This window comes from Panthera pardus, unplaced genomic scaffold (genome assembly GCF_024362965.1).
Source record: "Panthera pardus isolate Hobbes unplaced genomic scaffold, ASM2436296v1 HiC_scaffold_17, whole genome shotgun sequence".
Taxonomy (NCBI): domain Eukaryota; kingdom Metazoa; phylum Chordata; class Mammalia; order Carnivora; family Felidae; genus Panthera; species Panthera pardus.
The window spans coordinates 35,937,506-37,014,137 of NW_026526732.1; the positions used below are offsets into that span (position 1 = coordinate 35,937,506).

At 36.5% G+C, this 1,076,632-nt stretch overlaps 5 protein-coding genes, 2 non-coding genes and 1 pseudogene across 20 annotated transcripts; 4 read left to right on the plus strand and 4 right to left on the minus strand.

Annotated features, from left to right (window-relative positions):
- The first annotated feature begins 2,493 nt into the window (after positions 1-2,493).
- On the plus strand, positions 2,494-2,601 carry LOC128777849 (U6 spliceosomal RNA). The gene has a single exon (XR_008423167.1). It is a non-coding gene; the product is annotated as a U6 spliceosomal RNA (small nuclear RNA).
- Positions 2,602-92,173: 89,572 nt separating this feature from the next.
- On the plus strand, positions 92,174-649,708 carry PTPRK (protein tyrosine phosphatase receptor type K). 12 transcript variants are annotated; one of them, XM_053904504.1, is made up of 35 exons: positions 92,177-92,498; positions 224,781-224,903; positions 299,157-299,428; positions 371,199-371,280; positions 373,645-373,760; positions 394,676-394,850; positions 423,311-423,604; positions 523,004-523,306; positions 529,260-529,369; positions 530,474-530,675; positions 534,235-534,340; positions 552,354-552,627; positions 555,604-555,640; positions 606,765-606,903; positions 607,932-607,973; positions 609,953-609,982; positions 614,784-614,944; positions 616,051-616,086; positions 618,041-618,052; positions 620,367-620,551; positions 622,239-622,326; positions 623,441-623,517; positions 623,713-623,730; positions 626,326-626,362; positions 627,946-628,043; positions 628,456-628,572; positions 632,922-633,076; positions 635,195-635,330; positions 635,782-635,931; positions 636,823-636,996; positions 640,215-640,346; positions 640,498-640,623; positions 643,233-643,396; positions 644,152-644,287; positions 648,211-649,708. In XM_053904504.1, exons 1-35 carry the CDS (start codon positions 92,402-92,404, stop codon positions 648,262-648,264), a joined length of 4,458 nt encoding a protein of 1,485 aa, XP_053760479.1. In that variant the 5' UTR covers positions 92,177-92,401; the 3' UTR covers positions 648,265-649,708. The 12 variants fall into 12 exon arrangements, with proteins under 12 accessions (XP_053760486.1, XP_053760479.1, XP_053760480.1 ...); XM_053904505.1 differs by having other exon boundaries at positions 606,768-606,903; XM_053904506.1 differs by lacking the exon at positions 618,041-618,052.
- Positions 649,709-713,516: 63,808 nt separating this feature from the next.
- On the plus strand, positions 713,517-900,160 carry THEMIS (thymocyte selection associated). Of its 3 annotated transcripts, XM_019418293.2 has the most exons (6): positions 713,518-713,852; positions 756,106-756,264; positions 790,211-790,669; positions 808,848-809,896; positions 886,582-886,729; positions 898,456-900,160. In XM_019418293.2, exons 1-6 carry the CDS (start codon positions 713,762-713,764, stop codon positions 898,485-898,487), a joined length of 1,938 nt encoding a protein of 645 aa, XP_019273838.2. In that variant the 5' UTR covers positions 713,518-713,761; the 3' UTR covers positions 898,488-900,160. The 3 variants fall into 3 exon arrangements, with proteins under 3 accessions (XP_053760487.1, XP_019273838.2, XP_019273839.2); XM_053904512.1 differs by lacking the exon at positions 790,211-790,669 and having other exon boundaries at positions 713,517-713,852; XM_019418294.2 differs by lacking the exons at positions 713,518-713,852; positions 756,106-756,264 and adding an exon at positions 779,467-779,683.
- On the minus strand, positions 826,748-826,854 carry LOC128777833 (U6 spliceosomal RNA). The gene has a single exon (XR_008423152.1). It is a non-coding gene; the product is annotated as a U6 spliceosomal RNA (small nuclear RNA).
- Positions 900,161-932,292: 32,132 nt separating the features above from the next.
- LOC109248521 (protein LEG1 homolog) lies at positions 932,293-944,844 on the plus strand. Its single transcript, XM_019418292.2, has 6 exons — positions 932,293-932,619; positions 936,858-936,944; positions 938,147-938,331; positions 939,249-939,349; positions 941,032-941,270; positions 944,495-944,844. Exons 1-6 carry the CDS (start codon positions 932,319-932,321, stop codon positions 944,593-944,595), a joined length of 1,014 nt encoding a protein of 337 aa, XP_019273837.2. The 5' UTR covers positions 932,293-932,318; the 3' UTR covers positions 944,596-944,844.
- Positions 944,845-973,468: 28,624 nt separating this feature from the next.
- Positions 973,469-976,633, minus strand: LOC109248533 (proteasome assembly chaperone 2-like). Its single transcript, XM_053905301.1, is given in 4 exon segments — positions 973,469-973,740; positions 973,743-973,998; positions 974,000-974,295; positions 976,582-976,633. Coding segments are annotated over 4 exon segments (876 nt in total).
- A 3,953-nt stretch (positions 976,634-980,586) lies between these two features.
- On the minus strand, positions 980,587-1,001,075 carry LOC109248532 (protein LEG1 homolog). The gene is made up of 6 exons (XM_053905389.1): positions 1,000,778-1,001,075; positions 998,698-998,784; positions 997,002-997,186; positions 995,977-996,077; positions 989,680-989,918; positions 980,587-980,868 (listed from the first exon to the last, which is right to left on the minus strand). The coding sequence occupies exons 1-6, from the start codon at positions 1,001,073-1,001,075 to the stop codon at positions 980,741-980,743; spliced, it is 1,038 nt and encodes a 345-aa protein (XP_053761364.1). The 3' UTR covers positions 980,587-980,740.
- LOC109248544 (ORM1-like protein 1) lies at positions 984,093-984,557 on the minus strand (annotated as a pseudogene).
- Positions 1,001,076-1,076,632: the final 75,557 nt, after the last annotated feature.

Sequence of the window (1,076,632 nt, forward strand, 5' to 3'; positions counted from 1 at the left end):
CCTTTTTATGGGTTAATCATGGATGCAAGAAGCATCCTCAAGGAGAATGCAAGAGGTGCAGGCCTCACAAGATCCAGACAGGTCACTTCCAGAGTCAGCCTTGAAAGCACAGGCACTAATTATAAGGGGCCGAGTTTTAAAGGACTTTTCCAAACAAAGGGAATCACGTTCCCCCGTTCCCCCACTTTTTTTACTTCCTAAGTTTGGATCCATAGCCTATTCAGCTGCCTGTCAGACAAATAGGCATCCTTCAACTGGTAAAGACCAGGAAGAACATTCTCACTAGTCAGAAAATAGAAAATAGAAAACAGTGACCATCTCTGGGAAGAAAAAGAAAGGCTAGAAAACAAGAATACTTATCACCAAATCTTTACCAGTGTTGCTATACCCAAGGAATGAATTCTGCAAATATTTTCTCCAGCTTATCTTAAGTTAGAAAAGAAACATATATTCTCACTTCCCCTGAATCCTGCAAGCAGAGATCCTGGAGACTGATATGGTGTTAATCTTACCTTCTGCCAGCTTTTTGTCAAAGGTCCCAAGATCTGCAGCAGCCCCAGAGCCAGCAGTGTCCAGCCAGTGAAAAATCCCATCCAGGTTGCCAAAACTTCAGGGGCAGAAGATTTTTTGTCTTCCTTTCTAGCTTTCTTGGCTAGTCTACTAATTACACTGATATTACATTAACAGAAGAAAACCAAACAAATGTTTGGTAATGTGTATACATGGGAGAGACCCAGAAAAACTGAGTAACTCTCTGAAATTGCCAAAGCCATCACCTTAAAACCATCTTCAGATAAAGACAAAACGAGATATTGGGGGTGGACAGTCAGTTATGAGAGATTATCTGGACATGCACTGGAAACAAGGGTAAGGTTATTCAGACCTAAGTCATTGCCTTCTCCACTGATAATAGTTTCTAAAGATTGAGTCATCCTTCTCTTCCTGGTACAGCAAGGGAGGCACCCTTACAAATAAAGATTTTCCTTATACATGTACACGTCTCTTTAAAAAAGGTAACTTCTGTTTGGTTTTTAGAGCTCCTATGTTTGCAGTTTCTTAAAAATTAATCAGCCTAAAATAATCCTTATACCAAAAAGACATATTTTGGGGTGGCAAATGGTGCCTCTACAGTGGCTCTAATGGATAAATTCCCAAATCTCCGTGGTTTAACACAATAAAAGTTTATTTTTCATTCTCACAGTTGTCCTATGCAGGAGTTGCTGGTTGGACAGTTCACCAACCAATGACTTGGGGGCCTGGGCTCCCTTCTTATAATAGCTCCCAAGATCCACTTGAGGGGATCTTTAAACCAACCACCTGAAAGTGAAAAACAGCATGGAGGATGACAACAGGAAAGCAATTACGGGCTAAGCTTAAACGTGTGCACAATTTTCCCGCCCACGTTCTATGGCTGTGTCAAACAAGTGAAGCTGAGAAAGATTTTGTCATGTGCCAGATAGAAAAAGAAATGTATTTGATATTCTGCAGCAAGGTCTGCACAAAAGTAGAGTAATAAAGGGCAATTTCACAGAGGCATTAATTCCTCCACTAACTTTTCAGAAATATGGTCCACTTTCCAGGTGGACAATACATTGTGAAGAGCATCCCAGGCAGAAGTAAAACAAGGATAAGTAATAATACAGGGTATTGGAGGAAGAGTAGGTTGTATGGTGTGACTGGAGTGTAAGAAACAAGGGTGCAGGATGGGAAACTGGGAGAACACTTAGCTCATCTCTACAAAACTTACCAAATATTTATAATATGTTTCATATATACTTTTAGGAGCTGAAATGAGGAAAAACATAAAGAACAAGTCTCATCCTCAAAGAGTTTCCAGTTCAGTGGATTCCACGAAATAGAGAACTGTGATTAAAATACAAGATAGACTTGAAAGAAAGAAAGAAAGAAAGAAAGAAAGAAAGAAAGAAAGAAAGAAAGGAAGGAAGGAAGGAAGGAAGGAAGAGGAGGGCTTCTTCCTAGATAGCTCAGTCAGTTAAGCATCTGACTTCAGCTTAGGTCATGATCTCGTGGTTCGTGGGTTCAAGCCTCGCAGCAGGTTCTGTGCTGACAGCTCACAGCCTGGAGCCTGCTTCGGAATCTGTGTGTCTCTCTCTCTGTCCCTCCTCTGCTCTGCTCTGTCTCTCTCTGTCTCTGAAAAATGAATAAATGTTAAAATTTTTTTTAAATAAATAAAATAAAATACAAGATAGACTCCAGACAAACTTAAGAGAAGAATCAATAGGACTTTGTGTGTGATTGGATAGGAGGTGGTAAGAAAGGTGAGAACAATAGATAGGGGGTAACAAAAGAAATACAAAATAATTTCCAGACTTTAATTTGGGAGACTATGTAATTAGGAGAGAGAATATAGGAACAGAAATATGTTTGGGATGGGTAGAATCAATTGATGAAATTAATTTTAAACTTTTGAGCTCCAGGAACTTACGGAGCACTCACGTCAAGACTAGCAAGTCTTTAAAATCACACCTAAGTGCGATTAAAATAAGCACCACATATACTAAAATTGGGACAATACAAAGAAGAATAGCATGGCCCCTGTGCAAGGATGACACACAGATTTGTTAAACACTCCATAGTTTTCAAAAAAATGTTGTTGTCCCTTGGTCTCAGCTGGCTAGAACTGGGCTCTATCAGTTGTCTCTTTCTTTGCTCTATTTGCTGCATCTCCTACTTGAACTACTTTTCAGTTGGCCAATAAATAGTTTTTTATTGTATAATAAAAAAAAATAGCCTTCCGTAAAACCTCATGTAGGTATCACTCCATTAGATGAAAGATTTTTAAAAAGAAAGGACTTCCTCACTTCCTCTGTCCCTTGTAGATTTCTACCCATTCATAAGAATGAAACTACTTCCTTTATTATATGCCATTAGTAATCTTCTAATTGACAAAATTAGTAGATTCTTTTCATTCTGCCTACCAGAAGTCTTTGGGAATATGACACGTTTGATCATCCCCACTCTAATTAACACTACCTGACACTTTAAGTGTGATGACAGTGCTCTTTTCTGATGTTCTGACTAACTGACTAACTTATTAACATCTTACTGACTGGTTAGACATTCTTACTAACTGCTGAGCTTCTTGGATGACTCCCCTGCCTCTCCCTCTTTCCATATTTGGTCCCCTTTCCTTTCTTCTTCCATATGTCAACCTCCCCTACATCTCTGTCCTCAGCTACCAATCGCATCAAGGGTCTTACTCACAGGCCTCCAGAGAGGAGGGAGGTGGCCCAAATGAATGGGGAATATATGCATATGCACACCGTGAGTGAAGAGTTGGATTCGTGATGAAAAAAGGCAGCTACTCCTCAGTTCCCTTTTATATTTGACTTATGAAAATGCCAAGCACTATGCCCAGATCACTGTTTTATTAAGAAAAGCCACCCAATCTGCTTTTTTTCAAATATTATAGAACAGTAAATGGTAACCCATTTGTTTATTTATTTAGTTATGTATGTATGTATATATGCATTTATTTATTTAATATAGGATGATAACGTTAGGGACTCAGGGCAGGCTGCCCCAAGAAGGGTCAGTTTGGCATAAAGTTTATTTTGAGTTAAAAGTAATAAAAACCCAGCAGATGCAAGGAAAGCTCTCTGCCTCTGCCATAGCTGCCTACATTTACATAGGAAAGGAGAGCCTGTACTAGGAGGAGAGCTATTTACAGAGACTCCCCCTTACCTAAGGAACTTATCTGCATAATAGGACAACCTTGTTTTTCCAAACATCTCCTTTCACCTTCCTGCTAATGAGCTTTCTCCCTTGTATCCTCAGTCCTCGCCCCCTCTCCTTAGCTCATATATGCTCCTGGTTGCCTCATTGTCTTCAGAATTTCATGCCTCTGTAGATTCCCTGTATGTATGCCTATTAAATTTGATTTTCTCCTGTTAATCTGTCTCATTCAACTGGATTCTAAGTCCAGCTAGAAGGACCATAGGGCTGAGGAAGGTCTTTCTCCCTGACAATATTATGTGGTAGCCCATTTATTTGTTAAAATCTACTTAGGAGAAAAAAAATGCATTCCTCAACGTTGCTAATTTGTCATCTCTGACATAATTGTTACAAATGACTCCTGAATTAATATCAACTGTCCTGACCTCTGTCCTTAGGTACAGTATCAGGGCTCCAGCTGTGAACTGGGTATCTCCATCTTGTTATCACCCAGGTACCTCAAATTCAAGATACTCCACAATGAGATGTGTGGAAATTGGCAAGTGTAATTTCTATTATCTTCACAAAATATGCTTCAGGACAAGCTCTGAACGTTCTATATCCATCACCTTCATTTACATGTCAATGCTAAAGTTAAGCTAAAATTCAGAACTCTGAATGACTCATATGCAATTAGGCCACTTTAGTGTGTTGAACAATCTATATATAACAAGAATAACAATAATGGTAGATATAATACAAACAATAGTAGTCAGTATCCACTGTTTCTATTATTGTATTAGGCATTATGTTAAGTATTTTACATGCATTAACTTAAAGAATCTTCACAACAACTGTAAGAGAAAAGTAGTATCATTATTTCCCTTTTATATGTGATGAAACATAGGCTCAAATAAGTTCCCCAAATAATCTTAGTACTAAATATATGGTTTCAGTATCTAAATCGAGGCATGACCGATCTAAAAGCCTTCTAAACGCCACACTCTATTGCCCATTCCAACCTATACCAAATTGTCGTGGTTGAAAATGAAGTTCACAATTTTTTGAACACTTCTGATGAGAAATCTATCATAAAGAATAAATTCTTTTTCCAGAACGGTGCTGTGCAATTAGGACCTTTGGGTCAAGGCAGATTGGTTACCCTCTATCCGTGGGAACATTGGCAATTATGGTGGGTCCAGCATCATTCTCTTCTTTGAGTCTTAGAACTTCTTCTTTCCCCATGGGGACTGCCTGTTTCCCCTTCTGGAGGTTGGGTTGGCAATGTAAGAGCCATGCCTATCCTATCACACTGCAGGATTAGGAATGTGTATTAGTTTGCCAGGGCTGCCACAACAAAGTACCAAAGACTGGGTGGCTTAAACAATAGAAATTTATTTTCTCTTAGTTCTAAGGGCTGGTCGTCTGAGATCCATGTATCAGCAGGGTTGATTTTTTTGAGGCCTCACTCCTAGGGTTGCAGATGGCCTTCTCCACATGTCTTCACATGGTCTTCCCCTCTGTACATGTCTGTGTCTAAATTTCCTCTTCTTATAAAAATGTCAGTCATACTGGATTTGAGCCCAACCTAAATGACTTTATTTTAACTTAATTACCTCCCTAAAGAAACTATCTCAAGAAGTATAGTCACATTCTGAGGTACTAGGAGTTAGAACTTTGGTCTATGAATTTTGGAAGAACACAACTTGGCCTGTAACAGGATGTAACCAAAGCTAGCCAATCAGTACATCCCAGGCTCCTAAAGAGAGAGGTTGGTCCTATGGGTATATTTTTCAAGCAAGTTTAAGCATTGCCTTTTTAAGGATTGATAGGAATGTAGAAAAAGGAAGATCTTTTCCTATTCTCTGAGATTCCTAGTTCCAAGGATGATACAGTTTTGAAAGCTTATCCATAAGCTGCAAAGTTTCTCTTTGCAGCCATGTAGAGAAAATCTGTAAGGATCAACATAAGAAAAGCAAACATAGGAGATGGAAAGAAGAGAGAATTCTGGTGATGTCATTTGTCCAAAAATATCCAGCCATGCCTAAACCTAGTGAACCCCCATAATTCTTACTTGAAGCCATACATTTTTGTTTCATTAAACCAGTCTGAATTAGAATTCTGTCACTTTCAGGGAGGCTGGGTGACTCAGTCAGTTAAGCATCTAACTCTTGATCTCAGCACAGGTCTTGATTTTAGCATTGTGAATTCAAGCCCCGTGTTGAGCTCCATGTTGGGTGTGCAAACTGATTTTAAAAAAATAATAATAATTTAGAATTCTGTCACTTGCAACTGAAAGAAGTCTGATAAACATACCTGGGAAAAAATAGTACCTTTGGCAGAGTAAGTTACATAGAACAACTAATGTTGTATTGGTGTAAATATAAATCTTAGTTTACCAAACACTATTAATAGTCATTGCCTCTATTGAAACAATTCTAAGATGTGTTGCTTACAGTATGTTGCAGATCAAGTGATGACTATCCTCCAGAATATTTCCCTATATGGAATTTCTTGGTGAAGGTGGGGTAATGGCAAATTCTTGATGTTAACGTGGGAACAACCAACTTTTTTACTGGGCTCCACCAACACACTCAGTTTAATGGATAGGACAAAAAGGTACGAACAATAAATTCACAGACAAAGACTTCTCCACCTCTCTTGTAATATAAATGTAAAACAAAGAAATTTGTCTTTTTTTTCAGCTGTAAAACTTGTGAAAATTTATAACAATCCTAGTGCCGATTATGAAGTATTTTCTAGCTCTCTTCCTAATAAGGAAATCCATGGTAGATTTGCATTTCCTGGGCAAACTGTGATTAACTTCACTCATTAGTTATGGCTAAACAGGTTGTAATCATAAATGATAACTTTCACTTCTAGGCCAAAACATTTAATCGCTAATGCAAAACTCTCCAGACCTCTCCTGGGTAGGATTCCAGAAAAGAGGACACAGAGCAAAGTGCCCATTTAGCCCACAAAAGGTATATAGTTTGAGCAAGATAAACACTTAAGTTGTAAATCGCTGAGGTTTGGGCGTGCTTGTTATTGTGGATTACATAGCTTATTCTGACTGAGATGAAATGTAAAATGTGGTAACAGCCTATTTTGACAAAGTGTGTTAAAATTGCACATTTTACATACTGTTATTGGCAGGTAAAATTGAGCAAACTTTTTGGAATAAACTTTGGCAGGATGTCCTAGGAGATTAAGAAATTATTCATTTTGTCTCCTGTACTCTACCCTAATATAAAAAGGAAAAAGGGAAGACGTGCTAGCCCTGGTCACAATAGTTTTATTTTCCAGGAAGTTCAAAGCTAAATTTATTTTAATAAAGTTCCAGTGTATTGTAAGTTAAAAGTACCCACTCTCTCTGAGTTCAGACCATGTGTTAGGGTTCTCTAGAGAAACAGAACAAGTAGGATACATACAGATATTTATTTAGAAATTTATTGCAGGAGATTTATTATAGGAATTGGCTCATGTGGTTTTAGAGGCTGAGAGGTACCACAATCTGCTGTCTGCAAGTGGGAGAACCAGGGAAGTTGGTGGTATAATTCAGTCCAAGTTCAAAGGCCTGACAATCTTGAGGCCAATGGCATAACTCCAGGTCTGAGTTCAAAAGCCTGAGAACCAGGAACACTGATGTCAGAGCACAGGAGAAAATGGATGTCTCAGCTCAAGCAGAGAGGTGAATTCGCTCTTTTTCCATTTTTTTTTTTTTTTGGTTTTATTTATTTATTTTGAATGATGCTCACCCACACTGATTAGGGTTATCTTCTTTATTCAAGTCTACTGATTCAAATGCTAATCTCCTCCAAAGACCCCCCCCCCCCATGGACAAACCCAGAAATAATATTTTACCAGCTTACTGGCACCGCTTAGTGCAGTCAGGTTAACATCTAAACTTAACCACCTCAGGACATTTAATTATGAATTCAGGCTTTACCTCTCTTTGGCTGTTGTCATTTGCCCTTACTATGCTTTGGTTTCTTCATCTTAAAAATGAGATTTCCAATATCACCAAAATTAATTGGATAGAATAAACATTCAGCAAATGTTAGCTATTAATAGAATCATTATATAAGACCTTATATTCTGTTCCCCACCTTGTCCAAGTCTATATTCTCTGTCCTAATTTATATATTCATACTACTGATGCTTTATTTCTGTATGTTAGGATATTGTTGTAAAGTTATTTTAGTTCTATTCAGTCATTTTTGGAGTAAAGTAGAATATTACTGAAGGTGTTGTCAAATAGCATCGTCTCTCCATGTTGAGGTTCAGGACCAAATAATATCAAAATATCACTATTACTGGGTCACCTGGGTGACTCAGTCGGTTAAGTGCCCGACTTCAGCTCAGGTCATGATCTCATGGTTCATGAGTGCAAGCCCTGCGTGGGGCTCTGTGCTGATAGCCTGGAGCCTGCTTTGTATTTTGTGTGTGTCTCTCTCTGTCCCTCCTCCCCTCGATCTCTCTCTCTCTCTCAAAGTAAACATTAAAAAAATTTAAAAATATCACCATTGTTGTTACTTGCAGAGGTGATTGGAGACTGTGGGCAGAGTGAACTTAAGACCTTATCCTGAAATGAACAAATGTAAGCCCTTCCTCCACTAATCCCTGGGAGGACCAGGAAGCTGCAGACCCACCACACTGGGGCAGGGTCCTCATCAAATGGCAAAGAGTTAACAACAATACACCCCTTCTCCTGGCATAACAATTCAAGTAAAAGAGAGGGGAAGAAGTTCCATTGATTATATTTAACTACTTTTCCCAAACTCACCAATCAGGTAAGTTTCTCCTTTTCCCAAGAGTAGGTAAACATGAGAGATGGATAGAGATTGAAGGAATAACCCTGGCATAGGAAAACATGTGGCCAGGAAAACAGACATCTGTCCTCTGCCATTTAACAGCTTTTATTCACTGATTTCACTATTCTTAAACAGATCAGCCAGAGATGGCAATCACCTTGTGAAAGGACCAAAATCTATGTGCATAATCTTACTCTTCTCTTCTTAAGGACTTTCCCTAACAGCAACCATAGCTCATTTAGATATTCTCCCTTACTTTATACCCAAGAAGGGTCTACAACAGGTCAGATGCCTTGAATAAATGAGCTCCAAACCACACCATACCCTACTCATTTCTCATGTTATCTCCTATTTCAAGTTCTTTTTGGCTAAATTGTTCAACATAGACCTTCAGAAGTTATGCAATAAAACCCAAAGATGTTCCAATAATCATAAATATTAGAAATATACAAATTTTAATATACTTCTCTTAGAAAGTATCCTGGAAGACACTAAAATAAAAAAAATTAAATTTCTTTATAAGTACAGTCCAAAGAGTTAAACTGTAAAATCCAATTATCTTCCCCTTGCAAGTTTCAAAGAAAGTAAAGTCCATATTTCTTTCTCTACTATTACTGCTGTGTCTTAGCAGAAGCATCTTATTCAGACACTAGGATGGGTTTTAAGTTTCTTCAGCAGCTGTGGCCTGAGATGCTTTTATTATTGAAATACATGTGGTCTCTCACTCACATGGATAAATCCCAGAGTTAACAGATTATTGCACGAGACAATCAAAACCTGTGCCCTTTAACAGTGTAACCTGTTTCTTAAATTGGTCTCTTTTCTTCTCTATTTTATGTAAAGCTCTTATCGTTTGCAGGCTTTCAGGAACTAATTTCTTCTCCATTTTCATGATCTCTCAATTTCTGTCTCTTTCCAGGCCTTGCCATTTGATTTTCAAACATATTTTTTAGATCTCTGCAGTAATTACACAGTCACTAGGTTCTTTATGTTCAAAATCATCCACAGTTTACCTTCACAACCCTAGAATGGATAATCCCACCAAAACAATAACAAACCCTGCCCTGAATGTAATCTTCTGCCTGGCTTACCTTTAATATGATTCAATTTGTCTGTCTTCCCTTACCGTCCCAATTTTCAGTTTTTGAGTATATTCCCTCAGGACGCAGGACTCTTCGTGCTGACTGTTCACCAGCAATAGCTTTGTCACCTCTAAACTCATTCAGCAATTCTTTGAAGAGTTTATGCCGTTCATCCCCTCTCAAATCTATTCAGACTTTCTGTAACCACTTAGAATAGCTGCCCCATCTTCAAGGGGAGGATTACAACTTGCACCTCCTATATGTATCACTGGAGTGACAGTAAATGGATCCCAAGAACATTTCCTGCCTGGAGGCTGGGAATTGAGACAGAAGACATTAGTCATGCAGGCCAGTCCCAAATATACCTAAACTCCCAGTTGCCCCCACTGTTTCTTTCATCAGAGGTCTAATCCAAATCAAGATGAGATCCTCAATCACATTTCAAAGGAAGTGAGAAGTTTTAAAGTTTACCAATTTGAGCCTTGAGGCATTTAATTAGATTAACAGATGATAGGCAACATGACAGGGAATATATCAGATAAAAATGGGATCGGCTGGGCTCCTAGGTGGCTCAGTCACTTAAGGTTAAGCTTTAAGGTTAAGCGTCCCACTCTTGATTTCGGCTAAGTTCATGATCTCATGGGTTTATCAGATGGAACCGCATGTTGGGTTCTGCCGCTGACAGTACGAGCCTGTTTGGGATTCTCTCTCCCTTTCTCTCTGTCTCTTTCCCGCTCAAGCTCGCACACTCTTTTTTTTTTTTTTTTTTTTAATTATTTATTTTGAGAGAGACAGAGAGCATGAGTGGGCAAGGGTCAGGGAGAGAGGGAGAGAGAGAGAATCCCAAGCAGGCTCTGCAATGTCAGTACAGAGCGCAATGTGGGGCTAAAACTCATGAACTGTGAGATCATGAACTGAGCCAAAAACAAGAGTCGGAAGCTCAACCAAGCCACCAACGTGCCCCCACCTCTCTTTCTCAATGAATAAATAAACTTTAAAAAATGGGATTGGCAATTATGGGGGTTTTGTGTTGTATTTTTTATTTTATTCATTAGAAGTGCTCTTTATTTGTTTGCAAGACTCAGAGACTTGAGACTTCAAACATAATAGAAGAAACTGTGATTTACTCTAGTAGTTTAAATTAAAATTTTTTTCAGAGATAGGGCACTTGGGTGGTTCATTCGGTTAAGCAACCCACTCTTGATTTCATCTCGATCTTGCAAGGTCACGATCTTGCAGTCTCGGGACAGAGCCTGGGATCAAGCCCCACACTGGGCTCTGTGCTGACAGAGTAGAGCCTGCTTGGAATTCTCTTTCTCTCCCTTTCCCTCTCTCAGAATAAGTTAATAAACTGAAAACAAATTTTTTTCAGAGGTAAATATAGTAAGTTGTCTCAATTTATTGAAATCAGGCGGTAGTTTCATTATATTAGTACCTATAAGTTTTCAAATGTTAGAAATATTTCGTGATAAGGTATTTTTTTTAATTTCAAATTTGAGCCCAGCCAAGCACCAAGATGTTAGGTTTTTAGCTGTCAATGGTACCCTTTTCCCTCTCCAATTCAGAAACAGTTGAGAATACAGAAAGAAATCAGATGATTATAACATCATCTTTATCATTTGTGTAACAGCTTAGAGAATGTTGCTTTAGATCTTGAGCCAAGTGCCTTGCTAAACCTGATCCCTGGAATCGAATCATTGATCCAGCAGGGTAGCAGCCTGCAGACGTGGAGCCCCGCCACATCGCAGAGGATACGCATAAGCACGTGCTCTTTGCAGGCAGGCAGATCTGAAAATACTGGCACAAGTCGCTACAGTGAACCGGAAGGGGCAAGAGAGAGTTCCTCTAGGTACTTAAAATATTCCATTTCTTGGTCTGCAGTCATTTCATGAGTATATAAATATGCAAACATCTGTCAAGCCGTACCCTGAAGATTTCCGTATTTCTCCATTGGTAATAATCAGCTAGGGCTGCCATAACATAATACCAGAGATAGAGTGGCTAAAACAATTGGGGATTATTTTCTTGCAGTTCTAGAAGCTGGAAGTCCAAACTCCAGGTACCGACAATGTTCTCCTGAGGTCTGCCTCCTTGGCTTGCACAGTGCTGACATACTCCTACATCCTCACATGGCCTTTTCTCTGTGCATACACATCCCTGGTGTCTCTTGATCTTCTTACAAGGACAACAGTCCTATTGGAATAAGGCCGCACCTTTGTGACCTTGTTTAACCTTAATTACCTTTTTAAAGGCCCTATCTCCAAATAAAGTCACATTGGGGGTAAAGGCTTCAACATCTTAATTTGGGCGAAGGAGGTACACATTTCAGTCCGTAGCACCATATATGGCATATTCAATAACAATATTTAAGTTTAAAAATAAATACAAGAAGGAAAGGTTTATAAAATTGGAATACTTCAATAAAAACAGAGATTGAATTCACTGTATGAGTTTAAGATATCCAATCCTTTCTGAGAAAAATATTGACAGGGAAAAGAGTACAAGAGACTGGAAGCCTATGGAAAAGAAAAGGTAATAGAGGGAACAGGGTCGGTTGGGATGCATCTGGAAGCAAAGATTAGGTGTTATTGCTTTACAGGTAGAAGTTAGTTTGGGAGAGACTGGGCTCCCTTGTCCTGGTACCGGTTGATGTACCCAGGTGAGGCCCTCAGTTGTCCACTTTGTGATGCAGAGGTGGGAACACAAAGGGGGTGTGGGACTGGCCCTAAGGAAGGCAGTTGTGGGAGAGCAGAAGGAAAGAAGTGACAGAGAGGGTAGGAAAGGAGAGAGGGAGAAAGGGAGGGGGGAAAGAGAGGCGGTAGACAGGAAGAAGGGTTGAATCAATACAACTCCACAAGAGACAAATATAGTATGCTTAATGTTTAAGTAAATAAACTCTGGAGGCTGACCGCCTAGGTTTATCTGCCAGCTCAGTCCCTTAAGTGTTATGTGCCACGAGGAAATCACTAAGTTGCTTTATGCCTCACTTTCTCTTCTTTTCTTTTTTTTAGTGTATTTATTTATTTTTGAGCAGGGCAGGTGGGGGCGGGGGGACAAGGGACAGAGAGGGAGGGAGAGAATCCCAAGCAGGCTCCATGTTGACTGATAGTGGGGCTCCATCCCATGAACTGTGAGATCATGACCTGAGCCAAAATCAAGAGTCGGATGCCCAACTGACTGAGCCACCCAGGTGCCCCAGTTTTGTTATCTGTCGAAGGAAGTAAAAAATACTATCTACTTCATATGATAATTTGTAGAATCAAATGAGGTAATACATGTGCAGCTTGGCATATTTGGCATATGTTTAAGCACGTACTATATAAACGTCTACTGTTCCATCTGGGATCCAAGGTATGAACAAGAGATGAAAACCTTCCTGTCTCTGAAGATCAAGTGAACAGGCACGATGGGAAATAGTCTGTTCCTGTTTCCACCCCCATGCTTGCTTCTCCTGCTGGGCCTAGATTTGTATAATTACAGCGGAACATAGCAAGCCTGGACAGATTGCTCTGTTTAGCCGTGCTGAGGTGGCTGGGAAGTGCACTGTAGTTCTCATGTGATTTGATTTAAGCCTTATATCTCCCAGCGTAGACCTAATTTCCCATCTAGGAAATAATGATATCCTGCCTTCCCATGATAAGGCTAAGTGAGAAAGGCTGCAGTCCTCAAATGTGATTTTTCTACATGGGTTATCTTGCTTGCTTTTTTCACTGAAACAGCCGAAGAAATTCCAGCAAAGACCATTTTATTTCCCTCCAATGTGCTACAGATTGATAGATCACACTAACCCCTGAGGGGGATCCTTTCTGAAATGTGAGAGTGCAGGTGTTTTGCTTATTTTCTAGGTGGGCATTTTTTCATCCTTGCCAATGCATGTCTCCAGAGACCACAAGACTGTGCAGTAACCAGGAGCTGAAAAACCACAGGTTATGTTTACTGTGTGTTTATTAAAAGGTGTTAACAGCCAATTGTATAGCCTCACCCACTTAAACATAATCTCAGATGGTATTATTACCTTGAGTCTGAGGAATGTTTCTTTGGCATAGATTTTTAATAGCTCTTATGAAGAATATGGTCCTGTAGGAGATGCCAAATTTGTGGTTTCATCCAGTACAATTCAGATGGCAGACAGGATGTGGTTCAGCAGTTATGGGGGTTGCAGTGAGTCAGCTATGGAGACAAATGTTTCCATGGCGACCTTCCCCATTCATTCAGTGTGAGGCCTCCATATACCCATGAGGATTAATGACATGGCATTAACACTGATAATCATAATGAAGAGAGCTGTCTGAGAGTGGGGCAACCCAACCCTGACATTTGTGAGGAAATAGGATGGAGGGATTTAGCCAATGTGTAGAGGAAGAAAATATTGAACTACAGGGAAAGGAAATCCATTTCTTTTCTCTTTTATAGAATAGTTTTCCTGCCAGAATAGACCCTGCTGCTGACAGACTTCTATCATCTCCCCTCTGGGAATTCTCTCAGTATTACAACAAAATGGGAGGTGGAAATAAATAACCCAAAAAGTGATTCACTAAAGGTCACTAGAACCAAGAGGAGAGAATATGGAAGGGACACAGGCTTAAACTCCGCTCACTTTTTTACCATATTTTATTTGCTTAGTTGTTTTTTTAAATACTTTTAAATGTTTCTTAGGAAGTCTTTTTAGGAAGTCTTTTTACTGGGAGACTTCTCTTTTTTGATAGCTTCAGTGCACCATTTTTGTTCCTTTCAGGGAAAAAATATTCTTTTCATATTGTGCTAATATAGCAACATGTTATTTTGGTATACAGAGATATAGGACATTGTACTAACTGATAAAGTGAAACATTAGGAGCTTACAGTCTAACTCAGATGCCAGCCTGGGTAAAATTATACACATAGAGATTATACTTTCCCAGAGCAGGAGGCAGATATTCACAGGCTCTCAGAGGACTAGGCTTTGTGATTTAGTTAGATGTTTGCATGGTTATCTCCATTATTAAATTTCAAGATTCCACAGAGCAGAAACTTCATCTTATTCATCTCTGGCATTGCCAGCTCCACTCCCAAAACACACACAAATACACACAGGCGCACACACGCACACACACTCACACGCACGCACGCACACGTTAATCTAGCATCCTTTTTGACATACCACACACCACATGACCACATTTCTATGAAATAAATGCATTTGATCAGCGATGTAAAACCTCAGATGAGGCAATTAGGCACTTTGTATATGAAGTTCTAGAAATCCATAAAGTCAAATTATAATGGTTTTTAAAACTATGTAGCACTGTTTTGCTTCTTTAAATGTTTAGACAAGTGGATTTGACACAAATACAATAATGCCTAAGAGGCAGTAAATGAAAAACATGTGTGAAAAAAAATCAAGGGGTTCTCAAGGCAGCCCGAATTATTCAGATTGATTAAATGACGTCTGTAGAATGCTGATGACTGGACCTACTGTGGCGTTTATTAATCCATCAAATATTTATTGAGCACCTACTTTAACAGCTATTTTCTCTGTGCCAAGCATTATCCTAAGTGCTTTATGCATAATAACTTATTTAATCTTCCCTAAGAGGTAAACACTATTATTAAAATACCTATTTTTTAGGCAAGTAAACTGAATTTAAACAAGTAATTTAACTAACTTGTCTGAATTCACACAGACCGTAGAGGTGGACTCATAAATTGAGACCTGGCTCCAGATCACCGGCTCTTAACCACTGTTCAGGACTGCCGACCCCTGGGCTAGGACCTGGGAATACAAAAACAATCAAGAAGTGTGTACATTTTCTGTGCTTTCATAAAGCTTAGCATCTTTCAAGAAAGACATACTGAAGAGAGCCAATTACAATCTCAAGTGGCAAGTACTTTTAAGAGTCAAGGAAGAACTCTAGGGACAGGGCACTGTAAGTCCTTTTAACCTAAGGAGTATGAAGCTCATCATAATGAGAAAAAGATAAAAATAGTAAAAAGGTGAGTGCCATTTCACTAATGACCTTGTTTCCTAATAGTCTTTGGTGATGAGGTATGAATGGCTCAGCCAGAGTGCTGTCATGTTCAGAAGGGAACCTTTCCAAATGGTTCTGAAGATCAGGAGATGAACTTTACAAGTCATCTAGTAGATGTGCCAAAGAAAGAAAGCATCTGATGGACAGGAACTGTCATACCAAGTAGAACCTGTTGGCAGAGACTGTTGGAAGGGACAGTATTTCCATGAAACTGGAAGTGTAGAGACAGAAACTCTAGAGAACAGCACAGTCAACAAAGGATATTGATAAGTTTTTCTAGGGTTAGCGAGAATGCCATAGACATGAGAAACTGAGGAGCCCAGGCATCTGCTAAAGAAGATCCCTCTAAAAGTCAGTCTAAATGTCGGCAACTTATTACACATTTGTACTCATCATCATAATAGCAATACATACTGAGCATTTTGTAGGTGCCAAGCTCTTTGATAAGGGGAGGGGAAAAAAGTATTATTATTGTTTTCCTGATCAGAGTTATAGCAGAGCTAGTATATAAACCTAGTTTATTCCAAAGCTGTATCTTGTGGTAACTATGGTTTGTCTCCAAATTCTTGCTGATGTTAGCAAATGAGGCAAAATTAACAGCAGTTCACAAGTAGGAACCAGCGACTCACTGGATCTGAATGGAGGACTTGACCCATGATCATTGTACAACCCCAGAAGTAATGTCACTTAATGCCACTGATGCCCCTGTATAAAGGGGGACACAATCTATGGGGACACATTGAAAAAAAATGCAAGATTTTTCTCACTTCAAAGTTTTTATGAATTTCAAGTGTTGGTTGATTAGCTTCTTTCATACAACTGTTAATTACAACAGGATATCCAGGGGCAGGGCAAAGTACAGGTCAGGAGAATCACTAAAATTGGGGAGAAATACATTTTAAAACATCAAGGAAATGGGTTAACAAAGAAGAATCAAGAGGACAGATGTAAATACAGGAAGTCAGAGCAAGAGAGGAGTTTTAGAGGACTCAGCAAATAGCTCTTGGATGATCAGCAGAAATGGAAAGGGAAAAAGCAAAATGTGTGACCAATGAGCAGTCTATCAGAAATTGTCAGGGGGCACCCAGGTGGTTCAGTCAGTTAAGCTTCTGATTTCAGCTCAGGTCATGATCTCACAGTTTGTGGGTTCAAACCCCACGTCGGGTTCTGTGCTGACAGCTCAGAGCCTGGAGTCTGCTTCGGATTCCGTGTCTCCCTCTCTCTCTGCCCCACCCCATTCGCACTCTGTTTCCCTCTCTTTCTCAAAAATAAATACATATTTTTTAAAATCTTAAGAAAAAGATTATTTTACCCAAATAATGTATTTACCCCCTTTGACAATCTATACCTGAATGAGTTTCTTTTTTAAAAAAAAAATTTTAAGTTTATTTATTTATTTTGAGAGAGAGAGAGAGAGAGAGAGAGAGAGAGAGAGAGAATGGGAATAGGGGAGGGGCAGAGAGAGAAGGAGAGAAAGAATCCCAAGCAGACTCTGCTGTCAGCACACTGCCCAATGGGAGGTTCAAATCCACAAACTGGATTTGAGCCAAAATCAAGAGTTGAAGGCTTAACCAACTGAACTGCTCAGGTGCCCCAATACCTGAATGAGTTCCAAGAAAAATCCTCAAAACTAACCAGTTCACTAATATTGTGGACCAGAAAATAGCTTCCTTATTTTAACAACAGGAAGCATTTTTATGACCTGTACTACCCTGGGTGGTACTTTTGGGAATTATGAAGCAAGAATTTCCTTCCCTGTTTGCAAACCTTTAGCTATAAGTCATTGCCCTTGGTCTTGGTGCTTCTGGCTGGCTTATTAAGGATTTGATGTATTGTCTTTTGTCCTTTTGGCTCCTGTCACTGTCTTTACTTCCTTGTCCTTTTTCTGGTATCTACTTGGTTCTGGAATCTCTTTTTGGTTGCTTTTTCTCTTTTGTACAAAATGTTGTCTTGTCTTTTCAGCATTTCAAAAGCCCTCCCCAGTGACTTGAATTTGAAGAAAGCTGCAGGGTCGCAGCTCAGTGGTAAGCTTAGAATGACAGCGAAGTCCCTAAACAGGGACTACTCTTTCAGAACAGGGAAACCTAAAAATAAAAGCTGTCTGCAGCTGGGACTGTGTGCGAAGACAACTATCACTGAAATGCAGAGGAAATCGAAAATATAAATAAAAAATAACCTTGCTATAAAGGTCTAAGGTGTTAAATTGGTTCCAAGGTAGAAACCTGGAAAAGGCCAACTTCATAGTAAGTGGTTTATCGCCCACAGATAGTTTAATGTGGTAGAAGTTTGATTCATCCAAGAAATGTCACCCCCAAGATCGTAAGGAAACAGCAGAGGCTCTAAGTCAGCCTAACTTCCCCTAAAACAACTGGAGAGTTCCACGCTCCCCTAAGCACTTCTCTTTGCTTTATTTTCCTTCTACATGAGCAGCCCTGGTTATTTGTTGGCAGTCTTTTCCACCAGCACAAGCTTCCTTTGAAGAGCAATTCTTTTGAATTGTCAGTCCCCATGCGGAGTGTTCCCCTCCCCCACTCTGTTCTTCCTTGCACTCCAATTTTCACATCATCCTTTCAACCCATCATCTTCAACCCCTCCCTCTTAATCCTGTCTATCATTCTTACATGGTTTCACTTCCTTTTCTCTTCACTTTGGACCACTCCCCTGCCTTATCACTTGTTTGTACCTTTTGGGCAAATCCCAAATCTAAATTTAGTACCTCCACCCAGGCTGTGATAACATGTGAGGAAAAATAACCATGCATAGGTGTGGCTAGTGCTACTAAAAATGTACGTTCATCTCTTCAGTTGGGCTATCCATATTTCTTAGCAATCTTATGTGTCTCTCTTTCAGCTCTCTCAACTATGAGCCACCAGTGTTGTTTCAGATACTCACCAAGGTTTACAATCCTCTTTATTCTAGATGTCCTATTTTGTTCTTAATGTTGCAGGATTTTTTATCTCCATACCCAGGGTTCGTTGTCTCCCCCCTTCAAAGAATGAAGAGGTGGACACAAAATGAGCAACAGGCAAAAGTTCATTAGATTATAAGCTCAGAAAGGAAGAATAGTATGAAAGCTCTCTTTATAGAGAAGGGGATATTCGAAAGTGAATGCCTGTGACAATAGACGAGGGTCTTTGTTTTATAAGGTTCTGGTTAGCATTCCCTTCCTTTCCACCTCATTCCTTCTCAGGTTCTACCCTAACTGGCTGGATAACTCTAGGTGCTGGGTTGTCCATTCCTGATTGGCTCGACTCCATTGTATGAGGAGTGTTCTATGGCCACACCGTTCCTTGTGGGCTATACATTTCATGGTCTACTACTGAATTTTAGTTCGCTCTTTTGTCAACTTCCTGAGGGAAACCTGAGGGGGAGTAGGTGGTGTCTGTTACATTCTTAAGAGGAAACTTACAACCTAAGGAGTGTGCTGTGGTCAGACACTCCCAGCATTGTTCCAAAATATGTATTTTTCCCTACCCAGGGACCTCAGTTCCTATCCTTCCCTCTCTGCCTATTTTATCCTATCTTTTCCCTATCATATTAGCATGCACTTATGCAAAGAAAAGTGGGACCCTCTGTAACATACAAGACTAAATAATCATTTCTACTACCTGGTACACCATGTTGTTTCTAGGAGCACCCCTAGTACTTTTTTTTTTTTTTTTTTCTTTTTTTGATCATCTACTCTTCTGGCTTTCCCTCAGATTATAGCACCAATGTTTATTTGTCTTAAATTAGCTGCAAAAAAAAAAAAAAAAAAAAAAAATTCTCAAAGCTAAGTTCTTCTCTAACTACTTTTCCTGTTTTCTCCTTCTTTTACGGTTAAGAAATACAGTCTTCACTTACCATCTTTGCTTATTCATTCACTTCTCATTCATTTTAAGTGTAATTGCTTGACATCATCATTAAAGTAATGCATGTACCTATTTTAAAAGACTTATACTATACACCTGAAACCAAAGTAACATTGTGTGTCAACTATACTTCAATTAAATAATAATTAAAATTTATTTAAAAGGTAAAAAATAAACATTAAAATAAAAAAAGACTGGGGCACCTGGGTGGCTCAGTAGGTTGAGCATCCCACCTTGGCTCAGCTCAAGATGTCATCGTTCTTAAGTTCAAGCCCTGCATTAAGCTCACTGCTGTTAGTGTGGAGCCTGCTTCGGGTCCTCCGACCCCCAATCTCTGTCTCTGCTCCCTCTCCTCCCCACCCCCACCATATGTGCATGCACACAAGCACACTCTCTAAAATAAATAAAACATTTAATAATAATAATAATAATAATAATAATTTTTTAAGGATTTAAAATAAAAAATTTAGAATAAAAATAAAAAATAAATAGGGGCACCTGGGTGGCTCAGTCAATTAAGGGTCTGACTCTTGGTTTCTGCTCAGGTCATGATCTGACAGTTGGTAGGTTCGAGCCCCACATTGGACTCAGCACTGCTGGTGCACGGCCTGTTTGGGATTGTCTCTCTCTCCCTCTCTCTCTGCCTCTACCATGCTTTCTCTGTCTTTCAAAACAAATAAATAAACTTAAAAAAAATAAACAAATAAATAAGATTTACAATAATGAATAGTAATTTCCAGATATATCTCTGGCCATCTCCCAATTTGGCTACACTTGGCCAAATCTTCTTTAAATAAATCTTCAGGCTAACTGAACACTGTCATTTTAACATGTTTCTTCATCAAAGGGATATTTTTAAATTTCCTCATTTTGACAGTGTAGCTTCTCCAGTGTCTGATAGAGAGGATAAGCTTTCTGGATTCTTGTGTATCTGAAAATATTGCTGTTCTTTCCTCATACATGAGGACATGGGTATGGGTGACACTATGAGTGGTGGTCTGGGTATTGAATTCTGTGCTGAACAGTGATTTCCCTCCGATTTTGAAGGCACTACTCTAGTATTTCCAGCATTGTGTTACAACTGAGAAATTCAATGTTACTCATTACAATTATTGTTCATTTTTACTGTCAATTTTACAGAGTAAAAGACTTTTCACAATTCTCAAACAGGAAAGTCGCACAAATAGCACAAAGAATTTTTTTCTTGAACCATTTGAGAAAAAGTTTCACTTCGAAGCCTCAACGTCCTGATTACTTTAGTGGATATTTCTTACAAAGACATTTGATATGCTTCTACACAGAAAAAAATGCAGGCGTCAAAATCAGAAAAGTAACACAGATGCACTACTGTCACTTAACTCGTTCATTTTAACTCTTTAGGCCACCTCTTTGGACCCTATTCAAGTTTCACCCGCTGTCCACTAATTCTTATATAAAAGATCTGGTTCAGAATCACCTTTTGCAGGGTCTCTTTACCTTCCCTCAGTCCGGAACAATTCTTCAGTTTTTCCTTGCCTTTTATAACCTTGAGAATTTTGGAGAGGACAGGTCCGTTACTTTGTGGGATGTCCCTCAGTTTGGGTTTGTCCAATTATTTCTTCATAATTAGATTCAGGATACGTATTTTTTGCAGGACTGCCACAGAAGTGGTGTTATATTCTTCTCAGTGTATCGTAACTGCTTTCTAATGCCTGGTCCGTCTTTTTCCATTCTTCTACTCTTAAACCTTTAAAATTGAGTCATTATATTAAAATTGTATCTCATGTAGATAGCATGTAGTTGGGTCCTCCATTTTTTATCTAATCTGCCAGACTTTGCTCCTTAAATGGAGTACTTCAATCATTTAGATTAATGCAGTTATTGATAAGGTTGCATTTAGGTCTTTATTCTTGCTATTGGCTTCTATTTGTCTCTTTTGTTCTTTGTTCATTTTTTTGCTATTTTGGTTCTTATGAGTACTATGAGTATTCTTTAGTATTCCATTTCATCTCCACTGTTGGTTTATGAGCTATATCCATTTTATATTTTTAGTAGTTTCTGTATGGTTTACAATATGCATCTTTAACTTTCAGAGTATGATTTTCAAGTTATTGATTTAAATGATTTATTCAACAACAAATAATATACTTCTTTATGTTGTAAAGACATTGCAACTGTCTTTTAATAAGACTTTAACAAATAACAAAATTGTTTTGTTATTCCTTAACTTTATTCCTTAACTTTAACAAATAACAAAATTGATAATCATATTAGATATAAATTAATTACTTCTTATCAAAAGACAGAGATTCTTAGCCTAAATTTAAAAATAGTCTCTCTTCAGCTGGTGCTATTGTTGTCATATACTTTACTTCCACATGTATGTTACAAATCACAAAACACAGGGCGCCTGAGTGGCTCAGTCGGTTAAGCGTCTGACTTTTGATTTCAGTTTAAGTCATGATCTCACAGTTCGTGAGTTTGAGCCCCACATTGGGCTCCATGCTGACGGTGTGGAATCTACTTGGGAATCTCTCTTTCTCCCTTTCTCTCTGACCCCACCCTGCTCTCACTTTCTCTTTCTCTCTCTCTCTAAATAAATAAACTTTTTTTTAAAAAAATCACAGACTACATTGTCATTAGTTTTATTTAAATAGTTTATTTTCAAAAAGTGAAAAATAAAAATGAAACAAAAAATGAATTTTGCAGAAAATTAAAACTTCTGGAGACAGATGATGTTAATGGTTGCACAAAAATGTGAACGTGCTTAATACCAATAAACTGCACACTTAAAAATAGTTAAAATGGTAAATTTTATATTATGTATATTTTACCACAGGAAGGAAAAAAAAGGATTTTTTATTTCCTGCATATTTACCATTTCTGGCACTCTTTATTCCTTTGCATACATACAGGTTTCCACTTGGTATCATTTTCTTCAACCCAAAGAATTTTGTTTACTATTTCTTGGAGTTAAAAGTCTGCTGGCAACAAATTCTTCTAGTTCTTGTTTGTCTAAAGAAGTTTTAATTTGCCTGCCTTTTTTGAAAATAGTTTGCTGGATGTAAAATTCTTTAAGCATTTTAAAAATATTATTTCATTACTTCTTGACTTGCACTGTTTTTGAAGGGAAGTCTTTGATCATTCTCATGTGCTTTTTTTTCCCTCTAGCTGGTAGGGATTAACTCAATTTTTAAGGAAAGGCAGTCCTGTGCTATCTGTTTGCCAGTGTTTGAAAACCATTGTTTCTTATATTTGGTCCAGTTTTCCAGTTATTTACAAAAAAAGGATAAGTCCTATATCAGTTACTCCCTCATGTAAGAAAACAAAATTTGTCATCCTAACCCACAAATTTTTATGCATTGTACTAAAATTATCATTTATTTTAAAACATTTTCTTATAATCTTCCGATTTCACCTTTAATCCACCTATTATTTAAAATCTTTTAACTTCCAGGGCTACCTGGATGCCTCAGGTGGTTAATCATCTGACTCTTGATCTCAGCTCAGGTCTTGATTTCAGGATCATAAGTTCAAGCCCCACATTGGGCCTCGTGCTGGGCATGAAAAAAAATCTGTTAATTTCTGAGTATTTCAGACATTTTTAGACATCTTGTTACTTATTTCCTATTTACATTCATTGTGGTCAGAGAATATACTCAGGAATATTGCAATCTTTTGAGGTTTATTCAGACTTATTTTAGGATCTAACACATCAACTATATTAGTAAATGTTCCACGTGCACTTAAGGATGTATATTCTGCACTTGCTAGGTGTCAGTTAGCTCAAGGTATCTGGTGTTATTCTGATCTTCTATATCCTTACTGAATTTTTTTTTGTTTTTGTCTAATTGTTCTATCTTAATGAGTGAAATATCATGAGCAAATGTCTATTGCTCTCATTGGTTCTGTCAGGTGCTTTTTCAAGAATTTTAAAGGTCTGTTACTGGGCACATTATGCATATATAGCTGTTATATTTCCTTAATGAATTAACAGTTTATCATTATAAAATGTTCCTCTTTACATCTGATAATACACTTCATCTCAGAGTATATTTTGTCTGTCATTACTGTGCTACTCCGTATTTCTTATGCTTACTGACTCCATGGTATAATTTTTTTTTCATTGTTTTGCTTCAATTGATCTGAATTTTTTTAATGAAAAGTTTTTCTCTTATGGGGAAGATATAATTGGGCCTTACATTTTTATCCAGGGTAAGAATCTCTGTCTTTTAATAAGACTTTACACTAACAAAATTGATAATCATATTAGATATAAATTAATTACTTCTTATTAAAAGACAGAGATTCTTAGCCTAAATTTAAAAATAAATAAATAAGATTATTAAAGTATAAGTTTTTATTTTATTTTATTTTTTCTATTTGTCTCATTGGGTTTTTTCTTGTGGTGGTGGTGGTTTTTCTTGTCTTCCTTCTTTCTTGTCTTCTTTTAGGTTAACTGCATTTTTTTCCCCTTTGAATTCCTTGGTTGGCTTTTTAAATATATATCTTTGCATTATTTTTAGTGGATGTTTATGGGATTACACCACGCATCATTAACTTACCATGATCTACTCAGACTTAATTTTATAATGCTTCAAACAAAATGTAAGAACTTTGCAAAGTAAGATTTCCATTTATCCACTCCTGTCCTTTTTGCTATTGTTGTCATGTCTATTATTTCTACAAACATATAGTTTCAATTATGTAGTTTATTTTCCTGTTCTTAGGTTTATAGTTTTTGTTTTTGTCATATGACTTTTTTTTTCAATTAAATTTTTTAATGCTTACTTATTTTTGAGAAAGAGAGAGACAGTACGAGCAGGGAAGAGGCAGAGAGAGAGCGAGGGAGACACAGAATCCGAAGCAGGCTCCAGGCTGTTAGGACAGAGCCTGACACGGGGCTGAAACTCATGGACTGTGAGATCATGACCTGAGCTGAAGTTGAACGCTTCCCTGGCTAAGCTACCCAGGCGCCCTGTCATATGACTTTTAAAGAAACGACTTGAATATAATTTTGTATTTTCTCACATATGGATCAAGCACTGGTGAAAAAGACAGATGTAAGGACCTGTGCTTGGGACCTCACATTCCCAGAATTCTATAGTCTACCCTTGTCACTCCATGAAGGAAAGCAACATCTCTCCCTGTCTTCCATACTTCTGGTTTTATTCCACCTTAGTGAAGACTTTGTTAACAGGAAGCAAAAGCTAGATTCTGCAGTGTTTTACTTCCGTATCTTTCAGTATCTAGTGTGTTCTCTTCAAAAGAAAAAAATACATATATCATATTATTTTTCTTGCTTCACTTGGCTGATTCTTCCCCTGACTTATATTTTGCCATTTGAAATCTATACTCTCAGTCTCGGTAGCGTCCATGTAATTGGGCCCTGCCTCACTCTTCTGTCTTCTTTCTCATTCTGCGTTTACCTGCTGAGATACTTGTTTCCTGAAGTCACCCTGCCATCCCATGGCTTTTTCTTTTCCTCAGATTCGCCTCCTATAGGGGGAACCCTTTCATATAATTGACCATCTGGCCCAACACTCAGGTCAAGAATCATCTGCACCCAAGGGTTTCTGTTTCCGTCTCCCCCTCACAGGTGGTAAAAACCATACCTTCCTCTGGGTCCCAAGCATGACCTGTATATTCTGCTGCCTTTGTTCTCTTAATATTTAAATGCATTTGCTTGTTTACCTGGCTTTTATAAGCACTTTGAAATCATAGAACATATCCCTTTCCTCTTCTTCCACCTTGCTAGCACAGTGTCAGCACTGGATGCCGTTGGATGAACAAATTACTAACTGAACACATGAAGGAAGGGATTTAAAAATTTGTATATAATAAGTGGTAGTGGGCAATTTTAAGGTGGTAAATCTGTTCATAAGGAAGCACTATCTTAAACTGAAGAAGTTAAACTGAGATGGAAATGTAATGATTATATTAGGAAGAAACAGTTAAGAATTAACAAGAAGAGGGGCACCTGGGTGGCTCAGTTGGTTAAGCATCTGACTCTTGGTTTTGGCTCAGGTCATGAACTCACAGTTTGTGAGTTCAAGCCCAGAGTCTGAGACCCACGTCCTGCTCTGCACTAAGCCTACTTAGGATTCTTTCTCCCTTTCTCTCTGCCCCTCCCCTTCTCTCTCTGCCTCTCTCTATCTCTCAAAATAAAAAAAAATAAATGTAAAAAAAAAAAAAGAATTAACAAAAAGATCGTACCAAGATTTCTAAATATAAATTGGATCCCTGTTACAAAATTATCCCTTTTTTTTCTGAGGAAATATAGATTGTCATGCAATCTCTAGCTGATTGGCCAGGATGCTCACTGACATCTGACCCAGCAGAAGAGGCCAGCGTGAGACAATGTCTTTGCTGGACAAATAAAATGCAAATGCAAACATGCTTGATCATTTCAGAGTAATGGATTTAAAATTCTAAAAAAAAGTGTAAGTCCAAGGCAGAAAAAAAAAAGTCTCTTAAAAATCAGTGTTTTAATGATGAACAATTTTGTTCAATTAAAGTTTAGACTAATTGCTATGGTGATTTTGGAAAAGAATGAAGTTAATGAGTTTCTGAATGTCAACTGCAATTTTTGAGTACTTTTAATTTGCAATCTCTTTATTTAATGGAGAAAGCATTGAAGACTCACTGAATGTATTCAAACTGCATTTTAGATTTTACAGCTGTACTTTAGCATAGGAATTCTATTTTACTATAATATCCACTTGGTTTTAGAAGTAAAGTCTTGAAAGTCTCCTTTAGGAGTGTCAAATCATACACCCTGTCAGATTCCAAAAATAACTTTGCTCTATGTTATACAGGATAAGAATCTGGCCTGATATACTAATCCTCTGATCTAGAGGAAAATAGTTGACAGATTGCTTGACCTAGCAAATCATTCAGATAACTCTGCTAGGAGCAATGGCCCTGCCATTTTTTTTTTTAATATAAATTTTTGATTCATATCAATTTTCACTAAAGGAAACTTTAAGAAAAATGCCTAAGGATTTTTGAATTCACTATATTTTAAATGTCTTATTTCAGGTAGATAGAAAGCAATCCCTTCTCTTTCCTGCTTTTGTAGAGGCAAATGGGGATAATAGTAAGAGTGACAATTTGTCTTTTCCTTCCTGCTTGGATATTAATTATGATAAATGTAAAAATACAGCACAGCTACCTACACATTTAAATCTACTGCAGCCTAGACACCTACCTGCAGATCAATAGTTAGGAATCGTCAGAAACTATGTGCATACATAAATAATTGGTGCTTTTCCTCACACTTTAGAATTTTGCTTTTCATTCCTCAGTATTGATGTCTGCAGAGAAAGGAGTGAAATGGCAGTACAAAGTCTAACGCACCAATCACATGAGCCCAATCACACACGGGAAAGAAGTAATGAGCTGATTTTTCTCATTTTTCTGCCTGCATTTTCCCCTTTTGATTTTATACCACCAAGGTAATATTTGAAATATCAGAAAAAATGCACCAAAATAAAAACATGAAAAGCAAAAAAAAAAAAAAGGCATCAAATCAAAGGTGACTTTCTGTGTCTGCATTTCAGATTCATGCTGCCAATTATTTCAGGCCCAGGAAACTCAGAGACACAAGGTTTATCTGCTGCTACAAATCCATTATTTTCCCCTTAGTTATCAGGGTGGCAGACAACACAAACCCAGAAATATGTATATGCCACGATTTTGTATTCAATTAATGGTTTACTAGTGCTACAATCACTAAATCGAGCTACTCTAGAAAAATACCCACCCCATGGTTCCTCTCTTTCCACCTTGCGGTTGAAAGGCCCTAATGAGAAATGCCACTAGTTCTGAGGCTTTTAGTGGAGTACATCAGACTGATTTAAGAGCTTTGACCTTTTCCTGACTAACTCAGGGGCACTGATCTTTGAAATAAACTTTACTCAAGATAAACACACATACACAAATGAGAGGTTCAATACAATTACTTGAGCGCTAGAGGGCATTAAATTTAACAAGTAATATATAGGTAATGGCCCATGTTATCTACAGATCTATTATGATAAATTATATCTAATTATCTGTGTTTCTATGATAGACATCCATGTACTCTTTCCTCCATCAGTATTTGAGGCAAATAAACAAGTTTTAAGAGAGAAATTTCACTCCTCTCCAGTAGTGGTTGGTTCAGAGCAACCACTTTAAGTGGTGCCTCTGGAATTGTTTTAGATTCTTTCAACACACCAGCTCAGTATACAGTGTGCATTCAAAATATTTTCCTGTAAACATTTAATTAATTTTTTAATTTTTTAGTGTTTATTTATTTTTGAGAGAGAGAGACAGACAGAGACAGAGTGAGAGTGGGGCAGGGGTGGAGAGAGAGGGAGACACAGAATCGGAACTAGGCTCCAGGCTCTGAGCTGTCAGCGCAGAACCGGACGTGGGGCTCGAACTCACAAACTGTGAGATCATGACCTGAGCTGAAGTCAGATGCCTAACTGACAGAGCCACCCAGGCACCCCAACATTTAATTAATTTTAAAAAATCGTATCATGGTGCTTGAACAATAATTTTATAATATTTTAGAAACAGAAGGACTTTAAGATTTTGCAGACAAACGTCTTCTTTTGACATGAGAGAAACAAGGACCTGAGAAATAAAATGATCCACCAGCGGTCAAACCTTCAGTTCATGAACAGGTCAGGACCAGAAAACAATGACTTCGAGTACAGCATATTTTCATCAAGGCTACATCATGGTGAGATGTCAGAATGTTTTTGTTGTCTTTTGAAATTACTATCCACTCCCTGCCCCCCGCAGCTTTTATTTATTTATTTATTTATTTATTTATTTATTTATTTTTAAAGTTTATTTATTTTTAAGTAATCTCTGCTTCTAACATGGGGCTCAAACCCATAACCCCCCTGATCAAGAGACTCTTCTGACTAAATCAGCCAGGTTCCCCTCCATCAGCTTGTATTTATAAAAGCAGCCTTTCATGACTCAACAACTCTCTAAAGTGTAAGCTTTTATTTTCAAACTTCAGGGTTTTTGTTTTTGTGTTTTTTTTTTTTTAATTAAAACAAGTACTTTCTGTTGAAGACAACGGTTTTTCACATTATGGAAGAATAACTTAGATCTTGGAAATCGGCTTTGAAACTTTAGTAATGCTTGTCCATGTATACGTCCCCTGAAAATCCATTGGGCATTCAAGATGTTTATTCATCAAAGATTTAAGGGTACTTCATTATACAACATCAAAAGTTTACATGCATGATTGACATTTGTGTCTAGGGTTTTGTTTTGTTTTGTTTTGTTTTGTTTTGTTTTGTTTTGTTTTGTTTTCTTTCCTTTTTAAAGCCGAGTTGGTATTTGGTGACAAGTAGAAGACTACAAACTCAGCGAGGAAAAAAATCTTTCAAAAATAAAGAAGTTAATGACTTGATATTTCCCCAGAGGTTTTTATAGACTGTTTAAGGAATGAGTCACAAATTTGTATTTCTGGAATCTGACTCTGGCCCATTGACCTATTTTATGTAACTGTGTCCAATTTACTTTTTAAATGTGAACATCTTTAGGGCAGCTGGGTGGCTCAGTCAGTTGAGTGTCTGACTCTTGATTTCAGCTCAGGTCGTAATCTTCGGGTCATGGGATTGAACCTGCATGCACTGAGCCTGGAGCCTTCTTAGAATTCTCTCTTTCTCTCTGCCCCTCCGCCCATCATGCATTTTGTGTGCGTATGTGCGCGCGCACGCCCACTCTATCTAAAATTCTTTAAAAATGTGACCATCTTTGTATATACCATTAGTTTTATTTTAGAAAAGAGTATTTTGTTGCTTATGATGGACTCTATGTCTAATGATTTATTACTGGAAGTTATTTGAGACTACCGCAGGGGATTTTTTTCATTGTACAAAGTATAAAGTCTGATATTCTAAAATATATTTATAGATGAAAATGCCTCAAAACTTACTGTGCATTATTAGGGAGAATAAAGACTACAAATTTAAGAGATCAAACCATAGGAGATCAACAAAGCCATCAAAATTTCCCCAATTAACAAATTTATTAATTGACCATCCTACATAACATAATTTAATTGTTATTCCCCTGCTATAAATTAAGAAGTGAATTACATGCCAATGCACACCCAAGCCTGGTGTTCTGTATTGAAAGATATGCGTGAGTTACTGTTCTATACTGAGTAACTGTCAGTCTTGCCCTTATACGGAGGGTACACAGCCATTGCTCCGTGGTGGAAGCTGTGGTCCATGGAATGCAGCTTTGTTTGTAGACCTCTATTCTAACAGTTAGAGTGATGCATTTTATCATAATCATAACGCATTTAATTGAACAGAGCAATTTAAGAAACAGAGTCTAGGTCAAGGCAGATTGTAATCTAAGAGAGTTAATACTGATCTAGAAAATATAGAGGCCATGCAAACAACAAAATAAGAAGCAATGAATAATTACCAAGATAAAGCTTAGCAGTTTCACTTTATTTCTGTTCAAGGTAAATGCATTTTGGACAACCCACCTTTGATTGCTAAATGCTTTAAAGGGCCATCAGGTGCTATTATTTCCTCACTGAGCTTTCACTACTCCAGAAATCATGTTTTTCTAGAACTGCATTCCTGGATAGGGGGCAAGAGAGCGTGGGGCATAAACTGAAAAATAAATAAATCCTAAGAGTCATTTTTGTGCAACATTTAAGCTAATTGTTTTAACAGTACATAACATATACACAGCAAATTACCAAAGAACTTTCCTCTTTAATACACTAAGAGATGACTATAATTGACAAGCATTATTTTTGCATTCCTTAAAGAATTGATTAAAATATAAGAATGAGAAAAAGAAATATATATTTAAAGAAATAATAATCGCAATAATGATAGTAAGCCTTACTAATTAAACCTTCCTAATGTTATGTTAAACTCCTAATTTTCTTTAAAAATCTTCTGGCTCTTATCAACAAATCTTTATTCCAAAAAGATATGAATAATTTGAGGATTGTCAGGTGTGTGTATGTTACAATGATAACTGGTTATCAAAAAGAGACAAAACTCAGGAGAAATCCAATGGTTTTACATTGTTTTCTAATATAGACTAATATATTTTAGTATCTAAAACCTGCACTTTTATTTTATTTTATTTTATTTTTCAAAACTTGTTATTTTAGACTCAAAATACATCAATATAAAAAGTGGTAAATATTTTTCAGGCTGCTACTCTCTGGTGGTGGAAACCTTAAACTTCCATTTTTGTGCCTGCTAACAAGGAAACAAAATAATTATGATTACAAAACAAAAAGTTCATCCTGAAATAAGGATTGGAACAGTTTTAAGTTGGTAAGTTTTGTTCAAATTACAGTCAGTTCTGCTTTAATGCAACATATGTGTTTCTAAAAATCTCCACACTATGGAAAAGAATGCAATTGGGGCATGATACTCAAAAGATTTGTCAAGTAGAACATTAAAAAAAAAAAAAAAAAAAGGACAGAAGAGAACCTAGTAAAAATGGTGGCAAAGTCATACTTGTTAAATAGATAAGAAATACATATATACTGCAATAAATATGGCACTTAACCTAGAAAATGCCCTAAGGTTTGTTTTATGGAAGGGTTGCAGTTTCTGAGTTACAGTGAAGAGGTGGAAGGAAGGTTTCGTGATACAACAGGAAGTTGTAACACCAGATGTGGATTAGGGGAGGCTGCTGATGTATGTACATGTTTTTGTGTTCTCTGAGACTCAACTGAGCTGTGTGCTGTTTCCTATGTCAATCTTAAAAATAAAATGGCCAGTTATTTCACTAGAAAGACAAATTTATTGGGGAATAGCAGTCATTACAATCCAGGACAAGCAAGCTACAGCAAAAACCATGGATGTCCACCAAGCAAAGGAGAGGAAAGCTCTTTCATAGAAGAAAGCAGGTAAATTGGGATGGCTGTGATCAACCAAAAGTTCCTTGGGGTAAACTGGGTATTGAAGTACAATGGCTTGTCATTGGCTGAACTGTGACTGTTTATCATTGGCTGAGTTATTGCCAGGGGAGGAAGAAAGCATACCCACATCTCAAACAGCAATTAAATGAAAGTAAATGATCCTGTCAATGTATACATTGAAACTAGAGGACAGTGACCGTTGACGTAATTGTTAGGCCAATGGTTCCCAAACTTTAACTTGATCGGAATCAACTGCAGTATTTGTTAAAACTCAGATTTCCCCCAGGGGTGCCTGGGTGGCTCAGGTCATGATCCCACAGTTTGTGGCTTTCAGTCCCCCGTGAGATTCTGTGCTGACAGCTCAGAGCCTGGATCTTGCTTCCGACGCTGTATCTCCAGAGCTCTCTTTCTGCCCCTCCCCTCTTTGCGCTCTGTTTCTCTCTCTCTCAAAAATAAACACTTGGGGCGCCTGGGTGGCTCAGTCGGTTAAGCGTCCGACTTTGGTTCAGGTCATGATCTCACGGTCTGTGAGTTCGAGCCCCACGTGGGGCTGTGTGCTGACAGCTCGGAACCTGGAGCCTGCTTCGGATTCTGTGTCTCCCTCTCTCTCTGACCCTCCCCGTTCATGCTCTGTCTCAAAAATAAATAAACATTAAAAAGAAATTTAAAAAAATAAACACTTAAAAAAAAGTCAGATTTGCCCTAATCCCAGAGTTTCTATTTTAGTATTGGCATTTCTGATCATTCCCAGGAGATGCTTGCCACTGCTGGAGAGGGGATGTGTGCATACTTTGGGAATCATCTGGTTACACCATACCAACGACTGCAGAAAGCAGTTGACAACACTGTGTCTCAGTACTTATATAAAGGAGAAAATCTGTTTTCATCATGGTTACCGTTAAGAATGTGACTTTCTCATCAAAAAGATCCCAACAACCTCCCTCTAACTTTCTTTGCTCCAGTGTTAGTAGCAAAACAAAGAAAATAAAAACAAATTTAATGGTTAGGCTCATGCAGTATGTTGGGCGTCTGGATCACCTCCTAACAAGTATCTGTCATTCTCCATTACCCAGAAACCATGCATTTGTGGTGCAACTGACTTCCTCCAAGGATGAGACCTGATTAGACTAAATCAGTTAAACTCATTCCCTCTGAGCATCCATGGTTTATTCAGAGGAAAATTTCAATGATTTGCAAAGCAATGGTTTCATTCTTTTCTATAAACCTGAATAGAGAAACAGGTCATTCCAGAAGCTGCTGGCAACCATTTATAATCATAAGACAAGCCAGAAGGAGGGCAAATCTAAAATAGCAGGAGACCAGAGCCAAGAAAATAATAGAAAAATAGAGCTGGATTCTTCACTGGACAGAACCTGAAAGCCCACACTACTACTAAACCTTTCAGTTACATGACTGGATTAACCACTTTTAATTTTTAAGCCAGTTTGAGTTGGGCTCTTTGTAACTTTAACCAAACCAAACAAACAAGAAGTCAAAAGAAGAAAACAAAAAACAAAAAAAAAGAAAAAAAAAACCCTCATACCTAAATATGTATAGACGAAGGCAAGAAAAGACAAGAGCTAATAAGTAAATGAAACAAGTGTATTGAAGGAATGTAGTCTCCATAGAAATCTACTGATACCTAAAGTGAACTTTGGCTGTTTTTACAAGCAGGGACCAAGATCTTGTTAGTAAGGTTCTGAAACAAAGTATCAATTTCAGGTAGTACAGACTGGATAAATCACCAAGAGGGTGAAAAGATACACAGCATCCAGAACAATTAAAGGTAAAGGTTATTTCCCTTGTCTCCTGGTTAGACTTCAGTTATCTATATAGAAAATAAATGTAGTCCCCATTCTACAATGTAGCAAGTCATCCTTATCATTCTTTCATCAACATCATAAAATCTCATTCTAACCTATTCTCACATACAGATATCTGGACTGTGTAGAATTTTTACCTATTATAACAAAGTTTTGGGCAAAGAGTGAGAAGATCTAGTTAAGCAGTCTTACTCCCACCCCACGTAACAAAATTGCATCTTAACCAAACTTACTACTGTCTGGATATGCTCTATTTTTACCAATAGAAAACAAAACATAAAGACATGAAAAGTAAAAGAGAAATGCATTCAAGAAAAATATATGTGGAGCACCTCGGTGGCTCAGTGGGTTGAGCATCTGACTCTTGATTTCTGCTCAGGTCATGATCCCCAGGTGGTGGGCTCGAGCCCCAAATCGGACTCTGCACAGAGTGTGGAGCCTGCTTAAGATTTTCTCTCTCTCTCTCTCCCTTTGCCCCTCTTCCTCACTTGCATGCACACACTCTCTCTTAAATGAAATTTCAAAGAAAAGAAAAATATACTTAATTTGCCAGGTTGCCTGCTATAAGAGAAATTACTTCACTTTTATTTAGTCTAAGAGCAAATTAAGCCCAGTAAACCAAATGACAAGTAGAAGAGCATTATTTTAGGAGTAACAAAAATCTGAGTTTGAAATCCCACTTCTGTTATTTAACTTTACACAAGCTATTTAACTTTCTTGAGTCCCATCTGTAAGATGGGGATTGTGTGTAATTTATGGAGGATTTTTTTGTCTGTGTGACAAATAAGACAGCATATGAAAAGCACCTCACAGTGCCTGATAGACATTAGGTGCCTAATATATGATGATTTATTATCTTACCCTAAATACCTCAACGGCTTCTTAGAACAGAATATAAGGTAGTTATATTTCATCAGATTGTTTAAGCTATTCATGGAGGAGGACAATCTGAGTCCTACTGACCATAGAAGTCTCCAGAGCACTACTATATTAGATGGTTATATTGTATTATATTATATTTTGAGGTTATTCCCAAACAGTATTGGACAAGGGGCCCTTCACTGGGATATCTACTGACAAAGGAAACATAATAATATCCAGGGCAACCAGGGCAACATTCAGGTATATACGAGGCGGATAACAAATAGTTGCATAGAAACCAGATCACTATACAAAGTGTTTCCTATTAACAAAAAGGCAGAAGCTCTGTATGTTCCTCTGGACAAGCAGTTTTCACTTTTGGCAATGGGGCAAGAAACCTAAGGACTGAGTGTGTCCATGGAAAGTAAGTCATCAAACAATGAAGCGGCAGGAAAAGTATGTAGCATTTTAGAACTTGTTTATGAACACAGTCTTCTGGAATATTTCCACAAAGTTGATGAAATTGTGATCCCATTTACTCCTGCTTGCCAAACGGTAATGATCTCAAACCACCGAGTTTAAGGAAAAGGAGAATACCTTAACAGCTTTTGCACAGATCAATTCTGTCTTTTATGTAATCAAAGCTACACTATTGGAAATCCTGTCCATTGAAAAGAATGTACATTTGGGATAAAAAGTACAGCACAGCAAATATATTAAATAATATGGTAATAACTTTGTAGGGTGATAGATGGCTGCTACATTTATAAAGGTGAGCATTTAATAATACATATAATTGTCAAATCACTATGTTGTACACTTGAAACTAACACAATATTGTATGTTGACTATACTTCAATTAAAAATATATACATGTCTAGCTCTCTATTTATAGGCATGTATTAATGGATAGGTGGCTAGAGTTTTGTTTTGTTTTTCTGATTGTTTTAACCTTATTTTGGCATCTGCAATGTACTTTTTAAAAAGCCTTGTCAGAATGAAAGGTTCACCTGAGAAAATTATAGAATATACACTGAAAAGCAGAATGCATCATAATATTTTTGTGATTTTCTGCCCACCCCTGTCACCTCACTATTCAAACTGCATACTTGGGTGTTACTCAGAATATGAAATGTTATTCCAAAATCGATTTAATGGGATATTAATTCCTAAAGAATTCAAATATTTCTGTCATATTTGTGATGAACTTTTCTTTTGTCGAAAAGAATATAAAGAGATTAAAGAAAATATTTTTCTGGTGCTTAACATACGGAGATTATTTTTTTCAATAAACATGGTTGGATTCCTAGTTCTACCATTACCAGCTAGATGACCTTGGACAAATAACACAATTCCACACCAGTAGGTACCAAAAGTAGCAAGGAATCAACAAGTACTACATAGATCCTTGTGAAGAACACAGTAAATGATTAATATAAAATATCTTCTACAGAGGCAGTTTTATATTTAAGTATTCGAGATGCAATCAGCTCAGTTACTTAGACCTATGTGACTTAAGTAATTTACTTTGGGGGCCCCTGGATGGCTCAGTCAGTTAAGTGTACGACTCTTGATTTCAGCTCAGGTCATGATCTCGGTACATGGGTTCTAGCCCCACATCAGGCTTGCTGCTGTCAGCCAGGAGCCCACCTCAGATCATCTGTTCCCCTCTCTCTCTGCCCCTTCCTCATTTCTGCTCTCTGTCTCTCTCAAAAATAGAAAAACATAAAAAAAAAGAAGTAATTTACTTTGTTTAAGCCCAAGTTCTGCATTTGCACATTGCAAAAAAATAGAAATGATACCTAACTACTTATCTATAGGATTCTAATGAAATTATATTCTCTAAAAGAACATTACCAAAGGTAAAATATTATAAAATCTTTAAATAATAGGTGTTCTGGTCCCAATTACACCAAGATAAATCCTTAAAACACAGAGATTCTTCAGTTACGTATATTAGATTATAAACTCCATGAAGTTAGGGATTCTGACTCATTTGTTTCTTGATATATTTTGAACTCCTAGGAGAATGCTTGATATATAGTGGGTGTTCAATGAATATTATCATAAATATATGGAAAAACAAATTAGTCTATATGTTGATAGTGACAGGTTGAGGGAAAAAAAAGATAATGATTTGTGTGCCACTGAGAAATCAGCTGGCAATGAGAGTGAAGGATTTTCTGGAGGGTCAGGAAATCATTTGAGAGAAGGTGGTGTATTTTTATTCCATAATTTACATTGGAAAGGAAATAGCCATATGATATTTCCCTTGGGGCTAATACATTGGTTTTCTCCCACACATGTGAGAAAGAAAACAAATCAATGAGAATAAACTAGAAGCAATCATTCAGCAATCTAGGGATCTTTTCAAGAAATAAAATGTGATGTACTTCCTCAAATTGATACCCATTTGTCCCTACAGCCTGTATCTCTATCTGCGTGTACACCTAAAATTCTATTAAATAACTTTTATTCATGATAGTGACTCAGGGTCCTCAAAGAAATGATAAATTATATTCAGTATTATCCTTACTAACACAGAGAACTATGTAACATGTTTCATAAATACTTTTTCTTCATAAAAAGTATCACTAGTTTTTAAAGTTGTGGTATCTGCTTTTCTCCAAACATTTTAAATTTTTATTAATGCTTATTTATTTTTGAGAGAGAGACAGAGCATGAGCAGGGGAAAGGACAGAGAGAGGGAGAGAGACAAAACCGAGGCAATCTCCAGGCTCTGGGCTGTCAGCACAGAGCCCAACACAGGGATTGAATCCAAAGACCATGAGATCATGATCTAAGCCAAAGTTGGACACTTAGCTGACTGAGCCACCCAGGCACCCTTCCTCCAAACATTTAACTAAGCCTCTATATGTGTCATGAAATGTAGAGAATGCAAAGAAATAAATATGTCCCAAACTATAATGGAGTTTAAATTCAATTCAATTCAATGAAAGAGAGATTAAACTTCCTTTATCTGCTCAATCTATTTTCCTAGACCACCAATAATTATATATCAGGTTTATTTCCTGTAAAACTAAAAACAATTAAATCATATTAATATGTATCTACGTTGATATTATGGATTTTCCTTTGTGGGAAGTTTTCCTATTAACTATTAGTTTTTTATTTGTTTTTGTTTGTTTTTGTGTATTTTCTCTGTGCATGAGTGTATTACTCAGAATACTATAATGTTATCATGTATTATTTTCCAGCAGCTCCCAATGTATATTTCTATCCAAATATTCATCCACAGTTTATTACAATTCTTAATTTACTTGTCTGTCTCCCCAACAATTGTAGTCTGAGTTTACTAAGATATGGATTATGGCTTGACTTTGTTCCTCTAACATGTAACACAGTACCTGGAATATTATATATATTAATTGTGGAAAGAAGAAAAAAAAGAAGAAAGTAAGGGGATAAAAATCCACAGTTCACTGCAAATGATCACGTGATCTGAAACTGGAGAATTTTTTTTTAATTAATTCATTCATTTGTTTTTTTTTTCAATATATGAAATTTATTGTCAAATTGGTTTCCATACAACATCCAGTGCTCATCCCAACAGGTGCCCTCCTCAATACCCATCACCCACCCTCCTCTCCCTCCCACCCCCCATCAACCCTCAGTTTGTTCTCAGTTTTTAAGAGTCTCTTATGCTTTGGCTCTCTCCCACTCTACCCTCTTTTTCTTTTTTTTTCCTTCCCCTCCCCCATGGGTTTCTGTTCAGTTTCTCAGGATCCACCTAAGAGTGAAAACATATGGTATCTGTCTTTCTCTGTATGGCTTATTTCACTTAACATCACACTCTCCAGTTCCATCCACGTTGCTATAAAAGGGCTATATTTCATTCTTTCTCATTGCCACGTAGTACTCCATTGTGTATATAAACCACAATTTCTTTATCCATTCATCAGTTGATGGACATTTAGGCTTTTTCCACAATTTGGCTATTGTTGAGAGTGCTGCTATAAACACTGGGGTACAAGTGCCCCTATGCATCAGTACTCCTGTATCTCTTGGGTAAATTCCTAGCAGTGCTATTGCTGGGTCATAGGGTAGGTCTATTTTTAATTTTTTGAGGAACCTCCACACTGTTTTCCAGAGCGGCTGCACCAGTTTGCATTCCCACCAACAGTGCAAGAGGGTTCCCGTTTCTCCACATCCTCGCCAGCATCTATTGTCTCCTGATTTGTTCATTTTAGCCACTCTGACTGGCGTGAGGTGATATCTGAGTGTGGTTTTGATTTGTATTTCCCTGATGAGGAGCGACGTTGAGCATCTTTTCATGTGCCTGTTGGCCATCCGGATGTCTTCTTTAGAGAAGTGTGTATTCATGTTTTCTGCCCATTTCTTCACTGGATTATTTGTTTTTCAGGTGTGGAGTTTGGTGAGCTCTTTATAGATTTTGGATACTAGCCCTTTGTTCGATATGTCATTTGCAAATATCTTTTCCCATTCCATTGGTTGCCTTTTAGTTTTGTTGGTTGTTTCCTTTGCTGTGCAGAAGCTTTTTATCTTCATAAGGGCCCAGTAGTTCATTTTTGCTTTTAATTCCCTTGCCTTTGGGGATGTGTCAAGTAAGAGATTGCTACGGCTGAGGTCAGAGAGGTCTTTTCCTGCTTTCTCCTCTAGGGTTTTGATGGTTTCCTGTCTCACATTCAGGTCCTTTATCCATTTTGAGTTTATTTTTGTGAATGGTGTGAGAAAGTGGTCTAGTTTCAACCTTCTGCATGTTGCTGTCCAGTTCTCCCAGCACCATTTGTTAAAGAGACTGTCTTTTCTCCATTGGATGTTCTTTCCTGCTTTGTCAAAGATGAGTTGGCCATACGTTTGTGGGTCTAGTTCTGGGGTTTCTATTCTATTCCATTGGTCTATGTGTCTGTTTTTGTGCCAATACCATGCTGTCTTGATGATGACAGCTTTGTAGTAGAGGCTAAAGTCTGGGATTGTGATGCCTCCTGCTTTGGTCTTCTTCTTCAAAATTACTTTGGCTATTCGGGGCCTTTTGTGGTTCCATATGAATTTTAGGATTGCTTGTTCTAGTTTCGAGAAGAATGCTGGTGCAATTTTGCTTGGGATTGCATTGAATGTATAGATAGCTTTGGGTAGTATTGACATTTTGACAATATTTATTCTTCCAATCCATGAGCATGGCATGTTTTTCCATTTCTTTATATCTTCTTCAATTTCCTTCATAAGCTTTCTATAGCTTTCAGCATACAGATCTTTTATATCTTTGGTTAGATTTATTGCTAGGTATTTTATGCTTCTTGGTGCAATTGTGAATGGGATCGGTTTCTTTATTTTTCTTTCTGTTGCTTCATTATTAGTGTATAAGAATGCAACTGATTTCTGTACATTGATTTTGTAACATTTATTTGTTTTTTTAATTTACATCCAAGTTAGCATATAGTGCAACAATGATTTCAGGGGTAGATTCCTTAATGCCCCTTACCCATTTAGCCCATCCCCCCTTCCACAACCCATCCAGTAACCCTCTGTTTGTTCTCCATATTTAAGAGTCTCTTCTGCTTTGTCCCCCTCCCTGTTTTCATATTATTTTTGTTTCCCTTCCCTTATGTTCATCTGTTTTGTATCTTAAATTCCTCATATGACTGAAGTCATATGATATTTGTCTTTCTCTGACTAATAATACCCTCTAGTTCCATCCATGTAGTTGCAAATGGCAAGATTTTATTCTTCTTGATAGCCAAGTAATACTCCATTATATATATATATATATATATATATATATATATATATATATGTATATATATATATATATATATGCACACACCACATCTTCTTTATCCATTCATCTGTCAATGGACATTTGGGTAAGAATTTTTAAAGAACTAAATATATTGATGCCAAATTATGCTGGAGATTTAAGAAAATAAAAAAGCAAAAGAAACAATACTATAGAGGTAAGTTTATACCAGGAATTAGATCATGTCTATCTACATACACGAGGAAACATCTTTTTGTTTACTTTTCTTTTCTTTTTTTTTTTTTTTTTTGCCACATAAAGGAAAATCAGACCCTACTGAGCTGGACAGTCTAGTCCTGCCATATTAGTCACCTTGGACCATGAAAGGTTCAGATTTCCATAGCCAGACTAAAGCAGAACATTGTGGCTGTTACCTGAAAGACACAAGTAGGAGGGGGAGGAAGCACTTAGTCATCCTCTATACCTTTTTGCTTCAACTACCTGAGTAATTGGCTTACCGCTCCAGTTTTCCTAGAATGTGGAAAATTGGCAGACCCTGCAAACGGAAATTTGCCCAGTCTTAACCTAGGGTACTGGTCTCTTCATTATGAATCACCCCCACACTCTAAATAAACAATAAACAACTAGAAACTCACCAAGAAGGTTTCTACCAAAATTACATGCCTGCTGCTTTCAGACTTGAAAAATAGAAACTCAAAAGTGAGTTAAAGGAAAATGAAAGCACAAATAAAACTCGAGCCTGGTATAGTCCTACAGACAGGTTTTACTGGTATAGCAGCGATCGCACTAGTACTCTGTGCAGGGTTCTGGGATCACACCCCAAGGGCACACCCTTGGGGATCTCAGATAACTTCCCACCACCATTCTGTCCACAGCCGGCATTTCTCATTGGTATCTGTTAGGACAGCTGGGAAGATATTATCTTACCAAAATAAACTTTTTTTTTAATTGAAAGTTATGATTGCACCTTCAATACAACCCAGAATATGGTGTGTCAGCTTCACTGTACATTATTTTCCCATTACTATTCCGGAAAGATCTCTATCTGTGACTGCCTGCAGAGAAGAGAAAAAAAAAAAATCAAAATGGAGCATTATAACTTATAGCCCAGAGGGTTGAAAAAGAAAAGAACAAACAGCAACAACAACCTGGGATCCCATATCATCCTTACCCTTAGGAAAGGAAAAGATTTACTTGATTGCAAAGTAGCTTAGTTCACAAATGCAAGAATATTTTTATAAGCCTACCACAAAAGAAAGTGCAGCATCTAAGCAAATTTAAAATGTATTTTAAATGTGTATGTATATTGTCAAATTATATTCCCCAAAAAATGTTTTACTTATATGAACTATCCAGTCTTAAAACTACATGGGATCCATCCTCCACATTGGCTTGTATGAAGGCCTGGGAGGCCATGGGTGCCCCTAAACTCTCTCCCTGCCCCTATCTTTGTCTTCCTAAAGACATAGTTCAAGTGGTGTCTACTCAGAGACACTTTCTCTCAACATTCTTCTATCTTTTTTTTTTAAGATTTTATTTTTAAGTAATCTCTACACCCAACGTGAGGCTTGAACTTGCAACCCAGAGACCAATAGTCGCCTGCTCCTCCGACTGAGCCAGCTGGGCACCTCTATTTCTCTGAACTTTCTACTTAGAATACCTTTCTTCCTTACTGGGGTTCCTTGTGTTCTTTTATCAGAATTTTTATAAATTTAACTACTTTATCTACTTCCTTGCTTGTATCTATTTCCTTCAGTAGAATTTATGTCTCCAAAGGGCAAGTACCTTCTCTGTCTTATTGATCACTGCATTCTCAACACCCATCTCTGTACTTGACATATATTAAGTACTCAGATATTTTGTTGACTGAATAAATGAATTGGACAAACTAGTATTAAACAACCATGGTTTATTTCCTGGCCTTGCTATTTATGTACCACATAATCTTGACAGTTATTTACCTCCCTAAGTGTCTTTTGATTTCCTTCCTTTGTAAAGCGATAATAGTTCTAAACACATGGAAATGTTGTGAGCATTAAATGAAATAATGTGAGTAAAGAGCATCATGTCTAAAAAGAAGTTATCTGTTAGTACCTGGACCAAAAAGAGGAGGCAGAGAGATAGGGAGTGAATGAACTCAACCAGGCACTCTTTGGGAATTGAATAAACACTCGTGGCAAGTGGAGGCAATTTGAGTTGTTGGTTGGCAGCTTCTTGGAGGCAGAAGACCATCATCTACTTGGCCACAGTTTGCTTAGAAGGTGCACATGTGTCTCTAGAAGGAGGAGATCATTAAAATTCCTTCTCCCTGAAGACATTCTAAGGATAGATTCCCACAAACCATCTCTATTCAATGCCCAGATTCTGTGTTGTTGTTTTCTTGTAGTTTCCTTGAAGGAACCAACTGTCAAACAGTCATGATAGAGATAGGATTTTCCGGACTTTATGCTCAACCCTATCTTACTATCACTCCCATCACTACATAGCCAGAGAAAGGAAAAGGTTGAGAGAAAAAAATGTGGAGCAGAACACTGGGTCCTTCTATTGTCTTTATGAAGGAAGCCAAAGAAATCTGTTAAAGGCTATTTTTAATTTTTTTAATGTTTATTTATTCTTGAGAGAGAGAGAGACAGAGACAGAGAGTGAGTGGGGGAGGGGCAGAGAGAGAGAGAGAGAGAGAGACATAGAATCTGAAGCAGGCTCCAGGCTCTGAGCTGTCAGCACAGAGATGGACATGGGGTTCGAACTCATGAACAATGAGATTATGACCTGAGCCAAAGCCTGATGCTTAACTGACAGAACCACCCAGGAGACCCTAAAGGCTCATTTTTGACTTGTAACATCAAAGATGGGATTTACAGCACTGGAAAATGTAGAGAATTGAAACAAAAACTTTTTAGTATAATATAATTCTATAATTGTGTGTGTGTGTGTGTGTGTGTGTGTGTATTACATATGCATATAACTGGATGTAAACTATCCCCATAAAATTAAAAATATTTTGGTTATGAATTTCATTATAAATCATTTATGTTAAAATAAAAATGTTGCAAAGAATACCATATTTTATTTTGAAAATGAATGCACATTATCATTTGGTAGTCAACATAAAATTAAGATATATTTTAAGTTTCCATCTAAAACTTTTTTTAAAGTAGCCCATTTTGGGTTTGAACTGTTCAGTTAATTTGTTTAGTCTTCTGCTTTGTTTTGTGAAGGCTTTAACAAATATATTAGGTAAGCTCTACCCAAGGCACAGATCTGCAAGCAGAGATTCTTTATAAATCTAAAATAAATGACATACCAAGGTCAATATTTTCACTGACAGTAGCTCTAGAGCTGCCTAAATATCCAAAGTATTTGGAGGTGTGTATTGGGGATGGGTGATATTTTTATGTTGGTTTTTTGTTTGTTTTTGGATTTTTGTGTTTTGGTTTTCAGTTTTTGGGTTTTTTGGAAAAAACACTTCAATGAGCCTTGAACAAATCTTGAAGATGTTCAGAGTGAACTTCCTACTTCCAATACGGTGACTCTCAATCTTATGATAACCAACCCTCCTGCTTATTGTAATTATTTTGTTACACTCTCATTGTGATCCTCACATAAAATTCATACATAATGCAACCTACTAATATGCATAATTTCAAAAAAGTAAGGAAGGAGGGAAAAAAGAAAAGATGGAAGAAAAGAAGGAAGGAAGGAAGGAGAGGGTGGAAGGAAAGAAGAAAGGAAGGAAGGTAGGAAGGAAGGACGGATGGAATGTAGGAAGGAAGGCAGGCTGGAAGAAAGGAAGGAAGGATGGAATGTAGGAAGGAAGGCAAGCTGGAAGAAAGGAAGGAAATCCTAACTATACAATTTTAGAGTCATAATAGGAAAATAAAATAATTTCCATTCCAATATGTAAGGACTCAGGCACAAGTACACCAGAAGACATATTAAAATTGCCAGATGCTGGGGCGCCTGGGTGGCTCAGTCGGTTAAGGGGCCGACTTCGGCTCAGGTCATGATTTCGCAGTCTGTGAGTTCGAGCCCCGCACCGGGCTCTGTGCTGACAGCTTAGAGCCTGGAGCCTGTTTCAGATTCTGTGTCTCCCTCTCTCTCTCTGACCCTCCCCCGTTCATGCTCTGTCTCTCTCTGTCTCAAAAATAAATAAACGTTAAAAAAATTTTTTTTAAAAAATTGCCAGATGCTTGCACATACATGAAATGAATAAGATGATTTTTGACACATAGGGTAAGGTGAACTCATTTTGTATAAATATAGGAAAACGAAAATAAGAAAATATGTATGGACACTAGAACAAAAAGTGGTGTTATGAAAAAATGTAGTAGTCAGAATAATTCCCCCTTCGTCTCCCAAGATGTCCACATCCTAATCCTTGGAACATGTGAATATATATATTAAGCTACATGGCAAAGAAAAAATAAGATGGATTGGTGAACCTAAAAATGGGATTATCCTGGATCATCTGGGTATCGTGAGGGCCATTAAGAACATTAAAAGTGAAAGAGATGGTCAGAGAAAGAGATGTGAAGACAGAAGCAAGGCCAGAATGGTATGATGTGAAAAAGAGGCAGCTTACCTGTGCTCGCCTGTGCTAGCTGTGAAGATGGAGACAGACGAAAGGAAGGCTGGCATCCTAGGAAAGGAAAGGATTCACCCCTACAGCCTCCGGAAAGAAACACTGTCCTGTCAAAACCTTGATTTTAGCCTCGTGCAAACCAAGTCAGGCTTCTAACGCGTAGGACAGAAAGATAAGAAATTTGTATTGTTTGAAGCCACTAAGTTTGTGGTGATTTATCACAACGGTATTATACAAAATAAACACGCCAATCTCACCTATATGATAAGAGAGAGCTATAACCTTATTGAAATAAGGATGAGGGCACCTGGGTGGCTCAGTTGGCTGAGCTTCCAGCTCTTGGTTTCGGTTCAGGTCATGATTTCATGGTTCTTGAGTTTGAGCTTCATGAAGAGCCTGCTTGGAATTCTCTCTCTCTCTTTCTGCCTCTCCCCCACCAAATAAATAAATAAATAAATAAATAAATAAATAAATAAACTGATGACAAGTCAAGACAAATTATAAACTTTCATAGGGGAGGGAAAAAAGGAAAATATGCTACCCTCACAAATGGCCTGAGTTTTATAAATATGGATTCAAAATAAGGCCTTATTTTATGGCAAGGAATGAGACAGTGACAGATTAGTCACAGAAAATCCATCTCATTTCCTGGTAGCCTGCTACCTGCTAAGACATGTTTTAGACACTTGTACTTAGAATTTGAAGTACATCCTTCTATTGGTTTTATGAAATAAATGATGGATTGAGATGAAATAAGCAGACAACTACAAAACAAAAGTTTATAAAGAAGTTGTAAAATTATCTCCCAGGGACAGTATAAAAATTTGGAAAACCTAAATGGACAATCTAAAATTTTATAAATAATTTCACCGTGCTTTTTCACAACAGATTTCTTACTGACTATTGACAGGTTACAGAATAAATGAAATATATGTAGGTTGAAAAGTGTTGGGAACTAAATTGTGTTCCCCCAAACTTTTTTGGTCTGCAGGTTTATAGCCTTCATCAATTTTTTAAAAATTTTTTTTAATGTCTATTCATCTTTCGAGAGAGAGAGACTGTGAGCAGGGAAGGGGAAGAGAGAGAGAGACACACACACAGAATCTGAAGCAGGCTCCAGGCTCTGAGCTGTTAGCACAGAGCCTGATGCGGGACTCGAACTCATGAACTGTGAGCATGACCTGAGCTAAAGTTGACTCAGCCACTGAGGCGTCCCATAGCCTTCACCAAATTTGAGAGGTTTTTGACCATTATAATTTCTTCCTTCAAATATTTCTTCCTTCCCCTTTTGGAAATTCCAATCACATGTACAGTAGGCCACATGAAATTGTCCCAGAACTGATATGCTATTCATTTTCTTTTAAAGTCTTTTTCCCCCCATTTCATTTGAATAATTTTTATTGTTCTATCTATAAATTCACAAAATTTTTTTCTGCAGTGCTTAGTATCCAGTTAATACTGTTTAGTATTTTTTTCATCCTTGACGTTGTATTTTTCACCTGCAGAAATTCTATTTGGTTCTCTGTTACATCTTCCAACTTTCTTACTATTATAGTCCATCTTTCTTCTAGCTACTTTAACATGTAGAATGGAGTTATAAGTATTTTAGTGTCCTTGTCTGCTGATTATAACATCTTTGCCAGTTCTCATTGATTGATTGATTGATTACTTTTGATCAGGTGATTTGTCTCCTAACTATGGGTTGCATTTTTCCCACTCCTTTTATATCTCATAATTTCTTATTAAATATCACGCAAGATTAATTTTACCTCGTGAACTGCTGGATATTTTGCATTCTAAAAATATTTTAAGCTTTTTCTTAGAAACAATTTGATCTTTTGGTGTCCGGCTTTTAAGATTTGTTATGCAAGACTTGAGCCATGTGTGGTCTAAATATTCCCAATGCCAAGACTAGACCCTATACCCAAATCTGTGTGAATTCTGTAGTTTTTAATTGTGGCTGGTAGTAATAAACACTATTCCCCATCCATTATGAATGTTTGGTCCTGTACTTTTATTTGGGGTGGTCCTCAATTACTGTTGAGGGAGGTAGTTTTTTCAAATCCATGCACTGATTGGTACCTTGATGAATATTAGAGGATGGTTCTCTGTAGTTGTCCAGAGTTTTATCTTTGTGTGGCTATCTCCTCTCTGGTACTCTAGTTTCCATGTGAAGTATTTTTGTTGGTTTGTTTTAAGTAAACTCTATCCCTAACATGGGGCTCAAACTCACGACCCCATGATCAAGAGTCCCCCAAGATCAAGAGTGGTATGCTCTACTGACTGAGCCCACCAGGTGCCCTTAGCCGCCATGTGAACTTAAACTGCATTATTTTCCTTGAATTCTTAGCCCAATCTCCTCAAATCAAGGAGTCCATTGATCTCTTACCCTCCTTATGATCTGGAAATTCTCTCAAAGTAGGAGCAATCACAGGGCTCACATTTGTTTCCTATCTGCCAGAAATCATTGTCCTTTGTCCTTTAAGGCCAATGTCTTAAAAACCATTATTTTCTATATGTGTCATTTTTTAGTTGTTTCAGATAGAATTGTAAATTTGGTTCTTGTTGTTTTCTCTTGGCCACAAATAAAGTTGATGTGCCTTAGAAATGTTATATATGTGGATTATTTTTAATATTTTAGTTTTAAATATTGGAATTTAAATTCATAAGTCTAATCTATTTATATTCATCATTATTACTGATATACCTGGGCACATTTCTCCAACCTTCATTTACTTTTGCTTACCATTTCTGTTTCCTTTTAATGCTTTCTGCTTTTAAAAAGAAAAAAACCAATCCTCCCCTTCAGACAAAAAATTAGCAAATCCTTAAGTTTAAAAAATTTTCTTCCACAATGGTGCCCATCATGTAATTTTTTTCTAGGCTTTTAATTCTGGAGTATTGTGGGTATATTTCTTCTTTTTAATTGTTCTTAAATAAATGGCTACAATAAAAACAAACTTCAGTAAGCTATTTAATCACCTTCAATTCAGGTATCTTTTGCAGCATTTCTTGGATTTTTCTCTCCTCCTACTTTATCTAAAACTATTGTCTATATGAGTCTTCATATAAGGTTTTGTATAAGTCTTTTTTAAGGCTTTCCGTGACTGAGAACATTTTTTTTATTATGCTGACATAGTTGAAAACAGTTTGGCTTAAAAATTCTATATAGCGGGGCGCCTGGGTGGCGCAGTCGGTTAAGCGTCCGACTTCAGCCAGGTCACGATCTCGCAATCCGTGAGTTCGAGCCCCGCGTCAGGCTCTGGGCTGATGGCTCGGAGCCTGGAGCCTGTTTCCGATTCTGTGTCTCCCTCTCTCTCTGCCCCTCCCCCGTTCATGCTCTGTCTCTCTCTGTCCCAAAAATAAATAAAAAACGTTGAAAAAAAAAATTAAAAAAAAAAAAAATTCTATATATCAAATTACCGTTAAACCTTGGTTTACGAGCATAATTTGTTCCAGAAACACACTTATAATCCAAAGCGCTTGTATGTCAAAGCAAATTTCCTCATAAAAAATAATGGAAACTCTGGTGTTTCATTCCACAATTCAAAAATATTCACATAAAAATGATTACAATACTGTAATATAATACAAAATAATAAAGATAATACAAAATATAAAGAAAAAATATATTTTTCATATCACATAGGAGCATACTCAGGTTTATAATAAAACTTCAACAAATGACTGTTGAATTTATGTAAATAAGCAAGGCTTTATCTTATTCACATAATCAAGCTACTCAAATCCCCCAAAAAAGTATGGTGGATTATAGACAGCTTGAAAAAGAAAGACAACCAAGAATGAGCAAAGTCCTGGCCACTAATTGACTTTGAACATGTTACAAAGGCATTAGTATCTCTTAAAATTCCATAGATAATTCCATTGTGTGGCTAAGATTAAGTACCACACTCAAAAATTTGGAAAATGAGGGGTGGAGACACAACTGCCTGAAGTCAGATTGCCTCCACCTGTTTTGTTTTTGTCTTTGTTCTTGTTTTACTTCCTCAGAAAGAAAGAGGTGTTTCACTGTCCAAAATTCACTCTTAAGGATACTGGGGCAAGGGGCACCTGACTGGCTCAGTTGGTAGAGCATGTATGTGACTCTTATCTTGGGTCATGAGTTCAAACCCCACGTTGGGCATAGAGTTTGCTTAAACACATGCAGACATACACACACGCACACACACACACACACACACACACACACACAAAAGGATACTGGGAGAAGAGTCAAGAGTTCTGGGCAGGGATTTGGAGCCAGCACTGCTTGTCCCAAGATAATGGGGGGCAGGGAGAGAGAACAGTACTCCAGCTCTTCTTTTTCTATTTCATCTATTTTATCTTTTTCTATTTTATCCAACTGCTTTGTTGGGCTGCATCCTATCCAAGGCTAAAACCATCTGCACATGCACATGCACATGCACATGCACATGCACACACACACACTTCAACCAATTGCCAAGAAGGCAGCAGAGGCAATACCCCAGAGTTCTCTCACAGTGTTGTTCAGTTTCTTGTTCTGGTTCCTGGAGGTTGAAAATAGGAGAGGCTTCTAGCGGTTGAGCCAGTGTAGTATCTTGGTTGAAATTAGCATCAAAACAGTGTGTATTAAAACTATTCCCAAAAAAATGACACAAAATAAAAGTTTTGCATATAGGGGCACATGGATGGCTCAGTCAATTAAGCATCCAACTCTTGATTTCGGCTCAGGTCATGATCTCACAGTTCATGAGTTCAAGCCCCATGCATGGGGCTCTGCATGGACAGTGTGGAGCCTGCTTGGGATTCTCTTTCTCTCTCTCTGTCTCTGTCTCTCTCTCTCCTCTGTCCTTCCTTCACTTGTGTTTTCTATCTCAAAAAACAAAAACAAAAGAAAAAAAAACAAGCTTTGCATATAATGGAAAACAGAGTTAAACTCTGGATTCAGATGAAGTTTTGAATACCTTGTGGGTGTTTGAATGTCATGCAAGATTCTTTGTTATATAATTCCTTGTTTTTTTTAGAACTGCCCTGCATATTGCAGGACATCAATCATTCCTGGCTCTTGCCTTTCCCTCTAAATCATAATATATTGTGCCAAAATGTGAAGGGTCTTGCAAGCCCAAATAAATTTGAACCTTATACTAAAAGTCAGTGGAAGATGCTAAAGGTTTTTAGTGAAGAAAAATACAAGGTTCAATTCAACAGTAGTGAACTAGACTGGGCAATGCTGTCAGTTGCTTAAAGAAGGCACCACCTTGGTGTCTCCATAGTATCAACAGAAATTAGTCAAGAGCGTGGCAAATAGCAGACAATAAATAAATGGGTAAACAGACATGAATGGAAAGAAAGAAAAGAGAGAAAGACAGAAAGAAAAGAACATAGAAGGCAGGAAGACCAGGAAGCAGGGCTAATACAACTATCTAATTAATTATTAAAGAAGACTCAAACTAAAGTAGTAATAGTGGAATAGTGAAAACTGGACAGATGAAAAATATTTAGAAGAAATAATCAATAGGTCCTATGAAATAGTATAATGTAGTAACCAGAACATGAATTCTGTAACCCAGCTAATCCCTGACTTAGGCAATAATTCCTTTTAAGCACAGAGAAGGCATAATAATATAGGAAGTTCAAAGATAAGGCTATTAAATTGTTCATTTCTGTAAGATATTCATAGTTTCTCAAACACATACATATTTTTCATACCACATAGGAACATATTCAGATATATAATAAAACTTCTATAAATCCCTGTTGAATTTATGTAAATAAGCAAGGCTTTATCTTATTTACGTAATCAAGCTACTCAAATCCCCCAGAAAAGTATGGTGGATTATAAAGAGCTTGAAAAAGAAAGACAACCAAGAATGAGCAAAGGCCTAGTCACTAATTAATTGACTTTGAACATCTTACAAAGGTTATAAATAATAGGGCTTTCATGATATAAAGAAAAAAAATTAAACACACAAAATATTTCTTGCAGCACTATTCACAATAGCCACTATACAGAAACAACCTAAGTGTTTGTCTACAGATGAATGGGTAAAGATGTGATCACACACACACACACACACACACTCACACTGGAATATTATTCAGCTATGAGAAAGGAGAAAATCCTGCCATTTGCAGCAATATGGATGGAACTTGAGGACATTATGCTAAGTCAGATAAGTCAGACAGAGAAATAGTACTGTATGACATCACTTATAGATAGAATCTAAGAAAGACAAAGTTATAGAAACAGAGAGTAGACCGGTGGTTACCATGGGCTGGGGAGTGGGGACACTGGGGACACATTGGTCAAAGGTGACAAAAGAAAACAACAAGCAAAAATAACAAGAAAAGAATAACCAAAAACCACATTTATAAGATTAAAGTTACTGCAACTGAGGGTTGTGCTAGGGAAATGGTAACTAAACTCAGAAAGAGAAAAATCTTCTATTTTATTTATTTATTTTTGATGTTTATTTATTTTTGAGAGAGCATAAGCTGTGGAGGGGCAGAGAGAGAAGGACAGAGGATCTAAGTGGGCTCAGCACTGACAGCCAAGTAGGGCTTAAACTCACGAACCGCGAGATCATGACCTGAACCAAAGTCAGATGATCAACCAACTGACTGAGCCTTCCAGATGCCCCGAGAAAAATCTTTTCGAGAAGTGAAACTATGATAAAACCCAAAAGGAAAACACAAGTATTCATGACAGGTTTTTCATGTCACATTTCCAGTTAGAAAATTTGTTTAATACATCTGGGCACAGAGCAAACAAATACAGGCTTTCAGTGGTATCAGAGAAAAACTGATATTGAGGATATTGAACAGGGAAATCTACTGCGTTATCAGATCTAACATACAGAAACAGCAGCAGATGAGAATTAAATATGGAATGTTCAAGAACTTGTGGCAAAGTTTTCGACAATGGGGCAGTCATAGCACTTTCAGTTGGCAAGGCTATCAAAATGATAAAGCAGTTTGTCTTAAGTTCCTTCCACGTCACCCTCCTTCCCTTGGAGTCCTAATCTCTCAGGTTCTCTGCCTTCTTGGGGCCCTTTCACCTCCTCCCTCCCATCCCCACTCCAGGGCCACCATTGGATAATCATGGATGATCTCCACTAAAATGTTACTTGATGATAGATTAATGTGTTTTCCATTTAAACAGAAAACACTTGTACAAATCCTTCTGTACAGCTAGACAAAGGCAGCTCGTACTGGGTGTTCAGCGAAAGGACTGGGAAGAGGTAGAGGTGGCAAGGAGGCTGGTCTCCAGGGGCCCTGAGAGACATCCTTGGGTGTTTTTGTTTCTTTGTTTGCTTTGCATGTATTCTGTAAAGAAGCATACACATGCCCTGCCATCCCCACGGAATATTTTATATCCTCATAGTCTAAAGGAAATTTAAGAGATTTGAATTAAACCTAGTATTCATCAACCCTCATCCCCATCATGATGGCATTATAAGTAGTGGAGAGAATTTTGACATCATGGATGGTTCTCTAGGTAATGGAAGACTAGAATGAAGGAAAAAAATGATTAAAAGAGAGAGATGAGATTAATGGAATAATAGACTAATATGGATGGTGAGAAGGTACATCTTTCAGTCTAACAGTACTTTAGAAACAATGATTTTGAAGGCTAAAGTAACATAGTGTAGAAAACAGAAAATACTTGGGGAAAGGTGGGAAATAACATAGATGGAGAAAAGCAAACAGAATGGAATAACCTTAAAATAAGAGTATTTATGTTTTTTAATAACTTACTGACAGCAGATCTTGATAAATGATGAAATGTTTCTTCCACTCCATTGTCTTCTCCCATACTTTGTGCCTCTTATCTATTCATAGGAGCGGAGCAGATGACTTTGTTCTCATCATATGAGTAATTGTGACTATTATTTGAGCAGATAAAGCTTTCTGGAATAAAAAGTTATATTATTTATTTGTAGATACTGCCACACGCAAGATGTATACACAAAACTCTGATAATATTTTACATCACATTTTGTAAAAATGATTAAAGTAATTTATAAATATGAATTAAACATCACAGAAGCTCCTATTAGCAATAGGGCTTTATTATTAATATGTAGACACCAACCATTGGTTATGACCTCTAAAGATCTCTTCTATAGTTCTCACAAATCTATTATAAACCTCTTCAATCACATGCATGACCAAAATATGTATTTACATAATTATTTGATAGTTGTTTTGAATCAAATTATCATTTCATAAAGATATCTGGGAAGTTATAAACCTATACAGTATTCTAAAATATTGCTCTCAAGTGCAATTTAGGATATATTTTTTTCTGCCTCTAATATTGTTTTAGTCTTCCTTGTTCTTCCAGAGCGCTGTTTCTGATTCTTCCTTTCCCCTGCCTCCTTTCCAGTGTTTATTTCCTCCCTTGATGTAATGTGCCATCTTTTAATTATTTTGTATCAAGTCCATCTGTAAAAGTTCTGTTCCTTTTTTTTTTTTTTTTTTCTATTCTCTCAATCTAATACATTATCCTCTCTGGATCATCTATGTTTTGCTCTTTCGGTATTAGAGGATTACTAGTATTTGCAAATAATATCAGAAGCTGATGTTTGATTGTATTAAGCCAGGACCAAAACACGGAAGAGCAAGGGCCAGGGAAAGAGGCAAATAGGGTAATAAGTTCACAAGATTTCTGCTCTAAAATTATTTGAAACTTTCTTTCATTATATTTGATAATTTCCTACCTTACTAATTGCTCAAAAAATGTTTTTAAAAGAGAACATCACCTGTGTTAAGTGGTTGATAAAGTAAGGATACATATATTACGTTTTCCCTTGTCAGAATTTCAGTATTCAAAGAGCATCAGGATGTGTTCTATTATTGCTGTATAGCTTATTGGCTTTACCAGTTAAGTGTAGGTAATTGTCCTCTTCTAATTGTGCACAAAAGCAGTTAATACGTCTTCATCTCTTACAAACTTTTCTCTCAGCACTGCCTACACTTCCAGTCAAATTGTGTGTTTTGTAGGGCTTTAAGGGTCTTACTATATAACAGAATCTCCTTGATTAGAAAGAATCTCACTTAGCCAGAGGATACCGTGTTCATTTCCTAGGGCTACCATAAGAAAGTACCACAAACTCTGTGGCTTAAAACAGCAGAAATATATTGTCTCACAATTCTGAAGACTAAAAGTCTGAAATCAAGATGACAGCAATGCCATAATCTCTCTGAAGGCTGTAGGAAAGGATTCTTCCATGCCTCTTTCTAGATTTTGGTAGAAGCTAGCAATCCTTGGCATTCCTTCATTTATGGCAGAATCGCTCCAATATCTGATTGACTTCTCATGGCCTTCTTCCTGTGTGTGTCTGTTTTCTCTTCTTATAAGCATTAGGGTCCATTTTAATCCAGTATGATCTCATCTTAATTTGATTACATTCTGCGAAGATCCTATTTCCAAGTAAGGTTACATTTATAGCTGCCAGGGTTAAGACTTTGTTGACACAATTCAACCCAAAACAGATACCTTTTCATTCTTTTCTCATTTGAAACCACAGTGATGAAATACCTAATATGATGTTATATATACTGTAGATGTTTAATTCACATTAGTTGATTTTGATTTCTACACTTATTAGTTATTTCAGTGGTAATGGTAGTAATAAGAAAAGCATCAGCGAAAAAGGATTTTTTGCTTTCACCTATAAAAAAACAGGTTGAAATACAAGTTTTAATAATGATGTGTTACTCAATATTTTATGTGTTGTTCAAATCATATTCTTGCTTTTATTTTTTAATATATTTCTGGAAACGCAGAAACCCATATAAAGTAAATTGAACCAGACTAAAATATCTAGGAATAAGTTGAGATACTGTCTTTATATGAAGTAAAATTAAGCCTATTTTAAAACAAAGTAATGCAACTCGGGCTTTGCTTGAATGGAGAGCAGATGTAAGATCTGAATATTCAATAACTGCTGAGCAGAAAGAGTAAACCTCTGGGTTTTGGGGGGGGGGGGGGTTCCAGTTAATTATACTAATTAAAATTAGAACTTCCACCATTAAAATTACCTGCAGCTGTATGGTTCTTGCCGCTATTGTTATTGTACAGTGAAAACACTCCAACAGAGGACACCAAGAATTTCTCGTGATCTACACACCCACACAGTCTTGTCACTTTGGAAAGATTGTAGACAGCATAACTAATAAAGTTATTGTGCTCTTGTGAAAGAATAATAGCATGTTTGAAGAGAGTGTATTAACCCTGTTGTAAAGTGTTGATTGCACTCTATAGTAAAGGAAATGAAAGAACAAAGATAAAGTGTTTTTAATTCTTACCCTGTTTGCTCTTGCTTGTTTTATTTCATTTCAATTTACACCTATATTCCAGAACACTAAAAATGTATCACCCAGCCTCAGAAGCAGTTTTATTTTTTCTACATGCTTTTGTAACAATTTGATGCTTTTAAGAACAGATATGTAAGCTAACTTAGGAAGTGATGAATAAGAAATATCGTCCAATCTCAAATAACTGTGAGCTCAATTTGCTATGTTTACTATAGTAAAAAAAGAAGAAAGGGAGAAAAAAGATGGAAGAGAGAGAAAGAAAAGAGAATCAGAGAGAGAGAGAGAGAGAAAACAGTTATTTTGATTTACTTTTTTGTTGTACCTTCTAAGATTTCTATTTACTGGGCCATAACAGTATCAAGTTGTAATACGGATTGTAAACTTTTGGAGAATATAGCAATAAACAAACAGTCAATATTTTTGAAACCTCAAATATGACATTAGAAATTTTTAATGATGTGCCAATCCTCATTAATGACTCTTAATGCAAATAATATGTGCATAAATATGAATATTCATCCAAATCCCCTAATATTCCCTATACATAAGGAGCAAGCTCTTTGGAAGGTGGATAGCATGAGAAGCAGAAGTAATGGAAATTATTTGGATATTGGGGTTTTTAAATTGAAAACAGTAAAGGAAATTTTTGAAATTTTAGTTTCAGAACTGTAGAGTTTATATTTATGCACTAATGCTACCTTTCTTAGATCATTTACATAAAAACAAGATATGCATGAAATAAGTAATATTTGCATATTGATTGCCTTTATACTCATTGTGGTATAACAAGTCTTTAGAGTATAACTCATGAGTATTGATGTATAAACATAAATTGGATTCCAGGTAAATGAAAAAAATATTCAAAGTTTACGTTTGAAAGACTTTTTTAAACCAAAAATTATGGCAGGATGAAGCTCCACGGTTTTGAGTAGCAACTGATGAACATTTCATACATTATTTATTAGACATAAGTCAATATTTAAAAATCAGATAAAATTATATTTTATTGTTAATGAACATCATTTGAAATCATCCTTGTGTGGTGATCTAGTAAGTATAAAAACCACTTACCTTTTCTGAACTACTACTCTTAAGAACAGAGTTCCTGTAATTGCATTCCTATTTCTCTCTCTCTTTCTCTCTCTCTCTCTTTTTTAGATATATCTGTAAAGACATTTGGCATCTCATCAGCAAAAACAGCAGCTGGAGAAAGGCCTTCCTACGTGCTCTGTCAAGGGAATTGCAAGTTTAGGTGGGGTTTTAATACACATCAAGGATTTACTGACATAACGTAGATTGCATGCTTTCATTCTATTATTTGTGCCTTTCTCTTTTAATGGAAATGAAAACAATTATAGAGCAGAAAAGATAAAGCTACTCTTTGAGAGTACTGTATTATAGTCCATGAAGAGGTATAAACTGACAAATACATGCATAAGGTAGGTATTTACACATCACATGACACTAGTTAAACATAATTTCTATGTTCAAGTTTTGTGGGAAACATCTGTGAAAGTCGACCCAAGCCAACAAATCAATAACATTCTATGTAAGCAAAGGAAGTTTTTATTATCTTTTTTTTTTAATTCCAATTAACATTTTCCTGGAACTGCTAGTGATTATCTGGCATTTTTACATTTCTTTTTTTTTTTTAATTTTTTAGTGTTTATTTATTTTTGAGAGAGAGAGAGAGAGACCCATGAGTGGGTGAGGGGCAGAGAGAGGGAGACACAGAATCCAAAGCAGGCTCCAGGCTCTGAGCTGTCAGCACAGAGCCCAACATGGGGCTCGAACCCACGAACTGTGAGATCATGACCTGAGCAAAGTTGGGCGCTTAACCAACTGATCCATTCAGGTGCCCCTTGCCTTTTTACATTTCTAACATCATTAATAAATTGCTTATTTCATAAATTCCACACAATTTGGACTTTAAGAAAATTCAAATATTTTTAGACAAATATTCCCTGATTCTAATCCTGGAAGTTTCCTTCATAGTGTGCTGACCATTCTTCAATGTGGCAAATCCCATTCTGGTTGCTGTAGTCCTACATCAAACAGAAGCAATGATTCAACAAATTGAGAAACAAATCTCAATCTAAAAAGGAAAAGGGAGCTGTAAAAATGTAGTTGATAGAGTTCTGGCAAATATATGGGATGTGAACATTATCAAAGAGTCAAATTCCTCTGTGTTTGATTCATGCTTAATTAAAAATCATAGAAATATAGAGATGGAAGTGGCCTCATCTGTCAAATCAACATTCATTTTATTTTAATATTTATTTATTTATTTATTTATTTTGAGAGAGAGCGAGAGATAGAGCACGCATGCGTTTACAGGCATGAGTGGGCCAGAGGGAAAGAGAGTGAGAGAGAATCTTGGGCATGGAGCCAGACATGGGGCTTGATCTCACAACTGTGAGATCATGACCAGAGCTGAGATCAACAGTAAGACACTTAACCAACTGATCCACCCAGGTGCTCCTCAACATTAATTTTAAAGTAACTTTACATTAAAAATTTTTTTATTGTTTATTTATTTTTGAGAGAGAGAGAGAGTGCGCAAACAGGGAAGAGGCAGAGAGAGAGGGAGACATAGAATCCGAAGCAGGCTTCAGGCTCTGAGCCCAGCCTGACACAGGGCTCAAACCCATGAACTGCAAGATCATGACCTGAACCGAAGTTGGACGCATAACCAACTGAGCCACCCAGGTGCCTCTAAAGTACTACATTTTGAAATTAAGTCAAAATTTGGGGTGCCTGGCTGGCTCAGTAGGTAGAACATGCAACTCTTGATCTCAAGGTTGTAAATTCAAGCCCCACAGTGGGTATAGAGATTACTTAAAATAAAATCTTTAATTGGTGGGAAACCAAACTCATGCAGCCACTCCGGAAAACGGTATGGAGGCTTCTCAATAAGTTAAAAATAGAACTACTTTGTAGCCTAGCAATTGCACTACTAAATATTTAACCAAAGGATACAAAAATACTGATCTGAAGGGGCATGTGCACCCCAATGTTTACATCAGCACTATCAACAATAGCTGCACTGATGAAAGGATAAAGTTGTGATATATATACACAATGGAATATTACTCAGCCATCAAGAAGAATGAAATCTTGCCATTTGCCACAACATGGATGGAACTAGAATTTATTCTGCTAAGTGAAATAAGTCATAGAAAGACAAATACCATATAGTTTCACTTGTGTGGAATTTAAGAAACAAAACAGATAAACACAGGGGAGGGGAGAAAAATAAAATAAGATAAAAACAGAGAGGGAGGCAAGCCATAAGAGACTCTTAACTATAGAGAACAAACTGAGGGTTCCTGGAAGGGAGTTGGGTGGGGGATGGGCTAAATGGATGATGGGTACTAAGAAGGTCACTTGCTGAGATGAGCACTGGATGTTATACGTAAGTGATGAATCACTAAATTCTACTCCTGAAATCGATATTACACTATATCTTAACAGACTTAAACTTAAATAAAAACAGGGGCACCTGGGTGGCTCAGTCAGTTAAGCAACCAGTTTTGGCTCAGGTCACAATCTCACGGTTCATGAGTTCTAGCCCCACGTTGGGATATGTGCTGATAGCATGGAGCCTTTTTGAGATTCTCCCTCTCTATCTGCCTCTCCCCTGCTCTCACACTCTCTGCCTTTCTCAAAAATAAATAATAAATTAAAAACTTAGTAAATAAATAAATACATGGAAGAGGAAATAAAATTCTAAAGAATATACCTCCCAAAAATAAATAATAAATAACATCTTTAATTAATTTATTTATTTCCTGTCTTATTTCCTGTGTTATTTTAAGGAAACAGGTTTTATTTTAACTCAATCATAGATTGAACTCTTGTGTTCATTTCCACACCCTAAGAAAAGAATAAATCTGCAAAGACAAAGAGAATGAGAGAGAAGACAATGGCAGGTAAGAGATGTGAACAAGTTTTTAGAACATGAAAGCAGATGGAGAGTAATCAAAGTGGTGGAGCAAAATTAAGACGCAATCTAAGCCCCACAAAGGAGAATATCAAAATATTAGCAGATTCACCCCTTAGAATCTCAGAAAGGCTTGGCCAACGGAGGCTCCCAATACTGGCCCAGGCAGAGGTGTGCCCTGGAGCCCATAGGCCCTCAGATCAGTTTCCCCCATTTCCCAGAAGGCCCTGGGTTCATTGTCAACCTCCAAAGCCACCAGCAATGAGTTGCAAATCCAAACACATTTGAGGAAAACCCCCAATATTTAACACAGAGAACAAAACAAAGTCTGATAATTTACCCTCTCTTCAGCAGTATATAGGAATGCTTATTTTTCTCATGTCTTCTTCAGTCTTGGATATTTGTAATCTGTTAAAATAAAATAATCTCATGTTAAGTGTCTTACCACAATAAATTAGTAGATAGATAGATGATAGGTAGATAGATAATAGATGATAGATAGATGGTAGATAGATAGATAGATAGATAGATAGATAAGTTGAGGCAGAATGTTTGTATAAATTGCCTAAAGTCTAGTAAGTAATAAAATAGGTATAGGTGGGATCTGAACCTAGCTTGTTAGATTCCAGAGTTTATACTTTTAGCAACTTATATATTTTTAAAATGTGAATTCCAAAATTATTCTCCAATTTATGGTTTGTTCTCTGAACTCCAATATTGGTAAAGATGTTGGTTTATTGCTGTTTATTTTTATTTTTTAAAAAAGATCTTATTTTTAAGTAATCTCTCCATCCAACATGGGGTTCAAACTTTCAACCTCAAGATCAAGAGTCATGTGCTCAACTAACTGAGCAAGTCAGGCACCACGGCTTAATGCTATTTTAGATGACTTATTTTTGAAATCCAAATGTGTCCATCTTTTTTTTAATTGTTAACAATTAATTTTATTCTTTTTTGCCCAGCTTTTTGAAAAAACAAACTTTCCACATCAAGACTATATCAAATACTCTCTCATAGTTCCTCCCAATAATGTTATAACTTGATGCATTTGAAATTTACTTTTATTGATAGGCCATTTTCTAATAATATCTATTAAATAATTTAGTCTTTCCACACTGGATTTAAAATGTTTCTCTCTTTCTTTTGTTTTCTGTATTCTATATAAATATTCATTTATATATTCATGTTAGGTCTCAGTAAAAACAATTTTTAAAACCTAAACTATCAGAAGAAAATTTAACAACATCGCTTGCCAAATGACAAATAATTCATTATCTTTAGTTTTAAAAAAGTTTGTATTTTCAAATAATTATGGAGTCACAGGAAGTTGCAAAGGTAGTACAATGAGATTTCATGTCCCATTCATCTAATTTCTTCAGTGGTTACATCTTACCTAACTATAGTACAATAGAAAACCAGGAAACTGACATTGGTACATTGTTTGGGTATAGTTCTTTGTCACTTTATCATGCATAAAATTTCACATAACCATCAGAACTATTTCATCACCTCTAAGATCTCCCTCTGGCTACCCCTTTATTAATCACATTTATCCCATATTCCTTACCATCTCTAACCCTAAAAGAAGACTAATCTAGTTTCCATTTCTATAATTTTTTATTTGCAAATGTTATATAAATGGAATCATACAATATGCAACCTTTGAATTTGGCTCTTTAAACACAGCATAATGCTTTTGAGATCCATCCACATTGTCACATATGGCAATAATTCATGCCTTTTTATTGCTGAATCGTATTCCACGTAAAACCTTGGATTGTGAGTAACTTGTTCTGAGAGTGTTCCACAAGACGAGCAAACATTTCTTATAAATTAACTTGATAAATGAGCAATGTTTTGCAATACGACTAGTACATGATGCTGAATGTTACATGATCACAACTGAGCCAATGGTTCTCTCTCTCTCACTGCAGGATTGTGGGTGATCGTCTCCTATGCTCAGATGCTCAGTTTCAGGCTGCAGTGTTCGACAGAAATCCGTGATTTTTCAGACTATTGGAAGGTGCCCACAACTGGCACTCGTGTATTTTTTGTCACTTCAAAGCACCCGTGGACAGTCCTCACTTTTCCATACAAGAGTAAGCTTAGGAATGCTTTGCTCCATTCTAGGTCAGGCTGCCTGCAGATATAGACCCTCTCCTGTGCTGCCTTATTGCCAGTTACATTAATTACAGTATATAGCAGGAGTTTCTTAATACTGTGCTGTAGTCAATATCCACGCGAGCATATACAATGGCCCCCATGCAGAAAAATGTTGAAAAGAAAGGTGGTAAGAAGAAGGAGATGATTACGATAGAAGTTAAGAAGAAAATCTTTGAGAAGTACGAATGATGTACACGAGTGGCCAAATTGTAAGATTTTATAGAAGTCTATGTCTGCATCTCATCTGCAGAGGAGGAGGAGAAAAAGGCAGAGATATCCCTCACTTCAAATGAGTTTAGAGAGATGTGTAAAATATGGGAAACAGTGTAAAAGTTTTTAGAAAATCACCACCTGAATAAGGCTGTAGCAGTGTAAGCAATGTTATCTGTTTAATGACAATGGAACGTCACATTTCTGTGAAATCCTCCAAAAGGAGGCAAAAGCAAGTGTTACTAGAAGGTTCTTTGTTAAAGTTGCACAAAAAGAAAAAAGATTACACTGAGCCAATAGATAGCAGTGATTCTGTTAGTGTCAGTGAAAATCAACCTACACAATAATCCTCCTCTCTCTTGTCTCCCTCACACCAGCCACAAAGGTTTTCAAAGGTAAGTGCAGGTTAATTTGTTTATTCGAAGACAAATTCTGTTTTCCTTTATCTGGACATTTCTTTTATTTTTTCTTTTTTATCTTTTCTTTCTTTTCTTTTCTTTTCTTTTCTTTTTTTTTTTTAATTAGGCTCTACACCCAACATGGGGCTTGAACTCACAACCCTGAGACAAAGAGTCTACTCTACCAACTGAGCCAGCCATGTGCTTCTGCACATTTCCTGATTTCCACTTTATTCTTGAAGCATATATCTGCTGGATGTAGACTTATGAGTTAATAGTCCTTTTCTTTAACTACTTGGAAAAGTACTGTGCCACATTCTTGTGGTCTTCATGGTTTCTGATGAGAAATCTGTGAAAAGTCATTTCTCTTTTTTCTTTCAAGAGGTTTTCTTTGTCTTTTTCTTCAGAAGTTTTGACACTGATGTGGCTTTGTGTGGTTTTTCTTTGTGTTTGTCCAATTCACATTTCACTCACCCCCTTGAATCACTCTACATTTACATTAAGAATTGAATTCGCAGTTAGTAACGTTCTCAGAAAGAAAATTCTAGTCCTAAGTAGCTTCACTGGTGAATTCCACCAAACATTTATTGAATATCTACTACCAATTCTCCACATAATGTTTCAGAGAATTAAAGGGGAAAAAAATACTCCCTATGTCATTCTGTGACATTAGCACTATTATGCTAACACCAAAACCAGACAAATATTTATGAAGGACATAGATGAAATCTTAAAATAGTTGCAAATTTTTAATCAATCATACATAAATCAATCATATATTTCACCATATTAACAGACTAAGAAAAAAAAACTGTGAACATCTCAATTAATTCAGAAAAAAAATCCCCTTGGCAAAATCTAACGTTCATTCCTAGTAAAACTTAACTGACTAGGAATAGAAGGAAAATCTTCAACCTAATAAAGGTTATAATCTACAGTTAACCTGAAGCTACTTTAAATAAAATGTTGAATGCTTTCTGATTAAGATACGGAATAGGTAACATTGTATTAAACGGAGAAAGAATTCTTCCACTTTCGTATCAGGAACAAAGCTGGGCTGACTGCCTCACCACTGCTATATAACACAGAACTAGAGGTTCTATGTAGGGCAAGAAAAGAAAATAAAATAAAAGGAATTCTGAGTGGAAAGGAAAAAGTACAATTATATATACTCTCAATTTACACGGTGATATGAAGAAAATCTTTTAGAATTTACAAAAAAGCTAGTAGAATCAATAAGTTAGTTAAGCAATTTGAAGTATATAAGATCAAGATATAAATTCGATTGTATATCTCTATGCTAGTAATGAATAGTCAGAAGTTTGAAGCTTAAAATAGCATTTACAATTGCATAAAATATATAAAATCATTAGGAATAAATCTGACCGAGGTTGTGCAAGACATGAACACTAAAAATTTCAAAACAATACTAAGAGAAATAAAAGATCTAAACAAATGGAGAGACATATTATGTTCATGAATCAGAAGTTCAATATTGTTAAGATGTCAATTCTCCCCAGATTCAATGCGGTTTCAATGAAAAATTCCAGCTTTGTTTTGTAGAAAGTGAGAAGTTGATTCTAAAATTTATCTGGAAATTTAAGGAACTTGGAATAATCAAAACAACTTTTGAGAAAGAGGAATAAAGCTGGAAGAATTAAATCACATATTCTCCAGATAATCTACAGGTATGGTAATCAAGACAGTTTGCTAATGGTATAAAAATAGAAATATTTTTGGGTGGCTCATTTGGTTGTGTCCAGCTTTGGCTCAGGTCATGATCTCACAGTTCGTGAGTTCAAGCCCCGCATCAGGCTCTGTGCTGACAGCTCAGAGCTTGGAGCCTGCTTCGGATTCTGTGTCTCCCTCTTTCTCTACCCCTCCCCTGCTTGTTCTCTCTCTCTGTCTCTCTCTGTCTCTCTCATTCTCTCTCAAAATCAATAAATAAACATTAAAAAAAAATAGAAATATAGAACAAAGGAAGAAAATACAGAGTATAAAGATAGATACACATATATATGGCCAATTGTGTTTTGACAAAGGTGCAAAGGGAATTCAGTGGAGAAAGTATACTCTCTTCATCAAATGATAGTCGAATAATTATATACCCATATTCTGTAAAAAGGGTACCTCAATCCAAACTGCACATCATATACACAAAACAAATCAAAATGCATCACAGACCTAAATGCAAAACATAAAATTTTAAAGATTTTAGAGGAATCATAGAAAATTTATGACATTGGGTTAGGCAAAGTCTTATTAGATAAAATACTGAAAGCATCAAACATAAAACAAAACCCCCAAAAATTGTAAATTAGAGTTAATCAAATTAAAAATTTCTGCTTTTCAAAAGATACTGATAAGATGATGAAAAGAGGAGACTAAGGAAGAGGAAGATGGTGGTGTAGGAGGACGCTGGGCTCACTGTGCGTCCTGCTGATCACTTAGATTAACCTACACCTGCCTAAATAATCCAGAAAACCGTCAGAAGACTAGCAGAACGGAGTCTCCGGAGCCAAGCGCATACGAGAGGCCCAAGGAGGAGGGTAGGAAGGACGGAGAGGCGGTGCGCCCTCCACGGACTGGTGGGAGGGAGCGAGGGCGGAGGGGCGGCCCGCTGGCCAAGCAGAGCCCCCGAGTTTGGCTTGCAAAAGTGGAGGGGCTAGATGGAGTGTGTTCTGACAGCAAGAGGGACTTGACATCTGGAAGGTTATAAGCTAACAGCTCTGCTCGGAGAACCGGAGGGCTGGAGGACAACGGGAAGGAGAGTTACTGAGCCCCGGACGACAGAGCTCAGTTCGGCAGGGAACAAAGGCGCTCACCAGCACCATCTCCCTCGCCCATCCCCCAGCCTAAATCCCAAAGGGAACCGGTTCCTGCCAGGGAACTTGCTTGCACCACGCAAACACCCAAAGCTGTGCTTCCCTCCGGCGGGTCTGACTCACTCCTGGTGCTGCAGGGCCCCTCCCGAAGTGGATCTCTGAAGGAAAAGCGAGCTGAGCCTACCCCTCCCACCCCTGTGCACCTTGCCGATCCACCCCAGCTAATATGCCAGATCCCCAGCACCACAAGCCTGGCAGTGTGCAAGTAGCCCAGATGGGCCACGCCACCCCACAGTGAATCCCGCCCCTAGGAGAGGGGAAGAGAAGGCACACACCAGTCTGACTGTGGCCCCAGCGGCGGGCTGGGGGCAGACATCAGGTCTGACTGTGGCCCCGCCCACCAACGCAAGTTATTCAAGACAGCACAGGGAAGTGCCCTGCAGTTCTATCCAAAATGACAAAACGGAAGAATTCCCCTCAAAAGAATCTCCAGGAAATAACAACAGCTAATGAACTGATCAAAAAGGATTTAAACAATATAAGAGAAAGTGAATTTAGAATAATAGTCATAAAATTAATCGCTGGGCTTGAAAACAGTATAGAGGACAGCAGAGTATCTATTGCTACAGAGATCAAGGGACTAAGGAACAGTCAGGAGGAGCTAAAAAATGCTATAAATGAACTGCAAAATAAAATGGTGATGACCACGGCTTGGATTGAAGAGACAGAGGAGAGAATAGGTGAACTAGAAGATAAAATTATGGAAAAAGAGGAAGCTGAGAAAAAGAGAGATAAAAAAATCCAGGAGTATGAGGGGAAAATTAGAGAACTAAGTGATGCACTAAAGAGAAATAATCTATGCATAATTGGTATTCCAGTGGAGGAAGAGAGAGGGAAAGGTGCTGAAGGTGTACTTGAAGAAATAATAGCTGAGAACTTCCCTGATCTGGGGAAGGAAAAAGGCATTGAAATCCAAGAGGCACAGAGAACTCCCTTCAGAAGTAACTTGAATCGATCCTCTGCACGATGTATCATAGTGAAACTGGCAAAATACAAGGATAAAGAGAAGATTCTGAAAGCAGCTAGGGATAAACATGCTCTAACATATGGAGGGAGACCTATAAGACTCGTGACCAATCTCTCTACTGAAACTTGGCAGGCCAGAAGGGAATGGCAGGAGATCTTCAATGTGATGAAGAGAAAAAATATGCAGCCAAGAATCCTTTATCCAGCATGTCTATCATTTAGAATAGAAGGAGAGATAAAGGTCTTCCCAAAAAACAAAAACTGAAGGAATTCGTCACCACTAAACCAGCCCTACAAGAGATCCTAAGGGGGATCCTGTGAGACAAAGTACCAGAGACATCGCTACAAGCATGAAAGCTACAGACATCAAAATGACTCTAAACCCGTATCTTTCTATAATAACACTGAATGTAAATAGACTAAATGTGCCAACCAAAAGACATAGGGTATCAGAATGGATAAAAAAACAAGACTCATCTGTTTGCTGTCTACAAGAGACTCATTTTAGACCAGAGAACACCTTCAGATTGAGAGTGAGGGGATGGAGAAATATTTATCATGCTACTGGAAGTCAAAAGAAAGCTGGAGTAGCCATACTTATATCAGACAAACTAGACTTTAAATTAAAGCCTGTAACAAGAGATGAAGAAGGGCATTATATAATAATTACAGGGTCTATCCATCAGGAAGAGCTAACAATTATAAATGTCTATGCACCAAATATGGAAGCCCCCAAATATATAAAACAATTACTCACAAACATAAGCAGCCTTATTGATAAGAATGTGGTAATTGCAGGGGAATTTAACACTCCACTTGCAGAAATGGATAGATCATCTAGACACACGGCCAATAAAGAAACAAGGGCCCTGAATGATACATTGGATCAGATGGACTTGACAGATATATTTAGAACTCTGCATCCCAAAGCAACAGAATATACTTTCTTCTCGAGTGCACATGGAACATTCTCCAAGATAGATCACATACTGGGTCACAAAACAGCCCTTCATAAGTATACAAGAATTGAGATCATACCATTCATACTTTCAGGCCACAATGCTATGAAGCTTGAAATCAACCACAGGAAAAAGTCTGGAAAACCTCCAAAAGCATGGAGGTTAAAGAACACCCTACTAACGAATGAGTGGGTCAACCAGGCAATTAGAGAAGAAATTAAAAAATATATGGAAACAAACGAAAATGAAAATACAACAATCCAAATGCTTTGGGATGCAGAGAAGGCAGTCCTGAGAGGAAAATACATTGCAATCCAGGCCTATCTCAAGAAACAAGAAAAACCCCAAATACAAAATCTAACAGCACACCTAAAGGAAATAGAAGCAGAACAGCAAAGGCAGCCTAAACCCAGCAGAAGAAGAGAAATAATAAAGATCAGAGCAGAAATAAACAATATAGAATCTAAAAAAACTGTAGAGCAGATCAACGAAACCAAGAGTTGGTTTTTTGAAAAAATAAACAAAATTGATAAACCTCTAGCCAGGCTTCTCAAAAAGAAAAGGGAGATGACCCAAATAGATAAAATCATGAATGAAAATGGAATGATTACAACCAATCCCTCAGAGATACAAAAATTATCAGGGAATACTATGAAAAATTATATGCCAAAAAATCGGACAACCTGGAAGAAATGGACAAATTCCTAAGCACCCACACCCTTCCAAAACTCAATCAGGAGGAAATAGAAAGCTTGAACAGACCCATAACCAGCAAAGAAATTGAATCATTTATCAAAAATCTCCCAACAAATAAGAGTCCAGGACGAGATGGCTTCCAGGGGACTTCTACCAGACATTTAAAGCAGAGATAATACCTATCTTTCTCAAGCTATTCCAAGAAATAGAAAGGGAAGGAACACTTCCAGACTCATTCTATGAAGCCAGTATTACTTTGATTCCTAAACCAGAGAGAGACCCATTAAAAAAAGAGAACTGCAGGTCAATATCCCTGATGAATATGGATACAAAAATTCTCAATAAGATACTAGCAAATCGAATTCAACAGCATATAAAAAGAATTATTCACCATGATCAAATGGGATTCATTCCTGGGATGCAGGGCTGGTTCAACATTCGCAAATCAATCAACGTGATACATCACATTAATACAAGAAAAGATAAGAACCATATGATCCTGGCAATCAACGCAGAAAAGGCATTTGACAAAATTCAGCAACATTTCTTAATAAAAACCCTTGAGAAAGTCGGGATAGAAGGAACATACTTAAAGATCATAAAAGCCATTTATGAAAAGCCACAGCTAACATCATCCTCAATGGGGAAAAACTGAGAGCTTTTTCCCTGAGATCAGGAACACAACTAGGATGTCCACTCTCACCGCTGTTGTTTAACATAGTGTTGGAAGTTCCAGCATCAGCAATCAGACACCAAAAGGAAATCAAAGGCATCAAAATTGGCAAAGATGAAGTTAAGCTTTCACTTTTGCAGATGGCATGATATTACACATGGAAAATCCGATAGACTCCACCAAAATTCTAGAACTGATACATGAATTCAGCAAAGTTGCAGGATACAAAATCAATGTACAGAAATCAGTTGAGTTCTTATACATTAAGAATGAAGCAACAGAAAGACAAAGAAACTGATTCCATTCACAATTGCACCAAGAAGCATAAAATACCTAGCAATAAATCTAACCAAAGATGTAAAAGATCTGTATGCTGAAAACTATAGAAAGCTTATGAAGGAAATTGAAGAAGATATAAAGAAATGGAAACACATGCCATGCTCATGGATTGGAAGAATAAATATTGTCAAAATGTCAATACTACCCAAAGCTATCTACACATTCAATGCAATCCCAAGCAAAATTGCACCAGCATTCTTCTCGAAACTAGAACAAGCAATCCTAAAATTCATATGGAACCACAAAAGGCCCCGAATAGCCAAAGTAATTTTGAAGAAGACCAAAGCAGGAGGCATCACAATCCCAGACTTTAGCCTCTACTACAAAGCTGTCATCATCAAGACAGCATGGTATTGGCACAAAAACAGACACATAGACCAATGGAATAGAATAGAAACCCCAGAACTAGACCCACAAACGTATGGCCAACTCATCTTTGACAAAGCAGGAAAGAACATCCAATGGAGAAAAGACAGTCTCTTTAACAAATGGTGCTGGGAGAACTGGACAGCAACATGCAGAAGGTTGAAACTAGACCACTTTCTCACACCATTCACAAAAATAAACTCAAAATGGATAAAGGACCTGAATGTGAGACAGGAAACCATCAAAACCCTAGAGGAGAAAGCAGGAAAAGACCTCTCTGACCTCAGCCGTAGCAATCTCTTACTTGACACATCCCCAAAGGCAAGGGAATTAAAAGCAAAAATGAACTACTGGGCCCTTATGAAGATAAAAAACTTCTGCACAGCAAAGGAAACAACCAACAAAACTAAAAGGCAACCAACGGAATGGGAAAAGATATTTGCAAATGACATATCGGACAAAGGGCTAGTATCCAAAATCTATAAAGAGCTCACCAAACTCCACACCCGAAAAACAAATAACCCAGTGAAGAAATGGGCAGAAAACATGAATACACACTTCTCTAAAGAAGACATCCGGATGGCCAACAGGCACATGAAAAGATGCTCAACGTCGCTTCTTATCAGGGAAATACAAACCAAAACCACACTCAGATGTCACCTCACGCCAGTCAGAGTGGCCAAAATGAACAAATCAGGAGACAATAGATGCTGGCGAGGATGTGGAGAAACGGGAACCCTCTTGCACTGTTGGTGGGAATGCAAATCGGTGCAGCCATTCTGGAAAACAGTGTGGAGCTTCCTCAAAAAATTAAAAGTAGACCTACTGTATGACCCAGCAGTAGCACTGCTAGGAATTTACCCAAGGGATACAGGAGTACTGATGCATAGGGGCACTTGTACCCCAATGTTTATAGCAGCACTCTCAACAATAGCCAAATTATGGAAAGAGCCTAAATGTCCATCAACTGATGAATGGATAAAGAAATTGTGGTTTATACACACAATGGAATACTACATGGCAATGAGAAAGAATGAAATATGGCCCTTTGTAGCAACGTGGATGGAACTGGAGAGTGTTATGCTAAGTGAAATAAGCCATACAGAGAAAGACAGATACCATATGGTTTCACTCTTATGTGGATCCTGAGAAACGTAACAGAAACCCATGGGGGAGGGGAAGGAAAAAAAAAGAGGTTAGAGTGGGAGAGAGGCAAAGCATAAGAGACTCTTAAAAACTGAGAACAAACTGAGGGTTGATGGGGGGTGGGAGGGAGAGGAGGGTGGTGATGGGTATTGAGGAGGCACCTTTTGGGATGAGTACTGGGTGTTGTATGGAAACCAATGTGACAATAAATTTAAAAAAAAAGATGATGAAAAGGTAAGCCAGAGACTTAGAGAAAATATGTACTTGTTCTGTATTTGGTAGACTTCTATCCAAAGTATATTTAAAAACACTAAAATCTCATTGATAAAACAACAAACAAATTGAAAATGGGTATAAGAAAAATTAAGCTGGAGCATCCTTTATGTATAACCAGAAAGTGAAGAGGTGCTCAGAACACTGATGAAGTCATGTCAAAATGATGCATAAAACAAGCTGAAAGAGCTCCCAATATCCAATTTGAGCAATATCACAATTTGAGCAATAACAACAAAAAAGAAATACGGCTTTATAACCTAAAGTGTAACACAAATTTTCATGAGTCAGTCCATGTTAATATAAACAAATGATTAAATAAATAAATGAAAGAAAAAAGACAAGTTGCCTATGCAGAACTTCAAGTAATGTATATAAATACTTCACCCTCTAGAGAGAGTGTAACTTCCCACTTATTAAGTGTGGTCTGCACATAGTGACTTCTTTGCAAGGAGTACAGTATGGAAAGAAGGCAGGAGGAGAGTAAACCTACAGTGAAGAACTCTATCAAACCTCTGTTAGGTGATCAAGGTTAACATCAATAGTGATAAATCAAGTTTATAGTATGTATTGTTGATATGATATGATGAAAATGGTACTTTACCTTTTGTCATCTTTTCCAAAAAAAACTACAATCCTCGTCTAACCATGAGAAAAATACCAGACAAATTCAATTAGAGGAGCATTCTATGAAATGCCTGGTCCATACTCTCAAAATCATCCATTGAGGGATGCCTGGCTGGCTCAGTCGGTAGAGGATGCAACTCTTGATCTTGGAGTTGTGAGTTCAAGCCCCAGATTGGGTGTAGAGGTTACTTTAAAAAATCTTTAAAAATGTTTTCCCATTGAAAACAAGGAAAATCTTAGTAATGATTATTAATTATGATATGATATCCTAGATGGGATCCTTGAATAAATATGGGACATTGGGTAAAAACTAAGGAAATCCGAAAAGAGTATGGATTTTAATTAATGACATTGAATCAATATTGGTTCATTACAAAAAAGGTACCATACTACTCTAAAATGTTAAAAGAAACTGGCACAGAGGATGTGTATACCATTTTCTTAATTTTCCTATATATCTAAAACTGTTCTGAAAAATGAAGTCTATGTTTAAAGGACGGATATAAATTTTGAAAAAAACACTTCACTAGATAAGATATACGGATGGAAAATAGTTCCATGAAAAGATTCTTGACATTACTAGTCAGTAGAAAAATGCAAATTAAAATCACACTTGGATTTTGTTGGAGACCACGACACACGTATTTGAAAGTCCCAGACCAAAAGTCTGACCATACCAAATGAGGAAGATGAAGACTAACTAGAATTCCCCGACACTGCTGACAGAAATGTGAAATGGTACCAACTGCTTTGAAAAACACTGTGGCAGTTCCTTGAAAAGTTAAATATACACATGCCAGATGATCCATCTATTCCACTTCTGGATATTTACTAAAAAAATGAAAGCATATGTCTCTACAAAAACTTATACAAATATGTTCACAGCAGTTTTATTTGTAATATCCAAAACCGCAATGGAGCCAAACTGATTCATGAACAAGTAAATTGATAAAGAAATTGTGGCTATCCATGCTGTCAGTCTAGTCAACATTAAAAGGAATAAACTATTAATGCACAGAACAGCGTGGATGGATTTCAAAATAATTAGACCTAGTGAAATAAGTCAATCAAAAAAGGAGTACACATTGTATGATTCTGTTTTATATAAAATCATAGAAAATGCAAACTAATCTACAGTGACAGAAAGCGGATTAGTGGTTGTCTGATGAACAAGAGTGAAGAGAAGGCCAGGAGGAGTAAGAGGAAGGGGTGACAAAGAATCTCAAAGAAACTTCTGGGGGTGATGGATATGTTCATTATCTTGATTGTGTTGATGTTTTCACAAGTGTATACATAATGTCAAAATTTATTGGATTGTGTACTTTAAATATATGCAGTTTATTATATGATATTTTCATCCATCTGAGGTGATTTGGAAATTTTACTAAGTTAGAGAAGCTTACTTTCAAATTCCTATTTTTCTAGCCAGACCAAATGTCATTAATATACAAACTATGTTTGCTTAATTAATGTCATCCTATTACCACTTGATCAAGTGCTAATAGCACTTTTAGAATTGAAGACAAAAGTTCATTACAATAGTTTTAAATAGGGCAGTATTTATGTGTTTACCTTCCACATGAAAAAAAAAAGCATTACACTACAAGAAAAGAGCTCCACATGCATCAGTGTTCCTTAAAGATAATATTCATTTGAAGGAAGGAAGAGCGAATGAGAGGGAAGAAAGGAAGAAGTAAGTGAGGGAGGGAGGAGGAAAAGGAGAGAGACAGGGAGGGAGGGGAGAAGGGAAGAAAGGACCTATATAGATTCCTCCCCCCCCAAAATTATCTTTTTGCATTAATAACTTGACTCCTGCAATCCCACATATAGAACATAAAATGTTTTCTTTTATCACCAAAGAAAGGAAATATAAATATTCTGGGTATGTATGAGATATGGTACTAAATGGGAGTTAAATGGACCAGTACAGTAAACAATTACATGATTCACAGAGCAGGGTGGCAAAACACTAAGAGCCATCTATCAAAAACTTTGCAAACAGCTGGATCATAAGAGAAACTCATAGGACTGATAGCAGAACACAGCGCTGGGCATCTGCTTTTGGCAATGAGTTGATAAAATGAAACTAAGGTTTACCTAGTTGCATTTAAATAAGATCGCCTAGATTGAGTATTCTATTTCCCTCCCTGACAAGAAACCATTTATTTTTGTTTGTTTGTTTTAAACGAATAATCCTGTTTGAAATCTAGTGTTCTCTGCTGCTCTCTAATAAAAACCACTCTAATTCCACTTTTAATAGTTCACAAAGGGGCCTTGGATTATTAACCTTTGATCAATTTCTAAACATAACTGACCTTTAATATAATCCAATTTTATTGAATCTTTAAAAATAGAAATAAGGAAGAAAAATTGAGAACCAATACAACAAAGCAATTCTGAAGGAAGGTCTACTGTCTTTTTCCTGAAAACCATGGGGCAAGATGTGTATCAAAGTTAAAAACTTTTAGAATTCTAGAACAGTGATGTGTTACATATACCATATATTACGTACTTCCACAGTGGGGTCTGGGGAAGCACTGAAATCAAAGATATAGCTATTTTTGGAGGGAAATGTGTTAATATCCATGAATGTGTCAAATAGAGATTATAAATAACCTCATGTTTAACTAGGTTTTGCCGCCATATGAGTTTCAAAACACCTTTTGGTATTCAGATCATTTTGGATTTCCAATTTGCAGATAAGACATTATGGATTCAATTTTATAATTTCAATATGTTGAAGAGAAGAAAATTGTTACATAAAACTGGAGAAGATGGGCTGAAGTATGAAAAAATATATGCACACATTTAATAGATTCCCATTAACTTTTAAAGTGCTGATAATATAGATAGATGGCTGTTAGATTTCAACTATTGTACTTCAGTTTTATTTTTCCAGAGTTTAACAGAATGGCCATGTAGTTTCTGAAAGTGTGGCTGTGGATCATGAAACCAATGTTATTTTTAGAGGAAAAAGCTCAAGAATTACAAATAGGGGTGTGGTAGGTAGAATTATCAAAATTGTAATATATCATATTTAAGATAGTATACTTAAAATATACTTTATAATACAGACTTCTTATATTTAAGATAGTAAATTATATTCCCCTTACATTGGCACCTCATTACAATAGTATCATCAGGTTCTATGTAGAACAACCTTTAGGTCATCATAGTGAGATGTTTTTTGTTTTTTTTTAAATTTTTTTTTAACATTCTATTTATTTTTGAGACAGAGAGAGACAGAGCATGAACAGGGAAGGGTCAGCGAGAGGGAGACACAGAATCTGAAACAGGCTCCAGGCTCTGAGCTGTCAGCACAGAGCCCCGACGCGGGGCTCGAACTCACAGACCGCGAGATCGTGACCTGAGTCGAAATCGGCCGCTTAACCGACTGAGCCACCCAGGCGCCCCATGAAATATTTTAGGTCTAAATTTAGTATATTGAACACTGAAGTCCAACTGACTTCTGTTTTATCTGAAACTTTTGAATGAATGAATGAATAATGAATAAATAAATAAATAAATAAATGAAAGGAAGGAAGGAAGGAAAAATAGATTTCATTCTGGGAATAATATATTAGACATCCCACGTATTATGGTAGGACTTGTTAGCTCAACCTTCCTGCTTAAATATGCACTTACTTAATTTCAGCATAGCTTATATATGTAATATTATTTTTCAGAAACTTGAATTTTGCTCAGGTTCAATTGGACTTATGTAACAAATTGAAGAGAAATTCTGAGTACATAAAGTAGTCTGAGTATATATGAAGGTAAAGTACCATTAAAATGTCATGTACCCATTCCCATACCTCAGCAAGTATGAATTGTGTTATTCTGTGAATCATCTAATGAGTAAGTCTTTCTCTTCATTTGTTAACATTTCATCCCTCAAATTTCAAAATGTTTACCCATATAAACAAAATCATTATGATTAATTTCAAAATGTAGTAGACAAACAGCTTTCTGTTAAACATGACCACGTAAGTGTAGCTGAGGTTAAGTAAAGAAAGAGAAAAATAGATTAAAACACCACCACCACCACTCTGTGCCTGACTTATGTGAAGTTACTGCACATACATAATTATTATTTACTTTTCAGCACAATAACCTCAGATTTGTACTATTATATATTTTATAGATAAGGTGAAGAAATTTCCCCAGGTCACAGATATGTAGTTTTTCTGTCTCTAGATGGCTAGCCTTTTCTTTCTTTTGGACTACTTCCTTTTTCCTGATCCAGCAAAAGATTAAGTGAACAGAACCACATGGGTGTATATATATATATATATATATATATATATATATATATATATATATATATATATATTTTTTTTTTTTTTTTAATGCCATGAGCTGGATAGAATTCTCAACCATTAAAGTATTCTGCTAAAACATCAAAGTATATAGATTCTCCCCCAAATGTTTCTGGCAACAAGCCTATCTGATCACTCCAGAGTGACACCAAGTAGAGTATGAGAAGTTGAACCAGGAACTCAAATGCTTGATTTGTGCTATTATCCCCACACATTCAGCCAACTAATTATTTTTAGCTTCTTGTATTCCCTAATCCACAATCTAGGGCTCTTGATGCCCATCATCTTTGTGTCTCTCTATCAATCTGGAGCATTTTAAGACTGAATGATATTAGAAAGTCTTCAAAAACAGCATCTCTGAAATATTATTATGCCCTCCTGCAACTTACATTTCTGTCTCTTTGGCCAGAATGTTCAAGGAACTTCAAGTAGTGCCCAGATGTTTTGAGACATTTGATTAGCAGGAGTTATTCCTCTGAAAGTGTGAGAGATTTATTTTGAGATGTGTGCTGTTACCCTGACTGCTGCTATAAAGCTGTGGGTTGTTCTTTCCTTTTTACCATAGGAGTACTTTATAATTTCAGTAAGATCCTCTCTGCATGAAATAATGTACTTTAATGTAGATTTCCTGCAGCAATCCACAAATACTTCTCTGTGGGATTTTACGTTTCAACCAATTCAATGTACTCATATCACTTTTAAATTCATTTTTACTTACATTTTTATAATGTTCACCCTGACTAGTAATTTTAGCCTCACCATAGATATTTTTTGTCACATCCCCTATAAATCTTAAAGCCCTAGAACTCTGAGCCATAAGCAAAAGATTCTTTTTTTTTTCTTGGATCCTCATTCTAATATGGAATGACAAGTATTAGATCATAAAATATTAAATAAAAATGAAAATTTTCCTCAATGTTAACATGATTAGTTTGGATTAAAAAATAAAACAGAGTGGCTTTTGCTAACTTGCATTACAGTCTGGCTGAAGGTAGAGCAGTGTTCTTATTTGGATATAGCCTACATATATATATATATATATATATATATATATATATATATATATATATATATTCCTGACCCCTGGAGTGGGTTTTTTGGTTTAAGCTTTTTAATTCCAATTCCAATTTCAATAAACTTTATTGGCATGGCAAGGAATACAAGCATGGCTAGAATCCATAAATTATGTTTGTGACTCGAAGGCAGTAGTTTTCACAGAGGAAATGGAATTTTTTTTCTTGCATCTTCATTTTTCCATTAAGTAAAGGAAATGGAAGAGAATATTTCAGTCCTGGTAAGACAGAGCAGAAGAAGGAAAAATGGACTTCTCCATGGGGCTGCTTTAATGCAATGAGCCATGAATAGGAAGCAAACACTGTCTTTAAAGAAATAAAAGAAATACCAATTCAGTATTTTGTATCACAATAAAATGGGCATACAGGAGACTATCTTGGCTCTGCAGGGCCTGAAGTTTAATGCAACTTTGTGGACCCCTTTGAGGAAAGAAATTAAAATTAAAAATTAGATTCCAAAGTGAATATTTAAAATGATAAAAGAAATTATACCCAGTTATATATTAAAAAGCTGACAACTAAAATAAAGCACAAAAATCCAAGGAAAATATAACCTTATTATTAATTACTGCCTAACTTTAACTCTCCCCCCAAGCACCTCTTTATATGACAATTCCTATATTTTCTTTATTTTTTCCTATATGTTCTATAAGTGTAATGAAAAGATAACCTAATCTGTCTTCTAGCCTGGTAGATCAAGTGAGTTTTAAATTAATGTTGATTTAGAAAACTTTATTTCCACCTCATAATTCATGGTTGGTAATGTCATGCCAAGATGCCCCCTATGTTGGCATGCATTAAAAATAGGTGACTTTAAAACAGACATACATAGGGGTGCCTGCCTGGGTGGCTCAGTCAGTTGGGTGTCCGACTTCGGCTTGGGTCATGATCTTGCAGTCTGTGAGTTCGAGCTCTGTATCAGGCTCTGTGCTGACAGCTCAGAGCCGGGAGCCTGCTTCGGATTCTGTGTTTCCCTCTCTCTGGACCTTCCCCTCTCGAGCTCTGTGTCTCCCTCTCTCTCTCAAAAATAATAAACATTAAAAAAAAAAAAGTTTTAAAAAGACATACAGAATGTTTTTAGTACTTCTTTAGGCATGTGCCCTATGATCTGAGGAGTTCTATAAATTCCATTGTGCATAATTGTCACCAAAAAGAAAAAAATGTATGCTGCATCTATAATTATACATGTTGCATTATTGTGTATATTCCTAACAGAAGAGGACTTCTGTTTTGAGTGGAGATCCTCCTCTTACCTTTAAGTGTTAAATATATGAAAAAAATTATCTCAGACTAGCATCTGGATCCATAAATTTCCAACTCTCTTTTCTCCTCCACCACTGATAATACTTGTAGTATCCATTACTGTAGAGCCAGTTCATATACAATCTCTATCTTCTATTTCCATGTTATGACCCCATGGTAATCAGCACAAATATTCATGAAAGCCACTTCTATAGCAGGACAACCAGGAATAACTTAACTATACATGGAAGTAATTGCAAACCACAAAAATTTATTCCACTAAACCAGGATTTCTCAGTGTTGGCACTATTGACATTTTGAGCCCAATCAATTTTTGTTGATGGGAGGGAGGTCATTCTGTGAATTCCAGGTGTTTGGCAGCCTCCCTGGCCTCTGTCCCACTCCCCACCCCGGCTGTGATACCCAAAAATGTTCCCAGACATTGCTGAACGTCCCTGACAGGGGACACTTCTGAACTTATCCAGTTAACTGAATACCAAAAAGTCTACCACTCCTCCAATATCACTCAGCAGGGCAAAACATGGCCCAAGACAAGCTGAAAAGAAAAGAGATACATTTTTTTAATGTTTATTTATTTATTTTGAGACAGAATGTGAGCAGGGGAGAAACAGTGAGAATCCCAAGCAGGCTCTGCTCTGTCAGTGCAGAGCCAGACACGGGGCTTGATCCCACGAACCCTGAGATCGTAACTTGAGCCAAAATCAAGAGTCGGACGTTTGACCCACTAAGCCACCCAGGCACCCCAAAAAAGACAATGTCTTAACCAATAGCAGATATGATATCTTTTTTCTGCAAATTTCACAAAAAGCTCATGATTACATGAACATATTGTTAGGGACTTCCCAGGGTTTTGGAAGGGGTCCATGCAAAGGGGTTTAGAGAGTAAGCTTTATTAATGTTATGATAAATCATTTTCTGTTTGTACTTGAGATTATAGAGGAAATAATGATTTTTGGTATTTGTATACTCTATTGGTCAAGGGTTCTCTGAACTTAGATGAACTGTTCCTAATGGGCAAAAGTTGTTTAAATTGTACTAAATAGGGAAAAACCTAGATGGCCCAAATAAGATTAAGAAACTAAGAGTTAAGGGGCACCTCGGTGGCACAGCCAGTCAAGCGTCTGACTTTGGCTCAGGTCATGATGTCGTGGTTCATGAGTTTGAGCCCCACATCAGGCCCTCTGCTCTCAGCACAGAGCCTGCTTCAGAACCTCTGTACCCCCACCCCCCACCTCTCTCTCTCATTCTCTCTCTCTGTTTCTTTTCCTCAAAAATAAATAAAAATGTTAAAAAAAAAAGAAACTAAGAGTTAAGTTAAATATGTTTCTTTCCTATAGTGTGATGTTTTCCAAACATAGTTGACAATAAGACCTTTTTTCATGCAACACTCTTATTATCTCACTGGACACTAGTATAATTTGAATGACAACCTGGTGAATGTTGGTATTGTGGTCAGAAGATGACATTTGCACCAGGAAGTTTTGAGTCTAAATCTTGGGTCAGTTCTTTACCAGCAATGTGGCCATAATGAAGTCAATGAATCTATTCAGGGTTCTCTAATCTTATCTGTAAAACTGGGATCAAAATAGCTGCCCTAGAGTATTATTATGAGGTTTAAAAGTAGCACATAGTACTTTGTATAGTCCCTGACACATGGTATGTGCACCATAAATCACACCTGTTTGTGTTTGAGTGTATTCCCGGAAAGGACTTTAAAGGAGCATCATTAATCCGTAATCACAGGGAAGACATTTGTATTGAGTTGTAATTCTTTTAGCTTTTACTTAATGTATGTTGAGTGACTTTTTAGGGAGAACAAAATCTGCCTGGATTTGTCGAGCCCCATGAAATGCTCAATAGTTTTTTTGTGTCAAAATCTCTTGGCTCTGGAAGAAGCAAACCCACAGCTTTTTCTAGTAGAGAATAATTCACTACTATTAATTTGATATGGAAATAATAGTATTCTTAGGAAGGCTATATACTAAGTATTAACCATGGTTGTGCCCAAATGGGTAGGAGTTGTAATGTTTTATAAAGTTCTTCTTTTGAATTTTTCTGTGTTATTTTTGTAATGAGGAAACAGTTATTTTTAAAACTTAAAATAATAAAACCCTGAGTTCTTTGGTGCCAAAGTTCTGGTAACGCTCATGCTCCTGGTAGGAGGAGATTGTGTCTATTTAGATAGTGCTATACACAGCACAATAATTCCAAGACCTAAAAATAAAGATAGCCTTTAGGACTAAAAAAGAGATCTTAAGGATCATCTTTTCCCATACTTTCCTGTGAAATATGAAGAAATGGATTCCTGGGAGTTTAGGGTACTTGCAAGCAGTTAGTTGATGATAGAACCAGGTGCTTTTCAACATATTTCTGTGTAATAAACAATGCAGATCTTAGGTGACTAGGAGAAGGGTGATTACAAGGAGTGTTGACGATTCATGTACTGTCAGTTCCATTATTCATATTCGAATTCCTTCCAAATTATCCTACTAATGTAATCCCAGCTGCCTTGTTTCTTTGCCTCTTAAAACAAACTCTCAATGGTAAAAGTCTAAAATAGTCACAGACTGTCTTATAATCTTCCCCTATTCCCTTCTCCCTTCTGGCATTTTCTCCAAGATTCTGAATCTCTTCTCCCCTACCCACAGTGTCGTATGCTATTCCTGGCTGCTTCAAGTCTCTATCCTGGCCTTCACCCAAAGCCTCCCCATTTCAAAGTATTCATAATTCCAATGTTTCCCCCTCCTTCCCTAGCTCTGGCCAACTCCAACTTAAACTTCAAGATTTACCTCAAATCTGTGGTCCTCTCTCTGAAGCTTTTACCCAATTCCCAAGGCGGTGTCAGTGGTTCCTCTTCCTAATAACTATCACTTATTTAAATCAAGGTGGTTTCTTTCCCCAACCAGCATGTGACACTGACAGGCCTTACTCATTTTTGTAACCAGTTAACCTGTAAGAAGATGCTAAATAGATAGTATCTGAATGAGTGAGTTCGGGTCTGAAAGTAGCTCAGCTCTACTAGATGTTTGAAATAATTCCAACGGATGTACAAATGACGCATAGACCTTCTGCTCCACCCCCACAAAAAATATTTGAGTATTTGATAAGACACATGGAATGATGGAATTTTACACAAAGTGACTCTAAAGAGTACCCTGAGTGCCCTGAAATTCATAACATATAGGCAATCAAGGTCATCCTGGTATAAAGCCTACTCTGTACTCGAAGGGTACAGCAGCTAGAATAGTCTGGTACAAGGAACTAGTGAGAAAGCAAAAGCAAAACACTGGATAATCCTAGGAAGGCATTGAGAGGTTGGGGGAGACAGGGAGAGATGAGAAAACATGACTGAAAGCAACTGGCATTGGGGGTCCTAAAGCAGACACTGGCAACAGGGACCTCAGACTGTCGTCGCTCGTAGAGATTTGGCCACCAAACTACTCTTTCACTATATTAAGTTAAATACAGCTTCTTCGGTGGTTGACATCAGAATAAATTTCATCCTCCAGTTTCACATTTCAGTAGCAGAAACTGACAACTCAGATCCCAAATTGTCCCCATTAGAAGTGAGAGAGACAGATGGGAGGGGAGTACACAGAGTAAAGATATTTGTCACCCATCCTTGCTAGAAAAATGACAGAAATTAATTGCTTCTTCATCTGTTTTTTTTCCAGCAGGTTGTTTGTACCTTAATTGTGCCTATCATATTTGCCTTTATTTCTATTTTGTTTTTCCCATGTCGTTCTCCCTACCCCCATGCTCAACATTAGATGGTAACTTAAGCTGTTAGATGTATGGACCTTGTGTCCCATCTCTGTTCCCCTAAATGCCCAGTACAGAGCATTAAAAATAGGAAGGAAGGGAGAGGGAAGGAGAGAGGGCAAGATGCAGTGAGGAATGGCCATATCAGGAAGGTATTGGTTAACAAGAAGTGGGCATATGGATTAAAGGAGTGGAGGTAATTGGATGGGCTGTAGTGGGGGAAATGGAGGCTGAGGGTTCAAGGGGAAGAAAAAGGAGATGGTGATGATAGAACAATTGCAAAACCTAGTTTCAAATTCACTTGCATTTTCTGTGATTATTGCTGAGAGTTTTGCAGAGTCTGGTGTTTCAATTTTGATTGAAGTAGTTAGGGCCAACTTTTCAATTTATTCCACTGCTAAATAATTAATCTGCCCTTGGGCTCCTTAGTAAACTGATCAGCAGCTGTATTACTACTGGACAAAATAGCTCTGTGACGGGTCTTGTCACTTCCTAACTCAGGTGTCATTTTTCTTCTTGAGAAACCATACCTTTAGATCTGAATCACATAATTTTTTTTAATGCAGGAATAGGTTGCAATAATTTAAAGGCACTTCTAATGTCTTACCTAGTCTCCTCAAACATGTCCATTTGCTAAGATTTATAGATTCTGTACCAAGATTTATTTTTCTTGACAGTTTTGTTAAGAATTTGGAGGACCTGGTGGGCCATCTTAATCTCTTTCTCTCTCCAAAATTCAAGGATAACTGGCAGAATGTCACATAGAGGAGATAGAAACTTAAAAGCTAGTAGCATTCTTTGATTTAAAGATGCACAACCATAAATTACATTTTAACCATAGCCTTTCATAAGGCAGAAGCCATCCTTATTCCCATTTCACCCTGACAAGTGGTTAATTAGCACATGCTTTAAGGACGCACTACAAATCTTAGATAAGACACCCTACCTCTCTGTGACTTGGCATTTTTCATCTAAAAGGATTTAAGAAGCAGGAAGGTAGAACCTCTTGATCTATTCTGTGAATCCACAAAATTTAAGTAGTCATTCTCCTGGGATAGATTGATCGATTGATTGATCGATGATTTGCCTATTTAGTCGTAGACTTAGCTCTTAGTTTACAAAAATGAAACCAGTACATTAAAATATAAATGAGTAAAGAAGTCAAGGTGAAAGGAAAACAGGGAAGACTTGTAAAATAAGACAAGCAGAATTTAGTATACAGAGAGGTAGACCAGCAAACTGTACACAATTACTAAACATTACTGCAAATTTAGTTCTGTGTTTCCTAGCAGCCAAAGTAAAAAAAGAAAACCGCTATAGCTACACAATTTTTCTTTTCTTTTCTTTTTTTATATTTTGTAATGTTTATTTATTTTTGAGTGAGGGAGAGACAGAGTGTGAGTGTGGGAGGGGCAGAGAGAGAGACATACACAGAATCTGAAGCAGACTCCAGGCTCTGAGCTGTCAGCCCAGAGCCCAACGCAGGGTCTGAACCCACCAGCTGTGAGATCATGACCTGAGCTGAAGTCGGACCCCCAACCTACTGAGCCACCCAGGTGGCCTACAATTTGTTACGAAATACAAGTACACGTGGTTTAGAAAAAACTTTTTTCTTGTCTATTAACCATACATTCTTTTCCTGTGTTCAGCCAAAATTTGGTTTCAAAAGCAAAATAAAATAAAAGTCTCTTTTTTCTGATATTTTTCAGATATTGCAATATTAATTATAACAAATGTTTTATTTATTTGTCTATTTAATCTTTCTCAGCTAGAGTGTAAACACGGGGCAGAGATTTTTTTTTGCATATTTTGTACCTTGCTGTATAGGCAGCACGTGGAATGGTACCCGGTACTGTGAAGTACACAGTGAGTATTTATTAAGTAAATAAAGAAAAAAATTAGGTTGTGTGGGGCAGGCCGGCAGAAGAGATGTCTCAGCCAAACCACTGAATGAAGGGTTTATAACCAGTAATTGGATCCTAGGCTATCAACCTGATCACTATTTATTTACTAAAGTATCCTATGATTAAAAGACAACATTTCAAATAAGAGGTATGGACTTAGCTTCCCTTTCTTCAACCTATCTAGGAAGGATAAACCCCCAAACTCTCAGATCTGTGATGATGTAAGCAGCCCTAAACTGGGGGTTCATGGCTGGCTGGCTTGTTCAGTGGAGCATACAACTCTTGATATCAGGGTGGTGAGTTCAAACTCCAGTTTGGGTGTGGAGTCTACATAAAAAAATATAGTCTTAAAGTGTTTCAGAGTGCAATCTCATTTTATCCAAGATACCCTGGATTAGACTCACAGATTTCACTGCTGCAATAGAAATTGAATTCTACGTATCAAAAAATGAGTTGTGAATATAAACCTTCAGTATCTCTGTGTGCAAATAAGTGATGCTGACGGCTATTTGTTATGCCTAAAATAAAATATTTCATCAGCAAAAAGAACATAAAAGTTTAAACTAAGTTGGCATTCTTGATCAATATTGCAGCTATAAACAAAAAAATAGAAATGTAATAAAGGAAAAAATGGTCTTCAATATCTTGTATCAGAATGATACTTTTAACTTCAAATGCCATAGAAGTTAAGATTTTCTTACTTTATTCTGTGTCTGTGTTTTTTTTTTAAGCTATCTCTCCTGGGACTTGTTCTTTCATTGTCTCAAAATTCTGTACCTTCTCCCTTCTCCTCCCAGACTATTTAACCACTTGACTATCCATGAAAAGACCATCCATCTTTTCATCCATCTATCCATCCACTCATCCATCTCTGAACTGTCATTATTTGAACAGCTATATAACATTAACTATTTTACGGGCAGGGATACAATGACAAACAATACATAATCCTTAACTTTCAGGGAATTAGAATGACAACCTGTGCACCAATTTAAGTTTGATTCCTAAGGAGGCAATGATCCCCAGAAGTAATGACCAGCAGATTCACATGTAAAAGATTTAAGCAAATGCGTGGGGGGACACGAGCATGAGCCTTGTAGAAGATAGAGGAATATAGTTTCAGCCCTTCAATGGCATATGATCTATAGAAGACAACATAATAATTGCTATGACAGGAAATATACCAAATGTAAATGATGGTTAATCTTCTAAATAACTACTGACAAAGGCTATCTCCCAGTTTATGTGTTTCTCTGATTAAATAGTATGATTATATCAGAATAGAATGTGATTGCTAGCATTTATAGCAAAGGAATTGTAGCAGAATGCTAAGAAATGTATTCATTGCAAATATAGAAGAGAGAAATTTTCAAATACATTTAAAAATTTTATAAATTTTCTACCACAATTTGCTTTTGTGTGGTAATTCAATATATGCTTGTCATTCAAAATAAGTGTTTTGAAATAGCATACTTCTCATCACTGCAGACTCTGGAGGCAGAGGGCCTGAATTTGCTCTTTAGTTTCACCTCTTACTTAAGCAGATTGCTTAATCTATTCAAGTATCAGTTTTTTCATTTTCCACTTGAGCATGTTAGATGAGTATAATCGCTTTAAGGATCAAATGAAGATAACCCATGTGTATCAGCTTCCTATTGCTGCTGTAACAAATGATTGCAAACTTAGTGGCTTCAAACTACTCATATTTATTACCTTACAGTCTGGAGGTCATAAGTCTGAATGTTTTTCACTGGACTAAAATCAAGGTGGAGAATCTATTCACTCGACTTTCCGAGCTTCTAGAAACCACTTGCTCATGGCCCCCCTCCTCTATCTCCAAAGCTAGCAGTGTAGCATTTTCTCTGCGTTCTGATTTCTGCTTCCACCCTTACATCTCTCTTACTCTTTTGCCTTTCTCTTAAAAGGACCCTGTGGATGACATTGAGCCCACCTAGATATTCCAGGATAAATTTACCTGACAACATCCTTAACTTCATCATAGCCTCAGGTCTTTTTAGCCACACAAGGGAACATATTCACATATTCATAGGTTCCAGGGACATGGATATTTTTGTGGAGAATAGGACGTTGCCATTTTTCTTCCTACTACCCCATGTAAAGTGTTTTTTTTAATTATCTAATATTATTTCTTATGTACACTCTCCTTGTCCAACAAGCTTCTCTAAAGTTTATACAAAATAGTTATTTATGACCATTTCACATGAAGAAACAGAAATAAAACTAGGTTTAGATGTGGGGGCATGTGGGTGCCTCAGTTACGTGTCTGACTTCAGCCAGGGTCATGATCTCATAGTTCCTGGGTTTGAGCCCCATCAGGCTCTGTGCTGACAGCTCAGAGCCTGGAGCCTGCTTCAGATTCTGTGTCTCCCTCTCCCTCTCTCTGCCCCTCCGCTGCTCGTGCTCTGTCTCTCTCTCTCCCTCTCTCTCTCTCTCAATAATACAAAAAAACATTAAAAGATTAAAAAAAAAAACAGCAACAACTAGGTTTAGACCTATCTCAGCCTCTGATTCTTTCCCCAGATAATTGTTGCTTGTCATTTTTTGACTTTTTGCTGAGATCAATGGACCATTAGTTTATATCAGCTGTAGTTGTCAACAAGTAAAAGAGCTAATTGACTATTTCATTATGGCTCCAAAGAAACTGCATGTAATTTTAATACTCTACTGGGCTTGTAAGTCTATTTCTTAATGATCTCTTTTGTGGGCCTATGCAGTTTAGACAGTTAGGAAGCTTTAAAAACATATAAACTGATGTTATAAGAAATCTGTATTTTAGGTATCTTCCAACAAGACTTCTTAGGTGATTTGAAAGCATTCAACAATAAAATAAGAACTCATCTCAAGGACAGACAGGTACAACAGCCAATGAGAGACGCATTTTGGTCAGTTTTCAAGAGCACCCTACTTCACAGAAAGCCAGTTTGAGTATGTTCAAGCTCCAAAAAGTGGTTTATGCATCAGGAACTTTTTTGCCAGTCACAACCATCACTTTTTTTTTTTTCACAGTCTCTACCCTCAATGTGGGGCTAGAATTCACAACCCTAAGATCAAGAGTTGCATGCTCCACTGACTGAGTCCTCCAGGGGTCCCACAACCATCACTTTCTTCAAGGTGTAGCTCCAAACTAGTCATCTCCAAAAAGCTATTCCCTCCAACTGTACTTCATTCACCATGAACTAAAACTTTGTTTTCTTTTCTTTCACATTTAGGAAATGTGTGTGTGTGTGTGTGTGTGTGTGTGTGTGCATGTGTATTATTACACACACAATTGTACATATATATTACACACACATGCTACATATGGTGTGTTGTCTCTTATTTTTTTGTCTGTTAAATTCAAATGTAAACTACTAATTCCCCTATATCCCCCATCGAGTAACTAGTACTGTATTGTACACTTAATAAATGCTTGCAAATGACAAAATGAATTCTTTGCTTTGCTTTAAAGAGGACGTCAGCCCTGAAATGAGCCCCTATGTTTGTGTGTAGGTTTTAATGGTTCATTTTCTTGTCAGACTTCCTCTGGTTATGAATGCTGTGGCAGCACCAACAGTGTAAAGGGAAGATTTTATTGGAGAACATTTGGAGGATTAGAAAAATCTCCAGAGTCTTGGAAGTACCACATTGTGTGTTCAGAATTCTATTTCATTCTGTCTCAAGATCAGAATAAGCAGAGAAGAAAGATGGCAAGATCCACAGGGTTCCATATGTGAAGCCAGCCCCCAACCCCCTTCAGAAATAAGTGGGAGGAAGGAAGGAGCACAATCATTAGAGAATTTCTCATTCAGCTGTGTTAATTCTCCTCAGGCTGCAGCTTTGCATATGAGCTCTTAACCCTGCAAAATGTATTATTGAATACATGATGAATTTAATTAGTTGTAAGAGTTATCCCCTTTCCTGGTTTTGCTAAAATAACAAATAAACAAAAAAAAATACCTCAGGATAATTGGTCCATTCAGACCAGAAGAATTCAAATAGTATTCAATGGGATGCTATATTACTTGCACCTTTATACCTTTTTTCCCTCTAGTGAGCCAGGAAAAAAAACGCAACTTTTTCCTTCCTTTTCTTTTCTTTTTTTTTTTTGTTCAGCATGGAAATTACTTGCTAGTATAAAGGGTGGCTAAGGCACCCTATAGTGTTCCAGAAAAGCTAATTTATCAAACACACACTAGGGTACTATGAAGACCCTAATTTTTTTCCCTCTGAGTTCAATCTTTTATTAACATCATTAGACTAGGCTTTTTGAAAATGAGGAGAGACTCTGAAGTCAGAATACACCAGTTCTGGAAGTTGACTGTCACTGTCCCCATCCCTCCACCTCAATCCAATTCACACTTTTATGATTGGCTTCCTTTTTGACCCATGCTTGTTAATTATATCCAGCTGTAGGCAAATTGCTCTTCCAAATTGGCAACACCGAGCTCTCAAGCTACTCAAAAAAAATTTTTTTTTCTTCCCTGGATAAAACCTTTGGAGCATGCATTTTCTTGACTAGTGTTTCTGAACTAATCCCCCGTTATGGATATTTTAAAGGGTTCAAGGGACTCACAAAATAACTCTGGTTTTGAATACAGTGCATTTGTTTCCATTTGATCCAAAATTACCTAAGAACATATAGAGAGAAGAATTTCCTTAGAGACTTAGGCACACAGCCATCACTATTCAATTTGTTCCTGGATGTTCTGATGTCAAGACCTAAGTAGTAACTGGCCAGGTCCCAGCACTACTCCAGGGAGCAATTGGGCTTTGCCCTACAGTGGAAGACCCAACACCCACTCAGAACAACAGTTTTCAAAGACATAATACTTTTTTTTCCTTTTCTGGAAGGCTCTGCTCTGCTCAAGGGCTTTATTGTCAGAAATTCCCTGCCCCTCCCTTCCTGGATATATACATACCCAGGCAAGAATATTATATTAAGAAAATGCTTTATTTTCTTTTTCTTTTTCTTTTTACTCTTTGCAAAGAGAAAATAGAGCCTCACTGCCACCTGCTAGCCCAAGAGTTTTGGTCTGGTGACTTGGCATTGAGGATTTTTCTCCTAACTCAGATGAATCTTTTTAGAGATGAGAGTTAAGTACATAGGCATTGGCGGGAGGGTGGGAATGAGATTTGCAGTCAGAATATCCAGGTCAAAGAGAGCTCTGCTATTGATCATTGCCAAACCTTGGCCAAGTATTTTAATCCCTCTAAACTTTGGTTTTCTCTGTCAGGTAATTATCCTACCTGCCCTGGCTACTTCATAGGTTGGATAGATTGAGGATAGATTGAGATCATGTGGGTGGATAGGCATTGCAAAATGAAAAGCATATGTAAGCAATTAGTTATTATTAACAAGCTGATAATGTTATCTAATTGCTTATAAACATAGGCTTTGGGTACTCTTGGTCTGTCACTGGGTAAATAAAAACTTTGCTTCTGCTGGGTACAGATTTGTGCATAATCCTTCACTGGAACAAGAGAAAGAAAACAATGTTTACTCAGCAACTATTATCATCCAGACTATTTCATGTTTATGCCTACTGCATCTATATTAAAAATCTATATTAAAAACATATACAGTTGAGCCTTGAACAACACGGATTCGAACCACATGGGTCCACTTATATGCAGATATTTTTCAATAAATACAGTGCAGTTTACTGTAAATGTATTTCCTCTTATGATTTTCTCAACATTTTTTCTCTAGCTTTTCTGTAAGAATACAGTATATAATACATATAACATACAGAATATATGTTAACCAACTGTTTATGTTATCCAGGGGTTTCTGGCCAACAATATGCTATTGTTAGTTAAGTTTTGTGAGAGTCAAAGTAACATGAGGCTTTTTGATTGTGCTGGAGTCAGTGACCCTAACCCTCACATTGTTTGAGTCAAGTGTATTTCATTTAGTCATCTGAAAATCTGAATGATTAGCCTCATTTTCATATGAAGGAAATGGAGATATAGAGATATAGCAGTGCTTCCCCAACTCTGTCCCCTGAAATGCTAATTATGAGTGATACTTCTTTAAAATTTTTTTTTAATGTTTATTTATTTTTGAGAGAGAGAGAGAGCGTGAGAGCAAGCAGGGGAGGGGCAGAGATAGAGGGAGACACAGAATCTGAAGCAGGCTCCAGGCTCTGAGCTGTCAGCACAGAGCCCCATGCAGGGCTCGAACTCATGAACCTCAAAATCATGACCTGAGCTGAAGTCAGATGCTTAACTGACTGAGCCACCCTGGAACCCCAGAAATACTTCTTTATTAAAGAGTTCTGTGGTCCAAAACTTTGAGAACCATTGCATTCTTGTCCCCCTGCCCCCACTCCAGATTCATAGTGCATAGTACCATATTGATAACCATGGAAAAAAGAGTTATATAGTAAAGAAGACTGTTATAGGAAAGGAACCTACTTACCTTTCTCAATTCAGTGTTCTCCTAGCTTATTTGATTTGCAGAACTTATTTTCCAGTCATACTCATGAAATTTTGGTAAAACTGGGATTCCACAGAAAATATTTTCTCCAACACAGATCTAAATTCATGAGTGGAGTTACTATGTGGCAAATCTGCAATCAGAATACAAATCTCTTTAAAAGATACACTCTCATATATACCTCAAATGGTAGGAAAGGGCAATTATAATTTTTTTTCTATATCTACTAATTATATCAATATTATGGTGTATGGTTTTTTTTAAGTCTTTGTTATTTCTTAGTTTTCCCATGTTGCAACTTGCTCTTGTTTTTATAAGTTTCAGTTTCTAGTGGCCATGAGATAATTGTATTTAGATAATGCTCATGAATCTGCCTATTGTTGGACATTTATATTTTTTCCACTTTTCCCCTTTGAAAATGACAAATATCTTTGTGTATATAACATTTTCCATATTTTGGGTTATTTCCTTAGAATAGCTAGTAGATTGAGGAATAAGAACATTTTAGTGATTTTTAATGTATGTTGACTATTATTTTGTAAGTTATACCAGATTTATACTTCTATGGATTGATTGATACATTCATTCATTTTTCTAAATAAATGGAGATCTACTAAGTTCCAAATACTTGCTAAATACTATGTGGAAGACAAACATACTCTACTCAAAGGATTTCAATGCACTCTGGCCAGCATTAGTTATTATGGCCAGCATCCATGACAACTGACAAAAGGACTTATTTTCTTGTCTAAAAGTTTTGTTTTACGCCTTTGACTTTTAGTGAGAAGTCATTCTTGCTGGTTTGCTGATTCCTTTTGAGAATTTTCTTGCATTTCTTTGTTTCCCCTTACCCACTTTTCACTCGCATTTGTGCTGATGACCAAATTACTTAATCTCTAATCCTGTTCCCTGATTTGTCAAATGGGAGTGATAATTGTACTGACGTCAAAGGATTGTTGTCTGACCTCAGTGAGATGTTGCATATCTTACTTAAGTCAGGGCCTAGCACATTGTAAGTGCTCTGTAAATATTACTGTTATTACTTCCAGCATTGTTAAAGTGAAATGAATCTTCTATCAGTTGACCCAAGGAATACCCAAGGTAAGAACAGTGTGGATAACCCTAACCCCTCACACCATATGTTAATTTTTTAAACAAGCATTTTGTGTGTTTATGTTTTTTAACGTGTATTTATTTTTGAGACAGAGAGACAGAGCATGAACGGGGGAGGGTCAGAGAGAGGGAGACACAGAATCTGAAACAGGCTCCAGGCTCTGAGCTGTCAACACAGAGCCTGACGCGGGGCTCGAACTCACGGACCGAGAGATCATGACCTGAGCCAAAGTCGGCTGCTTAACCGACTGAGTCACCCAGGCGCCCCACATTTTGTGTGTTTAAACCAATCTACCAAGTCATGAACTTCCTTCATCTTTCTTTCTTTATAGAAGAATAGATGAATTAGTATATGGGTGGTGGGTTTTTGTTTGGTTTTCCTGAAGCATATTCCTGCTAAATTTTACAAAGGTCTCCTTAGTCCTTCAAAAAGAAAATGTATGTCTTTCAGTTTTTTGTTACCTAGGATTTAGGAATGTTCCTCAAAGAAATAGGAACAGTGATGTGAGAGCACTTATAGGTTAGTGAGTTGAAAAAAAAAAAAAAAAAGGTTCTTTGCACCCTAAGGAAGAATGAATTTTATTGTGCTGAATTGAATTGACAGGTGTTGGGATAGTCAGTGTGCTAATCAGCCAGTCAGAAAACTCCAAATTCTGTTTAATCAAGCTTCTATTCTAAACAAAAATTTTAAAAAGTCTTTTTCTTCCTGATTTTATATGTGTATATATGTATATGTATTTCCGGTTGTATCATAAACTTGGTCACTAATAGCACTAATAGCATATATTTCATTTGTAGAAAGGAGGAATGTATGACTTGGTAAATAAATTATATGAATGTTAAGTTGAATTTCACAATGTCTTATTTACAAAGGCTAAAGATATCTGAGTACCTGACAGATGTCAATCAATAGATCCTATTGTTCCAAGAATTGTATCTACCACATTAAAATTCTTAATAAAAATGTGTATTCAATTGTGACTGCATCTATTTTACTTGATATTTTACAAAAAGGAATAAAGTGTGCACTATATAGTCTTTTCGCAGAAGCAAGTTAAGTGTGGCATATGGTGAAACCACTTCAAGCTGTTGAAGAACCAGCAAACTGTAAAATACTTTACTGTCATAATATAGCATCATTTTCCTCCGGATGAAATCATCCGTTGCTGTTTTCATTGTCGGTGTAAAGTCCTTTTGTTAAATACTTATGTCTTAAGTACCTATTAGATATTAAAAACAAAGCTGCAGCCCTTTTCTACTCCAGCAGACCTATGCGAAAGGAAGGGATAATGAGCGCTGATGCAGTTCTTAGGCTCTTCCTGAGGGAAGACGTGGAAAGAGGCCGGAAGGTTTCAGAACCACAAGCAAAGTCAGCGAAGCAGAGAGTAAATCCAAACATTCGGAAAATGACAAATAAACCAGAAAGGAGACACGCCAGCTGTTCACACTGGAAAGTTACCGAACGTTTATTGGCTTCAAGTTTTATTTTTACATAATAAGGGACAAGTTTCCTGGGGGTGGGGTCAGGTGTCTTATTCCTTATTACAAGAATAAGGAACAGGGAGTTTTCAATGCAGGTGGGTGTTTCCTTAGGGCGCTTCTCCACTCCCGCTTCTTCCTACCGGCAACCGCTCCGGTGGAACCTGCACCGCAGGGACAGAAACCCAAGACGCCCCTGTCCGGGCGGCCGGGCTTTCTCTGCGCCCGTCCTCTGTGGTCCGGCCACACTGCTTACCAAACAGTCGCCTCGCAAACTCCGATTTCTGGAACTGGGCAGCCAACGGCGCAGATCCCCTTTCCCGCCCGCTCCCCCGAGCGGCGGCGGGCGGCGAACAAAGGCGGCGGGAGGCGCGGGGCGCGCGGCCGGGGCTGGCGCGCGACTCTCCGGCAGGAGGCGGCGGCGCCGCGCCCGAGCCTGCATTCCTCCGAAGCTCCCGGAGCCCGCGGGGCGACGTCACCCCCGGCTCCGCCCCCGTCCCTCCCCGAGCAAAGTAACTCTTGACTAACAGGAGCAGCCTCCGCCGAGCATGGAGAGCTGCCGCCGCGGCCGGCCGGCGACGCGGGCGACGCTTGCGCCCCAGCGGTAGTTTGGGCACCGCGAAGAAGGCAAAAGTGCCGGCGGGCTGCCGTGGACTTCCCGCCCTCACCGCGCGAGGCCCGGCCGGCACCTCGGCCGTGGGTTTCGCTGCGATCCACCCCCGGCAGCTCTTTGCAAAGCTGCTTGAAACTTCTCCCAAAGTCGACATGGATACGGCGGCGGCGGCGCTGCCTGTTTTTGTGCCGCTCTTGCTCCTCTCCCCTTGGTCTCCCCTGGGGTCGGCCCAAGGCCAGTTCTCCGCAGGTGAGTGGCTCGGGCGGCTGGGGGAGGGGGTGGGGGCTGTCCGGAGTCCCGACGAACGCCTCCGGCCCGGGGCTCGCGGGGGCTGGAGCCGGCTCCTTGCCGGGGCCGGGGGCAAGGATTCGCGGGAAGCTTACGCGGCCGGGGAGTCGGGTGGAGGGGGGGGGGAGCGGCACAAGGCAGAGGGAAAGATGTCCCCAGAGTTTGTGCTAGGTAGGACGCGGGGCACCGGGCTGGGCGCCACTTGGCGCAGGTAACTTTCATCTCCGCACCCCATTGTTCCTCTCGGAGGCTCGCTCCGGCCCGGGGCTGGCAGGGCTGTCCGGGAGCGCGGGGAGACCTTGATTTTAAACTGGTAGCCTCGGCGCCCAGCGCACGCTTACCGCGCTGGGGAAGAGAGAAGGAAAAAGTAGTTACGACTCTGGGGACGGCTACTCTGTTGCTCGTGGTGCGGGCTTGTTGCTGTCTGCCTCTGGAGCATTAAAAAAAAAAAAAAAAAAAAATGTCCCCGGGAAGCCATTGTCAGAAATGTGGAGACTGGAAGGGACTGACCTCGGCGCGCTTTGCCAGGTGCTTTTTGTCCTGGGAATAACCTCCCTTGACTATTGTCTAACTACTTCCCTGTCCCTCCCCCAGTCCCCTTCTCCTCCCCCGGTGTTGGCTGCTCCCGGTTTTGCCCTGTGGGTTAGGGCACTGCGTGGAGTAGGTTCCGTGTGTGTGTTGGCGGAGCCTGTTAAGATGTTTTGAAATATGATTCTAAGGATCCACACAGAGCCGTCCTGCGCAGCGCGGTCTGGGCGCCGAGCCGGGGAAGCTTGACCCCGGGCGGTGGCAGTCCGCTCCTCCGGCGGAGCACCGCGAAGCTGGCGCGGTGACCCCCGGAGCCCGCCTGAATGATGGGGGCTATCAACGACCGCCGCCAGCTGGGAGAGCCCAAAGGGAGGGATGTGGTGCGGTCTTGCAGGTTGGCTCTTGGGGTTCTTGGTAAAGCCACTTAGAGAAGTCCGCGAAACCCCGTCTCTCCCAGCCCTGTACTCTGTACCCTTCCAGTTTTATTATCTTTCCTTGGTTGCTTCTTTCGGTTTCTCCTCTGGGGGCTCTGAAGTTTCACCAGGTGCATACTCGGGAGCGGGCTCCCGGGCGCTTGTCTGCCTCTCGCCAGTCCTGACAACTTTTCTCGCCAGTCCGCCCAGCTCGGCTCGGCTGGCAAGCCCAAGTGCTGCCCTGGTTCGCGGTGCAGATGGAGATGCACTGGTGGCCGAGGGGTGATGGAGAAGACCGGGGAAGTGACAGCCGCGCTCTTGGCTGAGGCCGCAGGACGCGGAGAACGAGAACGAACTTACTTTGCACTTGTCGGTTGTTGTGGCTGTCCTGTTTCCCGGAAATAAACTCAGAGTGTTTTCATCCGGAGGGATGTTGATTTCCCTCCCATCCCCTCTCCCCTTCTGTGGAACTCTGTAAAAGGAGTTGGACAACAGCACTGAGGCAGATTATGAAATGCAGCGTGTAGAGGAAAAGCTGTGTATATCGGTGATGTATGCAGTGCAACAGATCTATGCAATGAATGATCCGATGGCTTAATTTAATTCTTTCTGGAGTAAGCATTTCTACTGCATGCGTCTCTGACATACAATGCCGGTTGGTATCGGAACCGTGCTTGATGTAAGTCATTATATGCAGGCAAGTTAGAGTGGGTATTGATTTCTGCACAGTGTTTGTCACTGCACTGAGAGCCTACGCTTCAAAAGGCATGTAGTTTGTTAATTGAAAGTTTGAATCCTACCAGTTGCATGATTAAACTTACATGTATTCAAGAGTTGCAACCATTAATGTCTCAACAGCTGATGGACAAATTTTCAGCAATAAAGAAACTTTTATTTTTGCCTTTTCCAATGTTATTTACCCTTTAGTAAATATTAAATTTCCTCTTAACAGAATGTGTAGATGAGCTTTTCTGATACCTGGAGTTTAGCTATCTCTAATGAACAATTGCATTTGTTGGCATCCAGTTCTAAGTAATTTAACTAAGTATGCCTGACTTTGCTTTAGTGACAACGTAAAACATTTGACTTTATGTTTTACATGTAAAAAACAGAATGTGCAGTCCTGATAAATGCAATTCTTGCAGGACTGCGCCTTAAAAATTTTGTCATTCATGATTTACATAGATGCCCAGAAATGAATGCTTTTTATTCCCCCTGCTTAAAGTCAGATTGTGAATATGCCTTTTTCTCCATGAATTAAAAGTTTGTCTTGTAAAGATTTTCATGTTTTGGCTTTCCTAAGCCATGTGGTATTCTGCTGCCCTCAGATTTTATGGTAGTCAGATTTGTTGCAAATACATAGATTCAGACATTGGAGCTGTATTCTTTCTTGCTGTTTTTTTCCCCTTATATTCTACTTTAAATAATGCACTTTTATTTCTTTTAAGGAATTTCAACAAAATGCTTTAAAAGTCTAAAACAAATATATGTTAAGAATTTTTAAATAACCTTTTAAATAAATCTTTTAAATCACATCCATTAAGGCCAATTTACCACTTTTAGATATTATCATGTGGCTCCTAATGTAGTAAGTGTCAAAAGCAAATTTTGAAAGAATAAGGATTATTGGATATGTCATATACTCATCCAGTGTGCTTTGTTTAAACCGCAAATTTAAGAATATTTTTTCATGACTGTGATTTTTTTCTTAGTTTTTGGAATTAAAGTGTAAAAATGCTGCATGGTGAACCTCTTTAAAACCAGAACAGCCTATGAATATCAACTTACGTTACTTTCACTTAAAACGATACCAGCGGCATAGCTGGGGAAACTGAGGCATAGAAGCACAAAGATGCACTGACATTTATTCACTGGGTTGTGTCACTGTTATCTCTTGATATTATAATAGGAGAAAGTTTTCTGTACTAGGACTCAGATGACTGACAAAACAAGTCACAGATGAAGTCACCTGGAAGCTCAGCTTTCTCATCTATAAAATGGGGATAATAATACCTGTCCTAACCTTTCCACCTGGTTTTTATGAGGATGGTATGAAATAATTTATGTGAACGGACACCGTAAGTTGTAAAGCATTATGCAGTTCTCTGGGGGTGTAGTCATCATACATTAAGGTGGGTAAGTACCTTGACATGAGTCACCTTTGCTCGCTCCCACACTCGCCGAGTGAGGACAGTATGTGTGTGTCCTTGCCACACTGTGTGTGACAATTTAGGAGCATGTGTATGTGTTTCCCTCGCTGGTCATTCATTTTAATCTTTATTAAACATAAACATGCTAGTTTGGCCAGACTATAATTTTATCAGCACAGTGAGACAAATTATCCTTTTTTTTTTTTTTTGCTTACCTCTTGTAAATTGTTGCTTGAGCTTCTTGTGGAAGGGTCATTAACATTTCTAGTATTCTACCAACAGAAGAACTATATTTTTAGTCCATTCATTTAGCTGTTTGTTCAACTCTTGGTTATTCAGCTTTTTCATCTCAGTAAGGAGAAAAAATATGCATGGTTTTAGATGCAGTCTTATCAGTGACCTAGAGAGGGACTATTGTGTCTCTAGTATGATGTGAACCTGGAAATGCAGCTCAAGATCCTGACTTCACCTAGCATACAGTTCCTGACATGTCACGCTGTAAGCGCACACTCACTTGATCCCATAGGACCTTGCAACTCATCTAAACAATGACACTTTCCTGTTGTCTGACTCCTTGATGTCTCTGTATGTAGAGTTAATGTCTTTTGTACTTACTACCTACTATGAAAATACATCAGAAACAGTTTGTCTTAAGGTTTGCTTGTTGATTTCCTCGTCCCTCAATTCATTGAAACTTTAAATTCTAACGCTAGTAATGATACGTAACTGGACAGTTCCAGGACTGGTTTTTCTCTTACTGTTGTCCATATATCTGACTCTGCTGATTTTCCTAGATTGCAAGATGTCGTTTTGTGTCTGGCCTACCCAGTCGGGAAGAGGCAGGTCTGGCTGCTATTTGGGCTTTGGCACGTGTGCTGCTGACAGCTCTTCTCTTTGTATTCATAAATGCGAATTTGAAAACTATGTCAACCCCTCTGCCACTCTTCCCCTCTCCCACCCTCCTTCCCACTCCTCTTTAGCAATAACAAAGCCCACACAAAATGCACACACACAAAATCACAGCCTTTTTGTTCTCACTGAATATCTTGTGGTGCTGGACCTGTTCTTAAAAACTGGAAATGTGACTCAACCAGTACCCAGAGCAAACGCCAATTTTCCCACCAAATCTCACGTTTCTACCAATGATGGTTTACAACACATTTTTGTGGCCTTCAAAAAAAAACATTTGATTCACGTGATATGGTCCTATAGAGAGAAACTGTGTTGTTGCCTGCTAATACTTTTGAAGTGCAGTGATCTAGGTCTGCTCAAGGTGGTATTAAAGACAGTGTAAATCATGCTAAATATGGATGTACTTCTCAGAGGCATGGAAAATGCTGTCCTCATCTGCCCTGTGCTGTTCCCATTTCCTCTGCTTGCTCTTCATGGAGAGCAGGAAGAGGAATACTGCACGACTCAGAGCAGGAAACATCAAGAGAGTTTACAGATTGTTCTTAAAGACAAAACAAAGAACACTAGGATTGTGTGTGTGTGTGTGTGTGTGTGTGTGTGTGTGTGTGTGTGTGTGTGTGTTTGATCTTTAATTTTCTAAAGAGGGGGGGGAAGCCTTATTTTTGATTTGTTTATTGGAATCAGCCTTTGCCTTTGTCCAAACACATTCATTTCTTATTCTGTGGATGTAAAAATTTCCCTCTGTGTATTCCTCTCAGACTTTACCCTTTGATCATATGTATTTGTTTTGTGTTCCTTTATCAAGTGTGTTTCTCTTTGCCTAAAAAGGTTATACTTGCTTTTGAACATGACTTGTGTTTTCACCAAAACTCATGCTGTTTGTCATAGTTACTGAACAGTGGTATCTTGACAATGATATCTTACCAGTTCATGATGTGTTAAACTGGGATTTGACAACGAGGTAAGTCAGTCTGTCCATCAGGATAATTTTAATTTTAACTGAAGCCAGAAATAAACTTGTATGTACATCCATGAAATGATATTTTATTTTTTCATGAAATGGTATTTTAATGTCACAGTGTTTGTGCTTATATATCTCTGAATGGAAGAGAGACTTTAAGTTCCTTTTTGTAAATGGGGATAGAGCACACTTGAGCACCTTATTGCCTGTTATTTTGACATACGTGAGATAAGTTACATACAGCTATGCTGTGGAAAATGAAGAAAATATGTTTGAATGTTTGATATCAGAATTCTGGAGGTAGATAGTTTACAGACTTCAAACTCCATCTTACTAGAAATGTGTTCTTATGAACAGTGTTCTTAAAGAAACTTAGTTCCACATAAAAGTTTTTATTAGTTCCGTGAAGATTGTGTTGTGAGAAGTATGTTTATTTTCCTGAAGTATTCTTATGGAAATTCTTTTGTAGTTAATATTTTAGTAATAAAAACTTGAATAGGGGCACCTGGGTGGCTCAGTCGGTTAAGCTCAGGTCATGATCTCAAGGCTGGAGCCTGCTTTGGATTCTGTGTCTCCCTCTCTCTGCTCCTCCTCTGCTTGTGCTCTGTCTCTGTCTCTCTCTCTTTCAAAAATAAATAAACATTAAAAAAAGCTTGAACATACATAATTCAACTTGGTTTTGTGAGGTTTTGCAGAGTGTCGAGGTTCTGGGAAAACACTGGGCCTGGGATGGAAGGACCGCATTGATCCAGTCGGGGAACATTGCCATATCACCACTTAACTCTGCTTGGGGTTTTTGGCTTTCTCCTCTGTGTGTTGATAATCCATTAAAAATTACAAGTGGCTTATTTTGTCACTTACAATTGTTTTAGGAGCAAATTAAGTAGTCCTGAGTGAAATAATCTGTGTTTCCACTTTATATGATTGTAGAGCTCTGTTACTAAACACGATGAACAAGGCAGTGCTGGCTGAATTTTTCTGCAGGTAGTCATTCTAGGAATTACCTTTGTAAGAGGAACTCAGAATTAAGGCCAAATAAAAGAGTGTCTAGGTGAGTGACTGCATTAATTTGTTGGGAAGGCTGAAAGATAGAAGTACGTGTTTTGTGTATGTCACACACACACACACACACACACACACACACACACACACATCTTAACAATGATAGAATTTCATCGTCCAAAGGTTCAGGTGAGAAGGAAGCTAAGGACATCTACAGATGGAATCCAACTCCTGTACTTATATTTTGGAAAGAGTATTGCAAATAGATAATTATTTTGCCTATTTCATAGATGAAAACACTGACATGGACACGTGAACTATGGAGTATATAATATATATACTTGTACTATACTTTTAATGAAGAAATAATAAATCTTCCTTCAGATTGGTATCTATTTATATAAACCCTTCCCAGTCAGCCTGTTCCTTAACCAGCTGCTTTTAGGCTGATTCTCCAAACCCCATCCAGAGTAGCAGCTGACCAGCTACAGAGATTCCCCTAATCTTTGTTGGGGGGTGGGGTGACCACGCAGCTGCTTAAGTGACATACTGGCCACAGCTCCTTGATATGATTCTCCTTGGATCATTCAGCAAATTCAAGAGTAGAGAGGAAGTCTTTCTGGTGGCTTCACAGCCTACCCAGGGGTTGATGACTGAATGCTTCATGGTCATTGGATTCATCAGCTCCAAGGTGCCCTAGAATTTTGCTGCTTGAATTGTGGTCCAGGGACCAGCGACATCAGCCTTGGAGTCACTTATTAGAGCCCTTCTCAGAACAACTGACTCAGAATCTGCATTTTAATGAAACCCCCAGGTGATTTGCTTGAACATTGAATTTTGAGAAATACTGCTTTAGGCCAAAGAAAGCTCATCTTGAAAAGATTTGTCACATGCACTTTCCTGTAGAATACTAAGAGTATTGTGAAGGGATTAATTACAATGTGAAACACATTTCCCTATTTCCCTGGAATTATATTTCTGATCAGTATTTACTTAATTTAACGCCGCAGACACATCAAAACAGCAGTAGTATTCACTTTTTAAAAAGAATACTCAAACAGTTTTGAAAGAAATATTTTCATAAGAGAATAAAACAAGGCTAAATATAAATAGTTTTGGCTATGAACATATTTAAAGGTAAGGATATTATCGAGGGACCAAACGTGATATCTGCCAATAATTAAAAAAAAATTTTTTTTTAATGTTTATTTATGTTTGAGAGACAGAGTGTGAGCGGGTGAGGGGCAGAGAGAGATGGAGACACAGAATCCGAAGCAGGCTCCAGGTTGCAAGCTGTCAGCACAGAGCCCGACGCAGGGCTCGAACTCACGGACTGTGAGATCATGACCTGAGCGAAGTTGGACGCTTAAACAACTGAGCCACCCAGGCACCCCTATGCCAATAATTTTTATTTAGCACACTGATATGTTGATACAGGAAATGATATTCCCTCTGATATTACTAGCAGCAGTTTCTTGTTTTATATTTATCTTTTGCTTCTACGTGTAATTTAAAGATCTTTGTAATAAGGAGCTCATTTAAGGACAGTCAAATGTAATGAATGAGAATTAGATAGAATGCATTAAATATAACTGGTGTTCTTTTTACTATCTTTTGTGCTCATATTTAAGAACAGATTCTTGTCAGTTTTCTCAAGAGAAAAATTATGATGTAATAGACAGTGTATAGTATTCATGTCAAAACACAATTTTACTTGCATTTTATAGCTTGCTTTAGCATTCTTTTAGAAAATGAATTTTCCCAGAAGACCTAATTGCCTTCTTATTAATGAGCCTATAAGTGTGTTTTGTTATCCGTTTGCTATTCTAAACGTGTCTACTTTGGCTGGCTGTTTTAACAGTGAAGTCTCTGATTAAATCACCACTGCTGTATTTGTTTTTGCCATTCACTAGTGATTTAGACAATACTGGCATAATGACATGGTTATGGCAGAGACTAATGAAAACCAAGAAATATAAATTAATATTAACCCATAATAGTTGGTTGTGTTATGATATTGGGAGCTGGAGTTTGGGGCAACACACAACAGAATTCTCTGCATGTTTGATACTGTAAGTGAAAGTCTCTTAACCTGTGTTGTTCGAAATACAAAGAATATGGTTGCTGAATTAATAAATAAACTACAAATCAATGATTTCCACATGTACTTATTCTAGACACTGGTGTTTAACGGAAGAGGCTTAATTCCAGATAGATCAGTGCTAGAGTGCAGCTTAGTGATGGAGAGAAACTCTGAAAGGTACTTCTAGACACCTTAAAGAGCTTTAGAGTCTGCAGATTTTGACTTGTTATATTTTCTAAATTTACTACACATTCTAGAGCTTTCCTTTTGTGCTACTTCTACTTTGATTCTTGTCAGCAGTAATTAGGTTAATTTATTCTCGCACACATGGGAGAGGAGCTCTTGCAAAAACAATAAAAGCAGCCGTGTACTGAGTGCCTACGACCTGCCAGGCCTTATGATCAATGTTTCCCATGAATTTAAATCCTCATGATAATCCTTTAAGATAGGAATCCTCTCCGCTTTGTGAACTGAGGACTAGAGAGGTTATGTCATAACTTGCCTCAGGTGTGTGAGGAACTTGTAGAACCCAAATTCATTATTGAATATTTACATGTCTGTAGCAGGTAAACATTTTTTTGGTTGCTTGTTGGCAGAAAAGGCGACCGAGACCGGATACAAGCAGAATTTATTTTCTCTCCTGACGATTCAGCTGAAGCTTGATGTAGAGTTCACATAACTCCACTGGGGTATGATCCCTTTCTGCCTGCTCAGCTTAGTTCTGGGGCACTCCAGGAGCTTCATTCTTAAGCTCCATTTAGAGGCACGGTAGCTTTGGCGGCTCCCATACTGCAAGATTTTTGGTTCACGTGTGTTTGGAAAATGTGTGCTTTATGTGGTGGTTGCACCTGCAAAGGCCCTGAGGTTCACTCTGATCAGATTCAGCAATCACGTATCCAGCCCCCTGATTTAAGGCTCCAACTGAGGGGAGGCAAGTACACTGATTGGCTTAATCCACTAGGATTCTGGGTTCAGCTCTAGATCCCCACTCAGGTCACATGGACTGATGGGGGCACGGTGGATCAAACCATTATTTATCAGCAGATAGAAGGATGGGTTCTGGAAAGACAACCAAACTACAGTATGGTTACTCAAGATAGAATTTAGTACAGCATGAGAAGTAAAAGCAAAGAAAGTGTGGTAGACCTGTGTGTGTATTTATAATCCTTTGAGGGGAAAGAAAGTATATGGTGAGGAAAAGGCAGTTGCATTAGTTGGTTCCCAGCTATGGACCACTAATGGTAACATCAAGAAGGCATGGTGGCCTAGCCTTGTCAGAATCTAAGGGGAAGAGGGCGGGGGAGGAAGAGAGGACCGAGGCACTTTGCACATGGCAGTTTTGCATGCATTGCAGACCAGCAGTTCATAATTTTGGAAGTGTTTCTTTTGGGGACTGCTTAAAACATGGGTTTTATTATTTTCATTATCTTATTGTCTTTGCCTCATGATTGAGTAAGTCCAACGTTAAAAATTCACAGAATTTTAAGTGGTGAAAAGGACTTTAGAAGTTAATACCCCTTCATTTGGTATAACTGGTCCAAAGTCATACAGCTCTGAAGAACTTAGCTCAAATTCAAGATTTTTAATTTTTAGGTCACTTTTGTCACCAACATATACATTGTTTTGCTTAATGGTTATTTATACAGGTAGTTATTATTTAAACTTTTGTTTACTTATTCTGGTTTGTATTTTAAAGTTCTAAAGCAATGTTTCCAAAAGCAAGCCTGACCTAAGGATTGGCTTTCATTAAAATTATAATCCAGGGGCTACTGGGTGGCTCAGTGGGTTGGGTGTCTGACTTTTTTTTTATGTTTATTTATTTATTTTGAAAGAGAGAGAGAGAGAGTGAGTGAGCCTGAGTGGAAGAGGGGCAGAAAGAGAGGGAGAGAGAATCCCAGGCAGGTTCTGTGCTGTCAGCTCAGAGCCCTGTGGGGTGCTCGATCTCACAAACTGAGATCATGACCTGAGTCAAAATTAAGAGTTGGCTGCTTCACAGTGTAGTGTCTGACTCTTGATTTCAGCTGAGATCATGATCTCAGGGTTCTGGCATCGAGCCCCGCATCAGGCTCCACGCTGAGAGTGGAGCCTGCTTGGGATTCTCTCTTCCTCTTCTTCTGCCCCTCTCCCCCACTCATGCACTCCATCTCTCTCTCTCTCTCTCTCTCTCTCTCTCTCTCTCTCTCAAAAAAAAAAAATAATAAAAATTTAAAATTAAAAAATGTTGGAATCCAGATATGAGGTGATAGTAATTAATATGTCTGTGAATAGAAGAGACCATCTTAGGAAACTGCTTGATTTTCATTTATCCTCCATATGTACATGTATAGGTGTGTGCATGCATGCATTTGTTTATTTTTAGAAGTCAAGGGATAAGCGAAGCTGTGATAAATGATGCTAATTGACCCAGAGAAATTGAGCCTAGAAACTCTTCACTTCGGAAACTAATTTTGAAAAACTCAAGAGATGAAGGTGAACTTGCTTATAATTTTGATCTTCTCAGCTCTTGTGCCTAACTTTATAATGCATTTCTGAACAACATGGGATATTCAAAAGAGTTGCTATAAGAAATAGCTTGGGATACTGAATACTGAATGAAATGTAGGAAACTAGCTGTTTGCCCAGCCCCCCCCCCCACACTTATAATGAGAGATTTACCGGGCCTGTGTTAGATGCATACTTGTGCTGGTGGCCTAAAGCTGGGTGTGTCTGAGGACCAGGGGCTCAAATGTGGCTGTGCCAGTTTAGACCAGAGTCTCATCCCCAGGAACTTCCATGGCTGCTATGGCCCTTTTCTAGCCAGAGCAGCTGGCCTGGCAACATAGGGGTGAAGACAGTGGTTGTGGAAGAAGGTTTATTGACTGGAGCACGCTTCTTTTTGTCACTGGAGATTTCTTTCAACACATCTTTGTTATCTTAAAAAAGTTACTGAATTACTATTTTCTTCCCTATGTATTTCCTGCTTCCTCCATGACTCTTTTTTATCCCTTATTTATATCCTTATCAGGTGTGATTCCTGAATAAAGTTTGCAATAATTTGCCTAACAACCTGGCCGGTTGAGTCAGAGTGCTATCTAGTATTGACCCATTTTTGCCACTTTAGCTAAACTGACATTTAAATACTTAGGTAATGTATGAGGTCATGAGGTTGGCAGTGATCTGCTTCAGAGAGAGAAAAAGGTTTCTTTCAAGATCTATATAAGAGTCCATTTTTTTAAGTTTATTTATTTTGAGATAGAGAGAGAGAGAGCGCAAGTGGAGGAGGGGCAGAGAGAGAGGCAGAGAGCAAAACCCAAGCAGGCTCCAGGCTCTGAGCTGCCAGTGCAGTGTGGGGCTTGAACTCACGAAACCCGGAGATCATGACCTGAGCTGAAAGCAAGAGAGCGATGCTTAACCTAACCGACTGAGCCACCCAGGCGCCCCTGTGAGTCCATTAAGTGCATGGAGCACCGGGCATGCTATGACTGTGTGCCAGTCTTAGTTTTGTTACTTTCCAGCTCTGAGATTTGGAGTTAATACCTTTCTGCTTAATCCTTAATTTCCTTCTCATTAAAATGGGAATATTACAATGAAGAGTGATTGTAATATCTTCTTTAGTTACTTAGTAAGACAGTTTTTAAAAGTACAATTAGGAATGCCTGGGTGGCTCAGTCAGTTAAGCGTCAGACTTCGGCTCAGGTCATGATCTCACGGCTTGTAGTTCGAGCCCCATTTCGGGCTCTGTGCCAACAGCTCAGAGCCTGGAGCCTGCTTCGGATTCTGTATCTCCCTCTCTCTTTGCTCCTCCCCCACTCACACAGTCTCTCAAAAAATCAATAAACATTAAAAAAAGAAGAAGAAAGGTAAAATTAATAATGTGTATGAAAGTATTTTTTATAATTGTAAACTACCATAAAATATAATTTATTTTTGTTGGGAATATGAAGTTTGATAATAAATTATTGTTGAAGGCAAAAATAATATGCTGAACAATGGAAATGAAACCAATAGATGCTTTGCACATTTGCAGTTATACATTCTATATCTGTTTGCATATCTAAGCTTTGGGGAAAGTGGTATGAGAAAGAAGCCAGTACATTTCTTGTGAACAGTGAGTAAATTTCGTAGCGTGAATCATAAAATGTACCCTCTCGGATTCATTTTCACCTATATACTTATTTTCTCTCTGTATAAGTAAACTCTACTCTGTAATGCTCCCAAACAATATTTGTGTTTTCTCCAGATATGCCAGTAAAGATTGCATGATTATGAACCACTTTTACTGAAAAATTTTAAGCAAATGTTTTAAGGACTGCAATCCTATAGAGCAAGTTTATGGAAAGTATAGTTTTTCCTTTGAGTATTTTCATGAAGAAACAAAAAATGCTCTCGTTATCTGAACTGGTGGGCCTGGCTGGCCAGAGCGTGATTCTGATAAGGTTTATATGTCTTTATTTATTCTTCCACTCTACATATCGTTCAACATCTGCTAAGTGTCAATGCTGTGACAGGTCTTGGATATGCTGGCAAGCAAGCCAGGCATTGTCCTTGCCCTTTGGGAGCAGATGTGACTTTTATGATTATTAAAGGAGTGGTTAAAGATTACTTTTGCAGAGCTTCACATCTAGTGATTCACGGGTAAAGCCTGGAGCTATTTTGTAACTGACCGTACCCCTGCCTGTGGCTTGGCAAATCTGAGTTCAGACTGTCTCCAACAATTTGCTGGTCCACTTTAGAAGCTGCCTGGGAGAATCCATTGTGTCAGCAATCTTTCCATATCCTTGAGTCTACACACAAAAAACTAGAAGCCTACCAAAAAAGCATTATGCAAAAATTTGCTGCAATGATAATAGAATTCTATCAAGTGGAATTTCCCAGAAGTTGAGTAATCGGAAGTGTAAGCAGGTGTAAACAGGTTGGACAGAGAAGCGAGCACAGTTGTCTTTCTAGAGGCTCACCATCACTTATTCTCCCTCTGGGAACATGAGCAGGAAGATTGGGGGGCGGCCTCCCGGAGGCTGTGTGTAAATGCACATTCACAGTGTGAACATTCCGATGCAGAGGTCCTGGCTGTTTGGCTGCAGATTCATAGTTGCTGTGACCTACAGCTGTTTATCGACTGCCTCTGTTTTCTCTGATCAGCCTTCTGTCTGCTGCGGCTTCATTGAAGCTCATTGTCGCAAGTGGTGGGCGACCCGTAGGAAGAGAGGCCAGAGGCTGGCCACGAGTCCTGGCAACCCAGAGTGGGCTAGATAATCCCTAGACTGCCCCCGCACCTGCCTCCCGGAAGCAGCAAATTCAATACCCGGTGCTTTAGTCTTTCATTTTGGAGGGGGCAACAGTATTGTCATTTAAATACACCTATTGCCCTACAGGAAATGGGGATTTTAAACCTCTGTATTAAAAGAGGCCTAAACGACCTGCAATGTATGAATGAAGGAGAGAAGCAAATTTGGAGATGTGTACATTGTTCTAAGAAAAGAAAAAAAATCCCTGAATTCCATAGACTGGAGCTTCAGAAATTGAAATGTAGAAAACTTATGTTATTTTTTACTTTTTAGGACTTTATTTTATTTTATTTTATTTTATTTTATTATTATTTTTTTAATGTTTATTTATTTTTGAGAGAGAGACACACACAGTGTGAATGGGGGAGGGATAGAGAGAGGGAGACACAGAATCTGAAGCAGGCTCCATGCCCCGAGCTGTCAACATAGAGCCCGATGCGGGGGCCCCAACCCACGAGACATGAGGCCATGACCTGAGCCGAAGTTGGCCACTTAACCGACTGAGCCACCCAGGCGCCCCAAGACTTTATTTTTTGAAGTAATCTCTACACTTATCATGGGGCTCAAACTCACAACCCCGAGATCAAGAGTCCCATGCTCCACTGTCTGAACCAGCCAGGTGCCCCCACATTTGGAAAAATTAATTTAGTTGAGTCACTAACATTTTGTGCCCATTTTATATTTAAGCAAGGGACACTGAAATGCTGATCTCCAGTCATAAGTAATGTATAGCATAATGCATATAGCATATAGCATATAGCATAATGTTTAATAGCATATAGCATAACGTTTAAGATCACAGACTTTGGAACCTGACTGTACTTGAGTATGAATAATGGTTCCAATGTTTTCTTGCTACTGGACCTAACCATGTTCCTTCAGGTTTCCACACTGTGTCTGTGAAATAGGGTAATACAAGTACCTACCTATCCTGGGTTTTTTTTTTCAATATTGAGTTAAAGTGCTTCAAAGAGTGTGTGACACATTAATAAAATTCATTCTCTTTAGCTTTTGTTATCATGTCCTTATGTTTGGGCTAAATGAATCCAAGTTTGCATAATATCCTATCCCAAGCTGATATCTTTAAAAATCTCTGACTCCATTATCTTCTCCTTTAAAATAAAACCAGCAAACGGTAGATGTCTGAAATAATTCCGTATGTTGATTAACAGAGGCCACAGCAAACATTATAAGGAACATCATTCAATGTTTATGAAAACAAGTGGGAAATTTATACTGATTCCTAAGGAACAGACTCTTAGGATGAATGACTAAAAACAAAAACGAAAATAAAAACAAATAACCCCCCAAAACTACATCTGTACAGTGAGAGTATCAGAAGCTGTACATTTTAGGTGTGTATACCTCAGACATCTTTAGAAAATGCATTTAACATTTCTTATCCAGGTTAGAGAAGGTGGGAAATTTGGGGCACTCATAAAACTGCTTCCAGCCTGGACAGATTCAATCACAGATAAAATACAAAAGCTCTAATTTGGGAAAAAGATTGAGATGGGCATTGACCAGAAACTTGAGGAGTGAAATCTCTATCACTTCCAGAAGCGTCCATCCCAGTGACACTGTTGTCCAATCTAGAAGGAGTATTCAGGTTTAGGAATGAGATAATAATTTGCAGAAGATAAAGAGATACCTCCTCAGTTCCTAAAGAATGTTGTTTCTCCGAAGTCTGTAGAAGGAGAAAAGGGTATGCCATTTGCATTTGACACATGCTGAGTAAATGAATTACTGGCATTTAGAACTTCTGTTTCCCTATGAATTCTAGATGACTGTTTTGTTTTCCTTTTGAAGGTTGCTGTGGATATTTAATCTTACTTAGCTCAGGTAGTTTCAAATCCATTTAATCCCCAAGACTTTTTCAAGCCACTGTCAAAGGGAAAAGCCATTTTAGAATCCTGGCATATGACTCAGGGTCTGGCTAAACTTTTAACGATTGTTAGCTTGCTTACAGAATTGCTCTGTGGCCATTGTGGTCATTGTGGAGGAAAGCATCTCTCAACTTCAACAAGGATTTTATGTGCCACTCAAGCTTCAGATCTTTTGTACTCTCACTTTCTTACTATATATACTCCCTCTAGCTTTAATTGAAATAAGTCTCCCTTTTCCTTGAGTTCTACTAATGAAAATGTTTGCTCTCCAGATACAATTAAAAATTCCTGTCAACTTTCTTATCAGAGAAGCTCTTTGCACTGCAGGTTTGAATCTCGCAGATATAATACTTTTATAATATTCAATTTATCATAATAATGCAATTTTGTACCCTGACTGGATGTTCCTACTAACATAGGTTTTTGTGATTGTGGTGGCAGAAAGTGTTTTCATAAGCTCCTCTCCATTTAAAATGTAGGTTTCTTAAGATGTCATTTTGATGGAACATTTGCCCAAATTCATAGTCTTAATAAAAAGGAGCACAAAAACAACAAAACAAACTCTTATAGCATATATAAACTGAAATATGGAACTATTCCAAAAAGGGGATGCACACTGGACTGTTTGTTCTGTGCTCTAGAATCATGACCCAGTTATTATTTGGAAAGCAGACCGGTTCTTATATATGTCACAACAAATACCCAAAGGATATCAAGTTGGAACAAGAGAATGATGGACCTATGTGTGGATTGAAAATACTATGTAACAGACAGTATACTTAAGTATAATATACATAGGAACAGGAGTGCCTGGCTGGCTCATTCAGTAGAGCATGTGACTGTTGATCTCAGGGTCCTGAGTTCAAGTCCCGTGTTGGATGTAGAGCCTACTTAAAAAAACAAAATGTATTTATTTATTTTGACCCAGAGAGAAAGTGCAAGCGGGGGAAGGTGAGAGAAGAGGAGAAAGCAAGAATCCCAAGCAGGCTCCTCACTGACAGCACCTATCTTGTTATGGAGCTTGAACCCACAAACTGTGAGATCATGACCTAATCCAAAGTCAGACGCTCAAGCGATTGAATCACCCAGGTGTCCTATATGAACTATACATTCTAATCAGTGTGGCTCAGACTGACTTCTAGTCTTTTTGGATGAGGAAATTGAAGAAATGAATAAACCAGGGAATTTTAGGGCAGAAATATCCAGAAGGACTGAGGTGCTCTGACTCCTTGCACTCAAGGCTTGGTTTCTTAGATTCTGTAAAGGAGATTTCTGGCTCATTCTTATCAGGAATGCAGATCCCAGGTGAGGACTGGGAATTCTTTCTAGGGCTGTTGTTCACTCCTTTAGCTTGGGTACAGGAATCTATAGGCTAGTGCTCTGTATTTCCCACAGTTCCCACGCTGTTCACCTAAGTATCCATTTAAGATCTATCTTTCCAGGTCTCTCAGTTTGCTTACAGTTTGGAATCAGGATACCAGTAGTTGGACGGCACTTTATCGACCTCCATCACTCATTCATAATTGTATCACAAACTTACCCAGTTGCCAGCACATTTTAGAAAAGCATAGGGGAGCCCTGGTTGGCTCAGTCAGAGAATGTGACTCTTGATCTCGGGGTTGTGAGTTTGAGCCCCACGAGATAGAGGTAGAGTTAGCTCTAAAAACAAAGATTTGTAGAGATAACTAAAAAACAAAAAACAAAACAAAACAAAAAAAACCTTAAAAAGGGAAGAAAAGCATGTAATCTTAAGAGTATCTCATGTTGCTTCAAATGTGGTCAGATAAAGGGTAGAGGAGAAAGGAAGGCAGGATCTCCTACCAGCAGTTACTTATTCAGATGCCATGCCTTGAAAACAGTTAGGAGGTTTCCTTTGAGGTGGAGACTTGTTGTTGACACCCCCATTAATTGTTGGAATTAGAGCTACATCAGGCATTGTCTTTTTTTTTAAGTTTATTTTTTATAAAGAGCCACATACTCTTTATACATATTTTTTATAAAAAGCCAACCAGATGCCCCTCAAGCATTGTCTTTTATGTGAACAATGAGAAAAAGGATATATCTCTTCTGTCCATTATGGCAATAGACTTGAACTTTATATGACAGCTTGTTGAATATAACATCCTTATGAGCTTGTTAAATAGTGATACCAGTCTAAATTATTAGCACATTCTCTTTGGCAATATCTTGTTGGGACAGACAGCACTGATTTGTGCATTCATATGATTGACTATGATCTCTGTTAGAGGTGCTGGGGAGCTAGTGGCTTTTTCATTCAATACAATGTGTATGGCAGAGCTTGTCTCGTTTCAGATAAGTTCACACAATATTTAATGATTGTCCATTTTTGTGCCAGGCGGTGTGTTTAGCACAGAGAGTAAAGAGATGAAAAAGTCGACCAAGTCCCTGCACTCAAGGACTTCACAGACTAGTTGGAGGATCTAGAAATAACTAAGTTATAATGCAGAGTGGGAGGTACAGCGAGAGAGTACTATCTGGATGTGGGGAAAAGACAGTCACTCACTGCTGGGGTGATTAGTTAGGCTTTTCTGGATCAGAAGGCCATCAATGAATGGCAAATGCTCAAGCATGGCCACACAATGCTCATGGAAAACTGAGGAAATAATGGTGATGATGGTAAATGCTTTAAGTGAACTCCCAAAAACAACAACAACAACAACAACAACAACAACAAAACCCAAGTTCAGGTTTTAGCATTTGCCAAATCCCCTTGGTAAATGCTACCACTGTGAATGGTTTCAAATTACCAGTGTCACATCACTGAACAGAGTCGGGAATGATGAGTGGTGGCACACCATTATATAGCCATACAAACACAAGAGAAGTTTCTGCCATACAAATACAAGAGAAGTAAATAGCTTCGAGAACGTAGAGGTAATATAGCAATTGTATAATGTAGTAAAATATTTAGGAAGTAAGGAGTTTTGAGTTAGTACCTCTGTTTTAAATGTAATTTATTCAGCTCTAAGTTTCTATAATTTAGTTTTTAAAAATGGCTGTTGATTAACAACTGGCTCACAAAATCGTTGGAGATGTTAACAGTTGATGGTTAGCAGCTGGTATGGGTTGGCTCTGGCATACCACTCAATGCTATTTATAATCTTGGATATGGGTGTGATGGGTACAGTGAGTGAATCCTCTTAAATTATGAGGCTTTTCTATAACACTCTCCCAATAAAGCAGAATTTAGTGTGAGAAATACAAGTTCATATTGAAACCCATTATTGAGGATTTAGTTTCCAACAGTTTAGGTTCATAGATAGTCAGTGCTCAGCCTAGAAGGCTTTGGGAGCATCCACTATGGAGTTCACAGGAAAAGTTCTAAGAACTATGTCCCCCTGCTCAATTGAAGTTTTCTCACCGCACAGGGTGAACATCTTTGGTCGTAAATGTCGGTGTGAGTAGTCACTCTCCTTAGAGCCCTGCTCAAGTATACTTAAAGAGTAAGTTTTTAAATGCCTTTGAATTATGTACATTTTCATGCTAAGCACTATCTTTTCCAGAATATGACACAGTAGGTAGTGGGTTTCCAACCGATATAGCTTTAAAATTATTTTATAATCCTTATAATGGCATATCACTGTGGCCCACAAGAGCACCCAACATTTATTTAAAAATGTTTGAAGAGTAAACATGCTAGTGAAAGTGAATGGATTTACATCCTGGTGTGCTATACATTGCTGCTTTGATGGAGTATTTTGGATGTCTATGAAATTAAGATCTACAAAATATACATTTTTTTATACACGGCATATAGTTCTTTATTTCAGTTCTTGATTTAATGATCTTTTATTATTTTCCACTGAATTATCAATTGTTTGCCAAAGTTACTTCTGATTATTTTACTTATCTAAAATTCTTTATTTTTAAATCTCTCTCAGTGTCACAAAAAAGTGGAATGTTGTTTTAACACATGCTCTTACAGTATTTATTTCCATAAGACAAGAATATTTCATGTTCTGAAAAATGTCATGTAAGTTAATACTGCAGTGCTAAATGAAAATCCTTGTGTCTTGTATGCTTTTGTTAGGCTCTGCCCACTGAAAAGATAGTGTCTAAAAGTAAGATATTCACACTTTGGAGTATATTGTAAGATATTTTGTGAAATTGGCAGATTGTGTATATGTTGTATATGCAAGTTTTGTTTTGTTCCTTTTGGTAGGAAGGTGTGTGTGTGTGTGTGTGTGTGTGTGTGAATTTAGTAATATAATGACAGAGTGCTGAAAGGATCCAAGCGTTATTTTGGCAAAATGGATTTCTCTCTGTATGACTTTTCTCTGCATATCTTACATAAAAATTTTCATCTCATATTTGGAAAAAACTTTCCTCCCTCACATAAGAACAATTTCAAGAATTTGGGAACATTCCAAACCTTATGATTTAAAACTAGATTTCATAAAAATGTTTCCTTGTTTGTTCAAAACAAAATACAGATTTTAATCCTTCTTAGTTAGTGGTCTCTTCTTAGTGGTCTCTCTTCCTGGAAGAAACCAAGTGGGAGAAAACATAGAGACAAATATTACTTAGTATTAATAAAGGTGTAGTACTAAATTGGCTAGAAGTTTTGTTTTTCTGCACTTAAACGTGGTTATAGGAAAGAGGCATATGTTAATATAAACTCTTAGGGATTTACTTTATACATCAATTTCTACTATGTGTCGGGGATCAGTAGATGTTAAACTCAGTCTCTTACTTTTATGCCTATAATACTATAGCAATTAGTTGATATTCAAGAATGATGGCTGAATTAGCTAAGCACATTCAAAGATTTAATTGTTAGTATACTGTAGTAATTCATAAGGCTGGAAAGCTTACCAGTATTGGACACAGTGATTGAAACGAAAGAACCTCCCTTAATGCCCCATTGCTAAGGTAATTAAATGATTGTATTTTCCAGGACAAACCATTTTAGAGCATTTGTTTTTAACAGACAACTTCTGCATAGTGTTATTTTCTGTCACAACACTGTTGCTCATCAGGGTCTGATAAAGATCGGTAATTCATTTCTCACTGTCTTAGCCACTTTGTTGAAGCCTAATGATGTAACACAACAATGTGTGAGCATTAGAATTTTACCTGATACTGGTGTCAGACACTGAAGCCATTTGTGTTATTTCACTGGAGTGTTTACATGTTTTTTTTTAAACAAAATTTTTTTAATGTTTATTTATTTTTGAGAGAGAGCAGGAGACAGAGTGTGAGCAGGGGAGGGGCAGAGAGAGAGGGAGACACAGAATCTGAAGCAGGCTCCAGGCTCTGAGCTGTCAGCACAGAGCCTGATGCGGGGCTCGAACTCACCACCTGTGAGAGATCATGACCTGAGCCAAAGTCAGATGCTTAACCAACTGAGCCACCCAGGTGCCCCTACATGTCTTTTCTAGACTGTCATTTCAAGGACAAAAAAAAAGAATCCTTCTTTAATGTTTTAGGGTTCCTTAGCCTATTGTGACATTAACTTTCAAAAATATTATTTTACTGAGTCTAGCACTGGACCAGGTACTTTGTAAGCATCAATTCAGTATTTTCAAACTGCATGCAACCACCCATTTAGTGGGTATGGAATTCAGTTCAGTAGGTAGCAGCCAACTTAAAAAAAAAATGAAATAGAGAATGTAACAACGATAATAAAAATAGGTACGCATACCACAGAGGAGGTATTATTTCATGAAATTTTGGTTTTAATTAAATAGATTTATATATTTTTGTCTATGTGTATTCAGTCACAGCATGAAATGAATTTCTCACTTGGGTTTGACCAAACCAGCAGGAAAGCACCCCAGTTTTTCATATAATGCTCACAGCCATCATGTGATGTAGTGTAAGGTCTGTGGTGTGCACAAAGTCACACAGTTTGTAAACTCCAAGATTAATCTTTGACCATTATGTTGTGGCACATTGGTGTGCTTTACAGAATATAGGGTTTGCCTAATTTGGTGAATGAGTGATTTAATTTAGCTGAGTCTATTTCCTTATCCTCAGTTTGGAGGTAATGCCATTACTACTCTATTTAGAGAGTTATAAGGATCAAATAAGGTAATTTATGTGAATGTGCTTTTCCACCTTGAAAGATCTACACAAATGAAAGTTATAATGACTTACTTTTGCCTCTTAAAATATGAATTGGCTACAAGATTTGACTAAATATGATTGTATTAAGTACCTTTTAAAGTATATTTCAGGGGGTGCCTGGCTGGCTCAGTTGGAAGATCATGCGACTCTTAATCTTGGGGTTGTGAGTTCGAACCCCGTGTTGGATGTAATTATTAAAAAAAAGTATTTTTCAAACTCAAAGGTTTATAATTCAGTGTTTCAGGAGTACCAACTCCGGTTGGGTACTTTTATAGCTTTTGTGGTGAATGAAGGAGCTATAATTTTTATTTATATTTATTTTTCCTAGTTTGATGTTACACTTGACAAAACAACAGAAGGCAAATGTACTTTGGACAAGCCTATACAAACTCATTATTCACATTTGTCTTCAAGTAAACCTGCATCTTGATTTTATTTTTATTTATCTATCTATCTATTTATTTATTTATTTAAATGTTGATTTATGTTTGAGAGGGAGACACACACACACACACACACACACACACACACACACGAGTGTGAGCAGGAGAGAGGTAGAGAGAGAGAGAGAAAGGGACACACAGAATTCGAAGCAGGCTTCAGGCTCTGAGCTGTCAGCACAGAGCCCGACGCTGGGCTCCAACTCACGAACTGTGAGCTCATGACCTGAGCTGAAGTCAGACACTTGACCACCTGAGCCACCCAGGCGCCCCACCTGCATCTTGATTTTAAAAGAAAACACTACGTTAAGTAAAATTTAATTAAAAAGAAATACCAATGGTGATACTCAATGGAACATCTAAAAAGTTCTGAATAAAAAGATACCCAAGACTTAAAAACAACAACTAAGGAACAAAAAAGCAAACTCAAAACCTTTGATGGTAAAATTTGTGAGCGGAGGTATTTCATCAAATAAAAGCTAGTAAAATAGCTTGCTGTCTGTCTTTTGTCTCTCTGTCATTCTTTCTTTCTCTCAGTTCTCTGTCTTTCTATGTGGCCATCTAGCCAAACTTCTTGTTAAGATAGATGTTTTTATTCCGTATTTATTCTCTGGCCTAATTCCAGGATATAATGATAAGAATATATGCATTTTGCATTTTGTATGTCAGAATGGCATAACCTCATAATTCGGCATACATCCTGAAACCTTTGAGTTATGAACATTACCATAATTAAACATTTAGAGGAATAGGCAGTTATCTGGACAGAGGAGCATTGATGCCTCTGCTCTCCAGCAGCCCTTTAATATAGTCCTAGTAAAAGCAGAGGAGGATATTGGGATGCAAATTAGGTAGAGGAAGGCTCTTTGCCAAGTGTTGTTTATTGAACAGAGTAAATGTCTCCCCCGTGGGGTGGGGGAGCTGGTTAGTTTAAGTGGGCAGGGAGAGCAACGATTCTTCCAAGGGCTGAGGTTTCTCAAGGAAGTGCCCCAAATGTAGATTCCCTGGACCCTGCTGGGAGGAGCGGGCAAGGCCTACCCCATCCAGGAGCCCAGGTGGAGAAAATGACCTGTTTCAAAATCGAGAACTGACCACAGATTATAAATTAGGCTCCTTGAAATGAAAGTGAAGCTGTGATTTATTTTTTTTTAACAATTTGACAGAAAGCGAGTTTTAAGGAAATAAGATGACTGTAGTTTCAGGGGATTTATTTAGGGTTCCTAAGAGAACTAATTGTTGGCCTTTTTCACACTTCAGCAATGAACAGGATGCTAATAGCAAAGCATCCCTACCTATTCATGAGAAAAATTCTCTAGGGGAGTTATGTTAGTCAACATGTTAAAAACACTTACTATTAGAAAAAATACTTTAGAGTATAAAAACATATTCTTTTAAAGTGTTCTGCAGTTCAGATTTTAAAATAATTCACAGTATGACCTTACCCCACCTTCAGTTAATGAGATTTTACTATTTATGTGTTAGCTACATCTAATAGGGAAAAAGAAATTCTAATAAGTGATAATCACATAAACTTTAGATCTAAACTAAGAGAACGGGGATCATCAAAATTTGGATGAATAAAAACTGGGAGAGAATCTGTAAGGGTGTTGGAGTAAGAAATAAAGGAGGGGAAATGGGAAGAATTCAGTCAAAACCAAAATGAGAAAGCTGAGGTATTTAAATATGTAACTCATTTTGATGTTTATTTGATTAAGTGTAAAATTTTACATGTACTCGTTTCAAAGCAAGATAAAAATCTCAAGTATTTAGGGGAGCCTGGGTGGCATAGTCAGTTAAGTGTCTGACTTAGGCTCAGGTCACGATCTTCTCCGTCAGGCTCTGTGTTGATAGCACAGAATCTGCTTGGGATTCTCTCTCTCTCTCTCTCTCTCTCTCTCTCTCTCTCTCTCTCTTTCTGCCTCTCTCTCTCTCTGCCCCTTTGCCACTTGCGCTTTCTCTCTCTCAAAATAAATAAGTAAACTTAAAAAAGTAAAAACACAACAAATCCTAAGTATTTAGAGCTGTTTTACTTCTGTCTAGTTGGTACTAAAAGTATTATTATTTTTATTATTTTTGGTATATAGCCAGGGATAATTAAATAAATATTTAGAGTGGTGCGTATTTTAATGTTACTTATTTCCTTCATTACCTGGAATCTTGAAACTATTAATATTAAGATTAGTTTTCTGCTACTGACTGACTGGCATGTTTATTTTGTCCCTCTGAAAATTTACTTAACTGCTGGGAGTATAGAGCAAAGCCTTCTCCAATTTTGACAATTGATACAAGGCAATTTTATAAGTGATTAATCACATGCTATTTATATGTGGGAGAGTTATGGCATAGAGTTATATTGTTATCCTTTTTGGCTCTTACCCCTTTTAGCTTATAAATAACCTAATGTTTGTTACCCATGGTGTTTTACCGATTCCACAGCCACCTTGGCCTTCCTTAGTTTACTACGATGCCAAGCACTACAAACATACTTTGAGTAAAATTTTTCCAAGGGAAACTGTGGTCTTCTTTGTTTATAAAGAATTTTATGATAAAATAAGAACAATTCCACAAAGAGAGAGAGAGAGAGAAACCAAAAAACCAGACTCTTAATTGTAGAGAAGGAACTGATGGTTGCCAGAGGGGAGGTGGTTGGGGGATTAAAGAGTACACTTATCATGATGAAAAAAAGAACAATTCCACAAGTCACACCTGAAAATGTCACATTATATCATATAGAAGCAGTTAAGGTTGGTTTATACATTATTTGTCTATTTAGAAGATAATGAATTTTAAAGGATAGCAATAATTTTAAGGGCTGTATATATTATTATTAATGGTCAAGCTGAAGGAAGTTCTGTTATTTCCAGGTTTGCTGTCTTTCTGATCCTCTAGTACCAGACCATGTAAGCATTAAATCTGGATCTGGTCTTACATCCTAAGATCCAAAACTATAGTTCTAGCACGTCATTCTGCTTTAATATTTTACATTAAAAAACAATTATTTACTAAATACTAACTATATGTGCAACATTTAGCTAGAAACTGTAAGGATGTAAAATATATGATAAATTCTTTAATAAATAAGAATCATAGGTAGAATTTCCTAATTAATATCCTCTGTTTTCAACTTTACTTCCAGATAAGGTTTTAGGACCAGACCCCTCTCTGTCTGTCCTACTTTTCTACCTCAAGGTTTAGGAAAATGTTTTTTTCCAACTGTCCCTTTGCTGGACTGTAAGGTAAGGCTTCTTCATTAGGTCTGCTTCTTCTTCCAAGGTTTTGGAGGACATTTTCTTTTCTTTTCTTTTTTTTTTTTTTTTGGAGGACATTTTCAATGAATCTTTAAAAATATGTTGAGCACATTTACTATGGCATGCTTTAGGGACTGAGGACATGATCCTTTTCAGCATGAACCTTCTATTATGGTCCTTACAGTCTAGGGAAGACAGATGTTAAACAGATACTTATAAAGAAGTAATCCTAAATTTGTAAAGTACCCTAAAGGAGTTAGTAGAATGTCTTTCAGGAAGATTGTCTTTGCCTTGCAGTTACTGAGAATGAAAGAGTGAACTTTTTTTGTTCACCTACGTTTGTTTGTTTATTTATTTGTTTATTTATTTATTTATTTAGAGCATGAATGGGGGAGGGGCAGAGAGAGAGGGAAAGAGAGAGAGTCCCAAGCAGACCCCTCACTCAATGCAGAGCCCCATGTGGGGCTCCGCACCACAAACCGCGAGATCATGACCTGAGCGGAAACCAAGAGTCCGACGCCCAACTGACTGCACCACCCAGGTGTCCCAGGAATTCTTGATGTGAAGGAAGATGAGCAGAAGAGTCTAGGCGAAGAGCACAGCTTGCGTGGGGACAGGAGAGAATGTGGTGTATTTTAGCAACTAACAGTAGCCCACCATTCTTGGAGAGGGCACTGTGAAGAGGAACTTGACTATAAATGATTGTGGGGAGTTTTTTATAGAGAAAGAGTGGAACAAAAGTCTGAAAAGGTCATGATCAGATTTTCATTTTATAAGGATCACTCTCAGCATCGTGCAAACAGTGGTTTGGAGGGAGTCATCTGGATTTTGGTGAGAGTAGTTAGAAGGACATCTTGTTTTTTGTTTTTTTTTTTTTAATATTTATTGTTTTGGGGAGTGGGAGAGAGAGAGCAGGAGCAGGGGAGGGGCAGAAAGAGGGAGATGGGGGTCCAAAGTGGGCTCCGTGCTGATAACAGATGTGGGCTCGAATCCACAAACGGTGAGGTCATGACCTGAGCTGAATGAAGTTGGATGCTTAACCGACTGAGCCACCCAGGCGCCCCAAGGAGGACATCTTTCTAATCTAAGTGAGGGATGATAGCCTGTGGAGGGTAAGGTGGGAGAGAAGTGGACGGAGATGTAGGAGATGTAGTTTAAAAGTAGATGTGATGGGGCTTGCTGATGGAGTAGTGAGAGGTGCTGCTTGAGCACCCAGTTTGAACTGTAACGTTTACCAAGCTGGAGAATGTTCCAGTTGGGTCTTTTGGGCCTTTGCCGCCCTGAAAATTTAAAAACAAATCTGCATGTTACCTTTCCCCTGCATAATTTTGTTGTATGCATAATGACTGAATATTCTTATTTTTCAGTTATGGTCGAAGGTACCTGTGTAAGGATTTGTACGTGTGTATCTGTTGAAAACTTTGTTAATTCCCCATTTCAGTTCCAAACAACAGGGTCCTTACCCTCCGGCACCTTTCCATATTGGCTCTTTCTCTCCTTTATGCCTTAGCTTCCTTGAGTGATAAGCTTTATTATCTTTGAAGTTCTTTTCCTGTTAACTTTCTCTTCTTCAGAATATATAAAAATACATGTATATTATATGTGTTCATCCACACATCCCCTCATGCAGTTTTAGATTGCACTGAACTGGTATGTAATAAAATATGGAAGAAGAAGGGAAGTTAAAAAAAAAAAATTTTTAGTGGGTTGCCTTAGAAAATGGACATACAGAAAGTTGAGAACTGAGAATCTTTTTTTTTTTTTGTGGCGAGGGGCGGGGGGTGGGGAGGCGATTCAGGATAGCAAGGATTCTACCATTGTGCGGCTTACTAAAGTCAGAAAAATAGGAACTCTACTATTATTTTTCCCCACATACTTTTGGGGCATTATGACACTTTTAATGTGAATTGTAAAATGTAGGAGGTATACTCTAATTCCCTTTCACACACATAAATCAAGTCGCAGGCTCTTTGGGAAATGTTTACTAGAAATCGTCGTGGGCAGATTTTAAAATGCTTTTGGATTGCATGACGGCATGGTGCCACTTCGATTGAAGGCTTGTAATATTTTATTTTCTTTCCCAAAGAGTCAAGATAAATCCTGTAAACCTTTTTTCTCGTTTTGTTGTTTCTGTTGTACCATTGTGTTTGGCTCTAACCTTTTACCCTGGGGAAACAAAAGTGTTTTCTTACTCTGGGGCTCCCACTGAGTGCTCAGCTGTTGGGCACCAGTTTCAAAGTTGTTTCTTATTTACACACTGTAATTCTGGCTGATCAGAAAACTTCCTAAGTCCTATCTGAACTATCTGAAATATAATATACTAGTTTTAAGGGATATATTTTGACAGGAAATCTTTGTCAAAACTTACCATATTGTAGCTTATTTTTTTAATATAAATCTAATTTAATTACACTATTACGTCCTTTTTAAAAAATGGTTACAATGAACTTCAACATAAATCCTCAAGCAAATTCATCAAATAGCAGGTTCCAGTAACCACTCTCTATTCCTTCACCATTGATAGTATCAACAAATGTGTTAAGTCACTAATGTATGCTGTATGCTGGGCACCGTGTTAGGTACTGTATAGACTTTGACCTCCAGCAGCTTCAGTCTGTTGATAAATGTTACAACTCACTTAGGCATGAAGAGCTAAAAGACAGGTGGGGGCGGGCGGGGGGGGGTGACTGGCTGTACCTGGAAAAGTTGGGAAAAGCATCATAGATGAAGTTAAGTCTTACCTTTGGAGTTTCCAGATGAAGAGCATTGGAGTGGCTTAAATATTTACAGTGTAACGGTGTGATAAATTCGATCATAATGTTAGGTTTTGGCATTGTGGGAACACACTGAAGAGGTATATTATTCATTCATTTAGAGGTGGGTGGATGGAGTTTAACTAGGATGGAATTCACCTAGGAAGGGTTGGTTGCTCCAAGGATGTGCAGGAATTAGGGCAAAGGGAGAGCCAAAGGGGTTATTTATTTGAAAGAATTATTATTAAATTTTTTGTAATGTTTAGTTTTGAGAGAGCAAGTGAGAGAGAGAGAGAGCGCGAGAGAGAGCACACTCACGCGAGACAGCGCATGGGAGCAGGGAGGGGGGTAGAGAGAGGGAGACAGAGGATCCAAAGTGAGCTCCACACTGACAGCGGAGAGCCTGATGTGGGGCTCGAACTCACTAACCACGAGATCATGACCTTAACTGAAGTCAGGCACTTAACCAATGAGCCACCCAGGTGGATCGACTATGAAACCCTTGAGTCCTGGGCCAGGGAGCATTGACTTTATCCTGGGGGCAACCTGAAGACATCAAAGGATTTGAGGTATGGGGGTGATATGATTTTCACAGTTAGAAGATTATGTTAAATTCATTTAAAAAAAATGAGGAACATTGGTGAATCAATTTCCAGGGGAGGCTTCACCACCTAGCTCTCTTCCTGCTTTAATGCTTGGGCTATTAAGTTACCGTGCAGCCTTTGCCTTTAGCGTCCTGTGCTTGCTGTAATTTTTGCTACCCTTGTCCTTGCTGCTACCCACCATTCTCTTTTGCATCCATCATGTTCGTGGTACATAATGGTCCAGGCAGGATCGTCCAGGGTGACTGAAAAAGTAACAAGGGAAAAAAAAATCATGTATTAATGTAAGTCTAATGTTTATTTTGGTGGTAGATTTTGGTGTTCACAGGAGTACTTGAGTCTGTTTCAATTGACCTGACGTTCTCATCACACTTTTCCTGCTTGGGAAATTACCACAGGTAAAATAATTGGAAATTATTGGTATAACCCAAGCTACATTACACCTGCCAAGTGTGGATACACGGGAGCCAGGCTGCTTTTGTATGCTTCCTCATAAACATTCTTTGCCCATTCTTTATCAGCACATAATCTTGAGACACAAAAAGCCTTTGTGTCCCACTGGGAATGTGAGAAAATCAAACCTATATATTGGTTTTGTTCCTGGTTAGGAGCCACTAACATTTCTATATTAACCACCCAGGTTTTGAATGGAGATAAATGTTTTCAGCAAGATGTGTCCTACATTTATTTTCCTCAAGATATCACCATTCCAGTACAAGATATCTTAAAGACAGACTATAAATGTCTGTTTTTAATCCACCTGATGCTGTGATTTGTGGGTACTTGTTAGAAATGGAAATTTAGGGGCGCCTGGGTGGCTTGGTCGGTTAAGCATCCGACTTCGGCTCAGGTCATGATCTCACGGTCCGTGAGTTCGAGCCCCGCGTCGGGCTCTGTGCTGACAGCTCAGAGCCTGGGGCCTGTTTCAGATTCTGTGTCTCCCTCTCTCTCTGCCCCTCCCCTGTTCATGCTCTGTCTCTCTCTGTCTCAAAAATAAATAAACGTTAAAAAAAAAAAACAAGAAAGAAATGGAAATTTAATGGAGCTTAGTCTAATAGTTAAGCACTTATATAGCACTTCCCATGCGCCAGTCTCTTTACGCAAAGGAACACATTTAATTTTCACAATCAACCAAGGTAGGTGTTCTTGTTATGCACTTTCACAGACTGAATTGTGTGCCTCCCCACCAGATTCCTATGTTGAAGCCCTAATCCTCAATGTGACTGTATTTGGAGACAGAACCTTTAAAGAGGCGATTAAGTTTAAATGTGATCTTCCGGGTGGGGCCCTAATCCAACAGTACCAGCGTCCTTATAAGAAGGGGAAGACACTGCCAGGATGCATGCACACACACAAAAGGCCCTGGGAGGACATAGGGGAGGCGTCAGCCCTCTGCCATTTGAGGAGAGAAGCCTCAGGAGAACCTTGCCATCACCTTGATCTTGGACTTCAAGTGTTTGGAATTGCAAGAAAATAAGTTTGTTCTTTAAGCTACCTAGTCTGTGTGTAAGGCAGCCCTAATAGACTAATACATGCAAATTTTGCACCCAGAGGGTTGGAGGCATGGAGAGTTTAAGCCCCTGGCTCAAGGTCACACAACAACAAAAAAATGACACAGTCAAGGTTCATACTTGGGAAGTGTGATTATGTAATCATTGTGGTTAACCACTAGGCTATACTGGATCTCATGAAGATAGAACATCTCAATACCTGGGCCTAGGTAGTGTGACTGCATACCGCCTGTGCCATTTTCCCTTCCCTCCTGTCCTGCACCCACCCCTCTTCCTTCTGGTGCACAGCATTCAAGGACTGTTCACTTTGGGCTGTACGGTGTAGGAACGATACATCTGCAGAATCCCTTACACTTATCACGGCTGGTAATTTGCCGTGTGTGGCTCCAGCAATTTCATGGTTCAGAATGAACAGGGTCAGCAAACACTGTTAAGATTTTTCTTGTCATGCATTAACTTTTCAAATAATAGCAAAACTCACCTTTGTTCTTTTCCCAGCATTAGTCCCATTATTTCTGTTAAAGGCTGCTTTTGTAGTATTTCCCTGACTGGTGTCTTTTGGTGAGGAATTTCTGGGGAAGGAAAGGAACAGGGAAATGGAGAGAAAAAAAAAAAGAAAAGGTTTTAGAATGAAAGTGACTGTTAATGCCCAAGACTTTGCTAACTGGTGAATTGAGCAACCCCGCATTTTTCTGTGAGTTGAGCACTTTTTAACTATCTAAAGATATGTTAATATCCTACATGTTTATAAATAATCTTTAAAATATGGTAGATAAGATCTTACGCCTCCGCAAACCTAAAAAATCCACGCGGTTGTAAAAATGAAATACAGTGATCATTGAGGGTAAGTTGTAGGATATTTCCTGAAAATACATGTATATTGGTCTGGGATATAATAGAAAGTTTTCCTCTGAGCTTATTAATCACTTCCCATGAATTTGTAATTATGTAGGTTGTATAAAAAAATAAAACTTACAGTGAATACTTGGACTCCATTCCTAATCCTCCATTTAGGATGTAATTAAATGAAGACTAGTTGTATGCATTGTCAACTGCCTTTTACATAATAGTGCACTTTGATGCAAATACTGACACATTAAAATAATAAAATTATATTTTATTGATAAATTTTTATATTTTATATCTTAATTTTATATGATCGAGAGCTACTAAGCATGGTTTAGTTTCTGAAGCCATTTTAATATTATCTCACTCATTGGTATGATAGAGGCTTGAGAATGTGCATTGTTTCCTAGTGAAGTTTGCTCCCAGCTCAGGGACTGACCCATCACCTGCTCTGTGGGCAAGACTCTTAGCAGGATGAGAAGAAACAGGAGTTTGCATCCGTCGCACTTTCCTCTAAACAAACTGCCTTTGGAATGATTTATGAAATTTTTTTTCCAATCATGGAACCACTTTGTTATGTCTGCGTTTCTGTATGTCCATTTCAGTAGGAAATGTATTCCATTTTCAGAGTGAGACATTTTTCTTTATAAGTTACATTTGTCTTTATAAGTTTATTTAATACCTGAAGGTATACTCTTCAATTTACAGCACTGAAATTCGTTGCTGTGGAAATATTTTCAAAACCCTAAGCCTCTATGATTTGTGGAGAGTGTATCCGAGAATCACATGAACTGTTCTTTTTTTTTTAAGCATGCTCTTTTCTCATGCCTACTTACAATAAAATAAGGAATGTAACTTATGAGAAAGAGATTTTTTTTCATATAGAGTAGTTTTTCTTTTCGATTAGAGATCAATGGCTTTATGTGTTAGTGTAAATTTTTTTTGTCAGTAACTAGTTCTAGTTTTAAAGCATTCTATTTGCCAGTGAAAAGTGAAAGAAAGTAATTACTGCATTTTATTATAGCTGAATATTCACTTTTATTTTAAGAATTTTCATCAGATTTTAAATAATTAAATGACATTTATTTTATTTATTTATTTTTTTTAATGTTTATTTTTAAGAGAGAGACAGAGACAGAGTGTGAGTGAGGGAGGAGCAGAGAGAGAGGGAGATATAGAACCCAAGGCAGGATCCAGGCTCTGAGCTGTCAGCACAGCACCTGATGTGGGGCTCAAACCCACAAACCGTGAGATCATGATGTGAGCTGAAGTCAGATGCTTAACCGACTGAGCCACCCAGGCATTTCGATAATTAAATGACATTTAAATTTATTGAAAAACATCAATACCACTACTCTAATACAGGTATAATGATTTCCTTCTTGAACCTCATCCTCTCAATACTAACTCCCAGAAATGCTAAATCTGGGTTACCTGTTGTTGAAACTAACTGTAATAGGGTTTTCTCTGTATTTAAGTAGGTTTTTGCTTGGAATTATCTAGCATGCTTTTTATTCTGACACCAGTTTGCATGTATGTCTCTTTCAACAGCACCAAGCAATTAACTTGATTCTGACACTTTCTACTTGGAGGTAACATGAGATCCCATAGGTGAAGGGCTTGTTCCTATAAGACTGCCTCCACTTCTCCTTCAGATGCCAGTCGCAAGTCTAGGTTGTCACCTTTGCTTCTGACCAACCACCTGTAGAGGGGAGGTTCCCTCAGCCTCCTCCTTGTATTTGATTAATTTGCTAGAGTGACTCTCAGAACTCAGAGAAATATTTGACTTACTAGATTACCAATATATTATAAAAAGGATATAATTTACGAACAGCAAGATGGAAGAGGAACATAGGATAAGGTATGGAGCAAGGGGCAAGGAGCCCTCATGTTTGGACTTGCCATTCTCCCCACATCTTCACATGCTCACTAACCTGGAAGCTTTCTGAACATAGTCCTTCTGGGTTTTTATGGAGGTTCCATTACAGAGGCATGGTTGATTGGATCATTGACATTGGGTGATTGGTTCAACCTCCAGCCCTTCTCCCCTTCCTGGAGGTGATGAGGTGTGGGACTGAAAGTTCCAACCCTCTAAACACAAGGTTGGTTCACCAGGCAACCAGTCCCCATCTTTAGAAACTTTCTAAAGGTGAGCTCATTAATATCAACTCAGGTGCTGTTGAAAGGGGATTTGTATAAACATCAAGACACCTTTATTACTGTTATCACTTAGGAAATTCCAAGGGTTTTTTTAGAAGTTCTGTGCCTGAAACAAGGATGAAGACCAAGATTATATTTCTTATAAATCACAATATCAAAATACTCAACATGTTTCAAAGATAATTATCTGCTTTTGTTTAGGTTACAAATATATTATCTTGGATCCTAGAGTAGTGGCTGTGGTTTGTGGATGCCCAGCGTCTATTCCCCATTCTGATAATAGCATCCAGATTTTGCATTGGCAAGTCGACTGCACACACCTCACTGTATTTATCTTGGAGGAACTTTCAACCAAGTGTCCTGCCTTCCTTTATCAAGGTGTTGGGTAGATGAGCTAACTAGGAAAATAAAAGCCCTACCCTAGGATTTTTTTCCCTAAGAGATGTGTTTTATTTTATTTTATTATTATTTTTTTAAATTTAAGTTTCTTTTTATTTTATTTTGAGATTGACAGAGACAGAGCAAGTGGGGGAAGGGGAGAGAGAGAAGGAGAAGAATCCCAAGCAGGCTCTCCTCTGCCAGCACAGAGTCCGATGCAGGTCTTGAACTCATGAACTGTGAGATCATGGCCTGAGTTGAAACCAAGAGTCTCACGCTTAACCGACTGAGCCACCCAGGTGCCCCTAAGTGTTTTATTTTTTTTTTTTATAATTTTATTTTATTTTTATTTTTTTCACCCCCTAAGTGTACTCTTTAATTCCCATCACCTGTTTCCCCCATCGCCCTACCCACCTCCTTTCTGGTAACCATCAGTTTGTTCTCTATAGCGAAGAGTCGGTTTCTTGATTTCTCTCTCTCTCTCTCTCTCTCTTTTTCCTTTGCTCATTTGTTTTGTTTCTTAAATTCCACATGTGAGTGAGATCATATGGTGTTTCTCTTTCTTTGACTGACTTACTTTGCTTAGTATTATATTCTCTAGCTCTATCCCTGCTGTTGCAAATTGCAAGATCTCACTCTTTTTTATGGTTGATTAATATTCCAGTGTGTGTGTGTGTGTGTGTGTGTGTGTGTGTGTGTGTGTGCGTGCCATACATTCTTCATTCATCTGTCTGTAGACACTTGGGCTGCTTCCATAATTTGGCTATTGTAAATAATACTGTAATAAACATAGGGGTGCATATATCCCTTTGAATTAACTGTTTTTGTATTTTTGGGGGGGTAAATAACCCAGTAGTGTGGTTTCTGGATCATAGGGCAGTTCTATTTTTCATTTTTTGAGAAACCCGCATACTGTTTTTCATAGTGGCTGCCTCAATTAGCATTCTTGGCAACGGTGCAAGAGGGTTCCTTTTTCTCCATATCGTCCCCAACACTTGTTTCTTGTTACCCTAGGATTACTTCAACAGACCTAGGAAGTTATTTGCTAACAGGTAGAGAAAATTTTAAGATTTAAAATGAGAAAGCTTGTGGCATTCATCTTTTCTGCCATGTGGAGAAAGCAGTTAAAGCGTATTTGCAAGAAGACCTGGAGATTCCCTGCCATGTTAAAAATCCCTGGTTCCAACAAGACACCAGGCCTAAATTGAAGCTGCTTATTATACCAAACTGTGTCACCCGAACAAATCATGTCATCAGACCAAGACTTAATTACAGTTTCTGGCTGTACCAGAAATTGAATCTTAAACCAGTCAACCAGGAATCCTCTGATCAGCATTAGTTAGGTAATCTGCCTCATAGACGTTGGCATCCCCTCAAGAAAAGTAACCTTGCAATAACCAATCCACTTTTTTGCTTACTAGATAATTTCCTTGTTCTTGCTTCCTTCTGTCTATACAAGTCTTTGATTTTGTACAGGTCCTTGGAGCTCCTTTCTGTCTGCTAGATTGGATGCTGCCTGATTCATGAATTGTTGAATAAAGCTAATAAGAGCTTTTAAATTTGCTCAGTTGAATTTCATTTTTTAACTCAACTGTTTATGAGAACGAGCTTTTTCCTTGCATATTTATGGTTTAATTATTCAACATTTCTGATTCTGCAAGTCAAAGTGTTTCTCCTTTTGCCTAAGCTAGTTTGGGTTCAATTTCAGTCACTTATAACCAAACTGGTAATCATCTCATATTATTTTTTTGTGTGTATTCATATTTCTTCTCTCTTATGCATAAATTATTCCCAGTAGTTATAATCACAGAACAGATACAATATTGTTTTCTGCTTTTTGCCCAATTAATACATCTAATAAATGCATGCTTTTTTCCCTAAATATTTGTATTTGTTATACAGACCTGCATAATATATGAATTTGTACTGTGGTTTAGGTTTACCATTGAGCTTACGTTAAATATTTAGGTTTCCTTTCATACCTTTGAGATTTTTTTTTTAAAAACAGTTTAAAATAACAAGGGTCCCTGGGTCTAAAAGCTTGATTATCAAGAAAAAGATGAGGGGTGGGGCGCCTGGGTGGCTCTGTCGGTTGAGCGTCCGACTTCAGCTCGGGTCATGATCTCACAGTCTGTGAGTTTGAGCCCCGCGTCGGGCTCTGTGCTGACAGCTCAGAGCCCGGAGCCTGTTTCAGATTCTGTGTCTCCTCTCTCTCTGACCCTCCTCCATTCATGTTCTGTCTCTCTCTGTCTCAAAAATAAATAAACGTTAAAAAATTAAAAAAAAAAAAAAAAGAAAAAAGAAAAAGATGAGGGGCACCTGGGTGGCTCAGTTGATTTAGTGCCTGACTTTGGCTCAGTCGATTTCGTGCCTGACTTTTGATCTCATGGTTCATGGGTTCGAGCCCTGCATCCGGCTCTGTGCTGACAGCTCAGAGCCTGAAACCTGCTTCAGATTCTGTGTTTTCCTCTCTCTCTGCCCCTCCCCTGCTCACATTCCCTCTCTCTCTCAAAAATAAATAAACATTAACAAAATTAAAAAAAAAAAGAAAAGAATATTTCAATATTTTTTAATGTAATTTCATATTTGTTTCCTAAATGGATATTCCACATTTATGTTGATAGTATCAATATGTTTCACCATTTACAACTGTACCAGCTTTGTTTATTATAATTTTAAAAATTAATACATTTTAATAACACTTTCTGTATTTAATTACTTAAATCCTTTAATTACCAAGTTTTTGTTTAGACCCTTCTTTTAATTTTTTTTTTACTTTCACTCTATTTCAACCCATTGTCAATTTACTCCGTGTATTATTGGAATAAATTCCTAGCTATTATTGGGTCTCTCCCATTGCCACTTGTATTTCGTCTCTATCACATACTAAGCGTGCAACCTTGAAGAAGATATTAAATATTCAAGTAACTCATCTCAATGGAGCTGATAATAGTACCTACATTAGAGTGGTATAATGCACGTAGAATGCTTAGCATGGTATCTGGCACATAGGATGTGAGATAGTAAGAAATTTATGCACTGGCTTATATTCTTCCCCTGAAACCAGTGCAAGTTGCCTACGTTAGGGGATGTGTCTTTGTTGGCTTACAACTAGTTTTAGCACTCCTGGGAATATCTTTTCTCTTTATAGGCAGAATTCTCACATCATCCCCTTCCCTTTTTAGGGTACACTTGGTTCACAGTTACTCTGAGGATAAAGATTCATGGACAAAGACAATATAGATACAAGACAAGTACTAAATTTCTAGAACACTTAAGAATTCTAATAGTCTGACAGAGTCCTCATTCACATTAGGTGTGCCCTGTCCCCAAACAAATACCGACTTTAGTGACAAAAATGAGTGTGTGGCAGGCACAGTATTTTTGGGGTTGGGACAGGCACTTGTTGATCTTGTCAAAGAATTCAAAATAATGGAACAGGCATGGATGTGGGAGCCTGATTAAACTTACTTCAAATGCCAACTCTGCCAGTTGCTCTCTAAGTTAGTCTACTTTAAGCCATTGTTTAACTTCTTTGTCCAAAATAGGGATAAGACCTGTCTTCTGGCTCTTATAAAGATGAAATGATAAAGAAATGGTACATAGATTTTTAAAAAGTAGGTTCATGGCTCAAGAAAAACTGCTGGTTATTCTTCATCCCTAGAAGGTATTTTCCATTATTGCTTGTCTGATCATTGTTAATTTATTCTTTGATAACATGTTTTCAGGAGGAGTAACATTCTATTTCTTCTGGGACCCAGTCAACTTCCCCCCTCTGCTTCCGATGTCTTTCGGTAGAGATTACCTCCAGCTTGGTCCACTGGAAGAGCTCCTCTCACTTGCCCTACAGGCTCTCCCTCGGTTTACTAACATCCCTCACTGGTGAGGCTATTTGTATGAGCCCAAATAGTCCTTTCTTCTTTTGTTTTACTTCATTTTATTCACTGTAGCAACACATGTAAGTTAGTTCTGTGTCTCCTCTCCATGAATGGGATCTTGTTTTTGTAATGTTTGCTGTGGAGGAGGTATTATTTATGTGTGTGTATACGTGTGTATTTTCCTTTATCAATATATTTTTAAATAGAATTCTATATACTTAAGTTGTACGACATGATTCGATAGACATATACATAGTGAAATGATTACTACAGCCAAGCTAATTAACCTATCGCCACCTCCTGTAATTACCATTTGTGTGTATGACGAGTGCACTTGAAGTCTATTTTAGCATATTTTCAGTGTTCAGTACAGTATTAAGTAGAGTCATCTGTATGTGTTTCCAGTGAGTGATTTATTAGATATAACATTTTAATTATATGGATCTTTATGAGATGATGTCATATTAGATGCCAGGCAAGTTTTCTCTTTTCCACTCTTATTTTTCCCCCAGTGAAGGGAATTGTTAGAAATTTGATGGCAGCAGAACTGAATGAAGACTAAATAGCATGAGCACTGGTTATTTCCTTAGAACCAGACGATAAATGTGTGATGTGTGCTATTGTAAACAATGGTTTTGTATTTAGAATGTCATTACTTAAGTTATTTAAAAAAAAATCATTATGGATTGATTGCAACAAAACCATAGGTTAACATTTTTATAGACTACTAGGTATTTCTGATAATTTTTGTAATCATGTAGTAGTTGAATTGTAATTATATATCTTTATTTGTGGGTAGCACTAAAACTTCACATAATTGGCATTGTTATATGTAGATCATTCTTCCTTTTTATTGTGCGTTCAGAGATACCACTCTAATGCTTTTGATCCTGTGAGCATCCTGTGGAGATTGTCTGCTTGTTAAAATGGAAATTTAATTTTTATGAGGTTTGTATGTATTTTGAAGCAAATTAAAATTACAGCAGATAGGGTTGTGAATTTGATTTGTATTTTCTGAAAGGAAGGAAAGTATTGAGTTTAAAAATACGATTTTATTTGGACAAACTATACTAATTAAATTTATTTTTGAGGACAGTATTAGTAGAAAAAATATAAATGGCGATAATTTTCCATTTCCTCTTTTTACATTTGAGAAGTATAACTCAATATTTTCTTAATACTTTGTTTTTATTTATTTATTTTTAATTTTTTTTAACATTTATTTATTTTTGAGACAGAGAGAGAGACAGAGTGCAGAGGAGGGGCAGAGAAAGAGGGAGACACAGAATCTGAAACAGGCTCCAGGCCCTGAGCTGTCAGCATGGAGCCTGATGTGGGGCTCAAACTCACGAACTGCAAGATCACGACCTGAGCCAAAGTCAGACGCTTGACCCACTGAGCCACCCAGGCACCCCAATGCTTTGTTTCTTAAATAGGGCAATAACAAAAAGTCATTTACAAGTGCCTTATTACCTTGCAGAGGATTACTCAGAAATATTTTCCTTCCTCGGTTTACTGAACATGGGAGCATAGAGGTACTGATACTATCATTTGATAACTGGCTCAATAACAATGAAATTGGCAGCACAGACTCAGTCTTATTGAAATTTGTTATAGCTAGTATTCTAGCTTGTTAAAACTTGGAAACAGATGTTTATTGAAGGTTAATTATTCACTTGAAAATTAAAAAAAAATTTTAATGTTTATTCACAGAGAGACAAAGTGTGAGCTGGGGAGGTGCAGAGAGAGAGAGGGAGACACAGAACCCAAAGCAGGCTCCAGGCTCTGAGCTGTCAGCACAGAGCCTGATGCGGGACTCAAATTCACGAACTGGGAGATGATGACCTGAGCCAAAGTCGGACACTCAACCGATTGAGCCACCCAAGGGCCCCTCACTTGAAAATTAACCAATAAACAGGAATGAGACTAAACCTCTAGAAAGTATTACTTTTCCAAAAAAACCAAAATCTTAATTTTACATTAATTTTACTGTTAGGAGTTTAAAATGTTGCTAAGCATTTACTGTTAGGGCTTCTATAGAATGAACTAGAAAGAAAGGTGAGTGGAACTGAAACCCACTTTGGGGAAAATACAGGTTTGCTGAAAGATTATTGCTTGTTAAACCTCCTTTATACTGCCTTGGAAATAATTTAAGACCAAAAGTGATGGGTAAGCCCGCTAATACCAAATGTTTGTTTTCTTTGATAAACATGGCAATTGTAACGTGTACATCTGGGATTCACCAGTTACTGTATTTGAAGGACACTTTGGTCAGTAGTTAAGATATGTTCTGAGGAATCAAGGGACACTGGGGATATATAACAGAGTCATGAAGAGGGGAAATAAATTGAAAAGGAAATGACTGACCCTGGAAATTACCGGGACATCCTGCCCAGGATGTCATTACCAAATCTGTGCTCCATTATTTTTATAAAAAGATAAAATTTATACATATTAGAGGACAATGGCAAACTGAGACATAATTGTCCTGTGATAATAAAGGACGTTTCATATCACATTAGCCTAGTACTTTTAATTAGAGTTTCAGTTTAATTACACTATAATTCTAAAGTAGTTGCAGGCGCTGTGTGATTATAGAGTACAGAGATTTTATTTAGGACTGACTCTTCAAGTCATGGTAGCCATGACTGTGTGCAAAATGACATTGAATGCACAGCCTAGTGTCTAGTCACTTTTAGGAAAAAGTGTGAGTTCCCTTAGTCCATTAGATTTTCATTACTATTTGTGTGTGTTTGTGTGTGTTTCCTTGCTCATCTTGATGAAAAAATGGTTACTCAGAAATAGAGTCAGCCTCAGGGTGCCTGGATGGCTCAGTCGGTTAAGTGTCGGACTTAGGCTCAGGTCATGATCTCATGGTTCGTGAGTTCAAGCCCCACATGGGGCTCTGTGCTGACAGCTCAGAGCCTGGATCCTGCTTCAGATTCTGTGTTTCCTTCTCTATCTGACCCTCCTCCACTCACACTCTGTCTGTGTCTCTCAAAAATAAACATTGAAAAAATTAAAAAAAAAAAAGAAAAGAAATAGTCTCAATATTCCTATACTTAAACTGTGCTAATTCATGGGGCTACTGGCTGTCTCAGTCAGAAGAGCATGTGACTTTTGATCTTGGGGTTGTGAGTTCAAGCCCCACATTGGGTGTAAAGATTACTTAAATAAAAACCTTAAAAAAACTGTGCTGGGAGGTTTGGGTGACTCAGTCAGTTAAGTGTCTGACTCTTGATCTGGACTCAGGTCATGATATTGGCTCAGGTCATGATCTTGTGGTTCGTGAGGTCAAGCCGCTGTGTTGTCAGCCTGGATCCTGCTTAGGATTCTCTCTCTCCCTCCCTCTCTCTTTTCCTTCCCTGCTCACTCATGCACACACGTGTACTCACTCTGTCTCAAAGTAAATAAACCTAAAAAAAAAGAGGAGGTTAAAAAAAAAGCACAATGCTAATTCATAGTGTCAAAGGAAGAGAAGATGAGAACAAAACAAAGGTGAAAAATCAGAATTATATTACTTTTGAATTATACTATTTTTTTGAAAGACATGCTGCTTTTTTACCTTTAAACACTCTAAGTGGTGGAAAAAACAATATAAATGAGTCAATAGAATAAAAATATAATGGCAGAAAAAATATTGCTCTTGTAGGCCTTGATAATGTAATACACTGCTAAAGCATTTAAAAGTGAAAAGACTGTTTCGGATTCTGTGTCTCCCTCTCTCTCTGACCCTTCCCCCGTTCATGCTCTGTCTCTTTCTGTCTCAAAAATAAATAAACGTTAAAAAAAAAAAAAAAAGGGGGCGCCTGGGTGGCTCAGTCAGTTAAGCGGCAGGCTCCGGCTCAGGTCGTGATCTCGCAGTCCGTGAGTTCGAGCCCCGCGTCGGGCTCTGTGCTGACGGCTCAGAGCCTGGAGCCTGTTTTGGATTCTGTGTCTCCCTCTCTCTCTGACCCTTCCCCCGTTCATGCTCTGTCTCTCTCTGTCTCAAAAATAAATAAACGTTAAAAAAAAAAAAAGTGAAAAGAGACATTGCTGGACTCAGTGTTGATGGCATTACTATACTATTGAGGGGCCTATATCTAAATACTTACTAATTAGACTTCAGATTAGTAAAGTTTTGTTTTGATTAAGAATCCTGTATCTAAGGAGTTAGCCATAAATTGGCTTAGCTCGGAATAAAGCATGGTGTGGATACATCAAGTGGTTTTATGGGTAGGATATACTACCTGGTTCCTCCTTGCTCTGACTTCATTTGTTGTTGTCTGGGATAATGAGAACTGTTCATTGGCTTAATGCCTTTGCTTGTAAGAGACAGATGCTATCTGATCTCTCCTGTCAGAAGAATTCCCAGAATAAGCCATTCAACCAAGAACAATTAGTGTCTTGTTGATTGCAAACACTAGGGATTCTCTGTATTCTCCCCTACCCGTTTTTTGTTGTTGTTGTTCATGGGTGTCCGTCAGTAGCAAAAACTTCACTAACTGAAGTGGCACATTGGTGGCTTTTGAAGAGAGACTGCTTTTCTGTGATTTGGCTGTTTTTTATTCCTTTGATGTAAGCACACAGTATCTAAAAATGCCCACATTGCTAGTTGATCGGTAGCATTTCTGTTGAGCCTGTCTCCCACGGTGTGTTTCTCTTTGTGGCTTCTGATGTATACACTTCATGTTAAACTGGTCTCTGATTCCGATCTTCATTCTCCACCTCCTTCTCCCCTTATTTCTCATCTAATGACCAAACATCATTCACAATCAGGATTTTCTTTATCTTTGTTCCCATTTTAGAGCAGCTTAAGCAATACATTGGGGCTGAAAACAAATACATATACTACTGTGCAGTTTGAATGATGAAGGAAGGGAGATAGAGCTGGGACACAAGGAGTATATTGTCAGTTTTACTTAAAGGCTGAGGTACATGGCATTTCACTTGGTATTTCACGTCTTCCTAAGGCTGAGGTATACAGCTGGCCCTTGAACAACACATCAGTTGGGGTGCTGACCCTCAGTGCCATTGAAAATCCACGTATAACTTTTGACCCCCTGCAAAAAACTTCACTAATATACTGTTGACTAGAAGCCTTATCAGTAACATAAACAATTGATTAACATATATTTTATATATTATTATATACCCTATTTTACAATAAAGTAAGCCAAAAGCCTATGAAGACAATCATAAGGAAGAGAAAATACAGAACTGTACTGCAGAAAATCCATATATAAGCTGACTTATATAGCTGAAACCTGTGCTGTTCAAGGGTCAGTTGTATTATCTAACATCATCCAGCACAGGTCTTATTGGGGCTCTTGAGTCCATCTTCTCGCTTGAAGAAAGGAAGAATGTGCTTTCTGCCGCTAAAGGTGAGCGTTAAAAGCAAGCAAACAACATAAAAGAGACCTGGTAAAGTGCTAGTTTGTGCTGATGCCTAAAACCCATATAAGCAGGATTTATTTATTCATCTTTTTTACGCATTTTATTTTTTTGAGAACAATTTGATGAGAATAGAATTAAATTTTGAGAACAAAATACACAGCAGCCAGATGGTCCAGTTTAGAACCCCTCTTGAGTTGAGTGCTTGACTTCTGGAAAATAGGATGCTATATAGTACTGGAAGAGATAAAATACCCAGTTCCTGTAAGTATGTAAATCTTGTTGGAGACTCTTGAAATGTATATTTATAAAAATTCTTGGTAAAAATTGAGGACTAGCTCTCACTAAGTTAATAATATTATAGTTCAAAACAAATGAACTGAAATGATGTAATGTGATCAGAGTATCTCTAAGGCAACTGAGGCATAATTATTGAATCAGGTCAAGGAAGAGGGAGAGATTTAGAATTGGAGGAGAAAAAGACATGAAATGTTTTCTTCATAAAGGGGACCTTGATACCACAATCCCTGCAATACAGTATTGTAAATGGTGCATGGGGAAATAGAAGAATCGTGACTTAATCTATCATGCAGACAGTGTGTCTCCATTCTTTCATCTTTTCTCAGCCCACTGTCTCAAGATCTGGATTGGTTAGTCTCTTGAGGATTGTTGTGTGTTGTAAGTATCCAACACTATAAAGCAATAAAAATGCAAAGCATTTGGTATGTGCTTTTTGCAAATTTGTAAAATGCTAAAGGGTCTCATAGTCTAAATCTTGGCAAAACCATTGGTAAATGAGGTGTAAGGTAAGTGGCCAGTGAACAGGTGAGCTTACATAATTGGCTAGATATTTAGTTTTAATGCTAGGAAAGTAAAGAATATGTGTGAGATGATGGAAGTACATTTTCAAAATTACTTCAAAAGTAAGATGTAATTAGGGCTCTTAAATTTTTGCTCTCTGAAATTGGAATTAGAAATGTAAGCTTATTTGCCTCCCATATTTTTCTTAAAATTGTTGTCAGGACTTAACTATGTATCACAATTAGAAGACTGTGCTTACAGGGTGTTTTATGTACACTGAACCAGCAGTGGGGTTCAAAGTTATGTTGGTGTGGATATGATAAAGAGAGTGACCTAGGGAAGAGGGGTGTAATGATGAGAAATAAGAAGTGAATTTGAGGGCGCCTGGGTTCCTCAGTTGGTTAAGTGTCTGACTTTGGCTCAGGTCGTGATGTCATGTGTTGGGCTCTGCGCTGACAGTGTGGAGCCTGCTTGGGATTCTCTCTCTGTCTCTCTCTGTCTCTCTCTCTCTCTCCCTCTCCCCACCCCCCGTCTCTCTGCCTCTCCCCCCTCAAAATAAGTGAATAGACATTTAAAAAAAAGAAGTGAATTTGGGGGCTCTTGGGTTGCTTTAGTTGGTTGGGCATCCAACTCTTACTTTCGGCTTAGGTCATGATCTCAGGGTTGTGGGATCAAGCCACAAGTCAGGCTCTGCAGTGAGTATAGAGCCTGCTTTAGATTCTCTCTCTCTCTCTCTCTCTCTCTCTCTCTCTGTCTCTGTCTCTCTGTCTCCTGTGCCTCTCCCTGGCTTACACACACTCTCTTTCTCCAAGGGAAAAAAAAAGGGGAATTTGGAAAAGTGGCAGAAGTATTTTTCAGGGCTTGAATGATACAGTATTACATTTTAGACCTTGTACAGTATGATTCATGAAGACCTTGGAGTGGGCATTTGTCATGGGAGGTTGATGTGACATTGGAAAGCACCCTGATTCTGTGGATAGAATACTTGACTAGATGCCATGAGCCCTGTGTTGTATAGCCTTTTCTCCTTCTCCAACTAGATATGGAAGCCTCTTCAAACCTTTGTTTTCATGAGGAAAATATAGAGGTTAGACTGATCTGTAAGGTACCTCCTGTATTTTCTGCAGGTTATTCTGACAATTCAGTATAGTAGAGGACACTGAGGTGGGTGGATGGGCCAGGGACTTACTTTAATTCATGTGTGAGGAATGAGGGTTGTGCTTCATTTAAGAATGAAGCGAAGAGGATAGATCCAGGAGGTATGGTAGAGGTGGAAATGGCTGACTTTGTAGACAGGTTGAATGTTGAGGATGAGGAAGAGGGAGGAGTCAAACATAATATGAAATTTCTGAGTCTAGGGGATTTGGGGAGACAGAGGCAACACGGAAAGTTACAAGAAACTTGCAAACACTTGCTTATAACTAGGGGGAGAAGATGAGCTCAGGTTTTCACATGTCAGATTTTAGCTGACATCTGAGTGAGATGTCCTGCAGGCATCTGAAAGTACAAGAGTGGAAAGGGAATGAGGGAGGCTAGGCGATGGCTCCTGGGTGTCAGCCACAGACTGTAGAATTGAAAGTGAACCAGCTCATTGAGGGAGGGATGGGAAGAAGGAAAGAACACAGGCCTGAGGTTGGAGGGAGGATAGGGGGAAAAGGCTTCATGTAATTCATAGCCAGTGGTGTGGAAGGTAAGAACAGAGAGAATTTAGAGGGGGAGAGGGCCAAGGGGAGCTGAAAGCTTGAGAAAGCCACTGGATTGGGTTTTGATAGTAGTGGCCTCAGGTAGTTTCCTTGGACTATTTCCAGAATACTGAAGTGTATTTTAACCACAAGACAGAATGTAAGAGCTCTAATAAGTAGGAAAATAGATACTATATGTCTATATTTTTTAATGTTTATTTTTGAGGGGGGGGGGGAGGGAGGGAGAGAAGGGCAGAGAAAGAGGGAGACACAGAATCTGAAGCAGGCTCCAGGCTCAGAGCTGTCAGCACAGAGCCTAACACAGGGCTGGAACTCATGAACTATGAGATCATGACCTGAACTGAAGTTGGACGCTCAACTGACTGAGCCACCCAGGCACCCCCATAAATAGTATTTTTTTAAATGTGTATTTATTTTGAGAGAGAGGGAGAGAGAGCAAGCGAGCGTGCACACACATGCACATGCATGCCCACATGGGGGAGGGGCGGAGAGAGAGGGAGACAGAATCTCAAGCAGGCTTCACGCTGTCAGCACAGAGCCCAGTGTGGAGCTCCATCGTAAGAACCATGAGATCATTCCTGAGCCTAAATCAAGAGGCAGACACTTAATCAACCAAGCCATCCAGGCACCCTGAAAATAAATAGTATTAAGCAAAATTAAGGCAATTAATTTAGTAGAATGCCAAGAGAAAACAAAAGCTTTCTCCCCCTTTAGTTCTGTCTTCATTGGACAATTAACAGTTGCGTATCATTTCCTTTTTAAATCCGACCTAAACTGCCCTACTGTCTACCCAAACACAGCATATCCTTTATAGGAAAACAGAGAGAAAACCTGTGTATGACACCTACTCTTTCACAACTACTCAACTGGGGTCAAAAATTACCCCACCCTCCACTCTGTTTACTATAGAGAGGCCCTGGGCCAGCTTGGTTTGACCACCCGTATGTGTCAACACTGTGTGTGAGTTTGGATGCATTTTGTTGCAGTGGAGTTTGGACAGCGGGATTGAGTCAATACAGGACTTTATGACCTTGTGTAGTTTGTAACTAGGAACTTGAAGGAAGATGGATCTAGTGACAAACGTCTACCTGAGGATGGCCGAGATGACTGTTTTTCCCCAATAATATTTAATTAACTACCGTCATCCTCTTAGAAGTAAAGTGTGGATTTTTTAATCCATCGGAGACATCTGATTAGTTGCAGTGACTTCTCACCAGCACCGTACAGTTTTACCGACGCAGGGGAGGTAAGGCACTAGTGAGCGTCTGAACCGTTGAGCACGCCCCTAATGCTGTGCAGCACTGGGAGTCTTCTGGATCTTAGAGCGTGGGCAAGTCACCCAACAACCAACTTCAACGATCCCAGGTCCACTCTGGTATAGTCCCTGTTTGCTGAGGTTTTGCCCCAGGCTCTGACCCACCTCTGTTTACCCCTTGAGAATATCTAGCTTTTTCTGTAGCTTCTCAGGAAGGAGTGAGAACCCGGGTGCCTCGGGTGAGGGAGATGAGCCGTAAGGAAGCCGCAGCGAGGCTGGTGTGGAGCTCAGTGCTCCACTCACCTGTTCGTCCAGGCAAAGGAAGTGCCGGGGAACAGCTGCGGCATTCATATCCTAGGAATTTTATTTTGTAGCAGTATAAAGAAGCCTATAACTGAAAGCACTTCTTACTTTGTCAGCAGGTTAGCAAGACTTTTTAAAAATACTGCTTTTTGAAAAAAGTTTTTTTCTAGCTATAATAGTACTTTTCTTTGAGGTGGGCAGGTGAAAAACAAAGCAACTATGAAAATGTTTTAAGTAACAGAAATCCAAGGCACAGTTATCTTTCTTTTTTCTAAAAAACAAACCATCCAAACCGCACACATATTTAAGATCCTTTCTCTCCTGGAGTGACAAAAATATCATAAGAATGCAAAATGGTCTGTTATCTACACTCTTGTTTTGTAGCATTATTTTGTTTACCTTTAGCATAATAAAGGTCATGTTAGGGTTCATTGAATACCTGTATTCCACTTTCCAGAGTAGATAGATGACTAGAGGCCCATGTGAGCAACCCTAGCACAAGTATATTAAAGTACCCAGCAGAACTCCAGGTACTAGGCAGTTCAAGTGCAGGACAAATAAGCCACTGCAAGCGTCTCCCGCTGGTGGGTGGATGTGTCCCGTTATAGCTACCAACGCTCAGATCCAGTGATGGCTCCGGATTGGATCCAGTGAGGACGGATATGTGAAAGTGTTCTGTATATGCCGGTATTGCTATCAGAAAACAACAGTGTGGGGAGGAGAGATGTGGGAAGGAGTCCGTGAACCACAAGCAGAATGTGCGGGTCTTAAACTCTTTAATCTTTGTTTTACCCTTTTCCCATGGAACGTCGATATCAAAACATTGTCTCCAAATGTTGGCTGCATTCCTTAATTCCAAGTAGTGAGGAGTGCCACCCCCCCTCTTTCATTTGTTTTAAAAAGTGTTAGCACATATGCTCCAAGTAAGGTGATGGTCAAACATGCCTTTATAGGGAGTGCATAGTGATTTTTCCAGGCTCTTTGTTTACTGGTAGGGCAATGGCATTTGGAGAAAGATGGCAAGAAGAGATATTGAAATGCCTCGAAATTGAGCTGTGCCTGTTCTCACAGACCTGTGGAAAGACAGTGTTTTTAAGTAGGAACTTTATTATCATCAATTTGCTTTATTCTTAATGGAAAAAAAATTGTCAATGTCTAACTTGTGTATTTGAATACATTCTGTGTATGTCAAGCTTACATCACAAATATCTGCTGTTTTTTACACAAAAGGGTTTTTCATTTCTGAGTGTTTTAGAAAGAACTAGGTGAGTGCAGCCTTTTCTTTAGTGCTTTTAAATAATATTAGTTGATTTGTGGTGATTACTTCTCTTGAAGTTTAGCTTTTAGACTTTAATTTATAGCTTATAGAAAAGAGATTGCAACTTTTGGTAAATGTTGAATGTAACTATGAAAATAATGTTATTAACTTCTCTCTCTCTCTCTTTCTGCTACATCTGCTAGAGATTCCTAAGTGTAACTGTGTGTATTTTCTCTAATAGAATTGGTTAGCTTCTTTCCTGAAATAAAATGGGCTTGTTTATTTGTCATAAGTGTGTTACTTTTCCTAAAATTTAGGTTAGGGTAATTTCACACAAAAATGGGTAAACATGTTTACTCTTCATGGCTTTCTTGATTGCTCTGACTTCTTCATAAAATTTGGAAATCACATTTTAACTTTTCATTGCCTTTTTATTAAGTTTGGAAAACTAAACACATGGAAGCATCTTGATTTTACCTACTGGTGCTAACAATCTAGCAAAATTTGATTTTTTTTCAATCTCAAGACTGATTTTTTTAAAAAAGCAGTTTAGAAAGAACCTATGTTTATTGGCAACATTTATCATCATCTGGACCTTAAGTAATTATTTGCAGGTTTTTAGGACCTAAATAAGTAATAAACATAAACTTGAAAAATATACAGTAATTTGTGGAATCAAACCAAAATGAAATTATACTTTGCTTACTCATGAATGAAAGCTAAATTATTTAAAGACTACCAAATTATAGTAAAAAAGAGTGTTGAAATAAAACTAAATATACATCTTTTAGGCCTTATTAAAATAAACCTGCTTTATTAAAATAATTTGAAGATTTTCCAGTGAATTATTTATACATATTTTATCCAAAGAGTCATACCTAGCTGACAATACTGCTGACATTGTTTTGGGTGACTTGACCTCAGACAAAAATAATGTTTCCCAGTGCATAGGACATGCTGAACACATTCATGGCCAAGATGGTATATGAGATGTTTTTCTTTCCTCTTTTTTTTTTTCTTAAAGTTTATTTATTTTGAGAGAGAAAGCGAGCATGAGTGGGGAGGGGCAGAAAGAGGGAGAGTCAAAATCCCAAGCAGCCTCCACACTGTCAGCACAGAGCCAGATTAGGGGCTAGAACTCTCGAACTGTGAGATCGTGACCTCAGCCAAGATCAATAGTTGGACGCTTGGGGCACCTGGGTGGCTCAGTCAGTTAAGCATCTGATTCTGGATTTCAGCTCAGGTCATGATCTCACAGTTCACGAGTTTGAGCCCCACATCGGGCTCTGCGCTGAGGGCGGAGCCTGCTTGGGATTCTCTCTCTCCTTCTCTCTCTGCCCTTTTCCTGCTTGTGCTCATGCTATCTCAAAATAAATAAACTTAAAAAAAAAAAAAGTCAGATGCTTAACCGACTGAGCCACCAGTTGCCCCTGTGTGAGATGTTTTTGAGGGTCTGTTTATATGATCCCAGTAAAAATTAGATCACTTCTCGGTATGAAAGGAAAAGGTGTTGGTGAACAAGGATTGCCATGGGGAGGTGTAGTTCTTGGGCCACAGAAGTAGATCAGTACCAAGGTTGTCCTCTTTGGGGAATTACGGAATGAAATAATGACCAAAATATAATGGAAAACTTGTGTTTGTAGAATACCCTTTGTACATTTTTTAAGAAAAGGACTTGGTATGTCAAAACCAGTGCTAATTTTGAAAAATTAATACAATGTTGATGGAATGACCTTATGTAATTACAAAATACCGTACAAAAGTACTTGACACTGAACTATATACTAGGATGTGGCTGTAAACCTTCTCTTTTATTAGGAAGTGCCATCTGTTTCTTCTCTAAAAGAATTTTAAAATGTGTTTCTCATCAGTAAAATACAGTTGTTTCTCAATCAAAATGATATTCCAGCTCAGTCCTCTCCTTTATGTTTTAGATCTTTTTTTTTCTTTTTTTCTTTTTTTCTTTTTTTTTTTTTTTTTTTTTTGAGAGAGAGAAAGAGAGTGAGCATGCGAGGGGCAGAGGGAGAGGGAAAGAGAATCTTAAGCAGGCTCCATGCTCAATGCAGAGCCATGGGTTTGATTGCGTGACCCTGAGATCATGACCTGAGCTGAAATGAAGAGTTGTCTGCTTAATCAACTAACCTTTTTAAGATAATCTCCCAGGCACCCCTAGATCTTTTTGAGACAGTATCCCACAAAGATGCCCAGGCATGCCGTTCAAACTCAACACATTTAAAAGCAATTGTATTATTTGCTCTCAAGCATGCTTCATTATAATCCTTCCCAGTTCCAGTTACCCAACTGATTCTTCCTCTTTTCTTCCTTACACCAAATCTCATACTGTCTCTTTAAAATCTCCCATGCCTTATCTATACCTCTTGCCTGTTCCCATACTGCTTTCGTAAAGATCCTTAAAACATCTTTCCTGGACTATTGCAGTGGTTTCTTTATCTTGTCTCCTGCCTTGGCTGCACAAATGACCTCTAATCAGTCCCTCTTTCACAGTGCTCTCAAAGTGATTTATCTGAAACAAAAATCTGATCATGTGAGCCCATCTGAAATGTTCACTGCCTCCCTATTGCCAACAGAATATAGCTTTACCTCTTAAACGGCTTCTCTGTATAAGGCACTCTTTAAATATATTATCCTGTATAATCCTCACAGCAAGTAAATGAGGTACTTACTAACTCTTATTATCTCCATTTTTCAAATGAGGAAAGAGACACAGAGAGATTAAGTGCCTGGCCCAGGCTCATGCAGCTGATAAATGACAGGGCCGGGATTTGGCCAGACGGCCTGATGCTGGATCCCCTGTTCGCAAACACTGTGCTTTGGTGCTTCTAACTTCGCTTCCCATAAAGGAAGGGTTTGAAATTCAAAGTAAACAGAGAGGATGTACTCGTTTTATATCATCACATGCCCGTGTTTGTGGTCTGCCTTGATACTTTCTGTAAAGAAGACTGTTTTAAATTTTACGGTATAAAATTAGGTTGAAAGGCAACGGGCAGATCTTGGCCTGAGAGCTGATGTGTCATAAGTACTAATGGCTCTTAAGCTATTAAGTACATTGTGTGGCTTCAGTTGTAGTTGAGCCATTTTCACATGTTTTTGCACCACTCGGACATGATCTCCTTTCAGTAATGGACTTTCCCACCAATGTGTCCTTGACAGTTTGGGGCATACATTTTGCTCCAGAGAAAAATATAATGACACTGAGCCTTTGGTATGAAGATATTTCACTACTTGCTTCTGCCTGAGGCAATCATGAATTTTTAGTTGTTGCAGAGGTTGGGAAAACTTTAAAATTTTTATGGATGGAACTATCGAATGCTTTCTGTCCTAGAGTTCGGTTTCATTTGAGAAAAGGAATATACAAATTTAAATACACAGCCTCACTTTGCCAATTCTTTGCTGTTTTTTCAATCCATAGTCTATTCTATGCATTTTTTTTCCACTTTCTAAAGGTTATTCATTTTTCCTTCAGGTCAGTGTCAGTGTCAGTGTCAGTGTCAGATAAGTTAGAAAGATCTTTTTTTTTTTTTTTTTCCATTGAAAAATGTATTGTTTCTTGGTCATAGTTCAAACTTTTGTGGATGACTTAGAACAGGTAAATTTCTAAATGCATCTTCCGCATGAGAACCCTTCATCAATTTGATGATGGCCATACACCTCTCCTTTGAATAAATATTCAAGTTCCACCCTAACATGACTTTCAGGTTTTTTATTATTATCCCACTCTGAGTTAGAAGACCCATGTGTATATGTAGGTATGGTTTTGTGTCACCTAGAAAATCAGTGGCGGTTATCTTAAATAGAACCTAAATATGGGTCCCTGTTAGGGGCTGAATTGTGTCCCCTTAAATTCACGTGTTGAAGTCCTAACTCCCAGGACATCAGAATGCGACTATATTTGGAGACAGGGCCTTTGAAGAGGTACTTAAAGAAAATGAGGTCATATGGTGGGCCCTAATCCCATATGACTGGTGTCCTTGTAGGAAGAGATTAGCATAGACAGGTATGCTGAAAAGGTAGCCCTCTGTAAGTGAAGGAGCAAGGCCTCAGAAGAAACCAAATGTGCTGATACCTTGATCTTGGACTTCTCCTTTCCAGAACTGTGAGAAAATAAATTTCAGTTATTTCAACCACCTAGTATGTGGCATTTGGTTATGACAGCCTTAGTAAACAATGTAGTCTGTACAGTTTGTGCCTTAATTCCTCAAGCCCATGACAGTGATTACTGAACCATGATTTGCGGCCCTGGTAGATTCAGTAGAAAGGGATGATTTATGGGCACACTCAAAACTGATATTATCCAAAACAGTTTAGTTTTTTGTGTGTATTATTTTGTCTAGGATGCTTGATACTTTGTGCTACAGAAATGAATGTTCATTCTGAAGTAAAAAACAATGGAAGTTTAAATAAAAAATGCAGCCTTTGAGCAGAAGCGGTAGTTTTACAAAATAGGGTTCATATGCTGATGAGCAAGAAATTCTGATTATTTTAGTCTTGAGACCACTTGCCAGAATTCATATTCTGCAGCCTCAGAGACTGCAGAAGGAGCATGAAGTCCAAGAGTTTTAAAAGTTCTATAAAGTTCTCTGGGATCACTTCTCAGCCTTTTGGCTAAGATCAAGTGTAAAGTTCTCTGGGGCACCTGGGTGGCTCAGTCAGTTGAGTATCTGGCTCTTGGTTTCCTCTCAGGTCATGATCTCATGGTTTGTGGGTTTGAGCCCTGAGCTGGGCTGTGCGCTGACATTGCAAAGGTTACTCAGGATTCTCTTTTTCTGCCCCCGCCCCCCGCCCTTTCTCTCTCTCTCTCTCTCTCTCTCTTCCTCTCTCTCTTTCTTTCTTGTGCAAAATAAATAAATAAACTTAAAAAAATTTAAAGTTCTCTAGGAGATACTTGAAAAATAGGTAGTGATAGACGAGCCATTTAATATTCCTAAACATCTGATTTCTGATCACAAACTGATACCATCTTGGATTCTGTTGACATTACAAAAAAATTAGGAAAATTATCAATTGCCATTAATAATAGTAAACATTGATTTGGGAAAGAATCCCGCATTGATGTTAAACTGGGGGCAGGAGAAGCTTGATGGAGAACAGAATATTTACATGCTCTTAAAGCATCTCCCTATAGATATGTTGATTTCAAAGACCAAAAAATGGTACCTTATATAATAGTGGAGAAACAGAACATCAAAATTACCATCATTAAAGGGGGGAGACATATCATGTGATCTGGGTATGATACCATGAGAAGAACATAAAATCACTTTCATAGTGTTCTGACAACAAATGCATTACCTGAATCTAATCATGAGGAAACATCAGATAAACCCCACTAGAGGATTCTAAAAAGTACCTGGCTTTCCTTCCTCAGAATGACAACAGGTGTTGGCCTACAGATGTGCTGAGCTCTGTGTTACATAAGCATATTGTGTCAATGGTAAAGTTTCTGAATTTGCTAACAGTATTGTGGTTTGTAAGAGAATATTCTTGTGGTTGGAAGACATATACCATGGAAACATGGAAGAATTAAGGGCATGCTGTATGCAACCTACTATCAAATTGTTTAGGAAATATAAAAAAGTTGTATTGAATTATATCAAATAAATGTTAAGCATATGGAAAGAGAAAGAGAAAATCAGTGGACAACATGTTGAAATTGATTAATTTGGTTAGTAAAGCATATGCAGGAGTTCTTTGTATTATTCTTGCTACTTTTCTGTAAGTTTGGGATTATTTTGAAACAAAAAGATAAAAGCAAATTAAAAGAACTCCCTACGACTAAAAGTGGGGAGAGGAGCAAAAAACAAAACTAACAATCAACATACATGTGCACACACGCCCACTCACTGCATTTGGTGGTGTTGCACCATCTGTGACATACTGAACCATGTGAATAAACAGAAGCTACAAAAACAGGCTTCTGGGGGACTATTCAAATAAAAGGCAGGATTCATGAGGGAGATGAAGACAAAGAATGGAATTAGGAACCAAGGCTCAGCAGAACCTCATATGGCTTTTGAACTCTCTTGAAGGATGAAGACTTGGGGAGAAAGTAAGATGTGGAGGTGTTGCTGATGCTTTTTTTTTTTAAGTTTTATCTTATTTATTTGAGAGAGACTGAGTGTGAGGGAGGGAGGGGCAGACAGAGGGAGAGGGAATCCCAGGCAGGTTTCACACTGCCAGCACAGAGCCCAACTCGGGGCTCGAACCCACGAAACTGTGAGCCAAAACCAAGAGTGGGTGCTTAACTGACTGAACCACCCAGGCACGCCTGATGCTTTTGCTCTGCTCTCCTTACCCACCTCCCAATTCCTCCCTCTCTCAATATTCCTCCCCCCTTTTACTCTCTCTCTCCCTCTCCCCCCATTTCTTTTGGTTTTGTTGTTGGCCTTGTTTTTACTTTTTTCTCTCTCTTCCTCTGCCCTTCTCTCTCATAAGTTGGTACATGGATTTGCTTTTGATATGTTCCTATTAAACGTCCACTGAGTTAAATCATTGTAGACAAACCATAATCAGCACAACAATGTTCAAATCATTTGAAACTTAGCTTCAGTTAGGTTAACTTCACACATACTCATATATACCTGGTAGACTTCTAGCTCATGATAAAAAATAGGAAAGAATGTGGTTACCTGTCTATTAACTTGGTCCATTTCATGGCCAGGCCACTTTCTCCTTATTGATTGGTCTGCTTTTGGAGTGTGTGTGTGTGTGTGTGTGTGCACGTACACACATGTGTGTGTGCCTGTCTGTGTGTTTTTGTGGTTTGGGAGGATTTTTCTCCCCTATTAAATGCACTTCTCGTTTCCATTTTTCACTTACTTGCATTTGTCTCCCTTTAAGACATCCCTTTCCCCCAGTAATATACCCTCATCACAGCTCCATGTGGGTAAGGTGCCTCCTTTGCACCTTACCCCAAACTTCCTGGCAGCTTTCTTTTATTGCATGTCAAACAGTATCATTTTATTTTGTAAAGGTATGCAGTGTGATGATTTCATATACATATACACTGTAAAATGATTACCATGATCAAATTAATTGTCACATCTATCATCTCACATAGTTAGCATTTTTTTGTGTGTGTGTGGTGTTAAGATCTACTCTCTTAGCACATTTCAAGTATACACTGCAATATTATTAATTATAGTTACCATGTCAGTAGAACTTCTTCATCTTATAATTGAAAGTTTGTCAATAACCAGCAAAGAAATTGAATCAGTATTCAAAAAACTCCCAACAAGCAAAAGTCCACGACTAGATGGCTTCACAGATGAATTCTACTGTACATTAAAAGAAGAGTTAATACCTATTCTTCTCAAACTACTTCAAAAAATAGAAAAGGAAGGAAAACTTCCAAATTTATTCTTTGAGGCTCACATTACCCTGATACCAAAACCAGATAAAGACATTAGTGGAAAAGGGAACTACAGGCCAATATCCCTGATGAACATATATGCAAAAATCCTCAACAAAATACTAGCAAACTGAATTCAACAATGCATTAAAAGAATAATCCACCACAATCAAGGGGGATTTATTCCCAGGTTGAAAGATTGTTCAATATTTGCCAGTCAGTCATTGTGATACATCACATCAATAAGAGAAAGGATAAGAGTGAGAGTGATATGATCATATCAATAGATGCAGAAAAAGCATTTGACAAAGTGCAACATCCATTCATGATATAAACCCTCAACAAAGTAGGTTTAGAGGCAATATACCTCAACTTAATATAGGACATATATGAAAATCCCACAGCTAACATCATACTTAATGGTGAAAAATTGAGAGCTTTCCCCCTGAGATCAGGAACAAGACAAAGATAACTACTCTCATCACTTTTATTCAGCATAGTACTGGAAGTACTAGCTACAGCATTCAGACAACAAAAAGAAGTAGAAGGCATGCAAATTGATGAGGAAGAAGCAAAACTTGTCACTATTTGCAGTTGACATGGTGTGCTATATATGGAAAACTTGAAACACTCCGTCAAAAAACTGTTAGAACTGATAAATGAGTTCAGTCACGTCACAGGAAACAAAATCAGTGTACAGAAATCAGTGGCATTTCTGTACACCAGTAATTAAGCAGCAGAAAGAGAAATTAAGGCATCAGTCCCATTTACAATTGTACCAAAAGTAAAAGATACGTAGGAATAAACCTAACCAAAGAGATGAAAGACCTGTACTCTGAAAACTAGTAGACACTGGTGAAGAAAACTGAAGGTAACACAAAGAAATGGAAAGACATACCATGCTCATGGATTGGAAGAGCAAATATTGTTAAAATGTCTATGCTACTCGAAATACGATACACATTTAATGTAATCCCTATCAAAATACCAATAGCATTTTGCACAGAGCTAGAACAAACAATTCTAAAATTTGAATAGAGCTGCAAAAGACCCCAAATAGCCAAAGCAATCTTGAAAAAGAAAACAGACATCACAGTTGTGGATTTCAAGTTCTTTTACAAAGCTGTGTAATCAAAACAGTGTCGTGGGCATGGGTGGAGGGGGATGGGGGATGGCGGGGGTGGGGCGGGGGGGGGGGGGTTGCCTGGGTGGCTCTGTCCGTTAAGAGTCTGACTTCAGCTCAGGTCATGATTTCATCGTTCATGAGTTCGAGCCCTGCATCGAGTTCTGTGTTGACAGCTCAGAGCCTGGAGCCTGTTCTGTGTCTTCCTCTCTTTCTGCCCTTCCTCTGCTCATGCTCTGTCTCTCTCTCTCACACACAAAATAAAACAACAACAACAAAACAACAATATGGTCCTGGCACAAAAATAAACACATAGATTAATGGAACAGGATAGAAAACCCAGAAATAAACCCACCACCATATGGTCATTTAGTCTTTGACAAAGTAGGAAAGAATGTCCTATGAAAAAAAGGACAGTCTATTCAGCAAATGTTGTTGGGAAAACTGGAGAGCAACATGCAGAAGAATAAAACTGGACCACTTTATTATACCATTAAAAAAAAAATTCAAAATGGACTAAAGACCTAAATGTGAGACCTGAAACCATAAGAATCCTATAAGCGAACATAGGCAGTAACCCCTTTGACATTAGCCATAGCAGCTTCTTACTAGACACATCTCTTGGGGCAAGGGAAACAAAAAAGGCAAAAATAAACTATTGAGATGAAATCAAAATAAAAAGCTTATGCACAGCAAAGGAAACAGTCCATAAAAATAAAACACAGCCTGCTGGATGAGAGAAGATATTTGCAAATGACCTAGCTGTTAAAAGAGTTAGTATCCAATATATATAAAGAACTTATAAAAAAAAAACAAACTTCTAAAACTCAACACCCAAAAAGCAAATACTCCAATTTAATGGGAAGAAGACATGAGCAGACATTTCTCCAAAGAAGACATATAGATGGCCAACAGACACATGAAAACATGTTCATCATTACTTATCATCAGGGAAATGCAAATCAAAACTGCGGTGAGATAGTACCTCACACCTGTCAGAATGGCTCAAGTCAACAACACAGGAAACAACAGGTGTTGGCAAGGATGTGGAGAAAGGAGAACCCTCTTGCGCTTTTGCTGGGAATGCACACTAATGCAACCACTGTGGAAAACAGTGTGGGAGTTCCTCAGAAAGGTAAAAATAGAACTGCCCCATGATCCAGGAATCACACTATTGGGTCTTTACCCCAAAAATACAAAATCACCAATTCAAAGGAATACATGCACCTCCATGTTTATAGCACCATTATTTACAATAGCCAAATAGTGGAAACCGCCCAAATGTCCATCATTAGATGAATGGATAAAGATGTGGTTATATATACAGTGGAATATTATTCAACCATAAAAAAAGAAATTTTGTCATTTGCAATGACATGGATGGAGCTAGAGAGTATAATGCTAAGTAAGCCAGTCAGCAAAAGACAAATACCATATGATTCCACTCGTATGTGGAGTTTAAAAATCAAAACAAATAAAGGAAAAGAGAGAGGCAAACCAAGAAATGGCATTTATTTATTTATTTATTTATTTATTTATTTATTACCTTATTTATTTAAATATTAACAAAATTTTTTTAATGTTTTTATTTTATTTTTGAGATAGAGACAGAGCATGAGTGGGGAAGGGGCAGAGAGAGAGGGAGACACAGAATCTGAAGCAGGCTCCAGGCTCTGAGCTGTCAGCACAGAGCCCGACACGGGACTTGAACTCATGGACTGTGAGGTCATGACCTGAGCTGAAGTTGGACGCTTACCCGACTGAGCCACCCAAGCGCCCCATAAGTTTATTTATTTATTTTGAGAGAGAGAGAAGGAGTGGGAGAAAGAGAATATGAGCACAGGAAAGGCAGAGAGTGAGGGGGAGAGAGAATCCCAAGCAGGCCCTGTGCTGTCAGCATGGAGACCTGTGTGGGGCTTGAACTCACAAACCGTGAGATCATGATCTGAGCTGACACCAAGAGTTGGACACTTAACCGACTGAGCCACCCAGGCGCCCCCATACTCTTAATTATAGAGAACAAACTGATCATTACTAGACAGCGGGTGGGTGGGGGGATGGGTGAAATAGATGATAGGGATTAAGGAGGGCACTTGTGATGAGCACTGGGTGATGTGTGGAATTTTTGAATCACTACATTGTACACCTGAAACTAATGTAACACTGTATGCTAACTGAAATTGAAATAAAAACTTAAAAATGAAAAGTAAATGAAACTTAGAAAGTTTATATGCTTTGATCTCCATTTCCCCATTTCCTCTACCCCCTCTGCCTCTGGAAACCATTGTCCTATTCTCTGATGGGTTTGACTTCTTTCGTCATCATTGGTTTTCTTTGGCAAGAGGTTTGTTCCAACCTGTTCTGCTCATTTTCCGTAATATCTAGAATCCTCTGCCCAATTTATTTGTTTTTATTTTTTTTAAGTTTTATTTATTTATTTTGAGAGAGAGAGAAAGAGCATGCACAAGTAGGGGAGGAGCAGAGAAAGAGGGAGAGAGAGAATCCCACGCAGGGTCTGCAGTGTCATATTGTGAAGCCCCATACGGGCCTCAAACCCACGAACTCTGAGATCATGACCTGAGGCGAAGTCGGGCACCTAACCAACTGAGCCACCCAGGTGCCTCCCAATTTATTTTTTGTCTATTCATTTTCTGTTGTCAAATGTATTAAAAATCAAACATTTTATTATGTTCAATAAAATTTTACGTACCAAGTATCTGATAGTTATCAGAAAACTGGATATCCTCCGACTACCTTTACTATTTGGCATATTTATGACACGGATGAGAAAATGTTGCATATATGTACCCTGTGAGTTTTTTCAACTACCTGTCTTAACAGCTACTCACACAAAATTCATTTAGTGCCAAGAAAACATTGCTGCATAAAATTTATTGCCCTTCAATATTGTCAGTATTGTCAATATTGTCCTTCAATATTGTCCTTCAATAGTATTTATTGAAGGCGCTATCATGTATTCGAGTGATATTTTGACTGTCCAACTTGAAGAACACTTGACTTAGCCCTTTAATGTAATGTGACTTAACTTTTCTTGTTTTGATTTCTTTTTAGTTTGGTGACATATGCTCTCTTTAAAAAATTTTTTTTAATGTTTATTTATGTTTGAGAGAGAGAGGGAGAGAGAGAGAGAGAGAGCTGGGAAGGGGCAGAAAAAGAGGGAGATACAGAATTTGAAGCAGGCTCCAGGCTCTGAGCTGTCAGCACAGAGCCTGTTGTGGGGCTTGAACTCACAGACTGCAAGATCATAACCTGAGCCAAAGTTGAATGCTTAACCGACTTAGCCACCTAGGTGCTCCATACTCTCTCTTTTTTTAATAGAAAGAAATGCACTATGGTTAAATGCAGTGAAAATGAGTACTTTTTTTTTAACTGATAGGTTTTTTTAACTGATCTATATCAAGTGAGATAAGCAGGGCTTGTACTAGTTTACAGGGAAGGCTTTTTAGTCATTTAAAAGGAAATATATTGTTTCATCTCTAGATAATGCTTTAAAAATCTGTATGTTAAGAATTATTGAAAAGCAAAATTCTGCACTGTGTTGTTGTCGTTGTTGTTGTTTTTGTCCACCTTGCCTCTTCTGAGGTAACAACAAAAAAGCTGTATGCAATTCCTAACTGAAGCATTCCTTCACTTGAATTGGTCTTTTTGAACAATGAGAGAAGTGCCGTAGTAATGCAAAGAGATTGTTAGAGACCTAAAGTGAAAGGCAGTAGGTTATTATGAATAATTTTGTGAACTTACATCAGATTTATTTTAACATGACTACTTTTGCTAAAAAGCTCATTAGAGGTTAACAAAATGATTTCATAGAAAAAGCCAAAGCTCAGACAAGTCTCCATAATTAGCATTTATGCAATGAGGACACAAAGAACTTTATAGCTCAAAGGAACCTTACAACATTCCAACAAACTCTCTTACATTAAAAAGAGGGAAACTGTGACCCAAGGAGGAATAACTAATTGTTTTTTTAATGGTTTTCTTTTCAATTTGTATTTATTTTTTTAAATGTTTATTTATTTCTGAGAGGGGTGGGAGGGGCAGAGAGAGAGATGGAGACACAGAATCTGAAGTAGGCTTCAGGCTCTGAGCTGTCGGTACAGAGCCCAATGCGGGGTTTGAACCCACGAATTGTGAGATCGTGACCCGAGTTAGTTGAAGTTGGACACTTAACCAACTGAGCCACCCAGGCACCCCTTGATTAATTGTTTAAATGAAGCTTGAAGTAGACTGTGAATGTTTTTTTAACTACAAGCTATATAGAATAAAATATATACAAGGTATATAATTTATTATTATTATATTAGAAATAACAGGCTATACAAAATTTTGTTCATTGCAAAGTGTTTTTAGTGGCTGCTAGATGGGTCTCAGTGGGCTGAAATAAAATTTGGGCTCCTTCTGGAGGCTCTAGGGAAGGATTCATTTGTTTGTCTTTTGCAGTTCTAGAAGTCACCTACCTTGCTTGGCTCATGGTTCCTTTCTTGATATTTAAAGCCTACAAGGTGAGGCATTGCTGCTTCCTCCTAACATATCAGGACACTTATGATTACATTGGATTTACCGTAGCAATCCAGGGTAATCTCCACATCTCAAAATCAGCTGATTAGCAACCTCAACTTCATCTGCAACCTTAACTCCTCTTTGTTATGTAATTTACCATATTCATAGACTCCAAGGATTAGGATATGGACACTTTGGGGAGGCTTTGGTCTGTAACAAGTAGTAACATAAATACCTATATTAAAATAAAAGGACAGCTAGAAGCACCTAAGTGCTTATTTGTTTGGAGGCACAGATATGGATTTATTTGATTGTTTAATGTTCCTGTTTCTTCTCCCGTCCTCAACCCTTGTATTAGAACATTTCCTTAAGTTTACTGTAGGGTGTTCATATAGGAAATGGCCAGCATTTTATTTTTATTTTTTGTATTTGAAGTGACTTTCCAGATCTGGATATAAATTATTTGGAGGTGTTTTCACGTTATTAGAAGATGAGCAGGTCAGGCATGTTCTCCTTGTGCGCATTCTTACCTTACTCATATGTAATGGCAACTTCCCTTGGCTTACACCTATAGCTAGGTACACAAGATAACCTTTTGTTTCTTGGTAGATGGCTTAAAATATACTTTTTAGCTAGATAAAATAAATGGAGGAAAGCAGTCATTTATAGTGGTCATTTCTGTTTTTTACAGATATAGATACCGGTCTGGTTTTGTTAATCTTACCATGGGTATTGTGATCTTATTTTTCTGTAGATATGAAAAGTACATTTATCACTTCTATCAACAAACTACCTTGTTTCAAAGTTGTGAGATTTATCAAAGGGAACTTCTGTGGGAAAGGAATTTGCACAGTACTGGTTGAATCAGATATAGATAGACTTTTTTGTTTTGTGAAGGTGTTTACTGCGTGTATTGAATTCCCCCAGCCTGAGGCAGTGTTTCTGTTTGGTACAGCAATTTTAGAAAGTTTTTTTCTGATTGCAATAGAAACATTGCAAATTTTCAAAGGGCTGGAGGAATCTTTGGTTAAAGGAAAGTTCCAACTAATTGGTAGGTAAAAGATAAGTGAAAGAAAATAGAACAGAACTAGTAGCAATCTGTTTCTCGGGGTGGGAAGGGAGTGGGCATGTCTATAAATGAATGGCCAGTGAGGAGGTTTGGATGCTGTCCATGGAAGTCATGGAATTACTGATGAGTTTGTTGGGAAATCTGTAAATCTGTTAGAGAACAATTTTGTACTCCTGAAACTTTATATCAAAGATAATAGGTTCAACAGGATTATAAACTTGAGAACTGAAAAGAAAAAGGAATCAGTCTAAATAGAGACAAATTACACTCCTTGAAAATAAACTTTACATGGTAAGAAGTGTCAAGTTGTGATATTGACAGGCAGTTAAATTAAGGTCCTAATAAACTTCTCCTGGAGACTATAGTGAACTAAAAGCTTGAAATTCAAGATTTGTGTCATGCTGCCAGACTGAAATTTTGTCCAAAATGGCGTGTGTGTGTGTGTGTGTGTGTGTTGCATATATATTTAGTAAACATGGAAATATCAACCTGTTAATATTCCTAGAAACTGTGACTCCCAACTTAGTTTGTCTCGATGACTCAATCAGTAGCAAAAAGTCTGGTCCTTTCCATTGTCAAGTAGGATTTCTCAAATTAAGAACAGCCTTTATTCATTTGACAAGAACTTGAGTGTCTTCTAATTGCCTGGCATTATGTTAGATGGTAGATGTAGGATATTGAATACAAGCAAATTCAGTCCCTGACCTGATGGTGTTTATAGTCTAATGGGGGAAGCTAGCATTTTAATTAGTTAATCATACAGTGTTAAGGTACATACTGCTATGAGAGTCTGGAAAAGCTTCCCCCAAAAGGTGAGTTGTGATCAGAGGGATAAATAGAAAACAATAAAGTGAAGAGAGATGAATTGGGGGGAGGGCAAAGCAGTCAAGTTTGAGGAAACATTTACAAAGACTATGTGGCTGGAAGAGGTGAGAGTTCACAGGGTACAGAATGGAAGAAAGCATTGAGTGATAAGGATAGACAATAGGAAACCATTAAAGGATTGTAACAAGTTGGGTGGTGGTGATAAAATTGGATTTCTGTTTCAAAAGATCATTTTGGCTACAATGTATAAGATGGAATAGAAGTAGGCAGGAGTGACTGTAGGGGGGTGAGTTGAGACTCTGCAATTATCTGAGAGAAGTTGGTTGCTTGGTTAGTATTGGAGTATATATAGAGAAGGTGATGGGTTTAGGGCAAGTTACAAGGTTAAGATCTCAAGATCTGGTGATGAATTGAGGATGACAAGGTAGGGTCAAAAATGTATCTGGGGTTTTTCTGGCTTTCATATCTGGTTGAGAGGAGATATTTTACTGAGAGAGGGAGGCGTAGAATGGGACCACATTTGAGGGGTAGGATGGGGGTACAGATCATAAGCACAGATATGGATGTGTTTGAAATCCCTTTGTGACATACAGGTGGAGAGATCAATTTAGGCAGTGAGATATATAGGTCTAGAGTATAAAGGAGATTTTTGGCTAGAGAACTTATGGCATATCTGCATTGGGTTGTAATTGAAGCTATTGATACTGATGAGAAATTCACACATTGAATGGCCAATAAGAGGACAATAAATCTGCAAACCTAGGAGAGTTTGGAAGAAACTAGTAGGTTTAGGTCAGTTTAACCAAAAGTGTGAAGAGGGAATGATCATCAGTGTTGAATTCTGATGAAGCATGAAGAATAGGGAGGCTCTGAGGGGCGCCTGGCTGGCTCAGTCTGTAGAGCACTCAGCGCTTGATCTCTGGGTTGTGAGTTCAAGCCCTACATTAGGCATGGGGCCTACTTAAAGAACAGTGAAGGCAAAAAAATGTCTGTTGTACGAGTGATGTGAAAGTCATCAGTGACTTTAGGCAAAGTGATTTCAGTGGGATCAACCAATAAGTTTTCTTATGGTAGGTGTGATTCTTCTGGGAGTGGTCATTTGCTATTTTATGGAATCTTCGTCTAAATGCAGGATTTCTTTTTTCTCTTTTCTTTTCTCATTCATTCTTTGTGATATTTGTCTTACTCTCTAAAAATTGAGATTTGCAAAATAGGATTTGCCATTGTGAACAATATATTATCTGCCCTGATATGAACATCTTTTCTTTGTTTCTCATATCTCAAATACAATAATAAAAGCTTCTTTTGTTATTTTTAGTATCTTTTAGGAATCTTAGTTTATTCTCAACTATAGTCTCCCTGACATTATTTGGGTGTAGATTTCATTTGTATTATTTTGTTCTTAAGTTTTATATAAATTCTCTGTGTATTAAATACCTTAGGGAAAGAATGAACTGTGAACATTGCTTCTAAGTGTATCCTACAATTTCTGTTGATTCATTTTAGTTGCATGTTCAGTTGTTTTGTTAAAGTGAGCCATATTCTCTTGCTTTTGTACTCATAAAATCATTATTAGTTTTTTCCCACCCTCAATTACAAATAATTTATTTTTTAAATGGCTATATATCTGACTGTATTACTGTTCCTCTCCCTAGGTAATTAGGAAGAAACCTACTCTCCTTCTGGTCACTTTACACCTCAAGGATTTTCAAAAATTTATGGTTGTTTTATGCTTTTCCAAGGCCTGAAATGCATCTCTTGTCTGTTACCCTGGGGTCAGTAGGAGCCCCTTGTATATTACACATAGGAAGTACTTCAAAACTATTACTGTTTTATTATCTAGATTAAAAAAACCCAAAACTATTTATTGGTATATTCATCTTTGCCATTCCTGTTCATACTATGGTCTTCTTTAAATTTTAGGATTCATTTGCTTTGTAGTTCATGGATTATCTCACACATGAATTAACAGATGACATATTGTATATGCAGTGTATTAGTTTTTCTCATCAGATTACTCCTATTTGTAATTGTAGCATTGTAGATACTATGAAGACAGATTCAACCAAGGAAACTGGCGGTGGGTGCTACAAAAAAAAAAAAAAAAGTAATTTTTTCCTTTAGTCTGAATAACAGTTTTTCAGGCCTTGTTTCATGGGCAAGCAACTAGAGTAGTCACATAGGGTCTCAAATTCAGAAAAGGGCCCACACGTAGGGTTTAATGCCCCATGCTTGATGTCTTGAAATTCTTACTAATTTCTTCTTTGATTTGGTTTGTGTGAATGAATTCCCCTGGGACAACTGGGTAAGAGATTGAGGCTTGGAAACCCACCTCGCAGGGGTCCATCTCCCATCACCTCCCATCCCCCTTTGGGGTGGGTTCTTGGCCACACAGTCTCCTGTCCCTTCCCAGTTCAGTGAGTCCTCTCCCCCTGGAGGGAGCTTGAGTGCAGGTGTGGGGATGGTTGAATCTAGCATGTATCTTCTGCTCCTTGAGTTTATAGAACCAGGACCTGAGGCACTTGTCAGGGCCTGGAATCACCTTATGAATATTCCCACACCTGAGAGCTTGACATTAACTAGCAAATTAAAAAAAAAAAAAAAATAGAACAACAGGTTGAGACGCTCGTTTGTGTAAACAAGGGGCATGCATTTTTATTTTGCTTTGGTCAAATTATGTAGTTGGTTCAGGGGTGCCTGGGTGGCTCAGTCGGTTGAGCGCCTGACTTTGGCTCAGGTCATGGTCTTGCAGTTTGTGAGTTCAGGCCCCACATCGGGCTCTGTGCTAACAAACAGCTCAGAGCCTGGAGCCTCCTTCGGATTCTGTATCTCTCTGCCTTTCCCTCTCCCCCTCCCCTGCTCATGCTCTGCTTCTCTCTGTCTCTCAAAAATAAATAAATGTTAAAAAAAAAATTAAAAAAAAATTATGTAGTTGGCCCTGACACTTGTTAACAGTGAAGTAATGGCTTAGAAACTAACTTCACCTTTGCAACTTATTTTTTAATTTTTTTTTGTAGTTTCAAGTTTTTATTTAAATTTCAGTTAGTTAACATACAGTGTCATATTAGTTTCAGGTGTAGAATTTAGTGATTTATCACTTACCTACAACACCCAATGTTTGTCACAAGTGCCCTCCTTAATACCCATCACCCATTTAACCCAACTTTTGCAGCTTATTGATTACATTATTAGAAATAAGGTAAAAAGTTTTCAAAATTTTTAGTTTTTTTCAAACATGGGATATAAATGGGTTTACCTGTAATTAGAACCAAATATTTCATAACAGTAATTGTTTTTCCACAGAGCATGCTGTTAGTCTTTAAATTTATTTTTCACTAAAAAAACATTTTTGAAATTGAGCTATTTATACCCTCCCAGCAGTAACAAGTAGAATTTGAATTTACAGTATGAATTTAGAGGTGTGCCTGGGTGGCTCAGTTGGTTGAGCATATGACTCTTGATTTCAGTTCAGGTCATGATCTCATGGTTTGTGAGATTGAGCCCCTGTGGCTCTAACAGCACAGAGCCTGCTTGGGATTCTCTCTCTTCTCTCTCTCTCTCTCTCTCTCTCTCTCTCCCTCTGCCCCCAAGTAAATAAATAAACTTAAAAAAATAAAATTATGATTTCATTTCATCACATCACTGCCTCTTCCTGGCCCCCAGGGCACATTTCAGCTGTTCTGTTACCCTCAATGGACTTAAGTTACCAACCTGCTTTTGTTGGAAAACATGTTTTATTTGATTGTTTTTCTGAAGGCCTTATTTGCTTTGCACAGGTCCTTTTAATACATAAAAGTAGCATAGCGCTGCCTGTGGCAAATTCTAAAATCTTTTTTTTTTTTAGTGTAAAAATTGGACCCAAGAGATGGAGGGAACAAATTAGATTTAACCTTTCCATCCATAGCTTTTGTGACCTCTCTTGTTCCCACTCATATGAACTGGCAATATTCTTGTTGTTGTTGTTGTCTTTTTTTTTTTTTTTTTTCAAAACACCTCATGACCTTATTCTCTTCTAAATTAAAAAAAAATATTGGCATCACTGTTTGAATTATCTTCTTTGTCATAAGTTGGAAGAGTTGATCATGCTGGTGTTACAGGTACTCATTGCAGAATATGCTAGAGCCATCTGTTGTATTTTTTTTAAAACTAAAATAAAGCTTCTGAAGGGCTTTTTGTGAAATACATAATAATGAGGTGTTCACAGATTGCTAATTTATTACTTTTGATTTACAGTTCTTTCCGTAGAGCATCTTTCTAAAAATTCTTTGAGATTTCAGAGATCTGCTTTGTTGGTTTTACCCAAATTAACTTATAGCTTTCTCTAATGTCTACTAAGGCAGATCCCACAAAGGGACATTTTCTGCACTCCTTTCTTTCTTAAAAGTCCTAGACAGCTTGAGGAATTAACTTTGTTTTCCATGTCAGTATTTATATAGTTTATGAGCTAACATTTTCTTTCCATCTAGAGCTTAGACTGCCTCTCCAACTTAATAGTTGAATATGTGACTTTTAAAATGATTTCACAGTTGAAACAACTGTTATAAAGTGATATAAACCTTTTGTGTTTCTTGTAATTTGACCTTTTGCCTAAAATATTATACAATAATGAATACATGTTTGCATTCCAGGAATACTTTAATCTCTAAGTTTGTCATGGAATTCAAGGTTGAAATCATTTATTCAAAAGTAAAGTTAGACTTTTAAAGACCAAATTATTTTGCAGAAACTATAATAAAATTTGAATTAAAATGTTTCAATTTTCTTGCTTTCTAATCACAACCTTAATTTTATATTGCCCTTAACTAGAAGGTTATTTAACTTCAAAGTGTCAATTTGTTTTACATAAATAAGCCACTTAAGATAGCATACAGAAGATGTAGAAAGGCATACTAATAGGAAGTCTAGAGTGGTCCCATGGTGTGGAGATGAAATTCACAGACAAACTGAGGCTTCAGTAGTTTCAAGAAGGGAAGTTACATCACAGACGTACAGCATACGTAAATGTTTCAGAGCTCCTAAAATGCTTATTAATCCTGGGGATATAGTATGCTAGAGGCTACCAGGTGCTGAGAACACTGGCATCAAGCCAACTTTTCATTTTAACTGTTCTAATAGAGGCAGTTCAGATATAAACAAGCATAGAATATAGGGCAAACTTGGAAGGGCAGTGCTGGATTTTCCTAGTTGTGAATGAATTCCTTCACCTTGAAACCCTTTCTGTATCACTTTATCTGCATTTGTCATTTGGAGGGCATCATTTTCTTAGAGTTTGTTTGTTTTTTAAGTCTATTTATTTACTTTGAGAAACAGAAAGCCAGTGAGGAGAGGGAGAGAATCCCAAGCAGGCTCCACACTATCAGTGTGGAGCCTGATGTGGGGCTTGAACTCACAAGCTGTGAGATCATGACCTGAGTCAAAACCAAGAGTCAGACGCTTAACCGACTGAGCCACCCAGCACCCTTACTTACAGAGTTTTAAAAAACTTTTTAACTCCCTTTCTTGATGATATTTTATTGAGGATAGGCATATATTGCACCTTTCTTTATATCTCCTCATTAACCCATTTGGTCAATTAATTTTGCCTATTTTTAGCCTTTGGTATTCTTCCATTTTCCACTTTGTTTTTACATCTGGGGCCTCATTCCTCATCCTTTCTAACCATTCTCTTTTTTCTCTGATGTCTCTTTCCTGTTACTCCACCTGGTAAATCTATGCTAATTGGGAACAACTAGCCACATGTGTGTTTTGAGCCCTTAAAATGTGGACACTCTAAACTGAGATCTGTGATAAATGTAAGTTTCATGGTGGATATGAGATGAAGAAAATAATGTAAAATATCTCAATTTTTTTTTATTGATTGCATATTGACGTGATCACATTTTGGGGTATATTGGACTAAATAAAATTAATGCCATTTGCTTTTACTTTTCAAAATGTAGCTAACTAGAAAATTTAGAATTATATACATAGATCTAATTATATTTCTATTGGAGAGGACTTGCTCTAGATTCTTTTATTATTATTATTATTATTTTACTAAATCTCTTAGGATACCTTTCTTCATGTTCTATCCTCACATCCCTAGCCCCCTAAAATTTTCACAGAGGCCAGAAATTAGAAAATGGCAAATGTTTTGCAACTGTCTTTACAAATGAATGTTAGATGGAATTATCAGCAACCATGAAGCACTGATCCATGTGAACACGTGGAGTTACTAATAGGTTTTTTAAGGAAGAATGAAATGTGTAAAATCAGTGGTGATTGTGACACGACTCTGAATACAGTAAAAACCACTGAATTGTGTGCTTTTAAAGGGTGTATTTTATGGTTATGAGAATTACATGTCAATAAAGCTGTTAATAAATGTTAGATTATTCTCTTCACATTAACGTGTCATGGGTTGGTTTTGTTTGGTGTTCTGTTACCCTTTTTCTGCTTATTAGGTCAAATCTGCCTTATCCAATAATAATATTATTATTAATATTAATAAATTAATCAAGTTAGCCTTCCTAGAAATTAAGTGTGTGTTCTTGTTAATGTTAGCCATGCTTTGATCTTAAAGAAATGAAAAACATCAGTCAATGTGTGTTGAGACTTTTGTAAGCAGTTGCAGTCCCTTTTTAAAATTGGTGTAGTGCAGAACAGATATTTTAATGCAGTTTTCCCCCTACGGGGACTTGTTAGGCTAATGTATTTCAGTGTCATTTTAATGCATTTTTATAATTTTTGTTTGTTCCTTCAAACCTCTATGATGTTCCAGCATCTGATTAATTGTGGCTCCTTATTAGGACTTCTGGATTTTGTATACATACATATTACACGTAAGAGAAAACATCTTTTTTTTTTCAAATGGTACACGTATCTTTTATATTACAAGTGCATAAATATGTATTTTTTTCCTAACTCCTGGACAATACATGGATCTGGGTGCTGAAGAGAAACATTTTGATTAATTTTTTTAACATTTATTCATTTTTTAAGACACAGAGAGAGACAGAGTGTGAGAGAGAGGGGGAGACACAGATCTGAAGCAGGCTCCAGGCTCTGAGCTCTAAGCCCAGAGCCCGACGCGGGGCTCGAACCTTACAAAGCATGAGATCATAACCTGAGTCGAAGTCAGATGCTCAGCTGACTGAGCCACCCAGGAGCCCCATAGAGAAACATTTTGGTTAAATTGGTCTATTATAAAAAATGAAAAAAAGGTTAGTGTGAAAGAGTATTTTTTGAATAATTTTTCAAGCTGCATTTTTTTCCTTTCAGTATTTGAAAGATGGCTGCAAATTGCAATATCTTAAGAAAATATTAATCTTACATCCGTGCTTCTAAGTGTTCATTTATTTTAGATTTGGCCACCATTTTGAGGTGCTTACTTTTCTAACCTTGGAAATAAATATATAAGTAAACAGTTATAAAACTAATATAAATGTTGACAGGTGCTATTTGCCCCTTTCACCCATTTGACCTTAAGTAAGTAAAATTTGGAGAAATTAAAGTTTGATAGTTATATTGTTCATTACAGAAGGCCAGCATCTTCAAGCCAGAAGCTTCAGTGAGGAAGCATTTTTTCTTGCATCTTTTCCATCAGCTTTACTTGTGGCTGTATTAAATTAGGAGTGCTTTGTTTCTTGTAAAGAATTTCATAATCTGTTTCTCCTGAGTATTTTTGTAATCTCTTGAATTGTGCCAGTGACTTAATGGGCAAGGAAACCCCAAATTTACAACTGCATTCATCCGTGATGATTACTCCTTTTGGAAGAAGGACATTCTTCATGATTGTCAACCTACAGTTGTGCCTTATAACAAATATATCATCAATTATATATTATGACCCCTGCCTCTTTGTATCTGTTCCCGTTAGAGACTATTTACTGTGGATTGAATGTTGATGTCCCCACAAAATTTGTATGTTAAAACCTAATCCTTAGTGCAGTAGTATTTGGTGGTAAGGTCTTTGGGAGGTAATGGGTCATGAGAGTAGAACTCTCATGAATGGGATTAGTGCCCTCATAAAGAGGTCCTAGAAATAAATGTGAGAAATAAGTTTCTGTTGTTTATAAGCCACCCAGCCTGTGGTACTTTATAGCAACTCGAATGGACTCAGACTTTACGATTATCTTCAATGTAATGCTGTTAATTTGATAGATAAGCACCATTATTTCCTTATTTATTTGAAATGGCATCCCATGAAGGCTTATTACTTGTGGAATCTTAAAGAATAAGACTAACGGACTACTAACAGCTTCTTGTAAGTAGCTTCTGTCTTTTATGATGGAACCTCCCGGAGGACCCGTGTTTCTTTATTGGTCCGAATGACTCCATTTGTTGTTTCTTTGGGTGTCAGTTTATTTTTTAATAGCACCTCTGGATACAAAAGTTTCAAAGTCCTTAGAAAAATCTTTTCAGAGTTGGTAGAAAAGCCCTGGGTTGTGGGAGTTTGCCCTGTATCATTCGCCTCCAGAGTGGATCTTGGTGAGGTGGGACCCTGGTGGCTGTGGGTTTCCTGCCTTCTTCCTTTTCCTTTTGTCCCATTCTAGCAGTGGGCTTAAAAACTACAGGATACGATGAACTTTGCCAAGTTGTGGTACCATGTCCTGACCTTTGTAGAAACTAGGTGTGTTAATTAGTGTGACAATCTATAAGAAGTTGTTTTGATTTATTGGATATTATAGTTTAAGGAACACAGAGTTACTGTAATTCCCTCCTCGTTTTCCAGACGAGGATTCGACCAAAGATCCCTGCACACTTAGTATTAATACCCTTTCTTCCTTCATAATACACTTCTGATAATTTTAACTCGTAGTACCCATCTTTAAATGTTCCAGTTTTTAAGCTATGAGGATAGCTTTTTATGTGCATAGAATTTTAAGGTAAATGCATGTATTTCCAAAGTTTGTGAGCTTTAATAATCAAAAGAATGTATTTATTTTTAAATGGTCATGAGATAAGTTATAGATCATTCTGTGTGTGCCTTTTTATTGATGATAGAGATAGGTATAGAGCACAGGAGAAGGTGAGCATATTGGATTTCTTTCAAAAGTTTAACAAAATTACATTTTAAAGTGCTCTGGTTCTTACAAATTGTATGGTTTTGTATTGTGAACAATTTAATTTTTATTCAATGTTTATTTATTTTTGAGAGAGAGAGGGAGACATAGTGTGAGCAGGGGAGGAGTCCAGAGAGAGAATCTGAAGCAGGCTTCAGGCTCTGAGCTGTCAGCACAGAGCCTGACTCGGGGTTTGAACTCACAAACCACGAGATCATGACCTGAGCGGAAGTAGGACCCTTAACTGACTGAGCCACCCAGGCACCCCTGTATTGTAAACAGTTTAAATGAAGTAGCCATTTATTTCTACTCAACGTTCAGATATCTAGTTAATGATCTTTTCTGAGATTATATTTTTAATTTCTTGGTGTAGAATTATCCATTTAATGTATAACAGGTATATGGCCATATACCCCTAATCTGTGAGGATATTTGCATCTTCTTATTAACTTCATTTTGTCTTTATAATACAGAAAACAAACTGATTGGCTTAATTTCGAGGCTCAGCAATGACTGTCAGAGGATTTACTCTTCATTTTCCTCCCTTTCCTCGCTTTGATCCCACTTGTTTCCCAAAACATTTATATCTTTTCCAAGTTTTCATTTTGGTGGAGGGAAGGGGATTGAGTTTTGTTGCTGTTGTTATTGTTAATCGTTACATCTACCACCATTAAACTAAGGGGAGATGGAGGGGAATTGTGCAAATGCTCCGGTCTCTGATGCTGACGATAGTGTTGCCCAGGTACAGAAAATTGTGAATACAAATCAGGACACTGATTTCCTTGCCTTGTCTCCTGCTTACACATTTGGCAGTAAAAGGTGTTTGAGGGCAGTGCATGTGGGAATGTTAAGGAGTTAACATTAATAATACTTTGGCTAAACAGATGGTATAATTAGCCCACAATGGGGAAGAACAACGTTTTTATGTTTGGATAAAAAGGGCTCACGGTGGGTGGCAGAGTAAGAGTTGGTTCCAAACGACAATACCTTGTAAAGATTAGGAGAGTGACAGTTTCATACCTCAGGATTTAGGCATTTATGGTGCATACATGCGCATATACATGATTGCCCAGCCTGTTTTATTTAAGTATGCTGTTACTTGTTACTTTTAGGAAAAAGTCCTCTGCAAGGGAATGCACAAATGATTGTTCATTCAGCTTAGCCCAGGAGACGTGGCTAAGTACTGTGGAGGATTCAGAAAGGAACTTGGTCTTTGTATTCAAATAGCTAATTTTCTGGAACAAATTCATTGGATATTGGCAAACAGAGAACCAGACAAACATTTTTGTAGTAAAATTATATTGTAAATGGTTGGCTCTATGAGTTACTTGGTTACGTGTATTTTGGGGCACCACAAAAGTAATACGATGAGCAGGAAAACACAATCAGGTAGATAAAAGAATATACAAGCGCTTCTGCTTGTATAATTAAAAAATGGCTTCCTTAGTGAAAATTCACAAGTTGAAATTGGTTGTATTTTGTACTGTTCAAATTGATCTTTCTCAAGTTTTTATAATAACATAAATTTAAAATAATACCTGACACTTTGGTTAATTATTAGAGAGATATTTGCAAAGATTTTCCCCCTTGTCAGCCCATCTGCTCCTATAGTACAGTCATAATGCACAAACATTGACATCTCAATTATTTCCATGGCAACAAATTGATGTCAGGATCTCACATTTGACTTCACTGCAGGACCAAATAGAATTTGGATTACAGGGTGGTTGGGAGTTCTTACTGAAGCACAGGTCTTTAAGAAATAGAAATATCTTTGGGAAATAATTTTAAGCTTTTAAAAAGAACTGTTTACTTCTAAAGATGAAAATATAAAACTATACATAAAGTATACGAATGCTACTCTTCTATCTTTATGTGTGTATACGCACACACACACAGACATATATACTTTTTGTGACAGTTGGAAGTAAGCGTTTGAATCCGATTTAATGTTTACTCAGAAAAGATTCAGGCAGTAATCAGTAGTACAGAATAACTTACTTTTAGTTAAGTTTATGTATATGAACTATCAATGTGTTGTACCTCAGCTTTCAATTATGTAATCTCTCTGTGTTTGCTTTGGAATATTATACTTACAATTGCTCAGCACTGTGTGTGGCTGGCATAGTGTCAAAGGTTTTGCCATACTTTGCCTTCCTTCTTGTTTTATTTTGTGCTCCAGTGAGAAGTATTTAGTATTCCATTGCCTATTCCAAATGTGATTCTACCCATTCTTTGTTGCTGACTCTCAGGGGAAACAATTAGATTTGATTGCCATGAACAAACTTCTTTATTAAATTTAAAGTTATTCTCATCCTTCTCTGTTTCATAGCCCTTTGTATGTAACCTGTCATAAGGCTGGTCTCATTATTTTTAAATTTGTTTGGGCTTCTGCCTCTCAGACTAGATCGTGAAGATGGGATGGTCTTCATACTCTCAGTGTCAGGCACATACTGGGTACCTTACATCTGTTGAAAAGTGATCTCATGGGTTGTTGGGGCATTATGGATTCTCAGAACATTGACGATATCCGTTCTAATGCTAGATTTTGAGTTTCATGGGCTTAACGTTTTGGTTTTATCTGTTTTTCGGAGACTGATGCATCATAAAACAAACTGAAAAAAAGAATGACTTACACTCTGTAATTGGAGGTAATTCCTTTATTCTTTCTATTAACTTCTTTGGATGAGCAAGTCCATGTAAGGGATTATGTGATATATTAGATGCCTCCTGGGTGAACAAATTCTGAAACTCGGTGAATTAGGTGTTCAAAGGAATATTGGTTGCTGTATAAATTGTCTCAACATTTCTGTCTAGGTATCTGGTAGCCATCTCTAGGATGAAAAAGTTCTGCCACTCTGAACTGTGTTGGACAAACATGACTGTGATGGTTAATTTTATGTGTCAACCTGACTGAGCTAAGGGTATGTCCAGACAGCTGGTAAAACATTTCTGGGTGTGTCTGTGAGTCTGTTTCCAGCGGAGATTAGCATTTGAATTAGTAGCCTGAGTAGAGAAGTTTGTCCTCACCCATGATGGTGTGCATCATTCAGTCTTTTGACAGTTACTGGGTGGTGGGTTGTGGAATTCCTTGGTTCTTGTCTTCTTGAAGGCAAGAATTCAGTGAGAGACCTGATAGAGAGTTAAAGCAGCAAAGGGTTTTATGTAGCAAAGGGTAAGTACACTCCAGAGACAGAGGAGAGTTTGATCCGAGGATGGGAGGCAGCCTGCCGAGTTCCTCATTGTATTCTTTTATGGAGGTTTATTGGGTCTCCTCCCTTCCATCTTGTTTTTATCGCTTCACCCTTGGATCTGCCTTGGTTTTCTCCCCTCCAGCCCTTTGTGCAAGTTTGTGTTAGTCATCTTACCGTGAGTGCCTAAGCACAACCCACGAAGGGCCCAAACCACAATGCAAATGGCATTATAATGAGATTATTACTATTTTGTTTATCCCCTAGGAATTTTAAGCTCTCCAGCTTCAAATTGTTCAGGAAGAAGGATGCAATTCTAGTTGCAGCTTCAGAAAGGCAACTCAAAGTGCATTTGTTCCCTACTTGCACACTCCCCAACCCCTCAGCCCCGCGCCCGCCCACACACAGTGTTTTGGATTGCTTTCTGATCTTGCAGCTTGGCCCAAAGCCCAACATGTGTTTCAAAATATAAACTTTGGGTTATATATTGTTGATCCACCGCGTCCAGTACGTAGGATCATAAATCAAATTTTCCCTCTCTGAAAATGATAATAGCCTCAGGGTCTCTAGCAGACACAGTTTTTCCTAAGTTTGCATGCTCCAAAGTTGGGGCAGTCTTTGAGGCTATATCTTCTGTTTATCAGTCTGTGCTAAACCACAAAATGGGTTGGTCTAAGGGAGAAGGAGTGGTGCCTGGGCAGAGAAGGGGTAGTCCCTGGCAATTTTCCATCTGTTGTCTTTTCTCCCCTTCTGCTCGTGTGTATTTAACTGCTTATTCTAACATGGCTAGAACAGAAAGGCACAGGAAGGACGAATTTGCTATCTACTTGAACTGAGACACCCATCTTCTCCTCCTCTTGGACTTTCAACTCAGACCAGGACTTCCACCGTTGGCCTCCAGGTCTTGGGTCTTAAAATGTAGATTGGGACTTAAATCATTGGCTCCCCTGGTTCTCAGGCCTTTGAAATTCGGACTGAATTATATCACTGGGTTTCCAGGTTCTCCAGCCTGCAGAGAGCAGACTGTGGGACCTCTCAGCCTTGTAAGTGTATAAGCCAATTCCTATAGTAAGTTCCCTCATAAATATATACGTGCATAGATGTATCATATTATCCGATTGGTTACATAAAGATATATATGTATATTATATTGTATATCCCCATTGGTTCTGTGTCTTTGGAGAACCCTGACTCCTACAACCATCAATAATTATGTTTTTCTCTTCTCCTAAGAGGACTTGCATATCTTTGCCCTTCCTTTAATTATTATTATTATAGACAATAGAGTGTCAGTAAACTTGTAAAAACCTTTGCTAACCTCCCTGCGAATCCACCCTGGGACTATGTGATGATGACTGCCAGTGTATGTCAGGTTTATTCTGTGCCTGACATTGTGCTAAGTACTTTATGCGTATCATCACATTTAAATGGTTTTAATACCTTAGGAGATAGCTACTCTTGCTCTCCTTATGTAATAGAGAGGGCAGGAAAGGTAGAGAAATGTGCAGTAATTTGCATCAAATCACATCCTGGAATAAGTGGAGGAGCTGGGATCTGAATTTGATTCTGCTCATTCTGGAGTCAGGGCACTTAGAGTGATAGACATTTTTTTTTTTTTAAAGGTGGGATATGTTGCTTATGTTTTCAATTTTGGAAGGTGAACTTGTTTCCAAATTCTGAGAATGTCTCACTGTAGCACCTAAGTGGGAATGGTAGTTTCCTACCAGTAGCATTCCTGCTTTCAAGGTCACAGAAGCAGAGAATTGCCACAAAGCTAGAAGGAAATGAGTATATATAATGATAAGAACTTATAATGAGATTTCAAATGAGCAAATATACCCATTTTGGGTTCATTTAATTTTTTCCCATTCACCTTAATAGCATTGCAGTAAAAACTTGCTAATTTAGATCAATTGTGGGCAACACCTGTCTTGAATTAACAAAATCTAAATCGCAACAATAATTTTATAGAAATTGAGTTTTATTATTTTTCTGATATATATATATATATAATTAGCCTATCATTTAGGGGCTGAAAAAACTAAGCTTCTGAGTTACTTACTAGAATAGTTTATTTTACATTAGCACCCTGTCTTCAATCTTGTTTATGCTGTTAATTGGCTTTTGAAATACTTTAACATTTTCTACATAGGGATCAGTTCTTTGCAAAAGACTTTCATATACAGCACCACATTTAAGCCTCAGAAAAACCCTTGATTTTCTGACTAATCAATTTGATGTGAAAGGAGAACAGTAAAATGATTTCTTCAAGATAACACAGTTGGTTAGCCAGAACCTGGTCTAGAACTTGTGTCTTTTGGAGCATTTTATTATCATTACCCAAATTACTGTTAGGCATTCCTTTCTGAATATCCTTAAAAGTTTTTAAGTAGCATCTGAACTTGTGTTTTCCCTACTCTCCTTCCCCCACTCCTTCCTTCCTTCCTTCCTTCCTTCCTTCCTTCCTTCCTTCCTTCCATTAATCCAGATTTATGTTTCTGAAATATTCAAAAAATGTGTTTTTCATAAGTAGATTTTTGGCTTTTTAATTTATTTGGTGGTTATTTCATTAGGTTCTCATTATAGTTCAAATTTAGACTCACTGGATTGAATCATTTCACAATGTGGAGAAATTATTGATGGCATTCAGTTACTGTTTTGTCATTTGAGATATCTATCAATAATCAACCTGAAATAGTCCCTGTATTTGCTGTGTTTTAAGTTAGGAATAAAGTAGATTCCACTTCTGGTGTTCAATTTTACTTGTATCCAGAACTTGAAAGACTTTAAGTAACATAGCTGGCTTTGGCTATCTTAAGCAAACAGAAAAATTGATCATAAGGAAGTTGAGGTGCCTAGTTACCAAAGGATGAAAACATGGTGAGTTTTCTGCTTCTTTATGCCTCTTCTCTTCCTTTTCCTCTCTTCTTCTTTCTGTACCTCTTTCTCTCCTTTCTCCTTCCCCCCTTCTTTTTCTATTGTCCCTCTCCTTTCCCCAAGCCCCTCCTCCCATCCTCCCGCCTCCCTCTCCCTCAAGTACTACTATTGCATCATATCTGAAAAAGTATAGAACTCATCTCATATTTAGTTGTGGGAAGATTGACTAGTGGCTGCGAATGGTAAAAGCCCAGTTGTTTCAACCTTACACCTAATGATTTTGTCATTCATTCACTGATGACTATTGCCTTATTTTTTTAAGGGTTGCAAAATGGAGATTTCCTTGTATTGTTCCTTCTTCATATATCATCTAGAGTTGTTTTATACAGAAGAACTCTTATCTGCTCGGGCGGTTTGGTTACCTTGAAATATAGCTCATTATGGGAAAGTGGGACAATTCTTTGTGTGTATCAGTTTTCAGCATACTAAGTGAGGTCCTCAGTATGTATTATTATTATTTTTTTGTTCTGTTTTGTTTTTTTTCTCGTAGAAATCTCTCCAGATGATTCTTACATGCAGCCAGGGTAGAGAAGCATCAGTCTAGAGCTTGGATATATCCCAAATCACAAAGTTTTATTACTTATAATAAAATCAAGTTTACAAGATAGCTACATGATATATTCTTTTGCCAAACGATCACGGTATATGGATTTAATTCAGAGCAACTTGTGTAGGAGTGTTTTGGAAGGTGCTTGCTTATTTTTGTTAAATTATAAACTAAAGTAAATGAACCATGGAAAAAACTCTGAAGGCAACCTGAAAATAATAATACAATAGCTAACATTTATTCAGGGCTCATTCTGTGTTCAGCTTTGTGCTTAGCCCTTTACGGTCATTGGCTCATTTGAGCCAGTAACACCTAGGAAGTAGATAATCTAATTCTTCAGGCAACAGAGGAGGAACTGGAAGCTGAAATTTACCTACTTGTCTATGATTATGGGATTAGCAAAAGATGTGGCTGGGGCTGAACGGTGCAGACAGTTGGGAGACCCAGATCCTGTGCAGTGGATCCCGATACTCTTCTTCTCTCCCAGAATGGGGCATGGAATGTTTAATTCCAAACCTTTGTGTGGACTTTTTCTACTTTCATTCCGAGGCAAAGAAATAGAATGACTATTTTTAATCTTCAGATTCTGCCGTAGGAAAAGGGACAGATGTGTTGTTGCATGTAATGGTTGGAATTTTGATTAGACCATTATAACTAGCATTTTCCACATGGTTAAAATGTGGTTACTCACTTTTGTGATGTCATTCAGTCATAAAATCTGCAGGTTAGTTATTAGCTCTTTCTTTGTGTCTTAGGAAATAGGTTTCAGGAAGTTAAGTGCTCATTGTCACATCGTGAACTTTGAACCAGGGCCTCTCTGCAGTCTTTATTCTTACCCACATTATGCTGACTAGGTGGGGGATGAGTTAATAGGAGTTAAGAGTGGTTTGGAGAGTAGCACAATAATCTTCTCCAGAAGCCATTTAAGGTGCTTTCTGAGCCTATACAGGAGACCTACATAGTAATGAACAGCATGAATTTTAGAGAATATGGTCCAATTAACTTTTCCACAGTTAGGTCTTGGTCATATCTTTGTAGTTTGTTTTCACTTTTTAGTTGCTCTCTGGTGTTGAACAGCGGAGGAATAAGCTGTTGACTAATTATGATCAGCTTAGAATTTTGCTCTGAGTTTTCAGTAGGTGTTACATGTTATTTGGAAATGATTTCAGTAAGAGATCTCGCTGTATCTTATTCTTGTGTGGTTTGCCTCATCGTGGATGTAGAATTTTAACTTAAGAAAAGGAAGCTTGTATTTTCTCCAGTAATTAAAACTTGGGTTTTGTAGGTTCAGAATTTTACCTTATCCAAAGTTTTTAAAATCTAAAAGCTCGTACTCATACAGCGAATCCATACAACATTCTTTGGTAGTGAAGACATAATCAATAGCCAGCAACACATTAACTCAGGGAATAAAAAGTGATCTGAAAGTTATACCAAACACACTTGTGTATACTTTAAGTGGAAAGAAATGAGGTCACAGATGGATAGCTTTGTTTATTTAAAGGGTCCTCCCCTTTATAAAGGGACCTTTTATGTGAGATTTAGAAAGTCCAGAAAAATGGAAAGAAGGCCGAGAGAAATAAAAGACACAGGAAATATAATCAGGAGAGATTAATGGTGGCACTTGAACTTGTAACAAACATTCTGAACTAGAACAGTGGTGCAGGCTTTGAGAGTGGGTTCAAGCTGCCACATGGCCTGTCCCCAAATAGTCCAGAGATGACTAGGACATTTCCTTGTGAGAGTATAAGCAACTTGAAGGCAAGAATTAAGCATTTTCATCATGTATCATGAGGAATAATTCACATGATGCTTGGTATTTTATAGGTTCTCTTTAAGTGTACATAGGGAAAGCATATTTTAATTTTATTAGGGGTTTGGCCAAAATTCTATTGAGAATCATGCTAGAAAGCATGTAATGAGTCCTTGCTTAAGTTTAGGCCATTGGCTCTCAAACTTTTTTTGGACCGAGGAGCCATTTATGATCTGAAAAATTATTGAGAACCTCAAAGAACTTTATGTGGAGTATGTCTATTGATACTTACCATATAAGAAATTAAAACTGATAAGTTTAAAAAACAGTAACTAACAAATTCATTACATGTAACATAAAACCTATTTTTGTGAGAACCCTCTCCACCCATTGTATTTCCAAAACAAAATATTAAGTGATAAGACTGGCATTTCTCTACATATTTTATAATTCCCTTTAATTTCTAGTTTAATAGAAGACAGCCAAGTTTCTGCATCAGCTCCTGAAATCAATTTCCTGTGATATGTTTTTTATGGTAAGGAATATGAAAGACGGGAGATGTATTTTAATAGACTTTCCTTTCCGAGTAAGTGTGGATATTCTTCTTTGGTCCTGCACTAAAAATCTACAGATTTTAATTTCCTAGAAGTTAGGAAAAGTTTTTAATGAGGAATTAAAAACTTTATCAAGGAACATTTTGTAGTGGTATTTTTGTACTTTGTGTAGATCTTTTACCCATGCGTGATATTATATAACACCATGCATTGGTTAATTGGAAAATATTGGTTCACTAAGTTATGCATATCTTCTAGATGTTGACACATTTCATTATATAATATAATCAAACAATCATGTTTGTTAATATTAGAAAAAGTTTAAGTACTGGAAAACTGCCAAGGTCAGGATGGTGGCTAAAATTTTCAAGATACTAATTTTCACTTAAAAGTTCAAGTGTTTAAAATTTCAGGAATAGAATTTATTGATTCATCACTTACATATAACACCCAGTCCTCATTCCAACAAGTGTCCTCCTTATTGTCCCTCACCCCGTTAGCCCTTCCCCCCACTCAACCCCCCTTCAGAAACCCTCAGTTTGTTCTCTGTATTTAAGAGTCTCTTATGGTTTGTCTCGCTCTCTGTTTTTATATTATTTTTGCTTCCCTATGTTCATCTGTTTTGTATCTTAAATTCTATGTATGAATGAAATCATACAATATTTGTCTTTCTCTGACTGACTTATTTTGCTTATAATACAGTCTAGTTCCATCCACATTGTTGCAAATGGCAACAACATTTCATTCTTTTTGATCGCTGAGTAATATTACACACACACACACACCACATCTTCTTTATTATTCAGTCCAAAAGCTAAAGTTTTATTATTGGCAACAGATACTGTCAGTTATTTTCCTTGAAATGACAGGATCGCTTGTTCTTTTTCCCACAAATGTCAGTCATCCCCAATTTTGAGAAGTTTGTCTTTAGTCATTCATTCAAATAAAAATAGTATTTCATGAAAAGAGTGGCTAGTTCACCTCATATCTCAGTCACATAAGTTTCTTGAGATGACTATCCCATTTTATTTTGATTTGCAGCAGAAATGCCTTATGCATGCCTCCCTTCTTTATCACAGACTTGTAAAATGGCATGTACTCAAGGATTGTGATTTTTAAAATTAGCTAATTATACAGGTTTATCAAAAACGTTTTTTTTTATTTTTAAAAAAATTTTTTTTAACGTTTTATTTATTTTTGAGACAGAGAGAGACAGAGCATGAACGGGGGAGGGGCAGAGAGAGAGGGAGACACAGAATCGGAAGCAGGCACCAGGCTCTGAGCCATCAGCCCAGAGCCCGACGTGGGGCTCGAACTCACGGACCGCGAGATTGTGACCTGAGCTGAAGTCTGTGACCTGAGCTGAAGTCGGGCGTTTAACCGACTGAGCCACCCAGGCGCCCCAAAAAACGTTTTTTTTTTTTCTTGAGAGTGTGCACACGCATGCACGCATGGGAGGGAGAGGGGAAGGGAGGGAGAGAGTCTTAACCAGTCTCCACGCCCAGCAGGGAGTCAGACATGGGGCTAGAGATCATGGCCCAGGCTCCAACCAAGAATTCGTCGCTCAATTGACTAAGTCACCCAGGAGCCCCAAAGACATTTTTAAGTGAAACTGAATTTTATTTACTATGATTGCATGCCAATAAAGAGTAAAATGACTACTAGTAAAATTTTGTGTCCCTGCTTTGATTCATGCTAATGGCATCAACAGCTTGACCTACCATTACTTTTGAACCATTAGTGAAAAACATAATACTGTCTTAGTTTGTTATGAAAATAGTTTTAATCTTATGATTCCTAGAAGGGTCTTGTAGAACTCATACTTTGAGTATCATTGGTTTAGGGCAGTGGTTGTCATATACATGTAAAGCAATTGTTCTTCTATGCAAAAAAAAAAAAAATCTCTTGGTAAATACTTCTAACAGTGTAATTTCTTCCATGTATTAGAATAAATGGTTTTGTTTAATTGGTTCATTAACAGCTTGAAAAAATTAAATTGCTTTTATAGAGAAGAGGATAATTTGTTTTTAATTTTCAAATAAATTAAGTACAATCATGCCTCACAGTGAATTTCTTAATAGTGATCTCGCTCATTATTATAACTTTGTATGTATCCTTAGAAGCAAGTATGGTTTGAGCAGGTGATATACTTCTCCACTGTCAAAGTAATAATAATTTCTTAGTTTATAGAGTTCTTGGTTTGATTTTTATGCTTCTGCAGTTCACTATCACACAGTAGGTATATGGGCAAAAATAAGTTAAATGTGAATGTGTTTGACCCTTAAGTTGTTGAATTCACATAGGGTCTCTTCTACATATAAGTATTAAATATTGATTCCTAATTTGGTTAACAGTTCATTTAAAAATTACACATTGGGAAAAATAACATTTTTTATCCTGGGAAACAGATTAAATTATGTAACTTTTTCTAGTATTTCCTGGGTTTCCCCTTTTCTTTCTAGTTTCCCCTGTGGGGGAAAAAAAGCAACACTAAACTATTAAATGGAACCACAAGAAAAATGTCCTTCTACTGATAATAATGCCTATAGTACATTTTCCCTTGAAGTTCTACAGGTGTGGTAAGAACTTAAAATGGCTGTGTAGCTTGATACCAAGTACTAAGAGTGATTCAAATAATAAATTCTAATGAAATAATAAAGTTTAGGTATTATTGTTTTAAATAATGCAAAGTTAAGTGAAAAAGGAATAAATTGTAAAAGGGGTTTTAAAGGAGTCCATTTCAACCATGTACAGTATAAGGTTTTGTGAAGACTGCATGTACATGTTTATTTATTTTTAAAAAATATTTTGAGAGAGTGAAAGGGACAGAGAGAGGGGGTGAGAGAGGCAGAGAGAGAGGGAGATACAAGATCCCAAGCAGGCTCTGTGGTGTCAGCACAGAGCCCGACACGGGGCTCAAACTCAAGAACCTTGAGATCATGACCTGAGCCAAAATCAAAAGTCGGATGCTCAACTGATTGAGCCACCCCAGGCACCCCTGCATGTTTATGTTTAAAAATTACCTTGCAAAACACATTTTGTAAAACTGAGATGGCCTAAGAAATATGCAAGAGATGAATGTGATCTTTGCCGCTTAGACAAGGCAAAATATTTTGTTAGGGGGCCACTTTTAAAGGTTGTGCTTGGGGTGCCTGGGTGGCTCAGTCGGTTGAGTGACCGACTTTGGCTCAGGTCATGATCTCATGGTTTGTGTGTTTGAGCCCCGCGTCAGGCTCTGTGCTGACAGCTCAGCCTGGAGCCTGCTTCTGATTCTGTGTCTCCCTCTCTCTCTGCCCCTCCCCCACTCATGCTCTGTCTCTCTCTGTCTCAGAAATAAATAAACATTAAGAAAAAAATTTAAAAAAATAAATAAAGGTTGTGCTGGTTAATATGTTCTGCACTAGGTTTTTGATTAAAGTTTAGTTTGTAAATGATATTTGTAATTTTTGGCCCCATCCCATTCCAGACATAAAAGGTAAACAAAAAAAAAAAAAGTTCTGATTCCCGATGACAAAGAGCTAGCATCATAAAGAACTGCATATGTAAATAATTACTTCTAATACTTGTTTAATGCCTCATATATACCATGCCCTGTGCTGGGTACTAAAGATAAAGGAGGAATAAGATAAGATCTTTATAGTTTAACAGAGGGAGACAGTGGAGAATGTAAGTGAGGAAAAAGTGTTATGAGATCTATAATAGGAATATGCACAGGGGACTCCATAAGAATTTAATTTTATGGAGAAAGGAATATGTGAAACGAAAAGACCAGAAGAGTCTCTGTAGAACACGTGGCCAACTGGAATTAGATATACTCCGATAATTTAATAATTACAAGTAGCAGTCATTTATTGATTCTCTAGGACTCTAGAACTAAGGTTATAAAAAAGTTAATAGTTCTTCATTTAGCCCACATGTTATCATTTTATTTTTCTTTTTTTAAATATAATTTATTGTCAAATTGGCTTACATACAACACCCAGTGCTCATCCCAACAAGTGCCCTCCTCAATGCCCATCACCTATTTTCCCCTCTTCCCCCCACCATCCACCCTCAGTTTGTTCTCTGTATTTAAGAGTCTCTTGTGGTTTGCCTCCCTTCCTCTCTGTTTCTAACTACTTTTTCCCCCTTTCTTTCCCCCATAGACGTCTGTTAAGTTTCTCAAGATCCACATATGAGTGAAAACATTTGATATCTGTCCTTCTCTGACTTATTTCACTCAGCATAATACCTTCCACTTCCATCCACGTTGCTGCAAATGGAATGATTTCATTCTTTCTCATTGCCGGGTAGTATTCCATTGTATATATCAACCACATCTTCTTTATCCATTCATCAGCTGATGGATGTTTATAGGCCACACATTTTTATAAAGCATCTATAGCACCTATTATGTGGCAGGCCCTGGTGATGCTGTCATGAATGGATGGTCCTTATCACTGACTGGGCTACAGTCTAGTGGGAGAGTCACATAATTTCACTCTGATTTAGTACATGCCCCAAAAGTGAAACACACAAAGGAGCATCTAACATGGCCAGTGGCCGGTCCCTTCACCAAGACATTTATGTTTGTCACAGTGTGAAGAAGGATGCTTTCTGAGTCATGGAGTATTTTTTGATGTACTTGGTACCAATGTTTTTAAATAAAAAGAGGCCTTTGTTTTTGTGCTGTATGTATTTCTTATCATTAAGGAGCATGGTCTTGATTCTACATGCTTGAAAGTGGTCAAGGTTTTCCCATTACTGTCAAGCACCCGTAACAGGTTAAGTGTAGTTCACACCCTTGTCCCATCACTAATTAGCTGTTAGTCTCTTGAATCAGTTATGTAAGTCCTCTAAACTGTACTTTCTTAAAATAGTGGCTAATTCCTGGGGTGTTGGTGAGCATTTAATGAGATAATCTATGTAAGGTGCTTCCTATGGTGACTGCCACTTGGTAGATGCTTGTTATATGTTAGTTATTATTATTTTGTCTTAAACAAAGTGCTTTAATAAACCATATAGCAGTCCTCAAAATAATTCCAAAGTAGGATTCTTTCTTATTTCATAGGTTAGGTGGAAATCTTGGCATTCTTGCCTGGCCTTACACTGCCAACCAAGAGAAGCATGCCTGCTCAAACCAGTGTTGGTAATGATTTCATAGAGAGTAATGCTCTCCAACTCTTTCCTATTAAAGTGGGATAATAAATATTTTCTAATCCCTCACTGTGTACAAAGCAGTCTGCTAAGTGTTCTAGAGATAAGAAATTTGAAACTGAAAATATTTTTGTCCTAAAGTAGCTTACAGTTGATCATGATGAATAAGATAAATATTTAAATAGCCATGCATAGAACATATAGTAAAACAAAAACAAAAACAAAAAACAAAAACAACAACAACAACAAAAAAGGATCAAGTATTACTTAGCTTTGACTCCATTAAGCTTTAGATTTTCTGAAGGGTAAAAAACATAAGATTGCAGTTGTTAGAAAGGCCTTTGTTAAAAAGATGTTTTGAGCATTTCCCCCTACTGTTTTCCTTAGTTTTATTTGCAAGCTGGAGCAGGTATTAAAGATGAAGTGTTCTGGTGGGAGCGGTAGCCCGGAGCGCTTGAAGCATTGCTAATTTCAAACCTTGTAATTTAGTTAAATTGAAACATAACTGCATTTAGATGAATGGGCCGCCAGTTTTCCTTCCCAGAGCAAACATGCCAACCTTTCATTACTTCTTGTCTGTGCTACGGCTTCTGTGCTATTCAGATCAGCTTGTTTACACATAATTGACTTGTTACGCTGGTGCAGATTTTTTATTTTGAAAAAGGAACTTCAAAAAAAAAAATTAGGGAGGCTTTGCATGGCGTACTGCATCAATCATTTTACATTTTGAAGTGAGAATGAGGAAGTGATTCCAGGTAACTTGGTGTTCCCGTGGAAGGTGGTTTGCACTTGGCTCACGCTTTTACAAACCTGCGAGTAAGTGACACAGTAGGTCTGATTACAAATACAGTTTATCTTCATTTGGAATCCGTGACTTCTATTAAATTTAATTACTTCCCCCGTGGCTTCTATTAAATTTAATTAATTTCCCCTGCAGCTGGCATAGTGGAGGTGCTGCTGCTAAATGAAGGTGATTGCTAATTGAGGGAGTTTTCTGAAAGAGGTTTTACCCTTTCTGTTGTTTATCTGGAAATCGCTTATCCAGCCAGACATCTCAAAACATTACTGAGAAGTTGTAGGTTGCAAAGTCATACATGAGTTCATCACCGTTACTTCTAGAAATTTGCAGGTTTGTTTTTTTGTTTTTTCCTTTTAGGTCTGATCCTTCAGTTAGCTGGTCTTTTTGGTGGGAGGCCAGCCTAGGATTGTCAGCAAAGAAAACTGGCCCAGTCTTAACCTAGACAAGATGGAACGTGTTAAGCCTGTCTACACATGGAGGTTTCTGGCAACTGTACCAAGGTTAATTGGTGCTCAGTTTCAGAAACACAGAGAAGGAGAGGCAAAGAATTGGCATTGTGAATGAGCAATGTATTATTCATCCAACAATCATTATCTGGGGTTGGGGGGGGCCCTCTCAAATTAGAATTAGCAATCTTATTGTTAATGTAGTTTTTCTTACTGGGGCCATACAACTGTAGTGATAATATAAATGTCAGTATACATTCCTAAGACAAAACTAAAACTTTCAAAGCACTTTAAAAAATCAAGATATAAAAACGTTGTATACCTATTGCCAGTGTTTTGTTTTTTCATCTTGGTCACACGTTAATGTAGGGGAAAGCAAAACTTTTCCTTTTTTCCCTTCTAGGTTCTTGGCTAGTTTAATGATTCAGTTGACACAACACAGATTAACAGGAGAAAAGCAATTTAATTAGTACAAACGAGAGTTCAGAGAAATAGGAGTCTCAAAGAAATGACCAAAGCAGTCAGCTTTTATATCTTTGCAAACAAAGAAATAATAAATTTGTGAAGAATTGTCAAGCAAAGTGATTTAGGCTTGGGGTACTAAATTAGTAAAGAAGTAACAAGGTTTGGGGGCGCCTGGGTGGCTTAAGTGTCCGACTCTTGGTTTTGGCTCGGGTCATGCTATCACGGTTCATGAGTTCGAGCCCCATATCGGACTGTGCACTGACCACTGCGGAGCCTGCTTGGGATTCTGTGTCTCCCTCTCTCTCTGCCTCTTCCCTGCTGTCTGTCTCTCTGTCTCTCAAAAATAAATAAATGAATATTTTAAAAAAGGAAGAAGAAGAAGAAGTAACAAGGGTTGTTTATATAGCCTTCCTGGCCTTAAATTCCTGATCTCTGGCAATAAGGATGCCTTTTACTCTCCAGGTGCAGGGAGGGTACTTTCACATGAGGAATTTATTTTCTGCTTTAAAGGGGGATAGAGGTGGGTCTGATGTTCTTGCAGTGGCTGTTTCTTTAGTAACATTAATTCAAAATAATCAGTATGCCACAGTGGCATATTTTGGTGTGACCTTTCCATCATTAGGAAGAAAAAAGCGTATACCATAAGTAGATGTACATTCAATGCATTTTTATTTTCAGCCTTTCCATTTATAATAGAAAAGAATTCTCATTTTTGAGCCTCAGTACGTACCAGGTATTATGTACACATTATGCACACACACATCGTATTTATAAATTTTCCTAGCAGTCCAGTGATGTATTCTTTACGCAGAAATAACCGAAGCTCAAGCTCTTGTCTTTTCTCTCAGTAATTATTTACCTATTTAAGTCATACATGAAAATCCTGGTTTTGGGGAAAATTGTTTTTCTTTGAATGGACTATATATACTCTTTTGATAGCACACTCCTTAAAAAGCCACTTCCCTTGTTTTTCCCAATACCATTCTGTTTTTTCTCCTACCTTTCTGACCACCTCTGCTTAGATCAAACCTGAAAGTCATTATGTTTTCAACTTTTCATTTTTGGTTTCAAGTCCTTGGTGCTTTTTTGTGGTCCTCTTCTCTTTTTTATTCTATACTTTCTCCTTGATTGTTTTATCTAATCTAATAGCTGCCAGTACCACCTATAAACCTTTTAATACTTCTAAATTTATAACTCAAGTCCTGATCTCTCTTCTGAGCTGTTAAAGAAAACCAGAGCTGGACAGCATTTAAAGCGGTAACAACAGATTTTATTCAGCAACTACTGTAGAAGGGAAAGCCAGACCTCAGTATAGAACTGGTCTCAATTCCTAATTAAGTGTGGACAAGTGGTTAATCGTAGCCAAGGAAGAGCTTGGGTGTTAGTGGATAGAAGATCCCTAAGAGGAAATCTCAGGAGGTAAGGGGGGATTCTGGTTGAACCTACTTGACAGGATTCTTGTTGAAGGCAGGTAGGGGGCTGAGATATCACCAAGGAGGGTAATGGGAGATGAGGGGTTTGATCCGATATTGAGAGTGATGAGATTTTGAGGGTGAGAATTCTGGCTAAACTGACTAAGCAGGGTTTTTGCTAAAATTGGGCTACGCAGGTCTGGTAAACTCGTGGCTGAGTGGAGACGAGGGCTTAGAGCAGCCTGTCTAAAGTTTGGGCAAGGAGGTAATCTTTCTCAAGACCCTGGGTCTTCCTTTCACTCCTTCCATATCTCCATTTGGTTATTTACTAGGCAAACTGAAAGAGTCAAATTCTTGTACAAGTCTGTTTTCCTCCTCCAGCTCTCCCTGCTAGTCTTTCCTCCGTGGCTACCCTCACAAGCCTGGGAGTCCTTCTTATTCCAACCCTCTCCTTGTTAAGCTCCCTTTACTCCATTATCAGATTTTTCTCCTTTCTTACATTTACCCAACTTCACCATTTTAGTCTATGCCTCCTGGACTACTGGATTTGCTCTGTAATTCACTTAGAGTTCCCTCAAGTCCATTCTTCATTGAGCATATGTCTGAATTGTAATTATGATCATATTATTTTTCTCTTCCCCTACTTCTCTGCCTCCCTTCCCTCCTCCTTTATCCCTCTATTCTCTCTGGTCCCCCTGCCCCTCCTCCCATCCCCTTCTCCAGGTGGTTGTCACATGCAATGAGGAAGACTTACATGTTTTAGTATACTGTGGTGCTTAATGATGGTGGTAGGGCTAGAAGGCTTAATGACTGAACTTATTTAAAGACCATGTACAGATTACCTGTTTTTTTGTTGTTGTTGTTAAGAATGACCAGAATGTTTCTGCTGCCACCATTTTAAAGAAATTAATCTCTTCCCTTTTTTTCTTCTTTGTGAAATGTAGCTTCTCTTACTATTACTATATTATTATAACTTAATTTGCCAGCTTCCTTTTAAACTTGCAACTTCTGAAGTTCTTGGCTTTATAATTCTGCTAAAAATATGCATATATGTGTTATTTACCATTGCTCTCAGAATTTGAATTGCTTTTACAATGCATCTTGATTTTTTTTCTTAATTAGTCATTAAGTTTCCTGGTCATTACTTAACTAATACTGTATTAATGTACTGGCTACACTGATTAGAGCCATGAAAAAGCAAGAGTCAATTAATGAATAAATTAGAGCTGTTTCCTTAACCCTTTACGTGCCTGTGACTGTCCTCAGTTGTTTTACTCAGGACATAGTGGAGACTGCCTCACCATTTTTGTACACTTTCAGTTTGAATATATTTTCCCCCATGTATAGAGACATACTCTTAATTCTTTAGAATCTTACCACCGTGTGGGAGAAATGACACAGGTAATTGGTAGGGTACAAGTATCTGGGTTTAGAAACAAACCCAATTTTATGGACACTGGTGGCTTCGTTTCCTGCAAAGGAGAGGCTTATGGGTAACTATGAGGTTGTGGGTGGGAGGCCAAGGGACTTGTTTTGAAGCTGCATTCGATAGAAAGCAGTTCTATCGAGTTATTTACTTGGAATGTAGTTTACTTGAGATGATTTTGGGGAGCTGAGAAAAGCAGGGGTGGGCTGTGAGACCATATATCCTCAGTGCATTTTGGCCCCACCTAATACTGGAAGAAAGGAAGAGAATACAGACAGAGGTAAAATAATGAAAGCGCGAACTCCGAAGAGGCTGTCGTACAAAAGGGAGTAAGCAACATGCAGAAAAATGAGATGACTATGGTGGTAGGGCTAGAAGGATTTTTTCTGGCAGAGTAAAAGATAATTCAGTAAGGATTGTCCACCTGCTTAGTTTATTTATGGCTCCAGAACTAACTTTTGCATATTTAAACTTTATAAAGCTGCATCTCTATTCAGAATTGTAAATAGTATTATGAATTATTTTAAGGACACATCCACCCAGTACTCATCTTTGCCGATTGTTTTTGATATTTATTCAGATATTGATTCAGTACTTGATATCAATCTTTGATGACTTGTTGGTCGGTCTGGGTTTGGAAATCTGATTAGTCTGAAGGGTTATGCTTATTCTTTAGCAGTGAGACTTATTACAGCTACTGAATGTTGGTGCTGGGCTGACGTTTCTTCTGAACTGTGTTTCTTAGGCTCTCTCTTCTGATGGCTTCTCTTTAGGGTGATGGTGCAGACTATTTGTGCTTTCCTAACCTTTCTTATTACTGTAATAGTGAATAACACCAACTGCCTAGCTTGCCTGTGTAACCTCCCTGGACATATCTGCTTAAATTACTAATTTTATGATTAACCTCTCGGGAGATCAGTTTTAGTGAATCTATGTTTTTTAATCCTTTTTTTTGAAACTGTGTTATACCTTTACTGTTATGTCTTTATTAATGGAAGATAGACGTGTTTGATCCTCAGCTTACACTAATTAATACTTTACTCGGTTGCCGAGAGGAGAAACATAGGCCTTAATTGAAGGGAACGAGGGCTGGTCTTTGGGAGAGGAGCCTTGAGTGTGAGCTGTGGTCCTCACCAGCATGAGAACAAATGCTTTTTTTCTGAGTCGCATAATTTTCTAATCTTTGGTTTTCTTATTCATAAAAGAGCACTTCACAACACTTACACCAGGCTGACCTAGGTCTCTGTTGCCAAAATCTGCCCAATAATATGTTCTACTGGCACTGCCTAAAGTTTTCATTTCACATTTTCATATTTTCCTGAAATAGTACCACTTAGGGACTCATTTCAGTGATTAATTCTCCTTAAAAAAACATCAAATACCTTTCAGGGTCTTAAGTGCCTACCCCAAATTCATAATGTAGGTAGTATGTGAACAAACTATTTAGTGAAAAGGAAACACAAACCTTTAAACAGATGAAGAGATGCTCAATTACCTTATAATACAGAAATGCAAATTAAAATTTCAGAGAAATGCCATTTGCTCACCTATCTGATTGGCAAATATCCAGAAATTTGACAACACTCTCTGTTAGCAAATGTTTTGGAAGCAGGCATTTTCTTACATGCTGTTGCTTGGTGTGTAAAATAAAATTCACACCATAGAGGGTAATTCAGCAGTGGCCATCAAATATAGACGGGTAATATCCAATAACACCTCTCCTGGGAGTTTATTCAAAATATCTATATACAATGTGTTCATTGCATTTTTTGTTTTCAATAGCAAAAGATTGAAAAGCCACAAAATGTCCACCAATAGGGAGCTACTTAAATCAATTTTAGTCCATTTATATAGTGGAATACTCTCCAGCAGTTGGAAAAAAAAAAAAAAAAAAGAATCCTTTATGTACTAGGATAAAAAGATCTTCAAGAGATTTCATTAAAGATAGAAAAAAAGGTGCCCAATAGTGTACACAGTGTGCTAGCTTTTCTAATAAATAGGAGAGAAAATAAAGTATATTCCTACTTGTCTGTATTCATGTATACATACATCTTAAGAAATTTAGGAAGGATCCACAAAATGTAGTATCGGTAGAAGGGGGGATTTTTACTGTGTTCCTTTTATTTATTTATTTTTTAATTTGTGAAACATGCAAATACATTATCTATTGAAAATTAAATTTAAAAACTATACTTAGTGGGAGATAATGACATTGTTTCCTTCTTAATAGTCATCTGAAATCTGTTTCCCTGGGCTGGGGTTGGGGTTGGGGTGGGGTTGATTGGAAAGGAAGGAGGATCTGAACAATTGTAGGGCATTAAATCCTCAGGTGAGGCAGGATGCATCAACACCCAACAACATAGACATCTTGAAGCCCCTCAGAGATTTCAAAATTTGGTAGTAGGAGCTTGGCAAAAAATTTGGAGGTAAAAGGATGCCAAAGGCTAATTTAAACTACTATGAAATTTTGCCTACAGCCAACTAACTCCAAGCAAAGCAAATAGCTAGGATGGGGACATTCCTCCAGTTCCATTTTCCTGCTTCTTATTTGAATCAGAATTTAAATCAGATTCCGAAGCAGAATTTAAAGTAATGCTTTGTATGAACGTTCAGGGTTGAGGTATATTACAGGCCAAATATATTTAATTATCCACTCTGGGAACCTTACTAATGTTTAGAAGTCTGTATCTGATTGCAACTGAGTTTTCATTTTCAACAAACTAATTCTCAAACATTTGGAAGACTAATTAGGAACAGCATGTAATCATTTGCAGGGTTATAGACCCTGTCATTCATTGTGGACTTTACTCCTTGGTATTTGGCCTGTTTTCTCAGTACTTTCTCTTTACCCTAGAGGATAGATTTTAGAATTTTGAAATTAGAGCAGAAATCATGAATATAGTATGTTATAGGAGGTTCTATTATCATAAACCTACTGTGATTATTTCACAGTTGAATTAGCCTTTGTACTAATGCTGATTGTTTCACATTGTATCAGTGTGAATAGTTTTCACTTTTCTTAATTAAGTCTTTTAATAAAAAATATATTGACCACTTGACACACACCAAAATTTAATGTCTCTGGGAATTCACTGGTGAATTACACAAAATTTCTGCCTTCGTTTAATTTGTGGTCTTATAGATAAAGGTATTACTTACTTTGTTTATTCATAGCCCCACCCCCCACACCCTTTGATGCTTTCAATGTAAAATATTTCAAAGAAGGAGAAAGATGTATAATTGTTCAAGTTTTGTTTCTCTCCTAAGCATTCAATTCCCATTTAGTAAGTAACTTTATTATAATTTATTAGAATCTTGATCTCTTAAGAAAGTTATTCATTTTTTAAAGTAATTCTTGATTGCTATGCAGTATTTTGTAAGCAAAACTCAGTGTGCCCCTAGTATTAGAAATATACCATGGTATAATGGAAACAACATAGGATTTGGAAATCTGATTGGAATACTAATTCCTTACAATAATTAAATGGCCATATTTAAGTTACTTTTTCTTTGAACTTCATTTTCAATGGAAAAGCCCAGAGTTGATGCAAAAGTTGGAGATACACCTCTAACGTGTCAGGCATACAGTAGGAGCTCTGTGAATGCTAGCCAGTATTGGGTGATGTGCTCTAGTTTCAGTCTCGGAGCATTAACTCCTTTTTAAGGCTTTTCTCAGGCTAACTTAGCCTGAGACTTAGGACACTTTTTAGCCTTCTCTCAGTATAACTTGGCACTTGGGGCAGGCATGGTTAACTCTTCTTATCTCTTTGTAAGTTGATAAAGCGTTGCAACCGAGGTGGGCAACAGCTCTTTGATTTGATCCCCAAATCAAAGGAGGTAAGATGAAGGCAGATGAAAAGAGCTAGAAGTAGTTAGTTGGACAGAAGTAGAGATAAATGCTGAATGGCTCTCTCTCTCCATTCCCCCTGCCTGTGGCAAGCAGCCAGCTGTTTCCTTAATTCAAACTTCTCTGTGTCCTGGTAGTGATAAAACACATCCTTCTTAGAGAAATCCCCACTGGCAATTGCCATTTCAAAGAAAGTTCGAGTAGAAGAATTATTATGGTTTAGAGTGTTAATGTGTAAGAGTAGGTAGAGTGAAGAGCCAGGAATTGGCATCCATTTAAAAGTGGCATGCCAAATCTTCATTTACTTTTTCACTCCTGAGCAGAGTGGAAGTGTTAGTGAGGGTCACCCACAGACAAGACTCTCTTTCGAAATCCCTGTAATGTGAAGTGGCAATAAAGCAATCAGGGGACCCTAACATCTACTCCACTGAACCCTGCGTTTCTAGGAATAGCGCCACCTTCTGGCCAATAGTGAGAGCTGTCTGTTTCAAGTTCAGCTCCTTTGCTCTCATGTCACCCGTGCTATATATATCCTTGTGGCCCTATTCCCTACCCAAGAAGGATCTGAACTGCCTATACTGTTACTTTTGGATGTGCCTTCATTATTTCTCCACCTGCTGCTCACTTAATTTTATCTCATTACATTTCTTTCTAGCAAGAATTCATTTCCATTTTTTCTCCTCACTTTTGGCTAGCTAAATTTTGGGAAAATGTTTCACAGAAGCAATAAAGCATGATGTTAAGGCTATGGAGTCTTACTAATGGGCATTAATTCACTTCCTAACCAGCGATCTTGGGCAAGTCAGCTTGTACTCTGTGCTTTTGCTTTCTATAAAATGGGGGAAATAATACCTACCTTTCAAAAGGGTTGTTTTGAGGCTAAACTAAAAGAATGTATGTGAAGCTCTCAGCATATCATTTTATGTGAAAAAGTTAACTCAGTGATGTTAGCTTTTATTATTTAGCTGCCACTGTGCCCTTTCATTTATGTTCCATAAATAATCTCAATTGATGAAATTAGTGTCAGTATATACTCAAAGCATGGGAAAGAAAAGGTGTTTTAGAGAAAGTAGCTTTACATCAATTTCTAAAGTGAACATAAAATGTCAAAAGTTGTCTTCAGAAACTTCATATATCTCTAAATATTCCTCCTCCACAAACTTTCAGGTTTGCTTTTCTTTAAGCTCCGGCAGGTGAGATATATTTTAAAGGATTCCTTCAGTTGGGTTTTGGTGTTTTAATTGCTGATGCTGCTACTTTGTCATTTTCCAGTGTAAATGCAGAATTTTAAAACTGTCTTTTAAAACTGGATTTAAACTACCTGCCAAGTTTTAGAGGGCTATCTTGAGAAACAAATCATTGTTTTAAATACTATTTTGGAAAAACGTTGGTTGAGAGTCCAACCACCCAAGAAAATTCAACAACTCACAAATTATCTTTTTGTTTACCTTATTTGTTCATTTACCTGTGATTCTCCAAAACTTCTAGGAAGTGTAAATTTTGCCTTTTATATTGTCTTTTCTCCCCTCCCCCCACTTTGGCAAGCCAATTAGTTGGATTCTTTTCCTAAATTACAGTCTGAATGCCAAAATGTTTCTGGTGTGGTTTCTTCGAGAGCTCAGTTTTTACTAGAAGACTTTTGATGACTAGAAAATAGGTTGTTTTCACTATAATTTCTGAGCACTGGCTCTTCTGAAAATTTTTGTCCAGCTTCACATAGTGGCCAAGCTATTGTGATACTAGAGGGGTTTACTTCTTCACAAGCAATCGTGATTGCTGTCCTGACCTTTTTCCGTCAGGTCTTTGTGATGTGTCTCTTAAGAGTAGGCTCTAATGATTGTTTGGATCAGCATTTCTCTTCACATAACAGTTGAGGAACTACTTTAAAACCACCCACTAGCAAGATAGGAAACTATCATTTTCTTCTACTTTCATCAGCTGACCCAGGTTGTGCTGTGTAACTATTGGTCTTTGCCCAACTTCTCCTAGTTGTGGTAGTAAATGCAGATCTAAACCATTGGCTAGTTATGTTGAGATCAATTCCACATAAAAAAAAAAAAAGTTAAAACTTAAAAAAAAAAATCCCACACTATTAGTGTTAGTTGTACAATATCCTTCCAGTCAAATCCTTTCAGCCTCAAAAGACCGACTAATTTAGGAGAAGCTATTTGCGGCCCGTAATATTAACACTATCAAGATGACCATTGTAAACCAAGCTTTTAGAAATTTTAAGCTTTGAAATGGTTTAAGCAACTATAGAACCTATTTGGGAGAATCCCCACCCTAGGCATTTTCTTGATTTTTATGATAAAGACAGAGAAGACTCACAAGGTTTGCCCATGAGGAATATTTAAATTCCTTTCTTGAAGTGAAATCATACTATTTTTTTCAAGGTCATTTTGGAATGGCCAGCATAAGAGAGATTCCAGCACTTTGGATTTAGTGTTATTGTTCTTGTTTTAAATTAGTTTACATTTGTTGAGTCTTGAAGTGCCAGTCATGTTCCCTATGCACGATCTCATTTAAACTTTTATATATTTATGGCAAGTTCTCTGCCTGACTCCTACAGCAGGTAATAAACTGAGATCTCAGGAGGTTAAGAATAAACTGAGATCTCAGGATGTTAAGAAGTTCGCTCAGGGTCACAGAGCTAGCAGGTAGTGGATCTCCTCTGCTATGGCTCACAACTATGTCCTGCCACCCTCTGTATTGTGCATCTCTCCAAAAAAGATGGAAGGGCGCTAAGAAGTATTTAGTTATGCTTTAGTATGTGTTGTTTTGAAACTGAGTAAAAAGGCTTATTAAGGGAAGCCCTATATGCTTTCTTCTCTATCCACAGCTGGCTTCCTCAGGAGAAAAAGCCACAATCGTGCTCAGAGACTTGTGGTTTTTAGTATATCCACCAGCCTCCTTAGAGGGGTTGTGAGTTGTCCCAAAGACAAGATAATATTGCTGCTCTAATTTATAAGTCGGTTGTTTTATAGGCTAGTTTGTCATCTTCCTGTAGGAGTAATTTTACCCACGTAAAATTCCAAGTTCCCAGACTGTTGTTGTCTACATGGATAAAAAGGAGGTCTATCAGTCATGACTGGCTAATGATGCTTAGGGTCAAGTATCTCATCTAAGATTGCCTAGCAGATCTCTGACTTGGGACCTGGGTGGCTCTATAGAAAACCTCTTAGAAGAAAGATCTCCTTCTGTCTTCTTTGGTATGGGTTTTGCATTGTGTTCCTATGACTTTTATCTGCTGTGCTCAAGTGATTTCTTTATATTTACTCAAAAGAGGATAAAAGTTACTTAGAAATATCTAAAAAAAAAAGCTATTAAAATGCTGTGGAAATAAGACATAGAAGAAGATATTTAAAGTAATATTAAAACCAGGGTGAAATACAGTTACAAAGCCAGAAAACAATGAAATGGATACACTGGGATTTGGAAAGAAAACTTAAAATAACAAGATAAATAACAAGAGTTTATAGTAAAAATATGAAAGTTAAAATTGAATAGTTACGTTGGGTCACGTGTATGTGTGTAATTGTGAACACAACATTGGTTTAGACTAATCTCATGCTTTATGCTTTTGGTTAAATGACTCAGTTGAGCTCTTTGTGAAAATATCAATTAGAAGATCTTGAATTGATGGCCTACTTGACATAGTTTGATTTTGGGAGTAACATTGGGACATAGACATATTTTTGTATGGTTCAGATGAGAGCTGATAATCTTAGCAATTTGTAATGGGGTGTGAATGGTTCTACAGTGTTATATAGTATGCATGTTAAATTGTTAGGGCCCATTGCTCAAGAACAATAAATGGACAGAGTTCTAGAGTAAGAACCTGCATTTGTTTAGCTGTATCTCGAAGAATTGCTCTCGGTCGTATTATTGAATTTGTGAATGTACCAAAGATGCGCTTTGATTTTATATATTATAGTAGGTAATAGGTAAAGGTGTATTTATATCAGATTATCTTTTAATAAATGAAATCCTGTTTAAATCCAGAGTATTCATACAATAACAAGTTATCACAATGTATTAATTCGGAAGTGAGGAAGAATGTTTATTTTTCTGTGGGATTTTTGAATTTCTGTTTGAGGTTTTAAAACCAAAATCCTTTCAAAACGGTAGTTATATAGGTGGTGATCTGTGGTGGTTTATGACAATTCTAATAAATTGTATTAAATGAAACTGTAAGGAGCTATGTTGTCAACAGCCTTTCTCTCCTCTCCCTTCCCACCCCTCCCCTTCCCTCCCCTCCCTCCTCTCCCCTCCCCTCCCCTTCCCTCCCCTCCCTTTCCCTCCTATTCCCTTCCCTTCTCTTCCCTTCCCTTCCCTTCCCTTCCCTTCCCTTCCCTTCCCTTCCCTTCCCTTCCCTTTCCACCTTACCTGCTTTACCCACCTTCCTTCTGGCCCTCCTTCCTTCTTTGCAGTATCAGAGGTAAGGAAGTAAATATCTTTCTACAAGGGGTAGGAGTGGAGAATAGTCAATTTTTTTTCATGAAAATGTCAGGGTACCATGATAGCTACACCCCATCCTTAGGCCAAGTCTTACTCATTTGGGTATTTCTCCTGGCTTTAGAAGGAAATAGTTTACTGTTAGAGGTCTGTGATTTAAAAGAAGATCTCCTGTTAAGCTTTAGTTTGTTCTATGTTCTTAAATGAGGTTTTATAAGAGACTGTTGCTTCATTAAAAAAGAAAGAAAAACAAGCAATTAGATCCACTAGAGTGCTAGACTGTTTGATGGTTTAACATGAACATGTCTTGAGCTTCGTAATGAGGATGTCCTAAATGAAATGGCATTTCATTTCGGTTGATACACTCTTGGCATTATTTGTAGCATCTGATAAATTTTAAAGCGTATTTAAGAAACTGATTTCATTCTAACATCAGCTATGACCTAGTTGAGCTGGAGGGATTGGAATCTGGTGTCATCATTATTTAATAAATAAAACATTTTTCAGAATGCTTAGCTTACCAAGATAGTTTGTATTATTTTTCAAAATATATTTTAGAGATAATAGACACTTGTGTTTTAGGATTGCATGTTTATTTAGCATTTATAAAGAACTTTGGAGAGCATTACCAACAATATAAGGTATGTCCATTTGCACAGTAATTAAGAATATTTAAAAGGTTACTGTGCTGATTGATATTTTTATGTGGTATTGTGGGAAAGGCATTCTGGAAGGAGTTCATAGTATATACTTGCTCTTCCCGGAAAATACCATGTATATTTCCATCTCCAGACTTTTGTTTAGGCATATGTGGTACTAGGCTGGCATTAAGCACACACTAGTCTGCTTAATCAATATTTATTGATTTTATATCTCCTTTTCCCTGATGTGGCCTTTCTTGTCTTTTTGCCATGACAGTTTCTTACTTCTATTTCAAGGTCAAATCTAAAAGTCACTTCTTTGTGGTTTTCTTTCTTTTTTGTTTTCAGCAGAATTATTATTGTTATTTTTTTTTGCATTTTCTTAGAATGCCACATTAGTTATTGTGTCCTTTCTATCTTTTTGGAGGTTCACAAGAGGATGACTTAGAAAGGGAACTCACATGTATTGATTACCTAATTTATGTTCGGCTCCTCACTAGTTTTTTTTTTAAGTCTATTTATTTATTTTGGTGGGGGTGGGGGCAGAGGAACAAAGAGAGGGAGCAAGAGAGAATCCCAAGCAGGTTCCACACTATCAGTGTAGAGCCTAACACGGGGCTCAGTCTTACAAACTGTGAGATCATGACCTGAGCCAAAACTGAGTTAGACATTTAACCGACTGAGCCACCCAGGCACCCCTTTACTAGTTTCCTTAGAATTCTGTGCCCATCTACTATTTTAAATAATACTGGGAGAGAGGAGGTTCTATCACTATTTTACCTATTTTACCGTAACCGAGGAAACTGTGAAGCTAACAAGGGCAGAGCTAGGCTCTCTCCTCTAATGTCTTCTATCAAACTGCATTAAACTGTCTCCTGAGAGACTTTTTTTTTTTTTTTTTGGCAGATTTTTTTTCCTTTTCCTCTCTTAAATCATTGCTAAGCTATGATGGTAGAGTCTACAATTTTTCAAATCTAAGTTTCTTTGCTTAAATTGCACTTGTTACAAAAATATACCCAATTTTGCACTCATTTATCAAGGTGATTCCATTATACCTACAGGTAACCTTTTGATCATCACAGTCACATGTAAAATCTTGCAAACATTGGGGTTTGAATTGTGCTTCTTTATAACTAAAAGGTCATGCTTACGAAGTGAATTAGAAAATGAAAACTACACCTACAATGTAAAACACATTTTATGTAGCAGTGAATATTATGCATACACTATAGTGGATGTTCTCAGTTGTATTTGATCGTTATTATTGTAAGTCTTTCAAGGCTGAAGTCATCCAATTAATAATGCACACCTCATTGAGCAGAGTACGTTTGCATTCTGAATCATTAAGGCAAACTTCTAGAAAGGACTTTGCAATTTTTATTTTTATTATTAACAGATATGCTCTTTCTTTAAAACACTTCTGTATCCATATATCACCACTAGAATGACTGGAATGCATTATAAGGGGATATATTTTGTAGAAGAGTTGGACGGGATATGTTTCTGGTTGTCAAGATTAATTTTGCTATTACTTCAGTAGTGGTCTTTTTACCTTGGTTTTATCATAGTCTAGCCCTTGCTGTTAAAAAGGTAAATTTTAGTGCCTTATTACCAGTTATTGTTATTTTTTAATTAGTAAGACAGGATCATGGAATATGAATGTTTATTTTTATTAAGAATGCCTTGGAGATTTTGATAGTGGTAACTAGCTCGTTTGTTTGGAATAATGTAGTAGTCAGTTTGAAGTCCTAGGTTAATACCCAGTGGACCACCTCATGAGTCCTGAAAGGTTACTACTCCTACCTCAGGCACTTGGTCCTTGATGTTTGCTTGGCCTGGAATGAGTCCGTCACAGATCTTCACACTGCTATCCTTCTTCTGGTCATTCCAGCTCCTTCTTTGGGAGACATCCCCTCTACTGCCTGGCATAACATTCACAGATCTACCTGCCATGTTCTACCTGAACATTTCATTGTCTTGTTGATCATGGTATGCTCAGAACAGTGCCTAGCATTTAATAAATATTTACAGAACAAACTGAAAGTTCGTACAGATAGTGGTAGGCTTACAGCCTTTTTAGTAGTCTACTTATGATAGGCATTTTTTAGATTGCTTGAATTGCTTTCCCCTAGGCTCGCGGTACAATGCATAGTGATAGGGCAGTCCTGCTCTAGAATTGCAAGCAGCTAATTCTTTGGTAGAATAGACTCACGGTTGTCCCTGACTAAGTGAATCCATTAAATCCTTCTGAAAAGGATTCATTAATCCACAGTGTCTACAGATTCTCTTATGATTTATTTGTATATGGCAGGGGCAGTACTAGAAGTTTTGTATGTTGTTAGCTGATGGTGCTGGTTGGTCCCAGAAGTGGGGAGGCTGGTGGATGGAGAAGTTAAGAGAAAGGACTGATTCTGGTGTGGTAGTCATCCAGGAATTGACAAAGATTTCCACTTTTACTTTGAGGAGTACAGAGGTAATTAATACATTAATTACATCTCCCTAGTTAACCTATAAATAAACCTATAAATCTATAAACCTATAAAGTTTAGAAAATCATATTCATAGTTTACACTGTGTCTTCTTGCTAGCAGCCATACCTCAATGGTCTAGGAAGGAACTCGGACATCATTGCTTTCTGTTATCTTGACATGTCTTCAGACTGTCGGTAATGCCGAGAAGAAGTGTGCTGGTTGAGAGGGGTAGCTCTCCAACCGTGAATGTAATTGCATGGTGTTTCTTGTACGCCTTACTAGAAGGCAGACAGAAGAGGGTGGTAGCTAAGAGTTTGGGCTCTGGAGTCAGATATGTGGGTTAAAATCCCGGAGCTGTCATTGCTAGCTGTGTGGATTGGGTAAGTTCTATAAAATCTCCCATAAGTTTTCTTTTTTGTGGAAGTAATCATAGCACTTACTTTATAGAGTTGTTGTGAATGTTAAATAAGATCATGTATAGAAAGCACATAAGTGACTGTAAATTTTAGCTGTCATTGCTGTTATTAATACAATCAGTGCTAACTCTTCACCCTTAACATGTGCCTGTCCAGCACTAATGCACATGAGAACGCACGATGTATACAGGAAAATCATAATCTTTCCAACTTACTGGTGTTTCATGTTTCTAAAGGAGAACTTGTGTGTCATCCTTTACCATGCTGGCTAGTTGGAGAGCCCCCTATGGAAGGTTGAAATTGATGAATACCAGGAAAAGTAAAGGCTCTCAAATCTTCAGAGTGTACCAGTTTATTTCAAAAAGGGACAAAAAATGTTTCCTTGACAGTTCTAACTTGGAATAGGAGCATTGTGTATTAATTTCAGGTAAATCAAGAAAAAAAATGACTTTATATGGTTGTCTAATGCAGGAACAGATGAGTTTCTTTTTCATTGTTTTCACTGCCTCCCCCAAAACATGGGTTATAAAGCCTTTTTAGTTACAAATGACAAGCTGAAGTGACAAAATGTTGAGCATAATCTTCTCTTTTGAAAATGTTAGATTTTTTCCTCTATGATTTTAAAGATGTGGTAAGTACTGGAAATGCTGACTCTTTTTTATTCATTTTTCTCAAAGCAAAGAGCACTGGAAGGAGCATGGTGTTTGATCGGGGTCACAGGGAGTTACAAAAAGTTATAAGGATTAGGCTACATTTGAATTTATCACTTAAGAAATAATTAAAACCCACTGTTGGGTGCTGAGAAGAATAAAAAGATGAATAAGGCCCAGATGCTGCTTTCAAAGGGATTACAGGGATTGACTAAAATACTGGAAAAATAGCTTTAATAGAAAGTAGAAAGCTGTAGATACTGAAAGTAAAATAGAATAGTGTTCTTTGGGAGGTATTACTTCTTGCTGGAGACCTCAAGGCGAGCTTAAAAAATGAACCGGTGTTTGCCCTGGGTCTTGAATAGATAAACAGCCATACACATTGGGGTCATCAGGGGGAAATGCGTCTTTGTCAAAGGGACTAGAATGTGCAAGGACTAGAGGTATAAATCAGAGAACTAATTACAGGAAACAGTAAGTCACAGTTTATTTCTCAAGAACGCTCGTCTCAAGAAGTAATGTGCTCAAAGACGTTTCTATGGTGAAATTCGTTTGGGAAACTTTGGATACTATATATGCCTCCTACAGATGGCCCAGGATTAAAGATTCTGAGAAGTCTTCTATTAAAACAAATATTTAATGTTATTTATAGTAGCTTATTTAATCATGAAACTCGTTTTTAGTGAGTTGCATGAAAATATTAGGAAACAATTTCTTGCAGACCTTTACTGGGAAATGTTGGTCTGTAAAGGTAGGTTGGGGCAAGATGGTAAAAGGTCGGAACAAAAGAGTCAAGCTTTCTGATGTGGGTGAGCCATGATCTGGTGTACTCTTTAGGAGAGTTAATCTGGGGATCTGTGTATGAGATGGGTGGATTGGAGACTGGGAAAAGATTGATGGAGGGGCATTCAGTAATAAGTCTTGTTCAGCAGACAAGGTATGAGGCAATGTAGGTCTAACCTGGGAGGGTTGTGGCAGTAATAGGAGGAAAGGTTTGAAAGAGAAGGATCTTTTGGAAGAAGAGCCAGAAGTTCTTTGATATTAGTGGGCTGTGGTGAATATGGGAGAGACAATCACTTGGTTTTTTTTTAAGCTCCCCCCATCCCCCATTTTAACATCTTTGAAATCAGGAAGTATCTTAGCATTTTAGTCATGGTTTAGTTGCCAGCTCCTTTCTGATTGTTAGTAGAAGTTAGATTTGTTAAAATGCCGTTGTTGTCAAGGATGATTTCAAGGTAAAAGAGTAAGGTAGCCTGAGAGTAGCTTGGGACTTAGTTTCTAACAGTATGATGTTTGCGACTCCTTTTTGGAAGAGAAGGGACACTGGAAAAGTGTTCTCCTGTCACTGGGGCCAAAGGAAATGTGATGTGTTTCAGAGAAAAAGAGTGACCGAGTTATTAGAACCAGGATTCTCTCATGACTTTTGCCATGGGCTTTTTGGAGCTGTCAATAAAAGGGAGGGAATCCTTCTGAACTTTCACTTATTTATTTACTTAGTCCTATTTTATCCAGCTGTGAATAGGGTGACATTAGGTAAAATGCAGCTTTGATGAAAGGTACGGACCTTACCCTCAGTCTTCCAAATATTAACTTGACAAGGTTTAAGCAAGCCTCAACTTGCTGTCGAAAAGTGATTTTTCAGTGGCTTCCATTCTTTCTCCTCACTAGACTTTTACATTTTAGCTGTAAAAATAAAACATTTTGTACCAAAACATTTTATTTGCCATAGTTCTTTTGAATAGTTTAGTCTGTTATTTTTTTCTTAAAGATTAAAATACATTGAAATACGTGTTCCCTTACCTATTCTATTCCTATAGTCTGTAAAACTCCAGAAATATTTATTAGAAAACACCAACTCCCTCCATCCAGAAACAGTGATCCAGCAAATTATTATGAAAGGGCATAAGGTTTATTATTCAGTTGCTCTTCTTTTTTCCTTTTTTAAAATTTTAGGTTGATAATGTTCCTGGGTCTTAAGAAGTGTCTGAGAGTAGTTTTTGTTCATTGTTAGTTACAGCTGTTATTACTAACCAATGGCCAGATCCTTCATTGAGAGAGACAGACAGACTGACAAAGGAGAGAGGGAGGGAGAGAGAGAGCATTTACAATTTAAAGTCAGATTTTTTTAATTTTTTAAAATTTAAAAATTTTAAATAAAATTTGAAATTAAAAAATTTAAAATTTTTCAGATTAAAAATTTTAAATCAGAAAAGCTGGACTTCCCAAGGTTTTCCAGCCAGACATTTTAATTTGATCTTAGGTGCTCAGAAAAGACCACACCCAACTTGACTCATCAAAGGGTTTTTAATTGACACGGAAGAGCTGAAACCTGTTTTAAGGTGACTGTGTGCTAGTGTTGAGTTTGAACCACGTAGGTTAGGGAGCAAAGAAGAATAATTTTGAAAATTTTTATTTTAGCACAATATGTATAACCACCGATTGCCTACGTTATTATGTGAGTCACTTCGACCTCTTAACCTCTGTTTTTCAACATTTCTAAAGAGCAGCAATGCTCAGTTTATTTTTTAAAAAGACATCTGTGATACTTTTTATTTTGAGTTCTTTGGGAAAAAAGCATTCTCCCATGCTATAACGAATGGGACCAATGTGTTAGTTAAGATCTTTTGATTATAGACAAAGGCTAACTGTTTGTAGGGGAAAAGGAATATATGAGAAAGCTACATGGGAATCTAATGAAGTCCAGGGATGAACTGAATAATAAACAACAAACCATGGGGGAGTCAGGCATTCAGTCTGACCTCTGGGACAAGTAGAACTGGGACACAGAACCCCTCAGGGCGCATCTTCATTTTACGTCTCTATTTTCCTTTGTGTGTTGGCTTCATTTTTCTTTCTTTGAGGTACACCCTTTTTCTCACACAATAGTATGATCAAATTTTATATTGTGATTTTTGTCAGTGGAGTGAGACTTAACTTGGCTCCAAAATTCCAGGCAAAGAATCCTGGTGTATTGGGTTTGGTCCCACCCTTGTGCCAATTCACGGTGGTAGGAGAATGTGGTCTGTGGACCCGAGAGTGCAGCTCCCTGAATAACAAGGTTGATTAGGGGTGAGGATTCAGTAGAACCACCCAGAGATAGGTGTTGGGCAAAAATTCCATGTGTGTGGCCACTGCAAAAATAATGACTTGCATGTGTTACTTCGTTTGAAATTTTCTGAATAAATTATCAGTAATTGTATCTGGATGGATTTGCATAGTGGCACATGTTTGTTTTTCAGAGCAAGTATAAGAAAATTTTGTGGCGCTTCAGATCTTTCACAGATAGTTATGTTTGTTGCAAGGCAGTGGAGAAGAAGGGATTTTTATTTTAGAGCGATTCTAGGGTAATAAAATCAATGTGTACACATACACATGCTTGCACACGCACAAGAATGACAAAATTAAATCCATAGCTTAAATAACAGATTATCAACGTGTGCATGGGGAAAAATAATGCATCATGAAAAATCAAACGTAACGTTTTATCAACACACTTAGAAAATCTACAACATTGAAAAGGGGTTGTAGGCTGGCGCAACTCTGAGTAGAAGTACAAAGCAGCTCTGTTGGCTCCTGGTGGCTGGCCTGGGCTCGGAGGTGGGTAAGCCTTTGTATGTTGCTTAGCAATGTGTGTGTGTGTGTGTGTGTGTGTGTGTGTGTGTGTGTGTGTGTGTGTTTGAATGGATCCAGCCTCATGAATCATGAATTGTTCGTTTATAAGTGTAAGGTGTTCTTACAAGCCTGCCAGAATGGTAACCAAACCCAGACCCTTTTTATACCAGAAGGATTTTAAGAATAGAAGTCTAGCTTCTCAGATTTATTGTGGAGCTTGAAGAAATATTATGTGATGATAATTCTGTCATTATAATCAACCTCGAACTCTGCTTTTTGTATGCAGATCTTTGTGATCCCAGCTAAAAGGAACAACATTACTGACTAATTCTACTATTTAGCAATTCATTTGGGCTTTATTGTGTGCGGTGGGAAGCAAGAGAGGTGCTTTCTTGTGTGGTTACTGAGTCCTTCCTTCATGAAATAGATTGTAACTCTGGAAGGGTGAGTACTCGTGTAGATAGCCTTGAAAGCTTTGTAAAAAATCCTGTTCTTACTATTCAACAAGTTTCGAATCTTTATCAGAATACTATTTCTGTTAGATTAAAAAAGAAAAAAGGAAAGGAAAACACCCAACCACACAATAAATGATTTTCTTTATTGTGTGGTTGAGTGTTTTCCTTTCCTTTCTTATTTCCCACTCTTATCTTATTTCCACATTTTTGGTTAAAAGACCGACCAATGTATTCTGCCACAATCACCAATGGGGGAAAAATACTTATGAGATGTTTCTGACAACTAGTCCCCCCTTCTGTTTTCATCCCCCTTTGCTCCATCTTTCCAAGCTCATAAACTGAAAAATTATGGTTTCCAATTTTGTTCTATGTGGTGAGATTTTTTCCATCTTAAACTTTGTTGCTTTATCATTTTTAAGGCAAAATATTTTAATGGTTTTCTTTACCAGTTAATGTACTAAAAACACAGTAATCTTTTGTTTAAGAATGACAGTAAGGAAAAATAAACCTGCCTAATTTGATAAATATTGATTTTAAAGAATCTGAACATGAATGGCTGTATTGTATACCAACAACCAGAAACTGATGTAGGAAAAGTGATGAAATTTGAGAGACGCAGATGAGCCACCAAGGTAGGAAGTTAGGGTATCTCATTTGGGGCATAGAAATCTCTTCCAAATGCCAAAATTGGATTCTGTCATTTTGCCCAGAGTTGAAGATGATTATTCTAAGAGCAGCCATCTAATTTCTATCTTTATCTACCACTGTTTTTCTGATTCAAATAGAAGCTACACAACACCCGGTTCCCCAGCACCCTGTGGCTTTCTGTCCTATCCTGTTCCCACAATTTGAATGCTCTCCTTCAGCTGTAGTTGGCAAAAATGTTTACGCTGTAATCTTAGTGCTGCCATTTCCATAAAATCTTCCTGACCATAAGTAACAAATGTACAATTGCATCCCTGCTTTCTTCTGAGTGCTTACATAATTTTGCTTGTACTTTCTGTTGTAATTACCACAGATTGCTCTGTGTGGTTGTGTTTTGTATTCTTGCCCAGACTCCTCCATGGAGTTCTATACTCTCTGAGGGTATCAACAAGGTCTCATTCATCAAAGCATGTTCCATGCATCTACTGTAGAGTCTTGGATTTAGTAGGTGGTAATTAAACATTTATTGATTTAAAACAACAGCTGATTCTCAGATCAAAGAAGGAAAACTATACCTTTTAGCTTTTTAGCTTTTTACTAGGAAGACTTTCAGGCATAATTGTGCAAATCAGTTGAGAGACTTGTGTTTATATTAAATGATTAATTTCACCGTGTATAGGACAAAAAGACTATTCCCAGAATTTCAACCTCATTGGGTCAGTTCACATATTCTCTCAACTTGTTACAGTTGTGTAAGTTGACTCTTCTCTCTCTGTAAATTTTATAGCCAATGACATGTTCCCTTTGCTCTTTTAGGGGGAACAGGCAGCAATATTTTAAGCAATGTGCAAGGTACACGAACTAAGATTAGAATTGTAATGGCAAAAACTCACAACAAAGTAAGTCTAACACCTGTTTAATGTTTGCATGATTATTCTTTTGCTATGTACCTAGCTAAACCAACCTTGTGGGTTTCCATGAGGATAAAAGGTTGATCTTGGGAAGGATGGAAACAGTTTTTGGAATAGCTCTTGATGCTTTCTTTTCCAGAGGGAAGGCTTTGGAGGAACACATGTTTCTCTCACCATTTTTGCTTAACAGCTTTTTTGGGAGGAACACAGTGAGTGATCCTTTCCACCCCAGAATTGGTCTTGCTCTGGCTCCTCACCACTGCCAGTGATGGGTGTCCAGGGCAGCAATCTTACTAGAAATTGAATTCTTCTGCAGGTTCTCTGGTTGGTTTCCCACTGAATTTTAGTTCTCTGTTTTTTCATTTTTCATTATTTGAAAGAGTCAGCTAAAGGTCACATCTGCTCCTTTCAGCCTCCATTTTCTTCCTTCATTGATCTGTAATACACAAATTGAATAGAGTGGGTCTCATGTTTCAAATAACGACCCCCCAGGCCCCCCATTTTTTTTTTATCCCCAGGTGTTTTCTGAGCTTCATGTAGTAAGATCAAAGAAGAACCCTGGTGCTACCATTTATACTTTATTTGGGATTATTGGGTCCTAGTTATTTATAGGCATTTGGAAATTTCTTCATAAAATTTTGATAAGAATTTCGTTAGGAAAGAGGGTAAAGTCTTTATGTAATTGATTGCATGTATTGAAGGAATGGTGTCGATTGGTAACAGTGCCATACAGAGCTAGAGGGAACCATTAGAGTGAGCACGAGAAGACATTAAAAATACGGAAAAGGAAAGAGAATGGTGTAGGAAAGAAGGTGGTTTTATGAAAAAGTCAGAGACACACTGTGCAACATTCAAAATTTGGCAAGCTAGTATATGTCCTGGGTATGGGCTTGTTGCTTCTTTTTAGTGGTGTTCTTGTCCTGAGGAGGACACAGGCTGATTCCCAAGGACACCTTTCCAAGACAGAGTGGCATAAACATACATTTGCGGTGCATACTTTAGGACACGCAAAAAGGTCTTTAATAAGGACTGTGGTCTCTGGTTCAAACCACATTTTTTCCTAAAGGAAAAATTGTATCTGGGGTATTTGGAATTTTGAGGAGGGAGAGTTGAAGGAACTACGACCATGTTAAGGAAATACTACCAAATGGATTTTAAATGATTGTAACTTTATAATCAATAGAATTCATAAAATGTAGTATTGGTAAAATGCATTAACATTTTTGGTGAGAAGATATAGTAGCTTATGAAATGATACCATCTATCCTTTATATATATTTAAAAAAAAATCTTGGGGCGCCTGGGTGGCTCAGTCGGTTAAGTGGCCGACTTCGGCTCAGGTCATGATCTCGCGGTCCGTGAGTTCGAGCCCCGCGTCGGGCTCTGTGCTGACAGCTCAGAGTCTGGAGCCTGTTTCAGATTCTGTGTCTCCCTCTCGCTGACCCTCCCCCGTTCATGCTCTGTCTCCCTCTGTCTCAAAAATAAATAAACGTTAAAAAAATTAAAAAAAAAAAAAAAAGAAATCTTAATTAAAAAACACACCCCCCTGCACGTGAACCACTTTTACTTTCCTTTTCATCTTGTGGGTATGGGTTGGAAGTAGAGCAGTCCATTACCCCAGACTGTGAAGAATGGGAATGCAGTTGCTTAGGGGGTCTCTGGGAATTAGCGATGAAAAGGGCCATATTCTTTCTGGTTTTTTTCTCATCCACTTCAGGTGAATGAGATTCACTGTAGAATGCTGTTTGTTCCTCAGGGAGGAAAAGTAAACTCTGAATCATGGTGGTATTATTGGAAATGAGAAAATTAAGGAAGAGGGACTAAGTGACAAAAATATTGCTACGATTAAAGAAATTTTTCTTGTCATTAAGTAAATCAAGATGGAAGGGTCTGCATTATGGCCTGATTATTAAATATTTGCTAATGAAGCTGGAGTGATTTATAATAGTGATAGATTCAGAAAGAACCTCTAATGCCAACAAATTAGTTTTCTTGTATTAACGTGATCTGTGCCTGTTAGTGTTATTAAATGACTCCCATGCTTTCCATTGTAACATTATTGTTTTTTGAATTTTCATTATTAACCATTATATTTTTTCCGTGTATAAATAGTATATAAACTTTTCATTGGAGGTGCTGATATTTAATGGCCTATTGCTGTATATGGTTCAAGGAGAATTATGTTATCCATAAAGCAATTTTGAAATCAGAGTTAACTTTTCTATTGTTTTCCAATGTATGACCATAATGGCTTAATTGTCTTACCGTTTTAACTCTTACGCTCTTTTACCCCTTACACATATTACAAATCTTTAATCCTGGACCATTTCTTAAACTTACCTAGTTCATATTCTGCAAATGTAAACATTAACCCAAGGGAAAAAAAGGGGTTATTTTTTCTTTGCATGCAGAGTACTATTAAGAAAAGAGGAAAATATGAATTTTAGATAATATTTTCTGCTTCACAGGATATATAAATATATATGATTTGTCTTTACTTAGTAAATATCTACTGAATGATGTGAAATTCACATTTGCTTCAAAATGTTTTTTTCCTCCTAGTTTAGAAAGTGGAAAGAATAAATAACATCTTTATTTTAAGAAAAATAATTCATAATAAGGAATTGGAAAATATAAAGAAGCTTGTAGTTCCACTATTCTGAAAGAAATACTGATACATTTTTTACCTATTCTTTTTTTATGCATGTCTGTATGCATGCGTATGTATGTGTTTGTGTGTCAGTGCATTCTTGTCTAATTTTTTAAAAATTTTTTTCTTTTTTACATTTATGCATTTTTGAGAGACAGAGTGTGAGCCAGGGAGGGGCAGAGAGAGAGAGAGAGAGAGAGAGAGAGAGAGAGAGGGAGACACAGAATCTGAAGCAGGCTCCAGGCTCTGAGCTGTCAGCACAGAGCCCGACATGGGGCTGGAACTCTCATAGATGGTGAGATCATGACCTGAGTTGAAGTCGGACGCTTAACCGACTGAGCCACCCAGCACCCCTCTAATTTTAATTCTAAAGGATAGCCAAGACATATTGAATATATAAACTGATTTTTATTTTCTTTAAAAAAATGAGTCTCAGTAATTTATAGTTTTGTGTGATTTTCCCCTAACACTTGCAAAAAAGGAAATGTCTCTATACCACTGTACTAATTAATAGCAGACCTGGTTTTAAACCTCAGTTACCTTCACCAGTTCTCACTCAGATTATTGCATTCACTTCTTTAAATATTGTCTTTCTTCCTTGTGTGGGGCCCTCTACAGTGTGTTCATTATACTACTGCCAATGTCATCTTTTTAAAATAAATTTCACTTGTGTCCCTAACTTATAAATGAAGTCCACAATACTCGACAAGACATGCAATGCAGTTGTTACTGAGTATTGTATATCTCTCCCGCTCTTCTCTCAGCATCCCTCTCTTAAACCTAATACCGGCACCCCTCCCCCAAACAAAGTTAATCCAATCTTGGTCATCTCTGCTTTAGTACTAGCTGTTTTCTTTGGTCTTCATTCTTCCATCAGAACTTAGTTCATATGTCAATTTTCTGTGAAGTCTTTCTTGACCACCACCTACCTGAGTATAGTGTTTATTAATCGTTTATCCTGCTGCTGTACATGTGATGTATATTTTTCGTATTACAATTTACTTATATTTCTCTAACCCCCTTTACGTCAGGCACTTTTTTGTCTGTGTATTTCCAGTATCTAGTGCATTACCTACTGGTACTACCAGTACTTTAATAAATGCTTGTTGAATTGAATTCTTTACTGGTCACCAGATTCATTGAGCTCTGAGGTCACCTGTAAAGATATTATTAGCTCCAAATATTTAGACCTAACCATCAGAAATGTAGTACAACGAAGTTAAAAAAAAAATCACATATGAGAATGAAGTTTTTCATCTTATATTTTCAATTATTTGCAATAGTTTTTATTAAAACCTTCCAATGTGCCATGAATCTTGCTATATTCACACAAGCCACTGTAATCGAGCAAATAAGCATCCAGAGTCTTTTATAGATGGGGACATAACATAACTGTAATTGTGACCATTACTGGATTAAGGTTTGTTTTTTCCATGGCATTCTCTTCTGCAAGACTCGTCTGTGGCCTCTTGGTTTCAGATACTCCTCTTTAGCTCAAGTCTGTCCTTTCAGAAGAGAAGAGAAGTTGACAAATGGAAATTATCCTCAAGAGTCATCTCTGCCAGAGTGGTTTGTGAGAGTGATTTGTGAAAATGTTTTTTTTTTTTTTCTTCTCAATATATGTCTCAAATGGCACCTTTTCCACTGCTGAAATACGAATACAGTTCTTTTGTACTTATTAAAATACTAAGCCATTGTTCTTTAAGAGGAAAAGCTTTCTTTAATTGTGGCAATTTTCTTGCAGCCTTGCACATTAAGCACATTTTTTTTAATCTTTATTTATTTTTGAGAGAGAGAGACAAAGTGTGAATGGAGTAGGGGTAGAGAGAGAGGGAGACACAGAATCTGAAGCAGGCTCCAGGGTCTGTCTGAGCTGTCAGCACAGAGCCTGACGCAGGGCTTGAACTCATGAACCCTGGGATCATGATCTGAGCCAAAGTGGGACACTTAACCAACTGAGCCATCCAGGGACTCCATAAGCACAAGTCTTTATATGATGCCTCATCCAGATTTTTCTTTTCTCTTTTCTCTTCTCTTCTCTTCTCTTTTTCTTGTCTTCTCTCTTTTCTTTTCTCTTTTTCTTTTCTCTTTTTTTTAAGTTTACCTATTTACTTTTGAGAGAGGCAGAGAGAGAGGGAGTCAGAGAATCCCAAACAGGCTCCACACTGTCAGCGCAGAGCCTGATGTGGGGGTTCAAACTCATGAACCATGAGATCATGACCGGAGCTGAAATCTAAGAGTTGGACACTTAACCGACTGAGCTACCAAGGTGCTCCCGCCCCCAGATTTTTCTTAAGAATAAATACATTATTTCCTGGGGTGCCTGGGTGGCTCAGTCGGTTAAGTGTCTGACTTTGGCTCAGGTCACGATCTCATGGTTCGTGAGTTTGAGCCCCGCGTCGGGCTCTGTGCCGACAGCTCAGAGCCTGCAGCCTGCTTCAGATTCTGTATCTGCCTCTCTCTCTCTGCCCTTCCCCTGCTCACAGTCTGTCTGTCTCTCCCCAGATTAAATAAACCTTTAAGAAAAAAAAAGATTAAATACAATATTTCTTAAAGGAAAGTCCTCCTCCCGCCCCCAGACACACACATGGAAGCCTTGGCATTAGAGAATCCTGGGATTGCTGGGATGGAGGTTTGGGAAGTGACATGCTGAGAATAGCTCTGCCATGTCGTGCTGACTCTTGAATCATGTGAGCAAGTGCGCAGAAATAAAAAAACATTTTATCAGAGAAACAGTGAGATTAGGTTAGTCCCACTTACCTCATCTAGACTGTGTGCTTTCGAAGAGCCCCTGCCATGTCCTCATTCCGCCGTATGGCATCGGGAGCCTGGCTGCTTTTGTTTTTCAGGGGGATTGAAAAGTGCACAAGCTTTGTTATCAGACAGATACAGGTTTCAGTTTTCCAATTAACAGCCATGTGTCCTGAGCAAAATCGATGAATCCTTTGCCTCTTGGGTTTTCTGAACTGTAAAATGAGAACAGGTTCACTTACAGTATTTGTAAATATTAAATGAAATTAAATATTCACATTAAATGAAAAAGGATAGGCATTAACATTTGTAAATATTAAGTTCAATAATATAAAATGAAATGAAGTGATTGTAAATAGTAGATGAAAGTACCCCCTACGTTGTCTGACATATAATATGGGATTTACAAAAAATACTTAGGTTTCCTTCTTTTTAAAAAAATATGATCTTTTCTTGAAGTGTTTGGTTTCTAATATTCTAAACTGCATTTTGAAAAGCTTAGAAATGGCTCTGTTGCATTAGATCAACTGGGCAGAGCAATAAAGGAACTAATTTCCCTCAGAAGATGAGGTTTTGAAAATAAGTAGTGGCAAAGCAATCCAATCTCTCGTGTGCTTGATTCATTTTTTTAAAAATTAGGTGAATAGGGCACCTTGGGTAGCTCAGTCTGTTGAGTATCCAACTTGAGCTCAGGTCATGATCTCACTGCTGTGAGTTCAAGCCCCGCATCAGCGGGGACAGCTGATGACAGCTCGGAGCCTGGAGCCTGCTTCTGATTCTGTCTCTCCCTCTCTCTCTGCCCCTCCCCCGCTGGTTCACTGGCATGCTTGTGCTCTCTCTGTCCCAAAAGTAAATAAATAAAATAGAAAAAAAACTGGGTTAATAACATACAGAATCTGCTGTCTTTAAAAAATCTTCCACTCTCAGGAAATTTCATTTGTACACACACACACACACAAACAAAACAAAACAAAACAAAACAAAACAAAACAACAGCAACTAAATTGGCTGGTGGAGGCAAGGGTGGTGTGCAAATCAGGAACCAAAAACACTCCAGGAGGGAGGGCCCTGGGATAGAGGCTCTCTTTCATCATATGCTGAGTCTCGGAAAGTCCATTAACTTTAGAGAGTCCCTAGTGTAAATGGAAGCTAAGATACTTGTTTTACCTGGAGAAAAGGAGCTGATTTGGGTAAAATCTTGATGTCCCTCATCGTTCTGATACTTAATATAGTAAAGGTTGGAGAAAATGTGGCCTTTTTCTGTGAGCATTTGTTTTACTTAATATTACAAATATATTTAGTATGAATAGGCTTGTGCTTTAGAGTTTGGGGAATATCACATGGAATGTTTCTCTATGCTGTCCCTCTTAAAGGCTAATCCAAGTTGTGACCAAGGGACACCAGAATCCCAGTACTATAGTTTCTGCTTCCTTTAGTGACCTGTTAACTTTATTAGTCCTTTTGTGTTGTTGTTGTTGTTGTTGTTTTTGCTTTTGGATCAGGGTTTTTAAGGTGAATTAAATAAGATGGAAAGAGAAAAGTTACAAGTGGGTATCAGTTTGAATATGAAAATGTCAAGGGAAATGAAGCTTTGTTTTGAGAAGCTGGCTCAGAATGGAAGGATAATCCTTTTACAGGGATTGTTATAGGTTAAGCATCACATATGTGCACCTATAGACCTCCTTCCTACTTAACTGAACCTAGACTATGGTCTAGATTAAACAAAAAGCTACATTTGCTTAAAGGATCCTTAAAGTCCTTTCCAGTTCTCAAGTCTAATGGTTGCATTGCACTCAGAAGAGTGTAGCCTTTGAAAAGATTAAATTTTTCAGAAGCGTCCTGCCACTGCAATCCCTTTGGCCAAGTGATTTCAAAGCCATCATGGTTGAATACCATTGATACCACAGCGGTCCTGCCTTAAGATAAAGGGTGTGAAAATATCCAAACAGATGCAAAGAGACCATCTGTCCTGAGACCCTAGAGGACATTCCTATACTGGGTGGAGAATTGTACTCAATGCCTTCAGGATCTTTTGCAACCCTTCACATTTTCAGATTTCTTCATTTTTAAATAAATGAGCATTTAGAACAAATGGAGCCCTGCATTTTCCTAAAACCAAGCAAACAAACAAACAAAAGAAACAATACTAAGGTAGACTTCCTTGAGGTACAAATGAATGTTCTTTTTATACTCCGTGAGCAGCACTCCATGCAGATAGACACTTGACAGATACCCTTGATATTGTGTTTCTCTTTCTTTATGGGATTGCTTTGAACTCTATCTGGAGTCAGGTTAGAATGTCCCTGCCTTGTCCTCCTTTAGGGATACGTAGGCGGGCTTAAATATAGTCACCATCTTCAAATAACTAGTTCTAGTAAATTAAATGCAGTCTACTACTGAAGAAATGTAGGGGTTGTACATGTTGAAATAAACTGCGTTAAAAATATTTATTACATGAAATAGATGCTAACAGAGAGAGGCATGGATCCTTGCTCTCCCAACAATTTCATGTAAATGGCATCTCTGAAAGGATGTCCAAATTCCTGGTGTGGGCATGTAGAGTAGACAGCTGAGTCACAGCTGCTAAAATGAGACTATGCCTCCTTCCCCTCTCCCAGAGAAGGAACGGGGACAAGGGAGTGAAAGACGGCTAATGCCAATCGGTTCCTTAAAATTCACTGGCTTGAGAAGTTTGTGAGATTCTTGAACCAAGAGGAAGCCATTACTTGACTACATGGGAGCGTTTGGAGCATGAAATCTGCTTTTCCTAAGGGAACTCTTGTGATTTTCCATCGTTTGCAAAAATGTGTTGTTTCAGTCCAGTGTTTGTAGGGCACCGTGGTATCTGGCCTACAGTTTGCGGCTGCTTGTTTAGTCTGTATTTTTGTTTGGTAATACCTGGTGGCGTGCTTGTCGGCTTTCTCCTCAAGTTTGATGCTACTCGTCCCTTTGAAGTGCTTATTTCCATCCCTTGGAAGGAAGTTCCAGAAATACCAACTTTGCTTGGATTTGGATCCTGGATCGGTGCCTTACTAGCAGTGTGACTTGAAGTAATCACTTAACCTCAGGTACACGAAGCTTACCTCAGTTTCTTCATCTGTAAAATGAACATAATACTAGTACCACCGTTTTGGGTTGCTGTGGTTGTGAGGGTTACATGAATTACTTCACATAAAGTTCTTGAAGCATGCCTGGAACCTCGTGGCCGCTTGAGGATCGTCAGCCGTTATGGTTGCCGTAGCTTCCGGCTGCTGCAGTTGCCCTGTGCTGACGTGACAGCAATTTCTCTTCCTCCTCTGACCCTGTTACCACTTTTATCACTACTCTCCTGCCTTGTGCCTCAAGAACATCCCTTTTCAAGTAGCTTTGAAGAGGAGTGGAAAGACTTACGAACCTAACCAATGAGGAACACTCCAGCTAATAGGAAGAGCATTAATAAATTAGCATCTGTTCGCCGTCACCACTGCTAGTATTGTTTAAGGAATTCCTAGGGATTTAAATAATTACACACGCAGAGGAGGACAAACTTAGCATTATTTAGAGATTACTTTATACTTAGAAGTTCCAGGAACATCAACTGTAACATTATTAGAGCATTAGCAGAATGGTTGGGTACTGTAAATTTTAAAAAAGTGAATGCCTTGGGGTGCCTGGGTGGCTCAGTCGGTTGAGCGTCCGACTTTGGCTCAGGTCATGATCTCGCGGTTGGTGAGTTCGAGCCCCGCATCGGGCTCTGTGCTGACAGCTCTGAGCCTGGAGCCTATTTCCGATTTTGTGTCTCCCTCTCCCTGCCCCTCCCCGACTCATGCTCCCTCTCTCTCTGTCTCTCTGTCTCTCTCTCTCTCTCTCAAAAATAAACAAACATTAAAAAAAAAAGTGAATGGCTTTCCTAAATATTATCAATAAGCATTTAGAAAATACAACAGTTGGGAAGCGTAGTAAGAAAAGCACACCAAAATGTTAGCAGCAGTGGTTATCTTTGTTTGGTAAGAATATATGTGATTTTTTAATTAAAAAATACTAATGTTTATGTAGTATGATATGCTGTGAACTCTGTTAAATATTTTTTGCATGTTAATAATAACTGTTGGCGTTGCACTTTGTTTGTATTCTGACTAAATATTTTCATTAATCCCCTTTGAGATTCATAAAGCCTTTCTGAGTTTTGTTTGTGAATTCTAATGCATCTAAAGATTGTAACAGAACTGCATACCAAATGACACATATTGTAAAATGCTGTTACTTAGATCTAGTTGAAGCTTCAGATGTAAAGAATAGATTTGATTGTAGGATTGAAATAAAACTGCTTTCACTTTAGGGGTGGAAAATTTAAAAATCTCCTTTTCCTTGCTCTGAAAACACATATTTGTATGTTCTGGTGTATAGTGTATACAATAATGTTGACTGCTTTAGATCTAATGTTTCTCTATGGTAAAGTTGAGATTTGGAAAAGGTATGGTATGCTTGGCACCCCAGGATTTGGAGAGATTTACTTTGTATCTTAAATGTTTAAGAAGAAGAGTGTGTTCATTTGCTTTTCTTTGGAGGCTGTAGTTGTTACTGTGATAATAAATTTAAGGCTGGGAAGAAAGTTTTACCACTATGGGCTCAGCCAAGTTAGTGATTGGGCAGGAAGTCAACTCTCCTGCCTTCAATTACTTACCCCGCAGTTCCCTTCCCTTGCGACTTCTAGACTAGTGTTTTATAGTACTATAAAATTTTATTCTTCAACTCCTACAATTCTCGCTTCACCCTTGGAGGTGTAATTAATGCCACTGAGTCAGATTTGATAGCCTTTCACTCACTGAGCTTTTGTGGTCTTAAAGAAGTCACAGATAGCCCAGTTCAAGACTATTTTGTAGACATTGCTGCAGCTTGGTGCAAAGCCATGTGACCAGTCACTAACTTTTAATGCTTCTCGATGTTTTGGTAGAAATAATTTTTCTTGAAAACATGACCATGTTATTGCTAATATTTCCACAGCAAAAAGTCTGTTTTACAAGATACCTCAATACATGAAAAACAAATCCTAATATGAAACACAGCAATTCGTTTTCGTGGATTATTAAGGGGAAGGGTGGAGGTGGACTGTGGCATCCCATAAACGGATGAATGATTCTCATTTTGGGGAGGGATATTTACTTGTTGACCTGATCACAGCAGGAAGAGGGTTCCTAACTTCACACATGTCCTTTTAGATGTGGTAGTCCTCAACAGGCTGTAAGTTAAAACCTGTTGAGCAAGAATCTGAATGCCTCCTGCTGATCTGAAAACCTGCTGTGTATATACAGGCAGTTCTAGAAATTCTTAACTTTACACAATTCATGGTATTATGAGTGGTCTGCCAATTATGCTCGAATTAGGACTTTGCCATTTAGATTGAGGAGGTCACAAACTCCACTATCCACTATTTCGTCCATCTGGGCCTCATTCCCCCTCCCCTCCCCCCTTCCAACCTCTGGACTGTTCAGTCTCTTGGTCTTCAGCACAACCCCCTCTCTCCTTCTGTTCTTTCCCCCAAGGGATGCTTTCATTGCTTCAGGTCTCTATCACCTAAGTTATCTAACCCAACGGCCCTTTCTCCTGTTGTTAGCTATTCTATAGAGTATCTCCTGAAAGAGTCTTAGTCAAATGCAACTACTAGGAATATCAGCTGATTGCTTGCTTTATACCATGATTTTCATGCCCTAGTTCCTCCAGCCCTATTTCCTTTGTGTGTTGTATTGATCTAAGTGAAAGTTAGGTTAACATCTCAATTGTAGACTAAAAGTAAAATTGAAATTGAGCGATAAGAGGACTTAGGAAGGTACTTGAAGTTGGAGGATCCTTTTCTATTTCCTCAAATAAGTTTATCATGTGATATCTCTAGTTGATGGCATTATATTCCACAAAGTGAAAATGCTGTTTCCAGGAATAGATTTTATTTGATCAGATTACTCTACTTATTTTATTAGATTTAATAGATTATTAGAAAATGTTTGAATTAAATACAGTTATGAGTAGTAGCTAGATACTCCCAATCATGGTCCAAGCATCTCACGTGGAAACATGTACATAAATGCATTCTCTGATACAGTTAGAAACCTGTCCTTCGCAGACGAAGTATCAGAAATGCTTTTGACATGTTTAGCTTTCTATTATACCTTAGTCTATTTTGCATTGTGGTTGTACTTTCAGATGAGGTCTGAAGTTGCTGAAGTGATAAGTGAAAAGGAGCTAAGTTATGTTATTAAATGTCAGGAAAATACTAGGAAGTTATACTCAAAGCCATTCTTCTAGATAATTTTATTTTTGGCCGACTTACAATGCTATTGCTATAATCACTCTTATCTTGAATGGTTTATCATAAAATGTTACTTCTCATAAGTGGTTTCCCTGTGTTTGTTTTCCCAATCTGCTTAAATAGCTAGTTCAAAGAGCTAGTAGCTAGGAACAGATACTTTTATATCCTTGAATGTCCTATGACACTTTCTTCTTACCGTTTGTGCTGTTGATTCAACATTTCCTTACCTCTGTAATGTCTTTTGGTTATTTTTATTGTCTAAACACTTGCCAAATAATTGCTAAATTCTATATTGCTTGTGAAAGTTGGCTTTTATCTTCACCAGTTGATAATGTTCAGCATTAGGTTCCTCATGTGAATTAATTACGATAATACCTTACTAGCGTTCATTAGTCCAAAGTTTGTGATTTTATCTGCGTGCGCGATTGCTGTAAGGGCCCTGTGGGCTTGGAGATAGTCTTGTTGTCTTTGGGTGTCGTTGAAAAGCCCATAGGTAATTTGTTTTTCATTTTGGGGGGTGTTGGTAGTCCTGGGTTGTATTTGTAGGACTCCAGACTGCGCATATGTGAACAGTTGTGTAGGGTAAATTTAATTGCTGAATTAAAGGGCAAGTGATTAAAAACTTTGATAAATAAAACCAAATTGTCCCCTTAAAAGAAAGTACCTTTTGTCCTCCTTTGTTATCCCATGTACTGTCAATACTACATATTATCAATCCGTTGACATTTTGCAAATGATGTGGACAAAAAAAATGCACGCTTTTGTTGTAATTCATCTTTACTTGGATAGTGAGCATGACAGGCTTATCTTAAGTTTATTGAAACATTAATTAAGGGCAATTTGTTTGTACTCATTATTTGCTAGGATGTCCATGATGTAATAATGCCTTTTATTTGATCTATTTTTAGAGATTTGAAAATTCCAAAATAAAAGCTATGACTTGAACTGAGAAGTGAGGCAGGAAAGCTGTCCTACTGAACAGCAGATTCTAGACTTTAAATGCTCATCACACTGCTACTGCCTTTAATCTATTATTCAAATCTTATTTGCCAGCTTCTCACCCCCTCATATTTGAAGTTAGAAATTTCCAGGTTTTTATGTTTCATTCTGAAGAAATGTGTTTGCCTTTATCAGTAAGCTGTGCAGTTAGATAGATTTAAAGTCAGTCATTATGTTTTAGAGCAAGAACTAGAGGGACAATTAAAGTAAGAATGTTAAATAAATGGATATAATGCTTCCGCCAATCTAAATTTGATGAGACAAGGCTATTTCCCGTCTGTAGATGTCATACTTACTATTCACAGGCACCAGGAGCCCCTGATCTGTGTTGAGTTTGCAGCGAAAGAAAGTTAACTTCTTATGTCTATTAAATTATTCTTCCAGGCCCAGACCTCTTTTTTTGCACTGAAGCACTTTTTAATATTTTTGAATTTCATCTGAAATTCTAATATAGGCAGAGTCAACATCTGTAAAATATTTTTATTATGTAAGAGTAGTTGGATTGTGGTAGTTTACATTTTAGGAGTTCTACTGGGGAGTAGAGTCAGTGGTAGCATGAATTTCTGACATACAACCGAATTTATTACTACAGAGCTACTTTATTTTTTCACAAAAGCCCACGAATGATGTGATATTATTGTATTCTCACCTTCCCTTTTTTAATCCTCCAAATTATTGGTCAAATTACCTGAAAAATTTCATGTAAGTGTAAAACAAAAATAAGGATCTCACCTAGATGTTTTCCCAACTAAAACTCTAGCTTAATGCTACCTTAGTGTGTACAGCTCTTAGCTTTAATGTCGTAGGATCTTGTGGAGAGATTTTTAAGATTAATTGGCACAGCATTCCTATGCAGTAGGTGGAAGTAGAGAGGGGAGAGCGAAACCAAGTTGTCTTTTTGTTGGTATAGAGATGAGCAAACAAAGATACAGGCAGGCCTAAGTCTTGGTGAGGCCCTGTGTAAAACCTCACACAACATTCTCCCAATGAAGACTCTCGCCATTAGGTCGGAATGACCAGTGTCTTACGTATCACTTAAGTGTCTGTGAGTAGCAGTGTTTTTTGTTGCCTGAGAAATCGTTATTGTATGTGGTGGTTCCGCTAAATGGTAACCATGTGCACTCTCTTGAGAAAGGAAATTTGAGAAGAGGAAATTATTGTGATTCAGGCTGCAGCCGCTGATTCGGTCAGAAGTTGGTGCTGGAAAAGACTTTGGTAGCATTCTTATCACAATTCTGGTTGAAGCCCAGAGAATGCTTACTTTATGAGGGAAGGGGCAGAGAGTCCTGACAACATGGTTTCTGACATCACTCAGTATTCATGGAGTGATTTACTTGTGGTTTGTTGTTTGAGTGGCTTGTTTGCTGTGGTCCTGGTGAGAGGCCAAACTGACTGTAGAAATGATGCTTTGAATGAGAGAAATCGGTTAATACATTCCAGTATCAGTAGTTTATGGACTGATTGAAATGCTGATATCCAAATTCCTTTTTCTAAATACAGATAATGGTGGGAAGAACCATGACTTGTTGCTCTTAAGAATGTGTTTTAAAACTGAAAAACCTGAACACTGGCCTGTATGCCTTATACATACATTACACCAAATCCAGAAAGATTTTGATAGGAAAGGAGCTTCATATTAATGAGCAACATAATGTTTTTTACTTTTGAGATGCATTTTAATTACTTACCTGAATTAGTTGGTTATTATTTCCTTGAAGTATATTTGAAAGTCTTATGAAACTGAATTGTTGACCTTCTTAAAAATGTGCTTGAGTATAGTTAAGATTCCTTTGCCAATCTGATGTAAATCTTTACATTCAAAGCCTCAGAGCCGATCTTTACCCTTCCTTGGGGAGGCTGGGTTACAGAATTCTGTTTTACATGGCTTCTGCATTTCACAGAACTCCCTTCATAAATGAAAAATGATCTATTACCCATCATGCTTGAGCGGAGTCTGGAGCAATGGCTGAAGTAAACCAGGATGTGTCTGACATGGGTGAGGTAGAGCCCACCAGGAGTCCCTCTATGAGAAACAAAACAAAGCAAAGAAATGTTTAAATGTGAGCTTGGGTGGTTTTCCAATTTTACCGAAATGTAAATATGGCTGCAGTTGGGAATTTTATTTTTCAGTACATTTACTCTCCATTACTTTGTTCAGTGGGTTTGTCTAGATTGTGTATCTAACACTAAGCAAAAAAGATGAGGCTTTACTGGGATAGATAAAAGGATAAAAAATAGGAAAAGAAACTTGGGTAAATACATTAATGATCTGGGGAAAAACACCGTGTTTTCTAAACTAAGATTAATGTGAAGGCTACTGTAAAAATTGCCAGAACAAATTGCTTTTAATTTCTTTGCATGTTTTCAAAGATAGAAATCCTACTTGTTTTTACATGCTTTGGGGGGAGATCAGGTGAAAAGTAAAGGTTGTCAAGCAAGCAAGGATGATAGGAGTGTTACGAACATACAAATTCTAAGCCTTAAATCACGCTATTTGAATACGTTCTTTGCCAAAGTTGCTAGTTAATCAGCTAGGCTTTTGGCAGGTCGGTGCAATAGCAACCCTTTCCTATCTGTGACCTCAAACCTGAGAGACTTTGATGTGTGATGTGGTTCAAAGTTTACTATAGTTTATTCTCTAACAATGGAGTACTACCACGCCATCATATGGGTGGGATAGATAATGTGCTCTCTGTTGAATAATGTCATGAAGATTTGACCATTGGGAGGGAGCTGTATTAGATAATTCTGAAAATATCTAATCTCACCTGATTTTGAGGAGCCATTTAGTGTAGAGGTTAAGAGTAAAGAACCCACAGTGCCAGGTTCAGATCTTAGCTCTGATAGTTTCTTGCTCTGTGACTGGGCAATTTTATTTTTTTCTACTGTGCGGTGCCTTTCATTAATATATTCCGTTTGTATTTAAATAAACCTCTTTTCATGTGTGAAATCATATCTATGGCCGTTTGGCATGTAATCATCCATTAGCTCCATAATGAGGTTTGATAAAGTCACATCCATATTGTCAGGACTGCCTGTGTCACAGAGGCTTATCTTTGAGACTTGGAAATTAGGTATAGAAAACTTGGATTGCTTGCAACTGTCTTCTGAGTCTCCTCCCACAGTGGACGTGTACTCACATGTATTTGAGACAAAGGACTGTTAGCCTTTTTTTTCCAAAGCTACTTCCCTGATTCATGCAACTACTCTTCATTTTATTTCACTTCTAGAAAGAGCACTGGATTAGAGATCCATAGAAAAAGATAATAAATGTTTGAAAAAGTGTGTTTTTTTACACATACTCTGTATGTAAATATTTGCATGCATGTGTGCATGTATATACTGAGTCACAATGTAAAATATATTTCCCTTTGTGTCTTAAAACTTTGGAAACAAGACTTAGAGGACCTTGAAAGTGTCTTTAGCCTTTTCATATTCTTTTTTTTTTTTTAAATAATTATTTATTTTTGAGAGAGAGAGAGAGAAAGAGAGCAGGGGAGGGGCAAAGAGAGAAAGGGAGACACAGAATCTGAAGCAGGCTCCAGAGTCTGAGCCATCAGCACAGAGCCATAAACCCAGAGCCTGATTCAGGGCTTGAACTCACAAACCGTGAGATCATGACCTGAACCAAAGTTGGATGCTTAACTGACTATGCCACCCAGGAGCATATTCTAGCTTTTCCATATTCTAACTTTCTGAAAGGAATCTCTGCCCCAGCAGGTAATCTAATTTGATTTCAGATGTAGTTCTCTTATTCAATCTCCATTCAGTTTAGTTTCCTGGCTGTGGACCTCATCTTGATATATGGGGAAAAAATTGAGCCATATGGAGGTGGTGCCGAAATCAAAGATCCTTGGGTGTAAGCTTTGAATCAGACTATATACTACCTATAATTTTCAAGAGTGCTTATGATGGAGTGATCTAAAACCAGGGATTGGTGACTGTGGCCCACAGCCCAAATCCAGTCTGCTATAGCCATTTTTGTAAATAAAATTTAATTTGAATACAGCCATATGCATTTGTTAGGTATTGTCCATGGCTGCTTTCTTGCTCTAATGACAGAGTTATATAGTTGGGACAGAAATGGTACAGCCTGCAAAACCTAAAATATTTATTCACTTGTTTTTACAGATAGAATTTACTGACCTCTGATCTAAAGGAAGGTACTTCCTAACTGTAAGCATATGTGATGATGGTAATATGGTAATACTGCTTTTATGGAAACGCTTTAGACTTTTTGGGTAAATTACATGGAAACTATAAGTTCCTTTCTCATTTAGGTTTAGCACTTAGATATGTGCATAAGTGTGCATCTGTATGGCATATATAGATAATAAAGTGTCAAGAATGGGACATGAGAAAATAAGGGCTCTGTGAAGAAAACTTGCTACATGCTAGGGGCTTTTTATGCATTGCCATTAATTTTCGTACAACTGTACTATGGCTCTTATTGTCCTGATTTTATTAGGGTAGAAACTGAAGCTCAAAGAAGTAAAATAGCAAAGCTGTGCATGTGCTTAGCCTTTATTTCTTGCCATATCTAGAAACCATCTCTCCTACCACGTGAGTGGTGGTGTTTGCCAGTTCCTTGAAATTACTGAAGTTTTACCAGTTGAAGTTTAGAGATTTTAATATTGCCTCTGGAAAGATGGAGGGGAGTGAGTTTGGGTTATTATTGTATTCTGGTTAAGTCACTCTTATTAAAGGAAGATTACTCAGTCAGATGGAGTATAGCATTGCTTTGAATCATAGACAATTTGAATAGAAGTCTTACAAGCTAAATAATGTTGGATTATATATATTAAACATATATTCTTGGCTGGAAATGGAACTTTAGGGATGAACAATCAGATAATTTATGGGTGTGTTTGAAATGAGCTCTTCTCTCATCATTAAGAGTCATTTGTATCTATCAATAAATGATGGGTTTGGATTTCCACAAATGTGTTTCATGTTCTTTTCTTTTATAAAGGAGCTAGGCTCAAATATTTTCACATACTAATTAGTTACCAGTAATTACCAGCAGGACAAAAGATTTTTTTTTATCTGAAGTGATGGTCTTTTAAGGAATTCTAATTCATAAATTTTCTAATTTTTCTTCAGTAGATCATTTTAAGTATTGAACCAGAGCAATGTATTATGACCCATGACTCATACTTATGTCCTCAGAGACATTCGTACTTTGCATCTATTTGGATTTTTTTTTCTTATTTGAATTTCAGTACTTAAATTGAGAAGAAACATTGCTTATTTTGTAGATGTAAGATATCTGAACATTGATCATGGCATTGTCAATCCTTAGTAATTCCCAGAAGTGTAAAGTTGAGAGAAAGGAAAAAAAGACCTATTAAGATATCCCAGTAGATTTCAGAGGAAATATGAACTTTATATATAAAGGCATCAATTTTTGCCCTTTTTCTAATAATCTGTTTTTCTGGGAATAGGCTTATTGACTCAGATTATAAATGGCATTACATTTAAGATATTTAGTAATAAGTTCCTTTTTTATGCTTTTGAATTTTTTTGTGTAAAAATGTGTTGGCTTCTTTGTAATGAGTTCTGGGGATTATACCAGTTAACTTGTATTATGGTTTCTGATTAGCATAGGTAGAGATGATCTATTTAGAGTTTAATTCAGTATTGTATGTGTCCTCGGGTAACATGAATTAATCCTTATTTGTGTTCTTAACAGAAGAAAGATCATTCCAAAGTTGATGATCGCTTACATGAGCAAATTTGTGAACACAGCTTAATTCACAATTGGAAAAAATTAGTTTGTCCATTTTTGAAGATCATAAAACAACTGTACTAAGGATGTTGTATTTGGCAACATATTTTGTCCAGGACTTTCCTCTTTTAAAAATCTTATATATTCTGGGGGGCCTGGGTGGCTCAGTTGGTTAAGCATCCAACTCTTGTTTTCAGCTCAGGTCATGATCTCATCATGAGATCGAGCCCTGTATGGGGCTCAGCTTGGAGCCTGCTTAAGCTTCTCTCTCTCTCTCTCTCTCTCTCTCTCCCTCTCCCTCTCCCTCTCCCTCTCCCTCTCCCTCTCCCTCTCCCTCTCCCTCTCCCCCTCCCCCTCTCCCCCTCTCCCCCCTCCCTCTCTCCCCCTGCCCCTACCCCTGCTCATGCTCTCTCTGTAAACAAAACAAAACAACCTTGTATATTCCAAACTATTTAAGAAAATAAAAAGAACAATATTCTGTGCCTTTAACTAAATGAAGCTTGTTCTTTATATATATAGTAAAGAGCCATGAAAGAAAATCCTCTATGTTTCTTGCTGTTATACTCAGTGAGAAAATTATGACTGCATGGGTGCCCTGGAGGACAGAATGTGGGAGATCCTAGTGCAATATCTTTTAAAATAATGCCCTTAAATACAGAGAACAAACTGAGAGTTGCTGGAAGGGAGGTGGGTGGGGGGATGGGCTAAATGAGTAATGGGTATTAAGGAGGGGACTTTTTGGGATGAGCACTGGGTGTTATATGTAAGTGATAAAATCACTACGTTTTACTCCTGAAACCATTATTACACTATATGTTAACTAACTTGGATTTAAATAAAATTAAAAATAATAAAACAATGTCTTTCACAAAATGTTCAGAGCTGTCCAGGGCTCTACTGACTTTTTATTTTTCACCTATTTAACTTTGTTCTTTTTTTAAAAATATTTTTTAACATTTTTATTTATCTTTGAGAGACAGAGATAGAGAGCGAGCAGGGGAGGAGCAGAGAGAGACAGAGACCCAGAATCCGAAGCAGACTCCAGGCTCTGAGCTGTCAGCACAGAGCCTGACGTGGGGCTCGAAACCACAAACCATGAGATCATGACCTGAGCTGAAGTCTGACGCTCAACCGACTGAGCCACCCAGGCGCCCCTTAACTTTGTTTTAAATGAACCCAACAGTGGCTTTTATGGAAAAGTTTGACGTCAGAAAGGATTCGAGTTCAGCATTCCATGGAAATAGAGAGGGTCTCTATTTCCATGCTCTCTCATAGAGTTTGCCACCATCTATTTAAATAAACACTCAAGAATCTAAATACTGGATGTTGAGGCAGTAGAGTTTTGGGGTTGGGATATTAATGTTTCTCAGTACCAGTTCTTTCAGTGAGCAGCTTCGGAATGGAAAGAAATCCAGGCAAATTCAAATGAGCTTGATTTTTCTCTTCAGGTGAACAGTTTGCAAAGCCCCATCAGTGGGTTGCTGTCGTGGAAGCAGACCATTGCGGTGATAGATCTGTCTGTCCCTTAGCTAACTGATGGCTATAGAGGAATTGGCAATCTGTGAAATGACACTAAAGAAGTAGTTTTACTCCAAGGGTCAAGAAACTTGTGGCTGCTGTTTCTCTGACATGATTTGCGGATACTCATTGTAGTTACTTGTGGCAAATACAACAACTGAAACATAAGCTGTTTCCTTACTCATTTCTCATTCCCTCTGCCTAACTAAAGTTCTTGAACATCACTTAAGGATTTCCTCCTTTTGTTCTGGCATCTAGTTTCAGAGAAACTTTAAATTCGTGAGTTATGTTTTTATGAATTAGAAACTTACCAAGATACTTCTCATTTAAGTAGGTATTAATGCTATGTATAAAAATCTCTTAAACTCAGGAACATGTGTATTTAAGACCATGTATTAGAAGACTTTGTGAGACTTTCTAGTGAGCCTTAAATGGTAAACAGGATTGTTATGTAATGGGATTATCTCAAGATATATTATGTCCTATCTGTTGGAAGGCTAAACCAAACATCTACCTCCCTTTTCCTCCATTCCTCTTTAAACTCTGCATGGCTACTAGAGTTATTATTTCTTTTCTTTTTTTTTTTTAATTTTTTTTAACGTTTATTTATTTCTGAGACAGAGTGAGACAGAGCATAAGTGGGGGAGGGACAGAGAGAGAGAGGGAGACACAGAATCTGAAGCAGGCTCCAGGCTCTGAGCTGTCCGCACAGAGCCCGACACGGGGCTCGAACTCACAAACCATGAGATCATGACCTGAACCGAAGTCAGTCACTCAACCGACTGAGCCACCCAGGCGCCCCTAGAGTTATTATTTCTATTGTTATTGTTGTTGTTATTTATAGCATGGCTTGAATTTTGCCTTACTCCTGAATAAAATCATTTAATGGCTTCAATACAACTACAGAATAAAATCTAAAAATTTTATATCTAAAATCTTTCATATTTAGTTTTCTAATATTTGTTTCATTATTTTTAAAAAGTATTTATTTATTTATTTATTTGTTTTAAATAAAGTTAACATATAGTGTAATAATGGTTTCAGGAGTAGAATTTAGTGATTCCTTACTTACATATAAAACCCAGTGCTTATCCCAACTTAGCCCATCCCCCCATCTAACACCCCTCCAGCAACCCTCTGTTTGCTCCGTATGTAAGTTTCTCTTATGGTTTGTTTCTTCCTTGTCCCCCTACATGTTCATAACAAAGAAATTGTTGAGAATAGTTGAGATCCCCCAACATCCCATGTTTCTTTAGAATTGCATGCCTTTGCTCTTTCTTTTTCTCTAGTTTTAGTCCCATCTCCATTTTGGCCCAGCATTGTCTTTACTCATCTTTATAGGCCTAGATCCATGAAGCCTTCCCTAACCAACCTTGGTATAGGTAGCCAATTCATTTGTTTTTGTGTTCTTTGTGACCTTGGTCATACTGTTACCATCCCTCATAAGACAACAAACACACTGTGTGTGTGTGTGTGTGTGTGTGTGTGTGTGTGTGTGTGTGGATATATACATATATCTACAATATATATATTTATTATATATTTATCCCCCTTCCTTCACTCCATGTCTGCCTATGCCACTATACCATTCATCAGGTTAGGAACAGTTTTTATTTGTTTGCTTGCTTTTTAAAATTTCCTATCTAGTTCAATATATTACATTAGTACTTACCCTTGAAATACAAAATACAAAAAGATTTAAAAATCTTTCACAAACAATTTATTGATATGTCCTATGTGCGGTAAATAGATATATGGTACCTCTTAGATTAGAATTTACTGTAAGCTGTAAAATAAAAAATCATCTTTTAAGAATTTTCTTATCAATCAAGTCAAGTGGATCAGTAACTATTTCCAAAGCTCTTGAATGATATGGCAGTAATATGCAACAACAAATAGTAGGGGTTGACCCAGTTCTTTTGTACAGATAGTTGTAGTGGTTATTGCTAATCAGAATCCTGGAGTCTAAAATTAACAATGGCTATGAAGGGCAGCAATTAAGGTCATTTGTCTTCCAAATGAGGCAACGTAGGTTCCACTGGTAGTTTAAATTTACATACAGAGGGCATTCACACTATTATAAAGGGCAGTGGGGGCCCTGAAGGCATGTGTTCCAAAGCGGCAAGTCATTTTGAGTTTGTGATAGCAAATTATATTTTGAGAAAAACTTTCCCCTTGCTATGTGAAGATGCATTTCCTAGCAACCTTTCTTCATTGATTAATTTTAAATTAAGAAGTACATCATCTTCCATGAAAGCATGGATAAAGAGGCTATTTTGGGCATATTTAAAAGACATTATTAAGCTTTCAAGCTGCTGAAGTTTGGTTATTTTAAAGGATTGATGTAGTCATAAGAATGATTCATGATGCCCACAGACATGTTCTGCTTTTGAAAAAAGGTTATTAGGGCCATAAGGTCATCTGAACATCTCTGATGTTGCCTTCTTTGCCGGTGATTCTGGCTTGTCTCTGTCATTGGCAAGTACTTGTATTCATATATACACTGACAAACTTTTGATGAAAAAAAGTGAATTCCTTGTTTGCAGAGAAGCATTTATAGTCCTGAAGTTTACTACTCTGTAGTCTGCTGTTTGGTCAGAGAATTCACTGATTTTCTTCACAAAGATCCCCATGGAAACTAAACAAATAACTTACTTGAAAGGAGATAGGTTATTGGTTTTTCTCATTAAACCCACTGCTGAATTTTCATTAGTTCTAATCCATTTTCTTTCAAGATTAGACATTCAGGCCAGTTCTTATTTTCATGAGTTGAATAAACTAAGTATGTTGAATTTTGTGTGCCTGTATATGTAGGTTGAGAAGCAGAAGTAAGTAATCATTCCACTTATACCAAAAAATTACCCCAGAGAATAAACCCAGGAAAATGACTGATGTAAAGGGGAAAGGGTACCTCCATTAAAAAAAAAACAAAAACAAAAGTTATTAAATAAAGTGGCAGAGGTGATAGTGATGATCGACTAATCTGATCAGGTTTATGTTTTAGTTTTTTCCCTTTTAAGTTCTATGAAAGTAATCTAGATAAAGTATGGAAGAATGTATCACTGACCCCAAACACTTTTAGACACCATAAAGTTTTGTATGTTTTATTTGCTATTTCAAATGTTCTTTCAAAGTGTTCTTTTAAAGCAAAGAATTTGGTAAGTCTTAAGTATTAACTTCACCTTTTTTGAACTTGCATTATGAAAGAAGATGATTTTCACTCATTCCCTTTCTCCCCTTCTCCTCACTGAAGTTGTTACAATCTATTTAGATTTTAGGTGGTTTGTATATTTCAGGGAAGCTTTACTTACAAGTGTCCTCTACTATTTAAAAAAAAAAATTTTTTTAAGTTTGTTTATTTTTGACAGAGACAGAGTGTGAGCATGAGCTGGGGAGGGGCAGAGAGAATCTGAAGCAGGCTCCAGGCTCCAAGCTGTCAGCACAGAGCCCGACATGGGGCTCGAACCCACCAACCGTGAGATCGTGACCTGAGCCGAAGTCAGACGCTTAACCGACTGAGCCACCCAGGCGCCCCCCTCTACTATTTTTTATTCTTCAAAATCTGCGCCTCAGCCTTCCTTCTGAGGCTCAAACTTATTTCTTGTTCAAACAGCAACTACTGATAGAAATTCATTTTATATGAAAATTTAATGAGGATAGTCAAAAACAGGAGTACCATTTATTATTAAGAGTGCCATTTTACATATTTCAATATAATCTTTCCTTCTCCAGCACATTCTCAATTTTTAGCAAATCTGTGTAGAATGTAATGGTAATCTTTCTCTTCTTCTTTCAGGTGGCTGTACTTTTGATGATGGTCCAGGGGCCTGTGATTACCACCAGGATCTATATGATGACTTCGAATGGGTACATGTTAGTGCCCAAGAACCTCATTATCTGCCACCTGAGATGCCTCAAGGTGAGAATCATTCTGTGTTCCCAATGTTGGGCGAATGGCTTTGGAATATGTAGCATTTTCTTGCTTTGGGTGTAACACAGTTATTTGTTATAGTAAACTACTGTGGTCAGGCTACTTCACCACATCTCAGAGCCTTATTGTTGACTTTGACTTTTCCTCGATAACTTTCTATAATCTTGTGTTCAAGAATGCTCACTGTATCTTTGTTATTATCTCTGATTGGAAAAATAGAAGTATTTGTGTGTTTTGTTTTTTTTTTCAATTTAATAAAGAAGCAAAATGGAAACAAAATCAAGGGGGGGGACCTATAAAAGCAGAACAAACAAAATACTTTAAAAATAATCTAAGATGAAGATCAGCTCACTTCATACTACTCAGTTGAATTATATAGGTTTAGTCCAATCAGACTGAAAGGAAGGATTTCTTTTCCATGATGGGGAGAAAACTTATCTCATCGTCACTCTGCTCTTGAGCATGGCAGTGGCTCTGGGGAGAGGCAGCCAGGAGACAAAAATATGTCCCTTGATTTCTGGTTTCATGAAATAATACATCTTCTTATTGGTTAAGCCAGTTTGAATTGTGTTTTCTCTTACTTGTGAAAAACACATTAGCATAGGGTATAATATGTACATATCATTTTATAGTACTGTCATTTATTAGTACTACCAGACTAGAATATGTGCCTTCAATTCTACATATTAACTTGGGACTAATTCCAAGCTCTGTGTATATATGTTTAGCAGTAACTTGTTAAATTGTAAAAATTGAAAATGTAAACAGGAATAATAAAATACAATTGTAAAAAGCATGAACTATTTTACTTCCAATATTTAGAAATAAGTACAATTTATAAATATATATTTTTTATAATCATGTGTATATAGTAGCATACAATCTAATGTTTAAAAATGTAATATATTAATATGCTGTGTAGTAAGATATAATCATATGTAATTGATAGGCCGATTATCTATTACTAATACCTTAAGTTTTAACACAGGTTTTCAGTACCCTTATTATGTTATTTTAAAAATACTTTATAAATAATTTTCTACAAGTTGAGAAAGACCTTCCTATAGTGAGTGAATTTTAGATATGACCGTTTTAGACATAGATATTGCAGATGAAAATGTCAATACAAGTGAACCAAAGAAGCATATTTTACCAATAGCATTTCTGCATTTACTAACCAATATGATTTAAAAAGCCAAAAAGTTAAATACATCAAGAATAAACAACAACACACAGCAAGTATACAAAGTAAACCGAACCAAACCTAAAAATTACATTCCCACATTATGGTTTGGAATATAGTAATTATATCCACTGAAAAGTTGTTTTATTGGTCCACACTGTAATGCGTGTATTGAGAGTAAGGTGAATTAAATCTGCTTTCTGTTTAAATTGTCACCTTGCATGGCTGAGTAGGCAAATAAATGGTTATCTCTGAAGCTGACCTGAGCCATAATTTTCTTGCCAGAAGAAGAAATTGGTAGTAGGTGGCTGAAACCCTTTGCTTCTTATGTCTGACCCCTATGTGGTCAGCAGGCTACTTTAGTTTTGTATGTAGGTTTATGTTTTTCTTTGAAAGATACATAGCCTTATTTTCTTCGTACATTTTAATTAAAGAAACTTCTGTAATATTTCACTTGAGCTTTCTCTGTGGTATATTTAGAATTTTTTCAATATAAAATTAAAAGGGGTGGGCTGAGATGCACACATTTTGACTGTTTATCATCAGAGAATAATCAGAAAGATGTTGATTTATGGAAATGTTACCATTGTTAATTATCATTGAAGATGGATAATGAATAGCTGAAGAGATACTGCTCAGATGACCTTGTTGGCTCACCTTTGATGAACAGCTTAATCGGTGGTTACAGTACAGGATGATATGCACCGAAAATGAAAGTGTTTGAAATTCAGCCACATCTTCCAATTAATAGGACATTAAGTAATTAATCATGCAGAAGAGGGAAAAGGTCATGACTACTTTATTTTTGCCGAATGTGACTTGTATTTGGTCTTTAGGGAAAGTGAAATAAAGCACCCTTGTGTATATTCTTCTTTTATTGTTCTCTTTTTACAAGAGAATCTGTTTTTTTTTTCCATTTTCCTTCTGGTATTTCTTTAAAATACTCATTGAACATTGTTCATAAGTTATAAAAAAAGGAGATATTTATATTTATCCTATTACGATTTGGTGAATGATCCATTTATTTTCAAATATATAGTCAAGCATGCTGACTTGTTTCATTTATAAAAAAAATAAACAAAGCTCCTCAAAAATTGGACAACCCTCAAGTAAGAAATCTAAGTGTCAGATACAAACTTGTTAGTGATCTACTGAACTCTCTAGACAGTACTTGCACACTTTTTATTGGCTTTTGTTTATTGACCTTTTTGGACCAGAAACACAGAAGGGAAGAAGAAAGGGTGGGCACGTAGATTAGAATAAGAGAAGAATCAAGATGAATAGAAGACAAGAAAAGAGGAAGGAAGAAAATTATTTCCTGGAGACATACTGCTATCAGTAATTGCTTCGAATGTTCTTCAGCAGTTGCTAGCCTCCACACTCCCTTTGTCAGTTGACAGTGATGGTGGCTGGAAGCCCTGTTAAGTTCATTAACAATAGTATGCAAAAGAGTGAATTTAGGCCATTTGGTATTAGGATAATGGCCAAAAATCATATGAAAATATGAGCATCTTCCCAACCGAGTCACCAAGAATATGTGAATTAAAACCACAATGAGAAACTGCTACATACTCAGCATAAAGATGATAATCAAAATTTCAAGTGGTTGTAAGAGTATGGAGCAAGTGAAACTCTCATGTACTACTGGTTGGAGCTTAAATCAGTACAAGTACTTTATACAACCTATTGATCCAGTAAATCCAATTTTGGGTATAAGCCCCGCAGAATTGAGTACACATGTTCTAAAAATGGCATGTGCAGAAATGCACCAGTATTTATAATAGTCCCAAATTGAAACAGTGCAAAGATGTCTGTCAACACTACAATGGATAAATAAGCTTTTATGATGATGCATTCATAAAAGGGAACATTACACAACAATGTGCATGAATGAACTATGGCAATATATGATATAGGTGAATTTCACAAACATAATCTTGAGGGAAAGAAAGTAGGCATGAAAGAATATGTACTGTATTTCATTTACATAAATTTCAAAAACAGGTAAAACTATTGATGATGTTGGAAGCCAGGGTTTTATTTACTTGCAGGTGGGGTCAGCAGGGGTGAGGGATTATTGGTGCCTGGACAGTGGCATGAAGGGGCTTCTGGATGGGTGGTACTGTAGTTCTTGATCTGGGTGATGTTTTCACAGTTGTGCCCAAACTGAAAAACCATAAACTTGTACAGTTGTGAACTCTGTACTTTTCTCTGTCTTATTTATTAATGAGAGTTGGCAAAGCAATAAAGCAAAATAATGAGAGTTGCAGCAAAGTGTTCACAGGGATGCTATGGGAAAACTGAACTAATTAAAAATGTTATAGATTAAGAGAAAAGATATATCAGAGGAGATCTCAAATGGGCTCAAACTCTCTCCCCCCCATTCTGGATCCCCGCCCCAACATTCAAAGATAGTATGGTCTTTGAGCATCTGTGAGCCGTCGAAGTTCTCTTCCCTCTGCATAGACAGTTCTCTGTCTACTTATCCACTCACCAAACTCTTATGCATTCTCACTGTCTACTCAGGTTCCGGCTGCACTGGGAAGATTTTTTCTGATTGGCTTGGAACTCTTCTATTTCTTCTATCCTCACATCCAAATATGTTTCCCACTGTACTTTTTACGTATTTCACTTGTAGCTATTACTATTCTAGTATCATCTTTGTATGTGTTATTCTGTCCACTATGCTGTAAGTCCTTCATAAACATAAACTGTTTTCATCTTTGATTTCCCAAGACGCCATTTCATTTTCCTTAGGCAAAAGCGTTAACGGACATAATGTGGTTTTAAATACTTTGATCAAGTATTAAACAAAAAAAGATTTTTCTTTCCCCTGCTAAAGATTTAATTGAATAAAAAATACCCCATGTCTTGAACATTACATTCAGTTCACATTTTAATGTAATTAGAAGACTTTACATAATGATTAATATTTGGCTTTTGCCTTTATAATCTTACCTGTTTATTTAAGATATAATTTTAAATGTTATTAATACTACCAAGAAGGAATTCCCTTTAGGATTTGTCTCTCCCTCTGTCTTTTGTCTTTTTGCACATCAAATTAATCCGAATCTTTACTCCTTAGAAGCCTGGAATGAGAATGAGTGATGTTGCATAGAACTAGAAATTATTCTTTGATCTCAAATTACCTCTGTGTCTGTGACTTTGTTTGTCAGATATTCTTTTATGCTTATGACCTCATGAAACAAACTCATTTCACCATTTTACTGTATGTTCTGTCCTAGATCTAAGAAAAGGTATCATGATTGACATCTCAGTACTTTTATTGTGTTTATAACTGCTTTTTTAAAAATTTAACAGCTTTTTGTAAAGTGACTAATTAAATTTTAGCGTAGAGTCTTTAGAGAACCCATACGATAGTATTTCAAATTATGACTACATCATATCCCACCTCCAATTTGGTACTTTTCACTAACAATAATGTAAATCACTATACTTCCTTCTATAAAATGCACGTGCACTATGTGTATGGCAATAATAATAAAAGCCCTCTGTCATTAAATTAATCTGAAGACTGATGTAAGAAACCAATTCTCTTTTGTTATAATACCTAGTGAGGTGCGTTATTCAGCAGTTTAAGAACCTACTGGATCTCAATTGTACCCCTTTGTCAAGACCCCCAAACTAAAATGTAGAGAACAAATACATTCCACAGAGAAGGATGAGGAATGAACAATGCTATTAATAAATATGTCTTTATATTAATTTATTACATTTAGAACTGTATATCCTTTTATTTTTTGAATCTCAGCATTTAAACTTTTATTATTAGCCAGATTGTGAAAATGAAGCTTGCCTTCTCCAAATATTTATTTGGAGAGACAAAATGTGTTTGTGTATTCAGTAGGGAATGTGCATGGGTCACATGATTTTGTGCCTGGCTTTCTTCTGATAGTGTGATGTAGTTAAAAATCAAATAAAACATTGGGTTCCACAATTTGATTCATATGATAGCATTTTATAGGTAATACAATTTCAGCTATGTTAAGATGATAGTCTCTTAGTTTTATAACAGAAGACTTATAGTCATAATTTACTAAACAGTATTATGTATGCAGTGTATCACATTTTAATATACCTGAGGAGAAATTTCAAGGGAGTTTTTTGCATTGACTTTACTATTTCTAACCTATAGTCTATCTCTCTGGGAACTTTAATCACTCATTAAAATGAGTGGATCACCTTGCCTAATATTTTCACCACTCTATTATAGACAGTTGATAACAAGACACATGTTTCTACAAGGTCATAACTGCCAAAATCTCACACATCTGAATGAACAGAAGTAGTTGACAGCAAATTTACCAGAGTCAGAACATGATGGAGATGGTGGAATAATGTTATGTGTATGTGTAGAGATATTAAGTTGTAGTATTATGACTGGTTTTGTTTGTGTTAGAGGAATAGAGCAAATCAGGCCAAAATATTGGTTTGTTTTCTTTTTGTCATCTACTCATCATTGTCTCTTAATGTGACTAAAGGTAGTGTGTATATGTGTGTGTGTGAAGCTGTGTGGTGGTCCTAAGGAGAACTGAGAGATGGGTGTTAGAGGGGGAGATGAAGGGCCGAGAGACATGGAGGAGAGAGAGGGAAAGGGTAAGAGAATATAGCTTAGCATAAGTCCATTAACACAGACGGGGAAACTTCTAAGTATCGGATATAGGCATTAGATTCTAAGAAGGTGACAGAGCCTGAAAACCCTACAAGTTCAAAACTGTAAGGTCATGCATCATTCTATGATTTTCAGTTTTTTTAAATAATAGAACTCTTATTTTGAAAATAATATTTCGCAGTGCTCAGATATGTAGAATCAACCACAATGAGCTAATGGTCCCAGAATCTGTTTGCTTTGTACTCCTACATCCCTACCCTTATCCCTTTCTTCACCACTCCAGCTCTGTCAAGATGGCTTCTGTGAAAAACACTTAGAGATAGAACTCTCCAAGAGACACTTGGAAAACAACAGGTTGGTGCACATTCAACACTTTTTCAGATAAGCATCTCTGAGATGAAGGTATTTACTACCATTAGCTATGGCTTATTGGGGGCTTAAGGGTTTTTACTTTACCAGGGACATGATATATTTTCTTAATCCTCACATGAACCTTACAAAATTAGTGACATTTTAGAGATCAGTGGAGTGAATAAATCCCAGGGATGGTTTGTCTGTCTAATAACAAAATTACTCTTGTCACAGAACCACCCTCCTTCACAATTGTAGCTGATACATTTCCTTGAGTTGTCTGTGGACATGTAGATCCACTATATAATGAGGTGTCTATTTTTATTTTCTACTGCTTCATCTAAAATACTATTTCTTTCCAAAACTTAAAAGTTTTAAGTGACTGTCTCTTAATCTTTGTCTGGAATGGGATCTGAGACTTGTTTGGAATGGCTGCTGGGCTTCAGAGTTTCCTACAAGATACTCTCATCCCCTAGGGAGATACTTTGTCCTTTCTTTGGTTTACCTGGATGTTATTTTTAGTTATTTGATGAACAGTTGCCTCATGTCTGTCTAAAGCAGCCTTTAGAAACACATATATTATCTGCTGTCTCATTAGAGCAGGTATGGCAGAAGAAAAATTCATAGACTGAAGGAACCAGACTAAAGTTTAGGGTTTGAAAATAATTTGAAGACTTGGTTTGCAATGGGGTATTTTAGGACTAGAATTATGGGCTTATTTCAGTGTGTTCTTCCAAACCATGTTATCATGTATCTGTTGGTGTTTTTGCCCTCAGCACAGAGAAGATCGTTCACCACATTTGAGTTGCTTATTAAAAACAGTGGGAGTTAGAGGTAGTGCAGGGTCAGAGAGGGAAAGGCAGTAATGGACTACATCAAGGGTGAAACACTTCTGGAAGGCTGGTTTTTAATGTAAGGACTATTACCCTTGTGGACATAAATGCAGCATGAAGAATGTCTAAATTACTGGGGACAGGAATGGCATGCTGGGATGGGAATATTTTCCTGATATTTCAGGTGCATAATGTGTCTAAGTTAGATATCTCCCAATATATCTCAGTGGAAGAAAAACAGGCTAGTATTAAAAAAAAAAAGAAAAGAAAAATTAATACTGGTACCAGTGCTAGAGAATGTTCAACCTCCTAAATGAATTAGGGATAAGAATACAGAGTAATTTCTAAGACTATACAGGTACCTTTAATGTGTATCTTAAAATCAATACATAGTCCAAAGAAATAAAATTACTTTTCCTTGGGAGGAGTGTGACCCAAAGTATAGTTATGACCTTATACTCTCTGTCACCAAAAATAAACTTGCCTCATGAGGGCTAAGGAATTCTCGTTGGCAATCTCAGTTTAAAAGCTTATTATCGTTCAAACATGAGAATAATGCCAGGGGAAAAATAAAAAAAAAAAAAAAAAAAAAGATAAGTGATTAGAGATTATTTAAAAATTTGTGATGTTAATTATCTCATATAGTGGATATTATGAAAAATACAGACCTATGCTTATATACTTAATTGTCATTACATAAAAAGATGCTTTTAAAATCTTGGAAGGTTTTCAGCTTTCAAACCTAACTTCTGCTGAGAGTCCTGTATGTTGACAGACGTCTCACCCCTCCCTCAAAGAGGAAATTATTGATTGGGAAATATCTCTCAACAAAAGTGAATGTTTTATATATTCAGAGTACATGACACTTATCAATGCCAGGATCATCATGAACTCCTCACCCAAGGACATAGATTAAAGAGATATGCTGACTTATTTCTTGCAGTTGATGAGGTTAAATCAAATAAACAATTTCACAAATTTCATCAGGTTAACTATATATTTCTGTACCTTCTCCCTTCCCCCTGTTCTTAAATATATAGTGAATTAAGTAGGAAAGTGGAATGTCACATCTGACTATTCACAAGTTATGTTTTGAGAGTATGATTTTTATCCAAGCCAGGTTAGATGCTTTTCTGACCGCTTTTATCTAATCTCAGGTATTTTTTGAAATATGGCATTTCATTTAATTTTTATAAAAGCCCTTTGAGTATGTATTAACCTCACTCTATAGAAGAGGGAACTGAGGTTCAGAGAGGTTAAGTAAATGCCAGAGGTTTCAGGTCTTAGGAAAGCCAAGGTTAGGAATCCAAGTATGTAGACATAGAGGAGAAGAAGATCCAGCTTCTGAAATCTATATAAACAAGTATAAGTAGAGATCCTTCTTTAGAGACTGCAGAAAAAAAGCTGCAGGGCTGACTTGGAAGTAGGGCCAAAGTTGTATCTTTTCTGCTTTCTCCAGCTCCAAGTAAGTAATGAAAAGCCCAAATTAAAACGTCTGTAAACAATAAGGAAAGCTACATTCACATAACAAATGGTCCAGGATTGGCTTTGTTGGATTTCTCTCTGCTCTTCCATTTTGATGGGTGATCTTCCTTTTTTTTTTTTTTTTTTTTGAAATTTTTTTAAAAGTTGAGAGAGAAAGAGAGAGAGAGAGAATGCACACAAGCGGGAGAGGGGCAGAGAGAAAGAGAGAGAGAGAGAGAGAGAGAATGCACACAAGTGGGGGAGGGGCAGAGAGAAAGAGAGAGAGAGAGAGAGAGAGAGAATGCACACAAGTGGGGGAGGGGCAGAGAGAAAGAGAGAGAGAGAGAGAGAGAGAGAGAGAGAGAGAATGCACACAAGCGGAGGAGGGGCAGAGAGAGAGAGAGAGAGAGGGAGAGAAAGAATCCAAAGCAGACTCTGCGCTGTCAGAGCAGAGCGCAACACGGGTTTCAAACCCATGAACCTGAGATCATGACCTGAGCTGAAACTAAGGGCTGGACGCCCAACCGATTGAGCCACCCAGGCCCCCCAATAGGTCATCTTTTTACCTCAGGCTAGCTCCTCTCAGGAGTGTCATATCTGCAACTCTTCTAGATATTAACTTCAGAAATGAAGAAAAAGAGGTTGTCTCTTCATTATGTCTGGTTTTTTTTAAGCATAAAAAACTTTTTGGAGGTGCCCATTAACAGATTTATCATTTTGTCTAATTGGCCAAAATTATGGCACCTATCCATGCCTAAACTAATGAGTGAGGGGGGACAGTAAGGTGCGATTAGCTTCTACTTTCAGACCCATACTCCTCTCCCAGTTGGAACTGAGGTTGAAGTTAGTGCCAGCTTCCCCTGAGGTGCATGGCTGGCCAGATTATAGTGGAATACTGATGGGGTGGATATTGGGTAGGTAAACCACAGTGCCTGTTGCAGAACTATTTAATGCAGATATGGCAAAATGGATATGTAGGTAGTGGAATTTTGAAGCTATGGAATTTGGAAGAGTGGACAAATAAAGCATTTATTAGAGCAACATGATAGTCTCTAATGCACTGTCAGCCTGGTGTCAGTTTTTCCTTGATTTCAAAGCGTTTATTGGATCTGAAACTTGAGAACTGGGAAATCTTCCTGCCGTCAGTAAATTTTTTTAAGCTTTCTCACCTGCAACTGTTACTACTGAGAATTTTTTTTTAACTCTCTCTTGTTTTGCCCTCCACTTTTATGACATGGAAGAAATAAAGTAACATACTTTATAAAAAACTCAAAACCTGAAAATGGGTCGAGTGTTATATAAATTGGATGAATGCATGCTAAAGACTGATTTAAAATATTAATGTAGGAACCAGCAGTATAGTAAAGCTGGTTCAAAAGACTATAGATAGGAACAAAGGAAGCATTTATAATTCACTGAAAGAAAGAATGCTGGGATAAGTTTCCTAGTTTTATACTAAAGAGATTAATGTCCAAAAGGGCAATAAATCTGAAACCTTTTAAGGTTATCTTTACTGTAAACAGAATTCATTTGCCTCTCTACATGAAATTTATTTGCATAATTATTATAAGTATCATTACTTATAATTATTATAATTATATTTATATAATTATATAATTATATAATATATATATTTATAATATATATATTATAATTATTATATATTTATATATATTATTATTTATATATATAATTATATATTAATATTATATATATAATATTATATATTATATATTAATATTAATATTATATATTATATTTATATATATAATTATATATTATAATATATTATTAGAATATAATATATTTATATATTTATATAATTATATAATTATAATTATAATTATTATAAGTATCATTTGTGTTGCCATGAACTTTCTACCAATTAACATGTCTCACAGATTTATAAAATATCTTCATCAATAGTGAATAGTGACTCAGACAAAGGTACATGCTCTTAAAGAGAATGAAGGACGTGCAGTTTTTTTTTTTTTTTTTGGTCCACTTCCAAGGTTTGTGCATTTTTATTGTCAACAGTTTCCTCTTATGATCATAAATACTCTTCAATGATAAATTCTTGTTAAAAACAATGACAAAAAAGATTTTTCTTTCCTTTCTTCTTCCTTTTTTTTTTTTGTCTGATTCATTCGCATAGGTACAGCAAGAAGTGTTTATTAACAAATATAAGCCTTGTATAATAAAATCAAAATATCTAATATCTAGTGCCATAGGGTGTTAAATAGTAAGGACAGAAAATTACCTAATGTTTGGGGATGTTAGAATCTAGGATATTTTTAATAACTTATATTACTTGAAAGTATTTTTCGAAATCTCTTATTTACTCCCTTCTATTCAGAAACTGAGAAACCAAACTCACATTATTCATCTCCATCAGATATCACCTGAAGTACCTGTAAATCTGGATGAATTTCTGTCTCTTTATGTCTCTCAAATCTGCTGAGATTCCTAGCCTGCCACAAATTGACCTTCCTTTCAAGTGAGAAACTATAGACTTAGACCAAATAATAGACCTGATTACCAGAAGGTTTTGTTAGGTATTAGTTCCATATAATGTCACTTTGGAGGGTTATTATATATGTTTTAATAAAAGTTACTCTTAAATATAACACTCTATAAAATTTAAACGTTTTGGTTACTCAGTTGATTTGTCAAATTATATTCTGGGAAAAAAGAAGAGCATATTCTTCTTGTATTTACCATGTTAACTTCTTTGCCATGAAAAAAAAAAAAAAAAAAAAAAACCTTAGAAAAAGAGTGTATTCCTGAATATGAAGGGTCAGTAGGAACAAAATACCATTTCAGGTTCCATGAAAATATGGCTTAGAGATTAAGACCATTAAAAATATACCAATTATCTTCCAAACAAATCATTCCAATTAGAGTTCCCTTATCAGGTCCTTAAGTTATGCTTGACTAATTTGTTGTTTCTTGAATTTCGGGACTGCAATCTGTTTCAGGAAGTCATTCATCCTAGAAACTCTGGCTCTGGGTCCTGGTACATACAGTCTGGCTAATGTGTGTTGTCAGCACTGAAGCTTATACCCCATGAGGCTAGTCCTTGAAGGCATTATAGTTAGAAGCATCTCCTGTAGTCCATTCATTCCATTGAGGACGTTAGTTGAGGGCCCAGTTTCTAGAGCCTATAGCTTATAGCAGAGTCTTCAGGCAAAGTATAGGAGGAAAGCAGAAACCACTTGCTAGTAAGACTGAATGGCTGTGATTAACTTATTACACTGAACTTATTAAGATCGATTCATTATTTTAACAGGAAGAAAACAGAATTCCAGTCTGGCATTACTGTAATATTTGGCAGTAAAGCTTTAAAAAAAATGTTACAAAAAAGCCTGTCAAAACTTTGTCAACACTAACAAAACTTTTAACACAGTTGGTTGCTTCTTGTTAGGACTCATTACTTGCAAGTATTATGCTCCAAGTTAAGTAAATTTCTTTCTGCAAACTTGTTATAATTTGTTATATCCACTGAAGATTTGCTTTTGACAAATTTGTTTCTCATTCTGAAACAATGATACTTTTTTTCTAAGACAAAAGAACTGTCTTTTGCCTGGCGCATAATAAAACATTTTTTTAATGCTTTATTTATTTTTGAGAGAGAGAGAGAGGGAGAGAGAGCTGAAGAGGGACAGAAGATCTGAAGCAGGCTCCAGGCTGACAGCAGCAAGCCTGGTGTGGGGCTCAAACCCACAAACTGCAAGACCATGACCTGAGCCAGTCAGATGCTCAACCAGCTGAGCCACCCAGGCGTCCGTTCCCTAGTGCGTAAGAGATCGTCAGTTAGTTAATAAGGTTCTCCCACTTAATATCAAAGTCTGTTTCTGAAAATCAGGTATTCTGGGTGAAAATGCTAACAAGGAATCAATTTCTTATTATTTTAAATGGGAAAAATTGTAACCTGTGAGATGCTAGCCAAAATTCCTGGCCAGTTAATTAAAATGTAGCTAACAGACAGCATACAAAGTACATTTTCAAAGTAGGTGCTAAAGTTCATGCTTGATACATTGTTTCATGGTCCAAACAATTAGTATGATCCAAATAATTAAACTCACTATAGAGTTACTTCAAATGGAATACATTGCTTTGTGTTTACTGTATCTGCACACATGACACTTAAAGTGCTCTGAGCTTTCCAATATTTATGCAGTTTTCATGTTTTACTAACTGTATTTGAATTCACAATTCTTTCTCTGCATAGTTTAATTAATTTACTATGTAAGGTTTTTGAGTCATAAGTAAAAATATTTTTTCAGACAAAAAAATGTTCATCAAAAATGTTTGTATTGAGAGATGCCTCTATTAAGTTGGGTATTAGCCCAGAATCATTATATTGATAACAAATGTTCACCCTGTTGTGGGATACACCTGTGTGTGTGGTTGTCAAGACAAAGTTACTCTTCAATGAGAAAGGAATACATCTTAGGAGCGCCTGGGTGGCTCAGTCGGTTAAGCGTCAGACCTCAGCTAAGGTCATGATCTCACAGTGGGGTTGGGCTCCGTGCTGACAGCCCAGAGCCGGAAGCCTGCTTCAGATTGTGTGTCTCCCTCTCTCTCTGCCCCTTCCCCATTTGCACTGTCCCTCTCTCTCTCTTCCTCAAAAATAAATAAATATTAAAAAAAGAAAGGAGTAAGTTTTAAAAAAGGAAAAAAAGTTCATTTGAAATGTTTGATCTATTTGTTGGTAATGGCCTATTAGGGTAGCAACATACTTCCTAAGTTCATAGTTACCGAAACGAATACATAATCCTTCTCTGAAATTGTTAAGAAATAAATTCAGTATTAATTGTAGATGGCATTTGGGTATTTAATTTGTTTCAAGGTTCTATTATTTACTCTGTACGGGGCTCAAAAATAACTAGGAATTACATAGAAAATAAAACTTTGTTTATTTGTTTTGAGCACATCCCTGGCTGTGATTTCTTCTTGACCTCTCTTTTGGGGAGAATTCCTCTGTCTTGTGATTTTGGCTGAGTTTCTATCTTTTGTGTGTTTTGAAAGCTTGTTATGTTTCCTGCACCTAAGAATACTGCTGTATTAAAAAGGGGTCCCTCTCTGCCCTTCCCCCACTCGTGCTCTGTCTCTCTCTCTCCAAAATAAATGAACATAAAAAAATAAAAAGTACAGTAAAAAATACAAAAATAAAAAAAATTGAAAGGGGTCATACACTGTCCAGGGCCTGGTGCTTCAGGAAGTCTTTCTGGTGTATGCTGTGTGCACACCTGCTGTTGAGTTTTTGCTGCTCTTTCCCACTGGTCAGTCCTCTGCAGAGCTCCTCCTTGTTTTCAGTGAGGAGTGTTTGGACCTTTCATTAAGTGTGCTTTGATGTATTTGTTAAAATAAGCCTCAGGGACTCCTTGGTGGCTCAGTCGATTAAGCATCGGACTCTTGATTTCGGCTCAGGTCATGAGTCATGATCATGGTTCGTGAGTTCAAGTCCTCTTTTGGGCTCTGCGCTGACAGAGAGGAGCCTGCTTGGGATTCTGTCTTCCTCTGTCTCTGCCCCTTCCTCTCTCTCTCTCTCTCTCTCTCTGTCTCTCTCTCTGTCTTTCAAAATAAATAAACATTAAAAAAATAATAAGCCTCGCACCTGCCACGCTGTCTCCCTGCAGGTGGAGATCCTCTGTCAGTCCTATCAATTTACTGGATGTTCCAGGTGATCTGAGCTCAATACAAGCTGTGTTTGAAGGATGGGCAAAGCCCACGGTCCCCCTAATTCTCTGCCATCTTAACTCTCCCTGCAAATAAAAATTTGTTTAAACTGTAAAAGACTTTTGAATGTAATCCTGCTACTGATTGTGACTTAACGGTTTTGTGGCTTAAAGAAATGATATCTAAAACAATGCTAAAGGATATGCTAGCACTAATAAAATGACATAGTTCTTGAAAATAGAGTTAAGAGACTGATACTTGAAATTAAGAATGACATGGAATAATACCCCAGTTCACTTTTGTGCAGTTTAGTGCTGTGTTTGGCACTTGGATCAGCAGTAAATAATTGAGTGAATGACTCAAAATCTTTTTTCCTCCCAAGAATGCTTGTTTTTACTTTGTTTTTATGTTTGAATTCCTCAAAACTGAAGCCCTGGAATGCTGCTCAATTTAGCTGAGCTTAATGGCATTGCTGTATTCACATAGCTAATGATATACGTAAAAATAAAAAGTAGTCTGTTTCTGTGTGTTAATTCAAAAGAAACATAAAATACCCCTAAGAAGTCCTGTTAGAGCAAAAATACAGTTGAGAATATGAACAGCGGATACTTTTCCTTGCTTTTTGTGCAAGAGCCGTTGCCTATCATGAATAAATATGTCACATGACAAGTTATGTTCCTGTTAAGAACACTGCCATCAACATAGAATGACTCGAAATCTTTTAAAAATCTGAAATTTCCTCAACTTATTTTCTTGAGAGCATGTATCAATTACCTTGACGTTCAGATTATTTTTGAATGCATAAATAGAAGGAATGAGAATATTGATGGAAAAGAAAAAAGGGGATGTTTTATGACACGATTTGAATTGACTATTGTTAATGTATTCTGCTGTTTCTAAATTGGCCTTTTTAAGCATTTCCATGAAGAGGAATGGGGTGGCTCTAGTTTGTCTGATGGTCTGAGTGAGTTGAACTCCAGCCCTGTTTTATTCCCTCCTCTTTCCGTATGTAGAAATGATTTCTGGTGCTTTTTCTTCTCACCTTTTTCACTACACATTTTTCAATGGTTAACACTGTAATACTATTTCATTGTTCCTGTTTATGTTTTTTCTGTGTGCTATGTAAAATCTTTGGAATTGTAGATTTTTGTGGCTGTATTGGAAGATAAGATTTCATGTTCATGTTTTATAGATTAACTTGGCTATTGAGAGTATAATTGTGCCAGTGAAATTTTGCTCTGTGTGATAGACATTGAGTTTGTTTGTTTGTTTGTTTTAACTGGATTTCACAGGTAGATTCATTACCAGTGAAACCAAGAAACAAGAGTCTTCTTAGCTTGGTAGAGGTGACTGTTGCTTCTGTTCTTTTACTCAAAACTAAAATCAATAAAGACAATAAGCCAGTGGGAAGAGCTGACTGTTGCTATTATAGGTCACATTCCTCAAACTAAGTCCAGACTTCTCTGGTCTCACTGTTTATGTAAACCCTTTGTACTGGACTCCATTTAAAAAAATAAGACAAGCTTTCATGTTAATTCTCTTATTTATGCAGGCCGAGCAATTTTTTACTGGACTAATTACAGTGGTCCAAAAGTTATTTGGAATTTCAAATGCTGTATATCTGTGTTTAGAAAGTAGACACATACATGCCCCAGGAAATCATTCAAGTGGAATGAATGAGGAGAAATGAGTTGTCAACAAAAACAATTTATAATTTTCATATAGATTTCCTTCATGCTGTGTTTAAGTATTTACTACCTTTTTTTTTTAATGGACTCTTGGCTGCACATGGTTATACTATAATACTGTAATAATAATGGGATGCCATAATATAAGACATGTTCCTTTGTGTTCAGATTTCCTTGTATTTTGATACATGAAGTCACCAAATCCACTGTGTTGTGTAAACTGTTCGAGTGGTAGCAGCAGAACTCAAAATGAGTTTCCATTGTATCTAAAACAGACCTTAGAGATTATCTCTAATTTAACCTTTCATTTTACAAATAAAATAGTATAAAAATAAATAAACTGACACAGGAACCAGAGTAACCTGAATTCAAATCCAGGTTCTACGGCTTGCTGTTTGGTTATGACATATAATCTTCTTGAGCTTGCATTTCATGTCAATAAATTAGAAATAATGTCTCTCTTTCAATTTTGTTGTACCAGGAAAGGAAATAATGTTTGTTCAGTATCTGCTATTATCTAGCATGTAGTTGATACTGAATAAATATGATTTCTTTCTCCTGGCCCAAGGTGACATGGCTGGTTAGTAATCTCATTAATCTGTAAGAAATTGATTTGAATTCCTTTCACTTACTTTTTTTTAGCAGAAATAAATTGCATTCCCAATTATAATTTTTCAGGAGCTCATTAGGAATTATTTTATGTCCAATTCAGAAAATTACCTTTCCTACATAACTGTTCACTGAATGCAGGTGCTTTGTACTATGACACATAATGATGTCTGGGAATGATTTCCATAGAACACTATTGTAGGTAACTTGAACTTTCAAATATTATTCTTAACAAAGATAGGATATTTAAGACATGGAATCACTTGGGAAATGGTTTATTATTTCTCAACTCTTTAAGGCCTTTTACACATTATTATTCTTTTTCATTTGGCTTACTGAATTGCTGTGAGATCATTATTACTGCAACATTTTAAAAATGAAATACATCATTTTAATTTGTATTTTATTTAATGTTGAAAGTAGCTTCAGCCTATAATGTCATAAAAGCATAGAAGAAGACATGCGACAATATTTGAAACATGGAGAAATGGGACAAATGGTAAAAGTACCTCATGCTCCAAAAACCGAGTGTCTGTTACTATACAAATATCTTCAAGCAAGCACCAGCAAATATCTAGATTTGAAAAATTGAATATGAATCTAAATCTGACACAGGAACCAGACAAGCTATGGCTCCTTGTAATTTTTAAATCTGGATTTTTCTATCATGCAGACTGATTTTAGTTTCACAGAACTTGTATGCGTACCCATATCTACATATTTGGGAAAATATTTAACCTTTTTTCACAGACTAGATATGCCTAGGTTGTCAATTGTGAGTTCTTGTTCTCATGAAAAAAATAGCTTATGTTGGTTCTTTTGCCTTCATTTGCTCTTTAAAGAGTGAGAAAGGGTAAGTTCAATTTTCTCTGCCCTTTATATATCTCATCTACATATTATGTTAGTGAATTTTTAGAGGTTTTCAAACGCTTGAAAAGCGTTATGTGTTTTTGCTTGTCTCTATCTGCGTCTAGGTATGTATCTGTGTATGTGGTTTTATCTATCTGTGCATCAGTATATATGTGATTTTCTGGAAAATATTCTGCACTGAATATTAGATAAATCACACAGAATAGTACAGACTTCTTTAGAGTCCAGCATTGGAGAGTTCTCCAAGGCACAGTCCTTAGAGGAAGGTTGAGTTCTAGCGGGGAACAAAACTTGTACTTCGTTCACCTCTTAGTCTGGTGTCTTGTACTGACTCAAAGATCATGTCTTTCTACAGAGCTCTCTCCTTTTTCCCTTGAATTTCGTCTCCACTGCTTCAAAGAGAGTCATATCCAGAGTTAAAAGGTTTTAAAATCTTTTATTTTCAAAGGATTTGTCTCTGAATATTTTCCCTCCCAAGAATATAATATGTGTAGGTTATTTCTATTACTAGATTAACTCATTTTTTGATATTCTTCTTGCCTCGCAGTGTTGGGATTGAAGTCCCATCTGCAGGGCTTTACATACAGTATGAACAGGAGTTAGGACATCCCTTTCCTACTTTTTCTTCCATGCACTTACCGTTGTCTGTTGGAAAGCTTAGATAAATTACTTTGAGCCTCATTGTGTTCTCCATTTCCTATAACTCACTGGAAAAGCCACAGTACAAACAAAATAACAAGCATTAAAGTATCGTTAAGCAACAAAATGTTAAAGAGCAAATATTATTAAATGACAAAATGAGCCCCAGGAAGTTTTCTCTCCACTCCGTGAAGTGAATTCCCTGGAATTCCAAAGCTTTTCCTCCCTGATCTAGCCAACTAGTTAGTGTTAGAGAAGAACATATGACTTATGAAACATTTTCCAAGAGTCTGAGAATATCTGCAACCTGTAATGGGTTTGATATTTTGGGGAGATCTACCCAATGCCTTATGGAGAAAGGAAGGAAGAAAATATGGTTGAAGCATATTTTACCAAAAGATTATTTTAGGACTCAGGCTCTAGATTCTAACACTTATGACTTGGATATACATCCACATGATTTGGAGAATGGTTCTCTTTTTGAAGATAAAATCAAGAAGTTAATAGTTGCCTTTCCTTTCCCAGAGGGTACTTGTGAGGACCAAAGTAATCTATGGTAGTGAACATAGTGAACATACTTTGAAAACAGTGAACGTAGATTTTAATAAGCCAACAAATAAGGAGTGTATCGGGTTGGTTATGTAAATGGATTGGACCTTGTATCTTTAATTATTCCATGTCATGTTGCTAGTCAGTGCTTCAAAAAATGAGAGTGAATTACATGGTCACAGCATGCATTGTCTATCTTTAATTGATTGATAGTATTGTATTCCATGACAACAGGTAGCAATGGCAGAGTGTAGAGAGACAGTAACAAGCAACAGCCAGGTACACTGGAGTATGTGGAAATAAAGTGGCTGGAATAGGGAGTGGAATAGCTGAGTTCCAAAAAGAACAGAGGTGAGCTTTTAGTCAGAAACTAGACAGACTAATAGAAGAATGTCAGGGAGGGGTGCTTTGGTAGCTCAGTTGATTAAGCCTCTGACTCCGGATTTCAGCTCAAGTCATGATCTCATGATTCATGGGTTCAAGCCCCTATTGGGCTCTGTGCTGATAGTGAAGAGCCTGGTTGGGATATTCTCTCTCTCTCTCTCTCTCTCTCTCTCTCTCTCTCTCTCCACGTCTCTCCCCCCCCCCCCCCAATAAATAAATAAACTTAAAAAGAAAAAGAATATCAGAGAGATGAGGAAAGTGGCCAATAAGTAGGTACTGTGTTTTGACACTTTCTTGTCCTAATAGTGCCAACAATAGTACTTTACTGGATAAATATTCAATAATTAAAATAGCCTCTTAAAGCTTAGTCTTTAAGGTCATTTTAGCCGTAACAAGTAACTCATCATTTCATTCTGTTGTTTTAATCTTATTTGAACTTAGTGTAACAGTTCTACTGGAATGGAGGTAAAGGTAGAAGATAATTATATACAGACAAAAATAGCATTTGAAAAGAGAAAATAGATGACACCAGAAAGTGACAAAATTCCACTCTAAAATTTCTCCCAAAGTGAAATATATATAATTTCTAGTTACATAGTGTAATTCACATGAAATTCTTTGGGCTTCTTTGAAAAAGAGATTCTACATATACATTAATAGTAATTATTTTGGAGTCGAGGCTTTGTGTTCAGATCCCTGAAAGATATATTTTTTTCAAGATTTCTTCTCTATTTCTATTTGTAGAAATTTGTCATGCTCATTTTTCTCTAATTTTAAAGCTAGTACATGCATAGTGTACAAATATTCAAATAATTCAGAAAACCATTTAAAAATCACCCATAAGTCCAAAACCAAGAGAAAACTACTCTCCATATTTCAATGTTCTTTTTATCCACCCCCACCATGAGAGTCTGTATTTGTGTGTATATGGTGTTTGTGTGTACATCTCTGTATATGTGTATGTATGTTTATGTAATGAAATCATGACCATATAGCATATGAGTCTTTTCCTTTTTTGTTATGTAATATATTATTTCCTCATCTTTTGAGATAATTTTGATATGGATGATATATAAAGACTCTTTATCATATAAAGGTGGCACACATTATTTAAAATTTCCATAGTGCTAGGCATATATTGTATCTTCTTTCTTCTGTCATAATTAACACTGCAGTAAATATCCAAAACTTTTATGGTGTTCAATTGTTACCTTTGAGAAGGTTGTTTCAATAGGAGCTATGTAGTTTTGTTCAGAGTCAAATGATAACTTACATCTATTTATCTTACTTTACTATATTTACTCTCTACTACATAAGTGCAATAATTTCTTAATATATATAAATGAAAGTAATTTATAATCCATATTTATTGAAATAAATTTCACTTTAACATGTGTAGTCAATTTGATATATTTCTGTAAAGATTTGTGCATTCTCAAAGGCACACCACGTCCACAGATTACATCTGCGGCATGATTCCTGACTGTATTGGGGTTAAACGGAGCTAGAAATAAGACTTCTTTTTCACGTTAAGAAAGGAAGAGTTTTCATGTGTTTAAAATACAACCTAATTTATATGCTTATAACAGTTCTGAAGTTGATTAAAGTCTGTAGAGTGAATGAAAATTGCATGTAGTTCTCATTTTAGTTGACCTTCCATGTTAATTAGGACATTTTTTCATTTATTTTGGAGCTAAGTACGTTTTCTTTGTCTAGTAAACTTTGATTCTGCGTCTTTGGCTTCTTCTTCCTTTAATGAAGTTGGTCACTTTTCGATTTCTTTTAGCTTTCCTCAAGATTTTGAATAACAAATCAAAGTACTGTGATGGAGATAATTTAGTCAGTTTTAGTAACCTATACTTGCCAATTCATTTATTCACTTAAATATCTATTTAATAGTATATGTGCCAGCCATTCTTACAGGCACTTGGGAAATTCATGAGTAAAACAGATGAAGTTCCTTGCCATCGAGGAGCTTATATTTTGATGGGAAGAAAGATAATAAAAAGTTGGAAGTAAAATATACAAATATGGAGAAAACTAAAGACTTATAAGATTGTGACAGGGCAAGCCATGCCAAAGTCTAGGGCAAAAGCATTCCAGGCAGAGGGGTTAGCGAGTGGGAGATCTCTGAAGGAGGAGCATATCAGTGTGTGAAAGCAGTAACGTGGCCAGTTTGGCTGAAGGACAATGAGTGTGAGGGTTGAGTAGGAGATAAGGTTAGGGTAGTAACAGTGATCCTGTAGGCTCATTGGCAGGACTTTGCAAGGTTTTTTCTTTTTGTTTGTTTGTTTGTTTTATAATGTTTTTATTTATTTTTGAAGGAGAGAGAGACAGAGCATGAGCTGGGGAGGAGCAGAGAGAGAGGGAGACATAGAATTTGAAGCAGGCTCCAGGCCCTAAGCTGTCAGCACAGAGCCCGATGCGGGGCTTGAACTCACGAACTGTGAGATAATGACCTAAGCCGAAGTTGGACGCTTTACCGACTGAGCAACCCAGGCGCCCCAGGACTTTGCAAGGTTTTAAGTGGAGTGATGTGATTTAACTTCTGCCTTGGCAGGGTCAAAGTGACTATGGGACGTGAAGAATAGATATGGTGATGTAGCAAGAGTAGTAATGGGGAGACCAGTGGGAAGCTGATGTGATAATACAGGTGACTTGGGACTTGGTAATTCTGACTTGGAACCAGGCTGTAATCAAAAGAGATGTTTCAGCATTAAGGTTAATGGGATTGAGTGACAGATTGGATTCATGGTGTTGAGTCTGAATTAAAAAAGTTTCTGGCCTGAGCACTTAGAAGGATGGATTAGATATGAACTAGAATGGGCGTGAATGTAGGAGGAGTTGGGTTTTAGAGATGTTAAATTTGAAATACTTATTTGATATCCAAGTCTGATATTCAGGGAGAAGACTATTTGGGAGTCTTTGGTATATAGATGATATGTGAAACCATGAAACTAGATGAGATCACAATGGTAGATATGAATAGAGTGCAGAAGAGTCCCAAGGACGGAACTAAGCATTATTCCAATGTCTAGAGTCAAATATGAGGAGAAATATACAATGGAAACTAACCAGTAGTGGTCTGTTTCATAAGAGGAATATGTACCATATTGACAAATATAGCAACGGATATTGAGAATGATGGTGAACTTAGTGTAGAATAGAATTAAATATCTGTCTACTTTTCTGTCTTTATCAATAAAAGAAGGAAAATGATAGGAAATAAGATGTGAGATTAATATTTAGATATACACTGGAGAGGTCCTGGAAAATTGAAAGATGGGGACTATATATTTGTTTCTGAGGGTTTTTTTTTATATAGCAAGAGAAAAAAATGAAATACAATTAATTGCAACATATGATAAATGACAAACATGCAATAGAAAGACATTTGTTACTCAAAAGAATGATAAATGTTTCAAATACTGAGATTCAGGGATATCCATAGGCAGGCAAAAAGATTTGTCTCACACATAAATTTGGATTTACCACTAACATAAGGATGAACGCATGGTGGAGAAGCCCATATTCTAGACTACTATATGTGGACACATACATAAAGTTGCCTGTAATAATTTGTAATGTTTTATTACTAGCATGGAGAAGAATTAGGATACTAGGTCTAGAAGGGAAGATAATTTTAAGTAGCATTTAGGGAATATTTTAAGGCAGTTATGGAATGCTGGTTCTCAGAGCTGACTGCATTTTAGAATAATGGAGTTCTTTATAAAGGACCAGTGCCACACTCCCAGAAATTTTTGTTTAATTGGTTTGAATTAGGGTCAAGGCATAGATATTTATTTTAAGTCCCCCAGGTGATTCTAAGAGCAACACCAAAGGAATAAAAATCAAAGTAATGGAAGCAAAGGAATTGCTTATGTGTGTGTTTTGTGTAAACCATTTCTAGCACTTTGTAATATGATGAGTCATTCTGTTTTTGTTTATAGAGGTATTGCATATGCATTAGTGCCTGATTGATGTATATATACTGCACATCAAAATATGAATTAACATAACTGTGTAGGGATAAAGTCTAAGGCTTAAACCTTGAAATTATATTTAAGCATATGATCATTTGGTGAAAGATTTAAAAAATTAGATGTGCCTCCCTGGCTCAGTCGGTTAAACGTCTGACTTCGGCTCAGGTCATGATCTTGCTGTTTGTGGTTTTGAGCCCCGCATCGGGTTTTGTGCTGACAGCTCAGAGCCTGGAGCCTGCTTCAGGTTCTGTCTCTGTCTCTCTGTTTCTCTGTCTCTCTTTCCCTGTCTCCTTCCCCGCCTCTCCCCATGCTCTCTCTCTCTCTCAAAAATAAACATTAAAATTTTTTTAAATAAAAAAATAAAAATTGTACATGAATAAATCAAGTTGGTTGGTTGACTAGCAGCCTTAGTACAAAATTTTGGTAAGTGTGTTACTTTATCAATGGTGATAAAGCCATGGTGTACCATGTACTCCTTATTGGACTCGGAAGTACTAACCAAAAATATATTACAGTGTTTTCAGTCTTGAGTCACCATTTCCTGTCTTGAAATTATTTCTCTCATTATTTTTCATCATATTAAGTGTATGGTGTATCCATATGATATTATATATACACCCAAATCTATATATACATATATACCAGTATTTTATGTTCATTTCCCATTCTATGTTTCTATTGAAAATGTAGCAAGATAGAGGGAAGAAATTCAGGACACTGATTTACCAGAAATGTCTTTGTGACATACCAGGAGGCTAGACATACTCTTCTGAGAGCAGGGTAGGGGCCTATTCTATGTCCCATGGAGTGTCGTTCATATCAGTCATTTATGCTCATCAGAGCGTCATGTGTGAGCACTGATATATACAACCTAATTAAAATTGTCTATCCTCATTATCATTATCTGTCGTCAGTAACTTAAAACCCAGTAGGAAAACCCAGCTCCTGATAGCCTTATCTGGTAACTTTTTAGCTCTTTGGAAATTCTCTTCAGGAGTTAAATGAACAATGTATACAGTGTGCCTACTGTACCCCTGTCAATTTTCATTTGTTTTTCCCAGATACATTGAATGTTGGAGTGGGCTGAAGCCTCACATTTGACTCGATTCTTTTGTTCTTGGATGATCTCGTGGGTGAACATAGTTCTAACCATCACATCCGAAGCTAACTGGATAGGACTGAGATAACAGGGATGAGCCTAGGACAACCGGGCCAATGTTCATTCCATGTAGCTGTGTTTCCCCCAGAGTTTTTAATCCCTAAGCATTTTTCCTTGCACTAAAATGCCAGTGAACTCACACGTTAGACGGGTTCATTAAAGAGCTGAGAATTTGGGATGAAAAATGAAATCTGGAATGGATGGTCTTTTGGGCGATTAAGTACACATTTACTTGTTATTTGGGGAAGCAAAGGTTGTTGCTTGGTTGGGTGAGTTAGTGATTAGGGTGTTCCCAGTATCCCAGTTTGACCTTTTGGAAGGAAGAAGGCTGTTTAGGCAGGAGAAGAAGGATAGTGATAGGTTGTAGTAGGTTTTGAAGTGTTCCAAGTTGTTTGATTAACTACCAGTTTAGATCTGTAAGAGTAATGACAGTGTTACAGCTGAAGTAAAAATCTGAATAGATTCCATTAAAATACCATTTTTTATGAGAATGTATAAAATTAGCATATGCTCACAAGCTATCCCATTTGGGTTAGACATGCTTTGTAATAAAAGTGTTATTTCACGTGATTGATCATGAAGTAGCCATTTACTTTTACTAACTCCACAATATAGTACAAATAGAGTCCAAAATGATTAAGCAGATGTAACTAATAAAATGAATTGGCAGGATAATAATTGCGAGGGGGAGAATCAAAGACAAAGCATGTGTTTTCTGGGTTTCTTGCTGATGGGGGCAGTGGGAGTGCTAGTGCATGCAAGAGTGTGGTGCAGTGCAGGCACATCCCAGTATTTCTGTTTATTCATTTCAATTCACCGAGTTGTCTGATTATAATTGAGTTGTTCATATTGTGCTCTTGAAATGTTTTGAGGCAAATGAAATCTTCTAAGAATTCAATTATACTGAAACAATAGCCACAAGACATGGTAAAGTTATCGCCATGTTAGCAAAGGGCAAAATGGGAAAGCACGCTTTGTATTTAAGTGTCGGTGCTGTTTCTTGGAACTAAATGCTTAAAATCATTTCCCAGACAAACGGACTTTAATTTAATGGTGAATGTTTTTCTAACAAATCATGAAGGTAATCGTTTTACCTTTAAAGTATAAGTTAGACATTTTTTCATGAGGTCAGTTGATTCATTTTTTAAAGAAATGTAGTAATAAACGTCTAAGGTTACAAAATGATGATTTTTAGAGGAGGGGGTGGGATTTTTAGATAAAAATTTGGAATTTTAGATGATAATTTTTGAATTTAAAAGAGTTTTCATGGGTGGAAAATTTTCATCAACAAATAATGTTCATTGGAGTAGGTTTGAAAATAGGAAAGTGCAAACTTGTTATGAATTATCTTGATGTTCAAAAGACACTGCTTCATGAATAATATTACTATGAAAAACTACCTAAGACCCCTAAAGACCTGTAAAACAGAAATATTTTCTTTAGGAGGTAAAAAAAATCTGGAGCAATAGCTTAGGGAACTCTGAATTCTATTCCCTATTTTACCGTTAATTCTGTAGCTATGAGCAACTAATTTAACCTTCCAAAACCTTTTCCTCATTTGGATAAAGAATGAATAATACTTTCCAGCTACATCAATAACAGGGATGCCCTGGTGGATGATGATGTTTATTTAGTGCATTAAGCTCCGTAGGTGGGAAGGCAAGGGCTACAATATGAGCACAAGCTGTTATCATTGAAATGCTTGTGCTTTTTTTTAAAAATGTTTATATGGAAAGAGGTTTATTTTGGGTCTGTTATGAGCAAGGGAACAAATGATACGTCCTTCCTGGTAGATTCTAAGCGCCTGAAATGCAGCTTCCATTTCTTACTCATTATTGTATCCTGTCTGTTCAAGACCTTACTTTGAATCTTCTACATGGGAATAATCAGTGAATAGTTATTTAGATCATAAATATGAAGGATGGGGTCTTATAAGGATGCTGTAAGACATGAAGTACATATATGTGTGCGTGCATGGGGGGGACAAACTGAATTAGGAGGGACTCTTATTTTGAACAAGAGCTCTAAGCTTTATTTGCCTTCACTATTATTTCCTTCACGAATGAACTGTTCACTTTCCCCTCAAATTTTTCTCCCTTCTGTTTTATTCTGAGGAAAGGGACACATGATTCCTGCTTTGTACTTCTCTTCCAGCATCAGAACACAGTGCTCAGAGCTAGAATAGATTTCTTCACAGGAGTAGCCATTGAATAATCTTCAAAAACTTGACATCCACATCTGTGTGGTATATGCCAAAATCTAAGAGAAGAGATATAAACTAAATACATTTTTAAGAATTTCTAAAGTTTTTTTTTTTCATTAAATGTTCGTAATCCACCCAACTTCTCAGTAAATGAATATACTTCGAGTTTGAAAGGAAGTAATTTCCGTAGGTTTATTACAATTTATTGTACTAAATGTCGTTCTTTGGATATGGAATACACATAAGTTTCTTTTAAATATCCACCTCTGTGTCAAGCGTTTCAGGATGAAGAATCTTCAGTTTTCACTGGTAAAAGACAAAATTAGATTTATCAGACTGGGCCCGATATATTTTGAAGGTCTCACAAAACGCCTGTCTATACTGTGGTTATCTACTGAGGTTTTATTTAAACTACTCAGTTGTTGAACCATATTTACATATGGAACCTTTTCATTTTCTACTTTGGAGAAGAGCCTACTTTTCTAAAATCATTACTGTTGCACTTCTGAAAACTTCATCTCTTCTCCAGGAATATGAAAGTAGGAAATGATTCAGTGAAACTTTGGTTAAAAGTGGTGAGACAGTGAGGAGACAAAATCAGTATATAGATATATTTTTAGGATAACTTTTTTTCCCCCTTTGGTGAAATGCCTACTCTATCGTCAAGGCAGAAAGGTTGACTTGTGAAGAGATGGTGCAATTTAAATTGCATCCAAAGCCAAGGCTCTTTAAAAGAAAGTGAATTAAGTCAGCTGTGCAGTTTAGTTCTTTGGTGACTTTTGTTCTTTTGGAAAGAAGCGAAGAGTTTTATTCTCATATATTCTCTGAATGATGGAAGGATTTTTCTGGGACCTGAATTTTAAAAACCATTATTGTAGTCTACAGTCTCTCTTGAAGTACTTTGGAACTGGGCAGTTCCTTTAGAAAACTAGCCCCACTTCCTTCCTTTACAGATTTGAAAACTCAGTCCCAGAGAATTAGCAGTAATTGCTTGGTGAAGATCACAGAATTACCTAGAGTTAGGTTATAATTGGGGTGGCTGGTCCCTCACTCTGGTCTGAGGAGCTTAAAGAGTTAAGCAAAATGACTTCTGATTCATACATTCCTCATTCCAGTTAGTAGCAATCTTGGGTTAGTAGCACTTACTTTGTGTTAAAAATAAATTGGAAGTAACTTGAAAAGGATGAGAAAGCTTTATTGGGGGAAAATTGGGATTACTCAAAGGAAGCTGTAGCTAGTCAGAGGAAGCAACCAGTAAAGACAGGATCTTGCTCATTGGCCTTGTCACAGATCTGCCTGCATTTTGTTTTGTTTGTTTCGTTTTTAACCAGAATACTTAATTGTTCAGGCACCTCTCCCTTTATTGGAATTGCTCTTACATTAATTGATTTTGTTGTTTGTTTAAATAGAGTAAGTGCAGATCATGGCCCTGTCCATTTATTTTTTCATTCCAGATCTTTCCTCAATTTACTTTCTCTGCTCTCTGTCATCCTAAATTCAGTTATTTTTCTTCTTCAGTCCTTGCTTTTTGTTTTCCCTGCCTACCCCCTACACCCTTCCTTTTCCACATCTAAATTCAGTGAAATCAATTTCATCATTTCCTGACATCTCTAGATTTAAGCCCAGTGACTTATAAAATATGCTCAGCAATTCTGGAATGAGATGACATCTATGCATTTTGCATTAGTTTTGATTGTGGAGGTGGGGACAGCTATATGTGTGCACATTAGAGAGTCAAATCTCAAAAATTAGGTCCTGGATTTGCTTCATTTAATTGCTTTATAAAATTGAACTAACATTGTAACTCAGTAAAGTGAGAGTTTTTTTTTTTTTCCCTGAAGGTTCTCTCAAACTCTCAAAGAGGGCATTACTTTGTATTTTTTATAATAGTTAATGGTTTCCATTTTATCACTGCTATTATGTGCTAAGACATCCATGTTTGGTTATAGGGACTTAGTGTTAATGAGACCCAAGTTAGGGGTTTGGTTTGTATATGAAACAACTTGGAAGCAGAGACATTCTCTATTGCTATATTTCGTACTATCATTTTTAAAATATGGGCCTTGCATCAGTGTCACTCAGAGATTCAGCAAAGGGCAGTGGTGATCAAACCTGACTTCCTAGATGCTATGGGGATTTTAAACAATTACCAGTTTTGGTACCACCTGAGACCACTTAAATTCAGATCCCTGGGGATAGGACCAGCACACAGGTATTTTTAAAAGTACTCCAAGACATGTCAGGATGGAGACTATTGGATACACCAAGGGAATCCCTAAATTCAAGCTTTAGACTCAAGAACTCCACTGTTTTGGGCCCAATGGGTATTCTGATGAGTGATTTTACGTATCTCTAAAATTTCAAAATCTGTGATATTGGTAAGTAAATGTTACCACATTGGATAAATTAATGGTGGAGGAAAACTGGATAATTCAGTATTGCCTTTTGCCAGTGTTGGCAAACCAGCATGAAGAATAGCACATACAGTAAAATGCATTTCGTTTAGCCATATGTCAACAGATGTTTATTGTGGCCCTACTCGGTGCCAGGCACAGGGGTTAGAAAAGCGAACAAAATAGTAAAATATTCTTCCCTTACAGAGTTTAGGTCCTTGAGGAAGATGCCGTGTAAGGCCCAAGGTACTATCATACGGTAGGTCTAACCCAGCTCCCATCCCCTCAGTGTTGAGACAGTTGAACGTCAGATGATAGTGCGCTTGGAGGTGCAAGTCTCCTTCTATAAAGACACATGTTTTCTAACACCAGAGTCATCCTCTGCATCTAACAAACCTGGTAATGTGAGAGGTAGGAAGGACATGATGAGAGGAAGGGAAGAGCAGACCTATGTTTGTTGTCTCACGTGCATGCTCATTAAATCTAAAAGCAGGGAAACTGCTGCCATGATTGTAATTCACTTTCTTTTCTGTTTCTTTAACTCACATGGTTAATATGATATAACTTGAGGTGTCTCCACATCCTTGTTATGTATCATTATTGCTGTAAAGCTACAAGGCATTGTGGACATAAAGGCTATGGAGTCAGCAAGACCTGGGCTGTGCGTTCATTTCTCAACCTGTCTCCTATAATGGAGAAGTTGCCTTCAATTTCTTTAAGCCATACAGTTGATAAAATGATACCCACTTTTTAAGGATATTATGCAGATTTGATGTATGTAAAACTCTTAGCCCTATTTGCTATATTTAGATGCTTTGTGAACAGAAACACTTGTGTTATTATGCAAAGGAGCAGCATTTTTTAAAGTTGATTTATTTATTTTGAGAGAGAGAGAGAGAGTGAGCGCATACACATGTTTGTGCATGCACGAGCAGGGGAGAGGGAGAGAGAATCCAAACAGGCTCTGCACTATTAGCACGGAGCCTGACACGGGCTGGAACCCATGAACTGTGGGGGATTGTGACCTGAGCCGAAATCAAGAGTCAGATGCTTAACCAACTGAGCGACCCAGGAATCCCAGCAGTTTTTACTTGATACTTAAAATAGAGACATAGAGAAGTTATAAGAATTTTAATGTATCACAACAGAAGAGGTATGAGACATAATTTGTATAAATCCTTTAGTCCAGAGTTTAAGCATTTTGGCTAAATTTGTTGTGCAGTTTAAAACTGCTTTGGATAGCTACAGTGCTTTTGCCTAAGTGATTCAGGTTTTCTTTTTTTGCAGACTTTTCCAAAAGTATGTCCTAACATCAACAATTTGACAGTGAGAGAGCTGGTCTGGGTGATAAACTACTTCCAGAAGCATCTGGGGTCCATTTCATTTCTGTGCTTACCTTGGGCTTTTCTGTTTGACCCCTGCGCTGACAAGTTTTTCTAATAGTAAGGGCTAGTCCATCGGGTGTGCTCTATGGAAAGGCTTATCTGTCTTGTACTCAAATAACTCATTTCTTGTGGCTGACTTGAACACAGAAGAAATCTCTTGTCTCAGTTCTTACACAATGTTTGCAAAAGATTGGGAGAATAGGAAAACACTACTCTCTGTGACTTGAGGTTTGGGTGGCAGGTATAGTTAGAACCCTACTGATAGTTTCTTTGAGAGTAGTCAGGAATGGCTTAGCATTTGGATATCAAACCTGGTGTGGTTTTAAACCAGTCTTATCAAGGTTTCCTTGTTCTTGATTTAACTTAAACATTATGTAAGTCCGTTCATTATCTTGGAAAACACCCAACCCTTGAACTAGAACGGGGACCTGTTCTCTCTTTTAGTATTGACAAATTATATAACAAACCCATAAATACAGTTTCAGAGTGCCCAACTGCTATCAGTAGGTGAAGGTAGGGACACCATGGCTGGTGCTTATGTACCATTGAGACACTTGAGGCAAGTGAGTGTGAACGGCCACTGGCTGGATGAAATGCCAGTTCTACTTCAGATTAGTTGCAAAAGACTTTGGAAAGACTTCTGTAATCTAATTTTTGATCCTCTGCAAATACTTTCATTTTTCAATAAATCTGTTCATAGTTAAATATGACCTCAATTTTCCTTTGACCTCTACCCATACTCAAATGAAAGAAAGTCTGAAATGACACATTAGGGCCCTTAAACTTTAAACCCAGAAATGACTTTAAGTATTTTTGACCGTTCATGGCTATGGAGATGTTGATAAGATTGTTAAGAGAAAGAAAATTGAGTGCGTGTATTATGACCCTGATTAGAGCTTGAATTTGGCCTATGATGCTTACAAGTTTTTATTCATTTCTGTATTTCATGTGGCATCTTGTGCTGGGTTCTGTAGGACACCTTTAAGGAATTAGTGATAGGCTTGAATCACAGTGTTTATTAGGCATTCTTTTTTTCCATTTCCCAAATACATCCAATGCAGATCTAGGTAGAGACAGGTTTATTATAAGCTCACCTCGTATTTGCCATGACCAATACTGAAATACAGTTCATTATAATCACACCATGACTAGTTACAGATGAAGTCGTTGATTCTACCACGGTAGTCCTAGTTTAATAAACTCAGACTTGGATATGTGAGCTGGCAGGAAAAGGAAATGTTTTCTTTTCTTTATCTTTCTTTTTTTTTTTTTTAATGGATTCAGAATATTAAAGACTTTGTAGGCCCGTGGGTCACCGTAATAGGAAAATCCAAATACAGTAGAAAGGGTATGACTGTTCATTACTCAATTTAAGCTAATATGTGCACGTTTAACCTGTGTTTACATAGTGAAATGAATAAGTGAGGTAACTATTATCCATATACTTTAAAATACCTAAGCATTGCTGCTTAGGAGAAGGTTATTTGTTTGTTTAATTTGTTTTGAAGCAATCAATGATCATTATTGACTATTGATAAAGTTTAATGCCTTCACTTTCCTTTTCGGATATTGCCAATAGCTTATCAAGATTTGGGAGATTTTCATGACAATAAACGGAACCTGTTTTTGTGCAGGTGACAAATCAGTGATGTGTTTCTAATGATACGTTTTTATAGTTATCCTGTCTTGAGACAAAATATGTATTGAATTCAGTAAAAGTAATGCAAACTTCTGTAACAATCTGGTGGGTTTATGCATGGATCACTTGCCCCCCATAATAGCACAAGAAATAAAATGCAGTTGTTTGAATGCCATTTGCTTCTAAGAAATATATCAAAATTTGCTACTTAAAATTGAGAACATTTAAGAAAAATTAAGTCTGGAACAAATCTATCATGACTCAGAATCCCAATATGTTAGACTTTTATTATATAACATACTAAGTTTTCAAATTAGACTAGTATCATTATATAATAATTGAGACAATAAAATTTGAATATGGTTTCTTTACTGGATAAATCGCTAGCTGTCTAATTTGGAGGTTATAATAACACCAAAAAGTTCAGGTTTTTGCTCTGCTAATTTTTACTTCTGGGGGCTTCATTTTCCTCATCCATACAATGGGAAGGGGGCTGGTTAAATAATCTGCTCTTCCTACTCATGAAATGCTATAACTTTGATGAGATAATTAACCATGAAAGTGAGCATGGGAATATCATTTGGAAAGGTGTTGACTATCAAAAAGCAACATGCAAACAGACTGGGTTAGGAACTTAAATTTTGGGCCTGAAAGAAGCACACAGGGAATTCTCCAATGAGATTTACAAACGCCCTTTCTCCGTGATGGGCGTTTTGGGCACTGTTTGAGTTTTGTATTTTTACTTTGCCATAATTTGCTCGGCCATTAGTAATGAAAGTGACAGAAATGAGTGATCAGGAAATGATTTCAGATAATTGTGATGTAGGGTTTATACCTATTTCTGGTAATTTATGTGATAAAATATAGGGGCATGACTGAGGCTTCCAGATGGGCAGATAGGAATGGAAGTAGATATGCTATTTTACCAAATAGTTTAGAATAGACCATTGTTGTGACCATCTCTTTAATTTCAGAAGGTCTTTTAGTTGAGCGAGACTAGATTACATTGTAGTTCCTAATTAACTGTGGTATTGAAGGATGATAAAAATTTATTTCTGACCTATGTTACATGTCCATGGCAGGTCACTGGGGGCTTTGTATCCTGTAGTCTCTCACAGACCCATGTGGACTGAGACTCTGTGCCATTTGGAACACAAAACTTTATCTCAGTGTTAAGAGAGGACAGTGGCTAGAAAATTTTCATGGGCATTCTGCAGCGTTTTGCAGGAAGTGACATGTCACACCTTATTGGTCACAAAAAGTCACATTACACCTTTTACTACAAGCAGGATGGGAAATGTGGGCAGCAGATGGGATACTTGATGTTCCTAACGGCCTGTGGTACAAGGAAATGCTACAGAAGAATGTTTTCTACCTCTTTCTACCTTTTTAGCGTTTAGACTTGTATTAACTAAAACACATTTGATTTTTATTACTGTATTTGCAGTAATTATTTTTCATCTGATCTTGACTTTGGTACCAGTTTTCTTTGGTTTATGATGACCTAATTCATAACAGCCAAATTTTGATTCATACTCTGTCATTAGCGCACAGACATCTCTTTGAGGAGAGAGTATATACCTATTTGAAACTTACATTTAAATTTATTGTCTCAACTTATATATTGTGCTCTCTTTGTAGACTATCACACGTATGTTTATATTTATGCTTTGCACTTGTTCTCTTTGCAATTTTGGCATTAAATGTGGTCTTTACTTCCTTTGGGAATGCTATTGAATTGATACTAGCCCTTTTAAAGTTTTAATTCAACATTTAACATTCATTTCAGTAAAATTAGATATTTAGTGTTTCTCAATCTGTCATTTTAAATGTAGAAACCAGGATTTCTGTTTTGCTTTAGCAAAAAGTTACACAGCCATTCTTACTCTTAATTTTTTGGCTAACAAGGAATCAAAAGATTGACCTTGATAAATCATCTTTAGAGTGTTTATAAATCCTCTCCAGAAAAGTTTCTGCTTAAAATGACCTGATTATATCTTGGACTCATCATAGACTTGAAGACAAATCAAGTACATGAAAGGTTCCCTTCTGTGTTCTAAGATATGAAAGATTTATTTCAACAGGTGTCTGGTTTACATTATACTCTATTAGGATGTCGATATATTGTATGAGTATATGGGAATAAGCTGGAAACTATGAAATTTGCTATTTGTAAGGCATTTGTTTGACTGATAAAAATATCTTTATTTAGATGAATTAAACAACCTCCTTAACATATTACTTAAATATATAAAATGTTCCATATTAATTGAAAATTATACGCTTTATAAGATAAAGAATCATCCAGTGTGCTTAATGATCCACAGAGTCCCATGTGTAGTGTAAAAGAATAAAAGAACAAAGTAACAAAAAGTAGTTAGATACTGGTTTTAATTTTTATTATTTGTTTATTTATTTATTTATTTATTTTTTAAAATGTTTATTTATTTTTGAGAGAGAAAGACAGAGTGCAAGCAGGGGAGGAGCAGAGAGAGGGAGACACAGAATCCGAAGCAGACTGCACAGGCTCTGAGCCGTCAGCACAGAGCCCGACGTGGGGCTTGAACCTACAAACACCAACATCATGACCTGAGCTGAAGTTGGACACTCAACCAACTCAGCCACCCAAGAGCTCCTTAAGTTTTACTTTTGAGAGAAAGAGAGAGAGAGAGAAAGAAAGAAAGAGAAGAGAAGAGAAGAAGAGAAAGAAAGGAAAGAAAGAGAGAAAGAGAGAGAGAGAATCTTAAGCAGGCTCCGCACCCACTATGGAGCCCAATTTGGGGCTTGTTCTCACAACTGTGAGATCATGACATATGCTGAAGTCAAGAGTTGGATGCTTAACTGACTGAGCCACCCAGCTGCCCTTAATTGTTTTAACGGAGAAACAAAAGTTTAGTTTAAACACAGGAAAACAGATAACCATTCATGGGCACAAAATGGGAGAGCAGATTTTTTTATGGATTTTTTTTTCTTGAGATAGTCATTTTATGTGCGTGGCTTTGTCCAGGTACTACCTATATGTAGAGTTTATAAACTGAGCAGTTGAAATAAATTCTAGAATCCCTATAAACTGTGCTAATCATAAAAAATCCTAAATAACTGAAAAACTAGTCCTAATAGATCTGGATACTTGACACTTGGTGTTATTTATTTCCAGTAGTTAATGCTTCTCATTTTGTTTTGAACGCTTAAGTGTAAGAAAACGATAATAGGGACAGTGGGTATCCAAAGTCCCATGTCAATATTTTTTAAAAATCTAAAAGCTAGAAGTGCCTGGGTGCCTCATTCAGTTAAGCATTCAACTCTTGATTCCAGCTCAGGTCATGATCTCAGAGCAGTGAGGTAGAACCCTGCATTGGGCTCTGTGCTGGGCATAGAGCCTGCTTGGGATTCTCTCTCCCTCTCCCTCTGCCCCTCCCACTTGCACTTGCTCTCTCTAAAAAATAAAGAAATAAAAAAACACCTAAAAGCTATTGTATATTTACATTGTAAATTTATTTCATGTAATGCATCAAAATTCTCTGATTTTTATTGAAATTATATTATTTCAAAATTGTGACATAAGTTACATGTTACTCAGAAACTCTGGATTAGCAGTATTTATATATCTGACACTACAAAACCTTTTAGTGCAGTGCTCTTATGTTGAAACAAGCTTGGGCTAATTTTGGTTGTAGGGGTGTGGAATAACATTGCCATCCAACCCATCTTGGTTTCCTAGCTATTAGTTTTATCAGTGTTTATCTAAAAGCATATTAAAAGCACATTACAGTTTTTTATCAATGGACAAATCAACGTGAAAGGAGTCGCTTGGGGTCCTCTGGATTACGAACATTTTGGAGAATTAGTCTGGGAGTTCTTCCAATGGTAATAGAAGACATAGAAGAAAGGGTTTGGAGGTGAATTGGCTTCACGCTCACCATACATATTAGGTTAATACTCAGGATGTGTTTCTCAAGTGGTAATTAGTGATTCACCTTGACATTAAGTCATAGCAGCTGTCATCAGATCTCAGTGCTGTCTGACTACTTCTTTGACACTGCTTGATGAAATTTCAAGAAGATGATCTTGAATGGAGCAAAGTTTTGGAATCCAGCTAGTGCCGCTTACAGGCCTGTGACTTTGAGACAATCACTTCCTCATCTGAAATAGAAGATTAAGTGAAGATTAAATGGAATAATACATGACAAGGTTTAGTAGTCTGGTCTTATACATATTAGGAGAAAAATTATTGCTTGTTTCCCTGATAGTAAAATGATCAAGCTTTGGGAAATAAGAGGAGTTAAAGTTTCTTAAACTTTCTCATATTTGCATCACAGTGGAATTTTCTGAGCTGTACTCTTTGAGCTGTGATGTTCTCCAAAGATCATGCATTGTCTCACATGACTTTTCTATTGTAAAAACTTGGTTGGATCTAACTTTGAGCAGCAGTGAATGCAATAATACTTATATTTGGAGGGAAATAAAAAATCCTCTTTTATTTTAGATAAATGTGTATTAACGAAGAAAGCCTCCTATCTTGCATTACTCAGGAAGCAGTGAATAGAACTGTAACAGTGGACGATATCTGTGAAAAAGACCAACCTCCCTTTGATTCAAGACTAAAGGATAAAGCCAGCTGAGCAATCTATTGAGATACTGTGTAGTCTGTGACTAATTCCTCACTTACCAATTGAGCTAACTAGGCAAACACTCACAGATGTGTTGTAAACTTTTTGTTGAATTGCAAACACAAAAGAAAAATATTTTTTACTTTTGGATTATTATTGAATCTTATAAAAATTTTATTGAAGTATTCCAGTATACAGAGAGTAATATTAGATGTACTCAAAGGTGGAAAATAAATTGAATAGAATGAAAATATTAGTAAACTTATAGACTGTGAGTACTATTGCAAATTTATAACAAGAATTTTTGCAAGCAATTGAAATGTATGATTCTTAAATATTTAATCATGTCTATAAAAATACAATATAATATAGTAATTCAGGAGGTATAAAATGCAAGCAGAAAATAAATGAAAAAATGTCATGTGGCTATCAAACTGGAAAATGGAAATCATTTCTAAAATTAACTGTTTCTTGATAGCACTCTTTGAAATTCAGCAAGGTAGTGATTTTTCTAGTGTTATATAAGCCAATTTCCCCAAAACTTTCTTAAAATTGTATACCATTTGTTTTGTTAGGCTGCCAGTGATAGACGGGGAACAGAGTACTAAGAAATCATGTTCATGTTTCTCAAAGTGTGACCTCAGCACTTCCTGCATCAGGATTTCTTTGCATGCTTATTTTATTTTATTTTATTTTATTTTATTTTATTTTACTTTATTTTATTTTATTTTTTAATGTTTATTTTTGAGAGAGAGACAGAGACAGAGACACAGCACCAGCAGGGGAGGGGCAGAGAGGGAGGGAGACACAGAATCTGAAACAGGCTCCAGGCTCTGAGCTGTCAGCACAGAGCCCGATGCGGGGCTTGAACTCATGAACTGTGAGATCATGACCTGAGCTGAAGTCAGACTCTCAACCGACTGAGCCACCCAGGCTCCCCTGGATGCTTATTTTAAAAGGGAGACTCTTGGGTCCCCAAATTAGGATGTAGTATTTGGAAATTGTATTTCTTAACCATCAGGCTGTGTGGTTGCCTTCCAGTGGACTCCTATGCCACATTTGAGTCCCAGTATCCCGGAGGAGTCTCTATCTTAGTTAAAAACAAAGCTAAATAGGATACTGTCTGCATTGCACATCCTTTCTAAGTAGCTCACATGATGGAAACCATGGTTTACCTTTCCATAAGTGAAGACTTTCATTCATATGTATGTCAGTCTCCTCACTCTTCTTCTGCCTTCAAATCTGACCAGTCTATGATAATTTCAGAACTACTTCTTCCCAGTGGAAATATATTACTGCTTTCCAGCTGCTGCCTGGAGATATTTAAAAATTGAAATAAGCCCCTCATTTTGCATTATCTTTCTGCCTACCCATGTGCTGAGATAATGCACTGGATATTTTGTCATTCAGCTGAGCAAGAGTTCTATTTGCATGATTTATCAGGATAATTGTCTGCTTTGAAACAGCAGATGTAGAAAGACATCTCACTTTCAGGTATTCTGCTACCGATGACAGCAGTGTATCATTGAGCTATCCCATTGTCCAGTGAGAAGTTTTGGCAGATTAAACCTCCCAGTCTCTCAGAAATGCTCCAGAGCTGTGCTGGCAGTTCCCTCTTTCACCTTTTTCTTGTTCTTCTACTCTGTCTGAAATTAAAGGAGGTGTAGCCCCCTTTAATAAAATTTTGTTGTGGTTGGAGCAGTGTTTTCCTTCAGCTGCACGCTGCTGGATTGTTCTGAATAGGTAGCAGGTACTGAACTCCTCAAGCTCTGCCAAAGCCATGGTCTGTGGTGCATGGAGAGGAAAGGTCAGCTTGCGCACGAAGTTGTGAGGGAGCACCGGCGGCACCCTCCACTGATGGTGTCTGAATAGGACTATGGCCTGAGTATGCTCCCTCTTGCAGGGCTGAGGACCAGTAGAGTAAACAGTGATTATTATGGATGAAGTAGAATTTGGTCTCCGCTCTATCACAATTGCTTAGAATTTCATTGGGCTGCACTTAACTCTTAACATTTGAATAAGTTATACCTGTTTTGATGTATCTGAGGATTAAAGGTTATAAAAATACATTGAATTTAACTTTCAAATAAATTTGCAAATCTAAAATAAAATTATAGTTGATATAGGCTCTTTGAATGGTCCTATTCTATATAGTTATTCATGTATTTCACAGAAAATTGATAAGAGTGTAGGCATGGCAAACAGAATAGAATAATGGCTATATAACATCACTACGAGTTATTGTTAAATCATATTAATACTTCAGTTATTCATAAATGTGATGCTGTATCTTACACTTCTAGAAAAGAATACACTGATGAAAGAAATGTTTACAGTCCAGGTAAACAGACATAAACAATAGTTACAATTTAATAAGACATAGTACCAGTATAATATGATCAATGATAAGATAATTATAGTAAAGTGTTTGGAATGGAAATATTGTATCATTTTTCTATCATTTTGAAAAATAAAGACAGTTGCTCTTGAATATTTATATTTAGTTATGATTATGAATACTAAGTATGAATATTTATAATTATTTGGGTGGTGTTGATCTTCTGGCTACAGAGAGCTAGCTATTTTATAAATATAAATAGACAGTCTGGGAACAGTGTGTACTGTGAAAATGGCCAGAAATACTTAATTCTTAACACTCACGATGAAACTAGGGATCTGGGAGCCGGGGCTCCCCACCAATCCAGTCCCTGAAAGTTAGATCTCTCCATACATCTTTCCTACTCATGCCTTTGTTGCCCTGTGAAGGGAAATGACTACTTCCTAGATCATGTTATATAACTTGCAAAAGGCAGCTAGTAATCAGAGGTCCATGATCTCTATCTTTGCCTCTTTTCTGCTGCTTAATATTGTGATATCAAATGAGACTATTAAAATGTGATCTCTGATCCATAGCCGATTAAATAGTTCCTAAGTTACAACTACAGAATGAGTGTTCCTAACGCTCAGATTGAAGAGGCTGATAGGAGCTACCTTGCATTGCTTTAGTCTGTAATTGAAAATAGAGCAAAAAGAAAAATGTGGAAGATGAAAAACTGTCCCCGTTTCTTGATTTACGAAAGATGGATTCTTGTGCTCTGTCTCGTTTCCTAAGATTTCTGGGAAAGTTTAAACCTTCCTAATTTCTAAGCCCCCACGTCACTGTGAAGTACTACCCTTATGTAAAGTCCTGAGTTACTGCTTCTTTGAAATTCAGCATTTCCTCCCTGTGGAACTAGAGAAGCTATGCACCATAGTAGAAAAACCTGGACCCAAGTGGAGTCAGGAAGCATTCAGTTCCAACTGATTGCGGTTGCCTGTGTGATGTAGAATGAACAACTGAAGGGTTTCCAGACCTCCACTGTGCATACTAGCTTGGGGAAAGCAATCAGAACTATGGATGTATGCATCATCTGCACCAATAGGTGGCCCAACCATGGGTGTGGAAGATTGTCCTCAAAACATTGCACTTTATGATGTGAAGAAAGAAGAAAAACTCCTATAAAAATTTTTAACTGATGGGTCAGCAGAGAAAGAAAGTCCATAAGAAAATTGTGGAGGGATTTAGAGATGTAGCAGGAAAAATAGCACTACTTGTGAGTGGAAGTGCATGGGGGTGAGAGTTTCAAGAAGGCAGAAGAATTGTAAATTGTTCTTGTTATATGGAAAGATGTAGCTAAGGTGAGAAATGAAAAATGCCTAACAGATTAATTAATTAAGGACTCATTCGTGACCTTAATGGGATTTGTTTCACCCACAGGAGAGGATAAAGGTTGCAATGAGGCAAGCTTGCTGTGCAAGTAAGGAACCCCATTAATTATGCCTTCAGTCATCTTGGGTGGAGGAAAGGAGAAAGGCAGTAAATTGAGAAGAACCTGGACTTAAATGGGGGGCTATTGTTGTTGCTGTTAAGATGGAGAAGATTATTTGCAGGGTCTAGTTTAGTCAAAAGGGATAAGACTAAATAACAGGAGAGAAAGGATGTAACTGAGCGGGGATAGAACCCAGACAGGATAAAAACCTATACTTAGAGAGAAGGCAGAGCCTTGAACAGAATGAGTAACACCTGTGACTTAGACATTTCTCTGTTTGGCTAAGTTATGTATGTTGTGTGGACTGATTTTCCCTTTACTTACTTATCTCAAAGCTACGTACCTTTTTGTTGGCTCATTGACTTTCACAACTTCAGAGAAGGATGGTTTGAGAATGACTAGGGGAAAATTGACGTCAACAGCATTCTCAAATTATGAAATTCTAGTAGAAAAAATTGGCAACTGGTGAAAATATTTTTCAAAATTTGCCTGCATCTTTTTCTTTGCTCTGCAGTTGCTTTACAATATGATATATTTATACACTCATTAGTATCATTAGTAAAGAGAGACTGCTCTACGCACGCTGGCCTTTCTATGAAAATATTTCCATTGTACCTTGTTAAAAGCATTTAAAAACCTTTTTACTCTAGATAAGAAAGGGAGGGGAAAGTAAAGGACCAACTTAGTATTCAATCTTAAGTATTTCAATTCTGCTATTTTAAATTTCAAATAATTTAGGCATCATGGAAAGAAACATTTTCTATAATCTTTGGTAAAATGGTTGGCTAATAAGTAGCTTTGGCCTATACTCTACCACTTTTGAATATAGTGTAATTCACTGACCTCAATTGTTCTGCATGTAGGTGTAGGAAAACACTTTGATCTTTACAACATAATATTCAGACTGTCAACACTAATAAAGAGAGAATGTTTAAATGCTGTGCAACAATGAAGGCAATATACCTTTGAGAACCTCAGGGTTAGCTTTTGCCATAAGGAAAAAACAGTCTTTTATTCCTGTAAAAATAATCTTAATCCTCCAGTAAGTAAAGCGTTAAATTCATTAAGATGTCTACTATGTTTAGTTTCTTAATTTTGATGAAATATTTTCCAGTGAAATGGCTATATATATATATATATATATATATATATATATATTTAAAACATGCTATAGTTTGGACCTAATTTAGTTGGACCTAAAAAAAAAAAGGGCAGTCTAGATGGGTGGACATGGCCCCAGGCTTGAATCAACATCCCATCATATATTTGCTGTGTGATCTTGAGCAAGTTAGTTTAAACTCTCTAGGCCTCATATTCCATATAAAATAGGAATAATGATAGTACTCTTCCACTGTCATAAGAATTGAATCATTTAATACTTATAAGCCTCTTAGCACATTGCCCTACTCTTTCTAATGATGTTAGCCATTCTTATTGCCATTTATATTGATTCCTATGTTAGGTAGTAAAAGAAAATTGAATAAAAGATATAACACATTCAGAATATATTATCTAAAGAAATGCAATTTATAAGAATGAGTATCCTAGGAATCTAATTTTGTTTGGGGACAATTTTTTTTCCATGAACAGAAAAAAAAAAACCAACAAATGTTAAAATGTAAACAGTGATTATCTATGGGTGATATGATTATGAGTGTTTTTAATTTTCTTTTGGCTCTTTTGCATTTTTCATATTTTCTTCAAGGAATATGTATTACTTTTATAAAAGTACATAGCAAATGTTATGAAATCATACAGATCATTCTAAATATGAAATATTTGGAAATTAAATGCAAAGTTAACAAGAGTATAAAAGGAGTCTTTTTGTAGTTGGGATGCAATTCTCTTCTAAAAAATGGAAGCACTGTCTGGATTTCATCAATGAGCATAGTAATTAAGTGGACAGTTTTAGCCAATTTTATATACTGGGATAAGATTCTTTCCTCACACTGCAGCACACTTTTCAGAAGGCTCATCCTAATGTCAGTGGGCGTCTGTTCAAGAAGTGAAAAACAGCATTTTAGCATGGAAATTGCCGGGTAAAGAGGAGTAAAATTAAAATAACACAAAACAAAACAAAGCCAAAACCCACCATACATGTATATAAATTATTTCTGGAGAGATTTTTATTTCTTAGTTTATTAACAGTAGATAGTCATGAGATGATTTTAGACCTCAAAATTTATATAGTGTTCTTTCACTAGAGTTCAGTCGTAACATGGTTATTAATACCAATGTGACTGTGTATGTATTATTTTCAGGCAAACATGTTCATAATAGTTACGAGAGTTCACCTCGATTGGGTACACTCATCAAAATAAATCTAGATATTTACTTCTCGACAGTTTACATATTAATATAAATCTAGCTATTTACATAATAAGAAAATAAAGGATAGGTTAAGGAATTTTTTGGTAAGGATCATATAGTAGTATATGGAACCAATGCAAACAGTCTTCACTTGTACTGCTACTGTTTACCCGTCCCCCAGCAAAATGTTTCAAATTTTAGTTACTGTAATCTATTAATTGTGAGTAATTGCATAAAGCACAAACCTTACTGCTGGGTCTTTAGCCCACAAATCACTACCTATGTAACAGATATGCATGATGATTAGTGACCAATCACGTCAGTTCTTTCAAAGTCTGTTGGTGAGTGGTGCTTGCTCATCTGTTGGCCAGTTCAAGCAGTCAGCAAACATGTAGTTGTGTTGTCTCTATATCTCCCTACATGACTGTTTGTAAAAATGGGTAATCTGTGGCCGACAAAGATGAAAAGTGAAGAAACAAAGTGATAATGCTGGAAATACAACCTGAATCAAACCTAAATGGAGTTGTAGGAGAAATTTTTGACTGTGGGAATGTTGGCCTTCCCACTATTTTTTTTTTTTTTAACGTTTATTTACTTTTGAGACAGAGACAGAGGATGAAGGGGGGAGGGTCAGAGAGAGGGAGACACAGAATCTGAAGCAGGCTCCAGGCTCTGAGCTGTCAGCACAGATCCCAACGCGGGGCTGGAACTCACGAGCGGTGAGATCATGACCTGAGCCGAAGTCGGACGCTTAACCGACTGAGCCACCCAGGCACCCCATGCCTTCTCACTATTTAAGAGACTCTAGATCTGTGGCCAGAGAAACTCAGTGAAGGTGGATTTATTGGCGTCAATGAGGGAAGTGGTTGTGATAAAACGGAAAAGTTGTCCCAGAAAAGTGACACTGACAAAATATTCACCGTAAAGGCGTTCTCAGAGTTATTTCATGACAATGAAAATGCAAAGGATGGAAAGATGGAAGGTAACCCAGATTTAAAGAGCAATACGGCAATTTATGAAGGCATTAGAAAGATGCTAGTTCTGAGTCATAAGTTTTATGAAGGAAAGAAGGCAAGCACTGTTCAAACTGCTTTTGATAATTTCTTAATTCAATTTTTGAGACAATTGTAAATTCACAAGCAGTTTTGAAAACTAATCCAGAGAGCTTTCATGTGCCTTTCAGTTTTCCCCCATGATACTCTCTTAGGTTTTGCATGCTTACAGTACAGTTCTACAACCTGGAAATTGATATGGATACAACCTGACTCCATGGCAGATTTTTACCAGTTTACACATACCAGTGTGTATGTGTTTGTGCGTATATGTGTATATATGTATTAAGCTCTGTGCAGCTTTTATCACATGTATGGGTTCATGTAGCCAGCACTGTGATCAAGATATTAAAGTCTGTAACCACAAGGATCCCTCAGGCTACCCTTTTATAGTCATGTTGACATCTCGCTGCTCTTTCCTTATTACCCACAGGGGACCACTCATTGCTTCTCCTTCTCAGTAATTTTGTGATTTGTATATAGTTTGTTCTTTTTGATTTAATTTTTTTCACTATGCATTATATCTTTGGGAGACATGCAGGTTGCTGAGTGTATTGGTGGCTTCTTCCTTTCTTTCTATTGCTGAGTAGTATACACTCATACATTCCATAGAATGTGTATATACCAGTTTCTACCTCTTTTCTTTCTTTTTTTTCCACCTCTTTTCTTTCTTTCTTTTCAAAAAATTTTTAAGTTTACTTTTTCTTTCTTTCTTTCTTTCTTTCTTTCTTTCTTTCTTTCTTTCTTTCTTTTTCTTTCTTTCTTTCTTTCTTTCTTTCTTTCTTTCTTTCTTTCTTTCTTTCTTTCTTTCTTTCTTTCTTTCTTGCCAGTATAGTTAACATTCAGTATTTTAATAGTTCCAGGTGTACAATATAGTGATTCAACAATTGTTTTTTTTTTTTATTTTAATTGCAGTGTCATATTAGACAAGTAGTCAGCAGACATTAGTTTCAAGTACACAATCAATATAGGGTTCAATAATTCCATATATGACTCAGTGCTCATCATGGTAAGTGTACTCTTAATCTCCTTCACCTATTTCACCCATCCCCTCACTTACCTCCTCTCTGGTAACCATCTGTGTGTTCTATACAGTTGAGTCTGTTTTTTGGTTTATTTCCCCCCTCCCCCCGACCCCGCACCGCGCTTTGTTCATTTGTTTTGTTTCTTAAATTCCACATTTGTGTGAGATCATATGGTATTTGTCTTTCTCTGACTGACATATTTCACTTAGCATTATACCCTCTAGCTCCATGAATGTTGTTGCAAATGACAAGATTTAATTCTCTTTTTTTATGGCTGAATAATATTTCAGTGTATATGCATAGATACCACTTCCTTATCCACTCATCTATTGATGGACCCTTGGTTTACTTCCATATTCAGTTATTGTAAATAATGCTGCAGTAAACACAGGGGTGCATATATGTTTTCAAATTAGCATTTCTATCTTCTTTGGGTAAATACCTACTAGTGGAATTACTAGATAATATGGTAATTTTATTTTTAACTTTTTGAGGAACCGCCATACTGTTTTCCACAGTGGCTGCCACCGTTTGCATTCCCAGTAATAGTACTTTTAGTCTACATCCTCACCAACATGTACCTCTGTTTCTTTAACCATTTTCTCACTGAGGGACATTTTTCTTGTTTGCTTTTGGGCTGTTATGAATAAAACTGCTATGAACACCTGTCTACATGTTTTTGTGCCTGCCTGCCTTTCTTTCTTTCTTTCTTTCTTTCTTTCTTTCTTTCTTTCTTTCTTTCTTTCTTTCTTTCTTTCTTTCTTTCTTATCTAAATGCCCAAGAGTGTAGTTGCTGTATAAAATGGTAAATGCATGTTTAATTTTATTAAAAATTGTCAATCTGTTATACAAAGTGGCTGAACTATTTTATTTTCCCATCAATGAGGTGTGAGTGAGCATTTTTTGTCAGCATCCTCTCCAGCATTGGGTGTTGCACCATTCTTTATTTTAGCCATTCTGACAATTGTTTGGTGATCTCATTGTGTTTTTAATTTGCTTTCCTCTAATGGTTAATAGTATTAAATATCTTTTCATGTACTTATTTGCCATTTGTGAATTGTCTTTAGTGAAGAATTTATGTCTTTTGCCCATTTTCTCACTGGATTGTTTGTGTTTTTAAGTGCTGAGTTTTGACTGTCCTCAATAAGTTTCCTCAACATTTCTAATATTTTATATGTCAGTGTACTAAATAATCATAATTTTCACTTTTTTCATTTTCCTATAAATTCATGACTGAAAAAAGAGCTTTTTTAATTTTTAGAGTTTTGACAAAACTTTTTAAAGGACATTGAACAATCATAAATTTTCTCATTGATTATAAAGATTTATTTGCATCATTTCAGCTTGCGTGTTCATCTTTCCAGCCCCACACCACTGACCAACAAGAGCACTGGAGTCACTATAAATGTGATATGTGCTTTGTTATGGGGCACATGGGAGGCTGGGGAGGCACGCAGCCTTTGAGAATGATATCTCAGTTGGAGTCCATACATGAATAGGAGCTAGCGAGGCAGAGACATGTGGGAGTATTACATATGCAGAGACTTGGAGCTATGGGAGAGCACTGGTACTTTAGTGAAAATAAAAGAAGTTCAGTATGGCTGGAACATAGAGTGTAAGAAAGGCAGTAGAGAAGCTACAAAGATAAGAGGAGGCAGGGTCATAAAGATATCAGAATCTATAGTGAAACACAGGGTCTTTATACTAAGGCCAAGAGAGAGACCCAATTAAATCTCAATTCAACAGATCCCTCTGGCTATAGTATGGAGAATGAATTATAGGAAAATGCAACTAAAACATTTACTACTTTATAGAAATGTTTTACATTCAAAGACGTTTTAGTGTTTGCCTTGGTGTCTATGAGTAGTATATAATTTTTATTTTATGTTTTATGTTTTTTTATGTTTTAACTTTATTTTATGTTTTAATTGATTATTTACTAACCTACAGGCTTCATATCAAAATGTAAAACTGCTGAGAGCTGAGTTACTGTGCTTAAAATGGATGGTCCAGATGCCAGAGCACCACCTTATTGCCCCTTCCTACTTCCAACCCAATCTTGACTCCCTTTTTTCTAAACCCTGAGTCTGCTGTTGGCTGGAGTGCATTGCAAGGAGACCTCTTTACCATTTTAACCATGACAGTGTAGCTTTTATTTTATGTAAGTTTCATTGTGTGATTTCATTTTTTAATAATTCTCAATGAAAAAAAAATTTGAAAGTCTTTATTACCCTTAAGGTTTTTGTGGGTTTTTTTTTTTTGTTTGTTTGTTTTTGAATTCAGGTTGGTAAATTCTAATTTAGAGAGGGGAAATTTCAAACTCTGGGGCACATTTTTAGTAAGAACTAGGTGAGAAAATGAACTATCAGGAACTTTAATCAATTTGACTTGTGAAAATTATGTGAGAAGCTGATGATCTATCCTTAGAGATATCTTTTTTTTTTAATTTTGAAGTTTAAGTTCCCATGTCCTTGACAGTTATCTATCAAATGTGTCTTCAGGTCTTTAAGGAATTACAGTGATGACTTCACTCTGTTCTACCTGTCTAAACATGTGTTTAAATTTACACTTCATTTTGTACCACATAACGCACATGAGTCTCCTTGCCTGTATAAAATAGGACTACTGCTGTTTTTGGATTTGCAGATGTTTTGTTTTATATTCATATCAAGTCACTGCTAATTTGACACAATGATGCTATGTTTTATTTCCTTGAAGTGCTAGGAATCCACACTCCTGATCAAATTCCTCACTCTTCAGGTCCTTAGGCTTCAAGGAGAAGGATGTGGTACAAGTTACAACTTAGGGATTAAATGAGTCCTGTTTCAACCATAGACTTGATGCTGTCTTTTAGAGATTCCTGGCTCATTTCAGGATGTGTGTGCCTCACTGTTACGATTCAACACCTAGCAAAGCATCACATGTGTTTGTATGTAGAGGTGCTTAGAACTGAAGAAGTAAGCAGAGCAGAAATTATCTTTTCTGTAGCTTTTTTCTTTTCCTTTTTAAACTTCTCCTGGGTTAGAGGGTTAGGGGCAAGACAGTACCACATTAAACTGGAGATGAAAGGGTAGCTTTCTGGCTCCAAAGGAGTTAATGCAGTTTGCACTTTCAAAGGTCTGCTAGGCCAATAGGTAATAAAAGCTGGCCTAGTGATACTTTTTTTCATTTGAAGTTTCAATGTTAAAGAGTACTCCAATCTCGTACTTTTTTGCTACACAGAAGTGTAGGCTTAGTGTATCTGTTACTTTGCGTTATTCTAGAGAAGCTAGAAATCTTGATTTTTATGTTAAAATTTCCATTTGAAAGTGTTGGCTTAAATACTTATAAAACACTGTGCAGGCCAAACAAAATATTTCTGTGGAAGGGTTGTACTCTTCCCCTATCAGTTTGAAAACCTTGACCTGGCATATTGGATTGTTATCAAGGTTAGCTTAATTGATGATACCTCTTTGGATGCTCATCCTTATACTGTATCTCTTTTCCTTTGAGGAGTTTTGATAGTTTTGATGACTCTACTTGTTCTTAAACTTTAACAAAGTTAGCTTCCTTTCCGTCCTCTACCTTTGCACCTCCAACACATATATCCGATGACTTACTTTTTACAACATACTGAATGAAGTTTAAGAAGATTTTAATATCTGACCCTGATTGGTACCTTTGCTACCTTCTACCTTGGCTACGAAATACTCCATAGGTACCCTACAAAAAATTGTGTCTTTTTTTCAAGATTTTTAAAAGTAATCTCCATACCCAACATGGTGCTTGAACCCACAATTCCAAGATCAATTGTTGCATGCTTCACCGACTGAGCCAACCAGGCACTGCTGAAAAATTAAGTGTCTTTGGTCATCTAATAACTCCTCCTTCTGGTCTGTTATTTCTGGCTCCTATCCTATTGCCTGAAGTTTTTATTTCTTCCTTTCTGCCATCTGCATTACACAGGTGCATAGGTAGGTCCATCTACATGGATTTGGTACATGGTTTTCTTTCGGTACTAGCCACAGGGAAAATGCTACTTCATGTTTTGAAACTGGTGGGTACATGACATATGTGTCCTGATTTTCTTGGGATAGTCCTGGTTTGTACCTGTTACCTGGCATAGTTATTTGTAGTGCTCTGTTTCACTCTTTCTGTTTCTGTTTTGTAGTGCTCTGTTTCACTCTTTCACTGTTTCTGTTTTTGGAAACCTAACCAAAACCCCAATGCTCGAGGAGATTTCAAAAGCAGAAAATTTTCTTATTACACAAGTGAAACAAAACAGAAGGAATATAATACCTGTGTCTATTCAACAGCACTTCTTTTCGTCAGAGTTCTACATGTATTTTCCACATAAAGCCTGTGATGCACATGGATCTTTGTTGAGTAATGTGAATATACTGTGTTACCTCTCATTCTCGCTTAGCAGCATCAGCTTCTGAAGATATGCACATTTGTTGTTAACTAAGGCAGTGAAACAGCCAAAGCTCCTTACCTAAATTGTCCCAGTGGACAATTCACCGCACGTTTCATTTATTCATTTATTTACATTTGGTACAATAAAAAGAAGATAAGAAGGCAAGGATCATGAAAGTATAAAGCAGGAATGGATTTTTGTGTTTTCCTGTTGATAAAATCTCTCATTCATCTGCAATTGTACATTCAATTATAAACCACTGTCCAAGGTATTTAATTCTTGAAAAAAAAATCCGCTAGGGAATAGTTATGGGCAAATTGATTTCTGCATTTTGTTTCCTGCTTACATTTGATTAAGTGCATGAGCCTAAGGGGTGTGAGGAACAGTCACATCACATGTTTTTAGATTTGCTATAGTACTTCCCATTGTCCTTGGTTGGCTGTGAAAATTTTTTCCCCTGAACTTCACACTTGAGTTCTTTGGTAGTCTCATGAGAATTTTTCTTATGCCTATTCGTACCTCTTTTCATGCTTTCTCATTTACCTTCATTTCTTTCTTTACCCATAATTGCCTTCTTGTGTAGTATAAGGCAGGTTGGGTGTGGTATAGAAATCTCTGTTTGCAAAAGCCCATAGCAATTACTAGCATTCTTAGATAGGTGGGTTTTCATTTACTTTCTTATTTAATAAGGACACAGTCATTCGTATGCTGTGGTGCGCACATGTTTGTATTCATCAGTAGCCAAATTAGTGATTATTTTTCTTATCAGTGTTCAACAGGATGTTTGATTTGCTCCACCTTCAATTTAGAAGTTAAACAAATTGTTATAGAGCTTCCAAGTTTTCATACATGACTTATTAAAGGCATTGCTAAAAATACTTAATAACTAACTGAAAAGTACTTCTCTTCAATTTGACTGTTAGGATTATATTTCCCGTAAAACTTCCCATACAATGAAAGTAGGAAAAATTGGAATTGATTGTATATTTTGTTAAAATAAACTGAAATATTTCAATTTCCAAAGGGATATTGGATTATAATTTCCACTGAATTTTTTAATAATTTGTTGTGGCTTTAATATTCACTATAAATCAAATGCAATAACCATAGGTTTTCATTGCAGTCATGTTGTAAAGATTTGGGAGTTTTGTTATGTTTATGTAAATAAGAAATTATTTTAATATATCCAACAACCATTTTATTTGCAAGTGGAAGATACTTTTTTATAGACCTAGGTGTGGTAGCTATTGAATTAGAAACTTTCTCTAAGTCTTGCATTGACATTTGACTAAAATAACTTACTTTTGGCACAATTTTTGGCACTGTTTAATCACTTGTTTTAGTTTATGTTACATTTCTTTTTGATATACAATGAGTTAATTAGAATTTTTTTTGCAAATTATAAAAGCAAATACATGTTTGGAAATAATACAGCTTCGTTTCCTATTTCCAAACTAATAATGCTGTAGTCATTTTTGAATATTATTATTCTTCACAGCTTTGATCAGAGCATCTGTGTTTGTATTAGATCTACAATAGCTGACTTATATATTGAGAGCTATGTCTTAATATTTTTTGTCATAATCTCTGGACTATTGACATAATCTGATTTCTGTAGGTACTGTATTTCTGACAAAGCAAGATTTTAAGAGCTTAGCGTAAACTCTCTGAGCAAAAATGAAAACAGCTAATTCATGTTGCTAATTCATGGAATATGACATTTTGATGTTCAAGTTTTAACTACAATGTAGAGATTGAAGTGTTATAAGTATGTAAAATACAGCAGACTTTTAAATTTCTTTAAGAGCTTATTTCCAAATAATGGAATTCACTAGCTGAATTTGTAATGGTTACGTGTCATATATGTGTATTTTAACTGTATTTTACATGAATATAAGGACAGTAATTATGCTTAGAAACCTATGAATTAAGAGATTGCTTTCCCTTTGCATGCACCTGCTGCCCTCTTCCATTTTCCACACATACTCCTGTATATGCCGTCACAGATGAAGTGAAAAACGGAAAGGTCTCTGCTGCAGGGTTGACTTTTGTGCTTCTTAAAAACACATAAGCAAATAAATGAAAAGTAATCTCAACATCTTATGTTGACTTCTCTTCACTATGGATTTATCTCCAGCTTCTACAAGTTTAGAGGTACTTCAGAAGGCTAGATATCGACTCTGTAATGAATTTAGTTCATCTTTCAGTTGCCTGCATCAGCAACATTTTTTTATGGTATCATTTTAGCAAGGCAGAAGGTAAAAACGGTCCTTTGATGATATTTTCATTGTTTTGAGAGGCGAAATCAGACTTTCAGGTCACGAGACAATGCTGCCGTGATTTCAATGATCTCTCTTCTCTCTTCTCTTCCCATTGCTGCCAGTGTCCCACCAAGCTTACTGGCATGTAACTAAGATTTCTTTCACAGAGAACAAAGATTAAAGTACTGTTTGTGTTGTTGCTAGTGAGATAACACTGTAATAGTCATTTGTTAGGAGCCTCATCTACTGGTTTTAGTGTACTTGAGAGTTAAGGTATTATCAGTTAAGGTCAGACATTTGATGCATGCAAATTAGTAGTTTGTTATTTCATTCCAGTTTTTTATAGGGATTCTATAGCATGGGATTATCATTTATTAAAGATTTACTGTATGCCAAGCCTCATGCTGAATGTTTTGCTGATGCTCTCTGCTATATGCTTCATGCCGGACCTATGAAGGAAGCTGTATTAGTCCTATTTAATAGGTGAAGGACCTGTGTTTTAGCAAGGAGCAATGATGCAGTCAAATCGGACACTTTACATGCATTAGATTGGGTTGTTCTGACCCCGTCCATATTGTTGGGAATAACTATAAGCTTTGTAAGTCTTTTATCTTTCTCTAAGATCTGTCCATTTCTTGAGAGAAATAGAATCTGTACTGGATTAATTTGTCAGGCAGCTGAAAAGGAAAATAATTCTGTTTCATATAATTTATGAAATTTTTGGATTGGGACTTTACAACAGACTATCTATTAATAAGATCATTGTACTCAGGAAATTAATTAATTGAAGGTTTATTATACTATGGGATGTATCAGAAGATTGGCTAGGAACTTCAGCTCTTTTATGACAGGATTATGACTATCAGGCAAAAATAAAAGACTCCTTCTCAATTTTCATCCTTGTCTTTTCTTTTGCTTCCTTGCATATTTAAAATATTTGTCATTTAGGCATGTCACTTAAGTTCAGTATTTTTCAGACTTTTAATCTTTAAAACATATGGCAAATGGAGTGATTTCTAAGGTCTCTAAAACCCACATATTTTGTGGGCTTGCAGCCACTCAGAGCATAACCGGGAAATGCAGCTGAATAACATCCTTCCATCTCTCTTTTCTTTTCTGCTTCTAATTGTTATTCATTGGAACGTTTTGCGACAGTTGATGTGTACTAAGGTGAAAACACATTCTTTTTTGCTTTTCACTAAGGAGAAAGTAGATAAGTTAGGCATTTATTACCTGAAATATGTATTCTTTGAAAATATAAGTTTAAAAAATGGATACAGTGGGTATTAAAAGGAAAAAAAAAAACCCTAACACTTTCTTTGGTAATTAAAATCGAGTGCTGCTATCTTGAGATATATATTTGAGATACGCACACACATATATATTTCTACTAGAAGTAAGAGTTACACACTTAGATTCATTATCTCAGGGCATTTGGAATATAGGCAGGGTTGATACCATAAAGGTATCAAGATGCATCAGTGAGATGGGATACAAATTCAAGTAGTGTGGGCTTCCCTTGTATGGGGATTAGCACATACATTATCTCTCCAGTCTGAATTGTATGCAGAAGAGGAAACTTAGATGCTTTTGGAGGAGAAATAAATTGGAAAACATTTCTGTTTCTCCTGAAGCTGAGCTTCACATCATAGCTTCATTATCTGTGTCTCAGATGTTGGATTTTCTCAAATGTCAGTGATTCAATTATCCAATACTTATTGATTCCTGACCCCTTCTTTAGTACAATGCTGGATGCTGTGGCTTGTAGTAGTGTAAGGTATTGTCATCCACAAAATGACTTGTCTTCTTGAGGATATGGGGAACACACAGAGAATAAATAAAGAAGAAAAAATAGGATGAGAGCAGCTACCATTCACTGGATGCTTTGTGCCAATCTCAGAGTTAAGTGTTTTATGTATATATAATGGGGACCAAAATGCATCTTCTTGCCCATACCTGAAGGCTTAATTCCTCTTGGTGTCACATCAAAGAGAAACATATTCAATATCAAAAAGTGTTTCTAATAGCAGGCATTCATGGAAGACTTCTGCAGATTTATGTGATATATATATATATATACGCATAATATATATATATATATATATATACATATATATATATATATAATATGCGTATATATATATAAACATATGTATATATATATAAACATGTATATATATAAATGTATTTGTATGAAATATATCATAGTAAGTGGAAAATAGCTTACTTTAAAAATTTTTTTTATTTATTTTATTTTTTTAACATTTATTTGTTTTTTTGAGAGAGAGAGAGAGAGAGAGAGCGCGCGCGCATGTTCAAGAACGGGGGAGGGGCAGAGAGAGAAGAGACAGAGACACAGAATCCAAAGCATACTCCAAGCCCTGGGCTGTCAGCACAGAGACCCATGTGAGGCTCGAACTCACCAGCCATTATTATATCATGACCTGAGACGAAGTCGGATGCTTAACTGACTGAGCTACCCAGACACCCCAAAAAACTTTTTATGTGACTTCTCAGTGTTCCACATCACATAGTGGTTGTTCCTATTTTCTGCAACTCTGTGAAAAATAATCATGTGACTTTATATTTAGAGACCTACCACTCCCCACCCCCATTCTTCTACATTAAGGATATCTTTCCTATCCCATTCTGCCCTTTATTAAATAAACAAATTTATAGTTTCTTTAGATTAATTTAAAATTTTCCCCTTTTATTCTATCTGGACATGAGGAGTATGACAAATCTGAGGAGTATAAACAGAAACCCTTCTTGGAAACAAAAGGTGATTGGAGAGATTGGAAGAAAGACTGTGAAGAATCTTAATTTCATTGTCTGGCTATATGTGTATTACATTGTGGGTTATCACCTTATGTATTGTGGCAAACATAGGTCTCCAGGTGTTAGCAAATTCAAGATATAGGGTCCTTATGTAACTGGAGTTGGTTTTTGAAAGATGAGTGTGTTCTTTGATGAAGTGGTAATGGAAGGGTTTCTCAGAGAGGGAGCATCATAGGTGAATGAAGAGAGGGTGGCATAAGAAACACATTCCCCTTGGGATTGTTTATCAAGATACAGTTGTTGGCTTGTTTGCAACAGAGGATCCATGAGAGGGAGTTGGGCTTCCTTTTGGGTGAGAAGAGTGAGGACATATTTTTGACATAGGAAACCAAAGCACAGAAATTTGTCATTGTTTTTCTATGCGATATTTGAAACATTTAAAGGGATAAATGCAGTCCATGTATGCCTCTCAAAATTTCTATAAGGTAGATGTTGTTACCTTTCTTTTGCAAATAAGGAGCCCAAATCTATAAAAGGGGAAGTGAGTTGTGAAAATCACTTAAAGTGATAGAGCTAAGATTTGAATGAACCAAGTTTGATCTGACTCTAGAGGTCATTCTCTTAACTATATGCTTAGAAAAATAGACAAAATTGCAGATTTTTCTTAGCTTAAGATCTGTCCTGTTTATTTCAGCTGGACTTGGGAGAAATAAGAACTTTGCCCTTGTATATTTTATCAAGCAGCTAAAAATGCAAACAACTGTGTTTCACATAATTTATAAAATGTTTTTGGACAAAGCATTTAACAGCTGAATTTCTATTTAAAAGTTTTTATTCTAAAGGGACTTGTTAATAGAAGTTTTACGGTACTATAGTTAACCTATATGAATAACCTTTTTAAAATGTAAATCCAGTCATCTTCTAGTTTCTTATTTTTATTCTTTAAATGTTAGAAAACCTCATATTGCTTTTATTAAAGAAAACAATCTACTGATATAAAAATATGTATAGAAATTTATATCATCTATCTTACTGCACTGTCCTGAATATCCAGAACAGTGTTCAATGGAAAGATAAGGGACATCTTGCTTCCATTTCTGATTTTAAAAGGAATATTTGTAGGGCACCTGGGTGGCTCATTTGGTTAAGCTTCTGACTGGCTCAGGTCATGATCTGCGCTTCGTGAATTCAAACCCCGTGTCAAGCTCTCTGCTGACAGCTCAGAGCCTGGAGCCTGCTTCAGATTCTGTGTTTCCCTCTCTGTCTGCCCCTCCCCTACTCACTCTCTCTTTCTCTCTTTCTCTCCCTCTCCAAAAAAAAATAAAATAAACATTAAAAAAATTTAAATTAAATTTTTTTTAATGTTTGTTTGTTTGTAAGGGAGAAACACAGAGCATGAGCAGGGGAGGGTCAGAGAGGGAGAGAGAGGGAGACACAGAATCTGAAGTAGGCTTCAGGCTCTGAGTTGTCAGCACAGCGCCTGACACAGGGCTTGAACTCAAAAACTGTGAGATCATGACCTGAGTTGAAGTCAGCCACCTAACTGACTGAGCCACCCAGGCGCCCCAACATTAAAAAACATCTGAAAGGAACATTTGTGAATTTTCACCAGCGAAAAGATGATCGAGGTAGATTTTGGTAAATTAAAAAAATTCAAAATGAGAAGATTTCGAATCAAAAGGTTTCTTTTTTGAAAATTTGCTAGAATCAACTTGTTAAAATAAAAAGGTGATTTTAAAAGTTTCCTTTGAATTTATAACACAGTTTTTTCTTACGGTTGTACTATTTTAAATGTATTCACTCTATGGATTTCCTACTTTCTTTTAAAAGTGGGGATCAAATTAGAATTTTTAATACATTTTAATGTACCTTATTCTTTTTTTAAAAGTTTATTTATTTATTTTGAGAAAGAGAGAGAAAGCGAGCGAGCATGAGCATAAGTAGGGGAGGGACAGAGAGAAGGAGAGACAGAATCCTAATCAGGCTGTACGCCATCAGCAGGGAACCTGATCCAGGGCTCCAGCTCACAGACTGTGAGATCATGCCCTGCGCTGAGATCAAGAGCAGGATGCTTAACCGATTGTGCCACCCAGGCCCCCCAGTATACCCTATTCTACAGCCAGCACAAACTATTCACAAAGGATGAGCTGGTGTGGGAACAGAGGTGTCACTACATAATGGGCCTTTTTTTTCCTGACATAACTATGTTTAGTTTTAAATATTGAGATAAATCGCCAGTAGATGGTCTTAACTTTTTCTTAGATATAGTGTAGCGGTCAATCACCGTTGCCTAACCTGTCCATTCACAATTTTATGTGGAATTGGCTTTTGGGCTTTTGGCAAGGGGAGGTAGACACTTAGGGAGAACTTGGTCTTAGTAACAAGTGGGGGCTGCCTCCATTTACTAATCAAGTATTACTTAATTTATGTACTTTCTTTTCCCTTTTATTGTTACACAAATAATTTGAGGTGACTTACCTCAAAGATAGTTATCCAGATTGCCAAGATAAATAAGGGAAAAGACTTCTGGTAAGTAAGAATTCAAATATGATTATAAAATCCAATTCGTGGCAAATAAGTCTAAATTTTTCAGCCACTGAGGCCTGCGTTGTTCTGGTTGAACCTCAAATTAGATCCTAAGCTTCCTGGCACCAGCTTGAAAAAGAAACACATAAATTAGTTACTTACTGCATACTTTACTACCTTATGTGGAAGCAAAGCCTTTCCTAGTAAGTATTAAATTCTAAAGCTGGGGTCAAAGAGGATGGCACAGAATATAAAGCAGTGGTTATTTTAAGAGGATTAATCCTTCTGAGTATCCTTTTTAAAAATATGTTTTTCTTTGGAAAAATTAAAGACAGTTATGGGTTTTCTTCCAAGAAAACACATTTAGGGTTGTGTCTACATGATTTTGTTCCAGTGTGCCTTTAGGTACTTGTCTACAGTTACCTGTATTGTAAATGATAGGTTTTCTTTGAGGCTGAGTTCAGTATTATTAAGTCTGTAGGCATATTCTCAGAGTTCTGTGAACATCTGTAGGCATATTCTCAGAGTTCTGTGAACATTTTAAAAATTGGATGTTTTTATTTTTAGGAGTCCAAAAGTTATATACACATTTAAGATGATCTGGATGATTGGGGAATAATTCAGAGACATTGTTTACATTTGTGTTGATGTTATATTTTTGCTAAATGAAAGTATGAATTGCATCATATTTAGGGTACTAACGAAAGTTTAATGGTAGTTCATACAGATGAAAGCAATGGGAGAATTTAGGTACTATGTGGCAGATAATATATGTCATAAGCATAGGAAACTTATAGTAAGCAAACTGACATTTATATTAGCTGATCGCTTTTTTTTTTTTTTACTGTATATAGTGCAGCTCCTGAACTTATGTGTATGAGCTTGAAAAACCTTGTTAACAATAAATAATCTGTAAAAATTTTTAATAAGTGGCTTTAAAGTTTTCCTATTGTAATTTGCAATGCATTATTACATTTTTTGGCCCATCAAAAGTATGGATCAGTGGCTGAAAATCACCATCAAAGAAAAGTAACAAAGATTATAATAACAATAACTCACATGATGTTTCATTGTGATCAAAATGAAAAGAATCCAACCCAAAAGCAAAATATAAAGTATAAAACAAATAAGTATATATTTTTCACTATTAAATGTTATATGTGCAACAATGATTCCACAAAACAATTTATTAGGCTAAATAAATGTTAATTAAATTTTATTGATTTTTTTTTACATTTGTATTAATAAACTCTTATCATAATCAGTTAATACTCAGAGATTATCTGTGTGTACTTTAAACTAACACTGAGGTCTGTGAGAAAGTATTCCTTTTTCAGGATTGGTATTTTACTCATGTTTGAGAAACACTGAATCAGGAGTTTTACTCTTAAACAGTTTCATGCCCATAGGGATTTAACAGAGCATGCTTTCTTGCACATTTAGAGTTTTTAAGGTAAAAGTAATAATGCTTACCCAGTTGCTGGGTCTGTTAGAATGAGCACTCCTTAAGGAAACCGGCATAGTGAGACTGGTGCTTGAAAGAAATGTTCATCAACAATGAAAGTCTGGAAACCCTATCTGGTCGCCATGTTTATGTTACAAGACATATGGGTTTACTCTGACACTTCAGACCCATGGACTCTCAGCTATTTTTACTGATTTGAAAGAGAACCAAGAAATAGTTTATACTTAGACAAAGTGACTTATTTTAGGAGGAAATTCTAACCACTGGAGAAATCTTATCCTTCTTGTAGGTCATCTGAACAAATCTATTAAGTTTGTTGAATTAGATTTCTCAGCCTCCTGCATCTTTCTTCTGCTGAACTCCTCTGCCTGCCTCTCTCCTACAACCACCCTCCTTGTCTGGTTTTGCTTAGGAGGGCGGTTATAGTAGTCATTGGGACCTTTGCATTTCATCCCAGATAAATGGTTAGACTAGAAAAGTGGGTGAAACCACTCTTTCCATCACTATCCTAAGGAAATTGATCATGAGGACATTTCTACCTGTAAAAGAGGAATCAGATGCCATGTGGTATGACGGGTGTCCCATGTAGGACCTTTCAAAGCCTAAGGACGTCCTTAGCCCCCAGTCCTTCCTGGAAGCTCAGGGCTAATAACCAGGGTGAATTTCTTCATGTGGCAGATGTCACTGCAGCTATCTTGTCACCGTGGACTTATCATTAGATTCTCATTTATTTATTTTCATTTTTCTGTTGTAGAAGGGTATTTATGTGCTTTTCTGTGTTCCAGAAAGCATTTTTAGGCCAAAACTACTGTGAAGAGGATAATCACAATGATGTTTCAGTTTTGCCCCTCCAGATGCACATGTCTGTTTTAGCATCTTGTCAATTTTTTAAAAATTTTCCGGAACACATTGTCTTTTAAATTGAATGCTGATCAGAATAAATATACACATACTCAACAGAGAATTTTGGTTTTGTATTTGGAAAAAAATAAATAAATCAGGAACTGGCTGTTCAGATTCAAAGATAGGTTTAGTGAGGGTCAAGAGGTGAATATACTCCAGATACCCAAACTAGTTATGTGCACTTGTGGGTGCAAGATTAAGTGGCTTTCATCCAGCTGCGGACAGAGTCTGTGTGGGTTCTTGGAAATCACCCAAAGTGTTAATTGCTATTGAAATAATATTTTAGTATAAGATGGTAAGAACATTCTTAGTTATCAGAGCTAGCTATATAAGAGGTTTAGAATCAATTTCTCCCTTGCTTCCTGTAGTATTTCTATCCCTATTAGTGATAAAAAGATTTGCAACCAGATTATTGTATTTTGTGTTCCATAGTAATGTGCGGTGTAACATTAATTTGATTAATTACATTTACTGTTATATTATGTTTATGAAGTATTTAAGATTTTGTTGAACTGTTTATAAAAACCAAAAAAACCTCATGCAGATGATTCATAAGTGTTTATAGCCACAATCTTTCCTCTGAGATATAGAATCATATATCCAACTGCCTACTTGACATCTTCTCTGGTATGTCTCAACAAAATTAATGCCCCTTCTTTCTCGGATGATAGTTATTCTTTTTTGGCAGCCTTTCCTATATTTTGTGAATTTCTTGCCTTATTTCTCATGGCCTCAGAAGCAAGTCAGGTACCTTTCCAACCATCCTTATAGTTATAATATTAACAGGTGACCAAATCTGCACCATTCAGAAAACCCAAAGGAACTTTGACTGGAATCTATTAACTACAGAAAGGAGGCACCCTGAAGATTTCCTTCTGTAGAAAGTGGAAGCATAAATATCTAAAGGCAGCAAAATATGGAACCCAGCCTGGATGCTGGGAGCAATGTTGTCTGTGTCCAGCAATGGGTGTCCACTAGAGTATATCTTCGTCATTCATTATTTGGGCTTCCTGATATCTTTTAATAACATTCTTTTTTTCCCTGAAAATGGTACAGTAGATTCAATTGTTTACAATAAAGAACTTGAGCTGATCTTTCCCCCCAAATTGATCTTTATCCACTGTGCCAAGGAATACCACCACTATCTATTTGGGTGTATGAGCAAGAAGAATAGTTGTATGTTCTGGGCACCTGTCTCTTCTTTACTTCTGTATCTCATGCAACACCAATTCTTGCTGATTTTTTAAATCTTATGTAGGTTTCAGATGGTTGCTTCGCATCATCTCCTTCATCTACTACCATACTTTTAGATACATACATATACATACTGGAATGCTGCAGGTGTTTCGTAACTGATCTCCCTTATCCATTCTGCACATACCCCATCACCCATCTATTCTGTGTGGATGTAGCCAGAGTGATTTTCCAAAATCTGACTTAACACAGCAACCTCCACCTCCCTCACTTGAAATCTTTTTTATATCTCTCTGTAACATGTAATGCAAAGACAAACTCCTCTTTGCTCATAAGACCTTCTTGTTTTTTTGTTTTTTGTTTTTTGTTTTTTTTTTGCTTTCTGCATTTCTATTCTCATCTCCCTCATTGTCTCCACACTAGCCAGACTTTCAGTCCTTCTTATTTAATTATAATCTGCCACACTCCAGGTCCTTTGCCTACAGGTTTCCACTGCCTGTTTCTTCTCATCAGCCTAGTACCTGTCATTCTTCAGATCACAGCTCAAAGCTCATTTTCCTAGAAAGATCTTCAGGCCTTTTGGATGAGGTCATATCTTTATATTATATGATCCCATTGCCAACCTCTCTTTTATAAAGGTTACCACAGTTTTATCTTGACATATATTTGTTGATGCTTTGCTTGTTTGTGTAATGTCTTATCCATGTGGAAGAAACCCCATGAAGGAAAAGTACTAAAATGGTATTTACTAGAGATTTTTAAATTCTTGCTTACTGTGTTTTCCATGCAATTTGAAAATATTTGAATTATATTATTTCTTGGTAAACTAAACTTCTTATTCATCTTATAGTCAGTATAATATAGGAGCAGAAGGTTTTTTTTTTAAATTTTTTTTTTAATGTTTATTTATTTTTGAGACAGAGAGAGATAGAGCATGAACGGGGGAGGGTCAGAGAGAGAGGGAGACACAGAATCTGAAGCAGGCTCCAGGCTCTGAGCTGTCAGCACAGAGCCCGATGCAGGGCTTGAACTCATGGACCGTGAGATCATGACCTGAGCCGAAGTCGGACACTTAACAGACTGAGCCACCCAGGCGCCCCGAAGCAGAAGGTTTTAGTATTAGATATGGATTGAGTTTTGAGCAAGTTACTTAACTTTCCTAAACCTGGCATTCTTCTGTACTATAATAATTTACATGTTCAGTATCTTTCTCACTGTAAGGTTGGGTAATATTCAATATTTTTTACAGTTTTAAACAGTTCTATTAATTAGTATATTCCAGTTAGACTCCAGCATCCTTTCCATTAACGGAATACCTGCCATGTGCAGACCACTATGTAGAAAGGCGTGAGGAGAGGCAATAGACCTTAAGAAGTTTACTATTGAGTTTGGAAAATTCTACACATTATAACACTATAAGGTAGGATATGTGAAATTTGTGAATGGCCTACAAAGTTGTATGGTCAATTATAGGAATTCATGGAGACGGTAGAAATTGAACTCCCTGGAGAAGAAAAAGAGACTACAGGCCTTCAAGCAAAAAAGAAGGGGTAAAACAAGTCAAGAATGCATATTATAGCATTATGAATTGTGAGTTCATGCTTAAAGCATTTCAAGATTTCTGTGGATTACATGTAAGGATTTTGAGTCCCAGATGGGATATATTGCCTTATCTGTGTCTGGGCATGAAATTGTGTCTGGGCATGAAATTGATTCTTCAACCAATAGAACTCTGCTGCATCTAGTGGATTGTAGATCACCATGATTGGAGTAAGCACTGACAGTTCATGGTCCTCGCAGAGTTTACTCACTACTTGCAGGTCTGTTTTTAAAAAATCACTTTCTTTTTTGAAATCATGTAAAGAGTTCTTAGGGAAATACATGGTTTTACTATGGTTAGAAGAAAAAACATGTTGGAAACATATTCTTACTTCTGGTTATTCTCAAAGTAGATAAATTTGATCTTATCCTGAGTACTTAAGGTGTTTCCAGTTATTTAAACTTGCTCAAAGTGCATTTCAATAGTAATTGAATGATTTGAAAATCAAAATTTTGGAATTATTAAAATTCTCTCTTTTCCATAAAAGAAAGACACTCCCTCTTTGGGCGGATGCTGGGAAACACCTGTGCTTGATTGTTGGTCAGAGTTCCCACTGTTGTTGTGGCTGAAATTATTTTCTATTTTAGCTTCTACAGTACACCCTAGAGAGAAGCTTTAAAAAGTTAGTGTGGGAACTGTAACTCTACATAGTTTCTCAATGTTTGTGTTCATGCACTGAGCCTTAAGTTAGCATTTATGGAAACATTCAAGTACAATCCTAAGTTGCTCTGAGGGCAAAAAGAGCACTTTTGGAATGGAGGTCACTTGCATGATGTAGCTTTTCTGCTTGTGTGTAAAAGGAATGTTTTGTTGGAAGAATATCCTTGGGTGATTATATTTGCCAAGAGGAAGTTGAATTAATTGTGTGGCAACAGTCAGAGAAGAATTTGTATGCTGTTTCCCCTCACCATTAGCTAATATGGTATTTCACAACCAGTCAGGTGTGTTTGTCTGTCTGTTTGTTTGTTTGTTTGTTTTTAATAACAGCTGGATCAGAGACAGAATAGGTTATCCTAAAGTACAGTGATAGGATCCAGTATTATACTTTGCTCTAGTGTTGGGAACCCCTAATTCCACTAAAGCTACCTTAAATTAATGCAGGCTCAGGAGAGCCAATAATTAATTAATGGGTCTCGTGTTATTTTATTTTATATTAAATTCTTGAATTATAGATGATTAACCATCTTGTGACCAAAACCACCAATCTCTACATTTGAGGTGATGAAACCATTCTTTTTTACCTTTTTAGTTCCTAGGCCTCAGTTGATTTTCGTCATATTTGGATAGTTTACAAAGCTACTTGGGGAGATAGAAAATAAATATAAACCTTACCACCCTGCTCTTCCCTCTTTTTTTCTTACCTTTCCATATCTTATATTTTAAAGTGTAAACACTTTGTCTTTCTGTTCTTCCCTCTTTTTTCTTATCTTTCCATATCTTAGATTTTAAAGTGTAAACAGTTTGTCTTTTTCTCCTCTCACTTGGACTCTCTTCTTCATTTCTGTGTACTCAGTTTCTTACTTTTTCTCAGATTTTATCCTCTCATTCTCTTTTGGTTTTCTTTTCCTTTGTCTTGGGTTCTAAGACAGGCACTATTTTCAAAAACAAGTGGACAGATTTTTGGTTCAGATAATACTTTGTAAACAACAAAAAAGTAAAAACATGTTTTTACTTTGCTATTTCCCATTTCTATAATCCCCACAACAATCTTCTCAAACAGTATTTTTGTTATATCTAAAATACTCATCTCTTCTGGGCCTCAGATTCTCATCAGTAAAATGATAGAGGAGAGTTGGATGGTTGGGGTGGGGAATGTCAGAGCCAGGCTGTGGAATCAGGTCTCTGACTTCAGAGCCTGAATTCTTAACCATTTTGTAGCTAGGAATATGCTTTTTTATGGATGACAGTGGAATATATGTTATTCTTTACTTTTGGGCTTTTTACAAAGCATCTTTAATTATAGTTAGGAACTTTAGTGGTCCTTGTAGTTTGATAAAGGAAGCAACTCCTTGGTTTGCCAGTTAAGCTGCTCTTATAGCTTGATTCTCCTTGAACCTGAAAACTCAGTTGAGAAACTTTGCTCAACCTTAGTTCTTCTGTAATTGACCATTACTTGCCAATTGTTTATTCAATAGTAGTTGTTATCTCTTATTAATGTTGAGGGAAAATAAAGCCGATTCTTCCAATATATTAAAATAAAGTTTTGGTACCTTCACACATACTGAGATTATGGAGTAGAGTATATTGACCTTGGAAATATCTATTTATATGGAAATATAGAGCACTGTACACTCATTCTGTACTGACCTTGAGTTCTAGCCTTCTATTACTAACAGGGTTATAGTATAGCCAGACAAAAACTTGGAATTGATAGTATGATATTTAATCTTTAGGCAGTTTCCAGAGACAGCAGGCTATACAACCTTCTCTTACCTTTCACTGTTCTTTCCAATTTGGGTTCCCTTGAAAAGGCAAGTGATGGTTACAAAATTGGATACAGGACAAAGACTTCCTTACTTTTTGGGGTAATGTATAACTCTGATTATTCTTTCTGAAGTTGCTTTTCATTTTAGCAACTGCTTCTTAAAACATCTCATTACCACATAACATAAAAGCTATGTAGGGTGAGAGCCATGGGAGGAGTGCCAGGATTTCAGAAATTGGACAAATCTTAGAACAGGAGATCTTAAACTTAGCTCTATGGTCCTTTTCGGTTGTCAGTTAAAGGGGTATGTGTGTTTCTGGGGAGAATGTTCTAGATTTACATGAGATTTCAGGAAAAAAAAAAAAAAAAAGGAAAGTTAGAAAGGAAGGTTAGAGAGGCATAGAAGGAAAGAGCTGGAAGGGAAGAGTTGACCCACTGGGACAAAAGGGATTAGTAGGTGGTAAATTTACAGAAGGGTTGAGAAAGGTTAAGTGCCTCTGAATTAGAAGATTTTGAGTATACTACTCCTTAACATTCTTACGTCATTTTTTACCTTTGAAAATGTTCTTTACCTACATTTTCCAGTTTGGTTTTGTCTACTGTCTGATGGAGAAAGGAATGAATATCTCCAAAGGAACAAATATTAAGGACCTGCTTAATCAGCGTTCTTTGGCATGTCTTGGAGACAATCTCATTTAGTCCTGAGAGTGGAGCTCCGGGATTGAAGGATTTCAAGATAAGGAAACTAAGACAGAGAAAAGTTAAAACTAGGCAGTTCAATAGATGGGCTGGAGGTAGGGAAAACTGGAGTCTTGAAAGACCCTGGAGAGAAAAGCACAGCGGATTGTAAAATCAGCCTTTTCTAAAGCTGAGGCAGATGATATAAATTAACACTTCTAATAATCATACTGCACAGGTTTTCTGTGTCATACAGAGGAAAATGAAAATTTTGGTGGTCAAAGTAGGGGCCAGGTAGATTCACGCTTCTACTTTCTAAGATGTAGGGGATGGAGGTTCAACTATAGCACAGTGTTTAGTCCAGTCTGTAACTCCTGACCATGTAGCTGATAAACTCCCTGAGGAGGCTAGTCTCCCAAGAAGGATAACTGTTGTGCTAATTTTATGTGAAACCTTTTTAGTGTTTTGTGGTGTCTGAAAGTTTTAGAAGCTGTTCTAGATTCAAATCTCAGTTGGATACCTAGAACAAATACAAAGCCGTTACTCTCAGGGATTAGAAGAAATTTTATTCCTGCACAATGTGAATGAAGCAGTTTTATATTTTGCCAAGACAATGGAAGGCACATTTTAGGGAAAGAAAAGTTGTTGGAAAAAGAATTCTGCTAAGATGCAAGTTCAGTCCTGTGTATTGGAATCTGAGGGACAAGTTTACTTTTCCCACACTGACATTTTATAATGGGTGTCTCAGTCTGTCTTTTAGAAACAAACTATATGATATAGGGAGTGAGCTCCATTAGAAGAGAGGCATAATCTTAAGGCAGAATGTAGAAGTTTGTGGAATTAATAATAGACCATGCAAAAAAGTGAGGGCACCTATCTCAACCTTACCAAAATGGTGGAATCTTTTCAGGAATTAAGATTGAGAACACTGTTGGTTTTTTTTTTTTAATGTTTATTTATTTATTTTGAGAGAGAGAGAGAGAAAGCAGGGGAAGGGCAGTGGGCGGTGGGGGGGGGGGGGGGCTGGGCAGAGAATCCTAAGCATGCTTCATGCCATCGGCGCTGAGCCCCACATGGGGCTCCATCTCATGAACCATGAAATCATGACCCAAGGTGAAATCCAGAGCCAGCTGCTTAAGCGACTGAGCAACCCAGTTGTCCCTGAGAATATTGTTTAAAGTCATTTCAGTTTCCACGATTTTTTTTCCTTTTGTTTAATATTTGAAATAAAACCAATACAGTTACCATTTTTGAGATTCTTTATTTATTGTTTGCTTTCAGTTGAATTCACCAAAAGTTTACAGGTGCAAAAAATCCCTCTTTTAGGTCCTAGGTGGAAAAAAAAGTTTCTGATCTTTAGAAGTTTACACTAGGGCTGAGGAGATGCACAGGTAGATATTGTGTATTTGATAGATAGGAGAGCATTATTGAAGGGCTATGGATATGCAGAACAGGAAACACTAATAAATAGTGGTCGGATTTTGTCATAAAAATCTTTCAGCTTCACACTGAATGCTCCAGATACTGTTCTAGATTCTTAGATGAACAAGATACATGAAAACTGATTTTTTTGTGCCGTTTTTCACTCAAGTAAACAAACAGTAAGTTGCAAGTGCTGTGAAGGAAATAACAAAGAATACACATTAGAAAGAATCTTAGAAGGAACTACTTTGGTTAACAGACAAAGGAGTGCTTCACCAATAAATGTTGTTAGAAATAAGACCTGAACAATGAAAATAATCCAGTGGAGTAGAGAGTATTCCAACGCGAGACAGTCATAAGATTGTATTTTTGATGGGCAGAAGGAAGCCCACTATATCTGGAGCATGTTGAGTTAGGGAAGAAAGGGGTAGGAGATAATGTGAGAGAGGAAGGCAGAGGCCAGATTATATTGAAGCTGATAGGCTTGCGTACAGAGTTTGGATTTGCTTCTCATTGCAATGTAGAGATGAAAAAGATCAATTGTATGTTTTGAAAAAAATTAAGCAGGTTGTCTGTAGAAATCTATCGTAGGGCTGCTAGTGTGGAAATCTATTAGGAGTGGTTCTAGTCATCCTCCTGAGAGATGATAGGAGTTTGATAAACTACTGAAGATGAAGGGAAATGGATGGATTGAGGAAATAGATTGGAAGTAGAGAGGGTAGAAATTGCTAATGGGTTACAAGAGGCAAGTAAAGGAAGGGGAAAAAATCAAACTGATTCCTAGGTTCTTAGTTTTAGTCACTTGGTATATTATGTTGCCACCTAATCAGATGAAGAAACACGGGGTGGAAAGAAGCTTGAAAAAAGGTAACGAGAAGCTGAAACATCGAAAAATAGGGCAATGGCACTGTCGTTAGCACAATGGGAATAGCAACAGAAATGCGTAAGAGACATTAATTTTACCACAAAGAAAACCATCATCCTGGATGGGCTGGAACCCCCAAAACACAGTTTCAGTTGTCACTCTTCTCTCTTCCCAGGTATCCTGATTACTGCTTCTTAAACTGGCTGGGCATAGAACTATATTACCGTATAGTGTCTCTGGTTTTTCCACACCAACAGTTTCTGGCCTGTTGTTTGTTTCTACTAGGAAAATCTCACTCAGTGCCAAGAAAGAACTTTTGCACATTGTGTTGGTGCTTTGGTAGCTATTCAGAATGGTCTTCAGAACACACAACAATTCTTATTAGGGTAGAATATTAAGCCTTTGGACTTCAACTGGAACTATGTCCTTGGTTATCCTTGGTCTGGATCACTTAGCCTGCATAATCATGTGAACCAATTCCATGTAATCTGTGTGTGTGTGTGTGTGTGTGTGTGTGTGTGCGCGCGCGCGTGTGCGCGTGTCCTGTTGGTTGTGTTTCTCTGATGACACCTGACTAATACACCCTTTATATTGGTGTACAAAAATTCAGCATTTTTGATTTTCATTCTCCAGCCATCTATCATTCCAGGAAAAACTTTCATTTCATTTAGTACATCTTTATACCCTGAAGAGACTGGATGAGTGAAGTAGACTCAATATAAATAAAAGCACTGATAATATTCTCTTTAGAGCATAAAGATAAAAAGAATTGTGTATATTAATATATATTGTCTCTCTGCATGGGTCCAGGGTCCCTAAGACCCTTTTATGGATCAACATGCTCAAAACTATTGGCATAATAGCACTAAGATATTGTTTTCCCTTTTTTTGTCTCTCGTTTTCTCATGAGTGTATGGTAGAATTTCCCAGAAGCTACATGATAGCTGATATTACAACAGATTGAATGGAGAATTAAAAACAAGAATGAAACTGTCTTCTATTAAGTCAGACAGGAAGGAGATTTGCAAAAATGTAAAACAGCGCTCCCTACATACTATTTTTTGTTTTGAAAAATACAGTAATTTTCATAAAAACATGTTATTTAGGTTAACATATAATGGATTTGTTATTGTTAATCCTAAAAGAATTAATAATCTTTTTTGAGACTTCGTAATTTGAATTTCTCATATGGTCAATATTGACAGGTAGAGCTCACAGAAACAAAAGCTTTTTGATGTCCTGAATAATTTTTAAGAGTGTAAAAGGGGTCCCGATACTAAAACATTTGAGGACCTTTGTTTTATTTGAGAGTTTTTCATATACACAAGAGTGGTTCTCATAAAAATGTTAAGTGCGTCCTTCCAAAACATTATACTCTTTCATCAAATGATTCTGTCTGGAAACAGCATAAACCAGTTTCAATTGTTTGTTTCATTTTTGCTGCTGTTTTGACATCTTCTGATAATTTCTCTCACATAAAGGTAAAACTGGTACTGTCTCAGCAGTTATATGTTGTTATATTTTGAGAGCTAGTCTGTGTCTCCCTCTCCTTTATTCATTCATCCAAATAACCTACTAGCAAGTATTTATTGAACTTCTACTACATATAAGGCCCTTGTTCGATGCTGTGCCCATTTGCAATTTGTTGCTTTTGCAGCTCTGAATCCACCCTTTAATATCTGCGCTGTGATAGTGAAGCTTGACCACTTAAGCATTTCTCCTTAATAGCTAGTGCAGTGTTGCTCTATGTAGTTTGTCACACAGTGTTTGGTAGTTTGTTGGTAGCCGGTCCCGAAGGGATTTTAGCAGGAAGGTGTTTTAACTCTTGTTTGAATTGTGCTTCTATTTTCATTTTTTTCATGCTAATACTGAATAGCTGTCAGTTTCCCTGTGATGTGCACAGGGCACGCAGTCTCTGTGTGCTTGTGGCCCCAGCCCTGGCCTGGTGACCTTGCTGTGGCCCTCTCAACATGCACACAACACACCCCCGACCTCATGCCACCCTGATGCATGGGAGTGTGTCCTGCTTGGGTACTAGCTCTGGCCTGAGTGACCCGGCAAACTTCTTCGCCATCCATTATGCTGCAAAACTACGTCTTCTTTAAGGGGATCTGATTCTGAGTAAACTCCCTCCCTTTTCCACATTTTTTTCCTTCCTTGGGTATTGTGGTTACTCTTTAGGCTTCTCTTTATACCTTTAGGGTTTCTGCATCTCATAGTTTATACTTGTTATCGTATACTTTTGCTGTTTACATTTTCTATGTGGCTTCTCTCTTCTGATGGGACTCTGAATAAATTAGCTTTCTATCCCTCATCTGAGGGAGATAAACAATACCCATATAAATTATTTAAAATTTGTACAAACGCAGTCCATAATTAAGGGCCACAACTAGAAAGGCAGACCGTGTATCAGAAAGCTTCAAGACAGGAAGAGCTAAACATGCACTGGGGGCTGAGGAAGGTCAATGGGTCAGAATTGGCAAGGGGTTGGGAGGAGGGGACGCTTTCTTACAGAGGCATGAGCCTTCTTCTTCTGGAGAAGAAAACTGGCATGGTATGGGGAGAAAATAGTGAGAGCTCTGTCAGATTGGAGAAGGTACCTGGTGAGAAGTTGTAGGAGGTGAATTGGCAAAGGTGCTTGGGGGCAAGTTCATGGAAGGTTGTCAGTACCAACCAGAGAAGTGGACATTTCTCTCTCAGTTTAAAACTCTTTAAAAAAATTTTTTTTAACATTTTATTTATTTTTGAGAGACAGAGACAGAGCGTGAGCAGGAGAGGGGCAGAGAGAGAGAGAGGGAGATAGAGAATCTGAAGCAGGATCCAGGCTCTGAGCTGTCAGCACAGAGCCCGATGCAGGGCTCAAATTCATGAACTGTGAGGTCATGACCCGAGCCGAAGTCAGATGCTCAACCGACTGAGCCACCCAGGCACCCCTCTCTCAATTTAATTAATAGGGCACATTCACTGGATTTTGAATAAGAATTGACTTAATAAAATATTATGTTAGTCTACTAAAGGATATAATGGAGTTCTGGATGAAGTATGGAAACCTATTTATCATTTATTATATTTTTTTCAGTTAATGCTATTCCTGGACGTGTATCTCAAAGATAAAATTTTCATTAATATATAAAATTCATAGCGCATTATTTATTCATCTAGATATTAGACTATGGCATTTAGGAAAATGGGACTTTTTTTTTGGTTATTCTTTTAAGTAAAGACTGCATTTAGTGTAAGTACTCACTGCCCTCCTTTAATGAATTGAGGTAAGAAGTTTCTGATATTTGTATTGTGTTTTCTTGAAAGCCAAGGTGCTGTTAATCTGTAGGATGCAAATAGGATTTATTTTTGAAAGGCAAATAGCTATGTTTGTTTCCTAAATATTTCTCATTGTTTATTTGATGTTACTTAGGTAAGATAGTATTCACATAGTCTCTCTGTCTTTTTGTAAAGTACAAGTCTAATGCATGTTCATTATAGAACATTCAGTGAACGTACATAAAAACAAGAAAACAGAAGACATTTATAGCTCCCCTTGATAATATAGTTAACTACTTGCTATATTTTCTTTTGTTCCAGTCATATGTGCATGTTTATGTGTACATAAATGAACACATACACAATTGTATTTATTTTACATATATATATTTTAAATTATTTTAATATTTTATAATTGCCTATTTTACTTAGCATATTGTGAACATCTTCCATCCAGTGGTTTTAGTAATTTGTTTTTAATTACTGCATAATTATTCATCAAACTGATTTACCATAATTTTACAAATTGCCTGTTATTGGATGTTTAAAATACTTTTGTTTTCTCTATTGTATTTATTTTAAGTTTTGAAAAGATCTTTTCAAGTAATGTCCACACCCAACGGGCGTCAAGAGTCGTGTGCTCTATTGACTGAGCCAGTGAGGTCCCCTGTTTTTCTCTTTTTTAAATAATATAATGATGAGATGGATATCTTTTTTTAAAAACTATATTTTTGTACAGAAACAAATTGTTTATCTAATTTACATTCTTCTATTTGTCATCACCAGCAGAGGGGATCTATCGCTTTTAAGGTTTTTGATTCTCATTGTCGAAATGCTCTCCAAAAAAGTTACACATAAAAAGAATATTATTATAAGCTTAGTTTTTCTTTTATGTCTTAAATGATATATTTGAGAATTCCGTTGCTCAAGAGAATGTAAGGAATATTTGTAAGGCCATGTTAAAGAAATTACATCAATTAAAATTTAGTACATAATATATGTATGACACAGATGTTTCATTATTAAGTCTGGAGATAGTTAAATCACAACTAAATAGAACTGAATGCTTATTAGAAACCTGAGGGATTAGTTAGCTGGTGACAGAACTATAGTAAATAAGCTTAAATTAGGACATAAAGAATGAGGAAAATGCATGTTATAGAATATTCTGAAGCTAAGTGTTGCAGCCAGTTATTCTGGGAGACTGTAGAAGTAATTTTTAGGAGTTGATAAGAATAGCATTGTGTTCTATATGTTTGGGATGATGGAAGTAACTCTTATGTCAAATAGGCAGTTACCTCCATGGTACCTGCTGGGTAAATTGCCACTGTATGAAATCACTTGGCAGAAGTATTTGATTGGCTTTTTGGTGTTATTGCTTGCTTCTTCCTTTCTGGAACTGTGCAATAAACGCATATTATTTCATAACACTCGGAAAATGTAGCAGTAGTCAGGTAGCATTGTAAGAAGCCTATTTAGCAAGAACATTCTATGGAAATGAAATATCGGCACTGAAAAAAAAAATTAACTTGTCTTGAAATGCTTGAATAGTTTGAACAAACTTTTATTTTGTGACTTTTGTCTTTTCTAATGATCAATTGGTAATTCCTATAAATTAATATACTGTGCTCATCCCATTTCCTTAATAAGAACATTATCATAGCTTAAAAGTGCAGCTGGGTAAAAATTGCTAAATGGTCTTAATGGTAAATATCACACTATGTAATTAAGATGTATGACAAAGCATATTTTATGCCAAAGCCAAAGCTTATTTTATAATGGAAGGAAATAATGATTTGAAAGCCTGTAAGTCATTTAGAGAGTGCTACTTTGAAATTGACAATCAGGGGTGCCTGGGTGGCTCAGTTGGTTAAGCGTCCAACTTGGGCCCAGGTCATGATCTCACAGTTGGTGAGTTAGAGCCCCGCATCAGGCTCTGTGCTGACAGCTCGGAGCCTGGAGCCTGCTTCGGATTCTGTGTCTCCCTCTCTCTCTATCTGCACCTCCTCAGCTCATGCTCGTACTCTGTCAAAAATAAATAAACTTAAAAAAAATTTTTTTAATAAAAAAAGAAATTGACAATCAGGAGGCATAATTGATGAAGACTTGTAAAATAATTTAAATCTACTACTGCCATCATATGTCGCTGGGGAAAAAAAAACAAAACTGATCTAGCATTGGAGAAGTAGGTCACATGTTTGTGAAGAAGCTGAAGCCCCAAAACATTAAATAACTTATCTAAGATCTCATGCCTGGTTTTACTTAAAAGTGATTAGTAGTCTGCTCTGCTTATGGTGAATCTGAAAGACATCTTGGCAGATCAGGCATGGACCTCAGAATGTGAGTATAACCAAGAATAGAAACATCCTGCTTATATAAATTGGGTTGGGATCCAGGATATCCTGTTCAAAAAAAAAAAAAAGACATAATTTCTCCAAAAATATACATGACCAATTTATTCTGTTAATGTGCATGCAATCTGTGAGAATCAGGAAGAAAAATTAAAAGGATTTCCAGGTTATGAAAGAAAATGAAAACTGACAAAAATGTAGTGAAAGTAATGTCAGTTACTGTCACTAGCGTAAGCTTATTCCATACTTTGCCTGATAACTGATAGTGTCATCATGTGAAATCTTTACAAGAGTTCTGAACTCTAGAATGGCAATTGGTCAGATTTGAAATTTTGGTTTCTTAGGTAGTAAAAAGTCCTCTTACCTACCATGATTTGAACTTGCTTTTGGAGTTAATTGAACTAGTTAGACTGGTAGTCAATGAGTATTTGGTGTGTTATGTAAAAATTACTGTATTTTAGGACAGGAAACAGGGTTGATTGGTCAGGAAGAAAGGTCCAAGTGTCTTCCTTTTAATACTGGATTCTGTAACACTACACCTAATATGTTCTGGTTAAAATGAAATCCTAGGGGAAAAATTATAATAACATTTGTGTTCTACCTGAAGTGTGACAAATAGGTATATTTCCATTTTGGTGATAGGTATAATTGTTAAAATCCACAGTGACATGAAAAAAAAAAAAAACTGGTGTTTTTTCTGCAGAGGTCCTTGGACTACTAGTAGTAGCAGCTGATGTATAAGACCCATTTTTATACTTAGTGCTAAGACTGTTTTTGAGGGGGGAACTGTGATGTTGGGGCTCCTTATGCCCTGTACCTCCCTGCTACAGACAACCAATAAACATTTATTAAATTAAAGGGAATGGACTTAGACTAGTATTTTCAAGCCAGGTTTCTTTCTGCTCTGGGGAGTATATGCAGGGACTATGGCAGAATTGGGGCCAAGAGCAATGGTGATTAGCTGAACGCTTGGTGGGCAAGGCTCCAAGTAGGCAAATCCACTATGTGTCGGATTCTCAGATCTAAACATTTGACATTTTCAACTTCTGTCCTCAGATTTACACTGCAAAGTATCCTTATTCCCTGAACTTAAGTTCAATGCGGTTAGTACGTTGCAAAAACCCCACTTTTATAAATGATGATCTGGGAATCTGCAATCAGAAGTGATTTTGTCTGCACTCTAAGTTAACCCATCTCTTTGCAATGGTGTTATGATAGGGAGAAGGAAGCCTGTACCCCCTATGTAAACCAGGCCAGTAAGGTATTCCTCTTGTTCGTTTGCTTGTTTAGTAATAAAAGATCTTTTTTAGTAAGACTGGAGACTTTTACAGTGGGATCTGGATTTGAATCAGGCTCTACCTAGTCTATTTGACTTTGATAAGCTACTAAATGTACCTCAGTTTAGTAATTTATGAACAGGCTGTTTCAAAGAGTAATGAATTAATGCGTATTATGTACTTTGAACAATATCTGTTACTAAAAATTGAATTCACCTACTTACTTGTTTGATATCTTTCTATGGATCCATTCTGGAAGCCAGTCTTTCTGAATTAAATTTAATGCTCAAAATAGATTGGTATTATTTTTAGTATTTCTTCTGTTATTAGATATTCCCTTTTGCTTACATGTCTATTTAGCTTTATTATATGTAATGTCATTTCAGGTTCCTATATGATAGTGGACTCTTCAGATCATGACCCTGGAGAAAAAGCCCGACTTCAGCTGCCTACAATGAAGGAGAACGACACTCACTGTATTGATTTCAGTTACCTGTTATATAGCCAGAAGGGGTTGAATCCTGGCACTTTGAACATATTAGTTAGGGTGAATAAAGGACCTCTTGCCAATCCAATTTGGAATGTGACTGGATTCACGGGTAGAGACTGGCTTCGGGCTGAACTAGCAGTGAGCACCTTTTGGCCCAATGAATATCAGGTAATCATCTGACCTTTCCTGGTTTATGCTTTAATGTCATTGGCTCTCACTGTGTATGTAATACTTAGAGAAAAGCACTAGCTCATTGGAATAAGAGATGATCTCTTTCGCCCTCCTCTAGCCCTATTCTTGAGGAAATGTTGAAATACATTGGCACAAAACCTTCAAAGTAGAGAGAGCATTTCCACATACAGAAAAACGTAGTTTTAGTGTCAAAACGTGTTGGTTGTTTGGCAGCGAACTACTTATTAACGCATACTTCCATGTGTCTGTTCAGGAAGAAAAAGTCTTTTTGATTTGAGTGCACTTTTCAAACTGGATTGGTTTGCTGACTTCCTGACAACAACATTTAAGAAAATACATAAAATAGTGTTTCATGAATTATGTCATCTAAGGGGGAGGCGTTTTGAATAATTGTTTACATTTTTGTCAGTTACATGGAGTTTAAAAATAAGCAAACACAAAAAAGAAAAGTCCACATGTCTTTTTTTTTTTCTGCCAGAAATACTTAATTTAATTATGATTAAACCAGGTAACAAATGATATCAATATCTACTTCATGTGTTTTGAGGCTGATTTTATATGGTTTAACAAAAAAAAAAGATCATTTACCAGTTTGGAGAGTTGTTCGGTAATCTTCTCCATTAGGTTCAGTAGATTTCCCCTACTTTTTGAAACATTGCCTTATGCCACCTTGTTTTTACTAAAGTAGAGTTTTAGTAAACCATTATGATAACCAAAAGAAATCCAAAGAGGATTTCTGCCTTTAAAAAAAAAAAAAAAAAAAAAAAAAAAAGAACAGGAGTGGCTTATTTTTATTTTTTTATTATTTTTACTTTTTAAAGTTTATTTTATTTTTGAGAGAGAGAAGGAGAAAGTGTGAGTGGGGGAGGGGCAGAGAGCAAGAGGGAGAGAGAGAATCCCAAGCAAGCTCCACAGGGTCATCATGGAGGCTGATGCGGGGCTCCTTCTCATCAATGGTGAGATCATAACCTGAAATCAAGAGTCAGACACTTAACCAACTAAACCACCCAGACGCCCTATTTTTATTAAACATTTTTTGTTTATTTTTATTTATTTTTTTGAGAGGTAGAGTGCGGGCACACACATGAGCAAGGAAGGGGCAGAGGGAAAAAGAGAGAATTGTAATCAGGCTCTACGCTTAGTGTGGAGCCCCATATAGAGCTCAGTCTCTCAATCTCAGGACTAGGAGATCATGACCTGAGCTGAAATCATTAGTTAGACACTTAACTGACTGAGCAACCCAGGTGCCCTAGATTTCTGTTTTTATGAAAAAAGATGAAAAATTAAAATAGCACTCAGACTTCGTTTTTGCAGCTAGCCATTATGGAAGCAGCACACCACCCAGCTGCGTGAGGGGCCCCACCAAGCTCCTTCCTAGCATCTTAGCATCAAGCCACCATATCTTTGAACTGTGTCTGTGAGCATCTGTTCTTTATCTGAATTTATTTAGTGCATCTGTTAGCAAGATGTGTCCGAAGGTATCTGAAAAGGCTAAGAGATTATTTTTGGGTCTGGGAACACTCAAAATTTTTTCCATATAAATTAGTGGTAATGGCTTCTTCACTTTATCCTGTTTAGGTTTATGAAAAGTTTCATGAGAACCCTATATTTTCAATAGCTGGGGAACCTGCCCCTGGATACAGAAAACCAACTCTTGAAAGTTTACTTTTATGTTAGGTCTTTAGATTTAAACTTCTAAACTTATAAGTTTAGATTTAAACTTATCTACATATAGATATACATATATACATATAGATAGATAGTATATTTTATTTTGATCCGTGAGTCATTTATAAGCTAAGAACAGTTTCATTTCTGCTTTTTAAAAATGAACATTTTTAAATTCAGGTTAAACATTCAGGTTAAACTTGTCTTTATTCCTGGGGGAGGGAACACAATACCTTGTTTTAATTGCTTTGTCGTGTGTTGATTTTTCTATTTTATTAAAAAGCCTCTTACTTCCTAGGTATGGTTCCACAGGTAAGGTTCTTTGTTCAAATTTATGTGTCTATTGGAATTTCAATGGATTTTCATCAGGTACTAGTTGATTCCGTTATTCCTGAACTGAAGGATGTTGTTCTTTGGTCTAGGAGAGCTCTCTGCTTTTCCAGGGCCCATAGCTCTAGGAGGGCTGCATGTGGGAGGTGCATGGCTGAAAGTGTATGAAATTGATGCTAACTCACTAGCAGCAAGATCAGTGGGCTCATCTCTGATAACAGTGGGTCATCATTGGCTGGGTCACCTTCACAACGCATTGTCATTACACTGACTTCACTAGAAACTGTCATTGGAGCTTAACACTGAAAAGAAAAAGCTGATTTAGCCAAATAGAACTGTCAACAGATTCAGCCTTCTTAAAATAAATTTAAGCCCAAATAACAAATTAGTGAAATTGTCAAAAATTTGGTTTCTGGAGTCAGCCAGCCTGTATTCAACAGTGTTTGCTATTTGCTATCTATATAGATTGTTCTCTAAGGAATCAAATTGTTAGTTATATCTTTAAAGGAAAACATAAAAGTGGATTTTGATAAATCCAACAAATAATATATCTAGGTATCATGCTAATGTTCCTTCACAACTGAGAAATAGTATACATATAATTACCTTTTCTTATTTTTTGCAAGATCTGCCTTTGAGTCATTGATACTGGTAACATTTTCTTATGGCACCATTTCTGCAAGGTTAAATTTTAATGTGGAGTTACACAATCGAGAACTGGATGCTTCTTTTGTTCAGTCTTCTTTGCATGACAAAGCTCCTTAGGTTATTTTAAGCAAGCTATGCAAAAAGTGCCTGTGGAAGTTCCAGCCTGGCCAGTGAGATCTTTCTGGAGAGCTCTTGTCAGAGAAAAAGATTACTACATAACTTGGAACTTATAGGTAAACGCTTCTTTCTTGCAGATTGAAATTTGAGCAATAGATCACTACTTAAGTGATTATGTTTCTTCCACATCTGTTTTCCTTAACCTGCAAAACTTCACAATCAATGACAGCAAAAAACAGAGTAGAATAATTTTTATTCATGTGCTTAGTGCTCAATAAATTACTTGATTGATGATTTCATTGATTCTGTCATTTAGATACCTAGTTGTACCTGTATACTAGGTTATTAGAAACAACCAGCACAACGTAAACTCTTTATGTAGCATTTTTGCTATTAGGAAATAGCATGAAAAACTTTTGATTATTGCTTAACGTAGAATCTTTTTGGATTTTTAAAAATTAAAATGTAGCCATTGCATTGTGCTATGTTGCAAGCCTACCTACTTTTTAATTCTTAAAGAAACACTGCATATATATATTTTTTTCCCTAGACTCTAGATTGAGTAGAGTTATGATATGCATAGAAACTGTTCTTCCTCATTCCACAGTTTATTAAACTTCAATTTTACACTTTCCAGAACTTCTTAAAGAGGAAGTTTTTAACCTTCTGATTTTTAAAATTCCCTTTTCTTTTGTATTTCTAGTGGAGAATCCTATCTCTTATTGGCCTAATCCATCGCTATCTGATTATCCCTCCAATATACTCCTTATCATCAACTTCATCAATGACAATCAAAAAGAAAATTGCTCCAGAATGCTACTACCTTAATTAGTATAGGATAATATTTATATAAAAATCATACTCCTGGAGGTGAGGTAAAACAAACAAACAAAAAAACCTCTTTACAAGCTGGCCCTTCTCTTTTCCTTTTTTCTGTTGAAGTAAAAATCTGAAACAGACGTAGTATGTCTTCAGTGTGGTTTCCCCTTCCTAGAAATTCCATATTGCCAGACGCCTACATAGAAGATGCCTGAACAGGAGATTGATTATGCTGTGGGCTATTTAATAATGAGAAGATACCAGGTTTTAACCCTAAGAAACACGAACTCTTATTTGAGAAAGGAAAAATAAATTATACATATGAAATTATGAAATAAAGGTGAAATTATGAATTTTGGTTACCTCAAAGATCAGTATAGGCTCATAGACTTTGGAGCCAGTTCTTCCTGGGTGAATCTTGACTCTGTGCCTTAGCAGTTGTACAGCCTTAAATCTATTCCTTAATTTCTTTGGCTATGTTTCTTCTCTGAAACATGAGGATGACAACAATACCTATCTATTTATTGGGTTGCTGTATTAGGTGAGTGAATATATACAATATATATTATATATATAGGAAAGTGTCTGACACAGAGTATGTGTTTGCCAAAAGATAGATAAACATGATGGGTAAATGAAACATTTGTGAGCTCTACATTGGATTTCATATGTGCCCAGCATTTTCTTCTGTTTTGAAAGCATGCTCTTTTTCTTTTTCTTTTCCTTTTTCTTTTTCCTTTTCTTCTTTTTCTTTTTCTTTTTCTTTTCTCAAGACTTAATTTTTTTAAGAGAGGAAAGTACAGATATTTCTCCTATACCCGTTGTCCCCACACATGCCATAGCTTCCCCCATTCTCACCATCCCCCACCAGAATGGTACACTCACTTCAGTGGCTAAACCCATACTGACACGAAGTAATCACTCAAAGTCCATTGTTAATTTTATTTTAGGGTTCACTCCTGGTGCCATACATTCTAGGGGTTTAGACAAGTGTATAATGACATGTATCTGTCACTGTAGCATCATGCAGATGATTTTCACTGCCCTAAGAATTCTCTGTGCTCTGCCGATTCATTCCTCCTCCTTAGTGTTATTCTTTTCATGTTTTGTTTTTATTAAAATGTCTACTTATTTGACAGCTCATTAACATGAGGTCACACCATGCTAACCCCTGGGGACATACAGGCAAAGTCCCTTTTCTCCGGAAGCTTACATTCTAGCTGGGGACTAGAGGAAATAAAAATGTAAATCAGATGTGGGGTCTGTCCTTAAGGGGCCTAGTCCAGATGGGAAATGTGAAATACACAGAGATAAAACTTGAGACAATATAGTATTTGCTAAATGACTTAAGAGAGATAAATGTAAAATATAGTGGGGAAAATGAAAACAACAGGTTTGTTTCCAAAGTAATTTGAGACATAAATGGGACTTTAATCCTTGTCTCTTGATTCCTGTATTTTTAGATTAGTATGCTTTTCACTGTACCACATTGTTTTTCTTAAACTGCAGTTATTTGGAGCCAACACTTTATATAGTGAAAGCGAACAGGCAAACATAATTTTGCTTATGATATAAGCATTGCAGTGATATACTCATATATAAGGAACTTTTTCTTACCTGTGTCTTCAGAGCAATAAATGTCTTTTCGGCTCAGTAAACTAATTATACAAAGTTTCATATTATATATTTTTTTAATTTGCTGTGGTTACAAGTTGCTAATTCTACCTATGTTTATAGGCCTCAACTGAGTGCTGTAAGATTTCAAATTGATCACTAAATAGAAGTAAAAAGAAGAAAAAAACACCCAAAGCATTATGAGGCATTATCTCAGTGTTAAATTTCAACTGAAGATCAGCACACCTCTAAAAGTGTAATTTTTTCCAGTCTGGAAATCTGACCTGTCTTGTATGCATAAAATTCAGTTCTGCTCTGGGATTACATCCATTAGTTTCTTACTGAACAGTGAGGTTGTTACCAAATGAAGCAGACAGACATAACTTCCAACACTATTAGTGGAAACCTAATCTGCTGTTTTCCATTAACTGGGTGCACATCATTAATCACAAAAATGATGCGTGATGAAAACTACAGGGGTTTGGTCAGAAATTGGAAAGTGATAATATAGCAGAATGTGTCTTTTTTTCTTCTTTTTCCTCCCTAATTCTCTGAGAAACAAACATTGAACTTTTGTATTATAACCCATTTTCTTCTTAACATTTTCTGTTGGCTTGAAAAAAATGTAAGAACTGGACAGGCATGGGATTTTCTGGTTTTTTGCCTCCTTTTTAAAGCTTTATGTTAACATGTATTGTGCTGATATTTTGGCAATAGAATGATTGTTACACTCCAGAGATACTGCTGACTTTGGATCTAAGAAGATTAGGATTTAAACCAAGTGACTGTTTACTTAAATAAAAAGTCTCTAAAAGATTGATCTTTGGGGATGGGGCTGAAGTAGGAGCATGCTCATGAACCATCCATTCAAAGAGTGAGGAAAAGAGCTCTTGGAATGTTTCCAGTTTATACTAGTACTCATTCAACCATGTACAGTCCCACTGAAGAAAGAAGGGTGGCAAGATTTTTCTTTCCTAGATGTATTAGTTTGCTTGGCTGTCATCACAAAGTACTACAGACTGGGCGGCTTAAGCAACAGAAATTTATTTCTCTTATTCTGGGAAGTCTAAATATCAAGGTGCTGGCTTCTTTGGCTCTTGGTGAGAGCTCCCCTCCCGGCTTGTAGATGGCCACCTTCTCACTATGTCCTCACATGTTGGAAAGAGATAGATAGCTTTTCTTTCCCTTCCTGTAAAGGCACCAGTCCTATCAGATTAGGGTCCCTTATGACCTTATTTAACCTTAATTAACTCCCAAAAGCCCTATCTGTACAAGTACAGTGACATTAAAGATTTGGGCTTCAACATGAAAGGGGGTTTGGGGAATGTCACAATTAAGTCCATAGCATTAGATATATATTACATCTAGAACCTCTTTATTTACAAGCATTATAAATGACCTGGCTTATCATCTTGTATAACAATATTGCTGATATTATCTAGTCAGTATTCACTCTCCTCTCTTTTTTTGCACATTGACAGGACTCTCTCCCACCTTACTTACTCTCCTATCTTCCTTTGCGGGAAGGAGTGGCCATATGACACAGCTCTGACCAATGAGTTATGAGGCCAGTCTGCTGGGGATTTCTGGGAAAGAGGTCTGTTCCTGATAAAAAAAAAAAAGAGACATGTTATTGCATGAGAGTAGGCTGCATGGCCCTGCGTGTATCCTGCAACTGCGAGGAAGGAGATAAACTGAGGGTAACAGAACAAAGTATGGAAGGAGTCTGGATCCTACCTCAGGCAAAAATTAATGACAACAATAATACTAAAAATATAAACTATTTTTAAGCAACTTTTAGATGAATATTCTATGCAGCCAGAGTATCCTAATGTATCTTTCTTGAGCTTTATGTCAGTCCCACCTACAAAAATACCCTTTGTAGATAGCACATGTGAGACATATGGTAGAATGAAAAGTAACTGTTTCTATCTGTGAATGAAACAATTACTGTTTCTCAGTCCAGTTGTACAGAGAAGGCAAACCTATATACTTGACAATGTAAATAGGGCTGTAAAGGCAATGAATCAATGACTGGAGGGAGTAGAAAGAAAGGCAAGATCATTGTTGAGTGTCTACCATGTTTAAGACAGTAGGCTAAATAATTGTCATCTTTAAGTTTGATTTAATATTTGATCCAGTGCTAAACAAATGGTTCCTTACTTCATGCATGGACTAAGTTGCTGGTTACTTAGTGGTCAAAATTATTCCTCCTTTTCCTCTTTAGTAATTTAATCTTGCTATTAAAAGTTTGGACCTTAGCCATATCAGTGACTTCTGAATTTAGTCACAACTAGATAGGCTTATTCTAGTTATGGCAACAGTAATTGCCTGACACAGGCACTTTGGCTCATTTTTACACTGTCTGAATACCTTCTGTTTGATAGGCTATTAACAAAGAGGCCTTTTGCTGCTGATGTTTAATCTTAATGATTTCCTATTTGTTTCATTTAAAGTACTCCAAATGGGTTTGGAAAAAAAACCTCCCACGTTATTATAGTCATTGTTTTCATAAAACTTATAAGCCTGTGAGGATGATTTCTCCCTGTGTCCTGATGGTGATTTGCTTTTATTATAAAATGTCTGCTTTACTTTTCCTTTAGATCCTGTATTGATTCATTGATGAAACTTACAGTTTGTAAATAAATGTAAACAAATGAAGAGAGTCCTGAATGTTTACACAATAATTACCGCAAATACATGACAGAAGTCTCTTGTTGTTCTACTAAATCATACGTGTTTTTTTTTTGTTTTTGTTTGTTTGTTTGTTTGTTTGAGTAGCACGAGCTGTCAAGTGCCCCTTCACTAATTCTTTTGAGAACGATTTCCATGAAATTAATTCACTTCTCTTTTAATAGAGGATTGAAAACATAATGAGCAGTAAGGAGAGTTGGGCAGTGTTTGTTCAATTTATGACTTTTTGTTTTTTTAGGAGTTTGTTTTATCCAAGGGGACTGGGGAGGACAGATGCTTTGAAGAGCAGGAGAAGGGATGCCAGCTCTTTGCTGGCTCGTTCACCTGCGTTCAGCCCAGATTGTTGAGTCTGAATTAACGTGTTTCTGCTTCCTTGTTTTCCGTACCTCTTTATTAATTATTTAGCCTACATTTAATGGGCTCATCTTCATGTACCAAGATTAAAGAAAATCCTGCCCCTGTAGTGGGGCAGGATTCCTACCTAAACACAGAAAATGCAAGTTTTTCCTTCTAATCCGTTTAATGATGTTTCTGACAGTGCTGTACCATTTATTAACACACATCATGTATAAGAAAAGTATACACAACAATTTAAATTCCATTCTTTCTTCATTTATTTGGTCTGCTGACTTTGATAGTTAATTGGATTTTTTTTTTTTGGGGGGGCTTTCAAGTTCCTGTACAACTTGAATTTTTGTGTGACCTCTTTGTCCATTTCCATTTCCATTTCAAAGACAGTTTTTTTTTTTTTTTTGAACTTCGTGGAGTATGTGAACAAAATAATGGCTCTTCACAGGAAAAACAAAACAGAGTGACATTATTTTTTTTAATGTTTATTTATTTTTGAGAGACAGAGAGACAGAATGTGAACAGAGGAGGGGCAGAGAGAGAGGGAGACACAGAAACCACAGCAGGCTCCAGGCTCTGATCTGTCAGCACAGAGCCCAACGTGGGGCTCAAACTCACAAACTGTGAAATCATGACTTAAGCTGAAGTCTGACACTTAACCGACTGAGCCACTGAGGAGCCCGATGCCATTGTTTTTATTTAAAATTTAACTTTTATGCTGTGGAGATTTGTTTCAAATTTTGAACATAATGGAACAATAAAAAGATATAGTTATCTATTTTATCTTATTTTATTTTGAGAGAGAGAGCACAAACAGTGGAGGGGCAGAGAGAGAGAGAGAGAGAGAGAGAGAGAGAGAGAGAGAATATCCCAAGCAGGCTCCATGCTCTCAAAGCAAAGCTGGGTACAGGGCTCAATCCTACCAATGCAAGATCATGACCTGGGCTGAAATCAAGAGTCAGATGCTTAACTGACTGTGCCACCCAGGTGCTCCTGATTATCTATTTTAGTATAAGTTTTTCAATCGAGAAGTGTGGTAGGAAGGAAAGATAGGGGAAATGTCAGGCATCGTTATAGTTTGTATCTATCTTACTATTCTTTTAGATAATTTTTTTTCAAAGTTAATACTTAGTTTATTTAAAAGAAAATTTATAAACTTTTTTTTACAACTCTTGCATATATAAGCCAGTGTTTTTTTTTCTAAACTTATCATTTTGATTAAACCAGTTCCAGGCTCTTTCTAGCCTCATTCAACAACAAAACTACCATTCCTCAAATTATAAAACCCAGACTACATTATTAATTCAGTTTGCTGCCCCTGTTGTAGTCTCCACTAAGTGAGATTTTGCTATTGTTTTCTCATAAATTTGCTTTGTCTTGCAGACCAGTTTCCTAACTCATCATTTAGATAATATTATATAAAATCTATTCCAGTGTTACTAATACAGGTTGGAATGTAAAGGGAAACAAACTTTGGGTACTGTAAATTAAAATATCCACTTACATAATCTGGTGGAAAATTTATGATTAATTTTAGTTGTTTTCATTTTCAAAAGGCGTTTTTAAAACTGTCATTATCAAACTAGCTGCTACATGTTATCTCTGCATTTAGTTATATAAATAACCATTGCATACTATACTGGGATTCCCTGATGAGATTTAGATTCTTATAATACTTTGAATGATCTTTTAAAAAAATCATTCCGCTCAGCAGTAAATTCTTCTGGAAGCAGTAAATCAATTCTCATTTTGTGTTTAAAAATAAGGTCTAAAGTAATAAATTTATACTAGGTAATAATTCAATAAAATAATAAAGAATGGAAAATTTCTAGCACCTAGAGATAAAAGTTTAGTTCAACTTACACCATCTTTATATCCTGATGTTTTGCAACAATAGCACAAATATAATATTTGGAAATAGATACAGTGATTCTTAGGGTTAATATTTATTAAGAAACACTTTTGGTTTGGTTGTGAATTTTGGTGACATAAAGCTTACAAAGGGATGAAGTCCATTTAGCTCCAGAAATTCCAGGGTGAATTTCTTTGTTGTTGTTGCTTATTTTTTGATTGCTCTTCATCTTCTTTTTCTTTCCTGCTTTCCCCCCTTTCTTGTGGTGGAGGGGGGATTGTCAGAACAATAAACACATAATCAAATAATTTTGTTTATTGAATATATCGATTACATTAGGTACTGTGACTTGCTGCATGAGAATTAAGTCTTATTTTTTTATGTTCCTATAATATAGAGTGCAGGCCATTTGATATATTGGATAAGGGTTTAAATTAGATGTCATTTGGCCTTTGTTCAGTTCCACATCCCATGGTCAGCACCTCCATGCTTCTTGAATGACTGTTTTGTGTGACTATTTCCCTGCAATAGGGGAAAATAACTAGTCTACTCCTTATACATGTGTTTGATGAGGTTCAAAGGGTGTAATGAAAGCTGCAGAGTGGTCTATTGAAAGCTCATATTTACAAGTGAAAGATACCAACTAAAGCTGGCAAAATAAAAAAGACACAGTATTGGAAAGATTTGGGATTCTCTCACAGCATAAGGGAAGTGGACTATCGAAGGCTGAAGAAGATTAGAACTCAGAGTAACCCTGGGGACAACAACTTTGACTTTCTCTGTGAAGGTCAGCTGTGAACAACTCACTTATCTATCAGTTTGACAAGTATTTACTAAGTAACCTAATCTGTGCCAGGCACTATTCTGGCTGCTGAGCACATACAGTGCTGAACTCTCAAATTTCCTGTTCTCCGAGAATTCCAGTCTTGGGATGAGAGGAGGGTGGGGAGAATACATAAATAAATAAATGAGAAATAGACTAGAATGCAAGAAGCACTATGCAGATAATTAGAATAATATGAGAGTTACCATCTTGGAAACCACCTTGGATCAGGTGGTTCAGGAAGAACTAGTTGTTTGAGAAGGTGACCTTTACCTGGAGATCGGAATGGCAAAAAGGACCTAGGCGCACAAAGATCAGGAAAAAAAAAAATGTGTTAGAGACAGAGAAAACAGCTAAACAAAGCCTCTAAATCTAGAAGGAGATTGGCATGGTGGAGGGACAGAGACCAGCATAGGGGTCAAAGGTGTTCTTTTTATTAATTTTTAATTATTTTTAAACATTTTTTTAAAGTTCATGTATTTATTTTGAGAGAGAGAGACAGACAGACAGACAGTGAGTGAGCGAGGGGCAGAAAGAGAGGGAGACAATGAGAATCCCAAGCAGGCTCACAGAGCCCCACGTGGGGCTTAAACTCATGAAACTCTGAGATCATGACCTGAGCTGAAATCAAGAATTGGACGTGCAGTCAACTGAGCCACCCTGGTGCCCCCAAAGGGGTCTTTTTTAAAGATGAGGTGGAGAGTTTCTTCTAGTTATGTGAAGGTTTGTAATCCAAGGGAAAGGGTCTGAACACTTTTTGAAGATTGTCATCAAGGGATCCTACTTACTCATTTTGAGTGTCATGTTATCCGTGTTCCAAATGTACATTCCTCTTTCGTGTTTTCAGCGTTTACTCTCCAGTCACAGCTCTGGTTGTTTACCCTCTTGATCGTGGTAACATTTTCCTGACTCTTTTATAAATCAGTTACTTTTCTTGGGATACTAATTTGCGGGTACTGCATTCCTCAGACTTTGAAAGTCAAAATGATTAGCCTTCATTTGAGGTCCTTCATAATTTAGCTTCAGTCAACTGCTTCAATCTCTCTACCATTATATATATATGTTTGGCACCATCTGCTTCAGTGAACTGCAAACTGCTTTAGCTGTGCTTTGGACGATTTGGGTGCACGCACATGTGCATGCAGGTGTGTGTGTGTGCGTGTGCGTGTGTGTGTGTGTGTGAATTTGCACACAATTTATCTACCTTCTGAAAAGCCTTTGTTTCTTCCTTTCCCTTGCTACCTTGAAGCCTTTGCTAGATACTTCAGTTCTCCTCAGATCTGTGTTACTTCCCTTGCTAATTAGACATTTAGCCTGTAATATTTCAGATAGTTTTGTGTCCTGTGCCTCCAAGTCGACTACAGATCCTCTCTAAAAGGAAACTGGGTATACCATAAGGACAGTATAATATTTACATGGTGCTTTGTACTTCATAAAGCAGTTTGACAAATTAAAAAAAAAAATCAGCCTCACAATAACATGAGGTCCCTAGGAAAAGTATAACGATTTTTATTTTAGTGATAAGACTGAGGGATAATGTAAGTGGCTTGTTTAAGGTCACGTTGCTAGCTAGAATTGACTTAGGTCACTTAAAGATAAATTCTAGTATCTCTCTAGTGTGCCAGGCTATTTGTTTATTGATACTGACTTTCCAATCTTGGTGTCAAAAGAAAATTAGATTTGGTGATGAAATACTAAGTGATGGGATAAGAGTAGGTTTGTAATTTTTTCACTTTCATGCAGTTTTTCAGCAGACATTTTCTTAATATTATTTGCTAATATGTTTTTTGTAAGTTTTTTTTAAGTTTATTTATTTTGAGAGAGAGAGAGAGAGAGCGAGCATTGGAGGGGCAGAGAGAGAGGGATACAGAGAATCCCAAGCAGGCTCCACACTGTCAGTGCAGAGACCAGAGTTCAAACTCAGGAACCGCCAGATCATGACCTGAGCCAAAACCAAGAGTTGGATGCTTAACTGACTGTGAGCCCTCGTTCTCTGATATTGCTTTTACAAAATAAATGTTTCTATGGTTTGTCTGTCTAAGAATTGATTGGATGAAGTAAGCTTCATGCTTAAGGGGCAACTCAGAACTTTGGTGGACTGGATTTCAATTCATTTTCACAACCAACTAAGTATTTATTGAGTTGTTACTACATGCTTCGCACAAGTCTAAATTTGGGGAGAAAACAAACAAGTAGGAAAACAATTTCATACTTTTGTTTAGGGAATATAAAGTTCACCAAGGAGATTGGCCATGGGTGTATAAGTTTTTGTGGTAGGTGATGATTAAATGAGAATTTGTTACACAATTATTTCTAAATTTATATATGTTTGGAAATACTGTAATATAATAATAGGAAAAATCAAGTTTTCTGAAGGAGATGAAACATCCATATCAGCTGTCTTGTCTTGTTATTTAGTTAAATGTCCAATGGAGTGACGAAAACGATACCATTAATGGAACTCTAAGAAAGAAGCAACACATGTTGCCTGTGGTCAGATAGAAACGGGGCTGGATCTGGGGAAACAAAGGCAGGAGTAAAAGGGGGTTTAGGTTTCCCAGTTGTAAGGCATAGGTAGGGCCCTCAGCTTTTTAGAAATGAGAATGATCCTACTGTGTGAGAGGACAGCCACACTGGTCTGGCTGAAGTCAGGGTTTTGAAATTGGGAAGGTTGATAGATTACGTTGACTAGGCTGGATCCTAATATTGAGGGGTTTTCAAATCCAGGTCAAGGGATTTGTTTGTTTATTTTGATTCCTAACTGCATGTGGCCTACTCTGAAGAGTCTAATTAAGAGAACAGTGTGAGGGCCGTCATGATTTTTTAAAGTCATTCTTTTAAGACTGACCTGAGCAGGTGAAAGGTGGGCCTTGATTTTGCATTTGCCGACCCTCCTCATACTCCACTATCCAAGCCCCATCTGTCCAAACTAGACGCTTGAAGTTGTGACGTTCGACAAGTTGGATGATGACCTGTGGGGGGCAAGGCATACTTTCGTTACTTAGTTCCCTTTCTGGTAGGGAGAGATTTATTTGTTATGAAAGGTATTCAGGTTTTGGCAGACAGACTCGCATGAGAAAAAAAAAAAAGTCTATTCAAGGATTCTGCCTTTGTCAACAGAATTGCTAAATTTTATTCATTTAAGCTTATTCTTTCTGCTGGGATCGCTGGGGAGCTTTCCCTTATTATAAAGGATGAAGGATGTCCAGATGATGCTCTTCTCCTCCATCTGCCTGTTAAGTCCTTAATCTCCTACACCTGGGTGGCTTCTAATCCTTTATTTGCTTTATGTACCAGTGGTTCCAAGTTCTGTGTCATGTGCGCCAAGTAAGTTTCCTCTGCCATAAAAGGGCACACTGTGCCCCAACATCTGGAAAATAAAGTGACTTGTTCACAAATGGACTTGCCAGTTTTAATGCATCCCAGTTAGTGAATGGCATTCACTCACTATACAGCCAGCAGTGCCCTATTGGTTGGCAGCGGGAAGCTCCTTGTTCATGTTGAGAGTTCCTTTTGCTGGGTTCCTAGCCTCTCAGAATTGTCAGTGTGCTGCCTTTGTGATGCTGCAAAGGGTCCTTTCTTCTTTTCTCATTGCCATTTACTTCTCAGTTTGGAGCCAGTTGAGTTTAGTCATGGGCCTGTCTTGTAAGGTGCAAAGGCTTGAAATGAGTTGGGGTTTGATCTTTCTTAGGGTTCTTTTTGGGAAAGAGTCAAGCAAAGAATGCAGGAGGCAAAGTTATCCACGGTTTCTTAGTTATCACTGTCCTAGCTACAATTCAGTGAGATACCTTGTGAAGAGGTTATGCCCTGCATTGAATTTCAGCCTTGAACCTCACGTAGTTCAGAGAGTGTTCAGTCATGTAAATCTTTCTAGCAAATCATCTCTATACTCAGTGGGATCATGTGTATCTATCAGCTACCTTAGGGAATAATTGGGAATCAGAAAGAAAGGCACAATCCACTTCCTGTGTTCTCCAAGTCAAAGCTTGGAGAGGTTATCAATAACTACTAACTTAGTAAAGCATGGTGTCTGTTAGGCCAAGACAGGTCATAGCTCACTAAGCTTAAAAAAAGAAAGAAAGGAAAGAAAAAGGCTGTTCATTTTTTTTCTTTTAGTACCTTTGTATCTCTGATTAGCCCTCATATAAATGGATGACTTTGGTTTGTAGAAGCAGAGACTGGAACTTTTTATTTTATTATTTTTTTTAATCCTATAACCACTACTAGAAAGACAGAGGATAAAGGAGATTACATAAACTTAAGTGTGTAATCAGATTGCCTGGAGGGAGTGAACTGGTATTACTCTGAGAATGGGAAACTGTCTCTTAAAATGGTGTTTATTAACTTTGAGAAGAAGAAGAAATAAAAAAAAAATGTGAATATTTTAATTTGGAGGGAATCATTTGGAAAATATGCATTAGAAAGACATTAGTGCTTTTTATCGAAATCAGACCACATAAAAATGCTTTAGTTCCTAAGTATTATTACTACAGTTCTCTTCTTCAGCAATACAAAGTAGTTAGGCCTATAAAAAATTAACCACAGCTTCTGATGTAACAGATTTTGGAGGTAGTAATTCTACTGAGAGGAAATCCAAGCTGTTTTATGGAGCAGCCCCCATATCCTGATATGGCCGTTGCTTTGCATAGGGTCCAAACCTTGCTTATACTTCAGGACTGGGACACCTGGTCTCAGTCCCATGCTGTCTGGTTGGTTCCCAAAATCTTCTGACTCCTCCTAGAATCTGGATTCCTCTATCCGTCTCTGCCTCTGCCTTGCCCAAGGAGGCCCCATTTACACCTACCATCCCTTCCCCAAGGGGAACAATGCTCCTTCTTAGGAGAGTTTTGTCCTTGGACTAGGGGCTAGGAGAATTGGGGAGTGGGAGGGGCGATGCCTCTGGCATACCCTTAAAGACCTTTTAAAAAAGTCTAGTGAGTGCTCAGTTGGATTAGACTTCATGGGGAGTTAAAATGGAATGAAAGAAATGAACTCCTGTAACTAATAAGCAGTTCTGCAGCAGAGTTAGGATATATACCCTAGTGACTATTTTCTGACTGTTGAGTGAGCCATTTAACAGGCAATAGCAACCTTATGATTTTTAATGTCTAAGACTATACTATTATCTGTATACAAGTGGCGTATATTCTCTACAGTTATCTCCTTTCTCCTGCACCTTTGATTTCCATCTTCCAGCCCAACTCAACATATACAATGTGCTCATCATTCTTGCCTACCTCTCTCCCTGCAAATGTAAAGTTTTATCCAGCAGAAAAAAATTGTTCTGTGTTTCCATGCACATCTGTTCTTCATAGCCAAACTTCATGAGAGGGCAGTTTTTACTTACTGCCTCTAGTTTCTCTCACAGTTGTTCTCTTCTGCCCAATAGCCTGATACCCCACAGATTGATTGTTATCCCTTTCATGCATCTGAGAATTACTGTCTCAGGGTAATGAGACTCCTCTAACTTTTTCCAAGTCCTTATTCTCTTTGACTTCTGTGTAACATTGACATTACCAGACCCTCTCTTTCTTTCTTAGATCTACAAACCTGTATCGTACTTTTATTAAAACAAACAAGCAAACAAAAAAAACCCCACTTCTCTGACCATTTTTTTTCTTTTTTTCTGGTCTTTCTCATTCGGAGTATTAGTATTATAAATATTTATTTTTGTATGAAATAAAGGAAATTTTTAATAAATAATGAATACAAAATAAAACTATAAAGATAGATTGGGGCCGCCTGGGTGGCTTAGTTGATTAAGCGTCCAACTCTTGGTTTTTGGCTCAGGTCATGGTCTCATGATTCATGAGATGGAGCCTCCATGTTGGGCTCTGTGCTGACAGTGTGCAGGCTGCTTGGGAATCTCTCTCCCTCTCTCTCCGCCCTTCCCCTGCTTTCTCTCTCTCTCTCTCTCTCTCTCTCTCTCTCTCTCAAAATAAATAAACTTTAATAAATATATAAAGATGTATAAAATTGTATATAAAATATACATAATAGGAAATGTTTCTATCAATGTATCACTATTCACAACATGTAAAGAACAATGAAAATAAACATACATGTACCAGTGCAACAACTAAACTAATATCACCAGGATTCCCTGAGAGTCCCTTTTTATTAAAACCTTCCTCCTATCGCAAGGAAAACATTATTCTGATTTTTGTAGTCATCACTTTCTTACTTTTCCCATACCTTACTTAAATATTTTGTCAACTTTTACATGTTTTTGAAATACACAAATGATAGTTATCACGTTTTGTGCATTTTTTGGCCCCTTGGTCCATCCCCACCCACACCCACTGACTAATTCTTTTTCACTGCTGTATGATAGGTTGGAACACGCTGAAATTAATGATGCAGTCTTCTGCCTATGGATGTTTGTGTTGTTCCTGGGTTTTCTAACCGTTATATTGAAAAACGATATTGTACAGGGGCACCTGGGTGGCTCAGTCGGTATAGCATCTCACTTTGGCTCAGGTCATGAACTCGTGGTTTGTGGATTCGAGCCCCACATCAGGCTCTGTGCTGACATCTTAGAGCCTGGAGCCTGCTTCGGGTTCTGTGTCTCCCTCTCTCTCTGCCCCTCCCCTGCTCATACTCTGTCACTCTGTCTCAAAAATAAACAAACATTAAAAATAAATAAATAAATAAATGGGTTTCCCTGGTGGCTCAGTCGGTTGAGCGGCCGACTTCGGCTCAGGTCATGATCTCGCGGTCTGTGAGTTCAAGCCCCACGTCGGGCTCTGTACTGACAGCTCAGAGCCTGGAGCCTGTTTCGGATTCTGTGTCTCCCTCTCTCTGACCCTCCCCCGTTCATGCTCTGTCTCTCTCTGTCTCAAAAATGAATAAACGTTAATTTTTTTTTTTTTTTTAAAAGAAACCCTTCCTACTCTGAGGTTATTTTGTTCTTTAATTCTTCTCTAAAAGTATATGGGGCACGTGGCTGGCTCAGTCGGGAGAGCACACGACTCTTGATCTTGGGGTTGTAAGTTAGAGCCCCATGTTGGGTGTAGAGATTACTTAAAAATAAAATCTTTAAAACAAAGTATAATGATCTACCTTTCAAATTTAAGTAGTTAATAGTTTCGGAAATGATTTTATGTATGATGTGAAATAGGGCTTTTTATAATAATCTTTTTTAGCACTAGGCTCATGCACGTGGTTTTCCCTCCCTCCCACTCTGACCCCTTCTCTCTCTGTTATGTATGTGTGCGTGTATTTAAAATGCATTTGCATTTTGTGTTTCTATATGTATTTTTTTCTTCGGAGCTCTGAGCCCTCTAGTTTCTAACTGCCTGCTAGAAATCTTCATGTTGATGTATATCACCTTAACCTCACCTCTAAAATAGAATTCCCACCCTTTTCCAGTGCTCACCCCCATATCTAACTAGTTGCTGAGTCTTTTAAATACTTCATTTGAACTGAGTTTTTGACTGTTTCTGTTACTGCTAAAACCCCTTTCATACCGTGTGACCTAGTCCTCAGACCTCTATTTTTCACACACTGACACCATATGACTATTCATCTTTCTAGAGTATAACTTTGATTCTCTCATAGTAAAATACATTTATTAATTCCTCATTATTCTCATGCTAAACTGTCTCCTCTCTGATGCTGACCAGTTCTTATGTCTGTCCTCAACTCTGTGTTCCTTTATCTTTTACTGGAAAATCTCTCTTCTAAATTGGTTTCTCTTTAAATTGACTTGTGCTTTTTGTTTCTATTTATTCATTCCATTGTACCTATTGTTCTACTTTCTGGCAAATCTAAGTCAAACCCTTTCTATCACTCTTTTAGCATTCATGATTAACTGAGTTATAACTTCCCTGACTATTTTTGTTGAACTAAGGTATCAGTTCTCATATTTTTTTGTATACCACGTAGCACCTATCACAATACCTAACACATAAGAGATAATAAATATTGGTGGGTTCATTAATAGAGGAATACTAATATTATGTAATGCAATTGTATTTGGATTGTCCTGGGTGAATTTTTCAAATTTTCTTTAATTTAGGGAGTTGGATTTTAAACATTTCTATATGAAAAGTTATATTTAGGATAATTGATGGATTCTGTATTTTTCTGAGATCCAAGTTTTCAGTCTCCATGGAGAGTCTTTTCTTCCTAAATTGCATGTATTTTTTTATGCTAACTGTATGTAAGTAGTTAATTTCAGTTTTTCTTTTCTTGATTTCTTTTTTTTGTTTCTTTGTTGACTTTCTCGCTGTCTCTATAGAAATAATACTTCCAGATTCTTGCAGACTCATTTTCTTCCCTTTCCATTTTCTATAAACAGGCCAGGTAATAGTGAAACTGCCTATACTAACTATTCAAGTCAGAAAGTGGACAGGAAACTTTAAATTCTTCAAGCTACCAATAATATGGAAGGTGAATCTAGTGTTCTTTGGTTATTCATGTAAGGTAGGAAAAAAAGAAAAGGGAAAATCTGACTCAAGCCTTTCCATCAGTCAACTTTATTTCAGCTATTAATTGGTCTATACTAAAATGATGGTGATAAATCACTGAAATGCTGGCTTTGAAAAGGGACTTCTTTAAAAATCTACTAAAAGACATATCAACTTCTCTTTTATTTCTCAAACTTACTGTTTAAGTTTTCTCTATAGCAATCACGAAGAGAATACTCAGAAGGCAAGTAGAATAAAGACCTATTTTTATATTCGGAAACAATTTTATTTGCAAAAAGAAATACAGAAATAGCAAAACAGACATAGAGGTGTGTCATCTAATCTGTTCCTTAAACTGCTGTGGTGAATTCTGTGTAAGATAGTCCAATTGTTTTTATTTTTTTAAGTTTATTTTGGGGGGAGGGAGAATGAGAACATGCATGCAAACAGGAGGAGGGGCAGAGAGAGGACAAAGAGAGAATCCTAAGTAGGCTCTGTGTTGTCAGCACAGAGCCCAACACGGGGCTTGGTCACAGGGCCTGATCTCATGACCAACCATGGGATCATGACCTGAGCGAAAATCAAGAGTCGGGTGCTTAACCACCTGAGCCACCCAGGTGCCCCAGTCCAAGTGTTTTAAAAAAAAAGTGTCCATTTTAGAAAGAAGTTTGCTTTAACACTTTATTTTTAATGGAATAAAATTGAGCAACGTATCTTCATGCCACAGCTTTAACTTCAGTCTTCTAGCTTAAGAAAATCACTTATAGAAGAGATTAGGTTCACCTCTTGTGGTAGCAAAGAGTCACTTCTACTTAGAGAATACATGATTTATAACAACGTAATACAAGTGAACATTGAATGGTATCCAATCCATACTTAAATCACTTTATTATAAAAATAACCCCGGGCACCTGGGTGGCTCAGTCAGTGACTGTCCACCTTCGGCTCAGGTCATCGCCTTGCAGTTTGTGGGTTCGAGCCCCATGTCGGGCTTGCTGCCCTCAGCACATAGCCTGCCTCTGTCAGATCTTCTGTCCCCTTCTCTCTCTGCCCCTTTCCCGCTTGCGCTTTCTCTCTTAAAACTAAATTTAAAAAAATAAAAATAAATTAAAAAAAGAAACCCAGGAAGTGGCATATATGTGTCTCATATATGAGAAATATAACAGGACAAATACATTATTGGGTGTGATCTCTAAGCACTTATTCTCTGTCCCACTTTTTAGCCATTGGGACACCTTTGCACATACCCCTTCCATCCAACAGGGGGGTGTCTCCTATAGGCTGACAGAGACCACTACTCCTTAAAAGAATGGCAGTGTTAGGGACCAATAGTAAAAAATTCCAGTATATCTAGAGGTAAGTACAACGGACCAAGAAAAGGGGGCTAACTTTGGAAGATCTAGTTGGGAATGAAGAGCTGATAGGCAGTCCTGGAATTAGTCTGCTGACTTAGGAGATTCTTTCTGTAGTTCAGGTCAGGTAGTGTGGATTTGATTTCAGAAATGGTTTGGAGATGGAATTGATAGGAATTGAGGGTTGATTTGGCATGTGGGATTAGAGGAAGAAGGCAGAGGTGATGTCTTATTTTCTAATTGTGCAAGTGTAGTGGAATGTGGTACTATTTATTGAGATATGGGTTATTTTAGAGGAGGCAGGCCGTGTGTGTGTGTGTGTGTGTGTGCATGTGTGTAGGGGATTATGGATGATGCTGATTTAGGAGAGTGTGGATCATCCATGTGGACTTGACTCATAATATCCTAAAGGTCAGGAGAAAGATCTTAACTCCAAAAACAGATTTGGTAAGTCGTCAACATGAAGATGCTGATACAAGTCAGAGGAAGCTGGTATTTCCCAGGGGAAATAAAGGGAGTAAAAATAGGGTCTCATGAACACCTGCACTTACGGTAGTCTGTAAAAGATTCTAGCAAGTCACATCTGCAAAGGAGACAGAAAGGACACACAGAGAATTAAGAGAAAATCATGAAACTGAGCATCAGAAAATTTAAGGGGAGGAGATATCTTAAGGCAGAAAGTGATAATAACCTCAGATCCTGAAGAAATTTCAAAGAAGATCAAGTAAAAGGGGTTTATTGACTTTAGCATGGAAAACTTTAGTTTTGACTTCTTCCAAGTACATACTTTGAGTAAGTAGAATAGAGCAAAAGGAGGGTAGATAGTTCGGGGGCAGAGGATATTCAGGTATTTTTTCCCTTTGGCTTCTTTAAAAATGAGGCGTTTTTTTGGTGTGTTTTTGTTTGTTTTTTAATTTAGTAGTACGAACTTAGAATGAATATTCCATCTGCATTGCCTGCTCTTAATAGATATTTTTGAATGTGCTAGAAAATAATCTACCTGTGTCAGGCAAGACAATAAATGTAGACCATTTTATTTTAGCTTAGGTAGATCTAGAACATAAATCATTGAGATAATATGCTTATCTTAACAGAAGAATGTAATAATGTAGCTTTCTAGCAGCAAAAACAAGACAGTCTAGTTATCAAAGCAATGATAACTCTATAACTCTAAAGTGGACTTGAAGACTATGTATATTAATACAAAATTTTACAAACTGTATAATAGATGCATGTTTATAGCATTGTGGTTTTTTTCTAAAAAGAATAAAAAAGATTTTGCTTTTACAATTTACACTGGGAGTAAAAACATTGTTATTTTGGGAAAGATAGAATTATATTTTAAAAGATGCAATTTTTTTAACAATGGCACAGTCATATTTTTATGCCTATATTTTATTTTTAGTTTTATTTTTTTAATGTTTATTTTTGAGAGAGACAGACAGAGCTCAAGCAGGGGGCAGACAGACAGAGAGGGAGACACGGACTCTGACGCAGGCTCTGGGCTCCGAGCTGTCAGCACAGAGCCCGACGCAGGGCTCAAACTCAGGGATTGTGAGATCACGACCTGAGCCAAAGTCGGACACTTCACCGACTGAGCCACCCACGTGCCACATTTATGCCTGTATTTTAAAAAGTAGTGATATTTGCCTTCTTTGAAGACAAACATTGATTCATTTGTTCAATAAGTATTTTTCAAGCACCTCTTTCATGCCAGGCACTGTTCTGGATACTTACAGTGTACCAGTGAATAAAAGGAGCCAATTAATCAGTACTCTGAGGAAACTTTTGGGGGGTCATGGGAGACAATAAACAGCTCACATTATAAATAAGACTAGAAAATAGTAACACTTTATGGAAAAGAAAATAGAGCAAGATGGTGGGGGTATGTTGAAAGTTTAGGGGTGGTAATTTTACACTGAGTAGTCTGGGTGGGTTTTGCTGAATATACTCTTGGGGAAAGATGTAAAGGTATAAGCCACCGGGGGTATCTGCCAGAAGAGCATTTCACATAAGGGAAGAGCCAAAGCAAAGGCCATATGGTCGAAGTATACCTAGTGTGTCCAAGAATAGCCACTGTGGAGGCCACTGTAGCTGGAGGGCAATGAGCAGGCGGATAATTGAAGGAGATGTGGTTGAGGGGGTAGCTGGGTCAAGCTATCTGAAAACTCGTAGTGCCTGAGAACTTGACTTTTGCTGAGAGGACATGGAGATTAATTGTAAGCTTCTGAGTAGAGGAGACACTTGATTTTGATAAATTTAATTGTTTTCCATGTTCTTTATCACACACTGTACAAGGATGTAATTTGAAACTTGACATTATTTCCACATTACTTATTAATGTTTATAACAGTATGCTATAAATAATTGTTTCAGTGGTGTCTACTGCCCATGTATGGAATGTGACTTCATAGGGTCCTGAACTTTAAGGCATATTGGCTTTGCATATGTCTTGTTTTCAGAATTCTAAAAGTTCATTTTGGAGAATTAAGATTTATTTTAAACAATCACCTTAATTTGTAATGTGTAAACAAACTTGCCTAAGATTACTCAATTAGATTTGCTAGAGGTAGGAATAGGGTTCCTGAGTATAAATGAGAATGAGAAGCAGGAATGGAAAACTACCTATTGTGATCAGATTTGTACTCAGTGCCTTACTCAGTGTTCTAACCCGGCCCATTTTCCCCACTTACATTACAGTGCTTCATCTTTTACACAGCCACCTGCCCTGATCTGCGTATATCACTGCTTTTCCTTCTGGGTCTTTGCTGTTAATTACTATATCATAATCAATCCTTTCTTCCCTCCTCAGGACCAATTTTTAAACATTCTTGTCTTTTTTTTTAACGTATTATTTTATTTCATTTTTTGAGAGACAGAGAGAGACAGCGTGAGCGGGGAGGGGCAGAGAGAGAGGGAGACATGGAATCCAAAGCAGGCTCCGGGCTCTGAACTGTCAGCATGGAACCTGATACAGGGTTCAAACCCACAAACCTCGAGATCATGACCTGAGCTGATGTCGGACTCTTAACTGACTGAGTCACCCAGGTACCCCTAAAGTGGTCCTTCTTGAACTTAATGTCTGTCTTACCTTATCTTTCCCTATCTTTTATGACAATTAACCAATTTTGGAGGAAGGAGGTGGAAAGGGTTGTCTTTGAATGAACCTTGAATCAGTCTCATCTAAGTTGCAGACCTAGACAAGCATACAGAATGTTAGAAAATTATGCAGAATGTGTATTGTACTCTCAAAATATATCTGAATGTATTTTCATATGAAAATACCCATTTCCCCTTTTCTACTCTGTCCTTCCTACCTAAAATCTTCTATATGCTCTTGTATGTTAATGACTAGTCTAAACAGAATAGTTAATCACATTAATCGTATTCTGCATTTCATTTTTCTGAATAATCTCATTCTTCTTGGACTAGTCAAGGTTTCTTTTATCTTTTATTTTATTTTTTTTTTTTTCAACATTTTTTATTTATTTTTGGGACAGAGAGAGACAGAGCATGAACGGGGGAGGGGCAGAGAGAGAGGGAGACACAGAATCGGAAACAGGCTCCAGGCTCCGAGCCATCAGCCCAGAGCCTGACGCGGGGCTCGAACTCACGGACCGCGAGATCGTGACCTGGCTGAAGTCGGACGCTTAACCGACTGCGCCACCCAGGCGCCCCTTCTTTTATCTTTTAAAGCAGTAAATGCAATATGGTGCTATAAAGTTTTTATTAAATTATTTTAAATTTGAAGAATAGTTGAAAATATTCATATGGTGACACACACATAGTTTATTATATAACCTATTCCTCAAATGCAGATTAATCACATAGTTAGCTTGTGGAAAAAAATCCAATATTAATAACTTAAGGATTTCCATACAGTATAATGAAATCACATATGTGATTTTATACCTGTTTATGTAGGATATTTTATATATATTCCTGTTTCTTACTGTAATTCTGCACAAATATATTTTTTTATGACTCTGGCTTTGTTCCCAAAGGCCTGTGATTTCTTTTTTGAGTTGGTCAGCCCTCTGTCATTTATTCATATTTGCAAAGTTATAATAATTTTTATGTCATCAATAATTTAATAAAGCTTAATTGAATTTAGGATAAAACAGAGGAAGAATATATGTTATATAAATATTATGTAAATTCTACACTTAGTGTGTCTTAAGCTATCATACTGGATAAGCAAAAATTGGGCTCCTAGCCAATGTATTACTTAGCTAAATCTTACAATTTTATTGGTTGTTAAAAGGTATATTTAAGGTTATTTTTAAATATACTCTCTGTCTACCAAAATGAGAGAGGTGAAAAGCAATAGACTTTATTTCATGCTCTAAAACTTTAGTGAACTGACTTAATAAAAAAAAAACCTGGTATGCAAAATGCAGGCTCGTATTGGCAAAATTCAGTAATAATGGGCAGAAACAAGAAACTAGAGTTTTTGAAACCCCAAAGAAGATCAACTTGGTAATTTAAGTGACAGAAGACAAATTAGACATCAAACAGCATTTTAACTTCAGGGTACACTGCATAAAGAAAGAAAAGAAAAAGATTTCTTTACATATTGTACCAATAGATGTAGGGAGGGAGAAAACTGTCTTGAGGGAAGGGTCACTTAAACAGTATTAGTCACTCTAGAAAGATTGATTATTAGTACCAGGGTTAGGAATAACAAAATGCTCTGCTCACGAAGCATACACAGCAAACATTTATTGGTTGTCCTTTTAAAAGAATATTTGTTTACATATAATTAAATTTAGTAAAATTGCAAAAATAAATTTAAGGAATGTGCTTCCTATACCAGTGTGTCAAGTAGAAATATTTTTAATTGTCCTTATGGAAAATATGTAATATGATGGAGACTGAGAAACCTTTATTGGTATCTTTATTTGCATTATCTGCTTTGACTTTCACAACAATGGATGAAGTGAAATATGTCAAATCTCTGAAGAAGGAAACTGAAGACTTGGTGAGATTTACTTAACCAGGGTCACAAAGCTAGTAAAAGTTAGTTATGCATTGAGCCCCAAACTGTTTCCTTGCAGGGGGTATTCTTTGACCCCCCAAGACATTTTTGTTTCTTTAACAAAGGTTTTTGGAATTATTTCTGCCTCATAGGCATTCTTTTAGATGGGATAGAAATATGGATTACCCACTGATGTTGTTCTAGGGTAGCTGCCTGTTTTGTGGTGGGATGCAAAGGAGTCAACAAATAATGACATTAAAATTCAAGTGCTATAATGGATGTATGTCAGTATACTAGGGAACACAGAGGGGGATTACCTATTGCCTGAGATTGGCACAAGAATTCATAGGGCAAATGCACTATATCCTAAAAGGACATTGCATTCTTTTTGGGGACAAAGGGGGAGCTCATGACAGACAGAGAATATAACACATATAAATCTAGAGTTGTGAAAGAGATTGTTGGGAATTGAATTTCATTGTGTTGGAGCCTGGAAAAAATAAATGTAGAAGACTTCCTGACATGAAGTCAGTGTTTCACAGAGAAAAGATAATTTAAGTTCTCATTTATACACATAGCAAATGTAAGATGTTTTGTTTTGTTTTCCAAATTTTACTTTTGATAAAACTGCAGTTAGAATATCAACAGGAATGCCATTTACTAAGTTTTAAAAAAGTCTTTAAAACGTATCTGGATTTTTTTTCAAGTATTGTATTACAAGATTTATGTTTAAAATATATGTCATAATTCCCATGAGAAATGTATGGATTGCAATCATGAAAGCAACAATATAATTATACAAAATATATATGTATATATATAAGTAAAACTAATATTTGCGTTAGTGTATTTTAGTGTAAATATCAGTGTATTTATAATGTAGTATATATTAGTGCATTTCTTTGTGTATCCTTAACTACTTTTTGCCAGCTAATAAAATATATAGTGATTTTTCTTATAGACCAATTTATTCAATCCAAAAAAATTTAAAGTGCTTTGTTGGTAGCCAGTGATATCTTCTGCAAAGAATGCCATATAGAGCTTTTCCTTTCTAACAGTAATATATTTTCTCTTTCATGCTATAGTACGTTGGCATGAACTTCTAAAACCATAGGTTTTTCTCAAGTAGTAAAGGGAGGTGAAAGTTGTGATAAGAGAACTTCACCTTTTATCTACAACTAGAATAGTAAAAACAAATGCCAACTAGGCCAAGCTGGTAGCATAAATGTGTGAACTGGGCCAACTGTAAGAGAATTGTAAATGGCAGAACCAGAGAACTAGGGAGTATATTCTTCTAAAACACTGTGTCCGTCAATCACAAAACCTCTGCAAGCCTGGTAGAGTACTGCTGATAGGTGATCCCAACTGGGAAAGGGTCTAGTACTCCTGAAGAGATTGTTAATGGTAACCAGAGTAGCATTAGAAATATCAGTATGCTGTAAGAGCTGTTAAGTGCTGGATATCAATGGGTATTGACAGGAAAGCAACGGGATCCAATGGAAAGAATTTGAGTTCAAATTATATAGCTCAGTGCCTTCCTAATGTTGTGGCTTTGAACACATTGCTTACTGTGTTAGTTTTCTATTGCTTCCATAACAAATCAACCACAAATTGAGTGGCTTAAAACTACCAAGTTCATGATCTTACTGTTCTAGTAGCTTAGAAGTCTGACATGGTCTCACTGTGATAAAATCAGATTCTGTTCAGGGTTGTGTTCCTTTGCAGAGGCTATAGGAAGGAATTTTTTATTACCTTTTCAGCCTCAAGAGGCTACTCACATCCATTCTTAGCTCATGGTTCTTTCCATCATCAAAACCAGCAATAGCAGGTAAAACTCTTCCCACATTGCATCCCTGGGATCTCTTCTGTAGTTCCATGTGTCAGATTCTCCTCTCCTTTTTCCATTTTTAAGGGCTCTTTATCATTATATTGGATCCAGCTGAGTGATACAGGTTAATCTCTCCATCTTAAAGCCAGTTGATTAGCAATTTTAATCCCCTCTTACAATTTAATTCCATATACAACCTTAATTTTCCTTTGCCATGTAACAACATCACCACAATTCCTGGAGATTAGTAGACAGGTCTTTTCTGGAGACCATTATTCTGCCTACTACATTTTTATTTTCAGTATCCTCATTTGTAAAATAAGCCTGTTGTGAAGCTTAACAACAAAAAAGGTAAAGCATTTTAAATGCCTTGTCTAGTTCCTGGTATATGGTAGGAATTCAATAAATGGTATCTGTTGTTATTTCTTGTTACTGAATTTTGCTCTATTTCCAAGATCAATCTTCAGAGGTTTTTTTCTGGTGATTAGGAGTTTCAGATGTTTTGCTTTTATACCAATAAGCATACAGAGGGGCTTAACCACGTTACAAATTTTGAGAGCTTAAAAATTAAATTGCTTATATGTAGAATCCTTTATCGCATCCTTTAATTTTCTGTCCTGCATTCTGAGCTCCTGTCCCACTAAGCTCCATACCAGTGTTCTCATACCTGAGCAAGAATTAGAATGCCTGGAGGGTTTGGTAAACTTGGACTGCTGGGCCCCATCCCAAGAGTTTCTGACTCATTAAGACTAGAGAAGAACCCGCAAATTCAACTGGGTCCCATGGGATCGGTCTGTAACCACACTTCGGAAACCACTGCCCTAGAAATAACCATGAAGAAAATGGGGTTAAGTTGGCTTTGTTCCCATGTGTCCTTAAGTAAAGCTCTATGATTGTTATTTTTGTTATTATTACTTTTGGATTGCAAACTCCCCAAATACTGAAAAGATCTGGTGGTGGTCCAAAGTGTTCATTGTTAATGGAAACGCAGAACAGTTTTCTTTATCCCAGAATGCACATCTGCCATCTAAAACACTGTTATTTGAAATAAAGCACATTTTAACTATAAAGTAGATGTCAAAAATCTGTTCCTTTCTAGCCAAGGAAGAATATCTGATGAGGATTCATATGGATATTTTGGTTATTCCCCATCTTTTTGTTATAGTCAGTTTAGCAGGCTGTTTTTCACTTGTGAATCATAAAATGGAATGGTTATCTATCTGATTGTGTTACGGCTTCACAAATCAAGTGTCTTTTAATAATTCTGTCTTGAAGTTACTAAACATAGTGCTAGTATTTTGTAACATGATGTTTATGCGTGAAAAATAAAATGTTCAATTAATAATGTTGCTTGACACATCCTTGAAATTGCCCTTGAGATATAGTACTATAAAATACCTAACAATTTATGCCAGTTTAAAACTCAGATTTACTTTGATATAGAATCCTACAATAAGTTTCCAAGAGTTATTTTATCTCTATAAAATATATTAAGGTGGCATAGGTCAAAATTTCTGTATTTGTCTATGTGGTAAGAGACTGATATTTTAAAGGGAGGAAAAAGAACTCAGAGAAGTCTTATTAAAACCTTCAAGTATGTTGTTAAAAATGTATAGCCTTACAAAGTCAATTGCTCTTTAAAAACTAGGTAATTTTTTAAAGAAGTTTAATGTCATTGCATTGATTGGACAATAGAGAATCCAATGCATTGTTGAAGCACTTAGAACTTTTGGGTGATTTATTAAGTCAGACATTCTATTTCAATTCCTTTGGACTTACAGTGAGCTTGGATTTTATAAATTTGATTTGTGCCTCGCTTCCTAGAAGGGTATCACTTAAAACAGACAATGAATTAATGAGCTGTATTTGGTATGATGTTCATGTTGATTGAAATATCCTAGTAAACCAATATAATTGTATATTTCTGTACCATGAAATAGACATAGCTCCTAGAAGTCAGATAGGAACAAGAATCTCTAGAATTTAGGGTCTACACCAGTGGTTTGTAAATGTCAGAGTGCCTAAAAATCACTTGGTTTGCTTCTTAACAATGCAAGTCCAAAAGGGACCCTAACACTCAGAGGTGATGACTCATGAGATCTTCAGTAGAACCCACAAGTGTTCACTTATATCATTTATTTTAGATGGCTTTGATACAAATGACTCAGGGACCCTACTGTGAGAAGCACTGATCTTGGTTACAGTGATGTTGGGGCATAGATTTGACAGGAGAAAGAATGGATCACTGAAGATGGGATTCAGAAGGAAAATGGACAAAGGTCAACATAATAATGATAAGAAAGCACAAAGATCAGGGCCGTGACCTAAAAGGTGCATGTAAGTGAATGTGAGGGGGTGTGTGTAGGGGAATGGGGAAGGCAAGGAAATGATTCTTGAGTGACATCCATATTTGCTCCAGTTTATAGCCCAGAAGTAGTATCCACACCGGGCATAGGGAGGGGAACTGAAACAGAATCCAGCAACTTTTTTTTTAGGTAGTTAGTTAATTTATTTATTTAGAATGAGTGTGTGTGGGGCAGGGGTGGGGAGCAAGAAAGGGAAAGAGAGAATCCCAAGCAGACTTGGTGCTATAAACATAGAGCCTGAGGCTGACATGGGGCTCAATCGCACAAACTGTGAGATGATGACCTGAGTCGAAATAAAAAGTCAGACGCTTAACCAACTGAGCCACTCAGGCACACCAGTCCAGTACTTTGAGTAGAGGATTTGAGATCAGAGCTGGGGAGGCTAAGGTGAGGAGAATTTGTGGGGCAGAAAATGTAGAGAAACATGTATAGAAAGAGTTCAAGACATTTGCAGAGGGGGTCCTTGTAAACTGGCAGATACACAAATGGAACTCTAAGAGGCAGGATGAAGAACCGCTGGAAAGCTGTAGAACAAATAATTCTCAGAATTCACCCAGAGTTTGGACTAACTTACATTCTCAACAGCCAGGGTGGAGAGTCTTCATTATATACAGAGCATTGGGTAGAGTCCTCAGAATGATACTGCCTTATTGAAGTGAGTAAATAGGCCTTATTTTAAAGACTGCTCTGGATCCACCATAACAAGGCTTAAAACCAGTCCACCAGAGGATCATAAGGATTTACACATGAGTGATGAAAAATGGTCAATACTTTTTAAAGGGATTCAACAAAATCCAGCACCAAACAATGTAAAATCCACAATATTTAGTATCCAATTAAAAAATTACCTTGCATGCAAAGAAGCAGGAAAATATGAACCATAAGTAGTACATATCCAGGAAAGAAAGAGGTGATGAAATTTGCAAACAAAGATGTTGAACAGGTATTGTATGCATATGTGCTATATGCTCAAGAGATAGAGGAAAATATGAGCATGATAAGGAGAGAAATGGAATATATAAAAATGGACCAAATGGCACCTCTAGGGGGATATTCTTATTGTTATGAAGTCATAGCAATAGAAACTATCAAAAAGGAAACAAGAAGAGAAAAAGTGCAAAAGAAAAAGATAGAATCTCAGTGGGAGATGGGTCAGTATCAAGTCATCTAACCTGTAAATGCAGTCCCACAAGACAGAGAAAAAAAGAACAGAATATTTGGAAAAATAATGTTCAAATATTTTCCAAATTTGATGGATACTATAAACCCACAGATCCAAGAATACAGTGAATTCCAAACAGATTAAAGGTAAATGAAACCATACCAAGGTACATCATGCTAAAGTGGCTGAATACCAGAGATAAAAAGAAAGTTTAAAAGCAGTGTGAAGAAAAAGGCATAATCGCAGCCCTCTGCTGTGGGAGGAGGGGGGGGGGTGTGGATAATAGAGGCTGGACCCTGGTTTTTCCCCTGGGGTGTGCTGAGGCAGCAGCATTCCAAGGTAGGTGGTTCAAACCCACACAGAGAAGAGTGTAACAATGGCAGTGATCCTTTCAGAGGGCACCTGGAACAGGGATTATTGGAAGGAGGAGAGAGAGGGAAGGGAATCATTGAGGTTGAATAGTACTGGTACCTGTGGATTATCAGCCCTGTAACAGTGGCAATGTTCTTATTTTTGATCTACAATGTTTTGATGTGAGAACTGGCTGAGATTCCCAGATAGTGACCAGTGTGGCCTCAGGACTGTGGATGTGAGCTGCTATATTTGCACAGAGAAGACAAAAATCCATTCTTAGCTGTTTTTGTAAGATTCTGGTTGGGATGAACTATCCTCCTCTTAGTATTATGTATATATAGAGTATTGATATGTAAACTTAGAAAGAATAAGGGATAATCTTTGTTTTTTATTCAACTTTATATTTTCAATGCATAGCACAATGCCTGGCCCATAATATAGGATTTAATACCAGAAATAAACTGAGATTTAAAAAAATGCCCAACCAATCCCACATATTTTTGAGCGAAACACAATAACAATGGCCTGAAGTTCTGTTAAGTAATTGTATAGTAGGGCATATGGAAATATTGTTTGCACTCTACTTTCCTTAGTTTAAAAGGGGAGATGATGCTTTTGACCTACTTTGTATGTATTATGAACAATAATTTTAAAACGCCATGTACTTTATAAAATGTTCTGTAAATGTGCCTTTTCTATAAATATCACGCAGAGTTTTAAAAAACTAGGCCATTGGGTTTTTGTCCTTCCAAACTCCAGTGAAATTGAGAATGACCTTTAGAACTTTTGGTGAAAAGTAGAAACATTCATTATTGCATTTGATGCCATTCATTGAGTCAACATTTTAATCAGGGACCACATGAGGCCCAGAGTTGTAGAAGGCAGACTTTGTAGAACAAACACACGTAGGTGAGTATCTACAGTCAAATCAGTGCATGAAAAGTATCATGTGCTGATTGCAGGATATGTGCTCTGACTAGAAGGGAAGGGAGGCTGGATATAGAAGTACACCTCTGATCACCATAATGTGGAAAGACAGTGAAAGATGAGGAGGTGTTTGAACTGTTAGGATTTACTCCTAGGAAGAGGAAATCAGATTTAAAAAGATGCTTTGGGAGTTGAGCGATGGGCTTGTTCAGTGAATTATAGAAACCCAAACAAAATATAATTAGGATTCGTTTTGGAACAGAGAACGAGAACATAGCAGGTTGAATGAGGCCAGATTGTAAAGAGATGTGGATGTCAGGCTAACAAGTTTGAGCTGTATCCAGTTGAAAAAAACCCAAAAAATAGAGGACCACTCTGCAGATTTACTGGTAATGAATATCTTCAGAGCTTTGCTTTAGGGAAATTTAATTTTTACCATATCTAGGCCACAGGGAGTCATGTGGCTTTGTTAGCGGGCTGCTGTAGTTGTCTAGGTATAGTGTGCTAATGGCCTAAAAACTGAAATACAGGAAAGACAAGTGAAGGGTGGATACCAGAGCTGTTGTTACGAACTGCTTCTACTATACAACAAAGTGTGTGAATCCTGGGATGACTCTTTGGAGTTTCTGCTTTGTTGCTTTCTTTAAGGACAGTTTAATTCTTCCTGTAGCTATTTAGTCTACTTACCTAGTAAGTACTATTGATTTTAATTTTAGTGTAAATTTGCCAATTGCTTCTACTTATATTGCTTTTCAGTCTATTTTTCTGTATCTGAAGATGGCCATTTAGGAAGGATTAAATTATGGAATAGAACATTGAAAATTATTTAACCGACCAGGCAATGTTTGTGAATTTATAATTGGAAAGCAATGCTTTGTACATAAAGTTCCGTGCTCTTAAAAATCCCTCCCAAAGCAAATATTACTGATATGAGAAAGAACTATGTTATATGTGGCTTACATAACGATGAAACTTTTCTCGTAGATCAAAAATGTACTAATTGTATTTTTAGCTCTCCCACATAACTTTTACTCCTAGGTTAATACAGATTTCTGACTCCTGTTTGTTGACTAGATGGGGCCTTACTACAGAGTTTCTCCTTTCTTTGGTCCCCTGTCACCCTTGTCATTTTCTAAATTGATTGGGGTCCCCCTGCAGGAAATGATCTGTGAAGGATGTTTGCACATTCAGGGCTCTGGTAGCCAGGGCAGATAGGGAGTGAGTCTAGGGGTGAATGCAGGTCAAAGACAAGCTGGGTTCTGGTTGTGCTTGCCTTCCAGGAGGAGGGAAAGCCAGGCCTGTTTTAACCCCTTGTGGTGGGCTGGTTTGTTGCAATATCCTTGTGGGAAGTACCCGCTTTTGTTGTGTTGCTAGGACTAGTACACCATATTTCTGGTATGTAGTGTCCCCTCTAATCTCGTTCAACAGTTAATCTGATTCATTTTTATCCCAACTGCCATTTTTTTTTTTTTTACTCTCATAGCTGTATTATTGCCTCTTTTTTTTTTCTTTCTGGTATAATAAATGCATGGTGTTTGTAAGGTATTTTGCGGGGGGGGAACCTCATAGTGCTTTCTGGAGGTATCTACTAATTAATCTTTACAGAATTCCTATGAGGTAGATAGGGCTGGATAGATAGAGTATTCAGCACACAATGCGCTAGACCATGTGGTCTCTATTATGATAGAGGATTATTATTATGTTAAAATGTTTATACACTGAGAACATAAATTTGTAGAGATTGATGTAAACCGAATCCCTTGGCAAGAATGTGAACATGCCTGTAGCATAAAATTGCAACTGTAAAGCATGCTTTACCAACTTCTGGTGTTGAAAGAATTATTCCAGGTCTGCATACTAAACCTCTCTTGGGCAGATTGTTTCCTTTATTTTGACTCGGGAGGGGCTGTGAGGAGGAGGTTCAGTAAGCTACTAACTGGGATTTCGGCAAATGACAAACTCGGATTCTTGAAAGCATTATTTAAAAATTACAGCAAGCTGCCTCTGGCATGTGTGTGGCTTATATATATGTATACAATAGCTTCATTAACTGATATAATTAGCATTTAAAAAAATTTTTTTAACATTCTTTTTTTTTTAATATTTTTATATTGCTATACTGATACTATTTATTGAAACAGAGGCAGTTGATTTTTACAAAGTTTGATTTGGCTCATCTAGGTTACCCTTTCTTCACAACAAAACAAAACACCCTAAAGATTTTTCCCCTTAAGGGAGGAGCTCCACTCTATTTGTAAATTGAAAGCAAGATATGGTCCTAAGGTGCCTTAGTGTTTTCTCCACTCTGTCATATGGATTCACTGGGAAAATAACAAATAAGCCAGAGAGTGGAAAAGGAAGGCTAGAGAGGAACGTCTTTCCTATTGTTTCTCTTCTCTCTTTGCTCAATTTTATGCGTGTCGCCTTTCTCTCCCCTTTCCCTTCCATTTCTTGCAGATAGTGAACAAGAAGGAAAGTACTGTTCTTAGATTCCCATTCTCTCTAAACAGAAAAAGAGAGCAAATCATGGTAGGGATTCTTTTGTATACCAGGGAAGCTTGGGAGTTATAAGAAAATTAAGTTTGTGTATAAGTATCTGACTGCTGCTTGGCACCTATGTATCTTCTACTAGGATTGCAATAGAGAGGGATGTGTGGTAAGATGGTAAGTGCAGAGACAAGGAGTTTTAATTTGTAGGCACATGGGCTGTAGGTTGATGGGAAGCAGGTGTTCTCTTATCACTCAGATAAAGTGCTCCTTCCTGGAAGGAACTTACAGAAAATTGGATTCCAATATTCTGGAACCCTTGATTCTGGAGTACTCAAGTTCCAGGCAGAGGGGAGATCCTAGAGGTTGTTAAAGGTGATAAAGGTGAGGTGATAAAAGTGAAATGAAGGGAAAACAAATTATTACCAACTTAGCCTCACAGGACCTTCTTGTTGGGATTCTAAACTCCCTTTCAACATGCATGTGGAATATGTCGACCTGGGGGTAGAAAAGTTATATTCTTTATTAAATGTGCTTAAGATGCTGATTATTTTTGAATAGACAAAAAAACTAAAGATTGGTCTTTTTTTTTTTTTGCCATTAGGCCCTAAGGCTCAGTCCTCCTCTCCCACCTTTTTCTTGTTCAGAGAGGTCCCATCTGGGCATGCCCTGTTCTCTCTTCACTCCTCTCAGTGGGCGTGGCTTTGGAGACCTATCCCTAACCAGCTCAGCAAAGTTACACAGAGTGGATCACATTGGTGGGGTCAGCTCTATGTCAAACTGTCTTTCCGTATTGATGTAGAGAAATAATTGCTGCTTTGTGATGTAATGTGGCTGAATGTTTGCAAATATAGGTTTATTTTACCACCCTCTAATCCTCTGAAAGGATCGAATAGGAAATCACTATTACCAATCTAACCTCTTTTTTTTTTTTTTCCTTCCCCTCCCCCATGGGTTTCTGTTAAGTTTCTCAGGATCCACATAAGAGTGAAACCATATGGTATCTGTCTTTCTCTGTATGGCTTATTTCACTTAGCATAACACTCTCCAGTTCCATCCATGTTGCTACAAAGGGCCATATTTCATTCTTTCTCATTGCCACGTAGTACTCCATTGTGTGAATCACTATTACCTAGATATTTTCTGGAAAGTTTTAAGTAGCAAAGTTATTTTTTTTGAAAAGAATTATTCAAGTAATTTGGCACAAAAATATTAAAATTAGATTTTAAGACTATTTTAAGTTCTAAACATCTACCATAACTGCAATTAATAGATGAGCATTTTCTGAATTTTTCTAAGTATGCTTTGCATATAATTGTAACCATAGTAAAGTATACAATCACGCCCTGTTTAAAAATTTAAATGTTTGAGAATTTTGACATTTTTGTGTGTGTGGTCATAATTTTCAGACTAGAAAACATACTTAAGAAAATTTTATAGTTGACTTAGTTATTGATTCCATGTTTTTTTCTTTTAAACTTCACATTTGTGTTTCTTTTTTTATTTTATCATTTACTATATTATTTCCTTAGACCCTCATTCCCCAAGGATGCATATGAACTCGGAAAGAATGTCTTATAAACTATGATGTTAAATTTCTTTTTTTTTAATTTTTTTTTTTAATTTTTTTTTAATGTTTATTTATTTTTGATAGAGAGACAGAGCATGAACGGGGGAGGGTCAGAGAGAGAGGGAGACACAGAATATGAAACAGGCTCCAGGCTCTGAGCTGTCAGCACAGAGCCCGACGCGGGGCTCGAACCCACGGACCGTGAGATCATGACCTGAGCCGAAGTCGGCCGCTTAACCGACTGAGCCACCCAGGCGCCCCTAAATTTCTTTATAAAAGTGCAACCACAAGGTATTTGCTAAACTTCTATTTTATTAGATTGTATTATTTTCTTCTTTGATGAAATTTCCTGATGGGATATTCAGAGAGAGAAGGAGAGTGATAATTTTATGGCTACTAAGGTCATATAAAAGCAGTGTTGTAATGTTTTCACTGACTTTGAGGAGCTACACTGTCCTGGATGCCAGGTGCCCAGTGATGAGTCCGCAGAGCTCCAGCCCCTAATCCTGCAAGCCCAGCAGACACTGAGGAGAGGAGATGACATTGATTCTTTAGAAATCTTTGACATTTGACTTGTCTTTTAAAAAGTTATTGCTGCTAATAGAGGAAAATATCAAATGTTTTCCCCTCCATCTCTCTGTCTTTGTCTCTGTCCCTGTGTTTCTCTCTCTCTCTCTCTCACTCTTTCTCTCTGGGTCTTTTCTAACCCAGTAATTAATACAGCCTTTCTGCCTGATCATGGGCTTTTCAGGATGCTGGTAACTATTATTTACAAATATGCTGGCAGCTAGATGCTTGGATATGGCTTGGGATGGAATATGACAAGAGGTTAATAAAAAAGGATTTAGCTTTTATCCATGAATTCTTTCCTCCACCCACGAACTACAATTTGGTCAGGAAATGTGTAGCAGAGATCATACATAACTATTCTTGTCAAAATTACAATAAAGAATATTTTAATAGTTGCTTTGGGGATGCATTTTTGCATTCTTCTTTATGCCTAACTATCTGAAATGTTTCAAAAGAAACTTGGTAAGAGTACTTTCCTCCAATGGTTTCAATTAAAGAAAAGGGAAACAACAGCAAAAAAACACCCAAAAAACAAAAAAACCCAAATAACTCTTTGGTTTACTACTGGAGTATATATCTACTTGGCTTCCAACTGCATTGATCCCTATCGAAATGGCTGTTGCTGTAACAGATTTAACTGATAAGCAATTCTGTTGTCTGCTAAGGAAAGCCATTCACTGGGGAATGAGTCCATTTACTTTGTGTTTTTAATTAAAGGTGTCTAATGTTGGAGTGCCTGTTGCTTTCCTATTTTCTCAAACATCACAAATCAATTCCTTTGTATTTTTCTTAATCTAGGGTCTGATTTATATTAATTTTTTGCTGTCATTAATTACAATCAGGTTGTTACGCATTCAAAAACAGATTTAAGCACTAAGCAATTTTTCCAGGCATCTTTTAAAAATCTGCCCTCAGTAGAAATTTGGGAGAATTGTTCCTCCAGGGATTGCTATGATTTCCAGCTCTGAATTCTATTATATTCAACTTATAATGGTTCCACTTCTAGCCTAAATAAGTGCTTAGGCCATATCTCAGGGTGATTAATGACTGAGTGGGAAAGGTAAACACAGCACTTTGTAGACTGGAGACCAGAACAAACCAGGCTGATTCTATTCCCATCCCTGGCCTCTTGGCACAGGTGCCCTTCCTGGGTTATTCTTATTACTGATTAAAATTCTCCACTCTTTTTTAGTTATGAATGTGTTAGGGTTTAATAAGAGCACTGACCTGAGAAATAAGGAGGTTTGTGTTGAAACCAAGGATTGCACATTGTCCCCAATATCTTTTATCTTGTTAGATGTATCTCATTATGACAGCCTATTAAATCTTTTATCCTAATATTCTCAGTTAGTTCTTTAGACATGTATCTAGTCTTGTATGTGTTTGATAAGTATTAGCTAGTTATGTTCTCTTTCAAAAGTTTGATAATAATAACAAATAGACTAAGGCTAAAGACTGAGCTGTGTGGCCTTATGTATGATGGCTTCTTCTTGGATGATAACAATGTATTAGTCAACTCTTTTTCTAGTATAGAAGTTAGACTAGTCAGGAAGTAACACTACTGTGTTATTATTCATCTCTCATTTCTGCATCTTGCCCATAAGGGGAGAGCCAGAGATTTTGCCAAATGCTTTATTGAAATATGGACAAATTAAGAACTGCATCATTTATCTATTATTCTGGTATTTTAAGCTTTTCTTTGGAAATACTCAAAAAAATATTTAAAATATTAATAGAGTTTCACTGAGAACTTCGAAATACCAGTCTGTAGAATTTTTTTTAACTCAATTCTTATTCAGTTTTTAAAATAGTGGGACTGTATTTGTCCCCATGTTCACACATCATGCTCATTTTTATGATTCTCAGTATTAGGAAATAACACATTGGACCAATCATTCTTCCATTCATTCAAATAACTTTAAGCACTAAAGAGAGGATTAAGTACCTCTGCAAGTTTTCTCTGTAACTTAGGATGTAAGTTGTTTGGACTAGGAGGCTGGAATTAATTCATGATGGCTATTAACTTAAGCCTAAATGATTGGCTGAAGCAGTTTTATAAATCATACAAGAATGTTATTCTAACCGCACAGAAAATGTCAGTCCTTTCCCCAACCTTTACTTCATTGGTCAGGAGTCTGTTATGAGCTAGTCTGCCCACGCTCAACATAGATTCCCCACCCCAGTTATTGATCTCATTTCAGAATGTGTCTCTATATTACTATTTCTAGAATCATGGTCAGCAGGAATATTGTTTTGAGAGAGCAGGTCACATATTTCATTAGGGTAAAATATGATTGTATTCTGTGACCTCTCTTCTCTTTAAATTGAATCTCAGTGTTTTGACAGAGCTCTCACACTCCTGTTCTCTAATAGAGGACAAGAGATAAAACCTTTTTTTTTTTTTATAGACAGTTTCATACTTTTGTTATCTCAGTCTCTGAATACGGCTCCTCAATTTCTGACAACGGCTCCTACTACTAATGTGTTATTTTCTTTTCTCAATGTGCTGTGTCTGACTTTTATTGAAAAACCCAGTTGCATTGGTCTATACTTCACAGATAGCATTTCTTAAGCTTAGCTCAGAGCTAAACTTTTGGTGTGTGTTTTATGGAATTACTTCTTTTTTAATAATTAATTGAATCAGACAGCTGTTTTCACATTAGTGGAACTTTGTTTTTGGATTCACACTATTGCACTAGGCCGTAGAGAGTAGACTTTCCAGGCAACGGGTCATGCACTGTTTTTCATTTGGAGACGATTTAGAAAAACTTTTCTGAAGAAATCTGTTCCTGTGCTATTGCATTCAGCAAAGCAGGGATACCCTTTGGACACGATAAAGTATTTTTAACACTGGATTCCTTAATTCTCATAAGAGTATATGAACTCTATATACATAATTAAAATTTAGAGTTTATTGAAATGAGTGTCTGCGTTTATATGGCATTGTTGAATAGTTTTATGCCACAGAACTTTCTGGACTTGAACTCATTGGAGCCTGTAGTTTTGAGAACCAATTTTTGAGGAAGATTGCTGGAAAGATATGCAATCCTTTCTTCCTCTAGTTTTCCCATATTATCTAAAAGGTATCCCCAAATCAAGCCATATCTGTGGAGACTGGCACAAGGAACCTATCAATTTGCCTCCCAGTGGAATTGTTCTATGGAATCAAATTACTCTGGGAGCTGCATGCTGCATTTATTGCTAGAAAGCTTAGAGACAACGTAAGACTCTCTAATATGAAGTATATAAATGTTTATACTAAACATATTTGAGCTCTATTCTTGGCTTTCACTGATGTCTTCATTTTCTTTTTCTCCTTCTCTCCCTCTGATTTTACACTTATAGCATTTTCTTGTGGCTAATTTATTCTTTGATTTGCCTTCAGTCTTTTTCTACAAAGGAGGTGGGATCTAAATAAATGAATGCAAAACATCTGTAAGCAGAAAAGAATAATTAGGAAAGAAATAAATTTGTTTTCTTTTCTGAATTTCTTTTGAACTTCTGTACTTAAACACAATATTTTTGCTGTCTTAAATGAGATGTCCTGGTAAATGCTATTAATAGACATAAATACAGAAATTCATGTTTAAATTCCTTAATGGATATCATAAAACTTTACATTTATTGCTTTGAGCAAATCTTATGCTCTTGTTTATTCAGTAATTTAGTACATTGGCATTTCTAATTAAGACGTGCTATCTTATATTAACAAATGATTTTCACACTTAACCATTTAATATTTAATTAAACACTTAGGGTTATCTTATGCGCATATTTAAAATTTTTAAAAAGGTTTACATATACCATCATGTTGATTAAATTCTACAGAATAGATCCTGTATATCTGTATCTACCTATCTCTACATATATGTGTTTATATACACACAGGTACACACTCAATATTCACATTTTAGAGCCTTAGTTGCATTTCAATTTGCCAAAAAAAGAAACAATAATATATCATGTAATAAAGGAAAATAAGATCCTTAATCTTGAAATAATCTTAGAAGTTACCTATAATTCATCAACTATAACAAGGTATCTTTTAGCCTCATGAAATATTAATACTGAAAGGGGCCTTAGAAAGCAATTTGGCCAGCCTCATTTTACAGATGAAAATAGTCAGGGTCCTGAATTTGCCACTTATGTGATTTTATACAATTAGTTAATAGTGAGATTTGAATCCTATCTCTGGATGACAAGTCCAGTTCTCTTTGTGTTATACCATATCTCCTATAGTCATAGTCCATTCTAAGTCCAGAACATTCAAATAAATGTTAAATCCCCATGTAAAGTCTACTCATTGAGACCATGCCTACCCTCTGCAAAACTTCAAATAGAATCAAATAGTTTAATCCTAATTCCCAAATGATTACCATCTGGGACTTCAACTCCTGGTTCACTTCTCCTTTCATTCCCTCATCACTGTAACCATTCTTAATATTAAATTGCACTGCCCTCACTTGTCAATATATTAGCTCTTTTCTCTTTACAGACAAATTCACCCAGAGGGCACCATAGGTCCTTGAACTCTTTCTTTACTCTTTTCTGGGTAACATGGAATTTGTTTATTGGTTATATATAAATAAACAACAAAATCATTTTGTAAACACATAAGTAAATAGAGCATTAACCACCTCACAGGTCTGAACACTCAGCTTCACACTGACAAACCTAAACAGACACATAGAAATAATACTTGCAGCATTGCATCCACACAGGAGCACAGGCTTTGCGATCCTTTGAGTTCCATTTACTGTGAGTTTGGTCAAGTTAGTCAACATGAAGCTTAGTGTCTCATCTTCAAAACAGGGATAATACCTACATGGTAAGTGTGTTGTGGTGAATAAAATGAAACAGTATTGTGTGTTGTGCATTGCTATTGATGCACAAGGTAACAGGCACGGCAGGTGGTATATTGCAATCACACAGATTTACTCGCTCTTCTCTTTGGAAACAGGAGCGTGGTGTAACTGAATTGATAGTATTGCAAGATGCTTTCATATCTGAGTCTGTGGAATAATTTTAGTTATCAGACTTCACCGGCAACAAAAAGGCCACGTTCATTCGTATTGCTTTTGTTAGTTAGCTTACACCAGAAATTTGCCTTTTCACAGACATTCGCTCATTTGGGCTAAGTCGGGCTATTTTACTTTATACTCTTCCATGAGCTGACCTACAAATTTAATAGTGAGACACCCTATTTGTAACTTTTAGGTATTTCTGAATCATTTGTCTGGACCCAGGATAAAAATGCTTTCAGGTCTATTTCTGTGGTGACCAGTGGAACAACCTGGGCACTTTTTATCTGGGTGTGAATGTCAGTAATTGCCTCTGCAGATTGATCTGCCCATGGGACTGTGATACAATGTTAAGTTTATTTAGGGGAATTGTAAATTACAGGAAACAGTTTATTATAACATGGATAGTAAATTTTAAAATGCTCTCAAAAGTATTTTCAAATCATGTTTTTTAGTAATTACTAAGTTATCGTTATAGGCCCAAGGTAATAATTTACTTAGCCCAACACATGATGAGAGTTGTAGTTTTCTGATTTTTACAGAATACAAATTTCTTTAAGAGCTGGAAAATCTAATTTAGTTGATCAGAGACAGAATATAGGCAGGAAGAAAGAACCCTATGTCCTATGTCCTAGGAATGCTATTCTTTCAAGAAATTAAAAACCATAGCCACATAAATAATAATATTTTGATGTTGTAATTTATTGGAAATAGGTCATTATTTAGACTTGTTATTCTTTTTTAAAAAAATGTTTATTTTTGAGAGAGGGGGAGAGAGAGAGAGAGAGAGAGAGAGAGGGCACTCACATGGGGTAAGGGCAGAAAGAATGGGATAGAGAGAGATAATCTCAAACAGGCTCTGCACTGTCAGTGCAGAGCCCAATGTAGAGCTTGATCCCACAAACTGTGAGATCATGATCTGAGCCAAAATCAAGGCTTAACTGACTGAGCCAGTGAGGCATCCCAATTTACATTTGTTATTCTCTTGGCTAACTTTTAAAATTGTCTTTATATTGTAATGGTAGGATTTAAACATTTTGAAGAGGAAAATGTGCACCTTGCACAATGGGATCTTGATCTTTTAGTGATGCTGGTCGATTGGTTTCTGTTGTTTTCACTCTTACTATAATGAATGTAATAAACTGTATTCACTAATAACAGTTAATAAGGAGCCTTGGTTTAACTGTAGTTTTGTTTTATTTGCTGAACAATTTATTTTTATCATGAGAGGAGAGCTTGTAAAGTTCATACTATCATAGACCTTTTGAGAAATTACAGTAATAAATTTCTACTTCTGCATTGACCAGTATTCATGTGTCCTTTACTAGAAAGCTTTTTAATTGGAAATTTCATGATTATATTAAAGTCCCATGACCCTAGAGATGGACATCTATCCAAAATAGAAGGATTGTTGACCTATTACCCTTAGACGTGCCTTGGTCTAGAGTTCAATCTGTTTTTGTTTGTTTATTTTTAATGTTTATTTACTTTTGATAGAGACCATGTATGAGTGGTGAGGGGCAGAGACAGAGAGGGGGAGACACAGAATCTGAAGCAGGCTCCAGGCTCTGAGCTATCAGCACAGAGCCTGATGTGTGGCTTGAGCTTGTGAACCATAAGATCATGACCTGAGCTGAAGTCGGACGCTCAACCGACTAAGCCATCCAGGTGCCCCATTTGTCTGTCCTTTTTAATGTATGTTTTAATGGCAAATTCATTTGTGAATAAATCCATCATAATCAACACATGCCATATATTATAGTTGATATCAGTGTTCTTGTTTCAGGAAATGGAATTATTAATATAATGAGTGCTATTACTATGATAATCCTTATTTTCCTGATAAACTCCACATTAAACCTTTCAGTTTGGTATTAATTTTAAGTGCATTTGTTCCAGCTCTTCCAAATAAAGTGAATAAACCAGTCAAATTGGCTAAGGACACACAGCATTGGCCAGAGATTATGTATTGGTGTCTTAGAAGAGAACCGGAGATATTATAATCACAGTTTGCAAAATTTGAGTAATGATTTCTTCAAAGTTGAGGACACCAGTGTGCTAGTGTTTTATGAATGCTTTAAACTTTGATCAAGGAGGGGAGCTTCTGAGCTTAGGCCAGGGTGCCAATAGAGATTTGCACCTGATCAGACCTTTCTTTTTTTGAGTAGATAATAGCTGCTTCTGCCAGAAAACCAGATCAAAGCATAGCAGGAGAGATTACTACATTGGTTTTATCAGCCATTTTCCAGCTACAGCTCTTGTAAAGCTGATAACAGGGTGGGGGTGAATAAAATCATCTGCTTTCAACCTCCCTGTGGTGCTTTCATCTTGATTTGTTTAAGAGCCAGGGAGGACCATGTCTACAGTGTGGACACCTGGTCAGTCCCCTCTCTATCCCTGTCAGAGTTTAAAGCACTTAACTAGTAATCACTGCTCTGACTCTGGGGCAGTAGGGTACCATGTTTCCTTTGCTTTTAACTTGGCAACTGCTGTGGCTCCTTCGGCACCTGGTCTTCCGCCAGCCATCTCAGTCCCCTGGATTGACTACAGAAGACTTTTTTTTTTAAGGTTTAGGTTTCTCCTACTATTATCAAGGCAAAGGGTTGCAGCTTCTATTCCCTCCCTCCATAGACCACAGTTCTCAGGCAGCCTTTTGTCTGTCCCTTTTTATTCCTTCAAGCTGCTCTTGATGTTAAAGACCTGAATAAAGCAAGTCTTGCTTGCCAAAAGTTGACAATGGAAGTTAGAATCACAGCTATTTCAGATTTAAAAAAAAAAGGAAAAGACCTTGGCTACCAAGTGGTCTCCTCTTTGTTTTATATAGCATAAATGCAGGGGGGAAAATATATATACACACACACATATATATATGTGTATATGTGTGTATGTATATATACACACACACATATATATATGTGTATATGTGTGTATGTATATATATATGTGTGTGTGTGTGTGTATATATATATATATATATATATATATATATATATATGGTGTTTCTAAGATTCCCAGCATCTGCACTGCTGCACTGTAGGTGGAAAATGCTCAAGTTAATATGGTGGCATTGCCATTGGCTCTCCTCTTATAGTCAGTGTTAATTACTTGTGGTCGTTGTATGTGACTTTGTAAAGTTGGGAGGTGAGGTGTATGTCTGTACTGAAACCTTTTGGAATCCTTAAGGTACGTGTCTCTTTTTCTTATCTGAAAAAAATACAGTGTTTCCATTTAGAAATTTTCTAAGGTTTCTTCAGTACTGGAATTCCAGGAGATGACCTGGGACATGATTTTACTGTTTAAAATGATTACATTTGTGTATGAATGAAATTCACATTAGTCTTTTGTTTTAATAATACATGATTGACATCATCATAACTTATTGATGTCAAAAAAAAAATCTACTCAGATTGTGGCATCTCTATGGGGAAGCATAATCCCCTTTACGGTTATCTATAAGACGTTTCCAGGAAATCATCATGGCCCCAAAGTAAGGACCGTCTGCTATGGGTTAAGGATAATCGACTAGCAAGTACCATCAGCAGAAGGGAAAGTTAATTTAATTGGTTTAAAGACTTTTCTTGCAGCCACAGAGAATGCTAAATTGATTTTTTCTTATTACATAGAAAAAGTGCAGCACATTCATTATACAGGATGAGTTGCTTTGGAGAATGTATTACCTTATACATGCTACACCAATGATTTTAAGAAACTTGGAAACAACTATCTTAAATTTAACATCTGTCTGTTCTTATCCTTAGAGCTTAGGCAGGTAGTCAAAGGAATGCTATAAATAAAGGAAGATTTTGCATAAGTATAGCCTGCTATTTTATGTTTTTAGCTATCAGTAATTTAGACATTAATTGTTAATATTTACCTGTGTTTATGTTAATCGTTTATATTTACCTGAATTTATATTCAACCGTGGCCCAGTTTCTATATTTTTTGTCAATGACAGTGGTGCTCAGAATGTCTCTGCCTGGAAACTTTGTAGTTGGAACTGACTCAACGTTCATCAGAGGCCAGAACTTCTCCTCATTTTTCCATACCAAAGCCAGTTAATGAATTAAATTGTCTTTGCAATGTGGTTCATATTTGTTTAAAGTTCACTATTCCCACCATTTAGATTTCTATGTGCCATTCTCTGGATAAACCAGCCTCCCTGGCATCATCATCCAAAGTTAGGGTCTCCTGCAAATACTGTGGGGAATCAAAATGTTTGCCTGCTTTTCAGGCCTCTAATCATACTTTTTTTTTTCTTTTTTGCTTTTGTGTGAGTTAAAATGTAACCTTCTTTTGAGCCTCCCAGGTTTCACCTGACATTTAGTGTTTCTTCTGCATTTCAGCAGACTTATGTAGCTACATCAATCATAGCCCCAATAATGTCATTTTGTAACTACCCTCATTTTACCTGGTCTCAGGCTTTTTGACTGTTGGGCTTGTCTTTATCGTAGCTTTTGTAACCCAATGCCCAGATGTACTGGCTGACACATTGTAGATAGATGCTTTTTAAAGTAAATTTTCTGCTGATTATAGGGTCTCTGGGTTTTCCTTTAACCTCCCTTCTCCACCTTGTCCTGCACAGTGATGGGTGCAAAGTTAGATGCTAAAATTAAGATTTGCCCCTTGAGTCCTTATTGTGAGTCCTTATTGAGTCCTTATTTTAAGTATTTATGCATTCTTGATTTATGCTCTGTAATGATTTTTGTTTCCCAGATATTTACCTGTTCAGAACACTGTTATTTTTTTACTTAAAATATCACTTAATGCTTTTTATTATGTAATTGTGGAAATTTAGCTTTTCTTCATGTATTTGCAATGAAAGATTCACAGCATTTACTTGTAGTTAGTTGTTGGCTTACAAATAGGCAATTTAATTCTTACTCTAATATTGGAGGAATTAATAAATTCAGTGAATGAGGCAGTTACATTTTTGCAGGACAATTTGATTCCAGTTTCCTTTTCTTCTAAGATTGATAAACTCTGGAACTTTAGAGCTGAGTTTTAGAGGGCATTTCATTAAACTGTCTATTTTATTGAAGAAAATAAATTCCTGCCCTCTGGGACTTTTCTTGAACTAATTAGCCCTTACCATGTGAGATATGAGCCACTTATTGGTATGTTTTCTCCTGTCTGATTCTAACTTGACAAGGATATTACTGATTGATGTGATCTCTCTTTCTGTGTCTGACATCAGAGTGATAGCTTTCTGCTTCTGATTTCACCTGATTTGTTTCTTTTGATGAACGTAATGGGACAGGAAATGACTGAAGAAGATCACACAATAGATTGACAGTCACAAGTCATATTAAGAGTTCATACTTACCTTTCTTTGGTGGAAAGCAAGTGATAAGACATAATTATCCCCTTCAGGAATGTTCAAAATCTACTTCTTTCCTACCAAGATAAGGAAAGAAACTTGAAAAGTATCTCTCAAGGCAATATATTAAATCTTTTGCTTTTGTTAATAGACTCATTGCTGAACACTTTAATTATCTTATTTTGTTTTAAGAGAATACGTAGCCAGCAAAGAATAAAATAGTAAGGATGAGTTCAATGTATTGAAAATATGTTACTTTAGATGACATTTGTTATCTAAAGAGGGTTTAGTACTATGCATAACGTGCTGATTTAAAAATAAATGATCAGGTTATTGTACAGTAATTTCACTAGAGCCATTGTGTTTTAGAGATTGTAAAGCAAATGAATTGTTAAAAATAATTTTACTGTTCACTGGGGCACAGTGATTATTGCAGAATAATGATTTCCTGTTGGTAATACAGTCAGCAAATATAAGTAAACTACTTTACTTTTTTGACTGCCATTGATGCTTTGTCTTTCTGAATGTGGACCCTGTTCCCCAAAAAAGGCTAAAATCATAGGTATCTCTAGTAGTATTCTGTCTTCTTTTAGATAAGTTTTAATTAATGGTTCTCTCACTTTCTTTGCACTTAATGTTTCCCCTCATGTAGAAAATATGACTTTTTGTGTTCAATAATGGATGACCCTTGAAATTTAGTGACAAATGTAGGTTAATTTAAGTCATCATCATCGATTTAACATGCACCTCTGGTAATACATTTTTCACTTTTAAAAATTTGTATCATGAAGCAAAATGTGTTTCTCTGGGAAACAGCAATGATTATAAGATAATCACACATCTCTAGGGCATACGCATGGGAAAGGTACAGACAAATGTATCTATTCCTTTGACATAATGATTATTTCATAATAAGTGAGTACTTCCATCCCAGTCTTCTTTGCCAACTCTGTCCTATTTTTCCCCTACTCTACTAGGCTGAAAGAGGAATAATAGAATTTTTCTCGTGTGCTAAAATATGATGCTGGTAGTTTTGTGATGGTTCCATATATGTTTCAGCTGAACTGTGCATTTCCTTATAATCATGAGGAAATCAGAATGGTCCATTAGCCCAAGCAGTTGATAGAATAGAGACAATAGATGTTCCTGAAGCTTTTTTGTTCATGCCTTTCCAATAAGACTCACCAAATCTTTTTCCAGAAATCTCCAATGTGAACTTATATTCTCTTGCTACTGACAGTTTTGAAATACACTCTTGTGTGTCTGGATTCATACTATTCTTGGAATATCCAAACTAGAAATGTATATTGTTCAGTGTTTCAAGGACTGTAGATAGCGACAATCCCAAGACTACAGACAAGGGAGTTTACGTGTTGTTGTTAACTGTAGAGTTTTGTGGGTTTGCTGAATTACTTAATATAAACTTTCCTGGGAGGCTGGTTTGTGCATTATTGGTAGTAGTTAAATATTGGAGGAAGAGTTACACAGCTTTAAGAAACATGGGCTGTAGGATCAAATCCAGTTATAATAAAATCCCAGCTGCATCCCTTGCTGTCTCCTTCCTTGTACAACTTATTTATTGTGTCTAGGCTGCAAATTTGTTCAAAAGTGCCTACGGCACTGTCTGGCAGATAAGTGTTCAGGATAGAAGTTGTTTGTTTTTTTGTATCTCGCATTTGCCATCCTGTCCATAAGTTTGGTTGGAGTATTGGGGTTGGGTGGGTGGGGGGGTTCGAGGTGGTGGTTGACAGCTTTGTGTAACAAACAGCAATCAGGACATCTAGTCATTGTTGTATTCCTGAGGATTACTTGAGTGACTCCAGAGGTTCCTGAACTAGATCAGTATGACTCTTTTTTGTCAACAGCCTGAAGGCCTTTGCTGAAAGTTGTAGTGTGAAGGAAGCCTTACTGAAGCCGTGGCCTTTCTTAGCTGGACTTTGATAGGAATTGCATGTATTGAGTGTCAACTCCACATTAGAGCGGATCACATGTTATCACAGGACACCCTCAGATCAACCCTGTATTTGACAGAATGAGGAAGGGGTGTGGGAGGCGTATGTAATTTTTGCAGAGTCACACAGTAAATGATGACCCGGGATCCCAGCCCAAGTGGGTCAAGGCTGAATCATAACTGTAGTAGAAAAGCCAGGCTCCGTTTACAAGGTCAATTTTAAAGATTTTCTTTTGGTTAGACTATTTTGATCACTTGAGAAAATAATATCTTGTTCATGTTTGCTGAATTAGCTAACTGTGGCTATTTTTGGTTTGTATGTTACATATCTATGTGCCCACATGTTTTTGTTCTGATTTTGTTATAGATGTGAAGAACAAATATAAATAAGAAAGAGATTCCTCCCTCACACCTCCCCCATAGAATACATGACTTTTAAATAACAGAGCATTTAATGGGTTTTGGTGAAATAATAAATGAGAGAGAAATATAGGAGAGAACATAAAATAATTCATATTTTATGGACTCATCTAGTAATTTTTATTCTTGGTAAATTGGTTGAAGAAATGCATTACATTTTTACCTGTTCAAAGATGCATTTATGGCATGTGGTTAAATTAGAGACTTTCTTCTTATTTCCATTTACTTTGTACTGACTCATCATTGATAATGATTTGTTATTTTCTGGGTATGCATTCATATGAGGATATTTTGTTTCTGCTTGTTCCTGAAAACATAAATATTGAAATTAACATTTAATTAGCTATACTTTTATAAAATTAATAACATAATAGTGAATATCATAACAAATAATAACATGTTTCATAATAATACTTATTGTCAACTTCCAGAGCAGAGTGAGATAATTTTCACATGAATTGATTTGCAGCTTTTTTTCCCCCCAGAAATTACTCTCTTCTATATTCTTTCATATTCTACTTCAATTATATGTTTTCACTTACTTCTGCATGTAAATCTTGCTGGTTTGGCAAACTTGGAAATGCTTGGAAGCATTGTTTTCAGGAAGCATGTAAGAGGTTGAATTGAGAGCTGGTTTAGCACAAGTTTGTTTTATTTCTGGCACCCTGTAAGCCTTGCCTGGATTCTTCCCTTTGGCATCGTTGTGCACTTAGTTGTGTAATCTAACCTGGCCTCCTGGACATGTTGCCTTTCCTGTTGATGAAATAGTATCATGATTCTGGAAGAGACCTTACGGATATTATGGTCCAGTGATTTAATTTCATAGAAAGACTCATGGCCTAGAGAGCATGTTTGACCCAGTATCCCATAAGTATAAATGGCATAACCGGGATTAGAACCTGGGCCTGACTTCTAAAGCCAGTGTTCCTTAGCTAATACCTAACTTTGTAGGTCTTGGAGTGTATTCAGTTTTTCAGCTATTAAGTGAGCATGTCATTTAATTTCTCTCACCTTCATTTTTAGTATCCACGACACCTGAGTGGCTATCAATAACTGTCTTATCTACTTCACAACTCTTTTGTGGAGATCAAATAAAAGAATATACGTTAAGATTCTAGACTGCCACTATCCTGATAATCATGACTTGCATTTGTAGAGCACTTCACAACTCTTCTCATTTGATGCCATTCTGCAGTGCAGAAATGATGGCCACGTCGAAATTGGGCACCTGGGTGGCTCTGTTGGTTAAGCGTCCAACTTCATCTCAGGTCATGATCTCACAGTCCGTGAGTTTGAGCCCCACGTAGGGCTCTGTGCTGACAGCTCAGAGCCTGTAGCCTGCTTCAGATTCTGTGTCTCCCTCTCTCTCTGCCCCTTCCCTGGTCGTGCTCTGTCTCTCTCTCTCTCAAAAATAAATAAACATTTAAATAAATAAATAAATAAACAAACAAACATTGAAAAAAATTTTAAAAAAAGAAATAGGACTACTTATATCACCATTTGCATAATACCAATATTTAAAATAGCAGGCTGTTTTTCTTTAAAGGAAAAGTTGTTTATTTTAATTTTGATCTTTGCAGTGGATACCTAGCCCAGTATTCTAGATAGTAACACCTTAAGCTTGTATGCAACCAGTTTGTTGAATGTTTTCAACTCAGGGAAGATTTAGCCTGTTTTCTTTCCACTGGCCATTTTATTCAGTTATACTTTGTCAATTCACTCTTCCCTGATTCTTAATGACATGCTGGACAAATTTCATAGCTTTTGCTCATTTTCAGTTATGAAAATCCAGTTCAGTCCAGTTCAGTCCATGCTCCGCTCTTAATTTGTCTTCCATCCACCCAACATCACCTACATTTGCAACTTGTCTTTCGAAGGAGAGGAGTCAGTATGTAGTCAACAGTTCCTTTGTCCCTTCCTTGCAAGGACTAGGTTTAGAATCAGACATATAGGAGGCAGAGGTCTTCTTCCTTAACTGGACCTACGTCAGATACAAGGAGGAACCCCTGCTTTTACTCTGACTTTTCGTTTTTTTATACCTTTATAGCTTTGCTGATGAGTGTGGTCTTTCCTCATAGCTGCTGTGAAAGTGGTTGACTTGGCATGATTTCTACTCCACACCAGCCCCCTCTAGTCTCAAAGTACTCCTTGGAAAGAGACTGCTATGTCCCTCCTGGACTTCTGGTAGTCACCCACTAGTCCGAGCCCTCCAACAGGGGTGGCCCCTCACTTAGCTGTTGTCTGGAAAGGGCTTAGAGCCCCAGTTCCACCTTTACAAGGTACCTTCCCATATAGAGAGAGGCGAACCTCCTCTGTGTCCTCAGGGAAACTTCCATTCACCTTCTAGGCACACTAGTGTCCAGTAAATGGCTTATACTGGCTTAGAAGAACCAATTGTTAAATTTTCAGGAATTTTGTGATCTTGTTAACATAGGCACTGCTTATTATATTATGTAGAGAATAATCAGATACATTATACTAAAACCAAGGTACTCAAAACTTAATACTTCCTAACCATTTTATTTCATTTTATTATCTGTGCGCTTGATGTTGTTTGCATCTGTTGTCTTATGAAGCATTTGTCTGGAAGCCATTTACTAGCCTTCCTTTCTCATAGGTACTCTTAATCTTGAGTGATTCTTCTAGAATCTTCTTCTGTTTGGCCCTGGGAAGGTTCCCATGGGGTAGGCACCTGCTTTTCCTCTCTCCCAGAGGTAGGGATGCCCATGATTGTCAATAATGTACTTCTTTCCCTTGTCCTCAGCATTCTGCTCTGATCAGCTAGGTGTTGGAGGCGGTGGGCAGTGGTAGGCAGGGTCTGCCACTGTTCAGCAAACACTAAAGGAAGACAGGTTCCAGTTGTTCATCAATTCGCAAGAATTTAAAGTACCTACAACATTTTTTGCCCTTGTTTTTGGACTGCAGCTGCAAATTCTTAGGAAAAAAAAAAGAGTGCCAGTTAACCTTCTATTATTAAAAAAACAAAAAACGAAAAAGAGCCATATTTTTTGGTTATTTCACAAAATAGACTTTTCATGTCAGTGTTTTGTGTTGACATGTAAACTAAAGTATAAAAGGTAGATATTCCTATTACGTAAGGCTGTAGTCTTGAGTGGATTTTCTACGAGCAACTGAGAGTCTAAGTAATTATGGGTAAAGTGTCTGTTATTTTCCCTCTCTCCTTTGCCCTGCATCCCTGCATAGCCCCACGATTGGGGTTAGTTTAGGGTTTAGTTTTATAAATATAACTTAAATAAATAAACACCAATTTATTTTTCTGAGGAAGTTAGTATTCTCTATGCATGTGGAGAGCTTAACATCAAAAGGATTCAAAAGAATTCACTCCTGCAATTTAAAAAACAAAAGGCCAATCATTTGGATTATAAAATACAATATTGATGATCAATATTGACATTTTAATTTAAGCCAATCTTGGCATTAAGATTCTTAATCTGATTCCTTGGGAGAAAAATCCCTGTGCACGGGGTCGCTGGGTGGCTTAGTCGGTTCAGCACCTGACTCTTGATTTCCACACAGGTCTTGATCTCAAAACTGTGAGATCAAACCCCATGTCTGGCTCGACAGTGAGTATGGAGCCTGCTTAAGATTGTCTGTCTTCCTCTGCCCTTTTCCCACTTGCTCTCTCTCTCTCTTCCTCAAAAAGATCCCATTCAAGAAAGTATTGTTTCTAATGTTTTCACTGCATATACTTACTTGGCTTTAATAATTTAATGTTGAGTTCGTCTCACATTGTTTGAAACTAGGGAGAAAATATGTCGGAAACAAAATAAAGTTGGTGTATCAACAATTTTGCACTGTAGTATAATTTCCACCATTCTTCTTAGCTTTTTATCCATAAAGTTGGTATGAAATCCAAACTTGGAAGTAATATTTGACTGTGATGGGAAACCACACAGCATTGCACGATCCAGATAAAGCACCCCTGATCAGTTGTCATTTGTACACATTGGAGAGACTTTTCTCAGGCTGAGTAAATACGGGTATTAGATTCATTTAGTCATGACACTCTTGCTTGTTGGGGCCATGAAATAATTAGTCCACCATGTTAAGGGACCAATCCAAACTTTCCTTAATAGTAGAGCCTACGTTTGTGATACCTAGGGGATTCATGTGACTCTTACATGAAAATTTACTGCAACATTCCAGTTGCTTCTTTTCACTTTTGATTTCACTATCATTAATAGATCTTCTCAATGTTTTGCTCCAAATTGTTGAAGTTCATATTTCAGAGCTCCATTGTCGAATGAGGTAGCCTCTATCCAGATGTGATACTCTAAATTAATTAAAATTAAGTAAAATTAGAAATTTGTTTCCTTATTCACACTAATCACATTTCGAGTGCTCAGGTCTCACATGCTGCTGGGGGGTGATATACGATATATGATATATCACTTATATGGTGATATAGGATGGAACACAAGAACACTTGGATTGTGGCACACAGTTCTGTTGGACAGGTTTTTTTTAAGTTTATTTATTGAGAGAGAGAGAGAGAGAGAGAGCACCCGTGTGTGAGTCAGGGAGGGCAGAGAGAGAGAGAGAGAGAGAGAATGAATCCCAAGCAGGTTCTGCCCTGTTACTGCAGGTACCCAAAGTGAGGCTTGATCCCACAAGCCATGAGATCAGTGATATCATGGCCTGAGCTGAAATCAAGAGTCAGACACTCAACCTGCTGAGCCACCAAGGTGTCCCAGACAGTTTTGATCTAGACTCTGAAGCTCTCCATATAGTACCTGCCCTTGAATAATTGTAGACATGTGGCTAGATTCTATTGTTTTGTAAGCATTTTGCTAATTCAAAGTTGGAGACATGATGTATTTTATAAAGAAAGTATAATAAAAATAAACCTGTTACAAATATATAGTGTTTCATCTATACTATGGACTAAAACATCTTAAGGGCTAGCATGGAAAATTAACCGTCATTTTTTATTTGTAACATTTTTTTTTTCCTCTCTAGAAACATTATTCTCAAATTTCAAATCCATACAACCTATTGAAAAATCCATATGGATATTGATTTCTGCTTTTACATCTTTAATCATAAGAGCCAAAGAAATCAAACAATGAATCATGTAATGTGTTGAAACAAAAATGGAAGGGCTTTTTTGAGATTTTTATTTTAATCATTAGGTTTGATATATAGAAAAAGTAATGACAAGATAGGCTTTATATTTGTGCAGGTAAAATAGAAAATCATGTTCAGAGCTGGACAGAGTGACAGATCAAATGATATAAAATAGAAATTACTGCTTTAACTCAGGTTAAAGAACTGTTTGGTGATGCCAGCCTATAACTTAGTGAAGCTAAGAGAATGCAAATCAGTTTTGTAATTTAGGTTAATTTTGTTTCAGATTTTAGAGAGGAACTATACCATTAAATGTAAAACTTTAAAAATACTATTTCTTAGGTGCCTTTAGAGTAGCTCATTATGACCTCATATTCTTGTAATATCTTTTCATATATTTGAAACTTCAGTGACAGCATATTTTAATACTGGAGCTGAACTGAGAAAGAAGTTTGTTTTAAAATAATCTTTGACTCACTTTCTTCCAAAATTAATTTGTTGTAATAGTGGTTATCACATCTTTAGTTACATAGGGGATTGGTGAACTGCTCTTACCAATGGACATTATGCAAGTATCTTTAAGAAAAAGGTTTCACCTCAAATTAGAAAAGCAGTATACTACAGCCCTCTGACCAGCTGGCCTCCCTTTTGCTCTTAACTTCCTTCCTTCTTACCTAAAGACCTGTGTGTGGAAGGCATGCTGCATGCCACTTGCTGCGCTAGATATTAGGGGTGACAAAGAGAAGGTCGTTTTCTCCATTTCCTAGGTCATCTCATAGTTAATACCATCATCTTTTCCTTAAACACCTTCAGTGGTCTCCTTAATATTGTCTTTGCCTCTGGCTCTTGCTCTGCCACAAACCACTTCTCTCCACAGTCATCACAATAAGCTGCTTTAGATCAAAATTCAGATTATGTCACTCCTCTGCCGTAAGCCTGTTCCATTACACTTAGAGTAAAACCCAATCTTTTTTTTAATGGAATTTAAAACATGTTTTTGAGAAAGGCATTCCATCAAAAGTGTAGTTCAGAGAATAATAACATAAGATATAGTCCTAAAAAGATTTTCTGCATTACACAAATAATACATTGATTAAATACTTACAAAAATTAAAATGCATAGGTTAAAAAGTACAAAGTGAAATTCCTTGATATTATTCCACCCGCTTCCATCCAAACCCTCCCTCAAGGTAACTACCTTTATTTGGGTCTGTATTCTGTAAGACCCTTTTCTATGAAATTACAGTCATAGTGTACATTTGCTATGTGTGTGTGTGTGTGTGTGTGTGTGTGTGTGTATCATAGATGTATAGAAGTATAAAGATAGATGTATAGAAATGTAAAGAATAGTTGTTATTGGCACAACTTAGCCTATAGTCTGGACACTTGAGCTATGAATAACCTTGTCCATTTACTCCCAAGATGCCTGACAGATGATTATTTTTTTTCCCTCTATAATGTGAAAATGTTAGCAAAGCGCTACTAATGTCCAGGGTTCCTTCCTCTCTCACCTCAAACATCTCCTCCCAACAGTTCTCCCAGCGTATTACCTTTAGGTCTCCAGTAGGCTATTCTTACAGCATACTGGTCTTTCAAAACACATAAGAGATATTAAGGATTCTACCCCAAATCTTCCCATGGCTTCTCAACACATTTAGAATAAAATCCAAATCCCTACCATGTATTCAGCTCCTGTTGAAGTTGTCTTCATGAAGTTCGCACGAAGTTGACTACTGCTCTCTGCCTCCTTCACTTCGCCCTATGCTTCTGGAATGTTCCAAGATTGTTCCTATTTCAGTGTCTTTTTGCTTGTTACTTCCTTTGCTTGGAATGGTATCCCTTCCTTCTTTACATTTAGGTCTCTGCTCATATTTTATCTTCTGAGAGAGTTCCCTGATCAGCAGTGTCCCTACTGCTTTGTTCTTTAGTTCCTTGCCTCCATAAAACTTTGTTACTATATTATGTTGGCTTATTGTCTTTCTTCTCTATTCGAATGTGGTTCATCTCTTGTACATATTAAGTATTCAGTGAATAGTTATATAATGAACAAATGCATTTGCTATGCTAAAAGGGTCAGTAGGCAATCAGAATTGAAGCTGATCTTTTTATTCCATGTTTGTTTCATTTATTTCCTTTTTCCCATTGCCTTGAATTTCTCTAGTATTAGGATGGGCATTTCAGGGAGACCCAAAGAAAAATATAAACTCAAGACTTAGTTAAGCTATAAAAGAATTAAGCCATGAATGATTAGCTCTTGGTATCCCTGAGTATGTAAAATATTTTGATCTTTTAACATAATCAAATGGAAGTTTTAATTATTACCTTGCTTGATTTAACATTATCTAATGGTCTTATAGATATTTTAAGGGATTTCTCATGGCCTCTATTTTTCTACAGAAGAAAATAGGTATAAAGAGTATAGACAGAGTTAAACTAGTGTTATTTAAAAAATAATTATAGTTTAAGTAAAAAAATGGTTTTATTTCTCACTGTGTCTTTCTTTAAAATCATATTTAAATAATTTTCAGTGGTCCTAATTTTCAGTGGTTTCTGAACAAACTACATTCTGGGTGATTTTCTTAATGCGAAGATTTGTGATGAGTTTATCACCAGTAAAGTTGAGGTCTATTTATATATCAGACCTCTCCAATTTTTGAGAGTTGGAGCTTTGAATCAGGTTAGTTCAGTAAATCGTTGTTGGTTTCAGTGACATGTAGTCTACAGAAAATGAAAGATGAATTTCCCCTGCTCTTCTTAAATCCTGAACACAGGATTTAACATCAGGTAAAAGGAATACCAAGTTTTATTTTACTGCACCAACTTCACTTACTATTATATAAGTCTTTACAATGGTTATGACATTATTTTCAGTCTCACATTAAAGTAACATCTCTAAGATTGTTTATATTAAACACTGTTCTTTTGTTAGTAAAATTTTGGGTTTAAGAGATGAAACTGCATACACACACACACACACACACACACACACGCACACACATGTTTTCCTGGAGATACAATAATACATAATTGGTGTTCTTTATTCATAATATGTATATGAATGTAGGGATAAAATTTTGCATCATTGTATATAGTCAGTGTGCAAGAAATATTTCATGACTGGATGGACAATACCCAAGCGCGTTTAGGTGTAATGTTAGATGTTTAGATCTTTCTATGAGATTGCAGTCCCTCGGTCTACTTGTTGCTTCCACAGTGTCCTTCTTTTAGGCATAAATCCATCACATCCTCTCGTTTGTAAAACCCTTCAAAGTACATTATAGTACTTTTGGGATAAAGGGCAGACTCTTCTTGCAGTGTCTGCAAGATAATGTCTCAGCCTCCTACCACCCAGGCCTTATCTCCACAGTTTCGTTCCTCCTAACTATCCCTAAAAGTTTAATAAATTGCTATGCCAGTAGGTCAAGAAATTTCCTCCTGTCATGCCTTTTGCAAATGCACCTCATTGGCTCTCTGATAGCTTTTTGTCTGTTTGCTCTGTTTTCAAACTCTACTCTGGAATCATTTCCTTTTTGAATCATTGTTTGCTTTCCCAGGTAAAAAATGATTTATAGACCCTTTGCCGTGTTGTATGTTAGTGCTCTACATAAGTTGTAGGTCTTTCCCTCCTAGAAGTTATGACTCCGTCTTTTTTCAGTCTTTGTATCACTACTGGCAAAGGTATTTAGTGTGTGCTTATTAAGTGCTTGGGGAAAGAGGATGAGTCCCTTGACCACAGAATCATTCAGAGGTCATTTCTCCAAAGTCTTTTGCTCTTCGCCCTGAAGAAGCAAGTCTGCCTCTGAACCCTCTCCTATCTCTCTAACTCAGCTTTATCACCTATAATTGCACTATAGTTATTTCCTAACACACTACTCTCTTCTGCCACACTGTGACTTTGTTGAGGGCAGGGATTAAAAATTCGGTATTTCTCTTTTTCTAGTGTCTATCAAATATTAGGCACTGCATATATGTGTGTGTGTGTGTGTGTGTGTGTGTGTGTATGAATGAGTGGCCAACTGTTCAAATTTTTTAAAATTAGTATTTTATACAGCTTGGATTTTTTTTAATGTTTACTTATTTCTGAGAGAGACAGAGAGAGAGAGACAGAACATGAACAGGGGAGGAGTAGAGAGAGAGGGAGGCACAGAATCAGAAGCAGGCTCCAGGCTCCTAGCTGTCAGCACAGAGCCCGATGCAGGGCTCGAACTCACAAGTGGTGAGATTGTGACCTGAGTTGAAGTCGGACACTTAACCGACTGAGCTCTCTAGGCACCCCAGGCTTGGATATGTTTTAATTTTAGCTGAGTATCTGAAAAAGCAAACCTGCGAATCCAGCCATGAAGTGATTTGCCATGCAAACAAAAAGATACTGAAGCAACACTGGTTCTTAGAACCAACTCTTCATTACTAACTAAAGGACTAAGACAAAGACTTCTGGTTCAGTTTATTTCTAAACTAAGGGAGATCAGCTTAGATGAGTGGTTCTCAGACATTGGCCTGCGTCAGAATCACCTGGAGGGGCTATGGATCGCTCCCCCCATCTACAGAAACTCTGTGGCTGGGTCCCAAGTATTTTCTTTCCCAGCTACTCCCTTGGTGGTTCTGCTGTTGCCAGGACCACCTGTTGAGAATCATGGCCTGGTCTCTCGAATTTGTTGATTCTTTAATGCCAGCTTGTAGAAGCAGTGCAAATTTTAAATTGGTTAAATATCTCCTGAAGGCTCTGGAAAGGTCTTTGATTTTCATAAGCTACTTGTGGATTCATTACAGTGACTCTTTGAGGTCACCTAAGTCACTTGAAGTTGGTTTATATTCTTTTCGGTCTTTATTTAAAGAAGGCACTTAGTCATGGCAGTATCTGTCACTTTCCCTCACCTATAACTCAATCCTGCCAATTGAATTAAGGCTCTCCCTCCTTTTCTATCTCCTGTTCTCAAGGGTGATAGACTTTATCTCCTCATCTGTCTTTTTTTTTTTTTTTTAAACTGGGCTTTATGCCCAGTACAGAGCTTGAACTCATGACCCTGAGATCAAGATCTGAGCTGAGATCAAGAGTTGGATGCTTAACCCACTGAGCCACCCAGGGGCCCCTCCCCATCTATCTTTAAAGCCTATTTTTATTCCATTCCTTTTGTCTTCTATGGATAACAAAAATAGTTTGTGAATCAGTCGTTTTTTAATATAGTTTCAGGCTTTTGTAATTGTACAAAAAGTTCCCAGGATATCTTTTCATCGGTATTATAATTTCTAAGGTTCTCTGCCCCAGATAAATCATTCTTATTGATTGCCAGACACCCAGAGGATAAGGTTATGGGTATTCTTCTAAAATGATGTTGACTTTATGATATGGAAAGGGATGTCATTTTCCCTCTTTTTTGACTGAAATTTTAGGCTTCAGTACTAGCTAGCTTCAGATCTCTGAGTATCCTACAAAACCATTTTTTGTCTTAAAAGTTTTAGCAAGAAAGATTCTTAAAGGAAGACCATCTCCTTTGCTGATTTATAACATATGATTGTTTTATTAATATATTGCCAAATATTTAAGTTGATATTCTGCAAAAAATTAAATGAAATGTATACTTTTAGTTAATTGATCTTAAATAAGATTTTTTAAAGTCAAGGTAAATATGTGTGTGCAGTTTTATGTGTATGGGACCCCCCCACCTTGTTTTTTGGCAATGCTAGGATGGCTGGCCCTATTGAATCCTCTCTAAAGTTTCCCATTATTATCTTCTGCAGAAACTGTGAAATATATTGTTCATTACTTCCCCTAGTAAATATTTTTGAGTGCCTGCTAGGCTTTTTACTAGCTAAAAACACTGACATCTTAAATTATACACTAATACCTCATTATATTTGCTATTTAGTCCTTATAGTCAAAGATGTCACTGTACTTGCCCATTTACTTATAAAATAGGGAACAGATCATGGAGGTTTTTTTGTTTTTGTTTTTGTTTTTGTTTTTTGAAATCCCTAAATTCAAATAGGAGTACACAAACTGGTTATTCTAATGAACTTTGTGTCATCGTCTCTCCCCATGCTAATCCTAACCTATTTTTTCAGGAGGGAAAATTTACAGTACTTTTGGAATTACTTAATTCTCAAACCAGGACCATGAAAGCAAAGGGTTTCTCTTTTCATCCATCGTCTGAAGAAAATAATTACTTATTAATATGTTTGCATTTGTGATGTGAGAGCTCAAATTTAGCCTCCAGTTGAACTTTGGGTTATACTACCAGCGGAGTAGCATTTAATCACTTGGTTCACTTAAAGATTGCTTTCTCTCTCATATAGTATGCACGACCAACAGATTTCATATGTAATAGATATTTAGCGTTATGGTACATATAGGTTGCACTATGAGTTTTAATTTTTTTTAATTGAGCCCCATAATTATAAATTAAACCTCTTGAGAGTCCCCAGCTTGGTGAGGAACAGACTTACTGTTTAGTTTGAAGGCATTTTTTTTTTTGGATATAGCTGTGTAAGTGAAGTGATCTACTTCTGCTGTGTGTAAGATTGGACTGTGCTAAAATTTAAAAGGTTCTGCCTGTGGATTGTAGGAAGACAAATGGCTCATCTCTAGAAGTGAGGAAAAATAGTACTGTAATTCAGTGTCATGTTGATAGAAATAGCAACCTTAACCAGTCATCTTTTATTTTTGGCTCAGACAACTAACTATAAAATATAACCCAGATGGTGGAGCTATGATAGTAAAGATACAGAAATGACATTTTGCTGATGAATTTTCTGCTACCCTTTGCTTCTCTACTTTCAGTTTTATACCAGATCTTTTATGGTGTAAGTTGCTTGCTTATGTATCTGAGGACAGACCCATAGGATGAAAAACGTGTTTTGTGGCATTTTTAGATCTTGGATTATTTCACTTAACTTTTGTTCATTTCCCTCTTCTAGTTGCCTTTTTGATTTTCTCTCTTTTGCTAAACTCATACTCTAACATAAATTAGGCTGTGCCATGAAATCGTGGGCCCTATTTCAATTTATTTTTGAACACATTACAAGCATTTGGAATGTAGACTCTGTCTGCCTGTCTGCCCTGGAATTGGCAATGCCTCTAGAGAGAGCAGGGTGGTGGGCACATTATACTGCGATCCGTAGTCTCAACCTTCTTACCGTACTGGGCCTTGAATTGAAATGAAGAAGGAGTCATGTAAGGGTAGTTTAGTGAGATGGGTATAGGATTGTTCAAAATGTTTTGTGGTAGAGATTAGGAATGGAGAAGGTAGCCTGTGCACTGAGTTTGTTGTAGTACCGAAGAGTTGAGAGGTGTTTCTCATGGTCTCTGGCATCATGCCACCTGGGACTGCCCTCTTGCCCCTTTACTTCTCCCTGGTGTGGATGTTAAGGCTCTACCTATGATAGTCAGTCCCTGGAGGAGGAAAGGGAGGAAAGGATTAATAGCTATGGAGAATCTTCTGGATTCTTTTAATCCTCACAATGACTCCGCGAGGTCTGCACAGGGATTTGAGTTGAGGGCTTTCATTTAGAATGGAGGCTCTGCCTAGCATGTCTGTGCTCTTGTCTCTGTGTATACATCTTCATTATCATGAAGGACTTATACCAGAACCTTTTTGAGAAAACAGTATCTACTGCTTTCCCCTAAAGGCGTCTGAGTGATCTAGAAAACACACAGAGAGCACAAAAACTCCTCCTGTTTTTATGTTGTGAATATTATTTATTTTTGTTTCATGCTTTGAGTTTGTTTTCAGAGATGAGAACTCTGTCTGGGTCTCTCTTAACCACATTATGAACATTATGTGTTGTTGATACATATTAACCTGCATCAATATATATTCAAATTAAAAAGACCATTGACAATTTGCAAGTGTAAGATTTTAGGAATGAAAATTAATTTAGATAACTAATAGACTTATTACCAACTTAAATTTTCTAGCATAAGTTCTAAAAATGATTATTGTTAGTTCCTTTATTTAGATCTTCTAGATACGTTGGTGGTTACGTTAGGGAGAGCCAACTCCCTGGGCTAATTTGAAGCACAGGAATGTACCAGCCTGTCATATTCATTTCATTGTGGAGCCCTCTGAAAATCACCTTCTATGGGCTTTTCTTTTTACATGGTCTACTTTGGCATGAAATCTCTTAGGTTTTATTTTCTCCTTTTGATTTTGCTTCTGCATTTCTGCTGGTTCCTGGACACTGGTGTGTGCTTTGACTGATGTCTGTTGTTGATCAGGCAAATACAGCATCCCTCTGAAAAGGGCTGCAGTTGAATGCAACTGCTTTTCATGCGAGTGTGGTCTTGTTATACCTAATGTGGTCATCCACGTAAGATAATGTAGCAGGCCCTCTCATCACTTAGACCTTGGTAATGCTAAACCTCAGGGATATTTTTGTAACAGTGACATTTTATTCAAGAATACTTGGCTACAGTATACACAGAATTTACATCATAAAATCAACTCAAGTCTGTATTATATTATTATAATCATGTGTGGATAGATAGATAGGAGTCTGTGTGTGTGCGAAAGAAAGAGAATATCTAAACCCATACGGCAGCTTCTGTTGAGCAGCAGACCCTGAAACTATACAAGAAGCCTGTATATATTCAGGTAACTGAGTATAGGTTTTAGAATCTCTGGAACGCTTATTACTCTGTGCAGACTGTGAAGTCTTGATGGGAAGAGTCCTCCTAGGAAGTTGGCCGTATTTAATCTCGGGACATTTTAAGGACAAAGAACTGGTTTTGAATTCTTATGCACTTAGAAATCATGGAGGTGCTAAGGGTAGCTAGAATCAGAAATATGAAAGAGATTCAGATGAAGAATCAATTAGGGCTTGATTATATGTCTTAGTTGTCTCCCACATCTAGTTAACATGTAATTAGAATCCCCTGATTACTCTTGGAAGCAGCTTTAAAGCCAGAGTATGTAGAAGTATTTCCCTTGCTTCCATGTTTTATCTGTGTGCTTTTTGCGATTGCACATATTTATCTCCTTCAAAGGAACTAAATAAGCAAGGAAGAAACCAATAGAGAAGGACTGTGAAGAATTCATTAGCTTTAGAGAGCTCCACGACCTTTTACTGAAGGCAGTTTTGTATATTGGACTCTTAGAGATAAACTATTACGTGAATCAATAGGCAAACCAGCCTGCCCGTCACAGGTCTGACGTGGAGAACCTCTTTTTTTTCAACACTCTGAGTGAACCTTTAGTTTAGAAAGCAGAATTCCAGACTGACAGTACCTGTACGAGGAGCTGCAGTGGGGGAGAGCAAATGATAAAGATTTCAGACATTCTGAAACCTACACTCTGTTACTTGAATACACACAGTCTTTTTGCATAGTTACAGGGTCTGCCATTCAACGGAAGCTGCTGTATGGGCTTAGATATGCTTTCTTTCACACACACATACACACACACACACACACACGGTCCTATCTGTTATCTCTCCACACACCATTATAATATGCATTGGACTTGGGTATCACCTGCCATTTATGTGTATATTAATCTTTAAGTATGAACAGAAATAGAGTATCTCTACATTTGAAAAGAAACTAGATTCAAGATTTTGAAGTTGCCACATAGATATTTGACTTACTCAGTGTAAGATTTTCTGGGACCTATAACCAGAAATTTATTCCTTACAGCATTATTTAACTATTCAAAGGAAGTAATTATGTTTTCATGATTTACAAATTAGCTTAGGAAAATTGTCTGGAACTTTCTCAAGGGAGAGTCATTTTATTATGCCAACAAAATTTTATGAGTTAGGTAAAAGTGAACTAAGTACCTTATTCCATACTTCCCCATGAGGCAAACTATTGACTAAAATCCACTTATATTAACTTAGTTGTTTTGTAGCACATTGGAACTCTTTCCAGCCTCAGTTCTCAGTAGGATTCTTGTGGTAGGTTCACTGATGTGGTGGAGAAAAGAAAAGTCACTGTCTTCAATGACTTTATATTTTAGTAGGGGAGATGAATCTCAAAAACTTATTTGTATAGTAAATTATGTTATTATAATTTTGCTCCGTTCGTAGCTCTGGCCTGAGGACACTTCTTCCCAGTCTCCTACAGAGCAGATATTAATCTGCATGTAATTTAGGATTAGTTCAAAGCATGTAAATTAGGATTAGGTTAGGAAACACTTCTACACCATTGAGTTTCTTTTCCGGCAAACATGCCATCATGCTCATTATTTTCTTCCATTAGACCTTGAGTCATGCTCTGTTCATCATAAACTTTAGCATTGACATCTTTAAGAGTTGCTTTCTCTCTACTGCCTTAGCCCACCTTCATCCTGATGACTTTGCTTTCTTTATGGAAAGTCCATTGACAGATTCTTCGCTTCTTCATCTCCACATTTGCCTACCTTATCTTAACCTGCTGCTCTGGTTAAATGGATCGTGTAATATCTCACAAGCATTCTAACTTTGCATGTAAGCGTCTCACTTTCTGACCATAACATAAGCTCATCCCTGTTTCCTTCATTCATTTTACAGAGCTTATCCATCAACCTCGTGGTGAGCTCCAGATCATCAAGCCATCTTTCGTTTGCCAATTCATCAACTTGCTTATCATATCAAAATTTGATCTCATCATAATCTTTTTGATCACATTTGCCATTTTCATAAACTCTTTGCTTGCTTGTTTTTCAATCTATTTTTTATAAGCTTAGAACAAACATTCTGTTTAAAAATCATACCCCATATTAGCTCGGGATCACTAGAAATTTGTGGTCACCAACTGCAAATGAGCCCGCAGGATTCCTGGAATTCCTACTATGTTTTTCTGTTCCATTCCCTTTCTAGCCCTCCTTTCCCTTCCACTCCACTTGATACTCTCCAGTCTGTAACTAGTCTTCTTTTTACCAGCCCATCCCGTATAGCTGAGAAAATTGAGGCCATGTAATAGAAAATCCCTTAATTACCAATCCTACAATTTTATTCATATTTTAATTCATCTCCCCTCTCCTCATATTGTAAAAAACTCGAGTCCCTTCCTACGATCTATGATTTGGATCCTGTCCTATCCTATCTCACACTAACAGTTATCATTTCTTTCTCACATATACTCAAAAATTTCATCCCAAATTGAATCACCCTTACCGATTTCTAAGCATTTGTTTCCCATCTTAAAAAGGAATGATAATTAAAAAAAAAAAACACTTCTCTTGATCCCATATCTTCTTCCATTTTTAATTTTTTTTAATTTTTTAAGTTTTTTATTTTTCTAAAATAAGCTCTAGGCCAAATGTGGATCTCACAATCCTGAGATCAAGAGTCACATGCTCTACCAACTGAGCCAGCCAGGCATCCCTCTTCTTCCATTTTTTAGTTAAATTTCTCCCCACCAATTCAGGCACACTTCTTATGGAAATTTTTTATATTCATCTCTACTCCTCTATTGTCTTCATCATTGTCCAATATGGTTTCCATTTCTGTTGTTTCATACAGATGGCTTTTCCTTTGGTCATTCCTAATCTCAGTGGCACATATAAAGAGTATTTTTTCTCAGCTTTATTAAGATACAATTGACATATAATACTGTGTAAGTTTCAGGCAGACAATGTGTTGATTTGATATACTTATATTTTGTAAAAGGATTACCACCAGAGCCTTAGCTAACACCTCCATCACATCACATAATACCATTTTATTTTTGTGGTGAGAACATTTAAGATTTATTCTCCTAGCAACATTCAAGTCTGTGATACAACATTGCTAACTATAATCACCATGCTGTAAATTAGATCTCCAGAATGTATTCATCTAATGACTGGAAGTTTGTACTCTTAGTATGATACCATTTATATATGGGATCTAAAAAAGCCAAACTCATAGAAGCAGAGACTAGAATCATGGTTACCAGGGTCTGAAGGGTTTTGGAAATGACGAGATTTCAGTCAAAGAGTGCTAACTTCCAGTTACAAAATGTATGAGGGGGTATTTTTTTTAATTTACTTATTTATTTTGAGAGAGACAGATACAGCACGAGTGGGGAAGGAACAGAGAGAAAGAGAGAGAGAAAGAATCCCAAGTGGCCTCCCAGCTGTCAGTGCAGATCCTGATGCAGGGCTCGATCTCACAAACCATGAGGTCCTGGCATCTCTTCCACTTAAGACATTTTTTTTACTGGCTTTTGTGACATTTTGTGTCCGTCTCACTTTTATTTTTCTACACAATTTTGTTTTTCTTTCTACAGTCTCCTCCTCCTTTTGCAGGCTCATCATTCTCAATCCTGTCATGGTAGAAAGTATCAATTAGGGGCTCCTGGGTGGCTCAGTCAGTTGAGCGTCTAGCTCTAGATTGTGGCTCAGGTCATGATCCAAGGGTCATGGGATTGAGGCCCACATTGGGCTCCATGCTGAGCATGGAGCCTGCTTGGGATTCTCTCTCTCTCTCTCTCTCTCTCTCTCTCTCTCTCTCTCTCTCTCTCTCCCTCCCTCCCCCTTTGCCCCTCCTCCACTTGTGCGCCTGCTCTCTAGAAAGAGAGAAAGAATGAAAAGGAAGGAAGGAAGGAAGGAAGGAAGGAAGGAAGGAAGGAAGGAAGGAAGGAAGGCATCTTAAAAATTCAAAAAGAATTATCAATTAGGAGTTTTCTGGTAACTTTTGACAGACAGTTTTACTAAAGGAAGGGGACAGAAGCTTGGCTGACTGAGCTGATAATAATTAACCTTTATTGGTGCACCTGGGTGACTCAGTTGGTTAAGCTTCTGACTTCAGCTCAGGTCGTGATCTCGTGGCTTGGCTCATGAGTTCGAGCCCCCGTGTCAGGCTCTGTACTGACAACTCAGAGCCTGGAGCCTGCTTTGGATTCTGTCTCTCTCTCTTCTGCCCTTCCCCCCTCCCTTGCTCGCACCCTGTCTCTGTCTCTGCCTCTCTCAAAAATAAACATTTAAAAAAACAATACTTACTGAACACTTACTATATACAAGAGACTATCCTAAGCTAGCATACGCATCATCATGCTCCTATTTGTGTCCCCCACCAACCAACTGAGACACACACACACACACACACACACACACACACACACACACACGCCTCACCATAATCATACAAGGTTGGTATTATTTTTATCCTCAATTTAAAGAAAAGTCAAGTAACTGGACCAAAGTCATAACAGTTAACAAGTGGCGGAGCCAGGAAAGGACCTGAGTCAATCTGCCTCCAGCCTCTATTCTTCCATCAAGTTCACTACACTGTGTCTCAAGATAAAGAACCAAATGAAAAGAGAGCATTTCCTTTAAACGGGCTTCAAATTTCCTTTAAGATGCTAACATGTTAGAGTTTTAAAGATTAACATCATTTTAAATTGTACGTTGATTAGATATTACATTGACTAGGTAGCAGTTCCATCAGCATTACACTCTGCCTATTTTCATACTATACTCACTCCTATGGTCCCAAAGCCATTGGCAATGGGACATAGGAGGCTGGGTGGTTGTTTTGTCTCCCATCCACCCATTCCTAGTGTAGACCTTGTCCTTTGTTATGTCTTTCCTACTTTGTCCTCATAATTACTGACTTCACTGGAATAAAGTGAAGCTGAGAAGTAGAACAGGGGTCTTTGCAGGAAGAGAAATACTTCATAATGAAAAGATGGCTAATCTATGAACACAGAAATGTGTGTGTGTGCGTGCACACCTGTGTGTGTGCGCAAGTGTTTTACATTTCATAGAAGTGTATCTGATATGAAAACAATTGTCATGTCACTTTCCAAGCATTGGAACAAAGGCTTAGCAAGAAATAAAAGGGAGAATCAGAGACATTAACTGACGTATAACTTGGAGCAGCTGTGGTAGAGGCCCCTTTCCTGGGGGGTGAGAAAACTTGTACTTGACTCCCAACTTTCCTGTTTACAAATTCTTGAGCAAATCACATAACCTTTTAGAGCCAAATCCCAAATCCTTAACATGGATATAATGCAGCTTTCATTATAAGGTTTTATAAGGATTAAATAGTCACAGGTGTAAAAGTGCTATATAAACCAAACAGTAAGCTCATCAATGTTGTTAATATGTGAGATTTATGTAAGTGTATCACAGGAAAATAAGTTTTATTTGCTTTAATGGTAGTCCAAGAAAAGAGAAGATACAGAAAGAAAAAGTGAGAAAGCCATTTTTGAAGAACTACATTTTTATAAATAGACCACATATCTGTAATTAATTGTTGTTGGTTATTTCACTTTTGTTGTAGCCAACATTAAATTATTTTAATTTCCTGTTTATCTTTGTTTTACTTTCTCCAATTGTTTTACTTCCTTTGCTTCATGTAGGTGATAAGCTTGTGCATGTTTACTACACTCCCCGAGAAAAAGTTTCTAATTTGTTGAAATTGAGCTTTTATTCTGGACAATAGATTCGGGCCTTGATTTAAAAGGGAACAAAAGAATCAGTTCTTTATTATAGCAAAAAAAAAAAAAGTTTCTCTTTTTAGTGACCTCATTTTCCCTGCTAAGTGTGTCTTTGCCTCATTAACAAGAGCTGGAGGAAATTTCTAAGATCAGATTCCTTTACTACTAAGGATCTAATCAGCTTTATCACTTCAACAGAGCCCTCACCTTGTAAGGCTCCTGTGTCCAGTCAGGGGAAACAAATCTCAGTAGCTTAATTATGGAAAGCTTGCTTGAGCAAATGCTCAGGCCAGATCTAATGTTTGGTGTCAGGTAGACAACCAGGGCTTCCCAGAAGAAGGGAGCGATGGAAGCCATACCAGATGTCACCTTTCACCCATCTAAGAGGCTAGCCTGGGAACAGAATGAACAGGCTGTTTTTGCATGCTGTTTTCACTCCACTCCATTACCTGAAATACTGAAGGTAATGATTCCAATCAATTTTTTTGCTACTCTAGCAACATTCTTGGATTATTAACTAAATAAGTGAAGTAAGGTTGAATTAAAATGGGGAGGGGGGAAAGGCAAACCCTAAAGAACAAGGACTTTATCCTTTGGCAGACTGAATTAATACAGAGAATGTACCTCATATAACAGAAAGTTGAACTCAGAACGCCTGTGATAGAATTGTCATCACATGTAACCCAAGCAATTTATTTAACTGGGTCTTCCTAGCCTCATCTTGGCAATACTTTTTAATTCAGTTTTTCTTGACCTCTCTCTTACCTTTCATTTTTTTTTTTTTTGCCACTTCCTACATCTTTTTTTATCTAGACTTCCCAGAATGCTGCACAACAGGCTTCACTGTTTTCATCTTCGCCCAGCAGAGGCCCTAAGTTTGTGCTGAGCTAGAACCGTACCCTGATCCCTGAATTGGCAAATAATGCCCATGGGAAAGGAGATATGGCTGCAATTCATGGAATCACATTGGAGAGACTCTCTCCTAAAATTTGTGTTCATCTAGATGCCATTGTTTGTACAGATATCTGATATTTTAAAATTATGGTTATTATAGCTTCTCTGGCCCTTTCTAATTTTGTTTTTCTTTTTGATGGGAGTGTTCACCTGCCTTAAACCTCCTGATACTTCTCTTCTTTCCTTGATCATTATGTCTGAATCACACTTTGTTGGCTTTCCTGCTGCTGCTGTATTGTTGCCTTCTATTTCAGTGGTTTTCTCCTCTTCATCTTCCTGTGCCATCTTATTCACCCATCATGTTCACTTTCAAATCTGTAACTTACTTCCATGATCACATCTAAATCTAAAGGTTAATGGGCATTGAGGAGGGCACCTGTTGGGATGAGCACTGGGCGTCGTATGGAAACCAATTTGACAATAAATTATATTTAATATAAAAAATAAAAAATAAAGGTTTATTGTGAACCTATTTCTTACATTTGAGATATGTTTGTCCTGTTATCCCATAAGCCTGTACCCTATGTGCACCCTAGGCAAATCAGATTTGAAATGTACTTAGTCATTTCTCCCTCAACTTTGTACATTTTCTGCATCACTAGTCCTGGCTAGGGATTCCAATAGCATCATTCACCTAGTGGTGCAATCCTGGAGCCAGAATTGACCTATATTTCACCACAACTAACAAGTCAATAAGTTTTATTTTGTCTGTTTCCTTAGTTTTATTTTTATCTCTACTTTTTCTTTGCATCTGTCTATTTACATGACTAGTAGCATACGACCTGAGCATTTCCAACCTCAGTTTATTTTAGTCCATCCTTTACCTTATAGGCATATATATGTTTCTAATAGATCAACTTGTTTACATATATTCCTACTTTAAACATCAGCTTCCATTACATTTCCTAAAATGTTTTGCAGAATACTCCAAAAATAATCTATGTATCTCCATGAATAAGGGAGGCCATAGTCAAATGTAATATTGAAATGTGGCATGCGAAATATGGTTTCTTTTGAAAAGTCACACTATATGAAGTTTCTCTATTGGTTGTAACAACACAACTCTATAACACAAGCTTATATTTGAACATGGAAATGTTTTTGTTTAATATTTATTAATATGGGATTAGTGACAGGATGTACTCCTGATTTTAGTCCCATGGTATTCAAGGTGTTCCATGCCTAGCTCTCTAATCTCACCTCTTCCCTTTTGAACCTTTGTAACCAGTCAGATGACATTCATTTCGTTTCCCAAACACACAGCTCTATTCTATTCCATTGCATATTGTTTCTTTTGCCTGGAATACTTCTACTCTATCGAATGGCCTCTGGTTTTGAAAATTTAGCACTTAAAAGCTTAGATCATTTGATTGGTTAGCATACTGCTTGGTACATTTTAGGTGCTCAACGTATTTTAAATAAATAACAAAAACAGAGAAAATTAATAAGAGAAACTGTAGCTATTTATTCATTCTATCTAGATATAGCCCATTCAGGAGTTCTAATGGATAATAGCACTTGCTTAAAAAATTTTTTTTTTTTTGCTGCTTGACCTCAGTAATTTTTTTTGTTTACTCGGACAAGATTTGGAAAGACTTACATTATAAGATATCTTTAATTCTTATAGGATAAAACTCAAAATTAATTTTTGTAAGTGTGCTATAGCTATTCTTCTTTTACCGTGAAAATTCCTTAAAAAATGATTGTTGCCAATGGTTTCTGTTTCTTTCTGACAGGTAATATTTGAAGCTGAAGTCTCAGGAGGGAGGAGTGGTTATATTGCCATTGATGACATCCAAGTACTGAGTTATCCTTGTGGTAGGTTGTGATTAAGAATTGTATTTTTCTATGTCCTTTCAAGACTTGTCTTATATTGGAAGTGACCGTTGACTGTTCATCATTTGGCCATACCTGTCTCTTTTGTTTTTACTCCTAACCTTCTGTTCACTTTTAAAAGAACACTGAAGCATTTCTAGAATTTTCAAATCAAATATTTTTCAGAATTATAATTAATTCTACACAGATTAAAGGATTCTTTTAGCTATTGAATTACTGAGAACAAAATGCAGATGTAAATGAAACTCTAGATAAGACATGCTCCATCTTTTGGTTTTATTTATTTATTTATTTATTTATTTATTTATTTATTTATTTATTTATGAGAGAGAGAGAGATAGAGAGATAGAGAGAGAGAGAGAGAGAGAGAGAGAGAGATATTCCCAAACAGGCTTGATGCTTAGCACGCAGCGCATCGCAGGGCGCAATCCCATGACCCTGGGATCTTGACCTCAGCCAAAATCAAGAGTCAGATGCTGAACCCACTGAGCCACTCAGGCACCCCATCTTTTGGTTTTATTAAACAATCTAGGAAAGTAAAGAAGAATGACAAATCAGAGCTCAACGGAAAGGAAACTAAAAGAAACCTTACTAACTTATGTGATCTGCTCAGTTGAAAGTTGGAGTGAAGGAAAGAGAATGAATTAGTTCACCTATTCCAAACTTCAGACTAAAGTTTTGGTAATAAATATCTGGTTAATCCATATGAAACAACAAAATAATAGACAGCAAACAAAAAAGTGACTCGGTTTAGTAATACATTGTTTTGTTATGTCTCTAGATGCACATTGGTTGATCTAGATGCACATTGGTTGATCTCAGATGCACATTGGTGGTATAACTAAATTTATGTGTACATCACATTCAGTGGAGCCAGGTATAAAACCACTGGCATAAATTGAGAGCTTACCTATATCTCCCAACAATGGCATTTTAAAGGACCCATGACTTCTAGATGATCTGTTCAGTGATCCTCTTGGTGGAAATTTTCTCGCCATTGTAGGCACCATGCACAGGGTGGGGGTGGAGGGACACCGTGCCAGGGGCCAAGGCTGTGTGCCTGATGAGTGCTTGGTAAATGCCAGTGTGCATCTGCCTCACTACCGGGGGTGGCACATCACAGATTGTGTGACCCTCCTTGGTTCTGATTCAGTAGGTCTGGGGGGTGGTGCTGAAAATTTTCATCTCTAATAATTTCCCAGGTGATGCTGCTGCTGCTGGCCTGGAGTTCACAATTTGAGAACCACAGTTCCAGGTCACATTTAGCTCAAGTATTTCGGTTTTTGATGCCTATACAAAAATGAGGTGCTTAAGACAGAGGTAGCAAGCAGGCAAGGGTCTAATGATTTATTCCATGTAGTATGTTCTAAGAAAAAGAGGACAAAACCATCTCACTTACAGTTCAAGTTGGTTTGCTAAATTCTTTCAGCCCATTAGTACATGAGAATGATGTTTCCATCCACTGTTCATTTATAATTATTGAAAGAGAAATGTGAAAGAAAGGCTCTCAGGAGTAACAAGTAGAAATATAAATTGACAACAACAGTTTTATTGTGCTTTGGGCCTCTAGGAACTTGCTTTTAGTCACCGTGTGTTAGCTTTTCCTGTGTATATTTACTTTCAGTGGAAAACATGAATAAGCTTCATTTCTAAAAGGTAATCATAGAGAACACTAATTTGACAGTCATATAACTCATGTAGGTTTTGACTAAAGTTACCACTGTTTGTTGGTCTGCTATGTCTTTGGGTAACTTTCTTATAACTCTGAATGGATAGGAAGTGGATTTAGCAACAGTTATGCTGATCTATTTGAGAGAAACAAAAATATTTCCTTGGTCTTTGAAGTACTAGAGAATCATAGCTTTTGAAATGAAAAAAAAAAAATAAAAAGAGAGAGATCTAACTGCTTAATTGTAAATTAATAGTTCAATGGCCACGTCTCCATCAGTATGTTAGATATCACTATATGTTTTCATTATACTTTTCCATTATGCTCTGGCTTATGCCTATTTGATCTCTTTTGCTTTCTTTGACTTGTAACTGTTTTATTATCACCCATATGTAACACGCTATGACCGACCTTCAGCAGTAATTGTTGAGTGCTCTCGCTGTATACAACAGTGCTCCTGCAATTATGGGCAATAAGTAATAGGGCTATTGAGGGGAAAAAAAAGAGAATTGTGGGAAGGATTGTGTATGTAAGCACAAAGAAAACTCAATTTTCTTCCATACGATATTAGTTTGGGCCAAAGGTTAAAAGTGTTAACCACATTATTCTCTTGGGAAAAAGTAACATGGCACGTTTTCTTCATGTGAAAACAGTAAAATTTTTTTCTGCCTTCACAGATAAATCTCCTCATTTCCTCCGTCTGGGGGACGTGGAGGTCAATGCAGGGCAGAACGCTACATTTCAGTGTATTGCTACAGGGAGAGATGCTGTGCATAACAAGTTATGGCTGCAGGTAAGGCCAAGTTGGCAGTTGAGCTACAGGGTACACTTGATTTTTAAAAAATCACAAATATACTGCCTGTGGTGTTATTCGTGTGTGTGTGTGTGTGTGTGTGTGTGTGTGTGCGTGCGTGTGTGTGTGTGTGACAGAGAGAGAGAGAGAGAGAAAGAGAAAGAGAGAGAGAGAGAATGGGAGCGAGAAAGAAACAAGTTCTCTTGTTCATCTTTTGATGTGGGAAACAAAGGCAGAAAAAGAAATTAAATATCCTTACAACTTATGTCCCATTTACGAATCCTTGAGGCAGGCAGAGTGGCATTCCTCTGAGAGCCCCAGCTACCTCCATGTTGATACTTTGCTAAAGGCAAAAGGCAATCTCAGCCCAACCCCCCAGGATCCTGTAAGTCTACTTTAACATATAAAAATTCCTTTGGAAGCTTCCTTCATCTCTACCCCCCAAGATATATATTGGCAATCATACTCCAAGCTTATGGCCCACTGATATACATCTGAAGGGACTCATGGCTGAGGGTTTACTAGATAGTAGTAAATGAACCATTCCTAAGGATAGCTAACAATAGCTAGCCCCCTCAAGGTCCTGGAAACCTTGTTTCCAAGATACCTTAGAGACTCTCTATCCCTAACCCCCTCCCAACCTGAAGGCATATAATCAGTCACCTGTCACAACCCCAGTGCAGCTCTTTCTGCCCAGGGTTCCTATCCCCATGCTTTAATAAAATTACCTTTATGCACTGAAGACGTCTCCTCCAAATCCAAACGCTTCAGACCACATCAGGTTTGATTTAATTGATTGCAGACTCATTTCAGGTATTTCCATTATTGGAATATGAATAAACATGGAACAGTATATCCTTAATAAGTTTTTGGGTTTGTTTCTAGTGGAAAGTAATGTTTCTCTAATGTTATGTATAACTTGTAAAAACAATTTTTCCTAAATCCATTCAAAGTAGGAAAAAAATGAAAATTTCCTCATTTAATATTTTGAGAAATTAACATACAAGAGCATAGTACTTAAGTAGAAACGGTCATATTCTGATAAATTTCTTTAAAATATTTTAACTAAACTTTGGGAAACTTCTGGAAATGTGAATTGGAAAAGAGCCAGTTAAATTTTTCCAGAACTTTTGTGTGTAAGGGTTAATCAGAGAACTGAGGTCAAGACGTTTGCTTTGCATACATTAAATCCTCAGTAAATATTTAATGAATTACAATTTGGCATAATGTTGGAGAAATGTAAATGGTACATGCAAAGAGCTTTGAAAAAATCAGAAAACAATAGAGTAAGGAATGGGACTTGCCTTCAGAGAGTATCTACCAATCCTAGAGCAGTGATGGGGTGAGGGGAGGCGGTGGGGGGGAGGTGGGTAAGGGCTAAGAGCAGCTCTAAAGTCCGGAGCCTGGTCCTGTAGAAAAGATGACTGTTGAGCTAAATATTTGAAGCTAGAAATATAAGTAATAATATCCTCTGAGCCCTTGTATTATTATTTCTTGTTCTGTTTGCATCAGAATGAAGGAAGGGGCTTAAGTAGTCAGAATTTTAAATTCCTGAGAATGACTTGAACATAGATATCAGCACTTATTTTACCACACTTACCATATTCTCAGAGAGGTAAAATTAGTATTGAGAATAATCATGAAGTTGCCGGAGGTTGGGGTCATGATTATAATAAATGAATATTGAAATCATATCTGGTATAAGGCCTAAAACTGTGCTAGATGTTATAAATTTGTTATTTCATCCAATTCTCATACCCACTTGGATGTTAAACAGATGTACTCATATAAATCTAATGATTACTACTTTTATAATTCACGTGACTTGCTGGTATCAGCCTATCATCCTGAATATGTGGAAAGGAAATGATGCCCCTACTTTTTTTTTTTTCTGTGGTTATGCTGATTTCCCCTATAGATTCTGAATTATGAGATCATTCTTTCTGGAGAGGGTATTGTATAATGTGCAGTCTGTTTTGTCAGCTGAACATCAAGTCAGAATCCCTCTTTCTCTCAGCCTAAACAATTAATTTAAAAAATGTTTTTAGACATTTTTTCTAATCAATTTGTTATTTATTTATTTATTTTTTCCATTTCGGTGGGAACATTAGTTGGCATTTGACTTTAGCTGTGATCCATGTTGTCTTGTCTTGGAGAACCAAACTCTGCAGCCTGCCCCTGGTTTTATGCCCCAGGATTTATTGTGACATTGAAATAAAAGGGTTTTGTGTGCTCAGACACCAGCTGCCTTGTGGCAACAAAGACATTCTGGCTCTGCTGGTCTGAGTGGGTTGCAGTCAAAATACTGCTCGTTTATTGTTTGGTTCCTACTTTCTGGATTGGCCCATTTCATTTCAGTTTTTAAAAATATTCCCTCTGCCATTTTATAAAGAAAGATGTGAGGTAAAAATATTCTGTGAGACCTCTATTCTACTTTCCGTTTTCTCCACTTCTCTTTACATGTCCTAAGGTGAATGTTTGCATTTCTCTTCTGTTTTGATATTGAGATTACCCAATTCCTCAGCGGTGTACCTATTTACCTTATTCTTTTAAAAAGCTTTTCTACTTTTTCAGTAACACCACTTAAATTACCTTAAGGTATTGTTGTAAATCATTCTTCACGTTTAAGAAACATTGAAACTATCAACTCCTTAGTCGAGGGATGTTTTCAAACAAACTAGACTAGTTATTGTATATAAATATATGGTGAGTCAATCAGAATGTGGCCAGTAACTTTAAAAAATTTCGTTTGCTTCAAGTAGTAGAAATATAATAAGCAGAAAGAATCTTGATTCCATAAGGAATCTGCAAGCCAACCCATACAAATAAATGTCAAGTCATGTTTGCTTGATGCAGAACAACTTCGAGAAATCAGGAGGCCCAACTCTTAATTTGAACCTTAATTCGAACCCTTTAGCCCTTCCAACCCAGTTAATTGTATGGGCGTAGAGAATTCATTGAATTATTCTGGACTTCAAGTTCCTTAATTATAAAAGGAGATGTGGATAGAAACTAAGATCCCTTCCAGCTATAAAATGCTAAACTAGGTCTTTACATTTTTTTTTTGATGGCCTAAGACATAGCCTTCATTACCTTTTTTGTTTGATGGAAGAATGTGAAATTGTTTATTAGTTGTGTATGGGTAAAAATGGTCCCTTAAAATTAAGTATCATTATGAGAACAACTGCTTAACCTATCTGCTGACAGTACTGAGACCCAATTGAAAGCAACTCCAGATGAAAAGTCATTGCATCCTGTCACAAAAGTAATGGAATAATTGAGTAGCTGTTACGCTTGCGATGTAGGTGTAATTAAAAAATGGCAATTGACCCTCTATGTTTTCCAAATCACTTACATTATACAGTATTAAGCTTCACTTGTTAAATGTTTAAGTATGGGGTAAAAAACAAAAACAAAAACAAAAAAAACCCAAACAAAGAAAAGCAGCCAACTTTCTATCTTAAAGGAAAAACAAAACACTGCTTTAACCATAATAACCTGATAGATAGTGTTTGACATTTAAAATAATTTATGTGTGGAAATACATTAAAAAAATAAATCTCTCACTTGTTTATTGTCTTTAGCTTACAATTGATATGTCAATCATTTTTATTGTTTAAAATGACACACAAATTAGGTAAATTAAAAAACAGAGCACGAAAAGCAAGCATCTGAGTTACCTGAGCTAATGTAGGATAATTCATAAGGTATATCATAGTGGTTCTGGATGTATCTTTAGGGAGTGTTCTTTTCTGTAAGATCTCAGATTGTATAATTACAGGGTCTTAGAATTAGGTCATTTACTCTAGACATTTAGAAAACAATGACAAAATCCCCAAATTAACCTCCTTGTACAAGCTCAGTGAACTACCGATGCATAGAACAATATGGATGACTGTTTTTAGAAGTCTATTTAGTGTCAACAGGCTACTGGTATGGTGAAATTATGAGCTTTTCTGGGCCATAGCTTAAAATAATGTGTTATGAAGTTCATTTATGTTGGAAAAGGGACTTAGAGTACTAAGACTTTAGTCGCTTGTAGAGAATTTCCAAATTCCTTTTTGATCGTAAAACTCAATGAAGTAGCATGCATTCGAGATACAAGCACAACATTTGTTGTCAGGTTACGATTTGCAATTTTTCCCCACTTGAACAGATGTTTTTCAGTGCTTCCAACAAGTTTTAGAACTATGCTATTTTTTGTTTTCAAGGAACCCCTAGTGGTAGAGAATTTGTGGATCGTAACTTAAGGCTTATGGGAAAACATAGGTTATAGGAAATAAGATCACTAATGAAATTTTAATGGACAATTTTATACTGAAATAAAATAGTAAAAACAACTGGTTATGTTTTTGAGAAGTGTCAGATACTTTCCTTATAGGAAAGAGAAAAATTAACCTACATTTTTGTAGGTTAAAAGTTTTAGTCCTTTTATTGCAGTGCCCTTTTATTGCAGTGCTTCCTGATATGAATAGTAAAGTAATGGTGGCAAAAAGTGACTATGACACAACAGTTCCACTCCTAAGTATTTACACAAGAGATATAAAGGCATGTGTTCACAAACTGACCTGTAAAAGAATGTTTATAACAGCTTTATTCATAATAACCAAGAACAGTAAAGAACCCCAATGCCCATAGTAAAGTAATGGTGGCAAAAAGTGACTATGACACAACAGTTCCACTCCTAAGTATTTACACAAGAGATATAAAGGCATGTGTTCACAAACTGACCTGTAAAAGAATGTTTATAACAGCTTTATTCATAATAACCAAGAACAGTAAAGAACCCCAATGCCCATTAACAGGAGAATGGGTAAACACTGCGTGGTTCATTCAGGCAATGGAATGCCACTGAGCAATAACAAAGAATGAGGTACTGATACATGTACCAATATGGATAAATCTCAGCAATATTATGTTTTCAGAAAGGGGACAGACAGAAGAGAATGCAAACTGTGTGATTACATTTATATTAAGCGCCAGAAGAAACACAACTAATTTATGGTGATAGAAATCAGAAGAGTATTTGACTGTAGGGGATAAGAATAGACTGGATGTGGCTGGGGGGTAATGTTAATTTCATATATGTTTATTGGTGTGTTGGGTCTTTGGGTACATATACATTTGTTAGATGTTAAGAACCATCCAATTCTCTGAATATACAGTTTACCTCAATAAACCATTCATGAGGAAAAGTATGTGATACATCTTATCAAATAACCTCAGTTCTGGCAGTACTAATCAAGCCATAGGTGGCAATAGCCTGCGAACCTTAACCTGGATTTTTGTCCATCTTGTCCATTTGAAGTTATTTGATTAGGTTCGGGGGTAATTTTTAATCATTAATCTATGCCGAAATATAGAATAAAGCATGTTCTGAGTGTTCTGTCTTCAGAACATGTTATAAATTCTGAGGATGTAAAGGAATTGGAAACAGGGTTGGACTGTAACTTATGACTTAGTATTCTTCTCTGAAGGTCCAGTATAAGTGGACACCTACATGGCAAATCAAATAGAGCCCACTGCTGGAACATCTGTCTGACCATATGCTTTGGCCTCAGGTTCAATGTAGAAACTAAAATGCTAATGACTCCATCCATCATTACAGAGCTTGGCGGGCATGCTTCATTGGATTGGACAGAGAAATTCAACAGTGGAGTTACTGAAAGTAGAGAATTGTGTGGGTAGATTTGGTGACACCATTTGTTTTGGTGAATTGAAATGAGAGGCTGTTTGATGTATGACTGATAATCCTATGCAGATTGCCATCAAAGCTGTGGCAATTGGGCCAATCTGTCAGTAATTGCCGCAGGTGCTGGCACTGTGCCTCCTCAGTGGGCCTGCCAAAGCAGGCAAGTCAGCCATCACTTTGCACTTGGTGAGGTTCATCGGCACTAATGTAGTAGGATACAGCTAGTTTCTCAGCCAAAGGAAATGTCATTCCTTATGGAGCAATAGATAATTCAAGCAATGGATTGAGAGTAATAATTGGAGAGTAAAATTAGTAAAATGAGATGCAAATTGTTCTAAAAAAAACCAGCCAGAGAGAGGCTGACCTCTTGTAGTACCAATTGTTGTCAGCTGAGGATCAAGGAAAGTGTTTGGTCTAAAACTTCTGGACACATAGTGTTTTGTCTAGCCAGGGAAATGTCATGGTCTTATTCCTATACTGCATGTGAATATCATCATGCAAGCAATGGAAATCAGAAGGATGATTTTTTAAAAAATGACTTAATTTGAAAGTATGAAAATTTTTGCTCGTGAAACATATCACTACACAATTTCAAAGCCACACAGTCATTGTTCACAAGGCTCCCTCTGATGCCTCCATGTTGTGGTATTTTTCCATGCCTATGCCTGGATATTTGTAGCATATTTGACCTCCACAAGAGATTGTACTATCCCTGATACTATTTCTTTTTGAGAAAAAAAGTCTGATAATTTTGCATTTATTATAATGAAGGAAAATTCTTGGAAGGAACTGGTCCATGCCTAGAAAGATGGAGTTCATGGTGGGCAATTCATTGAAAAATAATTTGAGAGGAATATTTCAAAGCCTAATTGACTAAACATGTAATTTGTGACTAGCTTACATTGAGTACCGTGGGAAAAAAAAGAAAAATAAATAAAAGGGATGAGGTATAGTGAAAATTGCCCTACTCTCTGGGCTTGATGGAAGTCCTGACATTGTCTGGTCATTGGCCTTAAGAGGGCTGGCACATATCTAAAATATTAGAATAACAAAAGGCAGTATATAATTAGTAGGACAGTGAATAAAGTTGAAGAAACGATATCAGAATGGCTGAAGGGACATGGTATAAATATATCTTGAGAGTCATGGGAGACTGGAGAAACAAACTTCTTAAAGTCTTAGATTATTGGGACTATTCAAGAGGGATTTAATTGGTTCTGTATAGGTACTAAAGTACAATGCTAACTAACAGTTTGAAGTTATATGGTGAGAGATATAAGCTGATTATAAGGGAGAACTTTGTAATTGTAGGGCTGTTGAAACCTAGAATGAGCTATTCCAGGAGGTAGTAAAACTACAATTAGTGGAAGTATCCAAGCATAATCTGGATAAGCACTTGCTAGAGCTGTAGAGGATGTTTAAGCATGAAGCTGAATACTTTTTAAGATCCTTTCAGCCCAGAGAAATGTCTTTGAAACCAAGGAAGAAAAGACTGTATAGAATCAATGCATGATACTATTTCAGAGTTGAGCGAGAACTACGTAGACTGAAATGTTTGGTGAAATCATTAAGAGAGATTTGATGGAGTCTTTGAAGGGCATATAAGACTTGAATAGCAAAGTCTGAGTGGGCATGGTTATCACTGCAGATTAGGGTGTGTGTGTGGGATGGGCTAGCAACATCAGGAGAAGGATCTTATTGAAGTGGAAAGTTCGCAATGAGAAGCGGAAGTAAATATAGTTTTTGTTAGGGTTGGGACTAGGCCATGATGAAAACATAAGCCAGAAAGAAGTCACTGTTAGCAGTGCAGATATGAAGTCTTGAGAGCCCAGATTGGATGCCAGTGCAGTTGGAATACATGTTAGTAGAGGAGAGGGACAGATGAAAGAAGACAGTAGTTTTGGATCATGCCAGGTGACAGAATTAGGGAGGATGTGAGTGAAATGATCGAGACAGCTTTCTAAATTTCCCCAAAAGTTTATTTTTTAAAACCAGTGAGTTTGTTTCCACATTTTCTGTTTTGGAACTGATTTGTCTCTTAGACCCATTTGTTTATTGTTTTTCTTTCTACCTTCATAACTGCATATAAGTTATCCTAGATAGGAGTGAAAGGTGAGGAGACATTCCCATTCCTTTTGGCTCTCTTTAGCTTTAATAAAAGTTTGTGAAGACAGTTTGAAGCTTGCCACCAAATTAAACCTCTGGGTGGTCCTGGGATCCACGGAACGCTGTTGGTGTTTTCAGCCTTGGCTTCTTCTGTACCTTATGGCAAACAGAGCAGGAGTAGTGTCTGAGAGGAGTGTTAACCATGTCTGTTGTGCTTCCCTCTATTTTTTATAAACTGATAAACACTAGCTTCCTATTTAATTCTAATTGTCTCCTTTTATTCTTAATTTAAGCAGTAGTGCCTTTTTTTTTCTCCTGTATATATGCTCATTTACAATTATTTCTATTCTACTTAAGAGACTACGGATCAAGGGGCGCCTGGGTGGTTCAGTCCGTTAAGCGTCCGACTTCGGCTCAGGTCATGATCTCACAGTCTGTGAGTTCGAGCCCCGCGTCGGGCTCTGTGCTGACAGCTCAGAGCCTGGAGCCTGCTTCGGATTCTGTGTCTCCCTCTCTCTCTGCCCCTCCCCTGTTCATGCTCTGTCTCTCTCTGTCTCAAAAATAAATAAATATTTAAAAAATAAATTAAAAAAAAAAAGAGAGAGTACGGACCATTTGGTAGCTAAGCTATCACTCCGGTCAGTCTGCTTTTCTTCAGCACATTGGTTTGAGTTCAGGGCATCATATTCTTACTTCATGGCTTTATACAAAGAATGATGGCTATTGGTCTTGAAGTGAAATCAATGACCATGTATCATGGAGTATAATGTTTATCTTTTATCTTTGGCATTTTGTGTGTGTATGTATGTAAATGATGAGCTCAGAACATTTAATCATATGTAATTTGGAGGATTATTAAATATCCATGAGGTCATTTTGGTTGGCTTTGTGGCTTCCTACCATAAAGAGTTCAATCCCTTGAAGATACAGTGCACTCTTTCCCTTCCTCAATAATTTATAAACTCTTGAGTTTGTTGTCTACAGATTACATAATTGATTAAAAATGAATAATGTGTGGAATGTACTCTATCTTTCTTATCTATCCCTGGAGCATGACTGTAAAAGCCCGACAGTCATAGAAGCTCAAGGATTTCTTCTTATCGATACCTATAAATAACAATTTACTGCTTTTTCTGCGCAAGAATAATATACTCTTCTGTTGTTCTTAGAGCTGCCCTTTCAGAGTATTTTCTAAGTGTGTCACATCAAGCACTTTACAACTTTCCATTGACTTCTTGTGATCAGTATTACAACACGAAAGCTCTGGTAGCAGGCTGGGTTTCTTCTTTATGAAAAGTATCTGATATAAAGACTTAATATTTATAAAGTGATTTTATTGTAACACAAAACATAGAAACTGTACAAAACTAAAAACTATGACTGAATGAATTTTTATAAGGCACAAACCACAAAGGATAAGAAAGGGACTTTGCTAGCCATTCTAGGGGTTCTTTACAAAGGCTCAATCCCAGCCACAGCTGAGCCAGCCGTCACTTCTACAAGTAACGGTTTTCATTGCTTTTAGCCCTCATAGGTTTCTTCATAGTGTTTTTTTTTCACTTCTGTATACATTCTTAGATTAGTATTCTGTATTAGTATTCTGTATACATTCTGTATACATTCTTAGACTCTAGATTAGTCTCGTCTAATTTTTAAAGTAAGTTTTTTAAAGTCTCTTTTAATCTGTGGTTTTGTCCTCTGTCCCTTTTCTTCACATTTTGTCTATTGAGGCACCCAGGCCATTTGACTTGTAGTTTCTCAGTCTGCATTTTACTGATTGCACAGAAATGTCCTCCTTAGTTCAACATGTTCTTCTGAATTTTTTTGCAAATCCAGATCCAGAGTCAAGTTTGATTCTTTGGCAACAGTAGAAGTTGTGCTTCATATGATTATAGGAGGTACAAAATCTCTCTCTCTCTCTCTCTCTCTCTCTCTCTCTCTTTATCTTCATAGCCATCTGTACTTAATGCCTATATTCATTCCTAGAGGCTATAAATTCTGATCTTCTAATAATATTATTTATTTTGTATTAGTTTAATGATGAGATCCTTCTCCTCTACCTTTTGCTTCCCAGTGACATAGTTCATTAAGGAAAAGGAGGATAAATGCTCAAATCTTTGCTTTAGTTATTGGTTTTCAATATAATGAATTGATTCCTTATCATTCTCTGGTGACAGATTCTTCTGTTTATTATTGTTGTTCTTGTTGTTGTTATTATGAACTCATGGTTTTACCTATTTGATTTCAGTTCATTGTAATTATTACTATTATTATTAGTATTAAGACCCAAAGTATCCCATCTTTGGCCAGTGAGAACCTCTTCAAGTTGGCTCCAGAGTCCTTCTGATATGACTCAGCAATTTTTAGGAGCTTCCTGCTGTCTGATATTATGAGATGGTCCATTGTGATCTTGTACATTTTCTTCTCTAGACTTAGTGCCCTGGTTTGGTTTAGTGAGAAATTGAATTTCAGGACCATGATGTGGATGTGCAAGGATACTCATTTTGTTAGACCTTTTCAGTGAACAGAACTAAGGGAAGATATGTATTTAAAGATAACATACCTATGAGTCTTTTGGATATTTCAAATTTAAGCCTAAAGATTTCCACTTAATGTTGTGTCTATTACAATTTGTCAGTTACAGCTTCTTTTTTCCATGCGAATATTCTCTGTTCTCAATGACACAGGGGAAAAGAGAATTAAAATATTTCACAGTTACTCATTTTATAAAATCTGATGGCATTTTGTATACTTGTATTATATCTCTATTGTTAGCATACAAGTGCATGCTATACTGTCTCTCATATAGCCCTTATTAACTTAGTTCTACAGGTAACTATGTTTTTAATCGCCATCAGTCTATATGTCATGTCTTCCCGGTAACTTTGGTTGTTTGAAAGTCATTTTCTAGTAGGTTCCTCAAGAATAGGTCATGGAATTAATATTCCTTCAGTCCTTGGATATTGGTCATATTTTATATGTGCCCTTGATTCCTGTTTTGTTTTGTTTTGTTTTTTGTTTGTTTGTTTGTTTGTTTTATGCCCCTGATTTTTAAGTCAGTTTTGCAGGATATGAAATTCTTTGTTCACATTTTCTTTCCTTGAGTAACTTTAATATGTTACTTCATTTTGTTCAGGCATAAAGCCTTGCTATCAAAGTCTGATAATTTATGTTTCCTTATAAATCATCTATCTGCTTTTTCTAGATATTCAAAGGATTCTTTTTCCTATTTATTTAAAGATTCTAATTTGATCAGAATACATATCACTGTGAGTCATTCTGAGTTACTATTCTCAAGTAGATGGTGTGTTTTTCCATTGTATATTTTAAAAACTTTTTTCTTTTAATTTTCAGAAGGTGCTTTTAAATATTATTTTCGTAGTTTTTTTCCCCTTGCTTCTGTGTGGACTTGTGTTATCTGTATGTTTGATCTTTGCATATCATCAATAGTCACTTTCTCTGAAATATTTTTTATTCTCTTTATTTTAAATGAAAATCTCCTTTTTCCCCACATTCTGTTTTGCTTAAAACATCATCTGTGTTGATTTTATTTACTCTAGTTAATCTTATTTCTAAAATGACTTTTTTCTTTCATTTCTAATTTTTCTTGAGTTCTGTCATCTCATTTATGAGTTTTATTAATTTAAATTTATGTTACTCTTTCATATTATAAATAATTTTCTTAATGTTTTAGCATCTTGAAATATTAGGTTGCAGTTGTGATCTGTTTGGGGGCATATTTTTCTGCCTTACTTTCTGAGATTCTGGGGGTAATATTCTTCTCCTTACTCTGTTTTAAATTTATAATAACTTTATGTTGGATTTGACCTTGATGCTTTTATGTTGTTCACTTTTATGTGAAATATGTTTTCCTGAAATTTTAAAATGAGATGTGGAGTTCAGGAAAACTTTCCTGATTTCAAGAATCCCTCTTAGGTTCCTGTGAGTTATGTATAAAAATATGGCCACTTGCTTTCTGAGATTTCTTGATTTTGTTCTCCTCTCCACTTTGTCTGGATCTTTTCTTTTCTTCCTCTCTCTTGTTGTTTTGTGTTTTTATGTGGCAGATTCAGAAAGAGTGAAAAATTATCCTGCTTCTACCAACATGCCAGAGTCACTCAGATGTAATAGTTTAATCATATGGATCTCTTTGCTTTACTCCACTTCCCTCTTCCTGTGATTGAGATAGTTTTATAACTGTAAACTTGCATGCTTTATATTCTGCGTTCTGTCCAGTGCAATTTGAAGCAACCAGCCAATCCCATTATTTATATTTAGTAGTTTGTCTAAAATGTTCTAAGGTCACAAATACATGGTCATCCAGAACTTTACCTTCTATTTGATTAGGAATTAGGTATTTGATTAGGAATATCTAGTGGTAATATTTTATATCTCTTTACTACATCATGCCATGGACTAACAGTGACTTCCTTACTACTGGCAGTAGAGTTATTTTCTTTCTTTTTTTAATGTTATTTATTTATTTTTTAATTTACATCCAAGTTAGTTAGCATATGGTGCTATAATGATTACAGGAGTAGATTCCAGTGATTCATCCCCTAGGTATAACACCGAGTGCTCATCCCAACAAGTGTCTTCCCTAATCCCCCTTATCCATTTAGCCCATCCCCCCACCCACAACCCCTCCAGCAACCTTCAGTTTGTTCTCTGTATTTAAGAGTCTCTTATGTTTTGTCCCCCTTCTTGTTTTTATATTATTTTTGCTTCCCTTCCCTTCTGTTTATCTGTTTTGTGTCTTAAATTCCTCATATGAGTGAAGTCGTATGATATTTGTCTTTCTCTGACTAGCTAATTTCACCCAGCATAATACCCTCTAGTTCCATCCATGTGGTTATAAATGGCAAGATTTCATTCTTCTTGATTGCCGAGTAAGACTCTATTGTGTGTGTGTGTGTGTGTGTGTGTGTGTGCACGCGCGCGCACGCACACATTCTCTTTATCTAGAGCCCAAAAGATTCCACCAAACACCTGCTGGAACTGATCCATGAATTCAGCAAAGTTGCAAGATATAAAATAAATGTACAGAAATCAGTTGCATTCCTATACACCAATAATGAAACAACAGAAAGAGAAATCAAGCAATTGATCCCATTTACAATTGCACCAAAAATCATAAAATACCGAAGAATAAACCTAACCAAAGTGGTGAAAAATCTATACACTGAAAACTATAGAAAGCTTATGAAAGAAAGTGAAGAAGACACACATACGCACACAAAAAGGAAAAACAGCCCATGTTCCTGGATAGGAGGAACAAATATTGTCAAAATGTCAGTACTCCCTGCGGACACCTGGGTGGCTCAGTCAGTTAAGCATCCGACTTCAGCTCAGGTCATGATCTCACAGTTTGTAAGTTTAAGCCCTGCATCAGGCTCCATGCTGACAGCTCAGAGCCTGGAACCTGCTTCAGATTCTATGTCTCCCTCTGTCTCTGTTCTTCCCCTGCTTGCACTCTGTCTCTCTCTGTCTCTCTGTCTCTCTGTCTCTCAAAAATAAATAAACATTTAACAAAGTGTCAATACTACCCAAAGCAATCTACGTATTCAATGCAATCCCTATCAAAATAATACCAGCATTCTTCACAGAACTAGAATAAACAATCCTAAAATTTGTATGGAACCAGAAGAGACCCTGAATAGCCAAAGCAATCCTGAAAAAGAAAACCAAAGCTGGAGGCATCATGATCGTGAACTTCAAGATGTATTACAAAGCTGTAATCATCAAGACAGTATGGTACAGACAAAAAAACAGACATTCAGATCAATGGAACAGAATAGTGAACCCAGAAATGGACCCACAAACGTATGGCCAACTAATCTTTGGCAGTAGAGTTATTAATGCCTCTAAACCTAACCAGGTTTAGGAAAGTAATTCTAGAAAACCAGAACCAAGCCAGATGAGAAAACTCATCCTTAAAAATCTGTTCCTCCAGAAGCATTTCTGGTAACAAATCATCTGTATCAGTCAGCGTCCAAGCATGAAAAGCACACATATATGTGTATACACACACATACACTTTTAAAAAAATTCTAAAAAGACTTATTGCAGGGAATTGGTTTGTGTGACTGTGGGGCTGACTAGGCAAGTCAGAAGTCTGCAGGTCAAACCCTTAGGAAGGGCAGGCTGGACTGTGCTACAGGTGCAAACTGACGTTGGTATTTACAGGTGGAATTTCTTCTACTTCAGGGAAATGTCAGCTCTGCTTTTAAAACATTTCAACTAATTTAATTTAATAATCACCCAGATTATTTGGATAAATCTCCCTTACTCAATGTCTATTGTTTATAGACTTCAATTCCATCTACAAAATACCTTCACAGGGACACCTCAGTTAGTGTTTGACTGAATAACTTGGGACTATAACCTAGACAAGCTGACATATAGAAAGACCATCACAGTTACTAAATGTGTTACTCGCTTAGGTATTGTTTTGATTATTATGTTCATAATATTGCTGTTGTCAGGATTTGCAGTTAGAACTTTTGCACAATTATTTCATTAATATTCTCGACATCTGTGTTGAATAGCAGGTATAAATAGATACCCCCATTTTTAGTTAAAAAGGTAGAGATGTGAGAAAGAAATTGTGGAGCTAATAAATGGTTGTTTCAGATTTAGAACCTGGGTGTCATCCTCCACCAGGCATGGTTCAGTCCACTTACTGATTCTCCCTTCTTGTGGTTCCTCATATTGGTCACCTTCTCTCATTGCTGCAAAAATACCTATGCTTTGTAGGTTAAAATTTCCATTTTCTTGTTTAATAACGGAATTTACATTTTATTAAACTTGGCTAATGATTGATTCTTGGCTAATGATGTGTTAGCCCCAGCACATTTTACCCTGCATTTTATCAGAATTATATTTACTTCCTCTCTCTTTTTTTCTGTGTCCAGTGTCATTCACCTTGTTCAGCCCTTTCATTGCCAAATAATAAATACTTTGCTAAACTTAGTATTGTCATTTTAGTGTAATTTTCCTAGAAGAACACTATGTTCTTATTAAATGCTTAAGCTATTGAAACTATAATAATTTCTAGTGGATATAAGGCAGTGCTTTTCTCAAGACAATAACATGATTCTAATTTTAGAAACATCTAGACTTTTAAACCCTTAATTTTGTATAAAAATTTTTTGTGTTTCTAAAATTCTTGGTTAAATTGTTCAATCATCATCATCATCATCATCATCATCATCATCATCATGGCTTATGAGAGAGAAAAAAACATTCATATGGTAAACAAGCCTGATGAGGAACCCTCAGTTCCTTGGAATTAGTTTGGCTGGATTGTTGTATGATTCGCTTTAACCTTACTTAATTACATTGTGCAGATTTACTTTGGGATTAGTTTGGGACAAAAGGCATGTACTGACAAATCATATGCAGTCTACTTAATGTATTCAACAGGAACCTCAATACCAAATGTAGGGAAATAGTCTCTTCCTAGTTTCTCCTATTCTAGAAGATGGATGGCATGTATATGATCATGTGCCCAAGAAAGGCAGTGAAAAATAAGTGAAACCATAAATGTAGTCTCATATTTTCTTCTAATCAATAGAATGAAATAATCCCTGTAAGTAGTTTAAGAGACACATTATTTAATTTAAAATTAAGTTGGATTAATTTTATTCCTCAAGCTTTGAAAAGAAAAGCTGAGACAAACTATATCATATTTTAACTGTACCGTACTAACTTTTAGCAGTTCAAGCTGAAAGTAATATGAAACCAAGTGCATTATGTCCCTTAACAGGAAGTCCAGAAAGAAGGGGGCTCTAGGAGTTGTTCTTTCCATTTCAGGAACTTGATCAAGAACTTGATTCTGTCTTTCTCCTTGATGTGCCATCCTCCATGTGTCAGCTTTAACCCTCACGTTGGGTTCTCTCACATGGGCAAGTCCACTCTTCTAGTTTTAAGCATAACATGGAGAATAAGAAAAGAGGACCCACTGTGTCTTCTCTAGAAGTATGAGAACCTTCCTGGAAGTGACTTGGCCTGTTTCTGGCATATCTCATTGGCCAGTATGAGTACACAGCCATTTTTAGACCTTTCCCTATTAATAGGAATAGGGCGCCCATGATTGTTTTCTACCAGTGTGTCTTAAGCTGTAGTATCTTGATGCATAACCCAGAGATCTTATGAAAATGCAGATTGATTCAGTAGGTCTGGAGTTATCTTTAGACTTCACACTTGTAACAATTTGACAGGTGATTCTGATGTTACTAGTCTATAGATCACATTTTGAATAGCAAGAAATTTGATTGATAGCTGGCTGTTATAGGGGGTGATGGTAAGGCTCGGTTGGTTAAGAAGCCAACACTTAACTTCCACTTAGGTCATGATCTCATAGTTTGTGAGATCGAGCCCCGTGTCAGGCTCTGCACTGACAGTGTGGAGCCTGTTTGGGATTTTCTCTCCCCCCTCTCTCTCTCCCTCTCCCACCCCCTTTCTCAAAATAAATAGGTAAACATTAAAAAGTAACCTGGCTATTGTAGATGTTGAGAATTAACCAATATTATCACTATACTACTTCATGCCAGGAACTGAATTTGTCAAACACTGCATGCGGCCTGCATGATGAAGCTTACTTAGTTAAATAGAGGAGTAATGGTACTCAGGGACTGTAATGCCTAAGGTTATTTGGTAAGTGACAGGTCTCAGCAACCTGTACTGGAGACACTGCGAATAAGGCATGACAAGGACAAGAGGAGTGGGGGAGAGAAAAAGGCAAAGTGCTAACTTAAAATTCTTGGATCATATAATTTTGTGGTTCATTTCTCAGTAGAGTTGGGGATATTTGCAATGGCAAAATCATATAAAAAACTCAAAGCAGGATAAAGAATCTGGAACTGAAGTATATAAAAGCAGAAAACTATGTGCAAACACTGCCGCATAAGAAAGAGATTTAACATTACTTCTTATTTCTTCCTTCATAGTGCTGCCCACCCTGCTAAATTGATAGCTTGTACTTGGGCAAAGACCTATTATTCTGGATTATAAGAGAAGAGTTATCGTTACTTTTGACTTCTGAAATGTACATGTCATCAATTGACACTTTTAACTGTAACGCATTACTGGAAGCTGAGTAAATAACGCAATGTCTAGTATAGTAGGTTATATTTCTCATGGTACAATGCATTGATCAAGGCTTTACAACAAATAATCAATTCATTCGACTGGACCTATAATGTAAATGAAAAAAAAAAAGCAGCTTTGGTGTAGTTTAGAGGAAATACTTCTGGATTTTGTGTCATCAAACCTGGTTTTGAGTTTTAAGCCTGCTACTAACAGGCTACGTATCACATTTCTAATCTTTCTGAATCCTAATTTTATGATCTTTAAATGGAAATAACCATCACATAGGTGGTTTTGAGATAGCAATGACAGAACCAAGGCAATAACATACATAGCGTCAGGTACATGGAGGCATTTATTAAGTGATTATTGAAGACAAGCCTGAATATTATGATAGTATAATGGTATAATGAATAGTTATAGTTATTTTAAGGGTAAATAGCATGTATGTCTACTGTAGTCATTAATTAAAAAAATAATATGTATCCTATATAAGCATACATATTTTGTAGTTAGTTTAGTATATTAATAAACACAAATAGAAACATAATGTAATAAGCTTTGCGTACTCTTGGATCTCCTAAAGCAGGGCCATCAACATCTCTAAGTTGAGGATTTTTTTGTTTTTTGGTTTTTTTAATATTTATTTTTGACAGAGATAGAGCGTGAGTGGGGGAGGGGCAGAGAGAGAGGGAGACACAGAATCCAGAGCAGACTCCAGGCTCTGAGCTGTCAGCACAGAGCCTGATGCAGGGCTCGAACCCATGAACTGTGAGATCATGACCTGAGCCGGAGTCAGATGCTTAACTGACTGAGCCACCCAGGTGCCCCATGTAAGTTGAGGTATTGTTCAGAAATAGTTTGGCATAACTGATCTCTAGATATCCTTGAGGTTCTGTATTTATGTAACTTCCCTTTATCATTACTTTAAGTCAATGTTTAGTATATTTTGGTTATGATAATATATAAAAGCCTCAGGAGGGCTTACATGATTTTTGTCTTTAAAAATATCAGTAAATTTAATTCATTTTAACCAAGAACTCAATCACCTATTAAATAAGATAATATATATGATGGCATAGAAGAAAAAAATATATACATAGTAAGAGTTAAAGCCCTACCTTTAACATGATTTCAGTATACAAAGAAGTAAAAGGGTATCTATAGAGAGGGGGGGCATATATTAGAAGAGATTCAATTTGAGGCTTTGATGACTGGTTGTAAAGTAAAGGGTCAAATGAGGTCACATTGAAAATGCAGACAATTTAAGGAATGGGAGAACACATGGTCAGTTGTGCTTGTGGAGGAAACTGTTACAGCACAGGAATGTTTTCAGGTAGTAAAAGCGGCTGTCGGGCATCACTGAGACCCAGGTGAGTTTGGGGATCGCTGAGAATGTTCACAGGACTATGGTTGAGAGGACAATTTTGCCTGGTAGGTAACTGTGATGGGAATGATACGTGGGCATGCTGGGAATGCCAGAAGTTGAGAGGTTGGTGAGTGGGATCGTGGAGGAGTGGTCTGTAAGGGAGGAACTGGATAATGATGGCCTTCCCTGAAGGAGAGTAAAGCCATAGGAGAAAAGATGCCCCCCTTTAAGAAAAGTTTGGAGGAAGGTGGTATCCTGAGATGAATGACAATTAAGATGGAAAGATGAAATAATGATTATTGAGAGGGAAACATTACATGGACTTAGAACATCTTCACAAGAGAAGATGGGCTTTTGAAAGCCACGACATTAAAAGACATGGGTGTGTGTGTGCCCGCACAAGATAATTCAGAGGGCAGAGTGGCCACAGGAATTGGCTGGCCTTGCACAAGAACTGAGAAGTATAAATGGCAGAGAAGAAGGTGGTGGAAGGTTGAGGGCAGTACTGGAGGGTAAGTTAGAGGAAGAAGACTGAGAGTGTATGCAGGTAGAATGAGTGTTAAGCACCTTCCAGTTGGAAAGATCATATCAAGTGATGTGATAGTTGAAAAAGGCAGCCTGAGATTTGCATATGTAATGGATATTTTTTTACATGGTTTGTAGGGAAAGAGAATTTAGACTTGATTTTACGGATTTATATCTTAGGGCTTCTGAATATAAGCTGCATGTTCTCTTCCTTATTATCCAGGGGGATGGTCAGAGATCTTGGTGCAAAAATCATGGAGTAGGTGGGTCTCTCTCTCTCACCAAAAAAAAAAAAAAAAAAAAAAAATACTGAAGTATTATAATGATCCCTTTACTATTTACTCCTTTAAAAAAATACAAAGTATTTTAATTATGAAAATTATAGAAAACAGTAAGATGGCCACTAATGTATCCACCACTGAATTTAAAAGAAATTGACATTTTGCATTTTCATTTCATATAATTAATTTTTGTTAAGGATTTTTTTTTTTTTGAGATTTAAACATGTATACATGTACCTTGAATCAGTGGAATCAGGGAGCTGGTTGTGATTGCCAATTGCTAATTTTTCAGTAATTTTAGGAGCCAAGTGACATTATATTGGTAATTTGAAAGTGACCATAGTGGGAGTGTTTACACTACAGAAATTGAGACGCAGTACAAATCAACACTTTATATTTTTGGTTAAGAACTAGCTATTCAGCATTTTACCAGGATACTGCTGGTCTGAGTTTGCAGAGTTAAACTTCTATATTGTATTTTATTGGATGGATATGAAAATTTGGATCTTTCCCATGTTGAAGTATTCCCATATTGAAACAATTCTGAGTTCAACATTCTTATCATATGCAAAAAGATTCAGATGTAGAAATGCAGATGGGGAATTGCTGGGTGCCAAGGTATATACATCCTCAAATTTACTGGATAGTAACATATTATCCTATAAAATGACTGTAGCATTTATATTTCCATTAGTAATTTTAAGGGCTTTATTTTCTGTATCTAGTAGTATGAAATGATGTTTTATTAGTATGAAAGGATACCAGGGATACTTAGCATTTGACCAACAACACATGAAGTTAAGGATCATGACCCTTTCTCTTAGTTACGGCTTTTCTTTGTCCTTTGTGTTATCTTTGACATATAGATATTTTAAAATTTGGGTTGAGGATCTCTTTTCATGGTTATTAGACATATACATTTTCTCTTTTTATAGCCTGTCCATGTCTTGATGGGGTTGTTTGTCTTTTTTCTTATTGAATTGTGGAAGATCTTTACATAACCTGGCTATTTATCTTTTGATGGATTATTTCCATGACAAATATCTTATCACAGTTTGTGGTGTGCTTTTTTCCCCCACTTTATTTATGATGTCTTTCAACATATAGAAGTTATAAATTTTATTATAGTTGAATTTTTCAACCATTTCCTTTATAGTTTACACTTACTGGTCTTGTGTGAGACACCCTGATATCGTAAATATGCTTTTCAGTATTTCATTTTGAAAGTTGACAGATATGCTATTAGCGTTTAGGTTCTTTTGATTACTTCTCTTAAACGGTATAAATGGGCTGTCATTAATGCCAAAGAGATAAAGTTTGCAAAGAGTACAGATTTTGGTTTGACTCTAAATTATTCTTCAGTATTTTTATTGTCATTCTGTGGTCGATTATACGCTACACTTTTAGCATACTAAGATGCATTGGCCATGGTCTTGATTTTCTCATGGAGACAAACCTATTATAGCACATGCAATGGAGTGTAAGGGCTAAAAGAAGCTCCCATTGAGCTCCTCCAGAAAAGGAGAGCAGTGAATTATATGCCGTGGGGCTATTAACTGTTCTGTTCATTCATACACTCTGAGCTAATAACAATTTTATGGAAAAGAGTTGTAATCTATAATGTCAGTGCTATACTCTTAAAGGATGCCAATATTTATTTCCATGTTTGTTTTTGTTTTGTTTTGTTTTGTTTTGGATTGGATTACAATGGTAAAAATTTGTTGGGGCTACATAGACCTTTTCCTCCTAATTTAGGAACAAGAATAACTTATCACATATACTGGTTGCTAAGATGTTTTAGATTTATGGAAATGTTAAGAAACTGTTTTTAAAGCTTGGTTTCTGCTTGCAGAGACGAAATGGAGAAGATATACCAGTAGCCCAGACCAAGAACATCAATCACAGAAGATTTGCTGCTTCCTTTAGATTGCAGGAAGTGACCAAAACTGACCAGGATTTGTATCGCTGTGTAACTCAGTCAGAACGAGGCTCCGGTGTGTCCAATTTTGCTCAACTTATCGTAAGAGGTAAAGTTGCTTTTATTTCATGAAACAGCTTGTCTTTGTTAGAACAAAGGCAACCTTGTAGGTATTTTGATTGATTTTTAAACCTGGCGCTCCTTGTCTCAAGTCACCAAAAAGTTATAACATATAAAAATTCTGCTAATGTCTTAAGGGAAAATAAGACTGTTGTATATTTGTTGCACACGGTTTTAAGCAGTGTTTTCTGTAGAAAGGGATCTGTTTTTAAAAGCTCTCATAGGGCTAGCCATATAAAACACTTTATTCCCTATTGTCACCATCTAGTTTGCATTTTAATTTTAGACTTGCTTTCCCTGCTTAAAATAGTTGCACAGATACTACTTTTGCTCTTCCACAGAGCATTGTGGCCATGAGGTCTAGGTTGAGTTCCTATCTCCATGTGGACCTGTAAATTTTAACAGTATCAAAACCCAGTGGTAGATGTTCACCAATTCTGCCCCCCTAGAGAATCTTAGGAAGTTAGACTTCCTAAGAGGTCCTCCTTAATATCCTTGAATACTAAAGTTACTAGAGGAATTGTAAGGAATATGATGTGTCAGTACGTACCTGTGGTGAATACTGGAGAAACGATACAGTGCAAAATGTGTATTAAGTTTGTTCAAAATTTATTGGGTCCCTGATATATTCCATACATTGTTCCAGGTTGTGCAGATAAAATTGTAAATAAAATACAAAATCCCTGACCCTGTGGAGTTCAACACTGAGGTATGTTAGGTATACTCTATAGGAAAATACTGGAGATATAGTATCAAGTTATGGTATGTGTTATGAAGAAAAACAAACACTCAAAATGATGGAGATGAATATTTTAGCGAGGGTGATCTGGAAGACCTCTTTAAGAGGTGGCAGTTGAGCTGAACCCTTAAAAATGGGTAATCTATTTTCCTATGTGAAAATGCTGATGAAATGCAGCTCTGTTGAATAGACTCCAGCATCAATCAATAATGACACAAATGTAAATAGTTATAAACCACCTCAGTCTCCTTAAGAAGTTTAGGAGATCCTAACAAGAAAGTCTAACCTTGACTGAGATTTGTCCAAGGCATCAAGCAAGGTCTTTGTGAGCGAGTCTTCTTTGATGGGATCTAAAGGTTGAGAAAAGTTGTCCAGGTGAGGGATGTGGACGTGGGGGCAGGGACAAGAGAAAGCAGTGCCAACAGAAGTGCCAGGCAGAGAACAAGGCACATGTCAAGGCCCAGAGGCTGGAGCAGAACATGAGATATATCCATATTCAAGTTAATCTATGTTCAATCCTTGACATCGCATGTCTTTACCTACTTTATTTCAAGATTTACTTGATTTTAATACTTTAACCTTTAATACTTTAGAGAGAAGAAAATTGAAACTCAGACTATTTGATAACTGCCCAGAGCCACAAAAATCTAATAATTGACTAAACCAAAATTTAACCCTGCATTTCTTGACTCCTGATGCTGGGCTCATTCTTTTCCACTACAGCTTTATCTTATAATGTTACTAGCCCTTCATAATGCTTTTGTCTTGAGACATCTTACAGCTCATTAAAAAAGTTTACCTTTGTAGATTCGATACGACTTATTTTAAATAAAACTTCTCTCGTGTCTCCAGAGTCAGCTGATAGGCTGTGCTTCAGTTCATGAAGTCACAGCCCCAGCTAACTGAATAATAAGGAAATACGATAATGTTTCAGTGTTCAGTGCTCAGGCAGTGTTCAGGCGGACAGTTTTTATGCTCGTAGATGCTTGTGTGCTCCTCTCCGCTGAGCCTGTTGCAACATCTTTGTCACCTGAGCCTACTCTGGCAAGCCTGAAGGTGTCCTAGGGTAGCCTCCAGAGTGGTTAGCATGCTATGACTACAGGAAGGTGGGCGTGCCCTGGAGTCATGCTCACTGTGACTGCATGGCAGCCTGTGTGCATTGGATACAGCCACTGAAGGAACTGGTGGCTTTTAATAGTGAGTTAGTGTCCTTCTGAATACCTTCGAGTTATTTGTGTATGTGTGGTGTTGTGTGTATTTTTATATAAGCATATATCATTTTGTGAAGAAGTGGTCTTATGGTGTATGCAACAGTTTATAGAAGGCAGAGTTGAAGCTTTTATCCAGGTGCTCCCTTTTGGAGCCAGATTTCCTTTTTTTCATAGAGCTGTTTTATGTCTGTGTATTTTAGAAGAGATTTGTTTTGGCATTACTGGATCTCTCTTGTTTATCTGAATCAAAGAGTAGATTTTATCATTTTATCAAAGCTGGGTTTTCTTTACCTGGCGACAAATGTATTATGGCTGTCCTAGGAGCGTTACTTGTGGAATAAGTATTTCGATATGATTCATAAAAGGAGGATCCTTGGACTTCATAGAAAACTTTGGCTGTTTTTTTTCTCTTTTAAAGAAAGTTCTGCCATTTAATCTATAATTTTGTTTTAGACTTTACATGGGACCTGTTGGATTAAAATACTTTGAATTTTGCTATCCCGAATCTGCTAACATTTTAGAAACATTTTGATAGTTTTAGCAGTTTTATTTTCTTTTCAACCTATTTTCAGTTGTCACGTATCTAATACTTACAAGTGATACTTTGCTTGCTGTTTTATTTGAAAACTAATGTATAGCAATAAGTTTTCTTGTTTGTGCAGATAGCCACCGAATAAATATTGTTAACCAAAACACCCACCCTTTGGGGTCAGCTGTCCTGGTGTTAAAACAGTGCTGAGAATTAACTATGGTGACAGGTCCTGTCTCTCAATGGCAGTTTTTAAACTGACATCCTGTTACTTCGATACAAAAGATGGTAATTTTAAAGGAAATTTTGGGGGCAGTGATATGAATCGTCTTTAATAAGACCTGGCATAGTATTGCCTGTTGTCAAAAATGACCCAAGGGTAAGAGTTTATTAGTGCATTTTCTCCTAAACTGAAAGTGACAGGGCATGCTTAAGGCTCTTTTGCTAGGTACAAATGAAAATTTCACTGCAAAATTCTGGCGTTGAAGAGTATTGATCTCTGTTTTCCCACAGCCAGAAGAAGAAAGAAAAGAAAAGTAAAGAAAAAAAGTATGCTGGAGCAGAATTTACTTTGTCATGACTTTAGCATTGCTTCCAGATCATTTTGAGTAATGATGATGTCTTTAGCTTGTGGAAGCCAGTCTTTATTGACAAAAAGTTTTTACAGAAATGAGATAAAGAGCAGATGTTTTTGCTCAATGTTTCTACAAAATTGAAGTGTAAAAAATGTGAACTACAGGTTGAAATGGTGTTTACAAGCTTCAAACTAAAAACACTGACTTTGTAGCCTAAGTTATGTTACAGATTTTCATCCTTTACCTCATTTACCATCTTCTTTCTTCCCCACCTCTCTAAATCAGGGGTCCATTTACATTTCTAAGCAACTGACCCACAAGAAACTTCTGTAAAATTCTCTGTCTGCTACAACTGATGCTCAATTTCTATTCCTATTTGTTACCCTTTTCTTGTGTTTTTATCTGTGAAACTCATTACCTTTTAAGTTATTTAATGTGAAAAATACAAGGTTTTTGTTTGTCTCTGTTGTTGGTTTGAGTTTTAAAGTTTAGTGCCAACTATCAGCCATCATCAAAATGCTCTGGACTTAATTCACTTAATAATTTTATCTATTCCTACTGAATACTGGTGACCTCTAGCTGTAGCGTAAGTAGGGTGGGTGTCGGAACCCAATCTTACTCAGTGAGGTGGACCTGTCAAACAGATTTTGGTGTTTAAAATGATAGGGATCTGGATTGTTGTTGATGCTTCCCATTGTAAGACAATACAAGCTAGCTTAAAAATAATGATAGTTACTGACTTTTGTACCTGGAGGGTATGGATGTAGGTTTCAGGATTGGTTCATTTAGTCATGAAAGATCAAAGTTCTTTCCAGTCCTTCCCTCTGCAATCCATAGTTTTGTGTTCTATCCTAAACTAGGGTCTCTCCTCGGGGCCGCAGGATACCAGTACAGCTACACACTTCTTTGATCTCCTCCACTTGGGGATAGAGAGGTTACTACCTCCCATAAGTGTCCAAAGTTGTATGGTTGCGTGTGGAGAGAAAACTGGAATGTCCAGTAGAGAACATTTGTACACGGGCTTCCAGAGTACAAGCAGTTCAGAGAGAGAGTTATTAAGTCTATGCAGGTAAGATAGGAACTGAGGAAATATGTACAAAGGATGTGCAACTTAATTTTCAAGGACATACAGTTTGGAATTTTGTCATGTGGAAGAAAGCTGTTCTCATAATATGTGGGACAAGTATGGAGTGGGATCATAGCTTATTTGGTGAATGCCAAGCTGTTAATGGAATCACTTGCTTGGTGCCAGTTACTCATCACACAGGTGAAGAAGGAAAGAAGTCCAATCTAATTGCATGTCCATTTGGACTTTCCTTTTTCTCTTTTCTTTAATAAGTTTATTTTTGGGGCGCCTGGGTGGCTCAGTCGGTTACGCGCCGTCTTCGGCTCATGTCACGATCTCGCGGTCCGTGAGTTCGAGCCCCGCGTCGGGCTCTGTGCTGACAGCTCAGAGCCTGGAGCCTGCTTCCGATTCTGTGTCTCCCTCTCTCTGACCCTCCCCCGTTCATGCTCTGTCCCTCTCTGTCTCAAAAATAAATAAACGTTAAAAAAAAAAAAAAGTTTATTTTTGTAAGTATTTTTTAAAATGTTTATTTTTGAGAGAGAGAGTGTGCGCACATGCGCGTACAAGCAATGGAGGGGCAGAGAGAGGGGGGACACAGAATGCAAAGCAGGCTCCAGGCTTTGAGCTGGCAGCTCAGAGCAGGACATGGGGGCTGGAATCCGGGAAACGTGAGATCGTGACCTGAGCCGAAGTACAATGCTCTACTGACTAAGCCTAACCCAGGTGCCCTTCCATTTGGACTTTTCTTTCAAGTTCTGTTCTTACTGAAATCATTTGTAGTTTTTGTTCCATCAGAGCCCATCTAGTTTATCTTTGTTTGCTACAGCATCTACCACACTATTTTTGTGAAGATGATCGATACTTCTCTAACAAGTAATAAATACAATTATTTAGTCAAAGTCACAGGGGTGGGACTGACCCTAAACTGGAAGACAAAGGGGATGGATGAGGAGACATGTGCCGCCTCCCCTACACTTGGTGTGGAGATCTCTGGTATCCACCAAAGGATGATAGCACCTGTTTTTTTGTAGTGTCTAAATCTGTCTCTCTTCTTCTATGAACTAGTAAGGATGACTTTAAGTTTAGCATGAATTTCTTTCACTTAAACCTAAGTTTCACTTGACCAGTATGTTGTATTCTAGTCTTTTTTGTATAGAATATTAAAAATCAGGTCTGAATATTTCATTTTAATATTTGAAGCAAGGACATTTGGGAAGTGGAAAACATGACATACTCATACTTTTGTTCGTTGTTAGTTAAAGGAATTTCTGGCTTGAGTCCTTCATCATGCTGCTTAATACCCCACACTATTGATTTTTAACTAGTTTTGATAGCACAACTGTCAGACTTAATGCATTCATAAAAAGATCCTTTTTCTTTATGGTGACTTGAAGATCTCTTTTCTTCGCTTCTGTTGTGAAAACTAGTCACCTTGACAGGAAATTTGGAGTTATCCTGGAGAATTCAGTTTAAACGTCTATATTTTATGAAATCTGAACTATAATGAAAGTCTAAGAGCACATGAATTAACAACATACTGCCCCTATACAGTTAGGAAAGCACATACAGTCAGTCAGGGGGTACCAAAATGTCTCAAATTCAGAGTAGGCTCCAAATGTTGCGTGCTTAAAAATGTTACTTTGCTACCCTTGAGTATGATAAAAGAAACATTTGGAGTCTCCTCTCATTCATTGTAACTACTTGTAATTCAGGTGATTCAGTATACAAGACGTCTGGTACATTTTTAAATTCTAAATGAGCAAAAGGATACTAGATGTCCTCATTTTAGACAGTATGTTAGTACAGAAACTCTGTTCCATCCATTTTTGTACACCATTATTTCAAATACCTTTTCCTGTTAATTTCCTCCTCCCCCGGGTTTTCTTAGGCTACTTGATGAAAATGGCAGAGTGCAGCACTGCTTTTCCCCATGCGGTTATTTTCATGTTATTTGTTTTGTTTGTTTTAAAAATAAAAATGCAATCAGAGTTCTTTCCCAGAGGATTTTTGAGTGTATTTTCATAGGTGATTCATGTACAGAGCTCTACATAATGTTTAGCAGCTGAGGTGCTGGTCACTGACTTTTCTAGTGAATCTCTGGGGAGTTTGCTTTTGTTGGAGCTACTTCTTAAGAATTTGAGAAGGATCAAAGAGGAAGTAGAGTAATTTGCATGCCGAATAATTCTCTCTGTGAACTCTAGGGAATTTGATTTCAGAGCACTGTTCCTAGGCCTGTACTTTCCTTGAGAATTTGTGATAAATGTAATTTGGGTCCATTTCTTCCAGAGGACTTCTATTAACTTCAGGAACTAACAGTGTCTTTGTAATTTATATTCCCCTCCCTGCTGACTATTTTTCTTTCCCTTACCCCAAACTAAGAAGGAAGCAATGAAGTCAGTTTGCAACTTCATTGGAAAATCAGCCAGCAGCCTTTATTGAGCATTTAAAATGGTTAAGTAATAAGCACCAAGAAATTGGGAAGAAACAGCAGACATGGTCCAGCTCTCTAAAAGCAATTTATAATTTAATTAATTTTATAGGAAAACGTAGAAGTATTGAATATGTTGGCACAGATTTTTGACTTTGATTTTGGTCACATCTCTAATTCTATAGGAAAAAGTAAGATCCTCTAACAAAAAGAAAATACCATATCTAAGGAGCTATTCCATTCAAACCCTCTGTTAAGCACTATTTTGGTAAATAATGTTGTACTGTGAGAGTCTTATAGAATGTTAACTAAACAGAAGTTCTATAGGTGACAGATTGAAATCGATTAATGAGGCAGAGAGCTAATTCATAGTATTTTTAGCAGTACAGTGAGTAAAGATGGCAATGTAAGGGTTGTGGAGGTATGTGGGACATTACTTCAGGAGTTATAATTCTCGAGTCCTTTCTCCTCTCCGACCACTTCATCTTCTAGAGAGTCCGTAGTAGTTGGCTTCCATTGCCAGCGTACGACTGACATGTGAGTTTTGGTTGGCTTTTACAGTTAACATAAACTGTTTACCGCTGAGATGTTCGCATCCTTTTAAAAGCTAGCAAAAACACATTCTGCTTATGAGTAAAATGTCATCAGGGACTGAGTTACTAATAATGCAAACTAAGAAATACACAGAAAACAGAAAACATTCACAAAATGTTAGGTAGTAGTCAAATATTTAGTAAATCGGTCAAAACCAACTTGTTTAACAAAGTTTATCATATACTGAAGAAAGCACTTTTCTTTCATCTGGGTGAATATAAATCATGTTATTTCCTTTTCTAAGGAACATTTAGTCTAGAAAGAATTAAAAACAATCATCAAGCCAACACAAATAAGAACAGGTAAACATTTATATTTTGCTAGCCCTCAGCATGGATTGTGTTTACTTCATAGTTATCAGTTTTTATAAAATAGAAAAAGTTGTACCATTTAGGCGTTAAAAGTGAGGGCTGGGGAATAAGAATTGAACAGAGACTAAATGATTGTGGCAGAATGCAGGCAGCTTTTCTTGACTTGTAAATCCACAACAGCTTCTCTTTATACAGCTTTGTCTTAGTTTCGATGTTTGCTTTTGGAAAAATCGTGGCTTACAGATGTGTTCTCATCTCTTACCGGGTAAACGACAAGGCTACTTCTAAATTTAGGATATAGTTTGGAAGTTAACTTTGTTTTGCTCTCATTTTCTGCTTTCTGAGCCTTAAACTAAGAAAATATTTTGTTGTCTTTCTGTAGTACTGCACAATTTGGAATCAGATTTAGTGGTTATGGCACAGAATCTGTCATTGTGTTAAAACAAACAAACAACAACTGAATAGTTACCTGTTCCCTTGTTAGGAAGAAACTTTACCCACATGGTTATTTACATCTTCCTAATTTCCATTGGCATTTTCTTTCATCTTCAAATACATATGGAGGAAACCATTGCTACTCTCATGTTACCTGTTACCCCTCCAACAGCTTCCCTTCACATTAAGGGGGGGAAAGAAATCACAGCTCTTTCCTGGGACAAAAGGCCTTAAATGAAATAACCCCTGGGCATCAATCAAAATTCATTTCCTATCACTTACCTCCTTCCTCAATCCACCACAGACATATTGACTCCTCCAAACTTATTCCTACCTCAGGGCCTTTGCTTTTGTTGTTCCCTCCACCTGCACTTCTTTTCTCAAATACATGCATGCTTTCATATTCTTATTTTATATTATTTCATATCCTCATTTCATATTCATTCTGATTTCTTTTCAGTTTTTTTTTTTTTTTTGGAATACCTGAAGGCCAAATGATAGGTATTTTCTAGAACAAGAGAATGATTAATTTCTTCTCCAAAATTATTTAACTGTACAGTTTCAAAAGGTCTTTTATTAGCATGTGCAGAACAAATATTTGCACAAGACAATAGCCTCAAATAGGTTTGCGGCGTTGAGATACAGTAAACAGAAATGTGTATATTAATTGGCTATTTCCTTTATTTGTCTGAATTTTATTACATATCCTCTGGGTGCTCAGTACTTTGTTTACCTTCACTGCCATCACTTCCACTGAGTCACCTGCTTTTATAAAAGGCCTCCTCAGTGCTCTCCCCACATCAGCACCTGCCTCTTCCAAGTCAGTATTCCCACAGCAGTCAGACTGCTCAGACTACACAAAGTCAGTCAGACTGTGCTCCCCAGGTTCTGATGGGTTTTTGTTCATGAAGAAGGAAAAAATGGGTGTAAGTGAGAGATTTATTTTAAAAGGCAGTTTTCACATATATTATTGCATCTCATCATAGTGTCCAAGCCCACCTTCACCTGGTTCTGCCCTCTTCAGTCCTTCATGAGACTCTCCTTGCTCACCAACATTGGCTTGGTTTCATTTGCTTTAATACAGCATGCTGTCTTCCACCTTAGGGCCTCAGCTTTTTCTGCCTGTAGCATTTCTTTATGAGTCTTCAAAATATAAATGTGTTCCTAACATCTGCCTCCATCACTGGACTGACAAAGTTAAGGACTATCCTCTTTGCTCATTCATTACTGTGTCTCTATAGACAGCACCTTGGCCAATACCCAGCAGATATAATCAAATAATTGTTGCCGAAGAAACACAAAGAACGTGGGTTGTGGAACGCCTTATGAAAGGCATGGACTTAATCGGTAGAGCAGAGGAGGACAGCCTCATTACTGCTGTTGGTGGGCAGGGCATGTACTGGGGAGATGAAGTTTCATCATACCACTGATGGAGGGCAGGCTCTTGATAGCTGAAGGTAAGGAAAAGGAATCTCAAGCAGAAGGTGTGGGGAAATACATGGTCTTGTGAACAGTATTAAATATTGACTATGGCATAGTGTTTTCCAGGGGAAAAGTCTGAGATGAACCAAAAGTGCACTTTGAGCCCTAATTGTGGAGGAATTTGAATCCAGACTAAGAAATAGAAATATGTTTTGTAATCTGATTTGATTTGGGGACTTTGGGGAATTTTAAAGTAGGTTACACGTGTTCATAATTGTTTCAGAAAACCAGGATGGGGGATGATTTGGAGAATGGTGATATTGCAGGGAGTTAGTTTAGGGGGGCTCTAACATTCATAAAAGCTTGAGATGGTGAGGTGTCCTCAAGGGAGTATTTGTTGGAAAGAACGAGTCAAGGCTAAGGGATGATGACAGGGGAAGGAGCAGTGAGCTTGGCATACGAGGTGAAGTATATGGTACTATACACAGAAATCAGAAGACTTGTAGAAAAGCTTATTGAATAGCATGGATCATAATTTCAGTTGTAAGCTTTTGCTTGCGTTACTAAGAGAGACAGTTTTAAAATCTATAGGCATGCGGGGAAAAGTTTTGACTAATTATAGGATGTTGAATAAGGATTCATCACAAGACGAATTAAACAATAAGTACTCAGTGCATAGAAACACTGTTGTATTTCGTAACCTCCCATTTCATAGACTTTAGCCACTATTATTGTAATGTTTCATGTTGTTAAACTTAGGATAAAAGCAGATGTATTCAATTAAATGGAAAATTTAGAAAGAGAACCCTGTTTAAAGATGTCTTTTTTTTTCTTTCTTCCTGACATTATCCACATATAAAAACACACGGAAAACATATCATGTGTGAATATTCTTTTCCCTGCTAGTTCAGTGTGGGTTTCTGATTGGATTTGAGGCTAAGTGAAATGCTTTTTTCCTGTTGCATGTAAAAACTATACTTCATAGAAATAAGGCAAGCTCTCTAAAGACTTCACTTTCTCTGCTCTTCAGTATTTGATTGCCCCTGATTATAATGCTCCTAGACACACCTTTTTCTTACATCAGTTTTTTACAACGTTGGAAGGAGGGGGATTTTCTAAGACTTTTGTCCAGCAGCATTTCTCAATCCTGAAAGAATGCCATTCACTGCAGCAGGTGGCTTAAAAATATTTACTTAAGGGTAGATAAGAGTTCTCATCTGCGGTAATTTTCCTATCTTAAAACCCCCACCAAGTTTGGCATTTCTCTGTATTGTGCAGGATTGTTTGAAAGTAGTTACCACGACCAGACTGGTGGATGCATGGTAATGATGAAAAGCAGGGTGTTTGAGATTCAACGTAGATGGCAGAAATGCAAGATGTCAGAGAAGCCATATATTAAAGAGAATTTGAATTGGAAACCGAATCCCAATCTGCCACTGGGAACATTTTGATCATTTTGATTTATTAAACATTTATAATAGCATTCAGATGGAGCGGAATTAAAACCCTTTAGTTTGGGATAGTTTATTGTATGCCAACCACTATGTAACGGGTATCATTTTTGAAGGTTCTCTTAGCAGTTGGTGAAGAAGGGGGGAAAAGGGGGTAAGTGAGAGATTTATTTTAAAAGGCAGTTTTCGCGAGTATTATTGTATCTAACTTTGAATCCTTCTCTTTTGTTTGTATTGTGTTTAGGATAAACACATGTTTTGCAGTTTTGACATACTAAGTACCTTAAAGTTCTTGTTTTTACTTCAGACATATTTGAAACTGATTAATAAATTTTAGGCTGAAATATTGCCTTGGTATACATGTTGTAACTATCTTTTCTTTTCAGTGGGTATACCCTTTGTATGCAGAGGCATCTATGTCTGTTATTATCTGAGTTTGTATTTCTGAGTTTTATGGATAAATATTAACAAATATTAATCAAACTAAAATTGTAATGCAAGGCTGAAGCCTAACTTACAGAACAAAACATTTCCCCCCAACTACTAGAATTCTGTAACTCGGGTCTTTTAAAAATGGTCTTTCGGCATCAGCAAGCATGAGTAGTGTTTTCTGAACAGTGGCTCCATAATGAAGAGAAATCAATTACTATTAGAGAAGCACTGTAGGTTAAAGGTGTTACAAGTTCACACTTGGTTTTGCAGGCGGCAGAGGGTACTTAGTTGTGAATCAGGAATGATACAAAAGATGGATGAGACAGAGTTCAAGGAGCAGTAATGTGAAGGTCCAGGACTCTCGTTTCCTGCTGTCTCTGCAGTAATGATGGATGGTTTGGTGGCGAGTAATAATACCAGATGATGAAAGATGTGCACCTAGCGTCTTGAGGTACTGCATACTGGCTACCTGTTGGAGTTCTGGGGCATAATGATTCCTGATTTGCAACCAAACGGGTTTGCCACATTTAGCAACCGAGATTTTTGGCAGCTGCGAAGGAAGCAAGTGGCGTATCAAACACTCCTGCACATTGTAAATTTAATTACCTCATATTTATGCATAGTAGTTGTTGGCGGGATCTTGTAAGCTATGCTAATATGGTAGGTAATTTGTTACCTCCAGAAATCACTTTCCATGTGTCTTCTGATCATGATCATGAAACATGATAAATGATCCAGCCCATGAGGTATAAATGAAAATGAAATGGGTAATTGGATTCAATGTCTAAATTGTGACTGGAATAGTCACAACAATTATAATTGAATTTATCTCATAAAAATGTGTCTGGTAATATTTTAGTGACCTTTCACCATCCTGAGCCTAAGGTGTTAAATGAAATTACTCTTAAGATGATTGTAAAATGTTTACAACAATTATTTTTTTTTAAATATCCAACACTGTAAAATTTCTCTTTACTTGCTTCAGTTTTTAAAGTATCTTGTTTATCCACAATGGGTTGAGGCAATTGATACTGATAATCTTCTTTTGATACTGAAAACATTTCGTTGCTACCCATGCCTTTATTGAATATAATGGAAGTTGTTTTTATGAATATCTTTTATTATTAGCAGCACATGTCTTCCTGCTGGGTGATGGAAGTGTATCCTATTGCTGTATGTGTATGTTTTCTTTGATTCTTATAAGGAAATGTATCTGAAATACCAAAATAAAATAGTTTGTTTTAAATATCATCAGTTTTACCCTTTCCCTCTTGCTTCTCTTCAATTCACTTTGAATAACAAAAATTATTTTATTATAAACATAAGAATATTCTTAATTTATTCATTGATTTGATTAACATTTTTCTGCAGTTATGATAGGTTAATCCTTATATTTGTTGCTAATAACAATGAGTAAGACACATAATCACTGGGATCTTATAATTTTCATATATAGCTATGGGAATATCTCGTCTTGAGGTTATAACATTCTATAATGTCTTCTTCGTACGTGATGCTAATTCCTTCCTCTCCTCCACTTTCTTTCCAGGAGAGAGCTAAGAAAACTTCTGTTTTCTTAGAAGAAAAACTTCTTCCTTCGATTTCCAACTAAAAAGGAACTCTTCCACATCAGTTAATAGCAAGATGGAAACTGAAAAGTTATCTGAAGGGGTGGGGGTGGGGTGGTTCAGTTGGTAAAGCGGCTGACTCTTGATCTCAGCTCAGATCTCCATCTCAGCATTGTTGAGTTCTGGCCCCGCATTACACTCCACACTAAGTTATCTAGAAATACGGCTTTTCTTTTAAATGAAATATGTCAATAAGCAAGTCATGTCCCTAGAGACCTGGTTTTCCACTCAAATTTTATGCTTAAAATGTTTGCACTTTCCATGTACATTAGTGATGAAGGTAGCTGAGCACCAACTCATAAGCTAATTTTGGTAACTGACTGATGTAATATGGCATAATGAACACGATTAAGACATTTCTTTCTAGTAAATATAAATTAAATAAAACAATATAAATGTTCAGTATAAGTTGTAGTAAAAAAGCACCCATTATAATACATTTGCAGCATGCTAGGTGCTATTATAGAAGGTTAGCATACCTTATTTCTCTAGTTTCATGGCAACTCTTAATATCCCCATTTTACCCCCAGGAAGCCTGAGGCTGGGAGGTAGAGTTGCTCAGACCATGTGACTCTAAGGGGCTGGCCTCACATCTTAACCCAAGCCTGACTCTAGAGCTCACAACTCTTTTCTTTCACCACACCAAGGTAACATTATGCAGTACATAAACTAACTGCATCTACATAGTGGTATTTAGAAAAATACTACTTGAAGCAAGATTTAGATAAACATCAATAAGAAACAGATTTGTGAGGTTTCACAATGTTTCAGTCATTCCAACTACTTTGTAACTGTGATCATTCAATTGTCATTTTAGAAACAATGCATTTACTTGCTTTGGCTGTTGTTTTTAACTCCATCTTGTCCTGGAAAGTAATGGTATAGCTATAACCTACCATTTTATTTTTATTTATTTATTTAACCTACAATTTTATAGCCATGGTTTTCAATAGAGGAGCAGAAGATGCATATAACCCTCTTTAAATCAAATGCAGGGTCTTTACAAATCTGTGATTCCCTCACATTCCTTTCCCAGATTCTGTTGTACTAACAGAAACATACACGTGCAAGCAAACCTATGTGCTCTCTCAACCTAGATTCCAGCAAGCCCGGTGAGGTTTTGTTAGAATCTAGGCAGAAGCCAGTACATGTGTGGTTTTGAAAAGTAAAGAAACTATTGTGATATTCCTCCCACATTTTTCTTCTCCTCTTTCCTGAGCATTTTTAGATTTTATACCAAGAATTATGAATTGCTTCTGTAGCTCTACAAAAGCTTTGGGAATATGTTACATGCCTTTAATAATATCATATGGTTGTTTTGATTTCAAAGCATCTCTGTAGAAGAAAAATACCAATCAGAATTCAATAGCCTACCCTCTCTCTGGTGTCACAGTGTTTGGTAATCAAAAAAGGTCCATCAGCACTTATTGTTAATTTCACATGAATGTTAACAACTTCAGACCATCTCCTGGACCATGCTTGCCAAGCTGGGCTTTTCTGTGGTCCAGCCATGGAAATGAAAATCTCAGACTCCCTAGCTTCTTTTTATTTTTTTCTCTTTCTTTACAGATTACCTCCATTATCTTATTATTTTCAGCTTTGTTGTAATAAGGTTAGAAAAGTCTTTTTTTTCCTTTTTTTTTTCATTTTAGAGAGAGAGTGCGTGGTGTGTGAGCAGGGGAGAGGGACAGATGGAGGTGGGGGGTGGGGGGGGAGAGAGAAGAGAGAGAGAGAGAGAGAGAGAGAGAGAGAGAGAGAGAGAGAGAGAGAGAGAGAGAGAGAGAGAGAGAGAGAGAGAGAGAGAAAGAAACCCAAGCAGGCTCCATGCTCAGCATAGGAACTTGATTTAGGGCTCAATCTTAGGACCGGGAGATCATGACTGCAGCTGAAATCAAGAGTCAGACGCACAACTGACTGAGCCACCCAGGCGCCCCTAGAAAACTTAATGTATGCTATGGAGGAAGTTTTCTCCTCCACTTACTCTATTTTTATATTCAAGGTAGGGATGGGCTTGGACTCTTTATGTTGAAAATCAAATCATGGGTCAAGTTCCCTTCTTTTTCAAACAACTCACTTGCAGAGTAGCTCCATTTCTGTGTTTGCTACACAAGTTGAAATCTAGACAGATGTTTATTAGATGAACTCACAGAGTATTTCTGTGAATTAACAGTGGCAGTGCAATCAAAATTTAAATAATGTCAGGACATTAATGATGACCTAAAACTGGCATGATTCCAAAATAATGTTAAATAAAAGGAAATTATAATAGAGAGATGCTATGGGAAATGTATGAACTGTGCAAAAATAGCATTCATATATAAATGAATTCAAATAAATATTTCTCAAGAACTTATTGTTACAAAGCAGAAAGTAAGTTTACTTGATGCCCTTATATGACGGGATGACCTCATAATATACAAAGGTGACTAGGACTCAACTATTCTATCCAAGATGAATTTGACCCATCTTAAAGGCAGGAAGATTTTAATGCCTAAACTTCTGCAGATAGATATTCTCATTTCTTTTAAAGGAAGATATTCTAAAATTTTAGAAGTCAAAGAGCTGATGCAAGAAAGTGTAGAAAGAAAAACATATAAAGTAGTCTTTTTCAGTGATTTAGGAATTTTCAAGAGAAATTTTTACTAAATTATATTTTTGCCATAAATGCAGACTTAAAAAATTTAAATCTCACTTAGGATGAGATTCACACTGTATTAATGGTCCTTGACTTCTGTGTGGAAGTGTGTTTCTAGATAGGAGATTTGGCCCAATGAGATACACAGTTACCTTTCTCCTTATCCATATTTTAATTTCTTATTTAAGTACAGTGTAGACATACAGAAAATTGTACATTAAAAAACATAGTTTGATAGGGGCACCTGGATGGCTTGGTCGGTTAAGCGTCCGACTTCGGCTCAGGTCATGATCTCATGGTCTGTGAGTTCGAGCCCCGCGTCGGGCTCTGTGTTGACAGCTCAGAGCCTGGAGCCTGTTTCAGATTCTGTGTCTCCCTCTCTCTCTGCTCCTCCCCTGTTCATGCTCTGTCTCTCTCTGTCTCAAAAATAAATAAACGTTAAAAAAAAAATTAAAAAAAAAACCATAGTTTGATAAATGCATAGCTTGATGAATTTTCACACACTAAATATACCCGCAATCCACATAAAAAGGTAGAATATTACCATCACCCAAGAAGCCCACCTCAGTCCCTTCCAATCTCCACCCAAGGTGACCACTGTCCCTGACTTCTAACAGTAATGGTTAATTTAGGCCAGAGGAATTCTGTACTTTACTGGTTTCCATCTCCAACATGAAGTTTATGAAACCCATTCTCATTTGACGTCAGTGTTGTAAAATATTATATCTCGTTACAGTGCCACAATTTATTCATTTTATTGATATTAGGCATGTAATTTGTTTTCTCTTTGAGCTCTTTATAATAGTGGTATGTGAATATTCTAGTACTAGGCTTTGGTGGAACAGATGTACTCATTTGGCGGGGTGGGGGGGGAGCCTATACTAGGAAGTAGAATTTCCACATAATAAGATATGCTAATGTTCAGCTTTCGTAGGTAGTAGTAAACAGGTTTGTTGTGTCAATATATTGTGCAACTTGAAGCATGAAAGTTCTAATTGTCCCATATCCTCCCCAGCACTAGGTATTATCCTACCTTCCGTTTTTAATTATCTTATGTTCATTCTCTCATTTGTTTATAAATGCATTTATTCAACCATCATTAATTGATTGCTTAATATGCCAAGCAGTAAAGACACAAACTCAAAGACAAATAAAATTCTTACCTTCTAGGTGCTCAGCAATGAAAGAGAGAGAGAAAAAAATATATAGATAAATCTCTTTCAGGAAAAGTTGCTGTCCCCATGGCTTAGAGAATGCAGGCTTGACCAGTTTCCTTTTCCTCACCAAGTAATTGTCATTTGAGTTTATAAAGAGAATATAAATTTACAGTCAGTAAAGTATTTAAGATGATGTTTATTTATGTATTAAAATAAACTAACTTTTGAAGTAATATTAAAACTATCCAGTCCCAAGTTAGTGCTTTTACATTTAAAACACATCATTATGCCTTATAAAGTGTATGGCTTTGGAACAAGAAATGGTGCCCTTCAGGTACAATAGGGGGATCTCTCAGTTAACAACTTTTACAAGTGTGTCATTTTATAAAAATTTATGCCAAAGAAACATGATACATTTTTCTCCTCTTTATAACACTTAAAATAATAGATTTCCTTACCTAATTCTTATTTCTCTTTAGTCCACTGATGAAAGTACTGTTTACAAGATTCTTCAGTGCCCGTGAAAATATTTGCGTATTTCATGCATTATTTTCTCCCCTAGCAAATTTTCAGTTGATCTGGCTAATGTTGCAGAAGGATGGCAGGTTTTAAGTTCACAGAAAGAATCTATGAACAGGAACAGTCTAGGTCAGTAGCCATTCCATGTCCTTATTTTTAAAAGGCATGATATTTAGCCAAAGTAGAAGAGGGAGGTTTCTTGTCATTTAGTAGCAGTAGCTGGGAAAGAAGGGCCCAACCCTTTAGCTGTATAATTGCATTACTTATGGTCTTGACACACTTTATTTTACTCTTCTGGAAACTTTCTCTTTCTGTGTGCTGATGCTTCACAACTTGGGCTGCCTTCCAATAGTTTATGTTTTATATACTATAATTTGATATTCTGGATGTCTAGATACCCCCCCCCCCCACTATAGTGTGGGATATAGGGGTGGTCGAAGGGAATGAAAATAAAATGTCTCTTTCTGATTGAGCTGTCACACCAGTGTAAAATGTCCTTTGGCTGGTAACCATTTACATGGTTAAATATCTTTAAAATGTCAGTATCTTGTTATTTTATCAGATAGGTCTATAATTATTCTTGTCTATCTATTTCCATTTGATTATAAAACTGGGTGTGGTGATTTTATTTTTGATGGTACTTTAACTGTTGGAGACAGGCATTTTGTTCCCTGAAGAAAGGCTAATAGAACCGTATGATTAAAATAGGTATTTAGAAGTCCTTGTAATTATAGTGACCAGATTGATGGCTCTATTTTTATGGCATTGCCTTTTTTTCATCATTATGCCTGTACATTCTCAAGTTACCCATAGGAACCTGCTTTTCTTAGTTCAGAGACTTAAGTACAGATGTACAGAAATCTGTCCTTTAATCCCCTGTTCAGATTGCTTGACTCTGACCTCGTTACCATCAGGGAAAGTTGATCTGGAGACACTGACTGCATCTGCGAACTCATTTCATATTAAAAGTTCTCTATCTCCTGACTTAATCAATGACATCTCACTCAATAGACACATAATTGTTTTTGTTTTGTTTTGTTTTGTCTCAAAATTGAGGAAATGTTCTAGAGTTGCTAACTTATGTCATTTTTCTTTTGGAATAAATCTATATTGGAAATCTTTACATTACAAAGTTGAGTTGTATCTGTTTAAGCTAATGACACAGTTTCTTTGCTATGAAGATCCTTAAAAGTCTCTGAAGATTTATGCCTTTTGAACTGAAAAGAATCCCAAAATTATGACTGTTCTGCAGGTAGTAGTACATATACACAGCCTATTCTCTAGAGGAATTATTTATATGAGTGAAATCTTATTCAGTTGTTTTTATTGTGTCACCACATATTATTTTTTCATTAAAAAAAACAAGTAAATATATCACTTGTGTATTAGGGGAATATGTCTAGGTAAATGATAGCCATTCTGTACACTCCAGAGTCATGTAGAAATGTCAGGTAAATAATAGTTCTTCTGATTAATTGGGGGTAAATAAAGTCTTGGATTTTACATGCCTGGGAACCAGGGTCATTGAGTGGAGGGAGTGAATAGTACCTCCTAATTTCATTACTGGACTGTCATTGCACTAAAAGGCCATCTGTTGCTGGCTACATATACATAAAAGCTCCATGCATCATTTTGAATTGACTTGGAATAATTACAAAGTACATATTCATAGTGAACATGTGCTTATTATGTGTTATAATGAATCAATGCAACAGAATATTTAGACCCAGGGATCAAGTTGGCAAACTCAGATTGTGTTTGGTTACAATTAAATGTTGGAAGATTTTTCTAGTTGCATAGTGTTAAAATACCTTAAAATCTGGAATTTAGACTCAGGAGATTTTTCAATGTTTTTTATATCCCAGCTGTGGAAGAGTCAGGATATTTTTAAATAATACTTTTTTTCTTGGTTATGTCGCACAGATTACAAATACACGTACATATACATGTATACGTGTATATATGTGTGTGTGTTGATAAAGAGAAGTATCATAATCTCATTATAGTAATTATGAAGTGGGTTTTTTTTCTTTTAATTGCTAACTCTTGGTTTACTGGAGTCAGCCATTGTATCTTAATACATATTAATATAAAATGAATATAAATGGCATTACTCCAAATCCTTTGGCCTATCACCTAGAATGGGATAATCATCTGTATAACATAGGCATATTTACCATGTTATTGTCATTTACAAATGTAGTTTCTCCTCCTTTCTCCTAAAAATATATATGTATGTATGTATGTATGTATGTATGTATGTGTGTATGTATGTGTGTATGTATGTATGTGCATTATTCTGCCTTGTAAAGGTGACTGATGGGATGGTAATATGATTACCTATTTACGACCCTAGACTGGAGGGAACCAAAGAGAGTTGAGGGCTTTTCCAGTTTTACTACTTACCTGATTGTTATTCTTAGAGTCAACTGGATGTTCTTCTGTCTAAATGCATGAACAGTTTTAGCTCTGACAAAGCTGAAATGAGGGATTAAATGGCCATAAGAGAAATCTTCTATATTAGCTTCTGACTCAATCAAAGGGATCCATAATTTTTATCATAACATATGTGGTTTCCTGCCATATGGATTGTGGTACTGAAGGAGGCTTGTGTAAATTTGTTCAATTATGGCAATAATTCATCATTCTGAACCAATTGATTGCATAGATATTAATGAGGCAGAATCTAGTTTTGGGACAAAATTAGATAAAAATTCATAGGTATCTCGCAGTTAGATTATGTGGGCTAAAAAGCAAATAAACCACACTTTTCAAAATCCCTTCACCTTTTCATATCCCCTAAATATGAGCTTTACCTTATTTTTACTTTCTGCTGGCAGATCTAAAATAGTGTGCTGCTTCTTTGCCTTTTTATTTCAAGCAGGTAATAAAGTTATTGCAGCAATGTTTTCAAATCAAGATGAATAAAATGCCATGGTAATGCATAGGAGATAAAATTCAGTATGCAAAATTTGTAGCTTCGTTGCTGAAATGATTCTTCGTATTTCAGCACTTTAGGTAGCAGGAAAGAGCCATGTCAGTGAGATTAAATACTGTAATTCTACAGATCTTGCAGCTAAAAAAAATGAATACGTATCACACAGGGATTGAAAGACAAAATTGCTGTTTAATATGATGAGTGGCGTATTTAGTATTAGAATTTTTCCTACCCTAGATTAAATTTTGTTCAAGAAACTCAGGTTGTCGGTGTATTCTGATATTAGTGCAATTGTATATTTTGATAACATTTCTAAATATATCAGGACTTGATCTTAGGGTCATGAGTTTAAGCCCTGTGTCGGGCTCCATGCTGAGCAATGGAGCCTACTTAAAAAAAAAAAAAAAAAAAAAAAAAGACTGAGAATTATATGTTTGTGTCTGTGTCTTTTTACTTTTTTTTTTTTTACAAGCTGGATAAATCATTTCATGCCATTTGGTTACTAAGCAATTGCTTAGAAAATGTTCTTTTGTTCCAGTCAACTAACTCCTTTAATTAAATAGTAACATTTTGTAGGTGCTGTGTATCAATGTCAAAGCAATCCACTACCTATGTGGTTTAAAGCTCAAGGTGGTAAATCTTACATTTTGAGGACTTAATTTCATCTCCTGAAAACAAATTACACAACTTAATAAACAAATAACAAAGTTTTACTGTTGCCATCTCCAAATGATGGCTCTCATGCTGAAGTTGTCGTCTACATTTTGTTGTATGGAATAGATAGGAATTTTTCTTACAGTGGCATAGGCAACTTTGTTTTTCAAGGTGTTATTGAACCAGCCACTCATTCTATAATTACTGAACTTAGACATTGATAGATACTGAGAATGTAATGATGGGGAAGTTTTATGAGCACATTACACATTTTATTGGAAAACAGAGATAAAAGAAAAAGTAAAACCACTCGTGGTCTCAGAGTTCCCCAGTCACTGCTAGTAGCTTTTTGATGTATGTCCTTCTGGTGGTGATGGCTGGTGGTTTTCATTTTTTTCTCCCCTAGGAGCACACTTTTTACTTTTTAAAATGAAAGCTCTAATAGACTTAAAGTGTCCCCTGACATTTGTTATATAATCTTAACACCTTGAGTTCTTGATGTTTGTGTGAAATTCTGTTGAACTGATCGACCATAAATTGTGTCTCTGTTTTCCTCTTGTTGAATATTTTGATTGTTTCCTTTTTTGCTCTTCTAAACAAAGATTTAAATTATCCCCTTACACTAAATTACCAGAAGTGAAATTACTTTACTCTTTCAACACGTTTTTATTTCTTGATATTATATTGGTAGATTATTTTCCAAAAACATGATCAGTTCACTTGCCTATAAGCAAGCCGTATACTCAAATGCCGTTTAACTATGCGTCATTAACCGTGGTCAAGCCTGTGTGAATCCATGATCACCTATTCAGCGTTTGCAACCTCTTCTTCAAAATTCTGCTCCACTGCTCTTTTGAGAAATGGAAATGTAAGCGATGTAATTTTAGGTAAGTGTTAGCCATGGAGTGCTGAAGTGAAGTGATTTTTAACATTGTTGTAGTGTTTCTCCAGAAGAGGCTATTGGTGGTTTGGACTGGAGAGTTCTTCATTTTGTGAGGCTACCCTGTGCATTTCTTGATCTTAAGTCACTTTCAGCCCACTCAAAGCCATTAGCACTCTTAAGTCATTTGAACAACTACCCATAGGGAAGAGGCACTGGGAGGAGAGGAAGAAACTCTTGTTTAGCTCTACAGAATTATTAGTGACAAAAAATACATAGTATAAACAAACATATATCACTAAAGCAGAGCTTTGCTATTCAGTTGAAAATTTTCTCACTTTATTTAAAGTATTTCTACATACTTAACAGAAATCGTGTGTATTTATTTCATGGTTCTCAGAAGTTTTTCGTAAGTGTGGGCAGTGGCCATGGTACACGCTTTCGGTAGTCTACCATAACTACATGCTAACACTCGTCTAATTTTCATGGAGATGAGAAGGGATGGCACTAGCTCCTTTTGACTGACGCTTGGTCTAGGTGCTGGCATAGGAGCCTCAGGCTTAACAATATCCCAACTTTGTGATGTTTTAGTATTAACTTTATTTGACCAGGTCACGTTTCGGAGCCACCTGAATGATAGGATTTGAAAAAAGTGTCTCTCAATTTGATTGTTGAATTTTTTAAAAAAAGGATTTCAATATATTAAATTTTAAAGTTATTTTGCTTAAAAATCCATTGATGCACAAATTGTAAACATAATTGAAATAGTAATTTATCTGAGGGATAATTTATAGAATTTGCTAATTACGTCATTGATATGAGCAAAAAATTTGAGATAGTAGCCGGAAGAGTGAATGGAGAGGTATTTGGCTGCCTAAGGAATTTATTACGACTGAAAATCTGAAGTGTCAAAGAAGTCACAGAGTGAAAATTATAGAAGAACTATCGCTCTTTTCATAAATATATCTGCATGACAGTTCATAAAATGTGAATGCAGGAGAAACCTTGTTACATAAATCTGAAAATTTTCAAATGTGTACTTCATGTCAACATCTAAGGAAAAATTAACCAAATTATGTTATCTGTGTGATATTGAATGTCCAAAGAAAATGCTTTTAATTATCTATACCTTGCTTTTCATTTCTTATGGGAAGAAAGGCATCTTATTCATCAGTGCTACTCTTTCAGATTTCTTGAAGCCCTCAAGTACCATTAAATTATATTGTTATCTTTCGGGGGGGCATAATTTAAACTCATTTGAAATTATTATAGGGTAGCTGATAAATAAATGCTTGAATTATTTGTTGCATTGATATCATTCTTCCTGCTCTCACACTTCCTGTTCACAGTCTCTACTGTCTGCCCCCCTTTACTTCAGCATTTGATAGGTGATGAGGAAGAAAAATTAAACAACATGAAGCATGAACTAGTGAATTTTCTTTTTTAACTGGAACTGGATCAGAATTTTGAAGAGGGGAATGATAAAGAAATAGAATAACATTGATTTTGAAGTGATCCATTCACTTAAGAAAATAAATGATAGTAAATAAAATATCTCCCAGGCTAACAGTCGAATATTGATTTTTACAGGAATTTAGATGTGGTAAGGGAACATCGACTCCTATAGCCACTTGAAGTAATAATGTTCATCTTTATTTTTTATTTCCTTAAAAATATAAATAGCAAAAAAAGGCACTATAGATAAATTATTTGTTATTTATATTTTCCACTGCTCTGAACCTAACTATAAAACTTTCCTAGAAGTATTTTCTGCTCACAGGCTTCTTAACAAATGGAGAAAAGGTAGAGCTAAGATATTTCCCAGGAAGAAGGATGAGATTGTAGTACACATCTGTGGTAGGGTGAAAAATGCTCCTAAAGATAGCAGGTCCTAATCCTTGGAACCCATGACTATTTCCTTATCTGGAAAATGGCCTTTGAGGATATGACTAAGTTAGGGGTCTTGATGTAGGGAGATCTTGGATTATCATTGTGGATCCTGAATGCAGTCACAAGTGTCCTTAATTTAAGTAGGAGGTAGAGGAAGATTTGACAACAGGGAGAAGAGGAGAAGGCACTGTAACAGGTGAGAGATTGGAGTGATGTGGCCACAAGCCAAGGAATGAATACCAACAGCCAGCAGAGGTTGGAAAAGGAAAGGAACCGATTCTTTCCTAGTCACTTGGAGGAAGTATGGCCTGGTGCCACCTTGACTTCGACCCAGGTATACTGATTTTGAGTATCTGGACTCCAGAACCATGAGAGAATACATTTCTGTTGTTTTAAGCCATGAAGGTAGTGGTAATTTGTTAGAGCAGCCATAGAGGACAAGTGTAGTGCCATTGCCTGCTTTTAAGTGACAGGACTAATCTTGAGATACTTTTTAGTCAAGGCGTCTTTGGCAATAAATAAAACAGTTTGGAAGATGTTAGGATTGAGAGATAATTTGATTTGCTTATTTGGATGGATGACTATCGAAGTGTCATTTGACTTGATGTTTACTTCGCTGACTTTTTTTCTGGCTTTGTGGCTTCTATTTCTCATTCTGCATTTTATTATTTAACCGAATGTTAGTAAGTGACACATGTGTTTGTAAAATAGCATTGTAATAGGAATAATTGGATGAGGATATTGTTTCATAATGACTTATCTTGATTTTGAGACAGTTTTTGAAATTATCTGAAATAAATAAAGCAATTTGAATGTACAATTACGATTGTATAATAGGTTTAGATCTAGAATAATGAATGTAAGTCATTAATTGGAAGTTAATTGTTACATTGGCAAAGTTTATCCTGTATTTTGGGGATTGCATGCTTCAGTTGATACCTAGTGTACAATTGGGATTTATTCGCACCACACCTCTGGGTCTGATAGTGTATTAAGTTATGAAGAATATTAATATTTCTGCAGAACAATTACTTGTTCATTTGCTAGCTGATTAAAATTCATGCATAATTTATTGAAATGAATAGAGATTTTATAAATAAGCCTTCCTGTTCTCAAGGGCCTAACAACAAAATACATATGCTAATATGAGGCTACTTTTTACTTCCAACATAAAAAATTTAATATGTAGTGGTATATTAGCCTCATTAATGCTAGATTTCAGTTCTAGTCGTGCTGTTGATCAATGTATATGCTTCTAAGCCTCTCTGAGCATTGTCACAGTTCCCAAACTGAGCAACTGCTTTGATGACTGGACTGAACATTTTGTTTGCTTGACCATAGCAAGTGAAATGTAAAACTGATCAGAGTGATTTATTACCCTTCTTCAGGCTAAGCACCTGATTATATCAAACTCATTTCTTCATGTACACAAAACACTAGTTATGAATATTAATTTTTGGTTTTAAATTTATATGCTCTCTGGCAAAACAAAGAAAAATAGCAGCAAATATGGGGCTTGTTGACAGGTTTAGAAACGTAAAGTCTTTAAAAACCCTTATAATAATAATCCCTAGTTTACCAATGAAGATATTGTAATGTCAAGAAGTTAAATAACATATTCACACTGACCCAGCTATTCATGTGTACATTTTCTGAAACTAGAATGTCCAGATGTCAAATTTCATTTTCTTTATTATTATTATTTTAATTTTTTAAGTAACTTCTTTTTTTAAGTTTATTTATTTATTTGAGACAGAGAGAGAGTGAGAGTAAGTGGGGGGAGTGGGGACAGAGAGAGAGAAAATCCCAAACAGGCTCTGCACTGTCAGTGTGGAGCCTGTTGCGGGACTTGAACTCACAAACCGTGAGATCATGACATGAGCTGAAGTCAAGAGTCAGATGTGCAACTGACTGAGCCACCCAGGTGCCCTGAAATTTCATTTTCTTTTACATGTCATTTGCTTAAAGATAGAAATGATAGAAGAAATATCATGCTTTATTTTTTCACTTGTTTCTAATAACATGTTTTAGCTTTTTCTCTCTTCTTCTCTCCCTTCTGCTCTCCTCCTTTGTTTGCTTCTTATTTTCCACAGCAGTGATGTGCAGGGTTTTGCAGGGTGAGATTTATCATTCAGTATACACTTATTAGTTCAGGTTTCAGAATACTTATAAATTGAGAGATTAACCAAGGTTTGTTATTCATAATTCATTTGACAAATCGCTCCATCATGTTAATATGAGACCTCTTCAGGTTGTTTTTCAGCTGTGATGTGAGTGAAGCATTGAGGGTTTGGGTTAGACCCCCAGTAAGCTGTGAATTTAGCTGCATTTACTACTTAACTTAAATTAGTCAGTATACGAGCCATCTGGAGTGAAAATAAACCTTGCACATGTGAGGCAACTCAGTTTATTCGCAAAAATACAGACTGCTTCTTAAAATGTGTGCAACATTTAGATAGTCTGCGAAGATATTTGCATTTCTTCTATTATGCTCATTTCTCTATTCAGTTTCATTTCAGTTTAAGGTTTAGAAAATATGTCAACTTTATCTTTCTCTCTGTCTACTAAGACTTTTGTAAACTCAAAATGTAAAAGTCATTTAGTTGGTAAAAGTTTATGATATGAAATGTCTAGCTCTTTCTTTAGCAGATAAATGAAAATCCTGAACTATTTTGGTTTTATTTAAACTTTTTATTTTATGAGTGACTTCTCAAGGGAAGTCAGTTGTGAAAATTGGAAGAGTTCGCCCTCTACCCAATTTTGACTCTATATTGTGGGAGCAATTTTTAAACCATGAAGAACAGATGGTGTTAAGAACTACTTTCTCCTAGAAATAGAAATAACTCTACATGTGAAGTTTATGTACCACATACATTATCTTATTTAATTTAGTTTTATTTTCACTTGAAACATGAGCATAGTGAAACACGGCTCATGCGTTTCTACTAGTTTGAAAGCTATTGCCATAAAGAGCCATGGTACTGATGGGACTAACTTCATATGCTTCAAGTGATATGGGATAGAAAAAAAGGAAGTTGGTGTTACTCTGTAGACATCTCCACCCCATGTTATTATTATTATTATTTTTTTTTTTGCTTTTAAATTTTATCTGAGTATAGCTGACACACAATAGGACCTTAGTTTCAGGTGCACGATGTAGTGATTCAAGAAGCCTATACTATGTCTTCTGCTATGCTCACCGCAAGTGTAGCTGCCCTCTCTTACCACACAACATTATTACACTATGTATCTCTTTGTTTTCTACATCACTCTCATTTTAAAATAATGAATTCATTGACTTATTGTTATTGTGCCTCCCTTGCCATATTATCTGAAAAAGCAGCGTATAGAACAGCCTAATAATTACTAGTCATTCAGTAAACATTTGTCATATGAATTTTGGAAGAAAATTACTGACAATGACTTTAGTTTGCATAGAGATCTAGGCCAGCTAGTCCTATTCCTTATGTTAGCGGTGTTTGTGACTCAGGGGTTCATAAAGTGAAAACTATACTTTTATACTGTTAGGGCTTAAAAGCAGATCTTGGGCTACAGCTGAAAACCCTTGCTTCATTTAAACCTACATCAGAAGGTAAAAACTGAGGTTTGGTTTTGTTTTGTTTTGCATTATGTATTATTCCGAGTATGTGTTGCCATTATAATAGAAAATCTACTTTGAAATTGTCTTTTTAAGTCCCTACTATCTACATCTTCTCCAGTCCACCCTTTCTGAGGGAGAAGACGAACCATTGTGTGGTGGCAGTTAAGCGTTTTCCTTCAGGGCACCTGGCTGGCTTCAGGTTGTGAGTCTTGGCCCCACATTGGGTTTAGAGATTACTTAAAAATAAAATTAAAAAAAAAGTTTTCCTTCATATAATTTACTTTAACTCTTAAAACACACACACATGCACTTTTAAAACAATATTTGGGCAGTTGTTACCACTTGGCTAAGATTAACACTTTCCTTTAAAGTCTTTTGGCTTCCCTGAGAAGTGGTATTCAAGAGATTCAAAGAAGTCCCACCTGATCACAATGTACTAATTAGAACATCTTCATGACATAGGAGTCCCTGTGGAGAGACCACATGGACAAAGTTAGAGCTGTGGAGTCCTTCATAAAGTCCAGTATCAAATATCAGCTACATGATTGTTAAAGGAACGGGGGGGGGGGGAGCCCAAATTCATCTTTGATCATTTCTATAAGTTCAAACATTTCAGTAATGTTTCCCAAAGTTTCTTTGAAGCAAATATCTTAGCTGTCCAAAAAATTAAATTGTAGTGTACCTTTGACATTTGAGTTTAATGCATGATGCATTGCTTTATCACATGCTACTCCCAAAGGCTAGCGATATGTAGTGACTTGTGATTTGGCCTCGGTGTAAATTTCAATTTCTTACCTTCTGTGGTGGGTGTGTAGAAACAAGTCAGCACTTGGCATCAGCTTCTACTTTCAGCTTTGCTGTTCCTTCCTCTTTATCTCATCTGCAGGAACTCGGCTTTGGTTGAAAAGCAAAGCAAAACCAAAAACACTACTTTGCCATATTTCATGAATGAAATAAGGAGTTAGAGCAGTTTTCATTAATTTGGAGATTTGTAGAGGTCTTAGGACCTCAAGAATGTCAAAGATCAACTGTGCTCAGTAGCTAATCAGAGCTATCCATCTTTAAATATTTTCCTTTTATTTCCCTTGGTTACTGTGCCTGTACAAGTTTATCTCCTGGGGAGACATGTTTTTAATAAAAAAAAATTTGTGGTAAAAAGGGTCATATCCCATCTGTGAAAGTATTTGCTCTTTAAAAGTACAGTTTCCAAATCACTCATGTTCTGGTTTTCCGTAAGTATTTGTTATGTACTCCTAAGTAAATTATTCATTGAGCTTTGAAAGACATTAACATACCCATGTAGTGCATTCTTTTGGATTTTTAGCTAATTAGATTGCACATTCATCTCTCCTAGAACCACCAAGACCCATTGCTCCGCCCCAGCTGCTCGGTGTTGGGCCTACATACTTGCTGATTCAGCTGAATGCCAACTCCATCATTGGGGATGGTCCCATTATCCTGAAAGAAGTGGAGTACCGAATGACGTCAGGATCCTGGACAGAGACGCATGCCGTCAATGCTCCAACTTACAAATTATGGCATTTGGATCCAGATACTGAATATGAGATCCGTGTTCTGCTTACAAGACCTGGTGAAGGTGGAACGGGGCTGCCAGGACCTCCTCTAATCACGAGAACCAAATGTGCAGGTAAGACTGAATAGCAGGCCAGTCTGCCCAGTGAAGGAATCTAGCATTAGACATATACTATATGTACAATATTAAACATTCTAATTATTTGCTGCATGATGTAGTCACACTGTTCTAAAAGTTCAATGAATTTGGTAAAGTGTAGCTTCATATCATAATTGGACTGATTTAGAGCCACGTGTTTCTCTACTATTATTCAGTATTATTGTGAATTCATAATCTTTTTTATGTGGCAATTTTGCTCCGCTTGCTTGTATTCAGTCCGACATTTCTGATAGATGCAGGTGTAGGCACTGTTTCTACTGAGAGACAGATTTTGCAATTCAAATAAATGCTGAATACCTCTTGGCTATGGAGAAATTGTCTCCCTTGATAATTTTGCTATGGTCATTGCAGAGGCCATTTCTGATAATATAGATTAAAAAGTTACTTTGAACCAGGTCTCGGTGAGATCAATTCTTCTATTCAGCGTGACACACAGTTGTAGAATATACAGAGGCTTGTATTTGCCCTCCCCGTGTCTGAAACAAAGTGGTGGAAATAATAGCATATGGACAAAACACAAAAATGAAAAGTGACGTAAAAAGTAATATAGAAATATACATTCTAATTGTACCATGTTGTTATGATGGGAGAAATTGTTAGCTGTTTATTACAAGCCACTGAAAAGTTTGTCTAAGTTATTAGAGTGCGTTTTTAGTGTACTGTTTATTATTGCAAGTACTTTAATTTTTAGTTCAGTTGAAAGAGACATTTTTTATCCATCAAACATCATGTTGAAACACCTGCAGAGTTAGCACATGGATCTATGCATCTTGAACATTTAATGATTTAGGTTTTGAAAATTGAAAACTAATACTGTAGAGATCTATGAAAATGTAAATGCCTATAAATGTCTTTTGTTTTCTTGAACATCTGTTTGGCATTATAGTATTTTTAATTTTAGAATATTTTGGGGCAACTCACCAAGAGAAGTGACCTAAAAATCAAAAGCCAAACCCATGAAATCACCTGATACACTGCCATCTTTAAATATTTTAAAATCCAGCTCAATTTTTATATATTAATGTTTACATATACATTTTTATATATTAATATTGAAAGATGCTCACTAACAGGGTGTTTAACTGCTCAATTCTTAGTCTGAGATTTAGACAACAGAGTTTACTCATTTGCGGTTTGGGATTGTACATCGATTCTGTGGTTGAAAAACCACTTGACCTAGAAGACATCGGTTAAGTCTCTATGGCTCAGCCTGAATCACACAATTTGCTTTTTAGATTTTCTGTACAGCTCAGTCTTTTCATTGTAGGCATGTGGCAAATTATTCTCATTATAGTAGGTGGCCTTTCTGAGGGAGAGGCAAGCGGACACTACAACCTCAAGTAGTTAGAGAAATAATTTGAAGAGGAGACATTGTGGACACTAAGGAAGTAGCTCACTCTGTCTTCCAAAATGAAATAGCCCATGCTAACATAAAAAGATGGACAATGGAGTTCATTTTACTAAGGATATTGCTTCCATATGTTTTCTAGTAAAATTACCTTTCTTTCTACATTTAATCTTTATAAGGTACATACAAATTAAAATAATGAATGGCAATTTACTGTTCTAGTGGTCTTATTTTTGACTTTTTGCTCCCCCAAGTTTTTATTTCAATTTCAGCTAATTAGCATACAGCGTAATATTAGTTTCAAGTGTGGAAGTTGGTGATTCATCACGACAAGTGCTCTCCTTAATCCCCATCACCCTTTTAGCCCATCCCTGCATTTACCTCCCCTCTAGTAACCATCAGTTTGTTGTCTAGAGTTAAGTCTGTTTCTTGGTTTGCCTCTCTTCCCCGCCACCCCCCCAACCATGTTCACTTGTTTTGTTTCCTAAATTCCACATATGAATGAAATCCTATGGTATTTGTCTTTCTCTGATTGACCTATTTCGCTTAGCATAATACTCTGTAGCTCCATCCACGTTGTTATAGATGGCAAGATTTCATTCTTTTTTATGGCTGAGTAATATTCCATTATATATACATAATGGATAGATATCTATCTATATCTATATCTAATCTATATATCAATATCTCTCTATCTCTATCTATATATCTCGTATCTTTTTTATCCATTCGTAGGTCGATAGACATTTGGGATCTTTCCATAATTTGGCTACTTTTCATAACTTCTTTCTGACTTATGTGCTCAACCTTCTTTCTTTTAAATATCTCATCTGTTTTAATTTTTAAAAGTTTTCATCAAAGTAGACCATTAAAATTTAGCAGTACCATACAATATATTGCTAATATAACATGATTTTTGTTTAACTAGGAATTATTTGAAATCAGTCATTGATGTGTGAGCCAGTGGAGACTGCAAGTATATGAGATTGTGCTTTAAAGCTAATTATGCTATATTAAGTAGATGAAAACAGCATGTTAATGTGTTTGATTTATCCTTATTGAATGCTTATGTTGAGAGTGAATATTGACTACTATAAGTAAAAATATGACTATAAAGTGCTTTGAGGTATTTTATTTGGAGAATACCTTATCTGTGTGGGAGGGGATAGAGTAAAAATAACTTAAACTCATAGCTGCTTTCAAATTTATAAATGCCTTGACATTTTGGAATTATATTGCTCTTTTTTCCAAATTCTTTATTTGAAAAACATTTAATTTGTGGGCTCTCTGGCATAAAATGGTGTCAGACTCACTGACACTTGCAGTTTTTCTTCCAACTGTAGAAAGTTTATTTGTTTTTAAAACTATCTTTCACATGTTTTGAGTCCTTGTCACATGTATTTATTCATTTATTAATGTCCTCAGAAGATGTGTTTGGTGCAGATTTTTATGGTTAAAAAAAAGCACTTAGTTTTCAAGTACATTTGGATTTGAGAGAAACTGTGGTGACTGTTTTATCAGGAATGTCTACTAATCTTGCTCTTTTATTAGAAAAGGAGGGAAATATGTACTGTGTTAATTTTTAAACAATGCCTGAAAAGCAGAAGTTGGATATAATTGATAAATGTTGTGTATCTAAATACGGGGTCAGTATTGATTGAATGTATGATGTCTGTCTACATCTCTTCTTCAAGATCCAAAGTCCTTTCTCCAAGTTTAAGATCTCTGAGCCTTAACCAGCACCTCCACTGGCCTCAGCCTGGTATCCTGAACACAAAATAGAACACAGCTTATGCTAACTGTGATATTAGCTGGTATTTAGTAATGATTTCAGAAGCCTACACTTTTCCATAATCCGGGGATATAATTCCTTGGAAACTGCAAAAATAACCTTTGGAAACGTTCCCATTTCATTCTGTTAATTTGTGTAAGCTCTGAATACTGATTCTACTTCCCATTTTAGTAAAGACTGGGAGAGTGCCACACTGTAGTTGTAGCGTTAATATCGTATGGTTGAATCAATGCTAATTACTATGATATAGCTATTTTAATACACCTTGCATATTGGCAACCAGGAAGCCTTAAAAATAAGTGTAAAAACTTCTCCACTCTGTATTTGTGTCTGATATAAATTTCATATGAAATTCTTACAAATAACAAAGGAATGATGATTATTTTCTGCCTCTTAGAAATTCTTAGTTTGTTTTGGTGTATCATAGAGGAACAATTTTTGACCACTAAGTACCCAAAGAGTAAATTGGTTACTATTTACTATGTTAAATATACCATTTTAATATATTTAAGCCATTGAAATTTTATTTCTGGCAGTAGTCAATTTTATTTTCTTGGCAGAAATCTGTCAATAAATAATTTTACAAGTTAATTGGGTGGTTTTATTTGTGTGTATTAATGAGTAAATTTTATATTTTAAAATGCAAATTTAGATTTTCATAGTTAAATATTGATTATTATTGCTTTATAATCAGCATACAGAGTGACTGTATCATGATACTTTATATTCAGACTTGTGAGTTAGATACATTATTTTCCCAAGTTTTTAGCTGGTGAATCTAAGACTCAGGAAAAAGAAAACAAAACAATGACTGGTCCAGTGTCAGACAGCTGGGCACCTCAGACTCAAAACACATTTTCTGGTGCTTGAAAAGCCTGAATTCCTTTCCCTTTCTCTTAGTATGGGTGATTTCTTTCCCCTTTCAGAGGATGATGGCATGAAAGTCTAACAGGCAAAATCTGAAAGGGATGTAGATTTTTAAAAATAGTATATGCATGGCTAACTTACTCCCTGAGAAGCATGGCTTAATGTTTGCAACTTCACTTTTATTGAAAGCACACTTGATGAGTGTGCTTAACACTGAAATTTATGCTGCGTTTTAAATGTTTTAAGCAGTTAAAGAAGTGTAAAACAATGTTTTAATTTTTCCTTTTCTGAATATGTCCTGCCTAGTTGCCAAAGCTGTTTTTTGTTTTCTTCCTAAAGTGCATTTAAATCATTTGGTAAGTGCAGTTACCTGCTTCAGGGTCTCTCATGTTAGGAGAGGTGATAATTACAGCCTCTGGTGACTATAGCCACCCACGCCTGTCTCATGCTTCTCTGTGCACCTGAGGGGTATGGTTATTTCACTGTTAGCTTACATCCTGACCCATGTTGTTGTTCACATAATGCTTCTTCAGGCATTTTATGAATTTTTAAAAAAAGGTATAAATGTGAACTTGCTTTAAATGGGAAGTAATTCAAAACTCCATTGAACAATCAAAGAAAGTAGGCTTGTTTTTTCTGTGTGTCAATTTCCTCTGGGTATACCATCTGGTAGAGAAGCTAAGAAAATACAGTTTCTTTTTCTCTTATTAAATGGAAATAAAATACACCATCATCAGAAATTGTCTTCATCGCATGCCTTGGCAATTGCATGTTAAAATTGCTCTTTTAAATTGCCTTCTGCTTCTGGGTAACCCATTGTAGCACTGTTTTATGATTAACTGACATTTTAGCAGTATCTCCCTTATAGGGAAGGTCAAGAGTTCAGAGTGTCCAGAGTGTAATAAATTTACGCAGTTGGGAAAACTACTCTTTATTCTTACATTCTAGTTCAATGCTCTTGACAATTTTTAGTGAAACGTGTAGATCTATGAAGCTTTGACAAAGAGAGTGTGTTATTTTAAATATAACATTTACTAAAAATGCATTTTTTCTCTCATATATCCAAAATGGGAGACAAAACAATACAAAATGAAATAATGCTCAGGCATATACCAGAAACCACAAGGTGAGGAATTAAATTTTGGCCTTTTGGCTATACCTTCATCAGCAAAATGGAACCATATATTGATTTTTACTGTGGTCTAAGATAGTTATCAATCACAAAGACTAGTTATCATTGAAACTCAGCCTTGAGGTTAAAACAAAATAAACAACTCTGTAAGAATTGGTGTGGTTTGACAGTGTAAGGATACTATTTGATTCAATTTGAAGGCTTGTTTTAAATTTTTTAAAAGTGCATTAATTTCTAAAATATATTTATGCAGCTTTGTTTTTGAGCAAGAATTTTAAAAGGCAATGGTATTAATATTGAGGTAAAAACACTAAAGATAAAAAGCCAAAGGAAAGGATTAGAGAGCAATTTTTCAATTTTCTGAAAAATCCAGGAGTAATTTTTTTTTAAAAATTGAAGTATAATTGATATATTATAACATTGTATTAATTTCAGCAGTACAATATAAAGATATTTCTATATATTGTAAAATGGTAACCACAGGAAGTCTAGTTACCACACATCAATGTACAGTTACAATTTTTTTTCTTATGATGAGAACTTTCAAGATCTACTCTCTTAAGCAACTTTCAAATATGTAGTACAATATTATGTACTATAGTCACGAAGGTAAACATTACATCCTCATGATTTATTTACATCATACCTATATAAGTTTGTACCTCTTGGTCTCCTTCACCCATACCCACCCTACTGTCTACCTCCCCTCCGGCAACCATCAGTCTGTTCTCTATATTTAAGAGTTTTGCTTTGTTTTGTTTTGTTCATTTGACTTACTTTTTAGATTCCACATATAAGTGAAATCATATGGTATTTGTTTTTGCCTGTTTGACATATTTCACTTAGCATAATGCCCTCAAGTTCTGTCCTTGTTGTGAATGGCAAAATTTCATTCTTTTTATGGCTGAGTGCTATCCGTGTGTGTGTGAGTGTGTGTGTGTGTGTGTGTGTGTGTGTGTACACCACAATTTCTTTATCCATTCATCCATCAGTGGACACGGGTTGTTTCCATATCCTGGCTACTGTAAATAATGTTGTGTGAACATAAGGGTTCCTGCATAGTTTTGAACTAGTGGTTTTTCTTTTCTTTGGATAAATACCCAGAAGTGGAATTGCTGGATCATATGATAGTTCGATGTTTAACATTTTGATGAACTTTCATACGGTTTCCTGCAGTGACTGCATCAATTTACATTCCCTTCAAGGGCATACAAGTGCTCCCTTTTCTCCACATCTTCACCAACACTTGTTATTTCTTGCCTAAAATACTTTTTTTTTTTAGATTTCTTTCTTTTCAGTGCATAACAACTTGATTTCCTTTTCAGATTTTGTAGAGGATATTTCAGTTGGAAAGACAAGTATTTATTCAGACAAACGTTTATTGGCTTCTTTCTTTGTTAACAGCACTGGGTTAAGTACTAGGTCTTTACAAGCAGTGTCTTGCACTTAAGTCCCTAGTAGTCTCAAGGAACAGACCTACAAACAAAGAGTAAAATGCAAAGTGATAGGAATTCAGAAACTTTTTTTTTTTTCCAAAGGAGTGCTTAAGAGAAGCTGTTGCCAGGAAAAGAAGGCTTTAAAACTGGATCTTAATAATTGGCTTTGCATTTTTAAGGCAGAAAAAAATGTAAAAAAATAGAATTAAAGACAGAGGAAACCTATGTTTAACCAAGTTGTAAACATTGTTGATGTTTCTTGGGTTCTGAAAATAAGATAGAGCATTGGCTAACTCTGGACTGTGCTAGAACCCAGGCTGCCGGTGGCATGTGGCCAGGTCTGAGATGATCCAGACTGCTATCCTGTTGTTTTTAAGAAGAAGACTGACATTCTTAGATTTGGTTTCAGAAGGATTATTCCATTTCTGTGGAAAATAAGTTAGAGCTAAGGAAAGACTGGAGGCAAAGAGACCACGAAAACATGCTTATAATAATAAAAAAAAATAACCTTGGCTATAATTTTCTGTACATCATGTCTCTGTCATCTTAGATCAGAAAGAGGAAATCTATAAATTTGTGGATAATATTGTCATTCTTGATAATCAAGGAAGTTCCTTTCATTAAAGGGATTTTAATGACATTTTATAGGTGATGTAACTTCATTATTAGATTCACTTTTCTTTTTCAAGTAAGTGGGTTGTGCAATGTTATTAAAATGCGTGCAAATTCCATGGCATAACACATTATTTTAGAGGACAAAATTATAAAAGATTACAAAAAAGTTCAAGAGCTACAGTGTATTTGATGGAGTATTGATTTATTTCATAAATCTCATTACGGTCAAATTTGTATACATTGCCACACTTAAGACTGCAGAAGATACAACATTAATAAGACAGGATTCCTACTCCTAAGGAACTGAAAATCTAGTGTTAGACCCATAGTAATGACAAGAATGTAGTAAGTGATATAATAGAAATATAAAGTACTTTGGAAATCCAGGGTCGAGAGGGATAACTTCTGACCAAAAAATATTTTTTTTCCAAGCAATATGTTTGAAAACAATATCAACTTATCTTTTCTAAACTGAGCCGGTTTAATACTTGTGATGAATGAACCTGTAACCGTACTTATCCCTAATTCTGTAACTGTGGAATGACATAAAACAAGATGCAGCCAATAGCCATCATATGGCTGATTGGTCTTCTCTTTCCCCTCTACCAACACATAGGGAAACTATATGCACAGATGGAAGTATTAAATGGGAAATAGAAGTCACACCCTGATTAAATCATCAAAGTAATTTGTTTGGGTCTTTTGAATTATCTGGGACCCATGGATTATAGAAATGTGATTATAAATTTCTATGAAGCATATATACTACAAATTTCCAAGAGAGAAGGAGGGAGAGAAAGAGAGATTTATAATGTAATCAACTTCTGTTAACTCTTCCAATGGTCTATAATGCTAGGAACTCCCAACATAAGGGTCATAGAACTTGAACAACTATGAAATCATCTTTTTTACTACCTCTCTTATTTTTTACCTCAGGCACTGGATGTACAGTTAACCATACGTACATGTCCTTATAGGGCACGTCATTCGTAGCTGTATAATTAACCAAATAGAGTTGCATTGCTTTCAGTTTAAAATTGTCTTCTTTTGACTTGCTTTGTTGCTAGAAAGCATTTGGTAACCAGTGAAAATGACACTTTTTATTTATCCATAGTACTTTACCACATGCTGAGTCTGTTAACTGTATCATTAAGTACTCTTTTTATTGGCTTCATTTGTTTTTATTGAATTTTGCATAGTACAATAAAGCTGACAGGTGGAAATGATTTAAATAACAGCGTCAATCCCATTAAATGTCCTGGATTTCCTCTCCAGCCCCAGGTCTTTTATTTGATATCAGGAAGTAGAAATAAAAATAAAATGATATATTAATAATGTCTTAAATGATAATAACACAAGAGGGTCTGGAGAGGAATATGACCTAGGTAGAATTAAAAAAAAACTATGGATCCAGATAAACACTAAGGGATCTGTTAATTATGAAGATGAGTACCAGAACTCAGCCTGTGGAGCCTCAGATCTCTCTTGGATGGTTCGACTGGTGCATTGACTTGTCCTTGATATTCTTCATTTTTACACAGAGAATCTCCCTCCACCTTCATTTATCACTTCCTGTTTACTTCCTTATTTGAATAATCATTTATTTTCTTTGCTTTGGAATAAGGAAGAAAACTCTTAAATCAGGCTCTGGCCCAAAAAAAAAAAAAAAAAATGCAGTCACATTTCCTAGGGCAGGGTTGGGGAGTAGTATGGGCTTCGTGATTATTTTGGAACTCACTTATCCAGACTCACCCTAGTTATAATTAGTGTTTTTGGAGAGTGTTGGTCACTCTGTACAATTTCTTGTATAAAAAAGTGACTTTATAAAGATGTACCTCGTTATTTTCATCATTTAACTTGACTCTTAACTAAATCTGAAGATGGGGTCATCATCTTAGGATCTCATTTCCTGGTCTTCACGGTCTTCCTACCAGATGTGGCCTTATTATAGCAAATAATTGCTGTAGTGATGCTCCTCCATGCTCTTTCCTCTCCAGCAGCCTGTATATAAACAGCAGAGGGGAAAAAAGGATATTCAAAGGAAAGAGATAATGAGTGAATTCTAATCTCAAGTGTTGTAAGTTACATTATACTTTGGGAACCCAGTAAAAAACGAACTTCAAAGGGTCAAAATTCATGCCTTTCATGTCACCCTAAGCAAGATCTGTGCAAATTCAGCTGTCACTCCATATGATATGGCCTAGAAATCATTGAGTGATGTCCCTTTTAATTGTCTTAGCCAAATCATATGGGTAAAGTTTGAGTTTAAATGACTCATCTGTCATTCCTTGGCTTTGTTACTATTTCCCACCACTACATAGTCCTTCACAATAAAGAATAATAATCATTCATAAAAACGTTTATTTTTACCTGTTACTTTACTTCTAAGTAGGTACTGTATTCTGTCATGTTATATCCAACCCTCAAAATTTGCATACATCATATATTAATGTATATTTTATTATCAAAACAATATATATAGTAGTTTCCCCTTTTAACAGTAATTAATTTTTTACCAATTATTAGGTATTTCTTTAAGTCAAGAGCATCTGAAATACTTGCTCAAGACTCAGGGTAACATCTATTGGAAATCATAATATACAGATTTTCTAGAAGTTTTTCTTCTCTATGATAGAGTTTACAGGTGAATAAAGGAATAGGTATCTGGTATTGAAATATAAATGGCAGTAGTCTTTGAAAAGTTTTAATTAGGTACTTTATTAAATTTAACTCCTTTTTCCCATTCAGTAAATTATAAGAATATAGGAAATTTAAGAAAATGTTTTAAAGTTTCAATTTCCCCAATACTAAACAATATTACCTTAAGCTGTCATTCATCTTGCCACCTTTATATATTGGTATTTTATATTTTATTTTTTATTATTATTTTAAGTAGGATCCATGCCCACCATGGAGCCCAACGTGGGTCTTGAACTCACGACCCTGTGATCAATACCCTGAGATCAAGACCTGAGCTTAACCGACTGAACCACCCAGGCGCCCCTATATGATGGCATTTTAAAGCACAATGCTTTGGGGAAAAGGCTAATGTAACTGAAAAAAGAAGCTGGTATATTGATGCATTTTTGTGAATTTGGACAAGTATATCGGAACTTGCTCTGTAATTTAAGAACTGCAAAATGAAGAAGACAGTAGCTATTTTCTCGCCAGGTATGCCATCATGAAGCACAATAGTGCTGTAGAGTATGAAGCTTTGTCCTTTTTAAACCAAGGCAATCTATCTAAATCAGATTATTAACATAGACTCTCTGATGGGTTGGGCCAGTGGTTTTGTTTTTCTTGATGATTTAGTGAATGAGCTTTGAACCCCTACCAGGCACTATGGGAGAACTAGACATAAGGTAGTGAAGAGAAGACAACCTTTCCCATTTGTCTTGTTTTTAGAAGCAAAATTACCAGGTAATTTGCTGAACATGTAGATCTCCTTCTAACAAGTGACAGGATGTGGAAACCGACTCTTTCTATTCAGGTTCACTTCAGTGGGGTCCTTTGTTTTCCCCCTATGTTTCCACCTCACATTAAATCCATCAATACAGAGTTCTCCTTGTTGCTGGAAAAAACTGTGAGCAAAGGATTTCTCAGAATCCTCCTTCCAGCTGGATCAGATAATCCTTTAACTTCTGTCCCCTCTTCACTACTGGCTTACTCTCCACCGAGGGAAAAACTCATTTTTAATAAAGGCTAAGTTCTGTCAGTGAACCGGTTACTTTTGGAAAAGGTCGGCTCATTGAATCAAATTAAAATTTGATTTTCCAGGTTACTTGAACTAATTTAGGTTTTCTTTTAAAATTTTGCGATCAATTTTAGCAATTTGGACACTACGTTAAAAATTACATTTCTGAGGAATACTGAAAAGCAGAATCATTGTTCCAGATTCCCCATTTTCTTCTCTGCTGAATTCTGCAGCGTGTGTGTGTGTGTGTGTGTGTGTGTGTGTGTGTGTGTGATGAATGTGTCTGCTTTCTTCAAAACAACCAGCTCCACCCTACTTAGAGGGAAAAAATGTGTCAGGGGTGCACTAACTATCCCTAAGCTTATGTTTTTGGAGGTCCCTTGCTGGAAGTCCCAGATTTTGTAAAGACTTCATTAGAATTCATACGCCCAAATTGTTTTTATAAATTATACATAACAAAGCATTACACGAAATTTTGCAAATAGAATTTTTTTCAAAAAACACTTATAATACTACAATGTTTATACAACTATTGTCATTTTTGTTAGTGCCGTATTATTTTTCTCTATGCCTGAGTTTTTTCTTTAAGTTGTAAGTCGAAGATATATAGTTTTACATTCTGCTTATTTTACTTGTCATCAGTTAACTCATTTCTTGTCATTCTGTAGGACATTCTATCTTTAATGATTGCTTAATATCCTATTGGATCTACGTACTAGAATATATTTAACCACTCTTATTCCTGAAAATTTTGACTTCAACAATTGGCTATTGTAAATGCTGCAATAAGAATTTTTATACATAGCTTTCTTCTACATGGCTGAAAAAGTTTTGACCCATACTTTCCAATTACTCTGCAAGTATTGTATCAATGCACTTCACTGGCAGCTGCAGGGGCGCACAGGCAGCCATGAAATTTTAGAGCGAGAAAGAATTTTATAGGAGGTGTCTGGGTGGTTAAGTCGGTTAAGAGGCTCATTGTTGATTTCGGCTCAGGTCATGATCTCACAGTTAATGGGATTGAGCCTTGTATCAGGCTCCACGCTGATCATGGAGGCTGCTTGAGATTCTCTCCCTCTCTCTCTGCCTCTCTCTCTCTCTCTCTCTCTCTTTCAAAAAAAAAAATAATAAAGAAGAAAGTATTAAGAAAGTACTTTAGACTTAATCAAGTCCAATGTCCCGTTTAATACCATTCTGTATGCTTGCATACAGTAGTGAAGTGATTTCATCAAGTTCAAAAAGCTGTTTGATGAGAAAACCAAGACTATCATTCACATTGCACTTGTTTGCTTTTATATGATTATCTCCTATATCCCAGGCACTGCCTTAAGTGTTGGATAGTCTAAGACAAAGACTTCACTATGTAACCTTTCAAAGTCTAAGGAATCATGGTCATAATATTTCAGATTGAGAACTTACTAGGCATCAGGCACTAGTACAAACTCATGGCTACAAATCCAGACTGCCTGAGTGAATTTCTGTGTGATGCTGCCTGGAGAGGTTAGAAGATGAGAATGTAGGTACATAATTAGACCGATAAGTAGTATAATAGATGTGCTTTTAGGCTCTCTGGGAGCACAAAAGATCCTTGAAGTATAAGTAGAATTTCATCAGGCAGCAGATTATGAGAATTAGCAGTTATGAGTTAAAGTTTGTGAGTCAGGAAAATGTAGATTGAAAGCTGGCTCTAATAATTACTACTGGGCAAGTAACTTAAATCTCTCTAATGTTTCATACTGTCATCCGTAAAATCATGACCAATAATTGAACTTGCCCAATTTGATATTTGTGAGATAATCAGTGATGTGCTAAGGCAGAGGATTGATGGTTACATTTTTAGGAATTTTACCAGACAGTTGTTAAAATGATTATTGAAAATTAAATTACATAAACTTCAAATTATACCAATTATATTTTGAGTGAAAATAGTGTATACTCAAAGCTTCCTAATTATTTTTACATATTGCACCATTATCTATGTTTTTCTAGCTATTTATGTCTATTTTATCTGTATGTTGGAGATAAATACGATGATGCACTAATGTTTATTTCCTCCAATTTGGTCTTGGGAAGCTTAAAACTGTAGTCAGAGTATTACAGCATATTTGCAAATGCAACAAATCAGGTGTTTTGGTTTTGTTTTTTTTCCCCTCATCACCTTCTCTAATTTTGGAGAGCCAAAAACATGCCAAAAATGTTAAATAGTTTTGCACACCACTAGAAATAATGCATGGAAAATGCTTATCTAGCACACAAGAAGATCACAATAAATATTAACCATTACTACGTTACAAGCCATTTCACTGAAAATAGCTCTTCTGTGATATTTTAAAAATTATAATTTGCATAAAATCTGCAGGAATTATGTGGTGAGTACCCATATATCTACCACTATAATTTACCTTTTGCTATATTTACTATACCACATATCAATCCACCTATTTTTTTATTTGTCCATCAATCCATTTTAATTTTTTAAACTAATACATTAAGATATTTTATTGTAGGGAGTGATTTTTAAAAGAACACTTAATTTTATTTTTTTTTTTTTTATTAACCTGTTTAGGATGATTCGGGGTTTTTTTAGAAATATTTCTCTAGTGGTGGTTTAGGAAAAGGACTGAAAGGAGATTTCAGGGAGATTAAAAGGCTGTTACATCAGTGTAAGGAAAAATTGATCAGTGCCTAAACTGAAACAGTAGAGATAAGATTTCCAATGAGGAGGCACAGTTGAAAGAGATTTGAGACGTTGCAATCAGTCACATTTTGTGATACACTGGAAGTGAATTCTGGCTTGGAAAATAAAGTATAGTAACAGGTCTTAACTTGAAAATGTTAAACCTTCGGGAGAGTTTTAGAAGAAAAGTCACTATGTTTAGTTTTCACAATGAGATATTGGGTAGGCAGTTACATTCATGGGTCTAGAGATGAGTAGAGAAGGTAGAGAGCACAATACATAGATTTGGGTGTCCTTCCCCTTTCATTGATGGTGTTGGGAGTCATGGGTATGCTTTTCTTGAATTAGAAACTCAAGTATATTTTATTCAATCACATTTAACAAATTATACTTTTTGGGGGGTGCAGAACATATTATATACATTAGTATCTTATTGCATGAACTGTCCAGATTACTCAAACTGTTAATGCTTTTACAAAGAACCAGTTTTAAAGTATACACCGTTTTATATTTGCAAATACATTAAGCTTGTGCAGTGTATGCTTTTTAAAGACCGATTAGTTTGTGTAATTGTGACATCCATAGGTGCATTTTAGGTATTCCCCATAATAGGCAGCTCACTTTATTATTAATTATTACGCCAAGGCAGAATCAAAATGTGGTTTAGTGTTGGTTTTCACCGGCTGATTGTGGGCAAACTTGCAAATAAACAAATGTCTGTCTTCTTTCTGACTTCTTGTGGTGCCTCAACTCAAAGATTCATGGTACTCTTCTGCAGAATGTATGCTCTTCAGGTGCCCCTATACCATGACAGGAGAGGGTCATGTGTTCCAGGGATTAATAGCAGTGCTAGCCTGCACATTCTTTGTGATGCTAGTATGGGACAGTGTTGTAGAGATCTTTTACTGGCATTTTCAGTGATAACAACTTATTGTTTTCAGCATTGTATCAAATTCTACACTTGATTTTAAAAATGAGCTAAAGTAATTAATCTGTTTGCTTAAACCTTTTAAATCAGCAGCCTCTGTAGGACAAACTTAAATATCAAGACTTTCCAGGGATTTTCACCAGAGTGGGGGAATCAAGCACCTGTTTCAGCGAAGAACAGAAAATAAGTATCTCTACTCTGTCAGATTTTAGTGGAATGTTCTTATAAACTAAAAAGTAGGTCAGCAAGATGGAGTCTGTATTATAAAACGGCAGTACAAATATCATCTTAAGGAAATGAGTCCACAATTGCCTATTATTTAAATAAAAACAGAGAATCTTTAATGATTCATTCCTTAAATGATTCGTTAGTCTTTGAGTATAATGCTAGTTGTATGGGCTAGTGAAGTTGGATTTCTACTTTTTTAGCTCACCACTTTTTTTTTTTTTTTAGTTCACTTTGAGAGAGAGAGAGACAGAGACAGAGTGAGGGAGGGAGGGGCAGAGAGCAAGGGAGAGAGAGAGAATTTCAAGCGGGCTCTGCACTGCCAGCACAGAGCCCTATGCGGGGCTCGAACTCATGAAAATTGTGAGATCATGACCTGAGCCAAAACCGAGCCGGATGCTTAACTGACTGAGCCGCCCAGGTGCCCCAGCTCACCACTTTTTCTTTCACTTATAATATTTTTATAATTATAATTTTGTAAATAATCAGCAAGCCCTTTTTAAAGACATGTTTAGTCTAATCAGTTATTTAGTTGTGTGCAAGTTTAGCAAAAAGATTTTCAAACTACATTCTAAATTGGTTGATCAATTCCTTTATTATATTTTAACAAGATGAATTAGTATCGCCTCTAATATGAAATTGGCTATGAGAGAAAGTGTCAGATTTGGAAGTCTGCTAAGCTCCTGGAAATATGTTTTGACAGAAATATGTATGCATATATTTGTGATAGTAAAGTTAAAACTGGATAATATTACTCTTAAATTAAGAATCAAAAATTGATCCGATGAAGAAATTTTTAGAGTTAGAAATATTCTTTCATATCTATTGTTACAGGCCTTTAATTTACCAGTCATCAAAATTCTGAAAAATAGAGAAAAAAAATGTGTGCCTCTTTTAGCAGAACATTGGAACGGAGCTACTCCTATATTACAGATAGTACATGATATTTTAATCTTCATGGGGCTAATAAAGCATTTGTTATATTGTGTTTTTTAGCAAGAAATAGTGCCTAGGTCTTCAGTTAAAAAAATGTATTTCAGCTTGGACAGGTGGTATTTAAGGAGTTTAGAGTGAGAAATGGCTTGGCAGTATAACAAGGCACATTACAAGTGCCTACCTTCAAAGGAAAGAAAAAGAGATAGACATTTTCCATTACTACCTACTGTTAAGGTGCTTGAATTATCCCCTAAACAACCTCATGCTTGTGGCAATAATCATGCACTGTCGTGTTTTTTTGTTTTTTTGGTTTTTTTTGTACTAATACGAAAGTGCAATTCAGTCTTCCTGACAAATACTGCATCACTTTTGGCTTGGCAAATTTTTGTCACTCAAACCAGTTGATGTGTAAGTAGGATGTGACATGCTGGCTGAAATGACTTTGGATTAACTGTATTGAGGAAAGTGAAATTTTACTTATGGTGTTATTTTTCTATTCCCCTTTCCTTCTCTCCCGAACCCACTCTGCCCTCGCTCTTGACCTGAGTTTAGATTCATCCTACTTCCTTGTTCTTTTATAAGCTATGTCATTATGCCAAGGAAATGTCTTATAGTGAGACTGAAGGAAAGTTTTCTTACAAGTGTGTATGTCGTTTGCTTCTTTATTTTCTCAATTATGTGTGTACCTGTGTCCATCACACCGATGTACAGTCTAAAGGATTTGCAAAATTTTTGCTTTCTTTATGAGGGCTCTTTTCCCAAAAAGGCCTAGGATACAGTTTCTCTAACCCTAGCCTCTTTAAACTCATTCAGAATCTGTCAGTTGGGGTGAAATACGAACATATGCCTTTTTGCTTTTATAATTTTATAGTTATGAGCTTTATTCTTCTGAAATGTCCTTTACAGTCATGGGTAATGCAGATGTATTTTTAATTTTTTCTTCTTTAATTGTTACATCTATATATTCTCATGGAGTGAAGGTTTATTACATTGAAATAAACTTCTCATGAAAGGCTTATTAAATTATTTCTTTAAAAGATGACGCATGAATTCTCAGAGCTAACTCCCAATGAGGTACTCCTGAGAAAAAGGTCATTTCTCTGGTAACCTAATATGTCGTGTAAGGTCTGTTTGTGTTTTAATTTTTTTAATTTATTTTTTTGTTTATTTTGAGAGAGGGGGGCGGGGAGGCAGAGAAATAGAGGGACACACAGAATCCCAAGTGCCATCAGCACAGAGCCCGACACAGAGCTTGAAATGACTAACCGTGAGATCATGACCCGAGTCGAAATCTAGAGTTGGATGCTTACCCAACTGAGCCACCCAGGTCCCCCTGTTTATGTTTTAAATAAGGTCATCGAATTTGGAAACATTGTCTTTAGAAAATACCCACTAAAATTAATAATTTTCCCACCTTCCCAAATAGTTTGGCCAGGAATTACCTGAGTCTTCAGTCTCTTTATCATTCTTTCCCAGTGGAGTAGGCTATACTGAGTAAAAGCGTAGAAGTAGTTATAGATATTGATATAGATATGGATGGATATAAATTAAATGTGAACAGAGATATGAAGATGTGGATATTTTCCCACTGACTTGTTTGTGGCTGGCAGGGCAGTTCTGCCCTCCCCCCAATGCTCTGTGCTCCTGCAGGTGGCACTTGGGAGGTTGGTCAACTTGATAGCAGTCATGGCATGGAGATTCTAATTATGTTTAAAACTTTGTGTTATTCAAAATGTAAATTATCATATCTAAACTAATGCTTCAAGAAATCCATATGCCATTTAAAAAATTTGTTCACAGTTGAAATAACTTTGAGTAATAAAGCAATTATTAAAATAGAAGAAATCTCTTAATATCACTTGAAAATATTCATTCAATAGAATGAATATTCATTCAATAGGATTCATTCAATAGGATTTCAGCATTTTGTCACTACTAATTTAGTTACAAATGTAAATAATTTTCTCCCATGTTCTGGATAGTGCATGGCATTTGTTATAAAAATGTTCAGGCCATCTCAGTTGGTAATTCATCTTACACACACACACACACACACACACACACACTTTTAAAACTAACGTGGTACATAGTAGTGAAAATTGGAAAGAAACTAAATGCTCAACAGTAAGGGAATGATTTTATGAATTATGCCATCTCTATTAAATATTGCATACCCATTGAAATTATGTATATAAAGTCTTAACTTGAATATAATATAATGGTAGGTGAGAAAATCAAGCTATGTTGAAATATGAAAATAAGGTAATAATTTTACAGGCAATTTTGTTACTTCTCAACATTATTTAAAGTCATTTATAAAAATAAATGTTAAAAAGAAAATTTACCATAAACAAAGAAGAGATTGGTGTTTAGTAATGGACATGAATTGAACTAATTCAGAGTTCATGTAAACTTTCTGACCTTGCTTTCCATATCTTTAAAATTGGGATTATATTAACATAAAGGGTCCATTTAAGGACTAAATGTGCTAGTGATGTTGCAAGTAAATATTGAAAACTTAGTTCTGGTTGCTCACACACACATTTTTCTATGAATAGATATAATTGAGGGTTTTGTAAAGTCGTGCACTTTGAACTCCACAATTAATTTAGGTTGGGGCTGTTTTATATCAAGTAATAGCCTTTTTACTTTTTCATCAAAATGCATAAGAAAATGAAATAACTGCTCCATTGGGGAAGGTGTCACAAGGTTTCCAGCTAAGATTGTGCCTGTGTGAGGACATATTTTCTGGCACTCACAGATCACTCAGCAGCATTTTCCTTCCAGTAACTTCATTTGGAGGGGATTTCAACTTCTGAGTGTCATTTTCTTTTTACAGGCTTAAAAAATCTCACTTTGCTCTGCTTCTTTAGAATGTTTTAAATTAGATTCTTAAAAATTTCACAACTGAAAATATTTGGCCTTGGACTATAGAACTCAGTTAAGTTTTCATTTAAAGATAGGTTGTTTGTGACAATAACTGCACTGAGAATTTTTATTTAGGACTTAATTCAGTAAAATGCTAGGTCAGGTGCAGTGAATAAAATCAGCCCTTGAATTATATTTGGGGAAGGCATAGAAGTAGAAATACTATAAAAATTAGTAAATGCATCAGTCGTGTAATAGCAATATTGTTAATAACTATAGCGTGTGATTATAGCAAGAATCAAGTTCATGAAATGTCCATTCTACTTTTAAATTTTGCCCTACTAGAATATCACCTAGTTGAGAATCTTACTATAGTTGGTGGACTGCTTGATAATGCAATCTCCGAAAATTATCCAGGAATAATTCCTTTATGGGACATTTTTCTATAACTCACCTAGTTTATGACTTGTTTGCCTTTGGTTAGTAACCAGGTATTGTAAAAATGTAACTAAACCCTACCGGAGAGGTGAGAGGAAAACAAAGTGAATGTCAAAATATCTCAGATGACAAAGGCTAGAATAACAAATAGGAACATAATTTTATATATGGTTTTGTTCAATATAAACTTGTATGGTTAAGATTTACTCCATTTGTTAGGGTGCTTGCCAGCAAACAATATGTTAATGTAATCTTTACTATTAAAATAGATTTTTTTTCCCCTGGCTGTGTACATATTGCTGGGCCATTTTGGTTTTCTCACCAATCAAGTCGTAATATTATTTTTTGTTGTGGTAAGTTTTTCATATATATTTACATATAAGGCATGAGCACAGGCTTTGTCTCAGTTAAAAACACTGGGCTGATTCCAAAGAAGTTTTTTGTCATCATCATCGATTAATTTTGGGCAAATTGAATATTTTATTCTGAAGTGGTAATCCCTTATTCCTAGTTGTTTCCTGATGATACTGATAACTCAGGTGAACCTAGGAAACAGAAAACATAATGCCAATGTTAATTTTACAGGATATAAAATATTATTCAAATAATCTTTATGGGGTGTCTGACTGGCAAAGTTGGTAGAGCACGTGAATCTTGATTGGGATCATGAGTTCGAGCCCCACGTTGGGGGTAGAGTTTACCTAATAAAAAAAACCCCAAATTGTCTTTATTTTATGATTTATATATTTACGAAAGAATATATGTATTTGCTAAATGCTTCTTAATTTCAAGAATAAGTACTAGAATATGCAAAACTGAATAGAATACTAAAGTGAAAAATAATATGAGGGAAAAAGGACACCGGGGGTGGGGAAACATAGAGAAATTCAGAGGGTAATAGGTAAACGTTTATGTCATAGGATCTGGTATTAATAAAGAAGACCATAGATTGTGTTCTGAGTTTATTAGTAGTAAAAGCAAGATCTGTATCAATTTGTAACTATGATATCATTTATAATAATAAAAGAACTAGTGTTTATCAGTCACATAGTATTCTAAGAATTGTGCTCAGTATTTGCAATGTGATTAGCTATTGCAATGAACCTGCAAAGTGGTGATGTTGTTCTACTTTATATATACAGAAAGGAAATCTCAGAGAAGTCAAGAGTTCTGTCTGAAGTCACACAACTATTAACTGGTTGAGCAGGGATGTGAATCCACTTTTGTCTCCAAAATCTATAATGTTATCCACAGAAGCCAGTTTTCATAAGATAAATCAGTTGCTTCAGGAAAATATACTTTGTTTTTTAATTGTGAAGAAAAGAGAAAAAATTTTTCCGTGGGGCTCAGGCTTGATTCAGGGATACAGTGGCATCTGACTAGAGGAATGTCTGTAATGCATATCCTTTAAGCAATCCTTGTGAATATCTCTTTGCTCTTTGTTGTTACCAAATTATTTTGTCCTGAGCCTATGAGCAAATTGATTTTCTAAAAACTATGTCTCCTGTGAACAGTTAATATTAAAGCCAAACGGAAGACTCGTTGGTCAGAATTTTAGTAACTTTGTCCTTATCTTATTGAGATCTGGAAGAAATACGCTTATAACCAAGAACTAAATCTAGAAATTCATTTATCTTGCAGAATTTTGATAAATATTCAATGATGTTTTAAATAGCTTAAATTTTTTGCATAATCTATTTTACTTTTCTATCGTCTTTTATCTAAACATTGAACTACAGTTATTCTATGATATAAACTTTTACAAAGAAAATAGATTTGGTTTTAGTTTATTAATTTTTAATCAATACTTGAACATTCATGGTACCATATGAATTTATAATAAATTTTATTATGGATTTTATTAAGGCAAAGATATTTTTAAGCATTTGTCTTCGTGAAAACAATGAAACAAATTTAAATTATTTTATTATTAGTTATGAAAAGCTTGGTTATTTTATTTTCTAGCTATGTATACATTTTGGATCTGCTTTGTATTACTTAATGTATGTAACATTTTTAAAAATAAAGTTTAAATGTCCTTATTGTTTTCAGTACCCAAAGTTAATTTGATTTTTTCTTGCATTTCTATTATAGTTTTAAATTTTGAAACAAGTGCTCAAAGAAAAAGAAACAAAAACAAATCACCTAAAAGTTCTATCATGCAGAAAAAATAATCATTAGCTTTTGGTGAACTTCATTTTATATATCTCTTTCTATGTGCATGTGTGTGTGTGTATGTGTGTAAAGAGGTAAAAGAGAGGGGAAGGGTAAATAGTCTGATAAAATAATTTGCAAAATGTATTCCATGTGTTCTATTTCTTAACAGTAAATATCTAGTGTTTTTTATATAACAAAATAGGAAACCAAGGTAAAACTAAAATGAAGGCTATCAGCTAGGTAAAATTTTCCCATCATAAGTGTTTCTTCTGTTCCTTCTTTCGTTTCCTTCCTTTAAGTTTTTTTAATGCAATGTGCCAAAAAGTCTTGGGTGACTTCATGGCAATTCTAAACATAACCTTGCATGCATAGAATTTACAGGATATATATATATATATATCCATGCAAACATATGTGGAGTTGCATCTGTGAGATCTGTATGAAGGAATGTTGTATTTGTTATAATGTGGGAAAACTAGTAATGAGGTCAACGTATTTTAAAGATTACATGAGTTAAGGAATGGCGTATGAAAAACATTAAGAACTTATAGCATGATTATTTTTTGAAATTTAGTTCTTATTTTGGAAAGTAACTCAACTTTTTGCTATAAACATGAACATCTTAGCTCACTACTACTTAATTATTAATAATGTATTAGAAATATTGTTATTTTATATTATGACATTATATAACCTTTGTCTTCCATTTTGTAGCCATAATTCTCAAAGCTGTGTCATCTTAGTTCCAGATTTAAGTGTTTATAACTAGTCCTTTTACCATGAGTTACCGACCCATATGTGTCTGTATTTCATAGGTCTCTTTTGACTGGGTTTTTTCCAGTAAGTAGGTTGCTTTGGAGAATGCAGTGGTTTGATGGTATTTTAGAAAAATGTGTTAAATATATAAATGAATATAACAAATAACATTTTCTCTTGATTTTAGGTTTTGATATTTATCCATGTATAAATATATTAATCTGTTTATTAGTTTCATGACTGAAAAGTTATCCCACTCTGTGACTCGTAGTTGTATCATTCCTCTCTAGATGGTCATTTAAATCATTTCCAGTTTTATTTCAACTTATAAGCAATGCTGCTATGAACGTTGTTTGTTCTGTATGTGTCTTCTTGTAAACATGTGCATGTTTATCTCTGGTATATAACTAAAATTGAAATGGCAGTGTCATATGGTATATCCATACTCACTTTTACCAGAAATTATCAAATTGCATTGCAAAGTCTCATATTTGTTAATACCCTTCCCATCAAAATTGTTGAAGTCCCAGTTTCTGTACTTCTTTACTAATATTCAGTAATGTTAGATGTTAACTTTTGGCAGCCTGAATGTAAAACTGAATTTTGTTTTCCTATTCCTATTTATTTTGGTTATTTATCTAACTACCCAAACTTAAGCATCTCATCTGGTCACTGGCCACTTGGATTTTCGTCTTAGTAAATTGTGGCAACTTAGATTTTCTCTCCTTTTTGTTTGATGTTCCCTTCTTTGAACTTTAATGCTTTACAGTTACAACATTTTTATTATCTGAGATATATTTGAAAATATGCAAACACTTGACTGTTTTCCTGTTTTTCTTCAGCTAATTTCATTTTTATGTATATTATCTGCCTTTTTACACATTCCTTTCCTCTAACCTTCCTCCCACCTTCGGTGATTTTTATGTGTTTTTTTTTTTTTTTTAATTTTCCACAATCCCCAATTGTGTTTTCATTTTATGCTTTTTTGAAGCAGTATTTATTATATACACATCAGCAAACCAGTTCATCTCAGCTAATGATTAAAATGCAGAAATTAATTTAAGTGGAGATATTAATGGTGTCAAAGCAGACTCATATATATATATATATATATATATATATATTTTTTTTTTTTTTTTTTTTTTTTTTTTTTTAATCACAAGTTAGAGGGCTTGGAGAGTTGTAGTTTTACCAGAATACGCCATAATACACCGGACAGCCAATTTCATAGTGATGTTACACACAAAACCCAATTAAAATATAAAGCAATGAGTGATCCAGTATAACCAATGGGTGAAGATTTCCTTTTATGGAGGAAGCAGCTAAGAGACAAACATGGGGTCACAACTTGTGATAACTAAGAATAAGATCATTCTTCATTCAAAAATGGTAACCATGTCTCCATGATGAGAGTTACACCTCTGAATTTGAACTATTGGCTCAGAGTATTGCCTGTATCTCTGATTCATTATTAATGTTCCCTTTCAGATAGCTTTATTTATATATGGATGTTTATATATGTGTATAAGAGTTTCCATATAGTAACTTCAGCACTGTCCATTACCGGGAGGAAGATAACTACCGTTGTTTATGGGGTGTCCTCCAGAAGATAATGGGCAGTGAGGTATTGGTGTACGTGTTGGGAGTGAGCTATGTAAGAAACGATGATGGAGGAGACTCGAAAATATTCCTCTGAAATGGGTTCTTTACATGGGTATTCGTTGAATTGAACTTGGGTATTCTTTGAATTTGAATTGAACTCAGGCCATTGGAAAATTTGTACATAAAAAAAAATTACATCTTATTTTCATGAATTCCAACTTTAATTTAGTGTTTCCTTTAATTATGAATAAAGACCACAACCTACAACAGTATTAATAACATTGATGACTTGGTTTCCAACAGACATCACAGGTATTTTCATATCATATTATAGATGTTGTAGATAGCATGGGATATCATTTACTCTTATCACTACTTTGAAATTACAGTAGTTATTAGATCTGCCTCTATTTAATGCATTCTAAATTAACACATTTTTTATTGTAGCACATATTTAAGATAATTTGGTAGTTATTGTTCAATGTAACTGGTTTCCAGTGCAATTTGCTGTATGTTATGCATTTGTAAACCTTATTCTAATAAGAGGACTGGACTTAGTAAACTATCAAAGGGAGTCATAGCATAATAAATATAAGAACCTTTTCTATAATTGCTAAGCTAACTCAGCTTTCTTTTAACCTTCTTTTTCAAATATGACATTTCTCCATTTTGTCTTCCATCAAGCATAAAGTTTTAAGGGAAGTTGAGACATATTTTTCTACTGAGCTGTTTAATCACATTGTCTTATTTTTGTGGAATAAATCCAACCCCTTATAATGAGGGAAAGAAAAATTGGTAACTTATTTACATCTGTTCCAGACCAAAAACATTCAAAACATCATGTGGAGAAACAGCAGAATGTGACTGCACTTACAAAAATTTCTCATTAGAAAAACAGGATTTCATTTGAATAGATGAAACATCACAAGTTATAGGGAAACATCACAAGTTATACTGCTTACTAGTTTTAGGATTTATTGTGATGGTTTGAAATAACTTTGAGAAGAAAAGTGATACAGTGATAAAGTAATGACACATAAAATTGTGCTAATTATATAGAAAAGGAAACAGAAGCACCTGTCAGAGTTGATGTCCACATTATATTTTTCTCTGAGGTCTTGATCATCATTTTTGAGAAGGATACTGTGCAGATCTTTTCAATATTTGCAGGTTCCTTACAGTTTCACTGCTTGATTTTCAATATTAATTGACCTCACCCAGGTGGAGTTAAGTAGAAGGAATCTACTCTTTCTTTTGTTAATTGGACATAGAAAGAGATATGTGACTCATTCCTGAATTGAAATTCAGCCTTCACCCGGATTTGGCAATTAATTATTTCTAAATATAATTGGATCGATTGCTTTTACTCAGACTTTTTTTTCTATATGTGAAAAGTATAACGCAGTTTTAGTGAGTGTATCAACTGTGTCCACATTCTGGCTTTCCCACCACGTATAGACGTGGCAAAGCCTAGAAATAGCTGCCCCAATGTCTTTTCTCTCTACATACAAACTTACAAATTCATCCACAGACACAGAGGAGAAAACAAGATAAAGTACAGCAAAAGTAGAAAAAAAGGAGGGTAAGATTCGGTTCATCAGTAGTTGTACTATATATCATACGTTTCGGTTTTGTTTTGTTTTGTTTTGTTTTGTTTTGTTTTGTTTTGTTTTTTTTATGTAGGCTCCACACCCAGCATTGAGCCCAGTGTGGGGCTTGAACTCACAACTCTGAGATCAAAACCTGAGCTGAGATCAAGAGTTGGACACTTAACAGACTAAGCTACTCAGGCACCCCTATATCATACATTTTTATTCACACATGTAAGATTTATGTCTTGAATAATATCAAAAACTGGTTAGTCCACTGGCCAGACATCAAAATCCTGCAGTCCTACATAATAGATAAATATCAAAACTAATATCTCCATTAGGTTGTATAATAGTATATTGGCACTTACTGTTATTTAAATGTCATCCCCATTTCCTTTTTGTAGTGCTGATGTTAACCTTGTGAGCTCTAAATTGTCTGGAAGTTAATGGTCTGTTATATGAGTATAATAGTTCTTAGTAAAAGAATATTAGTTTATATTATGCAGTTTGAAATGTAACTTGATCTCTGTCTCATAATCATAGTGGCATAGTCTTTGTTGAAATTAAGGATATTTGTTTTTTTTCTTTTTTCTGCTGATGCTGTACTTAGTATAAGTGAAGGATTTCCCTTTTTTTTTTTTAATTTTGATACACACATTTATTTGTCCACCATTACACCCTGGTTTAAAGGGGAAAATGAGAGAATGAAAATGAGCATATGCTCTAAAGGGTAGACTGTTATTTGTGAAAATCAAAATTTGAAAATTATGATATTAAAGTTGGTAAATTCAGAAGCATTATGTTCTGTCAGGACCCATATATGCCCTTGTCAGGCTTTGCTAAAGTTTTATTTTTATTTTTTTTAATTTTATAAGAGTTAAATTTGAATTGAAGCTAATGCAGCTGACAAGAGGGAAATAGAAGCAATTGGCTTGCACTAAACAAGTTTGAATGGTTGTTAATGTGAATGACTTTCCGGCAGTGAATGTCAGAGAACAGTAGATTACTTTCCTTACCTCAGGCATTTTAAGCCATCTCCTGTGGTAGACTGACATAATTTTTCTCCCTCTCTCTTGAAACTGGGAAGCAAAGTAATTGGAGTCTGGTAATTTTGGCCTATGGCTGATGAAGATAAATCATAACGAGCTATGGAATAAACACTGACAATTCACATAGGGCTACTAGAACATGAACTTTCAGTAATGCATTAATCAAATATTGTTTCTCACTGATTTATATTCCAGATAGCCCTGAAACTGTTAATTATGAATGCAGTCATCATTTGTTATTTTTGACAAAATTTCACATGCTAAACAAATTGTTTCAAAATATAAGTTATTGTGTCCTTTAGAATGTGGGCCAGAGAGTCGTATCCTTTCCATTAGATCCATTATATATGGTTTTAAGCAAGCATATTTAACACAGATTATTTGAGGATTTGAAAATAATAGGGACGGAAGAGAATCTAAGACCATCTGGTCTAGCCCCTCTCCTTAAGGCTCATGAATGTATAAATCATCTTGCACAAATGGAGGTTTGGTCACCTAAAATTTTATAGAAATAGAGACTCTAAAGCTTCCTTCAATAATTTGAGTTTGATCACTCTGATTGCTAAGGGACTCTTTTATAGTCAAACTATTTTATTCATATCTATCTTCTAATGTCATTTTGTAGGCTTTTGAAGACTAGATTTGCCTCTTTCACTTCGTCCATATAAATTTTTAAAGCTATGTACTTAATATTTATTTAATACTATTGATTATTGTCAATATATTAGATACTGTACTATTTGTTTATATTATTGCATTTAGTTCAAAAATCTAATAATCATTATAGATTTTGGGAAATGAGGTTAGGAAAGATAATATGGACATGTCTGGTGAATAGTTGAACTGTAACTTAAATCCCAAATTTTCTGACTTGACTCTTCCACTGACAGATCCCCTCAGTGTTGGTGTTCAAATTCCTTTTGTCTTTGAGTTAAATTTCCATGGCTTCGCCATTCCTCCCTTTCATCCTATTACTGATTTCTTTCCTCAGTTAATGGGTGTGTATTCAGGGCTTCTCAACCTTTTTCATTAACACCCATTTCCCCCAGAGCGATTTCATAATTTATTTTTAACATCCTTGCATAAAATATGCTGGATATCTATTTTTGTACTATATATATAAAAAAGAATAATATTTTTGTCTCTTCCAAGTACCAGTTGTCTCCCTTGGGAATGAATGTGGTAAATCTCTATTACTCTACTTGTTTGATTGTTTAAGTGTACATTTCTTTTACTTAATATGAATGATATATTTATTTGTTAGAGTATGAGGTCTATTTAAAAATTAGTGAGCTTTTCATTGTCCTGAAATGCAAGGAATAATTTGAAGAATTGTATAATGTAAGGGCATAAGTGAGGTTTAATACTTCTATAACAAATCATTTGTGCTATTGAAAAAAAAAAAGAAACTGGGATATAAGTGATTATGATCTGGCCTGTTTTGTACGTTCTGTAGACGTTATGCCAAATTTTGTGTTTACTTACAGACATTTCATTCTTAGTAGAGATCCACATTCCTCTCTGTTTTGACATCACAATGTATTGACATAGAAATGATTGATACCTTACATTTTTCTTGCTATCTTCACAGCAGGTTAAGAAGGATCTTGGCAGGAAAAAAATAGACTTTATTGGCACCAGTGGACTTTTAAAGATACTGACCTTTTTTATTTCATTTTAATTTTCCTTTAAAATACAAAAGTTACAAGTGGTTACTTTAGAAAGTTGTATAAACTTTGCTTTTTATTCTGTGATTTCTTTGAAAAACCATATTGGATTATGATGCTTTATAAAGAATTCAAATAATATGTTTGTATAATTGTTATTTTATATCTTAATATTAGCTTGCACCACTGGCTGAGAAACTGTACTAACTAAGCATGTCTAGCTTTATCATGTTGTACAAAAATACAGCAGTTAGGAATAAACCTCATTGGTAGGTTCTTATACTGGGAAAGAAACCAGAAGATGACAGAAGTTACTTGGAGCTTCTATATGTAGTCTATGGAAAGTTTCTGGTCTAGGACTTTGATCTACTTCAATGCATCAAAAACACGAAAAATTAAATCTTGAAACATTTTCATATCTTTTTGGAGGTACATTCAATATTCAATTATTCACATAGATAACACTGACAACTTGGGTTTCAGAATCTCTCCCTTCTATAATGGTCTCTGCTTCTCCTTTCACAAAGTTTTTTTGTTCTCTACTGAATTGTACCATCCTTCAAATCTAAGAGAGGGATTTCAGTAGTGTCTTTTGTCACCCAAAACTAATTTTGACCTCATTGACAACTCCATATATGTTCAGAAATTTAAAAAGCAGTGTACTTGGCCCTAAAAATGGTTCTGAGGAGTTCAAAGGAACGTCAGAAATTATCACCTGAGAGGTGAGACTTCTTTTGCCAACTATTACATTTTCTAGGTGCAGAGAGAAGAGAAACATACTGTATATCTAAGTGAATGAAATGGAAGAAATAAACAGGTTTCCATTTCAAATGGCAAGGAAGAAAAAAACTATAATAAATGACCAATTGATAAAGGTCTGGGAAGTGGCCACCATGCAAATATGTTTTGAGTTACTTAAAGAGTCAAGTATTTGAGAGCACTAGTGCCTAATGTGGATTTAGATGAGAAAGAAGAATGAGAAATGGGAAATGGAAACTGGGAAGTTTATGTAGGCTTCTGCAATTTAACTCCTGGTGATTTATTTTAAAATGTCTGTGTGTTGTGGGTGAAACATTCAGACTTTCCTCAGTGGCCTTGTTCCTCCGCTGTTAAATGTGTGCCTTGTTCACTTTCCAGGGTGAACACAGCTAGGTCACTAAGAACAAGACAGAGGGGCCATTCACTTGAAAAGTTCACATTTTATCATGGTTGCTTTAAAAATGTTTTTTCTGGAGTATGTATATTTCACGTCTCTGGATGAAAGATGAAATTAGATCTTCAAATGATTTCGGCATGTTTTTGACCATTCACAAACTACATAATAATCCAGAACAAATAATCAGGTTGCTGATACTAGAAGAATGTCATTCTCGGTGGTGCATGTGTTTTGTGTGTTATTCAGATTTGATGTACTACATAATGTTTGCCTTACATGTATATACCGATAAAATATATATATTTAAGTCACAATAGAGAAAATAATATGATACATATGTTTTTAGAAACGAGACAGTTTTGACCAGTATTGAAGTACCTTTTCCATTTAAAAGAGAAAGTGATACTTGTTGAAAGGATGCAATCGTAATCATGGTGATGAAGGAGAATGTACAAAATCAAGAGCCTAGGCTCAGACATGAATGTACAATAATTCTCCAGTGGGGTCAATAGCAACATACTGTGATCAGACACATTAATACCCTTGCAGAAAAACCAAGGGGGATAATGAAAAACTATAAACAACCTCATTATTGTTCAGAATTTGGGTAAATAATGATAGGCCTGTATTAATTCATTTAAATTCTTATAGTAATGGCATTAGGTATTATTGTCCCCATTTTAAATTCAAAGAAACTGAAACAAAGAGGAGACTTTGAGTTCTGCAGTTACTAAAAGAAGGGGCCAGGATTTAAACTGAGGCAGCCTGGCTCCATAACCCATATTCTTAGCCATGAGGTTCTGCTGCTTCTCTGACACATGTATATGCATGCATACAGAGACACACATAAGCTAGCAATTAATTAACTTGGTAGTGAGTCCTAAAAATTTTATATACTTATGGGATTATCTTAAGTTTATATTCTTATAATAACTATTTTATGTTACATTTAAGTTTTTGCTGCTAATGGACATTAAGTAAGTTTTTTATTCATATTAATAAATACTATTGAACTTTGTATATGCCTTATGTTTAGTTTGATTTTCTAGAAATTCCACATTTCTTTTTAAATTTCAAGTACAATTTGTAAAGTACTTGTTCATATTCAGAATTACAACTTTGTGACAGATTACAGAAAAATAGTTAAGATGACCAAACACAATATACTCATAGTAAATCATGAGAAAAAAACCAGAATCAGCACTTTATAATTTAAGACTTTGCAATAATTGCTGCACAGGCATAGAAATTACAGTTCTTAAATCTGATTTTTGCAACCAGGGATATATAGACTGAGAACTGACAACTGAATTATGTCTGACATCCAATACAGCACTGAGTTCTGCTTTATAAGGTAATAATCATATAGTTGTAGTAATATATTACTGGCATTGCACTTTTAATTTATCCAAACTTTTGTGACCCTTTGGAGAAGTGACTGATACCACATCTGAAGCAGGAAATATACAGGTTGAGTCTGAAACTCTTGTAACACCAGAACCTAAGGAAACTGTTAAAGGTTGCTAGGGTTGTGTCACAATGACCAAAGAGCCAGGTTGAAGTTGCTTCCACTGGCCAAAATTGGGATATTTTGAGGAAAAAAAAGAAAAGGGAGGAAGGAAAGAATAATAGAAGAAAGGAAGGAAAGAACGGTAATGGATTGAATCATGAAATGTGTCAAAATTTGTAAATTCATAATAATACTTAAAAGTTGATATTAATAATCTTTGTGTGATACTAGGAACCAACACATTACTCTGAAAACTTGTAAATATAGGAAACACATCAAACATTTAATCTGCCTTTCCTATATTAACTATAACTTAGGGTAACTAGCTGAAAAGAGATAGCTCCCTTCATAGAATTATTCCAACTAATGAATAAAGAAGAAATGATGGAATTATAATATTTCCACTTTGCAAAACTCAGTGATAAGAATAGATGTAGTTGATGGTCATTAATGACTATCAACATCACACAAAGAGAGGCCACTGAACATTCTTTGCCTCTGATAGATGTACACAGCACCTATGAAAAATTCTTACCAAAAAATGCAAGCCTGAATCTAATCAAGCTGCCATAGCTAACCACCAGTTTATAGGAAATTCTGGGCACTGTGTAATAATGCTAAGTGTAAATAGTACTAAGCATATGCAAGCACAAGAATCCAGAACATAGGAAACTTTTTAGGGTAAATGCTCTAGTTTCTTTAATTACTGAAGTTTAATATGAAAGAGAGAAGACTTATATATTAAAAGGGACTTAAGGTATGTGTCAACCAAATGGAATGTTGGACACGATTTCGATCCACATTTGAACACATCAACTAATAATTATTGAAGTTTGTTACATTTTTCTCTCTACTTTTCCATATGCTTAACATTTCCATGATAAATATAAAAATGAAATATAACCTTGTGCATCTAATTGTAATTTCCTCTTTTACCACTACCCAAGTGACAAATTTTGAGAATTTATAATAGCTGGAAATTGGGTTATCATTTTCATTATTTTTGAAATTATCTCTAGTTGCATGTTTATTTCCTCTTTGATGAAATAATTCCTTAGGTATCATTTACTTTTTCAAGTCTCCAGTTGGTTTTAATTATTTGTATTACATTGTGTAAAAAAATGACGTACTGCAACTTACACCCTTTCAGAATTTATTAAACTTTTCTTCATTAACCAAGTATATGAATGGGTTTTTTTTGCACAGATATCTGGACTTCTCTTTTAAATAGTGTATTTTATCATTAGTCAGTCTTCTTCGTCATTATGTTATTAAGGTCATCTATGTCATTTTGGGTTACAGCGATCTTTTAGAAATGCCAATGATAGTTATCAGTAAATATGAATTTTTATTGGTTTCTCCTCTTTTGACTAATATTTTTTGCCATTGGTAGTCTGACACTATAATCTTTAATACATAAATATTCATGATTTAACAATCATTTACTATGAATTGAATGGTCTCTTTTGTCAATATATAATATCTCAGTTATTAACTAATTATTAATATATTGATTATTACCAAATGCCTGAAGACGTGACATGCAGATGAGATCATTAAATTATACACAGTTATGACCTATATGTTAAGTTTTAACAAATAACCCTGACTCAGCTTTCTCTCTCCTTATGGAATTTTTCATCATACTCATAGCCTGCTCTGGTCATAAATCAATTCTTAGCTAAAGAATACATGCCTCTGAATCCCTAATCTTCCATCATCATTATTGATAGTATTTATGGAGTTTCACTTTTTCTTGGGACCATGGAGAATGAAGCTTATTTTGATAAATGGAGGCCGTAACTATACCTTTATACGGGTTGTCATAAACCCTTTTTAGCTATTTTAATATTTCAGAGGAAAAGGCCATTTTTTTCATGGAATATTGAGTGAATAAATTTCCATCAAATGAAATGATTAACAAGGCCTTGCTGAATTTTATATTTTTCATTTAGCAGGCACTGTATGTAAAACTTCATTGTCTGACAGAACATCAATGTAATGCTTTTATCTTAAATTCTAAGCCTACTGATTATTAAGGGAGAGGGAAGTGTATTTACTTATATCCATTGTAACGTGAAAGGTGGATTTCAATTTCTAGATCTGTGTTGAAACAATATAATGCTTAATTGTAGTTAGAATGGTCCAGTTACCTGGTAGTACCTTTTTATATCCAAGTAATTTAAATCAAATTCTGGAAAGCACATGTTCTTTCTTCTGAAAGCAAATACATAATATGCTCTAACTAATAGGAAAACCAACAAGCTAGAGAAAGATAAACATTAAACAGATTTACTTATTTTTCTTATACTGTGTATTAATAGCTTTCTCAATTGTGTCCCAGTGGCTAATGCACATTATTCTATATACCTTACTGAGAAAATTGTCTCATTTAATCATACAGCCTTCATCCTCTTGCCATTGCTCATCTTGGCCATTTTAACTTATCCTGTTTCTCTCATGTCTCTGATCTTTTCTTCACTGTGACTTCACATGTAATACGTATCAGTTATTTATATTTTTTCTTATTAATCAGCTCATGTTTATCAACTTAGATTGAAGTGTTGGAAGGCACATGACAGATTCTAGTTTAACTGGATTATTTAATTTTACAAAAGAGCAATTTGTGTTGGTGTTGTGGGGTCAGTTCTCATACTTGTTCAGGCAGGTCACAAGTGCTTCCTTGGACTGAAGTGACGCAGGTAGAGAATTCTATCACCTTTCTCTCTTCCTACGTAGCTCCCACTTTGTGAGTCACAACATAGAAATGCTACTGTCTTATCATTCCTCCAACTCTCAGCTAACTTTTTCATTTTCAGTCACCATTTTGCCACCTAGGTCATGCTTTTTCCTTCCCCTTTTTACTCTACCACTTTCTGACATGACTTAACTGATTCAGCCAGATAGACAACTTATTTCTTAGAGTATTTTCTTTTTAATGCATCCATCCATGCACTCCTAGATGCTTTGATATCTAGCATTAAACTTATCAATTCAAGCTCTTTTCTCTCCACTCCTCAGATTCTAGTTTTTTCTAGTCTCATTATAAATCCCAATTCGTTAGTTTCTCTCAGCTTGCCCGCCTCCCTACACCCCCAGTCAGATTCTGTTGCTTGACTATTTATCACTATACTCACTCAGGCTAACCTACAGCTCTCTTTTGCCAGGCCTCATCCATGAATAAGCTGCAGGATCCCCCTTTCTGACACCACGTGACTGGAAGTCCTTTCACTGTATGGACTGGCTTTGGTACAAGCCTAGGTTACTGTCAGCACTTTCATTCATCTGTATTTGATTTCTTTTAAACACTTAACCTTTCTCTTAGCTCTTAGTTGAAAATCTCACCTTTGATTTTGATGGTAAGAATCAAAGCCATCTGCTCTCAACTCTGATCATCCTTTCTCCCTTTTCTTCAGTAAGACATTTTTCAGAACTTACTTCCTCCTCCCTTCCTCTGGACCCTGTGGCAAGTACATCCTATGTACTATCTAGGTGTAATAACTCCTTCGTGAATCCGCTTAATCTTGTCTCCTTGTATCTTTCCAGAGACCTTTTCTTTCAAATAACTCATCTTAGCTATTTGTCTCCATCCGTTGCACCAGTTCTTCCAGACAACCAAATATTCATATTCCAAATATTCATATTCTAAATATCTTTCTCAAAGAAAAAAAAACCTTTTATTTTGACCCCAAGTTTTCCTCACTGTGCTCTGTCCTTTTTTTTCTCATTAATAAAAGTCTCAAAATAATTTCCTTTTTATACTCTACTCTTTTGTCTCTATAGCTTTGACTCGCTCATTCAGTATCAATTTTTCTTTTCTTTGACCTCTCCATTAAAATTTCTCCTTCAGAAGTTTGTAATAACCTTCTAATGGGCCAACTTAAGTCATTTCTCTTAGATACCAGTCTCCCCACAGCAGAAGTTTTTGTGTAAAATACAATAAGCATAGATTTATAGAGTATGCATGTCACTTGCTTGTATTTATGCTACATCTATATCTACATGTACATGGATTTTTGACGATTTGATCTAAGATCTCACCTATGATGAATTTATCATCTTTCCTACTGCTTGATGGGAATCACCTCATTAAGTGTTTGCTGATCTCTGTTTGGATTCTTTTATCCTTTGTATTTGTATCTTCATATATCTAATAGTACAAAATAATCTGCTAAAGAGATGCTTAAAGCTACAGATTAGAATGAAAGACTATCTTTATGAATACCTTGATTTGTTGTCTCTACTCTTCTCTCCTTGGCTTAATTATTTTTATGGCCATATAAATTTATTAAATGATATAGTATAGCAAGCATTTGGTATTGTTCAGAATACCTGACAAATTGACAGAAATAAAGCCGAAATCCATAAAATTGGGGAAAATATCTCCCTCTCTCTTTTGGGTTTTCAGAATTCTGTCTATCCTCTAACTCTCCATCCTTTTTTCATCAGATCTGGAAATTCAAGCCATTTTAACAAACATTTATGAATTTCTAAATGACAGGCTTCACGCTTCTGGTATCTCAGTCTAAATTACTTTTTTTACCTTACAGTCTTTTTAGGATTTTGTTTTTCTCCAACCAAAGCACTGGTACATGATATTTACATGATATTTCATATTTGAGTTATGGACTAATTACAATAATAACTGAAAACATAATTCTCTTCCTCAGATATTGTGCTAATCACCTGATACACCTAACATCTAATCCTCCACACAAACCTGAAAGGTTGATGTTCCTGTCCTCCTGGAGTGATTCAGAGTAAACACAGAAAGTTTAACCAAACTCTTCTAGATCACATAGGTCCAGTCAGGGTGTGACCTTGAATTTGTCTTTTTTATAGCCTAGCATTTCTTTCCTCCCATATTCATATATTTATAAACGTGTGACTCTTCAAAAATGCAAGCTCAAGGAAGGAAGGGATAGATAAACAGATGTTTATGTAATGCGGTAACAGGGCACATTTTCAAAATATTGATAGCAGGCAACAGTTTGGAGGTTGCAGGGAAGCAGGGAAGGCTGAACATAAGGAGTGGCATTTGGGATGCCTCTGGAAAGATGAGCAAGGCAGGCAAGACAGGGAAGGGGTCACATGTTCCCGTGAGAGAGAATGGTGAGCGCAAAGTACAGACTCTTTAGAGTCCAGTGACCCTAGAATATAGGATGTATACCAATTTAGTTTTTTGGGTTGTTAGCTTCACAAACAGCGGAAAAGTTATGTAGCTCCTCTCTCCTATATCTAGTGGGTTTTTTTGGGATCACTCAGTTTATTGGGACTATTGCCTTGTTTTTGTTTGTGGAAGTCAAAGGGAGCAAAATCAGAAATGATGTTGTGTGATATTAAAAGCTTAAAAAAGCAGTACTAAGCCCTGTGTAGTAATGATAGATTTTTACCTCATCTTCACCCTAACCCCTGGGGGGGGGAGGGGTTTACTTGTTGGCTTGCTGCTATATTGATTGTAGCAAAAACCACAGCCAAATCCACTGACCTTCTTGGCATCCCCTTTAACCCAAATTGGTACTGATGAATATCTTAAGACTACATCCTGCGTCTAGCCCTGGAGCCAGCATTCTGTTTCTTTCACTGAGGGGAATGATAAGAATCATTTAGGCCTAGTGAGGAAGATCTCAGAATTTTTATGAAATCCTGGCATGGGATAGTTCTCAGCATACTGTTCCACATAGTGAACACCTACAAGTAGCTGAAAGCGATCTCAGTTTTTAAAGGCATTCAGCAGTTTCTGTTTGTCCTCTTACCTATCATTTATTTGCACACAAATCCAAAGCTGACTTACTCTAGAAAGAAATGAGGAGGGAAGGAAAGCGATGAGTGTAATAAAATGGGCTTTAATGTCTCAAAATAAAAAATTTTACTAACAACATTATATAAAGCTCCCATTTATTGAGACTTTGCCCCCATTTAATGAGACTTTACCAAGTGCTGGGTTCTTTACCAAGTACGTTGCATGCCTTATCTGTTTTAATTCTCATCACTTCCCTGTGATGTATGAATTAAAAGAAATGAAGATATGATCTTAGTGAGATTAGGTAAGTCTCACACAGTGAATTCTAGATTGAAATTGAACTCTGTACTCATCAGATTCTAAACTGTCCACTGAGTGTGGGCAATACTATATTGCTACTGCAACTTTATACCCTGTTCAGAACTTGAAATATTATTCCTGTCAGACAAACCTAAAACAGCATTATAGCACATTTCATATTTAATATACTTATTTTAGTGTTATTACTATTATTATCATCAGTGTTGTTATTTCATTAGCTATGTGATACCATAAAGATTTTAAATGATATTCAGTGACAGCCTACACCGTGACATCAGGCAGGCTGATTCAGTTCATGGTTCCCTTTGATTAAAATGCATCAGTCATTTATGTAAGATATGGTAGATGAATTCCCCTTGAAATCATGTGAACAGGTAATTAAATTCAGTCATTTTCCCAAACTTTGGCTTTGTTCTTTTTCTGGAAAGATGTTATATAATCTTAGACTAAACCAGGTCTCATTTCCCCAAAGTTAATTAACATGCAAATAAATTTCATACACACTAGTGATTGTTCTTACTAAGTAAATCAGTATAGCTAGAAACATTTTTAAGCAGAACTTTAAAAAAATTTGTTCATAATATTAAAATGTTTTGGAAAATTTGCAAAGATAAAAAAAATGGAAGGCTAATACATTCTTGTTGCACAATTTGCCAATTCTTGCTTTCTGCTCTGTTTGGTACAATGAAGAAATGCTGATAAAATATCAGTAACCTATTAAGAATATCACGTCTCCTCAAACGCATAATCAGTGCTAATGGTCAGCATTGCCCATTTGAGTTGGAAGGGATTATAGAAGAACATTTGTATATGCTCCCCACCAAAGGGAGTTACCCAACACAGGAGTCACTGGTACCTACCAGGTCATTGCTAGAGTAGAAGTTCTTTAAGAGAAGAACGTCTTTGTTATTATTACTTACTATAATTGCACAGAGTCTTGCCTACCCTTTAACATAATATAGACAACTGAAATTTTTGAATGAATATGTTTAAATTCCAGTAACCTGGGTTCTCTACCTCACAAAACAACCCTTTTTATTTCTGGCAGCATCTACCTACTTAAGGAAAATATATTCTCATTCATTCTTCTAACACTAAATAACAAGACTCTAACTTGTCAATGATAGCCTTGCAGGTATAGATCATTCAAACAAGTTCATTGTTTTTGTTTTTTTTTTAATTTTTACTTTTGAGAGAGACAGAATGTGAGTGGGGGAGGGGCAGAGAGAGAGGGAGACACAGAATCTGAAACAGGCTCCAGGCTCCAAACTGGCAGCAAAGAGCCCAATGTGGGGCTCGAACTCATTAACTGGTGAGATCATGACCTGAGCCAAAGTTGGCCACGTAACTGACTGAGCCACCCAGGAACCACTCATTGGTATTCTTCTTAAAATATGATACCGAGAGCTGGACTCTTCATGTTCAACAAATGCTGCATGTAGTAGTTTTTTCTCCTCCCTTTTTCCTGTCGCTAAAATCACATTGTAATTGTTGGCAGCCATTTTTTGGCTCAGTTTACCAGTCAGCTCAAATATCTGCATGTCTTTTGTTATTTCCCTTCATCATGTTGTTATACTATAAATTGTCCTTCTAACCTTCTGTGCAACAAAGACAATTCCATACATTCTAAGAGCAGTGAATTGGAAGGAAATTAACAGGAAGAAAAGTCTTTGCTTTAGGGGATGGTGGGAGAAGGGATGACTATAAACTTTAAATGCTAGTGATTTTTGGTCTATCAACTAATTTCCTATGCAGAATACTTTATCACTCTTCAGGTTTTATTGTTTATTTGTTCGTTTTTACTGTATGTTGTTTTCATATGAACTATTGCTCAGCCAGGGCATCCACACATCTATTTGTATGAGAGAATTTTAAAAACACAACTGAAGTACTCTGTTCAGCTCTCAGTGAATAGCCAATGAAGATTTCTCTGAATGTGTATTAAAAACTATGACATTTACTTACTGCATCCATTTTCTTTTCAAAGTTTGGTGTTTATTCCTAATGATATTATGTTTTTGTCAATTGTATAGTCTAAGGACACTGCAGAATTGGTAGATACTTGGATATTGCTTCTCCCCTGGAAGAGAGGCACTTATGAACTTGTTTGAATCATGAACATCTGAAGGACCATCATGGAAAAGGAATTAGGTTTTGCTTTTTAGTGTCAGAAGGGTGGTTTTCTCTGTAACCATAATATACCCCTGGTTTCTTGTAATGTTAAATACAAGAACTACAGGAAAAAATGTAGCTATTTAGCCTAAAGCAGATTATTACTTTACTAGAATTTTAGAATGTTTAATGTTTACTAGAATGTTAATGTTTACTAGAATGTTAATAATACATCTAAGTATTATTTTTATTCCTAAGTGGTACCTGTATGTGTTTGTATGAACTGTGTATGAATTTCATGTTCTATACCACATGCATTTTTAGATGATAAGTAACAATATATTTACTATTTAAGCAAATAGTTAAAAATGGAAGTAATAAACTTTTTATACAACGCAATACCTCAGAAGATAACAGGAGAGTAAAGTGAAGTAGAAGGATGAGCTAATTAGATTGGAAGAGGAAAAATGTTCCCATTTTAGTTCTCTAGTGCCTGTTCTCTCAAGCTATTCATTTGTATTAAAACATGTTCCTAATTGAAACAATTATGTGATGCTTATAGATTATTGCAAATGAGATAAAATTATCGAGTATTCCACACTGCTCCACAGAATGATATTAAAGTATTAATTTTAATACTTTGTCATGGCCTCTTATATCATACTTGCAGATTAGAATGTAGGAAGTACAGTTTTACCGAATCGGTGTGTATATCAAAGCAATATAGTAAAATACAACAACAAAAACAGATTATGTAGAGCAGTACATTGGGTTTTTAAATTTTTTAATCTGGTTAATTGAGGTATAATTTATATAAAGCAAAATTTGTCTTTTTCAGTATATAGTCATATGACTTATCCCAAACCACTATCATAATCAACATATAGAACATTTCCATCACCCCAACAGGCCTCTTTGTGGTCAAACTTAAACATCAGTAGTTTACTGCCTCTCATCTTGCAACAAAAAAGGAGTGATCCTCTAAGGCCAGGTCCAGTGGAAGACCCCTGATTTGTCTGACCTAGATCAGGGACCCCCCTTCCCCTAGCAACCACATGTGGAAGGCCAGGGTACCATATCTGACCCAGCTGTGGCTAAGGCTGGTTTTGTGAGGGGACTGAGCACCCATCAAATCAAAGGTTTGGAGTTCTGGGAGCATAAAATAATAAATGACAATTATTACGCTAATTTGGTAAAAATTAACTTTTACCAAGATAGTTACAATTATTTTTTTAAATAAGAAGGGCTTTTTAATATGTTAACTGTAAAATATCTATATTGTAAAGTAATAGGGTACACATTATATCTAATATAAACAAAAATTTATTTACAGGGCAAATATAATCTGAAAGAATTTATGTTTAATGTTTATTAAAAAATAAGGGTACTCTTTTTTTATTATTTTTAACTCCTCCAAATAGACTAGTTTTTTATTCTTGCTTATTTACCTCGGGAATAAGAAATATGATTTTTTCTTTTGCTTTCTTAATATCTGAATTTCATGTAAATCATTTGCTGTTTCAGGTCATGAGTACACATTCAAATCAGCTTTGAACCAAAGTCAGACTCAGGATCCTTCATAAATAAAGGAGCTGTAATCGTCTGGATTCACTTCTACTTTCTTATAAGACAATGTGTTTTTATTGTTCATGCCTTCATTTCATTAGATACTTCTTTTGTATAAAAGCTTGTTGCTGTTGATTTCTCCCCAAGCATCCTAAAACAGTTGTAGACACTTGCTGTCATGTAGGTTTTGTGAAGTGAAATTTATTTTAAACACCACATCTAACACATCTAACAGCCAAAATTTGGCCCTGCCACCATGGTGCTGCCTTTCCTGAGTGATAGAGCTGATGCCTGCTAATTTTTTTCATCTAATTTCAGAGCACATTGTAAAGAAGCATTAAAAGTATATCACTGTCAGAGAGGCTGTACATGGGTTTTTCCTACCCACAGAGACCTTTTGCCATGATCCAGACACCTGTGATAATATCATACAGGTTATCAGGTTTGGTTATATATTTGGTGAAATTCATGCATTCATTCAATACCGTTGAAGACGTACTATGTGCCAGGTAGAATTTAAATGCTGGAATTCCGCACAAAGATAGTCATTGACGTCATGGAGTTAAACTTACATTGGGAGAACAAACAATGAAAATAATCATGTAAGAATGGCAAGTAAATTATAAAAGCTAGGAGGAAAAGTAATGGATTGAGATGGGAAATGATGGCTAGCTTGTATTTTGTAGGTAACATATGATGGTCAGGGAAGTCTTCTCTGAGGGGGTGATATTAGGGGTAAGGTGAATAAGATAATGAGCAAGACTTATGACTCTCTGGGGGAAGTATATCCCAGCAAGGAAACAATCAGAACTGGGTCTGAAATGGCCAGTTGTTATTCAAAGTGCAAATACTGGCCTGGTGCCTGTGGCAAGCTATTTATTACTAATGCACAACAAGAGAAGACAGAACTTGAGAGTAAGCTTTAATAGTAATTTGATACAGTAATTTTGTGTGTTAAATCTAATATTTGATACATGGTGCATGTCTTTACTTTTTATTTCATTATTAACAATTTGTTTTTATTGTATTTTACAAAAAGGCAGGTTCACACTAGATTCGGGTACAGGGGCTGGTCCTGGTTCTTCACACAGAATTTGAGAAGCATTGTGATAGAGGAAGAGAAGGGGCCAGGGATGTGAGTTAGGAGAGAGGGGACTTTGGATCACTTAGCTGCTGGATGAGGAGGAGGTTCTCTTCTGAGTGAAAAAGAGCTAATCTAAGAGGGAGAGTAAGTACAGGAAAAATGTGAAATGATCCTGCAGGAGAGAGAATAGATCAAGAAAAGGTATCATTGCCAGGTTGTGCTGATGACCCACCTCAAGTTTGTGGTCAAAAATTGAATGTGAAACCAGTTATCATGGTTATGCTTTTTTTTCCCCCCTCCTTCAGTCACTTTCAGCTAATTCATTGCAAGTGCAGAATAGGCAGAGAATAGGATTTATGTGGGAGTTGAGACTTCTCCAGCAAAGTATTAAGAGGAACAAAAGAGTCGAGAGCTTATGAAAGGATGTGATTATAATAATGCGCTTGGAATCTAAGCTGGGTAAGGAGGGAAGAGAGGTCATGAGAGGATGATGGCCAGTGTAAAGATGGTTGGATCAGTGGACTAGAAGTTCCAGGGAGGTCAAAGAAATCCTGGAATGGAAGCATTGGAGACCACGACCTGAACAGTGAGGAGAGTAAGTCAATGAGAAAGATGCCCAAATTGGTGTTTTGAAAATGTTGCAATAATTGGTAATGATCGAGGTGGGAGAGAGGTCACCATAATTGTGGCTATCTGCTAAAACACAAACGGAGAGCCTCATTTTCAGACGTATGTAGAACAGCACAGTATTATATTATCGTGGTTTTCTTTCTTTTTTTTAAATTTATTTAAATTCAAGTTAGTTAACATATAGTATAGTATTGGTTTCAGGGGTAGAATTCAGTGATTCGTCACTTACATACAACACTTAATGGTCATCATCACAACTGCCCTCCTTAATCATTCATCTAGCCCGTTGACCACCCACCTCCCTCCATCAACCCTCAGTTTTTCTCTGTTGTTACGAGTCTCTTGTGGTTTGTTTCTCTTTTTTTCCCCCACCCCTTCAACTCTTCAACTGTTTTGTTTCTGTCATGTTTTAGGTGAGGTCAGTCACCACTAAAAATATTTATGTGTACTAATGACATTTAATGTTTCAAATTAAGCAATCATAAGGTTTTCATCAAATGCTTTTATTAAGTGAATATATAGTTCTCCCTTCCATTTCTGTGAGAGGTGAACTGTGTTCTGTGTTTTGTGATAGGTCGGCGTACTGGAAAAAAAGAAAGAGAGCAAGGCGCTGTGTTATATTTCTGTCTGTTCTCATGTAGCTCAATGCCAATCTCTTGCTGTTTCCTTTAACTCCCTTATGTCTGGGAGATGGAGAAGGGGGCACTTACAGTGGAGGGATCTGCATTATGGGGAAAAAAGGGGACATTGTAATAAATTTCAGCACCAGTCAGCTTTAGAAAAAAAAAATACTGAATTTTCCGATTTCTTCAATGTGGATAAGTTTTGCAAAGCATTTGGGAAGTAAGTCAGTATTTTAGCTCAGAAGCCATAAGTAACTTGAATGGTTATGCTACAGTAATATAAAATTATACTAAGAAGCAATGTACCACATTATCTGTCTTTTGCTGTGGCTTAAAATATAGCGTATCCTATATATGATAGTGCCAAAAACTTCCTGTGTGTGCAAATGCATTTATATGTATGATATCAGAATACTTAGTTGGTGAGGTGTTGTATGAATAAAAGAGCATTCATACCTTCTTAAGTTTAGGCTTTATTTTTGTTGAAAACTAAGATTTGCTGGTACTTTATTTCTATTTACACATTCTAATTTTCTTGAGTCCACTTCTCTATGAAAAAAAAAGTGCAAAACTTTCCTCTATATTATCATCTCTGTAAGAAGTGTATTTGCATTTGGAAGACACATATCTGTGAAAGCAATATACATACTTTGTGGTATTTATATTTGTAACTTCTAATGGAATGTTATATTCATAATTTCCAAGGTACTTCCAGTGTTTGACTTGCCAGAGTAAGACTTGTGATGGATTTGTTCACCTTAGATGACATTTATTCCCTTTACTTCATTACACATAATCCACCTGTGCAAGATCTTAAGGCCTGTGGTCGACTTTATACTCTACTGGACAGCTTATCAGCTTCTCTGCAGGCTTCTCAATTTGAATTTTAAAGTAAAATTGAATGAATTTGTGTTGCTTGTTGAGCCCATGTTCTGAGCTCCCTCTGCTCTCTGGTTTTGGGGTGATAACTAAAGAATAGAAAGCAAGTTCATGGATTGTCAGTTACAATGACTATATTATATCTATTGGTCTTTATATGCATACACACATATACATTTATACATGTGTATACTTCTAAGTACACACAATATATAACTATATGTACATATATGTTAATGTATTTTGCAGTATTTAAGGAATAAGGGAGAAGAGATGATTATTGATTATTAGAAAGAATTTGATGCTTGGAAGAAAAAATGTCTCATAATTTAGATGGGGAAATATTACACCATACGTGTTTAAAAAATGAACAGCCTTATAAAATTGAAGGTAAAATTAGAAAATCATTTAAATGTTGTTTTTTTTTTTTTCTTCTGGCATCTGTGTGAAAGTGAGAATTAAACAGATTGTTAAAGCTCATCCCGGTACATTAAAAAAAAAGGGCAGTGCATCAGAGAGCCAAGGCCACAATAAGACGCAACAATTTTATTATATTTATTTATAATCAAAACAAGTAAATGTAAAATGCTTTTGCAGCCAAAATGGAATTAATCTATCTCCTGCCACTTGAAACTTTGCTTTAGCACATAGGAAAGCTTTTCAAAAGGTATTCAAAGGCTCTACCTCAAATTTGCCCTCAGACCTATATCTCTGATACTGCTTTAGCTGTTTGAGTATTCGTGGATTTTAGTTGAGACTTATTTTGTTTTGTTTATACTTTTATTTTTCTTTTTAAGGTAATACTTAATGAGTAAAAAGTATTCTAAAATCATCCTCTTAACATTTCTTTCAGAACAGCTTATTATTCAATAAGCTTTTTGTGACTTTTATTGATAATAGTCAGATATGAATAAGGATTTATCATGTTTCTAATATATATGTCTTTTGCAATGTATGTAGAACAATATTATTTTATCTTTGGAGATATATTAATCAATAATTTGTACTAAAATTTTAATTTTCTTTCTCAAGATCGCTCCCTTGAGCTATAAAAAATTTGAATTACTAAAACAAACAGGATAAAATGTTAGTTACACATTTTCAAAGTTTGACTTATGGTACAACTTTAAATGTGGTTTAATCAAGTACCGCCCCAAATGAAATAATCTCGATCTTTCATTGTACTTTAATTTTATGAAGCATCAAGCCTTCATGAGCTTAAATTTTTTCTCACCCATCAAAAAACTAAAATGCATTTAATAGGTGATCAAAATGCATTGAGTGTAAAAGTGCAAGTCAATAGGCTTTCCTGGAAGAAAAGAGACAGACACAGAGGAAGGCTTAAAGCCTTAGAAACAGTTCTCCTCTCTGACACCTGCTTCTGAGGGAGTCATCTGCTGCCTAGAAAAAGCAAAATGCCATGCTCCTCTTCTGATCACTAATCTTCGTATTTAAGGGATATAGATCACTCCTGCCAATATTACATTATTTCATTAAAGTGAAAACTGGGTTTTTGTATGAATTTAAAAGTATTTTTAAATTGCAAAAGCAAGGAAGAAAGTAAACCCGCAAGGCCAACTGCATTTACCAAACCTACTTCGTCTGGATCTGGTCTATTCCCCTGAAAATATTTGCCTGTAAAATGGACATCTTTAGATATTCAAGCCATAATAGTTCTGGGAGTGTGTTCAGTAGCCCAAGTAATCACTTTAATACTTCTTAAAAAAATCATTTGCCCTCAAATTGTGGAAAAATAACATGCGTATAACTCAGTAGTCAACGTCACCAGTTTTGTTGAACTTATCATAGAAACACAGACACCATAGCAGTAATTCAGGCTGAAGATGAAACTGAGAGAGATGTTTTAGGCAAGCTGTTGACATTTATTGTGAGATATTTGACTACTGTGAAGTGTACCTTGAGTTATTTATTTCAAAGATAATGGTTGAAATTATTTGTGATGGAAAAAAGCAGTGCTTATGTGTTTCTTACTTTACCAATTCCAAAGGCCCCCCTTTTCAAATTCTATCTCACTCCTGTAGGATTATAATGTAGTCTCCTCATTTTCTTTATCTGACTCTAAATGATACCTTATGTTTAGGGTTATTCCTCAAAGCAGTGTGAATAATACAGTTAGCCATCATAAACATTACTCATTTTCTATTAGATTGCAAGGCATACAGTGGATTCTACATAATGCCAGTGTTAACGAACCAGGAAGCAACGTAGGCATCTGTATGGGAGCCAACCACACAGTAATACGTGGGGAGGACATGTCTTCCTCCAGTGCAGAGAAGGGAATGATGAGATGATGGTGTCTGAGGAACCCATGCCTGTTCATAGCATGTGTTGGCAGCCTGCTTTCTGTTCTCTTGATTTTAATTACTCAGTGGAATTTATTTGGGTTAAAAAATTGTTGTTGGAGAAACAAGAGCAAGAGCACTGTGCCCTAAAGTATGAACTGCAAAACCATCTACTGTTATGCGACATCAGTTGAATTTGGAGAACTAGAGCAGTTTCCTCTCATTAACTCTTTGGGACCCCCCATAGTTTGCCAGTACTCCCTCCTAGATGTTGATTCCAGAGTCCAGACTTCTCCTCAGGAATGGTCAGTGAAGGGCGACCTGGATTTCAGTATGTTTGTAGATCAGGATTAGTATTAGAAAGAAAGAGGGAGAGAACAGAAGAAGGGAGAGGGTTTTATTGACAGAATTAACGTTACGATCAAAAAGTCCTTCCTTAAAGTTGCATAGTTCTTTGTTAGCATAAAAAGCCTGTTTTCATAAGTATGGTGACCGGAATAGGGGGCCTTTGAGAACAAAAAGAACATAGGAGCTCTTTAAGCAAATAGTTGAAATTCCACATGTTAGATGCTAAGATGCTAGGGACAGGTCTTTTCTGTGACATTTTATTCTTAAAATGTCGGAGACGACGCCTTAAAGCTATTTGGGCTCTCATCTCTTCACACATGGACCACTGCAGATGCTTCCAAGACCATCTTTTTCCCAGGCTTTTCTCAAGAACAGAAGTTATTGTATACACCAGCAGATTTACCTTTTCTTTATACTGTTTTTAACATATAGGCATACCTCGCCGATAATTTGTGTTTGGTTCTAGACCACCACAATAAAGTGAATATCATAATAAAGCGAGTAAAATGAATTTTTTGGCTACCCAGTGCATATAAAAGTTATGTTTTATACTATTTTGTAGTCTATTAAGTATTCAGTAACATTATGTCTAAAAAATGCATATGCCTTAATTAAAAAATAAAAAATACTTTATTACTAAAAAATGCTAACTAACTCCTGAACTTGCAGTGAGTCATAATCTTTTTGCTGGTGGAGGGTCTTGCTTCTCTGGCCACTCAACGACAGAGTGGTGGTTGCTAAAAGTTAGGGTGGCTGTGGCAATTTCTTAAAATAAGACAACAATCAAGTTTGCAACAACACTTGACTCTTCTTTTCATGAATGATTTCTCTTTATCATGCAAGGCTGTTTGATGGAGGATTTTACCTATAGTAGAACTTCTTCCAAAACTGGATTCAATCCCCTCGAACCCTGCTGCTGTTTTATCAATTAAGTTTGAGTGATATACGAAATAATTTGTTGTTATTTCAACTGTCTGTACAGCATCTCTCCAGAAGCAGAGTAAATCTCAAAAATTATTTTCTTTGCTCATCCACAAGAAGCAGCTTCTCATCTGTCCAAGTTTTCTCATGAGATTTCAGCAATTCAGTCACATCCTCAGGCTCCACTTCTAATTCTGTTTCTCCTGCTGTTTTCACCACATCCACAGTGACTTCCTCCACTGACATCCTGAACCACTCACAGTCATCCATGAGGGATGGAATCAACTTCTTCCCAACCTCTATGAATGTTGATGTTTTGACCTCTTACCATGAATCACAAATGTACTTAATAGCACTTAGAATGATGAATGCTTTCCAGAAGGTTTTCAATGTCCTTTTCTAGATCCATCAGAGGAATCATTATCTTATGGCAGCTATCGCCCTACAAAATGTGTTTCTTAAATATAAGACTTGAAAGTTGAAATGACTCCTTGATCCATGGGCTAGAGGATGAATGTCGTGTTAGGAGGCATGAAAACAATGTTCTTCTTACCCATCTCCATCAGAGCTCTTGGGTAACCAGGTACATTGTCAATGAGCAGTAATATTTTTAAAGGAATATTTTTTTCTGAGCAATAGGTCTCAACAATGGGCTTGAAATATGTAGTAAATAAACCATGCTATAAACATCAGATGTGCTGTCATCCAGGCTTTGTTGTTCCATTTATGGAGCACAGAGTGGATTTAGTATAACTCTTAAGGTCCCAAGGAGTTTTGGAATGGTAAGTGGACGTTGTCTCCAAGTGTAAGTCACCAAGCTACATTAGCCTCTAACAAGAGAGTCAGCTTCTCCTTTGAACCTTTGAAGCCAGGAATTAACTTTTCTCCAGCTATGAAAGTCTTAGATGGCATCTTCGTCCAATATAAGTCTATTTCTTCTAAATTGAAAATCTGTTGTTTAGTGTAGCCATCCTCATTAATGATCTCAGCTAGATATTCTGGAGAACTTGCTGAAGCTTCTACATCAGCACTTGCTGCTTCTCCTTGTGCTTCTATGTCACAGAGACAGCTTCTTTCCTTAAACCTCATGAACCAACCTCCGTTAGCTTCCAACTTTTGTTCTGCAGGTTTCTCCTGTCTTTCAGCCTTCATAGAACTGAAGAGAGTTACAGCCTTGCTTTGGATCAGGATCTGGCTTAAGGGAATGTTGTGGCTTAAGGGAATGCCGTGAATCTTCTGTCCAGACCCCTCAAATTTTCTCCATATCTGCAGATAGGCTGTTTCACAAGAGGCCCAGCTTTCAGCCTATCTCAGCTTTTGATGTGCCTTCTTCACGAAGCTTAATCATTTCTAGCTTTTGATTTAAAGTGAAAGATACATGGGGCACCTGGCTGACTCAGTCAGTTAAGCGTCCGACTGCAGCTCAGGTCATGATCTCACAGTCCATGAGTTCGAGCCCCGCATTGGGCTCTGTGCTGACAGCTCAGAGCCTGGAGCCTGTTTCGGATTCTGTGTCTCCCTCTCTCTGACCCTCCCCCATTCATGTTCTGTCTCTCTCTGTCTCAAAAATAAATAAACGTTTAAAAAATTTTAAAAAAATAAAGTGAAAGACAAGTGACTCTTCCTTACTCTTGAACACTTAGAGGCCATGTAGGGCTACTGGCCTATTTCAATATTGCTGTGTTTCAGGGAATAGGGAGGCCCAAGGAGAAGAAGAGAGATGGGGAACAGCTGGCCAGTGGGTGGAGCAGTCAACACACACACAACATTTCTTAAGTTCTCTGTCTTACATGGGTACAGTTCATAACCCTCCAAGACAATTATAGTAGTAACGTTCAAGATCACTGGTCACAGATCACCATTACAAGTGAAAAATGTTGAAATTCAGTTAGAATGACCAGAATGTGACACAGAGACACGAAGTGAATAAGTGTTATTGGAAAAATGGCACCAATAAAATCGTTCAGCATAGAGTTGCCACAACCCTTCAATTTGTGTGTGTGTGTGTGTTTGTGTGTGTGTGTGTGTGTGTTCTCTGTGAACCGCAATAAAGTCAAGCACAATAAAATGAGGGATGCCTGTAGTTGATTCCCATGCTCAAAACCTACAAAGGCTTATCCTTTTGTGCAGGAAATCCAAATTGTTCATCTAGTGTTTAAGAGTCTCAATAATGTGACTGTTCACATTTTACCTCCCATTGGTCTCTGACCGGAGCCTAAACTCACACTACACCCATTCTCCTCATTCCTCACTATGCCCTGCCCACAAGGCTTGCTCTCTCTGTTTCCTCAGGCTGCACCAGCTCCTATTATTCTCCCTCTCTCTGAACCGTCACTGATAGATACCCCTGCATATGTTGCTCGGTTGCCTATACCCTTCTCGCCTTTGGTTGCAGTCTCTTAGGGAAACAGAAGCCTTGTCATTCCTTCTGTATTTACCACATCATGGTGCTATGGGAAGTGCTGTCTGGCAGAGAAAACACTCAGGTGATTATGGAATGTGTCCATTAAGTTTCCCCAGTGCACAACCCTTTATCTCCCATTATGCTGACATTTGGGAAACTAAACAGGGTCTGAAAGGCTTAGGATTGCTGATGCTCCAAAGACAGTGTATGTAGTTCCCTGAAGTCCTAAATAATGAGTGGAACAATCATTGTTTCTGTATAAAAATGAAACTGATTAACAAATGTCATAAAGAAAAATGAGGATGATTTAACTTAATTGAAGGAGGAGAAGTGAGAATAATCCAACCAGTGTTTTACAAAAAAAATCAAGGTGGTGGAAGGAGAATTTATGAAATTTTCAGTAAGTTCATTGTATAGTAATTTCTAGACTGTAGCAGAAATGTCAAACCATTTTGAATAAGAAAGGAAATTGTAGAAATGTCATACAAATAAGTGAGATTTCATGAAGTTTCCCCATCTTTGTTGATCACTGTTTAGAAGTCTGTACCCAGATTGCATACCTATTCTTCCCCATTGAAAGGCGGGTAAGAATCAAGAAAAGAAAGTGATGCGTGTAACTTAATTATATGGTTTGTAGAACTACTTCATGTTCATCTGGGATTAGCCCAAAAACATTCTCTACCAGGCAAGATAAAATTATTCTGTCTAGTCTCCGATATTTACAGTGACAGGACATATTCAACATGTATTTTATGTGTCTTAATATGTAAACAAGAGAACATGGAGGTGATTTCCATTTTTATTTTGAATTGAGTATATATTAGCTCTTTTAAAGAAAAGTAACTTGGCACAGATCCAGATACATATCTTCCCTTGATAATAATAAGCCCTTATTTCTACAGTTATATATTTTGAAAATGAAATACCTGTTTCTAAACAACTATGTGGCAGGTGTTTATATTTTAGATGGACAAGAAGAAACCTGAAGTGGGAGATACCAATTTTGTGGGATAATCCTCATTTATTTTTCTTGATTAATACTGGGTATTTTTTTGAAATGATTCATAAGAGATATATAATCTTTGCATTCATTGCTTGGAAAATTTCATATGATCTACTAAATTTTGCATTACTGTATTATTTATCTTATGGGAACATTTAGTATAATTACTTTGACTGTTCTTCATTAGATTATGAACCTCTCTTTGCTGCATAAAGAATATCTTGGATGCTGCTTGGATTCAGTAAATAAGTATTTGTTACTGTTAGGAGATACTGAGATTTCTATTTTAAATGGTGCTTGACTAGCAGCCTTAAACATCGTATCTCTAAACTTCCCACCAAATTGACCATGAATACCCAGAAAAAGATGATAATTCACATATGGAAAACATAGACTGATGTTCCACTTACTGCCAGAATTTAGAAGGAATTCTGGATTCCCCCCCCCCATATTTAGTTATATAAAATTTCAATACAGCAATTGAAGTAATTTTGTATTGAACAACTTTACCCATCACTTAGATTTTATTTTTCATTTTACTCTACCTTTTTGGTCACATATATATATATATATATATATATATATATATATATATATATACTCATATATATATATAGATAGATTTCTATTGTTGGAACTGTATTTTCTTAAGTTTATTTATTTATTTTGAGAGAGAGAGAGAGAGAGAGAGACAGAGAGTGAGAGAGAGAGAGAGAGAGAGACAGAGAGAACCCCAAGTAGTCTTCATGCTGTCAGCACAGAACCTGACATGGGTCTCAATCTCACAACTGTGTGATCATGACCTGAGCCTAAATCAAGAGTCAGATGCTTAACGGACTTGAACCACCTAAGTGCCCCAGTTGGAACTGGATTTTAAAATGGAGTTAGTGGATATGATTTTACTTATATGTGTGATTTTAAAAAACAAAACGAGCGAACAAACAACAAGAAAAGAGAAACCGACTCATAAATGTAGAGAACAAACTATGGTTGCTGGAGGGGAGATGGGTGGGGGAGACATGTGAAATAAGTGAAGGGGATTAAGAGGTACAAACTTACAAATAAGTCCCAGGGATGAAAAGTACAGCGTGGAGAATATAATCAATAATGCTGTAACAATTTTATGGGGTGACAGATGGTAACTATACTTATCATGGTGAACATCGAGTAATGTATAGAATTGTCAAATCACTGTGTTGTACACCTAAAACTAATATAACATTATGTGTCAACTATACTTAAATTGAAACAATAAATAAATAAATAAATAAATAAATAAATAAATAAATAAAATGCAACCAATGAGTTACATGTGATGTGCTTCTGGAAATAGAGCTCAGTGAGCCCACCCTGAAGCCAGACATAAAAGGTATATTAAACCTGGCTTAAAGTACAGTTTCTTTAAAGTGACAAATGACATTAAAAAAAACTTTTAAAAAAAATGGGGCGCCTGGGTGGCTCAGTTGGTTAAGCATCTGACTTCGGCTCAGGTCATGATCTCATGGTCCGCGAGTTCGAGCCCTGCGTCGGGCTCTGTGCTGACAGCTCAGAGCCTGGAGCCTGTTTCAGATTCTGTGTCTCCCTCTCTCTCTGACCCTCCCCTGTTCATGCTGTCTCTCCCTGTCTCAAAAATAAAATAAACATTTAAAAAAAAAACTTTAAAAAAAATTTAAAAAAAGTGACAAATGAGGCAGCTACTCATAAATTGTAGAAGTTTTGCTTTTCCAAGTCAAACCACATCTTCAAATACCTAACTACGTTTTAAAATCCACTTAAGAAACTAACAGAGAGTAAATGAGGAGTAGGATGGATGGAATATGTGGTTACATTTTGCACCCTCCAGAGTGTAGGGGGGAACACTACAAGTGGGAGACTAGAAGCAGAGGAGATAGGAAAAAGCCACCTGACAGTTTATGCAGGAGCTCCTGTTTTTAAGATATTCCAGCTGTTCTGAACATTAGCTCACTGGACAGTGGGAGAAGAATAAGACCTCAGGGCCGAGGAGCTTTACCAGACTAGTCTGCTAGATTCTGGAGCTTGGATAGAAAGCATGCATATCTCCTTGCCATCCAGTTGTCCATCTGAGAAAGAGATTCAGACATCATGGATGAGTATGTGGGTGGGGCAAACAGCAAAGAATGCACTGTGTTTGTTAGCTATCACCCAAGATCAGTCTAGCTCTGGACTTGACCAAAAATACATACACAGAAAGATGTAGCATAGGGCTTTTTTTTTTTTTTTTTGTAAACATACTGCAGAATTACTCTACAACAGTAAATACCTGAAGAAAATGCAACATCATTTCTTATTTTGAGGAAGGATAGTGGGCCAAGAATTTTCTAGCAGATCAAATTCATATGCCTATGAGAAGGCAACAAAAAGGCATTTTTATGAAGCAGGATTGTAATAAATATGCCTTCATTCCACTTTCACGAAAAAAGGAAGAGCCTGAAGATGACATAGTCTTCAGTGAGTCGGATGCCTTCCCTTACACAACTGAACGGCAGGTCTCAGGACCTTGGTTGAGATGCGTATTTGATAGGTAGACTGTGTGGCCCAGCAAGAACTTTAAACCCTCTCTGACATGCCTTTCTCAGATGTACTTTTCCTCATTTTCTGATACCATAGTTATTCATTTCTCAGGGCTGCCCTAACAAAATACCATAGACTGGGTGGCTTTAATAGCAAAAACTTACTTTGTCACAGTTCTTGAAAAGTAGAGGTTCAAAGATCAAGCTGTTGGCAGGTTTGGTGTCTCCTGAGGGCTCTCACTTTGGCTTACAGATGGCAGTCGTCTTGCTGTGTCCTCACATGGCCTTTCCTCTGTGCACTTGTATCCCTGGTATCTGTGTGGCCAGACATCCTAGTCATTTATAAGGACAACCAGAGGGCCCACTCTAAGGGTCTCCTTTCAACTTAATGACCTTTTAAAAGGTCCTATCTCCAAATGTAGTCACATTCTAAAGTACTGGCTGTTAGGACTTCAACATATGGAATTTGTGGCAGGGGATGACGGGGCTACAGTTAAGCCCATAGCACCATATTTATTCATATACCTATTGATCTCCTCTAAAACCCTCCCAGATACTTTTTTTTTTTTTTTTTTGAGGACTTAATAACAGTCAGCCTCTTTACATGATTTTCACACTCGGGGGCAAACCCAAAGCACCTCTCATACACTTGGTTTCACTGTTCCCAAAAACTAGCATTTGAGATTAACAGCACTGGCAGACTCGGGAATTATGGGAATATTCTAGATGCAAAGTTAGCTAAAGGCTTTGCTCGTGAAGAAAAGTGAATGAGGTAGTCCCTAGTGCAACATCACCAAAAGGGTCCACTTTGGAAGTGTATTAGGGTGCCCCACTGGGCAAGTTGACATCACATCATTCAGGCTTACATCCTAGGCTGCATCTTAACAGGATTGAAAGCAGTTCTGGGAAATCCCAGCATTCACAGGACTGTGTTAATAAGCAAATAGTTAATAAGCTTTTTTTTGTTGTTACAAAAAGTTGCTAAGACAGAGCAACTGCACATCTGGGGGAGCCTCAGCCAAAGTGAAATGTGGACACTGGCACAATGGCTCACCAAACCAAGAGGGTAGAATGCCAGATTTCTGGCTCCCACTCTCCATTAAACAACCCTCCAAACTGTCAAGAAGCAGAGTTCAACAGCAATTCCAAGTACTGTGAAGGCGGAAAGAGGACATCTCATACTTTGTTTCTGAACACATATCAATCATGATTAAACCTTACCTCGTCTTTAAGACTAAATAAAGAAGAAAACAAAATGTGGTGATATGTTAGGATTCTACAGAGAAACAAAACAATTTGTGTGTGTGTGTGTGTGTGTGTGTGTGTGTCTGTGCATGTGTACACATAGAGGGGTTACATGTGAGAGAGAGACGGATTTTAAGGAACTGACTCATGATTATGGAGGCTGGTATATCTAAAATTCACAGGGCAGGCTAATAGGCAAGCAATTCTGGCATGAATTGATGTTGCAGGGTTGAGTCCAGAGGCAGTCTGGAGGCAGAGTTCTTTCCTCTTTGGAGGAGCTATGAAGACCTTCAGCTTATTGGATGAGGCCCACCTACATTATGAAGGGTAATCTACTTTACTGAGTTTACTGATTAAATCTTAATCTCATCTAAAAAATTCCTTCACAGCAACATCTACATTGGCGTTTGCCAGACGATAGGGCACCATGCTGTAGTAAAGTTGACACCTAAAATTAATCAACTCAGGTGACTATATGTAAGATTTCTGAAATTTAATTAAGAATACAACATTCATGGGGTGTCTGGGTGGCTCAGTCCATGATCTCATGGTTTGTGGGATTGAGCCCTACACTGGGCTCTGTGGTGATAGCACAGAGCCTTATTGGGATTCTCTCTCTCCCTCTCTGCCCTTCCCCTGCTCATGCTCAATCTCTCTTTCAAAAAAAAAAAAAAAAAAAAAAAAACACTTTAGAAAATATCATATTTGTATTCTTAGCAGAATTTAAAAAAAAAAGGCTCTGAGACTGGGGACAGTTAGAACTCAGGAATAATTTTTAAGGTTATGCATGCCTAAGAGAAGCTGTATACATCCATATGTTTCTTTTGGCATTATATGAATGCATATAGGTGTGGAAATAAAAACATGCATCACCACACATACAGTTTTCTCTGTTAATCCCTGGTGAATATTTTTGTTAATAGATATTGCAATATATTATTTATGGAACCATTTCATGTAAAAATATTAGATCTCATAGTTTGCCAAAATTGTTTTGCCAATTTAGTTGCAAAAGACAGTGTTTGAATCTTAAAATATTTGGAATTTTATGTAATTCTAATGATTTATAGGTAGAAAAAGCTAGAATGTTTGACATTGGGACCATTCTGAGAAATCAAGGGCATGGAGTTGGTATAAATATTTGGGATCCAAAAAATCAAATATATTTTTTTTACCTTGAAAGTGTTCCTTTAGTCATTATTCCATACAGAGAGCTATGAAAGTATTATTGTTTTATACGTTTTATACTTGCTTGTAGCTTTGCTATTTAACAGCATACAAATTAAGATATCCAGTTTTGAAATTTTATGCTGTGAAATGCATTTCCTCAAAATGAAAACTCTCTTATCTTTTTTATCATCCAAAGAAGTTTAAAAATGTCATCTAAGATATAATTTTGTTCATCAATTATGGATACATAAACTTAAGTCAAATGTAATCACTTTGTAAGATTGTTTCAAAGTAAAAAAAAATGTGTCTGCATGTTTTAAAATTTTGTCCATGAAAATGAGAACTACCAAGGCTCCTACTATTCTCAAGTTTAGCTTATCATCTTTGTGTGTCACATACAAAAATATTTTGTTTCTGATGTTTACCTTAGGTATCAGAACAATACGGATTTTAAAGTAGAGGTGACCTTAGAGATTTGTTATCAGTATCATTTCTTGTAAATCACATCACTTTTTTTCATATTTTCCATAGTAAGTGTATTATACAGAGCAAAGGAAATCACACTAATTTGTAAATTATATGCCTAAACTCCAAATGTTAATTGTTCAATATTTGATTTGATATAGCTGTTTTTATTTTTTTTATTTTTTTAACGTTTATTTATTTTTTGAGAGACAGAGACAGAGCATGAGCTGGGAAGGGGACAGAGAGAGAGGGGGAGTCACAGATTCTAAAGCAGGCTTCAGGCTCCGAGTTGTCAGCACAGAGCCGGATGCAGGGCTCGAACCCATGAACCATTAGATCATGACCTGAGCCGAAGTTGGCTGGCTAACCAACTGAGCCATCCAGGTGCCCTGATATAGCTGTTTTTAATCTCTTCCTGTGTAAATACCCTTATATAGAATCTTCAACATGTTCCTCCCTTCCTTCAGATTGAATTTTTTGACTAATGACGCTTTGCTAGAAATGTATCAGTTTCGTTTCATTTTTTTGTTTGTTTTTGTTTTTTGTTTTTTGTTTTCCAGTTTCGCTTCATTTTATAACCGGTGTGAAAATGTGAGGAAATGTGAGTCTTACCATCTTCTGAGTGTCTCTCTATGGAGGGTTGCTCTCTTACTGGAATGGAACATGTTGACACCCAGGTGGTTAAATCTGGCTGATGGGAAAGTCATGACCGTTCCCTGGTTTATATGGCATCAAGCTTCACAAAATGACATGAAGAATGGCTATTAATGTTTGGTATTGGATCAATTAGGCTAGCAGTAGTGTAGGTAGAACTCAGGTTGTGTGTGATGGGAAGATTTTTGTGCAAGATAGAATGAATATGATATTCATAAACTAAATAAGACTCAAGTGTGCCATACTTTTAACTAATAACTCTTATCTTTTGTCCATGTAATGGTGGTGCCATCTGTGTGATTCAGGAAAGATCTATGATAAAGCTTGATGTTAGTAAGGTCCTCCAGAGTGGGCCTTAGTTGGCAAAAGAGACTCAGAGGAAGCAACTACAACTGATGACATTAGCTCTTTAAAAATACACACCTGTAACTATTTCTATACTTGACCTTTTATATAATGTTTAGTATGCATTTCATTTTGCTACTTTGATTACAGACATAGAGTCTTTCACAGTACAATGCTTTATAATTATTTGCCTGGAAAAGGTGTTTGCCTGTGAAGACATAATTTGTGTACATGAGTGCAATGTTTTAAATATTTTATATACAAATTATTAACCAGTGTAATAGTTTTCTTGGCAGAAATCAGAGCTAAAATAAAAACACTAATGACTCAGTTTGCAACTTTTTTTTTAAGTTTATTTATTTTGAGAGAGAGAGAGAGAGAGAGTGCACAAGTATACAAATAGGGGAGGAGCAGAGAAGGATTGGGAGAGAGAGAATCCCAACCAGGCTCCAGGCTCAGTGCAGAGCCCGACACCAGGCTCCAGCCCATCACCATGAAATCATGACCTGAGCCAAAATCAAGCTGAAAAAACGAATCCTTGAAGAGTTAGTCGTGTTTTCTTATAAACTAGGAGATGGTGGTTTGAGGATATCCCTTTTAAAACTCAATCTTATTATGGGGAAATAAAAGCACTATTATACAACTCCACTTGACATGAAGGAGGGCATATTATTCTGTAGGTGTCCTAATTTCACTTCTGTCTGGTGGAGCACTAGAAGATTTTTCAGCCAAAACTGCAGTGAGAGTTGGATATCTATTGTATACTGAGATGGTGAGACGCCTGAGAACAGAAAAGAGCTAATTTTACTGTTGAACAGTAGTTAATAGACTACCAGTGTCCAAATGCACACCTGTCATCCCCCCACAGCACATGCAGACTAGAGTTTTCTTAGTGGTGGTCTCTCATCCAACATGGCTCCCCATAGATTTATATTATATTAGGTCATGTGTCCTTTACTCAGATCCCACATGATCACCCATGTTTTGCCACCACACAAGTAGTTTTTCAAGCAACACACAGCTGAGATTTGGAAGATTGCCAAAGTCACAATTGGTGCTTTATCTTCCAGTGACTTTGAAAGAAAGCCTTGGCATGAATTGAATGCTCAAAGCTCTGTCCCTACACAATTTGTAGTATATTATTTCAGTTATGCTTTTTACTGCTTCTTAGGGAATTGATTTTTTTCTTTTCAATGTCCCACCTTTCACTCAATTCTCTCATCTTAAAATGGAAGAAAGAAAAAAAATTAGGGCACAAGGTGTTTGGGAAGAGGAGCAGAGAGCAGGCATTTACAATCCCATGAGGATGTGAAATGGATGGAAATTATAAGGCAGAAGACAACAATTGCTCCTTCATGCAACAGCAAATTATATAATTCTGGAGTGGAGGAGCTGACCTCGGAACCTTGTTGCTTTCAAACCGAGTTCCTTAAAATATAATTCAATTATTCATTTGTTTGGATGTGTTTTACATCAAGTATCTCCTTACTTGTTAATGTGTCTATCTCCGGAGTTTTAGGTATCTTTAATTAGAAGTGAAATGATTTCATTTTTATATACTTTCCAACCTAATGTCATCCTTTTGATTTTGAAGAAATAGCTCATAGTTTGTTCAAATCTTTCCCAACCATTTAGTATAATTGCCAAATGAAATTTCAAAATGCAGCATGGTGCATTAAACTGACAATACACACATTCAATGCTCAGTAAGTCTTATGGTAAATAACTTTAATTTGTTTAACCCAGCATTTCCTAAATAAAACCCTTTTACCCCATAATACCTATTTTTATCTCACTATCTCAGATCAATGTTTAGGTAAGAGAATTGCATGGATTTAAAAGACACGGAAGGAAAATTTTAAAGGACTTGAGGGAGGAATATGGAGGTAAGGGGAGCCATGCTCTTAAGTTTCCAACTTATAACTCAGTAGTTGATGCTACCACTCACTGAGAATGGAGACTCGGTGTATATTATGATATTCGTATATGTGCTAGAAACAAGTGGGACTAAACTTACCTGGAAGAAAAGCACATCAATCAGTACACTGTAAGATTTATTATTGAGGGCACATCTTTAAAAGAAATGTGATGTTTGCAGAAATAGATTCGGTATTCTAGCTAGGTGAGGAAATTGAATTTAAAAATATGAGATAGAAACAGTTTAAGCAGAATAATTAGAACAAATTTTATTCCATATTAAGGTGCCTTAATGTTTTGACTTAAGCAGTTATTAATTTCTGCATTATTGTCTTCTAAAAATGTTTAGACCATGATGATTTGGACTATGTTACAACCATGTTATATATCATGTTATAACTCTTATCATATTCTTAAAATTTCTTGCCCAGTAATAGGAGCAGAGTTGTACATTCAGAACTGGAAAGATGATTGTCTGAATGTGACATTATCTAATGACACCCAGAAAACCCTTAAACATGAAAGATACAGGGAAATGCTCCATTGCTTTCCTTGGATGGCATGTTTTTTTCCTTGAGTCTAAGCAAGATTAATGTTCTCAACTGACATGATGACACATCTAGTCATGAAATGACAATAAAGTGTGTACAAATGGGAGTAGGGACTTGCCTAATAAAATGCACTACTTTAATTTTTTTCTAAATACTTTTAGTTTGAGATTGTTCTCAAGGTAATGATGTTCAACTTGTAAATGGGTTAAATATGCCATTACGCTTTTACATTTATGTGCATGCACTATTTTTGTTAGCAGTGATAGATCACCTCACTTTTGCCTTGACTCCTGTATCTCAGAAAAGTGATGGCATTTCTTATTCCCTTCAGTTCAATTTAGCAAACATTTATTGAGTAATTTCTCTGTGTAGGTACTGTGAAACTGCCTCTTGCATGAATGTAACAAAAAAGAAAGCGAAGAATCAGAGAGCACTAAGTTAACTTAGTCAAATACTTAATTTCTGGTGATCAAACTTAATCGGTGATGAAAAGAAAAAAATAACTTGCAATGTTACATGAAAGCAATAAATTCTAGTGCAATAAGGCAAAAAATGTTATTTATTTTTCCTATAAGCCCAGTTTATTACCGAAAACATGTGCCACACACGATCAATATTGGTGAATATTTTATCTTGAAAACAATGCAGAGATGGCTTACTCTGACAGGTATGGAAAAATCATTAGCAGAGACATTGTGCTTAAAGGTGGAATAATCAGAATTAAAAGAAATAAATAGGTTTAGGCAAAGTCAAGATCCAAATTAAACAGAAAGGATAAATCAAGTTAAGACAAATTGTTTAACTTTCAAAGCAAGAAAGAAGACCCATACTAAGCCAAGATGGTTGGCTTTACAGATCATGAGTCAGATAAGCAGTAAGTGCAACTAATAGAAATATTTCCTGACGAAATCGATAGGCCCCCTTTAGCCTTACTTCTCAAAAATGGGCACTGGTAACAGCTTTAATAGAAAGAATTCCTGCTGCAGTACGTTAACCTATTGGCTTTTGTCATTTCTGTTGCTTATTTAGCTCTCATTTACCATTTATTCCACAAACACGGTGCTTTCTATTAGCTTGTGAATATACAAAACTAACTTCACTATCAAATATCTCCAGCATCAGGAAAAAAAGAGTGACTACCTCTGAGAGTGTTGTAGATATAGCCTGACCTTTCCTTTTTTTTTTTTTTTTTTTTTATCTCCAACAGGACAATTCCTTTGGAATTTTTTGCAATATCTTAAAAATTGATGTGAATTTTGCATTCTTTCTTTCTTCTGGCATTTTCACATAACATCTCCCCTAAATCTTTGGAATCCAAGGAAGGCTGGCCATTATTCACTCGAGGTTTGTCCTGTCTCCTGTGGGCACACACATATCCTCGTTTGAGAAACACAGTAACATGCAGATGTTGCTCTTAAGAAGTTCACCATGAAGATTTGAAATGATGTTTGCTTTGAGTACTATGGGAGCCCTGAAAAAGGAAGTGGTGGATGGCCCTGTGTTCATTGAGAAGGAGATGTTTCAGCTAAACTTGAAAGATAAGAATGCTTTTGGTAGCCTGAGAAAAGGAGAAGATGAAGACCTTCCAGTCTGAAGGAAGGCACCCATAGATGCATAAGCAGTGTGGCTGGAGGTGGGGTGAGAGTAGCTCAAGATGAAAATGGAAAGATGAATAATCATCACCTTTTTGACTAGCTAAGGAAACCAGGGATTTGGGTCCTTATATAGTATGTGAGTGACTCAGCATTGAGAACCATCCTTTTACTTGTTTGTTATTTTATTTTATTTTTTTCAATTCTGATTTTTTTAAATATAATTTATTGTCAAGTTGACTAACATACAGTGTATACAGTGTGCTCTTGGTTTTGGGGGTAGATTCCCATGATTTATTGCTCACATACAACCCCAGTGCTCATCCCAACAAGTGCCCTCCTCAGTACCCATCATCCATTTTCCACCCTTCCCTCCCCCATCAACCCTCGGTTCATTCTCTGTATTTAAGAGTCTCTTGTGCTTTGCCTCCCTCCCTGTCTCTTTGTAACTATTTTTTCCCCTACCCTTCCCCATGGTCTTCTGTTAATTTTCTCAAGTTCCACATGTGAGTGAAAACATATGGTATCTGTCTTTCTATGACTGACTTATTTCACTTAGCATAATACCCTCCAGTTCCTTCCATATTCTGCAAATGGCAGGATTTCATCCTTTCTCATTGCCAAGTAGTATTCCATTGTCTATATAAACTATATCTTCTTTATCCATTCATCAGTTGATGGATATTTAGACTCTTTCCATAATTTGGCTATTGTTGAAAGCACTGCCATAAACATTGGGGTACATGTGCCCCTATCAATCAGCACTCCTGTATCCTTTGGGGTAAATTCCCAGTAGTGCTATGGCTGGGTTGTAAGGTAGTTCTATTTTTAATTTTTTGAGGAAACTCCACACTGTTTTCCAGAGCAGCTGCACCAGTTTGCATTCTCACCAATAGTGCAAGAGGGTTCCCATTTCTCCACATCTTTGCCAGCATCTAGTGTTTCCTGAATTTTTAATTTTAGCCACTCTGACTGGTGTGAGGTGGTATCTCAGTGTGGTTTTGATTTGTATTTCCCTGATGATGAGTGATGTTGAGCATCTTTTCATGTTTGTTGGCCATCTGGATGTCTGTTTTGGAAAGGTATCTATTCATGTCTTCTGCCCATTTCTTTACTGGATTATTTGTTTTTTGGGTGTTCAGTTTGGTAAGTTATGTATAGATTTTGGATACTAACCCTTTATCCTACATGTCATTTGCAAATATCTTCTCCCATTCAGTCAGTTGACTTTTAGTTTTGTTGATTGTTTCCTTTGCAGTGCAGGAGCTTTTTATCTTGATGAGGTCCCAATAGTTCATTTTTGCTTTTATTTCCCTTGCCTTTGGAGACGTGTCGAGCAAGATATTGCTATGGCTGAGGTCAAAGAGGTTGTTGCCTGTTTTCTCCTCTAGAGTTTTGATGGTTTCCTGTCTCACATTTAGGTCTTTCATCCATTTTGAGTTTATTTTTGCTGTATGGTGTAAGAAAGCGGTCCAGTTTCATTCTTCTGCATGTTGCTGTCCAGTTCTCCCAGAACCATTTGCTAAAGAGACTACTTCTTTCTCCCATTGGATACTCTTTCCTGCTTTGCCAAAGATTAGTTGGCCATACATCTGTGGGTCCAATTCTGGGTTCTTTATTCTCTTCCATTGGTCTGTGTGTCTGTTTTTGTGCTAATACCATGCTGTCTTGATGAAGAGAGCTTTGTAGTAGAGGCTAAAGTCTGGGATTTGGGGGCCTCCCACTTTGGTTTTCTTTTTCAATGTAACTTTGGCTATTTGGGGTCTTCTGTGGTTCCATTCAAATTTTAGCCATCTTTTTAAATGAAATCAATGTGAAAGCCCAACAGATACTTCTATGAATATATATTTATTTCAAAAATTTGTAAACTTTCCTTATAAGCCAAGAGCATTTTTATTAAAAAAATTACTTTATTGGGTTTGGATGACAGCTGCTCTCTTGTTAGTATCAATATCCAGTTGATTTTTGCATTTTGTTTTAGTCTCATGGTGTCAGGAAAATCTGGATTCATGTAGATAATTCATGTAATTAGAAAAAATGTATTTTCATACTTTATTTGCAATCCCAGGATAATCTTTTATAATGCTGTTCTGGAAGCTTAAAAGAAGAATCATTGGAAATTTTTTCAGTGCTGAATCACTAAGACAGTTTATCTGTTGCTCTCAGTGCTTACTAGCAAAGAGTTCAATGGGTGAGGTAAACCAAAAAGTAAAGTGTTGTAAGGTACCATTTAAAAATCATCTCAATTATTTCAATGTTCTGCTCAGACAGATATTTAGTATGAGTTAGCAAAGTCATTTTTACCTTACTTTGCATGTTGAGTCTAAACTTCAACTTTTGGTTTCATCAAACACACATTCCCTACAAGTAACATTTTGATCCTGAATCAAGAAAGTGAACTTGTTCAGCTAAAGAAAATCCTGAGTCAAAAGCAAGCCAAAACATTGCATCTGTGTTCTAGTTGAGACATTAATGCCACTTCAGCAGCAAAAATAAAAAAGGAATTGTTCCTTTCATTTCCAATGGCCACTACCAACTTGCCTCATGACCATCAGTGAGCTTTGGTTTGTAGCAAGACATCATAAAGTCAGTGCTATAATGTAAAGATTATACATGAATATGAAATACAATTTATAGGCCATTATCTCACAGTGTTCAGAAAGATGCTGCACTTACCAAACAACAGTGTTTGGCAGTGCAATAAATCACAGCTGCCTGAACACAGTGAGGCCCTCACTTTTGCCACTGTGATTTCTCCTACCACTGCCATAGCATTCTTCTAAAAGGCTTCTCTATGTGGCCTTGGGTAATGTAGTAGACCTCTCTCTCTCTGATCCCTAATGGGATAATATGATAATCTTAGTACTCTTCATAATCCTAGTACTATTTTAAAATAATAGTTATGAGGATTAAAAGAACCAACATCTGTTAAATAATTAGCCTAGTTCTAGGCAGATAGTGTGTATGAAGGGTTGAATTGTATCCTCTCAAGAGAGGGGTTCAAATCCTAACCCGCAGCACCAGAGACTGTGATTTTATTTAGAAATAAGGTCTCTGCAGATGTAATTAAGATATAAATTAAGATGTGGTTGTACTGAATTAGGGTGAATCCTCAGTCTATTCACTAATATCCTTAGAGCAAAAGGACAGGCACACAGGAAAGAAGGCCATGTGAAAACAGTAGAGAATGGAGTTATGCTGACCCAGCCAGGGAAAGAACACGAAAGATTGCCCACAACCTTCAGAACATTTAGGAGGAGCCAGCCCTCCCAGCGTCTTACTTTCAGACTTGTAACTGTATCTGTGGGGAAAGTGTACATTTCTTTTCACTTAAGCCATCATTTTGTGACAGTTTGTTACAGCATCCCTAGAAATGAATTCTGTAAGTAATCAACAAATTATAGCTGTTATTATCAGCATTGTTATTGAAACTAAGTCCATATTTAGTGTCAGACATAAATTTTGTTTTTTAATAACATTATATGGTAGAATATATGCTAAAACAAACTTAGATCTTTGTTATGTATCGTAGTCATGTTGTAATTATAGTCCTCCATGAAATAATTTTGCAGATATTCATTGCATTCTACACACTAAGGTCTCAGACACTTGTTATTGTCATAAATAGTGAATGTAGATGATAAGAAGTAATCATAAATTTTTCATATTATAGATGAACCTTTGGCTCTGAGTAAAAATTTTGAGTATATTGCTTTTATACTGTTGTCAATATTGTCTACCCAGGTTGAAAAATCACATTGTCCAAATATGATTTATTACTTATTATTGATCTTTATGACCTTGACTCTTCCATCATCGAATCTATTTAGAAATTTTCTAGTAGTATTTATTTCAACTCAAATGAAATGTTTTAATACTAAAATTTAAATAAGCAATACTCACAACGACCCAAGAGATTCATTCTACCAGTATTTACTGCATCTTTGATATGTCTCAGGAAGTTGTTCCAGGTATTTAGGACACATCAGTGAACAAAAAAAGATTCCTGCCCTTTTCGGACAATAATATAGTAAGTAAGCCAATTATATGATACGCTAGAAGGAAAGGAAAAAAATTCACCATGGCAAGAACATGAGTCAGAGATATGTCCTTCAGCTTGGGAATTTGGGAATTGGGAATGGGAATTTACAGATCAGCATTGAGATAAGGCAAAAATGATCAATGTGGTAATAGATTAGAGTTGGAGGTATTAAGTATGAACTATTCTTAGTTTAATATAGGCAGAGATGGTTACATAATAGAAATATGTAGATAGAATGTGTATATACATGGGTTAATATACACACACACGTATTTACTTGCTCTGTCAGTTGAAAGGATATAGGAACAATGCCACCCCAGTAGTTATAAGCTTTCCTGTTTTCACCCAATACCAATTTTCAGTAAAAGGAAACAGGGCTCCTTGAAAAAATGACAGATTCTAGGACTGAGGGAGGAAAAATATAAGATGACACTGGAGCATCTTACAGTGTCAGAAAGTAAGGAAATGCCTTAAGAAAAAAAGGAAGAAAGAAGAAGAAAACCCATAATGGAGAGGTGGGGGAGAGTATGTCAAAGGGACAAGAGGGGATTGAGAAAGCTCCCAAGAGCTAAAGCAGGAACAATTTGAGTAAAACAAAGTAGCTTTGGATTATAACCTGAGTATTAAAAAAAAAATCATGAGTCCATAATGCTATAAATCATTGGATAAATAAATGAGAAAGAATAGGGGAGCCTGGGCAGCTCAGTCGGTTAAGCATCTGGCTTCATCTCAGATCATGATCTTGCAGTTTGTGACTTCAAGCCCTGCATCAGGCTCTGTGCTGACCACTCAGAGTCTGGAGCCTGCTTCAGATTCTGTGTCTCCCCCTCTCTCTGTCCCTCCCTCCTCCTCAAATAAATAAACATTAAAAAAAAAACAAAAAACAAATGAGGAAGAATAGGTAAGTCTCCTGTGCAGAATAATTCCAAATGATTTATGTAGATAATTTTACCTTCACAGAGATGGAATATAATTTCTCTTGTCCTAGAGGTTGAGCTTTACATAGTGACTTCCTTCCAGAGATGATAGTTTGCAAAGTGGAGGGAAAAGGAGTTGCACTGCCATAGAGAAACCCAACGAACACTACTTCAGCCAAGTGATCAGTGTCAGCATCAGCAGTGACAAGCCACACGGATACTCTGTACCCTTGATGTGATGTGATGAGAATGTCACTCTCTACCTGTGTGATCTCCTGTCCCAAACCCATAGACACAATATAATCCTGAGAAAAGCATCAGACAAACACCAGGAGAAGGACATCCTTCCAAATAACTGACCAGCACTTTTCAAAACTGTCCAGGTCATCAAAAACAAGGAAAGGCTGAGGAACTATTATAGACCTGAGGAGCTGATGGAGACATGCTGACTAATGTAGCGTGGTACTCTGGATGGGAACCTGGACTAGAAAAATGACATTGGATAAAAGCTCAATGAATCTAATTAAATCTGAAAAAAGTAAGGAGTTTACTTGTTTATAATGTTTCAATTCATTAATTGGCAAAGGAACCATATCAGTGTAAGATATTAATAATAGCATAGTTTGGTAATGGGGTAGATGGGAACTCTACTATATTTGCACTATATATATATATATATATATATATATATATATATATATATATATTTGTGTATATATATGTATAGTATAGTATGTATAGTATATACATATACTATAGTATAGTGTATGTATAGTATAGTATACATATATATGTATAGTATAGTATATATGGTTGGCATATATATATACATATGTGTATATATATATATATATATATATATATACACACACATATATACTATACATGTATGTATACTATATATACATATATACATATGTATATATATATATGCCAACTATATATACTATACTATATACATATACTATATATATGTAAGCCATATAGTATATATATATGCACTATAGTATAGAAATAGATATAGAGATATAGAGATAGAGATAGATATAGATAGTCTAAATACATCATTTATTAAGAAAAAAGAGCAGTGATCTTGCTTGGACAGTGTTATTGGAGTGGTCAGTCAGGGCTGATGTTAGAAAGTCCAGTGCAAACAAATTGCCTCTTGCCAGGTGTATTAACGTCCTAGGGCTGTCTTAAATTACCACAAACTGGTGGCTTAAAACAGCAGAAAGTTTCTCTCTCACAATTCTGGAGGTCAGAAGTCTGAAATCACGTGTCAGCAGGTCCATGGTCCTCTCTGAAGGGTCTGGGGGAGAACCCTTCCTTGCCTCTTCCAGTTTCTGGCGACTTCTGAGTCTCCTTGGAGTTCGTTGGCTTACAGATGCGTGCGTAGCTGCCATCTCTGTGTCTCCACATGGTCTTGCCTCCTGTGTTTCTCTGTTCTTCTCTTATTCCGTCTCTTAAGGACATTCATCGTTGGATTTAGGGTCCACCCGTATCCAAGGTGATCTTGTGTAGAAATTCTTTAATGGCCTCTTCACAGAGCTTAAGTGTAAATAAGGCCCCATTCTGATGTTCCAGATAATGACATCTGCTTGGGGACCACCATTCAGTCTATTTATGCCATGCTACCTGCATAAGGTATTGAAACACTTGTATGGCTAAAGAAGCCTGTAGAAAAATTAATTAATCTGCAGTGTAAGTGAACATACTAGTGGTCTCCCAAGTGTTAGAGGTGTCTTGATTATTATAATAATAATAAATAATCATTGTTGAGCTCTTCCTGTATGCTGGGTACTGATGTGAGTGTTCTGTTCTTATTATCTCCCTTAAGCTTCATATTTCAATTTTTCTTGATTTACAGATGATGACATTGAGGCACTGAGAAGTGAAGGAACTTGTGTAAGGTCACACAGCTGGTCGTTTTCAGACTTCTGTCAATAGTATGTGTTGTAGTTAAAATACTGCAAATATATTAAACATTTTTAGAAGTTCTGACTCCCTCTGTGCAACCTGAGGCTTCCACTTTAAGGCTTAAATCCGTGGGGGGCATTGAGTGTTTTTTCAGCTGCTGGATGTGAAGAAAAGTTTTAGGTCCCTTTTGTTAGGGGTTCCTTGTGAGGGAGATCAGTCGTGCTTTTTAATTTATAGCATGTCAGTAGGATTCCATCTCAGTTTTCCCACTATAATCCCATCAACTGTTACCTTCTCTGATCAATGTCTGTTACCCTCTGAAAATGACTTACTTTCTTATTTGGGTTTCCCTCTTTCTAGTACAATTTTCTTTCCCTTTCCCCTATACATGCACATACATGCCTTTTTCTCCATTTAATTTGTGTCTTCCCCCAAAGAGTTAAAAATCCCATCTGAATGATATAAAGACTTATGAACTCTGCTACAAGCAAATGTAGTATTTCTGAAGGCTACTAAATGCTTGTAGATGCCAAGTAAATGTATATGATGAAATAAGTGATTCAAACAGAACAATTAACAGATGGCAGGAACAATTATATATTCAGATTTCTGGCCAACAGCATTTGGTAGATATAATTACCTTACAGGTGTTAACTGCCCTTCTATCATGGAATGAGACATCTCTGAATACTAGAGAGGAACAGTTAAATGACTGATGGCCACAAATTAGTAAAAATTCTATTGGCTCATTTTTTTAGACATGAATCAGAAAGCTAAATTCAGTTCTTGGAGTCTAGTGCTAAGTTCAGAAAAAGTGAAACTTGAACAGGAGAGCAGGTGTGGTGTTATCTTAACGTTGATTGCTGGGGTAGGGGAAAAAAAGCCCTGAACATTAAAAGACATTTCAAATTCACTCGACATTTGGAAGGTACAAAGTCCAAAAGGCAATTGGTTAGGGAGACGGAAGCAGCTGTTACAAAGCATTCCTTTGAGTTTTTTAAAAACTTACCTGTTTCATATGCAAAAGAGTATTATAATACTGTTTTCAAAAAAAAAAAAAAAAACCCTGTGTATAGATTAGTTTGTATATGTTTCTTTATAACCTGAAGAGTATTATACTAGAATGCAAATACAACTTTTAATGCTGTTATTTTTAATGTTTTAATCATTTTAAACAGAAATATTTGAAAACAGATAAATGCATTCACCAATTAGGTCATTCGAGAATTATCACTTTATTTTTGTATTGGTAGGTTGGTACTTCCATTTAACAATTCTATCATTTACAGCTGTCAGACAAAGTATCAAATGAGTCTCAGTCCCCACCACAACTGATATTGTATGATTAAAACTGAGAAATGGCTTCACTTCCCTTCTACCTCTGCTCATCTCTTAATCTCTAAATGTGAGCTCTGCTCAGCACTATCATTTCATGCATATTTCTTTTACTTTCATTTAGTTTTTTTTAGGTGGTGCTTGCTTCATTATTGTTTTTATTGTTTTACAAAGTAATAATTTTATAATAATTTTGTAGTCTTTGAACGTAAGCATGACTCTTCTAAGGTATTTTACTTATTGTTGGACAATAGTTATTACTCCATAAATACTTTTGATTGATTGCTAAAAACCTATTGTAAGTAACTAGTTTTTGGGTTTTTTTGTTTTGTTTTGTTTTTTTACTATACTTCTTATCTTCCAATCCTATAGAAGAAAAAAAATGAATGGAATTTTTCCCCTATAAATTAGAGGGAAAATATTACTCCAATTAGTTTAGTATGGTAAAATATACTTTTGGTAGCAAACTTTTAAAGTTGTTAATTTGTCCAGCTAATATACAGAGAGAGGGGTGCCTGGGTGGCTCAGTCAGTGAAGCATTGAACTTCGGCTCAGCTCATGATCTCACGGTTGGTGAGTTCAAGCCCCACATCGGGTGAGCTTAAGCCCCGCTTTGGGTGAGCCCCGCTTCTCTCTCTCTCCCTCTCTTTTTCCCTCTCTGCATCTCGTGGGATTTGCTCTCTCACTCCCTCTCTCTCTGCCCCTTGCTCACTTGTGCCCTCTTTCTCTAAAATACATATTCATAGATATATGTATGTATACAGAGACAGATTATTATGGAAGGAAGTATATATTGTGCTATATCTTTTTTCCCTTGTAATGAAAATCTTGATATTTAGTAATGTAAATGTTATTTTATTAAAATATGTCATAATTTTCCTTTATCATTATATTCCCTCTGATAATAGTTGAAATCAAGTATGCTGATTTTTGTTAATTTAAACTGAAAACCAAGTTTGTCTTCCATTGTCTAAATATTTGTTAACAAGCTTAATGCTTTAAATTTTCCTTTTTTCTTGTGCAGTTAAGGATATCATACTTTTCTGCCTTGATCAAGGTGAATAAGCAACATACATTTCAACAAGTGTTACATACATAAAATATGATCGTTAACACACACCTTCACTCTTACCTAGTTTCTAAGTTTTGAGTTTGGTAATGTATTAGCATTAAAAAATCGTCACTCTACCCACATGCCAATGTGTATCCAGTGTCTTTTTCATAGATTTCTAATAGTGAAATTACTGTATTCAAAATAAATAATCTAAAATTGACATAAAGTTCTATGTTCAGTGACACCCTTGTTTTAGGGTGAAACAGCTCAGAAGCTTCCGAGGTGGGACTCACTGAAAACAAGAAGAAAGTTGCATTTCCAGATAGAAGACTTTTAAGAATAATATCTTCAAATATCTCAATATTAAGAGCAAAATACCAAATTCATTATGGGAATATAATTTCAATTAAAAAAAATTAACGTTTATTTATTTTTGAGAGAGGCAGAGTGCAGCACAGAGCCCTACGTGGGGCTCCAACTCACGAACCATGAGAACATGGCCTGAATCGAAGTCAGACGCTTACCTGACTAAGCCACCCAGGCGCCCCTATAATTTCAATTTTTAACCACATCTATGAGAAGAGATTTGCATAACAAAGAAAGTAGAATTGGTTTGTGATAAAAACAAATAACATCTTCCTTGAAAATGGGATTAGTCTAAAATTGTATAATGAGAACAAAATATTAGAAAACTGATAAGTCTCCAGTAAATTAGTTAAGTGCTATTTATTTCAGTTAACATGTTTTTCAGATTTCATTGTATTAGAATATAGACTTCTTCCTGCAATGATGAGACCATGGAAAGAAAGATTTAACCTATTTCTAGTATAGAGGGAACAATAAGAACAATCTCTTGCTATTGTTGTTGGAATTCAAGGAACTGACATGTTAAGCACCCAAGTGCCCAGCTCAGAGCTGTTGCTTAATACATGCTGTCATTAATTACTTTTTAAAATACGTCCATTACACTACTTGGCAATGAGAAAAAAATGTCATTTGCAATAACATGGATGGGACTGGAGGGTATTATGCTAAGTGAAATAAGTCAGACAGAGAAAGACTGATATTACATATTTTCACTTGTATGTGGAACTTGAGAAACTTAACAGAAGACCATAGGGGAAGGGAAGGGGAAAAAATAGTTTCAAACAGAGAGGGAGGCAAGCCATGAGAGTCTTAAATACAGAGAGCAAACTGAGGGTTGATGGGGTGAGGGGATGGCAAATGGGTGATGGGCACTGAGGAGGGTGCTTGTTGGGATGAGCACTGGGTGTTTTATGTAAGCGATAAAGCATGGGAACGTATTCCCGAAGCCAAGACCACACTGTATACACTGTATGTTAGCTAACTTGACAATAAATTATATTTGAAAAATAAAAAAATAAAAAAATATGTCCATTAGTTCAATTGAAAATGGGGAATATCTAACACAAATATATTAGAAGCTTTTCTCATAATCATTGTAGTTACTTATTTTCCATTCCACTCAAGCCCATTATAGTGTTGTGAAATTAATAGGAAAAAAAAATCATAATTGAGAAACCTATGTAAAACTGAAATATTTCTTTTGGGATGAAGTCAATTTGGTCCTTGAGTAAATTTATTTTTCTAGCTATTATTTTCTTGTAGGCTGCTTTAGCCTATTTCTGGAAATAACTGCCAAAGTCAGCAACACTATTAGAAATAAATCCTTTGAGAAAATATTTTCAAGCCACTATTATATTAGTTCTGAATTTTTTCAATATGCCTAAAAAGTTTATGAAATGTTTTTAGCAAGAAGTTAAATATTCAAAAACTTTTATATTCTAAGAGACTTTATATTCTTCATTTAGAGAATATAGTTGATACTTAAGTAACAATCATCTAAAACGGAATGTCATTTCAATCTTTCAAAATTAATTTAAAGGAATAACAATCAAAAATATGTTTTTAAAAAGATTCATGGCATGTCGATTTTTTGTTTAGTTCTATTTTCACGCTAAAATTTTTAAAAGACATTTTGATGACTGGAGAGAATCAAGCCCATAAAAGTATGTTTTACTCATAGTAGATTTCATTTAATTAATGGATTATGCATTAGTCTAGCAGATGGGTGAAATTTAAATTTACTCATGTCACTTTAATTTGTTCGCCTGGCTTTTTCAAAGCAGCTGATTTGTTCTATTAGAGTATTTAAATAATGTCTCTGACTGTTCTGTTCAAGACTAAATACACCTTTACCTGAGAGAAATCCAAGAAATGAAGAGGTTTGGCAAAACTCATGTATGGGGAAGGGAAGTGCTAGTGTGGCTTCAGAACTTCTGATAAAGTTCTTTACAAAACAAAGTTAAGCAAAGTTGATGATTAAAGATGAACAAGAAAATTTCCTTCTGTTTTAAAACTACAATGGATGGAAAGCAAGCCCAGAAATAAATGGCTGATTTCTCAAGTGGAAAGAGGTTAATAGGGGGTGCCCTGAGGATCAATTTTAGTACTGATGGTATTAAATCTATTAATGATTTAGAAGTCAAGATGGAGTATTGCTAATGTCATCATTTTATTTTTCCTAATAAAAACAAGGAAAGATTAAGAACGCAGCTGAAAGAAAATGTGCATTTTTAAAAAATTCATTGGTCTTATAGAAAAAAGAGAGTCAATTCCAAACTCTTGGCTATTCTATATTTGCATGTTAATGGCTCAAAAGAAATCAACTGGGGAAAACATTTCAAGCTTTATTATTAACATAAGAGAAGAAATGATGTGTAATTCAGCTTTCTTCTTGCTTTTCTGAATTCTATGTCCTATATTCATCAAAAGAAGTATCCATATTAGAGGAAAATAATATATACATATATACCAAAATTGTATTTAGAGCAGAAATACTTATTTCTTTTAGTCACAGTATTGGGACAGGACAGCTGACACCAGTTCATGGTATTTGCTCAACACACACATGCCACCATGCAAGTCCATGGTTACCTAGATTTTTTGCCATCGGGTGCATATAGAGTCAGTCATAGATCCCTTTACTGGAAAGTCTGATGGGTAGAAGAATGAGTGCAGTTATTTTGAATCATAGGTCACTATGATTATTATTTATTATCATCATTGTTGTTTGCCTGTGAATGTTGTTGTAATCAAAAAAACCTTTGGATAATGCCCGGATTCCTTCTATCTTCTGCACTGAGGCAGCCCTTGTGGAATTTGTGCATTTTCTGGCTCTTGCATCATACTTACTGTGTCACAAATAAATAGTTTAATTAAGAAAATACAAGAAACTTTAGAACAGTATGAACACTTAGGTCCTGAAAACTAGACTACATTTAAAAAAAAAATTGTGTAGGTCCTAATGGATAAAAATAAATTAGCCTGAATTTTTAGAATACAGCACACTGCAGAATGTAAATATAGCAGATTATAAAACGTCAGCTCTGGGAAACACCTACTTCTGTAGTGAATATAGTCAAGCTTATTAATGTGAGATTCTTCCTTCTAAATTTTGAAAATCTGCACAATCTGAAATGTTACACTCTTTTCAACAGTATTACCTAATCAATTTGTTTTGCTTGATTGCTATTGAATATATATTGATAATTACCTTAAGTTACAGTCACACAGAGCTTAGTATACAAAATTGGTTTCCAAACCACATTTCACAAAATTGTGTATTCCTGGGAGAACTTTAGGGGATTATGCATGCTGTCATCATGATTCTGAAATTCAGATAAAATTGTTCAGCAAAACAGTTTTGCTATTCCCATTAATTTAAACTTAAAAATTTAGTGTTATAAATTTGAAATTTGTAATTTGAAATTTGAAACTAGATTTTAGCAGGGCGCCGGGGTGGCTCAGTCAGTTGGGCATCCAACTTCGGCTCAGGTCATGATCTCATGGTTCGTGAATTTCAGCCCCGCATCCGGCTCTGTGCTGACAGCTTGAAGCCTGGAGCCTATTTCAGATTCTGTGTCTCCCTCTATCTCTGCCCACCCCCACCCCCGACTTGTGCTCTGTGTGTGTGTCTCTCTCTCCAAAATAAGTAAACATAAAAAAACCTTGAAATTAGATTTTAGGAACAACTTTGTTTTTTCTCATGGTTATTTAACACAAGATTCTGTTTCTACCAGCATGTTACATATAAGTGAACAAAGGCTTGGAAAGGCTTATAACTTTTCTATGATCACACAGCTAATCCTGGATCCAGATTTGAACTACACAGTCCAGTTCCAGAGACCCTGCCCTTATCTACTATATGATATACTTGCCTGCTGGTTTAGGTATAGGATTTCCTTTGCAGTCTTAGAAAGAACAATGTATTGTTTTTAATTCAGGCTTTGGATTTAACGCTCTATGATTGTGCCACACCTTACCTGTTCCTCTTTGATTGTGCCATGTCTTATCTGTTTGAAAGATTATTGTGAAGGGGCACCCTAGTGGCTCAGTCAGTAAATCATCTGCCTCTTGATTTTAGCTCAGCTCATGATTTCATGGTTTGTGAGTTCCAGTCCCTCATCGGGCTTTTCAATGACAGTGTGGAATCTGCTTGGGCCTCTCTCTTATCTCTTCCTGTTGCTATCCCTCCCTGACTTGCACTGTCTCTCTTTTTCTCTCTCAAAATACATAAATTTAAAAAAAAAACTTAAAAAAAGTTTTTTTCAGATTATTGTGGATATGATTCTTGATTTTCCCTCAGATACATAATTACCATTAATGTGTATTTGTAGCATGACCAAAGAAGCTCAAAATTATTAATAAAATACACTTTTAGACATATTTTTCAAATCCCTCTCATATATATTATTCCATGTCATAATCATGTCAAACTTGAGAGCCATTGGAAGATAGGTATTTATATTCCTATTTTATTGATAGAAAAATGCTTCTGTAAAACTGTAGTATGAAATTTTCTTCTTCACTCTTTTAATTGATCCTAAATGACTTCTATTAATACTTGGTATTGCCAAAACTCATTTTTATAATCCATGTTCTTTGATAAAATCATTTCCCTTGTGTCTGTTAACACTGCCATATTTTTTGGCATCCTGCACATTTTAATCCAAATGTATCTTTGAATTGTGCCATGAAGCAACACATGGGAAAACAGAGGCAGGGTGGAGAATCCTAATTTTATGGTGAGCACAGATGTGTTGCCTAGGACTTTACAAAGGAACTGGGACCTTAGTTGTGATTGTCCTACATGTATGACCTGGAGGATCCTGGGGAACAAGCGTGACTAAAAGACACAAAGAGTAGGTGATTGTGTCCAGCCAGGGACACTGAGCAGTTCAGGTTGGCTGGAGACCAGCATGACTGTGGGGTGTGGTGAGAGGTGCAGCCAACAGCCAGAACGTGCCCATACTGAAGAGTGCCTGGTGTGCATTCAGGACCGTTTGACATTATCCTGAACGTGACAAGGGAACAGGAATGGCATGATAATATACATTTTGGGACTATCACCCTGGAGAACAGTATTTTCAGTTAATTTTTCAACGACAGATTGAAGACACATGTATAAACAGACTGGTGAATGCAGAAAATCCTATGTACTGTGATCTTTACACATAATGGCACAGCTTGATGTGAGCACTGGCTTTTTCACAAACCTCATTGCCCGAACTCTACACTCCCACCCTACCTGCATTTATTTCCATGGCCCCTCTGTGCTGCCCTGTGCTCTGCCTCTCAGCCTTCAGACGAAGTGCCTGCCTGGAGGCATTCCCCCAACACCTGACTAATAAACTCCTTTGCATCCTGCAAAATGTACTGCCTTGACCCCTCTTCAAGGGAGTCTTTCTTGATGCCTTATTACCAATCAAAGCTCTCTTGTATGTTGTATTAATTCCTTTTAGTTTTCCTTTATAGCATTCATCACAACTTTCATTAAAATATATATTATGCCATTAGGATGTTTACATTATGCTATTAAGGCTAGTAGGCATAAGTGTGTGTGTTTATATATGTGTAGGAGTATCTTATTGTGTGTACACAAAATAACAGTTAACAACAGTACTTTGTAATTCTTACTAAATTTTACTCCTGTCTAGGTGTACTTATGCGTATTGTTTTTTAATTGAAAAAACACCACAGATGCATTTTGTGTCCATCTTTGTAGGATTGTTACATCAAGAGTTTTTTCCCCCGTGTTACTAGAAACAAGAGAAGGCACATCGAATTGGAAGTAAGGAGTGTAGTTAGCAGGCCCTTTCATTGTTCTAAATGAAACCTAGGAGTAATGAGGAAGGGATAAGTGTTGGAGTAACAAATAGTAGGATTTGGGGATTGGTTTGATATGTGTATGGAAGACGAGAAAAACTAGTAGGATTTGGAGCTTGATTTGGTATGTGTATGGAAGAGGAGAAAAATTAGTATATCCAGGGTAACTCTTGGGTTTGAGAAAATGAGCGGATGCCTATAGAGAAAGGAGCCTCTTTGGGAAAAGATACTATCGGGGGGAAAGATGATGAGTTCAGTTACTGACATGATTTTGAGTTGCCTGTCAGAAATCAAACTGCAGCTACTCAGTGACTTAGGCTATTCGTATTCATCACTAAATTGAAAGCAAAAGAATATGGCCTCTGAACTCTATGTGTTAAACTATATTTAGGTACCATGTTTAAAACCAGCTTAGTGAATTATTAAGGGAGATTATGACTCTTCTTCCCCTAGAGGCTTTTTTTTTCAAGTACACAGATGCATTTGTCTGTTGTTTTGAAAATGATCTTGCCAAGGCAAGGGACTTGCCAGCCCAGATAACCTGTCGAGAACTCTCCCAGAGCTGGGAACCTGTGATACAGTTATTTTTATGTTGACTTTGTTACATGCTTCTGTTGTACCACAGTTTTGAAAAACAAATGGTTTCCCTACACTAAATCATAAATTCATTGCAATTTGCTCAAACGTGTTTTCTCCGCCATACAATTAAATGCCAAGATCTCATATTTACTTTAAAAAGTACTAATTTTTCAATGACTTGGTTTTCCTTTCTGTGTGTTTTCATCCAAAAAAGTTATAATATATACTTCAGAAAACTGTATCATGTATACAGTCCTGAATGCAGTTATTTTTAGATGTTTTACCCCCATTTTCTTCATTAAATTTCTCTTCAGTGTAATCCAAAGTAAGGGCAAAGAGCAAGGACTTGGTGTCATTAAAACAAAATACAAATTAAGCATGCCATATTAAAAAGTTTGAATAGGAAGCTAGAGTCAGTTTCCAAAAGCAATTTTTTTGTTAAGGGAATCTGTAGCTGCCCTCATAACCAGCTGTCTGTCTTGTCAAGATTTATTTCACCAGATTCCAACATGGATAGTGAGAGTAGTGATCTACCTTACAGGTAGAATTGAGCATTCATTTTATCACAAGTCATTTGTAGATACACCCACCATATGTTAGACATTGTGCTGGATTCTGGGACTAAAAAACAACAACAATAAGACAATTAGAGGTGCTCACATTCCAGTAGTAGAGGTAGGCATATGCAGTAGTAATGTAAAAGTATAAATTCTATGATAACAGTATCAAAAAGCATTATAACAGCATTTAATTGAGCAAGGAAGATATATAGGATCAAAGAAGGATTCTTGGAGAATACCTGAGCTGATATAAAAATAAAAAGGCTAAGTGATAGTGTTGAGCTGAGTGATAATAAGGAGGCTGGAGAAATTAGGCAGATGAAATGGTTGAATATGGGAGGGGCCATCAGAGAAAGGAGCGTATAGACATGAGGAGAAACAGCAAAAACAGATTTGTGGAGGTCAGAAATACTCCTGTGGAGATGGAGAACTGCAGGTAGATTGGTAATCCAGAAACATGAAGAGGGAGACCATGGTGTGAAGACAGTGAAGAAGTAAGAGAAGCTTGGATCAATGAGTGCATCATGTACTTTGCTAAAGAATTTGAACTTTACCCAGTACATCAGTGTCACTCATAACTTTGGTATCTACAGAGGACATAGGGCGTTTAATGGAACTTGGAAAACACAAAGTAAAACTATATCTTAAACTGAAACTGATATTTGTTTCATATCAGAAAAAAGTCATTAACTGCAAGTTTCATTATTATTTGTATATAGATTTAAAGATAAATATTCTGAGAAATGTCTTAAGTTCTAGATATATTTTGTGTTTTCTCTTTTCCTTATTTTCTCTAATTTAGTAAGTACTAACTTAGAGGTCAACGAGAATGGTCTCCAGCAAATGTTTGGTGACTGTCAGTTTTGAATGTTTGGCTCTAATGTGGAACCAGAAATGATGAATAGATATTTTATTGTAAAGTACTTTTAGCGAACTGTCAGATTCTCAGTTGGCAAGCATATCCTACTCAGAAGCTTGAGAGTTAAATGTTTTAATTTAGGACATAATAATAAAATCGATTTTAATGGATTTTTTTGTTGTTGTATTCGGCACTACAAATCATGGGGTTTTTAAAAAATATTTATTTATTTATTTTGAGAGAGAGAGAGAGAGCATGAGCAGGAGAAGGGCAGAGAGAGAGGGAGAGAGAGAATCCCAAGCAGGCTCCTTGCTGCCAGTGCAGAGTCTGGCACAGGGCTTGAACTCATGAACTGTGAGATCATGACCTGACCTGAAATCAAGGGTTGGATGCTTAACAAACTGAGCCACCGAGTCACCCCTAGAAATTATGTTTTTATATTTCATTACAGCATTGGGTATATTTTTATTTATTTATTTTTAAGTTTATTTATATTCAGAGAGCAAGCAAATGGGAGAGGGACAGAGAGAGAAAGAGAATCCCAAGAATCCCAGAATCTGTGCTGACAGCACAGAGCCCGACGTGGGGCTATATCCCACGAACCATGAGATCATGACCTGAGCCAAAATCAGAGTCAGATGCTAACCAACTGAGCCATCCAGGTGCCCCTGGATGTGTTTTTAAATATACTTACCAATAGAACACCAATCTCTTCTACAAATGTAGAAAACCACTGTGTGTTGAATTAGGTTAAATTTGCTTGTGATTGTGTTATTTGTACTGCTGTTCAGTCATGTCAAAAAACCTTTCTGATCGTAAAAATGAAATATGATGGTATTATAGCTCTGATATAATAGTTTTAGACCATTCAATAAATTGAATATATTGCTGAAATCGGATTATTTGGGCATGCCACTCAAAATCATTGACATGGTTTTTAATAGCGTGATCAGTGTCAGGAAGAAATGTGTTTCTTTCATTCTTCAATTTGAAACCTATGTGAATTTCTTTCACCTCCATAATCAGCATACCTGAGTATGGCAAAGGCAGTCTTGTATTCACTGCCTGTTCCCCACCCCCCGCCCACCCCCACTCAATACATGGAAGATTCAAGGCAATTATATTCACCATTTTATTTCCTTCAACATCGAGTCAGGATCAGGTTGTATTATGCTTAACTCGTGGCTGTTCTCAATGAACCAAATATCTGTACTGACATTCGAGTTTTATTTAACTCTCTTTTCAAAGGGCCAGCTTTCCCCTCTGCATACATAGCTGTGTTCTATCAGCGTTGAATCCACTCCTTGTTGCTGCATCTGTATGTAGTGTTGGTTTTCAGGGATGACCGGGGTCAAAAATTTATAGAGCTTTGTGCCCTCGAGTTTATTTATTCCATTCATTCATCAAGAGTATATCCTCTGTAATCAGTGGTTTGTTCAACTGTTAAATGGTATGTCTTCCACTACTTACAAGGGACAGCCACTGTTCTTCTACATCGGACAGCTCCTCCCATGCTGACATTATGCAATCTCTAACAATGGTCATTGACAAGACATTTGGCTTATAGCTTTCCTCATTTTTTGAGTGCATAATATTAATGATTAACTTTCCTAGTGGCTTTATACACCTTTAAGAATAGCATAAATTTGAAATCTGGTTTTGGCCTTTCCTCATCTTTGAGTCATTTGTTATCACTATTACTGTTGAAAACATTATTTGCTCTCTTTCTGTAAAAGTCTGTTTGCTTTACTACAGAGGTTGCTGAACTTGTTTTGAAAATGACGAGAAGGTATCAGTTGATGTAAGCCACTATGACAGCAATTTATTATAGACAATACAGTCAGAGCTAGGGATGAGTGGATCACCAGCATAAGAAAATCAAGTACTCAAGTTGTGCTTCACTTTTTGTGCTTGTGTCCTTTTTTTTTTTTTTTTAATCCTTGTCCTGGCACAAAGAGATTCACATTATATTTTGACACTTGACTCTTGTTCATTCTTTATGTTAAGGAGTTGGATATGTTTATGTTCACCACTGGATTTAAACTTCGATGAACCAATTCTGAGACACTGATACATTTTTAATTGTTGCTGTATAGCAACAAAAATGTACCAATTAAAAAAGCAAATTTAACATGTGTGAATAATAACACACACAGCTTGAAAATAAGTTAGATGAGAGAACTGGACCAGCACCGTCTGAATGGCAGGTGTGTGCCATTAATAATGTAACAATTATTAAGAATGTAAATGGGTTACATTGAAAATCATAATTAATCTTACATTTCAAACTTCTGAAACATGAAAAGGGGCAAAGTTGGGAAGGATAGCGTTCATTTAGAAGGTTGATGTGGCTGTTCATTTGCATTTAGCTACTCTGATGTTATTTAAAGAGCTATAATAACAATAGTATAAATTAAATGTAACTACGGGAACATAGTAGGCATTTTACGTTAAACGTGTTCTAATAAATTTTAATCTCTTTCAGTGGAAATCTTTATGTATGTCATTACTTATGTTCTCCAGATTTCTTAACATAAGTTTTGTACACTATTAGAAACAGTATTTTTTTTGAGGGGTCACCAAAATTAGATTTGAATTCTGGCTCACCATCAATAAGTTACTCAGTACCCTCCTATTGTCAGTTTCATGTTTTATAAAATTATGGGGGAAAAATACTGGTCTTTTAGATTTTCCCTGAGCATTAAATGAAATAATACACTTAACGCTTTTTACATAGCACACACTATGGTTTTAATACTTAAATGACTCTACACTTTTTTCCACACTGTGTAATCGTATCAAAAGGCTAAAATTTTGTTATGTATCTTTTATTAGTCTATTGGGTTTTTATCAACACTATTTCATTGTCTGGGCTCATTTTTATTCACTAACATGATTAGATTCGCTTGTTATTTTAGCATAGAGAGGAAGCAATAACAGTATAATTTTTAAACAGTGCCATATTGACACTAAAACAATAGTGACTCTTAAGAATGTGCTTAGGAACAACTAATTTTGACTGAAGTCTGTTTTTGCTTATAATAAAGGCTTTGGTTTGGTTTTGGCATGACCCGGTAACATCATGAAGCAGTTGAGATCACTTTCAGATCCATGTGAAGTGAAAAGAAAATTTCCATGATGAGATGGTTGACAAATGAAAAGAAATGCAATTGTGTCCAAGAAAAAGCAGGGCCTCTTGCTGCAGGGTCCTTGGCGTGTTCCCATGAAGGGGGCTGCTATCTGACTCAGCAGGCAGTGTCATCTCAAGTCTGTCTCCCAATGTGAATCTCCACCCAGTGATGCAGAGCGGCAGTGAGGAATCAGGCTTTCCATTGCAGAAGCCTGAAAATCCCTCTTTTCCAAAATGTCATCGTGTTATTTTTTAACAGAGATATTTTCATTATAGTTTTAAAAGAACTGTGATGAATTAGTACATGTGTAACTTAAAATAGGCAAGTTGAAATACTGTTAACACTTTTTTTTTTTGTTTCAGTTCTTGATATAAAGAACTGAAAGTAACTGATGATTTGTTTGTTTGTTTGTTTACTTGAACATAACTAGTATGTAAAGGCATTGAATAAGTACCATTTATTTCCCCATCATTTTTTGCCTTGTACTCCTTTGGGTTACAGGTCCTAATACATGCTTCTGCTCACTCAAGGGGCATCTGTAAGACAAGATGATTGTCTTTAAAGGAAACAGATTTAATGTGTTCATTTCGTGAAAACTAAAGAAGTTATTCTTCATTCAATAGGTTAATTTTAAGTAAGAATCTACTATGTGACCTTGTGCTTAAATCAATGATGAATGCAAAGAGAAATGGCATAATTTTTGTCTTTGCAAAATGCACAGTTCCCTTGGAAGAGAGAAGACATTCTAAAAGCCTAAGAAACATCATGTTAGACAATATTAACTTTACCAGGAGAGTAAGATAAAAAAACGCAAACATGATGATGAACTTGAATAAGTGTTTTAGTTAATATTTTCAATATACAGTGTTTAAGATGTCAGGAAAGTATGAATGATATTTTTGAAAAAGCATTCCCTAAATGATTATAATAATCAAACTGTGAATGCTGTAAGAAAAATGTTGCAAAATGTCTTTAAAATATATATTTCTGGTGTACTTCATTCCTTGATGAAATGGACAAATGAGTTATACATGACTTTAGAAAATGCATACAAAAATGCATTCTCAAAGCATGTAAAAGAAAAAAGGAAATGAGATGGACAGCCATACCTCAATTGCTGACTACTATACTTTAATGACTTTTTAAGGCCTTCCATTTATTATGTAATTGTTTTGAAAGAAAACAAGCAAGCAAAAATCCTAAGACCAAATGAGTTATAACTAAATTTAATTGTTGAAGTATAGTTATTTGAATTTTTGACTAGTTTACTGATGAGAATTTAGTAGGAGATGACTGGCTATACTGTCCTATATTCAAGAAAAATCATTACAATTTCAAAAGAATCAAAATTTCACTACTTGGATATTTCTTTAAACTGAACCCAGTTTTGAAGAATTCATAGTACAGTACCCTTTATTAGGTGTTCAGATGGTTTGTACTCACCAAATACTCTTTACATTTGTAAAAGACACACTAAAATGTTCCAAGAAAGCATGAGAGTATTTTAGAATATTATAAATAGCTACAGTTTGATCATGACATTTGGTTGCTGGAAATGTCCTTGAGCAACCATTCGTGTGGAAGATAAATAAACAACACAACATTTTAAACAGCTTTCCCCTTAGCTTTACATTCAAAACAAGAATTCTTGAAATTTTCAGTACTAGTGTTTAATGATATATCGAAAACTTCACTTGCAGAGAAAGGGTTTGCATTCACATATGAATAGGAGTGGGTAGGCCCAAGGGATTCAGTTTAGCAGAAAAGCTTTATGTTTAGAAGCATTATCTATTCTTTTTAAAGTTTTCTATTTGTTAGATTTCTGTTAGATTTGGGGACTGTTTTTATTTCTAGTTAGATGTTTTCCCTAGTATCTTATGCACATACATCTTCAAGGACCTGAAAACAGGCAAAATAATCCAGAAACCATGCTTTTTTTTTTTTTCTTTCAAAAACGATTTAACTTTACATTTTGAAAATTATAAGTGAATGCTTTTATTTTCTATCTGGGGTAGAAAATGGATTATATAGACACAGATAACAGGTAATCCAGTTTCGGAGGTGGGGGGTGGGGGGGGGCAGGGAACACAACAGAACAGAGAAACAATCTCTTCCCAAACATCTTCAGGATTTTATTCCTCTAAGTAGTAATGTTAGTAGACCCCTAATATAGAATTACAATAAAATTAATAGCCACATTTTTTCATACAGTGTGCCAAGTATTTTTCTAAGCACTTCACCTGTAACATTTTATTTCATCCTTACTACAGTTCTTTGAAGTAAGTAACTGTTCTTTCCCCTTTTCATGGATTTAGGAATGATGCATGTGGATGTTTAAGTAATTTGCACTTAAGTAACTGGAAGTCTCATTCCACAGCTTATTCCCTTTAACCTGTGTCATACACATACATTATCGTATGAATAGAGGTCTTTACTCTCCCATTATGGCTACATTCAATCATTTAGGTAACATACCATGTGTAGAAGCACAGAGACGGGGGCAGTATTCTTGTGAAACTTGTTCTAAGCCAGTGAAACAGACTAGTATAAATGAAAGCTGTGCCCAAAGGTTCTTGACCCCAGGAATCCCAGAGAATGATTGACAGACAGGAAACCCTGTAAACAGTCCTGATGCAGGCTGTAATTAAAGAACAATTCTTTAAGTCTCCATTCGAATGAAAAAAGATGTTTAATAAGCTTTTAATGACACCATGTGTTGTACAGTATAACCTAAAACAAAATAAATTGTTTACAAATTAAAACTCGAGAACATCTAAATTTTAAGTTGCAATATCAAATAATCTAAGCTACCAAAAGTTTGTTCTTCCTATGCTTTGAAACTAACATCCATTGACTTCAAGGATTTTTTTTTCTCTGCCTTGATGAGGATTATTTTGATATTTAATGTTCAAAGTCCTTAGATTTCATAACAACTCCTTTAGGGTAAAATTGCTTAAAGTTAATATATTCATATTCATCGCATTCTTACTCTATGCTTAGCACTGAATAAGAAATAAGTGAGGTAGTAAATATGTTCCTTGCCCTGGAGAAACTTGCTCTCTAGTTGGGAAAATAAGAAAAATACTTGAAAGATCAAAAAACACTAAAAGGCAGTTTAAAATGAATGTCATTATACTAGCCTGATATTTGTGATGGATAAAATTTTTAATGTACTTTTCAAATTTCCAACATTAAATGTATACTCCTCCTGTCAGATTTTCTATCGTCATTTTTCAAAGATTCTGCAGTAACCTTTTCGCCCTGTTGTCACTTGATTTGTCCCAGTAATTTGACATTTTTGTTATTCAAATTGAAATTGTTACTTTGCTTCTTAAGCATTAAATATGTTAATGCTATTTCTAGAGGATACTTATGGTCAGTAGTTTAAATTTCATTTTATAAATAAATTCAGACATAGAATTTTAATTGTGGCTTTTCTGTTATTAAAGTGACCTTCAATCAGCAAAAATTTGTAGCTCATTTTATTATGTTTCAGGAACTTACTGACTGTGGAAGATGCAAAGATCCATTAATTCATATATTCATCCGTCCATTCATTCATCAACTCCAAATATGTCCTGAATAGTGTTTTTGTACCTAGCATTTTAGTATGAGAAGACAAGAAATCATAAAGTTAATAACTAAATTATAGGTGATGTTAGATGGCAATAAGTGCTAGGGAGGAAAATGAAGCATAAGTGGATCTTGGATTTAAAAAAAGAGGGTTTAAGGAAAGATTCACTAAGCAAGTGGCATTTAAGTAAAGCTGTGTAGCAGTAGAAAGGGTGAGAGAAGTGAATATTTGGGAGAACATTTTAGACCGAGAGAAGAGGAAGTACAAAGCCCCTGCCAGAGACTTCTTTGAGCCGAGCCTATAAGAGTAGATTAGACTGAGGACAGTGGGACCTGAGGTTGGGGTGGGGCTGTTAGCAGTGAGTCCTGTTCCCGGCCTCAGTGCTTGAGTTCGGCCAAGAAAGAATACCCAGCCAAACTCTTAAGCAAACAAGTGTTTAATAGTGGTCAAAGCGAGTGTGTACTCTCAAGGTGGGAGAGCAGAGAACTGTGCCAGGGGTCAGGTTGTCCTGTTTTTTTGTACTTCTATGAGTTATGAGTCAGAGCCAGGGTGGTCTCTGACTGAGGTTGCCTCCAATCATCTAAGGGATTCCTCCTACCTTTGGGTAGGGGAAGTTTGGGGCCCAGTATGGTCCTTGTTGGAACTGTCATGGCTGCCATCCCCCACAAGGTGGGGGTCAAAGCCACAATGTGAATGATTTATATTGAAGCTATAGGTTATTTTAGGGCAGCAGTGTATGCGTGCTCCCCGGGGTTTTCCCTGGCTGTTTGCATCCTGGAGGTGGTTGGTAATTTCTGCGTTTTTCAACAGTTGTTCAGTCCCATTCCCTGCTCTTATGTAGCTAGATGCCTCCTTTTATGGGGGAGGCAGGGGCATGGGGTGGGGAGTGGAATGTGCAAGACCCAGAGGTCCATTGTGATGACTGACATTCACTCTTGCTCTAACTTAGGTGGGCAGTCACTGGAAGGGTCTTCAGAGTCCCTCTGGCAACTGTGTGGAAGAGGGGCAAATGAGAGCACAGGGGTTCATTTGAGTTTAGTTAGGAGACAGTTTGACTGATTACAGCCCGAGGTGATAGTGGCTAAGATTAAAAAAATAGTGGTAGAGGTAGCGACAAGTGGTCAGATTTTGAACATATGTTGCAGAGAGAACGGAAAGAATTGATGATGAAATGGATATGAGGTGTGAAATGAAAAACGGCCTTTGGATGACTCCAGGGCTTTGGTCTGGATACGTGGAGTACAGAGTTATTTTCTGGAGATGGGAAGACTGTCGCATGAAAGGCTGTGGAATAGCACTAGCCCAGTTTTACAGATTTTGTTTGAGATACCCATTAGGCATCCAAGTTGCAATATCTGGTAGGCAATTGGATTTGTGAATATGGAGTTCAGGGAGAGATCCATCTGTATTATAGAGAAACTGTAATAGAAAATTAAAAGATAAAAGAAAATTTTGAAGGTGGAAAATATTAGCTCCTCCCTCCATATTTGTTGAGTGTAAAATGTTTCTTTTTTTTTTTTTTTTGGACAATCTCAGACCTTAAGATAATGAACATAAAATATTAGTGGTGCTTTAAAAGGTTTTAAAGGGGAAATATTCATAAAAGTGATTTAATTATGAGTTTTATAGTCATTATTCACTAACTTTAAAATGACCATATTTATTTTCCTAGTAATTAAAAAAAAACTGTCCTTCTTCCTTGATCTTAGGAGATCATGAATCTTCAGTTTTAATACAGGCTCAGATTTTCCAGATAGAAGTTAAGGAGTTCATTCCTCTTATCTTTGTCAATTTCCTAATTCACAAATGAGCTGAAGCAATTAATTCTTGAAGTCTCCTGTATTAATTATAGTCTTAGGCAGGTTTCCTTGCAGTTTAGTAATTCTTTTTGTCACATTTTCACTGTGTTTACTATCTCAGCTTGATGCTTGTTGACATGCTGATTCATGTTTTAGTGCACTAGATAGGTTTTATTCATCTAGAGGAATGAGTATAAAGAGGTCACACCTTATAATCACACTGGCATTTCTAGTGTGTGTAGGCCATATATCTCCTTTTAATTTAATCTCTGAAAAATGTACAGGGATTTCTGCAGCTAAGCTGTACAAATCGATAAAATTTATAATCAAGGCTGTCTAATCTCTAAACCTAATATAAAACTTCACAACTATTGATTACAAGTGAAGGATCTGCAAGCTGTTAATCATGCATGAAAGCATAGAATAAATGGTGGCTTCAGAAAAGGAAATGGACAAATAATCATCAACCCTGCAGTCCTTATCTGTCTTTTTATTCCCCTGCAGCAAGCATGTTACCAGACACTTGAATTTTACAAAATCAAATGATGTGTTAAAATGCATCAATACCCATTATCACTTTTGAAATTTGTATACTGTAGCTTTTCATTGTGTAATTTAGAAGTTTCTCCTCTTTCTTCAGAAATGGGATCAAAAGCAAATTAGTCTATTGCATAAGTTTGCAGAAGGAATGAAAGACCAAAGTTGATGTATTAAAGTCAGAATCTTTATAAGGAGCAAAATGGGCCATACATGCTTAGAATATCATTATAATGTAAATGTTGTTTATGGAGGTGGGGATAGCTTCACTTAAAATGGGCCGTCTTAACATTTCATTAACTATTTTACTTTATAATGATTTTTCTAGTTTGAAATCACTGACTGACTCAAGGACAGATGTAAGATGCTTACAAGGGAGTTATATCATTGAGGAAAACATGTACTATTTCTGCATCGAAGCATTGTTAGAAGTGTTTGGATAAAAATATATGTGTAAATGCACTCTTTTTCTGTCAGACCTATCCATTCAAAAGAAAAAAAATAAACAATTACAGATTCACTTTTATATATGCCTACAAAGTCATATTGATTTGACAAATGAAGCAATTTTAATAAATATTATGTCTCAGTGATGGAGTAAGGTAAACTACTGCTCAGTTATTATAGTTTAGAATAAAGTATTGACGTGACTTACTCAGAATTATTAGTCCAACATTTAATATATTAGCATCTGTGGGAGCATAGTGAGCAAATGAACCTATCCTCAAAGAGCATACAGGAAACGAAGACAAAAACAAATTCATTTAAAGCCATTTTTAAATCATACATCATCTATCATAGTATCCGGCATATGGTAAGCACTTAATAAGCACTTACTAGTATTACAAAAAAATACTAAATAAGCGTGTAGCATCTCAACACAACCCGTTATGGAGAAATGAAATTTGTAAAATACTGTTCAATGGAGAAATCACTGACATAGTCTTCAAACAAACATTCAGATAATTTGCCAGGTAGAAAGATTAGGAATAGAGATTATGTCAAAATGCTGCGCAACAGCTAACTACAACTTCTCATAAGTGGCATAAAGCAAGTATGTACTACTCATACCTCTGGAATGGCTTGGCTAGGAGCCTCTGATGATCTTGGCTATCTCACAGATCTGTTGGTGGACTGGCTATTGGCTGATCTAGACTAACATCTGGAGTACAACTAGGGCAACTCAGTTCTGTTCCACCTGTATCTCTTATTCTAGAAGTGATGGTAGACATGTAAGAACAAGCAGGAACTCACAGGACTTTTTGGGATCTAGGCTGAGAGTCAGCACGCCATCACGTTTGCTGCATTCCGTTGACCAAAGCAAGCAGGAATGGAGAAATAGACCCCACTTCTTCAGTGTGAGCAAAATCCCATGGCAAATAGTGTGAACGCAGGAAGTTAAGAATTGGGGCCATTATTGTAACTGCTACACAGAACTGAGTTCTTAGCTTCTATTCTCGTTAGCTTTTGAAGTTAAACATGTATTGAAATGATTTGCTTTACTGTTCAGAAAATAAAATTTCCAAGCATATATACTATGGGCCAAACAGTGTGCTCGGCATATAAGAAATTTACCTCATTTTTTTGGACAACCTAAGAACTATGTCACTTACATTCTTTTTATGGATAAAAAAGGCATTGAAGGGGTGCCTGGGTGGCTCAGTCGGTTAAGAATGTTAAGCGTCCAACTCTTGATTTTGGCTCAGGTCATGATTTCATTGTTCGTGAGATGGAGCCCCACCTCGGGCTCTGCAATAACAGCATGGAGCCTGGTTGGGATTCTCTTCTCTCTGCCCGTCCCCTGCTCACTCTCTCTCTCTCAAAATAAATAAATAAACTTTAAAAAAAAAACTTTAAAAAAAAGGCATTGACCGTCTCCTTGGAGTTTTGTCATCGCTATATACAGCTCCCCTAAAGTCATCTTATTTTTTATACTATATATTGTGTTTCCATATTGCTTTCTTTTAGGGTTATATATAGAAATCACCCTACTTTTTTCTGTCTGATTAATGCTGTTGCTAAATATTTTTATGAAAAGATAAATCTCATTTTTATTTTTTTATGTAAAAAATTTTTTAATGTTTATTTATGTTTGAGAGAGAGAGACAGAGGGAGAGAGAGGGAGGGGCAGAGAGAGAGGGAGGCAGAACCTGAATCAGGCTCCAGGCTCTGAGCTGTCAGCACAGAGCCCACAGGGCTCAAACTCACGAACCTTGAAATCATGACCTGAGCTGAAGTCAGATGCTTAACCAAATGAACCACCCAGGCACCCCAAAGTTTGTTTTTAAAGTAGAAGTCAATTACTGCCTTCTTGTTTCTTCCATAAGTTAAAAAATACCTTTTCTTTTTCTATTTTGTGCTTTATTCAAATATAGGCAGGTATCTATAAAGACTTTTATTTCTTAAGTTTTATTTAAATTATAAAACATAGTGGAATATGCAGTATCACAGATAAATGGAAGTGGACTCATTGATGGTAATCACATGTTTCTTCCAAGACAGTCTAATGTTATTACATAAATATTTAAGAGGAAAAAACCATTAAAGAGGCCCCAGATTTTCAACTGCTCATTTTTGGGGGGAATGAGGATTCATGATGAGACTTTCAGTAAGATTCATCTATTGGCAAAGAATTATCTTTGTCTTTTTTCCTTGTCAGCCTGGTATTCTTACTCTCCAAAAAAATCATATGATTTCCTTAGCATTATCTTAGAGAGGATGCAAATGTTACGGTTATTAGAATTATCTGATAAACTTCAGTCAGATTCTTGAAAGCAGTGAAAATGACATTTTGTGGTTTAATTTGATGATGTGCTCTGTATTGTTCTGATGGTGCTGGGTAAATATTACTGTGACTCTGCGGGAGGGCTAGGGAGCCATACACCCTGTCATTCTATATCCCCTGAGTCCAGGCTTGTCATTTTAACAACACAGCCAGAAAGCCAGAAGAGCTGACAGTTGGTTTGTGATTATTCCTGGACCTGAGGCTCCCTCATGTTACAGTACTAATCAAGTCATCTGGCCAACTTATCATTAACTCAATTTGACCCTTGGGAGCAGAGATGAAATCTTTTTGGCAAGACTAATGATGCTATGAGATTGAAAAGATGTGCAATGTAAAACCTTGATTATCCTCAATCCTTACCATAAGGAAAAGGATAAAAACCCAAAGCACTGATAGAGAAAAGTAAAGACAATGTCTTCCAAAGACCTTAAGTTTTACCTCCTCCAGGGTATGCCAATGTTTTCTTCCTTGTTATTTTTTTTTAATTCACCTTTTTCAGAAATTTCATCTCAATAATTTTTTTACTTTACTCTAACAAATATTTTCCCTGGCAGTCAGGAAATTCACTTTCCTTGTATTTGTTTTGATAAATGGAATGAAAATTGTGCTTTGCAGTCAGCTTCTAGGATTTCTGATGAAAAGGCAGCCAGGAGCACGGAAGCTTGCTGTCATGCTTCAGTGTTCTCAGTTTGTGTACATCTTTGACAAGATTTTTTTTTTTCTTGACATGAGCTTTGGGACATCTTCTATTTTTCTCTGACAGCTGGATAATAAGTTTTATCATTAAAAACTGATTCTCGAGTAATATGATCTTTGCTCTTGATTCTCTTGTAGCTGCTAAAGCTTTTGTTTTCACAACTCTTTCAGAATAACTAGAGATTATCACTACAAAAGGACATGGATATTGACCTGTCATGTCACGTGCTGTTTAGCCAGTACCAAAAAAAATTGAATTCCCTTTTATCTATTATCTAGAACCACTTATTAAATCATCTCGCTGTTGAGAGGTGACTCAAAGTCAGCATGTTCTGTCTGTTCATGTCGCCTTTATTTCTCTTAACCTTCAGAGAATTATTAAGTAATTCTTCATTTTATCCTATCAAGTTAGGTTAAATATTTGACACAAAAATTATTACAGGCATAAATCCCAAGTTTGATCTGTTTAGAATTTAAGTAAGGGCGGTGATATATTACTTCCTTAAACTGTATAATCCTGATTATAGATTTGATAGGTAAATTTTCTGCCATTTCTTTTTATTCTTGATTTTATGTGGCCATTTTCACTGTGACAATTAGGAAATAGATAAGAAATATAAGGAAAAAATGGGATGAGAAAAGTTAGTAAAGCTGGCTGATCAACATTTGGAAGGGAAGACAAAGAAAGCCAGATAATACTGACATTTCTCATCACATTTTTTTTTTAATTTACAGGTTAGTATTTTCCTAGGATTTATTGGAAATGAATGAATGGAAAAGGGCTTTATGCCAATTTGGTTGCACATCTGTTCACAGGGCACTTAATAAAAGGAGTTGACTCATTAGCTAAAGCATAGATAGCAAAAGACTAGATTTTACTTGTAGTTAATTTTCTTTACCTGCTTCTTAGTGTAAACCTCCCAACGCTGTCCTCCAAGTATATCACAAATGGCTAAACCTTTTTAATTCCTCTGCTGGTGTCTTCAGTTTTTATCTCATATATTTTACCCAGTCTGAACCCCCTGATTGAAGTCTTACGGAAAGAGTTGGATTAGGGTATATGTTGAACACAGATGTCAAAAAGTAGAATGTTTTGGAGAGTTTGATTTCATTTTGTTTTTCACCATGTTAACTTTGAGCTATGCTTTACTCACCATTTTCCAACCCAAAGTTACCTCCATTCTCTATTGAAGTCAAACTTCTTCTTGCCCCCTTGTTCTCCCCTAACACATTGTTATCTTTGGATTTCTCTACCTCCACTGCCTGCACACTTGATACAACCTCCAAATTAAGTTTTCTAAAGTATTTCATTGATTACATTAATTTTGTGTTCGCTCAGTGAGTCTCCATAGCATTTTAGATCAAGTTAGATCTCTTACCAAAGTATCCTCAGTCTTTTCCCAATCAACTTTTCCTGCATAATCTCCCACTAGATAACCTGTTCAGCAACCAAATGGGATTTACATTGTTTTCCTCTGGTTTGTACTGTTTACTGAAACTATGACTGTAGTTCTTCTTGCCTTATCTGTTAAGATCTATAGTATTTTATGCTATTCATATACCATCTTTACACTTACATCACAGCACCTTACTTCTTTATTTTTTTTCTTAGGTACCTTCCTTACTAAATACATGTTAAGCTCCTTCAGGCCTATTACTGTTCTTTCACTTCCGCATCCTCCACAGTGTCTGGTATCGTACAGTTTACGTTAAATAGGCAATCTTTTTTTGTTTCATAATAGGTGGATGACTTACACAAAATATTTTCATATGATCTGTTACTGCATGAAGATTGCTCCCTTGCTGTACTTTTTCCCATTTCTGCCAAAATTTTGCCCCACGCCTTTCTTCAACTCCTTGTGCCTTTCCCAGATTTCCTTTTCCTAGAAAAGCAAAAATGAGAGAGAAAGAGAACTGTTTTATAAAGTCACCTGTATGGAATACTTAATAAAGATTTAAAAATGGAAAGTAAAAAACTGGGAAGAAAGAACATTTAATACATATCAAAACACTTGACAGTACGTTAATGAATGTGATCGCCATTGTTTTATCATCGTTATGGTTATTTATGTTGCTTATTACAGATACCATTTACTGTGATGTCTCCAGGTGCCATTCACCATGCTAGGTCATTTCTTCAAATTATTTAGTCCTCAAAACAGCACTTATACCCAGCTTGTATCTAACATAGTGAGTTTTCAGAAATATCCTTCTACTTCAGGTTATTCTATGACAGTTTATTTATTTCAATTTAGAAAATTAAAAATTTTATCTGTGCATTCATGTGTCAGAAATACAATGAAGGTATTTGTAAGGCACAAGAATAATGGATCAGAGTAAGGAATTTAGGTAATTGTTGTTGAATTCTTTGATAGAATTTTCTTTAAATTAATATCATAGTAGAATAGTCTCAAGTCTCTGCTATTTATACTCTAATATAAAAATCTATGTGCATGTAGCTGCCCACCCACAGCAGACCTCATGGAATTCAGAGGGTTTGCATAGCAGAGAGCCTGTCGTATGTGTGTATGTATGTGTACATATATGTACCTTATGTGTCTATAAATACACATGCATGAACACGTGTGTGTGTGTGTGTGTGTGTGTGTGTGTGTGTGTGTGTAGCTAAGAAGGTCCCACCTCAGTAAAAACTAGAAAAAAAGGGGGGGGGGGAAGCACATACCAATTAAGAGAAAATGTAATTAGACAGTGACTTGCTCTGGGTTGTTGCAGATGCCATAGAGCTCAAAATGAGTTTTTTACTGTGTGTGTGTGTTTACTTTGTTGCTGTGTGTTTCTGAATATTACATTAGATGAAAGTAAAATTATATTTTAAATCTGTTTTAGTAATGACAGTAAATTTTGTGGCATTTATTTAAGCCATTGTGAGAAATAAGCATAGATTTTAAAATACCATATTGACCTTGTAGAATGGATCTTTGTCTTTTAGAAAACTATTTCTTTTCACAACTCTTTCTTTTTTACACCAGTTAATAAAGTATTGGTTACTGAAATATGATCGTGGTTTATACACAGATGTATAGTATTTATACACAGATGTATAGTATTTATAAAGCTACCCTTCCCTAATTTTAAATGAGAATTTTAAAAAGATGAGTATCAAAGTAAGCAGCATTTAAAAATACACTAAAACAAGATTCTCACTCTCAAAGTGAACCCTATTAATTTTTTACATACTGCATTTATAGATATAATTTTTTCCAACTCATACAAATATAAGTATTGAGGGTTTAGATCTAATGTTTTCTTTCACAGTGTTTAAGCTATCTAGCATTTATCTATCTATATATCTGTTGGTTATGAGTTTAAGAAAGTAGAAGGTAGTGAGTTGCTTCTGCTTCTGACGTTGAGTGCCTCAGTATTGGATACATTGGCATCCCATCTTGTTCTGCCAAGCTTAGAGAAACACCACGTTTGTACAAACTTTGCCTTAGCTCTAGGGCTGTTCAGAACCTCTTCAAGCAGTTCCAATAGCTGTTCAGCTAGAGCAGAATTAAATAGCACATACATTCCCTGTTTGCAGTCCTCCTTGGATGGGTTTTATAAAGGAAGCAAGAAGGCAAAAAGAAATTGAATACAATAAGATTAGTTGGAAGAACATTTCTATATATTTCTATAATTATCTGAACTTATAATAGGAAAATTAATTCTTTAATTATTTTATGATTAGCTTAGGAGAAAACGTAGAAATATAGAGTCAGTAATATAACAAGAAGATTTCAGATTTGCTTCTTTTTTTTTTAATTTATTGAGGTGGGGGGAGAGAAGATACATGTGCATGTGCAAGTGGGACAGAAGGAGAGGGATGGAGAGAATTTTAAGCAGACTCCCAGTGCGGAGCCCACGTGAGGCTCGATCTCAGGACCGTGAGATCAAAATCGAGTTGGATGCTTAACTGACTGAGCCACCCAGGCATCCCTAAGATTTGCTTCTTAAGACTGTTAGTCCATACAGTGTTAAATAATTTCTTCTTTCCTTAGTACTTTTCATTTCTGCTTTTTTCACATTCATATGTCTACTTTTTTAATTTATTATTTTGTTCCTAGGGTTTTTTTTATCATGATAAGTGTACACATAAGCCCCATCCCCTATTTTCCCATCCCACCCACCCACCTTCTGTCTGGTAACCACCAGTTCATTCTCCGTAGTTAAGAGTCTGTTTCTTGGTTTGTCTCTCTCTCTCTCTCTCTCTCTCTCTCTCTCTCTCTTTCTCCTCCTTTCCTTATTTGTTTGGTTTCTTAAATTCCACATGTGAGTGAGATGATGTGGTATTTTTCCTTCTCTGACTGACTTACCTCGCTTAGCATAATACTCTAGTTCTATCCTTGTTGTTGCAAGTGGCAAGATTTCATTATTTTTATGACTGAATAATGTTATATATATATAGATATAGATATAGATATAGATATATATCTCACCTCTTCTTTGTTATATATATATATATATCTCACCTCTTCTTTGTCCATTCATGTATCCAGGATAGTTGGCTCCTTCCATAATTTGGCTATTGTAAATAATGCTGCCATAAACTTAGGGGTGTATGTATCCCTTTGAATTAATGCTTCTGTATTTGGGGATAAATTCCCAGTAGTGCGGTTATTGGTTCATAGAGTGGTTCTGTTTTAATTTTTTGAGGAACCTCCATACTGTTTTCCACAGTGGCTGTCCCTGTTTACATTCCCAGAAGCAGTGCAAGAGGGTTCCTTCTTCTCGACATCCTCCCAACATGTGTTGTTTCTTGTGTATTTGATTTTAGTCATTCTGACAGGTGTGACAGGTTTTCTTTTTCTTTGAACAGACCTCTACATTTGCTGTTCAGAAATGTGGTCTCTCTATGATGACTCCACCATAAAGTCATCTATAAACTTTAAATCATTACTAGGAATATCCACTGGTTTTTGTTTGTTTGTTGTTTGTTTGTTGTCTTAAACTCTCTACTAATTTCCTGAGTTACTTAGGTAAAATTTTTCCTTACTCCTTCCAATGAAGTTATGTCATACATCTCTAGGACTGTTACATTTTTTTAATTTGACTTTTACAAATAAATGTGTAACCTTTTTACCCATTCTTCTACTCTCACACCCCCACTTCTGGCAACCATCAATCTATCCTCTGAATCTATGAGCTTCATTCATTTTTTGCTTTTCTATTTTTAAATTTTTATATATTCCACATATAAGAGAAAACATATGGTATTTGTCTTTGTCTGCCTGACTGATTTCACTTAGCATCATACCCTCAAGGTCCATTCATGCTGTCACAGATGTCAAGATTTCATTATTTTTATGGCTGAGTAATATCCCACTGTACGTATGTATATATACATGCACACTTTGGTGACTTCCATATCTTGGCTTTGTAAATAATGCTGCAATAAACACGGGGGTGTATGTGTCTTTCCAATGTTTTGTTTTCTTTGTATAAATACCCAAAAGTGGAATTGCTAGATCATGTGGTAGTTCTATTTTTGATTTTTTTAAGGAAACTCCATTCTGTTTCCCATAGTGGCTGCACTAGTTTACATTCCCACCAACAGTGCCCACGGGTTCCCTTTTCTCCACATCATTGCCAACACTTGTTATTTTTTCTTTTCGATAGTAGTCATGTTAATTGGTATGAGGTGATATCTCATTATGTTTTTCATTTGCATTGCCCTGATGATTAATGATGTTGAGCATCTTTTCATGTACCTGTTGGCCATCTGTATTTCATCTTTGGACAAATGTCTATTCAGATATGCTACCCACTTTTTAATCAAAAAAATTTTGTTTTGCCATTGAGTTATATGAGTTCTTTATATATTTTGGATATTAGCCCCTTATTAAATATGTGATTTGCAAGTATTTTCTCCCACTCAGTAGGGTGACTTCATCTTGTTGATTTCCGTTGTTGAGTAGAAGCTTTTTGTTGAGTATCATGCAGCCCCACTTATGTGTTTTCCCTTTTGTTGCTTTTACTTTTTGTGTTTGATTTAAAAACTCATCACCAAGACCTATGTCAAGGGGTTTACTGCCTATATTTTCTTCTAGGAGTTCTATGGTTTCAGGTCTTATATTGAAGACTTTTATCTATTTTGAGTTAATTTTTGTATATGGTACAAAATAATGGTCCAGTTTCATTCTTTTTGTGTGGCTGTACAGCCTTCCCAACACCTTATATTAAGGAGACTGTTCTCTCCCCATTGTATATTCCTGGCTACTTTGCTGTAAATAATAGTTCGTATATGCATGGGTTGTTATTTCTAGGCTTTGTATTCTGTTCCATTGATCTGTGTGTCTGTTTTTGTGTCAGAAAGAAGTTGTTTTAATTACTATAGCTTTGTAATGTAATTTGAAATCAGGGAGCATGATGCCTCTTGCTTTGTACTTCATTCTTAAGATTGCTTTGGCTTTCCAGCGTCTTTAACGTTTATATACAAATTTTAAGATTGTTCATTCTATTTCTTTGAAAAATACCATTGGAATTTTGATAGTTATTGCCTTGAATCTACAGATTGCTTTGTATAGTATGGACATTTTAACAATATCAATTCTTCCAGTTCATGAGCACAGAAAATCTTCCCATTTATTTGTGTCTTCTTCAATTTATTTTACACTTTTTTTTACGCTTTTAAAATTGTCTTAGAATGCAGAGCAAGTGCAAGTTGAACAGTGGGATAAAATGAAAAGAATGAAAGAGAGTGATGACTTGGAAATAGAGAAATTTATAAAGGGGGAAATTTCTGATTCAAAATAAGGGGAGTTTCAAGGATATAAGTAGTAGATTTAAAGGAAACCTGAAACAGAACAGTAAATATCTATTGATGTTTGTTCTCATTTCTTTATGGGAGATTTTCATTCATATACTCCCAAGTATTTTGGATAGAAATCCTACTTTGTTATTCTGGATATTCTGTCACGAAGTATGGCCTAACCTGAACATGACCCCTAAACTGCGTCAGGTTGCTACCTAGCAGACAGGAAGAAAGTTTATCTGGAATTTTAGGATGATACTGCCTACAACTGCCTGGTCATCTTTGTGGGCAGTGGTGCCAAAGAATGTGTTTTCAGTTACTGGACTGAACTGTATGTGTCATCACCTCACTCCCGTGCCTGGTGGGGAAATTGTAAACGTGAGCTAAACATATAAAGAGACTTTTTTTAATGATTAGAAAGCCACAATCTTTTTTCCTAGCCTACTTACAGGGCTTAATGTAAAACACGTAAAACAAAAGTGATAAAATAAGAAGACTGAATACTGTGATTCATCAGAAGACTGGCACACAGCATTTAAAACCTAACCATTGGACTCTACCAAGGATTAATTTGCATATATATGTATGTATTTTTGTACTTTTGAAGTTTTAAATGGCCACGAGAGTGTGTTTCAGATGGCACATATAATACATTGAACTGGAATCCCAGTTTGGGCTTGCCATCTGTATACCATGCTGATTATTTTTACAGAACTGAGATTTTAATCTCGAAAATGAAAATTTATAAAAACACCCAAATTGGGCTTTTTTGTATTATTTATTTTCCTTCTTTTTCTTCTACTGACTTCCATTTAGCAAGAGCATTGACTATTCTTAGTGAGTTAAGGAAGATACAAACAGGGCTTTGACCTTGGCCTTGACTTTAATCTCTTTGTCAAATCTATGTATTAAAGCTTTGCTCTGTATTGGTTTGTTTACTATGTAGACTTTGCCATGGCCATGACTTTCATAGAGTAATTATTTTGATTAAGTTAGACGATTAAAGTTAGTCTTGCATGAGGAAAGAATACACTTGGGAAGCAGTGATGGATAGACTCCAGTCTTTAGAGTGTTTAGTTCTGCCAGCATTTTCCAGTTGAATGGAAATTCACCTTCCAGTTTGGTTTGGGTGACAGTGACTGGATTGTCAGACCTGAGTGCTTCCTAGAAAAAGATAGAAAGAGATCAAGGAGGATAGATGACAATGTGAATATCCACATGTGTTCTCGCCATTTTTCTCAGATATTTTTCTGCTTTGATGAACAACATCATTACTGAGATAATAAATGTTAATTAATATCTGCGTCACTTTTTGGTAAATGGTAGTTTAGTATTACAATTAGACTAATTAGTATACACCATAGCTTGGTGACATGACAAATCATAGAGCAGAACGTGTTGACTCTTATCCATTATGATATATTAGCTAATTCACTTGCTCAGTAATGACACAAAAAAGAGAGACAGGGAATTGGGCAGTAACAACAGCAGTAACCATAAAGGCATTGTGGCCACATTTTCAGAGTTTTGTTTTTCTGCCATGTTCCTGAGTACTATGGATTGCCAACATTTTACATTTCTTTTCCTATTGGTAAATCACAGCCCCTGACTGAAACTTTCAGGAATAAGACCAGGAGTAAAAAAAGAAAGTGACAATAAAAGATGACTTCTAAATTTTCCTAGGTTTACACATATGTCATGCTCAGTGTTTCATTTTGCCAAGATTATTCATTGGAACGTTGACAGCTGTCTGCATCTTTGATTTATTTTTCAGAACCTATGCGAACCCCAAAGACTTTAAAGATTGCTGAGATACAGGCAAGACGCATTGCTGTGGACTGGGAATCCTTGGGTTATAACATTACTCGGTGCCACACTTTTAATGTCACTATCTGCTACCATTACTTCCGTGGTCACAATGAGAGCAAGGCAGACTGTTTGGACATGGACCCCAAAGCCCCTCAGCATGTTGTGAACCATCTGCCACCTTATACAAATGTCAGCCTCAAGATGATCCTAACCAATCCAGAAGGCAGGAAAGAGAGTGAAGAGACAATTATTCAAACTGATGAAGATGGTATGTTCATACTTCGTTATTTTAAAAAGAGGGAATTATATAACAGGATTATGTAATTGCTTACAGTTTTCCCTAGAGTAACCAAAATGGAATTGGATTCTGAAATCTGCTACATGCTCTTAACGAGGTTAACTTTGAAAAGTTTGTCTTTAACAAAAAAGCTTAATATTCTTCAGAGTAGCATCAAATACTAGATGAAATATCCCTGTAATGTTTTGTTTTTATACTTTAGAGAAATAACAACTACACCAAAGTTTAAAATAAAGTTTTTCCTATCAACTGTACAAAAATAATTTTCACTGTTTGTGGCACTGTATCATTTACCTATTGATTGATGAAATGCACTTGGTTAAAACTTAGTGTGTTTTTTTTTTTTTTTGCATTTACAAACCAATAATAGCATCTTTCATTTTCCTTATCATTTAAAATTAGCACTATAGGGGCGCCTGGATGGCTCAGTTGGTTGAGCGTCTGACTTCAGCTCAGGTCACGATCTCATGGTTTGTGAGTTCAAACCCCACATCAGGCTGTGTGCTGACAGCTCAGAGCCTGGAGCCTACTTCAGATTCTGTGTCTCCCTCTCTCTCTGTCCTCTCCCACTTGTGCTCTGTCTCTGTCTCTCAAAAATAAATAAATGTCAAAGAAAACTTTTTAATTGGCACTATTTACCTATTCCACTCATTTTTAGATGGATTTATGTAAGTTTAAATAGAAAAGAAGGTTGAAGTTTGTATCTTTAAGTCTAAATATTGATATTGACAAGTCATCATCTTTTATCCATTTTATTACCACCTAAGAAATTTAACTACATTATGTCCAATTTCTATGTGTGTTACTTCACAATGATTAAATAATAGAGACAGACATTTATATTAATATTATAATATGTGCACATTTACTGTAGCATATAGTTTGTCATTAATGTTAATGAATATATTTCTTGATTCAACAAAAATGTGCCCTTCCCAAAAGTATGTACAAATGATGATATTCTGATGATAATAATAATAATAATGTATTATTTCAATGTAAGATGTTTCATTTTCAAAATTTACCATGATGAATGGAAGCATGTAAGGGAAAAAGTGGGCTATTTAGTGAATGGAGGCAAAGATCAGCTGGGAGTGAGGAATCGTGAGCTTTCAGTCCTGGCACTAATAAGTGTTCCCTTACCCAATCTGTTTACTCCACTAGATTTCCACTTCTCATCTCTGTGTGAAAAGTTTAAATAAGATAATCTCTTAGGTTCCATCTCCTTCTAAACTTCTCCTTGAACAGCCTATCAATAGGGCCACATTTTTGTTTAGGTTTCAGAAAACAGGATGGAGTTCATACCCAAGTGTTTCCAGTTTCCCTCAAGTTCTGATATTTCAGCTCAGATGTATGTTTTGATGCCTACCAGCTATGAGACTGCCATAAGATAGGTCAATATACCACAGTTTCTAGAAGTTTCTCCTTATCACTTCAAGCTCTCTCACTCTGAAAAGTGGAAATGACCCAAGTTCATTCTATTATTTTTGTTGTAATAAAGGGAAGTGAGAGCTTTTCAACTTCATTTAGCTCAGATTTTGAAGCAAATGGTATTGTTCTAAAATTATGCATGGAGTTATTATCATATTCCTAAAATTTTCAAGGAATAAACCAAAGACTTCTTTATGATAAATGTACTTTTTTGTTTTTAAGGTAACCAAACATGATTACTTCAACTATCCTGCTTGAACTTGTACCTAATCGAAGCCTTAACAATATTTCAGACAACAAACCTTGCTTTAATAAGCACATAAGTGCTTATAAACTCCTACACACACACACACACACACACACACACACACACACACACACACACAAAACACACCCAACACGTGATTGTGTAAGAAAGAATAATTAGCATAATTGTTTCATAGATGGATGAGAGAAATGGGAAGTCTAAGCTCAGATTCAAAAACTCTGAAAAATCTCTCTCATGTCATAAAGTTGGGTAAATATTAGAATGTCTATTTACCCTAAATACCTTGTAACCCATGTTTTTAGTAATAAGAATGTGCTCACATATTGTATTGCCTACACTTAAAATTTTTTAAACTTGATTTATTAATTGATGATTTTAGACTCAGCTGCAATTGTACTTCAGCCAATCACTCTCTAACAGTAATTCATTTTGATGCTATATTTTGGTATGGCCTTTATTTTGCCTGCCTTTCCCATAAACCAAAGAATGCAGACAGGCTCATGTAACTTTTTTATATTTCATTAAATTTTTAAATGCATTTTTGGGTGCACATACAACTAGATTAATAATCAGAAAGAGACTTGCCAAGGAATCTTAAATTTTGCCCTAACTTCATGAGATTCATGACTGTGCTATTTATTTTATCTATCTAAGCAGTTTTATAAATGTAAAATGAAAATAAGTCTAATTTCAATATTATTGCTTATGCTAGTTTTATTTCAACCTATGTTTTGAAGAATTTTTTACTGGATATAATGATATTGAATTGCATATTATTATGTCACAGGATGGTCATGAAGTCATTCTTCTGTGAGAATTTTTTTTTCTTCTCTTTTGTTTTATATATAAAACTAAATGATTGAAGTACAAACTTTGTATAAAGTATTTTCGAGGAACTCAGCCTTCAGATCTGCTCATGTGAGCTCCAGTTTCTACATGGAGTATTTGATATGACTCAATGTTCCTGAGAGGGGGACAGAGTATCTAAATCATAGTCTATTGTTGCAAAGATCGATGGGTTAAGATGATCTAATTAAGTCAGTCTTACTAAATTATTGCTGCCCTATATACATAGAAAAAGAATAAATTATCAACCATCTAATAAAAGAATATAATTTCATGAAAAGAATTCTAGGGGCATCCATAAATCATGAGAGCAAAGCTAAAATGATTTCCCACCAGAACCCTACGGTAGAATTTATATTTAATTTATTGCATACATTTTTTTAATGCATGGGTAGAATTTTTTGTATGAGATTTTGTTTTCATTTTTTATCCTAGCATTTATAAAAATCAATATTATGAAGTTAGCTCAGCAGAAAAGCTTGGTTTGGGGACAGTTTTTGCTAATACGTAGCTATTTTTAAATGTACATTTATTATATTTTAAAAGTCTGTAGTGCTTATTTAATATAACTTGCCCCACCCACATTTCATTTTTCCTCTCTCTTCCATTTTGAGAGTATCTTGTAAAGGATTTTATTATATGCAAAAAAAAAAAAAAAAAGCTGAAACGGCTCTCAAATAAATCAGAAACAGGGGAATGAAAGTCAGCATTCTGTCTCCATTAAAAGTCGTTGATGTGGAAACGTGAAGTGAAATTCCCTGGAATATGAAGATGACCATGATGCTGGTCTTAGTAACTTCATGTTGTATTTACACAAATCAAAGTACATATAGACATTATATACAGACATTGGCTTCCTTCAAAGGTGGGGAGTTATTAAGTATAATTTGTCTGTGCCCCCTCCCTGACCCACCTGTTCATGTGTTTGTTTTGTAGTTCAGCTAGGTGTAGGTCTTTCTCTTGTGCACTATACTAGTCCCAGTGCAAGGTCAGTAGCATGGTACTATCTTGGCCATAATTTTTCCACAAACTTTTCCCTCTTACAAATATGACCTGTGGGTAATTTCAGTGAATCCTGTTGACAAAAGAGAACCTATGTAAGTAGAGCAAAGAAATACACACATTCTAGGAAGGCTCCTCCTCAATTCTACCTCTCTTCTAATGCAGAATTATGCAAACATTCTAAACTATCTCTATTGGTAAACAATTTGAAATACACCTACGCCATTTTCTAAAACTTTGGCCAAACGGTGTTTAATGAACGCAGGTAGTAATTATAATACCATCAAATGAACATTTTGTCACTAATTGGGGGTCTTGCCTCCTCCTACTGCTGACAGCCACCATCTATGAGCATTGTGGAAAGGTGAAGAAATGGTTTTTCTTAATTACAATCGTATGCTTTTTTCATTCTACTCAAAGGACATAAAAGCTAACACTCTTGGAAAACAAACTAATGCCTGTGGCAGCCTCCTCTGCCTTGATAGACTGTATAGTCTGTGCCAACACTGTGGACCTGGGACATGTGGAGGTGGATGCCTTTGGTTAACTTCTCCCTAAAGCTTCAGCTGACAGAAGCATATACATTTCTTCTGAAGTCTAGTGCTGACATCTTTTCTGTTGATGGGTTTCTTTCTTTTATGTTTTTTTTTTCTTTCTGAATTTGTTATTAATGCACCAAATTATATTGGCTGTCCCAGAGGTCATAACATCATTCATCGCCTCCTTGTAGTCTGAAATAAATCTTCCTATTTTGACGTATCGTTCAGAATTTCTTGATGCTGCTAGCTACAATGCAGTGAATTCCTTTGATCCAGTGATTTTTAATTTATTTCAATCCTCACAAAATTGCTGTATACTCAGCAACTACATTTCTAGATAATGCCATGTGTGAAGTTCACTGAAACGTTAGATTAAGGAAAAATATTAATTAAAAACCATACTTGCCCAATATTGGGTCAATATTTCAAAAGAAAACCCATTTTTTAAGCAAAGTAGGGTGGATACGATACATATTCAAACATTATCAGAGCAAGAAACTGATTATTTGTGTGAATAAATAGTAACTATGGATTTAGATAAAATACATAAAAGCAAATAGCAAAAGTATCTGATGTTTTACATTTTGTCAATAGAAGCTGATGTGTTGTTCATTGCTGCCACTGGGTATTGTCAGTTATATGACATTTGCAAATAAGGTCTGGTCTGAAGGTTTCTCAGCTCTTGACATACCTGGGGACACTTCAAAACTGGTTATGCTGATTGTTGAGTCCTAAACAAGTCTGATGTTATAAAATGGTTTGATGCTTAGGTTTACAAAAGGGAATTTCATTTAAAACACTGAAGCCATGATATTTGAACCTATTCATCTTTACGTTTCTTAAAAATTGTAATAATCAATGCTGTCTTTTTAAGTTATAGAAATTTAATAAGTATGGCAATAAAAGTCATATTGACTATTAACAGAGATTTCAATTCAATTTTATTATGATTTGGCTTTTAAGTCCAAGGAGTGATGGGGCGCCTAGGTGGCTCAGTCCGTTAAATGTCCAACTTTGGCTCAGGTTATGATCTCACTGCTTGTGAGTTCAAGCCCCACATCAGGCTCTGTGCTAAACGCTCGGAGCCTGGAGCCTGCTTCAGATTCTGTCTCTGCCTCTCTGCCTCTTTCCTTCTCTCTCTCTGTCTGTCTCTTTCTCTCAAATATAAAATAAAACATAAAAAAAAAATTAAGTCCAAGGAGTGTTGATTATTATTATAATTCATTATTTAATGAAATGTGTTTATGGAGACACTTTAGGGGCTTATCCCTGAATATCTTTCAGGGAAATATAGCTCTGTTCTTGAAACAAATTACAAATGAGATCTTCATGTTATTGGAGGTATACAACAGAGAAAACTATACTACACAATTTATTCAACCCTCCAAGGTGATAGAATATTCTTTTGAATAAAAATAACTTTGCAATTGTACATTTTCCACATTAGAAGTTTGTAGATTACTTTAACGTTTATTTATTTTTGGGACAGAGAGAGAGCATGAACGGGGGAGAGGCAGAGAGAGAGGGAGACACAGAATCTGAAGCAGGCTCCAGGCTCTGAGCCATCAGCCCAGAGCCCGACGCGGGGCTCGAACTCACGAACCGCGGGATCGTGACCTGAGCCGAAGTCGGACGCTCAACCGACTGAGCCACCCAGGCACCCCTGTAGATTACTTTAAATTCCCATTTGTTTAAATCAGAAAACTAGTCACATAGCTTATATTTTTAAGGACACATTTTATTTATTTATTTTTCTTTTGGCTTATATAGCTTACAGTATTTACTTTTTCTGTTTCTGATATAAGGATCTTTATAACCAAAAATGTATATTTTGTAGTGCCTGGCCCTGTACCAGTCAATTCTCTTCAAGGAACATCTTTTGAAAATAAAATCTTCTTGAACTGGAAAGAACCTTTGGATCCAAATGGAATCATCACTCAATATGAGGTATTAGAAGTTAACTGAAATGTGGGTTGAAGGGAGAGTAAAAGGAAAAACTTAGAGAAATAATAGAAAATAAGTAAGAGAGGATTAGGAGACTAAAATCATTTTTAGTTCTCCCCTCTTTTAGTTTAAAAATTCCTTGATCCCAAAATTGAGTTTCAAAACAAATATTTTATAGCACCTAGAATTTTCTAATTCTTAAAGTAAATGTGTGTTTTGTTGTTGTTGTTGTTGTTTTAGGGGCGCAAGATAGGCCTTTTCAAACAGACTTACTGATGGTTGTAAAGAATGAATTTTTATAAAATTAAGAAACTCACATTTTATACTGTAATTTAGGGGAGGCCAATGAATGCCAATTGTTACAGAATAAAGGATCATTACCAAAAAAGGAAAATATATTATAAACCTGACTATTCCAGAGCTTCATCACAATTTTGAACATAAATCATCATCTTATTTTTAAATATGAGAAACTAAAAAGAAGAAAAGATCATTTTAATTGCACAAATATGTTGTTCTGTTCCTGCATAGTCAGTGTTGATTCGAGCATAAAATATATAAATTTCTAGTGGCTGCAGAGAGCATCACGGGAACCGGAATCACTAGTGCAGTCTTATAATTTGTGACTCTATTAGCATACTTGAATATTTACATGAAATTTGTTGTGTAACTCAGACAAAGTATAAGATGATGTTAGTTCTAACAAACATTTGTTGAACGGTTTCTGTGTTTCATATACATTAAAATATATGATATATCGGTATATATATCCTATATATATATATATATAGGATTGTGTCTATGTGTGTTTTCATAGTTAAATAAATTAATTTATCTTTTGATGCAAGAAAATAGATGTATATTGGTCCAGTCAGATGTTATAACTCTAGGTATATCTATAGATGGATGGATGGACAGATGGACTGACATTAGATATGTAATGATAGTGAAATAACCATATCCAAATAAGAAGGAAGAGAAGTTTAAGAAAAATGGGATTCACTCCACAGAGATGCTCTTGAATACTATCTTATTTAAAAGGGGTTTATTTAGATTATATTATGACTTATATTGGGAATGTAATAGGAAATATATTTCTTAAAACAGGTCAGCTACAGCAGCATAAGATCATTTGATCCTGCAGTTCCAGTGGCTGGACCTCCCCAGACTGTATCAAATTTATGGAACAGCACCCACCATGTCTTCATGCATCTGCATCCTGGAACCACCTACCAGTTTTTCATAAGAGCCAGCACAGTCAAAGGCTTTGGGCCAGCCACAGCCATCAATGTGACCACCAATATCTCAGGTATGCAGAGGAATAAAGTGCGAACAGGATTGGTTTATAATAGCACATCCCAGAGAATCATATGTATGCTGAGGGTAGTCGTCTCACTTATTAAATCTTTAATATAGCTAGTTATTCATGGTTGAAGGTTCTTTAGAGAATTATGTGAATATGGGTTATAATTGGTTATATGTCCAAACCTAAAAACATCTCAAATAATCACTTTTCATTGAAAGTGGTCTTTTTTAAAACATTGTTTTATCTGAACTAGAAACATTTAAAAGTTCATTATAAATGCTAAAAGATTTATACTTTTAAGGAGTTCGTAATTATCATGATATCAGATATCATAATAAGTGGATTTTATCCAAAGAATGATAGGAGATCTTTGATCTATTACAGTGCCACATTCCTTGTCACTCTCTTCCATTTCCCTTGACATCCTGGTATTTTTAAGCAAACATGAGCTGTTCTTTCTCTTACAAATCTCACCTAAACTCATCTAAATTTCAGAATGGTGATGTGTGGGAGATTTGAAGTTGATAAGCATATACAGTTAAATTTCACATTATTTTATGCTCATAATTTCAGTTTGTAATGACTAGATTATTTACAGATGTAAATACAGATTTCCCCTCCAGTCAAGTCACCAGTTTAATCTGACTAAATTTGGCCACCAGTCAGCATTATAATATGCCCGAATTCTACATTAGCTTATGTAATGTGTTATCTTGGTTATTTAAGATTACTAAAATAAATACATTTTATATATGTAGCTGAAGAGTTAAATCTGAAAAACGAAAGTGATACAGGATCAACTACTTAATATATTAAAATACTGATGTTGAGTTCCTACCTTTTTGTTCCTTTATGTTCATTTTCATTATAGTTCTACATAGCATATGTTGATAATACCTTATATTATAATACATCACTAAAAATTTCTACTGTTGTTCCGAATCTGCATCATTTGCATCAGAAGGAAGCTACATATTCTCTATTTTTTTGAAGTCTAGTTTCTATTTGGAAATGTTTTGAATATAAAACCTTAAAAATTTATATCGTGAAACATATTAGCTATTCCAATATGAGCTATTTGATTTACCTTATTCTAACAAAAAAAGAATTTGAGAATATCATCCATTATGTTAGAAAATAACAATGTATTAAATTTGCCAATTCACTCCCTGGTGGAACAATTCTAAATCATCAATTTAAAATATTGATTGAATCACTAGAAAAGATGACCTGGTGATATCACTGTACAGTGAAACATGTTTCTTACCCTCTGGAATTAGCCACAGTGCTGCATTTGAGTCAAGATCTTTCACTAGAGATAGCTACAAAATTACATGAACTTGTAAAACAATGGACACTATCGAGAATCATAATTTATTATGGTTTAGACATGTGGTTTTTATTGAATAGAAAATTTATAGTTAAAGTCCAGAACACCCATGTAGCATTTTCTTTGAATTATTTAGCTGCCCAGTTTTACTTGAATCAACCTATATACATGGGCACTTGAATTGAACTTTAAAAACTAGACTGCAATCATTGTGTCTTTGGAACGTGCGGTAATCAAACTAAAGCTAATAAAATGTATGGTTAGTGTAGTGCCCGGCATCATTTGAAATATTAAGGTAACTTCTTGTTATTTATCCCTTGAGTGCAGAAATTATATTCCTCAGCACTTTAAAAACACTTTAAATAAAAGTGAAATCAAGTTATTGGAGGCATGGTGTGTGTGTGTGTGTGTGTGTTTTAGTACACACATATATTATCCACATATGTCTACATATTGTACATATTTAATATCCATTGATCCTACTTCCTGAATAACTCTCAGGTAATTTGTCTCTTTCTGATTCTTCCTTTCCATCTGGACCGTATTTTAAACAGCTCATTGAAATATCTTTCCAAGCACTATCCTTGCCTTCAGACTTACCTTGCTTCATTGTATTTTTCGATTGATCTTTGTACAGCATGTATTTCCTTCCTAAATTTTTTCAAAATCTAATATATTGTATTCAGTAGGATAAAGCCCAAACATCCATACATAATTAGCATTTGTATCCCTTAATTTTATGGCTTCTCCCATCCTCCACTCCTACTCATAGTCCAAAGTTCCAGGCCTACCAGACTGCTTGTAGCTGTCAGAATGCACCGTGTCCTATCATGTGATGATATGTTCAGATATTCTGTTTCCTGTCTCAGGCATTGTATTGACTACTTTCTTGTCCTGATGAGTTTGTACTGTTCTTGTGACATTCAGCTCAAGCATCCTCTGAATCCTGAAGTTGTCTTTGTTTTGTTTTTCTGACTCCCCATGCTAGTTTAGACTAGTGGTTTAGTTTAGATTAGTGGTTCTGCCAAGTGTGGTCCACTGACCAACAGCATCAACATCACCTGAAAACTTTCTAGAAATGCACGGTATCAGGCTCCTCCCTGGACCTACTGAACTAGAAACTCTAAGGGAAAAGGCATCAATCTGTTTTAAGAAGTTCTCCATGGGCTTCTGATCTGACTAGTTTGAGAACTACTGTTTTAACAAATGAACTGACTCTTCTTTTAGTCACCCAAAATTTTGTTATAGTTTTTTGTTGTTGTTGTTGTTGTTGTTGTTTATGAGATTCTCATTCTTGGTAAATATGAATCTCTACTTTCAACTCTATACATATCAGAGACCATGCTTTATTTGTCTTTATACTCATAGCACTAAAAAAATTGACACAATGTATATATTCAGTAAATGCTCAGTGAATGAATGAAATACTTTGAAATTTGTATTGGATGCCATCTGTTATCAGTTTCTCTGATAGTGTACACATTTCACTGGTTATGTCCTCCCTAAAATATCTTTCTGTGTAGAAATAACCAAAAGCCATTTGAGGTTACTTTTTCACCCACGTCAAGATTAGGGAGCCCTCTCCCCCACCCAAAATATTATAAAATATTTTGAAAATGTAGAAGTTTCTTCTTCTCAAGAATTTGGCAACTAATGCACTAGTTAATGCTAAATGTAAACTAAGGTTCCTATTCCCATTCATCACACTGCCTTGATATGTTTCTGTTGTGGCCCCAGTGGTGAAAGCAGTCCAGATACTAACACTGAGCCATTCCACAACCTTTATTTTAGATCGTACACAGCACCACCTCACCAGGTAGCCTCTGGCTCACTTCTTGCCATTTCTGTCTCTACATCTCCGTGTGCAAGCCCCTTACCCAGAGTCCCCAGAGTCGACGCTGTTCACATCACTTCCATGCCATCAATGCTGGTTTCAAGGTCCCAGGAAACTAAAAGCTAAAGCCCCTTCACAAAAGGTTTGGAGTGTGTGTCCAAGTCACCAGATGATCATTTAAATTTCAATAACAAACCGTGGGCTTCATATCTTCTGCTGCCTAGACTCCCAGGGTTAACATCCAGTTATGTATGGTATTCTACAAAATAAAGTACATTTCAGAAAATTAAATAGGAAATTTATTTTCCCCCATTCAGGATCATTTATTCATCCTGAACTATGATATAATTCTTTTAATTGACTGAAACTTTTTTTCCCCCTCATCAATCACTTACCAGCTCCAACTTTACCTGACTATGAAGGAGTCGATGCCTCTCTCAATGAAACGGCCACCACAATAACTGTATTGTTGAGACCAGCACAGGCCAAAGGGGCACCAATCAGGTAAGTGGGAAAAGAATAATAAGAATAGGGAAAAACAGCAATAGGAAAGCTGTTTTCTCATAGCTGCTTAGCGGTCGATATAGTGGTTCATTTCTAAGAGATGTTCATTTGATGATAACTGTCAGAGGTTTTATTTTTGTTTTGTTTTGTTTTTGTTTATTTTTCATTTGGACAAAGCCTGCAGATAGACTTTTAAGAATAAAATTCTAAGGGTGTTTTTGAGATATTCATGCACTGAATCATTCTCTGTACTGTTTGATATAAGAGCACTGCTCTTTGATTTTTATTTTCCTCTAGTCCCATTTCATTCCACTTCCTCTGTCGGTATCTATAGAATATGGGCTTTGAAGGTATTTGTCAGAAATAGAATGAGAAAATAACTCCTATCCAATGCATTATTAAATGTGTTACGAATAATTTCATATGAGTGATTGAAAAATAGGAAGCTTTGAGGAAATAAAAGGAGATTAGTTTTAATGAATGCAGCTTATCAGGAATTGTTGCTTATCAGGAATTCCGTAGTAAATATTAAAATTCGATTTGCCATTTCCTTGATCTATCCACCATTAAAATCTCCCATATTACTCTCATCTTGCAGAAAGCTATGAGCCATGTTTTTTTCAGGGATTCGGATTATTCCAATGATTTTAATTCTTCACATTTGTAATTAGATAAGTGACCAAAAGTTAAGCAAGTTTCCATGGGAAACTTGTAGATTTTGTGGATACTTTTATTTTTATGCTTCTATTGAGAAATAAGTCAAGGCACAGAAATCAGTGCAGATATGTCATAATTGGTTCATCTCAAGTCGCTTACATGTTCATTAAGAAAATAAAGTTAATCTTTGCTCCATGTATAAAATAAACACATTTCACCTTCTGAGCACATATGAACCATTCAGACAAATCTGTATCAATGGAAAGGAAGACTTTTTAATTTAAAAAAGTAATAAAAGAAATTGAGTCCATAGGAAAACTCCGTTTTTTTGTCTTGCTAAAAATCATGAGAAAACCATGCCTGAGAATAGGAGAGATGACTGAATACACTTGTCATGTAAACACTTGAGAAACACGGGCTACTTGAAAATGTAAAGTACGTATATAGTGCTATTCATGAATCAATGATCTGTGAATGAGTTTGATTGCTGATCCAGAAGAGAAAGAGAAAATGCCTGCATTCAACATCTTTTTCTATTGACAAGTAATCAGGGTCATTCACATGTCCCTACCTGTGATAAAATTTACTTTCTAGGTGTTCAGTTCTGTTACTGTTGTTTAAATGAGCTACCGGGTACTTGCATTTATCTTTGAAGAGTTAGATATTTGAGTGAATTCAGCCTTACTTAATGTAAGTTGCACACACCGTGTGTAATTATTATTGCCTCACCAGGCTACATAATGTAACTTTCATTAGCTCTCTCTTCATTTAATCAATTTATTACACAAACATTAACTGACCATGTATTATGTGCCTGGCACTGTGCCAAACATTATTTGTAAATCAAAGACACAATGGTCCCAACAGAACACACAGCCTGTGCCCAGTTTCATCATAAACAATCAAAGGAGTCTGCAGCCTTGTAAATCCTTTGTTCATAATTGGTGTTAAGGAATTTTGTTGAATTTGTAAGTATGTTATAAAAAACATGCTTGGAAAGCAAAAACATTTCTTTTACTTTATTTACATTATTACAAAATTTCTAATTTACAAAAATTCATGTAGTCTAAACTAGGGTTTATGCAAAATCATCTTCGATAATCCTGTATCCTCTTTCTCTGACACAGAAATGTACCTCTTTGTGTTTGTTGGGAAGCCATTTCTCCTTTTCTGGAATTGAGCCCAGTGGCTGAAAACTACAACTTTTACAGTATAGGAGATTAATACTCAAAAAAAATAATTTACAATAAGAATACTATAAGAAGAAATAATTAAATGATATATAAACAAATAACAACTATATTAAAAGAATGTTACTGGCAGGAAAAAAAAATCTGTTTCCCCACTAATATTCTGACCCCACTGTGTCCATGTTTTTTTTTTTTTTAATGACTTGTCCAGCTATCTGGGAACACCGATAGGTGGGGATCAGGTGGCAGGACCAGACTGGCTAGTCTGCAATTTGGCCTCAGAAGAACCCTGGTTCCTTTGCTTTTTGAATCTTCCCAGGAGATGATTCTGTCTTCTTTCCTCTGACCACATTCTTACCTTTGATATTGCTACCAGTAACTGGAACCTTATCTCAAGGTATATCTTGCCCAGTGCTTTAATGTCTTTGAAAATGAGGACCCAAATTGATGTAATCAATTTTCATAGCACTGTTTTTATGTCTAGGACGTCAAGTCTTTGATTGGATTCTTTAAAGTATTTGACTCTTCTGCCAGATTCTTTATTTATGTCAGGCTATTAGAATTCCTTATATGCTAATGCTTGTTGCCATTACACTCTGTATATGGCCATCTTCTCCCCTCCTAATAAAAGCCAGACCTATTTACCACCTAGCTAAACCTCCCAAGAGCATCCGTCCATTAGTTTTTTCTCATAAATCAGCCCCTAAACACTAGGTTCTATCTTTCCCTACTTTACCATATTACTAGCCTGTGCCAGACTGCATTTTCCCATCCAGTTGCCCCAACTCCAGTGGAAATATCTGAGTTGTTCTGCTCTGGTCTTCGTAATGTCAAACAGACTCCAATTCCTAAAGCCTCTATCATAGCACCTTGTTATATAGAGTTTGTACATGTAGTTTAGTTTAGTGTTATCAAGAAAGCTAACGTTACAAATGGTTTTTATAAATTTATTGATTCCAATAACATTCAATATGCACCAGCGGCTGATGGATAATTGGAATAGAAATCCACCTAAGGCAATTTAGTGTGTGTCCTCCACGGGGGATGACAGACTCATAAAGCAATGAATGATGACAACACAATATGATAAGTGAAATGACAGCAGTTAGAAAAGGTGGTACTGGAGCAGAGTTTTGAAGAATGGGCTCAGCCAAGGGTCACTTTTGACAAGAGGGGAGAGGTTGCTGAGAAGAGAAGGGCCAATGGTCTTCTTGAAAATTTACAAAGCAAATGATTGGATATGTGATATAATGTGGTGCATTCCAGAACTGCAAGTAGCTCAGATCCTTGAGAGGGAAGGGTGTGTGGGAAAAGAGAGGTTGGAGAAATAAGCAGGGGCCAGAGGGAGAAGCTGTTTAGTGCCAGTCCAAAAACTGAAGGTGGCCACAGAAGGACTGTAAGCACAAATTGTGATGAGCAATGTTATGTTCTTGGAAAGATCACTCTGGTAGAAACATAGGGAATGGACTGGGAATAGACCAGACTGAAAGCAAAAGGGTCCCAGTGGGAAGTGCTATTGGACCACATTAATTAAGATAGAAGTGATGGAAATGTATGTGATACTTACACACAGTTTTACACACATAGGAGATATAAAGCTTTGATGAGCAGAGAAAGGAATGGAGACTGGGTGAGAGATGAGAGTAGTTTTTATTTTACAAGTGGTAGCAGAGCAAAAAGTCATCCAAGAATTCAAGGTATTTTTTGAGGTAATATTAAGTAATAACAAATGTTTTCATTTGTTGTATTTGATTGCTACCCCAAATGAAAAAGAAGGCATGCTCTCTCTTTGGAATGAGTTCTTTTGTGTATTAGAAATTAAAGGGGTGCCTGGGTGACTCAGTTGGTTCAGTACCCAACACTTGACTTTGGCTCAGGTCATGATCTCAGGGACATGAGACCGAGCCTTGTATCAGGCTCCACGCTGGGCATGGAGATGGCTTACGATTTTACGATTCTCTCTCTCTCTCTCTCTCTCTCTCTCTCTCTCTCTCTCTCTCTCTGTCACATACACACACAAAGAAAAATTACAATATTTGTTATATAATTTTTGCATTTCTTTCTAAAGTTGAGATATACAGAACAAATAATGTCCACCCCAGTGAAAAATCCTGTTCTAAATAATGCAGCACTCAGTATCACCAACCACTTTGTTCTTCTGTTATCCTTAAGACTGTGTCTATACACTAATGTCAACATGTGCAGTGCAATTCTGATGGTTTTTTGACAAAATTATTTCTGAATATATAATTATTCTAAAGTCTGAAAGTTGCCATCTGACTTACCTACACCTTTGAATCTCCTTATCGACTTTTTAAGATCTATCCCTAAAACTGGCATCACTTGACAATCATTAGTATGATTGGCAGAATAAATATTACCCACATTTGGAACCAACTCCCTAGAATGCATAATTTGTTTTCTCTTTTTTTTCTAAAACATTTTCTATTCTTGATGAATGGATTCAAATTGTAGCCTGAATGATATAATTATAAATTATAATGCATAGAATGTCCCACTTATTAAAAGATTGACCCAATGTAGCTGTGTTTTCAAATAATGAACATTGCAGCAACATATTACAAAAACACAGGGAAGAGTTCTTCAGTGATGAACTCGGCTTATTGTAAGATGTAATAAATGAATGTGTAATTAAATGCAGCATTTTCCAAATATAAGCTATTTTAAGCTGGTAGGAATCTACCTATTCTAGGGTAACTAAATATTTATTTTGTAGGTAAAACCTAATTTTTCATTTTAATTTATTGTTTCTTGAGAAAGAGAGTATATGTGTGCATGCGTGTGCACACAACAGGGGAAGGGCAGAGGGATAGAGAATCTTAAGCAGGTTCTACACCCAGCGTTGAGCCCGACTCAAGGCTCAATCTCATGACCCTGAGATCTCTACCTGAGCCAAAATCAAGAGTCTGATGTTTAACTGACTGAGCCACCCAGTCTCCCCAAACCTAATTTTTCATTTTAAAAACATTAACTACAATGTATTCTTAATTAGGTAATTAGAAGATAGTCATGAAATATAGTCAAAATCACCATTTTGTTGCATCCACTCTGCAAAACAGTATGGAGGTCCTCAGAAAGGTAAAAATGGAATTACCCTATGATTCAGCAATTGCAATAGTAGTATTTACCCAAAAAATACAGAAATACTAACTCAAAAGAATACATGCAGCCAATGTTTATAGCAGCATTGTCTGTAGTAGCCAAACTATGGAAATTGCCCAAGTGTCCATTGACTGATAAATGGATAAAGAAAATGTGGTATTAAAAAAAGATGTGGTAGGGAGGAGCCAAGATGGCGGAACAGCATGGAAGTTTTTTTGTGTCTCACGTCCATGAAATACAGCCAGATCAACACTAAACCATCCTGCACACCTGGAAAACTGATCTGAGAATTAACACAACAATCTTCACTACATGAACCACAGAATTCTGCAGGTACATGGTGCAGAGAGTTGAACTGGGAGAGAGAGAAGCCATGGAGGTGAGGGTGCCATTTTTGCATGGGGAGAGAGGATGGAGACAGGGTGGAGGGTTGGAGGGAGAATACGGGAAAAGAACACCCTCCCCCCCCCCCCCCCCCACATAGCAGCTGGAGAGAAAGTGGAAACAGCCACAGGGACTAAATTAAAAAGGGAGAAAAGAGAAAGGACAGGGTTTAAATTCCATTTAGACTCTATAAACAGCGGGAGTGCAGAGTCTGAAACTCCGCAGCTCAATACCTGGCAGTGCTCTGGTGAAAAGGGCAAATCTCCAGGAGCAGAGTGAAGTCTGCGCATCTTTGGGCCACATGGGAGAGGCGGTTCCCCTGCTGGGAGGACACCTGGTAGAGGCTGTGTGGCTCCCCCAAAGGCAAAGGCCCCAGTGGACCCGGGAGAACAAGCACATTCACTGGTGCTAAAACAAGGCCGCTGGGGGTGAAGCCTGTGCCAGATGTGTGTTGTGATTTTCCATAACCTCTGAAAGGCTGCTGCTACATGATCTCATGAACTTTTTCTGGGATGGGCTGACACTCAGATGCAGTCTCTGGGCATCGGCAGCAGCACTGTCCCGTAAACATTCCTGGGTCCAGCTGGCACCCAGCCATTGCTTGGTGAGACCCTCCCACAGAGGGGCAAAATGGGTCAAAGCCTCAGTTCCTCAGAAATAAGGGGTCGGGTAAAACAGCCACATCTGACATAAAACTCAGGAGGGAGTTACAGCCTGGGGCTTGGTCATGGACTGTGTAAAAGTGGGGAGTGGACAGAAGCCAAAGACAAAGGACAGGTGTGCAATTGCTGATTGGGGAGAACAAAGTTCCTATACTAGAGACTGGGTAGCTGGGTGACGCCATTATCACCACTCCCGTGCATGTGCATTGGCACCTACAAGCGCCACAACAATCTACCCCAGTATGCTAAGCAGCACCATCCAGTGGAGAACGGAGCCATTACTCTAAGCCCCGCTCAACTGGGCCAATCTCACTCTTCAGGAACATGAATCTCTCCACCTGCTTAGTTTATGGACTATAAAGCACTTCATAGTTTGAATTCAGGGAGAAAGCAAAGTAATTTCAGTCATATTTCAGTCTGTTCACCAGTCGATCTATTCAATTTTCTTTTTTTTTTCTTTTTCCTTTTTCCATTTCTTCTCTTTTATTAAAAACATTTCTCTAATTTTTTCTACTTTTTTTTACTTTTGTGTAAATTTTTTCAAATTCTATTTTACTTCCATCATTTCATTTTATTCTACTTAAGTGTATCTATTTTTTCAAATTTTCAAATGATTTCCTTTTTTTTTTCTTTCCCCTTTTTCTCTATCGAGCCCCTTTCAACACACAGACCAAAACACACCTAGGATCTAGCATCATTTACTTGATTTTTTTTTTGTATGTGTGTTTTGTTTTTAATTTTTTCATTTTAATTTTTTTTATTTTAATTTTTTACCTCATTAATTCCTTTTCTCCCTTCAAAATGACAAAATGAATGAATTCACTCCAAAAGAAAGAACAGGAGGAAACGACAGCCAGGGATTTAACCAACACAGTTACAAGTAAGATATCTGAACCAGAATTTAGAATCACGATAATAAGAATACTAGCTGGAGTTGAAATAGATTAGAATCCCTTTCTGTGGAGATAAAAGAAGTAAAAGCTAGTCAGAATGAAATAAAAGATCCTATAACTGAGCTGCAATCTCAAATGGATGTCAGGGCAGCAAGGATGAATGAGGCAGAACAGAGAATCAGTGATATAGAGGACAAACTTATGGAGAATAATGAAGCAGAAGAAAAGTGGGAGACTAAGGCAAAAGAGCACAATTTAAGACATAGAGAAGCCGGTGACTCATTAAAAAGGAACAACATCAGAATCATAGAGGTCCCAGAAGAGGAAGAGAGAGAAATAGGGGTAGAAGGGTTATGTGAGCAAATCATAGTGGAAAACTTTCCTAACCTGGGAAAGACACAGACATCAAAATCCAGGACGCACAGAGGACTCCCATTAGATTCAACAAAAACTGACCATCAACAAGGCATAGCATAGTCAAATTCACAAAATACTCAGGCAAAGAAAGAATCATGAAAGCAGCAAGGGGAAAAAAGTCCTTAACCTACAAGGGAAGACAGATCAGGTTTGCAGCAGACCTATCCACAGAAACCTGGCAGACCAGAAAAGAGTGGCAGGATATATTCAATGTGCTGAATCAGAAAAATATGCAGCCAAGAATTCTTTATCCAGCAAGGCTGCCATTCAAAACAGAAGGAGAGATAAAAAGTTTCCCAGACAAACAAAAATTAGAGTTTGTGACCACTAAACCAGAACTGCAAGAAATTTTAAGGGGGAGTCTCTGAGGGGAGAAAAGATGAAAATTAATTAATTAATTAATTAATACCAAAAGCAGCAAACACTAGAAAGGACCAGAGAGCAACACCAGAAAATCCAACTCTACAAGCAACATAATGGCAATAAATTCATATGTTTCAGTACTCACTCTAAACGTCAATGGACTAAATGCTCCTATCAAAAAACATAGTGTAACAGAATGAATAAGAAAACAAGATCTATCTATATGCTATTTATAAGAGACCCACTTTAGATCTAAAGGCACCTTCAGATTGAACGTAAGGGGATGAAGAACCATCTATCATGGTAATGGTCAACAAAGAAAGCCAAAGTAGCCATACTTATATCAGACAATCTAGAGTTTAAACTAAACACTGTATCAAGGGATGCAGAAGGGCATTATATCATAATCAAGGTGTCTATAGACCAAGAAGACCTAACAATTGTAAACAGTTATGCACCAAATGTGGAAGAACCCAAATATAAAAATCAATTAATCACAAACTTAAAGAAACTCATCAATAGTAATACCATAATAGTAGGAGACTTCAACACCCCACTGACAGCAATGGACAGATCATCTAATCAAAAAATCAACAAGGAAACAATGGCTTGGAATGACACACTGGACAAGATGGACTTAACAGATATGTTCACAACATTTCATCCTAAAGCAGCAGAATATACATTCTTCTCCAGTGCACATGGAACGTTCTCCAGAATAGACCACATACTGGGACACAAATCATCCTCAACAAGTACAAAAAGATCAAGATCATACCGTGCATCTTTTCAGACCATAATGCTATGAAACTCGAAATCAACCACAAAAAAAATTTAGAAAGGTAACAAATACTTGGAGACTACAGAACATCCTACTAAAGAATGAATGGGCTAACCAAGAAGTTAAAGAAGAAATTAAAAAGAACACGGAAGCCAATGAAACTGATAACACCACAACCTAAAACCTCTGGGACGCAGCAAAGGCGGTCATAAGAGGAAAGTATATAGCAATCCAGGCCTTCCTAAAGACGGAAGAAAGATCTCAGATACACAACCTAACTTTACACCTTAAGGAGCTGGAAAAAGGACAGCAAATAAAGCCCAAGACCAGTGGAAGACAGGAAATAATAAATATTAGAGCCAAAATTAATGCTATCGAAACCAAAAAAACAGTAGAACAGACCAATGAAACGAGAAGCTGGTTCTTTGAAAGAGTTAACAAAATTGATAAACCACTGGCCAGTTTGTTTAAAAAGAAAAAGGAAAGGACCCAAATAAATAAAATCAATAATGAAAGAGGAGAGATCACAACCAACACAACAGAAATAAAAACAATAATAAGAATATTTAAAAACAATAATAAGAATATTATGAGCAATTATACAGCAATAAAATGGGCAATCTGGAAGAAATGGACAAATTCCTAGAAACGTATGCACTACCAAAACTGAAACAGGAAGAAATAGAAAATTTAAACAGAACGATAACCATAAAGAAATCAAATTAGTAATCAAAAATCCCCAAAAAACAAGAGTCCAGGGCCAGATGGCTTTCCAGGGGAATTCTGTCAAACATTTAAGGAAGAGTTAACACCTATTCTCTTGAAGGTGTTCCAAAAACTAGAAATGGAAGGAAAACTTCCAAACTCTTTCTGTGAAGCCAGAATTACCTTGATTCCAAAATCAGACAGAGACCCCATTAAAAAGGAGAACTATAGACCAATTTCCCTGATGAACATGAATGCAAAAATCCTCAACAAGATATTAGCCTACCGGATCCAGCAATACATTAAAAAAATTATTCACCACGCCAATTGGGATTTATACCTGGGATGCAGGACTGGTTCAATATCTGCAAAACAATCAATGTGATTCATCACATCAATAAAAGTAAGGACAAGAACCATATGATCCTCTCAATAGATGCAGAGAAAGCATTTGACAACATACAGCATCCTTTCTTGATAAAAACCCTCAAGAAAGTAGGGATAGAAAGATCATACCTCAAGATCATAAAAGCCATATATTAAAGACCCAACACTAATATCATCCTCAATGGGGAAAAACTGAGAGCTTTCCCTCTAAGGTCAGGAACAAGACAGGGGTGTCCACTCTCACCACTGTTATTCAATGTAGTATTGGAAGTCTTAGCCTTTGCGATCAGACAACACAAAGAAATAAAAGGCATTCAAACCGGCCAGGAGGAGGTCAACTTTCACTCTTCTCAGATGACATGATACTCTATATGGAAAACCCAAAAGATTCCACCAAAAAACTGCTAGAACTGATTCATCAATTCAGCAAAGTTGCAAGATATAAAATCAATGCTCACAAATTGGTTGCATTCCTATACACCAACAATGAAACAACAGAAAGAGAAATCATGGAATTATTCCCATTTACAATTGCATCAAAACTCATAAAATACCTAGGAATAAATCAACCAAAGAGGTAAAAAATCTATACACTGAAAACTATAGAAAGCTTATGAAAGAAATTGAAGACATAAAAAAATGGAAAAATATTCCATGCACCTGGGTAGGAAGAATAAATACTGTTTAAATGTCGATACTGTCCAAAGCAGTCTACATGTTCAATGCAATCCCTATTAAAATAATAGCAGCATTCTTCACAGACCTAGACCAAACAATCCTAACATTTGTATGGAACCAGTAAAGGCCCCGAATAGCCAAAGCAATCTGGAAAAAGAAAACCAAAGCAGGAGGCATCACAGTCCCGGACTTCAAGCTGTACTACAAAGCTGTAATCATCAAGACAGTATGGTACTGGCACAAGAACAGACACTCAGATAAATAGAACAGAATAGAGAACCCAGAAATGGACCCACAAATGTTGGCCAACTAATCTTAGGCAAAGCAGGAAAGAATATCCAATGGAATAAGGATAGTCTCTTTAGCACGTGGTTCTGAGAAAACTGGACAGAATAAACCTGGACCACTTTCTTACACCACACACAAAAATAAACTCAAAATGGATGAAAGACCTAAATGTAAGGCAGGAAGCCATCAAAATTCTCAAGGAGAAAGCGGGCAAAAACCTCTTTGATCTTGGCCACAACGACTTCTTACCACTTCTCCAGAGGCAAGGGAAACAAAAACAAAAACGAACTATTGGGACCTCATCAAAATAAAAATCTTCTGCACAGCAAACAAAACAATCAGCAAAACTAAAAGGCCACCAACAGAATGGGAGAAGATATTTGCAAACAACATATCGGATAAAGGGTTACTATCCAAAATCTATAAAGAACTTATCAAACCCAACACCCAAAAACCAAACGATCTAGTGAAGAAATGGGCAAAAGATATGAATAGACACTTCGCCAAGGAAGATATCCAGATGGCCAACTACCACATGAAAAAATTTCCACATCACTCATTATCAGTGAAATACAAATCAAAACCACAATGAGATATCACCTCACACCTGTCGGAATGGCTAACACTAACAACTCAGGTGACAACAGATATTAGTGAGGCTGCGGAGAAAAAGGATCTCTTTTGCATTGCTGGTGGGAATGCAAACTGGTTCAGCCACTCTGGTAAACAGTATGGAGGTTCCTCAAAATATTAAAAATAGAACTACCCTGCGACCCAGCAATTGCACTACTAGGTATTTATCCAAGGGATACAGATATGACGTTTCAAAGGGGCACATGCACCCCAATGTTTATAGCAGCACTATCAGCAATAGCCTGAGTATGGAAAGATCCCAAATGTCCATCGATGGATGAATGGATAAAGAAGATGTGGTGTATATATACAATGGAGTATTACTCGGCAATCAAAACAAATGAAATCTTGCCATTTGCAACTATGTGGATGGAACTAGAGGATATTATGCTAGGCGAAATTAGTCAGAGAAAGACACATATCATATGACTTCACTCATATGAGGACCTTAAGACACAGAACAGATGAACATAAGGGAAGGGAAGCAAAAATAATATAAAAACAGGGAGGGGGACAGAACATAAGAGACTCTTAAGTATGGAGAACAAACAGAGGGTTACTGGAGGTGTTGTGGGAGAGGGGATGGGCTAAATGGGTAAGGGGCATTAAGGAATCTACTCCTGAAATCATTGTTGCACTATATGCTAACTGATTTGGATGTAAATTTAAAAATAAATAAATAAATAAATAAATAAATAAGATGTGGTATATATATTTATATATACACATACAAACACAATGGAATATTACTCTGCCATAAAAAGGATGAAATCTTGTCATTTGCAACAACATGGATGGAGTTAGAGTATTATGCTAAGCAAAGTAAGCCAGTCAGAGAAAGACAAATACCATATGATTTCCAAAACAAATGAGCAAAGGAAAGAGAGAGAGAAACTAAGAAACAGAATTTAACTATGGAAAACCAACTAATGGTTACCAGAGGGGAGTGGCTAAGGGGGTGGGTGAAATAAGTGTGGGGATTAAAGAGTGTATTTGTGATGAGCACCGGGTATTATATGGAATTGTTGAATCACTATATTGTACACATGAAATTAGTATGACATTGTATGTTAACTGGAATTTAAATAATAGCTGAAAAAAATCCACTATATTTTCCACAGTTATATTAGGAAAAGACATTGTCTGATGTTCCGTGATAGCTTAACAGAAATACAGATTAACATTAACATTTATATGTGTACTAAATCTGTATGGGTTGGATTGCAAACATTGTGTATTACAGTTACTCCCCAGGTCAATTGTTCACTTATATACAACTTGAAACATTAGGACTACTATCCTAATTTGCAGAATATTCTATTTCATCTCAACAATTTAAAGAGATTATATAGTTGCACCTGATATTTCTAACTGCTGCCATGACATAGACATTACTTGAACTCCAGTAAAAATGCTTTGAAATTTAAGCAAAGATGTAATTCCTCTTTTTGCCCTATTTTGCCATCTCTTTACCCTTTATACAAGCTATAGGACCCAAGTAAAATCAAATAGATGTCATTTTAATTTATTCCACAGAATCCTAGGAGGTAGATTTTTTTCTATCTGAAAATGAAAGGAGGTATGCCCTTTCTGTGAAATCTTCTCTCCAGCCTTTAAGTACTGCTGCCCCAGCTAATAACTTGATTGTGATCTTACAAGACACCCAGAGCCAGAACTCTTTGGTTAAGCCACTCCCAAATTTCTGGCTCACAGAAACTGCATAATATGAAATGCTTATTGTTTTGAGCCACAATTCTAGGGGAATTTATTTTGCAGGAGGAGGTAACTGATCAAAGCAGCCACATAACTGAATCTTCCCCTTCAGGCTTCTCCCTAAAGGGCACTTTGTCACAGAAGTCTCTCTAGACAACCACATATAAAATAGAACTCTTCAATCCTATGATTCCTCATTTCCCTTATCCTGCTTTATTTTTCTTTAGAGCTCTTACCTCATCTTGACATATCGTGTGTTTGTTTTTTAATTTGTTAATTTGCATTTTGCACTAGAATGTGAGCTTCATGACAGCAGGGACTTTTACTACTGTGCTCATTGTAACCTCAGCACTTAAAATAGTGCATGACATATAATAGGCACTCAGTACATATTTGATGAGTGAATGGATGGACACAATAGTTAAAAATACAATTCCCATTATGTGTAGCTAAATACCAGATAATATTTTTAATGTAGTGGGTTAGTGATAAACACTAACCTTGTAAATAAATATAAGTAATAAATATTATGAGACAGTGGTCTGGGGCCTTTTTTCAAACCCAGAATTCTTGAGAGATACCCCTGATGGTTTTTCTCAACGAATTTGTGTCATTGTGATCTGTGGGTGGATTGAGGACTAAACTGCAAAAGCATCCCACTTGACCCTAATGTCTAACCCCCCACTTCAACCCTCAGTTACCACCAGAGTTCCCTCCATTGCCTTTAGAAGACAGAGTAACGCTAAGAAGTGAACTAGTCAGAGAAGGCTTTATAGCAGAAGTAGAAAAGTTAGAAAAGGAAAAAGGCGGAAGCTCTTTGACAGTATGTATGGTATGTTTGGTAACAGTGGTCATTCAAGTTTGAAATGGAGAATGAGTATCAGGAAGTAGTGAGAGCAAGAGTGGAGATATAAGGTAATCGATGTGGTAAGATATTAACCCCAGTAGAATAGATTTTGACAATGGGAGAGCTTCACATAGTTTCGACAAAGTGGAATGTTAGAGAAGAGTAGTCAATGCCTAAAGTAGTGTTTTAGGAAAGTATCAGAAGTTTGAAAAATGGTTCTCTTTTGCATTCTTCATGAACAGTTCATGGTATGTAGAGAATACTCAAAAAATAATAGACTGAGTGGATGGAGTGATGGGTGGGTGGATGGGTGGATGGGTGGATGGGTGGGTGTATGGATGGGTGCCTGGAATACATGAAGAAAATAATGGAAGGAAGTAAACTAAGCCAGTAATGTGAATATAATGTTGTAAATACTCCCCTATTGATGGAAACAGTGGGAATGAAAAGAAATGTTACAAGGGAGGTAGAACATAGTTAAAAATAGAACTTATTAAAGTTAATGCCAGGATTTAGAGCTTTGTTGATTCAGAAACTGATAGTTCCTCTTACAGAAATAGGGAAGTCACGAGGGACCTGACTTGTATGTTTAAGGAGGTAAGAGATGAAGCACAGGAAATATCATGGTCACCAAAACGGTATTTAAACCTTTACTCTGTGGATCATCAAAATATTTCCATTAGGACGATATGAGCAGTGGTGGCCATGAGATCTTTGGAAGTTTGTTCATAGGAGAAATAGCACCACACTGGAGTGAGGAAATTTCTCCTGAAGCTTTAAGGAGACATTTCAGATACAAAATGAGAAGTGTGTACAATTGTATAATTTGCTCTTTGCTCTCACCAAGAAGTTATACGATCTAAAACTAAAACCAGATTCTCAGCAGTTTTTCTTACTAATGGGTTAAAAACAAAAACATGGCAGGCTGTTATATGTAATTTGGGGTTCGGCTTCAACAATTTTAAGTGTTAAACCAGGAAGACCATCTACCATATATATCGTATAATCACTTTTTGAGCTAATGGCAAAATCCTCTTGTCTATTTTTTGTCTTGTAACTGAAGGAAAATTGTATGATGAAAAGTCATCATTTGGCCTCCTTCAAAACTAAAATTGACTACATACCAATTCTAATCAAATTAAATTATAGTGAAGTGAAATCATTTTTAGTTGTTTAACATAAGGAAATCATATTTTCAGCATCAAGTGAAGATTCATAATGCCACTATATTGATTTTATCTTAATTATAGACATATTTTAAAACTTCAATTTTTTTAAAACTTCAATTAAAAGGAATGGGGGAAATACGAAATATGGGCAGAGTGAATAAAACTATTTAGGTGGCTTTGGAATATTTTAAATTGCTAGAGTACTAAGCTCAAATAATATTTAGTTCCAGCTAGAGTTAAGTACCATTAGGTAATTAGGCATCCACAAGGATGGAAAAGCCTGGGCCCATTTCATGTAATCAGCTAAATCACTTCTAATTTGATTTCTCGTTCTTTATTTTCCTTCCTTTAATTAATTCGTATTGATAAATAAGAAATAGCAGGGGAGAAAAAAAACCAGATTGTTAAAAGGTAGAAGTGCCTGCTTCTTGCCTGCTCACACAAATTGATCAATGAAGGGAAGATGATTTCTTTTAAAAATGAGCTTTGTAATATTTAGTTTGGGATTTCATCTCAAGTTCAATGAGATCTTTCCCCAAGACCAGAATGCACCTTTTCTTCTTTTAATCCTCTCCAGCATCGTTAGTTTGCTTTGCTCCTAATAGATGTGGAGAGACAAGCCCTCTTGCACGAAATTCCTTAATTTGGAATGTACAACCTATGTCGGTCTAACAGAATTAGTTAAGACTGTTTACTAGATTTTCTGGATTTTTGTAGAGAAAAGGGATAATAAACAAGGAGTTCATTTTTAAGGATTAGGTTAAATAATTAATGAAGATGGGTAATTATCATTATTGCCCACTAGGGCAAGAATATGAGATTAGACTTGTTTGGGGAGTGTGCGTGTGTAAATTTATCTACCTAAAAGTATGTATCCACAGGATACATAAATGTATACACAACGTATAATGCATACAAATATGGATTCCAAATTGAAAATAAATGGAAAAAAATGATTAGGCTTTCTTAGCATAGGTCAGCTATGATTCATTTTTCTCTCCAAGGGCTATGCTTATGTACTTCCTGTATTTTAAAACTGACGAGTGACTGCTCCATGGACCCCTCAGAGAGCATGTATCCTGTTAATAGCATTCCTAGGAGCTTAGAGACCCAAACTGGCAGAAGTATAGAGAATGATGGACTACATGTAATTTCAAATAACATAGATTTCTGTCTTAGTTGCCTGCCCAAATCTAGATTTCTGACATTACTATACTTTCTGTCCTATTTTTAAAGGAAAAGAGATAAATACCAAACCAAGTTCCTAGCAATATTTTAATGGAAAATGGGAATTTAAATATTAAGAAGAAAAGAAAACTTTTATAAAGCTTTCTTTTATTCTATGAAGGTTTTCTGTTTGTAGGTATAACAGAGCTTATATTAAGTTAGAATTTTATACTAAATCTAAACTGATATAAAATTTAATTTTTCATTATGATAGATGCAAATTCATTTTTTCTCTCTCTGTCTCTCTCTTGGTATGTCTGCCTGTCTCTCTACTCTCTCTGTGTCTTTCCCTCCTCTTTCTTTTTTTTTTCTTTTTTGAGAAAGGAGAGAGTGCGAGCAAGGAAGGGGCAGAGAGGGAGAATCCCAAGCAGGCTCCATGCTGTCAGCTCAAAGCCTGACACGGGGCTTGAGCTCACAAACCGTGAAATCATATGAGCTGAAATCAAGAGTCCGACGCTTAACCAACTTAGCCCCCCAGGCACCTCTTTCTTTTTATGGAAGTTCATTAAAGAAAATATTCTATTCTTGCTGGAGAGTCATTCAGTGACTGTCATCCCTATATAGAAGGAGCATATTTGCCCTAGAGATTCAAGATTCAAACAGCTCTACAGACAGCTTATTTATATTCAATTTTTATAACCTACCATAATGCATTTTTCATAATTTTGGGGAATTTTAAATTCATTCAAAACATATCAAATATATTAATAATGTCAACTTTCTCAGGTGTATGTTACCTTAAAAAAAAAAGTTTTCCTGAAGAATATCCTACAAAGAAAAAATATTGGGGCACCTGAGTGGCTCAGTTGCTTAAGCGTCCGACTTCGGCTCAGGTCGTGATCTCGTGGTTCAAGAGTTTGAGCTCTGCTTTGGGCTCTGTACTGACAGCACACAACCTGCTTTGGATCCTCTGTCCCCCTCTCTCTATCCTGCTCTCTCTCTCTCTCTCTCTCTCTCTCTCTCAAAAAAAAATAAATAAACATTAACATTTCTTTTAAAATTAAAAAAACAAATTTTAAATTTTAAAAGGAAAAAATATTAATATTTCACTTGTAATTGATAAAAAAATATTAGTGATTAAGCAGACCTTTATTTTAAAGTTGCATTATTTTTTCTTTCCTCTGTAAGATAACAACTATCGTAGGAAAGTTTTAAGACTTTGAAGGAAGGTATTAGAAGGTTTAGTTCAAGCTTTAATAGGGCAAATGCCATCTGTTTCTACAATTTGTAAGATTTTATTATTAACAGCTCCGGAAGAAGGAAGCTGTCTATTTCGGTGAGGAGGACAGATTTCTGTCCATCTGTGCCCGTTTTGCAGCATGTCACTTGTGCTTTAGATCTGCGTAGCTCTGAGCCCATGTTGATGCCATGGCAAGGTCAGGATGTGGAGAAGCCTGTCAGCACACTCTGTCTCTAATGTGATGACAGCCCCACAAACTGCCGCTTTGGGCCCCACCCTGAGGCCCCGTTCTGTTGGGCCCTGGAGCAGGGCCTTCTACTCTATCATTTCAAATAAAATGTTAACTTTAAACATTTAAAAATATCAGACAAAGAACTTAATCTATTATGTGTCTCTTGCTAATGTCAGGTTTCTTATTAAGGTGACTCATTTCTCAACATTAAAAAAAAAATGCATAGCATTCTACGGTGATTCTTCTTACTTTTTTCCAGTTCCTTAGTAACCATGTTGGGTTTGGGGGAAGGGAGAATCCACATGAAATTCTATATTATGGCAAAATAGCTGGGTGGGAGGGAAAGAAAGAATGCTGTGGGTTAAGACTGACTTTCAAACTTTTAAATGTTGCATGTTAATATTAAATACCTCATTTCCCCCCAGAAATCTTAGTATCCAGAATCTCTAAATGTGTGCTTTTTTTTTCTTCTTTTTCCAAAAAGTGCCTATCAGATTGTTGTGGAGGAGTTGCACCCACACCGAACCAAGAGAGAAGCTGGAGCCATGGAATGCTACCAGGTTCCCGTTACATACCAAAATGCCCTGAGTGGGGGTTCTCCATACTACTTCGCTGCGGAACTACCCCCAGGGAATCTTCCTGAACCTGCCCCATTCACAGTGGGCGACAACAGGACCTATCAGGGCTTTTGGAACCCTCCTTTGGCTCCACGCAAAGGATACAACATCTACTTCCAGGCAATGAGCAGTGTGGAGAAGGTGAGCCTCCCCCCAAATTTGCTTTTTCACTGCCCTGAGGAAGAGCTGCAGTTGAATTTTATAAATACTCAGTAGCATGTGTCAGGAAGAAAATAAAAAAAAAGTGGGGGGAAACAGTGTGTAGGGGGGGTGTTGTTTCTGTTCCCAACAGGGCGCACAGTTCCGGGCCTACTGTAGGGTTGAGGCTCCATGCCAGTTCCATCGCTCTGGATTCCTGTTTCCTAGTAACTGCTTCTCCGTGAGCCTTCTTCAGGAAAGCCCACAAGAACAATTGTGAGGAAAATGATTTGAGAAGTTGGGTGTGCTGCCGCTGGGACTGAAGGCCCAGTAAATACCGGGCATTGTTGTCTTCTTTGCTCAGTAGTGGCGCACTTCAGAAGATTAAATTTACTGCAGGATAAATAGAATGCGTGCTCCACAGCAGGCTAATAAACCCTTATAAACTTTTCAGAGGGTACAAGCCAAATAGTAAATAACAAGTAACAATCCTCTGATTACAAAGTAATAGGGTGCCTGTGGCATATCTGACACAACCTAAACAGGAGGCTGCCTGGAGATGGAGGGATGCTGTGCCATTAGCGAAGTCTGTTCTCCGTTTCCCCTGTTGCCCCTCCTTTTCCCATTTTGGACACAGTTGTTTTTGAACACTGCCGCTGATCCCAAATGAATATTGAAGAGGAAAACACAACAGGAAGATAGAAACTACCAGTGGTTCCATATGTGGGGAAATAACCTGGCCTTTCGCGCCTCATGCTGTTCTCTTTGAAAGATTTTCTTTCCTAAAACTTTTTTTTTTTTTTTTTTAGAAAGGGATAGGGGAAAAAAATGCCAAGAATAGAAAACTCCTACAATTTAAAATCCAATAGAAAACTGACATATTTTGTGTACTTGTAGCTGTATAGGAAATTTCTGGCTTTGGGTAATTGAGTCCCTGAGGTGGGTACCTGGAAGATGATGTGACATCCGTGATATCCAATTGCAACAGGCATATTATACTTTGGAATAGTTAAATTGAAAGACAAAATGTATTTGCTTTTCTGCGGGGGCCACGAGAACCTGGGGTACTGACTGGCTGCTTTTGAATGAGAGCTCTATCTTTCAGCTTACCTATATTCTTTTGCCAGTATATGGCAAAGAAAAATGCCACAGCATCTTCTAGGATGTTCTCCAAAGCCACAGGCTGCCCCTGGTTGAAAATGTTATTCTCATCTTCTATCTAGTTTATTTCTACATAAGTGGGAGTCTTTCGAGACAGGCTGACTGCCCACCTCCCGCATGCACATGATTGCACATCACTGGTACAATTGGACTACCCCAAAACGAGAAGACTATGGAAGCTAGTATTCCATTCTGGGTATAAAGTAGCATAGTGGTAGAAAACACGGTTCTGCATTTGGGTATTCATCTTTAAAGATGTGAGAGATTCTAAATTAACTTTCATTACTTGGACTGTGGTATAAGAGGAGTGTTAATGAATGTCTGTTACTTATAAAGGATTTTCCCTGGCACTCTTTAAAAGCCTCGATATGAATGTTCTCTCCGCATTCTTAATATATCTACATGCGGTTTAATCAAATTACAGAAGAGCAACAATATATCTCATGGTTACCTTGGCAAATAGTTCCAAAATCAATGGGGTTCCTACCAGCAGAGGCTGGAAATCCTGATAGAATTAACAGCGATTGCTTTTAGGAAATCAGAATCCCTTTGGGCCTTTGTGGGAATGCGAAACAATCTCTCTTGGAACGTACTGTAAAGGCCTCACGTCACAATTAAGTAATAGAAGTGCAAAGTTGTATGTTTTACTACTAATTCCTCCTCAGTGCTTTGTTCTGTGTAATTGAAAAGTAGTAAATGCTTAAGAGGAAGTGGAAAACTCTTGGTTTATCAATATATAGAACTACTCAAGATGGAGTTATAAATACATCCTCAAACAAATAGCCTTTGTTTTGTTCACTGGCTTTACCATCTTTTCCAACCTCTTGTATATTCAAAGATTTGAACTGAATCAACGAAGTCCTAAAGGTGTGTGGTGTGGGCCTAGAGACGTATTCCACTGCTTAGTGCCACCACACAACATCAAAAAGAAAAGAAAAAGAATCTGAAATCATTTTTGTCCCTTCCCATGTCAACTTCTCCTTCCTCAACTCCATCTGTCTAGCAAGAATAGGAAAATAGTCCCAATGAGAAATAGCTAACTCCTGGGGCGCCTGGGTGGCTCAGTCGGTTAAGAGTCCGACTTCAACTCAGGTCACGATCTCGCGGTCCGTGAGTTGGAGCCCCGCGTCGGGCTCTGGGCTCAGGGCTCAGAGCCTGGAGCCTGCTTCCGATTCTGTGTCTCCCTCTCTCTCTGCCCCTCCCCCGTTCATGCTCTGTCTCTCTCTGTCTCAAAAACAAATAAATGTTAAAAAAAAAAAAAAAAAGAAAGAAAGAAATAGCTAACTCCTAACACCTAAATTCAAAAGGGAAGAAAAAAAAGAACAGGTAAATCCTCCCTTCGTTGGGATACAACCTTTGGATGATCTTTCTAAGTGCTGTCATTTAACTCATTAGTCATGCTAGGATCCAAATGAGAGGATGTGATGTTCAGCTTTGGTCTGAGTCTACAGCTGTGTGGCAAGAATGAAGTTTGTGTTTGGGTCTGATTTGTATTAGCTCTGCAAACACATTTTTCTTTCTAATCATTCAAAAAGTACAGTAAGTACAAATAGAATGCTTTAACTACTTGTCCCAGACAAGATAGCCTGTTTCATTACAGAGGAAAACAGAGCCCTGAATTTTTAGAAAATGATGAAAAATTTGTAAATGTTCTTACTTCAGGGTTTAAAAAAATATATCCGAAAATCCATTTTAAAAATAAAAGTTTCCTTAATATTGCGATTCTGTTCTTCACAAACCTAATTTATAGCTCCAGATTATGTAATAGGAAATATTGTCTGTACACTGACTATGGTCTTTCATGTTTTGCTCCATCAGGAAACTAAAACCCAGTGTGTACGAATCGCTACAAAAGGTAAGAGGTTTGCCTTTTTTTTTCCTTGAGATTCCATTTGCCCCGCTTTCTAAAATGAAAGAGCTCTGTTCCCTGCTTCAGGGCTAATTAAATGTGGCACTTCTATTACAGAGTATTTGTAGTAGGGCCGGGTTAAACTGCCAGCCAAGTTCTCTGACTCACTTGGGTGTCTTTAACACCTGATAGGGTTCTACTTCCCAACCTCTAGCACTTGACTGGAGGAGTCGTGTTAGGAGGATAGGAAGGATTTAGAAAACCTTAGAAGGGCTTATTTCTGCCAGTTAGCGTCTGAAAGGTCTTATGCTACTGATCAACCAGTGTATTAGGAAAAGCTCAGCGATATCAGCTCAAAATAGCAAATTGCTTGTTTAAAAGCCTCTGTCACTTTCTGTGGTAGACCAGACATAAGAAGGAACTGAGCTAGTCATACAGATGTAGAGACCGGTCCTTATCTTCATTAGTCATGTAATTTGATTGAAGATATTTTACCTTTTTTTTTTTAACTTAAAAAAATTGTTTTAATCCAACTGATGCAAAGAAATGAGATCTGTGATGGCTAATGGCCAGGGTAATTCCTGCTAATGCTAATGTTGCATATTATAGCTTAGTTGCCTAGTTCCTTTAGGAGAAAACATTTTCATCTTTGAGTATTTGGCGTTCAGGTGTGAAAAAGTCTCCTGCATTCACTATGTTTATAATCCTTCGTTTAAGAGTTAATTGATTGTGCCAACGAGAGAGAGAGAGAGAGAGCGCACTATTTAGTGTATTCTAGCAAAAGAAACAGGAAAAAGCTGTCCCCCATGCAGACGTGGGACTCCGCAGAGGGTTGATGCTCCGGATAGTTTCTGCCAAGATGAGTATTAAACTGACATTCATGAGCAATAGTTGATTCATTTGGGGTTGAAATGAATGGCCATATTCTGTTTGTGCTGGCATCTTTTCCTTTCATCATTTTTCTCCATTTAATCATCAATCTGCTCAATTAAGCATTCGTGTTTTACTCATGATTTGTAAAAGCAATAAAGAAAGCCTTTTCCCCTGACTCATGAGAAGTAATAAAAAAGCTTCAGAGAAGAGAAAAAAATATATACCTTTTTCCAGTTCAAATACTAACATTCCTCATAATATTTTTAAAAATTAGGAAATCCTTAATGAAGGAGAAGAGAAAATACATACAGCTACATATAATAGAGAGGCATTTATTTTATTTTAAAAGCTTAGCTTATAGATCAAGAATTAGAGTTGAAACTTTTAAAAGATAATGGCAGGAGGCATTTGGACCTATATCGCCTATGCTTTTCCAGATTTAAAATAAAGCCAGAAATAAAAAATGGTCTGGCATCAGCCTCCAAGAAGGTCTTTCAATGTGGTCATTCTATGCTTCTATAACTGAGAAAAGGAAGCTATAAATGATTCTAAAATTTTAAATTTTCTTATTTGGTTACTGGATTATTTGCATTTATTTAAGTGGTATTTAAATGCCATTTTGTCCCTCTCTCAATACATATAAAATTATAATAACAAATACCGTACGATATTTAGACTGTAAGAGAGGTGAGATTATGGAAATTGTACTTAATCATGTGGCATAGAATATTTGCCAGATACTAAGAGATAGTAAGAAAGAGTCCATTTCTGGTAGTTTCTGCTTTGTCTATAATCTATCCCTGCCATACTTCTGAACCTCAAGGTGACAGTGTGGCTTAATGAGTAAGTGAAAAAAGACTCTGGCCTTGGACCATCTGGGTTCAAATCCTGACTTCTGCCCCTTACTATTCCTTAGTGTTGGGCATATTACTTACCCCTCATCACCAAAATGAGAATATTACAGTACCTTCCTCTAACTATTACTGTAAGGATTAAAATAGCTTATATATATGAAATGCTTGACTAGTGCCTTGAATAATGGTGACTATTACATAAGAGTCAACTGCTATTTAAAAAATTTTTTATGTTTGCTTGGATTCTGTCTCCTTCTCTCTGTCCCTCCTGCACTCACTCTCTTTCTCTCAAAAATAAATAAAACTTAAAAACATTTTAAAAAAGGGTGGGGGCACCTGGGTGGCTCAGTAGATTAAGAGTCCGACTCTTAGTTTCAGCTCAGGTCATGATCTCACAGTGTGTGAGTTTGAGCCCCTCATCGGGCACTATGCTGACAGTGCAGAGCCTGCTTGGGATTCTCTCTCTCTCCCTCTCTCTCTCTGCCCCTCCCCCACTCACTCTCTCTGTCTCTCTCTCAAAAATAAATAAAACTCTAAAATTTTTTTTTAATTTTATATTTATTTATTTTTGAAAGAGAGACAGAACATGAGGGGGAGAGGGGCAGAGAGAAAAGGAGACACAGAATTAGAAGCAGGCTTCAGGCTCTGAGCTGTCAGCACAGAGCCCAGTGCGGGGCTTGAACTCAGGAGCTGAACCACGACATCATGACATGAGCTGAAGTCGGACACTTAACCAACAGAGCCACCAGTCGCCCCAGTAAATTGCTATTTTATCACCATCATAATTATTATGATATTTTGTACCTTACTTCATTCAGAAAGACATAAATTGTCCACCCTTGTCTGTGGGGGGTACATTCCAAGACCCCCAGTGGATGCTTGAATCCATGGATAGTACCAAACCCTATATATACACTGTGATTTTTCCTATTAATGCGTATTTATGATAAAGTTTAATTATAAATTAGGCACAGTAAGATTACCAGCAACAACATAAAGTAGAATAATTAAACAACAAAATAGAGCAATTATAATATGCTATAATATGTTATGTGAATGTGACCCCTCTCTCTCTTTCTCAAAATAATTATACTGTACTCACCCTTCTTAATCTTGGGATGATGTGGAATGATAAAGCCTACACGAGAAGATGAAGTGAGGTGAATGATATTAGGCTACTACTGACCTTCTGACTTATTGTCAGAAGGTGAGTCGTGTTTCTTGACCACGGTTGACCACAGGAAATCAAAACCGTGGATAAGGGGGAACTATTGTAATTTGTGTTACATAGTTATGAAAGAAGTATGTGTAAAAACAAAACAGAATTTTCATTATAGAGATGACTTGGCAAAAAGTAGTTTTTTTTTTTTTAAATTTAATGTTTCTCTCCAGATCTAATATAATTCCCTCTCTGAACATTTATTTTTCCTCTAATGAAAAACCACACTTTTTAGGTTTGAAATCAACCTATTGTCTGACTGCATTATATGAACTAACACCTTACAAGTATGTTTAGCTTTGGAATGAATTTTTTGATATGAAAATAAACAAGTTTCTGTCAGAACATGTTGAAGACAGACTTACTAGTCAAAATGGTAACACCATACTGACTGAAAAGAGGAATGAAGGAACCTTCTCGGCAAGGAATTGTGTGATATTTCATAGTTAATGCACAGATGAAAACCAATTAAACTATATGCTTAAAACATGTGTAGGGGCACCTGGCTGGTTCAGTCGGTAGAGCATACAACCCTTGATCTCAGGGTTGTGAGTTCAAGCCCCAGATTGGGGGTGGAGCCTACTTTAAACAATAAAGTGTGTACTGTGCTTAGGGCACCAAAAATTCTTGTGGGAATATGAGAGAATTTAAAAGCCACGAATAATTAGCATACGTACTAAGATACAATAGCATGAAGATTTTGAAAATTTTTTGACATGTGAGAATTGTTGTAAAAAATTTCCAGTGTAACAGATTGTCTCCTGCCTTCTTGGAACTCATACCTCATGGCAGCCCACACAGAAAGAGGATACAGACATTGGCCTGATTATTTATAAAAACCGTACAAAGTAAATAATCAAGGTTATAATGTCTAAACTGAATAGTGATGTGAATACATGTTATGAGACAAGAGAAGAGGTGTTCCAGAAGATCAGCGTGCTGCCCTCTGACTCGTGTGTAGATAGGAAGTCACCGAGAAGTTAGGCAGCTGGCGTGGAGTGGAGGAGCAGATTTAAATTACACTGGAAAACATGGAAGTTATTCCATCTATAAAATAGCAGATCCCAAACTAGAATTGTTATAAACATATGAAAAGGAGTTGAACCAGCCGTATCTGTGTAAAGCGAAAGGAGGGGCACCTGGGTGGCTCAGTCCGTTAAGGGTCAGACATTGGCTCAGGTCATGAGTTCGTGAGTTTGAGCCCCGCTGTCTCTACTGGCAGCGCAGGGCCCTCTTTGTATCCTCTGTCCCCCCTTCTCTTTCTGCCCCTCCTCTGCTCATTCTGTCCCCTCTCCCCCTCTCATAAATGAATAAGCATTAAAAGAAAAAGAAAAGCAAAGGAGAGTCAGTTTCAGGAAGGGTTTTTGTGGCACATCAAGGAAAAGGGGGCAACCCTGGAATATCCCTTGCATGTGAGGCGGGAGCGCTGTGCAGCCTGCATGAGCAGTGCTTAGACACAAGTCTCTCTAACCTCCATTGAAAGGAAAATGTTTTAGGTTGTTTACGCTTGGTTTGCTCTCTGTCTTCTTACATATAACTTACTACAGTGCTCTCAACCCATAGACACGCACATATACACATGTGCACACAATTATTTGTAAATTAGTAGCTAAGACCTTGTGCTTTGTTGCCATAAATAATTTTTATAACTTTTTTAAGGAAATTACCTTAATGAGATTTAAACGCGCCAATTTATATAAATATATAAACTGTAACAAAATTTACTCAAAGAACTTTCAAGAAGTACTTCTCTGGAAATAGGCTTTATCCATATTAAACTAACAGGCAATGCATTTCAATTGAATTTTTATTTTCTCTTGTTCAATAATATCTGGTATATTATGTCATTTGTAATTTTCTCAATATATAAATAATCATTTGTGGAATCATGTATTTATTCATTTACATAAAATTATTCTTAATGTAAAGCATTTGTTGATAAGAAACCCAAATATTGAATATTTCCCTAGAATAAGACTAATAAATTGAACTGTTTATATAAGGACCTTACATTTTCAAACTGTTTTGGTTGTGTCCAATTTCTCCCTCTTCCGAATTTCTGGATTTTTGAAAGAAACTGGTTATTTAAAATTTAATTTGGGGGTGCCTCAGTGGCTCAGTTGGTTAAGCATCTGAATCTTGATTTCAGCTCAGGTTGTGATCTCACAGTTCATTAGTTCTAGCCCCCAGTCAGGCTTTGCACTGACTATGGAGCCTGCTTGGGATTCTCTATCTCCCTCTTCTCTCTCTGCCCCCCCACCACTCACTCTCTCTAAATAAACAAATAAATAAACAAACTTTAAAATTCAATATCAATGGCAGTTTCTGTGTTGTTCAAATCTATTTATTTTCCCCAAAAAGTGACATTTCCAATGATAAATGCTATCAAATTTGGTAGAACAGAAAAATGTGTTATATATGTAAATTTATTTGAACATAGCATATAAGGTAAAAAGGAGGGTTTCCTTAAAGTTAATAAAATAAGGCTATATTTTATATTATGAGAAACACTCAAATTCCCAAGCCATGAATGGATTTTATTCCAAATCTGCGTTTGTAAAGTTTGCTTTGGCAGACTGTTGTTTGTCTGCCCATTAGCCATTCTTTGACTTCTTCCAATTTCATTTGGAAATCAATATTCTAATCATTCATTTAGCAAATATTTATTTAATGCCTATAATTTGCCACACAGTGTCTGGGCCCTCGGGATAGAGCAGTGAAATAAATAGAACAAAGACCTTACTTCCGTGGAAATTAAGTCCAGTAGAGGAAACAGACCAGACACGAATAAATATGTGATATTTCAGATGGTGATACCTTCTTTGGAGAGAGATGAAGCATTGGCGGGGGGGGGGGGGGGGGGGGGGGAGAGCAGAGAATGCTGGGGCACGTGTCTAAGCCTTACTATTTCACATACGGTTATCAGAGGAAAGCTCCCTGCTAAGGTAAAGGACACGAGGGAGAACATGCAAGAGAGGGAAACGTGCAAAGACCGTGAGGAGAATATGTCCTTAGCCACTCAAGAAAGGGGAGCTCAGACAGAGGGAATGAATCAGATTGGTCTAAATCAGCATTCCTTCAGCTTCAGCTTTAGCCAGAATCATCTGGAGGACGTATTGAGGAGATTGCTGAGCCTGAACTCCAGAGTTTCTACATCAGCGGGCCTGGCTAGGGGCCTCAGAATGTGCATTTCTTTTTTTTTTTTTTTTTAATTTTTTTTCAACGTTTTTTATTTATTTTTGGTACAGAGAGAGACAGAGCATGAACGGGGGAGGGGCAGAGAGAGAGGGAGACACAGAATCGGAAACAGGCTCCAGGCTCCGAGCCATCACCCCAGAGCCTGACGCGGGGCTCGAACTCACGGACCGCGAGATCGTGACCTGGCTGAAGTCGGACGCTTAACCGACTGCGCCACCCAGGAGCCCCAGAATGTGCATTTCTAACAAGCTTACTGCTGATGCTGTTGCTCCAGGGACCACACTTTGAGAACCACTGATCTAAACAAATCCCGTGTACCTGGGCAGTGATTGCTGTAGGGCTGTGTATGTAACCCGGTTTGGGCCAGGGAGATCTAAGGATAGGTCTTCTGTCAGGTATTCTAAGAAATTGGTTCCTTCCTGATTTATAAAAAGAGATGGCGAGAACGATCTTCAACCCATCTTTCTTATCTTGGGGCATTGTTTTGTGAAGTTGTGATATTTAGAAAATTGAGAGCCAAATTGGTTAAAAAGAAGGGAAGGAAAAAAAAAAAAAAAGCCAACTCTAACTCCAAACAACTCTGAGCTTTCGAATTACCCATTGCTAGAACTCCTTAACTCCAGATAATTATGTTTGAAAAAAATAAGTCCTTATGAAAACCACTACTAGTGAGTATCTGTTCCCTGCAGCAGATAGTGTCTGGGCTGATGTTAGTTTTTTTTTTTTAATGTTTATTTTTGAGAGAGAGAAAGAGAGCACAATTTGGGTAGGGAGCAGAGAGAGAGAGGGAGACACAGAATCTGAAGCAGGCTCCAGACTCCAAGCTGTCAGCACAGAGCTCTGAGCTGACAGGACAGAGCTGTCAGACACGGAGCTGGAACTCACAAACCTGTGAGATCACGAACTGAGCTGATATTTGACTTTTATTTTTCCGTTGGGAATAATGTCTTTAAAAATAGTGGTTTGGATCCAATGTGTTATGTAAAGGACCAATTATTTCATTAGAATGATTGCAACCAAGCACTTAAAATCCATAGGACCTAATCATTACCAATGGGGTTTTAAAAAATAGACAATTCCTTTTAGGTGTCAGTCTAGAATACGAGGAGCACATCCTTACTGGCTGTCCGAGAGAGCTAGAAAGGAGGAACCCAGACAGTTTCCCAGAAGCTACGGAGAAGAGGGAATTCCAAAAGCTAAGGCATGCATATTTGCATTCATCCACTTACTTAATATCAGTTTGTTCATTCTTTTGATAAAACTAAAGTTGACTAAAGATGCCTGTAAGGTGGGTTTAATTCTTCATTTTATTTATCCATGTCCAGGGAATGGTTTAAATCAGAGGATTATTAACTCAGAATATTACCTATGTTAAACAATGATGATACACATCCTTCTCTGACCTCTCAGAAATATCTTGACTTCATTGCTAGCAGGCATTTTAAACATGCATTCCATTATTAAGAAAATTTCAGGGATGCCTGGGTGGCTTAGTTGGTTAAGCGTCTGCCTCTGGCTCAGTTTATGATCTCTCGGTTTGTGAGTTCAAGCCCCGCATCGGGTCCTCTACTGTCAGAGCAGAGACCCCCTTCAGATCCTCTGTCTTCCTCTCTCTCTGCCCCTCCCTGGCTTGTGCTCTCTCTTTCTCTCAAAAATAAATTTTAAAAAGAAAGTATGATATCTTGCTTTAAAAAAAAAAAAAGAAAAGAAAAGAAAAAAATTCAGTTGTCACAAAACAGTAGGTGTGCCTGGAAGATTTTATTCAAAGTATATGAAAGAACATACGAACACTGGTAACATTTTTATTTACTTTGTTCTTCCTTCTTTTGGTGTCTATTCTCTAATTACTGGATAAACAGTAGGCTTTTTTAAAGCATTTTCGTAACCTTAATTTTGCCTCATGCTGCTTTTGTCAAATCTTCCTTTGTGCCCTTTTCTCTGAGTGTACAGATGGATAAAAGTGCCTTTTGAAGTGATCAGACATTCAAAATAACAAACATGAGAAGAAAAAGAACACTTAGTCTGCCTAGAAGTTGCACTAAAACCATAGAAGCTCTAGTTGGTTGAGCCACATGTATAGAAGCTATTTGACTGATTTTATTCCTACCTATTTACCACAGATGAATTTGAACTTGAGTACAGCACACTCCCCACTCTTAAAGCGCATTCCTGTGCTTAACCTCTTATAGAGCTCACAACTGAGGTGGATTGAAAGCAGGGGTGAGGTCTAAAGAAAAAAATATATTTAATTGGGCTTCAGGGTCTAAAATTCCTAACTTTAATTTCTTAAGTTGTGCTGATATGCTTTATGTTTTACCAGCTACATACTAGAGGAAATGGTAAAGCATCAGGAAGAGATTTCAGATTCTTTTATGCCACTTTTTTAAGCTGATAGAAACTGAGGTCAACTCTGGTAGTTTAGTCTGGCCATTAAGAAACTCTGGGCAGGGATGTAGCTTTTCTTGGTCCCTAAGATTAAGCTTCCAAAAAGCTGCCAACGCTTCTGAAAAATCGTAATCTTTGAGAACAACTTTGTTGTTTTTTGTCTGAATGGCTAAGTGCCCTTGCTGGCTCTCAAACTCCTTTCTCCTGCACGGGAACAAGTGCACATCATTCTTCCCACCTATGAGATCTGTGTATTAGTTTTCAAAAATTAATCTGATTTGGGGTTTCATTTCTTTTTTTAACACAGAAGGGAGGACATTACAGAAAAATATATTAGCAATAGAGTAATAGACTACAGCCTAAGGGAAATGAAAGCATATCTTAAGTGAAAACAAGCTGGGAACAAGTACAGTTTTAATAAAGCTTAAATCAGTGGTTCATGGCTTGGAACTAACCTCCTTTAGGCACCAGTATTTCCCGGTGCTTTGTTGAAGGATTTATCATTGTAAATTCTTTTTTTTTTTTTTTTTAATATAGAGATAGTTACTAAAAAACTAATAGCTAATAGATTTTTCAACCTGTTTGGGAAACAAAGATATTCTTTTGTTTTTGAAAAACTACAGTTGAATAAAGATGTAATATTTCTATAATGGATTACAAATCTAATGAAATTGTCCCAAATTGTTTATTATTCAGAAATTTCTTAGAATGAAGAATCATCTGCATGGGCTGTCGGATTTACAAGGGTAGAGGTGATAGTCTGTTTATATTTGTTATATCTGTATCTGATATTTAATATAAATGCAGTCAATCCCTTTGGAACGGATGAACAAATGAATAAATGAATGAATGTTTTCCAGAATTGATCTACCTTTTAATGCCCTAAAGCTATATGAGTTTTCTTTTTGCTACTACATTTTTTTTTGCATAATTTAGAAATAACTGTAAGTGTTTGGGGCACTTGGGTGGCTCAGTCCATTAAGCATCTGACTCTTGACTTCGGCTCAGGTCATGATTTCACAGTTCATGAGATCAAGTCTCATTTCTGGCTCTGCACTGACAGTGCGAAGCCTGCTTGGGATTCTCCCTCTCCTTCTCTGTGCCCCTCTCCTGGTTATGCTCTCTCTCTTTCTCAGAGTAAATAAATAAACTTAAAAAAAAATTTTAACAAAGTAATATAAACTAGACTATACTCTTAAAATGAACAAAATATAGAAAGGAAAGTTTTGACTGAGTTACTATTTTCATTATTTCTTATATAAATTTTTACGTTTTTTCATAAGGAGAACAGGTGTAAAAGTAAATTTTTACCCTCCCCCTTACTGGGTAGAAAGTATTTTCATTACTGTAAATAGAGGAAGCACGTGATATAGAAGTCCCTGGCTTTGAAGGCTTATTCATGACACATATAAAGGCCTAAGAAAAGTTAAAGACTAGAAAAAATACAATATAAATTGTATATATGATATAAGTATGTGTATTATACAAGTGAGGAGTTTCCAAAAACAGCAAAGGTAACTGATAGGAAATTTCTGGCAAGTGGTAAATTCTAATCTCTGTCTTAAGAAGCCAATTGAACTTTATTTATTATATTCATTATTTTCTTGTTTTTTAGCAGTTATATATGACAAAGATATTCCTAGTTTATTTTGCAATCATTTTAGGGATTTCAACAGCATTTACTCTACTTTTGCAATAAACTACTTATAAAACTGAAAAAACAACCCTCTATACATGAATCTACTATATACAGAATATTATGTATTATCTCCTCTTATGGTTTGCCATTAAGTTTCTTTATTTTTGAAGAGGTATAAAAATAAAACTTCTTCTCTGCCTCTGTTTTTAAGTATACCTTGAAATTGCAAAATGAGTTACTAAAATGATAGTGTCATTTGCAAATGCATATATTGATAATGTGCAACCAAAAGAACATTAAAATAAATAGGTTCCTAAAATATTGCAGCTACCACTTAAAAGCCTGATTCCAAATTTAATACTGAATGGTTCTTGCAGTTCTACTGATTGGTTTTATAAGTAACGGAAATGGTATTGGTAAGTAAATTTGAACTTATAAACTTATATTAATAAGTATATTCCATTCTGTATTTGTTTTACAAAATGATTCTACACTCAAAAGTATGGAATCCATGATCTGATTCATGCCCTCATTTTATGGATGAGAAAACTGATTTCATGTATGATTTGATCTTCCAGGGTGGAATGGATTGTTGAGAGTGTAGGAACAGAAACCAATTCCATGTACTTTTTTTTCAATATACCACATTTATTCCTGGACTCTGCCTGCCTAGAATCACCAGTTTAAATACTAATATATGTTTAAACCCCATCTTCATGTCATCCAAGGCAATAAGATTACCAGAGGCCATTATAGTAATCATTTCTCTAATGTGATTAAGAATAATTCAGTGATTTTTATTTGGTAGTGTATACCAATAGCATCAAACTAAGGATGCTATTTATCAGGGGGAATTTTGTAATTTAGAGTTTCACTCACATAATACCAACAGCAAAGTCTAAATTATTGCCTTTAATTCTAGGAATATTGCTTCAGTCACTAAGGAAAATGAAATAACCTTATTACCCACATGACATTTCAGAGACATTTATGAGAAAGGGTCAGAAACAACATCTGACAGAGCAAGGATGGCAGAATATCTGCTGATAGGATTATCTCTCCCCAGGATCCCTTTTTTCAAGCCATCAATCAAAACTGAGCCTGTTATCATTGTCAGAGAATCATATTGTATTAAGCAGATAAGTGATTTGTAATCATAGTAATTCTTGGAGTTCTGTTGCTGAATAATGGCCTCCCTGAAGATGACCATGTTCTAATCTCCAGAGCCTGTAAATATGTTATGCCAAAAGAAATTTTGCAGATGTATTTCATTAAGGATCTTGAGATGGGGAAATTACTCTGGATTATCCAGCTAGACTCAGTGTTATCACAAGAGGTCTTATAAACGGGAGGTGGGAGGGTCAAACTTAAGAGAAGATATGTGAGGACAGAAGCAAGGGTTGGGGTGATGTGTGGTGTGGAAAGAGAAGGGGGCCATGAGCCAAGGAATGCAAGTGGCCTCAGGAAGATGGAAAAGAAACCATTTTCTCCCTTGAGCCTCCAGGTGGAACACAGTCCTGCCAAGCACTTTAATTTTAGTCCTACAAGCCTCATGGAGGACTTCTGACCTCTACAAATGTAAAACAATGATTTTGCTTTGCTTTAACCCGCAAATTTGCGATAATCTGCTTCAGCATAACTTTTGCAGATTTCAGCACCTGTAAATGGGGTTATGCAGTAACAAAGCTAAAAATTTGGAAGTGACTTTGGAATTGGGCAGTGGACAGAGGCCTGGAGGAATTTTAACAATCATGAAACAAAAAAGCCTAGATTGCCTTTAACAGATGGTTGGTAGAAATATGAACGTTAAAGTCTCTGCCAGCAAGGTCTCAGAAGAAATTAAGGAATATGTGATTAGAAAATGAAGGAAAGGGGATCCTCATTATGGTAGAAATGTAACTGAATTATGTGGAAAGCAAAATTTATGAACAATGAAACATATGCAGGTGAGGATTTTCCAAGCAGTGTTGAAGGTACAGGCTTTCTATAAACACGTGTGTTGTTTGGAAAGACAGAGACATAATTCCACACACAAGTGCGCATATATATATATATATATATATATATATTATCATATATATGATATATATAATATGTTGATGTTATTAGTATCTTTATATAGTGGCAGTACAGAGTCCCTCTTTTAATCTTCAGATTTTGAAGAAGGCAAATGCTAGATTATAGAAAACTTAAAAGTGTTTTTATTCTTAGCAATTAAAAACAGGTCTTTAAGAGTGAATCCCCACATGGAAAGGATTATGTTAGCTTTATTGCAATGTTATGGTAACAAGAGCTCTGCCTCTCTTTTTTTCTATATTTTTATCCTATTGTAGGGAAAAAAGATTAAAATCCACTTTGCCCTTATAATAACACTCTGCAAATGTGTTTTAGAGCATTGGTTTATGATTTTTGCTCCATAGTAGACAAAGTATCCTTTATCCCCTACAGTTTAGTGTCTGATATTATGCATTCTATTCAGCTTTTAATGAAATGTGGATTACTTCAAAGATTATCTCTCTGATTTAATAAATGGCATTAGAGTAGAAAGTTAATTGGATCTTTCTTGAATAAGCAGTGACCACTACGTGATTGATAGGAGGGAAAGATAGTAAATGACATATTTTTTTAATTTATGTGTTAAACTTTTAGGTTAGTATTTGTGTGTGTGATCAGTTTTCTCAAGTAAATTATGAAGTCCCTATTATCCTTATAAAGACCATGGAAAAATTCTAATTTCTTTTAAAAATAAAAATTTCTCAGGTTTTGTGGAAATGAGATATAAAAAAGTCGCATACTTGAGGACATATATAGTTTGATTTTTTTTTTTTCATTTTAAAGACAGTGAATGGGTATCACCCAAACATCTAAATAGTTATAGATTTATCCCCTCCTGTTTGGACAAAGATCTTGAGTGAGCTTCAAAATTTGGAATCTTGTTTACTTCTTACATTGTTTTCCTCTTTATTCAAGAGTTTCTGCTGAATTTAGTGGCAGAGGTTGTCATTTCTACTTTATTCTTTAAGGAACTGGAGAAACTGATTCATTTATAAATATGATGGTGGTGGTGATAGTGATAGTCCCCACCTGTTACCTATCCCTGGTAGTAGTTCATGGTTTGACTATCGCTGACCTTTTTTTTTTTTTAATCTTTCTTTATTTTGAGAGAGAGACAGAGTGTGAGCAGGGGAGGAGCTGGTGGGAGGGAGACACAGAATCTGAAACAGGCTCCGGGCTCTGACCTATCAGCACAGAGCCTGATGTGGGGCTTGAACTCACAGACTGCAAGATCATGACCTGAGCCGAAGTCGGATGCTAACCGACTGAGCCACCCAGGCACCCCATGACTATCGCTGACCCTTAAATAAATGCAGACAGTCCTTTTAAAACAATGCTACTCTTCCTGATAGCTGTTTGTGTGTGCATGTGTGCCTTCCACGCCACAAATTCAGAAAGACGATGTTCTAATTACTGGCTGCTCTTATTTACTACACCTGGCTTTGCATCTGTGCCTCTAAAAATCTCAGTCTTTGCTTTTGAGGAAACCACCAATACTTATATACCTCCTGCTTGCTTGGTCTACCTGCTGCTATTATTTCCCAGATGAAAATCCAACTGGGCTCTGCTTTTGAGGGAGGGTTTCACTGGACTGGTAAAACTTGCCTTTGCTCACTTTGATAACCATCATCCCCAGTCTGACTCCTTTATAAAAAGCTGCTTTACAGGAGGCATCACAATCCCAGACTTTAGCCTCTACTACAAGACTGTATTCATCAAGACAGCATGGTATTGGCACAAAAACAGACACATAGACCAATGGGATAGAATAGAAACCCCAGAACTAGACCCACAAATGTATGGCCAACTCATCTTTGACAAAGCAGGAAAGAACATCCAATGGAAAAAAGACAGTCTCTTTAACAAATGGTGCTGGGAGAACTGGACAGCAACATGCAGAAGACTGAAACTAGACCACTTTCTCACACCATTCACAAAAATAAACTCAAAATGGATAAAGGACCTGAATGTGAGACGGGAAACCATCAAAACCCTAGAGGAGAAAGCAGGAAAAGACCTCTCTGACCTCAGCCGCAGCAATTTCTTACTTGACACATCCCCAAAGGCAAGGGAATTAAAAGCAAAAATGAACTATTGGGACCCCATGAAGATAAAAAGCTTCTGCACAGCAAAGGAAACAACCAACAAAACTAAAAGGCAACCAACGGAATGGGAAAAGATATTTGCAAATGACATATCGGACAAAGGCATCCAAAATCTATAAAGAGCTCACCAAAGTCCACATCCGAAAAACAAATAATCCAGTGAAGAAATGGTCAGAAAACATGAATAGACACTTCTCTAAAGAAGACATCCAGGTACATGAAAAGATGCTCAACGTCGCTCCTCATCAGGGAAATACAAATCAAAACCACAGTGAGATACCATCTCACACCAGTCAGAGTGGCTAAAATGAACAAATCAGGAGACTATAGATGCTGGCAAAGATGTGGAGAAATGGGAACCCTCTTGCACTGTTGGTGGGAATGAAAACTGGTGCAGCCACTCTGGAAAACAGTGTGGATGTTCCTCAAAAAATTAAAAATAGATCTATCTTATGACCCAGCAATAGTACTGCTAGGAATTTACCCAAGGGATACAGGAGTGCTGATGCATAGTGGCACTTGTACCCCAATGTTTATAGCAGCACTCTCAACAATAGCCAAATTGTGGAAAAAGCCTAAATGTCCATCAACTGATGAATGGATAAATTGTGGTTTATATACACAATGGAATACTACGTGGCAATGAGAAAGAATGAAATATGGCCCTTTGTAGCAATGTGGATGGAACTGGAGAGTGTGATGCTAAGTGAAATAAACCATACAGAGAAAGACAGATACCATATGTTTTCACTCTTAGGTGGATCCTGAGAAACTTAACAGAAACCCATGGGGGAGGGGAAGGGGAAAAAAAAAGGAGGTTAGAGTGGGAGAGAACCAAAGCATAAGAGACTCTTAAAAACTGAGAACAAACTGAGGGTTGATGGGGGGTGGGAGGGAGGGGAGGTGGGTGATGGGTATTGAGGAGGGCACCTTTTGGGATGAGCACTGGGTGTAGTATGGAAACCAATTTGACAATAAACTTCATATACTGAAAAGAATACAAATTAAAAAAATAAAAAGCTGCTTTGTATTGCCAGTTATTATCTTTCTGACAAATGTAGCCACTAGGGGAGACAGTTTAAAGTAAACAGATATTCCATCGTTGGTGGTCTAACAGTGTGCTAAGGACCAGAATAAGAGAATTTTTGTACAGAGATAAGGAAGAAAGAAAATTAAAGGTCCTAGAGAACATGTAATTAAGACATCACCTCATATAATTCAGCCTCTGTAGGCTTTTCTGCCACATCACTTTTTCAGAAGTGATAATGGTAACAACTACTTTGTTGGTGTGTCATTTTTTTTTTAATTTATATTTCATATCAGCATGATGAACCAGTAGTCCCTTAAATACATCTTTGTCCATTGCTTAACTCCCTATACCTAACAGTTTCACCAGCTGCTAAACATTGGAAATGCGGTCATTCATTCAGAACTATTTATTGTGTGTTCACCCTCTGTCAGGCTCTAAGCCAGATACTGAACTCCAAGGAAGACAGTTGTGGGCTGGAGAGCAGGACACCTGAATACATTTACTATGCAGAGTAGTTTGGGGCAAATATAGTCAGTGGCCACATCTGTGCTCAATCATCAACCATCCTCCTCATTGAGATTCCTCAACTCTGTCAAGATCTGTTCTTGGAAAGAGGATGCTTCTCTTTTTATTTTAGTAGGATATTTATGTTCTACATTACAGATCTTCTATAATTTAGAATGTTTTAATAACCTCCATTAAGCAGATATATTCTTGTCTAAAAATTATATAGGCTTTTTGGTTCCGATATTATAAAACAAATCACTAATCTAATGTGTTGTAAAAATTTTATATGTTTACCTAATGTGGGCTCTTTTTCAGACTTATGATCATAGAGGTAAATATATTTCTATATCAATAGATAAAAAATATATACAGATTTATAAAATTGCTATCATCCTAAAATAGTAGATAAAGGCTTCCATTTTTTGAACTTAAAATGTCTTGAACATATTTTCAAGTTCGAAAACATAGATATTCCCTTGTGTAAATGTGGGTTTAATCCTTCCTCTTTTGGTAGACGTATAAGATTGTTCATGTTTCTTTCTGTGGCATACAGTAATGGAAGAAATATCCTTGGCCAAGATCTCTACATTCTTTTTTATAAGATAAATTTCAACAAGCTATGTTTCTAAGTCATATGCTATATATAACTTTTAAGATAATTACAGCCAAATTATAGTCAAAAAGAATTATGTAAATTTACATTTCAAGCAATACAGTAGAATGCATGCTTCTACATACCCTTATCACTACTAATTGACAGCAGTCTTTTAAGATTTGGCTTATCTAACGGGTAAATATGGTTAACATTTTATTATGTTTTATTCTTAAATGATTGCAAAATGATATCATTATGTGTGTATGTATGTGTGTATGTATTTTAAAACTGTCCCATAAAGAATGAAGAGACAATCCCTTGAATGTAGTAACATTTTGTTACTACATTCATAGGTAACATTTTGTTCCAAGTTGATGAATGAAAAAGATTAGCAAACATTCCAAGCTCTTATTTAAGTCTGATGCTTAGGGAAAGCCTGGAAGTACTTTAGTTTGGTTTGGAATATCTTTAAGTGCATACTGGTTCTGTCACATTTCCTGAGCTGTTACAGATTCTAAATCATTTTGGTTTGTGATAAGCTTTTAGTAATCACCGACAGTCTCTGATTTCAGAATTCTTTAGACTTTCCCACATTGTATAGGGCAGCATTCCTCGAGGTTATGAAAACTGTACTTTTTATTCTTAAAAAACAAAACAAAATGTATCAAAAAACAACCAAAATGGAAGAAAGCATGAGTAGCCAGAGGAATAAGTTGGGATTCGTTAAGAAAACCAGAGGCAAATGTGGAGATTATTTTTAAATACACTGCTCAGAGAATTTTTTTTTTAAGTGGCTAATTGAAAAATTCCCACAACACTTTGCAGCATGACAGTAAGATGAATGCCACAACACTCATAAAAAATACATAAAAGTACATTAGTATTGTAAATTTCTCCTGGAAAAAAAAATAGTTACATCTCTCCTAAGAGATATAGCCATGTTGGAAAAAAAAAAGTTAGAAAAATATTCACATTGCCACTTAAGTTCAGTTTGACTTCTGTTTACCAGATGTTTTGATAGAAGTCTTTTTTCAGTGTTCAATATATTACTGTCTGTGAAACATTGATGTGAGCCATCTAAGCTATATATCCTGTTTGTTGATAAAGAACATATGGTTTTGGAAATCAGTGTTAAAACCACATGGAAATTTTTTGTGAAGCAAAAATTTTAGTTTTACTCTCAACTGTAAAAATCTTAAGAAAGAGCTCACCACAATACATACAGCCTTCTAAAGTAATATATTGCAGAGAAAATAGAATCCTGTACATTGCTGAACTGTGGATCACTTCTGTTTTACTTTTAGAGGAATTCAGTTTTAGAATTGACCAAGAACCCAGTGATGTGTTCATCTCCTTTGCACCATCTGTCGTCATCATCGCTAGATATTTGTTGACAAAAAGGATGCTAAAATGATTTGTGTAGTTACTTTAAACATATCTGCCTGGTCTTCATTTATTTTTCTTTATTGAAATAAAGACTCCACTGACATAAATATGGAGTAAAACCCTGATTATGTTAGACTGCCTAAAATTTAAGTGTCATATGAATAAGAAAACCTCAATCGGATTTTCTAACTATTGTTTTAAGATACACATTCTTAAACCTTGAGAGGCAAATGTTTCAGGAGGCTCTGAGAATACTGGAGTCTCAATTGGGTAACCCTCTCGGAGGACTGACTTGCCTCACATTTGCACCGTGCTTTTATTTGGATGCATTCACAAGAACAGTTGCTCAGAAAATGACCTAAATTAACTTTTCTGCAGGAAGTGGAGGGACCTCAGGGTAGGAGATTCCAGTTTCAAGTTTCCCCTGAGATGCAAATTAATTCAGTCTTTATCTGGAATGACTTAAAGGATTTAGTATATGTCTCTAGTTCCTCTCAAAGAGGATCTATCAGTGAGAGACACGTAGGTCTAGTGATCAAATATACAGGACTGCTGCTTACCAAGTGAAGGTGGAGAAATCTGATTCATCCAGAATAAAAGGGTGGGAGAAGGCAGTGGCAGGGGAAACAAAACTCCCAAGCAAAAATAAAAGAATGAGTTATGAAGGAGACTGAAAGAAATTGAGTCATTTACTTTTGTTTTCAAAAAAAAAAAAAAAAAATCAGGGATGATTGGTAGTCCTTCTCAGGGATCCTCTATAGATTTGAGGATATATCTGGGTTTTGCCATTTTGTTAATTCTTTATTTCCCATATTCTTTTCACCATTTTATTACATACTTGCCATGTGGTGCTCGTGACATATAAACAGTCTCGAGAATGCTAAGATGAGGAAGGTATGTCTACTGACCTTTACACACTCCCCTCCTCCCTACTTTTCTACGTTCTTTCTTTGTCTTGCCATTTTCCATTGACAAAACTTATCTGTTTTGTTTATGGATAATAACTATCACTTCTCTTAAATTTTTTTTTTTGGAATCATTTCTTACTTAGAAAGTTAGTCCTCCCTATATAATTATGTTGCAAACAGCCATCTTACAGTTTGGTTTTCCGAAAGGTTAAGTGTTTGTCTCGAAAGATCTCCCAGATGTCACTACTCCCAGCAATAGGATGAGAGCACCACAGAATTTTGATCTTATACAACTCAGCAGTTTTGTTGGATCCTTTCTCCTTTTGCCCGGTTGTCTGTGCCTCTTTTAGTTCATATTTTGAGGCATGTTTGTGGAACAGAGGTTCCCCAATCCTACCAGTCCCCACATATAACTATTTTGTAAGACCTTCACTCACATGAAACAAAATCCATTCAGTGCACAAATATACACAATTTAAAGTAATTAATAAATCTTCTTACCTTAATATAAAAAAGAGATAACAGAAATGACTTCAAGTACTGTGTACCTCATCACCTAAAAGATTGGATACGACTACATAAGAAGATACAAGGAATGTTCTGCTATCTCAGACTCTCAAGAATGCAACAAACTATTTTTTTATGTTTATTTATTTTTGAGAGAAAGAAAGAGCGCAAGCAGAGGAGGGGCAGAGAGAGAGAGAGACACAGAATCTGAAGCAGGCTCCAGGCTCTGAGCTGTCAGCACAGAGCCCGATGCGGGGCTCGAACCACAAGCTGTGAGATCATGACCTCAGCCGAAGTCAAGTGCTCAACCGACTGAGCCACCCAGGCGCCCCTCAGAATGCAACAACTATTAATGCAGACTGCCTTGCCTCCCTCTCCCCACCTTAAATACAATAGAGTCTCAGTTCTAATCATTGGAAGACCAAAATCTCCCTACATATTTTCTAGATGCCTCCAGAGATCACTATCTGCCCTACCAAGAACCACTGTCCTAGAACTTAACCTTGCACACCAGTGCTTATTTTTGGCATTTGTCTCTGTTTGGTTCCTCCAAGAAAAATCTTGCTGAGCAGCTTTCATGAGCACAGAATCTCAGAATATTTTAAGTCCCTAAAATAGAACCCAGACATGCCACACTTGGGCATGATATGTTTTAATAAGTATATCTTCGAGTGGCAAATTATAAAGTGAAAATCTGGGTCTCCTTGTACTCTGTCATTACCATATTGCCATCATGTGTCCAGATTGTTATTGGCAGAAATCACTCACTGAAGGATTTGGTAATGTTTCATAAAAAGAATATAACTAGTTTTTATTATTATTTATTTATTTTGAGAGAGAGAGAGAGAGAGAGAGAGAGAGCATGAGTGAGAGAGGGGGAGAGAGAGACAGAGACAGAGACAGAGAATCCCAAGCAGGCTCCACACTGTCAGTGCAGAACCCAATGCCTTGGGGAGGGGAGGGTGGAAAACTCGAACTCACGCACACCTGAGCCGAATTTGGATGCTTAACTGGCCGAGCCTCCCAGTCGCCCCAAGAATTTAATTGTCTTTAATAGGTGATGTCCTTTGAGTGGGAGAGAAGCTTTTTATGCAGCAGAAAACAAGAAGTCCCTGAGTTTTCTCTAAACAACACAAAGAACATTAAATCATTTCAAAATCTTTGTGTCTTTCCCACTTGCACCTTTCTCTCTGCTGATGGGTCTTTCTCATGTAGCTCACACAGCTTTGAAACATGATATTCCTTCAGATAATGGCATTCTTTACCAAAAAAAAGTTTATTTATTTTGAAAGCGAGAGAGAGCAGAGCAGGGTAGGGGCAGAAAGAGAAGGAGAGAGAATCCCAAGCAGTCTTCACCTCCAGAGAGCCCAACACGGGCTCGATCTCACAACCATGAGATCATGACCAGAGCTAAAATCAAGCCACCCAGGTGCCCCAGACGTGGCCTCTGTGACCAAGTTTTCAGTGTATACCATTTTGTTGTAAACATTTGCCTCCATTAATCCACAAGTATTTATTAAAGACTTATAAATACTTCAGCTCAAGTCTCTGTCAGCAAATCTTGCTTATCTTCTAATTTCCCAGGCCTTTCTGTTCAAATTAAAAACAAAACAAAAATAGCATCTGACACAACTGTTTCATTCTCCAAAGAGGAATTATAAAATCTAAAACTTTAACAGTTTTAAATGTTAAAACTGTTAACATTTAAAAATGGTAAAACATTGTTGACGGCCTATTTTAGAATCTGTGGAGACTACAGGTTTCACAAAACTCAAAACTCCTGTTTTTCACTTGTTTTAAGTTTTATTTAAGTAATCTGTACACCCCACATAGGGCTCGAACTCACGACCCTGAGACCAATAGTCACATGCTCTTCTGACTAAGCCAGCCAGGCACGCCCCCCCCCCCTTGTTTATATCAATCTCTATACCAACTCACTTACTTTACAATACTCTGGATATTTAATATTTTTGTTCTGACTGCATGAACAAATGGATGTGTCAATGAATACAACTTGTTTGTTAAACATGCAAATAAAAGCACTTAAACATACAAATATATTTCTTTGATGAAGATCTTAATGATTCTTACCCTCTATCAAAGGGAAGCTTGTACTAAGCACTTTGGCTGAAATACTGCTGATCACAAATTAGTTATCAATTTGAATATAGGTTATAGCTTTTCTATCATGTTGTTAGATTATTTCTGAAAATAGAAAGAGGTAGACAGAGCTGCCTTACCCACCTTTCTCTATAATAAGGTCCATGTAGACTTCAGTTGCTTTAACTGTGCATATAGTTCTTTCTGGCGATTTTTAAAGATGTACTGCCCTTTACATAAAAATCATAATATGGATAACATAATGTTAACAATGGTTGAGTTACCCTGTCCATACAGTTATTGACCAGATTATAGCTGGTCCTGGAGGACTGGCCATTCAAGGAGCTGGTCCTAAGGGTAAAGGAGCATTTATTTTTATATAAAGATGTGTGATACCTGAGGCATTCAGATTCTTATAGTCAGACCCAATATTGTATGCAAAACTTTTCCTGACTTGTGAAATTGACCTTTACCCACCTGTTTTACCTTATAATACATAATCTTTCATTAAATGTGAAATCGCCGTTTATCTTCTACATCTGTGTGTCAGTAAAATAAAAAGTTATCTTAGCAGACATACGCTGTTCTAAAATCCTCAAATCTGGCAAGGTGAAAATTGTGAAGATAGCTATGATCTCATGAAGTTTGAACACAATACTAAACTCCTTGGAAAGAGATTTGTCAGCTGGATTTTCATGCTCTAAATCTGACTTCAACAACTGCTACCTTCTACCGCAATTTATCCATTATACTTGAGCATCTCCAGACGTTCCCCAGCAAAATCCACTTGGAAATTAAGAGCATAGCTCTGGTGTCTGTGCCAGGCCCCAAGTGCTACCCTCTGGTACCAAAATCAGTAGTGCTTGTCCAAGCTGCTCCTCGGGGAGCATGAACAACTGGAAACAATTTAGCAAAACTAAAAATGTGCTCATTCTTTTTCCCAGTTCTCCACACATACCGCCTCCTTCACTTCCCAAGAGCCCATATTGTCTTCACCCACATCCCCATCAGTGATTCAGACATAGAAACTCCACTGCCTTTTCCCTGGGAAGATCACATAGCTCAGAACTAATTCAGGTATACCTAGGGGTTATCAAAGCTAATCTTTTAAAAAAAAATACTTATCCTCCAGGGAAATAAGATCTGGTGCCAGGTCCAGGCAAGACTCTCTTCAGTGTGCTTTTGCTCTTCGCACAATGAACCTCACAGCTGCTCGTGTCCTCTCGGTAACCAAACCACCATCACAGATACTACCAACTCCTTTCTTCGTGGATTAATTTTTTTTTAAGTATAGGGGCACCTGGGTGGCTCAGTCAGTTAAGCGTCCGACTTCGGCTCACGCCATGATCTCGAAGTTCATGGGTTCAAGCCCTGCATCGGGCTCTGTGCTAACAGCTCGGAGTCTGGAGCCTGCTTCGGATTCTATGTCTCCCTCTCTTTCTGCCCCTCCCCTGCTCACACTCTGTCTCTCTGTCTCTCTCTCTCCCTTCCTCTGCCCCTCCCCTGCTCATGCTCCGTCTCTCTCTCAAAAATAAATAAACATTAAATTTTTTTTTTAATGTATAGATGAACAGAACATTTCTGCCCCTGGAAACCTGAATTATTGCATCTATTTGTCCCTTTAAAGAGGTGAATGTTGTCACCCTGGGAGTTTAATTGTTCATGTTTGATGTTTCCTTGATTTTTTTTTAAAGTCTGGTTACAATCAGTTTATAGGCAAGTCAGACACTGTGCCCCGTATGTTTGGTCAAGAATTTCTTGGATTATAATCCTGGAATTATGACTTGATGAAGCTATCAGAGCTGTGGCCTTTACAAACCTTCAGCAAAACAGCAAATTTCCTGTTAACCGATCTGAATTAGATGATTGGGGAAGCTTGTGGGACGCAGCATGACCCTTCACACAGAGCCAGAAGCCAGAAGGAGGAAAACCACAAAGAGGCTGACAAGCACAGCACAGAATCCAGAAGCAGAGGGTAGGGTGGGGCAGAAGCCAACCAGCCTTGCCCTGAAAGGAAGATTAAGTCCGGAAACAGAGCTTAAAAGTAGTCTAGAGACAAGAGGCAGCAGCCAGAAGCCTCCATAGTCTGCTTTATGCAGAAGCTAGAAATTAGGGACAGGTCACAGGTCAAGATCAGGCAAGATATTGAGAGATCACAGCAGGTGCAATGAACCAGAAATACTTGAACTGTTCAAATAGTGCCTGCCTTCCACAAGGCATCCTTGTTCTTGTGACTGCTGTTAGACTCTGGTCTAGGAGAGCCCGAGACCAGTACGGTTGGTAACTTGTCGCACCTGTGGGCCCTGACATTGGGTGAGGGTACAGAAGAAGGCCAGGCACAAGAGTGAGGATGCCGATTCAGACAGGTTACGAGAACTGGCCAAAAGTAGAGGGAAGAACCATTTGTCTTTGCCATCTTAAATTCCTACATTTCTTAAGCTATCTTAGTTCAAAATCTACAAGTTGAAAGTTACAAATATAGATGAAGGAAGAGAAAAGAAGGCCAAACTCCATTTGATTACAGAAATATTTGGGGAATAGGTTATTGGGGGGACAGGAGAACAGGTAATTTAAAAAATGGATTTGAAGTGTTGGTTACTCAGCTTTTTCTCGTGAGCTTCTCCCCACCCATCCCACCTGCAAGTAAAAGGCAGTTGCCATAATCTGCTCTTACATAGAACATTCAGGACATACAGAGACTGAAATCACTTCAGTTTCTCTTGAGAACGTTTCCGGGGAGTTCAACCTCACACCTCCCCCTCTCCTGAATTGGCGGCATTTACTCTGTAGTATTTATAAAGCATTAATATCACACATGTATTATTTTGTACACTTATTTTCTTTACAGACGAGATGCAAAGTGAAAGAGGGCAGGAACCATGTTGTGATCTGTGATGTGAAAATAAAATCTACAAGGCTTAGAATCAGAAGACCCAGGTTCTTCAAACTAGTAGTGTGACCATAGCCAGATCACCAGTCAGCATCTAGGTTTCCTAAATGTAAATCCAGTTAGACAGCAGGTTTTTAAGGATGTGTCACAAGAAGAAGTAAGAAGGTGAGGTTCCTTATCACTGCTTTAGCTCCTGTGTCTGCCCTCTCGTTTTTCCTATGTTGGGCTTCTGCAGAGGATTTTAAAATATTTTTTTCCTAAATTTCTCCTGCTATTAAAAGCTTCACTGACGTGGTACTGTCTCTTCCAAACTGGAAGTTTCATTTTATTTCATCATTTTATCCACTGTATCTTTTAGTGCATTTCTTTGGATTGAGTGTCTGGGTAAATATTTGTCGGAGGGAGGAAACGAATGCTGTGACTCACCCAAGCAACACTCCGATGATCGCAACTGTTTGTATGTGAAAAGTTTAGTGCAACCTGTAGCAAATGACACTTGTGACTTGTGAGAAGAATTCTTTTCGTGTCAGCCTGAAATTCTTCTTGAATTTGATTTCTGACATAGGGAAATAAAAAGCAAACCGACATGCACATGCTTTGTGCAGAGAAGGAGCTGCTTTTGAGAGAATAATCCAGCTGCTATCTGATCAGTCCCACAGGACTATTCTGTAGAAATGAAGAAACCGTCCTTTTTCAGTTTGAGTCACACTTATGAAGGCTTAAGACTAAAAGAAGCCAAGGAAGCAGTTGTCAAGATGCGCAGCTAGAAACAGGAACGAAGAAACATCCATGTCCCACATGACAGTCAGCTAATGGAAGAGTGGGGTTTCAAGTACCTTATCCACATAATGTCTGGATATAGCGGTACATGTGAACAACTCTGGTTGAGCTAGAAACAGTGCTGGTTATGTTCGAAATCTTAGGATGTGTGGCTTTCAAAATGGCTCTTTTATGGCTGCTTCATACTCTTTTTAAAGAGCTAATGATGCTGTCATTCAGAGGTGGTGCTGCCTTATGCCTTTAGTTACTTTTAGTGCTTTGGCCGGATTTCTTTTACCAGGCTTCTAGACCCATTCCTCAGTTTCTGTGGGTGTTAGCTGCTAATGGCTCACAGCTCCTCCCTCTTCTTCAGAATCACTTATGGCTAAAAAGTCATTTGCTTTGCCCAGGGCTTCATGTGGCCATCTCCCAACCCTGTCTGCTTACAGCCAACTGACATGGGGGTACAAAGCCTTCATCTCAAGATGAGGTCAAGTCCAGAGCAGTTCATGCTTTACAGCTCCCCCAAGGGATCAGGCGGAGGTTAGGCTCCAGCCAAGACCACATTCTTACTTCAGTCCTGTCCCTCCTACCCTGCCTCCCTCTCTCCTTTCTCCTGAGCAGACTCCCTCAAATCATGTGCGTCTGAATCCTTGTCTCAGGCTCTGCTTCTGGGATCCTAATGTAAGGCGGTGATGGATTTAAGAGCATAGATACTGTCATCTCTGTCCTCCTTTCTCTCTCAACCTCCCATCTCCAGCACATCTGAGACATGATGGTCTCAAGTATTTTGAAGAGCCGGAAAGGTAAAACATTTGACTTTCAGTTGGCCAACTGCACACAAGTACTCCAGCACAATTCCAACCTAACTTTGAATCTGAATTCTTAGCTCACTGAAGTATTAGGACAGTGGTAGAACTGGAGAACAGGGTTATGACAATGTCAGTGTGGAGTCTATTTAATATCCTAACCTGAAATCAGAAACCATCAAAACATCATATAATAACAAAAAAAGAAACTGTTTTCTTTACTGAACAAAATATCATATACATTGTTCAAATCACTGAACTCTCTATGAGTTATTATGAAGGATTTTTTTTTTTTTTTTTTTTTTGGAAGAGAGAGAGAGCAGGGGAGTGGCAGAGAGAGGGGGAGAGAGAATCCTAAGCAGGCTCCGTGTTCGCAGGGAGCATGACACGGGGCTCAGTCTCTCCACCCTGGTATCATGACCTCAGCCAAAATCAAGAGTTGGACATTTAACTGACTGTATCACCCAGGCACCCCACAGAGGATCTTTCTAATTGTTCATTTGATTAGAGCACCTTCTCAAGACAACCTGTAGTTTTAGGTAGACTTTCTGGGCCAGACTCAAAATATTTTAGTTTGAAGAATTTCTAACTGCTTACTCCACATTTCTGCTTTGAAATTAATAAAAGTAATCATGCTTTTGGATAAAAAAAAAAAAAAACATGTCAAATAAAAATGTCCTCACTTTTGAAGTGTACAAGAATAATTAACAAAATTTTGTTGCACACCTGATCTCTAGCACATTGAGAAAATAAAAATGAGTAAGATGTAGCTCATGCTTTAAAGGAGTTAGGAGTAGTAAGAACACTGACAGATGAGCTAATAACTGTGATACAATGTACCCAGACATAAAACAGAATTCCATACAAAATGACACTTGAGTTCAGCTGGTTGAAAGGATCAGAGACATAGGGAACAACATAAGCAAAGGTATGTAGACATGAAAGTTAATGGGATGTTCAGGCAAGAAGATGTAAAGAAATTGGTGAGAAATTAGGCTTCCAGGTATGTTGATGCAGGGTTCTAGAAAGACAGGTAAGACTCAGGACTGAACTTTATCTTGAGGTCAGGGACCAACTATCAACAGTGCTTTACCATTTCATTTTCTCTCTTCTGCTTTAAAAACTGTGAAAACAATATCATAACATTAAAAAGTGTTTTAAAACAACATCCTAAAAACAACTATTGTGTTTTTCCTTTTTCCTATCAAATTCTTACACAACTATTTTCCATGATTGTGATCGCAATTTTTAACTATCTGTAGTTACTATTGTATCATAGGTTTTTTTCCACATTATTATGTGTTTTCATTTTAAGTGACTAAACACTGATATAAATATTGTATTTAATTTAAATTCTCATTTTTATTTCCTTGAAAGTTTTGTAGGCTATTAAATGGGACGGTAGTAGGATCATATTTGTGTTTTAGAAGAACCATACATGAGAGGTGCCTGGATGGCTCAGTCAGTTGAGCGTCCGATTCTTGGTTTTGGCTTAAGTCATGATCACAGGGTTGTGGGATCGAGCCCCGAGTTGGGCTCCCTGCTGAATGTGGAGCCTGCTTTAGACTCTCTCTCTCTCTCTCTCTCTCTCTCTCTGCTCCTCCCCCACCATCTCTCAAATATTATATATACTGAAAGAAAGAAAGAAAGAAAGAAAGAAAGAAAGAAAGAAAGAGAAAGAAAGAAAGACAAACCACACAAACCACACATGAAATCTGCAGGTGGATCAAGATGAGTGGGACTGGGAACTTTAGTATGGGAGGAAGCCCTGCAGAATAACCTAGGAAAGAAATAATACCAACCTCTCACTGTCCTCACCATCAGCTAGAAGACAGGGTACAAATACCTGCCTCACAAGCCTCAGAGGTGCTTGCAAAAGTTAATTGAAAACTTAATACATTATTAGAACTTGGCATTTATGAAGCTCTTAAATACTCATTCATTCAAAAGAGGAAGTTGTGGGGGGGAAATTTTAAAGGTCACTTTGACTTTTAGGCACACTGTTTCCTGAAAGACTCTTTGAACTCTTTCAAAGTAGGTGCTGTCTTACTCATCTTCATGTGCTGACTACACCACCTGACTTACATTATTTTCCAACGTACATATTTCTTCAATGAATAAACTAATGAACAGCCAGAAGGTAATTATCTGTTTGCTCACTGAGCAAACAGTTCTGTCTAGTGGGAAACATGCTAGTAGAGCCTACTTTTAGAGGAAAATTCATTACTCATTCATACTCATTATTTCAAGAAATGATGAAAAAGTCAGAATACTTCAGTCATCACATGGTGATAGGTATTTTCTTCTCCTGCTGATGAAAGTGTATGTTAGCGATTTACATTAATGAGGCCGGGCAAGTGATTGTTTTGAATTATGAAATTAAGTGGTGAGGTTCATCAAGAATCCACAAGTTCTTAGGGTGCCTGGGTGGCTCAGTCGGTTTAGCATCCAACTTTGGTTCAGGTCATGATCTCACAGTTTGTGAGGTCGAGCCCCGTGTCAGGCTCTGTGCTGACAGCTTAGAGCCTGGAGCCTGCTTCAGATCCATTGTGTGTCTCCCCCTCTCTCAAAAAATGAATAAACATTAAAAAAAATCCACAAGTTCTCTGGTCACTGCGAAATATTTGTTACATCTAGAAGAGGAATAATTTTTTTCTTTGTGGTATTGAGCTCAATTTTAATTATTTGCTTGCTATCTTTCTCCCTTTCTAGACTGCAGGCTCCATAGAGCAGGCCTTGGATCAGACTTGAATCTGCCTTAAGCAGCTGTCTTAGCAGATGCTCAAAAATATTTACTAAATGAATTACCAGATACAAACTGAATGAATGAAATGGGACACTGGTTAGAGTGTTGGGGTCAGCCACAGTTTCAGTGTGAGGATGTGTTCTACTTGTTGCAATGCAAACAAAAAATCCAAAAAACTCCTCATCTGCTGAGTCCTCTTTCTGTTAAAAAAAAAAAAAAAAAGATTTGCATGAGACACACTATGCAAAAAGAATGCCAGTAATATTTTTCACAATTATGTAGTCCTGACAAAGCATACGATGTGTTGCATCCCAGTAATTTTTTGCTCCCTAATGCTGATACTAATGACTATGTATTAAGTTCCTTTTTGTGCCAAGCACTTCCAGGTACTTTAGATATATATTCAGTAATCTGCAAAACAAACCTAGAGAGCAAGAATTATTTATCCCGGAGCACTTGGGCGGCTCAGTCAGTTAAGCATCTGACTCTTGGTTTTGGCTCAGGTCATGATCTCCCGGTTGTGGGTTTGAGCCCCACATTGGGCTCTGCCCTGATGGTGTGGAGCCTGCTTGGGATTCTGTCTCTTTCTCTCTCTCTCTCTCTCTCTCTCTCTCTGCTCCTTCCCTGCTCTCTCTCTCTCTCAAAATAAGTAAATAAACATTTTTTTTTTTTTAAAAAGGAATGATTTATCCCATTTAAAGGTGAGAAAACTAGACCTGGAAAAAGCAGAGTAACTTTCCACAGAGTACACAGTAATTTTTCCTGACTCAAGTTTTTTCTGCTGCCTCTCTGATCTGTAACACGTTGCCATACCTGATTCTTTGATTATTGTAACAGCAGGAAAGATAACCTGTGTACTTATTCTAAGATATTTGAGAGAAATCCTATAAAAATCCAAGCTAGACATAATGTTTCTTTATAGTACAAAAAAAGCACATAGGTAGATGAAATTTTGATGGACCATAAACTTTTAGAGAACTTTGATAATTTATTGCTGCTTTTTTAAGTTGGGTCCCCAAATACTCCATGTCAATTTCTAGTTGGAATCTCTAAGTGGATTATAGACTTTAGATGTGTGATGCTTAGTGACTTTTCAGTGTACGAGATATATATTTTTATTTAACAAAGAATTTACATCTTTTGTGCAGCTTGAAAATATCCAAATAAACATGTTTTTTGCCCTCTAGTTTTCAGACTTAAAAATAACAATTTAAAATAACCTTTTGGGTAAATACTTCCCCTGTTTACCCAAACTTAGAAAAGGACTAAACCAAAAGTTTTGCTTTCCTTGGCCTCTTCCATAGTAACCTACTATCATGGGTTTTTTTTTTTCCACCCACAATTTCTTAGTATGGTTTGCTAGCTTTTACTCCTCTTTGAGTTTCTCAGGGCTTGAACATGGGCCCTCTAGTTGTCTTATTCATATACTCTCTATAATATTTCACCGTAGCTGCCATCCTATTCTGCACTAGGATGGCTTGCAAACTTGTTTTTCTAACCTCAGGAGTCTCGGGGTACCTGGGTAGTCAGTCAGTTAAGCATCCAACTTTGGCTAAGGTCATGATCTCGCAGTTCGAGCCCCGCGTCGGGCTCTGTGCTGACAGCTCGGAGCCTGGAGCCTGCTTCAGATTCTGTGTCTCCTTCTCTCTGCCCCTCCCCAACTTGTGCTCTCTCTCTATCAAAAATAAATAAATGTTTAAAAAATTTTTTTCAGATATCTCTTCTGAGTTACAGCCCTATTTCTGTAATATCTCTCTCTCACAGGCACATCAGACTCAAGAACTTTAAAACTAATCTGATGTTTCCCCGCCTTAAACCTATTCCTATTCCAGAGTCCTTTATTTCACTTCATATCACTGCCATCCACTGAATAGTTCAACTACTTGGGGAATGATGGTTGATTTTTCTCTTTTCTTAACCTCTCCTATCCAACTAGCCATCGAGCACTTTGAGTCCCCTGCCCACATTTCTTAAATCTGTCTGCTTTTCTCCCCCATTTCTGCTGCTGCTAGTCTAGTCTGAGCCACCTCCGTCTCTTCCCTGGACCGCAGCTGACCGTCACTGTATCCAATCCTCCTGCATCTATCATTGCCTTCTTCCTGTTCATTTTCCAGAATGATAGCCAGGGAAAGCATTTAAAAACGCAAATCTGGAGCGCCTGGGTAGTGCAGTTGGTTACGCTTCTAACTCTTGATCTCGGCTTGGGTCATGAACTCACAATTTGTGAGTTTGAGCCCTGCATTGGGCTCTGGCACTCATGTCACAGAGCCTGCTTGGGATTCTGTCTCTCCTTCTCTCTGCCCCTCCCCAGCTTGTTTCCTCTCTCTCTTTCAATCTGTCTCTCTCTCTCTCTTTCTCTCTCAAAATAAATAAACTTAAAAATGCAAGTATGATTTTATCACTTGCCTAAAATATTGTTATTTTTTAAGTGTTCTACTGCATTCTAAATTCTCTTAAAATAAGGGTGAAAGTCTTTAGTCTGGCCTGCAAAGTCCTGCATTATCTGGTCGTTGCCTCGATTTCAAGTGCAGCCACACTAAGCTGTCTTTAATTGCTTGTTGCAAGAAGACCTTTCAACCTGTCTGAAATGTTTACTCACCCTTTGACCTTCATTTGTAACCGACTGCTCAGGACTTGCATCAGACCCTCTTCTCTTGGGCTCTTCCTACAAGATTTCATTATGGCTGCAATCACATTCTGTACTTAGAATGGCTTGCAAACCTGTTTCTCTTATCTCAGAGCTCTCTTCAGAGTTACAGCTCTATGACTGAAATTCTATATACTCAACATCTTTGTGTCACGGACACACATCCTTTAGGCCGCAATAGAATTATCTTTTCTTATTCCCACACTCGATTAGAGTCTTCTCTTATGTGTTCTCATAATACCCTTTCTTTTATGTCAGAGGATTTATCACAATTCATTGTAATTTTTTTTTTGTCTGTCTCCCTCTCTAAGCTAAAAAGCTGGGTTCCCCGTCTTATTGGGTGATACATCCCCAGCATCTACCCAGTGCTTGGCATGTAGAAACACTCAACCATTTGTTTAACAAGCAAAGATTCTATACTTCATGGCTTGGATAAAATCTATTTATCTGTGATCTCCTTTATTTCGAAACATTAAAATAAAAATAAGGCATGCTTTTTGAATTCCCTGTTATTATTTGAATATACCCTTTAAAATAGTTTTGTTTTTCCAAAGAAATGCTGTCATTTGAGAGACGAAAGCATATGCCGTAATGTACTACTTTAACAGCGATTTCTCCTCTTTGAAAGGGTAATTTTCATTCTGGGTAGCTGTTTAAAATACCAATTTCAAGTTTAAAGCTTGCCCCTCTTCAGAAATTCAAACCCATAAGAAATAAATATGTATTATGTGTCTCATAACTCTCTTTTTTTTTTTTTACCAGGAATTAGAAGAGATAATCTCTCTCCTTCATAATTTCACTAGGGAAGCAAAGTCATATAGTCAGAAATATTTTGCCCAAAGTAAAGAACAAGCTTAATTAATTGAACAGTTACAGTCTCGGTGGTATGGATATCTCTGTGGCAAGAGGTAGATGGTTAAGGGTGGGGATCAGGGCAGAGGACATCAATTCTGAGTGAGACAGTTCTTACCCTTAAGGAGCTTATGGTATAGTGGAGACAATATACACACATTTAAGCGTAAAACAAGGAATAATAAAGACTGGTTTTTTTTAAAGACCATGGGATTCTGATCTGTGATGGGATAACATATTACCAGGGCAAGTGGTTGAAAGCTTTATGGAAAAAAATAGATTTGAGGTAGACGTTGAAGGAACAAAAGAGACTGGACTTACAGAAGAGGGGCAGGGCAGGACAGCAGACCCATTGAAGTCTGGATATATATGCCACGTATGCATATGAGCATATAAGGAAGCACATAAAGCTGCTGGGGTACTGGACTCCTGTAATTATAGTGAGGGCTTGGTGAAAATGAGGTTGGACATGAATGATTGTCATACTTTTCCAGAGGTTGCCCATCAGTTGTTGAGCAACAGCTATTGTGACTGGATTGTGTTGTCTTTCCTGATTTAAAGGAAAGGTCATTTTGATGCATGTATACAATATACATAGAAGAGTAAAGTTTTGAAGCACGTCACAGGGCCTTCTATAAGGACCATGCATGTGAGTATATGAAGAATGAGGAGAAATCATCAGCAATAAAAACTAACTGTGGGAATGAAGAGAAGTAGACCTGCCTACAAGATCTGTCAAATGTGGCAAAGGATAACCTGTCTTTCCTTGTTCCCTGCCTCTCACTACCATCACTTTATTCTCTTTCCTATGGGATTCTCTTGATTACATAACGTGGGTAGATTGAAAAATACTGATTAAAACACGTTGAAAGCATACAGATTTTAAAAGTAAGGGCCACCCAAATATATCAGGCCACCCAAATGTATCACCCAAATATATCTCCAGAACCTGTAAGTACTACCTCGTAGGGAAAGTGCATTTGCAGGTGTGATCACGTTAAGGATCTTTACATGGGGAGATTGTCCTAGATTAACTGGATGGGCCATAAATCCAGTCATGTATATAAGCAAGAGAGAGGCAGAGGAAGGAACCTATCCTCTGGAGAGAATGGAGCCCTGCCAATACCTTGATTTTGGGCCCTTGATTCTGCTTTTGGGTTTCCAGTTCCCAGAACTCTAAAAGAATACACGCATGTTGTTGTAAGCCACCAATTTGGTGTAAATTTGTTAGGTGGAATTTGGAAACGAATATGTAGATAGAAAATTCTTTTATGACGTTTTCTCTGAGGTGTAGCTGTTTAGTTCGCATTGTATCTTATTTAAGCAAGGACAGAACCAGGGTTTTCTAATCTACAAATCATTGATTTTCATCTTCTTTTAAATGAGTTTACTTATTCTTCCTCTATAAGGTAGAAAAGTTAGCAAAAGATTTATAAGAATGCCTTGTCTCCTTTGAGGTTCAGCTGAAATTACTTTGATATAACAAAAGTTGGAGAAAACAATCTGTCTGAATCAGAAACTTTGGAATGTGAATTCATAGAAACTAATGAAGAAAAACAAAACTTGGCCTCATAGGGAAAGAATGTCTTATGCAAATCTCTGTTGTCAGCCAAGTTCATACATGCAGAATGCAAAACTCTATTTCACCGTTTGCTGGGGATTTGGAAAGAGCTGGAGATAATCCAATTTAAAAGGACTGGCAAATTCCTGTAACTTTATAGAATCTATTCCACATATGTCAGAGATACACTTATTGTACTGCAAAATAAACTAGCACTGCATGTGACCTTGAAAAGGTAAATATTGCAGTTTACATATTATTCTCTCATATTCATTATATCAGTATATGTTCATGAACTGCAAAAATAATAGTGATAATGCTGCAGAGTCTACTGGTAAATTCTGGGAATTATCAGATTAGCTAGAATGTAGTTCTGGTTTTATACACTAAGAAAATATTAAATTAATTTCCATACTTGATACTAAATTTGCATTTATTACAAACATCATAGAGAACCATTAATATTTGCTTTTTCCATTAAAAATGTTCTGGTAAACAAGAGGATTCATAAGATCATGATTTGCTCATGCCATAGCAACATAGTCTTATATCGAGAACATCATCTGTTACAAGACAAGTAGTTGTGGTCATGTGCTTAGAATAGACTTTCAGTTGCTAAAGTACATGGTGATGTGATAGGATAAGATTTTTCCAGATGTTTACACAGCACTTATAAGGAATTGTCTTAGTATGTTCATACGGGCTGAAATGTCTTGTGCTTAAATGATTACTTCTAGGACTTGGAATATTTAAGTAGCTTTGAACTTCAGGAGTAGGTTAAATGCCTATTTTGAAAAGAAAAGTATGGGTGGACAGAGACTGAGATCTGTGAATTACCTGATTGCCCTAGAGATGTTCTCTATTTGCAAAAACAAGAGATCAAATAGTTCTATTTTAAAGTAGACTAGGTAAAAAGTGATTGTTTCTTTGTTTTTATCATAATCATGAAGAGAATACTTTCCAGCAGAGTTGTAATGGGAAACCATAGCAAAATATAGAACATATAAACATGCTGGTGGCCAATTCAGTGTTGAAGTTAATATAAAGGATATGATATTAGTCAGGGTTCTCCAGAGAAACAAAACCAAAGAGGCATTTCTCATAATTTATTAGGGCAAATTGGTGCAAATGGTTATGGAGGCTGAGAAGTTCCACATCTATTGTCTGTAAGCTGGAAACTCAGGAAAGCCAGTGGTAGTTCTAGTGTGAGTCCAAAGGTCTGTGAACCAGGAGAAGTGATGCTCAGTCTAAGGACAGCAGAAGACCTTTATCTCTCAGCTCAGCAGGCACAGAGAGCCAGTTGCCCCTCCGTGTTTTTGTTCTAATCAGACCCTCAGTGCATGGGAGGAAGCCCACCTACATGGGGAAGACCATCTTCTTTAGTCTACCAATTCAGATGTTAATCTCCTAAGGAAACAACTTCACAGAGACACCCAAAATAATGTTTAAGCAGATTTTGAGGCACCTGTGGCCCAGTCATAGCTGACACAACATTAACCACCACAGGTAGGAAGAGAAAGTTGACAACATGAGGCCTACCGCTGAAGGAGAACAGAGAAAGTTTACTGGGGCTAAGACCAGGAATCTAGCTTCTAGAGAGGTTTGATGGATAGAATTTGACTTTAGGAAAGTGTGAGTTCAAGGTCAGAAGTCAGTACTTGCAGGGAAGGACTATAGAACTGAGGCTGTCCAGGAATCTCTAAAGAGAGGTACTGGTTTCCACTTCCATGTTTAGGTCCCACAAATTCTCAAGAGTGTTGACCACTGATCTCAAACAAAAGCTCTCCACCTTCTTCCTAGATCTAAATTGAGGCCCTGATATAGCTGGACACCCTGTTGTTCCTGTCCAAGAGTAGTTACCTTCACTTAGCTATGCAGAGCAGCCAAAAATGTTTGTTCTTCCTGTGATGGGCTGCCTATAATTCCCTGTATATTCTCTGGTTAATTCCAGTGGTTTTCAGAGATTAGTTAAAATGTAGTTTTAGTTTTGCACACTTTATAAAACTCGATACTAAACTTATATATGTATTGTATTGCCAGCGTATAGTAGGGAACCATTTATCTTATCTTTTTCCTTATGGATTGTTTCTGAGAAATAAGAGGATTCATAAGATTCATAAGATTTGCTGATCCACATTGAGAGACAAATGGCTGAAAATGAAGTATATCAGGCCCATCCTCTCATGTCCACTCCACTTTGTTCCACCAGACCAAATGGTTCAAACAACAACATAGTTATCCAAGGTTCTGTCCTGAAGGAAGACTGTAGAAGTATATGAAGAAGGTATAAATGTTAGGGAATTTTAACTGACTTAAGTATATCATAGTTCCTTTACCACTAGTAAGAAGTATCCTTCTATTCTTAGACCTGAAGAAAAGAGGTTTTCTTTAAGGATATTACTTCCTCCTTCCTTCCCCATTCCTTCTTTCTTAAAGCTACCTGAGAGTTTTCAGACTCTCACTCCTTCCAGAAACCATCAAACGACCCCTCAAAAGAATGTGTTATACTTTGCATGTTACAAACTGGAGTCCTCAGTCATTGTCCAGATGTTCCATTTCTTCAGGTCTGTGGGGTCAGATAGAGGGGTTAAGGAGGAAAATTGAGGTATGTTAGAATATCGTGACTAGAGGAACCTAATTCCAGTGCAGTTTCCTTTCCAGGGAGAGTTGTGTTGTGGTTGGCTCCCTTTACTAAATGCCCCTGTGATATAAGGATACTTTACAAAGATAAAGACATTTTTCTTGTAATCCCATAGAATTGAAACCCAGTATAGAAAAATCTCTGATCAGCCTGGGTTTGGCATCACCATTTAATAAAACCTACTCATTCCACTGCCCATTAGTAGTTAAACATGTCCACAATTGAGCAAACTAACAGTGGGCTCTGTTCGCACCACCTGAGACCCGTCTGTTCACAGGAGAACTCACACCCTTTGTCAATGACCCATTCATTTTGCTACCAGAGAGGACCAGGGCCAGCCTTCATGTGCCAGTTTGGATTGAAATTCTTTGACTCTGGGTCCACTTGTGATGAAAGAGTCGTGGGTGGAATTTTGAGAGTTCATTCCCCCCACCCCCATAAATGTTGCCTGAAACCATAGATGCAACATGGATGTGAAGATGAAAAAGTGGAGAGCCTATGTGAAGTACCCTCCTCGCTACTGCCCTGTTTTCTGCAGACACGAGTAGATTGTTTGGAGACATCTTGCCGATCTAATATGATACCGAAAGGAGATGGAGCAAACACTGTGAACATAACCTAGAGGAAATGAAAGGAAAAAAGTTAAGAGAAGGAAGTGAAAGAATTGGAAGAAAGACTAATCTTTATCCTTGCAAAATTGAAGGAATTATTGTGTTGCAGAAACTAATAAGAAAGTAGATTCTAGAGGGGAGGTGGGTGAGGGGATGGGTGGAATAAGTGATGGGGATTAAGGAGGGCACTTGTGATGAGCACCAGATGATGTATGGAAGTGCTGAATCACTATATTGTACACCTGAAACTAATATTACACTGTATGTTAACTAACAGGAATTTAAATAAACAAACACTTTTAAAACAAGGTACAATAGAGCCTATAATTTCACCTGATCCTTCGTTTGTAACTTCAGCTGGTTTTGTCAAGGTAGTTGGAAATCAGTGTTAAGCTGAGAATTCTGGAGTCATTGGTGATATGCACATGTGACATTATTATTAGTAAATTATTATATAATAACAATAATTTGTTGAATAGCTTTACAGATCTTTTTCATAAATTATACTTGATTTTCCAGATCTCAGGCTTTGCGTTGCCTCCTCTTTTTCCTTGTTTCTGCAGATCCCACTACTCTGTTCACTACAGAAAGGAGAAGTTCCGTATTTTTAAAGCAGAAAAATGTATAGAGGATGGGATTTTATAAGTGATTAATCTCTGTGTCAGAGCGTGTTAGTTGATGCAGTGATAACAAGTAAAGATTAGGCAAGATTCAGCTCTACCAAGTATGTGTCAACTTTGTAAAAGAGCACATTTGTCTTTGAAAAGGCTTGACTTTTCTATATTTCACAAATTTAAAAACCTATTGGGTGAGGGGGAGGGTTTAGAAAAGAAATATGCTCATAAAATTTAAGGGTTCAGTGAAGTCCAAGAGAAAGAGCAAGTTCACACAGAAGTTAATGGTTAAGGGTTGATCAACATCATACAAGAAAGGTAGGTTTTCCAGGGGATACTGAGGACTGGTAGGCAAGCTGTGTGATCCGGTGATACTGGGGGGCAGTGTCTCAGATCCTCAGAGATCTCTTCAGAATATATACAAGTCCTTCTCTCTCTCCATCAGCGGAAGTCCTTGACAATAGCAGGACTCATTTGGAGTGAGGCGCTTAGAAACCAGCTTTAAGGCATTCAGCGCAGTAAGTGGAAGAAGTAAGTGAACAACGCATTCAGTGAGTTCAGAGGTAATTGAAAAAGTAAATACACCAAAGGTCAAAGAAAAATGAAGCCACTTATTTTAAGACTGCTGAAAATTAGATTTTAAGGGAAGAGAAGTAAAGGGGCCAAAATTTGGAATGGCAAAAAGTCAATTTAAAAATTGGTTGCAGTAAAATATGAAGCGGAGATAGAAGAGGGAAGCATATTGTGAAGAGTACGGGGGAGCTGAAAGCCCCACCGATAGGCAACGAGAATGAATTTATACCACCTACTTAGCTTATGGAATGGTGGGCAAAAAGTTAAGTAGCCTATTTCCATTTACACTGTAAAACTATTTCCCAAACAGCAGCATGCAGATTGTTAATCTGCAAATCGCTAACAAAAGTGAGGAATTTGGAGGTGACCTATGTCCTGAATCCTCACTCTTTACTGGAGAGTGCAGGTGCTAGAGTATGCTCACCAAGAAGACAGATGAGGAAAATACAGGAAGAAAATCTTTAAGAGCTTTCTTTACGATTATCTCATTTAACACTTAGAATAGGTAGAGAAGAATGCTATGCCCATTTTATAGATAAAGAAACTGAGATTCAGAGATGTAGTGGAGCTTCCCCAAGTCCATATAATCAGTGAATGGTGACCTCAAAAACCCTTGCTGCTCATAAAACTCCAGCCTACCTTTTTCAGGCCGTGATTAAAGCGCAGATCAGAAATAGGACCGATAAGTGCATAGGAATATAAGAAGAGAAAAGTGAGACTGAAGGAGTAGGGAAGGCTTCACTGAACAGATTGAAATTTCTTATCAAAAGGGTCCTATTTGGATGATGGGAGGGCACTGGCTGTTAAAAAAGAAAGGTTCATTATCTAAAAGTAGATGAAATGTAGTAAATTAAAGTATCCTGGATGTCAGTGTTTGCTAGATATTTTGAACAGTGCAAATTGTGAAATGTAGCCTATGCTTGGATCGTTTGAGACAATCAAGAGCCATTTGAAAATGTGGCTCCTGTCTCTTCACTCAAGGCCAAAAGATATTTTAGGATTAAAAACCCAATCTCAAACTCTAAAGCATTTATTAATAATTTAGACTTGAAATTATCCTGGAAAAGCTGGAACTCAAATAAAATCACTTTTTAATCTGGCTCCTCTGTACAATATTAAGGCAGTCTTTAATTTAGTAAATAAACACCTGTGAAAATGGCAGTGCAACCTCTATTAATATGATTTAAACCATGTTGTGTGTTCTCCTGAGATATGCCAGATTAATGCATTATCCAAGCCTTGGTGGAAAATGACCTGCTGAAAATGAAAGTAGAATTCATAACTAAAAGCAGCCCAAATGCAGCTAATCTTAACCCCTCATTTTACAAATAAGGCAAGTAGAAATAGGTTAAAAGGTAAGTCATATTTATTATTTTAGATCACACCACATCCTTCTAACTTGAGCGCTATTAAAGGTTTTATTTGGTTCCTTTTTTTTCTCTAATATTTCAAATGATATTACATTCAAATGTGTACTTTTTTTCCCCCTGTTTGTGCTTTGAATGGCATGTTTGGATGACTGGCCTAGATTTGGCATTCTGAGTTCTGTGCCAACAAAAATGTCAAGTGCATTTATTTGCCTTTTAATTAAATGCACTGGATTTTAATATTCCAGATTTTTTTTTTCCCTGAAGAAGAGACTCTCCTGATCCTGTAGTTTATAGGAGAGAAAAAAAAATCACTGACATTATCGTGAATGTCATATTTTTTCACCTAACATTTCCAGATACCCACATATCATTTTATAAACGTTTTACTTTAAGGTGCAAATTTTATTGTTCTGTAGACTACTTTGCTACAAACACTACATGTGGATGTGTAATCCAACATCATTTATTTTTACTTACTCCTTTGACTTTTCAGTAATTCTCACTTCAACCTGCTTTACTCTTAATAGGATTGCTGCCTGTATGTCCCACATGTAGTAGTCACTATATGGAAGATGTAGTTGCTTATCATTTACAGTGTCCCTTTCCTGTACCTTTGGTTTGAATGTGGGCCAGGGTTATGGCATTATATTATTTGTCTGATTTTCTTACTTCCCCAAGTTAATTTTTACTACTCTATTGTTATCCTCTGATCTTCTTTATTAAAGCTTTATTAAAAAAAACATTTTTTAAGTCAACTAGACATCTTCATAATCTCTGACCTCACTTTACTACCTAGTACATAAGCACTGAACCGTCTGCTATTGCTATGCTACACTTGCCCTCATCTCAGTAAAAGAACCACACCTTCCACCTCCCTGTTTTCTTCAGAGAGGTCTTCCCTCACCTTCAAACCTAAAGAGGTCACTGTGTGCTCTGTGTCATTCCCTACTTTAAGTTTTGGCAAAGAACTTCTCAGTGTCAGGTGCTTGTATACTTGTGTATCATCTGCTTCAGAACACAGGGATGTAAACTGCATGAGAGCAGAGATAGTCTCTGTCTTATTCAGTGATGATTCTTCAGAGCCTATAAAGGGGCTGGGAACATGCCAGGGACAATAAATAATTTATTTATTAGTGAAAGAAAGGAAACCCAGGCCTTCTTCACGGAATTAAGATGGGTCGTGCAATAGCCACATTATGAAAAGAGCCCAAAAGTCCATCAATTGACAAATGGATAAAGATGTGGTATAGATAGATATAGATATAGATATAGATATAGATATAGATATAGATATAGATATAGATAGATATAGATGTGATATAGATGTGATATAGATAGATAGATATAGATATAGATATAGATATAGATATAAAATAAGAAAAATAAGATAAAAAGAGAAGGAGACAAACCATAAGAGATTCTTAAATACAGAGAACAAACTGAGGATTGCTGGAGGGATATTGGATGGGGAGATGGGCTAAGTGGGGGGTGGGCATTAGGGGGCACTTGGGATGAGCACTAGGTGTTGTAGGTAAGTGATGGATCACTAAATTTTACTCCTGAAATCATTATTACACTACATATATATTACACTATATGTTAACTAACTTGGATTAAAATTAAAGAGAAAAAGAGATGGGTCATGTAAAAAAAAAACTTAAAAAAAAAAACTCTTATAACTTCCTCTATGAACAGTCCCAGATTCCATCTATCCATCTGTGTTTGAGTTTTTATAGGAAGGATTTGATCTAACTATCAATTTCTTTGTGTTTCTATCTCCCCAACTTTACTTGTTTCTTTTTGTTAGGTAGTGATTGAGGTTGATACCTCTCTGGCATCTTTCTGTCTCTCTGAGAAGACAGTACTAAAAAATATTCCTAAATAGGTGGCTAATCACTTTTCTCCCAAGCGAAATTGCCAGGTGGGAGTCAGGAAGCATGGGCTATATTGTTATGTGTCAATAACTAATACCATGACCATGAAAAAGGCATTTACTTACTCTCAGGTTTTTTTAATCTAAAAATCAGAGTTGGACTGTGGTGCTGAATGATTCTAAGAAATGTTTGAGGATGTCAACAAACTAGATACAATTTCATCCCCTTGTGCAAGAGTCCTGCTTTTGCCTCTTTGTAGTACTTGCCACATTCTGCTAATAAGTACAATGTATAAGTGCTTGGCTGTGCTTCTAGATGATACACACTCTGAAGGAAGAGCATTTGTTCATCTTTGTGGTTTTTAGCCTCATACAGTCTTTGTGCCCCTGAGGTATTCAACAAATACATAATAAATACTGAATTGTCTCATCAGTATTTCTGTATTTTTAGAAATTAGACTTCTCTCCATTTGCTGTTTATTTGAACTCATATTAGTTATGGTACAGAAATTTAGATTTGGAAAAAGAATTTTATCTGAATTTGATTATATCCATCCTAACCCTTACTGAAGCTTTATTAAGTACCAAGTATTATCCTAAGTATTTTATCCATTTTAATGTGCTTAAGAGAAGGGATGTATCTCTTATTTCTATTTTTCCCATAAGAAAATAGAGGAACTCAGTGGTTAAATAATGTACTTAAGGTGCCCTAACTAGTAAGTGGCAGAACTGGAACTTAAACCATGATCAGTGGCTTTGTTATAACAAAAATATTTAATGCCACCTGATTAGAGTATTCCTTATCAATATGTTTTCCAGATATGTTAAAGTTCCTTAGCAATTACTGCTATGTAGAACAGTTTTTTTAAAGCATGATTATAGATTTCATAAATTAATTCTTTTAACCTTAGCATGAATGTATTTATTTCCAAAATGTTAAAACTTGAAGCATGCTTTTATGCCACATTATATATGCTTTTATGTAGGCAGTACACTTTGACAAATGATGAACATTTTTGTTATTCATTCATTAAACTGTTGGCCACTGTAAGTCATTGGACATAAGAGATGAAAGATAGTATACCTCTGCCCTCAACTACCTTCTAATCTAGTATATATTGCAGATTTATTGAAAAAAATATTTGCAACACAATTTTAAATGTAGGTTATGGGCAAATAATTAACTGTTCTTTTAGAGATGAGAGGGTAGTTAAGGATTAAGGTCTTGAATAAGCGCTAAAATAAAAATAAAATCCCATGATCTGCCTTCCGTTTTCGGATGCCTGGCAGATTAGGTGCTCTGAGGATCTCAGCAGAACAATCATACCTAGGTAGGGCACCTCTTTAGATACATTGCCAGGCTCCTAGCACCTAGGAGAGGTCTCTAAGGACTCAATAGTCTGCCTCCGCCCCCGACCCCCCTCCAAAAAAAAAAGTGGGTGAATAGAATTAAGAACAGTGAGCAATAGGTAGAAGGAGAGGTTGGTAGTCCCAGAAAGGGATGCTGAAGCTATATCGTCCTTGAAACACAGGTCCTCAGGCTGGTAACAAGGGGGTTACCCTGCCTGGAACTCTCACATAGAGGCGGTATTCTTCAGGAGTGCAGAGGAGGTCTGAGTCCTGTGGTACCTCATGGTTACTGGCAGAAGGTGATGCAAGTTCTTTTGTAGATGAAAGCATGATGAATTGAGGCCCGCAGGATTCCCATAGACTAACATAAAGCAATTAACTCACAATCAAAGGTCACCAAGCATTCCTGAGAGTAACTCACTGTGAGAGTTAGCAGAAACAACAGATCTGCCTCCCCAAAGGACTACTGCGATTGGGATTGTCACATTCAGAATACCAAAGAGCTGTGTACAAAATAGTCAAAGAAACAAAGTGCAAATCATAAGGATTAGCAAAATACTCTTAGGAGTCACTAAACAAAGACCCATTTGCAAAGAATCAAATGAAACCTTTAGAAAGAAAAAGCATAATTTTTCAAATTTTAGAAACTCTTTGGATGGACTGCATAGCAGCTTTGACAGAAGTGAAAAGATAATTTATCAGCTGAATTTTAATCCGTAGAAGTTACAGCAAAATATAAAGGCAAGCCAAGATGCTAAGGAAGAGGACCAAGCATGGGAACATGCCCATCATATATTATAACATATTACAGAGCTGTGGTAATTCAAACTTTGTCATATCAGCACAGAATAAGTATATTACCTCTAAGAAAATAATGGAAAATCCGGAAACAGAATTCATGCATGTGTGCAATTTGTATATGGCACAAAAGTGGTTTTGTAGATCATTGGATCAATTCAAAAGTTGCCCACAGATGACTGGAAATTTATTTGAGGGGGTGGGGGTTAGCGGGGAGACTTGAAATACTTTTCTAGTGTATATTACACTCAGAAAGCAGTTTCAGGTGGATCCAGGATTAAATATGAAATGCATAGTTTTAAAACGTTTAGAGAGAGAGATTGTTGATATAAATTCAAATAAATGATTGATATATTTGACTATACTGAAATTAAGAACTACTATTCATCAGGATATCATAAATAAAGTGAAAGGAAAGCCACCCAATAGAAGATATTTCTAATAAATAACTGACAAAGGATTAGTATCAATACATGAAATAATTTATAATAATACATAAACCAATAAAAAAAAGATGAAAATCAAATACAAAAAAAAGGGGGCCAAAATTATGCACTAAGCATTTCAGAGCAGAGAAGAAATAGGTATAAATATTTCAAATAAGTATCTCAAAAGATAATTTCAATAATCAAATGCATATTAGATATCATTCTCTACCACTAAATTGGCAAAAATCACAAAGTCTGGTAATGCAGGGTGTTAAAATGTAATTCAAATGGAGTTTATGTGCACTGCTGGTAGATATATAAATTCGTAATAATTTACTGTTATCATATGAAGCTATTTGCAATCATGTAATAGTTGCAGTCCGCTGGATGAACCCACGGGGCCACAGTTTGCCAAACCCTGAAAGAGATGGCGGAGTATTTGGAGAAGGGCTGGTGTTTTTGTATGATTAGGGTATGTGATAGCCTAAAGGAATTGTCAGTAGATGAGATGGAAAGGGTTGATTAGAGTCTAGTTTTTAAAGGCTCTGTATGTCATACCAAGAACTTCTGCCTTTCCTCTTCAATGGAAAGCAGTGAAAAAAGTCATTTAATCACATCTGCATTTTAGAAAACTCATTCTTGCGTCAGTATAAAGGATGAATCTGAGGCCTTGTAAGGGAAGTAGAAAAGCTAGGTGAAAAAGCTAGATGAAAATGGAAATGGAGAATTAAAGGCAGATTTCAGACGTAATGTAGCAGAGACACCTAACTGTGTTTAAGAAGTCAGGGAACACACAATTTACCCAAATGAATAAATTTAACTGAATGAAAAGCTTAATGAAAAATGCACATGTAAAATATTTGACCTTCATTAAGTTGTTGTGAGGCAAAAAATATTGTACATGTTTTTTAACCTTTAAGCACATTCCTAAAATGTGATGCTTCTTTTATTGCTTTTTTTTAAAAAAAAGTGTTTCTATAATTTCTTCAGGATTTTATGTAAAACTTAAACAGTGGTTTTAAAATTAAAAAAAATAAGAGAATCTAAGACTGCAAGAAGAGGCCTTAAGCAGTGTGAAATTAATTTCAAGTATCTGTACCTTTATTTCATAGTTGTTTAAAGGCTCTATGGACTTCTGAACTATTATTTTCCATATCAGAAATTTTCAGGTAACGCCCATATCTTTATTAAACAAGAATAAACTATATTTTAGTTAACCACTTAAACAAAATATGTGCTATATAGCTGTTTTCATTTTTCACTAAGACCCTGTTTTTTATTGTCAACCATCTGAGAGTGGACAAGTTGCATAAGATCCTATGACATGGTAAAAAAACAGGACTTCAAAGAATCGTTGAGTTAAATAATGCATGCTTCAAGATGCCCGTAAGGCTTAGATGTCCAATGTGGCAGACTGTTTAATTAATAACATGGACTTTACAAAACTCACCATTATATATTTATACAATAGACTGCTAAGATTTTTAAAAAACTGTTTTCTAGCAATGTCAGTTTCCCTATTCATAATTTTTAACTTTTATGTGATGGACCCAAAGGGCTAACATCTGGGCCATCTCCACCTAGGAGGGTAGCATCTACCACTACTTTCAGTACCAGTTTTCACATTTTATAGAAACTTTTCCCATCATATGTCACTTAATATTCCTAAAAGCTATATAATATAGCCACTGTTATTTTTATTTTATAGATGAAATATTAACTCAGAGATGCTAACTTGCTATTTTGATGTCACACAACAAATAAGAGAAGGAGCTGAGAATTAAAATAGGGCCTTACTGATACTAAGTTTCTGTACTTTCCATGACTCTGGAATTTCCCTACACTCTGGTTTGGTGGTAAATGGTGGCAGATGGTAGAAGCAGTTAACTTCGTGAAAGAATGGCTAGCATAGGGGCTAGAAGTTTCTAGAGACAGTTCAGAAATGTGTGCCAACCTCCAAACAAGATCTGCATCTGATCAAATCTATCCTTATGTTTTCTCAGAAGACAAGTGATTTTCTGTGTGCCAGTATATCTACCGAAGGAAGCCTTAGTGTCGTTCTTGTATTTACTCAACCAGTCCTTTCCAGGTCCAGCTGGAAATGCAGTGCTATGCAAAACAAACATGGTCCCTGTTTTTATGGGCTCTATCTTAACAGGAATGGGAAGCCATTGGCAGTTTCCCATCAGTGGAGTGACATGATACAGTTGATACAGTTGAAGTCACGGACATACTATGTTGCCACACTATGAGTTGATGTGGAATAGGAAGAGATAAAAAGAGGTGACTACTGTGTAAACCGGGTTATATATGATGTTGACCTGACTTCAGGTAGTAGCAGTAGAGATGGGAAAAGTAGACGCAAGAGATATTTAGGAAGTAGAAGTACTTTGTAACTAATTGCATGAGAAAGAAATCAGTCATCTTTTTGCCGAGGATAATTCCAGTGTTTCCCTTTGGTCCTGTCACAATTATTTTACTTTCAGAAGTATCCCAATTTGGTTTATACACTATGTATTAATCCTGGAAATGAGAGGGAGAAGAGGAATTTGGCCTCGGTGTTTGTCTTGAAGCCCTGCGTGGATAGTTGAGCTAGTTACTGAAAGGGGGTTCACTGGAGGAGGAAGTGGTGTAAGCATGAGATGGAGTTCCGAATGGAGAGGATGTGTCTAAGGTGTCTTCATTGAAGGGAAGGCATTGAAGGGAAGGAATCAGATGGCTGCGTGGGTCAGGAGTTCAGCTCAGAGCCCTGACCCATGGTTAGAGATACATTATGGAGCAATCAGCATGATGGCAGCTGAAGTGATAGAAGTGGATAAAAGTGGATGAAATCACCACGCCAGAAGTGTCAAGAGGGCCAGTTCTCTGAGAAACTCAAAGCAGCACCTATTTTTAAGGGAAACAAGGAGGGGCTCACAAAGGAGATCTAGAAATAGGAAGGCAGGGTAATACGAAAACTCCGAGATGAACAAGTATTTGGAAGCCCTAAGAGAGGAGGGTCACAAAAAAGAAAGCAAGCAATGTCAGATGCTATCAAGAGATTGCATACAATGAGAAAATTGTACATTGGACTCAGCAATTAGTAAGTCATTAGCAACATTGGTGATGGTGGATTGGTGGCATTGAGAGACATAAGCGTGATGATAGCATTTAAATTCATGCTTGGGAAGTGAGTGTAAACAATATTCAGAAACATAGCTGAGAAGGAAAGAGAGCACTAGTGAAATACCTGGAGAATTGGCGGTAATTTATGGGATGATGTTATCTCTAATGCTGCTACAAGATCACCTGCTATATTGTACTCAGAGGCTTCTACCTCTAGTATCCATCTTGAAAATAAATGGAAGAGTGTTTTTACATGATCACAGCTTTTAAATTTAAGTAAATTTGTGTATTTTGGCGGTGTTTGTATATTTTTTAATCTGTATCTTTTACCTAAACTTTTTAGGTAAATTATTTTTAAGTAGTGGGAGGAAGGACACCGTTTATAAAGTGACCTTAACTATGTTGCAAAATCAAAAAAATTCAACTCATAAATTTGCTCAATAAAAATGAAATACTGCCTTCATTTTTTTCTCACCAAAGAATTATGCTGCCTTTGGCTTCAGAACAATGGGAACTCTTCGAATATTTTTTGACAGATAAAAAAAGGAAAAGATTTATGGCAAAGGAAAGCATTTCTGAAAAAGGTGTTCCATATTGCCTTTGTGTATGTGCATAAATTATAAACAGGGCTCAGGGGTGTAGTCACTCTAATAGCTTTTTGCTCTCTTTGAAGAAAATAGAAAATGCTCACTTTGGGGTTACTGCTGTGTTTCCATTAATGAATCTTCTAAGCTTGAATGATTTTAAATAGGATATTTATGTTCCTTGGTTCTAAGGCCAAGAACTTAGAAAACTATGTGTGATTAACGTATCTAAAGTAATAAATTTATGCAGACATTTAATAAAAAATATTGTTAGTAGTAATAATAATAATAAATGTCACAGCTAAAGACTTTAGGGAGGATTCACAGTCAAGGGAAAATAGCCACCAAATCATATGTTCCTGGAGAATTTGATTAGCCTTCTATACTCAGGTTTAATAATGATGTTGAAGCATTGATGAACAAGTCTGCACAAGAGTTGTAATCATGACAGACAAGCACCCTTGCTTCATCTAAATGAATGAACTTGGTGGGGTTTTTTATAACTGCTTGGGAAAAATTAATTGGAGTCCAGTATTTAACAAAGACATGTCTGTAGACTATGACTTTAAAGTAGTAACACTGTTTTACATAATAAGTTATAAAAGTTTCACTACTTTGCACCCTGAATACACTTGCAAAGTTAGCAGCATCTTTGGTCAGAAATGTACTTTTAGATTTGGCTTTTTGTTTCTGGAAATATGTTTAGGTTAATTCATCAGCAAATCTACATTATTTAATAAGACTCTTAAAAAACTCTTCAGTCTCTGAATTTGAAATTATTTACCACTCACTTTTATGTCATTTTTATTATTTAATTACTAAACCCAGCTAGTGTTAAGGCTGACTGTTCATACTGCATGATCATAGTTTATATTTGCACCTGTGTGTGTATCTTCTGAAGGTTGTCTGGCGGGCTTAGCAGTTCTGAAGATTTTTATGAAATATATACTACTTACGGCATGATATCTATAGAAAAGTATCCCATAATAATATGTGTTTTGTCAAATTAAAATAGTGTATTAAATATATATTTAACTCATGGAACAGGAACCGATCTTTCAAGGGTTTCAAAAACATTTAATTCTGTGAGATCGGTCAGATCACAAAGCAATCATTATCGTTACCCTCTGAAAGCCAAGTGTAACCTAGAACCTATTAAGAGTAAGCATTGATTACTGAATAATGATGATTTGTTGCATGCACTAAAGTCTTTTCTAGGGATTTCTACATCAAACATGCTGTCTGTTTGAAGCAGGAACTTTTCAATGCCATTGAGAATTACAAACAGGATATGTTCTCTTTAGCTTTATATCCAACTTTGAAATATATGCCACCTGATTTCATATACACTGCTATGTACGTACCTCTAAAATTGTTCTCGGGAAAGAAGAGGTATCCAGTATATTTAATATGTACTTTGATGACTTGAACTATAATGTGTAGTTTGAAATGTGGTAAGCATTGAACTGCTTCTATACATAATTAATGAGATTGGAAATTTCCTGAAGCCTGGATACATGAAAGTGTCAAGTCAAAAAGGAAAACTCCCTTGCTTTCCAGAAGAAACAACCTGAAGGCTTGCCTTTCCTATTTGAGAATAAGAGTTATCAAATACTGGTCTATAGGGAAGTTTTATCGTACCCAATTGAAATAAGATAAATTAAGACAGTTATAGGGAATTGTTTTACAAAGTTAACTTTCTCTAACACTTTTCTTCAAACTATGTTTTCTACTGGTTTTACTTTAACTTACCATTTTATGAAATGACATTGATATCAGATATGTTAGTTCTCTTTAATTTCCTACTTGGAAGAATTAACAATTAGCAGCCTTTTATCTGTCTCTTTTGGGGAGGAACTTTGGGGGTGGCTGGTTGAGAATCTGGAGCAGATATTTAGATGCAGAACCCGGAGCAAAAGCGCAGGGAGGGGTGCAGAAGCCAGCACAGAAACGCTAAAGAAGGAAGAATTGAAATATAGACATATACCTAATGTTTAAAAAGGAATTTGTAAATTATCCATTGGAAAGATATGAGGTTAGGGGTGCCTGGGTGGCTCAGTTGGTTGAGCGTCCGGCTTCGGCTCAGGTCATGATCTAGCGGTTTATGAGTTTGGTCTGTGAGTTCGAGCCTCGTGTGGGGATCTTTGCTGACGGCTCGGAGCCTGGAGCCTGCTTCGGATTCTCTCTCCCTCTCTCACTGCCCCTCCCCTGCTCACACTCTGTCTTTCTCTCTCTCTCAAAACTAAATAAATATTTAAAAAATATATATGAGGTTAGATTTAGGGGTTCATTTGTTCATTCAGCCACGGTCTCCTCATACTGTGGTGGATGCTTTAAGGCAATTTCCCAAATGTGCCTAATCCTACAAGTCAGCCATACTCCTGACACACAGATTCTTAGCAGGAGGGGCCCTGGATCTGGAAACATTGAGAAATGATGTTTTAGAAGATAAATGTGTTAGATTTTGTCACTGTGCTTATCCCATTTATAATCTATCCTTGTCTCTCTAAGCCTCAGATTTACTATCTGCAAAATGTAAGTTTTCGAGGTTAATAAGGTGAAAATATCTTCAGAGGGTTAATGGAGCTTGTAAGTTGACTAAGGTGTATATACCTTTTTCAGTGCTTATTTTTATTTTTGAGAGAGATGGAAAGAGAGCCCATGTGAGCAGGGGAGGGGCAGAGAGAGGGAGACAGAGAGAATCCCAAGCAGGCTCCGCACTGTCAGTGCAGAGCCCAACATGGGGCTTGATATCATGAACTGTGTGAGACCATGACCTGAGCCAAAATCAAGAGTCAGACTCTCAACCGACTGAGCCACCCAGGAGCCCCAGGTGTATACTTTTTACTGTGTGTATATGGGCTTTGAGAAAGAGGGAAAGTTAGAGGATACAAAGAATTTTTAAATAAGAATAATAAAACAACTTTATCTTTTCAAAGTTCTGTTTCCCAAGTTTATTATCTGGGTTTTATTTTTAAAGAGAATATGAAATATTCCTTGATGTATTTGTTTTTCTTTTCTTGCAAACCACGTATTCCTTTCAAATCTTATATATTAAATCATAAACTGACACTTCTTCAACCCGTTAGACAAAGCATTATTTAACCCAACCCCTTGTGTCCCAGACAAGTGCAATTGACAGGTGCCAAACACAGCACCATGCTCTTGAGTTCAGAAGTGTTTGCTGAGTGAGCCAGCAAACAAATGAATCCCTAAATCTGACCCCATCTCTTTGCATGTACTATTGGCTAAAAATCTTGGTGTCTGACTTTTAAGGACATTTGGAGAAAAAATAGTACCATTCCCTTTGATAATTATTGCTAGGTTTTGTTTTATTTTCATGTGTTAACAAAACCCCTATTCAGGAGGCTTTCTCCTTATCTCGATCCTAAATCCCTTATGCCGTAGTTTAGCGCGCTTCTGTATTTATATATCCAGGTTATTTTTATTCAAAGAAAATAAACACGTTGTCTTTTTGTAGTAATTTTTGGCCAGCACTAATTTTCATCTCTGGGATAATTAGCTGCTTTCAGTAACTTATTTTTTAAATTCATTTAGCAGCAGCAACAGAAGAACCAGAAGTGATTCCAGACCCAGCCAAGCAGACAGACAGAGTGGTGAAAATAGCAGGAATTAGTGCTGGAATTCTGGTGTTCATCCTCCTCCTCCTAGTTGTCATACTCATTGTAAAAAAAAGGTAAGAACTGATTTTGTTCTGTCCCATTAACCTACCGTTTATGTCACTAGCTTTCAAATACTTTTATTTCCTTAAGCTCTTTTAAAATAGAGCAAACAAGAAGATGAATTGAATTTTGACCATGTTGCCAGCATCTGAGTCTATTTCTCCTGCTTGTTAAAGTAAATTCTTATTGGTTCTTTGCAGTTTAATTTTGCACTTAAACCTATCCTTCTTGTCAAGTTAACTTTGAAATTAACGTATGAATTTAAATTTCTCAAATGCAGAGACATTTGAGATAGTCATTTACCTTATATTTTGAAATCTTATTTGCTAAGAATGGGAAAAGTATTTATTATGATACTTGAGTTATGGTCTGAATTATTTTGTACTCTTACTCTGTTTTTCTAAGTGTTGGCTACAAGTAATATATGAGAAGAATCTAAACATTATTTTGTGAAATTGTATATTAAATATTCACTGACTAAATATTTCAGCACTTTAGTATGAAGAGTTTTTTTTTTTTTAATTGAGCATTAGTCTTTTATACAATATCAACCAATATCGCCATCTTCTGGAATTATATGAAGATATTAAGACCTACTGGAATTTAAACTGAGCTCTGTTCGGGAGATTAAAGTATACTCCTGCTGAAAAACATTTCAAAGTATACAGTCTTTACAATTTGACCTTCTTTCCATTCTATAAAATGTCATTGTCTGTAAGGCATTGTCTTAGAAACTGATACAACTCTCATGTCTTTCCAATCATATGTTTCAGATAATACTTCAATTTGGGAGGACTTGTAAACAAGTCTTTACATGCAGAGTACAGTCCTAAAGTAGTTTTGTGTATAGAAGTGTTTGCAATTTATGAATTATATTGAGTATTAAATGATACTGCTTACATTACATTAAATCATAGACTATTCGGATTGCTTTGTACTCAAAATAAATCATTAACAATATAGATAAGACTCATACTACATGTTTAATCGTTCCATCAGAGTTTATTTTAATGTATTGCCTCTTTACAATTATCCCCTGGAGATATATATGTTGGAGAAGACACAGCTGCATTAGAAACATTAGGTATGCATTATAGTGTTTTGTGTTAAATTAGCTCCATACGTGCTTTCCCTAACAGTGCTTTCTCTTTTTGCTGTTGTCTACCTCTGTGGTTGGAGAATACATCATATTTGAGACAGGAATACTTAAGTATTTCAGTAATACAAATTTGCCAATCAAGACCAATAAAATGACTGATTGCAACCTTCAGATCTTATGTCTCTATTTAGTTTAAATTTATATTTGGAGAGTTAACTAAACTCTGCTTCAGGATTGCAACTATTCCAGTCCCTTCGGATCAGAAATGAGAGAGCATGAAATTGGCCTCTGATTATGTCCTCACTCAGTTAGAATTGGGTTAAACTTATTGGTTTTATTTGTTATTATTCAACACTTATTTGTTATTGTAGCCTTCCTTATCCATGGCCCTCTGTTTCATAAATTACAACAACAATAAAAAAAATTGAAACATACATTTCTTAAAGTATACCAAAATAACCTCTAAGCACGATTATACTTGTGTGGGTAAAATGCTCTGACAACTGTCTAAAATTGCATAATGTAACAAATTCTTTTTCTGGTTCATATTTTAAATGGATGGCCTCTCTATTAAAATGCTTAATGTTTGAGTTTTCATAATTATGCATTAATTGATTGTCTTTTGATAGAAAGTATGCCAGGCCTTTTGTTTCTCTTCCTCACCACTACCTTCATGACTAGGAAAAGTACAACTTTATAGATAGACCAAGTTACGTATTTAGATCTATTTCCTTCTGATAAATATCATAACTAAATTACTTGAATCCCTTATCTAAGCAACTTTGTAATGACTTTCACTCATATGTAGTATGTCTCACATGTATCATGTATGATTTAATCACAAATATGTTTCTTACACATACACATAGATTTTATAACAGTATTGCATAGCATCAAAGCTTAATCAATTCTAGTATATAATGTTTCCCTTTTAATACACAAATTTATAACAAAATAATGGAAAAGCAACTATTTTTAGTCTTTTATGATCTTTATTTTTATGGGAAATTAAGTTTCTCAAGACTTTATCCCTCACTGGGAATAATCTACATAGGTATATTTCTCATGTTGAAAAAAAAAAAAGTTCTATGTATTTTTGGGTTTTGTGTAAAGATATGGTTTGGAATTTAATTTAGTAAAATTCTACAGCTGAGGGTATATATAAAGTAAGTTTTTAGGCTAAGAAAAGGGATAGTGCATCTTTCAAAACGCAATGTCATTTTTTTTTAAACGCTGTTGAATTATTTCCAAATGTATGCCATTTTTTCCATTGGTTTTGTATTATATTTTAAATGTGCAGCATGAACACATTATTAATTCCCAACATAAACTTGAAATTATGTTTCAATACAGTAAATGTTTGTGTATGATATCGTGATCACATACATCTACTGTGGAAATATCTTTGTGTATATATAGTGTATGGGGCATATGTATATTCACATAATATATGTATGTACCTCTGTACCATTAAGATATAATCACTTGTTTAGAAATCTAGATGTCACTCTGCATATATTCTATATGAACCTAATAGATATTTACATTTTGTATCTCAAGAAAACTAGTCAAATTAGTGTACAAGTTCTATACACAGCTATTCCATCTATCATGGCTTTTCGATGGTAATGGATAATAGTATGCTTAACTGCATGTTGAAATACACAATCCATTTAATTTAAACTTTTTCTGGCAGCAAGAGAAATATCAGCATGCTATTTTTTTCCAAATTATGTATTTTAAATTTTATTTTCTATTGCTTATCTGTCTAATTGCATGGCAAAAAAATATCTAACAAATGCATGAGCAAATGGAAATGCAAACCAAAAAAAACATGACTTTTATTTTATTTTATTTTATTTTATTTTTTAACGCACATTTTTCTGCTTTATTGAATGTGACAGAGTCACGCTTTTCATTCACCATTGCTTCTCTTTTTCCACTGTCTGTGATTTGCTTGCCAGGAGGAGCTACTATTCTTACTCCTACTACCTGTAAGTAGAAAATGGGTGATATACAACTTTACCTGTGTTAAAGATGCAGTATCCCTTTTCAAAAAAAACAAGAACAAAACAATTTTAACTGTTTGTGATTTGGGTGATATTTTCTGGACTCTAAAACTATAAAGTTTATCCATTAACTTATTTTGTTAATCTTTTTAAAAAGGGATATTGTATTTCTGTATGTTCAGCTACTTTTATTTATAATTTTCCGCTAGTAGTTTTAGACTAAAGCCCAAAACATCATTTATTTACTTAAGTCAAACCTGTATCTTATAAACATGATACCTCATACTGCAAATCAGGTCAGGTCCGACTGTGATAACATCTCTCTCCACATTTCCAGGAATCCAGGATGGGCTATAACTTTCAGAAGACCTTTGATCTGGTCATCTAGGCAAGCAGTATGCTCTTATAAAAACAAATGGATAAAGTAGAAAAGAAAAATCGAGTTCATTTATTATAACTTAAACAGGACAATGATTTTGTAAAACCAAGACCAAAAAGAACCCTGTCATCCTACACAAAATATACCAAAGTGTCCATGTATTTCCTTTTTATCTTCCAAACACTTAGCTCAGCAACTGTACTTAAGTATGGAATGTTAGTTTGAGTGAGGACAGAGAATATTTCACTCTATTTCTCTAGTCACCTTCAGTTTATTACCTTAGATGCGAGGGTATTCATCCAATCCGAAGGAATGATGTCAAAAGTATTCTTGGACATTGCCTGATCGACAGTTGATTCACCAAAAAGGCTTAAGAATTGTGATTAAGTATGTTTGGGGGCATTTATCTGACAGTATTTATTTTACTAGACAAATTTAAGTAAGTTTTACGATAAAATTTTTTAAGCGTCTCAGTGTTTTTTAAGTGACTCTATAACAGAGGTCTGCCAATATTTTAAATATTACAAACGCTTGGCTTCTTATAATCTGCTGAAACAAGCAGGGGTAAACTAACAGTGCTCTTAGCTTATTGTGATGAATCATAATATCCTTGTTAAATCATGTTTGATGAAGCCAAAGGTAATTAACTGTACCATTTCATACAATTATGGAGCACTTTTCCTCTTTTATAGCCCACCCATATATCCACCTGCAGAAGTTTATGCTGTTGGCTGCTTGGATAATGAAAGTCATTTGCACATCTGTCAAACTCAAGTAGTTGTAAAATGAATTGCTTAACTGTCCTGAAGTGCACTATATTTATATTTATACTTATATTTATATTTATATATAAAATGTTGGTTGTTCAGAGGGAGACAAATCATGAAACATAAGAATCAGTAAGTATTTATGAGAATGTCAGTAAGCTTACCATTAACCATTGATGTATCCGTAATGTTAGAATGGAATTGCCTTTTTAGTGGATGGATAACATTTCTGTATGCTAGGCTATATAGTAGGTTATGGTCCTATTATTACTATAATACTTAGGACAATTGGCCGTATCAATCATAATTTGAAAAATGTCACAGATATATGATTTTAAAAACTGCTTAAACATACCTAATCTAAATCTAAACATATCTAATATAAACATACCCAACCTGAATCAGAGATTTTTTAAATAAAAGTAAATAGATAAATTGGAATACAATTTAAAAGAAAACCAGTTGTGATATTTAGCTAACATTCATTGGCATCATCATAGTGACTGTCACTCATGATCAAAACCCTTAACTCTAATGTTATTTTTGTTTTGTAATAACCTGAATTAAAGCCTACCTCACAGGGTTGTTGTGAGGGTTAAGGTATAAAGACCAAGTTGAGAATGCATGGCTGGCAGATATTAACAAAGGTCAAATGCCCCCCATAATTTGTCATCTAACAAAGGCTTGTGAATCTGAAAAGTCTTTCATTGCCATGAAAACTTTTGTTGTGCATTTGACAAATTAATTTTTCTTATTTTTCCTTAATCACAAAATATATATAATTATATGTGTTTTAAACGAAAGCCTCAAAGTTTCAACCTGTCTTTTCTAATTGGTTTGAAGTACCCATCCTCAAATTTTTAACATTATTTTTAATCCACATTTCCAGTTATGTTATTTTTATAAAGTTCAATCTCAAAATTTTTGAGGAATGAATTCATTCTTCTTGCCCAAGAAACAAAGATTGGAAGTTATTTCTTAAATTGTTTTGTTTTTACTGTTTGAAACACTTTTAAGTGGCAAAACGTTTGTGCTATATTCACATTCTTCTTCTCAAATTTGTAACAACTAATGTTTAACTCCTAGAGCCAAGTAGACACTTCTTCATATTATGGTGCACTTTGTAATGTGGAATTAAAAAAAAAAAATGTCAGCAACTGGATATAGTGTGACAGCGTAGGCTTTGAAACCAGATTATTCTTCACTGCTTATTAGATATATAACCGTGGGCAAGTTATTTAACTTGTCTGAATCTCAATAAACTCATCTATACAATTAGAATCAGTGGGTTGATCTGAGAATTAATTGAGTTAACAAATGAAAAGCGCCAAGCATATAACGGTCCTATTTCATCCATTCAGTAAGCATTTATTGAGTGCCTGCTATGTGCCAGAGACTGCTGTACACGTTAGCGGTAATGGTCCTTCCCTCCGTGGAATACACAGTGGGGAAACAATTAAAAGGGCATTTGCACTGATACATGATGAGCGTTGTTATAGTCAGAAAACATGGTGTTATAAAAATAACCTAACAGGGAAACCTAACCTGAGACAGGTTGTATTGAGATCAGAGAAGCCTCCCTGATGCAGTGAGACAGAATAGCTTCTTTCTATTCTATTCTATTCTATTCTATTCTATTCTATTCTATTCTATTCTTTCTATTCTTTCTATTCTATTCTATTCTATTCTATTCTATTCTATTCTATTCTATTCTATTCTATTCTATTCTATTCTATTCTTCTATAGGTAAAAGAATATTATAGGTCAAAGAACAAATACTTTATATGGTGGTCTACAGGTAAGTTTGGAAAGTAAAATCTATAGACCAAAATAGGACCTGCTGATGTTTAATTTTCCCTATCCATGGTTTCAAAAAATTGAACCACTTGAGAAAATCAGGAAATTTAACATAAATATTCAGATTCATGACTTGTCTTTGAAAATAATTTTAAAATCAGAAAATTGGGATCAAATGCCAATAATCACTTAGGCAAGTTGCCCCCTAAATGGCTTTCCAGTTCTCCACAGTCCCCACCCTTCCAGACAGCCCTGGCAGCAGCACTCATTTGTACTACCTGTCTAATATCTGTAAGATTTTGCAGGGTTTCTACCCTATAGCCTAGAAAAAGGACAATAGCTCTTTCAATGAATACGTCAGATATCACTAATAAATGATGGTGGTGGTGGTGGTAGTTCTTGTTATGCTTTTGTCATTGTTGTCTTATTACTAGTACTGTCATTACCATTATTATTACTTCTTTTAAAGAAGTTAACGTCACTTGCATCCTAACGCCTAGTTTATGACCATCTTATTCAGGTGTTGGATCTGTTGTATCCATATATTGGGTGTGTTGGGACATATTCTCCGAGGCCAAGTACTATAATCTGGAGGAGCTCTCAAATTGCTACATTAATTTTGTAAAGGAGAAGCCCTTGAACATAAACACAACCATTAAATGAGCCTTTAAAAAGTATTTGTAGTATATTTCCTCTAGTACAGATACTAATGAGCATCAGAAGAATATGTCCTAGTTAATAACCTAGCTGAGAAAAGGCATTCTTCAGACAACGAAGGAATATTTCCAAGGTACATAAACTGCTGCCATAAATACAATCTGGCTACTACAAGCTTTTAGAGTGCCTTTATTTATATTATATATAAATTGCCTTGTTAATGGGATATAAATGTTTTATATACCTTTAATAGCTTTTTATTGCATGTTTTATGTGTAACATTCACAAAGAACCAGAATGTATTTCACATCCTTGATATATAAGATAAAGATGTCAGTATTTGAGGAGCTCAAAAGTCTAACTCCACTGATTTCTAAATCCCCTAAGTCATTTGCCCTACTGCATTTATAAGGCACATCTTCAGTTAATACCCTGCCATGTGCTTCTAAAACACATCTTTAGGATTTGACCATGGCTATGACTCAAGATTATGATCATCTGTATACTATGTCAACATTGTATTTGCCAAACTTTTCTCAGGGCACTTTTCTTATACAGTGTATAATTTTCCCACATGTATGTGTATTTGCATTAAATGTAGCAGTGGTTAATTCTACAGTTCTCCCGATTAAGTTTGGATTGATGTTATAAATATGCTACTAAATATGTAAATGCTACACGTGTTGCATTTTTACCAAGTAATAAAACAGAGAATGAAGAATGGGATTTCTTTGTCTATTTTAATTGGGGGACTAGAGTAAAATAAACTTAAAAAAATCGTCATGTTATTCCCCAGAAGAACTTCTAAAAGGTGACGAAAGAATTAATTACCCAAGAGGAAAACCAAAACTTGGCTTTATCTTAAATTTTCCTTGAGCAGTTCTACTAAGGAAGTATTTATTTGTGGCTTCAATAAAGCATAGTTATAATTAATGACTATTTTAAGATACAAGAAATGAAAGGTTTCAGTTGGCCGCTTGAATGTTGAAGTATCCAGATGACAATATTACAGCTACCGGCAGATGTTGTTTGACTATTAAACCTAATTCCTGAAGTTAGGAAATTTAGAGATTCCAAACTACATCTTTGTCTACTTATCCCTGGATCCTCCTGAACTACTTGCCACTGGTGTCAACTGGCCTCCAAGCCTCACACTGGGGTTTCCCTTTTGTATTTGCCTTGGCAGCAAGCTTGCTAAAAAACGCAAAGATGTTATGGGCAACACCCGACAGGAGATGACTCACATGGTGAACGCCATGGACCGAAGTTACGCTGATCAGAGCACCCTGCATGCAGAAGACCCGCTTTCCATCACGTTCATGGACCAGCATAATTTCAGTCCAAGGTGTAAGTTCTTCATTACAGTTTTCTTAAGTTTATTTATTTATTTCGAGAGAGACAGAGGGAGCAAGCGGGGGAGGGGCAGCGAGAGAGGGAGAAAGAGATCCCAAGCAGGCTCCGCACTGTCCCCCAACTCACGAACCACGAGATCAAGGCCTGAGCTGAAACCAAGAGTCAGAGGCTTAACCAACTGACCCACCCAGGTGCCCGTCTTCCTTACAATTTTAGTAAATGATTTTGAAGCTCCTTAAATCACTTCGAATTCAACACATCACCTTTTGAATAGTGAGAAAAAGTACAACAGAAATGGAGGAAGCAGCCAGAAGGAGAGAAAGCGATAAAGAATATTCTGGGAAATGTTCAGCTTGGTGAAAATTTTCAGTAATCACTGGCCCTAAAAACATCCCCTCATGTTCCTTGATCTATATTGCCACCAAATTCGTTGCTATAATGCTGTATGAGGCCCTTTGGAATTAATTTTAATCATCATAGGGCCTTCTTGATCAATTTCATTTTTTATTTCACTGTAAGATAAATGATAAAGAAGAGCATAAGTTAACTTTGCTGAAAATATAGATGTACTGTCTCTCTGACCACTTGATTTAGTAATTAATCTAAAAGGATTTGGAAGCATTTTTGTTCCCCAAACTTTTCTACCTATTGTCTCTGTTCGTACTTTATTAGGAAGCTTGAATTCAGCCGTGTAACGGTACAAACCCACTTATGAACCTGGAGAAAGGATTAAATCTATTTCTTACAGTTAACTGAAAAAAAATATTTGGAATGAATCTGAGATCATTATTTCTCTGAGTACCTTGCACTTGATAGATTTAAATGGGTCCCCCTCCCCATTTTATTATCTTTATAATGTCAAGTTGAATCTTCCTGGCTTTTAAAATCGAACAGAATACTGAACTTTAATTACAGCGGCACCTTTCCTGGTGTTTTGAGGTAACCCAAGTTGAAAAAGAGAATTTTACCTTTGCAGGTTACAATAATCAAAGAAAGATGAATAGTTATATTTCTTGAGAAAGCATAAATCCATTTTAAAGGAAAATGTAAAATACAACTTTAGGGCAATATATTCCTTCATGAGCTTTGTTTTCCTACAGTGCCCAATGATCCACTTGTGCCGACTGCTGTGTTAGGTGAGGCCCTAATTCTTTATCATTCTTTCTTGCATGGATCACACATCCTTGCATGAGTTATAGCTTTGTCTACACAGTAATTATCCACAGGGTAGGAAGCAGCTTGATTTTGAAAATTAAGTCCTGATCTTATCAAAGAAAGCAACTGTGGTCAACCCAGTCAGATTTAGTGGATTTCAAATAAGTAAGATGCTTTTTAGAAACTATGTATTTTTAAATTCTTGGTTCTGTTAGATTTGGAGCAAAAGTCCAGTGGTTCTCAATATATGACTGATGTATATATATGCAGGTTAGTAGAAAGGTCCCAAATGCACACATCTCAGGAGCCAGTGCTACCTGAGTAATTAGTTTATATGTAAAAATCTACTTGACGCAGAGATTTTTCTCAATCCCCTTAAGTTTATAGCAACTAAAGAACACATTTCCAAGTGAACATTAAAAATGTGTGCATTCGCTTTAGTTTTGCCTTTATTAAGAATTTATAAATGCAGGTAAAGTTGCTATAATATTCATGTGGAGTTTTGCATTCTATATATGCAGCTTACATGATGTGTTATCCTTCAAGAAATTGAGAATAAGCCAAGGTTTACCACTATACAACATCTAAGACAAGTGATGTTGCTAGTGATGAATAAGGCCTTTGCAAATGTAAAATTAATGTTTAATCAACTGTATATTTAAGAATGGAATGAGTTTCATTTCAATTTGTACTCTGTTCCTTGACTAATTATGCACCCATGATTCATGACCAGCTTGCTTATATGTTAACAATTTCTATATCAGTTTTATCCTAGTGTTTCTAATATTAAAGATTTAACCAAAGAAATATGGAAATTGCCAGATAAATGTATCTTAAAAGCTTCCAATTCTCTCATTCAATATAAAAATTGAAGTTTCTTGCAAGCATAAAACTTTATCTTACGTTTTATGCACGTTTTTATTATCCATGTATTCCACATTTAATTACATTTGTAAAATATTTTGGAACAATACAATTAATTCAGTTAAGTGAAATACACTTCCTTTTTACTAAAATAATTATTATTAAACTTATAATTTTATACTATAAAAAATATATATTCTAAAAAAATCTGAAAGTCAATGTTCTCTTTCTCTGACTGTACTCCCCTTTTGATGTCCACACCAATAATGGCAGGGAAGTGAACTGGGGAATTCATCCCAAGGGGTAGCCCTATCAAGTAAGGAGGGGCCAGGAACCATGATCATTGGGATGGCACCAAATGCCTCTGAAAATGTCATCTTCTGTTGAGCAAAATGCTGTAGAATGCTGTCACCATCAAATTAATAAGTAAAATTCAGTTAAAATATTAAAAACCCACTGAGGAAAAATTAGTTACCTAAATGTTAAAATTCCATTACAGTAATATTTTAAGAAAATGTTGAATCAGGTCCAAATCATGCTTCTCTTGGGAACTCACAATATGAACCTATGAAAATACCTTATGTCTGTGCTTTCCCATCTGAAAACTTATTCACAGTTTTGTAAGGAGACAATGAAATAATATATGTGAGTTTTACAAACTATAAAGTTTAAAAGATTATTATAGTAATTTGCCCTGTGAGAAGAGATATGTATGTTTAAGGAAGGCTAGAGTTAACATTATAGTCATAAAATCTATCCATATGAACAGTTGTTACGCATTTATTTCAGTTTGAAAGTCAAGCTGGTTTTTTTAAATATTCTTTAAAAGCTAAATCTCATTAATCATATCAGATTTAGAAATGATTTGTTGCATTTTCATCATTCTTGGAATCATGGTATTTACAGTTATTTTACATCCACTTGATTTTGTATTTGTAAAGCAATTTTTGAAATCACTTCAAATATTGCTTGATATTAATACCTACTTACTGATTTTAAAGGCACTTAGAATCTTTTCATATTGATTCATATTTTTGCTTTTTTGTGTTTTACTGCTTCATTGGGTTAAAGTCCCTATAACCGGTAAGTATATCGCAAAGAATTCTAGAAAGCTTTCGATCAAGGAGATATTTGAAGTTATTTTTCTTAAATGTGTAATAAGGATAATGATTAGAACATGTACTCTCAAACCAGTGTCATTATTAGGTGGTGTAATGAGGTGGAAAATGTATTGAGATTAATAATTCATATGTGATTATTTTAATGGATACTGCTCATTGTATTAATGTGTGAAAGCTTAATGCAAAACAAAAGGCACTGTCTATTTCATATTGGACAAATCATGGAAGATTTGGAATATGGGTGACTTCTTCATTTCTCACTGAGCCTGTTATAATTGTAAATATTCCGCTGCCCCAGCAGTAATGATACGAGCTCTGGTACTGCTCCGCACAGCCCAGGCTACCGTATCCCAGCTTGGGTGATTGCATTTTCCCTTTCCAACATTGTCTGTCCTAAGCTGTCATCCTAAGCTGTATATTCTGTGATAGTGCCCAAATCAGTGGCTTCTGAATTTAATTTTTATGTTAATGTCTATGTTAATCTATTGATTCTAATATTTTAGCAAAGATAGATCAACCGAGTGTAGCCTCATAGGAAGAAGAGGAAACTCATGAATCATGTTTGTTAGCAAATGTTTGTGTGTAGAGGGTGGGCAAAGCCTGGGTTAAAAGAGCTTAATTCAGTTGGGTGGTTAGGTCACAAAAGAATCCACCAGGGATTTTTGGGATTCAATGTGATATTTTTAGAAGTAAATGCAAAAAAAAAAAAAAAAAAAAAAAAAAGCATTCAGCCTAACAAGGGAAAGTGAAATAAATGCAATCAAACTAAATTGTAGAAGCACACAGATCTGATTGTGGGGTTCTTTTTTTTCCCTTCTCCAGGAAGAAAAAATGTTTATCATGGGGACAACAATTCATTTTTTGCCATATCCTATTTGTAGAGTTGGTGATAGAACAGGCAAATGTACCAGCCCTTGAAATATGTTTCACTGTTAATTAAATATCGTTCTCTACAGTATGCATTATCATTAAAAACAAAAGTTCCCCTAAGAGTGTACTTTCTCTTCTGTTAATGAATATGGCAGTATAATGCTTTCCAAAGTAACACCCTTAAAACATTTGTTTTTTTTTTTTTTTTTTGAAAGTGGTAAGTTTAAATGTGATAAATATAAGCATGCTTTTACTCATTGTAATGATTAGTGCTGTGGTCATTAAAATAATATTTATACTTCATAGGTATAATGTTCTTGTTCATTTCTTCCTTATGACAAAGAGAGTTAAAAGTTTCATGTTAAGCTAATGACACAATTGGGATGGGGCCTACACTTAAACGTGGGTGGTAAGGGATTCTGTTTATTTTAATTGATTCATTCACTGAAATATTTATTGAATGACTGCTTTGCAGCAGTCAGCAGAAATAAAAAGAAAAATATGACTCTGTCTCTATACTTCAAGCATTCAGAATTTAGTAAAAAAAAAAAAAAAAAGATCAGTAAACAAATGATTGAAATATAGAGTAAGTGAAATGACATGTACATGAGGAGGCCATGGAAACATAAAGAAGGAGCTTTGTAGCTCAGCCTGGATGGGCCAGGGAAGAATTCCACAGGAACTACCTACACATTTTGCCCCAAACATACACCCTCGTTTCTTTCACATGGTGGGCAGAAAAGTCAAAATATATTTACAATCAAAACAGTAACCATAACAATAAACCAAAAGAGTAGAGACTAAGACTAAATGCACATATAAGCTGGCTAGCAGGCATAGTGGGCCCCAGGGATGATTCTCTAGAATGCTCATGTTTCCCAGTCTGGAGTGTACCATTCTAAGTAGCCCCAGGTGGCATAGTAGGCCCACAAGACTAAGGACAGCAGTCCTATGGGGATAGGTTGCTTAGATTGGGTCCATGAGTGAGGTTGGGATATTGTTGGGAAGGAGTTTGTTCAGTTTACTCAACAATGAAAACACCTCTCCAATTGACAACTTGATCTTCTGGTCCTACCCTATGCTGCTATGACTGCAGATACACGAAAAAGGAAGAACTCAGCCAGATCTCCCACTTAGACTTTCTAAAAGTGGATCAGATGTCTCTACATCTCACAGCATCTGTTATCGTGGTGATATAAGCATAATATGCTCTGACCTCATACCTTGAGCTGATATAAAAGACTTTGTCTGTATAGGGAAGCTGCCCCAGATCTATGCTATATTTCTTTTTCTTCTTCCTGATATCAGAAAAATCTTAAGTTCTTACAATTTTCTTTGCATAGATAACGTATTAAACAAGATAACTTTGTCTTTTTTTTAATCTTTTGGAATCTGAAAAATGCCAGATGAGAACCACAGTGCTACAGCTGAGTCCAGTCGTCTTCTAGATGTACCTCGCTACCTCTGTGAGGGGACAGAATCCCCTTACCAGACGGGTCAGCTGCACCCAGCCATCAGGGTTGCCGACTTATTGCAGCACATTAATCTCATGAAGACATCAGACAGCTATGGGTTCAAAGAGGAATACGAGGTGAAAGTTTCAATACTATGCTACATCTTATTTCTAATCATAATAGTGGAATTTAACACTTTTCATTCCCTTTAACATAACAAGGAGAGGAACACTCTGTAGACTCTCTAATCTTGAGTCCATGAGCATATACTCAAATGTGTATATGGGGAGTGGGCGGAGATGGAATTGAAAGAAAGGGCAATTTCTGGGGATATATCTGAGTCTGAATTCACTTGAAAAATTCTTAAATGTTCGATTCCAGAATTTTATTCTTGCTATTTAAAAACTACTTTTTAGACCCTATATTTCCCCATTGAAAGATCTGTAACAGGATACTTTGAATTCCACTGTATCATTACAGATTCTGCCATTTGAATGACGTAAGCAGTAGGTCCTTCTCTGCCTCTTTGCGTATTGACCCTCTGTTGAGAAATGGGGTTAATCTTTGTCCTACTTGTCACTCTTAGTTTTCTTGGTGCATTGTTGGTTGAGAGTGGCTGCGTAGAAAGACAGAGCACTGCAAATCCAGGCAATATTAGGAAGCCAAAAGAAGGATGTGGGAAATTCTTCTTCCAACTTTATTTCCCCTTCCTGCTCAATCCAGAAGACCGGGATTTTTACTGCACAGGAAATGATTTAACCTTAACATCTCAATAAACATAGCAAAAAGGAAAAAGTTCTTTTGCCACTCTTCACTTACTAAGAAGTATCAGTCTGGGGCATAGAAGGAAGTTCCTCCATCACCATATACATACCACCATATACACATATTTAAAGTGAAAGTATCCAAGCAGTATTTGACCTTGAAAGACCATCCAAAATACACTCAACTTCATGAAGAATCTTCAAAGCTCCGTATTTTATTGACTGATTGCTTGTATACCTGAGTTGTGAATAAAATTAGCTTTGAATTTTGAAAGTTGGTTTTAGACATATACCAGAAACACTTGGCTGTGGCAACAAAATAGTGTAAGGAATTATAATATTCTGCCAGAGCTGGGGTGTTTTTTTTTCTTCATTTTATGTGTATTCCTGTGTACCTCACTTCAAAAACCGTTGACTCTTTGAAGACCCCATTTCCTGTGTTGAGCAAAGTTTAAGCTTTACTGCAAAAAGAAATCTATACCCATATTTTAAATTGCTGCATATGGTAATTAAACCAATCAGCAAATTCATCTGTTCCAAGATTCTTGGATATGGTGACTCTTTTTAATTTTCATATGGTCCCTTGTTGTACAGACTCAGTCCTTTTCATGATCTTCAAAGAAACTGAAATGTGATGTATTGCACATGATTTAATGAATAATTATAGGGGAAAACAGGTTTTCTTTTTCCTGCTATAAATGCTAAAAGAAAAACATTTGAAAGATACTCATTAAAAGTAGTTTTAAAGTTTTGATGCTTTCTCTGCTTCCATGTCTCAGAGTCGTAGCGATCTTAAATTTGAAATAGTTTCAAGATCCTTTATTTCCTCAAGTTGTTTTTTGTCCTCCTTTTGAACTCAGTCCCATCCAAGATGAACAAGTAAGAGGCCAACAAACAAGTTTGAGGTCTGAAAAGAGAACTTATTTACTGCTCTAGGACTTCCTTCCTCCCTGAGGAAAGTGGCTTTTACTATTTTGGTCATCAGAACAGAAAAACCTGATTCAAGAAAAGGAGTTAAATTCAGTCTTCTTGTTACTTTCTTCTTCTTTTTTTTTTCCAGAGCTTCTTTGAAGGACAGTCAGCATCTTGGGATGTAGCTAAAAAAGATCAAAATAGAGCAAAAAATCGATATGGAAACATTATAGCATGTAAGTTCTCATACAATTCTTGGTAAATGTAAATATTGTGTGTGGAAGATAAGTAATAGGTTGCAGTTCCTCCTTATGTGGTTTTAAACTTTAAGAGAATCCCAGAGGGTGGCACATCTGTTTACAATCTATTTAATATTAAAACAGCATTGCCTATTGGCAGTGGCTCTAAAATTGTCATCATCTTCATTAATTAAATTGACAGACTTTTCACCCAGTGGAAATAACATGCCACTTGATTTTATGTTTGCACAGTTATGCGTCAGGGTGTTATTGACAGCTGAGAATATCAAAACAATGAAAAAGAAAGGTCTTTTCAGTGATAAATTGTTATAACAACCTCTACCAAAACTATTCAAGGTGGGAGTGTTATTCTTTCCACATAACCTTTATTTTTTCTTGGAGCCAGTGTCTGAACTCCTGTTGCTATGTTATTTATCATTAGGGACTAATTCCTCATTAAGTCTTCAAGAGGTATACATGGGATCAATAAATTAGTTATCATATGAAACCACAGAACAGTAAGGAAAGTAACATACTTTAGTTTGTAACCAGCTAATGATTTACTTAGACCATTCAATTCTCAATTTAAATTATTTTAAAATATCTTCTGAATACATCAGAATTCAATCTTGACCCTCAAGAACTAAGAAGTTGAGAGCAGGGATTCAAAATTCACTTTAGTTCTGTGGCTCACCTGCTCTAAAGTGCAGTAGGAAAGGATCCCACCCCTCTAAAACCATGTCTAGAAAGCAAAATTAGAAGTTAAAGCTAGTTCAGTTCTTACAGACAAATCCAAGACTCAAAGGATGATTCATCAGAAGGACATTAGCACGTTCCCTAAAAACTTCCTAAGTGTGAAGATGCTAGTCAGTGAAGCTTTATTAACAGAATACCAAAATAACTAATGAGTTCATTAAAGTTCTTGCATTTCTTTAAGGAAATTTGAATCATAGCATATTATGGATAAGCTATTACCAACCACTGAATTATTTTAAGTCTCTACCAACATCACTGTCTCAGCACAGAGGGGGAATTGAATATTTTGTTTTGTATTTATTATTTTATTATTTAAAATAATTTTCTTTATGGTGTTATCATTTAAAAATTTTAGATGACCACTCCAGAGTAATTCTGCAACCTGTTGAAGATGATCCTTCTTCAGATTACATTAATGCCAACTACATAGATGTAAGTATTTTTATAGTTTAGTGTGCCCAATTTGTTGGCTTATATATGTGAATCTTTTTGCTTGTTATTACCTATAAAGTGATTGCTAGCTTTTTAAAATAAAGAACAAACTGTACACTTTTCCTTGTTCTACGTCCTAGTACTTACTGACGTTGTTGTGCTTTCTTTCACACCTGACTTTGGTTTGGGCTGTAGATTTGGCTGTACAGGGATGTAAGTACCACTATATGTAAATAACAGCACCCTATTATAAATATTTAATATAACTATTCTTAATTACAGTTATTACTAATGCTTAATACTAGTTATCTCTGCATGCTTCACCTAATTAGCCTCATACAGTATATCTATGTCATTTTTTTTGTAACTCCTTTACATGTGTGAAGATCTATTTTACCTCCTTCCCTTTTCTATGTTTAGAAAAACAGGACCATTTTTAGCTTCTGACAAGTTATTATGTACTCGAGTTTTATTTGTTGATGATTTCTGTTTCTGGCTTTTATTCTTACCCCTCCCCAAACATGTGAGAAGCTGGATAGTATGATGTGTATTAGTGATTCTGAAATTTTACTTCTTACATTCGACTTCTGATGTTAAAAATGGGTAGGAAGACTATTTTGTGGTGTGTGGTATTGGCTTATAAAGTATTAAAATTGCTTAGGCAAAATAATTACCAAATTGCATTTGTAAAATACACATATCACACATATATATCGAATCATGCAAATCAAAAAGTTTGTTTTGAGCATACGTTCCACTGTTACATTTGGGTTACAAGCATCTACATGCAAATTATCTATTTAATAGAAAGTAATTACCAAATAAAAGATAAAATATTGTCAAAGAAGCCATGATGCTACATTACATAGAAGAAGGGCAGGCCCTTTATTCTTATTTCATGGGTCAGAATCATGCTGGAAATCTTGCGAATGTTATTTCGTTTCTCTGTGCCTCAATTTCCTCATCTTTACTGTGGGGATAATAATAATAGTACTAATCTCATCAATTTGTTATAAGAAATAAAGTAATGCATTGAACACTCAGCACAATGCCTAGCAAATATTAAGCACTCCTGAAACTTCAGCCATTTTTTCAATAATTCATACCTAGGTGTGCTGAGATTAACCAGTTCAAAACATGCATTAATTATAAGGCAAAAGTTGGAAGTATCAAATATTGCAGCATACATGTAGTATACATTTAGAGTTATATAAAAGATATGAAAATTAGGCCCCAACGTTTTCTAATTTCCATAAACAGGAAATGACATTTGTCACATTTATTAAGTTCATGTTTTACAGTTATTTTGTGAATTGTCATTATTTATATATTTGAACTAATTAGTTTTATTACATATAGTCTCTGAGTATACTGGTTAACATTCTGAACATCAATTTACTCTCAGTTAATATTTTAAATTTATCAGACATCTCAAAAGAGAAAGTGAAGCTAATGGTCCACTCTTTAGAATAAAAAATTCAACTGTTTTCTAACAAATTTGTACTTGGTCCTATCTATTCTGTTTAACCTTGGTTTTCTGCCAAGACATATACACTGGAGCCTTGTTATAATACTACTTTATGGTACATATGGTAAAACTGTGTGTTCTAAATGAGACTGTGTTGTTATCCAGTCTTTTTGCTAAGACCCCAGTGTATTTTGGCTGATTACTACACAATTCCATTATGTTCCCTTTCCCGTTAGTTTATTATACTTAAAAGAGTCTTCTTTGGTAAATTTTTCATGAAAAACGGGAGATGAATGCTTTATAAAGCTTGGGAAAAAATTTTCCGTGAAAACTCATACTATTTGGTGTAAGAGGAAATAGAAAACTTCCAAATTTGCAGCAGTATGATTCTCCACCTATTAAGTTTTAGATTGGGGATCTCAGTTTACGTGCATTTATATGTGCATCAAGTTGCCCACACCAATATGTGGACAAATTGTACCACAGGCTTTCGCTAAAGTCCTTTGATAAATACAAAACAAATTCGAAGCTTAACTCTATTGTACCATTAACAGTTTTGCTAATCATGATGTACTGGAATTCATATCGAGAGCAACTAACAACTTATTTCTTATCAGGAATAATTTCTTTGTTGGAATCGTATTAAATGTTTAAGCACCTAAATCTCTCGGCACACTAAAAATAAAAAAAAGTGCTAAACTTTTTGTTCAGGATACGATGCATTTTATTTAAAACTCTTTTTTCCCTATATATGTGTGTACCTGTAATTATGTGTGTGTATATTATCAACACACACAAAATAGTTTTGGCAGATTCCTGAACATATTATAGTACAGGAATATTCTCAAAAGTATCTCAGCAGGACTTTGACTTAATGCACACATGCATTGTCCAGCTCTAACATTGGAATGTTCTGTTATTTTTTTATGGTTCTAATATGTCGTTGTCCATTTGTAATGCAGTGTGTTGTACTTTTGGATGATAAGATGAGAATTAATATTTTTGAACACGATTTGCCAGGAATGAATGACTAAAGATTAACATGAAGGCATAAACATTTTAGTAAAACCAAACAATATCTATGAGGTTATTCCTTAGCAAACAAAACTCAATTATGCAATTTATATTCTAATCTGAGCCCTTAAAACATTTAATTTTTGTTTTATGTTTACCTTTCAGATAACCTAGGTTTGAGAAGTGAACTATGAGTTCACTACTCATTTCTGGACTTTTTACTATAACTTAATCTTAACAGGTGGTTGTCTTCATCTTTTTATGCCTTCATTCATTTATTTCTGATACCGATGTAAAATGATAACCAATTTCTTCTCCTATTTTAGGGCTACCAGAGACCAAGCCACTACATTGCAACTCAAGGTAAAACATTGCCTTTTTAAATGATAAAAAGCATCCAAACTTACTTATTCATCCATAGGCTGTTTTTTATCTGACTGAACTGGAAAAAAAGATCAGGTCTTCTAAGTGAGACTGCTCTTTATTCATTTGTATAATATGTATTGGTTTATCTGTGTAAAACATATATAAATTAAAGCTTGATTTGTTTTTTAATTAAAAGTAAACAAGAAGCTGCTTATTGGTGACTTGGGTTTTGGTATTTTGATGTCCCAGAGCACTAGTCAATAGTGCTGGACAGAGGAATTACTCCTTTTGATGAAAGCAAGAGAGGTCTCACCTTGGATAAGTTGCCTGTGTGTGTGTGTGTGTGTGTGTGTGTGTGTGTGTGTGGCATAGTCTGTGGCTGGAATGGAGTAGTACCCAAGACTGATATTGTTATAATGAGATGTTAGACTCTCTTCCAGCAAAGTTTTATAAGCTAAGACAGAGAGAAAACTAAGGGCTAAAGGGAACTTCGTCACGTTCATTCTATGTAGAAAATACAAAAAGGCAGAGAAATCTTGTTACAGTGGCACACTGGGGAATAAGAGCATCCTAAAACACCTTTAGTTATCTCTCCATATTGACCACTGTCCATCATAAACCTGCACAGTTATTTATTTCTTACAAGAGGGAAGTAAAACAAAAGCTATGTTTGCTCTTTTGACAGAGGTCATTTTCTAAGTTTTTCCACATATCTTTGCATTAATTGAGTTGAATTGTAAGCTCTTGAAAGTTAGAAAGATCATCCATGGTGGACAGTATTCTAGTTTTGTGGGGATTTTTTGATTTGTTTTAATTTTTTTTAATTATGTATGTTTATTTTTGAGAGAGAGAGAGAGAGAGAGAGAGACAGAGCGTGAGTGGGGGAGGGGCAGAGAGAGGGGGGAGACATAGAACCAAAGCAGGCTCCAGACTGCGCTGTCAGCACAGGGCCCAACGTGGGGCTCGAACCCACATACAGCGAGAACATGCCCTGAGCCAAAATCGGGCACCCAACCGATTGAACCACCCAGGTTACCCCGTTTTGTTTTACTGGCACTGAGTAGAGTATAACCCAGTAGGTGCTTTTGCAGTCTGGAGGTGATAATATAAGGTTGGGATGTTTGCTTATAAGTATGGATGTTTCTTCATTAATCCCTAAACATGCACTGCTTCATAAATGATGTGGATATATTTCATTGGTAATATATGCTGTTTGGTAGATGGTCATGTAAGACTTCCTATTTTTTACGTATGTTTGAAGATGCATCAAACTAACTTAGTGACAGATATAAATAACCTAAAAACTAGTGATAACTTCTTCTGAATGGAAAATATAAAAGGCAAATTGAAAAAAAAAAAAAAAGGGTGGTATATGCCTGTTTTTGCTATAGTGTGAATTTAGATACAGAATGAATTTAAGTAATTTCGACAACTTTTTGTGTTAGACCTTTAATATGTTTTTATTGTTTATTTAGTTTATTCTGATTTTTACTTTATGTATATATATACTTCTTACCACTTACTTCTTCTAACTACAAAATTTATCTGATAACATAATATTCAAATTAATTTCTTCAAAGGCCCAGTTCATGAAACAGTATATGATTTCTGGAGAATGATCTGGCAAGAACAGTCTGCCTGCATTGTGATGGTTACAAATTTAGTTGAGGTTGGCCGGGTAAGAGAAAAAAAGATTTTTTTTTCTTGTTTCACAAAACATGAGTGTAAGTTGAGTAGCCAAACATAAAACACTTAGAATAGAATCTCATTTAATTGTTTTAAAATGTTGTAGGCATAGCATTTCAAATGAGTGCTCCTAAGTGGATCTTTGATGGCTGAGAAATTATTTGATTTCTTATTGAGTAATAAAAGAAACTTTGATTTTATACTAGATTCCAATTGCATCATTGGGCTATAGATTGTAATGAGACTACAGCAAGTTTTTCTATTTACTGTGTAATAGATTCTTTTATCTCATCTATAGTTTTTTTAACCGTATTTTTACTGTAACCTAAAGAGTGACCACTGAAATTAAATCATCTTGGTTAACGTGTACTCAGGTCCACCTATATACCCTTTTTGTCATTTAGGTTAAATGCTATAAGTATTGGCCTGATGATACTGAAGTTTATGGTGACTTCAAAGTCACTTGTGTGGAAATGGAACCACTTGCTGAATATGTAGTTAGGACATTCACTCTGGAAAGGGTAAGTACCCTAAAATTCTCTTATAAAATATGTATATTGAAACTGTTTTTTCTCTTAAAGCTCCTGTCAAGATTTGTTTTTTGATTATGCTATAAAATCCACTCATTCATTCATTCCACAAATAGTTATTTGAGAGCATGCCATGTGCCAGGCATGGTTGTAAACCTTGGGATACATATTAAATACATAAATGATTTCTATTTTGAAAGATGATCTAGAATTATGTGAAAAATCACTAAACTAGAAAATCAAAGAACAATCGATAGAACGAGAAAAATTAAATATAAACCAAAGACCAACAAAAAAAGAATAAATTAGATCAAAAAGCTAGTTCCTTAAAAAGATCAGTGAAAGAACTAAACCACTGTCGATTCTAAATGAGGGACAATCCAAACTATGCAATATTAGAAAACACAAAAAGCTTATAATTCCAATTATACTTCCTGTTGGGAAAGCAATACAAAATATTACGTGTAAACTTGGAGATAGATTTTAGTCTAAACCCCTTAATTCTAATAAATAATAATTCTCAAAATTTGACCCAAGAAGTCTTAGAAACCTGAATCGATGATAGAAGAAACTAGAGTCTTAAAATTTACCATTAAGTTGCACTATGGTTTTATAGTTGAGGTTTCTGCTGGGCACGGGCTGCGCCACAGTCCTCCTCACCTTGTGGCCATGACAGCCGATCTCATCGGCCCCCACATGCACAGCAGACCCTTCGTGTATGGTACCATGAGCTTCTTGGATAAGATGGCCAACGGGCTGGTGGTCATGGCCATCCAGAGCCTGCATCCCTGCTCCTTGGAACTCTGCTGCTGGGCCTGCATAGGCTTCTACCACTGGATGATGGTGGCTGTGACCAGTGTCGTGGGCATGGCTGCCCCCCCCTCTGTCTGTGCAGTCTCCTCGTCTGGCCCATCCACCTGCAGAGCTGGGACCCTGGAGCCCAATCCTGACACCTTCCCCCCATGGTCGCTGTCCTGTGCACATGAACTCTACATGCCATGCCCAGCCCTCCATGCCACCCCCAACTCCCTTCCCTGTCCCCCCATCCTCACCTGGCTGTAAGAGCAGCAGGTGAGGGCAGCGCGGTCAGCAGCCCAGATGCTGAGCTTGGCCCTCTGGGATCCAGGGGTGCACCCAGCTCACCCCTCACCCCAGGCTCGGTCAGCATTTCCTAGGTGTTGCCGGGTCCCTGGACGAATGGTATCGTCACTGGGCCTGATGGGAGCCTCAGGCTTGGGGGGTTGGGGGACCCGAATCCCACACCCAGTGCCCAAGGCCATCACTGACCATGAATAAAAAGCCACCTACGTGTGAGGAAAGAAAAAAAAATTAAAATCTTAAAAGAACAGTGAATGCCTTTGTCAATAAAACTATTTAGACCATAGAAAACCATCAAAACCAACTAAATATATTCTACATTTTTTAAGTTTATTTATTTTGAGAGAGCCAGTAGGCTGGGAGGAGAGAGAGAGAAAGAGAGAGAGAGAGAGAGAGAGAGAGAGAGGGAGAATCCCAAGCAGGCTGCTTGCTGACAGTGCAGAGCCTGATGCAGATCAGGAACTCGGGAACTCTGAGATCATGACCTGAGCCGACACCAAGAGTCGGATACTTAACCAACTGAGCCACCAAAGTGCCCCTATTCTGAAAGCTAGCAAAGCTGTGATAACAGGACCAGATAAAGATGACACTCTTTCACACTCTTCTCTCCTCTCCTCCCCTTTTTTAACTCTCTCTCTCTCTCTCTGCACACACACTTTGAAGACCAGTTTCATTCAGGAACATGCTTGAAAAAACTTCAACTAAAGTACTGAAAATTTGAAATGAGCTGTGAATTAAGAAAACATCACAACATGATCTATAATGATGGTTTTCTAGGAATGCAAGGATATCATTCCTGTGGTAGGAATCTAACTGGATATTTCATTACATCTTCCTTAAAGGAGCAAAACCATATGATTTTTTCATAGATATTGTAATGTACTTTTACTTAAAAGACATTTATAGAAGTCACCTATATTAGGGAAATAAGGGGGCAACTTAAACAGGATAAAGGTGATTCCACAGTAACTATTAGCACACGTGTTAAGGAGTGCACACCCTAAAGGCATCACTGTTTAATCAGGAGTGTGATGTGGATTATTATACTCACTAGTATTCCAAATTTGGGGATGTTCTAGTAAATGAAATAAGACAACAAAAGGAATAAATTGCTTAACTATTAGAAAAGATAAAGTTATTTTTACATGAAATTATTTTATACCAAGAAAATTAGAGATAATATTTTAAAATTGAACTAATAATAATTTAGTTGGCTAATTCAAGATAAATATTCATAAATATTAGCTTTTTTGTATATTAGCAGTAAACAGTAGTAGACATTAAAAAATCTCTTTCACAATAATAAAAATTTCTAAAGTATCTAGAAATATATTCAACAAAGATACAGGTCCTAGGTGACTAAATCCTCAAAAGTGTATTAAAGGACATCAAATATGATCTGAATAAATAAATGGAGAGGTACCGTGGCCCAGAATCAGAATATTTTATGTTAATACCACTTTATGTAGTTAATGTAATACTAATTAGAACATCATTGGATTTTTTTTTAATTTGTTTTCTTGTAATTTAGAATTGGAAAAGAGTAGGTTTTTTTTCTCAATGTTTATTTATTTTTGAAAGAGAGAGAGAGACAGAGCACGAGCCAGGGAGGGATAGAGAGAGAGACAGAGACATAGAATCTGAAGCAGGCTCCAGGCTCCGAGCTATCAGCACAGAGCCTGACGCGGGGCTCAAACTCACAAGCTGTGAGATCATGACCTGAGTCGAAGTCGCGTGCTTAACCAACTGAGCCACCCAGGCGCCCCAGTTTGCTTTTTTTAACCATGTATTTGAAAATTACCTAGGAAAATTTAAATAAAAAGAGCTCTAAGACAACGTGCATTGCCAGATATTAAAAAGAACTTTTTACGAAAGTTTACTAACAAGAACAAGGCCCTTAGAGCAAGCCACTCCAGTCAAAGGATTAATATGGAGGAGAGGTAATTGTCTGAAATCAGGTCTCAGAACAATTTTTTAATTTCTTTTTTATGTGAGCTCTGTACCCAACATGGGGCTTGAACTCATGACCCCCAGATCAAGAGTCACATGCTCAACCACCTGAGCCACTCCAGATCTTAGAACAGTTTAGTGATCTTCCTCACTAGAGTTGACTTGAAAAGTAGTAAAGAATAGTAAAGAAAACAGTAAAGAAAAATGATGTTTTATTTGCATGATTCCATGAGGATGTTTATCATTGTCACTATTATAATTATCTGTTAAACCCTGCTGTGTGTAGGGTATTGTGTAAGAACTGGAACTAGAAAGAATAATAAGACCTGATCTCTGGCTTCTATGGGTTTTGATGCTATTGGTCTATCTATATAGGACAGAATCTCAACTTTCTCAGTGTGGTTCATTTATTTCATGGGATTTTTCTCCATTTTCTGATTGAACAAGTGAGATGGAGATATCACAGCTCACAGTACAGTTGCAATTACCTAGATTATATTGCGGTTTTTTGGCTACAAATGTGGATTCTTAAAACTAAATTCTGCAGCATTCTTTCTATGCTCTCTAAGCTGTGCTACAGCAATCTGCGGGCTTCTTTTAACCAAAAGGTGAAAGCTTTGAAGTGTGCATTTAAATATTCTCTTAAATTAACCCAATAGAAGAGTTGGCATAACAATGAGGCTTCCCTTTCATCTTGTATTTTTGTTACTATAAGTAATACTCTGTGCTGAAGTATTTCACAGAATTAGGAAACATCGTTTGCCCAAAAAGCAGTGTAGCTGTCTGTATAGTTTTACGAAACAATCTAGAGTAGCACTGTCCTGGAAAATCCCTCATGCTGTGCTTCAAAACCATTTTCAACATGGATAAGCAAGGCATTAAAATCTTTTTGAGGCAAGAAGCTAGAAAGTTGCTTTTATTCACCGCTTGAAAACTCGGTGCTTGGGTCAATAGGGCAGCATTTTAGCTTTCCCATTTTTCCCTCTTCTAATAATTTTATGTGTTGTCATCCCAAGTAAGGAACAGACTGTCAAGGTAAATAAAATTTACACAGAGTTATAGAACTGAGCAAGACGTCTAATTTCCTTTCTTTGGCAGTTATCTGACAATCAAGGCAAAGCTCCTGGGCCAGGTCAGGCCAGCACTTTTTTTTTTTTTCTTCCAGAAAAAGCATGATCTTTGGTATAGTCTTTTTTTTTTTTTTTTCATTGTCAACCAGGTCTAGTGCCTGTGATTGTGTTTGATGACTTTATTTGGGTTCTTTGGAAAACCTTCTTTCCATGTGTGCACAGAGGGGGTACAATGAGATCCGTGAAGTTAAGCAGTTCCACTTCACCGGCTGGCCTGACCACGGAGTGCCGTACCATGCCACAGGGCTCCTCTCCTTCATCCGGCGAGTGAAGTTCTCCAACCCTCCCAGCGCGGGCCCCATCGTCGTGCATTGCAGGTGAGTGCTGGACCAAATGGCCCTGACTGCACAGCCAGCCTTTTCAAGGCAGCAAGATGAAGGCTTAAAGCACAAAGCAAAGGCCTACTTGCAGGGTTCCAGCTTGCATGTGTTACAGGTAAGGGAAAACAGCAATAAAATAAAAGTTAGCTGGGAAGAGGACATAAAACAGAAACTTAAAAAAAAATAAATACATTCATCCTAACGTGTGTAGTGTTGCTCACAAATGGGAGAGTAGAAACTCTCTTTTAGTGGCAACATCTGTGTTTTGGGGTTGTTTTTTCTATACCGCTTTTGCAAATCCCATATTGTATGGAATGGTAGGTTAAAATTGAGATTTCTTGCCAATCTAGTAAATTCCCAATAGAATCTCAGCTTTTAAAACTAAATTTGAGACATACAGTTACTAAATGGCCTAAATTGCAAGAATTTGTGCTATAAAACAGCTATTTAAGAATTAAAAAAAAAAAGCCATCCATCAGAGGACCTTGAAAACTACATCAGCGAGAGCCAACAAATATGTGCCAGAAAAATGTGCACATTATATCCAGGCTTCCTTCTGATTAGAAACATCTCTTAAAACAAGCATTCAGAGACACTAAAAGCAAATTACATGGCCTCATTTTGAGATGTGAACAGAAAACTATGTACTGAATCTGAAAAGCTTTTCCTAAATGCTGCACACCACTCTCAAATGCTATCCCCTCCAAGCTACATAATAGGTTGTACTTAAGCATTTTTTTTCTGAAAATCCAACCTATTCAGAATTTAAATGACCACATATAAAAGGGGAAACAACACAGAGAATGAAATAAAAGTAAGGCATCCCATAAGGATCAGATACTACACACCCTGAAAACAAAATCTTCAGTCCTCCTCAAGAAATCTGATGTACTCTTCAATTACTTTCCTGTCTCAAACCCTGGGAACAGTGATTGAGAAGATGGTAGGCAAAAAAAAAAAAAAAAAAAAAAAAAAAAAGGAAAGGAAAGAAAGAAACAGAGATACCCACAGTATCTTCTACTTAAATTTCTTAAAGAACAGTGAGTTTGAGAAGTGACCAAATCTGGACAACAAAGAAATAATGTTAATAGCCCATCTATGCATTTAGAAAATGAGATAAGTAGGTTTTCAATTCAGGAGTGTCTTGACTTATCATAGAGGTTTACTTTCCTATGAATTGCTTGCTTCAGAAGTGCTCCAAGGTTCTCAGATACTCTCTTGGAAACAGAAGTATCATTTTCCACTTAGACTCAGGTATCAGTAAATTTATGAAAAAGAGGAAGCTGACTACCAAGTGGAATTTCCCACCGCCCTAAAATCCTAACTATATCTTGTTTGCTCTGTTGATTTTTATATATAAAATTGAAGAAACATTCCAAAGGGGTGAAATAACCAAAGTATTTTAAGGTTCAATTACTGAATTAAATACAGTAAGATAGTGGCTATCTTTGTAACCTGTTAAGAATTGTATTCTAAACCTAACTATTCATTTTCATTTTTCCTTCAGTTCACCATTCAAATATTCCTTCTACTATCGGTCTCCTCATTGAAAACCACCATTTTCCCCTCCACCCTTACCATTAGCCAGCCCTTCCTTTGAATTGTGACTCCTCAGAATGTTTTGGAATTAATTTTCTTTGTTTTGGTATTTAAGAGTCCGTGAGATTAAAACAGTGAGCCAGCGTTCTTGCATTTTGTCAGAGGACCCACAAGTACATGAGTATTTGAATTTGAGGTTAAATTTTGAAGCATGAATCCACCCCTTGGTCAATTCTGAGCTTGAAATCCTGTGCGCTAGATTTGCATAAAATGGAGACCTGCGTAACAGAGCTATGGAACTTGAACAACATGTATATATTATTTTTAAACACAATTTGATTTACAAAGTTGAGAGCTTTTAATTTTGAACTCCTGTTCCAATCTTCACGTTACACCAAAGCAAATACTCTTCATGAAGTTATTTGTACGTTAAATGTTTATACGACACAGACAAATTACGTCTTGCAGTTTGTTAAAGCATTTTGATTCCACCCATGTGAAAGTTGTAAGGATTTCTAACCAAGGTTGCATGACTATGCTTCTTGCAGTTCTTCAGATTTGTTTCATTTTTTGCAGTGCTGGTGCTGGACGAACTGGCTGTTACATTGTGATCGACATCATGCTGGACATGGCTGAAAGAGAGGGTGTTGTGGACATCTACAACTGTGTCAAAGCCTTAAGATCTCGTCGTATCAATATGGTCCAGACAGAGGTGTGTTACTTGTTGATTTATTGCTAATGCCCCTCCCTTTTTTTTTTGTTTTCCAACATTTATCGAAAATAATAAATGTTTGGGGCACCTGCGTGGCTTGGTCGGTTGAGCGTCCAACTTCGGCTTGGGTCATGATCTTGCGGTTCGTAAGTTCGAACCCCGAGTCTGGCTCTGCGCTGACAGCTTGGAGCCTGGAGACTGCTGTGGGTTCTGTGTCTCCCTCTCTCTCTGTCTCTGCCCCTTCCCTGCTCACAGTCTGTGTGTGTCTCTCTCTCTCTCAAAAGTGAATACACTTAAAAAATAATAATAACAATAAATGTTTTTCATCAAGTCATATGGGAAAATATTGATATCTTTATTAATGTTTCCGTATAGAGAAAATTCTTTGTATTCTCTACCTTTGATGACAGAAAATTTTTATTAAAATAGTATGATTTCTTTTCTTTCTTAGGAACAGTACATTTTTATTCATGATGCCATTTTAGAAGCCTGTTTATGTGGAGAAACTGCCATACCTGTCTGTGAATTTAAAGCTGCATATTTTGATATGATTAGAATAGACTCTCAGACTAACTCTTCACATCTCAAAGATGAATTCCAGGTATTTACTTATTTCTAGAGCTTCTTTTATGAGCAACTTATTGCAGTGTGTTCTGGGCATTATTATAATTCTTCTAAGGAAGGTCTTTCAAGTCAAATTTATAACCTTTGACCCTACTTTAAGTATAATAAAATACCTGTCTCTTTCATTATACATATTATAGAGTCACTTTCGTATTAATGAGCTCATATCTGCTGTATCTGGAAGTTCAGACTCAGGGAAGGGTTTGGGGAAAGGTATCATAAAAGTCAAATTTGGCGGTGATTTGTGTGTATTTACAACCTTTTTTAATGCAGTCTTATGGATTTTAACCTTCTGTGTCACTCACAATGTGAGATCAAGCACATTAATAATGATAGCTGAAGTTTGTACTAAACATTGTCTCTAAATAACCCCAAATGTTTTCACTGCCCTTAAAACATCCCTGAAGGTATATGAACATGCAGTTGGGAGTGGCTCTGGAAAACTAATACTTTGATCCCTTGTGCAGTGCTCTTTCTAGCATGTCACAGCCTATCTTCAAGTATGGCATGCCAAAATGTTACTACAAATGATACTTTCCAACTTTGACGGTGGATGGATCATCATTATGGGCTACCCCAATTCTATTTTCTTTGGTCAGGCAATGCATTTTGCAGGTAGCCGTGGTGTTATGTTAGGCTTCCCTTTTCCTTTTGAGAAGCACAGTGAACAATCCATATATTGTTTCTTTGTCACTGCTCGGGCTTCATTAGGTCTAACTACAAAGTCTATCAGTCTGTCATCGTGGCAAATGCCGCTGCCTTGTACAAATCCTTCACTTTGTACTTGGCCTCCCAAATACCTGATAGGTCTGCATTATGCTACTGGATGGGCCGCTTGCTTTTAACCTAGGTTCCCTTTTCTTTTTAGACCTTGAATTCAGTCACCCCTCGACTGCAAGCTGAAGACTGCAGTATAGCGTGTCTGCCCAGGAACCATGACAAGAACCGTTTTATGGACATGCTGCCACCTGACAGATGTCTGCCTTTTTTAATTACAATTGATGGAGAGAGTAGTAACTACATCAATGCTGCTCTTATGGACGTAAGAGACTGCTGTCTTTGTTAGGATAAAGTGTCACGAAAAGCTACATAATGTGATGAACACTAGCTGGTTTTCTTTTCAGGAAAATTAAAATGGCTTAGAAAGGAAAATTGGAAATTTTCATTGACATACAAATTTTTTTGGAGAATGATTTTGAATAGCCCCTACAGGGATTCTTAGGAACTGTAAGTTTTAGGCTTCGTTGTAAATTTGGAACTTGATTGTCAATTATTATATTCTTTCTGGGAAATACCTGCAGGTGATATTTTTCATCTTAATTATTTTCAGAAAAGAAAATCCTGCTTATGTATTTTGAATGTTAAGTTAGGAATGAATTTTTAAAACCACAGAAAGCCATTTCCTACTGAAGTTGTGTTAATTTGGGAAATCTTTATATCTGGCATTTAACGTTCCAATAATTAATAACATTCCATTAATTAATAGAGACCATTTGTAAGTAACTAGGGGAAGGCACCAAAGATACCATGTTAATACATCCATCATCATGAAAGAACTCTCTTGCCCTATTCCAACCTTCATAAAGTGTAAATGGTAGAGCACATCCTCAGCTGGTTAGCATCCCATAGACAGAACAACATGGAAAGAGAGTTTTAAGTTAGTCTTTGGCTACCTTGCTCGGTTACCTTGGAAAGAAGTAAGAAGGCTGTCCAGGTTCAGAATCCTTTTAAACAGCTCATCATCTTCACTTATACACATTTCTAGCTTTTGCCTCTTAACCTATGGAACCATAGTGAGGGGACATTACAAGTCAGGATTCATTCCTGTATGACTAATAATAAACCCTTCTGAGTTACTTCTCCTATTGTGTTTTCCAAAATTAGTTCCTGATAGTAGAGACTTAGAAAGCCTGCATTCTACCTCTGAGCCTAGTCTTTCAGTCGGTTACTTTGCTCTTTTTATGCTGAAGAGCACAGTGGTCTAAAGACAAGCTCAAGTGAAAAGTTCCCATTCTTGCCATGACCAGAGTTTTGCCTAGTCATTAATCATATCCACTGAAATCACACTGGATCCTCATTGTACCTTTTATTCCCATTTAGTTGTCTGGAAAGGCTAATATACTAAACACAGAGAAAACACACAAGACCCTTTTGTTTCTGGATCTAGATTTGGAATTTTAAAAGGCTGTGTAAAAAAGGAAGGAGAAAATACTATTAGGAAAGAGATTGATGAGGCACATGTTTGAGACATTTTTTTGTCTTTTGGCATCTATCTCTGTCAAATTTTTCTTAATTTCCAGGTTGTTTTCTAGTCAATATGAAGACTGAATCTGCTCTCTACCTGTTTCAACTCTCTGCTTAATTTCTCTGTGACTCAACATAGATACATTTTATTTTATTTATTTATTTAGTTAGTTAGTTAGTTAGTTATTTTATTTTTCATAGATACATTTTATAACTGAGACCACCTGCTAGATTTTCTAGTGTGGTTGGGGCTTTAGAAAAGTTAGGTTTGGTTTGTCTTAAAAGAACAAGGCTCATTGGTCAGCACTTCCCACTCCCCCTACCCTCTAGCAATGTCCTCAGTGTTCCATACCCTTGTGTATGGCTGTGAAGAATTAGTAGGTAAGGCCAAGGATTCCATGATTTCCATGCCTTGGGTGTGCTCCTGAACTTAGAGAGGAAAGAAATAGGAAATCATCTGTCTTTCATATCATCTTATTCACCTCCTCTCCCCTGTGACTCAGAAAGTGAGTAAATAGCTTACCTTCCCATGGAGTAGACATGTAGTTGTAAGGAAAGTTTACTTATTTCTTCTGATTCTTTTTCATGAGCCTTCATACCTTTCTTAGGAGATACTCAGCCCAACTTCAGGTGACACTTTGTGAGGCTTGAGATCATATAGAAGCAGCCAGGTGAATTGCCAGTGCTCATATCTATCCTACAATCTTCCTTGGAGTGGAATGCCATGGTTAGCAGCATTTCCCAAATGGTCATAGGATCAGTGATCAAGAATCAGTTTCTACGCTGATGTTAAAAAACTGGAAAATGGGGCGCCTGGGTGGCGCAGTCGGTTAAGCGTCCGACTTCAGCCAGGTCACGATCTCGCGGTCCGTGAGTTCGAGCCCCGCGTCAGGCTCTGGGCTGATGGCTCGGAGCCTGGAGCCTGTTTCCGATTCTGTGTCTCCCTCTCTCTCTGCCCCTCCCCCGTTCATGCTCTGTCTCTCTCTGTCCCAAAAATAAATAAAAAACGTTGAAAAAAAAAATTTAAAAAAAAAAAAAAAACTGGAAAGACTTAAAGAGTCCTATGATACAAATGAGTTAGGGGATCACTGACAGTTCTTATTAGCATTAAGGACATCTATCTCAGGCAGCAATCTATTTATTTTTTTACAACCTATTTAGGTTAATACGTAGAAATATAGATCATCAGTCTTCAGGATGACAGATTGCCCAGGTCAGATGAGCATACCCTCTCCTTCTGGATAGAGATAATGTGTTGTGTCCCAATTAAGGCGCACTTAATAAAGAAGGAGCCATTCCCTTATAGGTGGGGCCAGGAAGTGCATTTTATTTTTTGGCACTTGAAAAATCTTAAGTGATTGAAACTATCATTCTAACCATTAATATACATTAGAAATTCCCAAGAAAATGGATGTGCATATAAGATGTGTAGAATGTGTTGATAATATTCATATAATGTTAAAGTACATGAGTTTGAGGTGTATGTAGTTTTGCTTATCTGAAGTGGAAGAGAACCCAGCATTTATACATATTGATAGATGATTAACAGATGGACAAATAGATAGGTACATACACACACACACACACACACACACACACACACACACACACAAACACACCAGGGAATTTTGTGTCTTCTGCCTCTCAGACCAATTACCTTTGAAAAACTGAAAAAGCCCACAGGTACCTCATGGAGGTCTTTAACCTTGAGAAGTTTTTTTTAGTTTCTCCTTTTGTATTTGTCCTATATTTGCTAATCTCAACAAAATAAAACTTAAGTTCTTGTCTTGAATTGCTACAGAGACACTGAAGCCTTACCATCAGATTGACCGATTACTAGCTCCAGTACATTCCATTGGTCCAAATCTGTTCTATGACTTATGCTGCCATCTGACTCCATCTGCATGTGAAGCTATCACATCTTATTTGGTCCTATTGAAATGTATTGAATGTGCTTGTATACCTGATCATTTGTCTTAAGTTCTTATGTTTTCCATCTACCCTATTTCTTTACAGAGCTACAGGCAACCAGCTGCTTTCATCGTCACACAATACCCTCTGCCGAACACTGTGAAAGACTTCTGGAGATTAGTGTATGATTATGGCTGTACCTCCATTGTGATGTTAAATGAAGTCGACTTGTCCCAGGTCAATGGCTATGAGTTGCTTTTGTGTACTCCGACACAACTTAATAAATTAGTAATAAAATGTTAAAATCTGTTTCATACTGCCCCAATTAGAAAAAAAAAATAATGCCCGTTTTCTTTTTGTTTCTTTTCCCAAAACATTCATCCTCTAGGGCTGCCCTCAGTACTGGCCAGAAGAAGGGATGTTACGATATGGCCCTATCCAAGTGGAATGTATGTCTTGTTCGATGGATTGTGATGTGATAAACCGGATTTTTAGGATATGCAATCTAACAAGAGTAAGTCATTAATATTTTAACTGAGTTGGTTAAGAGCAACTGATCATAACTATGTTGGGGTATAATTCCAATCAGACAACAGGGAGAGTAGAATTAATAGACATTACGTAATCAGTCCCAGTGCTACTAATCCTCTTACACCTTCGTATTAGAAGAAAAATGCATTCCAAAAACAGGAAAGCAGAAATGCTGAGAGTGAGGTGTCCTGGTCAGTTACTAATGTGTTACATCTGGAAAACTAAATTCGGATGCACTGGCTCAAATGCACTTGATTGTCTGAGCCTGGTCTCTGCCCCTGTAGACTTTTCTGAAGGTTGACTACATGTCTTATTAGTATTGATATCCAGCCTGAAAGAGGCATATAATTGAAAAATAAGAATATAATAATAATAATAGTGACTAAAGAGCTTTACCTTGGAAGGAAGGGATATGTTGGATCAGCCGTCATGGAAAGCCTCCGTGTCACTGTTCCAAGTCCTGCATATAAGGGAGAACCCCACACACGAGGAAACAGGTAATCACAGCCATCATTGATTCTCCTCCCACTTACAATTTCACCTTTGTCAATGTCCCAGTGTCTGGCTCTGCCCAGATCTGTAGAAGCAGCACTGGTACCACTGTGCCTTTTCCCAGCAACAAAGCAGCAGCTGTGTTCCTCAGAAATCTTCCTTTCCTTGAGTCTTCATATGTTTTACACTCAAGGACAAATTAAGTTTGGGGTCTCTCCTTCAAAAAAGCAAAAAAAAAAAAAAAAAACCATTACATTAGTAATTAGTAAGTATTTAGATTGGGTAACCAAACAGTAAGCAAAATTTGAAAAGAAAACATTCTTTTTTTAAAGAGAAAGATTACTCTGTTTTTAGAGCAGCAGCTCTATGTGTGTGTATTATTTTAAGTGTATGATTCAGATTGTCATATTTCAGTGTTTTCATATCAAAATGGCTATATATGTGTTTCTGGTTAATACGTCTATATGTTTAGCCCTAAGAGAATAAAATCATATCCAATTCTGTCGCTCATTTCAGTGGAGAAAAAAAGGATAACTTCAATCATGTCATAATATTCATGCATATCTTAGATGTTAATTTAAATGGAATCCATTATGTCTGCACATCTGTTCCATTATGGTTCTAGTAATATTTTAGCTGAGAAACCATCGCTGCTAAACTAAGAAAGTAAGACTTGTCTTTTAATTGAGCTATTTATATGAAAAATATTCTAAAGACAGGATCTGAAATCTGTGTTACATTTTTTTGCCGGCGTATTTGTTTATTTATCTTCCTCCGTATTTGGTGTTCCAGTCCTTATTAGGGCACAATTTTTGCCTGTTCCCGATCTTATTTAATAGCACGCACTTCATCAGATATTTAATAGGTACCAATGAGAAGTTGGGTGTTGTACTAGTAGGTCCTTGTGACACGTGAGCCCTGGCCAAATGGAAATTCAGATCTGATGCCTTATGATATGGCTTACTCATGTATTGCAAATTCTTCCTTACATTTCTGTACGAGGGCTTAATGTACTGATTCACTCATTCAATAGTACTATTCCTGGAAAGTATTTTTGCTAGGTTCTAGTGATACAGAGTTTAAGGGAGAAAGAATGAAAGAAAGAGATTTCCCCGTCCTTAAAGAATTTATATTTTATCAGGGAAAACAAGCACTGAAAAATTCAATTCTTTATTTACAAATATGAGAAATTTTAGAGAAAAAGTACAAAATCCAGAGTGTTTGGGTGAACTGACAGAGCTGGGTGAGTAGAGAGGACTTCGTTGGAGTAGTGATCTTTGAGACAAAATTTGAAGAATCAGTAGGAGTATTGGGGGCGGAAGAACCAACTATCCTGGTGTTCACAAGACAGAGAGGTTTCCCAGGACACAAGAAGTTCTGTTCAAAGACCAGAAGAGTTCCAGGCAAACCCAAAACAAACTGATCACTGTATTTGGGATTGAGAGGGACAAACAAGGAGATCTTTGAGGCCAAATGGAGAGTTTTACAAAGTTCTCAAGGCAAGAAATGCCTTGATACATGGATTAAAAGAAGGCCAACGTGTCTAGGACTTGAATAGTGTGTTAGAATAAAGGGAAGGTTAGGGAAGGAAATGGAACCATATTGTGTAGGGATTTTTAAGCCATGGTGCAACATGGATTTTATGATAAGATCATTTGGAAGCCATTAAAGCAGGGGAATGACAAGATCATATTTGCATTTCAAAATAATCATGATGCTGCAGTCAGAATGGTTTGGAAGGAGATCAAAGTTTATTTAAGGAGATCAACTAAGAAGTAATTATCATAATTGATGCTTGGGCATATGCAATGATGTCAGTGGTGACAAAGAGAAAAAGAATTTGAAAGTTATTTAAGAAGTGTGATTGATTATTGGATATGGGATATGAGGGAAAAGCTTATATAAAGGTAATTCTCATGGTTCTTGCTTCTGTAACTTAGAATGTTTCTGTATTGGTATGTACATATTTTAGACTTAGCAGCTAGACTCAATCCAATGCAAATGCCATTTATATCATGGTACCATTTTGTCTGCAACTTCCGTTTTTAGTAAAAATTCTAGTTCCAAGTTATTCACAGAAAAATACTTTTCCTTCCACAGCCACAAGAAGGCTATCTGATGGTACAGCAGTTTCAGTATCTAGGGTGGGCCTCTCACCGAGAAGTGCCTGGCTCCAAACGGTCATTTTTGAAACTGATACTGCAGGTGGAAAAATGGCAGGAGGAATGTGAGGAAGGGGAAGGCCGGACCATCATCCACTGCCTGTGAGTATGGTGCCTCCACTTGGCCACCTGGGGGCCGTGGTGCTCATTTCATATTTTCTATGTTAAAGAGTCCTCAACTCATGGGGCGCCTGGGTGGCTCAGCCGGTTAAGTGTCGGACTTTGGCTCAGGTCACGATCTCACGGTCTGTGAGTTTGAGCCCCACATCGGCCTCTGTGCTGTCAGTTCAGAGCCTGGAGCCTGCTTCGGATTCTGTGTCTCCCTCTCTTTGCCACTTCCCCATTCACGCTCTGTCTCTTTCTGTCTCTCAAAAAATGAATAAATGTTAGAAAAAAATAAACGTTAGAGTACTCAACTCATCTCTATGGATCTCCATAGATATTGTATTAAAATAATCTTCCTGTCTTATGATTCCATAATTAACTACCAGTTTTCATTTTCGTATTTTTTAAACACTGATTATCATATAGCTATTATATTATTTAAACTCTTTTGAACACTACTTGGAACCAATTTTCTGATGTCCAACTTTACAAATGTACCAACATTTCAAGGTATTGAAGTTGCAGTGGTCGATGCCTGTAGCATCTTCCGACACATGAGCCACAGAGCAAATGTCATGCTCGCGCATCCTTGCTCTCCGTCCTCTAGGCATACACGCATATAAATGAAGCAAAATTAATACAAAATGGAAAAAAATTAAGGTCATGTTTTTATTAACAAAACGTGTTAAGATTGTGTGACCTGTGGTGACTAAAAGCTGCTATCCACATGCCCTTGCTTTCTTTGCTTCCAGAAATGGTGGTGGACGAAGCGGTATGTTCTGTGCCATAGGCATTGTTGTCGAAATGGTGAAGCGGCAAAATGTTGTCGACGTGTTCCACGCAGTCAAGACACTGAGGAACAGCAAGCCAAACATGGTGGAAGCCCCGGTGAGTCAGAATCTTAGACATAGAAGGGAGCAGAGATTAGACATCATATACCTACTCATCGGGTTGACTTCACACTCCCAAGGGAAATCAGATGTATAAATGAGTCTTTGTGGGGACTTTTCCTATCTAACTGATGAATTGCTGAGCATCTCTCTCTACCCACATAAATGTAATCACATATCACAGAAACTTAATGATGAAAACTATTTTCACTTAATTTGGGAAAGGTGTAGATTTTTTTTCTCTCTGTGTTAGGCAATAAATATTTGCTGTAATAAACTTTAGTAAATGGTTCTATAATAAGAATAAATTCTACTCTCTAGACTTCATTCTTGCTTATTTTTATTTCTTTTTTTTTAAGTTTATTTATTTTGAGAGAGACAGAGACAGCATAAGTAAGGGAGGGGCAGAGAGGGAGGGAGAGAGAGAATCCCAAGCAGACTCCATACTGCCAGTTCAGAGCCCCATGCAGAGCTCAAACTCACAAGCCGGGAGGTCATGACCTGAGCCAAAATCAAGACTTGGACGCTTAACTGACTGAGCCACCCAGGCGCCCTGCTTATTTTTATTTCTTACAGCATCTTGAGTTAACTGGCAAAACATTAATCCAAGGGATATACACATGGATTAAATCAGTACTTTGGACACCTAATGCCCTTAAACAACATATGAAATTTATTTGAGTCATTAGCTTTAATTCTCCATTTCTGGTCAAATTATAAATTTTAAACTATCATCACTGACAGTTTTCAGCTTCTACCAGTTATAGTGTGCAGTTCAGATGATGCCACCTGAATTTGCCAGGGCTCATAAAATCAGAACACAGTTCACAAAGTAAGAGCTGATAGGAATGTATATGTGGGAGTTCATCTGTGTGAAGGTGTATGAAGAGTAAGAAAGAAAAATTAAACTCCTCGAGCACATTTTACTTCTAAAGAGCGATGTCTGTGGGTTACACACATGTGCAAAGTGGGATAAGGTCAGGAGCAGCTGTGTAGTTTATGCTCAAACAAAGGTAAACCAGAAAAACCAAGGCAAATTGTTGCTTGCCCTACATTTATCAAGATGATCAGATAACTAAAATGAGCAATTCAATAAGCCTTTAAAGTATTCTCACCACTTCCTGCTCATGGATTGTTCACACAAAAAGTGCATTGCTTCCTGAGACAAAATCTGAAGTTACATTTATACCGTTTCACTTTTAAAAGTGAGAACAGACCTTTTTCCCCTTCTACAAGTCCCCTCAAACCGCCCCAATTCTAGCTCATCCCTTGGGCTCTGCCTGTTGTCTGGACAAGATGATGTCGGTTTTGACTGGAGTATTGGCAATGGAGATGGAGAAAAGGGGATAGACTTGAAGGATTTTTGAAGTAGAACTTGTCAGGTCTTCTTAAAATATAATGGTTATGTCTTTAAACTCTTCGCTGTCTGAAGATTTCTTAATGTAAACTCTGCCTCTGTCTCTCAGATCAAGTCTTTTTAAATTCATCAGTGGGGTCGCTTCACTGTCAGAATTCAAACATTACCTCCAAATTTAACTCTAATTTCCTGCCGTAAGTTGGGGGGGGGGGGTTCTGTGGTTAAACTCAACTATTCTAGAACCTTCCAAGAAGTTCCTATGTACCTTTATATTCATGTCCCATTAATCCTGACTGAACACCTACCTTCTGATATGTGTTTAATCAGCGTTAATGATGAGTTCAGTGTGCTGTTGAATTGAACTGACAAGTTTGGTAAGAAAATTTGGAGCATAAACAAAAGCTCATGACAGTTTAAAGAGACATAACTGTTTTCAAGCACTGTGTGACTCTTCAGACGCACTTGCCACAGTGGTAGCCTAATTTAAATCACACCTACTTGATAATTAAGGGTAGGATTGATAAAGATCTCTTTCAGAAAGATTTTACTACCCTACTTTATTGTGGAGACACCGGGAAGTTCTTTAGAAATACGATGCATTTTAGGTTGTTCTGCATTACAGCCTGGATTTTACCCACTTGGAATGAGTTGAAAAATTTTTAATGAGGTACATATTAGAAGTCATAACTTGTGGGGCGCCTGGGTGGCTTGGTCGGTTAAGCGTCCGACTTGGGGACTTCGGCTCAGGTCATGATCTCACGGCCCGTGAGTTCGAGCCCCGCGTCGGGCTCTGTGCTGACCGCTCAGAGCCTCCAGCCTGTTTCAGATTCTGTGTCTCCCTCTGTCTCTGCCCCTCCCCTGTTCATGCTCTGTCTCTCTCTCAAAAATAAATAAACGTTGGAAAAAAAAATTAAAAAAAAAAAAAAGAAGTCATAACTTGTAATACGGTCTGATGTTTTCTAAGTTCTTGATAATGGAGCAGTGCTTAGGTGGATGTAAAGGAAATACAGTTTTTTTTAATATGAAATTTATTATTTTGTTGTCAAATTGGTTTCCATACAACACCCAGTGCTCTTTCCAACAGGTGCCCTCCTCAATGCCCATCACCCACCCTCCCATCCCTCCCACTCCCCATCAACCCTCTCAGTTTATTCTCAGTTTTTAAGAGTCTCTTATGATTTGGCTCCCTCCCTTTTTTTTTCCTTCCCCTCCCCCATGGTCTTCTGTTAAGTTTCACAGGATCCACATAAGAGTGAAAACATATGGTATCTGTCAGGAAAGACAGTTTTAACTCAAATTTGGTCAACCAAATTGTCTTCAATATTTAAAGAGAGGAAACAGAAATTTTCAAATATAAGTAAACTCGAAAAGGTGTAAGAGCCACTAACCATTTTTGAAAAATTTACTTTAATATTCTGATGAATGAAAAGCTGTGTGAGGGGCTCCTGGGTGGCTCAGTAGGTTAAGTGTACAACTCTTGGTTTCGGCTCAGGTCATGACCTCATGGTTCATGGGTCCCAGCCCCACAACAGTTTCTGTGCTGGCAGCATGGAGCTTGTTTGGGTTTCTCTCTGTCCCTCCCCTGATTGTACTCTCTCTCTCTCTCAAAATAAATAAACATTTAAAAAAATAATAATAATGAAATAAAATGACTTATTTTTCTCCTGCTAAGGACAGATATCTGAAGTTTGGAGAAGAATATTTGCACTTGTTCACTGTATCATTTATTTGTAATAGAGAAAAAGTAAAAGCAATCTAATAGTCAAATCTGTATACTGTACATTTATGTAGTGTGAAAAGAAATGTTAAATAACATAAGAAAAAGACATAACAGTGTTAAAGGCAGATAAAATATAAACTTATACTCTCGAATATATGTATGCAATGATATTTATTCTAAAAGAATTATGATTTCAACCATGCATAAAAAAGGACTAAAGCAAAACTAAGGCAGTATTTTACCAAGAATTGTTTCTGGTAATAGAGTTATGAAACTCTTTCTGATTACTTGGGTTTTTCTATACTGGGAATTTTTTCTGTAATGATCAGGTTTTACTATTATAATTAGATAAAAAATATTGGAGGGGTGCCTGGGTGGCTCAGTTGGTTAGGCGGCCGACTTCGGCTCAGGTCATGATCTCACGGTCCATGGGTTTGAGCCCCGAGTCGGGCTCTGTGCTGACAGCTCAGAGCCTGGAGCCTGTTTCAGATTCTGTGTCTCCCTCTCTGACCCTCCCCCGTTCATGCTCTGTCTCTCTCTGTCGCAAAAATAAATACATGTTAAAAAAAAATTTTTTTTTTAAATACTGGAGATTTTTTTAATTTGATAAAAAATATAAGGCAAACACAATATATCTTTCCTTAAGTTCCTTTCCTTAAACGCTGATCTTTAGACTCAAATGTAACATATATATGCCCAGAGATTAAACTTCTGTATCAAAAAAATCATTGGTAATTCTCGAATAATCTAGCGTGGTGGCTTGGTGTTCGTTTGGCGGCTGTGGTTCACCGTTAGTCTCCTTTTTCTCACCTTTTCTCAACTCTTTTGTTTTAACCTGTTTCAGGAGCAGTACCGTTTCTGCTATGATGTAGCCCTGGAGTACCTGGAATCTTCTTAGTCGGGTGAGACTTCGGAGCACAGCCACGCAGAAACCTGTTCATCTGTTGAGCCAGCAGCTGTTGTACCTGTTACACCTGTGCAGAAAGATTTTAATGTGGGGGGTGGGAGGCTTTTACATTCAAGAAGTAAAAGTATTTTTCTTATGAAGTTGTGTATCTTAATAAAAAGGACTCAACTAGTTTCTATTACCGTATGAAAGCATCGACATTTCGTGCCGCATAAATTATATTTAATAAGAACCAGATTCAAATGAGAACTTCTCAGTGTTTGTACAGTGAATACGCAGCTTTTTCTCCCCTGGTTTTGGTAGAGCAGCCACCATGTGTTGCATGAATTAATACTTTCTATGTGGCATTTTTTTCTCCCTTTTTTAGATAAAAGATGTTAAATCTTTAAGGAAGAAGTAAGAAAAGCTGTGCAAATTCATAGTAAAGTTCATTTTTTATATGTTTCAAGTGTAGCAGATCTCTATATAAATATATAAATATATATAACTGGCTTATTTTCTTTTAATGTGCAATGATGGCTAGATCATTTAAAGTTCTTTTTAGAAAAAACATAAGCCAAAGACTCAAGTGTAAATATGTCTATACGGAGAAAGCACATTATATTTATTGGTTACTTACATTCCTTTTTTGATGGCTAAAATACTACCACCACACAATCATTTTTTTTTTTTTCTGAAGAAAACTTTTTCTTTCACTAAAATCAATTGTAAACGATTTTTGTAGATTATTTTTTGTATGTTTTAGTGTAAGTAGAGGATAAACTTTTTATTCATAAACCAGGAAGCAATGTTCTTTATAGTGATTCTCTTGTGTACATGCTTGTGAATTAAATTTATGTAAAACACCTTGGCAATTGGGTCTTTTAATATAGGACCAAATTAAAACATTTTGCTGAAAATGTATAATTTTCCACAATTTCATTAGGTAAATAATTGTTTGGTGATCATACATGAGAATTGCACACATTCAAAGGCCTTGCTGATCACTTGTGCAATGTTGAACACAGCCTTTTAGCATCGTTTAAATTTTAAAGGAATTGATTTTTCTCAGCCTGTGACCAAGCACTGGTCAAGAAAACAAAATGGCAAAATTTATGCTTTCAGAGTCAAGATTTAGCAAACTGTAAACCATCAACACTATAAAGCGTTTCTTTTGATGTTTACATGCACAAGCTTTGGACTCGGACCATAGAGAGTGTGAACAAATCAATGCCAGATTCCTGTTTGTGCATGGCCATGGGATTTGCAAGTGAACCTTTCCAAATGTGGTCTTGTTCATATGCTCCATGTAGCTGTAACTTCACACCATCAGCTTGCAGTTTGTTATTGACTGAAGCATTCCAGTATCCTCCTTCTAGATTGCCAGTACATGACATGGTGCTTATCAAGATTTAACTAAAGTAAGAGTGAAATAAAGGTTTTATAATTACAACAATTGTTTGCACATCATTTTCTCTTAATCTTCATGTCTTCACTCCCCCCAAAATTGTCTCTTCTCACTGATACTAGTAGACCACTAAAATTCTATTAAAAGTAAAACGAATGTCCAAGCACTAATATCTTTCTTTTTTAATTGAATGTCAGCCAGTCCAGATGAGTGGAAGGGATAAAGGCCAGAAGATTGGCATACTTTTTTTAAAATTTCTATATATGTATGTCACTATCTTTTTATGTGATAGACATTTTCATACTTCTTCCTTATAGCAAACTTGACAAATAAGTATCCCTGTTTTATGGATGTTGTAATTGAAGATAATGAGAAAGTAAACGATTTGTCAACAGATTCAAACCTGAGTCTGATTTACCAGTTCATTCTCTTCCACTAAACACACTGCTTCCCCAGTGACATGACAAAGAAAATTTGGCACTTTGTTCTTATTGTTCCTCATTAATTGATTTTCTCATAAAGTCTCATTATGGGTATCTTCAAACTTCTATTTGCTGTGTACATTATTAGAACATTTGTGACTTTCATTAGGAAGAATTTAGGTAAAGAGACTTTATCTTTTCCTAGAAAGACTAATTTACATTTAAACATGGATGCATTCAACAAAAAATCCACAAGCTCATCCAAGATTTCTTTGCCTGGTAATGTTCAGGATGTTAATCCTATAGAGGATTCTGCTTTGCTGCATGACCCTGCTTTAATTTCTGCTCACGTGATTGTGTCCACACTCCACCAAAATTACCATAAATACCACTGTTCGCAAAGCTCAGAGGTCCATTTGGCCTCCAAAATTTAAGCAAAGAACAAAAGGAGTCCTCTTTCTCTCTAGCAGAAATAGTGTCACGCTTGCTTTGGGCACCACAGAAGCCAGTTCATTCGCAATGGGGGGGATGTAAATATGTTTTTCTCAAAACTCATTCGAAAAGTCCTACTTAATACCCCATGGCACTCCCTGTGCTTGGATGGCCGCGTTCAGTCACCTGTGTCTCTCTGGGCAGGAAATGTCCTGGCAGGGCTTTTAAAAGGGGTCATGCTTTTCACAGTGAAAGGCCTCTGACCTTTCTATCAGTTATTCCTTGAATGGCTGTCATGAAGTCGAAGTTTATAGATCCCCTTCTTAGATATTATCACTAGGGAAATGCCGGAAGCGTGTGGACCAGAGGCACACAAACAGCTGGGAATTTATGAGTTTTAACAAAGTACTCTTAGAAGTCAGTGGTAGGTTTCTGGTCTGAGCTGCCTAGCCTTTTTCTAATATTTAGTCTTTGGAGAAAGTTTTCACATGAGTGTGCTGCTGCATTGCAACCAACGGATCTGACATTGAGACACAAGAAAGAAGATCTTTTTACCTGGACAAGAAGGGAGAAGAGACACGCTTACCTCTACACTGATGTGCTTATGTGCTCATTCACTATTCACCTTCTCGAGAATCTTTTAGGTTCCAGGTACTCATGTAACAAGCGTAGATGTCAGGCATCAACAGCTGCTACCTCTCAAATCTGCTCTGTTGTTAGGAAATGGTTCCTAGCATCTAAAGAATGTACTAAACAGTAAATATTAGAATTCAGGAGGGAAATGACTGTAGCACACCTAGAAATATGAGATCATCTGTTAGCTTTGGGAGAACGCTTTTGAGATTTGCCTCACTTTATGGGAGAGTGACAATTCTACATTGTTAATTTCTGTGCACTTCAGCAAGCCATCCTTTTTCGTAACAAAATAGCAAAGAATCAATATTCTGCCCCATGCCCCAGTGCAATATGTAGGATATTGGTAAAATATTTCCATAGGCAGAGACTCCGCAGCCTTCCTAGATTCATTTCAGTGTTTTAGTAAACACCTTTACTCAGTGTAAGGGCAATCTGCTATTTTACTCAACACTTTCCTAAGTTAAGATAGAAGACAGTTGGCTATGCCTCCTGTAATAATTTCTACTTACATATTATTTCATAAAGTTTCCCCTCAGTGTAGGGGGCTTGGAATGGGAGCAATATTATCTGAATTTGTTCATAACTCTAGTCTATTCAAGTGGTCTGCAGAGTATTCGAATATTATCTCTCAGAAACTAAAAGGGAAAGCTCTGTCTTGGGACCTACTTTAAGTAAGCTAGAAGTGGCTTCCGGAATATAAATTGTCCAAAAATCAATGGTGGTAGATATATAACCCTTCTGAACTTCAGCCTCCTCCAAAGTGAATTGAAATGCTAACGTGGAAGAAAAGAAACACTAGAGAGATACTGTTGTTATCAAATCCTGTAAGAAACCAGTAAAAGGGGTTTCTAAACCATTAAAGCCAGTGTGAAGTCCCTACTGAATATCAGAAAGCCCCCTTTTTTTTAATAAGGCCTGCTCAGGGACAGGATGGGAGAGAGACTTTCTGACAGATACCATCTCTCACGATGCATTTGTCAATTGTAGAAAATCTACAATACCTGAAGTCTAACACAGAGTATTGGGCACTAATTCTGTTGGGTAGTTGGGTTCATTTCAATATACTCTTATAAGTCTTATTAGTCTTGATTCAGTCAGAGTGCTGAATGCTACTCAATGTAGCGTTGAGGCGAAACTAAATAAATGAATAAAACCTCTCAGTACTAGGATGCTAAGTAGATATAGAATATGAAGAACAAGAATATTTAAATTGCATAACCAAATCTTTTCCTAAATTGATGCTAAAATATGCGGGCAAGCAAAGGCCATGCATTCCCACTATTTGCTTGGTCTGAGACAAAATCGAACTGGAAAAGCAGAAAAAAATAAGCTCACTATGGTATCCTGTTGTTATTTGTTGAGAAAGAAGAGAGGTCAACTCAAATGCCTGCGGGGCCTATGGACACTGTGCGGAAAGCAGGACAGGTGTTTGAGAATGGCCATTCAAGCTGTATTACTATCATAGACACCCTTAGTTTGTGCATTTTCTAATAGGAATACTTCTCATCTCTACAAAAGTATGTCTCCCATTTTTATTAGAACACAACATCCCACCTGATCCACCTTGCATTTTCCCAATTTTGATTGAACAATAGATACTAGATACTCTGCTATCTTCAGTTCTACTATTTAAAAAGACAATAGCAAGATTAATGATTAGTGAGAACAGCTGTTTGGCACAAGGACCAGAGGGAACAGTGTGGACTCCCACTTGGACTTGAAAGCACATGTGATGCCCAAAGAGATGGCACTCACCTCCCTGATGTGTTTGCTGCATGGGAATACAGACCCTACAGTGTCTCATTTCTTGAAAGAGTGTGGAAATTTTTACATAGACTCTTAAAAATTGTTGAATGTTGGCAACCAGTTAAAGTCAAAAACAAACAAAATAAACCTCTGGCCCAACCCTGTGCAAAACAAAATCTGTCAGAAGGATGCATCTGATATCTATAAGAGCCACCGGCTTTCAGTTTGTGACTTCCATTGTAGAATAACTGTTGTTTGACCTTCTAAAAATGTTCTTAAAGACACATGAGCTTTCGCTATCTTAAAACACCTATCATGACTATTTTTTCATATTCTTCTTTTCCAATTTGCCTTATCTTCTCATATATTTTTCAGTTTTAAAAATATGTATAGATGGGACACCTGGCTGGCTCAATTGGTTAAGCATCCTGACTCTTGAGCTCAGTTCAGGTCTTGATCTCAGGGTCGTGAGTGAGCTCCACGCTGGCTATATATATATATACATATATATATTTTTTAACATATATATTTTTATTCATATATATACATATATATAAATCTTGCCTCCTAAGACAAAAGAAAAAAAAAAAAAACAAGGTTTATGTCTCCTTCTGCTCCCTCTTATCTGGACTAAATTCGAAAAGTGTATTTTAGAAGGTAATTCACACATTTCACTTAATAAGTAACACCCAAAATGATGAGTAGAAAAAAAATTCTGGAAATAATAGTATTGATAACTCAAAGGGGAAGTGCTTGTTCTACGATCCATGGGATGGCCTGAACCATTTTATTCACAAGTGCAGAAAAGCATCTGCAGAAGCACCACACTTCCAGATTGTGATGGTACATGCTGAATTCCATGACAGGTGCCAAACAGTATGGGCTCATGCCAGCCCACTGTGGGAACCTAAACTCTGGTTCCATAAATCTAATTAGCTGAAGCACAGTCAGCAGACTGAAATTGATTTCTTTTCACCTTCATGTTAGTTCTTAGCATGATAAAGTGAAGAAGTATTCCTTAGTTACTTACTTTCCAATGTCAACTTCTGTATTCTCTGAACTCACATGTGGTCATTGAGGGGGAAAAAATAACTTCACATGGGAAATCAGGATTGATCTTCCTCATGAAATGAAAGACATTAGAGGGATAATTAAGATTATCAAATCCAATGCCCTCATTGTTAAGTTTAAGAAATTAAAACAAGAGAGTCATGTGTCTATCAGTAAAGGTTTGGATAGTAAATATTTAAGCTTTTCCAGGCCATTGGACTCTTATCTTTTTTGTTAGACCTACCTTTAAAGAATGTTTAAAGCAAGTTCTTCAAAGAAGCAAAAATGATGGAATTGTCAAGCATCAGAAAGGAAGAAAGAATCATGGAAAGAACAAACTTATGGATGCAATAGAATGTCCTTTTCCTTATATATTTGCTTTATAAATCATATTTCATGATTGAAACAAAAATTACACCATATGATATTTAAGAAAACAATACTTCCAAGTGGGGAAGCAAAAGGGAACTAAATAGAAATAAGGTTTCCATGCTTTACTCAAAATGATGAAGTTATGATACCACTAGTTATAATAAGTCACATATGTATATTATAATACTTAGAAGAACCACTGAGAATATTGTATCAAGATATATGCACAGGGTGCCTAGATGGCTCAATCAGTTAAGCAACCAACTTCAGCTCAGGTCATGATCTGACAGCTTGTGAGTTTGAGCCCCACATCAGGCTCTGTGCTGACAGCTCAGAGCCTGGAGCCTGCTTCAGATTCTGTATCCCTCTCTCGCTCTGCCCTTCACCCACTCATGCTCATTCTCTCTCTTTCTCCCTCTCTCTCTCTGTCTCAAGAATAAATAAATAAATAAATAAATAAATAAGATATATGCTCAAAACACCATAAGTGAATCGAGATGGAATCCTAAAACATGTTAACATAACAGAAAATTAAGGAAAAAGAAATTGGAATGAGAACCAGATAAAATAAACAAAACAAGTAATTGAATAACATAAGTGCTAATATATAAATGAATAATTACCTTAAATGGTCTAAGTATGCCAATAAAAAAATAAATTGTCATATCGGATTAAGAAAATGGCAGGGGAAGATGGAGGCATAGGAGGGCGCTGGGCTCACCTCGTCCTGCTGATCCCTTAGATTCCACCCACATCTGCCTAAATAACCCAGAAAACCACCAAAAGACTAGCAGAATGGACTCTCCAGAGCCAAGCATAGACAAGAGGCCCACAGAAGAGGGGAGGAAGGACGGAAAGGCAGTGCACGCTACACGGACTGGCGGGAGGAAGCTGGGGTGCTGGAGGGGCAGCTTGCCAGGCAAGGCAGAGCCCCTTGAAAAGGCAGAGGGGCCAGACTCCGTGAGTTCTAACAGCCAGTGGGACTTAACATCCGGAATGTTAAATGTCAACAGCTCTGCTCAGAGAGCAGAAGGGTGAGAGGACACTGGGAGACAGAGTTGTTGAGCCCCAGAAGACAGAGCTCAGCTCAGCAGGGGAACAAAGGCACGGGCAAGCGCCATGTCCCTCTTGAAATTAACCACAGGAAAAAGTCTGGAAAACCTCCAAAAGCATGGAGGTTAAAGAACACCCTACTAAAGAATGAATGGATAGCTCTGGAAAGCAGTGTGGAGGTTCCTCAGAAAATTGAAAATAGACCTACCCTATGACCCAGCAATAGCACTGCTAGGAATTTACCCAAGGGATACAGGAGTACTGATGCATAGGGGCACTTGTACCCCAATGTTTATAGCAGCACTCTCAACAATAGCCAAATTATGGAAAGAGCCTAAATGTCCATCAACTGATGAATGGATAAAGAAATTGTGGTTTATATACACAATGGAATACTACGTGGCAATGAGAAGGAATGAAATATGGCCTTTTGTAGCAATGTGGATGGAACTGGAGAGTGTGATGCTAAGTGAAATAAGCCATACAGAGAAAGACAGATACCATATGGTTTCACTCTTATGTGGATCCTGAGAAACTTAACAGAAACCCATGGGGGAGGGGAAGGGAAAAAAAAAAAAAAAGAGGTTAGAGTGGGAGAGAGCCAAAGCATAAGAGACTGTTAAAAACTGAGAACAAACTGAGGGTTGATGGGGGGTGGGAGGGAGGGGGGGGGTGGGGGATGGGTATTGAGGAGGGCACCTTTTGGGATGAGCACTGGGTGTTGTATGGAAACCAATTTGACAATAAATTTCATATATTGGAAAAAAAAAAAAAAAGAATGAATGGGTCAACCAGGCAATTAGAGAAGAAATTTTAAAATATATGGAAACAAATGAAGATGAAAATACAACAATCCAAACGCTTTGGGATGCAGCGAAGGCAGTCATGAGAGGAAGATACATTGCAATCCAGGCCTATCTCAAGAAACAAGAAAAAATCCCAAATACCAAATCTAGCAGCACACCTAAAGGTAATAGAAGCAGAGCAGCAAAGATACCCCAAGCCCAGCAGAAGAAGAGAAATAATAAAGATCAGAGCAGAAATAAACAATATAGAATCTAAAAAACCTGTAGAGCAGATCAATGAAACCAAGAGTTGTTTTTTTGAAAAAATAAACAAAATTGATAAACCTGTAGCCAGGCTTCTCAAAAAGAAAAGGGAGATGACTCAAATAGATAAAATCATGAATGAAAATGGAATCATTACAACCAATTCCTCAGAAATACAAGCAATGATCGGAGAATACTATGAAAAAATTATATGCCAACAAACTGGACAACCTGGAAGAAATGGACAAATTCCTAAGCACCCACACACTTCCAAAACTCAAACAGGAAGAAATAGAAAACTTGAACAGATCCATAACCTGCAAAGAAATTGAATCAGTTAACAAAAACCTCCCAATAAATAAAAGTCCAGGACCAGATGGCTTCCCTGGGGAATTCTACCAGGCATTTAAAGCAGAGATAATACCTATCCTTCTCAAGCTGTTCCAAAAAATAGAAAGGGAAGGAAAACTTCCAAACTCATTCTATGAAGCCAGCATTACTTTGATTCCCAAACCGGAAAGAGACCCAGCAAAAAAGAGAACTACAGGCCAATATCCCTGATGAATATGGACGCAAAAATTCTCAATAAGATACTAGCAAATCGAATTCAACAGCTTATAAAAGAATTATTCACCATGGTCAAGTGGGATTCATTCCTGGGCTGCAGGGCTGGTCCAACATTTGCAAATCAATCAATGTGTTACATCACATTAATAAAAGAAAAGATAAGAACCATATGATCCTGTCAATCGATGCAGAAAAAGCACTTGACAAAATTCAGGATTCTTTCTTAATAAAAACCCTAAAAACAGTCGGGATAGAAGGAACATACTTAAACATCATAAAAGCCATTTATGAAAAGCCCACAGCTAATTGAGGATGCTCAATGGTGAAAAACTGAGAGCTTTCCCCCTGAGATCAGGAACACGAAAGGGAGTCCACTCTCACCACCATCGTTTAACATAATGTTGGAAGTTCTAGCATCGGCAACAAACAAAAGGAAATGAAAGGCATCAAAACTGGCAAAGATGAAGTCAAGCTTTCACTGTTTGCAGATGACATGATATTATACATGGAAAACCCGATAGACTCCACCAAAAGTCTCCTAGAACTGAAACATGAATTCAGCAAAGTCGCAGGATACAAAATTAATGTACAGAAATCAGTTGCATTCTTATACACTAATAATGAAGCAACAGAAAGACAAATAAAGAAACTGATCCCATTCACAATAGCACCAAGAATGATAAAATACCTAAGAATAAATCTAACCAAAGATCTAAAAGATCTGTATGCTGAAAACTATAGAAAGCTTATGAAGGAAATTGAAGGAAATACAAAGAAATGGAAAAACATTCCATGCTCATGGATTGGAAGAATAAATATTGTCAAAATGTCAATACTACCCAAAACTATCTACACATTCAATGCAATCCCAATCAAAATTGCACCAGCATTCTTCTCGAAGCTAGAACAAGCAATCTTAAAATTTGTATGGAACCACAAAAGACCCCGAATAGCCAAAGTAATATTGAAGAAGACCAAAGCAGGAGGCATCACAATCCCAGACTTTAGCCTCTACTACAAAGCTGTAATCATCAAGACAGCATGGTATTGGCACAAAAACAGACACATAGACCAATGGAATAGAATAGAGACTCCAGAACTAGACCCACAAACGTATGGCCAACTCATCTTTGACAAAGCAGGAAAGAATATCCAATGGAAAAAAGACAGTCTCGTTAACAAATAGTGCTGGGAGAACTGGACAGCAACATGTAGAAGGATGAAACTAGAACACTTTCTTACACCATTCACAAAAATAAACTCAAGATGGATAAAGGACCTGAATGTGAGACAGGAAACCATCAAAACCCTAGAGGAGAAAGCAGGAAAAGACCTCTCTGACCTCAGCCACAGCAATTTCTTACTTGACACATCCCCAAAGGCAAGGGAATTAAAAGCAAAAATGAACTATTGGGACCTCATGAAGATAAAAAGCTTCTGCACAGCAAAGGAAACAACCAACAAAACTAAAAGGCAACCAACGGAATGGGAAAAGATATTTGCAAATGACATATCGGACAAAGGCTAGTATACAAAATCTATAAAGAGCTCACCAAACTCCACATCCGAAAAACAAATAATCCAGTGAAGAAATGGGCAGAAAACATGAATAGACACTTCTCTAAAGAAGACATCCAGATGGCCAACAGGCACATGAAAAGATGCTCAACGTCGCTTCTCATCAGGGAAATACAAATTGAAACCACACTCAGATATCACCTCACGCCATTCAGAGTGGCCAAAATGAACAAATCAGGAGACTATAGATGCTGGCAAGGATGTGGAGAAATGGGAACCCTCTTGCACTGTTGGTGGGAATGCAAACTGGTGCAGCCACTCTGGAAAACAGTGTGGATGTTCCTCAAAAAATTAAAAATAGATCTATCTTATGACCCAGCAATAGTACTGCTAGGAATTTACCCAAGGGATACAGGAGTGCTGATGCATAGGGGCACTTGTACCCCAATGTTTATAGCAGCACTTTCAACAACAGCCAAATTGTGGAAAAAGCCTAAATGTCCATCAACTGATGAATGGATAAAGAAATTGTGGTTTATATACACAATGGAGTGCTATGTGGCAATGAGAAAGAATGAAATATGGCCTTTGTAGCAATGTGGATGGAACCAGAGAGCGTTATGCTAAGTGAAATAAGTCATACAGAGAAAGACAGATACCATATGTTTTCACTCTTATGTGGATCCTGAGAAACTTACAGAAGACCATGGGGGAGGTGAAGGAAAAAAAAGTTAGAGGGGGAGGGAGCCAAACCATCAGAGGCTCTTAAAAACTGAGAATAAACTGAGGGTTGATGGGAGGTGGGAAGGAGGGGGGGTTGGGTGACAGGCATTGAGGGGGCACCTGTTGGGAGGAGCACTGGGTGTTGTATGGAAACCAATTTGACAATAAATTTCATATTAAAAAAAAGAAAATGGCAGCTATAAACTATATACAAGAAACTCACTACATATTCAATGAAATAGGTAGGCTGAAAGTAACAATTAAAAAAGACATGCCATGGAAGTTTTCAGTTTAGAAAATACTGAGTAGTTACTATTAACATCTGATAGACCTCTGAGCAAATAAAATTACTACATAAAAGGATATTACATAATCATAAAAAAGTCAACCTTCAAGGAAGACGTAATGATGCTCAATGTGCACACACCAAATCACAGAACCTCAAAATGCATGAAGCAAAGAGAAATAGAGGGGCACCTGGGTGGCTCAGTTTGTTAATCATCTGACTCTTGATTTCAGCTCAGGTCATGATCTCAGGATTCGTGAGATGGAGCCCCATGTTGAGCTCCACACTGACAGCACAGAGCCTACTTGGGATCCTCTCTCTCCTTCTCTCTTAGCCCTTCCCTGTTCTCTCTCTCTCAAAATAAATAAATAAACATGTAAAGAAATAAATAAATAAATGGAAATGGGAATACCTCGAAACATATGTAAATTAAGCCACACACTGCTAAATATTTCACAGGACAAGAAGTTTTCAAAGGAAATTTTAAGGAACAGATCTGAAAAAAAATGAAAATACAACATACCAAAATCTGTGAGATGCAGCTAAGGCAGTGCTAAAGGGGAAATTTATAAAATTAAATGCTCATATTAATTAAATGAGATGAGGTCTCAAATCAATTATCTAAGTTCCTACCTTAAGAAAACAGAAAAGGAAGAACAAAATGTCAAAGCAAGCAGCAAAAAGGAAATAATAAAGATAAGAGTAGAAATCAAAGGCAATGAAAATTACAAAATAGATAATAGAAAAGAAACATAAATCTTGTAAAAAAAAATAATAACACTTGTTGAGATGAGCACTGGGTATTGTATGTAAGCAATGAATCACGGGAATCTACTCCACAACCAAGAGCACACTTTATACACTGTATGTTAGCCAATTGACAATAGATTATATTAAAAAAATAAAAATTAAAAAAATAAAAAATTAAATCAATCAATCAATAAAATTGATAAATCTCTAGCAAGACAGACAAAAATAAAAAGAATGTATAAATCACCAATATGAGTGTTGTAACAGAGAACCCTACTACAGATACTGTAACCATTGAAAAGATAAAGAAATACCATAAAAAATGTATATTCATAGATTGTACAATTTAGAAAAAATGGACCCGTTCCTGAAGAAAAGCGAACAGATAAAACTCAACCAAGATGAGATAGATACTCTGAAAAATCCTATAACCATTAAGAACATGAGTTAATAACTAAAAGCTCCCCCCACCAATGTCTAGGCCCAGGCGGTGTCCTTTGAAAATTTTATCAAACATTTAAAGAAATGATACCAATTTTTCACAATCTCTCAGACAATAGAAGAGGAGGGAGTACTTTTAAACTTATTTTATGAGGCAAATTTAAACCTGCTACCAAAACCCAACAAAGATAGTACAAAAATAATAATAAACAAAAGTACAGCTGAATATATCTCATGAATTTTATATAAAACTCTTCAATGAAATATTAGCAAATTGAATCTGATAAAGTAAAAAGGAATTATGCACATAGCCAAGTGGGATTATTGCCACATATGCAAATTGGTTTAACATCCAGAAATCAATCAGTGTTATACACTGTGTATCAATAGGCTAGAGTTAAAAAAAAAAAAAAAGCATATAATCATATTAATTGACTGAGAAGCAGCATTCTATAAAAGCATTAATTCATGCGAAAAACTCCACAGAGAAACTTCTTCCACTTGATAACATCTAAAAAAATACTTACAGCTAACTTTATACTAAATGGTCAAAGACTGGATGCTTTCTTTCCCCCTAATACTGGGGACAAGGCAAGTACTCTCTCACTACTTTATTCAACATAGTACTAAAATATCTAGCATTGCAATGAGGCAAGAAAAAGAAACAAAAGTCATACAGATTTGAAAGTTAAAACTATTTGCAAATAACGTGATTGCTTTGTAGACAATCCCAAAGAATCCACAAAAAAGGCCCTAGAACTAAAAATGAGTTAAGTAAGCTCACGGGATACAAAATCTATATGAAAATTTCAATTGCATTTCTATATATTAACAATAAACCTAATGAAACTGAAAAACACGATACTTTTTACAATTGCTTTATTAAAAATGAAATGCTCACACATGTTTATTGAAATATGTATTAGAATTTACATGCTCAAAATTATACAACTCTGATCAAAGAAATCAAGTATACCTAAATAAATGGAGAGAGATATTTATTTGTGGATTGGAAGATTCAAAGAATAAAAGCATCATTTTCCCCCAAATTGATCTACAGTTTTAATGTAATTCTTATAAAAGTCCCAACAAGAATTTTTATGGATAGAGACGAGCTTATTCTAAAATTCATATGGAAAGGCAGTCTTGACAAAGTAGGAGAAATTATTCTACCCAACATTAAGGTTTATGATATTAACATATTCAGAAAACTGTAGTATTGGTTTTAAACAAAAAAAGATTAGAAAAAAATGTTCAAGATTTAGGACTAAGCAGAGCTCTTAGACTTGTCCTCAAAGCATAAATCCTAAAGCTAAAAATGTACAGGGACGCCTGCGTGGCTCAGTTAAGCATCTGATTTCAGCTCAGGTCATGATCTCACAGTCTGTGGGTCTGAGTCCCGCTTCGGGCTCTGTACTGACAGCTCAGAGCCTGGAGCCTGCTTTTGATTCTGTGTCTCCCTCTCTCTCTCTGTCCCTCCCCTGCTCACGCTCACATTCTGTCTGTCTCTCTCTCTCTCTCTCTCTCTCTCCCTCTCTGTTTCTCTGTCTCTCTCAAAAATAAATAAACACTAAAAATTTTTTAATTTATGATATTTGGGCCTCATCACAATTAAAATCTACATATCTGGTTAAAGAGCCAGCATCTAGAATATATAAAGAACTCTCAGAACTCAGCAGAAAAAAAAAAAAAGATATAATTAGAAAATATATAAAAAACATGAACAAATATCTCACTGAAGAAGATATACAGATGACAAAGAAGCACATGAAAAGATGTTTAACATTGTTAGCCATTAGGACAATGCAAATTAAAACCACATTGAGATATCACTACACATCAGAATAGCCGAGGTAAAAAAAAACAGTGATAACACCGACACCAAACACTGGCAAAGATACAGAGAAACTGGATACCAGCATACTTTGCTGGTAGAAATGTAAAATGCTACAGCCACTCTGGAAAAGAGTACGGCAGGTTCTTACAAAATTAAACATTCAATCACATACAACGCAGCAATTCCACTCCGAGGCATTCGCCTCAGAAAAATGAAAGCTTATGGTCACACAAAAACCTGTATATAAATATTTACCCCAGCTTTACTTGTAAAGCCCCAAACCAGAAACAGCCCAGGGATCCTACAACACGTGAACGGTTAAACAACCTGTAGTATATCCGTAAGATGGAATACCACTCAGCAATAAAAAGGAACAAACTACTGATACAGGCAACAACTTGAAAGAATCTCCAGGGAATTATACTAAGTGAAAAAAAAGCCAATTCCAAAAGAGTATATGCTGTATGACTTTATTTATGTAAAGTTTTGAAATGACAGAATCTTAAAAATGGAGAACAGCCGGGATTAGGCATGTGGGTGGGGTAGGTAAGTGGGAGGTGGGTATGATTATTAAGGGCAACACAAGGGATCCTTGTGGTGACGGCACCATGCTGTATCTTATCTGTGCGGATGAGGCATGACCCCCCCACATGACAAAATTGCATGGAATTAAATACACACACACAGAGACACAAATGAGTAAAAGTAAAACTGGGTAATTCTGAATAAGATTGGTGGATTGTCTCAAAGTCTATATCCTAGTTGTGATATTGTATTTTAGTTTTGAAAAGACGGTTCAAGCTTCCCTGAATGATGGAACTCAGAAGAGAGAGATTTTTCTATTGATCAAAAGATATGCCACAGCACATAGATCACCTACCGTGTGATCCAGCGATATCCAACATGTAACTATAAAATTTTTCAACGACTCCCCAGTGGCAAATTATCCAAATCATCTCCTCATTTGTTGAATCTAGGAGAAAATGTTAGGTGTCCATTAACTCCCGAGTCCATAATCTCTTTTTCAAATGGAGAAAGTACCGCTTTCCAGCATTCCTCTTCTCACTGTTGGAGTATTAATAGCAGCCTAAAGGAAGGAAATAGGAGATAGGATTTTGATCCAGATCTTGATTTTTCAAAGCCATGCCCAAGAGACTGAAACCAGATAGAGAAGACAGAAAGATAAGCAAAATATAGAGAGCAAATAAGACGAATGGATAGTAATATGTGCTATGCAGAAATTTATAATGGACGATGTTAAGACGGACCTGGGTAGCTGCAGAGGATAAAGGAGAGGATTCTTTCAACACAAGTCCCCCAAATGGGAAGACGCTGCATATTTGCAATGATAAAGTGGCCAGTGAGGCTGAAGCACACTGAGGAGAGGGATACAATGTGCAGCCATCCAGAGTGGTCTGCAGCATGTGGGTTTAGTAAGCCAGGCCAAGAGTTTGGATATATTATTCAGCCAAATCCTCCGTTCTCTGAACCTTCACACTACACAGGCTGGAGCTTAATGCATTGCATTGCACATGGCAGATTTCAATAAATGTTTATTAGATATAATTTAAGCCAGAGCTAGAATCCAGTTTTCTTCTTTCTTCTCCTATGTTTCCCCCACAACATCATACAGTGTCTCTGCCTCTAAAAAAGCAGACGAATAGATGAAACCCACAGGCATCTGCTCCTGGGCACTTTCCAGGATTATCCTTTGAGTACACTGGGTAGCTCATTCTCCTAAGTACTTTGGCACTTCATTTATAGTATTCATGAATTCAATGAGCTCTTTAGTTAAAGTAATATGACTCAGGATCATCAGAAACAAAAAATAAATAAATAAATCTGGGTCTAAGGAGACTATGGCAATTCATCCAGTTCAATACCACTGATTGAATATAAACAAAATCTTTCTCTATTCCAGTTCAAGCAGATAAACGATAGCAGCATATAAACATATTTTATAAACACAGAGCCTACTATGAAAACTAGAAATGAAAATCTCATCAATCAGAAACAGAGAGGCTTTTCTAAAAAGCATATAGAAAGCCATAGCTGAGCTGGGCTTCCGGATCACACTGTGTCTGCATATCTGGGGCCTGAGCCTTTCCAGGACAGAAGAAAAGCAGACTCCCCCTGACTGAAAGATGGAGATACCCACCTCCTCCTAATGGGGCCTGATAGCCCAGAATCACATCACTTACTTTGGGGAAGAGTCCCGAGATTAAATTATAATATTAGATTCTCAGGACTACCCTAACAAAGCACCACAAACTGGGTGGCTTAAAACAGCAGAAATTTATCGTCTCCATTCTGTAGGCTACAAGTCCAAGATCAAGGTGTCTGCAGGGCCATACTTTCTCTCACACCTGCAGGGGAGAATCCTCCCTTGCTTCTTGTAGCTTCTGGTGATTTGTTAGCAATGCTTGGCATTCCTTGTCTTGCAGCTACATCATTCCTGATCTCTGTCTACACCTTCACATGGTGTCCCCATGTCTCTTCTTTTTGTAACACCAGTCATATTGGATTACAGGCTCACTCTACTCCACAATGATCTCATTTTAACTGAATTAATTGCAACTACAATGATCCTATTTCCAAAGAAGTTCACATTCTGAGTTACTGGGAGCTAGGACTTCAACATATCTTTTTAGAGGACACAATTCAGTCCCTAACACACAGCAAGATAACTAATATACCTCACCAAATTATTCGAGTGTGAAGGTAGAAAGAGGATATTTTCAAGCATATTAAACCCATAGCAGTGATATATACAGAACTGCATCCCCAGTGGTTATGGCTAGAACATTTTTTCTACACATTTATGATTCCATAAAATATGGTTTTATTGGATTTCAAATGTTATATAAATATTGTAGTGTAAGTATCCTGCTGGTGCTGTTTTTCACTTATGATTTTGAGATGTATTTATGTCAGAAAGCTAGTTCATTTTTTTAATTGCTGTATGATACTTGATTGTAGAGATATAAGCTATTTTATCAGAACTTTCTCTTTGAATGAACACACCTTATTCTCTATTTGCCTTTCATGAGTGTGTGTTCTTTACTGGCCTTTTAAGAGCCTTTCTTTGGCTGTCTGTGTGTCATGGGAAGCTGATCACTTGGGATTGCATCACCAGGAATTCCTTGCTTTCTAACTCAGAGTTGGGTTTCGCAAGGCACCAATAACAGATCGGCTGGCAGAAAAACAGGGAGGTGGCCCTTTCCCCTTGCTGATCCACATTTTATGTAGTGGCTACAATTCTCTACCAATCTCCTGGACAGTAGCGCTTCACCCCATAGTTTTAGCTTTCCTGGTTCCACTAACCCTGCTTCATTATCTTACCCCTTCAGGTCTATGAATGATAATGACTTTCAGCCCTTGCTACTTTCCTCATGCTTTAATAACCTTGGTTTGGTCTCCTAAACTTGCTGGCACCACTGTAAATAATCTTTTTTTTTTAATCTCTCAATTCACTGGTCAAGTATGCCGTCCATTTCTTGCCAAAATCTTGACTGATACAGTAATTGGTTCCAGAAGTGGCCCTAAGACACAGTCCATCAAATTGGACTATGGAGTTGGGTCATGCATACATTTGATGAGTGCATAGATTCTTTGCCATGAGGAAATGGGACACTGGTAATCTAAGGCAAACAAAAGCTGGTATCTTCGCTAAAACAAATGTGCCTCTAGTATGTGATATGAACCTATTGCCCTAGTAAATGCTTTCCCTTTAGTTCCATCAGTAAATACCACCTGCAACATCTCACTTTTGCCTAGTGATTCAGCAGTATACTTTGCTGTCTTTTACTCTTATTCCTTTATTTTTATTTTTATTCTTATTCTTATTCTTATTCTTATTATCATCATTTTGAGAAAGAGATAGCAAGAAGGGGAGGGGTAAAGAGAGAGGGAGACAGGATCCCAAGCAGGTTCCATGCCATCAGCACAGAGTCTGATGCGAGGCTTGAACCTATGAACACAAGATTATGACCCGAGCAGAAGTCGAGTCAGAAGCTTAACTGACTGAGCCACCCAGGCACCCCTTTGCTGTCTTTTATCAAAGCTCTATCTGATCTCTGTCATGCTGTAGTCTACAGCAGTGATCCTCAAGGTGTCATCTGTGAACTGGCTTCTGGTCCATGTTTCTGGCTTATCTCTAATGAATTAGAGTTTGCACCAGAATGTGAACTATGCACCCTGTTTAAGTCGGGTGACAATTTTTTTCTTGGCAAGACTTTCTGGTAAGGGATTTACATTCGAGTGCATGTTCTCTACCTCATTGTCGCATGCAGGTACTTTGAATTGTTGTTATTCTGGTCTAGAGGGAACTTGATCATCTTGATATGCAACAGAATATCATGCTGGGGCATATTAATTTGGCCATGTCATCAGGAAGAAGCTAACAACCAGATGCCTTAGAAAGAATAAGCATAATTGAGGAAGAGACAAAACCATGTGAAAGTTCACAGACCTGTGATATTATGAAGTTTCTAGTAGGACAATGGTGTGATAAATGTCAGGATATCCCCTCCTCCATGAGAGATAAGCTACCTCACTTTGCACAGCCCATAGCAGAAAGATACCTAACACTTAGTATACGTAAGAGATTATATTTGGGTATACTGCTCTAGTCCATCTACCAGGTAACCTGTAAGGCTTCTTTTCTAAGAAATATGTGCACCAAAAAGGGGTCTATAACAGGTCCAGGCTTCTGCACAAAATGACATACCACTTAGGCCCATGACCCAGCAGACTGAGTGGTACTTAGAGACGTTGCAACAGAAAGGGATGACTCATGTAACCAGCAGTGGTAACATCACAATGCAGTTCCTTGAGATGTTGGAGGAAGGCTATTTCCTCTTCTGCCAACTACTATTTTCCATTGGTAGAGCTGCTTTGGATTTGTTGTGTGGCCCTAGTAGAAAAATGACATCCAACTATGTATGGAACACCAAGTGACTATGATGATGGAGTATAAGAATGGCTAGCATCAACAGCTGAGTGTTCTCTGACCCAAGAAATTATAAATTTGTCTGTGTGCGCCAGCATTCCATTATGAAATGTGATTGGTATGTATCAGACTGAGACTGGGCAGGTTAAGAAGCCACGAATACATTTCAGAAGTGGTGGCTTAGATTCTCCTGACATCTGCTTCTACTACTCTTCACTTCTTCTTGCAAACTCAGGCCTATGGCCTCATTGAGATTCTAAAGTCATCATGGTTTTATTAGTTAGTGGATAGGTTGTTTGTTGGCGTATCAGCATATCCTCCTTTCTTGTTTTACAAGGTCTAGAATAAGAGTTGGCAAACAAGTGCCTGTGGACCAAATTCAGGCTGTCGCATGTTTTGTACTGCTTCCAAATTGAGAATGGTCTTTATATTTGTAAATGGTTGGGAAGAAATCTAAAGAAAACTAAGAGTTCATAACATGCAAACATTATCTGAGATTCAAATTTCAGCATCTCTGTGTACTTTCCATGCTACAATGGCAAAGCTAAAATGTTTGACCATCTGGTCCTTTATAGAAAGAAAAAATGTCAACCCTGATCTATAAGCCTGGGAACTAGATTGCCCCAAATTCCTAGTAGCTTAGATTCCACTAATGAGAGGTGCTCGCAGGAGATTTAGAAGAAAGAAAAGAATTAGAAAGTAGCTTTTATAAGGGGTATAAGAAACTTCAAGGCTTTGACAGACAGCTGATAGTAGGTTTTGCCAGCAGTTTCTAGGCATCCTCTTGTGAATTAGCCCCAAAACCAACTGGAGATCATAAGTAACTACTTCACATTATAACTTCCTTAATTCTGATGGCACTTTTTCCCCAGACTTCACACTTCCCACCCTTCCAAAGACTTGTATAAGCCTTGCATTTCTGTATTTCATCCTTTCCTCCTGGAATACCTCAAGTATTTCTGATCTTCTACCTAGACCTTGACTAAGATCATCAGAAAAGCACTGAATCAAAAAAAAAAAAAGACGTTAGAGTGGGAGAGAGCCAAAGCATAAGAGACTCTTAAACACTGAGAACTGAGGGTTGATGGGGGGTGGGAGGGAGGGGAGGGTGGGTGATGGGTATTGAGGAGGGCACCTTTTGGGATGAGCACTGGGTGTTGTATGGAAACCAATTTGACAATAAATTTCATATATTGAAAAAAAAAAAAAAAGAAAAGCACTGAATCAGTAAGGAAAACAAGGTTAACTAGTGCCTAGCTAGAGCCATGACTGGAATGATGTATTCTGTGAGAGCATACAATAAAGGAATCCTTATCTATTCTGGGGAATCAGGTAAAGCTTCCTTGAGGAAGTGAAAACTGATCTTATATCTGAAAGAATAAGAATTAACTAGGCAAAGGACCAGTGCTTTCAGGCCAGAGGAAGTGTTATAGGAATGAGTCATGGAAGTGTCATAGGAATGAGCCCTTTAGGAAGAAGAGCATGGTGGTATGAAGGGAAAAATACTGGTAGAGCTAAAACTTAGAGAGCAAAGTGCAATATAAAGCAGGGGTTTGGGGGAAAGCCAGGCTGTACAGAACCTTCTGAGCTGGGTTAAGGATTAGAATTTTCTCCCATGAGCAATGGAAAACACTTTCACGACCTCTGTTGGTCATGAAAACTTTATGGAAGAAATGACTTGAGAGATGGGCTTGGATAATGAGTGGGAGAATTGTGAGAGTATGGCACCCCAAAGGCATCCGTTTTTAGACAAGACATATCAGTGAATCATATATCAGCCAGTTTAGCTGGAGAAGAGCATAGTAGAGATTAATTTAAGGAAAAGTGTGGAAGACCCAACACAGCAGGAGTTTGGTGTTTATTTTGTTGTCAATGAAAAGTTATCCAGGTAACCATAACAGCACTCTTCTGAGGATGTTTTTTGTAGTAAAGTTAAACTGAAATATCAAATTTGAATTTAGGTTGAGAAATGCTGTTGGCTTTTGTTAATGATAATGTTTTGTGGTTCTTGAAATGACACAAAGAGGCTTAAAGGTACAGGAAATTGGTGGCTTTGATAAAGATTTTGCATTGTTTCATATTAAAAGGAGCTGTTACAGGGGTTTTCTTTATGCCAAGGCTATAGCAATAGAAAAAAAAAAGATAATGGTATTTTTGAATATTAGATGAATCAATGTCATATCTCCATGGCTCAGTGTTCAGTTACCCAGCTCTAGCAATCTTGTCTTATGGGAAAGGTAAGGAAAAGGAGGCTAAAGGAAATCTGATATATAGGCCTTCAAGAAACATGAAAGAGGCATTGAAGTATATGTGTGAAAGTACCATTCGTTATCTGAGAGAGAAGATCATCAACAAAATAATTTAGCATATGTTTACAACAGCTAGGTAGGAAAAAAGAAGCAGCATTTGAACAGAGTTAGTAAACGCTATAGGTCAATTTCACTAAAAAGAGACCCTGAAGTGGAGATAAGCAGGCAGGCAGTTTATTGGGGTAGTGAGAACATAGTTGAGGGGTGAGGAAAGCAGGATTGGACAGAGGGAAGAGTTCAACCATGGTGCAGTTGCAACAGAGCTGAGATGGCCCTTCAGAGTTGCAGAGTTGCTCCAATTGAGGCAAAGAGGCCTGGCCTTTGCAGGCTTGCATTGACAAGCCATTGGCTGAAGACTACCCAGAGGGAAGAAGGGATGTAACCTCGGGTAAGGAAGCTTGCACAAATGAAGGGTAATTCCTAAAGAAGGGCTCAGATTAGAGCCAGCAATAGTCAATAGTCAATAGTCAAAATTTCTGACAGCTGGGGAATAGATACAGAGGATCTAAAAAGGTATTTGGGTGGTATACCACAGAATTCATTGCAGCTTACCCCCAATGTGTCTTTTGAATCCAGTACTTCATACAGAGAGCTCACCTCATCTGAAATCAGCTCTTCTAACATTCTGGTTGGTTTCTCATACCAGGAAAATGAGCAAGAGGAAAGTTAATGGTACAAAGTGTAGACACCACTGCTGCAGCTATTTTCAGGGATATACATCTTCCTTCTCTACTACTCGTTCTTGATTTGCCTACTCTTGACTAGCTCCTCTGATGGCCTTGAGAGCTTATGTGGTTGAGTGATGCCCCAAACTTTATAGAGTGCTAAAAATTTACTTTTTCAAGGCCACCACCAAGTGCTGTTACACCAGAACTCTTTTCTCAACAGGGGCAAAAAAGGCCAAGCTAAGTTTACTTTGCACCCACATACTGAACCAACCAACTTATGAACATAGCTTGGCCTTTCACCCCTTTCACTGGTCATTTCTCACTTAACCATAGCTAAATGTTCCATGAGAGCAGAGTCCTGGCAAAATAGCAGCGGATGGCTTGGCGGTCTACACTATCTCTTGCGTTCTTCTGTACTTCTCTTCTGTTTCTTGTTCCAAGTGATACAACTTTTATTCTCCAATGGGTTGATTATGGCTAGGCCCACCTGATCTTATGACTGGTGAGTCTAGGAGAATCTAAATCAAGGTGGGTAGCTCTGTCTCTTTGCCACTTCACATCTATGGTCACATTTTCTTTTCCATTCCTATTAGGGCCCAGTAGCACACCAAGAGCTGTTTTTAGAATGATTAGTTCTCTGCTGCAGATAGAATGGCATTGTTCTGGAACCCATAGCTCAATTCTCCTATTAGAAGTTACCCCAAAGTCACATGGCATCTTTATCACCACAGATAACTTTAATACAATAAGTCTGCCAGGTATTGGGCCTAAGCGGCAGGGATATTTGCACTGAAACTTGGACCTTCTTGTGAACTCTTCTTGCTCCGGATCCCCTCAGAGCCAGCAAGCTTCTTTGGTTCTCAGTAAATAAGTTGATGTAGTTTCCCAAGAATGGGGTATGCTGTTTCTAGAATTGGAAAAGGTCTACTAGGCACTACACTCCCTTTAAAAAAAAAAGTGTTGATTTATTTATTTTGAGAGAAAGAGAGAGAGAGAGAGAGGGAGAGAGAATCCCAAGCAGGCTCTGCGCTGTTAGCACAGAGCCCACCATGGAGCTCACTCTCATAAACTGTGAGATCATGACCTGAGCCAAAATCAGAAGTTGGATGCTTAACCAACTGAGCCACCTAAGCACTCCTGCACTTCATCTTATATGGGAGGTGAAAGGTGAAATCTTTCTTCTTTACTTTTGGATATTTCAGCCTGCCCTGGGCCATTAGATTTCTGAAAAATTTACTGATGTGGCATGTCATTGAATCTTTGTGGAGTTTATCTTCCAACCTCAGGAGGGTTTATTTCTTACCAAGTCCTACAATGTAATTGCCACTTCTACTCATCAGGTCTGACTAGCATCTTAACATTGAATAGTGAACCAATTTGATCTTTTGCAAAATATTCAAATGTCCAGGTCCTTTTATACTATATTATGATAGAGAGTGGAAGAAATGTTGCAGCTCTCAGACGAGACCATAAATATACACTGCTATTCATCCCATGTAGATGCGAACAGTTCTATTTCCAGATAGGGATGGAAAGAACTAATTTTCTAGATCAATGGCTATACACCACCTTCCTTAGGCCATGTTAATTTTCTGTAGTAAAGATAATATACCTGAATGACAACTATAATTGGAGCTACTACTTAATTGAATTGGTAGGAACCACTGTTACTTAAAGGATCCATCTAGTTTCTCTAGGTGCCAGGTTGGTGAATGAAGTAAGAATATGATAAGGATGACCTTAATATCCACTATTTCCCAATGTTTCATTTTTAAGCAGTTTTATTGAGATATAATTTATATACTATACAATTTACTCATTTAAACTGCACAACTCTGTTGAACAACTTCCAGTACTATAATCATCAAGACAGTATGGTACTGACACAAAAACAGACATATAGATCAATGGAATAGAATAGAGAGCTCAGAATTGGACCCACAAATGTATGGTCAACTAATCTTTGACAAAATAGGAAAGAGTATCCAATGGAAAAAAGTACATTCAGCGAATGGAAAAATTGGGAAAATTCAACGAATTGGGAAAATTCACTGGTAACATGCAGAAGAATGAAACTGGACCATTTTCTTATACCATACGCAAAAATAAATTCAAAATGGATGAAAGACCTAAATGTGAGAAAGGAAATTATCAAAATCCTACCGGAGAAAACATACAGCAACCTCTGACCTTAGCCACAGCAACTTATTTGACATGTCTCCAGAGGCTAGGTAAATAAAGGCAAAGATGAACCATTGGGACTTCATCAAGGGGGGAAAAAAACTTCTGCACAGCAAAGGAAACACTCAACAAAGCTAAAAAGCAACCAATGGAATGGGAGAAGATATTTGCAAATGATATTCAAGGTTAGTATCCAAAATCTATAAAAAAAAAAAACTGACCAAATTCAACACCCAAAAACCAAATAATCCAGTGAAGAAATGGGCAGTAGACATGAACAGACACTTTTTCAAAGAAAATATCCAAATGGCTAACAGACACATGAAAAGATGCTCAGTATTATTCATCACCAGGGAAATACAAATCAAAACTTACTATCAACAATAGCCAAATTATGGATAGAGCCCAAGTGTCCATTGACATACATATATTTGAATATTAGTAATGAGAAAGAATGAAATCTTGCCATTTGCAACAACATAGATGGAACTAGAGGGCATCATGCTAAGCAAAATAAGTCAGTCAGAGAAAGAATCATATGATTTCACTGATATGTGGCATTTGAGAAACACAACAGATGAACATAAAGGAAGGGAAGGAAAAATAAGATAAAAACAGAGAAAAAGGCAAACCATAAGAGACTCTGAAATACAGAGAAAAACTGAGGGTTGCTGGAGGGGAGGTTGGTGGGGGCATGAGTTAAATGCGTGATGGGCATTAATGAAGGCAATTTGGGGGATGAGCACTGGGTGTCATATGTAAGAGATTAATCACTTTGGTTCTACTCCTGAAACCAAGACTACACCATATGTTAACTAACTTGAATTTAAATAAAAAACAATAAACAGCACAACTCAATTTTTTTTAGTTAGGCAATGTTGATTTGGACTTACCATCTCATGAGGAAGTTTCAAAGGATTTTTGTTTGTTTTCACTGCTACAATAGCTCTTACTTCACAGATCAAGGAATCAAGGTAGAGATTCTGCCAACTCACAAGGTATCCATTTGAGTCAGACATTTGGAGTTAGAGTAGTGACCAGAGTGTTTCCACGGAATCAGTGGACTCACTGTGAGCTGGATTTGGGCAAAGACTCTTATAATCTGATCCCCATTAAAATCTTAATGTTTGAATATTTTTTTCTAATATACAGTTACAAATCTCATAATTCCTTTTGGAGATGGACTGAGGGACTTATGTATACACCTGTCATGGTGCTATAGGTTCCTTTCTCATAATTAATGAGTCTCTCCTACAGTCAATGTGTTCCCAGCTCTAAGAAGCAGCTCAGGTCTGGAAACGGTAGTAAATCATGACTTGTTATTGGAATGGCCTTCTGAGAGTGTACCACTGATTTATTTTGGTTGCAAAGATTGAACGCCTTTGTAGACTGTCTACTTATTGTGTTCTGGAAATACATGTTCTATTAACTACCTCCATATCTCTCCATGTGTCAGGCCTCTTTCCACCTCCAGCACATCCTACCATTAGCTCTGGTCTATAGAGAACAGTCTCCAATAAACTCTTAAAATGTCATCACCCTCCTCCCAAGCACATTCTTTATCACTTTAGTAAATGGAATGTTCTCTGGGACCTCCAACAGAATATGGTTCTCTGCTGGTTTTCTTGGATTTATATAGACTATCAACTTTAACATGCCTATTTTTGAGCACTTTAATTTTTTGCTTTATTACTTGTTGTGATAGTTTTGCTATTTCCACTTCACTTAGTATGGAACACCATTTTCCAAGCATCTTAGAGCTAGTCTAGCAGTGGAATAGCACTATCTCTGAAGGTTCTTGCCAGTATATTAAGTCCTTTATGGGAGATCCCACATTGATAAACATGTTCTCATACAACTTTGTATTCTATCCCCTTTGTTATAGCACTCTCAAGATCCAGTCTCATATGTACTCTCCCAATCCCCGCCCATACATGTTGCCTAGGTCCATCAATGTCTTTGGTGTCTACTGACTTTCTTTTCTTAGAAGGTCTAGCACTTTTCTAGGCTAGTTATGTTGTGACCCAATCCTAGTTGCTTTTTACGAGTCAGGAGAGAACATGGGGCTGTATCTTAAGCACGGAATCTGTTGTCTTTCAGGTCAGCAACCTATGCTTTGTCTTCAAATAAGGAGAGAATGGTAATTGTTAAAAAGGAGGAATGAGATATTTCTGTAGCCTCTGGAGATCCAGGATCCTTTAGTACATTTTCTCAGACGTACCCATTCCGAGTCTGAGTCCCACTCCTTCTTAATTAGTGCCCTGACCTTGGCGTATCAGACCTGTTGGAGTTAAAGATTCAACCTGCTTTGGACAGATCCCTTTATAATTATATCTGGATCTGACCCTCAGATTTTTCTGTTCTCTAACTAAAGGAAAGGAGAGTCTCTGTATGGTGTCAAGGAGACTCACTAACTCATGTTGGTGATTAATCACCCTCAACTTTTCATGATTTTTCCCAATATGTCCATTATCCCAGGAGTAACCATCTGATTCCATCATTCTTATCATTATTATTTTCCCACATCTCTCAAAGTCCTAAGATATTGCACCTGCTAGCACATTCCATTTCACCAGTATCTCATCCTAATACACCACTGGTAAAAATGTTAATAATTATACTACAAGTACATGCTGGAGACTGTAAGTACTCTACCTACCTCTAGTGATGGGGTCCTTATTGCCACATGGCCAGCAGTGGATCTACTCTGAAATTACATTTTTTAGTTTGCTTCCTAGGCATACTCTCAGTACCAACTCTTTTAGGCTACATTGCCCAGGAAGCAGACTCTGGGATTTGCATGCAGGTTTATTGGGGAGTGCCTTTACTGAGGAACAACACAAGTGAAGGATGAGGGAGGCAAAATAGGGCAGAGGATAAAATTGAACTGTGAGGAGTTGCAAAAGAGACCACACCTGATTCTTCAGAGGCTTCTGAAACTGAGATAGTCCTTCAGAATTATCTCAATTGAGTCAAGGGTATCAAAAGCTTTGTACCACAACTTAGACTACTTATTAAATTCAAGCAGCCCTCAAGTTAGTGTCTTAATATTGACTGAGCTTACTTCTCTCAGCCAAGGGTAATTGTTAGAGATGAATTCAATTGGGAGCCATTGCCAGCAAACTCTTAGCAGCTGAGGAAGTGAATACATTACTTCTGAGCACTCCACATTTGTTTCAACTAGAGGGTTACTAAAATAATAATAAGTATGAAACCAATATATATTTGGGCTTTTAAAGAATGGAAAAAAGAAAATATATAATCTTGTAATTTTTGTATTACAGCAAGTAAGTGTAAAGATAAAAGAATAGAAACACTAAGCCTTTGGGGCCAGTCCACCTTTAATGATTAATATTTCCCCTCCAGCTAAATTTGACTTTAAAGAAATCCCTGCCCACCATACTGGGTTTGAAGATCCAAAAGAGACAAGCAGTGAGAATTTTATAATAATGCTATAATCAACTTTGGGCAGAGGAAATTTTTTAAAACTGACACCTCTGGCATTGGGAGTTCTGGGTTCTTAAAGAAACACAAGGGAGTGACTCTCTTATAATTTTATAAGAACTTGTAAAGAATTTTGACTAGTTCTGTTTTGCCACTCGAGGCATCCCTTTGACATAAATATTAAAGGAAGTGTATATTGAAATCCAAATTGCTTGGGTTCAGGTCCTGTCTGCCACCTACTAGCTGGGCGACAAATAAGTTTTTAAATCTCTCTATGCCTCCGTTTCCTCATATGTGAAATACATGGGAATGATAGTAAATTCACCTCATGGGATGAATGTGAAATTAAATGAGTTAAATAAAGTATTTTGTACAGGGATTGGCATCAATCAATGACCATGGTTATCCACTATATATATTAAAATATGAAATATTATAAACATAAAAATATATTTCATATATATATATATAATCCCTAGAAGAAACTATAGAGAGTAATTTCTTTGACATCCACCATAGAGACATTTTTCTAGATATGTCTCTTCAGTCAAGGGAAACAAAAGCAAAATTAAACTATTGGGATTACCAAAATAAAAAGCTATTGCACAATGAAAGAAACCATCAACAACAGAAAAAGGCAACCTGCTGAATGGGAGAAGATATTTACAAATGATATATCTGATAAAAGAGCTAATATCTAAAATATATATAAGACTGATACAATGCAACACTGAAAAAACAAATTATCTAATTAAAAATAGGTGGAGGACTTAAATAGACATTTTTCCAAAGAAGACATACAGATGACCAACTGACACATGAAAAGATGCTCAATATCACCAATCATCAGGGAAATGAATATTAAAACAACAGTGAGATACCATGTTACACTTGTAAGAATGGCTAAAATCAAAAACAAAAGAAATAACAAGTGTTGGTAAGGATATGGAAACAAAGGAATCTTCATGCACTGCTGTTGGGAGTGTAAATTGATGCAGCCATTTTGGAAAACAGTATCGAGGTTCTTCAAAAATTAAAAATAGAATTATTATATGACCAAGTAATTCCAATACTGGGTATAGACCCAAAGAAAACAAAAACACTAATTAGAAAAAAATACATGCACCCCTATGTTTATTGCAGCATTATTTATAATAGCCACAATATGGAAGCAACCGAGTGTCCATCAATGGATGAATGGGAAAAAAAAGATGTGATATATATAGATATGTATATATAAAAATAAGGAAATCTTGCCATTTGCAACAAACATGGGTGGACCTAGAGATATAATGCTAAATAAAATAATTCAGTCAGAGAAAGACAAATACCATATGATTTCACTCATATGTGGAATTTAAGACACAAAACAAAGGAACAAAGAAAAAACAGATAAATTACAAAAACAGACTCTTAAATACAGAGAACAAACTCATAATTGCTAGAGGGGAGGTGGGTGGCAAGATGGGTGAAATAGGTAAAGGGATTAAGAGTACACTTACCTTGATGAACACTGAGAAATACAAAGAACTGTTGAATAATTATATTGTACACCTGAAACTAATATAACACTGTATGTTAATCATCCTCAAATAAAAAATGATTTTGGTTATTATTTGGTGATCTAAGTAGGTTCTTTGCTATCTGTTCACACATAATCTTGATAATCTTATGGTCTCTTAGCAGATTGGATATGCCATTGTGTCTTCTCTACTGTGTTGGTCTTTACTGCATATTTTGGATTCCACATATGGCTATTGGAGCAGATGCAAAGTTTTTGACAGACTAAGTATGGAATTTGCATCAAAAATAACCTGTTTATGACAGGATTGATGCTACAAGCCTAGACCCTTAGTCCCAAAATAGGAAGTTGATGCTAGCCCAGATTTTGCCATATTTTAGTGTTTTGGGAGATTATGGGAATTATTTTATATTACTTTTTAATTATTTATTTTCTGATATATTAAAGAATATATATAGCATGAGCACTATCATTATAACTTAGTCATAGAATCATCTAATTTTGGTAGAGTACAACAGGAAAGTTTAATTTTTCTTCACCACTTCTTTCAACATGTCTGACTTAATCTTGCCTTCTTTGTTTCTTGATGATATCTAGGGCAGACAGATCCCATAGCTTTCTAAGAACTTTCAGTTAAAAGAAGTTTATGTGTTATAAATTCCATAACAGACCACAACTGACTTAAATCTTAATCCAGTTAAAAGCAATTCCCTTTTCTATCCCAACTCAATGCTGACCTGGGGCTTGCAGTCTTACATTAGTGGAGGGTCTGTTCACTTACTCTTCCTCTCTCTTGCCTGACATAAAAGAAATCTGAAGCAAAACAGTGAAGGAGAAAATAAATTAGGTCTAGGGTGTAAACTTTTTATTCACTTTTTTTTTTACTTCTTTGGTCCTATAATTTTATTTTCTTTTGGCTACCACTGATAAACTGACAATAGTTGCTCTGGACAGACATCCAAAGTCAGCATATGATGCATTTCATTCCTTGGATAACTCGTGGGAACTTCTGCATGGTTTCATAATATCTACAGTGCCTTCTCTGAACTGACATCTGGTCATGCTTAATTCAGGTCCTTTATCTAGTGGGTTTAGTCCACAGTCTCTCACTGCTGAGCTTCTGCTGCCCCAGGAGTCCCCATTCATAAATGGGAACCTTCAACATGGAATAGTCCCTGCTCTATCATGGCAAATAGCTGAGAGTGATGGCTATGTGTGGCTCTGTCTTTGGGCCCTGCCATCAAAAACTGCTTCAGATATCAGTTTGACTTCACTATTATACAGGTGAGAGTTACAGACATGATGCTATGTCCAAGCATGCTTCCAAGTTCTAGAGGACACAACTTAAGCTATCGTAAATTCTCTTACTGCACTTCACCTTGGTGCAGTGAGTTACAGACGGTGTATGAGTTTCTGAAGCCAATAAGTATGAAAGTGACAGATCATCTCCAGATTGTTCTCTTGGATAGCATCACTCTTGACAGAGTGGAGACAAGGGAGGAAGGAAAGCAGACGGAAAAAGCTATATCCCTTTCTAGCAATCTAGTAATGACTACCTAAAAAGACAACTATATTACTTCTAAGAAACCCCTTTCAATTCCTAGTTTCCCTTTTATATACATTGGACGGGGGTGATGGTCTGATGATGTTAGATTGTTTAGTATACCTTCTTAACAATCTTACACGGATACATATATCGGTTCTTCTTTAGAATGAGTAAGTTCCTATCATTTATGGATTATAATATCAGTAATTTAACTAATAGTCTAAGAGATTAAAAAAGTCCAATTTATCTATGGAGGATGTTGGATAATTTACTTCATCTCTTTGTTTTTAGTTTTCTCATTTGCAAAAAGGAGAAGATAATAACACTGACACACAGTGTTGTTTTGAAGCTTAATGAGGTAATCCTATATCCACAGCTGCTTAGCACAGTTCTTAGTACATAGTAAGAATTCAACCAATGTTAGCTACCATCAAAAAATCTGGTGTATTTATTTAACTATTGATAAGTATTGATGGAGTATCTATTGATTCCTTATTCAACACATATTTACCAAACACTTAACTGTTTTAGGTACTTTGGGAGGGGTGATGAATAAAACAGAGAGCACTCAGGAAGCTTACATTCTATCGGGAGGAGGCCAAATCATAAGCAATTGAGTGAGATACAGTGTATCGGACAAAGATTAATACTATGAAGAAAAGTAAAGCAGGGAGAATATTTCAGGAATGTGGAGAAGTGCTGCTAATTTAAGTGATGGGAAGGCTCACTGAGAGTGTGACATTTGAGCAGAGAGCTGAGGTAGAGAATATTATTCTGCATGTTACCAGAAAATGTGTTAATTAAATACAGCATTACAATCTCTAAAAGTCTAATACTATTTATAACTCAAACAGGTAACTAGGCCTTATATTCAACTAAGCCTTATTATATTCAGGTGGGTTAATTCAGTAGTTCAGGAGACAATTTATAATACAGATAAAAACTGTGCATTGGTCCGCCCTGGAGATCTTCCTTTTTCTTGCCTCTTAGCATGTCTTGTGATTTTTTGTTGCTATTGAAGGCTAGACATGAGGTAATAGAACCTGAGGTAAACAGGCTTTAATCTGAGGTTTTATATTCAACTGTCTAGGAGTTGGGCTGTGTTTAATGGTAGCTAGAGCTATAGGTGCCATTGGCTTCAGATTTTTCTGGTGCCCTCACTCCTTGTTGTTTTGGGTTTCCCTAAGAACTCCTCAGATGAGTCTGCACATTGCAGCTCTTAACTGGGATCTACTGTTATTGTAACAGTCCTGTTGGTGTGATGGTAAAGTGTGGGGGAGGGAACGTGATCTATAATCATATAATTAAATCTCAGCCATTTACTGCACCTGTGTTCCTGGATTTTGACTTTCACAGGTGTTTCTTAACTTTCTCCTCACCCTCCTACCCCTCCCACCCCCTCAGGCTAGAAGGATCTGGAGCTGAGTAAAGGCTCTTCACTTTACCTGGGTTAGGGCTCTGGTAAAGTCTTTCCCCCTGGAGAGTAGGCCTTTCTTATGGAGAATGTGCTAGTTGTATTTCATACTTCAAGATGATCACTTTTCCTCCCTTTGCTAGAGCCAGGCTCTAGCTTGGCTCTTCTGTGTGAGCACCTAGAAAGCTCCCAGAAGCAAAACCCATAAAAATGCAAGAGCGAGATCTTATGTTTTTAAAATAATTAGTTATTAAAGTATAGCCCACATACTGGTATGTACAAGTCATAAATGTAAAGCTCAATAAATTTTCAGCAACAGAAAATACCCATGTGTTTCTAAAAGCACCCTAGTCAACTATTAGAACGTGGGCAGCATCCCAGAACCCTGCTAATGACCACTTCCAGGCATTACCCTTTCTGAGGTCAGTTACACCAATTTCTAATAGCATACATTAGTGTTGCCTGTTTTCAAGCTTTATGTAAATAAAATCAAATAGAAGGAATTCTTTTGTGTCTGCCTTTATTTTAATCAATGTCTGTTAGGTTTAAACTGTGTTATTTCATGCAGAAGCAGTTCATTCACCTTCACTACTGCATAGTATTTCATTGTACGAATACAACATCATTTATTTGTCCGTTCTAATGTGATGGATATTTGGATTGTTTCCTGTTTTTGTCTATTAGAAAACAAATATTGGCCACTTGAGAGTCTTAACTCCAAGTTTTGTCTCTTCAGCACCTCGATTTTTTTAATGTTCTGTAGGTTCTCTGCCTCTTTACAACTGTCCCCAATTAAAACTTGCATCCAGATTCTAGGTCTCTCACTATGCTCCAAAAATTGGCATATGCCTGAGGAAGTATCTGTTTTCCATCTTCTGTGTGTGTGTGCGTGTGCGTTGTGTGGCTTAAAATAACAATCATCATTCTATTATCTCTCAGTTTATGTGAGTAAAAAATTTGAAAAGATCCCAGCTAAGTGTGTTCTATGAAGTTGCAATCAGAGAGTGATGTGAAGCTAGAACAGCTGGGTACTGGCCTGTCACGTAATCTTAGGGTCTCCTGTTTCTTCATATAGTCTACGACTATATGGACTTCCATATGGACTCTATATGTGGTCTAGTTTGGGCTTTCTTACAGCTTGGTGGCCTAAGGATACTTGGGATGCTTATGTGGTGGCTAAAGACCTTGGATCCCCAAGTTTTGTGTACTTCAGCAATTTCCCCAAAGCCTTCAAAATTATATATATACATACATATGCATCATAGACAGATGTAGAAATAGAAGTCTTATTTGATGAGCTCTTATTCATTTGTTTCTAGGAAACTTACAAGAGTATCTCTGTAAGAAAAAGGACTTTTACCATTTTGTTTGTTTGCTTTGTTTCTTTAGAGAGAAAATTCTAGCTAACATAATCTCCAAAGATTATACCTCTTCTGCAGAAGAATCAATATAGAATAAGATATTCTCATATTTGTAGTTTTCCAATTATAAATAAAGTATCATGAATTCATGTTCATAGCTTTTGGTATAACCCATTTTCAGAAATGTTGAGGACAGCACTTATAATTCACAGAATACATCAAATACCTTGCGTTGATCTCCAATTTAGTAGAAAGGCAGATGGATATATGCGTTGACATCATTTTGCCATCCACAAACATGCCACTAAATGTATTTCTAAAAGTGTTGAAAAGAGCAGTGCATGCTGTCATTTTATGAATTGTAAGTACTGTATTTGCGTTGAGTACTGAAGCGGGAAAAGAAAAAAAAAATCCCTGTAAATGTGCTTTAACCAGGAGCCTGTGGTTGGTTTGTTTGTTGGGTTTTTGTTTTGTTTTGTTTTAAGCAAAAAAAAACTTTGAAGTGGTTAGTTGTTTTAGAGTCACAACCCTCAAAGAAACCGTGAGTTAGCAAAACAAAAATAAGATGAACCATCAGGAGAAAAAAATGTTAAAAAACGGATATAGAATTATTATTTTTTCTTTTGGTTTTCCATTTTTCTGAATAAATTCTTAGGAATTTAAACAAATAAAGTCTACTCCAAAGGTAAAGAAATGTTCTCAAATTTCTTTAAAAAAAATCAAATGTCACATACTGCTGTCATCAAACTCCCAACCCCAGCCATAACCAGGAATTGCTAACAATGAAAAATATGCTATGCTGCATGAATGAAAAAGTAAAAATAATCTGGGTTTAGCTTCCAGAATTTAAGAAAAAAAAATGTACCAGGTCCTGAAAAATGAGATGTTAGGGTTGTATCCTTTTTTTCTCTTGATTAAAATGCAAAACATAGGAGGCTTTCATATCAATGATCTATAGAATATGTATTGTTTTCTTTTTTACCCCAGCAATGTATTATCTTTATACCCTTTGACCTCCTACTGCCCAGGACAGAATGGGTCTTCAAAAGGAAAACTCCCTCCTATTCCCTCAGTAGGTGTCAGAGAAATTCGAGGCCTGAGTAAATGGTTTTGGGCTCTCCAAACTACAGCTTTGTTATAATAAAGCACTACCACTGCATAGTAAAGCATCTACAGAAAAATAGTATTATCAACATTAGGCATCTATTATATTGCTATTTAACCTTAGCTTGTCAGGCAGACATGACAGAGATATTATTATTATCTATTTTATGTATTTTTAGGTAGGCTTCACACCCAGTATGGAACCAAAAGTAGGACTGGAACACACGACTCTCAGATCAAGACCTGAACTGAGATCAAGAGTCAGACACTTGACTGACTGAGCCAGCCACGTACTCTAACTTAGGTATTATTTTTAACCCCACTTTACAGATGAGAAAATAGACACAGAGATGTTACATAAATTATACAAGATTATATAAGACACAGAATTGTCAGGGGCGCCTGGGTGGCTCAGTTGGTTAAGCATCCGACTTCGGCTCAGGTCACGATCTTGTGGTTTGTGAGTTCAAGCCCTGAGCCCCAAGCCAGGCTCTGTGCTGACAGCTCAGAGCCTGGGGCCTGCTTCTGATTTTGTGTCTCGCTCTCTCTCTGACCCTCCCCTGTTCATGCTCTGTCTCTTAATAATAAATAAACGTTATAGAAAAAATTAAAAAAAAAGAATCGTCCACAGTAAGTAAGTATATTTGAACCTTGAACAACATAAGTTTGAACTGGGTGGGTCCATTTACAAGTGAATTTTTTTTCAATAAATACAGGATAGTGATATAAATGCATTTTTTGTTCATGATTTTCTTAATAATATTTTTTTCTCTAGCTTACTTTATTGTTAAGAATATGATATATAATACATGTAACATACAAAATATGTGTTAATTGCTTATTGTATCGGCTATGCTTCCAGTTAACAGCAGGCTCTTAACAGTTATGTTTTCGGGGTGTCAGAAGTTATACGTGGATTTTCAACTGCCCTGGGGATTGGCAAGGGTAAGCTGTACCATCACTGATGGTTAAGTTCACAGCGATGTGGTTAGATTACTCCATTTCTCTTGCCACTCTTATGGCTGCTACTTCAGATTCCTGGCCTGAGCAGAGGTGATAACCCCATGCTTCCAGAGACACTGTGTCAAGAGAGCTCCATGCAAACCCAGCCAGGGCTTTTGGGGTTACGTCATTTTAGATGCATGTATTTCCCCAGAGTGCTAGTCTGTTCTGAGTCAGATCTCCCATTTTTTTCTAGAACATGGATCAAAAACTTTATTTTTTTTTCCTTTTCCTCCATTCCGAACACACTGCTTCTGTCTCTTGGGGTAATTTTATTTCAGGGGCTCCACTGTCCTTTCCTGTGACTGAACCTTAATCAGAACTTCTCTTCTTGCTCAAAGAATTTCCTTAGCTTATGATTTTCTCACTTAATGGAATCTTAAAGATGATGTAGTGTGCAAATTAGGTGTAATATCATGATGATGATGATGATGTTGATGAAGCTTTACTGCTATAATACAGTTTTGAATCAACCTTTGGTCCAAAGCATTTAACATTTTAGATATCCTGGTGTTAGTTCTGTTTAGAGATTCAACATAAATAAGCAAGTAGTCAAAGCATTTACTTAAGGCTTGGATAAGTGCATTTGGAGTTTCTTCTGGTCATGGAAGGAAAAAGAGTGCTAGTTTCTGAGTTGCCAAACAGCTACACAAAGTTCTTGCTGTTTCATATTTGCTGTGCACACCATTTGCTAAACATGTTCTCACAGCACCAATCTTCCCTCTCAAGGACCCTGAAGCACCCTTGACTGCTGTTTTCATTCCACAAGCACTTTTGAGCGTCCCGATATGTTATATATAATGTTGGGAGACACAAACATGAGTGAGACAAAGTTCATTTCCGTGAGGAGCACTTTCGATCTGTTTCCCTACTAATCTGTGAGTCTAAGAGTAGGAGATATCTAATACAAGACCATGCTCCTTCCCTCAACCAAATTGCATCTAGCAAAATGAAAATATAAGTGGCAAAAGGCAAGATCTCTGATTTTCAATGGTTAGCAAGAAATCAAAAATGCTTTTTTAACAGGTAAAAAGATATAAAAACATTGGGTTGCCAGATAAGACACACAGTTAAATTTGAATTTCAGATAAAAACGAATATATTGTTTTTAGTTTTACTTGACAAATCTGGCAACCTAAGTAAAGTAAGAATCCATATTAATTGTTACTTATGGTAAATATTACTGTTTTTTTTAAGAAGGAATGACATAGCAGCAAAGGAATGAGACTTGAAATCAAACAGGTGTGGACTGAAGTCTGACTTTTTAAGTTCTTTGCTAGATGATAGTGGAAAAGTAATTTGTCTCTGGACCTCAGTGTTCCTGAAGACGTGATAAAAATTATGATCAAAGGCTATGAGATGGGTCATCAGTAATACAGAAAAATGACTAGCATGTAGTAGGGACTGTATTTTTTTATTTGCCAGTGACCATAATAATAATGATCACAATAACAACTGACATGTATTCCACATTATGTGCTAAGGATTCTACATGTATTATCGTATTGCATCGTCACTACAACCTCTTGAGGTAGATAAATAATTATGTTTTGTTTTGAAGATGAGACAGCTGAAGCACAGAAAGTCACACAGCCAGTGTATGTTCAAAATGGGATTTGAACCCCCTCTTAAACATTATGCCATATTGTCTCCCTCGTGTGCTATTTAGAAATAATAATTTTAGACTACTGTGACATACAGCAATACAACTCTCTGGTGGCTGTTGAAATCAAAGATACTCGTCTGCCACCAAGGGCCAGCAGAACTAATGTGGGACAGTTATGGGCCTTTTTAGTTAACCATCTTGGGATGGAGGTGTTTGCCACTGCTAATGCTGGTAATAACAGTAATAGCGATCATTTTTAGCATCTAATGTGTATTGATTGTTTAAGGTGAGCCAGATCATAGTTTAAGCGTTTTACATGATTGACCTATTTAATCTTCACAAGATTGACAGATAAGGAAACTGAGACTCAGATAATTTAAATAATTCACACTGTGAAATTGACTTCCCTCTTTTACTTCGTGAGCCTGTTATGCAACCTCATTCTAGCCATAATTAGCCATAACAACAAGTGTACCTCTTCTTATAATGTGAGATAAAAATCTTTTCTATTGTTTCCTTGAGGGCAGGGTTCTTATTTACCTTTTCTTTGTATCCTCCCCACATGTCATGTGGTGTATGGTTGCTCTAGTCATCTACTGCTATGTAGTAAATCAATTTCAAAACTTAGTTCCTTCAAATAGCAATATATTATTTTTATATTTTCTGGGTGTTGACAGGCTCTGTAATAGGTTGGTTTTTGAGTGTCACTCATGGTTGTAGTCAGATGGCCTTGGCTGGAGCCAAGAAGCTTCCTCACTCACATGTCTGTCACCAGGGCTAATTGGTCATCTCTCTCCATGAGGCCCCTACATGGGGCTAACCTGGACTTCATCATACCATGGTAGACTCAGGGGCATCGAACTTGTCACAAGGTGACATTCCCCAGGACAAGCATTTCAAGAAATAGGAAGTAGAAGTTCCCAGTCTTCTAAGGCCTGGTTCAAAAAAATGGAGCAATTAATTCAGCTTGATCAATCATTCTAATAGGTGAGAGTAGTTGTGAAACCCATCTGGATTCAAAAGAAGGAGCTATAGATCACAGCTCTCAGTTTGAAAATGTCAACAAAAGTCTGTGGCCATCTTGACTCTACCATACTGGCATTTCTCAGTAAGTGTTAGCTGGATGGATGGATGTATAGATAAGTGAAAAAGATCTAGGCCAAAGAAAGCAGATGAATGACAAGAAATCATAGGTAAAGATTAAAAATGAAAATATTTATAAAGAATATTACTATTTAAAGTTTAAAAGTTCCTGGGATTATGCATTATAGTCTAGACATTAAGATATAAAAAACATAACTAAAATATATATAATATATGTAATATATATATATATATATTAACCATTAGATATAAGACAGACTTTTCTTTTTCATACTAATACATTGGAATAGTCTGGAAATTTTGAATGGATATAATGGCTCTTAGCATTGCCTTTTGATCAGATGAGCTCATTCTTCCCTCCTGTTTTCACTCGAGTTCTTCTTCTCTACTCAGCAGAGTTTACCTTTGAAAGGTCAGAGACCTGGAATACCTTATCAATTTTACCCTATGCCATTCTTAATTTTTTGCCTAAGAAATAACAAATAATATAATGTTTTTACAGATTTGTTTGTTTGTTTCCCTGAATGCTGAAAGTGACTCTAGTCTTCAGCTTTTATCTTATATTGAGGACTTCTACATAGTAGGTATAAGAATTCAATTATTTTGTCCTCATGGACTTCACAACCAGGACTTCCTTTATCCCTAATATCTTCATTGGTGCTCCTGTCTCAAACCCTCATCTTTCCCCATCCCAGAGAAATTGCTTCTTAAACTCACACAAATTATTTCAACTCTCTCACTGCTTTCTAGAGAGGAGTGGAGGGAAATATGGGACATGAACAGGGACATAATGAGAGAGTAAAAATCACCAGGACTTTAAATGTTAAAATCAACAAAATATGCAAAATGCCTTGAGGCAATGTAATATCACTGTCTCACAGAAGGCAGAAAATTACTAGGAGAAATTTAAATGATGTGCTGGAGAATGTCAACTGCATTCAGAATGGAGCTTTGGATTTTTATAGGAATTGAATACACATTTCAATCATTAAAATGAAACACTCTGAAACTGTTTCAGATTGAACTTTACCTGGGCCATGGAAGAAACTACAATTAAATATATCATCCTAAGTTTTGAATTTATGAAATGAGACATGGCATTTTCTGAGAAAAAAAAGCAAAATGGAAAGTTTGTGTCTAGAACCCTTTCTATTCCTACGGCATCAAAGTTAGGGATCAAAATTGCACCCCCATATCCACTTCCTTAAAACCCTGTGGCAAAAGATGTGAATATGACCTTCAGGGGCTTCTAGAAAGTGGGTTATAACCAGAAGCAAACACATATCCTCTGTACAGTGATCTGTTTTTAAGTGTTTCTTCTTAATATCCCAGGATCCCTTGCTTCATTGTACCTTCACTGCTGGGGTTATGAGCTTCCTCGGTCATCACATTCTGCTTTCTATTTCTGATTCGAGTATGTTTCTATTTTGCTGTTTTTGCTTCCCCTCAGATACAGGTATCTGGGTTTCCAAACTAAATCTACTTCCTCATTGTCCCTTTAACTGATGATGTGGTTGAGACATCCTTGACCTTGGACAGTAGCTAACTGGATGACCCAGTTAACAAAAGGGACCCAGACCCTTCCTGGGGTGTCTCCTAAGACAGTCACTCATCAACTGGGCCACTCTGTGGCTCCTGCTCAGAGATACACAAAACCTCAAAGACATACAGGGGGCTCACCAGGTGTATCAGCTCTAAAGGTCTCTTTTAATTTTCAGTTTTCTCAAACACAATTCTTTCAAAATGTTGTATAGGCTTCCTGTGTATTCATTTCTAACTTACTTCATTAGACAAAAGCCACACCCACAGATTTCTTCAGGATACACCCTTTTCCCCTTGGGTTTACCTGTGAGGCTGCTGAGGGACAATGCTGTTAGAAATCCCTTTGTCTAACTGAAAGCCATGACCTTAAGGTCCTTTGAGGCCCTTTTGTCTGTCTGAAAGGTGCCATGAGGCACTACCTTAGGTCTTTTTGATAGGCCTGTGGTCACGTTTTGGATTGGATCTTTGACCTCAGACCCTTTCTTGTGTTGAGAAGTTTTTGTTAGCTGAAAAGCTATTTTGGGGATCTTTTCCAATCCAACTCAAAACTTGCAGAATTTGTTTTTCTCTCATTTTTTAGTTAGGAACCTTGAAGAAACCAGGCAGCTCTCTCAACATTCTGCCTGGAAATGACCTTAGCTAGATCATAAAGTTCATTAGGTACATCTGTTTTCCATGTTGCTTCAGATGACAGCTTTGCCCAACTTTCTGTTGCTGGATGGAAGGATCTCTTTTCCTTACCCTTGTATCAATATGTTCTTTACTTTCTTCATGATTCCACAGACAGCCTACTTGAGATCTCTTAAGATTCTGCTGAACTTTTCTCCAGGCTCTTTAAGCTTTTCTTAACAGTCTCTTCAAGGATTTTCTGACATCTGCCTGGTCTTAAACCCAAGGTCATATATTTTTGGTTTTTATTATTGCACTTGCTTTTGGCACCAAATTCTGTTCTAGTTCTCTGTTTGCTGTAGAACAATTTATGGATCAAAATTGACGACAGTAATTTTATTACCTCTTGCGGTTTGCTGAGTCTAGAATTGGGGAAAGGGTTGACTGTGTAGTTTTGGCACAGAGTCTCATGCAGTTGCAATCAGAGACTGACTGAAGCTGCAGCAGCTGAGGGCTGTATTTCTCTGTCTTCACGTAGAATTTGGGCTTCTCCAATGGTCTCTCTATATTGATTAGTTTGGGCTTCCTTACAGGCTGGTGGCAGGTAGTTGGACTGCCTATGTGTAGCTGAGGGACCCAATGTGAGTGTTTGAGCAAGCAAGCAGGAAGATGAATTGCCTTTAATCATCTATCCTCACAATGTAGATAGCATGGTAGTTCCCACATCCAATTGGTTTCAATAGAGTCATAAGCCCACATAGATTCAAGGGGGAAATTATATTCCTTCTTTTGAAGGAGAAAGGAAAGGGTATAAAAACATGGTTGTATTTTGTATACCTATGATTAGCACAAAACGCGTTTGCCTTTAGCATGCAGAGGTAGAGAGGGAAGATCTATTGGAAACAGGCCAGTGTCCTCTGGAATGTAAGCCCCTCTGCTACCTAGGAATAAAGTTAGATACCATTACTTTTTTGCGTATGGTAAAATATACATAATGTACAATTTACCACTTTTAACCATTGTTAAGTGAACAAATCACAATATTGTATACTAGGTTAGTTCGCAGTGTTGTGTAACCATCACCACTGTTCAACAGAGATCATTGCCTTTGGGACAAGACCAAGTTCAGGAAGATCTGAACCAAATCCAATGACAAGAAAGAAACTAAGTCTCCTAAAAAAAAACAATATCAAGATAGAAAGGAGATTTGGAGTTGGTGACCTAGGCTAAGCACAAGGGTGTGGAGGGCTTGATGGGTTGCTTATGCATTGATGAGAAACCCTGCTATTGGCAGCTACCAGGGCAGGGGCTGGGTTTTAGAGAAGATAGAGAATTGTAGTCAGAAAAAGTCAATATGATCATATTTTACTCTAATTTTGTATAACTTGTCCTACTGGTTACTTGAGTTAAAGATGAGCCTACTAATCTTCAAAAACTAGGGAAAGTTGACTTTGAATTTAACTTTCAGTGTAATATATTCTTAGCAATTGTGTTCACTGGAGTGGGGGGTATTTCATTTCTGACTCCCAGAACTCAGACATTAGAAGAGATAAGGAAAGTGACAAACCCGTTTTCATTCTAGTATTATTATAGCTCTTTGCTGTCAGGAAAGCCAGGCTGTTTTGCTTCCCTTCTGTAGGAAATTGTCAGTTGATAGGCAAAACTTCAAGAATAATTAAAGAAATAGAATATGTACACTCTCTTGGGAAAATCAATCTTTTGCAAATGTATTTAAATGAATTCAGTATCCTTTCCTTTTAATAGTGCTTATCTGGGTGAAAACATTTATTTTAGATTTTATTATGGCACCCAGAAAACTATGATGCCTCCTTAAAAATAAATTATAGTGTAAAAGTCACAGAGGAAGCTGATTGAAAAGAAAAAAATCTCAGGAACATTCCCTGTGTATCTCCCGCTGTCTTATGTGCACTTAAAGTATGCCAAATAAATCTCAAAACACTTCCTGTTACCTGAGACTATCTTGAAGTGTCTCAGTAAATGTTTAATGCATTCCTATCTCTTATTCAGCATGCCAGGAGAATAGAGATTTGGTTTTGGCAGAAGTTGGGTTTGACAAATGCCACAGGTTAATTCAGCAGGTGTTTGTTGCATCTGTATAAATGGGGGAGGTGCCCCCCAAAATACTGGCCATTCTCTTTGGAAAACCAGACTTTGATTCTTGTGTTAGGTCACAAATGAATGTCAGTTCATCTGTTCCCCTCACCTCCTCATCCACAAAAACACTAAAAGATTGTTTTTATCAGTATAAATATCTTGCTCTAAGAATGCTCAAGGCCATGGTGTTCATGTTTAGAACTGGAGAGGGATGGCATAGCTGTTTGAAGAACTGACATGAAAAGAGTGATATCAATAGCTCGAATATCATCAAAACGTTTACCACATGCTAATGTACTACCGGTTGTCATGCATGTGCAATATTTCACTTTACTTTTGCAGCAATACTCTATGGGTGATACAATTACTATCTTGTTTTAAAGACAAGAAAACAAGACTTGAAGAGTTTATTTTTATTTTTAAGATTTTATTTTTAAGTAGTCTCTATATCCAACGTGGAGCTTGAACTCACAACCCCAAGATCAAGGGTTGCATGCTCCTGTGACTCAGCCAGCCAGGTGCCCCAAGACTTGGAGAGTTTAAATGACTTGCTTAAGGTCTGCCTAGTGAGGTTCAGAACTGGGACCACGTGACTTCTTGGTCAATGACTCCACCTACTACACTATGTTGGAAAAGCAGCAGACAGGTGGGAGGAGGGAAATACATGGACCTTCATGCAACTATTCATCAAACTCAGTTATTACCTATTCATTTGGTGTAATTTACCAATTAGTAAAACATGGAAAGAGTTAGAGTTGCATGGCTGGTTTTAGTTGCTCTCAAGGCAGAGAGTAAAGTGAATTTGAAATTGCTCAAAACCAGAGTCGAAAAGACTCAACTTTCAGTTCCACCTTTATAACAAACTAGCTGAGTGAATGCGGGAGGGTTACTTAGACTCTTTTATGACATGCAGAGAAAATAAAAATGAAAGATGAAGAGAGAACGCTTTAAGTTCCAGATGGCTTTTTGATTTGTGGTTCTAGTTTTCACCTGATTCTTAGCTGCAAGCTTGCCTTTAAACAATTCTGAAATCTTGCAATAATTTTACTCTTCAGATTAATCTAACTGGAATTGGTGGCTGTTACTTTCAGCTAACACAGCAGGAAATACGAAGTCTAGTCCAATCTAGGTTTAACCACATCAAGATTTAAGAGCTCCACCCCCTTTGTAGCCACACCAGGTTCACAAATGGAGTATTCTGAAGACTCAAAGTTTTTATTTACATTTACAAAGTTTATATTTAAGTCGGTCTCCTTTGCTGTTGGTGGGGGTGAGGGCGCTTCATGGTTCCCTTCTTTCCTGCAGGACAGGAGACCTATGCTACCTTCATGCCCTTATGCAGATAATGATCCTTAACATCAGTCTCCCATCAACTGTACAGTTTTTTGTATTTTTTTAAACAATTCCTCTTCTATAAGATTTCTGAGGGTTACAGTTATCACTGGTTATGCTTATACTCTCAAGATTTTATTCTTTGAAGTACCCAATTAAGGAGATTTAATCTAGAAAAGGAATTTTCTCCAAAAAAAAAAAAAATTACTGTTACCAGCAGAATCACATTGATAATTTTCCTTTTTCTTTAGTATTAAAATGTCAATCTCAGGGAATGTGTTATACATGGGTTTGTTTGTTTATTCATTTATTTTTGATGGTGGGAGTCTGTCCTTTATAGTCGTAAGCACCAGTTTGGAATTAATGATGGGGCATTCTCTATACTGAGATTAGGACCTATCCAAGAATCTGGCTTCTAAAGTTAGTCAGCCATATCACAATTCCAGACTTTAGCCTCTACTACAAAGCTGTCATCATCAAGACAGCATGGTATTGGCACAAAAACAGACACATAGACCAATGGAATAGAATAGGAACCCCAGAACTAGACCCACAAATGTATGGCCAACTAATCTTTGACAAAGCAGGAAAGAACATCCAATGGAAAAAAGACAGTCTCATTAACAAATGGTGCTGAGAGAACTGGACAGCAACATGCAGAAGAATGAAACTAGACCACTTTCTTACACCATTCACAAAAATTTACTCAAAATGGATAAAGGACCTGAATGTGAGACAGGAAACCATCAAAACACTAGAGGAGAAAGCAGGAAAAGACCTCTCTGACCTCAGCCACAGCAATTTCTTACTTGACAAATCCCCAAAGGCAAGGGAATTAAAAGCAAAAATGAACTATTGGGACCTCATGAAGATAAAAAGCTTCTGCACAGCAAAGGAAACAATCAACAAAACTAAAAGGCAACCAACGGAATGGGAAAAGATATTTGCAAATGACATATCGGACAAAGGGCTAGTATCCAAAATCTATAAAGAGCTCACCAAACTCCACATCTGAAAAACAAATAACCCAGTGAAGAAATGGGCAGAAAACATGAATAGACACTTCTCTAAAGAAGACATCCAGATGGCCAACAGGCACATGAAAAGATGCTCAACGTCGGTCCTCATCAGGGAAATACAAATCAAAACCACACTCAGATATAACCTCACGCCAGTCAGAGTGGCCAAAATGAACAAATCAGGAGACTATAGATGCTGGAGAGGATGTGGAGAAACGGGAACCCTCTTGCACTGTTGGTGGGAATGCAAACTGGTACAGCCACTCTGGAAAACAGTGTGGAGGTTCCTCAGAAAATTAAAAATAGATCTACCCTATGACCCAGCAGTAGCACTGCTAGGAATTTACCCAAGGGATACAGGAGTACTGATGCATAGGGGCACTTGTACACCAATGTTTATAGCAGCACTCTCAACAATAGCCAAATTGTGGAAAGAGCCTAAATGTCCATCAACTGATGAGTGGATAAAGAAATTGTGGTTTATACACAATGGAGTACTACATGGCAATGAGAAAGAATGAAATATGGCCCTTTGTAGCAACATGGATGGAACTGGAAAGTGTTATGCTAAGTGAAATAAGCCATACAGAGAAAGACAGATACCATATGTTTTCACTCTTATGTGGATCCTGAGAAACTTAACAGAAACCCATGGAAGAGGGGAAGGAAAAAAAGAAAAAAAAAGAGGTTAGAGTGGGAGAGAGAGCCAAAGCATAAGAGAGTCTTAAAAACTGAGAACAAACTGAGGGTTGATGGGGGGTGGGAGGGAGAGGAGGGTAGGTGATTGGCATTGAAGAGGGCATCTTTTGGGATGAGCACTGGGTGTTGTATGGAAACTAATTTGACAATAAATTTCATATAATAAAAAAAATTTAAAAAAAATAAAAGTTCTCTTATAAGAAAAAAAAAGTCAGCTATGTATGATTCTTTTTCTTTTTAATGTTTTAAAGTTGATTTATTTATTTTTTTTTTTTTTGAGAGAGAGAGAGAGAGAGAGAGAGAGAGACAGAGAGTACACAAGCAGAGGAGGGGCAGAGAGACAGAAAGACAGAATCTCAAGCAGGCTCCATGCCATCAGACTAGAGCCTAATGTGGGGCTTGAACTCATGAACTATGAGATCATGACCTGAGCAAAGGTCAAGAGTCAGATGCTTAACTGAATGAACCACCCAGGCACCCCCAGGCATGCATGATTCTTCTTTTTTTTTTTTTTTTTAATGTTTTTATTTATTTTTGAGACAGAGAGAGACGGAGCATGAGCAGGGGAGGGGCAGAGACAGGGGGAGACACAGAATCTGAAGCTGGCTCCAGGCTCTGAGCTGTCAGCACAGAGCCCGATGCAGGGCTCAAACTCACAGAGTGTGAGATCATGACCTGAGCTGAAGTCAGACGCTTAACCGACTGAGCCACCCAGGTGCGCCAAGCCATGCATGATTCTTCAAAATCAATACCAAGTTGCAAGAGGACCTTAAGTAGTAGTGGTTAGGTTTCTCCAGATATCATTGAGATAAACTGATTAGTGTTAATTTATATAGAAAGAGAAAATTTTTTAGAAATATATTATGACATCTCATGAAATCCAAAGAAATGTTGAACCATTAGGCCTTCTAAATGTAGAAAGCAGGAAAGACAAATCCTAGATGCAGGGATTTCTGGCTAGCTTTTTAAAAATTCTCACTTGAGTGACAATTCCCAATTTCCAGCATGTCTTTTAGTTCAAATTCTAAATTTCTAACGAAGAGAATCTCATTGACCTCGTTTGTCTTGGTGTTGGTCCCCCTTTAATCAACTGTGGTCCACAAAGTGATCATAACAATATGACTTGAGAGGGTGTCCCTGGTGAACATTCCAAGAGGAAGGGAATTAAGATAAGCAGGGGCTGGGCAGATAGATCAAAAATATGTTAAATAATGATCATCCTGATGAACTGACTCAGGGAAGCACTTAAAACTGATGATCTGAGGATTAATGCGAAAGACTAGATACAGTGCTCATACATTCCAGATTCTGCTGCTCTAGTTCCTGTGCTCTTTTAGTATTTTATCAATTCTATACACAGTATCCTTCTAATAAATTCCCTCTGTTTATTTTATTTTTATTTTATTTTATTTTAAAGTTTATTTATTCTGAGAGAGAGAAGGAGAGAGATTGGAGGTGGGCAGATAGAGAATTATAAGAAGGCTGTGCACAGATAGTACAGAGCCCCATGTGGGGCTCAAACTCACAAAACTGAGATCATAACCTGAGCTGAAACCAAGAGTCAGATGCTTAACAGACTGAACCACCCAAGCATACCCCCTTTTTACTTTAATTAGCATTTTTATGTGTTGCTTGCAACCAAGGGACTCTAAATGATATAGAGATTGGTAGCAGAAGCAGCTGTAATGTATTATAGTCCCAAAATGAAACTGGAAGATTGACTCCATTCTGCTCTCTTGACTTTGACTTCCAGACCATTTCTGAGATAGCCTTGGGAAGGGTTTGGGAACTATCCCACTTTTATAACCCTTCTATAGTTTGTGAGATTTGGGATTATTTTAGAATTTGAATAATCTAATACTTTGTCATTTGTCAGGCTTTGTTTTCTCTAGAAATACAACTCAAACTTTTTCCCATTGTTTGTTTGTGTCTATTTCCATTTCGTGCACCTATGGACTAGATTTCAAAACAAGTGATACTGCAGATTCAAACCCTTTGATTCAAATGCCGGCCTAGAAGTCTCTGTTCCTTATCAGTGGCTTTGAGACTGGGTGTTTGGACCTGTCCATCAATATACTGGCCTCCATTTTGTCCGGTGCCTTGGGGCAATTTGAAACAATTACCTGGCAGTATGATCTTTAAGATCCTTGACTACAAGCAATAGAAATTGACTCTGGTTTAGGCAAAAAGAAAAACATTTTTAAGCAAATTGAAGAGTTCACTGATCCTATCAAAAGGTGAAACTATCAGATTTACAATCTAACAATGCAGCAGGAAGTAATTAACTATTTTGTGTAAGCATTGTTAACTACTGAAATGAATGAATGCCATCCATTTTATTTTTCTTACTCCCTTTGTCTTATAGTTCTCATAATTTAAGTTTCCCACAGAGAGGATGTGGTTCTAGCTTTGGTCATCATTCTAACTCTTTGCTTAGGTTTATTTTTTTCAATAAAGGAATTTAATTGCAATGTAAAACAATATAAATATTCTTTTTAACACTTTCTATAAGTTTCAAGATATAAAATAATTTTTAAATTAAAGAAATATAGGGCTGATTTTCTGAATCTTTCCATATTTCCACTTGACATAAAGTAGGAAATTCTACACTCCATTTTATTTTATTTTTTTTAATTTTTTTTTTAACTTTTTATTTTATTTTTGAGACAGAGAGAGACAGAGCATGAACAGGGGAGGAGCAGAGAGAGAGGGAGACACAGAATCGGAAGCAGGCTCCAGGCTCTGAGCCATCAGCCCAGAGCCCGACGTGGGGCTCGAACTCACGGACCGCGAGATCATGACCTGAGCCGAAGTCGGACGCTTAACCGACCAAGCCACCCAGGCGCCCCTACACTCTATTTTAAATGCTGGAAAAAAGTTTGTCCATTCTTCTTCCCTACTTGCTTTTCCCATAAGAGAAGCTTCTTTTGTGACAACATTGGGATAAAGGTTCCTGTGTGGTTTTACCTTTTTCTCTCTCTCTACCCATCTGTTTCTCTCTCCTGCTCCCAGGAAGATCACTTATTCTCTGCTTCACCTTTAATTGGTAAGTATAGCCAAATTAAGGCCCAAGACCTGTTTTTTAGAGATAGTCCTGAAAGTCTGACTTGTGAAAGAGGCTGTGAGTTTTCCTAAACTTAGAATCTGAAACTCCAACTCTCTCCACTGCCAATTCCAAACTCTAGACTCAGGAGAAGGTGATTGGAGGATCCAATTCTAGTTAATAGTCACAGATATGTTCTCTAGCCCAGCTATACCAAAAGAAACAACAACAAATAAATACAAGAGTCATCATTTTGCTTCTTATGTCTGTTTTCAATTTTGTTTGTTCCTAAAGGGGAGGTATGATAAGCCCCATTCAACACTCCAACAAAAGCTTTAAAAGGTTTTGCTGTGGCTCTTCTAAAAGTAGATTTTCCACAAATAGGACAAAAAATAGATCCATCAGAAAGGTGCAGTTATAATCAGACTTCAATATATGTAAAGTTAAGATAAAATGAAGTTGAAAATAAAATGCTGAGGAATAAATATAACCAAGGAAATGAAAGAGTTGTACACTGAAACTATAACACATTGATCAAAGAAATCAAAGAAGACACACACAAATGGAAAGAGACCTTGTGTTCATGGATTGGAAGAATTAATACTGTTAGAATGTACATTCTACCCAAAGCAATAGCAATCTACAATCTACAAATTCAGTGCAATCCCTATCAAAATTCCAGTAGCATTTGTCCACAGAAATAGAAAAAACAATTTTAAATTTGTATGGAACTACCTAACACTCCAAATAGCAAAAGCAATCCTGAGCAGGAAGAACAGAGCTGGAGGAATTATAATTCCTGATTTCAAATTCTATTACAAAGCTATAGTAAGCAAAATATTATGGTATTGGTATAAAAAAACATACATACCAATGGAACAGAATAAAGACCTCAGAAATTAGCCCAGACATATCCAGTCAACTAATTTTTGACAATAGGCCAAGAATATACAATAGAGAAAGAATAGTCTCTTCAATAAATGGTATGGGGAAAACTGGATATCCACATGAAAAGAGTAAATTAGGCCCTTATCTTACACAGAAATCAACTCACAATGAACTAAAGACAAACATAAGATCTGAAACTATAACACTCCTAGAAGAAAACATAGGGGAAAAGCTACTTGATAATGGTCTTGGGAATGATTTTTAGATCTGACACCAAAAATACAGGCAATGAAAGCAAAAATAAGCAAATGGGACTACATCAAACTAAAAGAGTTTCTTCTCAGCAAAGGAATCATAAAAAAATGAAAAGAGAACCTACAGAATGGGAGAAAATATTTGCAAATCATCCACTGGATAAGAAGTTAATACCCAAAATACATAAGGAACTCAGACAACTCCACAGCAAAAAACAAATAGGCCAATCTAAAAATGGGTAAATGAGGAGTGCCTGGGTGGCTTAGTCGGTTAAGCGTCCAACTTCATCTCAGGTCATGATCTCGTGGTTCATGAGTTTGAGCCCTGCGTGGAGCTGTGTGCTGAGAGCTCAGAGACTGGAGCCTGCTTCAGATTCTGTGTGTGTGTCTCTCTCTCTCTGCACCCTCCCCCCAACTCACACTGTCTCTGTCTCTCTCTCTCAAAAATAAATATTAAAAAAAATGGATAAATGAACCAATAGTCATTTTCTCAAAGAAAACACATAAATGCACAACAGGTATATGAAAAGATACTCAACATCACTAATTACCAGAAAATGCAAATTGAGACCACAATGAAATATCACCTCAAACATGTTAGAATGGCTATTACCAAAAAGTCAAATGATAACAATTGCTGGTGAAAATGTGGAGAAAAGGAAACCTTTGTACACTGTTGGTAGAAATGTAAATTGGCAAAAGAATAATGGAAAACAGTATAGATTTTCCTCAAAAAAATTGAAAAAAAAAATAGAACTACCATATGATCCAGCAATCCCAATTCTGGGTTTATATTCAAAGGAAATAAAAATAACATCTCAAAGAAATATCTGCACTCTCATGTTCACTGCAGCATTATTCACAGCAGTCAGGATATGGCAACAACCTAAGTCTCCAATATATATGTATATATCTATATATATTACATATATGTAATATATGTAATCATATTACATTTGATTCAGCCTTAAAAGGAAGAAAATCCTTCTATTTAGGACAACAGGGATGAACCTGGAGTATATTATGCTAAGTAAAATAAGCCAGACCCAGAAAGATAAATATCACATAATCTCATGTATATGTAGAATCTTAAAAAAAAAAGATGAAGTCATTAATACAGAAAGTAGAATGATGGTTACTAGGGGGAAAGGGTATACATTGATCAAAAGGTGCAAACTTTCAGTTATTAGATGAATAAATTCTGGAGACCTAATGTATAACATGCTGACTATAGTTAATAATAATGTATTGGATACTTAAAATTTGCTAAGAATTAGATCTCAAATGTTCCCACCACACACACAAATAGGTACTTACTTGAGGTGATGGATATGTTTGTGATTCTATTAATGATTGCATTCATCATTTCACAATGTATACATTTATCAAAATATCAAATTGCTTATCTTAAAGTTTTATTTTTCAATCATGCCTCAATAAAGCTGGAAAAAATAATATATTGCTGATTCTCAAAAATGACTCAATTCCAAAAATTAGCAATTCTTTAGGTTCGCTGGTAGTATATAAAAGAAAGTCAAACTGTGTTTCAAGTCAATTGCTCTTCTGGTAACCAAACTATGTGCATTTATAAAATATTGTACTTGGAATTTTATTTATAATACTACTTTATTTCAAACAAAATAGGACTTTGTAGAGGTCATACAGATATGTCTTGATTCTACTATAGAAAAGATTCTTCTTCTTCCTTAAACTCTATCATTATATAGAATAATATATAGCATAAGGGATTCATGCAGTAGAGATTTACAAAGTGACAAGAAGAAGGAATATACATTTTTCTTAGTATCTTCACAGATATGCCCTTATAGGACTAGTAGTGTAAGACTTAGCATCTAATGTTTCTCTGTACTGTTCAGTAAGGAATTTGAGAGCAATATTTCCTCTAGATTAAGTGCTACAAAATACACAGTCCTTGATTGTCATTACCAATTCAATACCAGTAGCCTAGAAATATAGTACATGTGACTGAATTCTAAGGTATGAACTATAAAATATTACTCAGGAGAAAAATATTTAGCCTTTTTATGTGGTCAATATTTACTTCAAACACAGAGTAAGTAATGCTTTGGGGATTAAAGGCCTGGATTTATACTCCTACTTCAACTGAGAAGTCTCTCAGTGAGACAAATGTCCAAGCATTGGCCCGTGTCCAGGTCTGGTCATGACTTTACTGTTATCTTGAAAAGAAAAGGAGGGTAGAGGCAGAAATTAACCTGGGTCAGTTTCAGATTATTCAATTAGATACAATAAATATGTAAAGGCCATTCATTTGTTCTTTTAGAAAATATTCTTAGCACAGTGCTTGGAGCTATGAAGTGCATGCAGCTCAATTAGACACAGATCTTTCCCTTTAGAATTTTAAATCCAGAAACAGAAAAGAATACAAAAGGCCACATAATAAGAGATGGTTGGCTACTGAGACTTCTATGAAAGAAGAGATATTAGAAAATAGTTTAAAGATCAAAAAAAGGCTTCATAGAGGTAAAAGAATTAAAGCTAGAACTTAAATGATGAATGTGGGAGACATTATTTTTCCCCACCCAGTATCTATTTGCCTTTCTCTGAGGAAATCACTTCCTACTTCACTGTCCATCCAGCTGTTTTACATTCAGTGTCAGAGTGGGGCTGTCTAAGCTGGCCAGGAAGAGCCCTACAGTCATCTGATCACTAAGGTTGTTCAGGGATGGATGGGTAACCCAGTCAGATTGCTGAGAAACACGTACAATAGCAATCTTTTCCCATTGGAAAAGGGACACGTTCCTTAAAAATGAGGTTCTCTGCTTAGACGACAGGATTCACGGCAGAAGCACTGGAATGTGTAACTTCAGGCGAGGCGCTGGAGGCCTTCACTTCCATACTAAATGGATTGGACTTGGCAAAAAAAAATTATTTTTGTGTGAAAGGTTCTGCTATAGAATACCAAAAGGCAAATGACATTTGCCATATTTTCAAGGAGATTATGGCTTTCCAGGGTGCTTGGGTGGCTCAGTCAGTTGAGTGCTGGACTCCTGATTTTGGCTCAGGTCATGATCCCAGGGTTGTGGGATTGAGTCCCGTGTTGGGCTCCATGCTAAGTATGGAGTCTGCTTAAGATTTTCTCTCTCTCTCCCTCTGCTCTTCTCCCCTGCTCACTCTCTTTCTAAAATTAAAAAAAAAAAAAAGATTATAGCTTTTGTTTTTACATTTGCCTGATGCTTTTAAATGTTTTTCAGTTATAATGTGTCTATTAAAAATTGAGTTAGACCACAGAAGTTAGTCAGAGTCTAGATGTCTAAGTTTTCTTAAAGAAGGGTTCATGTTTCCAGTGAGAACTCAGACTAGTCCTAGACATAAGAGATTCCTGAGTCTGAGATGATATGGAAGCTTGGAAATAATAAAGTGAATTCCATAGCTCTTCAATCCTTTTAGGCTAAGTATATGCTTTAAGATCTGAGTAAGGTTTAGACTGGCTTTCAAAGGAAGGTAAGACAGAGTGGATAAGCTCTGTCCATGGCTATTAAGCTCATGACGTTTTTTGAGAAAATATCAGATTGTCTACTGCTGGCAAACTACCATTAGTCAGTCAGCTCTGTGACTGAAGAGATCATACCTGTTTGGGGTTAGTAGAATATCTCCAATACTCAGCTCAGTGTCTGGCATATGGCACAAGTTCAATATCTATCAAATAAATGAATGAGTATATTGCTTTGGTTATTGCAACTTTATAACTTTAAATAGATAACTAAGCCCATATGCATATGTACTTTTTAATAAGTTTAATAAGTTAAAATGACAATAATAATATTAATAATATTAAACATCTGACCAGCTTAAGGATTAGACCATTACCACTACCTTTAAGGTCCTTGAACACATCTCTTTCCTTCTTCCCTACAATATTTGTAGTAACCTGATTGTGTTTCTTACTCCTTTGCTTATAATATTACATATTAATTGAAATAAACATTTGCATTAAGTGTAATTATATTATTTGTATTACTTTGTGACCTCTTTTATTCTTGTGTTTGAAATGCACTCGTGTTGGTGTACGCATTTGTATGTACAGTAATTCGTTTTTTACTCTGCATAATATTCCAGTGTAGGAATAGGCCCTGCTGTACTTACTCATTCTACTATTGCTTTTGATTATTTTAGTTTTTTTTTTTTAGTTTTCATACACATTCATATGTTAACATGCACTAAATTCTTCCATACAGCAAAACATAATTATTAACTCGGACTTTAATACTCTATATTCTTGCATCTCTCTTCTGTATCTTAGAAAAAAATAATTAGGCATCTCACTGCTAGGTGATAAAGAGCTTATAAAAGTGATAACTGCCTGGGAATTCCAGAATGGAATTCAGATTGTGACAAAAGAATCTAACTTATTATTGTGTATAATATGTGTATTATGTATACAGTGGTTACATAAATGTATCATGTATTTATGTATAAATGCATAACATAACCATATTGAAGGAATTGGAGAAAAAGATAGCATTTTACTTGATGAATTCTTAGCTATTTCATGTGTACAAAAGAAAGAGAAGGAAAGAAGAAAGAAAGAAAGAGGGAGGGAGGAAGAAGAAAGAAAAGAAAGAAAGAAAGAAAGAAAGAAGAAAGAAAGAAGAAAAGAAAAAGGAAGGAAGGAAGGAAGGATGGAAAGAAGGAAAGAAGAAGGAAATTGGATGCACTAGAAAGTAATGAAATCTAAAGTCATTCTTTTAAAGTGAATCTGTAAATCTCTCACATTGTTATCTTTTCAATCCCTTTCTTTTAGATTTTTACTTGGGGTAGGGGGAGGTATAGTTTCTCAACAAACTGGCTTTAGGTAATAGGAATTTTGACTGAGGTGCAACACCCACCATTCTCTCTTCATCAATATATATATAAATACATTTATATAAATGTATATATATTTTTTGGCATTGGTCATTATTTTATGTGTGTATGTTGTTTATTTTTATTGCTATCTCAGTCACTTTTCTCATAATCAATCTGCTATTGATAGTACAGAATTTTAGTCACCTAGACTTTGACTCAGTCTGGTGGTAACAGGTGAAAAAAAGTTTACAATGAACAATATATATATATATATATATATATACACACACACACACACACTGAACAATATATATGTATATATATATACATATATATATACATACATATATATGTATATACATATGTATATATATATATATACATATATATACATATATATATATATGACTGGTTAAGCAAAAGGTTTAATGCTCATGAAACTTATTTGGGTTAAAGAAATACATACCCTAAGTTAAATCTGTCAAACTAAAAAAAATACATTTAACGTATATTTTAATATTTCATTTTTCTAATAGATTTCATTTTTCTAATATAATTTATATTTAATATATTTAAAAAATTTTTAAGTCTGAAAAGAAAGCCCTGATTTTTTCAAGAGGTTGGAACTTAATGTTTAATTTGTAATGAAAAATTGTTTAAAATCTTTAAAAATTTATTTTTTCTAATGCTTAGGACTCAGTTGTTTCTCAGACTCTAAAATGTTATCGCACTGATAGGTAAATGACATCCTTGATTATCCTTCAGATATAACAAATGTGTGAAAAAAAGAAAAGAACTGGTAAAGTGGGAATATCTTTTCTACAGGCATATTGCAGTTAAGTTGTTAAATAATGCCATATAAACATCAGAAGAAAATGGTAGGGTTATATCACAGGAATTTCACCATTTGGAGAGAGAACATGGAATATCTTTCACGAGGGAAGGTGTTCTATTTTCAGTCACTATGGTTCAAAGAGAGGGCTTGAGTTCCACAGCAAGGGAAATGTCAGCTCAGGATTCACATGATGCCAACATCCACATCTATCCTCTTTGCAACATTCATGTTTCAACCTGTGCTCCTGCAGAATGCCATGGAAAAATATCCATCCATTTGAGTAAGGGTGGGCAGGTTAAGCTACCTAACCACCATTTACATTTAAAAATAAGCCCCAGGACACTGTTCCTAGGGAAACCCATTCTTAACTTAAGTCCTTGGGTTGAGTATCCCTCCTGTCCCATAAAGTAGCCTGCTCATTTCTATGGAGAACTTTATACATTAGATTATGATTCTTAAGCTGTGTGCATGGTCTGCTAAAATGTAACCTTATTTAAGGGCTATTTATATCCTCAGTGCCTTGTATTATGAAAGTAAGAGGCAGGTTCGATAAATGTTTACTGAAAAAAACAATTAGAAATTAGGGTACAAAAAAAGGATACCTACAATGATAAACTTACTTGGGAAGAAATGCTAACCTTGCTCTGAGTTTCATTCAAAAGAATTAGAATGCTAGGAGGCAGGTACTTTGAAAATGAGGCCCTGATACAGGCACACACTCATAGTTTGTGAGATACTCATACAAAGAGTGACTAGAGAAGGGAGAGGCTGTGGTTTAGCAATCTTTTTAAAGATATGCCCATGTGCATTTTGACAAGATATATAGTTTTATAGCAGGCTTTAATTTTCTTTCTGGATCATTAAAATAATTCACCCTTATTATAAATTAAGAAGTTACCTAATTGTATCTACAGTTGAAGATGAAGATCAAAGTGCTGCAAAGTGATCAAAGTGCTGCAAATAGGGAGCCAGATAGCCCTGGGGACACCTACAGTATGTATACTGTGAATTTGCCCATCAAACACCAATTTCTCCTTTTGTTGGTAACAGCACACTGACTTTCCTTGGAGACTTCTCTCCCAACTCTATTTTTGTGACTTAGCTGTGACAAGAACCTAATAACATTCCATGAATTTGACTTGGGCAACCAAGCATATTCCGTGTCCTCAGTCACAATGACTGGTTGAGAGATGGACATGTGACCCAAGTTGAATCAGTCAGAGGTTATCCTGGGACTTTTGCTGGTATGACTAGGAGGAAAGAGTCTCTTTCCATAGCACATGGATCTATGGAGATAGAAGTTTTGAGTTGCCAGGTGTCACCACGAAAGCATGATCTCCCTGAAATGCAACTCATGCATGAGAATGTTGAACCCGATGTTCTGATGTTGTATGATTGCTCAGAATCAGTTTATCCTGTAGCTAGAATTGCTTCTTAACTCATCAGTGACTTGAAACCATCAATTCCACATTTTAGTTAAGCCAATATTAGGGAGTAAGTCCTCTTTTCAAGGAAAGGCTTTTTATTATTATTGTTATTATTTTAGAAATAAGGAGGAGAAAGTTTTGGAAAATTAAGAGATTTAGATACCAGTCAAAATGATCCATCTCTAAGTTTAGTCTTCACTCAAGACATACTCTGTCATATTCAAATATTAAAATATTGGTTTTAAATCCCTGCTTTGCAGTTTATGAGTTTTTTGTTTGTTTGTTTTTGTGTTCAGCTAGTTCTGCTCAATGTTTAGGAAAGTAGCTACTGAGAGTTTAACAAAGGAATAGACATCTTGAGCAAAGCTTGTTTTTAGCTTTTCTTTGTTTTTTGTTTTTTCTTTTTGTTTTTGTTTTTGTTTTCTAACATTACTACTCTTAGGGCAGATACGATTGGCAGTGATGGCACTAGCTAGAACTCTATTGTTTCCTTTTAGGTGGGTTAATGCACAGGGGTGTCTCTGTTCTTTGGTAAAACCATTGAGGGGCAAGCTCAGGGTTTGAACAGAGATCTTTCTCTACAAGAACTTTCCAAACACGTTTGAGTTATTGGCATAATGTGAAGTGCATCTTTCTGAGAGAGAGGCCCTCAGACACTGGTGACGCTTACGTGAGAACAAAAGCTTTTGGTCACAAGGATTTCTTCCTACTTTTCCTAAAAGAAAGGACCAAACAGCACGCACAGGATGTGGCCACGAGTCGTGTGGAGCACACTACTTGAGTTGAGTTCTTGTCACTTGCAACCTATTCATTGCAACAGAGAGACTCCAGATAATAACCACTAAAGAATAAGCTGCCAAAGTTTTGTTTTTTGAGGTATAGTTGACAAAAAAAACGTTATGCTCATTTCAGAGAAGTCTTTTAATGAAGGGAGGAATTTGGTCAGATTAATACTTTAGAAAGGTCAAGTAGATTTCACAGTGAGGGAGGAAGGAGGTTTTCAAGATTTGATAGTCTAAGAACTTTCACCCTCATGTAGGCAAGAGATGGCGGTGGCCTTCTTTATGTAGGTGCAATAGACTTGAGGAAACATAGAAGACTTGAGAAACATCCCAGCAATAGACCTGGATTTCCTCATTGACTGTGTGATAGAGGGTATGACACAGAGGAAGATGTCATTAACAAGACCCAGGATTCTGGCTTAAAAATTGGATGGAAGTTATTGCTATTTCCTGGGACAGAGAATATAGCAGGAGAGGCAGACAGTGGAGTTGTTTCTTCAAGCAAAAGAAACATTCAATTTTGGGCATGTTGAATATAAGATTTGAAAAATATCCAGAAGATTTTATATAGGTCTAGTTATGGACCAGAGACAGATTTAGAAGCTATCACTATTCTGGTCAGGGTCAGAGGTCATCATATTGGACAGCCTTTTAATTGGTTTGTTTTTGATCAGCATTTCCTTTTCTGAGAATAAGTTGAAAACTTTTAGTAAAAAGATCAGGTTATTTCACATAATATTAATTTGCCTCTCACTCTTAAAAATGAGAATTAGTGGCAAACATGTAAAGTTTATTTCCCAAGAAAAATGTCATTTTTTATTTTTATTTTTTTGAAAATTTTAAAACCCAACACCATCGGGCCTGTATTTTTTCCTGACAACAATTGGCGAGTTATGCAACAGCTGCTCTCCATGGGGCCCTTTGTCCAAAACACCTTGTTTCTTAGACTTGACCTTGTGGTGCTTCTTATTACCTTCTACATTGCATTTAAGGTAGAAATTACATTTGAATATCCAAAATAAATGTGAACAAGAACACAACATTTAAAAATCAGAGAAAAAGGGGGAACCTGGGTGGCTTAGTTGGTCTCATGGTGTCTGAGTGGTTTGAGTCCCACGTTGGGTTCTGTGCTGACAGAGAAGAGACTGGAGCCTGATTCAGATTCTGTCTCCCTCTCTCTGCCCTTCTCCCACTCACACTCTGTCTCTTTCTCTCTCCAAAATAAATAAACATTAAAAAAAATAAAATCTTAAAAAAGTAGAGAAAAAGGAAGCTGAAAATTTGACCTAGAAGAGGTAAGTAGAAAATAGAATGAAAAGTTAAGGAAGGCAAGTAAAGAGAGTATTTCAAGGAAAAGAGTATGGCTATGAGTATAAAGTAAGATAAGGAATAAAAATGCTGAGAAGATATAATAAAAAGGGATAGAGTAATAGGTGGCTTAGATAAAAGCAGTAAAATGAAGGTGCTAGAAATTACAGAACTAAAAAAGTGATCTTTATTCAAGAGGAAAAAAAACAGTATTTCACTGACTTTTAATTTTTGATATTGCCACTCAAGCATATTAAAAATATAAAATTTGGTACTTATTCTAGATTTTGTTGTCTATGCTGCTTCTCCTTTATTCTCAACTTTTAGCATTATATAGTTAGCATTTTTCTCATATCAACAATTTTCTTTAAAAACATGCTTTTTAGTGGCATTGTAGTCTATAATCATATGGATAACTTATGTAAATAACCTCCATTCTTTTACTTGAGGTTTTTTCCTTTTTTTTTTCTTTTTTGCCATTAAAAGTAATAAAGGCTTCAATGACTGGTATAAATAGATCTTTCTGTTGATCTGATTATGTTTAAATGTAACATTTAACATTAATGGTACATTTAATGTACCATTACTAGACCAAATTGATCTCAAGATAGATCACATAAGTTTGCAGTACATATAAGTGACTATATACTGCACCCTCAGCAATATGGGTTTTATGAATTAAATACATGGCTGTTCTCTGAGCTGTTGATTGCAGTTGACCTTTTTTTTTTAAGATTATATTTATAAGTAATCTGTATACCTAATGTGGGGCTCAAATTCAGAACCCCAAGATTAAGGGTCACATGCTCTATGAACTGAGCCAGCCAGGCACCCCAAGTGCTATTGGCCTTTGAACAACACAGGTTTGAACTACACTGGTCCACTTGTAAAAAAAATTTTTTTTTTTTTTTTTTTTGGTGTAAAAGCTTCATTGTTTCCACTTGGTCCCTAGCTTGGGAGAGAGCTCCAGGGTGGTTAAAAAGCTGCCCAAAGGCTGCAGGGAGAGACTCAGGCAGAAGCCCTGACCTCAGGGGGATGCAAGGCTCTGGGCCCCGCAGGCTCCTAGTTGTGCTTGAGGGTGAGCTTTCGGAGAGATACTCTCCAGCCCAGCCTGCAGAGGGGAGCTGGGTGGCCGCCATCTCCCTGATGCTGTTCACCTCTCATCCCGGAAGTGGCTCCTCCGAAGTCCCAGAGGTGGGGTCTGCACCGGCAGATGCAAAGCGCCTGGGTCGCATCTGCCTGGGTCGGGTTCTTGGCCAAAGCGCCTGGGTCGGGTTCTTGTCCAGGACCGTGGCGGCTTCGGAGCGTCCTGGGTTTTACCCACTCAAATGGGGAGGCTTCTGCACGCGCGGGAAGAGGGCGTGGCTTCCGAGCTGGGTTTTTGTCTTCAAGAGACGCTGGAAGGCCTCACGCTTCTCAGCAAACTCCCGAGGAAGTGGCCGGCGCCTTCCAGAGCCACATCATCACGTTGGAAATGGAGACCCAGAGAGAGGTAGGTGTAGGAGGCCGGCAGATGCTCGTTGGGGGCAGGGGGCCGGGGGCGAGGGGTGGGGGGCTCCACCTTGGTGGATTAATTCTGATGAGCCTGGAGCTCATGGTTGACCCGCAGTAAGGAGTTAAGTGCAAAAATCGGCCTTGGCTCGTCCTCGAGGCAGGGGATAGCTGAGAAGATGGCTCTCAAGGCTGTGACTGGGGAAAGAGATTGGAGAATGGTCTGAGGCTGGAAAAAGGGGCGTCCCCGGGTTTCTTCCCGCAACCCTGGTGAAACAAGAGACAGATCGCCGGGAGCCCGCACCGCATGGCTATACCCTGAACAACTTTGGAGAAGGTTCAGCTGTCGTCTCTTAACATGTTGCTTCTCTCTCTGTCCCCTCTCTCCTTTCATTTAGGACGCAATGTAAACAGAAGACCTTTTCGCTATGGCTAAAATGTTTCTTCTGTTCTTAATGTTGGATTCTTTTTATGTCTCTGTAAATAGAGTAATATTTTCTTCTTCCTGTTTCCAGCTAACAGCCTTCTCTTAATATATGTCCAATCTTCTGTTTTGTTTTTTTTAATGTTTATTTATTTTTGAGAGAAAGAGCATGAGTGGGGGAGGGACAGAGAGACAGGGAGACACAGAATCCGAAGCAGGCTCCAGGCTCTGAGCTGTCAGTACAGAGCCCGACGTGGGGCTCGAACTCACTGACCGTGAGATCCTGACCCGAGCCAAAGTCAGACGCTCAACCGACTGAGCCACCCAGGCGCCCCTGTCCAATCTTCTGTTAAATCCAATTACTGAATTCTTAATTCAGTTATTGTTAGTTTTCAACTCTAGAATTTCATTTGATACTTTTTATAGATGGCCGTTTTCTACTGAAATTCTCCCTCTTGCTTTCTGTTTTGAACATATTAATCAAAATTATTTTATTATTTTTTTAAGTTTATTTATTTTTGAGAGAGAGAGACAGAGAGAGAGAGAGAGAGGGAGAGAAACAGATCGTGAGCAGGGGAGGGGCAGAGAGAGAAGGAGACACAGAATCCAAAGTGGCCTCCAGGCTCCGAGCTGTCTTCACAGAACCCAACACGGGGCTTGAACCCACAGACCCTGAGATCAGGACCTGAGTCGAAGTTGGATGCTTAACCAACTGAGCCACCCAGGTGCCCCGAATCAAAATTATTTTAAATTACATTCCTGATAACTCCATATTGGACCTTTTTATATTATCGAATCCTAGACATTGTGTTTAAAAAATTATAGAAGTTATGGTTGCTTTCCCCAATGACAAGGTTGACTTTTGCTTTTGTTTGGCAGTTAAAATGGGGGCAGATCACCTTAATCCAATCAGGGATTGAACTAATTTTGATCTGGCCTTCAATATTGGTAAGGCCTGTCTATTTATAGTCAACCTTTCTTTTAGGGAGTAGCGTTCAGGGGCCCCAGCTGAAAACACAGGGTATTTACCGGAGCTCTTTCCCGTAAATGAAGGCCCAGGCTTCCCACCCATGAAACTGCTAAAAGTGCTGCTTGGTTTTGTCAGCTTCTAACCGATCACTTTCTAATTGGTGTCTCATACATCAACCCTGTACTATTTTTGAATGGGCAAAACCCTGAAGGGGGAAAATGGACAATTCATTTCTCTGTTTCCCTGGATGCCTTGCTAGCCCGAAATTCCAATTTTTATCTCGCTAGTTATGTGAAACTGCTAAAACTTCAACTTGGCTTCTCTCCTCCTTAACCACCACCTACGTTCCGCTTCTCAGCCCCTCTCTTTGTGCCAGTTACTAATCCACAAATGCCTCGAGGAAAAAAGAAGTGTGGAGAGTTGGGTTCCCCTCATTGTGTTTCTCTGCTTTTCTGGACGTGGCCTTTCAGGTCCCGACTGCCCTGATGGCTCTTCTGTTCCTTAAAACAGAGTTTCAAAAAACCATTCACTTTTCTAGTTGCCCTTTGTAAGAGAGTTGGCCAGATATAAGCTCATAGCCAGAAACAGAAGTCCTTGAATATTTTTATTTTACATATCAATTAATAACTTCTCTTTATACATCTAGGACATCAGTTCTTAATTTGAGTATGTGCTTCCCCACTCCCATTTTGTTAAAGCTTCTTTTTGATTTATAGACATAATTCCTATCTCTGTTGTCAAATCTATTAATCTTTTCCTTTAAGACGTTCATTATTGCTTAGAAACAAATTCTTTCCTGGGGCGCCTGGGTGGCTCAGTCAGTTAAACCTCCCTGATACCAGCTCAGGTCATGAACTCACAGTTCGTGGGATCAAGCCCCATGTAGGTAGGGGCTCCCCACTGTCAGCACAGAGCCTGCTTGGGATTCTCTCTCTCCCCCTCTCTCTGTCCCTCCCCCCCCCCATACTTTCTCTCGCTTTCGAAATAAATAATAAACCTTTAAAAAAAAAGGAAAAGGAAAAGAAAAAATATTTCCTTACTTTCTCCAGACATTTCTCTACTTTTCCTTTGTTTTATTTTTATTTAAATTTAATTTTTAAATTTATCTAGATTTAATTTTGTTGCATAGAATTTTAGGAAACTAACTTCTATTTCATAACTTACTTAACTACTCTTTGTTGAATAAAACATTCTTCTCTACCGCTTTGGGATTTCACCTTTTTCATGTAGTAAATTATTGCTTGTACTCTGGTTTGCTTCTGAGCCCTCATTAATCTGATTATTATTACACTTGTAATCTGCTGTTTTAGTTGCTGAACTTGAGTCATCCATTTTACTAACTGGTGATTCAAATGCCGTCTCAATGCCTTTTTTTTGTCAATTCTGTCTTGGCTGTTCATGTCAGGATTTCCTTGCCCTGCAGTGTCAGAAGTGATTAGGATCTAGACTAAAGTAGTAACAGTGGGGATACAGAGCAACAACAGAAGACGTGATATTGAGTATTGCCACATTTTAGAAGGCTTGAGGGATTTGGAGGCCGGAGATGGCCTTTCCCCTGATGCAGCCTTCTGATTTAGGAAACTGAGATTGGAAATGTAGGAGAATCAGATTGTGACACACACCAAGGGTCATCTGTTCAAAGAGCAGAAGCAGGGTATTATACATAACTGTAAGATATTGGTGATGTTTCAAAAAGGCTTCATTGGCTATTAGGATAGAAAGTTGATTTGGGAAAACTAAAAAACAAAAACAAAAACAGCAAGTGAAGTCTAGCTTGGATTAGGTATGAAATGAAATTTGTTGTAGCACCAGTTCTAAAAGATGTGTGATTTTTAAGGAGCAGTCCACAGCAGCCTGTTTTATATATTCTGCCAAGTAAGATATGCTGTTAGGCTATAAACAATGTTTGCACTGGATTAAGGAGCCTAAGTTTGGGAGGAGGAGTACAGAAGCAGACTGATCAAATTTGGGAGATGTGGGGGCAAAAGAGTTGCAAGTGAGGAAGTAGAAGCTACTAGTGAAAAACTTTTAACATGACCCCATAAATTCTAGTTTTGTAAAGAAAGAAATGAAACCAGGCAGATTATTGCAAATGTCAAATATGATTCTAAGAGCTGAAAGAGTTTTGCAAGCTCTGTCTCAAACTAAGGCTATGCTTTTATTGCTTGGTTATTTATGTGAAGGATATGGTGGAGCTGGGGTGAGCCCCGGACCCCCTCTGTCTGCGTATGCCGTCTGAAGCCTGAGGCCATAAGTTTCTCAACAGAGAGCCTGGAGTCCAATTTGGAAGGAGAATGTGCAGCTTCTTAGTATCTTTCACCTGTATGTATACCAACTAGTCTTCCTTTACTCATCCTTAAAGAAACTTAGAAAATATCAGCTTGAGTTGTATACACTAGGTCTGAAACACTGTTTCTGCTAAATACAAAGAATAGAGAGAGGGAGAATTTTTTAAGAGATCTGTTTCAACCAGGCTCCTCTGGCTTCCTTTGACTTCAGGCATTTTCCCCAGTTAAAGTTTGGACCACAGAATCAAAACTGCAGAATTTTAGCCTGGGAAGAAATTGTTTAATTTATTTGACTCCTTCTACTTTTTTTTTTTTTTTCATTTAATAATTGAGCCAAATGAGGCACAGAGAAGTTAAGGCTGAAGTCACCTCTACATCAAAAGCAGAGCCAAACCCAGGAAACTGTTTCCTTGCAACAGATTTAGATACTTTCACTATACTGTGGTGATTAAAAAATTCATGTTAATTTACTGGATTAATTTACTGTTTCACTTTGCATATTGTGCCCCTCCCCCACCATCCTTTAAGATTCAGCACAATTTTTAATGTGGAAGAATAAAAACTGGTTTCGATCCTCTCAGAGTATCAGATTTCTCAAAAGAGCTGACACAAAGCACTTTTGTAACCAAATTTAATATGAAAGCACTGAGAGTATGCAAATAAGGCACAAAGCCAAATTTTAGAAATGAAATAAGAGATAAAGAATTAACATGGTGCCATTTTTAAGATTAGACTCTCGTCCTGTATTCCTGTTCCTTTCTGGTTTTGAAAAGCCACAAGCAACTCTCACTCCAGTCTTGCTGCTGTTGGCTGGCAACAGACAGAGCAAGCTGCTAATCAGCTCTCATTTTTTTTAGCATTGTCTGTTTAGACATGCTCACCACCCCCCCCCCATCCTGTTCTACTTCAGCATCAGAAGGAAATGAAGCCACAATGAGAACAAAAAGAGCTGTCACACCTTTGTCCCCTGCCTCCTCCTTCCCTCTTCACAGTCTTACCCACATAGAGCTACTCCACCCTTGTTGGACTGTAGCGTGACATCCCTGCCTGCCTGAGGGAGGAATGAGAAGGGGAAACTACACTGCAGACAAGTGACACCCAGAAGCCAGGAGCTTCTGTAAGTACCAGGTCTGCACAAGACCCAAGTCAGCGCAATGGCAATGACGCTGGAGGAATTCGTTCACTCCCTTGACCTCAGGACCCTTCCCAGGGTTCTAGAAGTCCAGTCGGGCATCTATTTTGAAGGTAAGCACTCTCCTATCTCTTGGCTGGCTAGAAAGTTCTCATAAGATATGTACTCTTGGAAACCGGAGGGGGAAATTTTAATAGAAAATATGTGAGTTCCTTTGAAAGGAAGGTGATCGCAAAAGAGAGAAAGTAACTGACAAAACAGTCACAATCTAAGAGTGCTAGAGAAGAGAAACTAATAGGACTCTGGGGTAGATAGGGAAAAGGAATGGAGTGAAAAGCTTGAGCTTTCTGGAGGCCTTCAGACAGTCCAACATGAGTGGTAAATTATTTCTGCCTCTTTGAAATGGGTTATACTCCAAGAGTGAAAAGTCGCTATCCATGTTTATATTTCTAGGATATAAAAAAAGTATTTTTTAAAAACAAAAACAATTATTAAAAGCACAGTGTTTAGAAAGAAAAACTAACCAAACTCTGAACCACTTTGCAATGTTGCTTATGCCAACATTTCTCTCACTTTTTCTGGAGTGGCCTAGCTCCTAATTCTTTAGATAATGACATTCTTATTTGAAGGCATAGAAATTAATATCTACTAATTGCAAGATAATTTTTAAGAATCTGTATTGAAAAATCGGGGTTTCATTAAGATTATTTAATAAGTTAGTGTGCTTTGATGTCACTTATGATGTTAGTTCAGTAGAAAAATGTTAAAGCCTATTAACAGGTACCCTAGAATCTTTAAGGAATTACTTTGAATACATGCAAGACAAAGAGTTATTTTCTAGGAAAATATATATTTTTGGTCACAAGAGTGGTAGGGTTGAGGCAGTAATAGAATTAGATCCAGACAAACTACTGGAAAATTAAGGTAAATAACTTCTGGCAGTCCAGTCTTTCTCATTCAAGACAAAATAATGTGTTAGATATATATTATTATATTATGCAATAAAAATTGACAAATATCAGACCTAGTTCATACACACACACACACACAGACACACCTCTGCTATATCAGCTTAGCACTGGATTTTGTTTAATTCATTTGTCAATTGATTATACGGAATCGGACCATATTTTTCCATGTATACAATATTAAGAAATGTATCTTTGTTCCTACGCCAGCCCCAAATCATTTTTTTTGGTTTCATCGTTTGTGTTTTTGAAGCTTTGCATACGAAATTACAGAGATATTTTTCTTTATTATTGTATACCAACTTTACAGTTTTATATTTCTCATTTAGTTTTTAAACCATTTGGAGGATTAGATATGGTATAGAGGGATCCAGTTTTAGATTTTTCCATATAATAAATCTGATTTCCCAGTACCATTTGAGAAGCTAGTCATCCTTTCCCAATTGATTTATGTGGCTACTTTTACATCATATTAGGTACTCACATCTGGATCAGTCTGTCTCTGAAATATTTCTTCTATTCCATCAGTCTGTTTTTTCTTGATTGTGCCCAAATCAACCAATGTGTGTAACAATGGTTCCAGGCTAAGTGTTAAAATATATTTCATGTATAGACCAGTCCCTTGTTTCTACTCCTTTTTTCTAAGTTGACTTAGCTGTTCATAGACCTTTTAATTATGTTTTTAGAGAAATTAGTTACTTAAGAAATCCTACTAGAATTTGCATTAGATTGTATTGAGTTTATAGATTAACTTGAGAAAAATTGACATCTTTATGTCATCTTACAAAAGAATATAGCATGTCTCTCCATGTGTTCCGACCATCTTCATTCTTTACTACGTCACTACTATGTTACACTTCAATTAAGAGAAAAGAGTGAACAACTTGATGAATTTTTACAAGTAAACACATTTATACAACCACCACTGTAGTCAAGAAATAGAAAATTGCAAATATTCTGAAAGCTCTAGTTTGTGCCCTTTCTCAATCATTATCCACCATCTTCTCCAAAGGTAACCATTATCCTGACTTTTGTCCATTTATGAACTTACACAAATGAAAAATTATAGTATGTATTCTTTCTGGTTGGCATATATGTTCAACATTATCTTTGTAAAATTAACCCATGATGTTCTATATAGTGTGTATAATAGTCTGTTGGATAAATATACCACAATTTGTTTATCCATTCTATTGCTAACGGACATTTGGATTATTTCCACTTTGGAGCTGTTACCAGTAATGTCATTAACATTCTTGTCCAAGTGTGTTCACTTGTATGTGCATTCAGTTGGGTATATGAATAAGTGGAGTTGCCATGTCATATGCTATGTATATGTTCAGCCTTGATAGATAATGAAAAACAATTTTACCAAGTAAGTAGTTATACCAATTTATATTCCCACCAGCAGTCTATGAAAGTCCCAATTAATCCATGTCTTTGGTAACACTTGATGACATCAGTCTTCGTAATTGCAGTTATTCTGTTAAGAGTATAAGGGTAGCTCATGGTTAGTTTGCATATCCCTGGTGACTAATGGCCTTTTAGAAATGCTATTTTTTTAAAGATTTTATTTTTAAGTAATTTCTAAACCTAACATGGGGCTCAAACTCACATCTCTGAGATCAAGAGTCACATGCTCCACCGACTGAGCCAGCCAGGCACCTAGGAAATTCTATTTTGTGAAAGACATTGTTCATGTCGGTGGTTCATTTCTTTATTGGAGTTTATAAATTTAAATACATATATATGTGTATATATATGTATTTATATGTATGTATATATGTGTGTGTGTGTGTGTGTGTGTGGTGTGTGTGTGTGTGTGTGTGTGGAGAGAGAGAGAGAGAGAGAGAGAGAGAAAGAAAGAGAGGGTCCTGACCCTTTATCAGTTTTTGTCAGTTACCTGTGTTGCAAATGTCTTCTCTCAGTCCATAAATTGACATTTCATTTTCTAAATGTCACCTTTTGATGAATGGATGTTTTTAATTTTAGTGTTAATGTAGTCAGTTTATAATTATTTTCCTTTTTGTGTGTTGTCAAAATTTTCTTTATCCTAAGTTCATGAAGACATTCTCTCAGCATCTATTCCATTTGTTTACTCCATCCTTTAGATCTGTAATCTACTAAAATTGATTTTTTTGTGTGTATGATTTGAGATTGAGATCAGTGTTTATTTTTTTCTTCTATGGAGCCAATTGGTGTAGTGACTTTTATTGAAAAACTGCCTTTTTCCTACTGCCTTACTGGGCTACATTAGTCATTGACAGTGTCCATACATGTGTGGGTCTCCTTCCACAGCATCTATTCTGTTCCATTCAACTAATTGCTATTCTTACATTAATTTCACCCTATCTTAGTTAATGCAGGTTTGCAACAATACATAATTTAGGTTATGTTATATATGATGATATGCTCTAAGACCTGTAGTTCTCAAACTTGGTTGCACATGAAACACCTGGGAAATACCGAAAATATCGATGCCTAGGTCTCTCCTCAGAAGATAAGGATTTAATTATGTGATAAGTGCGGTGTCACCATCAGGTTTTGAAAAATCTCCCTGATGATTATAACATGCTGCCAAAATTGAGAATTATAATGTAGAATAAGTTCTTCCAATTTATTATTCTCTTTCAGGTTGGGCAATGTGAATTTTCATATATATTTCATGTACATTTAACTTACCAACTTCCACAAAAGTGTTCTTGGCATTTTGCTTAGCAATGCCTTGGTTTAGAGAGAATTGGCACCATTTAAAATTTTTTTTAATGTTTATTTATTTTTGACAGAGAGAGAGAGACAGAGCATGAAGGGGGAGGGGCAGAGAAAGAGAGGGAGACACAGAATCCAAAGCAGGCTTCAGGTTCTGAGCTGTCAGCATAGAGCCCAACATGGGGCTCGAACTCATGGACCATGAGATCATGACCTGAACCGAAGTGGGACACTCAACTGACTGAGCCACGCAGGTGCCCCAAATTGGCACCATTTTAAATTAAGTCTTCTGATCCACACACCTGGTATAGCTATCTAGTTATATAGATCTCTTTTCATTTTATAGCTTTTTTGTGTGTGGAGTTCTTGCACTTCCTTTTATTCTTAATTTGATTTTTTTTTTCATTCCGTTATAAATAGTACCTTTTGAAACTTTCATTTTCTCTTTGTTGTGTTTGTTGAATTCTAAAAACATATCTTTAGATTATTTTGGATTTGTTATATACACAGTCCTGTATTTTATGAACATTGACAGATCTCACCTTTTCTTTCCAATTTTTTTTTTCAGTTAAAGAACTGATTAGTGTTTCTAATGTAATACTAAATAGGAGTAATGATAACCCCCCCATCTCTATTTACAACCAGAGAGAGAAAATTTCAATAATTCATCTTGAAGTATGTTTGTTTTAAGTTAAAGAAGTATCCAATTTTCTAATAATAATTTTTAATCATGAATGTACATTTAACTCATCACATATTCTTTCTGTGATTTTTGTGATGATTATGTTTTTTATATTGATTCATTTTTAAAATGTTAAATAAGCATTTTCCATGAGGAATAAAACCAATTTGGTCATATAACACTAAATTTGGTTTACTAATTTTTTTTTCTTTTAGGATTTTTATATCTCTTTTAGAGAATGAAATTTGCTTATAATTTTTATTTCTTATAATATCATAGCCATGTTTTTGTACTGAGTTATGTTGAACTTAATAGAACTTCTTTGAGTAGAGTCTTTTTCAATTCTTTTAAAGATGTGCAAATATGGTGTTACTTCTCATTTAAATATTTAGTAGTATTCTTAATGAAACCATTCTGAGCTGGAATTTCTAATATAGAGATCTTTTTAATTATGACTTCCAAGTTCTAAATAGTAGGTCTTCCTATCTATGAGCAATGTTTCTCTCTCATTAAAACAAAAACAGAAAAGCAAAACTCATCTTCTAGATCATGTATTAGAGTTCAAGATAATGTTTCCTAGAATGCACACACTTACTTACATATGTGTATATACATTGCTATATTGACTAATAATCATATATCTTTTGTTTTTGCATTGATTATCACTGAAAGAAATGCAAGTAAATATCAACAGTACTAATGAACACTCATTAATTCTAATAGTTTATCTTTTTTATTTCATTGGCTTTCCTAAAGCCAATAGATACTGATATTATTAGAAAGTATCAAGAGTTGCATCACTTTCCTACATTATTTTGCAACCTTTTTTTTTTTTCTTACCTTCATAGTAGGCCAGGGCCTCCAGTAGTATATAAACAGTAATGAAAATCCTTATCTAATTCCTAATCATAAAGGAAATGCATCAAAAATTCCTTCTTTTTAAGTGTAATGTTCTAAAATTGGTATTCAACCTGGGGCGCCTGGGTGGCTCAGTTGGTTAAGCATCCAACTCTTGATTTCGGCTCAGGTCATGATCTCATGATTTGTGAGTTCAAGCCCTGCATTGGGCTCTGTGCTGACAGCATAGAGCCTGTTCAGAATTCTCTCTCTCTCCTTATCTTTTTGCCGCTCCCCTGCTTGTGCTTTATTTCTCAAAAATAAATAAGTAAACTTAAAAAATTAATAATAAAATTGGTATTTAACCTTCACTAAATTAAGGAAGTTTTCATCAATTTCCTGCTTGCTAGGTGTTTTCATAATAAATGTATATTGAACCCAATGAATATTTTTCTCTTCATTGATAATAATGTACTTTGGCTTCTTTAGTCTGTTAATACACATTACCTTTAAAGATTTTCTTGAGTTGAAGAATCCTTTCATATTATATCTACATTTTCAAAATATAATGTAGAAATTTAATATTATATTTAAGATTTTTGCATTTAATCATAATTGAAATGAACTAATAAACTCATCTGTTTTAGATTCAAGATAAAACTAGCTTCCTGAAATTAACTACAGAGAATTAAGCATCTTCTGTGTAATTTAAAAAAAAAAAGAGAAACTTTTAATTTCTTCCCTAAAATTTGCTAGAATTCTCCTGTATGAACTACTGACCAACGACAGAATTTTTTGGAGGGGAAATCAGAATTTGGTTTCATTAATATTCTCTATTCCTTTGCTTCTTTTATTGATTTCTGGCTTGATTTTCATTATTTTCTTTCATTTCTCTGTTTGTTCCCTTGCTTATTCTCTAGTTTCCTAGGTTGAATCAGTAGTCATTTTAAAAACATTTCTTGATCCTCTTGATTATAGTTTAATACTATAATTTTTCCTCTAAGTACTTCTTTAACGACTCCTCATGAATTTTACCATGTAGCGTTTTCTGTTATGCACTTCAAAGTGCAGTTTATTCCTTTTCAATCCAATGACTATTTATTTTATTTATTTACCATAATATGGGATTTCTTTTAGGATCTTTGCTTTTAATTAATAATTTTATTGTATGTTGTTAGAAAACAATAGTCTGTATTATATTGTTTCCTCGGAATTGATTGAGGCTTCTATTTCTTCATGGTATGAAATATATCCTGCTCTGGAATATTTCACATGTGCTCAAAGAAAACATATGTTTTGTTGTTTGGTATAACATCTCTCTATATATCCCAAGTAGCCTGAATTTTTAAATTGTTTCGTTCAGATTTTGCTCTCACTGCTTATTTTTCATCTACTTTTCTGAGGGGATTTTATAAAAGAAATCTTTCAGCAGTTGTTCATTTATCTAGTTCACTCCTTGTTTCTCTTTTGTTGCTTCATGTTTTTGAGGTTGAGTTGCTGCCTGTGCTTATGTTGGTGAGGGTTATATCTTCTTACTCTATTTTTATCATCCTTTTTCCTATATGATTTTTTAAATTAAGTTCTATTTTGTTAAACAATAATATTACTTCTCCAGTTTTCTTTTGGAATATCTTTTTTTCTAAGCATCTACTTTCAATATCTTGGTGTCTCTTGTTTTTAGTGCAGGGAAACATATGCTTTATCTTTTTTTTTTTTTTTTTTTTTGCTTCTTCTAACAGCACAGAGAGTAGAACCAGGTTTTGCCCATCCTGTGGTCATGATTCCACAAGAGATTTTGGAGGCTTGAGGGAACTTGAGAAAGGCTGACATGAAGTTTTGTGGCACTGGATTGAATGCTACTTTAATAACATGTTGCTCAAAAACTTATTAAGTTGCCCTGTTGATATGAAGCATAAAACTGTGGGTTAAAAACCCAACTGCCTCCTGACTGTTAAAAATGATAGATAATTTCAGTCAACTTCTAACATTTGACATTTGCTTTGTCCCTCACTCACGAAAAATAGGCTTCATCATGACCCTGAAGGTTGATATGAAGATTAATTGAACTATTGTGTATGAAATATTTAGCAAAATGACTGGCCCATAGAAATCTCACAGGAAATCTTAACTATTATTGTGATTACCATAATGTTGGTATATAATGAGGGAAACTGATCAACCATTCCTAAAAAGTAAAATGTAACTAATTTGAATTCCACTACTATTACATATGCCAACATAAATTAAATAAGGAGAAAAAAACATTAAAAGTTAAAACATTAACAATAAAAATGAAGAAACCATAGAAGAATATATTAAAACTAAGTATTTAAAAGATGAATCCCAAAGCCAAGAGTACACTGTATATACCATATGTTAGCTAACTTGACAATAAATTATATATATATATAAAATAAATAACGAAAATTTGAACTTGTGAAATAGAAAACTTACTTATTTTTTAAAAAAAATTTAAAATGTTTATTTTTAAGAGAGAGAATTTATTTATATAAATGTTTATTTTTAATAGATAGTGTGAGCAAGAGACTGGCAGAGAGTGGGGGAGACACAGAATCTGAAGCAAGCTCCAGGCTCTGAGCTGTCAGCACAGAGCCTTATGTGGGGCTTGAACTCACAAACCATGAGATCATGACCTGAGCTGAAGTTGGACACTTAACCTACGGAGCCACCCAGACACCCCTAGAAAACTTCCTTATTAAAAAATACCTAAATGTGTATAAAAATAATTAAATAACAATAAATAGAAATGAATAAAAAAAATTTTAAATGAGAAAAATATGTAAAAGGCAATTCACATGCCAGATCATATAAAAATTTTTCAAATTTATTAACCATAAAACACAAATAAGCAATAAATCATTCTTAATCACCTCTTATATCACAGATATTAAAAAGATTCACAAAACCCAATATAGGCATGAATGCACAGAAATGAAAGGAGACATGATCAGTGGGTATGTAAACCATTACAGAATTTCTAGGAATCAACTGAGCAAAATGCATCAACATGTAACGCACATAAATGTCTGACCTCTAGAAGTTAAATTAAAATGTAATTATAAAAACCAAAAATAATGATTATACTGCAATGGTCATAGCAACATGTTTTACAGGGAAACAGGTGAGTCTCAGCATTGAGTAGCGTATATAAATTATGATAATATTTGATCAGAGTGACCTTACTCCAGGAACTCAACTGGCTGGATGTGAATACTTTGCTAGAGGCAAAAGGCAACCTTAGCTTGACATTAACCCAAACTCCAGGATCCTGTAAGTCTTCTTTAATACATGAAAATCATTTTGGAAACTTCCTTTATCTCTACCCTTTCCCAAGATATGTATTAGCAGTCACCCTCAAAGAATACAGCCCACTGATATATATCTGAACGGTCTCATGACTAAGATTTTACTAGACAGCAGTAAAGGACCCCACACAGTCCTGGAAAGTTTGCTTCCAAATTCCTTAGAGACTTAGCTATCCATAACCAACTTCCCAACTTAAAAGTGTATAATCAATCATTCCTTAGAACCCCGGTGCAACTCTTTCTGCCCACAGGTCCTGTCCCCATCTTTGAATAAAACCACATTTTTTGCACTGAAAACGAAAACAAAAACTAGATCAGGTATTGTTCAGCAGGCTAGAATTACAGTGGCAGGGAAGGGGTGGGGGAGGATGAAATGCAAAGCTCTTATCCTACTGGAGCTTATATTCCAGTGAATGGGACAAATGACAAACAGATGATAGATTTAAAATATGTTCAAGTGCCATGAAAAACTAAGTAGATAGAGAGTAAACTGAGACAGACAGAAGGGATGATCTTTTGAGAGGGTGATTAAGGCAGGTATCTCTGAACAGGTGAAATTTGAGCAGGGGCCAGAATAAACTGAGAAAATGATCCTATACATATCTGGAAGAATACTCCTACAGAGGACAGAACAAGTGCAAGCCACATAACAGCTTGCTTCATCTAATTGATAAACACAGAGGAAGCCAGTGAGTCCGAAGCAGAGCAACTGAGGGGTATGCAGTAGAAGAGGAGGGTGAGGATGTGGGGAGACACAGTTATTGTAGACCTTCAGGGCCATCGTAATACATAATCTGGTGCACAGTAGGGAAGCAGGTGGGAGCCTGTAACAGAAGGTGATCAGGGAAGGCTGCTCTAAAGAACCAATTTAGGAGCAGAGGCCTGAATGTTGAGAAGAAATTAGCCAAGAGATGAGTGTTCCAAACAGGGTGAACAGCTAGTGCAAACATCTGGAGAGCAAAGAGAGCTTAGTGTATCTGAAGAAGAGGAAAATATTCCTATGACTTCGAACATATAGAAGAAAGCAGAAAGGAAAGTCTTAAGAGAAGATAGATGTTTGTGCATTTGACAGAGTAGTTGTGGAGACCGGGGGAAGGAAAGCTTCGATGAGAATGCAAAAGTTTTTTTGGTCATGTGAAATACAAATATCTGTTATTTGTGCAAGTGGAAATTTCAAGTAGACAATTGAAAAGCCAGTTCTGGCCACAGAGTGAGCTCATGGCTGGAATGCCCCATCAGTGACCTAATTGATCAGGACTTTATTTGAATGCAAGCTTCATCAGTTAAAAAAAAAAAAATGAGCATGTTATCCTTATTGTATATGTTTCTTTATTGATATTTATGGTCATTCTAAAACATACACAATAGTAAGAATTTTAAGAGGATAAAGTAAAGATAAAATTAACAGTATGCACTGTATGTAACATATACTTAGAGCAGATTTTCATTAATGTTGGTGGCTGTCAATCTATATGTGGAAGAATATTCATAAACTTGATATTGGCAGTTTCCTTAGGTAGCAGTTGTATGCAGCTGATGACAAGTTTGTACTAGGAATAGATGTGTCATGCTGTCATTTTCTTCTTGTTAGTCCCTGCAATCTTCAATTCTCAAGTGTCTTTGTGAGCATCTTGCAAAGTTATTGTCTATTTTGTGAGAGTTAGTATATTTAAAATTAGATTATAACAATTCTTAAGGCAACTTAACTTGACTCATAAAATCCATTATATGGAAGTATTGCAGGTAAATGAATGATTAGGACAATTTTTTTTTATTTTAATTCCAGTGTAGTTAACAAACAATGCTATACTAGTTTCAGGGTATAGTGATTCAACAGTGATATAGTGATATAGTGATTCAACAGTTTCATATGTATTACTCAGTGCTCGTCAAGATAAGTGTACTCTTAATCTCCTTCACCTGTTTCATCCATCACCCCACCTACCTCCCCTCTGGTAACCATTAGTTTGTTGTCTATAGTTAAGAGTCTGTTTTTTGGTTTCTGCCTCTTTTTTTTCTGCTTTGTTCATTTGTTTTACTTCTTAAATTCCACATGAGTGAAATCATATGGTATTTGTCTTTCTCTGACTGATTCATTTCACTTAGCATTCTACTCTTTAGATCCATCCATGTTGTTGCAAATAGCAAGATTTTCATTCTTTTCTGTGGCTGAATAGTATTCCTGTGTGTGTGTGTGTGTGTGTGTGTGTGTGTGTGTGTGTGCATGTGTAAGATATTCCACATCTCTTTATACATTTATCTATTATGGACACTTGGGCTGCTTCCATAATTTGGCTATTGTAAATAATCCTGCTGTAAACATAGGAGTGCGTGTATCCCTTCAAATTAATGTTTTTGTATCTTTTGGGTAAATACCCAGTAGTGCAATTACTGGATCATAGGGTAGTTCTATTTTTAATTTTTTGAGGAACCTCCATACTGTTTTCCACAATGGCCACACCAGTTCGCCTTCTCACTAACAATACACAAGGATTCCTTTCTCTTGATTAGGACATTCTTTTAACTCTCATTTTTCGGAATGCCCAGTCTGACTCATTATATTTTGGACTATATCTGATGTAGAAATATATATCTGATGTGGACTACCATCTGATGTAGAAATAAACTAGGATTATTAATTTAATTTTTTCGTGTTTATTTATTTTGAGAGAGAAAAAAAAACACATGTGAGCGGGGGAAGGGCAGAGAGCAAATCCCAAGCCCTCTCCACACTTCAGTGCAAAACCCAACGCAGGGCTCAATCCCACAAATCATGAGATCATGACCTGAACTGAAAGCAAGAGTTGAACCCTTAACTGACTGAGCCACAAAGGCTCCCCTAGGATTTTTTAATATTAAATATTAGCAAACTTAAAATTAAATATTACAAACATTTATATTAACTACTAGAATAACTTAATGTTCTTATTTGTTTTATGTAGAAATGAACATTAACTGAAGCTCATATTTTCTTCTCTTACCTCACATCTTGTAATACTCTATGGGATATGTGGCCTGCTTATGAGATCCATATTAGGAGATAGCATGATTGCCATCACAAATCCTGGATTATAGCACTGGGCAAGCTAGTTCATGAATAATTATAATTGTAGGTAACTTGACCTGTGTCATCATCCCATGTTCAATTCTTTGAAAGAATAGTTTATGACCAAGAAGCAAACTTAAAGAATAAAAAAAATTAATGTTCATTTATCCCAGTTTTCCCTTTTGAGTACATCATAAGGTTACAGTTCTTTTCTAGCCATAGAACTTGCATTGGCCAATGTAATGACAACAGAAGTAATGTGTATCATTTGGAGGCAGATGCTTTACAAACCAGTTCATAATTTAACGTATTTCATCCTGGTAGGCCATGTCAAAATGGAATCTTTGACAGTTTGCGTCCCTAAATGACTACAATTATTGGATAACTTGCCCTCACCCACTTGTAGTGGACATGTAGTGGAATAAGAAATTACCTTTATGGGGTGCCTGGGTGGCTTACTCGGTTAAGCATCCGATTTCGGCTCAAGTCATGATTTCACAGTTGGTGAGTTCAAGCTGTGTCAAGCTTTGCGCTGGCACCTCGGGGCCTGCTTTAGATTCTCTGTCTGTGCCCCTTCCCCACTCTTGTTCTCTCTCTCTCAAAATAAATAAACATTTTAAAAAAAGAAACATTATCTTTATTGTTTAAATCTCCAAGACTTTGAGATTGTAATGTGAGCATAACTGTAACTTTCCTGATTGATCCAGGTTATATTTATCATGGCTGGAACTGTATTTATTATCAATTTCAAAAATTAGGCATCAGAAAAACACAGGAGAGAGTCCTATAATGCCAGGAAAGTTACTTGGTAATAATACTACTGCATGTTAACGGGAGCGTGAGTTCACTGCTCTGGGGTCAGGAAGCAGCTGTTGCTTCTTTAACTACTCTTCATATTGCTAACATTACCATTCACCACTGTTTACTTCACATATGTAACCATTTTGACTTAAAAATTTGGGAAAAAAGTAAGTTTGGTTACATTATGATCGTGTTCAGTGACCCGAATATTGAAAAAATTATTTTTCTGCTTTATAGAAATAGTGTATGCACATGGCTGGCAAGTTGGAGAATGCAGAGGCACAGAATTATCAATAACTTCCTCAAATGGAAAAATACAGTTAACATTTTGGTGTATGCTCTTCTGATTCTTATGAAATTATGATTTAACTTTTTAAAAAAATTTATTTTAAGTAGGTTCCACACCCAACATGGGGCTTGAACTCACCGACCCTGCGATCAAGAGTTACATGCCCTACTAAACTAAGCCAGCCAGGAGCCCCTGAGTTAACTTTCAAAAAGAGAAAAATTGGGGCGCCTGGGTGGCTCAGTCAGTTAAGCGTCTCAGCTCAGGTCATGGTCTCACAGTTTGTTGATTCAAGCCCTGTGTTGGGCCCTGTGCTGACAGGTCAGAGCCTGGAACTGGCCTTCAGATTCTGTGTCTCCCTCTCTCTGCCCCTCCCTCACTCACACTCTGTCTCTCAAAGATAAATAAACACTAAATTTTTTTTTTAAAGAGAAAAACTGATGCTGAAATTCCTTTCCCCATGCTTTGTTTTTTCTTCCCCCACAAATTCCATCTACCCCCGTGGTTCAAGGCACCATAATTTATTGCCAGCATTATCAAAATAGACACCTAATTGGTCTCCCTGCTTCTACTCTTTCATACCTAAAATTTATTCTCAAAAGAGCCTCCAGAGTCATGCTTTGAAATTGTACCTCTGATTATGCACTTCTCTATTAAAAAGCCTCCAGTAGCTTTCCATTTTTTCTTAAAATAAAAACCTTACAATGAGTAATAAGGCCCCGTATTTTTTTCTTCTTGCTCCCATCATTTATCTGAGTTCATCATTTACCAGTCTCCTCCTTCCAGCCACAAGCCTCCTCACTCTTCCTCAAACTTGGGGATATGTTCCTGTCTTTGCTAATGCTTTTCCTTCAGGCTGGCAAGCTCTTCTACCAGACGTCACCTTGGCTAACTCCTTTCTCTGTGAGGCTTACCCTGACCACCTTATTTGATACTGAAAAATTTCCATCTTCTTTCCCTATATTCCTTATCTTTATTATGTTCTTCATTTTTCTGTAGCAAAAGACCTATCTCTTTCATATGTAGTAAGTTATTTATTTGGTGTTTATTTTTCTGCCTTTTCGTACAAGATTTTTCTTACACTTTAATTGAGGTATAATTTTCTAAACTGTAAAATTCATCCATTGTAAGTGTACAATTAAATGATTTTTAGTAAATTTATAGAGTTGTGCAACCACCACCAGTTGTAGACCATTTCCATCTTCTCAAAGAAGTCCCTTGAACACTTTGCCAATAACCGTAACTTGCATTTCCAGCCCTGGGCAACCACTGATCTGCTTTGTGTATGAATTTGCCTTTCCTTGATGTTTCATATAAATAAATCATACAAATATATATTCTTTTGCATCTAGCTCTTGTTACTTAGGATGTTTTTAAGGTTCATCCATGTTGCAACATGAACAAGTATTTTGCTCCCTTTTGCTGCTAAATATATTTTATTGTATGGATATACCACCTTTGTTTATCCAACACCAGTTAAAGGACACTTGTTAAAGGACACCAGTTTATCCAACACCAGTTAAAGGACTCTTGCCCTTTTGGAGACATTATGAATAATGAATCATTTTACATTTCTATTTATAATATATGAGGATTCCAGTTTCTTCAAGTTCTTACCAAAACGTGGTATTGTCTATCTTTATATTATGTTCAATTTCAATAATATCTCATTGTATTTTTAATTTGCATTTTCTCATGACAAATGGTGTTGAACATTTTCTTCCTGTGCTTATAGCAATTTGTCCTTTTTTAAAAAGAAATATGTCTTCAAATTGTTTGCCCATGTTTGTTTGTTTGTCTTCTTATTGAGTTATAAAAATTATTTCTATATTCTAGATATATAGTTGAAAATATTATCTTCACTTCTGTGGCTTTTCTTTTCATTTTCTTAATGTTATCTTTTGAAGCAAAAATATTTTAAATTTTGATGAAGTCTAATTTATCATTTTTTTTCTTTAGGGCTAATGCATTTATTTTCATGTTACTAACCCAAGATCACAAAAGTTTTTTCCTATGTTTGTATTGAGGAGTTCCCAGATTGCCCCCAGTTTTGATGATTTCTTAGAAATACAAGACTCCGAGTTAAAATATATAGAGAGAAGGGATACAGATTAAAGTCAGTGAAGGGAAAAAGGCAGGGTCCATGCGAAAACAGGCACCAGCTGCCATTTGTCCTCTCCCAATGGAAATATATGCAGAGTACTTAATTCTCTTAGCACTAATGTGTCACAACACAACGTATTTCCAATTTAGGGAAGTTTATCTGTGCCTTTGTGTCCAGGGTTTTTATTGGAGCCGTCACATTGGTATGGAGTATGTGTGACTGACTCTAGCTATGAGGCTCCAGCACCTCCAGAGGTCAAGTGATACAGTGTGATCCAGGACCCATGTGAATAAAAACAGGCATTCATGATAAATCACACTGTTATCATACACTATCTGGTGTAGTCCAAGAACCCAGATATACAGAAATACTATTTCCTGGCAGGATATTCCAAAGACTTAGACTTTATCTTTTAAAAGCCTGTCAAAGAGGTAGTCCTTTCTTTGGAATTTACAGGGTTTGAGCATTCCAAGTCCATGGAGTTAATCCTTTACTGCATAGTTTTCTCTTAGAAGAGTTTTAACTCTTATCTTTACATCTGAGATCCAATTGAGTTAGCCAGAATTTTCTAAAGCCTTAAATTCGAGTAATGGAAGAAATAACCAATTTTTCTACACAGTTACAAAGCATACTGGGAACAACTCGGGTAGAAAAGACTCTAGTTGAGAGAGGTGAGGGAGTTAATCAAACAGATATCTGGGTAAATGGCTTTCCAAGCTGAGGGAACATCTTCAGCAAAGTGTTATGACAAGAATGTATTATCATATTTCAGAAAAAGTGAGAAATCAGTGAGACTGGAAGGAGGGGGAGAGTGACCAGAAATTATATCAGAGAGGAAATGGTGGAGAACCTTAAAAGGGTCTTCTGGACATTGTAAGAATTTTACTCTTGGAAGAATTGGGTACTTGGAGATACCGGTCTAAATTAACAAAAACAACTAAAACAATGCTAGAATTCTCTTCACAACGAATTTAGATACCATCACCCATTTCTTTTCACTGTTTAGCAAGAAAGGCAATGCTGATGTAACCACACATTTGCAGAGGTCAGAGCATAGTTTTGCTTAAATGAATCCATAAATATAATGTTAAAAAGTGTTTCGTATAAAAAATTTTAAATACCATGAAGATGTTTCTCCCCTTTTGGGAGGTAAAACTTTTAAGTACCATGCTTTGAGTATATTAAATATTATATTTCTTTCTCCCTCCAAAATGTGTTAAAATCATGGAAATTATTCTTTAAATTACATATCTATCTCCCTTCATTTCTTCCTTCTGTTCTTTCTTCCTTTCTTCCTTCTACAAATGAATAAAGTATTGTCCTTGCCCTTAACAACTCCAAAGGTCAGTAAAAGGAGGTAGATTTTTTAAAATAAATATTTATGAAACAATGCAGAAGGTGCTCTACTAGACACGAACTGTTTTGAGAATGCTGGGGAGAGCATAACTCACCACCCAAGAAGCCAGAGAAAGTTTGACAAGGGGCTATAGTATTTTTTCCTGGGGCCTGCAGACTATATGGAAGATGAACAGATAAATAAGAAATTCTCAGGATGAGAGACAAGTGCTTAGAATGTCATATAAGTTTGAACGTTCAAAAGATGGCCCAAAGACAGCTCAGGGAATAGTAGATGATCAGGTAATTCGTGGATATATTTTAAGTGGCTTCTGAACTGTAATAAGGATATTGAATTTATTCTGTAGTCAATAGGAAATTTATAAAAAGATGTTATTTTTATAGTGTGTTTTTCTAATTATAAAAGTATAACATACTCATTGTAAGTAATGTGAAAATTACAGGAAAAGCTGAAGAATTTATGAGATGTTAAGGCAAAAAAAATTATAACATGCTGTTGGTCTAGATGTGAGACAAACACCAGAAGCTAAAAGCAGCTATAGACATAGGAGAGAGACAGAATCCATGGTCTTTTTAGGTAGAATCTTCTGGTCTTGACAGTTTATGAAAGGCAGCGAGCAAGAGTGGGGAGGTGATGACAGACCTGAGGTTCCTGGACTAAGTAAACATGGTAGATGATTAAAAAATAGATCACTTTAAAGAGTTATTACAAGAGCAGCAGTGGTTTTGCAGATGGAGGCATGATTCAGTTAGAGTCCAATGAGTCTGAAGCCCTTATAGAAGATTCAGATGCAAATGAACATTGGACCACCAAAAATGTACACCTGATGTAAAAGAAGTAGTAAACTTTACAGGTTTAACATTACAGATTTGTAAGTGGATAAAAGGTTTGTTATTTTAGGAATTTTCCTGTAGTCCATATGTCAGGTCCAAAGAAATATATGGGTCTCAATGAATACCAGTATGGGAGTATGGAAAGCGGAGGAGGCTGTCAAGCCAAAAAAACAAAATAAAACAAAAAACACCAACAACCAAAAAACAAGAAAAAAACCCCAAATCCTCTTGTTCATTGGAGGAGAAGCAGGAAAAAGTAAGGTACCTTGTTTTTGAAAAAATGACATGGAACACTAGGTTAAGAGAGTGTCAGGGATAAATATTTACTTTCAGCACATAGTTTATGGTAGATTAGGTTATTAATTATAATTATAGCCCTATATATTAAAGGCTTATTATGGACTAAACACTGTGCTATGTCCTTTGTATATAGATTTGGATGTGTAAGCATTTATAATTCATATATAAATATATTTTATATATGTGTATATTTATACATAAATATATCTAGTACAACATATATAAATAAGTGAAACTTTATATATGCTCATCTGTATACAAATGTAGTATTCATATGTATAAATGTATACATATAATCCTATTTAAATTATTTAATTCATTATTTTTCTAAAAATATTTAATCTTTGGAGGTATCTTGGGTGATATTATTTCTTTTTTCAAGGTCACCTATTTCCATATCATTTACCCCTGGTCAAAAGATAAAACTTAAAAGTTTTTCCTTGTTCTGCCCATATGAAGAGTTTATGAAATTCTGTAGTGAATTCTATCATTATATACCATAGGTTTTTAAGAAATTTTATAACAACTTACTGCAATTTGGCTACAAATAGCATTGCTAAAATAAAGGTTGTTTTGTCTCTTAATAACTTATTATGATTAATGACTACAATTACAATTTGATTAGTATGACATTAAATAATTAACTCTGAAAGTGGTTGAAAAAGTACACTGAATAATGATACTTAGTGAATTGTGCATTATATGAACATGACTTTTATGGATTTGATACATTTATGAGGGTTCATATAGCAAAAAATTACACCTATTTTAATGCCAACAGTAATTATTTTATGGCTAATTGAGCTTAATTTTTTTTCAGGCTTACTCAGCTAGGGACATGGTAGTAAAATCAGGGCAAATTATAAAATTATAGCATTGCCTTTAACTCACATTTATTTGTATTTCATAGGCTTTAAATATTCAGACAAGAACACTTTTTTTCCTCTTTTTAATATGTATTCACAACATTGACACTGGTTCATGTGGACTTAAGAGGAATGAAATTATGTAAAAATCTAATGAAATATGACTTGCACATTTTTAAAAAAGAATTTTAGCTAAATGAAAATAGAATACCAGTATTTTTCTACATGAAGTTATACTTATAAATATTTATTAAAGACAAGCATTAAATTTATAAAGTAGATTGTTTCTGTTTGTAATACGTTCTGTTGAGCCTCACAGGTATGAAACTGCTGTTGAGATTCAGGACGGCTTAAGTTCACAAATGTTGAAAATTGAAAACATTTTATATCTCAGCTTTTTAAAAAAAATTTATTTTTATACAAATTTATGTATTTGAGAGAGAGAGAGAACAAACGGGGTAAGGGCAGAGAGAGAAGGAGAGAGAAAATCCCAAGCAGGCTCTACACTGTCATCGCCAGAGCCCAACATGGGGCTCCATCTCATGCATCATGAGATCATGACCTAAGCTGAAGTCAAGGGTTGGACTCCCAACCTGCTGAGCCACCCAGGCGCCTCTACATCTGAGCTCTAAAATTAAGTAAAACTTACTATATCTCCAAATTTAAAATTGATAATGATTCATTAAATATAAATTTGCTCCGTGTCAGTGGCATATGGCTGGACACCAAAAGGACTATCAGAATAGAGTTTGGCTGCACCAGTTTGCATTCCCACCAACAGTGCAAGAGGGTTCCCATTTCTCCACATCCTCGCCAGCATCTATAGTCTCCTGATTTGTTCATTTTGGCCACTCTGACTGGCGTGAGGTGATATCTGAGTGTGGTTTTGATTTGTATTTCCCTGATGAGGAGCGACGTTGAGCATCTTTTCATGTGCCTGTTGGCCATCTGGATGTCTTCTTTAGAGAAGTGTCTATTCATGTTTTCTACCCATTTCTTCACTGGATTATTTGTTTTTTGGATGTGGAGTTTGGTGAGTTCTTTAAAGATTTTGGATACTAGCCCTTTGTCTGGTATGTCATTTGCAAATATCTTTTCCCATTCCGTTGGTTGCCTTTTAGTTTTGTTGATTGTTTCCTTTGCTGTGCAGAAGCTTTTTATCTTCATGAGGTCCCAATAGTTCATTTTTGCTTTTGATTCCTTTGCCTTTGGGGATGTCAAGTAAGAAATTGCTGTGGCTGAGGTCAGAGAGGTCTTTTCCTGCCTTCTCCTCTAGAGTTTTGATGGTTTCCTGTCTCACATTCAGGTCCTTTATCCATTTTGAGTTAATTTTTGTGAATGGTATAAGAAAGTGGTCTAGTTTCATCCTTCTGCATGTTGCTGTCCAGTGCTCCCAGCACCATTTGTTAACGAGACTGTCTTTTTTCCATTGGATATTCTTTCCTGCTTTGTCAACTTAACAGAAGACCATGGGGGAGGGGAAGGGAAAAAAACAAACAAACAAAAGGTTAGAGAGGGAGGGAGCCAAAACATAAGAGACTCTTAAAAACTGAGAACAAACTGATGGTTGATGGGGGGTGGGAGGGAGGGGAGGGAGGGTGCTGGGCATTGAAGAGGGCATCTTTTGGGATGAGCACTGGGTGTTGTATGGAAACCAATTTGACAATAAGTTTCATATTAAAAAAAAAAGAATAGAATTTGTAAGACTTCAATATTCAGGTTCATTTAAAAATATATATTGTAATTATATCTGATATATGCATAAATTACATTTGTAGCTACCTTCTTTTAAGGCATAATATTATTGGAAATGATGTTATGTTAAATATTTTTTCTACAAAAACTTTGGAACCATTTTTGTTATCTCAGACTTGACACTTCAGTTACTGTATAATTATGCTCCTAGGATGCCCTCAGGCCATACAGTACAGATCAATAAGAAGTTACCCTTTCAGTGTAATTAAACATTACATTAAAAAAAAATAAGAATCAAAATTCAAGTTTAAAAATGTACAATAATTTTTAAAGTTCAATGCATTTTTATTTGTGTTCTGAAATGGAATACTTTTTTCCCTAAAATTTAGCTCCAACAGGCCTTATTTTAGGAAAAAGTCCTAAAATAGGTACATTAAAAACAAACAAAAGAAGCTCGGAAAAGAATAATTTCAGTTGTATTACATACAAAAGCTGCAGAGGAAAATAACTGCTAGAAAATTTTTTGTGTTGTTTACTTAAGTGGAGATGTTCCAAAATGTAGACAGTTTTGTACAATGGAGTACATTATTCACATCTGTAGTGGTGTTCAACTTAAAAATTTCTAACCTATTTATTGTTAAGTACCAACCTTGACTATGCGATGCAAAGTTAAAAAATGGAATGCTGGCATATATTTTGCATGTAACCATGTAAATAGAGATTATTCATGTGCTTCCTTCATTTTGTAAGTATAAAGAAGTGACTGAGAAAGTGATTAAGTAAAAATTGTATTGTCTGCTAGATTTTCAAATGCTGTGAAATGGGCATTTTGGTTTGGGATATTAATTACCTAAACCCCTTTTAATAGGTACAAATTATTATTGGTCAATTATGTCACATTGAACAAGATTTACAAAAGGAAAAGAAAATTGAAACTTTTGCCTTGAGTGTAGTGATTTATGTTTTTGTTTATTATCATACTGATAAATTTTGTTAGGCACTGCTAAATGACTAATGAGTTAAGTATTGAAAATGGAAGAGAAAGTAACTTCAAATAATGTGTAAAAAAAAATCTGAAAAATTATTTTTAGAAATGTCTTTGATACAATATCCAAATTCTTGCATTTGAAAACTTTACATTTTAATTGGGACATCTACTTTGTTTTACTCCTAATAAATATTTGGAATTACCACACCTTTTTAAATTTTTTTTTTTTTCAACATTTTTTATTTATTTTTTTGGGACAGAGAGAGACAGAGCATGAACGGGGGAGGGGCAGAGAGAGAGGGAGACACAGAATCGGAAACAGGCTCCAGGCTCCAAGCCATCAGCCCAGAGCCTGACGCGGGGCTCGAACTCACGGACCGCGAGATCGTGACCTGGCTGAAGTCGGACGCTTAACCGACTGCGCCACCCAGGCGCCCCACCACACCTTTTTAAAACCAAGATTTTAGCAAAAACAATGAGATGAAATTTCCTTAGATGAGAAACATCTTTTTCACATAGAATAAAGCTTTTTAAATGGTAAGGGACTGTCATTATTTAGCAAGATTTTGTTATTTTAAAGAAAAATTATTTATTGGAAAATGGAGCAAGTTTTCTACTAATCTATGTAATGAAGTTGGCTATCCAATATTCTGATTCTTATAAACAGTAATTAGGTCTAAGGAGCTTGACTCTAGGTTAGTAGTGTTGGTTTTAGTGATTCAGCATTTGTGTCAGTTAGGAAAAGAACACCTGACATATAAACAATGTATGAATTCTAACCACAAGCCCAAGAACATTTTGTTTTTTGACTTCCCTATTTGACATCAGGAAAAGCTTAAAACATATTTAAACTATTTCTTCCAGAACTCATGAAATCAAATCATTTGAATTTTGAATTAACTGTTCATTGTCAGAGACCACTCTGCTTCTGAACATTAATAACATAGTTACTAATTTAAATATATTCCTATTTAAATACAGTGTATGTATTACAGAAGTTTAAAAAAAAGTAACTATTGAGCATGTTAAAAGAATTTATAGAATGTTGACAATAATGGAAATTTGAACTTGTCTTAGGTCAGAAACAGACTAGTCCTTACCTTGCCATCCTCCCTGCCTCCCTTCCATTCCCCTTTGTACGTTAGGCAAATGAAACTGGATACATTTACAGATGCTCTTTAACAGTAACGTACTTTAATTACCCATTAAGTACTGTAGTAAAGCACGATTGGGGCGGGGCATGTAAAACCCAACGCCATTAAGTTTTTCATTCAAAGAAAGGACAATTAAGGGAATAATAATGGAGATGACACCAGAAACAACAACAACAAAAATTCCAGATCAAGTATACAGGCATTGCATTATTTTTTTAAAAATCAGGAGAACAACGTGGCCGTGACCCTAGTGATTGGATTAGACCCGGCGGGAGTTGGGACTGGAGTGGGCTCCGGGTTCGCGCGTGGATTCTAGATTCCAGCAGCACAGGAAGGGTTCGTGCAGGCGGCCCCGTTGGGAAAATGTGAAACGGGGCACCAACCTCTGGGGAGGGCGGGTTGTAAATCCTGGAAGACCAGCTCAGTGAGACAGGTCAGGTCGGAAACGGAGCGGCCCCTCCAGCTCCTGAAATACCGGCCGGAGGCTGTGGGGACGTGACGCCTCCGCCCTCACCCCTGTCGCAGCTCTCCCGCCGCCGGGCCTCTCCCGGTGCAGCAGAGCAGCCACGGCAGAAACAGTTTATCCACCCTCCCTCCCTAACAGCCCTAAGAATCCATTTTATCTTACCCCCGAATAATGTGTCCATTTTTTAAAAAGTAATTTTCTACACTTCTAGTAAACCTACTGTTTTTAGAATGAGACAGCATCCTAGAGCAACAAAACTAACCTTAATTTATAGAGGCAGAGACCTGTTCAAAGTTACATTTTTGTGCAATTACTCCATGTCTTGACATGCTCTATAGTAACGTGCTCATCAGGTTGTGCTCATCATATGCGGTCACTTCTGAATTGATACAGTTTCTGTCAACTGTTAGACCATCTGAATTTTCAGATAATATATCTAAGGGAATTTTTTTTTTCTGGTATCTAAATAACATTATCTTGAAGTAGACTTTTTTTTTTAAGCTGACATTTAATAAACTACTTGTTATTGTAACACATCCTTTAAGCTTAAATGAGTGATAGAAGTAACCACTAAAGATAGAAGTAAGAATGGAAATTTTAATTTCTCCTATTAAGAACATTTTCTTCTTAACTTGGAATACTAAGCCATTCATTTGTAAATTCTCATTAAAAATTTGACAGTGAAATTAACTACTGATAGTTGCCATTCATCTAACAAGTGACCTGTAGCATTGTATTTTTTACTGTTGGGTTTCATGCTGGTTGCTTTTCTAATTTATATTCCTTTGGGGAAAAAAAAGAGAATTATTAAGAAAACATCATGTGTTTCTTTAAAAAACCACAGGCTCACTGCTCAGTTAAAAGCAGCTCCTATTATTGAAGTAACCCGTTGATGAACATTAATTTCATCCTATATAATGAGAATTAAAAAAAAAAAAATCCTGTCAGACTTGCTGGAGAATATGACTTTTGTTGCAAACTGACCAGAATTGATTTGGTCATGCACCATTATTAGGTTATTTTTGATAGATGTGGATTGCCTTCAATCCTTGGAAACACAACAATAAAAGAAAACCCTAGATCAAATGTTGCCAAATGTGAAACACTTATTTGCAATCAGGCATAAAAACAGTTATATGACCAGAGAGCTTGATGTAATCCCAGCTGTTTGTCTTTTTTATAAGCTCTGATAGCACTTTGCAGAAAAGGTTCATTAGAGACTTCAATATTCCAGAAGTGGAATACAGCTACCTTTCTAGTTAATGTCAAAACTGCTTTGAATCAGCCACTAAACCAGGGCTGTGTAACACAGGACTTATATTGAACTTATTAGATTCTAATACCCCTTTGCAAGAACAGACATGCCTATGTTACCTCTGGAATTAATGAACACATTTTGAACATCATTTCACCAACGAATCAGTCTTACTAATAATATTCATTATGCTAATTAAGAAAGTTCTGTGTTAATAGGAAATAAATGTAGTAAGACCTGTGGCAGTTGTTTAAAGAATATGGACTTCTGATTAATCTTTTGTATATTAACTAGTCATCTTGGGTTTGTGTTTCTGATTATTGTACTTAAAATGTTAACGTTTTCCTCATCTCTTCCTCAGGGGGTCTGCAGGTTAAAACTAATGAGCACACACATATGTATCTCACTGTCTATGCTGAAGTTTGAAATAAATTACATGCACATGATAGTAATACTAAACATTTATCTTCACACATGCCCCAGATGCTCTCTTCTAGCTCTCAGTGGAGATCTATCCTTAGAGTTTCTTTTGTTTTGTTTTTGTTCTTATAGTTTTATGTAAGTCCTAAATGTGTATGATTTCCCAGGCTGACATATGTAGTCCTGATTTCCCTATAACTAGTTAGTGATTTGTAACAGTATTTCTCAAACCTAAGTAAACTTTGGAATCTACTAGAGAATTTTAAATTAATTACATATTCCTGGGTTCCACCCTGGAGAATCTGATTTAGAATTTCTGGAATACAGCCCATGAATCTGGATCTTAAAATTCTTCCCAATTAATTTTTGTGCAGCCCATTGGCAAACTGTTGTTTAAGAGGAACTAGATAGGACCATCTTTACCAGAAGATGATCATTGGACAATAGAATCAGTGTATCCAGAACTGAGCTCCTTATTCCTTTCCCGTTTTTGTCTTTTCGTCAGTATCCATCATTCTCTCAGTGCCCCAGCTTCGTGGTCTGGAAGTCGTTTTGGTCTCATTTTTCTTCTTTTCTTTTACCAGTTCATGGAGGCCCATTTCAGGTTTGCAGCTGCCATTCTACTTTAGGCTCTCATCCAGCAGCCCCTGTCTTGTGACCCCGCAAACAGCTCTTGTGAGAACTTTCTCAGAGCAAGAGTACTATATTGCCTGCAGTTCAAGTCTTTCAAATCTACTGTTAAGTTTTCTCCAACCATGGAGTTTTTATTTTGTAATCAGATCATCTTGGAAAGATACTTGATGTCAGATAATCTTCTAACACATGTTAATTTAAATCTGAAAAGTGATATTTTTACTTTCTGGAATGCCCTTTCCATCATCATTAGTAACCAGCCATCCACATCAACTCCTTTTGGCCATAAGCATGTATTAACTACTACATATATAAGAGATTGTACTTTGTTGCTGACATCATTAACAAGAGGACAATCCAGGTGCTGCACGGGTGCCCAAATTACCAAAGCTCTGAAGCACTTCATCAGTAACAAAATCTAGGCTCTCATTTAAGTCTCCCCGCCCCCCATTTTTTTTAGTAGAAAAGGAAAGTTCTGTTTAGTATAGTAGTCACTAGCTATATGTGGCTATTTAAATTCAAAATAATTATAGTAAGTACATTTAAAAATGGAGTTCCTCAGTTACATTAGTTTCATTTGAGCTTTGTGTGGCTATTAGCTGCAGTGTTGGACAGCTCAAATTATATGTCCATCGTAGAAAGTTCTGTTGGAGAGTTCTGCTCTGGAGTTTCTGAGGGAGCCCCAAAGGGGAAAGAGGCCCACATCTTCTCCAATATTAATATAACCCACGGCCTCTGCCTCTGCTATCACGACTCTCCTGAGGACTGGCTTCAGTTTTGTGGTTTAAAATTTTCTTCGGGCTGCTTCTACTACTTCGTCTTGTCTGAATGTGTTTCTGTGTTTGAGGCTTTCTCAGTCTGTCACTGATGTGGAAAGTTGCACTGCAGCACATGCATAGTGCACGCATACACACACACACACACACAAACACACTTAAATTGAACTATTTTGAGAAGATTGCAGACACACACACTGAGTTAAGTTAAACTCTGTATTTTGAGGTTATTGAGGATTCAGATGCAACTATAAGCAGTAATACAGAGATCCCATGTGTCCTTCACAGTTTCCCTCAATTGTGACATCTTTACCAAATGATTGTACGTGATCACAGCAAGGATATTGATACTGATCTATTCAATATACGGAACATTTCTATCATCTCATCACTCATGTTTCCCCCCTTTTTTAAATATTTATTTTATTTTTTAGAGAGAGTGTGTGCACAAGCCGGGGAGGGGCAGAGAGAGAGGGACGCAGAGGATCTGAAGTGGGCTCTGCGCTGACAGCAGAAAGCCCCCTGTGGGGCTCAAACTCACAAACCGTGAGATCATGACCAGACCCCAAGACAGACGCTTAACCAACTGAGCCACTCGAGCACCCCTCATGTTGCCCTTTTATAAAAGCTACTCCTACTTCCTTCCCACTTTCCCAGTCACGTCCTTAACTCCTTTCAACCATTAATCTGTTAAACATTTTTATAAATTTTTTTTTTGGTCCACAGATTATTTGGAGGAATGGCATTTAGTTTTCAAGTGTTTGGAGAATTTCCTGTTATCTTTCTGTTACTGATTTTTAATTTAATTCATTGTGGTCAGGGAATACTATGATTCAATTCTTTAAGTACGTTGGGATTTGTTTTATGGCACAAGATATCTTGGTATGTGTTCTGGTGGGCACTTGAAAACAGTGTGTATTTGCTGTTGTTAAGTATAGTGTTCCATAAATGTAGATTATTAGATCCTGTGGTTTGATCACATGGTTGTTCTTCTATATCCTTAGCAATAATCTGTCTAGTATGTCTATCAGTTGTTGAGGAATGGATTTGAAGTCTCCAACTATAATTGTGATTTGTCTATGTCTCCTTTCACTATATTAGTTTTTGCTTTACATTTGTAACTGTTATTTGTCATATACACATTTAGGATTGCTCTATCTTCCTGTTAGATCCCTTGTATCATTATGTAATGTCTCTCTCTATACCTAGTAATTTTCTTTGCTCTGAGGTTTACCATACCTTTTGTTAAGATAGCTACTTCTGTTTTCCTTTAATAAACGTTTTGCATGATCTATCTTTTTGATTCATTTTCTTCAACCTGCCTGTATTGTTATATTTGAAGTGAATCTCTTGTAGATAGTATATAATCAGATCATGTTTCTAAATCTACTCTGTCAGTGTCTTTTTATTGATATATTTAGACCATTTACATTTTATGTAACTCTGGAATATCAAGGTTCAAGTCTACCATTATATCTTTAGTTTTCTGTTTGGTTTCTGATTTGTGTTTCTCCAGCAGTGAATGGTGTGCCCTGCTTCATTATTGCCCGGTGGGGTTATAAATTCAGGCTTCCCCTTTATCCTCTGTTGACACTTGCAGGGGAAAGGATCCTCCTTATTGCTTGCCAGAGTGGGAGAACTGGCTCCTCATTGAGCCTTCACCGACACCACTCTTGATGGGAGGCATGGTAGTGCCTCATTACTACTACTCACATGGCCTTATGGTGGGGAGGTGCCTCATTACATTGGACAGTGGTGAAAGTTGTGATTTTTCACTAGACATCTGACATCAGATGGGGAGGGGATAGGGCACCTCAGTATTCCTGGGTGAGGGTGAAAGTCCAGACTCTTTCTACCTGGTTTCCCTGACAGGGGGTGGGAGCTTATTACCAGCTCACAAAGGTGTTAAGTCCCATCTCAACTCTGCCTTTTTTGATACCACCCCAGTAATGGGTGGATGAGTGTCTAATTACACTCATCAACGGTGGGATTCTAAAGTCTCCACTCATCCTTTCCTGCTATAGAACCAAATTCCTTTATGTGGTAAAGTGGTAACGTTAAAAGGTTTTCTTACTAGGCTGTTCCTTTCCTTACTCTTTAGCTAGAGAGAACAGGATTTGTTGGCGGTTTTGTTTTTTTGTACCCATTGGCATTTCTAGGCTGCCAGCTTCTTCACCTTCAAGACTAGGATATATGAAGTTAGGAACATTTATGTCTAATTCATCTTCCCAGAAGCAGAAGTCCCAGCTGAAAGTTTTTAATAAGTCTTCACTGTAGCCTTGAGATTAGTATGCCTGATACTTAATAAATGTTTATTGAATGGTTTAATAAGTAAATATAGTATGGATGTACTATTCATAGAGCCCAGCAGCCCAGTCCCTTTCTCCTAGTATCATGCAATTTTCTTTCATAGTAATTATCATTTTGTAATTATATATTTTTATTATTATTTGATTAACATCTTTTATTTCAATTTATTTAAATCTTCATGAAGTTGAGCCCATATGCCATTTGCTCACCATTATATCAGTAGTACTTAACATAGTTCTTTTGTTTGGCACATTGCATGCATTCAGTTAATTTGTTGAATAGATTAAAATATGAAAAAAAAGAATAATTTGATAAGCACACAAAGCATCATTCAGGGTGCCTTTCGGAATGGCTATAGGGCTGTAACCTTGCCTGGTATAACAGTTACTTCTCAGCCAACTTCCATATGAAAGAAAGCACTTATTTTTTTCACTAGGAGTGTTCCTAGACCATTCCTCCCAACTCTTAATTATGTCAGACACGTATACATAATAGGAATACTTATTTGGCACATGGGGTACATAGATAAGGCAACCTACAGCCAGAGGCTACCAGCCAAAACCACCAGTCATTCCAGAACCACCTCAGGTGGTTACTTCAAGGAATGGGGAGTTCAGTATGTCGGCACCCTTGTAACCTATTTGTGGCATACCAGGTTTCATTGGTACAGGTTGGGAATAAAGTTCATTGCCATTCTCAAGTTTCTGTTTTCTCTTCCATAAACTTCTCTTTCTTAGGGTGATTGACAAAGAAAATTTCCCCTTCTTCTTCTTCTTCTTCTTCTTCTTCTTCTTCTTCTTCTTCTTCTTCTTCTCCTTCTTTATTCAGGGAAAACCCCACCCTCATCCATAAGAGCCCACTTATCTATCATCTTGACCAAGAAAATCACACTAGCTTACAATACTATAACATTATACTAATTTATTTGGTCTTACCATCATATGCAGTAATAATGATGACATCAATGATGGCTAATGTTTATTAAGTGCTAAATAGATACCAGGTGCTGGTCCATATGCTTTTAAAAATTATCTTCTTTGGGACGCCTGGGTGGCTTAGTCAGTTAAGCATCCAACTTCAGCTCAGGTCATGATCTCGCGGTCTTTGAGTTCGAGCGCCGCATCGGGCTCTGGGCTGACAGCTCAGAGCCTGGAGCCTGCTTCAGACTCTGTGTCTCCCTCTCTCTCTGCCCCTCCCCTGCTCATGCTCTGTCTCTCTCTGTGTCAAAAATAAAAAAAGAAAAAATTTAAAAAAACATTAAAAATTATCTTCTTTGATCCTCAAAGTAACTATTTAAAGTAATATTAATATTCTCATTTTAAAGTTAAGAAAACTGAGGTACTATCTCCATTTTACAGATGACGATATTGCTTGAGTCATACATCTATTAAATTCAGATCCTGGATTTGAACCTGACCCTAGAGTGGCACTCTTATCTGTGATTTTTACCTAGTTAAATGCCTAAGAAGGAATGGATAGAGGAATTTTATGCATGCATTGGTGCCTGTGTGTGTGTGGGTTTGATAATTGTATCTCTTCGGCAGAGATAAAGATCAGCCCTGAAATTCCATCCTGCAGTCTTACCTCAACAACAGACCTCCTGGCTTTGGTATTTCAAAGAAAACTATATGTCCCCCACCCCTGCAATGTAAGATTTACAGACACAGTGCAGCTTAATTTAAATCATGAAATATACATACCTTTCCCTCACCTTTTGGATGAGAGTCTGTTAATTGTCCTCCTAACTATATCTATTCTCTCTTTCTTTTGTAGTAATGGTTTCAGCTGTTACCACAGCTACCCAGCTAAAGATGATACAACACAGCTCGCCTGAAGCTTATCTGGGCAGCTTGATTAAGTTTTGGCCAGTGCATTGTGAACGTATTTGATGTGTGAAATTTCTGTTGTATGCCACTAAAACAAAAGAAATGTTTCCTCCTCTTCTCCATCTCTCTTTCTCATCTTTGTCACTAACTGAAATTTGGACATGATCATAGGAGCAGGAGCAGACATCTTAGAACATAACACAAAGTCTCATGTTGAGGAAATGAGAGGTTACAAAAAAGCTGGAACCAATACAGATATCATATAAACCCTGACAAGTTACCAGTAAATTGTTACTTAAGAAAGAAATAGATATTTGTTTGTTTGTTAAACAACTGTTGTTTTACGATTTGTTTCAGCAGCTGAATTGAGCTTCTTGGGTTGGGTTCACAACCATTCATTATTTTGTTTCTCAGTGTAGAGAAAGAGTTTTGGCTCAAAGATATCAATTAATATTACAGAGAAATCATTTGGCTAAACACAGCTGCCTTCAAGTCAGTGGTTGACTCAGAGATTTTCCCAGAACAACAACGGTTTATATAACTAAAGGAGCTCTTCGTGTTTTTTCTGCCCAAAAGAAAGGAACAGTCTTCTGAAAAAAGTAGTCAAATTTTCTTTTCTACAGTACAGTAACCCTCCTCCCCTTTTTTCTTGGCTACGATCAGTTCTATTAAATATCAAAAAACTTTATTAGGCTTAGCCAATGCTAAGTGTCTACTAGTTTACTTGTTTTCTTTCTTTACCATTTGTGTGTACCTTCAATTTCCAGTTACCTAGAATGTAAACTTCCCAAAGAAAAATAATCTTTTGTTTTTGTTTGGCTGGATTGGTTGACTTTTTGTATTTTTAGTTTCTGGTATTGTGTTCTGAATTGTGTAGGATCTCGGTAGATGATATTTAGTGATTATAAGATTGAGTACTGGAAATTCTTTAAATATTATACCTGTCAGCTCAATTAGATATGAAACTTTCACTGTTTTCAAAACTTCATAGAATTATAAGGATGGTGAGCTCTTTAAACTGGGTGATTTAACATGTAGAATGAACTTTAGAATTTTATTATGTTTTATAATTTCTCAATCTCTTTCAAACATAAAATTAAAAAAACATTTACCATTCTTAAAAATGATATTGAAATTTTATCTGTTGCAGACTTGTTTTAATGGGAAAAGTTTATAAGAAAAATTATTTGATCTGCAAAAATAAATTATATCATTAAGTAACATAACTATATAATGATTTTAATCAGTGTTTATTTAAAAATATTTACAAATAAGCAAAGGGGAAGAATAGAGAGAGAAACAAATCAAGACACAGACTCTTAATTATATAGAACAAACTGATGGTTAGCAGAGTGGAGGAGGGTGGGGGGGATGGGTCAAATAGGTTGATGGAAATTAAGGAGTGCACTTGTCAAGATGAGCACCGGGTGATGTATGGAAGTATTGAACTACTACATTGTACTTGTGAAACTAATATAATGCTGTAGGTTAACTAACTGGAATTAAAATAAAAATTAAAAAAATTATTCACTGAATAAAACTATAAACTCTAGACATTTTGCATAGGTGGCTTATAATAAATATTACACATGATAGAAGAACTTGAGTACATTTAATATATTTTGAGGACAATACAAATCTTTAATCTTCTCTTTACGTACCAATTATTTTTTTAAAAATTCTTCAGTAAATCAGAAAACAGGGAAGGGAAAACAGGCAAACAAAGAAACAGACAAAAACAGAAAAGGAAATCTGCAGTATAAATCCTATACAACACTTTACAAATGTAAGGGTAGTGAGTTTCAACATTTTACATTTCCACCCAAATGTAGACATTGAATATTCTGTTTATCACATTGTCAATGCACTTTTGGGAATCAAGGGTCCCACTCTGTTACAAACAAGTAGACATATTGAAAAGAGAATGCAAACCCTGTGCAACTAAGGTAAGACTGATAGAGTAAAATTTTTCACAAAGATAAAAACATCACTCCCATATAAGCATAAAATGAACACATGAAAGATTTTATTAAACTCACTAAATCAGAGAACCAGTGAGATATTAAACCCATGTCAAGCACACACATACATGCATGCAAAAATACAGTCAGAAATGCTGAAATAAATTTTCCAGTATTCAAACCTGATTATCATCCTTGAATATGCAATGTTTAGGGTTATCTTTTGTACAAGGCATAGGTCAATTGTATGTATAATGGAAAAATCTATTTTTATTTCAATGGTAAATAATCATTTGCATTGCTAAGTATCATTTATATCTATCAATTTTCTGTAAGTCAATGTAATCATATTCAAAGCTGCATATCTCTATAGAATCAGACAGTTTCTAAAGAGTCTGCTAGATGATATTCGGCTCTCCACTAAAAAGACAGCTGTTACTTGTTTTTGCTCTTTACAAGTCTTGGACAACTTCTGACAAGCTTCAACAAAATCTTGACACATGGTGTATACTAAAGGGTTAACTCAGCAGACTTTGGATGTTCAAACTCTGCACAATCTAAAGAAAGGATAGGCCTTTGACTGACTCCTTTTGAATATCTTGCCTGATACGAGTGTATACTTTGGAACTTGGGCCACTCTAGATAGCTTATGTTCATGATGTGACTTATGGTAAATGTCAGTTCTTCTATGTCTGGGGTTCTGGGCCATGCTGTATTAGTTTGACCTCTGAGGGGGTTGCTAAACATTGAGTAATTAAGGTCAGTCATATGGGCACTCCACACCTATGTAACTCACCTCTAATGTAATCCCTGGACACCAAGGCTCAAGTGAACTTCCCTGGTTGACAATAATTTATATATGTTGTCATCTACCATTGCTGGTAGAATTACATTCTGTTCATATGACTTCAGTGGGAAAGGACAACTGGAACCTTGTCTCCTGCTGGTCTGTATCATTTCTTCATAATAAGCTATGAGTGTAAGTATAACAGCTCTTCTGAATTCTGTGAGTCCTTCTGGTAAATCATCAAACCTGAGGGTGGACATTCAGGCAGCTATTGAAGGAAGCCTTTAAAAGACAGAAGTGAGGAGCTGAGAAACTAAGCTTGTTTTTTCATGTTAATTTAGTGTTTATTAGAATGGTCGTTTGTCCCAGACCGTAGTCACAGATTCCTGGAGTTGATCATAGAGGACAATGGGAGGGCTACTTATGGCAGCCTCTGTGCCTCTCCCCTACTAATCTTCGAGATGACTCTCCATTGAGCTCACCTCTCTCTTCCCAGCTGGCCTCCCAAAAGATACTCTGGGATTCCTCTATTCTCTTTACAAACTAACTTTGGAGTATAAATTCTATGACCTTCCTCTTTAGGACCTGGCTTTTACTTCTCTCAGTAAGAAACAGCTTTTATAAATCAAAAGCTTTGATTTACAAAACTAATTTTTTCCTGGCATGGCACAAAGAACAAATTTTGGGAGTAAAAAATACCATATTGGTTTTTTTCATCTTTGCAAATACAAAAAATACTAATTGTTTTGCAAGTGGACAGGCAATTCCTTTATGTCATGCACTGAGTGCCCCCCACCCATCTACAATCTACTATATGATAATATTCCATTATTAGATTCTTACATTCATATAAAAAGATTTTGGCAGTTGTGAAAAAAAACAGTTTCCCCTTCTAATAAAGTCTATTTTTTCAGGATTATTATCTCCCCAAGTATTGACAAATTCTTTGAATCTCAGAACTAAATAATGACTAAAGCTCTCTCCTTGACTGGGAAAATAAACTTCATGTCTTGGCTTTAATGGTGGGAGAAATGCAGAAGAAGAATCCAGCTACTGATGACGTGTTATTTCCTTAAACTTACTACTTAGCCTTAGGACATTTTTACTTTATCTTCTATAAAAATTACTTTGACTCACTGGATGGCAGAGCCAAATATTGCTAGTGTGAAATGGCTGCCTTATTCCTCATTCAAAGATTTTTAGTTTCATGGCAAGAAACCTTTGAGGGGCGTCCAGGTGGCTTAGTTGATTAAATGTCCACCTAGATTTCGGCTCAGGTCATGATCTCTCAGTTCATGAGTTCTAGCCCCGTGCTGGACTCTGCGCTGAGTTCAGAGCCTGCTTGGGATTCTCTTTCTCTCTGCCCCTCCCCCACTCATGCTCGCCCATGCCCTCTCTCTCTCTCAATAAATCAACTTAAAAAGAAGAAGAAGTAGAAGTAGTAGTAGTAGTAGAAGGAGAAGAAGAAGAAAAAGAAGAAGAAGAAAAAGAAGAAGAAGAAGAAAAAGAAGAAGAAGAAAGCCCTCCTCAGTAGGCACTATTAACCCTCCCTGAAACACTCAAGGGCACACTTTTTGAGAAGCATGATACCATGTTATACAACTCAGAGAATGCCATTCATATTCATGTAAGTTGCACTATAAATAGTTTTATAATGGGGCAACCTATGCTGTAAGGAGTGGCCCTGAACATATTTCAGTTGTTTGACTGATTTGTTAGAAAGGGTAACTGTGACAGCTATCTTCAAACATTTTAAGGCTGCCATCAAGAAGAATTAAATGGTTGTTTTCTGTATGATTCCAATGGCTAAAAATAGTTCTACTGTGTATATCCTATAGGAACACATATTGCACTTAATAAAATGTGGAGGTTCTTAACAGTGAGAATTGCTCAAAAGTGGAGTAATTTACTTTGAAATAATTGGAATCAATCACGGAAAGTGTTCAAATATAGTTTGGACAACTGCTTGGTAGATATGCTGTATAGAGACTCAGTCATTGTAGTAATGTAGGTAGGATTAGATGGTATTTAAGCTCCTGTTTGACACTGAAACCTAATGATTCAAGAGATCATTAGAATTAACAGCACTGTGCTTAGAGATGTAAATGAAATTGAAACTCATCCTATGGCTGCCATCCAGCTATATGAAGTTGTGATTGTTATCAAGTTAAGTGTTTTATGCCTCAATTCAGAGAGATGGCCTGGAAAAAAATGGTAGATTCTGGGAGTCTATATTCTTCTGACAGATTTCTTATAACTAAGCCTTTGGGAGTAAATTAGCTCAATATGAGGATTAAAAATGTTTAAAAATATAATAAATAAATAAATAAATAAATAAATAAATAAATAAATATCAGCCAGTGGGGCTTAAAACAGGATAAGTCATAGTGCAGGACTGGGCTGGAAATATTTCATACCTGGCATGCCACCTTCAGTTGATGGATGGTCACCTGGAACTTCATGTTGAAGTTGATTATTAGGCCTGGTTGGGATTCAGCTGGACATGTGCCATTGGGATTAGTGCTGGGAGAGGAAAATGGTAGAATATAGTCTAGATATTTGTCATCCCTCTCATGCAGAATACTTGGCACTCTAGTTAGAACTCATGGAATTCATCTCCTAGGGGACTTCACCTGCTCATGGCTTTGGATCTTAGCTGTGTAGGTCCAAAAACTCAAAGAATCCAGGGTCAATTAGGTTCAAGCATTGCCTTGTACAATCAGAGGAGTATAATGTACAAATTAGAATGCCAATGTAATAATTTTCAATTAGAACTATTACTGTCAAGTTGATTAAAATTCCTGTGTTTTTTAGCCAGGGCACTCAGGCTGCTGGTGACATTGAGATAGATGAGTTAATAATACCAGCTAAGACTTAGTGTATTCGTTTAAAACTTTCCTTTTCCCAGTGTGTTCAGATTTCACTCTAACTTTCTAACTTCCTGAGACTATATCCTGGTTCCCTTCATTGACTTTGGTCATACATGTGTACTTAATGGTTTAGAATCAACTGGCTGTGGTGAAGGACCAATTTCTCTTGTTTTCCCAGTCCATTATGGGCTGGTACTTATTACAATAAAATGCAATATAAATGAATTATTATAAAATAAAATTAAAAAACAAAGACATACAAAATACAGGCATATCTTTTATATTTAATTCGGTGAGCACAAAATAGCTTCAAAATTCTTACAAAAGTTTCTAAAACTTTATTCTCAATTTCTCAACCATATTTCATAAGCAGAATACTTAATGAAGTGTTCAATGCTAATGAACTTAAGGAAAATTTATAATACAGTAGAGCTTAATTTTTATGCATTGAATGAACACATTACAGTGCATTGGAGCCCATGTATAATCTATTCAATCAGCATATTTATATTCATTAAATGAGATGAAGAGAACAGGTTTATTATTTTAAATGGCTTAGAAGTCTATAGTACCTTTATTTAGTATTTAGGGTATAAAACATAAGCAATTATATTAAAGTATGTAAAATATACTTGAAACCAAGGTCTTCCTACAATAATAAACCAATTTCCAGTGCAACATTGTTCATATGAAAAATTATAATACTATTTATGATATTATTTTGAGGGTTAAAACTTGGGTAAAATGTGGGGAATATTTGATCAGTAGTAGTGTCAGAAGATATAGAACCACTGACTTGTTTCATCATCATAGGAAAATGTTTCATAGATGTGTAGGAGAGATGGATATTCATTTCATACATACACATCCCAAATCCTTTTGCTCTGATAATTGTTAACACAAAGAACCACAATGATGACTTAATACCAATTTGCAAACTCATTATAGATTTATTGAACCTATTTAATTGATTCTGCCATGAAACAAACATTAAGTTTTTAGCTAACATAGAAAACTATGAATTTTTGTTCTTTAGCCACTAAAACTTAGTTATTTAAATGTTACACACATCACATAGAGTGGTTAAAAAGTGGGCATTTTCTGGTTTCTGGCCTCACTACTATTTTAATCTGCTATATTGGTTCTCAAACTTCAACCTTTCCAACCTATTCTGGCCTTCATTGCTTTTCTGTGTTAATACTTTTTCTTTCTCTTTTTCTTTCAGCCAAATTTTTAAGTTCTAGTTAGTTAACATATAGTGCAACGTTGGTTTCGGGAGTAGCATTTAGTAATTCATCACTTACTTATAACACCCAGTGCTTATCATAACAACTGCCCTCCATAATACCCATCACCCATTTAGCCCATATCCCACCCACCTCCCTCCATCAACCTTCAGTTTATTCTATATCATTAAAAGCCTCTTATGTTTTTTTCTCTCTCTCTTTTTTTTGTTCCCATATGTTCATCTGTTTTGTTTCCTAAATTACACATATGAGTGAAATCATACGGTATTTGTCATTCTCCAGCTGACTTATTTCACTTAGCATAATACACTTTAGCTCCATACACACTGTTGCAAATGGCAAGATTTCATTCTTTTTGATGGCTGGGTAATATTCCATTTTTATGTATACCACATCTTCTTTATCCATTCATCAATCAATGGACACTTGGGCTCCTTCTGTAGTTTGGCTCCCTGTTTATACTTCTAGAGGCTCACCAACATTCACTACAGTTTCCGGCATATTCCTGTCATTAACCTTGAACTTCCTGGATAACACTTACATGCCCATCTCACAAGAAGAACCCCATGTTTATAGAGATGAGACGTTATACCTTAATTTTTCTTAGTGTGGCCATCATTTTTCTTACTACCTGATGCCAAAGTTTTGCCCTCTTTATGTCGATATTTTGGCAGTAGGGTAAGAGAGTCTGTATGACCTTTCGAGATCATTTCCTATCAGTGTTCAAATTTGTATACATTTCTGTGGTATATCCAGTATCAGCTGGTAGTATCCAACCCCAGTAAAGCTGAAAGCTTGTTGTTTCATGCCTACTTATTTCCACACTGTGTTCCAATATGATGTTCATCTATCTATTTTTAGGCATATTCTTCATATAGTGGGAATAACTTTGTCTCTGCTTTACAGGGAATGGAGATGGTCTTTTTACGGATGACTGGCCATGTAAATGTCTGTTACAGCCATAGGCCACTTCAAGCTTTATGCCTGTGGTACACTATCTAGAGTTTCATTTAGAAAATTGTATTTATTACTACAATGAATGCCTTAACCACCAAGTACGACATTGCTAATAAAATTTTTTCATACTTACATGTTTCCTTTGTGGGAAAGCTTCTTCTTGGTAATTTGCACTATTCTTAAGCAAAGAAAAAATATTCACACCTGTTTATGAGGAGTAAAAACACATCTTCACTGGCAATCCCAATCTGACAAGGCTCTATATACACTGTCATACAATACCAATCAAACTTTGCAGATGTAATTTTTTAATTCTACACCTGTCTCAGATTGTTTCATGAGCACCACCCTCAGGTTCAGCAATATAAAGATGGTAAACTTAATGGTAAAATAGGAAACTTAATGAGTAAGAGATTCATATTGTAGAATTACCCATCTATGCCTTGTCTGGTTAATCTCACATATGCTTGTACATTTGATATTAAATATGTCAAATGATATGCTGGTTACTCATTCTTTCTACTATATTCACAATAATTTATTGTCACTTGACAGTAAAGCTAAGTTATATATAATTCAATATTCACCAAGGATCTACTAAGTGTCAAAAACTGCGTTACTAGTTGTGTTTAATGTGAGGGTAGGTATAAATATAGTTAAGAGTTATCACTTCTCTAGGAACTCATGATAAATTCTAAAACATACATAATATCAGTGGGTAGAAGATAATATCCCAATAGCAGGCTGTGATAATAATCGCATAAGGGCTGTGATAATAATCACATAGGGGCTATAATGGAGATACATGCAAACTGCTTTAGAGCACAGAGGAGAGAATAATTCTCACCTAGGTGTAAGAATCAAGAAAGACTTTGAAGAAGATGATGAATAGGAGCTGAATCTTTAGGTTTTGTTGAATTTTGAAAGGCTGATGAGGTAAAGGGGTGAGTGAGTGACCTGGTAGGGCAGGGGAAGGAATTAGGGAATGGAGAGAATGGGTACCTCTTGAGTAAAGGGGAAATAGCCTCTAAATAATGTAAGTTTCCTTCTCCTGATTGCCACATGCTTTTAACTTTGTATACAAAATGGAAGAAAATCTATTGAACCAATTGTTTTGGCTGTTCCAATGTGATCATAGCATTGCTTATATGGATTGTCAAGTAAGGGATGAGCTCATAAAAGGATATTAATGTGTCGTTTTTATTGAGCAAAGTAGCATTACAGAGAAGGTGATTTCAAAGGCACATGGCTCTTTCATTACAGCCTTCAGGGGCAATGTTTGATCACTGAAAACAGGCTGCTTTGTTCCAGCTTCCTCTGATGTTTGGCATTATCCTGAATACATATGCTCTGACTTGGAAAGAATCAGTCTATAAAGATTTAATAGATTCGAGATTTGCATATTCAAAATATATGTCATGGTTAAAATGAAATGAAAACTATTTTAATATCTACATCTGTATTATACATAAACACATAGTTCAGGCATATCTCAGCAAATTTTTAAAAGGCAATTACATATGTTATATGTGCTCATTCTGAGATTATGAAAGTTGGCTATTTTAAAAATTAACCATTTTACATTTTCACTGAGGAAAAATATATTTTAGGAGACATTATGTTGATGATAATAGAGTACGGGAACCCTTCAAGTTTCAGGGATTTGTGATTTGCCATACGTTCTTGCTACCTTTCATGGACATAACTTTTTAGTGTTTTGTGTCAGCAACCACTTTCTTTATTAAAAATGAATTAACGGCATTCTTGATTAGAGAAAATTGAAAGTCACAAATATTTAAAGGTAAATATAAAAGATTAGTATTTGCATGAGGCTCTTTTCCTTGTATGACTGAAAGAAGTGACTTTTTTTTTTTTTTTTTTTCAAAAGGAGAGCTTCTTGGAAAGAGACCTGAAGAGTCAAAACCTTTTTGTGTGGTGACTAATACTCTTAGAATTTTCTCCTCGTAGAATTCTCTGGCTTCTAGTCCTGTGAATTGATATATAATCTCGCATAAATTCATCTTTTAATTTTGAATTCCAGTGGAACCTTTGAGAAGGCAGTCTGATACACATTACATCTATAATTAGACACTCATCGCATCAATATTAAGCCTAACGGACTTCAGCTCATGTTCTATTTCATATGACAAAGAAAAATCTTACCATGTCACTTCCTGACTAAAAATCTTTCTTTTTCCCTGTCCCCATTTACAATGTCCTCCAGCTCAGTGTCACTGAATGCTTTTGTATGGCATGTCCTTCCCTTTCTGGTTAATTTGGAACAGTCTCAGAACAGAACTTTTTTTAGTTATACATTTGTGGCCTAGATCACAGCGTCCCAAACATTAATGTATTTATGTGTCATCTGGAGATCTTGTTAAAGATGCAGATTCTGATTCAGCAGTTCTGGGGTCAGGCCAAGAATCTAACAAGCTCCCAGGTGATACAGTAGACCACACTTTGGATAGCAAGCCCCTAGATACATATGACCTCTCATCAAATTGATATCAGATCCTGGACCCAGATAACTGAAAATTAAGATTCTCTGACTTTGAGGTTGCATTAGACTTTGACTTCTTTGTTTATTGGTAATGTCATAAAGATGCTGCATGATCTGGACTTCCTTTTCTTTTCTAGTCTTCTTTCTTACCCTTCCTTACTTTAGATTTGAGACATTAACAAACTACTTACAATTTCCAGAATGTATCAAACTCTTTCACATCTCAGTGCCTTTTCAAATACTGTCTCTCCAACATCTTCTGTTGTTTCCTTTAAAGCTCAGCTTAGCTGTTGTCTCCTCCAGGAATCCTTCCCTAATCGCTTTACCTTGTAATTGCTTAATTAAATGCTTCCAATATTCTCCCACAATGTGCTGTATTTTCTATGTTATAACTTTCTGATAATATGTTGTAGTGTGTGCTTACTTGTCTGTTTGCTTCAAGGCAGTGCTTTTTGGGAGGAAGAGGTTATGCATTTTATCTCTGGTACCTACCACTAATCACAATGCCTGACACATAGTAGGTTTTCATTAAAGTTTACTGAGTGAATGAGGAAGAGTGGTGGATGTGTTGTAGTTATGCAATAATATAATGCAACATTTTCTTTCATGAGGTTTGAATGGAGCGTAATACAAACTAAAGTCATAAAAAGGTAAGTACAGAATGAGATAATACTGAAGATATAAAATGTTAGTATATGATTAAGTGCCAAATGAGGATCATAAAAAATAGCTGTTCTGAGTTCATTGGAGGAAAATATCACTATATATTTGGTATTATTTTTTTAAAATATTCCAATTGTTCCGCGAAAGATTTGAGACAGCTAACAAACTATGTTTGGGAGTGAATGAACGTTGTGAACACATACATAGTAAGGGAATAGTATGAGAAAAAAGGGGAGTTATGAAAGTACATACTCAGGACTTGAGGAGCAGATATACTAGCATATTTGCAAAAATGGTCCTCATTAAATACTGAACAGTAAGGATGGTGTGCTGGACTCGCATTTCCACTTTCTACCTTGGAGGCTGACTTCTGTGGCAGCATCAGCAGCTTCCTTGTCCTCTGGCTTCTGGCTGACTTTGGCCAAAGAAGGGTACCCTGGCAGAGGATCAGACGGAGGGAGAAGAGTGAGGTCAGGATATTTATTTTCTTGCGTTGCCCAGAACTGTCTGTGCCTCTGTGTAAATTGCCCCTTTGTTAAAATCTCCTTAAATTATTCTAATTCGCGTGTGCCCCCCTGCTCCCTGTTGACATTCTGTTACAGTGGCAGAGTTGTTTAATGCTAGATTGGAAGCCACTCTTCATAACTTTTAGGATAACCAATGATGCTACAAAAATGTTTTCGGTGCCTGCTATATATCAGTAAGATTCTATGAGGAGGGGATTCAATAAAGAAGAATTCAGAAAGCAAACCAACCAACCTGAAATCTTGTACTCATATTGTTCACATTTTAGTATGGTAAAGAGGATATAAATCATATTGGAGGTAGGGAAAATTTGATATGTTTAAATCCCCACAGTTCTGTAATTTTTTTACATCAGCCTTTCATTTACTGTTCAGGTGTAAAGTAATAATACCTCAGAGATGTAGTTTTCGAGTTGTTTCCCTTTTTACTTGGGGTAGATTATCCAGACATTTTTGCCTCTTCTCTTTCCTGTTGTTCATGTTCTGGTTATTTCACTGCTCGCTTTCCTTCCATCAGGAGATAAAAGGAAAATAAATGGATGGAAAGCTTAACTTTAGTATCTATGATAAAAGGTTTATTAGGAAAGAGACTGAAATTCTGAACTACAGTGAAGCTTTTCAGTTTATCTGGGCTGGTCTGCCCCCTATTGCCATTAAGATATCAAGAGATGTTTCCAGCTTGTCAAAAATCAAGAGATTAGATGGACAAAAAATCTTATATTCACAAGGATGAAGAGAAACAGGTTTAATAAGTAGATAGGATGCTCTTAATATAAGGCCCTGTTGTGCAGACCTTCTATCTTTGGATCTTGGATTGTAATACAACCTTGTTTGTAATACATACTTAGATCATTGTTGACTCACAGGAGCTTAATTCTGTGACCCAGCAAAAATAGATCATAAATCCCAGCGAGGGAAGACATGTTTGTAGTTTGACCTTGAAATGATGAGCTAAAGGTGCTGAGGAAACCATAAATCTAATTTACAATAATAACAAAAATAAGGTTGTTTATACTTTGCCCAGTGCATGAAGTGAAAATCTAATATTTTTCTTGGTACATGCTGTACATTTTGCCAAGCTTGATTAAATTCCTATTTAGTAAGTAGGTAGCTAGGAGAGGAACTGAATAAAAACACTTTAGATGAGGCTTTAGACTCTTGCTATGTTCTTCCTTATTTCTTTTTTTTTAAAGCTGTTTCAACTCTTCCTTTTTTCTAGGTTCCATTTATGAAATGTTTGGAAATGAATGCTGTTTATCAACAGGAGAAGTAATTAAAATTATTGGTCTCAAAATTAAGAAGATCATAGCTGAAATTTGTGAGCACATCGAGGGTTGTGAACGTCCACAACCATTTGAGCTGCCTATGAATTTTCCAGGTACAGTAAATTGCAATGATTTCATATTTGTAAAACTATTGTTAATAGATATATACATCTATACAGTTGAAAACAATACAAAGTGGTAGCTTTTTTTTTCCACTCTAGGGAAGTGGGTGAAAAAATTAGAATTTTTTTTTTCCATACAGTGTTATATGAGTTTCAGATGTACAATATAGTGACTCAGCAGTTCCATACATTACTCAGGGCTCATCTTGATAAGTGTGCTCTTAATCCCCTTCTGTTTAATCCAGTCTCCCACCCACCTCCTCTATGGTAATCATTGGTTTTTCTCTGTAGTAAGAGTCTTTTTTTTTTTTTTTTTAATTTGTGTCTTTTTTCTTTGTTTCATTTGTTTTGTTTTTGAAATTCCACGTATGAGTGAAGTCATGGTATTTGTCTTTCTTTGACTTATTTCACTTAGCATTATACTCTCTAGGTCCATCCATGTTGTTGCAAATGGTAAGATTCCATCCTTTATTAGGGCTGAAAATATTCAGCCGTAATATTATTCCATTATTCCAATATTCATAATAATGAATAATATTCTGTTATATATGTAACTTACTCTAGATATATTTTATATTCCCATAATATCTTGGTCACCAATAACATGTACCTTATTGGATAGTCACTGATGATTTTCTTAAATTTTTTTTTTTCATTATTTTAGAGAAAGAGAGAGGAAGGGGCGAGGGAGAGAGAGAGAGAATCTTAAGCAGGCTCCATGCTTAGCATGGAGCTCGACTTGGGGCTCAGTCCTACATCCCTGGTATCATGATCTGAGCTGAAATCAAGAGTTGGACACACAACTAGCTAAGCCACCCAGGTGCCCCTGTTGATGATTTTCTTATTTGCCTTATTCTCTAGACCAGGGGTTGGCAAAAGTTTTTTTTTTTTTTTTATAAGAAAACAGATAGTAAATATTTTAGACTTTGCCACCAGATGGTCTCCCTCACAACTATTGCACTCTGATCCTGTAACATGAAAGAAGCTATAGGTGGTACATAAACCAATGGACATGCTGTGGTTCAATAAGAAATAAATTTTAAAAACAGATGTCCAGCAGAGTTTGGCCTGTGAACTGTAGTTTGCTGAACTCTCCTCTAGACTAAAACTTCTGGACAGATAAAATATCACATATATGACTTTGTATATCTAGTACCAAGCACATTTCCAGTAGTTGTTTATTGAATGCATGAATGAATGAATAAATGATGAGCTGAGGAGAGAAATCTAGTAAACATTTACAATATGATGTGATTCATGGTGTGATTGAAATATGCCTGGATTCCATGAGAGTCTTGATAAGGAACATCTAGCTCCTGTTGGCCATGTTTCAACATGGATTTTGAAGTCATTATATCTGAATTCTAGTTCTGCTACTTGTTAGCTGTATAACCTTGCCAAGTTATTTACTCTCCTCTCATGAAAAATGGGAATAATAATTCTATCTCCTAGTGTTTGAGGGAAGATTAAATTTTGAAATATATTTGAAGTGCTTAGAATGATACTTGTCATATAGCAAGGGCTATAAAAATGTGTCAGCTTTTATTACCATTATTATTACTATCATCAGTGGAGTGAAGTTTTTCAGAGCATTTGAAAGAATATTATACTTGGGCTCTGATTTGAAAACTGAAAATAATCAGTCATATGAGGAGAAGATTCTTCCACGTTCTCCAGTATCTTCTTCCTTTCAACTGAAATCTTACCCATCGTTCAGTTCTATTTACTCCTTCCTACCCCCATCCTTTATAACAATGGTCCTCTAACTTGGCTGCACATTGCAATCACCTAGGGAGATTTAAAATATTCTGATGCTTAGGCCACTTCCCTGATAGTCTGTAGTGAAGTCTGGTTACCAGAGTTTCCTAAAGCTACCAGGGTGATAATAATGAGCAGTTAAGGTTGCCAACCATTGCTTTATAAGAAGTTTTTCCTAAGTATTCTAATTGGATGTAATAATTTCCTTTTTGAATCACTTTACTCTTTTATGCCTTAATCATTGCATTTATCACATTTTGAATGTAATTGAAATTATTTGTGTGCTTGTCTTATGAGAACCAACTGCTTCGTAGATTACAACATTGCTGACAACAGAATCTGAATCTCTTTATTGGTATAATCCCCACAGTGTTTAGGAGAAGATGTATATAATAAATATTTAGTAAGTTATAATGACTTTCTAGTAGAAAGATTGTTTCTTATTAGAGTAGTGAAAACACCTAATTTTTGGGAATATATATATTTTATATATTATTATTTATTATATTTAAATGTAATATTTATGATAGGTAATTAGTTTACATGATTATAGAGATTGGCAAATCCAATATCTACAGAGCTGATTTCCCACAAAATCACTTACCTTTTGATTAAGAGTTTAATTTGGGGAGTTGCTATTTAGAATATCTTTTTGAGTTTTCAATTTATATGATAGGCTTGCATCAACTGAGCAACAATTAAAAATATTTACCTACAGGGGCGCAGGGGTAGCTCAGTCAGTTAAGCATCAGACTTCAGCTCAGGTCATGATCTCATGGTTCATGGGTTCAAGCCCCACGTTGTGCCCATGTACTAACAGCTCGGAGCCTACAACCTGCTTCAAATTCTGTTTCTCCCTCTCTTTTGCCCCTCCCCCACTCACTCTCTGTCTGTCTGTCTCTCTCAAAAATAAATGTTAAAATTCTTTTTTAAGTTTCTAAAAAATATTTATTTAAAAAACTAGCTTTAATGTAACAATCAGGGCTAAAATGGAAAGGTAAAGTGATTGGTGATGATATACTTTCTTTTAAAGAGGACTCCTAGCTGATGATACTCCTACACAGATATAGGAGTATTTTTGGTACATCAGCTCTAGGGAGAAAGAGAAATTAAGGCCACTAATATTTTTTAAATTAATTTCAATAGAAACATCTCTTTGTTTGTACTCTATTTAAAACTCAATTTAAACTCTCAGAAATTAAACTCAGAAAATATTTTAATATATATTTTAAACATCCTTTCTTATTTGGCAATTTCCTAAATTTCCTTTTGTTATTGTTTTCTAATTGCATTCTATTGTGGTCAGAAGACATACTTTCTGTGGTTTCAATCCTCTTAAATTTTTTGAGGCTTGTTTTATGGCTTAACACATGGCCTACCCTGGAGAAGGTTACATGTGCACTTGAGAAGAAGGAGTATTTTGCTGTTCAGTGGAGTGCTCTACAGATGACTGTTGGTTTGTAGTGCTGTTCAAGTCTTCTATTTCCTTAAGAATCTTCTGCCTAGATGTTTCTATTATTGAAAGTTCCAACTACTCTTGAAGTTTTCAACTATTACTGTCAACTTTTGCTTCATGTATTCTTGGGCTATGATGTTAGGTGTATATGTGCTTATAATTGTTATTCTTCTTGATGAAATGACACTTTTATTATTATATAGTATTCTTCTTTGTCTCTAGTAAAATTTTTGTTCCAAAGTTTGTTTTTATCTGATTTTAATGTGGTTACTACAGTTCTCTTTTGGTTACTATTTACATGATCTATATTATATTCTTTAACTTTCAGACCATTTGTGTCTCTGAATTTAAAGTATGTTTCTTATGGGCAGCAAACAGTTAGATGATGTTTTTAATCTGTTCTGCCAATCTCTGCCTTTTAATTGGAATGTTAAATCCATTTATACTTAATGTAATTACTGATAAAGTAGGACTTACGTCTACCATTTTGCTATTTGTTTTCCATATGTCTGAGGCTTTTTGTGTTTTTTGTTAAATAGATGTTTTCTAATGTACCTTTTTTTAAAGATTTTAGTTTTTTAAGTCACCTCTACACTTAATGTGGGGCTTGAACCCACAACCCTGAGATCAAGAATCACACTCTCTAGGAACTAAGCCAAACAGGCACCCCTCTAGTGCACCATTTTATATCCCCCACCCCTTTTTTTTAAATTAAAACTCTATTTTATACAGGAGTTTTAGGTTCATAGCAAAACTGAGCAGAAGGTACAGAGATTTTTCATATGATAGCTGCCTCCAAATAGGCATGGCTTCCCCAATATCAAAATACCATAAAATATTTTTGTGGTTTATAGCTCATTTCTTTTTAATGCTGAATATTTCATTGTCTAGATGTGCCACAATTTATTTAGCTATTTACCTACTGAAGAACAACTTGGTTGTTTTTAGTTTTGGCAATTATAAATAAGGCTGCTATAACATTCATGCGGAGGTGATTGCATGGATAAGTTTTCAGCTTGTTTGGTTAAGTACCTAGAAACATAATTGCTGGACCATATGGTAAGAATATATTTAGTTTAAAAAAAACCCTGCTAACTGTCTTCTGAAATGGCTATACCATCTTGCATTTCCACCAGCAGTGAACAGGAGTTTCTGGTGTTGCACATCCTCATCAGTATTTTGTGTGGTCAATGTTTTGAATTTTGGCTATTCTGGTGTGTGTGTGTGTGTGTGTGTGTGTGTGTATACCTTTGATATCTCATCATTGTTTTAATTCTCAATTCCTTAATGACATATGATGTGGAGCATCTTTTCACATGCTTATTTGCCATCTGTATATATTCTTGTGTGAAATGTCTGTTCAGAGTTTTGCCCACTTTTTAAATCAGGTTTTTTGTTTCCTTATTGTTGAGTTTTAAGAGTTTTTGGATACAAGTCCTTTTTCAGATATTTTCTTCCATTTTGTGGCTTGTCTTCTCATTCTTTTGGCAGCATCAATTACAGAGAAGAACTGTTTTTTTTTTAAAAAACAGGAGCCTGGCTTGCTAGTTATTTCTTTGCTACATTGTCTTTGGTGTCATAACTAAAAAGTCATCATCAAATTCAAGGTCACCTAGATTTTCTCAAAGTTTTGTTTTTTTAAAAAAATTTTCAAAGTTCATTTATTTTGAGAGAGAGAGAGAGGTACAGAGAGAGAGAGAGCAGGGGAAGGGCAGAGAGACAGTGAGAGGGAGAGAATCCCAAGCAGGTTCCACACTGTCAGTACAGAGCCTGATGCTGGGCTCATACCCATGAACCATGAGATCATGACCTGAGCTGATATCAAGAGTCAAATGCTTAACCAATTGATCCACCCAGGTGCCCTGATTTCCTCAAAGTTTTATAGATTTGCATTTTATGTTTAGGTTTATGATCCATGTTGAGTTTTTTTGTGTGTGAACAGTGTAAGATCTGTGTCCAGATTTTTTTTTTATTTGGATGTCCAGTTGTTCCAGCACCATTTAATGAAACACATTTCTTTACTGCATTGTACTGCTTTTACTCCTTTGTCAAGCATTGTTTGAGTGTATTTATTTTATTTTACTTATTTAATTTAATTTTATATTTATTGTTTAATGTTTATTTATTTTTGACAGAGAGAGAGAGAGAGAGAGAGAGAGAGAGAATGAGCAGGGGAGGGGCAGGGAGAAATAGGGAGACAGAGAATATCAAGCAGGCTCTGTGTTGACAGCACAGACACAGGGCTCAAACTCACAAACTGTGAGATCATGACCTGAACTGGAGTCAATAGACAGATGCTTAACCAACTGAGCCACCCTGAGGCCCCTAACTGTTTTTATTTTAAAATCCACTTGTTCATTACTAGTATATAAGAAAGTGATTGGTTTTTGCATATTAACTTGTTATCCTACAATCTTGCTACACTCAGTTATTAATTTGGTCTATTCTTTCAGATTTTATATATAGACAATCACATTATCTGTGAACATAGTTTTTTTTTGTTCTTCCCAATCAATAGACCTTTTATTTCCTTCCCTTGTCTTATTGCATTAGCTAGGACTTCTGGTACAATGTTGAAAAGGAATGGAGAGAAGGGACATCCTAGCCTTGTTCCTGATCTTAGTGGGAAAGCTAGTTTCTTAAGTATTATGTTATCAGTAGGTTTGGGCTTTTTTTAGATTTTCTTTATTGAGTTGAGGGAGTTTTGCTCCATTTCTAATTTACTTAGAGTTTTTGTTGTTGTTGTTGTTTTTTCTTTTTACATTGAATGGATGTTGGCTTTTGTCACTTTCTTTTGGCATCTATTGATATGATCATATGATATTCTTCTTAGCCTAATAATGTAATGGATTACATTAATTGTCTCTCAGCTGTTGAACCATCTTTGCATAAAAGGATAAATCCCACTTGATTGTGGTGTATAATTCTTTTTATAAATTGTTGGGTTTGATTTTCTAATATTTTGTTGAAGATTTTGCATCTATATTTATGAGCAAAATTGATATGTAGTTTTTTTCTTATATCTTCTCCCGGTTTTGATACTAGAGTAGTGCTGGTTTCTAAGAATGAAGTAGGGAGTATTCCCTTTACTTCTGTCTTCTAAAGATGTTGTAAAGAATTGTTATGACTTCTTTCTTTAAATGTTTGGTAGAATTCACCATTGAACCTGTTTAGTCCTGGTGCTTTCTGTTTGGGGAGGTTATTAATTATTGATTCACTTTCACTAATAGACATAGGCCATTTAAATTGTCTGTTTCTTCTTGTGTGAATTTTGGTAGATTGTGTCTTTCAAGGAATTGGTCCATTTCATGTAGGTTATCAAATTTGGGGCATAGAGTTGTTGATCATAATATTATTTTATTATCCTTTTAATGTCCATGATGTCTTCTCTTTTATTTCTGACTTTAGTAATTTGTATCTTTTCTTTCTTTCTTTTTTTAACCTGGCTAGAGACTTATCTATTTTATTGACATTTCCAAAGAAAAAGCTTGTATTTTTGTTGATTTTTTCCTATTGATTTCTTCTTTTCCATCTTAATTGATTTTTCCTTTAACTTTTATTATTTCTTTTCTCCTGCTTAATTGAGTTTAATTTGTTTTTCTTTCTTCCAGTTTTCTAAGGTGGAAGCTTAGAGACTGATTTTTAGATCTTTCCTCTTTTCTAGTATATTCATTTAATTCAGTCTCCTTCTAAGCAGTACTTTCACTTCATGTCACAGTTGATAAGTTGTTATTTTCATTTTTATTTAGTTAAAAATATTTTAAAATTTCTCTTGAGAATTGTTTTCTTTGACCCCAAGTGTTATTTAAAAAAAAAATTTTTTTTTTAACGTTTATTTATTTTTGAGACAGAGAGAGACAGAGCATGAACAGGGGAGGGGCAGAGAGCGAGGGAGACACAGAATCTGAAACGGCTCCAGGCTCTGAGCTGTCAGCACAGAGCCCGACGTGGGGCTCGAACTCACGGACCCTGAGATCATGACCTGAGCCGAAGTTGGATGCTTAACCGACTGAGCCACCCAGGCGCCCCCCGCCAAGTGTTATTTATTACAGGGGTGGGCGTAGTTATCTTTCTGTTATTGATTCTATTTTAAACCACTCTGGTTTCAGAGCATCTATTGTATGATTCTATTTTTAGAAATTTGTCAAGATGTTTTATTGCCCAGAATGTGGTCTATGTTTGTGAATGTTTCATGTGAGATGGAAAGGAATGTGTAATTTGCTGTTGGATAAGTGTCTATAGATGTCAGTTATATCCACTGATTGATGGTGCTGTTGAGCTCAACTATGTCCTTACTTTTTTCTACCTGTTGGATTTATCCATTTCTAATATAAGGGTGTTAAAGTTGCCAACTATGAATTAGATTAATCTATTTTTGCATGTAGTTCTCCTAGTTTTTGCTTCACATATTTTGACACTTTTTTGCACAGGCATATACACATTAAGGATTGTTATGGCTTCTTGGAGTAGTGACTTTTTATCATTATATAATGCCCCTCTTTATTCCTGATAACTTTTCTTGCTCTGAAGTCTGCTCTGTCTGAAATTAATATAGGTACTCCAGCTTTCTTTGGATTAGTGTTACCATGGTATATCTTTGTCTCTTTACTTTAATCTATATGTGTCTTTATATTTAAAATGGATTTCTTTTTTTTTTAATTTTTTTTTAATGTTTATTCATTTTTTGAGAGAGAGAGAGACAGAGCACGAGTTGGGGAAGAGCAGAGAGAGGGAGACACAGAATCTGAAGCAGGCTCCAGGCTCTGAGTTGTCAGCACAGAGTGCAATGCGGGGCTTGAACTCATGAACCATGAGATCATGACCTGGCCAAAATCAGACGCTCAACCGACTGAGCCACCCAGGTGCCCCTAAAATGGATTTCATATAGAAAATATATAGTTGGGTCTTGTCATTTGATTGACTCTGATAATCTCTGTCTCTTAGTTGATGTATTTAGACCATTGACATTAAAAATGATTATTGCTATCCAGGTGACCCTTGAACAATGTAGAGGTTAGGAGCAAAATTCCCCCACACAGCTGAAAATCTGCATATAACTTTTGGCTCCCCCAGAACTTAACTACTAATAGCCTACAGTTGGCTGGAACCCTTACCAAGAACATAGTTTATTAACACATATTTTGTAGGTTATATGTATTATATACTGTATTATTACAATAAAGTAAGCTAGACAAAATAAATTGCTATTAAGAAAATCACAAGGAAAATAATGTATATTTTATTACTGTACTTAAAAAAAAATCTGTGTATAAATGGAACTGCACATTTCAAACCCATGTTGTTCAAGGGTCAACTATAGTTGCATTAATGTCTGCAGTATTTGTTACTGTTTTCTTTTTATTGCCTTTGTTCTTTTTTCCTATTTTTGTCTTCCATACATTCTCTTTTTGTGGTTTAATTGAGCATTTTGTATGATTCCATTTTCTCTCCTTTCTTAGCATATCCATTATACTTATTATACTTAAAACTTTTATTAGTGTTTGCTGTATGATTTGAAATATAAATTTACAACTAATCCAAGTCTACTTTCAAATAACACCATATTCCTTCACATGTATTATAAATACTTTGTCATAACAAAATATTCCTAATTCATTCCTCTTGTCCCTTGTATCATTGCTGTGATTCATTTCACTTATACATAAGCATACATAAGCATATACTTATACCTAAGCATACATAATTAAATACATTGCTGATATTATTATTATAAGCTTTTTATCTGTTAGATCAATTAATAATGAGAAAATAAAAGTTTTTATTTTACCCTCACTTATTCCTTCTCTGATATTCTTCTTTTCTTTATGTAGATCCAAGTTTCTGACCTGTATAATTTTTCTTTTCTCTGAAGAACTTCTTTTTACATTTCTTGCAAAGCAGGTCTACTGGCAACAAATTCCCAGTTGTCATTTGTCTGAGAAAGTCCTTAATTCTCCTTCACATTTGAAGGATAATTTGTCAGGGTACAGAATTCTAGGTTGATTTTTTCTTTCTTAGCACTTTAAATATTTCACTCTACTCTTGTGCTTGCATGATGTCTGAGTATTTGGATGTAATTCTTTGTTCATCTGTATGTAAGGAGTTTTATTCCTGTGGTTTCTTTCATGATGTTTTCTTTATCTTTGATTTTCTGCAATTTAAATATAATATTCCTATGTAGTTGGGGTTGTTTGTTTCCTTGTTTTCATTTATCCAGTTTCGTTTTTCCCCAGCTTCCTGGATCTGTGGTTTGTTGTGTGACATTAATTTGGTGAAATTCTCAGGCATTGCTTCAAATATTTCTTCTGTTCTTATTTCTCTTTCTTTTCCTTCTGGTATTCCTGTTATATAGATGGTACACCTTTTGTTGTTCCACAGTACTTAGATATTCTGTTATGTGTTTTTGTTTTTGCTTTGCTTTTATGTTTTGGAAGTTTGTATTAATATATTCTCAAGCTGAGAGATTCTTTCTTCAGCTATGTCCAGTCTACTAATGAGCCCATCAAAGACATTCTTTATTTCTGTTATAGTGATTTTGAACTTTAGCACTTAATTTTGGTTCTTTCTTAGGCTTCTCTATTTCTACTTACATTGCCCACCTTTTCTACATTATCTATTTAGGCCCTAGCATATTAATCATAATTGTTTTAAATTCCTGGTCTGATTATCCCAACATCCCTGCCATATCTGAGTCTGATTCTGCAGCTTGCTGTGTCTCTTCAATTGTCTTTTTTGCCTTTTAGTATGCTTTATAATTTTTTCTTGATAGCCAGACATGATGTACTGCATAGAAAGAAACCATAGTTAATAGGACTTTAGTAATGTAACAGTAAGGTGTGGTAGGAGGGGAAGCATTCTATGGTCCTATGATTAGGTCTCAGTATTTTTATAGACCTGTGCCTCTGAACTATGAGCTGCACAAGTGCTTCTCAATCTTGTTCCCCACTCTTTATGTGGGAAAGGGTGGCTACAGTAGAGTTGGGTATTGCCCTTCTCACATGTGGAAGCCTAGAACAGGCTAGATCTGGGTATTTCCATTTCCTCAAATAGAAAGACTGGAGTGGGTTTTAGTTGCATATTTTCTCTAAATGGAAGGCTAGAGGGGGTGTTAGTTGTATATTTTCCTTCCCCCCAGGTCAGTTAGTCCTAATAAAACACCAATCGTGTCTCTTAAGGGCAAGCCTTATTAAGAAGAACAGAATATTCTGACTATTTTGAATTTTTTTTTCCTCTCCCCCTGCCAGAAGCATTAGGAGATTTTTCTCTGATATTTACTGTGAAAGCCTGGTCAAATTCCTAGAGGTAGAACTTACAAAATTATGAGAGCTTCCCCATGATTGGGACTCTGGAGCTTTTTCTCTCAGACTTGTCCATTCAGAGCGTCTAGCAATTATACTTCATATTTTTCTAGTCTGGTATTGGTTCATATCGAGGTTTCTTCTCTGGTAAGTTGTGGTTCTCTGTGCTTGCCTATCTGTCTCTTCAATTCTGGAGGCATTGGTTTATCCTCTGACCTCACTTCTCTAATGAATCCAAGAATAGTTGCTGATTTTTCAGTTTGTTTGGTTTTTTACTTTTTGCTGGGCAGAGTGGCAGCTTGAAAACTTTTTATATCCAAGGCCAGAAACCAGAAGCCCAATGTTTTTTTCCTATATATATATTTTTGTTGTTGTTGTTGTTTTGGTTTTTTTTTTTTTAGTTATTTTTTTTAGTGGTTGCTTAGGGATTACATTTAATGTCTTAATTTATAACAATCTAGTTTGGATTAACTAATTTAATTTTAATAATATGTAAAATTGGACTCCTTTGTAGTTCTATTCCCTACCCTATCTTTCTAATTGCTATTATCATGAAAATTATGTGTTTATACATTATGTGCCCACCAACATAGATTTATGATTATTCTTTATGCAATTGCCTTTTAAATTAGATAGGAAAAATATTTGAAAATAAATACACTTAAACTTTATTTTATTTTTACACTGATAGCTACTTTTACTAGTACTTTTTATTTCTTGACCCAGAATAAAGTTACTGTCTTATATCCTCCAGCCTGAAGGATTCCCTTTAAGATTTCTTGTGTGGCAGTTTTGATAGTAATAAATTCTCTCAGTTTTTGTTATCTGGAGATGTCCTAATTTCCTATTTATTTATTTCTTTATTTAAGTGTAGTTAGCACACAATGTGACATCACTTCCTGGTGCACAGTGTAGTGTGACTCCACAATTTCATACATTATGCTATGCTCACCGCAAGTGTAGGTACCATTTGTTGTCATACAACACTATTACAATATCACTGATTATGTTCCTTATGCTGTGCCTTTTATTCCTGTGACATATTTATTCCATATCTGGAAACCTGTATCTCCCACTCCGCTTCACCCATTTTACCCATCTCCTCACACGCGTCCGCGCTGGCAACCATCAGTTTGTTCTCTGTATTTATGGGCCTGATTCTGCTTTTTGTTTGTTTGTTTTTTAGATTCCACGTATGAGTTACCTCATATAGTATCTGTCTTTCTCAATCTGATTTATTTCACTTGGCATAATATCCTCTAGGTCCATACATGTTGTGCAAATGGCACAATTTCATTCTCTTTATGGCTGCATAATATTCATACACATACACACACACACACACACACACACACACAGATATCTGCTTTGTCCATTCATCTGTTGATGAACTCTTAGGTTGCTTCCATATCTTGGCTATTGTCAATAATACTGCAATAAACATAGGCTGCACATATCTTTTCAAATTAGTGTTTTTAATTTTCTTTGGGTAAATACTAGTGGAATTGTTGGCTCATATGGTATTTCTATTTGCAATTTTTTGAGTAACTTTCATTTTTAAAGGATAAATTTTCTGTATACAGAATTGGTTCACAATTCTTTTTTTTTCAATACTTTAAATATGTCATCCCAATGATTTCTGGCCTTCATGGTTTCAGAGTAGAAATTAACTTTTAATCTTATTGAAAAAATCCATATACTTGATGAGTCTTTTCTGTTCTGCTGTTTCCAAAATTCTCTATTTGTCTTTGGTTTTCAATAGCTTGATCAGAATGACATGAAGCTTCAAGTTTATCCTATTTGGAATGTGTTGAGTTTTTGAATGTGTAGATTAATGTTTTTCATCAAATTTTTGAGGTTTTGGTCATTATTTCTTTAAATAGTCTTTTGATGTCTTTCTCTTCTTCTTCTGGAACACACATTATTCACATATTTATATGCTTGATGCTGTCCCTATGTCTTTGAGACTCTGTTAATTTCTTTTTGTACTTTTTTATTTTTGTTTCTCAGAATGAATAATCTCAACTGACCATCTTAAAATTTTATTTATATTCCCTATTTGGTAAGACTTCATTTTAATACTTCCTTTTTAGTTCTTTAGACATAGTTTTCTTTATTTTTTGAAGACATTTAAAATAGCTTATTTAGAGTCTTTCTCTAGGAAACCTAATGTCTGGGCTTCCTCAAGAATAGTTATTATTGATTGCTTTTTTCCCCTAGTGGATGGGTCACACTTTCTTGTTCCTTTGCCTGTTTCATAGTTTGTTTTGAAAGTTGGATATTTTAAACAATATAATTTGGCAACTCTAGAAATTGAATTTTCTCCCCTCCTTAGGGTGTTTTGTTATTGCTGGTTGTTGAATGATTTTTTTGAACTATATATGTGAAGTCTGTGTTCTTTGTCATGTGGAGCCACTGAGTCTCTGCTCAGTTAGCTTGGTGGGCAACTAATGCCTGGACAGAGATTTCCTTAAACAACTGGAAACAGGAGTTCTCCCAGTCCTTTTTGAGGGGCTCAGTGTTCATTTGGGGGCATGCCTTCTACACTCAATCAGGCAGGTAAAAACTCTTGTTTGTTTGCTCATGTAGAGCCTCAAAGTCAGCTGGGTTTGAGAGCTGAGGACTTTCTCAGGTCTTTCTTAAACATCCATACAGTCCTACACATGTATGTGGTTTTCTAGATTACGAGGACTATATTAGAACTTTTCAACACTTTTTTGACATCTTATTTCTCAGCTTTTCCCTTTAAACTTTTTTGGTTAGCCTATTTTTTCCCCAACTGTTACACATCACCGCAGGCAGTCACAAAAATTAAATAATTATCTCTTATTGTTTTTGACACATGATCCCTAGGAAAAGTCTTTTCCCACTGAGTGAGCTCAAAATGAGATCAAATAAAGACAATGTTGCAAGTAGAATCTTCCAGGTAGTCACCAGACATGTCAAAAAATAACAATTCCCTGAGAATGAACTCTGAAAGATTTCCAGCTCCTTTCTGCCCTCTCTTGTGACTGCTGCACTGGGGGTTTTGCTATGATTGCAAGCTGTTAGTTTCACTATGAATTTGAAAGGGATGGGGAGGGTGGAATACTGCAAGTTAAATTGTCACAAAGTTTGCTGTTTTTAACCAAGATTCAGCCATTTTTTTCTTCAATACATGCTCCCCAGATTGCTGTAATCCTTTGGCTAATTTACAAAGTTCTTGAAAAAATTAATTCTGACCATTTGTTTTTTTACCCAGTTACTCCATTGCTTTTATAAAGGAGGAGATAATTTTCAGAGGTCCTTATTCTATCATACTTGCTGCCATCATCTACCCTACTATGATAAAGTATGTTAACACAGATCCTTAATTTCTCATTGTAATTTAAAAGTTTTGATGAGGATGATCATACCCTTGGCAAGGATGCCCATGAAGAGTATTTCTTTGTTAATAAAGATGCTCTACTCGGGGTGCCTGGGTGGCTCAGTCGGTTAATCGTCCGACTTCAGCTCAGGTCTTGATTTCACAGTTTGTGAGTTTGAGCCCGTGTCAGGCTCTGTGTGGGCAGCTGAGTCTGGAGCCTGCTTTGGATTCTGTGTCTCCCTCTCTCTCTGCCCCTCCCCCACTCACACTCTGTTTCTCTCTCTCTTTCTCTCTCTCTCTCTCTTTCTCTCTCTCTCTCTCTCTCTCTCTCTCTCTCTCTCCCCCCCTCTCTCAAAAACAAATAAACATTTAAAAAATTAAAAAAAATAAAGATGCTCTACTGAAAAAAGTTACCCACCCTTTGACCAGTAAATATGGCTTTGTAGATGCTCCAGTAAGTGGAAGGAAGCTCAAGCAACTGTCCAGAAAGGAAAGCTTTGTACGGATTTGGTGAGATGCTTCCAGGGGACAAACTGGAGTTGATTTTTGCTAAGTGTGAATGGGGAGCTAAACTTGCGATATATATTGCTGGTTGCATTCTATGTTCGTGTTACATTTCCATATGTCTATTTTGTCACTTCAAAAACTGTTCAGTATATTAAAAAAATAAAGAGCAATTATTTAAGTCCTTTATAGAAATAAACATACTGCTTTAGAAGTATAATTTTTCTTTTTTTAATGTTTGTTTATTCATTTTGAGAGAGAGAGAAAGAGAGCAAGTGGGGGAGGGACAGAGAGAGAAGGGGAGAGAGAATCCTAAGCTGACAACACAGCACCCAGTGTGGGGGTTGAACCCACAAATGTGAGATTATGACCTCAGCTGAAATCAAGAGTTGGACACTCAACGCACTGAGCCACCCAGGTGCCCTAATTTGTTCTTTTAGAAGACAGCCATCTTGACTGAGACACTTTTTCTGAGCTAGAAAACATGCCATTCTTGCCAAGCACAACAAAAATATATATCCTGATATTTGGTAGTGGATTACATTATCCCCATAGATTGATAAATCATATAATGTTTGGGTTATAGTGAAGTTTCAAATTTCAGATTACTTCCTGGAAAGATCTTTCTTTCTAATGTTATAAAGCATGAATACTAAATGCCTTCTCTTTAGACATAAGAAATTTCCTGGGAGGAAGTGTTACAAAGAAGAAATACATTTTTTTGGTAATCAGAGTCCTGCCACTCCCAACAGCAGGTTTACACAAGTGTCTCTAAACCATGTCCAAGAACGGTTGTGGTAGCATCTGTAAAACCACTGTTAAAGTTATATAGCCAGGTTGAAGTTTTCTGTTTGAATTTATAGGTCATACTCCATGAATTTTATCACTGTGTGGAATGATTTTGCTGGAAGGTGGAGGCATGTAAGAAAATGTGATAGTAAAGCTTAGAGATAGAACATTCTCTACTACCCTACACACACTTAAATTAGAATCCTGATGATGTGCTGAGCACTGTTCTAAATACTTTTATGTATGTATATATTATCCATGTGTATCCATATGTATTATCCATATGTATATGTATCCATATGTATGTGTGTGTATATGTATATCTGTATAACTAATTGAATTCACATTTACATATGAGAAAATAAGGAACTTGCCCAAGGCCAAATAGTTGTTAAGCGGTTCCATTGATTCTATGTTAGCACTCTCTGATATAACATAAAATATAATATAAGACTCTACATTCATGTTCCTTCAAGTTCATTTATAGGGCTGTTCCAGGAGGCTTCAGTTCTTTGATATATGCCCATTCTAGAAAGCTCCTTTTGAGTGAATGATCTGAGAATTAGAGAAATCGCAAGACAGAAATCATAGTCTTTCATTTCTGCTGTTTTCTTTTGATCACACAAATGCTGGTGCATGCTAGGGGGAGACTGCACAAGGGTGGAGGAGGCAGGAATCCCTGGGGCCTCTCTCGAAGGCTACCTGGCTCAGACGTTTAAATAAATAAAAAAAGCAAAGCAAAACAAAAGGAGAGAGAGAGAGTTGTGAAATTAATTTTAATAAAATATCTTATTGACAATATGTATCTAAATATTATGCTTTTAACATCTAATCAATATAAAAACTATTGAGATATTTCACATTCTTCTCATGCCAAGTCTTCAAATGCAGATATGTTTTCTAACTCCTGGTACCTCTCGATTCAGGCTACGCTAGTTTCAAGTAGCCATATTTCAAATGCTCCGAACAGTGCCTCTAACAGTAGTAGTGTATTGGAGAAGCACCAATACGGATGTAAACAGTATAATTCCAGAGTCTGTGCTTTGAAGCACTTCTTGCTTAATCATAGAAAAAAAGTGAAATGATTTTTTTGTCAGCCAACATCAAGGTTATGATGAAGATCCAAAGATGCCTTGGATATGTGGCATCCTTCCTAATTTTTCTGTCATATGCAGTAAGCATTGTGATATTAAAATGAACTAAATCGATCCCTGTCCTAAAATAACATGAAATAGGAATTTTTAGATGACTTAGAAAGTTCACTAACTATAAAATTTCCTTCATATGTTTAATGGATTTAAATCATATCTTAAAGATGAGCTTCAGGCAGTGCTTCTTACTTAAAAAGAATTTCTACAGGCAAATGGATAAACGGATTTTATCTGTCAGGTGGGCAGTCCATTCCTAAGCGCCATGCAGCTGCCAAGTTCAATTGCCACACTTTCGTAAATGCAGTCAGTAATGAAGCAGTGAGTCCAAATGAAAGCAGCAGTTTATTTCTCATGGCACAACAGACAGCATTATCTTCATGCTTTAGTGTCCCGTCAGCCCCATGTGTGTGTGTGTATGTGTGTGTGGGGGGTGATAATAGAGTAGGGTCGGGTGGGTGCTAAATGCACAGCAGAGGAACAGTAAGTTTAGGAAATCCCAGTCATGGAAGCTGCTTCTGGCAAACTGGCCAATCTTTGCCCTCTAGGAAAACATTGTTTTTATTATCCTGGAATGTAAGAAACTCTTTAGGGAGGAGGAAGACGACTTTGCTATCCTAGAATGTCTCTCGGGAGGGAGATATTCTCTCACTTTTCTGCTGGTCAGGAAATAAAACCTCCAGCTTCTGAAGCATGTAGACGTGCCATGGAGAATTATCTTCCAAAATCTCTCTCTTCTGAACAGTAAGATTCTTTTCAAAATCATTTTAATTATAAATGTGAAAAGTACAGAAAAGTACTAAGAACAATCAGTGGCAAAAGTTGGATTAATAATAGAATTATTTCTTCAAAAAATTCAGATTAAATGACTAAAATTTATGAAACTGTTTCTTTTATGCCTTATCAAAAATACTATGTTCACTTTTTCAAAATGAATTTTCCCTTTGTTTCATTTGGAACACTATGTGCTTAATTGTAGACAACATATAATATTACATTCAATGGCCATTCGTTATATGTTTTATGTACCATTGAAATGACTAGATCTTTCATGTTTAGCCATTTTATGATTGTAGGTATCTGTTTGACTAAAATATCAGTTTCTAAAAGGACCTAATAGGAAAATTGTTATGCAAAAAATATTTAAAATATATTTACTAGATTTATAGTTGAATAACCTTTTTATCTTTTTTTTTTTGAAGGATTTCTGTTAAAAGAAGCATGATATAGTGCAGAAATTGTTCCTATTTTCCCATCTGGATGTTATGATCACATAGGATTCAGAAAAGCCCTAAATAGGGCTTCTTGCCTTTTGGATAATTTGCTATTCAAGGGATCATGGGATATTCTTCCAAATTTTCTGGGTCAGCCTCTCTTAAGGCTCCTCTTCCCACTGTGCTCACTTAGGCAAAATAAATTGAGTTATGTCTACTATACAAAATATTTTCCTAAACAAAAAAGGAGTATTCTGCATATACTGTACAAGAAAATCTGAAGCAATCTAAATGCACAAGAAATGCAGGTTTTTACATTAATTTTCAGTTCCTTTCGGGGGGGGGGGGCTCTTTTTCTTCTATTCTTTAGTATGCAATCAAATTACTTCTCTAAATCCTTGATCTTTGGATAACTAAAATGTATATTATCTGGAAGATAAGAGACTTTGCAATTCTAGGTTAAAATGTTCTTTTCACTCACCTATATACATTTTATCATCAGCCCAGAAGTCTGTCAGAAAGATTATTTTAAAATAGGCTTTTTTACAACTGGCATTTTTCCATAAGTTTTCATAGTATTGCTATCTTATGTACATCTTCTAAAAATCTGTCTCATCACATTTTGCTCTTACCATCCTCTTTTCTACATGCATAATTACTCTAAAGCTTTTTCTGGTGTTATTTCAATGTTATCACCATAGAGAGACTCTCATGAGAAGAATCAGATTGTCCTTAAAACATTGTCTACTCAGGTCTTCAGTTCCTTGACTCTCTTAACTGAACATTGATAAAGCACACTGCTATATTTTTTCATAATTACATGCTGGTAATTTAGAGGTTCTGCCATTGGAACAAAAGCTTTTTAAAAATAGACTTTATTGGGGCACCTGGGTGGCTCAGTCGGTTAAGCTGCCGACTTCGGCTCAGGTCATGGTCTCGCGGTCCGTGAGTTCCAGCACCGCGTCGGGCTCTGTGCTGACAGCTCAGAGCCTGGAGCCTGTTTCAGATTCTGTGTCTCCCTCTCTCTGACCCTCCCCTGTTCATGCTCTGTCTCTCCCTGTCTCAAAAATAAATAAAACGTTAAAAAAAAATTTAAAAAATAAAAATAAAAAATAAAAATAGACTTTATTGTGAAGAACAGCTTTAGGTTCACAGAAAATTAAACAGAAGGTACACAGATTTCCCATATGCCTACTACCCCCACATATATATAGCCTCCTCCATTATCAATGTCCTCTGACAGAGTAGAACTCTTGTTATAATTGAGGAAACTACCTGGATGCATCATAAACACCCAAAGTTCAAAGTTTACATTACGGTTGACTCTTGGAGTAGTACATGGGTTTACACAAATACAGTGACATGTTTCCATCACTATAGTATTTACAGACTATTTTCACTGTCTTAGCAACCCTCTGTGCTCCTCCTGTTCATACTTCTTCCCTTACAACTCCTGGCAACCACTGATCTTTTTACAGTTTCCAGTTTTGTCTTTTTCCAAAATGTCATACAATTGGGATCATGGCATACGTAGCCTTTTACAGGTTGGCTTCTTAAACTTAGTAATAGCGTTCCAAGTGTCCCCCATGTCTTTTCATGGCTTGGTAGCTCATTTCTTTGTAGTGCTCAGTAATATTGCATTGTATGGATGTACTACAGTTTATTTATCCATTCACCTACTGAAGGACATCTTGGTTATTTCTAGGTTTTGGCAATTGAATAAAGCTGCTATAAACATCCATGTGCAAGTTTTAGTATGGACATAAGGAACACAACTTTTTAAAGTAATAAAATGTATTGATTTTTTTCAGTTTTACAAATACCACATATATCTTGTAGAACATTAGAAAATGGAAGAAAATGCAGTGAAGTAAATTAAAGTTCCCTATAATCTCATCACCAAAGCTATCTTGCGTGAATCAGTTTGATACATTTCCTTCCATTGTTTTCCAGTATATTGTACATGCATATACATATAGACATATGTTTTCATATAATGGGAAACAGGCCTGTTTCTTTAAAAAAATTTTTTTTAATCTTTATTTATTTTTAAGAGAGACAGAGTGTGAGCAGGGTAGAGGGCAGAGAGAGAGGGAGACACAGAGTCTGGAGCAGGCTCCAGGCTCTGAGCTGTCAGCACAGAGCCTGACGCAGGACTCAAATTCAGAAACTCCAAGATCATGACCTGAGTGGAAGTCGGATGCTTAACCAACTGAGCCACCTAGGCACCCCTGAACAAGCTTGTTTCTGAGGCTTTGCCCATGTGATTAAATACTCTTTAGAACATGATTTTTATTTTCTATATAATAGGAAATACATTCTATGTAATAGTTTTTCATATGCATATACTGTAATTAAATCCATCTATCCTATTACAAGCAGCTGTTTAACTCGAGTTTTGTCTGCACTTCTGTTTATTATAATAATTTCATGTATATGAAATTATGACTTCAGAAATAAAAATGTTTTATAGTTTTTTTTTTAAGTTTATGCATTTATTTTGAGAGAGAGAGAGAGAGAGAGAGAGAGAGAGAGCGAGCATGTGTGTGCATGCAGGAGCAGGGTTGGCGCAGAGAGAGAAGGAGAGAGAGAATTCCAGTCAGGCTCAGCACTGCCAGCATAGAGCCCAACTCCGGGCTTGAACCCACGAACCGAGATCATTACCTGAGCCAAAATCAAGAGTAAGACACATAGAAGACTGAGTCACCTATGCATCCCATTTTTAAAGATTTTGATGTGTATTGCAAAATCATATTTGGTAAATAATCTGCCAGTGTACTTTCTACCAGGAACTAATGAAAGGACCAATTTAACTGCTTTTTTGAATCTACGACTTAACTGTTTATCCTTTCCCCCTCCGATTTTTAAAAAATAATGACTTTATTGAGTTATAATTTATGTAGCATAAAATTCAGCTGTTTAAAGTATACAATTCAGTAGCTTTTAGAGACCCTGTCTCAGGTTTTGTTTTGTTTCGTTTTTGTTTCTTTTTTAGCAATATGAGTTTTAAAAACCTTTAAAATCCTAGAAAATGGAGGGCCTGACACAGGGTGGTAGAAGGTTACACTGCCAGAAGTGCAAGTGGGCAGGGACCCTGGGTGGCCCAGTAAGTTAAGTGTCTGACTCTTGGTTTATGGTTCAGGTCATGTTCTCATGGTTTCGTGAATTTGCGACCCGCATAAAACTCTTTGCTGACAGTGCGGAGCCTCCTTGGGATTCTCTCTCTCTCTACCCCTCCCCTGCTCATGCTGTCTGTCTTTCTCAAAATAAATAAACTTTAAATAAGTAAAAAAAAAAAAAAAAAAAAAAAAAAAAAGATGTGCAAGTGAGTTTACCAGGATAACAAGATAAAAAATGTATAGAAAGCAAATACATATAAAATATGTACATAAATATATATTTATATATAGAAGAATATATAAACACAGTCATAACTTCTCAATTATAATCCTTTAGAATATGTAAGGATAATCTATTTAAAACAGCAAGGTAAAAGCATAGAACAACTAGACTTAATATCTTTACAAACTAGTATAAGAAATATTATAAGGCTTGAACTTATTATTTACTTATGTACTTACAATATTGTAAAAGCTTACCTATTCATTAAAAACAAAAAAGAAAAAAATAAAAACAAAAAACATTTTAAGTGCTTGAATCAGAAAACTGAATATTGTGCATATATGTATATATATGTATCAATTACACATGAATTAATTTGTGAGATTAACACAATGGTAAACATAATTCCCATATTATAACCATAATTATTATATCATAATAAGAAAGTGATTCTAAGGTTCATGTGGGAGAATAAGCATGTGAAAATATTCAAGAAAATATTAAAAAGAAACCAATGAGGGAATATTTGTCCTGCTAATACTAAAGCCTATTACAAAGTTATAGTAAATTTTGCTGAATGTTATTTATAGAAAATAAAAAGCTGAATTAATGCATTCATAACAGTGATACTAATTATGGAAGCATCAAAGCAATGCTTTGAATTTGACTCTAGTGACTCTGAATTTAATATTCATTTATAGCTCTAAAATAGACCTTCATATAGAGTATTACTTTCTATTTGATGAAGTTGGTACTACCTGCCTGGGGTTAAGGAAAGTTATTTAGCAAATTATTGTAGTATGGTTATCAATCTAGGAAACAACAAATGAAATTGGATCATCACCTTATACCACATAGCAAAGGAAATTTGAAGTAGATGAAAAAGTTACATTTTAAGTAAAACTATTTTATTTGATACAAGTTTCAGATTATAAATATAATGAAAAACCATAAAGAAACAATGTATTTTATTAAATAAAATGGAATTTCTGCATGTCAGAAAAGTAAAGAGTAAAAAAAAAAAGTTAATAACAAACTGCCACAATTGCAAAAAAAACTTGATATCACTAAAATGTAAACAAAAAACCAATTAGTCTAGTAGACACTACTGGGAACCACCCATACAAATTAGTTTGGACACAATGTAAATTAAAACAATAACGACAACATTTCCACATATTTACTAACTAAGTTTTATAATTAGGATAATAAAATTGAGAAAGATATTATCAAATGGTTACTCTCAAACCCAACTGAAGGGTGTATAGAATATTATAACCTTCCTCAACATAAATTTGATACTCTGTTTAAAGAGCCATCTGCCACTCAATTGGCAAATGTTTCTTTTGTACATGTATAGAAATAGTGATTGATGGCAGAGATACACTTATGTCTTGGTCCCAGTCTCCTGAAACTAGTTGTCTGCCTGGAAAACAGCCCTTGACTCAGTGATTGCACTTATTAGAGTAAACTCTAAGGGAATAATCATCTTAGAATTATTTGTAATAGCAAAATAATGGAATCAATTTAAATGCCCAATAGTGCAGAAAAAGACAAGTATACATTCCTTATAACATACTATTACAGCCATTAGAAATCTTACTTGTGAAAAATATTTTAAAACGTGAGGTTTAATCATGGTTCAATGTTTAACGAAGCAAGTGGAATCCAAATGAATGTATATGATATAGTTTCAATGTTGTTAAAGGATTTCTATCTCTATCTATTGATATGTATGTCAAGATTTAAAAAAATACCAAAATTTTAAGACTGGATGATCTCCTTGATGTGTTTTAGTTCATCAGTTTACTAATTTCCTTATTTATAAAGTCAGGAAATATGAATACTCTTTATGTCATAAAATTCTTCCAAGAAGAAAAAAATGAAATGATCATTAAGTGCATACTACAAACATTGGTCTATAGAAACTACTCAATGATTTTAATTCTTTTTGTTATCAATCTTGTTATCTTGGAAAATTTAGAGGGGCTCCTCTGTGTCATGAGACCCAGCGTGGGGTTCTTATTTCAGTTCTGTTTTCCTTAGTATGAAAGTAACTCCCTGGCTTTGGGGGCAGTTAATCTATTATTCTTAGTTTTTGATGGTATTGTAAGTTTTCATCTTTTTCTATCATATTCTGTGTCTCTTTGCAAAAGAAAGAGACGCCAGGGACTTTCATGTCCAGCCTGCTAGACAGTTGATATTTAAATTCCTCTTGATCACATAAAAACCATATAAAACTCTAATTCATTTATCTTCAGTGTCTAAAACGATCAACAAGAGCAAGTCCAGTCTCTCTGGTCTTTCCAGCAAGCTACAGTCTGGGCCAATCTCTGAATAGCCTGAGGCAGCTCCACAGGCATTTCCTGCACCAGATCTCCCAATACTCTAAAGAAACTCATCTGGGAACTTCTCAGAACTCTTGCTGACTAGATATCAGGTCTGATCTTCTGTATGGGATCCGAGAAGCTGCTTTCCAGAGCCAATCCAGTGGGCCTCGTGGTGGACTAGCCAGTTGAAGATCCATTGCCCATTTTCAAATTCATATTATTCAGGTTTTTTGTTGCTTAGTAATATGGAATCAAGAGGATGTGCCTACGAAGAAAATGTTCCTTTTTAGATGCTGGCGAATTTAGGGAAAAAAAGTTCAGTTTTCTTTATCGTGCAAATCAAAATCTATTTAAATCATAAGCTCTGAAATCCATTTAAAACTTATGGTTGCATCAGGAAATTATGTCTCTTCCTAATTTGAATTTAATGTAAACTGATTTTTAATTGTTTTGTATAACCATGAGTAACAGATATTTTTGAACACTGCATGGTAAAAATCAGCAAATATGTCAGACAAAGCACAACATTAAAGGAAATACTACAGCATATGTTGACAGTTATAGAAGGATTGCTGCTGTTTTCACCCTTCACACCAGAATAATTTTTTCAATATTTACCTCCCATGTGTAGAGAGGGAAACATATGGGGCTTTACATAATCGTAAGCATAAACAGGTGGCTACTTAGGTACATTTAATTTGCAGGCAACAGCAATACTGAAAAACGCAATCAGCGCCACATGGCTCCCCAACTCCTTCCACTAACAGTCCATTAGCAAAATTAAGATCATTAAAATAGAGGGAGGGTATACTCCTCAGTCAGTTGGCTTCAACCACCTTTCAGGGCCATGAATAAAACACATTTTCAAAAATGCATTGGCATTTTGCTGTTCCTTTTGTTCAAGGGAACTTCAGCAACCGTGTATAATGTATACCTCGTGAATAACTACAAGCAGCACAATATTTGCATTTAAAATTTGCTTACATCTCCCTGTAATCTGCTCATTATGGGCTTAAAATTATGGTAGTTAAATTCTAAGCAATTTATCAAAGCATGGGGTCAGACAGACTCCTCGAAGCAGCCTGGAAATATTTCCCCAAAGGCAGTCCACCTCAAGAGGTCACCTAAGGCTCATTTCCATATTCTAACACCCTGGCCAAATCTGTAGACATGATTGTGGCTGGGATTTTTTGCTCAGTCTCTTTCAGATGCTACATTGTAGATTCCATATATTTTGTCCCATCTAATGTGATACAGACTGGAATATTTATCTTGTCCTCTTTGACCACGTAAAGACTAATCTCTCTGACCTTATAATCATTTCACAAAGGTTTAGAATTCCAGAGTTAAAGAAAATGAGTAGGAAGAATAACTATTATTTATTATTATTATTATTGTCATCATCATCATTATTTTGCCTTTTGGGGGCTTGCTATGTGTGAAGGAATCTCTAAGCATGTGATAGATGATATAATTTTCTCTGTTATATAGAAAAGGAAATTAACTGTAGTCCTGAGAGTGTAAGTTCTCAGGTTTACACAGGGATGAGAGGCCTGAAGCCAGAATTCAACCCAGGCTGTTGAAATTAACAATTAATATTTTTTAAACCATTCCACTTTACTATTGGGATAGTTGTGTATTGCTGACCCTGAAAATTCTGTTGCCTAAAATCATCACCCAAGGCCAGGAATAATAAATGTGTAGTATTTTTGAAGAACCTCCTAAAAAGGCCTAGTGAGAGATTTTGGGGTGCCTGAGGTCTAGGGGGGTTCTTTCTAGTCCTGATGCCTCTGTGTGTGTTCCCATAACACAAGGGGCATGCTCTGAAGAACTAAAGGGTCCAGGGAGCTGTGCTCTTGCCAAGGTTTGTGAGAAGTTCTCATATTCTCTCTCCTCTTTGTTGCTCTTCCTCACTGCTTGGGAAAGAGAAAACTTTAGCATGAACAAGTATGTATGACACATTGTTAAGCTAAGATGATAACAGAGTTTTGGCATAGATGTCGAGTTACATCATTTGATTTCAAGACCTAACATTAATGTAAATTATCTGTTAAACACCCAAAATGTATTAAATATTACATAGTCACTCTTTCAAGGAGTTTAAGTGTTCCTGGGAAAGTAAGTTTTTTGCTTGTTTGCTTTTGGGTTTTTTTTTTTTTTAATGCAAAATTTGAATCAAAGAGATAAACATCTAGATAAATTTTTAGATAAAAATCTAAAGATTTTCGGGGGTGTTTTGAACATTTTTTTAAATGTTAATTATTTTTCGGAGAGAGAGAGACAGAGCACAAGCAAGGGGGGGGGGAGGGGGAGGTGCAAAGAGAAAAGGAGACAGGAATCCTAAGCAGGCTCTAGGCTCTGAGCTGTCAGCATAGAGCTCTATGTGGGGCTTAAACTTATGAACTGTGAGATCATCTCCTGAGCTCAACGGACTGAGTCACCCAGGTGCTCCATAAATCAGAAGATTTTATGATTTATTCTTTTTATCTCCAGGTAAAAGAACTGTTAAAAACTGCTAGTAGCAGTTACAGATAATTTTGATCCCATTGTAAATGTAAAGATATTCAAACACAGGAATTCTACAGTCTCAGTTAATCTCATTTAACATTTAACAAACATGGTCACTGTCTTTGATATTGCTCCCCCTCTCTCAAATACTCAGTAAATTACTATGCAAAATTTTGTTACCTTAAACTTTGACTTTCCTTCACATTTCTTGTTTCTGCCCTTCTAGCAAGATTCTTCTGTCTTCTTCTATAAAGACTTTTGGGGTCACTCATTAGTTGCTGATGTTTACTAATCCTATAATTGGCTCTGAGTAATCTGGACAATTTTCTCACAGTTTGGACATTGTTATTATTATTATTAATTTCAATCCTTTGCTCAAGGATTTTGAGTTTTTGCTTTGATAATGTATTTTATGCACCCATTTCATTCTGAAGCTGAATAGAGGTACCTGAGCTAGAATTTCTTGTGGAAATACTGGATTTGGGATAGTCTTGAAAAAGATAGTTTTTGTAGGTATGCTGACCTAAAAATTATCTTGGAAATATAACAAAATGATAGAAAAGCCACAGGAAGCATGTAAAAAGGGAAATCTACTCAGGAAAGTATAAAATAACAAGGATGCTTAGGAATTTGACCGCAGAACAGAGTGCAGTTAAAATTCTTTTTTTTTTTTTTTTGTTAAAATTCTTAAAGAGGTGGAAGCACATACCCACAAAAATAAATGAGACACACTTTGCATTATTGGCACAGAGATAAGACCCATAATCAAAATACACAGCAGTCTGCTTCCTTTCCAGATCTTCTTCACATAGCTCAGTTTATTAGAAAGTTTTGAACATACATCTTAAATACCTATTTATTCAAAATTGTGTGTGTGTATTTGACATATCCTTACCTGTATTTCAAAGGCAAATTTCTTTGTAATGATAGTGGATATGAGTCCACATTTTAGTAACTTTGAGATGTTAAAGGAGTTTCAGCTACTTTTCATATTTCATTAGACTAGTCTATCATTGTTTTAGCTCATAACATGGCTGCAGAAAAAGCTTAAGTGGGAGTAGAAATGTCAAATCCATCATTTCTTCGTTGTTCACCTGTGTTTGTATTAGTTTGTTTTCAATACATAGTTTCTTTGCAGGAAGTGTTTGAAGGCATTTACCCGTTTTGTGAGGATTACTTTCTTTAGAAACTACAATAATATATTCTGAACACCCACTTATATATGGCTGGGTGACCTGCAGCACCCTGGGAGTACATGAACTTGTGTGGGCAGCACTGTCAATCCCTTTGCTTTGCATAATCCCTGGGCCTCCCCCAGAGGCCTCACCTACACCTACAAGCACCTGGCCATCTGAAACATGGACAGATGAGACTAGTGCCGATCAACATCTTAAATATCAGTGAAGTTCACTTTCTTATGTTGCTTGATTTTAAAAGTGCTAAGATTTTCTGTACCCAGAAGGAGGGTGGACATCCACCTTTGAAACCTTCCCTGTTAGCTAATGAAAGGCTGGACAAACAATTTATCATTTACAATAATAATGAAAGATTGAAATGTGTAACTCTGTGATTAAGCCCTTGACCTTTGGAGACACAAAAACCTACTGTGTATCATGTGAGCTGTGTGATGATAGAGGACTTATGGTATCTTTTTCAAACTTTCATGTCCTTTTTTATCTGTGAAGTGTTGGTGTTTTATTTGTAGCTACCTCATATTGCAATCGTGCAAATTAAATATACGTGTACATTTCTAGCACATTCTAAGATGCATATTTCAATAATCTTACTTTGGGGCGGTTGTTTGTTTTTTCATTATTTTGTTTACTTTTTTTTCTTCATGATAAATATACTCTTTAATCCCCAGCACATATTTCCCCCATCCGCCACTCACCTCCCCTCTGGTAACCATCAATTTGTTCTCCATAGATAAGAGTCTATTTTGTGGTTTTTCTCTTTCTCTCTCTTTTTCTTTTGTCTGTTTGTTTTCTTTCTTAAATTCCACATATGAATGAAATCATAATGATATTTGTCTTTCTCTGACTGGCTTATTTGATTTAGCCTTATACTCTCTAGCTCTATTCTTGTTGCAAATGGCAAGATTTCACTCTTTTTCGTGGCTGAATAATACACACACACACACACACACACACACACACACACACATATACACCACACCTTCTTTATCCATTCATTTATTTTTGGACACTTGGGCTGCTTCCATAATTTGGCTATTGTAAATAGTGCTGCTATAAACATAGGGGTGCATGTATCCCTTTGAATTAGTATTTTTATATTTTGGGGGTAAGTATCCAGTAGTGCAATTCCTAGATCATATGGTAGTTCTATTTTTAACTTTTTGAGGAACCTCCATACTGTCTTCCACAATGGCTGCACCAGTTTGCATTTCCACCAACAATACAAGAGAGTTCCCCTTTCTCCATTTCCTCCCAGCACTTCTGTTTCTTGTGTTTTTGATATTAGCCATTCTGACAGGAGGGAAGTGATATCTCATTGTAGTTTTGACTTGTATTTCCCTGATGATGAGCAATGTTGAGCATCTTTACATGTGTGTTAGGCATTTGTATGTCTTCTTTGGAGAAATGTCTATTCATGTTTTCTGCCCAGTTTTAATTGATTATTTGGTTTGGGGGTGTTCAGTTGTATAAGTTCTTTATATATTTTAGATTCTAACCCTTTATTTATTTTTAAACTATTCATTCTTTTTTTTTTTTTTTTAACATTTATTTATTTTTGAGACAGAGAGAGACAAAGCATGAACAGGGGAGGGAGAGAGGGAGACACAGAATCTGAAACAGGCTCCAGGCTCTGAGCTGTCAGCACAGAGCCCGACGCGGGGCTCGAACTCACAGTACCACGAGATCATGACCTGAGCTGAAGTCGGCTGCTTTACCGACTGAGCCACCCAGGTGCCCCTAGATTCTAACCCTTTATAAGAAATGTCATTTGCAAACATCTTCTCCTATTCCATAGGTTGCCTTTTAGTTTTGTCAATTGTTTCCTTCTCTACACAGAAACTTTTTATTTTGATGTAGTCCCAGTAGTTTATTTTTACTTTTACTTCTCTTGCCTCAGGGGACATATCTAGAAAAATCTTAGTATGGCCAATGTCAGAGACATTACTGCCTATGTTCTCATGAAGGGTTTTTATTGTTTCAGGTCTCACTTTTAGGTCTTTAATCCATTTAGAGTTTATCATTGTGTATGGTGAAAGAAAGTGGTCTCATTTCATTCTTTTTGCATGTAGCTGTCCAGTTCTCCCAACACCATTTGTTGAAGAGACTGTCTTTTTCCCATTGAACATTCATTCCTCCCTTGTTGAAGATTAATTGATCATATAATTGTGGGTTTATTTCTGGGTTTTATATTCTGTTCCATTGATCTATGTGTCTATTTTTATGCCACACTGTTTTAACTACTACTTCTTTATAAGATAAAATGAAGTCTGAAATTGTGATACCTCCAGTTTTGCTTTTCTTTTTAAAGATTGCTTTGGCTATTTGAGGTCTTTTGTGGTTCCATAGAAATTTCAGGATTGTTTGTTTTGGTTCTGAGAAAAATGATGTTGGGTATTTTAATAGAGATTGCATTAAATCTGTAGATTGCTTTGGGTAGTATACACATTTTAACAGCATATTTGTTCTTCCAAATTATGAGCATGGAATGTCTTTCTATTTCTTTGTGATATCTTGAAATTTTTTTCATTGCTCTTTTATAGTTTTCACAGTATAGGTCTTTCACATCTCTGGTTAAGTTTCTTTCCCCTCAAATACAGTATTGTGATCATTTCCATGGTAAATATGTAAAATATGAATAATAGAATGTATGTGTCTGTATCTAGTCTTTTGAGGTCTTTTGAGGACTTTCTTTTATATATAGCAACATATAGTGCCCTTTATCCTTTCAGCAAAGCACATGTAATCACTATTATCCTGTGCATTCCCCTGTTTGCCTGTTAAATGACTGGTTAGTAGGGAACCAAAGATTCCAGTGAGTCAATGTCCGTAACTTCGTGCATAACATAGCTATATTACCACATACAACAACAATCTGGTGCTAATATTTTGCCCTTGGCATTCTTAGATGGTGGCTGATTCTTCCCCACCCCCCCCACCCCTTTGTCATAGCTTAGCTCTATAGAGCGAAATTTCAGTCAGGGGTATTGCCTGTGGCTTTTATCCTGTAGTCCACTGTGGAAAATGCATATATATTTCATGCTGGACACTTCCCACTAACCTCTCAACAGATCATCCTGCTTGACCTTAACAAAATAAATAGTGTGTTTGAGTGAGTGGGAAAAAAAAATTTTACAATGGTTACCAAATGTTAATTTTTAATCTCTTAGATAATACAGGGAAGAGGGAACCATAGGATGTGGAATTGGGGATGTGGCAATTAACGACTAGAATACATCCAAGCTTTTACAGAACAGACTATCTGATTATTTACACTATGTTGGGCCATTACTTTCAGAGAATTAGTAGGCAAAGTTCACTGTAAGATTCCTTATCTCAGGGATGGAGGGAATACATTTGGTTCGAACTTGGAAAGCAAGCTAGAGATTAGTCTATGAAAAAGATTGTGAAATCTTTATAATGATTTTGTGTATATTAAAAAATATTGTTATATATAGTTGGAAATTTTAATTTTTAAAATTACACCCATTTATTGATGATAAAAAAAAGTAGAAAAACATCTGATAAGCATAAATTGTACACAGTGAACCAGGAAGTTATTCTTGCTCTTCTTATGCTGAAGGGTCTAGAAAGGGAAGACTGGCTCACAAGACCCATATAAATAGTTTGCCAACTTGAATAAACGTGTTTTTCTGAGCAATGTCCTTGTACGTTATATGCAAGACAGGGAGGCAGCCTTGTGTGGTGGCAAAAGCATAAGACTTGGATGTCAAAGGTCTGATTTGAGATTCTAGAGCCATGACTATGAAAATCATGACTATTTTTATATCCTTCAATAATAACGTTTGTTTTATTGTCCTTAAAGTATTTTTGTCAGGATAAATGATTCATTAAAAAAAAATCATTCAAGGGGCACCTGGGTGGCTCAGTCAGTTGAGCATCTGACTTTGGCTCAGGTCATGATCTCACAGTTCGTGAGTTCAAGGCCCGTGTCCGGCTCTGTGCTGGCACCTAGGAGCCTGGAGCCTGCTTCGGATTCTGTGTCCCTATTTCTCTGCCACTTCCCCGCTCATGCTCTGTCTCTCTCTCTCTCAAAGATGAATAAACGTTAAAAAAAATTTTTTTTAAATCATTCAAACTTGTAAATTTCTAAACAAATTTCAGTTATTACTGTTACTATTAATAATACTTGTGGATCATTAAGAACTGGTTAAAATTATAAACTCTCCAAAAACTTAAGACTCAGAGAAAAGATCTTAAGGACTAAATTCACTTGGGTGCCTGGGTGGCTGAGTCGGTTGAGCGACTTCAGCTCAGGTCATGATCTCGCAGTCTGTGAGTTCCAGCCTAGCGTTGGGCTCTGTGCTGACAGCTCAGAGCCTGGAGCCTGCTTCAGATTCTGTGTGTCTCTCTCTGCCCTTCCCCTGCTCATGCTCTGTCTCTCTCTCTCTTAAAAATAAATAAAAACATTAAAAAAAAAAAAAAAGACTAAATTCACTTAAAGCTGACTTTCAATAGATCAATTAATTGTACTTCCTTATAATTTTTGTTTCTCAAGTGCATGCTCTTTATGGATAATTTTTCTTAATTTAAAAATAATAATATACATTTTAATAGATGACAATCAAATTTGGAAATTGAAATATATTGTCTTTCTGCTTCCTAGCTTACTTTATGAAGGTTACACACTGGCTTATTTTATAATTACCCTAATGATCATTCAGCTTCTGAAATGTGTGTTGTTGTTTTTTTGTTGTGGTGGGGGTTTTTAGTTTTTGTTTTTGTTTTCTAGGAAGCAAATTATATTTTGTCCAGTGTAAAACTTTTGTACTCTTTGTGAATAAGATGTAAGAAAATTGATGAAATTTAAAGCTTATGGTGCTTCAGTTTACTGTGAAATATATATATATATTTGACATGGTTTATATGGTATTAAGTGCTATTTATAAGGAAGGACTCTTTGGATTGGCTACAATAGTAGATGAAGGAATAAATTAATCACAGTTATTTTCCTGTATCTACCACTTAGTATGCTAAACTGTGTACTTAATCATCATGTAAGGGAAACACACAGAGATTCATAGATGGATTTTTCTTGCAGTAGAGACATTCAACAAGACAGCTCTGAAGTATGCGATTAACTTGAAATAATGGTGGCCCTTAGGGTTCCAGGCTTTTTCTACTTCATAACATTTTAGGTCTGTTATTACCTTAGGTGAACTCAATTCCCCAAGAAAGAAGATGCTGAATTAATTCTTCTGTGACTTATGTCATCAATATATCTAGGATAGAAATAAAACTATGTGTCTCTACCATTTATAAGATTCTTGTAGCTGTTTTTTTAACATTTCACAAAAATAGCTGAATTTTCTATACCGTGATAATGATTGTGGACTCAGAAATCTTCATGTATAGACAAGTGAGATTAAACATATGTGTGCACGTGCACACACATGCATACATGAAAATTCATTTATTGTGCAGAATTCAAGAATATTCTTTTATTGGATTTTCTGTGATACAAGATATAATAAAATAAGAAGTTCCTTCAAAGTAAATGTTTCTTTGCCTTACTGTCTCCAAGCACAGCATACAGTGAATGAACCCTAGTCAATTTCTGAAGCTTTGCAGGACAGATTGCACATGCTACCTTACTTACTGCCAGGATGTATCACACACACTTGTTTGGAAGTTTATTTCTAAAAATAACCCAAATCCTGTTTTTGTTTGAGCAAAGATCAGCTACAAAAATAACTGATCATAAATCTTTGTGTAGTAACCCAGAATAGACATGAGACATTATAGTCTGGTTAATAATGATTTGATATATAGATGAATTTAATTAGAACATATTTATTGAGTAAGCTCTTAAACTATTTTTCCAAGCTATATTGAATTCTAGTAAGATTGTCTAATTATCTAATGAGTATCTACTAAGATAATCTCACTATCTTCTTAGTTTGTGCTAGTGTATCATATTATCGTTAGTTTCGTGTTAAGAAAGCAGTTACCTAATTTTTGCTTTGCTCATATTTTCTCTGGAATTTTTTATAATCTTTTCAGTAAATACATTTCCATAAGTGCTACAAAGTAGATGTGCCTATAAAATAAAAGTAATTCAAAGAGGAGAATTAAACATGCAAGCTTAAAAAGCTATACCTTAAACAGTAAAAATTTCATCATATTGGTGACTGTCCTAATAGTATTAGAGGAAGAAATTTTTAATAGTGAAACAATGGCAAAATTACAGAAGCAATGAGAAGAATGATATATAACCAAGAGTATCAATCCAGAACAACTACCTAACCAGGCATTTTCCAAGGAGAGTTATATGGTGCACCAATATATCATGATATAATATGTTATAATTTATTATGGATATTTCCCCAAGAGTTTTATAATAAAAGAAATTTGCAAAATCCTGCATGTTACAGTCTCTTCTTGTGAGTTACAATGCATCTAAAGTTTCTGAGAAGTCTTTAATTGGAAATATGTAGGTACTTTTTGTTGTGGTAAAATACACAACATAAAATTTACCATTTAAGAGTGTACAATTCAGTGTCATTAAGTACATTCACGATGGTATATAACCATCACCACTGTGTAGTTCCAGGTATATAGCTTTGTAATTGTTAATTTGACCATGAAACAGTTTTCTCCTGAATATCTTTTAATTTTGGTATGTCCAGGAAATGTATTTATGGAAACACCAACCTAATCCAATCCTCCCAATTTAAAACTTAAAAACAGAAAGTGTGATCTTGAGAGATTAAATGCCTTCCTCAAGATCACACACGTAGTTGGTATACAGCCAGTCAATATCTCATTCCTATTTCTCATTTCTAAGAACAGAAGCTTTTTTGTTTCAAGATATTTTCCCTTGTTTTTACTTATGTTGCCTGGATCTGACAATCCAGTAATCTACAGACGATACGTTACAATTTTACCTAGAGTATTCAGGATTAAAACAGATACATCACTTTTTAATAAAGGACACTGCACTTGTTTTGTAACTCTCTCACTGTGATTTTCTTATGAGAACTTGCATTGTAGGAACTCTCTTTAATTTGCATAATTCTTCTGTTCTTAGGTCTTTTTAAGATTGTGGCTGATAAAACTCCATACCTTACTATGGAAGAAATTACAAGGACCATTCATATTGGATCAAGTAGACTAGGGCATCCTTCCTTCTATCATCAGAAGGATGTAAAACTAGAAAATCTCATTATAAAGCATGGTGAGCAAATCATGCTCAACTCAGTTGAAGAGATCAATGGAGAAATAATGGTGAACTGTGGAGTGGTAAGGAATCATCAGAATCACTCATTTACCTTGCCTTTGTCACAAGAAGGAGAATTCTATGAGTGTGAAGATGAACATATTTATACCCTAAAGGAGATTGTCGAATGGAAGATACCCAAGAACCGAACACGAACTGTGAAACTTACAGGTTTTTCAAATAAATGGGATTTAACAAATCCATTTCCTAAAGGCTTTTACGGTGCTCTGATTCTCAAGCCTGTTTATGAAATTCAAGCTGTGATGAAATGTAAGTATTCACTAAGAATGATGCTCTATGGGGGCACCTGGGTGGCTCTGTCGTTTAGTGACAGTCTTGGTTTCGGTTTAGGTCATGATCTCACAGTTCGTGAGATCAAGCCCCTTCATGGAGCCCCACATCCAGCTTCACACTGACATCGCAGAGCCTGCTTGGGATTCTCTCTCTCCCTCTCTCTACCCCTCTCTCCCCCTCTCAAAATAAATAAAATTTAAAAAACAGAATGATGCTCTATAAGTATGAGCATTGTGGGGTTTGGGAAAGAGGCTCTTTAAAGTTTAAGAATGGGACACTGTCCTGACTTGTCTTTTGAACCTGCTGACAGATTCTCATCTATAAATAAGTAAACCACTTAGTTGGTACAAGGATCAAATTGAATAATATATATAAATATATATTGTAAATTGTGTGGTGCTATCCAAATGTAAATTGCTGTAATTGTCAGATGCAGACAGATTAACCTACTAATTCATTTCTATCTCTGTCAGTTTAACATGGTCAGAAAAGAGCTACTTTTTAGGATAGAGTTTAATTTGTTTGAAAGAGGCTTTCTTGTACGGAAGTGGCCTACAAAGTGGCAAAGATACAAAGTTCCTTTAATGTGTTCCTTACTAGTATTTTTGTGATGCCTTTTCTTTTTTTCTTTTTTTCTTTTTTTTTCTCAACTACCCATCACTGGTCATAAATCCTATTAGCTGAAAGTCCCTCTGACTTAAGGGAGATGATGTGACAAAATAATTCACACATAAGTATGTTTTAATATGTAATTTAGATAGGATTATTTGCATTTAAAAATAGGAAAAGCTCGAGAGAGCATTGTTACCCTAAAGGAATTAAAACCTTGAGTTCTCAAGGTATTGCACGTGGAGTTTTCAAGATTATAGCACATGGAGCAAAGAGTTCTGTATTTGCAATCAAAGTCCTGGATTCTAACGTTGGGTCATTAACTTCGGTAGGTGGTAACTTTGGGTGAACCATTTAAACTGTGTCTTTGCAAAGGGTGTAATGATACCTCTTTTGCCTACCTCTTAGAGTTGTTTTGAGAATGATATAAGATTGTATTAAGGTACTATATACAATACACTTGAGAAAAAAAGTATGTAAAGATGTTTGGTCAAAGGTTGTCCCATGAACATCTCAAATTCTATTTATCTCTGTTCCTATACATATTGTTGGTCACTTATATAAATATGAAAAAACTTATGTGTTTTAGAACCACATGTTAAATTTTGTGGCATGTTAAGTATTTAACTAGAAATTGATTAATTCATCTGAATTAAAGGTACAGGTAAGGAATTTCACTCAAGTAGTGATTATATTTTAATACTACAAAAAATTGAGACAACAGCATGATCATTTTTTAATATGACAAAAAATGGAAGTCGCAGCAAATTTTAGACCTCACATTAGTGTTTTGTTAGCTATCCCCAAATGTATAATTGAAATTGATAATTGAGTTTTCCTCATTTTTCATAAATAATGAATATAGCATTTTCTCATTTTTAAATTTGTTAGTTTTTAAAAACCACCGACATCTCCTATCACACAGCTGCAAATGTAGACCAACCCACGACGTAAGCATGTGAACAAGGTGGTTACTGAGTTCAGTGAATTTAGGTCGGGGGTCAGCAAAGGCTTCTGTGAGGAAATGGCATTTAAACTAACACCTGAATGATGAATAGGAGCTGATGAGGCAAAGAAAGAGGGAACAGCATTGGAGGAAGTGGTAACAGTCTCCAGGAAGGCAAATAAGCAAGATATTGGAGCTCCAGTGCAGCTGATATGAGAAAAGAGAGGGCAGATTGAGACAAATATCAAAACATACAATGGGGTCTTGGAATCAGTCATGGAGAGTCTTGAAATACATGTTAAGGAGTTAACGTCTTTCCACAGGGCAAATTAAAAGGGTTTCAGTGAAAAGGACAGGGGCAGAGTCATGTAGTAAGGCTATTGGATGTGCAGTAGGGTATTGGGGGCTTAGTACAATAGTGATATCAGTGGGACACTTGCTCCTACTGGGTATTTAAGAAGTACAACCACCAAGATTTGGAGGTCTTTTGGAAGGAGGAAAGAAATCAGCCTGATTCCCAGGTGTCTGACTGGATCTACTGGTTGGCTGGTGATGCAATTTACTAAATATAAACATTGACAGATGAGCAGGGCATTATTAACAGAATTGTTTAGATGGACTTATATATGGTTTCATGCTAACCCAGGTCCCAGAAGAAAGCCTTTGGTTAAAATAAAGACTTTTCCAAAGTTTTTTGGTCCAATTTCCATTATTTAATGGTATTGAAGTTGAATTTTGATTTAAATTATTTTGGATCTTTAACTTCTTAGGGGTTATTTTAAACATTAGTTCTTTTTGTAAAGCAGTTTCAGGACAGATGCTGTATGGGACTGCTTTGCATGTATACTGACTGCAGAATATTTCCTAGAAATAGAGGATGGTTGTCCAACACAAAAAGTCCAGTTTTAAAAATTGTTGTAGACATTTTTTCTTCTAAATATAAAATGTAGACTATTTTTTAAAATCAGTTGTGGTCTTGTTTTACGTTATTCTTTCTTATATTGAAGATTCAAACTTGCCTTGAATACAACAGTATATTGCTTGCTAAGTTACTTTCCAATGGCCTTGACTGTCAGGCACATTTGAATACCCTCCCGTCTCAAGTCCTTCCTTTCTAAAGTGACAAGAAAAAGAATAGGTCTGTGTCAGGGATAGAAAATTTTAGAGAAACCTTAGGGATAAAAGCAAGATGAAAAAGATCGAGAACTATAGGAAGTTTTGAAATATTGATTTGCTAAAAGAGAACATAGTGAATAGAGAAAAGAAAGAATACAACATATTTTATTCCTGGTGCTAGGTTTTTAATATGTTATTTATGTGAAGATTCAGGCATCATAAACAAGTAGCAGGGCGTGTTTAAATGAAATATTAGTTCCTGGAAACTCTTGGTCATAATCCCCATTGCAGGCCTGAAGCCCCTCTGATTCTCTCTATACATTTCATGATTTGTAAAAATTTCTGCCTCTTTGAAAAATAGATACAAATAACCACCCAAGACCTTTAACTACTAGTCTTATATAAGTAATAGTAAGATCTGTTTGGCCTTTCATAGGAAGATAAAACTCATATTAGTGTGGCAAATGCATAATATTTACAAATGAAAAATTGAGCCAGCTCTTTTGAGTTGCTTCTAAAACTCAGAAGTCTTGCTAGTTAAAACTTGTTAATTGTGCTGTGTTTTGATTTATAGATTGATAATTATTTCTCCCCTAATGAAAATTCTGAGTTGAAAAGCTGCCTTTCATTTTAAGAAAGAAACCTCAATGCCTTCCAAAATGTGAGGGTACAGGTTTTGCTGAGATATATGATATATTAACTCATTTATAAGGAGAGGGCTGACATCACATGAGCAGAAAGATGGTATCAGAAAAGCAGTGTCTGAATATTGCATAATAGGTGATAAATCAATAGCAAAAAAAAATACATTGATCTTTCAGTATTCTGAAACTTCCTTTTTCTTTCATTTTATTTTTAAAAAATAATCTCAATTTTTATCAAAGTCAAAAAAGTCAAATAGTGGTAAAAGGACTTATTAGTGTGATTAGCACACTTTATGCCCTTGACCATTCCCAAATTTTCCCCACATTTTGCTACTTGCAGGTGACTACTTTAAATATTTTGTCCTTGCTTTCTTGTATTTGCATTTAAATTTCCAAATAACTAAAGATACTGCCTATTTATCAGGTCAATGACTTTATACAGGATGGAAGGACACTAATCCCATTCATGAGGGCTCCACCCTCATGACCTCATCAAATTCTAGTAACCTCCCAAAGGCTCCATCTCTTAATACCAGCACCTATTGGTATTGGGGTATTGGAGTAGGGTTTCAACATGTAAATCCTGGAGGAGGAAGACAGTCCAAAATAGTGCTGTCCTGGGACTTCATTTAAAACCATCTGGGTAGGTCTGTTCTTTCATTACCATGGCAGTTTTTAGTCTGGAAATTCAGATATTTCATTTCTGAGATAATTTCTTTGACAGTTTCCTTTCAACTACTTATTTTCTCTTTCCTCTTTCTGTAACATCTAATCTTATGTTGAAGATCCCATACTGATCTAGGACTATTTTCTTCTCTATTTTTCTTGTCTTCAGTTTACCTTTAGGGAAAATCCCTTAACTGCATTTCCAACTGTTGTAATGAATTTTTAATTTCAGCTATCATATTTTTAATTTCCAAGAGTTATTTCTCACATCATTTTTAAATGTTACTGTGTTCTTGTTTTAAGAATGCAGTACCTTATCCGAGAATATTTTACAATTCCTGAAAGTTTTCTGTGTTCCTTACATTTTATCTGCCTCTTTCAGGCTTTTTTAAAAGAAAGTTTTGATCTGTCATTCTCATTGACTGTTTTCCTTGAATGCCTGGTGATTATTCGCCATTTGTTCACATTTACATGTGAGGCACTTTTATTTTTATTTTACAAGTGAAGCACTATTTATATACAAGTTTTTTGTTTATGAATTTTAGGTTTCATTTTTTCATCTTTTTCATCGGAGCATACCCCAAATTCAGCCTCTTGTGAGCCTTTCCTCTAGGACTTGTACAGTTTCACCTGAGAAGAATCTTTCTGATACCTTCCAGGGATCCTGAAACTACTGTAGCTGATGGGAAACTTGCTGAGGGTTTCACTGTTCCCTACAGGTTTAGACTTACCTTCTTTGCTTTTAACCTGTGTTTCTTCCCTGCTCACCAATGCCTGGCTTTCAGATTCTGGGCCTCTGTATCTACTGTTTCCGGCACAGAGTTGTGGAAGGGGTGGCCGCCTATCTTCCCCAACATAGAGTTGGAGAATGGGTTAACCATTCTTCAGACATCCAGATAACCCCCTTTGCCCTCTAGCTTCTCACTCACTGGTCAGAGGGGACTTACACTTCCAATTCATGAGCCTTTTTGAGATCCCATGGGGTGATAAAGAACAACTTTTCATTGGACTGTGGCTCCTTAAGCATGTGACCTTTCCTTGTTCTATTCTACCAAAATTTTGACTATTCTTCCATCTGAGTTCTGTTTTCATTCACTGTAAGGATTGTAGATGCCTTTTAGATTCATGGGATCTTATTCTTTTTTTCCCTTTGTCTTTCTTCTTTTTACCTTCATGGTAAATTTGAGAGAGAAAAAGGGTTGGGAAGCAATATACTTTACTTATAAACCTCACTACTTATTTAAACTAGTCATAGCCCAGAGCTTTTCCTGGAGCTAGTTTAATCCTGAAAGAACTGGTTGCTAATATTGCTAAAAATTAAGTAAAATTTATAAACAATATTTCTAATAAAATGTAATCTTCAGTAATTTATAAACATATCAGAGTCAAGATCTTATGTATTTTTATCTTCTCAATGATGAGATAAAGTAAATATTCAACATTGAACAAATTGAATACATGAATTAATGAAGAAGCTTAAACATTTGTTTCTGTGTGTGTGTGTGTGTGTGTGTGTGTGTGTGCATGTGCATGTGTTTATTGCATAGTACAGAGTTCCTATTTAGGTAACAAGAGATTTTTCTCGCTCACCATATCCAGATTTGATTTATTATGATAACATACTTATGAATTTAACACCTAAGGAGAATGAATATTCACTTCAGGGCACCAAAGTTGATATCATTTATATTTGTATAACAATTCAATTTTTATTAGTGATGCTTTTCCTAAGGTGCCTATGAAAATATTGTGACTTAACATGATATTTAGAACCAGTGAATACCCTAGTCAGCTTCCATTTCATTTTCTTCCTTTAGGCAAGTAATCTTACTGCTAATAGAAATATCAAACAGCAAGAAGAAGAAAGTACAGCTTTCACTGTGTATATTTATTCTTTTACTACCAACTATAAATATTTTACTAGTCAGGGTTCTCCAGAGAAACAGAAGGTATTTATAATGTCATATATAATTATATTGTTTAATATATACAAGACTACATATTAATCAATTAATTAATTAATTTTAAGGACTTGGCTCATGTAATTATGGGAGTTATAAGTTCTGCATTCATAAGACAGATTGGCAGGCTGGAAAATCAGGCAGAAGTTGATGCTGTAGTTTGAGGCAGTGTTTTTTCTTCTCTGAGAAACTCCAGTTTTTGCTCTCAAAGCTTTCAGCTAATCAGGTGATTCTCCCCTACCTTATTGAGGATAACATCCTTTATCCTAAGTCAACTGATCAAGATGTTACCCACATCTGCAAAATACCTTCACAGAAAGGTGTAGAGTAGTGTTTGATTAAGTAACTGTGTACTGTAGCCCAGTCACGTTGATACATAGAAATAACCATCACAAACATCAATGGAGAACACACAGGTTGACATGCATCATCCAATATAAGAAAATGGCTATTCACTTCTCCTAACTTTTATACATTAAATAAAAATGTAAAAAGAAAAGTATCATAAATAAACCCATATTAAATGTAAGTATATTCATTTTATTATTTTATTTTATTAATGTTTATTTTTGAGAGAGAGAGAGAGAGCACAAGTTGGGAAGTGGCACAGAGAGAGGGAGACACAGAATCCAAAGCAGGCTTCAGGCTCTGAGCTGTCAGCACAGAGTGCTACACAGGGCTCCAACTCACGAACCACGAGATCATGACCTGAGCTGAAGTCGGATGCTTAACCGACTGAGCCCTATTTATTTTTATTTTAGAGAGAGAGAGAGTGTGTGTGTGAGCAAGGGAGATGGGCAGAGGGAGAGAAAGAATCTTAAGCAGGCTTCACACTCAGCACATAGCCTGACATGGGCCTTGATCCCACGACCCTGGGATCATGACCTGAATAGAAATCAAGAGTTGGATGCTCGATCCACTGAGCCACGCAGGTGCCCCTAAGTATATTCATTTAAAATGACCCTTGATTTCTCAGTGAAGGTCATGATCAGCAACCCAAAAGGCACTTTCTCTATTCATAAATACAAACAGCAGTAGAAATGGGGAAGAACTATCTAACCAAATGGAAATTCACAGTATAGTTGCTCTTAAATTGAAATGAAGCTAAGTAAATGGAAAAAAAAATATAATTCACAGAATATTCATAAAGGAAACTGAAACCAAATGGATGAACTATGAAGAAAATTTTAATTTAAAAGTCTAGAATAAGGATAGCAGTTTGCTGCTTCTCTTGTCCTTGAAATGCAGCTAGGTCAGCACCAAACCATTTTGCACACCTAGAAAATTGATCTGAGGACTAACACAAAAATCTACATAACTTGAGCCACAGAACTCAGCAGGTATGTGGCACAGAGAGGTGAAGTATGGGAAAGAGAAGCCATGGAGGTTAGGGAGCTGTGGTTTGCAGAGAGAAGATGGAGACAGAGGGGAGAGTACAGGAAAAACACTCCCCTCAAAAGCAGCTGGAGAGAAAGAGAAAGAAGGGAAACACCCGTAAGAAACTGAACAAGAAAGGGAGAAAGGAGAGGGTTTAAATACCATAAAGACTATAAACAGGGGAGTGCAGAGTCGGAAACTCCACAGCTCAATACCTGGCAGTGCTCTGGTGTAAAGGGCAAATTCCCAGAGGAAGACAGTGGGGTCCAAGGGGTCTGAGGGCCACATGGGAGAGGTGATTCCCCTGCCGGGAGGGCATTCAGTAGAGGCCATGCAGCCTCCCCACAAAGGTCCCAGCAGACCCAAGATTACAGCCACATTTGTTGGTATTGGAACAAGGTTGCTAGGGTGTTGTGAAGCCTGGCCAGATTCATGTTGTGAATTACTATAGTCCCTGAACCACTGCTACTACACGATCATGTGAAATTTTCTAGGCTTGGCTGGCACCTGGCTGCAGTCTAAGGGTCTCTGCAGTGGCATGGTCATGTAAATGTTCCTGGGGGCAGACCAACACCTGGTCATTGCTCCCCAAGATCCTCCCCCAGAGGGTCGGAGTGGGGTCAAGCCAGAGGGCTCTAAGAAATTAAGTTTGGAAACAGCTCCATCTGAGATAAAATTCAAAAGAGAGGTGTCACTTGGCAGGCTGACGGCTTTGTCACTGACAATGTAGAAGCAAGGAGTGGATGGAAGCCAGAGACAAAGAGGGGTGTTTGATTGCCAGTTGGTGAGAGCAGAGTTCTGATGCGAGAGACTGGGAAGCTGGGTGACACCATTTTCACCTCTCCCACGCATGTGCATACATGCATAGGAGCACCACACCTATCCACCACAGTGAGCTAAGCAGCACCACCCAGTGGAGAATGGAGCTATTACACCAACCTCTACCAGCTGCACCAACCAAGCCCTAGAGGAATACCACAAGTCTCTCTGCCTGCTTAGTTTAGGGACTATGAAGTGCTTCATAGGGGAAGAACTTCTTAGTGCCTCTAGGGGAAACTGGATGTAATTTCATTCTGATTTCATTCTGTTCGCTGATTCATGTATTCATTTTTTTCTTTATTGAGTACAGAAAGAGAAAATTTTATTTTTATTTTGTTTTGATAAAAAAGATTTTTCTTAAAATTTTTTCTACTATATTTTTATTTTTTTGTAATTTTTAGTCCATTTTACTTCATTTCATTTTATTCTACTTTATTGTATACATCTTTTTAAAATTTTAAACGTTTTCCTAACTTTTTTCCTTTTTTTTCCTTTTCTTTCCTTTTTTTCTCTATTTGATCAAGCTTTCAACAACCAGACCAAAACGCACCTGAAAATCTAGCTTCCTTTACTTGATATTTTTGGTGTTTTAAATTTTTTAAATTTTTTTATTTTATTCTTTTTCTTCCTCCAAAATGACACAATGAAGGAATTCACCCCAGAAGAAAGAACAAGAAGAAATGATGGCCAGGGACTTAATCAACACAGATATAAGCAAGATGTTTGAACCAGAATGTAGAATCATGATAATAAGAATACTAGCTGGAGTTGAAAAAAGCATAGAATCTCTTTCTGTGTAGATAAAAGAAGTAAAATCTAGTTAGGATGAAATTAAAAATGCTATAACTGAGATGCAATCTCAAATGAATGCCACAGCAGCAAGGGTGGATGAAGTACAGCAGCAAATCAGCTATATAGAAGATAAACTTATGGAAAATAATGAAGATAAAAACAGGTTATTAAGGCAAAAGAGCACGATATAATTAGAGAACTCAGTAACTCATTAAAAATGAATAACATCTGAATCGTAGGGATCCTAGAAGACGAAGAGAGAAAAGGGGGTAGGTTTACATGAGCAAATCATAGCAGAAAACTTTCCTAACCTTGGAAAAGACACAGACATCAAAATCCAGGAAGCACAGAGAACCCCCATTAGATTCAACAAAAAATGACCATCAGCAAGGCATATAATAGCCAAATTCTCCATCAACAAGGCATATAATAGTCAAAAGAAAGAATTATGAAAACATCAAGGGGAAAAGATTCCTTAAACTATAAGGGAAGATAAATTAGGTTCATAGCAGATCTATCCACAGAATCCTAGCAGGCCAGAAAGGAATGGCAGGATATATTTAATGTGCTGAATTGGGAAAATATGCAGTCATATTTATCCAGCAAGGCTGTCATTCAAAATAGAAGGAGAGATAACGAGTTTCCCAGACAAACAAAAACTAAAGGAGTTTGTAACCACTTAACCATCCCTGCAAGAAATTTTAAAGGGGACTCTCTGAGGGGAGAAAAGATGAAACAAAACAAAAAAGACCAAAAGCAACAAAGACTAGAAAGGACCAGAGAATACCACCAGAAACTCCCAACTCTACAGGTAACACAATAGCAATAAATTCATGCCTTTTGGTACTCATTCTAAATGTCAGTGGACTAAACTCTCACATCAAAAGACATGGTATTAACAGAATGTATAAGAAAACAAGATCCATCTATATGCTGTTTACAAGAGACCCATGTTAGACCTACAGGCACCTAAAGATGAAGGTAAGGGGATGGCAAACCATCTTTCATGCTAATGGTTGCCAAAAGAAAGCCAGAGTAGACATACTTATATCAGACAATCTAGATTTTGAAATAAAGACTGTAACAAGAGATGAAGAAGGACATTATATTATAATTAAGGGGTCTTCCCACCAAGAAGATGTAACAATTGTAAACATTTATGCACCCAATCCACATTGGGTTACTCCACAGTAACTCAAATACATAAATCAATTAATCACAGACAGAAAGAAACCCATTGATAAAAATACCATAATAGTAGGGAACTTCAACACCCCACTTACAACAATGGACAGATCATCTATGCAGAAAATCAACAAGGAAAGAATGGCTTTTAATGATACACTGGACCAGATGGACTTAACAGATATATTCAGAACATTTCATCTTAAAGCAATGGAATACACATTCGTCTCGAATGCACATGGAACATTCTCCAGAATAATCACATACTAGGACACAAATTAGCCCTAAACAAGTACAAAAAGATCAAGATCCTCCCATACATATTTTCAGGCCACAATGCTATGAGACTCAAAATCAACCACGAGAAAAAATTTGGAAAGACAAAAAATACCTTGAGACCAAAAACATCCTACTGAAGAATGAATTGGTTAACCAAGAAGTTAAAGAGGAAATTAAAAGGTACATGGAAGCCAATGAAAATGATAATACCACAGCCCAAAACCTCTGGGATGCAGCAAAGACAGTCATAAGAGGGAAGTATATAGCAATCCAGGCTTTCCTAAAGAAAGAAGAAAGGTCTCAGATACATAACCTAACCTTACATCTTAAAAAGCTGGAAAAGAACAATAAATAAAACCCCAAAACAGCAGAAGATGGGAAATAATAAAGATTAGAGCAGAAATCAATACTGTCGAAAACAAAAACAAAAAAAAACAGTAGAACAGATCAATGAAACCAGGAGCTGGTTATTTGAAAGAATTAACAAAATTGATACCCCCCTAGCCAGTTTGATCAAAAAGAAAAAGTAAGGGGTGCCTGAGTGGCTCAGTCAGTTAAGCTTCTGACTTCAGGTTGTCATCAGGTTGTGATCTTGCTGTTTATGAGTTTGAGCCCCATGCCAGGCTCTGTGTGGACAGCTCACAGCCTGGAGCCTGCTTTGGATTCTGTCTCTCTCTCTCTCTCTGCCCCTCTCTCGCTCACACTCTGTCTCCCTCTGTCTCTCAAAAGTGAATACATATTTTAAAAATTTTTTAAAGAAAGAAAAAGTTAAGGACCCCCAAAAATAAAATCAAGAATGAAAGAGGGAAGTTCACAACCAACACTAAAGAAATACAAACAATAATAAGAGAATACTATGCACAATTGTGTGCCAATAAATTGGGCAATCTGGAAGAAATGGACAATTTCCTAGAAACATATAAACTATCAAATCTGAAACAGGAAGAAATAGAAAATTTTAACAGACCCATAACCAGTAAATAAATTGTATTAGCAATCAAAAATCTCCCAAAAAATAAGTCCAGGGCTGGATGGCTTTCCAGGGGAATTCTACAAAACATTTAAAGAAGAGTTAACACCTATTATTTTGAAGCTGTCCCAAAAAATAGAAATTGAAGGAAAACTTCCAAACTCATTCTATGAGGCCACCATTACCTTGATTCCAAAACCAGACAAAGTCCCCACTAAAATGGAGAACTACTGACCAATTTCCCTGATGAACATGGATGCAAAAATTCTCAACAAGATACTAGTCAACCAGAACCAACAATACATTAAAAGAATTATTTACCATGATGAAGTGGGATTTATACCTGGGATTCAGGGTGGTTCAAATCCATAAATCAATCATTGTGATACATCACATTAATAAAGGACAAGAACCACATGATCCTCTCACTAGATGCAGAGAAAGCATTTGATGAGATATGGCATCGTTTCTTGATAAAAACCCTCAATAAAGTAGGGATAGAAGGATCATACCTCAAGATCATAAAAGCCGTATACAAGAGACCCACTGCTAATATCATCTTCAATGGGGAAAAACAGAGCTTTCCCCTTAAAGTCAGGAACATGACTGGCATGTCCACTTTTGCCACTGTTATTCACCATATTATTGGAAGGCCTAGCATTAGCAATAAGACATCACAAAGGAGTAAACAGGTATCCAAATCAGCAAGAAGTCAAATTTTCACTCCTCACAGATGACATGATACTCTATATGAAAACCAAAAAGATTCCCCCCAAAACCTGCTAGAACTGATCCATGAATTTAGCAAAGTTGTGGGATATGAAGTCAATTCACAGAAATCAGTTACATTTCTATACACCAATAATGAAGCAGCAGAAAGAGAAATCAAGGAATCAATCCCATTTATAATTGCACCAAAACCTGTAAGATACCTAGGAATAAACCTAACCAAAGAGGTGAAAAATCTATACACCGAAAACTATAGAAAACTTATGAAAGAAATTGAAGACACACACAAAAAATGGAAAAATATTCCATGCTCATGGATTGGAAGAACAAATATTATTAAAATGTCGATACTACCCAAAGCAATCTACATGTTTAGTGCAATCCCTATCAAAATATCACCAGCATTCTTCACAGAGCTCAGACAAACAATCCTAAAATTTTTGTATGGAACCAAAAATGACCCCAAATAGCCAGAGCAATCCTGAAACAGAAAACCAAAGCTGGAGGCATCATAATCCTGGACTTCAAGATGTATTGCAAAGCTATAATCATCAAGACAGTATGGTACTGGCACAAAAGCAGACACATAGATCAATGTCCAGAAATGGACCCACAAATGTGTGGCCAATTAATCTGTGACAAAGCAAGAAAGAATATCCAATGGAAAAAAGACAGTTGCTTTGGCAAATGGTGCTGGGAAAACTGGTCAGCAATGTGTTGAAGACTGAACCTGGACCACTTTCTTACACCATAAACAAAAATAAACTCAAACATAATACAAAAGCCATCAAAATTCTAGAGGAGAAAGCAGGAAAAAACCTCATTGACCTTGGCAGCATCAACTTCTTACTCAACATGTCTCTGGAGTCAGGGGAAACCAAAGCAAAAATGAACTATTGGAACTTCATCAAGGTATAAAGCTTCTGCACAGTGAAGGAAACAATCAGCAAAACTAAAAGTAACTGACAGAATTAGAGAAGATATTTGCAAATGACATATCAGATAAAGGGTTAGTATTCAAAATTTTTAAAGAACTTATCAAACTCAACACCCAAAACAAAGAATCCAATGAAGAAATGGGCAAAAGGCATGAATAGACACTTTTCCAAAGAAGACATCTAGATGGCTAATAGACCCGTGAAAAAATGCTCAACATCACTCATCATCAGGTGAATACAAATCAAAACCATAGTGAGATACCACTTCACATGAGTCAGAATGGCTAAAATTAACAAGTCAAGCAGCAACAACAGATGTTGGCGATGATGCAGAGAAAGGGGTACTCTTTTGCTGGTGGGAATGTAAACTGGTTCAACCACTGTGGAAAACAGTATGGAGTTCCTCAAATGATTAAAAATAGAACTACCTTATGACCCAGCAATTGCACTACTCTGTATTTATCCAAAGGATACAGGTATGCTGTTTCAAAGGGACACATGCACCCCAATGTTTATAGCAGTGCTATCAACAATAGCCAAAGTATGAAAAGAATCCAAATGTCCATCAACAGATGGATGGATAAAGAAGATGTGGTGTATATATACAATGGAATACTACCTGGCAATCAAAAAGAATGAAATCTTGCCATTTGCAACAATATGGATGGAACTAGAGGGTATTATCTAAGTGAAATTAGTCAGAGAAAGACAAATATATGACTACTCATATGTGGAATTTAAGATACAAAACAGATGAACATAGGGGAGGGGCAGCAAAAATAATATAAAAACAGGGAGGGGGACACAACATAAGAGACTCTTAAATATAGAGAACAAACTAAGGGTTTTTGGAGGGTTTGTGGGTGGGGAGATAGCTAAATGGGCAAGGGGCATTAAAAAAGACACTTGTTGGGATGAGCACTGGGTATTATACATAGGGGATAAGTCACCGGATTCTACTCCTGAAATCATTATTGCAGTATATGCTAATTAACTTGGATGTCAAATAAATAAATAAGTAAATAAACAAATAAAACTCTGATAGAGTAAAAACTTGTAAAAATGTCTAGAATAAGGCAGATCTTTGAAATTATTTGTGCATCTAATAAGCACCATATAGCAAAGAGTATAATGTGATGCAAAATATAACAAAACAACTCACTGGCCATCAACTGTGAAAACACTTTTGAGAAAAAAAATAATTATAATTTTGGAAAGTAAATGGCAAAGAAATCAAACTTAGAAAAATCAAAATTTCCAATAAGTATATGAATTATTATTATTTTTGGATAATAATATAGGAGGAACTAGCAATTGAAACTGCAGGGCTAGGATTGACAGAACTTACTTTTTAAAAATTTTGTAGAATGGAAGTCACAAAAAAATAAAAAATTAAAAATTAAAGAATTTGTAGGAACAGTCACTTCTTAGGGTTTATTGTCTGGGCCTGAGAATTACACTGACATTAGACAGATTAAGTAGAGAAATGTATACAGATTTATATGTTTTATGTGACTGGGGAGCCCTCATAAAGGAATGAAGACCCCCAAAATGGCAAAACTTGAATACTTTTATATTGGTTTGAACAAAGAGAGGCAACTGTGGAAGAGTAGCTACTCTAAGAATGTGGAGAGGCTAAAGGAAGATAAGAATTATTTTAACAAGGTCTGTTTGGACAGATTTCTCTTGGCTTTAACTCCCTATAGAAGGATGATTCTTTTCTCCTAGTATAGGGAAGGCATCTTTCACATGGGGGTTTTATCACCTGTTTTCAGGAAGAAAAGGAGAGGTTAGAATACCCTTCATATATCTGCTGTTTTTCAAGTCCCTTTACCTCAAAATAATCTTTGCCAAAGTGGTATACTTTGAGGTGGCATATTCTGCCACCCTTGAATTTTAAGGATAATTTTGCTGGAGACAATACTAGGTTCATGGGCTTTTTCTTTGAATACTTTAAGTGTGTCACTTACTCTCTTCTTGCTTGAATGGTTTCTGAAGAGAAATATGATCTAATTTTTATACTTCTTCCTTTAGAAGTAAGATTTTTTTTTCCTTCTGGCTCCTTCAGGTTTTCTCTTTTTCTTTGATTTTCTGCAGTTTGAATATAATATACTTAGGTGTAGATTTTTTGGTATTTATCATGCTTGCTGTTCTCTAAGCCTCCTCAATTTTGGAAAATTGTCAGACATTATTACTTCAGAGACTGTTCCTGTTCCTATCTCTGTTTTCCCTTTGGCATATCCATGGTGCCCATGTTACACCTTTTGTAGTTGTCTCATGGTGCTTAGATATTATGTTCCATTTTTCTCACTCTTTTTCTTTTGCTTTTCAATTAGAGAAGTTTCTACTAATATATCTTGAATATCTTCAAGCTCACTGATTCTTTCCTTAGCCATATCCAGTCTTCTGATGAACCCATCAAAGTCATTCTTCATATCTGTTTTTTTTTTAATTTTTAACATTTATTTATTATTGAGAGACAGAGAAACACAGAGTGTGAGCAGGGGAGGGGTAGAGAGAGGGGGAGACAAAGAATCTGAAGCAGGCTCCAGGTGCCTAGCTGTCAGCACAGAGCCCAACGCGGGACTCGAACTCACAAACTGTGAGATCATGACCGGAGCCAAAGTTGGTTGCCCAACCAACTAAGCCACCCCGGCGCCCCTTCATATCTGTTTTTATGTTTTCAACACCTAGCAAATCCTTTTAATTCTTTCCAAAAGTTTCCAACTCTCTGCTTACCTTACCCATCTTTTTTGCCATTTTCTTTCACTGAAGCTCTTAGCATATTAATCATATTTTAAGTTCCTAGTCTGAAAATTCCAAAATCTCTGCATATCTGGTTTGGCTGTGTCTCTTCACACTGTACTGTTTGTCTTTTAATATACCTTGTAATTTTTTGTTGAAAGCTAGACGTGATGTGTCAGATAAAAGAAACTGAGGCAAATAGGCCTTTAATGTGAGGTTTTATGATATCTGTCTTTCTCTGCCTGACTTATTTCACTTAGCATAATACCCTCCAGTTCCATTGTGTTTTAAATGAAAGTACAATACCTTCTATGATGTATAGCAGGAATATTAGTCCTAGAAATTTATTTTCCCCAATGAAATGTTATGTGGAACCCTACTTATTTACTGGATCACATCCTTTAATGCTCAATCAAAAACATTATTCTGGCAATAGTTTTTCATTTATTCAATTCATTTGTTGAGTACCTACAATGTACCAGGCACCGTTTAACACATTGTGATAAATTGGTCAACAAAATAATCAAAGACCCTTGTGTCCACAGTACATATAGTGCCCCAATATAGATTGGGATCTAAGTTACATTAAGGTCCCTATGTTCTGATGGATCAATTTAGAGCCCCCAGAAAGTCCTTAATGACATCTGTTCTACCAATGCTTAACTATTCCAACTTGAGAAATGGCATGAGCCTAAGATGCTGATCTAGTGATAACTCTACAATTTTTAAACCTCATTAATTTCTATCCAATTACTGAGATTTTAGTGTTTTTAAAATTACCTTGGGGTCCAGGGAAGCCTGTGGCAACAATCTTAAAAGTTTGGGTATGCTAAATGTTATACAATGAATTGATGAAGTTAAGAAGTGTTCTTTTAGCTGCCTTTTTATTTTTTTAAATAAAAAATCTTTACAGATTTTACAGACCTTTATCCTATTGATAACCATTGATTTTTTTCTTTTTTCTGTTCTCTATTCAAAAAAATAATACTTTTTTATGTTGTGTCTTCAGCAACTCTGTTACACAGCATGTGCAAGTAATATGACATAAATTATAAAGTTATAGTTTCCAGAAGTTGCATAAAGTTAATAATATAAGAAGTAGTAACATAGGTAATGCTTTATAAAAGGAAATTCTGTCGTTGAAATCTGCCAAATTAATTTTTTTCCAAAAGCATGCAAGGAAGAAAGTGTATTGACAGAGGGTATATTGGGAAACATGAAAATGTTGCAAAACATTAAGTGGTAGGAAACTGTCAAGAAAATATAAGCCAAAGGGGCACCTGGGTGGCTCAGTCGGTTGAGGGTCCGACTTTGGCTCAGGTCATGATATCACGGTTCATGGATTCAAGCCCTGCGTCAGGCTCTGTGCTAGCAGCTCAGAGCCCGGAGCCTGCTTCAGATTCTGTGTCTCCCTCTCTCTCTGCCCCTCCCCCATTCACACTCTGTCTCTGCCTCTCAAAAATGAATAAACGTTAAAAAAATTTAAGAAAATATGAGCCATTATAAAATCCTGTTAATAGTAACTATGTTTCTAATTCAAGACTATTTATAACAATCTATGTGGGAGAGTGCATGGACAACAGGTAAATAATTTTAGGACAATATTTTAAGTGTCTCTGTAGTCTCAAACAAAGACTTATAGGATAGTGAATGCTTAGAGAAAGAATTAGATTTCTTAGTCTGCAGTTCCACATTAGGCAAGGAATACTGTGGTAAGCAGCCACCAGCATACCTAAGGCTCCTGAATGGCTCCTCGGACTGTGACCCGTCCTATGATACTCCTCTATCCAGGTGTTAATGGAACATCAGCAGAGAAAGAATAACTTTCACATTGGAAAAGGATTCCATCTTGTTGTCCACTTCCCTATATTAATCTTAAGTACCTTATATCCCATGATCTTGCAGTATTGTCCTGCAAGAGGATTGAATTTTATGTAAAGAATGTATGTCTTGGGCCTTCTACAGGAAGGGTGTTATTCAGAGTACCAAGTATACATTTACAGATATGTGCATATATTTATGTATTTATGTTATGTATGATAAAACCAGGGAAATAATTAACACTAGAATCAGGAGAATGATTTACCCTTAGGTTGTAGTGAGGAGGATGAGATTTTGGTGAGCTTCACAGAGCTCTAAAGGACAGCTTAATTCCTGTGTTTTAAGCTGAGCAGTGGGCTTATGGCTGTGTATTTTACATATTATCTACTTCATTTTAAAATTTGAAAAAAGGAAGTCACACATACGTATGTTATATCATGAGTATCTGATTTTTTTAATGGAATTTATCTGTGGCACCAAGAGAGATTCTAATAGTATCTCGGAGCAACATTTTGATGGACAAAATGTCATAGTCTTTTTTTTTTTTTTTTTTTCAGTCCGAAAGGACATAGTCCGCATCCTCCCCAGTTTAGATGTTGAAGTCAAAGACATTACTGACAGTTATGATGCCAACTGGTTTCTTCAGCTATTATCTACACAAGAGCTCTTTGAAATGACCAGTAAAGAGTTCCCCATAGTGGCTGAAGTCATAGAGGCACCTCAAGGAAACCATCTGCCCAGAAGCATTTTACAGCCTGGGAAAACCATTGTGATCCACAAAAAGTATCAGGCATCGAGGATCTTAGCTTCAGAAATTCGAAGCAATTTTCCTAAAAGGCACTTCTTGATCCCCACTAGCTATAAAGGCAAATTCAAGCGGCGACCTCGGGAGTTCCCAACTGCCTATGACCTTGAGATAGCAAAGAGCGAAAAGGAGCCTCTCCATGTGGTGGCCACCAAAGCCTTTCATCCCCCTCATGATGAGCTGTCATCTGTATCTGTCGGGGACCAGTTTCTAGTGCATCACTCACAGACGACTGAAGTCCTTTGTGAGGGAATCAAAAAAGTGGTGAATGTTCTGGCCTGTGAAAAAATCCTCAAAAAATCCTATGAGGCAGCACTGCTCCCTTTATACATGGAAGGAGGTTTTGTAGAGCTGATTCATGACAAGAAACAGTACCAGATTTCTGAGCTCTGTTCGCAGTTCCACTTGCCTTTCAATGTGAAGGTATCTGTGAGAGATCTTTCCATTGACGAAGACATTTTGGCTGCTACACCAGGACTGCGGTTGGAGGAAGCCATCACAGACTCTTACCTACTCATAAGTGACTTTGCCAACCCCAAGGAGTGCTGGGAAATTCCTGTCAGCCGCTTAAATATGACTGTTCAGTTAGTTAATAGTTTTCCTAAGGACACAAAATCATTTCTAGTCAGGACTCTGGTTGAAGAGATCACTGAAGAACAATATTACATGTTGCGAAGATATGAAAGCTCTTTCTCCCACCCCCCACCTCGCCCTCCCAAACATCCCGCAGTGGAGGAAACAAGGTTAACCCTGCTCACCTTGGCAGAAGACAGGGCCGTAGGTCTGCCTAAGTCTCCCAAGGTAAGGCTATGATTTTGTGATTTTTTCCTCTTTAGAATTTTTCTTGACGCACTTTATTTCAAGTCTTAGTTCTGAGTTTGTTTTTTGCTTACTTTTCTTTCTTTCATGCCGTATTTGAAATGAGCCTTTCTGATGCACAGTAGATGAATGAACATCAACAGAGCATAAGCTGTTGCAGCATTTTGTATTTTGATGCTTAACCAGTAGATGTGACAAGAAGTTTATATTGAATTAGAAATAGCAGGGATGACATTTGGATATGATGACCCAAATTGCCGTCTCAATGGGTTTTGGTAATTAGGAATGTTTTATAAGGTGCCTCAGAAGCAAATCTCTTTTATTTTGAAAGTGCTGTTCGTTTTTTCTAGGTAGAGTTGTTTTAATACTTCATCCAGGAAATGAGCATACCATAAACTCCCTTCTTCGGGGGGGTTACCAGTAGCATGGGTCTATAACACATGTCTTCATTTTGTTTTATGTGCAGAAAGATGTAAAAATATCTTGGCAGAACTGTGTGTGAGCATATGAGCATCTGCCCACATTCTGCCTATCTGAGGATTGTAATCTTTAACAGTTCTATTGAAAAACAAAATCAATAAAATTGCAGACAGTGTGAGATCATTACAGAATCAACAACTCCATAACCATTGTAAAGATTTGGGGAGGGGTGGGGTTTCAGCTTCATTTCTACTTGAAGTCTTTGCCTCTTGGAAACTGCCTGCTGAGTGCCTGGAAAGCACTTGCCCTTACCCCATGGAGCGCAGGTCGTTCATCTGGCCGGCAGTGGTTCGGTGGCGTGTGGAAGAAGCGGTTCTGGCCTAGCAGATGTTGTGCTAGCAGCTTGGGGAAACAAAGCAATTAGTAAAACAAAGAGAGACGCTGTGTTTACTCTCTACACTCAGGAATGATAGCAGCCTCAGGCTTCAAGTATGTGGGTATGAAAATACTTTTAATTCTCCATTTCAAAGATTGCATTCTGAGTGCATGCTGGATAAATCCAGTAAGAATCTTCAAACTCATCTTCAGAAAAAGATAAAAGCAGCAGAAATTTCCTTTCCAGAAAAACAATCTTGAAAGAGTCATTTTAAATTAAATCATTGTTCCCAAATAATGTTGATTAACAGGCTGCTATTAATGTGGAGAGTATATGGCTTTTCCTGTTTCATATATTTTTATTGCTGAATGGAATGATGTGAGAGATGCGATGCTGGTCTCATTTTTAGCAGGAGGCATAATAACCCCCTTGCCCCCCGATGCCCTCCCAAGATGTTCATGTCTAAGCCTCCAGAACCTATGGATATGTTGCATTAGGTAGCAAAAGAGACTTTGCACATGTGCTAAAAATTAAGGACTTTGAGATGAGATTATTCTGGATTAACCACATAGGTCCAACTTAATCATGAGTTTCACCGCTTGATAAGAATATCATCTCTTTGTTTTGTTCCAATTTAGAAAGTCTAGGATTTTGGAGCACATGCCCATATCCTGGCTGAATCAGTTCATTGGCTGCCCCAACTACAGCCAAGATTGTTGGGGAAGGGAATGAGGACTGCTTGTCGCAAGTAGTAGAGATACTGGAACAGTATGTGAAGATCTGAAGATGTCCATTACAATCAGAAAGGAAGGAGTCAACAATCCCAAACTATTGGGAAGAATTCATAGAAAAAAAAAGGTTAAAAGTTTTTAGAATGCCATTTCACAGAATGTCAGATGAAAATGATGTACGTGTCTTATTAGGAGAGAACCTCAAAAAACAAGTTACACATAGGTTACTGACTTGGAAAAACCTCCAGACCCCCTCCTGAGTCTCTCCTTTACTCTCACACAACTGCCACACTCACAATACTGACACCAGATATGTGAGTGTTTCTCATACCAAGCAATTTATTGACACCAACTGGACATCCTACAACTTAACTCGATTCTGACACTATCTACCCAGAGATAGAATCAGATCCCACATGTTAAGGGCTCAGTCCCACAAGACTGCCCCCCACTTAAGATGCTAATTGCAGGTAGTAGGTCCTCAGGTTACCTATAACTTCTGTCCGAGAAGGCTTCAAATTGGAGGTTCCCACGAGCCCCTCCTCGGGTTCAATGAATTCTCTAGTGTGGCTCAGACAACTCAGAAATACTTAGGTTTACTAGTTTGTTAAAGGATATGATAAAGGATACAGATAAACAGTCAGATGAAGAGATAAGCAGGGCAAGGTCTGGTAGGGTCTGGAAACACAGGAGCTTCTGTCCTGTATAGTTGGGATGTGCCACCCCCTTGTTAACCTGGAAGCTCTCCAAACCCCATACTTTTGGGATTTTTATGGAGGCTTCTTCACACAGGGACAATCAATTATTAACCTTATTTCCAGTCCCTCTCCCCTCTCTGGAAAATTCCAGAGTGGACAGTGGGAAAGGGGCTGAAAACTCCAAGCTTCTAATTATGTGGTGGTTTTTCTGGTGACCAGCCCCCATCCAGAAATCCATTCAGGGTCACCTCATCAGAAAAAAAAAAAATATGTATATTCCTATCACCCAGGAAATTCCAGGGGATTTAGGAACTCAGTGTCAGGAACCTAAGATAGAGACCTATTTATATTTTCTGGTATCTCACAGTTACTAAAATAAAACTAACAGAGTCTTTGACTAAATCCTATGCCATTTACATGTAGAATTCCATATCAAGTTAATAATTTCTGACTGCTTTTTCACTGGTCAGACCTCACATGGATTCTTTTGTCTATTTCTGAGTTCCACCTCTGAAGAATATTAATTAAAGTTTATTAAATGTTGAGTTGTTTGTTAAGATGTTAAAAACCCAGGAGCCATTTTCATCTGACAAATGGTTGAGGGAAATGAGTGATAGTCTAAACTTGAATGACTTGGAGCTAGTTGATACTATTGTATACATTTAAGGAGCTACTGTGTGGCCAAGTTATCTTCTCTCTCTCTTTTTTAATGTTTATTTGTTTATCTTAAAAGAGAGAGCGCTCATGAGCTAGCATATGTGTGCAAGTGGGGCAGGCACAGAGAGAGAGGGAGAAAGAGAATCCCAAGCAAGCTCCATGCTCAGCATGGAGCTAGGTTGGGGGGCTCCATCTCACATTCAGGAGATCATGACCTGAGCCAAAATCAGGAGTTGGATGCTCAACCTACTGAGCCACCCAGGCACCCCACATTCTCTTTTTCTTTTCTTTTTTTTTTTTTTTTTTTAAATTTTTTTTTCAACGTTTTTTATTTATTTTTGGGACAGAGAGAGACAGAGCATGAATGGGGGAGGGGCAGAGAGAGAGGGAGACACAGAATCAGAAACAGGCTCCAGGCTCCGAGCCATCAGCCCAGAGCCTGACGCGGGGCTCGAACTCACGGACCGCGAGATCGTGACCTGGCTGAAGTCGGACGCTCAACCGACTGCGCCACCCAGGCGCCCCCCACATTCTCTTTTTCTATCACAACGTTGGTTGCGAGTTAAAGGGAAGACAACTTTGGTGTGATATTTTGGAACAGATTTCTTGTCCCAGAAAAGGTGAAAGCAGAAGCTAGGAAAAATCCCAGGCCAGTGATGTTATCAGGACACTTCTCCTCGGTTGACAGTTTATCAGTCAGTTGAGAAGGGTCTATAATTCTTTGTTTGTAATTAGTTTCATCAATGCTAGTGTGGTAGATAAAAAACTATATTTTCTCTGAAATCACGTTAAAATCAAAGGATGCTATAATTTACCTGTGCTCAGACCTACTGACCTCATTTTCAACAATTTTTTTCACCAGGAAGATAAAAATCTGCTTAGTGGATCATTTTTGGAATATAAACAGAAGCTCTGTCAGTTTCTGCATAATCTACTTGAAAAGTCTTGCAACCAACTATTTCTTATCATCACAGTGTCATCCTTTCATATACTTCTTTTATGTTTCTTCTGATATCTGCATTAAAGCTCTTCTATCGATGTATGCTTTTAGAAGTGATTGGTTAGAACACTTTTTATATTCCACAGACAGGAAGCAGCCATTGGAAATAAGCCTCTAAGATTTTGAATTGCATATGGAATATTGCTTGAAACTCAGAGAATAATTTGCAAGGGCTATTCAGTGTTTAAATATTCAAACTCACTTAACTCATTAAAATACCTTATTATATATGTAGAGTAGAGTATCAAATTCCTCATTATGTAACTTTATTTGTGCCTTCCCAGTGGGTCATTAATTTTACTAGATCATTTCTTGCACTATTAAACAACAGGACAGACACATGTGCTATCTAAGAGTACAGGTATCCACTGTTAGTTATGAACCTACATGTTCAAAGAAGTTTAGAAATGAAGAGAATATGAGGACAGGTTAGAGAAACTAGAATAAATAGAAAGAACTATTTTCCAGGGTAGGATTACAACTGTTCTGTAGCTTCAGCAATGCCTAAAATAAGAATCAATTGTAGTAGCACTTTGAGAACTGTGATATGGATATGAGCAGGGCAGGTGAGGGGTGTGTGTGTGGGGGGGGGTAGATCTCAATAGAGATGACAGCACATCTCAAAGCCTATGAAGTTTTACACTGAAGGAATTTATTGTTGTTTTGAAAATGTGATAGCTGTTAGGGAAAATAATGTATGGGGTCTAAACAAAGGGATAAGAATATACCAAGTGACCCCTCAAAATTCCTTTTAGCCTGATGACAATGTAGACATAGTATCTTTAAGAGCTTTGCATTCAGATTCTTAATGAGATGAGAACAATATTATAAAATGACTAAATAAATGTCTGGGCTTAAAACTGTTTTCGAAATAGGAATCTTCTGGGGCGGACTCTCCTTTCCTGAGGGTTAGTTCCTATGTCAGAAATAGTTTCAGATAGTTTGAAAGAACATGTACTCACTGGGGTTTCTGCCTGTCCTGGATATATATGGCTATGACTGCTGAGTGCCACATAGGAGAAATGTAACTTCTGTATTCTGATGAAAGGGCCTATAACCACATAGAAAAACAAACCTTTGGTTGAAAGATGAGATATTCTACTCCTTCCAAGGCTGCACCTGGGACCAGAAATCTTGCATTTCACTAACTCTGTTTGGCCATTTGATGCCCAAGTGTCCACTTTGCTGCCGGAATTCCTAGATTTCTGTCAGACAAGAACACCCATAGGAGACATTAAGGCAAAGAGCAAGGGAGGCAGTAATGGCAAGGTAGTGTGAATTGAGCAGAAAACAAACCCTGTACCAGAATTAGAGTGAGAGCTGAAAAAGGCAGAGGGAAGCAATCGTTTCTGGGAGGTGTAGAGAGAACACTTCACCAGCTGCTGCTGGGTGTTAAGACTCACTTCTGATCTGATGTGACAGTTAGTGGCTGAAAAAGCATTAAAGAAACCATGCTCCTAGGGTAAATCTAGATCGTTAGACAATAGTATTATATCTCCTTCTTTTATTTTTGTTAATGCAATGTGGTGTAGACATTAAGAATGTTTGGATTTGTAACCACCTCTGCACTTTGAAAGATCACTATCTCTCTACTTGTGGTGTATTCTCTTGGTCTAACAGAAGCTGTAAGTCTGTTTCCCTATGAATAACGAAAAGTAATGCTTTAGCAGTCTTCAGACACCAAAGGCAAAGATGGTGGAAAACATGCACATAATTGAAACACTGAGATTTTAAATCTGAGAAATAAGAAAGATACAGGGAGCTTATGATCTTCTTTTAAAAAGTTGACAAATTTGGGGCACCTGGGTGGCTCAGTCGGTTAAGCGTCCAACTTCGGCTCAGGTCATGATCTCACCGTCTGTGGGTTCGAGCTCTGCATTGGGCTCTGTGCCGACAGCTCAGAGCCTGGAACCTGCTTCCGATTCTGTGTCTCCCTCTCTCTGTGCCCCTGCCCTTCTCGTGCCCTGTCTTCTTTCTCTCTCATAAATAAATATTTTTTTTAAATAAAAAAAAAATTAAAAGTTGACAAATTTGGCATATTTTTAGCAGATATTTGAGCTGTCCTCAAGGTTGAGACACATAAAGATTAATACACCATGGTTTTTGAGTTGCCCAAGGTCTGGAGCCTGTAAACAGCCAACTGTAGTAGGAGCAAATGAAAAAGGTGGGAGGGGAGGGAAAAGGATGAATAAAGAAGTGCTGAGTTGAAAATTAGCCAAACTCAAGTTCCAGCTGAATCCTTGCAGGTAGAACCCTGTGCTCAATGGGAAGTGTGGAATAGTTATAAGTTGTTTTTGTGCTTTTGGAAGTGGGAGAGTAAACAGAACTGTTAAAATTTTCCTCTGGCATAACATGTACTGTATTAATAGTTCTAGCTGGAGAGCCAAAGAATGGTTTAAATGACCACTAAATGAAAACAACTCCTAAATGGCAGGCATTAGGAGACATGGCCTGATTTTAAGGAAATTTCAACCAAAATGAATGTTATCTGACTAATAATAAAATACTCATTATCTCCAGAGAGTTTATGTCCAAAGAACACTGTTTCCTTCTGGGAGACTAAAGTATACTCCTACTCAGAAATACTTGAATTGACCTAAATTTTGGCCCTCTTTGAGTTTTCAACTAACAATGTTCTCATCAGGAAAGTGAGGAAATGCTGATGAAAAACATTAGTTAATACTGTTCCTTCCCTCCCTCTGCCATCTGTGGGGTAAAGAACTAAAATATACCACCAAATATGTGATTGTCACATTTTCGGTATTAGTGAGTATTACTTTTTAGCTTCAAAAAAAAGTCATTTAAAAAATGTGTTCAGGGGAGCCTGGGTGGCTCAGTTAGCTGAGTGTCTGACTTCGGCTCAGGTCATGACCTCACAGCTCCTGAGTTGGAGCCCTGTGTTGGGCTCTGTGCTGACAGCTCAGAGCCTGGAGCCTGCTTTGGGTTCTGTGTCTCCTCCTCTCTCTGCCCCTCCAACACTCATTCTCTGTCTCTCAATAATAAATAAACATTAAAACAGAAAAAGAAAAAAATGTATTTATTTTCCCAGTGGATTGGCAAAATGAATGAATGAAATTTGTAGTAAATCATTTCACGTTAGATTTCTGGCTTTTATGAAGATTAGGAGAGTTTTCATCTTTTTAAGATGTTCATAACCTAGAAATCCCTGTTTAGAAATGGCCAGCTATAACGGAAGAATCAGTAATTTGGAATGTTCAGTGCACAGTATGTATAGAGTAAGGGCATTTGAATTGCCAATTTCCTGTAATCCTATGGGGATTCATTGATTCATTGAGGAAGGTGTGGGCTCACTAGATATTTAAATTCTGTTCTTTGAGCTCAGTACCTTTAGTTCTGTTTTTTAATTTTTCAAAAAAATATAAAGAGTAGTTGGGAAAATCTAGAGGAGGTAAGTTGGCTGGCTTTGCAGTTTTAAAAACTGATTTATCTGAGTTTTCCATTACTATATCAGTTCTGAATTTATTTTAGAATAAAAACCATACCCCGAAATAAATTGATAAGACATAAGCTATATATTTGAGCAAATAAGTTTTGCTACAACTCACAGTTTCTTGCAAGTGAACCATTACTTTTAATCTTTGGTGCTGTTTCCAGGCCTGTATAAATGAAAACATTTATATTTTGCTTCCCAAACCAAATTTCCTGTGTAAATGTTAGGATAGAAAATGAGTATAAGAGTGCTATGAAAGCATGCATGGGGATAGGCTTCCAAAAATCAGTATTTTTTTTTAATTTGAAAAATAGAAAACTTAAGAAAAAGATTTATCTCAATAATAGATGAGTAGTAAGTAAAAATGAACATAGAGTTTAAGAGAATAGAGGGTCCATAAAAACTCTAGAAATTAAAAGAGAAAGAAATGACTCATATTAATACATTATTTAAGGACAAACTCTCAGCCAGCCTATTATAGCACTAAGTTTTTTTTAATCACACTTCATCAGACTCTAACAACAATATGATCATGATGTCTTAGAAAACCTCCACCCAGTACTTAAATATCAATATACACTTCTATTAGAACAAGCGTCTTTTAGCTATTTTGTAAAATATGCCACTGTCTAAGGTATTTGCCATGAACCAATTACATAGGTAATTTAAAATCTGGTGAAGAGAGGAAAAAATAGAGGAAGTCCTATAAGATCAGGTCACTGACTACAAAATTAGTCAAATGGAACAAATATAAATGTATCATGGACCACAAAAATTGTATAATAAGTCTATTGTTATTTGTGTAGACACAGAATTGGAAAGGGCTGATTGTAAAATTGTGGAGTTACACAATATATAAAAAACAAGAAATACCTGTTCTCCTAGGTTAAGAGATACAAATGTGATTTTAACTTGTGATGTTAAGCTTATTTACATAATTAAACTTTATGTAACATTTGTCCTTAATGGAAAATTGTTTTTGCTTTCACATGGTTTCCAAACCTTAACTAATGTTTAAAAAGAACATGCTTACTAGTTGTGAAATAGTATAAAACCCAGAGTCATATCAATTGTGTTATACAAGGATGGAAATTGCCCTACCCAAGGTATTTTTCTCTTCATTGTCTCTTGTTCTAGCTTTTCCCCTGAGCTGGAATCCTTTCTATATGTTTCTACTCACACCAGACTCTTCTCTAGCCAAATTCTCTCCCACAGGGTTGTCAGGCATCCTGTGTTCAATAAAATATCATAAGTTCTATGATCAAAGCTGTTCAGTGTTCCGTAATTAAAATATAGTTGCCCATCACTGAGCTCTTCCTCTGTTTCTAGCATTATGCTAGGTGCTTACATGTATTATCTTATTTCATCCTTCACACAGCTTCATGAAATGGGTGCTGTTATTATCCTGTTTTGCAGATGAGGTAATTGAGGCTGAGAGGTAGGTCGTGTGTCCTGGTTATCAGTAATTCTCAGATTGGCAAATTTTGTGGTCAATCCTTAGTCCTCATATTATTTTTTTTCAATTCCAGTATAGTTAACATATAGTGTTATATTAGTTTTAGGTATACAATATAGTGATTCAACAATTCCATACATCACCCAGTGCTCATCAAGACAAGTGCATTCCTTAATCTGCTTCTTCTATTTCACTCATCCCCCCACCTACTTCCCCTCTTAATGCAATCCCTATCAGAATACCAATTGCATTTTTCACAAAACTAGAACAAAGAGTCTTAAAATGTATGTGGAACTACAAATGACAACAAATAGCCAAAGCAATCTTGAAAAAGAAATGCAAAGTTGTCAGTATCACAATTTCAGACTTCAAGCTATATTACAAAGCTGTAGTAATCAAAACAGTATGATCCTGGTGCAAAAGTAGACACATAGATCAACAGATAGAATAGAAAACCCAGAAACAAACCAACAGTCATATGGTCAATGAATCTTCAACACGGGAGGAATGAATATACAATGGGAAAAAGTCTCTTCAACAAATGGTGTTGGGGAAAGCAGTCAGCTACATGGAGAAAAATGAAACTAGACCACTTTCTTACACCATACATAAAAACAATATGGATTAAAGACTTACAAGTGAAACCTAAAACCATAAAAATCCTAGAAGGGAGCCAGGCAGTAATGTTTCTGACATTGGCCATAGCAACATTTTTCTAGATGTGTGTCCCAAAGCAAGGGAAATAGAAGCAAAAATAAACTATTAGGACTACATCAAAATAAAAGATTTCTGCACAGTGAAGGAAACAATCAACAAAACTAAGCCTCCTGAATGGGAGAAGATTTTATAAATGACATATCCGATAAAGGATTAGTATCCAAAGTCCTCGTATTATTTGAATACTAGTTGAACACTCCCTCTTTTCTGAAATCCTTTATTTTCTGGAACATCGTGGTTTTCTTATCTCGTTGTGGTTGAATTTCCTCCTGAATTTTTGACTGGCTTTCCCTCTGGTCTCCCATAACTGTAAGTTTTTGAGTGCTTTAGAGTTTAATCTTCAGTGTCTTCTCTATCCATACTCACTCTCCATATCTACACTCATCTGTACTCACAGATTCCTTATTTTATACCTATGAAATGGCTTTCAGGAGAATTAGTCATGTGTATGGATTTATTAAGAAAAACAACTGGAAATGATCTCATATTTTTCATTTAAAATCTATTTTTATGTGCTTAGATATCATCTGCTAAAAAAAGTTCAATCTTTAGGGGTGCCTGGGTGGCTCAGTTGGTTGAGCGTCCGACTTTGGCTCAGGTCATGATCTCGCGGTCCATAGGTTCGAGCCCCACGTCGGGCTCTGTGCTGACAACTCAGAGCCTGGAGCCTGCTTCAGATTCTGTGTCTCCCTCTCTCTCTACCCCTTCCCCACTCATGCTCTGTCTCTCTGTCTCTCAAAAATGAATAAACGTTAAAAAAAAAAAAAAAAAAAGAAAGTTCAATCTTTAAGAGATAGTAGCCTGTGACATTGTGTCTGATCTATTGTGGTTGTCAGAGGTCAGGGAAGTGATCAAGGTGAGGACAGACACTTCCTTCTGATGTTATTCTTGTAAATGTAGTTTTGTCGGGCTTGGGATTTTTTTTAAGTTTATTTATTTATTTTGAGAGAGAGAGAGAGAGAGAGAGAGAGAGAGAGCGCATGCACAAGCAGGGGAGGGGCAGAGAGAGAATCCCAAGAAGGCCCTGCAGTTTTGGTGCAAAGCCCCACACAGGGCTCCACGTGCTGTGAGATCATGACCTAAGCTGAAATCGAGTCAGAAGCTTAACTGACTGAGCCACCCACGTGCCCTGTCATGCTTAGGATTTTTCTTTTTAATGTTCCAGTGATGGCAAAAAGCTGGAGAGTACCTTAAACTATGTGAGAGATGTTAGAATTTTGGGGAAGGCCTAAGGCCATTCCTGGCATCAGCAGAAAGCTTTTTAGTAACAATTCAGTTTTAGCTGAAATAAACTTAAAAAGCTGGACCTCAGACTAGGACTAGAACTAGTAACTTTGGAATTTCTACGTCAAGTAGGTGATAACATAAGATCCAGAAAGACTGTCAAGCCTTTTTTTCAAGGGAGAGATGAAACTAATAAAGAAAAGAGGACTAATAAGGATCAATATGTTAAAGAGCTCAAAATAATGGACATATTCTTAATAAGCCAAGAAAAATACAACGTATATTACTGCTACATAGAGGAAAACTACAATTATATAATTGCAAGAAAAGATTGACAAGAAAGATTTAAAAATCTATTACTTTATTGTATATTGTATGTAAAATGCTTTTAAATTATTTATATCTATAATTATTTTAAAATGTTAAAATAATGATTATTATTATAATTGTTTACACTTATTTTAGCTCCGTAGATGTAAAATCTTAATTGCGTGCCATTTGCTGTGATAAGCACTGGAGACACATTAAGAAAATGAAATACAGTATCTAAGCTCAAGAGACTTTCTGTCTAATGGATTAGCTACAGGAAAACAATTTCAGTATGAGAACTCAAGGGAAGAGTGCTATTAGTTGGAGACTACAGGGGTTTGGGGGACAATTTATTATAATCTATCAAAAATTAGGATTGAGATCAGAAAAGGATATTTAGATGTCCAGATTGAAGTATATCAGTTTAAACAAGTAGAATTAGTCAGATGTACAGTGATGTTTAGCGTGATCCAGCCAGAGGAGCATCTGGTGTAGACATAACTGTATCAGGATCCTGGATAGGTTTATAATGTCTGTAGCACAGAGTAATATTATGAGGATGGAAGAGCGAAGAGGACCAGATCAGGAAAAGTGTGTCATTACCAAGTTTCTTAGCTCAGGCTTGCAAGTAGTTCAGTTCACTTCTTTAATCAGTCTGTTCCAGATAAAGAATGTGACTTCTTCAATATCACCTTCTTAGGTTCCCTGCCACACTGTGCTCTCTCAGTGCTCAGGGCTCAGTCTTTATGTTACTTGATCTCTCCTTTACCTGGTTCAGCCATCAGACAATTGCATGACTATGGACCCCTCTCTCCCTGGCTAATTTCATAAAGATTACCTCTATGTTCTTGGGGACTCCACCCATAATCACTTATCTTTCAAACTTTTAGTCATTTCTTCCTTTCTTTGGATTTTGCTAAGAGGTACTGTTCCTTGTTTTGTTTTGTTTTCTGTACTTCCACTCCTTTGACCATAGACCCTGGTGCCCCATTAAGCCCACAGTTAAAACATTAGCACGTGAAACAAGCTAGTTCCCATATTCACCTCACCCTCCTAAAAAAAATACCACATTTTATTCTTCTAGTACAGAAAAGAATGAAGACAAACAAAATCAGTTGTATTCCATATTAAAAAAAAAAAAAGACTGGTCCTTCCTTAAACTAGTCTATGTTTAAAGGAATTTGTACTTTCTACAGAGGAAAAATTGAGGGCATTTTAGAGTTTCCAGTAGGAAACTAACAATAAAATTCCTATTTTTAAATACAAAATATCTAGATGTTAAATACAAAACACCTAGAAAAGGCAAGTTTATAGAGATAGACAACAGATAAGTGGTTGCCTAGAGTGGTGGTTATCTAGAGTGGTGGGTAGGAGCAGAGGTGAACTGCAAACAAGCTAGAGGGAAATTTTTGGATGATAAAAAAGTTCTACACCTGGATGGTGGCCCAACCCTTTAAATTTATTAAATTCATTGAATTGCACACTTACAATGGTGAAAACATCAATTATACCTCCATAAATATCCATTTTGGAAAATCAGCCTAATTTTAGAGCAGATTATCAATTCAAACAGAAGCAGGAAAACAGTTAGAAAACGGAAGTACTAATATCAGAGAGAGCTGACCGCCTGTGTGACTGGAAGACTAATATTAAAGAGGACTTTATGAGGTGGTATTTGTAAGACAGGTGGTTGATGAAGTGTAGGGAATAAGAAAGTCACAGTATGAGGAAAATACCCGGGTTCCTGGCATAAGCATCAACATAGATGGTGGTTAAACTTACTAAATCAGGAGCTCAAGACCTAGATAGAATGGTGGTTTTGCAAGGGCAAGGGCAAGGGAGGAGTTTGGTTTAAAGTATGCTCAGTTTGAAATGTTAGTGAGATGTCTGAGCTGAGATGGCCAGTATGAAGTTAACAATGATCTACAGTTTAGGAAAGAATTCCAAGCTGAATTTGGTGATCCAAGTGTCGACAAATGCAAATGGTAAATAAAGTTCTGTGACAAGATGAGATGAAGCTGGAGAGTGTGTAGCTCATGAGGAAAAAAAAAAAAATGAAAAAAAGGTGTACTTCTATGAGGAAGTCCAAAATATAAGGAACAAAAAAAGTACATATAAAGCCTAAAAATAACCAACTGGAGAGCTTTATTAACTAAGTGATTACAGTGAATCAGTCACAATTCTAAGCTTTTTACGTGTATAGACTCATTTAATCCTCATGAAAATCCAATGAAGTTAGTTTCAAAATTATTATCTCAATTCTACAGGTGATTAAGGCTCATCAACTTTGGGTAACTTTCCAAGACCAAAAGTCTGGATTATTGGCCTTCAATAGAAGTAATGAGCAATATTTTAAGAGACTTAGTCAGTCTTGGAGAGTATTTGTGATTTTGGAATCAAAATTCAAGTTATGACTAAGTGATGCTTATTTTTTTCCTAGAAAAATTGTGGAAATCATTAAGATACAGAATTTAAATGGACTTTAAAATTCCATGAAACTATACATTGTCAAAAGAAAATGTCCTCAAACACAGAATCTTCTAGTTAGGGACCCATATTAAGGGAGGCTCCTTCTGGAACATGGCCAGTTGTCACTGTGTGAGTAAGAGAAGGTACACAACCGTGAACTCAAAATAATGCACCAAGAGATCTCTATGTGTAGCTCTATCCACTGCACTGATTACTGTATTAAGTCTATTTGGGGGTGAGAAAGTGTAATCTTTCCTTATCCCTCAAAGTAGAAAGAAACTGGGTAACAGTGAACAACAAAAGGACAGCTATACTGTCTTAAAAAAATTAATCACATTAATCCTCCTTCTGATTTCTTATTTTTGCGAAGGCCACCAGCATCTACTGATTCCCCCTCTTCCCATTTATTAGTCGTGAAATCGTCTGGATTCTACTTCTTTAACATTTTTGAATATATACCTCTCTACTTCAGGTCTTCATCATTTCTGGATTATGGAAACCATCTTCTAACTAGTCTTTTTATGTCTGGTCACATTATATTCAAATTTATTATCCACACTCTGATATATTTATCATTATAAAAGAAAAATCTTACCGTGTGACTCTCTTGCTAAAAATTCCTTGTGGCTTTCCTTTTAATTTTTTACCATCTGTCCCTTATTTGTTTCTTCAGCCTACTTCTCTCTCTACCATGCCTCACATTTTTACCTCAGCCACACTGAATTTTCAGTTTGCAAAGGACTTTATTCTCTCCTGAGTTCCCAGTCTTCCCAAATGGAATTGTGTTATTTTTATTTGTTTTTAACAACCATTTATGGGGGACTTAATAAATTCTAAAGAACAAAATAATTCTAATTAAATCCCTTCAGTGTTCATATGAATGTTATTATCATTCCCAATTTATAGACAAGGAAACTGAGGCTCAGAGAATAATTGCCCATAGTAAGAGAGCTATCAATAAGTGTTAGAGCTAGAATTCTAAGCTATCCTTTATCCTTCATCTAAATTGCTCTCTGTTGTTACATGTTGTAAGGAAATTTCCTTGGTGCTCTTCCTCCTGTCCTCTAGTTCACAAGTCTGTGTTTGGTGTTCCTAATTTGGGTTTCCATAATAGGCCTAATGAACTGTTATCAGAGTCTTTACCATAAAGTGTTATAATGGCTCTCTTAGTTACCTGTCTTACTAATTAGATACTGTGCTTCTTTAAATATATATTTGTGCTTGCTTCCCTGGTATTTTATTAAAGTTCCTGGTTCAGAGCAATCACTCAATAAATATTTGTGGAAAGGAGGAATGAAGAAAAGAAGGAAGGAAGGAAGAAACTTTATTTTACTCTCAAGGCAGTCAGGGAGATTAAGCTACTACAGGGAGAAGCCTTAAATTAGAGAAGCTCTCTGAGCTTTCATTGTTATACAAAACTGGCTTGGATCTAAGTGGCTAACACAATGTGGATTTTTATAAACTACTGTTCACTAAAGACTAAAAGAGATTTCTTTAAAATTTTATGCAGAGTTAGAACAACTACTAGTTCACATAAATTTGAAGGGATTTAAGAGAACAAGAATGAAGTTGGTTCCTTCTTATATCCATCAAGTCTAACTTTCTTAGTAAATTACTTGGGAGTACATGTGTGTGTACACCCATGTGTGCCTCTCTCTGTATATGAGTATGGAAGTGTGGGTATGTGCAATGCTGTTTTTTCCAGCATCCTTTTAGATGTCAAGTTTTTTAATGTCCAAATAAAATCAAATAAGCCCTCAATTTCATATAATTTTTGACATTCCGGTGCCCTCCTCCTTTAGTTTCAAAAATTTATGTGGGAGATTTATATATATTCAACTTTGGTTTTTTTGTTCTCTTGCTCTTCACTCTCTTTCTTCCAAATTTTATTTTTTTATTTTATATTTTTGACATACAAAAAGTGATACATAATTAACGTATATAACCTGATGAGTTTAGTAATCAGTATACACCCAAAACCATCAACAGAGTCTACGCCATAAACCTGTCCATCAGCTCCAAAAGTTTCCTGCCATCCTCTTTATTATTGCTCTTCACTCTCACTTCATGTTTATCTTTCATCTCAGTTCTGGTGTTCCAACTGCATGAGATTGCTCTGCTCTTTAATGCCCCAAACTATGAATTCAATTTATTTTCTTTGATTTTTCAAGGAACCACTAACAGGGCACTTGTGGGTAAAAATGAACTTGCTGAAGATCTGGTAATAATAACTAGGAACAGAAAGTGAAAGTTCTAAACCCTACTGATTAATCCTTGACCCTGAATCCTCTTCAGGCTTTTATCTCACAAAATTAGTGCCATTCCTTCCAGGATCATCTCATATTGGTTGTTTGCTTTTTAACAGTAACAACATTATAATATTAACAATTATTATTATTTCCAAGTAATCTGCCAAAGTATCCCAGGAATGGGATATAATATTATAATAATAATTATTAATAGTAATAATAGTAATAATAATGCTCTCTTGGGGCGCCTGGGTGGCGCAGTCGGTTAAGCGTCCGACTTCAGCCAGGTCACGATCTCGCGGTCCGTGAGTTCGAGCCCCGCGTCAGGCTCTGGGCTGATGGCTCGGAGCCTGGAGCCTGTTTCCGATTCTGTGTCTCCCTCTCTCTCTGCCCCTCCCCCGTTCATGCTCTGTCTCTCTCTGTCCCAAAAATAAATAAACAACGTTGAAAAAAATTAAAAAAAAAAAAAAAAAAAAAAAAAATAATGCTCTCAGAAATGTTCATCTCCTAATTTAGTTATGAAATCTTAAACTTGGAGAGCTTGACTTGCCTTAAGATGAGACCCACTTATAACTCTTCTAAATCTGTATTTATTTTCTTATTTAACTCCTTAATCCATGAGGAATTTACTTTGTATGTTGTATGAAAAAACTTTTTTAAAACAAATGGTTGAAACATTTTCCCAGTTCCATACATTTACTAAATTATTCTTTACCCATCTGTTCGGAAAGAAGTTTCTCAATATTTTATTCTATTTCTTTGATTTATCTGGCCGTTTTTTAAATCAGTAGCTCACAAGTAGTATTGTCTAATTTTGTTTTAATATTGGTATAATTTTTTTCTTCTTATCACTGATCAGGTAGGTTCTCAGCTCCTCATTCTTTCAAATGAACCTTTAAGTTATTTCATTAATTTCTGTAAAAACAGCTAGTGGGGCTTTAGATTGAAATTTTATTAAACTTAAATATTAATTTAAAAGAATATGAATTTTTATTTTACCATCTTGGCCAATTGTTTGATATTCCATTTAGTTAAATCTTGTAATTCAAGTCCTGAATATCTTTATAACATTTTTTTAAAATATGGAACGCTTCACGAATCTGCGTGTCCTCCTTGCACAGTGGCCGTGCTAATCTTCTCTGTATCATTCCAATTTTAGTATGTGTGCAGCCAAAGCGAGCACTATCATTATAACAAATTTTGACATACTTCTGACATTTCTTCAGATTGCCATTTCTTCATATTAGACCCCTTCCTTCAGAGTTAGGAACACTCCGTTCTGTGGTACTCTCTCCAGTGTAGAATTTTTGTATTTTCATTTGAGTAAAACCAGAGATTATGGCTTTTAACATGGTGACCCTCTGCTTTTAGTAAAGTCTGTCATTCAGCAGATACTTCTTGATTATTATATTTTAGGTACTGTTTTAGATGCTGCATATTCATCAATAACAAAACATCTTGGTAAATGCCTTGATACTCTATTTAATGTTACATTCTAGTAGGAGTAAATAATATAGTAGTTCTTGATAAGTGCTATGTAAAAAAGAATAGACCAAGGTAAGTAAGATTTAGAGTGCAAAGTGAGTAGAATAATTTTAAATAAGCTGGCCATGGTGTGCCTTATGGAAAAGACAACACGTGTCCAAAGACTTGAATAGTTAAGATGAGCTTTGCAGACAGAGAGTGGGGTAAATGCTCCAGGCAGAAGAAAGAGATAGTATAAACCCTGTGGCGGGGATGTGCCTAATGTACTCAAGAATCACCTGGAAGGCCAGGATGGCTGCAATATGGTGAGCTAAGGAGACAAAAGGGGGTGGAATCAGAGAGGGAATGCAGGACGCAAATTGTATTGGTCTTTGCAGGTCATTGTAGTAATTTTGGCTTAAATTTTTATGAAACAAGACGTGATTGGAGGATTGGGTCGGGGAATGACAATCACGTGTTAAAGGGCTCATTCTGACTTCTGTGCTGCTGTTAGTAGGGGAACAAGGATGGAAACAGGGAAATCAATTAGGGGGACATTACTATACATGATGCTTCCTTGGGTCAGCAGGACAGCAATGGGAATAACAAAAAATGGTTAGCTTTAGATATATTTTGAGTGAAAGTAAAAGGTATTTCTTTCTAGGTTGCATTTTTCCCCCTCTTACTTTTTTTTTTAAGTTTTTTAAAAGTGTTTATTTATTTTTGAGAGAGGGAGAGACAGAGACACAGAATCTGAAGCAGGCTCCAGGCTCCAAGCCCTCAGCACAGAGCCCGATGTGGGGCTGAAACTCACAAGCTGTGAGGTCATGACCTGAGCCGAAGTCGATCCTTAACCGACTGAGCCACTGAGACACCCCATTTCCCCTCCTCCTTTTAATAAAGAATCTTCATTTTATAAGTCTCTGCTGGTGACCTTTTAAATTTAGCTTATTCCTACTTGGGTTCTCTTATTAACAGAGTTTTCTCTTGGACTTTATACAGGTGCAATTCTCTTTTGAAAATATTGAGCTGTGGTGGGAAAAAAAAATACTGTATGGAAATCAAGAGAATGTGATTCCTGTCCTGGCTCTGTTACTAGCTTGCCATGTGATCTGAGATAATCCAGGCATTCCTGACTACACAGTGAGGTTAGAACAAATGATCACTACTATTCCTTTGAGCTTAAATATTCTACCCATCTATGATTCTGTATCTGTACATTGGTCAGGAAAGAGTTAAAAGTAACTGAAAAATCTTCATTTGAGTTCCTCGAAATATCAGCAGATTGTTTTGCCATAGCTGAAGAATTTTTAAGAGAAGAACTAGGAAGTTTCCAAAAATAAGCTTATAGTATTTTGAGGGGATGGTAGTCTTTCTGCTGACATTGCTGGCAAGTTTCTCTCTTTGAGAGCGGAGGGGCCCTCGTCTGTAATGCTTGACTTAATGGGGCCTGCTTTGTCTTTGTAATCCTGCATTTTGTGGGAACTTGGTTCCTACTTTGTCTTCTTACCATCTATAAGAGGATTTTCCTAAGAAATGTCTTTTTAGAATTACCCTTCCTTATTTTAGTCCCACACTTTCAAAACCTGATTTATTGTGGTGGTGTCACTGTTTTATATATGCACAAGGCAGTATTTCCATTCACCTTTCTATCTGTTTCAGCCTAACATTTCCCTGTAGTTGATGCTGTTCTTAAGATTCCTTTGCAGGGCTACCAGGGTCCATCCCATGTTGCCTCCCCTGGGTCATATTCTTCATGTGTACCTTGTGTCTGTTCTCTCTTAGATCACATAATACGTCTGATTCTGTGCCTAGGTGCAGCCTGCTCCTGTCCAAAGCTAGCTCAATCTGCTTTGAAACATAGAACAATATTGTTTTCCTCATCTCAAGGGCATTGTATTTATGACTCTATTTGACATTGAGAGACCAGAATTAAGATATTAAGAGACTATGAAATGAAAGGCAGAAATAGCTTGTTCTTGCAAATGGAAAGAAATTCACCCCCACTTTGCTAAAAGCACAAGATCTTTCTAATCAAACATTTGACATCATGACCAGGCTGGGGAAAAAGTGTACCTGTTCAGTTATAATTGGTTCTGCTCACAGAAGTGGATTTCTCATTGTCTGTGCAGCTACAGGAAATATGGTTAATAAAAGCACATGTCAGCCTGACTGAAGCTGTTCTATAAAACCCTGCCAGACCACTCTGCAAAACTGTTACTTCCCATTATGAAAACTAAATCTCAAATCATAGTCAAAAGGTAATCAGTCTTCAAGAAAGTAGTCTATAGAAGCAAGCAGTAATTCAGATTTGATTGGCAATGTAAGTTTTTCAGGGAATAGTTCAAAATGGGAAGCATTTTGAGAGACGCAGAAACACAATCCAAAATGATGATCCTCAGAATTTTCTAACATTGGGTTATTGATAAATATATACATTTTTTTTAAGTTATGCTTTCCTGAGAACCATGATAATCGTACACCATGGTTTTGTGTACTTCATCTCATTTAACTCTTGTAACACAACCTTGGGATATAGGTATCGTTGTCCCCATCGTATAGCTGAAGCAAATTGCCCAGAGTTCCTAGATGTACGGCAAGTGCCATGTGGACCTTTCTGCTGCCAGCCAAGCAAGCTCCGGCCCTCCTTATAGTCCCATGATGCGTTCTGGAAAGGTGGTGTATGAATATCTCCAGCAACTTTTCTGCTCTACTGCTCCTTGCTTGATATCCATGTTTATTGTTTCCATCATTGACAAAACAGAGCAATAACACCTTCACCATAGGGTGGTTGTAAAGACAAAATACAAAGAAATGACACACATCCTAAAAAAAAAAAAAAAAAAAAGCCCTATCAAAAGGGAATTAATATGACCTCGCCTAAAAAGCTCAATTTTGTATATAAATTCCATGATTTAAAATAAAATCTTCTCCTCTAAGTGAAAGTCATTGTGATTAGGTACATCAGTAACATATAGAAGCAAGCACATTTTTCTTTTCATACAAAAATGATGTTGCTGACACATTGCTGGAGAGACAGGTGTTGTATGCCCTTTTCCTAGTTGGATCTGCACGAATTCTGTAGTTCTGTGTGCTAACCAGGCAAACAAAGCCTGTGTTATGCCAATATACCTATATCATATATAGATATCACTACCAAATTTTTTTTCTGAAATTTATAAAATTAGCGTGACCCTACTTCTGTTCTGTCTTTCTCTGAAATAGGGCAAAACTAAATCTCTAGATATTTCTCATTTCACTGAGGAGAATTTTCCAGTTTGGACCAAGTAATCAGGTGGTCTTGACTATAATTTCCTTGGAATTTCTTAGCATTTCATTTTTTTTTTCTTTTGCTACTTTGCTCATATTAATATTGATGTACATAGCTTATCTCCTCTGTTAGACCTGGGATAGTCTGTACTTCAAATACTATGTCTTGAATGAGTGTATGACTGCTCTCAAAAGATGCTTAATAAGTCTCTGTCTGGGGTTGAACAAGAGAACACATTTTCATGACACTTAAAAAATCTCCCAGGAGAAACCATTTGGATTATATACAGAATGTATCTAGCTTTAATGGAAAGCTAAGTAACCCTAGGACTTATTTCTAGTCTATATGCCAATCATACTCGATTTATCAAACCATCCACCAAGTAGTTGGAATATGTAGATATAGCAATACAAAACAAAAGAAACAAAAAGCAACTGTTACTCAAGATGGGCAGACCATGAAGGTTATTATAGGCCATTCAAAAGGATTCTGATTTTTTTTCTGAGATAGGGAGTTATCAAAAGGGGAGAGCAGAGATGTGGCATGGTATGATTTATGCTTTAAAAGAATCACTATGGCTGTGAGGGGGTCCAACTATTTAACATAGGCCATGCTTAGGATGTGAAGCTTTGTTTCTAAAGGGTACTCTAGATATTAGGGCCATTTTGTTTCATTTCGAAATGTATTTGAACATATCTTTGCTATATCAAAGTAAATAAAGTCAGTTTTATTTTTCTAATGTTTTGCCATATTCTGGGCAAGTAGGCAGAAGGTAATGAGGATTTAAGTAAAGTAACCTGGTCTGACCAGAATTTATAAGATATATAAATTTATTACCTATTCAGTGATGAAAAGGGACAATATCTGAAGCATGGTTATTTTTGTTGTGTCTTCTCAAGAAAAGATTTAGGAAGAAAAACATTTTTAAAAATCACTTACTTTCAAATAAGAACTACAATCTGAAAATATATTATAGTTCCATGTTACTGCCAGTAAATGATTACTCTAAAAGTTCAGGTAGTTTAGACTAAGACAATAATTATGAATGTCATTGATTTCTTTAATCAAAATGTCAATAATCGTCATTTTACTTTTTTCCCATTTACTTTAGTCTACCCAACTTTTCATTGTTCAATAATAGAAAGCTGTGGAATAAATCAGTAGAGGTCACTAGACTATTTAGCTTCACTCTCTATATCTTGATTGTTGGAAGGCAATTCTCTGAATGCTTTCATATTCCCTCATGGTCTAAACTTTCTGAGGAATGACCACTGTCAAATTTGGTTAGAGAAAGATTGAATAGCAAACATGTCCTGGAAGATAGAGATAGTATATTACTTCAGAGAGATTCAGAGACTTCTCTCTCCTGTAGTATTTGCTTATATCCCAGAATAAAAGCCTTTCCCTCTCCAGACGGTAGGGTGGGAGAATGTGCCAGCCAAGCTCTGGGTGTCGTGGTTTTGTGAGTCTGTGGTACAACCCCTCTGTTTGTGCAAAATCCTAATTTCCCCCCAAATAATTAGACAATTATATTAATACCATTTTTCAGGATGCTTTTAGTAGTGAGGCCATTTATAGCCTCATCAGTGCTAAGATGATCTGTGATAACAAAAACTTTGTGTTTCCTGTCAGGATATCTATCTATCTATCTATCTATCTATCTATCTATCTATCTATCTATCATTTTTCATCTATCTTCTATCATCTATCTATCTGACACTGTGGCAGGCTAACTTCTTGTGTTATAAGTATTGTCTCAGACCCTTAAATTTCAGACTCAACACTGATGTCTTCTCTTTATGAGACTCACGCCACATTGATATTTGTACTGATGAAGAATGAGACTCATTTTATGTTAGTTGTCAAGATATTCTGTGTGTCATTTTTTCTTTATGATACATTCAAAACAGATAACAGAAATAGTGTGTGTGTAAATATGGAGTTCTTCACACACACATATTTGCAGGACTGTTGAGATGGATGCATAAAAGCATTTCCTTGGCTGTGGTGATAGGTTTGAATTTCACTGAAACATGCTGTGAAGGATGATGTCATGCAAAGAACATGGTGACATGAGTGCAGCAGAGAGTCATGTTGGCTTACGCCATGGATTGGTGACTTGTGAGGCTTTTTATCTGCATGAGTAGATAAGCAAGGTTTTTGTCTTCTGGCTAAAGGAAGAAGGTGTGGTATGTGGGGTGTGCATGTGTGTGTGTGTGTGCAAGGGTGCTGGAGAGACTTGGAGATAAATAAAGCAAGAAAGTTGCGGGGGAGGGGGTTAGAATATGGAGACTTAACCTGATATCTTATGTTTTGATTGCCACAACTAGCGTCACAGCTTTGGGATGATGCAATGTTAAATAATTGCTGCTGATTGTTTTCAATAAATGGCTAATGATAGGACTGCTTCCAGAGTGGGTGGAGTCAGCTCCAAAAGGAGCTTTTCCAGGGAGCTGCCAGATTAGTGTAACAGTGACAATAGTCTGTGTGTGAATGAAGCTTTTTAAAAAATTGTTTTATTGTGATAGGAACATTTAACAAGAGATCTACTGTCTTAACAAATGAAGTGTATAATACTGTATCATTGCAAATAGGTGCAATGTTATATAGCAAATCTCTAGAACTTATTCATCTTCCTTAACTGAAACTTTATGTCTATTGATTAATAATTCCATTTTCCCCTCCTTCCAGCCTCTGGCAACCACCATTCCACTCTTTGAGTCTATAAATTTGACTACTTTAGATACTGCCTATACGGAGAATCATGCGGTATTTGTCTTTTGGTGACTGGTTTATTTCATTTAGTATCATGTACTCAAGATTCATCTATGTTTTTGCATATTGCAGAATTTCCTTCTCTTTTAAGGCTGAATTGTATGTGTGCATATACCACATTTTCTTTACTCATCCCTCTGCTAATGGATATTTAGCTTGTTTTCACATCTTGACTATTGTGAATAGTGTTGCAGTGGATATGAGAATGCATATATCTCTTTGAGATCCTGATTTCAATTCTTTGGGATAACTATCTAGACTTTGGATTGCTAGATCATATACTGGTTGTGTTTTTAATTGTCTGAGGAATTTCTATCCTGTTTCCTAAGGAGCTCCAAACCCAGTGTGCCCCTCTGGGTGGTTGCAAGTCTGCTGGGTTTAGAGACTACTACAGAGCTGGGGGGAGGGGAATAGGATGAAAGCAAGGCAGGATGCCACAAAATTCACCGTTCTCATCAAAACTGAGTCATTTTTTGAATAAAAGCTTCTCGGATTGTTGAAAATATTTAGTTAATTCTGGAGTTCTAAAAAAGTTGATTCTAATGATTTTTGCCAGTGTTTATTGGCTTTATGGATGAGTGGCATTTTGGAGGTCCTTAGTCCACCATTCCTAACTGTTGATCTTGGGCAAATTATTTAACCTCCTTTTTTCTCAGTTTTTACATTTGTAATACAGGGATAATAACATGCCTCAGAAAGTTGTTGCAAGTTTATTTAGGAAAATCACTGAGAATAGTACCTGGCACATAACAAACACCCAATAAACACCTGTCATTAAGATCAAGTATATTTATTTAAAATGTATTAGTTCTGGAGCACCTGGGTGGCTCAGTTGGTTAAGCATCCAACTCTTGATTTTTGCTCAGGTCACGATCTCATGGTTCTTGAGATCAAGCCCTATGTCAGGCTCTGCACTGACAACACAGAGCCTGCTTGGGATCCTCTCTCCCACTCTCTCTGCCCCTCCCCCACTTATTCTGTCTCTGTCTCTCTCAAAATAAATTAATAAGTTAAAAAAATTTTTAAATAAAATAATAACAAACCTACCCTTTATTATTTTTTTTTAATTTTGGTTTTATATTCATAGCATAAGTCGCACTTTTTTTTATTGGTTTATTTGGGTAGGTAGATTTATAGGTTCTATTCCACAAAGCTTCAGACTACAGCAGTTGAATATTCCCCGGAGCATTTTGAAACAGTAACTGATGGCCGGCCGTTGCAGACATTATGGTTATAAGCAGGCTGAAAACCATACTCAAACAGGGTAATTTTGCCTTTTGTTACCTCAGAAATACAAGCCTGATTATGTATGTTCTTTTGCCAAGATGGTATATAAAACAGCACTTTTTGAGAGGGTTGCCTAGGGATCAAATATAAAATTTACAATATTTTATGAAATACCTAGAACTCTCAAAGTCATTGATGTTTTTATAAAGTGTTTTAAATTTTGATGATAAACAAAGATGCTTCCTTAAGACATTCTTTACTGAGGGAGAATGGATATTAGGACTCCTTCAGTGCCTTAAATGTCAGCGAACTCCAGCCGGTCTGAGAAAGCACGTGGCAATTCCATGAATAAGTTTAATGTATAATCAAAATGGTCAGTTCAGAATATTTAACAATAGTAATTAATTATGAAAATTTTTTAGTTATTTGCCCTCTATTCTATAGATATATTAAGCATAATATTCATATAATGACCCACTTCATTATAAATACTCTTTGAGGCTATATTTATTAGTATCCTAAAGGCTCTGAGTTTTGAGTAAGCAAGAAAAAAATGCCTCCATTGGCTCAAGAGTTGTTCTTCATCTCTAACTGAACTATTTTAATTACTACATTTAAAAAAATGTTTATTTATTTTTGAGAGAGAGAGAGCACATGCACACTAGGGGGGAGGGGAAGCGAGAGGGGGTACAGAGGATCTGAAGTGGGCTTAGCACTGACACCAAAGAGCCCGACACGGGGCTCAAACTCAAGAACCGTGAGATCATGACCTGAGCCAAAGTTGGACTTTTAACCAACTGAGCCACCAGGCGTCCCTGATTATTACATTTTTTAAAAATCATTTCATGTAGTAGAGATTACACCAAATCAGATCTAAAGGAAGGAAGTATACTTCATATAGAACTTTCTGACTTTAAGATGTATCATTCTGAAAAAATAACTTGTAATATATATGTATTGACCTATACATTTAATCCAATTCCAATAAAAATTCAGCTGACTTCATAAAAATAGAAAGTCACAGCAAAGACTTTTCAAAAATAGGATACAACAAGAATGAACCATTTTTAAAAAATTAAATTGAATGTCATCGGATTTAAAAACTTATTCACTTTTTAAGATATTCTATCAAAAATGAAAAGAAATGCCCCAGTCTGAGAGAAAATATTATATACAAATACAAAGCACTTGTATTTGCTATACATTAAAAAAAACCTCTTAAAATTTAACAATGAGAAGACAACATAACTAAAAACAGAAGAAAAAATATTTGACCATTTTACAAAGAAGTCATTGAAAATGGTCGATAACTGAAAAAAATCCTCTACAGGTAAGATAATCATTATCAAAAATTAAATCACAATGAGGTACCAAACAGCTAACGTTAAAAAGGCTAACAAGATCAACTTTTGGTTCACTTGGGAAGAGTTGGAACTCTAGAAGAACTGGTACATGCTGATGGAGATTAAATGATACAACTTGAAAAAAACCACCAAACTGTATGACAGATTTTTAAAAGAAATTCCATATCAATCTTTTGTGAGACTTCGCCATTCCACTTGAAGGAACTTACCAAGGAAAAATGAAAGTGTGTCCAGAGCATGGCACCAGCAGCCAAGAAGAACCACCCAGAGAATGTATTTGGGCCCTGATCAACATACTCCCTTCTGAGCAAAGTGAGATGGCAACTGTGCTTTGCTAGATCTCAGACTTTTTCAGGCCAGTGACTCTGTGTTGCTCCCATTTTTCCTCCTCTTTATGAATGGAAGCAACTATTGCAGTTCTCCTGATCCGGTCTCCCCATTGTACGTTGGGTATGTGGGGCCCAATAGCTTTCTTTATTCCCATTTCTTTATTCCATTGTCTTCTGATCAAGAAGAGGCCCCCACAACTAACCTCAACAGCACCTGAACCTGATTTACATCATGTATTCCTGGACTTAAAGTGTGCTCCTGATGTTGAAATGGGATGAAACTTTGAGGGTTTAGGGAGTTTGGTAAATGTATTTCAGAAATGGGAAGGATGTGTATCATATCTGGCCAGAGGACTAACTGTGGTCGTTGTTCTCCAAAAACGGTCCCTATCGTAATTTTATTAGATTAACATTTGTTAAGTTAAACACTAGGGTGTCATATGGTGAGCTTCATTTCAACAAAAGATCACAAAAGAATTGAAATAGAGAAGTTTATTACTCACAAGTCCTGGAAAAAATACATGGCAAGCCTGGAGAGACCACATGGGGAGGTCAAGACAAGGTACAGCAAAAAGAGCTGGCAGGACCAAGGGCACATGCCTTAATTAGGTCCCAGGGTGGAGTGCTCTGGGGAGTTTCCAGGCTTAGATTAAATGGGTCAATTTAAACAAAAAAGAGTGAGATTTTGGTAAGCTTTGCAGGAGTCTTATCTAAGGAGCTTATAAGGAAAAGGCTCTGGGAGACAGAGGAGACTGTTTATCACAGGACCACTGGCGAAGTCATAACAGGAACTTAATGTTTATTTATGACTCTGTGGACTTGTATCTAGGGTGTCAGCTTGTATGATGGGCTGATCTCAGTTTAAGGCCCCTGCAGGATGCTTGGTCAAACAAAATGGATGCCAAGGCATCAATGCCATGGAGTTGCTTAACTAAACTCTCAACAGCCCCCAATGAACCACGCCTCCTAGTGTTTGTGCCTCTCTCTAGTGCTTTACCACACTGGATCTGAATTAGCCCCGTGATTTGCTTTAACCATTTTACTGTGGTACAAGTATCAATGAGCCAGTTTCTCACCTTAGCCTTTAGAAGGCCTAGTAGGTTTTGCTTTGCCTTTTAGGATAACTCTGAACTGTGCTGTAAAAGAACTGGCTATCTTGTTGTAGAGACCATTGGGATATTCATTTGTCACAGCATCCCAGCAGAGCCCAGCTTTCTCCACCAAAGTGCTGGGCACATAGCGAGCCATCTTGGACATTGCAGACCCAGATAACATCACACTGAGTTGGGTCTAGTTGATTTACAGAATGAATGGTGGAGATAATAAAATGCTGTTGCAAATCACTACCTTTTGAAATCATTTGTTATGCAGCAGTTGCTAGCTAAGACATTTATACAAGTCACTATGTATCTGCACATAAGATTTTATAGAATAAAATCAATATATTGGCTAATTTTACTTGAACTTGAGCTAATCTTAAACCTTTTATTCTGGTATATAATTACATAGCCACTAATATTAAAGGCTTCTACAGTTGTTGCTGTATTGATTATCATTCTTTAGGTTGTTTGGTTTCAAAAAAGAATTGCTCCTTACAAAGTTAAGTGACAGTTTAAGCCATTTATAGATCTTGGCAAGGAAGAAGATACCAGATGTCATGTATGTGATGGAACTATCCATAATCTTCTTGTTGTCATTAAAAAGTCTTTTCAATCCTTTAGTGTTAGTTTAAATTTATAGTTGCTTCTCAGTCATAGGAAAGCAGATAATTTTTTAATAATAGATAAAGAATTTTTAAGGGATCTCTGAGTATTTGTAACTGTTTTCTTTTTGATGGTGGAAAATGGGATAAAGAGGCTCAAACACATTCTCAAAATGTAAATCCTTCTTTTGGAAATTTCTAGCGTAACCACTTGGGATACAAGTCATCCTGAAATATATCCAGAGTATGTGAGATGATCAGAAACATTGATCCTTTACAGAAACGTTTTAAGTCTTAAGGCTTCCACATTAGCTTAATTACATAAGACCATTATAACAAGCTACGCTCTTTATCTTGCCCCCCGAGGAAGTGCATTTTAGGCCAAAGTTCTATTATCAGCAGAATCTTGGAATTACCTGTAGCTTCTTATTATTTTTCTGTCCTCAAAACAATGCAACAAGTAATGTTGAGGCTTTAGGAGTATAGTTTGAATCAGCATATCCTTATACACAGACAGACTTTGAATTCTGGAACCTACCCAGTGTTACCAACTTGATTTAGTATAACCTCATTTGTCTGTTAAGTAGATCACGACTGGCAGAGCCAAGAGGAATCTAATAAACACATTTTACTTCTCATAGAATAAGAATTCCTCAAAGACTGAGTTTTCCTCTCCTTTTAGTCAACCACCTAAGCAAAAAGATTAGACTTCTATGTCATTCACCAGAGCTAGTTTACATTTTTAGACTTCTCTGGGAATATAAACATCAAAATCACATTAGATTTCAAAGATATTGTTGTTGTTTCAAGGGGGGGAAGCCAGAGGAATTAGAATCTATTGTCAAGAATACGTATTAAAAGAGAATTAGGGAATGGAAGATATTTGAATGATTCTGGATACACAGAAATGAACCATCACATTCAAGTTTTTTTTTCCCAGAAAAATGATCCCAAGAACTTAATCTTTAACCAATCAAATTGTAAATCAAATACACCATTAGCTCAAATATAAGGACTCTTCTTTAAAAATCCTCCATGAAAAATGAACATTCTCTTTGAAAAATGGGCAAATTACAGGAATAGAAAATTTATAGAAGTACAAATGACCAGTAAATATATAAAACACCTGTTAATCCCATTAAATAGATATATTCAAATTTAAAAATAAGCTGTTTTAATTCATCACAGGCAAAATAAAAAAAATATAAAAAGTTAATCAGATTGTACAAGGAAACAGCTTCTCTTATACTCTGTATGAATACTTTTTTGACCTGGCAATTCCACTTAACATTATCTGACTGAGAAAGTCTTCCCATATGTGCATTCATAAGAATAATCATTATTACATTGTTTCAAATAATGAACATATGGAATCAATATAGATGTCTATTAATAGAAGAATGATTATATAATCTAAAAAAATCTATAGTGTACATTTTAAAATGAGACAGATGCAGTGAAAGGTAAGCATCTAAGATGTATTATTAAGTAAAGAAAGAAAATTGTAGAACAAAATACACAGTATTTTTCCATTTATTAAAAAAATCACAAAACTACTCATTTCCATATGATCTTTCATGTATTCTGATACATATATGTGATGTGAAACACATATCATTCTGAATACAGTGATTTTGGGGATGGGTGTGGAAGAAATCGTGAAATCAGGGTTATGCATATATTCATTTTGTAATTATGCAGAAATAAAAAGAATAGGAAAAAATCCCAGGCGCAACTTAAAAGAATCCCATCTTTGGTTTTAAACTATGCCTAGGTGAATCATAATTAAACTATACTTAGGTGAACCATAAATAATTTAAACACTTTCGCAGTTCCAAATTTCAATGTGAGGTCAGTAATTGCTATGGAATGTAAAGGTGGTTTATAAAGTCCTTTATCTAATGGAGCGGAAATAAAATCTCAAACCGGGGAAATAAGCATGATTGGCAGTAGAGAGCAAAGCCTCAGTGTAGGGGCTTAGTGACATTGAACATGGTGCTTCATCTCTCTGTCGCTCTTTCTTCGCTTGCACAATGAGGAGGTGATATACACCTTATAAGTTCCTGGGGGAGACCAAAGAAGATATTAGAAGACAACATTTCATACACTGTCAAGCACATAAGTCCTGAGATACTGGTACGTGTTTTCACTTATTGATAATAAATACAACTAACTTAGAAATTTAAATCAGTGATTAGAACCAAGTAAAGAAAGCTAAGGATCACTAACTCTGAAGATTTGCCCAATTTAATGGAATCCTTAAAAATGTTCGTTTTATTTCCGTTAATTTATTTCCTTCCTAAACCTTTCATTTGAAAGGTAGCTTTAAGAAATCAAATAATTCTTCCAAACATAATTGCTGTTTTCATCTCTCTGCAGAGCTGTACACTGACTAAAATTCAGAGAGCCACCTAGTAAAGTCAGTAAAGTGAATTGGAAATGAATATTGTCTTCTGATGATGTGTTTGGAACACTGTAATATTTGCATTTTAGACTGAGCTCAACTTTGTATTGTTTAAGGTAAAAAGATTCTTTAGGGTTAGCCATGTGATAAACTAGCAAGATTGATTATGTGCGGTTGGAACTAAGACCAGGACTGCCATAATGACTAGATCCTGCTAGTAGAATCAAAGCCAATATAGGGAATACAAAGTGATACTTTTATATTCAGCATTGAGCTGTATCCAGGTAACTTTGTAGAAATGATGAGCAACTTGGGAACTTTTGTTTAGAAACATTGTAATATTTTTGAAACTGTTCAATTTCTGATCTGAATAGTCTGAATACATGAATATTCAGCTGATAATTGTGTTGTGGTTTTAATATTCTAAATTTTAAAAATATAATTAATACTGTTCGAAGATCTCTTTTATACTTTGCCTTTATTCTTTTACAAAAGAAAGTTCCCTTGTCTTTTTTTTTTTTTTTTTTTTGGAAGAAAAGGCATACATATTTTAAAAGGAAGTGGTAATTAGCATCCCTATTCTATTGTTTTCATTGGAAAGTATGGTTTCTTTTTAGGTAAGCCAACTCTCCCTTCAAACTACAAAATTGATGATGAAGCAAAAATATTCACACTTTGAAGTTAGAAGGAACAGCTTGCCGGGTTGACAGAGGCAAGTGGAGGGAAATGTGCCTGGAGTTGTTAACGAATCCAGAAACACAGCATGACATTTAAGTTAGTTAGAAGGAATGGAAAATGAATCCCTGGAATACAAATAATGTTATTTAAGATTTATTTTGCTCTGCAAGTGTACTTCTTTAATTAAATGAAAGAAGCATCATACTCCACCAATTTATAATCTGTATGAATGGAAAAATCATTAAATACCTAGGCTCAGAACTAAATAGAGTGAATTGTGTATTTGCGTGCACGTGTGTTCTACAGCTCAGAAAAAGAGATGTTAAGAAGAAAGGGGGAGATTTATTTATGAATATTTGGGGGTTCTATTACAAGCTATTAATAAAGAACTCATCAACTGTTTTACTGGAACTGACGAATGTATTTTACATTTTTACTTACGTGAGGAAGGGAATTCTCTTATTTCTAGAAGTAGAATAGAAAAAAGGCTAAATATGTGTCTAATAGCCAAATATTTTCACCAAAAGTATCATTAGACATTTTTTAAAACAAAGATTTCCAAATATTGATTTATGGTTCATGCTGCATTCAGTAATTCTGTTGGTTATTGCATCAAACAAAAAAGCTACATAGAATGTATGAAATTCACTTTGGGGATTCCTAGTGGGCATCTCAAAGACATAAGCAGTCATTAGAAGGGCTAAATCAGAAATGTAATGAGCTCATTGGATGATGATTAAGAGTTTATTACAATTCTCTTATTAAGTTGCCATGGACACAGAAAATGAAATAGTGATTTCAGATAGGTCCCACAAATTGAAAGTCATTTGAGCAAGTGCTCTGACTTTTGGGTGCTAAATTTTGATCTGTTTACTTCTACATTAACCACTAAATAAAACCTTGCTCCAGATTTCACATAAAGAAGGATTTGCTAAAGTATAATTATAGATGTGTCCAAGGAATGCTCTAATGGTCAGCTAGCATTCAAATATACCCAATACAATTCAATTTTGATTAAATTGCTTGAGTAATCCTTTAAATTTGGTGCTAGAAAATTCCTTTCATTATTTCATAACCAATCTTTAGACACAATACCAAGTAATAATTTGTAATTTACCACAACTGAAATTGAATCTCATGTTTTGAAGCTAGTGTGCTCGAGTTAGCTTCCCCATCCATTTTTTCTACATGGCAATCTTTGTCAACTTGGGTTTCTGTTGTTCTCTCTTCATCATCTTCTCAATAGTTACACTCGTGACATGATGGAAACTTTGTTGCTTTGTGAAATACTCCCCAGAAAATAGCCCGATGATAATGTTGGTGAGCAGGATAGAGACCTAAGAAAGTAACGATTCTTATCCCTCAAATAGCTTTATACATGATTTTGGCCTTGTGTTTGTAGAACTGTTGAGAGTCTGAAGAGATATATCTATCTATCTATCTATCTATCTATCTATATATAGATAGATAGATATTTCATTCTGCATTACTGCATTGTTAAGGAAGAAATGTGCTATAATAGTAGTCTTAACTTTGAGCATTCTTGAAAGTCTCAGGGGGGTATCCCTTGAGAATGCAAGGGTCTCCTATAACAGAATTAGGTTTATGAGACACTTGTAGTTTACATGAAGCTTTAAAACTCACAGTTAATGAGATTTCCCTGGTGGTGGCCCATACAAATGGAGATGTCAGAACAAAATGAAGAATAAACTCCTACTGTAGTGGGGGGAGGGGTCTGATTTTGTGATAATGTGGAAGAGAGAGAGCAAAACAAACAATAACTTTTATACTAATCTCTTCAGGAAAAGCAGAATTGGAGCAACTCGTGGAGAAAATATAGATTCCCAAAAATTAAATGAGAGAATGCAAAGAGTAAGACAAATATGCAATCTGTCACAGTGTGATTACCAATGATTGCCACTGCCTTCAGTTAAGGCCAGCATGCCACACCCCTCCATGGGGTGTGTTCTAGATCTTTACCAAATATATTACTCTAGGAAATAGGGCCTTAAAAATCAAGGTTCTGATAAGGTGTCAATAAACTAGTGCCCCATTCAGTCCCTCTCTCAGGCTATGATATCTCTCTATATACTTAATAATCAGTTTATTTTATATTTTAATCTTGTTGATCACGGATTCTTCTACATACATACACTTCAGAACCAACTTTCTTTTTCATGTTTTAACATTTCTATCTGAAAATTGAAGGAAAGCTACTGAAGTATAAAAACCCCACCTTTGCAGACTTTAGATAAACAAAAAAGAAAGACAAGCTAATTTTTGGCAAATGACTATGGAAAAGGTACAGCAAGTGCCTTCAGTCCGATTTAGTCTTTACCTCATAGGACTTTTATGAGTATTAAATGGGATAAAGTATGTGCTATGTCAGGTACCTAGTCAGCACTCAGTAAATGTTATCAATAATTAAGGTGTCTACCAGCCAGTCTTTGGATACAGATTATGTTGCACACTTGCTTGTGTCTTTCTAAATTGGTGATAGATACCTTTGTTGCTCTCAATTATCTCCTTCTTAATTAAATCTAAGTTAAGCCAGCTTTTAGGTATGTGTATGATTGATTCTATCATGTCTCCTCTCAGAATTATCTATCCAATAATGCTATAATGTAAACCACAAATGTTAGCCATATATGCAATTTTAAATTTCCTAGTGGCCATATCAAAAAAAAAAAAAAAACAGGTGAAATTAATCTGGTTCATAGACTTCAGTCTGATATTTTAAAAATATTAATAATTTCATTGATTTATATATAATCAATATAAAATTACTAATGAGATCATTTACATTTTTTAAGTTAAAAACATATCTAGTGTGTATTTTACACTTACACACATCTCAGTTCAGATTGGCTGCATTTCAAGCATTCAATAGCCACATGCCGCTAGTAGTTACATATTGGATAATGCAGATCTATGTAAAGAGAGAATGACTTAAGCTAAAAGAAGTCATCTCTAATTATGTAATCCTCATCCTAACCCTTACTCTAATCCTTTAGTATGCATTTAATTCCCCTATATAAATTTACACTTACATAATAAACTCCTTTTTTAGTTTAGGAAATTCCTAAATTCTGAAAATATAAGCAATATCTGTATGTAAAATATAGTCATTTTCAAAGGGAATGTCTAATATGACTTCAGTGCTTTAGTATATTTATTTTGGGACTTCTTGGCATCTCTAGCATTGAATTCTTTTGTTTATAGGTTTTTCTTAAGTCCTTAACACATGTATGAAACTGCACCAACCTTTACCTAAGTATCACTTTAAAGTACACAATTTAGATTAAAAATTCTTGTAAACTTTTATTATAATTCTGATTATGTTATTTTACCACTAAAGAATCAGTTTCTTTTTCCACGAAATGGTCTAATTCTTTCATTAATTATTGCATAAATAGTCTAGCCCATTCATTCTTCCATATACTTTAAACTTGTTCTTGTATCAAGTCACATAATTGTTGTTTTTTAAAATTGTTTTCATAATTATATTTTAGATAATTATTTATATATTTGCCTTCTTATAAAAGATAGTTTACTTTGTTGAGCTTTAACATTACACACTAAGCGACTTTTTACATTGCTGCTACAGGAAACTTGACATTCCTATCTTTTTTGTTGCATTAAGTCAATATCTACTGAATGCCTACTGGGCATTAAGGCTGTTTATTTATTGTAGTGGCATATATTTATAATATATATTCATTTTGAGGCAAATTTTTTTTATTATCACATAGTGCTTTCATAAATTGTTTTACCAAGGAAAGCTATGTTTCTCTAGGAAATTGATTTATTTTTATCTTATGATTAATGTAAATGTAAGAATTTATTATGTTTCCCCCTTTTGGTGTACTAGTAAGTTTAGAATCCATTTTACAACCCAACTCTATCAATTGTAAAGGACCTTTGATTTGATATTTATGTACTCCCTCTTTTTGACTATTTCTTATTTTTGTTGTATTCTTAATTCTTTTTTTGTATTCTCTTGGTGTTATATATACATGTATATGATTCAAATCTCTTTTGTAATGAAGCTGTGTAAGTATATATGTATATATACAAATACATGAATGTATACACATATAGATATTTGTGGTATATATCTGTATCTATATGTATGTATACATGTATCTCTAGAAAATAAATTATATTATTGTCAAAGTATTTGCTGCCCTTCTCTATCAGATTCTTCTCTACCAGGCTATTTCTAAAGGAAGATAATATTCTCAACACCACTCATATCAGATCTGTCTACCATACTTGACTTGGCCGATGAAATGAGACATATGTGACATATGCCACTTCCAAGCAAAATCTTTGAGAGCCTGTACTTGGTTCTACCATCGTTCTCTTCTCTCTGCCAAGAAATTGATTAATTCGTTGATAGTAGCCACTCCTTTAGCTTGGTCCCAGAGCCTAGTTATAATTGAATCCTGAAAAACAGAAGTAAGAAACAAACCTATATTGTTGTAGCCTACTAAGAATTAGTAGTTGTTGATACCACAACTAATTTGAGCTAATACAGTTTATACTAATATGTATACATATATGCATATATGTGTGTCTGTATTTAAAGAGAAGTCAATTTACTTATCACATAGATTTATAGATTTACATATCTATATACAAACATGCACATATAAAGTACCTAAACATATTAGTGCCTTTAGAGATTGTCACAGTTTACTACATTTAGTACATTTTAAAACATTTAGTACATTGTTTTAGTACATTGTATTCAAGAATAAACTCATATATATATGTATATACACACATATGTATATTGTCATTAAAGGCTTAGATACATCAGTAACTCCAACAATAACTGTAGAAACCAGAAACATATTACACCATATATCATGACTAATATGGCTAGTAGCCATGTGGGGCTACTTAAATTTAAATTAGCTAAAATTAAAAATATAGTTCCTTAGTTCAAACCTTTTAAGTACTCAATAGCCATATGTAGCCAGTAGTGAATAACACAGATATAGAACATTTTTATCTTCCCAAGAAGTTCTGTTAGGAAGCTCTATTATTGAATAGAAGAATGTTTTTTGACTTGCAGTACAAATTATTTTGAATTTCTACTTTTCCTTTCTAATATATGGTGGTCACCATTTTTTTTTATTATGAAACGGTTTCATTATTATTATTGCCACAAAAATCACAAGTTGGCAGAAACATTCTAATAAGGAAACATCTGAATTGAAAAGTCACTATGTACTGTCCACTTAATAGTAAAAAAAAACAAGATTAATCATAGCATTTCTGTTAGGATATAAATAACTGGACCGTAGAACAGGCACATTTTTGAGTTCAAAGTGACATTACTGCTCCCTCATAAAAGCTAAACAATGAACAACTGTAATGAAACTCACTTTTGGAATTAATTCAACTAGCATATTAAAATACTAGAAAATACACTATCTCTCTAGGCTTTATTTCTTCAGCTAAATAAAGTAGCTTTCATATTAGTAAATAATTAATAATTGGTGCAAAATATTAGAGGTTGCAGTTGAATGACAGTTAGAGGAATCAGTGGAAAAAGCCAGAAGCTTCATTTAAAAATGCCAGAATGCTTTCTGAAGTGTCTTGTGTGTTGAGCATTCTCACCTCTTTATTTTATTATCATCTTGTCAAAAGTTGCCATTAGAAACAATGGGCACGCAGCCATCTTGAATTAAAGTGAATTTGGTCACGGAAGTATTCTGTTAGAGAATGTCATATAAGAGTTTTCATCTTTTTTCTTGCAAAAAGTGAAATTGATTAGTAATAACCTTTGTATAGTAAAATTTGTCCATGATTTTATAGTTGCATTTGTGGCATTGATCTACAAGTTAATGAGATGTTTATGTGCTACCTTTTTAACCTGACAGCCACTCTGTACAATTGTTCTTGCAAAATCACACAAATGTATACCTACTTGCATATTGATAATCTTATATTTAAGTATCTTGAAAGTTAAATTGAACAGGGTTGAAACAAAATTCCTAATTTTTTAAAAGACAATGATGATAGAGCCTTCCTTTTTTTAAAAAAGGGGGATTCTTTAAGGACCTGTCTTTGTTACCTGCAATGAATTCCTTTTTGTACTTGGATGAGTTAGAGTTGGATATTGATTGCTAATTCGTGACATTGAAAATGAGAATATTGCTTATTTTTTGCAATTATTTTGATTGTGGAGAGTGTTTTCACAACCCAAACTTAAAGTTCTAGCACACTGATACCAAAGGTAAAAGCAAACAAACAAACAAAACCTTTAAAGAGTGGTATCTTGTTATGCTAGATGGTTCCTCCCAGCATTCTGTAGGATGAGGGAAAAATGTATAATTTGAATGAAAACATGAAATATTAAACAATGTATTGGAAAATCACAATTCTTATTCATTGACATCTCAATTGGTTTCCGAGTATAAATCTAAAACTTGCTTAGACCAAGAAGCCAAACTAACCAGTTCCTTATAATAACATTATTTGAAAAGTATTTTGGTCTTTTTTTTATTTAGGGAATCATTGCCTATCATGTGCTATAACATCAAATTGCGTTGTCTGAATATAATTAGTGAGGATAATGCTAATGACAAATATAGTTTTGAAGCATCATGTGTTCTGGGAAAAATTTTTCCAAGCTTAATTTTTTTTAAAGACTCTACTTTTAAGTTATCTCTACACTCAACATGGGGCTTGAATTTATAACCCCAAGATCAAGAGTCATACTCTTCATCAACTGAGACATCCAGGTGCCCCAGTGCTGGCAGTTTTAGAGGAAAGATGCCTTCCATCTCAGCAACCAGGATTTTTTTAAGGAGGTCTTTTGAAAAGAATAGATGTGATGGAGTTTTAAGATAATCCTCTACCTGATTTCTTGGGAAGATTCTCAAATTAGTTGCAATAATTTCTGGAAACATGACCCTACATACATATTTTATTTAAAAAATATGAATATTCCCTAAATTATCAACAGATAACCTGTAAACAATTCACCAATTTGAACAGTTGTCCCCATTCACCATCCTCTCCTCATCTGTTCTTATTGTATCCACTGCGTCCCAAATCCCAAATCCCTAAATACATTGCTGTCTTCCTTCTTCTTAATATAAAACCACCACCCCCCTGCTTTTTAAAACTTTTGTCCTGAGTTCCAGGGTAATTTCATGATTAATTTAAGGCAATTTCCGTAACAGCCATTATTGGTGTGGAGATGGGCACATGATCCAAGGTTGCCCAGTGAGACTGGAAGGAGAATATTATATTCCTTAGTTAAGGGAAAGGTTTCCCTGACTTCCAGTGGACGTGGACTAAAGTTGCTGCTGGTAGTTATCTTGTGACCGTTGGAGGAATAGGCTGGTGGACAAAATTGACATACTAAAAACAAGAGTGGAGAGACATTGTTAATTTGGATCCATGACATTATCCCTGGGCCACAGGATCCTGAGTTTCGACTTCATAAACACTTCACCATGAGAATTATGTATTAAATATCAATTTAAAATTTTTATTTGTACTAAAGTTCAGTTACATTAAGGGAACTGTTGTGAGAAAGTCCTAAAGCCTAAGCATATGTTTAGAATGCATTTAAGAAAAAATTCGCCAGATCACTTTGCTCGAGTGTGGGAATATAATCCCTTAACAGTTTGGGGACTGCTTATATAAAACATTTAATTTGTATAGCATTTAAGTACTTTAAACAAAAGCATTTAAGTAATGTCAAATAAATACTAAGCAACTTCGTTATAATATTTTAATGTTCCATAAATTTTAACCTCTAAAATTATATGAGTAGTTATCCAGTCTTAGAGCAAACAAATTTTTCCTGCCTCAAATCAGATAAAAAGACCTTGTTTGGCCATGTCTTGTGCCACTGTCTCGAAGTCCAAATTCAAACATGTGTTGGGAGAACAACTCTTATATTAATGATACATTGACATCCTGGTTTAGAATTTGTGATCAGGCATGAATGAAATTTCGCCTATTAATAATTAGTTGTTTTGTGTTTTCCCTTTCAGGTTAACCATACAAAATACTATATGCAATATATATAAAAACAGATAAACAGAATCAGCTCTTCAAATGTATATATGAAGGGATACTTTCCTCGTAGGCCAAGGCTATGACAAAAAATTATGCCTGATTCAAAAGGATGATATATAAACTATAATATGTCCTTGTTTTTCTCCCACTTAAGAGAAAATTTTTTTTTTGACTGTAGGTGATCAGAACATGCTAATTAGTTGGGAAAAGACATTGGTAATTTTTCCTCTTCCTTGCAAGGACAACTTTCTTCTCCCAACTGAGATCCAATAAAGTTTGTTGCCTGAGACCTAGACAGAGTATGGTAATATCCCTTAATAACAATGATTATAATGAGGATACTGACACTTTATGTGGAACATTTCTGATAAGTGTTTTCAAGTGCTCTAAGAAATGGTGCTCCCTTTTTATTAAGAAATGGACAGAGATTAGGAATGGCTTTTTATTAGTGCCCCAGAAAATATAAAGTTAAGTGCTTTTTTATTAATACCTTGATCTACTCAAAATTCAAAATCTATGTCTATATTCTGCAAAACTCATGACATGGTGTTATTGTGGTCAGTGGAGTTGGCCACAATTCTGCGTGATGTATTATGTTCTAATAAACTTCCAGTTCAGCGACATGTCCAGAGGATAAGGCCTATTTTATGGCTTACACTTCATCTTCAATCTAGTAAGGTCTAGGAACATTTAACCCTATGGCCTAATAATGCTTTGTCAGGGTCTTACAAAACAAGATTACTTAATTGGAGTCTTAACCTCTTTTCACAAATTGTCTAAAAGTCTCTGGTCCTATCACAGCATCAATTTTAGACCCACCTGAAAGTTTCCTGCTACATTAGAGATGTCACTTCCCATGAAGGCATATGGAACATGCAGCAAAAATCCCAAGGGAGAATTGAAAATGTGATGGAGCCTTTTTGTGAATGTGAATCATTCTTTTCTATTTCAAATTTTCTTTCAAAATAAGCTGCTAATGTGTCATGCTTCATATCTAGTTCCATGAAGACTTTTCTTCCCTATCAACTTGACATAGAGAGCATCAATCCTGCGGTTTAAATAAATACCGAATTCAGTTGCCTTGCTTACACTCAGTTTACAATCACTACATTTTTTTATGCTTTTGTCATATTTGAACAAGGCAGACTAGAGAAGTTACCCACAGTGTGAGGGGCATAGACTGAGTAACTGTATGCTATTCTTCCTTTATCTGGAAAAGCACATCGTTTTTCCAGATAAAGGATGAATAGCTTTCACACTATGGCGAGCTCTAGATTCAATAAGGCATAATATTCTCAAAACTGGATCAGGTTTTACATACGAGGAAATTTTTGCCAGAGGCAGTATTCTGGCATGTGAAATTGTTATGGAAGCCATACTCACAGAATAATGGAATAATAAATTCAATGAGACCTTAGAGTTCATCATATCCCTCTTCATATACAGATATGCTATTAGCTTCTGATACATTGTCTAAGCCTAGAATTAATAAGAAATTAGGACTGGAACTGAGAGTGGACATTTAATCTCCTGGCTTTCAGCCCAGGGCTGCTTTTCACTAAGAAATAATTTGAGGTATGAATCTCATTTTAATTCAGTAAAGTATCTAAATATCATATAATTATATTGCAGTTGGTTAACATGGAAACTAACTTTCTGGGAAATTGTGACTTATATAGTAGTAGTAACAGAACTGAGATTAATAATTTATTTCCTTCTTTATATTGAGGTATTACTGACAAAACCATATTAGTTTCAGGTGTACGATATAATGATTTGATATATGTGTATATTGTAACATGATCATCACAATAAATCTAGTTAATATCCATCACTATAGATGGTTACATTTTTTTTATTGTGATGAGAATTTTTAAGATTTACTCTCTTAGCAATGTTCAAATATGCAAGACAGTATTATTATAGTTATGCATTTTATAACTGGAAGTTTGCACCTTTAACTCCCTTCACCCATTTCACCCACCCCTATCCCCCACTCTGGCAACTGCCAATTTGTTCTCATATCTATGAGCTTAGTGTTGATTTTTTTTTTATTTTTTAGATTCCACATATATGAGATCATGTGGTATTTTGTCTTTCTGTGTCTGACTTATTTCATGTAGCATAGTGTTCTCACGTTCTGTCCATGTTGTCAGACATGGCAAGATTTCATTCAATTTTTTTATGGTCAAGTAACATTCCATTGTATACATATATATCACATCTTTTCCATTTATCTATTGAGAGAGACTTAGCTGTTTCCCTGTCTTGGGTATTGTAAATAATGCTGCATTAAACATGGGTGCATATATCTTTTCAAGTTAATGCTTTTTTTTTTCTTTGGACAAGTACCCAGAAGTGGAGTTACTAGATTATATGGTATTTCTGTTTTTAATTTTTTGAGGAAAGTCCATACTATTTTTCATAACGGCTGCACCAATTTACATTCCTATCAATACTACACAAGTGTTCCATTTTCTCTAAATACTCACTAACACTTGTTTTTTCTTGTCTTTTTTATAATAGCCATTCTAAAGGTGTGAGATGATATCTCATTGTGGTTTTGGTTTGCATTTTCCTGATGATTAGTGATGTTGAGCATCTTTTCCTGGACCTGTTGGCCATCTGTATGTCTTCTTTGAAAAAAAGTCTATTCAGATATAATGCCCATTTGCTAATTGGATTATTTGTCTTTGTTTTTGTTTTGCTATTCAGTTGTATGAGTTCTTCTTATATTTGGAATATTAACCCCTAACTTCCCATTCAGTTGATAGTCCTTTGCTGTACAGAAGCTTTTAAGTTTAATGTAATTCTATATATTTACTTTTTGCTTTTGCTTTTGGTGTCAGATCAAAAACAACAACAACAATAACAACACCAAGATTGATGTCAAGGAGCTTACTACCTATGTTTTCTTCTAGGAGTTTTTTATACTTGTTTTTTAATTCGCATTTTGGTGCACTATCCATAACATTTCCTTTGGCCCTCAGATCTTGCTTATGTATGTTGGTAAAGCAGACTCTTCCAAGTGAATAAATCCAAATGGATATAGTCCACTCAACAGAGGAGAGACTATAATCTGACTAGCAGCAGATCCTATCAGCCATTAGCTCCAGCTCAGCAGCATGGCTAGTTGTAGAAAACACTAGCAGAAAAATTGAGGCTTTTCTTGTATGTATTGCCTTCATAGCATATGGCATTTTTTGAGGCTGTTTTCAGTTTAAACAATTGTTATAGTTACCTTGGAAATTTATATTGTTTCTTCTTTTTCTTAAAGCTAGCTTGTTTTCTATGCAAACGTAATAAAGAAAAATACATAATAAAGAAAAAATAAGGTGGAGATTTCTCGTGTCCCTCAATTATCTTTTGTCCAGAGTATGAACAATATTGTGTGAATTATGACCAATATCCTGTTTTGATGCTGATCTACTTTTCACAGTATGATTTGAAAAGTAACTTCATCATATGAGTAGTCTTTTGTGAAAAAAAAATGCTATTGTAGAAAAAATATTTTGCAAAAGACATAAACGTGAACATACAATTGCCTATAATTCACTACCTAGCTAATTACCTTAATAATTTTGATAAATCTTTCAGTTTCCTTTTCCTCTGCTAAATCTGATTTGTAATCAGCACTTTTTTTTTTTTTAAGTTTATTTATTTACTTTTGAGAGAGACAGAGACAGCGTGAGCAGGGGAGGGGCAGGGAGAGAGGGAGAGAGAAAGAATCCAAAGCAGGCTCCACATTGTCAGCACAGAGCCTGATGTGGGGCTCGAACTCACGAAACTGTGAGATCATTACCTGAGCCGAAACCAAGAGTCAGACGCTTAACCGACTGAGCTACCCAGGAGCCCCTGTAATCAGCCCTTTTCAACTTAATATAGAACCAACATTTTCCAAGCATAGTATCATATTTTAGGGATATACAATAATTTACATTATCAGTCTTGTATTGTTGGTCATTTATTATTTCCCATTTTTTAGTCTTGAAAACAATATTTTATGTTTTTTTAAAAAATTTATTTATTTATTTTGAGAGAAAGAGAGTACGAGCATGGGAGGGGCAGAAAGAGAGAAGGAGAGAGAGAATTCCAAGCAGGCTCCATTTTGTCAATGCAGAGCCCGATGCCAAGCTCAATCTCACGAACCATGAAATCATGAGCTGATCCAAAACCAAGAGTCAGACTCTTAACCAACTGAACCTGAAAACAGTATTTTAATAAGCAGTTGTTAAATCCTTTAGCACATCTTTGATTTATTACTTAATATAAATGACTAGACATAGCATTTCTAGATCATATTCCCAAATTTGTGTCCGAGTAATCTCTATCAGTTGAATTAAATTTTAAAAGTACTATTAATGAACTATTTATTGTACATCTATTTTGTGCAAGGCCCTGTGATAGGTACCATGAGAATATAATGAAGAGCAAGACCTGTGCAGCATATTGCTGGTTATTTTCTAATTGTTCTTCTGTACTTCCTCCTCAGTAATATACAGTCCCTGATTTTTAGGGCATGGCTGCCAGTTTAAATACTTCCCAGCTTTTCCTAGGAGCGAGGTCGATTATGTGACAAAGTTATGAGCATTCAGATATAAGCATGAAATAGTATCCGTAAATGCCAAGGAATGTCTCTAAAATGGGAGGTGGAAGGCTGGTTGCTGGAGTGACTATGGCAACTCAGAGCTATCATGGCTTTGAGGAAAAAGCAATGTTTTGAGGATGTTTGATGAAGAAGGGGAAAGAGAAAGAAAGTGAAAGACACCTGCAGGCCTGGTAATGTTCAATTCATACCAACCCTGGATGGACTACCTCTACTGTCCTTTCCTGTGAAAAAGAAATACAATCTCTCCATTGAGCCACTAATATTTTGGGTTTTGTCTCTGATGTAGCCCAACCTAATAATGTTAGAATGTTAGAATATTACCTGGTGGAAATAGAAGACAGTAAAAGAATAACTTGGAAAGAAATGGAGAAATAGCTGGATAGAAACGGAATTTGAAACAAATAGTTTCAATGTTCTAAGTGTGCATATTAACTTCAGCCATTTTATACTTTCAAATCTTATTCTAGTAGTTTGAACAATCTTTGACCATTCTACCCATATTTATAAACATAGGATGATTGATCTAGACAATAAGTTAAAAACTTTTAACTTTAAGTAACATACTTGAATATGTTGAATTAGAATTGGGATCCAAATCCACAGGGTAAAATACTAATCTGTTATGTTCATGCCAACAGTCAGTACCTATAATTTGATACCGTAATGCAAATACATTCTGCAACCTACCTGCACAGCTGTTTGCTTTTTTCCATATAAATGATAGCACAAAGATATTTGTAAGTGTTATAGATCATCTTGCTAAATGGCTTTGAATATCTACCATATGGATTCACTACAGTTTCCTTAGTTATTCTGCATTACTTGAGATTTTAATTGTCATCTGAATGATTGTTTATAATTTTTCTGTGTAAAACATTTTATATTTAAGATTAGTTACTTAGGCATATATCCCACAAGTAGAATTATCAGTCAAGGGTATAGTAATATTTAAAGGCCTTGATACATATTTCCAAGTTGCTTTTCATAAGGGTTAGGGAATAATTTGTTTATTTTTATCATTTTTAAAAATCTGTATACAAGTTATTTAATATATAGTGTAATGATGATTTCAGGAATAGAATTTAGTGATTCATCACTTACATATAACACCCAGTGCTCATCCCAACAAGTGTCCTCCTTAATGCCCCTTGCCCATTTAGCCCATTCCCCCACCCCAAAACCCCTCCAGCAACCCTCAGTTTGTTCTTTGTATTTAAGAGTCTCTTATGGTTTGTCTCCCTCCCAGTTTTTATATTATTTTTGCTTCCCTTCCTTTATGTTTATCTGTTTTGTATCTTAAATCCTACATGTGACTGAAATCATATTTGTCTTTCTCTGACTTACTTCACTTAGCATAACACACTCTAGTTCCATCCACGTTTTGCAAATGGCAAGATTTCATTCTTTTTGGTTGCCGAATAATGCTCCATTGTATATATGTACCACATCTTCTTTATCTATTCATTAGTTGATGGCCATTTGGGCTCTCTCCATACTTTGGCTATAGTGCTGCTGTAAACATTAGGGTGCATGTGTCCCTTCAAATCAGCATTTTTGTACACTTTGGATAAATACTTAGTAGTTCAATTGCTGGGTCATAGGGTAGTTCTAATTTTAATCATTTGAGGAACTTCCATACTGTTTTCCAGAGTAGCTGCACACGTTTGCATTCCCACCAACAGTGCAACATCCTCACCACATCCTCGCCAACATCTATTGTTGCATGAGTGGTTAATTTTAGCCAATCTGATTGATGTAAGGTGGTTTCTTATTGTGGTTTTGATTTATATTTCCCTGATGATGAGTAATGTTGAGCTTTATTTCATGTGTCTGTTAGCATTCTGGATGTCTTCTTTGGAAAAATGTTCACATCCTTTGCCCATTTCTTCACTGGATTATTTGTGTTTTCGGTGTTGAGTCTGATAAGTTCTTTATAGATTTTGATACTAACTCTATATCTGATATGTCATTTGCAAATATCTTCTCCCATTCCATCAATGGCATTTTAGTTTTGCTGCTTGTTTCCTTGGCTGTGCAGAAGCTTTTATGTTTGTTTGTGTTTTTTTTGAAATGTTATATTTTTAATGATTTTTTAATATAATTTATTGTCAAATTGGCTAACATACAGTGTGTAAAATGTGCCTATGGTTTTTAGGGTAGATTCCCGTGGTTCATCGCTTACATACAACACCCAGTGCTCATCCCAACAAGTGCCCTCCTCAATGCCCATCACCTACTTTCCCCTCTCCCCAACCATCAACCCTCAGTTTGTTCTATGTATTTAAGAGTTTCTTATGATTTGCCTCCCTCTCTGTTTGTAACTATTTTTCCCCTTGCCTTCTCCCATGTCTTCTGTTAAGTTTCTCAAAATCCACATATGAGTGAAAACATGTGATATCTGTCTTTCTCTGACTGACTTACTTCACTCAGCATAATGCCTTCCAGTTCCATCCACATTGCTACAAATGGCATGATTTCATTCTTTCTCATGCCAAGTAGTATTCCATTGTATATATAAACCACATCTTCTTTATCCATTTATCAGTTGATGGACATTTAGGCTCTTTCCATAATTTGGCTATTGTTGAAAGTGCTGCTGTAAACATTGGGATACATGTGCCTCTATGAATCAGCACTCCTGTATCCTTTGGATAAATTCCTAGTAGTGCTATTGCTGGGTCGTAGGGTAGTTCTATTTTTAACTTTTTGAGGAACCTCCACACTGTTTTCCAGAACGGCTGCACCAGTTTGCATTCCCACCTACAGTGCAAGAAGGTTCAATGGGGGGGAATTTTTTTTCTATAATTTATTTATTTTTTGTAATTTACATCCAATTTAGTTAGCACATGGTGCAACAATGATTTCAGGAGTAGATTCCTTAAACCCCTTACCCATTTAGCCCATCCCTCTTCCCACAACCCCTCCAGTAACCCTCTGTTTGTTCTCCATATTTAAGAGTCTCTTGGGGCGCCTGGGTGGCTCAGTCGGTTAAGCGTCCGACTTCAGCTCAGGTCATGATCTCGCGGTCCGTGAGTTCGAGCCCCGCGTCGGGCTCTGTGCTGACAGCTCAGAGCCTGGAGCCTGTTTCAGATTCTGTGTGTGTCTCTCTCTCTGCCCCTCCCCTGTTCATGCTCTGTCTCTCTCTGTCTCAAAAATAAATAAACGTTAAAAAAAAAATTAAAAAAAAAAAAGAGTCTCTTATGTTTTGTCCCCCTCCCTGTTTTTATATTATTTTTGCTTCCCTTCCCTTATGTTAATCTGTTCTGTGTCTTAATGTCCTCATATGAGTGAAGTCATATGATATTTGTCATTCTCTGACTAATTTTGCTTAGCATAATACTCTCTAGTTCCATCCACATAGTTGCAAATGGCAAGATTTCATTCTTTTTGATATCCGAGTAATACTCCATTGTGTATATATACATGACATCTTCTTTATCCATTCACCCATCGATGGACATTTGGGCTCTTTTCATACTTTGGCTATTGTTGATAGTGCTGCTATAAACATTGGGGTGCATGTGTCCCTTTGAAATAGCATACCTGTATCCCTTGGATAAATACCTAGTAGTGCAATTGCTGGGTCATAGGGTAGTTCTATTTTTAATTTTTTTGAGGAACCTCCATACTGTTTCTCAGAGTGGCTGCACCAGCTTGCATTCCCACCAGCAATGCAAAAGAGATCTTCTTTCTCCACATCCTCGCCAACATCTGTTGCTGCCTGAGTTGTTAATATTAGCCATTCTGACAGGTGTGAGGTGGTATCTCATTGTGGTTTTGATTTGTATTTCCCAGATTATGAATAATGTTGAGCAATTTTTCATGTGTCGGTTGGCCATCTGGATGTCTTCTTTGAAGAAACGTATGGCCAACTAATCTTTGACAAAGCAGGAAAGAATATCCAATGGAATAAAGACAGTCTCTTCATCAAGTGGTGCTGGGAAAACTGGACAACGACATGCAGAAAAATGAACCTGGACCACTTCTTACACCATACACAAAAATAAACTCAAAACAGATGAAAGACCCAAACTTAAGACAGGAAGCCATCAAAACCCTCAAGGAGAAAACAGGCAAAAACCTCTGACCTTGGCCGCAGCAACTTCTTACTCAACACATCTCCAGAGGCAAGGGAAACCAAAGCAAAAATGAACTGTTGGTACCTCATCAAAATAAAAAGCTTCTGCACAGAGGAGACAATTAGCAAAACTAAGAGGGAACCAACAGAATGGGAGAAGATACTTGGAAACGACATATCAGATAAAAGGTTAGTATCCAAAATCTATAGAGAACTTACCAAATTCAACACCCAAAAAACAAATAATCCAGTGAAGAAATGGGCTGTGCAGAAGCTTTTTATCTTGATGAGGTCCCAATAGTTCATTTTTGCTATGGTTTCCCTTGCCTCTAGAGACATGTCAAGTAAGAAGTTGCTGTGGCCGAGGTCAAAGAGTTTGTTGCCTGTTTTTTCCTCTAAGATTTTGATGGCTTTATGTCTTAAGTTTAGGTCTTTCATCCATTTTGAGTTTATTTTTGTGTATGGTGTAAGAAAGTGGTCCAGGCTCATTCTTCTGCATGTCACTGTCCAGTTTTCCCAATACCATTTACTGAAGAGACTGTCTTTTTTTTTCCATTGGATAATCTTTCCTGCTTTGTCAAAGATTAGTTGGCCATACATTTGTGGGTCCATTTCTGGATTCTCTATTCTGTTCCATTGATCTATATGTCTGTTTTTGTGCCAGTACCATACTGTCTTGATGATTACAGTTTTGTAATACAGCTTAGAGTCTGGAATTGTCATGACTCCAGCTTTGATTTTCTTCTTCATGATTGCTTTGGCTATTTGGGGTTTTTTCTGGTTCCATACAAATGTTAGGATTGTTTGCTCTAGCTCTGTGAAGAATGCTGGTGTTATTTTGATAGGGATTGCAGGGTTAGGGAATACTTTATGCTCTCCCAAGTTAGAATGTATGAAAGTGCTGTTTTGGTCACTTTGGCTGATTTTATTTGTGAAGTTAAGAGAGATTCCGTTTAAATATCTCTAAGTATCAGGGGTCATCTTGACATAAGTACCGCTATGTTTTATTTCATTATATTAGTCTTTCCTTCTCATTATTTTTCAATTATACTTTTGATACAATATGAAGGGTCAGGGATAATGTGAGGATAATAAGATGATTTGGAGAATTAAAGAAGGGAGAATGAGCAAGAAAAGAGACTACTAAAGACAAGTTTTGTTTCCACTGAAAATTTCTGAAAGATCAAACCACTGTTTAGCTTCCTGAGGTAAGTCCAGATGATTCTGGCAAACCCAATACAGACATTTGCAGCTTCTGTAACTTATTGGAGGATAATTGCCTGGAGCAGGCAATGAAAAATCTAGTGTTCTAGGGGCAACTCTGGTCATTGTACCTGATATCAGATATTGGATGGTTAGTCAATTTCAATGATGTAATAAAAGTTTTATTTCAAAGTCTCAGTTATTCGTCTTTACTATATAGTTTTATTTTTTTCTTGGCCAAAAGCAATTTTCAAAGGATAACATATTAAATTGTTCAAAGTAAAACTAGCGAGCTGTTGTTCTTTTACCTAAGGGAACGCCTGTAGGCATAATACAGAAATGACTAAAATAATATTGAAAAAAATAGACTTGCTTCTCACTATTTATACATTCTTTTCAGTAGAACTTATTCTAGATACAAGATTTGCTTTTGTGATATATTATGGACCTGAGAAATTTGGGCTAAGATTTACAAAAGGAATTGGTTTAATTATCCTCTTCATCATCAATATGTCAAGTAGCCTGGGGCACAATAAGATAGATGTCTGTAGTTTTGTTTGAATTCAGCATCTGCCCACAAAGCTAATACCATAGCAACTAAGAAACACTAGTACACCTTTCTTTAAGAGACTCTATCTTAAGAAACCTTTTATACTCCATATCCATAACATTTAAGGATTAAATACCTAATCCTCTGAACAATACAATTCTGCTCTACTCTTTTTCCATATATATCATTCTTTAAGTCCTCTTAAACACCAAACATATTTCTAACATGAACTTCTTTCATTCCATTCACATCCACAAATTTCGAAATGCCACGCCGACTTTTTCATTTAATTTGGCTTTGGGTAGGAGAAAAATTGAGGGTGATGCCATTTTCTCAGTCTTAGGCTTCATATCTGGAGTGTTTGGTGTCCCAAAGATTAGCAGCCAAGTGATAAACTTGAAATTATGAGGCTCTAATGTAAAACTATCTTCAGAACTGGGTATCATTATTTTAACCTGGAAAAGACAGTCATCTAGTGGTGCTTCTTGCCTTTAGTCTTCTCTGGACCTTTATTAGTATGCTGACCTTCCTCAAGAAAATGGCCCACTTTCTATTTCTCTTTTCTCTTATAAATCACCTTTCATATCTTGTATTTTATTTTTAAAATAACTTGTTCTTTTATATGGTAGCCTCTTTCATAAATTAGTTTTGTAAAACTCACGAAGAAATATTCTTCACCGTGATACACTATACATAATATAAATTTACCATTTTAATCTATTATAGCTGTAAAATTCAATAGCAGCGAGTGGATTCATATTGTTGTACAACTATCACCATCATCCATCTATGGATCTTTTTTTATCTTCCCAAACTGAAACTCTGCACCCATTAAACAATAGCTCCCCACTCCCTCAGCCTCCCAGGCCTGGCAACCACCATTATGCTTTGTGTCTGTACGAATTTGACCACTCCAGGTGCTTCATATAAGTGATATTATTGTCCTTTTGTGTCTGGTTTATTTCACTTGGCATAATGTCTTCAAGGTTCATCCATGTTGTAACATGTATCATAATTTTATTCCTTTCTAAGGCTGAACAGTATTCCACTGAATGCATATTCCACACTTGGTTTACCCACTCATCTGTCAATGGATGCTTGTGTTGCCTCCACTTTTGCCTATTGTGAATAATGCTGCTATGAACATGATGCACAAATACCTGTTTTAGTCCCTGTTTTTGGTTCTTTTGGATATAATATCCAGAAGTTGCATTGCTGGCTCATATGCTAATTCTATGTTTAATTTCTTTAGGAACCACCATACTTTTTCCCACAGTGATCTGTATCCCTCACCGCCCCCACCCTACCCCACTGTACGTAATGTGTCTGTCTTGGCTGCCCAGCAAGTACCTTCTTTAAATTGTTTTTCCTTAGTGTTTTCTGCAGCAGTCATTTCTTTTGTCATTTTTCACTGGTGTTATTATTATTTGCTTGGGTATCAAGTGTCACCTGACTGAAAGATATCTGAGTTCCAGCGATTTCTTCTGACTCCCATCTAGCCTGAGCAGCCTCATGTAACTTCGAGCCATTATCTTGGCCAGCCAGTAGCTGTTATTCCCATTTTGCAGATTAAGAAATAGATTAGATGAGCAGGTATGTAATGAGAATTCGTTGGTATAGTAAGGATTAACTGAAGAGCTGAGTAAACATAAATGATTTCTATAAGTCACTGAGGGAATTGGAGAAGCCAGTTAGAATAGTTTCTAAATTCCTAGCTGAACATTTTCTGCCATGTCTCTAGATTTTTTTTTTATGATTCAGGCCTTAAAAAACTTTCTAACATTGTTGTTTATCTTTAGTTGGCTTATCCTCCTCATTCACTTCATTTTGCATCTTCATTTTATTATGGAACAAATTCCATATCATATCTGGGAGATTCTTCCTCTGTAGATTGTAAGTCTATAAATTGCAAATGAAATTTGATAAGCAACATCAAATAGTGCTATTCAAAGAACTATTTTGAAGATCAGAAAAAAGACAAAAAAATAAAAATGATAATTTTATATTTAAATGAGTTGTAGGTCCTTATTTGACCCTTAAAAGTACTGAAAACACACCAGAAAATTTAATGTCAAAGCTTGAAGAAAATGGTAAACTTGCCTATATGTTTATAATTCATGTTTCGTAGATGGTTATCTTTTGCTGCTCTGGGTCTATTAACTACATGTTTGTTGATACATAGTGAAGTTGAATAGTAAATGTGCAGATTTAAAACTGAATTTTCTACAGAGCTATAGTGTTTGTAGGGTTTTATTGGTTTCTCATAGATGGTAGCTATAAAATTTAAGTACTTTTCAGGTGTGGGAAAACAAACATGTGCAAATGCCCTTGTATATATATGATGAGGGGATGAGACAGGTGGAAATACTTTCAAAGATGATTACAAGAGCAAAAATTTTTAAAGGCTTTTGATTTTTGAATACTTGCTGGCAATATAAAACACACACACACACACACACACACACACACACACACACACTATAATGCCCACTGAGTTCCTATTCCTTTTCTCTTAAAAAAATATTGTAGTAAATGGTTTATACGTTGTGTACTGGAGTCCTAATAACTCATAAATGCTCTCTGGAGGAATAATGCTATGTCCACCACAGACTGTTTCAATACATAAAGCATCCCTTTCACCACAGCCATTTGTAACCACATACTAGCTTCATTTTCAGATAACAAAAGAAAAATAATGGTCAAGTTGTTTATGCTCTCATGTCTGTTTGCAGCAACTCAGCAAAATGGGGGTGGCCTTATGGTCACCATTTTTTAATGACATTGGGAGGTTTTAGACCAATTAAGAGACACTTTTAAAAGAATCAATTGGATTGGCTATGCAATTGAGTTTGGTTAAAATCACCTAATTAATCACTTTTATTCTATTTTTTTAATCACTGGGCTATGACTACAGTTTGAACTTTATATCCAGTAAAGATTTTAGTAATGTTCAAATCCACTAGAGGCTTCCAAACTAGTAGTATTTGTCTGACAAGATACTCTCATTAATTAGGGTTGACAAAGTGGTAACTTCAATCCTGGAGTCAATCACAAATACAGTCCTTAGGTTTTTTTCTTCTATTATCTGTCTTGAGCCTTGCTTTATGGGCACAGAAGGTGTTTGAATTTCCAGCATATAATTTTACAGGTATTTTAAATGATTTTTTGTGTCCTTTGTGGTAAAATATTTCCACCCTGCCCAGGAAAAAAAAAAATTAGTTTCCTATTGCCAATGTTCTAATTATTTTCTGACTTCTTTCCCTGGCAGAATCAGGGGTGAATCTCTGCTTCAAAATCCAGGGATCTCTTCTCCATATAGTGGAATCTTAGAGTGTAAGAATATTGGCAAAGTGGCGGGCAGATTACAGATTCATATAAAACCTTATTTTAGTTTACATGCTTAGGACAGTTTGTTAGTTTACAGCACTGAGTAGTCTGACCATCGCCCCGCCCCTCCCCCCATTTCACATGCCACATCTTCCTTCACACTGGCTGGTTCTTCCTTTATCCTGAGCTTTTGGAGGTAGATGGAAGTAATTTTTTATTTCTTTTTACCCCACAGTTTGCTCACTCTTGCTCTCTCAACTCCTTTGTTTCAGGGAAATGAAAATTAAGTTTTCATCTTGAGCTTCTTATCTACCTTTTGGATCTAGCCTCCAAATATTTTTTCTGGGCTACATGTATTTGAGGTCTCCATCCCTAAACATTCACAACACTGGCCTGTCCAATGTGGGGAGCCAGAGGGCCTTGTTATGCTTTTATCACCAGAGTCTTCTTTTATTTATGTTTTTTGTTGTTGTTGTCGTTGTTGTTTGTTTGCCCCCCCACCCCCAAGAGAAAGCAAACAGGGGAGGGGCAGAAAGAGAGGGAGAGAGAGAGAATCCCCAGAGAGCCTGACAGAGGGCTCGATCCCACAACCCGGGTTTCATGACCTGAGCTGAAATTAAGAATGGGATGCTCAACTGACTGAGCCACCCAAACGCGCCCAGAGTCTTTTGTACTTTTGTCTCCTGCATCCCTTTTTTTCTAGGAAATGTCAGTTTATTTAAAGCTCACTTAAGGGCGCCCTAAGTCGATTAAGTGTCTGACTCGGGCTCAGGTAATGATCTTGTGGTTGGTGAGTTCGACCCGCATCGGGCTCTGTGCCGACAGCTCAGAGCCTGGAGCCTGCTTCGGATTCTGTCTCCCTCTCTATCTGCCCCTCCTTCGCTCACACTCTCTCTCTCTCTGCCTCTCAAAAATAAATAAACATTAAAAAAATTTTATAAAGCTCACTTAGCATTAGCAATCCACCTGGATGTACTATATGTAAAGGTTCCATTTCACCATATAGAAACATCTAACTTTAGGTCTCTCCAAGAATACACTGTGTTGGTGATAGATACCCTGAACCCAGTTTTGACTTTATATTCTCATAAGCTCAATTGTTTGTGCTAAGGTTATAGTGGGCTGCATGTGGTCCCTAAAAATAAGTCTAGGGGCACCTGTGTGGCTCAGTTGGTTAAGCATGTGACTTCAGCTCAGGTCATGATCTCGCGGTCTGTGGGTTCGAGCCCCGCGTCGGGCTCTGTGCTGACAGCTCAGTGCCTGGAGCCTGCTTCAGATTCTGTGTCTCCCTCTTTCTCTGCCTCTCCCCCGCTTGCACTCTCTCTCTCAAAAATAAATAAACATTAGAAAAAAGAATTTTTAACTAAAAACAAAATAAAAAAGAAGTCTGCATCTTGATCACTTGAAAATTTGAGTGTCACTTTATATGGCAGAAGAATGAATATTTCCTTATCTGGCAATGATGTGATTAAGGTAAGGAGCTTGAGAGGAGAATTTTATCCTGGATTAACTGCTAGACCCTAAATGCCACTGTGCATATCTTATAAGAGAGGGGTGAGGGACTGTAGACACACAAAAGCACAGAGGACAAAGCAACGTGAGGACGGAGATAGAGATTGAAATGGTGCAGCCAAGAGCCAAGAAATGCCAACGAATGTCAACAACCAGAAGCTGGAAGAGGTAAAAAAGGTTTCTCCCCCAGACCCTCTGAAGAGCACACGGCCCTGCTGATACCTTGATTTTAAGCTTGTGACCTCCAGAACTTTTACTTATTTTTAAATTTTTTTAAAGTTTATTTTTGTGAGAGAGAGCACGAGCACAAGTGGGGGAGGGGAGAAAGAGAGAGAGAAAGAGAGAGAATCCCAAAGAGACTCCACACTCTCAGCACAGAGCTGATCAGGGGCTTGAATTCAGGAACTGTGAGGTCATGACCTGAGTCAAAGTCAAGAGTTGGTCGCTTAACTGACTGAGCCACCCAGGCACCCCTGACCTCTAGAACTTTTAGAGAATAGATGTCTGCTGCTCTAAGCCACCCAGCTTTTAGTAGTTGCTACAGCAGCCCTAGGGTACTAGTATAATACACAGGTGTTCCAGGGCTTTCCAGGGAAAAATGAATAGGCATATATTTCGCAGGTGTTTGGAATTTTACAGAAATAGTGTAGTCAGAAAACTAACCTTGGGTTACTTAATTGATTAACAAAGTCATGACACACGTATTGAGAATCCACTGGAAATTTCAAAGATAAGCAGAAAAATGGCCAGGAGCATACTATCTGGCAAGATGGACTTGAAAATAAGAAACTCACAGTCTACTCAGGAAATTACAAAGCAAAGCAGAGAAGGGGAGTCATGAAAGGGAGCTGTGGACTAATCTTAAAGGTCACAGAAAGTGGTCTGGAATTAATCCTTTGGGCTACAGAATAAGAGTTATAGAGGAATTTTAAATAGAGAAGTTAAATGGAAAACTCTAATTTTATATGAAGCACCTATGGCTTTTCACTTTTGAAATAGGATAGAATTCCCTCTCTGTTTTAACTAGCATGAATAATACTAAAACCTCTCCTTGTTGCCTTGTTTGCCTAAATAATTTTGTCCCCAATTCCCCATCCAGAGAAAATTTCCCTTTTCTATGCATGATTGTATCCACATATGCTACATTATTTGGCAACTGGATTACAGACCTATTCTCTCTGAATCATTGTGAATTTAGTTCTGGGTAATGAGTATTTTTTTTTATGAAAAGTTACACTGAGTTCTAATACTTGCATTGTATTACATGTATGAAAAATAGTGTAGATTCTCTAGACTTGCATCATACTGCATTGTGTGGAGTAGGGGGTACGAGGAGAGAATGAGAATCTAAGGCAGGGTAGATCTTACCCATAGTTTTGCTCACTAACTTGTGCCTTTCTCTGTTAAGTATGAGTAGTTTAAGTAAGGGGAAATAATTTTTCCTCTACCTTTCGGAGTTCTTGCCTGAGACCCATATAATAAAAAGCAAATTAATGAGAGAAAAACAAATGGAAGTTTACTAACATGTAGACCTCATATATACAAGAGAGATACCCAGGGAAACTAAGTAACACAAAGAGGTAGCTTTAAATTTAGACTTTAATAGGGAAAGGGGCTAGGGAATGCAGTCTTCTTAGGGTAGAATGATTTTTTACAAATAATTTTTAGAGAAAATGAAGGGACCTTTAGAAAAATAGATGGGAGGTATGGCAGTTTGTGACCAAGTTTGTCTGGGTGTGATGTCAACTTCAGGTCTCTTCTCCTATAATACAAGGCAATCTTCTGGTTGATGGAGATTTATAATAACCAAGTACCTTTGGAGGATCTGTCTAGGTAGATACAAGGAGCTCAGAGACAGTCTTTCCTTGTGTTTCCCTTTTGTTAGTGCCTACAGCTAAGAGTAATCAGTATTCCAAAGTGGCATCTTTGGGGTGGCACGTCCTGAACTCCTACAGTCATATTTGGGGATGGCATTTTCTGCTACCCTCCAGTAGGAAAAAGTCAAGGTGATAAGGACAGAGTCCCACCCCAGATGTGCCTCCTTGAGTCCCCGTCATGCTCTCCTTGCCTGGGAAGTCCCTTTCCCTAAAGCCACACCTTTTGCTCTGTGCAGGCATCCTGTGAGAATGTTCCTAGCCTTCTCCCAATCTAAGGTATAGATAGCGTCTAGGATTGTGTGATTTCCTGTATTGAAAAAGTAGTCCACTAATATTGATCTCTGTCAGAGATAGGAATTTGTTAGAAATACAAATTAAAAATACATAATGTGAAAATGCATTGTTTCTTTCTAACAGTATGGGGAGTAGATGAATTTTCAATTGCTCATGATTCCTGAATGTAAATGTCACTGATCATTGAGGTAAGCCTTTTATTCTGGAATTAGTTTATGATATATTTGTGCACATGTAGTTAGAGAGTAAAATTCTTAAACCTAACACATTAGTCAAAATGTCTCAAGGACTTATGTATAAAAAAAGGTAAAATTGAATGTATTTACATAGCTCCTTGCCAAGAAAATGAAAATGTTTTAAGTAAATACTCTAGGAGCTGAGATTAGATGAGAATACTTGAGATACGGGTAGCATTTGAATACTTCTTACTTGGCTCTGCTTTAAGAAATACAATACTCTGAAACATTCACTAGTGCATTTACCAGCCTCTTGGGGTGCTGAACATCAAGAAAAAGTGCCAGCTGAGATCCTGAGAAGCTCAACTTAAGCCTGGAGTTTATGTAAATAGCCTTTGTCCCGAAGATATATGTATGACTTAAAAAAATAAAAACCTCTGCCCATGGAAATCTCTTTTCAAATAAGAGACATTTAATCCTGGAGCCACGGAGTCCTGGCAGATTTCCCATATTCAAACGGAGTACACAGATATAATCTGACTGCTTTGTCAGCAATGAATAGCTGGACTCTAGAGGGAGCCGCGAAGATCCGGAGAAGCCTGCCATCTGGTGGGCAAATGAAATTATTGCTAAAATACAGTCGCAAGCTCCCTGTTGCTTTGTCAAGCATTTGTTTACAACCTAACCCTGAAAGCAAAATGAAATGATACTTTAAATCAAACACCACCTGAGTCATGTTTTAATTAATAACCATGTGATTATTCTTGTTATATTGTTTTTTTCTGTTGTACCTTTTCTCTGACTTGTGAAAAAAAAAGGAGTTGACATATTTTTCTTTTATTCCATCTGATTTTCCCTACTCATCACTTTTTAGTCCTCAGAAACCGGGATAAACCTTGTGATTACAATAAGGGCAATGTAATACACAACTCTGACTACTTTGGGAGATCAAAAATATAGATGAATCAATAAAATGGCAAGTAATAAAAATAATCTGAACATAGATCTGAAAACAATGAGCTTTTAAGTTAGACTCTAGTCTGGTTTGCATTTGAGGATATTATTTAATCTTTTTGTACTTGAGTTTTATTTATCAGATTTGACCTCCATAGTTTCAGTGTCAGCTGAGCTTTAATTTGGCAGATAGTAATGACAGATTGCACAAGTACTTGTGTGGAGATTTTGATGTATTTAAGGTGCTAATATGATCCTGAGGCTAGATTTTGGTGTTATAAAGATATCTACTAATGCTCAACTCTTCAATGCCTCTTACCATCAATTTATTCTCTACTGATTTTCTTTCTCTTATACATAACATGGGAGTAAGTTGAAGCATTTTCTGTAGAATTTCAAATGGTATGTATAAATCAGTTTTGTGTGTGAGTGAACCACACTTATTATTCAGTATTTTCTAAGTATGAATTTAAAATCTCTCTACTCAATATACAAGTTATATATAATACAATTAATTTCTTCACAATACAATACTTTAGGCATACATTACTAACACATCAAGAGATGTGTCTCAATTTTTGGTTCTTTATAAAGTGAGAGTTTCAGGTATAGATGGAAAAGACACCTGGAACCAAACATTCTTCTTTTCTCTCTTTATTCCCTATAATTAACCAAAAGCAAATGCCATGCTGAATGGTGAGTTTGGCCTCCAGTTTGGAGGGTCTGGTCTGTGTCACTGTTCACCAGCAAATCCCTCTAGGCCTTTCAACCTTGCTGTTAGCTTGCAGTCTTACCCCCTCATCCCTTCCCCAACTCCCTGCGATATTTTCCAGACTGCAGCTTTTCATGTAGATTCTGGACAAGTGGAGTCAAATCTGCAATTCTTCTCTGAAAGCATAGGGGATCCAGCTACGTCATCCTGGCCAAGTAAGTCCTAACCACCAATTCCAGTTTTAGGCAGACGAGATGATTTAAGCAACTATAGCCTATTTTCTGAAATGCAGTATATTTTTCATGTGTCCTCACATTGTGCACAAGTCTATTATTGCCTTGATCTCAAGTCAGGCAAAACTATTTTTCTTACCTTTTTAGTCTGGAAATTTTCAAGTACATGCAAAGGTAGAGAGAATAGCATAATGAACGTCCAGATAGCCATTACCCAGCTTCATCAACTATCAATGCAAGGCTAATTTTGTTCTACCTATATCCCTCACTGTTCAGCCATACTGGATATTTTGGGGAGAAAACAAAAGCAGATAGCATTTAATTTCATTCCTTCAGCAAATACTTCGTCAGATACCTCTAAAAAGTAGAGATTCTTAAAGCAAACAATATAGTTCTCATCCCTGAAAACATTAGCAATAATTCCTTAGGGATATCAAATATCATGTTAGGATTCAGATTTGCATGGTTTCCCCATAAATGCATTCGTACAGTTTGAATCAGGATCTAGATAAGGTATACACAATGCAATCGAAGTATTTGTTTTAAAATCTCTTTTAATCTATAGGTTTCTTCCTGTTTTGTTTTCAATTTGTTGGAGAAACTGGCTTACTTCTACAGAACTTCCCAAAACATGAATTCTGCTGCTTGCGTTCCCAGTGAGAAGCAGTGGAAATGGTTTTTCTTTTGCCAGTTGTATGAACAACCTGTGTAGAAACTGGACTGTGATGTTTTAGTGCCCTTTGTTGTTTTCCAAATACCTTTTATTCCTACATTTCTCATACTTCCCATATGATTTTTGTATTTCAGTCTCTTCCCTGGTCTATCACATGCCATGTATTCTAGATAACATGTATTCTGTATGTCATATATTCTAGAATTGTTTTGCCTGTGAGTTGCTTCCTATCAAGATGTCCTTCTGTCTTGTACTGTGATAGTTAAATCTTGATACTTAATAGATTCAAATTTGAATTTCTGGGAAGACTACTCCACAATGTGTGCTGTGTGTTTTCTATCAGGAGATCTATGGCATCTGGTAGTTTTTTGTTTTTGTTTTTGTTTGTTTGCTTGTTTTGTGTGTGTGTGTGTTTTTTTTAATATATAAAGTTAGCAGCTGTTGATGATCATAGTTAACTCAAAATATAGAGCAGTTCTGGCCACTGGATCTTGTTTTTGTTTCCAGAGAATATCTCTGAGAATGGGACCCTGACTAGGCACCCTTCATTTGGGAGTATCGTACTATGCTGTAGATTCAATGAGCCTGGTCAAGTTGTTTGAAAATGGTTATTTCCTACTTGAAGCAAAATAGAATCTCACAAAATGGACAAGTATCTTTTACTAAAAAAACAAACAAACAAACCCATCAATTAAGATTATACAACTAAAGACACCATTAAGAGAGTGAAAAGGTAAGCTACAGAGTGGGGAAGCTTCTGTGCAAAACAGGTAAGGATACTAAAAAGGACTTGTATTCAGATACATAAAGAACTTCTACTAATTAATGACAAAAATACAGACAGCACAATAGAGAAAATGGGCAATACTTGAATAGTTACATTACAAAATAGGTATTTCACAGTGACCACTAAAACACTGAAAAAGTATTTAAGCTTGTCATCTGGAAAATATGAATGGAAACCACAATGACATAATACTATAGAATCATAGACTGATAAAATAAAAAGGCTGATGGTACCAAAGTACAGCAAGATAATGGAGAAACTAGAACTTTGTTTACTCCTGGTGAGAAAATATTCTGGAAAACCATTTTGCGGGATCTCCTAAAGCTGGGCATACATACCCCCACTGACCCAGCAATTAGATGCCTACAGAAGCATATGCATATGTGAAGAAGTGTGTACATATGTGCACAAAGATACATGTATACAAATATTCATAGTAGTATTTTTTCTAATAGCTAAAATTGGAAACAACTCTACACATTCTTCAGTAGTAGAGCAGACAAACAAATTTTGGTATTCATACAATGGAATACTCTGAAGTTAGGGATAAAAAGAAAGAAGCCAGACAAAAAAGAGAATGTACTTTATGACTTAGAGTATATGAAACTTCCACACAAGAGAGAAAAGCAATCTATGATATTAGAAGTCAGCATACTGGTTATCTTTGGGGAAGAGGGATTGGAAATGTCACTGGTTGAGGCATGACGGAGCTGCTGGGGGCCTATTAATATTCTATTTCTAGATCTGGGTAGGAGTTACATAATGCATTCAATTTGTGTCAAGTCATTGAGCTGTTCTTATTATTTGTGCCTATTTCTAAAAGCATTACATTGTTCAGAAGATAAATTTATTAAAATATTGTATCTATAATATGAGCAAAAGACCAGAGTGATAAAAAAGAAAAGTAGAACTGACAGTGTTCACACTTCTCAGATTTCTCCATAGGCTGTATTAGGAGAAAAAAATTAAAGAAGATAAACTAATCATACCCATCAAGATAGCCCCAAATTTGAAATTTTCAAGAAGATTGAAATGAAGATTCACAAATAGTATAAGCGATGGTGAATTTCATCATAGTTTATACTGTGTTATGTGATATTAGAAACTGGGAAAATGAAGCTCTCATGATTAACAATATATTTTAAAACTGAGCAAAAAGAATGTGAAGACAATTACTTTTTCAGTGCTGCTTATAATTATGTTATAATCAGTCCCATACTTCATTACATTTAAAATTCACTAAAATTAAGGTTAAACCCATATGAGGCTTTTCTTTTACCAGAGATAAAAAAACACTACATTTTATTAAGTATATCAGTTTTTTTCTTAAAAATGACTAGAATAATACAAAGAAGCAGTATGATGAAAAACGAAACACATTTCTTTTTCTGAAAATACTCTTGGAAGGTGGTTAGAAAAAAAATGCTGAAGAATTCAATAGACTAATACATGTAACAGACACAAAATAGTACCTGGCATTTGGAAAGTAAAAAATAAATGTTAGCTGTTAATAATTATCTGTATGAACAAATGACTCAGTAAGGGAGGTTTTCTGCAAAGTTGCGTAAGACTTCAGTTGTTTTCCAACATATGAGTTTATTGTATTTCCTAAATTATGCTTCAATAATGAAATCCATGAGGGGGTGCCTTGGTGGCTCAGTTGGTTAGTGTCTGACATCAGCTGAGGTCATGATATCTTAGTCCGTGAGTTTGAGCTCTGCATCAAGCTCTGTGCTGACAGCTCGGAGCCTGCTTGAGATTCTGTGTCTCCCTCTCTCTTTGCCTCTCTCCCGTCCACACTCTGTCTGTCTCTCTCTCTCAAAAATAAATAAAAATTAAAAAGAATTTTTAAAAAATGAAATCCATGAGATTTTTTTTATACATTGGAAAAAAGATTATTCCATTCCTTAATGACCTCTTTAGCAAAAGCATTACCTTACAGATGAACTGAGTAAGTACAACTACTAATAGAAAAACCGCATTGTCTAGACTTTTAAAAGTGATTCTAAAGGAAGATTAATGATATGACTCCACATATGAAATGTATTCCCAGTGCCGTTGTAAGCAAGTTATTACAGCAAAGAAATAGTAGCCAGAAATTTACAAAGTTCTGAATGATGTTTTAAATATCGGGTTAATTTATAGAAACGAAAGTTTAAAATATAGTAGGACCCTCATGACACTTTGTGTAGTCAAATGCTCTACCACTGAGCTATACCCCCTCTCATGACACTTTGTAAGATGAGGAATAAGGGTGGTACTCTTTTGAACCATTTAAAGATTTGCTCTTTAACGATAGAAAACAAACTGAGGGTTGATGGAGGGAGGTGAGTGGGAGAAGGGCTATATGGGTGATGGCTATTAAGGAAGGCACTGTGATGAGCACTTGGTGTTCCATGGAAGTGATAAATCACTGAATTCTACTCCTGAAACCACTAGTGCACTGTATGCTACCTAAATAAAATTTAAATAAAAAAGACATGCTTCTGGGAAAAAAAAAAAAAAAAAAGATTTGCTGATTGCCTTATAACAAATCATTTTTCCCAAAATTATAGATGTACTAATATTAAGATTTATTTTACGTGCTCGCTTCGGCAGCACATATACTAAGACTTATTTTACTAAAAGGTGAGTGTTCAAATTTATCTACCTAATTCATAATTGCCTGTCAGTAGTGTGCCACCTGGAGGAACGCACACGTACATACTTGAGCTGGCCCTTCCATTAAAAGGAGCAAACATATCTGTACCAAAAGAATACTCCTATATAGGTTTTTTTTGAAAATGGATTGCTTTAAAATATTTCTCTTTTTTAAATTTTTTTAATGTTTATTTATTTTTGAGAGAATGAGAGAGCATGAGCAGGGGAGGGCAGAGAGAGAGGGAGGCACAGAATCCGAAGCAGCCTCCAGGTTCTGTCTGAGCTGTCAGCACAGAGCCCGACATGGGGCTTGAACTCACGAACTGTGAGATTGTGACCTGAGCTGAAGTTGGACGCTTAACTGACTGAGCCACCCAGGTGCCCCTAAAGTATTTCTGATGTTATGTGCTTCCATTGCTGAAAACAAGGCAACTTCTCATCTTGCAAACTTCAAAAACTTGGAAACAAAATTTCTAACCATTTTATAAAATCTTCCACAGAATTTCAGTATGTTTTTAATCCAATAATTAAAATATTATCACTTTGACATCAGCGAAGATAATAATTTACTAGCCGATATCAATATCTTTGCAAAATTACTAACAATGTGCCTTTTCCATTTGGATCTATGTGTCTTTGTGAAGTATCATTTTTAGCATGACAGCCATTAAAAGTCAGTATATCGGTCAACCGAATTATAAAATGAACAACTGAATTGCTGTATCACAAAGTGTTAAATTAAGATTTAAAAAGTAATGAAAACTGGGGCACCTGCGTGGCTCAGTCAGTTGGTCGGCTGACTTCAGCTCAGGCCATGATCTAATGGTCTTTGGGTTCGAGCCCCGCGTCTGGCTCTGTGCTGACAGCTCAGACTGGAGCCTGCTTCGGATTCTGTGTCTCCCTCTCTCTCTTCTCCTCCCCACTTTGTGTTCTATCAAAAAAAAGTAAATAAACATTTAAAAAAATTTTTTTAAATAATAAAGTAAAAAAGTAATGAAAAATATTCAACTATTTTTCTCAATATTATTAATAAAATAATTTTGCTTAAAATATTTTTATTTCAACTTTAATCAACTTCAGTTTATTATTTAAAATTTCTACTTTGAGTTTGTTTTATAATGCACATGATATATTATTTTTTTATTAAAAAAATTTTAATGTTTATTTTTGAGAGAGAGAGAGAGAGAGAGAGAGACAGAGTGTGAGCAGGGGAGGGGCAGAGAGAGAGAGGGAGACACAGAATTGGAAGCAGGCTCCAGGCTCTCAGCTGTCAGCACAGAGCCTGACATGGGTCTCGAACTCACGAACCTTATGAACCACAAGATCATGACCTGAGCTAAAGTCAGACACTTAACCGACTGGGCCACCCAGGCACCCTATACATGGTATATTATTAGTAGAGTAAATGTACATAATTACATATATGTTGGTAGAGTACACATATATGTAATTTTATGTATATGTACATGTATGACATTTATATTTTGTGCTTCAAAGTTTTGTTAAGAACATGCAATCAGAATGGTTCAGCAATCACTGATTTGCAGGTTGGTAGGAAAGAGAAAAGATGGCAAAGCTGATGAGTGAATGGAGAACCAAGAGATAAAAGGAAAATGACAGAACGGAGTTGCTGGAAATTGAGGGGAAAATGCTTTTTTCAGATGATGAGATGGTTATCAGAGTTATGTACAAAGAAAGCTCAGGAACCGTGAGGTCTGAGAGAAGGCCATGGAATTTATGACTGATGGCTGAAAGGCTATTGGTGAAAATATTTTTAATCAAGTGGTAACAGAAACCAGATTCCACTCAGTAAATAGATAATAAGTGAGTGGGGGGGGGGGGCGGTGGGGGGAAGAGCAGTAAAAATCGATTACTCTTACTAAAGTTTGGCAGAAAATGAATGGGGCAATGGAGAGGCAGAGTCAAAGAATATAAGTGGGCAGAATAATTGATTAACTCAAAGAGGAAGGTGGGGAAGTGTCACAGAAAAAGGAGAAGGTACTGACTTTAGAAAGAGGAAAGACTCTACGTAAGAAAGATCAAATGAATTTCTAAGACAAGACAAGGAAAGCTGTGGGAATTGATTTCAGATAGCCACAATCTCAATGAATTACATGATCAAATAACTTCCTAAGATTGAGGAATGCCAGGCTGTGACTGTGAGCTTGTTAAAAGAGGAAAAGATTTGAAATATCGTCTATGTACCCCTCACTAGGAACCGAAACAGAGATCCTCAGATAACTGGGTAACTTGGAGGACCTAGATATCACCAGGAAACATAAATTTATTAGAGACAAATAGGAAAATTATAAGCCTTTAAAAAATTACCAGAAATAAGTGGCCTTTGGAAGATGGGTGACAAGAGTAGAATGGAAAGTGAGGATCTTATAACCACAATAAGAAAAATGATAAGGAGTTTCCAGGGACCCCTTGGATGGGGAAACAGGTGAGGCAAAGAGGCTGAGAGGCAGAAACGATTTGAAGATTGAGAGAGATGAACATTGTTAAGAGATTATGGGCACAGAGAGGGTGCTAAAATCCAAGATCTTGACGATGGAGAAATTCTGAGGGACAATGAGGTCCAGGTTCCGATTGTACTTACAAGAGGATAAAAAAGAGTAGGAAAAAAGTTCCACGGAGATGTGAACATTAAGGTCCTCTGATGTCATGTTGGCAGAGGAATGGCAGAGAGGAGGCCATGAGCTGAAGAATGCATTATAAAGAAAGTGGAGGAGGATCATGGAGACAACTGAAGGATCAGGCCAGGTTTCTGTAGAAATTTAGAGAAGGTATTGAATGGTAGTGCCAGACAGTGCTTTATAAAGGGCATGGGGAATAGGGTGTGTGAGTAGGAAGAAGTCAAAAGGGCAGCCTTCCTGGGAAAGTGTTTCAAGGAAATGTGTCCAGGCTTGAGTTGAGGTGAGAAGGTGGGAACCATCCTTCGATGACTGCATGGTATGTTAGCCACTAGATCACAATGGCCTGAAATTTTTACATTTTAGCAACTCTTCAGTGGGAAGCATGCCATTTTACATTTCATGTCATGTGAATGCTTAAAGAAATAGATGAATCATACTCACCAAAATCATTTCTAGCTTAAATAATAATACAGCAGTGTTTTACATCAGGCTGTATATGGAAGACTTTCAAAGACTTATATGAAAAGCTGTGTTTTAATACCCAGGACGTTCAAATGATTTCAAATGTAGTTTTTAATAAATGAATTTAGAATACTTTTCCTGGATACAGAACTATTATATGGTGCATTGCAGCTCCCATCTGCCATCTGCAGCCAGTGTTACTCTGCTGGACACTTTTCAAATGCTATTCATACATCTACTGATTAAAAACTAAATCCTGAAACTGAAAACTAATCTAAACAAAAAATATGTCACATACTTTATTCTACTGTAATTTCTGCATCTGTAATTTATTTTTTTTTTATTTATTTTTTTTTTTTAATTTTTTTTTTCAACGTTTTTTATTTATTTTTGGGACAGAGAGAGACAGAGCATGAACAGGGGAGGGGCAGAGAGAGAGGGAGACACAGAATCGGAAACAGGCTCCAGGCTCCGAGCCATCAGCCCAGAGCCTGACGCGGGGCTCGAACTCACGGACCGCGAGATCGTGACCTGGCTGAAGTCGGATGCTTAACCGACTGCGCCACCCAGGCGCCCCTCTGCATCTGTAATTTAAACTAAAATTAATTTTCCTGTCCTTTGGCCACAGATTACCCCCACTGAGTCTGAGGGTTATGGTTTTCCAATTAAAATGGGAGCTTGAAAGTTATAACAATAGCCCTGTGAATGAATAATTTTAAAATTTGCAGGAAGGCAAATAGAAAGAAAGGAGAAAATTTATTTATATACAGAGTTATTCCAGCGTCCATGGATCAACATTAAAGATAAGAGGACCTTGGTCTTTTGTAGGAAATGCACTTGTCACAGCAGCTCTAAAATAGCAAACCCTTTTGCATGCTTGTTCATTGTCTGAAGTGACATGGGTAACATTTTTGAGGGCAGCTAGACTTCTCATTTATCTCCTTAAGATTAGCAAACGTACAGATTAGCTGTCTCTTCTGGACTCATTTTAAAGTGAAGATATATTGGTTAAGCCTTGCTTCAAGTGTCCATTTCATTTTTGGCTAAAATTATAGAAGATTAGAAGAGCAAGAAGCAGATTGAATTGAGCTTGACAAAAGGGTGTGAAGAGGTTCTTCACCCTGAGTACTCTGAAGGAAAAATTCTTAAACGTGTTTAAATCAAACAGAGTCTGTGATTATATTGAGTTCTTCCTCAATATTCATGAGCTAGGACTTGGTTTGCCTCAAGAGGGTGGTCAAATCAGAATGGCAGGACTTCTAGATGTCAAGTTGTCTAGTTCCCTGTTTTCAGCAGGGAAAATAGAGGAAGATGCAACTGAAATATATTAACACTGATAATATCTTCTTTAATACATAATATGCTCTGGAAAGAAGTCTTTGAAAGTTAAGGTTTAAAGCAGTCTTTAGGTAAATGAAGGATTTCTCTCCCAGAGAGCATGGTACATCTTTGATATATGATGCATGATAAGATCTCTAATAGTTCCAGCAGAGATTTGTTTTCTTGGACCTGGTTCCAGGAAGTTCAGCAGGTAGAAGTTCTTGAAGGGCTATGATGGAAAGATGTCTTTTTTTTTTTTTTAATCAGAGCAACTTGGGAAGCAGACACAGCCATATTTCTTTTGCATGGGCCAATTGCCTCTTCTCTGACCCAAGGGCAAGGGCAAGGCAGATAGAAAACCCCAACTCTTTTAAATGTCCTGAACTTCTGGTGGTATTTGCAGCAGGTAAAAGAGAGACAGATCTATCCCACTTGTTAACCACATTTGGGCCAAGAGTATCTAAGTGTCAAGCCACATGCATGCACTTGATATTGCTGCTGTGGTGCCCAGTTAGCTGCCAACTCAGAGCCCAGCCATCATGGTCTCACTTGAAGAATGGTCTCATTTGCATGGTTGAGGGGGAAAACACTTGTTGAGGATAAAGGATGCCAGCAAAGGGTCTCACATGGGAGGGACACAGCCTGGAACTCTGGGATAAGTGGGAGAGGTGGTAGTGGGCTTCTGCTGGGCTGATGAAATGAGGCCTACCAACCATAGTTCTGGGCAACCCCCCTATAGACGACCTCCGGCTGCAAGGGACAGGAAGGTTCTCAAAGATGGTTTGTTGGGATTGGGTGGAACAAGCTCAAAAGGACGCTCTTGCAGGTCGTATAAAGAACATATTCTGCTCAGGCGGTTGAGTGTCCTACCCTTGATTTCAGCTCAAGTCATGATCTCATGGTTCGTGGAACTGAGCCCTATGTTGGGATCTGCACTGACAGCCTACTTGGGATTCTCTCTCTCTCTCTCTCTCTCTGACCCTCCTTCTCTCGCTTGCACACACACGCAGTCTCTTGTTCTGTCTCTCAAAAAAAAAAATATTTACAAAAGAACATATTCTATGTAAAAAGGCAGGTTATTAGTACAGATGGATAATTCTATGAAATCTCAGATATTGTCTGAAAGAGAGGACTGTTTATATGATCAACTTTAAATTATTTTTCAGTTTATATTCTTGCTTGTTTAAATATTTTTGTCAGAAAAAACAAACATTTGTCTCCATTTAATTGGGTCTTTATAACGCACAATGAGAAATTTATTAGTTTTTTTAAACTGCTTAATAATCTTCTGAATTATTTATGGTGATTCAACCATATAACAAACAAAAGAGAAAACACACACATACACACACACTCTCTCTCTCTCTTTCTTTCTCTCTCTCTCTCTCTCCCATTAGAAGACAGATGGCATAGAGGATTATATGTTCTGAAACGATAATTTGAATATGCAAACCTATGTTTCCTATGATTGGATTTGGAACCTCATTTCTTTATTTTAATGTATAGTTTCTGAATTACTGTTACTATTTTCTTGTTTTAAGTGTAATTTAATTATGGGGAAGAAAGTTAGTTAATGGGAAATTTCTTCCCAAATACCACTTGAAATGTCACATGTCCCTTGTACTCACTTTTCTGGAGTGAAAAAGTACAGACAGTGGAAAGGATCAGTTGTTTATACAAGCAGAGAAAGAGGACGCTTTTTTTAGCCTGTTAGGAGAGTGGTTGGTTTTTTGTAAAAAGTAAAGCACGTTATCTGGGATACTTCGTGTTGTTTAACATGTAAATAGTGTTCAGTCCCTGGGCCAAGACAGGCCCTCTGTGACTCTCTAAAGAAAAGAGAGTCTCGCCCTTGGGGAAAAGGGACGTGGATGAATGCAATCATGAACAGAGAATCTCAATAAATTGTTTGGAAGAGGATGATTTTTTTCCCTCATAACATGGCCTTGGTGAGATGAAAGATGGATTTGAAGAAAGAAAATATTTTTTGGGTAATATTAATTTGTTCCTTTCTTTGTTCATGAGAAAAACATTCAGTGTGTTGTTATTGGATCATTGCTTTCAGCAGGACCACTAAAAGCAATATACAAGCTACACACCAAGAATAACATGAAAAATAATTGAACAGTTGTTTTATATTAGCAGACAGGATTATAATGACTTATTTCTAATGACAAGTTAAGTGGAAATTATACAAAATAAACAGTTTATTTTTGAACTACAACTGTAAAGTGGTCACAAAGGCCTGATGATGCCCGTTCAAATTTATCTGTGTTCTTCTCTATTCTTTGCACACATTATTTTTCTCATTTTCCTCTGGACCTGATATTCAGGTTGAAGGCTTGATTGACATCACTGAAGCAGTGCCTGACAGAGTTTTATTTCTTCCATTATTGTCAGGTCACAATCTCATGCCTAGGGAATATGGGCCCACAGTGTGTACACACTAAGTTCTCTATTTCCCTAATATAACCATTCCTTGATTTATAGTTTTCATAGATAGTAACCAATCCAAATTGAGTCACAGAAATATATGGGACACTATATAACCATAGTGTTTTCAATGATTGCAACAGTGAATTTATTTAAAAGCACAAAATTTGCAATATGTATTTTTTATGGGTGAAACAAGTTAAAAATATGTGTTCCTTTCAAATATATAATAAGTATTACTGTTCAGAGTGACTGGATATCACTTCTAGCATATGAACATGTGACTATATAGTAGCCATTGATAGGCTAGCTAAAGAAAAAGTCATAAAAATTAAGTCTATATTTATTCATGCATTTCTCCACTAATTTAGCATGTAGTTATGTCATACCTACTATATTTAAAATACTGAGATAAGGACTGAGAACAATGGATAAGACAGACATAGTCCTTATTCTTAGTGGGTTTGTATTTTAACCAGAGAGATAAACATTAAACACTAAATCAGGTAGTATTTAATTATACTGTGAAAACTGCATCACAGTAGAACTACAAGGTACTCAAAGCCTAGAAGACAAAAGTGCTGACTAAAGGCTACATGGTGAAGGGAGACTTGCAGGAACTTGAGACTTAATAAATTAAAGAGGAAGAGTTTGTGGGGCACCTGGGTGGCTCAGGCAGTTAAGCGTCTGGCTTCAGCTCAGGTCTTGATCTCAAAGTTCATGAGTTTGAGCTTTGCGTCGGGCTCTGTGCTGACAGCTTAGAGCCTGGAGCTTGCTTTAGATTCTGTGTCTCCCTCTTTCTCTGCTCCTCCCCCACTCACACTCTGTCTCTGTCTCAAAAATAAAAATGCATTAATTTTTTTTTTAAAGAGGAAGAGTTTGTGAGGAATGTTCTAGGCAAACAGAAGATCCAAGCCTTAAGACAGGAAGGAATAGTGGTGGAGTTCTAAAGCTAAAGCACATTTAGAATTGGAATCCAGAGTACTTATCATAGCACACAAGCCCTTGGTCATCTCATTTTATAAATCTCCCCTCACCCCTGAAGTCATAAACACATAGACAGTAAATTAAGCCACACGATTGTTGGAATTATTTAGGATGGTACAAAGACAGCTCAGTCAATAACAAAACTATGAGAAAGTCTTAACAGTCAATGTGTAGGTAAAGAAGGTTGAAACAGCAAAGGGGACTAAGAGTGAATGGTCAAAGTGGTATTAGAGACTTTGAGGCAAAGAAAGGGAGTGACTAGACATGTCAAGTGCTGCTGAAGGCTAAAGCAGGATCAAGTCGGACAGATGGAAGTTTTCAAACTGGGATGGATGCTGTGTAGAAAAAAAGGGGAAATGAGCCTTGGATGCTGGTGGATATAGAGAAAGTAGAATGATCAATGGAGCCCAGGTTCCAGTGAGGTCCAAGAATTGTCCTGGTGGAAAAAACAGTGTTGGAGATGGGAGCTTGGCTTGAGTACAGACAATAAAAGATAGGAGATTAGATGAGGGAGGAAGACACTTAGTGATTTTGGAGGGGGAAAAGGTTATTATGACAGGTTTCAGGTGTGGCTCTGGGAGTGAAAGTCTAAGGGAGAGAAATGGAAAGTTCATTCATAATAAGGAGATCCAGTCAGGGTGTTGAATAGAATGTCTTTGTAAATATGAACATCATCCAGGATCATGGGGATGGAAGGAAAAACAATAATCCCATCTTTTTTTATGAAGAATGGATTGTGACTAGAGATTGGTAGATGGATGATACCAACAAGAAGGGAGATGGTGCCTACCTAGCTGGCAGGAATATCAAAGCAGTGGGGATTTTTAGCAAGAAGGTAAGGGTGCAGTGGACAGTACTATGGCAAGAATATCAACTTGAGGCTATCTAGGGGCACCTGGGTGGCTCAGTCAGTTAAGCGTCTGGCTTCAGCTCAGGTCATGATCTCACACTCCGTGAGTTTGAGTCCTGCGTCAGGCTCTGTGCTGACAGCTCAGAGCCTGGAGCCTGCTTCAGATTCTGTGTCTCCCTCTCTCTCTCTGACCCTCCCCCATTCATGCTCTGTCTCTCTCTGTCTCAAAAATAAATAAACATTAAAAAAAAAAAGAATATCAACTTGAGGCTGTCTAGAGTGTGGAGGAATAAGCAGCATCTTCATTTGTAGGAGAAGTGCTATCCTCAATGGAGAATGGAATTTTAGTCAAGGTAGGGAGGTAGTGACAATGTTCTAAAAGAAAGTTGAATATGTAGTGAAAACTGCAAACTATGGAGCAAAGTTCTGAAGGCATCTGAGAGAATCTGAGAGATAAGAAGGAAGAGAAAGAGGAAAGGATTGATGCTTAATGGAAAGCATTTGGTCAGTGAAAAATGGAGCATTGTGGAGATTTTTTGAAGTAGAAAATTAGTACCTGTGGATGGTTTGAAAAGCCAGGAACTGGAGGGAGAGACTGACTTTAAGTAAACAAGGTTGAGAGAACACAGCAGGATCAGCAGTTTAAGACACATCTAACTCCTTTTACATTAGGACTAGGGAATAGGAACCAGGCTGTAACCAGTAAAAAAAAGGAGAGGTTGAAAAACTTGACATGGCTCCACTAGAGGAGACCAGTGTGGGGATTGCCTTTATTTAGCAAAGTGGGGTTCTTAATTATTGAAATGCTAATGTATTTATAAAATGCTCAATCTGCCAGAGATTTGCACCAAGATGCACCAGACCTGTGCAATACTTTTTGAGAAGCCTGGCTAGAGGTTTGTCAATTTTGTTTATTTTTTTCAAAAAACCAACTCTTGGTTTCGTTGATCTGCTCTACAGTTTTTTTAGATTCTATATTGTTTATTTCTGCTCTGATCTTTATTATTTCTCTTCTTCTGCTGGGTTTAGGTTGCCTTTGCTGTTCTGCTTCTATTTCCTTTAGGTGTGCTGTTAGATTTTGTATTTGGGATTTTTCTTGTTTCTTGAGATAGGCCTGGATTGAAATGTATTTTCCTCTCAGGACTGCCTTCGCTGCGTCCCAAAGCATTTGGATTGTTGTATTTTCATTTTTGTTTGTTTCCATATATTTTTTAATTTCTTCTCTAATTGCCTGGTTGACCCACTCATTCTTTAGTAGGGTGTTCTTTAACCTCCATGCTTTTGGAGGTTTTCCAGACTTTTTCCTGTGGTTGATTTCAAGCTTCATAGCATTGTGGTCTGAAAGTATTCATGGTATGATCTCAATTCTTGTATACTTATGAAGGGCTGTTTTGTGACCCAGTATATGATCTATCTTGGAGAATGTTCCATGTGTACTCGAGAAGAAAGTATATTCTGTTGCTTTGGGATGCAGAGTTCTAACTATATCTGTCAAGTCCATCTGATCCAATGTATCCTTCAGGGCCCTTGTTTCTTTATTGACCGTGTGTCTAGATGATCTATTCATTTCTGTAAGTGGGGTGTTAAAGTCCCCTGCAATTACCACATTCTTATCAATAAGGTTGCTTATGTTTATGAGTAATTGTTTTATATATTTGGGGGCTCCGGTATTCGGCGCATAGACATTTCTAATTGTTAGCTCTTCCTGATGGATAGACCCTGTAATTATTATATAATGCCCTTGTTCATCTCTTGTTACAACCTTTAATTTAAAGTCTAGTTTGTCTGATATAAGTATGGCTACTCCAGCTTTCTTTTGGCTTCCAGTAGCATGATAAATAGTTCTCCATCCCCTCACTCTCAATCTAAAGGTGTCCTCAGATCTAAAATGAGTCTCTTGTAGACAGCAAATAGATGGGTCTTGTTTTTTTATCCATTCTAATACCCTATGTCTTTTGGTTGGCGCATTTAATCCATCTACATTCAGTGTTATTATAGAAAGATACAGGTTTAGAGTCATTGTGATGTCTGTATGTTTTATGCTTGTAGTGATGTCTCTGGTACTTTGTCTCATAGGATCCCCCTTAGGATCTCTTGTAGGGCTGGTTTAGTGGTGACAAATTCCTTCAGTTTTTGTTTGTTTGGGAAGACCTTTATCTCTCCTTCTATTCTAAATGACAGACTTGCTGGATAAAGGATTCTCGGCTGCATATTTTTTCTGTTTAGCACACTGAAGATATCGTGCCAGTCCTTTCTGGCCTGCCAAGTTTCAAAAGAGAGATCAGTCACGAGTCTTATAGGTCTCCCTTTATATGTGAGGGCACGTTTATCCCTTGCTGCTTTCAGAATTTTCTCTTTATCCTTGTATTTTACCAGTTTCACTATGATATGTTGTGCAGAAGATCGATTCAAGTTACGTCTGAAGGGAGTTCTCTGTGCCTCTTGGATTTCAATGCCTTTTTCCTTCCCCAGTTCAGGGAAGTTCTCAGCTATAATTTGTTCAAGTACCCCTTCAGCACCCTTCCCTCTCTCTTCCTCCTCTGGAATACCAATTATGCGTATATTATTTCTTTTTAGTGTATCACTTAGTTCTCTAATTTTCCCCTCATACTCCTGGATTTTTTTATCTCTCTTTCTCTCAGCTTCCTCTTTTTCCATAACTTTATCTTCTAGTTCACCTATTCTCTCCTCTGCCTCTTCAATCCGAGCCGTCATCGTTTCCATTTTGTTTTGCTTTTCGTTTAAAGCGCTTTTCAGCTCCTCATGACTGTTCCTTAGTCCCTTGATCTCTGTAGCAAGAGATTCTCTGCTGTCCTCTATACTGTTTTCAAGCCCAGCGATTAATTTTATGACTATTATTCTAAATTCACTTTCTGTTATATTATTTAAATCCTTTTTGATCAGTTCATTAGCTGTTGTTATTTCCTGGAGATTCTTCTGAGGGGAATTCTTCCGTTTGGTCCCTGGAGTGGTGAGGACCTGCAGGGCACTTCCCCTGTGCTGTGGTGTATAACTGGAGTTGGTGGGCGGGGCCGCAGTCCGACCTGATGTCTGCCCCCAGCCCACCAAGACCTGTGCAATACTTGACCCATTATGATCAAATGGTCAGCCTTGATCTGCTCAGCCTTTCATGTTACAAGTTTCAGGTTTAAGAAATTTATTTAAGTTTTATGTTTCTTCTTTGAAATCTGGTTATAATTCACATAATTTTCATGAATTTTTACATTTCTCCCTCAACATTTTAATAATATTGATTGAATTTGAAATGAAAAAACAAGAAGCCACATTTCTTCTTTATCCTAGTTTATTACTCAATACTGAAAAACTATGATTTAATAGTCATTGAATGAATATATTTTCCAAAGGCATCTAATATCAAAAATACTTAAATACTAGTTTAATCTGCTTCTTTTCAAAGCTATGGGCCAATACAAACTATGTGACAAGCCTGACAATAAATTTAAAAATTCATACTGACTTAAATTTTTCTGGGCTGTGGATGAGTCAAATATAAACGGTTTAATTTGGGCAATACCGACATTCAAATGCTGATCTTTTGAGTTGTCCCCCATAGGATCACCTGGATCCCATCTTTTGTTAGTAGAGAAGGAATTTGAGAATTATCTACAAATGACTTACCACACTCTATTTTAATTCTCCATTTAAACAATTTAAGAAATTATGTTGGAACAATTTAAAGTCTGAAACTATGTCATATTTACATTTGTATTCTCATACTGTACCCAGTATCTGGGATTCTATAGATAAATTGGATATATCATTTATCTATGGCCACACAATGCTGCATACTCACCAGCAAAACCTAATGCATATAGCCAAACCACATTTATTTATTCCACGAAACTGTGTAGTTCAGCTGACCTGATCAAGGCTGGTTCACCCAAATGTCTGGGTTTCTACTGGCTGTTGGTTGTCTCAGCTCTGATGATTGGGGTAACCTGACTTTACTCTCTGTGCCACTCAACCCCCAGTGGGCTAGTCTAAGCATGTCTTCATGCAGTAGTGAAAGGACAAGAATGAGCAAAGCCAATTGTGGAACTCTCTTTCAAGTCTCTGTGTCACATGTGTCAATATCCTGTTGATCCAGAAGTCACATGGACAAGTCAAAAGTCAAAGTAGAAGGACATGGCAAAATTACATGAAGGACATGAATACAGAGAGAGGTGGAGAAATGGGGCCATCAATGTAACCAGTCCACCACATTGAATGGATAAATGAACAAATGGATTGCACAGTGGTGTGAAAAGCACTGGACTAAGGGTTGGGAGACGTATCCCTGAGGCTCGGCACCATTCATTCTGTTTATTTGGGTTAATTATTTAATCATGATGGACCCTAATTTCCTGATTGGCCTTTTCCAAGCTTTAAAAGCCTTTAATTTGAGCTTTTGATAAAGCTTTTAATAAACTTAATGCTGTACACAGTCTGCGAGAGGAACTTAAGGAAAATTGTTCATTATCCTATCCCTTAGTGAACCAAAGTGGCTAATATGGATGGCCAATGTTGACTGGCTAATTTTGACTCTATGAATCTTTGAATATTATGTAACCATGTTTAAACTGAAAACTAAATTGAAATTCTAGTCTGAATTTGAATATGGTTCAAAGTGCTGAAAGTTCAGTTTCCTGTTTAGGTCTCTAGTTTTTGCTCCTATCTGATGATTCTTTTGAAGCATACAATATGTCAGTATTACATCAAACACTGACATCTCTTATATGTGAGAGGTGTTTTAGGGCCCATTGATGTTGTGCCTTAATAATTCATTGTTAGGAGGAATTATTATTCTTAAATTGAGTAGAGAAGCTTTGTCAAGTTTGCATAATGCTGATAAAATATGATTTAATTTAAAGTAGATGCTATGATTTGTTTTACATAAAGGCCACAGGTAACGCAGAAATGAAACCTGCTCTTCATTATACAATATGTGATTATGTAACACATAATGAAATGCTGTAGAATTTAACTCTAAGAATAAAAACTGAGTGAAAATGTGTTAAATGAGAAATATCTTATAAACGTCACAAGAAGAAAATGATGTACACAAACAGGATTTGAAGATGATTTTCTGAGTCTCAGATGACTTCTTATTCTAGTCACTCAGACTGCCTAAAAAATTCCACACCTAGATTACCAAAATATATTGATGAAAATGTAATTTGTAACTCACTTTGACATTTCAAATGTTCTGATTCAGATATACAGACATAACTTGCCATATGATAAATGTTTATCCTTGTCATATCTCTGGGAAGCATTTATTTTGGACTGATAATTTACTTGTGAAATCAATCATTCTGGCCTGTGTCATTTCAGAGTCTCCATGTAGACAAGAAACTGCACTCAAATCAAGCTGGCCTGGATTCAAAAGTACCAGTTGGTTGTCAAAATGATTCGGCCGATCTGGAGAAAGAGAAAAGCAAGAGTGGGGCAACTGTCGTAGCAGCCACCAATGTAACCACAGGTTAGTTAAGCCACGTGACAATGGTTTTAATTGCCCACATGACAAATGCATAATTTAGAGATTGTTACTACCACTTTGCTTGGAATATATGGCTCTCTCAAAGTGACTGCCTGAATTGCAAATCTCATTGAGATGTAGTTTTAAGTGCAGCGTAATATTAGACACTCACAATAAGTCTGTTCTTTTTTATTTTTTATTTCTATTTTATTCTCTTCATTTATGGTTTTCATGGCCAAGGATGTGTTTTAAGATTGCTTGTATTATCATGACAATAATATTTTTAAATTTTTGCTAGAATTAACAAGAAGGATTGATGGCTTGAGAAGAGGTTATAGCAACTGAGATGTCTTTAATTTAAAGATGTGTCAAAGAAGTAACCTAATGTATATGTGAATTATGATGGTTTTGTTTCTAGGGGTGATGATCTGATATTTTTCATCTCTACTAAAAGCAAAACAAGAACAAATGGACTTGTGGAGAAGTTGATAGCGTTGCTACTAACTTCCATATTGTAGAAATCTGGGATGAGTTAGCAAGGGAAATGAGAATTTTCTTTCTTGGCAATATTTTAGACACACCAAAGCAGCTCAATTTCTATTACACTTTATCTTTGAAACTTCACATTTCGTTTGTAGGAAAATGGAAACAGTAATTATTCTTAAGCATATGGTTTGTTCCTTTCCCCTCCGTATTTGGTTTTGTAGCTAGCGCTCCTTTTTTTCTCCAAGGGCATGTAAAAGTCAAAATACTAGATATAACGTCTCTGAAGTGTTTCTGCTCAAACTCTGTCTGTACAATCTGGGTTCTTTCATGTAGTTAGCTTACTGACTTTTGACACTCCTATAAAAATATCCCATAGAGCTTTTCTTATTGCCTTTTCATTGACTCTTGCCGACTGATAAAAATGAAATTCTGTGAAGGGCTTTGAAAACCATGCATATTGCAATTCCTGCAAATTTCAAATACTAATCAAGCATGACTATAAAAGAAACAACCACTGCAATGAATATTGCTGCAGTGTATTGAGTCTCAAGCCATTACTAATTCATTGCAAACTTTTTCCCCTTAAGATTATGGATCCTACAAAATACCAGATAACAAAATTCCCAAGATCAAAGTTTATGTTTCAATCATTGGAAAACTTATCTGATCTACCCCTGTGTGTGCCTCTTCCTGGGATGGCACTGGACAGCCCCAGCTTTGCACCCTGCATGAATCGTGCAGAATATGTCACAGACCCGGGCAGCACCTGCTTTGAAGATGTCGCCTCTAAGTGATGGCTTAAGAAAAAAAGAACACCTGGAATTAAAGTAGTGTTTTTAAGCAAGTGAGACTCCTAACTTTATTTAAGAACGGTAAACTGACCTCTCCTTACTTAGGTTAATTTCAACATACATTTATTTAGAAATTGTTTAGTCCGCTTATCTGGGAAATATCTTCATTTGCTTTCCCATCTGTAATTACAATCAATTACAGAATAAGCTGTCTTCACTATGAATTAAAGTGTATGACAATTCCATATGTAAAAATACAAAAGTTAGATAACACAGAAATATAATTCTTCAAATTCCATTTTATCTTCTGTAATATATGTCTCTCTATTTGGAAAAAAAAAGACTCACTGGATCTCTACTTAATATTTACCATATACCAGAGATAGCTCATCTCTGAGTATCCAGGAGCCACCACGGAGATCAGGACACGCAGATTGATACCCTTTCCGAACTTTCCCTCTTTTTAGTGCTTCGACAGAAGTCATTCTCTTTGGTAAGAATGGCAGTTTTAGAGTCTTTTGTAGCACATCACAGACAAAAGCAAAAACAAAAGCAAAAATCTTATGAAGACAGGGGTGCTGCTTCTCCCAGTTTGCTCCTTTTGGACGCCCAAATCTTGTTCTTCCACTTAGATGAAGTGGAACCAATTCAAATATGTATCTAATCATTATACTAAAAGGAATTCTTTATTTTAGAATTGAACGTAAATAATGAGAAGATTTGCTGTGAATGGCTGCATGCACATCGTGTGATGAAAGTTTGCACTGCTGCAGCCAGGGGAGCAATAAATTCTACCTCAGGAGCCGTGCTGCCTGGCCTGGCTCTTCTTCCCTAAGCAGCCAATGTAAATGCTTCCCCCAGTCTCCTGCATGACCTTCTTCTGTGGGTCCTTGACTCACTCTGGTTGCTTGGCAGGTTGGCAATGCCCACGTCTTATTTTAGGAACTTTGTTATTAAGCCTGTACATAGTTTTGTCCATAAATTACTAAAAGAACAGTCCTCTAAAAGTGGGATGATTAAGTGCTTAACCTTTGCAGTCTGAACTCAGACTGTTGGGTTTAAATCTTGGCTCCCACTTGCTAGCTGTGTACCATGAGCAATTTGTTAATGTCTCTAGCTCTTTATTTGTAAAACTGCATTAATAATAGGGCTACACCATAGGCTATTTTGGAGACTATATTAGATAAAATAGGTTAAAGTTGGTATAGGACATAATAAACTCCAATTGAATCATAGCTATTATAACTAACTTTTTCATCCTTATGAGTTGATCGCTAAGAAAAACTTTGGTTCCAGACAGTGTCTTCTGCAAAGCGCTGGCTGTGACCACCTGTTGTGGCTCTTGTGGTTTCTGAGTTTCTGCTCGCGCTTTTTTTCCTTCGAAGAATGTATCCTCCTGGGAAATTCATGGCTCCTATGAATCCCATGTGCCTGGGAGTCAATTGGAAACCTTCTTTGGAGATGAGACCCTGACTCCTCTGAGTCCAAGATATAGTGCAACTTTGCAGGGACAGGAAAGCCCTGACCCTCCCTAATGGACATCTTCCCCATCTTAGGTCAGCTGCAATAGCTCAGGAAGAGCACAGGACTTCACTGTTTATTCAGTTAAAGTGCTATTTTTGGTAGACGACGTGTGTTAAGTACAAATGTTTGTTTTAAGCTATTTGTTTCATGTCTAGTTCCCTGGGTGGGCTTGCATGTGGAACGTTTATTGGGAGTGCTCTCGGGAACGACACATATGGCAGAGAAACAAAAGCAGGTCTAGGCAGAGGGGGAAGTTGAGTCATAATACAGTCACAACAGAGACCTTAGCTGTTCCCACCGGAAGGCCTGGAGCTGGTATGGCTCTTCAGAGTTGTCCTGTTTTGGGGTGAGGGGCCAGGTCTTTATCAGTCATTGGATATCGAGGCTTCCAAGAAGGGGGCAGGACTGTGGGTAAGGTGGCTTCCTTCAGCCAAGGGCAAAGTCATTTGGTATCAGAAGATGATCATTTAGTTGTGAAAAGGATCTGGCTATAATGTAGGTCAACTCATTAATTGCAGAGATTGCTTGTGGTGATCTGACTGGCTGAACAAAGATTTCCTCCTTCTGTGTCTTTCTAAAAACTGCACTCTTTGCCAGAAAGGATAATCTTTTAAATATGCCTATTTGTTTTTGCCCTGCATAAATGTGCTCTACTGAGCAAATTCTATATTCTCCTGAACAAAGCTATCAACTGGAATGTCCTTTCTTTTGACACTTCAGTTATGTTCTTCTAATTATTCCTCCATCTTTACATTAAATTCATGCCACAACTCATCTTACATAATAAATTCAACTTGTCAAGGAGTGAGAAGACCCCCTAGGTCAGAAAACAAAAAACAGGTATCCTGAGGTCTAGTTCCAGTTCTGCCATACCCAGATGTCTTGCCCTTCACAGGCCATTTCATTTTTCTGAGTTATAGTTTCCTTACCAAAAGAGGAGGTACACCAAAAAATCTCTGTGCCCTGTCAATTCTGAAAGTATGAGATTCTGTGGCCTATTCTGATATCATAGAGCATGCAGCTTTGGTCATCTGTAAGCAAAAGTCACATAGAAGTGATTCACCACATGTAGGAACCTACATATTGTGGTCAATTAAACAGGGGAAAGAAAACAAGTTCCGTGGAAAAAACTCATCACTGAAGTCAAGGTAGAAGCTACAGATGAAGAATGGATCTATCGGAAAATAAATAAATTTTTATATTGAGCTTTAATTTAACCTTAACATTTGATCTCAACTTTAGATTTTGCTTGTATTATGAGAAATGAAACATGAGGCAGTTATCTATCGGGACTACTTTGAGAGTTAGATAAAGTTGGTGTTCTGTATTAAAGACCCGGACTGAAGAATGACTGAAAACATGCTATCAAAAGATAGTACTTTAGATATCATAAAACATATTTCTGTTTCTCAATTTTAAAAAAGGAACACTTCAGTAATTCAGCGTTATTGTAAGTAGTGTGTAATTCTAAGCACAATAATTACCCTTACTTCAAAGACTGGAAAATCTGTTATATAAAATATTGGACAATTTTATTTATTTATTTATTTATTTATTTATTTATTTATTTATTTATTTATTTATTCATTCATTCATTCATTCATTCATTCCATGAAAGACGCCTACTTGCTTATCTTTTCTTTAAATTTTATTTAAATCTAAGTTAATTAACACATAGTGTAATAATGGTTTCAGAAGTAGAACCCAGTGATTCATTATTTACATATAACACCCAGTGCTCATCCCAATAAGTGTCCTCCTTAATGCCCATCACCCATTTAGCCCATTCCCCTCCCTCCTCCTCACCAGCAACCCTGTTTATTCTTTGTATTTAAGAGTCTCTTATGGTTTGCCTCCCTCTCTGTTTTTATCTTATTTTTCCTTCCCTTCCCCTCTGTTCATCTGTTTTGTTCCTGTAATTTCAAACTGGTAATCAAAAAATCTGGTATATCATTCATCCTTCTATTTAACATCAGTGCAGATTTTTCATAATATAAACAAAACAAGGACACCGGTATGATTCCTCTGACATTTCCAGGGAATACTATCTGAGTTTGGAAGTACTGACAGCCTAAAGTGAAATGTTGTAAGATTGCTCTTCATTTTATAGCAACCCATTTCCCTCTTCTCAGAAGGTTTAAATGTTTAAGAATATGCTGGAAGGAGAACCCACAGTCATTTCATTCTTTCAACAGTTTTGAAATATCATTTCCTATTAGGCAGTTGTGTGAGTACTGACAGCCTTGCCCCTCATCTTCCCCAGAGATTAATTTATTTCCTGCAGTGTTTTCTCTTCGCGGAAAATCTGACTCGTCAGCCTTCACCAATGGGAAATCTCATCAGCAGAATGTTAATTGTAAAAGCAAAATCATATACCATATTGAAAGGGAAAAGCAGTTCTCTAGGCAAAGCAACCTTTTTCTTTTCTTTTCTTCTCACTCCATTCTCTCCTCAATCTGCGGCTGGACAGGAACATTAACCACTGGGGAAACATTGTGCAAGATGGTGAGTTATAGAGGGAAATATTCAGGCTTTGCAACCAGACAGACCCAAGGCTGAACTCTTATTTGAATGAATGTCACATTTTCTTGTGATTTTGTTTCTTTATCTGTAAAATGAGAATAAAAATACCTGCCTCACATGAAATTGTGTAATGAGACTGGCACAGAGGATACACTAAAATATTATTATTATTATAGGGTCAATCAACAGTCTTTGTTTAGCACTATATTGATTGCTGTGGCATCATATTTAACCATGTGAGTATACCAAGGAATCTGTTAGAGATTTGAAGAAATATATGTCTTCTAGCTGTTAGTTGTCAGGAGTGTTAGACCAAGATATATTATTGAGATAACCTGTTTGAAGTCTTGTCTTCCACTCCATTTTCTTTTTCTTCTCATTTCCACTCATCTAGATTTCACAATGCTTGCTAAACACTTAGAAACTTGTTGTTTTTTTCACCAGTAAATTCTTCAGGTACCCAAAGGCTCTTTGCTAATAGTTTTAGATCTATCTATTAGGACTGTACATTGCATTTGAGTTATATTTTCCAAAATTATTTTCTCTGAAATAAAAATTATCAATTTATATTTGATTCAGTCTCAGAAATAAAACTTTGGCGAATTAAATCTTGAGATTAAGAAGATAATAATATACTAGAAAAGTAGAGATGAAGTTGAGAAATACTAGATGAAAAATCAAAATCAGGTTTTAAGCCGAGAATAATGATTTTTGTACTATGATTATGATTAACAGATCCATTTAAGTAAATGAAGTTTTTTTCTTGTTTCCCCCATGTTTTTTGTGATTTGAGTGTGACACTAGAAAGAAAGAGCGATCAAAGCATTAGATGATCAAGTGAAAAAAGGAGATGTCATGGTGTAAACGCCTAACAACTGTGACCTAACAACTAAGCTGCGTGCATGGTGTCCAACTTACAATAGGTGATACTCTTTCATGTGGCAAAATGATAGTTTTCTCCAGACTGAGGACAGTATCTTCACTTGTATAGACCAGGAGCCTGAATCTGTGTGGTAACCTCTGCCTTTGACCTTTATGGAGTCACGCACAAATCATCAATTGATCCTTTTTAATGGTAAAGGCATTTTTTTAACTATAGAATTTACTTCTAAATAATATACTTTTGAGTGAGTCTTTCCCTAATTCTCTGAAAATCCTCATAAATAACTTTCAATCTTATCATTTCAAATTTCCTTTCTCCTTTCTTTTTCTAAACATGTTTCTTGTTGGCACATGAGAATCTTTCTTTTATCCATTATTCCATACCAATTCTAGTTCTTGTTTTATTAAAGAAACGTTTTTTATTCTCACCAATGAACCAAGTAAAGGAAAAAGGAACAGTTGACAGTAACTTTCAAAACTTATTGCAGTGATTCTCTTAAGTTCTTGCACATAAAAAAGTCACTTTATGAGCATCTTAAAAATACATATTCTTGGGGGAAAATACATATTCTTGGAATCTGCTGTCTAGAGCAAGATGGGCAAACTGGCAGTGAGTCGGTCAGCCTGTCCCATTGTCTGTTTTTGTATGCCCATGAGCTAAGAATATTTGTTATTTCATTTTTAAATGTTAGAAAAAGACAATGAAAAAATATTTTTTGTGACATGGAAATTACATGAAATTCAAATTTCAATGTCTATATAACATTGTATTGCAACAACAGCCACACTCATTCATTTAATATTGCCCATGGCTGCTTTCATACTGTATCCGCAGAGTTGAGTGATTTTGACAGAAACCATATGCAAAGCCTAAAATATTTACTCTCTGATCCTTTAGAATGAAAGTTTTCTAACCTCTGCTCTAAACAGTCTAATTCAGTAGTTCTCAGGTAGAAACTAGGAATCTATTTTGACGTATATTTTATGTGACTGTGAGGCAGGAGGTTCTTTGGACCACACTTTGAAAAACAATGCAGTGGAAGAATTATGGACAACTTTTCTCTTCTCACTCATCACACTCATTTTATCAGCAAATCCTACTGGTTTTATCCTCAAGCAATATCTAGAATATGACTATTTATTTTTACCATGTTCACTGTTGTCAACCTAATCCAAGTCATCATCATTTCTTTTTTGGATTCTTGTATTGGCTTCCTAGTCAGTCTGCTTCTTTCTTTCTTTCTTTCTTTCTTTCTTTCTTTCTTTCTTTCTTTCTTTCTTTCTTTCTTTCTTTCCTTCTTTCTTCTTCCCAGAGCACATGTGTGGGGCAGGGGCAAAGAGACGGAGAGAGAGAGAATCCCAAGCAGGCTTCTCACTCTCAGCGTAGAGCCCAATGTGGGGCTCAAACCCATGAATGGCAAAATCTTGACCCGAGCTAAAGTCAAGAGTCAGACATTTTAACTAACTGAGCCACCCAGGTGCCCCAGTCTGCTTCTGCCCTTACCTCATGCTGTCCATTCTCAACACAGCAGCCAAGAGTGCATGTGTAAAAACCTTAGATCATGTAACTCCTTTCCTCAAAACCCTCCAATGGCCTTTCTACTTCTCCCCCTTTGTCACTATCTAGCTACTGTGGCCTCCCAACTGTTTCTCTGAAACTCTAGTGTGCTGCATCCTCAACACCTACACAGACTGTTTTCTCCAAATGGCATAATCTTCCCCCAGAGAGTGACGGACTTAGGTTTGTCTTCAGTCAGTCTTCCCTTAACCATTGGCTTCTTAGTGATCCCTTCTGTAAACACTTTATTTAAAATTATAACCTTCCTGTATGGGGCTGCCTATCTCCCTGGTGCCATCCAACATATTATATACACCTTACTTTTTTATTTTGACCAGGGGTCACCTTCCCCCACATGAGGGCACCATAGAAGCAGGGATTTTTATCGGTTTGCTCTATCCTTAGATTCTAAAAGAGTGCTGACTCTCTTGATAAATATTTCTTGAACAAAGAAATGAGCCCCAGATTCCCATTTTGGGCTTGATGGATAATGTGTGACAACTATGAAACATTTCTTGTGTGCAAAAATAGTTGCCATGAGTATAAATATAAGACTCACCCCTAGAAAATGATGAAATATGATGATAGGAAGAATACAGCAGCTATTTCAATCTCAGCCAATAACTTAATTACAAAAGGTCCTAAGGAAAGTAGAGGTTAGATACAGATATGAAGATGGGTAAATGGATGAAAATCCAGTTGAAAACCTTGAGAAGAGATTCCAGGAAGCCACATTTCACAGTTGAGCTGCCTCCTCTAAGAAGTAGTTGTGCTTTCTGCAGGTTCTACTGTTCATCATCAGCTTGAGCAATTTGAGGAGACTGGATCCCAAAGTTTCCCAAAGGGAAAATGAGCAGGGTGTGACTAGCAGTGGTTCAAATTCACGCCTTAGGAAGGATCAGCATTAGAAGATAATGTAAAGCAATTTTAGATAGACTTGAATTTGAACTTGATTCCTCTAAACTAAAAGGAAATGGATGTTTTTCTTTCACCTTAATCTTCTCATTCAAAAAATTCATCTGATTTTGCCTATATAAAGCTTTATTGTGTGGATTGAATAATAGGTTATTCTTACAAAGATGTAGATTTTAACTACTAAAGAATACTTTTTAGAGAGAAAAACAAAACAAGACTGCATTGTTTACCTGTTCTTCTATGGATGAAGTGTTTGGCTTGATCTCCAAGGGGTGTACATGATTCTACATCCCTCAGTTAATTTAGTCATTTAAGTAAATGTGAATTCAAAAGCCATCAGTGAATATTCAATTCAGTGTAAGAAACATCACCTCCATATAAAGTTTGTGACATTTCCAAAAGGAATGGTTGATGAATGCCAAAAGAGTTGAGGCTTTTAAATCAGTTTGAATTTTAAAACCTAAACAATTGTCAGAAAAGTCAGTTCCTGTACATTTTGAGATTCTTAAAAGTTAATACAATAAAGAACTCCTTTTCTATTCCATGTGAAATCTGCTCTGTCAACTTGAACTGGCCACAAGAACCCAAGTGTTGTTTGAGGCGTTCTTGTGCTGGATGGAAGATTGGGCTCGATCAAGGAAAGGCAACTTGTAAGGTCCCCTCCAAACTAAGATTATTTAAATCCTATTATTTTATACTGAGATAACCTGATTATTCTAATTCCCTCACCTCCCATTTTTCTGCTTAACTATGTACTATCTTAAATCAGTTTATTGACAAGGGAGAATGAGACTAATAACTGTCAAGATGACAGATTGAACTTTCAGACTACAGGCTTATAAATAGTTTTATGTGAATATGAGATGGTAATAACAGGTAATATTTCTGTAGCACTTTACATTGTACAAAGCACTTGCAGATCCATTATTTCGTTTGATATTTCCTCACCTCTATGATTCAGTTATTACTATCACAACTCATTCCTTGATAGAGAAATGGAATTCAGAGATTCCTCCAGACACACAGTCCATAAGTCTTAGACTCAGGAATCAGACCTCGTTCTTCAGATTCCCTTTCTTTATATCACAATATATTGATTTCATTTGCCCTTGCCCCCTTCTTCCCACAAGGAAAGCAGTACTGTGAGGGAGAAATAATGTTGCTATCCCTTTTTACAGATAAAGATAGTAGGTGATAGAAGTGGGAATTAAATCTGGGCATACTGCCTAAAAAGCTGTGTTCCTTCATCTATAATGTATATTTGACAGTGTGTAGTTTTATTGCTGTTTGAGATGTGAGGAAGACCTAAAAATCTAAAGGTAGAAGTTGGGACTGGCGGGTGATGAGAAAGAATGAAATCGTAAGCGCATGGAATCCAGGCTTTCTCTCATTAGGCCACTGACTACCCCCATCCCACCCCCTACCCTCAGCTCCCCGCCCCAGTTAGCACTGAGAGATGTTGACGCAGGAACATAAATTGAGGCTTCCAGAGAAATTAGCATGATGTGTGGAGAAATTCCACTTCTTTCTGCTTTGACATCTCCTTTCTTCTTTCCCAGTTAGTCTGTGAGCTCCTCAGATGTCACAAAACTATACTTTGTCTTTATATTTCACACATGTAATAAAAATAGCTGACAGTTGGTGAGACAGTAAACCTCTTTAGTGTTAAATGTAAAACTCTTTGCATCTATTACCTAATTTAATCTTTGTCATAACCCTGTAAAATAGGAATTATTATCCCTTACCCCCTCTTCTTTTTAAACATGAGGAAATGAAGCACATAAAGGCTAGGTAACTTCCTTAAGGTTATACAGCTAGTATGTAGAAGGAAGGAAGGAAGGAAGGAAGGAAGGAAGGAAGGAAGGAAGGAAAGAAAGAAGAAAAGGAAGGGAGGGAGGGAAGAGGAAAGAGAAGGAGGAGGGAGAGGGAGGAGAAGGAGAAAAGAGGGGAGAGAAAAGAGAAGGGGAGGGAGAGAGGAAGAGATGGAAAGAAGGGAAAAAACAAAAGGAAAAAGACAGGGAGGGAGAAGAAAAGAAGGAAATGGAGGGGGAAAGAGAGGAAGAAAGGGAAGGAGGAGAAGGAAGGGAAGGAAGGGAAGAAGTCATAGGCTAATGAGAGCTCAGAGTCAAGAACCTTGAAGTGTTCCTCTTCAGGGCCACATGGCTAGCACTCAACAGATCACTAGTACAATGGAGGTATGGGAGAGCAAAGGAGATGACAGGTTTTCTGTACCTCTTGACCATTATAGTGGATGCTAGTAGAATTTTTTTAAACCTCCCAGCCCCCATGCTCCCCAAAGCCGTAATGGAAAGGAATGAAGTGTCTTGCCTGAACATAGACAGAATCCCTACTGTGGTATAGCTTGCTTTACTTGAGGGCTTGATACAGTGTTATTTTACGTTAATGGAAAATCTGTATGTGCTCCTCAGAAACAGTAGATCATTCTGCTTACGCTTGGGACCTGGTACTTTTTCTTCAGTTTAACATTTATAGGTACTCTTTTCCCCTTGTGCAGTCTTTGGAACTCCACTAGGTTTGGGCTCCATTCTGTAGGCCTCATGTCACAGCCGAGGTGATGGGTCTGCAATCAGACACTTTCAGAGCACAATCAAGCTTCAGTCTCTTACTAGCTGTGTGATTGCTGGGCAAGTCTCTTCACTGTGGATTCAGTGGTTTGTTGTTGTTGTTGTTTTTACCTTACATAGCCTGTATAATAGAGTTTTTCTAAACTAAAATGCAAAGAAAAGCAATTTGTAAACCGAAAAACACTACAAATTTAAGGTATTGTCTCCTACCTCATAGAAATATGTATCTTGTTCCTGAAGAGCTTATAGTTCTTCCTTGTCTTATTTTGTTTTTTGGTTGGCTTTTTGTTTGTTTGTTTGTTTGTTTGTTTGTTTGCCTCCTCTTGTTTTGCTTCTAATTATTTTCCCCAAAACATATATGCATGTGAGTATACTATAAACAGTATTTGAAAGCACGTAGTTTCTTTCCTGGCTATTTCCAATACACATTTCTGATGAACCCTTCTTATTTTTCTTTACTTATAGAAATCTCCAAAAGTAAAAAACATCAAAAGTAATGAGATGCAACTGAAGCCACCTGGGCAGTGAACATAAATGTTGCAATGGAAAAGTAAGCTTAGCCTTCAAGCCGAAAACAACTATTCCCCAACAGACTTCAGAAGAAACTTGACTGGCCATGGCAAAGGAAAAACACAACCTTAAAAGTTTTAACAGATAATACTCAAAGAGAAACCTATGATATGGAATTCACATAATCTATTCTGTTGTGCCAAAATCTGTATATATGGTTTTATTGTTATTTAGGACATATTTATTTAATGTGCACACACTTTCTGTGATTCCTATTTCCCCTGCCAACCATGAATCAATTGAAAATGAATTTTATATTTCAGTTTCTAGGTGAACCAGTTGAAAATAGGTTGAAAGCCCACCAAATATTTTCAGTGTTTCAGAATTTGGTTTCTTTCTAGAATTTTTCTAGAATTATCATCATTCCTGCTAAAAATAACTTAAAAAATAATTATATCTGAGGGTGATTTAAAATACCCAAGTTTCTTATCTGATTCCCTGGGAGCTGTGAAAATGAATTTGACTGCCCATTTTCAGTTTGTTTATAAATAAGTATGTTTGAGGCTTAGCCCCCAAAGCTATCATGAGTCACAGGAATTTTCTATAACTTTCTCCCCTGCCTCCTAACAACCAGAGTTCATGACTACGATATCACCAAAGATCAGATAATATGCTTTATTATTTTATGTACTGCATACTAGATAACCCTTTAGATGAATGCTTGTTAGGATTATAGTGAAGCCATTTCATTTATGTATCATTATGTACTGAGTATACAGGGACATATTATTTTTCCTCTAATAAAATGAAGAGACAGAGAAGTTATCTTGTTAGTTACACAGGAATTTAATGGCAAGCTTTGGACTTTGTTCATAGGTCATACTCTATACAAAAACTGTTAGTTAATCTCCTATATCATAATTATTTTCTATTGGGTATAGCAATTATTCATTGCTTTAGTACCAAGGAGTCTCTGAAGACAACAAATCATGAAACATCTCTTCAACAGAAAAAAAAAAAAAAACCTACAGTAAGAGATCTTTCGCACAATGCTTTATTGATAAACTGGTATAGCTTACTTCTTCTTACCTTTTTTTTTCTTTTTAAGTGGAACTGAATCCTGATTTCCAATACCCTAAAGACTGTTTTAGTGACTTCATGTGATGCTACAGTTGGTTATTTACAACTTCTGAAATTTTCTGAGAAGGTTTCACTTTTATTTATGTTGCTGGTTTATGCCCATAAGAACAAGAACTTTGCAAAAAGCTTATGTCCTCACCTTTGATTATTAAATTCCACAGAAAGTCCCTTCTCACTTCATCGATGTTGGCAAACTCATAAAACTCACAGACCAATTTTCTATTTTTCAAATAGTAATGAATAATTAGTGGTTTTTATCTGCTATATGAGAACAATTAAATTAGTACTTTTAGTCAGTACAATTCTTTGATTAGAAAATCAAGACAATGCATGTCTTAGTTTGGTTATAAACTATCAAGGTCTTTCTAGTGGAAATCATATATAAACATCTCTAACAATACAAATCCTTATAGGTACTATGCTTCCAGCTCTGTTGCTATTAAAAATTGTTAATCAACTTCATGTTCATCTATGGAAGATTTTGGAAGGTTGGAAATAAATTTTCTAATTTTAATTTGTATTTGTGTGTGTGTGTGTGTCCTTTGTCATGTTTAACTGTGGAATAACTAAATTATATAACAACTAAATTATATAACTAAATTATATAACAACTAAATTAAAATTTTTAACTAGAACTGAAACCAGTTATTCACTAGTAAGAAAAAGGCCGCCTATGTTAGAGAAGCCAGGAGAATAGAGATACTGTCCTCCTGCCCCTGTCTGCCACAACCAGGAGCCTGTAACAATGGTCCCAGTGACCACATTTCACAGTATGGTCAGGCTGTATGGATAGCTGCCAAGATTTCCAATTATGAATGTTACCGTCTTCCTAATTAAATCAGGTAAACAGTTTTGGGAAGGAGATGGAAAGGCGTGAGAAATGGAAGAAGGAAAATGTTCTTTTTTGAGATGTGTTCGGCTCTTAAAACCAGGACTTTAATATAAAAAGTGTTTGTTTTAAGATCAAAGTCAACATTAATGAGACTTCTGGATGTTTATCCAAAGGCTTAAGATACAAGTTACTTCTAAAAGAAAGAGGATATATAAAATTCGTAGGAATATATCTCAATAAGCTGGAACACTAAAAACTGAATCTAATAGAATGAAAGTATTCTTCTGATGTTGCCACAGAAACATTTCCACAATTTTATTATTTCTACTGCTTCTACTTGCACTAACCCTGTCACCATTCTCCTATTCTTGCTAACGTTCAATCTATTCTTAATGAAGTAGCTAGCATGAAGCTTTTTAAAACATTTATTATTTCATGCCACATTGCTTCCCACCTCATTCAGAGTAAAGGCCAAAATTCCTACAATGATTTACAAAATCCTACATGATTTACTGCTGTCACCTCTCTGGCCTCTTCTCACTCACTGAGCTCAAGCCATGCTGGCCTCCCCACTGCCCATCAAACATGGCCGGACGGTCTTGATTCAAGGCCTTTGCATTTGCTTTCGCTCCACAGGAAGTAGTTTGCCCAGATATTCCTCAGGTTCTGTACAAATGCCTGCCCTGAACACACTGTCTCAAACTATCACCTCAACCCCACCTGGTTCTTCCTATCTCCTTCCACATTTTATTTTATTTTCTCCCTAAGGATTGATTCTGTCTAATACACTATATATCCTCAAATCTTTGAGGATGGCACGGATTTCTGCCAATACAGTTATGATATGATTTATTTTATGTTCAGTATGTTGGTCATAAGAAAGTGAAGAAGGGATTCAAGAGATTCAACTCAGCTTTTTTAATTTTCAATTTTTTTAAATATGAAATTCATTGTCAAATTGGTTTCCATACAACATCCAATGCTCATCCCAACAGGTGCCCTCCTCAATACCCATCACCTCCCACCCCCCATCAGCCATCAGTTTATTCTCAGTTTTTAAGAGTCTCTTATGGTTTGGCTTTCTCCCTCTCTAGCTCTTTTTTTTTCCTTCCCCTCCCCCATGGTTAAGTTTCTCAGGATCCACATAAGAGTGAAAACATATGGTATCTGTCTTTCTCTGTATGATTTATTTCACTTACGATAACACTCTCCAGTTCCATCCTCATTGCTACAAAAGGCCATATTTCATTCCTTCTCATTGCCAAGTAGTATTCCATTGTATATATAAACCACAATTTATCCATTCATCAGTTGATGGACATTTAGGCTTTTTCCATAATTTGGCTATTGTTGAAAGTGCTGCTATAAACATTGGGGTACAAGTGCCCCTAATTTTTAATTTTTATTTTTGAGAGAGAGAGAGAAAGAGAGTGTGAGTGGGGGAGGGGCAGAGAAAGAGGGGGACACAGAATTCGAAGCGGGCTCCAGGCTCCGAGCTGTCAGCACACAGCTTGACATGGGACTTGAACCCACAGGCAGTGAGATCATGACCTGAGCTGAAGTCAGACGCTTAACCGACTGAGCCACCCAGGAGCCCCTCAACTCAGCTTTTTCTGCTATAATAGGTCTGTGGACTTTCTCCACAGACCAAGGGATCACTGCTAGGGTTCTAAGAGCCAGTCTGTATGTCTGTTTTGATTATAATTTGAGAACTGAGGGAATGACCACTGTGTCTGTGGAACCAGTAAACTTACTGTGGGATAGACTTGGCCTGGAAGACTCTATTTATTATTTGACCTACTTTATGAAAGGATAAAATCAAGCACTGTGTGCATGACTGTTAACTATTGTTTATTACATATTCTGTCATTAAGGTACTGAAGCCTCACTAAAGAATGGGATCTCACTACATACCCCTTTAGGTGACTAGAAAGATACTTAAGCTGAGACTTAAGTCTCTGTGGCTTCCCTATCCCTCTGTGACTGACACTCTTAACATCTTCTTGTCCCTTCTTAGAGCAGTGCAATGTTTGGGCACATGAGATGCTGCACCTGGGTGTCTGAAGCCCCCAAGGTTGTCTTGCTCTGCATAGTGCTCCTGTTCTCTCCCCTTTATTAAAGCTAAATAAACTTGATGCAAGGTGAGCCTGTTTTGTCTTGTACATTTGATTGACAACCTGAAAGTGAAACTCATTTTAGTGGTCTTCTCTTTGCAAGAGTACAAAGGAAACATAAAAATACTAGAAACAAAAAATACAATATATTTTTTTAAAGTTGGGCACAACAGAAGAGAAAGTCGATGAGTCGGTAAACTTTAAGTTATCACTCAGGAGGCATCAAATAAAAACAAGAGAAAATATAAAAGAGATGTTAAAAGATGTTGAGATGTGTTTAAGAAGACACACATTGAAATTGAGAGAACGGTGCCAGGCTGAAGTGAGGCAATGTTCAGAGATGATATGTGAAAACTCTGGAATTGATAAATGATACTGAGTCTCAGATTTCAAAAGTATAGCATATCTCAAGAAAGATAAAAAAGTAATTTCCCAACACATCATATTATAGTATAATTTGAGAAGATGGATACGAAGATCAGGCTATGGTAATAATTTGGAAAACAGTAGACTTCTAACGTCAAAACAGAAGCTGGAAGCCAGGATGCAAGGGGAAAAACTCTCAAGAACTGTAAACCAAATTAAATAATTAAAAAAATAAGAATAAAGACTCTTACACATAACCAAAAACAGACAGGATTTGCAGTAACCTGAATTCTCAGTACCAGACTATATGAAGGATGTAGTCTAAGAAAGAAAATATATCCAGGAATAAAATCTGAGAATCAGGAAGGAATGGTATATTAAAAGAAAATTTACAGAATGGGAGAGATATATCACATATATACATCCAACATAAGAAGTATATTCAGAATATATAAATAACTCCTAAAAATCATTAAGTAAAATGCAGACAACCCAGTTTTCAGAGAAGATAAAGGACTTAAGCAGGCATTTCACATACTAGGATATCCAAATGGATAATGAGAATATGTAAATGTGCTCAAAATCACAGCAGTCTTTAGGAAAATGCAAATTAAAGCCACAATGACATATACCATTACAAATCCACCAGATGGCTAAATTTTTTCTTAAAAAATGAAAAGAACAAGTTTTGAAGAAAGTGTGGAGCAATCAGAACTCACACATATTGCTTGTGGGAGTTTGATATATTTACTTTGGCAACTGCTGTACCTACTAAAGCTAAGCATATACCTACCCATGACCCAGAATTTCCACTCTTAGGTGTAAATCACCACCAAAGCTCAATACATTAGCCTACCAATAAGTCATGTACAAAGATGTTTGTACCAGCCTTATTCATACTAGCTCCAGATTGGAAACACTCCATGCCCATGACCTGTAGAATAGACAAATTGTGGAAAATGAGGCAGCAACAACATGAGTGCAATGATACATGCAACAACCTGAATATATTCCAAAACCATAACGTGAATGATAGAAGTCAGAAGCAAAAATAGTATATGCTGCATGATTCCGTTTATATTAATTTTAAGAATAGGCAGTACTGCCTTATATTAATAGAAGAAAGCCTACTGTTTGCATTTGGGTTTGACTGGGAGGATGTACAATAGAGCTTTCTAGGGTACTAGAAATGTTACATATCTTAATCTGTTATCTGGTTACATGGAGATGCATGTAGATATAAGGTCAGCGAACTTTATACTTAACAGTTGCGCACTTCACTGCATAGGTATGATAAAACAAGAGAATGATAAGAACAAGTTTCAGAATAATTTTAATCCCAGGGTAAAAGTTGAAGAGGGATTGGGACGGGAACCTAAGGGCCTTCACGTATATTGGTAACGTTCTACTTCTTATGCTTGTTGGTGGATCTGTGGATGCTTTCTACTCTTTACATGTACTTATATGGTATGTATATTATATCATGTTATATATAGGTTTTTGTGTATGTGAAATATTTTCTAATCAATATAAGAAAAATGATACAAAGAAAACACTGCTATTTGATTTGGCCAACAGAGGAAGTAAAGATTTGGCAAACCTTCGTCAAAGTATACATTATAACCCTCCGCGAGCGCACTATCGTATGTAATGTTAGTAAGCGCATACTTTTGCTTTGCTCTTGCTCAACTACTCTGTTAGGAGGCATATAGTTTTATCTTGCTGGAATGCGTTTTTCCCTTGGGATAGTCTCAAAAATATTTTCGTATATTTATCCCACATACTAATAAAAGATAAGAAACACATTTTCTTCAGCATGTTTCTTCAAATGCCTCCAAATCTTTTTGTTAAAAATAAATGCCTTCCACATTGTCAAATTCTTATCTTATGCAGTATTCAAAAGTAAAAGCTGAACTCTTTAGTCAGTGTTATCAAAGCATTTACTGCAGATGATATTTATATGGTTTTAGACATAACCCGGATATTTAATTGATTTAATTTCATTTCCTTTTGTGCATTCTGAGGAAACCTCAGGTTTGGGTTGAATACTTACAATGCATGTTAAGGTACGTGAAGAATTCTTATTTCTGAGTTAGAGGTTAGTAGTGAAATAGTAGCAAAAAAATTTCAAGTGGTCATATCCTCGATTAGACTAATAGTGTGCTATTGGAAGAGAATGGCCAAATGCTTTCTCATCTCATTACATGGGAATAATTGCCTGATAATAATTTCATTTGGATTACTGGTTTATAAATTTAAAGTATGAAAAAGTAAAAGGTATCCATATGTTTTTTTTCTGATTTAGATTCTAAAAGTGTAAAATATTAATTCACTTTATCAGAGTCTGTCACAAATATATTTCCCTTATAAGAGTGAGAATTAGACCATATATTTTGTTTTATATTACTTTTGGTAACTTTTGTCCTTGTGGTTTGTGTTTGAGTAACTGAATTATTTCATTTTCGTATGTGTACAGAAGGATATACTCAAAATACTACTACATTTTATTCTTACAACAAAGTCATGGGGAAGGGAAATTTGATAAGTAGGTCCAGTCTAGACCCAGCACTAATACCCCCCCAGCCATGGAAACTAGAGATGAAGGTGATTTCACATAAATCTATATATCTGGGACTGTTAAAGTGGAGAATAAATAAAACTGCTAACCAGATGCTCTCAAATTCCCTGTAGATACTAATACTGGGAGTTGAGGCATAAGAAATTGACATTTGTGGGGAATCTGGGGAATTCTGCAAATCATGTTTTTCTTAGATTTGAAAATGGTAATTTATTTTTATACTTTAAAATAATAATGAATGCCCCTAATAGTAAATAGTGAATCATTTTGTGTGAGAGAGAGTTTTAGTCTCAGAGGTTTTTGGTTAAAAAATAAAGCTGTGGCAATAAATGCATGATTTATTATTCTTAAGAGATAATATATTGTGATAAAATGTAAAAATGATGTCTACCTGAAATAGATATTTGATTATTAGAAAAAAGTTAAAGACTGGAACATTAACAAAATAAATGTTAAATAAAAATCATTAAAAATTAAATGATAATACAATTATTTATTATTTAACACTTACTTTCTTAAAATCAAATCTTACAACACATAAGGCAGTAATTGTCCTCATCCATAATCTTGATCATTGTTCTGAGACAAACAATTCCACACAGAAAATGTTGCATTGATGTCGGTTGAATTACTAAGATTAGTTGCTAGAGCATGTGTTGTTTCCTATGGACTCATTTTCATTTTAACAATGAATATCTTTTGTCTGCTTGATGTTGGTTTTTCCATTGAAATTGGTATTGCTTAGGCTGTATTAGATTTTAGATCAGTTTCTCATTCCACCAGGGTATTCAACAACAACATTCCTATCTTCTTTCTGCATTTCTTCTGTTAAAGTAGTTACAAAGGGCTACAGCCTAGAGCAAAGATTTAATCACTGGAAATGCCAGGCAACATTACTAGGATACTATAACAATTCCAACCTATGGGTATGGTTAACAGTACTCCACAGAATCATGTGCCAAAATTGACAACTAAAAGCTTTTTTGCTTCTGAAATTTGATATTTGGGGAACTCTATTCATCAGTTTATATAAAGTAAACTATGTATGTAAACTTGTTAATTTTAATTTTATTTGCAAGAATACCTTACCATTAACAGTAATCAGGGCCGCAAACACAAAATTACAACAAGGCAACAGCAACAAGAAAGCATGAATGATTAGATTTGACCACTTCCCTCCTACATGCTCCTGTTCTGATTCATAGATAGTTTGACTCAATTATGTCAAAACATAAGTTTAACTATAAGTTATGAAGGAAGGAGAAGTCCTATGTTTTCCCTTGATTTCTGCAAATATAAAACTTACTTATATTCATTTAAAAATATTGTTTCAAATTTCTTGCTCAATAAATTCATTTTAGGATACTGTTTATCTTATTTCTACAAAGTACACTTAAACCAACCATAAATGAGAATTTATTTATTTATTTATTTATTTATTTATTTATTTATTTTTAAATTTTTAAAAATGTTTATTTATTTTTGAGACAGAGAGAAAGGTGCGGAGTGTAAACAGGAAAGGAGCAGAGAGGGAGAGGGAGACAGAATCCGAAGCAGGCTCCAGGCTCCCAGCTGTTAGCACAGAGCCTGACGTGGGGCTCAAACTCATGAACCATCAGATCATGACCTGAGCCAAAGTCAGATGCTTAACCGACTGAGCCACCCAAGCACCCCCATAAATGGGAATTTTAGTAAAACTTTTTCAATTTGAGTTTTATGCCCATAATTGTAATGAATATTTTAAATCATCCTAATTTGCTTTTTCTAAATTTTTGAAAAAATTTACTTATTGAGAAAAAGGAAGCCCAATTTTTAAGTGTTTTTGTGACCAATTAGCATCCTATTCTAACAGCTGGCAGTTATGTTAATTACCTTTAATGATAAAATTACACTGATCTATTTAGCCAATTAAGATAAAACAGTCTTTTAGATTTCATTAACTACTTTTAATGATGAAATTATACTGATCTATTAACCACATAGGTAAAGAGTCTAAATATCTTTTAGATTTCATTACCTATTTTTATAAATTATCTGGACAATAAGAATGGCATGGAACTTAATACATATTGTGTCAGTAATGAATCAATTCCTGTCTTATAATGCCAAAGATCAGAACAAATTTTTGAAAAAAATATTAAACCAAATTTATTTTAAGTAATTTATATCCACCATTGAACCAGCAAAACACAATACAATTTTGAAGTATATACAAAGTTAATGACAGTATAAAGAAGGACAAAGAAAAATAGAATATATTTTTATATTTACTTACATTTGCAACAGCTTCGTTGAGATATAACTGACATACAATAAACTGCACATACTCACAATGGAAAATTTGATTAAGTTTTACATATATTTAATCCCTAAAACCATCACCTCAATCAACATAATGAATATATCCATAATGCCAAAAAAAATTTCCTCTTGCACCTTTTTATTAGCTCTTTCTCTTTTTCTCTGTCCCTTCTTTCCATCCCCATGCAACAAAATTTCTGTCTTCTTTCTATCGCTATAAATTAGCTTGCATTTTCCAGGCTTTTTATAAGCAGAGTAATGGAGTATATACTACTTTCTTTTACTTTTTCTTTAGTGTAATTATTTTGAGAGTCATACATGCTATATTGCATATATAAATTGCTTATTCTTTCTTTCGCTGGGTAATGTTCCTCTGTGTGGATATACAAGTTGTTTATTCATTCACCTGTTGATGGACATTTAGATTGTTTCCAGCTTTGGGCTACTACAAATAAAGCTACTAGCTAGGAACAGTTGTCTACAAGTTCTTCTACAGATACCTGCTTCTATTTCTCATGGGTAAATATCTAGGAATGAAAGGTCTGGGTCATACAGTAGGTATATGCTTAACTTTTTAAGGAACTCCCAAAATGTTTTCCAAAATTATCCTACGTTCATTTCAATCAGCTGTGTATGATGAGATTTCCAATTGTTCCACACCTCCGTGTGTTAAATCCTGCGTGTGTGTGCGTGCGTGTGTGTGTGTGTGTGTGTGTTGCATGGTTCCACTCTGCACAATTTTCAGTTACCAGGGTTTAATTAAACCACACCAAAGAATAACAGTCCCCTAACAACACATCAAATTTTAGTATCGCCGTAAATGAGCTAAGGACACAAAGTGCGAACAGGGGTGCTAGCTCCTCATTCCATGAATCTCTGTGCAAGGAACACGTGTACATATTGATCAGTGATTAATCACATCACTTCTTTGGAGGTATGCGGGCGACTGCTCCTTCACTGCCTGTTATTGCTTGTGTTCACACAGGACAGCAAAGCATGTAGTTGGGTTGCTTCCTTGTCTCCCAGTGATAAACTCACCCGACACTTCACGAAATTAGAGAACTCAAAATGGGTATATCAAAGAGGCTAACAGAAATGAAAATGAAGCAACGAAATGGAAGATGGCAGGACCGGCGGTGAAATTTGAGTGAAACATGAATGCAATTGGGAAGAATTGCTGGCTGCCACGAGAGTGTTGACGTGGCTGCCATTGGAGACCCTAGCTCCGCAGCCGCGGTAACCTGGTAAAAGCCAACCTCACCGCAAAAAGGTGAACGAAGAGCCCTCAGAGGAGGCACTGACTGCAGATTCTCACATTAAAGGAACTCTCTGAGATATTTCACAACACTGAAAGGATGCAATGTTGGAAGCCTTTCGAGGTATGCTCGCTCTGTATTGTAGGATTCACCATGCGAAGGAGGCAAGGTCTGGCCTCACTATTGTTGATGCGCCTTTTACAAAGAAATATGACACCTGAATTCTCAATGTTCCCAATGCTTTCATTTACAGTATGCTAAACCGATATTCGTTTTACTCTTCTTTGTCATTTCCTTATACATTTATAACAGGCAGTAAAGTTTTTTCCATGTTTAGGCAGAGTGTAAAGCTCATGGAACAATTTTAAAGGTTCTCATTGACTGTGCCCAGTGTCAGCTTGCACAGTCATTTTTCTGGTTCCTTGGCACCATGTAAAGCAAGGACTGAGGGCCTAAATTATGGCGGTGTATAGTTTAACTTTGGCAATAAATACATTACAGTTTTAAAAATAACTATGGGACAGTGGTACAACTATATTAAATAGTAAGTGTTACCAAAGTAGGAAATGAATGATTCATAACTTTGGGAATGATACCAGGGAGAGGGAACATGTCAGGTTAAACCAGTTAATGTGCAAGAGTCAACAGCTTCTTCTCATTGCACCAAACTCTCCTGCATCCTCGTGAGGATGCCTATTTCCCATTACTCTGAGGCCATGAAGAGTCATTACCCAAGATGTATTATTACTTTCTAAATAAATTTCGAGTCCATTTACTTCTCTGCATCCCTTTCTTGCCTTTACATGCACTCCGCTTTCACCCCGCCTCAACCAGGCTAGTGAATGGCAGAATTCAAACATCTCCTGTGTAATTTCTACAGGACTCAATGAGGCAGATACCATTGTTCCCACATCTTCTCACCACACCATATATCGTCCATATGGGACAAGTGTGTCTTCAGTGTTGTGAATACTTGTGAATACTTTCATTGGGTTCCTGATATTCAGGGCTTATTTTTACCTGCAGTGACCCATTGTAGATACATGATACATGTTTTTTAAGTAGATGAATCTCTGATGTGTAAATCCAATTTACTATGTTGCCTTTAACTTAGATCTTGTCTTAAGCTTTCTCTAGTCACCTGAATAGAAGTCAAACTTGACCAGTGGGGCATCTTCAAGACCACATGTGACCCTGGAGCCACTTTTCCAAAGCTTGTGAAACAATGAGAGAACTAAAAAATTGTTGATATTAAATTTAGAGCCTTTTTCCTAGAGTACAAGCTTGGTGTACGTATATGGAAATTTGATAAGCACTGACAGCATGCATTTTGGGGGTTTTTTGAAAGCTAGTATAGCTTTATTGGAAGTAGATAAAATAGATTTAAGGCCAATAAGGAAGGGCCAAAGAATAAATGGCTACACATTATAATAAAAATATTAGACTAAAATAAAAAAACATTAGAATATTTAACGCATTGACTAAAAAATTAACAATTGTAAGTTTTTTAGATCTTAGATTTAAAATAGATAAAGCAAAAATTTGACAGAAATGATAACAGGGAACTCTACAATTCTAATGGGAAATTTTTAATAACCAATCTGTAGTAGAACAAGCTGATTTTTTTAAAAAGTTTTAATTAACTACCCTGTGATCCAGCAATTGTACTCGTAGGTGTTTATCCACAGAATAGAAAAATTCTCATTCAAAGTGTTCCACACACCTTGATGTTTGTAGCAGCATGATCTACAATAGCATTGACTTTGGAGTTAGATTGAGCTGAACTCAGAGCCACCTTTGTCACTTACTAGTTGTGTGATCGCAGGAGTGGGAGTCCATTTCTTTACCTATAAAATGGGGTGGGGGACACAGCTATTGACAGCTGCTCCTGGAATTGCCATGAAGATGAAGAGAGATAGTAGATGTCCACGAGGCACTACCCAGTGTCTCGCACTTGAAATGTACATGGTTAATGTTGGTCTCTTTCCTTCCTTTCCCCTCTGCTTTTAGATTGGAATCCTGCTTATGTTTTCAGTATCAATACTATATGTTATATTAGCAATATTTGAAATAAATAATCTTTTAGAGCATTTGAATTATGTTAATAGGAATCGTCCATTTCCTGCCAATTTTTAATCGGTATTCAATTTTTGATTTTTTTATGTGTAGATTGGCCATGAAAAATATAAAAACTCCAGGCAAACTCTCTTTCATGGCCAAGTAATTATTAGCTATTATTATGTAATTGCATGTGTATGAGCCCTCACTGCCAGATTACATGTATTCAAGGATTTAAACCTGCTGTTCTCATTGAATAATTTCAAACAGTTGAGTAAAATAAACAAGGGTTCAAAATCCATGCCAGTTTTATCAATTAAAATAATGGAGAGTTATCTGTTACAGAAATCTTAAAATATTAGTTTAACTTTTAGGGCTAAAGTTGGCAAAATTAAGTCCAGGGTCCTGTGTTGAGCAAAGTCATCACCCTTCTTATAACAGGTAAATATTATATATATATTAATGCTTAGATTGCAGTTTATGTTGTTTCCTATATTTATTTTATTTTAAAATATAAAATTTTATCTGTAAATATAAAATTTTAAAAATCAAATAACATTAATTTTTTTCAGACAAAATGTACTATTTTATTGAACCTGGAAAGCTTTCAATACAAAAATGGGAAATCTGGCAAGGGGCAGAGGCAGACATGTTCACACTTGAGAACGTATGTACCAGAGAAATCATGTAATCAACAGCTGGACAGAAGGATGAGATGAAGGACAATTTATAGAGCTTATAAAGAGCGATTTTATCCTTTTATTTTATTTTTGCTTGGTTCAAAATGCCTGACAAAACTTTTGTCATGTGACTGAATTCTAAGCAATAGAAATAGAGGAGTTGATTATAAGAATGACCACTAGATGTTGCTAGTCATCTAGTTTATAAACCTAAGTAGCCACATTTTCCAAAAACTTGCCTGTCCCTTTTCTGCACCCATGTTTTCCTTCCTTCCTTCCTTCCTTCCTTCCTTCCTTCCTTCCTTCCTTCTTTCTTTCTTTTTTTATTGAAGTATAATTGGCATACAATGTTATATTAGTTTCGTGTACAACATTGTGGTTGGACAATTCTATACCTTAGACTTCTTCACAAATGTTTTCCAAATACAGTATCCAATCCAACTCTAACTTTCAATAACATTAGAGCTTATAAAAAGCTAAAACTTGTAACATCTCAAAATTTAAAAGAAATATTTTGAACTCTCCACTCAATATCTTTTAATTATATCTAAAAGATAAGATATAGTTTATAGCATCCAAATCTGGAATATCATAATGATATCTAAAAAGTTATTTTTAACATATTTTTTAATATATAACCTGCCTCCCTCCATACCCATATTAATTTGGATACTTTTGTCATAAGGACTACAGATGTTTCAATTATGTTTTAACTTGGTTCAACAGGACACATTTATTCTGTAACTATGCTAAATGAGTAATTTTCAAACTTTTGATTATAATGTACTTCTGTTTCTTCCTTTGCTATATAACCCAGGAGCTGGGGAAAGCCTGCTACAGAACACTAAGATTTGGGAAAAAGATTTTTGGCTATGTCTGAAATCTACAGAGCTTGATAGGCAAAATTCTGGTAAAGCAATTGTGATTATTGCTTCCATTACTTAGGCAGAGTTTTGTATTTAACTTTTTTTCTGTTCAACAGCAATGGAGGAAGCAAAAGTAATGAGCCCCGGGAAAGGAACAGAGAGAAGCTTCATACCATCTCCAGGTCAATCAAAGGGGATGTTACAAGGTACCTGCTGCCTGAGCCCACAGGGAGACAGCAGGATGATTGTAGGAGAGCCATAAAGGCACCCAGCAACTGTTGTTGCAAACACATTGGATGGCATTTCTAAGAAAGTCACACTTCCTTTTTTTTTAAATTAGTTATCGATGACTTATGTCTGTGATTAAACTTCTAATTTGTTACCTATTCATGACATACAATGTAAAATGTATCAAAGAATCTAGAGAACCTGTAGAATTAGGTGGTTCGTGGAAAAAACTTAAATTAGACAACGCTGTCCTTTAAGTTAGCAAAGCCACTCAGAAGGTGCCCTCATCTCCAGTAATAAGATCTACTGTGATAGGTCCCTTAGAAAAAGATTTTTTTCATCAAGATTATAGGAATGAGTGTTGCAGTCCACAAAGACAGCTCAGCTTTTTGCTTATTCTGTTTCATAATATTCATATATAAACAAAGGTAGAAGTTAATGTAAACTGATTGACTTTTCAGAGTCTCACCCTCCCTAATTTTTGAGTAAGATGAGATCTTATCTGCCATCACATCAAGTATATGAGTTTACTCACTAGAATAAATATTTTGGGAGATGTTGGTGACTTAATCTTCATTCTTTGGAAATACAAGATGAGATTATTAAAACTTTAAATTTCTAAAAATTTTCTCATCAAATGTTTAACTTTTACTTATATTTTCTCATGTACTAATGTTCAGTATAATTGGATACCAGATAAAACCACATAAAAATGTTTACGTTAAACATATAATAACACTGGAAACAAAGGCAAAGAGGTTGAGGCAAAATTCTGGTCAGATCTGGCGATCTTTCAAGCAGAGCCCCTTTGCTAAAATCAGCATGTAGAATGTGAAGCACCATTGAGAAAGAACTTGAATTCCTTCTTAAGTGTGACAGTCTTCTAGTGGCAATCCACCCAGAAGCTGGCTTTTCCAATTCAAAAGACAGGATTTCTTCAAGGGAAATCTTAAGTAAAAAGTAAATATTAAGGCTAGCGAATAGTGTTCACACAACTGTGTAAATCCTTCCACCGGTCCACTTGACCGTCTAGGCATGCAGCAAGAACTTTCCTGGAAATTGTTTTGTGTGCCATTTCTTCTGCCATTAATTTCCACCAGGTGAAATCCGATTCACCCTTTAAGACTGGGGTGTATGTCATCTTTCAGGAAGCTTCCTTGTGCCCCCAGAGCTGAGTTAATTACTTCCTTTTCCCTTACACTCGACACTCCATAGAGACTATATATTTACCTGTTAATTTCCCCCATGGGGGGGAAATGTATTTTTCCTTTACTCTTTGAAATTCTCAATTACAACCACTGTAACAAAAGACAGGAAAACAAAGGGAAAGCATGTGAATTTATTTAATATAAGCTTTATGTGACATGAGAATCTTCAGAAGGAAATGAAGATCCGGAGAAATGGTTAAACCTGAGTGTTTTTGTACTAGGTTTGATGAAGAATGGAAAGATATGTTAGGACAAAAGATATGAGGTAAATATACTAAACTGAGGGAAATTTCTTTTTTTATGTTTATTTATTTTTGAGGGGTGGGGGTGGGCAGAGAGAGAGGGGAACAGAGGATCCAAGCAGGCTCCACACTGACAGCACAGAACTTGATGCGGGGCTCAAACTCACGAACCGTGAGATCAAGACCTGAGCCGAAGTTAGATGTTTAACCAACTGAGCCACCCAGGTACCCAAACTAAGGGAAATTTCTTAACAGGACTGTTTGTTCAGATTTCTCTATGTGTTCCTTGTCTTCAGAGATAAGGATGTTGCTTTCCTCTTGTAGAGAGGGTACCTCTCACTTTAAGGTTGTGTGACCTGCTTCGAGGGAAAATCAGAAAGTACTTCCTGCCACAGCCATTCCCAAATTCCTTCAGCCTTGTATAAAGTAGCATGTTAAATATCTGAACATGCTAAACTGCCATATTCTGGGGTAGTGCATCTGGAAACTCCCCATTCCATGTAGTGAACAAGTATTTAGATCTCATTGCTGTCTACATCTCCAAGTCTCTAACCAGCCAGCCTGTGTATCTTACACAGTAGCTGCTTAATTCCTGCTTCTTAATGTGAATAAACAATAACTTAACCCAGATCACAGTGCTTGCTCTCCCTTTGGAACTTGATGCTAATAGCACACATTCTCTGCCTCCCCCTAGGAGGCAGGTGGTAGGCATTCAGTGGTCCCCCCTTTCCTTGTAACAGACTATTTTTAGAGTAGTTTTAAGTCCACAGCAAATTGGTTGTGAAAGTACAGAGGGTTCCCTTATACTTCCTAACCCCATACATGCACAGGCTCCCCCATTATCAATACCCTGTACCAGAGTGGTACATTTATTACAATGGGTAAGTCTACACTGATAGATCATTATCACTCAAAATCTAATTGTGTCCAAAAGTGTTACAATTGATGAACCTACATTCACACATAATTATCACCCAGAATTCATAGTTACATTAGGGTTAACTCTTCGTGTTGTACATTCTTATGAAAAATGTATAATGACATATATCCACCATTAAAGTATTGTATAGAGTAGTTTATTGCCCTAAAAAGTCTCTATGCTCTACCTATTCTTCCTTCCTTCCCCCCAGCCCCTGGTATTTTACATTTAGTTAATTTTTGAGTTAATTTTTGTAAAGGTGTAAGTTTAATGTCTAGATTCATTTATATGTATGTGAATATCCAGTTATTTCAGCACTATTTGTTTAAAAAGACAATCTTTTGGGGCACCTGGATGACTCATTTGGCTGAGCCTCCAACTCTTGATTTTGGCTCAGATTGCGATTTCACAGTTCGTGAGACCGAGCCCCACATTGGTCTCCGTGCTGACAGTGTGAAGCCTGCTTGGGATTCTCTCTTGCCCTCTCTCTCTGCCCCTCCTCAGCTCTCTCTTTCCCTCTCTCAAAGTAAATAAAACTTTTTAAAAAAAATATGTTAAAAAGACGATCTTTTTTTCCATTGTATTGCCTTTGCTCCTTTGTCAAAGATCTGTTAGTTGACTTTATTTGTATGGTTCTTTCTGGGCTCTCTATTCTGTTCCATTGATTTGTCTGTTCTTTCATTAATACCACACTGTCTTGATTACTATCATCTTATAGTAAGTCTTGATGTTAGGTAGTGTCAGTCCTCCAACTTTGTTCTTTTTCAATATTGTATTGGTCAGTGCCTTTTTCAGTATACCACAGCTGCTGTTCAAACACAGCAGAGTAGACAAGTGAGCCTATAAGTACATTTAGTAAGGACAGCAAAATCGTCACAAAAGCATTTCAAGACATGAAGTAAATTACAGGGTTGCTAGCAACCCATAAAAGAGGAAGCCATGAGGGTGACAGATCAGGACACAGAGGACGTAAAAGCAAAAGTAACATTCAGCAGGAGTCTTCCTAAAACCACAACTGGGTGATGAAGGAGTTGGCCAGTGATTTGAAGAAATTGGACAGAAAATCACAAAACAAATAGATACAAAAATGACTTAAATATCTCATTCTAACTTAGAACTGTCCATGTATCAATGTTTACTCCCCAGCCACAGCCTGCCCTTGACTTGGTTAGTTAGAATTCAGCTTTGTCCTTGTCTCCACCACACAATACCTTATGATTTCCTGGATAGGTTTCTGCAAATTAGGTAACATTTTAAGGATCCTTAAAACGTAGTCTGAGTGCAAAATTCTTCTAGAATCCAACTCCGTAAACTTTTATAGTTTATTTTTAATATGACACAATTGTCTTTGCAATTCCCTTTTATTGAGACTTTCCAGAATAGGGCAAAAAAGCACATTGCATCACCTATGTATATAGTATTTGATTAAATTAATGTACTCCTGTAACAAGTAAAATTGGTATTAAAAATAGGTTCAAGGAAGTTACCTAACTGCAAAGATGGAAACATTTTTGTTGTTTCTTGTTTTGGCATTATATCCATCCCTGGCAACTTCCACAATTAGATGTAAATATATTTGTTTGCTAGATTTAATCAGCTAGGGCAAACTGATGATTGATGCTTATGATTACATTCTGTTCCCTAACTTTTGCTCTTGGCTTGAGGACAACTAAACTTGGATTTCAGCCCCCATAAGCCCTGTGCAGTAAATTTCAGCCTCAGAAGGCATCCAGGTCAGAGATCCCCTATCCTCATAAAGCTGTAGATCTATATAATATCTTTTCCTCAAATAAGTTCATCCTGAACTTTGCACCGGTACCTATATTTGTCATTTCTTTATTCCTTTTGCTAAATATTTCTATTTTAACTTTTATTATCTTTATTTTCATTGAATTTATGAATAGTATGATATTATTTTTTAATTAACTTTTTTATCATTTTGTGTTTTAGTAATATAAATAATAAACTAGTAATATCTACCATGGTTTTAATTTTGTTTTCTATGAGTTTGTCTTGTCATTTAAACATATCATGTAGGGGCACCTGAGTGGCTCAGTCAGTTGAGCGTCCGACTTCGGCTCAGGTCATGATCTCACAGCTTGTGAGTTCAAGCCCCGCATCAGGGTCTGTGCTGACAGCTCAGAGCCTGGAGCCTGCTTCAGATTCTGTGTCTCCCTCTCTCTGCCGCTAACCCACTCGCATTCTGTCTCTGTCTCTCTCAAAAATAAATAAACATTAAAAAAATTTAAAAAATTAAAAATAAACATATTATGTAATCACTTGGCTCATTTATTTCTATTTATTCTTCATTTACTAGTCCCAGCACCTAGGACTTTGCCTGCCCACATAGTAGACAGCAAACATAATTATGTTGGTATTATGTGCTGTGGGTATTTTTAGCTTCTACAATAATCTAATTCCATTTTTGGCTTATAAGAAAAAAATATTTATAGAAATTTTGACTCCAAATTATGTGCATACATAGCTTGAATAAATTTTTTTAATGAGTCAATTTTTTTACAAAATGGAAAGAAAAAGAAACTTTGCCTGAAGCATAAATTCCTGAATCCTGGTGGGCTCACTGAGAGTCTCTTCTCAGGATTCGTTACACACTGAATGTGACACGGCTGACTTGATCTGTGTTCTCAGCTCTAGAGAGAGACAAGTGGGTCTAAAGGGATCTCATATTTAATTAACTAATTAATTAACTGATCTGTGGCCATGTTCCTTTAGTATTGTAATCTTTTTTCAGGGAAGAACATCTATCTTATAGTTTTTATATCTGCCTCACCTTTGCATGTTGCAGGAGTTCCATATATATTTTTGTTTATTTAAATCTATCTTTTCAAGGGTAGGGAACAGCGGTAGACTAAATGCAGTGAGCGTGACAGACTAAGTTCACAAATGATGAGAAGTGTACCTGTAAGAATAACATTTTGCAGTCTCCTTGAATTTTAACCATTTGAAATATTATTATGCTAGAAACAAAATGGTATTTTCTAATGTGTCACTCTTAAAAGTGGGCCTGAAAATCTGTATATAGTAATAACAATAATAATAAAACCAACATATTCTATGAGGACTTATTGCCAATCAACATTTAAAAAATATTGACCATGTCTTGTCCACCTCAAACTTGGGATGGTCTCGGTCCCATTATTCCTTAGCAATTTTCACAAACCAGAAGCACTGTTGCAGATGTTACTATCCTACCTCAAATGACAGAAACCAGAGCAGCCAAGAGCCTGAAATCCTTCACCATTCAGTCTGAGGATCCGTTGTAACAGAAAATCAAAAGATAGAGGGATATGATAGATGACAAATAGATAGATGATGATGATGATGATGGTAGATAGATAGATAGATAGATAAGGTAATATGAATCAAGTAGTCAGTGAGAGAAACAACACGTACGTATCAACATTCCTGAAACATACAAGCCTGGATTTATGTTTTCATGCAAGCAGTAACACCTCCTTTCTTTGTTTCTCGGGATTCAATCCGGGTTTTGGCCTAGGGTGACATATAATTTCTCCTCCAAATCTGGATACATTGTAAGTGAAAAATTGCCAGGCAAACTCCCTATCAGGCAAGCTTGGATATACGGATACACTATTTCTAATGCATATCTGTCTCACTCTGGATAGTTGATGACATGCTCCAGATCAGGTCATTTATTGAGACCTAATTTTGATAGCATACGTACTTCCAGGGTTATATGTTAACTAGCATATTTGTATGGTGTTTATATTTGTATGTTAAGGAGTGGTTTTTTTTTTTTTTTTTTAGGTAACCTCGTTTGGCTCTTGTGCATTGCCTCGTTTGTCACATCATAACGATAGTTTTTATTTAAGAGTGTTCTGATCATATTTTAGTTCTGTGGTAAAAAAAAAAAAAATCCAGATATGCAGGCATTTCTTTTCCGTTACATTTTCAAGAGTTATAGGCAGAGATTGGTGATAAATGGACTTTTAAAAAATATCCTTGTAATTTTTTGCTTTTGGAAGGAAAGTATATGACTGTTTTTCACACATTATTTTCTGCCTATTTTAATTTTTGAACTCTATATAATATTTTTTTGCTTTTTGCCTCCTCAACTATTATATAGGTATTTTATGTTTCTCTACAAAAGGTATTATATAGGTATTTTATGTTTCTCTACAAAAATTTAAGAATGAAAGTGTATTTTTATACAAATATAAATTATGACTTAAAGTAATATATGAATCCAATATTATTGATCATTAAAAATATTGCCAGCAACTTCCAGGGACAAACTATGCAGTCCATTAGTTCCTAGTGTGTTATCAAATTCCTAAAAGATGCCTATGAATGCTAACCAAAGGGGCAGAATCTAGTTAATATTTATACCACAGTAAAATCTCTCTCACTGAAAATTTCACACATATAATTTTACAGTGTTATAAGTGACGCATGAATGCCATTTGTGGTTGTCATATATATGTAAAACCTTTTATGTGTAAAACACAGGAAAGAGTTTCAGTGGTAGTAGGTAAGTATCTGGAAGAATAAGCTGGAATACTTTCAAAGTGGATCAGTATTCATAATGGCTAGAACCAGATTTGGGGGACATGTTTATGTGTTTTTCTGCTAGAATGATAATATGAAAACTGAGGGGAAAATATAGCATTTAATCTAATAACATCCCTCCACAAACCTGGTTATATAAAAGTGTACTAAAATTATTTTCCATAATCAAACTTAGACCAAGTCTAGTTTCTGTGATAAGCCTTGGCCAACAAATATTCAGTTTTAAGTACCACAAAATTGTTTAAACACTTTTCAACTCTGCAAAAACCAATTTCACAATCATATCTATACAAAGAGGGTTAGCCTTGGTGGATTTGAAATTTCAATTAACCTAAACACCTTCTTCTCCATCCTTCAAGATGGCTATATGTTTAATTTATGAAGGAAGGAATGGATGAGTACATGTCAATTCTTTCTTGAAAAGAGTTAATAATGATATATCACCCTATAGTAATGCTATTACTCAATAATAATTTACATTGTCATTATGGGAATCTCAATTCTTAGACAAATGTGAAATGCATACACCAAATATCTTATTATTTTTAAATACGAACAATTGTCCTCTTAAATTCAAAAGTAGTTAAATGCATTTTGGTTTTTTATTGCTGCTGGGAAGAATGAATGGCAGTTAATTTTTGCTACAGTTTTGTTGTATACACATATAGTTGACCCTTGAACAACATAGGGGTTTTGGGTGCCAGCCCCTTGCATGGTCAAAAATCCATGTACAACTTGACTCTTTAAAAACTTAATTACTTAGAGTCTACTGTTGACCAGAACATTTGTTGATAACATAATCAGTCAGTTAACACATTTTGTATATAATATGTAATATATACTGAATTCCTACAATAAAGTACACTGGAGAAAATAAATGTTATTAAGAAAGCCATTAGGAAGAGAAAACACATTTACATTTACTATTCTGTATTTACAGATACTGTAAGTTTACATCACCTGTTTATAAAACAAATCACCTGCCTGTCAGTACCTATATCAATATTGTCTTATATAACACAAAACACTGTAGATGTTATATGCATTTACTAACTCATATAAAAATTGAAAAGACAATGTGGGAGAAAGAAATTCAAATTCATTTACAGGTAAATGACTCATGCATTGATAATGAAGAAGCAATGTGATTGCTTTATGTTAACCTACCAGTGTAATTGATACAATTTCTTCATGGTAGTCTAACCTGTACATTAATGAATGAATGAATGTACATAATGAATGAATCATTATGACATACACTATTATAGTCATATACATAATACAGTATTGGAAACATTACTACACTTTTTAAAAACCACTTACCTGTGATGATAAGCTAATACATAGTTTCTCCAGTTAGAGAGGCATACTGCACAGTAATGTAATTCTTTGAAAATAAAGTTATAAAAGAGTAAGAAAATTAATATGTTATTAATTTTATATTAAATATTATTCACCCTACTTTTTTCGAGATTTTTTTCTTTATTGTTTTTAATTTAAATTTTAGTTTGTTAACACACTGCACAGCATTGGTTTCAGGACTAGAATTCAGTGATTCATCACTTATATACAACAGCCATGCTCATCACAACTGCCCTTAATACACATCGCTCATCTAGCTTATCTCCCCTCCCCTCACACTTCCCTCCATCAACCCTCAGTTTGTTCTCTATGAATTCCACATACTAGTGAAATCATATGGTATTTGTCTTTATCTGACTGACTTATTTCATTTAGCATAATACATTCTAGCTCCTTCCACATAGTTGCAAATGACAAGATTTTGTTCTTTTGATTGGCTGAGTAATATTCCATTGTGTATGTATACCACATCCTCTTTATTCATTCATCAGTCATCAGTCAATGGACATTTGGGCTCTCTCCACGTTTTACTATTGTTGATAATGCTGCTATAAACATTGGGGGTGCATATACACTTTCTATTCTGTATTTTTTTTATCCTTTGAGTAAATACCTAATAGTGCAATTGCTTATTATAAGGTATTTCTATTTTCAGTTTCTTGAGGAACCTCCAGAGTGGCTGCACCAGTTTGCATACCCACCAACAGAGCAAGAGTGTTCCCCTTTCTCTGCATCATCTCCAACACCTGTTGTTTCTGATGTTTATAATTTTAGCTATTCTGACAGGTATGAAGCATCTCATTGTGGTTTTGATTTGTATTTTCCTGATGATGAGTGCTGTTGAGCATCTTTTCATGTGTCTGTTAGCCATGTGGATGTCTTCTTTGGAAAAGTGTCTATTCATGTCTTCTGCCCATTTCTTAACTGTAGTGTTTATATTTGGGGTGTTGAGTTTGGTAAGTTCTTTATAGATTTTGGATACTAGCCCTTTATCCAATATGTCATTTGCAAATATCTTTCCCCATTCCTAGGCTGCCTTTTAGTTTTGTTGACTGTTTCCTTCACTGTGCAGAAGCTTTTTCTCTTGATGAATTCCCAATAGTTTATGTTTGCTTTTGTTTCCCTTGCCTTCAGCGACGTGTCTCGTAAGAAGTTGCTGTGGCTGAAGTCAAAGAGGTTGCTGCCTGTGTTCTCCTCTAGGATTTTGATGGTTTTCTGTCACACATTTAGGTCTTTCATCCATTTTGAATTTGTTTTTGTGTATGGTGTAATAAAGTGGTCCAGTTTCATTCTTCTGCATGTTGCCATTCAGTTTTCCCAACACCATTTATTGAAGAGACTGTCTTTTTTCCATTAGATATTCTTTCCTGCTTTGTTAAAGATTAGTTAACCATATAGTTATGGGTCCATTGCTAGGTTTTCTATTCTGTTCCATTAATCTGTGTATCTCTTTTAGTGCCAGTCCTATATTGGCTTGATGACTAAAGCTTTGTAATATGGTCTGAAATCCGGAATCATGATGCCTCCAGTTTTGTTTTTCTTTTTCAGGATTACTTTGTCTATTCAGGGTCTTTTGTGGTTCCATACAAAGTTTAGGATTGTTTGTTCTAGCTCTGAAAAAAAATGCTGGTGGTATTTTGATAGGGATTGCATTCAATGTGTAGATTGCTTTGGGTAGTATAGACATGTTAACAATGTTTGTTCTTCCAATCCATGATAATTTAATGCTTTTCCATTTCTTTGTGTCCTCTTCAATTTCTTTCATAAGTGTTATATAGTTGTATAGATCTTTAACCTCTTTAGTTAGATTTATTCTTAAGTATCTTATTATTTTGGGTACAATTTCAAATGGGATTGATTCCTTGATTTCTTTTTCTGCTGCTTCCTTCTTGATGTAAGAAATGCAACAGATTTCTGCATGTTGATTTTATATCCTACAACTTTGCAGAATTCGTGTTTTAGTTCTACCAATTTTAGGTAGAGTCTTTCGGGTTTTCTATATAGAGTATCAAGTCATCTGCAAATAGCGGAAGTTTGACTTCTTCCTTGCCAATCTGGATGTTTTTTATTTCTTTTTGCTGTATGATTGCTGAGGTTAAGACTTCTAGTACTATGTTAAATAGTAATGGTGAGAGTGGACATCCTTGTCTTGTTCCTGACAAATGAAAGGCTGTAAGTTTTTCTCCATTGTGGATGATATTATCTCCGGGTCTTCCATAAATGGCCTTTATGATGTTAAGGTCTGTTCTATCTATTCCTACTTTGTCAAATGCTTTTTCTGCATCTGTTGAGAGGATCATAGGGTTCTTATCCTTTCTTTTATTAATGTGATGTATTACATTGATCGGTTTGCAAATACTGAACCAGACTTGCACCCCAGGAATAAATCCCACTTGATCATGTGAAAAATTCTTTTAATATACTGTTGGATTCAATTTGCTAATATCTTGTTGAGAATTTTTGCATCCATATTCATCAGGGATATTGGCCTGTAATTCTCCTTTTACGTGGGGTCTTTGGTTTTGGAATCAAGGTAATGTTGACTTCATAGAATGAGTTTGGAAGCTTTCCTTCTATTTCTACTTTTTGAAATAGTTTGAGAAGAATAGGTATTAATTCTGCTTTAAATGTCTGGTAAAATTCCCCTGGGAAGTCATCCGGCCCAGGACTCTTCTTTGTCAGGAGATTTTTGATTACTGATTCAATTTCTTTGCTGCTCATTGGTCTGTTCAATTTTTTTATTATTTCTTCCTGTTTCCATTTTGGTAGTTTGTGAGTTTTTAGGAATTTGTCTATTTCTTCCAAATTGCCCAGTTTGTTGACAAATAATTTATCATAGTATTCTTTTATAACTCCTTGTATTTCTATGGTGTTGGTTGTGATCTCTCCTCTTTCATTCATGATTTGATTTATTTGAGTCCTTTCTATTTTATTTTTGATAAGTCTGGCCAAGAGCTTATCAATTTTGTTAATTCTTTCAAAGAACCAGCTCTTAGTTTCATTTGTCTGTTCTACTGTTTTGTTGTTGTTGTTGTTTCTATATCATTTATTTCTGCTCTGATCTTTATTATTTCCCCTTTTTCTTCTGGATTTAGGTTTTATTTTCTGTTCCTTTTCTAGCTCCTTTAGGTGTAAGATTAGGTTGTGTATTTGGGACCTTTTTTGCTTCTTGAGATAGGCCTGAAACGCAATATACTTCCCTCTTGGGACTGCCTTTGCTGCATTCCAAAGGGTTTGGACTGTCGTGTTTTCATTTTCATTTGTTTCCATGTATTTTTTCTTTCTTCTTTAATTTCCTTGTTAACTCGTTTATTCTTTTTTCTTTTTAATTTTTAAAAAATGTTTATTTATCTTTGAGAGAGAGAGAGACAGGGGAGGGGCAGAAACGGAGGGAGACTCAGAATCTGAAGCAGACTCCAGGCTCTGACCTGTCAGTGCAGAGCCCTATGTGGGTCTCAAACTCACAAACTACCCGATCATGACCTGAAGTCAGACACTTAACTGACTGAGACACCCAGGCTCCCCAACCCATTCACTCTTTAGGAAGATGCTCCTTAATCTCCATGTATTTGAGGGTTTTCCAAAATTCTTCTTGTGGTTGACTTCAAGTTTCATAGTGTTGTAAATTTAAAATATGCATGATATGATCTCAATCTTTTTATACTTGTTGAGGGCTGATTTGTGACCCAGTATGTGATTGATTCTGGAGAATGTTCCATGTGCACTTAAAAAGAATGTGTATTGTGCTGCTTTAGGGTGATATGTTCTGAATATATCTGTTAGGTCCATCTGGTCCAGTGTGTCATTCAAAGCCATTGTTTCCTTGTTGATTTTCTGCTTAGATGATCTTTGCTGTAAGTGGGGTGTTAAATCCTCTACTATTATTATATTATTATCAATGAGTTTCTTTATGTTTTTTATTAATTAATTTATATATTTGGGTTCTTCTAAGTTGGGGGCATAAATGTTTACTATTATTAGATCTTAAATATTTATTTATTTTTATTTTTTAATGTTTATTTATTATTTTGAAAGACAAAAAGCACACAAATGGGGGAAGGGCAGAAAGAGAGAGGGAGACAGAGGATCCGAAGCAGGCTCTGCACTGACAGCAGTGAGCCCGATGTAGAGCTTGAACTCACAAACCATGAGATCATGACCTGAGTCAAAGTCAGACACTCAACCAACTGAGCCACTCAGGTGCCCCTACAATTGTTAGATCTTCTTGATGGATAGGCTACTCAATTTAATATACTGCCCTTCTTCATCTCTTATTACAGTCTTTGTTTTAAAATCTAGTTTGTTCGACATAAGTATGGCTACTCTGGCTTTCTTTTGACCTCCATTAGCATGACAGATGGTTTTCCATCACCTCATTTTCAATTTGCAGGTGTTTTTAGGTCTAAAATGAGTCTCTTGTAGGCAGCATATAGATGGATCTTGATTTTTTATTCATTCTGATACCCTATGTCTTTTGATTGGAGCATTTAGTCCATTTACATCACAGTGATTACTGAAAGATACGAATTTAGTGCCACTGTGTTACCTGTAAAGTTGGTGCTTCTGGTGATGTTCTCTGTTCCTTTCTAGTCTTTGTTGCTTTTGGTCTTTTGTTTCTCCACTCACAGAGTCCCCCTTAAAATTTCTTGCATGTCTGGTTTTGTGGTTGTGAACTCCTTTAGCCTTTGCTCCTCTGGGAAACTCTTTATTTCTCCTTGTATTCTGAATGACAGCTTTGTTGGATAAAGAATTCTTGGCTGCATATTTTTCCCATTTAGCATGTTGACTATATCCTGCCACTTCTTTCTGTACTGCCACGTTTCTGTGGACAGATCTTTTGCAAACCTAACCTGTTTTCCCTTGCAGGTTAGGGACTTTTTTTCCCTTGTTGCTTTCAGGATTCTTTCCTTGTCTATTTTGTGAATTTGACTATGATATGCCTTGGCTGTGTTTGGCTTTTGTTGAATTTAATGAGAGTTCTCTATCCTTCTTGGATTTTAATGTCTGTGTCCTTCCCCAGATTAAGGAAGTTTTCAGCTATAATTTACTCAAATAAACCTTCTTCCCCTTTTTCTCTCTCTTCATCTTCTGGGACTCCTATGATACAAATCTTATTACATTTTAATAAGTCATTGAGTTCCCTAAATCTGTCTTTATGATCCATGACCTTTCTTTCCTTCTTCTTTTCAGCTTCATTATTTTTCATAATTTTATCTTCTATATTACTAATTTGCTTCTCTGCCTCATTCATCCTCATTTTATGGCCTCCATTTGGGTTTGCATCTCAGTTATAGCATTTTTAATTTTGGCCTGCCTAAATTTTAGTTCTTTAATCTCTGTAGAAAGGGATTCTCTGGTATCTTCTATGCTTTTTTCAAGCCCAGCTAGTATCCTTATAATCCTTGTTTTAAATTCTAGTTGAGATATCTTACTTAAGTGTATTGATTAAGTCCCTGACCATGAGTTCTATTTCCTGTTCATTTTTTGGGGTGAATTTCTTCATCTCGTCATTTTGTCCAGAAAAAAAAAGAAGAGAGAAAAACAAAACAAAACAAAAAAGAATAAAACAATAACAAGCAAAAAAACAAAACTAGATCCTGGGTGTATTTTGGTCTCCTTGTTAAAAAAAAACCTAGATGAAAAAAATAAAGTAAAAATAAATAAAATAAATTAAAATAAACAAAAAATAAGATATATATAAACATATATAAAATAGAAAATAATGATAAATATTTTTTAAAAGAATTGAAAAAATGAAAAAACAATAATAAAAAATAAAGAATAAAAGTAAACAGGAAACTAGATCCTATTTCCCCTACAGTTGAACCTTTGTAGCACTCTTTGGTAGACTGGTTTATGCCGGTCATTTGGAAGAGGGGCCTGCAGCGCTGATTCTCAGGCTAATGTTTTAGTGGAAATCCACCTCGAGGGCACAGGGGTCTGGACTTGGTGTAAGAGGCTCCAGTGTCCACTAGGTGGCACTGTTTTGCTCCCTGAAGGCTTTCAGCGCGGACAGGTGGGATTGATATGGTGGCGGTGACCCACTCACAGAATGGATAAACCAGAAGCTATGTAACTGACTACCAATCTTGTGTGAAAATGGGCTTGGAAGGGATAGAGAAAGGAATGAAATTTCGAGTGTAGCTTCTTACATTGTTTTGGCATTTAAAGTGCTAACAATTTAAATTATAAATAAAATAAAATGAATATAGATTAAAAATCAAAATTGAATCTTAACATAAACAAATGAACCTAGGGGTGCCTCTGTGGCTCAGTTGGTTAAACGTCCTATCTTACTCTCCGCCCAGGTCATGACCTCACAGGTTGTGAGTTCCAGCCCTTAGACTCTGCACTGACAGAGTGGAGCCTGCTTCTGTCTCCCTCTCTGCCCCTTTCCCATGCTCTCTCTCTTTTCCATAAATAAATAAATATTTTTTTTAAAAATGAACCTAGAAGCATATCAAAATGCTAACACCCACACATGCACACACAAACACACTTGCACACACCTCTAATGGAAGACTGGATCATTACAAGCAGGTTAATTACAGTTTATATTATCTTTATTCAGCTTTTACAACAGAGATATAACCAAAGTGAAGGGATCCTAGTTTTGTGCCTGGTGTCTGTGATGGAGTAAACCACTTCCTGTCCTGAAAGATTATGGTGATGTCTGTCCTTAAATAATTCTTTGGCTACTTCTGTTTCAGTGTTAGCATAAATCTCTATCACTAAGTCATACCTTTATACAAAACACTAACTTCAGGTAAATGAAAATATTTCAGCAGAATGAATTATATTGGATTTGACAAAAGTATGTGATTAAAAAATATTTATTAGATGCTTATTGATAGTTAACCAAGAAAAATATTGGCAGTTAAACAAACTTTCAGCTGACTTAATTGCCAGGTTATATTAAATTCTGCATAAATAATAAGCAGTTAACAATTGGTAACCAAATTTTTCTAGGCTTATGTCTTTACCCAATACAAGGACCACAAACAGACATCAAGTTTCATTTTAAGAACTGTGAAACTGACATATACTCAGGAAAACGAATAACTGTGAAGGCACTAAAAATGTTGAGACATGGCCATTCTGTGCAGAACAGTTAATTTAGAACTGAAAATTAAAAGTTATTGAGTTCTTTCTTCTTTTACTGGCTTACTTACAATATATCCAGAATACATCCTCATTTACCAACAACAAGTGCAATCAAATACATCAAATGAAGTCCTGTTGTATACACAGCAATATGATGTGTCACGAAAGATTTATGGAAAAACAGAAATTTGAGCTGGTATCACACATAGCTCCAATATATGGCTAAAACTCAACTGAGAACATACAAATATATTCTCCCTCCCACTGTGTATATATCACCTTGTTCTTACAACAATCTATTTTTAACTGTTTCTGGAGCACGTCTTACCAAAGTTGAACAAGTTACATGGAAAAGAGAAGCTATGTTTGTAAAATAAAGCTATACATGTAAATAAAAATAAAGTGATGAGTGTCTCCAAGGATTATTTCATGTATATATGTGTTTAATTGTGTGTTCCATTATTTCATGTATATACAGTTTCTGACTGGAATTAAGATGTCTCTGAATCAGAAAACAGACCCTTCATTGCTCGTTGAACTCATGTATAAATTCCAACTCATATACCATCTCCTCTTTAAAAATCTTCTCTTATTTGATGACTCCAGTTCTATCTGAAACCTACAGATATCACTCCCTTTTCTGAACTTCTATAACTCTTTATTCATAATTTTCTCAAAACTTTCCCCTGAAAATAAATAATATCTGATTCCTTTAAAATGTTCATTCTCCATAATATATTGCACTTAGTTGATATTCAGTAAATATATAGTTAAAAAAATAAATGAAAAAATAAATGCCCCTCTTCCAGAAGAAATAAAATGTTTAAATTTTCCAGTTCATCTGGATTCATGAAGTCAAAGCTGTTTAAAACTCCATCCTGAGCTCTTAAGATCAGTAATACCAATATTGCCTAAAAGACTAAGATAATACTATTAAATATATCATAATTCTGACCTAATAAATTATGTGTAACCCTTCTTACTCCACTGTTAGGATTCTCGGATATTAAGATGTTTCCTCCTCCTTTGCAGTCTCCCAGCATTGCATATGCACTTAGTTCTCTTCCATGTAATAAAATATAAATTATAAGAACTCATCAATGGGACATCACTTAGCTGTATAAAAGAAGGGAATCTACCGTTTGTGACAACATAGAAAAACCTGGAGGACATCATACAAAGTGAAATAGACCAGACACAGGTAAGGCAAATATTGCATGATCTCACTTACATGTGAAATCTAAAAAAGTTGAACTCACATAAGCTCAGTAGGATGGTGGTTGCGAGGGACTAAAGACTGGGGGCTGTGGGGAGATACTGGTCAAAGTGCACAAACTCAGTTATAAGATGAATAAGTTCTGGGGATCTAATGTACAACATAGCAAGTATGGTGAATAGTACTGTATTTCATATTTGAAACTGCTAAGAGAGTAGAACTTAAGTATTCTCACAACACACACACACACACACACACACACACATGCACACACAAAGTGGTAACTATGTGAGGTAATGGAAGGGCTATTAGCTTGACTGTAGTAATCATTTTATTATGTATATACATCTCAAAGCATCACATTATGTATCTTAAATATATACAAATTTTGTCAATTATACATCAATAAAAATTGAAAAATGAAATTGAAGGTAAAGTTCATCTGTCACAAATCAAATTACTTTCTTTTTTCAGAGATTACCTTTTTACCAAAATCCTTTGTTGAACATCTGTTGGGGAAAGACATCAAAAAGATGCCAGTTGACCCATGAGCTGGATCCTGGTCTTCAGAGGCTCCTCCCCGCCCCCCCCCCCCACCTCTGTCCTTGGAATGTGGGTTCTGCTTGTCTTTCCTATCCCTATCCCTACCTATCTGAAACCTACAGGGATAGGGATGCGGTGTTGAAAACACCTACATGGTATATGTGACTAAATACAGTTAAGGCCTTTTTAGAAATTTTTAAGATTTGGCAGACAGACGCAGGATACATTCATCTTGCTGCTGTCCAAAACAAGCCTCCTATGTACGCTTCCTTTATTTAGGAAGGCTGCCATCTACCAACCTGGAGTGGTCTGCCTCTTTCTTCGGTCTTTCCCTGCCCTCCTCATATGTTTCAGGTGACATCTAGGAAGCTCCTGAGAGGGTTGTGAACCAACAACATCTCAAAGACAGGCATCTTTGTACTTTGTTCACCACGACAGGCCAGGGCTGATACAGCACCTACAATAAAAATTACTGCTCAATAAACGCCTTTCAACTTAGGTGTGTGGCTTAGGAATGGTTTTCTAATAAAAAAAAGTTTCTTATAAACTGATCTGTTATCAGTTCAATTCAGGATATCAAGGGATCCAACTGCTCTTCCGGGACACTGTGTTGCTTCCTACCTGAGAGGGAAGCAGAAAGTGGCAGGTTGGTTAGACTGGAGGTGATGGCTGGAGCTGTTGGAGAAGATTTTTTTCCTCATTGGTGCTTCATTTGTGTCTTTCTCAGTGTCTAGAAAGTGCTCTGGCTCAGATGCTCTTTATTTCTACTCCCTCACATGGTACAGTGGTTTCTACTCCAGAGTCATGGCTTTACTACCTCTACTCAGCATCCCTTTTTCATATGGGACTGAGAAAGTTGGTGATTTGGGTCCCTGTATCCAAGAGAGCTTTGAAGAGTTCAATCTCTCCCTGCCTTTGGAGTTCTTCAGCATATGTAGGGCCCTCCAGTCTATTAGGGATGGGGAGACTTTGGCCTCACCTCTAATCCTTGGAGCAGCTGAGTTCAGGGCAAAGAGGAAGCCTGCGATTGGTGGCATGCAAAGAATGTGTCTCCAAACCAGTCAGAAGACATATTACCCTCAAGGTGGAGCAGAATAACACACGTATAGTTTTCAGCTCACTTAAAGCGCTCCATCAGCTTTTTGAGCTACTTAACCTGTTTCCTTATCTGGAAAGAAAGTGTAACCAAAACAAAAACAACAGCAATAACAACAGACTTAGCACACAGGTCTGTGCAACCAGAAGTGCAGCAGAGTTTCTACATTTTGGGTCGCCTTTGGCCAGTGAACGGTAAGAGCAAATGCTTAATTCCATCCCTCAAGGCCAGGGGCTTTTTCATAGGAGTGTTCCTCCTTAGTCCCAAGAAAACATTAAGCACCCACACCCTTAGTGGAAGCAAACTGATAGTCTCTCCTTGTATTTACTTTCCTCCTTTCTTTTTTTTTTTTTCTCCCTCTTTTTCTTTTACTCTGTAACCACAAAGCAACTGCCTGCACACAAGTTTTTGGCTCAGATCCTGGTAACATGGAATTTGGGTTGATATGTCTGACATACAAGTCTGGACTTGCACTTGAACTAAAATTTCAAAGAAATTTGGTAAAGTCCCAAATATCACTAAAATGTCTTACAAATTGTATCTAAAATTGTTTATTTAGCTGTTTATTTATGTGGCTGAAATCCCACTAACTAGAGATAAAATTGGATAAACAGCCGTTCTTTAAAACTGAAATAACTCTAGAGACGCTTAGGTGGCTCAATCAGTTGAGCAGCTGACTTGATTTCGTCTCAGGTTATGATCCCAGAGTCATGGGATAGAGCTCTGCATTGGGCTCCACAGTGAGCACGGAGCCTGCTTAAGATTCTTTTTCTCTTTTGCCACTCTCCCCCACCCACACACTCTCTCTAAAAAATAAAAAATTTAAAAAAAAAATCAAGTAACTCTGGGGAAGACATACAATTTATTATTATAATTAATATGAGAGACAGACAGAAGATAGAGACAAAAATAAATTTAGGATGAAACCCAGTCTTACTAAAAATTCTAGAGACTGATACATACTCAACAATTTTTGAGATGATTAACAAGGGAGGTAGCCTACTATCTTTGGTAAGGCATTTGTTTACCTCCACCTTCTCATTACCAAGAAAGGCAGTGGAAGGTGTTGATTAGATGAGGTGCAGAAAAACAACGTAGCTTCCTCCTCTATTTCCCAACAAAGGTCCTGTCATAATCTCAGTCTCTGGGCTAAACACCATGGCTTTCGGTCTTTCCTGGCCCTATCTAATCATTGGTTGTATTTTTGCTTCTTTAGCAAGAGCATCCGATATCGCAGATGTATATCCCCCTCTGTGGAAAGAGAGTCCTGGTCAGTTCAGTGACTATAAGATAGAAAATGGAAAGTATATCATTAACTTCTGGCATTATCCTGAGAGATTGGGGACGTATAAAATCCTACTGAACAAGACAGCCAAATATTTTGCAAAATTTTCACCAGAAAATGAACAAAATATTTTATGGGGATTGCCTGTACATCATGGATGGCAATATCAGACAGGTAAGAATGTCTCTTTTTCATTACAATGACTACATTACAATGACCTTTGATTTAAGTGTGAATTAATTAGGAAGTAGTACCTTGTACATTTAGCACCATCTTTGTGAAAATTGATTTTTTTCTCTTTCCTTTCTATTCCTTTTCCAGCCATTTGCGTTCTTGCCCAATCTCTATCAACTATTTATGGAATGTCCCCTACATGCATGGTTTTTGCTAGCCAGAAATGTCCAAAAGAATTGTGTACAATGATGAAATGTTTCTATTTGCACTGTTCTCTATGAAAGCAGCAGCTCTTATATTCTTATATGAAGCTACTAAGCACTTGAAATGGCTAATGCTTCTGAAGAACTGAATTCTTGATTTTGTTTAATTTTAATTAATTTAACTTGAAGAGCTACAAGTGGCTAGTGATTACCACACTCACCGAAGCACAGCATATTAGGCTTAGTTCAGTCAATATCAATAAATATTAATTGATGGGCTACTGGGACCAAGCCTAGTTCTAAGCACTGAAGAGTACATCCAACAACAAAACAGCTAAGGTGATATGCATTAACTACACATGGGTGTACAAGATTAATTTGCATTATCTATAGTTCTAAATATGATTAGACTATAGTCATAGAGATTGGAGTGACAAAAGAGAAAAAACAAAACTTCTGTAGGAAAACCTGAAAATAGCATCTCTACTGAGGAATAAACATAGATATTTGTTTTGGAACAAAAATATCATAAGCCCCAAGCCATCTTGTTCAATGGGAAGAGACCTTCACTATCAACTTCTAGAAAACACTATTGGAAGAAAGGAATCAGTGAGAAGATGGGTGGCATTATAGAAAAGACAGAGAAAGAGACTGCAACGTCTGATCTGTGATGACATTCCAAGTTCGCTGGGAGAATCTCCTGACATCCAGTATAATTCCCATTCTTGGGCTGCTCTTGGCATGGAAAAGAAGAATATATGAACTCCTGAGACATGGTTCTGGAGAAGCAAAAACATAAGATCCTCCGTAAACAATAATCAACTCCCCCAAAGGGTGCACACACTTACTCCTACAAAAATTTTCAGCTCTGGGCCCAGTAATGAACAAACAGTAAAGTAAAATATTGGATAAGGTATTTTCAAAATATCATTTTCATTCATGAATACAATACATGGGATTCTACTGTTTTTTAAGGGCTGATTTATGTATTTAATTGAGTTGAATTCTATGATACGACTAGAGAAAACCAAAACAGAATTATAAATTATGAAATAGCCCATAAAAATATTTCACCCACAGTATGCTAAGTCTCAAAGACATGATAAGGACTGTAAGTACAAGAGTAGCTCAGGACAGACAGTGACAACCATGGGCTGAGAATATCATGGGAAGAAATGAGGACCAAAGAGCTTGATGGAGGCATTTCGAGAATATAACTGCTGGTATACTAATTACAAAGATGACATTGATAGCAGGTTTTACTGGAAGAAGACAACCACATAGGCAGAAGAACTGGGATGTGAAAGAGTAGTGGGTGGTTTATTTGAGAAGATGAACCAAGGTTAGTGAAAGAGATGTCTTTAAGTCAGACTGGGGAATTTTAATTGGGCTCTTAAGCAATATGGATTAGTTTAGTAACAAGAGCCTAATGCTTTCACAATACTTGAATACGTTAAATGTTTGCTTCTAGATTGCTTAGCACGTGTTTTTTTTTAAATATAGTTTTATTAATATGTAATAAACATAGAAGAAACAGCATATGTAAAATGTATTTTTTGGTAAGTTTGGTATAGGTATATAGCTTTGAGCCCATCACCACAGATAACGACCATATGTATCATTCCAAAAATGTTCTTTTCCCTTTTGTATTCTCATCTTCAGGAACTTCTCTTTACCCAGTCTCTCCCAGCCTTCCCCATTCCTCCAACTACTCATCCCCCCACTCCCAAACTTCACCAGTAACCACTGATGTGCTTTCCATCATTACAGATTAGATAGCATTATCTAGAATTTTCATATAGACAGTTGGGTGCTCTTTTTTTGGTCTGGTTTATTTCAATTGTCATGATTATTTTGAAATTCATCTGTCTAGTTTCATATGTCAGCATTCATTCATTTTTATTGGTTAGCTGAAATTTTAATCAGAATAATGTTTGAATTGGGGAGAGAACACTGGAAGTCTGAGGGAGGATAAAGAAGTGACGAAGCGTCACTTAAATGAAAAAAAGGAAGACTGGCACATATATGAGAAATTGACAGTAGATATCATTGCCTTCCCTTGAAGGAGTTACAACATGGTTAAGAAGGAGAGTTAGAAATGATCCAACCATAGAACAAGAAAGAGTTGAATCGTAAGATGTTAGATAAGAGTGCATGTCGTGAGCTGGAATCATCTGGGAATAGAGTAAGATTTGAAGTGAATCTTGAGAAAAGGGTACAATGTTGATGGGCTTTTAAAATAGTAATCCAGGGACAAAGAACTAGAAAGAACAAAAGGGCAAGAATTAGTGGAATTAGTTTTGTATACATGAGAAAAATAGAGAAAGAGGAAAATGTTGAGAGTATAGGAGATACATAATGTATGCTACAGAAATAAATCTAGGAAAATACAGTTTGCTATATTTTCCAAAATTTTGAATTTGAATAGTAATAAATACAACATAAATTTTGTTCTGGAAGAAGTGGGTATGATGGAAAACAATGTTTGGTCAAGGTTATGGAGGATGAAGTATTTCTTGCCATGGAAAGGCAAGAAAAAAATTTCTTCAGAAGATAAAACATCTGGAAGCAGGCACAGCTTGGCTGTAAAGAAAGAGAAAGTACTGAAGATGTCCAGAAGAGTCCTGAAACTCCTCTGACAAAGAACAGAAGATTCGTGAGGCAATCTTCCTTGACAATCAAGATTAGGGGTTCAGTCTCAGGTATGCTCTCAGGTATCTCAGTTGGAAGTGACTTGGAATCACCAATAAAGCAGTTTGGTGGAGATTTGGCAAAAATGAAACTGGAGCACAGTTTCGTATATAGAGTAGATGACACAGAAGTCAGCAACATAAGGAAATCCTCAGATTAGCTTCATGGGCAACCATCCTCTGAGACTGAGTGGTCTTAAAAGGACAGAGAGTCTTGGAAGCAGATTTAAAATAACTCCCAACTGAGACAAAACCTAAGAACCAGGAGAGGTATGTTTCACATACTTGAATATTATTCTAGTTCAAAAGAAGATTAACAATTTTGGGAAATTTCCATGAATGAGCAGAACCACTCAAACCTTTCCTTTTGCCCATTGAAAGTTCATCTGGTCAAGAAGAACTAGAGAAAAGAGAAAGTTAGCAGGAGTAAAGAGAATAAGCCAGTGTGAAAATGGTTGAAACAGGGACAGAGATGGGCATTGAGTCAGAGACAGCTTCAGGGATATGCAAGTATATGCAGAAGGTAAAAAATACCAAGTGTGAAAAAAACCAGAAAGGCATGTTTTGAAAGTCGGAGGTAAGAGAGGATGACAAAAAGATAAAAATAGAATAATTGCTAATATTTATGGAAACACATATTCTCTGAGCTGGGCACTTTTTTAAAGTTTATTTATTTTGAGGGAGAGCACAGCAAGTCAGAGGCAGAGGGAGAAAGAGAGAGAGGGAATCCCAAGCAGGCTCTGCACTGTCAGTACAGAGCCTGACCCGGGGCTTGAACTCATGACTGTGAGATCACAATCTGAGCCGAAATCTAGAGTCAGACGTTCAACAGACTGATCCACCCAAATGCCCCTGAACTGAGCACTTTTTAAGTCCTTCATTTAAAAACCCCAGACTTCTAGGAGGTAATTATTGTTATTCTAATATATACACGAGAAAATTGAGGCTTGCAGAAGTTACTTACCCAGGGTCAAATAGTCAGTAAGCAATGAAAAAGGATTTGGTTTTCAGCAAATGAGTCCAGATCTTGCTTACTATACAGGAATATTCACTCCCTAATATCGAAGATGCAGAGTAGTTAGTAAAGGGAAAAAACACAGACTACAGAAGTTAAAAAAACATAAGGCCTGTGAGAGAAAGTAGATCATTGTAGGGATGTTAAGGAAAAGGAAAAAATATGCATGGGAGATAGGAAGCAGAAAGTCATGAAGTGAAGGAAAGACAATGTGATAGGAAAGCTGACACAATTCTTTATTCCTGTAAACATGGTGTGTCTAGTTAGCGTTTGTCTCTACAGCTAGGAGGGGGTCCTGGTAAAACCAACTCTGGATTTTGTCTCTTTTAGGCAGATTAGCCGATCCCACGGAAAGTACGGACTGTGGCCATAAGTCTGGGGATCATCTGTGCATCTCTGTGGACAGTTGGTGGGCTGGTGAGTTCAGTGTGACCGTCAAACCTCAAATAGATGACCTGTCCATAAAAAATCAGTTCAACTTAAGATCCCAGTCAGAGAAGCAAAACCAAACCCAGAATCACTGCTTTTATAAAACGAAACAAAACAAAGTCTGTTTGGCTCAAATGTGGATGTCTTGAAATGGGTTTTGAGATAGATATATTTTTAATTTACTGATTAATTTATTTAATTATAAAAATATCAGGGAGACCAGAAACCTCAAAGTTTGATTGAAACATATAAGGCGGGAGCAAAATTTGTGTTATATTATAAAATAAAAACTTGTTAACAAGGGAAATATCTAGATAAATATTATTGTATTTTAAAGCTATGTCAGATTTTCAGCTTTAGAATAAAAACTTAGAAAAGTATAGAATTCTGTTACTAATTTTTAAATTTTTCACTTACTGTACCTTGGAATTTAATTAGTATTTTAAATTCCAGTGCAATTATTATCCATGATTTAAAATAACAAATGTATGGGGCACCTGGGTGGCTCAGTCAGTTAAGCTTCCGACTTCAGCTCAGGTCATGATCTCACGGTTTGTGAGTTCGAGCCCCACGTCGAGCTCTGTGCTGACAACTCAGAAACTGGAGCCTGCTTCAGATTCTGTGTCTCCCTCTCTCTCTGCTCCTCCCCCACTCTGTGTGTGTGTGTGTGTGTGTGTGTGTGTGTGTGTGTGTGTAAAATAAAATAATAAAATAAAATAATAAATGTACAACATAAATCTATTTTGCTTTATGAGAGCAGGGTTTTTAAGAGAAGCATATTCAAGTTGTATATAACACTAAGGAAAATGTCTCTTTTTTTGATGTTTACTTATTTATTTTGAGAGAGAGAGAGAGAGAGAGAATGAGCAGGGGACGGGCAGAGAAAGAGAGAGAGATAATCCAAAGCAGGTTCCCTGCTATCAGCACAGAGTCCTATGTGGGGCCTGAACTCATGAACTGTGAGATCATGACCTGAGCCAAAATCAAGAGTTGGATGCTTAACTCACTGAGTCACCCAGGTGTCCCAACATTAAGGGAAATTTCTGATAATATTCCCAAAGTTCCCAAAATTACTGCTTAAGTTTTACCACATTTCTAGATCTGTGGGTGTACTTTTATGAGAGACTTCTTTACTTCAAAAACAACTTCTTTTATATATTAACAATATTAATAAATGTTTGTTTATACAGATCTTAATTATTATCTCTCTGCAATGCCCTTCCTTGCTGCGGTTGATTCTGGTATAATGGGGATACCATCAGACAAAGTCATCTTTCTGCCACCGCCCAAGGATCAGATGAATTTTTGTTACAATGTTTCTAGCTGTCATTCATCCTTTCCAGAAGCAATGAAAAAGTGGAATGAATTTTACCAGGTTTTGTGTGTGTGTTTGTGGGCGTGTGTGTGTGCTTTAATTAATACTTTTCAAGGCTAGCCAGATAATTTTTGAATAGCACTTCATGTAGATTTTTTATGCATTGCACAATGCAGTCCTAAGGAATAAAGTTCCTAATGTGAAAATATTATGGTGACAGCAATATTAGTATGAGTGGATTGCTGCATGACATCATACCTCGATAGCATCCTCACTGCCAATAAGGTATCAAGACTGCCCTATCTACTCTTCTGATACTAAAGTTATATACACACAGGTGAACCCAGAGAAATTATGGCTTAACAGTGCATGAAGTATCCTAGCTCATCACAATTTCAGGACAACTGAGCAATAACTGATATACAAATGCAATTGTGGGATAGGTTGTGGTGAATTTGATCAGCTTATTTCAACTCTCTTGATAAGCAAATCACATATGACTTGATTAAAATGAGCATTTGACACTCAGAAGCAAATATTGATGTCCAAAGCAAAGTGTCATGGGTGAAAGAGTAAATGACTAAAGATTGGGTTTCCCTTTAGAGAACTTCTTCATTATATTGCATAAGATTAGCTTTGACACTTTGTGGACAGTTTGTTGCATGGCAAGAAAAAAACAAATGTACAAAATACTAAAGATCTGGTTCTGAACAGTGTAAAATCCTGAACATTTCTGAAACACATGGTTTATTCTTTTCGTATGATTTCAGTATCACTAGTAATTAAAATAACTGATATTGAGCTCTTCAGGAAGTGTTAAGCATTACATCTTTCTTTCATACCTTAACTCTTAGAAAAAAATGTTCTCCCCTTATTTAGAATGTTGAAAAATTATATTTGTAAATAGAACTGATTTTCAAGAAGACAGATTGTTATAATTGCCCACATATCAATAACTTGTTTTTTTCCCTGGATAGCACGTAAAGTCACATTCTAGTAGCTTTGATGACCTGTTGGAGTACTTATGGGCTGCACATGTCTCATCTTTGGAGATTGCTCGTAAAAACTTTCACAATAGGTAAGAGTGGATCTAGAGTTATTTTGTTTCAATATGGTAATAATCTTTCCATCTTACACTGTCTTTTTCACTGAAGTCTTTGAAGAGCACTCTTTTCATCTTGAGGTAAGTTATTAGGAGATGCAGGGTTCAGAAACGGGTAGATTTTTAGGCACTTAAGTGAGTTGAGTCATCAGTATAGGAGGGTTATGCAGGTGAGACAGCTGTCATTTGTCATTAGAGAAATGTTTATGCCGGGAGTCCATTCCTTGTTGACTGACTTTTAGAAATGAAGAGATGTCACTTATTGGATACTTGCAAAACCTGTTCACGAAGGGAGTGTTTGTTGATGGATTGAAGTCCGTCTAAAAATGGTTTGGTGTCTACTTGTTACTATGTCTACAGATCATTTGTCTTTTTCAGGACCGACAAGCATTTCTGGGAGCTCACAACTATTAATAGAACTGAGAGCATACCCAGGCAAGAACTGAGAGAACCCTAATATCTTGCCTCTGGCTACCTTGAGGCCCTGACCAAATAGGAAGTAAAGCCTTAGCGTTGAAGATATACCCCAACACATGCACAGGGCTCCTCAGCAAAGAGTGGAAGATTTATTGGTTCAAGGAACTTAAGGGAACCTTTAATTAATCTTTAGCTGACCATGATGCTTATGAGCAGGGACCTCAGTGATGACTCACTACAAAGAACACAGAATGAACAACAGAATCTGTCCATGCAAAACAGTAAACAACAATGACAAGAAAACCAAACAACAAAAAACCCTGGTGAGGGTGGGAATCTGATTTTTAGAGTGTCTACTTTATAGTGTGTGAACTGTCCAGTGTTTAAAAAAAAAAGAGACAGGTGTGCAAACAATCAGGAAAAGTATTGCATGCATGCCCCCCTCCCCTTACACAGAGATAATCAGTCAATAGGAATTGTTCCTCTGGGGTCTCAGAGGACAAAATGTACAAATTGCCAGTTATACACAGTTCATGGGGATGTAATAATATACAGCATAGTCATTATAGTTAATATGTCGCTTATTTGAAAGTTGCTAAGGAGTGGATCTTAATAGTTTTCACCACAAGAAAAAAAATTTGTAACTTTGCATGGTAACAAATGTTAACTAGACTTCCTGTGGTGATCATTTCACAATATACGCATATATCAAGTCATTACATTGTATACCTGAAAAACAGAAAGAAAAGTTGGCTTTCTAGGATCATCAGAAAAAAAAAAAATACGAAGCTCCTTAAAAAGCAAAAAAAAAAAAAAAAAAAAAAAAAAAAAAATCTGTTACTTCATTTTTAGTGGTTACCTGAAATGAACATTGTGTTAAGAGATGTCTAAATTCAGCAGAAATTTTGCTAATTTTCTTTTATTTTTATCTTTATATTTTAAAATAATGATACTTGGTCACATATCAGAATTTATGTAAGTAATGTAAATGCTTCACGAAAAGGGAAACATGTGATTAAAAACACATATGTTCTGAGATGGTAATATTCAAATTAAAAATTTTAATAACATCTTTTCAAGTGTTCAAGTGTAGGAGCTAACATCAACATCAAGTTTCTTTACTCCATATTCTAAAAAGTTCAAAAATGTCATTTTGAACACGTTATCTGTTTTGAAAATTGAGTTGGCAAAATTCTGGGTAGACTAACTGTAAATGTATACTTTCTCCACTTCTCTGTTAGATTAAAATACTATTCTAAACAAGAAGCTGATTTTGAAAGAAGCTGGGCTTTATTTGTGGATTATTTAGCTCCACCACTCTTTCCTACAACCTTAATTAGAACATATGAATTCCAGAAGGAGCTGCCAAAACGCATGCTTATGAATGAGGATAGAGCCCCCTTCATCCATGACTTTAGTGGCTTTCAGAACACAGTCCTGTTTGCTCTAAGTGTTCTCCACAAAGTACATAAGTACACAGGTAAGAGACACAGAGACCTTTTTATTTGTAAGTTCTATACATTGTGTTGATTTCATAGGTAACGAAAGACGATCGAATCATAAATTACTACAACAGACTGTGTAAAGAAGGAAATGTTGACTTTTTAAGATATGTTTCAAAGTTTTAACAATAATCCTTGTGGGTTTGTGAGTGGCTTCATTTAGTGAGTACATATTACTTAACTTACTTATTTAGTAAGGCCCTTAGTTATTTAACACCTCTTCTCCTCTGGGGCCTTTCAACAAAGCAGATCAATATCACCACATGTTACTTTGGCAAGGAGATAATGGAAATCCCTATTTCTTTCTTGGACAAATTTTGCTATTTAATTTTATTTTGCTTTTAAACAAAAAAGATAATAAACATAATAATGACGCTTGCGATAACTAAAAAAACCCTGAAATAAATTGTGTTATATGGACTTTCCCCATCCAATACTATGATTATAGACATCAAGGAAAAAATTTGACCCCCCTCCCAAATTCTGGTTTTGAAAGAGATATATTTCTCCAAAATTTCAAAATCTTAGGTTTACTAAGTAGAAAACACAGATGAAATTACATAAATTTGTAAATGTGAAAATTACTATGTCATTCAGTTTCCCAAATACTATTTATCCTTGTTCTCCTGAGGGGAAAAAAATGTGTGTGTGCATGTGCATGTGTTTAATTCATATTCCCTAAAGAAGAATTCAGAAATAAGATATGATTCAAAATAAAAATGAATGCATTGTATTTTAAAAGTAAAACTTGTTTATGTATTACCAAGGGTAACATTGCTGTTTTAATAAATAAACCTTCAGATTGTAATGGCAAAACTCGAAGGATTCTATTTCTGTCTCACATGATGAATTGAGATACTCAATTGGTAAGAGGCTTTCTTCCATGGTAATTAAGAGATCTAGGATGTTTCCAACTTTGGCTCCATCAACATTCACTGCTTCATCACTGTATCCTCCCTATAAAGTAATTCAAAGGAATTAAGGGCTTAAGGGGGCTCGTCTTTGAAAAGCCTACTAGAAGTGACAAACTTAACTATATCTCACATACCTTTGGTAAGAATAGTCATACAGCTCAACTAGATGAGGGGTAGGAGGGACTTGGGAAAATTAACTCTTGTCTGAACCCCACTGTTAGGAGAATCATAAAAATGTATTGATTACCACACTGTCAGATATGGAAAGTACAATCTAGTCTTAGATGATATGAACAAACTCTATTGGCCTAGTATACGGAGGGACTGAATAGATAGACTTGATTACATTTAAAGATTGTATACAACAGATGTTTAGATTTTTGTAAGTTCCAGTTGTATTAAAATTAGCTTGGATTTGTTAAGGAATTTTGAATTTACTCTATAGGCTACAATAAAAAGAAAAAAAAAAAGACAAATTGGAATGTAGTTAAACTAGCTATCATGTTTCCTGTATACTAATTGTATGCATCCACTCATACTCAGAATTCAAAAATTGTGCTTAAAGCCTTGGCAGATATTTTTAACTAATTTGAGTTATAGAAAAAAAATAGGATACCATTACTAAATACTTTTCTCCATTTCTTAATAATATTTCATTTTTATGGCTATAATTTCTTTTCTACTTATTTTAAAAATATATTCAATATATACCTCTTATTAAAAATTAAAACACTACAGAAAGTTATTAAATACACATAAAACTTACCTTCTATCCATCCTCATTCCTTAATTCCTTACCTTAATTCCTTGTCTGATATATATTTTTTAACTTTTGGTCCTATTCCTACAAAAAATATTTGTATGAACTAGTGACTATAAATAAATAAATAAATAAATAATAAGTAATAGATGGAACTGGAGAGTGTTATGCTAAGTGAAATAAGTCATACAGAGAAAGACAGATACCATACATTTTCACTCTTATGTGGATCCTGAGAAATTTAACAGAAGATCATGGGGGGGGGAGGGGAAGGGAAAAAAAAAAAAAAGATTAGAGAGGGAGGGAGCCAAAACATAAGAGACTCTTAAAAACTGAGGACAAACTGAGGGTTGATGAGGGGTGGGGGAAGGTGGGTGATGGGTATTGAGGAGGGCACCTATTGGGATGAGCACTGGGTGTTGTATGGAAACCAATTTGACAGTAAATTTCATATATTGAAAAAATAAATAAATTCCAGTTAGTTAACATACAGTGTTGTATTAGTGTCATGTGTAAAATGTAGTGATTCAATACCTCCACGCAACACCTGGTGCTCATTATGACAGGTGCACTCCTTAGTCCTCATCACCTATTTCACCCATTCCCCCACCCACCTCCCCTTTGGTAACCATCAGTTTGTTCTCTATAGTTAAGAGTCTGTTTCTTCATAAGAGACTCCTAAAAACTGAGAATGAACTGAGGGTTGATGGGGAGTGGGTGATGGGCATTGAGGAGGGCACCTGTTGGGATGAGCACTGGGTGTTGTATGGAAACCAATTTGACAATAAATTTCATATTTAAAAAATAAATAAATAAAAATAAAATATAAATAAATAAATAAGTCGATAATTTGACTAAAAACTGTGCTGTTTGCTTAAAAGAGGTTATACATATGGCACAGTTCTGTCCTATTAATTTCTCACTAGCCATATACACTTGAGAAATTAGCAAGTCAGCAAATATTGACACATTATTCTGTAAGTAATATATAACTTTTCATTGAATGGATTTATATGCTTTTTCATTTTAGGTAATGTAAAAGCAGCATTGAGTGTGTACTATTATTAGCTTAACTTGTTGGGATGGTGACAGATTAAATTACTAGAAATGAATTCATGGATCAGGTATTGCCAAGTGGCAATTAAAAAGTATAGTATAGATTACATTCTTGTCAAAACAAAAACAGAAACAACACAAATTGTTTTTTTAGAGTTCATGTTTCTGCATAGGCACTGAAAATGAGTATTAGCAAACTTACTAATTTTCAAGAGTCTGATTTTTTATGGATTTTCATTTCTTTAATCGTTGCTGTATCCATTGTTCTCTTTAGTTACTTATGTATCTTAGATGTTTGAATATGAGTGAGGGCATAACATAATTTTAAAAAGCAAAATATTGTTTTATTTTAAAAATGCATATGAAAACATGCTACTTTCATACTAATTGAATTTTGTTTTAGATAATTTCAACATTTGGGATTAAAATTAAATTTTACCTAAAACTCCTAAATATCTTTACTATTTTCTAGGTACATTATCTTTTGTTTTATGGAAAACTTTAATGAAGTCAACAGTTGCAAGGAAACTGTTTCTAGAGATTTTGGAATTCATCCTTCATTCTTTCAATTAAATGCTTCTGGAAATGTGTATAAAATAAAAATCCACGATGATAATTTCTCGAGGAACAGTATTCTCAAGATTAGTCCTTGCATGTTTGCATAATTTTGTCATTGTGTATATCTTAAAGTTTGAGTTAATATATTGCCATTAATTTCCTTAATTTAAATTAGTATCAATAATGAAAATGTTTACTTTTTAATGTAGATTCAGTTGAATAACTGACAAATGCTGATAAATTAATAAAGTTCATAAAACCTGATTAGAATTTTGGATTTTATTCAATCCAAATTAATTTTATGGAATTTGGAGGAATATATTTTTATGATCAATAGTCAAGAGGCAGAAGATTTGCAATAAAATTTGGATGATGACTATGGATTTTTAAAACATTTAAAAATGAACTATTAGTTTAGGATGTATCATTTGATCCATCGTGTCTTTGGAGTTCTCTGAAAGTTAGAAAAATTATGTTCTGAACATTTCTTTCTTTCTTTTCTTTTTTTTTTTTTAGCTCATACTTATTATGGAGTACATCAGGGTCACAGGGGGCAAAATTTCTTTCCTTTAAGAAGAGACAATGTGCATTGACAGGAAGGCAGTCCTCCCTCCTGCTTGCCCCCTTGGTGACTTTCCTTCCATAGCTTGTATGAAGTTTGCTGACAGGTTTTACAGAGGCTCCCAACCACAGTATTCCAAACTATTTGGAAAAAAAAAAATGAATAAATTGAGCCAAAAGGTAGATAGTATGGTAAAATAACACAGGCACTGATATCAGAAAGATCTGAGTTTACATCTAAGCTCTGCCATTTTCTAACCAATGTCAGCTGGTCAATTGTAAACAATTTATCAAATTCCCCTGTACATCAATATACTTACTGAAAAAATGAAAATGATGGGGAAAAATGGAAATAATTGAAGAGTACACAGATTTGGGTTATAAAAATTGGCTGGTTTAATAAACAAAAGGCAATGAGTATCCAGTATAATACCTATAACCCAGTAACTATGGTATAGAATACAGATTTGATAAACAAATTACCAATAAGATAACTTGCATCAAAACTCCAGGAAGCCCAAACCATGAAACATACTCATACTGAATTACAGCAACTCTACTATTCCTACAAATCATATTCATTTGCTAATAACTTTTAAGCATTTTTTGTGGTATTGTTTTGAGAGAGAGACAGAGCATGTGAGCAGGGGAGGGGCAGAGAGAGAGAGGGAGAGAGAGAATCTCAAGCAGGCTCCCCACTCCCAGCTCAGAGTCCGACTTGGGGTTCAAACCCACAAACCATGAGATCATGACCTGAGCTGAAGTCAAGAGCTGGACGCTCAACTGACTGAGCCACCCGGGCACCCCTTAACCATTTTTATTTAGTTCCCTTTTGCTACTGTAACAAACTACGACAGACTTGGAGGCTTTAAAATAACAAATATGTTATATTACAGTTCTGGAGATGACATGTCAAAAATGGATTTCACTATAGAAAAATCAACGTGTTGATAGAGACTAGTTTCTTCTGGAGGCTCCAGGAGAGAATTAGTTCTCTTGTCTTTTGCAGCTTCTAGAAGCTGCCCTCATTCTTCCGCTCATGGACTCTTCCTTCATCTTCAAAGCCGGTAGTGCAGTATCTTCAAAAATCTCTTTGATTCTGAACTTTCTGCCTCCCTTTTTTAATTTATAAGGACCATGATGATTTTAATCAGCTCTCCCAAATTATCCAGGATAACCCCCCATCTCAAGACACTAATTTAATAACATCTGCAAAATCCCTTCTGCCATCTAAATTAACATATTCATGTGTCCAGGGATTCACATGTGGACATCTTTTGGGGGCCATTATGTCTGATAACACATTATTCATGATATTATCACTGTACTGTATGCATTCAAGAACATATATATAACAAAATGACCCATTAATAGTTACAGAGCAATAAACAATAAATTTCTGAGTATATCATTACAAAGTAATATACATGTTTTCTACTGATGGCTATAATACAGCAGGGATTAATCTATTCTATGTCAGAAATGGTGGCTGCCAGTATCTTAATTAGTAATAATATTATGAATTAAAAATTAGAGTAATTTAATTTCATGGAGTGAAATTTCCAAAACAAATTACACGAAAAAGGAAAAAGATTTACTTGAAGAGTACATGAATACTGCATGGAAACAGTGAGATGCAAGAACAAATGGTTTTCATTGGCTATTAGAACAAGAGCCAAAAAGTCATCAGAAACCCAATAAAGTAGTCTTTACATATCTAGCTTTATGAACACTCATGTCCTTTTCTCTCCATGCATTATATTTCTTCTTCTCTTGCTATACACAGACTGCTTCCCTTTCTCCCTCTGTACCTGACTTATCATTTCTGCCTAAAGCTCTAGAGTCTACATCAGTTTACAAGTTATGGCTGTGAGCCCATCTTCTTGTCAACTTACAGATTCCCTGGAGATAGATTTTGTTTGGTGGAATGTACTCTCTGTATTGGTTTCCCTGTTAGTTATGCACAGTGGCTCCAATGAGCTGTGAACAAAGACTAATGCAGTCACAGAGTAAAAATAACTGGCAATAATGGTCCATTTTATGCAGAGAGTGAGTGGGCGGTTTTTGCAAAGGAACATACACACTCAACAATTATGTACAAACTCTTCACAGATGCTCACTTACACCTGAGATTCAGATCAAATCATGAAAAACTTACAGGAGATATATAGATATATACAGGATATATTTAGAAGATATACCTATACTGGGGCACCTGGGTGGCTCAGTCGGTTAAGCATCCCACTTTGGCTCAGGTCATGATCTCACAGTTCATAGGTTCAAGCCCCACGTCAGGCTCTGTGCTGACAGCTCAGAGCCTGCAACCTGCTTCAGATTCTGTGTCTCCTTCTCTCTCTGCCCTTCCCCCGCTTGCACTCTCTCTCTCTCTCTCTCTCTCTCTCTCTCAAAAATAAATAAGCATCTTAAAAAAAGAAAATTTAGGAGATATATCTATATGTATATATCTTCTTTAAAAATGTATGAAAGATGAACAAAAATGCATATTTTTTATGTTCTCTTATTTGCACTATTGCTGTAAGAAAATCAAACTTTTAAGTAGAAAATTTAGAGACTAGAGTTTTTGCCATGTTAATTTTGTCATTATTTTTATCTTATGTTTATACCTTATGTAATTGGGTCTTGATTTTTCTTTTTTTCTCTTTTTATAATTTTTAAATTTTATTTTTAAGTAGGCTCCACACCCAACGTGGGGCTTGAACTCATGGTCCTGAAATCATGAGTCACATGTTCAACTGGCTGAGCCAGCCAGGAGCTCCCCTGGGTCTTGATTTTTCTATCCAAACAACTTCTGTCTTTAACTTTTAAGATTAGGCCATTGATTACTGTACATCAGTTAGTTAATTTTAAGTGTTTAGATTATCCACAGCTAAGAAGTATGTCCCTTTGTTATCATATCTGTCTCTTTTTGCTTTTTTTTTTTTGGCAGTGAGCATTTTTTATGATTTCATTTTATCTCTAGTATTTGCTTGTTATTATTCATGCCACTTTAGAAATACAATTTTTAAAAATAAAAATTGGTTGTGTTTGGGATGATGGCACACAACTGTAATTAGTCTGTCATCAGAAATTGTGTTACTTCAGTGTAGTGCTAGAATATTCTCATTTTGTCCTTTTCTTTGAGCTGTCATAAATTTTACTTATACATATGGGATGAACAGACTGCCATAATTTTTCTTCAAATGTCAATTGTCTTTTAGAGAAACTACTAATCAGTACATACATTTTATATTTTTTATCATATAAAGCAGCTTTTTTTTTTTAAGTTTCTCTCTCGTATTAAATTCCTTCAGTCTGAAGAACTTCTTTCAACCTCTTCAGATGATGGATTCCATTTTGGTGGTAGTGGAGAAAATGGAAATGGAGCAGTAGTCATGTTAACTTTCATTTATTTCACTGAACATGTCTTTATTTCTCAGTCCATTTTTTTGGTGCATAGATTTCACGTTAAGAGTCTAGTGACTTGTGTAGTTTCTGAAGGGATGTCTGTTGGAATCCTTACATTTATTCTTCTGTATGTGATTTGCCTCTTTTTCCCTGGCATCCTTTAATATATTCTATCTTTGGGTTCCTTCGGTGCAAGTAAGATGCGTCCAGGCGTGTTCTGGGGATGTATTAATTCTGCTCAGTGTTCTCCAAGATTTTTTTTAGCTCTAGGGGAACATCTTGATATCTTTCATTATTTTTGAAAAAATTTCCACCAATATCTCTTCAAATATCACCATACCATTTTCTCTCCTTCCTCCTTCTGAGATTCCAAGTATACCGATGTTAGATAGTTTAATCACAAAACTCCTTTATTCTCTGCTCTGGTTTTCTTCTCTTTTTCTCTTCAGTTTCATTTTGATTGATCTCTGTTGACTCACCTTTGAGTTTACTAATTTTTCCTTGGCTATATGGATTCTGCTGATGAGCACTTTAAGGGAATTTTCACCCTTAGTACCATGTAATTTTTAAAAATTTCTAATATTTCCCTTTGTATAGTTGCATTCTCTCTGCTGAAATTACCTATTTGTTCAAGCAACTGTCTATCTTTTCCCTAAAACATTTAATATCTTAATTATAGCTAATTTAAATTCCCTGCTAGTTAGTTTCAACATCTGAGTCACATATGACTGGTTCTGCTGCTTCCTGTGCCTCTTACTTTTTTAAAAAATGTTTTTTAATGTTTACTTATTTTTGAGAGAGAGAGACAGAGACAGAGAGTGAGTGGGGAAGGGGCAGAGAGAGAGGGAGACAGAATCTGAAGCAGGTTGCAGGCTCCAAGCTGTCAGCACAGAACCCAAGGTGGGTCTTGAACTCAGGAACCACAAGATCATGACCTGAGCGCAAGTCGGACGTTTAACCGACTGAACCACCCAGGCGCCCCAGTGTGCTTCTTACTTTTTTGTGCGACTTAATATTTTTGGTTGAAAGCCTAACCCATGTGTAGGACCATAGAAACTAGAGTGAAGGTGTTTATGCTCAGAAGCAAAGAGGGAGAATGTGATCAAATCTAGTCAAGGTTTGAGCTGGTTTGTTTTGTTGTTACTATCATGACTCTCAGTGTATCACTTTTGCAGTTAGGGTGTAAACAGGACTGCTGGAGAAGTCTTCTCCATGATTCTCTTCTACCCTCAGCTTTAGAATTTTTTCTGTATCAACCTGTGCCACAATGAGGGTCTCTCTATGCTTTTCCTCTTCCTCCAGGGTTAGAAGTTTGTTATTATTTGATGTATTTTAGCCTCAAATAGGTAGATAGGGTCATTCTCCATTGTCCTGGTTCATGCTGGGTCTCAATCAGGCCCTGCATCACTGGGTCTCCAAGCTAACTCTTTATCAGCGACTGTATGTCCTGCTGAAGGTAAGGATTTCAGTGATCGAAATTCAAGTTGATTCTCTGCATCTCCAGTGGGGTTAGGATTTTTTTTTCTGTACCCTTATCCCAGCTGCAATAAGGCAATTGGTCTTGCAGGTTTTCTACTAGTAGATTTAAGGATTTAAGGATTTTGTACCATTGAGTAGAGAAGGGGGAAAAGCTCTGAGTGGAGCATCGTTTCTTCTAGGCACACACCAAGAAGGAGTCTTTTTCAGTTCCTGCTCTGTCCTCAAACTCTAGGAAATACCCAGGAAGACCCATGGAGAAGAACATTCTATTGAGTAAGAAATGCCTTTAAATCTGAGACTCCCATGGATCCTATTCTTTTATGCTAGCCCCTACTCAGCAGTATTCTTTCCCAAGATCCCTGTTGGCTTTGTAGGACCTGCACTACAGTTTGACTTGTACCTCTGTCCAGTTCTACTTCCTTCTCTTGCCCCTTCCAAATTGTTGATCTCTACAAATATGTTGTACCCCAAACTCCATCTCAGTATATAACTCCAGAAGACACAACTCAAAATATTTTTAGAATTTAACAATGTTAAATTATATTTTTAAAGTGGAAAATTTCCATTTTTCAGGATGGTTGAATAAAAACATCTTAGCCTACTCTATTCCTTAGCAAAACAGGATTCATCTAAGAATGTTTTTAATGGAAAATTTTCTGATTTTTCTGACACTAGGATCTATTTAAAATCACATCACTTACTATAAGAAAAGAATCTGACAAAAGGAGTGAAATAAACAAGGGAGAGAAAAAGTAACCAAGGAAGAAGACAAAATGATAAGTCTTTCTTGTATCAGTGAAACCATTATTAATTGGCAGTTACAGAGAAATTCTTGGACCCTCCCTGATACCACAATCTGTCAGGGAGGGAAGGACTAAGGAAGTAAACACAGCCATGCAATCTTACCAAATGTTACAGAATTTAAGAGACAATGTTTCAATAGATCAGGAATTTAATAGATTGAAATAAATGCTTACTGAATGGTACACTGTTGTTCTAATTATGATGTGTTTGGGAGGGAAAGGAATAAATAATATATTATCCTTACCTGGAATGGTTTATGATTTAATGAAGAAAAAACGTTAGATACAAGATAGTTTGTCTTTTTAATATATTTTATGCATCAAAAAGTTTATTTCATTTATTACACACAAAAATTAGTTCATTCAAAAAATACTTATTTTCACTTGCTATATGAGAGGCATTGTCCTTGGTAGGAGTTATATAGTAACAGAAGAAATAGAAATCTGTGACCCCATCGAGATTGTATTCTCAGTAGTGAATTGAATAATAAGCAAGCCTCACAGTCTTAGTAAATATTAGTGCAAAGAAAAAACCAATAACTTAGAGAAAAGTAATAAGGAGTGCTAAAATACATTAAGCATATTAAATTTAAGAAGGTTCATCAGTGAGGTCTTGCTAAGGACGAGGTATTTCAACAAAGATATGAAGGAGAAAGCAAATGAGCCTTGAGGATATCTAGGGTAAGACTATCCCAGGCACAGAGGAAAAGCAAGCACAAAAATTGGAAGCTGGGAGCAGTCTTGTACACTTTTGGAAGAGCAGAAAAAGACCATTAAACAAGATGAAAAAAAGTAGGAGGTAGAATTAGAGCAATAATGCATTTGGGAGGCCATGGGTTAGGACTTGGGTATAAGGGCCATTTATGTTGCTTCTTGTAGTTCATTGTAAAGAGTATTTTTTTAACTTACAATCGAATGGAGAACAAAAAGAAGAATTTTGAGCAGGTGAGTGACCAAACTAGCTTCTCTAGTTGAAACTAAACTATAGAAGTAATGGGAAAATAATAAGGATGCTATTGTGATCATCCAGAAGAAATATGCTATTATCTTGGACCATAACAGCAAGGGTAATAAGTGATCATATTCTGGATATACTTTGAATATAGTGCCAACATGATTTTTTAATATATTGAGTGTGAAGTATAAAGGGAAGAAAGATGTTATAAATGATTCCAAGCTCTTCTTTCCCTTCCCTTCCCCTTTTTTTCCCTAAACAATTCAGTGCAAAATCAGTTAGGGAAACAAAGCAAGATGGGAACTGGATGTAGGAAAAGGAGAGTCATTGACTCAGCATGAAGATCAAGAACCTAAAAAAAGTGAAGAAGGTATACCCACAAAGAGGAGGCTCGGTGTAGGAAAAGAGTCTAAACCCGGCTAGAGAGGCATTTCCAGAGAGGAGAGGCCCTGTCACAGTTCAAGTAGTATGAGGAGGGAATTCATTAATAAAGGCTATGTAGAATGGGATATTGGAGCCCGTATAGGGTGAAGAGGGCATCCATACAGAGGACAAAGGTGTGGCATAGATGACAGATTGACTTATGAAAGAAAAATTAATTAAGTAAACACATATTTAAGGCTAATGGAAACAAAGTTTTTACACTATTAGAGAGGAAATTACAAACGTGAAAAGTAGAACTAAAATAACCCTTATGCTGTGGGGTTAGAATTGAAGGTATTGGGATGAACTCATGGTTTCAATATACATAGATTAGATGAGATAGATGAGGTGTCTTGTGAGTAGAGACATTCCCAAAATGATGAACATATCTACCATTCAGATCTTGACTTCAAAATATCATTTTTCAATAAATGGAACAGGATGCCTTAGAGAAATTGCTGATTATAGTAGCCAGGCAGGTAAAGGAAAAGATAAGCTTGGAATAATTTATTATGCCAGAAAACAATGAAGTATTCAAAAATAAATGGAAATATTCCCAAAAGGGGCTTCCACTGGCCAATACTAAGACAATGGAATGTTAAAATAAATAATACAGTATTAAAACCCATTGATAAAATAACAAAGCAAGAATATATAGAGCTATAAATAAACATTGAGTACATTTAAACAGGATATTTACATGCATTCAAAGGACCTTCCAAATATATATGTATAAAAAATATATGTGTAGGGGCACCTGGGTGGCTCAGTCGGTTGAGCGTCCGACTTCGCTCGGGTCACGATCTCACCGTCCGTGAGTTCGAGCCCCGCATCAGGCTCTGTGCTGACAGCTCAGAGCCTGGAGCCTGCTTCCGATTCTGTGTCTCCCTCTCTCTCTGGCCCTCCCGCCGTTCATGCTCTGTCTCTCTCTGTCTCAAAAATAAATAAAAATGTTAAAAAAAAAAAATTAAAAAAAAAAATATATGTGTAAAGAATGTATATATATGTATACATATAGTTATATATGCACATATAATACGTAAGTGCAATATATAGTATATACAATATATACATATATAACATATAAACATAAATAAATGAAAGAAATGTAACAAATATAAGTAACAAACATGAAACATAAGCAACAACAAATAACAAAATAAAATATTAATATGCATATACATACATAATAAATACAAAGAAAAAAAGAGTGTGATTTCATCAGAGAAACCTGGCAGACACAGCTTTAAACAAATGAACAAAATCCATCATCAATAATGAGACAAATTAAAATTGTGTTCTATCTTACCTGATGCATGGAAAGAACACAGTATCAAATTAGGTGATATTTCTACCAGAGAGGCATAACTTAAATCTAATTATGAATAAACATCAGACAACCCAAGTCATGGAACATTCTACCAAATAGCTGGCCTAGTGAAATAATTATGGCAATGAACAAAAAGCAGTGAATTTAAATGGGAGAAAAAGTGAATCAGAGGAACTGACTGTCATGGGCACAGGAAAGTGACACTTCATAGACATTCCTCTAGAGAAGTAGAAAGTGCTGGGACAGTGAGGGAGAAATTGGCAGATTAGAGCTTGCTTAGGAAAGATGATGCTGCTGAGTATGGAGGAGAGGAGGTGGAGGCTCTGATTTACTGACATTTTTTTACAATTGAGTTTGGAAACATAGTCCTTTATTGCAGTGATTTAGAGAAGGATGAACGTACACAGTTTTGTATAGTTACACAAAATTCACAAACTCCTTGCAGCTGTGACTGCATTCTTTGAAATGCTGAATATAACCAATGGGTTTAAGTAAATTTTGCAGTTAAAAAAAAAGGTAAAACCATATGAGTATGGCCCTTAGGCCTAATCCCATGTACTAATCCCAGTTCATGTTTCCTATGAACTGATCTGTTATCAGTTCAATTCAGCACATCAAGGGATCCAATACCCTTCCAAGAGACTGTGTTACCTCATACTTGGGAGTCTGGGAAGCAGGAAGTGGCAAGGGGGTGACTATTCCCTTCAACTCTCTGTCCTTTACAGAATCTCTTCCTTATATCCAAGAATTATTTCATGTATATATGTATACATAAGTATTCATTACATTATATATAATATATATTATATATTTATTATATATATAATACATAATATAAATAAATAATTGTGTATTCCATTATTCCATTTATGTATTTATATATAAATATATATTCTATATTATATAAGATATAATAAATATGTATATATATTTAATGTATATATAATGTAAATAATTGTGTATTTCATTATTCCATGTATTCCTGTTTTTGACAGGAAATGAGATGCCTCTGGATCAGATTGCCGATTACTTCTACAACAGCTTGGTGCCAGCTCCTCATGCCCCAGTTGCCATGGGGTGATGTAATGGGGTCCAGGTGTTCCCTTTGGCATACAGTGAGGTTGCACCACAGCAAAGCAATGGTGAAATAATAAGACTTGGAACTGATACAGAGGAGCTGGCATATCAGCCCATTCTCTATGCTCACATATGCAACAGAGAGAAAGAGAAACCCCACCTTTGCACTGAAGGGAAGGTCAGAGGGTGAGGTGAAAGAAAGTAAAATTTTTGTACAATATATTCAAATTATGTGCTTATTAAAGATTAATTTTTTACAGTAATCCTTTGTTCAACATCTCAAAGATAAGTGTCTTTTCTACTTTGCTCACCATGGCAGACCACTGCTGATGCAGCATCAAAAATGAGGTTACTGCTCAATAAATAGCTGCCAAATAAAGTCTGAGGCCTAGGAACAGTTTTCAGAGTTCCCTGTCAGCTCGCTGTGTTTATAATAAACGCACAACACATGCATGTAGAGAAGGGTTGGGCCTGCATGAGCCCACAGCCTGCATATTGCTAAGTATGGCCTATGATTCAGGTGTTCTGAATCAATGATTCCCGAGCCTTACTCCTGAATCCCTGTGGCCTCTATTCTGAATGCAACCACCACTGCTCGGACCAGTTCACATACACCCTGACTGGCTTTGTGCATGTGCAACCTGCAGGCTAATTTTAGTTACACTTTGTATCTTGTACCTAGTGCCCTGGGTTTCTGTGCCTCCGTTGCAACCTGGAAAATCTGGAAGAACCTGTTTGGTACTCAGACTTGTGTAACCAGAATGGCAGGAGTTATTACCTGTTGGACCACCCTTGTGTTAAAAAATTATACCTGGGATTTAGTTGATGGAGGTATGACTGAGAAAAAACATGGAGAGGCCAATGTAATTGAAAGAAGAATTTATTATTTATATTCCCAGAAAGAAGAGAACATGCTAAGCCATACTGGGACTCATAGGAAACACCAGGATGGTGAGGAGGCAAATGACAGGAGTAGGGGAAGGCATGGTTTGATCTTTATTGGGATTTCCTTAGCAAAGACAAGACAGGGCAGAGTAAACAGTCCAGGATTGGCTTTTCACAATAGGAATGACCTCTGGTTGCCTAGTATGTGGCTCTGGAATGATTTATGACAGAGGTAATATTGGCTTGGTGTGTGAGTGATGAGAATGTGGGTGAGGGCACAGTCTTGGGTCCATCAGTCTATACATTAAAGTCAGGTTTCAGGCAAGTTGTCCACCACACCCAGGAATTAGCCTGCCTGAGAGGGGCAATCTCTCTCCACGTGTGTAAAGCCCCAAAGAATGTCAAAACATCATAATATACAGAAAAGAAAAAGGATAGTTAATACAACTGGAACAATGGATGATGAGAGCAGATGGATAAAAGCCTCTCACTTTTATATCTCAAAGCCAAAAGTTCTAAGATGCTTTTCAGCATGTCCTTCATATGTCCCATGACATTAAGCACCCATACCATGTTGGGATGAGCACTGGAAACCAATTTAACAATAAATTTCATATTAAAAAAAAGAATAATTGTAGAAGTGAAAACAGTGAAGAATAAAGGCCAAAACAAAGATACCGGATAAACGTGCAATAAGACTTAAAAAAGACAAAGTTTCTTGAGGAAAGATCCGGGAAGGAAATGAGATTTGAAGTGAACTGTGAAAAGTGGGTATGATTTGGATACATTAATGAAACAAGAAAATAAAGTATTGGAAACAAGATTCTAAACAGTCCCCAAAAGATACATAATAAAAACCAGGAGAGGAAAGTTTCAGTACCTTAGGTAAAAACATGTGACTTATTTGAATTGCTATGAGAGACAAACAAATGAAGAAAAAGAGAGAGATCAATGAGACCAAGACTTAACAACATTCTGCAATATTCCAGATTAATATAAGGAAAAATCATTTGGGGAGGTTTGCATGCATTAACAGATCTAATCAAATTTTTAAAATTATTATTGACAAGGTGAGGATAAGCAGATCAACAGGAGGAAAAAAAACACGTTGTGGGAAGCAGTGATGTAGAACTTGGTAGAGGAAAGACCTAGTGAATGTAGAGGAAGGGACTGAGAAAGAAAAGGGGTTGTGGAAAAAAAAAATACTGAGCAAAGGGGAGATGCACTGGAGTAGTGAGTAAGGACTGGAAAGCGAGAGAAGCTGCTGGAGGAAGTGAGGAGTCACGGCACTGCTTAGGTGGGAGCTGGAAATAAGAAGAGTTAGCAAGTGTAGTGAGAATAAGCCAGGTATGGAAATGTACAGGAAACAATGGTTGAAGGGGGTTGAAGGGGGCATAGAATCAGAAAATGACAAAAGGTATATGCAGGGAATAAAGTAGGAGGAACAGCAGACACAAAAATGGAATGTGGTAAGGGTGAACAGTTTAGGACATAGAAAGAAGAATGTGGAAAAACAAACGGGAAAATGCTGAAAAGATAGCTAATATTTATGGAGCACATGCTTATTACACTGAGCACCTCTATGGCCATCTTTTATTAACACTTCCGAAAACTCAATGAGGAGGTTAAAACTAGTATCCCCAGTTTTACAGAATTAAACAAAAAAACTGAGGCTTACAGAAGTTATTTATCCAGGGTCTCACAGAGTGGAAGTGATGGAAAGGGATTTTATTTCAGGCAAGTTGAGTGTAGATCTTCTTTATTATGCATGAATATTGACTCCTTAACTTTAAAAGCAAAGAATAAAGAGCTAGTAAGTAGAAGAGACAGGCATTACAGAGGTTTTTTTTTAATAAAAAAAAAAAAAAGAGAGAGAGAGAAAGACAGCTAGGAGAGAGAGTAGATCACTTTAGTGGTTTTAAAGAAAGAAAGTAAATTCATATGGGAGACTGGCAGGGAGAGGAGTTATAAACTGAAAGACATTAGTGAGAAAGATCAGCACAATTAATTTAAGGAATAAATAGTCTGTACATTCATGCAAACATAATGGAATTTTAATAACATGTAAATTAGAAATGCATCTTAAAAAAACCCAATTCTATACTTTACATCGTCTCTTGTTTAGGCAGATTAGCTGATCCCCCCCAAAAGACAGACTGGTCACAAATCTGGGATCATCTTTGCATATCTGTGGACAGCTGGTTGACCAGTCAGTTCATTGTAACAGTAAACATCAAACTGATGACCTTCTTATAAGATATCTATTCAACCTAGAATAGAATCCCAATGAGAGAAAAATGAAATCTATTTCATTTATTTAAAGAGACCTATTTCCCCCAAACTTCTGAATATTTTGAATTTTTGGTAGCTATTTTATTTATCATATTACCTAATTTTGAAGATATTGTTGGCAGTAACTTGTAATGCAAAAAAAAAAAAAAGTTTTGAAACCATAGGACATTAGAAAAATCTGTTTAACAATGTTAACAAATTAAACCTGTTTTTAAAATCTAAATTTTAATTTACCAAAATATATATAATATTAGAATATTTTAAAGAAACTTCAGGTTTCACAACTTCACATCAACACTGCTCATAAAAGAAAGCATAACATTCTCTAGATGCGCTATTAATGTTTTTTGTTCTTACTTATTGATTTTATAAACTGTTATAATTTATTTTATAGTATATTTAATGCTTTTTCTTTTTAAAGTTCAAAGTCTACAAGTTCTGTAGACTTGTGTTACCCTTTCTAACACCACTTTTTCACCTGTGTAGCTTGGTTCCCCATCCAGTATTTTTCAAACAAAATTTGGTGCTCACTTCTGCAAATGAAATGAAATACATACAATGAATATCCAGTGAATGTAAACAAATAAAGCCTCTGTTGTTTACAAAAATGGGATTATGTTCTTTATATTGCTCTTTATTGACGTATATCATTCTCTTAAAAGAACACATAGTTTCTCATCAAATGGGTTTCCATTATTTCAAGTGTTATGCTCTTGCAGACAATGCAAAAGTGACTTTGCATGTGTATTTTATTAGCTTCATTTATGGGACTACTAATAAAGTTAATTAGTGGAAAAAAATCAATGGTTTGTGTTTTGAAAAATAGAAATCAAAATAATTTGTTGTAGTTTTTTTTTTCCTGTCAAAAATGAAGTGTTTATTAAGATTATTATTTCCCCATAGGCACTAACAATGAGTATCAGTAAACTTAAATTTTTGTCAGTCTGTTGTGTGAGAAAGTGTATTTCAATGTTTTACGGATTTTCATTTCTGCAATTGTCGTTGTGTATAGAGAGCAGCATTCATATTACCTGCTTAAGTTTCTTATAAGTTTGAATAAAGAAGCATAAAACTTAATTTTAAACATCAATATTAACTTTTTACTTTAAAAAGTACATGAACTTATATTAATTTTGAACTAATAACATTAGTACAATTGAACTTTGTTTTCAAACTTTCAACATCTGAAGAGGAAAATTAAATTTTGACTTATACCTTTTTAATGTCTTTACTATATTTCTAGGAGCATTGTCCTTGGCTATACAGAAGCTTTAATGAGGTTCCAAGTTGCAAGAAACCTTTTGGAAAGATTTTGGAATTTATTTATCACCCCTTTAATTAAATGCTTCTGATTATGTATAACAAAATAAAAAGCCAAAAGGGTAACTTTAAGCAACTGTACTTTTATAAATTAGTCTCTAGTTTATTAAAATTTTGTTATTATATCTGAATACTTTAATTTGAAAAATGTTCAATGTCACTAATCATCAGGGAAATGGGAATTAAAACCATAATGAGATATCGTCTCACTCCTGTCAGAATGGATATTATCAAAAAAAAAAAAAAAAAAAGACAACAAGTACTGGCGAGGATGTGGAGAAATTGGAATACTCACTGAGTGAGAATGCAAACTGAGGTGGTCACTATGGAAAACAGTATGGACATTCTTCAAAATAACAAAAATAGAACTGCCATGTTACCCAGAAATCCCACTTCTAACTATGTGTACAAAAAAATTGAAATCAAGATCTCAAGAGATATTAGCACTTCCATGTTCATTACAGCACTATTCACAGTAGCCAAGATATGAAAATAAGCTAAATGTCCATTGAGAGATGAATGGATAAATAAAATGTCACATTCGTATACAACGGATACTATTTCACCTTTAAAAGAAAGGAATTCTGTGATATGCGACAACATGGATGAGCTTTGTGGACATTATGTGAAGTGAAATAAACTAGTTACAGAAAGACAAATACTGCATGATTTCAATTGTATAAGTTATCTAAAATGGTTAAATTCACAGAATCTAAAAGTGGAATGATGGTTTTCAGTGGCTGAGGGGAAGGCAGACTGCGGAGTTACTAATTCCAGTTGAGTTCTAGAAGTAGAACTAATTAATGATACTGATTAAGTTTATTTATTTATTTTGAGAGAGAGAGAAAGTGCAAGCTAGGGAGGGGCAGAGAGAGAGGGAGAGAGAGAGAATCCCAAGCAGGCTCTGTGTTGTTCCACGAGCCCAATCCCACAACAATCAGATCATGACCTGTGCCGAAGTCAGATACTTAATTCACTGAGCCACCCAGGCATCCCACTAAGAGAGCGAATCTTAAAAATTTTTATAAGAAAAGAAGATGTTTTGTAACTATGTATGATGATGGATGTTAACTAGACTTACTGCGATCAGTTCACAATATACACCAACATTGAACTGTTACATTGTATACCTGAAACTAGTATAATGTTATTGGACATTATACCTCCGTTTAAAAGAAAGAAAGAATAATTCCAAGTCATGTGAAGGAAAAAGTTCTTTCTATTGCTTTCCGGACCATAGATTTTTTTCAATTCCTTTCTGGCTTTCTAGCCAAATAGGTAAACCCCAGACCCTACCATTCCCACAAGGACCAGTGGAAGAGGATCATCCAGTTGCCATTATCTGGAACTGTTAGGAAACATGGCCTATTCTGTGTATCATTTCCTCAAGGAATTTTATCATTTGAGTTTGATGTAATAAAATCCCCTTACTCTCCATGTATGGGTTGCTATTTCAAGTTTTAATTCTCAGGTGGATATTAAGTTATGTCATCTAGAAGAGAAAACTAAAAGACATATATGAGCTCATATTTAATATCCTAGCAATTTGGAAATTTGCGAGTTAACAGGTACCCTCTGCCAGCAGCCAATGGACCATGAAAATAAGTCATAAATGAATAGAGAAGGGACCTTGAGATGTGTGAGAATTTTAAACTTTAAAACAGAAAGTGGCATGAAATAAAATAAAATCCAGAACACTCATTCTATGTCTTAAGAAACTGAGGTCTAGTTCAAAGACATATTTGATTCGCCCCAAATCACATATTGAGTCAGGAATATAACCAGGCCTAGAACCCAGATAGTACAGTTCTTTTATCTGGCACTTTTGTTTGCAAGAGACATACCCTACATTTAAAAGGCTGAAGCTATGGATGAATCAGGAGAGCAAGCTACAGATGGTTCTGGCCGTGTGGACCAAGAAACAGTTCTAGAGAACAGATGGGCCTTTCCACCAGCAGTGTGGCCAGACCAGAGAGGCCACCTGCCAGCAGAGGGCACACAGCTGCCTACATGGAAAAAAAATCTCCATCAGCCTGAGGAATAAGCAAAATCATAAATACTAACAAACACAGTCTTTGTCAGTACAACTACTTGTTTGGGGACCTTTTAGAATTTTAAGATTTTAAGTTGTTTCAATTTGAAGTTGTATAAGAAGGAGATGACCCTTGCAGCCTCTCTCTTTTTTTTTATTTATTTTTATTTTTATTTTTTTTTCAATATATGAAATTTATTGTCAAATTGGTTTCCATACAACACTCAGTGCTCATCCCAAAAGGTGCCCTCCTCAGTACCCATCACCCACCCTCTCCTCCCTCCCACCCCCCATCAACCCTCAGTTTGTTCTCAGTTTTTAAGACTCTCTTATGCTTTGGCTCTCTCCCACTCTAACCTCTTTTTTTTTTTTTCCTTCCCCTCCCCCATGGGTTTCTGTTAAGTTTCTCAGGATCCACATAAAAGTGAAAACATATGGTATCTGTCTTTCTCTGTATGGCTTATTTCACTTAGCATCACACTCTCCAGTTCCATCCACATTGCTACAAAGGGCCATATTTCGTTCTTTCTCATTGCCACATAGTACTCCATTGTGTATATAAACCACAATTTCTTTATCCATTCATCAGTTGATGGACATTTAGGCTCTTTCCACAATTTGGCTATTGTTGAGACTGCTGCTATAAACACTGGGGTACAAGTGCCCCTATGCATCAGTACTCCTGTATCCCTTGGATAAATTCCTAGCAGTGCTATTGCTGGGTCATAGGGTAGGTCTATTTTTAATTTTCTGAGGAACCTCCACACTGTTTTCCAGAGTGGCTGCACCAGTTTGCATTCCCACCAACAGTGCAAGAGGGTTCCCGTTTCTCCACATCCTCGCCAGCATCTATTGTCTCCTGATTTGTTCATTTTGGCCACTCTGCCTGGCGTGAGGTGATATCTGAGTGTGGTTTTGATTTGTATTTCCCTGATGAGGAGCGACGTTGAGCATCTTTTCATATGCCTGTTGACCATCCGGATGTCTTCTTTAGAGAAGTGTCTATTCATGCTTTCTGCCCATTTCTTCACTGGGTTCTTTGTTTTTCGGGTGTGGAGTTTGGTGAGCTCTTTATAGATTTTGGATACTAGCCCTTTGTCCGATATGTCATTTGCAAATACCTTTTCCCATTCCGTTGGTTGCCTTTTAGTTTTGTTGGTTGTTTCCTTTGCTGTGCAGAAGCTTTTTATCTTCATAAGGTCCCAATAGTTCATTTTTGCTTTTAATTCCCTTGCCTTTGGGGATGTGTTGAGTAAGAGATTGCTACGGCTGAGATCAGAGAGGCCTTTTCCTGCTTTCTCCTCTAGGGTTTTGATGGTTTCCTGTCTCACATTCAGGTCCTTTATCCATTTTGAGTTTATTTTTGTGAATGGTGTGAGAAAGTGGTCTAGTTTCAACCTTCTGCATGTTGCTGTCCAGTTCTCCCAGCACCATTTGTTAAAGAGACTGTCATTTTTCCATTAGATGTTCTTTCCTGCTTTGTCAAAGATGAGTTGGCCATACGTTTGTGGGTCTAGTTCTGGGGTTTCTATTCTATTCCATTGGTCTATGTGTCTGTTTTTGTGCCAATACCATGCTGTCTTGCTGATTACAGCTTTGTAGTAGAGGCTAAAGTCTGGGATTGTGATGCCTCCTGCTTTGGTCTTCTTCTTCAAAATTCCTTTGGCTATTCGGGGCCTTTTGTGGTTCCATATGAATTTTAGAATTGCTTGTTCTAGTTTCGAGAAGAATGCTGGTGCAATTTTGATTGGGATTGCATTGAATGTGTAGATAGCTTTGGGTAGTATTGACATTTTGACAATATTTATTCTTCCAATCCATGAGCAGGGAATGTCTTTCCATTTCTTTATATCTTCTTCAATTACCTTCATAAGCTTTCTATAGTTTTCAGCATACAGATCTTTTACATCTTTGGTAAGATTTATTCCTCGGTATTTTATGCTTCTTGGTGCAATTGTGAATGGGATCAGTTTCTTGATTTGTCTTTCTGTTGCTTCATTGTTAGTGTATAAGAATGCAACGGATTTCTGTACATTGATTTTGTATCCTGCAACTTTGCTGAATTCATGTATCAGTTCTAGGAGACTTTTGGTGAAGTCTATCGGATTTTCCATGTATAATATCATGTCATCTGCAAAAAGCGAAAGCTTGACTTCATCTTTGCCAATTTGGATGCCTTTGATTTCCTTTTGTTGTCTGATTGCTGATGCTAGAACTTCCAACCCTATGTTAAACAACAGCGGTGAGAGTGGGCATCCCTGTCGTGTTCCTGATCTCAGGGAGAAAGCTCTCAGTTTTTCCCCATTGAGGATGATGTTAGCTGTGGGCTTTTCATAAATGGCTTTTATGATCTTTAAGTATGTTCCTTCTATCCCGACTTTCTCAAGGGTTTTTATTAAGAAAGAGTGCTGGATTTTGTCAAAGGCCTTTTCTGCATCGATTGACAGGATCATATGGTTCTTATCTTTTCTTTTATTAATGTGATGTATCACGTTGATTGATTTGCGAATGTTGAACCAGCCCTGCATCCCAGGAATGAATCCCACTTGATCATGGTGAATAATTCTTTTTATATGCTGTTGAATTCGATTTGCTAGTATCTTATTAAGAATTTTTGCATCCATATTCATCAAGGATATTGGCCTGTAGTTCTCTTTTTTTACTGGGTCTCTGTCTGGTTTAGGAATCAAAGTAATACTGGCTTCATAGAATGAGTCTGGAAGTTTTCCTTCCCTTTCTATTTCTTGGAATAGCTTGAGAAGGATAGGTATTATCTCTGCTTTAAACGTCTGGTAGAACTCCCCTGGGAAGCCATCTGGTCCTGGACTCTTATTTGTTGGGAGAGTTTTGATAACCGATTCAATTTCTTCGCTGGTTATGGGTCTGTTCAAGCTTTCTATTTCCTCCTGATTGAGTTTTGGAAGAGTGTGGGTGTTTAGGAATTTGTCCATTTCTTCCAGGTTGTCCAATTTGTTGGCATATAATTTTTCATAGTATTCCCTGATAATTGTTTGTATCTCTGAGGGATTGGTTGTAATCATTCCATTTTCATTCATGATTTTATCTATTTGGGTCATCTCCCTTTTCTTTTTGAGAAGCCTGGCTAGAGGTTTGTCAATTTTGTTTATTTTTTCAAAAAACCAACTCTTGGTTTCGTTGATCTGCCCTACAGTTTTTTTAGATTCTATATTGTTTATTTCTGCTCTGATCTTTATTATTTCTCTTCTTCTGCTGGGTTTAGGCTGCCTTTGCTGTACTGCTTCTATTTCCTTTAGGTGTGCTGTTAGATTTTGTATTTGGGATTTTTCTTGTTTCTTGAGATAGGCCTGGATTGCAATGTATTTTCCTCTCAGGACTGCCTTCGCTGCGTCCCAAAGCATTTGGATTGTTGTATTTTCATTTTCGTTTGTTTCCATATATTTTTAAATTTCTTCTCTAATTGCCTGGTTGACCCACTCATTCTTTAGTAGGGTGTTCTTTAACCTCCATGCTTTTGGAGGTTTTCCAGACTTTTTCCTGTGGCTGATTTCAAGCTTCATAGCATTGTGGTCTGAAAGTATGCATGGTATGATTTCAATTCTTGTATACTTATGAAGGGCTGTTTTGTGACCCAGTATGTGATCTATCTTGGAGAATGTTCCATGTGCACTCGAGAAGAAAGTATATTCTGTTGCTTTGGGATGCAGAGTTCTAAATATATCTGTCAAGTCCATCTGATCCAATGTGTCATTCAGGGCCCTTGTTTCTTTATTGACCATGTGTCTAGATGATCTATCCATTTCTGTAAGTGGAGTGTTAAAGTCCCCTGCAATGACCACATTCTTATCAATAAGGTTGCTTATGTTTATGAGTAATTGTTTTATATATTTGGGGGCTCCGGTATTCGGCGCATAGACGTTTCTAATTGTTAGCTCTTCCTGATGGATAGACCCTGTAATTATTATATAATGCCCTTCTTCATCTCTTGTTACAGCCTTTAATTTAAAGTCTAGTTTGTCTGATATAAGTATGGCTACTCCAGCTTTCTTTTGGCTTCCAGGAGCATGATAAATAGTTCTCCATCCCCTCACTCTCAATCTAAAGGTGTCCTCAGGTCTAAAATGAGTCTCTTGTAGACAGCAAATAGATGGGTCTTGTTTTTTTATCTATTCTGATACCCTATGTCTTTTGGTTGGCGCATTTAATCCATTTACATTCAGTGTTATTATAGAAAGATACAGGTTTAGGGGCGCCTGGGTGGCTCAGTCGGTTAAGTGTCCGACTTCAGCTCAGGTCATGATCTCGCACTCCGTGAGTTCAAGCCCCGCATCGGGCTCTGTGCTGACAGCTCAGAGCCTGGAGCCTGTTTCGGATTCTGTGTCTCCCTCTCTCTCTGACCCTCCCCTGTTCATGCTCTGACTCTCTCTGTCTCAAAAATAAATAAATGTTAAAAAAAAAATTAAAAAAAAAAAGAAAGATATGGGTTTAGAGTCATTGTGATGTCTGTATGTTTTATGCTTGCAGTGATGTCTCTGGTACTTTGTCTCACAGGATCCCCCTTAGGATCTCTTGTAGGGCTGGTTTAGTGGTGACAAATTCCTTCAGTTTTTGTTAGTTTGGGAAGACCTTTATCTCTCCTTCTATTCTAAATGACAGACTTGCTGGATAAAGGATTCTCAGCTGCATATTTTTTCTGTTCAATACATTGAAGATCTCGTGCCAATCCTTTCTGGCCCTCTTCCGTGGGCCTCTCGTCTGCGCTTGGCTCTGGAGACTCCGTTCTGCTAGTTTCTGGTGGTTTTCTGGGTTAGTTAGGCAGGTGTAGGTGGAATCTAAGTGATCAGCAGGATGCGCAGTGAGCCCAGTGTTCTCCTAAGCCGCCATCTTCCCAAAACTCTCTCTCTCTTTTTTTTTAAATAACACACCTTAGTTATATATCAACCTCAGTATGATTGAAAATATGGGAGTCAGTGTAAATGTCCAGGCTATTCAGGGCAGAGTCCTATCAAACAAAGTATTCAGTCCCTGAAAAATGACATACGCCCCTCATACTGTCACGTTACTAACAAAAAGTCATAATAATGTGAGATTATAGAGCAGAGTAAAAAGAGTCTATGGCTAGACTTAAAGGTAGTTTGACAGATCAGTCAGATTTTACTTAGGAAATCAGGGACCTGGACCATAGAAATCAGAGAACTAGTTGAGTGAAATAAAGAAAACTCAGGAGAGTATGTTGCACACTCAAAATAAATGTAATGTTGCATGTCAAATATACTTCAATAACAAAAGAAAAAGAGAAAGAAAAACCAAGAGAGATTCTGAACATAAAATTTGTAAAAAAAAAAAAAAAAAAAAAGGCATGACTGGAGCCATTTTAAAATAGACTTGCAGAGGCCACCGTAGAGAAACTGCCTTACTCATCTTCATTTGAACTGGGCCAAAACCTTTGGACTGGGCAAAAAGGCAATTGTTTTAGTCCCTTGCGTGAGATTGACAGGACATTGGGCATCCTTAATAATAAATCTTTTGGTTGTGGAATTTCTGAAGATAGGGTACTTAAATAATGCAGACCTGATAAAGTTTCATTTGTTAGCACCAACAGAATGGTCAATCTGTATGTAACCCAAAGCAGCTCAGCCTGTTAGTGTTGCAGGATTCTTTAGCTCAATATTTGGGATCCATTGTCTGGCTGCTTGGAAGAATGAAGAGGTGGACACAGAATAAAATGAGCAGCTGGCAAAATTTATTAGACAATAAGATTAGAAAGTAAGAATAGTATGAAAGCTCTCTTTGCAGAGAGGGGACATTCGAAAGTGAATGCCCACGGACTATAAGCAAGGGACTTTGTTTTATAAAGTTTTGGTCGCAGCCTCCCCGCCCCCCGCCCCCCCCCCCCACTTCCTTCTCCCTTGTTCCTTCTCAGGTTCTACCCTTATTGGCTAGGTAACTCTAAATGCCTAGTCTTTCCTTGTTGAGTGGCTCATTTCCATTGTATCAGGGGTGGTCTATGGCCATACCGTTCCCTGTGTGTCATATGTTTTATGGTCTACTACTTATTTTTAGTCAGGTCTTTTGTCAAATTCCTGAGGGAAACCTGAGGGGGAGGAGATGGTGTCTGTTACATTCTTAAGAGGAAGCTTGAGGGAGTTTGTTGTGGTCAGATGCTCCCAGCATTGTTTCAAAATACGTGTTTTTCCCCACCTAGAGACCTCAGGTCCTAACCTTTTCCTCTCTGCCTATTTTATCCTGTTTTTCCCTACCATGCTCTTTTATCCAAAGCATGTAGTTGCCCCTTTCCTCCTTTTCATAAAAACTCCTTGTTTTCACCCCACAGGCAGGACACTCTTCTGGTTACTGTGGGAATCTGTGCTCCCCAAATTGCAGATCTTTAATCCCAAATAAACACTCTCTTGCCTCTCATTGTGGCTCTTCATTTTCTGGTTGACAGCTTCATAGATAAGAGGAGCCATCTCTCTTCTCTGTCAGCCTCTGTTGATTCCTAGGGAATGTAACAGAACACCATCCTGCCAAAAATGTGATTCAAACGATGACATTTCACTGTGAAAGACAATCAGACCTAGTGAGGCAAAATGTTGATCAGAGCATTGAGTCTTAAGAAAAATCAGGCATTGACACTCACAAACCTCAAGTGGTCCTGTTGTTTTTCACAAAGAATAATAAGAGGGGTTCTTTTTTTTTCTAATTAGTATACAGTGTTGATCCAAAACCCAACACTGTTTCCTAAGAAGGTTCTTTGCCAACATAAGGGGGAAAAATAATTTATAGAATAAATGGAATGAAAAGCACTCCTTCAACATCAGTGCTTAGTTTTCACTTCTTTTGGAAAGAGACAACCTATTCATATACATATTTTTACTCTGGAACCAAAGCTCCTAACTAAGGTTAATTAAGCTAAGCAGGGTAACAATTACAAAGGAGTTATCATTATTGATGTGTGGCAGGAAGCAAGTTTCAATGCATCGTTTCCATCTGTCTCTATTACTTAAGAGAAGATTCATTTATGCTTTTACACTAGAGAGTTGAATATGTATATTTTTAATTTTTTTTATTTTGAGTTTATTTATTTTGAGAGAGACAGAAACAACGTGAGAGGGGGAAGGGCAGAGAGAGGGAGGCAGAGAATCGCAAACAGGCTTAGCACTGGCAGCACAGAACCAGATGTGGGGCTCGGACCCATGCAACCACGAGATCATGACCCGAGCCAAAACCAGGAGTCGGACACAACCGATTGAGCTACCCAGGCGCCCTGAATATATCTTATGTTTAAAAGAAACTTTGGTCCAAGAGGTTGGTTGAACAGACTTTTCCACTAAATTCTCATTGAAATGCTAAAGGAAAAAAAAAATTAGGGAAATCAGAGAAAGATGACTTCTAGCGATGTCTAGAACACATGGTATTGATGATTTTAACATGGTGAATGGCAAACCACCCAGCAGTTCACCAACCCACCTGGAGAGTCAATGGCCGGTTTTCAGAATGAAACACAATGAAGCTCCAAGGTGTAGAGAATGCAGACAAGGCTAGCCTGAAGCTAGGCAGGTGATGTAGGGTGTAGTAGGATTCTCACAGAGTCATGGCACTGAGGCTTTTCTTTCCAGGAAGCAACTTTATTCCTGCCAGCAAGGCTCAGTTGGGTTCATACCTGAGAACTGAGCCCCGAACGCCACGTGGGGTAGTTTTTTTTATACATTTTTTACTTCTTTGTCCCCCATATATGGTAACACACACAAACATGCAATCTGATTAAGTGGTCTCATGTTACAAGGTCATGAGGGATGTTGTCACATATGGCATAGCTAGGTTACCTTGAGGGGTTTTTGGTTGTTGTTGTTGTTATTCTTTTCTTTAGGGCAGGACCCTACCCCAAGGGAAGAAGGGAAAAGGAGTTCTCAAGCTCACCCTACCCACATTGTAATGAAGTGCATAGATGCTGATATACAGTTCATGGGCTATCATTTCTATCTTGCATTTGGCCCAGAAAGTATATGAGTAAATGAAACCAATAGCAAATATTTACTTAAAGGAAGAAACAAAAGCAAAAAAAACCCTAACTGTATACATTTAAACTGTGAAGAATACAATATAAACAAGATAAGATTACATCACTGCCTGCTGTTATTCAGCATTGTTTAGGAAGTTTTAGCCAAAGGAAGGAAGGAAGGAAGGAAGGAAGGAAGGAAGGAAGGAAGGAATTCAATAGGGTATAGATATGGAAAAGAATGAAATTTATGATTCTTTACAAATGATAAGATCAGTTACCTGGGAAGTCTAAGATAATAAAAGAACCATTAGCACAGATGAGGGAGTTTAAAATAGCCCCTCTTTCCTAGAATTAAAATAGAAAATTCAAGGCTTTCCTATATTTGAGGGGAAAAACCCCACAAACCCAAGGGAAAAAAAAACCCAGAAAACTAAACAAAAACGTAGCAGTGGTGAAAGAACAGATAAGTGGAAAAGAAAAAGATCAGAAATTGACCCAAAAATGTGAAACAATTCGGCATAGGATAAAAGTGGTGTTTCAAATCAGTTTGATCTTTCAATAATATGTTGGACTAAATGACGAAAAATCACAGTAGATCACTATGTCAGCAACATTAATCATGTATCAATTCAAAAAAACAAATTTTTGATGATTCAGAGAATTTGAAAAATATATAATCCTAGAAATATTAGAATAAATACTGGTGAACAATTCTAAGTATAGAGACCCTTTGAAATTAATGTCACCAAAGATAGAAAACTATTATGATCTGGTCAAGATTCTTTTTTTATTAAAAAAAAAGTGAAACTGGGGCACCTGGGTGGCTCAGTTGGATGAACATTGGACTCTTGATTTCAGCTCAGGTCATGAACCCAGCATTGTCGGATCGACCCTGTGTCAGTCTGGGCTCCGTACTGAGCATGCAGCCTGCTTAAGATTCTGTCTCTCCACCTGCCTCTCCTCTGCTGGCACATCCTCTCTCTCTCTCTCTCTCTCTCTCTCAAAAAAAAAATAGTGAAACACGGCAGTAAAGTTGGAAAGTGATGTGAAAACCAATTGATATCCAGGATTTATTGACTGTTCTTAGTATGTCGAGGCTCTTTTTATTGCAAGTGAATTAAGAGTTCGGTGTTCTGTAGGTGATTCAAAGGAAGGGAGCAGTTCTAGAAAATGGTGCTGCTATAATCTTCCCAAAACACTTGGTCCAGGGACCATGTACGGAAGCCTAATAGAATATATTATTTAGGTACACAATGATTTTTTGGTCGTTATGAAGATCATGCCAGATCTAGTTTGTCAGCTGTCAGAAGAAACTACCACACAAAAGGTATCTCCAGGAACTTGTGTTGTTCATAAATTTCTAAAAGTATGTTTCTATTTATTTATCTCTTGGATATTAATATGATTATGCATTCTCCAGAGGTCTGGCTTCATAAAGACAAAGGTGCTCCAGAGCTGGTTTAGCAGAGGATCGGAGAAACTTATTAGCTGTCTCTCGTGGCAGAGCAGTAAGGCTGAAGAAAACCTGTTAGAAACATAGTTATCCAACTTTCTTCTTCATGGCATGCATAGGAAGCGCCCAAGAGGAGACGGATGGTACATTACTGATAGAGTGTCATATAAAAGTGTATGTATAATGTCTATGCACTACCTGCGGAAGAGAGGGGAGATAGACTCCCATATTGAACAATCTGTTTCTTTATCACACACTAGGAGTCTAGAGGAATGTGTAAAACAATCCTCAGATTCAGGTTTGAAGCATACTTTCAACATCAATATATTTCACAAAGGATAGAGTATCTGAAGTGCTTTTCTACTCTGTACAAACCATGCCCGGTCCCAAAGGGTTTGTGACTTTGGGTCTTAAGGCTACTCAACATGGACGCTATCACCGTAATTATTACAGAATCAGAGAACCTCCTCTCTGGATCCACTGGCCATAATTCCATATGTCCTTGATTCTTCTGCTTCCTCTGCATGCCTCTTCCCCTCAGCCTGCCCTGGTACAGACTGTCACGTGTTCCATTTTATCCATTTCCAAGGACCTAAAGTTATGAGTGGAGCAGTGGGGGAGCAAGTAGGGACCAAAAAGGACCTCTTTCTAGTAAAATTCCTGAGGGTTGTTATGCTAAAATTATCTCTGTCTTTATCTCTGATTTAAATTGTATTTCTTAAGGCTAACTTTTTATCCCAGATTAGTCCTACACTTGTTCCCAGGAAAAAGTTAGGTGTAAGAAAAATGGACCACAGCCTGTTGCAAAAGCCCTAATTGTAGGCTCTGGGAATGAGAACCACAATTTAGCTGATAGACTGGTCTCTTTATTGTACACAAGGAAGAATCTTTCACATCTTGGTAGAAGACAGAGTTAGAAAGGATTCCAGGAACTTAATGTGGAAGAAAAGACCCAGGTCAGACTAGGGTGGGATAGAAATGTTTGTGCCTGCAGGAATTACGGCAGATGTTTACAAAAGTATAGTTTCCAAGTTTTCCTGAAGGTGGAAGTCCTGTGGGCTTCCGATAGGAAACATAGTATTGAGGAAAATGTGGGAAATGGATGTGGAAAACAAGGCAGTTATGTGATGTTTCCCATTCAAAGAGCCACAGGGGATCTTTCATTAGTATCAGGACCCTCACCTAAAGGCACCCGCCAGGAAAGTCTACTCATTTGGGATGGTCTTACACAGAGGTGACACCAACACCACACTGCATGTAATATGTGCATTAAGATAACATTAAGATGTAATAGAACACATCTTCTCCCTGCCCCAACTCCCTGCTTCAAATAATCCTACAGACACTCTGGGGAAAGAAGCCTATGTGGTTTCTATCATAAACCCAACTCAGCTAAAGCCCCAGGTCTCATCAGTGTCGTCAATAGACCCAATCAATCTTTCCTTTCAAATATTGGTCTTCACGGGGAGGAGTCAGAGGCAGTTTTGTGTTTCTAAATCTTAAGCTCAGGTAAGAGACATGGCCAGGCACAGCTGACCCAGGCAAGGACAATTCCTTTGTAACAGAGTGTGGAGGAAAACCCCAACAGTATGGTAGAGATGACCAGACACTCCTGAGCCCTTGAATACACCTGCTTAGCTCCTACACAGCCACAGCTGAACTGACTTGTCTCTAGTGTTCCTAAATAATTTCAGAACTGTTCCTGGTCACTGCCAAGAGCAGGCTAAATCATGTCTTGCCATGAAGTATTCATAAATAATGGTGCTCACTTCATTTTAGTGTGTAAGGATATGGACCATTCCCAGGGGATGATCATGAATCTTACATCTTGCTTGGATACAGAAAAGCTCTCCAGTGTATTTTCCCCAATCAGAAGAATATGACCAAATGCCACTCTTTTGGGCTTTTGAAGATGTTGAGCCCTGACTGAGTGTGTATGTATGAATATTGATTTCTGATAAATCTCAGATGATTTCTTGGTCACCTCCAAATTTCTGTTCAAGGAGGTAACCGGGTAGAAATGAAGATATTACAGGAGCTGCTACTTTTTATATCTCAAGGAAATATTTTTAAAATTTTTATTAAGATGGTACATTTTTAGGGGCACCTGGTGGCTCGGTCAGTTGATGTCCAACTCTTGATTTTGGCTCAAGTCATGATCCTGGGGTCAAGGGATGGAGTCCCACATCAGATTCAGCATTGTGCGTGGAGCCTGCTTAAGATTCTTTCTTTCTGGGGCCCCTGGGTGGCGCAGTCGGGTAAGCGTCCGACTTCAGCCAGGTCACGATCTCGCGGTCCGTGAGTTCGAGCCCCGCGTCAGGCTCTGGGCTGATGGCTCGGAGCCTGGAGCCTGTTTCCGATTCTGTGTCTCCCTCTCTCTCTGCCCCTCCCCCGTTCATGCTCTCTCTCTCTCTGTCCCAAAAAAAATAAATAAAAAACGTTGAAAAAAAAAAATTCTTTCTTTCTCTCTCTCTGTCTGTCTCTCTGTTTCTCTCTCCCTCTACCCTTCTTCTCCACTCACGTTCTCTCTCTTTCTAAAAAAAAAAAGATGGTACATTTTTAAGCAACCACAAGTATACCGGGTGATTCTGCGATATTACAGATTTATTTAATAAAAGACATTATCATCCACACATTATATCAAGTCAAAAACATATCGGTCATACATGTATATATTTTCTATTTTAAGGCCCCCTCCTTTTTCTTACTTAGGAAATATTTTATTGTACAAAAACTTACATTTGTTGTATATAGGGGCATGGCAAAACAACCTTTTGTTAATCCATTTTCTTTGAGAGTTTCTGTGAAAAGTAAAGATTTACTTCCTAACACGTCCTTCGAGAATATAACTTTCTATATAGTTGTGTAACTATATGTTGTGTTGTGTTGATATTAAGTGTCTTGGGACAGTAGGTATACAATTGAAAACAGATCAGAAAAGCTAGGGTGAAGACCACTTCTAAAGAGAAATCTCCACGAACTTGGCATTTTCCACCACAGGATAGATGCTGCAGGGTCATCACACTCTAAACGTGGTTTGATTATGTGAAGCCATTCACTAAGACACTGAAGAATTAATGCATCTAGGATATTGTCTTCTTCTGAAACAAATTTCAACAGAACCGCATCTGGGATTTCTTTAAAACAACCTTCAGTATAGAGTTTTTTGTGACACTTCCTCCAGGAATATAGATACAAAACTCAAAATCATCTATTTCAGGAATGCATGGGCTTTTTTCCATTTCTTCCCAGTTAAGGCTCTCTATTTTATTTTGAACAGTTTTTTTGCACCAAAGATGTAAGCAGGTATCAGAAGGGAGTCTTGCCAATGTGAAATGTAGATCATTACAGTGATATGAATGACTGCTTGAAAGAACAATAACTTTGGCACAGTTACTACTTTTCACCCAGGAAAGCAGCTTTTTCACAGAATGGCTTTAATTTGTACTTAATAAAAATGGATCTTAACTGAAGAGCCACTAGCTTTTTTGAAGGCAATGAATATACTTCAGCATCTGTACTGAGTTCTATTGAATTTACTTCTGCAGTTGCATATGGACGGTTTCCAACCATCTGCCCAAGAGAAGTGGTGTAGAAGTAACCAATCTTACACATATGCAGCGTAGAAATAATCCAATCTATTACAAGCTGGCCAACATTTCCAACAGGCACTGCTGGCATTAGGATGGTGAAACCCCCCGGGGTCAGAGACCGACTCTCTACAGCAAAACATGGTCGCACTGAAGTAAGTGGAAGGGCTGATGGGGAGAAAGAGGGCGGCTCGAAGTAAGTGGAAGGGCTGATGGGGAGAAAGAGGGCGGCTCTGTCCCAAGGCCCCAGAACTTTAAAGCCTCTTTGCAAAAAAACTCAACTTTCCTTGGACAAAAATGAGATTGATATTCAAAATGTCTCAACTTTTAAATGTTGCCACTCAATCAGTTGCATTCATTAGCTCTTAGTTTACCTGTGCAGGTATTTAATACAGAAATTGATAATTAGACTACTTTGAACAAGCTAGTAGCACCTCTTTTTCACCTGTGGCAGGATAAAATTATATGTCCACATATCATAAAGTATCATTATCTCAAGGAGAAAGAACATTATGTACAAGGCATTGGCTTTCTCATGTTTTCTTTTTCTCCCTACTAACAATATCAAGATTTGAAAGACCTCATCAAATAACTGGAAATGTATGAATATTAGATAGATTCCAGGCTTCTGGAGCATGGTATGATGAATTCTCTAGATGTAAAAGCTCTGGGAAAATGTCTATGGCTCCAGGGACAAATTTATTGATCACATACATTATGAAATATTATTTCTGCAATATAAATGTAAGTTGCTACTAAAAATCATCCTACGGTGTTGAGCTAGATATAATGTTTAAAAATACTCAAGTCATGGGAATGCAAACTGGTGCAGCCACTCTGGAAAACAGTATGGAGGTTCCTCAAAAAACTAAAAATAGAACTACCCTATGACCCAGCAATTGCACTACTAGGCATTTATCCAAGGGATACAGGTGTGCTGTTTTGAAGGGACACATGCATCCCCATGTTTATAGCAGCACTATCAACAATAGCCAAAGTATGGAAAGAGCCCAAATGCCCATTGATGGATGAATGGATAAAGAAGATGTGGTATATATATATATACACAATGGAGTATTACTCAGCAATCAAAAAGAATGAAATCTTGCCGTTTGCAACTACGTGGATGGAAGTGGAGGGTATTATGCTAAGTGAAATTAGTCAGTCAGAGAAAGACAAAAATCATATGACTTCCCTCATATGAGGACTTTAAGAGACAAAACAGATGAACATAAGGGAAGGGAAACAAAAATAATATAAAAACAGGGAGGGGGACAAAACAGAAGAGACTCACAAATATGGGGAACAAACTGAGCGTTACTGGAGGGGTTGTGGGAGGGCAGGTGGGCTAAATGGGTAAGGGGCACTAAGGAATCTACTCCTGAAATCATTGTTGCACTATATGCTAACTAATTTGGATGTAAATTAAAAAAAAATAAAAAATAAAATAAATAAACAAATAAATAAAAATACTCAAATCAAACATTTTTTATATGAAGCTGTCTGATATCACATTAAAATTGTGCTGCACTGTGTAGAAATGATAAACGCTATTATCCTGCTGTTAGAAATTACACAATTACAAAAGAGAACAGTAGGGCCGCACGGTAGCAAAATGTTTGGTGGGACCAGAGTGGACAGGTGGATTCAGAACCAGGTTGACTGGCCAGCTCTGTGCCCTCTAGCTCCCTCTCTCTTAATCTAGCTGCATGCAAACTGCAGAGCAGTTCTAGTGTGCTGTGGGATATGTGGGCACATCCTCGGGAAGGGCACCAACCACTTATCTTCTTTTTACTTTATCCTTAGTAGCAACTATTTATTTCCCAGAAAGAAGGCTCACAGACCAACAAAACTGTTGCAGACCTTGAAATCTGGCTCATTTTATACTGCATCTGAGAATAGAATGCCTATTTTCTGCAAGAGAATGTGTACCAGTATTTGTTAAATTTTAAAGTTATTATCAACATCAGCACTGAAAACCTGGTTTTTTGAATATTAATTAGAATGACCCTTTAAATGTGGGCTATTTTCTTACCGGTCCCATAAAATATGTAAATTTGTAATTATAAATATATTGCCAATTTATGAGGCCTGTTTAAAGACTGCATGAAGCAAAATAAAACATCCTTAGTTATTACATAGGATGAGATATGTACAATAACATTCTCTTGATTATTACTAGATGGCACAATATAACCTTAATATAATATATTCTCTCTCTTTTTTTCTGTTCACTGTTTTAGGTTCTGTACAAATGGCATCTTAATGATTTCAAGTCAAATCAATATTTATTTAATCACTTCCATAAACACTGGTCAAATGGTGTCCTATTAGCTGAGTGACCTTAGACAAGTCACTTACCCTCCCTGTCCTCAGTTTTCTCATCTGTGAAATGCAAATAATTAGTGTACCTACCTAGCTCAGAAGAGTTGTTGCGATGTTTAGGTGAGCAAATAGATGTCAGCATTTAGAAAAGTGCTTGACACTTTGTAGGTTAGTTATTATTCTTTTCCAGACACTCTACCAGATACTTATATATAAAATGTGAGTATATGTGTATATTTTCTACATTTTAACTTTCCCAAGATCAGAACCGAAACTTGAACTACTATCTGCATGACATTAACCTCCAGGTCCACAGCTTCTCAGTGTGCTGTGCTTGGGCTCTTTATGCATTCAATCTCCATTCACATTTATTAAGTGCCTACCATGTACCAAAATGGTGATAGGCTCAGGGACGTCTTCAGTTCCTATGGAGAGAGGCCGGTTCTGTCTGTGAGGAAAATGGGTGGAAGAGGATAACTCTTAGGCAGGACACTATGAGTAGCTGCACATTCCTCCAAGAATAGTTGTTTGTTTGTTTGTTTTTACTATGGACACTGCCTTTAATCAAAGAAATGCATGGATCCCTAGTATGGAATCTCAAAAAGCCAAACATATAGGACATCAATTTTAGAGAAAGAGTAAGGCCTTCTCATTTTCCTTGAAATGTCTCCACACACAGGCTGTAGTCACATAGTTCATTTGCCAGCACTTTATCGTCAACATTCTCCTCCTTGATAGAGCTGCCTCCCTTTCCAATTAGGCCACATGGTTTGAATGGGAGTGGTTATGTTATTTCAGATCCTATCTCCAAGCCCCCCCCCCCCCCCCACTTCCTGTGATATTAACTCATTCAGGATTAGGCTCCAGCCTCAGGCTGGGTCAGTCATAGCATGGTGGCCTCTTTGCCTTGGCTGAATACACCAAGGGTAGGCCCATGACCTAAAAAGAGTAACTCAGTGTCCTTCCGTGGGCTTTTTTTCAAATTAGAATTAGGAAAAGCCAGCCAGCACCTCCTGGGAGAAGGGGCAGCAACAGAAAGCAGAGCAAGAAGCCAGAGTCTCTAATTGGAAACAAAAAATGAAACTGAAAAACAGAGAAGAAGAAACAAGAGGCTAGGACAGGGAGTCCTGGCAGTGTTTCTGTCCCAAGAATTGATTAACAACATTTCTTTAATCACATTTGACAACAAGGTGTCCCTCCACGAAGCTCGCTTTTTGCCCCGGCTTGTTTGATTTGGAATTTTGTCACTTTAACCAAAGGAATCCTTACTAATCCAGATGATCACTCGTTCTGTCCTAAGCGTAGCCAAGAAGTTTAAGTTGTTACCCCATAATCTGTTCGGGTTTAATCCTCACAGTATGTGGGTGTAATAGCAAAAGACAACCCAGAAGATAAAACAAGGACTTAATATGGTCAAAGCTTATGGTTCGTTAGGACGAGTTTGATCGTTGAAGGGATACACGACCCCCAGAAATGCCAAGCACTTTACAAATGGGTGTGTCATTTCATTCCTAAGCCTGCAAGGCTAAGCACTCCAAATATTCTGCCACCTGTAATTTCATTAGTTTTAGACATTAGGTGAGTGGTATGACTTCACTTTATTAATTTATAAAGGTCCTGATTCAATCCCTGAACACCAATTAATTAAACATAACATTGCCCAGATATGTACACTCAGAAATTCAAGACTAAAGGGATTTCAGGACCCTTGGTTCTAGTACGAAATCCTAGAGCAATAACCCAATTCAGAAGATCTCTTCCTGTGGTTCTCCCTCTCTCCCTCCTTCTTTTGTCTCAATGGACATAATGTAGGATCTTGAGATTTCACTATACCAATGTGTTGCCTATCAAAGCAGAATCCTAAAATGGGGACATGACTGGGGCATAGGGCCAGACAGAAACTGGGGACTCATTTATTAGTTTTATGCCACCTTTAGACACAGAAGAAACATACCCTAAGCTAATTTGGAACAGTATGGAATCATTCCTTTACTAATCAGTATACAGATCAAATTACAGCTAGTTGATATGTGTAGGAACAATATAGAACATAAAAAATAAAAACATGGTTTGGAAAGGACAGTTTTTTATTACTGAAAAATTTTCTATTCATTCACCTATTGTGGGGGCTATTGCAGGTCTGCAGGTTTCCCCTGGTGTCCCCAATCCAAGAATATCGCAACCCTGCTTACCCTGGAGACATGACCCTCCCACACCCCCCCCCCCAAACAGCAGTGTCACTTAATGCAAAAAAGCTTGACTTCCTAACTTCTCCCTCTGTGGGAATGGCCGCAATGCCTTCTACTTCTCAAAAGATCACAGTATTAAGAGTGTCTATGAAATGCTACGTTCCTCCACCCATGTTAATGCAGCCAATTTACTTTTTGTCACATTTGGTTTTACTACTTTTTCTTTATTTTCATAACTATTTTCCTAAACTACGTCCCAGTGATCAGATTGGATAGCAGCAGTTCCTGGCTTATTCTGATTTTGTCTTCCTGAAATTTATTATGCTCTTTGACTGTCAGGTAATTTCTACCCTTTCCTTCAAGTATCCATAGTATACGCCTGTGGCTTTCATATTAAAACAAAACTCTGTTTTGGCACTTGAAACCTCCACCAATTCCTTCTTATTTTTTAAACCATTATTTTTTTTTCATTTATTCATCCAAATCAGACTATATTTGAGTGCTTACTAAAACTGCTCTCCTGGGTCCCAGGGATGCAGCAGTATAGAAAATAAAGCTCTACTATCATGGAGCTCCCACACCAGCATAGGAAGGCAGACAAGAAACAAAGAAACTAATACAACATTTGATGGGTGGAGATGAGTGATAGGAAGAAAAAGATTAAGCAGGATTAAAAAAAAATAGAGATTGTTGAGTGGGCATAAATTTATACAAAGAAGTCTGAGACTATTCTAACATCGGAAAAAGACCAGCAGGAAGTGTAGAGGTGAAGCAGGCAGTGATTTGGGGGAAGAACGTTCTTTACAGAAGGGAAACAATGCTCCAAAAATCATAAGTCATGGGTGTGCTTGTAGCGTCTGAGGAAGAGCAAGGAGGCAGGTATGAAAAGGGAGAGTGGAAGGAGAGCTGAGCAGAGGGAGTGAGGAATCCAGATCCTGCCGGCTGGGCTGTGTGAGCCACATGTGGGTTTTGCTCTGGGAGAGGCAGCAAGCAATTTCAAGCTTGAGCAGAGGAGAAACATGATCTGACTTATAATGGAAAAGATCCCTCCAGTCATGATGTGGACATTACTTACATCAGAAAGAGAGCAAAGGTAATAAGCGTTTCTATTTGCCGCAGTCAGAGGGTGGATTTAGTGTGTGGATGAGGCCCTAGGAAACCTGCACATGCAAGCTTCCGTATAGCCCTGGAAGCCACCGGAAGTCACCGCCTCCCGACCAGAGTAGTGTCTCTCCTAGAAGAGAGCAACAGGGACAAACTTGACCCTTAAGCAATCATTATCAAGTGAGGATCAAAGGAGGGGAAACTTAATGTGTAATTGCTATGAAATTGTAGTAAGTGAAAACACACACACAAAAATGACAAACCGGGTACATATTCTGCCAGTTCCGTTTAATGAGTTTTAAAAATTTTAGCTGACTGTCGGTATTTAATTTTAAAATATTCTGGATTTTGGTCATAAATCAGCAAGACATATTGCTCTAAATTTCATGAAATTGGGTTACATAGGATAAAAACAAAAGAGGCATATAAATTTAATGTCTGTTTATTGATTCACAGTGATTTATGATTCCTTAATATAATTTTCTTTACAGCCAAAATATTTTAAGTATTGATAAATTTAAAAATCAAGAATTATTAATTGAGCACAATCATCATAGCATTAATTTAAATTATTTTATTTATTTTTAATGTTGATTTATTTTTGAGACAGAGGGAGACAGAGCGCAAGTGGGGGAGTGGCAGAGAGAGAGGGAGACAGAATCTGAAACAGGCTCCAGGCTCTGAGCTGTCAGCACAAAGCCCGACTCGGGGCTCGAACTCACAGACGGTGAGATCATGACCTGAGCCGAAGTCAGAAGTCAGACGCTTAACCGACTGAGCTGCCCAAGAGCCCTGCATTAATTTACATTTAAAGTTAGAATTCATAGATAAAATCCTAACAAAGGAGCACAAATCAAAAATATCAGAAATAAGAAAACTGTATGGTTATGATCACATTAAAATTTTGAAATTACTGTTTCTCAACAAATTAGAATTGTTCATTTTTAGTTCATTAATTAAATATTAGGAATATACCGAAATTTTCGATTAAAGATTTCAAGAATTATTTCAAAAAGCTCTAGAACTTCCTTTCTTGCATCCTGTGTCTTCATTAAAAATTTCCATCCAGTCAATGACAACAAACCTGGAAAATATATAAAATTATTACATGTAAATTTAAGTTTATGCCCAATTATTGAAATGTTTATTTTAAGGAAAATTCTATGTATTTTTGCATATGAAAATTATATGCTCATTATATGATAAGCACACACATGAAGTTTTCAAATTTATAATTTATTGACCAACTCTTCATATAAAAATCAATAAGAAATGTAAATAATCAGAAAACTAGGAAAAGTACACAAACATGTTAAGAGTTGAACTTTGCAACAGTGAAGTAGCATTTTCTACATAACAAGCTAACATAAGTTATAGAAATTGCTATAAGACAATGGGTTAGAGAAAACAAGAAATGTTATTCAGTTTTGTGAGAAAAATGTAAACTCCTGAAAATTATTTTAAGTGCCACTGAACAATATATGACTCATTGATTTTAGTTCATTTTCTCTCTACAAATTTATTGGTAAAATCATAAATTATACCAAGAAAAATATACGTATCATGCCATGGTTGCCTTATTGTCAATAGCTTATAACAGAAAATAAAGCCTAGAATTATAGTTAATTAATTAAATGAAACATTACATATCCTTTAAACAGAATGTTTGGATCAATATGTCCTGATATCAAAAGAGCTTCAAGAAAATTTTTACTTAAAAAAATATAGTGCAGGGGCACCTGGGTGGCTCATTCAGTTAAGCTTCCGACCCTTGATTTTGGCTCAGGTCATAATCTCAGGGCTCTTGAGTTCGAGCCCCTCATGGGGCTCTGTACAGACAGCGAGGAGCCTGCTTGGGATTCATTCTCTCTCTCTCTCTCTCTCTCTCTCTCTCTCTCTCTCTCTCTCTCTCTCCCTCCCCCACTTTTGCTGCCTTTCCCACTCTCTCTCTCTCTCTCTTAAAAAACTTAAAAAAAAAAAGGGTAGGGCAGAGCAGTTTGATTTCATTTGTGCAAACAGCACAAGTTTTATTTATTCATATTGTTTTATATATAAATGAATTCCAGAAATTTGCACCACCTCTGAAAATTGGGCAAAGGGCCAAGAGATATAAATGAAGTGGTGAAAAAGATGACTTTTATTTTTATTTAATGTGTTGATACACTTAGACTTTTTAAGTTTGAATATATTGTACACACTTTAAAATAAATTAGTAAAAGTCACAGCAATTAAAATGCTTTTTAAATAGAGAAAAAATAAGTTAGCATTTTAAAAACAATTTTTGAAGAGAAGAAATATTTCAAGTTATATCTGTTAACATATGAGAGGTAGTAGTTTGAAAGTGTCCCGAGTACTTGGTCCCAGGTCTACCTCTATTTTCTTCCTACACTCTTTGGGGATGGGAGGGAGGATAATGCTTAATTTCCGTGAAGAGCTATTCTCAGAAACATCTTTTTCTCGTTTCCACGGAGATGGAGCATGTTACTTGATTGGTGGGTGAGAGCATTTGGTTCATGTTTCTCAGCTGGCTAGAGCTAACCTATTATAAAGTCTCAAGACCCAGGGATAGCTTTTTTTTTTTTCTATTTAAACTAGTGAGGAAATTGGGCTACTTTGAAATCTTCAGAGTTGATTAATATTGAGTCAGTCAACACACCCAACAAGAAAGCAAAGAGCTGACGCTAGATTTCAGACTTATCTAGAGTATAGATTTCAGTATATAGGAGGATGATGTATTAAGGAGAAAGCACAGGCTTTAAAATAATGTGCCAGAATGCAAATTTACTGTCTCCTTTACCAGCTAGTGAATTATTTAAACTTACAAAACCTCTGTTTCTTTACTGGCAAAATATTGGCAATAACGTTTTTTGGCACCACAGAAAAATGTTGTTAAAATATAGATTCCAGTTACTTAAAAATGCATGGGAAAGACAAAGATACAAAGGCATTATCATACAACTGGTTTCTAAACTCAATACTTTTGAAATACCAAACAATGATGATTACCCCCAAAAGTCAGCCTATTGAAACAGATTTTTAAGTTGGTCTATAAACTCTCTTCGGTGTTTGTTTACAAATGTTACTAGGTTTTTCCGTTTCATCTCAGATCAGAATTTGTTTTTTTGACATATTTACTTCTCTAAGTAAATAAATATTTACTTGTCAAAATATGTAGTTATTTCTTAGAGTTAATGTCAACGACTATGAGAAGCTTCTCTAAGTGAAGAATTCAATATGATTGCAGCTACAATATGATTGCAGCTTTTGGAAAGATTACCACTTTGGCTTACCTACACCAAGACCCATATGGGGAACGGCAAATAATAGGAAAAATACGGGGGTTGAAAGCAGGAAGGACTAAGAAGAGATGTTTTCTTTTACTGGGGACCTGCTATAAAAGACTCCAATTATTTACTTTGGTGCTGTTTCTGAAGAAATGGTTTCTGCCAGACCACAGTCTGCTACATAGTTGTTCATTTTATTTCCTTTTCTAAAAAAATGGCAGACTTTAACAATTCAATTGATCAACCAAATAAGCAGAGGCCTTTAAATTACCATATACTTTAACTGAATGAAATAAATTGTTTTCCTACCTGGTTATCAACCTTGTGTCTGGAAAAGCAGCAAAACCACTTTGCTCCAAAATTAGAAGGTGGTTTTGGAGGCTGTTCATAAGATGCCTGGTGTCTTCTAATGCCAGTCACGGAAGTGATCTTCATGAACTCGGTAACTTAATAAATGTAAAAATGACCTCCTCTATCAATACAATGTTGAGCCAGCAAAACCAACAAAGGTAGGGATTGCATAAAACAAGGGAATACATTTCCTCTTAGATAATGAAAGGGGAATATGTATGGTAATGAAATCAATCTATAATAAACTTGTAAAAGGATGATTCTGGTTTACATGTAAGCTTAACTAAATTGCCCATGTGTAAATGATTGGAAATTTTCTTCTTCTAACATAATCCCATTCATTATAAACTAAGTTGGTCTTAGTTTCTTATAAATCTCACATTTCCTTGAATTTATCTAGTACACCCTCACTTTATAGCCATTTAATTTATAAGCTGGGCCTGCCCAGCCTGACTATAAAGCTTCTCTTCAGAAAGATCCCAGATGGATTCAACAGAGGCCTCTTCCAGTAAAAATCTGCACTTTATAACAGTACACGAAAGAACACCAACCAGCCCTACAATATAAAAATCTTCGATTTCACATTATCACAGAAACAGTGCAATTTACTAACCATTCCTTCCTTACAGAAAACTCAGTAGCTCTAAAAATTTTTGTTCTGTTTCAAAACATTTCAATACTCATTAATTCCAAAGATCCAAACACCGTGTAACTTTGGCATTCTTGGAATCAGCAACTCAGGAGAGAGGCTGTGTTTAGGATGAAGTGAGTTGGATCATACATTGACAGAGACTTGCCAGATAATATAGAATTATTGAAAAAACTGTGCGAAACTTCTGTGAAGGTTTAAATTGCACTCCACAGTCCAGGTGTTTCCAACGAATCAGGGAACACCTTGCTTTTACCTTTGTCGGGAGTTTCAAAAGGCACTCTTTTTACTGCATCCAAAAAACCCATACATCCTGAGAGTATGTATAATATTTGTTAAGGTGCAAACAACAGAAACAATGAAGAAGGGAATACTGAGGACGACAATGTGAAGCAAGCCAGCTCCCGATGCGTAAGTCGGCCACATGCCCTGGCTGTTCATTATACGGGTACTTGCATCCACCTCACTGTGGGCAACTCCAACGTTCATGTTTGTCCCCCTGCTCCACTCTGGGCCGCTGGCTGGGAGCAGGACCAGGTCCATAGCAACAGGGTCTCTTCAAGGACGAATGCCAGTGCTCAACCCCAGTCTTGGCAACAATATTTTTGTGAAAGTATTGTAGTGATATTTATATATGGTAATAAAAAAAAACACCTGACACAATTTCAGGCACATGGTGGGTATTTAATACATAGGAGTTCCTTTCTACATGTTAACCTCTTAACTTTATATCACACCCATTGTGTACTTTTAGTTTAATGCAATAGATTATCAGATTTGAAGTTTAGCAAGTTTTTAAAATTGAGATATAATTGGCATATAACATTGTATTAGTTGTGGGTGTACAACATAATTAATTTTTCATTCATTTGCATATGGTGTAAGATAATTGTCCAATTTCATTCTTTTGCAGGTGGCTGTCCAGTTTTCTCAGCCATTTGTTTAAGAGAATGTCCTTTCACTATTACATATTCTTGGCTCCTTTGTTGTAAATTAACTGATCATATATGTATGGGTTTATTTCTGGGCTCTCTATTCTGCTCCATTGATCTATATGTCGGTCTTTATACCAGTACTCTTCTGTTTTGCTAACTACAGCTTTATAATATAGCTTGAATTCTGTACGGGATATGCCTTCAGCTTTATTCTTCTTTTACAAGATTGCTTTGGCTATGCAGATAAGTTTTCTTCCCTTTCTCTCTATCTTCTATTTTCTCAGACCTTGTAACACAAAGATTGGTCAACTTGATGTTGTGCCATAAATATCTTTAAGCTATCTTCATCACTTTTCATTCTTCTTTCTTTTTGCTCTTCTCATTGGATAAAATCCACTGCCTTGTACTCAAGTTCCTGATTCTGTCTTCCAGTTCATCCAGACTGCAGTTGAATCTCTCTATTAATTTTTTAGCTCTGTTATTATATTTTCCAGGTCAATGATGTCAGTTTGGTACTTTCTTATATTTTATATTTCCTTGTTGAAATTTTTATTTTGTTCATGAATTCTTTTCCTGACACCAGAGAGCATCTTTATGACCATTATTTTGAACTCTTTACCAGGAAAATCACTTATCTCCATTTTATTAAAGTCTCGTTATGAAGTTTTATGTTGTTATTTTGTTTGGAACATACTCCTCTGTTTCTTCATTTTCCTTGCCTTTCTGTGATGGTTTCTGTGGATTAGATAAAATAGTCACCTCTTCCAGTTTTGAAAAAGTGGACTCTGTGTAAAAGATAAATCTTATTCAACTCTGCCCTCACTCTTGGTTGTCTCTCAATCCTTTGTGATTGTCCAAGCAGCTTTCTTTGTTCTCAATGGCCCCTAGTAGTTGAAGGTGTGCCAAGACCTGTCAGTGTCCCAAAGAGGCAGAACTCAGTCAGCACCTAGATGCCAGATGATTTTAAACTAGATCCTCAGGTAGCAGCTTTTGTTTGTTACAGTCCTACAGAACCCATGAATTTAAGCCCTATCGGCCATCAGAGCCACACATCAAGGGGTACCCTCTGGAGGACAACTGAAGAAAACATGACACCATAGGTGTGCACAATTTCTTTCCAGGAGATATCTCCACCTTGAAATGAGACAGAGAGAGAGTGACAACAGTGCACCTACCATGCCCTCGGTTTCTAGAGAGTATTGTAGTATTAAATTAGAAGACTGCCCCTCAGTTCATAGCTATTAAAATGAATAAATGGGCCTCTTTCATGAAAAGATTGGATATGTTTCAGTTTTCTTCATCTGCTCTGCACCCTTGGGAATTTGCCACAGTGAGTCTGCACAAGCCCTTTAAGAACTGTCTCTTACTTGGCTATAGCCTCCTGGGTCTTGTGGATACAAGCCCTGTTGGCTTTCAAAGCTAGATGCTTTGGGCACCCATCTCTCTCACATGGAAGTCTTAGACATTGATGTGCTAGATGTGGGATTCCAAACCCAGCACTCCTTAAGGAGAAGCTGGGAGTTGTGAGATCCCTCCCGATTGTGTGTCACCTCACCAAGGCTGGGGTTCATGGCAAAATTGTGTCTCAGCCTTTCTTGCTTCATTGTGGATTTTTCTCTCATTTTTTCAAAGGGTAAGAGTCACTTAGCTAGCTTCTGGATTTCTGTCAGGTGAATTGTTCTGTATGTAGTTGTAGATTGGGTGTATCCATGACAGGAGGTAAGTTCAGGAGCCTCCTATGTCATCATCTGCACTGAAGCTTCAGAGATGCCCAAGCTCATTTCTTCCCCCTCTTTGTACATCATACTTCAGCCACCAATTGTCCTCATTTGAAGAAAGGAGGAGGTAGTGACCATTGCAGCAGAAGAGTGGGGAGTAACGACCTTCTTGGTCAGGTTGGAGGCAGCCAAAGGGGTGGCTGGCCTCAGCCTTGAATCTTAAAATTTAATAAGTTTTTAAAACATTTTAAATTATATTAACATGAATCATCAGCGTTTGACAGTTTTGAATCTTCATTCAGTCTTCATTCCTTATTTTAAACATCACCCATGGGGGAAAAGTAATAAAATCTAGGCAAGCTTTTTTTTCTTACTAATTTATACCTAATAATATTTTCAACTTTAATATGAGCTTTACTCTTAGAATATGTATAGTCAAGGATTAAAACTTATGCCACTATAGACGAAGAGATGGTTCAGAGTTTTACATAATTAAAAATGAAAAACTCCATGCCAATTCTTACCATGAGCAAAAGTGTTAAAAATAGCTAAATTGAAGTCTGAAAAGGTTAATTTTATTTTGTAGATTAAATTTAATGAGGCGACCTGGGTGGTTTAGTCAGTTAAGCATCTGGCTCTTAATTTCAGCTCAGGTCACGATCTCATCGTTCAGTTTGTGAGATCAAGTCCCATGTCTGACTCTGCTGCGACAGTGCAGAGCCTGCTTGGGGTTCTCTGTCTCCCTCTCTGTCTCTGTCACTCCCCAGCTCATGTGCATGCGCAGACATGCCTATGCGCGCACTCTGTCTTTCTCAAAATAAATAAATAAACTTAAAAAATATTAATGAATTTAGCTAAGGTTTCCTGTAGCAAACACTTCTGGAGACTAAAAAGTAGCTAAATGACACTTTGAAACTTTATTGCAAATGTATACATATATTTCTATTGAAGATGAATTTAAAATGCTTATTGTTGAATTTGTTTTTCACTAATGCTTTGTTTTCAGTACATCTGCTTTCCCCATCCTCTGCTTATTTGAAAACTCCAAGACCTTTGATACTGTGATTGAATTCTGAGGGTCACTGGGAGCATGGAGAGCAAGAAGGACAACTAGATGATAGTGAATGCCTTGTTATACAACATCTATGCAATTATACTATGAAGGCTCACCAATTTTTCACCAGTAGTTTTTAACATTTCTTTCTTGTGAAAGCAATTCAAAACTGCCTGATCTATCCAAAGCCAAATTTCAGTAAAACCGAATCTTGGAATAAAATCTTGTAGTGTGGTACCTTCAAGCTTTAAATTAAATAACTACCAACTCCCCCACTCAGTTCTTTGCCTTGTACATCTTAAGAGGAGAGATCCAGTTTATACAACCCAGGTCTACAATGCAATTTTACCATCTGATACTTTGGCAGAGATGGGCAAGTGACTACCAAAATTCATGCTCCTCCTTTCATGGTGCTTAGTTCTTGGACAACAGTTTAATTCCCTATCCCACTTGCTTCTCCAAACACTATAGCATGTTGCTACTGGTGGGGTGTAAATAACATAGAAGGCGGGGATTGGAACAACCACAGATGGAAGGAGCCTTAGTCCTCTACTGATTGTGTAAAGGGAAACTACCATTGCTGAGAATATTGCAGGAAACATTACTGCAGCAAGAAGAAACTGCAATTGCATGAAGGCCTTCCTTAAATGTTTGGGTTTATTTTTTACTCTAATGCAAGTAAGTTTTCAAAAACATACATTTCATGTATTTATGTTTACTCTGCTTTTATATCTTTCAGATTCATTGAAGGGATTTAAAGCTAGTAATATTTTAATTATGTTTTAAGCTTGGTTCACTGCATAAGAGCATATCTGGAAAATTGAGATGATGTGGTTATTCAAATGTGTAATTATGGATTCTTTCTATTTTTTGCTTTGATAGGAGACCCTATAGCTGAGGAGCTGCAGCAGAATACCTCATCCGTGACTGGTAAGGCCAGATGAAGAGAGCTCACATAAGTCAATTTGCTAGTTTTCCCCATTAAATCATTGAAGATTTTCTTTTGAGATTTGTTTATTTTTCTGAATTTAAGAGCAACAGAGGCACCTGGGTGGCTCAGTGGGTTGGGAGTCTGACTTCAGCTCAGGTCATGATCTCATGGCTGGTGGGTTGCAGCCCTGCATTGGGCTCTGTGCTGACAGCTCAGAGCCTGGAGCCTGCTTCGCATTCTGTGTCTCCCTCTCTCCTTGTCCCTCCCCCGTTTGTTCTCGTTCTCTCTCTCTCTCTCTCTCTCTCTCTCAAAAGTAAAATAAATAAACTTTTAAAAATATTTCAAAAGAAAGAAAGAAAGGAAGGAAGGAAGGAAGGAAGAAAGAAAGAAAAGACCAGGGGCGCCTGGGTGACTAAATTGGTTAAGCATCCGACTTGGCTCAGTCGGTTAAGTGTCCGACTTAGGACATGACTCAAGTCATGATCTCATGGCTTGTGAGTTCGAGCCCCGTGACAGGCTCTGTGCTGACAGCTCAGAGCCTAGAGTCTGCTTCATATTCTGTGTCTCCCTCTCTTTGTGCCCCCCACCCCGGCTCGTGCTCTGTCTCTCTATCTCTCTCTCTCAAAAATAAATGAACATTAAAAAAATTAAAAATAAAAATAAAAAAGACCAACATATAAGGGTTTTAAAAAGGGAATACTATCACAACAGCAGCAAAGGAATGTATCTCGGTTTGTAGATGAAAAGTGGACTTGAAGTAGCCTGGTGGCCTTATGAGTCAATAAAGATGCGTAAGAAAAGACAGTCCTTGATTGGAAGGACCAAAAAGTGTGGAATGGACACCCATAGGTAATCGTGACTTTCTTTAAGAGTATGTGTTATAACGACCTTTATATCTGATAAAATCATTATATCTTCCTTTATTCAATGAAAATAGTAGTTTTCTTCAAGCTTTTGTTTTTAAGGGCCTTACCTGAAGAGTTATCCAATCTGGGAAGAAAACTTAGAACAAGCAGGACAGCGTTTTGAAAGTCAGTAAAGTCGCTGATGAAAGGGGCTCTATCCCCGTTAACAAGCATCCGTGGTGGCAGGCCTTTCTGGAATTCATGTGTAATAATCAAAGTTGTAGGAAAGAGGGATGCAGCCAAGTATTCCACAGCCACACACCAATTTCTGCCAAAGTCTGCTTCTGGTTTAGAATAATACTCCAGCCTAAGAGACAAGTGGGAACATGTACAATTATAATTAGTCCACTCAGAATTTCAGCTTCATTGTTTTTTTTTTCTGGTTTTAAGTTTTTATCTAAATTCTGATTAGTTAACATATAGTGTAATATTGGTTTCAGGAGTAGAATTTAGTGATTCATCACTCACATATAACACCCAGTGCTCATCACAAGTGCCGCCCTTAATACCCATCATCCATTTAGCCCAGCTCCCACCCACCTCTTCTCCAGCAACCCTCAGTTTGTTCTCCATACTTAGGAGTCTCTTATGGTTTGCTTCCCTCTCTTTTTTTCCCCTTCCCCTATGTTCACCTGTTTTGTTTCTTAAACTCCACACATGAGTGAAATCATATGGTATTTGTCTTTCTTTGACTGACTTATTTTGTTTAGCATAATATGTTGTAGCTCCATCCGTGTTTTTGTAAGTGGCAAGATTTCATTCTTTTTTATGACTAATATTCCATTGTGTGTGTGTGTGTGTGTGTGTGTGTGTGCATGCCACATCTTCTTTATCCATTAATCAGTCAGTGCTCTTTCCATAATTTGACTAAAGATCATCTTCTGCCAATAAACTGATAATGTAGTTCTTAGTTTTAGAATGTGATGACTTGGGGCACCTGGGTGGCTCAGTTAGTTAAGCATCCAACTTCAGTTCAGGTCATGATCTCACGGCTTGTGAGTTCGAGCCCCACATCAGACTCTGTACTGACAGCTCAAAGCCTGGAGCCTGCTTCAGAGTCTGTCTCTGTCTCTCTCTGCCCCTCCCCTGCTCGTTTTCTCTCTCTCTCTCTCTCTCTCTCATATAAATAAACATAAAAAATTTAGAATGTGATGTTTTGAGCTGCTACCTTTGAAGATATGAATATAGGTAATTAAAATTTTGAACTTGCAAAGGACCATTTCATCAATTGTTTATATTTTATTTTGAATTTTTATCTCTTTTAACCACACTTTACACTTATAATTGAATACCATATAATGATCAGATAGATGTTAGATCATGACTAAGTAATACTCTTTAGAAATGTGCAGATAAAAATAAAAAGTTTGCTAGACTGAGATTCTTTTGCAACACTATTGATTTCCTGAAATGAGGAGGCCCCTGAAACATTGAGCATCCTAGAAAAGGTGACGTCTGATTTTCTAAATACATGGATTTTTCTCCTACTGGAGAAAGTATGCTAGGAAGCCAAAAGCTCTCACCTAATTGGGGAACACATTATTACAGTAGAAAAGTTAAGAGGGTAGTAAATAGTTTTAACTCAAGTCTCCCGTCCTCAATAGCTGTCTAAGTATAGTGAACAACTTGAACTTTGTTCTTTTAACAGAATCATTCCCCCTGTCTATTCCTTGCTTTGTTGTCTACACCTGTCTACACCTACATTCTCTTTCAAATCACATTAGATTTCACCTCCTTCACAAAGTTTCCTCCTCCTGTGTAGTCCCAAAGCACCATTTCATTCATTTATTTGAAAGCTATTTTCCCATTAAACTATTTTCTAATTTCTCTGTTTCCACAGCACATATGTAAGGATCATTAAATAGATAATGCTTGCATTATGTTTGTCAATGTTCAGTAAACCATAACATAACCCAGAGGAGAAAACTTCCTGTATGTGGCTCCCATGCTCATGGGCTCCTCTCTGTCTCCAACACCCAAAAGTAGAAGAGTGGGTTCAGTGCATCCTTGGTGAAAGAAGATCTTGGTTTGGATTTGCAGGTGACTACTTTTACTCACATGATACCTGACTGTGAAATAAGGATAAAAACAAGTGTAAATTCATAAGGATTTTGAGCAGTGGCCACAAGGCCCTAGGAACAGTGGATTAAATAAACTGCACAGGAGTCAGAAACACTAGGAAGGAGGTGAGGGTACCAATTCAAGACACAGAGGCATATAAGCAGAAGTGAAATTAAGTGGAAGCCTTTCAAATGATATAATTGAATGTGTTATTGGACAATTTATCTAAGAAGTCAGTTAAGATGTAGTGAAGTAAAAAAATTAAAATACACCTTAAAAGGCCCATTTTCATTTAAAATACAGATATGCACGCACCAGCCAATCTTAGGATTCAAGACCACAGAGTTTTGAGTATATGTAGACAATACAGAGGTCAGTATTGTTTCATGTATATAAAAACCCTAATATACTCTTTTGCCTAAAAAAGTAACACATGAGATTTGAAGGAAGTGCCCCAGTGTATAATAGATTGTGAACATGGCCCCAATTTTTCAAAACTCTTCATCTCTGTTTTTTGGTATATTTTTCCAGTGCTCCTTCTCTGCTACATTGGGAGGAGGTGGGAAGGAAAGAAGCATCACTCTCTGACTCCAGCTCAGTCAAAGGATTTGATTTGGCCAATAAGATATTAATCAACTTGACAGTATAAGTTTTGCAATATGTTTTCGCAATTTGGTTTCTCTCTTTTGCCATTCTGCCATCACTATGGGAAACACTCAAGTTTGCCTGCTGGAGAACGAGAGACACGTGGAGCAGAGCAGAGCTTCTCCATTCATCCCTGTGATGCTGATCAAAATCTAATAATATGATTTGAGCCCAGAAAAAATCAGCAGACCTGCCAGCTGAATCTCAAACATGTGAAGAATAAACACTGCTATATGACATTGAGGTTTAATAGTTATCAACTGTGCTACATTCTTGTAGAAAAAAACTAAACGAAATACAGGACAACACACCTAGTAAACTGTAGACTTTCAACAGCAAAAGTGAAGCTAAAATTTAATGGAGATATGTTTTCAAAAATCTTAAGTATTACCAGCCTAGATCTCTGTAATTGCCCTAAGCCTCAGTCAAAACTCATGATAGAATAAGAGTATTTTAAGAATGCAAATCATTTCTCATACAACAACAGTTCTGAATTGATTGGTGTATAAGTCCTAACAAACAAAGTAATCCAGGAAATAGATGTGGGAAACTGGAAATGGGTGATTCAACACACACACACACACACACACACACACACACACGAGATAAAAGGAATCCAGTACAGTTATCAGAGACCTAAGAATCATATCTGACCACCTAGGCAGAGTAGAGCAAGTCAACAGTTCTGAAGGAAACCTCTTCAAGAAGAAGAAATTGATATAATCCTGGATGCTTTTGAACATTTTGAGAAGAAATTTCCTTGGTTTGGCAATTTGAAGTAATTAGTGTTGGGTACAATAGAAAAAGGATCAACTCTAAAGGGAATAAGATAACAAGAAAAAATAAATACTATCAGTTAAGTACATGTGATGTGAATAGTAATTAATAGTCAAAATAATGTAACCATCGAACACAGACCTAACCCAAATCACTAAACAATTGTACAGAGAAAGTGAGAAGTAGGAAGAATTTTTGTGGAGTGAGGGTAAGGGGAATGAGGTGGTAATTTTCTATGGTCATGAATAAAAGGATAATACCTAAATCTTCAAATCAGGAAATGTTTTAGAACTTTTCATTTTTAGAAATATAGTACCAAATACCAAAGTAACCAGTGGTTATGGTGGTATTCTCCCTAGATACAGCTGTTTCATTTCTGTATGTATTTTTGGTGGGCAAGATGACAAAACTTCATAAAACCAATTGACTCCTTAAATCATTGACATATAAGAAGTGGATAATATACAAACTAAAAATAATCCAAAACAAAAAATAAGAGAGAACAGCTGAATTCAATATATAAAATAAAGAAGGAAGGAAGGAAGGAAGGAAGGAAGGAAGGAAGGAAGGAAGGAAGGAAGGGAGGGAGGGAGGGAGGGAGAGAGAATGTCTGACAAATTCCAGAAGTAACCTTAGCAGCAGCTGCAGGAAAACTCTAAGGATTATCCACTGCTCTAACTCCTAGGATAGGGAGGTGCTGATCATACACACCTTCCTGCTAACCTACCTAAGAGGAATGGAGAAAAGGCATGAATGATATTTTGTTCACTTAGTTGTTCCCCTGTATGACTCATGTCTCCCAAGGATTTAAAGATTCTTCATAAAAGAAGTAAATATTATATTTTATTTCTGCTTCATTATACATTGAAAAGGTGGAAGCATATTTTTTCTTGTTTAATAGCTTTTAATATCTTTTCAGAAGGGAAGAAGCACTTTGGTAGTTACTGATCTCGTAAAACTAGGCCACATACATTGCAGGCAGTATAGTTTACACATAAGAGGATGAGCTATGGAGTCACAAGAAATTTAAATACTAGCTCTGCCATTCACTAGCTGTAAGATTTTAAGCAAGTTACTAAACAGCTCAACCATATACTCATGATCCAGAAAAAGGAGCTATTTTGAAGTGAGATATTATGTTAAGATACTTAGTGAAATTTCTTTTACTTATTGTACTTGAGAAATAGTAACTACTAAAAAAATTGATTTAAGAGAGTCATTTGTTGACATCTAAATAGAAGGTCAAGTAAGAAGGAGAGAATTTTAGAGAATAAAAAGAGTTAATGAAAACAATTTTCTTAGTATAATTAATGAGGAAAGTGCTTCTAACACTATCCAAAAAAATTCAGGTAATATGCTTGTGATCAAAATACTCATATAAATATTTAAAGTTATTCAAATTATTCACCAAAAAATTCATATGATCTATGATCTTGAAGCAGCTTTTAAATAAAGTTGGCCTGTTAAAAATATGATATTCTTTCAAATGTAGCTCCATTACGTAAACAGCAATAAATACAATAAGTTAAAATGTCTGAGACCACAAGAGACAGGAAATATACCTATAAGAAAAAAATTCCTATGATCTTGAATTTTAACTAAAGTCCTTTTATGTTTCAATAGGCACAAAGTTGCATTCTATAGTGATTTATCCTTGTATATGAACTGAAACATCTATAAATTTAAAAAGTAATCTAGAAAGATGACTTTTGCTATCAGTCACATCTTGAGGTTGGCAATTCCCGCCTGAAATCCTTGTCTGATCATCTCATTCCTATTTCCTGTCATCAGAATAGAAAAGCAGTTGAGTTACAACTTTTGTGGTGGCTGCAGCCTGAAATCCTATCACTGATAATGCCAAGGGAGAAAATCCCATTGCCCAATTTAATACCCAGTTTTTGAAGCCATACCAATAGGTAAAGGACGAAATCTGCTACTTAGGTGATTCATTTACCTTTACTGCCTGATGGAATCAGTGGGAGAGACAACCATGAAATAAGAGGTCCTCACACATTCCTTCCTGGATTAACCAGTCTACTTACACAATACCAAGGACCCTGATTTTTTTGTTCCTGTTTTTTACCATATCCAGATTTCTCCCCGCTATCTCACTCAAAGTGGTTGATTTCACTCCCAGATAGTGTCCACTTTGGGGTGTTTCTGTGAAAGTGTTTTTGAAACTTCCATTTTGAAATCAGTTGACAGAGTAAAACATATTTCCCTTCATAATGTGAATAGGCCTCATCCAATCAGCTGAAGGCATGAATAGAACAAAACATTGACCTTCCCTAGAGTAAAAGAGAATTCTTCTGGCTGATGGCCTTTAAAGGGGAACATAGGCTCCTTCTGGTTCTATAGCCGCTGTCAATCTTTGAACTTGAACTGGGAATCATTCACAAGTAAACAGAAATCATTCTTACACTTTCACATCTAGGTGTATAATAACTTCTAGATGTATATGTGCAGTGGCTTAATAATCTTTTAAGCTATCTTGTGCGCTAACCCTGATGGTAGTTGATCTTGTTCCCTAATTATGTACCTACCATATTATGTGTCTGTGGTCAAAATAATGAAGATAATTTATTTTCTTTTTTTATGTAGAGAAATTGGTTGTATGTTTTATTTTGTTTAATTGGCTAGTTGTTTCATTAGTTATTGGTTGATTAGTGCAAGATTTTTTTTCTCAAAATTTTGCCCCTTTCTTCATAAAACATTTTTTAGTCTAATCACTCTAAAATATTTAGGCCTCATCATTAAAGTACCCAATGGCTAAAATTGTTTAATAAGAAGATTGACAACCACTTTAGAAGAGTAAAAAGGCATAAATAAAGCAAAAAATCATTCGCCATATTAAATAGAAATGATTTGGGATCCATTCTTACCTATCTTCAAATATTTTGCCAGCATTTTCCAGGGTTGAGGCATGTGCAGCCCACAAGTACTTCAATAGGTCTTCGAAGCTACTAGAAGGATACTGTAAATGCTGTAGCAGAGGAGAAACTTTTTCGTATTTAAGAAAATATAACAATTCTTCTCCCTACAATTTCATCTTACTCCCATATATAATTTAGAAGTATTCTACATGAGGAATTTTGTTTCTAAGAATTTTGGAAGATTTCAGTGACTAATACTCCATAGAGTATAATAAATATCTATTACAAATAGTAATATTGAATGCATCTATAAGAAATGAACTACAACAATTTTCCTGAGAGTCAGTATTTTATACTGGTCAAGAGGATTTTGTTTTTGGGTTGTTATTTGTTTTTCTGCTATCACAGTAGAAATTACCACAAAATTTTAAGATTAAGAAAAAGGGGAAATTTTTATTAGAATATTTAATTCAATCATATCTAAAAAGGTGAACTAATAATCTATAGAACTAGTAAATTTATCTTTTCATTGTGGATCTAAGCCTACATCTATGTTTAATCGGTTTGTATTTTGCTCATTGAATATTTGGTTTTGATTGCCACATAATTACTTAGTTCTACCAATATATGATCATTTGTTAATTCCGTTGAAATAAGTTAATTGACGGCTCTGAAAACCAACTCCATAATTGTATTTCTCCCAAGGGTTAACCCTTGATTGACATGAAGTTTCAGTTAACCAGAATCATCTTTTCATTCAGTAGGATATCTTTTGTGCTCTCACATTTATGTATAATTTATTTGAAACGTGTGGATAGACTTTGTGTTAATACTGTATTGGTTCAGAGGGTATTAATGACCTGTAGTGCCCTGTTGCAATATTATAATATAACTTGCATAATAATTTACATTTTTATACCTAAGAAAATATTATATAATGCACACAAATAAACCTAGACAAAAAGCATTACACAAAAAAGGACATTCTCTTACCACCTCCTAAGAAAAGAAATTATAAAATTTAAAACAGCAACCTGGTAAAAGGCATTCCACTTGCTCATTATTTCAGGAAAGGATGACTGACAACTAGAAACATTAAGACAGAAATTTGTCTGATCCTTGGGTGGTGGCAAAAGGATGACTTCGTCTGATGATATCCCCATTATGCCAGAATCAACCGCAGCAAGGAAGGGTAATGCACATAGAAAATAATTCATATCTATAGGAGCAAAATACTTATTATTACCACAAGCACTAACAAAAGGTGATAGACAATATTTTTAAGTAATCTGCAAACAAATAAGCAAAACTTCACAGATCCAGAAAGCTAAAAGTTAATCACTAGCAAAAAGAAAAAAAATTGAAAATCCCCCTAAGGATCACCTACATAATTAAACATGTTTTTGTTAATAACCCTACAATCATAAATAAACAGAGACTCATGCAGTTGCCTTTAATATTTTAAATAAAATTAATCTTAATATTTAATATTAATTTAATACTATTCAATATTCTCTTTTTTCAAAACATTAGGTAAAAAAAGGAAGAAAGTTATCTACTTGTGCACAGAATGATACACCTCTAACTGAGGTTTTATCATAAAATGTAATTTTTTTCTAAAACATTTTAATGTGAGTATAGTGTTGACATTTTGTGCTTTGTATTTAGCCAAGTTTAATGTGCAACCATGGTATCACAAAGTCTTTGTTTTTAGGTCTTAAAGCAAACATCTTGGATAAGTGTTGACAATGAATCTTTGGATAATTAAATTGACAAACGAATGGAGGTTTTTTTTTATTTCTTTCTAAATATAACCTACTCCAGCAGATTCAGACATTATAATTTGGATGGCTATAAAGCTTACACTGATTCTCACTGGTGATGCAGAACATTTTTTATCATAGACACTCATTAATGAATGTAGTTCTCTGCCCCAGTGGAGCAGCTGATACTCCAAACTACTAAATCAATCTAAGAATAAAGAAGCCTGAAATCTAGTGCTGGGGCCACGACTACTTGTGTGTCTTTGCAAAGAACAAGTCGGTGCTGTATTAGAAAAATATGTAAAGGTGTATGTGATGTGTGTCACTCTAAGAAAGTGAAACTTAATATATTCTTGTTTCTAGTTATTGGGAAATACATCTAAGGAATTGTGTATAAATTAATTGTATTACTAAAGCATAAAATAGAATGAAAGAATTAGAAAATACCTTCTAATTATTTTACTATTAAATATCTGGTTGGAATTATATTCATAATAAATAAATAATTATCTGGTTGAAGCCTTAGATTTCTCATTTGATAAATTGATTTGTGGTAGATCACTCTGACATGTTTATGGTTTAAAAGTTAAACACATTTGGTTTGAGCAAAATGAGAAAAAGCCTTATTTCCTTCTTCCCTCATTTCTCATCCTTCCTCATTCTGGAGACTCCCTCTCACTCATGGGATCTCCCACCTCACTTGCCAGTGCTGGACTTTCAGGAGCTGTGGTCCTTTGCAGATCCTTGTTTTAGTCCTTCTATTAAAGGTGAACATGTCTTAAGGAATCATTATTGACATTATGGCTGTTAAATTCTAGAATGTGGCCTAAGGGCCACAAGGTACATGATGAAATAGATTCCTTCTTACAAAAGAATAGTATTGTTTGGTCTCTGTCCCTAAGATTTTAGGTTGAATACTTTCCTTGGGGGAAGGTTTTTACCTGTTTTGCCATTTAAATGAACCTACCAGCCCACCAACTGTCCACAGAGATACACAGAAGATCTCCAGATTCATAGCCACAGTCTTTCCTTCGTCTAGGATCAGCTAATCTTCCTAGAAAAGAGAGGGTGCAGGGATTATTTATTATATGCTAGTGTTAATTCTTGAATATCAATAAATATTTTGCTTTCATTTTGTCTCTTTCTTTTTCATTGATCTTCAACGACTCTCTCCTGCTCACTCCCACATTCCTTTCCTTTTCCTGTCCCTTTCTTAAACACACACACACACACACACACACACACACACACACACCCTACACTCAATCACATGTTCCTACACCATGCTGTTTCCAGGTCTGTCCTTTGGCTTAATATTAGAATAGAATGGACCTAACTAAACATTGGAATTTTTTTTAACTGGGCATTTATTTTCAATATGCAACCAAGCCTGAGAAACACTTCATTAGCTCATTCTTTTATTTCCTAGTAGATTTCATTTCTATTTCTGCAGTAAAATTTCATCCAGATTTCAAGTCTGTTTAAATTCATTTTTTCCTGATTACTCCAGCTGACTCCACAATGCCCCTTGTTTTGCACTTTTAACTTTTATCCAAAAGCTGTTGTTCATTATGGAAAGAGCCTAAGTGTCCATCAACTGACAAATGGATAAAGAAAATGTGGTTTATATATATAATGGAATACTATTTGGCAATGAGAAAGAATGAAATCTGGCCATTTGTAGCAACGTGGATGGAACCGAAGGGTATTATGCTAAGTGAAATAAGTCAGGCAGAGAAAGACAGATACCATACGTTTTCACTCATATGTGGATCCTGAGAAACCTAACAGAAGACCATGGGGGAGGGGAAGGAGGGAAAAAAAAGTTACAGAGAGGGAAAGAGGCAAACCATAAGAGACTCTTAAATATTGAGAACAAAAGCTGTTGTTCATTGTTTTCCATTTAATTTCTACTATCTTTTCCTGTTTCAGTTGTGTTGTGAATTGTCTGAAAGTACTTATTCACACCCCACCTTCCCACCGTTGTAGCAAATACTGGATACTTACAAGCTCATCAATGGATGAGTTTAGTCAGGCTTGGTTCTGAGGTGCGAATGCACTGAAAGAATAAAAAGGGCATTAAACTACCAGCCCGTTTAGACTTTTCTCCCCTGAGGCTGGCCTGCCTCCCATAGTAGACGTTATGTTAGTGATGTCTCCTGGGCCAGGGTTGCTTTGACCCCAAGGAAAGCTAGATGAACAGGAGTAGCTTTGGGTCTCAGGACATTTCCTGACAAAAATGGATGATTTACCAACCTCAGTGACTCCTGAATATGACCACTGCTAAGACCTAAGGTAAACTGTTATCTCCCTGTATTTTTTCCCATCGGAATAAAACAAATTTCTTTATTGGTGCTGTTAACTGTATGGAGCAGGCAGGAGACACCACTCTCTTTTATGAGCTTCTTCTTTCAGCCACAACAAAAATGTCTTTTTAATTTGTGAACCCTTGGCCCACAACATATCTCCTAATTAAACACGAGAATGTATCTTCAGGAGGAATCAATAATTTGCAGAGAAATATCCTCATGAATGAGACATCACACCCTGTCTATATGTCCTTTCTTCATGTAGAGGTAATCACAATTGGAACTTTAAAAAATGCAAGTTAATTTGACCTCGCCTTCTGTTTTGTTTTTTTTTTATTTTTTTATCCCACCCCCTTTTTTTTTTTTTTTTTTATCTTGCCTTCTGTTTTTAATGTATAGCCTTTTGGCTGCTTTGTTCATCTACGTGCTTAGGATGGTATCTGGCACCTCGTGGAATTTCAATAAATACTTGTAGAATATTCAATAGATTTGATATGAAGTCTTTTTTTTTTTAATCTGCAACTATACCTTATTCTTCACTGTGGTTTCTAGTCAAAACAGAAAACACATAAAAGAAGGATTTATGGAGAAGAAGAAGTAGAGAAATATGATTATGAGGGGGACAGAGGAAAGAGAAAAGAATCAATTTTCAAAAACATGGTATGGTATATACGGAGTCCTATTTCCCACATGGTTATATTGGTAGATCATTAGGATGAAAACAAGAGTCATTCTTACCTGTTCTAAATTGCCAGCCATTCTGGAGAGGTAATCCCCATAAAATATTTTGTTCATTGTCTGGTACAAAGTTTTCAAAATAACTGGCTGTCTTGTTCACTAGGATTTTATACATCCCCATTCTCTCAGTGTATACCCAGGGATCGATAATGTACTTTCCATTCTCTACCCTGTAGTCACTGAACTGACCAGGACTCTTCAACCACAGGGGGGGATACAGATCTGAGAAGTCAGATCCTGCTAAAGAAACACAAAAGAAATAAACTAGTACCCCGGCCCAAGGAGGAAGGAAAGCCATTGCTCCAAAGCTGCAGATTGAGATTGTGGCAAGACTTTTATAGGGAAATGGAGGAATGATTTTTTTTTTTTTAGTGCAGGACAGTCTTCCTGGAATAAAAGCTATGTTATTCTCTCTCATTTATGGCAAGGTATGCTGTGTGACTAAGTTCTGTCCAATTGATAGGAAGCCAAAATGTGATGTTGCAACTTTCAGGAAACCTACTTAAATGACAGTTTGTCCTTTCTTATTTGTTCTTTCTTCCTTCTGCTGGCTGGGATAACTTGATGCTGACAAACCCTCTTAGATTATGAAGTAGCAAGAAGGGTGGCAGAACAATAACATAGAAGAACCTAGGTCTCTGACATTCACAGAGCTCTAGACTACCTACTTTCCGACTACTTTTGCTAAAGTAAAAATGGAATTTTATCTTCTACAAGACAATTCTTTTTTGGCAGGATTTGTTGCTACCTGGAGAACCTAATCTGAACTGACACTCTAATTATGTCTTTTGGTATCTCTCTTCCTCATTTTCCTTCCTTAACAGTACTGTAGAAATAGTGTTACATACTCCTAAATCCACTAATTATCACTGTTTCGAGTTGTTTGCAGTTTGTGTAAAGGAAAATTTGGATAAGATTATTGAGAAGAAATTTTGTATTTGAATTTGAAGCACAAACACTAAAGCAATTCAGTGTATGTTTGTGTTTGAGGCACATGCATACATGCAATAATACAAATTCCAAAAGATCAATATGAGATGAGTGCTAACATCCTAATTTATAATACGGACACCGAGGCTGATCAGGTTCAAGGCACTGACCCAAAGTCACGGGATGCAGATGGAAAAACCTGATCCCAGGTGTGCCTGAGGTTAAAGCCAAGGATTTTGTAGGCTATGCTATACCATGCCACAAAATAATAATGCAAATAGTATTATAGAAAAAAAAAAGTATTTATTTAGGAAAGAGATTGTGTTTAAACAACTCAGCATTTTATTCATGTCAAGGCATTTGTCAGGATTCTTTGCCTATAATGCTGATCAAAGGTAGAGGGGTGCCCAGATGGCTTGATCGGTTAAGTGTCTGACTTTGGCTCCGGTCATGATCTTGTGGTTCACGAGTTCGAGCCCTGCGTTCAGCTCTGTACTGACCGCTCAGAGCCTGGAGCCTGCTTCAGACTCTGTGTCTCCCTCTTTCTGCGCCTTCCCCACTCATATTCTGTCTCTCTCAAAAATAAATAAAAATAGTTTTTAAAAATTTAAAGAAAAGAAAGTGTTAAATGACAAATGGTTGTGAAAACTGCCAGAAAATTAAAGCCAGAAGACATGTATCCTCATTTCAACCTTGCACTAGCAGTGTGAACTCGGAGACTCTTAATCTAATTTTTTTTCTGCAAAACAAAAATAATAAAACCATTCTCTGTTTCTGCACAGTCATTGGGAAACTTAGATGAGAAGACACAGACAAAAAGAATGAGTATAAAACCATGAAAAACAAAATCACAAGGCCATTTTTATTAGAATGAAACACCAATTCATTCTTAGAATTATTCACTATGTTAATAGAATCAAAACTCAGAATTAAGTACTCCGGTAGAAACAGGAATATTTTCCTTAATAGCTTTGACATTCTCCCTCCTTTGATAATGCAAGTCCATAATCTCACAAACCAAAGTGTGAGATCATGACCTGAGCTGAGTTCAAAAGTCGGACGCTTAACTGACTGAGCACCCAGGAACCCTAACTTTTAATTTTTTTTTTAATTTTTAAGTAAAAACTTTTAGGAATTTTTATTTAAGTGTATATACTTCCTTCTAAGCGTTGATTTACTTGCAATCTTGATGTGTTATGCTTATTTTCATTGAATAAAAATCCTTTCTAATTTACATTATGCTTGCTTCTTTAGCTCATGAGATATTCAAAAGCGTGTTTTAAATTTTTTAATATTTGGGACGATATTCCAGGTATCTTTTTTCATTGATTTTTAATTTAGTTCTGTAGCCCCTGAATGAGTTATTGTAAATAAAATATATTACATACTTTAAGTCCTTCTATATATCAAGACTTGATTTTTTTTTTTGATGACCATATGGTCTATCTCAGAGAATACTTCAATGGCACTTGAAAAGAACGTATGTTCCTTCAGTGCCGAGTGCACTGAAAAGTACCTCAGCAGCAGCATAACCACGTGTACCTTAATGCTAAGAACTTCTGTTTGTTCCTCCACCCAGCTCACTAAATGTCCCAAGTGTAAAAACAATGCCATGATTATTCATTGAAAGACCTGGGAGATATGGCCTAGGAATTCTGTATTTCTCTGTTAAGATACCAAATCTGTCTTCTTGTTATAGAAATGTTGAGTCCCTTTTTCCTTCTGGTCTGGGAACAGTTCTTTAAAAACACATGAATCAAGGCAAGCTCCTGAGAAGGTTTGAGTTCTGCTGAGCAGTTTTCTCTGCTAGACACATGCAGATGTCCTTTTCATGCTTAGTAGCCAATGCTTTAGAGGAACAGCTGCAGAGGCTGTAAGGCTTTTATTATAATACTACATGCACTTTTACAAACCTCTCCATGTTCATTGTCCATCGCTTATCTTTATACTGAGAATGAAGTGTATAATGAGTAGTAATTTGAGGTACAATTGAAGTTGAAGGCCTCTTTGTGCTGAAGAGAGATAAATAATGTCTTAATTTTTAAGGCATGAAAATACTGATATATACTGGACAGTTCAGCTTGGCTAATTTATCCATGGTTCACAGTAACCAGAACTTTCTCAATTCAACACAAAGGACTGTCTATGGCTTGCTACTTGCTGAGAAGCATTGACCTCTCTTATACCAACTTGGTCATGTCTTCCCCCTCCCTCTGCACCTGCTCCATGCATGATATGCAGGGAAGTAGAGACTTCAGGTCATGTGTGGAGCTAGGGAAAGAAATGAGCCTCCTAGTCCCAGCATGCCCTAAACTTCAGGTCATGGGTTGGATCTGTGCCTCCTTCCTACCCAACCATGGCAAGACTGGGACCCTGGCAGGAGAGGCCCATCCTCACCAAGACTTTGTACTACTTTGGTCATGCATTTTATTTCTACATGTGTTATAAACCATGCCTACCAGCTAATTATTATTTTTACTTTAAACAGTCACTTATACTTTTAAGGTTTTTTTAATGAGGAAAAATGTCTTCCATATTTTCTGCATGAATGCCATATCCAGCGCCCTTTCTTCTTGGGTATTATTAAGCATCAGCCTTCTGGAGCTGTTATTGTCTAGCCTTTTGATGTCTCTTCATTTTATGCTTGCCTCGGTTGTATCAGAGCGTAGTCTCCAGAGGACTCTATGCAGATTTCTGGAGTCCTCTCTGATTCTCTCTGGTGCAAGTGCCAGCTGCCTGGCCTCCCTAAACTGTTCTCCACCTCCTGCACTCAACTTGATCGCCATGCTCTGCCTGGGTTCCTCTTATCTACCCTGTGGTCAGGAAAGTGCCTCCTTGCAGGAAGCCTAGGCACCTTGAGAGCTCACCCTGTATATTCTGCTTTTCTCAGGGATAGCAATCCTGTGTTTCCCGGTACTGTGTCCCAAACCATGTTTGCTGTTTATTTTGTTTAGTTTTTCAGTTGTTTACAAAGAGAAGAGAAATCCAGTACCAATTTTTCTAACACGGATAGATGATAGTGTTTAAACTTTAGTTGATGCATTTTATCAGTGTTAAAAGTAGTGCCTTTATATTCTCAGTTACTAAGCATGAATTTTTCTTTTAATCATGAATAGATGTTGAATTTTATCATATCTTATTTGTGCCTTTCTTTGGATAACTACATTTCATTTAATCTATTATTATGATAAATTGCAGGTGTGAAATTTTCTAATATTAATTAAGCCTTGCATTTTTAGTTACACCTGAGTTGTGTTTTGTCTCTTTTTTCTTTGTTTTTTTATTTTTGAAATTTAATTTATTTTTTTTAATTTACATTTAAGTTAGTTATCATATAGTGCAACAATGATTTTGGGAATAGATTCCTTAATACACCTTACCCATTTAACCCACCCCCACCTCTCACAACCCCTTTAGTAACCCTCTGTGTGTTCTCCATATTTAAGAGTCTCTTATGTTTTGTTCCCCTCCCTGTTTTTATATTATTATTGTTTCCCTTACTTTATGTTCACCTGTTCTGTTCCTTAAGGTCCTCATATGAGTGAAGTCATATGATATTTGTCTTTTGCTGACTAATTCCACTTAGCATAATACCCTCTACTTCCATCCACGTAGTTGCAAATGGCAAGATTTCATTCTTTTTGATTGCCAAGTAATACGCCATTGTGTGTGTGTGTGTGTGTGTGTGTGTGTGTGTGTGTATACCACATCTTCTTTATCCATTCATCCAGCAATGGACATTTGGGCTCTTTCCATACTTTGACTAAACATTGGGGTGCATGTATCCCTTTGAAACAGCATACCTATATCCATTGAATAAATACCAGCAGTGCAATTGCTGGGTTGTAGGGTAGTTCTATTTTTAATTTTCTGAAGAACCTACATACTGTTTCCCAGAGTGGCTGCACCAGCTTGCATTCCCACCAGCAGTGCAAAAGACCTCCTCTTTCTCTGCATCCTCGCCAACATCTGTTGTTGCCTGAGTTGTTAATATTAGCCATTCTGACAGGTGTGAGGTGGTATCTCATTGTGGTCTTGATTTGTATTTCCCTGACTATGAGTGATGTTGAGCATTTTTTCATGTGTCGGTTGGCCATCTGGATGTCTTCTTTGGAGAAGTGTCTATTCATGTCTTTTGCCCGTTTCTTCACTGGATTGTTTGTTTTTTGGGTGTTGAGTTTGAGAAGTTCTTTATAGATTTTGGATACTTTTTATCTGATATGTCGTTTGCAAATATCTTCTCCCATTCCATCAGTTGCCTTTTAGTTTTGCTGATTGTTTCCTTTGCTATGCAGAAGATTCTTATTTTGATGATGTGCCAGTAGTTCATTTTTGATTTTGTTTCCCTTGCCTCCGGAGACATGTTGAGTAAGAAGTTGCTGCGGCCAAGATCAAAGAGGTTTTTGCTTGCTTTCTCCTCCAGGATTTCAAAGGCTTCCTATCTTATATTTAGGTCTTTCATCCATTTTGAGTTTATTTTTGTGTATGGTGTAAGAATTATTCACCACTACCAAGTGGGATTGATACGTGGGATGCAGGGCTGATTCAATATCTGCAAAACAATCAATGTGATTCATCACATCAATAAAAGAAAGGACAAGAACCATATGATCCTCTCAATAGATGCAGAGAAGGCATTTGACAAAACACAGCATCTTTTCTTGATTAAAACCCTCAAGAAAGTAGGGATAGAAGGAGCATACCTCGAGATCATAAAAGACATATATGAACGACCCACCGCTAATATCATCGTCAATGGGGAAAAATTGAGAGCTTTCCCCCTAAGGTCAGGAAAAGACAGGGATGTCCACTCTCATCACTGTTATTCAACATAGTATTGGAAGTCTTAGCCTCAGCAATCAGACAACACACACACACACACACACACACACACACACACACACACAAGGCATCCAAATTGGCCAGGAGGAAATCAAACTTTCACTCTTTGCAGATGACATGATACTTTTGAGAAAACCCAAAAGATTCCACAAAAAAACAGCTAGAACTGATCCATGAGTGCAGCAAAGTGGCAGGATGTAAAATCAATGCACAGAAATCAGTTGCATTCCTATACACCAATAATGAAGTGAGAGAAAGACAAATCAAGGAATTGATCCCATTTACAGTTGCACCAAAAACCATAAAATACCTAGGAGTAAATCTAACCAAAGAGGTGAAAAATCTATACACCAAAAACTATAGAAATCTTATGAAAGAAACTGAAGAAGAACCCCCAAAAATGGGAAAATATTCCATGCTCCTGGATAGGAAAAACAAATATTGTTAAAATGTCAATACTACCCAAAGCAATCTACATATTCAATGCAATACCCATCAAAATAACACCAGCATTCTTCACAGAGCTAAAACAAACAATCCTAAAATTTGTGTGGAACCAGAAAAGATCTTGAATAGCCAAAGCAATCTGGAAAAAGAAAACCAAAACAGGAAGCATCACAATCCCAGACTTCAAGACGTACCACAAAGCTGAATTCATCAAGACGGTATGGTACTGGCACAAGAACACTCAGATCAATGGAACAGAATAGAGAACCCAGAAATGGACCCACAAACGTATGGCCAACTAATCTTTGACAAAGCAGGAAAGAATATCCAATGGAATAAAGACAGTCTCTTCAACAAGTGGTACTGGGAAAACTGGACAGCGACAGGCAGAAAAACAGTGTTTTATCTCTTTTTAACTCCTATTTGACTCAATGTGATAATGTTTTCTTTAGGATATTTGCATCTATATTCATATGTAAAATGGGTTTTTTATTTTGCTTTCTCATGATGGCTCTTTTTGTTTTTGTTATTAGGGTTCTGCTCTCTAAAACAGCATTGCCCAGATAGAGCTTTCTGTAATGATGGAAAAGTTCTGTTATCTGTGATGTCCAGTATGATAGCCAGTAATCACAGGTAGTTATTGAGCTAACAATTTAAAAATGTGACTGGTGAGGCATCTGGGTGTCTCAGTCAGCTGAGCATCTGATTCATGATCCCAGGGTGGTGGAATTGGGCCCCACTGAGCAGGAAGACTGCTTGGGGTTCTCTCTCTGTCCCTCTACCCCTCTTCTCTGCTTGCTTACTCTCTCTTTCCCAAATTAAAAAAAAAAAGTAATAACTCTTTTAAAAATAATAAATAAAAAGTTAAAAATGTGACTGGTATAACTAGGGAAAGGAATTTGAATTTTGTTTGATTCTAAATAGTCACATATGGTTAATGCTTACTGTATCGGAAAACACAGCTCTAACTGATAGTATTCTCACTTATTCCATTACCCATAGTAGAGCACAAATAAAGTCAGAATTACATGCTTCTTAAAATTTTTGTAAAACCTGCCTTTACAATCTGTTTCTTATGTTTATCTACTTTTTAAATTTGAAAATACACTGCATCTTAAGTAAGTTCTGGTAAGTGTTTTTCTATGAATTTATCTATTTTATCAAGTTGTCCAGTTTAATTGAATATAAATGTAATGACTGTCTTCTATCTTAACAATAATTTATGCTATAGAGATTATTCTATCTGATATTATAGATATAGGAGCACTCCTGTTTATCTATTTCTCTCATCTTAATTTTTTATTTAATTTTTGTCACCTTTTACCAGGATTTTAGACTTCTCTCTACTTTAAAAATATAGCCTCCCTCAATCATATATAAACTTATTTTCCAACCCCTCCAGCCCCCATCATGTTGATACTCTCTACCATTTTCATTTTGGATATATATATTTTTAAGTAATGTTTATATATAAGTATATGGTATATAAAATATGTGCATATGTATATTTATATATTTATGATATACATTATACACATAATACTTTCATCATTTATCTTTGACATTTTTCTAAGACAAAATTTTTTAAGAAACTTTACCAAGGTGTTTGATTTTATTCATCTGACCACATGAACTTCATAGATCTCTTGCAACATCTCTTGGGTTTATCTTTCTCTTGTTTAAAATACTTGATCCAAAACTCACTCAATGCTGGTCTTTGTGCAAAATTTTGAGCGCCTTAGATTTCAGGAAAAAATATTTAGTTATGTCCGGCAAATTAATTGACCGTTTGATTAGCTATAAAACCCTAGGACCTAAGGGTTTTCTTTCAGTATTATGGAAACACTACTCCATTGTCCCTTTGCATGCAGTTACTGGTGAAATATCTAAGATGTTTGATTATTACCTGTAACTTGATATTTCTCTGCAAGTTCTTAGAGTGTATCATGATTTTTTATATTCTTAAATTTTTATTACATATCTAAGTGTGAGTTTCACTTTTCACCCCCTCCTCTTTTCCACTTTACATTGTTTTTTCATAATTTTTAAAATTCTGGGGAATGTACATTTTTATCAAAATATCTTAAAATATTTCCTCTGTCTGTCCCATTTCTCTGTGGATATTAGGTCTCTCCATATTTCTTAGCTTTCATTTTGACATTTTCTTTCTTTGTTTTTTTTTTTCATCACTGAGTTTCGTCATCTGGTTTCCAATTTCATAAAATTGTTCCTCAAGAGTATCCATTCTGGGGGCGCTTGGGTGGCTCAGTTGGTTGAACGTTGGACTTCAGCTTGCCGCAGAGTCTCCTCCCTAAGGAATGTGGTGACAAAAGACCTCAATATAAGGGAAGACAACCTGGCTACATGTGTATGTGACATCCCTCACAACCCTGTAACATGAGACCACCCAATCAGGCTATATGTCTACACGTTGCCCATATATGGGAGAGGAAGAAGTAGAAAATGCATAAAAGGCTACACCATGTGGTGCCTGGAGCTCAGTTTTTTGGATACAAACCCTCTGAGCCCATGTCAGCACAAATTAAGTTGCTTCCTGGAAAGAAAAGCCTCAGTGTCATGACTCTCTGTGTGAGAATCCTGCTACAGGCTCAGGGAAAATGGGTGATGGGCATTGAGGAGGGCACTTGTTGGGATGAGCACTGGGTGTTGTATGGAAAACAATTTGACAATAAATTATATTAATTTTTTTTTAATTTTGCTTGTAAAAAGAAAAAAAAATTAAATATCTCTGCCCATTGTATTTTGTCTTGTAGGCTCAAAGTCCCCTGGAAGTTTAACTCTTTTTGTTGCATTGTGTCGACTGCATTTGTCCCAGTGAGATCAGTAGGTGAGAAGTAGATCAGCTTTAAGTAAAAAACTCCAACCCCAACAGAAAACCCCAGTCAATCACATCTTACCCAATGAAACAAGTCTTCAGGTGAGGATTTTATTCTTTGTTCCATAAAGGGAGGCAGACTATGGAAGAGGTTCTCTTTAGATTACAGTAGACCAATCCTGGTAGCTTGAAGAAATGTAAAGATGTGATTTCCAGAAGTCAATCTGTTTCCTCCTGTTTTCCTTAGCTACTCCTAAGCAGGAGTCTTGTATACTGCCCTGATTTCTTCCTTAGTAAGCAGCAGGAAGTGAAGTAGGTTCTTTTTCTCTCTGCTTCGCTGCTTCCCGCTCCAAGTGAAAGCCACCACCACCATCAGTCTCCCCAGGGATTTCTATGTTCTTCCATTTTTTTCTTGATTTTTTTTTTTTATATCTATGGATTAATCTTAAAGGAGGGAGACAGGAATTATCCCAATTCAGCATTTTGGTGGGTAGAGGAAACAAAACTGAAATCTAGTTAGAACTTTCTCCAATTTCCCTACATGCCACTCTGTATCATCACTCAGTTTCAGTTGTGTCCCTTAAATAAATTCCTATAATTGGAATTTCTGGATCCAAGGACATGAACATTTTTAAGGCTTTTGATATATACACTCAAATTGCTATGAAAAAATCTGCAGTAATGTGTCATATAGCTGCTAATGATAGTGTCTATTTTCTCCCTCTAGATCCAGCATTGGTCTGATAGTCTCTACATGTCTCCTCCTGATCTGATAAATCAAAAAAGTTTTAATCATTTGTTAATCTTGTGATGATAAATGTTTTTGTAAATTTATTAGCAATTTGTATTTCTTTATTATTACCTTTTCTCATCCCATCTTTTGCCCACTTTTTCTATGGGCATATTTAGCAATATGTATGAGTTGGTCCACTGGGAATATTCTCTGCTTGACCTTCAAGTTGACAGTAGGTTTTTTTCTCTTGCTTAAATTTATTGTAACTTTACCTTACATTATTATGTTCCATCACTTGGCAATCATCTTACAGTCCAGCAATAGAACTCCATTGTGTTTATTTTGCCTTGGCTTGTCATTGTGATACAGAAAAATGTCTCCATGGTCTGTGGTACGGTTCCTGTTTTCATAACCTTCACTGTCTGAAATATCCTGTTGATATGAGGCACGATTCTATGTAGAGCAATATATTCTGCTCTTTTACTGATGCCACAAGCATGAGGCAGTGGATAGCTCATTTTCAGACCAGTATTGTTTAAGCAATGAACTTTTTGGGTCTTTTGCTGGTCACATAGGGATGCTCTGCGTTAGTCTAGGTCCTCATCCTTCGTGTATGCTCAGAGCTCCATGCTCCATCACCTCTGATTATCAGTGTCTTCACATGCTGTACTGTGTTTCTCACTTATTTACTATGTCCTTGGCACTTCTACTATAAGCTGACAGTACAGCTTTGATATTGAAGCTATCATTTTAAAATATACTTTTCTATGTTTGTTCCTTTATGTGTTGACTTTTTTTCTTAATTCACCCCACTTGTTCTTCAACTTCAAGGGCTTTAGTTTCACACAGATAATCTGCAAAAAAAGAGAGCCATCTTTGTTTCTGTTCAACAGGTCATCTGCAATCTGTGGTATATTTTCTCATTTTTAATGGCTGAATATCATATGTGGCCAGTAAAGGTCTGGAAAGGTACATAAGATTATTTTGGAAGTTTCTTTATCAATAAAATAGTGTATCATTTGTTCCAAATTATCCAAGATCTCCAGAGTATCAAATCACTCCATCTGCATCTTGTACTTAGATCAGCTAATCCTGCCTGAATGGCCTCTTTAGTGCATAAAGCCTCAGAATGCAGTTATTTTATAATTATTACAGCCATGAAATATTTTTGGAGATTGCTATACTCACCTATAAGAATTAGAAAATAAATTATTTTATAGAGAAATAAACTGTTACCAACTACTTGAGTTTAAACTTTTCTTTCTTGGAAGAAGTAGGATTCATCACCTTCCTGCTCGCCTAGGGATAGTTACAGGTTCTGCTAGCAAACCTTCCTCTCAGTATCAGTGATTGCCAAGTAACAGGCTGACCTTTATGAGTTATGCAGTTTCATGCTATGGATGACTTATTTCTGTGCCTTTCCAGTAGGAAGGAAGAGTGCCACCTCAGACCTGTCTTGCTAGCCTCTCTCCATACCATGTCAGAATGCTCCCTTAGAAGATTTCCTCCAGAACTGCAGTGAGTTTTCCTAGTGTGCTAGGAAAACATCTCTCTGATGTTCTTTGGTTGTTCAGATATATCCAAATGTTTTTACAAATCTCAAAAACATAAAAGTTAGGGGAAAAAACAATTACAGCATATGACTTCCTGTTGCTACTCTTCTCTTTTATTTTAATTTCTTTTTTTTAACTTGTTTTATGTTTTATTTTTTAAAATTTATATCCAAATTAGCTTATAGTGCAACAATGATTTCAAGAGTAGATTCCTTAATGCCCTTACCCATTTAGCCCATCCCCCGTCCCACAACCCCTCCAGTAACCTTCAGTTTGTTGTCTATATTTATGAGTCTCTTCTGTTTTGTCCCCCTCCCTATTTTTATATTATTTTTGTTTCCCTTCCCTTATGCTCATCTGTTTTGTCTCTTAAAGTCCTCATATGAGGGAAGTCATATGATTTTTGTCTTTCTCTGACTGATGTCACTTAGCCTAATATCTTCCAGTTCCATCCACGTAGTTGCAAATGGCAAGATTTCATTCTTTTGGATTGCTGAGTAATACTCCATTGTGTGTGTATATATATATATATATATATATATATATATATATATATATGTAATACCCCATTGTATATATATAATATATATATATACATTATATATATATATATATATATATATATATATATATTATATATATACACACACACACACATACCACATCTTCTTTACCCATTCATCCATCGATGGACATTTGGGCTCTTTCCATACTTTGGCTATTGTTGATAGTGCTGCTATAAACATGGGGGTGCATGTGTCCCTTCGAAACAGCACACCTGTATCCCTTGGATAAATGCCTAGTAGTGCAATTGCTGGATTGTAGGGTAGTTCTATTTTTAGTTTTTGGAGGAATCTCCATACTGTTTTCCAGAGTGGCTGCACCAGCAATGCAAAAGAGATCATCTTTCTCCACATCCTCGCCAATCAAACTTTCACTCTTTGCAGATGACATGATACTTTTGAGAAAACCCAAAAGATTCCACAAAAAAACAGCTAGAACTGATCCATGAGTGCAGCAAAGTGGCAGGATGTAAAATCAATGCACAGAAATCAGTTGCATTCCTATACACCAATAATGAAGTGAGAGAAAGACAAATCAAGGAATTGATCCCATTTACAGTTGCACCAAAAACCATAAAATACCTAGGAGTAAATCTAACCAAAGAGGTGAAAAATCTATACACCAAAAACTATAGAAATCTTATGAAAGAAACTGAAGAAGAACCCCCCAAAAATGGGAAAATATTCCATGCTCCTGGATAGGAAAAACAAATATTGTTAAAATGTCAATACTACCCAAAGCAATCTACATATTCAATGCAATACCCATCAAAATAACACCAGCATTCTTCACAGAGCTAAAACAAACAATCCTAAAATTTGTGTGGAACCAGAAAAGATCTTGAATAGCCAAAGCAATCTGGAAAAAGAAAACCAAAACAGGAAGCATCACAATCCCAGACTTCAAGACGTACCACAAAGCTGAATTCATCAAGACGGTATGGTACTGGCACAAGAACACTCAGATCAATGGAACAGAATAGAGAACCCAGAAATGGACCCACAAACGTATGGCCAACTAATCTTTGACAAAGCAGGAAAGAATATCCAATGGAATAAAGACAGTCTCTTCAACAAGTGGTACTGGGAAAACTGGACAGCGACAGGCAGAAAAACAGTGTTTTATCTCTTTTTAACTCCTATTTGACTCAATGTGATAATGTTTTCTTTAGGATATTTGCATCTATATTCATATGTAAAATGGGTTTTTTATTTTGCTTTCTCATGATGGCTCTTTTTGTTTTTGTTATTAGGGTTCTGCTCTCTAAAACAGCATTGCCCAGATAGAGCTTTCTGTAATGATGGAAAAGTTCTGTTATCTGTGATGTCCAGTATGATAGCCAGTAATCACAGGTAGTTATTGAGCTAACAATTTAAAAATGTGACTGGTGAGGCATCTGGGTGTCTCAGTCAGCTGAGCATCTGATTCATGATCCCAGGGTGGTGGAATTGGGCCCCACTGAGCAGGAAGACTGCTTGGGGTTCTCTCTCTGTCCCTCTACCCCTCTTCTCTGCTTGCTTACTCTCTCTTTCCCAAATTAAAAAAAAAAAGTAATAACTCTTTTAAAAATAATAAATAAAAAGTTAAAAATGTGACTGGTATAACTAGGGAAAGGAATTTGAATTTTGTTTGATTCTAAATAGTCACATATGGTTAATGCTTACTGTATCGGAAAACACAGCTCTAACTGATAGTATTCTCACTTATTCCATTACCCATAGTAGAGCACAAATAAAGTCAGAATTACATGCTTCTTAAAATTTTTGTAAAACCTGCCTTTACAATCTGTTTCTTATGTTTATCTACTTTTTAAATTTGAAAATACACTGCATCTTAAGTAAGTTCTGGTAAGTGTTTTTCTATGAATTTATCTATTTTATCAAGTTGTCCAGTTTAATTGAATATAAATGTAATGACTGTCTTCTATCTTAACAATAATTTATGCTATAGAGATTATTCTATCTGATATTATAGATATAGGAGCACTCCTGTTTATCTATTTCTCTCATCTTAATTTTTTATTTAATTTTTGTCACCTTTTACCAGGATTTTAGACTTCTCTCTACTTTAAAAATATAGCCTCCCTCAATCATATATAAACTTATTTTCCAACCCCTCCAGCCCCCATCATGTTGATACTCTCTACCATTTTCATTTTGGATATATATATTTTTAAGTAATGTTTATATATAAGTATATGGTATATAAAATATGTGCATATGTATATTTATATATTTATGATATACATTATACACATAATACTTTCATCATTTATCTTTGACATTTTTCTAAGACAAAATTTTTTAAGAAACTTTACCAAGGTGTTTGATTTTATTCATCTGACCACATGAACTTCATAGATCTCTTGCAACATCTCTTGGGTTTATCTTTCTCTTGTTTAAAATACTTGATCCAAAACTCACTCAATGCTGGTCTTTGTGCAAAATTTTGAGCGCCTTAGATTTCAGGAAAAAATATTTAGTTATGTCCGGCAAATTAATTGACCGTTTGATTAGCTATAAAACCCTAGGACCTAAGGGTTTTCTTTCAGTATTATGGAAACACTACTCCATTGTCCCTTTGCATGCAGTTACTGGTGAAATATCTAAGATGTTTGATTATTACCTGTAACTTGATATTTCTCTGCAAGTTCTTAGAGTGTATCATGATTTTTTATATTCTTAAATTTTTATTACATATCTAAGTGTGAGTTTCACTTTTCACCCCCTCCTCTTTTCCACTTTACATTGTTTTTTCATAATTTTTAAAATTCTGGGGAATGTACATTTTTATCAAAATATCTTAAAATATTTCCTCTGTCTGTCCCATTTCTCTGTGGATATTAGGTCTCTCCATATTTCTTAGCTTTCATTTTGACATTTTCTTTCTTTGTTTTTTTTTTTCATCACTGAGTTTCGTCATCTGGTTTCCAATTTCATAAAATTGTTCCTCAAGAGTATCCATTCTGGGGGCGCTTGGGTGGCTCAGTTGGTTGAACGTTGGACTTCAGCTTGCCGCAGAGTCTCCTCCCTAAGGAATGTGGTGACAAAAGACCTCAATATAAGGGAAGACAACCTGGCTACATGTGTATGTGACATCCCTCACAACCCTGTAACATGAGACCACCCAATCAGGCTATATGTCTACACGTTGCCCATATATGGGAGAGGAAGAAGTAGAAAATGCATAAAAGGCTACACCATGTGGTGCCTGGAGCTCAGTTTTTTGGATACAAACCCTCTGAGCCCATGTCAGCACAAATTAAGTTGCTTCCTGGAAAGAAAAGCCTCAGTGTCATGACTCTCTGTGTGAGAATCCTGCTACAGGCTCAGGGAAAATGGGTGATGGGCATTGAGGAGGGCACTTGTTGGGATGAGCACTGGGTGTTGTATGGAAAACAATTTGACAATAAATTATATTAATTTTTTTTTTAATTTTGCTTGTAAAAAGAAAAAAAAATTAAATATCTCTGCCCATTGTATTTTGTCTTGTAGGCTCAAAGTCCCCTGGAAGTTTAACTCTTTTTGTTGCATTGTGTCGACTGCATTTGTCCCAGTGAGATCAGTAGGTGAGAAGTAGATCAGCTTTAAGTAAAAAACTCCAACCCCAACAGAAAACCCCAGTCAATCACATCTTACCCAATGAAACAAGTCTTCAGGTGAGGATTTTATTCTTTGTTCCATAAAGGGAGGCAGACTATGGAAGAGGTTCTCTTTAGATTACAGTAGACCAATCCTGGTAGCTTGAAGAAATGTAAAGATGTGATTTCCAGAAGTCAATCTGTTTCCTCCTGTTTTCCTTAGCTACTCCTAAGCAGGAGTCTTGTATACTGCCCTGATTTCTTCCTTAGTAAGCAGCAGGAAGTGAAGTAGGTTCTTTTTCTCTCTGCTTCGCTGCTTCCCGCTCCAAGTGAAAGCCACCACCACCATCAGTCTCCCCAGGGATTTCTATGTTCTTCCATTTTTTTCTTGATTTTTTTTTTTTATATCTATGGATTAATCTTAAAGGAGGGAGACAGGAATTATCCCAATTCAGCATTTTGGTGGGTAGAGGAAACAAAACTGAAATCTAGTTAGAACTTTCTCCAATTTCCCTACATGCCACTCTGTATCATCACTCAGTTTCAGTTGTGTCCCTTAAATAAATTCCTATAATTGGAATTTCTGGATCCAAGGACATGAACATTTTTAAGGCTTTTGATATATACACTCAAATTGCTATGAAAAAATCTGCAGTAATGTGTCATATAGCTGCTAATGATAGTGTCTATTTTCTCCCTCTAGATCCAGCATTGGTCTGATAGTCTCTACATGTCTCCTCCTGATCTGATAAATCAAAAAAGTTTTAATCATTTGTTAATCTTGTGATGATAAATGTTTTTGTAAATTTATTAGCAATTTGTATTTCTTTATTATTACCTTTTCTCATCCCATCTTTTGCCCACTTTTTCTATGGGCATATTTAGCAATATGTATGAGTTGGTCCACTGGGAATATTCTCTGCTTGACCTTCAAGTTGACAGTAGGTTTTTTTCTCTTGCTTAAATTTATTGTAACTTTACCTTACATTATTATGTTCCATCACTTGGCAATCATCTTACAGTCCAGCAATAGAACTCCATTGTGTTTATTTTGCCTTGGCTTGTCATTGTGATACAGAAAAATGCCTCCATGGTCTGTGGTACGGTTCCTGTTTTCATAACCTTCACTGTCTGAAATATCCTGTTGATATGAGGCACGATTCTATGTAGAGCAATATATTCTGCTCTTTTACTGATGCCACAAGCATGAGGCAGTGGATAGCTCATTTTCAGACCAGTATTGTTTAAGCAATGAACTTTTTGGGTCTTTTGCTGGTCACATAGGGATGCTCTGCGTTAGTCTAGGTCCTCATCCTTCGTGTATGCTCAGAGCTCCATGCTCCATCACCTCTGATTATCAGTGTCTTCACATGCTGTACTGTGTTTCTCACTTATTTACTATGTCCTTGGCACTTCTACTATAAGCTGACAGTACAGCTTTGATATTGAAGCTATCATTTTAAAATATACTTTTCTATGTTTGTTCCTTTATGTGTTGACTTTTTTTCTTAATTCACCCCACTTGTTCTTCAACTTCAAGGGCTTTAGTTTCACACAGATAATCTGCAAAAAAAGAGAGCCATCTTTGTTTCTGTTCAACAGGTCATCTGCAATCTGTGGTATATTTTCTCATTTTTAATGGCTGAATATCATATGTGGCCAGTAAAGGTCTGGAAAGGTACATAAGATTATTTTGGAAGTTTCTTTATCAATAAAATAGTGTATCATTTGTTCCAAATTATCCAAGATCTCCAGAGTATCAAATCACTCCATCTGCATCTTGTACTTAGATCAGCTAATCCTGCCTGAATGGCCTCTTTAGTGCATAAAGCCTCAGAATGCAGTTATTTTATAATTATTACAGCCATGAAATATTTTTGGAGATTGCTATACTCACCTATAAGAATTAGAAAATAAATTATTTTATAGAGAAATAAACTGTTACCAACTACTTGAGTTTAAACTTTTCTTTCTTGGAAGAAGTAGGATTCATCACCTTCCTGCTCGCCTAGGGATAGTTACAGGTTCTGCTAGCAAACCTTCCTCTCAGTATCAGTGATTGCCAAGTAACAGGCTGACCTTTATGAGTTATGCAGTTTCATGCTATGGATGACTTATTTCTGTGCCTTTCCAGTAGGAAGGAAGAGTGCCACCTCAGACCTGTCTTGCTAGCCTCTCTCCATACCATGTCAGAATGCTCCCTTAGAAGATTTCCTCCAGAACTGCAGTGAGTTTTCCTAGTGTGCTAGGAAAACATCTCTCTGATGTTCTTTGGTTGTTCAGATATATCCAAATGTTTTTACAGATCTCAAAAACATAAAAGTTAGGGGAAAAAACAATTACAGCATATGACTTCCTGTTGCTACTCTTCTCTTTTATTTTAATTTCTTTTTTTTAACTTGTTTTATGTTTTATTTTTTAAAATTTATATCCAAATTAGCTTATAGTGCAACAATGATTTCAAGAGTAGATTCCTTAATGCCCTTACCCATTTAGCCCATCCCCCGTCCCACAACCCCTCCAGTAACCTTCAGTTTGTTGTCTATATTTATGAGTCTCTTCTGTTTTGTCCCCCTCCCTATTTTTATATTATTTTTGTTTCCCTTCCCTTATGCTCATCTGTTTTGTCTCTTAAAGTCCTCATATGAGGGAAGTCATATGATTTTTGTCTTTCTCTGACTGATGTCACTTAGCCTAATATCTTCCAGTTCCATCCACGTAGTTGCAAATGGCAAGATTTCATTCTTTTGGATTGCTGAGTAATACTCCATTGTGTGTGTATATATATATATATATATATATATATATGTAATACCCCATTGTATATATATAATATATATATATACATTATATATATATATATATACACACACACACACATACCACATCTTCTTTACCCATTCATCCATCGATGGACATTTGGGCTCTTTCCATACTTTGGCTATTGTTGATAGTGCTGCTATAAACATGGGGGTGCATGTGTCCCTTCGAAACAGCACACCTGTATCCCTTGGATAAATGCCTAGTAGTGCAATTGCTGGATTGTAGGGTAGTTCTATTTTTAGTTTTTGGAGGAATCTCCATACTGTTTTCCAGAGTGGCTGCACCAGCAATGCAAAAGAGATCATCTTTCTCCACATCCTCGCCAACATCTGTTGTTGCCTGAGTTGTTCATGTTAGCCATTCTGACCGGTGTCAGGTGGTATTTCATTGTGGTTTTGATTTGTATTTCCCTGACTATGAGTGATGTTGAGCATTTTTTCATGTGTTGGTTGGCCATCTGGATGTCTTCTTTGGAGAAGTGTCTATTCATGTCTTTTGCCCGTTTCTTCACTGGATTGTTTGTTTTTTGGGTGTTGAGTTTGAGAAATTCTTTATAGATTTTGAATATTAACCCTTTATCTGATATGTCGTTTGCAAATATCTTCTCCCATTCTTTCGGTTGCCTTTTAGGTTTGCTGATTGTTTCCTTCACTGTGCAGAAGATTTTTATTTTGATGATGTGCCAGTAGTTCATTTTTGATTTTGTTTCCCTTGCCTCCGGAGACGTGTTGAGTAAGAAGTTGTTGTGGCCAAGATCAAAGAGGTTTTTGCCTGCTTTCTCCTCGAGGATTTTGAAGGCTTCCTATCTTATATTTAGGTCTTTCATCCATTTTGAGTTTATTTTTGTGTATGGTGTAAGAAAGTGGCCCAGTTTCATTCTTCTGCATGTCGCTGTACAGTTTTCCCAGCACCACTTGCTGAAGAGACTGTCTTTATTCCATTGGATATTCTTTCCTGCCTGGTCAAAGATTAGTTGGCCATACATTTGTGGGTCCATTTCTGGGTTCTCTATTCTATTCCATTGATCTGAGTGTCTGTTCTTGTGCCAGCACCATACTGTCTTGATGATTACAGCTTTGTGGTATGTCTTGAAGTCTGGGATTGTGAAGCCTCCTGCTTTGGTTTCCTTTTTCAAGATCTCTTTGGCTATTCAGGGTCTTTCCTGGTCCCACACAAATTTTAGGATTGTTTGTTTTAGCTCTGTGAAGAATGCTGGTGTTATTTTGTTAGGTATTGCATTGGATATGCAGATTGCTTTGTGTAGCATCGATATTTTAACAATATTTGTTGTTCCTATTCAGGAGCATAGAATCTTTTTCCATTTTTTTGTGTCTTCTTCAATTTCTTTCATAAACTTTCTATAGTTTTCAGTGTATAGATTTTTCACCTCTTTGGTTAGATTTATTCCTAGGTATTTTATGATTTTTGATGCAACTGTAAATGGGATCGATTCCTTGATTTCTCTTTCTCTCGCTTCATTGTTGGTGTATAGGAATGCAACCGATTTCTGTGTGTTGATTTTATATCCTGCAACTTTGCTGAATTCATGAATCAGTTCTAGCAGTTTTTTGGTGGAATCTTTCAGGTTTCCATATAGAGTATCATACCATCTGTGAAGAGTGAAAGTTTGACCTCCTCCTGGCCAATTTGGATGTATTTTATTTCTTGGTGTTGTCTGATTGCTGAGGCTGAGACTTCCAATACTATGTTGAATAACAGTGGCGAGAGTGGACATCCCTGTCTTTTCCTGACCTTAGGGGGAAAGCTCTCAATTTTTCCTCATTGAGGATGATATTAGCGTTGGGTCGTTCATATATGGCTTTTATGATCTCGAGGTATGCTTCTTCTGTCCCTACTTTCTTGAGGGTTTTTATCAAGAAAGGATGCTGTACTTTGTCAAATGCTTTCACTGCATCTGTTGAGAGGATCATATGGTTCTTGTCCTTTCTTTTATTGATGTGATGAATCATGTTAATTGTTTTGCAGATATTGAACCAGCCCCACATCCCAGGTATAAATTCCACTGGGTCGTGGTGAATAATTTTTTTAATGTATTGTTGGATCCAGTTGGCTAATATATTGTTGAAGATTTTTGCATCCATGTTCATAAGGGAAATTGGTCTATACTTCTTTTTAGTGGGGTCTCTGTGTGGTTTTGGAATCAAGGTAATGCTGGCTAGAAAGAGTTTGGAAGTTTTCCTTCCATTTCTATTTTTTGGAACAGCTTCAAGAGAATAGGTGTTAACTCTTCCTTACGTGTTTGGTAGAATTCCCCTGGAAAGTCATTTGGCCCTGGACTCTTGTTTTTTGGCAGATTTTTGATTACTAATTCGATTTCCTTACTGGTTATGGGTCTGTTCAAATTTTCTATTTTTTCCTGTTTCAGTTTTGGTAGTGTATATGTTTCTAGGAAGTTGTCCATTTCTTCCAGATTGCCCATTTTATTGGCATATAATTGCTCATAATATTCTGTTATTATTGTTTTTATTTCTGTTCTGTTGGTTATGACCTCTCCTCTTTCATTCTTGATTTTACTTGTTTGGGTCCTTTCCTTTTTCTTCTTGATCAAACTGGCTAGTGGTTTATCAATTTTGTTAATTCTTTCAGAGAACCAGCTTCTGGTTTCATTAAACTGTTCTACCATTTTTTGTTTGTTTGTTTGTTTCAATAGCATTAATTTCTGCTCTAATCTTTATTATTTCCTGTCTTCTGCTGGTTTTGGGTTTTATTTGCTGTTCTTTTTCCAGCTCCTTAAGGCGTAAGGTTAGGTTGTGTAACTGAGATCTTTTTTCCTTCTTTAGGAAGGCATGGATTGCTATATACTTTCCTCTTATGACCGCCTTTGCTGCATCCCAGAGGTTTGGGGTTGTGGTGTTATCATTTTCATTGACTTCCATATACTTTTTAATTTCCTATTTAACGGCTTGGTTAGCCCATTCATTCTTTAGTAGGATGTTCTTCAGTCTCCAAGTATGTGTTACCTTTCCAAATTTTTTCTTGTGGTTGATTTCGAGTTTCATAGCGTTGTGGTCTGAAAATATGCACGGTATGATCTTGATCTTTTGGTACTTACTTAGGGATGATTTGTGTCCCAGTATATGGTCTCTTCTGGAGAACGTTCTATGTGCACTGGAGAAGAATGTATATTCTGCTGCTTTAGGATGAAATGTTCTGAATATATCTGTTCAGTCCATCTGGTCCAGTGTGTCATTCAAAGCCATTGTTTCCTTGTTGATTTTTTGATTAGATGATCTGTCCATTGCTGTGAGTGGGGTGTTGAAGTCTCCTACTATTATGGTATTACTATTGATGAGTTTCTTTATGTTTGTGATTAGTTGATTTATATATTTGGGTTCTCCCACATTTGGCACATAAATGTTTACAATTGTTAGGTCTTCTTCATGGATAGACCCCTTGATTATGATATAATGCCCTTCTGAATCTCTTGATACAGTCTTTATTTTAAAGTCTAGATTGTCTGATATAAGTATGGCTACTCTGGCTTTCTTTTGTTGACCATTAGCATGATAGATGGTTCTCCATCCCCTTATTTTCAATCTGAAGGTGTCTTTATGTCTAAAGTGGGTCTCTTGTAAACAACGTATAGATGGATCTTGTTTTCTTATCCATTCTGCCACCCTATGTCTTTTGATTGGAGCATTAAGTCCATTGACGTTTAGAGTGAGTACTGAAAGATATGAATTTATTGCCATTATGATGCTTGCAGAATTGGAGTTTCTGGTGGTGTTCTCTGGTCCTTTCTAATCTTTGTTGCTTTTGATATATATATATATAGAAAAGAAGAATATATATATGTATATATATATATATATATAGAAAAGATATATAGATATATATATAGAAAAGATGAATATATATGTCTATCTATCTATCAATCTATCTATATATATCTTTTCTTCCCTCAGAGAGTCCCCCTTAAAATTTCTTGCAGGGCTGGTTTAGTGGTCACAAACTCCTTTAATTTTTGTTTGTCTGGGAAAGTTTTTATCACTCCTTCTATTTTGAATGACAGCCTTGCTGGATAAAGACTTCTTGACTGCATATTTTTCTGATTCAGCACATTGAATATATCCTGCCACTCCTTTCTGGCCTGCCAAGTTTCTGTGGATAGGTCTGCTGCAAACCTGATCTGTCTTCCCTTGTAGGTTAGGGACTTTTTTTTCCCTTGCTGCTTTTATGATTCTCTCCTTGCCTGAGTATTTTGTGAATTTGACTATTGTATGCCTTGTTGATGGTCGGTTTTTGTTGAATCTAATGGGAGTACTGTGTGCTTCCTGGATTTTGATGTCTGTGTCTTTCCCCAGGTTAGGAAAGTTTTCCACTATGATTTGTTCACATAACCCTTGTACCCCTATTTCTCTCTCTTCCTCTTCTGGGACCCCTATGATTCTGATGTTGTTCCTTTTTAATGAGTCACTGATTTCTCTAATTCTCAAATCGTGCTCTTTTGCCTTAATCTCCCTCTCTTTTTCTGCTTCATTATTCTCTGTAAATTTCTCCTCTATATCGCTGATTCTCTGTTCTGCCTCATCCATCCTCGCCTCTGCTGCATCCATCCATGATTGCATTTTTCATTTCATTCTGGCTATTTTTTACTTGTTTTATCTCTGCAGAAAGGGCTTCTAATCTATTTTCAACTCCAGCTAGTATTCTTATTATCATGATTCTAAATTCTGGTTCAGACATCTTGCTTATATCTGTGTTGGTCAAATCCCTGGCTGTCTTCGTGCTCTTTCTTTTGGGGTGAATTCCTTTGTTTTGTCATTTTGAAGGGAGAAAAGGAATTAATGAGGTAGAAAAATTAAAATAAAAATATTAAAATTAAAAAATTAAAAACACACACACACAAAATAATCTAATAAATGATGCTAGATCCTAGGTGTGTTTTGGTCTGGGTGTTGAAACTGGTTTGACAGATTAAAGAAAAAAAGAGGGGGGGAAGGAAATCGTTTGAGAATTTGAAAAAATGAATACACTGAGGTAGACTAAAATGAGATGATGGGAATAAAATAGAATTTGAAAAAATTTACACAAAAGTAAAGAATGTAGTAGAAAAAATTAAAGTTTTTAATAAAAATTAAAAATAAAAATGAATTTTTTCTCTTTCTGTATTTAATGAAAAGAAAAGAAACAAAAAAGCTAAAAAGAGAAAAAAAAGAAATCATTTGAAAATTTGAAAAAGTGAATACACTGTAGTAGACTAAAATAAAATGATGGAAGTAAAATAGAATTTGAGAAAATTTACATAAAAGCAAAAAATATAGTAAAAAAATTTAAAGAAAAATGTTTTTAATAGAAATTGAAAGTAAAAATGAAGTTTTTCTCTTTCTGCATTCAAGAAAAAGAAAAATGAAAAAGAGAAAAAAGAAAAAGGAAAAAAAGGAAATCGTTTGAAAATTTGAAAAGGTGAATACACTGAAGTAGACTAAAATAAAATGATGGAAGTAAGATAGAATTTGAAAAAATTTGCACAAAAGTAAAAAATATAGTAAAAAAATAAAGAAAAATATTTTTAATAAAAATTGAAAATAAAAATGAATTTTTTTCTTTCTGTATTCAAGAAAAAGAAAAGTAGTGTAAAAGAGAAAAGAAAAAGAAAATTGAATAGATGGAGCTGCTAAGAGATTGAAATAGGACTGAAATTACTTCATTTTCCCTTAGAAGTCAGACTATGTAGCGCTTTATAGTCCATAAACTAAGAAGGCAGTGAGACTTGTGTTCTTGAAGAGCGGGGTTGGCCTAGTTGGGCGGGGCTCGGTGCAACGGCTCCTTTCTCCACTAGGTGGCGCTGCTAGCCTACTGGGGTGGATTGCTGTGGTGCTCATAGGTGTGCATGCGCATGCGCGGGAGTGGTGAAAATGGCTTCACCCAGCTACCCAGTCTCTAGTATTGGAAGTCTGTTCTCCCCGATCAGCAATTGCACACCCATCCTCTGTCTTCAGCTTTCGTCCACTCCCTGCTTTTTCACTGTCTGTGACCAAGCCCCAGGCAGTACCTCTCTCCCAAGTTTTGTCTCAGATGCAGCTGTTTTCCCCAGCCCCTTACTTCTGAAGGACTGCGGCTTTGACCCATTCCGCCCCTTTGTGGAAGGGTCTCACTGAGCAATGGCCAAATTCAGCTGCACCCAGGAACGCTTGCTGGACCCTGTTGCTGCTGGTTCCCCGAGACTGAGGCCAGGTGCCAACCCGCCCCAGAGAAAGGTTGCAAGATAGTGTAGCAGCAGCTTTTCAGGGATTAAGGAAAATCACAACACACATCTGGCACCAGGCTTCACCCTCAATGACCTTGCCCCAGCACCAGTGAATGTGGTCACCTTCCGGGGTCTGCTGGGACCAGGTGGCTTGAACACTCTTTACCAAATGTCCTTCCAGCAATGGAACTGCTTTTCCCCATGTGGCTCAGACCCCACTCTGTTCCTAGGGATTCGCCCTTCCCACCAGAGCACCACCAGGTATGGAGCTGCAGAGTTGCACCCTTTGAACTCCCCTTGTTTACAGTCTTAATGGAATTTAAACCCTCTCCTTTTTCCTTTCTCCCTTTTTAGTTGAGTCCCTGTGGCTGTTTCCAATTTTCCACTTTCTTTCCAGCTACTTTTGGGGAGGAGTGCTTTTCCCGTATTCTCTCCCCCCACCCCAGTCTCTGTCCTCTCTCCACCTGCAAAAGCAGCTCCCTGCCCGCCGCTGGCTTCTCTCTCCCCAGGTTCACCTCTCTGCAGCTTGTACCTGCTGAATTCTGTGGTTCACGTTGTGCAGATTGTTGTGTTAATCCTCCAATCAGTTTTCTATGTGTGTAGAATGGTTTAGTGTTGGTCTGGCTGTATTTCATGGACACAAGACACACCAAAACTTCCATGCTGTTTCGCCATCTTGGCTCCTCCCTCGCTACTCTTCTCTTTCTTAAACATGTGCTGGGGTAAGAAGGAAAGCACTTCAGGGTTTTTACTCTTTCTATATCATGTACTGTTATATATGGCAAAAGAGGGTCTTTTACGCTACTTACTCACTCAATGAACTGAGGTAACCAATGGAAAAATGCAAGAGTTCTGCTTATGTTTAGGTAGAAGCCATGTGAGAATATCACTTTCACACTACAAAATAAAAGTCATATAATCTACAAAATCATAACTTCGTTTGAGCCCATTGGAGAAATGCAATCAAAGACAACTAGGTGAATTGAATTCTAGAGAACATCCAATTCTCTGGACACACAAATTTGCCCTTGGCAGAGCACAGGGTAAGGGGTGGCAGCCATAATGTGGGTAAAAGGAAAACAACTGAAATGTTAACAAATTCTTAAAAATTTTCTGTGGGCTAAAATGTGGCAGTTTAGAATCTCTGGGTCCCTGACATGAGAAGAATACAGATTCACTCATCAACTCTTTTCCTTGAAATTCATCATATGGCACATGAAAATGATTTTGTGGGGTGCCTGGGTGGGTCAGTCGGTTGAGCGTCCGACTTCAGCTCAGGTCACGATCTCACGGTTCGTGAGTTCGAGCCCCGCGTCAGGCTCTGGGCTGATGGCTCAGAGCCTGGAGCCTGCTTCCAATTCTGTGTCTCCCTCTCTCTCTGCCCCTCCCCCATTCATGCTGTGTCTCTCTCTGTCTCAAAAATAAATAAACATTAAAAAAAATTAAAAAAAAAAAAAAGAAAATGATTTTGTACTGGGCAGGAGACCCACCGGAGTTCCCTCCATCATTCGGAACTGCAGGTGGTGATTGTCTGCTGCTGATAGGCAGGTACAGAATCAGGCCATTCCCTTATATGAAGCAAAAATCCTCTGATGCTGCAGAAGGGTAGAAAACCCTCTTATTCCCAAGTCCCAGGAAAAGGTTGCCTGCTGCTGAGGGACAAAAAGAAGCCAAAGACATCTGCCACTGCAAGAGTGGCAGAAACCTCCTGGTATACAAGATGTGCCCTGATACAAAGGAAAGTTCTGCTGCTGCTGGGGAGAGGCAGGAACCCCACTCCTATGGGAGACACTACCCCTCCCCCCACCCCTGCCACCAGAATTGGTGCAGCAACTATGGAAAATAGTATGGAGACTCTTTAAAAAATTAAACATAGAACTATCACAGGATCCAGCAAGCCCACTTTTGGGTATATATTTGGAGGAAATATAATCATTATCTGAAAGAGATATTTGCACCCTCATGTTCATCACAACATTGTGCACAATAGCTAAGATATGGAAACAACTTAAGTGTTCATCAACAAATGAATGGATAAAGAAAATGTGGTATAGGGAGAAGGACATCACCAAGATGGTGACATAGCTTGTTCTTGATTTGCTCCCCCTCATAAGAACAACTAACATCTATTCAAGAATAATACGCTATCACTGAAAGAATCCTAGAACCCAGAGGTAAGGCTGAGGTACCCCCCTGCACCTCAGAGACCAAGCCAGACTACCAGTGAAGGTAAGAGAAGTTGCTGAATTTGGACTGCATTGCCCCTCCCCCACGCCAGCATAGCACAACATGAAGAGGTCTTGCCTGAGCCTCCTGTTCCTCCAGTGGGAAAAGAGAACGTAGAGGTGACAGCCAGCCTCCCCCAGTATTGTGGGCCACATTGTGGAAGCCTCTGCTCTGATCTTATGCTACAGGGACTGCAGGGAAATCTGGGGGCCTTGCCCCTGGGAATCCAACTGTGACAGAGAAGGGGGGAGGATTTGCAATAACCAATATATGGATCTTGACAGATCAAGTTCATACCTGCAGTGCCCAAGGAATAATCCCAATCAGAAGCTTTGCTCATGTCCAAAACCAATTCAGGGGTGTACTTTGACCAGGGATCTAGGTAGCGTGCAGATCTGCTGATTCAGATCCTCTAACAGGGAATTTTGTGGCTCTAGGACCCTGTTTGCCCACACCCAGGAAAGGTACTGAGTCACAGGTCCACCCACAGGGAGAGTTCCTTCCAGCCCCATCTAACCAGAAGGGCTGGTGTTAACTTCTGAAAGCTGTGCAACCCAGAAGTAATGAGTCTAAGAGGCAGATGGACGGAGCAGGTCTCCCCTAGAGCAAAGCCAGTACCAGACATGAAGACTTCCTTTCCTATTATACAGGGGCAAGGAGATTAATCCACAGCCAAGGCTGAGAGAGAATAGCCACCGAGGCGAGGGGGCTAAAGAAAAATCCCCACCTGCTGTGGTGAATGTCTCCCAGCCCCATCTGACCAAAAAGGCTAACAATAACACCTGAAAGCTACATGGCCCAGTTGGCCCAGTGGCACTCAAGCAGAAAGAAATGCAGACAGAGCCAATAGTTTGCAAAGCTGAACCAGTGGCCCCGTTCAACCAGGAAACTTGGAGTGTGGGTTGGCTTGAGTTAAGAAAAGAGAGAACCCCTGGGTGGCTCAGGTGGTTAAGCCTCTCTGACTTCGGCTCAGGTTACTATCTCATGGTTCGTGGGTTCCAGGTGGTTATTGGGCTCTGTGCTGACAGCTCAGACACTGGAGCCTGGATTCTGTGTCTCCCTTTCTCTGCTCTTCCCCCACTCATTCTCGCACTCTCTCTCTCTCACACACTCTCTCTCTCTCAAAAATAAATAAACATTTTTTTAAAAAAAGATTGAAAAGAAAAGAAAAGAAAATTTTAGAGCTGCTTCTCCCACTGTGCTTGGGTAGGGAATATAATTCATAGTCCCACTCATTACCAAATATAGCTTTCAGCCTGTCTAACCAGGAAACCTAACCAGGGCACATGAGAGGCTGTGACCTCCATTCAACACCCCTATGTACAGTGGCACTTGAACAGAGAGCACAGCCCTTCTGCAGAGCAAAACCAGTGGCTCCAGGGATTCAGTGCACTCAGACCTGATTTGGGTCCCCAAAAACGAGCTATACAGGCCTTGGCCCCTGGCCTGCTAATCTGCCAAAGCAAGGAAGCTAATTCATAGCCCCAGCTACCAATGAAGATGGTCTCAGTCCCAGCCATCTAGTAAGCCTGACCAGAGAATCCAATCACGAAGCCCATGGCACAGCCTCACCGGGTAGGGAATAAGTTAGCAGTCCTAACCCCTCAACACCTCTGTATACCCCTCCTCAGAGCTCACAGTTGCGTCCTCTCAAAAAAGACCATAATAGCAAGACCTACCTGGCCAAAGACATTACCAGTGACATTTACCCAGAATCCTAAACTGAGCTGACTGGTGAAGAACTGTCTCTACCAAAGCAAACCTATAAAGCCTGGAAGAAAAGCCCCATTACTCAAATGGGGCTAACATGAGAAATCAAGGATCACAAAAATTCAAATAAATATGACACCATCAAAAGAAACTAATAAAGCTCTGATAACTGATTCTAAAGAAATGGAGAACGATGAACTGTCAGATAAAGAATTCAGAATAATTCTCTTAAGCAAGCTTAGAGACTACAAGAAACTACAAGCAACTACAAGAAAACAGACAACTAAACGCAATTAGAGGGGGAAAAAATCATGAACAAAGTGGGAGTTTCATGGGAATGCAAGCTGGTGCAGCCACTCTGGAAAACAGTATGGAGGTGCCTCAAAAAACTAAAAATAGAACTACCCTATGACCCAGCAATTGCACTACTAGGCATTTATCCAAGGGATACAGGTGTGCTGTTTCGAAGGGAGACATGCACCCCCATATTTATAGCAGCACTATCAACAATAGCCAGAGTATGGAAAGAGTCCAAATGTCCATCAATGGATGAACGGGTAAAGAAGATGTGATACATATATACCATGGAGTATTACCCAGCAATCCAAAAGAATGAAATCTTGCCATTTGCAACTATGTGGATGGAACTGGAGGGTACTATGCTAAGTGAAATTAGTCAGAGAAAGACAAAAATCATATGACTTCACTCATATGAAGGACTTTAAGAGGCAAAACAGATGAGCATTAGGGAAGGGAAGTAAATATAATATAAAAACAGGGAGGAGGACAAAACAGAAGAGACTCATAAATATGGAGAACAAACTGAGGGTTACTGGAGGGGTTATGGGTGGGGGGATGGGCTAAATGGGGAAGGGGCATTGAGGAATCTACCCCTGAAATCATTGTTGCTCCATATGCTAACTAATTTGGATGTAAATTTTTAAAAAATTAAAAATAAAATTTAAAAAAATGTGCTCCGGCAAAGGGGGAAAAAAATGGGAGGTTCAACAAGAAAATAGCAGTCACTAAAAAAAAAAAGGTTAAGGAAAAAAACTGAAATCCTATAGTCAAAAAATATAATAACTGAACTGAAGAATTTAATATAGAGTTTCAAAAATAGACCCAACCAAGCAGAAGAAAGGATCAGGGATCCTTTCTTGAGCGAGGGATAGGACGTTAGAAGTTAACAGTCACAAGAGCAAAAAGAAAAGTGAAGCAAGGTGAAGAAAGCAAATGGGAATTATGAAACACAATGAAAAGAAATAATATTCTTATTATGGGACTTTCGTCAGAAGAGAAGTGAAAGAAATAGAAAGTATATTTAAAGAAGAATGGCTTAAAACTTCTTGACCCCCACAGAAGCAGAGAACAGAATGGCAAGGCAGGGCCTGAGAGGTAGAGGTAGTGGCCGAAAAGTACAAACTCCCAGCTGTAAGACAAATAATTTCTGGGGATCTGATGTACAGCGTGGTGACTACAGCTAGCAATACTATATTATGTACTTGAAAGCTGCTAAGAGAATACATTTAAATGTTCTCACAACACATATGTACAAAATAGAGATAATGTGAAGCAATGAATGTGGTCATTGTGGGCATTATTTTGCAATGTATGTGTTTATTAAATCATCGTGTCGTACACCTTAAACTTACACAATATAATAGACCAATTATATCTCAGTAAAGTTTGGGGGAGAAAGACTTTTCAACATTAAAAGGCAGAGTTCAACTGCCATGGGAGGAAGAGCCAGGAGTGGTAAGAAAGCCCTCTACTCCACCTCCCAAAGCTCACACTTTTTTCTTAATGAATTAGCAAACTACATTTTAAATAATTTAAGTCACTTGGAAAGATGATCTAGGTGAGTAAAACTAAAATTTGGAACGTCTGACCAGAAGACATACTTCCTCAATTTTACTTGACCCAATAATTTTTCATTGGTATTATGTGAACATACAGTCATCTCACACAATGTGCTCACTATGAGCTACAAATTTAACAGGTGAAACAAAAACTCTGTTTACCGTAGCACGTTCCCATACTGTAAGAGAACCAATGTAAAAGTCTTGAAAGCTGTTTTTTTAAATTAACATTTAATGCATATGCTACAGATATTTTTTAAAAGGCAAGTCCATTTTAGAAGTTACTTTTGTGAATAATTTTAAGTATCATTCTATGATATTAAGGATTAATCAAAACATCAGCTCCAGGAAAGGTGAACCATCAGATGGTGAATACGAGACCATGATTAATGTATTCATTCGTTCCAGAACAAATAAATTCCAGGAAGAGAATGGTGAACATGAAAATTATGTGCTATCCTTTCTACAGGCACATTCACACGGTGACACTCAAATTTTCTGAAACGAAAATATAACACCTTAAAAGGGCTCTTCTCCCTACTTCACCCATTCTTCCCCAGACACCACAGGAATCATATTTTACCTTTCTTTTCAATAAAGGACAGCAGGAGTAAATTGAGAATTAGGATCACTAAATCTCCTAAGACAAAAAAAAAAAAAAAAAAAGCACAATGACTGTAGAAAGCATGACTATTACGGAAATTTATTCTAAAGACTACTAAATTGTTGGTGAGATTTTTCTAAAAGTTAAAATGTTCTCAAATATGTATAATTTTGATACATGGCAATCAAAAGTTAGATACTATTTTCTTCTGTGACAGAGAGTATCTTCATAGGAAGTCATTGCATGCCACGTTAGTGGTTCTGGCGCAGAGGTCTCTTTCAGACATGCCCCTCTAATCATACTGCAGGATCAAGGCTTTGACTACAATTGTGTGCAGGAGGAATGAGCGGCAGTGTGCAGGTGCTGCCACCATGTGGCCAGAGGGAGCAGGCACTGGATCCCAGCCAAAACGCAGAAACGATAAATTAACAGGGGGGCTTAATTGCAAGTTTTGAGGAAGTCCCCCTGTTCCCTGCCCCTCAAAGAGCTAATGGCAAAATACCTACTAACATTTTAGATTTACTATACCTTAAAGACTATGCAAGCAAACCATAATGATTTTTTATATGCAAGGTTTATTAATAGCTTTTCTTAACATAGTTTTCTGATCATGCTATTTGGGGAAAAAAATGTAAAGAATAATACTGTTTAGAAAGCAGGGGGTTAAATGTTCAATAATCTAGCCCTGATTAACTTATCTCCTTACTCCTTCATTCATTCATTTAGGCCAGTGTTCTTTTTTTTTTTTTTTTTTTTAATTTTTTTTTCAACATTTTTTATTTTTGGGACAGAGAGAGACAGAGCATGAACGGGGGAGGGGCAGAGAGAGAGGGAGACACAGAATCGGAAACAGGCTCCAGGCTCCGAGCCATCAGCCCAGAGCCTGACGCGGGGCTCGAACTCACGGACCGCGAGATCGTGACCTGGCTGAAGTCGGACGCTTAACCGACTGCGCCACCCAGGCGCCCCTAGGCCAGTGTTCTTAATGATAATACAAATAAATAACAACTTAGTGACAAAATTTTGGTAGATACCCTTCAGATTCTTTCAGATGCATCCTTAAATTTCTTTTACTAAAATGAAATTATATTATACAGTTCTTCAATTTGCTTTTGTAACATGTACTTTAATCCTGTGTGTTTATCCTGAGAAATTGATAAATGTTTTTTAAATGCCAGTACATTGTTCATGTTGTTCTTTCTATGGATGACAGAATTTCAACCTGAAAATAAAGAGCCATATAAGAGACAAGTGAGCATTTATTTGAGATTGAAGAATTGCAATTCAGGGAGCAGAGATTTGGGTAGAAACTTAGTGTTTCCACTGGTAGGGTGGAAACAAGGGGCTGTGGATAATGAAGAAAAGTTAAGGGGAGCAACTTCATGAGTTGAAGGAAAGAAAAGTTTTTCTATGGGTGGGAACAAGTTAAGCTACTTTGGGTTATCCATTAAACTGACTACTGATTTTATTTTTAGAAAGTCTGCAACTCTCAGTCTTGCTGACTTCTCAAGCAATTGCTGTCTTCCCCAGTCCAAAGGTTTTGACCCAGTTCAAACAGAGCCGGGTAACACAGTTTCTCTGCAAAGGCCGTTCCTGCTCTAATCATATCGATTTTTCCACCATCAGCTAAATTTATAAGTACATATAAACCAGCCTCATAGCATGGACATTTTAAATGTAATCGTTATGTTAAAAAGAAAACTGCAGGCCCAAAATGGCATCACTTAGGTTAAGGTCCCAAGTCTGTAAACAACCAAGGCTTAATCCCTAAACTCACTGCAGTTTTAACCCCCCAGGTATGTAACCTTTAACCAATCAACATGGGAATTCCTGGAACAGCACTAGGAAATTTGCTGACCCAATCCTCCCATTTCCATTAGGAGGGCAACCTTTTCCTAAAACAAAGGACCTTTGCTAATAATTTTCTTTTTTTTTCCACTCTATCTATACCTTTAAGAACCTTTCCTTTTCTGTAGCCCACTACTTGCTTGACGGGATGCTGCCCAATTCAGGAATCAACAATGTCAACCAGATCTTTAAAATTTTACTTGGTTAGGGGCACCTGGGTGACTCAGTAGTTTGAGCGATTGATTTTGGCGCAGGTCGTGATCTCACTCCTGAGTTAGAATCCAGCCTACGTCTGGCTGGCTGCTGTCATGGCAGAGCTGTCTTCGGAACCACTGTCTCTCTCTCTGTCTCTCTCTCTGCCCCACCCCTGTTCACTCCCTGTTGCTCTCTCAAAAAATAAAAATAAAAATAAATTTTCCTTGGTTAAGTGTTTATTATGTAACAGTTACAAAGTTTTATATCATTTACCATTTTATTCCTAGTATTTCATGTAATGTCTGGCAAACAATAGTTGCCAATAAATATTTGCTAAATTAAAAAAATGTATATCTGCAATAGGAAACTGTTTCCTTAGCTCAATATATATATATATATATATATATATATATATATATATATATATAACTTTAAACTCTGAGAGATGTTATCGCATGGAACTTAAGGAAGGATGTATACTACTGCTCTTTTTGTATAAATTTGCACACCCAGCAATTCTCAGCGATGCTATTATAAATTGTTATAATCTTTGCCATTCTAACTGATGAAATAAAATTTTAATTGCTATATTTTTTAATTTTTTTTAGTAAGGTCAACAACTTTGAAAATGATTTTTCCCCATTTCCTCTCACTTGGATTAATTGCCCATTTGATTTCTTTACCTGTTTTCCTATTGGGTTATTTCTTTTCCTTAATGATTTATACAATCCACTTGTATACTATGGAATGGATATTAGATTTTTCTCTGTAAGTTTAAGAAAATATTTCAGTTTCGTTTATGCTGACTTAAATAAATACAAAGATTATTAAGTTTTTCTGATACAATTATGTCTTCATTGAATCTAATATGAGTTGAGCATATAGTTTCTCCTTGAATTGAGATGGTCAGAAAATAACAGAAGAAATATTGCTATTCCTAAAATATCTAAAAAAAAAATTATAAGAATCAATCCCTTTTATAAAGAAACTGGCTATTATAATTTAATTTCCCTTAAACACATATATTTATATGTTCCTAATCCTAATATTTGGTTGAAGTAAGGTTAGCCTATCTGTTCAGGTGTCTCTAATAATACAACTTTATGTCTTGCTTAAACTGTAGTATTATGTTAACATTATTTTACAACTATGAGAAAATCAATAAGATAGTATCAACCCAATATGATTTTTAAATATCTACTAAATTTGGGGATATCACTTGAACTGCTTTTACATATGTACCCCATTTACTAAAATTTTTAAGTTTTCTTTAAAGTTCTAGAGTTCTGTTAGCAAATCTTTTTTCCTAGTGTGATATAAACTCTTATACAGTAACATTTTAAACATGGCCACTAACTTGACTCAAAGTCCTTTTACTTGGAAAATAAATTTTAGAAGAAAAGATTTTTCTTAAGAGATCAACATATTTTTTAAATTGAGAGTAATAGTTTTTCTTTTCAAAAAAAATTTTTTACGTTTATTTATTTTTTGAGAGACATAGAGAGACACAGCACAAGTTGGGGAGGGGCAGAGAGAACAGGAGACACAGAATCTGAAGCAGGCTCCAGGCTCCGAGCTGTCAGCACAAAGCCCAATGTGGGGCTTGAACTCACAAACCACAAGATCATGACCTGAGCCGAAGTCGGACACTTAACTGACTGAGCCACCCAGGTGCCCCAAGAGAGAGTAATATTTTTTCTAGAAATCCTTCAATTGCTCTTTTTCAAGATGAGTTCAGCAATATGTTAACCATTATAAGGCAATCAGCACAAAAATTAAAATACAGTGAATATACCTGTTAGAATTGGGATTCCCTTCCAGGGATTGTTGACTCTTTTGAATTCAGAGACACCCTCCCCTCCCCACCCCATTTATGAAGGTAATAGAAATGACGCAGATCAACAGACTTTTAGTCAATGTTTTGGCCAATTCTGGTCTGTATGTCTTGGGAGATGGGGAGACAATACAGAGGGCAAATAGACTAGTCACAAATCGAGTGAGTTGCCCACTAATGATGTGTTTCAAATCCTGGTGACACAGTGTTCTCCCCATAAAAATTTAATGTACAAACAGACCACAAGTCAAGGATGGGAGCTCCATCAACAAACGTAAGGTTGGGGCGCCTGAGTGGTTCAGTTGGTTAGCATCTGACTTCAGTTCAGGTCATGATCTCGCGGTTCATGGATTAGAGCCCTGCATCGGGCTCTGTGTTGACAGTTCAGAGCCTGGAGCCTGCTTTGGATTCTGTGTCTCCCTCTCTCTATGCCCCTCTTTTGCTTGCACTCTGTCTCTCTCTCTCAAAAATAAATAAACAGTGAAAGCAAATTTTAGGGGTGCCCGGGTGGCTCCGTTGGTTAAGCATCCGACTTCAGCTCAGGTCATGATCTCACAGTTCATGAGTTTGAGCCCCGCGTCAGGCTCTGTGCTCACAGCTCAGAGCCTGGAGCCTGCTTCAGATTCTGTGTCTCCCTCTCTCTCTACCCCATCCCCACTCATGCTCTGTCTCTCTCTCTCTGTCTTAAAAATAAATAAAACATTAAAAAAAAAATTTTTAAAGAAAGTTTATTGTGGTTAGTATAATTAAAGGATTGAAACTTGGACCCAGAAAAAGGTAGGTATCAGTATATAAATCTATACTTAATTGGTTAGAACACATCCTATTGTTCATTGGTCATGAGGGGGTCCCCCATTGAATCTAGTGAGGATCTACTATGTCATTGGCTCAGTATGCTCAAATTTGTAGATGCTGATCATCTTTGGCTAATGTAACAATAAACGTACATTTGTTTTTCAGCTTTAGACTACTAGAACCCATTGTGGTTAGACACAGTATCTCGTTTTTTTTTTAAATACTTAGAATAGTTTCATATTTACATAAAAGTAGAGGATGTATGTAGAGCTCTTGTTAACATGTAATGCTAGTATAATGCATGTGTCACAATTAATGAGCCAACATTGATATGTCAGTATTAACTAAATATTAGGATTTTCTCAGTGTTCACCTTGTGCTCTTTTTTTTGTTGTTGTTACGGGATATCCTTTAGAATTACATTTACTTGGCATGTCTCTGTTAGATGCTCTTGACTGTAAGAGTTTCTTAGGTTTTGGGATGCCTGGTGGCTCAGTCAGTTAAGCATCTGCCTTCAATTCAGGTCATGATCTCACAGCTTCTGCGTTCGAGCCCCAGGTCAGGCTCTGTGCTGACAACTCAGAGCCTGGAACCTGCTTCAGATTCTGTATCTCCCTCTCTCTCTGTCCCTTCCCCATTGGCGCTCTCTCTCGCTCTCTCTCTCTCTCTCTCAAATATGAATAAACATTAAAAAATTATTTTAAAAAATAGTTTCTTAGGTTTTCACTAATTTTGAAGACTGCAAATGTTTTGAGGAATACTGGTCAGATATTTTGCAAAACGTCTTTCAATTGAGGTTTGTATTACATTTTTCTCATGGTTAGGATGAGATTTTGGGGTTGGGAGAAGACCACACAGATAAAGTATCACTCTCATGACATCATATCAAGTGTGCATACTGTCAACATGACATCACTGTTGACGTTAACTTTGATCAGCTGGCTGAGGTAATATTTGTGAGGTTTCTCCATTGTGAACTTATTCCTTTTCTCCCTTCCCCCCCCTTCCATATTGTTCCTTTGGGAAGGAGTCACCATGCACACTCCACACTTACGGCGTGCTGGGGGGAGAGTTATTTATTCAATCATCTATTTATGTCAGGATAAACTCATGAATATTTGTTTCACATTTTGGATTTAATCCAATACTGTGCTATTTTTCTTTTTTTGCTCAAATTGTTCCAGCCTTAATTATACGGAGCTCTTTCCATTGGTTCCTAGGCCTCTTTGATATATCTACATTATTGTGTTTCATGTTTCATGTAAGTTTTTTTTCCTTGTTTTGTTTCATTGGGGGTGGTGGTGGTGATTGGAGCACTTCTTGCTTTCTGGTACCATGTAATGCTCCAGGTTTACCAGGTGTGTTTCTTTCCCCAGTCTTAGAATCAGCCATTCCTCCAACAAGCCTCGGTTCCTTGTACTGATGAATAAAGTTAGAAACCAAGATATAGGCACTCACTGGATCTGCTCTTTACTACCAAATGTCCTTTCTCCTAGGCCCTTGCCGTTGACAGATCAGGAAAAACATGTATATATATATATATATATATATATATATATATATATATACTAACCCATGTTTCTCTAAATATTTCTATAAGTAGCCACCTGTATCTATGTTAAACTAAACATAAATTCATGCTGATGTCTCCAACTCTGATCTATTACAACATACACTATCCTAGCCTTCTCCCTTTGCTTGTCTGCAATCTCTTATCACAAAAGAGAGAAACCTCTTACTGTCCACCATGCATTTAATTAGTTATTCAATTCCAGCACAGGTACAGTGATTTTGGAATTCCTAACCCATACCCCTATGGAAAGCAATGTTGCCAACTAGACTATAGTGTTGATATACTAGGGGAGACTAAAGGTCTCCGCTCATTTCCACAGTTACTTAGGTTAGCATCCTTTGTCCTCAAACCTTTTTGTGAGAGTATTCATGATTTTGTAACATCACAGTTTGCATTCCATCCAGGGGGCTCCCAAACTTCGAACAATTTTTTTAAAAAATTTAATATATTAAAGTTTATTCTTTGTGCTGTAAATTTCAATGCATAGTGTAATATATCCACCATGACATTATCATACATGATAGTTTAACCTAAAACATCCTCTTCCTTCATCTACCAATCCTCCCCCCCTTCACTGATCTGTTTACCATTTCTATAGTTTTGTCTTTCTGAGAATGTCACCTAAATGGGATCATACAATATATAATTATCAGTTATTATTAATTATTAATTTAAATTAGTAATTTAGTATTTATTAATAATAGCACAGATTGTCAATATTTACAAAAAGATTACTGAGATTTTCATTGTGAGTCTGCTTTGAATAAATATTTCAAGTTGGGAAGAACTGACATTTGAACAATAATGAATCTTCCAATGAATTACCATGGACTATCCATCCATATATTTTAATCATTTTGATTATTTTCATCATTTTATGTAGTTTTCCACCCACACATCCATACATGTTTTGTTAGATTTTTATACCCAAACATTTCAGGTTTTTGGTGCTATTATAAATGGTATTTTTTTCCATTTCTAATTCCAATTGTTTATTGTATAGGAAAGCAATTGACTTTTTTTTTTTAGAGCAAGAATGCAAGTGGGAGAGGAGGGCAGAGGGGGGGAGAGAGAGAGAGAGAGAGAGAGAGAGAGAGAGAATCTCAAACAGGATCCACGCTCAGCACGGAGCCCAACATGGGGCTTGATCCAACGACCCTGGAATCATGACCCAAGCCAAAATCGAGAGTTGGGCATTCAACTGACTAAGCCACCTAGGCACCCCAGCAATTGACTTTTATATATTGACTTTGTATTGTACAACCTTAGTGTACTTGCTGAATTCTACATAGAGAATCATGTCATCTGCAGATTTTCCTTTACTGTCTGTATATATTTAATTTATTTACCTTGTTTCATTGCAGTGGCTAGGACTTCCAATAAAATGTTGAATGGTAGTGAAAGGACATCCTTACCTTCTACCATACCTTAAGAAGAAAATACCTAGTTTCTCACTATTATATATATTGTTAGCTGTACTTTTTTTTGTAGATATCCTTTATTAAGTTGAGGTATTCCCCCTGTGTTCCTAGTTTGCTGAGAGGTTTTTTTTGTTTTTTTTTTTTTTATCATGAATGGGTATTGAATTTTATCAAATGCTTTTTCTGTATCTATTGATATGACATAAGATTTTTCTTGTTTAGCATATTGATGTGATGACTGCATTAATTGATTTTAGAATATTGAACCAGGTTTGTATTTCTGGAATGAACACCACTGGTAGTGATATATTAGTAGTGATATATTAGTCTCTTTACTATATTAGTAGTGATATATTAGTCTCTTTACATATTCCTGGATTGTTACTATTTTGTTAAGGATTTTTGTATCTATGTTATTATTATATTATTCTGTAGGGTCCCCCCCCCCCTTTTAATATCTCTATCTGGTTTTGGTATTGGGAAGTGTTCCCTCTGGTACTGTTTTTGAGAAGAGATTGTGGAGAATTGTTGTGTTCTTTAGAATCTCTTTGAGAAGAGATTGTAGAGAATTGTTCAATGGAATTTGCCTGTAAAATCATCTGGATCTGAGTGGTTTTTTTTTGCAAGATTTTAAATTATGACGTTAATTTCTTTAATAGATACAAGGCTATTAAGGTTATTCTTTTCTCCTTGAGTAAGTTTTGGTTGCTTGTGTCTTTCAATAAATTGGTCTGTTTAATTTAGTTAATAATTTTGGGGGAAGAATTATTCATACCATTCCCTCTTTGTTCTTTGAATGTCCATGGGAGCTGTGGCGATGATCCCTCTTTCATTTGTGCCGTGGGAATTCATGTCTCCTCTCTCTCATTTTTTTATTTCTTTCTTCCTTCTTTTCTTTCCTTTTCTTTCTCCTTCCTTCCTTCCTTCCACTTTGTTTTGTCCTTGATTAACTTTGCTAGAGGTTTATCCATCTTTTTAATCTTGCCAAAAAGTTTCTGTTTATTTTCTGTATTTTCTTATTTTCAACTTTTTAAAGTTTTGTTTCATTTTTATTATTTTCATACATAGAGAATTTAAAACACATATTTCAGACAAACTGTGTTCTGAGACCACAATGGAATTAAACTAGAAATAATAACAGAAAACTGATTAGAAAACCCCAAACATTGAGAAATTAAAGAATACACATGGTATTCTAAATAACATGGAGTTCAAACAAAAAGTCTCAAAAGAAATTAAAATATATTTTGAGTAAAGTTGAAATAAAAATACAGCTAATGAAAATTAATAAGATATAGTAAAAATGGTCCTTAGAAGAAAATTTATAGCATTAAATGTATATATTATAAAAAATTATATTAGAAAATATCCAAAATTAATAACCTACAATTCTACTTTAGGAAACTAGAGAGAGATGATGAAATTTAAGACACTAGAAGTAAAGAAATAATGAAACCTATAAACTTAAAGAGCTGAAAAAGCTCAAAAATAAGCAAAAAAAAAAATAGCTAGTTCTCTGAAAACATACGTAAAATCCATAAACCTCTAGCAAGACTGGCCAAGACAAAATCAAAGGGTAAATTCCAAACAATATCAACAACTTTTTAAAAGATCTTTATGTAATAACTTTTAAAAATGTTGTAATTCTGTTCTAAGTTTTTAATTGAGATGAATTATATATGGAATTTAAGTGATTCCAAAAATGTTGGCCTGAATAATCACTTTTGGTTTCTAAATAAATGGGTTTTATTTAAAGTGGCCTAACAGCATCAGTTGAGATCAAACAACAAGACTTGCTGAGAAGTGGCCCCTCCACTTTTGCGTCCCCACCTTCACAAGATGTCTGAGTTCAGCTATTGTAACAATGTGGGTTCAGCTTTCCGCTTTGTCCAGCAAAGCTGAGGATGGCAGAAAAGATTACTCAACACTCCCTGCAAGCCAAGAATGGTGAGAGAGAGGCTAAGGAAGTCTCCCTGAGCTGCTCTCGAGCTCCTGTATTTATTAAGCATGCATTCAGGGAAACATTACACAAAACATCAGTGGGCTACGTGCTAGTAAGAACGTATTGAAAACATACGGAGGAACAAGTTAAGAAAAGATAAAATATTCCATGCGATAACATGGTCCGAGGAATTTATGAGCATAAGCAGGACCTAACCCCAGATATATATTAACTAGATAAGCGAAGCACTGCCCGCTGTTTTTAGCAAGGCCAGAAAGCAGTGTTCTGTTTTGCAATGTGTTCCCTATAATCTCCTAACCCAGGACATAACTATTTGATTTCCCACATCCCCTTTTTTTTCTTTGAAGAATCTCCTTGTTCATGGAGTTTAGGAGGGCAATCATTCATTGTTCACGACATCTTGAGGGGGCCACTATGGTGTCGATCCTTCAGAGCGCTATGAGAAATACAAAAAAGATTAACAAGCAGAGAACTCCAGTAATCCAAATACCTAAATTGAGACCATGGAACCAGTTGGTTGTATTCAGCCATTTTGCATCGTCAGATAACTCCTGTTCAACTCTTATCTGTGTTCCCTGTTGAATATCTAAGAGTTGTTGATGCAGCTGCGAAGACAGAGCATCAATCTCAGATTGTAAATTGGTGGAAAAAGTTCCTTGTAGGTGTTTTTTTACTAAATCCCAGGAGTGTTGAGACATGTTATATTGTAAGGGAGTGACACAGATTTTGTCCTGTTGCCAGTCACATTGTATATTTTGACAATCAACAAGTGCCTGTTGGTGGTCCCCCATCCGTTCAAGTGCTGTTCCTGCAGCCTGCAGTCTCTGCATGATACCGTTACCAATCTGTGCTTCAGTAATCATCGCTTCGGTGATATTAGTCATTATGTGACTGACTACGTTAGCAGCATGGATAAGCTCTGTCAGGGAGACCGCTGTAACAGAGGCTGTGGCTAAGATGACAACCGCTGAGATAAGGAAGACAATGAGCCATCCAACAAATCTTGTAGGTCTCCACTTAGAAAATGCTTGGGTTAATTCAGCAACACCGTTGGATCCTTCCCAGGGCCATGTGAGATTTACTAGCAGCTATCGCTTCTCAGCCTTTTGGCTAAGATCAAGTGTAGATTTACTGGCGGCCAAATTTGAGGCTGTCTTTTTAAGATAAACATATATAAGATAGAAAGTTTCATAATATTATAATGGCTGATACAGGCCGTGTACCAAGCTAGAGGAGGTACTTCAAAAACATAATATGGGTTGTCACATGTTATATTAACTGGCTTAGTGGAAATTATGAAAACATAGAGATGAGATGTACAGATCATGACACTGTCTGAGACATTCTGTGTGAGATTCATGTAAAAGGTACCACTATTATTAGCATAATACCCATGAGAGAGATTGCGCAACAAAAAGGGAAAACTAAGACACCATAAGTTGTAACACCATGGGCTACGTGAATCTTTGTTTTCAATTCTTAATATTGATCCCGAAAGTCCAAAGGATGGAGGAGTTGCTAGGTTCTGAAAACCGAATAGGTTTGCCTGTTGAGGTTAAGTGTCCTTTAGGACCTGAGTTAATGAGACTAAGATTTTGAATCAATTCCTCTTTATTGGCAAGGGAGGTCTGGCAGGGATGCCAGATGACTGAAGATCTACTAGGGGACCCTTTCTTCTTTATTTGGCAATGATCATAGGGGGCAGATAGGAATCATTGGTGTAGGTGGATGTAGCAAAGGAGGCTACTGAAACTAGTGTCAGATTCGCTTTATGGTCTTTTGTTTTAGGCATGTAGTGAAGATATGTCTGTGCTGTGACTTTTAAACATCCAGAAGTGTTCGTAGTGGTTACACAAATAGGAGGGAAAGGTGACACAAAAGGAACAGAAGTATTCAGATTTAGCCAATCTCTCCATTCAGTAAGAGGACCTTTTGGCTGAAGCCAGATGCCTCCAGTCCAAGGAGAATCACTACTGCTTAATGGTGGGTCTACATCCCATCATGTACCTGGCCTAAAGAAAAGGGGGACCTATGACATGAGCCCAAGAGAGTGATGAAGAAGCAATAGCAGTCTGTATTTTTTTAAAAAAAGGATTAAACAAATCATTATTTTAGCCGAGTTTTGAGAATCCACAGCTAAATATGCTAAAAACCTCTTTTCTGGGGTTGATGGCATTCTGACATGGCGCATGACCTCAGTGGCATGTTGATCAAGCTTCTTAAATTGTCTTCAGATGACATTATTTGCCTTAGTCATTCATGGGCGTGGTCTCCCCTATTGTCCTTGTAATGACAAATTGGCCATCTGAGGAAGAGGAGTGAAGGACTGATCCATCCAACTCATGGTATGGTTGAATCAGATGGACAGGTGCCCAGTGTGGTCCTGATGGGAGAAGAACATGCGCACATCCCTTTCCCCATGTTATCGGTTCATAAGGTCCTTTCCATGAATGTCCTTGTATGTCTTTAAGTAGCACCTTGGCTCTGATATTTGAGCTCCAATATGGTGCAAAATGCCATTTGGCAGCTATGAGGCCATGGGAATCACAATTTTTAAAAATTTAGGTGTGTAAGTCTTTTTTTAAAAAAAAATTTTTAATGTTTATTTATTTTTGAGAGAGAGAGACAGAGTGCGAGTGGGGGAGGGGCAGAGAGAGGGAGACACAGGATCCGAAGTAGTCCCCAGGCTCTGAGGTGCCAGCACAGAGCTTGACCCAGGGCTTGAACTCACAGACCACAAGATCATGACCTGAGCTAAAGTCAGCGTTTAACCAACTGAACCACCCAGGCACCCTAAAACTTTATATAGTGAATTCCTAGGGGAGGCATTATGTAAATTTCCCCTTTTTTGTTTGTGAAACATTTGTTTTAAAGTAGCAAGTGTAGATTTTATAATAGCTTGTCTAGTAAGGTTATTTGCTATACCCATAATGTGTCATATATTCCAGTTTTAGAGGAATTCCTTTACCATGGAGGAAAGATATCCAGGCCCATCGTCAGTTTTAATTTGTTGAGGTTTACGGCTAGTGAAAATGCAGGTAAAAAATGATGAATGATATAGTTTGTATTGTCTCCAGTGTGAAGAGAAGCCATTATAAATCCTGAAGAGGTGTCTACAGACATGTGGATATATTTGTGATACCCAAATAGTTCAGAGTGTGTAATATCAGTTTACCAAAGCTAATTTGCATTTAATCCCTGGGGTTTGTTCCCCATTGTTTTTGTCCTCCTGATTTCTATGGACAATCAGGGCAGGCAGCAACAATTTGTTTAGCTTGAGTAACTGTAAGAGGTAATTGTTTAATAAGAGACTTCAAGTTTTGAGGAAAAAAGTTGTGAGATAATTAAGCAGTTTTAAAAGCCATATGGTTGGGGTGCCTGGGTGGCTCAGTCGGTTAAGTGTCCAACTTCAGCTCAGGTCATGATCTTACAGTTCATGGGTTCAAGCCCGATGTTGGGCTCTGTGCTGACAGCTCAGAACCTGGAGCCTGCTTCAGATTCTGCCTCCCTCTCTCTCTCTCTGCCCCTCCCCCACGTATGCTCTCTCTCTCTCTCTCTCTCTCTCAAAAATAAATAAACATTTAAAAAAAAAACCATATTGTAGCCAAAAAATTGGTCTGCGATCTCATTTCCTTCTATTAAAGGTTCAGGTAAGCCTGAATGTGATCTTACTCGAGTGATAAAAAGAGGGTGTGCTCATTTATCTAGTAAGGCTTGTAAAGTTAAAAATAACAACAGTAAGGAGGAATCCTTTAATTCCCTAACAGAAGCCTGTTCTGTATTGTGTATCACATAAACTACATTTGAGAATTTGCTACAATATTAATAGGTTGGTCAGGAAATTGTTGTAAAGCCATAATAGTGGCCTTTAATTCTGCTCTTTGAGTAGATGTTTGTCCTTTAGAGATTACTTTATGCCATCATCGGTCAAACCAAACAATAGCAGATTTAGTAGTTTTCCCAGAGCCATCCATGAAAACAGTGATTGTGAAATTGGCTGTGGAGATACTTTTTTGAGTAAAGTTATGTTTAAAAGAGGTAATTGTTGTAATAATTTATCTGATCTCAGAGAGTATACAAGTTGGCCAACAAAGTCTGCCATAGCACTTTGGAGTTCTAAAGATTGAGTAAGAATCTGTTGAAAGCATTCATAAGACACCCCAGGGTATATGAAATCAGGATCATATCCTGTTGTTGGCAGGAATATCTGCCCTTAAACAGTAACTCTGTCATTTGTTGTATATAGGAAGTGAGGGTTTTCTTAAATGAGTGGGAAAAAAAAGCCATTCTAAACATTGAATTTCCTTTATAAGTTGGCCTAGAAGTCTGGTGGGCATATGAAGGGTAGGAAATATAAATAGATAAACGGGGTAACCTAACTATCAGTGACACAGTTGCCTGTTTTTAAATGCCTGTTCAATAATAATTAATTCTTTTTCTGCTTTGGGAGTTAAACTACAAGGAGAGTCTAAAGCAGTGTCCCCTTTTAAAATATTAAATAAATTAGAAAGTTGTCCTGTAGTAATTCCCAAAGTGGGACAAATCCAATAAATAGCTCCTAAATTTTTTTGAAAATCATTTAAGGTATGTAAATTAGTAGTATCTAAGGAGAGGCATTGAGGCCGTATTGTCCGAGCAAAGACTATATGTCCTAGATATTGCCAAGGCTCCCACATTTGAAACTTTTCAGGAGCTGTTTGAAGCCCCTGTTCTTCTCTGGAAAGTTGTAAGTGTTTATATATTGTGAGAAGTAAGGTCCGTGTAGGAGCAGCAAGGAGAGTATCAGCCATATAATGATAAATTAGACAGATAGAGTGGGCAGTAAGGCGTGTTAAATGAAATATTGACATATAGTCGGGCTACTAATCATTCCTTGAGGTAATACTCTCCACTGATATCTAGACAAAGGCTCTTGATTGTTAGTCACAGGTAGAGAGAAGGCAAAACATTCTGTGTCTTGTTTTGTTAAAACAAGGCCATGTTGAAGGAATAATAGCAGGGTTGGGCAAGCCTGGCTGTAATGCCCCCATAGGTTGGATAATGGTGTTAATAGTTCTGAGGTCATGGAACAATCTCTAAAAAACCTTCAAAAAACAATACCTGATTTTTTAGGAATTGTAAAAACGGGTGTGTTCCAAGGATTAGTGGAAGGTGCAATTATGACCCGCCTCCAATTGCTGTAAAACTAAATTCTTAGCCTGTTTTAATCCCTCCCCTTTTAGGGGCCACTGTTGAATCCAAATAGGCGTGGAAGATTTCCATACCAGTGGAAGGGGAGGAATTTTAACAGTGGCCCCTATTAAAAAGACTGAATGACTACTTTCCATTGTTTGTTTAAGTCCTTTCCCTATAAAGACACAGGAACAGGTAGAATAAAGGGTTGAACACAACCTGTTTACCCTTATGGCCGGACATGTGAGGGGCCTTTTGCTTTGTAATGGAATGTGGGTGACTCCCACTCCAGTAGCAATCAGGAGGGTAGGTCTTTTTTTCCCATTATTTAGGCCATTCATGAGAAGCTATGACGGAGGCATCAGCTCCAGTAGCAATTAATCCTGTAAATTGCTTTCCGTTCACAGCAATAGTTTAAAAAGGTTTGTCAGATTGAATGATCTGAATCCAATAGAATTCCTTGGATCCTATGCTGCCAAATCCTTTATTTATTCTTTGTTGTGCTAAAGCTCCTGGAATTTTAAAAGAGATTAAAAGTAGTTGTGTTGATTGTGTTCCAGGGGGGATAGTATGTAACCCATTAACCTTTATCATAACATGAATTTCCCTGTATAGTCTAAGTCAATGACTCCAGGTAGTACAAGAATTCCTTTTTTTGTCGGGCTAGATCTTCCTAGAATAATCCCCACCGTGTCAGGGGATAAGGGGCCATATAACCCAGTGGTTATTGTATAGACATGATCTTGTTCCTTTAAAAGTAATTCTGAGGTTGGGGCACCTGGGTGGCTCAGTTGGTCGAGTGTCTGACTTCAGCTCAGGTCATGATCTCACAGCTCCTGAGTTCGAGCCCTACGTCAAGCTCTGTGCTGGCACCTCGGAGCGTGGAGCTGCTTCAGATTCTGTGTCTCCCTCTCTCTGCCCCTAACCCACTCGCATTCTGTCTCTGTCTCTCTCCAAAATAAATAAACATTAAAAAAAATTTTTTTAAGTAATTCTGAGGTAGTGCATAAATCCAATCCTGCACTTCCTGTGGAGGCTGCTCAGAAGTCTATAACCCATCTTTGACAAATTCTCCACAAGAATTTGTGCTTTATGTGTTTCAGATCCCACACTTTGGCATGCCCTAACGAATTCAGCGATGCCTCTGGCTTGAGTACGAATGCCAGGGAGAGCGGCCTGACAGTCCACATCACCGTTTCGTAGGCCAGTTGCTGCAGGAAAACTTGAGCAGCTTCTTCATTATCTATTTGCCTGAAAATACTCTGTTGTAACTTATTCACAAAATGAACATAAGGCTCAGTGGCTCCCTGACGTAGAGTGACAAAGGAACCTGTTTTTGTCTTTGTGTCAGGGACTCTGGACCAGGCAGCAATTGCAATAGTAGAACATTGTTGGAATAACTTGTGATCGTCCTGGAATTGGGCTTGAGCCCTGGTATAACAGCCGATGCCCTGCTGCGTTTCGACTCCTATCGGAGTACCCAAATCTCGATTTCTAATTGTCTGTGTGATGCAACCCTCTTGATATTCTAAAGTCCACACAGCATGCTGAGCAGGAGAAAGTATGGTTTTTGTTAATGCCTTTCAATCCCAAGGGGTCATTTCATATCCATTTCCTATTGCTTCAATTATCCCCTTAGTTAAGGAGCTTTGGACACTGTTCTCAGCAATGCACCGTTTCAATTCCTTAAAAGACAATAAAAGGGAGGGACTCATGCCTAAGTTGATGTCCAGCAGTGGTAATGACCAGGGAATGCATGAAACTCTTCAACAGCATATTCTTTTTGTAAACATTGCTGCATAACTGATGGTTTATGTGCCTCCAATATAGGTATTGGCTCTAAGTGATGGGGAGGAATTGGGACAGGAGGCAGTGACAAGGAAGTCATCCTCTATGGTAGGAGGTGCCATAGGAAAGGGGGGTGTCAGGCTTTCTTTCTTAATTTGTTATTTCTCTGGAGATACGTGTAATGAACATAAATGCCATACAGACTAAACCTCAGGTCGCTAAAATGGAAGCAGGAACTCTCTCTCTCTTTTCATGTTTTCTTTTAAAATATCTTCCCACTTGTTCCCACAGATCTAAATCAACTGTACCATGGTCAGGGAACCAGGGAACCAATTGTTTGCAGCAATTCACTTAATTGATCTTTTGTAACAGTACAATGAGCCGCCTTTAAAGGCTGCTGTAAAGTTTTTAAATATAATAGCTGTTCCTTTGTCATTGTTCCTTTGGCCCATGGTAAAGAACAGGAAAGAAATACTCTCACAGGATACTAGACACTTTGGCAATTATCCCAAATAGGTAATGCTGTCCCTTAGGGGGATGAGGTCTGTCTGAAGTCTGGACAATTTCACTTTCTTCTCTTGAACGTGTCTATTCTGCCGCCTGAAAGTCTTCCTCTCAAAGCTATCACTGTCACATCGGGGTCACCAGTTGTGGGTTCGGCTCTTAGCTTTGGCCAGCAAAGCTGAGGAGGGTGGAAAGGATTACTCAAGACTCCACGCAAGTCCAGAGAGGTGAGAGGGAGGCTAAGGAAGTCTTCCCGAGCTGCTCTCGAGCTTCCATTATTTATTAAGCATACATGCAGGGAAACATTGTGCAAAACGTCAGTGGGCTACGTGCCAGTAAGAACGAATTGGAAACATGCAGAAAAAAAAAGTTAAGACAGGATAAAATATTCCATGTGATAACATGGTCTAAGGAATTTATGAGCATAGGCAGGATCTAACCCCTAGACATACATTAACTAGATAAGCAAAGTGTGGCCCACTGTTTTCTGTAAGGCCAGAAAGCAGTGTTCTGCTCTGCAATGTGTTCCCTACAATCTTATCCAGAACAGAGCTATTTGATTTCCCACAAACAAGGTGTGTTTTTGTTTCAGAAGTCCCAGCAAGCCTCGGCTTCCCACCCCCTTATTTTATGCTCCTGCCCGTCCTTTCATATACCTCAACTTCTGAACTTCCCCACGGCTCTGTAACCAGCCTACGTGTCCAGTGACCCACAGGGGCAGCCTAGACAAATGAGAGAAAGGGGAAAAAATCAGAAACTGTTCCACTGTTCAAGTACAATGAGTTCCAGACAATCAGAAATTTCAGTTTCATTTTGCACACACATTCAGATTTATAAATAAATAAACTTTGCTCTGTTTGTGTTTTAACTTCAATCAAATGACATTTTTTTCATCGATGATACTATCTGAATATTGAGGAATTAGGTAACTTCAAACCTTACTCATAGATTATTAAACTGAAACACAGCAGATATTTTAGTCTTCTAAGATATAAATTGGTCTTCATACAAGTTTCTAGAAAAATGGTGTTTCCAATTATTTTTCTAATTTCCTGGCTTTCCTGACTTTCTAGTAACTCCAGGCCAGTCATTCCCATACTGGATCAATAAAAGGAGGTTCGTCCTTTGGTCAAAACATGCCAGCCACCATCTGGAATTTGGTGTTAGGAAACAGACCCTAGATTGTGTATCATTTTCCCTAAGGAAGTTTATCACTTCAGGTTGATAAAAAATCCTCCTCTTGAAGGAAGTAGGAGTCACTTTTTTAACCTTTGATCATCAGGTAGATAAATTAAATGGTCTAGAAGTGTGAACCTGAGCACAAGGCAGTGGAACTCCCCCAATCAGAGCAGAAGAAAGAAAAAAAAAAAAAAAGAATGAAAAAGTAAAGATAGCTTGAGGGTCTTGTGACACACCAAGTGAACTGCTATTTGCATTATAAGCTCCTAGAAGGAGAAGAAAGAGAAATGGACAAAAAAAAAAATTATTTGAAGAAATAATTGCTGAAAACTTCCCTAACCTAGGGAAGAAAAGAAACATCCAGACCCAGGAATTCCAGAGAGTTACAAATAAGAGGAAACTGAAGAGACCTACACTAAGACACATTATAATTACAATATCAAAATTTAAAGACAATGAGGGAATCCTCAGAGCAGCAAGAGAAAAACAACTTTTTGTATTGAAGCATAGTTGACACACAATGTTACATTAGTTTCAGGTGCACAACATAGTGATTTGACAAGTCTATACATTATGTTAGAGAAAAACAGCTTTTGGGGTATATGAGAATCCCCATATGACTAAAAGATTTTTCAGCGCAAACTCTGCAGGCCAGAAGGAAGTGGGATGATATATTCAAAGTACTGAAAGGAAAAACTCCTAACCAAGAATACATTTAGAATTGGAGGAGAGAGAAAGAGTTTTCCAGACAAGAAAAGCTGGAGTTTATCACCACTAAACCAGCCTTACAAGAAATATTAAAGGGATCTTTTTTAAGTTGAAAAGAAAAGGTGCCAATTAACAACAAGAAAACATGTGAAAGAATAAATCTCACTAGAAAGATGAATATAGAGTAAACATCATAGATTAATCACTTTTAAAGCTAATATGAAGGCTGAAGGACAAAAGTAGTAAAAATAACTGTGATAACAACAATTACAAAGGACACACAAGAAAATAAAAGATGCAAAATGGGGCTTCAAAAACATAAAGTGTGGAGGGAGAGTAAAAAAATTGAGTGTTAGAATAGGATCAAACTTAAGATGTAATCAACTTAAAATAGACTATTAGAGATGTAAGTTGTTATAGGTAAGCCTCATGCTAACCACAAAACAAAAACCTAAACCACAAAACAAGAACTGTTAGGTAGAAAGTTTAGACATGAGCAGGAAAGGACCTGGGGGGATGAGATGGGGCTGGTTTCCGCGGCAAACCACACCTCTGGTCAGAAGCTCACCTCAGAACTTGCCAAGGCTTTCGTCACCAACATCCTGATAGCCAGGATGTATGTATGTCCCCGAAGGAAGGACATGCTCACAGAAAAGAACATCCAGGTGTCCTAGGGTGAGCTCTTGAATTAACTTTGCCATTTACATTGTGGTTTGCCCCTCTCCCCTGTGGCCTTTTCAGGAGGATCATGGGAAAATGGCTGGCTAGCACTTGCACCCTGGAAAAAGGAGGCCCTGTCAATCATAAAAGGGAGGAAACCTGAGAAACCTCCCCCCATCAAGAGTCTTTCAGGACTGGAAAACAAAACACAGTGCAGTGCCGTGTATGGGGCTTCCAGCTTTCCCTTCCTGAGAGTGTACTTCTGTTTCTGTCAATAAAGCTTCTTGCTGCTTCACTGTCACTGCCTCTCAACTGAATTCTTTCCTTCGAGAAGACAAGAACGGAGGACTCTACTCAAACCTGTAACAGAACCATGCATTAAATGCAGATATTACAGTTCTTTCATCTGGCACATTTGTTTGCAAGAAGAATGCCCTACTTTAAAAAGCTGTAGTAATGGATCAATCAGGAGACCGACGTAGAGATGGTTCTGGCCTTATGGAAGAAGAAACAGTTGATGGGCCTTTCCACCAGCACAGTGGCCACACCAGAGAGGCAATCTGCCAGCAGGGGGCACACTGCTCCCTTCCTGAAAAGAATTTCCAGGGATGCCTGGGTGACTCAGTGGGTTAAGCCCTGGACTTTGGCTCAGGTCATGATCTCGTGGTTTGTGAGTTGGAGCCCCTCATTGGGCTCTGCCATGGCAAAGCAGAGCCTGCTTGGGATTCTTGCTCTCTTCTCTCTTTCTGCCCCTCCTTTGCTTTCATTCTCTCTCTCTCAAAATAAGCAAATAAACTTACAAAAATAATTATAAAACAAATTCATTTTGTATTTTAAACTAAGTTTTAAAGCATATAAACAACTGAGAAAAGAGCTACTTGATATGTGGTATCCTTCTGCTGCAAGAAACTAAATTCTTTTATCGAGACTTTTGGAAATATTTTATGTCTCTGTCATGCCCAAGGGCAAATTTTCTACACATCAAAACAAAAATCCAAGCATAAGCTTCGTGAATAAGTTTATCGCTCTCATTTTTCAGCTTCCCACGATTCCCATGGAATGTAACAGCACCATCCTGCCAAAAATGTAATTCAAACAATGACGACATTTCACCGTGAAAGACACAGTGAGACTTAATGCTGCAAAACATAGATCAGAGAACAAATCTGTTGAAAAATCAGGCATTGATATGCACAAACCTACAGTGGCTCCCCTGGAAAAATACTTGTTATTCAGCGAGCATAATAAGAGAGGATTTTGTTCCCCCAATTACGATGCAATGTTGATTTAAAATTCAATGTTGTTTCTTAGGAAGGTTCTTTGCCAACATTAAAAAAAGGAAAATAATTCATAGACTAATTTGAATAAAAAGCACTCTTTCAACACATGTGTTCACTTAGTGTTCACTTTTTGGGCAAAGAAACAATCAATTTATATTCATATTTTCACTTTGGAATCACAGCTCTTAATTTAATGTTAATTAAGTTAAGCAGAATAACATTATAAAGCAAGCTACCACCACTGATGTGTGGCAGGAGCTGAGGTTTAATGTATTATTTCCGTCTGTCCTTATTACTTAAGAGAAGTTTCACTTATGCTTTGATACTCGAGAACTGAACATGATAGATTTTATTTTTTAAAAGAACCATTCACCATTTCAAGTTGGCTGAGGTGATTTGTTTACTTAATTTCCATTCACATTCCAAAGAAATAATTTTATTAACAATTTAAGAGAAATCAGAGAAAGGTGACTTCAAGCAATTTCGGCAAGACTGATGAATTTGGTAAATGGCAAACCACCCAGCAGTTCACTAGCCCACCTGGAGAGTCAATGGGCAGTTTTCAGAGAGATCTGAAAAGACAGGTAAGCTCCAAGGTGCAAGGAGTGCCGGCAAGCCTAACCTAAAGCAGGGCTTGTGATGAGTGAGGAAAGGAAAGGGAGTTCTCAACCTCACCCTACATACATCTTACGGAAGTACGTGGAAATGGGTTTGTTCACAGGCTGTTACTTCTTTCTTGCACTTGGCCCAGATGGTACACTGGGAAGTGACCCCAACAGCAAATATTATGCTTTATTGAAAAACAAAGCCAAAACAAATCTAGCTAATCACACTAGAATCATGAAGATTATAAGTAAGATGAGGCTGCACCATTGTCTACTGTTGTTCAGCTTTGTTTAGAAAATTTTAACCAAGAAAGAAGGGAAGGAGAGAAGGAACGAACAGATGAATGAAGGAAAGAAGGAAGGAAGAGAAAGAAAAAGAGGGAGGGAATGAGGGAGGGAGAAAGGAAGAAAGAAATATGAAAGAAAGATAGGGAAGAAGGGGAAAAGGGGAGGAAAGAGGGAGGGATGAAAAAAGAAAGAACATCAATAGGGCATATATATATATATATATGAAAAAAGAAGAGTCAAATTTATTATTTACAAACAGTAAAATAATGTACCTATAAAATCAAATAAAGAACTGTCAGGGTAGGTGAGAAATTAGAATAGCAATGTGTTCCTGGGATAAAAATGGACAATTCAAGGCTTTCCTATATCTGAGAAAAATAAAAGAAATAAAATATAAAACAAAAGAATACAGAAAAGTAAATAAGACACTTGGTAATGGCTAAAGCAGATAAATGGGACAGAAAAGAAAGACCAGAAATTGGCCCAAATATTGGAAGCAATTTGGTACATGATGAAAAAGAACTTCCAAACCACTTTGGCTTTTGAAAAATGTATTGGTCTAAGTAACTAAAAGTCAAGGTAGACCAGTACCTCAGAAAAATAAATTCTACATCAAAACAAAAAAGAAAAAAGTTTTTTTTTAAATTTCATGTTTTGAGACTCCATTTGAAAACAAACAAACAAACTTCTGCTTCCATACAAATGTGATTAACACTTAAAGTGTATCTAATTTTAAATCTTACTACTCAATCAATTGCTTCATTAGCACTTAGTTTCCCAATGACACTAAAAACTGCTCCCATGCTGGTGGTTGATACAGGAATTAAAAATTAAACTAATTAAGAAGCTGGAGTAGCAGCTCTTTTTTTTTTTTTTTTTTTTTTTTTTTTTTACCTGGGGGAAGGGTATGATAATATTTCCACATAGGATGAAATCTTGTCACCTCAAGGTAGGAAAACATCATGTTCAAGTTACATACTTTCTCATGATTTTTCCCCTTGTGGAGCATATCAAGATTTGAATGACCTCATCAAATAACTAGAAAGTCATGAATATTAGCTTGATTTCAGTCTTATAGAACTTATAGAGCTTGGTGAATCTCTAAAGATATGTAAAATCTCTTGTTACACTCCAGGAACAAATTCAGTGATCACATGCACTGTGAAATATCATTTCCACAATAGAAGTGTAAGTTTATACTAAAAAATAATCAAATGATAAACTAAATGTAATCTTAACAATATTCAGTCAAATGGTCAATATGTTTACATCAGGCTATCAGGTTTCCCTTACCTTAAAATTGTGCTGTAATATGTAGAAATTTAAAATGCCAGGGCGTGCTTGGGTGGTTCAGTTGGTTAAGTGCCTGACTGATGATTTTGGCTCAGGTCATGATCTCATGGTTTATGGGATGGAGCCCTGCGTCAGGCTCTGCACTGACAGCGTGGAGTCTGTTTGGGATTCTCTGTCTCCTTCTCTCTGCCCCTCCCCCCACACACTTGCATTCTCTCTCCCCCTCTCCTCTCTCTCTCATTCTCTCTCAAAATAAATAAATAAACATTTAAAAAAGAGAAAGATTTTTTTTTAATCCAGAACTATATTATTGAAAATCACACAATTATAAAAGAGAACAAGTATGGCTGCATTGTATCAAAATTATTGGTAGGACCAGAGTGGACAGGTGGATTCACAAGCAGGTTGACTGTCCAGCTCTGTGCCCTGTGGCTCCCTCTCTCCTATCCTAGCAGCAAACTGCAGAGGAGTTCCAGGGCTGCCTGAGGGATAAGTGAACACGTCCTCAGGAAGGCCCCCAAGGAAGGCTTGTCTTTTTACTTCATTCTTGGTAGCAACTATTTACTTCCCAGAAAGAGGGTTCACATACCACACTGTCACAAACCTTGAAATCTGACTCATTCTATATTGCATCTGAGAGCAAATGCCCATTTTCTGCAAGAAAATGTCTCCCAATTTTTTTTTTAATTTCAAAATAATTGTCAGCATCAGCGCTAGAAAGCTAGTTTCTTGAATATTAATTGGAAAAAAATACTTTAAATGTATGCTGCTCTCTTACTGGGCCCACAAAATATGCAAATATTTGATTATAAATATATTGCCTATAGAGTGCCTTTTTAAAGATTACCTTAAGCAAAATAAAATTTCCTCAGTTCGTAGTGTGAAATATGAACAATGATGAAATTCTCTAGGTTACCACTAGATGGTACTAAAAAACCTAGTAAATGTAGTCTGCTCCCCCTTGGTTTTGCTGCTGTTTCAGCCTCTTTCAATATGGCTTTTTTTCCCCAATGATTGCAATTATAATTCATATTTATTTAATAACTTCTACAAACACTGATCAAATAATATTGTGCTAGCTGAGCTACCTTGGACAAGTCCCTTATCCTTGTGCTTCATCTATGTTTCCTCATCTATGAAATAGCCAGAGGACTCTGGGTTCTCTTGCAGAACCCCACATCATGGCCTCTTGGCCCTGGATGAGTACAGCAAGGGGAAGCCTAGAGCAATCAGAGAATAAAAGAGCAACTTAGAATCCTTTCCTGGGATTTTTTTCAAACTAGAATTAGGAAAAGCCAGCTAGTGCTTCCCTGGTACAAGGAGCACCAAGCAGTGGGATACAGGCGCTGGGGAAATGGGACAGGAAGCTGGTCTCAAATAGGAAAAAATGAAAAGCAGAGAAACAGAGCCAAGGGCCAAGACTGAGTCCTGGTAGTGTTTGTGTCCCCAGTTCCAGCTGTTCCTGGCGTCGGTGTCAGCCCTGCCCTCCCAGAGGTTGATTAGTCACACTGCTTTAACCACAAATGTGGTAACATTTGACCACAAAGTGTTCCTCCAATAAATACACCTTTTTGCCCCAGATAGTTTGAATTGAGTTATCGTCACTTTGACCAAAAGAATTCTTACTAATCAAGGTGGTGGCTTACTTTATCCACGCAAAAGTGTAGCCAAGTGGTTTAAGTCCTTACCCGCATATCTGTTCAAGTCTCACTCCCATGGTATGTAATAATACCAAAAGAGAAAAATGCAAATAAAGCAAAAGGTGAAATAAGGAGAGTAAGTTAAAACACTTATGATCCTTTAGGAGTAAGTAGAATCTTAAAGGGATATGCCCCCCCAGAAGTGTCAAGCACTTTGTGAATGGATGTTACCTCTTACAGCCATCACTTTGGTCTTACAAGACTAGATGGCTCAGTCCTTCCAGACATTATGCTACTGGGCATTTCAATAGTTTTGAAGGTTCAGTGAGTGGTATGCCTTTTTTGCATTAATTTGTAATGGTCTTGATTCCTCCCTTATAAGCTAATAGAGTAGACATATATTTCCTACATTCTCAGAAATTGAAGACTAAAGAAAATAGCAAAAGTTATTAGGGTTTCAGTGCAAAGCAGTAAACAAATTGGGATCTTCCTCTGTCTCTTTCTCTCTATTTCTGTACCTCAGGGGGAAAAACGTGAGACCTTGAGAATCCATTATGCCAACGTGCTGTCTATAAAAGCAGAGTCCTAAAATGGGCACACTGGCAGGGTGGTAAGACCAGGGAGAACCTAAGGACTCATCTCTTAGTTTTATGACTCTTTCAGACCCAGCAGGAGCATACCCTAAATTAACCCAGAGCAGTACAGACTCACCCCTCTGGGAATTGGTATACGGGTCAAAGTACAGCTGTCTGATACGTGGAGGAGCGATATAAAACACAAAATAAAACATGGTTTGAAAAAGTCCTTTATGACGGTAAAATTTTGTTTTCATTCACTCTTCTCTAACTCATTGCAATAGAGAGTACTATGGGTTCAAAATGACTTTTAAAAAACTATCCATAAGCCATAACCCTTCCTCCATAACAGCAACGCCATCGCCTCCAACTTCTCCTTGTGGACAGTGGTACAACAGCTCTCTAAGGTCACAGCATTAGGCGTGTCTATGAAATGCTACTTCCAATCACCCCCTATAGTTAATTTAGCCAACTCACTTGTTGTTCCATTTGAATTCATTACTTTTTCTCCATTTCCATAACCATTCTCCTGAATCAGATTCCAGGGACCTCAGATTGGATGACAGCAACCCCTCCCTTATTCTCTGTCTTCCTGATTTGTTCTCTCTCTGACTGTAGGTAACCTCTACTTCCTTCCTCAAATATCCACAGTGTATCCCTGTTGCCAAAACTCTGTCCTGGCATTTGAAACCTCCATCAGTTCTTTCTTTCTTATTCATGCATCTATTTTTTTATTAATTCATTCATTTATTCCATAAGTAAAAACATTTTTGAATGCCTTACTATCATCCTCTGCCCTGGGTGGAAGTGGAAAAAGCCAAAACCCTATCATCTTGGAGCTCTCATTCTAGAGCAGGGAGGCAGACAGGGAACAGATCAATTAATACAGAATCTGTTACATGGAAATAGTGTTGTGAAGAAAAAAACCAAAGCACAACAGAAAGGATCGAGATTGTTGAATAGGCATATATTTATTTGTATAAAGAAGTCAGAATATTGGGACAGTCAGAAAAGATGACATTTGGAAAAGACCAGAGGAGATACGGAGATGAAGCAAGCGACTATTTTGGGGAAGAGCTTTCTTGTTGGAGTGGAAATAATGCTTCAAAACTCGTGAGTCTTGGGTGTGTTTTAGTGTCCGAGGAAGAGCAAGGAGGCCAGTGTAGAGGGAGAATGGGAGGAGAGCAGGACAGAGAGAGCAAGGGATCCAGATCATGAAGGGCTGCCCAGGCCACATGTATGCCCTATATGCGTATTTTGCTCGGGGAGAGATAGCAAGCCATTTTAAGGGCTGAGCAGAGGAGTGACATGGTCTGAATTATAACTGAAAAGGTTACTCTGGTCACCGAGTGGACATTACTCATATAAGCAAGAGAACAAAGGTAGAAGGTAGAAGCAGGGAGATACTTTCGGGTAAGTGATGATTTTCCCTTGGACTGCAGTGGTAAGAAATGGGTCCATTTAGAATTTGTGTTGTATTTAGAGTTGACAGGACTACCTGATTGCTTGAGGTGGCATATGAGGAGACAGAGAACGGTCAAAGATTTGAACTAAATTACTGGAAAGATGGCGTTTCTCCTAACTGATATTGGAGAACTGCTGAAGATACCAATTTCCCCTTAACAGGAAGATTCTACATCTTTCAGTTTGGCTCTTTTCCTGCCTTTGTCTGTATCTCCTACTTTCTTTGTTTTGATCCATCTGCCAAGCACAACACATTCATTCAATTGAGAATATTTATGAAGAATTCATAATTTGCAAAGCCCTGAGCTAGAAACTAGAAGAATAAAAATATGTAAGATTCCTCATACATTTCTAACAATCCATCTGAGAAAAATAATACATACATTTGGGATAATAAAACAATATAATTCCAACATGCAAATGTTTATGAATAAATTACCTTTGTGAGCAAGGAATATTGAATAGGTACAGAGGTACAGCAGGGATGTAACTATGAGCAAAACATGGCCCTGGTTCTCAAGAGCCATTTGCTGAGAGTTCAGTGAGTGTTGTTACCCTTCCACAGCTGACATATAAGAGATTTGCAATAGGCGCTAAGTGGCAAAATGAAAAGAAGGACACATCAGGATTAAAGTGGAAAGAGATCCTGTTAGCCAGGGGAATTCAAGAAACAGGTCAAGCCTGCGGTTCTTTCAAGGCCAGCTTGAGTTTTACTAATCCATGATATTGTGCCTAACCCAAGTGCCTTTCCAGTGAGCTTCCTCAGCACCTGCATAAAATCAGCACTACCCTGATCTGCACTTACATTGATGCTTTCTTTTTTTTTTTTTTAATGTTTATTTATTATTGAGAAACAGAGAGACACAGAGCACGAACGGCGGGGGGGGGGGGGGGGTGGGCAGAAAGAAGGGGAGACACAGAATCTGAAACAGGCTCCAGGCTCTCAGCTGTCAGCACAGAGCCCAACAGGGGGCTCGAACTCACAAACCGCGAGATCATGACCTGAGCCGAAGTCGGACGCTTAACCGACTGAGCCACCCAGGCGCTGCACATTGATGCTTTCTGAGAAGTGTACATTAGTTATATTCTGGAGTGTAAATTTAAAAGCAGGAGCTTCATCTTATTTAATTTTCTCTGAACTTTAGAAACACTACATAAATATTGTGAGAAATTTATAAAATATGCTGAATATTATCAAATATCTTACAATACATTAAAATGATTCTAGAAAAGGAGTATGGGAGGGTAAGGGGTCTTCCAAAAAGTACAGAAAACTTCATCCTTTGGAGTGTGTGTGTGTGTATAATATATATATAACATACATATGGTATGCGTATATAAATAAACTGTGTATATGTGTGTATACGTGTGTGTCATATATCTATGTATCTATCATCTATCTATCTATCTATCTAATTATCTATTTATCTATTATCTATCTATCTGTCAACTATCTATCTTAGCCCAAAATCGGAATCCACCAAATGTTCAAGAGACTTAGTCAAATACTTGTTCTAGAATTTTAGTTCTTAGACTTTAAATTAAGCAATTGTACTCTTTGCACATGTTTTGTACAATTTCTATGAGTTATGAGATGTGTGAGGATCTGGGGTTTTTTGGGGGGGAAGTCAACACATTTCCCATTTTACTAAGCATACTTATATACACAACATATTCTTTATTTTTTTTAAGTTTATTTATTTATTTATTTTGAAGGGTGGTGGTAAGCAAGTGGGGAAGAGGCAGAGAGAGAGAAGGAGAGAGAATCCCAAGCAGGTCCCACATTGCCAGCACAGAGCTGGATGTGGGTCTCAAACTCATGAGCCCTGAGATCATGACTTGAGCTGAAGTTGGTTGCTTAACCGACTAAGCCACCCAGGGCCCCCAACATATTTTTTAAATGTGCTTCACAATACATAATTTTATCACCTGGTTTAAAATTAAATATTTTGTGAATATTGTCTCTTCTACAACAGTTAAATTATCTTAAGCATAGTATGGAGAGAACATAATTTATTAAGCACTCTTGTTGGGGAAATTTAGAGCAAATTTTTTCCAATGAGACTTCATTCTCTTTACAGATCCTTGAAAAAGAAACAGTATCCTTGACTTATGTAACTTTTTGTAAGTGATACAAACATGTCCTTCAACTTAGTTTTGAACTTCCTTCTCTGTGCCTGTCTAATCATCAATCAAGTAATCCATTTTATTTTTTCTGAGCTTTCTCTCCCATCTGCTTCCTCCTTTCTATCTGCACTTTCCCTCATACACACTCACACTTCCAATATTCCATCCTGTCCCTCACCTAGAATATCTGCCTCCTCCCTTTCAGTTGCTCCCCTTACAGATGCTTCCTTTCCTTTCCTTTTGAAGACACTGTCTTAATTGATTTTGATCAACTCTGCTCAAAACTGTATCATCAGTTCCACTTTAGCAATAGACTATAATAATCTGAACATAAAATTCAATTTTTTTACAGGAAAATATTAAGTAGCCCTTGGTAGTGTTCAGATGTAAAGATTTCTTTTATCCAGCACTGCATGTTGTGCTAAATTTTTTTCTCTGAAATATTTCTTTTTTTAGTGTTTATTTATTTGAAAGGGGGTGGGGCAGAGAGAGAAGGACATAGAGAATCCCAAGCAGGCTCCACGATGCCAGCACAGAGCCCAACATGGACTCCAGTTTACCAACTGTGAGATCATGACATGAGCCAAAATCAAGAGTAGGATACTTAACAGACTGAACCACCCAGACGCCCCTGAAATATTTCTAATTTAAACCACTATCACTCTGTGATAAAGATTTAAAAATAGCAATGTATGAAAACACTGTCAAGTTTGAGGCATTCTGCAAAGGCAGCATATTTTTATAAATCACTAAAACCTGCTGTTCGGCTAGTTGTCTTCTCCTGAAAAGATGCTCTTGGTTAAAATGGAGCATTTCATCTAAAATGAATGTTACCAGTTTACTGTTTTGCTGATTCTGCACTTCACACATCAGAGGTATAGGTTAATGTGGGATGTGTGTGTGTGTGTGTGTGTGTGTGTGTGTGTGTGTATTTCAAATGAAGTATTCATTAGGTTGTTCAGACCATCAATGACACTCATAGAGTGAAGTTTTTGCCTTTTAAAGAAGCTGAGATTGACAAATCATAAAGAAATCATTGCACAATGTTGATGTTTTCACTTTGAGTAAGGCATACCTTAGTTGCTTAATCAAGATTTGAGATTACCATAATAATATAAATTGACATATAATTTTTTCTTACACTTTTTCATGCAAAAGAAAAAGAAAAAGCCAAAAAAAGGACAAGAAAGAAAAAAATTAAAGTGAGGAAAATTGTTTTACACTCACATGGACTAGCTCAAGATACATAAAATTCAGTCACTTTAATGGGTAGATTCAGGGAACATAATAGTTCCCTTTGCCATTCTTTTTTAAATTATTCATTTGTGTAACAATTATATATTCTTCATTTCAAAAGGAAATCCAAAAGGCTTTCAGTCTTCATTTCTAAAAGAAACTTAAAGTAGTAAATGCAAAAACAAATAGAATTTACAAGATTATTCACCTGCATTGCAGAGACAAAAATAAAAAAAAAACGTAGTTTTCATACATAATAATACATAATTAGAAAGTGTAGTTGAAAATTTGCTATTTCAACAGTTGAAATACCTGAAAAATAAAAGTAAATAAAAGTGCAAGACTATAACAAAAAAAAAATAGAAAAGAAAAGAAAAGAAGCATTGTTAAGGATCAATTTTACTTATTTTCTATTTTTTTAACATTTATTTATTTTTGGGAGAGAGGGAGACAGAGCATGAGCAAGGGAGGGACAGAGAGGGAGACACAGAATTTGAAGCAGGCTCCAGGCTCTGAGCTGTGAGCACAGAGCCCGATTCAGGGATCAAACTCATGAATTGTGTGTTCATGACCTGAGCCAAAGTCAGATGCTTAACTGACTCAGCCACCCAGGCACCCCTAGGATCAATTTTAAAAAGTCAAAATCAGTGGGTAGATTATGTTCTTATATAAAAATACTCTAATATTAGGGAGATTTTAATTATCTCAAATAAATGTATAAAGTCAGATAATCAATAAAGTTTCCAAAAAACTTGATAAGCTAATTCTAAAAATTGCCATGAAGGAGAAAATGGAAATAGACAAGAAAATATGTAAATAAATAAGAGGGGATATGCCTTACCATATATCAATGGTCTTGAATTCATAGTAATTAAAACAGCATAGAGATAATAGTAATACCTGCCTTTATAAAGAAAGTTGAGGGGGAGGAGCCAAGATGGCTGAACAGCTTGGAAGCTTTTTGTGCAACTCGTGTCCGTGGAATACAGCCAGACCAACACTAAACCATCCTACATACCTAGAAAACTTATTGGAAGATTAACACAACAATCTGCACAACCTGAACCACAGAATTCAGCAGGTACGCGACACAAAGAGCTGAACTTGGGGAGCAAGAAGCCGTGAAAGGTAGGGAACCCCTTTTGTGGGCAAAGAGAGGGCAGAGACTGGGGAGAGGGGAGCATACGGGAAAAACACCCCTCCCCAAAAGCAGCTGTAGAGAACGTGGAAAATTAGAAACAGCCACAGGGACTAAATTAGAAAGGGAGAAAGGAGAAAGGACAGGGTTTAAATTCCATTAAGACTGTAAACAAGGGGAGCACAAAGGCTGCAACTCCACAGCTCGATACCTGGCGGTGCTCTGGTGGGAAAGGTGAATCCCCAGGAACAGAGTTGGGTCCAGGAGGTTCTCGGGCCACACAGGGAAAAGCGGTTCCACTGCTGGCAGGACATTTGGTAGAGACTGTTGAAGCCACCTGGTCCCAGCAGACCCCTGAAGGCAGCCACATTCACCGGTGCTGGGGCAAGGTCATTGAGGGTGAAGCCTGGTGCCAGATGTGTGTTGGGATTTTCCATAATCCCTGTAACTGTGATGCTACACTGTCTTGCGATCTTTTTGGGGGGCAGGCTGACGCCTGGCCGCAGTCTCGGGGCACCGTCAACAGCAGGGTCCAGCGGGCGTACCTGGGTGCAGCCGATATTCAGCCATTGCTTATTCATCCATTGCTCAGTGAGACCCTCTGGCAGAGGGGCAGACCAGATCAAAGCCGCAGTCTTTCGGAAGTAAGGGGCCGGGGAAAAAGTTGCATCTGAGACAAAATTTGGGAGAGCAGTACTGCCTGGGGCCTGGTCACAGAGAGTGGAAAAGCAGGGAGTGGACGAGAGCTGAAGACAGAGGACATGTGCATGATTGCTGATCTGGGAGAGCAGACTGGGTAGGTGGGTGGCACCATTTTCACCATCCCACACATGTGCATATACACCTACGAGCCTCACAACAATACACCCCAGTAGGCTAGCAGCACCATCTAGTGGAGAGCAGAGCTGTTACACCAAGCCCTGCCCAACTAGGCCAACTTCGCTCTTCAAGAACACAAACGTCGCCATTCGCTTAATTTATGGACTATAAAGAGCTACGTGGACTGACCTCTAGGGGAAAACGAAGCAATTTCATTCCTACTTCAATCTGTTAGCAGGTTCATCTATTCAATTTTTTCTTTCTTTTTCTCTTTTTCTTTTTTCTCTTTTACAATTCTTTTCTTTTTCTTGAATAGAGAAAGAGAAAGAACTCAATTTTATGTTCAGTTTTTATTAACAATATCTGTCTTTAATTTTTATTACTATATTTTTTACTTTTGTGTAAATTTTTTCAAATTCTACTTTACTTACATCATTTTATTTTAGTCTACTTCAGTGTACTCACCTTTTCAAATTTTCAAACAATTTCCTTTTTTCTTTCATTTTCTTTTTTTCTCTTTTTCATTTCTTTTCTTTTTCTTGAATGCAGAAAGAGAAAAACTTCATTTTTACCTTCAATTTCCTTTAAAAAGATTTTTATTTAATTTTTACTACTATATTTTTTGCTTTTATGTAAAGTTTTTCAAATTCTATCTTACTCCCATCATTTTATTTCAGTCTAATACAGTGTATTCACTTCTAAAATTTTCAAACTATTTTTTTCTTTTCTTTTCTTCTTTTTTTACTTTTTTCTTTTTCATTTCTTTTCTTTTTTCTTAAATACAGTAAATGAAAAAATTCATATTTCTTTCTAATTTTTATTAAAAATATTTTTCTTTAATTTCTCTCCACTATATTCTCTACTTTTGTGTATATTTTTTCAAATTCTATTTTGCCCACATCATCTCATTTTAGTCTACTTTAGTGTATTCATTTTTCAAATTCTCAAACGATTTCCTTTCAACCCTTTTTTTTCTTTTTCGTTTCTCTAATCTGCCAAACCACTTTCAACACCCAGACCAAACACACCTAGGATCTAGCATCATTTATTAGATTTTTGTGTGTATGTGTTTTTAATTATTAATTTTTAATTTTAATATTTTTTAAATTGTAATTTTCTTTAATTTCAATTTTTCTACCTCATTAATTCCTTTTCTCCCTTCAAAATGAAAAAATGAAGGAATTCATCCCAAAAGAAAGAGCACAAGGAAACGACAGCCAGGGATTTAACCAACACAGATACAAGCAAGATGTATGAACCAGAATTTAGAATCACGATAATAAGAATACTAGTTGGAGTTGAAAATAAATTAGAATCCCTTTCTGCAGAGATTAAAAAAAGTAAAAAATAGCCAGGATGAAATAAAAAATGCTATAATTGAGCTGCAATCACAGATGGATGCAGCCGTGGCAAGGATAGACAAGGCAGAACAGAGAATCAGCGATACAGAGGACAAACTTATAGAGAATAATGAAGCAGAAAAAAAAGAGTGAGATTAAGGCAAAAGAGCACAATTTAAGAATTAGAGATCAGTGACTCATTAAAAAGGAACAACATCAGAATCATAGGGGTCCCAGAAGAGGAAGAGAGACAAATAGGGGAAGAAGGATTATGTGAGCAAATCATACTTGAAAACTTTCCTAACCTGAGGAAAGACACAGACATCAAAATCCAGGAAGCACAGAGGACTCCCATTAGATTCAACAAAAACCAACCATCAACAAGGCATGGCATAGTCAAATTCACAAAATACTAAGGCAAGGAGAGAATCATAAAAGCAGCAAGAGAAAAAAAGTCCCCAACCTACAAGGGAAGACAGATCAGGTTTGCAGCAGACCTATCCACAGAAACTTGGCAGGCCAGAAAAGAATGGCAGTATATATTCAATGTGCTGAATCAGAAAAATATGCAGCCAAGAAGTCTTTATCCAGCAAGGCTGTCATTCAAAATAGAAGGAGAGATAAAAACTTTCCCAGACAAACAAAAATTAAAGGAGTTTCTGACCACTAAACCAGCCATGCAAGAAATTATAAGGGGGACTCTCTTAGCGGAGAAAAGATGAAAAAAAAAAAATATATATATAGTATAAAAGCAGCAAAGATTAAAAAGGACCAGAGAACACCACCAGAAACTCCAACTCTACAAGCATCATAATGGCAATAAATTCATATCTTACAGTACTCACTCTAAACATCAATGGATTAAATGCACCAATCAAAAGACATAGTGTGACAGAATGGATAAGAAAACAAGATCCATCTATATGATGTTTACAAGAGACCCACTTTAGACCTAAAGACACCTTCAGATTGAAAATAAGGGGATGGAGAACCATCTATCATGCTAATGGTCAAAAAATGAAAGCCAGAGTACCCATACTTATACCAGACAATCTAGACTTTAAAAATAAAGACTGTATCAAGAGATGCAGAAGGGCATTATATCATAATTAAGGGGTCTATAAACCAAGAAGACCTAACAATTGTAAACATTTATGTGCCAAATTTGGGAGTACCCAAATATATTAATCAATTAATCACAAACATAAAGAAACTCATCAATAGTAAATACCTTAATAGTAAGAGACTTCAACACCCCACTCACAGCAATGGACAGATCATCTAATCAAAAAATCAACAAGGAAACAATGGCTTTGAATGACACATTGGACCAGTGGACTGAACAGATATATTCAGAACATTTCATCCTAAAGCAGCAGAATATACATTCTTCTCCAATGCACATGGAACGTTATCCAGAAGAGACCATATACTGGGACACAAATCAGCCCTAAGTAAGTACCAAAAGATCAAGATCATACCGTGCATATTTTCAGACCACAACGCTATGAAACTCGAAATCAACCACAAGAAAAAATTTGGAAAGGTAACACATACTTGGAGACTGAAGAACATCCTACTAAAGAATGAATGGGCTAACCAAGCAGTTAAATAGGAAATTAAAAAGTGTATGGAAGTCAATGAAAATGATAACACCACACCCCAAAATTCTGGGACGCAGCAAAGACGGTCATAAGAAGAAAGTATATAGCAATCCATGCCTTCCTAAAGAAGGAAAAAAGACCTCAGATACACAACCTAACCTTACGCCTTAAGGAGCTGGAAAAAGAACAGCAAATAAAACCCAAAACCAGCAGAAGACAGGAAATAATAAAGATTAGAGCAGAAATTAAAGCTATCAAAACCAAAAAATACAGAACAAATCAATGAAACCAGAAGCTGGTTCTTTGAAAGAATTAACAAAATTGATAAACCACTAGCCAGTTTGACCAAGAAGAAAAAGGAAAGGACCCAAATAATTAAAATCAAGAATGAGAGAGGAGAGATCACAACCAACACAACAGAAATAAAAACAATAATAAGAGAATATTATGAGCAATTATATGCCAATAAAATGGGCAATCTGGAAGAAATGGACGAATTCCTAGAAACATACACACTACCAAAACTGAAACAGGAAGAAGTAGAAAATTTGAACAGGCCCATAACCAGTAAGGAAATTGAATTAGTAATCAAAAATCTGCCAAAACACAAGAGCCCAGGACCAGATGGCTTTCCAGGGGAATTCTACCAAACATTTAAGGAAGAGTTAACACCTATTCTCTTGAAGCTGTTCCAAAAAATAGAAATGAAAAGAAAACTTCCAAAGTCTTTCTATGAAGCCAGCATTACCTTGATTCCAAAACCAGACAGAGACCCCACTAAAAAGGAGAAGTATAGACCAATTTCCCTGATGAACATGGATGCAAAAATCCTCAACAAGATATTAGCCAACAGATCCAACAATACATTAAAAAAGTTATTCACCACTACCAAGTGGGATTTATACCTGGGATGCAGGGCTGGTTCGATATCCACAAAACAATTAACGTGATTCATCACATCAATAAAAGAAAGGACAAGAACCATATGATCCTCTCAATAGATGCAGAGAAAGCATTTGATAACATACAGCATTCTTTCTTGATAAAAACCCACAAGAAAGTAGGGATAGAAGGATCATGCTTCGAGATCATAAAAGCCATATATGAACGACCCAATGCTAATATCATCCTCAATGGGGAAAAACTGAAAGCTTTCCCCCTAAGGTCAGGAACAAGACAGGGATGTCCACGCTTGCCACTGTTATTCAACATAGTATTGGAAGTTTTAGCCTCTGCAATCAGACAACACAAAAAAATAAAAGGCATTCAAATCGGCCAGAGGGAGGTCAAACTTTCACTCTTCATAGATGACATGATACTCTATATGGAAAACCCAAAAGATTCCACCAAAAATCTGTTGGAACTGATTCATGAATTCAGCAAAGTTGCAGGATATAAAATCAATGCACAGAAATCGGTTTCATTCCTATACACCAACAATGAAGCAAGAGAAAGAGAAATCAAGGAATCGATCCATTTTCAGTTGCACCAAAAACCATAAAATACCTAGGAATAAATATAACCAACGAGGTGAAAAATCTATACACTGAAAACTATAGAAAGCTTATGAAAGAAATTGAAGAAGACACAAAGAAATGGAAAAAGATTCCATGTCCCTGGGTAGGAAGAACAAATATTGTTAAAATGTCAATACTACCCAAGGCAATCTACATATTCTATGCAATACCTATAAAATAACTCCAGCATTCTTTACGGAGCTAGAACAAACAATCCTGAAATTTGTATGGAGCCAGAAAAGGCCTGGAATAACCAAAGCAATTTGGAAAAAGAAAACCAAAGCTGGAGGCATCACAATCCCAGACTTCAAGCTATATTGCAAAGCTGTCATCATCAAGACAGTATGGTACTGGCACAAGAACAGACATTCAGATAAATGGAACAGAATAGAGAACCCAGAAATTAACCCACAAATGTATGGCCAATTAATCTTTGACAAAGCAGGAAAGAATATCCAATGGAATAAAGATAGTCTTTTCAGGAAGTGGTGCTGGGAAAACTGTACAGCGACATGCAGAAGAATGAAACTGGGCCACTTTCTTACACCATACACAAAAATAAACTCAAAATGGATGAAAGACCGCAATGTAATAGAGGAAGCCATCAAAATCCTTGAGGAGAAAGCAGGCAAAAATCTCTTTGATCTTGGCCACAGCAACTTCTTACTCAACATGTCTCCAGAGGCAAGGGAAACAAAATCAAAAATGAACTACTGGGACATGGGACATCATCAAAATAAAAGCTTCTGCACAGTGAAGGAAACAATCAGCAAAACTAAAAGGTAACTGACAGAATGGGAGAAGATATTTGCAAACCACATATCAGATAAAGGGTTAGTATCCAAAATCTATAAAGAACTTACCAAACTCAACACCCAAAAAACAAATAATCCAGTGAAGAAATCAGCAAAAGACATGAATAGACACTTCTCCAAAGAAGACATCCAGATGGCCAACCGACCCATGGAAAAATGCTCAACATCACTCATCATCAGGGAAATACAAATCAAGACCACAATGAGATACCACCTCACACCTGTCAGAATGGCTAACATTAACAATTCAGGCAACAACAGATGTTGGCGAGGATGTGGAGAAAGAAGATCTCTTTTGCATTGTTGGTGGGAATGCAAACTGGTGCAGCCACTCTGGAAAACAGTATGGAGGTGCCTCAAAAAACTAAAAATAGAACTACCCTACGACCCAGCAATTGCACTACTAGGCATTTATCCAAGGGATACAGGTGTGCTGTTTCGAAGGGACACATGCACCCCCATATTTATAGCAGCACTATCAACAATAGCCAGAGTATGGAAAGAGTCCAAATGTCCATCAATGGATGAATGGGTAAAGAAGATGTGGTATATGTATACAATGGAGTATTACTCGGCAATCCAAAAGAATGAAATCTTGCCATTTGCAACTACGTGGATGGAACTGGAGGGTACTATGCTAAGTGAAACTAGTCAGTCAGAGAAAGACAAAAATCATATGACTTCACTCATATGAGGACTTTAAGAGACCAAACAGATGAACATAAGGGAAGGGAATCAAAAATGATATAAAAACAGGGAGGGGGACAAAACAAAAGAGACTCATAAATATGGAGAACAAACTGAGGGTTGCTGGAGGGGTTTTGGGAGGGGGGATGGGCTAAATGGGTAAGGGGCACTAAGGAATCTACTCCTGAAGTCATTGCTTCACTATATGCTAATTTGGATATAAATTTTTAAAAATAATAAACAAAACAAGTTAAAATTAAAAAAAAATAAATAATAAATAAATAAAAAAGGTATGCAGCAAATAAGCAACAATATGATCAAGAACTCAAAGATTTTAAAATTACTGTTTCTCACAAACTCATATTTTTCATATGTGATAGAAATCTTAAAATTTCCATTTTCAGAAAAAGCATACATTTTGAGATATTACTTCCAACACTGGTAATGAATTTTCTCTATTGTCATTTTCATTGGAATTGCACATTAATCAATTGAAAAGATTATAATTTTTATGATATTAATTTTACTTTTACATTAACTTAGTACATCTTTTTATTTAATTAGATTGTCTTTTTGAATATGAATAATTTTTTGTTTTCCCAAAAAGCTTATACATGCTTTATTAGATTTGTTCCTAAGTATTTGATATTTTTATGCTATTTTTAAAAGTGTCTTCTTTTTAAGCACATTTTAAAAACGTTTTTATTTAAATTCCAGTTAGTTAGTGTACCATGTAATTTTAGTTTCTGGTGTATATAATAGTGATTCAGCACTTCCATACAACACTCAGTGCTCATCACAGGTGTACTCCTTAATGCCTATGACCCATTTAACCCAACCCTCCATCTACCTCCTTTCTGGTAGCAATCAGTTCATTCTCTCTAGTTAAGAGTCTATTTCTTGATTTGCCAGTCTCTCCTTCCCCCGCCTCCCGCCTTTTGCTAATATGTTTTGTTTCTTAAATTTCACATGAGTGAAATCTTATGGTATTTGTCTTTCTCTGACCGACTTATTTCACTTAACATAATACTCCCTAGCTCCATCTATAAGCACATTTTCAAATTGTGTGTTGTTAGTGTATAGAATAGCAATAGACTTTTGTATAATAACCTTATATGCACACGTCTTGCTGTATTCTTCTATCATTTCCATTTTTTATTAGATGATTATATTATGTAAAAATAATGAATACAATTTTCTTCTTTCCAATCCTTTTGCCTTAAATTTATTTTTTTTTTCATCTTATTATACTGGTTAGGACTTCTGGTACAATATTGAATAAAAATAGTGATGATGGAATATTACTAAATTTGGAATAAATGAGAACATTCTCATCTTGATATAGTGTATCCACAAAAAATTATCTCACGAATGGTGAGATCATGACCTGAGCCGAAGTTGGAAACTTAAATGACTGAGCCACCCAGGTGCCCCAATAGAAAATATTATTTAAAAAGATATGTATCATTATACCTACAAAATAGGTAATATGTATCTCAATACACCAAATAAGAAATGCATACCTTTTTAAAGAAAATGATGAACTCTTATTCAGAAAAATTATATTAGGCCTATGTCAACTAATAGATTGATATTCACAAATGTTAATAGGAGGACTCAGTATCTTAAACATTTTTCTAATGAATTAATAGAGAATTAATAGTTCCGAGAATGCCAGTCAAAATCCCACAATTTGCTTTCTGAATTATAGCAGTTTGATTTTTGTATGTGAAGTGTGAGGGTCAAGAATAACCATGATACAGGGGCGCCTGGGTGGCTCCGTTGGTTAAGCATCCAACTTCAGCTCAGGTCTTGATCTCATGGTCCATGAGTTCAAGCCCCACTTCCGGCTCTGTACTGACAGCTCAGAGCCTGGAGCCTGCTTCGGATTCTGTATCTCCCTCTCTCTCTGCCCCTTCCCAATGTGTGCACTCCCTCAAAAATAAATAAACATTAAAAAAAAAAGAATAACCATGATTCAAAGTGAGTTAACATCCCTTATGAGATATTGATATTTAAACTTTATTTTTTAATGTTCATCCATTTTTGAGTGAGAGAGAGAGAGAGTTCTGTAATTAACATTGTATGTTAATTATACCGGAAATAAAAAATATATAATAAATATTCATGAGAAACGCTAGTTAAGTATACACACTAAACTGTCAGAAATGATCACCTTTGTGTTGGAAAATGATGTCATAATAATAATAATAACAGTACCTATTTTTACACATTAGGAAATCAATGTTCAGTGAGATTATGTAATTTTCCCAAGGTGACACAATGAATGTCAGCACCAGATTTGAACCTAGGCAAGGTGGCTCAGGAATGCATGCTGTTAGTTATCATACTATGTTTATAATATTCTTTTATTTTCACACCCAGCATGGAGCTCAATGCTGGGCTTGAACTCATGACCCTGAGATCAGGACCTGAGCAGAGATCAAGAGTCAAACCCTTAACCAACTGAACCACCCAGACACCCCTATAATATTTTAAATTCCAATAATAATAGATGTCTTTTCTGTACTATCCACTTACTTTGTTGCTCTATTCCTATGTTACTGTATGCTATTTTATTTTTTATTTTTTATTTATTTTTTTAACTTTATTTTTTATTTTTAAAAATTTACATCCAAATTAGTTAGCATATAGTGAAGCAATGACTTCAGGAGTAGATTCCTTAGTGCCCCTTACCCATTTAGCCCATCCCCCCTCCCAAAACCCCTCCAGCAACCCTCAGTTTGTTCTCCATATTTATGAGTCTCTTTTGTTTTGTCCCCCTCCCTGTTTTTATATCATTTTTTATTCCCTTCCCTTATGTTCATCTGTTTGGTCTCTTAAAGTCCTCATATGAGTGAAGTCATATGATTTTTGTCTTTCTCTGACTGACTAATTTCACTTAGCATAGTACCCTCCAGTTCCATCCACGTAGTTGCAAATGGCAGGATTTCATTCCTTTGGATTGCCGGGTAATACTCCATGGTATATATGTACCACATCTTCTTTACCCATTCATCCATCGATGGACATTTGGACTCTTTCCATACTCTGGCTATTGTTGATAGTGCTGCTATAAATATGGGGGTGCATGTGTCCCTTCGAAACAGCACACCTGTATCCCTTGGATAAATGCCTAGTAGTGCAATTGCTGGGTCGTAGGGTAGTTCTATTTTTAGTTTTTTGAGGCACCTCCATACTGTTTTCCAGAGTGGCCGCACCAGCTTGCATTCCCAGCATATCCCTTTTATTTTAATTGAAGTATAGCTGGCATATGACATTTGATTAGTTTCAGGTGTATAGCATTAGTAATTTGACAATTACATACATGACAAAGTGCTCACTGTGATAAAGTGTAGTTACCATCTGTACCATACAAAACTTTTACAATATCATTGACTATATTCTCAATATTGTACTTTTCATTCTGGTGACTTATTTATTTTATATCTAGAAGTTTATACCTCCCAATCCCCTTCACCTATTTTGCCTATTTCCCCATTTTACCCCCTCCTTCAATCAACAGTTTGTTCTATTTATGACTCAATTTCTGTTTCATTTGTTTTGTTTTTTAGATTCCATGTACAAATGAAATCATATGGTATTTTTCTTGCTCTGTCTGACTTATTTTACCCTGTGCTGAATCTTATATTTGACTACTTTGAATTTGCTCTCCAACCAGGAAAAGCAGGCATGAGTGGATCACATCAAATACTTCCATAGTCCTCTGGATTTAATTGGTTCAACCAAGGAGAGCCCCAGCAGAAGACCGGAGGCACAGAGGAGAGTCAGGTCATCATGAGCTGACTATGTCACCCAATAGAAAAATCACTGTTCTCCTCTTAAAAAAAAAGGGGGGGGGGTGGGAGGAGCACCTGGGCGGCTCAGTTGGTTGAGCATCGACTCTTGATTTCAGCTCTGGTCATAATCCTAGTGTTGTGGGATTGGGCCCTGTGGTGTCAGGCTCCATGTTGAGTGTGGAACCTGCTTAAGATTCTCTCTCTCCCTCTGCCTGTCCCCCCAGCTCATGCTCTCTCTCTCTCAAAACAAAAAAGAAAAAGAAAAGAAAAAAAAGAAAAAGAAAGAAAGAAAAGAAAAAAAAAGAAAAAGAAAAAGAAAATCACTGTTCTCAAGTGGCATGCTCTACACAAACTTCTTTTTTTCTGGGTTCCAATGATCACTCTGTTCTCTTATCTTTTTAATACTATTGTCAATGGTAACTTGATTTTTTTTACAAAGTGTGTGGATAGCTCCACCCTGGTATTCAACCCCAAGTTATTGAAGTATCCATTATGGTTTCCCCTATATCCAATCTACATCTTATAAATAATCTCATTTAAATAAACCCCATTGAGTGAAGAATAAATCAAGTCAAAGCAATCTAGGCTCATCAGATAAAAGAATTCCCTGATTTTTGCATAGCATATTATAATATCCAAAACTTTAGTGACTAGACATTGAATAAAAACCTCACTGACATTTAAGAACAACAAAAAACTGGATACTAGAACATAAAATATAGGTGGGATTTTCCTTATTTTTCTATAACTGGATCAAATAAATGTTAAAATATTACTTTTGCAGCTTATTTAACAAATAGTCAGCATATAATAACATAAGAAAAGAGCAAATCCATTTACCATTAGTAGAATCTTTTCTCTATTATGTCTATGCAGAGGAAGACACTTAGATACTTTTTTTAGACAGCATGGGGGAAGGTAGGAAGTAGAAAAGAAAAACTTGAACTAAAATTTCCTAAGAAGTGTAAGGTAGTTTAGGATGCCATTCTTGTTGGTTTGGCGTAATGAGAATTAGCCTACTATATTTATATTAGGTCAGTTTAATTATTGATGAAGAAGGATTTAGGGGTGAGGTAAAGAGTTATTAAGACATTGTTATAAAAATGAATGATTTTGATATTAGGGGAAATTTAATGGTGATTTTAAATATGTATAGCATTTGCATAATAACTAGCAGACTTCTTAAAATTTTCCACTGAGATTAAGATTGACAATGTGGCTATGTTGAAATCAGACATCTGATAGCATTTTGGCTATGATGAGTGCCTAGACACTGGTTTGAATTACCAAGAGTGAATATTCATGAGCATTTATAGAAGTAATGCAATGGAATTTTGAGTATGCAATACCTAACTGCAAACTTACACAACAGCAAATGCATGAGTAACTAAAGCATTATTGTAGAGTAGCAATTTCTGCCATTCACAAAGCAGCCTGAATTATGAATTAAACTACCGAAATATGAATTAAACTACTAGTTTTTGGTCACAATGTTAAGTTACAACAAGCATATATTTACTTTGAGAAATTGTAGACTAGAAATTAGACTAAACACAATATATAATATGGTGGATAATCTGTTTAGACAGAAAAATGTGAATCATGATGTTTACAATGCCAGGAGTCTAGGATTCATAAATCATTATCTGAAATGTAGTCCAGAGAACAAATGTGACTTGTGACTGCATACATATGTCAGTAAAGGTCAAGACAATAGCACATCTCCAAGGTAAAGTACTTTCTGAAAACAGAGGATGGATCTGAAAATATCACCTTTCTTCTGTCACTTGAAGCCTACGAATAAAAATCCAGCCCCTGTACTAACTATGTGCTAGAGATAATGAGAGAAACAAGAGTATTATTTGAAAACATTTACTACATTTACAATTAATTTTTAGTATAATTATAGTTAACATATAATATTACATTACCTTGGATGGACAATTATAAGATAACCCAAGACTAACCAAGTGTCCTTAAGAAATTCAAGAATGGGAGAATTTGTGTAAACTAATGTAATAATATCCTGAAAATATGAACAACAATAATAGTTAACATTTAATGAGAGCTTACAGCGCCAGGCACATAGTAGTTATCACTTATAATTTGTTAGAATTAGTACATGTCCCATGCATTGTGATAATAATTACCTTCACCAGGACGCCTGGGTGGCTCAGTCAGTTAAGCATGCGACTTCGGCTCAGGTCATGATCTCATGGTCCATGAGTTCAAGCCCTTTGTCAGGCTCTGTGCTGACAGCTCAGATTTGGATTCTATGTCCCCCTCTTTCTCTGCCCCCTCCCCACTCATGCTCCATCTCTCTCTCTCAAAAATAAACATTAAAAAAATTTTAATGATATTATTTTATTTGTAAAGATTAATGTGAAAAAATATTTTTATCCAATTTATCCAGTTTGGTTGAATGATACCTGTGGATCTTGGTATTGCTTAAGGAAATTACAACTCAAGTTTGGGTACATAATGACAAATTGTCTACTATAAATTCCGAATAAATTGTGATTGTATTTTACTTTGCTTTTTTTCCCTTTATATTTAGTACCCTAGTTGAGGTCTGAACTATTCATTATAGATGTCACAGATACTGCATTTCCACTTTCAAAAAGTACTCAAAGGATTATATGGAAATTATCCTAATTCTTTTCAATATGCTGGAGCCTCATTTCTTGTTTTAATCTTTGCATACTTAGCACCTTGGACAGTGCCCAGCACAAACTAAGCACTTCTCTACATGAGTGTTTTTGTCCTGATACTACATTTGTCTTATAGATGGCTGGAGATACTAATCACCAGGACTTGAACATCTTTTTATTTTGCTGTAATTATGTTACTTGTATGCAAACTACTCCTAAATTGTTTTTATTTTATTTTTAGTGCTAGATGTTATGCTCAGAAAATAAAATGTCTTATACTAAAATTCATGTTAGCATAAAAAATTATTAGTTCAATATATTGAGCTCCTGATACCTACAAAATCACATATGAATATGGGAAAATTTTAAAACAAAAAATACCCTTTCTAAAGCAGTGTTTACTTTTATTCTCCTTGAA

Coding starts and splice junctions, on each gene's coding strand:
- THEMIS (XM_019418293.2), top strand. CDS start 713,762: ATGGCAATGACGCTGGAGGAATTCGTTCACTCCCTTGACCTCAGGACC. Junction 809,897..886,581: donor GTCTGCCTAAGTCTCCCAAG/GTAAGGCTATGA, acceptor GTGTCATTTCAG/AGTCTCCATGTAGACAAGAA. Junction 886,730..898,455: donor AGCCACCAATGTAACCACAG/GTTAGTTAAGCC, acceptor CTTTACTTATAG/AAATCTCCAAAAGTAAAAAA.
- LOC109248532 (XM_053905389.1), bottom strand. CDS start 1,001,075: ATGGCTTTCCTTCCTCCTTGGGCCGGGGTACTAGTTTATTTCTTTTGT. Junction 998,785..1,000,777: donor TGGCTGGCAATTTAGAACAG/GTAAGAATGACT, acceptor TCTCTTTTCTAG/GAAGATTAGCTGATCCTAGA. Junction 996,078..997,001: donor AGTGGAATGCCTTTTACCAG/GTTGCTGTTTTA, acceptor CCTCTGCTACAG/CATTTACAGTATCCTTCTAG.
- PTPRK (XM_053904504.1), top strand. CDS start 92,402: ATGGATACGGCGGCGGCGGCGCTGCCTGTTTTTGTGCCGCTCTTGCTC. Junction 92,499..224,780: donor CCAAGGCCAGTTCTCCGCAG/GTGAGTGGCTCG, acceptor TTCTTCTTTCAG/GTGGCTGTACTTTTGATGAT. Junction 606,904..607,931: donor ATACTCATTGTAAAAAAAAG/GTAAGAACTGAT, acceptor TATCCCCTGGAG/ATATATATGTTGGAGAAGAC.
- LOC109248521 (XM_019418292.2), top strand. CDS start 932,319: ATGGCTTTCGGTCTTTCCTGGCCCTATCTAATCATTGGTTGTATTTTT. Junction 938,332..939,248: donor AGTGGAATGAATTTTACCAG/GTTTTGTGTGTG, acceptor TTCCCTGGATAG/CACGTAAAGTCACATTCTAG. Junction 941,271..944,494: donor CAAAGTACATAAGTACACAG/GTAAGAGACACA, acceptor ACTATTTTCTAG/GTACATTATCTTTTGTTTTA.